Source organism: Lissotriton vulgaris, chromosome 5, assembly GCF_964263255.1.
Source record: "Lissotriton vulgaris chromosome 5, aLisVul1.2, whole genome shotgun sequence".
NCBI classification, from domain to species: Eukaryota; Metazoa; Chordata; class Amphibia; order Caudata; family Salamandridae; genus Lissotriton; species Lissotriton vulgaris.
The window spans coordinates 284,701,477-285,854,909 of NC_141693.1; the positions used below are offsets into that span (position 1 = coordinate 284,701,477).

At 45.7% G+C, this 1,153,433-nt stretch overlaps 2 protein-coding genes and 1 long non-coding RNA gene across 5 annotated transcripts; 2 read left to right on the forward strand and 1 right to left on the reverse strand.

Moving 5' to 3' along the window:
- Positions 1-1,086: 1,086 nt before the first annotated feature.
- On the forward strand, positions 1,087-127,153 carry LOC147710710 (taste receptor type 1 member 3-like). Its single transcript, XM_086919382.1, has 7 exons — positions 1,087-1,228; positions 42,735-42,939; positions 44,132-44,438; positions 50,931-51,707; positions 90,302-90,520; positions 121,976-122,099; positions 126,216-127,153. The coding sequence occupies exons 1-7, from the start codon at positions 1,087-1,089 to the stop codon at positions 127,151-127,153; spliced, it is 2,712 nt and encodes a 903-aa protein (XP_086775508.1).
- Positions 127,154-214,240: 87,087 nt separating this feature from the next.
- Positions 214,241-217,649, forward strand: LOC147710711 (uncharacterized). Its single transcript, XR_015295874.1, has 3 exons — positions 214,241-214,791; positions 215,043-216,783; positions 216,927-217,649. It is a non-coding gene; the product is annotated as an uncharacterized LOC147710711 (long non-coding RNA).
- Positions 217,650-257,163: 39,514 nt separating this feature from the next.
- On the reverse strand, positions 257,164-925,359 carry DVL1 (dishevelled segment polarity protein 1). 3 transcript variants are annotated; one of them, XM_086921442.1, is made up of 15 exons: positions 924,947-925,359; positions 666,500-666,569; positions 578,420-578,541; positions 516,902-517,014; positions 372,307-372,439; positions 329,113-329,206; positions 327,359-327,428; positions 324,953-325,092; positions 319,844-319,920; positions 310,200-310,267; positions 308,806-308,883; positions 300,314-300,445; positions 270,136-270,303; positions 269,168-269,374; positions 257,164-261,628 (listed from the first exon to the last, which is right to left on the reverse strand). In XM_086921442.1, the coding sequence occupies exons 1-15, from the start codon at positions 925,114-925,116 to the stop codon at positions 261,225-261,227; spliced, it is 2,046 nt and encodes a 681-aa protein (XP_086777568.1). In that variant the 5' UTR covers positions 925,117-925,359; the 3' UTR covers positions 257,164-261,224. The 3 variants fall into 3 exon arrangements, with proteins under 3 accessions (XP_086777568.1, XP_086777566.1, XP_086777569.1); XM_086921440.1 differs by having other exon boundaries at positions 308,734-308,883; XM_086921443.1 differs by lacking the exons at positions 516,902-517,014; positions 578,420-578,541; positions 666,500-666,569; positions 924,947-925,359 and adding an exon at positions 410,314-410,996 and having other exon boundaries at positions 308,734-308,883.
- Between the last annotated feature and the right edge of the window lie 228,074 nt (positions 925,360-1,153,433).

Below are 1,153,433 nucleotides of genomic sequence, written 5' to 3' on the forward strand. Positions count from 1 at the left end.
GTTTCTTCCTGGTTTCTTTCTAGTTACTTATCTCCTGCTATCTTGCCACCTATCTATCTTGTCAATAAAGAGTAACTACACCTGGACTATGGATCATCATTTGTGTACCACACACAGGAGTGGAAGGCCATGCCCTCCTCATCCCTGGCTGGGTGGAAGAAGAAAATAGACCACTGCATGGGCCTGGAAGTAGCAGTTTATAGAGCGAGAGGCTGGCGACAAAAACACTTCAAGATATGTCAGGGATGGGCGTACTATCAGGACATTGAGTTGGAACCTGTTCATTCCATGTATCAATTAGTTCATGATGAAGGTCATACATTCTTGGGCTAAGGGCAGGTTGGGTGGATGTGGGATGAGCGATTTATTATTTGGGTTTATTCAGTGTTTTTTTACTTTATTTTTATGGATTTGGGTGGGTGTGAATGTACAGGTATGTTTTTCTTTTCACCTTTTTAGGGCTCGGCCTACGTCAACCCTGCGTCAGCAGGGGAGGCGGAGCTCCAAGCTCTTATGTTATAAAAAAAAAAAAAAAGTTTCTTTAGGGGTCCGGGCTGCAACATTCTTTAGTGCGCGCACGTTGTTTATGTCATCTGCCTAGTGATTCGTCTTCGCTGTGCTGTCTATTTAGTAGCCTTGACGTGATAGGCTATATTTACTTTTCGTCCGCCATTTTTTTCATTTTCATGGCATTTTCTGTGTGGTTACGCGCACAAGCGACTTATTAATCTTAATTACGAGCTGTCAGAGTGGCCGTGTAATGCAATCCAGATGGTCTGAGCGGTGCAAGTGCTTCCAGACTAGGAGCAGGGTAGATCCACGAAGATGAGAAACACTGAGCGCGAGATGGGCGCGAGAGGTGCACCCCGGGCCGTCTCAGCAGGAGGCTTTCACAGGAGCGTGTTTTTGTGCGACGGGTTCGATTCCCCGCCTGGCACACCACCGCTCCTTGAGCCCCATGCGTGCACGCAACGTTGACCATCCTAATTAGCAGCGCTTGTGAGCAGAGCTCGCTCGCATCCCAAGAAACTCGAAAGTCATCACTTTGGGATTTGGGATTTCCTGGCACGAAGCAAATTGCCACCGATGGAGCGGCTGCTGGAGGTTGCCAGCACCAAGGGGCCCTTTGTGCGCGGTAAGCAGCTCTCTGGTCTACATGAATGGGCTCAGCCGAGCATGGCGCTGGCAGAACACCCCGGTGGTCGTCTCGTGGAGATAGGAGCCGCAGGTGAAGGTGTTTTAGAGATTTACACATTTCACAGAGAAATGATTTACTTGTTGGTATTCTGCCCGTGTAGTTAGGAAATCGGTGCTTTTGCCATTGTGTCTCAGAAAGAGGGCCGCTCTTGAACTTTTGAACTCCTGATTCACAATTTCGTCGGGAACCTGATTGATTCCGAAGTGATTGCACATCTGAAACCTCAATTTCAGCTGTGTGTAAAATAGTTTCCCACCGTTTTCACCCCAACACAGTGGGTCCCTGAAAGCATCCCATTTTAAAAATAGATTTTCTCAGATTGACAGGGAACAAAGAGGTTCCTGGGATTTTGCCTCGCGTGGGTCAAGTCAAGACATTGTGTTGGAAAGCGCTGTTACTCGGTACCACACAACAATGTGAGTGCAGAGTGACTGTGCAGAGTAGTGAGTGCAGAGTGAGTGTGCAGAGTAGTGAGTAGTGAGTGCAGAGTGAGTGTGCAGAGTAGTGAGTATTGAGTGCAGAGTAGTGATTGCAGAGTAGTGAGTAGTGAGTGCAGAGTAGTGAGTAGTGAGTGCAGAGTAGCGAGTAGAGTAGTGAGTAGTGAGTGCAGAGTAGTGAGTAGTGAGTAGAGTAGTGAGTGCAGAGTAGTGAGTGCAGATTAGTGAGTAGTGAGTGCAGAGTAGTGAGTAGTGAGTAGAGTAGTGAGTAGAGTAGTGAGTGCAGATTAGTGACTAGTGAGTGTAGAGTAGTGAGTAATGAGTAGAGTAGTGAGTGCAGAGTAGTGAGTAGTGAGTGCAGAGTAGTGAGTAGAGTAGTGAGTAGTGAGTAGAGTAGTGAGTAGAGTAGTGAGTAGTGAGTAGAAAGTAGTGAGGTGAGTAGAGTAGTGAGTAGAGAGTAGAATAGTGAGTAGTGAGTGCAGAGTAGTGAGTAGTGAGTAGAGTAGTGAGTAGTGAGGTGAGTAGTGAGTAGAGTAGTGAGTAGAGTAGTGAGGTGAGTGCAGAGTAGTGAGTAGTGAGTGGAGTAGTGAGTAGTGAGTAGTGAGTGCAGAGTAGTGAGTAGTGAGTAGAGTAGTGAGTAGTGTAGTGAGGTGAGTAAAGTAGGGAGTAAAGTAGTGAGTGCAGAGTAGTGAGTAGAGTAGTGAGTAGAGTAGTGAGTAGAGTAGTGAGTAGTGAGTAGAGTAGTGAGTGGAGAGTAGTGAGTAGTGCGTAGAGTAGTGAGTAGTGAGCAGGGTAGTGAGTGCAGAGTAGTGAGTAGTGAGTGCAGAGTAGTGAGTAGTGAGTAGAGTAGTGAGTAGAGTAGTGAGTAGAGTAGTGAGTAGAGTAGTGAGTAAAGTAGTGAGTAGTGAGTGCAGAGTAGTGAGTAGTGAGTAGAGTAGTGAGTAGAGTAGTGAGTAGAGTAGTGAGTAGAGTAGTGAGTAGTGAGTGCAGAGTAGTGAGTAGAGTAGTGAGTAGTGAGTAGAGTAGTGAATAGAGTAGTGAGTACAGAGTAGTGAGTAGAGTAGTGAGTAGAGTAGTGAGTAGTGAGTGCAGAGTAGTGAGTAGTGAGTAGAGTAGTGAGTAGAATAGTGAGTAGAGTAGTGAGTAGAGTAGTGAGGTGAGTAGAGTAGAGAGTAAAGTAGTGAGTGCAGAGTAGTGAGTAGAGAAGTGAGTAGTGAGTAGAGTAGTGAGTAGTGAGTAGAGTAGTGAGTAGAGTAGTGAGTAAAAAGAAGTGAGTAGAGTAGTGAGTAGTGAGTAGAGTAGTGAGTAGAGTAGTGAGTAGAAAGAAGTGAGTAGAGTAGTGAGTAGTGAGTGCAGAGTAGTGAGTAAAGTAGTGAGTGCAGAGTAGTGAGTAGTGGGTAGTGAGTAGAGTAGAGAGTAGTGAGTGCAGAGTAGTGAGTAGTGAGTAGAGTAGTGAGTAGAGTAGTGAGTAGTGAGTGCAGAGTAGCGAGTAAAGTAGTGAGTAGTGAGTAGAGTAGTGAGTAGTGAGTAGAGTAGTGAATAGTGAGTAGAGTAATGAGTAGAAAGTAGTGAGGTGAGTAGAGTAGTGAGTAGAGAGTAGAATAGTGAGTAGTGAGTGCAGAGTAGTGAGTAGTGAGTAGTGAGTAGAGTAGTGAGGTGAGTAGTGAGTAGAGTAGTGAGTAGAGTAGTGAGTAGAGTAGTGAGTAGTGAGTGCAGAGTAGCGAGTAAAGTAGTGAGTAGTGAGTAGAGTAGTGAGTAGTGAGTAGAGTAGTGAATAGTGAGTAGAGTAATGAGTAGAAAGTAGTGAGGTGAGTAGAGTAGTGAGTAGAGAGTAGAATAGTGAGTAGTGAGTGCAGAGTAGTGAGTAGTGAGTAGTGAGTAGAGTAGTGAGGTGAGTAGTGAGTAGAGTAGTGAGTAGAGTAGTGAGTAGAGTAGTGAGTAGGGAGTGCAGAGTAGTGAGTAGAGTAGTGAGTAGAGTAGTGAGTAGTGAGTAGAGTAGTGAGTAGAGTAGTGAGTAGTGAGTGCAGAGTAGCGAGTAAAGTAGTGAGTAGTGAGTAGAGTAGTGAGTAGTGAGTAGAGTAGTGAGTAGTGAGTAGAGTAATGAGTAGAAAGTAGTGAGGTGAGTAGAGTAGTGAGTAGAGAGTAGAATAGTGAGTAGTGAGTGCAGAGTAGTGAGTAGTGAGTAGAGTAGTGAGGTGAGTAGTGAGTAGAGTAGTGAGTAGAGTAGTGAGTAGAGTAGTGAGTAGGGAGTGCAGAGTAGTGAGTAGAGTAGTGAGTAGAGTAGTGAGTAGTGAGTAGAGTAGTGAGTAGAGTAGTGAGTAAAGTAGTGAGTAAAGTAGTGAGTGCAGAGTAGTGAGTAGTGAGTAGAGTAGTGAGTAAAAAGTAGTGAGTAGAGTAGTGAGTAGTGAGTAGAGTAGTGAGTGAAGAGTAGTGAGTAGTTAGTAGAGTAGTGAGTAGTGAGTGCAGAGTAGTGAGTGCAGAGTAGTGTGTAGTGAGTGCAGAGTATTGAGTAGTGAGTAGAGAGTAGAGTAGCGAGTAGAGAGTAGAGTAGTGAGTAGTGGGTAGAGTAGTGAGTAGAGTAGTGAGTAGAGTAGTGAGTAGTGAGTAGAGTAGTGAGTAGAGTAGTGAGTAGAAAGTAGTGAGGTGAGTAGAGTAGTTAGTGGAGAGTAGTGCGTAGTGAGTAGAGTAATGAGTAGTGAGCAGAATAGTGAGTAGTGAGTGCAGAGTAGTGAGTAGAGTAGTGAATAGTGAGTAGAGTAGTGAGTAGAGTAGTGAGGTGAGTAGTGAGTGCAGAGTAGTGAGTAGTGAGTTGAGTAGTGAGTAGTGAGTAGAGTAGTGAGTAGAGTAGTGAGGTGAGTAGAGTAGTGAGATGAGTAGTGAGTAAAGTAGTGAGTGCAGAGTAGTGAGTAGTGAGTAGAGTAGTGAGCAGAGTAGTGAGTAGTGAGTAGAGCAGTGAGTGGAGAGTAGTGAGTAGTGAGCAGAGTAGTGAGTAGAGTAGTGAGTAGAGTAGTGAGTAGTGAGTGCAGAGTAGTGAGTAGTGAGTGCAGAGTAGCGAGTAGAGTAGTGAGTAGTGAGTGCAGAGTAGTGAGTAGTGAGTAGAGTAGTGAGTGCAGAGTAGTGAGTGCAGATTAGTGAGTAGTGAGTGCAGAGTAGTGAGTAGTGAGTAGAGTAGTGAGTAGAGTAGTGAGTGCAGATTAGTGACTAGTGAGTGTAGAGTAGTGAGTAATGAGTAGAGTAGTGAGTGCAGAGTAGTGAGTAGTGAGTGCAGAGTAGTGAGTAGAGTAGTGAGTAGTGAGTAGAGTAGTGAGTAGAGTAGTGAGTAGTGAGTAGAAAGTAGTGAGGTGAGTAGAGTAGTGAGTAGAGAGTAGAATAGTGAGTAGTGAGTGCAGAGTAGTGAGTAGTGAGTAGAGTAGTGAGTAGTGAGGTGAGTAGTGAGTAGAGTAGTGAGTAGAGTAGTGAGGTGAGTGCAGAGTAGTGAGTAGTGAGTGGAGTAGTGAGTAGTGAGTAGTGAGTGCAGAGTAGTGAGTAGTGAGTAGAGTAGTGAGTAGTGTAGTGAGGTGAGTAAAGTAGGGAGTAAAGTAGTGAGTGCAGAGTAGTGAGTAGAGTAGTGAGTAGAGTAGTGAGTAGAGTAGTGAGTAGTGAGTAGAGTAGTGAGTGGAGAGTAGTGAGTAGTGCGTAGAGTAGTGAGTAGTGAGCAGGGTAGTGAGTGCAGAGTAGTGAGTAGTGAGTGCAGAGTAGTGAGTAGTGAGTAGAGTAGTGAGTAGAGTAGTGAGTAGAGTAGTGAGTAGAGTAGTGAGTAAAGTAGTGAGTAGTGAGTGCAGAGTAGTGAGTAGTGAGTAGAGTAGTGAGTAGAGTAGTGAGTAGAGTAGTGAGTAGAGTAGTGAGTAGTGAGTGCAGAGTAGTGAGTAGTGAGTAGAGTAGTGAGTAGTGAGTAGAGTAGTGAATAGAGTAGTGAGTACAGAGTAGTGAGTAGAGTAGTGAGTAGAGTAGTGAGTAGTGAGTGCAGAGTAGTGAGTAGTGAGTAGAGTAGTGAGTAGAATAGTGAGTAGAGTAGTGAGTAGAGTAGTGAGGTGAGTAGAGTAGAGAGTAAAGTAGTGAGTGCAGAGTAGTGAGTAGAGAAGTGAGTAGTGAGTAGAGTAGTGAGTAGTGAGTAGAGTAGTGAGTAGAGTAGTGAGTAAAAAGAAGTGAGTAGAGTAGTGAGTAGTGAGTAGAGTAGTGAGTAGAGTAGTGAGTAGAAAGAAGTGAGTAGAGTAGTGAGTAGTGAGTGCAGAGTAGTGAGTAAAGTAGTGAGTGCAGAGTAGTGAGTAGTGGGTAGTGAGTAGAGTAGAGAGTAGTGAGTGCAGAGTAGTGAGTAGTGAGTAGAGTAGTGAGTAGAGTAGTGAGTAGTGAGTGCAGAGTAGCGAGTAAAGTAGTGAGTAGTGAGTAGAGTAGTGAGTAGTGAGTAGAGTAGTGAATAGTGAGTAGAGTAATGAGTAGAAAGTAGTGAGGTGAGTAGAGTAGTGAGTAGAGAGTAGAATAGTGAGTAGTGAGTGCAGAGTAGTGAGTAGTGAGTAGTGAGTAGAGTAGTGAGGTGAGTAGTGAGTAGAGTAGTGAGTAGAGTAGTGAGTAGAGTAGTGAGTAGTGAGTGCAGAGTAGCGAGTAAAGTAGTGAGTAGTGAGTAGAGTAGTGAGTAGTGAGTAGAGTAGTGAATAGTGAGTAGAGTAATGAGTAGAAAGTAGTGAGGTGAGTAGAGTAGTGAGTAGAGAGTAGAATAGTGAGTAGTGAGTGCAGAGTAGTGAGTAGTGAGTAGTGAGTAGAGTAGTGAGGTGAGTAGTGAGTAGAGTAGTGAGTAGAGTAGTGAGTAGAGTAGTGAGTAGGGAGTGCAGAGTAGTGAGTAGAGTAGTGAGTAGAGTAGTGAGTAGTGAGTAGAGTAGTGAGTAGAGTAGTGAGTAGTGAGTGCAGAGTAGCGAGTAAAGTAGTGAGTAGTGAGTAGAGTAGTGAGTAGTGAGTAGAGTAGTGAGTAGTGAGTAGAGTAATGAGTAGAAAGTAGTGAGGTGAGTAGAGTAGTGAGTAGAGAGTAGAATAGTGAGTAGTGAGTGCAGAGTAGTGAGTAGTGAGTAGAGTAGTGAGGTGAGTAGTGAGTAGAGTAGTGAGTAGAGTAGTGAGTAGAGTAGTGAGTAGAGTAGTGAGTAGGGAGTGCAGAGTAGTGAGTAGAGTAGTGAGTAGAGTAGTGAGTAGTGAGTAGAGTAGTGAGTAGAGTAGTGAGTAAAGTAGTGAGTAAAGTAGTGAGTGCAGAGTAGTGAGTAGTGAGTAGAGTAGTGAGTAAAAAGTAGTGAGTAGAGTAGTGAGTAGTGAGTAGAGTAGTGAGTGAAGAGTAGTGAGTAGTTAGTAGAGTAGTGAGTAGTGAGTGCAGAGTAGTGAGTGCAGAGTAGTGTGTAGTGAGTGCAGAGTATTGAGTAGTGAGTAGAGAGTAGAGTAGCGAGTAGAGAGTAGAGTAGTGAGTAGTGGGTAGAGTAGTGAGTAGAGTAGTGAGTAGAGTAGTGAGTAGTGAGTAGAGTAGTGAGTAGAGTAGTGAGTAGAAAGTAGTGAGGTGAGTAGAGTAGTTAGTGGAGAGTAGTGCGTAGTGAGTAGAGTAATGAGTAGTGAGCAGAATAGTGAGTAGTGAGTGCAGAGTAGTGAGTAGAGTAGTGAATAGTGAGTAGAGTAGTGAGTAGAGTAGTGAGGTGAGTAGTGAGTGCAGAGTAGTGAGTAGTGAGTTGAGTAGTGAGTAGTGAGTAGAGTAGTGAGTAGAGTAGTGAGGTGAGTAGAGTAGTGAGATGAGTAGTGAGTAAAGTAGTGAGTGCAGAGTAGTGAGTAGTGAGTAGAGTAGTGAGCAGAGTAGTGAGTAGTGAGTAGAGCAGTGAGTGGAGAGTAGTGAGTAGTGAGCAGAGTAGTGAGTAGAGTAGTGAGTAGAGTAGTGAGTAGTGAGTAGAGTAGTGAGTAGAGTAGTGAGTAAAGTAGTGAGTAAAGTAGTGAGTGCAGAGTAGTGAGTAGTGAGTAGAGTAGTGAGTAAAAAGTAGTGAGTAGAGTAGTGAGTAGTGAGTAGAGTAGTGAGTGAAGAGTAGTGAGTAGTTAGTAGAGTAGTGAGTAGTGAGTGCAGAGTAGTGAGTGCAGAGTAGTGTGTAGTGAGTGCAGAGTATTGAGTAGTGAGTAGAGTAGTGAGTAGAGAGTAGAGTAGCGAGTAGAGAGTAGAGTAGTGAGTAGTGGGTAGAGTAGTGAGTAGAGTAGTGAGTAGAGTAGTGAGTAGTGAGTAGAGTAGTGAGTAGAGTAGTGAGTAGAAAGTAGTGAGGTGAGTAGAGTAGTTAGTGGAGAGTAGTGCGTAGTGAGTAGAGTAATGAGTAGTGAGCAGAATAGTGAGTAGTGAGTGCAGAGTAGTGAGTAGAGTAGTGAATAGTGAGTAGAGTAGTGAGTAGAGTAGTGAGGTGAGTAGTGAGTGCAGAGTAGTGAGTAGTGAGTTGAGTAGTGAGTAGTGAGTAGAGTAGTGAGTAGAGTAGTGAGGTGAGTAGAGTAGTGAGATGAGTAGTGAGTAAAGTAGTGAGTGCAGAGTAGTGAGTAGTGAGTAGAGTAGTGAGCAGAGTAGTGAGTAGTGAGTAGAGCAGTGAGTGGAGAGTAGTGAGTAGTGAGCAGAGTAGTGAGTAGAGTAGTGAGTAGAGTAGTGAGTAGAGAGTGCAGAGTAGTGAGTAGTGAGTAGAGTAGTGAGTAGAGTAGTGAGTAAAGTAGTGAGTAGTGAGTGCAGAGTAGTGAGTAGTGAGTAGAGTAGTGAGTAGTGAGTAGAGTCGTGAGTAGTGAGTAGAGTAGTGAGTGCAGAGTAGTGAGTAGTGAGTGCAGAGTAGTGAGTAGAGTAGTGAGTAGAGTAGTGAGGTGAGTAGTGAGTGCAGAGTAGTGAGTAGTGAGTTGAGTAGTGAGTAGTGAGTAGAGTAGTGAGTAGAGTAGTGAGTAGAGTAGTGATGTGAGTAGAGTAGAGAGTAAAGCAGTGAGTGCAGAGTAGAGTAGAGAAGTGAGTAGTGAGTAGTGAGTAGTGAGTAGTGAGTAGTGAGTAGAGTAGTGAGTAGAGTAGTGCGTAGAGTAGTGAGTAGTGAGCAGAGTAGTGAGTAGTGAGTGCAGAGTAGTGAGTAGTGAGTAGAGTAGTGAGTAGTGAGTAGTGAATAGTGAGTTGAGTAGTGAGGTGAGTAGTGAGTAGTGAGTGCAGAGTAGTGAGTAGTGAGTAGAGTAGTGAGCAGTGAGTAGAGTAGTGAGTAGAGTAGTGAGGTGAGTAGAGTAGAGAGTAGAGTAGTGAGGTGAGTAGAGTAGAGAGTAAAGTAGTGAGTGCAGAGTAGTGAGTAGAGAAGTGAGTAGTGAGTAGTGAGTAGAGTAGTGAGTAGAGTAGTGAGTAGTGAGTGCAGAGTAGTGAGTAGTGAGTAGAGTAGTGAGTAGAGTAGTGAGTAGAGTAGTGAGTAGTGAGTGCAGAGTAGTGAGTAGTGAGTAGAGTAGTGAGTAGTGAGTAGAGTAGTGAGTAGAGTAGTGAGTAGAGTAGTGAGTAGTGAGTGCAGAGTAGTGAGTAGTGAGTAGAGTAGTGAGTAGAGTAGTGAGTAGTGAGTAGAGTAGTGAGTAGAGTAGTGAGTAGTGAGTAGAGTAGTGAGTAGAGTAGTGAGTAGTGAGTGCAGAGTAGTGAGTGGTGAGTAGAGTAGTGAGTAGTGAGTAGAGTAGTGAGTGGAGAGTAGTGAGTAGTGAGTAGAGTAGTGAGTAGTGAGTGCAGAGTAGTGAGTGCAGAGTAGTGAGTGCAGAGTAGTGAGTAGTGAGTAGAGTAGTGAGTAGAGAGTAGAGTAGTGAGTAGAGAGTAGAGTAGTGAGTAGTGAGTAGAGTAGTGAGTAGAGTAGTGAGTAGTGAGTAGTGAGTAGAGTAGTGAGTAGTGAGTAGAGTAGTGAGTAGAAAGTAGTGAGGTGAGTAGAGTAGTGAGTGGAGAGTAGTGAGTAGAGTAGTGAGTAGAGTAGTGAGGTGAGTAGTGTGTAGTGAGTGCAGAGTAGTGAGTAGTGAGTTGAGTAGTGAGTAGTGAGTAGAGTAGTGAGGTGAGTAGTGAGGTGAGTAGAGTAGTGAGGTGAGTAGAGTAGTGAGTAAAGTAGTGAGTGCAGAGTAGTGAGTAGTGAGTAGTGAGTAGAGTAGTGAGTAGAAAGTAGTGAGTAGAGTAAAGAGTAGTGGGTAGAGTAGTGAGTGGAGAGTAGTGAGTAGTGAGCAGAGTAGTGAGTGCAGAGTAGTGAGTAGTGAGTGCAGAGTAGTGAGTAGAGTAGTGAGTAGAGTAGTGAGTAGTGAGTAGATTAGTGAGTAGAGTAGTGAGTAGAGTAGTGAGGTGAGTAGAGTAGAGTAGTGAGTAAAGTAGTGAGTGCAGAGTAGTGAGTTGAGAAGTGAGTAGTGAGTAGAAGTAGTGAGTAGTGAGTAGTGAGTAGAGTACTGAGTAGTGAGTAGAGTAGTGAGTGGAGAGTAGTGAGTAGTGAGTAGAGTAGTGAGTAGTGAGCAGAGTAGTGAGTAGTGAGTGCAGAGTAGTGAGTGCAGAGTGGTGAGTAGTGAGTAGAGTAGTGAGTAGTGAGTAGAGTAGTGAGTAGAGTAGTGAGTAGAGTAGAGTAGAGAGTAAAGTAGTGAGTGCAGAGTAGAGTAGAGAAGTGAGTAGTGAGTAGTGAGTAGTGAGTAGAGTAGTGAGTAGAGTAGTGAGTAGAGTAGTGAATAGTGAGCAGAGTAGTGAGTGCAGAGTAGTGAGTAGTGAGTAGAGTAGTGAGTAGTGAGTAGTGAGTAGTGAGTAGAGTAGTGAGTAGAGTAGTGAGGTGAGTAGTGAGTAGTGAGTGCAGAGTAGTGAGTAGTGAGTAGAGTAGTGAGTAGTGAGTAGAGTAGTGAGTAGAGTAGTGAGGTGAGTAGAGTAGAGAGTAGAGTAGTGAGGTGAGTAGAGAGTAAAGTAGTGAGTGCAGAGTAGTGAGTAGAGAAGTGAGTAGTGAGTAGTGAGTAGAGTAGTGAGTAGAGTAGTGAGTAGAGAGTGCAGAGTAGTGAGTAGTGAGTAGAGGAGTGAGTAGAGTAGTGAGTAAAGTAGTGAGTAGTGAGTGCAGAGTAGTGAGTAGTGAGTAGAGTAGTGAGTAGTGAGTAGTGAGTAGAGTAGTGAGTAGTTAATAGTGAGTAGAGTAGTGAGTGCAGAGTAGTGAGTAGTGAGTGCAGAGTAGTGAGTAGAGTAGTGAGTAGCGTAGTGAGGTGAGTAGTGAGTGCAGAGTAGTGAGTAGTGAGTAGAGTAGTGAGTAGTGAGTAGAGTAGTGAGTAGAGTAGTGAGTAGAGTAGTGAGGTGAGTAGAGAGTAAAGTAGTGAGTGCAGAGTAGAGTAGAGAAGTGAGTAGTGAGTAGTGAGTAGTGAGTAGAGTAGTGAGTAGAGTAGTGCATAGAGTAGTGAGTAGTGAGCAGAGTAGTGAGTAGTGAGTGCAGCGTAGTGAGTAGTGATTAGAGTAGTGAGTAGTGAGTAGTGAGTAGAGTAGTGAGTAGAGTAGTGAGTAGAGTAGTGAGGTGAGTAGTGAGTAGTGAGTGCAGAGTAGTGAATAGTGAGTAGAGTAGTGAGTAGTGAGTAGAGTAATGAGTAGAGTAGTGAGGTGAGTAGAGTAGAGAGTAGAGTAGTGAGGTGAGTAGAGTAGAGAGTAAAGTAGTGAGTGCAGAGTAGTGAGTAGAGAAGGGAGTAGTGAGTAGTGAGTAGAGTAGTGAGTAGAGTAGTGAGTAGTGAGTGCAGAGTAGTGAGTAGTGAGTAGAGTAGTGAGTAGAGTAGTGAGTAGAGTAGTGAGTAGTGAGTGCAGAGTAGTGAGTAGTGAGTTAAGTAGTGAGTGCAGAGTAGTGAGTAGTGAGTAGAGTAGTGAGTAGAGTAGTGAGTAGTGAGTGCAGAGTAGTGAGTAGAGTAGTGAGTAGTGAGTAGAGTAGTGAGTAGTGAGTAGAGTAGTGAGTAGTGAGTAGTGAGTAGAGTAGTGAGTAGTGAGTAGAGTAGTGAGTAGTGAGTAGAGTAGTGAGTAGAGTAGTGAGTGCAGAGTAGTGAGTGGAGTAGTGAGTAGAGTAGTGAGTTGAGTAGTGAGTAGAGTAGTGAGTGGAGAGTAGTGAGTAGTGAGTAGAGTAGTGAGTAGTGAGTGCAGAGTAGTGAGTGCAGAGTAGTGAGTGCAGAGTAGTGAGTGCAGAGTAGTGAGTAGTGAGTAGAGTAGTGAGTAGAGAGTAGAGTAGTGAGTAGAGAGTAGAGTCGTGAGTAGTGAGTAGAGTAGTGAGTAGAGTAGTGAGTAGTGAGTAGAGTAGTGAGTAGTGAGTAGAGTAGTGAGTAGAAAGTAGTGAGGTGAGTAGAGTAGTGAGTGGAGAGTAGTGAGTAGTGAGAGTAGTGAGTAGTGAGTAGAGTAGTGAGGTGAGTAGTGTGTAGTGAGTGCAGAGTAGTGAGTAGTGAGTTGAGTAGTGAGTAGAGTAGTGAGGTGAGTAGAGTAGTGAGGTGAGTAGAGTAGTGAGTAAAGTAGTGAGTGCAGAGTAGTGAGTAGTGAGTAGTGAGTAGAGTAGTGAGTAGAAAGTAGTGAGTAGAGTAGTGAGTAGTGGGTAGAGTAGTGAGTGGAGAGTAGTGAGTAGTGAGCAGAGTAGTGAGTGCAGAGTAGTGAATAGTGAGTGCAGAGTAGTGAGTAGAGTAGTGAGTAGTGAGTAGAGTAGTGAGTAGAGTAGTGAGTAGAGTAGTGAGGTGAGTAGAGTAGAGTAGTGAGTAAAGTAGTGAGTGCAGAGTAGTGAGTTGAGAAGTGAGTAGTGAGTAGAAGTAGTGAGTAGAGTAGTGAGTAGTGAGTAGAGTAGTGAGTAGAAAGTAGTGAGTAGTGAGTAGAGTAGTGAGTGGAGAATAGTGAGTAGTGAGTAGAGTAGTGAGTAGTGAGCAGAGTAGTGAGTAGTGAGTGCAGAGTAGTGAGTGCAGAGTTGTGAGTAGTGAGTAGAGTAGTGAGTAGTGAGTAGAGTAGTGAGTAGAGTAGTGAGTAGAGTAGTGAGTAGAGTAGAGTAGAGAGTAAAGTAGTGAGTGCAGAGTAGAGTAGAGAAGTGAGTAGTGAGTAGTGAGTAGTGAGTAGAGTAGTGTGTAGAGTAGTGAGTAGAGTAGTGAGTAGTGAGCAGAGTAGTGAGTGCAGAGTAGTGAGTAGTGAGTAGAGTAGTGAGTAGTGAGTAGAGTAGTGAGGTGAGTAGTGAGTAGTGAGTGCAGAGTAGTGAGTAGTGAGTAGAGTAGTGAGTAGTGAGTAGAGTAGTGAGTAGAGTAGTGAGGTGAGTAGAGTAGAGAGTAGAGTAGTGAGGTGAGTAGAGAGTAAAGTAGTGAGTGCAGAGTAGTGAGTAGAGAAGTGAGTAGTGAGTAGAGTAGTGAGTAGAGTAGTGAGTAGTGAGTGCAGAGTAGTGAGTAGTGAGTAGAGTAGAGAGTAGAGTAGTGAGTAGTGAGTGCAGAGTAGTGAGTAGAGTAGTGAGTAGTGAGTGCAGAGTAGTGAGTAGTGAGTAGAGTAGTGAGTAGAGTCGTGAGTAGTGAGTGCAGAGTAGTGAGTAGAGTAGTGAGTAGTGAGTAGAGTAGTGAGTAGTGAGTAGTGAGTAGAGTAGTGAGTAGAGTAGTGAGTAGAGTAGTGAGTAGTGAGTAGAGTAGTGAGTAGTGAGTAGAGTGGTGAGTAGAGTAGTGAGTAGGGAGTGCAGAGTAGTGAGTGGAGTAGTGAGTAGAGTAGTGAGTAGTGAGTAGAGTAGTGAGTGGAGAGTAGTGAGTAGTGAGTAGAGTAGTGAGTAGTGAGTGCAGAGTAGTTAGTGCAGAGTAGTGAGTGCAGAGTAGTGAGTAGTGAGTGCAGAGTAGTGAGTAGTGAGTAGTGAGTAGAGTAGTGAGTAGAGAGTAGAGTAGTGAGTAGAGAGTAGAGTAGTGAGTAGTGAGTAGAGTAGTGAGTAGAGTAGTGAGTAGTGAGTAGAGTAGTGAGTAGTGAGTAGAGTAGTGAGTAGAAAGTAGTGAGGTGAGTAGAGTAGTGAGTGGAGAGTAGTGAGTAGTGAGAGTAGTGAGCAGTGAGTAGAGTATTGAGTAGAGTAGTGAGGTGAGTAGTGTGTAGTGAGTGCAGAGTAGTGAGTAGTGAGTTGAGTAGTGAGTAGTGAGTAGAGTAGTGAGGCGAGTAGAGTAGTGAGGTGAGTAGAGTAGTGAGGTGAGTAGAGTAGTGAGTAAAGTAGTGAGTGCAGAGTAGTGAGTAATGAGTAGAGTAGTGAGTAGAAAGTAGTGAGTAGAGTAGTGAGTAGTGGGTAGAGTAGTGAGTGGAGAGTAGTGAGTAGTGAGCAGAGTAGTGAGTGCAGAGTAGTGAGTAGTGAGTGCAGAGTAGTGAGTAGAGTAGTGAGTAGAGTAGTGAGTAGAGTAGTGAGTAGAGTAGTGAGTAGTGAGTAGAGTAGTGAGGTGAGTAGAGTAGAGTAGTGAGTAAAGTAGTGAGTGCAGAGTAGTGAGTTGAGAAGTGAGTAGTGAGTAGAAGTAGTGAGTAGTGAGTAGAGTAGTGAGTAGTGAGTAGAGTAGTGAGTAGAAAGTAGTGAGTAGTGAGTAGAGTAGTGAGTGGAGAGTAGTGAGTAGTGAGTAGAGTAGTGAGTAGTGAGCAGAGTAGTGAGTAGTGAGTGCAGAGTAGTGAGTGCAGAGTAGTAAGTAGTGAGTAGAGTGGTGAGTAGAGTAGTGAGTAGAGTAGTGAGTAGAGTAGTGAGTAGTGAGTAGAGTAGTGAGTAGTGAGTAGAGTAGTGAGTAGAATAGTGAGTAGTGAGTGCAGAGTAGTGAGTAGTGAGTAGCGTAGTGAGTAGAGTAGTGAGTAGTGAGTGCAGAGTAGTGAGTAGAGTAGTGAGTAGAGTAGTGAGTAGAGTAGTGAGTAGTGAGTGCAGAGTAGTGAGTAGAGTAGTGAGTAGAGTAGAGTAGTGAGTAGGACATCACAGGCAGCAGCTGTGCAAGCTTCTTACACTCACAAGGAGACCACAGGCAGCTGAGGTGCAATCTTCTCCCACTCACAAGAACGACATCACAGGAAGCAGCAGTGCAAGCTTCTTACACTCACAAGGAGACCACAGGCAGCAGAGGTGCAAGCTTCTCACACTCACAAGAAGGACATCACAGGCAGTAACGGTGCAATATTCTCACACTCACAAGGAGATCACTGGCAGTACACACCACATGAACACACTCCATAACACATAGTAACAATACCTTGGCATTTACAATGCCATTAGCTCAAACTCAAATAAATCCGAGCCCGATTGCATTTCTAATGCTTGTTTAACTCCTCTTTACCTCCATCCCAGATGAATCTGCATAAATCTTGGAATTTAAAGATCTGAGCTGTTTGTTAAAGGTGTGCTGTTTTGAGAATAGCACACACATTATTAGTTAATAAAAAAGGGCGTTTTTCAATGGAAATAGCTCTTATTTATGTTTATGTTTATGTTTTTGGGATTTTTATTGCGCACAACTACCCCGGGGTGTCTCCGCGCATATCGAACTTCCTGGGACAGAGAGCAGCCAAATGAATCATTGATTGAATAACCAGGTTTTCAGAAGTTTACGGAACATGATGAGAGTGGGACTGATTTTGACGGACAAAGGGAGAGAGTTCCACATCCTGGGGGTTGCTACTAGGAAACGTCTATCTCCCCAGGTAGTGGTTCTAGTACGTGGGACAGGGAGGAGGTAGGTGCAGGATGAGAAAAGTGATTTTTTTAGGGGCATAGATCCGAAAAGCATCCTTAAGGAACCTGGGTCCTGAGGCATGGATAGCCTTGTAGGCGATACAGAGTGCTTTAATCTTAATCTGACTCTTGACTCTTAGCCAATGCAGATGACGTATGGCCGAGGAGGTGGGGCGGTGACTGGGGATGCCGAGCAGGATTCTGGCTGCCGCATTTTGAACTGATTGCAGTTTGGTTAAAACCTGTTCTTGCGTGTTGAGGAAGAGAGCGTTGCCATAGTCCATCTTAGAAAAAACGAGGGTGGTGATCAGTGTTTTTCCTGCAGCTGGAGGGAGATATGGCAACAGCTTCTTAATCTTCCTCAACATATAGAAGGAGGATGCGACCACTGCAGTCACATGGTGCTTGAATAACAGCTTGTCATTGAACATGACACCGAGGTTTCTGACCCTGGCAACCGGAGTGGGAGGTGAGCCCATTTCACTGGGCCACCAGATGGAAGACCATTCCGGCGAAAGGTTGCCAAAGGTCAACACCTCGGTCTTGTCCGAATTTAATTTCAAGCAGTTACTCGACATCCATGAGCTAATGGCCAACATCCCCTCCTGGAATCTTGCAGCAACGGCTGTTCCATCCTTATGCACCGCCAACACCAATTGGGTGTCATCCGCATAGGTGGTTAAGCGCAGCCCGTGTGCTTTTATAACCCTCGCCAAATCCGCCACATATATATTAAATAATGTGGGGCTTAGCGAGGAGCCCTGGGGCACCCCACACGGAAGGGTGAAGGTGGGCAAGTAGCAAGTGCCCAATTTCACCGCCTGCGTACGGTTGGCCAGAAACGAAGCAATGAGGTCCCTGGCAAGATGGGTAACCCTAAGGATGTGACACGGTCGATCAAGATGGAGTGATCGACCGTGTCAAAGGCAGCGGACAGATCTAGGAGTACAAGGACCGCCGCCCCACCCTGGTCCATGATAGTCCTAATCTCGTCAGACTAACTACATAGCTGCTATCTCAGTAATATGTGCATGTAGAATATTATCAATACTCGTAAGGTCACAATCACCATTTCTTTCATCATTGGATACTTTTCCAATTTCCAAGATTGCTTAAAATACTTCAGACTTCTGTTATACTACAAACACCATATGTGTAATGTACAATAGCGCTAAAAAAAGAAAAGCTTTCTACATTCTCAACATGACTGGCACTGGATAGCGCCTCACTCAACAAGACACTCACCGACAATTTATTAGGAGATACCATAAATTTGAGACAACAAATAAGCAAAACATTTTGTGAAATTCCCATTTATATTGCATTTGACTGATTGAGGTTTGTTACATTTAAAGCAAAAATAAACGATACAAAAGTGTCATCAAACACATCAATAGAATGATTGTGGCTAGATATTGCTTAAAATTAATTTGACAGCTTTATATAGAATTTGAACCCACAGAATGATAGTCATCTCACCTACGTAACAAAATGTTTTAGTGCTGTCTTCACTGCTCCCACTAGACATCTGAGTAGTCAATGTAACACTGCAGGCAGAACATGCCACAAATATATAAAACCACATGAATATATCTATGGTTGGATATCCTGAAGCTTCCACCAGCACCCACTAGTAATGAAGAACATACATTCAAAAGTAGCTATTCTATATATCACATTGCACATACATCAAAGACAAAATGTATATGCCATTTTGCTGTGGCTTCTCGTACTCATCACAGCAAGCATCTCTAACTACAGGTTGCTTACATTACACCTAACAGAACACAGGAGGCACACAATTGTGCACAAATCCAACACAATACAGATGTGTGTTAGGCTGTGTGCTATACAAACGCTAATTAACTACACCATCCTCATAAGAGCACTTTCTAATGACACATGTCACAAAGGGCCAGATGTACGATGCATTTTACCGCAGGCCGTTTGGGACCGGTAAAATGCTTTTTGGCATGTACCAACCCGAATTTGCGAGTCAATCACCAATTACTGACTCGCACATTTGGGTTTGCGAGTCACTATTAGGAAGGGGCGTATTAAGGGGTCCCTTCCTAATAGTGAGTCACATTGGCATATAGGAATGTTTTGCAACCGGTAATTCAGTCGCAAAACATTCAAAGTTACCACCAACTTCAAGTTGGTGGTAAGCCATTCCCAAACGTGAAGTGGTCCCCAAGGGACCCCTTCCCCTTAGTGAATATGTGCGCCAACATTTTTTAAGAGCACTGCCTACTCTTTAAAAAATGAAAAAGTAGCTTTTCATTTTTATTTTTGAAATGCGGCCCGTTTTCCTTTAAAGGAAACGGGGTGCATTACAAAAAAAGTGCTTTATTTAAAAAGTAATCACAGACATAGTAGTCTGCTGACCCCAGCAAGCCACTATCCCTGTGATTGTAGCCATTCCCAATGGGTTGCAAATTGCGACCTGCCTCGTGAATATTGATGAGGCAGGTCCATTTTCGACTCACTGCGAATCGTTAACAGTGTCAAACACACTGTTGTACATTGCACTTTGCGATTTCCTTATCGCTATTAGACAATCACAAACGAGCAACTTCGTACAATTGGCCCAAACTATCCGACTACAAAACAGCATAGGGCAGCACACCTAACATACAGCATACATAGTACAAATATGCCATTAGCTGGCTAATATGGCATGAAACAGCACTCGATGACAAGGGGGTTGCCAGACTACGGTAATGGGCATGCCTACCTGATGATACATCTTCAGTTAGGTACAGCCCTCCAGCAGCATCCATCACACATCAAGAGGACTCACACAACCCACTCAAGGTAACATATTTACCTAATAATGAACAAGACAAAGACACACTACTGAACACATCATCACAAGCCAATCAGACCCTGGTGCCTGTAGGAACCGTTGAACCAAGGTTGAAAGGAAAGTGTTTTCCCTTGAGTACTGCAAAGTCATATCTTTATATACACAAGTATCTCTAATTTAATATAAAATAACATATTATTAATTAAATTAGTTAGTGGTGCTTGTCTTTCACATGGACGGTACTAAGGGGCAGATTAGGATGGAGGACGGATCGCCACCGCCATGCAGGCGGTGGCGATCCGTCCACCATCCTTGCCCGTCCGCCACCTATTTCCCCCGGCCATACTACAATGGCGGGGGGGACCGTGGCAGACGGGAAGATCGTCCGTGGCGGAAAAGGTCTAATATGGTGGCGGTGTCTATCAGACACCACCAGCCATATTAGGATGGTCTGAGGGAAATGCCTTTCCGTGGCGCCAATGCACCGCGCAGTGCCTGTCATGTTGTGCTGTGAAACACACAACATGCATTTTTAGCATTGCGGCGGATGATGCTTTCAGCACCGTTGGTTGCAATGTTAAAATTGCGGGATGCACCCGCCACTGTGGCGGGTGCATCATAATTCGGGGCACGGTACCTCCGCCCTTGTGGCGGACGGTCCCTGCCCCAGACAGACTTTGTCCGTCCGCCATCCTAATCGAACCCTAAATATTTATTTTGCTATATATTAAGGTAGCAATCTTACCACTTCAGTCTAAAGTTCCTGGCTGAGCCTAGCCTTAGTGAAGTCATATGGAAGGTATATGGTTCTGGTTAAAAAAGAAGAGTGGTGGGATGGTGAGAGAAGAGCCATGGCCTAACAGGCCTCTCAGTTGACCGTCTTCTTTCTAATCCTTCTCTCGTCCTTTTGGAGGCCAGTGGGAGGAGGCCAGTTGGTGTGGGTTAAAGGGGTGATATATACTTTGATTGGGAGTCTACCAACTCGCCAGGTCAGTAGACTCTCTGACCACTGCTCCCCTTGAGGAGAACCACCACCATCATTGGCAATTCCACTGATAGCAGGGCAATGTGCTCAGCGGGTGTCACTTTTTTTTGGCCCCACTCATAAAAATAATTTTATTTTACCAAAACAAAATTTCAAATGATGCATTTGTTTCAGAAAAATAGGAAAGCAATGGCCCTTACACACAGGGAGATTTATCATGCATTGGAGCATCATTCCTCGCACGGCACACCTATGCAGGAAAACTGAGTGATGGTCGCCCCACCCTACATGCGGTGTGGCAACTGTCACTATGACCCAATGTTCCAGTGGCACATGGACCACTGATGCAATGTTTCTACCAGCAGAGCCGGATCAGGCTCCAGATTCAGAAATCCAGTGGTTTACTTTCGCTCTAAATGTGGCTTAGGAAAAAAAGGATTGGCAGACGCCGGCCAAGATTTACAGAGGTTTTGTGTCAGGTTTGCAGTACTGTTTTAATGCAAAGCAAAATCTTTTGGGGGATTTACAAACCAAAGCCAATCGGTATTTGTGTTGGTTTGTAGGGAACAGTAACGCAAACTAGTGTGAAGCACTGCTTTGCATTAACTTGCATGAAGGGGGTGCTACATGGGTATTACATGGGCATTCCCATGCACTCCCCCATCCTTTCTGACGCAAAACCCCATCTACTAACAATAGTAGACAGGATTTTGTGCCAAAAAATAGCACTGCCGGAATGCAGATATTAAAAATGAGAATCTTTTTATTACACCTTTCTTTTCTGACTTTGCATGTTTGCCACACTGTACAGCACACATCCAAAGTAGCAAAAGTTTTAAAACTTGTCTGGTGATAGTATTTTTTTCTGAAGGGTACTCTTCCAGTACAAAGCCTATGCTAGACTCACGCACACACCCTTGCATTAGGGTGTAAAAGTGTGTGTGGTGCTCCGCAGCAACATTCTGTGCCCTGCTAGAGAGAGGGGAGGAGAGAGAAAGGGTGCTCTCCTGCTCGCTCCCTCTCATGCAATGTAGAGCAACAACTTTGGGTGCTGCCCTGCATTGTGTGACACCTTTGTAAATCTTGGACGGCATCTTCTGTTTTTTGGTTCATGACTGCTAAATTTGGAGTATGGAAAGATGTGTTTTCAATAGGTGTAAAGTGTTCGGAAAATCCCTTTCAGCGGCTTCTGCAAGTCCCTTTAACTAATTTTCTAGAGTGGCTCCATTGAAATGTCCACCCACCATTTTAAACAGTGCGCTCAAGGGATAATGGGCGGGTCAGGGGCGTAACAAAGGCCCCAAGCCTGCAAAACAGCGATGAAGATATTTTAAGCTCCAGTATGGCTGCAGAAACATTACCAGGTCTGGGTGTTTTGTCAAAAAAAATTGAAGCTGTAAACAAAATAGATCAAACTGCTGCAATAAATACATTTACAGCACCTACGACTGGAAGAATTCCATTCATTTAAGTCTTTAACATGTCGGTCTTGAGCTATCAGTAGATCATATGCAGTCTCTGAGTCACTTATATCTTGTAACAATGGTCCTTAGAGAGACGAATGCATAACATGAAATAAAATATAGGCCATAATGGGCACTAAAGTATACAAAGTCCAGCCGGACACAGAATTTTCCGTTAGATAATTTTACAATTTTACTCAATTTGCAAAAGCAACAATAGAGCGGGACGCAATCCTGCATCCAATACACAAAAACAAAGGAATGGCACAAACAAACATTTATGTATTGGATGCAGGATTGCACAGGGCTTATCCATATCTACAAGGCCACGTAAGGCCACCCTGCGTGGCTTTTCATGGCCTTGTAGATAAGGAGTGAGGCAGCGCAAGTTGCCTCACACTGTGTCGGGAAGGCATGTCATGGGTGTTGCAGTCGGTGTCCCCACTCAACACGAATGGAATGTGACACTGCCCCAGATTTACAACATCAGGTAAACCTGGGGCAGCACCAAAACCTTGTGCCTCATTAGAGCAGGCGTAACAAAGAGAAATGCTTATATTTCTCTTCGTTTTTCCCTCTCTGCAAGCGTGCTGCATTCTGCCTTTTCTCTCTTTCATGCATTCTCTGCTTTGTTCCATATTTCAGTCACTTTCTTTCTTGTTTCTTTCATTCTTTTTCTTCTTTTCTGTATTTTCCTCATTTCTTTCTCTCATTCTTTTTTCCAGTGGACTTCACTTCCAAAAGCAATATCTTCATTCAATAACATGAGTTTCATCTTTATCTCATAGAAATACCCACAGGCAGGCTGCAGGCATAGAGTCCAATAGTGCAGAGTAGAATAAAGTGTCACAGAGTGCAGTGACTTGGAGGCCAATGATTTAGAGTGGTGTAGCATGCAGGAATGTAGCACGTAGTGGTGTGGAGTACAGTGGCATAGAGTGTTATGTTGCAGAGTACATTATACTGGCACAGAATGCCTTGGTGCAGAGTAGTTGGCGTAGAGTGCATTGGTTTTGATTGGTTTGAGTAAAGTGATGTTGAGTGCATTGGTTCAGAGTGCAGTGGATTAAAGTAGAGTGGCATAGAGCGCAGTGGCATAGAGTATAGTGGTGAAAAGTAAAGTAGAATGGCAGAGAGTGGCAAAGCTTAGAGTGTGGTGGTGTAGGGTGGAGTGGTGCAGAGAGGAGTAGAGTAGCGTATAGAGTAGTGGCACAGAGTAAAGTGGTGGGCAGTAGATTGTTTCAGAGTAGAACTAAGTGGTGTAGAGCGGAGTGATGCAGGATAAAGTGCAGTGGCATAGAGTAGTGGCGTAGATCGCAGTGGCATAGAGTAGAGTGGTGTAGAGTAGAGTAGCATAGAGTGCAGTGGAGCAGAGTAGATTGTTTCAGAGTAGAGTGACTTGACGTAGAGTGGAGTAGTGCAGAGTAGAATGGAGTGGCGCAGTGTAGAGTGCAGTGGCATAGAGAAGTGGCATCGAGTGTACTGGTGAAGAGTGCAGGCACTGGCGAAGAGTGCAGAAGCATATAGAGTGCAGAGTAGAATGGAATACAGTGGAGTGACGTAGAGTGGTGTGGTGCAAAATAGAGCAAAGGGGCCTAGACTAGAGTAGCGTAGATTGCAGTGGTAAAGATTGCAGTGGTGCATAGTGAAGTGGGGTAGTGTGCATTGGCCTAGAGAAAAATGGTGCAGAGTAGAGAGATGTAGAGTGAAGTGGCATAGAGTGCATTGTCATAGAGTATAGTGAAGTGGCGTAGAGTGCAGTAGAGAGGCATAGAGTAGAGTGCTGTGGCATAGAGTGCAGCAGCGTACAGTAGAGTGGTGGACAGTAGAGTGCAGTGGCATAGAGAAGTGGTATCAAGTGCACTGGCAAAGAGTGCAGGGGCATATAGAGTGCAGTGCTGCAGAGTAGAATTGCATAAAGTGGAGTGGCGTAGAGTGGAGTGGTGCAAAATAGAGTGTAAGGGCCTAGACTAGAGTAGTGTAGATTGCAGTGGTAAAGAGTGCAGTGGTTCATAGTGAAGTGGGGTAGTGTGCATTGGCCTAGAGAAAAATGTGCAGAGTAGAGAGATGTAGAGTGAAGTGGCATAGAGTGCAGTGTCAAAGAGTATAGTGGAGTAGCGTAGAGTGCAGTAGAGAGGCGTAGAGTAGAGTGCTATGGCATAGAGTGCTGTAGCGTAGAGTAGAGTGGTGCAGAGTAGAGTGGCATAGAGTGCAGTGTTGCAGAGTAAAGTGTTGTCGAGTGCAATGGTGTAAAGTCGAGCGGTGCAGAGTAAAGTGATGTAGAGTGCAATGGTGAAGAGTAGAGTCGAGTAGAGTGTAGTGGCTTAGAGTAGAGCGATGTAGAATAGAGTAGCGTAGAATAGCATAGAGTGCGGTGGCGCGTAAGTAGATTGCTTCAGAGTAGAGTGATGTAGCGTAGAGTGGAGTGGGACAGGGTAGATTGGAATGGTGCAGGGTAGAGTGCAGTAGCATAGAGTAGTGGCATAGAGTGCATTGGTGTACAGTAAAGGGGCATAGAGTGTTGTGCTGCAGAGTAGAGTGGCATATAGTGGAGTGGCGTAGAGTGGGGTGGAGTGGTGCAAAATAAAGTGAAGTGGCCTAGACTAGATTGGTGTTGAGTGCAGTGGTGAAGAGTGCAGTGCTGCATAGTAGAGTGGGTTAGTGTGCACTGGCATAGAGTAAAATGGTGCAGAGTAGAATAGAGAGACGTAGAGGGAAATGGTGTAGAGTGCAGTGTTATAGAGTGCAGAGGTTGACAGTAGATTAGAGTGGTGTAGAGTGCATTGGCATAGAGTGCACTGGCATAGAGTGCAGTGTCACAGAGTATAGTGGAGTGGCATAGAGTGCAATAGAGAGGCGTAGAGTAGAGTGCTGTGGCAAAGAGTAGAGTAGAGTAGAGTGGTACAGAGCAGAGTGGCATAGAGTGCAGTGTTGCAGAGTAGAGTGCTATAGAGTGCAGTGATATAAAGTAGAGTGGCATAGAGTTGAGCAGAGTAAAGTGAATTAGAGTGAAGTGGTGCAGAGTGCAGTGGCATAGAGCGGGTGTTGCAGACTAGAGTATAGTTACGTACAGCGCAGTGGTAAAGAGTAGATTGGCATAGACTGCAGTAGTGCAGCATGAATTGGTTTTGAGTAAAGTGATGTAGCGTGCATTGGAGTTGAGTGCAGTGGTGTAGAGTGCAGCACCATAGAATAGAGTGGCAGGGAGAGAAGTGGTGCAGGGTAGATTGCATTGGCGTAGTGTGGAGTGGCATACAGTGGAATGGCGCAAGTGGAAAAGAATGGCAAGTAGTGCAGTGATGTAGAGTGCAGTGGCATAGAGTGCAGTGTCATAGAGTGCAGTGGTGTAGAGTAGATTAGAGTGGATTGATGTAAAGTGCAGTGGCATAGAGTGGAGCGATGCAGATTAGAGTGACGTAGAGTGTTGTGTTCTGTAGTGCATTGGTGTAGAGTGCAGTAGAGGGACATGGAGTAGAGTTGTGCAGAGTAGATGACAGTGACATAGAGTGTAGTGGTGCTGAGAAGAGTGGCATAGATTTCAGTGGTGGAGAGTGCAGCATGGAAGAGTAGAGTGGTATAAAGCAAAGTGGCGAAGAGTAGAGTGCAGCGGTGTAGAGTGGAGTGGTCTAGAGTGAAGTGGTGTAGAGTTTACTAGCATGGAGTAGAGGAGTGCAGAGTGCAGTGGCATAGAGTGTAGTGGTGTAGAGTAGGATACAGTTCAGTAGCAGATAGTGTGTTGTTGCAGAGTAGACTGTCGTGGATGGACAATGGGGTATATTAGAGTGGCATAGAGTTCATTGGCATGCCGTTCAGTAGATTAGAGTGTACAGAGTAGAGTGGCATAGAGAGCAGTGGCATAGAATACAGTGATGCAGAATAGAATGGGGTTGCATAGAGTGCAGTGATGTAGAGTACAATGGGATCGATTGCAGTGGTGTATAGTGCAGTGGCGTAAAGTGTTGAAGAGTAGAGTAGAGTGGAGTAGAGTGCAGTGTTGCAGAGTAGATTGGCATAGAGTGCAGTGGTGCTGAGTGTATTGGTTTTGAGTAAAGATCGCATAGAGTGCTGTGATGGGGAGTAGAGTGCAGAGGTGCAGTGGGACAGAGTAGAGTGAAGTGAGGCAGAGTGAAGTGGCACTGAGTGCAGTGGTGCCGAGTGTAGGGCACTGAGTGCAGTGCCATGGAGAAAATTGTTTCAGAGTAGAGTGGAGTGGTGCACAGTAAAGTAGAGTGGCATAGAGTGCAGCGCAGATTAGAGTGCAATAGAGTGGATTGGCATGGGTGCATTGGCGTGGAGTGGTGCAGAGTAGAGTGATTTGCATAGAGTGCAGTGGCATAGAGTGCAGTGGCGCAGAGTGAAGTGGTGTAGAATGCAGTAGATAAGAGTGCAATGGGTGGTGTGGTGTAGAGTGTATTGACATAGAGCAGAGCAGTGAAAAGTAGAGAGGTGTAGAGTGAAGTGACGTAGAGTGGAGTGGTGCAGAGTAGAGTGCAGTGATGCAGTGTGGAGTGGCATGGAGTGGAGTGGCGTAGTATGGAGTGGTGCAGAGTAGACTGAAGTGGTGTGGAGTGGCACAGACTAGAGTGGAGTGGGGTAAAGGGAAGTAGGCATGGTGTGGTAGTGCACTGCCATTACAGACAACACATCTTCAATTGAAATGACCACTAAATTTGCACAGACATACCGTTTAACTGATAAAAGTATACAGTGCCCAAACGATAATGTGTGGAAATGGCATCACCTTGTGTATTGATTTGTTTCGATCGTATTAAAATAGTTGTTTACACCACACGAGAATTACCCAAAAATGTGCTTCATTTGTGCTTTTCTAATTCTGATATATTCAGAAATATTTGCACAGTTCATTTTGAGAAAATTACATTTTGTTGTGTGCTAGAAGAAAAATAACATTGTATAGAACTTACAGCTTTCCTCAAGCACACCACCAGTAGCCAGCAGGATTGTCACATAAATCCTCTCACTTTAAAGTCAGAGAAAGAAAAGTAATCACCAAGCTCCCTAACATTGACCTCTGACGTTGAATGAACAGCAAATGTGACAATATAAGAACAAGAATTAAAGGCCTATTTACAGAAATCCAGTACTTATGGAAGCATACAGTAAATTGGGTTTGGGTAACGGAAGAGATAAACCCAAGCTGGACAGCCTAAAAAATATATAGCCAGCAAATAGAAAGCAACCAAATGAGAGTTACAAACCACAAAGCCAATTGTAAGCAATGGGTAGGATGCCTTTCCAGGGAAGCTTTCCAGAGGTGCCCAACAGGTTGTTAGCAAGCCAGACAGCTCTGCTGTCTGGTAGACTTCGACCTAAAAAGTAACTTTCTGATTTAGTTGTGTGGCCCAGGGATACTTTGGTATTTTCTTCTCAATATGACACATCAGGAAATCCCTTTGTAAAGAGGGAGTTGCCTGAAAGTTACTGATAGTCAATCTGTTGCCATCTACTACCCCCCCTGTAGGAGAGTAGGGTCTGCAATCCTATGATCACCCAGATTTTTTGCTTTTGTTTCACTGGTTTACAACTTTCTCTGGCTGTGGGCCTGCTAATCAGACCCACAGCCTGGCTGTTCTCTTTCTAAATTACGATATGTACCCTAGGTGCATTTACCAATTGGTACTGGGCCACCTTATCAGACCCCGTAACGCAGGGCATAGGTGTACCCAGGGCCGCCAGGGGCTGAAGCATGTATTATGCCACCCCTGGCTGGCCTCCTAAATTTGACACAACTGGCTGCACGACAGCTGGGGCGAAGACGTGTAACCACCCCTCGCTTTAGGTATAGTAACTCTATATCTAACCATACCATGGACACCCGAGTTCCTATCAGTCACTCCTATGGCAGGCCTTAACAATCCTGAAGGCAGAGTGCGTGGGCTCGTGTGAGCTAGGTTCAGGCCCGAGCCGAGCACGGTTGCAGCTTGCGGAATCAAGACCCAATAGCTGTTCCATGATAACGCGTACCATATCGGTAACTCCGGTGTCGCGTTATCAAGGCATGTCGAGTAAGGTGTCATACGAATCGGGGTGCTGCCCTCTCACCAACTCTGGCGATGAGGTTAGCATCCCACCCTTCTAGAGGGACACGACATGTACGTAACTGTGAACCCCGGTTAAAGTTAACTGAAGCCTCAGCTCCACAAAATGGATGCTGCCACCACAGACACGAGTCTGACCTCCTGCTGCTGGGAGTCCTTCCAGCGAGGAGCACTTGGACAAAGGGTTTCCTGTCGAGGGCGCTGTTCGCACCGTCCCAGACAGGGTTTGTGTATTCTGGGTAGGTAGGGCTTTGGCGAGAAGGTGACTGCGGAGTGGCACCCCGGTGCTCACTACGCATCTGCCGGTTAGAACCAGTTCCAGGGGCGACAGCCCTGGCCTGGGGAAAGTCCGGCAGGGGAGAGGGGCGTAACTACCCCCCTTCCTGGTCCCACCCTTAGGGCAGGACCTAGTCATGTACCCACCCCTTTCTTTAGGATAAAGACCGGAGCGGGGACCCTTCCAAATTAGATCATCTTTGAATCAAGAACTACTTTCTACGAAAGGACACTCAAGACTCTTCTCAAGATTTCTCCCTTGTGACTAAGGAGTAGTCACCCTGCATCAGCGGGCACCATCTAAGAACTCTGCGGTTTGCTGCAAGTCCTTCCTCAAGGATCCGACGGCCCAGCTCGACGAGAACCGGCTTCCCTGGCACCTCTGACCTCTACCCACGTCATCAGCTCAGCTGTGATCTGTGGGTGCGACGAGACCTCGAGGGACCGGCCATCATCAGAACCTGCACGCTCTTAAAAACCAGCACGACCATCGAGGTAACTCTCTGGTGAGTGCTCTGGGGTCCGAGAAGCCCCGACCCTGAGCCGCTCTAGCACCGAAGTGCAGTCTCCCAGCATCTCCACGATCTGCGTGGGGCCCTTCTGCTCGCTGCTCAGCACGTTGTCTGGTCACTCGCCGCTGGCTTGTGCCCTTCTGTGACGACATCCGAGAATCATCACTGCTGGTCTGGTTGCTCCAGACTGGCCCTTGCTTCCATCCTTGCGAGAAGCACCCCGGACCCTCCTGGTCCACTCAAGACGCCATCTTAGGCCCACCACGTGGCCCTGAGATCTGCCAAGGCTTGTTGCCCCATCCTGGGCCCAGCGACGCCGACAGCATCATCCTTCGTGGGACAGCTCGCACCTCCACCGTGGTCGCCGACAACGCCTCCTGGTCCGTGAGACTGCAGAGCCTAGCGTCGCCCACTCACCTAGTCGAGGTGACAGCCAACCGGTGCCTTCCTGGTACCCTCTGACTACTGGCTAGTAGTACGAACTTGGTCCCCTCTGCTTTCAGGTTTCATCAATCTCCGATCCAGGCTTGGATCTCTACGAACTATTCAGCACTGGTCGCCGGCCAGCAACTCCTTTCTTCCGGCTCCTGGCTCGTCAGCGAAGACCCCGACGCCTGTAAGACTTGTGCAGCCGCAGCCCTCGTGGCTAGGTAACTCGGCATTTCGGTGCCTGCATAGCCTCCTTACTCTAGGGTCCCGAGTCCCTCGCTTCCGACTTGCCTTATCGGGTCCGCCCGAGACCTTAACCTTTCCGTGTCCCCGGACACTTGTTTTAATTGTGCACTTGAAGTATTTGCTAAAGAGATTTGGTTTGTGCTTAGTACCCTGTCCTCATAAAGAGTACAGGGCTGTTGTGATTCTTAATAAATATCCTGTTTATTTTCATAACACTTGTGTGGTGTCCTTTCACTGGGTGTTCAAGGGGTACATGTGTGGTAAACAGCTGGCTTAACACGCCCTCTCGAGTCTTTAGCCTTAGACTGCTCGTATCCACGCTACTAGGATAGCTGGTCTATAGGTTGACTTACAACCAAACACCATAAGGGTCGTTGGAACGATACATAGCGGTCGCTAGAATAGCGAACGTTGCATATCGGGCCAACTTCTCACATTGATGAGCAGCGGGTGGGATTTGAGCTTGCTGTTGTTTTACCACACGTATCCTAAGAATATCTTGTTGAAAGATCACACAAGTACTGTTAGTACATATAACTAAAGCTTAGAATACTCTGAGTTCTACTGAACCAGCTGTTGTAGCTCCTCAAGGCTTAGCACACCTTGGCTACAACTCTTAGCAAGGGTACAGTAGGTAAACACGTAGTGTAGGTAGGTGCATCACTTACACCACACTAGAAACAGTATGTCGGACAAAGGAGGAAACTCTGGGTCTCCCCTTGTGTCAGTTGACCCTCCACAGGTCATCCCTTCAGGATATACTGTGCTGAGCTTCAAGGAGTTAAGACGACTGTGTCACTCCAGGAAGATTCAGCAGGGGTCTAACCCCACAACGTCCTTTCTGATTGGTCTCTTGGAGACTTATGATGCCAGAAGAGCTGAGAAACTTCGTAGCTCTTCTAATCCAGAAGGAGACATGCCTCCCCTTGAGGGAACCCGGGACGATCCTGACCTCATCCACCTCGCAACTGACAACGAAGATGTGGAGGAGGATGAGGATGAGGATCTCTCTGGGGATGAGGCAGATAAGGGACAGGTAGAAGTCGTCAGACTAAGCAGGTCCAACTTAAGCAAACATGATAGCGGTACTGGGGGACCCCTGGGGCCACTATCAGGTCAGCTTAACATTGGGAATGGACGAGCCAGATCTCTGTCAAGAGGCTCTGGCAGATCCCTTCAAACCAATGGCTCTCACAACTCGTCTCAGAGAGGGATGACGTCCCCTCAGAGGAGAGTGTACGAAGCTAAGGAAAGGGCAGCCAATCTAAGGATTGAAAGGGAAGAACTTGCCCTGGCCAAAGAGAGGCTTGCCTTTGCTAGAGAGCAACAGTTAAGTGGGGCAGTCCCCACTGGTGGCAGCAATGTACCTAGTAATAGGGAAAAGAGTTTCGATACGAAACACCTTGGTAAGATAGTGCCCCCCTTCAAACAAGGGGACGACATCCACAAATGGATTACTGCTTTGGAGAGGGCCTGCACTGTGCAGGGTGTTCCCCAGAGTCAGTGGGCAGCTATCTTGTGGCTCTCCTTTGAAGGAAAAGGAAGAGACAAGCTCCTCACCACAAGGGTGGAGGATGCTAACAATTACCAAATCTTGAAAAATACACTCGTTGAAGGGTTCGGCCTAACCACTGAGCAGTACAGGGTGCTGTTCAGGGATACCCAGAAAACGCAGTCTCAAGATTGGTCTGATTTTGTCGATTGTGCCACTAAGGCTTTTGAGGGCTGGTTGCTGGGCAGTAAGGTTACTGATTACGAAGGATTGTATAATTTGATGATGAGAGAACAAATTTTAAACAATTGTCAGAGCCAGTTGTTGCATCAGCATCTTGTCGACTCGGATCTGACCTCTCCCCAAGAATTGGGAAAGAAGGCAGACAGATGGGTTCGTACAAGAGTTAAACAGAACCAGGGCCAGAATCAAGGTGGTCAGAAGAAAGCAGACCAGAAGGGTAAAGATTCTAAAGGGGAACAAAGTGACCAGAAGTCTTCGACAGGTCCCCAACAACCCAAAGAGGGTGGGGGTCAGGCTCCCCAAAAGAAGAAAGAAGGCCAATCCAAAAGATGGTGCCAGTACTGCAAAAGTAAATCTCACTGGTTTAGTGAGTGCTCCAAGAAAGGAGGAGGGCAGACTCCTGCCACTGCAGCCCCTAAGGCACCTGTGCCCCCTAGTACAGTCAGCAGTGGTAGTGCGCCTCCCAAGGGTTTAGTAGGGTTAACCCTGGGTTCTGAGGGGCGTGACAACTTAGTTGGCACACTCACTCAGGCTGTCCTTGTCAGTACAGGGGACGCGGACGTATCCCCTGACGTAAGCCCCAATACTTTGGGCAAATACCGACAGACGCCTTTCATAAATGGAAAGATGGCTCAGGCCTATAGGGACACTTGTGCCAGCGTCACCATGGTGACGCCTAACTTTGTGGACCCTGGACAGATCATGCCAGGTACAGAATTCCTGGTGACCAATGCAAGCAATGTCACTACCAATCACAGTATGGCAATTGTAGCTTTCTCCTGGGGAGGGGTAACTGGCCAAAAGAAGGTTGTAGTTAGTCCAGACCTCCCAGTGGATTGTTTGTTGGGCAATGATTTGGAGTCGTCACAATGGTCAGAAGTGGAGCACCGGACTCACATGGAAATGTTAGGTTTGCCAGCACATGTGTTCGCTGTGACTAGGTCACAGGTCAGGAAGTGCCCCACTGAGCAGGTGCTGGATCCTGGAACAACGGACCAGACACCTCCCAAGAAAAAGAGCAGTAGGGTTAAGGCTGCGCCTTCCCCCTTGCCCCAGGTCGAGGATCAAGTCTCAGAGGAGGCTGACCTACAGGAATTGCGGGAAACTGAGCCTAGGGAATTCGAACTTGATCAAGTTGAATTCTTGGGTTCAGGGGGACCCTCAAAGGAAGACCTGGGGAAGGACCAGTTAGACTGCCCTTCTCTTGAACCCCTCAGACAGCAGGCTGCTGCTGAGGCTGCTGGGAACGCCACAGGTACCCACAAGGTATACTGGGAAGATGGACTCCTGTACACTGAGTCAAGAGACCCCAAGCCTGGCATGACCAGGAGGCTGGTCGTACCCTTGTCTCAGCGTGGTTTCCTACTTACCTTGGCCCACGAGATTCCCTTAGCAGGTCACTTGGGCCAGACGAAAACGTGGGACAGGCTTGTCTCACACTTTCACTGGCCTCACATGAACGAAGATACCAAGGAGTTTTGCCGCTCCTGTGTCACTTGCCAAGCCAGTGGTAAGTCAGGTGGCACGACAAAGGCCCCCCTTATACCAATGCCTGTGGTGGGGGTACCCTTTGAACGGGTAGGGATCGACATCGTCGGTCCCATGGAACCACCTACAGCGTCAGGGCACAAGTTTATACTGGTGGTAGTAGATCATGCCACCAGGTATCCTGAAGCTATTCCCCTTAGGACCACTACAGCACCTGTTGTGGCAAGAGCCCTAGTTGGAGTATTCTCCAGAGTGGGCTTCCCTAAGGAGGTCGTCTCCGACAGAGGTGCAAACTTTATGTCGAGCTACTTAACTGCTATGTGGAAGGAATGTGGTGTTAACTACAAGTTCACCACACCCTATCACCCACAATGCAATGGGCTTGTTGAGAGATTCAACAGGACCCTAAAAGGGATGATTCATGGACTACCGGAAAAGCTTCGGCGTAGATGGGACGTCCTGATCCCCTGCCTCTTGTTCGCCTACAGAGAAGTCCCACAGAAGGGGGTTGGCTACAGCCCTTTTGAACTTTTGTACGGGCATCCTGTAAGGGGACCCCTGTGTTTGGTGAAGGAAGGATGGGAGAGACCTCTCAAAAAGCCTGCAGCCAACATAGTGGACTATGTGCTTGGCCTCCGCTCGCGGATGGCTGAATACATGGAAAAGGCATCTGAAAACCTTAAGGCCAGCCAAGAACTCCAAAAAGCTTGGCATGACCAAAAGGCTGTCTTGACTGTTTACCAGCCCGGACAGAAGGTGTGGGTGTTGGAGCCAGTGGCCCCAGCAGCACTCAAGGACAAATGGTCCGGGCCCTACACCATCCTGGAGAAAAAGGGAGAGGTCACCTACTTGGTCGACCTGGGAACTCCCCGGAGCCCCCACAGGGTGCTTCATGTCAACAGGCTAAAAGCATATGTCGACAGGAAGGACATGAGTTTGCTCATGGCCCTAGATGAGGGACAGGAGGAGGAGAGTGACCCTCTCCCCGACCTGCTCACTCAGAATCCTGACGATGGATCGGTAGATGGTGTTGTCTTTTGTGGCAGCCTCTCCGAACATCAACAGAGAGACTGTAAACAGGTTCTTCAGTCTTTCAGACATATGTTTTCTCTAACACCCAGCCAGACCGATTGGTGCACCCATGAGGTTGACACTGGTGACAGCCTGCCCGTGAAGAGTAAAATCTACAGGCAGCCTGATCACGTTAGAGACTGCATCAAGAGTGAAGTGCAGAAAATGTTGGAGCTGGGAGTCATTGAACCCTCGGATAGCCCTTGGGCTAGTCCCGTAGTTCTAGTGCCGAAACCTCACACCCAGGGTGGTAAGAGAGAGATGAGGTTTTGCGTAGACTACAGGGGTCTCAATGCAGTCACTAAGACTGACGCCCACCCAATACCAAGGGCAGACAAACTTATCGATAGATTGGCTTCGGCCAACTACTTAAGTACGTTTGACCTGACAGCTGGGTATTGGCAAATCAGGTTAGCTGAGGACGCCAAGCCTAAAACCGCATTTTCAACCCCTGGTGGGCATTATCAGTTCGTGGTGATGCCCTTCGGTCTGAAAAATGCACCTGCCACCTTCCAACGGTTGGTGAATCAAGTCCATACTGGGCTGGATGACTTCTGTGCGGCGTATCTTGACGATATCGCTGTCTTTAGCTCCACCTGGGAGGATCACCTGGTCCACCTGCGGAAGACGTTAGAGGCACTGCAAGCAGCAGGTCTCACTATCAAGGCCACCAAGTGCCAGATAGGGCAGACACAGGTTGTATACCTGGGCCACCTTGTAGGTGGAGGTCAGGTTCAGCCACTGGAGAGCAAGATACAGTCAATCAGGGACTGGGCTCCTCCAACCACCCAGACTCAGGTTCGAGCTTTCTTGGGCCTGACTGGATACTACCGGAAATTTGTCAGGAACTATGGTTCCATCGTGACACCATTAAACGAACCTACAAGCAAGAAAATGCCAAAAAAGGTTCAGTGGACAGCGAGCTGTCAAAAAGCATTCGATGACCTAAAGCAGGCCATGTGCACGGCGCCTATCCTCAAGAGTCCGGACTACTCCAAACCATTCATTGTCCAAACAGATGCTTCTGAGTTGGGTGTGGGAGCTGTTCTTTCTCAACTGAATTTTGATGGTCAAGACCAGCCCATTGCTTTTATAAGCAGAAGGCTGACCCCTAGAGAGAAGAATTGGTCAGCTATTGAGAGGGAGGCCTTTGCTGTGGTTTGGGCCCTGAAGAAGCTGAGGCCATACTTGTTTGGCACTCACTTCAAGATTCAGACCGACCATAAGCCCCTCTTGTGGCTAAATCAGATGAAGGGTGAAAACCCCAAACTGCTTAGGTGGTCCATTTCCCTACAGGGGATGGACTTTACAGTGGAACATAGACCTGGTACTGATCATGGCAATGCCGATGGGCTCTCCAGATATTTCCACTTAGAACAAGAAGACTCACCTGGTCAAGGTTAGCTTATTGTTCTGACGTTTGGGGGGGGGGTCATGTAGGAGAGTAGGGTCTGCAATCCTATGATCACCCAGATTTTTTGCTTTTGTTTCACTGGTTTACGACTTTCTCTGGCTGTGGGCCTGCTAATCAGACCCACAGCCTGGCTGTTCTCTTTCTAAATTACGATATGTACCCTAGGTGCATTTACCAATTGGTACTGGGCCACCTTATCAGACCCCGTAACGCAGGGCATAGGTGTACCCAGGGCCGCCAGGGGCTGAAGCATGTATTATGCCACCCCTGGCTGGCCTCCTAAATTTGACACAACTGGCTGCACGACAGCTGGGGCGAAGACGTGTAACCACCCCTCGCTTTAGGTATAGTAACTCTATATCTAACCATACCATGGACACCCGAGTTCCTATCAGTCACTCCTATGGCAGGCCTTAACAATCCTGAAGGCAGAGTGCGTGGGCTCGTGTGAGCTAGGTTCAGGCCCGAGCCGAGCCCGGTTGCAGCTTGCGGAATCAAGACCCAATAGCTGTTCCATGATAACGCGTACCATATCGGTAACTCCGGTGTCGCGTTATCAAGGCATGTCGAGTAAGGTGTCATACGAATCGGGGTGCTGCCCTCTCACCAACTCTGGCGATGAGGTTAGCATCCCACCCTTCTAGAGGGACACGACATGTACGTAACTGTGAACCCCGGTTAAAGTTAACTGAAGCCTCAGCTCCACAAAATGGATGCTGCCACCACAGACACGAGTCTGACCTCCTGCTGCTGGGAGTCCTTCCAGCGAGGAGCACTTGGACAAAGGGTTTCCTGTCGAGGGCGCTGTTCGCACCGTCCCAGACAGGGTTTGTGTATTCTGGGTAGGTAGGGCTTTGGCGAGAAGGTGACTGCGGAGTGGCACCCCGGTGCTCACTACGCATCTGCCGGTTAGAACCAGTTCCAGGGGCGACAGCCCTGGCCTGGGGAAAGTCCGGCAGGGGAGAGGGGCGTAACTACCCCCCTTCCTGGTCCCACCCTTAGGGCAGGACCTAGTCATGTACCCACCCCTTTCTTTAGGATAAAGACCGGAGCGGGGACCCTTCCAAATTAGATCATCTTTGAATCAAGAACTACTTTCTACGAAAGGACACTCAAGACTCTTCTCAAGATTTCTCCCTTGTGACTAAGGAGTAGTCACCCTGCATCAGCGGGCACCATCTAAGAACTCTGCGGTTTGCTGCAAGTCCTTCCTCAAGGATCCGACGGCCCAGCTCGACGAGAACCGGCTTCCCTGGCACCTCTGACCTCTACCCACGTCATCAGCTCAGCTGTGATCTGTGGGTGCGACGAGACCTCGAGGGACCGGCCATCATCAGAACCTGCACGCTCTTAAAAACCAGCAAGACCATCGAGGTAACTCTCTGGTGAGTGCTCTGGGGTCCGAGAAGCCCCGACCCTGAGCCGCTCTAGCACCGAAGTGCAGTCTCCCAGCATCTCCACGATCTGCGTGGGGCCCTTCTGCTCGCTGCTCAGCACGTTGTCTGGTCACTCGCCGCTGGCTTGTGCCCTTCTGTGACGACATCCGAGAATCATCACTGCTGGTCTGGTTGCTCCAGACTGGCCCTTGCTTCCATCCTTGCGAGAAGCACCCCGGACCCTCCTGGTCCACTCAAGACGCCATCTTAGGCCCACCACGTGGCCCTGAGATCTGCCAAGGCTTGTTGCCCCATCCTGGGCCCAGCGACGCCGACAGCATCATCCTTCGTGGGACAGCTCGCACCTCCACCGTGGTCGCCGACAACGCCTCCTGGTCCGTGAGACTGCAGAGCCTAGCGTCGCCCACTCACCTAGTCGAGGTGACGGCCAACCGGTGCCTTCCTGGTACCCTCTGACTACTGGCTAGTAGTACGAACTTGGTCCCCTCTGCTTTCAGGTTTCATCAATCTCCGATCCAGGCTTGGATCTCTACGAACTATTCAGCACTGGTCGCCGGCCAGCAACTCCTTTCTTCCGGCTCCTGGCTCGTCAGCGAAGACCCCGACGCCTGTAAGACTTGTGCAGCCGCAGCCCTCGTGGCTAGGTAACTCGGCATTTCGGTGCCTGCATAGCCTCCTTACTCTAGGGTCCCGAGTCCCTCGCTTCCGACTTGCCTTATCGGGTCCGCCCGAGACCTTAACCTTTCCGTGTCCCCGGACACTTGTTTTAATTGTGCACTTGAAGTATTTGCTAAAGAGATTTGGTTTGTGCTTAGTACCCTGTCCTCATAAAGAGTACAGGGCTGTTGTGATTCTTAATAAATATCCTGTTTATTTTCATAACACTTGTGTGGTGTCCTTTCACTGGGTGTTCAAGGGGTACATGTGTGGTAAACAGCTGGCTTAACACGCCCTCTCGAGTCTTTAGCCTTAGACTGCTCGTATCCACGCTACTAGGATAGCTGGTCTATAGGTTGACTTACAACCAAACACCATAAGGGTCGTTGGAACGATACATAGCGGTCGCTAGAATAGCGAACGTTGCATATCGGGCCAACTTCTCACACCCCCTTCTTCCTGTTAGTTATCTCAGGTCATACTTCTGCTTTCACAAAACTTTGCTGCTGGATTTCTTTGACTTTTAGGAAAAGTAAGTGGTAGTGAGAGATATATTTCTTTTTGTGGGACATTATTTACTATTGAGTGGAAAAGACATGTCTGCCATATTGTGAATCCAGAGAAACTTGACCCGAACATCTGCTGGGTACTTCACAGTATTTTTGAGATTCTCACTAAAGATTCCATAGTTAAAGACCAAATTGAATAGAAACAGAATGACAGCCTTGTTTCTTCTCTTGAGGGTTTCCTGCTGTCAGAATTTGATTACCTGAGGCTATCTAATACTTTTTTAAAATCCATTCAGTGTACAAGAGACTCCAATGTTTTCCTGTTACTTCCTCCTTGTGATAACTGTATTATTTTACAGATGTGCTAGGTGTTCCTAGAGAGACCAACAGAGGGATGTATCCAGATCCAGCGGCGGCTGGTAACATTAATTAATGGTGAGGCACTCACCATAAATGCTGCCGGCCGTAGAGCACTCCAAACAAATGCCACTCTCCCCGCGCCAATCTTGGGGGTGACGAGGAGCAGGAAGGAAAGGGAGAGACTTCCCTCCTTGTGACACGCGTGTCCAACCTATTGGTTGGAGCAGGCCAACGCAGCGCTCATTTTGAGGCTGGGGGCCTGTGCCTGCAATACCTCGGCTGTTTTACAGTGTGGGGATTGGTGGCTTTGAAGTGCACATGCTAGATTGGCCGACTGTAGGCAGCCGGCCGATCTGGTATGCATACTTGAACACCCAAAAGGTCATCGTGCAATCTGCAGGAATCTGCCCAGCCTTCACCATCCACTCGCTACGGCCGGCGGCACACAGAATAATAAATTGGCAATGACCATTTTATTATTCTGTGTTTACCGCAGCGCTCGCAGCAAGCGGTGCAACCAGGACCGGACTGGGAACAGAAACCAGCCCTGGCAAACTGCTCAGCTGCCCCCCCTGGGGTGAGGGGGAGTGCAGCTGAGCAGTTTGCGACCGCCGGTTTCGGGCGATTTTGTTACAGGGGCCGATATTGCCGACCCCCGGTAACAAAAACGGCCCCCAGGGGCCCAAAACCGGCCCCCATCCTAGCGGCTTACCGGGGAAACGCCCGGTGTCCACTATGGCCAGTCTGGCCCTGGGTGCAACGCTCTGGAGAGAAACCGCCCCTGCCCAGATCAACAGAATTTCTTTTCTGTTTCCCTGATCCCCCTCTGTTGTGTTGTAAATATCAATAGGTTATATCCAGCATTGGTATTTGCAGTTTAGGGTCTCACGAATCCACATTTCGACATACCGAACAAATGTCACAAAATAATATTTACAGGTGGTCCAGGGTCTGGAATCAAGCAATGGACTTTAAGGAAATTGAATAGATAATGGAAATGTTTTGGGTCTTCGAACCTATAATGAGAGTAGCGTCATTCCCATGTTTTGCACGACAAAGAGACCACAAACCCCAGTGAGATGCTCCCAGCACTGGGGTGATTCATAAACAAGAGTAAAAGGGCAAACTGGTCCTTAGGGCCCCATCAAGTAAACCTTTCGCGATACAGCTTTTGTGCCTTCGCTGCCTAACGGCTACGGCGCTCGACCTCGGACCTGGGGAACTGGGTTCGAGTCTCGGCAATGACGCTAAACATCCTGTGATTCTGGGCAAATCACTTAATCCCCCCGTGCCTAACAAAAATGAATGTGTGTCCTTATGTAACGTAACTGGTGCTATGTAAAGCGCTCTGATAACCTAATCGGTTCAAGCTCGCGCTATATAAAACTCTAAAAAAAAAAAAAAAAAAAAAAAAAACTGCAGTGGGACTCTGGGGGACATATTCACAATGAAGTGATGGAGGGTGGCGTTAGCCTTGTTGGCTTAGCACCGTGCTCTGCCACTTCAGACACACAGGGCTGCACCATGTTTACAAGAATACGGTGCAGCCCTGCATTTCACCCTGTGCTGACGCTAATTGCAGCTGCCGAGCGCCAGCACAGGCACTCTTGAACCATTGTGCACTGGTGCCTGCGTTGCAAGGAAAAATGTTTTATGTGCAGGAAGCTGTCCCTTCCTGCACATAAACATTCACCAGTGGCGTTTTGTAACTTCTATGTGTGCTGTAGAATGCAGCACACATAGAAGTTGCAACGTGTCATTTAAAAAAAAAGATGCAAGAAGGGTAAGACCAGGTTTTATTTTGTCTCAATGTTGACGCTGGCCCATATTTACGCCACCCTTGTAAATATTTGGGCAGCTTCAAAATCAATGGGTGTTGCGGTGGAGCGTACACCACAACACCCATTGCCCTCCCATTTCCCACTAAGTATAGCATGAAAGGGTGCCTTATTTACAAGGCAGTGTTAAGCCACATTAAGAGGCTTAACGCTGCCTTGTAAATGAGCGGAATCCAGTATCACCACCACAACGTCAAAAAAAGTGATGTTATGGTGGCGATAGGGGCTTGTAAATATGGCATGGGTGTTCCAGGGCCAGTGTTTAAGTTGCTTGGACTTTAGGTACCCTCATCTAATCCATATATCAGGGAGTAATGATCAGGAGTATTTCTCACTACTGAAAAGGTTGGACGCCCCTTATAAACCATAATCCTCCACATTTAAATTCAATTGTCTTTTGCTAGATTTTGTGGAGTTTGCTGTGTTCACTTACTACATTTGGACTTGACTTTAAAGCTGGAAAAAATCGTAATTATTTTTATTTGAATATGCCACATGCAGATTTTCACCTAATTTTACAACTAGACGGGGGTATTTTGTGGCGTGTGGAGTGCATGGGCGGCAATTATAGATAGATAGATAGATAGATAGATAGATAGATAGATAGATAGATAGATAGATAGATAGATAGATAGATAGATAGATAGATAGATAGATAGATAGATAGATAGATAGATAAGTGGATAGACAGACAGAACTTACAGTATGTGCTAATGAGATGCAACAATCTGCTGAGTCTCTGGTGGCCATGCTTCCGGAAGGCCTCGCTCTTCAAGGTCTAATTAAGAAGCAGGGATCCCCCTTGGTGAAGCCTGCTCCCTGCAGACAGCCTGCAATATGAGCAGCAAAAACAGACTGTGTCCCACGGGAACTGTGGTGAACTGGTACCAAGTGGCATCGGGGGATTTCTCAATAGGCTGTTGTATCCGAAAGGCCTTTGCAGCTGCCACTGTGCCAGCCGAATGACAGTGTCTGGAGGCCCCTGTGGGCAGTCGCCCCTGCCCAGGCATGCTGCAGGCTGGCAAATATGCCATCCCTGTGCAATTACCTATTAGATGCTGGAGACCTAGCTTGGTGGCGCGAAGAAGCCCGCTGGCCCGGGTAGTGCGAGCAAGAGCCTCCTTCGACAAGCTTGTTGCTCAAAAAGAGGGTGCTGATTGACAGACGGCCCAGTCAGACCTGGATGAGTATTTTTCACTGCTCCCCTGAATTAAGAGAGGCTTCTGGTCCTTTTCTCGCCAAGGCTTGTGCGGCCTGAGTCTCTTCCCCACACAACCTTCTACTTTGTAACGCGGACCCTATGGACAGCGGCTCCTATGCGACAGAGGAACAACCATGGAACTCCATAGGTGCCAGCAATGCGCAGAAGCCAACACTGGTAAGAATACCATTCCAAATGTAACCCACAGCAATGCCTTCTTTTTTCTTTACGTATAATTTACACAACTTGGTAATACAGCTTTTGTTAAAGGGATACAACAACTCCACTGAAGCCAATAGACATCCCAGCGATGGTGGGCAGTCAACAGAACTGGGGACAGACCAATAGGAAGTGGACAGGGCTGTCCAATGAAGCCCTGGAGATCACTCTCTTATGCTGTCTACTTGGTCAATTGACCCAACTAGACATCGCAAGAGTCTTCGAAAGGCAATGTCGGAAATATTTGGGAGGGTTGAGATAGTTCATACTAGCTGGAGGGAATTGATCCCACTCGTTCCATGGAAAAGATAGGGGTGCCTAAAAGGACACGACAGCAGCTTCTGGCTGTGCCATGGAGCGCCCTCTGACTGACCCTTCCGAAGCCCAAGTCACTCTATGGAAACATTAAAAGGAATAAGGGGCACAAAACATGTTATTCCGCCACCCACTCACGCGCAGAACATCCCTGCTGACTTCAAAGGAAGACCCGGAAGTTGGTTGTGCGCCTGCGCCAATTATGTCTCGAGGACGAGTCTGTGCTGCGGTGCGGAGCGTAGGCAATGCCCAACGTCTGTATCACCTACTATGAGTTACACAACACCTTTTGCCGATGCATCTCTCGAAACACTTTGATCCGCAATAAAAATGAAATAGTAACTTTGCAACCGCAGGATTACTCCCGTGCTAGCGATTAAGTTGAAGTAATTTTAAGTATTTTCAGAAATACTCCAGTAAAGATTTTCGAAATTTCCAAGTAAGCACACAGAAAGTTAATTTTGCGTGTACAATTACACATAGTGAGCAATTGTCATGCTGAAATGCCATCTCATTGCTGCAAGTGCACTTGTGTATAAATCCATCACATGGAACCTCTTCCCCTACCTGCGGCCAATTCTGCATGCGCTCTCTGCCCAAAGGTGCCCATTCATATTCAGGAAACGGATTTACTCCTGATGGAAGTATATCACAGGGGGGCTTATTTACAAGCACTTGTGCCTCTTTTGTGTCATTTTTAACATGGGAAGAGGGGCGTACGGGTGGCGCAAGGGGATTGTAAATAAGACTCAGGGTGTGTCTGGGGTGACAATGGGCGTTGTGTAGAAATTTATGAATACCCATGTATTTGTTTTCCAAAATTTTCAGGCATCTCCGCAGGGGCGGCTCTAGGCTCATGGCCGCCCTGGGCAGGGAGCGTAGGTAGGGGGCCCCTGGAAGAGGGGTTACGGGCGGGGCGGTGCCCCCGGGAGCTCAGGAAGGGGTTCAGGGTGTTTGGTAGTGGAACAGAGCCGGAGGCCGCCAAATCCTTGCCACTGGGGCCACCATGCAAATATGTATCCATCCTCAGAGGATAATTATATTAAGGATATATTGGCGTGGCGGCCCCTGGGGTTCGGCAGCCCTGTGCAGGTGCACAGCTTGCACATGCCTAAGGCCGGCCCTGATCACCGCCTGGGAATCCGTATTCCTCACCCTTGGGAGGAGATTGGCTCATGCAAAATATTGCACTTTATGGGGATAATATTATGTATGAGTAAATCCCTTGATGAGCGAAAAGTCACATTTTGGGAACTTCAAAAGCTAATTTATTGACACAAAAAATGCCTTTGCAAAAGGGCCTATTGTGCCCCGGAACACGCTCAGGTCTCCTAACACAAACAGGAGCACAGTACCAATAACACAGTGAAAGTTTCATGAAAATTCTATGAAAAGTTAAAACTTGTGTGTCTTACAGGATTCTGACCCTCCTTTTCTTTCCGGATAACGCGGCGTGACTGTATTATTATGTAATATTATGCAATATGACATATTTTAACATCTATGTGATTGTCAAGTTGTTGGAAAAGCACCGTTCATAACATATGCCACATTCTGCAAATAGAGGACAATGCAGGCATGCTCGAGGGACTCAGGTGTGAATGTTGTCACCGTGGGTGGCCTGCTAAGACATCAGATGCTCTGTTGAGGAGACAAGAGGTACATGTAAAGGAGGGTGGAGCTCTGTGGGTCATGTCATAAAACAGACATGCTTGGGAGACAAGCTAGAACAATTCCACCAGTTGCTCTATGATCATGTCTTCCAGCACACATGTAATAAAGTCATTCTTATTAGTGGGTGTACCCAAGAGAAATGTCCTCTGTGTGCGCTCACACTAAAGGCATACATAGCAAGTCCACATGCAAAGCCCATGGTGAGGGTAAAGCTGGAACATTGGGAGCGGGAAGGCTGGCGATGCAGTAGAGAGAACACCACTTCCTGAGATGATGCAGCTCTATAAATCTCATAAATAAATACATAAATAGCAGACAAGAGGCCAGTGCTCTGCTTCTTAGAACAGATGATTGTGTTTTTTTTGGTATAACCTCAATTGTCAGCCTTTCAGATGTGTGTCAGGTGGTTTTTGTTGTTATGAACAATCTCTTTTCCCTCTCTAGACAGCCTATGCAATTTGTAGAGGATAGTCTTCTATATTTATTGTACCTCCCATAACACTGAAAATGTTTGGGTTTATACAAATGGTCCCATCTTTACATTTGATCAGAGTCAGAGATTTAATGCATGTTTGAAGCATCTTTCCATTCACTGAATGATAGGATGCTTAGCTGGCTTACTGGCGTAATGCGTCTTCCACAGAAATTTGCGAGCGATCTATAGGAAGCAGCTAAGGGTGAGAGGCTGCTAGACTTTCTATTGCAATGACTATTGACTTCCCCCAGAATGGTTTACATGCCAATATTCCAAATGACACCATATTGTTCTCTGCAGGTTCGGTGCTTACCTGGTGGCAGCTGACAGTCTTCGTCCTTCTGCTCTGCGCCGGGGCCTGTCATGGGGCGGAAACCTCTAACATCCGAAAGGCTACACAGTTCAGCTTGTCTGGGGATTATGTGATTGGTGGATTGTTCTCTGTCCACTCCAAAGTCCTGGACCTGCAGGACGAGACGTGGCAGGGTCCTCCCTCCTGTACCAGGTAGGAGCTACTTTCCTGAAACAAATCAGACCTAGATGCTGGCAGTGACAGAGGTTATGTTAAGAGGTCATTGAGGGTCATAAACCCTTTAAATATTAAGGGGCTGATTTAGAGTTTGCCAGAGAGGGTACTCTGTCGCAACATCGATGGAGGGATGTATGTCGTTACAACGCATGCTTTTTCCACGCATGCCTTTACAACGCAGGTTTTACAACGCAAGTCGTTACAACGACTTGCGTTGGGGACGCTGGATAGTGAATAGTTTAATTAACTATTCCAACTCCAGTCCCCGTGGATAGTAGGGAAGGTTTTGGATAGTAAATGAAACTATTCCCTATCCTACAGCGCCCTCCAGCGCAAGTCGTTGTAACGACTTGCGTTGTAAATCCTGTGTTGTAAAGGTACTGCGTGGAAAAAGTTTCGTTGTAAAGGATGTTTCCCTCGATGGAGTATCCGTGCCGCAAAACTGAAGGTCCGCCCAGCTGATTTATAGATGTGCAGCCCTTATTAACGTAGTGTAGGGAAAATTATTTTACTCATGCTAGTTAAAGAAAATCATCTGATGACATTTAACCTTCATTTCTTTTTCTTGATTATCTGTGTCATTATTTTAGAGCTAGTCATTAGCTTTGTACTATATAGGGTACATCTTTTAAGGCGATTTGGACTTAGTTTGGTCTTGCTGTACTTTTATACCATTTTGCTGAGATTAATCTACATTGATTTGTTTCTCAATTTATAATGAAACCTACTAGACTCAGATCAAAAAGTCAAGTGGATTAATGTGTATCCACATTGGTTGCATTGGGTTGGGAGCGAAACATTTGTGATTTGTTTCCTTTCACCGCTCACTCTACTAGATTGACTTGTCCCCTTTGGAAATAGTTGTGTAAATGGGCCTAGACTTTAACAACATGTATAAAAAAAAAGATCTAAAATATACCTAATCACGGGGACTCACTGTGCAAAGATTAAGGATTCACTACTTTATATTGCATAGATTTGAATTTAGTGAATGGGCTGTTTTGCAAGCATGTTCCAGTGACAATTGTCAAAGTAAGTTGTATAAGTCTGGCCCAAAAAATGTGGAATTATTAAGATTACAAGCAGTTGCTCTATAACTATAGCACTGATGTCAGCTTCATAATTTACAAAGTGATCTGTTTACTGGTGTCATTCTTTCTGAATATAGCTTTGATGCTGCCAACTACCGCCTCCTCCTAGCTATGCGATTTGCTATTGAGCAAATCAACAACTCCAGCCACCTCCTGCCGAACATCACCTTGGGCTATGACATCCACGACATCTGCTCAGACAACCTGGTGGCCATGCGGTCTGCCTTGCTGTTTGCAACTGCCCAGCCTAGCGGTGAACTTGGTGTGGAAATACGGTGCAATTACACAGAATACATGCCACGTGTCCTGGCAGTCATTGGGCCTGGGAGCTCGGAGATCTGTATCGTGCTCGCTCGGATCTTCAGTTTCTTTGCCATTCCCCAGGTGAGCATGTGCACACCGAGCATAGATGCTGTCTTTGTTCTGGGTGCATCAACCCCTTACCGATTATGTGCCTCGTTATGTACTCAATACAAGGTTCTCTGTAAATGAGCAGTTTCTTAAGAGCCTATAGACAAAGGTAAATTTACACAAGTAAATTTACATGTGTAAATTTACTCTTACACTTTAGAGTAAATGTACTACTTTTGCTATTCACCAATTCCATTTTACATTTGCTCCAAGGTGTTGACATATATGTCTCCACCTGCTGAAACCAGAGGCTAGAACCAAATTTACCCATGTAAAGTTACTACTTGCATTTTTTCACACTTGGACAGAGATTTCTGTCATCTCATGGAGATCTCCCCCACTTTTGTTGAAATCTCTGCCACCATATTGTAGATCTCCACCAACGCGGTGGAGACCTCCCTATGTGAAAGAATATAGACTATGATTAACGTTTATTCTTTTTTTTAAACATTGTTATTTTTTGTTGCAAAATATAAATATAAAATAAATTGAAATATTGATTTTACCCTTTCACGTTTTCATAAAATAAAATGTTAGCACACATTACCCCTTCAAAATAAATGTTTGCTCTATCATTAATAATTTTAATATATAATTGTTTTTAATAAAATAAAAAATACCCTAACTTTTTATTAAAAGTTTTAAAAAGTTTTTAAAAGTAAAAAAGTAAAAAAAAAATAGCTCTGATGAATTATACACCTAAACAGGAGTGTTTTGCACTCATGATGTCCAGGGACAGCAATAGCCTTTATGCTTTGAATGGTTCATAACGTGTTTTAGCCGCAGGAATCGGCCTTGCTCACATACATGGAGTGATTCAGGAGGTGCAAAGGTGTACAGAATAGAAAAAGCAGATACTAAATAATTAGAGTAACTTCATTTTGCTTACAGGCGTACAACTGAAGTATCATAGCAAGATTCAAAAATATAATGCATGATGGTCATGATGTGTTAGTATAGTGCCCAACTGGGCACGCAAAGTACACACAACTCATGTTGAAAGTTCAAGCCCAATTACCTAATTAGTTCATCATCATCATCGGTTGTCAAAATAGTAAATTACCACAATATGTATCACATATTGTGTATTAAATCCAACCAAAGCCACATTTCTTTTTACCAGGAGGTCAAATATTGAGTTTCCTGAACAGAAATATTCTCATAATGCATAATCAATCAATCCTAGAAATACCAAGCAGAACAACCCACGGAAAATACAATAAAATGAAAGATATGACATTCACTGTGTAGCCCTAAAGGATCCCTCTTTATAAATCAGTCACTTAAACACAATCAAAATCAACAAGGTCTTTCATTTAATGTAGAGTGGATCATTCCAATGCAGATAGTAAAGAAAAGGTTAGAGGGTGTGATCGATCAGCTAAACCACCTATCGCTTTGAGAAAACAAGAGTCCCTTCTTTTTCTTCTTATGTGCAAGAAATAAAAAATAAAAAGCCATAAGAGTTAAATACATAATTAGACTATCCTAAATGACCTAGGGATAGTAAACAATGGGACAGATTTACTGAGATTTTATGCTGTGTATGCGTCACCAAAGTGATGCAAATCGGTGCAAAATCTTTTCTTTCCAGCGCTAAACGTGTTTGGCGATTTTCTTTCCAGTGATTGTTAGGGCTGGAAATAACATGTAAGTATAGCAATGCAATTACTTAGTGCCAAGGGGGCGTACCATGCCACAACCCAAAGTTTATTACGGTAATTCCAATTTACTAAATAAAGTAGACAGGGTTTGGCGTCAGAAAATAGTGCACCCTTCAACCAAGCGCTCCTTTATGTTTTGACTTCACATGAGTGCTGCACTATACAGCACACATGCAAAGTGGGAACATGTTTAAAATTAGTCTAAGCAGTGTACTGGAAGGGTATTCTTACGGTACAAAACCTATGCTAGACTCACAGAGACACCCTTGCACTATGGCGCACTATGGCACACAGCAGCTAATTTCAGTGCCAGGAAGAGGGGAGGAGAGTGCCATATTTCAGTAAATTTAGCGCTCTCCTGCTCTCTCTTTCTCATGCAGCGCAGCATTTTCGGCTACTGCACTGCACTGCGTGAGAAATTGGTAAATCTGGCCCAAACAGTTTAATCCCCTAAATGTATTTTGAGCTCCTCTTTACTACCTGCCCAGAATTGTGTCTCATTTTATGATTGATACCTACTTCAGTTGTAACCCTCAAAGCAGAAGCAGTTATTCCAAATATTTAATTTGCTTGTGTTCCAATGGTTGCTATTGTAAAAATATGTCACATGATGGTGCCAATGCAGACACTGAGTTTTTTTGCCCTTCTTTTATTTCTATACCCTACGGCTGATTCACGTGAACAAGGCCGAAAAAAGTTGTGAGATGATTGTTTGAATAAAGACTATTGACACCCTTAGACACCCTGGGTGCACACCTTTTCATCCTCTTACTGAGCTGCATCTATCTATCTATCTATCTATCTATCTATCTATCTATCTATCTATCTATCTATCTATCTATCTATCTATCTATCTATCTATCTATCTATCTATCTATCTATCTATCTATCTATCTATCTATCTATCTATCTAAATACACACACACACACACATATATATATATATACACACACACACACACACATATATATATACATAGATATACATGCAAAAAAGAAGCAGAGAACTCTGGGTAGTTCCTAAGTTTAGATGGAAAGCAGCTCCTGTATAGATCACCATACCACACTAGCGACACTCTGAATCTGCTCGCCTCAATTGCCTGTTTTTCTAGAAAAGTTTTTAAGCATAGGATTAGCACAATGCCATCCATGCCGAGCTAGAAAGGGACAGCGTCTTTTGCCATTTCGACAGCAAAGTCTTAAGCGTAGTATTAGCACATTGCCATCCATGCCAAGCAGTAACATGACAAAAGCCTTTTACCACTCCAGGAACAGTATTACAGTTTTGGATTGGTTAAATACCTTCCAAGAAAAACTGGAATGAATAAAAGCAACCCCTGACATGTGTTTCACTATCATTACAGCTCTTGAGAGAGGTTTAGCTTTGTCCAGACACATGGAGGCCCCTAGTATAGGTCAAAACAATACCCTTTCAAGCTTAGACTGCTGCATAAATTATGCAAAAAGAAGCAGAGAACTCTGTGTTTTTCCCATGTTTAGGCGGAGAGCAGCTCCTGTATAGAGCACCCTACAATAACAGCGACACTCTGATCACCTCAAATGTCTGTTTTTCCAGCAAAGTACACATATGTTGATTTTGTATATTTTTAAAGTTTAAATAATTTAAATATTTACACATTATTTCCAGTTGGATGTTATATTAACTTATTACCTCAATTATTTTCTTTCAGTGTGTGTCTAGTAACTGTGAGTGGCCTTGTGTGGTACTAGACTTGCTCAAAGGCTGGACTAGAGTACATTTACTACTGTTTTGACATCTGTAGGGCAGCAGTAACTTTAGATGTGTACTTTGTGAATAGCAGTGGTCTTTCTCTTTTGTAGGTGTGTATTTGTATTATCATGTCCCTCCCTAAACTCCTCCTTTATTCTCTCAAACCCCCCTTATCTATCCCTAAACCCCTTCCATTCAGTAGAAGATATTTCCCATTTTCTCACCACTCCCCCATGTCTCTATCACATGTACAACTAAGTTGTAAACTTACATAGAAAATATAAGAGAGTTGGAGGTAGAGATTTCGATTACAGGTTTGTGAATTGCATTTTTATAGTAAGTAGAACTACTGTAGTATTACTTTACATACTACAAAAAGCAGTTTGCGAATCAGGTCCTTGGTGAATTTCCAAGACAACCTTGATGTCCTCAGTAGAAGGAAGTGCCCTATGAGCAAAGTATTAACTATTGTGATTAACTTTATGAGCTCACATTCTTTTTTATAAATTGTAGAGGTGTTATGCAGAATTGGTTTTATGAAATTACTTAATTCTGTTGAACTTTCAAACAAAATCAAGAATATTTTCGATTTATTAAACATTAAAGAACATATTTAATGCTGCCAGATTGAATACTCTGGCAAAACATGATGGATGATCCATCCGCTGTAGCACAAGTGCCATCAACCATAATGCACTTTCAATATGGTGTACAGGACATGCGTTATATTTGTGAAGAGTGTCCTGTCCCCTAAACTTTAAATAAGGCTCTAGGTATTTTTTTGTAAAGCAAAATAATTTATGGTGAGCTTTTATGTGCAAAGTTCAGTAGGAGTGGAGAGTGGGATACAGTAGTAAAAGGAATGTAATTACATCTTATTCCTCTGTTGTCCATCAGGGAATTGAACTATATGTAAGAACTGAGGGGCAGATTTACAAGCCGCTTGCGCCTCTTTTACGCCACCGTTGTGTCACTTTTGTGACGCAGCGGCGGCACAAAGCATGCGCCATGCTGTGGGGTATTTACAACGTGACGCATCTGGGAAATGCGTCACGTTGTAAAGCCCTGCGCCACATGTAGGCTTTCCGGCGCAGGGGGAGGAGTTCCGGCGCAGGAACGCCTCCTAAAAGTGGCTGAGTGAAATCTACAAGATTTCACTCAGTCACTTTTAAGGCCATGCTGCGTCAAAACCCTGCGCCTGCTTGAAGCAGGAGTAAGGATTGACGCAGCATGTTAGGGATAGAGCAGCCCCGATCCTTGCTGGAGCCGTGTCGCGCCTGCTACGCAACTCCAGCAATGCGCCGCCTTTCCGACGGGGGATGCGACACGCATTTGCCCATCTGTGCGCCACGTTGCGCCACATCGTAAATGCGGCGCATCAGTGGTGGCGCACGGGTGGGCAGATGCATCGCAACTCTTCTGGCGCATCCCTGATGATTAGCAGAGATGCACCAGAAGTAGTAAATTTGCCCCTCAGAGAACAGCAATAAAAGAAGCAATTTGCTATAAAAGCTTAGGCTAATGATGTTTAATAACCATTAAGAGAGAACATCGTTATCATTTGAGCATTTCTTCTGAGATGATGAAAAAACTCTTTGAATGATCATTTCGTGCAGAAAACAGATTCTCTTCCTTCACAGGAACAGATAATAAGTAGATGAGACCAAACTGTGAAAAAGTAAGTCTTTTAAAATTCTGTGTAAAAATGACCTCTATTAAGAAGGAAAAATGGCTACCTCAATTACTTTTATTAGCTGTTCATCCTGAAGTAGGCCTATATCTTAACATTTCTGAAAAATGCTGATAACCTTTGTGGCAGTTATTTGCCTAATTACCATAAGTGAAAGAAACAGAGAGACTGCACAGTCAACAAAAGCAAATCCCTAAGCTAATGCTATGTAGTATTGGACTTGTGCACAACAAAAACATTTCAGCAACATAATCAATTTTTTTTTATCACTATAAACTATTATACATTCCGGATAAATACTACAATAAAAATATACCAATAGACAAATCTCATGCAATAGTAAAATATTAAAACCTTTCGTCATAATCTCATTGTGAAAAGATTGGAAACGTGTGCAAAGCAGTGAATGTCAATCAAGGCACAACAGGAGTCATAAAGAAGTACATTTTCACTAGTTTGTGGGTAAATCCTCGGGACTGGACAGTGTATTGTAGGGATAAAGAAATGATGGTGTCAACAGCCTTACCGTTGATAATTAAACACCTAAACTGGTTCACGTTTAAAGGTTGATGATTAAGGGCCTGATTAAGATCTTGGCGGATGGAACACTCCCTCACAAACGTGGCGGATATCCCGTTGGCCGTAGTACAAGTGCCATAGGATATAATGCATTTGTAATACGGCGGACGGGATATCCGTCACATTTGTGATGGAGTATCGTATCCGTCAAGATCTAAATCAGGCCCAAATCTCTTGACATTCGGATTATGCATAGGCTTTTCACCTATTAATCAGAGGAACTTGTTTGAACAGATCTGGTTATACAAACACTAGTACTGAAGTTCAGGTGTACTGCAATGGATTAAAAACAACTTACATTGGGGATTAAGAACAAAGGTGAAAGGTGTTCACTGCCACGTACCTTATAAAAGAAACATTTGTAGTAATCATCTGCACACCACATACCTCATCCACCTCCCTCACCCATCTCAACTGAAATTGTTCAGCATCGGTCACCACTCGGGCTCCTTTATTCTGGGAATTAATGTGTGTGATCACACTGATGGCAAGTCCTAGAGAAAGAAAAATGCATCTGTACATGATTAGCAATCGCCTCCGCTTCTGCTGTGACATTCTACTGAGGTGTTACTTGGATACCCTGAAGATAGATAGTGGACGTTCTTCAACATCCGCACATGCATGGCTTGTCATATTAAATACAGATTGTTGACATGTCATCTTTGTTGCTGGAACTGACAGTATTCCTTGCTTACTCAACTGAAGAATGGGGTTGATTACTTCATATAAAATGGTTTGTAAATCATATAAATATATTTCGAAAGTAACAAAAATGTAAACCTTTTTGTCTTACCTCACAGGTTAGCTATTCAGCATCCAATGAAATCCTGAGCGACAGGACTCGCTTCCCATCCTTCTTCCGCACCATACCCAGTGATAAAAGCCAAGTGTATGCCATTGTGCAACTTGTGAACCACTTTCGATGGAACTGGGTTGCAGCACTGGGCACAGATGATGAGTATGGACGCAAAGGCATAGAGAGCTTAACAGAGATGGTGTTGACCACAGACGTTTGCATAGCTTACCAGGCCTTCCTCCCTGTACGCTTGTCGGAAACTGAGAGCCATCAGAGACTGTCAATGATTGTGGATGGACTGCTGCACTCCCGCATCAATGTCACAGTCCTCTTTGCAAGTGAAACCCATCTGTCTCCATTGATAGAGGCTCTGATTGAGAGAAACGTCACTGAGAAGGTCTGGATCGCCAGCGCTGACTGGTCTACGGCAGCATCTATTGCCAGTATCACCAACATTTCTAGTTTGGGCAATGTGATTGGTTTTGCATTTAAAAGTGGGAAAATCGATGGTTTTGAGGAATATGTGGAACAAACTCTTGCAGACCGAGGTTCAGAAGTATCCGACGCAAGCCTGTCTAGGGCTACTGATGCACAAATGTGCTCCGAATGTGACAGCCTCACTTTAGCCAACATATCTACCTTCTTAGACAGCAATCTTTTTCGAAAGACATTCAGCACCTACACTGCTGTGTATGCCATCGCTCATGCCTTGCACAGGCTCCTTCATTGCAATACCAACAGTCTCCACTGTGACAACGAGGCCCAGATTTCCCCATGGCAAGTAAGTGAAACTGTTTGAAATCTAGTCCTGCCTGCTGCCACTGGTAATTGTCAATTTTTCCCAACTTTGGTACCATGCAAATCTAGGTGGTTCTGAGCTGGGCTGTAGTGCACATAAGGGACTCTGGGTGCCTGTCAACACACCTAGCTCTATAACATACTTGTTCCTGTAGTATGCAAGTCATGTTTCTTTCAGAAAACTGGGTCTAGGCATGTTTATCAGCACTTTCAATGCAAAAAACGCGACTTAAACAACCAGAGTTACTAGAATTACAATGAAATAAAATGTTCAACACAGAATTGAGGTACTATATCAGGTGAGTAAATAGCTGAAAAAAATAAGGAAAATTGGTATAGCACCTCAATATTCATCAGCTTACGGTGGGCAACATGTTGATGAGACTTGTGTAGTGGACGGACAAAAAGCAAGCACAGCTAATGATAAAATTCAAGCATTCTCAAGGGTCTCTGTTAAAATTCTTTTCTTCCAAAATGCCAGAAGACCCAGAAACAAATTTAGTATAGTTGTGTATGGCCTTTCTGTGTGACACTAAAACCCAGGGAATAAAAGTCCCTTACTAACAAAGTAACAATAGAAATTAATACATAGAGATACAATGAGGTCTTTGTTGAGTGTCCAAAATTGGAAAATCAACACGTTTGTTGAACTTTAAACAAGCACATCAATAAAGTGGGAGAACAAACAAAAGAGAGGTTACCCAACTTCTAGGCTCAGGCATTTCTCTGTGTGACTACCATGAAGACACAAATGGTCCTGTCACAAACATAGTGAAGTATCTATGCTCCAATTAAAAATTATGTACATACAATTCAAGTCATGGTACTGTGGTTGATGACGTTTTGATCCCCTTAGAGGATGTAGGGATCATCATCAGGACATAAGAGATTATACCTGAGACAAAGATGCCAGTGGAAACCATCAATGATCGTCTGGAACGAATAAGCATGCATATGGTACGTCAATTAAGGTCTGTTGGGGTAGTAGGTCAATGCATTTAACCCTACCAAGGCCATGATGGAGGGGTAGGAATGGGCTGCATAAACCAGAGAACGCAAAGAGAAGTACACCAACATTCAGGCAAGGGTTGGAGGTTGATGTAAAACAGGCAGTACTAGACATGTGGGATGGGAAATCCGCCACGCTAATAAGAAGAATAGGCAGCCGAGCACCGGCCAGTGTGAAGAGAATCGAGACCGCAGGAACCGGGCATCCTTGCCTGAATATTAGTGTACTTCTCCTTGCGTTCTATGGTTTTTGTAGGCCATTCCTACTCCTCTGTTATAGCCTTGGCGGGGTTCACTGCATTGTCCTGGTACCCCAACAGACCTTAATTGACGTATCATTCTCATGCTTATTGCTTCCAGACCATTGTATTGTATTGTATATTGGATTTATATAGCGCTTATCACCCAGGGGTCTCTAAGCGCTTGCCTTGGGAACCCGTCCTGGCTTTTCCCTGTGAGATAGCCCCTACAGGGCATCCCCAAGGTGAAAGCCAGGCATCCCACCGCGGGGGGCCGTTGTGGAGATTAAGCAAGCTTAATGCCCAGAGTTGCAGAGTGTGAACCCATGATTAGGTCAGGCACCGAAGCGAGAATTATCGAGTCCATGGACATTTTGAGGTCAAGACCCTGCCGCGTCAGGAATTGAACCCTGGTCCCGGGTCTGACCTCTGCTTCAGGGTCTGCCTGCTCTAACCAGTGAGCCACACTTCTCCATAATCATTGATGATTTCCGCAGGCAGCTTTGTCTAAGGCATAATCTCTTATGTCCTGATGATGATCTCTACATCCACTAAGGGGATAGAAACGTCATGGACCATAATACCATGACTCAAATATTTGTATATAAATGTTTGTGAGCATAGGTACGTCACTATATATGTGACATAACAATTTATGTTTCATTGTAGTCACATGGACTGCATGGGCGGTAAGGAGGACGGTGGCAGTGTGTGTCTCTCCCGACCCGCTAAATGCAATAGACAGCCAACTGAGAGCTTTACCCGATGGTGCTTAATTTTAATATTTTACATCACGAACTGCAAAGGTGACAATTTTGTGTTTACACTATTGTTTTTAAATAGACCTCTGTGCCATACGGGGAATTTAAGGGGGGCCTGGCACTTACCACGTAGGGAAGCCTGTGCTCAGTGTTTGCTCCTGCCCACCCCGGTCCGACTCGGTAGCCAGTAACGTTGAGCGGAGGGCGGGACAGGGAGAGCCAGGAACTTCCGCCCTACCACGGGAGCGGTTACCGCTCTAGTTGCTGCAAGGGAAGGGCTATTTAGGCTGAGAGGAATAGCGGGCGCTTTGGCAGTAAGGAGGACGGTGGCAGTGTCTCTCCCGACCCTCTTAATGCAATAGACAGCCAACTGAGAGCTTTACCTGATGGTGCTTAATTTTAATATTTTACATCATGAACTGCAAAGGTGACAAGTTTGTGTTTACACTATTGTTTTTAAAGAGACCTCTGTGCCATACGGGGAATTTAAGGGGGGCCTGGCACTTACCACGTAGAAAAGCCTGTGGTCAGTGTTTGCTCCTGCCCGCCCCGGTCTGACTCGGTATCCAGTACCGTTGATCGGTGGGCGGGACAGGGAGAGCCAGGAACTGGAGCAGTTAGCGCTCTAGTTGCTGCAAGGGAAGGGCTATTTAGCCCTATATCATCACGAGTGCGCAGCGTTCGCGCGCAGGGGGAGCGCCTAAGACGCGCCGAAGACAAGCCAAAGAGAAACCCATCTGCGCCCGTCCGCGAGGGGCCATTAACCCAGATCCTTCAGACTGGGATTCTAACGTATCCAGGCATATTAGCTATTCGGCCCAGTCATGGCCAGATTTACGGGCTACCCCTTTGCAGGGCTGTGCAAGGGAGACCTGGCCATGTCCAGGAGGTGTGTTTTCATGCCGACACTGTCAGTTTCAGGCCTCATATGTCAATCAATCTTTAATGTCCCCCCAGGCTGCCAAACACTCACCAAAGGGGTGGAAGAACCTGCTTTGTAATGTGAGATCCCTGCCAAAACATCATACTGAGGTTTGGGACCTCATTTCCACTGAACAGCCTGAGCTGTGCTTTCTGACGGAGACGTGGCTGAAGCTCCACTCTGTCCCTGCAATCGCCATGGGTATCCCAGAAGGATATAAAATGGCGAGGCTGGACAGACCTATAAAAACCGGCGGCGGTATTGCCATGGTTTACAAAAGTGGGATAACCATCTCCATATTGGATCACAATTGCACCGCCAACATGGAACTGATGATCTTCAGGATCAATACACCCTCAAAGGCTGGTTGGAAAGGGGCCTTGGTTTACCACCCACCGGGCCCATGTACGACGTTTGCCATCTCTCTAGTCGAAGCATTGGCCCCGCATATTAAATCCGGCAATGATTTTCTATTGCTGGGGGACTTTAATGTACATAGTGATTTAGCGGACAACGCTGAGGCCCAGTCCCTTCTAGCCGATCTATCCTTACTAGGACTGATACAGCACAATAATGGCCCTACCCACCTAGCGGGCCATACATTAGATATGGTTCTGTCCAACTCCCTCAAGATTGTGTGTAATCCCCCCACGCAGGTCAATTGGACCGAACATTTTGTTATTGAATTTGCCATGTTTAATACAGCCAAACCCAGCAATCAACCTGCCCCCCCCACCCTTGCTGCGTAGGCAGTGGCGCAAAATATCTCATGAAGTTTTTCAGGAGACACTTATTGAACCCCAAATTACAGCCTCGGACAACATAGAGATGGCAATGTCTAAATACAACCATGCCATTCTCACTGCGGTGGACGCCATAGCTCCCATAAAACTATGTAAGCTGCGTCCCGCACAACCGCAGGAAGTTTGGTTTTCTGACCAGCTACGCTCTCAAAAAAAGGTTTGCAGAAAGTTAGAAAAGACCTGGAGATCATCCCACTCTGAGGATGATAAAAACTGCTATTACACCGCCTTGGCCTTATATCATAAGAATATCAGACTGGCCAGAAAGAACCATATCGCCTCGCAACTTGCTGAGGCGGGCAATGCTCCCAAGGTGTTGTATCGGATTCTTCAATCCTTTACTAAACCCACTGCTTGTGAGAGTCTAGATTCATCATCACAACAATTATGTGATGATATCTCTCTATATTTCACCAACAAAATAGAGATGATTTATGATAAAATCATTAGCACTAGTCTCTCCTCGAGTTGCCCTTTGTCATCACCTCAGAAGAGTGGGGCCTCTAACTCTCTCTCATTTTCTGAGTTCCCAGCTGTCTCCCTGGGTGAGGTAGAAGCTCTCATGGGTCAAATCAAGAGCGGGTCCCCCCTAGATATTATCCCAGCTAGAGTTGTGCCATTATTAGGCAAGTCGCTCGGCCCTATGATCCAGTCTTTATTCAACCTCTCTCTTTCTGAGGGTAGAGTACCTCAAGAGTGGAAGATGGCCCAGGTTAGACCCATCCGTAAAAACTCTGCCATCCCCTGGACGGAACTGTCCAACCTCCGTCCCATTTCTCTCCTCCCGTTTCTGAGCAAAGTAACGGAAAAGCACATCAATATGCATCTGTCGAGCTTTATCGAACAAACTGGAGGCCTGGATTACTCCCAGTCTGGCTTCAGTCCAAATCATAGCACTGAATTAGCTCTCCTCTCAGTGACAGATGACATCCGAATGTCCCAGGATAAGGGGAACTCGATGATTCTGGTGCTATTGGACCTGTCAGCAGCGTTCGATACGATATCCCATGACATCCTGCTCAGTCGCTTGGAAGAGGTGGGGCTTGAAGGTCGGGCACTGACCTGGATGAGGAGCTTTCAATCGGGCTGTACACAATGTGTTAGCATGGGTTCATTTCGATCTGCTTCTGTTGAGCTCACTAAGGGGGTGCCGCAGGGCTCTTGTTTGAGCCCAACCCTTTTTAACATCTACGTGGCCCCCCTAGCTGGCCTTATGAGAACATACGAATTCATCCCAGTGTCATATGCTGATGACACTCAGCTTCTCTTCCCTTTTAAGACACTTAGCACCACGGTCAAACAGTCCTTCTCTGAAGGTATGAAGGCCGTAGCGAGATGGATGGCCTAAAATTTCCTACAGTGTAATGTGGGAAAGACCGAGGTGATGCTCTTTGGGGAAGCCACATTATTGTGGACTCCGGACTGGTGGCCCTCAGACCTATGTTCGGATAGACCAGGGTCTTTCACTAAAGGAACACGGAAATCAAACAGCTGGGTCCTGTTTTCACGTAATAGGGCTTCTTCGTGGAGTGTTTCCTCTTTTACCAGATACTGCTAGAAAGACCCTTGTTCAGGCCCTGGTGCTCAGCCGCCTGGATTATTGCAAAGGACTGCTGCTTTCAGCAAATGATAGCCTACTTAGTAGGCTCCAGGTGGTACAAAATACTGCCGCTAGGTTAGTTCTAAATGCACCGCGTAGATCCACCTCACGCCCGTTACTGGAAAAACTCCATTGGCTGCCGATCCGTCAACGGATCATATTTAAGACCTGCTGTGTTGTCCACAAGGGCCTACACGGTTTGGGCCCTACGTATCTGGCTGGTAGGTTTGTCCCCTACAACCCAGTACTCAACCTTCGTTTCAGCAACCAGTCCCTTCTTCAAATTCCAACCATTAGAAGGGCTAGACAGGGTGGAAAAGCACTCTCCCATCTGAGCCCATGCCTTTGGAATAAACTCCCTGACTCCCTTAGGCTGTGCACCAATCATTTGACATTTAGGAAACTGTTAAAAACATTTTTATTCCAACCTTAGCACCTCCTCTAGCTCTCCAGTTCTTCCATCTCGGAGCTATTTCTTGCCTTGGCGTGGAGATACTCCTTCGGGAGTCGATTCAAGCGCGGTACAAACTCATAAATAAATAAATAAAATAAATGGAGAAATGTTTGAGCCTAGAAGTTTTTTAACCTCTCTTTTGTTTGTCAGTAAATGTATGGATTTTTCCAATTTTGGACACTTAATATAGACCTCATTGTATCTCCATGTATTCATTTCTTTTGTTACTGTGTCAGTAAAGGACCTTTGTTCCTTTAAACATATCTATACACTCAACCCCTTAATATGCTCGGGTTCCCCTTTTCCTTGAAAATATACTAAGACCCAGAGGGTATATTTATAAGAAGCCAGCGCTGCCGCAGTGTTTTTCTTTTTTACACAGCGGCAGCACAATCAGTTCTCCATGCGTATGCATGATAGGCGTTCCCACGTTAAAAGCCTTGAAATTTACAAATTTTCACTGCGACCCTCTACGACTTGACTTTGTCAAAATCCCTATGCCTTCTCAAATCAAGCAGAAGTATTGATGGAGGGCTTTAAAAATGGGACTTGCCTCTGTTTTCTGACGTGTTGCTGGAACTGTGTCAGTCTTATGACCAACTTCCGCAATGCGCCAGAATTGCTGAAGTTGGTCCGTGAATACTTGCTGCATGGAGTAGTGTATTGTAAATACAGAGCATCCTTGGTGTTGTTAGCGCATTTGCAGTAGGTGCAAGAAATCTGACGTATCAATGCCGATGCGCCAGTTCCTGTAACTATGCCTCCAGATTTACAAAGATTTTGTGTTGGGTATGTGTGACTTTTTTTAACCAAGACCAGACACGAAAATCATTTTGATATTTACAAAGCATTTCAAATGTCAATTTGCATTGCTTTAAAAAACAGAAACGGTACCAGCAGGAAGCGCAGTGCCATGCCTTGCGTTACTATGCACCAGATAACCATCCATGGGAGGTCCATGGGCGTTCCTGTGCATACAACCATAGATTTTGATGCAAACCCGTATTTACAAAAAGTTGTAGATATGGGTTTGTGTCAAAATGGTGGACCCGCCTGAGGCTGCCATAACGAAGAGAAATCTCTTTATTTCTCCCCATTATTTCCTCTTTGCATGTGTACTGCATTATGCAGCCCACATTCAAAAATGCCTCAAAGGATAGTTTTTGTTCAGGAAGATAGTACCTCTGGCACAAAATCTATCCGAACCACAACACAGACACTCTTGCACTATGGTGCAAGGGTGTTTGTGTAGGCACCAGGATGCCCAAAGTGTGCCAGAGCATGGAGAGAGCACAATTTAACCATTTTGCTGAATATATGGTTTGGTAATGCTCTCTCCAGTTCTCGCAACGCAGCACAGCAGCACTGCGTGCTACCCTGAATTGTGTGGACTTTTAGTACATCTGTTCATAAGTGGGGTTTTGCAATGCAAAGCAGCACAAATGGCAGCGTCAAACAAAATTTGTGGGCAAAACCTGTTTTGCTGCAAAAATTGGGACAGGTACTGCGGCTGAAACAGTTTGCATTAGGAAAACACTCATCGGATTCCAGGCAAAGGCAGATCTACTGAAGTAGCATGACCTGACTTTGCAGGAACTCACAATCCTTTTGAATCAGGCACAACAAATAGGCAACCAGAATATCATGTGATAGTCCCATGCATTGCATGTGTAATTTCCAGGACTTCATGCATTTTATGTACCTTATTCTTCAGCGATTGTCAGAGCACAATGACTTACGGTATACTGGAGGGTATAGCGTGAGCAAAATTCTCACTTAATGCACAGTTTCCCTGTCTCTGCACCCTGGTGCAAAGCGTAGCTTTATACTGAAAAACAATCTTTGTGTGAGCGCAACTGATTACACCAGTCGTTAATTTGTACAAAAAAAAGTGCTGGGGCCCTCTTCAGGAGGTAGCTTCTACCAGCCAATTTTTCCTGTTAGCGCCACCTAAAACAGAAGCCTTGAAACCCTACAAGTGGAGAGATGATGTGGTGTGATGGCCAGAGTTGCTGACCTCAGAGCTGGGGAACCAGGTTCGAGTCTCGGCATGGGCAACATTCTGTGATTCTCGGCGAATCCCTTAATCTCCTTGTGCCTACCAAAAATAAATGTGTCCTTAACTGGCGCTCAAGTACCGGTGTTAATGATTAAGTGCTGGTACTGAGTACTGGAAACCACTGGCTCAAATTAAGCACTGGATTACACCATCTGCATGCAAGTCTTTGTAAATTTGGTGCTACACTATTTTTTCTCATTCGTGGAATGCAGGGCTGCAGATGTTCACAAAGAGGTGTACTGGACGGCTTTTAGTAAATCTGGGCACCTTGGTCATGGCCTGGGTAAATCCCTTGTGGAAACTTCATAGATTATTCCTCCAAGCTTGTCAAGCACAAGGTTTCAAAAATGTCTGTCTCACTATTCTCCCTTCATCCAGCTTTCTGAATTTCTTAGCAATTAGTCGGAGGTAGAAGAATATTGGCTTGCAGATTGCCACCATGCACTAGAACTTTGTTGTGATCTAGGTTTTCTGTTTCGGGGCTACCCTTCCTTTAGGAGCACCTACATTCCAATTTGAGTAGGGAAATTCTAGGGGTGTAGGTCTTTCCGGATGACTTTAGAAACTGGCCTGTTTATCAATTTAATAAATGCTTCCAAAAAGCATATTGGGAGCATCATGGGCAAGTAATTACACACTAGTGTGATCACAGTGTTGATCACTTCACCTATGCACTAAAAGTATAAACACTTGGTAGACCACATCTCCAAAAACGCTAAGGGCCTGATTACGATGGTGGTCGGAAAAGCAACCGACTGCCATCGCCTCAGGAATGGAACCGCCCAACATGTAGTCGCCAGTGCCACCTGCCAAATTACGGTGAAACCACAGTGTAGGCAGTTGAGAAAATGCCTTTTCCCATTGCAGCTTGTGCTGCAGCCGGAAAAGGACCGCAGCGCAAGCCGCAATATTTGCAAACATTGATGCACAGTGTGCTAGGCACCATGATGTGGTGCATGGTACACGGTGCATGGTTGTCTGGGGCATCACATGGGTACCCCTGGTCCCATAGCTGAAGCCGACGGGGGACCGGGGCCCTGCTAGGGTCCCTTAAAGTCCCTTCAGGCCTGCCTTTACATGGAAGTTGGACTGTCATGTAAAGACAGGGGGAAAGGGACATCAAAATCCCTACGGTGATGCCTCCACAGTCACCGCCCCGCCACAACGTGCTCCTTCAGCCTGTCGGAGACATCGGGTAAATGCGGCAGTTGAACCACTATCCGGGCTGTCGTGCGGACCGCCACCGACGGCAAGTCAGTGGTGGTCTGCTTGATATCCTAATTGGGCCGTATGTTTTAAGTAATTTCTTTCTCATTGTGAGTATCAAGTTGTGCACCATATTGAACCAAATTCCAAGGAATATTAAGTAAGTTAACCTAAGTGCAGTGTTTCCGAGCACATCGTATGTTCATAGGGTTCCATGTTTAAATATCGATAACAAAAATATAGTTAACAAAAATATCGATGTAAAAATCTCGATTACAAAAATCTCGACTCCCTATACTTAAACAGGTAAGCACAATAATACCAACTCAAAAATATCAATGTAAAAAATATAGATGTAATAAATATCGGCTTTAAAAAATAACATAACTTAAATTCAATTAATTAAATAATATTAATATTAACAAAACAAATAAAATGTAATATATTTTAACTAATTATAACAAATAAACTTAATTTCATAAATATAAACACAAACAATGTGTACATATACATATATTTACTTAAATACATTTTATTAACTATTATCTTTATTTAATTTCTGAACTTTATTAATTATATAAAAATACAATAAACACATATATAAATACTTTAAAATAAAATAAAATATTCTATATTTAATTACCACATTAAAATATTAACCCCTTTGCTGCGGCGGCAATTCCGCCGCAGCGCTAGGGGGAAGGGGGGAAGGGGGGGCAGAGCGGCGCTCGCATGCTCGTGACGGAGCCGCTCCGTCACGAGCCGCGGTTGAGCTGTGCTCATGACGGAGCGGTTCCGTCATGGCCCCGCCCGCTCAATGGAACGTCCAGCGCAGGCGCGGAATTCGCGCTGCGCAGGCGCGCCGAGCGGGCCATGACGGAACCGCTCCGTCATGACCACAACTCAACCGAGGCTCATGATGGAGCGGCTCCGTCATGAGCATGGAAAAGGCTAAAAAAAAATACAAACATTTAATAACAAAATAAAAACATTAGTAGTTAAAACATTGGATGGCGAAGGGGTAAAAATTACTATTCCCACTCCAGTGAGTGCAACAATATAGAAAGTGCTGGATAGCGGAGGGGTAACATTTACTATTCCCACTCCAGTAAGTGCAACAGTAGGGAAGTGCTGAAAATAGTAGGGGTAAAATTACTATTCCCACTCCAGTGAGTGCAACAGTAGGGAAAGCGTTGGCTAGCGTAGGGGTAAATATTCCTATTCCCACTCCAATGAGTGCAACAGTAGGGAAACTGTTGGATAGCGTAGGGGTAAAAATGACTATTCCCACTCCAGTGAGTGCAACAGTAGGGAAATAGCTGGATAGCGTAGGGGTAAAAATTACTATTCCCACTCCAGTGAGTGCAACAGTAGGGAAAGCGCTGGATCCCAAAACAATAAAAAACAAAACTATCAACATTTATATTAAATGTAATTTCCAATATTAACATAATTAATATATACATTTAAATATATTATTATTAACAAAGATAATAAAAAATAATTAATTACACAATATTTAGCACTATAATATGCACAACACACACCTAAAGTGAATTCCACAATTACGGACTAGCCATAGCAGGCACCGGGCAATCCCCCGGTGTGCAAAATCGGTCCTGTACCAAAATTGGGCGAAAACCGGCCCCGTCAGAGAGCTCGGCGGCCCCTCCAACCCCCGCCCCCCCGAGTGGGGGGGCGGCCGAGCACTTTGCCGGGCCGGTTTTGTTTCCCAGTCCGGCCCTGCATTTAATATTTACCAATTAATTAATTAAAATTAATGTATTATTATATAATAATTAATCAATAAGAAATTAATTACTTACCAGCTTTCACACCATTTACACATATACACAACACAACACACACCTAACATTAATGACACAATTATATTTAGGGGTCGATTCTGATTCGGGAAACAAATCCGTACGACGATTCGAATTCGTAGCCCTTTCCGTACGAATCGTACAAATCCGTCCGAATCGCGTAGTACGATCCATCGGGAAAAAATACGTCTGAATCTATGCGAACCGTACTAAAAGCAAGGGAAAATCCATACGATACGGACCCTGAAAGTGAACCGTACGAATCGTAAACATGCCGTACGACCCGACAAGTACGATCCAGACCGGGGAATCAGAATGCGATTCGTACGGAAAACATCGCGTATGAGCGAGCCACACAGTCAAATATGAAACAAACCCACAATGAACAAAGCGCACGCGAACCCCGTAAAAACGTCGCGTATGAGCGAACTACAATAGCAAATACGAATTGAACCCACACTAAGCAAAGCGCACGCGAACCCCGTAAAAGCGTTGCGTATGAGCAAGCCACAAAAGTAAATACGAATCGAACCCACACTGAACAAAGCGCACGCGAACCCCTAAAAACAGCACAAGGATGCAGAAAATGACTCACACAACACCACAAAACACGTCTCCAGTGTACAAACCATGGAAATGAATGTCCTGGGCAGATCCAAACAGGCAAACAGAGGGGCTACCTCAGAAGCACTCTTATAACACACCCAGCAAAAATTCAAACTAAGCCCCACCCACAAATGGACCAATAAAAAGGGCCCACACACACAAACCATGATTCTTTGCAACATACCCAATTAGCAAGAGACACTGACAACACACCACCAACTGCACACATCCACCTTCACACATACCCCCCCTTCACATTCAGACCCACACCCCCATTCACATTCAGACCCACACACCCACATCCATACACACCGTCACCCCACACCATGTCCGCCCAGAAGAATCCAAAGTTCACAAAGGAGGAGATGGAGATCCTTGTAGATGAAGGCATCAGAGTCGAGTCACAGCTGTTTGGCACATTGGTCAGACGGACCAGCATAGCTGAGAAAACACACCTGTGGGAGAGGATAGTCAATAGGGTGAATGCTGTTGCACCCATCAGATGCACAAAGAAGGAGTGCCAGGCCAGGTGTTACGATCTGCGGAGGATGATCTAGCCGAAGATGGATGAAGACTACGCACAGAGCCACCACACTGGAGGTGGTGGTCCCCGCAGACCAGTACAGTACCTGCCCTGAAAGGAGAAGGTGATGGCCCTGCTACCACCAGTGGAAGTACATGGAATAGAAGGAGTCGTAGAGCCTGGTGAGTACACAAACAGCGCATGTAACATGGGTTTAATGGCATCCACACCTCAAGTACAAAAAATGCCTGCACCAACACCCAAGCGCCCACCACCCACAACTACATCTAAAAACAATGCTAATGCCAATAACATGTGTATGCCCCATTGAGAAAGCAAGGCCATGCCATGCCCATGCTTCAGGAAGCACAGACCCAAAAATGGACGTCCAGTATGCTGTGAGGGTGGGTGTCACAAAATGCATTGTGGGACTCCAAATCAGGCCCAATTGCATGGGCATCCGCAGGGGGGGTGGCAAGGGGGGCGCTTGTCCTCCCCGGATCGCCAGTGCGTCTGGTGTGGGCCCAGTCAGGGCCGGCCCTAGTCCATCATGCTATTGAAATGGTGCCATTGTTCCAGGTGGCAGCCCCCTCCATCGGGTGGGAATAGTGCAAGGGGGTGGCCAAGAAGGGTGCAAGGCAGAGGGCGAGAAGGGTGCAAGGCAGAGGGCGAGAAGAGTGCAAGGCAGAGGGCGAGAAGGGTGCAAGGCGGAGTGCGAGAAGTGTGCAAGGCAGAGGGCCAGAAGGATGCAAGGCGGAGGGCAAGAACGGTGCAAGGGGCAGGGCAAGAAGGGTGCAAGGGGGTGGCAGAGAAGGGTGAAAGGCAGAGGGCGAGAGGGTGCAAGGCAGAGGGCCAGAAGGATGCAAGGCGGAGGGCGAGAAGGGTGCAAGGGGGAGGGCGAGAAAGGTGCAAGGGGGTGGAGGGCGAGAAGGGTGCAAGGCAGAGGGCGAGAAGGGTGCAAGGGGATGGCCGAGAAATGTGCAAGGCAGAGGGCGAGAAGGGTGCAAGGCAGGGGGTGAGAAACTTGCCCACCCCTAGAAACATTTCTGTGGACGCCCATGCCCAATTGCCCTCATCCCATATGGCCCAGGTACACACGAATGGACCATGCTCAATGCACAGGGAGTGGGAAAGTACTGACAAGATAGCTGATACTGGGCCCTGATGTAGGCAGCACAAGGCCCTCCTGTGACCAGTGCAAACACAAACACCAGGACAACAAGGTCAGATATTTTGGATCCGAACTCACAACCACTGTCATGGCAGCATTCTCCATGGGGGGACAGCCACACCACGAGGGTGGCCCAGTGCCAACTCAGACTCCAACTACCAGCTCTGGCTGTCACACACACCCCTTACACAAACATACCCTTCTGGGACAGGCAATGGAGTTCCCCACTGTCACAATGGGCATGTAACACAACAAAACCAATTCAGATCTGATGAAGCATCCAAGCAGCAAATGCATGGTGCCGATTCACAAGCCCCTTGCGCTCCTTTCACGCCGCCGTTGTGCCACCAACAAAAGTGGCGCCATGGTGCTGGGTAGTTACAAGGTGACGCATCTGGGAGATGTGTCACGTTCTAAAGCCCTGTGCCAGAAGTAGGTGTTCTGGTGCAGGGGGGGAGTGGGTGGGGGTGGCATTACGGCGCAGCCACGCCTCCCAAAAGTGGCTATGTGAAATCTACAAGATTTCACTCAGTCACTTTTAAGCACATGCTGAGTCAAAACCCTGTGCATGTTTGAAGCAGGCGTAAGGATTGACGCAGCATTGTGCAGATAGGGCACCACAGAACATTGCTGGAGCTGCGTTGCGCTGGTCACGCAACTCCAGCAATGCGCCTACTGATACGGCACAGATGCGTGACGCAGCTGTGCCGTTTTTCCACCATGGTGCTCCGCATTATAAATGTGTTGCATCCATGCTGGCATAGCTGTGGTGCACAATTACTGGTGAATACATGCAGATATGCAGGGCTGTGCAAGTCATAGTAAATATGCCCCCACATGTCAATGACTCTGGAGCACATACCAATCTGACCCCACAACATACCCATCCACATGTGAACATTGAGGACAATCCAAAGCATGGACAACTACCAGGTGGAACAGTGACAACTACAATGTGTATGAAAAATGTATGTTGCATTAAATGGCATTAACATTGTCTGTCTCTCACACCCACGGGGCAACGTGCGGAATCTAGCCTCAACAATGGGAGAGATGATTCACAGCCCCAGGCTCCGCAGGACCCTGATCCCACCGACAGCGGTGCCTCTCACCACTCCACGGATGACCCCGACCAACCTGGCACCTCTGGTGCCCAAACCCCTGCAGCACCTGGATCATGGACATCTGCGCCAACCACCACCACCATTCCTGCCACATCCCAGCAGACATCTCGGAGCCCTGCCCACAGTCAACAACTGAGCCAGTCTGACAATGAGGGACAAGGTTCGCCGGGCATCCAGGAAAAGGCAGACAACATCACCACTGCCATCCCTCAGGGGTCCTGTTGACCCGATGTGCCCACAACGGCAGGCCAGGCTCGTGTGGGCCGGGGTGGTGGGAGTGGCACCAGGCAGAGGCGAGAACCTGACCAGCCAGCTGTAGGGCCCAGTATGTCTGAATTCCGCAACATCATGGAGGCATACCAGCGGGACACCAAGGAGATCAGCCAAGTCATGGGGACCCTCACAGAGATGAAAAACCTGCAGACCGAACAACATGCCAGTCAACAACAACACCAAGGACGGATGGAGGCAAGACTGGCTGAGCTCTTGGCGGTGCAAAGGGACATAAACCATTCACTCCGTCGGATTGCTGACAACATGGAGCACCCTCCCTGTGTCACCAGGCAAGACACTTCTAGGCGAAGACCACCACCAGGCACAGGGAGGGAGGAGGAGGAGGAATCGTCCGACTGAGTGTCCCAAGCATCGTCAAGGCCTGCATATGAGGGTCCCCCAAGGAAAGTGGGTCGTCCACGGAAAAGACAGTGAGAGGCAGTGGGCCATGCCCATCTCCCAGGTCACCAGGTCTGGCACCCGGACTTTGTGTGCAACAGCATCACCTCATTGACTGTCCTACTCTGCCACATGGATTTGCTGGTTGCAGTCTGAACAATGATGCCAAGCACTGTGGTCTGGACTCTGGTGACTCCAACTGCAAGGCATCACATCTCCCTCTGTGAACTTTGGATTCCCGCCATTTTTGTACAGCACCTATCACTTACTCATGATTCACGCACCTGACAGATAAATAAACAAAACAATCACAAGGATAATTGATGTTGCATTCATTTTGCATGAGTCAACAACATACATGTGGGGACATGTCAAAATATACCTGAGTGTGGAACAAACTCAAGCCATCCATACACTGGGATCTGAGTCCGGTCGAAGACGCACATAGGTCACATTGTATCATCCAATACATACATGGAGTGCAAAACTCACCCATGATGTTTTCAAGCTGATGAGGGGGGGGCATGTCATACTGCTTGGACAGACAGGTTTTGAAGAGTATCATGAAGGCATAGAGGTCATGGGTCATGTGGAGGTGCCCGGGGAGGGAGTCCCAGGTCTGTTTGGGTAGGTGGGAGCACTATCTCCCGCATGCAGTTGTTCGGTGGATGTGATGAATGGTGGCCAGGGCAACGTTGGCTGGATGGAGTTGGGGCAATAGTGTGTGGGATGAGAGACGTCCATGGTCTTTTTTGGGTCTGGCGGTGTGGAGTGCCTCCTGAGTGTGGCTGAGGAGTCTGAAGGTGATCCTGCAGGTGACAGTGAGCCTATTATAGGTATCTCAGGTGGACGGTCATGTGACTGTGGCAGGGGATGTTGAGGATGAGGTGTGTGGATGCACCCTGGATGTGTATAAGTCCTCCTGGAGTCTGGCTGTTGTTCCAGCGCAGAGGGCGCTGTCGTCGTTGACCCGGCTGGTGTCGTGGACCTGGGTGACTGTCTGTCTTGCCTAGGAGTGGATCTATCTGAGGATCATTTGCAGCATGTGGAGTGTGTTTCAGCATAAGGTAGAGATGGTGTTGAGTTGCATTGTAATTGTGAGCGATGAGTCTACGATGAACACCAGCTTGCGTGCGTGGCCACTGGGTGCTGGTGCGCTGCCCAGGCCGTGGGTCACAAGGAGTTGTCTCAGCCGTAAGGGGACAATCCTCAGATGATGACCTCAGTCTTGTCCAAGTCCAGCCTTAGGTGGCTGATGTTCATCCATTCATCAACGGACCACATGCCTTCATGAAGGTTGGATCTGGGAGTTGTTGGGTCTTTGCTGAGGGTGAGGATCAGCTGGGTGTCAATGGCATAGGACATGATGATGAGGTTGTGTGCGCATGTGATGGTGCAGAGGGGGGTCATGGAGACATTGTAGATTGACACGCTGAGAGATGCGCCCTGGGGCATGGCCACAATGACCCCAGTGTACTACGTGCTGAAGGGGGGAGGCGGACTCCCTGGGCCTTGCTGGTGAGGTACTTGGCGATTTCATCCTGGGCCCTCCTCTGGATCCCAGTGTTGGAGATGTGTGATCTGGCAGTGTGTTACCACATGGTGTAGAATGTCGTTGAGAGGTCAAGGGGGTGAGGGTGGTGGTCTCCCCATTGTAGATCAGGGTCCAAGATGTCGTTGGTGGTGGCAATAAGGGCTGTTGCAGTGGGGTGATTATTGTGGAAGATGGACTGGTGTGGGTTGCCTGGAGGTGTTTGCTTGGAGGGAGTTGGTCAGTTGTTCGTTGACTGTCTTATTCAAGACATTTGCCGGGTAGGGAAGCAGGGTGATGTTCCAGGCGATCCTGCGGTACTGCCATCCATTGTTAAAGAAGGGCCTGGGTCTCTGCATGCCTCCAGCTCCCATTGAGTGTAGCATACTCAAAGGAGATATTCATGACGTGCCAGAGGTGGGCTCCAAGGATGGGGTATGCTGTGATTGAGATGTAGTGTGGGAAGGGTCCTGATGGAGACCCGCAGTGGAATGTGTACATGAGCCGGCTGGTGTCTTTGCTGCTGACGGCAGTCCAGGAATTGAGGGGGTATGTCCTGTGGATAATAGTGTTATCTGCCTCTGTGTGGCAAGGCTGTTGTGTTCGTCCATGAGCTTGCAGTGGTAGAATGTTGCAAGGGATCCCCTTGGCCTTGCAAGGGTGTGTTGTCTTTTCAATGGAGTGCTGGGGTTAGATAGTTCACTCACGATGAGCTCCTTTATGTTGTGTGTGTTGGTGCCTATGCCCTACCTGAAGGATGTCCTCTTGTACGTGCTGATGATATGGTGATGTCTGTGTGTGGCGGGTTCCAGGGTTGAAAGGTAACGGATGGCTGTTTGTTTAGCAAGCTTTGCACGAGAGTCCGGCTAGACCTGAATGACTCCAGTAGGTCTGCCTTGTCCCAGGTGGCTTAACTTTGTTGTGCTTCACAAGAAAGTCCAACAATGTGGCAAGAGTGTTGGATCAGTCCCTGATCCAGTGCGTGAGGTTGCAGGTTGTGCCGGTGGTGTTGGTTGGAGTGTCCTGGGAGAGGGTGCCACACAGCTCGTCTGTGTTGACTTAGGTCAAGCATCTTAGTGGGATCTGTAGCGGAGTGTGGGGCAGTGTGTTGCTTGTCGGAGAACTGGATGCAAATGTTGATGTACCAATGAAGGATGGTGGAGTAGTTGTCCTCCAGCCAGAAGTTGCTGTCCCCCTGCCACATGTAGTCTGAGTAGGTGAGGGCCTGCGTGCTGATGTAGTTGCTGATGGCATAGCGGAACTGTGGGTGTAGGCCTGGAGATGATTGTTAGACTGAGGGTGGTTAGGGGGTTGGTGTGAAACCAGAAGTGCATGTGCCTGACAATGCTGAGTGTGTCCTTATTGTTGTATGTTACTCTGAGAGTGTACTTCTGAATGGATTGCAATTCATCCTCCTGGATTATTGGTGTGGTCCCTGCAGGTGATCTTGTATCCGTCTGCGATGGCAATGTTGAAGTTCTGTGCTGAGGATGCGTTCAACCAGGTTACTGTAATGAAGGCGATGTGTGGGGCTGTTGTGTTGAGGAGGTAACAGAGTCCAATGGCGTGCTGGTGAATGGAGTGGGTGTGCAGTAGGAAGCACATGACCTGGTTGTACGGACATGGTCTGTTAGGCGGGGCAATGCGGTGTAGACAGTAGGAGTTGCACACACAGCATGTGAAGCTGTCGTGTGTGCGCTTAGGGGTTGCCTGACAGCAGGTGGTTGATTGTCTGGTGTTCATTGTTTGGATGGTGGCTGGAGCATGAGTCTGTTGTGTCACGTGGGTTATGCAAGGACCAGAGGGTCTTGCACAGTGCACGTTGCAGGCGCAGACGTGCGCAGACGGACCTGCCTTTGGCACGGAGATAGCGCTACAGTGGCACAGACAAACTGCTGCCTGCATTAAGAATGGGTGGAGGGAGGGAGAAGCTTCTGGGAGGCGTGTGGGTTGCAGAATCAGGGCACTCAGTGGTGCGGTGCCGCAAGGGAGGCAGCAGCAGGAATGAGTGAACACCTGATGGCGGAAGGGGTGAGACACCAGGCAAAAAGTAGCACACAAAGATAAGAAAGTTAGAAAGGCACAGTGTAACAGGTGTATAGAAAGGAAGGAGTGTCTGGTTATTCATGGGTCACTCAAAGAAAATGGATGAACAATCACCAAAAATAACGGGCACAGAATCAGGCACCAAAAGGCCAAGCTGTGCCCGTTGTGGGTAGAAACCTGCACAAATACATACACAACCAAGTACTGCATGCACAATAGGGATCATTAGCCATGAATAACTGCATGCATGTTGGCAAAGTACACATACTCCCATATGCACAATCTTCATCAATTATGCCATAGATGACGCATGCAAAGTGGCAAGAGATCTGCGGTGACAGTGATGAGGCACATTGTACTGTGGTGAACACATTTACTACACAAACGGATCAAGTATGTGTTGAGGCCATGCTGCATGAGCCAATGTCCATGGCCAGTGCCATTGCTCTGAAGAAATGAACAGTCATGTAATGAGTATACCCAGGGCTTTAAGTGGGCCGGGTCTCAAGGGGTCTGAGCACCGGCAGTTTTTTTCAGGGGGCCTCGAAACGGGTCTCTATCGGGCTCTGTTTTGAGCCCTGACACAGGCAGCCTGTTTTTTTTTCCCCGGACTGCAATGACCGCTGTTTGCTGTCACTGCAGTCCGGAAAAAAAAGTGCCATGGCGCAAAACAAAGCCTGATAGAGACCCGTTTCGAGACAGCACCATGCACATGGATGTGCGCTGCTCACACTGCTCACTTCTCAGTAGTAGAGAAGTTACAGCATGACGTCATGCCAGGGGAGCGTTGTGGGGGAAGGGAAATCCTTTAAGAGTCATTTTCTTTCTGGATTTCCTTTCTTTCTGAAACTCAGGAGCAGCAACATTGTGGTAGGGTCATCATGGATTTAATTGGAAGCTTTGTCAATATTATATACAAGTCACAGTTGCAGCTTATTTATCTTCTGCAAGTAATAACCATTGACAAAGTCAATATTCCTTACTTATTGTAGGTATGATGTTACTTGTATCAAATATCTGGATGCAATGACGGAACAGCAAAATACAAGTCGAGCGGCACACTATGCTAAGCACAGATTTTTTACGTAAGTGATTTAAAGCCACGCCCCTAATTACATTGGCCACGCCCCTTTGAGAGACCCCCCAGTTTTTTCATCCCACTTAAAGCCCTGAGTATACCTGTACTGCTGGTGAACCAATGTGCACAGGACTGCCTGTGACTGTCAGGGCCTTGAATCCTCTGAAACGTGTGATGCTCAAAGTGGTCCATCTCCCGATAGCCCCTTGGTCTGAGTAGAAATGACAGACTCAAAAGGGTGATTAGGCGAGGGAAGGAAAGGAAGGGAACAGCAGGGAGGGAGATCTGAAACAAAGGTAAACAAGCATAAGGATTCAACACTTCTTGTCACTGAATCACTGAATACCACAGGACCTATACTGTAACTGTTACACCTGTAAACGAAAACAACAGCCACTGTATCCTAGTTGGGATCACAGTAATGAAAGTGCTACTAGATCTGAGGATTGAACAAGGACATTACTACACACTTACAAAGAAGTCTGTTCCATACGTTTACATGAATTTATCCAGCAGTTTTCAACATACCCAAAAAAGTCTTAACAGCTACGTAACTGGGAAATTTGAGCTTACTTCAGGACGAGCACTACAAGCCCCTGCTGTGAAAACAGAGATGAACAATCCCCATTAATTCATAGCACATGGAATGGTGATGAAACACCATAACACCAAAGATTATGTTGTACTAGTTGCAAAAGAAATGGCCAAAATTATGATCCTGTTTCAAGGATTGTGCAACTAGCACAGGGATCACAGAAGACACATGAAAGGTAGCAGAGTAGTGCAGCGATATGAAGGGGGGATAACGCTCTGCAGGCTGCCTCAAGGCAATTAAATATTTACAACAAGGGGTGGTGAGGGACAGAGTCTCTGAATTAAGCAGAAAACTCTCACCCAGTCAAGAGATCAGGGCTAGATCCAAAACCGTTTTTTAGCTCACTGCACCATCCCAGTTTCAGAACCTGGCTGTATGCAAATTAGTCTGTTCCTGTCCAAGTGCATGATGGGAACAGGGCAAACCAAACTACAAAAGCCAATTCTTACACTGGGAAGGAAACAAGCTCCCGGGGACCGGTTTCTGGCGTTACAGCCGTCTTCGGCCCGGTTTGCTTGAATCCTGATGGTGCAATGAGCAAGGGACTCATGTCTGAGTATACCCTTCCACGCTTAGGGTGGACAAAAATATTTACAACAAGGGGTGGTGAGGGACAGAGTCTCTGAATTAAGCAGAAAAATCTCACCCAGTCAAGAGATCAGGGCTAGATCCAACACAGTTTTTTAGCTCACTGCACCATCCCAGTTTCAGAACCTGGCTGTATGCAAATTAGTCTGTTCCTGTCCCAGTGCATGATGGGAACAGGGCAAACCAAACTACAAAAGCCAATTCTTACACTGGGAAGGAAACAAGCTCCCGGGGACCGGTTTCTGGCGTTACAGCCGTCTTCGGCCCGGTTTGCTTGAATCCTGATGGTGCAATGAGCAAGGGACTCATGTCTGAGTATACCCTTCCACACTTAGGGTGGACAAAAATATTTACAACAAGGGGTGGTGAGGGACAGAGTCTCTGAATTAAGCAGAAAACTCTCACCCAGTCAAGAGATCAGGGCTAGATCCAACACCGTTTTTTAGCTCACTGCACCATCCCAGTTTCAGAACCTGGCTGTATGCAAATTAGTCTGTTCCTGTCCCAGTGCATGATGGGAACAGGGCAAACCAAACTACAAAAGCCAATTCTTACACTGGGAAGGAAACAAGCTCCCGGGGACCGGTTTCTGGCGTTACAGCCGTCTTCGGCCCGGTTTGCTTGAATCCTGATGGTGCAATGAGCAAGGGACTCATGTCTAAGTATACCCTTCCACGCTTAGGGTGGACAAAAATATATTTACAACAAGGGGTGGTGAGGGACAGAGTCTCTGAATTAAGCAGAAAACTCTCACCCAGTCAAGAGATCAGGGCTAGATCCAACACCGTTTTTTAGCTCACTGCACCATCCCAGTTTCAGAACCTGGCTGTATGCAAATTAGTCTGTTCCTGTCCCAGTGCATGATGGGAACAGGGCAAACCAAACTACAAAAGCCAATTCTTACACTGGGAAGGAAACAAGCTCCCGGGGACCGGTTTCTGGCGTTACAGCCGTCTTCGGCCCGGTTTGCTTGAATCCTGATGGTGCAATGAGCAAGGGACTCATGTCTGAGTATACCCTTCCACGCTTAGGGTGGACAAAAATATTTACAACAAGGGGTGGTGAGGGACAGAGTCTCTGAATTAAGCAGAAAACTCTCACCCAGTCAAGAGATCAGGGCTAGATCCAACACCGTTTTTTAGCTCACTGCACCATCCCAGTTTCAGAACCTGGCTGTATGCAAATTAGTCTGTTCCTGTCCCAGTGCATGATGGGAACAGGGCAAACCAAACTACAAAAGCCAATTCTTACACTGGGAAGGAAACAAGCTCCCGGGGACCGGTTTCTGGCGTTACAGCCGTCTTCGGCCCGGTTTGCTTGAATCCTGATGGTGCAATGAGCAAGGGACTCATGTCTGAGTATACCCTTCCACGCTTAGGGTGGACAAAAATATTTACAACAAGGGGTGGTGAGGGACAGAGTCTCTGAATTAAGCAGAAAACTCTCACCCAGTCAAGAGATCAGGGCTAGATCCAACACCGTTTTTTAGCTCACTGCACCATCCCAGTTTCAGAACCTGGCTGTATGCAAATTAGTCTGTTCCTGTCCCAGTGCATGATGGGAACAGGGCAAACCAAACTACAAAAGCCAATTCTTACACTGGGAAGGAAACAAGCTCCCGGGGACCGGTTTCTGGTGTTACAGCCGTCTTCGGCCCGGTTTGCTTGAATCCTGATGGTGCAATGAGCAAGGGACTCATGTCTGAGTATACCCTTCCACGCTTAGGGTGGACAAAAATATTTACAACAAGGGGTGGTGAGGGACAGAGTCTCTGAATTAAGCAGAAAACTCTCACCCAGTCAAGAGATCAGGGCTAGATCCAACACCGTTTTTTAGCTCACTGCACCATCCCAGTTTCAGAACCTGGCTGTATGCAAATTAGTCTGTTCCTGTCCCAGTGCATGATGGGAACAGGGCAAACCAAACTACAAAAGCCAATTCTTACACTGCGAAGGAAACAAGCTCCCGGGGACCGGTTTCTGGCGTTACAGCCGTCTTCGGCCCGGTTTGCTTGAATCCTGATGGTGCAATGAGCAAGGGACTCATGTCTGAGTATACCCTTCCACGCTTAGGGTGGACAAAAATATTTACAACAAGGGGTGGTGAGGGACAGAGTCTCTGAATTAAGCAGAAAACTCTCACCCAGTCAAGAGATCAGGGCTAGATCCAACACCGTTTTTTAGCTCACTGCACCATCCCAAGGCAATTAAAGCCATGTGTTAATCCTGAAAATCACAGTGCAGGAACAAGGTCCAATAAACCGAAATCCAAATGCATTGCAGCACCACTCACACAAAACCAACAATACGTAGTTACCCCAGGGAATCAGTGAGGCTCAAAAAGGGAAATTACACATCCCCGCAAGAGCCTTAAGAAGCTCGTCCAACAAAGGAGGGAATTTGGTAAACACATGGAAGCCCCGCAAGAGCCAGTCATAGGCTCGTCCAACTGGGCTTTGAAATGCCAAACAGAACAAGCTGCTGGGCCTGAACTCAACAGAGAGTAATGATGAGCGATGGCACGAAAGAACCCCTACCGTGACTAGGATATGCAGCACGCCACAAGAGAATCCTGGAATCAACGGCACCGGAGTGGTGCCACGGAAGCGTTTACATTTGCTACAGCGCAACATTGTGACATCATCAGCACAGCGTTCTTGGCTTCATGGGAATAGAAATTTCTCAGCCACTTACCGAGAAGGCTTGCAAAGCAGTGTTCTCCACCGGCCCAGAGTAAGCGACGTTACAGTGACATGACATACTGGCACAAAGGGCAATGCATCCATATGAACAGACTCACAGGACAGTTCACAGAACATGTGGGACATATGCTGGCCCACACCTTCACAACATGGTTGTTGGCAATCAAAATGTACTGGCACACAAGATTAAGTGGATGAGCCAAACACATACTGCTACACACAGCGAGGCTGCAATTCCCCATAGAGCCTGTTGTGTGATGTCCCACACAATGTCAAGCCGTGGTATACGCAATGTGTCAGGGGCAAGGTTTACACACATTGATGCCTTCTCCAGGGTCCACACTCCACTACAGATGACTGTCAAGAAGGGTGACTGGCATGTCATGGGAGTGGTTCAACATGTAAGTTGATCCATGGTGATGTATGCATGGTATTACAGCATGCACAGAAACAGTTCCCACACATTCCCAAACCGTAACAACACCAAACAGCCTGTTTGGATCTCTTACCCGAAATTACATTTACACATGTCCGTGCATGGAACGCTGATTCAACCCACGTAGCAACCATCATGAGGAATAGCAGGAGGACTAAGATGACATGAACAGAACACAGGCACAGCAACCTGGGAATGACAGACACACAAGAGTTCACCGGTAAAAATCTTTGCAAAAGACATGGTCAGTTGCCAAACAGGAACAATGTAGGACACATGCAAATTTGATTTCATGGAAAGTCATTGCGCATTACTGTGTGGCATAACATCAGCACTTGCGTGACACTTCAGAACACACATCAAAGTCACTTTCCATACAGTCAGCTGGACGCACACATTGCAACGCATGCCACTCAATGCTCCAAACTTGCCCACTCATTCCCAGTGACTCACAATTATGAGAAGAAGTTGTGTATGAGCTGACTCTGGATATCATCCTCCTCCTCCTCATCACTTGCATCGTGACCAAGCCCTTGATCCTCAATGGGTGGATGTTCCTGCTCCTCATGATCCAGGTTGAGTGGCACTGCCTTTTCAACTTCCATGTTGTGCAGCATGCAGCACATAATGAATATCTTACAGACCTTGTCCGGTTCATATGGGAGGGATCCGCCGGTCTAATCGAGGCACCGGAATCTGCTCTTCAGGAGGCCAAACGTCCTCTCAATCACTCGCCTGGTCTGCCCGTGTGCATTATTGTACCGCTGATCTGCAGCTGTTCTTGGGTTGCGGAGAGGTGTCATTAGCCATGGCATGTTAGGATATCCCGAGTCCCCTACATAGATAATTCATGTAAATAAGTGGGTCAGGAGATGCCATCAGAGCAAAAGATACTGAAACACACAGGACACACAGAGCTAACCCACCAACAAGACATGCCCGCTCGTTGTGCCGCTGCAGCATCATTTGTGGCACCCTGCTACTCCTCATGATGAATGCATTGTGTGCCGATCCTGGAAAACGTGCACAAACTTGGGAAATCAGCATGTTAGCAAGGCACACCACAAGGGCATTTATTGAATGATAATGTTTACGGTTGCTGTATGCCTGCTCCTGTGCCTGTGGTGACACCAAAGCCACATGTGTCCCATCAATGGACCCAATCACATGTGGCATCCCTCCCAGGGCATAGAAATCACCCTTGACATCTCTCAAATCTTGAGGAGTCGGAAATTTGATGAATTCATCAATGTGCTCCAACATGGCTGCCAAAACATCACGCAGGACACGGCTGAACATCGTCTGTGACATTCCACCTACATCAGCTATGGTTAATTGAAACGTACCGGTAGCAAAAAAATGGAGGGCTGCCATCACCTTTATCTTGGGGGTCAGCGCAGTAGGATACCTGTGTTGTGGTTGGAGATGTGGTGCCAGCTTGTTTGTCAACTCCTGAATCAACTGTTGAGTAAATCTGTAACGTCGGATGCAGGCACGTTCCCTCATGGTAGCCAAGTCTGGGAATGGCCTTGGTAGAGGCGGTGCCTTGCAGGACATAGTTGAGAAAAATGTAGATTAACAGTCAGCCAACATCAATGACAATGTACATAGCACATGCACAACTGAAAAACTGCTACTAGACATCAGGTCACTATGGAGTCTGACGTGTGCAATACATCCAGGACACATATGCCACCTTGCTGGCACTCCTATGAATAGCCAGATACACCTGTTGATTGACAAATCAACATAACATGCCCTGAAATGAGCTGCTGGGCCGGTCTGAGTAAACAGCCCGAGATATCACTGGAGTGATACACGTCATAATACCTGCAGTGGAAGGTTGTCATCCCATCCAGACAGCTGAGTGCAAGGCACACGCACAGCTCACATGGAATGTCAAATGTACATATCAAACACATTGGGATTAAGGTGTACACGTGACAACAAAACAACACAGCCATTGTCACAATGCAGACATGTATGCCTGGGGAAATATGATGTCTGATGCCATCAGACCCAACAGCCGTGGGAAGACACATGTGGCATGGTGTGCGTAGATGTGAAACCATTGCCATCTCAACACAGACCCATGTAATATGCACCAACAGCAGATGTAGTTTATGGAACACAAACAGCAAGCTCAATGTTACACATGACACACACCTTACATAGTCACATAGGGTCATACAGAGCGTGACATGTCAGTTGACAAAGTGCCCCAGTCCCTGGCATCAGGAGACAGGTGCCGGCAGTGATGACTGTGCCATCCCAGTGTTGCTGTGCATGACAAAATCTGACAAATGATACACATGTGACAAGTGTCAAGGTGATGTGTGCCACATACTACCCCATCACACATGACATGTGTCCACAGGTAATCACACATCAATTGTGCAACAAGATTTGATGCCCTGTGCTATGTCACTGGCTGCCACACCTAGGGCCTGCACATGAAAGTATGCAATGCCAAGTACTTGATAGACATCCTCGTGTGAACCGTACCCTTGCATTGGCATCAGCGTGTGAAACGCACCGTACCCCTACATTGGCATCAGCGTGTGAAATGCCCTGTATGAAACACACCGTACCCCTGCATTGGCATCAGCGTGTGAAGCGCACCACGTGAAATGCACCGTACCCCTGCATTGGCATCAGCGTGTGAAACGCACCATGTGAAACGCACCGTACCCCTGCATTGGCATCAGCGTGTGAAACGCATTGTGTGAAACGCACAATACCCCTGCACTGTATCCCTGCACCGTACCCCTACATTCCGGGCGTGTGTGCGCATTGTATCACCATTGTAATCGTGCCATACGTGAGCGCACCGTACCCCTACATTCCAGGCGTGTGTGCGCATCGTATCACTATTGTAATGGTGCCATACGTGAGCGCACCGTACCCCTACACTCTGGGCATGTGTGTGCATCGTATCACTATTGTAATCATGCCATACACGAGCATACCGTACCCCTACATTCCGGGTGTGTGCGCGCATCGTATCACTATTGTAGCCGTGCCATACGCGAGCGCACCGTACCCCTACATTCCGGGCGTGTATGCGCATCATATCGCTATTGTAATCGTGCCATACGGGAGCGCACCGTACCCCTACATTCCGGGCGTGTGTGCGCATCGTTTCACTATTGCAATGGTGCCCATGGGTACACGTGTGTGCATCTCAAAATTACTTAAGGGACACATAGAGAAGGAGTAGAAGGCACTGAATGCATCCTGGGTGTCATGGATACTGAGATTTGAGTGTGTGCTACAGGTGCCCTGCAAAAGTCAGTTGGGCCAAAAAATACAATGTTGCAAAATGATTGTCGAGCTTAAGCTCAAATTTTGAACGATGCGAATGCGTGTCAGAGCCGTATGTTTAAAGGGATTGGAGGAACCGTACAATGCGAACAAATCTGACCTATCACTCTGTACTCCTCGAACTGAAAGCCCCTCAGCAGCACTGATTTAAGGCAGCATGAAGCCCTGAGAGGGCACTTGCCTGCTCAACATTGGAGAGGACCACAGTGCTGCTGTCTCTGCATCCTCTGGCATTTCATGGCTCGTACTATGGAGAGGGCCCCAGCCTTCACTGATGAGGAAAACCAGGCCCCGCTGGACAGCCTCCTACCACAGTACAGCAAGCTGTATGGGAGACCAGGGGAGCAGGTGAGTGCTGACTCAATAACCTTTGACTGTGCACCTGCTGTGTGAGTGTCACAACAGGCATTGTGTATTGGTTGGACAGACATGCAATGTCTTGGAGTGAGTTCCAGGGGATGTACCTGTTGGTGTCTCTCATGCAAAGCATGATGTAGTTCATGTGTGTTCACTCCTCTCTTTCATTGTGCTTACTGTGACATTCACTGCATAGTGAATGACACACTCAGCCATGCCAGACCTTGGTGGCTTTATTTCCAAATGTCCTGAGGTGGAACAGTGGTCCCCCCGGAGTGGCAGGAAACTGTACTCACAGATGTTTATAACTTGAGGGGACCTGTGGTGAGATTGTCCAAAGGATGTGTACAACCTCGTGGACATTTATGTGTGTGAATGTGCCTTGCCATGTGGGTGAGTGTGTATGTGATGTGTTGCACCACTACTGCATGGCATATGCAGCAGCTTTCCCCATCTGATGTGACAAGTAAGCAGTGCGGTGTGCCTAACTTGCAAAGCTAGCACGACACCTGTGCCACCCCAGTGGCAAGTGGCACAAGTGCAAAATGAGGGTTGTATCTGCTGTTGTCAGTGGCAGGCGAGTGCTCTGTGCCAGGGTGTGTCTGTCTGGTCTACTGAGGGTTTTACATTTATGTGAGATACGTGACTGCTTGGCATGTGCTGTCCCACACCCTGTAGTTGCATGTGTTGCCCAGTGTGTGCCATGATCAGTGAGTGTGTTGCACCCGTCACGTCATCTGTTGGCTTTCAGTGCCATGTAGTGCATTGGGGCTTGCACACAGGCCAAATTCACATGGACAATGATGCAAGTCCTGTCAGCATCCTATGCCCTGTTCACATTATCAAAGATGTGCAAGTGTGTGTCTCTGGGACATGGAGCAGGTGTACTGATGTTTTTTCACTGTGTCTTCCTGACAGGTAACTGCCCAGGAGAAGGGGAAATCTGGCGGGACATTGTCAGGGCCGTCAGGTCTGCCGGGGACACTCGCCGGCACCTGCCGAATGTGCAGAAGAGGAGGCAGGACATCCGCTGCTGGACCCGGCGTATCGCCCGGGTCCAGCTGAAGATGTCACCTCCACGCCGGCATGGTAGATGCCGTCCCCTGACCCCCCACATGCTCAGTGTCCTGGCGGTGGTGTTTCCAGACCTCCATGGGCAGTTGGAGGAGAGACAGCAACAAGGAGGGGGTACGTACCTGGCTGTTTGTTGTGTTGTGTGTCACCTGCTTTTTAAAGTGCTTTGAAGCCTGGCTACACTCCCACAGTTGGGGTGTCAGCTCAGACAGGTTATATGGGCAGTGCCTTTTCAGCTCCCCATAGTCACCTGGTGCTCATTTTCATCCCTTCCCCTCCTTAACATGTGTCCCCTGGTCAGTGTGTAATCACATTTGCACATGTTCATCTAGGGTGCAAGAAAATCAGACTGCACATTGATTTCCACATCATGTGGGAGGGTGGTCTGTGACATGTGTTGAGACCTTGCCTCTGCCATGACCTGCGCACTGTGTTGGGGCTATGAAGGTTGCTCATGGTACAGTCAGCTCATTCCAGACCCACGGATCAGTGTGCCCACTACAGTCCCCTGAGACACCCTGGCCTCCTAATCATGTGTGTCATCCAACACTGTGCCCATTCTATGTGGGTTCAGCATGGGTCTGCCTCTGTGGCATTGGTCCCTGGCATAGTTTGTATTTTTCCTGTGTCTGCTACATGTGTCCACTGGGCAGGGATACAACATTTGGCTTGTGCATATTCACACTGGGCAGTGCCTGTGTGCCTATTCACAACAATCTATTGATGGTTGTTTGTCACAAATATGTTTTGCCAGCCCCACGAGTTGATGTTGGGTTCCTTTTGGAATTGTTGCTGCACAGTTTTTGTTACCCCGATTCAGAGGTCTCACTTTTTGAGCTGTATCAATCACATTGACTAAGGTATGGGGGTGTTGTGCGGGAGAGGTCTACATGGGCCCGCCTGATTTAGCCTTGCCAGGTCTGACCTGTGGGTGAGAATTGGCTGAACAGTGATTCACCATGCACTGGCCCTGTGATGGTGGCCAGTGATTTCATTTGGAGCTTTGCAGCCTATGTGGTTTTGTTCGAGACATGATTCAGACTCATACATTTTAGCCACATGTATGTTGTTCAGATGCAACGCTGTTTTGTGTTTGTGTGCATACATCTGTGTCGACATTTTGCCTGGGGCTAAGGGTGTGTCCACAATGCAGCAATGATTTTCTTCATCACAATTGCAGGCCCATTAGCTTAATCATTGTCCTGAGTTGGGGCATGTGCGCCACTCCACATGACAGCCAGTATGTTTTATGTGCAAGCAATTGTGTCATCAGGGAATGGATGCCCATGTGAGGACTGACATCATTCAAGTTGTGTCACATAAATGATTGTACCTTTGCACTCACAACCCTTGTTAAGAGTTGATCAGTTTAGAATGTGTTAATATGACAAATTGTGTAAGTGACACGTATTTGCCTGCATGATAGATGTCTCACAAGGTAGTGGACACAAAATGATATTTCCACTTTAATGTAAGACACTGGCACCTTTTCAAAGAGGCCAGTGTTAGCGATAAATGGTGTGTCATGATCTCCATATACATGTTCCCACAGTGGTCTTGGGTTCTTGAAAGTCCTTTGTAGTCGATTATACAAACTAAGGAGTGTCAAGACATCAAGACCTCTGTTGAACCATGTATATGGACAATCTGCAACACCATTTGTTTCTAACAGAGTTTTATTTAGAAGTGTGCCAGCTTTTTCAATGAATGTGGAAATGTTTTTTATTGTGCATTTCCTTGTGAGACATCTTTCATGCAGGCACATAAGTGTTATTTTCACAAAAAGGCTAATTACCACATTCAATACATGTCGATTGTGTAAAGTTTTGTAAGTCCCAAGGTACCAACATGTATTTGAATAACATTTTTGACCAATGTACTTACAGGGCTCTGAGTGTGGTGACACCTTGGTGAGTGAGGTGGGTTAGTTTGCCCTGAGGGGCACCACTACTTTTTCTTTCTTGGTGAAAAAGAGGTGGCATCACTTCATTGTATTGATCTGCTCTCCTGTAAACAAACACTAGCTTCTCTAGGTATTTCTCATTCAAGTTGTGGCCTGGTGTGTTCTTTGTATCCTTGTGTCCAAGTAGCATTGTGTCTATACCAACTGGGCAATACAAGGCTCAAAGTTGTGCAGAGTTATCTGGCTGTTACTCATGATGCATGGCATGACTTGCACTGTGACCTATTGATTTTGTGCCCATGTGTCAGATGTATACAGGTGATTGATGCATTTCTGTTTCTTCTCCTTGCCCACAGCATCATCACCCGAAACAGGAGGAGACAGCTGCACGACCTGGAGGAGGGACCCAGCCACAGTGCCACCAGCGCTGAGGAGTTGGAGGGAGCCAGTGGCATGGAGGGTGAGGGAAGTCAGTCTGCGGACCTGTTGGAAGGCAACACATCCTACCACGCCGATGGATCTGATTCTCACTCCCAGGAGGAGGGGGAATACGCCGCAATACCTGGCAGCATCACTGTGTCTGTCCCCGCCTCCTCCAGAACCATCTCCACCCTCCCAGTTGCTCCGGTCCCTTCTGTCAGTGCAGCCCCCCCATGTCTCCTTCGGCCCTGGCACCGCAGCCCCTGCCCCTGTCTCCCCTGCTGCCCTCAGTGCAGAGTCTGTGGACTTAATCCGCCAGATTCAGGTTGGTCAGACATCGGTGCTGAATGTCCTCCATGGCCACACTCGAATCCTGGCATAGTTGTTGTGGTTCATGGAGGGCATGTCAGCTACGATGTCTGACCAACGTTGGATTATGCAGTCCATGGACTCATCACTGACGGCAGCAGTCTCCCCCCCCCCTCCTTCGGACCCATCCACACTCCCCTCTCCCATACCTGCCCAAGGCACACGCAGGAAGGCACGATCACGCACACCAACGGATACAGGCAGCACACCGCCACAAAAGTCAAAGCACACACCTTTGGCGCTGCACAAGCCACTGAGGAGGATACGTCCACTAATGCACCCACCACACCTACCCTTCCCACTCCTCTCCCTGCGGTGTCTGGTCCTGCCCCCGATGATGCCCCCCAAAGGTCTATATCCACTTAAAAAGTCCATGTGCAGGCAAGTTGGGGTAGACGGCCTACCCATCGATCCCCTACAAGGACATTTATCAGGACTGGCCATTGGCCGTATTTGAGCAGAGACTCATTTTTGCACTTATTATTTGTTGCAGCTGAATAAACCCTTTTATTTTACGTTCAACACTATTGCATTTCAGGTACTTGATGTTGGTGATGAGGGACCTGGAGTTGGTGTCATGGTAATGTTTTGGGGTTCTGAAAGATGTTTTTTGTTGATGGTCATGAGGTGGACCATGGTATCTGTGTGCCATCGTAATGTCTCTGCAATTAATCATTGGTTGTGTCTGTTCAGTTTGTCTAGAGACATTGTCCCAAGGAGTATTCCTTCCTCTGTGGCACCTGACATCTTCACTGCAGACAGTGCACAATTGTTGTGCTGACATGTGTGCACATTTCCTTTTTTGGTGACGGTTCCCTTCAACAATGGCCATGTCTGCTAACAGATGTCTACTGCTCATTCGTCTGTGCCATGCTTGCAACTCACTGTATTTGTGTTTTGAGTATGTACAAATGCCTTCATGGACACATTCACCCTTTTCACCACTATGCATGTGTGTAATCACAGCCTACCCCTATGTTGGGAATTGTTATGCAGGTTATTTGGGCATATGACTCACAAGTTTGTTTCTTGTATATGATGGGTTTCAATCCAATTCCTTCCATGAGAGACTACATCTTGGTGGTTTGACTACCACCTGGACATTCATATCAGTCCTGGGATGTGCGTGACAGTGTGTGTTCCCTTTCGCTCTCTTTGTTTGGTAGGCTGTTACATGACTATACACTATTGTGTCATGATGGTAGGGTGTGTATTTTGCCTGCAGCCTCCATGGGTGGGTATGCATGTGTAATTTGACATCATCACCCAAGTGTGGTGTGTCACGCAGTGTGTGAAAGTAATCCATCCTCCAGGGAGTGGGACACTGCTGTTAGTGATGTGTTGCTATGGCACTATCATTATGGTCACAAGTTAGGGATGTGCACATACCCCCATGTAGTTGTGGTATGCTGATGATGATGTACCCCCCATACTGTTGTGCACTGCTGGGAGTCATATCCACCCACCCCTCATATGTCTGGGCAGGATGTACGTCATTACGACGCACACTTTTACAACGCGTTCCATTACAACGCGGTTGTAACAACGCAAGTCGTTACAACAACTTGCGTTGGGGGGGCGCAAATTAAAAAAATTTAATTTACTATTCCAACACCAGTCCCTGTGGATAGTAGAGAAGGTGTTGGGATAGTAAATTAAATGATTTACTATCCTTGAGCGCCCCCCAGCGCAATTCGTTGTAACAACTTTCGTTGTTATGACCGCGTCGTAATGGAACGGCGTTGTAACGGTTGCGTTGTAAAAGTTGCATACCGTCTGGGCACTGCTGGGAGTCATATCCACCCACCCCCATATGTCTGGGCACTGCTGGGAGTCATATCCACCCACCCCTCATATGTCTGGGCACTGCTGGGAGTCTGCAGCACCCACCCCCATACTGTTGGGCACTGCTGGTAGTCCTCTGCACCCACCCCCATACTGTTGGGCACTGCTGGGAGTCCTCTGCACCCACCCCCATACTGTTGGGCACTGCTGAGAGTCCTCTGCACCCACCACTCATATGTATGGGCACTGCTGGGAGTCCTCTGCACCCACCCCCATACTTTTGGGCACTGCTGGGAGTCCTCTGCACCCACGCCCATACTGTTGAGCACTGCTGGGAGTCCTCTGCACCCACCCCCATACTGTTGGGCACTGCTGGGAGTCATATCCACCCACCACTCATATGTCTGGGCACTGCTGGAAGTCCTCTGCACCCACCCCCATACTGTTGGGCACTGCTGGGAGTCCTCTGCAACCACCACTCATATGTCTGGGCACTGCTGGGAGTCCTCTGCACCCACCCCCATACTGTTGGGCACTGCTGGGAGTCATATCCACCCACCACTCATATGTCTGGGCACTGCTGGGAGTCATATCCACCCACCACTCATATGTCTGGGCACTGCTGGGAGTCATATCCACTCACCCCCATACTGTTGGGCACTGCTGGGAGTCCACTGCACCCACCCCTCATATGTCTGGGCACTGCTGGGAGTCATATCCACCCACCACTCATAATTCTGGGCACTGCTGGGAGTCATATCCACCCACCCCTCATATGTCTGGGCACTGCTGGGAGTCCTCTACACCCACCCCTCATATGTCTGGCCACTGCTGGGAGTCCTCTGCACCCACCCCCATTCTGTTGGGCACAGCTGGGAGTCCTCTGCACCCACCCCTCATATGTCTGGGCACTGCTGGGAGTCCTCTGCACCCAACCCTCATATGTCTGGGCACTCCTGTGAGTCCTCTGCACCCACCACTCATATGTCTGGGCACTGCTGGGAGTCCTCTGCACCCACCCCCATACTGTAGGTCACATGGGGTTGATGGCGGATGTGTGCCTCGTATCACTATTGTGATGGTGCCGTACGCGAGCGCGAGACGCACCGTACCCCAACAATCCTGGCGTGTGTGCTCATCGTATCACTATTGTCATGGTGCCATGCGCAAAGCGCGTGAAACTCACGGTACCCCAAAATTCATGGCGTGTGTGCACAGCGTATCACTATTGTCATGGTGCCATACGCGAGCGTGTGAAATGCACCATAGCCCAATATTCATGGTGTGTGTGTGCATCGTATCACTATTGTCATGGTGCCATACGCGAGCCCGTGAAACGCACCGTACCCCAACATTCATGGCGTGTGTGCGCATCGTATCACTTTTGCTATGGTGCCATGCGTGTAAGACGCACCGTACAAGTACACTTCGTTGTTGTGGTACGTTGTTCTCACCGTATGCGCCGTCGTCGGTTTCTGTGCACCAGGTCGTAGGCGTACAGGACTGGGATGACACGGACGATGGGGTTCATGGCGTGTATGTTGCGTACCAGGGATGGGGCTTGGGTCGGACTCTGCTTTTACGGACGTTTTGAGCTCTCGTAGTAAAAGGGTCGTACGGAGTGTCGCAGAGACGGATAGTACTTGCTCGGCCGGAAACTGCTGCTTCTTTACGTACGGACGTCGCGCAATGCCTCTTCCGGATACAGATCGTACGTATATTTCAGTCATATGGTTTTTAGTACGAATCGTACGGAGATCTACGTTGGATCCAAATCGTACATTCTAAAACATATAATAAAATAACAAACAATTCTCATTAAAAACACTAAAATACATAACATTATTAATAAATCGATATTTTTGTCAACTATATTTTTGTAAACGATATTTATTACAACTATATTTTTGTTATCGATGTTACTTACCTGTCAGTCGATATTCTGGTCAACTATATTTTTGCTGTCGATATTTCTTCCAAACGATATTTCTGTGGCGATATTAATGTCCCACGTTATTTCTCCGTCGATATTCCTGCTCTGCACCGTTCATAGGGTGTTTAGAATGCGGACCCAAGTCTTAAACTCTTTTTTGATAATCAAGTTTATTGGTTTTAAAGAACAATCACAAAATACATTGGCGACAAAATCAAGCACATTATTTGGATAAAATACATTTGAACGAGAGACGACAGAGACTTGTAAATCCTTCTCTAGGATGAATAAAGACACTTGCGTTTGGTAATGTTTGTACAAGAAACACGCACGACCCTTAGGGCAGTAGATTGAACCACTTGCCCCATATCTTGCCAAAAAGCTTGGGGCAGCCCCGGGCCTCAAAGAGGGGTTCCTCATGAGTTCCGCACCAATCCACCCCGTCTCCATTTCCATATAGTAGGGGGCTTAGACTGAGACCAGAGTGCCGCTATATCTTGCTTCGCTACTGCCACCGCTGTTCCTAGGAAGCGCTCATCGGCCCGAGATCCATCGAGGCCATCAAACACACCCAGGATCAGACGTAGTGGGTCGTGAGGAACCGTCCACCCCAGGGTCTGTCTAAGTTCCAATTCCACTCCCGCCCAAATGGTGCAAAGACAGGGCATTGCCATATCATGTGGTAGAAGTCACCAGGGGAGTGATTGCATCGCGTGCAGGTCGGAGAGGGCTGTATACAGGCGCTTTAGAGGCGTGCAGGAGTGAGGTCGACCATATGGAGGTAATAGAGTTGGACTAGACGCAACTTGGAGGAGGTCGTCAAGGCCTTGGGGGCCATGAGGGCATCTCTCCAGTCCACATCTTCTAGGGGGCCCAGCCAACCCTCACAGCGGGCACTTAACAGGTCCAGAGATGCTGGGCCATTGTTCACAAGGGAGCGGTAAATCCGCAACAACCCCCCCCCCTCTACCCAGGTTCCCCCATCATCACTTGGGCCTCAAGGGGACTGAATTCAGGGAGGGAGGTGCGAGACGGAATATTGTCTCGAAGGGCATGCCTTAGCTGTAGGTATTGATAAAATTGGGAGGAATGGAGGAAATAGCTCTGCTGTAATTCTGCAAAGGTTTGATGTGGTCCCCAACCCAGGCGTCCCCATCAAGTCTTAATCTTAATAAAGGTATATACCAAGTCTTCTGAGTAGTCATTGACTATTTATTATGATATGAAGATAGAATGTGCTATGTCAGTTGTGAATAATGGTATATCAACCACATAGGTCTCCATGTTCTATGATTTGTCTCTAATTTTAATGTATCTAAATGCATTTGATACTGTGATAGAAGTGCTTCTACAGCAGCCTATAATAAAATTGGTCAGAGTGGATAGCCTTTCTCTTACTTTCCCTAGGCCAAAGGATTCTAAGAGAATGCAGTTCACTCTTACCACGTCTCTAGGGTTGCCATACAAGACTATTATATTATTGGTAAAGGTATGGTGGAAGAGGTGTGGCGCACTGGCCAGAGCAGCTGACTCCGGAGCATAGGGCTTACGGTTCGATCGCCGGCAGCAGCTCAGCTCAGCATCATGTGACTCCTAATCTCCCCGTCGGCCCCCAGCGCCTTGAGACCCTTAGGGGCGATTAGTTCACAATTTACAAATACCGGATTTATTTATCACCAACAGCAGATGTTGCCATTACTTTGTGTTCATTCTATCATTCATTAACGCATAACAAGCATTGAGTTGAGTCCATGTTTGAATATTTGATACATATAATGCAGACAGCAATGCGCAGCTGGTGCATTGACCCACAGAGTTAGCGGACTCATAGAAGATATTCCATTTATGGAATCTAGAAAAAATTATGAGGTTAAGTGAGGGTTCAGAGTTTTTGAAGCACGTAAGGATTTGTTCATACCAAAGGTCAAAACTAAAAACATTTCCTAAATGAGGACCCTCAATGGGTGATTTTGTACAATAATTGGGCGTGGTGATCTCTGTCAGCGACGGGAGATGATTGCTAATACCTAAATGACATTTTTCAACGTATCAGGTGAGCAAGCTTGTTCTTTGTTTTTGAGGGCAAATGGCTTTTTATGAATATGTAGAAGTAGGGTTTGAAAAGGACAGCATACACTTCGGATGGAAAGGCTGTGTGCCCTTCAGAAGGCGTTCGAAGTAGATTACTGCACTGCAGCCGAAACATGTTACTACTCCACCTCTTCAGCTTCAAACAGAAGAATTCACAGGATTTTTATTAATTTGTTGTGGTAACAATTTATCGACACATTTTGTACTATTGTGACTCATTTTGAGTATAACACGTGTTGCTTGAACCCAAGCTTCACATTCACATAGCACTCAAAGATCTTCTTCATACAATGTAAAATAATTTTCTTCACATATTATTCATGTTATTGTCTTCTTTATTTTTCATTCTTTAGTTAATTATTTCATCATTAACCTCTTTTTTTCATTCGTATGTTGGTCTCATATTTTTACATGTACATATGCCCAATGCATTTCAAGCAAAAATGCCCTTCCTCAGGGGACTTTGTTCTTCTCTTTAGGTTTCTCAGTGCCGTTCACACACGAACCCGGAAGGGAGAGGGAACCGCGATAGGTGTCTGTGTACAAGTTACCCGATGTGAACGGCACTGAGAAACCTAAAGAGAAGAACAAAATTATAAAGAATCAAGGAGTGCAGAGCCACACCCACAGTGGTCCTTTCATTTTGAGGATAGACATAAAAATAAGATACAGAGCAGAGGTACAGGGATTACACATCATGTGAGAAGTGAAGAAGATAACAAACTTTCAGAATACCCATCTTCGTCTAGTTGGTGATTTTAATAGTGGAAACCCACCTACCACTTTGTTAGACTGATCTAGACTCCTGCCAGGCAAGTGGGCAAGGTAGAGGCTATGGGATCAGCTTTTTTCTACTGGTTTGATAATTTGGGAACATTTGTAAAGGTTCACTTTGCAGGGTGCCTATCTGCTGACCAGAGTCCTTGGTAACAACTCACAACTCAGAAATTGGGTTGCAGCTTCACTTCAATATTTAAGGCACTTTGTCTGTCCACAGCATACACAGCTGCCTGCTCCTCATCTTTTTCACAACATGAGGAGATGGCCCAAATATAACCTCTCATGCAGCTGTGAACAGGGCCAGTGTGAACCTAAAGCAGCCCTTCAATTTTGAACGACCAGCCGCTGAGAAGAGGGAGTGGGGGGAGGTGCAAGTGTGAAGCCCTACTGCTTTTGTTACTGGGGGCCGATATTGTATATTGTTTTGCAACTAGCCCCCACCGCTGCAACACCGACCCCTACCCTTCCAGCCTCCCTGGAAAATGCCTGATGCTCGCTATGGCCAGTCTGGCCCTGGCTGTGTACAGTGGCACTGCTTGAAAACACAGTATAAGCACTTGTTTGATTATTCCAATATTCCTCTTTTTTGCAGCTTCTAGTGGAGTTGGCAAAGGTAAACATAACAATTGGCTCGCAACCCGTCTACTTCAGCAAGGATGGAGACTTGCCAGTGGGCTATGACCTCATCATGTGGGATTGGAGGGGGAGGAGTCACGTGCCTTCCTTTCGCGTGGTCGGACAATACGACACAACGCAGAACTCACTGCAGGTCAACGGAGATGGGATTCGTTGGTTCACAGGAAGTGATGAGGTGAGGAGAAACAGACTAGAATGAGAGGTCATCAATAACTTCTGATGACTGTGATGGGCTAATGTAATGCAAATTGATGTTGCTAGAATAACCAGTACTTGCTTAGTAGGTGCATATTATCTACATAAGTTAAGTAGTGTAGACAGCATTTTCTGACAGCATATCCACCTGAGACTGCTCTGTTCAGTCCAGACAGTTCTTTTTCACTTTGTCACTCTGCATGTACTACACTAAGACAGAGTGCTTGTTAGTTAACTTGAATACACTGCATCAAGGTGAGCTCTCTCTCTCTCTCTCTCTGTTATGGCATGTTATGTTAGGCTCTTTTGTATAGCACTCGAATCACCGTGGGGCATCTCGGCGCTTACTCAGAAAACCCCCAACAAAAGGAAAACTAGTAGGAGGAGGAGCTTAAAACAAAAATGCCTTTAGGTGTTTCCAAAAACTGCAATATGAGGAGGTTTCTCACAAAGATATTGGAAGGCTATTCCAGTATTTGGGAGCAAGATAGGAAAAGGCCATGTCCCCGGATCTATGAAGTCTGATATGGGTACCTGAAGTAGCTGCTGCGAGCTAGACCTCAAAGGACGGCTTGGGACATGTTTTTTTAGTTTATTTTGTAAATACAGAGGATCCTGACCTTGAAGAGCACTGAAGGTCAGACAACAGATTTTGAAAAAGGCTCTTTGTTTTATCGTCAGCCAGTGTAGATTTCTCAGCAATGGTCTCGAGGGGGAGCCCGCCGGCATGTTCAGGACCAACCTGGCCGCCGTATTTTGGATTACCTGCAGTTTATTTAAGGATGTTATTCCAACTTCTGCTAATAGGGCGTTCCCATAATCCAGGTGGCTAATCACCATAGCTGGGGTCAGCGTTCTGCGGTGTTCCATTGGGATGAAAGGGAACATTTTTCGCAGTAGTCTGAGCCTGTAGTAGCAGGCCCCCAAGACCTCAGTTACATGATCCTGCATTGAGAGAGAGTGATTTAGTTTAATGCCAAGATTGTTAACACACTGCTTTGGCATTGGGGGGGGGGGCAGCTGTGAAGGCCACCAGTCCTTGGACCAGGCTGCTGCGGCTTTCCCTAGAAGCATGACTTCCATCTTGCCCGGATTTAACTGAAGACAGTTGTTAGTCATCCAGTTTGAAATTTCATAGATTCCTGTAGCAAAACGGAGTCTATCTGCTTCGAGGTTTGGGCCGATGTTAAACAGCAGCTGGGTATCGTCGGTGTACAAAATAGTTTCGAACCCCAGGGCTTCCACCACCTTCGCCAAAGGGGCCATATAGATGTTAAAAAGGGTGGGGTGAAGGCAGGAGCCCTGGGGAACGCCCTTGTCTAGTAGTATTTTCTCAGACTGGTGGGGGCCCATGATGACCGTTTGAGACCGGTCAGCCAGGAAATTCAGTAACCATTTAAGGGCCAGACCGTGTACGCCGATAGAGCATAACCTCTCCGCGAGCCTAACGTGAGAGATGGTATCAAAGGCCGCGGAGAGGTCAAGAAGGATCAGAATTGCTGAGCCACTGGCATCCACAGTTGTTCTCAGGGAGTCGGTCACCGCTAACAGGGCCGTTTCCGTACTAAAGCCCCTACGGAATCCGGACTGTGAAGGGTCCAAAATGCCGTTTGATTCCAGATAGCTGTTTAGTTGCTTGTTAATAATACTTTCAAGTATTCTGCCCAGGAGAGGAATGCAAAGAGATAGGGCGATAATTGCCCAGATCTAGGGGGTTTGCCAGAGGCTTTTTAAGAATGGGACGAACAAATGCTTCTTTCCAGGGGGCTGGAATTACCCCTTCCCAATTGAGAGGTTGAAAATCTTTTGGATAGTGGGAGCCAGTATATGGAATAGGAGCAACATGGTCTTAGGGGGGCAGGGGTCGGCTGGGGAGCCAGATTTGGCACCCTCTAAAGCAGAGGTCTTCAAACTTTTGTAGGTTGAGCCCCCCAGCTGATTTTTTTTATATGTCGGGCCCCCCCCCCGACCTGACAGAAAGTTCCGGAATCTGGTACACTAAATATTCCACACAATAAGAGTGTTTGGTAAACTGCAGGTTTGTGAGTGGGTGTTGTTAAATGACAGGCTTATTACACAGTTTAAAACACAATTTTCTGTCCCTGAGAGACGTCCAGTGATTTTTTATTAGTTCAGCAACACTTGGACGTTCGTATTCAGTCTCCTCAAGAGCATCTACTAAACATGGAAACTGCTTAAACAGGCCTTTTTCAACTAGTCTTCTCCATAATTCGAGCTTATTCTAGAATAAAGTTATTCTTTTATTCATGGTAAAAGAAGTGATCTCAGCTCTTTCTAGGAACAAATTTGAGGAATTTAATTTTTCAACTTGTCAGCAGGGTATGCTAAAAGCACAAGCCAGCAATGATTGCATAGTTCTTTTTTGTGACGTTGTGGTGGTGATAGGGGCTTGTATATATGCCCCTCACTTCTTTGATCTCCATGGTACATGTTCTTTGTAGAAGGTACATTAACTGTCTGCGCTGTGTGGGTGGCAGGACCGCCCACCTGAGTGCATGTGAGTGATGCGACAGTGTGAGAGTAGGGTAAGAGGAGTGACTGCAGGGTGAGTGAGGTGTCCATATGAATTGGAGTGCTAATGTAAGTGCAGAGTGGGACGAATTAATGTATGGTTAGTAGTGGGGTTATTTGAGTGAGATTGCAGATTGAGCAGTGAGGGGGGACAGGTGAGTGAAGTGTCACATAAGCGCAGGCTGAGTAGTGTTCCTGTGAGACTGCAGGCTGAGGTACAGAGTGAACAGTGCAAGTGCATTGTAAGTGCAGAGTGATCACTGTGAGTACAGAGTGAACAGGTGAATGGTGGGAGTGCATGGGGATCAGTGTGAGGGCATTGGGATCGCAGTAAATGCAGAGTGAGCATGAAAGTGAAGGGCGAGATTGAGGAGCGAGTTGTCTGAATGCAAGGTGCATTCCCAGATACTTGAAGTAACTCAGCAGGTTATTGACAGTGGCATAGAGTTTCAGATACAAGCTAAACTACTGCTATTATGGCATTAACCAGGGATTGAGGGTGGAGTAAATAAATAATGTGCTGATCTTGCAACAAACTTCTAGTTTTATGATTAGGGTTGCCAGTTCTCTCTTTTGATGTTCGAGGTGGTACAAAAGTGGTACAAAAATAAGCAGTCACTAAAGCTGTATTTTCAGCACTTATCTGTGCATACTTCGATCAACAAAAATACATAGAAAGCTCTTTAATTGTGTTATAGGGCTGCCTGAATGATCCATGAGTGATAATTAAAGGGAACAAAGACAGAAAAGTCACATTACAAATAAATACATACTTCTTTATGTATAACCCGCATTTAGTGTCAAGACCAGGTCTTTGCAGGCAGTTTAAACAACACATGGCTGGCATTTTTTTGGGCAATTTGAAGCCCTTTTAGCCCTTCTGTGTGCCTGCCTGTGTAATTTTAACAGAAACTGTCTCCTTTCTGGGAAGAGCTAACCCCCTCCCAGGATGGGGTTAAATTTCTAGAGCTGAAATGCTTAAGCTGAGGTGGGAGGCAAACACCTCTGCTGAAACTGAAAGCAATGAACAAAGTAATTGCAGCTGCAGTGGGAGGCAAGGGAGTCTCCCCTGCTCTGAAACTGTGCCATGTCTGCCCTGGTGCATATCTTATTTAACCTATCCAACTCAACACAAGCTGAACAAGCATTAGAAATGCAATCGGGCTCGGATTTATTTGAGTTTGAGCTAATGGCATTGTAAATGCCAATGTATTGTTGCTATGTGTTATGGAGTGTGTTCATGTGGTGTGTACTGCCAGTGATCTCCTTGTGAGTGTGAGAATATTGCACTGTTACTGCCTGTGATGTCATTCTTGTGAGTGTGAGAAGCTTGCACCTCTGCTGCCAGTGGTCTCCTTGTGAGTGTAAGAAGCTTGCACAGCTGCTGCCTGTGATGTCCTACTCACTACTCTACTCACTACTCTACTCACTACTCTACTCACTACTCTACACTCACTACTCACTACTCTACTCACTACTCTGCACTCACTACTCACTACTCTACTCACTACTCTGCACTCACTACTCTACTCACTACTCTACTCACTACTCTACTCACTACTCTACTCACTACTCTGCACTCACTACTCACTACTCACTACTCACTACTCTACTACTCTACTCACTCCTCACTACTCGACTCACTACTCTACTCACTACTCTACTCACTACTTTCTACTCATTACTCACTACTCACTACTCTACTCACTACTCACTTCTCTACTCACTACTCTGCACTCACTACTCTACTCACTACTCACTACTTTACTCACTACTCTGCACTCACTACTCTGCACTCACTACTCTACTCACTACTCACTACTCACTACTCTACTCTCTACTCACTACTCACTACTCACTACTCTGCACTCACTACTCTACTCACTACTCTACTCACTACTCTACTCACTACTCACTACTCTACTCACTACTCTACTCTCTACTCACTACTCTACTCTCTACTCTGCACTCACTACTCTACTCACTACTCTACTCACTACTCTACTCACTACTCACTACTCACTACTCACTACTCTACTCACTACTCTACTCACTACTCCACTACTCTACTCACTACTCACTACTCACTACTCTCTACTCACTACTCACTACTCACTACTCTCTACTCACTACTCTCTACTCACTACTCACTACTCTACTCACTACTCACTACTCTACTCACTACTCACTACTCTACTCACTATTCACTACTCTACTCACTACTCTGCACTCACTACTCACTACTCTGCTCACTACTCACTACTCTACTCACTACTCACTACTCACTACTCACTACTCACTACTCTGCACTCACTACTCTACTCACTACTCTGCACTCACTACTCACTACTCTACTCACTACTCACTACTCTACTCACTACTCACTACTCTGCACTCACTACTCTACTCACTACTCACTACTCACTACTCTACTACTCTACTCTACTCACTGCTCACTACTCACTGCTCTACTCACTACTCACTACTCTACTCACTATTCACTACTATACTCACTACTCTGCACTCACTACTCACTACTCTGCTCACTACTCACTACTCTACTCACTGCTCACTACTCTACTCACTACTCACTACTCTGCACTCACTACTCTACTCACTACTCTACTCACTACTCACTACTCTACTCACTACTCTACTCACTACTCTACTCACTACTCACTACTCTACTCACTACTCACTACTCACTACTCTACTCACTACTCACTACTCACTACTCTGCACTCACTAATCTGCACTCACTACTCTACTCACTACTCACTACTCACTACTCCACTACTCTACTCACTACTCACTACTCACTACTCACTACTCTACTCACTACTCTGCACTCACTACTCACTACTCACTACTCACTACTCTGCTCACTACTCTACTCACTACTCTACTCACTACTCTACTCACTACTCACTACTCTACTCACTACTCACTACTCACTACTCTGCACTCACTACTCTGCACTCACTACTATGCACTCACTACTCTACTCACTACTCACTACTCACTACTCTACTCACTACTCTACTCACTACTCACTACTCTAATCATCTACTCTACTCACTGCTCACTACTCACTACTCTACTCTACTCACTACTCACTACTCACTACTCTACTCACTACTCACTACTCTACTCACTACTCACTACTCACTACTCACTACTCTACTCACTACTCTACTCACTACTCTACTCACTACTCTGCACTCACTACTCTACTCACTACTCACTACTCACTACTCTGCACTCACTACTCACTACTCACTACTCTACTCACTACTCACTACTCTACTCACTACTCTGCACTCACTACTCACTACTCTACTACTCTACTCTACTCACTACTCACTACTCTACTCACTACTCTACTCACTACTCACTACTCACTACTCTACTCACTACTCACTACTCACTACTCACTACTCTACTCACTACTCACTACTCTGCACTCACTACTCTACTCTACTCACTACTCATTACTCACTACTCTGCACTCACTACTCTACTCACTACTCACTACTCTGCACTCACTACTCTACTCACTACTCACTACTCTACTCACTACTCACTACTCTACTCACTATTCACTACTATACTCACTACTCTGCACTCACTACTCACTACTCTGCTCACTACTCACTACTCTACTCACTACTCACTACTCTACCCACTACTCACTACTCTGCACTCACTACTCTACTCACTACTCTACTCACTACTCACTACTCTACTCACTACTCTACTCACTACTCTACTCACTACTCACTACTCTACTCACTACTCACTACTCACTACTCTACTCACTACTCACTACTCACTACTCTGCACTCACTAATCTGCACTCACTACTCTACTCACTACTCACTACTCACTACTCCACTACTCTACTCACTACTCACTACTCACTACTCACTACTCACTACTCTACTCACTACTCTGCACTCACTACTCACTACTCACTACTCACTACTCTGCTCACTACTCTACTCACTACTCTACTCACTACTCACTACTCTACTCACTACTCACTACTCACTACTCTGCACTCACTACTCTGCACTCACTACTCTGCACTCACTACTCTACTCACTACTCACTACTCACTACTCTACTCACTACTCTACTCACTACTCACTACTCTACTCACTACTCTACTCACTACTCACTACTCACTACTCACTACTCTACTCTACTCACTACTCACTACTCACTACTCTACTCACTACTCACTACTCTACTCACTACTCACTACTCACTACTCACTACTCTACTCACTACTCTACTCACTACTCTACTCACTACTCTGCACTCACTACTCTACTCACTACTCACTACTCACTACTCTGCACTCACTACTCACTACTCACTACTCTACTCACTACTCACTACTCTACTCACTACTCTGCACTCACTACTCACTACTCTACTACTCTACTCTACTCACTACTCACTACTCTACTCACTACTCTACTCACTACTCACTACTCACTACTCTACTCACTACTCACTACTCACTACTCACTACTCTACTCACTACTCACTACTCTGCACTCACTACTCTACTCTACTCACTACTCATTACTCACTACTCTGCACTCACTACTCTACTCACTACTCACTACTCTGCACTCACTACTCTACTCACTACTCACTACTCTACTCACTACTCACTACTCTACTCACTACTCACTACTCACTACTCTACTCACTACTCACTACTCACTACTCACTACTCTGCACTCACTACTCACTACTCTACTCACTACTCACTACTCTACTCACTACTCTACTCACTACTCTGCACTCACTACTCACTACTCTACTACTCTACTCTACTCACTACTCACTACTCTACTCACTACTCACTACTCTACTCACTACTCAACTCACTACTCACTACTCACTACTCACTAGTCTACTCACTACTCACTACTCTACTCACTACTCTGAACTCACTACTCACTACTCTACTCTACTCACTACTCACTACTCTACTCACTACTCACTACTCTACTCACTACTCTACTCACTACTCACTACTCTACTCACTACTCACTACTCTACTCACTACTCACTACTCTACTCACTACTCTACTCACTACTCTGCACCCACTACTCACTACACTGCACTCACTACTCTACTCACTACTCTGCACTCACTACTCTACTCACCACTCACTACTCTACTACTCTTCACTACTCACTACTCACTACTCTACTCACTGCTCACTACTCACTACTCACTACTCACTACTCTACTCACTACTCACTACTCTACTCACTACTCTGCACTCACTACTCACTACTCTACTCTACTCACTACTCACTACTCTACTCACTACTCACTACTCTACTCACTACTCTACTCACTACTCACTACTCTACTCACTACTCACTACTCTACTCACTACTCTACTCACTACTCTACTCACTAGTCTACTCACTACTCTGCACTCACTACTCACTACTCTGCACTCACTACTCTACTCACTACTCTGCACTCACTACTCTACTCACCACTCACTACTCTACTACTCTTCACTACTCACTACTCTACTCACTACTCACTACTCTACTCACTACTCACTACTCACTACTCACTACTCTACTACTCTACTCTACTCTACTCACTACTCACTACTCTACTCACTACTCACTACTCTACTCACTACTCACTACTCTACTCACTACTCTGCACTCACTACTCTGCACTCACTACTCTACTCACTACTCTGCACTCACTACTCTACTCACTACTCACTACTCACTACTCTACTCACTACTCTGCTCACTACTCTACTACTCTACTCTACTCACTACTCACTACTCTACTCACTACTCTACTCACTACTCACTACTCTACTCACTACTCACTACTCACTACTCACTACTCTGCACTCACTACTCTGCACTCACTACCCTACTCACTACTCTACTCACTACTCACTACTCACTACTCTACTCACTACTCTACTACTCTACTCACTACTCACTACTCTACTCACTACTCACTACTCTACTCACTCACAAACCAAGGACAGAACAACCCACTGACAGCGCTTGAACACCACCAATAGCATTATCACACTCTCTCATGCCATGGGCTAGTAGTCACACTCTACCAAAACACTCTCAGACCCCTCAAAAAATAGTTTTAAAAAGCTGGCAGGTATGGTGGTAACTAAAACTCCCTCTTCGCTAATTGGTTAGATTGTGTGTGCATTATTGTGGGTGAAGGCAAGAATGAAGCAAAAGAGGATGAATAGATGAGTGATTTGAGTAACTGAATGCAGGGATTGTGAGTGTGTGGCATGCTGGGGAGTGAATCAGACCTGTTTAGTTTTCTATAGTTTGTTAGATTATATGCACCGAGCTTTTTTGCTGCACTGTCAAGATCAAAATGGAAATATGCAAACAGCTAATTTGTGGGCAGATTTAGAAATCCGAGATGGCTCAGTCGGGCACCGTATGTTCTACCGTAAGAGGTGAAATACATTAAGCCACCAGACGTATAAGCTGTTCGTAAACACATCATTTGCCACGGAGAAAAGAGGAGCAGTTAATGGTCCATGACCGTTTTCTCATTTCCTCTGTAAAAATGGCATTACTTGAGAAAAAAGCAGACTTTTTCTTCGTGGATCTGCTATTTTCACCGTGCCTAGTTTGCCAGTGGAACCGCTCCTCTCCGCCCGCGTCTAAATTGGTTTGAACAGTGAGAGAGCGGCCTGATACTGCTGAGCAAGGCCTCAGGGCCTTTGAAACGGCGTTTCTAGCTCTGCTTTTCACGAGCTCTAAACTGCGACACCATGGCATTTCAATTTTAGGCTCTGGTAAACCAATAATCTATAGTTCACTGAATGTTTCGATTGAACTCGGTGCCTGGCCCAGCCCTGGGAAGTTATTTTCCAATTAGAGCTACTTTCATGCAAAAAGGGAGTTAGATAAAAAGTCTTGATGCAATGCAATGGTGAACGCGCACGCACCATCTGCATTGCATTACACGGGCACTCTGACAACTCCTAATTAAGATTAATCACTCTGCGTGCTCGTTCGCGCACAGAATATGCCATGAAACTAACATCAATGACGGACGAAAAGTAAATATAGCCTATCACGTCAAGCCTACTAAATAGACAGCACAGCGAAGACGAATCACTAGGCAGATGCCATAAAACACTAAGGAATGTAAGGAATGTGTCTGGCCAGAGCCCTAGAGATACCTTTTTTTTTCTTTAACATTAGGATCTCGGAGCTCCGCCTCCCCTGCTGACGCAGGGTTGACGAAGGCCGAGCCCTAAAAACTGAAGCAGGTGTGTTTGACCTGCTCTTCGAGCAGCGCCAGTACTGGAGATGCCGTTCGGCCCCTGGTGAGGTAATGGATTGTTCCACACACTGCCCCCAGGCTGCATGACCTGGACAGGCGCATAGCTGCCAAAGTTTCAGATTGCCATGTGTGACATTTTCATAATTTCAATGTAATTATGAATGACATTTCAACGATTATGAGTGACATTTTGTCACGAGTAATATAAACATTAGAAATGACAACAGAGAGTGAGGCTGAGACACACATAGGTCACAGCCAGGCTGTATGTTATTATTTCAAGACTACTATGGCAGCCTCAACCCTAATAAAAACAGTTAACCCTAACTGAGCAGTCCTCCCCATTTGGCGAGTGGTGCCTATGTGCCCAGCCCTGCAGCAAGCATCAGATCACTCCAGCGCAGGCAGCCTGTCACAGAGCTAAATGATCTATTGACAGTGACACTGCTGATCAGTGCTGAAAGTAAAGTAGTTGCTGTTGGATCCAGTTTGACCGGCACATTAATGAAGGGAAAAAGGAGAGGGAGAAGGTTCCAGCCACTTCTGACAGCTCTCTGTATCCATAAGCAATGCTTCTGTGACTGCAGGTTGACAGATCCATGCTCGTACCTGTGCAGTGTGGATGCCTCAATGGTGAGGAGTGCTGCCGACTTTCTTCTGGAAGTCATAAGAGTTTGAGGTAGAACTCCATCTGGTATATAGGGAAGAGATACTATAATGTAGTTAGAGATGAGAAAACGGGGATCCCATGACAGACATCAGTACGGTGACAAGATAACCCCATGTTATCAAGGATTGCCTTGCTCCTGTTCTAGATTTTCATTCAACAACTAATCTACTGCATTCTGGTAATTGCAGTCGTGGCCCGCATTGTTTGAACTAACAGAAAATCTCAGGACTACAGCATTGTCCCTACTTACATGGAGTAATCTAATTACCTTAGACATCAGAATCAGCAGGAAAGAGTTTGGCTACCCAGTGGAGGCCTTAAAACACACCAAGACCCACCAGAGGCAGCAGACCTGATGTGTGGGAGAGTGGAGTGGAAAAAAAGTGGTATATCATCACACAATGTTCTTTTAGGGAGAAAAGCTAATATCACGACCCTAGCAAAAGGAGGATCAAGTGCAAGCAAACCCTTCCCACAGAAACACAGCTGCAGTGGTGTTTGCACTGCAGGTCTCTTGTTATGTGCAATTTTAATTGAATCGCTTGGCCCTGTTTAGGAACGCAGTATTTACAAGCGACTCAAGAATCACTAAAAGCAGCATTAGTATGAGCAAAGTACAAAGACTGATGTAGCTCACTCAGTCCTTGATATATTTATCTTATTTTTGATCTCAGTACAGCTTTTTACGTATGCTGTATACATTTCAGATAAGAGCATGTTTTAACATATTTCTGTGTTAAAAAAGTGCTCTTCTCTGAAATGTATACAGCATACGTAAAATTTAATTTAAGAGAATTAATCAAGTGTGCACAGCAATGCTGAATACCTCCGAGGGGTGCTTGCTTGTGATATGCAATGAAACTGTCTGCATGTCACAGAAAAAGAGAATAACGTAACAAAGTTTATGTACACCTCCTGGTAGAAATGAACAGTCTGGGAATGCCGAGCAAAGGCTTAGTGGCAGACCCTGTTCTCGATTTTTTAGTATTAGAAGAGACGGTCTGCACAGACTCCAGCCATTGCAATACCCAACTAACAGGTGACCCCTTGACCCACGGGCACGAGGCAGTACATGTCAAGTACAACACAGCCACCCTCAGCACTTAAACAGTTTGTAAAGATCCAGATGACCTCTGGAGTTCTGTGCACTCCACTGTAAACGCTCTCAATTGCGTGACCTGTCCTTTCAGTTTTATTAAACAAATTATAATGCGACTCGTAGATTTCAATGCAATTATGATTACCGCTGTGATCCCCTGGCCCCTCCAGCTGAGCCCGTCGCTGCACTGTCCCAAGCGCAGTCTCGCCTAAACTGTCAGCAGTGACATGATGACGCACAGGGGCCACTTGCAGGCCTCCCCGCCGGGTTATTTAGCAGCAGGGCTGGAGCAGCGCACTGCCAGGTTGCCTGTGCCATAGGAGGGAAAAGTAACAGCATTTCAGCTGTAGCAATGAACCTAATAATAGCTCTTCCAAATGAAGAAAAAAAAACATGGCACATCGTGCCCCATCGATTCCCCTCCCTTCCCCCTCCAATCCTCTGTTACCACTGAACGCCGCCCCCACCTCCCCACTCCCTCCTCACCCCCCCCCTCACCTCCCCACTCCCTCCTCACACCCCCCACCCCCCCTCCCCCCGCACGTCGTGCCCCGGACTTCGAAAACTGGGCAGCACTGAATGGCCCTTCTATCTGTTGATGTTGATTTACACACACTACTTCACAGTGAGGCGACAGTAAACAAGTAAAGGCAGTGCGGACGAGACTTCAGCATCTGTATTGCACGCAAATTTTGCGGCACTTCCTGACCTCTCTGCTTCTTTCCCCCCTAATTGGTGGAAAGTCAGTGGTGACGTTCCTACGTGCCCCAGAGTTCTCCAATCATACATCCCCGTTTAAAATGGTTGAAGACACGGGACAGTGAAAGACAAAGGTATGTAACATTTTATGGTGGAGTGCGCGCCCCCCCTGAGATGGTGCCGCGCCCCCAACAGGGGAGCGCGCCCCACAGTTTGAAGAACACTGCTTTAAAGCCTTTTGAGTTTCTACTAAAGTGACCGGCCTAAAGCATTTGAGAGAACAGTCGGTCCATATTGTGACAGCACTGGAGTTTGCGGCGATAGGTAGAGCTTCCAGGTCAGATGGTGAAAAGTTAGCGTCCATTTTTCCAATTTTCTCCTGAAAGAATCTAGCCAGTGAGTCACATAGGTCTTGGGACTCGATAGAAGATTGCTTGCATACCACGGAGTCCACAAAGTCTTTAACAATGTCGAATAAAGCTTTGGATGAGTTGTTATAGTTCTCGATTTGGTTTGCAATGTACAGACATCCTGCTGCTTTTTAGGTTTCGCTGGGGGGCGGAGCCGTAGGCTCCTCCTCCAGAGAAATCTGTAGTTTCTAGTATGGGTGACTTGAACACGCCTCTCTGCTTCATTGGCTAGCTCCATAAATGGAGGCTAGCCATTGGAACAGAGAGGCGTCCGTCAATGCCGGACCAGACACGGGGGCGTTCCCGAGATTCTTTGGCTTTTGCCGACGTCACGCGACGCCAGGAACGCCCCCGAGTCTGTTCCGGCATTGCCGGCACCTCCCTTGCTGCTCGGGTCTCCTTATTTGTTCCTAGCTGCCCCTCTCCCGCCTCCCTCGTCCTCTCCCGCCCCCCTCCCGACGTCCGTGACCTTTCCCGCCCCCCTCGTCCTCTCCCGCCCGCCCCCCTCGTCCTCTCCGAGGTTTCTTTAGCCAGCCGGCCGGCCGGCCAATCCTAGCGCGGCCGGCCGGCCGGAAGTGCCCGCCCCCCCGCCGCCCAGGGGAAGAAGGAAGACGGCGGCCCACAAGAAGTATGGCGGCCCACGCGGGGCTCCCGTGGCCTGCCTGGAGGGAGCCCCGGAAGAAGCGGAGGACGTTGCCGGGCAGGTGTTGCCGAGTAGGACAGCTGCAGCCCCGCGCCTCCGCCCACGGTGAGTGCTGTGTTGCTCGGGTGTTGCGTGGCTCCGCACGCAGGGTGCACACGGCTGCTGCAGCGGCACGGATCCCCTGAACGGTGTGAGGCTCTCTCTACCGCAGGAACTGCTCTCTGCATTGTCCACCCGGCGCTCTAAGTGGGTCTCTCTGTCTATTTTAAGCCTGAGTCCCCCAGGTGTAGGTAACATAACATTGTTTGGTATTGACGGTGCATGCAAAATACCCATGTGAAGTTCGACGCAGTGTTTACGAGAGCATTTATACCGAAGTGAAATAGGTGTAGCGGTGTAGCACAGTGTGTAGACGAAAAGAGTACGGTGCCCCATAAAGTCTTCATGTTTCCTGCCTTCGCTTTATAAGTATACCATAAGTAGTTTACGACTTTATTCTTCCTTTCCTTATGTTCCTCCATCATCCTTCCTAGACCCTGTGACCATATCTTTATTGTCTGAATCGTGTTCGTGTCATAACTATGCAGACCTCGTGTTCTCCCCCGCCCCCCTCACGCCCCCTGTGTCCTCTCCCGCCCCCTCCCGCCGTCCGTTCCTCTCCCGCCCCCCCCCGTGTCCTCGTAGGTGCTGACCCGGGAGCCGCACTGCCATAGGCTGACTCCCGGGTGCTTTGGAGGCTCGCCCGTCAGCATAGTGACTAAATAAATCGTAATTTCGATGGCCAAACCCTTCGTTCTGAAGTGCTGTTTGAATTGAAAAAGTATCATATCCCGACCATAAAACCAACCCATGATATTTCAGTAACTCCTCCTCCTACACGCCCTCACTTGTTCCACACCTCCTATTCCCCTCCGGCCCCACATTACCCTGCGCGCCTAGCCCACCCTCCTGTCACCCACCCCTCTTGCCCCACCCTCTAGTAAGCCATGCCGGGAGGGCGGTGGGTGCCGGAAGTGTTTGCAGTCTGAAGTAACAGCGACCGAGAAGGAGGTGAGGGGGAGAGGAGGGAGTGGAGCCCCGTGGGTGCAGTCCAGGTGGAGGAGGGATACGTGGCACGGGGGGGATTGTGGCCAGCACTGGCTGGAGGGGCAGCAGGGTGGGTGAACAACACTGGGGTCATAACTCTGTGCTGCACTTGGTTAGAGGGCTGCGGTGGAGGCATTTATGATCAGGATGAGGCGAAGGTGCAGGAGATGGCAGCGTCCAGGAAATGGGCATGTAAAGCGTTAGCACCGAGTTGATGACATAATGGGTGGGGGGACTCGTGAAGGCATTAGAATGAGGAGTGGAGAGGAAAGGCAAGAATGGAGCTGTAGTAGGAGAGGGCATGAGAAGTGAGCGGTATCTCGAGCAGTGTGGGTGGACTAGAAGGTAATGGGCGTTGTCACTGGAGCGGCAAGGTAGTGTTTAAAGAGAGGGGAAGTGAAATAGGTGTAGCGGTGTAGCACAGTGTGTAGACGAAAAGAGTACGGTGCCCCATAAAGTCTTCATGTTTCCTGCCTTCGCTTTATAAGTATACCATAAGTAGTTTACGACTTTATTCTTCCTTTCCTTGTTATGTTCCTCCATCATCCTTCCTAGACCCTGTGACCATATCTTTATTGTCTGAATCGTGTTCGTGTCATAACTATGCAGACCTTTAGTGCTGTTACATCTGAACTTTGACTCTCATAGTGTCCTGTGTTATTCTCTGACGCCTTTGCCTGCCAGTTTTGTACCTTCCTGTCTTCTATATTTCCTTTTGGCGTATGAATGTCCCTTTTATGGCCTTATGGTTGTCTTGTTTTTGTTGTCTGTCTCCAGTCTCTCTTTATCGTCCTGGAGATGTATTTCACAGGACTGGTCATGATGCTCCATGTGTGCCATCTAGAACCGCACACAATTCTCCAGATGAGTACTATAAAATATGCTGTGACTCATGCCCAGATCTGGACCTGATGCTCAGGCTTGGTCTCTGTACTTGGATTGTGTAAGCCTGGAGCACTGCTTATATTGGTTTATAGAGGACTTGGGGCAGTGATCCATTTTGGTGAGGAAACATGTCTCCAGAGAAGCATATACTAGTGTGACTCACTGCATAGCACCAGTACAGTTGGGCGTGACTGTATAATGAGTTCTTGTGTATTTTGATTATAGGTATATCCCCAGAACGCCATGCTGCTTGCGCATATTCCACCTGTGCATGAAGGGGCAAGCCTGGGGAGTGCCAGTGCCACATTAATCTGATAGCCACACTACATCACATGAAACGCTTTAAAGGGACATATGGAGCAGTTCCAAGGTACCAGCATGGTAAAAAACAAATAACTGCACGTCTGCCTCTTACGCTTCATCATCCAACACACTGCTACGCCTTGTGTCCCATACCATGATAACCGCACCTCAGTGGTCGTTACGCACAACATGGAAGCACTTCCCACATGGAATCAAAACCGAAAGAACAACCTTCTATCCACACTACCGACATGGTGTAGTATAGTGCTTATGAAGGCAAGCACTTCAGCGCCCCACATAAGGTGAAGTGTTTCAATTGGCAAAAGATTAGTTGGGGGATCAAGAGGCTTGGCATGAACTAAATCCACTGTTTCATTGTGCGAAAATCGAGTAATCCTAATTTCTGTTTGGCTTGGTATCTAACCCACAACGTGATGTAGGAAATATGAGCAATGGGGATAGGTTGTTGCCATTTAGACTGCGATGGGATAGGATAGTACTCGATATGGCAATACCAATAAGATTTCAAATCTGTAACTCTATTTAAATGTTTGATTTTTCGACACACTGCAAAAGCATGTGTTTGATACTGTTCTTGTAGTAGCTGTCAGCTGAGCAGAACACATTTTTGGTTTGTATTTTTATTTTTGTAGTTCATAGTATTTCTATTGGATTTTTTTTAGCATGGAGATAGTTTGTCGAGGTCTTGATGCTGTAACAGGAGCATGTATTATTTTACCATCATTTCTATTTATGTTGGGTGACGTGCGTTGTTAAAAGAGTGACAAGAGGGCTAAAGACGTGTTTGCCCGTGTTTGGTGAAAAAGGCTAGATGGATATCTCGACGGGATGCACCCATAATTCAAGGTATTCACGTATATTCTAGCCTGGCATTGTAAGTGTTTTTGGTGACTTAAGAAGACTACAGCGCTGCTTCGCAGTCTGAGGCGCTAACTCGACCTCACGGACTCCGCGGCCCCACCGCCCGCCCCTCCTTCGGGGAAGGCGCGAGTGGTTTTGCTGTGAGTCCCTAGAGCAGGAAGTCAGATTGTGGTTTTCTTGCAAGCTTGCAACACTTCCCTTTTTAGGTTTCGCTGGGGAACGGAGCCGTTAGGCTCCGCCTCCAGAGAAATCTTATGTTTCTTAGTGTGTACTCTTAGTCCCTCCCTCTGTTTCATTGGCTAGCTCCATAAATGGAGGCTAGCCATTGGAACAGAGAGGCGTCCGTCGTGGCCGGAGGAGACACGGGGGCGTTCCCGAGATTCTTTGGCTTTTGCCGACGTCACGCGACGCCGGGAACGCCCCCGAATCCATCGACACGTGTTTGGTGCAGACTGAAGGTTTGTGAGCCTTCCCCGAGCAGAGCGCACTAAAATAACCTGTGTGCAGCTTCACCACCGCGAGCCGGGATCAGTAAACCCCCGACGAAGGGCCCCGTACCTTGCTGGTACCAACGCGACCGAAAACGAGCCCGCTGCTCTCCGATTGGACGGGAGAGCCGAGCCCCCTCACCAAACGCCGCCACATCTTTCCCTCTCAGCTTTCTTTCTTCCCTCTTACAGTTTCGGTTTCTCTCGTTCTCTCACTCTCTCTCCCCTCCTGCCGTCTCTTTTCCTCTCACCCCTCCTCTTTCCTCGCTCAATCTGTGCCCCTCGTGTCTGCTCTCTCTGGTCACCAGAAGAGACAGCGCCTCCCACCGCCGCAAAAACGCCCGCCATAGAAAGAGCGCAAGGGACAGGAAACGAATAAACAAGGGAAGGAAAGACACACAACCAAGAGTGGAACACTTAAAGCTGCTCCAGAGAGGGGGAGCCGAGCAGGTCCGCCTGGAAATGTACATGTGTAGAGACACTTCCTCGGGAAGGTCCCCCCTCCCCCCGATCAGACCCTTTCAATTATTCAATAGCTAGAGCAGACCAAGTGACTGCCAGGTGCAATACATCAGGCTTAGGAAGGGCTTTCATTAGATTCGGAGAGATTCACGCTGCTCTCTCCCTCCATCCCTCCGCCCTCACTCCTGTGTGGGTGGCTCTGTGTGTGTGTGGGTGGCTCTGTGTGTGTGTGCGTGTGGGTGCAAATGCAATAGGTCTCACATTTGCGAAAGATTAAGCTATTGGCATTGTAAATGACAATGCCATTTATTTATCTGTTTTCAAAACCAACACATAAATAAAAAAAATTGTCATTTACAATGACAATAGCTCTAACTTTTGCAAAGGCGAAACCGTTGCATTGTAAATGCTTGTTGATTACGGTGGTAGGCTGTCAAAGCCGATTTAAAGAGCAGTTTCGACTGGGGGGTTTTACTTCGTCGCCAAAGTCTCTCCAGTCTTTTACAGGAAGACATTTCCTGGCTAAGCTCAGTGGTAAACCATTGAGCTGAGCGTCGATTTAAGGTGTGTCTGGATTTTTTTTTCATTGGAATAATTACATCCAGTGCCTTTATCAGCCCTTCGTGAAATCCTGTCAGTATATTAGCCTTACCCTGAGCCTCTAACGGTGGAAGCGTCTGAAATACTACCTCAAAGGCCTGCGGGGTGAGCTTGTTCCAGGGCCGCTGCACGGTTAAGCATCTACTGGCAGGCTGACCATTTGGTACCCGTAGGGGAGGGGGTGACATAAACTTAATCATCGAGTGGCCGGTCCAGACAAGAGGCCAAGGAGGGTCATACTTAAGCGAGTCAATATTGGTGAATATTAAGTCAAGTGTATGACCCCCATTATGAGTGGGTCCTTGTATTCTTTGGAGGAGTCCCAACTGCTCCATATCAATAAGGAGCTTATTTACCTCTGGGAGTGAATGCAGTTCCCCGTGAAAATAAAATCACCTAGCACCAGGAACTTGCTAGCTGCAAGGGCGTGTGTGGCTATCAAATCTACCAATCTGTCAGTAAAACCTGTTTTCGGGTCAGGCGGCCGATACACTAAGGCTCCCGTCCAGCTCTCAGAAGCTGAGAAGGTTACTTTGAAAATGCCAAGTTCCAAATCATCGTCTAGTAGGGATTTTATCCAAGAGATGTTAATATGCTTTTTAAATGCAATGGCAATTCCTCCACCCGTTTTTCCCACCCTGTCCAGGTGCATGAATTTATAATTGTCTGGGATAGCTATATTAATAATCGGGTGGTTGGTGGGGGTCAGCCAAGTTTCAGTAAAAAAGCAGATTTCAGGAGAATGTGAATTTATCATGTCCCAAATTTCGAAAGGGTGTCTGGCTAAGGATCGAACATTACAAAGAATATAAGTTAAACCCTCTGAAAGAGCGGTCCTAAATGGGTGCGTTAGTGGAACGTGGCTAATGAGTAGATCACCCTGAAAGGTGCAGCCTCTACATGCTACCGGCCCTTCTAACTGCTCAGGTAGCTTTTTTGGGCAGTTTAGCGTATCCCCGTGAGTGTCAGAGGCTTTCCTCCGGATAGCCTGGAGTTCAGCTGAGGAGTAGACTGGCCCTCTTGGGGGGGTCGAATCTGCCAAAGGACAGATAGGGGTTGTAGCCCCTAGCCCCGGCATGCCGCGGACGGGCGCAGACGGGCTTACTTTTGGCGCACCTTCGGTGCGCCAAAGGCACACCCACTGCCCGCATCCGCTGCGCGGAGGCATAGCCGTCTTTCTTCTATAGTGACGCAGAGCGCGTCAGCTGACTAGACCCGCCCCCCCCAATGCCCCGCCTGCGAGGTGGGCATGGAGAGTGTCAGCAGCCTCAGCAGCGATGTAGCGATGTAGTCTCCGCGCCTAGTCGGCGGAGCCAAAGGATTCCTGCTTTCAAGTTTAGGTAGGTTTATTTAAAAAGTGAATAAAATGCCAACAATCAGAGATTTCAATTTTAAAATTATCAATGAGCAAAAGTCCTAACTCCCGGCTTTCCGCCTCAGGAGTCTACTGAGTCTCTCTCTCTCTCACACACAGTCTCTCTCTCTTTTTCTCAGCAAATTAGCCCTCAGGCTCACATTTGACCTGAGGCACACTCACTCTTCCCTAGGCAGTTTTCTGCAAAGCTCTGAAGAGCTACTCTGCACTTGCTGATACCAGAGACAAACTTTTAAAGATGATTGCACAGCTGCTGAGGCCATCACAACTGCAAACTGATGCCCATAAATTACCTGGACCCAAACTCTTGCTCAGAAGCCAGCGTCCAGAGCTACGAATACCGAGTACCACTGCTGCACAGTCTTGTTTTCACCTCATGCCTCTTTTATCCACCACCAGACCCTATGCGCCCCTTTACCTTACTCTTGCAGGTTATTTTTCAATCCTGCTTTCTCTGTTTGTGACTGTTTTTCTTCTGTCTATTCCTTTTTCTTTCGCCCTTTGGTGTTTTTTTCTCTCGTGCTGTGAGTAAAAGACTGAAGAGGGAAAATAAGTGCCAGTCCCCAAAAAAGAGTGCCGGTAAGCCCCAACTGCAACCACCGGCTCAAATGAAGCACTGTTATCCGATGATCTCATTTAGAGACTGCTCTAAACATACAGGCAGTCACAAACTGTAGCCAGTATGTGTTCCTGGTGCTGCCTGCAGCTCTCTCATCTTCCCACTGAGGTTTCAGGTCTCCCTTTGAGAGCACTCGCTCATTTAGTAACTGGCGGTGATGGGGTGGAGGATCCAACTACTTGCCCGAACTGAGGAACAGCAGGCACATGTGTTGTCATGTTCCAAGGCCATATCACCTGCATGCACAATGACTATTTTTTAGGAAGATGGTGCTCCAGGTAAGAAGATCTCATGAGGCCTGTTGACATAAGCTTTCTCACCCCCCACATTGTACCTTTGTTCTCAAGTAGAATCTGTTGCAGCAACATTGGATAACTTTCTAAGGGGCATGAAAATGTTAAAGACACCATGAAGAGATCCAAAAATTAAAACTTTGCAATGGCTGTAACAATGCTCAACGTTCGTTTTAATCCACATACAAAAACAGAATATGACTCTTTTCTACTAAGACAAGCCTGAGAGGATGGAAACATTGATGATAAATTTACACTTGTAAATTTACTCACACTCACTCTTACACTTTGTAGTAATGTTACTATGTTTAGCTATTCACCTCTTCCCTTTGAAACCAGGGGGTGAAGCCAAATTTACAAGTGTAAAGTTATATTAGTATCTTTTCACCTGTAGGCGGAGGTCTCCCTATGGTAAATTATAGGGAAAAGTACAAACGTTTTTTTTAACTTAGGACGAATAAAAAAAAACATTACAGCACTATTAACTTAAAAGTATATTAAACAATAATTAGTTTGAATATTTAATTAATGCATAAGTATATTTTTTTAAATCTTACCTATGGTAAACATTGATTTTCATGTAATACATATTAAAAATTACTAAAAGTTATGCTTTCACCTTTCCTATCCTTCTTGTTCTTAGCAAACGACGTCACGTGGTGTTGGCTAAATATATGTGTCAAAACACCTCAAAATGTGACTATAAAAAACGCGATTGGCTAACCCTGTAACAGAAATGAAATGTCTTTGCTTATAAAATTCATAAAATACTTTGAAATAAAAAAATCTTTAAATTGATCACAAACATTTAAAGTAATTAGGCTAAATGTAGTTTTACATTTTATAAAGGTTTACAAACTATGATAAAAAATCTTGCATTTTTAAATTACATATAGTTTTGTTTAACATTAACTAAAATGTATAAATAGTTTAAAAGTTGAAATATTCTATTTAACATTATTTCTCTTGTCGTTTTAAAGGCCCGTCTTTAATGTTTCCTCTGGGAGTGTGTTGCAGGAATTAAGAGTAGCCATGTGTCAGCTTCAGACTCACTCCAGGTCTGAGCTGGAACACATTTATAACCGTATAGCTGTTGTGCTTTCTTTGTGGCTGTAGTTCCTTTAGAAGTGCATGTTGCAACTAGTAATGGGCTTATCATTTTGTGGGTGGGTGTATGGCTTACCCTAAACCCCTCCTTAGCCTTCTCTAAACCCTTTCTTATCCTCCCCTTAATCCCTAAAATTTTGTTTAGGTATGCCGCCATTCTCTTCCTAACACTCCTGTTTAACAATAAAAGAGAGGCGTACATGTGTGGTGATCTAAGTAATCAGGCAGAGATGTCCATATAGAAAAGACAGGGCACCTCCTCAAGTAGTTTGTAAACAGCATTTTATATTACATGAGTAGTAATTGTTCATGCCTGCATATTATCCAAATATCCTCTTGAGGTATAAAACCATTCTTATTAAGAGCATGACAAAGTCTGAACCACCCATATTGTAGATTCATTCATAGCAATAAAAGTGAGAGAAGAACCCACAGACTTGGTGAGCTGAATACCGGTAATTAACAGCATATCATGTGGTAGTTTTAAGATTGAGAAGGAGCTATCCGCGATGCCCACTCTTTCCCTCATTATCTGCTTCCTTCATTAAGCCCTTAGGCGTGAAAATCTGCACAGATCCTATAATACACTGTAACCCGGCTTTAATAGGGGTTTGAAAGTTTATTTGCAAACAATGTTGCTCTTTAGGTCGAGCCTAGCGCAGCGCATGCGCTACACTAGGAAAACGACCTCGTGCAATCGCTTCAGCATTCCTAAAAGCTTGTGCATGTGGGGTTCACACGCCATTGGCCTTTGCGTCTGGCTTTAGTACGCAATTGGTCAAAGGCATGTGGAGGTCCCAGCTTCTTGTGAAATGTTTACTCCCAGAGCGTTTTGCTCTCAGGAGCCAGCAGCGCGCGCAGGGGGCATCTGGTTTTACTTAGCGCGCCTGCGCTTGTCTCCCGAGAGCAAAACGCTCTGGGAGTAAACTTTTCACAAGAAGCTGGGAGGTGATATTTCACTGCCTCTGCTGCGGGTATACTGTGAGACAGCACATGAACCTACACTGACACATTTACATATATTTTTTGAACGTGCCTGTGATATTTCACTGTCCTTTAGTCCTGTTGCCTACATTTACAAATACAACCATGTGACATGTACTAGGACACCCTTCACCTGAGGCAGCCTGCCAAGGACAAGTACCACTGTAGGTCCAGCTTTGCCTTTTGCCACTGCCAGCCATCCTCTACTGGGGCACTCCTCCCCACAGACGCCTCATGCCTGCTCTGTGCCACTGTCCGTCACACGCTCTGTGCCGGGGCATGCGGTCCAAGGATGTACCTCGCGTCAGAGCTCGCGCTCTCCTCTGCTAAATGTTCAGCAGTGGGTGGGGCACCCCGACTGCATGGCTCACGCTTATTCTGCCATGTACAGTGCCTGCTCGGTGCCACTGTCAGATGCTCTGTGCCAGGGATCAGAACATGTGTCACTGCAAGGCCTGTACTGGCCTTTATCACTGCCAGGCGTCCTGAAGTGGGACATCCATACAAGGGCACGTATCACTGCAGGGCCTGCTCTGACCTTTATCACTGCTGTGCACCCTTTACTGGGATATCCCTCTACGGGCACGTGCCACTGCAGGGCCTGCTCTTTACCTTTGCCAGGTATCCTATACTGGGACACACCTCTAAGTACCCGTCTCACTTCGGGGCCGGCTGCGCCTCTTAGCACAGCCATGCGGTTTGTGCTGGACATCCCTGGCTGTACGGGCCTGCTCTGCCTTTCATCACTGCCAGGCGTCCTGGGCTGCAGCATCTCCCCCAAGGACACGCCTCACTGCTGAGCCTGCTCTGCTTCATGCTACAGCCGCGCACCTATGCTGAGGTACCCGTCGGATGCCCACACATGCTCTGTTGTGTGTTATTGGCACACGCTTAGAGTGGGCTCACTCTTCTGAGAGCACGTTTCGCTGCAGGGCCTGCACCCTCAGATGCCTACGAATGCCCCGTTCTGTGTTATTGGCACAGGCGTTAAGCCGGTACACTCCACCATGTAGGGCTCACCCCGCACCCCCTCGGATGCCCAATAATGCCCCGTTCTGCGTTATTGGCACGAGCTTTGAGCTGGTACACTCCTCTGCGTAGGGCCCGCCACACCCCCTCGGATGCCCAGGAATGCTCTGTTATTGGCACGCGCTCGGATAGGGGTCGCTTCTCCAAGGACACACCTGCCACTGCCTCTTAGCTGTGCACGAGTACTGCACCTCTCACTGCCGAGCACTGCTTGCTCATGGGTGCTCCACCAGCAGCACGCGTATCTTATGCGAATCCTTCCGCTATCCAGGGTCCCAACTCAATGCACCCCTCCTCTATCTTCCGATACTGCCCTGACCTTCATTTATACGGCACATAGCTCCCTGAACAGCCTGCTCAACAACCTAGCAGTGCCAGGAGCTGAGGAGAACTACATGCACTGCACAAGGACGTATCTTACTGCACAACCTGTTCGGTGCCTGGCACATTAATCCTATTTTTCTTCCTGAGAAATGACCTATGTCCCTTAGAGCCACAGACTCGGGGATGGCCTTATCGTCGTAAGCACCGGAATTTACATTTTCTTACACATTGTTTACACATATATCTCCATAAACCTCTATTGCCCTAAATGTATTTCTCGAGTTGGAGCGCATGCGAGTCGATTGTGACTAGTCTGATTATCTGATTTTGGCAGCTGTGTTTAGGATAAGTGTTTTTGGGATGAGAAAATTGCACATTTATAGCGACTGCCAGTAGCACAGTGGAAACAAGGACAAGCATTGTATGAATTTGGGGACTTGGCACATTCTACATAACATGTATTATTCACTCTGTCTGACATTTAGTTGGGGCCTGAAATTGAACAATCTATAGGGTGCAAGGAATATTGGTTGGGACATATATAAGGCATAGACCCTATCCTCGTTCCTTTTTCATCTGGTAGTGGGGCATCCCCCTGACCGAAATTAAAAGCTATGGTAACTACCGCCTTCCCAGTGCTTCATTCTGAGACATTTTACCAGCTAAAATCTGGTGATACTTTTGAGCTAGAACGGGCGTAAAAATCAGGGAGTTAAAGTGGAGGTAAGGTGCAGTAATGTGCGATTTCCGCTGCAGTTTCTATTTCCAAGGACACACTCAAAGTCGGAAGAGGATGTGGCTTAATAGATAGAGTGGTCCACTTTGAAGCTGGGGAACCAGGTTCCATTCTGGGCAAATCACTTAATCTCCCCGTGCCTAAAATGAATGTGTCCGTCTGTAATACAAGTGGTGCTCATGTAAAGCGTTCTGATACCCTCGGGTCAATTCGTGCTATACAAAACTGCAAAAAAAATTTAATGATAAAGGACCAGATGTAGGTGGCCAAATAAAGATCGCTGAAATTCACATTTGCGATCGCTATTTGGCTGCGAGCAATGTAGGTGAGTTTAAACCTACTAGCAAAATAAGGAATCGCATTTAAGGAATCTCTAATTGTGATCCCCTAAATGCAATGTAAGTAGCACAAAAGAAAGTGCACTTTAGCCTTAAGGAATCACTAGTTACCACCAACTTCAAGTTGGTGGTAATTAGCAATTTCCTTTAAAAAAACACTTTTTGCTTTTTCAAAGTGCCATGTGGCACATATTCATGCCATTAGGGCATGTATGTGCACGACATGTGCCCACATGCACATTTCAGGGGTGTAACAGGGTGTCCTTTTGACACTCTGGCACCCTTGGAATAGCTCCCGTTATTTGCGATTCTTTAATAGCGAATCGCAAATAGTGAATATCTTCCCATTAATTCCTATGGCCCTCCTAGCCCATAGGAATGAATGGGTAGGTATTCCTAATTAGTGAATCTCAATTTGCGATTCGTTATAAAGGAATATTAAGGAATCGCTAATATTTTAGCGATTCCTCCCTACATTCAATTTTGCAAGTCCTTAATAGCGAATCAGTAAAATTTGCTATTAAGGATTCGCAAATTTTATTTTACCCTACATCTGGACCATAAACACTTGCCAAAATTACGGATACCCGTAGGAGGAATATTTTACTCGGTATTCCTAAAATTCTTGGAAGCAAAAAAGGTCTGCTGTGGAGACAGCTCAGTGGTTTAAGCTAGGATCGCAGCATCTGTGTCAAGTGCCCGAGTTTGCACCATGAATTATTATTTTAGTTATTTGAAGCGTTGTGGGCATCTGTTTGGAATTCGGAACACATTGCTTCCTATTAAAGATGGCAGGGAATGCACTGATTTTTAACTATCTGTGAATAGGACACCGAAGGCTGCAAAAACCTGCACTTATTGCTGAGTGCTACGTTCGCGTGCGTTTCCTGGGTTTTCATATTTTAGAAGTGGTTTATGTTCACTGAAATCGTATCTGGTCCAGGAGGGATTACTAATTTGCGAGTTTACAGGACACCTTCCTGTCTCTGGGAGAGCTGATGTCAGAACGCACAACCATCCAAACACCGCACATCTTTATCCCTGCCGACTCTTCTCTGTAAAACAAGAAACTGAAAACAAAGTGTTTCCTGCCTGACACGATCTTGTCCCAGCGGGAGTGTTTTGCTTCTCTTCCTAAGACCCAGTCCCCTTTTTTAGGTCGAGCCTAATCAGCGCAGCTAAAATTTGCAGCATTGAAAGGACCAAAAAAAAGACATTATTTATTGTTAATGCTTTTTTTAATATGGTCGGTAAGTTGTATATAATGCTTTCTTGGTCATATATAAGGTAACAAACATGCTTCTGACACTTCTTTATTATAACTTTTCAGCATCTGTACAGCACAGCTTAAAGACATAGGCAAAGTCAATATCTCTGGCTAAACACTTATAAGGACCCAAAGGCGAGACCTATTGGCTATGCCAATGCTTGTTTTTATACTTGGACGGAGTCAATCTCTCCACAATATTTACAACAACAAAAGAATATTCTTCGGTACAGTACAAATATAGCAAAAATCAAGCGTAACCATCTGCATGTATGCAATGTTATCTGCTACGTGCTCTCCAACAAAGGGATTATTCCAAATCCATTAAATGTCTGGGAATCGCAGTTAACAAAATTGTTCAAAAGTTGAATATATGAATTACTAAGTTTTGTTAAGTACAATTTCTAAATGAAAAGATTTATATTTTAGTAGACAAATTGTTTAATTTGATTTAAAATATTATTGAGCAAAATGCACATTTTTCCATGTCCTCCCGGTGCATCTAAAATCCTTAATACTTCATAACCTAAATTGTTGGCCCAGGAACAATTTTTTAGGTAAGCAAGAGCTGGTGCATCAGTCTACAAAAGCTTAAAAGGGTATTCAATCTAGTAGGATGGACACACCAGCTATGAGGAATTACGATATAATGTCTTCAGTGAAATATTTAACTTAGGCTACTATTTAGTGTCGTTGCTGGTCTTTTAATAGTGTTATTATAAAAATGATTGGCAGCAGATGATGTAGCATTGTGAATTTGGCTAGATTTAGGAGCTCCGATTTCTTGAAAAATGGGCAAGTTCTGGTGCTTCAATATTTTTACACATTTACAGATGACATTAGCTGGGAACGTTTGAAGGTATGGACTTCCTTTGGAAGAAACATAATCTCCCTCCGAGATGGCTGTTGAGAATTGGGAAAATAGGGAAATTGTTGAACTCTCCTAGGCACAGGACAGGGTTTTTTTTACTTTTTCTGCACTTCAGGAGCATTTCAGTGTGTTTTTTTTTCTTTTAATAATGGACTGGAATACAAATAACAGAAGAGGAATGAAGCTTCCTGGATACGCACATGATACCAAGTGCCAACAAGTTAAGGAGAATTCAGAACAAAACCATGTGTCAATTATACCTTACCCCGGAAAGAGTGCACATGAATGGTGGCAAGTTCCCTCAATATGCACTTGATTCAGGCAGGCTTCTGAGTCTTGGAATCACATGATTTTTTTTGGTCCATGATTGGAGAAATTTGGGGACAAAGTTTTCTTCCAAGTTAGCAATAGCATCTGGATTACAATCCCACCAGAGAAAAGATGTACTTACATTTGGGATGCTGCAGCTATTCTAGCAATTCAAAGAAAATCAGACTATTTGGCTTTTAAGGGATCCCTAGTAGCAAGTTCTGTAATCACTTAGGACCTGATTATGCGTTTGGCGGTCCTGGAGTGGGCCTCCACGCCAGCGCCCTACTCCAAGACTGCCGAACCCATATGCAGACCGCCCACAGTATTCCGAGTAGAATCCTGGTGGGCGGTCCTGTAGCGGTGGTCCCATGGAGGTTCCTTTTAAAAGGCTTGTATGTAAGCCTTAGAAAGGCACCGCCATGGAACCGCCACAGCGTGTTCCAGCACGGTATGGCCTGTGCAGTCCCTGCCCTGCTGGAACTGGGGGTGAAAACAGACAGGGGGCACAACATGTACCCCCATGCATGCACCCCAGTGCAAAGAGGTCCCAGTGGTGCCTGTAGGGGCCCCTTAGTTTCCTCACTCCCACACTTTTCATGGCAAACTCACCGAAATGAAAACTGTGGCGTGAGTAAACTCATAATGTACTTGCCGGTGCTGTAGAGGCACCGCCAAGCATATTATGGGTCTCAGACAGCTGCAAGAATGCCAGAAGCGGCCCTATAGCAGTCCAACCACATAACTCGTAATGTGGTCACCGGTCCGCCAGTGCGGCAATAGCCGAACTGCCACCATTGGTTTGGCACGGTCTCGCGGTCTCTCTCTCTCTCTCTCTCTCTCTCTCTCTCTCTTTCTCTCTCTCTTTCTCTCTCTCTCTCGTCAAAAATGTGGAGGAAGCCAGAGAAAGGATTGAGAAGTACCACATGGATGAGTTATAAACTTTAGCCATACCAATAACGCTACTTCTGCACACTATAGACCTTGACCCTGATTTGAACTCCACCTTTACCCTAATCTCCAGACCCTTACCACTGACCCTAAATGTATCCCCTAAACCTTAACTCTACTCCCTCTTCTATTCTTTACAACTTATATGGCTTGCTTTCTGTGAAGTTCAGTGGAATACTGCTGGCCTTATTTATGAGACATTGCAACACTTTTGCGCAGCTTGTGCGTCACTTTTTGCGATGCACAGGTGGCAATAAAGAATGTGCTATGTTGCGCCCTATTTACAAAGTGACGCATCTAGGCTGATGCCTCACTTTGTAAACCCCTGTGCTACATTATACCTGCGTCAGGTATAATGTATGCAGGGTGGGCCTTCCCCCGCATCCAAGCCTCATAGAAGTGGTCCATTGAAATCTATAAGATTTCACTGTGCCACTTCTAGGATGCCATTGCGTCAAATCTTTACGCCTGCCTCACAGCAGGGGTAAGGTTGACTCAGTGCTATATTCATAGCCCTTTCCCTGCATTGCTGGAGTTGGTCATGCTTCCGACACAACTCCAGCAATGCGTCAGTTTTGCACCGACAGATACGTCAGTAATACTAATAATCTAGTAATTCGAATGAGTAATTCTAATAATCTGTCATTCCTTGCGACATGATGCGTCATACAGTAAATATGACGCATCAGTCATGTCGCAAGGAGGGCGCATTGAGAAGGGACATATTGCTGTTTTCATGCAGGTATGCGTCACTTCTCACAAATAAGGCCCTGAATCTTTTCATTAAATTTGGTGCTTTGAATGAAAGCCATCTCTAGGGTGACCACCCGTACAGATGCTCCAGACCCAAAGGCATCATGATTATCTTTCGATGGTACAATGCCAACAAAACAGATGCTGAAGATAATGTCATCTATCTTAGTTCAAGTTTGGGGATTTCCTTCATTCATTGGCCGGCACATAAATAGATGTAAGTAATAATCTGGTAATTGAATAGTACAACTCAAATGATTGTAAAACTTCACCATCTTCATCCTTTGTAAATCTCTGCTTGAGTGTGGTGAACTCAGTTTACGAAATCCGCTGTTACACATTCCGTTCTAATCTACAGTCCATTGACTTCGGCATCGTGCACAAAATGATTGAGCCACACCCCTTGAACAGCTGGACTGTCCTATTCTGGTTTTCATGCCCTTCCCTGGTGCCCTTTTGTGCTGCCATACTCAGGCCGCGTAAAAGGCTCCACTTCGAAAAACTGCATTTGCAGCCAAGCTTGGTCCCATAGCACACACCTCCAAGGGTTTGTTTAGGATGTGTGAGTTCTGATGGAATGATTGGGATCACTTATTTCTAAAAACTGAAGTAAGACACCAGACCCTCCCAGTCTCTACATGAACAGGAATTCCTGGCTCCCCCCCATACCCCTTTTGGGACTTCCAGGTCTTTTCCCATCTAAAGCACATGGGGGACATCCCACCCCAGAAGGATAGTCACCATCTAGGCCATGTGTTTTACTGTGAATTCTCAACATATGATCAAAACTGTGTTGGAATAAGATTTTTCGCGTTGGTGGTTTATTACATCTGTATGCTTTCTCTGAAACATCAGTTGACCATGCATCAGTGCTTAATTTGAGCCACAGGTTTGCGGTACTCAGCACCATCGCTTAATAATGAACACCGGCACTTATAGAGCGAACTCTAGCCAGAGGTATTGGAGCATGGACACATTCATTTTTTGTAAGCACAGGAGTTCTGTTTTAGGCCGCGCTAACAGGAGAAATGGGCTGGTGCAAGCTGCCTCCTAACGAGAGACCCTGCACTTTTTATTTTTACAAATTAACCACTGCCATATATACAGCAGAATACAATAGTATATGGTATTCTTTTATGAGAAAATGCTGGGCGAACTGTTTGCTACTGGGCATAGCCACTTCGGTCTGGGAAAATTTTGAAACACACTCCCTGGACTGGTACTTCCTACTCGTGGGGGTGTGGTTTGTATGGGGCTAAAAGTCAAGGATGGACAAAGTCAGTTCAATAAACAAGCAAAGGCAAAGCCAATTGGTCTCACCTATGAGAGCTATTGGATTTGGCAATGTTGTGTAGCCATGGAGTACAGCAACGTAACTGCTTTGCAGTGTAGCCAAAACAAATTTTAAAAAGCACTATTATGTAGTCAAGGCTAGTGCACTTTTTTTAAAGCGCATTAGCGCTGGATGCATCATAGTCTCTTTTTTAATTACTATTTTTAGCCGTGCTGCTCATCGGCCACATTGCTATACAGCATGGCTACAAGGCATTGCCAAAGTCAGCAATGCCCATGCTGTACAACAGGAACAAAAAGGCAATAGCAGAGCAAGTAGTCTCAATGGCAAGATCGATTTGCTTTGCCATTTCTTGTTAGGTCTCGGCACAACACCTCGGTAATTACGAGAAAACCAGTTAATCTCCCCTTGCATGACAAAGATGAATTACCATGTCATTTAGCAAAAAATCCTGTAACAGAAAAATCCTATGACATAAAGAAAGCAATTGTGCCCATGTTCATGTCTTAGTGAATGTACATTTGGAAGCAGATAACATCTGTTGTCACAATAAAAACAGATAACATCTTCTGGAACAATAAACATCCATTTGAAAGGAGAAAACGGCTTCTTTGAAGTGTGTGTGTGGCATCGTAAAACATACCCACAAATGGCAAGAGGTTCAACAAGGACAACAGGAAAATAAAAAATAAAAATGATACCACAATCACAAATAACGCGCTCAGAAGAAAGAAAGCAATCAAGCTGAAGCGATCAGTACTTGGTCCAACGAAAAGGAGAGGAAGTAAAGCCAGCACGCACTGGCCAATTAGAATGTAGCAAGTAAGAGTGACAGTGAAGCCAATGAATGTTAAGCAGTAGGCGGGCTGCAAGCCCCTTGTTGTATACAATATCTCCTGCAAGTGGGAGGGCATGCAGTGGAAGCGTTGTCGCTGGCGAGACCTCAGAAAATGTTTAAATAAACATGTGAAATTACTAAAAGAATGGTTTGTACAAAGTATGTTTTTCCATATACTGAGTGTAACCTAAAGTGCTTTCTTTATTGATAATACCATAAATATTCATTTTTTTCCTTTTCTTTTCTGAGGCCCCTCCATCCAACTGTTCTCAAAAGTGTCAGCCAGGCCAGATGAAGAGGGTGAAGGAATACAACTCTTGTTGTTACGAATGTGAGAGTTGTCCGGCTGGATTCTTCCAGAACATCAGTGATGGTAAGCACCAGTAAGAAGTAGCTTCAGGTCCTCAACTACCTTTTAGGGTTAGTGGTCATGGTGTGAAAGTCATAAATTGAATTGTGAGCAACACAAAATTAATATAAGCGTAGGGCAGGACTGTTAAGGGCCCGATTCACAGAATGAATTTAGGACTCAATCCTAAACTTACTACTATTTTGGTATTCACAGAATGGACTTACTCATTTCGGTATTCACAGAATGCACTTACTCATTTCGGTATTCACAGAAGGCACTTACTCATTTCGGTATTCACAGAAGTAAGTAGTCCTAACTTTAGGACTCCTAAATGCCTTCTGTGAATACCGAAAGTCTTAATATTAGGATTTTTCTCAGTTTAGTAGTAGTAAAGTTAGGACTCCTAACTTTAGGACTCCTAAATGCCTTCTGTGAATACCGAAAGTCTTAAAATTAGGATTGTTCTCAGTTTAGGAGTCATAAAGTTAGGAGTCCTAACTTTACTACTACTAAATTGAGAAAAATCCTAATTTTAAGTCTTTCGGTATTCACAGAAGGCATTTAGGAGTCCTAAAGTTAGGACTACTAACTTCTGTGAATACCGAAATGAGTAAGTGCCTTCTGTGAATACCGAAACGAGTAAGTGCATTCTGTGAATACCAAAATAGTAGTAAGTTTAGGATTGAGTCTTAAGTTCATTCTGTGAATCGGGCCCTTAGACTTTAGATCTAAACATAGACTCCAGGTCTAAACCTGGACTTCAAGTCTAAACTTAGACTTCAGCTCTAAGTTTACCTTTGTGAATCGGACCCTACTCTATTTTGAATAAACATCAGTCTTGTCTCATGCAAAGCTCTATGATACAAGCAAAGAGTCTTCAACCTAATAATTATTTGGACAGGGAGCCAATGTAAGGTCTTTAAATGATCTGATATGCTGCACTCCGGAGATCAATTTAGCAGCACTCTAACTGCAACATTTTGTATCTGTTGTAGGCTTTGAAGCACGTTATTTGGAAGCCCTAAACACAAAGAGTTGCAGCAGTATTAGAAAACAGCACAACTCACCGATCTTCTACTCCCTTCTGGTAGCAAAGGGATCACTTTTTGTAGCATTTGTAGGTGATGAAATCAGGAACCCCAGTTGATAAAAGACAAGACTGAGGTCTTCCCATCACATTTCTTGCAAGTTACTCTCTCAAAACAGACTTGGCAGAATCTTTTGACAGGGTACTGTATGTGATCCATCAATATAATACATCTCATATACATTTTGGGGCATTCAATATTATATTGGACAATAACAGGGACCAATCCACAGCACATATGGCACAACCCACCAGGGTGCATGGCGTCCTCCTTCAGTTGATAGTGATGTTTAATCTAGAAAAAATGTGGAACCCACATAATGGGGAGGAACATGTGTGGTCTTCTAGTCATTGATCCAAGATTAATTTTCAAGGGTATAAATGTGGCAATTGGCAGAACACTTATCCCCATGGATGAATGGCGTGTCTTATCTGCCACATACTCTCTCGGATCACTCTCCTGTCTTACTGTACCAGGGAATGACTTTGGGGATCCTACCTACCTTTAGGTTTCCATCAGAATCAGAGAGTCTGCTGGATGCAGCAGGGTAGGGTGCATATTCTCAGAATATGTTTGCCAAAGCGGACCAGAGTGCTTAAACCCATTAGGGATCAGCTAAATTGTCAAGACAAGCCTGTATCTGATCTTCAGAAGTGTATAAAAACATGGTAGCTCCACAGTTGCTGAAATTAGTCAGACAAATCTGTCATTTGGATGGACAGCTGACGGTGAGGTAAGATTCTTGAGTAAAGACACAGAGGCACATAGATTCGTTGAAGGCTAAAGACCCAGTAGGACCTCTGACGTGGGTTTGTAGAAAAAATTACAGAGAGTGAGCCATAACTTTAACTCATAGACATGGACACCTAGCAATGTGCACATAGAGTTTAGGAAGTGGTTTTATCAGACAGTTATGTGCCTGCACTGGAACACTTCACATCCCAAGTAGAGCGATTGATCACTCTCCCGCTTTCCCTAGCAAGGTGAATTACTATCTTACGATGGTGAGAGTACCAACCCTGCTGTATAGTGCTTTTTCAAACCACTATGCTCTTCATTAAGGTTGAAAATGAGCAGATAAACAACCATGCCTTAAATGGGCCAGCTTATCACTTCCATTCAAAAGGGAGGGTTTTTTGGTGCCAGACCTAGAATATTATTATCTTGGGGCATAAGCCCATCTTGCAAAATACTTTTATAGTCCATATAGATGCAATCCACACCTGTCTGTTGAAGACCACGTAGACACAGGCACATTTCAATCCATAGTGGCTGTCAAGCTCCCTAAACCAGCCTGGCTAATGCATTTGTTGAGACGTACTGCATGGACCTGGAGATCAGCTGGCAGCAAAACAGGCTACACCTCTACATATTCTCCAGCTGGCCTGCAGATGGGTAATTCCATGTTCCCCTGGCTATTGTGGAAAGAGTGTTGGGTGCACTGAAAAAAGAGAATGATATAGATTAGGTAATTTGTCCGGGGAGTTCTTTTTTTGTCACTTCATCGTTGAAGGGGTGATTTGGATGTGTCCCATTCGAGATGATGATCTAATTTCTGGGAAAATAGAAAGTGAGGAACATATGCTGCAATGTTCCTGCTGAACCTGCTAAATACACTCCATTTACATGAATAATGCTTGGCCGAAACAGGCAAAACCAAAACCAAAGGGGATGATGGACGGAGTGTTGAACTTTGCAAGCACTCACCCCCAGTCAACTGATCTGGGTTTAATCCATCATCATTAGCTCACTCAGCCACCCTAGTTCAGCCATGGCCATATGCAAATCAGTCTGACCCTGTGCCTCATGGGAACAGTTCAGCCCGAACTGCCAAGCCATATCTTCCCTGGACCGGAAACAAGCATCCTGGGACCGGTTTCTGGCTAATCAGCCGTCATCAGCCAGGCTAGCTTGAATCCAGAGGCAAAGTGATCAAGTGACCCACGTCTGGGCATATCCTGCCAACTTAGGGCGAACAAAGCAAAACCAAAGGAGATGATGGACGGAGTGTTGAACATTGCAAGCACTCACCCCCAGTCAACTGATCTGGGTTTAATCCATCATCATTCTTTAGCACTGTGTTCCTTAGCTGTAGAGTTTGTTAGTGAACGTTTGTCTGTACATTACACACCCTGCACGGAGACTATGGGCTAAACATTTGAGAAGTCCCAGGCTGAATGCATCTCTTTAAATTACAGCCTTAAATTATTGCATTACTAAGTTCTGACACACGTGTTCTATGACTGATGCGAATGACAATAACAATCCCGCGACGAGTCCTCTTGTTTCAGATGGGTGCTTCAGCAGCCTGATTTTCTACATCGGTAGTTCGGTTGTCCTGGTGTTCAAGACTATTGTATTAATATTTTTGACGCTATGTCCAAACATTTTCAAGTCACCATCACTCCTCTGGTTGCATTACTGGGCTTTCTAGCTGAGGTTCCAAGGCTAAAGAGAAAGCTGATTGCTCTGGTGCTACTTCTGGCCAATTTTATTATAGAAATGTCATGGTCTCCCCAATACTACAAGACTGAACTTGAGATGCAGCTTTCTGCAACAATTTTCCTCAATCCATCTTGTTAATATTCATCCTTGTGATATATATATATATAACTCATCTTTCCGCATCAGATCCCTATCAGTAACTGTATGGTGTATACTGCATACATACTTGAGGACCCATCCGAACTAGGTAGAGAAATCTGACTACTATAAGGTCCTTGTGGGACACTTAATACATTACACTGATATCTACAGATGCCATGATGTAGAGAGAGAGACTGATTGCTGCCATTTGCAAGATGTATGTAATGTGAACCTTTTATATGCAACATTCATCAATGACCTGCAAACTTTTCTCTGTATATGAGATTGCCATATATCTGGCATTTCATTTGAAGTTGTCATTGGTTCTATGAAAATTATATATAAAATAATATTTTAAAAAGCAGCTTGATTGGTTTGCATTTTCCAGGTAGTGTTGCCATAACTTGACTGTGCATGAGATGCTCTACATTATTTAAATTCCTTCCGTTTGTGTCCTTCCTAGATCCTCATAGGTGTACTCCCTGCCCCTCCCACCAGTGGTCTGATGAGAAGAGCACTGAATGCCGGGATCGGACCCTTGAGTATCCAAGCTGGGAGGATGCGGCCAGCATCCTGGTGGCCATCCTGACAGCCCTTGGTCTTATGCTCGCTGCAGCCATTGCCGTCATCTTCATCTGGAAGCGCCACACACCAGCTGTCCACAGCGCAGGATTCCTCCCATCACTCCTGATGCTCTTCTCTTTAACATGTGTCTGCTGCAGCTTCTACTTCTTCATTGGTGAACCAAGTCTTCTCCAGTGTCGAATCCGGCAGCCATTGTTTTCCGGAAGCTTTGCCGTCTGTCTCTCAGTGCTTCTCTCAAAATCATTGAAGGTGTCCAACATGAGTTTACCTAGAACCTGTGTTTGTGGCCCTTATTACATGTATGTCTCTGTTCTTATGAACCTGTGCATCCAGGTGGGACTTTGCTTCTCCTGGTACTTCTGGAATCCACCCGTTGTGGTTCAAAACCCCAACATTTCAGCATCCACTCTTCTAGTTGAGTGCCAAGAGGGTTCCTTAACCGGGTTTGGTCTTCTGATTGCTCACAATGGTGTTCTGGCCATCACCTGCTTCATGCTGAACTTCATGGGACACAGCCCAGGTAAAACCTACCCCACGACCAGGAATATCACCTTCTCCATGCTCATATACTTCATAGCTTGGGCATTTTTCATCCCTGTCCATGTGACATCCAAGGGGAAGAATGTCCCATTCTTCCAAGTCGGCTCGGGGTTAATAAGTGTCTTTGGTGTCCTTGTGGCCTACTTCACGCCGCGGTGTTACATCATGATGTGCAGACCAGAACTAAATGTGCACCTCTACTTTCAGAGCTTCAGACAGGAGACCTTGTCTACCCTAGGAGATACAACTTCTTCAGACCCGGGTCCAAGAGAATGACAGAAAAAAATATAAAAACTGTTCTTGCCAGGGTTAGTAGTGCCACAAGATCAAAACCACCCATGTCCCGTGATTTATTAAATAATGTCAGAGTATGAATAGGAAAAAATTGTGTTGTATAATATTTGCATCCTCTGAAATAATTTTGAGAATACCAGTGTTTACCCTGGAGTTAGCTGCTTCAGTTACTTATGTACAATTGAATAAAATATATTTACTTCGTTATATCTTTTTAAGCAGCAAAAGGGGACACAATTGATGTTTTCATTGATTTCCAGGGATTTGTTTTCTAAAACATTGATCAGTTTCTTGATTGAGTTCAGGTGGGCCCTAATGTATGTTTACTCTTTCCCTAAAGCAATATACTGTAGTGGGATATGAAGGTTTTGCCTCTAATTCAATGGAACACTACAATTGAGCTCCATCGGTCTCCTCCTCTGTCTCTCATCGCTCTGTAGTAAATGCAAGGCTACATATCCAGTCCTTTACTAAACTCCTAAATAAATAATAAAAAGTAAGTATTCATTTGCATCCTACCTCTCAACTTCCCACCATCTTAATCCACTCATTTTGATGAGATCACCCCCTTAAACAACTCGACAATTTTCAGTTTGCAGGAGGCAGAATGATTCACTTGGCATTTGAAAACGTAGTGTATCAGACGTATCATTTGGCATAAAAACATTAAAGTATCCAAAACGTTTTAGTTTCTGGTACAGTAAAATAGAAGACATTTTGGTCTATTTAAAAAAAAAAGGTAAAATAGCATGAACCATTTTATTTTTTTTGTCAAATCTGTTTTTATTGATTTAAGTTTACACTTAACACACAAGATGATGGACGGAATGTTGCACAATGGCAAAACATTCACCCCAGTCACAGATCTGGGTTTAATCCATCGTTATTTTGCTCACCAAGCCACCCCAATTCAGACATGGCCATATGCAAATCCGTCTTGACCCTGTGCCTCATGGGAACAGTCCAGCCCGAACTGCCATGCCATGTCTTCCCTGGACCGGAACCAAGCATCCTAGGACCGGTTTCTGGCTATCAGACGTCTTAAGCCCGGATAGCTTGACTCCAGTGGCTTAGTGAGCAGGGGACCCACGTCTGGGCATACCCTTCCCACATAGGGTGAACAGCAAAACACACAAGATGATGGACGGAATGTTGCACAATGGCAAAACATTCACCCCCAGTCACAGATCTGAGTTTAATCCATTGTTATTTTGCTCACCAAGCCACCCCAATTCAGACATGGCTATATGCAAATCAGTCTTGACCCTGTGCCTCATGGGAACAGTCCAGCCCGAACTGCCAAGCCATGTCTTCCCTGGACCGGAATCAAGCATCCTAGGACCGGTTTCTGGCTATCAGTCGTCTTCAGCCAGGATAGCTTGACTCCAGTGGCTTAGTGAGCACGGGACCCACGTCTGGGCATACCCTTCCCACATAGGGTGAACAGCAAAACGCACAAGATGATGGACGGAATGTTGCACAATGGCAAAACATTCACCCCCAGTCACAGATTTGGGTTTAATCCATCGTTATTTTGCTCACCAAGCCACCCCAATTCAGACATGGCCATATGCAAATCAGTTTTGACCCTGTGCCTCATGGGAACAGTCCAGCCCCAACTGCCAAGCCATGTCTACCCTTGACCGGAATCAAGCATCCTAGGACCGGTTTCTGGCTATCAGCCATCTTCAGCCAGGATAGCTTGACTCCAGTGGCTTAGTGAGCACAGGACCCACGTCTGGGCATACCCTTCCCACATAGGGTGAACAGCAAAACACACAAGATGATGGACGGAATGTTGCACAATGGCAAAACATTCACCCCCAGTCACAGATCTGGGTTTAATCGATCGTTATTTGGCTCACCAAGCCACCGCAATTCAGACATAGCCATATGCAAATCAGTCTTGACCCTGTGCCTCATGGGAACAGTCCAGCCTGAACTGCAAAGCCATGTCTTCCCTGGACCGGAATCAAGCATCCTAGGACTTGTTTCTGGCTATCAGCCGTCTTCAGCCAGGATAGCTGGACTCAAGTGGCGTAGTGAGCACGGGACCCACGTCTGGGCATACTCTACCCAAATAGGGTGAACAGCAAAACTCACAAGATGATGGACGGGATGTTGCACAATGGCAAAACATTCACCCCCAGTCACAGAACTGGGTTTAATCCATCGTTATATTGCTCACCAAGCCACCCCAATTCAGACATGGCCATATGCAAATAAGTCTTGAACCTGTGCCTCATGGGAACAGTCCAGCCCGAACTGCCAAGCCATGTCTTCCCTGGACCGGAATCAAGCTTCCTAGGACCGGTTTCTGGCTATCAGCCGTCTTCAGCCAGGATAGCTTGACTCCAGTGGCTTAGTGAGCACGGGAACCACGTCTGAGCATACCCTTCCCACATAGGGTGAACAGCAAAACACACAAGATGATGGACCTAATGTTGCACAATGGCAAAACATTCACCCCCAGTCACAGATCTGGATTTAATCCATTGTTATATTGCTCACAAAGCCACCCCAATTCAGACATGGCCATATGCAAATAAGTCTTGACCCTGTGCCTCATGGGAACAGTCCAGCCCGAACTGCCAAGCCATGTCTTCCCTGGACCGGAATCAAGCATCCTAGGACCGGTTTCTGGCTATCAGCCGTCTTCAGCCAGGATAGCTGGACTCCAGTGGCTTAATGAGCACGGGACCCACATCGGGCATACCCTTCCCACATAGGGTAAACAGCAAAACACACAAGATGACGGACGGAATGTTGCACAATGGCAAAACATTCACCCCCAGTCACAGATCTGGGTTTAATCCATCAATATTTTGCTCACCAAGCCACCCCAATCCAGACAAGGCCATATGCAAATCAGTCTTGTCCCTGTGCCTCATGGGAACAGTCCAGCCTGAACTGCCAAGCCATGTCTTCCCTGGACCGGAATCAAGCATCCTAGGACTAAGCATGGGCGAATTTTGCGAATTCGCGATCCGCGAATTTGCAGATTTGCGAATTCGCGATCCGCAAAATTCACGAATTTTTGCGAATTTGCGGATTTATGTTTTTTTTGCGTGTTCGCTGGGTTTTTTGCGTGTTCGCTGGGTTTTTTGCGTGTTCGCGGGAATTTTTGCGTCTTCGCGAGCCGCTTGCATAGCGAAGTTACCCATGCAGTCGTTTATGGGAGAGGGAGAGAGAGATAGATAGATAGATAGATAGATAGATAGATAGATAGATAGATAGATAGATAGATAAAGAGAGGGAGGGAAAGAGAGAGGGAAAGAGAGAACGAGAGAAAGAAAGAGAGGCCGGATCTCTGAAGGGCCAGATTCCTGAGTTGCCCCTACAGAATATACAGCTTTTTATTTTTAGCAAAATGCATATGAAAATTGTGCTGTAAAGGTCTCTTTTAGTTTAACCCCTCCTGACAACTCAAAATGGGTGTATTTGCCATCCTTTCCCTTCTTCCTGTTTTTTATATCTGTAAGTGCTTCCTGATGAGGTTTAATTCCTTGGACAGGTGCCTCGTTGCCTACTTGTAACTATTCTCTGACCCTGCTTCAAGGGTCAGAGCAGGGTCAGAGAATAGTTGCAAGTAGGCAACGAGGCGCCAGGAAGCAATTAGCAGCAGGTGTCCAAGTTGAAGTTAATTTGTTTGTAACCCTTTTGTAAAAGGTTACAAAGAAATTAGGTTCAACTTTTGCACCTGCTGCTGTAACCCTTGCTTGGCTAAAAATTCGTCCCCGCTGATTCACGGATTTTACCGCGATTTCGCGAGATTCGCGGATCGCGAAATCGCGGAAAATCCGCAAATTCGCCTGTGAAACGGATTTTACGCCCACCCTTACCTAGGACCGGTTTCTGGCTATCAGCCGTCTTCAGCCAGGATAGCTTGATTCCAGTGGCTTAGTGAGCACGGGACCCATGTCTGGGCATAACCTTCCCACATAGGGTGAACAGCAAAACACACAAGATGATGGCCGGAATGTTGCACAATGGCAAAACATTCACCCCCAGTCACAGATTTGGGTTTAATCCATCGTTATTTTGCTCACCAAGCCACCCCAATTCAGACATGGCCATATGCAAATCAGTCTTGACCCTGTGCCTCATGGGAACAGTCTAGCCCGAACTGCCAAGCCATGTCTTCCCTGGACCGGAATCAAGCATCCTAAGACCGGTTTCTGGCTATCAGCCGTCTTCAGCCAGGATAGCTTGACTCCAGTGGCTTAGTGAGCACAGGATCCATGTCTGGGCATACCTTTCCCACTTAGGGTGAACAGCAAAACACACAAGATGATGGACGGAATGTTGCACAATGGCAAAACATTCACCCCCAGTCACAGATCTGGGTTTAATCGATCGTTATTTGGCTCATCAAGCCACCCCAATTCAGACATGGCCATATGCAAATAGGTCTTGACCCTGTGCCTCATGGGAACAGTCCAGCCCGAACTGCCAAGCCATGTCTTCCCTGGACCGGAATCAAGCATCCTAGGACCGGTTTCTGGCTATCAGCCGTCTTCAGCCAGGATAGCTTGACTCCAGTGGCTTAGTGAGCAGGGGATCCACATCTGGGCATACCCTTCCCACATAGGGTGAACAGCAAAACACACAAGATGATGGACGGAATGTTGCACAATGGCAAAATATTCACCCCCAGTCACAGATCTGGGTTTAATACATCGTTATTTTGCTCACTAACCCATCCCAGTTCAGACATGGCCATATGCAAATCAGTCTTGACCCTGTTGCTCATGGGAACGCAACCCTGTAGCGGCCCACTAATTGTGTGCCAGTATATACCCAACCTAGGGCAATTACATAGCATATGTAAAAATCCCACCCCAGCTCGCTACACCTAGGGCACAGTGCATTGTTACAATGAAAATACCTATTAGTCAGCTCAGGTGTGAGGTAAGCCCTGTGGACGATGAATAGCTGGATTTGGCGGAACTGCATGTTTCTGGGGATACGCACTGCACTTTTAAGTATCCTTTCCCACTCCTTATCCACCAGTGGCCGCCCCAGGTCCAGTTCCCATTTGCGGTGGAGTGGGTCTAAACTGAAAGCCGCATGCGCCCGCAACGATGCTGTAAACCAGCGGACCAGGTGTCTGCCTCTCCCCATGATGTGCAGATATTGCATGGTTAGATGCTGACTGGGCTCCGTGGTCATGTCCCCCCATTTGGCAGTCAACCTCGCTTTCAGAGAACGATGCGCTAAAAAAAACCCAGGTGGGAGCCCCTCCTCTGCCACCAGGGTCTCGTATGTTATGAACTCACCGTCCCGGTATAAATCCCCAAGTGTGCAAATATCAGCCTCCCACCATTCCGCAAGCATAGGAGCCGTAAGCACCCCTCCACCACTGGGTGAACCCTCCAGAGGTATTGCCAGTGCGGAAAGGACGTTATTTTGGGTGAGATATAGAGCCCTCCGATTGCATTTGTATGCCACAGCTAAGAGGAGCGGCGTCGGCCGCGCAATGGTGGCGGCAGGGGGAAAGAGTCTGGTTATTCGTTCTAGCGAGTACGGCGGCAGTATTGTGGCCATATCATCCCTACCCTATCTGCCAGCCAGCGAGCAACCCATTGCAGCTGAGCAGCAAGGTAGTAGTGTTTGAAACAAGGAGCAGCTAGGCCTCCCTGATCCGTCTGTAGATATTACTTTGCTATTGCCACCTATGCCGAGCAGCATCCCAGATAAAGTCCCGTAACATCCTATTGAGCATGTTAAAAAAGGCCGCCGGAATAAATAGAGGCAAATTAACAAAGTACTACAGGAGGCGAGGGAGCATGACCATTTTAGCGAGCGCCACCCTGCCTGCTCCAGAGGCACACCTGCGATTTAAGCGCCGTGAAGGCCCTCCCCAGGTTCCCATCAAACAAATCAGTTGGTTGGCGGTAGATCAGTATCCCATCCCCAGGTATCAGAAGGTACCCTCCCTCCATTGGACCTGTGTACCACCAGGAAAATATCCAGGGTCAGTGTTCCCCTCTTCAAAAGCGTAAAGACAGGATTTACCCGCATTCACTAGGAGCCCCAAGATGGTGGCGAAGGTCTGCAGCCGTTGGGCCATCTGTCCAGGTATGTGCCCCATGTCCCTCACATACACCAACAGGTCATCAGCGTAGAGTGACAACTGATGGACCACGTCCCCCAACGGTACACCATCCCCCAGAGTCGCATGTATAGCAACGGCTAGGGGCTCAATTGCCAGTGCGAACAGTAACAGGGACAGGGGGCACCCCTGCCTGGTGCCTCGGCCCACTGGTATAGCATCAGAGACGTAAGGGCCCAGTCGCACTCGGACTGTGGGGTTTTTGTATAGTAGGTCGACCATTTGGAGGAACCCCATGTCTAACCCATAATGCAGCAGCAACACCGGTAGGTAGCCCCATTCTAAGCAATCAAATGCCTTCTCCAGGTCAAGGATAAGACATCCCACCCTGGGCCACTCTTGTGTGGGTTCGGCTGCCACCCTAAGGTACCTCCGTAGGTTCAACAACATGCACCTCGCGGGGACAAACCCATTCTGATCAGCATGGACTAAGTGGGGAACCACCGGCACCAAACGTTCCAGCAGTACTTTTGCGAGGATTTTGTAATCTACATTAAGCATCGCCAGGGGCCTATATGATCCTAGAGATGTGGGGTCTCTGTCTGATTTAGGCAGGGAGACCAGGTATGCCTCCAGCATCGAAGGGGGTAACGACCCCTCCTCTACCACCGTGTTATATAACGCATGGAGTAATGGCGCCAGGGACTCACGGTATGCTTTGTAGTATTCAGCAGGTAAGCCATCCGGTCCTGGCGTCTTCCCAGACGCCATCGCCGTGATCGCCTCCCCAATTTCCTCTAAGGGGAGAGGCTCATTAAGTGCCTCCTTATGTTCCTCTGAGGCTGTGGGTAGTTGGATAGAGTCCAAGAACCTCTCCAGAAGATGCCTGGGGCCAATTCCTCTGGCTCTGTACAAGTTCTTGTGGATCTCGCGCTGCGTATACACCAGCGTCCCTTCCGCCGTGCAAGGTGCCACTATCGGGGCACGATTTCCCTCCTGTCGTAGCAACCAGGCCAGTAGGTGGCCCGCTCTATCGGCCCTGGCGTGTGTTCGGGCAGTGTGCGCCGCATAATTATGGCATCGCAGATGTTCCAGAAGTTCCCCGTGCTGGGTGCGGAGGTCTTCCAGCCGATGTGAATGTCTGCCCCCCCTTCTCCTTCACGCTCATATTGTAATAGCTTGGTTTCTAAGCGCGCAAGGGATGCTGATAGCGTCCTATGTATATTCCACATGGCTCCCAGGCAGTGTCCCCTGACAACCACTTTGTGGGCGTCCCATTCAACAAATGCGTTTCTCGCTGTCCCTTCATTAATAACGAAATATGTTAGAATAGCCGTTCCTATGGAAGAGCAAAACTCTAAGTCCTCCAGTGCGCACAGGTGGAATTGCCATGTGGGCACAGGTGGACGGTCTGTCTCCCAGCTGATCTGGAACCCATGGGGTTACGATCGGAGTGCATCCGCCCCAGGTATTATGATCGCGCAATAAGTGGGAGCAAAGACTGGGAACCCACCATCCTGTCTAACCGAACATGCAAATTGTGGACTGCTGAATAATAGGAGTAGATTCTTTCAGTCGGGTGGAGAATGCGCCACATGTCTTGTAGCGCCCAGTTAGAGAGCCAGTCCCTAAGCGCCTGCGCGTTGGACACGGCCGTTGTTGCGCGGAGAGGGGGGTACGATCTGTCCTAATGAATGTCCAGCACCATATTAAAATCCTCGCCTAGCAACCATGGGAGCCCAGCATAGGGGTTCAAGACCTGCGTCAGCTGTGTTAGAAAGGACGGCTGGTCTACATTAGGGGCATACACCGATCCCAGCAACATCTCTTGACCATTCAATTTCCCCCGCACAAGGATGTACCTGCCCTCCCGATCCACCACCACCTCTTCGCAGATGAAGGGAGTGCCTGCTCCTACCAAGATCAGTGTACCCTGCGCTTGCGCTGAAAAGGTAGTGCCGTATATTTGCCCTCTCTAACGTCCGCGAAGCCGGTCAAGCTCCGTATGGGTCATGTGTGTTTCCTGCAAAAGGGCGATACCCACTGAGTGCCGCTGGAGGTAGGAAAAGATAGAGTAACGCTTCGAGGGCCTGTGCATGCCACGTATATTCCAGGTCGCGATATTAGTGCATGTCATTGTTAATCCGGGTAATCAGTCGTGACTTGGGGCGCAGGGGCCGCACCAGGGGGTCGGTGCCATGGTCAGAGGAGAGCATATCAGTGTGCTGCAATGTAAACAACATAACAACTGCAAACAGTATAACAAATGGGGCGTATCCCCGGAGGGGCATCCGTCCAAACCTCAGAAACAACAGTTAATTGTGAGCTATCCCAGTGTAGTGCCTGGGGGGGGTGCGTGCGGTGACGGTGACTAATCTGCACTATTCCCCCTCCCATGCATCCTGTGTATACGGGAGGTGCATCAATGTGTCGTGATCTAGACTAGCACGCAGGTCCGGTGCGAGCCACAGTAGAGTGCCCGTGATTGTAGGTGAACTCAGCATCAAGCGCCGCAGATTCCGCCCACGCGGGGCTAGATGTCCCCTGGTGTTGCACAGGCACCCCATTAGACCCTAATGGCACCCCTAGTGTGCAGCGCAGCTTAACGACATGTGTGCAGAGATAGAAAATAAAACAATACAAGTCGCTACTTGCGTAAGTTGACCATGTCTGAACACAGCACAGCGTCATAATATCACATAATCTGGTCAGCAGTCTGTGGAGTCACCACTGGCAGGTGTAAGTCCGCCGAAATTACGGTGGACGGAAATTAGGAGGCACTGGTTCCTGGAGCACTCCGTATGTAGGCCTCCATGCGGTCGCTGCTATGCACAGTTCCAAGGGTTGCCACCGCCTCTAGAACTTCCCGACGTGCCATCCTGATTTTCTCCAGACTGGGCGCCACTGGGCCCGGCATTGCAGATTGGTGTGTCCCTCGCCGCCTACGTCGTCGGGGTCTTCTCTCCGTCAGACCACCAGTATCCGAACCCGAACGTCGTGGTCCTGTCCACAGCCCTGACTCCTCCAGCCAGTCCCACACTTCCGCCGGGGAGTCAAAAAAAACGGGTGCCCTCTTTCGTGACCACTCTCAGCTGGGCCAGAAACACTATGGAGTAAGGCTACTCCAGTTCCCTCAGTTGACGCTTCACCGCCATGTAGTTGCCTCTGCGCCATTGCACAGTTGCGGTATAGTCCGGGAAGAACATGATTCGACTGCTTCCCACATTCAGATTACCTGACTTCCGTGCTTCGCACAGCACCACGTCCCTATAACTGTAATTAAGGAGTCTGAAGAGGAACGGGTGGGGCCTGGCTCCCGGCCTGGGCTTCTGTGCTGGCACTCTGTGCGCTCTCTCCACGACAAACTGCTGCAACAGCTCCCCCTGGGGCAGAAGATCGCACAGCCAGCGCTCAACGTACTGCTCCGGGTTTCTGCCTTCCTCTCTCTCCGGAAGGCCCACCACGTGAATATTATTGCGGTGAGAGCACCCTTCCGCGTCTTCTATTCGGTCTTCAATCGCATGGACCCGGTCAATCATTTCTTGTAGTGCTGCAGTGTGACTCTGGGTAACGGGCTGAAGCTCCTGGATTGCTTGGCCATGTACCTCATCCTTCTCGGCCAGCTTACGGTGATCTGCATGGAGGAGGGTAAAATCTGATGTGACATTGTCAATCCGTGTTTCCAGGGACTCCTTGGTCTGTTCCAAGGTAGTGCCAATCCTTTCTACTGCTGCAAGCACAGAGTCCATCTTGGCCGCGAGGGCCGCCGCCTGTGTTTCCATGTCTCCACCATGGCGCGTTTGTGGGGGGTCCAGGCTCCCCACACGTGTCTGTCCTTGCTGCGACTTGTCCCGCAGCCGGCCCATCACAAGCTGTTGTGCCGTTGGAATTCGCAGTCGTGAATTCTGCGACCAGTTCCTCAGTGACCAGACTACCTGTCCCCGTGATTGGGAGGAAAACCGCCCACGTCGCGCCAGCCACAGGTACCGGGGGCTTCACCTGCGGGCTGCAACGTGCAATCTGCTCCCCCTCCGCGGTGCAGGGATCCCGTTGCTCCTCCTCACTGGCCCAGGGGTGCCGCACTGTTGCCCCAGCGGCTCTAGCGTACTCCCTGGCGGGACCTCTCGTGTTGTTCGCTATTAGTGTCCGATATGATGAGCCTAGGCACAGCTCGGCCCCACCAATAACACCGGGTAGATGCCCAACTGTCTCACTGAAGGCTACTGGGTCACTGGGCACTGCCTCCCTGTAGTACCTCTGCCGCGCGTTGCACAGCCTCTTTGAAGCTGCACCTTGTAAAGCTCTGGCCTTCCCTTCCGTGGTGATGCCACTGGTCTGTGTTCCACTGGGGCCACGCTCCTTGCCTCACAAGCAGGCGCCACTCTCCCAGTAGCACACCGGCTTGCTGATAATCAACTGTCCCTGGGCTCCCCTGCTGCTCCGCGGGGGCCCAGCACCTCTCAGGCCCCGCTTCTCAGTGTCCCACCACCTATCTCCAGGGGTGCCCCCTGCACCCGGGCCCGTCTCTTGTACTAGGGGTGCACCACACAGGTCTCTGTTCCGCTCGAAATAGCGTAGCCCTTATGATGGCGCCCACTCACTGCCTTACCAGTCTTCAGTGTCCCATGTCACTGCAGCAAACATTCCCCGTCTGCTCCCAGCCAGCCTCCACTTTCTCAGGGCACACCAAGCGCACCGTCTCCCAGTCTCCTTCACGCTGGGTAACTGCTCATAGGTTTGTCCACATTCTCACAGGCCGTTGCACTTCGCCCAAATTATTTGCCAGCGGGGGACCACTGTCCGCTCTGCCCCGTATCCCGCTCTTGACGTGCGCGGGCCCTCGATCTGCGGTAATGTTCCGCAGACGCCCGTCTCTTCTGTCAGCCTCAGTAGCAAGTCTCCCCGGGTGCCAACCAGGCCGCCTCCGCTGGCGCCCCACTTCTGCTGCAGGCCCGTGCCTCGCCCGGGCCTCACTCCTCACCGCAGTGCCCACAGACGGCGCCAATCGGCCCGGGTCTCCAGTTCATAGTGGGCTTCGGCAGCCCCCCACCTACACATCTACTCCGGGACTCTGTGGCTTGGCAGGGTCGAGACAGGGCCAGACCCCCAGCGCGCCTCCAGCAGTCCCGCGTTGTATGCCGCACTGAGGATCCAGCCTCAGGCTCCGGCGGCAGCTATTACCGCGCGGGGCACTTTGCACGCCTTCCCCTCCTAGGCCCGCTGCTCTCCCAGACCACGGTCCCTCTTCAGCGCTCAACAAGCTGCAAACCACCAGGCTGCACAGGCACCTCTCCGCTTCGCCGCACCAGTCCTGCACAGTGTGGGCACGGATGGCACCTCAGTAGGAGAAATCCCAGGATAAACAGGGGGTATCGGCCGGAATTCTAGCAACTCGCATCCGTCATGTTGTCTGACTAGCCCCGCCCCTATAGCATGAACCATTTTAGTTCATTGGATAGATGTTTGCCACAAGGGTGTGGTAAATAAATATTTACCGTCGGAATTTCTATGCAGTAAAGTTCAATAAAATAACTCAATCGTAAATAAGAGGCAAAATCCGTGATATCTGAGTTTTAAAAGGGGTTTTATTCCATAAAATGGAATGGTTCGAACCAGGGTATCATGTTCCTTTCACCATCAAGGATCAGGAAGGGATAGCACATATTTTATTGACAGAGTACATCATTTATAGTAAATGCATATGATGGTGATGGATACAGAAGGCGTAACAGCTGAGAGAAACGAGATAAGAACACATGTGCGTAACAGAAAGGCGTGTACGAGGGCGTACACAGAGGTGTGTGCTAGAAACGTCACATGAAAGTGTCACAAGTGGGTGGAAACATAACGGAATCTTGCAGTGTCAGCAGAAATCTGTAGCAAGGATGCGCGCGCAGCAGCATGACGTGTGACTGACGTGAGGCTGGAGGGTGCAGGGGACTTGACATTTAACACTAGAGGCAGGAGACAGAAGTCTGGCATGTCAGATCGACACGTTCCTAAATCGTATCTGATATCTTGTGTTTGGGGAACTATCTAGAAAGAAAGGTCTCTTGGGCAGAGGCTACTCTATACTGACTGTTAATGCGTGCATATGTGACTACGTGTCTATGTGTAATGATAGGGGCCATGGGCCTACCATGGTAACAGGAGCAATGAATTACTTGCATGGAGACAGAGAGGCCGGGCCCTTTGCTCTGCAGCCGGGGAATGTTTATCTATTCTGCTAGACTGGAATGTGTTTTCGAAGAGCTGAACTCGGCTATACTGATAACTCGAAAGCAAAATACTGTCTTTGGCAGGCAAGCAGGCCGAGCCGGGCACCGCTCGCCGCGCAGGGAGTAGAACAGAGGTCAGGGATGCATCCCACGTTGCAGCTTTCAGGTAGAGAACAGAAAGGGCTCGATGGCAGAAATCAGGGCCTAGCTCTGCAGGGCTAGGAAAACGTGGAAGTGCACCATGAAAAGACGTTGGCAAGGCATACTTAGGAACGGAATTATCGATCCATTCATGGTGGATCTGAAAGAGGACATGTTAACGTTTGACGCAAATGTATTTGCGTTTTCATAGCAGGTCGAGGAGGGAAGTTACATGCACTTTAAGCTCGTACATGGAGACGGTGGGGTTCACGTTAGGGGACACAATTGACCATAAAAATTCATATTACCTCATTCCCTCCTTGTCCCCTACGGACCCTTCATGATATATCAATCTTCATTAATCCATCTATTTGTTCATATAACATCATTTGCTCTTCTTTTTTCAGGCGGGTTTTAGAACGTGGACTTGGATGAGGAATACATGATGTGGCGCACAAGCCGCAAATCGCTGGCCCACATTGCATACATAGGCAACAACTGAATACTATGAGAAGGGCTATTCCGAGGAAGGATAGGACTTTCCAACCCCAGGCTGATAGCACGCTCCAGAACCAACCGGACCAAGTCCAGGTTCCTGGATTCTGGTGTATCTGACTTGCAATCTTATGGAGACGCGTTATGGCTTTATATACTGACGGTGCGTTTTCTGGAATGAAAACACAGCAACTCGATCCGATGACTCTACAGGCTCCGCCCCTATCGGCCAGGATGACGTCAAGAACAAGACGATTTTGAAGGACAACAAGTCTCATAGCAGACTGTTCCTCTGTTAAGTTGCCTAGGGCGGAAGTAGTTTCATTTACCACTGCTTCAAGGGTTCTGGTCAAGTGACGTATTGATTTACTATTGAAGACAGCTCCTAAATAGGGGAAGAAACCTTTATTGAAATCTGTATATCGTTCCCATGCCGTTTCAGTATAGTCGACAATCGGGAGTTCTCTCTTGGGTCTATTAAGTACTAGCCGGGAGTTCTTGTGATAGTCAGATGGAGCTAGAAAAACAGGTGGCAGAAGGAATGCAATGTAACATGTCCCATCCCAATCTAGTGGCAAACGTATATAGGCTGTATGACCACAAATGAAATAGGAATGGCGGGTAGCTTTGAATGTAGACTTGCCGTTATCATTGAAATCGATCACAGTAGTACATTTACTATGACCTAGGGGTACTGAACCATTCTTTCTGACACATAATTCGCCTTTGACTGGTAACACGGACATAGAGGGTAAGTCTGGACCTGTATCGGATTGCACATTCAGAATCATGAGGTTAAGTGTATAATTACCTAATCCATATACTTCATTTTCTAGATCGGTCCCTGTCCTTTGTGGAAGACCCTCCTTGTCAGGATAACATACTTTAAGCAGAACTGTATTCAGATTTCCCCATACCCAATTACCTTTGTAAACTATTGAATTAGAGTCTAAGGAATTTATTAAACTAAACCAGGCACCACAGGAACCATTATGTGTGAACGGATACGGGAAGAGGGGCAGGACTCCCTGGTATTTCTGATAGGGAGGAAGCCGGCCACATATCCAACAATTTGTAGCATTGCTGGACTGATGGGAATGATGTAACATACTGATAAAAGTATTGTTGCGCAGCGCAAGTCGGTAGGATAACTCGTGCGGGGGTAGTTCACTGAAAGTATGCTCGACAGTGCTATTTGGAAAGAGATGTGCATGTATGGAAATAGGGAAATACATGTGTAGCAGTAAACTTGCAGCAATAATCGTAAGACTCAGAAAAAACATAATCAATAATGTCACGATACAGTGACTACGAAGAGATTTACAATATTCATGTTTCTTGAGCTGGTTCTGTCTATCTCTCTCTCTATTGGGGTCTAGCTTGTACATGTCAGGAACCTGTCTAACCGCTTCACCTAGGGGAGGACTTAAACAATTAAACTGTCTGACTTGCTAGACCTCAACTTTAACCGATACTCCTGCTGAGGAGTTTTCTCTACCAGGGGGAGTTTCGTATCAAGTTCTGGAATGGGGCCGGGCTGGGAGTCTGTCTCTGGCTGAAGTCCATGATACTTTTTGATATGACTTGAGTGGAGCCAGCCCTTGCGGCCCTCCACTTTAACTGCTGTCCTTGTAGTTAATAAAACAAGCTTCGGCTCCTGCCAGCGGGGCTCCAGCGGACTCCTCCTGTCGAAGTTCCTGATAAAGACGTGGTCCCCTGGTGCAATCTCGTGTGGCTTCACCTCGGTGTTGTCGGGAAAGGCTGCAGCCACCTGTGAACGACAAGATTGTAGTGCAGACATCAAGGAGGCAAGGTAATCTGTCAGCATATTACAGTCAACATCTGTTATTTTACGAGGCAGAGGCGTCCCCCACATATTCGGTGGCCTACCAAAGACCACCTCGTACGGGGATAGCCCTGTTCTAGAGTGTGCAACCATTCTCATGTAAAACAATGCAACTGGCAGGGCGACTATCCAGTCTACCCCTTTCTCGGCACAAATCTTAGCAAGACGTGTTTTCAGTGTCTGATTGTGGCGTTCCACGAGACCTGCTGCCTCGGGATGTCGGACGCAGTGGAACTTCCACTGATATCCTAGCAGGAGTGATACCTGCTTCATTAATTCGGAAGAGAATGGCTGGCCGTTATCTGAATACACGACACGAGGCAAACCGTACCGTGGGAAGAATTCACGAACCAACTGTTTGGCAGTGGTCGGAGCAGTGTAATCTGGGACTGGATATGCTTCTGTCCAACGGGAAAGTGCACATACAACTACGAGGACGTATTTGAATCCTCGACATCGTTCCATCTGGATATAATCCATCTGGAGGACTTCAAAAGGGTGATCGGGAGGATTGAATCCACCTTGCTCTACAGGAATGCTTTTACCTGGGTTGAACTGACAACAGATCATGCAAGTACGCACTTTCTGTTTTGCTGCTGCTCGTAAATGTTTATTGTACCAGAGATTCTGTAAACTGTCTAACATGGCTTTTTCTCCTAAGTGTGCTGGACTGTGTGCAGTGTTGATCATAACTTGAACCATAGAGTCGGGGAGAAACCATGTGGCTTTTCCCTTCGTCATCCATCCCTGATCTGTCTGGATCCCTCCTAGTTCAGTCCATTTCTTTATTTCGTCTGGAGTAGCATGTGTCTGTATGTCAATTACATCTAGTGCGGGATCCTTAACTGTCATGCAATGTGTCGGTGTCGGAACTATTGTCTTTGTCATATCAGCTGCATGTGTATGAGTCAGAGCTGTGTGTTTCGCGGTTTGATCAGCCAGGTCGTTACCCTGGGAAATAGTATGTGTAACTTTAGTATGTGCCTTGCACTTCATGATAGCTATGGCTGATGGCAAATGTATTGCTTCCAATAATTCTTGAATGAGGGGACCATGCTGGATCTTGGTTCCGTGAGAGGTCAAGAAACCTCTTTCCTGCCAGAGTACACCGAAGTCGTGTACGACTCCAAATGCATAACGTGAATCTGTGTATATGTTAACATTCCTGTTCTTGGCTACTATACAAGCTCGGGTCAGAGCAATGAGCTCTGCAGCTTGAGCAGACAGTGTATCAACACGGTGTGTTTCTTTGACTTCAGTTTCAGTGGTCACTGCATATGCGGCCACTAATTCTCCTGTGCTTGTTCTCATACATGAACCATCTACGTAAAGTGTCAGGTCTGGGTTAGTCAGTGCAACATCTGTCAAGTCTCGTCGGGGCTTTGTTACTGCATTAATGATCTCTATACAGTCATGTGGAGCTGAATCTGTAATGTTCGAAGGTAACAATGTGGCAGGATTGAGTATATTACAACGTCTGATTTCTATGTGTGGCTGGAACAATGTCAATTCATAACCTGTCAGTCGTGCTATAGTCAAGTGTTGTGTCTGCGTTCTGTTTAAAAGAACTTCCACAGAGTGTGGAACTTGTACTGTCAGGGGATGTCCTAACACTATAGAATCACTTTGTCGGATTGCTAAGGCTGTTGCTGCAACTGATTGTAAGCACGCAGGCAGGGCCTGGGCTACTGGGTCTAATGTACTCGAAAAATAAGCACACGGCTTATGTGAACCTGCTTGGTCTTGTGTGAGGACAGATAATGCTGTGCCATCACGTTCTGTAACAAAAAGAGTAAAAGGTTTGCTGTAGCATGGCGTTGCTAAAACTGGTGCTTGACATAATGCTTTCTTTAATTCATCAAAAGCCTGTGTGTGTTCCTGAGTCCAAGGGAGGACAGTCGAAGTCGCTGCCTCCTGTGTTGTCAACTGTGTCAGTGGCTTGGCTAGAAATGCGTACTGGGGAATCCATTGTCTGCAGTAAGAGGTGAGGCCAATAAAAGCCCGCACTTCCTTTTGTGTCTTGGGTTGCGGTAAGTGTGCAATTAACTCAATTCGGTCAGGTGTTAGCTGTCTCCCCCTCTTGGACAGCAAGTGCCCAAGGTACACCACTTGCTGAACACAGAATTGTAACTTTGAAGGGGACACCTTGTGTCCCTTGTCAGCCAAGAAATGTAAAACCGTCAGTGATGCATGTTCACATTCAGGTTCGCTACGGGCGGTGATCAACAGATCATTGACATACTGAAGTAGGGCAGTGTTAACTGGCATGTGAATACTGTCAAGTTGTCTTTTCAATGCTTGGCTGTAGATGCTGGGGCTTTCTGTGAATCCTTGAGGTGCGCGTGCAAATTTGAAGCTACGGCCATTTAAACAGAATCCGAAGAGATATTGGCTTTCCGGATCAATGGGGACACTGAAGAAGGCGTTCTTGAGGTCAATTACAGTAAAGAACGTCGCCTCTGGATCAATAGCAGTCAATAATGATGAGATGTCGGGGACCACAGGATACTGCGGTACAATACATTTATTCAATTCTCGCAAATCGATCACCAACCGATAAACAGGTGGTGCATTCGGGTCAGTACGTTTAAGAATCGGAATGATAGGGGAATTACATAAATTGGAGTCGGTTTCTACAACCACTCATTGTGCAATAAGCTCTTCAATGATTTCCAGTAACGCCACTACAGCATCGGGTGGTAACTTGTATTGTCGGATTCGGGGCAGTACAATTCCTGGCTTGAGTGTGACTCGGTATGGTGTAATGTGCATACAACCTACATCAGTTGGGCCCTTTGCCCACAAATGTTCTGGTACATTTTTCAATCTGACATCAAAATCTCGCAATACATAGTGACCTTTAAAGTCACGTAAAAACAATCTAACTCCTTCCGGAGAACAACATATTACAGCTCCTAGAGCTTTCAGTGTCTTGATACCTAATAAGTTTTCTGGACATGACTTCGTGAGCAATAAGTCTGTAGTACGTGACAATGGACCAACTGCTAGGGGAACAGGTTTCGATACTTCATTAACAATAGGCTGTCCTGAAAATCCAAGGGAAACATTCTGTGAGCCTGAGAGGGGTGCCCCTGGAACCTCGTCGTGACTTATTGTTGTTCGACTTGCCCCTGTGTCAATTAAAAACTTTCTATCTTTTCCTAATACTTGACTATGTACATAAGGACCCTCTTGATCTACAGGAACCTCAATGAGAGGCAAGCCAACCTCCCTCTCTAGGCTGTTTCATGAGTATCGCTGATAATCGGGGTAATCGGATTGTGCATACTGGTACATCTGCTGTGAAACTTGCTGTGTCGCGGCAATGGGCTGTGGATGTGGTACCGCTACTGTCTGTCCTGTCTGTTGTGGAACAGGCTGTGACTGTACGTTCTGTGGAATATGTTGCTGAACTTGGTGTTGGACCTGGTCCTGTCTAGGCTGACGTGGTCTTTCTTTAGTTTTTCCTGTTGCTATATTGTATTTCAGAACCGTACATTCATTCACATAGTGACCTGGCTGTTTACAATAATTGCATGTCCCTTTAACGGGAGCCGCCGTATTAATTGACTGTGTCATACCCTTTTTCTGACCGTCAGCTGGAACTGACTGAGCAACTAACATTTTCATTTTCGTGTCTTTCATACGTCTCTGTTCGTGGTCTTGTTCTTCCCTAATTCTATTCTGGTGGTACTGTAACATTTGTAACATTTGGGACGGCGTATTTGCTTGCCATGTACTTTCTACTTTCAAAACACGGTTCTTAACTTGAGGCAGGGAATTCTCGACTAATTTTGATACAAAAAGGTGTGGGTATGACTCGCTACTTGTCTTCAGGCCACTGTTAATAATAAAACATTTCTCGAATCTAGAATAAAAATCACTAGTGTCTTCATCGTGTTTCTGTTTACAGGCTGAGATTGCGTCCCAGTCTTCCTTTTTGGTCGCTAACAGTCTAGGCAAAACCTGTACTAGTAAACCTGGTAATGCTTTAGCTTTATCCCCAAGGCCTAAACCTGCGGTACGTCCATTTTCTTCAACTTCTAATGCAGCCCAATCAATCTTTGTGTCTCCCACCTCCCATTCTTTCTCCTTTAGTTTCTCGTAAATTCCAGCAGGCAACAATACTTTTAACATTTTCATAATATCTGTATACGTGTAATCACCCATGAGTAACATATCTTTAATCTCTCGGTGAAAACCTGCAGGGTCTTTATCATGACAGGGCACTATTTTCTTCATTTCCAATAATTCCATTTTAGTGATGGGTGTATATACAAATACACGTTCTAGTGAGTTATCGTCTTTTCTTACCGGATGTACTTCTCGTAAGGGATTCTGTCTGTCAAAGTAAAACATTTTTCTTACTGGGGGTGGTGGAGCAGACATAAACTGTGGTTTCAGGAAGTCACTATACTTGTGTCTATGTTCTAGAATCTCTTTAATCAAATCAGTACCTAGGCCTCTCCATCTATTAGAGAGCAATTCTACTAATATATCGGTAAGGGACCTGGATCAGAATGTTGGCCTTTAAACAACGTAATGAGATGCTGAATCATGTATATACCAGCTAATTTTTGTTCATCAGGGGAAAGGTTCAAAAACGTCTGTGCTACTACATCGTCATTATAAGTACTGGAATTGTCAGCCCATTGTACTGCGGACCGGGCTAGTTCTTGTTCATCCATGGAATTGAGTACATGGTACCCCATTCGATTTTGCAGTATTTTATCGGTAGCCTGAAACATATGTTCAGGAGTACTCGGATTTGATATAGCAGAGAGAAAAAGTCTTTTGCTTTCTGGACGTATTGTTTTCTTAAGGTATTTTCCCTTACCTACATATGCTATCAGGTCTTTGTCTAACTCTTGTGAAGTTTCTGCTAGATCCTCTGGTTCCTCCTCCTCTTGCGAGGTAGGTGGGTCTTCTAAATCAAGTTCTTCGTCAGGTGCTCGTTGGGCATGTATTTCTATTACCTCTTTACGGATCTTTTTAACCATAATATGTATACTGTTCTCCTTATCATGTTTACCCTGCGCCATATTCTGGCTCCATCTAATCAGTCTTTTCATCTCACTTGGCTCAAAGCCTACCTGATCTTGTTCTCTTATTAAACAATTAACCATAAATCGCATTAGTAAACCTTTGGTCTCAACTTTCTGGCGTGACATGGCTTCAGCAACACACTCTGGTTTTTCTCCTGTTCTAATAAAGAAATACAATCTGTCTAGATGTTCTGGCATTTCTGGTAGTAGCATTAAATAATCTGTAACGCGTCTCAAACGTATGGACGCTAACAACATGGGTCCTGACGTACCAGGCACTGTGTCATATCTGCAGTCTGTAAGTTCTCTTCTAAGTTGTTCGGTAGAAACGCTTTTCGGTGTCCGAGCCTTTGCTAGATCTCTCATTGTAATTCGGTGTATCTGTGGGGGGGTCTGATAACCTCCTGTAGCACCTCCTGTACCGGAGGCTTGAGCATAACCTGGCTGTAGGGTCGGTACTTGCTGTGGCTGAGTTGGGACCTGGACCATGCCAGTCCCAAAAGGATTTAATGGATGCGGTTGTTGGATACCAGGGGGGACAATGGGAACGGGTGCGGGTAGCGGACCTGGAAGGATCTGCTGTTGCGGACCTGGGGGCGGATGAGCATGGGGTGGAAGACCGTCAGCAGGTGCAGGTGGTACGGGTACATGGGCAGGTGCAGTAGTATATGTAGGAGCTACATCGTCTAAATAGGAAGAAAGAAAAATGTCTGCTGCGGTCTTGTGACGTAATTTAGTCGGAACCAATGGAGCGGGCAGATCTTTTGGCATTTCCGGGGTGGCCTTAGGTAAACCCTCGGCCAAAAGAGGATACATACCATTCATAAGGGTATTTCGTTGTCTGTCTACTTGTTCTGCTTTAACTCGTATTCCTTCTTCAACTAGTACGTTTTCTCGGGCTTTATCTGAATCTTCTCTATGTTTCTCTGCTTTTCTGAGTTCTTTCTCTGTACGTCTATGCGATTCTTTACGCCACAATTCTATGGCGTCTTTCTGAGATTGTCTGGCTTTCTTTTTCCATAGCGCTTCTTCTACTCTCATGATGCAATCTGCATACCATGTCCCTGTAACGGGCCATCTATATCTCTCGTCTAGGTTCTTGGTATAATCGGCCCATAAATCTAGATATAATATGGCATCTAAGCCATGTTTATGGTACATAAAATTTCCGGGAGTGTCCCTAGGTGGGACAGGAATCGATTCCTCTAGTATCCCTTTCCTAGTTCCTATCTGTCTTAGTTTAGAAAACAATGGCATCCTGATACTTGGTACTTGATACTTACTTGAACCTGAACACACTTTGACACAGAAAACATGGTAATGAATATCAAACAGTCACTCACACCACGACATTCATCAAACAGAAACAATTTGAACACATATTAACCATACTTGAATTCTAAAACGAAAACATGAAAATTGGACTCTTGAAGACACTGATTACTTGATATACTGCTAAACAGTACAGATACACTGCTAAAACAGTGCAGACCGGGTCTGCGTACCCAAACCCGTCTTGACCGGATACATAGTAATGCACCCGTCTAGATGCGTCCCCAGCAACGGTACTCACCGGGAAGCACGGAACGGAAGGCCTCGGAAACTCGTCTGGACTGGACCGGACTGGACTCGACTCGACTCGGGACTCGTGACGTCACTGGCACGCCGATACTGGTGGGCCTCGAAACACCTCGGGCTTTATCTGAATCTTCTCTATGTTTCTCTGCTTTTCTGAGTTCTTTCTCTGTACGTCTATGCGATTCTTTACGCCACAATTCTATGGCGTCTTTCTGAGATTGTCTGGCTTTCTTTTTCCATAGCGCTTCTTCTACTCTCATGATGCAATCTGCATACCATGTCCCTGTAACGGGCCATCTATATCTCTCGTCTAGGTTCTTGGTATAATCGGCCCATAAATCTAGATATAATATGGCATCTAAGCCATGTTTATGGTACATAAAATTTCCGGGAGTGTCCCTAGGTGGGACAGGAATCGATTCCTCTAGTATCCCTTTCCTAGTTCCTATCTGTCTTAGTTTAGAAAACAATGGCATCCTGATACTTGGTACTTGATACTTACTTGAACCTGAACACACTTTGACACAGAAAACACGGTAATGAATATCAAACAGTCACTCACACCACGACATTCATCAAACAGAAACAATTTGAACACATATTAACCATACTTGAATTCTAAAACGAAAACATGAAAATTGGACTCTTGAAGACACTGATTACTTGATATACTGCTAAACAGTACAGATACACTGCTAAAACAGTGCAGACCGGGTCTGCGTACCCAAACCCGTCTTGACCGGATACATAGTAATGCACCCGTCTAGATGCGTCCCCAGCAACGGTACTCACCGGGAAGCACGTAACGGAAGGCCTCGGAAACTCGTCTGGACTGGACCGGACTGGACTCGACTCGACTCGGGACTCGTGACGTCACTGGCACGCCGATACTGGTGGGCCTCGAAACACCTCGGATCTTGCGCTCTTGGCTGGGCTCTGGTCGGGATCCTCCGCACTCCTTACCGCCTCGTCTGGGTGTCGATCGCAGTCTCAGTCACCTCCGTTGGCCAGAGGGAGATACAGGAAATCCTGCGGGTACGCGTAATTGTCCGTCTTGACTGTGGCAGGGGGCTAGGCTTGCAACGCACCACCGGCGCGTAAGGTGGGGGAGGGGTCCCTGTTCGGGCGCCAAATTAATGTGGTAAATAAATATTTACAGTCGGAATTTCTATGCAGTAAAGTTCAATAAAATAACTCAATCGTAAATAAGAGGCAAAATCCGTGATATCTGAGTTTTAAAAGGGGTTTTATTCCATAAAATGGAATGGTTCGAACCAGGGTATCATGTTCCTTTCACCATCAAGGATCAGGAAGGGATAGCACATATTTTATTGACAGAGTACATCATTTATAGTGAATGCATATGATGGTGATGGATACAGAAGGCGTAACAGCTGAGAGAAACGAGATAAGAACACATGTGCGTAACAGAAAGGCGTGCACGAGGGCGTACACAGAGGTGTGTGCTAGAAACGTCACATGAAAGTGTCACAAGTGGGTGGAAACATAACGGAATCTTGCAGTGTCAGCAGAAATCTGTAGCAAGGATGCGCGCGCAGCAGCATGACGTGTGACTGACGTGAGGCTGGAGGGTGCAGGGGACTTGACATTTAACACTAGAGGCAGGAGACAGAAGTCTGGCATGTCAGATCGACTCGTTCCTAAATCGTATCTGATATCTTGTGTTTGGGGAACTATACTATCTAGAAAGAAAGGTCTCTTGGGCAGAGGCTACTCTATACTGACTGTTAATGCGTGCATATGTGACTACGTGTCTATGTGTAATGATAGGGGCCATGGGCCTACCATGGTAACAGGAGCAATGAATTACTTGCATGGAGACAGAGAGGCCGGGCCCTTTGCTCTGCAGCCGGGGAATGTTTATCTATTCTGCTAGACTGGAATGTGTTTTCGAAGAGCTGAACTCGGCTATACTGATAACTCGAAAGCAAAATACTGTCTTTGGCAGGCAAGCAGGCCGAGCCGGGCACCGCTCGCCGCGCAGGGAGTAGAACAGAGGTCAGGGATGCATCCCACGTTGCTGTCAGGATCTACCAAGGCGCCTACCGAAAGTATAGGAACTACAACTCCCATAATGCCTATACAGGGGGCGGGGTCCTATAAAAGTCAGGTGGACCCATTGCTTCCTGTTAGTAATTTTGTAACCTACAGTGCGTTGTGTGGCTATCCAGACTTGGTTTCCTGGCTTCTCTTGGGACTGTGATTAGAGAAGCTTTGTTAGTTAATGTTGCTGGCTCCAGCGCGAGTGATTTTCGGAACGCGCTAATTTGCAGAGGGTTTCGTTCTTCTGCCAGTGAAAGCGGGGAAGGAGTTTCCCGTATCTTTGATTATTCACCGGCCAGTTGTTCTAGCCACTCTTCATCGGAGCGGAAGACTGGGAGCTGAACCTTAGAGGAAGCGCGATCGGAAAGAAGAAGCGCCTTTGGTACTGTAAGTGAACACGCAGCGCGTGATGTTTAACGCGCTGCAGTGAAGTTAAACAGTAAAGCTGAAAAAGGAAAACTGTTTGTTAAAACGGACATTGGATTTCATTCTGTGAGTGTTCTCGCCGGAGAGCGGAGTGTAGTGGGGCTAGCATCTGCGCACTGCCGCTACGAAGTACGGCACTAGTGTCTTTGAGTTCATTATCCAAGCGGAAGATAGTGGGAAGGCCTACATCTTGCCGTGTTGGGAGAACGGGGATATTTGAAGACAATTGTAGATATTTGTAAGGAAGCGGAAGACAGTAGTGGGAGGCTACGTCTTGCCGTATTCCTTAAGGAGAACATTGCATGTATGAGCAACACGTATATACTCTCTGGAAGAGCATAACTTTGGTTGGTTTTTGACTACACGTATTTGGTGGAGGATACACGTTTATTTAAAGACACATTCTAATCAAGGAGGGGTAGGTGATGTTTCGATACCAACAGTGTACACAGTCCAATTGAGGAGGGGTGATTTAGAACTAATTGTTGTTTACCATCCCTAGGAAATCTGTGCAGACAAACACACCTTTACACAGGGAGGAGGTTATCCACAACCAGGATATACAGGGAGGAGGAAAAGAGCATTGATTCTAGAAAGGTGAACCCTTTTCAATAAGTACTAAAAGAGACAGAGAGACAGGGGTTATAAGTAACAGTTCTAACCTGTGCACTGTTTTTTCTTCTTGTCTTTCAGCTATCCCTTCCCAGCAGCCCCCTTCCTTTCCCTTCCTTGGTCTCCTGTTTTTTCCCTCGCCCTATCGCTCGAACCCACTGTGTTTTTTGGCCAGTGGGTTGGTGAGATCGGGAGGTGGAGTTTTATGTGCATCAGCCGGATCCTGCAGTGTGGAGTCTGACAGAATTACTAACCCACGAATTGCATACTGCCTGGTCCGGCTGGGGTACATATGGCCACCTTGGACGATGTGTTGAGGGCTTTGGTTTTAGTTCAGCAAGAACTAGCGGCGTCCAAGGCGGAAGCCGTGGCTCTGAAGGATAGGGTTGAGCAATTGTCCAAGAACCCTTTTTCTTCGGGGGCACAACAAATTCAAGTTACTGTTCCTCCCCCTATTCCTTTAGCTACTCCTGAACGATATGGAGGGGATCCACGCAAAACACAGGCCTTTATGACACAGATTATGCTACACTTCTCATGCAAGCCGGCGTCTTTTCCTACTAATCATTCTAGGGTGGCGTTTGCCCTGTCATATTTGGTGGGGGATGCTGCCAATTGGGCGGTGCCCTTAGTCAAAAACGACGATGCCATGCTGTCCAACTGGAATATGTTCAGGGAGGAATTTGAGAAGGTTTTTGACAGAAGGGCCACCAATTTCAGTGCGGATAAAGAGCTGTTGTCATTACGTCAGGGGAGAAGTGATTTAATAACGTATTTGACTACTTTCAATCGCTTAGTAGCTGAAACCGAATGGCCTGAGGGTAAAAGAATGTCCCTGTTCTATCAGGGTTTAAGAGATGAACTGAAGGATGCCGTGGCGCACATAGACCCACAGCCAACCACTTGTATTGATATGGTGAATCTGGTGTTGCGGTTGGATGGTCGTTTGACTGAGAGGAGTGGGGATAGAAGGAAGTGGGACAGGGGCTATGCCCGTAATGTAGGGTTCCCCTCTAGAGCTACGGGTTCTGCAGAGGCAGGGGTGGAGCCAATGGAAATCGGAGCGATTAGGCCCCCTTTATCGAAAACCGAGAGAGAAAGTAGAAGAGTACAGGGGCTCTGTATGTATTGTGGAAAAAAGGGACACTATGTAAGAGAATGCCCTTCAAAACCCAAGACCTCTAATACTTGGAATAAGAATCAAAGGGTAGCAGCGTCTAGCACGGCAAGGGAGAAGGAAGAAGTACAATCATCATTGCCTAAGGCGGAAGAGGTTCCCGATTGGAAACTTACCTCCTTGGCTTCCTCTGGTATAGGGGAAACTGAGTCCCATTTGGTGTTGGAGATGTCCTTGGAGTGCGAACAAAAATCCCATTCTGTGATGGTGATGTTGGACTCCGGGGCGACAGGGAATTTCATTGACAATGGATTGGTGAACCGACTGTTGTTGCCTAGGGTACCCCGAGGTAATCCTGAGGAAGTATTAGCGGTCGATGGGCAGCCCATTAAATCGGGTCTCATAACCGAGAAGACAGCGGAGGTGGAGTTGTCTATAGAGGTATCAGAAGGGAGACACGTGGAGAAAGTGGAATTGAACATCATAGATGCTCCACAATATGAAATAATACTGGGAATGCCATGGTTCACATACCATAACCCTTCCATTGACTGGAAATCCCGTACAGTGCTGTTCTCTTCTGGAATGTGCAAGGAACATTTGGTGCCTTATGTATCTTCTCCAGGGGCAGTGTTAGCCTTGCAATTCAGGGTGGCTACAGCGGCTGAGAAGGAGGTAGTGCTTCCGAAACAATATGAAAGCTATCAGGAGGTCTTTAGTGAAAGCAGAGCCGAGAAGCTACCGCCTCATAGGGCCTATGACTGTAGGATTGATTTGATTGACGGGGCAGTGATTCCTACATGTCGTGTATATGCGTTGTCCGTACCTGAAACAGCTCATTTACGGGAGTACATTACACACTATGAGAGTATAGGCTTTATAAGACCTTCTCGTTCCCCCGCAGCCTCTCCCCTTTTCTTTATAGCAAAAGCTAATGGGGATCTGAGGGCATGTGTGGACTACCGCGTCTTGAATAAAAATACCCTCCGAAACCGTTATCCTCTCCCCCTAATCACCGTGTTGATCGATCAGGTGAGAGAAGCTGTGATCTATACTCGCTTGGACTTGCGGGGGGCTTATCACCTGGTCAGGGTTAGAGAGGGGGACGAGTGGAAGACGGCTTTCAAGACGCGGTATGGACTATACGAATATCTAGTCATGCCGTTTGGGCTTTGTAATACCCCCGCGGCTTTTCAGTTCCTGATTAATGACGTGCTAAAGGAGTTCATTGACTTGTTTGTAGTCGTGTACATAGACGACATTCTGGTGTACTCGATGGAGGATAAAAGTCATGTGGAACATGTTTGCAAAGTGCTGGCCAAGCTGCAAGAACATAGCCTTTTTGTGAAGCTCAGCAAATGTGAGTTTGGTGTATATAGTGTGGAGTTTTTGGGAGTAATGATCAGTCCATCGGGGTTGCAAATGTCGGAACGGAAGGTGGAAGCAGTGCGAGACTGGCCGGTTCCGAGAAATGTGAGAGAGGTCCAGAGTTTTCTGGGCTTCGCGAATTACTATCGCCGATTTATTATGCATTTCTCGTTGACGGCGGTGCCGATTACCAAACTTTTGAGGAAGGGTAAGCCTTTTGAGTGGACGGTGGAAGCCGGGGAGGCTTTTGAAACACTAAAAAACTCATTCACTACAGCCCCTGTGCTGTCACATCCCAATTTAGAACATCCCTTTGTTGTTGAGGCCGACGCTTCGGATGAAGCAATCGGGGCGGTATTGTCACAGAGAGATGGGAGTACAGGGCAGTTGCACCCGGTGGCCTTTCTGTCAAAAAAGTTGAGTTCGGCTGAACTCAACTACACAATAGCGGAGAAGGAACTGCTGTCGATAAAAAGGGCTTTTCAGGAGTGGAGGCAATATCTATGGGGGGCCCTTCATACCATCACTGTGTATACCGACCACAGGAATTTGCAATTCATGTCATCTGCTAGACACTTAACCCAAAGGCAAATGAGATGGATGCTTTTTTTTGCCGAATATAATTTTGTGGTTACCTTTCGTCCGGGGTCTGAAAATAGAAAAGCAGATGCCCTATCACGACAGACAATGCCCTCTGATAGTGTGGAAGAAACACAGGCCATCATTCCGGAAGGGAAAGTTCTGTGTATAGTCAGAGCAGAAACATTTTTGGATGAGGTACGAACCTATCAGTATCCGGGAGGATGGATGTCATGGGCTCATGGCATAGCAGAGAGGAAGGTGAGAGATGGTTTGCCTTTTTATCAGAACAAATTATTTCTGCCCTCATTACCGTTGCAGAAAAAGGCGTTTGTTTGGGGGCATGAGGGAGAGCTGGCGGGACATCCTGGTGTTCGTAAAACCCTCGAAATAGTTCAAAGACACTTTTGGTGGCCTAGTCTGGGTAAGAACGTCAAGGCATGGGTAGCTAGGTGTGATATCTGTGCCAGGGCAAAGGGACTAAACTCTAAAACAGCGGGGAAGCTTATAACCATGCCTACTCCCAATCAACCCTGGCAACACATTAGTTTGGATTTTGTGTCTGGCCTTCCGTTGGACAAGGGATTTTCCGCTGTGTTAGTGGTAGTAGACAGTCTCACTAAAATGGGACACTTCATCCCTTGTAAAAATCTTCCGAATGCCAGTCAGACGGCGCAACTTCTAGCTAGTAACGTTGTCCGATTGCATGGTATTCCCAGGGTGATAGTGTCCGACAGGGGACCCCAGTTCATTGCCAGGTTCTGGCGTATGTGGTGTCGCGCCCTGAATATTGAGTCCAATCTGTCTACCAGCTTCCACCCACAAACAGACGGGCAAACAGAGCGACTGAATCAGACCTTAAAGAAATATTTGAGATGTTTCTCTAAAGAAGCTCATGAATCCTGGGTAGATCTGTTGTGGATGGCGGAGCTGGCTTACAATAACACCTGGCACAGTTCAACAGGGATGTCGCCTTTTAAGGCTACATTCGGATTTGATGCAAAAACATTGCCGATTGACATACCACTCGATCTCCAAGACCAACCTTCAGTCAGGGAAAGGGTACTGATGTTGAGGAAGGTACATAAGGGAGTTCAGATACATTTGAACAAGGCTAAGGAAGTGTATAAGAGGTGGGAGGATCGTCGCAGGATAGAGTCGTCAGTATGTGGTGGGAGATAAGGTCTGGCTGTCTACCAGGAACATTAGGTTCAAGTTGCGGAGCGTGTTCCACCCCAGGTTTATCGGCCCCTATGCCATTGTGAAGCAAGTGAACCCTGTCACTTACAAGTTGAAACTGCCTGGTTCCTTACGCATACACCCGGTGTTCCACGTACAGTTGTTGAAACCTGCTCTTTCTTCACGCAGGGCGGCCCCTCCACCAGTGTTGTGTGATGGGGGTATGGAATACGAGGTGAGGAGCATTAAGGACTCAAAGTGGAGCAGGGGTGTTCTTAAATACCTGGTTTCATGGAAAGGGTATACCGCAGAGGATGATTCCTGGGAGCCATGTTCGGATGTACATGCTCCGGCGGCGGTGCGCTCTTTCCATCGGAGATTTCCTGCTAAGCCTGGCCCTAGGAGGCGCTAGGGGCGGGGACATACTGTCAGGATCTACCAAGGCGCCTACCGAAAGTATAGGAACTACAACTCCCATAATGCCTATACAGGGGGCGGGGTCCTATAAAAGTCAGGTGGACCCATTGCTTCCTGTTAGTAATTTTGTAACCTACAGTGCGTTGTGTGGCTATCCAGACTTGGTTTCCTGGCTTCTCTTGGGACTGTGATTAGAGAAGCTTTGTTAGTTAATGTTGCTGGCTCCAGCGCGAGTGATTTTCGGAACGCGCTAATTTGCAGAGGGTTTCGTTCTTCTGCCAGTGAAAGCGGGGAAGGAGTTTCCCGTATCTTTGATTATTCACCGGCCGGTTGTTCTAGCCACTCTTCATCGGAGCGGAAGACTGGGAGCTGAACCTTAGAGGAAGCGCGATCGGAAAGAAGAAGCGCCTTTGGTACTGTAAGTGAACACGCAGCGCGTGATGTTTAACGCGCTGCAGTGAAGTTAAACAGTAAAGCTGAAAAAGGAAAACTGTTTGTTAAAACGGACATTGGATTTCATTCTGTGAGTGTTCTCGCCGGAGAGCGGAGTGTAGTGGGGCTAGCATCTGCGCACTGCCGCTACGAAGTACGGCACTAGTGTCTTTGAGTTCATTATCCAAGCGGAAGATAGTGGGAAGGCATACATCTTGCCGTGTTGGGAGAACGGGGATATTTGAAGACAATTGTAGATATTTGTAAGGAAGCGGAAGACAGTAGTGGGAGGCTACGTCTTGCCGTATTCCTTAAGGAGAACATTGCATGTATGAGCAACACGTATATACTCTCTGGAAGAGCATAACTTTGGTTGGTTTTTGACTACACGTATTTGGTGGAGGATACACGTTTATTTAAAGACACATTCTAATCAAGGAGGGGTAGGTGATGTTTCGATACCAACAGTGTACACAGTCCAATTGAGGAGGGGTGATTTAGAACTAATTGTTGTTTACCATCCCTAGGAAATCTGTGCAGACAAACACACCTTTACACAGGGAGGAGGTTATCCACAACCAGGATATACAGGGAGGAGGAAAAGAGCATTGATTCTAGAAAGGTGAACCCTTTTCAATAAGTACTAAAAGAGACAGAGAGACAGGGGTTATAAGTAACAGTTCTAACCTGTGCACTGTTTTTTCTTCTTGTCTTTCAGCTATCCCTTCCCAGCAGCCCCATTCCTTTCCCTTCCTTGGTCTCCTGTTTTTTCCCTCGCCCTATCGCTCGAACCCACTGTGTTTTTTGGCCAGTGGGTTGGTGAGATCGGGAGGTGGAGTTTTATGTGCATCAGCCGGATCCTGCAGTGTGGAGTCTGACAGTTGCAGCTTTCAGGTAGAGAACAGAAAGGGCTCGATGGCAGAAATCAGGGCCTAGCTCTGCAGGGCTAGGAAAACGTGGAAGTGCACCATGAAAAGACGTTGGCAAGGCATACTTAGGAACGGAATTATCGATCCATTCATGGTGGATCTGAAAGAGGACATGTTAACGTTTGACGAAAATGTATTTGCGTTTTCATAGCAGGTCGAGGAGGGAAGTTACATGCACTTTAAGCTCGTACATGGAGACGGTGGGGTTCACGTTAGGGGACACAATTGACCATAAAAATTCATATTACCTCAAGGGAAACACCAAGTGCATGGAATACAGGAACATTCACAGAGGCATGTTAGAGGTTTTTCTGGGACCCAAGCCAACAAATTACAGGGCATCCTCTCATACAACAAGCACCTGTTTCTAAGATTAAACAAGCATTTACAATGCAATGGTCTCGTCTTTGTTAAAGTTAGAGCTATTGGCATTGCAAATGGCATTTTTTTAAACATAAATAAATGGTATTGTCATTTACAATGGCAATAGGTGAGCATTAGAGAGTAGTTGAGAGTATTAGCAGACACAGAGCCCCACACACACAGAGCCCCCCCCCACACACAGAGCCCAACACACACACACAGAGCCCCACACACACACACACAGAGCCACACACACACACAGAGCCACACACACACACACACAGAGCCACACACACACACAAAGCCACACACAAACACACCCACACAGAGCCACACACACACACACAGAGCCAGACACACACACAAAGAGCCACACACACACACACACACAGAGTCACCCACACAGAGAGAGTCACCCACACACAGAGAGCCACACACACACACACACACACACACATACAGAGCCACACACACACACACACAGAGAGCCACACACACACACAGAGCCACACACACACAGAGCCACACACACACACAGAGCCACACACACACACACACACACAGAGCCACACACACACACACACAGAGAGCCACACACACACACAGAGCCACACACACACACAGAGCCACACACACACACAGAGCCACACACACACACGGAGCCACACACACACATAGAGCCACACATACACAGAGAGCCACACACACAGAGAGAGCCACACACACACAGAGCCACGCACACACACAGAGCCACACACACGCAGAGAGCCACACACACACACAGAGAGCCACACACACAGAGAGACACACACACAGAGCCACACACACACACACAGAGCCACACACACACACAGAGCCACACACACAGAGAGCCAAACACACACACACACACAGAGCCACACACACACACAGAGACACACACACACACAGAGCCACACACACACACACAGAGCCACAAACACACACACACAGAGCCACACACACATACACACAGAGAGCCACACACACACACAGAGCCACACACACACACACACACAGAGCCACACACACACAGAGAGCCACACATACACACACACAGATCCACACACACACACACACAGAGTCACACACACACAGAGCCACACACACAGAGCCACACGCACAGTCACACACAAAGCCACACACACACAGAGAGCCACACACACACAGAGCCACACACACGCACACACACAGAGCCACGCACACCTACACACATAGAGCCACACACACACACACACAGAGAGCCACACACACACACACACACACAGAGCCACACACAGAGCCACACACACACACAGAGCCACACAGACACACAGAGCCATACACACACACACACACACACACAGAGAGCCACACACACACACCGAGAGCCACACACACACAGAGCCACACACACACAGAGCCATGCCACAGACACAGAGAGCCATGCCACACACACACACAGCCACACACACACACACACAGCCACACACACACTCACAGAGCCACACACACACAGAGCCACACACACACACACACTCACAGAGCCACACACACACAGAGCCACACACACAGAGCCACACACACACACAGAGCCACATACACACACAGAGCCACAGAGACACAGGTCAGCCGGTGCACTGGCGTCCATGCCCTGGGCACCCACTGCCCCTCACCACACACCCACCTCTGCCCAGTAACGCCCCAGGGAACAGAGGCAATAAAAACGATCACAAGCAGGGAACAGAGGCAAGAGAAGCGAGCACAAGCAGGGAACAAAGGCAAGAAAATCGAGCACAACCAGGGAACAGAGGCAAGAGGGAACAGAGGCAAGAAAATCAAGCACAACCAGGGAACAGAGGCACTAAAAACGATCACAAGCAGGGAACAGAGGCACTAAAAATGATCACAAGCAGGGAACAGAGGCACGGGAACAGAGGCACTAAAAACGATCACATGCAGGGAACCGAGGCACTGGAACAGAGGGACTAAAAACGATCACAAGCAGGGAACAGAGTCACTAAAAATGATCACAAGCAGGGAACAGAGGCACTAAAAACGATCACAACTAGGGAACAGAGGCACTAAAAGCGATCACAAGCAGGGAACAGAGGCACTAAAAACGATCACAAGCAGGGAACAGAAGCACGGGAACAGAGGCACTAAAATTGATCACAAGCAGGGAACAGAGGCACTAAAAACGATCACAAGCAGAGAACAGAGGCACACGAACAGAGGCACGGGAACAGAGGCACTAAAAACGATCACAAGCAGGGAACAGAGGCAAGAAAACGATCACAAGCAGGGAACAGAGGCACTAAAAACGATCACAAGCAGGGAACAGAGGCACAAAAATGATCACAAGCAGGGAACAGAGGCATTAAAAATGCTCACAATCAGGGAACAGAGACACTAAAAACGATCACAAGCAGGGAACAGAGGTAAGAAAAACAGAGGCCAGAAAAACGATCACAAACATGGAACAGAGGCCAGAAAAACTATCACAACCAGGCACAACCAGGGAACAGAGGCAAGAAAAACGAGCACAACCAGGGAACAGAGGCAAGAAAAACGAGCACAATTAGGGAACAGAGGCAAGAAAAACTAGCACAACCAGGGAACAGAGGCAACAGAGGCCAGAAAAATGATCACAACCAGGGAACAGAGGCAAGACAAGCCCCAAGAAGTCACTCTCCACAGACCTTCTATATTACCCAGTTTCCCGCAAACACCCTTATCCTTTTACGCTTTTTATCCAGGGGGTCCTCACCTTGTGTCCTCAGCCTGAGTTAAAATGGCGACTACCTGGAGCTGGAGACACAAGCGGGGATAGAAGGTGGTGCTCCCGGGGCCTGTTGCCGCCTGACGGCTTCCGACGGTGGTGAAGCCCATCCCTTGCTGAGGCCCATAGAGGTGATGGTCTCATCTGCTGCCTGAGGACTCCTGTGATGCCTGTAGCTGGCGGAGCGGCATCGGCGGACCCAGAAGGCGAGCGGAGGCACGAGATCTGTGGTGGGGCCACCGCACCGCCCTGACAACTGGGTGCATGTAATTATCGCCGAGGCTGGGCCCGCGATAGGCGGAACACGCATCATAGTAAAGAGGCTGCGGAGATGCGGCCTGGGACCGAGGCGTTTGGCGTGCAGCCCCTGGCAGCAGAAGCTCATCCATGCAGCGAGTGGGCGCCTCGGCGGGGATCCTGAGGCATTGCGCCGTGCGAGAAAGGGGACGGGGACTCAACCCCTTGAAATACTGTGGCTCCATACCCTCCCCCTGCTATAAATCGAGGCCTGGCGCGCTGATGATCCCTGGCTAAGGGGCTGCCATCTGATGCGACGCGAAGCCCCTGTCCCATAAGTAAAAATAGGAGACATTGGTATCATCTGCTGCTCGGAGGATGATACCAATCTACCAAGGGCAGATACTTACCCTCGGTAAATGGCAGCAAAGCGAGCTCCGGCTTGAAAGCGGACCACGCCATGCACACCACCATGTTTCTCGGAGGTGAAGCAGAAATGCCCCGAAGAAACGCCCCATCATTTTCCGACTGGGGGGCGTGTTTTTCTTTCTCTCCTCTTCCCATTGGCTGGAATGTAAAATTCCAGCCAATGGGAAGAGGAGAGAAACAACCTAAAAAAACAAGTCCCTCAATCCGAAAAAGAGGGGGCTTAAACGGCCCTCTTCTCCAATGGCTCTCCTCCGTTTAGGAAGCCAGCCAATGGAGGAGAGGGGCGGGTTCAAGCCCCCCCTCTGGAAAACATAAAATCTCGGCAGCGAGACTGCGCAAGCACAGCCTACACAGGCCGAGACCTAAAAACAGGCCCTGTGTGGAAATGTAAGACACACAGACACAACATCTGGTGCTATCTTGTATCTTTAACTTCAATTTCCTTGTTAAACAGGGTGGTTTAATCTAAACTCTCTAAATAAATGTTCAGGCTTGGGGACTACTGCCCTTCATGAATCTTCCTCTGGCCCTGTATTCACCGTCCAATTAGAAGGGCCAAACAAAACTCAAACTCAAATTCAGAGGTCACTTACTAGATGGAGAGAGACAAAGAGGGTGAAGGGGGGAGGGAGATCGAGAGAATGAATGAGGGAGGATAAGAAAGAAAGCAAGGGAAGAGAGAAATTGGCAATGGCAGCAAAGAATGTGTCAATATAATGGACTATAAGAAAAGTCGAGCTGAGAAGAGGTTAAAGAAAAAGGATGACCATGCAGAATAAGAGAGATCTAAGAGCAAAGCTCTGCACCTGTTTAGCAACAGGAAGGACACTCCTTTGTGTGATGGTTTGTCCTGCTATTTTACTGTCCCCGCACACGGTCTAGTTATCCTCCTGATGCTAATCGCACAGATCAGTTTCCTTCTGAAATCATTCGCCCAGCTCTGAGCACAACTCTGGTCAGAAAACGTGCATGCTTCTAATACCACCCCTATTCACAGAAGGACTGCTGCTGTGGTCAGACCAAGCTGAGGCCTGCATTAAACACTGATATCCTTTGTCAGAAGCCTCAGGCTGCATATGAACGTCCACTGGACCCTGGTATGATGCACATACCTCATCCTTTACACTCTGACGTAGGCCCATATTACTGCTCCACCCAATTATAACTGGGTCCAGTGTTCCCACACTCAGATTTCTCATACTAGGGGACACCGTGCCCAAAGCTCAAGCTGCAATATAAGTTTAGCTCAGCCCCTTCAGACCCCACCTACGGCATGGGAAAGCACAGGATGCATCTCACTAACTGTCTGAGTGTTTCTTACCCCTGCCCGCTCACCATTCTGGCACTTGCCCTCTGCCCCATACATGTTGGTCTGCTTCCATTTCCTACTTGCTCATAGCAGGCAGTAAATAGTAGCAAATATATTCGAAGTTTGGAAAATGCATTATTTGGGACTCAGAAATTCTGGGTCTGAATGTTGTTCCTTATTCCGGGGACAAAAGTCAGAATATCCTCATTTAATCCCAAGAACATGGTATCCCTGCATTAAAATCTGCCTGTCTCAGAAATGAGGCCAAAGCGGGATGGGTTTTCATCTCACTTTTCCCTCATCCACGCTTCTTTTTCCAAGAGTTACTCTTTCACCATTCCATCTCACCTCCTGACTTTGAATGCCGGAAGACTTTGGCCGTGATTTACAGTTCGGCAGATGGGTTGCTCTTCCCACATTTGACGGATATCCGCCCACCATATGACAATTGCGTTATGTTGACTCCACTTGTCATATGGCGGACCAGATATCCGTCACATTTGAGATGGAGTAACCCGTCTGACGGACTCTAAATCAGGTCCACTACCTCTACCCTGAGACTTCACACCAACACTTACAAGCTTGAAGATTCTATAATAAGATCACGGTGTGCATTTCTGGAATATTCTTGATAGTGTGATTTTAACTAGGGGTGGGCAGAATTCACGAAGCTTCTCTCTGCGGAATTCCACTGTGTTACATAAAAACTTCACGAGATTCTGCAGAGTTCCGCCAATGGGTAGAAAATATGCACGTTGTGCTTCAATTTAGCATCAGTAGCATGAGCAGTGTTGAAAAATCTGCGCAAACTACACCCTGCGCTGTGCAAGAGTGCACGGCCATTCAAGTTGATTTTGCTGCCGCTTAAGTAGGAAATCTACTTGAGAAACTGCAAATCTACTCGAGAAGCAGCCTTCTGACTGCCACCACTCACAACCACCTGCGTTAGAAAATCGGGGTGGGTGATGCCAAATCTTGCTCGCATTTTTCGGGGCTTGCAGGAAAAAATTCCGCCATGCAGTGATTGGTGGAATTTGACTGGAACTCGTTTTTTTTTTTTAATGTTTTTATTGGTATTTACAGGTTACATGTAACATGGTAACATGTACAAGTGTAACATGGAGTCACCAAATTCCGTGAGTGCAATGAAAAATTCCGCCCACTCCTAATTTAGACTACTTTTCAAGAGGCATGCATTGTAAAGCGTTACTATTGGGACAGAGGGTGTATCTAATTGATGTATGTATGTATGATGATTCAAATATTCAACCATCTTAAATACATTTATTTAAAACATTAATTTAATAAAGCTGTCGAACTGAAAAACAGGCTTTCTGCTACGGCCTTCATTACCAGGGACAAATAACTCCCGATGGAAAACTGGTAACAGGAGTTAATGCCTGCATTAGGAGTGACAAGTGTAAAATACCACTACTCACAAGTTTTTCATCCAGACAATTCAACTGATGAAAGAAGGCAAAGTGCGAGGCAAAAAACAACCCGCAAATGAAGAATAACATTCAGGAGTTGATGGGGAAGTTCAGAATCCTGCATGCAATTCTTCAATTTGTCAGTCCAAATGGTGGTGCAAAGGCGGATGCAAAATCATATCACCACCTGTGTTATTTATGTAATCTGAATCTCTAGGTGCAAAACTACACACGGATACAATATATATGTAATTCAACTCAAGTGTTGATTTTCAAACAGTGCAGTGAGTCGACCTTGAAAAAGGAAACTTTCAGATGCGCACTAACCCTTGAAGATGCAAACCTGCTCCCTCGAAATGCAAATCCTGTCACGTTGAGAGGATGTTATTTTACCGGCTCCATTGCGTCTGCTGTCCTCCCGGAGCTCTCACGTTGGCACTCCACCACCATGCCGCGTCCTCAAGTCCTCGCTGTGGCGCTCTGCGCGATGGTGGGCACCGCGGTGGCGCGAGCCGACCTCCAACCTCCCGCCGCACTCGACCACTTCAATTTAGCCGGAGATTACCTGATCGGAGGTTTCTTCGGAATTCACCTCGCGAGCCTCGAGGCGGGGAGCAAAACTCGCCCAGAATCAGTGCCGTGCACCAGGTGAGGATTGAACCCTGCCCATCTCGGCTCTCACACGGTTCTCTCGCCCTCATTGCTTACTTGTTGCTTCTAGTGCTCTCTGACAGGCTTGCAGCTTCGTAGCACTGTATATGGAAAGCGTACTGTGACCAATAGGCAGCAAATACATTAACCCACCGAGGCATCGTGCCAGCTAAACTAAATGCTTCTTGCTGTCGTCTGGGGTACAATCATGAGTTTTCAATGAACAAATGCAATGAATAATTTACCAACCAAAACACTTTTCCTTAAATAGTTGAAATGCAGCTAATGAAAATAATAATGTAGCAATGTTACATTAAATGTATTTTATCAGATTAGTCACTCAGCATTTACTGAACTGGGCTCGCTGCTGATCCAAGACTTTTCAAGGGATTTTAGCCAAGGAATTATCGGTTGTACAATAAGAGGTATCCGATATCTAATTTTCAATTGGATGAAATCTTTAATTCGAGGGAATGTGAGGCAGTGGATTTATTAATGTAGAGCAGTTCGATGGCATTTATATGTTATAAGCTAAAGGTAACCGTGGCTGCCATATGACTTAGGGCCTGATTTAGATTTTAATGGCTGGTTCGCTCCACCATAATGTGATAGATATTCCGTCCGCCTTACAACAAGTGCGTTATTTATCCTATGACACAGGGACGGCAGACTGACGGACAGACAGGGTATCCCTCTCGTAATGTGGAGCGCGTCCTTCAAACTTTGAATCAGGCCATTAGTTTTGTTTAGTATGATAGGAAAAACGTATTTTTTTTTGCCAAAAAGTATTTCCTATATAATTGTCTGCAGCCACAGGCAGTGGTAGAAAATAAGAGAGAATTATTAATTTATGTTAATTTTCATTTGATTTCATGGGATTTCATTGAACATGGGTTTTCAAATTTAGTTTTAAAGTACATATTGTCTGTGAAAACTGTGGGGTTATTTGCTGGCATTCTGTGCTGGTGATTGTGTGGACCAGAATGCAGAAATTCTTGCATTTCTTTACTTTCAATTAAAACAGGCAACAAGGCATGTGTGCCACACAACCCTTAGGAAACCTAGGCCCCAATGTTTTGAAAAATGGACTCTGGCAATCATCATTTACTATTGGCTTCCAGGTACATGAGATGTTTGTGTTCTGTTTACACTTCATGAGTACTGTGCTTACTGAACAAAGATGATGGGTTATATTGGATATTGTGTTTGTTTTAATCAAGGGAAAGCCTTGCTTAAATAACCAGAACTAATTCACTAGTGAGTGAGAACTAAGAACCGAGGAACTATTGTTCGAGGCATCCTATTGGTTCAATTTAAAATACATGGACTCGATGGTGTTTGGTGTTCACTTCTATTCCTATATGTATGTCTCCTTGTATATATGTGGTTGTTCTTGGTCGCCTGATTCTAGAGAAGAGTCTGAGTGTGAATGGAATGGAAAGGTATTTGTAAAGCGCATGGCTACCATAAGGCCTCCCAGCGCTGAGCAACCGGACTGTAGGTACACACTTTAGCTGAATGGGAATAGCAGTGTTTATAGCCGCTTACGAAAGACCTGGTGGTTTTCTTCCAGACGAATCTGATTCGGAAGAGTGTTCCACCTTCTGGAAGTGACATATGCGAATCGCTGTCCTCCACTTCTGGACTTGCGGATTTTCGGAATGGTCGCCAGTCGTTTGTTTCCAGATCATAGTGCTCTCTTAGGATGATAAGGGACCACGATTGACTGAAGTATTTCCGGACATTTAGAGGTCATGATCTTGTTGATAACACAGAGGGTCTTGAATTGTATCCTCTCTGCTATGGGCAACCAATGAAGTAAGGCTATAGCTCCTCGGGCTGATTCTCTGCGGGGGATACCCAGGAGCAATCTAGCTGCACAGTTCTGCACTGCCTGAAGTTTCAGTATTGTGGATTTTGGTGCTCCAATATAGAGAGCATTAGCGTAGTCCAAGCGGGAGAGAATCAACGCTTGGACCACTGATTTTTTTGTCTCCCAAGGTAGGATTGGAAAGACTTTCCTCATCATCTTTAACAGTCCAAAGCAGCAACCTGCCACTTTCTGAGCTTGGGCTTTCATATTCAGTTTGTTGTCCAGCCAGACTCCCAAACTTTTAATTTGCTCTTTGGGGGCAGGAGCATTTCCTAGACAGTTTTGCCACAGGGGAGTAGATCCCTCTGGAAATGGTTTACCCAGAAACATTAGTTCAGTTTTTGCTCCATTAAGTTGGAAGAAGGACCCCTCCATCCAGGTTGAGACGGTTTTCAGACAGTTGGATAGATTGTCAGGGTTTTGTCCTTGTTGGTTGAGGGATACTATCAATTGGGTGTCGTCCGCGTAGGTAACAATTTGGATTCCAAATGATGCAACCATTTTGGCCAGAGGGCTCATATAAACGTTAAAAAGGGTGGGGCTCAGGGATGACCCCTGTGGCACCCCACAATTCAAAGGCATGCTCTTGGAGGTACAATTTTCCTCGAATACATGAAATGACCGGCCTTCCAAGAAGGACTCCAGCCATCCCAGTACAACCCCCGATATCCCTGCCTCTCTAATCCTGGAGATAAGCAGATGATGGTTCACGGTATCGAAGGCTGCGCTCAGATCCAGGAGGAGAATGGCGGCCGATCCTCAAGAATCCATGATTTTTCTGGCTTCCTCGGTGACAGCAATCAAGGCTGTCTCTAAGCCTTGCTGGGGTCTAAAGCCTGTCTGTGTAGGGTCCAGGCAGCCATTATCCTAAAGATATGAAGAGAGTATGGCGTTCACATGTTTCTCTGTGATTTTGGCAATTCCAGGTAACAGCGAGATGGGGCGGTAGTTCGAGAGGACGTCTGTGTCAGCTCCTACTTTTTTGAGTAGTGCTCTAACCCTTGCTTGCTTCCAAGCAGACGGGACCCTGCCTGAGCTTAAGGATAAGTTTATAAGTTAAAGCATGGTAGGAGAGACTGTATGCAAGACTTGTTTAAGGACGGTGGGAGGGGCCATGTCTTCTGGGGAGCCTGATTTTAATTTACTGAGATGGGCTATTAGGTAAAGTTCTCATGTCCTGCCTGTTCGTACAGTAGATGAGTTTAGGTCCATTAATTTAGGTCGCAAGGTTGAGACTTTTTAGTATGAATAATTCCCTGGCACCATTTTTTGCAGAAAACTCACACTGCCTAAAAAGGATATTTCTTAGAAGATTACAAACTTATGTTTTAAGACTGTGGAAATGGCAGAGGTTAATTTCCCTGTGTAGGAATCCCACGGAGCAAGGCATTGTGGATGGGTAGGATCTTTTGTTTGCCTATGAAATGAAGGCACAGCCAATAGTAAAGTATACCACCGGGAATGTAGGGGCCACATGTACAAACCTGTTTTAAAAAAGTTTCAAACATTCTAAATCAGAGTTTGCGACAAAGAAAATGTTTTTTCATTGTTGCAAATGGGTTCTGCCCATTGAGAACGGCAGGATTCTTCGGTTTGGATCACCGGTTTTTGGACCTTTATTGTGGATGAGTCTCTCAACCTGAGTCTCTCGCCCGTAATTTCATCGTAAATTGGACTGTGCGTGTTTACTACCAGTGCCAGCCTTTTAGGGTAAGGCTGTTGTGACGAAGCTAGTGTAAGAAGCACCGAACTGGTAACGTGAACATGAGTGCACACGCAGGTGCACACATGTGCAGGTTGCACATCATAGACTACAGTCGTGTGCAGCCTGGTAGCTGCACACAGGTAACCTGCATCTGGTACTTTTAAACTGATAATTTAACCGGCTAAAGATACCCCTTTTTGACATGTCTAAACCTTCCTTTTAAATATGAATAAGTCACCCTCATGTAGGCTTTATTGCCCATAAATGCAGGGTGCAGATATTTAAAAAGTAGAACATGCAGAAATTAATGTTCAACATGTCCTTGCAGTGAAATATCCCCAAGAACGAATTATACTGTAGCAAGGCTGGCTGCTGCAATAGGGAATCAATGGGCTACATTGTTACCTTTAGTAAAGGCTAAATTCGGATTGGTAGCATCTAAAAAAAAACGTTCTTCTACATATTTGAATTGTAATTCAAAACTCTCTTTAAAAGTAAGGTCACATTTTAAATTATTATTTTAGAAATGCCCTTGTAGGAAGGTGGTATATGGCCGGGATGCCCGTCACCCCCTCCCAACATAATCCCCAAGGATAGGAAGTCGGACACAGTTCTGAACTTTTGGAAGGCGGGAGGGAGTCACCCTCCCGGCCGTATTTATTAAAATATGAAACAAAATTTAAAACGTTAAAATAAAAGTTTCATAATCATGTACAATTTTACATTTATTACATTTCGATGAAGACATGTTCTTTGGCTAACCTTAACAAATCTCTAATACAAAGGTTTCCTAGCCGAGTCTAACATCCTGCAAATGCATACATTCTAAATTAAAATTGTACATCCTAGCATTAAGGGCCAACGGCAAGGTCTTAACCGGTGTCAGATCCCTACTACCAAAACTCTCGCCCTCACGGTGTGAGTGGCGGCTGCGCAGAGGACTGTACCCTTATTGCCAACTGCAATTTCCCTTGTCTTGTTGGGGCCCCCCTTTCCGCTCGACGCCATCTTAAAGGTCGTCCGAGCTCCCGTGTGAGGTATCTGTAGGAAGGACAGCGTGGACTCCCCCCCCCATCCCCACACTCTCTATCCGCTGTCGCGGATATCAGGGCCCCGGGAAATTCATAGGAGGGGCATATAGCCGCCTCCTCCCCTGGAAGGGGCCTATGGCCGTCTCCCCTTAGGCGACCCATCCTTAGTGGGTTCCGCCTCTCAGTGGGAGGGGCCAATGGCCGCCTCCCCCCGGGCGCTCCCATCCATAGTGGGTGGCGCCCCCCTCTAGGGACCTTGAAATTACTGCTCACCGATCATGCCCTTACCGCCCGACCAAAAAATAAATACAACTGTTGTTCACCTACTAAGGAAGCAAATATCAGCAAGTCTAATTGCATCAAACCTGTTTCACTCCTACAAGGAAAAACAGAATCCTACAGACAGAAGGCATATCCTCAACCTAAACATTCATTTACTTTTATACGGAGGAAAAAATGGGGCCTATCACAGCAACAACTTTATTGCAAAACAAACATTGCCATAAGGGGCTGGTGGGTGGGTCAAAATTGCTCCTTGTTCCGTCGAGGGCTCACGAGCAACGAGTGGGTGTAGCCTTCAGAGCACAGGAACAAGAGGACGCTTCTTCGGATTCCCGCTCTCTTTATTCTTCTTCGGGAGGGCGTGTACCCTCCTCCGGTACGCCTACTGGGCGTGGCCATCGGCGTAGGTGTCTAGGACAACCCCTCTTGGGCGGGAAAAGGCGCGCCCCAGCTACACCGCTTCGGGCATACCAGCCGAGACACGCCCCCCGCCCAAAATGGTTTCCCGGGAGGATCGAGGCACCCAACCATACGTTCGGGGGGACCGAGTGGTCGCCCCTTTCCATATGGCCGGGATGCCCGTCACCACCTCCCAACACAATCCCCAAGGATGGGAAGTCGGACACAGTTCTGAACTTTTGGAAGGCGGGAGGGAGTCACCCTCCCGGCCGTATTTATTAAAATATGAAACAAAATTTAAAACGTTAAAATAAAAGTTTCATAATCATGTACAATTTTACATTTATTACATTTCGATGAAGACATGTTCTTTGGCTAACCTTAACAAATCTCTAATACAAAGGTTTCCTAGCCGAGTCTAACATCCTGCAAATGCATACATTCTAAATTAAAATTGTACATCCTAGCATTAAGGGCCAACGGCAAGGTCTTAACCGGTGTCAGATCCCTACTACCAAAAAACTCTCGCCCTCACGGTGTGAGTGGCGGCTGCGCAGAGGACTGTACCCTCATTGCCAACTGCAATTTCCCTTGTCTTGTTGAGGGCCCCCCTTTCCGCTCGACGCCATCTTAAAGGTCGTCCGAGCTCCCGTGTGAGGTATCTGTAGGAAGGACAGCGTGGACTCCCCCCCCATCCCCACACTCTCTATCCGCCGTCGCGGATATCCGGGCCCCGGGAAATTCATAGGAGGGGCATATAGCCGCCTCCTCCCCTGGAAGGGGCCTATGGCCGTCTCCCCTTAGGCGACCTATCCTTAGTGGGCTCCGCCTCTCAGTGGGAGGGGCCAATGGCCGCCTCCCCCCGGGCGCTCCCATCCATAGTGGGTGGCGCCCCCCTCTAGGGACCTTGAAATTACTGCTCACCGATCATGACCTTACCGCCACAGGCCGGATAGTTGACCGGCTATCCGGCCCCCCAGACTCCTCCTAAAGGTCATGCTTCCTCAAACCCCTTAGCCATGCTATGAAGTCTCCTATGAGTAAAACATTCCCCTCCCGGGACAGGTGAACCCCATCATTCAGATACATGTGATCACCCCGAATACACCCATGAGGAATACTATGCAACTGCGAAGAGCGAAACAATCTACCAATTTCATTGTTAACCTTCTTCACCGAATGGTTCAGTGCTGACACTGAAAGGCCCCCCCGCCATACTTTCCTGGGAATCATGTGGGACCAGGCAATCGTGCACCCCGGGATTCTTTTTGCCAACCAGCTAACAGCAGACAAAACTTGCTCGAGCAATACTCGTCTACCCAGAGTCACCAAGTCATTGCCCCCCATATGCACTATGACTACAGATGGCGGTGACCTCTGCCGCCCTAAAAGACCCTCAACAAAAGATTCGAATTAATCAATACAGAGCCCGCCCCTTCCGTGGAAGGCTACTCTGTACCCGTATTCCCCAGCTGCGCGAGTCGCGTCACCTGCTTTGAATACGTCCCCGGCCCGCCTCACGTATGAGTGGCCCACGACCCACACCACTCTCTCCTCAGACCGTGATCCATGACCGCTGGTCTCCTGGTACTGGGCCGACTGCAAATTCCGCCCCGCATGATATGCTCGCGAAACTGTAATTCAAACAAAAGACAAGACGCGTGAGTGCATGTCAATTGACTTACAACTTGTGCAATCGCACATACCTTTTGAAGCAATTCGAGGACCATCGTCCCAACTGTTTCACTTCATCCGCGCTCTGACCCCTGGCTGTAGCCTCAGTAGCAGCCCCTATCCTAAAGGAGTAGGTAGCGATTGTCAGCGCCAGTACCCTCTGAAACTGAAACCTCGTCAGTGGGGTGCCATCCCTGTGCCTCAGCAAACTTCCCCCCCACGTAGCAGCCCTCAGTGCCAAGTATTCCTCTATACACAGTATTGGGCACGTGGGGGACCCTCGCATGCGCTGCATGATAACACTGTTTCCCGTAGCCCCCTGGTCGGTCTTGGACCTGGCTATCGTCACTACCATCGAATCACCCCTAATTAGGACGTGATTCCTGCACAGGCCTCCCTCAACGTCTTTTTTATTCCTAGCGACCAGTTCGCTCACCCGCATCGCCCCATGGAACGCTAATGCGAAAGCTGCCCGGAACAAAACCGCCTCGAATTGGGAGGAGCATGTCTCGACTAGTTTCGCCATAAGTAGGGACAACCTTTCTAAGCCAATCGGGCGCCTCTCATCCTGCTTGCGACCCTCAAGGCGCTGCCAGCCGCGAAGGGCTTTTCTTGCCAAAAAGGAACTTGTTGGGTCTTTTACGCCATACACCTGCGCCATAAAGGAAATGGCCGCCCTGTGCCTACTGGCCGTTGCCGCTGATCGGCCTTCTCGGTGTAGCGCTACCAAGGACCCCAGGAAGGACTCCTCCTGCCCCCAGTTCTGACTCCCTGATGGACCCAAAAATGCGCAATAGGAACGAAACGCTCCTTCGTATGCTTTCCTTGTCCTGGGGGCTAAACTTGCTGCCACAAGGTCTTGTAATCCGGGGCACCGATTAGCCAAAGCGCCTCGGGGAATGCTGCCGCCACTAGGTCCGCTGTAGGTAGATAACCCCTGAACGCCTGCATATGTGAACGAGAGAGTGCATCGGCTGCATGATTCAGTACGCCCGGCACATGTTTCGCCCTGAACTGTACATTCAATCTCATGCAAAGCAGCACAACTTCCTTCAACAATCTCAAGATCCATTTGCAGCGTGCTGCCTGATTGTTAATGCATTCGACAACAGTCATATTATCAGACCAAAATACAACAGAGCGGTCTCTGAACTCGTCCGGCCATGCCATCAGAGCAACAAAAATAGGGAATAGCTCCAGGAACCCAATGTTACTTGTGAGACCGCAGGAATGCCACCACGCCGGCCATGTTGCGCCGACCATCGGTTACCAAAGATGGCGCCGAATCCCACGCTCCCCGCTGAGTCAGTCCACAAACCCAGCTCGTCCGAAGACGCTGGCGGCTTGTTCCACACTACTCGACCGTTGAAGTCCACCAGAAATTCCAACCAAATGCGCATATCCTGGCGAACCTCTGCAGACAGTCTCGTGCGGTGGTGTCCTTCTTTGAGACCAACCATAGCTTGTGCAATAGAGCGTGAAAAGGGGCGGGCCATTGGTATCACCCTTAAGGCAAAATTAAGCTGACCCACTGTTTGCTGTAACTGGTGCAGGGTCACTTTCTCCTTACTAAGGCAAAGTTCCAGGGAAGCCCTAAATTTAGCTACCTTTCCCACTGGCAAACGGAAACATCCCTCCACAGAATCGAGCTCAATTCCCAGAAACTCCAGTGAAGTAGATGGTCCAACCGTCTTACCTGTTGCCAATGGCACTCCAAAATCCCTCATGAGGATGCAAAAGTCCTGTAGCGCCTGCGCACATTTTGTGTCGCCGGCCGCTCCCAAGAACAGAAAGTCATCTAGATAATGCATAACATGCCTATGCCCTGTGGCCTCGGTAAATGCCCACTCTAAAAAACAGCTGAATTTTTCAAAATAAGCACAAGAAATGGAGCAACCCATTGGCATGCATTTATCCATGTAATAACTCCCTTGGAATGCAAAACCTAGCAAACGCTGATCCTTTGGATGTACCGGGAGCAACCGGAACGCTGATTCGATATCTGATTTTGCCATCAGCGCCCCGGGGCCCAGGCGATTTAACATGGTGACGGCATCATCGAATGATGCGTACCGCACCGAACAAACTTCTGGGTCGATAGCATCGTTCACCGAGAGACCCCTTGGAGCAGACAGATTATGGATCGGCCTAAACTCCCCCGGGTCCTTCTTGGGGACTACCCCAAATGGGGAACAGATGAAATCCGCCACTGGCGGGAGCTGAAAAGGCCCAGCCACTCGGCCTAGGCTCACTTCTTTGGCAAGTTTTCTCTCCACCACACCTGGATTATGCTGTGCTGAAAGCTGGTTTTTACAAAAAGGTTCCCCACGAAAATCCCCCGCCGGGATGTGGAAGCCATATAAGAATCCCTTCCTCAACACCCCAGCAGAGACATGATCAGGGTATTTGTTTAACCAAGGAGTCATAGCCATGAGATCAACGGGAGTAGGCAATTGTTCACAACGATCCACCTTAGTCTTGCTTGGACCCTTCTTTACCTCCCGACCCGCTATTTTTCGATCTGCATGAACTCTCCGGGTGTGAGGAATTCCCACAGCCCGCACACACATGCTTGAACCTACATGTACCTTGCGGTCTGTTACAGTTGCCTCGATTGAAGCCCCAACAGACCCCCCGCTTTCCACCATTCCCGCCGGTTTTCGGCTGGTGATCACCACCGGCGCCTGCTCGAAAGGGCACCGCAGGCTTTTGGCGGGAAACCCCCGACCCACTCCCACCTGGCGAGGACGTCCCTGCCGTCCCAGGCAGGAGCTGCTTATGACAAGAAATTGAGTCGAGGCAGTCCCATGTCAGAGATGAATCATACTCTTTTGCTTTACGGAATTTCATGTCGTAACCTTTCCATTCGTCCCCCTCATACATTTCATAAAAATCCATTATACGGGCTTGATAACAAGACAGTTCAGTCAATACCTCGGGCTTACGTTCCCCAATAATCGCAGTAAACATTGCAAAGGCCTTTGCCCAATTCGATTTTGTCTCCTCCACCCTGAACTCCGCCATCTTGGCGCACCAGACGCTCGGGTGCCACAAATCTTTCTGTGTTTTAGCATATTCCATCTCGCGATGGTCAGTTAATAACGAAAACATATTGACATACTTGTCTGCCCATATCAATTCTTTCGTGGCAATAGGGATATGTTGTACCACCCTCTCCCGCCTTGAGGGTAAGGAGCCCTCCCCCGCCAATGGCAAAGCGAGCTTACCGGGTTCGGTCGTTGTTCCCGCCGTTTTCCCGAGACCAGCCGCCGGTCCTTCCGGTATCACCTGTGGGGGAACAAGAGGAAGATTTGCCTTTGCGGCATCTTGTGACTGCCGCAACTGCTAGATTAGTAATTTGGCCTCTTCGGCCGTGTCTCCGGGCGCCATAGCACCCCCTGCCTTCTTATTGAGCCATGTGGCCAACTGGGTGGCCAATTCAGGAGGCATATCCTCATCGTAAGCGGGCGTAATCACAACCGGAATCGGTTGACCCGCGTCTGGGGTTGGTACCGGGTCATTAGCTGGTATGGCAGGGGTGACCGGGGGTACCTCAGGGACCGGAACCTCCCCTGCAACCGCCCTCCTCTTGACCCGCTTCCCTCTACCCTCGGGGACGATTCCCGGCAAGGCCGGGCCTATTACCTTCTTCGGGTTACCAGGCTTGTTCATTGCGGCCAGTTGCTTCTTGACGACCGCCAAATCTCGACCAAGCGCTGGGACTTGTCCAACCTTTCGTTCCATGCCCGCTATTCTGTTCACCAACATGCGCAGCACCTTGTCTGACTCGGAACCCTTTCCTGCCTTCTTGCCAGACATGGTTTCGATTATCCGCTCCGAGTTGATCAACACGGTCCTGGATCCTTCGCTTTAAGTCACTGAAAGAGAAACACAAGAATTACAAGTTCTCAAAATTGCTCCTTGTTCCGTCGAGGGCTCACGAGCAATGAGTGGGTGCAGCCTTCAGAGCACAGGAACAAGAGGACGCTTCTTCGGATTCCCGCTCTCTTTATTCTTCTTCGGGAGGGTGTGTACCCTCCTCCGGTACGCCTACTGGGCGTGGCCATCGGCGTAGGTGTCTAGGACAACCCCTCTTGGGCGGGAAAAGGCGCGCCCCAGCTACGCCGCTTCGGGCATACCAGCCGAGACACGCCCCCCGCCCAAAATGGTTTCCCGGGAGGATCGAGGCACCCAACCATACGTTCGGGGGGACCGAGTGGTCGCCCCTTTCCATTTTCCTGCCTAAAGTTTCTGGGTCCTTTCTGGGAGTTTCAGCTGCCTGGAAGGGTGATGGCTCACTGGCAAATGTAGATTGGAGCCAGAAAGTGAACAAAAGGGACCTGGGTGCATATAGAGTGGGTCTTCCTGACAGGATGGCTGGGGAGGAGTTGTGACCTGCCCTGAGTACATTTCAAAGGGACATGCCACATCACACACCAAGGATCCGAACACCAGTCTTTTATTTCATTAGGCAGTCTGGAGCCAAGGGGCGAGTTCCAGATGCTAGGCAAGTACTGAGAATCTGGAGCCACCCAATTTTTTCTTTTTGAAAGTGGGGATTGTAAGAAGATTGATACGGATGGATCTTAAAATACGATTGGGAGTAAAGTTTTTGATTTGTGCTACGCAAACTAATGATGGACGGAATGCTGAATAAATCATACATTTACCCCAAGTCAAGAGATCTGGGTTAAATCCATTGTTCTTTTGCTCACCAGGCCACCCCAGTTTCCACCCAGCCATATGCAAATCAGTCTTGACCCTGTGCCCCATGGGAACAGTCCAGACCAAACTGCCAAGCCAGGTACTCCCTGGACCGGGAAAAAGCCTCCTGGGACCAGTTTCTGGGTATTACCCTTCATCAGCCAGGCTAGCTTAAATCCAGTGGCACAGTGAGCAAGGGACCCATGTCTGGGCATACCCATTCCACTTGGGGTGAAAAGTGCTATGTAAACAAATGATGGACAGAAAGCTGAATAAATCATACATTCACCCCCAGTCAAGAGATCTGGGTTAAATCCATTGTTATTTTGCTCACCATGCCACCCCAGTTTAGATAATGGATTTAGGCCATATCTTTGTTCTACATTCTGACCATCAATTGTTCTTTTTATATTTGTCACCCCGAGTGGGACGGGTATGCCCAGACGTGGATCTCATGCTCTCCATTCCAATGGAGTCAAGCTATCTTGGCTGAAAGCCCGAAACCGGTCCTAGGATGCTTGTTTCCAGTCCAGGGAGGACCTGTCCTGGCAGTTCGGGCTGGACTGTTCCCATTGGGAGCAGGGTCAAAACTGATTTGCATATGGCTGGGTCCAAACTGGAATGGGATGGTGAGCAAAAAAACGATGGATTTAGGCCCAAATCTATGTACTGGGATGAATGTATGACATTGTTCTACATTCTGTCCATCAATTCTTCTTTTTGCATTTGTCAACTAACATAGTCTTCTTTATCCGAGTTGTCTCCTCTCTCCCTGGACATTCAAGGATAGTGGGTGGCCGGACTATGTCATTCTCGCCCTTTCTTTTATTGCTCTCTGCACTGCATATTTATGTCCCATCCTTTTTTTCTTCTTCTGAAGTTTGCTTCCTTACTGCCGGCCTACTATGTAATGTAATGTCCTTCTGCTGTTTACTGTATTTATGTAAAGCACTCTGATACTTACAGGTCAAGCTAGCGCTATATAAAACTTTTAAAATAAAATAAAATAAATAAAAATCCTGGCTGATGAGGGCTGAAAGCCTGAAACCACTCCTAGGATGCTTGTTTCCAGCCCAGGACGGACCTGTCCTGGCAGTTCAGTCTGGACTGTTCCCATTGGGAGCAGGGTCAAGACTGATTTGCATATGGCTGGGTCCATACTGAAATGGCGTGGTGAGCAAAAAAACGATGGATTTAGGCCCAGATCTCTGTACTGGGATGAATGTATGACATTGTTCTACATTCCGTCCATTAATTGTTCTTTTTGCATTTGTCACCCTGAGTGGGATGGGTATGCCCAGACATGAGTACCGTGCTCTCCATGCCACTGGAGTCAAGCTATCCTGGTGAATGAGGGCTGAAAGCCCAACCCGGTCCTAGGATGCTTGTTTCCAGTCCAGGGAGGACCTGTCCTGGCAGTTCGGGCTGGACTGTTCCCATTGGGAGCAGGGTTAAGACTGATTTGCATATGGATGGGTCCAAGCTGGAATGGCACGGTGAGCAAAAAAAAAAAAAAATGGGTTTAGGCCCAGATCTCTGTACTCGGATGAATGTATGACATTGGTCCACATTCTGTCCATCAATTGTTCATTTTGCATTTGTCACCCCAAGTGGGACGGGTATGCCAAGACGTGGTGCACCAAGAGCTCTTGGTTGACCATGTCGAAGGCCACTGATAGGTTAAGGAGGTCCAGTGCCTGAGTGATGCCCCTGTAGGCTTCTTTTTGCATGTCATCCACGAATGATAGGATGACTGCTCCTGTGAGTGGGCTGGCTGATAGCCTGCCTGAAGGGGCTCCAGGAAGTTAGGTTACTCTGGGAAGGAACAGAGGTGACTAGTGGCATGTGCCATTAATACCTTCACTAAGTAAGGTAGCAAGGAAATAGGGTGGTAATTGTTCAGAGCAAGTTGGTCTTCACCAGCTTTCTTTTGGAGCAGGTCCACTATGGCCTCATCAAAGAGGCTAGGGACAATGCCTTGACTGGGTGACTGGTTATGGATGGAGATTGCTGGAGCAGACAGCAATCTCATGCCCAGTGAGTACTGTGAAGTGGGTACAAAGTATATCAACACAATAAAAACTTTGTGAAATAGACATTGTGGATATCTCCAAAAATCACTAACAAATGTGTAATATAAAAAATCAATGACATCCCTACTTAAAGTGCAGCCACAATGGTTCATAACTACTTTCAGCGATTAGAGGTACGTGCTTCAAGAACCAAGTCTCCTCTCCCTTCATTCATTGACTCTGCCTTTGTCTTTGATACTATACAGTGGTCTGCTGCCTTCTGGCTGAATTTAAGATAAGAATACCACACACAAACAGACATACATATGTGTAAATAATGTAAAGAGCAGAATGGCTATATCAATTACACTCTCCAGTAATGCATATCCTTATAGGTACTGCAGTTGTAAAAGTTCAGTAATGTACAGATTTCCTCACAAAGGGTACATGTAGAATCTTAAAGCTCTAGTTACACTGTTGGCAAACCAATGCGGAAATAGAGCAGTCTTATATTATATTTAGGAAAACAGATCTTAATAAATATTAGTGTGTCGTAGAATACCATAACTTGTGCGTGTTTTTACTGATTTTGGGGTTCAAAGCACAGTTCCTTATTTCACCTGTAGAAGAGAGATTCTCTCACAGGTTTGTCTCGCTCTTAACACGCTACTTCACACAAGCATAACTCAGCGGGAAGGGTAAGCGATACTTGCCAGTTTTCCTTTTTTACCAAAAGGTCACAGGTTCTTTTGGGGCTTTGGAAATCCACTGGTTGTGACCCAAATGATTTAAGAGAACACCACTCATGGGAATGCAATTCATAGTTTATTGTACACCATTTCCAACTGGATACCATTATGCTTGTGTGCCAATGACCACATATGATGTGTTGTGTATAGGCACCCTGTTTGCTCATGTATTGCGAGTGGTATGTGCATGCCTGTCTGTGTGTTACGATGCATTTGGACTATTTTATGTTTCTATAATGTTCTTTGTGTACTGACTTTATCTTCTGCCTGTTTGCCAGACAGTTGTATACAAAAGTAAACATGCTTAAGATCATCTGTGCAATTGCTGAATGCTCTAAGAAGCCTTGCAGGGTCAAACCAACATTGTCTCCATTTTGAAGTGCGGAACATTGTGGTGCAGGTCACCCCAGAGCTTGGGCCACCGTATTTTATCATTCCCTCTTGCTCTTCACATAGGCCCATCTAATTAGAGTGACAACATCACGTCTGTTGCTTCTCTTTGTTGTCCCCCGCACGTCAAAGATGTACTAACGCCCTCTCTTCACTCCCTCCTTCAATATCTGTTATAAAAATTAATCAATAGTTTCACCTCTAACGCTGTATTTTAGGTTTTGCTATCATGGTATCTGCACTGTGATACACTTTTCACAATGTATAGATATGGATTGATAGGAATATTGGGCAAATGAAATGACAGGAAATAAATGATGCATTCACTCCTGGTTGGCCATGGTTTCTCAGAAGGGTTGTGATGGGCAGGTAAGGAGCTACCGACTGGGAGAACAGAGATATTGCTGCAGTCCTGTACGCCTGTAACGCCAATTGGGCAGCAGTAAATCTAGTCACATGTCGAGCCTCGGACGCTTGGCAGGCCTTGTTATGACATGCGACTGGCACCGTCCCAGGCCCACTGGTCTTTCATGGACACCGGCATGTTGAGGAGCCTGAAGCGGTTGTTATGTTACAGTCCACCATCGATGGAGAGTTTCCATGGCATCCCCAGACCTATGTGTTTAAATTCAATCTCATCTCCCATATCCATGCGGAGCACTTATCGGGGTGTAGTTATTATTGGTGCAGTGGGTGCACCGGCCACAACGGCCCAATGACGTGAGTCAGGGCCGGCTTTACCACTGGTGGTGCCCGGTGCAACAATCACTTTTGGTGCCCCCCACGTCCCATGACCACTTCATCGGATTCTCTCACTACCACCTGCAAAAGTGCCCCTCATCTCTCCTATCATAAGATATTGCTAAACACAGCACCCCTCCTGAGGTCACAGCGTCCCCTCCACAGGTCAGTGCCTAGTGCGGCCGCACTAGTCGCACTGACCTAAAGCCGTCCCTGACGTGAGGCGTCCTACTGTGGCCCATTATGGCTGTCTTCTACCACCCAACAGGTGAGAAGAGGATCTATTTTACTTCCATGAGTTAGGGCCTAGGGCACCCTTACGTCACAACTGGCATTTATGTACAAAAGGAATTGTACCGTGGTCATTAACCCGTTAACCGCGGCAGTAATTCCGCCGCGGTGCGGACGTTTTCGTGCGCGGGTGGGGCCGCGTCTGCCATTGGCCGACGGCAGCACTGGGGAGGTAGTGCTGCTGTCGGCCAATTGCCGACGGCAGCAAGGAAAGGGTTAAACAAGAGGTGTTACTATTACTTAACTCAATGGTAGCCATTTTATCGACTGCATGAGAGTGTGTTGTTTTTCAAGTAGCTTAACCATCATTGTATATTTCTCTTTGTCTTTTAGCTTTAATATACCTGGATTTCGCCGTTTTCAAGCCATGAGGTTTGCTGTGGACGAAATCAACAACTCGAGCACCCTTCTTCCCGGCGTCATTCTGGGGTACCGGATCTTCGACGTCTGCTCTGAGTCAGCCGCAGTGATGGCGATTCTGGAGTCAAGCTGTGGCGGTCCAGTGTGCACTGTGCCGGTGCTGCGCAACTATACTGAATACAGCCCCCAGTTCATCGGTGTGGTTGGTCCCCCCTCGTCTGATGCCGCCATGACCATCGCCAGAGCCCTTGCGTTCTACAGCATCCCTGTGGTAATATGCTAATAGGCCTCACCAGCGCACCCACAAAAGGCAGACCAGGAAGTGCATGGGGAGGGAAGGCTGCCCACAGTCCCTCTGGGGAATTTCGGTGAGAAGGAAGGTGGTGACGGCATTCAGGCCTCATCTACGAGAAAATGACGCATGGTGGCGCAGCAAGCCAGCTGCGCCACGCAGCGTCATTTTTAAAGCACACAGATGCGTCGTAATAACAACAAAACAAGACATCCCTGTGCTTTCCCCTGTGCTGATTGATTCTAACCTTTTTCCTGCAAGTCTTTGGTTTAGTCCCTACCAGCAAAATGAAGGGCCATATTATCAAGAACGGCGATAACATTATTGCTGCTTTAGCGGCAGGAAACTGCTGCGAAAGCTGCGATACGGGGCTTGATAATATGCCCTTGTGAATTCCCATAGAAGCCCAGCTTTGATGTCCTTCACACCAGATCCTGGGCATCTATGTGAATTCTCAAGGGCATATTATCAAGTCCCTTATCGCCGCTTTCCTGCCGCTAAAGCGGCGATAATGTTATTGCCGTTCTTGATAATATGCCCCGAAATGAGCTAGCTGAGATCCAGTGATTGAGAAGAAAAAGTAACTTACTTGCGGATCAATGATTGATTTACATAAAGCTGGCCTCTGTCTAGAGCAGAGATACTCAAAGTACGGCCCGGGGCCGGATGCGGCCCTCCTGACGTTTACACGCGGCCCTCTGGGCACCAGCAGCCCTGGGCTGCCGTTTACACGACTCAGCACTAGCATGAAAAAACAAGTTAAATGTACAGCAAGCACTTATTTAAAGGTTAATTACAGTTAGGGAAAGGAAGTAACTAGGCCTGTAACATTAGGAAATCCTTAATTTTTAAAGACAGCCACTAGATATACATGCTTTGCTTCCCCTACACCCACTTTACACCCCCTGCTGGCATAAGTGCAGCCCTCGGTCACACCATAGACCAAACTTTGCGGCCCCTGGAAATTGTTTGTGGGTACCCATGGTCTAGAGCAGAGGTCTTCAATCTGTGGGGCGCGACCCCCAGGGGGGTCGTGGAGTCCTTGGAGGGGGGTCGCAGATTCTGTCAGGGGCATGCAATTCCTGGCGTTGGGCTGATTGAGGGTGCTCATGGAGGAGGCCTAATTCACACCGAGGTGTGAAAAACATCAAAGGCTCATTAACAAGTAGAAGGTCTTTTAAAGACATGTTAAGTACTCGGGTGTGGCTGTGTGTGTGTGTCCCTGAAACGGTTTCAGCCAGGCTCACACACACGAGCTGGGGGACGGGGGAAAGTCGGTGGGGGTGGGGTCTGGGGGAGCAGACTGTAGTGTAGCCCTTTGAGTTGCGCGCCTGGAGCTGTGGGTCCCGTGACACGTCCCCCCCTCCCGCCCCTCAGCAGGGAGACACAGAGATGCCCTTCCAGGGAAAGAAGGAAGACAAAGCTGAGATACTGACCCCCCCCCCCCCCCATGAGAGAGGCACAGAAAAGGTGGGTGGATGGATGGATGTAAGGATGAAGGATGGATGGATGGATATGTGAAACGGTGGATGAATGATGGATGGATGGATGGATGGATGGATGGATGAATGAAAGGGTGGATGGATGGATGAAAGGGTGGATGGATGGATGGAAGGGTAGATGAATGAAGGATGTATGGATGGATAAAAGGCTGCATGGATGAATGATGGATGGATGGATGTGTAAAAAGATGGGTGGATGAATGATGGGTGAATGGATGGATGAAAGGGTGGATGGATGAAGGATGGATGGAAGGATGGAAGGATGAAAGGGTGAATGGGTGAAGGATAGAGGGATGAAGGATAGATGTATGGATGTAAGGATGAAAGGGTAGATGGATGAAGGTTGGATGGATGGATGATGGATGAATGGATGAAAGGATGGATGGAAGGATGAAAGGGTGGATGGATGAAGGTTGGATGGATGGATGAAGGTTGGATGGATGGATGAAAGGGTGGATGGATGGATGAAGGGGTGGATGGATGTATGGATGGATAAAAGGTTGTATGGATGAATAATGCATGGATGGATGTGTGAAAGGTGGGGGATGAATGATGGGTGGATGGATGAAAGGATGAAAGGGTGGACGGCTAAAGGATGGATGGATGGAAGGATGAAAGGGTGGATGAAGGATGGATGGATGGATAAAAGGTTGCATGGATGGATGAATGATGCATGGATGGATGTGTGAAAAGGTGGAAGATGAATGATGGATGGATGAAAGGGTGGGTGGATGGATGGATGAAAGGGTGGATGGATGAAAGGGTGGATGGATGAAGGATGGATGAAGGATGGATGAAGGATGGATGAAGGATGGATGAAGGATGGATGGATGGATGGATGGATGAAAGGGTGGATGAATGATGAAAAGGTGGATGTATGGAAGGATGAAAAGGTGGACGGATGAAGGATGGATGGATGGATGGCAGAAAGAGTGGATGGATGTATGGATGGATAAAAGGTTGCATGGATGAATGATGCATGGATGGATGTGTGAAAAGGTGGGGGGTGAATGATGGGTGGATGGCTGGATGAAAGGGTGGATGGATGGATGGATGAAAGGGTGGATGGAGGAAGGATGGATGTATGGATGGAAAGATGAAAGTGTGGATGTATGTATGTTTGGATAACAGGTTGCATGGATGAATGATGGATGGATGTGTGAAAAGGTGGGTGGAGAATGATGGGTGGATGGATGGAAGGGTGGATGGGTAAAGGATAGATGTATGGATGGAAGTATGAAAAGGTGGATGGATGAAGGATAGATGTATGGATGTAAGGATGGATGAATGGATGAAAGGGCGAATGGATGGAAGGATGAAAGGGTGGGCGGATGAAGGATGGATGGATGGATGAAAGGGTGGATGGATGGATGGATGTATGGATGGATAAAAGGTTGCATGGATGAATGATGATGGATGTGTGAAAAGGTGGGTGGTTGAATGATGGGTGGAGGGATGGAAGGGTGGATGGGTAAAGGATGGATGTATGGATGGATGGATGGAAGGATGAAAGGGTGGATGGTTGAAGGATGGATGTAGGGATTGAAGGAAGGATGGATGGAAGGATGAAAGGAAGGATGAAAGGATGGATGGATGTGTGAAAGTGTGGGTGGATGAATGATGGATGGATGTGATGAGGTCTAACAGGCGCATTTATGGTTGTCAAAAGTTGATGATGAGGAGTACCAGTTTCTAGAAACTTTTGTCGGAAGGGGGTCCTTACGCCTAAAAAGGTTTTACAAGGGGGTCTCGGCATCAAAAAGTTTGAAGACCTCTGGTCTAGAGTGTCATGGTGGGCAAAACCCATTGTACTGGAATGTGCCTTTTGCTAAGTTCAGTGGCAGAGATTAATTCAAGCCTTCGATCCATCACCTTGCTGTTTGTTTTAGTTCTCAACCCTCACATGAGCAGCTCGACTGCAGTTTCTAGCAGCTGCCCTTCCTGGCTGATGCCTGTTCCCGTGCACAAGCTCCCATGTTGGTCCAACATCTATGTATATGTACATTTGTTGCAAGCATATGCGCCAAGTTTACCTTGATATACAGAGTGCATGTGAATTGCAGTGGTTTTTTTTTTTTTGAAAAAAAAAAAAAAAAAAACCAAAGTGGTTTGTTTATTGTACAGTTAATAAAAACTCACAATTATAAAACGTACAAATTTTGAAAAACGGTATCTTCATTAAAACAAATAAAGTGCAGTAGTTCAAATATATATAATTGCAGTGAGCTTGGCTCATAGTAGCTGATTCTCGGACCGCTTATGTGCTGAAGAATACATACTTGTGCTGCGCTGAAGAGTGCCTTACTAGCAGAATAGGTAAGCTGCACAGTGCAGCACAGACCCCATCCACCACTAGTGCGGTCTTAATGCATGGGCACGCTGGGCAGTTGCCTGGGGGCCCCATGAGCAAAGGCCCCATGCTAACCTATGCACAGACCAGAATTTAACCAAGGGCGGCTCCTTCTCAATTTATTCCTGTGAGTGGTTGTATAGGCAGGGTCCAGTGCACTGCTTTGTCATGGAGCCTATTATGCTGTTAAGAAGGCCCTGTCCACCAGTGTCATTACCCACTGAGATGGAAGGTCAACAGCTCTGAAGGAAATTCCTGCTATGGCCAAACACTACATAAAGCAATTGCTGCTGCTGGAGAGGCAGGGAGCACACCACAACCACTCAACAGTTTCTTTCTTTGCTACAACAACCATTAGCCTCCTCCATATGCAGCTGCATCACTATTTTAGAACGCAGCATCCATTCTAGCAGTAAGAAATCCAGTGCATGGTGTGCCGCTGCAGGCACATGTGGCAAAACGTGATGTTACAGCTTTTTCAGCCCTGACATCAGGGATAGAAGTGTCATCAACCCTAGTAGCATAGGAAAAGTCTGAACGGAGATCTGGCTCACCCTCAAATTAGAGAGCTTATTTAGAAATATCCCTACAGAAGAACATGGAAAGTGTAGAATCATTGTCAACAAATCAGATTACAGACTTTAGAGTCATAATTTAGCCCTACCATCTAATCACTTGTGCCTACATGAATATTGGTTCAGCCCCTCTGACCTGATGTCATTGGGAGGTGTCAGAACAAATTAGTTACATAAACAACAGTGAACCATTGTGAATGGATATAAAACTGCTTACAAGCGGAGGATCCTTGGAGAAATGTTACTATAATGAGCCCATGCTACAGAGCTTTCTTTGAGGGCAGTGTCAATAGGAAATAAACAAAACCATATCTTGTTGACAATGTGTAACAAAATATGAATATGAGACGTACCATTTAGAAAAAGAGGGTGCTGAGGCCCAACTGAGCCCTATTTGGTATAAGCCAAGAAAACACACTTTTAAGGGCCATAGCAAGATCGTTTCAACAGCAGTAGTATAATTTCATCATACACACGTGAAATCTAGTGTAAATTAATATTCTGCTCACTGTTAATCATGTACATTTTTGATTGATGCACAAAAACTCAATCAAAGCCAATGACCCCCATGGTGGAACATCTAATTAACAGACTTGGCCACTGCCTCAACCCTCCCAAGGGTCAACTCTGTGTCCTCCTCCACAGTCCTGCTCAGCTTCCAGAAAAACGAACTCCTTGTTTTAAGAGTCACGCAGACTCCTTGTAGCCGAATTAGCGGATTTACAGATCCAATAAACTGGTGAACTGAATGTCCAAAATGGCTGCCCCTTTCTCGTACGTCAGTGGTATCAAAAACAATCAGGCCTATCTCTAGGTGTCAGTGAAATCCCATCTTCTAACACTCTCACCCTCTTTATTGTCACACATGCATGCAGTCTATTTTAATACAGTCATTTCCTTAACCCTTTGTCTGCTGATGACGGAACCGCTCCGTCATCAGCTGCGGTGGCGCTGTGCTGATGACGGAGCGGTTCCGTCATGGCCCGCTCGCTGCTCATGCGCGGCGCGAATTCCGCGCCTGCGCTGAGCATTCTATTGAGCGGGGCGGGCCGTGACGGAACCGCTCCGTCAAAAGCACAGCGCCACCGACGCTGGTGACGGAGCGGTTCCGTCACCAGCATGCGGCCGCCGCGCGGCCGCCCCGCCCCCTTAGCACTACGGCGGAATAGCCGCCGCAGTGAAGGGGTTAAACCCAATTGGGCACAAGAAAAAATTGTTGTGAATAAATGGCTAAACTTTTGACTGAAACATATAGCTAAATTTATATTCCCAGGAAATGAACACAGAAGAACAGTACATTGATTTCCTAGGTATACAGATTGAGCATGCTCCCCTCTACATGTCCTTGCTCTGTTTAACTCTTTATTTTAGTTGTAGAATATATTATTGAACAAACTTGTCGTAAACATTTTACAGTGTGCTTTATACCATAAACAAAATTGCAAATGCCAACAATACTTTTCTACTAAAAAGACAATATTTTTTTTATTTTGAATTAAATACTCTCAGATTAATTTAAAGTTTGCTCTGCAGGTTCTTCATCAGCCATATTGGCAGACTTACAACCTCCGTTTAGGAAGTGGTTGATTTTTTATAGCGTCAATGAAATGTGCATCACATCAACATAACCTATTGCGAGGAGGAGCCAAGATGGCGGCGGAGACGGACGTGTAGTCGCCCGGCTCCCCGAGCCTTTGTTTCCAGCATGATTATCCTGACTAATATCCTGCCGTCTCGTACCAACGGGATGCTGGGGAAAGTGTGCTGATGCTGTGGGTGTTCCTCCGGTGTCACTACCTGCCTGATACCCTGAGCATTAATCGAACTGACCCGCCGGCGTCTGCCCTGGCCCTGGAACCGAGACCTGCGCTACCACGCACCGCCTGTGATTACTGAAGCTGCGGGGGTCGCCTGTGCTGAGCGGAACGGAGCGGACGACCCGCAATGGGCTGTGTGGCCGTTTGCATCGGACACCTGCGTGGAGGGTGAATATTGGCCGGCTGTGATTCTGATTTACTGCTTTCCGTCGAAGGGACGCTGAAGGTGAGCCGCGCTTTGTTTCCTCCAGCTCGGAGGTGCACCGGCTGCCGGAGCCCCTCTGCTAGCTCATCTCTGCTCTGGCCGAACGTAAGGGGGTCTCTCGCTGTGGACGTTTGCTGTCACGGTTCCGTACTGTCCCTGGGTACTTGACCCCTGCTATATAGCACTACCCTCGCCTGGCAACCCCTGCTACCCCCTGACGACATGACTATGGAGGCCGGCTCCTCAGTGGTGATGGCGGATGGCGCCTCGACTCTTGGCCGGTGTGCCCAGCGCGAACCCGAGTGTGATGCTGGCCAGTCTGCCGCGCCTCGCACAGCGGAAGTGGTGGAAGAGCAATCGCCATTAACCTGCGCCTCAGTCCTTATTGCTCTTGCTCAACTGAGGACAGAGTGGTGTGAGGGTTCAAAATTGCTGGGGGAGAAACTGGACGGACTTGCAGCCGGATCGGGCTATTTGCCAGTCCACCTTTTTCGCCGTGTTGATCAGCCTCTGCAGATCCCTGGTTGTGAAACTTTGTTGCCGCGACAAGGTGTGATGCAACAGCTTCCTGGCGGTGATACTATGTGTGGACTGCGATTCGACCTCACCAGTGCTGTTACAATGTCTCTCTCCCTGGTGCAGACTACGACCTCGCCCACGGCATCCATGGAGCTGCTGATACAAGACCGGATTAGTTTGGCTGACTGCCCTTATCTCGTATTGACACTGTCAAACTGTGTTTTTCATCGTAATGCCGCTTTGACATTGCAGCTCCTGTTGGTTGTCGGCTTTGTTTGGGACTGGCGACGTCCATCTTGTCTTTGGACACTTCTTCTTCACCGTGTGCGGCCATTTTGTCTTTGTGTCCTAGTGAGGGTGGATCTTCCGAGGTACCCGTGTGCTGGGACATCTCTGCGAACTGGCCAGGGCTAAGACAATTCTTCGCTACTGGAAATCGCTGGTTTGGCGGGTGGAGTCCTGAGACGGAGCTCTTCTTTATTATGTTCTATCGCTCTATGGGATTATTCTCCCCAATCTTTCCTGTGACTGTTGATTACTGTGGGGGTTTCTCTACCACATGGGGTGTGGGTGTGCTTAATGGCTGGGTGCCCGGTAGACTCGGACTTTGTCCGCGGCCATCTTACTTCTTTGTTCTGTCTGGGGCGGGTCCCTTTCCGGGACCGGGTTCGGGGGACGCTTGAAATCTGGCCAGGGCTAGGAAAGTCCTTATTCCAACGGAACGTGAATGTTGGGCGGGCAGGGACCCGGGGGGAGGCGCTTCCTTAACATGTACTGCAATGATCTATGATGTCTCTCCCTATTCCACATCGTGCATGAAAGTCCTGATTCTGGTGTTATGTTGGGGATGGGGGGTACTCCATGGCCGAGAAGTTCGGGAGACTTACAAATGTGTCCTCATCGGGTATCGGTGACTTTCTGACACGGGCAGACCCGCATTTTTGCTATGCTGATTGTTTACTATACTGCTTCTCCCCACTTAAAATTGCACTTGCTATGCTCTGGTTTTTATTCCACCTGATGGGGATGCGTGTTCGGTGCTGTCCCGGGTACCTGGGTGTGACTGATTTCGTTCCTATCCTTGGTTCTGTGTCTTCCGACTTTGCTATTGGACATGGTGTGGAAGTTGTGGATGGCCGGGGACTCCGGGTGACTTGATACCGAGTGGGCTCCTCCCCACCTTCTTCTTTTTTGGGAGTTTAGATTAGTTTATTCTTTTCTCACTCCCTATATTACAAGTGTTAAGGTTTTTCTTTCTTCCTCTTCTCATTCTTCTCTTTCTTCCTCTTTCTTGTCTATATTTCGGGTTCTTTAAAGGGCGACAGGCACTCTGCTGGGGGGGGGTAGGCCGTAGCCTCCGCATTGGTGTAGGGTGGGGGGGTAATTTAGTTTTCTTATTAGTTTCTATGGGCCTTATTTTTCTGTTTTCTGCGCTTTCTTAATCTGGTTCGATTCTGGGTCCGGGATTTGGGTTGGTAGGGAGGGGGCGGCGCTGAATGGGGTGCGTAAATGCTGGATGATGATTTTGCTGTTTGTTTGCACCGCCATATTGCCCGTGGTGTTAACTTCCACTGTTGTTTTCAGCTATGACGCCGCTTGCCCATGTCGTGAAGCTATTGTGCGGACTCGAATCTCCTTAGTTCTTATTCTTCACTGATTTATCTTATGATGAAAACACATAAAAAACTTTAAAAATTAACCTTAAATTCTCCTCCTCCCCGGCGACATGAGTCTTCCCAGTGTAACGCTCATTGATTGTTGATATTTCACCTGTTGCTGCTAGGGAACTGTAATGCTTGCACCTGTGCTGACAAAGTATCGTGGCCGGCCTGACGGTTGTAGGCCCGTAGTTGTTCTTTTATTCATGCACAATAAAGGTTTTCAAAAATTAAAAAAAAAAAACATAACCTATTGCACTAAAGTGTTTGATGAAGAATTCTCTCGTCCGGAAAATCCACATACTGTGGCATAGCAAGGAGGGATGGCACAGGTTTTGGGGGGCAGCAGCCTTCCTCCCTTACCTGAGGCCATTGCGGGCGGAATCGCCAGCATACCCCCCCCTTGCCTGCGCCCGTTGCGGACTCCCAGTGTTGGCTTGCATAAGTGGACAGTGTCCACGGATGCATGTCAACACAGAGAGAAGTACCACCAGTGCTTAATTTGAGCCAATGGTTTCCAGTGCTCAGCACCAACACTTAATCATCAACACTGGTACTCTTCATGAGCATCAGTTAAGTAACATTCATTTATGGTAGGCACAGGGAGATTAAATGATTTGCTCAGAATCAAAGCAAGTTGAGCCGAAGCCGAGACTCAAACCTAGTTCCCCAGCGCTAAAGTTGGCAGCTCCTGCCAGTACACCACATCCTCTCTACACTTTGATTTTGTTTTAGGTGGCGCTAACAGAAGAAATGGGCTGATGGAAGCTGCCGCTTGACGAGAGCCTCAGCACTTTTTTTTTTACAAATTAACCACTTAGTGGACACAGGATACCAAAGTGAGAGTGCACAATGAGTGCCTAAATCATTATAAAGGATTAAAGCCCTCTGCTGAGGGCTAAACGGTTCTGAAAGGCCATGTTCTCAGAGCTTTAAGTCGGATAAACCGGTTGTGGGGGTCTATAAAAGGGGTGTCGTCGTGAAATAAACTAATTAGATATCTTGTCCAAGAGGCGTGGCCTATGTAATTAATGGTATGGCTTAAAACATGAAAGTCACATCTTGTGCTTCACCAAGCGCGACATCTGAGCAGCATTTGAGTGCCTCTGTGATATTTCTATTGCATCCAGACATATAATATAACAACAGACATACTCCTAAAACAAGCCAGACCTTTTGGATTTGGCAATGCTTCTTAGCAGTATCAAATACATAAATAACAATGATTTTGTTGTGAATTAATGGAATTGAAGCTATTTCAAGTTCTGAAAATATGGGACTGTGAATGAAACATTACTGAGGTATGTAGAAGGGGTACTTTTCTTTGATGTGTCTCAATCACCCCTGGTCTCTGGGTTACACCATTTTCCCTGCAGTCTTTCACGGTGTTAGACACTTATGCACCCTTTTCCCCACTTTTTTATGAAACCTTCCATCTGTGTATATACCAATCATTTCTTTCCTCCTGAGCACCCTCTTCTCACTCTTTACTTCATCACACACTCCTGTTCATCTCCTCCAGCTCATCATCACTCCCACTCACCTGTAAGCAGTGCATTTTGGTGCTCTCAATATTTCAACAGCTGTGTACCCCCTTGACTCACTTTTCCATAGATTCACAATTACAATCAACACATATGTGACCACTGCTCTGTGTGTTCTACAGAGAGGCCAAGGATTGGATGTGCATGACGTTGAAACACCTTTTCTACCCCCGACAGACACCGTGAGAAACTTGCACTGCTTTAAGCTCCAACTTCAGAGCTCTCATTTGTGTACCGTCATAAACACTAAACCACAGCCTGAATTTACCCAGACATCTGGAGGTGACACAGCATGTACTATACAACAGACATGTGTTGAATAAAACACTATAAAAACACATTTGCAAAAACAAATACACCGAGGGAGATGAAGTAAAACGTGAAATGTAAACAGGCACTGCTGGCTGATGTGGATTATCTTAAGGGTTTTTGCAGTCGTTGAGAATTTGAACAGTGTTTTTGCACAAAAGAGTCGATTTCTAATGACTACTGGGTCTGAGACCCAGCACACCTAAATACCTGCCTGCCCTCAAGTTATATATATGCCCAAGACATAGATGAAGGAAAAGGCCTTTCACAAAAATCCGGATCGTAAAAAGCCAGCTTTTGGATGGACAGCAATAGGTTCGAGTAAACTCGACCTAAAAAGGAGAGATCAAGGCACAAAGGATATAACACTATTAGAACTTTGCACACCCAGGAGAAAGAATTTTCGAAAGGTACTAGGAAGCACCAGAAATATAACAATTAGAATGTGGGATCAAAATAACGATTCCACCCTTATTGGTACTTTCTTTCTTTAGATAATCTTTATTCGGCTTCAAGCATTAAAACCATGAAAGCAAGTGTTAAAATATAATGACAAATATGATGGAATAACGTCCCTCGTTATTGGTACTTACTTCATTGCATTCAATAAAACTCTCAACAGTCCAATGTTCTAATAGTTATAATGCTAATTGTTTTTTATGTAGTGATGTATAAAGCACTTCAGCAGGTTTTAAGAGCTGTAAATATAATGTGTTTAAAAAATGCAGTTCAATAAAACTCAATTCATCGACCTTGAAAGGATGAACCAGCCTTGCCATTACTCTAACTCATCGGCTCTTTGACATGCTGCAAGGTAGAGCCCAGCATCTGAGGGGCGGGGGGGTGACACTTTCCTTATCCAGAAAGTCGGCCATCATTTCTATGAAGGAGTTAACACCACCAAACATGGTAGGAAACAAATCAACCTCAGCTGACATGTCATTTCTATGCCTTTGCAGAAGTGGTGGCAAACAAGGGGTGTTTCTGTAGGTGGAGGTCCACACAGGGTGCATTGACATGGCTGGTTCTACTGCTGGAGTTGTGGACGGTGGACCTGCCTTTCTGTGGCAGATTCTCCACTACCATCTTCCTCTGTGGCTTTGCATGTGTATGGATCTGCTTTGTGGCTGCTGGTTCATACAAAGTTCCCATGAAGAGTCAATGTCACCGATGAATGGCCATATATACGTTTATGTGTGCTCTGTACCTGATTCTGCATTGTTCTGTACCTGGTGGCTGTTGGGACAGAAAGGGCCCCTTGCATTAATCTGGAGAGCATGTGCCCACCCGAAAACCCCATAATGAGTTATGTAACTCATTGGCTTTTTTGTGTTTCACCAGATACACCACTCATGCAGGTGTGCTGAGGGTTCCCTGTAACACAGATTGCATCACAGAACAGGGCTTAGTTATCTGGAGGAATGCATCACGTCCATCAGTCTTTTACTAAGAATGTCTGCTTTCAACCCACAGAGGCTCATAATTAATGTGAAAGGGTGGAAGCTGAGTAAGTGAAACGAAGGATGGATGATGGAGGGATGGTGGGTGAGTGAAGGGGTGGATGGATAGATGCATTGATGAAAGAGTGAAAGGAGGGATGTAAGGAAAGATGAGTGAAAGGGAGAAAGGTTGGATGGATGGATAAAAGGGTGGATGGATGATGAGAGAAAGGATGGCTGGATGAGTCAGTGAAAGGATAAATAATGAGTTAAAGAATACATGGATTATGGATGGACGGACGGATGGATGGAGTGAAAGGCTAGATAGAGTGACAGGATGGATATAAGGATGGGCGAGTGAACAAATGGATGAATGAGGGAAAGGAAGGATAGATGGATGGATGGTGGGTGAGTGAGTGAAGGGTTGCATGGACAGATGCATGGATGAAAGAGTGAAAGGATGGAAGTAAGGATGGATGAATGAAATGGAGGAAGAAGGAAGGATGGATGAATGGATGGATGGAGGATGGGTGACAGAGTGGATGGATGATGAGAGAAAGGCTGGATGAATGAGTAAATGAAAGGAAGAATAATGAGTGAAAGGAAAAAATGGATGATAGATGGATGGGGTGAAAGGGTGGATGGATGGGTGAGGGAAAAGCTGAATGATTGAAAGAATGGATGAATGAGGGAAAGGGAGAGTAGATGGATTGGATGAAAGGGTGGACAGATGGATGAATAAAAGGGTGAATGCATGGATGAAGGAGTGAGCGAAAGGATGAATAGATGAGTGAAGGAGTAAATGGATGGATGGATATGTGAGCAAAATGGTGAATGGATGAATGAGTGAAAGGATGGGTGTAAGGATGAGTGACTGAAAATGGGGAAAGATGGATGGATGAATGAGTGAAAGGGTAGATGGTGGATAGGTGGATGAGTGAAAGGAGGGATGTAAGGATGGAGGAGTGAAAGGGACAGTAGAAGTTTGCATGCATAAAAGGGAAGATGGATCAATGAGTGAAAGGGTGAATGGATGGACAAATGGGTGAAAGTATGGATGGATGAGTGAGTGAGTGAGTGAAAGGATGGACGGAGGAGTGAAAGGGTAAATTGATGCATGGATGGAGGAGTGGATGGATGGGTCAAAGGGTGGATGGCTCAGTGAAAGGGTGGATGGATGAGTGAAAGGGAGGATGGACGGTAGTATGGAATGAAAGAACTGATGATGAGTGAAAGGGTGGATGGATGGGTGAAATGATTGATGACTGGAGGATTGAAAGGATGAATGGATGAAGGGAGGATGAATAAGGGAACTGATAGATGACTGACTGAAAGGATGGATATATTTGAAGATAGATGGATAGGTTTGGATATGGATGGGTGGATGGATAGACGGAATGGTGACATACTGAATGTTGGATAAAAAACTAAATGAATGACAGAATGTAAAGGTGAAATGAACAGCGAGTGGATGGAGGGATGAAAAGATGAAAGGTCGATACTTGGATGGAAGAGACAAGCAAGCTCTTTTGTGAAGGGTTGCAACAACTTGCTTCTCTTGCTTGGTGCCATGACAGTTTTGTTTCAAAGTGGGGGTATTTTAATTTCTGGCTATGCACTTGCTTACGACATAGCAGCTACGGATTATAGTGGCAGGACATACATTTTTACCTTTCATCTGCCACATAGTGTTGACTACCTGCTTCTCCTGTGTTTTATTGGTCTACCACTCTCCTGCAAATGGATCTTTCACTTCATCCATGTGGAATATAAATGATGAGTGTGTCTGAATTTGTGTGTACTGCAGGCTATGTGTGCGGTGCGTATGTGGCACATGACTGAGGCCAAACAGGGATCCATTTTGATTTCCTTTACTTGAGTAGAACCTAAAATGGAATATTAGGAGAGATCCCCAGACCACTATGTGAATTGCAGGGCTTCACCTCAACACTACTAAAACCCTATGAAATGGTCCAGACTTGAGGGTGTGCAGGATAGGCGGCTGGGTGTCTCTTTTTATAGTGTAGGGAAACCATTGTCTCCTTCTTGCTTTATTCTTTCCAAGGAGTGTTACCCACACCATGGTAATGGGTGGTTAAGTAGGGAAGTATCTCCCTCTTTTATGCCTTTGCCTTGGGTCTTCCCGATCAGGAGACTGCCAGCTTCACCCTTGAACTTCCTGCTGATACCGCAGTACAAATAACATGGCTGGACCAGTCTGGGAGGAATACGCAAAAGTCAGGAACCGCCTGAAACTGTTCCTAGAAGTGAACTTGTCCAATATACAAACTGCAAATTTAGTTTACGTATGGAACAGAAACCACCAGTCGATATGCCAAGATTTCTAAACCAGATTTGGGTGTCCCACAGCACTGATGAAAGTCATTTGTGCTTCTGGATTGGTGAATTGAGTGCCAACTTCCCTTCACAAGGGTTGGAACCAAAACTGTTGGAAATAGATTTTTGCCTTGACAATTTTTATTGGCCTTAGAACTCTGTGCACATTACTATGCTAACCAATGGTAAAGTGCTGTGCTCCCACTGTTAAACATGATGAAATTGCTACACCACTAATTGCCTCTTTAACTTAACTTACCTATAGGTCCCTAGGTTATGGTACAGAGTGTACACAAGGTTTGTAAGTTATTTGTCATTAGTGGGCTGCAGCACCCATTGTGCCACCCACTGCAGTGGCAATGAAGCATGACTGCAGGCCTGCCACCATTAGCCTGGCTGTGCAGTCTTTAACTGCTAAGTTAACCTGTCAAAACACCTCCTTTTGACAAACCCAAACCTTCCTTTTAAATATTTATGTAACCCATAAGTAGGTCTTATTGTTCAAAGGCTGGTTGCATGGTATTTAAAGGTAGGACATGCAAAAGTTTAATGTCAAACATGTCCTTACAGGGAAAACACCCTAAAAGCCGTTTCCCCTGTAACAGGGTTTACTGTTCCTTAGGAAAGCACTGGGGTGCAATATTAAAAACCAACAATCCTGATTTAGATCTTGGCAGATGTGTTACTCCATCACAACGGTGACGGATATGCTGTCTGCAGAAATATAAATCCTAATATATCCTATAGGATTTATTTTTAGACGGATGGGATATCCGTCGACATTGTGATGGAGTAATCTGTCCACCATGATGTAAATCAGACACTAATACTGTATCTTGGGAATGGGACTAGCTAGTAAAATAATTAATCAGCTATTTTGAATAGTGATTACAAATCCATCCAATGGTGAAGTCAGATTTTTTCTAAATATTATGGAAAAGTAACTTTTCGAAAGTTACCTTTACCTTCCCTGGAAGTTAAATGTGCATGTTTCCTCTCCCACTTTTGCCAAACTGTAATAAGCATTTTAATAGGTGTGAATGAGGTGTGAACATGCTCCTAGGAGCTCAAATTGGCTGAGCTGAATGGGCAGGGATGATCCATCTGACATTGACAGAATATAAAGGGGAGGCCTGGAGAGTCCTATTTGCCATTAAAGTATCATGTCCTGCTTCAATGTCACATCCTCCTTGACAGGTCTGCTGGGGTTTTTCATATGATACTTGGTATACACTTCAAAGGCCTCCCCTGCACAAGCAAATGTTAGCTGACACTTGGGCATGGGTCCTTCTTTTGTCGTTCCCAGCCAGTCAGGACCCTATCATAGTCGGCTTCTTTTCGGCATTTCAAATTCAGAGCCTGTTTGACAGGTCTACTGGGTTTATGTCTAACATTTGGAGTGCACTTCAAAGAAGGAAAACAGAATGTCAAAACAATTTGTGTATTTCCACTGTCTGGTTGCTGAAAAATTAGAGATGTCCTACCAGACATTAGTTTCTGAGTTTGGTGGGGGTACAGTGACAGCCTAAATCTAGATCTTAGTGGGAGTACGCTAGTGCTACCATACTTCTCTCCACACACATGCCCAGCCCTCAGAGCCCAAGACTTGGCCATCATGAACATACACAAAGTAGATAGGGTTAGCACCTGGAACCTTTACCACACTAGCTCATGCCAGTCACAAATGTGACATCTCCAGGCACCCACGTCAGGACACTCCTGGACCTGTGGAAGATTAGAAAAGGATGGCACCTGCTGCCTGGGACCTGAGAAGAGACTAGAAAGCTGCCTTGCTCTTCCTCTTGTACAGAGGCCAAATAAGTAGAATCCAAGGTTCAGGTCTGGTGGCTCAGTGGACTAATGCATCCACTGAAGGAGCCTGTGTTCGACCTCATGGTCACAAGTTCAAATCCCGGCGGGTCCACTCAGCCTTTCACCCATCTGAGGTCGATAAAATGAGTACCATTGTATTGGGTAACAATAAAAATTTGTTATTGAGCACCAAGATGCCTCTGGGTGAACGTGCGCTTTGCAAATACACATGTTATGTTATAAGACTGCTATCCTGTTAAAGCTACAGAGACACAACAATCTACAAGAGACTTTATCTGCAACTGTCCAGGTGACCAGTGGCAACTGGACCTGGCCTGGACCCCCCTGTTGGTCACTGCCTGCCACTCTGTGAGCCTCCAAGTACCTCATCTGATGTTCTGGGGGATTCAGAAGTGTACTCCTGGGGTGGATTTGGGACTTAAGGGCCTAAAGTCAGAAGGTAAAATCTTTTGCTAGGATGATGCTGGTTAGTGTATCCGACCTACCCTCCACGCAGTCAGCGTCAAATTGCCTATAGGTCACCTTATACTGTGACCATTGAGAATCATTTTCACTTTGTGCTTCTTGCAACTAGTTCTACTTAAAACGTTAAGAAAAACTCTAGTTGCCCTTGTTGGATTTTTGTCATTTCATTTTTAGGTCTCGCGACATATCAATGCGCGCAAGCGCATTGAGCGGAGCGAGAATTCATGTCGGCAAAATCCTCTTCAAACCAAGGGCTTTCAGCCCCGCGGTTTTCTCGCAGTTCACGTGAATCACGTGATTAAACATGCACGCGCATCGGCAGCATTTCTCCTGCATGCTCGCAAAAGGCTCTCCTCCCTCCCCACATCAAAGTCATCAATCACCCTCCCACAGGCTTCCCCAGCGCTGCCCCGCCCCCTGCTTCACGGCCAGGCCATCTGTTCCCTGCCAAACCTCTCACACCTCCGTCACAGCATGCCTGTGTACTTCAAAGGCTTATCACTTCACACGGCCGCAGTCCGTGCAACCAGAGCACTTCAGTTGGTGTGCAGCCCCCCTCTCAGCACTGCCTTGTTACTCTCGGCAGCCGTGACTCCATAAACACTTTTTATATTTAATTAGCAGCAGCAGCATTTCTCCTGCGCCAGGCCACATCAAAGGCTCTGTGCCACTTTCACCCACACAGCACCACTTTCAGACACGCAACGCGCATGCCTGTGTACTTCAAAGGCTTATCACTTCACACGGCCGCAGGCCGTGCAACCAGAGCACTTCAGTTGGTGCGCAGCCCCCCTCCCAGCACTGCCTTGTTACTCTCGGCAGCCGTGACTCCCTAAACACTTTTTATATTTAATTAGCAGCAGCAGCATTTCTCCTGCGCCAGGCCACATCAAAGGCTCTGTGCCACTTTCACCCACACAGCACCACTTTCAGACACGCAACGCCACTCACACCCACGCAAGCCCACTATCACCCACGCAACACCACACTCACCCACGCAACGCCACTCACCCAAGCAACACCACTCACACACGCAACGCAACTCATCCACGCAACCCCACTCATCCACGCAACCCCACTCATCCACGCAACCCCACTCATCCACCAACCCCACTCATCCACGCAACGCCACTCATCCACGCAACGCCACTCACACATGCAACGCCACTCACCCACGCAACGCCACTCACAAATGCAATGCCACTCACCCACGCAACGCCACTCACTCACTCACGCAAAGCCACTCACACCCACGCAGTGCCACTTTCACCCACACAGCACCACTTTCAGACACGCAACGCCACTCACACCCACGCAAGCCCACTATCACCCACGCAATGCCACACTCACCCAAGCAACGCCACTCACCCAAGCAACACCACTCACACACGCAACACAACTCACCCACGCAACGCCACTCATCCACGCAACGCCACTCATCCACGCAACGCCACTCATCCACGCAACGCCACTCATCCATGCAACGCCACTCATCCATGCAACGCCACTCATCCACGCAACGCCACTCATCCACGCAACGCCACTCATCCACGCAACGCCACTCATCCACGTAACGCCACTCACACATGCAACGCCACTCACACATGCAACGCCACTCACACAGCACCACTTTCAGACACACAACGCCACTCACACCCACGCAATGCCACTCAGACGCGCAACGCCACTCACACACGCAACGCAACTCACCCACGCAACGCCACTCACACACGCAACGCCACTCACACATGCAACGCAACTCACCCACGCAACGCCACTCACCCACGCAACGCCACTCACCCACGCAACGCCACTCACACATGCAACGCCACTCACCCACGCAACGCCACTCACTCAAAGCCACTCACACCCACGCAGTGCCACTTTCACCCACACTGTGCAGTGCACAATAGGTCTCGCAGTAGGAAAGTTGGAGCTATTGGTTTTGTAAATGACAAAGCCCTTTATGTTTTTAAAATGAAAACAAAAATAAAAGGCATTGTTATTTGCAATTGTAATAGCTCCAACTTTCCTACTGCGAGACCTATTGGCAACGCCAGTGCTTGTTCTTATTACATTTTACTCTACCTTCCATTTTGGGATATTTGTTGTTTTGCATTTCAACTTTATTACTGTTTTAGTACTGCATACATACTTTGCACAATGACTCTAAGTTAAGCCTGTCTGCTCTTTGCCATAGCTATCAGAGGTTTGAGCTCAGGTTAATCTAGTGACTTTATAGGTTTACCATGACAAGGATTGTGATCATTACTTGAGATGGGTACTTTCCTCCCTCAACTAATAACTCAGTGGCATATTATCAAGAAGGGCGATAACATTATCACCACATTAGCGGCAGGAAACTGCCGCTAAAGCGGCGATAATGCTCTTGATAATATTCCCTTGTGAATTCCCATAGAAGCCAATGTTCCCACCAGAACATGGGTTTCTATGGGAATTCACAAGGGAATATTAACAAGCCCATTATCGCCGCTTTAGCTGCAGTTTCCTGCCGCTAAAGCGGCAATAATGTTAACGTCGTTTCTTGATAATATGCCCCTCAATTTCTTACATTCCTCCTGCCAGGAGGTGCTGCCTTGATAGAAGGAGTAGAGGGACTGCTTAGGAGGGTCCTAAAGGTTCTCTTGCACAATGAAGAAGCTGCCTGGAAGAGGGGGTATGCGAGTAGCTGAGACAAGGCATTTGAAAGCAGACCACTGTGACTCGAGGGAGGTCTTGTAACCAAAGTATTCCTGTAGCAAGCTATGAAGCTAAAGCATTCATGATCGTAGAGAACCCATGGAAACTGCAAGTGTATGTCAAAGAAGACATGGAACCTGTGACTGCTTGGCTCTGAGAAACTGTACTTTATTTGGCGGTCTTATCTGTGGAACGGAAGCATAAGAAGAGGTGTTCCACCATGCGAAGTTCGCTCCCACCACAATTGGTAGGAGCGCCAACCCTTTTCTCTTGATCACCACTGTGAGCCAGGGTGACCTCTCTGCTTTGTGTGGGGAGTGAGCTCACGTATAGGCCTGAGGAAGATCCACATGCAAATATTCAGTGGACTGCTAGCAGCACCCTCTCAGTCATGGGCTCTTGATAACCGGTGTTGGCACATTAACCCCTTCTGCTGCTGTGCTGAACGTTCCACGGGAGCCAATGCACCTGTGACGAGCTCAGCTCGTCATGAGCACAGGAGCGCCGTGCCTCATGACGAGCTGAGCTCGTCATGAGCATGCGGGTTCTGTGCACGCCCCCCTCCCCCCCAGCACAGCGGGGGAATAACCCCTGCAGGGAAGGGGTTAAACAAGGGTGTACTTGTGCGCACCAGACCATGCAATGTCAGTTGGGTTGGGAAAATTCCAATGCAATCCCACTCCATGTGAAGAGACACATCATCCAGAGTAGTGGTGCCCCACCTCTTGCCAGAACACGCATGCTAAGCCTGCAAACAAAACAACAAGGACAGAATGTCATTCAGCAAGGGATGAGACTCCCGGGGAGGGATATCATCACTTTTGTGCCTGGCCAACATGTGAACTTTTGGGACGGGTGAATAGGACCCAAGGGAGCAGCAAGCTAACATCATCCATTATTTCTCCAAGGAGGGCAATTGTCCTGACTGTCGTAGTGGACCAGCCAAGGGTATCTCCCAGTCTGCAGTGATTGTAACCCTAATAAATGTGTATCTATTTACATGATTGTGTGCAAGTTGTGTTGTCAGGAGTAAATACTGTTTCTTTTCTATGTAAAAATACTAGCTGCATCCTTATTTATTGACTGAGTTATGATTTTCTGTCTCACACTACCTGCCTGAATAAACCTTGGACTACTCAATACCACTACCCAGTGGATTAAGATACTAAAGGAGTCTTAGTGGTACTCAGTTTTGGGCTCAGTGGTAAAAGTCTCTGATTGTTACAATATGAGCCTAGTGGCATTGCCACAAAACTTTGAAAACAACACTTCTAAAAATAAAAAATAAACATTTTTAGCTCTAAAAATAAATACTTCAGAAAAGGAACACTTCCTAAAATGTTTGTTCCCAAGTATATTGAACTAAGGATACTATGAATAGATTAAGGGGCTAAGGGATAAGCGTTATGATACATGGAATGGGAGTTAAGGCTATAGAATTTAAATACTACATTTCATGGTTTGGGGTAAAGAGTTAAGGATATAGGGCCAAATGTACGACAGTTTTTTGCAGTCGCAAACGGGAAATCAGCCTCACCAACTGAAGAAGTCAATTTTCATGGCCCAATGTTGCTGTCTCCAAGTTGCGCTTTGGGGCTAATCGTGTTACGCACCCAGACAAGTTGATTACCACTTCTAAGAAGAGAGGTGTACTGGGTGGTAGGAATTTTGTGGATTTATGCAGATTCTAGAACTTCCCCTCAAGGAAATGTTAGTAAAATGTGTGATTTTAGCCACAGTTTAAGGTTTTCTGTGTAAGAAAATGTAATGGGGTCCATACTAGTAACACTACCAGGGACTCTCCTGGGTGTCTAGGTTTTAGAAATGTCTGGGTTTAGAAGATTTTCCACGGTGGTGGCTGATTCCAAGCCGAAATACCACAGCCCCCCACCAAAATGGCTCAATTTTAAAAGGGAACATTCAAAGTCTCCATGTTGTGTTTAGAGGCCTATTTTGTCACAGGTGATAGGTCCAGATGCACAAGTGGGGTTCCATTTTATTGGGAGAAATGTGGGAACACTTGGTGGCAGGAATTTTGTGAATCCTTTACAAATTCCTCAACTTTCCTCTGTATGAAAACTTTGGATAACCCACTAGGGTCACACAACCCTGGACTCCCTGGGTGTCTAGTTTTCAAGAAAATGTCTTCATTTAGTAAATGTTTCTGCATTGAAGCTCAACCTAGGTCATAATACCACAGCTAACAACCTCACCAAAATGGGTCAATTTTCATGGTGAAAATTTGATGTCTCGATGTTTCGTTTCAAAGTCAGTTGTGTTGCGGCCAACAGGCCTGGCTACACAGGTAGGGTTCAGTTTTATCAGGGAAATCGAAGTATACAGAATTATAGGACATTTGTTATTGTTGATTACATTTTGCTCAATTTTTTGGGTCTAATTGTAAGCTAATATGCAAGAAAGAACTTATTTTTCAAAATGTTCTCTGACTCACATGATAATATGGGTAACCCAAATTTCAGGGTTGTACAAATATCTACTATTCCTAAAGTCAGTATTTTGGGCATATTTAAAAAAATGCATAGGTTTCCCACATCCCCTTTGTTCATCCATTAGATTTTACAATGTGAACTGCTGTCAAAGCGGTACACTATAAAAAATTATTAAATGCTGCAGCTCAAGAGTTAGCTTTGGGTATCACATGTTTTTGGAAAATCGACAAACACTGTATATCCCAGTTTATTACTTTTGTCAATTGAATATTGGGGCAATAAATAACATAAAAGAGTTGTCTCCTATTTCTAGTTTTCCTACCTATTTTCATAATGTTTTTGTTTCAACAGTTCGTTTTCTTGGGAATTCCATGAGCGATTTAAACAACTAACCCCTTGGCTGAATTCAGAATTGTATCCACTTGTTAGAGGTGTTTAGCTTTCTGAGTTGACCAATGAGTATCACACCTGTTTCCACCCCAAAATGCAAGTGGGGAGAAACACTTAGAAAAATGCAAAATCTCTTGTAATTTTTTTAACTCTTCTTGTTCCTAAAACATGGTAAAATGGTGAGCTTAACATTGTAAACATTTTGTTGATGCCATGGGTGATATGGTTTCTCGTACAGCACTTTAAAAAAACCCTCAACATTTTGGTACATTCTGGCTATTTTCTTGGTTCCTCCTGTTGAATCCAGAAAACCTGGTCACCTTAAGAAACCTTGAAATGCAGGGAATAAAGGGTGCACATTTGGCTTGGATACCTTTTGCGGAAAAAAGTTATGAAGACTTAAGCCTAAGTGCCCCACACTTCGGACTACAATGCCTCATTCAGGGATCGAACAATCCTCAGCAGCTAAGAGACTAAATGGTTAGGGGCTGGGTAGGAGTGGTCTGCTTAATTCAGACACTCTGCCCATCACCACCCCCTTTTCTGAATCGTTTTGTCCACCATAAGCGTGGAAGGGTATACTCAGATGTGAGTCCCTTGCTCACTGCACCATCAGGATTCAAGCTAGCCGGGCCGAAGACGGCTGTAATGCCAGAAACCGGTCCCCGGAAGCTTGTTTCTTTTCCAGTATAAGAATTGGCTTGGTAGTTTGGTCTGCCCTGTTCCCATGATGCACTGGGCCAGGGACAGACTAATTTGCATGTAGCCAGGTTCTGAGCTGGGATGGTGCAGTGAGCTAAAAAACTGTGATGGATCAAGCCCTGATCTTTGGACTGGGTAGGAGTGGTCTGCTTAATTCAGACACTCTGTCCATCACCACCCCCTTTTCTGAATGCGCCAATGCAGGCACCTTTGCGCAATGGGGTAGGGGTGATTGTTTTTGTGCAGGAAGGGCTGACCTGGCCTGTATGTTTCGCGTGAAATCTGATGCCATTTGTTGTCTGGAGGTGCATGTTTCAGCATCTCTATGTGATTGTCACCATATTTGTGCCTGTGATCATTGCACAAAAACAATCATGAGAGGTGTTTTCCTCTTCGTATGTGTGCTGCAGAATGCAGCACACATGGAAAGAGGGAAAAAACTAGGAGAAGTAAGGACATTTCTAATTGTTGTGCTTCCCTAAAGCCACCCCTAGGGTGGCATTAGAATCTGATGCATTCCTGGATTTACGATTCCTTGTAAACCTGGGAATGCTTCAGGTTCCATGGGTGTTGTGTGGGAACACCCACAGCCACACCCATGGAAGGCCCCTTTCACACAGTGTTTTGCATGAAAGGGGCACATAATTACAAGGCCATGAAAAGCCACTTAAAGTGGCTTTGCGCGGCCTTGTAAATATCCTGCAGCACATTGAGCCTCTGGAGCGCCAAAAAAAGTGCAGCACCGGCAGGGCAAAACTGCTGCTAGAGGCCTTGTAAATGAGGCCCTTTGGGTATAGCTGTTAAGGGATAAGGGTATAAGTTTAAAGTTATAGGGTTGTTATGGGTACAGGATTAGTGATTGGTTGAAGATGACCGATTAAGAGATAAAGGGTTACGAATTTAAGGTATAGCATTACAGGGTTTAGTTTAAGGTTTTATGGTATAGGTACTGTACCTACACCAACTGAACTATTCCTACTCCTGTACTACTGATGCACCTGTGTGACTATGCACCCTGTACTCACCTACCTCAACTATGCCTACCTGTATGCTACCTCCAAAAGCATTTTAAGCACGCTTAAACAAGTATATGCCCCTTCTTTTTGTACCTATATACTAGTGGCGCACCTGTTTGACTATGCACCTTGTACCTACATTACCCCAACTTTGACCTACCTCTTGTTTATTGACCTACCTATGTAACTATGCACCTTGTACCTAACTACCTCAACTAGTACACCCCCTTGTCCTTGTAAAGCGCTCTGATATCTGCAAAGATCTTGTTCGCGCTATATAAAACTTTCAAAATAAAATAAATAAATAAATAAATAAATATGGGAGTTAGGGATTGTGGGGTTAAATGTTAAAATCCAAGTATTATATAGGATTACGTGTGTAGGGTATAGAGGTTAAGGGTTATGTGTTTAGGATACAGGTATTAGTGGTTAAGGGGCTTTGTGTTAAGTAGTTAAGAGTTATGGGGTAGTGGTTAACAGTATAAGTACAGGGGTTGAAGGTATGGGCTTAGAGATTAAGGGTTAGGGTATGGTGTATAGAGTTATGGGTACACGGTTAGGAAATTGGGTATATGATTATTATTTTTAGCTTATCTGTATGAAAAAGTATTAAGTATTGCTTTCAACAGTAACACTGTATTTGAGTCATTTCAAAGGAACTCACTTCAATTTTGAAGTTACGCAATTAGCGTTGGGAGTTACAAATTAGAAGTAAGAAGTTACAAACAGCCATGTCTGCCATGGGACCCTCAAAAGAGTTCCTACAATAGTCCAGTAAACATAAGTACGCTTGTTAGGTTGACCTATGTTATATATAATAACAGTGTAACACTACGGAGTGAGGTCCTGGGACGTGGAGGAAGCTGGACCAAATAATTCAATACACAAAAAAGTTGCTGACCCCACACTTAAGTTCTTATCTCCAAAGCTAAGAGAAACAAACAAATCCTAGTCTTATGTTTGTTGGGTATATTTATTTTTACCCTTTTAAATTCATACTTTCATTTTTTGTTTTCCAATTTTCATGAATGAGAAAGAACACTATACATTTAATACACATTTACACATATATACAAAACGATTTCACACATTACATATATACACATTAAGTACAATCCTCATCTATATTTCACTACTTTTTATCAACAAATAATTACTCTTTGTACGATATTTATCAAGTAGTAGTGACTAAACAAAAACCACACTAATGGACAAAGTCATGCTAAAAGAAAGGTCAAATAAGACTTAAAGCTGTACTTTCAGTCAAATTCACAAGAAAGAGGGGATTTATTATAGTTCTCAGTTTAAAATGTTCTCCTAGCGGTAAATGTCACTCATTTATTCAAATGTACCTGTTATCCTGCATGGACGTACCCACAGGTCCACTTTCTTTTAGGTTAACGTGATCTGTGTTGAGTCATTCGTACATTCACTTGTTGGTTCGTCTTCCCAACATAAATTTTAGGGCAGGGGCACACAATGGCATACACTACACTTCGAGTCTTGCAATTAGAGAAACCTTCATGTTTCCACTTAACGTTCGCATGTTGAAAAACGTTTCCCTCAATTGTGGTTTCACAAGACACACAATTGCCGCATCTATGATGCCCTTCTAAAGGTTTCATGCCCCATTGCGACAGAAGGTCATTTTTGGGTTTAGGCAAAGCGATGTCAAAAAGTATTTTATAGACCTGTCCCAGTGACTCAAGGTATAGAAATATATTCCCTGAAGATGTCAAACAGCATATCTTCAATGTTACCTTAAAATCCTTTTCTGTGTTTTTCCCAGGTCAGCTATGGTGCTTCGAGTGAAATCTTGGCGCAGAAGAACCGCTACCCCTCCTTCTTCCGTACCATCCCCAATGACCGGAACCAAGCCAAAGCCCAAGCCCTTCTGATGAAGCACTTCAAGTGGCACTGGATTGCGGTATTAGGCAGTGACAGTCAGTATGGGAGGCAGGGTGTGGAACGCTTCATCTCTCTGGCACCACAATTTGGTATCTGTGTGGCTTATAAGGCTCATATCCCAAAAGAAGGAATAGGAAACCCCTCCATGGGCAAATCTGTCACAACAAAGGTGAAAGAGATTGTCTCCCAGCTCAGAAGGTCGGCCGTCAACGTCACCCTCCTCTTCTCGGAGCCCGAGCACCTGCAGTTGTTCTTCTCCATTGTGATTGAACAGAACATAACAGGAAAAGTCTGGGTTGCCAGTGAATCCTGGGTCCAGAGCTCACGCATCTCTCTCATTGACAACATACACAGCATTGGCACTGTGCTGGGCATTTCAGTCAAGCAGGTCCTCATGCCCGGCTTCAAGAGCTTCATCTCCAGAGCCCTGGATTCCACAGGTCAGGTTCAAGGAGATGTGCTGCCAATCAGTTACTTTGGCCTAGAAGGACATCAAGTTAGTGGGAGCCTGCTCCGAAGAGGGTGTTATCAAAACTGCAACCAATGTAACACGCTCACCCCAGATGATCTCCCACTGATCTGGAGGCCGCCCGAGAGGAGGAAATCCTTCAATTCCTATGCAGCCGTCTATGCCCTGGCCCAGGGGCTGCACAGCCTACTGGATTGCAGCCTGGAAAAGTGCAACAAAAGCAACAATGTCTTCCCCTGGCAGGTAATGGAAGGCTCAGGAAGAGGCAGACATATCCCATCTACTAGGATAGAGCAGATGCATGAAAGGGTTAATTGTGTACACCAGGCATAGAGGAGACTAGCTGGAAACATGCCAGCCATCAAACCAATGAACAAGCAGCAATATTGAGTTGGAAGAGACTGAGGGACATGTAGCAATATCCAAGAGGCTGGTAAGAGGAAACATGTAAACAGGTGAACAGGTGCTGATGTCATCCAGGGTAGGCGCTTCCCCAACAACAGGTAAAGCAAGGTGTGTGAACAAGCAGTGCTACACACCAAAGTATGTAGCCTTCCCCTCCCCAGTCTAATATCCTTGTCATTGTTAGGCCTGGAGGTTGCTAATGAGAGCCACATAAGTCATTTACTTACATTAAAGAGGCTAGTGCCAAGCATGTTGTAAGATGTACTTTCTTATTGTCTTACATGGCGCACACTTCGACTGAAACATGCTTCAGTGTGCTGTACAGCTACAGGGGGAGAAACAGAAGCCCTGCAGCATGCAGTGTTATAACATTGAAACAGAGTGTCAATGCAACTTGGCATAAATGATCACAATATGTCGAATTGCCAATAAGAGCATATGGTATCACACACTATGCTATCATTAGTACATGGATACATTGACACATCGACATCCTAGAAACTTTGGGGCAGATCTACAAGAAAGTGCTGCAGAGTGGCATTGCAAGACCTTTGGCTGCGCCATGCTGCAACTTTTTCAGAGCACAGGAATGCAACATATTTACAATGATATGTCGCCTTCCTGTGCTCTCCCCTGCACTGGCGCACAAACAGCTGCCATGCGCGGGCGCAGACACCCTTGCACCATGGTGCAAGGATGCCTGCGTCATGGGGAGAGATTGTTTTTGTGCAGGAAGGGGTACCTTCCTGCACAAAAAAACCCACTGCAGGCATTTTCGTCTTTCAATAGGTGCTGTAGAATGCAGGACGTACTTAAAGAGGAAAACAACAAGGAGAAATGAAAACATTTCTCTTTGTTGAGCTAGGGTGGCGTAGCATACTGACGCATCTCCAGGTTTACAATTCCTCGTAAATCTGGAAATGTGTCTCGTTCCATGGGTGTTGTGTGGGAACACCCACAACAACACCCATGGAACACCCATTTCACGCAAAGTGCTGAGTGTAAAGGGGCCATATTTACAAGGAAAGGAAAAGTCACGCAGGGTGGCTTTTCCTGTCCTTGTAAATATGGGGCAGAGAAATGTGCTGCCGTGCATCACAAAAAGTGACGTACTGGCAGCACAAGGGGCTTGTAAATCTGCCCCCTATTTATTCAAAGATGAGCTGAGAGTGCGGCAGGGTCACAGGTCACTAGACAGTTTGGGCAAATAGTGAGCATAATTGCATGAAAGTTGTGTTTCTATTGGAAAGAAGGCAAACCAAACGTGAAAGACAACATATGACAGAAACAAGATCAATACGTGTTACAACGGTATAAATTAGGGCTAAACCAAGTAAAGGAAAGGCTCCGGGGTTGAAGGCAAAATAGATCAGAAGGAGTTACTGAATGAGGAAAGTTTCATAAGGGATAAGAAAGAGTCAGAAGACTGGGCCCATACAAAAGTTGGAGCTCATCTAATTTCTATTCTATCTCTCATCTCTGGTATCTTCCTCCGCTGTAGTCCCTAGACGCCCTTGGGCATTCGAGCGCAATATACATTTAAAATTCATTCAATTCAGACAAGAAATGGATGACTGAAAAGGAAGACAGGAGTCATGCGATGAGGCACTTAGGTACAGATGTGTAGAAGCATGGACTCAAAACAATGGAATTATCATTAAGTAATTTAGGCATCACCTCTTCATCTACATTCTTATTTCAGTCATAACAAAGTAAGGAATGCCCAAGTTAACACAGCTTGGTTGAAAAGAAAGAATCTCCGCATGTTACTTCATAGCAGAGAGACCCGAATGTGAAGACCATGGAACTGGTCTGCAGATCTGGACTAAAGAATCACCTTGGGAATCTGCCGACTTGTAAGATTTCCTTCCTGAACTCCCAAAGGACAAGAAACCTTCCAAATCTGGTAAGCCCAACCAGTAGGAGACTTTATCCATCAACTTAAAGTCTGAGTAAAGGGCTTGCCTCCCTCTTTGGCTCGACCAAAGTTGACAAAGCGGAAACATGACTGTCAAAAAGAAGGCACCGGTTGAATGTATATCCTCCCGATATTCAAATTAAGCGCAACTCAACATCCTCTGGAGAAGAGAGCGGTGAGCAAAACACAGGAAGAGCAATCTCCTGCTCCAAATGAAAAACCGGGTAAACGTTAAAGGAACGGTCCAACCTCAAGACAACTCTGTTTGGGAAGATCTTCAAAAAACGGATGTGTACACAGGAGGTAACCCAGTTCTCCTCGTTTCCTACCTGAAGTAACAGCCTCTAAAATAATGTTTTAAGAATAAGACTTCTGATATATTGAAGGCTTGCAAAACAAAACGTAAATCCCAACCAGGAACTAAAGAACTACAGACAAGCTTAGAATTGGAAAACTCTTTCGGAAGGCAAAGAGTAAAAGGTTAATTTTCACATCCCTCAAACCCATAGTAAAAGCATGAATAGAGGCCATTGAACCAAAGGTACCCACCTAACTAGCGGTGGAAAAAAGAACAGAATATTAACACCTCCACCCTTCAAAGGATGTAGATTGTTGGACTCACAAAGATCTCAAGGATTCCCAGTGATCTACTGCAATGATAACTCTCTGGATGATAACTTTCTGACCAAACTCAAAGAAATGTTGATCTTTCGCAGCAAATTAGAGATATCTTTCAAGACTGAGAAGAATAGAGAAGTAAAGACTAGCATTCCTGAGGTCCAAAGTGAACTACTGGATGTACTATTGGAAATATTTTCTTCTACCAGTACCATACTCATATGTTCTTCGACTGCCCCCATCTGGCAACCTTTTGGGACTCAATCAGCAGTAAACTTTCATCTTCCTTGGGCTCACACGTAGTGATAAATCTCTGTATGGTCATTTTTGGAGTTATGGACCAGACTCGCAGCCCAGCAAAGAATGTATTATTTTATTCTATTCTGGCGGCTCGTAGAGAAATCTGTACACACTGGAAGGACGCCTCCCCGCCTACGTTCCATGATTGGTGTAACTCAATTTTGCAGATCTCGAAACTAGACCTCGCCAGGGCCGGGAAGAAAGATAGAAGAGCCTTTTGGCATCTGTTGGACTGGGCACATTGAACCTGTTTTTTTTTTTTATCCCAGGTCCGATGATTACACAGCCATGGTCTATTCACTTTGCTATGCCCAGCCATCAGTGGGCGTTAGCCATGATAGCAACTGGCTTAATGGTACCATCTGCCAATCGTGCAACACAGTAGGTTTTGTCGGGTATGAGCCAGTTGTCACTGATGGGAACTGTTACCACAATCCGCTTGTCTTCCCTGCAAGTCTCGACTGAGTCAGCACAACTGTTACTCTATGCGCCCCACTACCTTCTTTTGGTGTTTGGCAGCTAGAGACCATGAACGTGGATGAGGATAAAAAAAAAATAATAAAAAAAAATCTCATTGTTAAGGTAAATAAATGTGGAGTATAGATTTATGCGACCTTATGCATATTTTTCTTTAATATATTTAATGTCCATCGATACTATGGAATCGACATATGTCCAGGGTATTTTTCATGGCCTCGATATTGTGATGTTCGACATGGAGAGAGTGAGAAGTAGGCGGAATTTCATCTTAGTTTGGAATCTATTAGTGAAGCTAATAGAAAGACTGTGAAGTTGCTGTCATTAAATCAAGTAGAATGTAACTCTGTATTGTTTCACCACAGAAACAATTTCACACGGGTTAAGTGTGTTTCTTCTGCCTTGCAGCCGCGACCCTCAGGGGTAACCCAAATTGATGGGTCGCTTCTGCAGAATGGTTGAGGAGCTCCTGAGACTCTTATATCCTACAAATAGTCATAGGCATTCGCCTGCTGTTAGCCCTTAAAGAGTTGCAGTCACCTTGGACTCCAGGGTCTGCAGGGGCCTGCGTTACGCCCCTGCCTCTACCCCTAGGTATCCAGAGCCTGTTGTGCTTCAGAGTCCTGGATATAGGACAATACCATCTTTCTCCTTCATACCCTAAGTTCAAAGAGCTCTCAGACCCCAGCCATGTTCGTGTTGCCAATCACGCATCAGAACATAACATTACTGTAGAGCTCTTCTTGTGTGTCCTTTTGTGTATTTATTTGGCACTAAATGGTTAGATGTCTGTGTCTGCAGCTTCTACGCGAGTTGAAGAATGTAAACTTCACACTGAATGGACAGCCCATCTATTTTGATGAAAATGGAGACCCGCCAACTGGGTATGAGATCCTGGCCTGGGACTGGACCAATCAGAGTGTCAGTTTTCAAACAATTGGCCAATACGAGCCACTATTTGGAGATCTGCACATCAATGAATCTCTCATCAAATGGGACAGAAACAAGGCAAGTTCCACCCCTAAATAGTCATAAAGCTGGCACTGTGCACCAGATGTCTAGCACTCCTTTGTTATCTACGTGTCACCCCATCACAATGTATATGATGGTGTTGTGTTGCTTTCTTTTGCTCATGGCTGATATCTATCCTTCTCTTCACAGCTGAATGATATGACACCTTCATTGTGCATCTGATTTTTTTTGTGATGGACATAACTGCTGATACTCCTTTCCCACTTCTGGAAAGCTTGCCTTCTTTATGCACCTAATTGCTTGCACTCTTCCCTTCCATGTGCACCTGACTACTGGCACTCGTCCCTTCCTTATGCACCTGAATGCTGGCACTCTTCCCTTTCTTATGCACCTGATTGCTGGCACTCTTCCCTTTCTTATGTACCTGACTGTAGGCGCTCTTTTTCTATGAATTTGTAAGATTTCTCCTTCCCAATATGCATATGATTGTCTTTGAACTCTGTCATTACTATGCCTGCTCACCTGACAGTTGTTACTTCTTCTCTCTGCACCTGCTTGTGGTCGCTTCTTTACCATGCACCTGAGTGTCAGTACGTCTCTCCGAAGCTCATTCCTCTAAGTTCTTTGCTGTGCATTACTTTCCTATGCACATGGCAGTTCCTCCCTTACCAGATGCACTAAAATGTGAACTGCCTCTCTTCCATTGTTGCAGCTACTAATACCTGCTGATGTAGGCACAGCTGTCAGTTTGTCTCGAATAACCTAACAGCTGTCACTCCTTCGTTATTGCACCTACAACAGTCTCGCTATTTTTATTCCCTTGACAGACAGCTGTGTTTTCTTCAACATGCACATAACAGCTTCCCCTTCTCTCTGTCGTAGAGTAATGTGGAGTGTCATAAAGTAGAGTGGAATGGAGTGTCGTAGAGTGTCATAGAGTAGAGTAAAGTGTCGTAGAGTAGAGTGGAGTGGAGTGACGTAGACTGTCATGGAGAGGAGTGTTATGGAGTCTTGTGGAGTGTCGTAGAGTGGAGTGTTTTGGAGTGTCATGGAAGGGAGTTGAGTGTCGTAGAGTAGAGTGGAGTGGAGTGACGTAGAGTGTCATAGAGAGGAGTGTTATGGAGTCTTGTAGAGTGGAGTGTCGTAGAGTGGAGTGGAGTGTTTTGGAGTGTCATAGAATGGAGTTGAGTGTCGTAGAGTAAAGTGGTGTGTCATTGAGTAGAGTGAAGTGTCATAGAATAAAGTGGAGTGTTGTGGAGCAGGGTGGAATGTCGTAGAGTGGAGTGACATGTTGTAAAGTGCAGTGTCGCAGAGTGGAGTGACACAAAGTGGAGTGGAGTAGAGCGTAGTAAAGTGGCGAAAAGTAATGAGTCGTAGTGTGCAGTGGAGCAGAGTGGCACAGAGTGGAGGGGAGTAGAGTGGAGTTGTAGAGGGGAGTATGCAAAGTGTGGTAGGGAACTAGCATTACAGCGACCACATTTTCCATTAAAATGACCAATACATTTGCTTAGACATACAGGTTTACTTATAAAACTATATAGAGCACAAACAATCATGTATGGAAATGCCATCACCTACTGCATTGAACTGTTTGGATTATATGAAAATATTGGTTTCTAACATACTTCAGAATTACAAAAAAGAATTCTTAATTTCTACTTTCCTAATTCTGATATATTCTGAACTATCTGCACAGTTCATTTACAGACATTAAAATCTTGTTGCGTGCTACGTTCTTAAGCCTTTCCTGTCACAGCCCTAGATTGTCAGCTAAAGCTTCATGACTTTGAAGTCAGAGAAAGAAAAGTAAACACCAAGCTTCCTCAGAAGACAGAGCCTGACATTTGACCTCTGTCTTTAAATGCACAGCAAATGTGACACGATAAGAACAAAATGTAAAGGCCTATTTACAAAAAACGAACAGTTGTGAAAGAGTTCAGTAAACAGGCTATGCTCCATTGAAGGGACAAAGGCATGTGGACAGCCTAAAAAACAAGCATTAGAAATGCAATAGGTCTCGCAGCATTAGAGTTAGTGCATTTAGAATTGTTTATGGGTTTTTTTGTAAATCTTTAGCATGAGGTTGAGGGGTGAGTGAGGGTGAGTGAGGGTGAGGGGTTGAGGGTGAGTGAGGGTGAGGCTGAGGGGTTGAGGGTGAGGGTGAGTGAGGCGTTGAGGGTGAGGGGTTGAGGGTGAGTGAGGGTGAGGGGTTGAGGGTGGGTGAGGGGTTGAGGGTGAGTGAGGGTGAGGGGTTAAGGGTGAGTGAGGGTGAGGGTGAGTGAGGGTGAGGGTGAGTGAGGGTGTGTGAGTGAGGGTGAGTGGGGGTGAGTGAGGGATTGAGGGTGAGGGATTGAGGGTGAGGGATTGAGGGTGAGGGATTGAGGGTGAGGGGTTGAGGGTGAGAGATTGAGGGTGAGGGGTTGAGGGTGAGTGAGGGTGAGTGAGGGTGGGTGAGTGTGAGTGAGGGTGAGTGAGAGTGAGGGTGAGTGAGAGTGAGGGTGAGTGAGAGTGAGGGTGAGTGAGAGTGAGGGTGAGTGAGAGTGAGGGTGAGTGAGAGTGAGGGTGAGTGAGAGTGAGGGTGAGTGAGAGTGAGGGTGAGTGAGGGTGAGTGAGGGTGAGTGAGGGTGAGTGAGGGTGAGTGAGGGTGAGTGAGGGTGAGTGAGGGTGAGTGAGGGTGAGGGTGAGTGAGAGTGAGGGTGAGTGAGAGTGAGGGTGAGTGAGAGTGAGGGTGAGTGAGAGTGAGGGTGAGTGAGAGTGAGGGTGAGTGAGAGTGAGGGTGAGTGAGAGTGAGGGTGAGGGTGAGTGAGAGTGAGGGTGAGTGAGAGTGAGGGTGAGTGAGAGTGAGGGTGAGTGAGAGTGAGGGTGAGTGAGGGTGAGTGAGGGTGAGTGAGGGTGAGTGAGGGTGAGTGAGGGTGAGTGAGGGTGAGTGAGGGTGAGTGAGAGTGAGTGAGGGTGAGGGTGAGGGTGTGGGTGCTCCATTGGGCTCCCTCCCAAGTAAAGTCTGTCTTGAATGCAGGTAGCATGGGCTCATTACCGGCGGGTTCAGACAACTCAACAAAACTGTTCATTAAATAACAGTGTACAAGCTTAGTGGCTACTAAGCTTTATTGCATTCTCACAACCCTTGGCATCGGGCTGGTACAACCGACTGTAATCCAACCGTCATCACAACTGCTCAACATTCCAATAAGAATACAAACACTTTTTACTGCATCTAAACCACCTTCAAACAAGGATTCTGTTATGTGCACCAGGATAACCAATGCACTCTAATAGCAGAGAAGTAAGGCAGGAAACGAAATTTACATCAAGTGAAACACAACCCCAACCTTCTGTCCCATTGTAAAGGTTTTGTTGTCACCAAGTCAGTCGAGGCTATTATTGGTATTTGAAACCAGTGGTTCGTAATGAAGCAACCTTGTGATAAATTTGAGTCAATCGTGCTGTGGTGTTAGAGCAAGATTTAGTGAATGGGTTGACTTCACTGCATTTGAAGCCTTGCAAGTGGAATGCATACTACTGCCACAGACAAACATTTTAAACGACGAGAGTTGATTCATGTTCTTGCTGTTTTGGTGCATGAAATGCTCACGTGTTTAATTCATTGCTGGGGACGTAGTCTCTGAATGTTCATGGAGCACACGTGTATGTAGTGAGAAGGAAACATCGTATGGGTCGGAAAATCCTACTTAACTTTATTTTGTAGTACTAGTAACAGGCGCACCAGTTTTGTTGTAGTGGCAGAACACAAATTTACAGGCCGTGTTTAAATCTGCAGTACATAGCCTGCAAAACGTAATTGCGGATTTGCATAACATTGATTAAGTTGCTAAGTGACTCTGGGTATTGCCTTCGGATGTGGGCACAGTCCGTTTAGTACTAGAACTGTTTGCCTTTATTGGAGCATTTGGTCAGTGATTGAACACATTTTAGATTTTAATCCATCTGCAGCACCTTGCAAGCCCTTGTATCCTGCTCTATTTTTAAAGGGCGCCATTACATAGGATGAGCAATGCAATGCGCTTTTTGTCAAATCTGAATGTTGCAGCACAAAATAATTCCATAGTTGCCACTACTTACATGGCCGAAACGCGCATGGCACTGCAGCATTTGGCTGGTACGGCTTTATTTTAATTGAATGTATGTTCAGACCATACATTTGTTCCTTGCATAGTCTGCATGTCCAAGATGAGGCGTGCGTAGTTTCTACTAGGCCTCGCAGGTTAGAGCTCAATCTTGTTCTAGAATGTCTCAGACTCTTTGGAACGCTGAGGGAGGGGCGGAAGAGCCACGTCACGCGCTTGCCTGCACAAGGACCGCCACGTGCCCACACTCGAGACATTCACTTGCTAACGCGCGCAGCTGTGATCTTGTCCCGTGCCTGTAGACTGCGCACGCGCCGAGACGAAAAGATGAGCGCATGGGCGTCTCAGCGGCGCGAGGCCCGAAGGCCCTCTGCGGGGAACAGTGACGGAGGGTATCAGGAGTGGAAGGGGCTATGTGGCCTGCTGCAGTGCTGGCAGCGGAAGCAGGTAGGGATTGGTTGCGGTAATGTACCGTGACTAGAAATGCGACACGGCCCAATTGACACCAGAGTAACTGGATTTATATTGCTGAATACGGAAGACTCCCAGGGTTCAAAAAAGTGGTTGGCTTTCCGTCAGTTGGGAAGCAGGTAGGGATTGGTTGCGGTAATGTACCGTGACTAGAAATGCGACACGGCCCAATTGACACCAGAGTAACTGGATTTATATTGCTGAATACGGAAGACTCCCAGGGTTCAAAAAAGTGGTTGGCTTTCCGTCAGTTGTTAGACTAAATGTGCAAAACGGATCCTTAATTAGCAAGAACCTTGGTCTCCGACCTGATGGCCAATGCCTTATTGTTAACTGTTTCCGACTGATGTAAATAGACTGACTCGCTACACCCTGCCTTCGACGAACACTGCCTCCAGACTAGGCAAGTTTTTAGGGTCTACGTACTAACGAGACGTTTGCCAAGAAAAAAAATTAAACTCGTGAAAGGTTAAAACAGGAGGGAAGAGAGGGGAGGGGGGAGGAGAGCGAAAGGATCGGAGACACGGCGGGTAAAATAAACAAGACGGACGGACGGAAGACAGGGGAGGGGGGAGGAGAAATGCGACACGGAGGGGAGGGAAGGGGAGGGGGCGGAGCGGGGGCGGAGAGGGGAGAGGTAAACAAACACGGACGTGCACGCGCCCGTGACTTTTAAGGTCAATGCGCATGCGCATAAGCTTAATGCGCATGCGCATTGACCTTAAAAGTCACGGGCACTGCAAGGAATCGCCACGATTCCTTGCAGTTAGATAAAGAGTTGATGAGCCCCTATAGTCTCGCTTGCTCGATGCGCATGCGCATCGACAGGCGAGACCTAAAAAACAAGCCAGAAAATAGAAAGCAAGCGTGAGTTGCAAACCACAAAGCCAATGGTAATCGGTGAGCAAAATGCATTCTGAGGTCAGCTTACAGAATGTTCCCAGGATGTCTTTAGCAAACCAGACAGGAGCACTGTCCAGCGGTGGGTGCCATTAACAAAGGGTGGTGTGGTGGGTGGGTTAGGACAGGGGGAGGGGGAGAGCACCCGTGGGAGGGGAACAGGAGGCATGTTAATAATAATAAATAAAAAAACTTACCGCCTCCCGCATCGCTCCTGCTGGCATCTGGGACAGACTCCTAGATAATCCCTGGGCTACAGAGAAGCACAGGATTGGCCTGAGAAGGCAAGAAAGACGCCCTGCTCAGGTCATGGAGTCTGTGGGGTTTTCCAGCCTAGTTGTTTATGCAGCCGGGCTGGAGAAATCCAATGTTCATGTGTGTTTTGGTCAGCCTGAGACGGCCGGCAAAACACACAAGAGCACTTTAGGGAGTGCACAAGTACTCCTCCTCCACCCTTCCATGCCCCGCCCCTCCCTGCACAAGCTGGCTCAGAGCCAGCAAACAAAAAATAAAATGATGCTAGATCATCGTTTTATTTTTCGTTTGCTGGCTCTGTGCCAGGCAGTGGGGCGGTGCTCCTCCGCCATTGCGTAGGAGCTGCCACTGGCACTATCTAGTATGCTTCAACATCAAAATGAATAACAATTAACAGAAGGCAATATAAATTAATTTACCAGTCTTAAAATGATATAGAAATACTCAATCACATATTCCAATGACAATCTTTCAATTTCACTCATCATCTTGCATGCCTTAAACCTGTCAATTTATTATCAACGTTGCCACCCCTTTAACAGCAGTTGTTCATAAACTGATCTCACATTATAAAGAAGTGAATAATACTTTTTTTTCAAGTCAACCTTTTGTAATTACTTCTTGTTGTAGATTCCCGTGTCTGAGTGCTCACCACTCTGCCATCCGGGCCAGATCAAGCGCCTGAAAGGCTATCACTCATGCTGCTTCGACTGCGAGGACTGTCCGGCAGGGACCTATCAGAACCCAGGTAAGTATCTATTAGGGGATTTCTATAGAGGCTGGTAGAGATTCATAGCGCTTCTGCTGTTGTGGCAACTAATCCCTCCACGAGTAGCTGTCTAATTTTCAGTTTGTTAATATCTGACATTTCAATGTTTTCAGGATACTTATGTGTGACACTTCAGTGAGTTGTGTGTCACACTTTGAGTGGCACTTTATAATGAGTAGGAATATAATTGTTAAGGTAATGTAGTGATGTAAGGTATGCAACCTTTACAACACAACTTTTACCACGCAGTGCTATTACAACGCATGTATTACAACGAAAACCATTACAATGCATTACACTGGGGGGCGCTCTAGTATAAGGAATAGTTTTAATGTACTATCCAACACCTTCCCTAGTGTCCACGGGGACTGGAGTTGAAATAGTAAATTAAACTATTCACTATCCAGCACCCCCAAGTGTAATGCGCTGTAAAGGTTTTCGTTGTAATACTTGCGTTTTAACAGCATGCGTGGTAAAAGCATGCGTTGTAACGTCATACAACCGTGATCTATACTACTATTATAGAGGAAGAAATTTGAGGCTTTGAGGCGGGTAAACTGGGGAACCACAGCTCCATCCACACACCAGATACATCGTTGGAATCCTCAAGGTATGCAGATGGAAATAGGCTATATAAATTTTAAAAATCCGTTATATTTAAAAAAATTACATTTAAAAAAAAGTAGTCCCCTCGAAGTAGCGCCGGCCGCGACCTGCGTGCTGACGTCGTCCAGGAGCGCGAGGACCGTGGTGAGCAGCGGCAGACCGGCAGAGTGGTGAGTAGCATTGAACTGAGGAGCGGCGGCTAAGCGGCGGACATGGCGTGGGGGAGGAGCACTGACGAGCGGCACACAGGCGGTGAGCAGCAGCGGACCGGCGAGGAGCACTGAACTGAGGAGCGGCGGCTGAGGTAAGGCTCCGGGGGACAATGTCGGGGCAGGCGGGGGTCGAGGCACGCAAGGGACGGGGAGTTACAACAAATAAGCTCCGGGGGACAATGTCAGGGCAGGCGGGGGTCGGGACAGGCGGGGGACCCTCTGGCATAATTGTGCTCAAGCTCCCGACTCCCGCCGGCCGCTACATACTCTGTGAACTCCTACTCTTATCCCTGCAACCTCTGCTCATCCTCGCCTCCCTGCAAACAGAGCGCCAGAGCCCCAATTACCCAGAAAGCTCCCCAGTGCCTCAGGCGCTGCTGCTGCCCACCACTGCAACACTGGGCCTCTGGCATAATTGTGTGCGGTAAGCCTCTGGAGGACAATGTCAGGGCAGGCGGGGGTCGGGGCAGCAGGGGGACGGGGCGGACGGGGGCCCGGGCTGATGGCCAATGTTGGGGCAGGCGGGGGTCGGGGAAGCCTGATTGCTCCCGGACAAGGTCGGGACAGGCTGCTAGTGTAGGTATAAAAATTACCCTGTTCATCATTTTTGTAAGGCCTTTTCTAAACCACTGTAATGGTCTTAAAAGTGCAATAGAAGATCTGTAAGGCTTCTTTAAATTGCCTATGCCAGGTCCCAAATGAATCCCTTTTTTGAACTTGCATGAGGCAATTTGCAGATACGGTACCAAAATGTTGTTCCTGCTCTGTACTCATATGCTAGGGAAATATTTTGGATCAGGATGGTGAATGGCAGTCACCTGATTTCCAAAATAAATGCACACATCTGACATATAATGGTCGCTAGCATTTGCAGTTCAGCACCATTCCCCATAACCATTCGGTGGCTCTGTGTTATGAGTACCTTAAGCTCATCCGTCTTTCAAGAGAGAGCCGTGGGAATAAAGTGCCACTGTTTTTGCCCCTAAATGTGTACAGGCCAAAGGCTTGATTTAGAACTGAAGCTTAAAAGTAAAAACATCATCCCTGGAAGTACCAAACCCAGAGGACAGTCCACCATTGGCACCCATCCACACAATACAATCCCTAAGGTGAAAGAAATTCAGCGGATACCCACTCCGTTCCCCCGGATTGAGCAACTCCGCTAGAATCTGCAGGTATCCTACCATCACATAGCTTCAAAGCAGGAGCCAGATTGCTTGGCCACAAGATCACTTAGACAGTGCTCTGAAGTCACCTAGGTGGAACTCAGGGCTAGATAACTGTCTTTAAAAATATATTAACAAAAAATGTGGGTGTGAGGCCCTATCTTTCCCTCCCTTGTTGTTGCAGACCTGGAAACTTCTGACCAGAAAACTTCTGACAAAAGTATTCCAATTTTTCATTCCTCTGTCCCTCAGCCATTCTTCCGCACTGTAGCGCACAACAAATGGGCTTCGGCTTCTGTTGGACACTTCTAATGATTTCATGTTAAACTTGAAATTAAGAGTCAACCACAAAACATCCTTCATTGTGACTTTTGGTCCCAGAAACACGCGCTCACGTAGATTCACGATGTATGGTATGGACATTACAAAAGTGTCAAATTTTAACTATCTAGGAATGTTGCTGGTTGCACATTTTAAATGAGATAAACAGCGAAACAGAGATGACATAAAATGAAGTATGCAGCTGCGGCCATTTTTAAACTTAAGCAACATTCGGTGAAAGATCTTGTCTCCCTTTTCAAAGCAAAATGTATTTCACTAGGTACTTATGGGGCGGGATGTGGGGGTACGCCAACTGTGATCGATTACAAATATCTGGGAATAAATATATTTCCAGATTGTTGGTGGTTCCTAATAGCACCGCCTTTGCCATTACATATACTGAGGTTGGCCTCACGTTTATTGAAGACTAGCAGCCCGTCCCGACCTTGTCCGGGAGCAATCAGGCTTCCCCGACCCCCGCCTGCCCCGACATTGGCCATCAGCCCGGGCCCCCGTCCGCCCCGTCCCCCGGCTGCCCCGACCCCCGCCTGCCCTGACATTGTCCTCCGGAGGCTTACCGCACACAATTATGCCAGAGGCCCAGTGTTGCAGTGGTGGCCAGCAGCAGCGCCTGAGGCACTGGGGAGCTTTCTGGGTAATTGGGGCTCTGGCGCTCTGTTTGCAGGGAGGCGAGGATGAGCAGAGGTTGCCGGGATAAGAGTAGGAGTTCACAGACTAGGGAGCGGCCGGCGGGAGTCGGGAGCTTGAGCACAATTATGCCAGAGGGTCCCCCGCCTGTCCCGACCCCCGCCTGCCCTGACATTGTCCCCCGGAGCCTTACCTCAGCCGCCGTTACTCAGTTCAGTGCTCCTCGCTGCTCCTTCAGTCCGCTGCTGCTCACCGCCTGTGTGCCGCTCGTCAGTGCTCCTCCCCCGCGCCATGTCCGCCGCTCAGCCGCCGCTCCTCAGTTCAGTGCTCCTCGCCACTCTGCCGGTCTGCTGCTGCTCACCGCCTGTGTGCCGCTCGTCAGTGCTCCTCCCCCGCGCCATGTCCGCCGCTCCTCCTCGCGCTCCTGGACGACGTCAGCACGCAGGTCGCGGCCGGCGCTACTTCGAGGGGACTACTTTTTTTTAAATGTAAATTTTTTTAAGTTAACAGATTTTTTAAATTTATATAGCCTATGTCCATCTGCACACCCTGAGGATTCTAGCGATGTATCGGGTGTGTGGATTGGCGCTGTGGTTCCCGAGTTTACCCGCCTCAAAGTTCTTACTTTATAATAGTAGTATAGATAACTGAAAGTAGCGCCATTATTATTATGAGCTAAGATTTGGAGCTCCTCATTTACCAACTTCTCCCGCTGATTATTGGCAGATTGCATCAATCTTGATCATAGCAATAACATGGCATGGCTAACATATGTCAGGGCATCATTTTTGGATCTGGGAGCCCCCCAGCTTTTTTATTCTCCTAACGAGATTAGTGGGAATTCAAAGTCCTGTATCCGCTTTCTTTCCATGTCACACAGCAATCTGAAAATGTACAACAAGTCGTAGGCTATGGATGCAGTTTGTTATCCTATGGAGGAGCATAGCAGATTGAACCCTATTTAGTATGGATTTCCAATCAGGAATATAGATTATATTTGATTCGCCTCAGGCTGTGTTTTGTTTATTTTTGGTCGCTTTTCCACAACATGGTTGTTGGTTTCCACTCTTGCCCCAATGTCCCTATGATAACATGCGTTTGCAATCCACATTGCATTTCATGTTTTTTGCAGGTTTTTTTTACTGTCCCCGGAGTCCAGTTCCTATGTCCTATTTCATGCTCTACTAATTGTAGATCGGCCCGGCAGATCCTTAAACTGCTACAATGTCTGACATCTGAATCCGCTCCTCATGCTATTATTGGCTTTCTTCACCATGTCAGGTTTCCGCAAATTAACAAACCTTGAATGGTCATCTCCTAAATTGTGTTATTTGCCCATATGTTGTCATTATTCTGTGAATTATAGACACACTTTGATATGTTCACCTTTTTTAGAAATTTGTTTTTTTTTATTTAATTCAATATTGTGTGCCAAAATAATGATTGTATTTTGATTTGTTTTTATTGATTGTTTTACTTGTGTTCTTTTGTGCCCATTTTTGTTGGAGTAAGGTTTTACTGACTGTGATGGGGATAACGATAATGATATCCGGCAAGTAACCAGGTCGTTATCCCTACGTCCTAACGTCCTAGTCCCAGTCGTTTACTCTTGAAGTATACCAAAGCTGAACTGGCCAAAGAACCACGGTGCATATCAAGGCGGCGATACAAAACTATCGGTGCTTTTGCAGCTATTTTCTGTCGAAAAGCGGCAATAATTTTATCGCAATATTAGCAAGGTCACGCTACTGCGTGAATCCTTGCTTTAGCACCCTTTCCTGTAACGCCCACCTTTTCCGCCCTAATGAGATGCAAAGTGGGCGTTTCAGCTCAAAATAACTGGAGAAATGTCGCTAACCGACATTTCTCCCATTATCAATGGGCACACTAACAAGCATAGCAATAAGAAAAGTAGCGCTAACCTTGGTTATCGCTACTTTCCTTACACCTGCTTTTCCTTTGACTAAACAATGTTAGTCAATGGGTGGTGGATTATAGGGCTGAAACCACCCAGCCCTATCAACAAGGATATCGCCGTTTTCCATGGAACATCTCTGGAAAACCAGCGATGTTCCATGGAAAACATCGCTATCTCAGGAATATTTATCGCCATTGCACTCTGCGTTGGTAATACAGCGCTAGCATGGCGATAATTATCTGAGATAGCAGGCGATAAAATTCCTCACGCTAAGGGCGGCCAGCGATAAATATCGCTGTTGCTTGTTGATATGCCCCCACAGGAGTCACTATTACTGCAAAACAAATTTACTTTTAATTAGGAAGTAAAAAAAAAAGGAAACCAAAACGTAATAGCACTCTACGACCTAATCACTGATTCCAAAACTGCGATAAAATAATCTCTTTGTAAACCAATTCCCTGAATCTTGGAGCTATACCTCTTGTTGACCTGCCTTGCATATTCACAGGAGGTGGCTGACTGGTAGATTCGTGGGCTAGAAAAATAGTTTCTGTAATCCACCTGCTTATAGAAATGCTAGACACCTTAGACCCCTGGGTAACTTCACAAAAAGCAACAAACAGTTTGTCAGTTTTCCTGAATGCTTTAGTACATTCTAGGTACACCAAAGCTGCTCTATCGTCATCTAATGAATGAAGCAGGATCTCCTCCTGAAAACCGGATTACGGAAAAGGAAAGGTTTACAATGTCTTGCTCTCTGTGAGATAAAGTAAAAACCATAATTCTGGGGGTTTACACAATAGAGTCCCCAGTTCTCTAATCCTTCTAGCTGATGAAATAGCTATTAGCAAAACTTCCTTTGTTTGTAAACCACTTAAGGACCACCACACAAAGAGGTTCAAAGGGACTAGATTGAAGGGTTTTGAGGACCAAAGGGAGGTCCAAAGGAGGAAAGAAAGGACATACCACTGGCCTGGAGAGAGAAAAACCTTTAAACAATCTAGAGACTAGGTCTTCATTACCTGAGAAGCCTCCTCCAGGACCCCAAAAGGCCCTAATTGCTGCCCACTGGGTATTCAATGTAGCAACAGCTAAGCCCTTATTGAAACCATGACTGTACTAATCTCACAGGCAGTGACAGAACTTTGTCTTTCAAGACACTACTTCCAGAAATTCTCCAAGTGTCTGTTGTAAAAAAGACAGAGTGGAAGGACCCCTAGAGTGCTGAATTATTGCAGTTAAATGGTCCAGAACCACTTTCTTACTTAAACCCTCCTTTCAACTTCCAAACCGAAAGTGTCAGATGAGGGAGGGGTAAGGGTCCTTGTTTCGCCAAAGAAGAGGATACATTGGGATCTTCCAATGAGGTAAAATGGACATCAAGAGAAGTAGAGGGAGCTAGGAAACCACTACCACTATCTCCGCTTCTTCCCTCTGAACTCTTAGTAATAGCTTGGGAATGAGTGGAAAGGGTGACAAGGAATACGGGTGTTTCTGGGGCCCAGGGGTTGTTAAGTCATCCACCCCTATGTCCCTGGAGTCAGGTTTTGAGTACCAAACCTCTTTAGCAGAGCACTGGCAGGGGAAGCAAACAGATATACAAATGGATGACCAAATCTGCAACACATTCTCTTGAATGTCTGAGGAGTCAGGTTCATATCCCGTGAGGATACAAACCTTCGACTTAGAACATCTGCTTGAACATTGTCCTCCCTCCTGATATCTTGGGCTGAGAGGGATAGAAGAAATTTCTCAGCCAAAGAGCCTATCTTCATTGCCACCTAATTCAAGATCTTTACCCCCGTCTGTTTATATATAGTTCACGGTAACCTGATTGTCCATTCAAGCCGAAACAGGTTGATGTTTTTAAGACTCTTGGAACGCTTTCACTGCTTCCCATTTGCGGACAGTACTGTCCAATTTTAGGAGGGTTGCTTCTGTTTCCAGGACATCGTCCCTGGGGTTGCTCCCCTGGCTAGCATCTGTAGTGGGGATGAGAAGAGGGTTCCGATGTAATGGGAATCCTTTGCTAAGCAAAAACCACCTGTCACATTTAGAACCAAAGATATTCTTAAATAGGTCCCCGTTCCTTGTTGATGAGATGGAACTTGGATTATAGCAACTTGGGTTTGGCAGAAAGACTTCAAGTAGGAACGAGCCCAGCTTCTCGAAGAACAGACTGAAATTTTATCTCATAACCCCTCTCCAAAATCTGAAGGACCCGGGAGTCTTAAGTGGATTACTTTCAACATTCCAGAAAGTGCGCAATCCTCCTTCCTACAGACCAATATTGGCAATTTACGGCATAGTCAGGATCTCTGTGACTTTCCCCCTGCAGGAGATCAGCCCTTTGGATCTGGTTTCTTGAATTATTTCCCTTTTAGTCATCTTGAACCCTGATTATATTGCCTCCCGGGGGGGTTGCCTGAAAGACTTATTTGATTTGATTCCTGTCGATGAAGGACCTGTAGACAGGGATTGTCAAAAAGATAAGGAATGCTTTTCTCCTTGAAAATGTCATGAAGTTTCTCATCCAATTCAGGACCAAACAGCTTAACTCCCTCAAAAGGCATTCAAAGGGCAGTATTCTTCGGAGGACAATCCGTATGCAAGTCTCTAAGAAAATATTTCTCCTAACCGTAATTATCGCTCATTCAGACAAAGCTGTTGCTCTTACCACATCAAATGAGATACCAGAAATAAATTCAGCTTGTTTTTCCAGATTCTCAAGGATGGCTGAGCATTCTTCACCGTCTTGAATCTCCTTAAATAGCTCCTTAAAGTCTGGTAGCATGGACTGGCTGTCTTAAGTTCCATAAATCCCTGGTCGCATTGCTAAATTGGAACCTTCATATGGAGGATCAGTCTTTCTATCTGTGGAATCTTTGCCCACATTTTCTTCTGTCATGGGCGTGCGGCCCACTAGACTAGCAACCAAGAAATCCACTGATGCTGTATCCAGAATTTTTTTCTCAATATCTTCCAAGGGGTATAGTTTGGACATGAAGCGAGGCATTACAATCTTGTCTGGATTTCTCCATTCCCTCAAAAACACATCAGGCACATGTTGGTGAATAGGTAAGGCTGGCTTATGAGCCTTTACAAGCTACCTTAAAACCAGTTCCGAAGAACAAGAAGGCATGTCCTCAGAAGGGATCCCCATATTCATACCGAACCTAGAGAGAATTTCAGGCAAAATATCTTTATCAATGTATTTGCCTTTGCGGTCAGCTGTTTTCATTCCTGATGAGGTAGGATCAAGAGTCTGTTTATCAGTCTTCTTGGAGGTATCCTTCATCTGTCCCAAAGTGCCCAGGAGAATTTTTTTTAACTCTTTCCTCAAAAGAGTCATCTATTTCAGAACCCCTTGATATCTTAGATCGCTTGCTTATAGGAGATCTGGAAGACAACTCACTCGCAACAGTAGAGTCTAGGTATCTAGACTTCCATTGAGACTTCCCAATGCTGATACAGACAGGATAGAAAACAATATGATGCCAAACAGAGTAGTGCCACAAAGCGTACCCACAACATAGTCAAATTAACACTTTTCTATTCCCAGAGCTTCCTTAAAACCCTGGAAGCAAGAAGCACTGGAAAGTGAAAGCAGAAACAAGAGTACAAAGCTACCTCTCAACTCATGCTCCAGTAGAACACTGCTCGCACACATGCGCCTACCCTCCTCCTGGAGGAAAGCTTCTAAAACATGAACCGGTCGCGCAGCCCTAAACCAGCGACTGTTACTATGCGCAACTATCATGCAATGGCTAAACGCCCTTGACAAAGATAAGTAAGAAAGAGAATGTATGCTGTCTAAGAGTCTATTTCCCCTAATGCCCAGCATCTGGGAAATAGATTTTATATTGCTATCCAACACCCAGAAGGATCCCTGCTTACTTTGCGTATGTCGGTGTTGCGGCCGCAAATGACAGACTGCCGCACCGACATCCAGCAAGGTGCGGTCATGATCGGTCTAAGATGCATGGATCCGCTCCCAACGTCCTGATCTCAGTCATGAGGCAGGAAAAAAAACAGGAAGAGGAAGGGCCTGGCCATGTATTATGCCATCCCTTAAGAGTCAGACCGTTTCATGTCCTCTCCTACTTCCTGGTTTTAGTTCTGCAGAGAGGTGGGATCACCTTATGAGTCAATGACTGGGATGTGAACTTAGGACCTAGGGATAATACACTATCAGTACCCGCGGGAAAGAGCGGCAAAGAAAGTTGAGGTAGGTGGCCGGATGTCAGTATTTTTACAAATATGGGAAGTTTATTGGGGAGAGGATGAAGAGGCGGAGGGCATCAGGATAGAAGGCATTTTTTCTTCTTTAGTAATTTAAAATGAAGGAATGGAGTTGGGAAATGGTGGCAGAATGGCAGTTACCTATTCGGTATGTTTAGTGTAAAGGTGCATAGGAGGGATGGAGACTGGCATGGGTTCGATGGCAAGGTCATCTGAATCCCATTGGTGTTTTGAAGGAGGGCACATTTTGTCCCACTGCTGCTGTTCCCTTCAATGGTTGTTTTTTTAGTGCAGCTTGTTAGAAAGACTACTGCTGGCCCCATATACAACACTAAGGGGGTCATTAGGATCGCGGACGGACTTGCGTCCGTCCGCGACCCCAGAGCAGGAGGGAACCTCCGCATGGCATGCGGAGTTCCCTCCTGTGCAATTAGGATGAGACCGCAAGGGTTGCGGTCACATCCTCTATTTTTAACATTGCTGTGGGTGGAGCTTCAAGCTGCACCCGCAGCAATGTTAAAAACGCACGCATTGCATTTGTATGTAGAAAGTGGCAGGCACCGCGCGGTGCCTGCCGCTTACTGCATACAAATGCAGGGGGGTACCATAGGTACCCCCCATGTTCTGCCCCCACCCCCCCTTCACCTAGGGGGCCCACAACGGGCCCCCGCAGTGAAGTTACACATGCTTTTCCACGGTGGAAAAGCTCCCGCGGAAAAGCATGTTTCCATGCACATCCTAATCTGGCTGACTGTGTCTGAGAGACACCATCACCATATTAGTGCCTTTCCGCCGCGGTTGTAAGCCAACCGCGGAGGAAAAGCTGCGGACGGAAACCAGGACCCACCAGCCATCCTAATGTGGTGGTGGGTCTTGGTGGGTCCGCAGAGGATTTTCCGCATGCTCCAGACCGGCGGTGGCTTCCGCCGGCCCGGAGGATGCGGAAAATCCTCCATCCTAATGACCCCCTAAAGGTGCAAATGAGTAGCTAGCAACAAGAGGGATGTTTGACATCTAGAGGTTCTGAGGGAAGCCCATACAACTGGAGGTTTGCTCTTTTTATCTATTTCACTAAGAACCCTTTAGTGGAAAGCAACCAATATTTTGAAAGTGACTCTCTTTACTTATGTATATCTCCCTTTGTAGGACCAGCAACTAAAGAATGGATTGTAAACGAGTGTGCAAAACATTCAGCCCACAAATTGCATGCTCAACTTGGGTGGTCGCAATAGACTTCTTTTGTAAAGAAGGCTGCCTAGCTTTAATGGTGTGAGGAGACATACAGCAAAAGGTAGCGAGCATCAGCTGTATTAAATACACTGACATTTACTGTATGCAGGAGAAAAGAGAAGGGGGACATGTATCAAAAATCCATTTTGCATTCCCTAAATAGTGAATTTTAGGTAATCGCTATTTAAAGAATGCACAATGGTATGTAAGAAAATAGCAATTGCCTAATAGCGATTCCTACGGAGTCGCAATTGCAATTAGGTAAACACTATAAGATAATACCACTCTATTCATTCCTATGGGCCTAAAGGTCCATTGGTTTGAATGGTTTTGCATTACCTAATTTGAGATTACCTAATTGGTAATCACAAATTATGTATTAGGTAAGCAAAGGTGCCCGGGAGCCTATGGCCCCCCTGAAGCACACCGCCCCCCAAAAAAAAGTGCATATGTAAAGTGCAAATATGCCTTAGCAGCATCTGTGCACTACTTGGTGCTTTGAAAAATGCTTTTTTTTGCGCATTTTCAAAAATTGCACATGGTTACCATCAACTTGGAGTCGATGGTATTAGCATTTCCTAAATGCACAGTTTGCATTTAGAAAATGCTTGGTACTAGTGCTTAGAGAATCACAAATTGAGATTCTCTGTTTGTAGTCGCAATTTTAGGTAATTGCAAAACATTGCTATTACATAAAATGCACTGCCAAAGTCTTTCATATATCTTGAAAGGCTATTTTGCATTCGCAAACAGCCGAATTTAGTGATTCGCACCGTTTGTGAATAGAAAATTATTTCATACATGTGGCCCATGGTCCTTAAGTAGCAAGCAAGCAATGGCACAAAAGGGAAGATGTGGCAAAACCCTACCCACTCAGAACCCCTCCTTTACTCTCCACCTCTACTCTTATAAATCTCTTCTACCTTTGGAATGTGACACAGTATCTTCTGTACTATCTCCCACAAACCACTAACACTGACCTGCTGTTCTGTGCATTTTGAGATATGATGGAACAAAGATAGGGGTTCAAAGATGATTGGCGTTTTATGTGTTTGCTGTTTATTTTCAGATCAGGACAAGTGCTTGGAGTGTCACCAAGATCAGTGGTCTTTGCCGAAAAGCGCAGCCTGCAGTAACCGCTCAGTGGTATATTTGGCCTGGCCAGATCCGGTGGCATGCACACTCTCTGTACTGGGGATCTTGGGTCTCATCATCATCGTGGGCACCGTGTTCATCATCAAAGCCCATCTAGACACCCCAGTGGTAAAAGCTGCTGGTGGCAAACTCTGCTACCTCATGCTGTCTTCACTGACCATCACATGCATTAGCATGGGACTCTTTGCTAACAAGCCCAGCATGATCCTTTGCAAAATCCGCCAGCCTCTATTTGGAATTAGCTTCACTGCCTGTTTGTCCTGCATCCTGGTTAGATCATTCCAGATTGTATGCATATTCAAGATGGCGGCCCGGCTGCCCAAGGCCTATGACTACTGGGTGAAATACAACGGTCAGTACATCTTTATCGCTACAGCCACATGCGTGCAGGTCACCATCTGTGTCCTTTGGATGTTGTTTGATGCACCAGTACTAGAGTCTGACTATGAGTTCTCATACCAAGAGATCTACTTGGGGTGTAACGAAGGTAATTTCATTGGCTTTGGTGTTATGCTCTGCTACAACAGCCTTCTCTGTGTTGTGTGCTTCATGTTTGCATTCATGGGCAAAAACCTACCCAAAAACTACAATGAGGCAAAGTGTATCACCATCAGCATGCTGGCCTACTTCATCTCCTGGATCTTCTTCATCCTCACCTATTCGACAGCACGGGGAAAGTACGTCCCTGCCTTCCAGGTCGTTGCTGTCCTTTCCAGTACCTATGGTATTCTTGGGGCCTACTTCTTTCCCAAATGCTACATCATCCTCTTTCAGCCTAAAAAAAACACCACTGCCTACTTCCAGACCTGCATCCAGATGTACACCACCAAAAAGAGGGAAGAGGTGGACTAGGGCTTAGTGGTTTACAGACACCACAAGGTTCACATCTCACTGTGCTCTGTTGGTGTATTTAAGTGGCAATACTTCAAACTGTCAACATTTTTGTCCCTATCTGGTGGGAGACATCTTTGACATTTCCTGTTATTTAAGTGGCATGATGTTGTCTTCCCTGTAGGGGATGGGTTCTTTGCTCCTTAAGATCCTAGTTCAGGTGAGGGGAATGTGTCCCATAATTTGTAGATCCTAAAATCTTCAAATGTGGTATCATTTATTAGTAGATACATCCATAATTTCTAATTACAGTCAAACCAACTGAGAAAAAAATCATTTGGATCACTATGAAAATGTGGCAAGGATCCGGGTCTCCTTGACCTATGTTAGACTGAAGTCTACCCGTATAAAGAAAGGTATTGCGTTTGTTTTAATATGTTGTCGACCAAATTAGGACCTTAGAACATTTCATTCTTGGTTTGTGATTAATTATTACAAGTTGAATTAAATAAGAGATATGCCAAATACAGTGTCTTGCACATGATATTGAGCACCCTACTCTAAGGTCTGACATGGCGCTAAGTAGTTGTCAGCTACCTCCATGCTCCTGCACTGTGTAGTAGGACTACATCAGCTCAGCGCTGTCCTCTTTTACTACCCCAATAGCTGGGACCACTGCCTCACTCACATTTAGTTTCCTTAGCCTAGCCTTAGTATCGCTTCTGTCAATGCACAAATGTCTGCTCTTCTATGCGTACTGCTGACATTTACCCACAGACATGCATTGTTTTTTATAATTTTTAATAATTCACAAATATATGAGATCTGTATAGAGCCTTTTAAGAGTCCTTCTCCAAGCACTCTGCCCTTAAGTCTAACTTTAACACCTCTGTCTATTACTAATGAATCTAAAATCAGCCTGGTCTCCTTTATCGTTTATTTCTATTTTCTCACACTCGTCTACCCGCTGTCTACATTTGTATCTTGGGTTGTCTTGCCTATTAAACTTCTCTTCATAATCTTCCTGCTGTGATTTAATGAGGGTTCTAAAAACCATTATGCTTGTTCTCACCTCTAGAACCTCTATATTTGTGTTGAATGGTCACTGCAGTTTGTATTTACTTCCCTCAAATACATGTTTGATGCACTAATAAGCTTCCATAATTTCTAGTTTTGAGTTGTTATGTTGATTTATATTATTGGCTCTGATGTATCCAATTAATACTATTTTTATGATTGTGTAATGTTTATGAAATATGGAAACTCCCTTCAAGCCTATAAATAGATCAGTTTTGATATATTATTCCATCATTGCAAAGTCAGTTTTCTTAAGGCCATGGCATCCCTCAATGTATGCACAAGTCAAATTGTGGCCTAGAAAAAACCATGCTTTATCCCTCCCCTGTGACAGTAATCTCACTCAGTATAAGATTAGGGCGGCGGGCACTGTAAAGGCAGTCACTTGCCTGTATAGAACGATTCAGGAGGATACACTGCAACCACTGGGGACCCTGAAGACCCGGTGGGAAGAAGACCTGGGGATTCCCAGACCACAGGTACCAAAAGTTTCTAGAAACGCTCGATTTCAATTGATGCCTACCTTTCCCTACACAGATCAAATATGACCCAAAGCATATCAACACATCATTTCTCGCCTTAGGGGCGGCAGTGGGAGATGTGGGATAGTGGGAGCAGAGTTGAAACATACGTTATGGGATGCAGGGGCGGCTCTAGGTTCATGTTGGCCCTGGGCAGGAAGCGTAGGTAGGGGGCCCCGGAAGAGGGGGTCTGGGCGGGGCGGAGCGCGGAGGCCAGTGAAGAGGGGGGGGGTCAGGAAGTGGAATAGAGCCAGAGGCCACCAAATCCCTGCCAGGGGCCGCCACACAAATATGTATCCATCCTCAGAGGATTATTATATTAAGGATACATATTGATATGGTGGCCCCTGGGTTTTGGTGGCCCTGTGCAGGTGCACAGCTTGCACATGCCTAAGGCCGGCCCTGTGGGATGCCCAACATTGGTGCCTTACTGGGAGGAGGTCACAGCAGTAGTAGTGAATACAATCTCGAAGGAGAGCCCCTGCACAATGGGTCATTGGATACTAAACTGGTTCCCTCATACCGCCAAGACGAAGGTAACAAGCAAATTCCGGAATTTTGCTATTATCCTAGGAAAGCGTGAGATTACGAGGAACTGGAAAGCCCCTAGAGGGCCTAAAATAGTAGGATGGTGCAAGGAACAAAAGAAATGGGCAGGGTATGAAGGGGAAGTGTTACTTAGAGAAGCTAAGAGGGGAATCCGCTCCATGGAAATAGTTAGGGCTTGGGAGACACTACTAAATTCCTTGAAGAACCCAGACCCAGATACTCGAGACCCCACTCCGTAGGGCTCACCAGTGCTAACTCCCACTCCGCCCTGATCATCCATATTTCATTAGTGGCCCCCATTGTATATTCATCCCCCTCAGACTGTGTAGGATGCGCAACTAGCATTGTACTGGGAGACCTATAGTCTGCTTGCCCTCATTACATACGTGTTGTAAGCTGAAACCGACTCATGTGGGAGGGTGTGGGGGGGTGGTAGAGGATTGGACATGTGATTGTTGCTTTTATAATGCTATGCTATGTTACAGATTGTGGAATTGCCTGATTTATAAAAAGGCCTATGAGGCGCTGTCGCCCCAAGTAGATAACTGCTGTAGTGTTGACAAAACCTTCAATAAAATTTGTTTGAAAAAAATAAGTTCTTTTACTCAGTTTGTGAAACCAATGAGTAATCTTTACTCACTCAGTAGGCTGATGTTGAGGTCCGACTGAATGCTAGAACTGACATTCCCAGATCTTTAACGTCAGTCACTTGCCAGGCTGCTAGGACGTGTCCATGATTCTTACCTAGGGGCAGATTTACGACTTCTGGCGCACCTTTGCTAACCAGCAGAGATGCGCCAGAAGAGTTGCGACGCATCTGCCCACCAGTGCGCCACTACTGAGGCAGCGCATTTCCAAAGCGGCGCACCGTGGTGCTCGGATGGACAGATGTGTGACGCATCCCCGGTGGAAATTCGGCGCATTGCTGGAGTTGCGTTGCAAGCTCGACGCAGCTCCAGCAAGGCTCGGGGGTGCCCTATCTGTAACATGCTGCGTCAATCCTTACGCCTGCTTCAAGCAGGCGCAGAATTTTGATGCAGCATGGGCCTAAAAGTGACTGAGTGAAATCTTGTAGATTTCACTCCGCCACTTTTAGGAGGCGTTCCTGCACCGGAACGCCCCCCCCCTGTGCCAGAACGCCTACATGTGGCGCAGGGCTTTACAATGCGACGCATCTCCCAGATGCGTCACATTGTAAATAACCCCGCAGCATGGCGCTGGCTTTGCGCTGCCGCTGCGTCACAGAAGTGGCGCAACGGCAGCGTAAAAGAGGCGCAAGGGGCTTGTAAATCTGCCCCCTAGTCTTTTAGAAGACCTGGCAGGTCTAAACATCTCCCGGCTTCTCGACAAAGGGAATTTGTATTTGGAAAACATCTTGCCAAAGACAAGTAGAAATGCACCAAGCACCCGATTCTAGGGAAGAGCATATGCTATGATAATTAGATGTCATGCTTCGTAACAGGCGGTGCAGATAATGGATGAACAAATGAATATAATACTTATAAAGCGCTTGATCACTCAACAGGAGCATCCTGGCGCTAGCCCAAAAAACACCAATACGGAAAGGAAAGTAATAACCGAACAGTGAACAAATAGAGGAAAATGTACATCCGAACCCCGCTATACAAAGTATCCGGCATCTGATACCCCCTAATTAAGAAAACTGAGGCTTCAGAGAACGATGAGGTCTCTGCACCTGGACAGGAACAGCTGCATCTTTTAGTTCCTGGATCACCAAGGTTTGGCTTAGCTTTAAAAATCAGGGAGGGGGGAGCTGCAGTAACTAAACTTCTGTCTGGGCGACGTGTTGCATCATTAGAAAAAGAAGGAAGGAATACATTAAGACCCGGTCATTATCAGTTCTTGAAAAAGCAGTTCTTAGGGATAACTCGCCTCTTCCCTATGAGGACCAAAAATACCCAACACTAGGTTTTCGCCATACATAGGGATAAATCCTAATTCAGTAAAACAAAAAAAGATCCCTCTTGTGCTACTTTTGTTTCGGACTTTCCCTCTATAGATAGAACACTCTTTCTCTGGGTTCAGATGTAACACCTACACCAATGTAAAACCACACTCTGCCTCGCCATAATGAAAAGCAATGCTATTTATTATTTGTAATAAGAGATATCAGGTCATAATATACATTTAAAAAGCTATTACATTATCATAACTTTTTTTAACATAAATCTCATATTCCTATACACAAATTCTCAAAATTTCCTGGCGACGCAGCGTTTCTGTGGGTTCAAGTATGGTTCACACCACCTTCCTCAGGACATATCATTAAAAACAATTAAAATGATTTTTGTTTTACTATATTACAACCCTGTCCCTTTTGACAGGTGAGGGCGACTCTCCTTTTTTGTTGCTGATAAATCCCAATTCATACATGCATTCACCGTAGCCAGGACACGTAGATTCATTAGATATACCACAAGAAATACTGCTGTTCCCACTGAGGGCCTGGACACAGAGCTTTTATACATGGGCATAAACTTGAATTTAAGCCTGCAATACAGAAAATCAAAGATCAGTAACCTCAATGGTGGTATACGTATGGCAATTTTTGCTAAATATTATACTTCATATTTTTTTAACTATGCAAGTTTAATTTGGTTTCAGATGGTAAAACCTACATCATCCCTGAAGCGGACTTTAATTGTATGTGTTCAGATTAAACCTTCCCCATTGCCAGCTATTCTAACCATACTCGACAAATTAAGTAATACGTCCGCAATAATAAAAGCAACAAAACTAGCCCTGTTAATATTTGATATAATATTCCTATTGAGACTGAAACGTCCCTTGCATTGTGATGGGCGTGCACCCCTGCACTGACTGACCCAACTGTAATGATGTCTGGATCCATGATGCTGATTTTTGTTGTCATGGGTGAACACAGTTCATGCATGTGCTCCATCACATAGGACTGTCTCATGGACTGCAGTCTTTTTGGACCAGGAGGGGCTCCTAAAGTGCTAGCCTCTATGTGATAAAAGGTTACTGCCTTTGCCAGGAATCAATCAGCACAAGTTGGGTGGTTGCAGCATAACGTGTAGTGAAGAGTAGGAGTTAACAGGCATTGTTACCTGTGCCGCAGGAGTGAGGCCTACAGGCTCAATCATTTAACGTTCTGCTGTTGTGTGCTTAACTCACCCTTGGCCTTCATTGGCTTGGTGTGTAGTGCTGCACAGTGTGTGTGTGTTATACATGTCCTGGGTGTAGGTGTGCCTGTGAATGGTACAATACAGGGATGATGCAGTGGTGTGCAGTGTGTGTGTGTGTGTTAGATACATGTACTGGGTGTATGTGACCTCTGTCTTTATAACATGCATTTCGGATCACCTGGCAATCAATAACCCAGGGTTAAGTTGAGAAAGAATGGTGTGGAGAATGGTTTAACACCTTGCCTGCGGTCCAGATTCTCCCCCGGTGCTGAACATTCCATTCGCGGGTGTGGTCATGACGGAACGGTTCCGTCATGAGCACAGCGCGACCGATGCTCATGACGGAACCATTCCGTCATGAGCATCGAAGGGGTTAATCAATAGTAAAGGATAGGGAGCCAAGCAGATATAGATTAACCGGGCTTATTACACCAGGAATTCTCTAGCCATTTTATTTTTGGACATAGGAAATTTGATGGGTGTAAAACTTGTGCAGACACAGGGATATCAAGTATATCTACTGCCACAAAAACGTTTACAAATGCTTTTCTTCGGGTAGGCATCAATAAGCAACTACCAATTGTAAGGTAGAGACCCTCTATATGAGGGGTTTCTGCAGTGGTGTGGCACAAATATTTGTCTCTGGTGCACACAGTCAGCATTTAAATCATATTGCCATTGTTATTGGCCTACCCGCTCCAGCATACAAAGCGCTCATCGCTAAAAAGCTGGATACGGTATGGAGGTGCTTGATGGAAAGCAACCAGTTGGCAGCTGGTGGTATATGGAGTCTCTATCATGTGTGGGCATCATAGGTCCCTAATGTATGACAGGGAGCAAGCTGGGCATTCCATGTGTGTGATGGAGTACTGTCATCGATAAAATGTGCACTGTAGAGTTAATCTATTGATTTTGCAGTTGTAGGAACCCATAGTGCCATATCACCAAAGGTACCAGATTTGCTACAGTAAGCCACACACACAGTGCAGGGATAGAATATTGACAGTGCTTAGTTTGAGCCTGTGGTCGCAAGTGGAGCCCACCGGCAGTCGTTTTTGGGGACCATTACGTATTTTTCCTCATCAGGCTTTTATCCACACCAAGAGAGAGAAAAATACAAAGAGGGCAAAGAAGGCTGAAAAGAAAGACTCAAAAACAGCTCCAAAGAGTGGAAACAAAGATGACGAAGAAACTGCAAGATTAAAATAAAGGGGCAGCGGTGTCTGGTGGTGGATGATAAAGACAAGAGGTGGAATCATTATTGGTGCAAAGTGATTCAAAATCCACAGCAGGACATCCAGAGTTGCAAACGTTGGTGAATAGTTGTGGTTACAGCCCAAATCACTATGAGCCAATTATAAATGTCCATTTAGTCTTTCGCGCCCCATATTGGGCTCTCCTGTGCTCGTGCAATGCATGACTAAGTAGTGATCAGTAATCGGGCACCTGGTGCTTCAACACTCATATCATGTGTACCCTACTCTTCGTAGCAACCTGCCAGGCATTCTTCCACTAGCGCCTACAATATTTTCTAAGCACCAGATTGTTGGGTCAAGACTATCGTGACAGCTCTTGCAGGTGAAAGATACTGTACTAGATTAGTAGTGGTTTACATGGGCCAATGCAAGGCTAGTAATGCTGGATTTCATCACTGTGAGATAATCATCTTTTTATTAAATAAAGACATGTCAGCAATAACTCTGCTGACTATGATTAAAGCTTAAATACAAAAGTATAACAACCCTTATGAAATGTCATCTCTCAGTGGATAACAGAGGACCTAGGTTGATCATTAGCCGCCTACGTCAAGGAGGATGTATGGAAATGGTTGAAGATGCAAAAGGGTTCTTATTAGTCAGTTTACGAGTAGATCTTGCTGTAGGAGTGAGGTACCAGTATAGACCGGACATCACAGAAAATGTTTGGTATGTCTTGAGACCAAAGAGAGGGGACTTAAAGGCAGTGGAAGTGGGTCCACAAGAGGCACAGGCAGTAAATGCCTACATGCTGCTAGCTGGCCATGTTTTCCTCTCCTAGCAGCTCACAAGCCTGGACTCCTACGCAGGACACCAGCGCCAGGTGGTAGGGTTCGACTGGCATTGCAGCTCAGCTAATGAAGTGACAGTGAGCTGGTTAGCAAAAGTATTGAACATTTAACTATTTTAAGAGATATAGTTAATCTATACCCCCACATCTACGGAAATGCAAGTGGGATTCCTCCTGAAGGCCCTTACCAGTTCTCCATCATCTAATCCTTGCCTTTGCTATGGGCGGAGGGAAACATCCTTTACAACAAAACTTTTACAACGCAGTGCTATTATAACGCAGGTTTTACAACGAAAACGATTACAACGCATTGCAATGGGGCGCTCTAGGATAGGGAATAGATTTAATTTACTATCCAACACCTTCCCTAGTGTCCACGGGGACTGGAGTTGGAATAGTAAATTTAACTATTCACTATCCAGCACCCCAAAGCACTAAGCGTTGTAAAGGTTTGCGTTATAAAACTGGCGTTGTAACAGCATGCGTGGTAAAAGCATGCGTTGTAACGTCATACATCCCGATTCCACCATAGGATGTATGACGTTACAACGCATGCTTTTACCACGCATGCTGTTACAACGCAAACCTTTACAACGCATAGTGCTTTGGGTGCTGGATAGTGAATAGTTTAATTTACTATTACAACTCCAGTCCCCGTGGACTCTAGGGAAGGTGTTGGATAGTAAATTAAATCTATTCCCTATCCTAGAGGGCCCCCCAGCGCATTCTGCAGTTTTTCCTGCATTGCGTTTAGCAAACATTTTTCGGCCCTTATTTTTCGACAACAGATCACAGGGCATAGCTGCATCTTCTGGATGAGCTGACATGAATATCAATGGCAGACAACAGGCCAGACCCAGAGGAGGTCCCAGATAGCCGCAAGATTCCAGTATCTAGACGCTCCACATGACACAGACAACGCTTCCACATGCCAAAGCTATTTTGATTCACAGGCTAGCAGCCAATCAGAGTGGTCTAAACCGAAAGACAGGTTTCAGTTGGCGGTAAGGCAGTCTATAAGAAATGCTGAAGTAACCTACTATTAAGTCAGTCTTATTGGCTGCCCTTAAATGACTACTGGCCCATGTGTTTGAACTTTGACTGCTGCAGGGAAGTAATTAAAAAAAGATGTGGTAGTCTGCATCTCTGTGGGCCAAATTGTAGTTCATGAAAGTGCATGAAGCATGTGCCTGAGGGTGTGTGCGAGTTCACGCAATAAATTCATCCTTTCATTTTTAGGTCTCACCTAGGCCGGGCATGCGCTGTCTTTGAGACATGTGGTATTCAGTGCTATGGGATTTGAACACGCCCAGCGCTTTCCATTGGTTCTTTCGTGGCCTTTACAAATTCCATCATTTTCATTGGTTAATAGTATACATTTATCCCGCGATTTGGCTGTTTTGCTCCACCCTGCAGACTGCTCGTCATACCTTTTAGTTTCAGTGCACTACTTTTTCTTTCCACTCTCTCCTCGTTGGTCGCTAGCACACGGCGCTGCTCCGAGGTCACTTATTCTTCCTGAGCCGTTCCCCTAACATCACCCTCCCTTGCAGTGTGTTTTTTTGTAGTTTCTTTGCTAGCAAAAGGTTTAAATGTGTATGAATCTTTTTTATTATTAATCATTGTTTGCTGCTCGTGTCTTTGTTGCGTGTTCAGTCTCGCTACTTGCCATGCTAAACACCCTACCCCCATTGGCACTTTCATGACGACTTGGCAAGAAAGCTGGAAACTTTTTTTATTTACTCCATTTCCATTGTATATGCGCCTTTTTTTATGCACACACCAGCTTGTTACTTTTTGCTTAAGATTAGCGTGATGCTTACCTCAGTCATTGCGAATCATCTTAAATCATGGTGCCATCTTCCGGAGGCTGCACTACTTTTTTTTGTTCTGCCTGGTGCCACACTACCTTCTTCCAGGCTTAGCACGGCTACAGACACCGCAGTCGCTAACAAATACCACAAGATCTAGAGGGCAGCGGAGCACAAATACGAGTCTCAAAGGTGTCGTTAGAAGATTGTCACACAAAGAGCCTGCATCTGAGAGCAGCTTTTTAATGCAAATATGTCAGTTTTATGGTCTTTTGTTTAATTTTTCTCCCTCACTGTTTTTCCATGTGGCTTTTTATTTTCTCTTTATTCTCTTGCACCTTTTGCTAATAAAAAATGCATTTTCCGGCTGCCACTCCTTGAGTTATGCCTGCTTGGGAAAGAAAAAAGAACGAAATAATACATCACAGACTCAAATAACGAAAGCTGTGGACAAGTTTTAAGATTTGATCTATGTTCATTCTTCACCACCCTACTGCCTCAATTAGACCCAGCCTATTTCAGTACCTGGAATATCCGTAGTGCCAAGTTTGAAGAAAATTATAATGAGCTACTCACAAAACACGCCATGTGTAAATTTCCTAAAAATAATGATTCTCGATCTGTATCAACATGATGACATTAGTAATCTAAATGTACGCATACATATTGCTTTCATCTCCTGCTCTGCCCTTCTATGGTGTGGTAACCAAGAGACTGCTGCCCTAAAAACCTGGCTCTCTGGAATTTTGAAGGCCCACGACCAATAACACAAGGGTAAAAGACATTGCCCCATTTTGTGGGTCGATACTTGAGCGTTTACGACTAATAACGGGATGGTCACTTCTTCAGTCTATCAAAGAAATAATTCTGGGTCTCCTGCCCCACCCCAAAGGCAAAAAAAACTCACGCGTAGATTCCTCCAGCTGGGATTAGTGCTCGCCAAACGGCGGATTTCCATCAGCTGGATGGGTTCCAGAACTCCCACATTGGAATGCTGGGCCAGAGATTTAAGGGAATGGGCAACAGTGGAGCTGATACGAATGAAACGAGTCCGCAGAGACGGAAAATTAGAGGAGGATATACAGGCATGTCACTTAATGACTTTGGAGGTCCATGAGAGGGAAACCTCCACCACCCAACGGTCGGAGGAGTCCTCACCTGATAGAGACCGGTCGGAGGAGGGGGGTGAGGTGGGTAACCCTGGCCCTGTTACAGTGTAGATCACCTGGTTACGCAGAACTAGATTACTGACACATGGCGGGAAAAGAACAGACCTTATGTCCGTGGCCTGGGGGGGACGGAGGGGGAGTTAAGTCAGGAATGTATTGCTTAGTTCTTTAGTGCACTATTTACACAAAGTTGATTGCAATACTGGCTGTACTGATGCTGATTTTACATGTTGTTGTGTTCCTCCTTGCCAGGGCTGTCTAGGCCCTCATGATGGTTCTTTTTTCCTTTTTTGGAATTCTTTATAACCGATCAGGTTGGCATTTATGTTGTACTGTAACTTTGGATGATACCATTGTATTGTGCTTCTATTGTACATGCACTGTTTTGAGATCCTGTATAACCAAAACTACAATAAAACCTTTTACACAAAAAAGGGTAAAAGACATTGCCATTTACAGCGCCAATAGCTCTAACTCAAAAAAAATGCGAGTCCTACTGCATTTCTAATGCTTGTTTTATTTCTGATGGGGAGTTTGCAGTGATGCAAAACAAAATTCATTCCACAAAGAGAATACAAAAAGCCAATACCATGACTTTTGGTTTTGGTGGACGCTTTCTGCATTCCCTAGCACTTGCAAGTCTTTCTAAACTCTACACGGAAAGGGGTTCAAAGATGTGAAGAATGAAGAGCAGCTCTAAGCCGGCTTAAAAGCAGTTGCTGTTTTTGATTGAAGCGGTTCTTACCACAGGGCTTCCTTGATACACCACCAGTTGTACAGTGGTTGTGCCATGGAAAGAGGCCAGCACCTCTAGTGAGGATGATTTGTGCATACTGGAACATCCCCAACTTCTAATAGAGCCAGTGAAGAACCCTTACATTGGTGTTAGGGAGAAGTAAAAGGCATCCTTATAGAGTATGGCATCTCAGAGAACAAACATACACAACACCTCACTCTTTTATTTAATTATGTAACCAGTCAACAATAATTTACAAAAATACTGCTTTTAAAAAATAAAACATTTTATTGATTGTCAGCAGAAATTCACTGACAGTGGTTCTCCCGACTGCATTGTTTTTTTTACATTTTTAAATAGATTCATGGGCCACATTAAGACTCTGTGTATGTAGTCAAGTTTGTGCTGATGGTTAACATTATGATTTTTTCACAGATTAAGGCAATTTTCATCTTGTCACTGTAGTAAGCATTCACATTAAAGTGTTTATATATATATTTATATCTATAAAACATTAAATTAAAATGTATTTTTACATAACCACTGTATATACACATTTCAACTATTCTGTACTGAAGCATAAAAAATAAAGGGATGGAAGTTTCAATACTTTAAAAATGACATAGAAAGTGCACAACAAGTCAACATGTTGGAGATGACTAAAAAGGCGAGAATGAGTTTTTATAAAGTTGAGAAGGGACACTTTCAGTTGTACTGTAGTAAGGAACACAGCTGATAATTTCTGCCAATCTGTGCAATTCAAAGAATGCAGGACATCAAAGGTGGAGAATAAAGGGAACTGGCAACATGAAGTAGCCCCAGAGAGGATATCAACAAAATCAAAATGAGCACTCCTCCTGTGACAAAGCGATTATGGTCAGATGCTGCTTGCAAGGGGATCTCACAATACGTTCAACCCACACAAGAGTCTTCATGGTTCAATATTATTATTAGTACATGGGGTTATGTTTCAGTTACCTTCATAGTAGGATCCTCTCAGTTTTTGTTGCTGCTATGAAAAGGTTTTTGTTTTGTTTCTTAATTATTCCTGACAGACTGCACCTATATAATCAGTAAATTAAATTAAGAAAAAATTGTGAATTTTCTCCGAGTCTCGATATTAGTATCTACTAATGAGAGTTTTCTGGACCAATAATATGGAGACAACTAAGAGACAAGCGAGATTACGTCTGCTTGTTATATATCTTCCATCCTCAGCATCTCAATACAGAAAAAAACAAAGATGCCCTCCTCTTCAGTGTTAGGCATGTGGTAAAGCACAGCTTTCCTGTCCATAAATCGATTCCTCACATATTAATTTCCACCAGATTTATAATTGTATAATGAAATCTTTGATAGTTTTATTGCAAACAAAATTTTGAAAAACCTGCTCACTTTGCTGAGCCATGAGCAATCACAACTGAACAGAGAAAGTCATCGAGCAGATTATGCCTGGAAGGATTCAATTTGGTCAGGGGAACATGGCACAGACATGTATAACTTTGGATGGAAACAGCATGTGCATTTTAATTTAGGTTGCCCCTTGTGCAACATCCAATGTGTGTAGCATTTTATCTCTTAATATTTTTATTTAAAGCCCTGGGGTGTGATGCTTATATTAACCTCATCCGTGCGGTGCAGATTTACCGCCGGTGCTGGGCCCTAATGAAAACGGGCGTGGTCATGACGGAACGGTTCCGTCATTAGCACAGCTCGGCCGATGCTCAGGACGGAACCGTTCCGTCATGAGCATCGAAGGGGTTAACAACAAATCTGAAGCTTCCTCTGCCTTGTTATAGACTGTCGGGGTTGGGGTAACTAATGTATATCTGTCCTCATGTTGGTATTCTAGTAGCGATGCGAACAAGCAGGGGTCCACACTACAACATTTCCTCCAAGTGCCTAATGTGTTCCAAAGGCCTGAAGCCCTCATCAAGGCAAGAACACAGGAGCTGTTCAACAGCAGCCATCATGGCAAGCTGGGTGAATTTGAACTCTGGAAGCCTAGCCCAAGTCAGCCTCGGCCACGCAGGCCTTCAGCACCCTAGGGAAGGCTTGCCCTGTACTCAAAGCCCTAGTGCCCAGGAAAATGAGGGAGTAGGCCTACTAGTATCCCCTCTGCTCTTTCCCTCTCACACTTCCTTAGTTGAGGGCAACGAGGTAAATGTATCGATAAAGGACAGGAGGCAGGAAAGTTCTCAGGGAGAGAGGTTGAAATTGACAGCCGCTTGTTTCCTGCTGCCCTTATTGACCTGTATCAGTGTTTCTCTCAGTAACTAACTTGATTTCAAACACTGTCATGTCCTCTCACTGCCCCCAGATTTCCACTTTCGTTGGGGAAGACCATTCCGTTCACAAGACTAATTTTTAATCTTCTCATCGTTCATGTTTCGTGGGCCCTCATTTCCATCTATCGTGTCTCTCAATCAATCAATCAACCAATTTAAAGCGCACTAATCCCTCAAGGCGCTGGGGGGGGCAGGGGGGGAGGTGCAGCTACTGCTTGAAAAGCCAGGTCTTGAGGTGTCTCTCCTTAGCATCTTGGTGTGGCCTTAGGGTGGGTTTAACATCTACACAAGAAACCATTGCAACATACAATTTCAGAATGCAACATATCATCCCAACTCATAACATAACATACCACAACATACTATAGCCTATCACACCATCACGGAACAATAGCAATCTACACCAGACCATGACACTGCTCGCCCACCTATTCTGTACTGAAGCATAAAAAATAAAGGGATGGAAGTTTCAATACTTTAAAAATGACCTAGAAAGTGCACAACAAGTCAACATGTTGAAGATGACTGAAAAGGCGAGTATGAGTTTTTATAAAGTTGAGAAGGGACACTTTCAGTTGTACTGTAGTAAGGAACACAGCTGATAATTTCTGCCAATCTGTGCAATTCAAAGAATGCAGGACATCAAATGTGGAGAATAAAGGGAATTGGCAACATGAAGTAGCCCCAGAGAGGATATCAACAAAATCAAATTGAGCACTCCTCAAGTGATAAATACTGCTGTTCCCACTGAGGGCCTGGACACAGAGCTTTTATACATGGGCAGAAACTTGAATTTAAGCCTGCAATTCAGAAAATGAAAGATCAGTTTTTCTAAACTGAAAGCCAGTAACCTCAACGGTGGTATACGCATGGCAATGTGTGCTAAATATTATACTTCATATTTTTTTAACTATGCAAGTTTAATTTGGTTTCAGACTGTAAAACCTACATCATCCCTGAAGCGGACTTTAATTGTATGCGCTCAGATTAAACCTTCCCCATTGCCAGCTATTCTAACCATACTCGACAAATTAAGTAATACGTCCGCAATAATAAAAGCAACAAAACTAGCCCTGTTAATATTTGATATAATATTCCTGTTGAGACTGAAAAGTCCCTTGCATTGTGATGGGCGTGCGCCCCTGCACTGACTGACCCAACTGTAATGATGTCTGGATCCAAGATGCTGGTTTTTGTTGTCATGGGTGAACACAGTTCATGCATGTGCTCCATCACATAGGACTGTCTCATGGACTGCAGTCTTTTTGGACCAGGAGGGGCTCCTAAAGTGCTAGCCTCTATGAGATAAAAGGTTACTGCCTTTGCCAGGAATCAAGCAGCACAAGTGGGGTGGTTGCAGCATAACGTGTAGTGAAGAGTAGGAGTTGACAGGCATTGTTAACGGTGCCGCAGGAGTGAGGCCTACAGGCTCCCTCATGTAACGTTCTGCTGTTGTGTGCTTAACTCACCCTTGGCCTTCATTGGATTGGTGTGTAGTGCTGCACAGTGTGTGTATGTTATACATGTCCTGTGCAGTGTGTGTGTGTGTGTGTGTGTGTCTTAAATACATGTACTGGGTGTATGTGACCTCTGTCTTTATAACATGCATTTCGGATCACCTGGGAATCAATAACCCAGGGTTAAGTTGAGAAAGAATCGTGTGGAGAATGGTTTAATTAACAGTAAAGGATAGGGAGCCAAGCAGATATACATTACCCGGGCTTATTACACCAGGAATTCTCTAGCCATTTTATTTTTTCACATAGGAAATTTGTTGGGTGTAAAACTGGTGCAGACACAGGAATATCAATTATATCTACTGCACAAAAACGTTTACAAATGCTTTTCTTCGACTTGGCATCAATCAGCAACTACCAATTGTAAGGTAGAGGCCCTCTATATGAGGGGTTTCTGCAGTGGTGTGGCACAAATATTTGTCTCTGGTGCACACAGTCGGCATTTAAATCATATTGCCATAATTATTGGCCTACCCGCTCCAGCATACAAAGCGCTCATCGCTAAAAAGCTGGATACGGTGGTGCTTGATGGAAAGCAACCAGTTGGCAGCTGGTGGTATATGGAGTCTCTATCATGTGTGGGCATCATAGGTCCCTAATGTATGAGAGGGAGCAAGCTGGGCATTCCATGTGTGTGATGGAGTACTGTCATCGATACAACGTGCACTGTAGAGTTAATCTATTGGTTTTGCAGTTGTAGGGACTGTTGTAAATGATAAGAAGACTCCAGGAGCAGGTAAGTGAAGATATAGCTTTATTGCAGCACACAGGAATAGGTAGGTCCACCCCTCGTCCAACCAGAGCTCCAACTGCCAACAGGGCGAAGGAGAACTCCAGAACCAAGAACACACAGAGGGATCTAGGGTGCTGGCCCAAGGAGGAAGCAAAGCACTGTACAACATATCTTCCCCCCTTAGCAAGGAAAGGAAACACAGGAAAGGAAAGAAAAGGAAAAGAGATGTTAGTGCACATAGTCATTCAGGTAAGTGGGTGGGCGACGGGAGCGAGGGCTCCGCAACCTAACATCAGCCAAAGAAGATGAAGAAGAAGCGGGAGCACAAGGGACAGAAACAGGAACAAGAGAGACAGGGACAGAATCAACCAAAGAACTACTATGATGTGTACACAAAGAAGTGGAGGCATCTCCACCACCCACCTCCTCCCGTCCAGTTGGCAAGGGGATGGAAGAGGAAGAACAAGCAGAGGACAGCAAATAACCATTACAACCACCAACCTCAGTGGCAAACGGGTCATCAGAAGAAGAATCTTTCCGCTTTTGGTAAAGAGCTACCCTCCGATAATACCAACTTTCCCCATTGGCTAGAACAATGAAATGTGGAAAAACTTTCTTGACCCTGTAGGGACCCCTAAACTTACTAAGACCTTTAGCGTGCCTACCCGGCTTAACCTTAACAAGGTCACCCACAGAAATGGGCAAGGGGGTACCGTCATGAATTAAAGGCACATCGCTACCAGAGCCCTTCAACCAAGCAGGGGTCAATTTAGTTACTGGTGTGCGTCCACGCATTAGTTCAAAAGGAGACTTTTCACCACTCTTATGTGGTGTGGAGCGGTAAGCCCAGACCAGTTCCTGGACACGTTCATCTGAAAAGCAACCAGTCTCTACAAACATCTGAATCACACCCTTAACAAGGCGATTCACTCTTTCACAAAGGCCATTACCCTGTGGGTTGTAAAGACTAGTCTTCTGATGCCTGATGCCACAATCGTTAACAAAAGAAGTCATTTTCGAGGACGTGAGTTGAGTCCCATTGTCTGAAATGAGGACAGAAGGATATCCCTCGTTAATAAAAATACCCTTCAAAAACTTAATGGTGGTATCAGTATTGATCTCTTTTACAAATTGTACGCACAGCCATTTTGAAAAACAGTCGATTAGAACAATTGCGAAACGGTGATCAGTAGGTAGTTCACTCATTGGGCCTATGAAGTCTATGCAGACACTATGCCAGGGAGCATTCTCAAAGACAATTTTGTGTGTAGACTGAAGGCCCAAAACTTTGAGACGCTTCTCGCCTTCTTTGCAGAAACTACACCTCAGAACGCAATCGACTGCATCGTTATCAATAGAGGGCCACCAAAAGTTCTGTTTGACACGACGTTGAGTGAGACTTTGACCCAAGTGTCCCTCATGGGCTAAGTCTAGAATCCTCCTTCTTAATTGGTTAGGAGGGACGAAGCGATCACCTCGCATCAAAACATCTTTCCCCTCTAAAGAAAGCTCGTCCAAAATTTTCAGGAAGGGTCTGACTGAAGGACTAACAGTACTTTCCCTCCTTGTTCCTTTAGAAACAAGACTGATAACAGCCTTCAAAGTCAGATCTTCCTCCATGCCTTTGGACCACTCATCATGAGAAAATGAACCACCTCCCACCAACAAAACATCCTCCATCACAGCAACAGCAAGGTCATCAGGCGTGATCTCAGAACCACAACAAGTGGAAGGAATAGGAAGCCTAGACAGACAATCCGCCTGGATATTCTTCCACCCATGAACAAATTCGATCTCGCACTGATAGTCCTGTAAGCGAGAGGCCAGTCTCGCCAACCTTGGAGAACCCTTACCAGCCCCACCAGGAGCTAGGACATTTAAAAGGGGTTTGTGGTCTGTACGCAGAACGAACTTGTAACCCCACAAGTAGGTTCGAAAGTAACTTGTGCCCCAGACCGCGGCAAGAGCCTCACGCTCTATTACGGAGTAGTTAGACTCTGAGGTAGATAGAGGCCTAGACGCGAATGCTATGGTTTTCTCAACACTCCCATGTTTTTGTAAGAGAACTGCACCAAGGCCAACAGCACTGGCATCAACCATTAAAATGGAGGATCGAGCAGTGTCAAAAGGGGTGAGAACATTAGCAGATTTAAGTTCCCCCTTGATCAACTTAAAACAGGATTCATGTTCAGTAGTCCAACAAAACTTAACACCTTTTTTTAGTAAGGATCTCAGGGAAGCAGTCTTAGATGAAAAATCCCTTACAAATTTCGAGTAAAACTCGATCAAGCCCATAAAGGACCGAAGTTGATCCTTATCAACAGGGGAAGGTGCTAGCTCAATGGCCTCAAGTAAGTTTTTCTTTGGTTTAATGCCTTCTTCAGACAAACAAAAACCTAAATACTCTATTTCCTTCAATAGAAAGGCACATTTCTCTTTTCTCAACGTCAACCCAGCCTCATCCACTCTAAGTAACACATCTTGTAAAATTTTATTGTGCTCTTGTAATGAATCACCATATATCAAGATATCGTCTTGAAAATACAGCACCTTATCAAGACCCTTAAAAACCTCAGAGACGAGTCTCTGGAAAACGCTAGCGGCTGAGACTAGCCCAAAGGGTAGTCTAGTGAATTGAAATGTTCCCTCGCTGGTGATAAAAGCAGTTAAGTGCTTGGAGCTGTCATCTAGGCAAATTTGATGGTACGCATGTTTAAGGTCCAACTTACTGAAGAACCTAGCTCCTTTAAGAGTCGATACCAATTCACCAATGTTTGGCAGAGGGAACACATCAGCGACAACGCACTTATTTAAGGAACGAAGATCTACACAGAATCTAATCTTGTTATCGGGTTTCTGCGAGATCACAACAGGCGAAACCCAAGGAGATGCTTCAATGGGTTCAATAATTCCCCCTTGGAGCATTTCCTCAAGGGTAGCCTTAACTTCATTCCGTAAAGCAAAAGGCACCCTCCTCACTTTGTGTTGAACAGGTGAACTGCCCTCCTTGAGAATAATGCGATGTGAGTAGCCTATGAGTTCACCCAACTGGTCCCTGAAAACATTCTTGTATTTGGCTAAAATGTCCTCCAAGGATGAGGTCTCAACTATAGAAATAGGATTATCAGATCTAGGATCAACCACAATGTGCAGATCATATTGATGGTGACGACCTAAGATTGCTGGACCGTCAGTTGAAATATATATTTTACCATAAGCTGATCTGCCTTTGAAGTCAATTCTAGCTTCAAAGAAACCTAGCATGTCAATTTTCTCGACTTGGTAGCCAGACGGAAAGATGTCACATGTTTTAAGTGCCCTTTCACCCCACACATTCTTCATTAAAGAAGTGGGTATTATGGTCCACTTGGAACCCGTGTCAACCATGAGAGAAATAATTTTCCCATCAATAACAAAGTCATCCTTATAAGGATTGCCTCTCTGGTCCTTACACGAGCATACAGTATCACTTAGAACCAAAATTTTGTTAATGTCACGTCTCAAAGCATCACATTCATTAATAACTGTTACTCTTGAATTATTCTTATTTCTACACATTTTTGCGAAGTGTCCCACCTTACCACAACGTAGACGCTCTTTGTTGTTTGCGAAACAAAATTTCCCATCAGAAGAATGAGAAAAACTGCCACACCTAGAACAAATCTTTTGGCTATTCTTACTAAAAGATGATTGCTGCACATTCTTTTTTTGAAGAACATAACCTTTTTTCCTAACAATTGCAATGGCTGTGGCTTCATCGTCACTGTTATCGCTTAGAGTACTCTTATCGGAAACTTCTGCCACCTTAGTCTCTAAGCCACTTTTCTGCAACTCCCTCATACACTTTTCACTTTCCTCCACAACTTTGGCTAGTTCTATGGCATCCTTCAAGGTTGGATTCTTCGCCGCCCACAAACGTTCTTGGACTTTTCTGTTATTGGCTTGAACGACAAGCTGGTCTCTAATTAGTTCGTCCGCCATCTGGCCAAAGTTACATTTAATCGATAATTCACGCAGTCTTGCTACAAACTCGTCAATGCTTTCATCTGCTAATTGTTTGTTTTTATAAAATTTATATCTTTGAAGGATAAGATTCTCTTCTTTGCCAAATCGGGTTTCTAATCTTGTTACAGCTTCTTTAAATTCATCTAAGTCAACTTGTGACCCTGCAGGTAGTACTTGTGGTAAATATCTGAAAAGTCGCTGTCCCTCTTTACCCAAAGTGGTCATTAATAGAGCTTTTTTTCGCTTGGGTGAATAGTCCTCTCCATCAAGAGCTTCAATATAATTATTGAACATGACTATCCAGTCTTCCCACGCTATTGGTGGATTGCCAGGCTCTGACAAGAATTGAGGAGGAAGGGCAACGTTAATTGAATGAGCCATAGATAGAGAATTACCTTTTATGGACCAAAATAGGGTAAAAAGTATAAAAAAGTACACCAAGCAGTAAATGAATAAAAAGTTATAAAGTATGCGCTTACTCCAATAAGTAGTGAAGATCCGATGGCAGGTAACTATGCTTTACGCTTTGCATCAAGCGTAGCCTTGGAAACTGTCAACAACAAAGAGAAATACTTTTAAAGTGGCCGATAACGTCGTGCGTGTAATTGACTACACGATAGACGTTGTGGACAGCGAGAGTCTACGCGCATGGAGAATGCGCTTCTGAGGCGCTGCACAGGCTGTTGCGCGCTTCTGTGACGTTGGTGACGCTGGTGACGCGGATGATGCTACTGCTCGCGTTGATGGTGACGCTGCTGTCTGAAGTACGCTGCAGACGTTGTTGCGCGCTTTTGTGACGTGATCAAGATACGCGGTGACGCTGCTGCTTGCGCTGTCGCCTGAGAGCCGCTTGCTGCCGCCTGAGTTGTTTATGCGGCTATGTGCTCGCGTTGCTAGGCAACTCACCAGGATTCTTTGGCGTTGAAGTGGATGACGTCAATCAGCATTTCGGAAACTCCAGGAAAGTCTGTTTTTTGCCAAATTGATCACCGCCAACGCTGAAAATCACCGCTAACACTGAAGACGATGTCTGCGTCCTCGCTGTGTACCACACGGGGTTCTTGAGGGGATGAGACTCTACCTCCCTGTGTAACTTTCTTGGGCTGCAGCAACAAACGGAGAACAGTGGTCAGACGCTTCACCAGTCCAAGTCGCCAATGTTGTAAATGATAAGAAGACTCCAGGAGCAGGTAAGTGAAGATATAGCTTTATTGCAGCACACAGGAATAGGTAGGTCCACCCCTCGTCCAACCAGAGCTCCAACTGCCAACAGGGCGAAGGAGAACTCCAGAACCAAGAACACACAGAGGGATCTAGAGTGCTGGCCCAAGGAGGAAGCAAAGCACTGTACAACAGGGACCCATAGCGCCACATCACCAAAGGTACCAGATTTGCTACAGTAAGCAACACACACTGTGCAGGGATAGAATATTGACAGTGCTTAGTTTGAGCCCGTGGTCGCGAGTGGAGCCCACCGGCAGTCGTTTTTGGGGACCAATACGTATTTTTCCTCATCAGGCTTTTATCCACACCAAGAGAGAGAAAAATACAGAGAGGGCAAAGAAGGCTGAAAAGAAAGACCCAAAAACAGCAACAAAGAGTGGAAATAAAGATGACGAAGAAACTGCAAGATTAAAATAAAGGGGCAGCTTGTGTCTGGTGGTGGATGATAAAGACATGAGGTGGAATCATTATTGGTGCAAAGTGATTCGAAATCCACAGCAGGACATCCAGAGTTGCAAACGTTGGTGAATAGTTGTGGTTACAGACTAAATCACTATGAGCTAATTATAAATGTTCGTTTAGTCTTTTGCGCCCCATATTGTGCTCTCCTGTGCTCGTGCAATGCATGACTAAGTAGTTATCAGTAATCGGGCACCGGGTGCTTCAACACTCATATCATGTGTACCCTACTCTTCGTAGCAACCTGCCAGGCATTCTTACACTAACGCCAACAATATTTTCTAATCACCAGATAGTTGGGTCAAGACTGTGGAGACAGCTCTTGCAGGTGAAAGATACTGTACTAGATTAGTAGTGGTTTACATGGGCCAATGCAAGGCTAGTAATGCTGGATTGCATCACTTTGAGATAATCATCTTTTTATTAAATAAAGAAATGTCAGCAATAACTCTGCTGACTATGAGTAAAGCTTAGATACAAAAGGATAATAGCCCTTATGAAATGTCAGCTCTCAGTGCATAACAGAGAGGACCTAGGTTGATCATCAGCCGCCTACGTCAAGGAGGATGTATGGAAATGGCTGAAGATGCAAAAGGGTTCTTATTAGTCCATTTACGAGTAGATCTTGCTGTAGGAGTGAGGTACCAGTATAGACCGGACATCACAGAAAATGTTTGGGTATGTCTTGAGACCAATGAGAGGGGACTCAAAGGCAGCGGAAGTGGGTCCACAAGAGGCACAGGCAGTAAATGCCTACATGCTGCTAGCTGGCCATGTTTTCCTCTCCTAGCAGCTCACAAGCCTGGACTCCTACGCAGGTCACCAGCGCCAGGTGGTAGGGTTCGACTGGCATTGCAGCTCAGCTAATGAAGTGACAGTGAGCTGGTTAGCAAAAGTATTGAACATTTAACTATTTTAAGAGATATAGTTAATCTATATCCCCCACATCTACGGAAATGCAAGTGGGATTCCTCCTGAAGGCCTAGACCAGTTCTCTATCATCTAATCCTTGCCTTTGGTATGGGTGGAGGGAAACATCCTTTACAACAAAACTTTTACAACGCAGTGCTATTACAACGCAGGTTTTACAACGAAAACCATTACAACGCATTGCGCTGTGGGGCGCTCTAGGATAGGGAATAGATTTCATTTACTATCCAACACCTTCCCTAGTGTCCACGGGGACTGAAGTTGGAATAGTAAATTAAACTATTCACTATCCAGGACCCCAAAGCACTAAGCGTTGTAAAGGTTTGTGTTGTAAAACTGGCGTTGTAACAGCATGCGTGGTAAAAGCATGCGTTGCAACGTCATACATCCCGATTCCACCATAGGATGTATGACGTTACAACGCATGCTTTTACCACGCATGCTGTTACAACGCCAGTTTTACAACGCAAACCTTTACAACGCATAGTGCTTTGGGTGCTGGATAGTGAATAGTTTAATTTACTATTCCAACTCCAGTCCCCGTGGACACTAGGGAAGGTGTTGGATAGTAAATTAAATCTATTCCCTATCCTAGAGCGCCCCCCAGCGCATTCTGCAGTTTTCCTGCATCATGTTTAGCAAACATTTTTCGGCCCTTATTTTTTGACAACAGATCACAGGGCATAGCTGCATCTTCTGGATGAGCTGACATGAATATCAATGGCAGATAACAGGCCAGACCCAGAGGAGGTCCCAGATAGCCACAGGATTCCAGTATCTAGACGCTCCACATGACACAGACAACGCTTCCACATGCCAAAGCTATTTTGATTCACAGGCTAGCAACCAATCAGAATAGTCTAAACCGAAAGACAGGTTTCAGCTGGCGGTAAGGCAGTCTATAAGAATTGCTGAAGTAACCTACTATTTAGTCAGTCTTATTGGCTGCCCTTAAATGACTATTGGCCCATGTGTTTGAACTTTGACTGCTGCAGGGAAGTAATTAAAAAAAGATGGGGTAGTCTGCATCTCTGCGGGCCAAATTGTAGTTAATGAAAGTGCATGAAGCATGTCCCTGAGGGTGTGTGCTAGTTCATGCAATGAATTCATCCTTTCATTTTTAGGTCTCACCTAGGCCGGGCATGCGCTGTCTTGGAGACATGTGTTATGGGATTTGAACACGCCCAGCGCTTTCCATTGGTTCTGTCGTGGCCTTTACAAATTCCATCATTTTCATTGGTTAATAGTATACATTTATCCCGCGATTTGGCTGATTTGCTCCACCCTGCAGACTGCTCGTCATACGTTTTAGTTTCAGTGCACTACTTTTTCTTTCCACTCTCTCCTCGTTGGTCGCTGGCACACAGCGCTGCTCCCAGGTCACTTATTCTTCCTGAGCCGTTCCCCCAACATCACCCCCCCCCCTCCTCGCAGTGTGTTTTTTTTTTAGTTTCTTTGCTAGCAAAAGGTTTAAATGTGTATGAATCTTTTTTATTATTAATCATTGTTTGCTGCTCGTGTCTTTATTGCGTGTTCAGTCTCGCTACTTGCCATGCTAAACAGCCTACCCCCATTGGCACTTTCGACTTGGCAAGAACGCTGGAAACTTTTTTTATTTACTCAATTTCCATTGGATATGTGCCTTTTTTTAATGCACACACCAGCTTGTTACTTTTTGCTTAAGATTAGCGTGATGCTTACCTCACAGTCATCGCGAATCATCTTAAATCATGGTGCCATCTTCCGGAGGCTGCGCTACTTTCTTTTGTTCTGCCTGCTACCACACTACCTTCTTCCAGGCTTAGCACGGCCACAGACACCGCAGTCGCTAACAAATACCACAAGATATAGAGGGCAGCGGAGCACAAATACGAGTCTCAAAGGTGTTGTTAGGAGATTGTCACACAAAGAGCCTGCATCTGAGAGCAGCTTTTTAATGCAAATATGTCAGTTTTATGTTCTTTTGTTTAATTTTTCTCCCTCACTGTTTTTCCATGTGGCTTTTTATTTTCTCTTTATTCTCTTGCACCTTTTGCTAATAAAAAATGCATTTTCTGGCTGCCACTCCTTGAGTTATGCCTGATTGGGTAAGAAAAAAGAACGAAATAATAAATCACAGACTCAAATAACGAAAGCTGTGGACAAGTTTTAAGATTTGATCTATGTTCATTCTTCACCACCCTACTGCCTCAATTAGACCCAGCCTATTTCAGTACCTGGAATATCCGTAGTGCCATGTTTGAAGAAAATTATAATGAGCTACTCACAAAACACGCCATGTGTAAATTTCCTAAAAATAATGATTCTCGATCTGTATCAACATGATGACATTAGTAATCTAAATGTACGCATACATATTGCTTTCATCTCCGGCTCTGCCCTACTATGGTGCTGTAAACAAGAGACTGCTGCCCTAAAAACCTGGCTCTCTGGAATTTTGAAGGCCCATGACCTATAACACAAGGGTAAAAGACATTGCCCCATTTTGTGGGTCGATACTTGAGCGTTTACGACTAATAGCGGGATGGTCACTTCTTCAGTCTATCAAAAAAATAATTCTGGGTCTCCTGCCCCACCCCAAAGGCAAAAAACCTCACGCGTAGATTCCTCCAGCTGGGATTAGTGCTCGCCAAACGGTGGATTGCCATCAGCTGGATGGGGTCCAGAACTCCCACATTGGAATGCTGGGCCAGAGATTTAAGGGAATGGGCAACAGTGGAGCTGATACGAATGAAACGAGTCCGCAGAGACGGAAAATTAGAGGAGGATATACGGGTATGGCACTTAATGACTTTGAAGGTCCCTGAGAGGGAAACCTCCACCAGCCAACGGTCGGAGGAGTTCTCACCTGATAGAGACGGGTCGGAGGAGGGGGGTGAGGTGGGCAGCCCTGGCCCTGTTACAGTGTACATCACTTGGTTACGCAGTACTAGATTACTGACACATGGCGGGAAAAGAACAGACCTTATGTCCGTGGCCTGGGGGGACGGAGGGGGAGTTAAGTTAGGAATTTATTGCTTAGTTCAGTTTCTCTAGTGCACTATTTACACAAAGTTGATTGCAATACTGGCTGTACTAATGCTGATTTTACATGTTATTGTGTTCCTCCTTGCCAGGGCTGTCTAGGCCGTCATGATGGTTCTTTATTCCTTCTTTGGAATTCTTTATAACCGATCAGGTTGGCATTTATGTTGTACTGTAACTTTGGAAGATATCATTGTATTGTGCTTCTGTTGTACGTGCACTGTTTTGAGATCCTGTATAACCAAAACTACAGTAAAACCTTTTACACAAAAAAAGGGTAAAAGACATTACCATTTAAAGCTCCAATAGGTCTAACTCAAAAAAATGCGAGTCCTACTGCATTTCTAATGCTTGTTTTATTTCTGATGGGGAGTTTGCAGTGAAGCAAAACAAAATTAATTCCACAAAGAGAATAAAAAAAGCAAATACCACGACTTTTGGTTTTGGTGGACGTTTTCCGCATTCCCTAGCACTTGGAAGTCTTTCTAAACTCTACATGGAAAGGGGTTCAAAGATGTGAAGAATGAAGAGCAGCTCTAAGCCGGCTTAAAAGCAGTTGCTGTTTTTGATTGAAGCAGTTCTTATCACAGGGCTTCCTTGATACACCACCAGTTGTACAGTGGTTGTGCCATGGAAAGATGCCAGCACCTCTAGTGAGGATGATTCGTGCATACTGGAACATCCCCAACTTCTAATAGAGCCAGTGAAGAACCCTTACATTGGTGTTAGGGAGAATTTAAAGGCATCCTTATAGAGTATGGCATCTCAGAGAACAAACATACACAACACCTCACTCTTTTATTTAATTATGTAACCAGTCAACAATAATTTACAAAAATACTGCTTTTAAAAAATAAAACATTTTATTGATTGTCAGCAGAAATTCACTGACAGTGGTTCTCCCGACTGCATTTCTTTTTTTTTTTACATTTTTAAATAGATTCATGGGCCACATTAAGACTCTGTGTATGTAGTCAAGTTTGTGCTGATGGTTAACATTATGATTTTTTCACAGATTAAGGCAATTTTCATCTTGTCACTGTAGTAAGCATTCACATTAAAGTGTTTATATATATATTTATATCTATAAAACATTAAATTAAAATGTATTTTTACATAACCACTGTATATACACATTTCAACTATTCTGTACTGTAAGCATAAAAAATAAAGGGATGGAAGTTTCAATACTTTAAAAATGACGTAGAAAGTGCACAACAAGTCAACATGTTGGAGATGACTGAAAAGGCGAGTATGAGTTTTTATAAAGTTGAGTTGTACTGTAGTAAGGAACACAGCTGATAATTTCTGCCAATCTGTGCAATTCAAAGAATGCAGGACATCAAAGGTGGAGAATAAAGGGAATTGTTAACATGAAGTAGCCCCAGAGAGGATATCAACAAAATAAAAATGAGCACTCCTCAAGTGACAAAGCGATTATGGTCAGATGCTGCTTGCAAGGGGATCTCACAACACGTTCAACCCACACAATAGTCTTCATGGTTCAATATTATTATTAGTACATGGGGTTATGTGTCAGTTACCTTCATAGTAGGATTCTCCTAATTTTGTTGCTGCTATGAGAAGGTTTTTGTAAGTTTCTAAATTATTCCTGACAGACTGCACCTACATAATCAGTAAATTAAATTAAGAAAAAATTGTGAATTTTCTCTGAGTCTCGATATTAGTATCTACTAATGAGAGTTTTGTGGACCAATAAAATGGAGACAACTAAGAGACAAGCGAGATTAAGTCTGCTTGTTATATATCTTCCATCCTCAGCATCTCAATACAGAAAAAAACAAAGATGCCCTCCTCTTCAGTGTTAGGCATGTGGTAAAGCACAGCTTTCCTGTCCATAAATCGGATTACTCACATATTAATTTCTACCAGATTTATAATTGTATAATGAAATCTTTAATAGTTTTCTTGCAAACAAAATTTTGAAAAACGTGCTCACTTTGCTGAGCCATGAGCAATCACAACTGAACAGCGAAAGTCATCGAGCAGATTATACCTTTAAGGATTCAATTTGGTCAGGGGAACATGGCACAGACATGTATAACTTTGGATGGAAACAGCATGTGCATTTTAATTTAGGTTGCCCCTTGTGCAACATCCAATGTGTGTAAATTCATTAGGAACAGCATTTTATCACTTAGTATTTTTATGTAAAGCCCTGGGGTGTGATGCTTATATTAACAACAAATCTGTAGCTTCCTCTACTTTGTTATAGACGGTCGGGGTTGGGATAACTAATGTATGTCTGTCCTCATGTTGGTATTCTAGTAGCGATGTGAACAAGCAGTGGTCCACACTACAACATTTACTCCAAGTGCCTAATGTGTTCCAAAGGCCTGAAGCCCTCATCAAGGCAAGAACACAGGAGCTGTTCAACAGCAGCCATCATGGCAAGCTGGGTGATTTTGAACTCTGGAAGCCTAGCCCAGTCTGCCTCGGCCACGCTGGCCTTCAGCACTCTAGGGAAGGCTTGCCCTGTACTCAAAGCCCTAGGACCCAGGAAAATGAGGGAGTAGGCCTCTGCTCTTTCCCTCTCACATTCCCTTAGTTGAGGGCACCGAGGTAAATGTATCGATAAAGGACAGGAGGCAGGAAAGTTCTCAGGGAGGGAGGTTGAAATTGACAGCCGCTTGTTTCCTGCTGCCCTTATTGACCTGTATCAGTGTTTCTCTCAGTAACTAACTTGATTTCAAACACTGTCATGTCCTCTCACTGCCCCCAGATTTCCACTTCGTTGGGGAAGACCATACAGTTCACAAGACAAATTTTTAATCTTCTCATCGTTCATGTTTCGTGGGCCCTCATTTCCATCTATCGTGTCTCTCAATCAATCAATCAACCAATTTAAAGCGCACTAATCACCCGTAAGGGTCTCAAGGCGCAGGGGGGGAGGAGGGGAGGTGCAGCTACTGCTTGAAAAGCCAGGTCTTGAGGTGTCTCTCCTTAGCATCTTGGTGTGGCCTTAGGGTGGGTTTAACATCTACACAAGAAACCAACGCAACATACAATTTCAGAATGCAACATATCATCCCAACTCATACCATAACATATCATACCACAACATACTATAGCCTATCACACCATCACGGAACAATAGCAATCTACACCAGACCATGACACTGCTCACCCAACCATACCATAGTGTACTATGCTATAATAAAGCATGCCATACAATAAATAACACAGCATAACAGCTGTACTACATTGTAGTGTATCATAGCATGGCATATTACAAAACAGCATAACAAGTCAAACTTTAAATTAATATGGCATAGTACATCATAGTACACCACATCCTTTCAGAACACTGCATTCTACACCAGAACATAAAGGAGCATATCACACCATACCATCGCATACCATACACTGACACAATATATCATAGCATACTACACTATGCCATAACTTACCATATCATGGTACACTATGCCATAACATAATATAGTATTCCAGACCACAACATAGTATACCATTGCATACCACACTTTATCGTACCATACCATTGGATACCATATTATAGCGTAACATGGCATATGACACAATACAACAAGACCACACCATAAGACGCAAAAACATATTGTTACAAACCCCAAGCTAACATGGCATACCGCACTGAACAACACCATGCCATACAATGAAATATCACCACCCACCCCTACATACCACTGCCGGAGATGTGCATGTTGATCACCTCACCATACTTGTAATCTTCATATACCTGCGCTACGATAGCAAATCAAAGCAAGGATCTCCTTTCAAAGCCTGCTCAGTATCTTGTTCACGGTGACAATAAACAACTTCTTTTTGGGGGAATCCATCAGCCCATGCCGGCTCACCTTCCCGATCTGCACCCCAGTGTTCCTTAAATGCTAGCCCCCTCCCATGCCAGAGCAAGGTGGGCCCACTCATACATCCCCAGCTGTCCAATGATCCAGACACATGCCAACAAGGCAGGTGATGCCCTGGCACCATTTGAGATGGGGTCCTAGTGCAAGAAGAGACGTGGACAGTGTCTCTTTATGTGTTTCGGGGGGAAAGGTAAGTTTGAAATATGCTGTGCATTGGAGACGTATGTCCCAAAAAGCGCGTCTCTACTCAAATTACGCCATTAGCCTAAATATAATGAAAGAATGGAGCACAGGAGTTGGGACACCAGCCCTCTCGTACAGTGTGACGGTGACACGAGTGGCGGTTTAGTAAAAATCCTGCACCTGATGGTAGTGAGCTTTCAATCAGTATTCTTCGGCACGGAGCATTAATGGTGACTGCAGACCGTGCACCACTATTTGTGTTCACTGCTGGAATATGGGTCTTCATGTCAGTCACCATCAGTCCCATGGAAGGGACTTCTTCCTACAGGTTTCTAAGAGGGAACCTCAGTACTCAAGCAGTGCAGTCAGGACGAGTATGGCATAATGCAGTGCTACCTAACATGTTTCCAAATATCCATTCACATCACAAAACATTAGATTGTGGCAGTTCAGTACTGTTACTTGGTGACCGACTAGGAAATTGTTTTCATCGTGTCTCCCAAAATCTTCCAAACTCTAGGCTGTCTCTCTTCCCTCTGAACTCTTTGTACTCATGGTTGTAGGTCATGCACCAATCTCCTGCATTACTTTTCTTCTTTTTTTCTGGTTTTAATTGTTTTAATTGGGTGGCTCATCAATTCCTCTTTTTCTTCCAAATAGCACTGTTGTTTCAACAATGCTGTGATACTTTCTTTTATCACAACACTACAGCAGGATGACAAGTGGGGTGTGAGCGTAAGGGAGCATGCGAGGGTCTCATTTACCTAAGTGTTCAACACCAACTAAAATGAAACGAACTGAACCAGAACAGTACTCGCACAACAAAATAGCAAGAGTCTGAAGGCACTTTCCGTCACATGATGTCAACAAAGAATTCACAGGGGTTGCCCATGGCCTTCTGGAAGGACTGACGACTTGCTGTGAGCTCAGGGGGGACGAGGCTGAGCTCTCGGACTGGAGGCCCACCCGGGGGTCCGCTCGTCCGATACACTTTCGTACCAGTCCTTGGCAGGCTGTAGAGAGGCGGGACGCCGGGCGGTCCATAGGAGGAGTGGTGACTCCGCTCACTGCGGGTGACAGAGGCGTGGCTTCGGTGGCTCAGCTTGCTGCTTGGCCGTTCACATCTCAACCCGCTGTTTCTGCTGCCGCTACGGTTGGCATGGTCGGACTCGCTGCCGCTTGATTTCCGATCTTTTTCCCTGCCCGGCGTCCTTTTCTTTTCGCCGTGGCTCCGGCTGGAGCCGCTGCTTTTACTTCCTGTTTACAAAAAGCAGAAGGAAAAAAACATAAGTTTAGACATCTTAAGTCACCCTTCATCCAAGCGTTTTTATTTAAGTTTAATAGAATGCACATTTTTCAAGTTCCATGTGTCATGATGGCAATGAGATGTTACATGCAGGAGCAGGCAGGGTTGAATAAAGGTAATTCTAGCCATGCAGACAAAACGAAAAAAGACTTACGCACAAGCCTCAAAATGACAATAGTGACGAACTTAATACATTAATGCATGCGGTCTAATAATACTGCTGAGCCAAACACATATTTAACCAAGATTCACATGTCTTGGGTACCTTCTAGAAGACCTACTAACAAATTAAAAGTTTACTCACCTAAAGTAGTTTCAGTATTTTCCGTAAATAAATTTGTCTCGTTCCCTACTATTATTTGGAGCGCTCTGCCTCCTGGTGGGAGACTAGGTATGCCAGCAGTTTTAAGAAAATAAAAGCCAGTGACACAAGAAGACAACTTCAGTGGGGCACTGGTCTTATCCTCAACTCCATCTACAATGCAGCTAGGTACATAGGTAACCCGTATTGGGGTTTGATTGTTGCAACCCATTTTTAAGAGACACAATTCATGCCATTTAAACCAGATATTATCTCAGGTACTAGCAACCAAAGCTTAGTCATTACAGAATATCACTGCTCTGCCTCATGGGGATACCTAAGAGATCGTTGTACAAATCACTATTAGGGCAATATTCCATCAGTTGGGGTAAACTTGGCATAGGACAGCTGTTAACAGCTTGAAGGATACCGTGCCTAGCATTGGTGAATCTCAGGCAAGAGATTCTAATAGTCAGGGTAACCAATAGGAATTAGGGTGCTAGTTTGAATACTCGTGTTGATCATACATACATACATGTGACATGGATGACCAGAATTGAGGGACAGTAGAGGATATAATTCTTGTCTCCCAGAGGGGCTTACGGATTATATAAGGGAACAAATGTCAGGATGGCTGAGAATGCTAGCTGTCAGGCCAAAGATCATTGGCCTGTGCTCCTAAGTGTGGGCTTTGATTTGGCTTGACCATACCACAAGTACTTAGAGAAGAATAACCTGAAAAGATGCCAATCCTGAAGGAGCAGACATGAATCAGAAGACTCGGTCATCAGGGATATAATGTAACTGTTTCAAAAACAAAGAGATCACCCCTATAGATAGGTTACAAGTCCTAACTTTACTACTCCTAAACTGAGAAAAATCCTAACTTTAAGACTTTCGGTATTAACAGAAGGCATTTAGGGGTCCTAAAGTTAGGAGTCTTAACCTCTGTGAATATCGAAATGAGTAAGTGCCTTCTGTGAATACCAAAATGAGTAAGTGCCTTCTGTGAAAACCAAAATGGTAGTAAGTTTAGGATTTTGTCTTAAGTTAGTTCTGTGAATTGGGCCCATAGGTTTTAGATTGATGGCCATGTTTTACATCCAGTCGGGATGTCGGAAGGGAATGTGTTTCATCCATACTCCTTAATCCAGATCTAGAATAGCAGCCCCTTCATTCTGAAGGATATCTTATGATTTGGCCATCAAAGTAGAAGGCGTTGCTACCCTGGCAGTAAGGAGCAATGTTTAGTATGGATGTTCTGCAGCCTTTCAGATTCTTTTTGACTTCAAACAGCTCTGTATTTTAGAAAGAGGAACTTAAACCGTCAACAAAACCTGGAAACCAGAGTTAATAAAAGAGACACAAGTGTTGCTGGCACCCCCAACAGTAAAGCCATTCTATGACTAACTGAGATCAAAAAGAGAGTCCCCTCTCTGTTGCCAGGTATATTTCCAGCACTACGGTGTACTACGGTAGCTGGAAAAATGTAAAACAAAGTCCTGAGGTAGGTGTAAGGACAGGGAAAACTCTGCAGCATCAAAAGGAAAAATCAATACTACCAAGTAAGCATCACCTACTAACTTATGCTGAGACTGGGCAGGTTATTCACTTCTTCAACTATTGGTCCAAATGAATTTGGTGGGTGGGTACAAAGAAAATAAAAAAAAACCTTGCCAACGGTAAAGATGTGCTTGGAAAGGACATATAAGGAATATCCAGTTGCTAAACTACAGTTTTCTTATGGTTTTGAGTTCCGAGATCAGAAGTAGAACCTGAATTGGTCCTCAATGTGGGAGAAAAACAGTTGTAGGCACTGTGTACCCGAAAAGAAGAATCTGTAACGTACATTAACATGGACAATAATATCCTAGCTAGCGTTCTAAAAACCTTGTACGCTCTGTGAAGATTTATACGAAATCATGCAGCAGTGATGTTTGCCTGTACTCTCAGGACTTTTTTCCATAAACAGGGTTGGTTCTCCACTCGTGTGAACTTCGTTAAGTTTCCAATGTTAATACCTTCACATGTTAGCAGTTATGTGATTGCACACATTGTCGATTCACTCTCACAATTGTATTCATTACAGTTATTTGGTAAGAAGTTTAGAAATTTACCAGAACATTTTGTACAAAACACTTTGTGGATCCTATTGTATTTCTTACATCTGTTTTAAGATTTAGTACTCATATTTTGCTTCAAGCATCACTTATGCCTTTTTCTTTAAACTTCTACAATCTGGCCCTGGTCTTTCTCTCGCTATGGAGGGCCAATGCGAGGATTACGGTGCCCTGGTCAAAGAGACATTTCACTGCCCCTCTGCCCTAGCAATAGTGCCCTATTTGTTGATAACATGGCCACATTTTGCTGTCTGCTGGGGCCTCCTAAGTGTTTGCTTAGTATTACCTTGACCTAGAGTTGGCCCAGAGTGTATGGGCACGGCTTTACTTTCAGACACTAACCATTTAAGTCCTATTACTAGGTATCACTGGCTATGCTTCAACCCAATTTTCTTCTGAACAGTGTAGCTCAAATTTCTCATGTCCGATAAACAAGAGTACATACTGGTGGAGTCCCACTAACTAATAACCCTTGAGCAGAAGGAGTTCACATTGTACAGTTAGGTACATTCCAGAGCTGGTACGCGCCTACAGCCATGTTAAAATAAATCATATGCTATATTGTCCATCAAGAGCTTATCTCTTCTTCCTTTCTCTATCTAGACTATCCGACAACTTGCACCAAGGCATTATTTTGCTCTAACCAAATGTATCTCTTTTACAGTAACATGTTTCGCTATTGGAGCCCAAAAATATGATCATATTACCCCAATTCTCTTTCACTTGTCTCTGCTCTCATCCAGATGCTGTTATTGCATTCAGAGTTGCGGGCACCACTTTTATAGTGCTTCAGTTTGAACAACCTTCTTAGCACGTTACTCTTTACTGGTGGTTCTCGTTCATAGGAAACAAATCAAGGTTGGCCCAAGGACATTCCATTAGGTAAAAAGGAGATACCTCTGTATCAAGAGTTTTCCAGTTTCTTCTCTACAGTATCCAGCCCTCTCCTGGAAAACGCTAGTAAAGCTTCATGCTTGCTTACTTTCTTCAAAGCACTGCAGATCTGCCTGTGAGATTCATAGTTTCAGCACTAACCATTCCAGTTTTGTCTATCTGTCTCACCCCCTTCGGCTCAGGTAAAGAACGTTATATTTTGACATTTTACTTCCGAGCTCAATATTTATTGCCCATTCTGTCCGTTTTTTAAAAGCCACTCTGCTATCCCAGCAATGAGGTCCACACAAGCAGATATATATGAATACAAATCCTTCTTGTTAACACAATATTCTCCTCTGATCATTCCTCGTTCCATCAAACATATAAATCACCTTCTCATTGTTTTCCGAATCTCTGCACAACTTAATATCTAACCTTCCTATTGGACTACTTAATAAAACAGATTTTGTTCTCCACTCTGGAACCTCCCTTCCTCTCGCGAGTTCTGCTATTGTCTCATCTTTGTATTAGCAAGCAATCTTAAAATATTTTTGACTTCTCTCTCCTACCCTGCTCACATTTTATGTATTGCTTGCACTACCTGATTTAAGCAATGCAACATCTAAAAGTGAACATTATCTGCATAAAACTAACACCTTTCAAACTACACTACCACAATTTCACGTGGATTACTTTTCTGTCCTCTTGAAGAGCTTATTTTAGCTCTCTACTCAGATGTCTTAGCAACCCTTCAAATTGGCTTCTTTTGCAATTGCTCTTCCCCTTTCCTTTCCTGGCTTCCATTTCGCTTTCAACAGAAATTATGTTCTTATTGTTTGTAAATGAATATGTGGTCTTAATGCCAGTTATTAAGCATCTCTGGTATCCCTTCAAAAGATTTGTCATACGAGCCATTCCTCATCCTTGATATTTCCCCTTGCTCCATCATATAATAAGTTAGGTGAACAACACTTACAACGCAACTTTTACATCGCAGAGCCTTTACAACACAACCATTACAACGCAAACTATTACAACGCATTGCTCTGGGGGGCGCTCTAGGATAGGGAATAGGTTAATTTACTATCCAATAACCTTCCCTAGTGTCTACGAGGACTGGAGTTGGAATAGTAAATTAAACTATTCACTATCCAGCGCCCCAAAGCACTATGCGTTGTAGTGGACTGCGTTGTAATAATTGCGTTGTAAAGGCATGCGATGTAAATGCATGCGTTGTAACGTCATACATCCAATAAGTTATCATCTGCACTATTACTCCCTCAATGGATAAAAGGTATGAAACTCTCTCAATATTCTTCATATGTTCAATCCTTTTTTATCTCCTCCATGTGAGAACTCACCTTCTTTCATACTGTGTACCTACTGTCATCATCTGCAAACATATAACTGTATTATACTAATTTGTGTTCCACTCTTGGATAAAAGCACTTTATAACATAAATAAAGTGAAACACAGACATGCATATCCATAAACAAAGAGACGGGACCAGTCGTAAACCAGTCTTGCTACACAGGTTCAATAAAACAGAATTCAAACATATGGAGAATAAGTCACTTTCCATCTTGAATTCCAAATTTTTTGTGGAGACCAGATAGATGTGTCATTGAACAACATGAACATTTGCAGACTGTGTTGGACTGATGGCCATGCTCTTGCATCAACTACTTCCTAGAGAGGAAACCATAGGTGAATGAGTATAATTTCTGAAACTATGGGCCACTACAATGGATGATAAATGCATGGCACACAGTTGAGGAGAGCTGGAAACATTTCAAGGCGACACAAATCGGAATAGATGTTCATGCTTGGAATAATTATTATTGAGGAGGTTCTTACCAATGCCCTAGAGTCCTCCTCAATCCTCCTTCAGTCTAAGGCTGGCCCAGCACAAAACAAGGGATAACAGAGTTACAAACAAGCAACATACAGTGAGGCTGCATCCAACAGGCGAGACGGAGAATGAGAAAACACCATAAGGCCCGCAGTAGTGGTACAAACCTTCACCACGCAAGTACTGAATATTTTCAACATCACAAATGTAAACGCTCTTGCAGCCAACGTTGTATGCGCTTCGCCTACTGTAAGGACTAGTGGTGGAGCTGATTACTTTTCGCACACGTGAGAGTATGCCTGCTCATTCCTACCCAGCGGTAGTACTCTCTTACCTTCTTGGAATTCAAGAATTCCTTGTTTATGCAGTTTGAAATAATAAAACTCCAAGTGGAGTACACCAAAGACGGCTAAGGAAACATTTGAGTTCCAGTATTTGGGGACACATCTCTTTCTGTAAATAAAGGCTTCTATGACGGGGCTTGATTTCTTGCTGCCTGCAAGTCAGTTAAATTAATAATAAACGTGTGTGTGTGCATTTAGATTTGTTTTAATTCAAAACTACTCTTAATCTAAGGATAGTTCGGAAAAATAATCAAATTTGAACAATAACCCACACGTATGACGTCATCACGCACCACGATTAAAGCTGAGGGCGTGTTGCACACTGACATTCAAATGAAGGGGATTTGATGCTTTTTCACATTTTAACCTGAATGCTAGCCCTGTACTATTGTTTTGCAGCGCCACTTACGGGTTTTGGATATTTGACAAGAAAACAAAGGTCGAATGGTAAATATGAAATTCACAGGAACCCCATGAAAGACATTCATCACGTACCCGGCATATATTTTTATATTACGTGATAAATTAAAGAGGTGCGTTAAATTGTATTGTCAGTTGAAAAAAATATAATATAGCGATATATTTTCGTTCAGAAAAATGAGCGGATTCTGTGCATTGCTTCTAATGACTTTTTTATTGGATTATAATCCCTTAATTTTATAGAGATCAAACGACACGTTTGTTAGCTGTGAGAGTTTGAGAGCTTTTGCACTTGAATGCCATGTGTGGGTACAACCAGACATGGGCCACATTCACTGTGCCACTGAAACCAAGCTTTACCTGACTAAGAACCCCACTCAGTGTGCAACCAACCTTGGGTTGCTTGTGTTCCAGTTCAGGGATGACCTGCCTTGGCATTTCAGGCTGGACTATTCTTATTGGAGCAGGGTCAAGGCTGATTTGCATATAGCGGAGTCCAAACTGAGGTGGCATTGTGAGCAAAAGATCGATGGATTGGAATGCTACCCCAAGCGATTGCCAGTGGTTAGACTTATTGCAAGTGGCCTCCCATCACCTTTTGTGTGTTTGGGGTACAATTATACATAGGCTTTCTTCATAAATTGCCCTGAGAATTTCCTAAAGTAGAGGCCACTTTTTACTGCTTTAATTTTGACTGCATAATTTGTGACCTATAAGCACCAGCACAGTCATTTCCAGACAGTGTTTCATTGCATCACTGATTTTGTAAGAACTCTTTCTTTTTAAAAAGAGATGAAGCTGTACATTCTAGCAACCAAGGTAAAACAAACATAATCAGATGTATAAAAGTATTATTAGAATAAATTGCTGATTACGTTATCCCGCATCCTACACTTGGTTGGTATTTGTGTAGACGTAAGCACCTTTAGGCAATCAACAAATGAATCACTGCGGTAGACACATTTGGAACAACAAATATGGACCATAAAATATTTGTGGTGCAATGCATGTTATGATAAAACAATGTTATACATGTTTAATTAATCGAAAATTAATATGTACATTTTGAATAAGTTCTACAATCTTCTGATAAAAGGGCTTTCTGCCAGCACATGAGTGCCTATTTTGATCACATGTTGGGAAATGCACTCGTTTTTGGAGAATATGAATTATTTTTCATCATCAGACTTTAGCAAGAGTGAGGGAAAGAGGTAAAGAAGGAGAAAGAGAAAACTAGGAAAACAGCGGTAAACTGAGAAAGCAGGGTGTAAAAAACCTGCAAGAGTAGGACAGTCATGAAGTGTAAAATGGTGAACGCAAGAGGGTGATGCCAATCAAAAGTAGTAATTCATCAACCTCAGCATTTTGCAGCATTGGAGGCGGTACCCTAAGGAAAACTTTGGACCCCTGCAATCATTTTTGTACAAATTAAGCACTGCAGCACACAAACAAAGCATGGGCTCAATAAGCACAAAACACAAGGATTTGTGTAGGGGGAGTAGGGGCAACTCCAGCCAATGGTCAAACAGCATGTGGGGGATCAGAGTAGGGGGTCTCAGAGGGTCAAATGCCTTACCTTCACTCTGCTGACTGCCAGCACTACCGCTTCCATAGCTGAAGCCAGGCTCCTGGCACACTGATGGGAAACAGGGTGGGGGCACTCCATACTGGTAGGGGTACCCCTGGCCCAGTGGCCAGGGGGCTGCTGGGTGGGGTAAAGGTGCAAGAGTGTCCTGATCTGATGTTCCAGTGGAGCCATCCTTGAGGTTCAAAGCAGCCATATCTGTAGAAGAAACCAAACCACAGGAGCCTGTCAATACCTGGTGCGCAATCTGCTCAAATGCTCCAATATCAACAACCATATGCGCATGTGCCTAGCTATGGTCAGCATGCTCCTCTTCTGGTGACCTCCCTTCTCTCACCACTAACATATTTCACTGAATGCCAAAGGTATAAGTAACAATCAGTGGTCGCAATGGTCAATATTTTTTTTGCCATATATCATATGTATTAGACAACTCACTAAATCAGGTCCTATTATTACTTATCTCCCATTACATGAAAGTCACCATCTATAACTGTTCCTGCTTTCCCATCTTGCATGCACCGATTGGGGTCAGCCGCATCTGGTGGCTTAGTGGACAAATGAGTCTACTGTAGGGGCCTGTGTTCAACCTCATGGTCACAGGTTTAAATCCTGGTGGGTCCACTTAGCCTCTCATCCTTCTGAGGTCGATAAAAATGACTACCATTGAGTTGGGTAACAATAAACATCTGTTATTCTGCATCAAGATACCCTTCTGGGTGAACATGTGCTTTACAAATACACATGTCATATTGCTCCTCTGGTAAGTCTAGGAATTGGCCAGTGGCCAGATGTTTCTCATAATTCCATACACATATGTTATGCCACATGTTTTGTGCCAAGCTCAATTGTCTTTTTCATGCTTCATCCTGTTTATTCCCACTCTTCAAAGCTGGTTAAAAATGGAATCACAATATAAAACCACCACCGCGGCCTGGATGGGAGCAGGTAGTACTTACTGCTACACAAGTCCCCAAACACATAGTAGCACTGCTCGGAGAAGGTGATCTTGTTGACGGTGTGCCGCAGGTAGCCATGCTTCAGCATGTTGCTGGCATACTTCCTCGCTTCTCGCCGGTCCTTGAACCCCTCGACCCGAGTATACAGCCAGTCAACAACGTCCGCTCCTACAACGTATTCACACAAAAAAAACACACTGGTAAGTTATGAAATGGATCCAACACGCCACAAAATAAACATAGCGCCAGTGGATGGTCAATAACATGCATAATTAGAAAAAGTTAATTACTGGCGTGCTATAAATACAAACTTTGACGTAATTATTAAAAAAGCCCAGCGAATGAGTAGGATATTTACTCCTTCTGGCTTATGCTTACATTTGGAGTAAATTTTTAATTATAATGAAATTCCTAAATAATTCCAGGGACCGTATTACAGAGAGTGCCCCGGGGGTGCAACGGGCGTCTGCTTTGGTATTACAGAAGGGGCCGCAGACCCTTGTGCGGCCTTTTCTGTAATACCGATAGCGCTGGCGCACATAAAGTGTCAGCGCTATCTGCAGAGAGCATTCCCATGTTTGCATGGGGGCGTGCCCCAAGCAAATGAGGGAATCTCTTTGCCTCTGCGCCCGCGCTGTATCGCAGATGCAGGCGCATAGGCAAAGCAGCTCTCAGGAGGTGCACTGACAGTGTGCCACTTAAAAGGTGGTGCACTGTCAGTGCACCCCCTGAGAGCTGCCCTTTGAGGGGGTAAAGGGGTCCCATGGACACCCCAGACATCCCCTTGCAGGCGGGGACCTCTAATTCCCCTTAGTCACTGACTGCTGCACCCACCTGCAAAGGGATCTCTAATTCCCCTTCAAAGTGCAGGCGGCGTGCCGTCTGCACAGTGAAACACTGAGTGTCTGCTTTAAAGCTGCTCCGTATTTAACCTGAATGCACTGCCTCCAGGGCAGCAAGAGTTAGTGGCTGCCCTGGGGCAGCCCATTCTATGTAACAGGGTGCACTCTCTGTGTTTGTGCCCGGTACACCTGTTTTCATGTGTCTTCCCTACACAGCTGAATGTGTTTTTATGCATCATGTGTCTTACCTACACCGCTGAATGGGTTTTCATGCCTCAGGTGTAAAGCTTCTGGCCTATACCTCTGAATATGTTTTCATGCGTAGGTGGTACTTACCTTTTACCTGTGGTTGCTGGTTGTGTGCTACATTTGTTATTGGGTGCTACAGTTATTATATGTGCTATGTTCTAAGTATTATTCCTACAAAGTGCTAATTCTACTAAGTGCTAGTTCTAAAAGTGCTTATTCCAGACAGTGGTCCATGTGGCCCTGTCCCATGTACATAATCCCCTGTAAATTCTGCCCGTGCCTCTGGCACATTGTAAAGTGTGTGTTTACTATCTAATGTGTTTTATAATACAAAGGCTATTTTTGATATATCCTTGTGTGGAGCTCCTTTTGTGGGGGGCCTGGGATGTTGTTACTGGTGGGTGCGTATGCAAATGCTTTACACATCGCCTCTGAGATAAGCCTGACTGCTCGTGCCAAGCTACCAAGAGGGTGAGCAGGGTTATCTTGGCGGGTGACTTCCTCGCCCTGACTTAGAGTGGTGGTTTCTGCCTGGCTTAGGCGCAAGCCTCGGCCAACCAGAAATACCCATTTCTAACACCAGTAGACACTTAATAGTAGCCCCAGCACTGCCTGACGGGGTACCAACTCAGGTCTGTCGCATTGGAGGGGTGAGACTGTTAAACCCTACAAGGAGCCTCAGGAAAGACTGATGGAGAGCGTAACCTCAGTACCTTTCTTACGTCACACCAAGTGCGAATGGTGCGCCACAAGCCCCTCGCGGTGAACGCCCATGCCCTAGCAAAGAAGAGCGCGCAGTCCGAGGGACCGTTCTAAAGGAAAGAAACACTGCTGGAATCAGCAGGGAGATCCCATACATCTCCACAGCAGCAAGGGAGCCCAGAAGGGGCCAAACGCAGCAGTGTCCTCCCTCACACTGCCGCAAGCAGGAGTCGTCAGTGACACAAGGCTGACGAGAGGAGAGTCGTACACCACAAGTGGCCAACCGCCACCACAGCTCACCACCGCCCGTAGGTACTGGTTGTGGATCCATCGTCATGTACCAAGACCGAGAGTCATAGCTGGCTAAAATCGTTTAGAGTTACGAACACGGGAATATAACATGCCCCAAGAACCCTGACTCTCGGCGGACCGTCTATTGAACACTTAGGAATACATCTGAGTATTTATCACCGAGCCCTTTTGAACAGTGCCGTAAACTCGATTTGATAGACATTAGTGACAACACGGGATAAGCATCAGGCACCGCTCACAGTTTACGCAATAGATCCTTTTACGAATTGGCATATCAGTTACAGAGTATATTATCACGCCTAAAGGAAATCCAACCTTTAAGATACAACTTTTTACAAATCTCTAAAGGACGTGTCGCCCTCTTCCAGTTTAAACTAGTGCAATACTTGGCCACCTGAGGAAGGCTAACCAGCCGAAACGCGCGTTGTGAATTACCCTGCCGTATTGCATAAATCACTTGTTTTGGTCCCATGTTTAATGTCTGTTTGTAAATGGTTTTTAATGTATATTCTTATGAACTATAAAACAATCTCACTATGAATCTATTTATAAAATGAAAAAAGATATATTTGTACACAAAGAATATTTTCAAAAAAACGAAAAAAAGAGTTCTCTATGACTAAATAAAAGTATATAAACTAATGCTAGTGTACTAGTGGGTGGTGAGTTCTTTTATTAGTAATTTTTGGTGTTTATAATTATCTGTGGTTCATAATCTTTGTACTCTCACTTGACTATAGACCTTTACCAAACTGATTAGTTTCCCTATGTATAGCAAGTGTATCACTATTTGTATATAGGGGTCCCCTTCTTTCCAAATATGCAAATGCTTTACACATCGCCTCTGACATAAGCCTGACTGCTCGTGCCAAGCTACCAAGAGGGTGAGCAGGGGTTATCTTGGCGGGTGACTTCCTTGCCCTGACTTAGAGTGGTGGTTTCTGCCTGGCTTTGGCGCAAGCCTCGGCCAACCAGAAATACCCATTTCTAACACCAGTAGACACTTAATAGTAGCCCCAGCACTGCCTGACGGGGTACCAACTCAGGTCTGTCGCATTGGAGGGGTGAGACTGTTAAACCCTACAAGGAGCCTCAGGAAAGACTGATGGAGAGCGTAACCTCAGTACCTTTCTTATGTCACACCAAGTGCGAATGGTGCGCCACAAGCCCCTCGCGGTGAACGCCCATGCCCTAGCAAAGAAGAGCACCCAGTCCGAGGGACCGTTCCAAAGGAAAGAAACACTGCTGGAATCAGCAGGGAGATCCCATACATCTCCACAGCAGCAAGGGAGCCCAGAAGGGGCCAAACGCAGCAGTATCCTCCCTCACACTGCCGCAAGCAGGAGTCGTCAGTGACACAAGGCTGACGAGAGGAGAGTCGTACACCACAAGTGGCCAACCGCCACCACAGCTCACCACTGCCCGTGGAAGCCATTCCCTGGAGAGGGAACGCCCGGAGTAGGAGCGTCAAGGAGCCATAGACTACCACTGCCAGTGGAAGCCATTCCCTGGACAGGGAACACCCGGAGTAGGAGTGTTGAGAAATTGCTTGAAGAAGGAGCACCCAAGATGAGTGGCTGCTCGACTGAAGTTTCCCCTGTATGGTCCGGAGACCATTGAAGTTAATAGGCCCGTTGGCCTTGTTAGAACATGGTGAATGTCACTGCACCCGGAGGAGAAGCAGTAGAAGAGTGGAGATGGTGCCACCCAGAAGAGCTGGACAAACGCAGGTGCGTCAAAGACAACAAGAGGAGAAGCACGCAGACTTGTAGCACCACAAGCCAAGAACACCTCCAAAGACACCAGACAGCCACCAAGGCGAACCAACGGCCCTGGTGACAGCACCAAGGGAGAACCACACATAAGCCGCAGCAAGCGCAAACCGCGTTGCTCCCATCGCTTCACAGTGAGACCGTCCAGCCCCGAGTGTCGGCAGTCGGAGTAGAGTGGCATCCCTGCTCCTGACCGCAAATGCCAAAGGTGCAAGACAAGATTCAGAAGAGTCAGTCATGTGGCTACGACGTCCATCCAGAAATTCCTCTCCTAGTTGATCATTGCCACCTGTCGTCCAGGCCCAATGGCAGCTACGTCATCAGTGCCATGTGCATGACACCGCACTCATCCAGATATGTGGAAGTGTGACCGGAGGGTCTGCACCAAGAATCAGACAACCAGCTGAGGTCGAAAGGGGAAGTCGTGAGTGGCAGGGCCGGACGATGAAGAAAACCCAAGCTACAACAGGAAAAGGAAAAGGGGGAGAATGCTGTCCTGACACAGCGACAGCAACGGAAGAGGGGGATAACCCGAGAGGGAACTGGAAACCGCACAGCGGGAGTCCGAGAGTAAGCCGCAAAGCTTGCGCCAACCGAGTCTCAAGTCTTACGCTTCTCAGCATGTTCATCACTCCTCCGCCATCAAAGTCCCAACAGCCCAAGAGGTACAAGTACATGAATGCAAGTGCCTCCCCAGAGAACGTGGAGGTACCTGGCCACTCCCTTTCTCAGGTGATCGACTCCAGACTAGACGCCTGCATCCATCAAGGCAAGTTGTCACCCGCCGTTGTCCAGATTCCCCAGACGGCTGGCAATGCCACCATGCCAGACCTCATAATGTGCGTCAACCGACACTATCTCGAACACACATGGAGTGGAGTCCTATGCTGATGCCAAACGAGCCAACAGGAAACTCAGAGGCTACCTGCTAACCTGGTCTGCACCTGAACTGCGGCAGAGAGAGCATGTCCTGACCAAGACCCATACACCCTTGAGGTTTGTGTGAGAGACTGGCTACTGGCTCACTGGTGGTTTGCATCTGCCCCCAGCTGGCACACAGGCAGACCCATCGCAGCCTACCAGCAGTCCTGTGGCAAGCCCGACGAAGGGCCTCCCCAGACGGGAGAGCGGAAGGAGACATTGCCCCACTGACAGGTCACCGGACACAGCAAGACAGCCTCCTAGAGACTTCAGGTGGTCTGGAAATAATCCAGTGAACTGTCACCATGGACTCCCACCATGACCCTGATGCACCCAGTCAATAAACTGTTGTTATCCACCACCTACCATCCTCAATGTCAGTGAAAGGAAGCTACCTGAGACTAAAGGACATGCTTACTCCGGCACATTCCCAGTGCACAGTTGACGTCCCCACGCAATCGTTTGAGTCCTTAACCACTCGGGTTAAATGATGAGTGCCCGCCAAGATTGTCCTGCTACAGTCGGAGTCACCAGTCCTTGTCTGCTGTCTTCCGGATGCCTGTTGTTTTATCCTTACAAGTTAAACTAATGAGCTTTGGTTATTCATTAAAATTTTGGAGGAATGTTGTGTCCTGTGAGACATGTTCTAGTCTCTCGCCAGGCATTGATTTAGTAGCCACCCCCCTATGGGAGTGGGCACACACAGACACCCCACACCCATCCATCACCGTTGTCACGAGTGACATGACTCGGCTGATAAAAGGGTCCGAGTGCATGTGCTCATGGCCAGTTGAGTATCTACAACCTCTGTGTCTGTGTCTGTCTGTCATCAGCATGTGGGCCTAAGGCCCACACCCCAACAGGGGGAGGCATGGAGGGAATATGACCTCACAGCTAGCAGTGCCAAATATGGAACCGATGAACTAGGTTTGAATCACAGCATGGGCTCAAACATGGGCAAATCACTTAAACAATCCATGCCTAAAATATATGGTGCTCGCCTAGTGCCCTCGAGCAGATGCTCCGTCCATCACCACCCCCTTTTGTACCGCTTTTGGCTGCCATAAGTGTGGCAGGGTATGCTCAGATGTGAGTCCCTTGCTCACTTTGCCACTGGAATCAAGCAAGCCGGGCTGAAGACGTCTGGAATGCCAGAAACCGGTCCTCGGAAGCTTGTTTCCGGTCCAGGGAAGACATGGCTTGGCAGTTTGGGCTGGACTGCTCCCATGAGGCACAGGGTCAGACTGATTTGCATATAGCCATGTCTGAACTGGGGTGGCAGAGTGGGCTAAAGAACGGTGATGGAGTAAACCCAGATCTTTTGACTGGGTGTGAGTGTTTGATTGATTCAGATGCTCCGTCCATCACCACCCCCTTATGTACCGCTTTTGGCCGCCATAAGTGTGGCAGGGTATGCTCAGACGTGAGTCCCTTGCTCACTTTGCCACTAGATTCAAGCAAGCTGGGCTGAAGATGGCTGGAATGCCAGAAACCGGTCCTCGGAAGCTTGTTTCCGGTCCAGGGAAGACATGGCTTGGCAGTTCGGGCTGGACTGTTCCCATGAGGATCAGGGTCAGACTGATTTGTATATAGCCATGTCTGAACTGGGGTGGCAGAGTGGGCTAAAGAACGGTGATGGATTAAACCCAGATCTTTTGACTGGGTGTGAGTGTTTGATTGATTCAGATGCTCCGTCCATCACCACCCCCTTTTGTACCGCTTTTGGCCGCCATAAGTGCGGCAGGGTATGCTCAGACGTTAGTCCCTTGCTCACTTTGCCACTGGATTCAAGCAAGCCGGGCTGAAGACGGCTGGAATGCCAGAAACCGGTCCTCGGAAGCTTGTTTCCGGTCCAGGGAAGACATGGCTTGGCAGTTCAGGCTGGACTGTTCCCATGAGGCACAGGGTCAGACTGATTTGCATATAGCCATGTCTGAACTGGGGTGGCAGAGTGGGCTAAAGAACGGTGATGGATTAAACCCAGATCTTTTGACTGGGTGTGAGTGTTTGATTGATTCAGATGCTCCGTCCATCACCACCCCCTTTTGTACCGCTCTAGCTAATTCTGAACTTAGCAACCACAAGGTGCTGACGCTTACAGTTATTCTCAGACCTTCTCAGGCAGATTCCTGGCACATTGACACTGATTTGGTGAATTTTGGCGCCAGTTCGGGGAAATGTTACTGGAATCACTGTGCTTTTGAGTGTTTGCTGAGTCTCTTAACTTTTACCATTGAGAATTTGTTTCAATGGGAGGGGATGGAACTATTAGGCTTTGCAGATTTTTTAGAATTAGTAACCTCAATAGCTAAGAAAGTCCCCTATATTAAAAAATCTTTAGTATTCCCCGAATCGCTTCGGCAATTAAATATTGACATAAATAAACTGATAAGGGGTCAATACTTATCATTTAATCAGGAAGGGCATCATAAATTAGCATTACTAAAAAGAAGGAGATCAAGGTTGAAGGCCAGATTAAAAAGAGATAATGAGGATTCCTTATGGATTAAACTCCGGGAATCCTCATATAAGGGTCAAGCCAGGACATTTTGGTCATTAATTGGCAAAGGTTGCGGCACTAGATCCTGTCCTATGCCAATTGCCATTGATGAGCAGATCTGGGTTCATTACATTGAGAATTTGTACAGCAGCAATGGTCCGCAACGGGATAACGATGCTCCTTATGAGGACTCTGGCTTATATGATCCCCCGTCCGAAAAGGATATCGAACTAGCCATTAGGGGCATGCGCTCTTCTGGTGCGATGGGTCCTGACGAGGTCCCCATTTCCGTTCTAAAACAACAGAGCGAATTATGGAGCAAAATTCTTCATCCAGTGTTCAAATCTTGCTTTATTAGCGGCACCGTCCCCCCATCCTAGAAAGGGAGCATTCTAGTCCCTTTATTTAAAAAAGGGGCCAGAGACCTACCCCAAAACTATCGTCAAATCACTTTGCTAGAAGCCATTGGCAAGGTCTTTGCAAAATGTCTTCTTACTTTAATTAACGATTGGGTATCTAAGGCCGAAATGTTGCCCTTTGAACAAACTGGCTTTAGGCAAAAGCACAGTACTTTAGATAACTTGACTGCACTCCAGGTTATAACGGAGAAATATGTTAAAGTTCGTGGAGGACGAGTTTATGGCGCCTTCATCGATTTCTCCACAGCTTTCGATAAAGTGGACAGAACATTGCTGTGGGGAAAGTTACTCGATTTAGGGATGCCATCCTTTCTTATTAAATTAGTCCGTGCCCTGTATTCGGACACCTGGTGCAGAGTGTTGCTAGGCGGGGAAAGACTACTATCTAGAACCATTCCCACGTCCAACAGGTTAAAGCAGGGTTGCCTGCTGGCTCCTCTGCTGTTTTCCCTTTATATAGTTGTTTTACCTCAGGTCCTCTCTGCATGTTCAGGTATTGCTCCGATCCTGGGGGGTTCCCCAATTGTATGCCTTATGTATGCGGATGATATTTTGATTCTTGACCTAACGCCTAAGGGACTGAATAATCGCCTGCATGCCTTATATAGGTATGCAGGAAAACATTTTCTGCTGATAAATATTGCAAAAAGCAAAGTGATGTGCATGTCGGGTAGGAAGAAAACTAAATATGCTAACTTTCTTTGGACTGTGGGGGGCCAAAAATTGGAAACAGTGAAATCTTATACCTTCCTTGGTAAAATTGTTATGAGTAATTTAAGCGAAAAAGCTCATATAGCTAATAATTCCCGGAAAGCTATTGTCCAGGGAAAGAGTTTGTTATCCTTATATAAGGCTACAGGCAGAAGGCATTTTTCGATACTACTAGATGTATTTCGAGCAAAAATCCCTGCCTCCTTACTCTATGGAATAGAGCTAATTGATATAAAAAACTGGAGCTTTTTAAATTCCTCGGAAGGAAAAATTTTACGTAGCCTTGTATCCGTCAATACAGCTAGTTCAACAGCTGCTCTTAGACAGGAATTCGGCTTACGTAGTAGCTGGGTGCAAAGTTTGGCGGGGATCGTGCGCTGGGTTTTTAGCCTAGCAAGGGTTGAGCCAGGCACGCTAAGACATCTTATAAAAACTGAGTTGCTGGGAAATTTTAACGATTATTCACTAATTATAAAAAAATTTAGATATGCTGTGAGTCATTTACAACTGGATAAAGCTGTTTTATTTTCTTTGTCACCATATCAGTTAAAAACCCTTTTGAAGTCTTCCTCGTGGGAACTAGGGTTTAGACTGGATAGAGAGCTCCGCACTTTGAAAAAGGGTGTAACTCCAGTTAGCGACTCCTGTCTGGTGAGGAAAGCACAACCATTTGTTCATTGGAACATTCCTCATGGTGTCAGACGCCTACTGTTTCTAGTAAGACAGGATTTATTCCCTTTGAAATTGCGCTTGTCCAGATGGTATGGTACATCAGCTGTCTGTGATTTTTGTCATATGAATGATCAGGACTTGCGCCATGTTATTTTTGTCTAAACAGCAGCGAACAAACGGTGGATTTGCTTTGTTTGACCAGCACATCTACAAACAAATATTCCCCTTGTTAATAGTTCAAATGGTGTAAACTGAATATACTCTGTGGGAGTGCTATCCTGGTATCGTGCTTATCCACCTGAAAGCAACAGTCCACGATATCCTACTCACTCAGGGTGAGACGGAATATCATACACAAATTATATAAGTACCAATGCACATCCCTTCTCGTCCAAATGGCATCTAGCCACGACAATCCAAAAAACACTTTTGTTTCTTTCCTCTCCTTATGATCCTCAGAAAGACATGTACAATGTTCGTTATTATTCAATGTCCATTTATTAATAATTTCTTTCCTTTGCCACACCGTCACAGCCGACGCGCGTTTCGCCCTCCGCAGGCTTTTTCAAGGCAAGAATGTAGTTTGGTGAGCGAAATATATTAGCTGAGTTCAAAATATTCTATTGCCTGTTGAGCATTGATCCTTTAGGCCTTTTATTTTAAGCACCATGAGTTGAGCGTAATGAACCGGTTATTGCAAAGTATATGGAGCCATAATACGTTCCATTGCAGCGAAGGTGAATATTGAAAAAAGGACTCTGCATGAACGCCGTAGCAATACGCCATGGCGATGGAACATATTATGGCTCCATATACTGTGCAATAACCGGTTCATTACGCTCAACTCATGGTGCTTAAAATAAAAGGCCTAAAGGATCAATGCCCAACAGGCAATAGAATATTTTGAACTCAGCTAATATATTTCGCTCACCAAACTACATTCTTGCCTTGAAAAAGCCCGCGGAGGGCGAAACGCGCGTCGGCTGTGACGGTGTGGCAAAAGAAAGAAATTATTAATAAATGGACATTGAATAATAACGAACATTGTACATGTCTTTCTGAGGATCATAAGGAGAGGAAAGAAACAAAAGTGTTTTTTGGATTGTCGTGGCTAGATGCCATTTGGATTATAGCAACGAGAAGGGATGTGCATTGGTACTTATATAATTTATGTTATTTTTGTCTGCCCAGCTCTGATGTCTTATAGGCGAAAATGGCTAAGACCCATTTGCCTTCAATTGAATATTCTGTCTGCCTCCGCTTTTAGTTCGGCCAGGATTAATCCCCCCAATGAAATGTTTTGCTTTAAACTGTACAAATTTTTCAAATGTTTACTGGATTTGTATTAAGTGGTAATTTAGATGCCTTGATTCCTCTGTATTCTCATTTTATTGTACTTGTTTGTACTTTTATCTATGATTTTATTGAATGTATTACTATGTCTTTTATGTGGATCTCGTGAGAGTTCCGTTATCATAAATAAACAAACTTGAGCTCTAGGTTTGAATCACAACATCGGCTCAAACATGGGCAAATCACTTAAACAATCCATGCCTAAAATATATGGTGCTCGCCTAGTGCCCTCGAGCATGTTAGTTCTATATAAAATTACACAACACAAACCTATTTGTGGTGCAAACATCCTAACTTGCTTCTGCAAATCAAGAACACAATTTTGCACTCACTGAAACCACTGTATGTGCACAACGTCTTAAATGGGTGTGCAAACTGCTTTTAGAATGGTTCCTAGTGACCATGTCTCCCACCTTTCTAATTAAATTAACTGAGAAAAACACATCCATAAAGATGTGAAAAAATTGTTGTTTGCAGTCAGCTCTTCTTTTAAGTGGAAAAAGAAGTCAGCAGACTGGCCGTCTGCCCGTCTGCCCTCACTCAGAGTCGATAAGGACTGCTAACCTTCACAAAAACTAACTGCATGGAGGCAGGATCTGTCTGATGAGAGCGTGCATACACGAAATATAACTCTGATAAAGGCATGATTCCTGGCTCAACAAATGTTTGGTTGGCACCCGGGGCATTACTGGTGTTCATTCCTTCTCTAATCTTGGCACCTTCGGGTTTTAGTGCGCTCTATCAAATTTACCCTATCCTAATCCACACAGAGTGGTAGCATGAAGATTATTTACAGATTGTGAAATCAGAGACACAGTTACTAGATGTGGGTTTGCCTTTTTTGAGGTTTCTTGATCAAATCCAAGAATAGGTGAAAAAAAAAAGTTATGACTATTTTACAGAACGTAAAGATAACTATAATATAAAAATGTAAAACCCTGACGTGGATGTTTACAAATAAACTGTAAAAGAAAGACTGTCAGGATGTACATCATTATTGCAAAAACAGAGCACATTTTCGAATTTTAATTTCTACTACTCTTTCCGCTCCTTCACGTGCTTAAACCTACAATGTGGGCATAAGTCCTGTGATGGACTAATCTGGAGGGGAACCCAAAAATCTCTGGACATGTTGATGTCTTCGACAGGAGGGCAGGGCTGAGGTTGAGTATTTCAGTTGACTAAGATTGATATGGCACGTGGATGATTAATATTATAAATACAGCTTCTGCTTTCCATTTTGTTTCTCCTTACACAAATATGGTACCGTGGCTGCAGAAGCTCTGAAAAATCTTCCCAGTGCACGTGTCATCCATTTAGCTAAAGGGTGTCAAAAATATCAATACTCTGATACTTGGCGCTCTTGGTGCAAGGGAGAGACACCTAGTGGGCAGCCATGGTATGGCACTCACTGGTCTGAGACAAAAGACAAGTGGTCACCTGTTCACCCACATAAGATGGACATATAAGGGCTCTCTCTTTTAATGAAGAGTAAATACAAAAAATGTTTTATAGCTACAACGAGGAACCCAAGTGGGTATTTACACTTAATTCAGTGCGCCATCCAGGGGAAGTCCCTAATTGTCCACATAGAGCTCCGTAGCCTTATGAAATGTTTTCCCCTACCTTGAAAGTGCACGCAAAAAAATTGGTTTTACAAAATTTGACTAGGGTACATCCTTTTTTGCAGTAGGCTTTCCCAGCTGAAATCTGCGTAGCCTCATTTTCTGGTTACATCTCCGATCAAAAACCCAAAATTAGAGATACCACTGGGTGGTTGTGACTTTTAATGGCCAATATTTCTTAACCAATGCAGGAAACAAGGATATGGCGCTGGATCCATAAGGGTACCTACATATATATATATTGCTTAAAATGCAATGGATTCAATATCCACAGAACGCCTTATGGTTTTCCTTTGCAGCGATACTATTATTATTATTATTATTATTATTATTGGGACATTTGTAGAGCGCTGCGTTACGCACACCGGCGTGTCCACGCGCTAAAAGAGGAAGAGGCAGCGAGCAGGGATCACAAAAACAGAGCCGACATTTATTTTGTGTAGAGGAATGTTTTCAATCTCGCTCGGAACCTGGCTTCCTCCGGCTCCAAGCGCAGGTCCACTGGGAGTTTGTTCCAGTTTTTGGCCGCCAAGCATCTGAAAGACCTGCCTCCCATACGGGCTTTCTTGACTCTCGGGGTCTTGAGGAGACCGCCCCCTGCAGATCGAAGCGCACGTGTTGGTTGATACACTTCGATAAATTTTTTCAGAGGGTCGGGTGCCCTGCCATTCAAAATTCGATGACAGGTGCAGAGGGCTTTATACTCCACTCTTCTCCTTACGGGGAGCCAGTGTAGCTTCTGAAGCGCCGCCTTAGAAGGCGCCCTTTTTGGCAGCCTAAGAATCAAACGAGCTGCCGCATTTTGCAGCACTTGCAGGCGTGCCATGCTTTTCTCCGAAGCCCCCAGGTACAGCAGGTTCCCATAATCCAACCTAGCTGTCACCAGGGCATGGACCAGGGTTTGACGGGCACTAATCGGGAGCAGGTCAAGGACTTTCCTCAACTTCTTCAAAATCCCGAAGCAGACTCCTACCACCCGATTAATCTGGGGGCCAAAAGTAAGATCCGCATCAAACCACACCCCGAGATTGCGTGCCTCTTGACAGGGGGTCGGGGTAGGTCCAAGACAAGGTGGCCACCATGCCGACGACCAAGCAGACTGGGCTCTCCCCACCACCAGCACCTCTGTCTTGCTGCCATTAAGCTTCAAACAGTTGATAGCCATCCACTCGGCAAGATCTTTCATGCACGAGCGGAAGCCATCGGCAGCAAGACAGGGCGCGTGCGATAGGGAGATCACCAGCTGCGTGTCATCGGCATACGAGACCAATTGGAGACCATGACTCTCCACAATCGAGGCAACCGGCGCGACATACATATTAAAAAGGGTCGGACTCAATGACGAACCCTGCGGTACGCCTTGGCCCAAGGGAACCCCCTTTGAATAGCAGTCTCCCTGCCTAACTCGAAAGCTTCTCCCCTCGAGGAAGTCCTGGATCCATCTCAGCGCGGTGCCAGAGATGCCACCTCTGTTCAGACACTGTAGCAAGATGTTATGAGCTACAGTGTCGAACGCCGCGCTGAGGTCCAACAGGATCAGAGCCATAGTTTGGCCTGCATCCACCCCCTCCCTCAGATGTTCCGTTGCCATAAGGAGGGCAGACTCGGTGGAGTGGCGTGGCCTAAAGCCAAACTGTGTCGCGTGGAGCAATCCCCTCTCTTCCACGTGCTTCATGATTTGAGTATTAACCACCTTTTCTGCCACTTTGGACAGAAACGGCAGGAGGGAGATGGGCCTCAGATTCTCTAATACCTCGAAGCCTAGGTGGGGTTTCTTCCGGAGCGGGAGCACCACCGCCTGTTTCCATCCCTCAGGCAGCTTCCCCGCACTGAAGGAGATATCCAGGACGTGCCTAATATAAGGTTCCAAAACTTCAAGGCTTTCCGCCAGGCGATTAGGAGACACTGGGTCCCACGGGGACCCTGATTTAACAGAGCGACACACCACTACTAACTCCTCAGATGGAGGGGTGTAGAAGTTAGTAAGGTGCCCTGCCGATACTATACTAGTGACATGATGACAACCTAATGATACAATGTTACCAGTCTGATCACTTTGTAATGTCAGTTGTACTTAATTGCAAATCTTTTCCCATCACCACTAAAATATAATAAAAATTTTTTTATTAGAGGTGATGTAGTGTTAGAGTAAGGGCCTAATTAGGACGTTGGCGGTCCTCCTGCAGTACTGCCACCGCTCTGTCCGCAGGACTGCCATGGCCGTGGTGCGCCGGACCGCCAGATTCAGAGTTGAATCCAGGTTGGGCGGGCGGTACTGCGGCGATCTCACGGGGGTAGTCTGTTAGCCTCATAGGAGAGCCTAACATGCAGACGGGCGCCATGACAGCACCTGCAGCAGGTTCCTGCACAGTGTGCCATGCACCATGTTATGCATATCACACTGTGCAAGAACGGGGTGCAATTCCAGGGAGGCACAACATATATCCACCCGCAGGCATCCCCAGTCCCAGGAGTGGCAGAGGTCCCAGTTAAGGCCCCCTTAGTTGCCTCCCCATCACCCTTTTCATGACAGTCTCACCGCCATGAAATGGGTGATGGACAGGCAACTCATAATATGCTCAGTGATGCAGCAGCTGCACCACCAGCCAATCCTTTGGCGGTCCCACATCGGCACTCTGAGTACTGCAGGCGGCCCGCAGTGGTCAGGCTGCCACTGCGAGAACACTGGTCCAAGGTCCTCTGTACTCATTAGGCCCTTAGACTTTGGTCACTTTGTAGTGATTTCCCTATAAATTCTGTTTGCAGTGGGTCGAATCGAATTTGGCATTATGTTTTTGATCTGTTAGTTTCTGAAAATAGTTTTTGTTGTAGTCAACTAGATTGCAGTGGCTTGGTGTATGCTAGACTATGTACTTTCCATATTCTGCTTCACACATATGCTCTGTCTATCAGTACATTACCTCACGCGGAAAGCTCATTGTGGAAATGGAAATGTCATAACAGTTGGATACCACCAAAAGTGGTTAAAATGGGAAAGGGGCCACCTGTCTTTCTATAATACTGACATCTGGTTGTGTTTTCTATTTGCATTTCCATGAACCCTTCACAGAGATTATATAAAGATTGTACACCAAGCTTCTCTAAGCCTCCCCAGTTTTCTAGCAATATCCCCTATCTTAATACCGACCAAGAATCACTAAATTTGACTCAAAATATTTTGGAATGCCCTGGTTCTCAATTAAATAAATATGTTAAGAAAGAGAATTCTATTTTGCATTGAAGAAATAAGCAAGATGATCAGTCATATTTCCAGATGACCAAGACTTAGTCATCTTAGAGTCATCACAGTAATTCGTAATCAACTGTTGTAGTAAATAGGAGAGTCTCGTGATTTACGGAAAAAAACGTCCAGAGCAAGGTATTAGCAGACTATTTCAAAAGAACTCAAGATGACACCCATGCTTCTGAAATCTAAGCAATCAGTCCAATAAAGGCCAATCAACAAAGCAGGCAGAGGGTTTATTCAGCTAGATGAGAAGAGAGGCAATGAGGATAAGAAAACAGCTTGTTGTATCAGGTAAAGTTCACGTCACCCAATAGCCTAAATTTCTTATGTTGCTGGGGCAACAATTGTGGGTGATTCAAATTTGCTTTATTGAATGATGTGGGTTCTCTTCTCCTGATTGGCAGATAAAGCAAATCCTCTTTGAATTCAAGTGGCATCAGAAAGGGCTGTCTGGCTGGCAGTCAGCTTTCTGAAGATAGATTTCAATCCTCTGGTTCTAGAGGTGGCAAGGTTAGACTTTGCGTGGACACAGGTCTTGGAACTATTTCTACACTACAGTTTTCATTATCATCCATTCCAATGTTCAAAACCCAGAGTGTTGCACACCAGGCAGTTCTTCGTTTGAGTTAGTGGTTGCAGGTGGGGCCCATCAGCAGTCATATTTGGAGACCAGCACTTATTTTTCCTTGTCAGACTTTAACCGAGAGGCAGAGAGTTAAAAACATTGGTGGAAAATAAGGGGGAACAGAAAGATGGAAACAGCATTACAAAGGGAGAAAGCATGAGCCTGAAAGAGTGAGATAAACAGGCAGGGAGTTTCTGGTGGTGGATTAAAGAGGTATGAGGGGGAATATCCAGTGATCAGAGCACTCCCCTTCACGCCACTCGAAGTGGGTGCCCCCCAAGGTGGCGTTCCAGGCCATCAACTAGTCTCCCTCTGCCTCACCATGCTCGTTAATATGATCTCCACCTCTGGATCCTCTACTCACCTCTGTGCTGACAACATACAGTTCTGACCTTTAGGCCTCTTGGGTGGTTGGCTTTCTTTGAAGAAGCTGTGTCCGATGGTATTATTTATTGTTTTTATTTTCTTTGGTGCACCCTCTTGCTCTTGTATTTAACATCTGGGTGCCATCATTGAGTTGAATCTCCACTGGTCTTAGTCACTTTCTGAATTTATTTCCCCCCAGTTTTTAGTTTGCTTTTATTTCCACAGTGAGCCTGACTAGTCAAGGATCAAGAGGTCGGGGTCCTGTTTATACTGTTAATTACTCCCACCTCTTTTTAACCCCTTCTGTGCTCGCGTCATCCAACGGCCAATGCGAGCACTACCTGCTGGGTGCTGCGCACAACCGTTGGCCGACGAAGCCCCGCCCACTCCGTCGAACGTCCGCACAGCGGCGGAATGTTCGTCGTGGTAAAGGTGTGAACTCGGAGATACTATTGTGTCACCTTTAAGCCATGCCTCTTTGTTATGGTGGACTATAATCTTGGACTACCAGAGGCAAGCCCTTCTGTGCCCTGACCGAGCCTAGCCAAGGAAACTCAGGCCCTCAGACCGTTCCACAAAAGACAAGCAGCTGATTTAAGTGAGGGAGCAGCTACTTCACCTGCAACCTAAAAGTTAGCCTTAATCTGATTGCTGCCTATCCTATCCCAGTCACACCATCTACCTTAGCTGTTTTGCTTGTGGACTATGTTTTGTATCTGAAGATGTACTGTCATCATAGGTAGACCAGGAGCCAGAGATGTAGTCAAGTAGATTTAATGGTTCAGGTAAGTTGGTACAGGGTGCCCCACCGGGAGCAGCATCCTGCTGCTCAGCCCCACTCAATCCAACTGGTCACTCATTCAAAGCATGCACACACACCCAACATTTTATGACATCACACTCATGCAGGCTGAGCAGCCAGGACTAGGAATTATAGGATATAACATAATGCACCCGTGGTACTCTGCACACAAACATTCAATAGAGTCGGCAGCAGGCTTTTCAGCAAAACTTTGGTCCTAGTACTCTTTTAAAAATTCAGCACTGGCCCTAGGTAACAACTGCCCTGGACAGTACTGTTTCTTACCCATTGCACAGTTATGATCCAGGATTGAAAGGGAGCAATTTTAAGACCATAATAAGAAATTTGTTCACAATTAAATTGAAGACCCTTTTAAAACTTATGCCATGAACATTTCATAGCGCTTTCTTATTATTTTTATGTTTTTGAACATCACTTTAGCCTTGAAGTTTTTGATGCTAAGAAGAGTGAGGCTGTAACTCGTATGCCACATACACATAGAAGCGAGAACTACTGAGTGAGATACTGGATAAACGAGGGGTTTGTGATGAGATCCCTGGGAAGCATATAAGAATTTGACAAATAGAGAAACTGCTTTTTAAACCATGTCAGCAAGAGAAATGGAATTTTTAGGAAATGAGTGACAAACAGACAGTGGCGGTTCCTCCGCTAAGGCGGTGGAGCGATTCCCCACTCTATTTTTACAGTGAAAGACAGAGAAAATAAAATGATAACAACTCATGTTATTATCGTTTTATTTTCTCCTACTTCTACCCACAGCTTTGCGTGAGGGGGCAGGGGCAGGTGAGGAGTGGTTGCACCCTCCTAAAGTGCGCAATGACTGCTTGGACGGCCCTATCGGACCGCCCAAAACAGTCATGCGAACTTTGCATGGTCTCCATGCAGGCTGGAGAACTTGCCCAGGCCTCCAGTCAGCGTCTGAGCACCGAAAAAAGGCCCTCAGACAAATCACAACACTGCTGAGGCAGCATTGTGATTGGCTGATGGCAGACTGGGTGTGCTTCCTGTGGCCGACTCCGAGCGAGGGAGGACTACAGAAGAGAGACAGGCAAGGAAGCGGCGAAAAGGTACGTTTTTTATTTAATTTTTTCTTAGCCGCTTCCCCCGCGTCCTCCCCCTCCCACATCCTCTCCCCTCCCTCATGCGTCCTTCCCTCTTTCCTCCCCCCTACCTCCGATCGGTGCCGGCCGCACCTGCAACCAGATAAAAATAAGGCTGGAATTTTGTGATCTTAATACCTGCTTACAAATATAACTTAGTCCTGGATTGCTGGAGCATTTTATGAAATTATTCTTTAAGACGCTTCAGCATTATGAGTGCTGCTTTGTAGCTTTTCCTTTGTTTTCTTTTCACTTTTAAAACTCTTTCTGAGTCTTTAAAAATGTTCCTTTTTTTAATTTGTAGTGTAGATATTAATACACTCAGACATTTCTCTTGTGGTGCCAGCTGCACAGCTTTTAATGCCATTGTAACTGGTTACCATTTGCACTTTTAACTCATAATTAGGGCTCAGGTTTTATGGCATATATTTTCAAGAGATTTCCAGCTATATTTATGAATGTTGTTTTTTAAATTTACCCCTTTTTGCCTTTATTTAGTTTGTGATCTGTAGAAAAATGAAGCAGCAACTAGTATATTTCCAAAGATATGAAACTGATAAATGTACACTCAGACTTGTCTGCCTGATGCAACCCTAGACACTACAAGATCCTCGGCTGGAAAGAATAGCATTTTATTACAAACACTTGCACATCTGGGACATTGAAGTTTCATTGTGAAACCTTATTCCTATTTTAATTCCATTAGGAAAGAATAATATATTTCCATTTTTCCTCACATTTAAAAATAAATACAGGCAGGGAAATAAATTACTTATGCCCACATGCATCAAGGGTTTTTGCATTTGCAAACGGTGCGAATCGCAAAAATAGGCTGTTTGCGAATGCAAATCCCATTTTTGAGATGCATTAAGTTTTTGACTTTTTTCGCAATTTAAGAAATCGCAATTTATTTGCGATTTCTTAAATTGCGATAGCATTTAAGAAATCGCAATTTTGCGATTTCTTAAATGCAATGCATGATTATTTTGAAATTGCGAATTCGCAATTTGGAAGGGGTAAATTAGCATGAAGTTGAATTTCATGCTAATTTACCGAAAACTTTCAAACATGCACTAGTTGCATATTTGAAAGTTTTAATTTACACAAACACATGTCCTTGGTTCATGTGTGTGTGTGTAAATTGCACTTAAAGATAAATTTCAGGGGTGCAGGGAGGGGTTCTTTGGACCCCCCCGCACCCTTGAAATTGAATTCACATTTTGCGATTCGCAAAATGAAATTCGCAAAATGTGAATGCCTTCCCATTCATTCCTATGGGCCTTTTGACCCATAGGAATCAAAGGGAAGGGTTTCCTTATTTGCGATTCGCAAAATTGGGAATAGCAAATAAGGAAAAATAAGGAATCGCAAATCAAAATGCGAATTTTTAATACATAGGTATTTGCGATTTCTAAATTGCGATTCCATAATTTTCGAATCGCAAATGCCAACCATGATGCATGTGGCCGTTAGTTCTGTATTCACGTGGAGGAATCCGTAACACAGAAAACTGAGAGTCTCGCTCACAATAAACCATTTGTTTAACGTCTTCATTTCGATATTTCACTTCATCATTAATTATTTTGCTTTTGAGTCCTCCATGTCCAAGTCTGTACTGAACTTCTAATCTGGTGTGGTATTTAACGCTTCAGGAGCAGCATGACCAAATAGATTTTCTCATGTTATTTCCAGTTCCACAGACAGACCTAAACCTTGACAATCATTAAATTGCTCTCTGTCTTCATGAAGCATTAGCAGCGTCACTGGCTCGCGTGACATTCCATTTCCTGTGCCAGGAATTCACAGCACACCTGCCAGATGGCATGCAAAGTACAAAAACCTTTTATATGCCAAAAGAGGAGACATGAAGGGAGCACAACCACAGTTTACAAAATGAACCCTGCTGCCCCAGAAACGAACAGGAGATTGAGAAATAAGCTAAATATATGAGACTACAGGGAGAAGTGGAAATTGATAGCAGTGATTTCAAAGTAGTATATGTGACCCGTCACTCTAACATTAACAATCAGCTACGCCAAATTATTTGCTCGCAATGGCATATTCTCAACTCTGGTACCCAGACTTTGCCAATGCCTAAACCTATGTTTGTTTTCCGCCCAAACAAAAATCTTCGCAATCATCTGGTCCACTCCAAATTTGATACCACTCGAACAATACTTCAGAAGTCCATCTCAGGCAGTCAGCCTATCTGTGGTACCCACAGATGTGGCAACTGCCATGCATGCAGCTCTGCGATTGTATCAGCTGAGCTAATATGGGGCAGAAGAAAGTTTGTCATCAGTGAAATGACTAACTGTAGATCGGCTAATGTCATTTACCTAATCTTATGCCCATGCACCAAGGGGTATGTGGGCGAGACAAGCAGAGAATTCAGAGTAAGACTCAGTGAGCATAAATCTGCCATCAGGAATAACAAGAGAGGGGCTCCTCTAGTGGCACATTGGGTAGAAGAACAACATTTGGTAACAGATATCAAATGGACTATTTTAGAAAAAGTCCATAACCCCAAGGATAAAAACATCAATGGCCTGAGGGGGAAAAAGAGAGGTATATTGGATTTACACCCTACAGACTGCCATCACGGGGCTAAATGAATGGCACAATGGCACAATGCACGAATATGATCTCCTGACTTCCTACCTTGGTTCCATCTGAAATAGTGGCCGTAGTGTTATATCTGTTAGTCTATGCGATTTCTAGTTTCTCTCATTGTACATCATCATTTTCAACTTTTGCTTGATTCTTTGGATACCAGCCATTTTAGCCACTTTGGCTTTGTCCGATCTTTTTTAGGTATCTATGTCCTTGATCACCTCCTACAGGGAGGAGAGTGATTGCAGCTCAATTTTTTTACAGACGTCCGTGTTTAGTTGAATATGCTACTTACCAGTATGCATCTGTTCTTGGCATGTAGGGCTGCTAACATTCATATCTTTGCATTAGATCGCCACCTAGTGTTGGGTCCGGATGATCGCACATTGTTGTCCTGGAAGAGTCTTCGAAGTATCCTGAGATGGGTGGCTCCTCCCCTGGACTACAGTGCGCATGGGCATCGGCTCCATCCCCAGATTGTTTTTCGCCATTGTGGCAGAGGATGGAGTGGCAAGTATAAAGGATGTCCATGCTAATGATTGAATACAATAGTATATCTGCAGCTGCGACAGGCACCGGGGAGGAGGGCGGGCGATATGAATGTTAGCAGCCCTACATGCCAAGAACAGATGCATACTGGTAAGTAGCATATTCAGTTCGAGGCATGTGGGCTGCTAAATTCATATCTTTGCATAGAATACATAGCAGTCCCTCCATCAGCGGCGGTTGCCCGTGCCAGCTGCAGAAACCTGAAAAAGTGTCTTGAGAACAGCCTGCCCTACAGCCGCTTGCTGTTTGGAATGTACATCAACACAGTAGTGTTTTGTAAAGGTATGTGGTGTAACCCACGTGGCTGCTCTGCAAATATCCTCTAGAGGAATGTTACCAAGGAAAGCCATGGATGCCCCCAACTTGCGTGTGGAGTGTGCCTTTGGGGGTATTGTTAAAGTGCGCTTGGCTTTATGATAACAGATTTGGATGCACTTAACAATCCATCTGGCTATTCCTGCTTTGGAAATTGGGTTGCCTTTGTGTTGTGGTGAGAAGGCAACAAAGAGTTGTTTCGTCTTCCTAAAGTGTTGTGTCCTGTCTATGTAGTACATCAATGCCCTCCGTACGTCCAAGGTATGGAGCATCCTTTCCGCCACTGTTTGTGGGTTCTGGAAGAATGCAGGCAAATCGATAGTTTGGTTGAGATGAAAATGTGACACCACCTTTGGAAGGAATTTGGGGTTAGTACGTAGTACCACCCTATTTGGATGAATTTGGATGAAAGGCTCTTGTATCGTGAGTGCTTGCAACTCACTTACGCGTCTTAGTGACGTAATGGCAATTAGGAAAGCAACTTTCCACGTTAGGAATTGCAGTTCGCACGAGTGCATTGGCTCAAACGGTGGTCCCATCAGCCTGGTGAGGACCACATTGAGGTTCCACACGGGAGCTGGCGGTGTTCTTGGTGGAATGACTCGTTTCAGTCCTTCAAGAAACGCTTTAATTGCAGGCACCCTGAAGACTGAGAGATGCTGCCTATTTTGAAGGTAAGCTGCGATGGCGGATAGATGTATCCGAATAGAAGTGTACGCTAGTTTGCACTTGTAAAGGTGTAACAGATAGCAAATGATGTTAGGGATAGATGCATCTAGCGGGTTTATGTCATTGTTTGCACAGTAAATGACAAAACGCTTCCATTTTGCGGCATAGCATGCTCTGGTTGACGGCTTCCTCGCCTCCTTGATGATGTTCATGCATTCAGGAGGGAGGTTCAGGTATCCAAACTCTAAGACTTCAGGAGCCAGATCGCTAGGTTGAGCTGTTGCGGATCTGGATGCTGAATTTCTCCATGGTTCTGCGTCAGAAGTCTGGGCGTGAGGCGCAGTCTTTGATGCGGGACCACTGAGAGCTCGAGGAACGTGGTGTACCATGCTTGGCGCGCCCACGTTGGAGCAACTAGGATGAGTGTCATGGAGTGTTGCCGTAGTTTCCTCGCCACCAGTGGTATCAGGGGTGTCGGGGGAAAAGCGTAAGCAAATTTGCCTGACCAGTTCATCCATATCGCATTGCCCTGCGATTGGGGGTGTGGGAACCTGGCGGCGAAGCTTTGGCATTTTGCGTTTTCCCTTGTGGCGAACAGGTCTATGTCTGGACGCCCCCACCTTTGGAAGTACGGCTGGAGTACCGATGGATGTATCTCCCACTCGTGCATTTGATGACTGTATCTGCTGAGCAGATCCGCCATCTGATTGTCCTTCCCCGGGAGGTGTTCTGCCATGAGGAAGATGTTCCTCTGAATGGCCCACTTCCACATGCTCTGAGCCAGGTGAGACAGCTGTGGTGAGTGGGTGCCCCCCTGCTTTTGGATGTAGTACATCGCGGTCATGTTGTCCGTCCGGACTAACACCACTTTGTTGCACAGATGTACAATGAAGGACTTGAGCGCCATGAAGATCGCCATCAGTTCCAGATAGTTGATGTGCATCTTCTGTTGCTGCGTCGTCCATAGTCCCTGCACTGTGTAAGTGAGCAGGTGTGCTCCCCATCCCTGGAGAGATGCGTCCGTTGTCAGGATAACCTGTGGCACTGGCTCCTGGAACAGTCGGCCCTTGCAAAGGTTGTGTGGAGTCCACCAATGCAGAGAGTTGTATGCCCGACTGGTAACCAACACTAGGTCTGTTAATTGCCCCTGAGCCTGTGTCCACTGATTTGCTAAGCACTCCTGGAGCGGGCGCATATGCAACCGTGCGTGAGGGACTATGAAGATGCAGGAGGCCATCATGCCTATCAACTGCATGAACACTCTTGCTGGAAGCGAGTGTCCCGGTCTGAACTTCTGGATTAAGGACTGCATGCCGTCTATCCTGACCTGGTTTGGTCGTGCCGAGGCCGTCAGGGTATTGATCGTCGCACCCAGAAACTGCCGGACGTGTGCCGGCTGAAGGTGTGACTTCGGGTAATTCAACGAGAAACCCAGGTCGTGAAGGAGGTGAATGGTAGTCGACATGTCCGCGGCGCACTGCTGTTCCGATCTGGCTTGAACGAGCCAGTCGTCGAGGTAGGGGTAGACATGGATGTTCTGCCTCCTGAGGTGCGCTGCTACAGTCGCCAGACACTTGGTAAAGACCCTTGGGGCGGTCGTGACTCCGAAGGGTAGGACTTTGAACTGATAATGCGCGCCCTGGATAGTGAACCTGAGGTACTTTCTGTGGGACGGATGTAATGGAATGTGGAAATAAGCATCCTTGAGATCTAAGGTTGCTAAGAAGTCTCCTTTGTTTAACATAGGAAGAATCTGCTGCAGTGTAAGCATGTGGAAATGCTCTGACAGTATGTACAGATTGAGGGGACGGAGATCCAGAATTGGTCTGAGAGATCCGTCCTTCTTTGGAATGAGGAAGTACAGAGAATAAACCCCTGTGCCTTCCTCCCCCACTGGCACGAGCTCGATTGCCCCTTTTTGCAGCATCACCAACACTTCCTGCTGCAATAAGTGCAAGTGCTCTGCGGACATAGGTCTTTGCCTTGGCGGAATGTTGGGTGGAGTGGACTGTAACTCTAGACAATAACCGTACTGTATAAGTTGTCGCACCCACCTGTCTGTGGTGATGTTGGTCCAGACGGGCAGGAACTGCTGTATTCTCCCCCCGACAGGTGTTAAATGGTCGGGGGGCAGTGACAGAGAGTCACTGGTTGCTTGGGGCAGAGGAGCGTGAATTGTTGCCTCCTTTGCCACGTCCTTTGTTGCTGTTTCCCCTGTAGCCCCTCTTGTTTTGTTTGGGGTACGAGGACTGTGCTCCACCTCTAGGGAACTGTGACTGTTGACCCATCTGTCCTCTGGTGACTCCACGGGCACCTGAGCGACGAAAATTATTGCCCCGAAACTGCTGAGATTGTAGGGCCCCCATCGATTTAGCAGTTTCGGTGTCCTTTTTAATCTTTTCCAGGGTGGTGTCAACATCTGGACCAAACAGTCTATCTGGATTGACTGGTTGATTAAGTATGGTTGTTTGAATGTCAGGTTTGAACCCCGATATGCGGAGCCAAGCCTGTCTTCTGAGCATGACACTGGTGTTAACGGCCCTAGCGGCCGTGTCCGCGACATCAAGTGCGCACTTTATGGCCGCGTTGGAGATCAGTTGTCCCTCCTGTATAAGCATTTTGGTGCCCTCTTGAAACTGCGGAGGCAGGTGTTCTACAATTTGCTCTAGTGTGTCGTAATGTGATCGATCATAACGTGCCAGTAGTGCCTGTGTATTTGCAATACGCCAGAAATTGGCAGCCTGTGCAGCCACTCTTTTGCCTCCTGCCTCTAGCACTTTGGACTCCTTATCCGGGGGAGGAGCTTCACCCGTTGTTTGGGAGTTGGCCCTCTTGCGTGCGTTTGCTACCACCAAGGAGTCAAGCGGCAACTGTCCTCGAATGTATGCAGGGTCTGCAGGCGCTGGTCTGTACTTTTTTTCAATACGTGGGTTGACCACCCTTGCCCTGGTAGGCTCTTTAAAGATGTCCGCAGCGTGCTTGAGGACCCCTTTGAGCATAGGCAGTGTCTTTACATTTCTTTCTGAAACTGAAAAAGTGTCGAATAGAAAGTCTTCCTCAACTGGGTCAGCATGCATGTCCACGTCGTGATTAGCAGCTGCCCTCTCAATCAGTGCATGAAAACCTGCTGAATCCTCCGTAGGGGATGCACGTGTACTGAAGGACTGTGGGACTTGCCCCACATCTTGGTTGCCTTGGTCCCCAATGCCATAATAAGAATCTGGCTGTGCATCAGGTTCATTTACTGGGAACGTGTATTGTTCATCTTCACCATAGTCCCCACTGTCAGAGTGGTCTGGAGACGGTGTTGGGCTCCTTCCCACAGGAGGTAGAATAGGTTCCATGAGGCCTGATGCGTCCTGTGGAACCTTCTTCTTCTTTAGGGGAATGATGTAGGATTCCACCGGCTGCGAAGTGATCTTCCTCTTATAAAGAGTTAACTTCCCCGTGTCCGCGTCTATAAAACACTCCGAATCCTCTTCAGGGTCGAGCACTTGACCCGAAGATGTCCCCGCCGTAGAGGAATCCGACTTCTTTGGCGTCGATTTCGAGGAAAAGGCCTTTGGCACCACTTTTGGCGGTAGAAGGAAAAGGAGCTTACTTGCCGGCTTGACCGGGACGTCTGCCGCCTTCTGCGTCGACGGCGTTGGCGTCGACGAGGAAAGAACCTTGTCCTTAATTCTTTGTAGTGAAGCAGCCACGAGAGATGCGTCGGTGACCGATGTCTTTGGCACCGATGAGGTGGCCTTGCCTTCGGATGCGACGTTCCGTTGGTCCTTTGGAGGGATGGACGGCGCCGGACCCGAGTCCCTGGATCGATGCGCAGATGTCCCCGATGGAGCCGGGGCAGTGTCGGTCGCCTTAGCTGGCTTCGCCGGCGCCGGCGCGCTTGTCTTGTGCGTGCCCCCCTTTTTAGAGGATCTCTCCTCCGGCGCCGATTTCGACCCCGTGGAATCGCCGTGCTTCTTCGACTTCTGCGGACCGGAGGTCGACGGAGTCGATAAGGCCGCCGGTTTATTTGTTTTCGCCGTTACGACCGCCATCTTAGGGACGTTCGAGTCCTTAACTTTCGGTTTCGGTTTCGGGTCGGCCATCTTAGGTGTAGTCGAGACCGTTGCTTTCAGTTTCGGTTTCGAAACCCTAGGCGCAGCAAGTATGTCCGTGGCCGGGCCGACAGGCGGGGCCGTGGCTTGCGCTACAGGGTCTTGGGTAAGGCCGACAGGCGATCCCGCGACCCCCTCCTGATGTTCTTCAACTTCGGGGCATAGCTCGTCCCCTGAGCTATCTTCCTCGGCCCCATAAACCATCACGTCGTCCCCTACCTCGTCGACGTATTCAAGGCCCTGACCCACGACTCCGTCGTCGTCATATTCCGGATCGGCCTCGACCTCCGTCTCAGGCGGGGAGATTTGAAGATGATGGCTCTGGTCTTCTTCTTCTTGGTCGCCGAAGATGTTATCCGGATCCGGGGCCGTCTGTTTGGCCACAAGGCGCACCGCGCGCCGAATCGTTAGAGTTTTCTTCGACCTGAACTTCGCACAGGCCCGGCAACTTCCTTCATCATGGTCTGGAGAAAGGCACTTATTGCAGACCGGGTGTACATCTACATGTGGGTATTTGGACCCACAGAGCGGACAGAGTTTAAACGGACTCCGCTCCATGTTGGGAACTTAGCGTCGAGTCGCGATGAGAAGGCCTCGATGTCCGAAGAGTAGTTAGAAACTCCGGTGATTCCGGCTCCGAGAGACGGAAGAAACTCGAGACCGAACGCAAACAATACCGACGTAAAGAAACCCAAAGCCTTTTGGCCGTAAAAAATGATGTTTATTCGGTTCCGACGGAGAGACGTCGAGACCGCATCCGAACCCAATGGCGGAAAAAAACAATCTGGGGATGGAGCCGATGCCCATGCGCACTGTAGTCCAGGGGAGGAGCCACCCATCTCAGGATACTTCGAAGACTCTTCCAGGACAACAATGTGCGATCATCCGGACCCAACACTAGGTGGCGATCTAATGCAAAGATATGAATTTAGCAGCCCACATGCCTCGAACACATATATACATTTTTTGCCTACCTGGACCCTTGCTTTCCTTAGTGTCCGTTCCCTGTGGTGGACTGCTTCCGATTGGATGGCGGCGCAGAACTATATTTGGACTTTGCGCCAGGCTTTGGGTCTCCGACTGAATGCCGGACTGTGGGGCACCCTGGGCCGATCGTGGCCCATACGCACAATATGGCGTCCACAATTCTCACAGGTTGACTGAGCCTATTTTGTGGCATTCCTGATTAGTCACAATTTGTGAACGACTGACTCTTTCATTCTCATTTAGGTTGCAGCTTATATCATAGCTATTATTTTCTGCTATGTCTTGGCATGAGTAACATAATTAAGTAATCGTGAAATCGATTTCTACCCCCAATATGGCGCTTGTCTTTTTGACAGCACGTCGGTGCAGTTCTACAGTCCATGCTTTTTGGTTTTCACCATAGTTCAGGTGAAACCAGTTAAGATCCACATGCCTATATACAATCCCAGGCGTATTTGTCAGACGCCAGTGAATCGCGTTACCGGTGGACGCTTCATGAGGATCGAGGACGTGTCCCACCCGTTTTGCCAGGTAAGAGTACGTAGGATTAGGTAGAATAGGTGCTTCAACTTGGCTGCAATCCCGGGTGCTGACCAGTCACCCTAGTAACTTAAGTATTGTCCATCCTATCTTTGCAGTTACTATGAAGGTTCACGGACCTCCCCCGACTTGACCGTTTGAAGTTAAATTTAAAGCTCTGCATTTCTGCACCATCGCTGCTCACCTCTGTAATTCTGCACTATCGATGCCCGTCTCTGTAAGCATATAGTAACTCAGACTCCGCCATTGAGATTTAGTCTGATATACTAGTATGGATGTCTTACACCCTGTCACTCTCGTTGTATGCAGTAATCCAGGACTGTGCTGCACTTTGCACAGCTGACTGACCTTAATGTCGCCATCAGTTTTAAACGGCTCATTGCATCTTCACATCTTCGCTGTTTCTCCTCCAAGTAAGTACTGGGGAGATCCGCACTTCGCCTCTGATACTTAGTCAGACGCATCAGCAGGGATGTCCCATACTTTGTCCATCCTCCTTTTTTAACGTATGGCTGCATTGCCCTAATATTTCTACATATGTCGGGATTGTTGCTCATATATCCATTCTATCCTGTGTCCTATGACTAGTTGACAATGGGTACCTCCAATCTAGCTAGCAACCTATGTAGAATCTTGATGGATTCCTTCATATACTGGCTCATCCCTTTTTTTAATAAAGTTTTCCTTTTGTTTACAGGTTGGGCAATCTATGGATGCTAGTGACCTCTTGCATAGTACATGGTCTCCAAGACACCTCATCTATTTAAAACTATTGGCCCTATATTTCTGAAACCTCTGTATCTTTGAAACTCCTGTGGAGTACTTGGTATGTTTTAACTATAACTTTTTCTCTATATCTATTGTATTGTGACACAGGGTTTTCACTTGAGCCTTGTTTTGCACGGTATCTTTGGTCGTTCCTGATTTTCATCACAAATCTTCCTGATGCTTTTCTCTTCATTATAACCTTCGCACCTGATTTCCCTAGCACCCACTATTCGGGAATTATTTTGTGCTCTGGTGTTGGGCTTGTCCACAGCCAACTATTAAAGTTTAGAATATTATATTAAGAGTATACAGCATCAAATTGATCTCATTGTCCCCCACAGATGACTTACTCTCTTTCATTGAACTATGAGATTGAGCCCCTTTGTTTTACTGCACCAACTTGAATGACTCAAATTATTAAGGAAAGTTCCGCCTTTACAGAACTGTACCCGTTGCGCCCTGACGAAGGAACTGTGGACAAGGGGCCCAGTCCGAAACGCGAGTCGGCGCCTCTTTTTTGATGTTATGTTGCTAGTGTAATTTTGTGTAGTATTACTACTGTTTGTCTTATCAGCTTTATTGTGGTTTTGCTGTGTATGGTATGCTTGATGCTTGTGAGGATGTGTGGTGCTATTGGATGTTTGAATGAAATTCATACATAATTATTGTTTTGGGGCTCCTTTGTATATATGAAACATGTTAACACATGAATTGAACTTCAAGAATAAGAATTGGTTGATACCTGTGCATAATTAACATATTTTCTTTTCTATTTCATAATAAAAGATCATTTTGTTTATCAAATATTTTAGACTGGGACAATGTTGATACATATGAAATGAGGGATATGTTTACCTATGTATGATTGTGTTACCTAGGAGAGGTTCTGTTCTTGCTCTAGTTTATTCCCTGCTCTCCGCTCCTGGTATTCTCTAACTCAGGGACCCTCTTCTGTTTATTGAGAAGTGGAAAAAGAACCTTTGGCTAGCAGGCCTACGTCTTTGTCAGTACTTATTTTTGCATGGTTTTTGCAAAACTGTACTGTTGAGAAAGCTGCTGGGCCCCCATCAATCTAAAAACAAATTAGCTAATAGCAAATAAAGAAATACATCTCCATAGTCCAGTTTACGCTCTCCGGGAGCCAGGTCTACTTTCTTTTCTCGAATGACATCCGCAGGTACCGCTACCGCAGATACTTGACGACTCTGGAACAGACCTTTTGATAGAGCTCCACAAGCCGACTATACATGGGTAACCAGGTGTAAAAATCACTTAATTCGTTACTTTCAGAATGTAGAATTCCAATTTCAAGAAGTAATTACTGGATTATGAGTAGTTTAGCCTCAGAAGGAGCCCAGGTTCTGGGTGGTCCAGGCCTCGCCTGGCGATGCTCACCTATCACTGCATTGGAGATGGTGATTTTTAACCACATGCGATCCCGGATTTCTAGGCCAGAGTCCGGCAGCTGCATCACCTTCACGATAGTGGACATGTCGCTCTTCACCGACAGCGGGCTCTCCTCCATCTCTGAAAGAGAGAAAAGTGTAGACACCGATTACTGATGGGTGGACAAAGATGCCAAACCTTCCCATTCCCTCCTATTCTCGCCTCCATTTTATGCATCCCACCCTTCAATTTCTCACCACCTTCACCAATTACTGCAGTACAAACAATTGCAGGTACTTCATTAAGAATTAGTGTCAATATGTGGAGTAAGATAAGGGCTGAAATTAGTAATTTGAAATATACATTCCACTAGCCATACACATATACACAGACACAGACACACCTCGGGATAATTCAATTTTTTTCACCAATCACTTAAGTCCACTCTAAAAAACAAGACGGAACTCGCACACAATGCGGGAAGATGTTCACTGCTTTACGCAATATTGCTAGATTGCCCATCAGGTCACTGGCTAAGAAAGGCGGCTATGGATAAATTAGAGTCAGCTGCATGGATGACACCGTCTTTCTTTTTCTTACAACTCTTTTGATTTTGTTTACAGATGTAAAAAAACAATAGGACAACGATTAGCAAAGCAGTAATCACCGCACTGTCAGGGGCATAGCTTAGTCAGTCGGATTCAGGGGTGTGAATCTCAAATTTCCAAACTAAAAACCGCAGTGGGCTGCAGGCTGAATGGGTGAGATGGTCAAAGTTCAAGATGGACTGTTCCCATGATGAGCAGGGTCAATACTGATTTGCATTAGGTAGGCCTCTACCTTCTTGTGAAGAAGTGTGGCTTATTGGTTAGAGCGGCAGACCCTGATGTAGAGGTCTGGCCCGGGATCAGGGTTCAATTCCCACCTTGGCGGGTCTTGGGCTCAATTTCCTCGGACCTGATAATTCTCGCCTTGGTGCCTATTCTAATCATGGGTCCCACTCTGCAACTCTGGGCAATAGCTTGCTTAATCTCCACAACGGCCCCAACAGCGCTGGGATGCCTGGCTTCACCTTGGGGGTGCCCAGGAGTGGTCATTTCACAAGGAAAAGCCAGGAAGGGTTCCACAGCTGTATGCGTACAGCGCCAGGAAACCCCGATTGGGGTATAAGTGCGCTTTACAAGTACAAATTCATTTAATTTAATTTCTAGGGCTGATTGAAAGTTAGCAGCCAGGCCCTCCATTGTAATGGCAATGAAGTATCCTATCTGCCAAACACAAGGTCCAACTGCTCGAATTTTAGTCGGGCAGACTGCAAGTTTTAAATTGAAAGAGTAGAAGTTACTACATCAGTGTAAAACGTACTCTAAATGGCCCAATAGAGCAGGCATCATCGGAGGTAAGACATTCCACCATCCACCGTACTTAGAGTAGACGCTTGGATGGCTTTCTATTTAATGTCCCTCACTGCCAAGCATATTCTGGTGGTGAAGAACAGTAAAGAAATAAAAATTACCCTCACACTTTGGGAAAAAGCTCCTTGTGAGTTGGGTAATTAGTTGTTTTTTTATTTTTCAAAAACAGTCTCCAGCTATGGTAGTTTTTTTTGTAAAATTGAAAACTTCGGAAAAGTCAGATGGCCAGCCATGATATTTCACAGAACTGTCCATCAAAGTTTCCCGGGTCCTGCCAATGTACAGAGATGTTTGCAGGGCTGGTGGATATCTTCAATCCATCTGCCATATCCTAAATCAGGCCCTCTGACTAAAGTGGTCCAGTGAGCATAAATAATGGTTTGGAATGGTACCCTGAGGTATTACCTGTGGCTAGACTATTTGCAAGTATTCATCCCATTACCTTTGGGGTGTCGGATTGGCAGTAGTATTCCTGGAGACCTGAGACTGGCGCAGCTTCCCAGGCCTACCTCTGTCAATGTTTGTGTATGTATTCTAAAGAGTAGGACATTTACACCCATTCTATGAGCACTTCTTGGGGTGCATATTTGCTACTTTTTTGGTAAACCAGTCGTTATGTACATTCAAGTTACTAATCCAAGATAATGAACAAGTTTAAAACTGATGGCGAAATCAGGATGATGATAAAAACCAACACAGACATAGCAGACTCGACTCAGGACCCCCGGACCCAATTAACAAGCTAAGAATGCATTTATTGGGGGGTGGAAGAGGGGGGGGGGGTTGTCACACCCCAGACACTATCCTGAAGCTACGCCCCTGAACATTGTACATGAATCATTTTTCACATGCATTGATGGAAAAGTGCCAATTTACACACGAACGGTCAGTGTCATAAAAAAGCAGAATCAAATGCTACAGCCAAAGTATTCAGTCCATGGGTCCCAGGAATTAGAGTGTGTAGGCAAATCTTGCTACATACACTGAATTTTCTAATATAGTACATCTATTCATGCCATCTGTCACTCTGGCATGTTGGCACTGGGATATTTGGCTACATCTCTCTTGGCAATTAAGCAACAAGCCCAATCAATGTTCCTATATATCTAAGCTATCCCTCCTCCTCCTCCATCTTTCTCAATAGAATTAGTTTTGGTGACAGGGCTGGTGGTAGGTGTGTTACTTCTGTCAAGATCCAGTCGCCCAATATTTGGTATTAACAAACACAACCAAATCATTTGAAATAATGTCCGAATTTTCTGTTTGGCAACTGGATGAGTTTGAGTTTGTAAGAGATTGCTATGGTTCAAGATGCCATTTTAGCTTCCTGACTGTCATCCTCAGCCAGTGTTCCAACAACTGCCTCTCGGGCTGGTTTGAGTGCTGTAAAATTATTCTTCGGTTGCTTGTGTTCCGGTTCAGGGTGGACCTGACTTGGCAGTTCGCACTGGACTGTTCCTATTGGAGCAGGGTCAATACTGATTTGCATATAGCTGGGTCCAAACTGAGGTGGCATGGTGTTCAAACTAAAGATGGATTGGGATGCAGCCCGAGTGATTCTCAGAGTCTGAGATTAGTTCAAGCCTTTTATCCATCACTGTTTTCTATAATTTTTGTGTCGCCTTACGTGGGATGGGTATGCCCCGACTTGGGTCCAGTGCCCACTTTGTCACTGGAACCAAACTGTACCCGGCTGATGAGTTGATAGATAGGGCAAAACTGGTCCTGGCTTGCTTGTGTTCTGGTTCAGGGAGGACCTGTCTTGGCTGTTCGGGCTGGATTGTTCCTATTGGAGCAGGGTCAAAACTGATTAGGGCCTAATTTGAGGTGGCATGGTGTGCAAAATTAAATTTTATACTTCACTGTTTTTCATGTTTATTATGTCGCCCTAAGTGGGATGGGTATGCCCAGAAGTGGCTCCCTTGCGCACTGTGTCACTGGAAACAAGCTGCATCCGGCTGACGAGACTATAACTAGGGCAAAACCGGTCCTGGGTTGCTTGAGTTCGGGTTCAGGTAGGACCTGGCCTGGCAGACTGGATTTGACTGTACCTATTGGAGCTGGGTCAAAACTGATTTGCATATAGCTGGGTCCAAACTGAGGTGGCATGGTGTTCAAAATGATGATGGATTGGGATGCGACCCGCGTGATTACCATTGGCTGAGATTAATTCAAGCATTCCATCCATCACTGTTTTGTATACTTATTGTAACACTTTTCAGGCAACTGTTGATTTAGAGGTGAGGTATCGTAGACATGTGTTTCATGCCTTCAATGGGGATTAGCATGAACTCTGTCTCCAATAAGCTACAAAAAGGGTGGGGTCTCCCCTTCACCTTTGTCTGGGTGTTTAAGGCATGCCTCAACTGCAGGTATTTTTGTAAAACTGTGATGGATGAAGTTCAAATTCCTCAACTAATTCAAAGAAGTATTTCAGGCGAACTGTATTCCAAATGTCCCCCACCTTGGAGATGCCAATGGTGTCCCATCTCATGAGTCTATTGCGGTTACTGACCTGGATATATCCAGTTCTTGTGCCAGAGTGGTTTGTATGTCATTCCCCTTTCAGGTCCAGCCTATTTCAGTACCTTAGCTGTTGGAAAACCACCCTGATGGCTGGATGCAGATGGCTGCACACCTCTCCTTCATATAATGCACACAATATGACTGGATCCGTCAGCACCATCATTTCCGCCAATGTGGCTGCGTTGTCTCTCCTTCCGATATGCTGGTCATTCAAAGGCAAAGACTTTCTGGCAGACAGCAGATGCTACCTACGTTTCAGAAGCAATGGCCTATCTTGAAACCTCAGATCCACTTGTAGGCCAGTAGTGATGAGACTTTTTCAGAGGACACCCCCTTCGATATGCATAGAGCAATTATATGTTGTTGTTTATACCATCTTGGTGAGCCAATTACTTACAAGGTGCAAATAATGTGTAATATAAGGCGTAAATGCATGGTCCAGTGCCATTGTGCTATGTAAAAATACCAAGTATCTGGTCCTCCTGGCTCAACTCTGCCACAAAATGTCCTCTGTGTTCCAAGCACTACAGAAGCAATGTAGTTTGTACAGACTGTGTAATGTGTTTATTCCTATATGCAGATAAGTGAACTAATAATCGTGATATCCAACCCATTGTGTGATCCCACTGAACTTAAATGAAGGCATTTTTTGTTTAGAGCGTGAAGAGGAGTTAAAAGAGGGTGACATCCTCCAAACGAAGTAGAGTTGAGAGGTATGTGGTAGTGAAAAATGGTCGAAGAGAAGGATGTGGTCTCTTCTTAAAAAAGTATTATGATGCTCCAAAGCAATTAAAAAATAAAATGAATAAAACTCTGTATTATGTAGCTAGAACTAAAATAGACAAAAGATCTGTCTCAGGTCGAGTGCTGTCAATGCATGTTACCTGTGGTGGAGGTTCATTTCTGAAGAAGTGAAATGCGTCACTGTGATGCCGTACAGAACGTAAAGACAATCTATTGCAAGTATTGTATTGAATTGTATTGTAATTGCATTTATATAGCGCTTACTACCGCTGATGAGGCGTCAACGAACTTTTTCAGCGAGTAGCCAGAAACCATAAAGGATTAGTGTTGAATTAGTATAGTGAAAAATGAAAGTAATTTGAGTGGTGGATAGGTTAGTCAGTTATTTGGATTCAGAAGGATAGCGGAGGGATAGAAGAGGGAAAAAGGTTTGCATTTATATAGCGCTTGTTACCTCTGATAGAGTGTGGAAGGCTTTTTTGGCGAGCAGCATGCTACTCCGGAACCCATAAAGGATTAATAGAGCGACAAATATTAGAAGAAGTCTAATATATGTAAGAAAACATCTGACATTCCCTAAGCAATACGTAAATGCAAATTAGAAGTGCCCACTATCAAACGAACATATGATGCCAACATCATTAGAAAGGGTATCCAAGGTGCTGAATAGGGCTCATGTCAGGAAGTTAGGTTTACATATTGGGTTTAGCAGTAAAGAGGCTTGACAGACTTGTGGCATAACATCTAGTGCTGTGATGTAGACTTTCAAACAAGAAAGACCCATCTCTGCCTCCTCGATACAGGGCCACTCTTCCACCACATTCTGTGTTCCACTGAAAGATTGCTACACATCTCACCTCAAGAGAGGCTAAGGACTCAAGAAGCTCGGAGTCTGAACTATCCAAAGTCGGCACTGGTGAGCAGTGGGAGGAACTGACACTAGCAGGCAGTGCAACAAGTGGACACTGGCTAGCGGCATGATACAATAGCACTGTGTGGATGGCTACTGTTAGCCAATGAAAAACACACAAGGGATGCCAAGGGTCTGAATAGAACTCTAAATGTCTATACACTCAGCTAGTAGTGTGTAGAGAGGAAATCAGTGTGTTGTAAGAGAGACATGGTTGAAATGAAGAGAAAAGAAAAGTCTAGTATACCCATCAGCCTACCCATTGGCGGAATCTCGTCATCTGGGTTTTTTATATAGACTGGTACCATTTAGAGTTCTATTCAGACCCTTGGCATCCCTTGTGTGCATTTTACCAGTTAGATTGAGGGATAGGATGCTAACAGGTCTTTAAAAGGTTCCCCTTAGACCCCCCTCCATAGTTAGTTTTTCGTACTGTTAGCCAATGCCAGCTGCTGCGACTGGTGGACACTATGTAGAAACTCAAACACTGTGTACTGTGAAAGGCTGGTTCTGGTGGGCAGTGTCAGATGTGGGTAGTGATAGGTAGTATGAGAAAGATGCGCTAGCATGTAGTGTGAAGTTCACGCGGGTGGGCAGTGTGACTAGATGGCTCCAGCCATATGAGAAAGCCAGGGCGAAATTGTAATTATGTCGGAGTAACTGGTGCAATTTCGGAGTAACTGGTGCAATTTCGGTGATTTCTTGTTACTCTTCTGATACAAAATTACTGAAAAGTGTGCAATTACAGCTGCTCGTGTAATTATAGCACAAAGTCCGGCAGCAGGAGCACAGAAACAACAAACATAGTGAACGTGAGTGACTGCTGGCTGCTGCTGTTCGTGTTCTGTTGCGTTTATCACTAATTTCTTAGTTCAAAATGCATTCTCAGGTCCATTTTGCACTAAAAAAATAACCCTAAATGCTCGGTTACACACCTCCTGTAATGCTGCGTAGTCTTGCGTCATTTTGCTATTATTACACAACAGTACGTTGCTTGAGTTATAACCCACCTCCTAGTGAGAAACTGGCCCTGGTGGGCAGTATGCGACACTCACGAGGCTGTAGAGGGCATCGACAACCAGCGATGCCTTTAAGGGTCCTAGCTGGGTACAATCTTCATACACTTACTTAGTCCATGCGCCTCGAAAGTATTCAATTCACAGTGAGCACCAAAATCACTTTCAGGGTATACACATGATTTGCCCCTCCCCCACCGAGGTGTAGGTGTCATTACAGCTCTGGTCACACGGGATCCAGGCACACTTTCTCCCTACTGTCAGACACACCTTGTGCCTGTTAGCAGCCGTCACATGGACCAGGCCACGTCCAGCCTGTTCATTACCCGGGCCTGATAACAGGCAGAGAGAGCAGCAGATAAGGGGGCGGCTGCCTGCTGATGGAGAGCGCCTCCTGGTACCAGCTTCACCCCCATCATGAACACAGTTCGTGAACTGCCCATGAACCTGACAGTGCGACTACGTGAAAGCCTCTCTCCTGCGATAAGAAACAGGGAGTCTAATTAGAAAGGCGCAGGAATCCGAGGCTATCTCTGCGAGCGAGCTAATGGGGCCAGGCTCAGAGCTTTAATTGGGGTTTGAGGTAGTCTCTTAAACCGACTGTAAGTGTTTCATTAGGTAGTGCTGAACCTGAGGACTAGGGTGCTGCTGTAGCAGCCCCAAAATGTGCTTTTCACCTATGAATTAAAAAAGTGCATTACCCAAATATTTCTTTTACAACCAAAGTAGATATCACTGCATTGTTATTGCAGCAGGAAATTGGCCTGGTTTTATATGACTTCTTTTATAAAATGTCACTACTTCTCACGGCCATCAGCAACCTAAATGTGTGTGTGAAAAGGTCTGAGGGAAAACCCATCAGGCAAGCCAGTGAGTGGCCTCCTATCATGTGCCAGCCCTTGCATGCTGAACATCTAAGCTCAGACTTTTCATATATAGAGTGGTTTTTCTCCTCATTTTCTTAGGTTATGAAGTTCTACGCTGTTTGGGATTTTATGTGAAAAGTGGGACTTCCACAACCCTTCAAATCTCATACTCCTGATTTTGAAAATGTTGTACGCGAGAGTAATTTGATGAATTTTTCCCTTGCGAGTGTGGAGTCACTCAGGAGAACAAGCTAAGAAAGGTATCCACTAGCACACTAAACACTTGTGAGTTACCAGCACAGCACTGTTTACTAGAAATCACATGAAAAAGCAATCTGATTACAGCACTAACACTTGCAGGAAAAAAAACTACGCTGAAGCTTAGGTAAAGCGGAGTGAGAAACTGTGAAGTATGTGATTGCCAATAATTTATAGGTAGGTGAATCTTCACTTGTGTGATAAAAACTTCATCCACCTCTATCATACTTATAAAGGAAACCAAAACTACACCATCAAAATTTGCTTTGCTGTTGCCTTGAAAGCTCAGTGTATCATAAATTACATGGGCCTACTGGCACTTATGCCACTCAAGACATGCAATGCAAACCAGACACTGAAATTTGCCTACGAAATGTGATCACTGGAACAGAAGTGGCATGCATTCTCTTATTTTCATTGTTAAAATTCATTTTAATTACCCTGAATCAACCATAATGCCGGAGGAGTGTTAGACAAGTAAGGCACAACATACAACACGACATACAACATGACAAGTTTAAATTGGAAAATCAGGAATTGAAAGCGAGGGTGCCCTGGGAGAGGTACCGCCCACCCGGTCCTGGTCCGAACCACGGGCCGGCGCCCTCTCATAGCCTTAGCCTTTGGGCAGTGGGACACCGCTGGCCCTGAGCAGGGAGGTCCTGCCTGGAGACCGGGCCGCAGTGTGACTTACTTTCTGAATCGGGAATAGAGCTTGTTAGTGAGGAGCTGGTAGATGTCATGGTGCTCATGGAGGGGCTCATACCGTAACGGGGGAACGCGCCCGTCATGGCGGTGGTATGAGAGATCCAGGCTGCGGGGTCGATGGGCCGGACCGGCTCAGCTGGAACAGTCAAGAAACAGAAATAAAACAAAACCTGTTAGCATCATATGTCAGGTCAAAGGAAAATCAACAGTGAGGTCCTTGCCAATAGAGTGAGAAGACCTGAGCCACACATCTGGGTAAGCCTAATACATATGTGCACTGCTGAAACTGATCACATGACTAAACTATCTCTCTTGGTTGAAAATGTGAGTTATGACTACCTTAGCAGTGGAAAACAACCTTTACAACGCAGTCTTTACATCGCACTACCCTTACAACGCAGTCATTACATTGCAACATCCTTTACAATGCATGTCACTACAACGCAGGTATTACAACGCATACCATTACAATGCATGACACTACATTGCATGTCACTACAACGCAGGCATTACAACGCATAGTACCCCTACACTATCCAACATTTACCCTACTGTTGCACCCTCTGGAGTTAGAATAGTAATTGTAACCCCTACACTATCCAACACTTACCTTACTGTTGCACCCCCTGGAGTTAGAATAGCATTTTTTACCCCTATACTATCCAATACTTACTTTAAATGCAATGTAATGGTTTGCGTTGTAAAGGTAGTATGAGATGTGTTGGAATGTGTTGTAGTGGATGTTGCGATGTAAAACTGTGTTGTAAGTGCATGCGTTGTAAATGTATGCGTTGTAACGTCATACATTCCTTAGCAGCACAGTAAAAGTGTTAAATGCGCTAAAACTCATCTGTCAATGGCTCGCTGAATGTAGCACGCCCAGGAGAACTTCTTGTGAGATGACCTGGCCATAAAATAATTCACAGAACATGGTCCAGTGGGAATGTTGTCTAAATGATAATGCTATGGTGGCCAACTTGTGAGGGCAATCTAGCAGAAACATCTGGTAACCTGAGAGCTACTGACTGTCAACCTAAACTGCTCTCCCAAGGACACTCATTTAGAGCCTTTTAAGATGTGTAAAATAAAAACACACAATGTGTGGAAAGTTGTTTTCTGTGCATTGATCATGATTTTTATAATTGGAGAAAGTGATATTACCACCTCAAAACATGCAGTAATATGACATTTCTCAAACTCAAACCCATGCCCATTAGCAACAGTAAAAGCTGGTGATAATTTCACACCTTTAAATGTAGAGAAATATGTGGAAGCACAGCTTGTAAATGTGATCACCATTAACACAAACATTTGCTGGAATGCCACAATTACTGGTTTCAGTGTCGCAATTATTGGAATGGTGATATTACCACTAAATGACAACCTGTGTGTGCATTGAGTTCTTTGAAACCCTTTTGATTGGTCTGCTACTTTCCAGTCTTCCCTACTTACCCCGGGGTATCGTGAAATAGCTCCTCGGCGTGGGATCCCAGCACTTTGCAACCGTCAGGCTGATAGGCCTACAGATAAAAATAATTGAACCAGACAATGACTATTAAGGAATCAAATGCACTGAAGCTGCACTTGGCAATGCACTAAACAATGTGGCGGATGATAAGAATTCTCATTGCGGAGATTCCACCTGCGTGGTGACTCCTTCACGACTACGGGACATTCGCCACGAGTGCGGAGGCCCTTTGTGAATCAGGCCCACAGGGTCCACCAGTATCCCATTCCAAGTCATTCACTCTGAGTTTATTTGCAAAGAGGGGTTAGCTCAAACTCCCAATAATCTCCGGTTTTAATACCCTTTACTTGACTAATAATGAATTGTCTGCTAAGGTGGTAGAGTGCAGATTATTTAGAAACACAAAGACTTCTTCGCCGGCTGCCATTAGGCAAACTGCTTAGCGTGTCTGAGGGAAACATCACTTACAACGCATTTATTACAACGCACTACCATTACAACGCAACCATTACAACGCAAACCATTACAACGCATTGCGCTGGGGGGCGCTCTAGGATAGGGAATATATTTAATTTACTATCCAACACCTTCCCTACTATCCACGGGGACTGGAGTTGGAATAGTAAATTAAATAAATCACTATCCAGCGCTTAAAAGCACTATGCGTTGTAGTGGTATGCGATGTAAAAACCGCGTTGTAACAGCAGACGTTGTAATAGCCTGCGTTGTAATGACACCAATCCGTGTCTGAAGCTGCCATGAAGACACATTTTTCAGAAACACAGTAAATGGTCCTGTTTGGGTGAACACAAATGAAAACATGGAGAAACGCACATAGCTGTGCCATGCACCTCCTAAGGGAGGTCACTCTTTTCTTAACTATAAGACATGTTTACAGCAATTTAGCTAGCAAAGTGGGGTTGGAAGAAAAGGAAATATACAGGATGCATGACGCTTCCTCAAACCAAAGTGGTAGTGAACATCATGTACTATAATAAAATTAACCTATTGTCAAAATGACTGCTTGAGTTATAATTTCATGCGTTTGCCCCTCAGGTCAATGCAATGGTACATAGAGTGCCCTATAGCAAATGGTTTTTCAATGTATATTGTTGTTTGTAATATATTTGTAAAGCTAACAGTTTGAGCTTGGGCAAATCACAGTACCCTCCGTTTAGCCAAGTGTGCTCGGAAATTATTTTTGAACTCCTCATGCCTGGAATGTGCTCTCACATACAGCTTGAAGCCTAATTCTTGCATTGGCCATGAACAACCACCATAGACAAAGCTGACTAATCATGTTTTGTATCACAAGCTTCACTAACACACATATAACAGGTTTGGCATAGAAAACAGCAGTGCAAGCCCACAGTAAGGGCTGGGCAACCTGGATCAGCAATGCATGCCATTTTAACTTCAGCATGGGAAGATCGTGTAACTTCAGCCTACCTGCCCTACATGTCCTACTAGTGATATATTTTTCTGTGGCTGTATGTTGGAACCACACAGGCGTTAATCACATCTGCCTTAATAACACGGTCCGAACAACGAATGCTTCTTTACAACGTATTCCATTTGCACCCAACTCGTTACAATAACTTGCCTTAGGGGAAGCGCTGGAGTTGGAATGGCATCATTTACTATTCCAACTCCAGGCTCTGCAACAGTAGGGAAAGTGTTAGACTTAAAGTCCGAAATAAATCGAACAATGCGTTATCTTTAAGGCAAGTTCTTGTGACGACTTGCGTTGTAAGGGAATGTGTGGGAAACAGAGTTTACAATGCCGACAGAACTACGCAGTGCAGGCACTACAATGATGCTTCATTACCACATGTTCCATTACAACGCAAGTCGTTACTACAACTTGCTTTAGGGAACGCACTGTTGGATTTTAAATTCAACACCTTCCCTACTGTTGCACAGACTGGAGTTGGAATAGTAATATATACTATTTCAAAGTCCAGCTCTTCCCTAAGGCAAGTCATTGAAAAGACTTGCGTTGTAATGTAATGCGTGATAATGACGTGTTTGTTGTAATGCCCGCATTGTAAAGGAATGCGTTGTAATAGCATGCTTGAATATGTCATACATCCATATGTGTTGTAAAGACACATCGGTGGTTCGGACTGTGCTGTTAAGGCACAGCTTGTATTGAGCCGCTATGTAAAGGCTATTTCCTTCTGCACAGTTTGTCTACTTGTCGTTGTTAAACAGGCAGATTGATATACATTGAGGGACAGAGTTCTCTGGAAAATGTGAGACTTGTAATTTCTACTTTGATCTTGAATTCCTGAAAAAAAGCAAGATGTGGTAAACGTTTCTAATAAACCATAAACATTTCATTGTCTGTGAAGTCCCCTGAGAGGAATGATGGACACTGCTTCGGAAATAGTTCCCTGTCCACACACTAAGGACCCAAGGTGGTGCAACCTGTGAAGACAAAGTGACATGGGAGTGAGTAACAAGTCTTGAATTTAAGTGATGGTATTGTGCAGTGACCCCCAACCGTACCTAGCGCCTCACCTGGAATCTGCCTGTCCATTAAGCACCGCACAAGGTGCAAACCTTGCCTGTAACAAGCTCAGGCGACCCCTGCTCGTACTACTAGAATGACAGAGCTGTGCATGTTCTGGTATTCATTGTCCAATTGGAATGCGGTTTCTTCAGTGTATGGAATATTAGAACATTGGAATGTTGGGAGCTCCATTGCAGACAATGGAGTGCTCCCTGCTTCTACGGGTCAGTAAAGGCCTGCAGAGCAACATTCCAATGTTCTACAAAGGTTTCTTGAAGTTCGAGGGGATTTATATCCCCTCGAGCTCCGAGAACCCTTTGTTTAATTTGTTAGAACATTCTGCCCTCTAGTGGCTGAATGTTCTAATAGCCTTATAGCCCTCCGTAGCAGGGCTATACCGGCTATTAGAGTCCCGCTGTTTCGTTAAAGTCCCTCGCCTTCGGCTCGGGCCTTTAACGATTCAGCGGGCCTTTAATAGCCGGTATAGCCCGCTACAGCGGGCTATAAGGCTATAAGGTAGCCCTGGGTCTAGTTTGTTTGCATTTGATTTCTGACTAAACACAATGTGCTGAGGCAGTTTTCCAGTGTCGGTCGGAGTCAAGTACGAGATGTGGGTTGGCTACATCTCCGGTTCCCACCCCCACTCTGCATACATGACATGTAGGGTTTGCAGGTTGTCCCTCTTTACTATTGAACGGCGCAGCACTTACGCAGTGTGTACATGTGCGCAGAGTACTGGGGAGTTCTTAGTATAGGATTTTGATTGCACCATTAAGGGACGTAATTTGTGACACAGTCAAACACTACAAAATGGGGAATTACATTGATTATCCCCCCAAACGTTTCCACTGCATATTTATATGCAGAATTGCTGGAAACCTGCCTAAGATGCTTTTGTCCTTTTGTGTATGCTGGCAGAACAACATGCATGTCCCCATACAAGGGTTCCTCTAGTGGCATTTCCTTTTAAAAGGACAATGAACTCAAGGGAGGAGCTGGAGAGGAAGTTGGCAATCTTAATAGGAAGTCCAATTTTAAAGCATCATTGTACACAGACGAGTGTGTCCATAAGAGCTAGTCATGATTTTTAAGCAGAACTCTGTAATACAATGTTCAGCCTCGTTGCAGGGGGAAGGAGAAGGCTGCTGGAAACAGTGTTGCTATACCTGGGACCAATTTAGGAGTAAACCAGTATCCGTCAGCCTTCTAATGGCACAATTTTGGTGCTGAGTAAAGGCTTCAATTCAAAAATATTGTGGGTTGTTTCAAATGTCAAATTACAGCAGAAGCTACATTTACCCCTTCCCCCAAATTGCGAACATTAAGGCGTCTCTGCATCTGTTGTATTACTGTAGCTCTCTTTTTAAATTAGTAAAGTGGCGTAGCGTTTTAATTAATGACACTTTCGTTATACATTTATTTGAGGTTTAATTTTCGAAAATGATGCGGGGCTCTTTCACACCTTAAAATAGGGGAAACTCATCTAAGCCACATAATATATTTCACTTCTGCGCCTATCAGGAGGGCCTTCGATGCTTCAGGGCACTACCAATAGGTGACACCAATTCACCAAATAACAAGCACATGACAGAAAACCTCCTTTGTCGTAGAAGATTGGGAGGCCTCCAGCAAAAAAAAGCAATTTTGCCTGGAAAGCCTAACATCCTTTTAGCATTTTTGTCTGTAAACCCTATAAACATCTTATTGTGTCCTGCAGCAATAACATTCTCTCCCTTTGTCGTTATAAGACATGTGACAGGAAAGCATAGTTCTCAAAGGAGCTCCCACTCACCCAGTACCTGTTTGATATGTCTTAAAAATTATAAAGGGGGGCACCCTAATACCCATCAATGCGACAAGTAATTCCCCACCCTTCTTCAAGCGCCTTGAGACCCTCTGGGTATGTAGCGCGCTATATAAATCATTTGACTTTGACATGTGTGCTTCCTTTTACCGTATGTACGCTCTTCGGGAAATGTTCTTTCTTTCCGGGTATAATGTGGTTTCACTGTGTCTCTCATCCTGTACCCCAAAATATATGTTTGCCCTACCCGCAGTCTTGTCATAGGGCTTGCGCGTGGGACGTTGTGGGCCAACAGACAAGCGCACGAGAGAGAATGTGGCTCAGACAAGCCCACCAGGTCATCACTCGCATAATGAAGTTCTTTATACCGTTCTGAAACAATTTTTGTGCAGACCACTAGGTGGCAGAATTGTGCACAGCAAGTAAATCCTTAACAGATCTGAAGCGACAAAAAATTAATGTTACAGATAAGTAACGTACATTTTGGCATAGACTAACTTTACCGTCTTTACATATTCCTTTACCACGAAAGTCGTTTTAACGGCTTGCCTTAAGGAAAGGATGTTTTAATTGGTGTTGGACTTTACGTCCAGCCGACGGGTAAGTGATTAGGTCTCGCCTGTCGATGCGCATGCGCATCGAGCAAGCGAGACTATGGGGGCTTATCCACTCTTTATCCACTGCAAGGAATCGTGGCGATTCCTTGCAGTGCCCGTGACTTTTAAGCTCAATGCGCATGCGCATTGAGCTTAAAAGCGCGTGCACATCCGTCTTGTTTTACCCGCTCCGCCCCCTCCCCTTCCCGCCGTGTCGCATTTCTCCTCCCCCCTCCCCTCTCTTCCCTCCGTCTTCTTTGTTTATTTTACCCGCTCCGCCCCCTCCCCTTCCCGCCGTGTCGCATTTCTCCTCCCCCCTCCCCTCTCTTCCCTCCGTTCATCACACGCGCAGCAGGAAACAACAGTTTAACAACGACAGACCCAACCGTGGCGCGAGCACACACATACAGAACACTTTCAAGATGATTTAGTCTCCCGGATGAGTACCTAGCTGGCACGGTGCCTCCGCCTCCTAAGTGTAAGACAGTAATGCAAAAGGGAGGCTTGTCAAAACGCCACTGCCTAAAAAGACAACCTTAGAGACAAAAGCACTAAACGAATGCCGATCGCCCCGCGAGCCCGGCACACATCCATTGCTCTCCGTCTGCTGCCGGATCAATACTGCGACCTCATTTAAAAATAAACAGGGACGCTGCAAGTAGGTCGAGTTTACTTTTGATATAGGATTCACTGCGGGGAACAGGGAGCTCTGCTTGACCTCCTGCCTCGCGCATGCCACCCGGCAATATTTCTTCGCTATTCTCAGAAGGAAGCTTCATCTAAAGTGTGCTACCGGGCTGACTCTATTTATTGGTGTACAGGGGAAGCCTCGCTTTAATTACGATATATGCATGCCGGTGCATACTCGAGCTCTCGCAGCTGAGCATGATTAATGCTCCGACGCCTTGCGTCTTTTGTTCTTTCTCTCTTCCTTCATCCGCGCGCTCTTGCAGGTTGCACAGCTCTGTCCTCGTGAAGTTCCCAAACTCGCTAACCTCTGCGTACAGCATCCGCTACTTACAAGTATGTAGTGATGATGACAAGAGCAACTAATATACAAAGATGTTTATTTGCTATCTAAGCTGTGAAATTGTTTTTATTCAAACATACGTGATGACAAACTCAACAGGTGTTTCAAGTTCAAAGCAATCACGAGTCCCCGAACGTTCTGATTTTCGTTGGCTCAAAGTGCCATGTGCTTCAATTTAAGAGAGAAACTGAACCTCCTGTGAGCCATTGTTACAAAATGGCGCATTATTTAATACTCATAGGATGGGGTAGAACAGCTGCACGGAAGAACAGAGAAAGATGGATTCCCATTGCGCTTATTAATGTGAAAAGCCTCTAATTCATTGACAATGCAAACATTTATGTGTGCCATTGAGTTAAGCTATGTTATATTACTGTGTCCTAGGAATCAACTTCCTCTTAAGATAACCTAACACCACTATTTAGGTGTACGATACTCACCGACAAGAAAGAATGCATAAGACATCAGTGGGTTTTTCAGATCATTCAATAAACACATAGGGCATATGAATGGCTTCCGGAAATACACAAGGTACTAAACAATATGATATGGGTCCGTCCCTCACCTTCAACACCTCACCCTCACCCACACTCACCCTCACTCACCCTCAACGCCTCACCCTCACTCACCCTCAACACCTCACACTCACTCACCCTCACCCTCACTCACCCTCTACCCTCACTCACCCTCAATACCTCACCCTCACTCACCCTCACCCTCACTCACCCTCACCCTCACTCACCCTCACCCTCACTCACCCTCACTCTCACTCACCCTCAACCCCTCACCCTCACTCACCCTCAACCCCTCACTCACCCTCACCCACCCTCACCCTCACTCACCCTCACTCACCCTCAACCCCTCACCCTCACACAGTGCAATAGGTCTCGGAGCATTTGAGTTAGAGCTTTTAGAAATGTTTATGGCTTTTTTTTTTTAATTCTTTAGCATTGGCTACAGGAAACAAAAATGCTAAAGATTTACAAAAAAACCCATAAACAATTCTAAAAGCACTAACTCTAATGCTGCGAGACCTATTGCATTTCCAATGCTTGTTTTTTTCTTCCCTCCCATGCCCTCACCGCCCCCCGCCCCACTACTGATTCGCGGGACCAGCCGTGACTGTTGGGGGTTACTGCACAATACCCAGGGCTTAAAGTGGTATGAAAAACTAGGGGGCCTCTCAAAGGGGGCGTGGCCAATGTAATCAAGGGCGTGGCTTAACACACAAGCTAAAAATCTGTTCTTAGCATAGTTTGCTGCCCGACCTGTATTTTGCTGGTTCTGTCATTGCATCCAGATATAACATCATACCTACAACAAGTCAAGTCAGGATTATTGCCTTTGTCACTGGTTTTTAGTTGCAAAGAGAAATAAGCAGCAACTATGGCTTGTATTTTATAATATTGAAAAAGCTTCCACTTAAATCCCTGCTGACACCACGACAAAGTTGCTGCTCCCGAGTTTCAAAAAGAGAAGGGAATTCCAGAGAGAACATGACTCTCTTTAAAGGATTTCCCTTCCCCTACAACGCTTACCTGGCATGATGTCATGCCGTAACTTCTCCATTAGTGATAAGTGTGAGCAGTGTTGGCACGCGCACATCGATGTGCCTGCTGTCACTGCAGTCCGGAAAAAAACGGACCAGCTGTGCCAGGGCACAAAACAGAGCCCGATAGAGACCCGTTTCGAGGCCCAGCTCACCACCGGTGACACCCGGCCCACTGAAAGACCTGACAATGCCATCACCTAAACTCAAGACTTGTTACCCCCATGACTTTGTCTCCACAGGTTGCACCACCTTGGGTCCTTACTCTGTGGGCAGGGAACTATTTCCGAAGCAGTGTCCTTCATTCCTCTCTGGGGACTTCACAGATAATGAAATGTTTATGGGTTATTATAAACGTTTAATACGCCTTACTCCACCCCCCCCCCCCCCCCAAGAATTCAAGATCAAAATAGAAATGAAGTTACACATTTTCCAGAGAACTCTCTCCCTCAATGTTTATCAATCCGCCTCTTCAACCACATCGAGTATACAAGCTGATTGCAGGGTGTTCTGACACAATCCACGATTTTATCAGCAAGTGCTACACGCAGTTCAAATGAGTGACGTGTCACATTTAGCTTTAGGGGAATGTGTTCCGCTGGGAGGTGACATGGAATGGCTTAGTGAGAGCGCGTGGTATTTTTCAAGCACTCGGTGCAAACCGCATTGCTTCTTAACTTGGATAGAGACCGGGAAAAAAGAAAATTCATGAAGAGAACAAGTGAATATCAATTATAGGCTTCAAATACTTTCAACCATCTACTTAAGCCTATCTCTTCCTAAGTTAATGTACACAAAACCGAAGCACTTTCACGAATAAAGCCACAGGATACAATGCCATATTACTTTCTAGCATCCTTAGTAACACTCGCAAGCACAGGGATTAGACTATTCCTCCTCCCCTGTTGAACTGTTTATGAATTTTTCCTCATTCCCCACCGTCCAGTGGTTCAACTCACACTGCATTACTGAACTAGGTATCATTATCCAGCAGCCACGTAAAGCGCTTACCTTTGAAATGCTGTGACCCAGATAAATGATTGAGCTATGCTCTTTAATAATTAAGTTTATTGATTTTAATGCAAACAGCCACACAACAGCATGATGAAGTACATTTCGACCCAATGCACGGATTGTGTTATTCGAATCACATCACCTACAACACTGAGAAGTGTGTATGCATTTTCACCAGACCGCGCTATTAGTAGGATTTCACCCAATTTTTTCCACCTAGCGTAGCCAGTTGCCCAACTTCTTTTCGTATTTCCCCGGGCAGCCCTGTGCTACATAAACCTGCTTCACCTGTATCGCACACCAATCCAAGCCTCTGCGCCATTGTGACACTGTGGGGGGTGTGGGGTGATTCCATTTGGTGGCATGTGCCCAGGAACGTCTTGTCTGCCCAAGATCCTCCCAAGCCCGCCAAAACCCCCAGGAGAAATGCCAAGGGTGTGCGTGGGACCTCCCAGCCCAGTACCCTGGTGAGCTCTGCGGCTATCGTGGTCCAGTACCTACTTATTGCGGGTCATGCCCACACCATGTGATAAAAGTCTGCAGGGGTCATCGCACAGTGAGGGCAGTCAGGGATGGACGAAAGGCCAGCCCGGTGTAGTGAGTTATGCACTCTAAAGTGCAGGGCTGAGATGGTCACAGTGACTCTGGCACTGCATGCAAGACACTGTGCTTAAATTGTGTCGGTGTCTGCAGGTGGTGGGCCCCAGCACTCATTTTGGGGAACAAGACTTATTTTTTATCATCAGACTTTGCCGCAAGGCAGAGAAAGGCAGAACTGTAGAAAGAAGAAGGAAGAGAAAGATAGGAAAATAATTACAATGGTTGAAAGTAGAGATGAAGAAGAACCTGTAAGATTGAAATAAAGAGGCAGGAAGTGACGACGATGGAAGAGGCGTGAGGCGGAATCAGACCAGACAGACTTCATTTTTGGCAAACCCAACAATTGGCAGGGTCGTCGGCAGGGTCCTGAGAAAAGCTGGGGGCCTCTGCTTGTAAGTTTTTACAAATTAAGCATTGAAAGTGTGATGCTGTTTTTCACTTTTTCCTCTATCCTTGCCACAGCTTTTAGTGCTTTTGATGTGTTCAGACTGAAGGTGTCAGAAACTGACAACAAACTCACCCCGGCTTGGAGACGATTTCCCGTAAAACTCTGACCGCGTCGTCATTCGTCATGTTTTCAAAATTGACTTCATTCACCTGAAACAAAGGAATAAAAGTCAGGAGAGGAGGCGTGAATTTTCAAACCTGGATCATCTGAAGTGGATCCCTCGCTATAAAGCATGTGTCTATTTTTGGGGTTAGCCACAAAACAATTCATCAAACGAGATGACCATTAAGTGAGTTTTATCAAGGGAGTTACATTTTTATAGTTCATTTCCCTACTTCAAACTTTTCTCCAAGTTCTGCGCACTTCCACAAGCATCACTCGTAGTTGCTTTATATCACCTATACTGTTGTTTATGGCTTCCAGAGGAAGCCATTAGCGTGTAGCCAGCGGCGTAGTATGGATTGCCAGCACCCAGGGCAAAGAAAGTATCCTTCCACTTTCTTTTAAACATTTGCACCCTATTAAAGTTTTGAGCCCCATAAAATGCACCTAGGTATTTTGTGCCCGGGAAACCGCCCCTGTGCCCCCGCTACGCTTCTGCGTGTAGGAATCAGTAAATCTCTTCTGTGATGTCCCAACACTGGTTACCCAATGTTGTGACATCACTAGGGAAGCACTCGCTTCCCCTTTGTTCCCCCTGCCCCGCTCGGGTCTACAGAGACCTGAGCTTAGCAGTGGAATGGTAGCTGGTGGTTTCATTCACCTTCTGCCCCTTCCAGGTGCCTAGCAGACTGACAGCAACTCATCAGACATCGAGATTTCCAACCAATAAGACACTAGGTCTCTTTGCTTGGACTTTTGTATGGAATATGAAATGTTGTGCTACAAAGATTGAGATTTGTGAAACATGCCTACCCTCGTGGGCAGGCATGTTTTACAGGTGTGGGAGGCTTAAGAAAGTAACCACTTCTCAGCAAGGCTCATTCACTGACTCCCCTCACATCCTGTTGCGCTGAAATACTGCACAGTAGTGGGGCGGCTGGGACACAACTGAAGTTGTTTACTGCTTGTCATGCCCTTTCCAAATTTCCCACCTTTCATTCTACTTTGCATGATTTCATACAGCCTCAAGAGTTAAAGCTTGCTTCAATTAGACCATAAAATCACACACACAAGCACAGGCACACATTAATTATTACTATTGTTCAGCGTGGACACAATGACTCACGAGTGGAGAAGGGTCTTGGTGCCCCTCTATTCCCTGAACAGCACTTCGGGACAGTTTACTAGTGTGGAGTCCCGGACCGCCAGACTTGCGGAGGCGTGGCAGTCCAGCCACCACCGCTCCGACTGCCCTATTTCAACTAGGGCTGTCGGACCGCCATTGCTGCGTGGTTGCTGCCAGGGAAGCACCGTTCCCTGGAGGTGGGGCTGCAGTGTAGAGGCAGCAATATGCTTTACGGGACCACCGCCAAGCATATTACGAGTTTCCTCTTTGCCACTTTTTTTATGGCGGTTCCTCTGCCATAAAAACCGTGGTGGAGAAGAAACACCACCACGTGGCTCAGGGCCCCAGGGTGCATAACAATATGTGCCCCCCCCCCCTATGTACATGCACTACAGTTCCTGCATACCATGGACTTTACAGTCCATGTCGTGCAGAAACGTCTTCTGGCCTTCCCATTGCGGTGCCCATTTTCAGAGGCACCGCCATGGGACCGCCAAAAAAGCCAGCCAGACACGAGAAACACTTGTAATATGGTGGGTTGCCCGACCATGGGTTTGGCGGTGCAGGAGCAGGCCGGCGGATTGGCGGTCCGCTCCTGCACTGCCAAACTTATATTCAGACCCTAAGTAGCATATTGAGCTATGTTCATAAGGATTATGTTATGCTGTTCTGTTAGGTGTCTTTATTTTTTGAAACGGTGCCTATCAAACCAGGATGTAAGGGTTTATTACACTCATGGAGCAAGGTTCACTTTGAAGAGGTCCCCAGACTCTCAGCCGAGTCACGTGGTTTCCCAGTGTGAAGTAACTATGATATGCAATCTGTGAAATTATTTTTTTTTAAATTCTCATCTCAATTTTACTGTATTTTGGTATTAACATAGAATCTGACCTTTGCAAGGGTGTAATAAATGTATTCTCACAAGTGTTTCTAAATACAGTGTCGTGGTCCCAGAGGTACGCAGGTACCGCAGCATCCGCCAGATGTTTCTTTTGTAATTCTGCTGCTAAACCTGCCCTTTATAGATGCGTAGCGAGCATCCCAACAAAGAGGTGTGAAGGTGGGCCGCCCGACACTTAAACAAACACTGTGCTCCCTGATTTCCAGCCTGTTGCTTTGTGCTAAAGAAACACAGCTCCTTGAAAGCGCCGGATGAGAGGACGGGCCTTTTTATCTCGCCCTGGGGATGCGGATATGAAAGAAGCGCGCGCTGTTTGTTTAGCGCCCCCAGGTTCCAAAGATGAATGTGTTATGAGCGCCCCTGCCCACCTCCCCGCTTTCCATCAGTGACAGGTGATGTCCTCCAGACAATGAGCCGGAGCATCTCTCAGCACCTCTCCCGGTGGGTCGGCGGGGAAGCAGCACTTACAGCGGATATATCGCATCGCGCTGACAGTGCATCGGTGCTGTTACACCGTGCACGACAATACATCGCATGGCATCAGGACGCATGCAAGTGCATCGCATTTCCTCGTAGATCGTTAACCATTACATCGGAACTCGAAACATATGAGTACATCGTTAGAGTTTCTTTGGACTCGAAACATATGAAAATGCCGTAAGACATTTTGTTTATTTAAGGAGAGACTTTTGACACAGACACAGAATCGCATTTTGTTTGGGGCATTTCTTTACCGGGCGTTTGTTTATTTAAGAGACATGTGGTCTGACGGATATGTTGCTAGACTTTGGTGCTGTCAGTCAAGGTTCGAGCCTCCACTCATAGCAAGATGATATAGGAGCAGAATTGTGTTCCTAAAATTATGTACGAGCCGAATTGTGTTCATAAAATGGAAATTAAGTTTTTTTCTGTACATTGAACGGAATTGTGCGCATATGCGGAATTGTGTTCATAAAATGGAAATTGTCTTTATTAAAGTTCATTGAAGGTCAATAACATGGCAAGCAGATATGATACATTGGTTTCTTTGGGAAACAAAGAAATGCAACGCAATTGAGGTCATTTAATCTCTAAAGGAAGCCCTGCATAACACCTAGGAAATGAAGATGGCTAGTAGTTTTTCCTAACATACTTTAACTTCTGTGTTTCATGAAGCACGCAATCTAGTCCATGTACATTTTATGGATTATGAACGGCTATGAGGAGAAGCAAGTTTAGCGTAGCGATCAGTCTATACTCACTGTGATTTGATGGACTAAGCAGGGGAGTGGCTTCAGGATGGGTGTTTGGGGTGTTACACCCTCATAATAAATGTACTTTCAGGTAAATTGTTGGGTAAAGGGGCTGTCAGGTATGGTGAGGTGTCTTTGGGATTTCATAGGGAATTTTTTTACAAAAACGCAGACAAAAAAGCACACACACCCTCTTTGCTTTGAAAGTCTTTAAAAATGGTGGTTAGTTTGCTAAATATTGTGTTTTTTCTCACTTGCTAACTATCAATATGCATTCGTCTCCCTTTCAACTGCCCCTTTATCCCCTCGCATGTGTCCTGCTTGTCCTATTATGTATTTTGACATTATATGCCGGCGTGATAGCAGGAAAATCTGAAGCTTCCACCCCCTACACCCTTTGAATAAGGGCTGAGACATAAAGCATTGCGTAAGAGAAAAGCATTTGGTGTACTGTAGGGACAAGAGAACAATCAGAATTCTGATGAGCAATTGTGCATTCAACACTTTGAGGGACGGGGCGTATTAAAATATGTATGTACGCCAGTTGTGTGTTCTGACTGTAAGGCGCCGATGTATATTCAGAGCTGCGTGTATGAGTGTGTGGCGCGTACACTAAATGTTGTGCACAAGGGGGAGGTGGCTGACTGGTGCACATGGGAACGTGTTGATTCATATCGGTGTGTAATTCAGGTGTGCATTTAGAATTGTGTCTAGGGCGTGATGAGTGCATTCATAGATATGAGAGTCACGCAGGCAAAGCTGTGAGGGGCAAGTTAGCATCCAGAGCTCCGTGGGGTTGCATGTACTCAGGGTTGTGTGCAACAAATCTATGAGCGGAAGTATACAGAGCTGTGTAGCAACATATATGTGCGAGGCGTGTGAGAAACACACTTACAAGGTTGTGACAGGCATGTGTTTATTTGGAAGTCTAGAGGGATCACATGTCTACACAGACCTACAAGGGACGGGTCGATGTGTATTTTGATGACACAAAGGGGCACATTCAGAAAAGTGTGCATGTGGTACAGGCGTGCATTCACAGCTTTGAACATTGGCTTCATTACTAGTAGTGGGAAAAACAGTCATTCATCCTGACTTGTGTGGAGGAAATATGTATTCAGGCTGCTTTAAAAGCAGATGGGAATACCAAAAGCTATGCAAGGTAAGTGTGCATTCGACAGCTCTGTGAGATATGTATACATAAAAAAAAATGTGCAGGCTAAGTGTGGCAGTGCATTCAGCGAGGGTCAAGATTACAATCTAAATCCTGAGGAACTGGGTGCACTCAGAGCAGCGCGGGAAATTGCCGAGCAGCTGTGCCCCGGATAATGCACTTACAGAAAGGACACTTCTTTGGCAGTCATTTCAAGGGGCCACTTAAGCAGGCGGCAGGGATGACAGGTAAATAAATATTAGCAAAGGCTGTTCCTGCTGCGTGCACCATGCGGTCCTCCACTTGTCGAATGCGGGAGTTTCACAGTTGCATACAGGGTCTCACACGCTAACCTGGTGCTGCGGGCTAAACCATCGCGTTGTCATGTCGCGCGATGTAAAGTCGCGCGATGTGACATGCGATCCTATTGCATGGCCGCATTTGCGTTGCTACATCGTGCGATGCTAAAACGGCCGATGTGACTGCATTTGCGATGTATTGACGGCGATGTTAATTACTGCGATGTGATTCAGTACGATGGATTGTCATACAACCGGGTCGGCGGGGCCCCGGCCCTCCCTCCCTCGCCCAAATGACTGATATTTTTCGGATGAGTTCAGACAGTGATTTCAGAGTCAATCCCTCCATCCCTGCGGGGAGAACGGACCTGCAGCAGCATGTCCCCCGGTTCGATCCGGCCGTCCGCCGCCACCGCTCCGCCTTTCATGATGGAGCCGATGTAGATGCCTCCGTCCCCCCGGTCGTTGCTCTGCCCCACGATGCTGATGCCCAGGAAGTTGTACTTTTCTGCAGAAGACATAAAGAGGAGACAAACCATCGGACAGTAAGGCATATTGGATCACCAGCATCACACAAAGAGAATCTTTGGTTTCATTCTACCACAGATGCCTTCAGACCTCAAGGGTCTAGCTAACATGTTCTGACCCTCAATGCTTGTAGTATGCAAGGAAAAGCAACAATGTATGCACAAAGTATGTAACAGGGTGGGTCTGGCTCCAAGAACAACTGTTCAATCATTAAACAGATATTAAGAGCCTGGTTTAGTTTGGTGGACGAGTACTGCGACACAAAGTTGACGGATAGACAATCTTCCTTATTACGCACTAGTAATAAGGTAGACGGGATTTCCCATACTTTTGAGATGTAAATCTCATCCGCCTTATTACCAATGCATTAACATATAATGCACTTGTAGTGAAGAGGACAAGGTATCTGACACGTTTAAATGGATATTCCGTCCGTCTTATTACAAGTACATTAGGATATACTGCTCTCGTTATAAGGCGGACAGGATAGCCGTCACCTTTGTGATGGAGTTCCTTCCCACCAAACTCTAAATCAGGATTTAAACCATCTGAGGCGATGGAATTCTATGTTGGGTCGCGAGGGTCAGATATATGCCAGATGACAAGTCTATTGACACGTTTCAAACTTTATAGAATGGATTTAAGTGGAGATAATTTACATAATCAGTGGTTATCCTGGACAGCTATCCTCTTCCAGTGCGAGGACCACCACTGGCCACCTGAACCGAGGCCCTGAGAAGCATCTTTGCACATAGTACAGTATATAATATGGAAATGGAGGTTAAGGGAGATGAGTGACTATCGACTATAGTCAAGCATCTGTCTTGCTGGGATGTTTAACTCCCTCAAGCACTGAGGCATAACCCTTCTCATTTAGTGCAGTCAACTATCTTTCTATGCAGATGAACGACTAATGCTCCTCATACAGTACAGAAGCCAAACCAACCCTTTGCCAAGTATTGTGAAAAATCCTACTTATAAACTGTGATTACCCACTAACTCATGTTGAGTAAAATCCAGTGCGTATACAATACTAGCAGAATTCTGCCCAAGTCATACTGCTTCCTTATGTACTGGAGTTACTCTCAACCTATTCCGCACAGTCACACTTCTTCACTATCTATCACCGCCAATGCTACTAGGGGCCAGATGTGCTAAAATTAGGAATATTGATTTCCTAATGGTGATTTTCTGTGAATCACAATTAGGAAATTGTAATTCCTAACGTATGAAACGTATTGAGTTTCAATTAGCAATTCCTAGTGGATGACAAATTGGCCTACCTCATGAATATAAATGAGGTAAGTCGTAATTTGCTACCCATTAGGAATGACAACCAGAACAGGGAACAGGGATGGCGGCCTGCTAGGGACAGTAGACCATCATGTAAATGATTGCTTTTATATAAAGAAAACTTTATTTTATTTTAAATACAGCCAATTTTCCTTAAAGAAAAAGGGGACGCGTTTCAAAAGATAAAATGAAATGTTTATGTTTCATTTTTTAAAAATAGGCAGAGGTTCGTGGGCCAATACCCACTCCGAAAAATGTTTGTTTCAAAATTTACAAAGAGGAAGGGATCCCTTTAGGGTATTTTCCTGTTTGTGAATGGCTATCACCTCCTTTGAGGTTTCTGTTAAATATTAATGTTTTACAACTATAATTCGGTCCATTGTGATTCTGTATTTGGAAGGGACACCCTAACATGCCCTTTTCAAACACTGAAATGCTACGCACAAATTGGAATTGTAAATGATGCAAATTTGTGCTTTGTACATTTGAAAAAGCATTTTTTGTGGTCGGAAACGGTCTGATTCACAGAAATGATTTGAAAATATGGCCTCTCGTTCCCAGGCAGTGAAGCCAGAATTCTTCTGTAGGCAATGGATTTGCTTCTTTCCTATTCACGGATGTCACTCACTCCCCATTCAGTGAAACTAAACTCTACCATAGACATTATTGTCCTTTTATCTATGAAGCATGGTTATTGATATAATTCTCCATCATATTCACCAAGAATTCAGTATAAGGGACACATCGAAAAATATGGCTGTCGCTGCCCTTCTCCTCAATAAAGGCTCCCTATAGCTAATGAACAAGGTTTTGTATTTATCAACATGTATCTGTCTTAGAGAAATCTTTACTACAAGGGTTTCTTTTAATGTATAAATTATGTTTAAGCAGATCCTGATGATTCTCTTCTAAACTTTTAACGCAGATGGTACTAGTGGCCTGCTGCTTCTCACCCATATTCAGCGTGACAGTGATGATATTCAGGGACATGGTGGAGTCGGTAATACTGCTGAATGACGAGGACTGCAAGGAAGAGAAAAAAAATCAGTAATTTTAGAGTGCCATTACTTCTTTATCTAGGAAGGGAGACTAATTTAGTAAACACTATGCCTTCCTTTAAGAGTATCCTCACTTAAACCAACACTCATCATCCACCCGACTCTCCTGCAAAACAAAGAAAGTTCTGAGCACAAAAATACAAGTGCAGTTTCCTATAACAACAAGTACATGATCACACCAGATAAAGAGTAAAACAGTCAACCGAAGGAGATGCACATGTCCATATGAGGCATAGCTTAGTAGCCATTTTCTGACCTGCATATCTTTCAAGAGCAGTCTTCTCTCTGGCCACAAGATGGCAACAGGACCATTGAAAAGAAGGAGACAAATTGGAAGAATGGCAAATCCTAAATCCCTCGCCGCCTTTTGCGATGTTTAGCTTTCAGCTGTCTGGTTTTGAAAGACGTATTGTGTTGTGTACAATACCAGTACTTACAGTGGGCTTTGTTTCAGCACATTGTATACCACTGGTTGACTTTATTGTCAATCTCATTTGCGTACTTCTTATTCAATTTCTTTCCTTCCGTTGCTTATCCTTGCCCCTCCTTTAGAGCATAGTTAATTTACCATCATTTTGATTAGATGGTCATATTCTTCCTCTGCTCACATTCTGGGAACTACGTTTTCCATTCAGTATAAGCATTTCATGGGAGCACATGAGTATTCTTGCTACCACCTCCTTTATGCTGCTTCCCCATTTATACTCCATACCACTACGTACTATCTGTGATGCTTTTCCACCCACCCTCCCTATCCTTTGTGCCTTTTTTCCAAGCTGCCCCCCATTTCTCCACTGCCACTCCTTGCGTACTGCTGCCACTCGTCAGCAGGTTTACGCTTCTGCCCAGTCCCTACTCCCAAATTGCTGCCTAGACCCCCTGCAGGTTTTTATATTGCCCCTCCCCCCAAGATCCCCCATTGCACCCCGTCTCCATTATGTTCACTCCCTACCTTGCCATCCATTGCACCCCGTCTCCATTATGTTCACTCCCTACCTTGCCATCTCACTTTCCCTTCATGCTGGATGCACAATTGTATGCTTTTGTAATGCACTGGCATTGGCAAAATCAATATCGGAGATGGGCCTTGCAAAAATGCGACGTCAGGTCCATCTTGAGAATACAGAAAGAACAGAAAGCAATGCTTTATATACTTTCCTGACAACCACCACATTGTGTGGTCATGTTGCAGCATACAAAGTGGCAGCCATTTTGAAAATATACAAAAAAAATGTTCAAATTGCTTTTATACTATTCGCATGGCAATCGGCAAGGCTGGCGTTGCCAATGATGGCACATTCTAAAAGCATCGGGCATTTGCATACCCAATAGTGGATGCCAGAAACCAAAGAATTGGCAAAATGAGACCTATTGGTTTGCCAATGCTTGTTTCATCACAGTGACTAGGGCTTGCCAAGCAGAGGTGGACTAGCATGTCCTAGAGATTAGGAGGGTACATTGGAGGCTGCCATGTTGTCATTAGAACTGGGGAAGGTTCAATCCATTCACATATGAAATTTATCCTCACAATGCAACTCCAGCTAGCTATTGTAAACCCTCTCTTATGGACTAGTCCGCCTCTGAAGGGGGTGGGGCCTGGGGCTATCTTGCTTTTTGGAAGACAACTGTGTGAGGAGCTGCCTCCTTACCCGATCAATCTGGCGCATCCGCTGCTTCCGCCGCCTCTTCTTCTGTTTCCTGATCAGCCGGGAGGAGGTGCTCTGCTCCGTGGAGCCACTGAGTCTGTCGAGGAACAAAAAACACCAAGCATAAGAGGGGTGAGAATGTGTAAGGGAGGCTTCAAGCAGCAGAAATGGCGTTTTTGATACGAAATAGAGAACACAGGCGCGTAAACAAAATGACACGACTGCTACCATGTTAATACAACCTCTGCTTGCACTACTACCTTGAGGAAAAGTTAAAAACGAGTTAAAAAGGAAAACATTCTGAAAAGTTTTAACCGGTCTCATTGGAGGCAGCCGGTGAACACTTTACAGGGCGCCTGCGTAACATGGATACAGAGATATTGACAAAAGCAGAGACACAACAGGCACAGTAAGCTGATGTATCTGTCCCCGAAACACCAAACTACAGACATTGGACCTCAATATGAGTAGCACAGGAAATGGGCCGGTATTTTGTCGCCCCCTAGATTTACTGAAACTGGGAGTACCTGTAACTCTGGGAGCAGATACAAATAGTCTCTATTACAAGTTGAAACCATGAAACCAGAGGGCCTTGTAACTGTACCGCCTCGACTCACTCCTGTGCATTATGGCTGCATTTCCCAGCTGAAATATGTGGGTTAAATTCCACAGTGTTTCAGTGGCTCTCCTGAGTCCTCCTTCAGTTACTGGCCCCAACACAATTAATTAGCCCCTCCTATTGAGGGTCTTGGTCGCCATGTCACTCTTTACTTTTGCTAGAAGCACGTTTCAAGCATTTACCATTCTTTTTCGAAAACATCTCACTTAATTGTGTAACTCGTGAGACTGCTCTGTGTGCCTTTGATGCAAGGTCACCACTGACAAGTTTTTTTTTTTTTTTAGTTCAGTAATTTTTTTATTGTAAAAAAAAAGATATTTACATGGAGCATAACATTTACATGTTATGCTCCATAACCTGAAGTCTATGATCACTGCTCAGAAGTAATCTCTCTCCCACATTCTCCCTCTCTTATCTCTTTCTCTCTCTCAGCATCTCAGAGTCCTAATCTCATTCTCTGAAAACTTCAAAGATGCTATATCTCCCCCTCAGCACACCAGAGAGGCGATCTCACCCTCTGAGCACTTCAGAGATGTAATCTCCCTCTCAGCCCCCCAGAGAAGTGATCTCTCGCTCCTTAGCTTAGACATTTATTTATTTATGCGTTTTTATATAGCGCGGACTTTACCCGAAGGTGTCAGAGCGCTTCACAATAGGAACAGTACTGGTACATGAGGAGAAGATTACAAGTGAACAAATTACAAAAGCAAACGTTAAGTTACATGAGGCAAAAGTGACAATTGTGAGCAAACAAAATACAAGAGGTAGCAAAAGGTACATTACTAGGTCCCTGTGAACCCGGTATGCTATCTAAAAGCCAAAACTATTAGTTACGTTTTGTGCCATTAAAGTAAAAGAGTCTTAATTGGAGTTAGTGAGCAATAAAGAAAGTGCATATATTTTCATAATTTACATCTGGGGCCAACTTCTTCAATTGCACCAATGTCCTGCAATTTCGCAGTGGCGTTTTCGCCGATGATGAGTGAAAAATTGACTTGTGCACTGACTTAAAAATGCAAAGTTTTTAGGGCTTCTGTTACTATTCCTAATCCCGACATGGAAAGTGGCACTGGCGGTACCGATTTTTAAAGAAGGCAAAAAAAAATTGCCTAGTTCCTATTGACCAATTTCTCTCTTGGCTAGCTCATGTAAGATCCTAAGTAGGGTTATTGCATCTAAAATGGAGGTCTGGATAGAAGAGAAGCAACTATTTTTTCTAGGGCTCAATATGGGATTTGAAAAGGTGACAGAACTATTGATCAACGCCTAAACCTGCATCTCATTCTGGGGGGATGTCAGTGCGAAGCGGGGGAGGGGGGACGGGGGGGTCTGTTCACATATCATTTATGGACCTCTGGAGTGCATTTGATATGGTAAACCGTTCTATCCTGTGTTATGGTATGGACAAACTAGGGTTTGAAGAGCCACTGACAAATTTGTTGTATATGATGTACTCTGACACTTTTGTGAAAATTCGGTATGGGATAAATGAAGCGCTCTCTATATAAACTAGGTCCAGGATGGGTGTGCGGCAACGCTGCGTGTTGGCTCCTTTGTTGTTTTTTATTGTATATAAGTGGTTTGGAAGAAACGTTGCACTGTGTAGGGAAATACACACCCAAAATGAAAGAAACATTAATTCCAGTGCTGCTATATGCGGATGATGCTGTGCTCATTGCGCGAATGGCTATGGGGCTGCAAACCCCTCTTAGACGGGTTTAAACATTTCATGGATACCTTAGGACTGAAAACAAATCTAGGTAAATCTTTTGTCATGCTAGATGGCCCTATAAGAACAAAAACTATGAATTTCCAACTGGGTGAGATAGCTAAAGTTGAAAATGTTTCCTATTTAGGAATTGAGTTTGATTCCAAGATGAGTTGGGACTTTCTATACAGATCACGTTCCCTTAACTTCCAAAGATCAATTGGTCTTTGCAAGAAAGTTTAGGCAAAAACCGGTGAAGGAACTCTCTGCAATTGATAATGCCAAGTGTGTTGCTGTAGCTACGTATGAAACAGGAGTGTGGGGTTATAAAAAAGGAGATTCCCATCAAGATAATAGAAAATACGTTTCAATGTAGTTTGTGGGCATTCTAATCATTCAATCAATCAATCAATGTTTTGTAAAGCACAACTACTCACCCGTAAGGGTCTTAAGGCACTGGCCTTGAGAACTTCTCTACAGACCCTCTCTACGCCATTTAGAACTCAGAGCAAACTATATAGAGGGCAGAATTAAAATTACTACTTTGGCTGAGAGTTTGGTTGATCCTGGAAGCTCCCCTTACAAGGGAGATTATACAAGACTGTATCTGTTTGGATAATACCGGGTCCATCCCGTGGCGGAATTATGTCAAACCTGTTTTTATGAATTTGGGAACTGAAGGGTATTTTGTAAACCAGAAACTAATACAAGGGGTGGTAAACCATTAGTTAAAGAGTTGTTGCATAAGTGGAGAATAGAAGGTTGCCAGAGGGAGTTTTTATCAATCCCAGATAGTGCTAACCAATGTGTCTATTAACCCTTCACGAAGCCTGGAGTTTTACCTCACTCTAGTTTCACAATGAGAGGCCTAGATTTTATCTCATCAGGTTTCGATTTAATTTAATTAATTTTCTTGTAGCCTATCCTTCCCAGGGTACCTAGTTTGTTAGCCTCCCTAACTGTCCCTGTGATTCTGTCTCAAAGCCAAGCGCACTGCACGTTATGTTGTGTTGTAGCACGTATTCTTCGCACAGGAGGAGTTTCTTGGTTCCTGTTCTTTGTGCAACAAATTGTAGTCAGCACACGACAGCTTGAATAGATTACAAACGTTGGATACCCCAAGAATTGCCGTGCCGTGTTTAATTTTTATTAAAAGTGCACTTGCCATAAGGAAAAGGCTTGGCCATATAATGAGCATTAAATGCTGGGGTGGGTTCAACTGAGATATTTTGTGATTTGATATTAGTACACTTTTTATGAGCTTTTAAAAATGTTGTGTTGTATTTTTTAACTGTGCTTTTATAGCAGAATAAAGTGTTCCTGATCATGAAATGCAAACCTGGCGCAACTTCAAAACTGGTGCAGAATCGCTCAACATCAGAGTAAAAATGTCCAGCAACAGTGCAAACCAGCCTGCTGTTGGCACATCTGTTTACTGATGTGGCTCTTGTTATTGTGAAGTGTTCACAACCCCGCTTTGCAGTGATTCACAGCACTTTTTAAACATGATTGACCACACATGAGAAGGTATTATCTGCATTTATTTTGCTAGGAAGGCAGACCTTGAAACAGGAAACTTAATCTCAGTGCACTGCTACTTAAGCAAGGAGCATGAAAATGCCAAAATGATATTGTTACTGTCAGACTGGGGACTTGAAACCGAGCTCTCCTGAATGTAAACACCAGAGACTTTGAAACTAGCCCTCTAGCTTCACTCCCTATCTGGGGGTCGAGAGCATATCAGTGGGGGTGAACCAACTGGTGAGATCTTGGTACCTACCACCTGAAAATAACGTGTCCCATGCTTGGGAAGGCTGAATTAGCCTTTTACAGTTCATCAAAAGGATTCCTGCGTGTGATATGGGTTCCGGAGTAGCGCGCTACTCGCCGAAAAAGCGCTTCGACACCTCGTCAGGGGTAGTAAGCGTTATATAAATGCAATTACAGTACAATACAATATGAACATTATCAATAACGCCACCCAGGCTGCGTGGGAAGCAAGTGGAGGACTATACTAGAAGATGTACATCCTACCCGGAGGTATGAGTCTCCCCGCCCCTATAAGTGAGGCGATGGAGGTAGCTGGTAATTATCAGGCCATGCGCCAGTCCAGAGGTGGTGGCAACACCCTCCTGTTCATTAATCAATTCTGCTAATGGACCAGCCTTGTACCCAGTGGCACTAAGTGGGCTACTAGACAGCCCATAACAGTGGCCCTGCCCTCGGGCCTGGCAGCATGTGCCCCCCCCCCCCCCCTACTTAAAAGGAACAAAAGCTGAGCTCAGGACAGAGCTAAACAAACACCATCCTTCATACTTCAGAAACTAAAGATAGGGGAGTGCTGTGCCCCAGATCCGGGGGGGGGGGGGGGGGGGGGGGCGTTCAGCAGCCCCAGGCGCTAATCTCTGTTTTGGGAAGCCTGGCTGGTAATGCATCTTAACACCGGCCTTGGGGTGCGGGGGTGACACCTCCAGCCTGGGGCAGAAGAGGGTGTCTGGGCAGGGCTTCCAGGCCTTCAGCTGCAGAGCTACCATAAACAGAGGCAGTGAGTATTTTAAGCCGTAAAGCCACCCTCTTCTCTTCTCTGTCACTACACCTTCATTCAGGAGGATAAGGGGGTTAGATGGTTAAATGCCACTTGGTGAAAAAAATCAATCCCGAAAAACACATGCTGAATGTTCCATAAAAAATAAAAATACAACTTGTTTCTTGAGCTAACTCTGTCAAAGAGGATGCATTTTATGAATGATTTACGAGCTAGGCAAAGTTGTGTTCCTGTGGCATTCCTGTTCGACAAGCGCAGACGTTTGCTATTTTTTTTTACTTTGTTGTAAAACCAAATTCACTCCCGCCCCACCCCGTCCGTGCTTGAGACACCGAAGCGGCACTCTGTCGTGCACGACGAGCCTGGTGTCACGTCATAGTAGTTAATAACCAATCCAAAGTGTCTGTAGCTCGGACAAGCCCATCAAAGCGCTTTATGTACTAATGCACACGTCCCCCAACTGGGCATATGATTGCGGTCGGAGCTCCATCCCCCACTGCACTGAATTGCTAAGGGGAGCTTAGTCAGAAAGCAAGAGAAGGGAGTGTAAATGAAAAAATATCACACCTATTATTCAAAAATACATTCTAACGTTCCATGTTAAAAAGAAGCATTGCAGGGTTGCAAACAGGTTAACATCTCAATTCACCGGCCAGCCCAACCCTGCTGCACAGCTAAACAATGAGATGATATATTCGTAGATGACCGTCAGACAATCAATCACGGGGTCATGGACACAGATTTAGACTTGAAGCTCCACGTGAGCCTTGGTCCTGATGCTAGGATGCAGACACAGAGACACAAAGATAACTGCCTATATTGTTTGGTCTCATAGCACGGAAAGTGATTAACACGCACCGCACCACAGGGAAAAATGGAAACCTAAATGTCTGTTTTTTGCATTTCTCTCAAAGAAAGATAAAAAGATATTTACTTTTTTCCCAAAAGAATAGCAAACTGTCAGACCAGTGTGGGAGTTTGGAATCGTGACCTGACTTTTAAGGTAGGATATTTATTCGAAAGATTATTTAAGGTTTAGTGTTATATACCTTGGAAGCAGACATTCACATTTCCAGTGACCCCCCCTTAAAAATGTAATAAAATGGGTGTGGCCCCTCGGCTGGTGAATTGGGGACCTTTCTTTCATTTCACAGAACAGAAGTGCCACATCCGCTGATAGATCATAGCACTTGAGGAATCAGAAATTGGCAGCTGTGTTTGAAAGTCTATTCAAGCTCTTTGAAAGGCATCTCAATCAAGCAGGCTGTCTGTTTTATAGAGGGGCGTGGAAAGAAATGTGAGACACCTTTTGATTCAGGAAAGTGTAAAAACTTAAGCTAGGTAGATCCAGTCGGTTCTTTCTTGAAGTCAGGAATATTATGAATGGGATTGGAGGATCCCACTAGCTGCACCTGCTGGAGAATCTGTTTCATGACCTCGGATGTCGACAAGAGTTTCGTTTTACTGTCTTCATTCGGCAACCCAGGAATGACAATAATGAAGGTTTGTCTACTGCAAATTCCCCATTAGCTGAGTTACATATGTGAATCTTGGTGCTTTTATACTTTCTATGTTGAGAAAACAATGGCATAAATCTTGAGCTTATAAGATGCTTGTTGACTATTGACCAGAACCAGATATTATAAAATGGAAAGAACAAAAGTTGGCAAAAAGTGAGGTCGGTGACCTTTGGTGAGGCCTAGGTAGAGAACCACAAGCCAGGAAATGTGACAACGCACTCTGAAGCCGGACTAAAGAAATTTGCGACCTTCTACAACCAAGGGTCACCACACTACACAAGGCACTCTGGAAGCACCAGGTGCCAGTGGTAAGACCACGGAAGGATGCACTCACCCCTGCTCCATGGGGAGGAGAGGCAATGGACCCATTGGAGGCCTCCCACTTGGATGCTCCTGTTTGTCTGCCAGTATGATGAACAAGTGACCATGGTGAGCTGGCACTTCTGTGCAGTCAATGGCTATCGATAGCCGAGGTGAAGACTGCCACTAGGTACACACATCATAATGCAAATGGCTGGAAAATTCAGCCCTGCTTGACGTCATTTCCCATTCAGTGCTCTGTAGTCCCTATTGCCCTACAAGGATTTCAGTGAATAAATAGGTAACTTGGCCCTTGCCCATTAGACTAAAAGACTGCTGTGCATTTTTCTTTATTTAGGTAGATGCCTTGAGCATGGTGGTAAAACCTTACACATTGTAAGCAATTTTCAGGTATTCTACCTCAGAATTCCGCAGACTTTAGGACACAAAGCTCTGAAGAGGGTTTTGCTACCTTTATAGCTTCTTGTGTTAAGGAGAGTCTTTGACGATTGAGAATAGGGATGGCTCTGGAGTGGCACCTATCTAGAGACCGGTTCTGTCAGATGATAGAGAGAGGCAGTAGCGCTAGGGCATCACTGTGAAAGTCAGCTGGTAAGATAGCTCAGTGAGATACTGCACCTTGTGCAGAGAGCTGCATGCTGCCACAAGTTTTAATGTGGCAAGAAGGAGAATCTGTGCGCTACTAAGGATGATAAAACGAGCATGAGTAAGTTGTGAAATGACACATTCTATCCGTGTCTTAAGATTCTGCTAAGATAACATTATATAAAGGAGATCTCTTGGACACAATTTAGCATAAAAAAACATTGCATTATACAAATATTGCAGCAAAAATGTTGTGGTACTAAATATAGAGTTTACAGACATATGTAAACTACAAAAATACATACACTATATAAATAATGTAAATAAGCAATCTACACAGAAATTAAATAACGTTTATTAAAATAAATTAAATGAAGGAACAGTTAAATAATTTACACAATTATTAATTTAACTAGCCAATTAAATTTTACAAATTGCAAAACATGTTTAACCCCTTGTGTGCTCGTGACGGAACCGTTCCGTCACGAGCCTCAGGTGGGCTGTGCTGGTGACGGAACGGTTCCGTCACGGCCCGCTCGCCGCACCTGCGTGGCGCGAATTCCGCGCCTGCGCTGGACGCTCTATTAGGCGGGCGGGCCGTGACGGAACCGTTCCGTCACAAGCACAGCCCACCCGAGGCTCGTGACGGAGCGGTTCCGTCACGAGCACGGGAGCGCAGTGCCACCCCCCCTCCCCCTTAGCACTACGGCGGAATAGCCGCCGCAGTGAAGGGGTTAAAAAAAATAAAATATATATTTAAATATCATGCCAGACTACCACCCTACTAAACAATCAACCCCCGCCAATAATGTAAAAAACAAAAAATAAGCTCAAAATCAACATTTCTAAAATATTTGCAAAAAGATAAAGCCCCTGAAACATAACAAACAAATAAAATTAACATAATTAATTACAAAATCATAAACCATCACAAAATCAATATTAAATACTATTTTACAAAAATATTACTTAAAAAAAGATATTCTTATCTGTGATATTCTGTACCATGATATTCTTATAACCACAATACTTTATTCACAAAATTTGTTTTTCGCAATATTTTTGAGATGATCGTAATATTGTGCACCTAAAGGGGCCATCCGGGCCATCAGTATTTCAATTTTAACCATAAATATCAAAACAACAGCACAGCCCCTGCACTTATACAGTATTAGTCCATTCTTGGTAATGTTGGTTTCTTTAGAAATGGTTGGTAACATGCATCAGCACTTTCAGAATAACATTTCGAGAATAACAGGCCTTCCAAATGACGTGACAAAGTTCAAAAGGACGTTCTGGTGTGGAGTATCAATTTATTGTTCCTTAAATTGGGCCAACACGTGTTTCATCGCAGGGAACACACTGCGAATCTTCAGGGCTGGATAGAAAACATAAGAAGTGCATTGTTGTGCGCCTAATTACTCTGGTTACCTAAAAAACCTCCTAGCTGTATACTGTTTAACCATAAATATGTTAAGATGCAAATTGGGATCTGAAAATCTAGGGTAACAACCCAAAGTAACAAAACACTGAAGACCACGGAAATTACTCAAATATGTGGTAATCCGACAAAGGTCTAACATGCTCTAGTTATTTGAAATACTGCTTCATTAAACATTACATTACACATTACTTACAGGCACATGGATATGCGGTTTTTAGGTTTCGCTGGGGAACGGAGCCGTTAGGCTCCGCCTCCAGAGAAATCTTATGTTTCTTAGTGTGTACTCTTAGTCCCTCCCTCTGTTTCATTGGCTAGCTCCATAAATGGAGGCTAGCCATTGGAACAGAGAGGCGTCCGTCATGGCCGGAGGAGACACGGGGGCGTTCCCGAGATTCTTTGGCTTTTGCCGACGTCACGCGACGCCGGGAACGCCCCCGAATCCATCGACACGTTTTTGGTGCAGACTGAAGGTTTGCGAGCCTTCCCCGAGCAGAGCGCACTAAAATAACCTGTGTGCAGCTTCACCACCGCAACCCGGGATCAGTAAACCCCCGACGAAGGGCCCCGTACCTTGCTGGTACCAACGCGACCGAAAACGAGCCCGCTGCTCTCCGATTGGACGGGAGAGCCGAGCCCCCTCACCAAACGCCGCGACGGGATTGGCCCGTGCGGCGCAGCGTCACCACTGTTGCCGTGTGGTGATTGGATTCCGGGGTTTGCAGTAATTACCGAACCCGTTGGTCGTTCACAACAAGATTTTCACGAGGTATAAACCTGTTGGAATTAGTGCAGGAAGAAAAATCTAATATTCCGAATTTCCGACTCAGAACCGGGTAAAAAGCATTGCCACTGTATAGTCCATTCCGATATGCAATGCAGTAACTCCGCACTTTGTAAAATAACAATCCCCAGCACGGTATGAGTAATTCCGGGTGCCTTACATAGTATGACATCACTATCCCACGGGTAGAAGATAGCTAGTGGCCTGTCCAACGCGACCGAAAACGAGCCTGCTGCTCTCCGATTGGACGGGAGAGCCGAGCCCCCTCACCAAACGCCGCGACGGGATTGGCCCGTGCGGCGCAGCGTCACCACTGTTGCCGTGTGGTGATTGGCTAGGGCGAGGAGCGTCATCGCAGGCTTGTTGAAGTTTACTTGTAGAAGGATTCAGTTTGAGGTTTGCGTCGCCGAGACAAACGCAATGCTTTTTTTTCTCACTAGAACTTGTTGAACAGCGCGCATTCACGCGGTCGCCAGAGCCTAAACCAGAGAGCTTTGCCGTCGCTCACATCAAGGACAAAACACTCGCTCGCCATCTCCCTCCTGCACAGAGACGCCGAGTCAGGATTCCGGGGTTTGCAGTAATTACCGAACCCGTTGGTCGTTCACAACAAGATTTTCACGAGGTATAAACCTGTTGGAATTAGTGCAGGAAAAAAAATCTAATATTCCGAATTTCCGACTCAGAACCGGGTAAAAAGCATTGCCACTGTATAGTCCATTCCGATATGCAATGCAGTAACTCCGCACTTTGTAAAATAACAATCCCCACCACGGTATGAGTAATTCCGGGTGCCTTACATAGTATGACATCACTATCCCACGGGTAGAAGATAGCTAGTGGCCTGTCCTCCACCGTCGTACTAGCTGTAGAAATGCGAACCACGGTGCTTTGGGCAGTATCCCACTAAGCATTTGCAAACATATAAACTTCCGGTCTTTGGTATGATAATGGTGCTGCGCTCAGCAGTTTTCGCCCTGATGGATACATGTTGTGTTGTTTAGTTGCCCACTCACTCCTCCAGACGTTGATTGTGAGCTACAGAAAATGTAACCAGAAAAGAAATGAAGGCTCTGCTGTGTATTAGTCTCCGAGGCGGGATGGAAATGTTCCTGATGAGGCCCATTAAGCGGAAACCGCGGCGCGCAGCCAGTAATGAGGTGAGAATTTTCACAGCGTCTAAATCCGCAGTAAAAGAATTCACACAGCAGTTGGAGAGCACCCCAAACATATCAAACAACTCCTTTCTCATTCTGCCTGCTTTCTAATTACTAAAGCGTTTGAAAGTTCCATTGAAATGATCTTATTACAAGCTTGCTAGCATCTGAATAGATGAACGTGGTATTGTCCCAAGTCCCTATTTTAAATGGATGAACTGGATTAAATGACCTGTAGAGACCGTGGCCGGTGTGTGTGACTGCTCGAGACTGCGAGGGGCTCCTTGAATCACCTGCGGGTGAGGCTGGCCACAGAACTGCAAGACTCAGACCCTCCGAGCAAGAAATTACCCCCCCCCCCCCAACCAAAACAGTTGCATCTTCCAGGAGCCCATGAGCACAAACAAGGCCGCGGTCCTGGAACCTGGTGCTGACGCCTGCCACAAGCGCCCTGTCACCGGCCTGAGGGGCGGCCTATCCTGTCTGCAGACACTGGCTCTAGAGAGGCGGCCAGCTGAAGCTGCAAGGACTCAGAATACCTAAAAACGTGCACGGTTTAAAGGCCAGTCTCCCGTTTACATCAATGCCACGGAAAGATCGGAGACTCGGGTAGCTATCAACGTATTGGTCACACCCCAAGGTCTTGATGAAAAAAACTAGCTGTAAAGTGTTGTCCCCTTTTTGATGATTGATTTATGAATAATGACAAAGTTTAATTTTTAGGCAATTCATCCGTTGTGTTGAGAACAATGGCGAGTTTTTAAATATTTAAGTTGTCACGATTCGGTTTTACTGTTAAGTGACGAAATGTTTAAGCAGTAAAAAGAACAATTGATTACTACCTTTTATTGCCTTTCCACATCAAGGCCTTTTGTTTGTGTTTTTTTATATATATAATTTATTTTGGATAAGTTATCTGGCCTTTGTGACCTTATTGAAATGTTCACTGAAACATGTTTTGTCAAAGTATTGTGGTTTCTATGGTGATATTTGGTCTGTTTTGCGTTATTCAATTTGTGTCGCAATGTATGGTGGTGCAGTGTATGACTGGGCGTTCTAGACCAAGTGAGTTGGGAAGGGAGCATGAATTGTATTGCACAGTCTTGAATACACTACCTCCTACAGGGACACCTGCTGACTCTCCTCTTGATACTCTTCTGCAGGAGTAAATGCACAAGCCAGTTTTCATCGTAGTGCAAAATGATAACTGAAATAGTTGCAATCCAAATCGCATTTGCGAGAGATTAAGCTATTGCCATTGTAAATGACAATGCCATTTATTTATCTGTTTTCAAAACCAACACATAAATAAAAAGTTTGTCATTCACAATGCCAATAGCTCAAACTTTTCCAAAGGCGAAACCGTTGCATTGTAAATGCTTGTTGCTTTTTTTTCACTGCTTAAAAAAGTGCAGGGCTCTCCTCAGCTTGCACTTCTCATTGCCCCGGCCAGTGCTGCCAATGACAGAACCAACACAACTACTAACCATAACACTCAAAGTTGTCTACAAGTGTGACATTTCAGACTATTCCAGGCCCCCAAATCTATAAGAATGGCATGGGTGGCAGGTATTAGTCATTTTGATGTATATTGAATAAATAAATATCTATTGTTGCATTCATCTCTAATTTAGACAAACAGCACCACCATTTGTAGAGTGTCATAAGTGCCATTGTTGACAATTAACCACTGGCTCAAATTAAGAGCTGCTTTTTTAGGTCTCGGTAATATCCGGTCTGCTGAAGGCAGACCGGAAGTCCGAGATTTATTGTCAGTAAGAGGGCTGCTTTATCCCTCCCTCTTTTTGGCTCTCCCTCCATTGGAGGAGAGAGCCGTGACGTCGTCCGTCACTCAGGACAGCAAAACCACGCCTCCATTCTGAAAAATTCGAAAGCTTCCGGCCGCCATTTTACGGCTCCTTAAGATGAGGTAGGCTTGCTGTCCTCGTTTCCCGCTGTCTTTTTCCCGCCCCCCTCCCGCTGTCCGTCTCTGTTTCCGCCCTCCTCCTGCTGATTAGGTCGGCCGTTGTATTCTTTCCCTGCCGTGGTCTTTGTCCCGCCCCCCTCCCGCTGTCCGTGTTTGTTCCCGCCCTCCTCTCGCTGATTAGGTCGGCCGCTGTGCTGTTGTATTCTTTTTCCCACCCCCCTCCCGCTGTCCGTCTTTCTTCCCGCCCCCCTCCCGCTAAATAAATCATTCAGTGTCTCTGTTTGTGTCTGGGCAATAACAGTGGGTGTTGCAATGCCTCACAGTGCTTTTTTGTATATTTTTCAGAGGAACATGAAGCGTGCTGGCAGCAGGACCTGTCTGAACAAAAGAACTTGCTTTGGTTCCCGCGAGATAGACTGGCTACGGGAGGACGTCAGGAGAGGTTGTGTGTACATTTATGGCGTGGATCCGGTGCCATCAACCTCCTCAGACTTGCGTCTGGTTCTTTGCACTGTGGATACCTCTGCTTCGGAGATCTGTGCGGGTGAGGGCAAGGAAAGCATCTACATGCAGCAACATGGAGGCCTGGTCAGGTAAGCCCTTGGTCACTCTTTGGAGCAGTGCTTTGGGTGACCTGCAAGGAATCCTATCCAAGAGGCATGGCCTATGTAATTAAGGGTGGCTTAAAACATGTAAACTAATATTCTAGGCCTCACCCATCATGTGACATGACCTGACCAGTATTTAGGTACCTGTGTGCATTTTCTGTTTTTCCTTCCAGACATAGAACACAATAATAGGAGTCTGCCTAAAGCCGAATCTCTATGCTTTGACAATGTTTGTTAACAGTGTCAAAGAAATGAATAATTAGAACTGAAACCGTTTCAATTCTGAAAATATGAGACAGCGAAATAAACATTATGAAAGTCTGAGGAAGCGGGAGTGTCTCAAACATGCCAGCTGTCCCCACCAAACTATGGATGTCAATTCACAAAAATGTCATCATGTGACCTTTGACCACTGTGACATCACACAAAGTGACATCATCACACCTCTAAGACTGAATTTCACACGCATCTGAGAGAGCACCACTCTGGTCACACCCACAGAACCCAAACACACTTCCCACGTAAGGCACATGGCAATTGACAACTGTTTTAATCAAGTACTCCCACACTGTGAAGCATACAATGCATCCATTAATGTGCTTTGGGTCCTCATCACGTTAACGAAGCGCTATCTAATTGCAATTACAATAAAATATTGCTTCATCCATTTTAAAATGACGAGATGGCGTAATAACCCTACCACAGAATGTGTGTTCATTATGATGTGTAATTTGCCTGTTCTTGCCACATAATTTAGTCAACCTCATTGCATAATGATGCAATCCTAAACTTTTGGCAGCATAGCTCACAGGCACACAATAGTAGCTAGGTTTCAGCAGAACTGGAAAACCAGGAAAGCCAACTGAAGATACACGTCTTCTAATTCCTACCTTTTCTACTAAACAGGAGTGTAGAAAAACATCAAAATCCCTACCTAGTCTGCGGGATAAGATACACAGTGTGTAGGGAAGCTTGGGGCTTGCAAGGACTTGAAGGTCATATTGCTGGCTGACAAATTGAAAGAGTAACACGTTTCAATTGCTTCCTGCCCTACAGCCAGCAGTCGCCTGGATCACATGCCTATGTTTTTTACACACACCAGAAAGAAATTAAGCCAGTTTATATTTTGCTATTTGTTGGCTGCTCTCAGAGTCCAGCTCATTTGTGACAGGTGCTGCCTTTGCGACCTCTGAGGCCAGTGGGTCGCAAGAGCAGTGCCAGGGGCAGCAAGGGACGACCGCTGATGACCCTCAATTTACACCCATGCTTCAAACCACTTTAGTATGCAGTCTCTCACTCTGGTAAATATTGAACCTTTTTCCTCCCCACACCTTCCGGACTATCCTTTATCTGCAGGCCTTGACAAATCTACTTGCTCTCACTACCTCTCTCTCACTACCTCACTACTCCACTCTATCAATCTCACTATCTCACAACTTCTCTCTCTCAAAACGTAACTACCTCACTCTCTCACTACCCCACTCTATATCTCACTACCTCACAACTTCACTCTCTCTCTCTCTAACTCACTACCACACTCACTCTCTATCTCACTACCTCACTCTCTCTTTCTCTCACTAACTCACTTTCACTCTCTCACTACCTCACTCTCTCTCTATCTCACTACCTAACAACATCACTCTCTGTTTCTATCCCACTACCTCAAAACATCCCTCTCCCTCACTAACTCACTTTCACTACCTCACTCTCTCTCACTACCTCAATCACTATCTACCTCACCCTCTCTCTCACTACCTCACTCTATCTCTATTTCACTACCTCACTCTCTCTCTGCTAATGCAATAGGTCTCGCATATGCAAGCAAATAAGCTATTGCCAATACAAATGACAATGCCATTTATTTACGGATACAGAAAAAAAAATGAGCAATGCCAATAGCTCTACCTATCATGTTGCCGAGACCATTGCATTGTAAATGCTTGTTTTTATAATACTCCGAGTTTATCACATCTGTTCAGGAGGAAGAAGTGAGTTTCGGCTCCAGTCCCTCCACTGTGACTCATTCATTCATTAAATTCTTTATTTCGGCTAATATGCCATAAAAGACAGTGCATACATTACATTGCATTTCATTAATAGTTAAAAACATATTATCACTTGAATACATAAAACACAAAATATAAAATACAATACAAGTTGGGAGTAATTTGAGCAGATACATGCATTCGTAAGGAGATAAAGAGGACCATCATGTCAATCCCAGCATCGATACAGTTACAGTTGATGCCCTATTTTTTTCCTTTGATAAAAGATAGAGAGCAAAAATCTACTGACACTGAATGTTATTTGTTGTGATGTATTTGTTAGTAAGATTCTAAGAGCCTGGGAGCATGACCTCAAGCCCAAAAGTAAGCATATTGGTTTAATCCACCTCCTTCTAGCTTGAGCATATAAGGGGCAGAAAAAAAGAATATGCTGTTCATTTTCGGTCTGTTTTTGGTCGCACATTGGGCAGAGTTCGTCCATTTCTGGGGCTGCTGTGTCACGATTTCTAGCCCACCGTGCCAAAGTAGTTTTGATCAGTAGATTACCATAACGAAACTTTAAAAATAAAGTTTTTGCGAGTGGCGGCTCGATCTCATCCATAAACGTCTCGTAGAGCGGTTCATCCTTAAAGTTTAGGAACTTTGCGACTAAGGTACCACTGGTTGCAATATTTACAGTCCTACTTAGCATGAAACTCCAAAAGGCTCTTTTTAGGATTAATTTGGGATTAGCAGGTAGTTGCTCAGGATTCTCCCAAAAATGTTTCAAACCTATATTGTTCAACCATGTCTTGATGTGCCTTAGCCATGGAGTGGTACTCTGGCTGTCAAGAATCATGATTTCTTTTAACCCATCTCGGTAATCTTGAAGTTCGGGCACTTGCCATAGTCTCACCCACAGCATTAAAGGTCGAATCAAAACTTGGTGATCAGTCCTTTTGAGGTTTAAATCAAGCTCCAGGGGAATTAAAGGGGTGCCTCTGGGGACCCTAACCAAGCTACGCATAAAATTGTTATCTAAAACACTAAAAGATTCCCTAGACCCGGGACCCCATATTTCAGCACCGTAAAGTACAGATGCTTGGACCTTAAATTTAAATAATTCCATCACTGGGGATACCGCTTTACTAGTACTCATACTTTGCTCCTTAAGTATTGGTTTGACGTTTTGCATATATGTTAATTTACTTTTGTCAATTTGGGCTTTCCAAGTAAAGTTTGAGTCCAAGGTCACCCCTAAATAAGAGAAATGTGGCACTGATTCAAGCGTGACTCCTTTAAGTGTTAGACAGCCCTTATCTGGTTTGATAGGATTTAGGGCCATGCATTTGGTCTTCTTGCCATTGATCTCCAATCCCTTTTGGCTGCAATATTCATTAAAGGTGTTTAATAATGTCTGCAGCCCATTTTTAGTTTGGGAGATCAGAATGGTATCGTCGGCAAATAGCAAGGATGTCACCTTTTCACCATTCAATTTTGGAGCATCATTTTTGCATCTCTCTAAAAAAGAGGGGATGTCGTTTACAAAAATGGAAAATAGCGTCGGGGCCAGAACACAACCCTGGCGTACTCCTCGTTCAATGGGTATTTTTTGAGTTAATTCGCCGTTTGGACCCCATCTAACTCTCGCGAAGTTCCCATTATGTAACTCTTTTATCGGGGCGACAAGATTTTTTGGCAAGCCTGCTGCACTCAAGGTAGCCCATAGGAGACTGCGGGGCACCAAATCAAATGCAGCCCTTAAATCTACAAAGGCTACATATAAATGGCACCTCTTAATCACTACGTACTTCCAGTAGAGGCAGCAAAATCTAAAAATTTGGTCTATTGTGCTGACCTTGGATCTGAAACCGGCTTGGAATTTGGTTAAAAAGGAGTTTTCATCTAGCCAATTACTCACTCGTATTAGAATGTGTCCTGAGTATATTTTCTGTAAAATGTCCATTAGACTTATTGGCCGATAATTACAAGGGTCCATCCTATCTCCTTTTTTAAAAATTAAAACAATTTCTGCTCCCTTCCAACTTTCTGGAAATTCTAAAGTGCAAGAAAATGTATTACACAAGTAGTTAATATAAGGTGCCCACACTTCAAGGTTGTGCTTATACAAGTCCCCTGGGATTTTATCCAAACCTGGAGCTTTACCGGATTTGATTTGAGATATTGCCAGCTCTGATTCCCCTATAGTAAAAACCAGATGTTCAGTTGGAGATTCAAGATTTTCCACACTCATATTCCTGTATGGGTCATCATATTTTTTATATAAATTCGTGAAATGAGTGACCCATGTTAACTCATCCAAGAAAACATCTTTAGATACCCTACCTACATGGTTCCCATTAGCGACCAGCCTCCAAAAGGCCACATTATCACGTGACTTGGCGGCTAGCAGCAATTCAGCCCATTTATCTTCCTCCCAAGCTATCTTTGCAGCCCTTTGAACAGATTTGTAGTCACTCCTTGCTTTTTTTACGTCTATTGGAGGTTTGGTCTTAATTGCCAATAGTAGTTCCCTCTTTGACTCTCTGCAGGATCTGTCATACCAGGGCTTACTATGGGACAAATTCTGTGTCTTCTGCTTGATTTTTTTAGGCATCTTAGTGACTAATAACTTCAGATCGACAAAAAAATTTTGGTGGATTTGGAGAAATGAAGTAAAACCATCATTATCGCCTATTCTTTCTAAGTAAGGACCAAAGGTGTCTGCCAAAAGCGTGTATATTTCACTTAAAATATCACTATGATCCAATATAAATGGCCATTTTAGGGACCTTCTATTATTACTGATAAGGATCTCCGGATTAGCGACTTCATCTTCCTCAGATGTTGAATATTGGACCATGTCATTCAACAAATAGGCATCCAGAGTCAGGTTTAAGGGAAAATGATCACTTTCATACCGTTCCATTACTTTGAGGTCTATAAGATGAGGCCAAAGGGGAATAGAGGCAATCACAAAATCTAAATTGCTTTTATAGTTGTTCCTGGTGAATGTTGGTTTTTTTAAGCTGTCGGAGGGTAACCGTCCGTTACATGCCCTAAGGGAGTGTTCCGTACATAAATTCATAAGTTGTAAGCTCAGAGTTGTACATTTAACCTGTTTTACGTTCTCCAGGATAGGGATTTTGTTTGCCTGGTCTTCATCATCAAAGATTTCACTAAGGCCTAAGACTGGCTCAAAATTACAATTTAAATCACCAGCCAAGATGACAAAGTCCTCCCTGGGGTCCAATCTATTCAAAAAGCAATCTAAATTGGCAATGGTCGGTGATTCTTTTGAGGAAGGTGAAGGCCTATTATAAACATTTATTAGAAATAGGTTCCTCCCATTGCAAGCTGTAATCTTTAAGGCCAGTATGTCTACGGAGTTAGTGGATATCTCCTCAATGTTTACCCTTATATTTATTTTCACCCATATCAAAAGTCCCCCTGACGGCCTACCACTTCTAGAGGGTATCGCACCAATCCCATAAGTCTTGTAACCTACCCTGTGAGGTGTCTCCACAGCCCAAGTTTCCTGCAGAAGGCAGAAATCAAAGGACTCTATGTAGGTGGCCCACTCTGGATCCCTTAAATTTTTATCAACTCCGGCTATATTCCAGCAGATCATGTTTATCGGAATATCGGGGGTGACTAATCTCTCAGGGAAAGTCCTAGGCGTCACTGCCTGGGGATTTGGAATGACATCGTGGGGTACAGTAACATTATCATTGTCAATTCCACCCATACAACAAGGAGATGAATTAACCAATACATCATTCACTTCATTAATAAACACATTATTAGCCAATACATTCTGAGTGATATCACTCACGTCATCACCATTCAGTATATCTAACCCCGCACCCCCCAGCATCTCATGGCATCAATCACAGTTGTCTAGACCGCTAAAGATGTCATATCTATTGGAGGTTTCTAGCGGTGTAAATGGTTTCAGATTATCCATTCTGCCCCTCTGGGTGTTTTTGGCCGATACATAGTTCCATCCCAATGGATCTGGTGCTATCGTGGGGCATGGTATGTAGTGCATATTATTTACATTCTGCAGAGGCGGGGCATATGACGGATAACAATTACTCCCAGCATTTTGTACAATGGAATGGTTATTTGGTTGGATTGTGGGTAGGTGGTGTGGTTGCTGATTCTGCGGCAAGAAAAACTGTGATGGAAAAACCACTGACCTTGGATAAAAATAAGTTAATGGTTTTGGGATTATTATGTTATTAGAATTTCCAGCTTGCCAGTTCAATATGAACTGGACAGCGTTTGGATCCCTAAAGTTCACCACCACTACATCACCATCAATATCTTTGGGTCTACCCCCCAGCCATTGCAGGCGACGTACATGAACAATTTCTCCATTTACATGCTTTGCAATGGGCCTATACAAGCTAAGCCAATGCATGATCTTATTTTTTAATTGGGCAAAACCTTCCCTCTTGTTTGGTCCAAGCACGGGCACCCCTGTTAAAACTACCACGTAGGGTACTGCCTCTGGTGGAAGTTCGGGCAGAGGTGTCCTTCTAGCTTTCCCCCAAGCATGGCTCGTATCACCCGCCTCCCTTGTTGGTTTCACCAAAGGTGGATTGGATATGTTGCCAGTGTTTTTATTTGTAACATTTAAAGATGGTATAGCAACAAGGTTTTTTGGGTGAGGAGGATTAAGGGGTGGGAGAGTTTGTACAGTCGTCATCTGCATATTACCCGTGGTTTTAGAAGTAGATGCATTAGGGGGTGAGATATTAGTAAGAGTACTAGTAGCTTTGGGTGCTTGAGCTTTGGCTGATATATTTTGAGGGACATTTGCTACAGTTGTTTTAGTCGCATTACCCAAACCGATGTTAATTACATCATCCTTTTTACCCAAGACACGCTCAATGTTACACAATCTACATTCCACCTCCATCAACCTCTCCAGTATGCTTGCTGAGTAAGACTTAATCAAACTCTCTATGTCAAGTAGGGACACAGGGTCCCTGCTCGCAATAGGTGCATTAGTAGCCGAGGATATGTCCATTGAATCTTCATTAGTTAGTGGAGTAGTTGGCATGGCAGGAGAAATTATTGAAGCAGTACCTCCCTCACAATCTGTATGTGGCGTATTAAGTTCTTTAACAGCATTACTTATTTTCTTGCCAAAGTCGCGGCAGCTTAGCTTTGGTTGGAGCGGATCTCCCCTTTTCCGCGGTTTTTTATTCGGTGGAGGACCATAGGTTTTTTGAGCAGGAATCAGTTTTTTAACCTTAGAGCGAGTTATTTTTACAACAGGCGAAGCTTCTCCTTTTGATGAACTTTGGTTATTAGAAAGTAAAGATGACATACTCGCATCTGGGGCGGATAAAGAGCTTTGTGTAAGCACAATGACATTAGCTTCCAAAGGCTGGCTATCCAATAAAGAGGCTGAGTCATTTACTGTTAGATCAATGTCAGTGTCATTAGAACCATTAGCTGGAAGCAAGGGCAAAGGAACTAGGCCATTTTTTATATTTTCCACAGAGCGGCGTCGGTCGGCCCTCTTCTCAGCCAGGACCGACTCCCTAGCAATGTCGGGGGATGATTTGGAGAAATAATTATCTAGAGTGCCATTTAGCAACACTCCCTGTTTGTCAGGTACAGCCAGATCTAAAATTACCGAAGCCATTTGCATAGGCTACGGTAAGGGGCCAAGGCAATCAAAGATATAAAACGTGATGGCAACAAAAAGTACCTTATAGGCCAAGGTTTGTGGCCAGTCCAGTCTCCTCGATTCTCGGAGGGTCTCAGAGGGTCCGCCCTTAGTCCGGGCTTTGTCCCGGGTAATGTCCCGCACACGCGTCCCGCTAACGCGTGGCTAAGCCTGATCTTATGCAGGATGAAGAAGGGAGGGGGCGGAGACACGGGAAGAGGCAGCAGGTGTGCTTGGTGTGACGCGCACAACCTGGTGGGCCTCGCAGTCCCGTCCTCCTGCAACAAGCACTCCCCTGCAGCGTTTCCGATGTCCTACGGGGCTCCAAACGGCCAGCAGCAGCACAGGTCAGTGACTCCTTGACGAGCGGCACCCGCGGAGCGGGGGCCGCGAGGAGTTATCAGCGTCAGCACAAGCAGGGGGCGGAGACACGGGAAGAGGCAGCAGGTGTGCTTGGTGTGACGCGCACAACCTGGTGGGCCTCGCAGTCCCGTCCTCCTGCAACAAGCACTCCCCTGCAGCGTTTCCGATGTCCTACGGGGCTCCAAACGGCCAGCAGCAGCACAGGTCAGTGACTCCTTGACGAGCGGCCACTGTGACTCATAAGAGGGGAGTTAACACTGAAGGTCTTTTGAAAAGAGAAGATGTGAGCTACCCGCTAGAGATGCTGACTTTGGAACTTGGTCTATGGTTGAAATCGCTGCTTTGGCTCACCATCCTGTGATTCTGGGCAAGTCACTTTATCTTCTGACCCCAACACCGAAAGAAATGTGGAACATTTTTGAAAGAGCCAGATAGATAATCTGCTATATATATATTTGGATATCAATGGGTCTGTTTGACAAATGTGCTCTCAAAATCTACACTTAAAAATGGCGACTTTTTGCCTCACCAGTCACAAAACAATCTGGAAGGGTCCAGTTGTGAACATTAATGGCTTGAGTACCAGAAAGAAGGCTTTCTCAATGCCAAGTTGTATTCTTAGCTCTCCATCATATAAAAAAGTTGTGTGGGTGAGTCAGTTTCACCACCCACAGTTGGTGTGGTTTTCATTCTCGCATAAACAGTGGTTAGGACAGCGATTTGAAATTGAAATTGAGCTCATATCTCCCTATACTAATTCCACACTAATCTTCTTAGGGTTTCGGAGTAGCATGCTACTTATCGAAATAGCGCTTCGACGCCTCATCAGGGGTAGTAGCGCTATATAAATGCTATTACAATAAATCTGCATCCATGTTTTTGTACCCTTTCCGACCCATAGGGTATCTGCGCAAACGCAGAACAATGTGCAATGATTATCTTCATAAATGGAAAACCAACCAGTCGCACAATTTCTTACGACGACCGTGGCACCGATTTCGAAGCTCAGTTGAAAAAAAACCTTAAACTTATATTTTTGTAAATCGGCGTCTCTTTTGACAACTTTCCCTGTGATTGGAAATACCACTAGAGAACCACATACAATACTATTAATTATAGGGACTCAAGAAGGTCCAAACGTAAAAACTGAAGGCCAGACCAAATGGCCACTTGTGAAACGTCAAGCATGACGTAAAAGCAGGGGCCTGGCCCGTGCCAGCTCTCCCCTTCCGTCCACGCTTCGCATGGGCGGCCTGCCGCAGACGGCGCGTCTGCAAACACAAAGAACGATTGTGCTCTGCGGGCCCAGGGCTTTCATGTGATGTCAGAGAGTAAACGGCACCATGAATATTGACTTACCGGCAATGAACCTGGCTTTGAAATGCATCCAGGGCCCTCATTTTCTCTATATTTAAATCAGATATTTTATAAGGCCGCAGGGTGAGCCAGAGGAAGGCGAGTTTGCGCCTGAGCAGATCGCTTAAATTGACAATTTTCTTCAGAAGATGGATGGCGACACAAGTGTCTCTCAACGACCGACCAGTGCTTAATTTGTTAAAAAAACAAGCATTTACAATGCAATGGTCTCGGCATTATTAAAGGTAGAGCTATTGGCATTGCTCATTACATTTTTTTTATAAATCATAAATAAATGGCATTGTCCTTTACATTGCCAATAGCTTAATCGTTAAATAAATGGCATTGTCATTTACAATGCCAATAGCTTAATCGCTCGCAAATGCATGACCTATTGCATTTACACCCACACAGAGCCACACACACAAAGCTACCCACACACACACACAGAGCCACACACAGAGCCACACACACAGAGCCACACACACACACAGAGCCACACACACAGAGAGCCACACACACACACACAGAGCCACACACACACACAGAGCCACACACACAGAGAGCCACACACACACACACAGAGCCACACACACACACACAATGCCACACACACAATGCCACACACACACACAGAGCCACACACTTTTGCCATCCAAATTTCCATGTTATTTTAAAGTTTCGATTAACTGTAACAGCCAATTCATTTTCACGTCTGAACCTTTAATGCCAGATAGCTCGAAACTGGAATTTGTGAAAGTAAGATGGTGTTCGTCAGTCACAGAAACTAATAGCATTAAGAGCTACAGTGGTCCCTGCATGATGACGTAAGCATCACCACACATCATGACAATGCTTGTGCTTTTTTTGTACTCAACCCATCCCAAGATGGTTAAACAAAAGTATGTGAAAGCAGATTATCAAGCTGACCAGTAGCAAATTGCAGCGGGATGGGGGGACAGAGAGAGACCGAGAGAGACAGAGAGAGACAGACCGAGACAGAGAGAGAGAGAGAGAGACCGACAGAGAGAGAGACAGAGAGAGAGACAGAGACACAGTTTGTCTAGGTTTGTACAGAGAAGCTGGCAATTTATAGACACAAAAACATTCGGAAACTTCATCAAATATATATATACTAGCAGCCCGTCCCGACGTTGTCCGGGTATGAATTGCTGCAGGCCAGTAGTTTATTGTTTTGTGGGATTTTGTTTTGATAGCATTTCTTATCTGTGACAGGCCTGTGAAACGCTCCAATTCACAGTGCACTGCTGATGCACTTAAGAGTGCGCGTTCAGTAGTGTGTGAACTCGAGTTTCCCTACTTTATTTTTCCTTGCAATATTATATAGCGCGAACTCGACAACATGGCATGAGCACAATTTACATTACAGAAGAACACATTCATTTATGGTAGGCACGGGGAGACAAAGCGATTTGCCTGGAATCACAGGATGTTGAGCTGATGCCGAGATTCTAACTTAGCTCCCCAGCTCTAAAGTTCGCAATTCTAGAACTTGTGGCGGGAGGTGTGCCTAAAAGTGTATGTCGGTGCTGGCCATCAATGAGAGAGACCTGTGCATTTTTCAAATGGGTGGTGAAAAAATATGAGTATGTTGCTGGAGATGTGGGCTGCGTGCCACCAATGTACTTACCCGGGGAGGGTAAACACCCATTATTCCGCAACTTTCTTTCCGCATACCATCACTCCGCATACTTTCATTACGAAAGTACCATGACTCCGCAATGTCATTAAAACGTATGGCATTACATTTTATATGCTTTTACCACGCATACATTTACAACGAAATTCGTTGTAAATGCATGAATGGTAAAAGCATGTTTTTTTTAATGTTTGGATAAGGTAAGTATGGGTATAGGGGTATATGTTTTGGGGTACTGAGGTATATGTTTTGGGGTGTTTGGGTATTTTAAGGGTTCAGATATAGTTTTGGGTTATGGGGTACAGGGGTAGTTTTAGGGTTTAGGGATAGGTATGGGTTTTGGGGTACCGGGGTATTTTTAGGGTTCAGGGCTAGGTTTGGGTTTTGGGGTATTTTTAGGGTACAGGGGTAGGTTTGGTTTTGGGGTACAGGGGTATTTTAAGGGTTCAGGGCTAGGTTTGGGTTTTGGGGTACATGGGTATTTTTAGGGTTCAGGGCTAGGTTTGGGTTTTGGGGTACAGGGGTATTTTAGGGTTCAGGGGTAGGTTTCATGGCTAGGTTTGGGGTTGGGGTACAGGGTTATTTTTAGAGTTCAGGGCTATGTTTGGGTTTTGGGGCACAGGGGTATTTTAGGGTTCAGGGGTAGGTTTGGGTTTAGGGGTACAGTGGTGTTTTTAGGGTTCAGGGCTAGGTTTGGCTTTTGGGGTACAGGGTATTTTTAGGGTTCAGGGGTAGGTTTGGGTTTTGAGGTACAGGGGTATTTATAGGGTTCAGGGCTAGGTTTGGGTTTTGGGGTACAGGGTATATTTATAGGGTTAAGATGGGTTAGTGGATAAGGGTGTTGGGGTATTTTAAGGAGTAAGGGTGGGTTATGATTATGGGGTGCAGGGGTATTTAAAGGGAGCAGGGTGGGATTAGCACACAATATGAGACATCGCATGAAGGGCGGACCGTACCACACGCCCCCAGCGTTTGTCACACCCCCAGCACACGCCCACAGCACAACGCAGACACGCCCATAAGGGACTACTTTGCTGGCACGGTTCTTTTACCTTTTAAATGTATATGGTGGGTGTCTGCATAGCCTATGTCCTTCTGCTGCAACTGCCCTTTCCAACGCTGTATTGGGTGTTGTGATTGGTGCTGTTGTTCAAAGGTTTGGGCTCTCTCTTTATTATATTAGTATAGATTTTAAGTCAAATTGTGCCTAATAAACACCAAGCTGCCATCCTGAACTTAGACCCGAATAATCAGATTCATAACCTTAAATCTATTCAGTTTCAGAGCAATATCCTCTCACAAGCTAGACTAGTAAAAAGGATTCCAGCTGTATCAACGTGTTTCTACCCAGCTAGCAGGTAGGACAGACAGCTGAAGGTGGCTAGAACAGAATACTCATAAAGAGCCCGATTTAAATAGGTAATTTACATGCGGAGAATAACCACCCATGAGGCTCTCCACCTACACCCAGGCAGAGATCTCTCGGATAGAATACACCATTTCCTAGTTAAAATCTGCCTAGATTTAGACCTATGAGGGGTAGAACCTTCTCCAATAAAATATAAGTGGGTACAGTTATCAACTTCCTAGCTCTTTGTAGAGTCCTTTGGCACCAGAACAGATATCTTTGTACAGAAAGTGATATGGAAAATGAATTTAATACATTTGAAAATATATAAAAATATTTTTTTTAACTCCCCTTCCCCTAGGACCAACACACTAACAGGACAACAAACACACCAGCTCCAAAAAGAAATAAAAATGAACACCCTATTAATATTTCAAAGTTTGAAATATATATTGTGTTCTCAATTCATAAATAGAATATGAATGCCCCTCTCATGCTATCGGTTGTATAGGATGTATTACATGCTTGGTTACATGTTACGTTTTAGGTAAATATTACACAATTGTATTTACGCTACCAATGAAATTAAACTACATGAATAGTTGAACACATTTTAAATCCTAAAAAATGCATCAGCAAGTAGTAAATTTGAAAAGTATTCGTTGAATATAAATGTTGGCTATTGTACTACGTTTTGTCAGTAGTGCTTACCCTAAAAATGCAGATGTTTATTTTGTGAACTGAAATAGTCTCACTAGTGTGCGTTTTTTTATTTGCATGCTTCTCCCGGAACAGGGCCGGCTCTAGGCTCATGGTGGCCCTGGGCAAGGAGCATAGGAAGGGGGCCCGGAAGAGGGGGTCCGGGCGGGGCGGAGCGTGCAGGCCAGTAAAGAGGGGAGGGGGTCAGGGTGTTTAAAAGTGGAACAGAGCCGGAGGCCGCCAAATCCCTGCCAGGGGCCGCCACGCAAATATGTATCCATCCTCAGAGGATTAATATATTAAGAATATATATTGGCATGGTGGCCCCTGGGGTTTGGTGGCCCTGTGCAGGTGCACAGCTTGCACATGCCTAGAGCCGGCCCTGGGAGGAGGCTCTGATGTGTTGAGGGAGGTCTCAAGGAGTGAGGAGGAGACGCTGATTTGTTGAGGGAGGTCTAAAGAAGTGAGAGGAGGCTCTGATGTGTTGAGGGAGGTCTCAAGGAGTGAGGAGGAGACTCTGATGTGTTGAGGGAGGTCTCAAGAAGCGAGGAGGAGGCTCTGGTGTGTCGAGGGAGGTCTCAAGGAGTGTGGAGGAGGCTCTGATGTGTCGAGGGAGGTCTGAAGAAGGGAGGAGGAGGCTCTGATGTATTGAGGGAGGTCTCAAGGAGTGTGGAGGAGGCTCTGATGTGTCGAGGGAGGTCTCAAGGAGTGAGGAGGAGGCTCTGATGGATCAAGGGAGGTCTCAAGGAGTGTGGAGGAGGCTCTGATGTGTCGAGGGAGGTCTCAAGGAGTGAGAAGGAGGCTCTGGTGTGTCGAGGGAGGTCTCAAGAAGTGAGGAGGAGGCTCTTGTGTGTCGAGGGAGGTCTCAAGAAGCGAGGAGGAGGCTCAGATGTGTTGAAGGAGGTCTCAAGAAGAGAGGAGGAGGCTCTGATTTGTTGAGGGAGGTCTAAAGAAGTGAGAGGAGGCTCTGATGTGTTGAGGGAGATCTAAAGAAGTGAGGAGGAGGCTCTAATGTGTTAAGGGAGGTCTCAAGAAGTGAGGAGGAGGCTCTGATTTGTTGAGGGAGGTCTCAGGAGGAACAGGAGGCTCTGATGTGATGAAGGAGGTCTCATGGAGTGAGGAGGAGACTCTGATGTGTCGAGGGAGGTCTCAAGGAGTGAGGAGGAGGCTCTGATGTGTTGAGGGAGGTCTCAAGAAGCGAGGGGGAGGCGTTGGTGTATAGAGGGAGGTCTCAAGAAGTTAGGAGGAGGCTCTGGTGTGTTGAGGGAGGTCTCAAGAAGCGAGGAGGAGGCTCTGATGTGTCGAGGGAGGTCTCAAGGAGTGAGGAGGAGGCTCTGGTGTGTTGAGGGAGGTCTCAAGGAGTGAGGAGGAGGCTCTGATGTGTTGAGGGAGGTCTCAAGGAGTGTGGAAGAGACTCTGATGTGTCGAGGGAGGTCTCAAGGAGTGAGGAGGAGGCTCTGATGGATCGAGGGAGGTCTCAAGGAGTGAGGAGGAGGCTCTGATGTGTTGAGGGGGGTCTCAAGAAGCGAGGAGACTCTGGTGTGTTGAGGGAGGTCTCAAGGAGTGAGGAGGAGGCTCTGATGTGTTGAGGGAGGTCTCAAGGAGTGTGGAGGAGACTCTGATGTGTCACGGGAGGTCTCAAGGAGTGTGGAGGAGACTCTGATGTGTTCAGGGAGGTCTCAAGGAGTGTGGAGGAGGCTCTGATGTGTCGAGGGAGGTCTCAAGAAGCGAGGAGGAGGCTCCGATGTGTCGAATGAGGTCTCAAGGAGTGAGGAGGAGGCTCTGATGTGTCGAGGGAGGTCTCAAGGAGTGAGGAGGAGGCTCTGGTGTGTCGAGGGAGGTCTCAAGGAGCGAGGAGGAGGCTCTGATGGATCGAGGGAGGTCTCAAGGAGTGTGGAGGAGGCTCTGATGTGTCGAGGGAGGTCTCAACAAGCGAGGAGGAGGCTCTGGTGTGTTGAGGGAGGTCTCAAGGAGTGAGGAGGAGGCTCTGATGTGTTGAGGGAGGTCTCAAGGAGTGAGGAGCAGGGCCGGCTCTAGGCTCATGGTGGCCCTGGGCAAGGAGCATAGGAAGGGGGCCCGGAAGAGGGGGTCCGGGCGGGGCGGAGCGCGCAGGCCAGTAAAGAGGGGAGGGGGTCAGGGTGTTTAGAAGTGGAACAGAGCCGGAGGCCGCCAAATCCCTGCCAGGGGCCGCCACGCAAATATGTATCCATCCTCAGAGGATTAATATATTAAGGATATATATTGGCATGGTGGCCCCTGGGGTTTGGTGGCCCTGTGCAGGTGCACAGCTTGCACATGCCTAGAGCCGGCCCTGCCCGGAACTCCACCCATTTATTTGTAATCAATTCTGATGTTATCAATTCCTCGTCTCTCCCACATGTCCAACTAAAACCCATAACCCGTGAGCAGAGACCGCTCAAGAAAAAGATGAGAGGCAGAGATCTTTAACCCCACAGCAAGTGCAAGCCTACTTGGAGGTACGGCTGGCGAGCGCATAGTAGCGATGGAACGGCTACACCACTGCTCCCAAAAGAACACCGGGTTCAGACCATGAAAATCATGCAGCCAAACTAAACTGCCGGAATCTCAGCGAGAACAGTCATATGACTGGCATTTTATTTACACCAAAAAAACAAGCAGTGGCACTATTGTATGCGAGGGTGAACACCTGTACAGAGCAACACAGCAAAGTGAGTGGCTTCTAGGCGCTTATGAGCGGGGCAAATACAGTCCGGTCTATTTTTATGATTACAACACTTTCAGTCTGTGCTGTGCGATCAGCTGTTTGCAGATCCTAGTGATCTGCTCAGGATCACACTATTCTGTCAATAAGATAGGGCAGCTAGGATCATAACTCTGCTCTGATCAGTTTTAAAGGGACAAACTTAGCCACTAACCTGTCCAGTACCGCTTCTCCGTTGATGCGATGGGGTAGTTGTTGGCAAGCAGCATCTATTTGAGCCAGGTCATCCTGGTGAGATGCTACCTGTAATTACACGGTCTCTTAGCAACCGGATGAGATCTTTACAGAGGCACCCATGGGGCTAGGCGGTCCTCTCTCATGCCCTGACACGTAGCCCCGGGGTAGGCGGCGCTCTGCACATGGAGGATGAGAGGCAGAGCCTGTCAGGGTTCTGATTTCACCCGCCCCTGGCTCACTCCCAAGACCTCTGAACCCCCTGGATCTTCCCACCACGGGGGTGGCGGCTGGAGGGTCTCTGGTTACCGTCTGCTGAGATGGCAGGGAGTGATGTGGAAGAGAGACTATGTGCAGGGCAGAGCCTTCTGTTTTAAGCCTGGCAGGGCCAACTCAGCCTGCATTGGAGAAAGTCTGCACCGAGTCACAACTATTTCTTTGTGGGATTTGGGTACGTGGGAGCAAGCTTCTCTTTAATGATCAAGAAGACTTCACTTTCCGTCTGTCTAAACCACGCCTACTCTCGTACACTTGTGTCAATATGGAGGTTGATTGTGTAGAGTTTAAGTACCTAAATTGATATCTTTTTTTGCCATATTTTGTTCTAGTACGAGGGAAAACATGTGTGACCGGGGCTCGGTCTGTGTAGGGGACACCTTTCCGCGGTCGAGCAATAATGGGGACTAGGGACCACTGCATGCGGCGGGGCCACCAGCTGGGCTGCAGCATCGGAGGAGCAGAGAGGGTGGGGGCTCCAGTGCCAGAAGACACGCAGGGGCATGTAAAGGTATCAGAGCCAAAGGAAAAGCATTACTTTAGGGCAACACGGGAGCAAGAAAATAACAAACAAATAAAACACGGCAGGGAAGGAATGCGTGCCAATAAATATTCACCAATATAGCAGAACATTCGTCAGGCGCTAAATTCTAGGAAGATCTGATTGCGCTATTTGTAAATAAATAACATGAAGGGGACCTAATCCACATTCGGGAAACCATTCCCGCTCGCCCTGTGACTAAGGAGTTTTCCGGCAGCCTCCATGAGTTTGGTTAGAAGACTTAGAGGGCATACAGAAGCATCATGACGTGCGAGGCCGCACGAAGGAGCATACATTTTGACAGGGCTCGGTGAAAAGCAGGCAGACTTAAGGGAGAGGCGCACTGCTTATTTTCATACATAGTTACCTCACGCTGCTCTCCTGGTTTTACCGAGGAGTAAAATGGCGGCCGCAACTCCGAAAATTTCGGATTCGGGGCCGTGTTTTGCCGTTCTGAGTGACGGGTGACGTCACAGTCGAAAGAACGCAAAAAAACACACCCCGAATCCGAAAGAGACAGGGCTTTATTGGAGTGACGCCTGTCTCCTCCAATGGCTGGCTTCCGTTTAGGAAGCCAGCCAATGGAGGAGAGAGGAGGAGAGAGGCGGGTTCAAGCTCCCATGCTCCAAATCATTAAATCTCCCCCGAAGACTGCGCAAGCGCAGCCTTACGGTCCTCGACCTAAAAAGTGCTGGGCTCTCATCAGCAGGCCACTGCTGCTTGCACCAATCATTGCCCCTGCCATGCTGCCAATGATAGCAACAACATAAACTACAACACAACTATTAACCATCACACTCCTAGAGGGATGACAATTCAAACCATTACAGGCCCCCAAAACTTTACGAATGGCTTGGGCGGCAGGTGATTGTAATTTTTTATGTATATTGAGATAATAATTGACTGTTGCTGTGGTCCTGTCTAAATTAGCCTGGCACTGCCACCTTGTGGCAAACTGTCACAAGCGCTGGTATTGACAATTAGGTGCCGGTGCTGAGAACCGGAAATCACCAGCTCAAATTAAGACCGACTAGGTAATTCACAGGAGACAATACAGACAACAAGTTACACGTAGTGTCATCTGGACCCACTGTCTGTAATATCCATTTTTAACCCCTTCGATGCTGGTGACGGAACCATTCTGTCATCAGCCACGGTTGAGCTGTGCTGATGACGGAATGGTTCAGTCACGACCACACCCTGTTCAGAAAAGGGCAGCACAGCAGGAAAATTCCTGTAGCAGCGAAGGTGTTAAATTCACTGAATTAACATGCACAGATTTACAATTGATTCCGGTGCAACTTGGACCTGGCTGTTAGCTGATAAAGTCAACAAATGCCTTTAATGCTATGTTTATGTTGAATATAATATATATATATATATTTTAACTAAATCAGTAGATGCTCCCTGTTTTAATATTTTGACATACTTGGCACAATGGCTCCAAATATGTGTCATACATACTTTGATGCACATGAAATCAATTCCACTGGTCAACTAGAATGTGAGGCTGTCATCACAACCTCGATTCAGAGAGAAGCCGGTCTTTGAAATCTAAAAGTGGAGGTTTTCTATAACAATGTGAAGGGTTAGTGTTTTAATTTAAAGGGAGGCTATGTAAACTCAGAAGACCTCAAAGTGGGAGACATAAAATTAATACTAAAGAAAACAATTACTATCAGTATTTAGGATGATAACATGACGTTTGTGCCTGTGTGTGGGATGCTGCGTCAAGTCCTCAAGTGCAGTGGCACGATGCTGGGCAGAGTGGGACAGGTAGGAACACATACAAGGTACATCTTTGTGCTGTGTGGGAGCACCAAAGATGCATATGGAATTATTGTATGTGGTCAGGAAGCTGGAGACCAATACACAGATGTTGCATCATCTGTACCACGTCTGAAAACTCTTACACTCCTTACCAGGACGGAAGCATCTCCCATGCCGAAGAACTCTCTTGCTTGACTTACTTTCATAAAATTATGGCACACTTGCAGTTTTCATGGGCAGTTAATAAGTTAATTTTGTGGTATGTTCCACGTTGTTTTATTTACCCTGACCTATGGAAGTACCAGTACATAAATATGGACGTAGACACACACATTCACACGTGTCTTAATCAGAGTTTGAGATTTCCTGGGGTTGATCACTTGGCTATTCACTGTCAGTCAACTTTGTAATTCAGTCCTACATTTCTGAATGTTCCACCCAATTTGAATGGATCCTCCTTCAGAAGCTTCTCCTTTGTCTTCCTTCCAGGGTGCAAATTCAAATTACTAAGCGTAGCAAAACTCATGCTACCTACAGGTAGTCCCAATGAGAAAGGGAGAAAGGTTTTTCTGGAGCACACTGTCACCCCATGAGCCACATTCCTTCATTTTGAGAGTGACAGGAAGATGAAGAAAGGACGTTGGCAGGAAACATTAGGAACATGGGGGACAGTCAACAAAATGAAGACTACAGCTTTTTGGGGTCTCCCCCCCCCGCCCCCCCCAACACGTAGGGAATCATGAGGTCAAGTTTACAGGCAACAAGATTGCTTTAAAAGGAATATAATTCAGGCTCCAATAGCCACGCGAAATTCCATTTGTGCGTAGCGAGAAAATGGAAAGAGGCAACAAACTGATGGATGGAATGTTTTGAATTAATATCAGCCACTGGCAGTTGCCCCAAGGCGCGTGCATTCCAGACCGTGGTTCTTCACACACTAAACCACTCTGGACAGAGACCAGAAAAGCAATCTTGGTCATGCTCCAGTAGGAACAGACTTGCCCAAACTGTCAGGCCTGGTCCCCTCCAGTTCACAAGTCCAACATAGGTCAAACAAATTGGCTGTTAACCAGCCCATGATATTGCTGCCCAATTAAATAATATAAAGTAACAACATGGTTAAATGCCAGTAGTTTTGTAACCTGATGTATTTTCTAAACTCACAGGCTGCACATTGTTCTGCCATCTAGTGGTTGGGCTGTCTTTCTTCTTTTTTTTTTGATGTAGGTGTTGTTGCGCACCATTTGGTGGTATGTAAGTTTGTGTGACCGCTTGTGACGTCAGACAAACGTCCCAGAAGCCCCTATGTGTGGACACCATCTTCAGATTCTTTTTTCCCCTTTGCAAATGTGTCCATCTTTAGATCTTTCTGTATGCTAAGTAAAATTAACACCTCCTTTATATAGAGGATGCCTCATTTCTGGTGGGAAGGGGTGCATAGGAGTGGGAGTGTTGCATGCAAATCCAGATAATTGGTCAAGCTGCAAAACCACTACTACATCTAAGTAACCATTTTGATTTTCTGGATTCATGTGCTGAGCATTGATTTTGTAGCAGTATCCTTTTCTCTTGAGAGGTTGGGTTGAAATGAGTTTGGGCTTGCAAATAGGTGCTTTAGCTTTAATTCTTTCTGTCCCACCTGCACTTCTCTGTTCAATTGAACGTCCACTCAATAGTGTTTTGTAAAGGTGGGTATGGATGGCCAACTGAATGTAATACAGATGCCATATATGGAAAAGGTTGCAAAGAGGTGAGGGTGTCATGGGTGACTGCTTGCATTTGTTTATCACCAGTGGTATAAGTGGTATTGGGGGAAAAGCATATGCAAATGTTCCCACCTAGGCTATCGAGAGGGCATTCCCGTAGGACTGGTAGTGTGCATACCTCAAAGCAAAATGTTGTCGTTTTGCCTTTTGTTGTGGCTATGCAAGCATGTTAACTCTGGTGTGCACCGTTCCCCAAAAACTCTTTTCTGTATTTGTTGCTTAGGTTCCCATTTCTGCTTGGCACTTGCCTGTCGCTTAGTCTGTCCATATTTATGTTTTGTATACCTGTCAGGTGTAATTGTATTATGGTTATGTGTCTCTGAAAGACCTATTTTCAAACATCTTGGGACAAAATTAAGAGAGCACATATGACTCTGTGCCCCTGCTTGTTGAGGTAGAACATCATCGTCACTTTGTCTGCCTGGATTTGCACTGTTTTCCATTTTACCCATGCATGAAATGGATTTAGGGCAAGGAAAACAGTTTTCAGTTCCAACACATTTGTGTGTTTCACTACCTCCATTAGGTTCCATAGACCCCCTGATGTTCAGATTCCCCGTGAGTGCACTCCACCCCTTTGTGGGATACATTTGTGACTATGGTCACTGAGTGAGTTGGATAAATGATAGGCCTGCCTACTGCTATGCTTTCCAGGTTCCACCATGCTAGTTTCTTCTGTACCTTTTGTCACAACCAGTAGATCTTCCCATCTTCCCACTGCCTGTTAGCATTTGTTTGTGGCCCCTCCTGCATTGGTCTCATGAAGAGTCTGGCATGATGAATAAGCATATAGCATGATACTATACCGCCCATTAAATTCCTAACTGTCCTTTTTGGTATAGGTGTGTTTTTCTCGATGAATACCGAATCCCAGGGCCGGACTGGCCGTAGCAGGCACCGGGCAATCCCTCGGTGCGCTGCACGGGTGGGGGCCGGTTTTGGGCCCCTGGGGGCCGTTTTTGTTACAGGGCCGTTTTTGCGGCATAGCTGCAAAATCGTCCCTGTAACAAAATTGGGCAGACCGGCCCTGGCGAAGAGCCCGGCCTCACCCCAACCCCCCGCAGGTGTAGGGGGTGGGGGAGGGAGTACTTTGCCCCAGGGCCGGTTTTGGTTCCCAGTCCGGCCCTGCCGAATCCTTTTGGTTGTGGTGAATGCTTTGGCTTCCCTGCCATTGAGTCTTGTATTTATGCTGTTTTGGCATTGTCTGAAATAAGTTTGCACTTACCAGCTAATCGTGTCGGTATGGATACATATTCATCCCCTCCCTTCTCAGATGTGTTGCTACAATGGCTAAACATTTGGCAAACACACTGGGTGATGACTTCATCCCAAAGCGCAGTAACTTGAACAAATAGTGTATCTGGTTCAAGAAGAATCTGAGGAATTTCTTGTGATTGCTACTCATCAGCAGATGTAGATTGGCATCCTTGATGACTCTGGTTGCCATGTAGTTTTCCTTCAGCAGCCACGGAATGATCTCCTGAAGTGTCATCATCTTGACCTACTGAGTTTTTATGAATTTGGTCAAGAACTGGAGATCCAGAATAAGGGGTCATTCGGAAGGGCTCCAAATCGGAATCGTGTTTGCCGAATCCGATCCGGAACCCTTGTTTCCAACCGAATCGGACACACATCCCAATGACTGATTCCAATGCCTGGAAACCGTTAGGGCTGTCCAAAGCGGTTCCAAAAGACATTCAGAGAGGTGGCGTATTTTGGAGTTGAATCGTACATCTCTATGGAGTTCGCTTCCGAGTGAGCAAGTACAGTGACCGATTCGGACAGCCGTTCTGATTAGGTTTCTCCGGAACAAATCAGCTGCCAGAATTGGTCTTTGGGGGCCCAAAACAGGCCACCTTCACCTGGGGTCCTCCGAATCGGGCCCACCGGTCCCCTCTCCCCCACCATGCACAGTGGGGCAGGCACCATGGGGGGCTCGCCACAGGATGCACGCTTTTTCCCAGCCACCCCTTTCTTCAATGGGAGCCTGTGTTCTCGTTCGAGAATACAGGCTCCCATTGATGTCAATGGGAGTCCGAATAACTCGTATCCGGAAGCACCAGGATGCATCCAAATCGCTCAGTCGGACTCCCCGATCCAAGTCGTTTGGAAAGCATTCCGGAACCGATTTGTCGGAATGCTTTCCAAACGAGATCGGTATCGAACCCTAAGTCTTAGTAATTTGATCCTGCTTTGGTACTAGAACAGATACCATGGTTGGTCTTTGTACTTTATCTATTGTTAGTTTTTGCAGGAGTCCTTCCAAATCTTGCTGCAACTGATTTGATTCTTATTTGGTAAGAGTTATTTTTTTTGGGCTTCACTGTTTTGTTTTATTAAAGCGTCCAATACAATAGTCATGTAGTACAATGTTCAGTATCCACTTGCGGAAGAGACTGGCCTCCAGATGGAGGAACCCTCTTATTCTGCCCACTATGATGTTTATGATGTTACATGATGAGCACTTCCCTCCTTGGAGTCACTTGCAGGGTAATCCCAACCCTTTTGGGGTCTGGCCTCTTCCCTTGGCCATGCCTCAAAAGGGCTGACATTGTGCTGATGGGAATTGTCACTGTGGGGGTTGCTGTTTGTTGTGCTCCTGTCTGTGTAGGGAATGATGTCTGTGGAATACTGTGTTGAAAAACCTCCTCTTCCTGAAGGTCCACTAGTTGGTGCCGATCCCCTTTTCAAAGGGCAGAGAAACTGCAGGGCTTCTTTTGCCATTGCAATGTTGTTGTCTTTTTTAACCTGTTGGTGGGCATCACCCACTACTGGGCCAAACAGATGTTCTTCCTGAAAGAGGCGCTCTTATCATGGACAACTGGTCCTCCTCTTAAACCCTGATACTTGTATCCAAGCATGTCTCCTGCGGGTAGTTCCCATAAACAGTTGTCGGATTGCAGTGTCCATGGCATTCAAGGCTGACTTTAGACAGGTGTTGGAAATCATCTTGCCCTACTGGATGATGGTGTTTGTCCTACTAAGTATCAGCTCCTTGATATCCTCCCGTAGTTGACAGTCATAACAGATGAAAAGTGCATTGGCTATTCTCCATTATGCCGCACCCACTTTCCATTTTGCGTCCCATTATCTCCATTCTCCTGCTTTCCTTCTCTGGTGGAGGCCCATTGACAAAGGGCATTGGCTCTTTCCCTGACTGTTATTAGGTCTGCCACTGCATTGCCCTTTATATATGTTCAGTCTTTTGTCAAGTGTTTGATTTTTATTCCGCCCTTGAAGTTAGTGTCTTTCATGAGGCTGGTTCCGTAAAGACCTCCTTTACTTGGTCCAGGATAGTTGGGAGCATTGGAATTACTGGCTCATGTTTTGTGATGGTAAGAGTATCTTCAACAGGAAGCAAGTTTGTGACTGTTACACACCTAGCTACACTTCATAGGTGTTAGCAGCTTTTCGTCCAAGAACACTCTACATTTTGATGTCACAAGGGGAGAAGGCTTCAAGGGGTAGGAGTCAACAGCCTCCTCTGATGCATTGGTATTAACTATTAAGATCTTGCCAAGCAAGCTCCAGGAAAGGACCCTATTACACATCTCCTCCTCATTGTTGAAGACTTCTTCTTCTTCGTCATGGGGTTTGGGTGTCGCCAGTGGCTGCAAATCAACTTGCTTCTCTTCTTGCTTCTTTCTGCCGGAGGTCTCAAAAGACTTCAGAACCTCTTCAGGGATTCATTGGAATCCATCTTCTTTTGGAGAATTACAGCCATTTCAGCTTCATGTTGGTGGTTTTAAGTTTCGACCTTGAGCGCCCTTTGTTTTGCATTAAGGGTGAGTTCTGTGTTTCTTTTCAGAGTTGGGGTGTGTTACCTTGGCTCCTTTTCCCTTGCCTGTTATTCCAGCACAAAACTGCTACCTGGAGTCATCCACCAGTGGTATCCTTGTGCTGGGACCCAAGGAGTTATTTTTGTTTTGACCTCCCTTCTCGCAGCAAGGGTTTCAGTGCTGAGGGGCTCACTTGGTTCCTTGAGTACAAAGCTTTGTCTCTGGTCTCTCATTCCGGTGTTAGTGGCATACACCTCTTGTCTTATTGTTACTTCGGCACCTTCTTCGTGGACTCTTTATTTTCAGGGACAACACACTCTCCTTGATGTCACAACACTCCTCTTGAACCAACTAGGTTTCTTTAGTGTTTTTATCCTGGTCACAGGACAGACAAAGGTCCCTGATGCAGATTGGCTGTTTCTGCTGCGTCTGGTTAGTGGCATAGTGTGCCCACCTGTGCTCTTCACTGGTTCAGAGTGTCTTTGGCTGTAACCTGGCACACACATCACTGTCTTCAATAATGTAGTCTCTGTACACCAAAAGTTTGCTGACTTTGTGGCTGTACTTTTTTTGTTTGTTTATGTTTTTATTAAAGACAATCAACAAATAGGCAATATTGACAGTTATCAGACAATCATCTTGCTTGGCTAATTTACATAATTCCAAATATAGATTCCTCACAAAAGCAGTATTACACTTTACACCTTTTAGCAGTTCCTTCGATACCTCGTTCCCTTTCCTGTTTCCACCCCCTCCCTTTCAATCTTCCTCCGAGCTGTCTGTGTCAGACTCCGGCAGCGGATCACAAATGTCCCCTCGAAAAGCGTTCCAGGCCGCCCAGATTTTAGTCCATTTTCGGGGGAACCCTCTAGTTGTGTACACTGTGCGTTCTGTGATCATAGCAAGATCCATCTTTCTGCACCAGGCTGCTAATGAGGCCAACTCTGCTGCCCCCCTTTTCTGTGCACTATCCCTTTTAGCAATCATGAGGCCTAATGTGACCCATGTCTGTCCGTGGCGTGTGAGATCTTTGGGCTCCCGTATTTGTGGCTGTCCTTTTGTGTGAACTTATGGTGGCACTTGGTGCAGAACCTAAAGGGGATGTTCTCAATTTCCCTCAACAGCTCCATGCACCCCGAAACACATGCTTCAACCCAGCAGCCAGCTTCTCCAACTGGCTCGCTTACTCACCTACATCCAGTGGTTATTTCTTGTGCTTGATCGTTCTTCCTTTGTTTCTGTTTTTACTGATTTTCCAGCTGTTCTGACTGCTGCTTCTTCGAAAATTCTTCTGATTCAATTTTGACAATCCTGGAGCTCCTGGTTTCTGACTCAATGGTGGAAAAAAAGAATGAAGATGGTGACGATCCACAGGAGCTTCCAGGACGCATGTCTGAGGTCACGTCACGAGGCGATAGACATGCACGAAATAGTGTCCGATGATGCCCATAGCAAAAAAAATGTATAAACTATAAAATACAATTACTAACCCAACTAGTAGATGGCGGAAAAATGCACAGCATGAGAATCCAGAAAACATTCACACTAGAAAACTCCACATCATTTGGTGGGGCTGGGGGGTGGGACTGGGGAGGGGTGTGCGTGTGTATATATTTATACGAAGGTTAAAGTTATAGTTAGATATTGTAATAATATCTTCTTGTGCATTAAAAACTTTGAAATTCACTGAAAAAACTAACAGGTAGAGGGACGTTATAGTTAGATGAAAGTGTCAGTTAAAAGATACAGTTTAACTAACACAACCACTGAAATTCACCAGGTATAGTTGTCTCAAGTAACTGTAACTTGAGCCCCAAAAGAAGCTACTCTTCCAGGACACTGGCACACATATGGTGTTATGCCCTGTTTCTGCACTTTAATTATTTTTATTGTTCTTGGACAGCATTCTCCACATGAGCTGGTGAGAATGATGCTCTCTTCATTGGCAGCCTTTAATCTAGTCTGCCGTTATGGGCAGCCTTTAATCTATCATCCCTTTATTTGCACCCCCCATCCCATGCCCCCTTGATTGGAGACCTGGGTCAGCTTCCTGACAAAACATCCTGTCTAGCCCACTTGGGCAGTATGCTCCGCATTATGCCATGCATCCTTCCACCTATGCCCGCAGGGGCTGTATTTCGATCTCAGGCTAAGTAACCTAAGAGCCCAAGACCCGCCGAGGCGGGGAATTGAACCCTGGTCCCTTGCCAGACCTCTGCATCAGGGTCTGCCGCTCTAACCATTGAGCCACACTTCTCCACATGTACATGGGAAGCCCTCCTTAGACAAGGAAACCAAGTGTCACTCTTGAAAGAGGAGATGAACCTCACACGGCAGAGATACCTCACAAGTCCTAGCCAATCACTTTTCTCATCTTACTGATGGGACATAAAGCCGTCTTCACCAGCCGCCGCACAAAGGCTGCTGCTTCCGATAAAAGGCTCTTTAGACTGCAAGCTTGCCAGCCCCTGCACCGTCTTTATCAAGACAAACCCCAGAAACCCTTCGTAGAAGGTGTCTTACTGTACCTGTCCGGTGCTCCTGCTTGTTCCTCAGAATGCGCGTTGCTGGCAAGACATTCTGGCAAGGCTGAGTTCAGACACCCCGATTGAACGCCCTCCATTCCCTGAAGAGTGCCTCTTTCTCCTCGCTTCTCTGGCAAGCGTTCTGCGCTGCAAGAAATAAGCTTTGTGCGCCGGCTGTTTGCCCTGGCCTGGGTCTTGCGCCATGGTGCTTTTTTCATTAAAATATAGTGAGGAGCTCAGCAGGAATAACTTGAGACCTGCTGTGCTCTCATGAACGAGTTATGATTACTTTTTGTTATTGTGAGGGATCAGTTCGCGTGAAAACCAGGAACCGCTGGCAGGGAAGGAATTTAATTTTTCAACACAGGACATATTTTAAAAGGTTTCATTAGGCCCGAGGCGACTTTAGGCGCTCTGCAGAAGGAGAACTGGAGCTCCGGCAGCCACTGAAAGCAGAAGGATTTACCTAATTAGCTTGTGTTTGTTTTAACACCACATCCTATGCACTAAGATACTTCTATACATTACTATAACTCGGAAAGAGTTCCTCGTGTAATGTTAGTTATTACAGACAAGAGGACTCTTCTTACCCAGACTTGTTTCTTTGGCATTGTGCGCACGATATTCCATTCATCTTTCTAATTATGTAATTACCACATACTTACTTTATTGATGCATTCTGAACATTGCTACATGCAGTGAAAACTGAGTCCTAAGGCGTGTGGGCGTAAAGGTACAGGTACAGAACACAGATTGGCAAGTCTGGGCGCAGTAGATGCCATAGGATCCAACGTCCTCCTGGAATGCCATTTGCACCTGGGCAGGATATGGAATTTCTGCTTTTGTCAATCGGTCCCTGCTGCAGTGCACGGAGGTTGGGATGCAGGGAGATTTGACTTGGCGTGAAGCTGAACTGCCCAGCATGCTCGGAATGGCAGTCAATGAAACCTACCACTCACAACACACAATGGTCTTCGATTGGATCATAAATCCAGAATTGACTGGTGTTTTGCCATATAGTAGAAAAGCAAAGTTGGTAGATCAGTCTTGCATTCCAAGATATCGGGTGCAAGGGGGCTCTGCTTCCCCACAATCCTCTCTGCACTGGCTTGTGGCGGGCCAATGAAGGTACCACTCAATAGGGCCCTCTCTACGCAAGATTTCAGGTGGTTTTCCTCCAGGTGGTTCAAGGGGATGCACAGTTCACTGCGGGATCCCCCTGGCTTGTATGGGTTTCTACTGAATTTCAGCTGTTTGCAGTTAGGGTTTTAAGCTGTGCTACTCTGTTATAGTGTATTAACTGAGAACTTATTTTTAGTGAGTGTTGAGATCTGATTTCCCTCCCTTTTCTATGAGATATTGGCACAGAGCTTCCAGTGCTATGTTGGCAATGTATGCGTTCTTTAAGTTATATATAAATTAGCTAAGTGGTTTCAAAGGGATTACTATTCTTAAAATCTTTTTTTATGCTCGGTTGTGATGTTGCAGTAGGCAAGTAGGGTTTGGATAATCATCAAAAAGTAGTCTAATCTTTTGTGAGTAGAGTAGAAAAAGGCTGGTTCTGTGTGATAAAAAAAGTATTAATAATCAATGGCGAGTCCCTAATCTGGTCATTCATGGGGTCAGAGAGCCTAAAACCCATGCAGAATCAGACAGTGCCCCTGATTTCTGACTCCTGATTTCTCAGTGAATAGGGGTTCGGCGCTGGAGGGCTAGAGAGAGAACTTATAACATGGGGATGGATGGCTCATGAATAGGATCTCAGACTAGTCCACATTTACTTAGAGGCCTCACATCTAAGTAAAGTGCAATGCATGGGATTTGCTTCTAGACGAGAATGAGGCTAACATTTGTGTCAGAAACATAGAGGTAAAGAATATGGGTGAGAGCACCTTGTATGAGAGTACCTTGTCCCTAGCAGGTTACTGGAGTAGATTTCTACTACCTCTCAAGCTACGTAGAGAACTGGTGCAGCATTTCCAGGAAAGATTTATACCGTCATCAAAATACTTTATTCTGGTCAATTTGACCATTAAAGTATAATTTAAAAAATATACAATATCCGTTTCACTTTATACTATAGCATGATCACACAAATAAATAATTAAAATGCCATTTATAAAATATATGGGATGTGGGTTTATAGTGGAATAGGGAGAGAAGTTAATTAACTACCTCAAATTGTAAAGCGCTCTGATATCCTTCGGGATCAAGTTTGCACTATATAAAACTTTATAAATAAAAAAATAATAAAATTGTAAAGCGCTCTGATATCCTTCGGGATCAAGTTTGCGCTATATAAAACTTTATAAATAAATAAATATACAATCATGTCATACATATAAATCTAAAACACTATAAAATGGACTTAAACAGAGACCGAACCCCACCAATAGACAAATGTGATAAACAATTCCCTCAAGCATTATAGAATATGTCACAGTATGATGCCACACAATCGATGCCACACAATCGCAGAAGGAACTTGGTTTATTTTTGCAAGATCTGGCTGGGTGGTCATAGAGAATAAGAGGTTGAGGTAGAAAATCTAGACCTAAAGAAAATAATACGGTACTGAAAGAGGTGAGGAGGGGGAACGAAGGTAGCTGGAAAGAGAGGGGCTCACAAATATTTCCTCTCAGAGGTATATTTAAAAAAAAAATAGTAGCCATCTCTCCCTGATCACATCTGTAACTTGATTGGCTGTGAAATAATTTATTAAGCTATGTGTATTTTTCAGAAATTATTCTACTAAATTTAATGCATGATTTGCTGCTCTAAATTCCACCCACTATGTGTTGTCATTGTCCAGTCCTTTAATCTCTAAATAAAGTGTTGAGATTTCCCAACTCTGGGTACTCCCATCAAATTCTGAAGAGAGAAAAGGCCTTGCCCCTTATTTAACACTGTGACGGACAGGGTGCAGAGATCACATCATACCTTCATACTTGCTTGTTTTAGGTAAGGTTAAGAGTGAGACTAATCAAATACTCAGGATTTTTGGTTTTTGAAGAACAGTTGTAGGTATACAGCGCTAACTAGATCATATTCTTTGGAAATTCCTTGTTCTATATTGTCTATAGAAATAAAGGATGCAGAGACAAGCATAGGCATACCATAGAGATGAGACCAAGAAGTCCTGCGGTCCTTCCCGTTGTCTTTCTGAAAAATGCTATAGGCTACTACAGTCGACTCAAGCAATGCATCGTTATATTGTAGTGCATCTGACAAACGTCCACCAGACGGCATCCAGCGTATTAGTAAGAACTGGGATCTCCCGTTGCACAGGAGGACAGCACAGAGTCGCTCACCTGCTGGTGTTGTCATCTTCAGAATCGATGAAGCTGCTGGAGTCCAGCTCGCTGCTCATCACCGTGGAGGCACTGTCGTATGCCGCCGGGTCCCAGTGCCGGTCCAGTTTAGGGTGTCCATTGATCCGAGGGACTGTGAAAGTTTACAAAACAAAGCAAGGATTAGATTATCAGAAACGGGAACAAGAGACAGATTTTGCAGAAGGGAAAGACAAAAAATTGTTTCATCATTTTTTAAGCACACACACTCCTACACACAAAATGCAGTGATAAAAAAATACAGATATCACAGGCACTGAGAAATAAGGACAATATTCCATGGGTCACCAAGAAATATGGAAAGTATAGCATGTGTCCCTGTAAAATATGGTTTTCATGACCACACTGGCAGCTCCATACCATTCTGCATATCTTAACCTTTGTCCACTGTTAATCCCAATTCCTCTGCTCCAAGTGCCCATTTAAGCATAAAGTCACTCTTATTCTCCATCAATGGATCTCAAATGTGCACTGAAGATACACTATGGCAGCTGCACTGTAGGTTACATGATACACTAAGGCTGTACTAAAGATTAAAACCTTCAAGGCTGTAGGTTTTTAAATTGAAAATCTCAAAAAGATTAACCGATTTTCCCCAAACCACATAACGGATCCATTCTACACAAACTCTGCCTTCATGCCACATTTCTGTAAAAAAAAAGTCCAGTCGTTTTTGATAGGTAGAGAACAACAAAATGTAATATCTAAAGATGTGGCACCCTTTGCAACTTTTAACCACATTGACCACGCTGCACTATGTTAGGAAAAAAAACCTGTGGTAATGGTTCAGGTATGTGCCAAATCTGAACAGATTTATCACACAGGTTAAAAGTTAGCACCAAACCAAAAATTATTTTAGTTTCAGGTCTGATAAGGCCCATGTCTTGAAATTCCATTTAATGTCCCCAAAATTTGCACTCACGTTCTCAAAAGATTTGCATTTTCTGGGTGTTTTCATTACATACATTCATTACATACATTCTCTTTATTTTAAATCCATTTTCTTATTGCTTTGTAAAAAAAAAATACTGCTCATGCGTTCCGCTCTCACACTCACTCATAGCTCTTCTAATGTGTTTATAATTATTCAAAACCACTTTCTAAACTGAGAGGTGATGACTCAATTAATCTTAATGTTGTATTTTAATTAAAAATAATGCAATCCCGATTATATTCTTAATCAATTATTTGATAGATGTCTAATATAACAACGTTTTTTCACATTATTAATGTTTAATATTTGTGAAGATCATATACTATTTAATCTGAATAGACTCTGTCAAGTAGATGTGGGTGGTTCAACTTTGACTACACTGTGCTCTTCCGCCACCACCATTATTTCAATCAGGTGTCCATGTAGTTTGAAATATTCGAGAATTCAAACGATATGTTGGCATCACATCCGAGACTAAGGAATCCTATACTATCACCAAGACAAATTAAAAAGTTAAATTTACTTTTCTACAATTTCAGATTTCTGATAGTTTATCTGTATCCATATTCAGTATGCAGTTATACTCAAGAAGTCTATTTTTCACCACCTCACCACCAGGTTGATTACCAGTTAGTTAGTCAATCATTTGCAAACAAAAGGTCACAAAACTCTTGTGTACCATCGTTCTCCATTGGGTAATTCTTTCTGTCTTTCTTTCCAACCCAAATATCAAGTTGATGGGCTGTTTTACAAGGAGATCTGCCCTTGTGATATTAGGACAACACTACATATAGAAAATAACTGTGAGTTTCGAAGTGACATGCTTGTTTATTGTTGGTAATCATGCAGCAGTCCATTAAGATGTGAATGTGTCTGCAACTGTTTCCAATGCCTTTATTTTAGAATGTGTTTGACATGCATTGCTTCGTAGTTCTATCACAGTATTAGCCGAATCGCTTTGCTTTCCTCAATCTGCTACACTCCTCGTTTGCTCTATCTGTTCTGTCAGCAAGGCAGCTGTGTTTTGTTCTTCTGTTGTTTTTAAGACTTCTCCAAACTTTTAGATCAGATTGCCTTGATTGGGAAATTGGTATACCAAGTTTTCAGCCTCTGTGTTTAATTGCAAATCTGAGGAACAATTTGCTCTCAGAGTTCTATCTGGTGGATTCTTCAGTCCACTTTATCTGAATGAGGTGGGAACCTCAGGTCTGCTAGGTTATGATGCAATTTAGGGGCAGAATTCTGGTTCGGGTTTGGAAACACATCTACCACCAGCAGTAAGAGCTAAAACAGCACAAACTAACTCACAATCTCTGGCTTACCTAGCCAGGGGGAAACTATTGCGATGAGAGACAAAGGCATATATGAAGATTGAAAGAGATATGGCAGATAAGAGGGAACCGAATTGTTTGATTACTGATGGAACAGCTACACCAAATCCTGGACACTGAATCTTGGAAACAATACTTTAGGTTTAAGGAAAGAATCGAGCCTTTCAACGAAGGAGAGCGATCAGCGGGCAAATTGCGAAAACTGGGGGGCACCAGTCCTATCCGGAAGTCGGAGTCATGCATGATGATATCAGATAACAGGCACAAGATAAGGTATCTCCTACGACAATCTTGACACAATCTGCCCGATTCTCTTCCGTGCATCCCACCTTCATAGCTGAATCACTCTGTCAAAAATAATTTACTACAATGCCCTCTTTATTTTTATATCTTATGAAGGAGATATTTGTGTCTTTAAATGTCACTCCTTGGAAAAGCTGTCCCTTCGTCGTCCCTCTAGAGCTCGCGACATTTCGCCTCTGGCCCTCAGGTGATCCATTCCACTCGGTAAGCGTCCAGGAGACACCGCCGGAAAGGGCAGGCGGCAGGCCCTGATAAGGCGCCTGAGAGGGCGCACCTCGCGCTCGTCCCATGCAGGCTTCAAAGACCCGGAGGCGCCGCGCGCCACACGCCGCAGGTGAAGCCGGGCCTCTCATTACCGGACGCTGCTGACGCTTGTCAGATCGAGATCTCAGCAGAGAGTGCACAAGAGACCTCGAGCGTGGGAGGAAGGGAGGGGGAGTTGTTAGAGACAGAAGCTGTCATTATGTGAAAGGGTCCTCACTTTGCGTGGGCGGACGCATCAAGGAGTGTGTACCGCACACATATGACATGTGCGGCGCTCTCGAGCGCTGGAACACTGGAGCAGCACAGCGGGCAGCACTGCCAGGGACTCACTGAAGCGGCTGTGACAGGGGGTAGTTAAGGAATGTTTTTCAACTACCCCTCGCGCTTTACAACTACCCCTCGCGCTTTACAACTACCCCTCGCGCTTTTCAACTACCCTTTGTGCTTTACAACTACCCCTCGCGCTTTTCAACTAGCCTTTGTGCTTTACAACTACCCCTCGCGCTTCTCAGCTACCCTTCGCACTTTAAAATAACCCCTGCGCTTTTCAACTGCACCTCGCGCTTCTCAACTACCCCTCGCGCTTCTCAGCTACCCCTCGCGCTTCTCAGCTACCCCTCGCGCTTTAAAATAACCCCTTGTGCTTTGCAACAGCCCCTCATGCTTCTTAAATACCCCTCGTGCTTTACAACTACCCCTCTCTTCAACTACCCCTTGTACTTCACAACTACCCCGCGCTTTAAAATAACCCCTTGCGCTTTGCAACTTACCCTTGCGCTTCTTAAATACCCCTCGCGCTTTACAACTACCCCTCACGCTTTACAACTACCCCTCGTGCTTTGCAACTACCCCTCACACTTCTCAACTACCCCTCGCGCTTTACAACTACCCCTCGTGCTTTGCAACTACCCCTCGTGCTTCTCAGCTACCCCTCACGCTTTTCAACTACCCATCGCGTTTTTCAACTACCCATCGCGCTTTTCAACTACCCTTCTCGCTTTTCAACTACCCCTCGTGCTTTACAACTACCCCTCGCGCTGTAAAATAACCCCTCGTGCTTTGCAACTGTCCCTCGTGCTTTTTAAATACCACTTGCGCTTTACAACTACCCCTCCCGCTTTACAACTATCCCTTGCGCTTTGCAACTACCCCTCACGCTTCTCAGCTACCCCTCATACTTTTCAACTACCCATCACGCTTTTCAACTACCCCTCTTGCTTTTCAACTACCCCTCTCGCTTTTCAACTACCCCTCGTGCTTTACAACTACCCCTCGTGCTTCTCAGCTACCCCTCGTGCTTTTCAACTACCCCTTGTGCTTTCCAAATACCCTTCGCGCTTCTCAGCTAACCCTGGCGCTTTACAATTACCCTTCGCGCTTTTCAACTACCCCTCGTGTTTTTCAACTACCCCTCACGCTTCTCAACTACCCCTCGCACTTTACAATTACCACTCGCGCTTTTCAACTACCCCTCCTATTTTTCAACTACCCCTCGTGCTTTACAACTACCCCTCGTGCTTTACAACTACCCCTCGCGCTTCTCAGCTACCCCTCGCTCTATACAATTACCCCTCGTGCTTTTCAACTACCCCTCACGGTTCTTTACTCTTCAACCACGCCGAGCACCCCGCGTTCTCGAACACCAAACAAATCAAACCTGTCTGCGATTGTTGAAACACCTCTGAGAGTTGGACGCCAAAACCACTTTTAAAGTGATGATGCTTATGCGTAAAGGCATTATTCCTACGAGCTTTAGGGAGCGTTTAAGTAAGTTTACGAAACTGTACACTATCACAGCGTCTATATGTGCGTTTAATCTGTGATGAACCTTAAAAGTACCCCCCGTTTGGGTGACCATTTGAGGGTTATTCATTTAGTTGCTATATTGTATTCAGTTTCGATACAAACCACCACACATTGCAAGTAGGAATCTTTCTAGAACTTCCAGGGGCGCAATGTTTGTGTGACACCCTTAGTCGTTTCAAGTCTAGAGACCACCAAAAGTCCAAAATGTGCGTTTTGCATGCTATGAAATGCTGATTGCAAGCAGAGCTCAATTTAAAAAAAATAGGTAAATAAACAAATAAGTAAGTGGTCCTACGTTTTTACTATGAGTCCACCGCTGGCACGGAATGTAGGACTTCTGATTCCGCCTCGAGCATCTTTCCTCCATCACCCTGCACCGAGTCCAGCCTCTTTACCCTACTCTTGAAACGCTTTATCATCAATGCGTTCTCCCTATGTTGTTTTTCTATCTTTCACTCCCTCCTTCTTTCTCACTTTTCTGTCTTCCCTTCTCTTGATCTGAGTCAAAGTCTGATGATGACAAACAAGTCTCTGCCCCTAAAAATGAGCGCTGGTGCTCACTATCTGCTACAGACTCAACCTCAAATTAAGAGCTTTGTACATGGGACTCAGTATAAAGAAAGTAAGACAAGAGAGAGGCTGCAACCTGACCAGAGGGACAGTAATGTATTAGGATATTATTTGTTTTGCCCCAAAACAAAGAGGAGTGTGGGAATGTTGAATTCTTCCGCTAGATGAATTGACCGACAAATATTTAGGTTGCAAAGCACGCCTTGCAGGGCTGAGATAGACATCTGCTGATGGCATGGCGGCCAGGAAGTAAGGTCTTAGGCTGTGTTGGTTTTTTGCAGAGGGTAAAGGGGGCTGACCTCTGACCTTTGTGGGCTAAAGTCAGGCAATCCATCCTGCAAGATCCTTCTTAAATGTTCAACCTGACCCTCTCACCTGGGCCTGAAAACACTGTCTTTCTCCCAGAGGTCCTTTCATCCGTGACAAAGTCACTCAAAGGCGTGGGGGCGGGGGGACACGGTGGGACTACAAAGCTGAGAAAGCACACAGCTCTGTTAATCAAATTAATAGGTTTTTTGTGCCTCACATGGCTGTGTGTTCAAATCAAGGGCCGCTGTCATCCTATGCTAACAATGTCTGCCCCACCTGTAATCAATCCCCACACGCCCCCGGATTGCCATCCATCTGTTTAACAGCTTTCATGAACGACCCTTTACACTGTTTGGTCTGGGCCTTCTTTCCCACTGCAGGAAATGTAAATAGAACCACCAAGCTAGAAATGCAGTTCCTTCGTCTTGAGTCGCCCTGATCCCGGAATCTAATGGGATCTTAGTGGGGAAGAGGCGGATGGGCATAGCAACCAAACATTGCAAAAGCTAATAGGTCTCGCCTATGTGACCTATTGGCTTTGGCAACATTTTCAGCCATCTGTACAACATGGCTGAAAGCACTATGATGCTGCTGCCGTGTCATTTTGTAGACGCGTGCCAACATGGATGCACGCGCCTACAAAATAAGGGAGCAAATGTTCCCTTTTATTTACCAAACCGAGAAGGATTAATAAAAAGAAAACTTGCTTGAAATGTAGTTTTTTGATATAATGCAAATGTGCTTTTTTGATATTGTGACAACACATAGACAACAGAAGGCGGGTATGGGGGGCGCACGGACAACAGAGGGTGGGCAGGTGGTGATGGAGATGCAAAAGGACAACGGAGGGTGAGAAGGATGGGGAAGCAGTAAAGCACATGGCCAATGGAGGGCGGGTGGGGGTGGGGAAACAAGTGGTACAATGCACGGTGCGCAAATAAGTAAGCAAACAAACTCTGGAGGGTGTAAAGGTGGGGATGGAGAAGCAAACAGACAATGGAGGAAGATGAAGCAGTACACGGACAAAGGGGGTGGGAGCAAGAATGGCAACTGAAGGTGGGCAGGCAGGGAGGAAGCAAGACCGACAAGTGAGGTAGGGAAGGCGAGGGCAGAAACACACGGGCAAGAAAGAGGAACATACATAGCTGCAAAGTTTTGTGTGACATTTCCCAGTCTCTGGTGTTTCTATGTGGAATTTTAAAAGCCTCAGGTGGAAATAAAAACCCATTTTTGGACATTCAATGAGATCACTTTCAGGTGTACCTATTTTGGCTGATTTCCTGGTCTAGAATAAGGCTTAAAAGTCTAAGTAAGCATAAGTTCTTACGCAATGTCAACGCTTGAAGCACTATTGACGGAATAGATGAGGGTGAGGTCCAGGAAGCTTCTGACCGCTCTCCACAGCAGTATGCACTGCTCTTTGACTGCAGGTTTACATATCCATGCTCCTACCCGTGCAGCACTCCTCCTGCCTATGTAGTTGCTTCAGTGATGAGAACTGTTGCCTTCTTGCTGCCGGAAGTCCTCTGAGACAGAGGGACAACCCCTCCTGTATACAAAGGTGAGATCCCGTAATCCAGTTAGAGACAAGGGAAAGTTAGGAGCCAGAGGGCATGAGTACGGTTACCAGGTAACTCTGCCAGATAACAGAGGTTTTGGTATAACAACACATCTACTGCAGTCTGGGCCTGGCAGTTCCAGCTCACTTCCTTTTACCTAACATACTAATGGTTTGTGACAGAAAAGCCATGGACTGAATATTGCGTCCTTGTTTACATGGAGCACTTTGATACCTTTAGGCATCAGAAACGACAGGGAAGTCCCGTCACCCACTAGGCACCTTACGAGACGCCAAATCTCAGTGGAGGATTATTGCCTGGGTCCTGGCAGAGTGGCACATATGGTATATCATCACACAATGTTATGTAATTGGTCCATTTGAAAGAGATGCGGCAACTGCAGGCAAAGCCCCTCCCACACAAAAACAGTGGTTTTGCATTACATGTGCCTTATTACGGGCAATTTGTATTGCGCCTCTGGGCGCTGTTTACGAACCCAGTAGTTACATGTGAATCAAGAATCACTTGAAGCAGCATTACCATAAGCAAACAAAAATGGCTGATGCAGATCAATCTGGCCAAAGGAATTTTAGAAATTGCAACTGTTTTTTTTTGTTTTGTTTCTGCTAAAAGTGTTACGTCACCTGCAAGCATCATGGGTAACCAATACCGAGCATCTAGGAGATGAAGCCACACTCCTTAGGTAGGGTCTATCTGTGCAACCTCTGAACTTATAAACCATTGTCTCATACAGACGGTCTCCAATGCAAGCTGCCGGTGACTGGAGCGAAGAAATGATTCTGGCCCCCAGAGTCCCCACTGTGGCCACTCTGACAGCTTTGAGCTGATTGGCTAGCTTCTGCCATTGTAAAGCAGCAGGACAACCTGCAATGGACAAAGACACTTCAAGGCCCACACATTTGCTAAGTCTCACTCATTTGCACATAGTTCTAATCATGGCTTTCAGCAAAAAATCCACAGACACTAATAAAGACCCATAATGTTTGTATTAAAATGTCATGGTTTGGCCGAAATCTCGATAAACTTCTGCCAGTAGGATAATCCACTTGTTTCTCAAAGACAAAAATGATGACTCAAGATATAGGCTGAAGCTGCAGTGACAAGGCGGCTGTTTGGTCTCAGGGAAGCTATAGCAGCAGACGGATATTTCTCCAAGCTACGCGAGATACCCAGTCCAGAGGTGTCCACCCAGCGTTGGCCGAGAACAGATGGGTAACCAATGGGATCACAGAGCCAGAGAGAGAGGGGCAGTTTCAATGAGCCCTTTGTGCTCTCTTACTTGTTTACTCAGAGGTGGGTGTTGAGTTACTAGCAGTGAGCACTACTGACACTCAGCTTCTTGGAGGTCAACGTTACTCTGTTGGAAGCCCAGATCGGGGGAACACTCAGCTGCAACCCATAAGTCTCTCCAATGTCAACCAGTATTTTACAACAAGCATTTGCAATGAAACAGGTCTTGCATTTGTGAGAGTATAAGCTACTGCCATTGTAAATGAAAATGCCTTTTATTTATGTGTTTTGCAAACCAACACGTATATAAAAAGACATCGGCAGTTTTAATGCCAATAACTCAAACTCTCGCAAATGCGAGACCACTTCAATGGTGGCTACGCCCTTTGCTGTAGACGCTGCTCGCCGTATTCAGGTTACAGCGATCCGTGTCTAAAGAAAGGGGCGTGGCCACTATTAAAGTGAAAGCATGGTATGGGGCACTTTCACTGCAAAAAAAAAAGGTTTGGAAGTGCGGCTGGTAAAGTTAAAGCGGACCGTGCTTAGAAATACAATAAATAAAGAAGTGCAGCCACTATAGTTACAGCGGACCACACTGCCAAAGTAAATAAATAAAGAAGCAAAAAGCAGGCGGCTTGCTGCGTTGTAGGAAAGCACGTCGTGGGTGGAATAGGGGAAAACCATTAAAGAAAATAGTGCTCACAGACTAGATAAAGCAGACCATGTAACAAAACAAGTAAAAAGACCAGTCCTCAGGGGAGGTTATAAATGCAGACAAGGTGGTACCAAGGAGGGACTACTATGCATATTCATGAATCAAATGCAACGATTTAGAAAGGACACTAACAGGAGCCAATTAAAAAGATGGGCGGGAAAATGGGCGGAGCTTCAAGTGCCTACCTGTATACAGCATGCCTCGCAGAGCAGCGTATGCGATGCCTAGGCTCGACCTAAACATTATTATCTCATCGCAAGTGTTAAACCTCAGCACCTTTTGTAACAGCATCACACTTGTTCAGAGTCAAGCAGCCTCCAATGGCATTTCAGGCCCCAGATTTGACCTTAGTTAAGGAGGTCCCTGAGTGGCTGGCCAGGTGAATATGCTGATGCTTTCATAGGCAGTCTTGGGGGTTCCTATATTATTGATTAAATGTGCCCAAAGCCTTCCACCCCAAAATGAGCCTGGATGCGGAATAATCAATCCTTGGACTGCGGGAATATATCTCCTGTGGACATCTTGAAAGAGAAAATGCCATTTTCAGATCTCTGTGATCAGTTACACACAGCACAGCCCCTTATGACGCTTCACTTTTGGATATCACTCGAGAATAAAGGTTAAGGCAATGGTTGTATATGCACAGCCTCAACAAGGAATATGCACTTTTAAGTAACAGAGGTCCAGAGCAGCATCTCTGTATGTTGTCATACTCTAAATAAAATGTCACGTTGAACATGATACTATCAAATAAAGGTAGCGATTTCTCAAAAACTTTCCTCAATCATGGACATATTGTGCCCTGTTTGAGGGTCAGCAACATTATTGACAGTCAGTGTAATTAATGAAGCTTTACTTGGCACCAATGCCGAAAACCTCACTGATGCTGTTGGTAAAAAACAGACAACACTGAAAGCAGGCAGGACCTCAAAAGTGGCGCGTAATCTCAACAGGTTGACATATATTCAGCAAAAATTGTGCAATATTTCAATCATGGTGCTCTAGGGAACAACACGCACGGAGAGCAGCTCCACTACGGCTTCTAGACTAAAAAATAAGTCACAAATGCACCACTACCAGCAAAGGTGAAGCTGGCAGTCTAAGCCCTCACTTGACAGTCGTACACAATCCTGATAGAATGAAAGCCAAAGGGTGTGATAAGGATGACTGAAACTTTGTTCTACTGGGTATAAAGTCTTGCACTTTTTTCGTCTCTTTTACGCCTTAGTGGGCCAATCATATCCTAATAATGTGAGGCTGTTGTCACGACTTTTCCATACAAGCCAAATGGAGACTCAGATGCATTCTGCCTGTTTGGGCTTCATCGGGAAGGTGTAGCTTAGCTTTCGGGCCTCACTGAGTCCCCGTCTGAACATTCCCTCATTAGATTCAGGGTTACAAGTAAATTTACAAATAGTTGTAGAAACAGCTACAACTTTACCCTTCAAGCATTTATACTTTCCCCGCTGCAGTTCCTCTTCTTAATGCCCTTCGCTGAAGACTTAAAAGGACCAACCATATGAAAACCACTTTAACCCCACTCCAAAAGGCGGACTCTGATAGGCTGCATCTGCCGTCAAAAGATAAACAAGATGCCAGAGCATTCAAGTCAAGAATGCTAGAATGCCACTGACAGCCATTGGCTTTTGTTGATGGCCTCAAGTGTGGCAGTGGAGAATGTTTACTCAATCCCCTCACTATACTGTTAAGATCATTATATGTGAAGCGTGGGGCAATTTGTTTGCCTAATTTCCTCACTAGTGGATACCAATGGCAAGAAGGAAGAAAAAGGCAAAATAAACAGAAACAAGCACTTGCAAAGCCAATAGGGCTCACCTATGCAAGAGCTATTGGCTGTGCCAATGAGTTTTAGCCATATTGTACACAAGAGTGGTTGCTGTTCAGCATGGCTAAAAGTTAGTGGCACGGAGAAGGGTGGGGTGGAGTGTCGTAGTGTGGAATGGCGAAGAGTGAGGTAGAGTGTCATAGAGTGGAGTGGGGTAGGGTGATGTCCAGTGTAGTGGCATAGAGTGGACTGGTGTAGAGTGCATTGTCACAGAGTGTGGCAGAGTAAAGTGGAGTAGAGTGAAGTGGCATAGAGTGTCGAGGTATTGGAGTGGCACAGAATGGAGTCATGTAGCATGGCGTCCAGTGGAGTGGGGTAGAGTATATTTGACTGCTGTACAGTGCTTTGGCATAGAGTGTTGCAGAGTAAAGTGGAGGAGAGTGCAGTGGCATAGAATTCAGCAGTGTACAATGCAGCACCATAGAATGCAGTAGCGTAAATTAGAGTGATGCAATGTAGAGTGTAGTGGTGTAGAATGCAGTGGTGCAGAGTAGAGTGGCGTAGAGTACAGTGGCGTAGAGTGCAGTGGTGCAGAGTAGTGACAAGAGTGCAGTGATTTGGTGCAAAGTAGAGTGGTATAGAGTAGTGCAGAGTAGAGTGGCATAGAGTGGTGCAGAGTAGAGTATAGTGTCATACAGTGCAGTGTTGTAGAGTGGAGTATTGCAGAGTGATGTGGCGTAGAGTGGAGTGATGCAGGTTAGAGTGGTATTGAGTGCAGTGCTGTAGAGTGCATTGGCAAAGAATGCAGTAGTGCAGAGTAGAGTGGCATAGAGTTCAGTGGTGTAGAGTGCAGTGTTGCAGAGTAGAGTGTTGTAGAGTGCAGTGGCATAGAGAAGGGTGGTGTATAGTAGAGTGCAGTGGCATAGAGTAGAGTGGTGCAGAGTAGAATAGAGTGCAATGGTGAAGAGTGGGTTATAGTGGAGAGGAATAGAGTAGAGTGGTAGAATGGGCTGGTGTAGAGTGCATTGGCTTAGATTGTTGCAGAGTATTGTGGCATAAAGTTCAGCAGTATAGAATTCAGCAGCGTACAATGCAGTGACAGAATGCAGTGGTGTATATTAGAGTGGTGCATAGTAGAGAGCACTGGCATACAGTGCAGTGGTGCAGAGTGGAGTAGCGTAGAGTAGTGTCATAGAGTGCCTTGGCGTAGAATGGCACAGAGTATAGTAGAGTGATGTAGAGTGGAGTGACAGAGTTCAGTGGCGTAGAGTGGAGTGCTGCAGAGTGAAGTGGGGTAGAGTGCAGTAGTACAGATTAGAGTGGTGTGAAGTTCAGTGGCAGACATCTTGGTGTTGTAGAGTAGTTTCTTAGAATGCAGTGGATCAGAGTGTAGTGGAGCGTAGAGAGGTTAAAGAGCAGTGGCATAGACTACAGTGGTGCATAGTAGAATGTAGTGATGTAGAGTGCAGTGCTGTAGAGTAGATTGTTTCAGTGTAAAGTGGCGTAGAGTGGAGTGATGCAGGGTAGAGTGCTGAAGTGTAGAGTAGAGTGGTGTAGAGTAATGGGACAAAGTGGTGCAGAGTACAGTGGCATAGAGTGAAGTTGTACATAGTAGATTAGAGTGGCATACAGTGAACTGGCATAGATTGCAGGGGCTTAGAGTAGAGTAGTAAAGATTGCATTGGCGTAGAGTGAATTTGCATAGAGGGCGGTGGCATAGAGTGATGTGTTGCAGAGTGGCGTGGAGTGACGTAGAGTGGAGTTGTACAGAGTTGAGTGGCCTAGCCTGGAGTGATTTAGAGTGCAATGGCGAAGCTTGCAGTGGTGTAGAGTGGCAGAGAGGCGTAGAGTGCAGTGGCATAGAATCGAGTAGTGAAGAATGGAGTAGAGTGCAGAGGCGCAGAGTGCAGTTGCATGGTGCAAAGTGGAGTGTTGCAGAGTAGAGTGTAGTGAAATGAAGTGGGGCAGAGTGTAGTAGCGTAGAGTGGAATATGCATGGTGTGGTAGTACACTTCCATTACAGACAACACATCTTCAATTGAAATCACTATTACATTTGCACAAGCATATAGTTTCACTGATAAAAGTATACAGCGCACACAAATGTGTGGAAATGCCATCATCTACGCTAATGATTTGTTTTGATCGTTTTAAAATATTTGTTTCACCACACTTCAGAATTACCAAAAAAGTGCTTAATTTGGGCTTTTCTCATTCTGAAATATCTGCACAGTTCATTTAGAGACATTTACATTTTGTTGTGTGCTAGAAAAAAATACCATCATGCAGCCTTCCTCAAGCACTCCCAGAGCCAGCGTGATTGTCACATAAATCTTCTCACTTTGAAGTCAGTTAAAGAAAAGTAAACACCAAGTTCCCTGGAAGAGAGCGCCTGACATTTGACCTCTGTCTGTGAATGCACAGCAAATGTCACATGATAGGAACAAGAGTTTAAGGCCTTTTTACAGAAATTGAGCATTGGTAGACAAATACAGTAAATATGGTTTGGGTAGGGGAAGGGAAGAACTCGAGCTGGACAGCCAAAAACAAATAGACCAGCACATAGAAAGCAAGCAAATGTGAGTGACAAACCACAAAGCCAATGGTAAACAACTGGCGGAATGCATTCACAGGGAAGCTTTCCGAATGTCCTCAAGATGTCCTTAGCAAACCAGACACCTGAGTTGTCTGGTAGGCCTGACCTAAAAAATGAAGAAACAGTAGGCAAAAATATTAAAACATAAACAAAGTGACAAACGCAGAGAAATATGCTTTGAAGGTTCTGCCATCAGGGTCAAGGAGGGGACAGCAGGAGACAGGTGCCCGGGTTGTTGGCAGTTTCCAGTAGTCAGGGCCCGCATGAAAAACAGCAACTAGTGCACCTTCATGCAAAACGCAAACGACTGCAGCCTGACACCCTCAGCCTGCAGGAAGCCTGCTCCGGCAAATTACAAGGTACTAATCCAGGCCTTTCATAAGGAGCAACGCTTCTCCAAGAAACAAAGCTATCAACCCTGAGATCGCACCTGCTCCTCTTAGTCAAAGTCTAAACAAGGCAGCAGGACACACTACTGTTATCGTGCTACAAAACACTATTTAACTGTTTCCTGAGGCGCAGAAGCCATGAGTAAATATTGGAAATGCCCGAACAAGTGACTCCCCAGTGCCAGCAGGAGCGGGGAGAAGTCACTCGCATGTCAATGTAAACATGTCCGGGCCAGCGTTGTTCATCCAATGAAGAAGAAATCCCAGATTTGCAGCATAACCACAGGCTATGTAATGGATCCTATTTAAATTCAATGTGTATAAGTGTCCCTCATGTTGGTACACTGAAAATCTAGTATGGACCTGACCCTGGCGGAGTAAAGTTCAAACCCACAGCATTAAAGCCCTGGATATTCACAAATGCACATACTGAGTAGGCCTTTCCACCTTTGCCCACCAAATTCCCTAAGCCTACAGTGTTTATTTATATTGCTGTGGTCAATTTACCCAAAAATGGCTGTCAGTAGCTAAAATGTAACCCATTCATGACGATATAAGTCCTTGATGATGCTGTATGACCTTACCAGATATACTTCCAAAGAACTTGAGAAGGTGATGCCACTTTGCAGCTTTGATGTTGACTCATTTTCAAACTCTGGAGTCTCAGTGCACCCGTTGAGGTTCTCCATATGAAATATGTACTCTTGGCATGTTTAAAACTATGTCAGACAACCCTATTGTTTCTAAAAACCACTGCTGGAGATATTGAGCACCTCATTAAGGCTCAGCTTACCCACCACCCCTAGCCCCCCCCGTTCATTCAAATAGGAGAGGTTGTTCCTGGCCTCAAAAATCCTTATATGTATCCTTTGACTCAATGTAAACATAAGGCCATCTTTATATTCCATTAGCCAGCATATAAAGATAGACTGAGATGGGGTCCTGAGTAATTACCAGCGGCCGAGATTAATTTGAGCATTCCATCCATCACATTTTGAGTACTTTGACATGTTGCCCTAAGTGGGACGGATATGCCCAGAAGTGGGTCCCTTGCACACTGGGACCAAGCTATACCCAGCTGATGAGCCCATAGCAAGGGTGGAACTGGTCCTGGGCTGTTTGTGTTCTTGATCAGGAAGGACCTGGCTTGGCAGTTCAGGCTGGACGGTTCTCGTTGGAGCATGGTCAAGACTGATTTGCGTAAAGCGGGGTCCAAACTGAGCTGGCATGGGGTGCTAAGTGACAACGGACTGGGATACGGCCTGAGTAATTACCAGTGGCAAAGATTAATTCAAGCATTCCAGCCATCACTTTTTAATGTACTTTAATATAAGGCAGTTGTTATGGATCTAAAAAAAGACTAGTGTGCAAGATAGCATCTCCCAGAACCAACTCCAATATGCATCCATCTACAAAAGGGGGGAAAGGATGCACCTAAAAGCCTCATTCTGTTTTCAGGGGACACTAAAAATGATCGCATACTGTTTTGCACAAGTTTCACTTTGCATCCACAATAGCTTAACATGAATAACACTCACTCGCAATTTTCCACAGGCAATTTTCTCCAGGTCCCACTTGGAGAAAATATTGAAGGCGAAACATTGTGGTAGTGCTAAAACCACGAGCAAAATTAAATAGATGTAAGAGACGTTATTCCTAATGGATTACCGCAAAGGTAATAACTGGGCCCACAAATCAAACCCATACTACATTCAAGTGGTACTTGGACTGTGAGGTGTAGGAGTTTGCATCTTATATTACAATAGTACTCAGAATGAGACTGTAAGTGCCCTTCAAATATGGGCAGAGGATTGTAGCATCAAGGAACTAGTACTACAGGCTCTCTCACTGACCTTTGACACCAACACTCATTATATGCTCAAAACCCATCTCCCCTAAAGCACATACATGCAATACAGGATTTGTGAAGGTTTTTGCCTAGTTATTATTCCCTGTGCTAATCCTCAGTGCAAAGAGTTTGTGATACCGGACATAACTACGAAGGGCCTGATCAACGAATTGATTTTTTAGCTGCAAAGTCTGTGACTCGCAAAATCAGAGGTTTTTCAACTGCAAATCGTAAGGAAACAAGGGCATACTGCAATTTCAATGTCGAATCCTAATGTGTACTGTGAAACCAATTGAGAATCATTTGGAAAAAGGGTTGTGAAATGGGTGTTCCCCCTTCCGGACAATGTACAATGGAAGGTGACAATGGCTTGCAACTACAAATCCACATTGCAAATTTGGGGAGCACACAGCATTCCAGCAGGCAACTGCATGCTTCACCCAATGCTGGTTGCATTATGCCAGTTTTTCTTCCAATTACAACCCGATCCATTTAAGCGAAAGAGGCTACTATTAAAAAAAAAACATCTCGCGCTCTGGAATGCAGGGGTGGAGATCTGCCCACCCTCACATGCTACCATTCTTACATTCTCAGCCCTGCTGGCAGCCTGTGAAAACAGAATCCTTCTTCAAATATTTTATAAGCACATGATCCTGTGGATCCTACCAAAAGCTAATTTTGCTCTGTAATAAATCAGGATTTCTGCTAAAGGGTGAAATAAACCCAGGTCGCAAACCAGTCGCTGTGAAACATAAAGACTGCTTTGCGACCCGGGGCTCTGCACAACAGGCACTTGGTGTTTGTAGATGACTCTCTCATTCGCATTACTCCATTCTGCAGCTATGTCTTCAATAACTACATCCAGCCTTGGGCTTCAAAACCTGCAGATCCTTCTCGTACCTCGCTGCGAGGACCTGGAACTCTCTACCTCTACATCTCAAGCAATCACCGCCATTGCCTCGATTCCGGAAGGACCTCGTGATCTGGCTGTTCGACTGGAGCTGCAGTGCCGCCCCAGTGCCTTGAGACCCTAATGGGTGCGTAGCCGTGCTATATAAGAACCCCGATTGACTGATTGATTGTACATTGGCCACAGCCCTGAGGACATTATTCCAAATTATTATTTAACGATTGCGGCCAAAGCCATAGAAAGGGTGCGACTGATCCTCAAGTAAGCAGGGTAAAAGGGCCCCTAGCCTCTCTGTAGTTAGTAAAAGGTAATCCATCACAAAAAATTGGGGACCTAGAGTGCATAAAGGTCCAGCATACATGCCCACTGTTAATTCTCAAAAGAAAAAGGTATGCTGTTCCTAGAGGGGACAAAGGGGAGTAGGTCAGAGAAAAGAAGCCACTACACGGGGAGTAGTTCCTTTTTGGAAATAGGGCCCTCACGCACCCTTGTGGGTGTCATGCTTCATCATCGGGCTTGTTCCCCGTTGGGCTGGTGCTGTAATGCCTGACGTGCACCCTCAAGGGGCTCTATTCATTCGAGATTTTTTTTTCCAAAGCCGTAATGTGAAGTGCAAGTTAAGGGCCTTTTGTGTAGATTGAGGAAATGTAGGTGTCGATGTAATGATTAGTGACTCAAAAAGCTAGGCAAGTCTCAAATCAAATCTTAATCCATCGGTATGCCTGACTTATTCAAAACGTGATGTCACCAGTGGGGACAATGAACCCTGGTGACTTGTAAGGTCAGATTAGAAAAAGGTAGCCTCAGCAGGGGGTTAAGCGGGCCCCTCACAACCATGGGACCCAGTGCCACTGAACCTGTTGCACTAATGATAGCTCCTGATTGCGACCAGCATCTCCAGGTTTCTTAATTTCACTTCCTGCTGATCCGATGATCTTGAATCCTCCAATGGTACTGCATTTTCGCCCATGGTGGGAGTCGTGGCAATCACTGTGCAAGGCATCTTGTTGAAAACAGGGTTTTGATGAAGACTATAATGAGGGTGGGAGGAAGAGCTAAGTTTATATTTGTAAAGTCAATCCATCTCTGTTTTTAAAAAGACATCCAACACGACTACACCAGATAGTAATGGTGTAGGGGGCACATGCCCCTGGATGACTAAACTCGAACCTGCAACCCTTCCGAACCATATATATAAAATATAAGGACCCCGATGGCTTTGTGAGCGGAAACCCGTGCAAACCCTCTTTGCATTTGGTCCTCTGACAAATAAAAGCTGTATTTGGCCAACACAGGCCTCTTCTCAATGGGGCGATTATGATATTTATGAGAAGAAATCTTGCCAATTTCCCAGTCTGAGTATCAACACCTGTTTGACTCCAACAGTTTGGCAGTGGAAGTTAAAAAAACAAGTGAAGGAAAGAGAGCGTGTTTAAGCAGGATCCACACGGGGCTAGTTCATTAGGGAGACTATGAAGCAGTGTTCTGGCATTTCACAAGGGGAAGTCACGTGCAAGGAATGAGCTGCAGTTGTTAAAGATGGCGGATGCTCTTGACGTCAGTTCCGGCTGAGAGGCCAGTGTCCTCACAGTGAGAGGCGGCAGGGTTAGTAGCTTTACGGGTGACAAGACGAGCATTTTATTTTAGAGTCTAGAATGGTGTAACAGCCATTATCCTAAACCAAGAGCAGTGTCACCTAGTTATCTCCTGAATAACAGCAACATTTCTACTTGTAGCCCTCATCTTTCTCAGCTAATACTGGAAACATTCTAAAAGACACAGACTAACCATTAAATAAATGTTAAGGTTTCTCCATAGGCTAGCGCCACTGAGAGAAGGGTACGTATGGGCAGAGCCAGCTTTAGTGTTGGTGACGCCTAGTACCAAAGACTTTTTTGGCACCGCCTCCCAATGAATTTTTTTCACGGATTCCCTCACAACCATCCTCCAATAATGCCCGTCATTTCTCTTTATCCCCCTACTCACATGCTTTTATTTTTATTGCGCTACTTAACCCCTTGTAGACTTTCGGATCGCTTTATTTATTTTATTTATTTAGAGTTTTATAGCGTGCAAACCTTTGCATCAAAAACATATTAAACAGAGACATTGAGTTATACAAGTGTGCAAATAAGTGTCTCGGGAAAGTTATGAGAATGAGGAATACAAGGTGTAGGAGTTACATGTCATCCAAACTGGAAGGATTGACATGTTGAGAGTGCTTGGTCTAAAGAAAAGAAGAGGCTGATTAACTAAGTTTTTACAATGAGCAATAACCAAAGTTGTTATGCTTTGTTGTGTGAAAGGGAGAGAGAACAGCACACCATATCTACATAGATATGTAGTGCTCCTGTAGTGCTAGAATACCTTAGGTTGCCTTGCGCCAAAGCACACACGCTTTCACCATAGTGCAAAGGTTACTGCATGAGGTCAAGCATAGGTTTTGTACAAGAAGGGTCTCTTTCCAGTACAAACTTATAGGCTTTGCCAAAGTTTAACTCTTAACTATTGTGTAGGTGTGTTGTATGGTGCAGCACACATAAAAAGTAGGAAAGGATTGGAGAAAATAAATCTTTTCTCCAACTTTCTGCCTGCCTCGAAGAGGCATCATATTTTACACTAATCCCTATCTACCAAACTTAGTAGATAGGGTTTGGCGTCAAAATCGATAAGTGAGTATATAGGGCCATCCATTTACCACTCGTGTTATGCCTCCTTGACGTAGAGTAGCATATAGTGCTACCTTATTTTACTTTAGGACTACTGTTCAACACAATTCAGAATTTGCACTGGAAAGTAACCCACAAAACGACACTTTGCACCAGGTTTGCATCTCTTTTGTGATACACATCAGGAGCAAAGTGTTTGGAAATCTGCCCCTTAACCCCTTCTTCGTTGCTGCCGTCAGCCAACAGCCGTCGCAAGCACTACCTCGGTAGTGCTGCGCACATCCGTTGGCCGACGAGGCCCCGCCCACGCAATAGAACACCCGCAGCGGGGCGGATTTTGCGCCGCGCTAAAGGGGTTAAACATAAAACAATGACTGCTGTATCATAGTAATAAAACTGTACTGTTTACCAAAGAAACCTTTTTTAGAAACCTTGAAATAACGAAAAGTTTGGGGGGTTCTAAACCTCTGCCTTTTAATTTGCATGCAGTGCTTTGGTGCTAGTTTATAGCTCACTGTGCTATATTAGAAGGATGGTTACTTATGAACTCCAACTAATAAAGGAACTGTGACAAAAGCAACTACCCACTGAGCTATCTACATAAAATTCTAATCTGTGCTCTGCATGTCACAGGTTGTGCTTTGCAGCACAAAAATTAACCCTGTGTGCTACTATATCATGGGTAACAACTGTGACCAGACACATGGTAGATATCTTCCGTAAGTGCATTAATCACAAGAATTGTCATGCCCTTGTAATTATCCCCTGAAAATTGCTGAGCCTCACAGTTCGGCCTGTCATACAGAGGGTGCCCCAGCCCCATTGAGCCTGGCACCTGGTGCGATGGCACCAATCGCACAGCCCTACAGCTGGCACTGGGTATGGGGAAAAGGCAGCCTCTTATTGGGCAGAGACACGTGATTGACTTGCCATAGGACTAACAGCCTTCCATCTTCTGGCACCAATGTAGGTCAGGCTGGCTTAGTTCCAGAAGAGAACTGACTGGACAATGGCCATGTATTTCCAAGTAGAGAAGAAAGCGCCCAGAAGCTGCTCCTGTCAATGACTGTCAATCTTGTTTGAAGACTGAGCAGAGAAGCCAGTGATTGAATGGGCATGTATATCACAAAGTGCTCACATGAATTGTCTTTGGATGGAGTTAAGGGTGGAGATTTGTTGTTATTAGAGTCTAAAAAAAAAACATGAGAAACAGAATCTTCAGTGCAGAACTGGGGAGCCATAGGGGGCAGATGCCTTCAACAGTGTTATTTCCGTGTCTTAAAGGGAGAAACGCCTTCAGATACTGCACTCAAAAAGCACAGCAACCACTGAAGATAAATGATGTAACAAGCATTGTCACTGCCTATAGGTCTAGCTTTAAAGGAATATTTTATGGTCATGTGAAGCATTGCAGGTAAATAGCATGGAAACAGATATGTATTTGTGCAGAAGCAAACAACTGTAGAATAATATTGGCGTCAGTTAAAGATCGAGGGACAGTTGCACTATCAAACCAGACCTAAAAATCCATGTAGGTTGTTGACTGCCCTCCTCCCTGTACTGCTGTCAGAGAAAAATAACATACATGATCTAGTTATCTAAGTCACTTTAATAGCATTCCAATGCTCTTGAAAGTTCAAGCTAAGCAGCTGGATAAATAAAGAAAATTATCACAGATGCATGGAGGGCAAGCACTTTTTTGTGGAAGCACACAACTTCTGCCCATTCAAAACATTTACTCCTGGCTTCTAGCATGGGGGCGGAGTCAAAGCCCCTTTCTAGTGATGCTCACATAATTGTATGGCGACAGCTGCGTTGTCAAGTCAGACCATAAAAAGCAACAAGACAGGGATGTGAAATGCACTCTTACTGAACATTTCAAGTAACTCAGAGATGATGCTGACTTACTTGCAAATCGACCACGATAACTACAGGCCTGAAAGGAAGTGATAAGAAAATAGAAAACAATTTCTGGGTTCATAAGAAAGGAGACAATTCACTTATGGTGCCATCTTGACCCCTTGGAAATTGATATGGAGCTTACTGGAACAGGTAATTAATGTTTTTTTAATAAAATAAAAACATCTGCAAAATTAAAGACTCTGATGGGACTAGGAGCAGGACTTGAAGCCAGCAGCAGTGATGGAGTGTGCTTTATGGATGATCTGCGACTGGCGGCGGAATGTGCAAAATACACACATTGTGTAGGGGATACTACCCAAGTCACACAAAGGTTGCTAAATGAGCAAGGTGTTACCTGTCACTACTAGAAAAGCCCATAGTAGCTGGCAGCACATAAATACTGATCACAAACAAGTACCTCTTGGTCCATCTGTTGTACCAAAGTCCTTTCCTTTAAGTCTCCTATATGTAAGAAAGAAGATCAAATCCCTCCATTTTAATGCAGGAGATTCCAATGTTCCCGTTTTTTCTCGTCCCTTACTAGACCTCAGAAGTAGCTAAGCTTAGATGCATGAAGAAACTCAGGATTATTGCTACACTGCCATCTCATGCTGGAAAATTGTGAATCATGTGATTTTTATTTATTCACAAGAAGCCCTACACAGGATCATGATGATGTCCCCGGTTTTGAGTCTGAGCTGGAAGGATACACTGAACACAACGGCTCAGTGGTTTACACCCAAGGTGAAAGGTGAAAGGCTCCCTGGATTGGCCAGGACATTTTGGTTTTTCACCATCTGTCCCCACAAATTTTATTAAACTTAGCACATGTCCTGATTCTCAAAGAGAGACATCCTAACATAGAAGGTGGTAATTTTTCATGTGTTCCAGTGAAGAATTAGTTAGCAGTCTATAGCAAAAAGCAAATCACTTAACACGGATGAGATAGTGTGTAAAAGTTGCATTTAATACCCCCTTAAGGCTTATTATCTGCATTTTCTTTGTTGGTAAACACTGCCAGTTGAGTCATTCTGTGCTCCTCGGTCCATGCAAAAGGGTAGTCCTACTTTTATGTTTGAGCAAGGTCCCAGTTTTTGACTTTCAGTATCAGGTCACCCTATCATGGATGAGCAACCTGAGAATCTGTGGTATGGTGACTTTTCTGTTTGTCAGAGACACAGTGAGTTATTATTATTACTAGAAGTCTCTCCACATATCTTCATGATGGTAATTAAGGTTTCATGAGAGGGACAGTTGTGAGAGTGTCTTAAGCTTAGCTGTACAGAGCTTAAAGATCAGAGGAGGAGGTAATAATTAATGTATGTACTAAGAGGAAGAGTCCTTGACAAACAGCAAATAGTAAAAGGACACAGGGGGTGAGCTATATAAATTAGACAACAGACTGTTCCTGACTGTACATGCTAAAGGCCTCTTCTGCTCTTCAGAAACAGGAACAAAGTAGTGCACCAGAAGCTATCCGGATCCTATCAGGGTCAGTCTCTTTGTCTTTCAAGTGACATGATAGCTGAAGCAGGGCTATGCAGAGACTGCAGCATTGCGAGACTGCAGCACACAGTGGTGGAAAGCACAAGGAAACAGCATTTTTATTGTCAGTGAGCCCAAAGCTTGTCAATCAACTCAAATCTGGACTCTCTGCTAACACTTAAATCCATTACTTGGCTTCGCAGACATCCTGTAACGGCTGCCTCTCTTTCCGCTTCACATGCTCCTACTTCCCTGTCCCGCTCTTTACCTTTTATAGCCTGACCGTCCTCGATTGAGGGTGATTTACTCACTAGTTTTTAATCATGTGCATATCCATTTTTATGCAAAAGCTAGTGACTGTATTACAAAATGAAATGCTCTAAGTTCTAGAGTGGCCTTGGATGGGTATACAGCCAGCCTGCAGATTGCTGCTTTACCAACTAAGCCAAGAGACATAAAGAGAGATATTTATACTGAAACCCTCCGAGAATATTCGGCCCCACAGAGATAGTAAAAAATAAAAATAAATAAGCATTAGCAAAGCCAATATGTCTCACCTTTGAAATGCGTCTGCAGACCTCTTGATTTTTACCAATGCTTTTTGCTGATGCTGAACAGCCAAGGAAGTAGAAAAAGCCCTGACCCCTGCATGATGATGCGTGCTGGAAAATATGTTATGATGAAGTGGCCATTTTGACATTTGGCCCTCCTGTGGTGACATATGCGCATGCATGCGTCAGCATGTGGCAAACACATATGTCAAGTGGTGGGGGAGCAACTGAGAAGCCTAGACCGAGGGTGTAGAAGTAAAAGCTAAGGGGAACAATAAGGATGAGGACAGTAATGGAAGAGTGCAGGGGCCAGGATGGGAAAGCTGAAGCGGCAGACGGGGAGAGTGAACATTAAAAAACACAAACACTAGCAGAGAGAGATGAAAGCAAGCAAAAGCAGTCTCTCAATGTCAGCAGTGGAAAGATACAAGAGATCCAGTCAAAATGATGGTAAAAAAGCTATGCTCCAGGGGAATACAAACACAAAACAAGCATTGGCGTAGCCAATACGTCTCGCTTTTGGGACCTTATAATCGGGATACCTTGAGATTGTGGAAGAAAGGGTCTTAAGGTGGAATCAAGACTAGGCAGCCGTGGTATTCTGCAGCACCTCTATCAGGCAGTGTCAGCGTAGGTCTACAAATCAAGCTTTGGGTCCTACATTTGTGTTTTTTTCCGACAAATTAAGCACCAAAGCCCAGGTAGCATTAAGCCAGTCTTGGGCATCTGACCGACATACGCACATCTACTGGAGTACGTGTGAGGCGATAATGTCCATAGCAGATCCAACAGTGTTGGGTCCACGCCAGATTTTCAGCAGAACCCCATGCTATGTAATGAGTTTCATTTAGATTCATGTTGTGTATATTTTCTATACGTTCATCTCCTCAAAATCTAGCATGTACCAGGCCAGCCTTTGTTGTAATGTCTGGGCTAATATACCTGGCTGACATATGTCTCTGATGCCAATAGCGGAGACATTGGCCCCATTATGGCCTCTGCACCTCATGTAAGGGGACCTGGGACTTCAATTTCCGGAGTTGCCCGTCTGGTACCTTTCAACCGCATTAAATCCCATATGGAAAAATATATCAAAGTTTCCGCCTCAGAAATTCCCCCTTGCGATTTATGCTCGGCACGCATCGAGGCATCGCCCTGCCCGGTGTTCGATGCCATATCACTCTTTCTGTCGTTCAAGGTGATGAAAACACAAGGTTCCTGAAATCCATCTTTTGCATGGTTATTATTACTCAGAATTATTAGGCAACGGCAGTAAATCTATCTGCAGCGGCGCGGATTGCACTTAGCGGAGCTACGGCAGCGCTGCCTGTAACGTGCCAGCCTGCTTAGCTACTGGAAGGGCAACGACAGAGCGTGATATCTCTCACCGATGCCGCGGCTAAGTGCAGGCCCAAAGCCGGCTACTGGTCGCTTAGAGATTCACCGCTGCCATCTTGCCTCTGAAATGCCCCAGACCGGCCTCTCATCCTGGCACCTCAGGGGTTGTCGCAGCTAAATACAGTGCCAATGTCAGCTGAAGTGCCTCACGGGGACAAACCTTGATGAAGTCACACTACTGAGGTAACCAACATCTCTCACCTGGTGAGCCCGCTAGTGCCCAATCCCAGAGGGGTGCCATGGTGGGCTGCTGCACCACAGAGGGGGTTCACTACGCCTGGTCTTACCACTAAAAAGCTGAACTCTTTCCTATTTGTGGCTGCTCCTCAGTGCCAGGCTCAGCTGCTGTGCTGTCTAAAGACGTACCACTCCCGGTTTATACCTCTATCAGAAGAAGTGTGGCTCAAATGGTTAGAGCGGCAGACCCTGATGCAGATGTCTGGTCCGGGACCAGGGTTCAATACCCGCCTCAGCGGGTCTTGGGCTCAATTTCCTCGGACCTGATAATTCTCGCCTCGGTGCCTATTTTAATCATGGGTTCCACTCTGCAACTCTGGGCAATAGCTTACCTAATCTCCACAACGGCCCCAACAGCGCTGGGATGCCTGGCTTCACCTTGGGGGTGCCCAGGAGTGGACATTCCACAGGGAAAAACCAGGAAGGGTTCCTAAGCGGTATACGGACAGCGCCGGGACATCTCCGTTGGAGGTAGATGTGCGCTTTACAAATGGCATTTACATTTACATTATTCCTCTCACATGCAGTAGTAGTCCTGTAGTCTGAAAGGGTTTTATTGACAAAATAAAACAAGAGCTGAAAGACAAGCTCGGCCCTGCGGCTGCGAAAGTTAAAGCGACGTGCACTCTGCGGCCAGAAACTCCATGGTAGGGAAAGGGGGCGCGGCTTCCAGGCTCAGTCCATCTACATCGTTTACCTTCCTGGAGCAGCGACGGGCACAATAATTGCAAACAAATGGCACGCCGCACGCTCCCGCAAGGTAAACGCCGTGCATGCACGAGTGCCCATTGGAAAAAGTGCAGAACAGGCTCGAGTTTCCCCAAACGCCCAGAGTGATTCCAAGAGGACACTCCAAAGCAGAGCGTTTGCGCTGCGTGGGTGAGACCTAAAAAGAGAGGTAAAGCCACTAAATATGAAGCAAGCAAATATGATTGACAAGAAAGCCAAGCAATACTAAACACTGGGCTGACCCAAGGCCCACTGTAAGTATTGGTTTTGCACATGATTGCTCTTTTGGCAACAAACATCTAATGCTGTCTTCGGGAAGACCTAATCAGGACAGTTACAAAAGGAAATGCCTAAAATGTTATAATACTGGCAATAGTTAATAAGTTGATGGGAGAATAACTAAACAGCAATCACGTGTATTCAACGCAACACAGTCTCCGTAAATGCATAATTTTGGCCTTTACTCTTTCCAAAATCATGCCCCACTGCCCCTCAAACCATAATTGATTACCCGAGACATGGGCTGATGATGTAGGAACCCAGCAGGAACTTTATTTTTAGAAAGTAAACACAACAACAGTAGATGTGAAACATTTGAGAAAATGAGCACCCTGTGGTTCATAAAAGAATTGTTATGTATGGCTCTCTCAAAGAGCCTCTATCATTTGTTTCAGTTTTAAAATGCCATAACTCGCTGCTGTGATGTAGCAACAGTTGATAACAAAACTGATTACCCACTGTTGCTACGTCTGAGTTCCAGGGCAGGCTGACAGGACTCTAGAGAGCCTGTCAGCGCAGCTCTGCTGTCTGCGTTCATTGAAAGCACAAAGTAGCGCTGCAGCGGGAAGGAAGACATGGTGGTGGGGGTTGGTCAAGAATGGCAGGTGAGCTATTTCTTTCCTTTGGTTACAGGGATACATAGCAGAGACCATGTTATGTATGGCTCCCCATTACTCCTCTGCCACTGCGTAGCAGTTAAAAGCAGGACCACAAGAATTTGCGAGTCGTACATGACATAAAATTATAGATGGGTAAAAAGTGAATAACAGCGATGTTTTTCACCTCGGGGTTCTAAGTGACATTCTATACAAGTCGAGCCTCGCTCTGTTTGTCTATTTGGTGTGACTCAGAACCCCACGATAAAAAACATCCCGTAATTCACTGTTACCCATCTATAATTCTATATATTATGAGATGTTGGGGGTTATGTAATTGGTACTTATACAGCAGTCAGTTGCCCTTATGTGGCATTACTAACAGATGAAAGACGTTTGGCTTTGGTTAAGGTATGTGTTGATTATGAGCCAATTCTATGGAGACTATGAATATCTTCTGTTTTCTGTTGAATACTAGAATTAATTAAGGGAGGCTACTCGCTAACAAATACAATTTTTTGTGGATCTGGTGTGAGTGCATTTCCATGATAGAATTCAATAAGGGGGAATCCGCCTGATCTTGAAATCCAAATTTTTGTGAATCTGTCACGAAGCAAAATTTTTGGTATTCTCAACTGACAACCATTGTGAAACCCCAATGAACCCTCATTTTGGTGTCCACTTAAAACAAATCATCACACCCCTCCAGCTTGTAACCTCAACCTTCATCCTCTTTCCCACTTCCATCCAGTCCACACAGCACTGCGGAAGTGTTGACTCAAGTGGATTCTGCAGCTCAGCACCATCAGAAGAAGTCCCATCTGAAGAGCATGTTTAGGATAACTTCTAAGTTAGGTGAGGGCTAAGCTAAGGGGAATTTAGAGAAATCAACAACAAAAAATCTCATTTTTAAATAAAACTATATATTTCCTTACAGAAAATCTGTTTTTACATCAGGCTTGCAAATCAAGAGCTTAAGATGCTTGCGCCTCAGTCCTGACTGGCAAACTGTGGCCAAAGCTTGACTATGAGTGTGCGTAATGGTGAGTCTCCTGAACTTGAGTAGCATCTACGGCCAGGAACACCTGCAGTGTGAATGGGAGATGTCGGTCGCCAGCACTGTCACTTCTGTTGCCTTTCCAAACACTACACTCCCTCTTCTGCAAAGGAACCCAAAATTGTGACCTTATGAAAAAGGAATGTGGTTCCTCGGCATCTGGTGCTAAAGAAAAGTGTCAGACAAAGAGCACAGAGACACTTTGCCGATCAATGGAATGGCTAATATATTGGTTCACACCTGCAGCTCCACCGTGGGAACATGCATTCAGAAGAAAAACAAAAGCAGAGAAGAGAGAAAGGGGAGACTAATACATTAGAGGGTTCTTAAACTACTGAGCATGAACACTAAAGGAAAGGGGATTAAATTAAAGAAACAGCTGTGCCAGAAAGCATCAACTAAGTTCGCAAGAAATCATGTTCTTTCTTAATTTCACAGAAAAGTACACAATATGTCCATCTATTTCCACGCAGTAGCTATTTGGCAGGCAAATGTCAGTTTTGTTAGTGAGATTGCCAGACACAAATTGCCCCTCCTCCCCCCAAGTTCTTTCTCTGCCTTCCTCTGCAGCGAAACACTTCGCTTAGAGAGTTCTGCGCTGTACACGATATTGTGCCCTCTGGGCCTCATTTGCCACCTCCTATAGGGCTCAAGGCTTTTTCACTCCTGACGCCTGAACAACATACCCTCATGTCACACCTCCTGACTCAGGGGTTTCTTACTCCTGGCACCTAACCAATACAACCCCAAGCTGTGTCACCCCCTAACTCGGCTGTTTTGGTCATACCATCAGAGCACTGTAATCTTCTCTGGAACCCACCAACTCAAGTTTTTTTTGCATTCTATCCCCCTTCGAACTGTATTTTTGAGACAATGCTAAATTTGCCGTAAAGAGCCTTCTCAGTACAATCTCTGGATGTGATCCGCCTCAGTGAGGGCCTGGTCACCATCAAGATGTGCAGCGGCGCCGGGTCTCATGTTTAAGAGGAGATTATGTGATAATGCGGGAACAACCGATGGGCCTGATTCACAAAGGGCCTCCGCACGTTGCGGAGGTCCTGCCACGAGTGCGAGCCCCCCTTCCACGAGTGCTTAGGCCCTTTGTGAATCAGGTCTTCTGTGTGAAGGTTATTGAAAATTGGCTGAAGACCAATGAGAACCTGCGACTCATTCAAACCTACCCAATGAGAAGCCACAAAACTGATGTCAGAAACGCAGGTCAGCGTGTGGAGGCTGAGCAATGTGATCTATTAAAAGTATCAAGTCGTAAATATTGTCCTTCCGCCCTCGTGGCCCATGTGCGCAAGCGTAATGAATGCAAATGTAGTCACGGGGAAGTCAAATCCGAATAAATGGACTTTGCACCAGGATCAATGAATAAACAGTGTGTGTGACCACTTAAAATCCATTTCTAGAGAGATAGGCACAGCAGCCATTGTAGCGAGCTATTCGCACAAAAGGCGCTTTGACGCCTCGTCAGGGGTAGTAAGAGCTATTGAAATGCAATTACAATACAATTGGTGCAGCAGACGCAGTGGCACCGGGGCCCAGAGTCCTCTGGGACATCTTGAACCTGACTTTTAACACCTGAACAGCAGCCAAAGGGCGCATTCTCATTGCTTGCTCCAGGGCCAATGGCATCCTTGCTACCCCACTATTTCTAGACTTTCTGCTTTGTGTGAAAAGGACGCTCATACGGGAGGTAGCGCATCCTTTCTCCTGTACCTCTCCTTCGGGAAGCACTTATATTAGCCGTGACGGTGAGAAACGGAGCTCTAAATCCCCCCGAGTCTTTCGACGTCTCCCCCGCGCGGGGATCGGCGCACATTTATTTCCGCGCGCTCGAGACCCGACATTGTGCCGCGGCACCTGCTCCCGGGTTTATTTTTCTGTTCGTCCTTTTCCAGCGCGCGAGCGGCGCTGACCTTAGCGCAGCAGCAGGTGTGCGAGGCACTGTTCCCATGGCAACATGCGAACACACACATGGTTTTTCATCACTCCTGAAGGAAGGAGAGCAAATACCGAGCTGGTCTGGGGAGAGGCGTGCGGGCGCAGGCTAGAGTTAGACAGGAGGGTGCGAAGCCGCCCCTGTAGCTTTACTCCTTGGCTTTAGACCTCTCCCTTGTCCTACTATCCTTGGACGCCTAAGGAGTAAGGCGCTAGGGTGTCTGTGTCAGCCATAAGCTGCCCTATTCGTCAGGTACCGTTGTTGTAGGTTCGGTTTGTAGGCCGCACTGTTCTGGGGTTCCTGAGCTGTGGTCTATCGTCTGCAGGTTATGTCCGGTGACGGTGCAGGGGCGGAGGATATTTTTTTCCATCTTCTACTCAGATGAGCAGGGCCATCTAACGTTGTAGTCTTTTCTCAGCGGATGTTCTTTGGAAGGGTTGGCTAGTAACATAACACATTTGCAATAAAATGAGTTCAGGGGCTCGGCGTTTTTTCTTAGGGCCTTGCAGCTAGCGCTGCAGAATGCCAGGGTTACTGAATGCTAAGGCGCCTTAGTTTTGATTTCAACTCGTGCATCTTGCTTCCATCAACAGACACCTAATTAGTACCTAAATATTGCAGCAAAGTTCACCCTTTGTCACTGCTTTATCTTCTCTTCTTCCTTCTTTCTCTATTTTCTTTCTCTCTCACGCTTCCTTAGAGTCTAAGTCAGAGGTTGAAAAATAAATCCTGATCCACAAAAAGGAGCGATACTGTCCACAACCTGTAAGCAACAGTAGAAATTAAGTATGTGAGGGGGGCAGGTGTTCCGCCACCTAACCCTTGTAGCCAGAGTTTGTCTTCCTGGGTTGCTCTTCTCTGCCAAGGACACCCTCCAGTATGGGAGACTAGAGGATTTGGTTTTGCTCCAGCAACATTCCATCCAACCCATGCATGTGAGTGATTAGTGTTGTGAGCTCTTTGTGAATTTTCCTACGGCGGTGTTTTGTGCTGCACCCTCCACCTCACACACATGAGCGTAACTAGGGTGAATCTGAGGTGTACGTCTTCCCTGCTAAGGTCCCTGTTCTTGTGGTCTACACCAAACCCATGTGAGAGAGATTACATCCAACTGTTCGGTGTGTAGAGTTCATTTGTCCCTGGATCTGGGTCTTCCCTAGCCTATGTTCCTGTGTCTCTTAACCCACCTGTTTCCCATCTAGGGTGGATTCTTTTGGCAGTCGTGACCTTGATTGGATGAAGCCCCTCAGTGTTTTAGCAGGTGGGTTTTTTGTGAGCCTTCCTTTGGCCTGGCGTCTTTAAATGTTGCTTATGCGCTCCATGAGAATTTGTAAAACTTAGCGGATGGAGATAGAGGAGTTGTTGGTATCAACAAAAGAAAGTAGGTGTCACTTGAGCACTAGCATCTGCTTGGAGGTGTAGAGTGCTTAGAAGTCATGATAGAGCTTCTATGGGGAGTCAGGGACCATGGCTCACATGTGAAGGACCAGAGGAGGCTGAACCCGCTAAGGCTGTCTTGCAAGACACTCCCCATTGCATAATGAAATTCTGGCACTCATGACTGCGAAAGCACAATTAAGAGAGATATTGAAACAACAGGCAACACCAAGTAGCGGAAGAAACAAGTGCAAGACAGGAACAAAGAGATTAAAAAACTCGTGGAAAAAAAGCAAGAGTTTAGAACTCATTCTCAGAGACAATTTTGAAATCAACCCTGGCATCCAAATGGAGCATAGAGCCAATGTAAGCTGCAAATCGTAACTCGGTTCTTTCCAGCTGTAGAAGTGAATGATTCTACCCTGTGTTCTAAGGTGTTTTGTAGGGCTTTACAATGCTCTGTCAACGTAAGCTGTCAAAGGCAGAATCGGGGACAAAAAAATAAGTGATGTTGATTCCAGTCCATCAGCCTATGAATGCAATCCAAGCGCCTGTCTCCTGTGGGGCTTACTGGATGGTGCACCATGGTGGTACAGTGAGATAGACGGTAGCCTCACTCAAGCAGCCGGACACGTGAGGGGGCCAGGTCTGTGCTTCAGCATCATTGGAAGGACCCAGAAGACATCACATCAAAACCCCAATCCATAAGGAAATGAAGATCGCGCCAGAAGGCACTTTCATCCACTGCCATTCAAAGAAGAATGCATTGCGCAAGCATCGCGTTGAAGAACGCGTAGAAGTAGTTTGGTGTGAGTTCTTTTTTGAAGGTTGGGGAGCCAGACACACAGTGGCTCTGTGTCCCTAAACATACTTGACTATCCTACATTTTTTGGGGCATCTCATTTTTCTACAACCAGCATCTTTGCTGCTTTGTATATTTTTCACTCATTTAATTTTTCCTTAAGTATCCCCTGTTTTTGATTTTTTTGCCATCTCTGGCTCTTCATTAAGTCTTCATCCTCAGCCTTTGAAGTCCCTTTCTTCCATTTTTAAATTAAATATATAAATTACAAGATAAAAAACTTATATATGAAGATGGATTTTGATGGCATCCCAAATTATGGATGTTTTTAATGATTTTGTACTGATTTTAGGGAAAATCTTCGGTATAAAAGTATTGCAATTGTTTGAACCACTATAATGTGTTTCTATCTTATTCCCATTCTCTGTGCCTTAACCCCTCTTTTTGTCTTTCTTGTTTCATCTTCACATTCATGTAATTGTTTTCCTTCACCATTCTATTCCTCCTGAGCATTCCGAGGCAAATTAGGGTTTCATTGGGGCTATACAAGCAGCGAGAATTAGATAAGATGACTGCTGTCTCCTCAGCTGCATATTTTCCAATTAAAGATGTATCGGTGATCAAAACTCCCCAGTCTGAACCCCAAACCCAAACCACAGACCTGGCCCTCCAAGCCCCCTCCCCCTCCAAATGATGGGCTTTTTCTTGCAAACACCAAGCTTGTGAACAATGCACAAGAACAACTATGTGCTGAACAGACAAGTCACTCCCTGAGTGGTTTGAAGAAACAAGTATGTTACAGACCATCTCTCAACAGCTGTGGAATTAATCCCGAGCTGTGATTTCTACAGCATTCCAGAAGAGATTACAATATTTCATATTTTTGTCGTCATTTTCATACTCCCACCAGCCTCAGGCTCTCTGCCTCTGTGTTTCCCTCAGTAGATTTGCTCATTTCTTTCGGGCCTCTGGCATCCTAACGATTTGAAGATTGTGCAAAAGAGAGAAGTGGCCATCAACTAACTAACCCCACGACAGTTTTTCAACGTAATCCTGACAAAGGCAAGTAACCCTCTTACTATATAAAGTCGATGTCCACAATTCAGATTTCAACAAGTTTTTTTTAGAACAAGAGCAAACAACAGAAATCAAAATTAAGATATTTTATGCCACTCTTTTTTTCAGTGGAACTGCTGTGTGGTAATCACTAATTTGAAGGACAAATGTACAGTATTGCATAGATTGATAATCAAAAAGATGAAGCCACACTCTGACAAATCAGCACTTCGAAACTGTTTAACTGTGGCCCACCAGTGTGGCTGCATTTAAGTAACCATTCACCTTTTTTTGTGTGACCCAGAGCATTATGGTCCCTGTAGTTTCTCCGTATTTCATTGAAAAGAAAGTTATTTTCATTGTAGTACTAATATATCACGGTTGTTTTTTTTATAAACATCATTTAACACTTTTCAATGTTGCGTAGCTTCTGTGGTGTGTTCTACTCGACGCAGTATATTGTTTAGGTCAGGGGTGTTCAACGTAGGTCCAAGAGGGCCAGTCCCGTGCTAAATGTCCATTAGAGTCACTGACTATATAAAGGAGTTGTGCTTAGTTTCTCTGTTTCTTAAATAGCTATTGTGAAATGTAAAGCGTCGACTCTAGTACCCCTACCTGGGAGCCCCCTGGTTTAGCTGGTGTGTGAAGGTGAGTGTACATTCAATGGCACCAGGGCACATGACAAGATGGTTGTAAATCGGTCCAGTCCAGTCCCCCAAACCTCAAGGTTTCCAATACCAAGCAGAGGGGCTAGAACTAGGGGTGCGGGATGCGCTGCAGCACCCCGAGAACTCTTGGAAGAATTTAGAAGAACAATCAATAATAAAAGGGCCTTCAAAGGTTTTTTTTTAAGCACATTTGCTGTGTTTTCAAAGAAGTGCTGTCAAATATCACCCATCCCTCTAGTGAGGAGGCTTTATTGATTGGTCAGCACTCCAACTCCAAAAACTATCCCGGCATCGCTGATGCCCTGAGAGCTCAGTGGAGGGGGCTTGGGGCGACCACAGGATCAAAGGTAAATCCCTGAGGGTCCCCTTTGAAATGAGAAACTAATGGGGGGATAGGCAATTCTGCACGTCATGTGCTAGCAATTCCTCATTCCCCACAGACCTTCACCCAGACAGATCGTCTGCTTGCACCAGTGGTGAGGGCGACAGCAGAGTGATACTGTGTGGAGCTGGGGAAAGTGCCTCTTGTTGCGTGAGGTAGCCTGACAGAGGGTTTCTTTTCCAGGTTATGGTGGTCGTATTCCATTGGATGTCCAGACTCAGCATTCTCACAAGTCAAAAACGTATTAAGTGGGTGGGAGATGCAAAGTGAAGCCTTATTCAAGGCATTTGGGATGAAAATGGGAAAGCCAACCATTCAATCTGTCCAATTAGGGTCACTCTTTCCCCTAACGGTCAATATTTGGATTAAACTGAGGTAGGAGCCAAGATGTAACAAACATTGGCAAAACCAATGGTTTGGGCTTTTTCAATGCCTGTTGTCTTTTGTCAATTATGGAAAACCGTTATTGTTGGGGAAGCTGCAGGACCTCGTCAATATAAAACATTTCTAAAATCAAAAATGTTTTTGTCTCAAAAAACATATCTTGCCTTGGACGTCCCTGGCACTGAATTAACCACTTTGTGAGCGGATGTGCTCTTGAGAATTATCAAAATTGTGTTATTTTTAGTGGGAAGAGCCACGCAGCCCCCCTCCCTTGGCTGATTTCGGTCCTATGGGCACCCTACCCCAGCACAATTTTCATGAGGAGGGGCAAACTGCCCCCTCCAAAGGCCGACTTCGCACTGGGGGACACTATCCCTCTGTGCCAGGTATCATACTCCGAGTGATGGGGTGGCATGATGCCCCCTCCTCTGGCCAATTTCGGCCCCCGGGCCCCATTTGCAGGGGCCCTACACAATAAAAGGTGGGTGTCCACCCAGGGCAACCACCATAGTCTCATTGGGGGCTGCGGGGGACGGGGGGCACAACCGGTTCGCCGCATACAGCAGGAACCAGCAGCCTTGCTCCCACCCGCAAGGAGAAGCTGCTAAACGCTGCTCCCTGCGGGCAGGAGCAATATTTTGATCTGTTTTCCTGCCCACATCGCCGCCTTTTGGAAGCGGACTTGGTGTTTGCTCCTGCTTGAAAATGCTCCCACCAAGCGAGAGTGAACACAGGTTTCCCTGCCCGTGTTGCTGCGGATAGGGAAACCGCTATGGCCCCAGGTGGGGACCCTGGGACATGGCATCTGAGCCTGCCCTGGGGGAGGGGGTCCTGGGTGACATTAATGGCTCAGGGAGGGGACACTTTCCATTTTGAACATGTTTGGCCAAGAGCCCCCTCCACATTTTCCGAAATGTTAGCCCCGGGATGGGCTTCCCGGGCATCTTAAGGCTGGGGGTGGGGGGGTGCACCTTCCCTTTCCATACACAATATGTATGGCATCAGGGGATGGGTTCCACAGGGACTCTGATGGCTTGAGGAGGGGGCTGCAGGCCCCTCCTCCCTGTACACAATATGTTTGGCCCCAGGGGTGGGCTTCCAGGTGCCTCTGATGGCTCTGGGAGAGGGGCCTGGTGTCCCCTCCCCATAAACAATGTTTTCCAGGCCGTAGTGGGTCCGCGGGGCCTCTGGAGGCACCGGGAGGGGGGCCTTACAGCCCCTCTTCCCTTTATGAATACAGCCCCGGCAGAGGGCTCCCTGGGGATATAGTTAATAAATGTGCACTGCTGCCATTTTTTTTATCATGCGAAAGTCCAGCCGGATCACTGAATTTGGGACTCTGGGCCCCCCGCCTCCATGGGGTCTAGGGGATCCTGGTATAAGATTAACTTATTGCACCAAATTCACAGCCAACCTCTTATGCTGATTATACAGCAGCAACAGGTTCAATTGCAGTTGCAAAATAAATTAGACACTCAGACCAACATTTCTGAATACCATGACCACATCCAGTACTGGATGGAGGAAAGTTACCTCTACCTGAACAACACCAATACAAAAATTAACCCCTTCAGTGCTGCGAACGTCCAACGGTCGTCACGTGCACTACCTCCCCAGTGCTGCGCACGACCATTGGACGTCCATTCAGCACTAGTTCCAATGGACAGCGCAGCACTGGGGAGGGATATTTGCGCCGCATCAGAGGGTTAATTATTTGTTTCTTATTTGCCTTTATTTACAAATAAAACATTTTGACAACACACACTTTACCGGACACCAAAGGGGTACGGTATATAATTCGAGGGATTACATAGAACCGTGGTGAAAGTGACTGGGGAACAATGGGACAGTGCAATGACCTACATAGAGTACACATATAAATAACATATCTCATTACTAGGATATCAGAGCGCTTTACAATTTGAGGCAAAGTTAACAAATCAGAACATTAGTCTAACATGGGGAATCTAATGGGCATTGAGATGTTTACTCCTCTCAAAATCGGAATGGTTGTATTAAAAGTTCAGCGCTATATAAAACTTTATAAATAAATAAATAAAATAGAAACTATATAGTGCGAAATTTCCAACGTTGTTTTTTTTTAAATGAGGGCAGCTTCAGTGGCTTTTTGAGGGAAGGAAAGGGCATTCACAAGCAGTAGAATCACACATAGATCACAAGTGGGGCACATAGTGAAATAGAGAATCAAAAGAACCCTGCCAAGACCATTTGGGAGAGGCCAGGGTCAAGGATTCCTTTATAAACTTCACTCATCTATCTCCATGTCTTTCAAGAACCTCGGATACACCTGGGCAGTGAGAACCTGCCAGGTAATGTTCAAGTGCAGCATGCATGGAGGCCGGTCCTCCAGGGAAGGGGCTCCTGATATGAATTGCCCTAGACAACAATCTCAGAGCAGCAACTAGCTCCCTGCTCCCGAGGAACACCTCAAGTCCTCCTTGTTGAAACAAGCCCTCGACAGCTAACGCCGAGACCACTGGCAGTACTCCAGTACACATCTAGATCACACCCTTGATGTGCACAGCACACTATTCACCCTGCGACAGTCCATGTTTTATAAACCTGTTCATCTTGTTTTCCTTTTTCTGTATGTTTACAATGTTATGTTAATTTTACTTATTAAGTGCAACATACACAGATGCTTCTTAGCGCTACAAGACCTGTGTCTTGGGTTTCGCTAAAGTGGCTGAAAGGCAAATCATGTGTGTGTGGGATGCAAAGCAAACAATGTAAATCAAATAGCATCACCATATTTACTTACCTGGATTGTGATGCCTATTTGGAAATCACTCTCAACTAGTTGATCAATGGACACGCAAGCGCCCAACGCAAAACAAAAACAGGAAAAATCATTTGATGCACCCATCCATAGATACACAAAAGATACTGCAGAGACCTTTTCTCGATAAAATCTATTTTACTTTCACAATCTGCTTTTTAAACCACTCATCCAACAAACTATCTTCTAAAACTATAGGATCAAATGGTAATAACCAGCATGTGAAATTGAAGGATTGCATTTCAAGTCCTGCATAAAAAAATACAGATTGAGAAAGCACTCTGCTGCCATTCTAATGGTACTAAGAACATTGCAAAACCATAATAAAACATACTGTAGAAGAAACTCCACATCGTGGCCCTTCACGTGTTCAGATGTTTGCAGATTGTACTATCTAGTTTTGCAAATTACAATCTTACAAACGTCACGTGAACCCCCAATCTCATATCGCTCAACCTCAGAGACAAAAATGTTCAGGACTATGGAGGACAAGGTACCAGATGAGGTCTCGAGCCCGGTCCTGCCACTAACATCATACCTCATACAGGAAATCCTGCCTGAAGAAAAATGGAGCCAAGTACTCCCTTTCACATTGTTTATACTATAAATATTTCTTGCTCTGCACAAGACAGTTTATGTGGTACCCAAAAACTATATTTATACAACAGAAGAAAGTTTTAACTGCAGCCTCGTGTGCCTGACATGAATAAATTGACCAAAATAATCCATCATGACAGAGGCCCAAAGCGGGAGCACTGAAATGACACTTACCCTTGGAAGCAAAAACAGGTACTCCCTGAGGAAGCCCAGCCATGGAGTGCCATCACTTGAAGACCTCCCTTGGGTTGTGCAGGAAGATTCTGCTATTGGCCAGTGTGAGATTGTTATGTTGAGTGATGGTGCGGGTAGCATACAAATGATAACACTCTGTGGCTGGGGACTGTTGGGAGGCATTATTTTGCAGCTTCATAAAAGACACAGCAATTTCTCTACTGAGGATAATTTTGGTTTCCTTCATTAACTAGGTCCGTAACCGATACACAAGAATAATACGGATTGGTTCTTACGATACCTACAATAGTACACACGAGGCTGAGCTTCTGGGTAGCATCGAATGGGCTCCAGGGGTCGGAGGAGGTTGCGGCACCAACTTCGACAAGGACGTCTGGGCTGAACGGGCCTATGGAGAAAGCCTGGAGGTTGGGGAGCCGCAGCCACTGTCTGTGGCTGGGAGTGGCTCCTACCGAAGCAGTCTGAAAACATTGAGGTGACCATGGTGTTTCTCTGGGCCTCCCTTCGTAAACGGAGCCCGGTCCAGATGGGGAAGCAAGCGTCGTCCGGAAAGGTAACCAAGGTGAGCGCTGTTTAGAAAGGCATCAAAGTGAGCACCATCGAGAAGAGGAACCAAGGAAAGTCCTATCCACAAGGTCAACCTCAAAACATCGGAGACGAAACTCTTAGAAATCCAGTTACTGATGCACTCTCCGTATGAGAAAAATCAAGAGATCATCTTCCCAGAAAATGGAACAAAGGTAGGAGCAGGATAAACAGACTTTGCAATGCAAGCGGTGGATTGTTGAGGGTTATGTTTGCTGTTGTACAACAAAAAGAAGCAGTTGACAATCCAGTAGGGATCCCACATCAGTCCACTGGTGGGTACTGAGGGACGGTGTCTGCTGGCTGTTCATCCGGGGCATGGCCCTGAGCCCAAGGTGCTCACAGGCATCTGGTCTGCTGCGTGGCGCTCTCTGTGCAAGGACTGTGAAAGTACAAAATGGATGACATTAACTAATACTTCACACACACACCTTTCATGACTTTTCCTCCACCATCTCAAAATAGGCAAGGGGGTTTCCAGCCATCTGTTATTTAATATAAGATTCCCCTTAGCCCCCACCCCCATGCCCCCCAGTTTCTCACTTCTATTTTGAACTATGGCCATTTACGTGGGGCGAGGGGGGGGATGAAATGGAATTGACAGCTTATAGAGCTTAAACTAGTGTGCAGCTTGTTTCTAAATCCTTCCCATGTTGTCAAGCTAAGATGGACTTAGGCATAGGACAAATTAAATGAGTTGACCGGAATCACACAAATTGATTATGTGGGGGAAAGCTGGATTAGGAAAACCCAGGTGTCCTAGTTCCACAGCCATTAATCTACCATCTGTACATCTACTCCCATGAAATATAATACTTAATTCAAATTAAATTACTTCGATCCATCTTAAGGCTAGCTCTTCAATTGTTTACAGGATAGTGGCAAAAACTATTGTTAAGTATGCAAGGTGTATGTGACATAGAAGGGGTGTGGAAGACAACTTTAAAAAAAGCATGAATACTGCTAGGTAAACACTGCTCTCAAAGTGAAAAAGCCTCTCAGGCCCCCCAAAATGTTGTAGGGAAGAAACTAGAGGGGTGGAGAGTGCATGCTGTTATTAGAAGACAAGTGCAAAAGTTTTGGAGGGGAAATTCAAAGATAATGGTCAGTGTGGATTCTTGTTCACAAACATTTTTTGACAAAATAGCCTTGAAGCACTCCAGTGACAAGTGTGTGTAACCCAAAAATGATGGAAATTTGAGAACTTCCTCTCGATTACTGGGGCAGGGTGACAGCGCAAGAAACCTACATCAGCCAAAGCCTTTCTGTAAATGTGCCTTACTGTCTATTAACCCCTTCACTGCGGTGGCTATTCCGCCGCAGTGCTAAGGGGGCGGGGCGGGCGCATGCTGGTGACGGAACCGCTCCGTCACCAGCCGCGGTTGTGCTGTGCTCATGACGGAGCGGTTCCGTCACAGCCCCGCCCGCTCAATAGAACGTTCAGCGCAGGTGCGGAATCCGCGCCGCGCAGGCGTTCCGAGCGGGCCGTGACGGTACCGCTCCGTCATCAGCACAGCGCGACCGCGGCTGATGACGGAGTGGTTCCGTCACCAGCAGGGGAGGGGTTAAGAAAGGTCACTCAATCATTCCAGGTTACCACAAAGGGCCTGATTTACATCTCGGTGGAGGGGTTACTCTGTCACTACGGTGACGGAAATCACGTCTGCCGAAACATAGATCCCATTAGATCCAAATCAGGCTACAAGTTATCTTTCTGGTGCTCTTCTGGTAGTTTACATCTGAATATTGTTTTAATTTTGTTTTGTAAGTTAAAAAACATTCTAAATAATCGCAATCAGTCATCGCCTGGCATGTTTTAATTCACAGTGCCTTAGTCCCCTTTTTCACCTCCACTTTAATGCTGTTTGTGCCTGGTCTTTTTTAAAGTCTCCATTTAAAAAGTTTTGGGAACCCATTAAGTTTTGTTTCCAGCATTAATGCAGTGTTTGTGCCTTGAACATTCAAGGAGAGAGGGCTAGGTATTCAAGAGGGAGGTGGCATGAGACTGAGGACAGGTCCCATAGGAATGAGAGCTGGATTCACATAATTCTGTGGTGATCGTGAACTGCACTAAAGCAACCTCTGTAATTTACCGGCCAAAACTACAGCAACAGCTGAATACACAACTAAATAAAGGGTCAAGGAAGAGCGAAACAGGGTCCTGTGCCTACTGTGCAACTGTAAGCCCAGTGCAGGCCCCAAAACAAGCATTCTTTGAGCGTTTTGCAGTTGTTGACCGGCACATTGTCCGCGATGACCCACAGCAGCGGGACTGGACAAACACTATAACATTTCTAGACTCAATCCTGAAGTAATACCATGCATTTTTGTGCAGAATGCGGGTCTGACATGGCCTTTAACGGAGGTCTGGTATTTTTCTGAGCAGGAGACGGTGATGTGAAATTACTACCAACTCCCTTGAAAGAGCTCAGCTCCTTATCACAATTTGTATTTAGTGGAATGGATTTGCATAACTAAAGGTGTAAAAATGTACTACAACAGTAAAAATCAGTTTGTTATAATTAAGATGTAAATAAGAGGGCTGCATCCTATCTCCATAAACCAGCAAATCGCTGCTTCGAATCTCAGCTGAGCATTTTATCTGGTAGAGCTTCATATGTTGAGTAACATGAAGATGGGTAATATATTTCTCAAGTGTCTCATTAAAACATTGGATGTCCCAGTAAGGCACATGCATCAACGAATTTTGTTCCACCTAGGGAATGCATCATTAAATAAATAAATAAACTTTCCCAACTATGACTGACGTCACATTTATTTGGCCTGCCGTAAATTATTGGATTGATAGCTGTGGAACCGTGGGACCGGATTTCCGTCCCCTGCGTCCTATCTCGGACAGGCACCACGCATGCCAAAGTTGGAAGCACATATTCTCAAAACGAGAGTATAGCGCTATACAGAACCCTGCTTTTAAACACTGCATGAAAATAAATGTTACTTTTCACAAGCTCGTGCTAAGTGACGTTTTCAAGGCTGTTTAAACTCATCTCCCAATCTGCACTTTTTTTCATGCGGTTCATCAATGCAAACCTTTTTACTCACATCTCTTGGCTTGCACTGATTGGCTGTTCCTTGCCAAACTCACAACATGAAATACATCCTGTCTCCGGCAGGTGCTGGCTTTTAAGGTATATTATCCTTGCCCAGTTTATTAGATAATTTCCCTGCCTAACATTTTCCTGGCAGAGCTCTCTGTAACAGCCAGGAACATATTATCCCAAATGATTTCCTCTGTTTACTTTGCTTAAGTAAACTATAATTTCGTCCTTTCAGACACAAAAACCAGCTCAAACATACGCGGCCTCCCACGTGTCTTTTTTTCCAGGCGAAAATTAAAATTGGCATTTCACATTTACGCATTTGCGCCATAAATGTCATGTTTAGTTGATTTTTCCAAGCCCGCATTCACCCAGTTTCAGACATGAGTGTGTTTCTGAGCAAGGGAGCTAACCTCGGCCTGCTTTTATCACGAGAAGGAGCCCTCGGGCACTCTGCGCCTCGAAGCACGAAGGACTGAGCGCTTTACAAATACCCACTTCGGGCACTCCCGGACGGTTTTACAATAGTTGAGCACCGCATGCGATGGGAAATATCCCTCTCCTCCGGTGATAAGAAGTGGTTGGTGGGAGGGAGTTAGGGAGAAGAGGAAGATAAGAGATTGTAGGGAAAGGAGGGGAACGGAAGAGACAAAGAGCGTGGACAATGCAGAGGCAATGGAGAGATGGAGGGGAAAGGTGCCAGATGATAGAGTGTCAGCTAAATATGGGGAGAAGTGACAGGGGCAGAGGAGGGACCAATGCACAGGAGACAGTAGATGGACAAGAGGCGTCAGGTCAGAGTGGGAGAAACAAAGAAAACGATACAGAGGGTGCAGGGGAGAGAGAGCGGAAGGAGCAGGAAGCAACAAGTGGGATAGACAGAGGGGGCAATGCGGAGGGATGGGGAGAAGAGGCAGACAGAGCTGAATACAAAGAGAGAGAGGCCTGGAGAGTGGGTGGGAAGAATAGAGTGACCGCAGCACAGTGGTGGAAGGGAGCGTTAGAGAGAGCAAAGAAGGGGCGGGGCTGGAGATTCTGGTGGAAGATAAGTGCCAGGGGAGACGGAGAGAGAGGGAGAAGGTGACAATATCAGAGGAGAGAGAGGGAAACACGGAAATACAGAAGTAGCAGGAGGGGGCGAGAGAAAGGAAGACCCTGCGTAGAAAGGTGGACTGAGTGAGAGAGGGCAATAGGACAGGGGGGGGGGGGGGGGGGGGGGGTAGCCACGGAGTTATGAAGGCAGAGCACGATATGGGGAGAGTGGGCCGGGAGACATTGACAGAGGCAGAAGAAAGAGGGAGCAACGCAGGTGAAATATGCGAGACACACGGATGAGAAGCACGGGAGCAGGCACAATAAAAGAAGCAGAAGAGACAAAGACGGCGAGAGATGGGTGGAGATCAGTACGAGAAGAGAGGGATGAATATACAGAACTAGAAGGAAGGAAAGGCAGAAAAGAGGACGGGAAGTAGGGAAAAAAGATAGAGATCACGGGCAGAGAAGCAGCACAGAGATAAAGAGACGCCGAGAGCAAGGAAGGAGGTGTCTAAGGAAGAGATGAAAGAGAGGGGAGACTTGGCGAGCTGGACAAACGCAGAAGAACCAGATACAAGTGGAAGACAAAATAATGCCAGAGAGCATGAGTGAGATGCACTGCAAATGGACTAGAGTGAAAGAGGAGAAACTAGGGAAGAGAGAGCAATGCCAAGAGGTCTGGGGGGCAGCAAAAGGAAGTGTCAAAGGTGAGGAAGTAAGAGCCAAAGGAAAATACGAAAGCGGCAGAAGGCGGAAAGGAAGAGCAATCACAGAGGAGCGAGCCGGAGAGGACGAGAGACAGTGAGAACATAGAGGGAATGGGTGAGAAAGACGGGAAGCAGGGGAACAAAAGAGACAGGGCGAAAAAGAGGCAGAGAAAGGGAGACAACAAAAATGGGGGGAAAGTGGAAGAAGAAAGAGACAGAAAATCAGTGTCGCGGGAGCAGGGCGTCAAAGGGGGGTGATTTATATAGTGGCGTTTTAAGAGAGGAACGAGGAAACAAAATTATGCGCGGAGGCAAAGGGAAGGATTAGCGGTAGGCGAGAGGGTGAAAAGCCAGTAAGTAATCTGTCACCAGGAGAAGGCTCTCCGCTCTGGGGAGGGAAACTGTAGCGGAGAAAGTGCGGAGGTGTGAGGACAGCGAGTGGGAAAGGTGGGCGTGAGGAAAGGAAGAGAGTGAGCGATAAAGACCGTCACAGGGAGTGCAGACTGGACAGCAGGGTGCGGAAAGTACGGATTGCCCCACCTGCCTGTAGTCCGTGTTTACATTCTTCATATGGGGAGGTATATCCGACCCAGCAAGGACTTCCAAGAACAGAAACTTCCTCTCTGCACCTCCATCAGGTAATCAATTTGAATTGTTTTTTAAAAACTCCTTATAAGATTCCCGCGACTGCTACATCAATGGTTCTATTTTTATGCAATATATATATATATATATATATATATATATATATATATATACACATTTAATGATTTTAATTAATCCGAATGAATACATTTATTCAAAGCGGAACCTCCGCGGGGGGCTGTGGAAGTACACCCCGCAGGAAGAGAACCCTATCCGCTACCGACCAGCAGGCCAGACAGGTCGTGTCCACCGTCATCACAGATCTAACCCCTGCACTGTTAGTGGCCTCTGGCAGTGAGCCTGCTAAACATGACACAAACACCTCTCTATCCAGGCAGAGCCTGGGGGTGCGCTGCAAAGCAGAGGCCAGTCCCTCGCAGATCACGGATATGCCCGCTGGGGATGGACGCGCGCCCTCCCCAAAACAGACCCCACCACTCCCGCCTGCCGATCAACAAAGTAGTGAGACTGTGGGCTGGCTCCCTAAACACATATACACCTCCCCTTATATGCCACAAATCAGAGGTCTCCCTTCTAAACATTACATATGAATCTCACATATCAGGGAACTTATCAAACAGAAACTGTCACCATATGTTGACCTTGCAAATCATTCAAGTGGGGAGAGTCAGTGGGGAGTGACCCCCCCTCCATCATAAAATAAACTAGTGGGGGTAAGCGGCTGTTGATGGCATCTCCTCTCCAGCTGCCCTCTCACACCCCGTGGACCCCATGCCACCATGAGCGAGCTTCAGGGCGCTGCCGAATAGGACGCACTTCTGCAGTAGGTCCCAGTACTCAGGGGCTCCAGACCTAGCCCTGTGAACACACACCCGGTCTGCCCGCCCTTGGTTCTGATGCCTAGCTCGTTCTCCCGCGAGAGACCGCCCCGAGAGCCGATACTTACCGGTGTGTGCACTCCGGGGAGGCGGGTGTCACTCCCCCGCTGTCCTGCGCTGAGCGGCTGAGGTCCCGTGCAGCCTGCAGAGCGCCGGGGACTGCAGCACCTGAGCGCGCGCTCCCTCTGCCTGCCTCTCCGCCGCGGCGCATCACTCCCAGCAGCCAATGAGGAAGCGGCTCCGAGGCCGCGCGCCCCCCTCTAACACAGCAACAGCACGCGCGGGGGCCTGGGAGGGCGCGCGGTCACTCAAAGTGCTTCGAGGGAGGTAGGGACAATCACAGCCTCCCGCACTCTCTGCAGACCAAACACCGGAGGTTACAGGAGGGAAGGGGCTTTCTGCTGATTTCTGTTACAGCAGCGCGGTCACTGCCTCTGGCCAGTCACTGTCCAATACACCCCCAGCATCCACAGGAGCGATGGTCAGGTCGGAGCTGCATTGCTGATGGAAGGCACATGCACGGACCACCAGGGGTTGTAACCAGGTGCTTCTGCGGTTGTTCTTTTATCCTACGCTCTATCAGCCATGAAGGCACGGACTGCCTGCTCTAGAGTTGCGCTTAAGTCACTGTCAGTCACTTTTGTTGTCCCAAACGCTTGTCCTGGTGTTTCTTCTTTTCTTCTGTTTTGAAGCTGAACATAATTGTGAGTGAGTGAGGACATTTGAAATGGCCCGAACCACCCGTCCGCCTAACTCTTGGCTGCACAGAGCGGATTCACAAAACAGGAACTTTCTGAAGGATTTCCTGAATATCTGATGGTAGTTCCTCTGCGCAGAACGGCTGGATGTAAATTCCACAACTCACCAACACAGAGGCAGCATAGTTTGTCTCATAATGTTTTTTTACGGTTCACTTTTAGAATACACGCCACGTTTCCTGTGCTACAGGGTAGAGCCTTGCCAGGTAGATGGAAACAGTTGATCATCTAAGTGAGGCAAGTAACACGATTATCCAGAGGTCTTCACAAAGCAGACATAACGTTTGGACGTAATCCTAGCAATGCCTAGCCTCCAGTGCGGTGATCTTGCCACGGATCATGGCTGGACCGTATTGCTGCGTTCTCTATGATCTGGAGTTTCTGGATGAGATATTGAGGGAGCAGCACTTACAATAAATTTGCATAATCAAACTTGGAGTTCACCAGTGGTCCACTCACAAGGTGATGTGGCAAAGAGTTGGTTTAAACAAGAACAGCTGAAAAGAAGATTCAATAAGTGCTTTGATCTGAGGGTGCAATTTCAGAGCTGGATCAAGAGGATGTCTAGATTGTGTATCAGGTTGTGGACCAGGATATCCGAAATGGAGAAGGCCGTGAGGTGAAGCCCCAAGCGTGTCTCTGTTGGTCCCCTGCAGCAGCTGTTCAGTTTAGCTGGGGTTCAATTGAAGGCAGATTCTCTCTTCCCATGTTTTAACATCTCGGAATCATTGATCGAGGCCCATGATTTATTTACCAATTCCAAAAATTCTTTATTTCGGCCACATAGGCCATAAAAGATGAAATAAAATACAATACATATATTACACAATAAAATGCAGTATAAATGATACACAGTATTTATATATAAAGAGTCTGGAGGGACTGCATGGGGTAAGGAGTGCACAGTTGTACCAGTTCAGGGGGACATTTTCTTCCTTATTATCCAAGCTGCCATCAGGAATTTTGAAACAGCAAAGACAATATGTCCCAGGGTATTAGTTTTCATGACCCTGTAGGCTTGTTGATACTCCCGAAAACCCAGGTTTCGGCACATCGGTGCTATCCAGCGCTTCCTGGGACTCTGGTACGCGTGGCAAACAAACATTATGTGCAAATCATCTTCATCCTTGGTTTTACAGCAAGGACAGAGTTTGTCACCCCCTATGGTCCATTTATGGGTGAATACTTTAGTGGGGAGTGTGCCAAACCTCCATTGCAGAAACAGTTTCCTCGCCAAAAGAGGAAAGATAAAATCCATAAAAGGTTCAAAAAGGTAAGAATTTTTGGATTCGATAAAACGTCCCGTCAAGGTGCCGCTGAAATGGGCATTATCCATGTCAGCCAGATTTTTGTTTCTGTAGAGCTGGGCAAGAGATTTACGCGTGATCCTTTGGCAACCCTGAGCTGGATCATCCCAAAGGTCTGGCAAGTTCAAACTGAACAATTCTGATTTAATATAGGCCAGCCAAGGGATATTGTTGCTACCATTCAGCCTCAGTACATGGGTAAGGTCCTGCCTGTAATGATACAGTTCCTCGGTAGACCATATCCGGTGCCAAAACTTCACGGGTTTCGATAGGAGATCTTCAGCAATGGAATGTATCCCCAAATCCAATCTTAGGGGGAGGAGTGGCGTACCTTGCGGGAGAGCAAGTAGGCGTCTCAGAAAACTATTTTCCACCGCTGCCAGTGCCTTCCCTGCTTTGTGACCCCACAACTCGCTGCCATACATGGCTGCTGCCTTCGCTTGGGATCTGTATGTTTCAAGGGCCGGGCTTACAGGCTTAAAGGTGGACTTATTTACCACCTTCAGGAGTGCGCCTGCTAGCTGGGATAGTTTCAGCCTTGATCTCGCTATCTGGCAGTCCCAAGCTAAGTTTTCTTGTAGCGTTACCCCCAGATATATAAAGGTCGAGACCCTCTCAAGACTAACTTCCCCCAGTTTTGGGTTGGGTCTGGTTCTGGCAGGGGGATTGAAGATCATAAACTTGGTTTTATCTGTGTTGACCTCCAACCCATGTTGGCGACAGAAAAGGCCAAAACCATTCACAACCCTCTGGATCCCCATGGGGGATTTGGAAAGCAGGAGGGTATCGTCAGCAAACATGATTGCCGGAACCCTCCTGCCTGCCAAAACCGGGGCATCATTGTCCTCAACAGTGTCAAGATGTTGAATGACACTGTTGATGAAAAGGCAGAACAGGGTCGGCGCCAAGACACAGCCCTGTCTGACTCCTCGGCGGACCGGAAATTTGCCCGAGAGCTTACCATCCCTCCCACACCTCACTTGTGCATAGTTGTTCTCGTGCAGCCTGATGATAATGCTAAGGAGGTGGGGGGGCACTCCTAGCTTCTGCAGAACCTCCCAAAGTTTCCCTCTGGGAACTAGGTCAAAGGCTGACCTCAGATCCACGAAGACCATGTACAGTCTTCCTCCCTCTATAGTTACAGTCTTCCAATATAGGAGAAGAAGGCGGAAGATCTGGTCCATGGTCGACGTGTTCTTTCTGAAGCCAGCCTGAAGGGGGCTCATGATGTCATTGTCCTCCACCCAGTCCAGGAGGTGATTAAGGATGAGGCGCGCAAAGAGCTTTTGGGGTACATCTATTAGGCTAATAGGCCTGTAGTTGGCGGGGAGCAGAGTAGATCCCTTCTTGTGGATCGGAACAATCTCTGCCCCCAGCCACGACCCAGGGATTGACATACCTCCTAGGATGGCATTGAAAAGAATAAGAAGGTATGGGCCCCAGATGTCCATGTGATGCCTAAACAGATCCCCAGGTAGCCTATCCAGACCTGGCGCCTTCCCCGATGATAAGTGCTTCAGGGCTGCCTCCACTTCCCCCAGGGATAGTTCCATTTCACAATCCTGTGCGCCACAGGGCGCAAGCAGGGCTGTGTCAGGGCAGGGGTTGGTGTCTTGATAGAGCTCCCCAAAATGGGCCTCCCAAACCTCGGGGGCAATATTGGGTTCCACTGCTTTTTTGAGTTCCCCTATGCCATTATTAACAAGGGCCCAGAATTTGCGGGAATCCCTGACTTTTAGGGCATCATGAAGATCATGCCAGTGATTCCAGTCCCACTCGGTCCTGGCAGTCGCTAACACAACTTTATAGTATTTCCTAAGGTCACGTACCTTGGCCTTATTTGTCCCCTCTTTTATTGCAGCAATGAGCTCAGTCTTTGCTGCCCTACAAGAGGAGGTATACCAGGTGGGAACATGGGTCTTTTTCTTTCTATTGGGCACCACCGGGTAGAATACCTCAGCCAAGTCTCTTACAAGATCCTGATGGATATCACCCAGTTTCTCATTGTATTCCGGGGTTCTTGGTGCGTTTAGAAGTGCATCCACCTCCATAAACCTTGGGAGTGCCAACTCGTATAGCTTGCTGATGGTCTCTTCTGAGCTCACAAGCTTTCCCCACTTGACCCTGCGCCTGTTGGTTGTAAGGACCAATTCCCCCGTGTCTCCCCCTGAGTTTTCTACCACTTTGCCCGCTAAATGGATGGGCCACTGGATATTTAAACAAAGGGCATTATGGTCACTATCTGACCTGTTTATTACCCTAAAGTCGAGGACTTTGGGCCAGAGTGTAATGTCTAACATGATGTAATCTAGCCTCGACTCATGACCCCTCCTATTGAAGGTGCACACTGAGGGAGTGTCGGAAGGGGTGCGACCATTACAAGCCCTCAGTGCGTAGTTCAGGGTAAGGGACATAAGTTGTATTGCAAGGGGGGACCAGGCTTTGGGATGGGGGGAAGACGAGGGTGGGACCCCCCAGTAATCATCCTCGGCCGTGAGGGCACCCTCCGACATGCCCTCCAAAGGTTCAAAGTGGCAGTTGAAGTCTCCTCCAAGCACCACCCTGAGATCTCCCGGGAGTTGCCCCAGGAAGGAGGACAGGTCGTTTAGGGTTGGAGATTCGTTTGGTGCGGCAACCGGTCGCGAGTAGACGTTCACAATAGCCCATGCTGGTTTACCAGGCCATGTGAGCCGAACACACTGGATGTCCTGCGAGAACGTGTGCACCTGTTCCGCCTGGCACCCAGCGTGGCTCGCGATCCAGATTGCCAGACCACCTGACGGCCTCCCCCTCCCACCCCATTTGGCAGGGATTTCAAATACTTCAAACCCGCTCCTAGTTGCGGTGTCCCTCGCCCACGTTTCCTGGAGAAGGAGGATGTCGCTACTGCCCACTAAATGATCCCACTCCGGTGTGCCTTCCTTATTTGCAATGCCCGCTACATTCCATGAAACAATTCTCAAGCCCTGATCTATTGGTAAAGGGCCTTGACCTACAGTTGGGGGTTGTCCAGGGGCTGTGGGTGGATGAATTCCTGGCAAAGCAGTAGTGCACTCCGTGATGGCGGATGGACCAGCCAACTCCGCCCCCCCGAGTTGCAGGATATGGTCAGTCCCGATGTTGTCATAAGAACCCTGTAAGCCCAGACTGTCACCACTGCTAAGTGATCGATCTTTGGCGTTATCCTGCGGGCCGTGTTCAGTCGCAGGGGCTGCAGCCATTCCCACCCGATTTTGCACCTCAACTTTAGCATTATCCTGCAGGCCAGGTTCAGTTACAGGGGCTATACTCTCTCCCACCCGACTTTGAGCGTCATCCACCATCTTCCCAGGGCTGGAAGAGGTCTCCCTGGTTTGTGGTCAGTCGACCTGGTCTAGGCAGGAAAATCTATTATGATGTATAAAGTTTGCCTGGGCATGTGGTGGGTGGTGCCTTGGTCTATAGCGTGAGCCATCTACAGCAAAACCTACTCTAGTCCACCCCTTCTACCCCCCTGCCTCACTGCTGCTTACATTTGGGTAAAAGTATGAGAGGGGGACAAGTTCAATATTGGACTTGTCAGGCCTTACAAGCCAGTTGGAGATGTAGTTAGCTACATGGGGGCTTTTAAAGCTTATGATAATGCAATCCCCTGCCCTATTCTTTGGGGTATGACCAATCCAAGGGATCCTCCTGACCATCAGGACCTCACCTTTCAGGTTAGGAGGCAGCGGCCTGTTGATACTAAGCCAGCTTATCACCTTATTACGTAACGAGTCTTGGGGCTCCCTCATGTCACCAGTTAACTCAGGTACTCCCACCATGATTACCGTGTATGGGACTGCTTCTGGGGGCAGATTCACCACCCTGCGCCTGTCAAAATGGGGAGCGGGACCATCAGTGGGGCCATTAGTAGGGTTCGCTACTCCCCCTATCTGTGGCGCAGGAATTTGCTTTGATCTCCTTGGGGCCGGGACAGGGGGCCTAGGTGCCGAAGGTAACAGAGGGTGCGTCTGGGGAACAAGCGCACCGTCTGTACCTGGCAGCACCCTATTGGCGCCCTGAGACGGTTCAGCGGGCAGCAGACTATTCCCCGAGGAAGCCCGGGGGACTGGAGGGGCATTTGTCACATTTGTGGCTGACCCAGGGCTTTTCCTTAGGTGACTACTTTCCAGAGCCTTCAGTCTGGACTCTATAGCGTCCAGTTTAGCTGCAATGGGGTTTAGCAAGTTCTTCATGATGTCTGTAAGTGATTTAACTAATGAGTCGGTGCTAGTGGAAGTTGCCCCACCGAAAACAAAAGGGCCCGGGTGCAGGGATAGGGAGGCGGGAGCTGGAGAGCCCATGTGATTCGACCTGGACCTTGATAAATTGAGATCAGGAGAGGCAGAAATGTCTATACTGTCAGTCTGGTTCGGCTCTATTGTATCGACTTTGGCCCTCTTTGCCTTCTTTGCTTTCCTGGACCTTTTCCTTTTAGGAGGCTGTTCCACTCTGCTGCCTACAGAATCTGTAAGCAGGTCGACCTGGCCTGCATCTTGCAAGACTGATCCCCTACTTTCCGGAATGGCAGGATGGTCAGAGATCCCAGATAGCCGGGAGGAGTTCCTGTCCCTCTGCGTCAAGGGAGTTCTTAACTGCTGGAGGACCGACTCGATCGTCTGATCAATACTGTCCATTAGTGACATATGGGTAACATCCAGTGGGATCGGTGTACTAACGTCTGTGGAAAAAGTATCCCCCTGATCCAAAAACACACTTTCCGGACCCATCTCAAGGTGCGCCTCTGGGATTGACGAGCATTTACTAGCTAAGTTACTCGCCTTAGGGAAAAAGTTTTCCAGAGTGCTTGTACCTTGTTGGGCGGACTTGCTTCGTGAAGTTCTGGTCGCCATTATGGAGTATGTGGGGGAAGCTACAGGGCCGGGAGCGTCAGAGGGGTGGCCCGGTCCGGTCTCTGCCGGCCTCTAACGGCCTAGAACGGCCCGCTCTTTGCCCGGTCTTCGCCCCGGTGGCCGCCCCGCGCGCGTCCCGCGATGCGCGTGAGCAGGTTCTCCTAAGTATGACAAGGGGGCGTGGCACTGGGAGGGGGCGCGGCGCGGCGGGAAGAGGAACCAGCTGGCGATGTCCACTGGAATGCTGGTCCTCGCAGTCCCGCTCGCCTGCGCCTCTCACCTCCGCTGCGGCCGGACTACCAAAAGATGTTTCCCCAGGTGAACGTGAGCGTTGGCTCCCAGCCAGTAGAAATGGCGAGCAAGACAGCAGGACAGAGTTCTCCACTCGAGCGGCGCCCGCGGAGCGGGGGCCGCGAGGAGTTAAGAGCAATTCCAGGCGGGGGGGCGCGGCACTGGGAGGGGGCGCGGCGCGGCGGGAAGAGGAACCAGCTGGCGATGTCCACTGGAATGCTGGTCCTCGCAGTCCCGCTCGCCTGCGCCTCTCACCTCCGCTGCGGCCGGACTACCAAAAGATGTTTCCCCAGGTGAACGTGAGCGTTGGCTCCCAGCCAGTAGAAATGGCGAGCAAGACAGCAGGACAGAGTTCTCCACTCGAGCGGCACCCGCGGAGCGGGGGCCGCGAGGAGTTAAGAGCAATTCCAGGCGGGGGGGCGCGGCACTGGGAGGGGGCGCGGCGCGGCGGGAAGAGGAACCAGCTGGCGATGTCCACTGGAATGCTGGTCCTCGCAGTCCCGCTCGCCTGCGCCTCTCACCTCCGCTGCGGCCGGACTACCAAAAGATGTTTCCCCAGGTGAACGTGAGCGTTGGCTCCCAGCCAGTAGAAATGGCGAGCAAGACAGCAGGACAGAGTTCTCCACTCGAGCGGCACCCTTCCTCAGCAAACAAACTTAAAGTTGTGTGTTGTTGGCATTAGAATGAAGTTGTGCCTGAAGTTTGGAGATAGACAAGGAAAGTGTCTGAATATAAATGTTAAAAATAAGTGGGGGCCACTGTCGGTCACCCAAGCATTAAGGGGGTGGCACAGACTTTTAGGAACAATATTGTACGCACTGGGTTATCTACTTGAGGGAGTCCAGAAACTAGAGAGGTCTGACTCTGACACAGTGCCCATTTTAACATGGCATAGAAATCCACCATGTTAATGCATTGGACACACCAAGCAGACATAGCTGGGTCAAGGCTTCAAGTCAGCCGCTTCTAAAGCATTTATCTAAACCTTAAGGAGGGCAATTTTACTCCGAAGTTTAGGTCTAACATGCCATTCGTAAGTATTGAATAAATGATATTGGTCCTCCTGGGAAAGAAGCTAGTAGACAACTACCTTTTTGATGAGCTTATCAAGAAGTGGGAGTTTGGCAATGAGGTGGTAATACCCAGGATTCTGTGGATCAGCGGAGGGCTTTTTTGAAAGCTGAAGAAAGATTGCCTGTTCCGGGGTTAAAGACAACATTTATTGATGATTCTGGTGACTAGTGGTGTGAGAAGACAAACAGTTTGGAATGGAGTTTGAAGGTGACATTTCTTAGTCCCCATAGTTGAAAGATAACGCAAGCTGCATGTAAAGCAAGTTTTTTCCCCCGGATTTCCGTTATTTCTGCCATTATCATAGATTCCTAATATAATATTTATAGGAAATATAGTTCAGCCATCGCTGCAATATCACTAAAACACAGCTAACAAAAATCAACAAATATGAAGTGACTGATAAAATAATTTCTTAAGGAAGCTTATCAGAAAAAAAGCACAATAGTACACATTGTAAACTTCAGTTCTAACAACAGTGACAAAACTCTTCCTTTGTAACTTTACTGAATAGGTACATGTTTTCAGTAATATTTTAAATAATGACAATAGGCAGCAGCATGAATATTAACTGAGCAAATACATCCTGGGTTGGGCGGGACTCATTACGAATCCCTCAATAATCTAAAAAGAAGATCTTCTCAGTGCCACATGAAGGTGAAATCGGTTTGCTGGCCCGTTTTGTGCATGCTTTTCAGCATGATTTTCATAGAAAGTGTATTTAATCCCAAAATGGCCATATCAGCTAAAAACAAAAGTCCCAGTTGGCTTTTCATACTATCCCTAAAACTAATCTCATTGTGTAACTTGAACCCTTAAACCACTTCCATAACATCTGCTTGTCTAGTTCTTTTCCCCAAGTGACTTTTGTGAGGAACCAATGATACATTTTCTTGTAATTCTCACACGTTAAACCAAAATCTAGTAAGGGTTCACTAGAGTTCTGTGCTTTCAGAAGTCTGTCAATTATAGTTCACAGTCACTAACAAATCAGGCATGCGACCTCCACTATCCAGCAAAACCTAAGGGGATGATGGACGGAGTGTTCAACATTGCAAGCACTGAGACCCAGTTAACTGATCTGGGTTTAATCCATCATCATTCTTTAGCTCACTCCGCCACCCCAGTTCAGACATGGTCTCTGCCGTCATCAGCCAGGCTAGCTTGAATCCAGTGGCAAAGTGAGCAAGGGACCCACGTCTGGGCATACCCTGCCAACTTAGGGCGAACAAAGCAAAACCATAGGGGATGTTGGACGAAGTGTTGAACATTGCAAGCACTCACCCCCAGCCAACTGATCTGTGTTTAATCCATCATCATTCTTTAGCTCATTCTGCCACCCCAGTTCAGACATATCCAAGCACAAACTGCCTTTTCCAAGGCACACAGTCCTGGAAATTGAGAGAATTCTGAAGAGGCCAGCTTGCCTACTTCTTTGGTTTGCATGACATGAGGGCTCTGAGTTCCAACCTCGGGTGGGCAGTTTTCCACACTGTATGACCCAGAACTGAAAATGATTTAAAGAAGAAAAAAAAGAACTGACATTAAATTCTGTTAGTGACAATAAAATGAACGGGGGGTGGGGGGTAGCCAAATTATATAAAGATTCAATAACTATCAAATATTAACCATTTAACAATCTATTCATCTGCAAATGTAAGTTTAGAAAGTAACTAATTCATCTCTTTTTCCTCTCAAGCATCAGCAGACTTCCGATGCCCGATTAACTTTGTTTTGAAAACAACAATCACATCTTAGACTTTGGTGACTTTAGTCTTAGGCTGAAATCATCGCAGGCAACAACTATCAACTTCTTGAAAGGTCTTGAAGTTTTTTTTCTCTCTCCATGTTAAATTCCGAGCCCATGCAACAAGGAAGCCATCTCCTTGATGCTAGTCTTAACTTATAATGATATTTTTTGCAACTCAGGCTACGTATTAACCCAGGGCGGGTGACTCCGCTCCGCCAGCGGAGTTTACAGAGTTTTGCCTACTCCGCGCTCCTTTGCGAACACGGAGTTTAGGCAAAACTCCAACTATGTGGTGGAGCGGAGTGAGCCGGCCCCTCCACCCTCCTTAATTAATTATAATGAATAAAAAAGGCACTTACCTGCTGTGGCTGCTTCCTCCTCGGCATGGCTGCTCTCCTTCCTTGTCCTTCCCGTCCATTGCTATTGTAAACCCCTACGTTGTACGTCTTGCACTTGCGCATGCGTACGTGCAAGACGTACAATGAAGGGGTTTACAATAGAAAAGGACGGCAAGGACAAGGAAGGCGAGCAGCCATGGCGAGGAGGAGGCAGCCACATCAGGTAAGTGCCTTTTAAAAAAATATATAATTAATTAGGGAGGTGGGAGGGAGTGGAGCGGAGTTCCACTGATTTTTTTTCCAACTCTGTGGAACGCCGCATAGAGGCACTACGCCAGCTCCGCCCAGGCTTACTATGTATACCTTTGTCGTTGTCAGATCACAAAGCTGTCCCTTTTACATTCTTAGTTTCCAAGCATGCTAAGAGTACACTCCCAAAAAATAAAATGACAGAAGGACGCTGGGGGGCCTTTTCTTTAACTGAGGCCACCTATGCTATTCTACCGATCTGCCATGGCGGTCAGCATGATATCAACGGATGTTTTGTTCTATTTAATTCAAAATTCTCTTAACTTCTTGATTTTGTACAACCAGCACAAGCCAGAAATTGATCTATGAAGTACGGCCCAAAATCCCATCCCTGGTTTACTCCAGGGTTAGCTTCTTCAAACTAGAGAATGACAGAACGGAAAAGGCAATATAGAATGCTGCCAAGAAGCTTAACTACTTTATTCTGCTACCCTGTATATAAACAACACAGTCGATCAACCAAGCAGAAATATTACTCCTGGGTGATCAGTCAAGCCCTGACTTTGGCCAGGAAATTGTTTAGAGTCATTAACGACTTTTTCATTCCTCTGCCTGGTCAGGCCCAGACAAAATGTACACTGGACCCCTGCAAAGAGCCCTTCATCTTCTTCTTGGACAGAATTAACAATATTAGGACACCAATCATAAAAGGCTCGCATTTTCAAAGCAAGTTCCCTTGTTGGAAAGCTTTTCCGTCCCCTAACTCAGAAAAATGTTTTCTCCTTCTTTCGGCATCCTATCCCAACAGAGGATCCCTTGCAACATGGTACACAGGTGCCTGTGTGGTCAGCAGGATTGTTTTGTGCATGAAGTGACGCCTACCTGCACAAAACCAGTTCTGAGAGGTGTTTTCCTCTTTCTATGTGTGCTGCAATGTTACAGGACAAATAGCGGAAAAACCAGGGAGAAATAAGGTTATTTCTCCTTGTTACGCCTCACCCTGAGCGGTGTAAGTTTTGACACATCCCCAGGTTTACATGGTCTTGTTACATGGGAACACCCACTGCAATGCTCATGAAACGCCTCCTGAGTGTAGAGTAAGATTCGCTGCAATTTGCGCTACCATGCCTTTCTCCATATCTATGAGGCCCTTTAAAGCTACGCAAAGTGGCTTTGCGTGGCCTCATAGATATGATTTCAAGGTTTGCCCCGCTGGGACATCACAAAAAGCGATGCTACAGCGGCTCAAGTGTGTCATAAATAACCCCCCATATCTCTACTACTATTCATAGAGAATATTTTGGATACGCTGGAATTTAAATAGATACAACCATTTATGGAAACTAAAAATGTAGTTAATACTATTCAGCAGGCTTCAGATCTGGGAGAAGCACCGAGCTGGTTATTACATCAGTTCTAGACGACTTAGGCGCTGGTTTAGTAGCCCTGTTGGAGATGTCGGCAGCTTTTCATATCATCGACCATTCCATACTTCTTACAAAGATTAGCAACCTAGGCTGCGACCATCTGTCCACTTAACTGGCACCAAATGTACAGGTTGTGGAAGGCCCAAAGATCCCATTCTTTCAACTTCATTGATTAATATCGATGTGACTCATCCAACACACCCCGTCATTTGATAGCAAATCCTACCATATATTGACATGAGCCCGTCACATCCCAGAAGAGATGGATTTGTCATAGTCCTCTTTAAATTATGGCAACTCTTACCCAGACTTCCTGAAAAGCATACAAAGCGACTCCAGTGGTGCTGAATACAGAGGCACGACTTATCATTGGTACCCCGGCGAGAACCCATCCCTGGCGGCCTTCATTGGCTGCCTATTAGTAAAAAGTTCTTTTTGAACCTTTGGCTGTTGATCATCGTGACATCTCTGGCACTGCTCGCGACTTCGTAACCTCTAAATTTTGTTTGCATAACTCACCATTCATTGGACATTTGCAAAACTAGACCATTCAGGTTCAAGTACAGCGCCTTTTCAGTGACAGCAGCAACGGAATCAGTGGTGGCTGCTGACATTTGAAAGTGGTGTGGCGTAGCATGCGTACCCGAACAAACCCCCCCCCCTCTTGCCCCCCCTCCCAAAAAATTTGTCTTTATGTATGAACTGGCTTGGCCGTCCATGCTGGACTGTTCCGTTTGGAGCAGGGTGAAGACTGGTTTGCGTATAGCTGGGTCCAAATTAAGGTGACATGGTGTGCACAAAAACAACAAAATTGGAATGCAGCCTGTGTAATCACCTGATGAATTCAAGAATTCCATCCATCACTTTTTTGTATTCTTTAGGATGTTTATTGAGGTCATCTTACTTGAATCTCCTAGTTACTCGTAATAGAAAATCGCATGAAATACATACAAAAATTTAAAAAAAACAGCACGATTTTTAAAGCAAAACTACTAATCCCAGAATGCAACATCCTGTTATCTAAATCGCCGAACCAACTTGATGGTGTCACACATTAGATGGTTTTACTTAGCCACAAAGAAAAGGTTAAAGTGTGAAATAAAGCATATGCGTGACGGTCTGTGCACTTCCAAAAGTGTGCACACGCAACATCTTGTTATTTTGATAACAGGAGTCTGCACATAGGCGGGTGATGGGTGAGTCTGGTTTGTGACAAAGGGTGTTGGAATTCTTACTTACACGGTATTGGTGGTTTGCTCGAGAGTGACATCAGGCCCTAACAATGCCATAACAAACGGAACATCAGTCATGGATAATGGGCCTTTCGGCCACTGCCCACATTCACTCAGAAAGGAAGGCACATGACATTACAGAAACATAAGTGAAATCGGAAGTCAAACACCAGCGAACCAGAACAAACGACCCGATTGGGGTCGGAAAGCATGTACTATAAAACACCATAGGCGCCCAAGAAGCCACACCATGAAAATGCTGATATCTGGAACCGTGGGAAGAGCGCTTAGATCCCCAAGGCAGGACCTGAGCACCAGTCCTGAAGGTGACGCTGAACCACAGACAAGCGCCCGCACCAATGAGCGAAAGATCCTGGCTGCTTGCAACCACTGCACAAATACAAATGGACATCACTTCTGCAGGTGCCACACCGCCCACGGGGTCCCCCACTTCTTGCCACTGCACTTGCCAAGCAGAGAACGCAAGAAGCTCGGCCACGCAGGGTAGACCAGACATCAATACATTTTCTGGGCACCACATCCACAGGTGCACCGTCGCCCAGGGGACGCCACGATCTTGCTCTGCAACCTGCCGTACCGCACACAGTACCAAGGGCGAGGCTAGATGAGCCCGCCTTTAGGGGCCGGCCCCCCGGCCCACGCCCCCCCCCTCATTAGTGGAGAGTAGCCGGTCGTCCACCCTATGGGAGGCGACCGGGCGAGCAAAGGAAGTCCTTCCGGGGTGGGCGGTGACGCATTTCCGGCGCAGGCGGGGTCAGAGGCCGTGACCTATATAGGTCACACTTGCAATTCGGTCGGCCTCTTTCCTCGCCTGCGCACGGACCTGCACACATCTTCTGCCCCCCACCCCCTTAGCATCTCGTGCACTCTCAGGCTCGGTAGCCTGTTTTAGTTAATCTTCGTACTACCTGGTCCCTGTGCGTGTAGATTCCCTTGCCCCATAGTCGCCCCTCACTTCCTCGTGGTGCCGAGAAGTTACAGCGGCCGGTCGGAAGGCGTGGCGGAGTAGGAGCCGGACTGTGCGGGATCGCGGTGAAACAGAGTCGGGCAGCAGCGACTAGTGTGGCAGGTGAGGGGGTTGTGGCTCACGAGGCTGCCGGCTTGGGTGGGCTCCGGGGTTTGCCCTGTTGCGTTGTTGTTCGGTGGGTGCCCCTGGGGTCTGCACAGGCTGTGGTGTGTTTTTTGTGTTGTTTCAGGTACTCGCTGAGCCCCGACTCCTCTTGCCTGCCGCCTGGGCGCGAGCTGCATAGCGGGAGGGGGTTGGCTGGAGCAGTGCGACGGGGGTTTTTTCGAGAGCGGGAGGCGCAATTTTAAATTTTCCCGCGCGCATACTCTGAGGCCGATATGCCTCCTAAAGGCGTGAACCAAAAACGAAAGGGTAAAGACCCAGAAGTAGCGCAGCTGCTTAAAGCGCTGCTGGCCAAATTCGAGGGAGGCGGGGGCAGTAGTGAGGAGGAGGGGGACGGGGAGCTTTCCGAGCCCGAGATTGAGCCCGAGGCGATCGAGGAGCGCCCGCGTAGGCCCGGTGTCCCACCCAGGGCCGCGTTCCCCCCCCTGAATAAGAAGCCTAGGGTCAACAAGCAGGACGGGCGGGGCAAGAGCAAGAAAGCGGGAGGTCAGGATAAGTCACGGCCTAAAGTGATCCCGCTCGAACCAGAGGTTTTGATTGTCCCACCCCCTAAGCAACCGGAATTACCGCCTGCAGCACCGGGCAACCCTCAGAGTAATACGGGGACGCCCGCCCCTATCGCCCCGGCGGAGGACAGGACAGGGGCGATCTTAGAAGAGATTCGTGGGGCATTAGCGGCCCTTGCGCCGGTCCCGGTCACTGGGGGGGGTGTGCATCCACCTGGAACAGGAGCACCAGTAGCGCCCACTCCTGTAGCCCCATCCGCCCCCCAACCGGCAGCACCGGTGACCCCTCTACCGGGGGGTGCAGCTGCGGGCCCACTTATTGAAATATTGGGGGCACTTAAAGCATTGGCAACAGGTCCTAAGGAGCAGGGAAGTGGGGGGGGTGGGGACGGCGCCGGTGGCGGCGGCCCCCCCCTCCACGGCGGGGACTGTGGTGGCCACCGCAGCGGTCGCGCCATGGGCTCCTAGTGCATCTGAGGATTCCACCCTTGGCGAGATTAGGGCCCAGATAGCGTTACTGGTCAAGGAGCGGGGTGCCAGTGGGCAGTCAGGTCAACAGCCCACCGCATCAGGGACGGTCGGTCCCGCGTCTTCAGGAGGTAAGCCTGAGGGCCCGAGTGTTTTGTCTGCCAGTGGGCAGAAAGCCGGATGTGGGCAAGGTTATGTGTTATCTAAACCTGGCCGCTTGGCCACTCATGTGCCCCCTGAGACTAAAGAGAAGATTTGGAAAGGGGAATATGTAGATTTGTTTTCTCTCATCCGACCCAAAAGGTGGGAGGTGGAGTACAAAGATAAAGATGGTAAGGACGGCGCTGGGAAGGATAGGAGGCCGAGAGTAGAGGAGTCCATCACCAACTGGCTTTTTGGTTTTCAGATTTTCATGACGGTTTTGATGGAAAAGAAGCCAGAGCTGGGCGCGTCCTTAGTTTATTATCAGCATAAGATTTTGAAGGCGCACGTAACTCATGGTGGTTCTGCTTGGTTGGACTATGATAGGGACTTTAGATGGGAAAAGGTTCAGGACCCTGACATAGGGTGGGACCAGGTGGAGGTCAATGTTTGGCTTGAAAGCGTGAATGGGGGCAAGTCTGGGGGGTTTCAACCAGCTAGACAGCCCTTTCGGACCTCGCAAGGGGGGGCCGGTGAGAAAAGAGGATCTTGTTGGGCCTTTAACAGGAAGACATGCACCTGGCCCGCAGATAAGTGCAAGTTCAAGCATGTGTGCTCCTATTGCGGGCATCCTTCCCACCCAGAGTTCAAGTGTATTAGAAAATCCAAGGAGAAGGGAGGAGGGAGTAAGGACATCAAGCCCCCGCAGCCTTAAATTGCCCACCCCCGTGGACATTGGGAGACTGATTTATTGGCTGAATCAGTATCCTGACAGGTCAACAGCCGAGTTACTGTACCTAGGTTTTTCTGAGGGTTTTCGCATCCCAGCGCAAGACGTTCCCCCTGTTGACTATTGCAATAATTTGCTGTCAGCACGGGCCCAGCCAGCAGTGGTCAAGTCCAAGATTGACAAGGAACTGGGGTTGGGGCGGGTAGCGGGCCCCTTTGTGACTCCTCCCTTGCCTGGTTATGTGTGTTCTCCTTTAGGGGTGGTCCCCAAGAAGGACCCTGGTCAGTTTAGGATGATCCATAATCTGTCGGCGCCCAGAGGGGCCTCAGTGAACGATGCAATTGACCCTGCTTTGTGTTCAGTGAATTATGCCTCATTTGACGCCGCTCTGCAGAAATTGAGGGACCTGGGCCCAGGCGCAATCATGGCAAAAACAGACATAGAATCTGCCTTTCGCCTTTTGCCAGTACACCCGGAGGACTATCACCTGTTAGGTTTCCAATTAAATGGCGAGTTCTATTATGACCGGTGTATGCCTATGGGGTGTGCAGTATCTTGCCGATATTTTGAGACTTTTAGTTCAATGCTTCACTGGCTATTTTCACATAGGTTTGGCTACAAAGGAGTCGTGCATTATCTGGACGACTTTATGGTGATGGGGCCAGCGGCTTCCATAGATTGCGGTCGTGCCTTGGAGCAGTTGGTAGCCATGTTTCATGAATTCAAGATACCCCTAGCCCCTGGTAAGACGGTTGGCCCGGCGACATGTATGTCATTCTTGGGCATAGAGATTGACTCGGTGGCAGGCGAGTGTAGGTTGCCTCTTGATAAGGTCCAGGCCTTTACTAGGGCCATCGAGGCGGCATTGTCGTCTACTAAGGTGACTTTACATCAGTTACAGGTACTGGTTGGCCAGCTGAATTTCGCCCTGAGAATCATTCCTATGGGGCGCCCTTTCTCGAGGTCAATCGCAAGAGCTATGGTAGGCCTGTCCCAGAAGCATCACAGGGTGCGCCTCAAGGCGGAGGTGAAGAATGACCTGAGAGTGTGGTTGAGTTTCCTGGCGGATTTTAATGGTTCTGTGGTTTGGCCGGCACCGGCGGTGTCTAGCAAGGAGCTGGGATTGTTCACGGATGCGGCTGGGAGCATTGGTTTTGGGGCAATCTTAGGCTCGCGTTGGTGTGGGGCTGAATGGCCACGTGAGTGGCATGAGAATGGTCTGACTAGGAACATTGCATTTCTAGAATTGTTCCCGATCTGGGTAGCAGTGAGCATCTGGGCAGAGCACTTTAGGGACAGATGGGTGATCTTTTGGTCTGACAACATGGCTGTGGTGGAAGCTATTAACAGGCAAGGGGCTACGTGTACACACGTGTTGAGATTGTTGAAGCGGCTGGTGTTGGAGTGTCTGAAATTGAATTTGACGTTCAGGGCTGCGCACATTCCGGGCGTTGATAACCACGCTGCTGATGCTTTGTCTCGTTCCAAGTTGCAGGAGTTCAGGAAGTTCCACCCGGGAGCGGAGGACGAGATGACAGTGTTTCCCCCATCACTGTGGAGGATTGGAGCCCCGCTCTAGCGGGGCTGGTAGGTGCCTCACTGAGTGACCGCACTCGGGCTGGGTATCAACAGTGTTTTTTGACTTACAGGTGCCTGGTTCAAGAGGCGGGCAATACGAATTGGTTCTCTGATCAGGCCATGTATTCTTTCTTGCAGCGAATCAGGGATCAGGGCAGGTCTCTCTCTTATGCTAGGGCGCATATTACAGCAGTGGGGTTCTTTGCTAGATTGGCGGGTGCACACGATCCTGGGTCATCCTTTGTAGTTAAGAAGGCTTTATCGGGTTGGGCTAGGCTGGAGGGGCCCAAGCGGGATTCTAGACGCCCTTTAGATGTAAGGACTTTGGGGGATATCCTGGGGTATTGCCTTTGCTCTGCACCTCAGCAAATGAGGGCAGGCTCTTTGCAGCGGTTTTTTCCCTGGCATTTTATGGTGCCTTCCGCCTGGGAGAGATTGTGGGGTCTTCTCGTTCCAATCATGATGGTGGTATTCAGTTTAGGGACACAAGAATTGGGCATGGTGACCTGGTGGTGATCCTTACGAAATCCAAAACTGACCAGGCGGGTAAGGGGGCGGTGATTCACTTGCACCCCGCTCGGGGAGCCCCGGTATGCCCGGTGGCCTGCATGCAGGAGTACCTGGCCTTGCGCCCTAGTGGGGGGGGGACAGCCTTGTTCATCCATGAGAATGGGGAGTGCGTATCACAGTTTCAATTCAAGGCAGTGCTGCAAAGGGCCTTAACACATCTGGGTTTGGGCGGCGCGGGTTACTCTTCCCACTCCTTCAGAATAGGGGCAGCAACTTTGGCTGCAGGGGCAGGATTGTCATCTGTGGCTGTGAAGAAGGTGGGCCGCTGGTCGTCTGATTGTTTCAAGCGTTACATTCGCCCTGAATTACTTTGACAAACAGTTTTTCGCCACGATGTTGCTAACTTTTCTATTTCCTCTCTGATTAGTATGCCGGGATTGGTGGTGTGGGTGTTGGGTCACTCATTTGTGCGACGGGCGGCTGAGCATCTGCGACGGTGCCGTCTGAGGAAGCCATCGAGTTTGGTCGGGGCTGAATTTCTATGGCATGGTGTGGGAGGAATGCGCATTCGGCATCTGCGGCAACTGGTGGAGGAGATTAAAGAACGCGAGGGACAGAAGTCCCCGGACCTAATCATAATCCATCTGGGCGGCAACGACATGGTGGACCGCGGACGCTTGGCAGTCAAGGAGGCGCTCCTCGCTGAATTTTCCTGGCTGGGTCACACCTTTCCACAGGCCAGGATTGCATGGTCATGTATGATTCCGAGAAAATGGTGGGGCAAGGACATCAGGGCCAGAGTTTTGAACATATCAGTAAGACGCCTCAATGGTGAGTTGGCAAAGCTGTGCTCAGCGAAGGGCCGCCTGCTGCACTTACCACATAAGATGATTTCTGGCCCGGCGATGTTTCACCAGGATGGTGTGCACTTGTCTGACATTGGCATGGACGCCTGGATTAATGGAATCTGGTCTTTTGTTTTGCAATTACTGGAAGGGGGGGAAGGGCGCCGGACCTATGGCCCCTAGTCGCCCTTGTGGCGGAAAAAGAGACATTTGAACACTAATCTTGATAGATGGCATAGACGGGAGTCCACCTTTGAGCACTCCCTTAGGCCAGCACTGAGGGGAGAGAGGGTAAGCTCTTCACAGGGGGATGGAGACCACCGGTTGGGGAGGCTAGGGCGACAGATACGAGCCTCCTGGGTCCCTGGTCAACCTGGTGGAGGAGTGGTGGTGCCCTGGAAATGGCGGACAAGGTTACGAGGGCTGGGGCCCATCACTCTATGACGCAGGTGGGTTGCGCCTCGCGTGGGCATCGCTTCCTGGGGAGAGCCTAGCCAGAGGGCCCCTTAGTGCTGGGGGGATAATGTCATTCTGTGTGTGTGATTATTAAAATGATAATGTACAGTTTTAATTTGGTGTTCTGATTTACAAGTTTTAATAATTTAATGATAATCTTCGTCATGTTTATGTTGTTTGAATATTAAACATGGCCGTTTTTTGACACCCACCTAAATCTCAAGTTTAATTATTGGGTGGGTGATGGGAGGGCGTGGGGCATGCTGGGGGATCCGGTCCCTAAAACAGAAAGGCACTGCAGTTCAACACCTCCAGGCCCCTCGGCGAGGAGCTGACAGGCAGTGCTCAGTCCGGAAGCATCCCCCTGGTGCAAACCTACGTGATAAGGGGTAGTGTTGCATGCGCAATGAAGAGAGGGAAAACCAGCATCAGCAGCGCAAAAGCACACCACTGGGGCAAAGACTCTCCAAACTTGTGTAACCTGCAACAATCATACACCTAGGGCCCACCACTCATGGGCCACAATAACAAAGCACCAAGCAAGAGTCGTACAGAAACGAAGAAATGTGATACCAAAGAACACTGCTGCAAAACACAATACAAAGCAGCAGACACAAAAGACCACCTTTCATTCTAAATCGGTGTCCTCTGCAATACCCTTGGGAACCGCAAAAAAGCGGTCTCCGTTGCTTATCAGTGCCAGGATTGGCTGTGGAGCAGCGTAACTCCCTGCCCCATTCGGAGACCGGAGGCTGCGGCATGAGGCAACCCTCGGTCTCCCAAGGGGGAGGCTACTGCGCATGTTCGGGCTGGTCAGAAAAATGACCAGCCCAAAGCAAACATGCGCGCCAGCGCCAGTAGCACTGCTGAGCAGCGTGAGCACGCACGCTCACAACAACCCGATCAAGTACAGCCCCATCCCCTTTCTCCCCTATAAGCTACATCTGGTGCGGCCGGTGAAATTTCAGATGGCGGTGCGCATTGGTTGGTGGGGCAACGCCCGAACGCCCCAATGGACGCACCGCCGCTGAATGGAATGGAATAAACTTCCAGTCCAACCTCGTTCCATTTTCTCTGAGCTTTCATACATTAAAAAAACATTTCTTTATAAATTTTATTGAATACCTGACATTTTAGAAGCCCGTTGTCAGATATGTAATAGATTGCACCAAGAAAACCTGGCGATTGTGCACTTTACAAATGATAGAATAACATTTAACATAACATATGAGTGATCCTTGCTACACAAACAAAGGCCTGCAGGTAGAACAGTTCACAAGTAGAGATATGGGCTTATATACCAGCCCCTACCTCCAGATTCAATGTTGGGCACATCCAAGCACAATCAGGAGTTGTGTTTCAGAAATCTGGGAGGGGGTAAGAATAGATAAATATTCCTATTGAACCAACACCCTCTTAGTTAGCCAAGGAAGAACCTGTCAAAAATTTTACTTCCCTTACTGACCTTGGTTTTTGGCTGAAGTAGTGTCCAGTAGCCCAGAACAGTAGATACGTTGTTGTATCTTCAGACAGGGCTTTTAACGCCTTAGCTGCGGCCGTTATTTCGGTGCAGTGCTGGGCGTTCCAAAGAGTGGGCGGGGCCGCGTCGGCCGTTGAACGTTTGCAGCACCATCCAGGTAGTGCTCCAAACGTTCGGAGGCCGACGGCAGCAACTATGAGGTTAATTCACTTGAAGACCAAACTAATAACAGAGCTTTCCAGAATATAGACTTTCAGGGAGCCCATTTAACTTTCGAGCTGGAAACTCGTTAAAAAAGGTATTCTCCTGGACACTAACATGAATTTCTGCCTAAACTGAGGGCCAACCTGTGAAGCAACCCGAAGAAGAGACCAGATTCAGGCCACGTCCAAACTACGGTAGAAGCTGTACGATAAACAAGTCCACCCGAGCAGTGATGGTGAGTGACTAGCTGGACCCTCACTCCATCAAGTGAAGGTGAGCCTCTGAGTGGTGACAATCCGCGGGGCACAATTTCCCTGCAGCTTTGGTCCCTGTATCTCTCTGCTCTTGGTAACACCGAAGAAAGCTTTTGCTAAAAGAGCATATTCCTGGGCCCCTTTCCTTTCTTCAGAAACAATGCTGCATCTGCCCTGGTGTTGAGCCACACCTAAGGTGCTGTAAGTGTGATCTGGACACACCATATTCATGCCATATTCAACTATCACTGAGGCTGTGAACAATGACCCAAAATGGCGAACTATCGAAGTGAACCACTCCACTGAACCCCTGACCACCAAGATGAACGAGGCAGGAAATTTCTTATGGCAGAAGCAAAAGCTGTCTGGAAACATCTAAATTAAAACGAAAGTTTCCCAGGGGGTCCTTGCTGCAGGTTAGCCAATGCTCGAGGCAAGCCTGGAGAACCGAGGAGAAATGCCTACCGCCATCAATACCAACCGCGAAATCGAGATCCAAGAAATCTCGACCACAACCAACACAAAGAGAGATACTGGATGTGTTCTCTTCTACTGCCTCCAAACCCAAAGGCTCCAAACCGTCAGGAATCCCATAGGCCCTGAAAAATTCACACCATGATCTTGCCCATAACAGTGACCACGATGGTCACGACTTCAAAGGGAATCCAAAAGCAGAGGAAAATCCTGATTTGAACAATCATGACTGTTCCCCTTGCTTAGAAGCTGAACAACCCTAGGTACCAGAACAACACGGCCATAGAAATTAATATCATAATCTATTTTATTTCCATAGATTGTCTGTTATTAGATGAACTGGAAGGTTACAGTTCTGTGATAATCCAGGTACACAAAAAGCTTGTCTGTGAGGGCTGTGGTGTCACTACTCATCAGGTGGTATATTTGCATTGCCCCATGTGCCTCATAATAGGGTTTCATTATGCAAATATCAGTACCAGGAAAATACCCAGCGCCTATTTAAGCTAGCGAGACTGCTGCTAAAGGCTTTGTAGAGGTTAGCTTCAGAGTTCCAGAGAATTATTTAAGAAGTAAGGACCTCATTAATTCGCCAATGCAATGAATAACAAGAAGAGCACTGTGTCTCATGTATAGTTATTTTATTTTAGCACTTCATGTCCTGGGCCTCTGACTCAACACCCTAGTAGCAACTGTCAGCTGTTGGATGTAGCATTTGAAGCCTTAGTGGCCTGCAATAAAATACCCTTGCAACATTCCAGTATCAGCTCATTGGCCATTACAAATATATTCCTTCCATAATACATAAGTAAAATATAAGTAAAATTAAACATCAGGAACAATAACTATGTTTAAAAGCAGAAAAACAAAACTATGTGCAAGATAGCAAAAGCTAGAAGAAATCTGAAAATAATTAATTTCACAAGAAATCTGAACTTCGGTCATTTGGTCATAAAAGGGCCTCTCTGCAAAGGTAAATTTAAGCGAGTAAATGTATTCACAAATCTACCAATCTACTCCTGCACCTCAGGGGATGAAGACATCTGACACTGCATTTACTAGGATAAACTTACTACTAGTAACTTTTCACAAGTGGGTGGAAGTCTCTACTACTTTGGTGCAGGTCTTCCTATGGGAAACGTTAGCGATAATTCAAAAACTTAATGTGTGTTGAATATTTCCTTAATGGAAATATAATTTATTTAATTTATAAATAATATTTCTCAAAGAAAATATCATCCACATTTTATTTTTATTAAATCTGTATTTCATTTTGTTAAACTTTATGAGTCAGAAATTTTAACATAAGTTTCATTTAATTTTTAAATTAATGGTATTATTACATTTTACGATGATAAATAGTTACTTATAAATTATATATAGTTTTATAGCATTAGACAGAATATATATGGACAAAGATATGTGTATATAAACACACACACACACACACATATATATATATATATATATATATATATATATATATATATATATATATATATATATGTAATATATATCTAGATATATATGTAATATATATATATGTGTGTATATATATATATATATATATATATATATATATATATATATATATATATATATATCTTTATATATATATATATATATATATTCGAATACACTTTATTTATTTAAAACTGTTTTCTTATGGGGTGTTATGTTAAGTCTCTGCATTATTTATTTTCTATGGGAATGTGTTGTGAGGCCATGTGTGGTGCTTGACTTACTCCAAGGCTGAGCTGGAGAGCATTTACTATTGTTTTGTCACCTTTAGGGCTGTAGTTGCCTTAGGGCTGTAGTTTGAGACTAGCAATGGGCTTACAAATTATTGGTGGGTGTTTGTAGTAGCTTGTCCCTCCATAAGCCCTTCCTTACATTTCCCTAAACCCCAGCCATTAGGTAGCAGATATACCCTATTTTCCCACCACCCCTGGTCCTTTCTACATTTACAACTAGTGAGTAAAATTACATGTGTGGAGATCTCCCCATAGAAAATATAGGAGAGGTGGAGGTATAGGTTTTCAATCGGAGGTTTGTGAACTGTTTTTCGTAGCAAGTAGTGTTACTTTAGTGCTACTTTACGTACTACAAAATACAGTTTGTGAATTAGGCCCATAGTCTTTTAGATTTGCGGATTTAGCCTTACTCCTAGCCCAAAGAATAGCATAGATAACTGCAGTTTTCTGGTGGCACTATGGACAAATTGACCCTGATCCACACTCTCTTACAATGATATCCCCTTCACCAGGGCCGCTTGTTTGGGAGAAGAGAAATGTGATCTTCCTTTTCTAACAATGCTGTTTTTTTATCCTCACAAAATCTCCAATCCCTATTTTCCTTTCTTGCCCACCTCTTCTGGTGTTCTCTACATTTTTCATCTTCATCTACAGGGCTTTTTTTCTGGTTCATCACCCCACCCCTAACCTGTTGATCATGACCAGGTGCAATTGATTTTTAATCACCAGATTGATTATTTCAATTAACCCATTACTTCTCAGGTGAAACAAAGATAACCTAATGGGCTTTATCCTGGTAGATTCTAAGTACTGCTTTACCTCCCTCAATGCTAGCTATCAGTTGTCAGTGACCAATTCATTAGGACATGCTTCCGTTCAATATCATTCAAGCAATCAAGGATTTGTAGAGCGTACTACTCACTCGTGAGGGTCTCAAGGCACTGGGGGTGTGTGTGGGCAGCTCCATTAGGGTCATTTGAAGAGCCAGGTGGCTAGGGAGAGGTCTGCTGAGCTGAGGTTTCTCTTGGGGCATGGAAGGAGATTCGGTCGTTCAGGTATTGGGGTCTGGTGTTGTGGACTGTCTTGTAGGCATTCATGAGCAGCTTGAAGTTACTCTTCTTTTAATGGGGAGCCAGTGGAGGGCCCGGAGGTGTTGGGTGATGTGGTTGTGCTGTGGAATATCGAGGATTAGTCTGTCTGCAGCATTCTGGGTGGTCTGGAGTTGGCAGAGGAGTTTTTTTGTTGAGTCCGGAAAAGAGGGCGTTACCGTAGTCTAGTCCGCTGGTGATGAGGTCGTGAGTGATGGTTTTCCTTGAGTCGGGGGGATCCACTTGAACTGTCTTGCGTAGTATGCGTAGGGTGTTGAAGCATGCGGAGTAGGCGGCGTTGATCCGGCGATTCATGATGAGTGATGAGTCCAGTAGGATGTCGAGGTTGCATGCATGGTCCGTTGGTGTGGGTGGGTTTCCGAGGGCGGGGGGCTACCAGGGGGTGAAGCCGAGGATGACGACTTCTGTTTTCTTTGGGTTGAGTTTCAGGCAGTTTCAGAGAGTTTCATCCAGGACACAACAGCTTTCATCACTTATTGGAAAATTGTGCCTGGTGATATCGGGTTCCTTGGTGAGGGAGAGGATGAGCTGGGTGTCATCGGTGTAGGAGACGATGTTGAGCTCGTGGTTTCTGATGATGGTTGCGAGGGGGGCCATGTAGACATTGAAGAGTGTGGGGTTGAGGGAGGAACTTTGGGGTACTCCGCATCTGATCTCTGTCGGTTCTGAGAGGAAGAGCGGGCGTCTTATTCTCTGTGTTGTGCCTGAGAGGAATGATCATAGCCAGTCTAAGGCCTTTCCTTGAATGCCAGTGTCGTGGAGCATTGTGGCTAGTGTTTGGTGGGAGACGGAGCCGAAGGCTGCTGATATTCAAAATATATCCAGCATACAAATCCAAGGTGCTCTTCATTGAAATATAGATCACAAAACTTACCTCAGGCCACTTTGACACATAATCTATCATTGCTATGGCATACCTTGGGGTTTACCTCAAAACTCCAAAGGGACAAGAAATGTCCACTGCCACTTAACTTCATGGTACCAACTTCACGGCACATAGCTTGCAGGAGATAGTAAGGCAACCTGAGTAAATATCATACAATTATCACTCACCACACACTTTTTGGTAACCTTCTATTGATTTTTAAACTCTGGACCACTAAAAATCAACTCAAACCCCGTACTAACTCAAGAACTCTGCATCTCACCTTCAGGTACAACTAACAAACCCAATCTTATTCCCTCGTCATATGTCAATTATTCTGCCAACTGTTCATAAAATTTCAATTCCATTTCCAAATTCGATATGGTCAGACACCCTCTTGTGACATACCCTTTCATATGTCTTGTGACCTCATCATCCTAAACGTTCTTCTCCCACTCCTCTTCCTGCCATTCACAATTAAGCATGGTCTACACTGGAATAACTATGTGTACAATTGATTCATCCCTACCTATTTCATCATGCAACCCTGTGCATTCCACAGGCAGCCTGGATAACAAATCTGTTGCAAAGGTTTTGAACCAGTATGTATTCTAACAGGCATTGGAACTCTTGCAAACTATATTGTCATTTGATGTGTGCATCGAAGGAAAGTTGACAACCAATCAAATGTTTTAGAATACTGAATGACTCAACACATCACCAGCACCTCCTTCTCTTTTGTTGAGTAAATGGGCCCCTCAACTTGTTCAGGATACCAACTGCCCCTATTTCTACCAATACTCCTCCTTTGTGACAACTAAGCTTGAGTACTACGGTTGCTTGCATCAGTAGTTATGATGTTTATATCAATGAAAGTTTTAATGGTTTCCCTCAAATATGTCACTTCTGATTTGCTCAAAGGCCTCTTTACATTGTTCATCTCATGTGTATTTTTAGATACCAGTTTCCTCTTTGGGGCTCTCACATCTGGTAAATGGGGAACAAACTTTGCATAGTATCCTTCTAATCCTAAGAATTACCTCAATTGGTCCTTGTCGCCTGGTGAGGGAGCTTTATAAATGCCTTGAACTAGTTCTAAACTAGGACGAAGTTCCTTTCTTGGGCATGTGGTGAGCAGAAGGAAAACATGTAATTTATTTTAAGGTTAGTCCACTGCTCCTAAATACCTCCCTACTCTCAGAAGTTTCTCTTCGTGCTCCTTCACATCCCTCGCATAAAAAAGGATGCCCTCCAGAAAACATTCAAATCTGTCCACATCCCTGAACATTATTCCCATCTCTCTCTGAAATATTGAGGATGCTGAGGCCAGACCACAAAGCACACCTCTACACCTACAGTCACTCTTCAGTGTCCTGAAAGATGTGAGGTGTTGTGACTCTTCGAATGACTCTTTTTGATGGTATGCCACGACATGTTCAGGGATGTACACAGGACTGACTTTTTCAAAGTACACAACATTTCCGAAATGTTAGCAAGAGTTCGGCAAAATACCCAGATATTATTGTTCAGGTCATGCAGGTTCACACAGTGCCTCAGCGATTTGTCTTGTCTGCATGCCAGAACTTAGGGGGACCCATTTAGAGCTATACATTTTTTCTATTAATCACAGGCCACATATTTTGTCAAGCACTTTTCTTTATTTCTCCCTTGAAATAAAAGTACCTACCCGGGCCTGTTTAAAGATAGAATAGCATTTATCTTCAATATAATTTTATGTCAATACCCCTTGCTCTTTCCCAAATTGTCATTAAACAAATCGACAAAACATATTTCTCCATTAGTTTGATTTAGTGGAATCATCTTAGATCTTGACACAACCATTATTTGATTATTCGGGTCCATTACAACCCAACAAATTGGAAGCATTCTTTCCAATAATAAACCACCTCTGTGCCCTATCATCATACTTGAATTTCACAACAAATACACACACGTCTATTTTAGACCTGTGGACAAGAATATTGCTTCTGTATCGTTTTACTAATATGTCAGAAACCCTTTCCATATCTTCTTCCCCATTTAGGGTGTATGGTGACCCTAAATCCTCCATGACCATTATTTTTTATTCCATTTATCAAAATTGTAGGAAGGTGGAGTATTATGTGGTGATGCTGGTTAGGCTTCACCATGCAGTACCTTGACAAAACTCAAAAGAAATCAGACACCATTTTTTAAAATTTAGATTTCTATCTTCATTTAGACCCAGAAACAAACGAGTTCAGATACATATAACCTAAGTTATGGATTTTAGAAGAAAACATCAATTACAGTAATTCACTACTCCAGAACGTTTGCATTGCGGCAACGGGAGATAGTGATAATGACAATCAGTCACTTGCAGGTCAAGTTACGTGCAACCCAAGGAGGAAAAAGGTGATACAGGTCCCAGGACCAAGCCATGACAGTCAGTTCAATTCAATTCAAATCGATCTTTATTCGGTTATGAACACATAAATGAAATTGCATTACAGTTCATCATAATTTTTTTAAAACAAATAAAACAAGAATAAAAACGTCCTCAAGACAAATGATCATTGTTACAGTAACCAGGCAACCCAGTTCATCACTTAAGATCATAAAGTGACTTGTACAGATGTACGCACAACAATAAGAGAAAAACTCAAAAATCTCCATAAATAGATTGCTGGTAAAAGCCTACTTCCAAACCAAATTCCTAACTTTTACAGCTGCAAAAATTAACCTATAAACAAGAATTGGTAATGCATCGGTTTCGCCTATGTAATGAATAAAGAGCTGTTTTTATAAATTATTATCCGAGAGAAGGTAAGAGCTCCTGAACAGATAACAATGGAGTGGAGAGGATGTGGCTCAGTGGCTAGAGTTTGACTCGAGGATCCCGGTTCGAGTCTAAGCTGCCCCGCACAACATCCTGGGATTCTATGCAAATGATTTAATCTCTCCGGGTGATGAAATAGTAAAATGCAAAACTTTATGAATATACTTTTCCATCAAAGTGCATGTTAACTGTGGCAGGAAATTGAGATGAGAAGCAGACGAGGAAGAAGTATTGGTAAATGCAGGAAAATATGCAACAGTCAATAGAAATAGAGGAAAGGTAAGTGGCACGCACAGGAACCAATGAGAAGCCAGGAAAGAGAGGAGGCAGGATGTAAGTCCCTTTTAAGTTTAAATTAAAAACAATAGATTTCTCAAGCTCAGTGCAGGCGAAACCTAAGCATCATACAAATATATTCTGATTGAAGCAACTGTAGGTAATATAGGGCAGGTCTGCAACTTCTTACATTCACTTGTCTCAGCAGTGGAATAAAAAAGATTCTACAACATACAATTTATAGAAGAAGAAAAAGTGGAACACAGATTGAGGTGAGTACGACTCACAGATACAACATTCAAGATCAGTGCCATGATATACATTACTGGGTTAAGAAACCAGGGAATAATAGGTATAGTAAATCTGAACCCAAGCCAATAAAATCCCCACTGATGTTGTAACGGAAAATAAAGATAGGGTTCCAACTTCCATGCCACTTGTAGTTACTAACGGAAGGCATGCAGTCACCCTTTTCTTTTCTAAAACCACTTTCTCTACACCGTCTACGCATAGTTAGAAAATCTAACTTTACAGTTGTAATCTACTGTGGGCTGCAGAAACAATCCAGCCTTTCTAACAGTATAATTTGTTCTCTAACATATATCAGCCATGGGATATTCCAAACATGATCGAGGTGTAAGCAGTCATTAATTATCTCCTGATTTAGAAGAGTTTCATGTTTAGACCATATGGTATACCACAATATGAGCTGTGCTAACTTAATGCAATGCTCAAGATTCAGTAGGCTCCACAAGGCAGAGATTAGCAGGGACCTTGTTGACTGTTCTACGGTCTGAGCTCTTTCCCAAATGACCGCCTGTACAAATCCAGCTTCGACCTGTGACTGGTGATTGGCGAGCATTTCCCAAATGCCGTGCTACACGGGTAGTGCTCGTGGGAAGGGAATCATTAGTCAAGGGACTGGGGTTTAAAGATTTAGCAGTCACCTTATTTCCCGGGTGGCTGGTCTACCGGTCATCATTATTCCCAATGTAGGAGGACTCAAAATGATGGGAGATACTTGTTTATGAGAGACCTGCAGACCCCCCCCCCCTTAATTGCAACCTGATCTAACAGCAGTTTCAGTGAGGAGTCTGTGCACTTGGGTGTGTTCAATACTGGGTTGAAGAGTTTGGCCATGGCGATCTCAAAGGCGTTCATACACATAGTATGTGTCAAGTTCTCCCCATAAGGTTCATTCCCACAGCTATTTATGGAGGTTATATTAGGCTGTAGGGCGGGTGTAACTTTGGCAGCGTTTGGGGGCTTTTTGCACTCGTGTTGGTTGACCGGCCATTACCATTGGCTTTCTAAAGGGGGAGACTCATTTCCTATTGCCATAAGACTGGGGATTGCTAGTATCAATCACTAGTACCCCCAGTCTCCCTTCCACACACTTTATCTCATTGTTAAAGGCACCCACAGCATTCGTAAGAAAACTCATGATAGTTACAGTAAATGGGCGCTCCTTAGAGGACAGTACTGCGGATTTCCTCTTACCCATTATGCTTGGCCTTCAAGGACTGAATATACTCCACAGAGTTGCAAAATGGAGAATATAGTTGACCAGAAAAACCAAGGGGAGTCACCCAGCCTAGTCTAATCCAGCTGCTGATGGGATCACGCGCCACTGGAATCCTCTAGCGCTTTCAAGAGTGTCAAGCAATCTGTGCCCCTCCTCCTGCTGACTGATGTATGCTGAGCGATGAAGTCCCACTCCAGCTTGGCGAGGGTAATGGGGGAAAATGCAGGTATGTTGGAAATCGGCCACCAAAGAGGACGCCTGATTTGTCCAAAAAGCTTGCAGCAGTGGCACAGTTTTTGACTAGACTTCTGCAGAAGAGATGTGTCAGGGAGGTATTCGGTTGTAGTGTGGGGCAATGGAGCCTCTCAACAGGACATATCTGGTCGGACGCATGCTTTGGGGGTAAGCATTTTGGAGAAGGCTAATAGATTCACTGGACTCTAGCCTGGCTGTCAGTTTGCAACTTGTACTCCCAGCATGCCTTTACAAAATGAGAATCGGAGGAGAGTTGACAGTCAGGTCGATTTTACCTGGCTTGAGAATCCCAGGTGCAGAGTTGTCCTGGCTGTCCTTGGCGCTGACGTAGGAGTCGCAGGAGAGCATTTTTTTACCGCGTACACAATGCTGGTGGAAACATGGTGCAAAATGTCAACAACTAAGCCACTGCTGAAGTCCGATTAAGGTTTTGCGGAGTTCCCTTGAGAACCAGCATTGAGTAAAGGTGGTGGTTGCTGGACCGCCAACCACTAAGCCTTGGCAGTGGTAAGTACAGCAGAAAATTTGACGTACGGAGGTCCGGGGGAACACATGAGCCACTTGAAACTTTGTGGAGGTCAGAACTACTTTTTTTTTTTTTGGCGGGTTTCTTTTTTTTATGGTTTATTTATATTTACATAAATATTTTGTTGCCGTGAAAGAATACCAATATCAAATATGACATGGGAGGGCAACAAGCATCCAGCACGACTACTCCAATGATTTTTTGCGGGTTTCTAACGCGCTAGAATCGACTCCCGAAGGAGTATCTCTGTGCAATAGACCGCTGGGGAACCCGTCCTGGCTTTCCCTGTGAGATGGTCCCTACTGGATATCTCCAAGGTGAAACCAGGCATCCCCGGCGTATGTGGGGGGCCGTTGTGGAGATGAGGCAAGCTAATGCCCAGAGTTGCCGAGTGTGATCTCTGGTTAGAGTAGGCACCGAGGTGAGAATTATCGAGTCCGCTGACCCTGGTCCACCACCCTGCCGCGTCGGGAATTGAACCCTGGTCCCGGGCCGTCCTCTGCTCCCGGGTCTGCCGCCTCTAACCAGTGAGCCACACCACTCCTTCCCACAATGCAATGGGCCATCTACTTCTGGGTGATCCCACGGAGGGCCCTATGGCCAGTGATTTTTTGGCTCTGGTATGCTGTTTTTACCTGCGGTTGCAGAGGACTAGTGGCACTAGTCAAAGGGAGTCTGGTGATGCCTTTGGCACTCAAAGGGGTCGCTCTGTCTGGGGAACCATGCTTTTTTTCAGGACGAGCCGCATCCGTGCAGTTACAGGAAGGTTGCCACAGGTGCACAGTATCACGCTTTAGTTTGTGCAGCTCCTGTTGTTGATGACACGGGTCTCTTCTTTTGTTCTTGTTGCAAGTCAGATCAGAACTGAGGTTCTGGTATCAGGGGTAGCCCTTAAATCCTAAAATTAGGGATGTTAAGGGTGTGGGTGCAAGTAGCCAATAGACTACTTGCCCCAGTGGCTCATCTGCCCTGAGGTAATCACATAGGGGGGTGTAGGTCACTTTTTCTACCCAGAACCCTCCATTCTGCCAGCTGTACACAACAGGGAGCCCACCCTAGAAGTGTGTGGATAGCCTTCTGGAGGTATACACCTCCTGATGAGCTAACTTTCCCGCCTGCCTGGGTGCAAATGTGCCTGGGGTAGGGCTGTTTCTTCCTTTAGGAGGAAGCCTGGTTGCATATCACAGGCGGTTCAGCCTTTGAAAAACACTGCCTTGATGTGCCACTTCACTAGCCAGCCTGTCAGGGAGAGGGGTGTGACCTCCTTCCTGTCCATGCCTTTTTTCTGACTCCTGAGAGAGTTCACACCTCCTGGCAGATCCCTGTCTTGGCGGCAGCAAGCGTGGGCTGGAAGCCAGAGCACAGGAAAGGCTAGGGCAACCAGGTGGGAAATCTCCAAAGTAGCCCGCTAGGTGCATGCTACATTGTCCTTGCAGAGGTGAGGAGACGTGTTGTTTGATACCAAACATCACATATTTAGGCAGTACCATAAAGGAGCTGCCACCCTCTGGCATGCCCATGTGCCTGCCCATGTTATTCTGTGGACCGTCTATCACTTATAGTGCCCTTCATTGGTAAAGGCCACATTAGGGACATACAAGCTTGCACCGACATGTCCACACATTTAATATAATACACCCTGCCTCCTGGGCTTCAGAGGTCTTCCTTAGGGGTGACTGGCATATTTTTAAAATAGTGCATTGACTTTGCAATCCATGATGAGGGAAAGTCGAGTTCGAGCAGTTTGCACTGCTCCTGCAGTCAGCCACGGCAGGCCTGTCAGTATTTTACTTGGGTTACTCAGTGCTTCAGGCCCTGGTGACCCCTTTAAAATCCATACCCTATTTACTACTGGTACCATACACTAAGGTCTTATAGGGGGTTTAAAGTCCTTGCTAAATAGGGTTACCAATTCACACATAACAGTTTTAAGGAGAGAGCACTGGCGCTGGGGTCTGGGCAGCAGGCTTCAGTGCACTTTCAGAGTCATAACCATCTGCATTGGAACAAAACGTCTAGGGGAGGGGCTGTACAAAAGGGGTTTCCTACATAAATGTACATAACAACACTTCCCGGTTCTTCCCTGTAAATGCTACAACACTGTCCATTTGCTCTTCAGTTACTTACAATAGGCATCCATAATTTTCCTCTTCACTATGTTCAATTCGTTCAGTCATTTTGCATACACTGTTTCTACCACTGTTGGGAGACTTACATACTCCAGAAAAATGCTTTATTTGTAACACTTGAAACGTGTTTCTGAACATGCTGAACGCGGTTTCAGGTTACTAGTATGCACTCTGCTGATGCATCTAAAACATGTTAAATAATCAGAAGCTTTTGTACACCAATATGTGTAGGACAACACACACAAGGATGAGTTGTCTCTGGGAAGGGGAGAAGGGGTAATCAATTACCACTTCAACTTGGAAGGAAAAATAGGAGACTCTGTGTATTGAACAGTACTCGTGGTGTGGGGAAAGTTAACAATGTTCTAATAGATAAAACTGTTCTAACAGTCAAGTGCTATAAGGGCAGGTACTAACAGCATCCGTACTCACGGCAAGTGAAGGCCATTTCACAGTTGTTATGTATATACACCTACCTCCGTAGTCAACCTAAACATTAGCAACACACTACCATAGAAAATAACGGAAGTAGGGACTTAAAATGAAACCCCAGAGGAAATAATGTTACATTAAATTAAATTAAATCATTTAAACAATACATACATTTATATATTTAAATATATGAATATATAGATTATATATTCATTCATTTAATTAATGCATTATTTAAAAAACAAAATATTTATTTCAGTTTAAAATATTTAGAGTAAGAGGGCGTGGCCAGCAGCCGAAGGTAATGGCTGCGGCCTGAGCGAGCTCTCCCGTGATCACGGCGAAAATGTGATGCCACAGCCCTTCTACATCAGCTAAATGCGGGCGAAAACGTGCTGGTGACTGCCCAGATGGTCCCCACCTGACTGTGATCTGGCGGAGTGCGCCTCTGCCCTGGCGACGGCGAAACCTGGTGGAGTGAGTCCAGAGGACGGGTGCAGAGAAAATGGCGGCGGCGGTCCGAGGCGCGAGCTGCGGTGCGGAGAAGTCCCGCTACTGCGCCTGAATCGTGACGGCCCTCCCCTCTGGAGTGGCTTGGGCGGCGGCGGCTGGAAAGTGGCATAGACGAGCAAGGAGCCCGGCTTGTTGAGAGAGACTCTCTCGCCCCGGACGGCGGCGCTGCAGGAGGTGAGGGCCCCGGGCTGGGACGCGCTGGAAATCTGGGTCCCGGCTTTTGGGCCTCTGAACTGTGGGCGGCCCTCCCCCGCGGGAGAACACTGAGTGGTGAGGTCCCCCCCCCTCTACTGCCACCGGAGGAGGTGGGGAGTTGGTGTGTGGACCTGGCCGGCGGGGGAGGCCCTTTGTTTCTTCCGGTTGCGGTGTGACCGGGGGACGAGTGTTCTGGTTTGGGCGCCTTCAGAATCCGGGCCCCGGCTTCCGGACCTATTGTCTATATGTGGGCCCCCCCTTTGCCGCTGAGGTGTTGTGCCCCCCGTTGCTGCTGCGGGGGGCGATGAAGAGTGCCCCCCCCTCAAGGGGTGAAGGATCTCAATTAAACAGGGACAAAGCGGCTGAAAGGAAGGAAGCGAAGGCCTGAAGGAGAGGCAGCAGGCAATCAGACGGAGACAACATTGATATTGGCAAGGTGTCCCGATCTGCCCCCCGGGCATGTCTCTGTGATGCTTGGGGTGAGCCTGGAGGCCTGGTATTTCTGGTGACTCTGGGGCTTTCTGCGTGGAGTGCTGCGGGTCGGGACCTGCCATTTGCTATCTTTGCGACGCTGGGGTGGAGCTGGCCCACATCGGCGCCTTGGTGAACTGTGGACCTTGGTGTGGGGCCTCGTGGGCCTCTGGGAGTGCCATCCCGATTACATTGTACCCATTCACGAGTGGCAGGACGTCGCGGGGTGTGCTGCACTGGCCCCCGCATGAAAGGGTGAATTGGGCCTTGTAGATGATACCTTGGTCTGCTGCCTGAACTGGTTCACTGGGGAGACCCCTCCCCCCTCTCGGGGTGCTCTCTGCCATCCTGTACGGCTTGGGCGGTGCCCCCACCTTCACACAAGTCCTTCAGGGTGCTGTTGGGTGTTACGAAGCTGTGACTGTTCGCTGTTTCTGTCCCTTCAAGGTGGAGAGGTGACTACGGACAGCCCTCATAATGGCGACAGGGTGCAGGGGCTCCAGAAGCAATGCCCAGGGGAGGCTGGCCAAGTTTGCGTGGTCCAAAGGGGGAGAAGAAAGCGACTCACCAGGGTCGGATAAGGGTGCACCGGAGTGGGCCCAACCAGCCGAGCAGGAACCGACGCTCCGTGACGTTTTGGCTGCCATCTGTGGGATGCGTACCTCCATGGACTCAGTTACAGTGGAGGTCTCCCTGCTTAGGGCAGAGTTTAAACAGATGAACGAGAGAGTGCAGGAACTTAAGATAACGACGATGGCCCTACGAGATGACACCTCGGAGCTGCAGCGTCAAATGGAAGAAATGGAAAAACGAGAGGTCAGGATGGCGCAGCAGCTGGACGATTATGAAGGGAGGGCCCGCCGGAACAACATCAGGATCTTGGACGTTCCGGAAAAAACGGAGGAGCCCGCAGCTGATCTCTATGTGGAAGAACTAATCACTAAACACCTAAAGCCCAAGGCGCTGTCCAGTTACTTCTCAATAGAGCGGGCACACAGGGTGCCAGGCGGCCGGCCTAAGCCTGGGGCCCCGCCATGGCCAATCATCGCCAGGGTTTTAAACTTCAGAGACAGGGACAGCATATTGAAGTGTTCCAGTCCGGCCCTCCACTTAAAATTGACCACTATGAGGTATCCTTTTTTCCTGACTTTACGGCCAGAGTCCAAGCGCAGAGGAGAAGCTTTCAGGCGGTCAAGAGGGAGCTGCGTAGCAAGGATTTGAAGTATGCGATGCTCTTCCCAGCCAAGTTAAGAGTGGAATGGGATGGCAAGCCCTGGTTTTTCGATTCACCGGACGCGGCCTGGGAGTGGCTGGAGGGTTGGACCACCGTTGGAGACCGGAGGGGTAATCGTCGTGACAGACCGAGTCGGCGGAACGGTGATGACCTGGGCGAGGCGGAGGAAGGAGCTGCTACGGAACCTGCGACGGAGACGAGTGGTCTGGAAGAACAGGAATGATGCAGCTTCCTGATTGACTGTGGGGACATAATAATCTAATAGACCGCAAGTAGAAAATGGAAGGGGGGTGGGGTCGGTGCCAGGACTTGTTAGTGTGGAATACCCTGGGTGGAGGATAGCTTAGCAAGATGAAAGAAGTGTAATATGTTTGATTTAATGATTGCCGAGATATGCTATGAGGATCATTGAGGGCATCTCCTTGTTCATCGGGCTGTGTTGAATAGTTGCCAATATTCATCGCTAGTGGACGGGGGGCTAGATTCCCCTCATTTGCGCTTCAGCATGGTTGGGAGGGGTAGAGGCACTCTGCCAATTTGGGGGGGTGGGTCATTCTAAATCCACAGGCAGGGGAGCAGGGTGGGGGGTGAGTGGTAGAGGGTGGGACGTTCTTTGGGAGTTGTGGGACGGGTATTCGGTTAGGATTGTGGGGTGGGTTGGTGTTTTTTTGGGGGGTTTTGTTTCAAGTTTTGATTTTGGGCTGCAACCACTTGATATGATGAGCGGATGTGTGAAGAAGACAAGGATGGTTTGGAGGATTGTGTTGATGGTAATGGAAGATCGGGAACTGATGTACACTGATGACTCTGCTGGTGTCCTCTCTTTGACTCCTGTGCCCCCGTTGACAGTTGTTACTTGGAATGTACATGGGCTGGGAGATAAGGTTAAACGGAGACTGGTATTGCAGTATTTGTGACGTACAGCACCGGCTATAGCATTGCTTAAGGAAACACACTTGATGGGATCGACCTGCAAGGCCTTGGACCGCTGGGGGTATAAAATGGTAGCGCACTCAGAATTCTCCAAGGGCTCCCGAGGGGTTGGTATCTTAGTGCGGAAGAGCTTTCCTTTAATTGCACATCAGGTGCGTGAGGAATCCCTTGGGAGGTTTGCTGCTATAACGTGTCAGTGGGAGGGGAAACGATTTAATGTTGTGACAGTGTATGCTCCCCCTGCTCTCCATTCTGTGACCCTTCCAGCTCTTAGAGCATTTTTATTGAATCTTCCTGAAGGTGAACTCATTGTGGGGGGGGTTTTAATGCAGTCATGGACGGAGCACTGGACCGTCATCCAAGCAGGACGGCAGGGGCGAGTGACTCACATATGAGTGGGTTCTTGGATGCATTGGGGCTAATAGATGGATGGAGATATAGACACCAGGGACCAGGGTTACACTTTTCAATCGGGGGCGCATAATAATCACTCCCGTATTGACTACTTCTTTGTGTCGGCGGACAGTCTCCCTAATTTGACCTCTATAGAAATACGGCCGAGGGGGATCTCGGATCATTCACCGGTCTTCTGACCTACACCCCTCACACGAAGGTGCGTAAATGTATCTTTCCCATATCCCCAGGCTACTTACAGATCCCCGCGATTAGGAAGGATATTGTTGTGGGCAGGAGGCAATATTTTCAAGATAACCTGGGCTCAGTACAATCTCCTGGTGTCCTGTGGGAGGCCTACAAGACGGTGCTACAGGGCAGGCAATCTCTTCCATCACGGGGCACAGACGGGCGATGGAGAATGACCTAGAGGCGCTGGAAGCGGAACTTATAGCGCTCCAGACCCTGCACGAGGCCAGCCCTACAGCGGAGACAGCCCATACTCTGCACCTCAAACAATGTGAGGCTACTGAATTTCAAAAGGCACAGGTCAAGCTGCGTCCCCAAACCACCAGGCACACTATTTATGAGCAGGGTGATAAGACGGGCAAACTCTTGGCATGGCTAGATAAGAAAGAAAGGGCACAGAGGACAATCGCACAACTTCGTACACCGTCAAATCGGACATTACAAATACCTTAGCTGACTATTATGAACAGGTTTATACATCTACTTCACGTATAACAACGGAAGAGGCCCAGACTTACATTAAAGACATACGAATGCCCTCTTTGTCAGAGGAGGAGGCTCTGCTCCTGGGCTCTGACTTTACAAAAAAAATATATATATATTTTAGTCTTATGTTTTAAATGTAAAAATGAATGTAACAATAATTTTCTTAAAATACAATTTCCTGACTTTTAATTAATTCTATGCATCACTGTTATTAATTTGTAATGCATAGTACAAATTATGTTTTTTTTACTTTTGGTGGGAGTTTTTTAAATTTAAACTTCAGAACAATAATTTAAATGTATTTTACTATATTCATAATATTTTTGAATAATAATGAAGTTATTAGTGTTGTTGCATATTTTTTGTTTTATTCTACATTTATAATATATAAAGTTAATTTTCATTCATGTTTAACATAAAAATACGTGTACTCATTTTTTCAAGTTTAATAAACTTGTTTTATCTTTCCCTAAATTTTACCATAGGGAGATCTTAACCGTTGGTTGGCCCATGAACATTCTACAAGAGGGTACTCACAAACCTATGTGTGGAGGATTCATTTCCGCCTCGCCTATATTTTCTGTGCTTTGGATCTCATTTTAGTAGTACATGTGGGAGGGATGGGAGGAGTGGCAGGAGAATGAGGAATACTAACAACTAAAGGGGAGGGGTCAAGGGCGGATTACGGAGAATTTTAGGAAGGGTCAGAGAAGGGTTTAAGGAGGGACATGTACACAACCACAAAAGAGTAAGCCATTGCTATATACAAACTGACAATCTAAGGTTACTGTGGTCAAAAGAGAGCCCAAAATCGTAGTAAATTTCCCCAGCTCAAAGCTGAAGTAAGACCAGCACCACACCTGGGCAACCACTGGCATAGCAACACACTCCCAAAGAAAATAATTAAGTTAGGGACTTGAAATAAAAGCCTCTAGTAAGTAGTGTTAAGTTATACTGAATTATATAAAATAGTTAAAAATATAAACAGATAAAATGTAATGTTAAGATAAATATAAAAAACATACCTATTGTTTTCTTTTAAATATTTCAACATTTTTTTTCATTTTAAAAATAATGTTAGATTACATTATAAGAAAAATATAATTACATTACAGTTATTTAATTATATACATCCTTTTAATAATTATTAATGCATAATATATATTTTTTACTCTGGTTAGGAATTTATTTCTTAATTTAAACTCCAGCAAAATGGTTACATTTTCAATTATAATTAAGTTGTAAAAAGTTAGTGGAAATATGTTTATGTAGAATATTAATGTTAACTAATTATATATCTTTATTTTAATTGTAGAACAAAAGAAAAAATGCCATGGCATTAATAACAAATTTGAATTAAATCTTTAATTAGTTTAAGAATATTACATTTAAATTAAACTTATGTTGCTTGAATACAATTTAAAAAAGTAATTCCCACCTAAAGTAAAATATATTTGTATTATGCACCAGTAATTATTAAAAGTAATGTGTAGAATTAACTAAAAGTAATTTTATCACATTTTAGCCAAAATTATTGTTACTTTAAGTTTTACATCAACTAAAGTTCAAGTAAATATGTTATAATGAATAACAGAAATTCACTATTCGTTATGTTTTTAACACTGAATTATAATTATTTATATTTTTACATTAATTAGTTGAACATTATTTCTTATGGGATTTGCATTTAAGTGCTTGCTCCCATTATTTTCTACTGCTGGTGGTGCAGTACCGCTGGTTGGCCATGTGTGGTGCTGGACTTACAATTGTTTGTTTTTCAGTGGCAACTTACACTGGTAAGTTTGTCTTTACCTCTTTTTTCAGCGGGTGGAGCAGGGCCGGACTGGTCATAGCGGACACCGGGCGTTTCCCTGGATCCCTGGGAGGCCATTTTTAGGTTGAGCCTAGCGCAGCACGCATGCGCTGCTCTAGGAGGTGACCTTTTGAAATCTGTCTGCACTTTTCAAACATTGTGCTTGTGGCGGCATCCACCTAGCGAGAGCGAGCAGGGGCCATCTGTTTCCAATTAGCGTGGCCGCACACGCTTGTTGACATTTCTCTACTCTCTCTTCCCTGCCTGTCTCACCATCGCCCTCCATTGTCAAAATCTCCTTCTAAACAAGTTTGTGGCTTGTTGATCTCCGTATCCTCCTGAGTATGTATTTATGAAGCAGTTTAAGCATAAAGCATATATGCTATTTTATATGTTATAGATAGTTTTATAGCGCGCTCAAAAACTCAGGAGTGTCCTGGCGTGATGCAGAGTGGCAGTAAGCAGAAAAAAAGGGAGAGTTATTCAGTCATTTTGAAAAGGTGAGTTTTGAGTCATTATTTGAAAAGCCAAACGTTTGTGCATTGCTTTAATTTGTACACCTACTTTTAGTCCCCCCCCCCCCCGCACCGCTCTCCGAGAAGTGGGACACCTCTTTTGTTCTCCCTTGTTTTCAGTTTGATGTAGCACAAACTCGACCAGAAAGTATTCGAGCGCTTTACAGGAGCACCACTTGCATTACAGATGAACATGGGAATGTGTGAAAATGCAGCAGAGCTGTGCCTTTCGGTTAACTCCATACTCAAATTATGTGTGAAAGGAGTCCGGGACGAAGGCAGGGAGGTCCCACCGCTACCTGGGTGTGCCCCATATGTCTCAGCTCTCGGGCCTGGACGAGGGACAGCTGCAGGCTTTTATTCCTTCCTTACTCCTTTCTTGCGCCCAGGCCGCAGAGCAGAAGCAGAGAGAAAGCATGGCAGCAGGGCAGGTGAAACTAGGTCCGAAACCACGGCACCTCTCTGAGGGGGTCAGAGAGCGTTTCTGCTCACTGGCGTGCCAGCAGGACGTTGGCGACGAGGGGCGCAACATGCCCGGGCACAGTCCGTTCTGCATCACCCTGCCTCCAGCAGAATGGAGCAATTGGCTTTTGTGGGACACACTAGGCAGTCTTTGGAGGGAAGGGCTGCTGTGTCTATTGTGTGAGGGGGTGCAGAAGTGCCTGGCAAGGGGACTTGCACCTATTCCGTGAGACGTAGTTGTTGTTTGTAGATGTGGGTTTTCGCCTTCAACAGGTAGATGCCATCCATGCGACTTCCTGTCCATTCTGCTTCTCTTCCTTCCTGGCCCACGCACCCCGTTTCACAGTATTCTATTCCACCCATGTGCAGAGGTACCCTCCATTTTGCACAGCCCTGAAAGAAGTAGAGTTTTCTTTTGGAGAAAGCAAATGGTGCCTCTGAAAGACCGGAAGGGCCGGGGAAGAGGAGTCACTCACATGCTGTGCAACTCCAGCATGCAATTAGCTTTACCCATGCCTGTCAAAAGATCTAGAATGGGTCTATAGTACACTGACAGAAGATGTGCACATTTGAAATCCGGTACCCCCCATGAAGTGGCTCAATGAGGTAGTCCACAGGTCCCCCTCTCTGTGAATGCAATGGCCCTAGCTCCCCTCTCAGGTTTGTCGGGTCTCACTAATCCATAGCTGCCAAGGTTTCAGATTGCTATGTGTGAATTTTTTTTCATTTCTGTGCAATTATGAGTGATATTTCAATGATTATGAGTGACAATTTCTCGCAAGCAAAACCAAGCAATTAAGTCCATAGGAATGGATAAATATTACAAACTATACTCTTTTGAGCTGTGAGAAGCTCTAAAAAGATCTCGAACCTGCTGAAGAGCACCTGAAATTCAAGTTTCCTATTGATCACAAAATGTCTGCTTTTTAGGTTTCGCCTCGCCGAAGGCTGCGCTCTGCGCAGCTTTTCGGCGCAGGCGAAATCTAATGTTAGAAAAGAGTGTGTTGGAATCCGCCCCTCTGTTCCATTGGCTAGCTCCATAAATGGAGGCTAGCCATTGGAACAGAGATCTGTCCGTTATGGCCAGACCAGATTCGTGGGCGTTCCCGCGATTTCTTCCCTCTCCGCCCCTTTCCGATCGTCATTGCGGCGGTGGGCGTGTGCAATGTTTTTTTTTCGTCTCGCCATGTTTTCCTCATTTCCACCGTGTCTTTTGCAGGGGTGGGCTGTGCACTGAGGCCGCTGATCAGGTAAGCAGCATTTTTTATTTAATAATTTTGTTTTTATCCCGTTCCCGACCCCCCCCTCCCGCTCTCCGTGTGCCCGTTCCCGCCCCTGCCCCCCCGCCCTCCCCCTGCTCTCCGCGTGCCCGTTCCCGCACCACTTGTTATTATTCAAAGGAAGCACTGGATGCTTATAACATGAACATTAGGAAGAGTTTGCCGGCTTCTTTCTGCATCCTGTGATTCAAGGCACAATCTCTTCGTACCTACAAAAATTAATGTCCCTTGTGTAATGTAACTGGTGCTCATGCAAAGCGCTCAAATCACCTCGGGTTGACTTCGAGCAATATAAAACCGCAAAAAAGGATGTTCTCGGTCATTGTGTGTTAATTCAATCAAAGAGCAAAAAAAGTATTTGCATGGCCAAGGAAATGAGCGCAGTACATTCACAAACAGGTCCGGGAGCAGGTAATAGCTCACAGGGCCAAACGTGGAGGACGGGAGCGCTAATGGCTTTTAAAAGACCTTCTCCGTGAGACACGTGGTCATCCTCCGCGTGCAACCAATTCCATTTAGATTCTCCTACAGCTTGCTCGGGCTGTTTCACCTCGTGCTTTCTGCACACCAGGGGCTCGGATTTTACGCACACATTGCTGTTGAATGGCAATAAATAAAATAAAGGAGGAACCAAAAGCACTTGGCTTGGGTGAACTGCTCCTTACTTGGTTTCCAAAGGGGCGTTATCACTTCATGTTAAGCCCCGGGCGTAGGAGGAGGGAAATCGGCACCCTGGCTCATGGTAGTGAATTAAGGGGGACGGGGGTAGTGCCTTTTGAGTTCACTGATCTGCACCTGGCTGAGCCCCTGGACTTGGCTCTGAACACAAGCATCACGACCTCCCACAGCTCACCGCTCACCTACATCACCGATAGCTAAGCTGCCTCCGGCTGAAGGTGGTTTGTTGATGTGTGCCAGCAGGGGTCAAGGGTGATGGGAGGACAAGGAAGGGGGCTGAATGGGTGTTAAATCGTCGGCTTTATGATTATGTGGGATTAAAACCACTTTAAACAAGCATTTGCACTGCAATAGGCCGGGCAGTAGCTTACTTGGGAAGCTCCACAGCTCGGACCCTTTTCTCTTGTTTGGCTTCGGCAGCCCCCGAGGATGTCTCCATGATGCCGGAGGTGTGGTCTCCCCCTCTGTGCCTGAACGCCATGAGCCTCGGTGTCCTCCAGCACCTCCCGTGTTCCGCTCCCCTCTCCAGCGCCCCCGTCCATGGTATTTTCATTTTATTTGTTTTCTTCTCTCGCCTTTCTTCAATGTATTGCTTTCTGTTTGTCTTTATTAGTTTCCCTTGCCCCCCCTCCCACTGTCCGTGTGCCCGTTAACCCGCCCCCCTCCCGCTGTCCGTGTACCCGTTCCCGCCCCCCCTCCCGCTGTCCGTGTGCCCGTTCGACTCATGTTGCTGTGTGTGTCCGATACAGAGAGAGCCCGTTAAGTCCCTTGTTTATGCGTGCCGAATAGTGCACTGTGCCCCTGTGTGCTTGCATGTGCCGTTGTATGCGGGAATGTTGTTGCTTGTGTCCAGAGCAGAGAGCGCCTAGTCTCCGGTTTATGCTTGTTGAAGAGTACATTGTGCCCCTGTGTGCTTGTATGTGCTGGTGTGCGAGCATGTTACTTTGTGTGTCCTGGGAGAGAGACCCCGTCCCTGCTTCATGCGTGCCGAAGAGTGCATTGTGCCCCTGTGCGCTTGCCTGTGCTGTTGAGTGCGAGCATGTTGCTGTGTGTGTCCGGGCAGAGAGACCCCGTCCCTGGTTTATGCGTGCCAAATAGTCACTGTGCCCCTGTGTGCTTGCCTGTGCTGGTGTGCGAGCATGTTGCTGTGTGTGTCCGGGGAGAGAGACCCCGTCTCTGGTTCATGCGTGCCGAAGAGTGCATTGTGCCCCTGTGAGTTTGCCTGTGCTGTTGAGTGCGAGCATGTTGCTGTGTGTGTCCGGGCAGAGAGACCCCGTCCCTGGTTTATGCGTGCCAAATAGTCACTGTGCCCCTGTGTGCTTGTATGTGCTGGTGTGCGAGCATGTTGCTGTGTGTGTCCGGGGAGAGAGACCCCGTCCCTGGTTTATGCGTGCGGAATAGTCACTGTGCCCCTGTGTGCTTGCCTGTGCTGTTGAGTGCGAGCATGTTGCTGTGTGTGTCCGGGCAGAGAGAGCCCCATCCCTGGTTTATGCGTTCCAAATAGTCACTGTGCCCCTGTGTGCTTGCCTGTGCTGTTGAGTGCGAGCTTGTTGCTGTGTGTGTCCGGGCAGAGAGAGCCCCATCCCTGGTTTGCCCGAGCCCATGTTAGTGGACGTCAAGGCTGCAGGCGCAAGGCCCTGTTTCGCCTCGCATTAAGGAGCCGGTTGCCAGTCCTCAGCAAAGTGGGCTGGGGGGGGTTGCAGGTGGTTTTGTTTTGTAAGCAGGAGTGTTTTCTTCCAAAGAGGAACCTGCTGATTATTTTCTGGGCTGCGTCCGAGGGCCCTGGTAATGAGTGTGCGCCTCAGCAAAGTTTCCCCTGCAGCTGCTGCTTTAGAAAAGTGCTAATGTTGCGATCCTTTGAAGGTGTGTTGCCTGTGGGTGTATTTGGACAAATCTCCCAGTCCAGCTAAGTGTCCCTCTGCATGTTGCGCCTTCTTGCCCATTCATCTCCTTCCTCGCGCCGCATCCCACCTGCTGACAGGGCGCTGATGGCCTACCTAATGCTTGAGTGACCTAGTTTCTAGTTTAGCATTGTCAAAAAATTATGGATTGCTTAAACAGTTCGCGCACAGGAAGAAAAAGACTGCAAATCCCAGAATGCTTTGAGATGTAAACGTGTGCCCATGTTTCTCGTTTAAATCTTTCTCTTGGCAGTGGTTTACCTGAAAGCTCTGATGACATGCACTTGAATTCAATAAAGTGAGGGTGTATGTGGGGGCTTTTTAATTCAGGAAGGCCATGGCAGACAGGAGTTACTGGGCCAAGATTGTGACACTCAGAGCTTTTACCACCAATTGAGCCCAAATGTGAGCACTGTAGTGTCTTAGTGTTATGAGCATTAGGGCCCTCGTGGTTGAGAGAGGACTTGAAACAGGAATTAATAAGCTGCTGGAGCGCACAATGACTCATCGTGCAGGCTGACTTGTCTCCAAATGCTTAAATAGATTAATGCCACCCACCTTCTGTTTGGCACCCATTTTGTCAATATCATAAAGATGACAGTAAAGCTTTTGGGGTATAGACCCTGTTGGTGGGACCTGTCCTGGTAGAGACGTGAAACATGGGAACGGCATTGGCACATTAAAGTCATTTATAGGAAGCATTATAGTAGCAGGACGACGATAAAAGGATGTGTGCCTGTCTCTAATGATACGGCAGCCGGGTTTGCTGCATTGGTATCACATATATCAACAGTTGTTTATCTGTGCAGCGCCAGAGATGCAGGGCGGTGGCTGGGCTGTGGCACTCTTCTGTGGGCATTGATGCAGCACATGTTAGCGTGTGTAGAGTAGGGCGGTGTGCGGGGCATCGGCCCCGACACACAACGGATTGTGTACTTTTAAGATGTATGTATGGTGCGGTCTGGGTGTGTGTGTGGCTCTAGGTGTGTGTGTGTGGCTCTGGGTGGGTGTGTGTGGCTCTGTGTGTGTGTGTGTGTGTGTGGCTCTGGGTGTGTGTGTGTGGCTCTGGGTGTGTGTGTGTGGCTCTGGATGTTTGTGTGTGTGGCTCTGGGTGTGTGTGTGTGTGGCTCTGTGTGTGTGTGTGTGTGTGTGTGTGTGTGGCTCTGTGTGTGTGTGTGTGGCTCTGTGTGTGTGTGGCTCTGTGTGTGTGTGTGTGTGTGTGGCTCTGGGTGTGTGTGTGTGTGTGTGTGTGGCTCTGGGTGTGTGTGGCTGGCTCTGGGTGGGTGTGTGTGTGGCTCTGGGTGTGTGTGTGTGGTAGTAATTGCTGTCTGATGAGCTCGTCCGTAGGGTACAACAGGTCTCACATTTGCGAGAGATTAAGCTAATGGCAATGTAAATGACAATGCCATTTATTTATCTGTTTTCAAAACCAGCACATAAATACAACATTTGTCATTTACAATGCCAATAGCTCTAACTTTTCCAAAGGTGAAACCATTGCATTGTAAATGCTTGTTATACCAAGGTGTTCTTTGTATTCTGGGATTTTTATGCCCATACATTATTATAGGAAAGGAGAAAACTATTAATCTCAGATTTCAAAGTATTTAGGATTAACAAATCAGGATTCACGCTCTTACAATTCGCATGAAGCACACAACTGGAAGCAACTACGGATAGGTCACATTATAGTACTTTGTGTCATGTGACACAGAGAGCCACCCTCTGACACAAATGACAACTGATAAGTAATGTAAACCCTTCTCACCACCATAATAACAAAAAGATACAACCAGGCCTGGACTGGCCCAAAAGCAGCAGCAAATGCTGCTCAGTGTGAACATTCACCCTCCTGCCAATTACAAGGATTGCTGCCTTCACGATTGAAAAACATAGCCTATAGGTCTCGCTTTTGGGACCTTTTAAGTGTTTAATTATGCAGCACAATATCCTTGGTGCAACAACATCAACAGTTGCATGGCTAAACACTTATAAGGTCCCAAGGGCGAGACCTATTGGCTTTGCCAAATTCTTGTTGTTACTGGGGGCCGATTTCAGTTCCAAGGTCTCTGTAGGGCGGTGACATGTACATCTACACTTTTGAGTAACTTTACTCAAGTGTGACAATACATTCTAAGTGCAGCCCCATTTCTGTGCAAACTAATGTAGCTGTGAAAACGATCCTGTGCAGAAGCGAGGCTCCCTTATCGCAGCAGGCTGACTGCGCGCCTCCCCATCAAACCTCGCGTGTCTGCGCATCTTGAGAGGTGAGTGGAAGGCGCTCAGCCACCCACACTCACCCGCACGGCTCCACCAAGGCAGGACAAAGGGTCAGATTGCAAACCACGCAGCGAAGGGTTCACATGAAAGAGCGTTACGGAGAGGCAGCTTCTGCCGCAGTCGCTTTCACACCTCCCGGTGCCTTTAATTATTAACTCCGCTTGGTTTCCCGCCCACCGGGACTTGCAGCTCGTAACCGTGGGAGGTGTAAAAGGCTGGCAAATGAAAGCTTCAGCCCACGCTGCATGCAAATGAGCGCAGAGCCCTCAGCGATGAAAGTTCAACCCACCAAGAGAGTCTGGTGCGTGTGGGACACGAAAAGCTGCTGTCTCAATGATATTAAACAATCATATTATTTGTGATCACTTTCCCATCCAAGGCTTGTGTACGTCCGTCCAACCTGAGGCAGTGCTTGAAATGGAGAAAAAAGAAGTACAGGTACTACATACCAGGGTACCCGCTTGCTTCTGAGAAGTGCCAATACTCTCCAATTACAGACAGTACCGCCTCATTTAAAGCACTGACCTGAGGGGTATTAACCTCTCTGCTTTCAGCGGGACTGCCCCCACTGTATGAAGTTTCTCACTAATATCTACAAAGCAGGGAGAAAGCTCAAAAGTGTGGGGTTTTGTAATATCTCCATAACCTACCTTCTACTCCGCAGTCTCAGAGGAGCAGTACTTTAACAATCGTATGTCCAAAGGGACATCTTTGCGGTCTAACCAGTGGGCTATCTCTATTGTCTAAAGCAGTCTCCGGTGGGATTGCTCTCCCCGAGGCAGATCTCTGCACACTATATATTTTTCATTGCAATAACTGCTGACTGAGGGGTCTTTGCAATTGGGATTCCTCAGGGGATCGGTGCTCGGCATTAGAGATCTCAATTTTCACACCACCTTCAGTCAAGGAACAAGCATTGTCAAAGCCAATACGTCTAGTTTTGCCTGACTGCCTTTTGGCTTTGTCAGTGCATGATTCTCCACATAGTTTTTTTTATTTTATTTTTATCGTGGAACTTGCCAGGCCTTGTCGATTAAAAAATAAAATGGCAAAATAGAAAACAATGTTTGGGTCTTAAAAAGCATATATTGTCACACAACACCCACCCAGTGGGTGAAGAGGACTGGTTGAATGGGGGGGGGGGGGGGGTGGAGAGGGAGAGGGAGAGAGAGATAGGGTGGAGAGAGAGAGAGATAGGGGGGGGGGGAGAGAGAGACTCCGTGCGTGCGTATATGCGTATAATTTTATTAAAACCAGAGGTTGATGCCAGACCTAATAATAACGGCTCAGCTGTCTCAGAGTTTATAGAATAAGAACTGCATGTGTAAAAGACCATTTGCTACGTCACACAGAAGGCTATAGTAATGGGAGTGTGACTCTGTAGGCACATGTGGGAGCCAGTGCCATTGGTATAACCACTTGGATTGAAGCCCTGGCTCAGGGCTGGCCTTAGGCATGTGCAAGCTGTGCACCTGCACAGGGCCACCAAACCCCAGGGGCCACCACTCCAATATATATCCTTAATATAATAATCCTCTGAGGATGGATACATATTTATGTGGCGGCCGCTGGCAGGGATTTGGTGGCCTCTGGCTCTATTCCACTTCCAAACAACCTGACCCCCCCTCTTCAATGGCCTCCGCGCCGCCCAGACCCCCTCTTCCGGGGCCCCCTCCCTACGCTTCCTGCCCAGGGCCACCATGAACCTAGAGCCGCCCCTGCCTGGCTAAAGTGAGCGTCTGAGATGCACATTTGAACTGCAACACCATCTATTTTCTTCAATCGCCTTTCTAATCTCCTGCTTTACTGTCGCTTTCTCACTACATTTTCTTTATTAATACCAGTCGGAGGTCGTTTTACGTCTGGTAATGAAGTTCCCATTTTTCTCTTTTGTTTATTACTTACATGTTATGTATTAACCTTAGAAAGGATTGTATTGCTTGTCAAGCTGATAAAGTCTGTTTGAGTTTCAAATGAATTGAGATGCACAAGCAGTGAGACATAGTCAACATTTTGTGCAATGCCTTTCCAGGCTCTTGTACGCCCCTGCTCCTTCTACATACAAAATATGGAGGGTGATTGACAGACTTCTGTTATTAAACAAGTCCTAACTCTCTAATATCTGTGGAAAGTTCTGTGGTTGTAAACTTGAGTCTGCAAAACATTGGACGCCTGGGTGATAGCATTTCTGATGCTCGAACCCGTAAGATATGTGAAGCCCAGTGCCGTCTTTAGGCGGTGCGACTGGCGCCGCTGCACTGGGCGCCAAGCTAAGGGTGCACTGTATTTTGAAATAGCCTATAGAGTTAAAAGCACCCACTGCAGAGTTCCTTGTATACCCTGCAATTTTCAGGCTATAATAAAAATGTCAAGATAACTCTTATGATTAATGTACCTGCTGGGAAGATTTACATTTTTTTCTACTTGCAGCTTTGACTCACCATTAGGGAGGGGTAATGGGCCTGCTGGATAGCATGTGTAACATGCAGATCACAGAATTGTATTTTACGGAGATAGCTTAGTGAGTTACTGCTTTTGTCCCTAAGAGCCTTTTGATACTTGCAATTCATAAGATACAATCCTAATGTAGCACAGTAAGATACAAACTGGCATCAAAAAATTGCATGCAAACTGGAAGGCATATGTTTTGAACCTTATTGCTGTTTGCTCTCATCCTTTTGATCTTCTAAGTTCGCTAAAATGGGTTCATTAAGGTAGTAAAGCATTGTTATTAGTGTACACCCCAACCACAGGGTTAGAATTTACACACAGAGTTTGTGCTGAGCCAGAGCAAGCACTCTTGAAATATATTGCATACCAGTATGGATTACATGTTGCTACTACAACTTGTAGTCCTCCTTGTGATGTGGTTTGATAGCACAGCGGCCACCAAACAATTACGCGAGAATCACAAGGAGAGGGGCTTTAGCTCCCCCACATGTTGGTAGCCATGTTTACAGTATTTTTGTTTTAAATAACATTTCCTATACATTGGTTTACACATGTATGATTCATTGTCTATGTATAATGTGTGTGATGCAATGTGCTCTGAAATTCTACATTGGTAAGAGCAGTAACATGAAAGAAATTAAATACATGTGAGAGAGGGGCTATAAAGAGATGAGGGGCACCGTTGGAGGGTGGTGGAGGAATCCACTGAGAAGGAGGTCGTTAGGGGTCACCAACAAATATTGTTGCACCGGGTGCCACAAGCACTAAAGCCCATCTTGGTGAAGCCTGAAGGATAATTCTCCACCTATTGCCTGAACCTATAAGATAAGTAGAGTCTGAGTGAATGCTGTCCTATTACCTGAACATGCAAGATCTGTGAAGCCTGTGTGATTCTCTTGTGATGCCTGGACCTGTAAGATGTGTGAATCCCAAAACATAGTTGTCCTAATACCTGAACCTGTAAGATCAATCGCTACTGAGTGATAGCTCACCCATTACCTGAACCTGTAAGATGTGAAGTCTGAATGATAGACAGCTCTTCTAATATCTGAATCCATAAGGTTTATGAAACCTGAGTGATAGCTCTTCTAATACCTGAACCTGTAAACTCTGTGGCGCCTGAGTGACAGCTGTTCTAAGACTTCAACCTATAAAACGTTGAAGCCCAAGAAATAGCTCTTCTAATACCTAAACCTGTATGTGGGTGAAGCCTGAGGGATAGCTCTTCTAAAACGTGAACCTATAAAATATTGAGGCCCAAAAATTAGCACTTTTAATGCCTGAACCTGTAAGTAGGTGAAGCCTGAGGGATAGCTCTTCTAAGACTTGAACCTATATAATGTTGAAGCCCCAGGTGATAGCTTTTCTTATACCTAAACCTGTAAGTCGGAGAAGCCTGAGGGATAGCTCTTCTAAGACAGGAACCTATAAAATTTTGAGGCCGAAGTAATAGTACTTCTAATGTCTGAACCTGTAAGATGAAGCCTGACTGATAGCTCTTCTAATGCTTGAACCTGTGGGATCTGTGAAGTCTACATAATAGCCGTCCTAATGCCTGAAGGTATCCTATCTGTGAAGGGTGAGTAATAGCTCTGCTCATTCCTGGGCTGGGCCCATTCCTGGGCATCTTGAAGGATGGCTCTGCTGATGGCCCAGAATCCTGGGGAACAGCTCTGCTAATGTCTGCTCCCCTGGGAGCTGTGTAACCTGAGGGCTATCTCTGGTAATACCTGAGCCTGTAAAGTCACTGTAGCCTGAGAGATAGTCATGCTGGCTGAGGCATGATGATGTAGGATCTCTGAACTCCAAGAGATAGCTCTCGCCTGTAAAATATATGTAATTTGAAGGGGCGGCTCCTCCACTAGGGCAGAGGAGCGTCGCCCCACTGCTTTTTCGCAGTGCCAGAAGCAGAAACATAAAATGGTATTTTAAATACCATTTAATGTTTCTGCTTCTCGAGCTGCGAGAAAGCAGAAGGCAGGCTATGCCTGGTTGGGGGCGGGCGGGAGGGTATGCCTGGTTGGGGGCGGGCGGGAGGGTATGCTTGGTTATGGGCGGGCGGGAGGGTATGCTTGGTTATGGGCGGGCGGGAGGGTATGGCTAGCTGGGGGTGTGCGGGAGGGTATGGCTGGCTGTGGGCGGGGAGGAATGGTTAGAACCACTCTTAGGGAGTCATTAGGATGGCGGACGGACAACCGCCCGCCATAAGGGCGGGGGTCCCGTGGGGGCAATTAGGATGCTCGGGACTTATATGTCATGGTAAGCGCACAAAGGTTCACATTTGCAATTAATGTTTTGGTTCAAAACCTGCCGCATTGAGTAGAATAAACAGAGGTGAATGGATTGAGAAACCTTTGAGTGAAGCACTAATGATGAAACGAAACCGAGCATAAACATTTTCATGAATGTGAAATAGCTGTAAATTGGTTTTGCAAAATGTTGTTGCTACATTGGTAAGCAAGTATACTGTTTCCAATATGGTTTTATAATGATGCATTTTTGTATTTATAGATGCCCCTGATGAAGGGAAGTGATTTCCCGAAAAGCATTGGGTTGTTTTATTAAAATCATGGCAAGTGGAACCCTATACGGAATTCTGTGCTTTATTGAAATAACTACGCTTACAAAATTGAGTAAAATGAATTGATAACGAATGAAGAGTAAATGGATTAAAAAGAATGGTGAAATAAGGATTAAATCAAGAGAACATTTTAAGAAATTGCTACATTGGACTCAAACCATGAGTGCAGCCTGGTGGAATCAGAAAAGGGGTTCCTTGTGGTAAAATTGTCTACGTCACAACGCCTGAGACGAAGCGTGAAGCAGGTTTTTGCACGCCGATTAATCACTACGGTTAAAGAATATTGACTAAACACGGATAACAAGGTGTGCATCTCTTTTCTCATGAACCGCGCGGTGCCTGCCATGTTGTGCATGGAACTGCTGGGGGGTACCATAGGTACCCCACATGTGCACCCCTCAACCCCCATGGTCCCTGGGGGCCAGCAACAGGCCCCCAATGTCAAACACCGCATGCCTTTCCGTGGTGGCAACGTAGTAATATGGATGGCGGTGTTAATAGATACCGCCACTATATTAAACTCTTTTCCGCCCGGTGATCTCGTTGACCGGGCGGAAAAGCGGAGGACGGTCTTTCCGTCCGCCGCGGTCCCCCCGCCATAGTAATATGGCGGGGGGAATTGGGTGGTGGGTGGGGTCGGATCACGGGCAGATTGCCACCGCCATGCGGGCGGTGGTGATCCGCCCGTGATCCTAATGGTCCCCTAAGTACCCTGACTGTTTGGTTGGCCCTCTGGGGCCGATCAAATCAGTCATGCACACATTTTCTATATGTAGGCTGCATGCAGCCTACATAGAGAAAATGGCCTCCCTACAGGCGCCTGGCTGAGGGGAGGGAGGCTGCCTCCTTCCTGTTTCCAGCAGCGGAACCCAGCCAGGAGCGGAGGCGGCACAGGACCCGGTAAGGTAGGTTTTATTTGATTAAATTTGTCTCTCCGTGCGAACACCTGGGCGACTCCCCTGCATGAGCCCCCATGCGACCACCGCGAGTCATGCGAGCCGCGACTGGTAATATGACAGAAAATCCGAATCTCTGCGGCCTGCATTTGTAAGCAATGTCTACTCTAAATAGTGGCTGGTCATTGATCTCTGAGCCTATAAGACGTGAAAGTGCATTCCCGTTTAAATTAAAGAAGTGCAGTTACTCAGCACCGGACAGTACCTGCCCATTTAAAGTACTGGTCATTACCGCAAGCCCCATTTTTCCCCAAGTTCATTTTAGCAGGGCAAAACGGGGGAAAAGATGTCCGTCAAGTTCCGATGCATGCAGAAGCTAACGTGGAAGGCATCAACTCTTCAAGGAATTCCCCTTTTTTGGGGGGATACTGGGAATCTGAATTATTTGGCGGACCGACTACGTTTCTAAACCAGTGCTATCGGTATTTTCCGGGACTGGTGAATACTTTTCCCACTCGTCGTCGGGGCCTCGGGCAGGTTACACTCACAGCGCGAGCTCCACGTGCCTGTGCGTCTTGAAGCGTGCTCTGGCAGCGCCGTGCGCGAGACTGACATCTGGGCAAACCTTCCATGCCACAGATACACATCTGACAAGGTCAAGGCGGCTTTTACTGCTGCTCAGAAAGATAAAACAGGCAACATCTGCCGTCCAAGAATAGCAAGGTACGGAGAGCGTTCAAAGCCTTTCATTTTGGGGCATGCTAAATATACAAAGCATTGCTGGAAACACACATTTTTTTTTAAGGAAGGTAACCGTGAAACTTTGCCATGAACTACATGTCAGAATGTGACTTCCACTGGATTCGCTTTGTCGGAAGAATGGGGCGCACGGGTTGACAGTGTAAGGAGGGGGCGCATGGGTTGACAGTGTAAGGAGGGGGCGCATGGGTTGACAGTGTAAGGAGCTTGGGGTGCACGGGTAAGGAGCTTGGGACGCACAGGCTGACAGTGTAAGGAGCTTGGGGCGCACAGGCTGACAGTGTAAGGAGCTTGGGGCGCACAGGCTGACAGTGTAAGGAGCTTGGGTCGCACAGGCTGACAGTGTAAGGAGCTTGGGACGCACAGGCTCAGTGGCGTCACTAGGGTTGGTGTCACCCAGTGCGGGTAACTCATGGTGTCACCCCCTCACGACTTCCCTACGAATCCATGATGCCCCCCAGATACTCTTACATGGCCCCCACATCTGCCTCGTCAGAGCTGAATGCTCAAGTTTACCAGTTCAATGTGTGAAGGTCATTCAGTCCAGGTGCATTCTGGTACTTGTAATCACGTGTTTAAAACAGAATGAAGAAGACTGCAAGAACAAGAATGCAAAATAAAAGCTCAGATTTTGGGGAATTCTCAGGTTTGCATCAGATCGTACACAACCTAAGTAACCTGGGGAGAAGTGAATTTGCAGTTACAGAGACTAATGGCAGGGCCACTGGAATTATCTGATTTCGGTGTAAATGTGGGTTTACCGCACTTGCCACATAATTCACTGCCGAAAGCATTAAATGCATATTTCACCAAGAAATGTGCTTCTAGTTCACATGGATCAAACTTCACTACAGGAGAGTAACACACATGCTGCTACACAGTGGGGGCAGCATACTTGCACTGGTCTCCTATTAGTTGCAAATTGCTCTGTTCATGTGCTAAACTGGTAATTTTGAGGTGAGACGCCTACGTGGCCGTACAGTGTGTGTCGCTCTTGGCCACTATTAGGCCAAATGTCCCTTTTCTTGCCGCATAATTCAGTTGGCGTTCCTATGGGGACAGAGGAGATTTCACGACAGGATGCCGGGGCAGTGCCAGCCATGTCAGGCGAGACATGCGACCTCTTCTGCCCAGTCTCTGGTGTGCTGATGGGGGAACCAGTCTGCTGGGAAGCCGCGCCGTTCCCCTGGGGTCACCAGGCCAGCCCCTGGTTCCATCTTTCCAAGGCCCTGGCGCGTCTCCCTGCGTCTGAGAGGGGGAATTAGAAGGAGGCACTGGTCGCTCCAGGGTCCTTCGATGGGTCCAGGGAGCCCCTCTAGCGCCCACTCGCAGGGGCTATCTTGCCAAAGCTCTAGCACCAAACACTCTTCCCTTCCTCTCCCGTCTCCTACTTTCATTTACCAGTTGCTTCCCTCTACTCTTTTTCTTTTTACTCAACTAAATCTTTCTTCCTTCGCTCTCCGTACCTCTCCATTTCATTATTTTGCCTTTTCACTCCAGGTCTCTTTTACTTGCTTTGCCATCTACCCTCTCCTATGTTCAATTTAGTTCCTTTCGAACCCTTCTCTTCCGGTCTTCCTCATCGCTGGGTCTTACTTTCCTTTTCTTTCCTTGTTCCTATCTCCTTTCCCTTCCTTCTCTCCCTCATCAATCTTTTCCCCTTCCCCTCAGCTTTCTAGACTACTGTTGGCATCAACTCTTTTTGAATGCATTTTTGATCCCCACCCCCCTTGCCTGTGCGCGCGGATGAAGGCTCTGCGCCAAAAAGGGACTTCTCATTGCAAATGCATAATTCAATTTAACTCTTCACCGTCTCCTCCTGTGAGCTGGTATTTCTAGGTCTCTTGTCTTGCCATCTCTCTGTGAGTCTGTCTCCCCCCCCCCACTTGGCTCTACTCTTCTCCCCCCTCCGGTCCCACGTTCTATCCTTCAACACTCTCGCACCGCTGCCATGCGCCTCAGATGTCCCAACCCATACAAGTTACACACGCATTTTTGTACACGTAACGTTTGTTTCGAACTCTGAATGTCAATAACAGGGTGCATGGTTCAACATCACAAGGGTGAAACGCCAAGTCAGTCCCGCTGGATTTTAAACATGCTACTTAGACACTCTGGACATTGGTGCCACAATTGCATTAACCCACTGCGCCACCTTACCACGAGGGTTGCAGCATTGGGCTGAGGTGCTTATGCAACACAATGATATTGGGTATGCAATAGTGGAACTATTGTGGATAATTTCAGTACAGGTAATGAGCCTGTCTATGGGAGCAAGAGGCGAGAAAGAGAGACAACCCTCTTCTATAATAAAGAAAACAAGAGAAGCCTCAGGCTCTCTGTGGCCATAACAAACGCCCAGCATTAACCCACTCCTACCCAGCAAGAAGGGGAGGATGGGCAAAGATGAGGCGAAAACACGGAAGAAAAAAAGTAACTTACAGGCTGGGGCATTCTTTCCTGGACTCACGATGTGACGGAAAGTCGCGCAGCAGCAGTCAGCTCTGGAAGGAATTATTCCTGGGAGCCCATCGCCTCTATCTCCACTCTGCCACTTGCTTTCACTTTTTCCACGGGGACTCCAGGGTGTAGGGCCAGTGCCTTCACAACACGCTCTCCTTCCCCAGGGAGGGGGCCGGGGCAGAGATAGCAGGAGGGTCAGGCCTTGGCGCATGGTTGAAACACCACCAGCACCCCAGTGGTCTCGTGCAGGCATGCAAGGTGGAGGCTCTCTCATGCTGTAATGCAAGGGGGGCTGTCTCGTACAGGCACTCGAGGGGGGGGGGGCTGTCTCATGCAGGCACTGAAGTGGGAGGCTGTGCAGTGCCAGGTGCACGCTTGTCTTCCTCTGCAAAACCCCAGGAGCAGTGCTGAAAACGGCGGGCTCGGGAGCAACGTCACGTGAGTGACGTTTCGAACGTCGCTGAGGTCGTAGCCTAATTGGACAATAATGTTGGCCGGCGGCCGGGTAAGGTTCGAGAGACTAATATTATTTTGCATTTTGGTGTCATGGACTCCGTGACACGAAAATGCAAAATAACATTACTCTCTGTCGAACCTTACCCAGCCGCCAGCCAAGATTATTGTCCACACAGACCACGGTGTCACCCCTTGTCATGGTGTCACCCGGTGCGGGCCGCACCCCCCGCACCCCCCTAGTGACGCCACTGCACAGGCTGACAGTGTAAGGAGCTTGGGTCGCACAGGCTGACAGTGACAGTGTAAGGAGCTTGGGTCGCACGGGTTGACAGTGTAAGGAGCTTGGGGCGCACAGGCTGACAGTGTAAGGAGCTTGGGTCGCACAGGCTGACAGTGTAAGGAGCTTGGGACGCACAGGCTGACAGTGTAAGGAGCTTGGGTCGCACAGGCTGACAGTGTAAGGAGCTTGGGTCGCACAGGCTGACAGTGTAAGGAGCTTAGGACGCACAGGCTGACAGTGTAAGGAGCTTGGGTCGCACAGGCTGACAGTGTAAGGAGCTTGGGACGCAGAGGCTGACAGTGTAAGGAGCTTGAGGCGCACAGGCTGACAGTATAGGGAGCATGGGGCGCACACGTTGACAGTGTAATGAGCTAGGGGTGCACAGGCTGACCGTGTAAGGAGCTAGTGGTGCACAGGCTGGCCGTGTAAGGAGCTAGTGGTGCACAGGCTGACAGTGTAAGGAGCTTGGGGCGCACAGGCTGACAGTGTAAGGAGCTTGGGGCGCACAGGCTGACAGTGTAAGGAGCTTGGGTCGCACAGGCTGACAGTGTAAGGAGCTAGGGATGCACAGGTTGACAGTGTAAGGAGCTTGGGGCGCACAGGTTGACAGTGTAAGGAGCTTGGGGCGCACAGGTTGACAGTGTAAGGAGCTTGGGACGCACAGGCTGACAGAGTAAGGGGCTTACTGCACATAGGATGACAGTCTGAGGCGTTGGAAGGACGTGGGCTGACAGTGAAGGAGCTTGCTTCACTTGGGCAGACAGTATGAGGAGATTGAGGGACGTGGGCTGACAGTGTAAGGAGCTTGCTGCAATTGGGCAGACAGTATGAGGAGATTGAGGGACGTGGGCTGACAGTGTAAGGAGGTTGCTAAAGTTGGGTAAACACTGTGAGGAGTTTGAGGGACATAGCTTGACAGTTTAAGGAGCTTACTGTACGTCGGCAGACAGAGTGAGGAGCTTGAGGGACATGGGCGGGCAGTCTGAGGATTTTGAGGGACATGGGCTGACAGTGTGAGGCATTTAAGGGACATGACAGGGTAAGGAGCTTGTTGCAAATGGGCTGACAGTATGAGGAGTCTGAGGGACAAGGGCTGGCAGTCTGAGGAGTTTGAGGGACATAGGCTGAGAGTGTGGGGAGTTTGAGGTACATGGGCTGAGAGTGGGAGGAGTACGAGGAACGTGGGCTGACAGTGGGAGGAGTTTGAGGGACATGGGCTGACAGTCTGAGGAATTTAAGGGACGTAGCCTGACAGAGTAAGGTGCTTTCTGCACATGGGCTGACAGTTTGAGGGACATGGGCTGACAGTGTGAGGAGTTTGAGGGACCGGGGCGGACAGAGTAAGGAGCTTGTTGCAAATGGGCTTACAGTGTGAGGCTAACCACAGCAGAGGTTAGACTGGCCTGGGGTAAATAGAGAGGGCGGAAAGCTTGTGGCCCAAGAAGACTGAGGGCCTCATTTATGAAGGCCTTGCGTCACTGGTACGTCACTTTTTCCCCATTTTAAAAGTGACGCACCGGCGGCGCAAGACCTTCATAAATAAGGCCCTGAGTGTGGAAGGATGGGGTGAATGATCTTACTGTGAGGACCATGGGCTGTGATGGAGTACTCAGCCCTATACTTGTCCTTTTAATGGTTGAAAAGCCCATACGCCTTGATTTGACGCAACTGTGTGCGCTACATATGCGCTATGCGCTTCTTGTAATTCAGAAGGCCTCCCCCTCCTGTGCTACTGGTTCACACTTGCCCATCTGAAGTCGAAACACTATTCCTGCACTATCTAATTGTCAACATTGATTTATGGTGCTCCTCACTGTTAAAAAGCATGGATTTTGATTGCCGGCGGCGCTTCCACAGCCCCGCCCCTCTTCACACCATAAAAAAATCTTAAAATGCGTTTAAATACAAATAATCTGGGAAGTTTGTGTTATTGCCAGTGGAAGCTGACACAAAGCAGATGCCCAGTTAAAGACAGCCATTACATGACTCCCATCAGAACCCTGCAGGTCGCCTGTCAATTACAGGACATGCTGAACAGTGAGCCTCGTGCCCCCTGACCTCTGGGGTCACCTCTGGCATGTGCCAACAGTAATGTAACATATGGAGTGCGCCTGCATGACTGTTTGATAAGTCACTGATAGGCTGGGGGTTCTACACTCTTCGAGGCAGTCAAAACAGGGACGCCTGCCTTGGGTACGTATCTGAGGCACTGAGGGTTGTGCGCCTCCTGCAGCGATCTGGTGTGACTTGCAGGCCACCGACTCGAATCCAAGAGGAAATGGTTCTGCTTTGTTCTTCAGAGGTCAATGCAACGAGAACCGTAATGATGCAAGTCAACCTGTAGGTGTCAAATTAGTTGCAAATAAATAATAGCTCTAAAAGATTGATATGTGTGTAGCATGTACAAGCCACTGGCTGGAATCGCTGATGGGCCATCTCAACCTGTCCTCCACCCAGTGCCTAATTTGAGCCGATGTTTTCCAGTGCTGACACCGGCAGTTAATTGTCAGCATCTGCTTTAGTGACGGACCCACCACATGGTGTCGCTGTCTGAGATGTGCACAACAACCGTGCTTATTAAGTCAAATGCATTGAATATGAATAATACCAGCCTCTCATGCCATTATTATAGCTTTGTGGGCCTGAAATAGTCCGAATTGTCACGCTTGTAGGAGTGCGCTTGTTTGGTGTTATGTTGGTACTGTCATTGGCAGCGCTGGCAGGGGCAATGCGTGGTGCAGGCTGCAGTGGACTTCCAAGAAGGGTCCTGGCCATTAATTCTTTACAAATGAAGCAAATCCTCCACCCAAGGTCAGCACAATGTGAACCATCATGTTCAGAGCCAATAAGTGTCAATGTTTGTTGGACTGTTTTCCTTGTATATGATTAATGGTGATATGTGGGTTGATAAAACGCAATGCCAACTGTATAAATCATGTATTTCGTGACAAAAGCAGTTATTGGTGAGTATCAGAGAAAGTGGAATGAGAAACACTTTGAAATCAAAGTGCTTGTGGAGCTGACGGCAGAACGTAGACAGATAAAATAAGTCAGGTATCAAAAATTCGGAACGATTGAGTGTTCAGACAGAATACCGGCTATGTCGATGCTTCAGGGAGCTTTCTGAGCAGGGCCCTCTCATTAAGCACACAATACTGGACTACCAATGAAAATATCTCCAGAGGGATGGGTCATCTACAAATATCTGGAAACAATAAAGCTTAGGGGTAGAGCTTGTATTTAAGGGTACTGGTACCGAGGTGCATTCTGGTAGAAACATGGTATGATTTCAAGTATTTAAAAGGATAATGCTGCAACTCATATTACACACAGAAAACTGAAAAAAAGCTTCTACCCAGTAAACTATCCCACCATCCTACTCAATCTTGTTAAAACAACATTTTATACGCTGCCTTTGAATTCTGTGAAACTTGGACATTCGCCTCAGGAGCGGACTGGGAACTCAAAGCAGCCCTGGCAATTTTTTCAGACCACCCCCCGGGAGTGGGTGGGGGTGGGGTGCATGTATGAAGCACTGCTTCTTTTGTTACTGGTTGGCGATATTGCAGCACCGGTGCAAAACTGGATTTCCGGTGTTCCGATATTCACTGTATCCCCGTGTGTGGCTGCACTCCCTACGTCACGGGGTGGAGAATTAATTGCCCTGGTTCCTTGTGAGTAGGGTCTCCCTTGTCCTTTGTGAAAGACGGGGTGGAGAAGGGCAGAGAGCGCCCGCAGGGTCCTTGTGCCAACATTGTTCACAGCCTTGAGCCGCCAGCAGCCCGAGTCGGTGTACGAGGCTGGAACAGTTCTAAATTCATGTTAATGAATGTCATGTTAATCACCATCTATGATGGAGATTTTATTACAGCAGGAAAGGGAGAGGGGTCTGGGAAGAGGCACGCTGCTGTTGTTGTAATGCAGGCAGCTTAGCATCGCAACATGCACTGTGATCATTCGTATAATAATTTGTTTAACACGCTTCCCGGGTTCACGGTTTACATTTTAAATAAATATGTAGCAGCTTTAATGCGGGGCAATACCGGCCTGCAGGTGGGGGGTCCTGCTTGTACGGAGACGGGCTGTGTACAGAGGTCGGCACAAGGACCCCGCGGGCGCTGTCTGCCCGAGACGCGAGCCATGTTCGAATAGAGCATGCGCAATGATGATGACACGGAATGATGGTGGGCGTGGTACCACGTCATCGGCCGTAATGTGCGCATGCGTACGCATGCGCAAAACAGGGGGGGGGGGCACTGCCACACGGGGGGCAGCGGATTATGGAACACCGGACTCCCGGGAAAACACCCGATGCCTGGCAGGGCCAGTCCGGATCTGATTCCCCTGGTCACAAATGCCAGATACGCGAAGGCGCAGAGCAAGAATGCTGACTCCTGAATATCGATAGTGCTTATTATCGAGGTCGAAAAATATGGTGGCCTGGTGTTTATCTTTGGCTGGCTTTATTGTCATTCTCATTTACTTGCTTCTAAATTATTGTCTTGTGTTCCTCTTCTTGTGTCTTTCTCCCTGAGCATAGTCTCTTTGCAAGCCTTTTGATTTGGTCTCTCTCTCTTATGTGCTTCTCGTCAACCCTGTGCTCCCCGTTGCCCTCTCTCGTGTGTGCTTCTTCCCCCGCCCGCGTTCCTCGCTCCCTCATGTACTTCCCCCAAGCCCTAATGTTGCTCTCTCCCTGGTGCTCTGCTTTTCACCTCTTTGCCCCTTACACCTTTATTTTCATGGTACTGCCCCGCACCAACTACTCGTCTGCTCCTAGGTTGTCCCACTGGCCCTTATGGGTATTTCTTCTAATTACATTTTTTGGAGGGTCAGGCAACAAATTGCTGCAACCTCCCCCCTTTAAAGAAATTGGTTTCATGCTGCAATTTAATTTTTTTTAAATTAACTAATAAATATTAGATCTGTAAATTAAACAAAATGGTACCCGCCTCATTGGCAGATGCTCTTGTGAGTGGTGATGTATGGGCACGCTTGTGGGATGTTAAAAGCACGCTCATAGGTCATCAAGCATGCACCCACCTATGAGGTGACATAGCCGCCAGTAGTGGCTGTGTCATTGTGACCTTTTAATTATTCCTTTTTCCGATGCTGCTGAGCACCTGTAAAAATTATTTTTGGCCGAAAGCTAGACCTATTGGTTTTGCCAGTGTTTGCTTTTCTTTTCCTAAACAAAATCGCAGAGAGGGATTTTATTTTTGAATTTAGAAAAACAAATGTGCCTCACACCAAGGTGAGGGGGTGATTGAAATATTTTTACTGTCCCTTACAGCTACATTTTCACGGCACTAAAGGAGAGTAAAAACAGGTGCTTCAACAGCCCACTCTGAATTGGGCAGGGAGTGGAATGGCCAAACCTCCGATGGCCCTTACTCCGTCGGGTGAGAATGTCAGTGACCGAGGTAGAGTAGTCTCCTTCCCTGACATTCTTAAGGTCTGCCTGACAGTAAATAGGGCGGTGAGATTTTCAGTTTGATGGCGAGGGTACTCCGTTACTGGATATAACAAACAGATTGAAAATATTTTGCAAGATGGCAATGGACAAAAAAATATTGAAGCAAGTTCAATAATAAAACCTTTGTTCAGCAGCCATGCACATCCAATCACTAAACTTACTTTCGGTTGCATGCCTTCTTCAAGATCGATTGCTATTGCAGCATTGTCTTGAGCATCTACTGAATTTACTTTTATCAGTGATTTCTTATTGAGATGCAGTATACATGAACCAAAGATGAAGGAAGACCCACTTGGTCCACGGCTGGTGCAATAATCTTTAACACCACTCCCATTTTATCTTCTGGTGACCATTGTATTTATTTTATGTGGCCGTGGTTTGCCCTTATTATTGCTATGAATAAGCATTTTTCAATGTATTGTACAATTCTGTAATCAGCATTGACCTACAAAGCTCCAATTGGCAGTGTGAAAGCAATGTCGAACATTGGCATATCCAAGGTGACGGAGACCGCTGCAAAGTGTCGCGAGGTGTCCCCGAGACTCAGCAACTTAGGGATTTTACAAGGGCCTTAGGCTTATGCAGGTGTCCGCCGAGGAATGGAGACTCCCCTGCACCACGGGCATGGCATGGGTCTATCTATGTTACACCTATGCTGTGTATGTTAAACGTCGGCAGTCATAATGAATCATATGATGTATTCTGAGATTATCTTTTTTGGTACTCTGGCCCCGGATGGATTGAGATAAGGTGGCCTGAGGACATATCTGTGCTTCCCGCGGCACAATCCACGGTAAAAATTCTGGGCATCTATATTGATAATGCGCTTTCAATGAGATCCCAGGCACAGTCTATGGTAGCCACCTATTTTGGCCTGTTGCGAAGGTTGAGGAAAGTCCTTCCACTACTTTCAGTATACACCAGGAAAACCATGGTCCTGGCGCTAGTTACTTCCAGACTGGACTATGCCAGTGTCCTGTACCTGGGCCTCCTAGAGTGTCTACTACAGTGCCTACAGGTGGTTCAAAGCGCTGCGGCCAGACAGGTTCTTAGGCTCAAACCTAGAACGCACATGTCCCCACACCTGAAGACACTGCACTGGCTTTCTATGAGAACAAGGATCAATATTCAAGACACTGGTCCTGTTTTTTAAATCCTTGCATGGTACAGGCACAGGCTATCTCAAGAAAGGAGTTAGCCACTGCATGCCGGACAGAACTCTGAGGCCATCCTCTAGGAGCTTGGTAAGCGTTCCTAAAAAGCGTTCCTAAAATACACTGAGCTCGCTCTGGAGATAGTTCCTTCAGGCTCTTCAGAGCCCAAGCCTGGAACTAACTCCCAGCAACCCTCAGATCTATTTCTGACCTGGCTGTTTTCAAGGAACAGCTTAAACGTGGTTATTTAGTGGCTAGGGGTGTTCCTGGTGGTTTGTGAGACAGAGACTGCTAGCACCAGGACACTCGTCTCGAGTAGCTGTGCGCTGTACAAACAGAATCATTCCTTCAACATCAATGGAGATCAGCAGCAACAATTCGAATGACCTTCAGCTTTCTAGCTACAAACCTTGAGGAGACATTACAGCAAAACTAATGGAGTGTGAGAGCAAGAAAGTCTATCTATATCTTTTAATGAAGCCATGAACAAACTCGTATGTACCCTGGAGGTGAGAGCGGTAGGGAACCCGAGCCCCTTTGCCTCACTCTCTTGTTACCACAGAACCTGTTGTATCCACGGCTGAGGCCCCCTCTTACCAAGGCTGCGGAGCTCACAACCTAACACCCTCCCTTTACTAGACCCATCAGCACACAGCAACGTTGATTGCGAATCAGGGAGACTCCTACAAAAGCATGGTGAACTGAAGTATCCTGTGGCTCAAAGGACTTACTCTTCACCAACCATGGTAGTCTTTTAGAAATGTAAGGGTTTCGATTAATATACTTAATTTACAGTAATGACTTTACTTATTGAAAGTAGCTCCATATTGCTTATCTCTAATAAGAACAAACATATTGCGCGGCAAGGCCCCATACAGCAGCAGGTGTAACGACTTGGGCACATAGTCGCTGATGGAACGCCAACAAGTTACCCAGAACCTTGCCCAGTTGCATGTTGGCATTTTCTGCACAGTGCCACCAATCTGCAGCCCGCCATGTTTGTCCAAAACATCTCTACACCCCACACACTGCCAAAGAACTTCTTGCGGGTGGATACTTTGCAGCAGAGACACCAGCAAGGCTACACATGAAAGGTATTCTCTTCAGAGGACAAATGATTCTCCCAGGATACCATTTCCAGCCATTCAGTACTTTGAAGGGGATGTGATGTTCCTATCAGTGTCTTTGTCTGCCTAGTCAGCACCTGACACCTGGATGCCGCACTGAAGGAGACCACTTCAGCTACACACTGACCTCTGTGTTGATACAATTGTAAGCAACAAGAAATTGGAGCCCCACTGGGCAAGGCAGCCGACCTGGCTCAGATACAACCTTTTTGACTCTTTTCCACCACAGTCACTGGAGCATGCACAGACGTATCTTTCCTCAAAGATGTACTCACAAGGCGCCGCTTCACAGTGTTTGCGGGGTATGGGGTCTGCATCCCAGCCCCTGCACGCTTGCTCTCTTCCAGAAGCTCGTGTTTCTCAACTCAGGTCACCCAGGCAGTAATTGTTCTTTTTGTCTTCGTAGGAACCTGAAACCTCCACTTGAAAGTCCACCTTCGGTCTGCTTTGTTCTCGCACTACGGGGCACTTGTACTGTGCACCATGCAGCTTGTAGCCTGTGACATCCACACACAAGGTATCTATGTCGGCGCGATGCTGTCAGCGCAGCCCACCAACACACTGCTCTGGGAGCATGATCCCGTCTCATGGTGGCCTGAATTGAACCTTGGAGCATACATGTTAAGGTTTATTTGGGTCTCTAACCAGTAGCTCGCGAACTACTGTAGCTCTCCAGCTACCTCTGAGTAGCTCCTATGTATGCAGCCCAGCTTATTAAACTAGAAAGCTTTTCTTGGTTGAATGATCGTACATATAACATTTCTTTTATTATAGAACAATAATAATATTAGCAGCTCTCAATGTGTTTCATTGAACATAAGTAGCTCTCAGTACAGAAAAGGTGGGAGACCCTGACTCGGGCCAAACCCAGCCAGCCAGTATTTTCAATAAGGAAAAATATGTTACAAGCATATTGAGCTGTTTGGAATTTTTGAGTGTGAAAATTGATTGTCCAATTGAAAAATGTGTATACCAATTTCTTCAGCTTGCATCTTCTCCTTATAAAAAACCTGAGTCTCAGGAGTTTCATGCGGTTGTGTGATACCCATGGATGGGAGTTAGGCGGTAGCCTTGCTAGCTTCTAGGTCGCTGTTTGGTTCCCCCACGCTGCCCTTGCTACCCCTGGCCTCATGAACTCAAGGACAGGATCAGAATGTAAACAGCGCTTGAAGAGTCCTGTTACCTTGTTGTACTTTACACTCTTTCCCTGTTCCCTTGCAGCGCGACAAGAAATCAGAGGCTGTGGATTGGCTAAGGATGGAACAAGGGCCCATCATTGGGGGAACAAATGATGTGTGATATCACTTCCATGAACTCACCCAACTACTAATCTCAGCACTCCCGCCTGTATCAGCGATTTGGTCAGAAGGAACGAAAACAAAACACTTCTTGTGTGGACCACATGGAGAGGTCCTGTTACGCACTATCCAGAGAACCTGTTTTCTCCTGAAAAGTGCTGACGCTCTCCCGTTAAATGCACCTTAGCAGTGCAGACAAGCGAAGGTAGCCCCTGTTTCCGGTTAAAGACGTGCAGGTGTACATTACCGGACAGTATCGGTTCATTTACAGCCCTGCCCTGCTGAATCCTGTAAACAAAAAATACAATTAAAACAATTCCCACAAGTGGACAGGGAATGTTTGTAGTGTGTTGTAATCAATCAATCAATCAATAATTTGTAAAGCACACTACTTACCTGCAAGGGTTTCAAGGCGCTGAGGGTGGGGAGTGGGGGGGTGCTGTTGCTACTGGTCGAACAGCCAGGTCTTGAATCGTCTCCTGAAGGTTAGAAGGTCTTCGGTTTGTCGTAGGTTGAGGGGGAGGGTGTTCCAGGTCTTGGCGGCGCGGTGGGAGAAGGATCTGCCTCCGGCTGTGGTTCTATGGATGCTTGGGACGGTGGCAAGTGAGAGGTCTGCGGAGCGGAGTTTCCTGTTGGGTACGTAGAAGGAGAGTCGACTGTTGAGATAGACTGGGCCGGTCTTGTGGAGTGCCTTGTGTGCGTGGATCAGGAGCTTGAAGGAGATTCTTTGTCGACGGGGAGCCAGTGCAGGTTTCTCAGGTGGGTGGTGATGTGGTCGCGGCGCGGGACGTCGCGGACCAGGCGTACAGAGGCATTCTGGATTCTTTGCAGTCTGTTAATGAGCTTGGTCGGGATGAGGGCCGCCGTCTCGCCGTTGTCCAGTAGGATCCTGATGTCGTCTGTGGCGGCGATGAGGGCGGTCTCGGTGCTGTGGTTGCTGCGGAATCCTGACTGGGAGGGGTCCAGGATGCTGTTGTCTTCGAGGTAGCGGGTGAGCTGGATGTTGACTATCTTCTCGATTACCTTAGCTGGGAGCGGGAGCAGGGATACAATTCGCTAGGTCTTCATTCACGCGTAGATGTACTATACTAATTGAATGTATATAGCATTTCATGTGCACAGGAAAGGTGTAAAGTTATTGTCCGCACACCCATTTTAGATATACAGGAAGAAATGTTCAGGAAACAGTAAGTGCTTAGATTCAGTCTAAAACTTCTATGCATCTTCCCTGCAAATGGAAGGACGTCTTCATTCTCATCATATTTACCCGAGGAAGGGCCTTCTGTGGTCCTGAAACCCAACAACACAAAAGCATAAGGTAGCCTTAAAAAGTGGCATGCTCTAAAATTCTGAAGTTTATTTTGCGTTTTAAAGTAAGAGAGTGGTTTAAAACCTATGCAAAAGGGAAAGCTTTTCCTCGTTTAAAGGAACAACAGTGCCCTAAATGATGGCCACGGGCACCTGAAAAGAGATCATTTAACAACAATCACCTTGAACACGATCCTCCTAATCAACACACCCATCTATGACCACCGGCCACCACTAAAACTATTGGGAGCATAGCTGAGAACCAACTGTAATGATACAATCATTTGGCTGATAAGACCGCTATATTAGAGAATGCTGCAGAGATAGACCCCGGGCAATCTGAGCTATCAAAAAAGGCCAAAGATGGATACGGTCAGGATTCTGGCCGCCGCTGAGGTACAACGTTGGCCTTTCCTTCCCAGCTCAAGCACTCCTCTTTAACTTCCCGCCTCACTTACCCAATCACCTGACGAAAGTACCTCTCGTTGTTGGCTAACACCAAGAGTAGAATTTTGCTTAGCTGCTCCCTTTTGCATCAGCAGTGATTTCTGAGGTGTAATGAACTGACTCCTGCCTCCTCCCCGTTATTAAAGAAATCCCTCCAAATATAGTCTACAACAGAAGTTGATCCTCTTTGCACCATCAGGAATACATCAAATTCTAATAAAAAAAATGTTTTTTTTAAAACTACACAGTAAGCATCAATTTAGTACAAAGGGGTAACTGGAGAGTGATAGACCCCTCAGAAAAAAAGAGCAACTAATGGATCACGTAGGATTGGAATTCAAACTTGGACAATATCTATTAAATGTTCAGGAGGCAGACTTGTGATTTGAAGATGGCTTTCGTGTGTTTCTTCTCCATGAACTTGCGGCAGTGTAGAACAAGTATGTCATTATGACTTTTGGATTTAGCACTTGGTTTAAAGTGAGAGCTTAAATGTGAACTTAGTATCTACAAACCATATTCATTGTACTTCAACCCCTTTCAGCACATGCAAATTACATGCTCATGATCAATATTTAGGCTCTACAGAAAGTCTGAGAAAATGCACAAAACTCTAGTTTTCATAGATCGTATGTAAAAAGAAACAACTGGTGAGTGGAAAATGTTTTTAAATGTGCATAACTTATTTCAGATCGGAGAGGTTTGGGTGTTACCAGTTGTAAGTGTCTGAAACTCTTTTATAATAATGTAAACTATCATTAGCAATTCCAATTGCTTCAGATTTTGTACAGTGAAAGGTCATCTCAAGCCTTCTGAAGCCAAAGACAACTGGTCCTACATGAGCATCAGAGTTGGAAGTTTCTCTCCCGCACACAGAACAGGTATCACAGGTTATCCGCATTGCAAGCTTCCTTTACACACGCAGAACTGGAACAGCAGAGGCATCAGTCGTGCAAGCTTCCCTCACACACACATAACTGGGACAGCAGAGGCATCAGTGGTGCAAGCTTCCCTCTCACACACAGAACTTTGACAGCAGAGGCATCAGTGGTGCAAGCTTCCCTCACACACACAGAACTGGCACAGCAGAGGCATCAGTGGTACAAGCTTCCCTCACACACACAGAACTGGCACAGCAGAGGCATCAGTGGTGCAAGCTTCCCTCACACACACCGAACTGGAACAGCAGAGGCATCAGTGGTGCAAGCTTCCCTCACACATGCAGAACTGGACCAGCAGAGGCATCAGTGGTGCAAGCTTCCCTCACACACACAAAACTGGCACAGCAGAGGCATCAGTGGTGCAAGTTTCCCTCACACACACAGAACTGGCACAGCAGAGGCATCAGTGGTGCAAGCTTCCCTCACACACACAGAACTGGAACAGCAGAGGCATAAGTGGTGCAAGATTCCTTCACACACACAGAACTGGTACAGCAGAGGCATCAGTGGTGCAAGCTTCCTTCACACACACAGAACTGGCACAGCAGAGGCATCAGTGGTGCAAGCGTCCCTCACACACACAGAACTGGAACAGCAGAGGCATCAGTGGTGCAAGCTTCTTCACACACGCAGAACTTGCACAGCAGAGGCATCAGGGGTGCAAGTTTCCCTCACACACACAGAACTGGCACAGCAGAGGCATCAGTGGTGCAAGCTTCCCTCACACACACAGAACTGGAACAGCAGAGGCATAAGTGGTGCAAGATTCCTTCACACACACAGAACTGGTACAGCAGAGGCATCAGTGGTGCAAGCTTCCTTCACACACACAGAACTGGCACAGCAGAGGCATCAGTGGTGCAAGCGTCCCTCACACACACAGAACTGGAACAGCAGAGGCATCAGTGGTGCAAGCTTCTTCACACACGCAGAACTTGCACAGCAGAGGCATCAGTGGTGCAAGCTTCCCTCACACACACAGAACTGGCACAGCAGAGGCATCAGTGGTGCAAGCTTCCCTCACACACACAGAACTGGCACAGCAGAGGCATCAGTGGTGCAAGCGTCCCTCACACACACAGAACTGGAACAGCAGAGGCATCAGTGGTGCAAGCTTCCTTCACACACACAGAACTGGCACAGCAGAGGCATCAGTGGTGCAAGCTTCCCTCACACACACAGAACTGGAACAGCAGAGGCATCAGTGGTGCAAGCTTCCCTCACACACACAGAACTGGCACAACAGAGGCATCAGTGGTGCAAGCTTTCTTCACACACACAGAACTGATGAAGCAGAGGCGTCAGTGGTGCAAGCTTCCCTCACGCACGCAGATCAAACACAGCAGAGGTAGCAGCAGTGTAAGATTCCCTCATGAGGACCAGATACGGAGCAGGCAGCTGGAGTGCATACCTCCATCACATGGAACAGCTGCAGCTTCTGCTTTAGCCATACAAGCTCCACGGACACCCTCTTAGCAGACGCAACACTGGCACGATCCGAACAATAGTGAATGCTGTGATAGTCCTTTGCCTACAGGTGAATTAAAGTTTGCTGCCGCCATTCTGACAGCCACCCGGAGTGCACATCATGCCTAAGGTGGGTGGATGCATAAGCAGTGCATAATTTGTAAAATAATAAGTGATGGGGCTCTTGCTGGGAAGCCACTGCAGCTTGCACCACACATTGTCCCTGCCAGCTGCCAATGACAGTACAAACACAGCTACTAACCATCACACTCTCACAAGTGTGACAATTCATACTATTCCTGGTCCCCAAAGCTATAAGAATGGCATGGGGAGGCAGGTATTAGTCATTGTAAAGGTAAATTAATCTGATACATGGCTGTTGTTGTGCTCATCTCTAAATTAAGCAGGCCGCGCAACTGACGCAGACTGTCAAACTCCAGTGCTGGAGATAGGTGCTGGTGGCGAGCACCTGAAACCACCCGTTCAAATTAAGCACTGTTGTATAAGCAAGGGAGAAACCAGCCACACAGGAGCCATGGATGTCAGCTTGAGTCCAGGTGCACTTAAAGGGTTGTCTGTGGTGACAGCACAAGGTGGGACGTAGGCCTGGGAATTGAAAAAAGGAGTTTGAAAGTAGCAGTGTGCGATATGTAATTACACAAACTTTTGGGAAAATTGTGCATAAGAATGTGCAATTCAAATCTGGCATTTAGCACTATATTTTAGTTGGAAATTCATCCTTGTCTCTATTCTGGAAGCAAGGATGCATGTTGCACTAAAATAATAACACCAAAAACACAATTAGAGCAATCAATAGCTGCTTGCATTCTTGTCACTTTCATTCTTCCGCCTCCCGCACTATAATTTTGATGTAAATTCTACAATGTAGAATAATGGCATAGTTTCAAGAATTTTTCATGACATGAAATTACTGCAATTATGCGAGTTATGCCAGTGTGATTGAAACATCACCCGGTCCTATTTGAGAGCAGTGAGATAGACTGGTGGGTGAGGAGAGCAGGGGCCGCAAATGTTTGACGTGGGAAGAAACTCGGTGATCCTTGGCCCAGAGTTGCTACATTTTCACTCAGAATAGTACAGAAGCCAAAAATACTGCTCAGCATTGTGTAAGGAGAGAGCACGATATCTACAGAGCTATTGCACACTCCTCCCATTTATTTACATTCCCTTCTACCTGGCGCAGACATTTGCTGCCGTGCGCCACACACACATCTTTGGACCATAGTGCAAGGGTGTCTGCTTGAGTCTAGCATAGATTTTGTACTGGAAGGATAACCTTCCAGTAAAAAAATACTATGGTTAGACTAACCTTAAAACTTTTCCCACTTTGTATGTGTGCTGTACAGTGCAGCACAAATGCAAAGTCGGGTAATAAAATAGAAATAAAAGTATTTCTCTGTGATAGAGTCTATTTGAAATGGGTGTAGTTTTTGACACAAACCCCTGTCTACTTTTTTTTAGTAAATAGGTTTTTACATCAAAAACTTCGGGTGGTTGCATGGGAACGCCCATGCACCACCTATGGGACGTCCCCTTGGCTCTAAGTAAAGCAAAGCAGCACTAAGCGCTGCTTTGAGTTATTTACAAGTGATTTTCCAGCACAATTTTTGCGCTGGAAAGTAAATTGGAAAAAAAAAAGATTTTGTGTTGATTTGCGTCACTTTTATGACGCAAAAGTGTCCCAAAATCTTAGTAAATACACCCCTTGGTTTCAGATCATACTAGAGAATTTGACAGAATATAACAAAACCAGCCTCCATCAGAGCAACCAGACGACAGAAGTCAAAAGATGTCAAAATAGCTGTCTTTGGTTAGCTGTTAGGCCACAAGACCAGAATCGCAACTGACTATCAACCAGCAGAGACAATTCACAACACACTGCATGCAAATGGAGAAGACTGGAAATTCACAAGACCACAATCACCAGTCACCAGCATTAGCATGGTGACAGCACACACCTTTAAAACTACAAAACGCACTCCTGCTTGGGTTGGGGAATGCTGTTATGGTCACTCCATTCTTGAAAAATCTTAGTTGGGAATACCCACCACAGCAGACCAAATTCTGCTTCTAGCGCCTAGAAGCGAATGGCTTCCAACAGCACAGTGAATGATTTTCTGTTGAAAACTCCGTAACATAAAACGTTGCAAAAGGTAAAACGGAGATTCAAAGAGCCTGAAGGAAATTCTCGAGGAGATATTTAAAAAGACTTGGTTTGGGGAACAGGACCTCAAATTTTCACAGAGTCGAACAGGTCTTTTTCTAGGCTTCTGCAGTGCAAGGTTCAGAACTGCCCCGGCCACTCTACCTGCTGGCCAGCACCAGGGCGCGTGGCAGCGGGTTCCCACGCCTTCGCCCGGCGGTGGTAATCTCTTACAAAACATGTACAGCCGGCGCCTCGTGCACTCTCTGTGGCTGTCAGACGCCATTCTCTGCTCCTGGACTGCCCCCAACTGCTGTGATGGAAGCCAGAGTCTGGACTCTGGAACAGCGTCAGCCGCCCTCGACCCGTCAAAAGCTCCGGCAACAACAAAACACACCCCACGCCAAAGAAATCCGGGCCCCTCGCGAGGCCTCTAATTGGCAAGTTCTCGCCTGAAAAATGTGTACTTCGGGGGCTCTCACTGCATGGCCGGCGGCGAGCGCAGGGATGGGGAGGGGGCAGGGCTTTAAGTGGGATGAAAAAACTGGGGGGGTCTCTCAAAGGGGTGTGGCTACTAATTAGGGGCGTGGCTTTTAAACACTTGCGCTAAAAATCTTTGTTTAGTATAGTGTGCCGCCCAACTTGTATTTTGCTGTTTCTGTTATTGCATCCAGATATGTGATACAATAAGTAACATCATACCTACAACAAGTAAGGACTATTGGCTTTGTCAATGGTTATTAGTTGCATAAGATAAATAAGCTGCAACTATATCTTGTTACATATAATATTGAAAAAGCTTCCAATTAAAGCCCTGGTGACACCACCACAATGTTGCTGCTCTTGCGTTTCAGAAAGAGAAGGGAAATCCAGAGAGAAAATGACTCTCTCTAAAGGATTTCCCTTCCCCCACAAAGCTCACCTGGCATGACATCATGCTGTAACTTGTCCATTAGTGAGAAGTGAGCAGTGTGGGCAGTGCACATCCATGTGCTTGTCTCGAAACGGGTGTTTATCTACCTGTTTTGTGCCCTGGCACTTTTTTCTGGACTGCAGTGACAGTAAACTGCTGTCTCTGCAGTCTGGAAAAAAACGGACCGCCTGTGCCAGGGCTCAAAACAGAGCCCGATAGAGACCCGTTTCGAGGCCTCTTTTAAAAAACTCCCGGTGCTCAGACCCCTTGAGACCCGGCCCACTTAAAGCCCTGGGAGGGGGTCAGCGGGATAACGTGATTGTGAGGCGAGAGCTCCGGTGAGACCTCCCACGTAGGGAGTTTCACAGCTTTAATGTAATTTTACTTTAATCTAAGCTTCGAGGAGGGTAATCTAGGCAGGAGGAGAGCATGGTTTGCATTCCTCCAGAGCCCAGCTTCCAGCTCAATGCGCAGATGGAAAAGGTGCCATGTTGTGTTGTACTGAGGGTGGCAGTGGTCGAAGTGGGGGAAAAAAAGTAGGGGAACTGTGGGCGGAGAATCAGAGGGCGGGAATAAACTGAAGATTGGATCAGTGGGCGGAGTCTGAGGTGTGGCTAGAAATAGCAAAACATATCAAGTTTTAGTATGTTTGGCATTTCACTGACCAGTTACAGCTTATAATGTTATTTAATTCAAACAATGGATAAACATGTTTATTTGAGGTTTAATATATGTTATTTACATTTAATACATTTACAATCTGGGACATGTTTCCAATCACAGAATGTTCCAAATACGCCTATAAGTGGAATCATAAGCCATTTGTCTCCGAGCCATGCAGTTTCTTTCATCGGCACTTCTCCTCCCTTTTTCTAACCATTTCTGAACATAAAATTCAGGTTTAAATTTTATGACAGGATGCCCCACAATTTTTCTAGCGAGTTTGCAAAAACAACAGGTGATGGACCGAATGAGGATCAATGTCACACATTCAACCCAGTCAAAAGATCTGGGTCCTAATCCATCGTTTTTTTGCACTCCACACCACCCTGGGTTAGACAATGGCGATATGCAAATCAGCTCTGACCCTGTGCCCCATGGGAACAGTCCAGTCCGAACTACAAAAGCCATGTCCTTCCCAGAACGGAATCAAGCATCCGAGGACCGGACCGGTTTCGAGGTAACACCTCTCATCAGCCCGGCTAGCTTGACTCCAGTGGTGTGGAGTGCCTGGGACCCACGACTGGGCATCCCCAGTACACTTATAGCGAGTTTGCAAAAACAACAGGTGATGGACCGAATGAGGATCAATGTCACACATTCAACCCAGTCAAAAGATCTGGGTCCTAATCCATCGTTTTTTTGCACTCCACACCACCCTGGGTTAGACAATGGCGATATGCAAATCAGCTCTGACCCTGTGCCCCATGGGAACAGTCCAGTCCGAACTACAAAAGCCATGTCCTTCCCAGAACGGAATCAAGCATCCGAGGACCGGACCGGTTTCGAGGTAACACCTCTCATCAGCCCGGCTAGCTTGACTCCAGTGGTGTGGAGTGCCTGGGACCCACGTCTGGGCATCCCCAGTACACTTATAGCGAGTTTGCAAAAACAACAGGTGATGGACCGAATGAGGATCAATGTCACACATTCAACCCAGTCAAAAGATCTGGGTCCTAATCCATCGTTTTTTTGCACTCCACACCACCCTGGGTTAGACAATGGCGATATGCAAATCAGCTCTGACCCTGTGCCCCATGGGAACAGTCCAGTCCGAACTACAAAAGCCATGTCCTTCCCAGAACGGAATCAAGCATCCGAGGACCGGACCGGTTTCGAGGTAACACCTCTCATCAGCCCGGCTAGCTTGACTCCAGTGGTGTGGAGTGCCTGGGACCCACGTCTGGGCATCCCCAGTACACTTATAGCGAGTTTGCAAAAACAACAGGTGATGGACCGAATGAGGATCAATGTCACACATTCAACCCAGTCAAAAGATCTGGGTCCTAATCCATCGTTTTTTTGCACTCCACACCACCCTGGGTTAGACAATGGCGATATGCAAATCAGCTCTGACCCTGTGCCCCATGGGAACAGTCCAGTCCGAACTACAAAAGCCATGTCCTTCCCAGAACGGAATCAAGCATCCGAGGACCGGACCGGTTTCGAGGTAACACCTCTCATCAGCCCGGCTAGCTTGACTCCAGTGGTGTGGAGTGCCTGGGACCCACGTCTGGGCATCCCCAGTACACTTATAGCGAGTTTGCAAAAACAACAGGTGATGGACCGAATGAGGATCAATGTCACACATTCAACCCAGTCAAAAGATCTGGGTCCTAATCCAGATGCATGGGGCAACAGGGTCAGAGCTGATTTGCATATCGCCATTGTCTAACGCAGGGTGGTGTGGAGTGCAAAAAAATGATGCGTTCCCATGGGGCAACAGGGTCAGAGCTGATTTGCATATCGCCATTGTCTAACGCAGGGTGGTGTGGAGTGCAAAAAAATGATGGATTTGGGCCCAGATCTTATGACTCGGGGAATGTGTGACATTGATCCACATTCGGTCCATCACTTGTTGTTTTTGCAATTGCCGCCCTAAGTGCGCTGGGGATGCCCAGACGTGGGTCCCAGGCACTCCACACCACTTGGAGTCAAGCTAGCCGGGCTGATGAGAGGTGTTACCTCGAAACCGGTCCGGTCCTCGGATGCTTGATTCCGTTCTGGGAAGGACATGGCTTTTGTAGTTCGGTCTGGACTGTTCCCATGGGGCAACAGGGTCAGAGCTGATTTGCATATCGCCATTGTCTAACGCAGGGTGGTGTGGAGTGCAAAAAAATGATGGATTTGGGCCCAGATCTTATGACTCGGGGAATGTGTGACATTGATCCACATTCGGTCCATCACTTGTTGTTTTTACAATTTTTCTGAACATTATAGAAGACAAACAATTTATTGATATTCCGTTCTGCAGTGGTATTAGCACCCCATTCATTACACTAAAGCCCCGTTCACATTCAGCAGTGGAGGTACTAAAGGTGTCTATAATGTGCACTAATGGTTTCAGGCTTCCAGGGATGCATTTTTTTTTTTGTACTCTCTGAAACCAAGGATGTACTGCCTAGTATCAAATACATGCAACCTGCTACAAAGGTTTTGTAATTCTCCCTCACCATATAAGATGTTCACTGGATCTGGCTAATAAACTGGTTGTAGGAGTTTCATTCTATGTACCAACCCTTTGTTTTCCATTTTGTCAATGTTTGCGGTTGTGCATGTAGAAACATTTGATGCACTAGTCATTGTCATCCTTTTTCGCAGGTTATTTGCTAAGCTCCTGAAGAACTGTGCCCTATTGATGCTAACACAGCCTTTGTTCTGTTGCAGTCCTACCCCAGTAAACTACATCCGTTCAGCAGCATTTAATGCAGTTGTAGCAAAGGGCCCAGGTGAATCAGCCATTGATTCAAGCACTCAAACCTGCATCTGTATTGAACGATCCACCTCCTATATGGTCATATCCTGCCGCAGCAGCATTCTAGATAGGTCACCCAGGTGGAACTTTGCGTTGTGCATGTACCACATTGCAAGGTGCAAGCATGATGCAAGGTCCTTGTAAACATTCCCCTTACTCTGGTGGGCATGCAAATCCTGCATTGCCAATCCCTGGTGAGTTGCATTAGTGCTGCTGGAACAAGGCAAATGGAGGCACCAATGGGTGAGGCGGCCTGGCCTCAAGGGTCCTGTGACCTCAGTGGCAAAGTCACTGCTGCTCTAGGGTGTGCTGCTTTGTAGGCCTGCCCCAAGACTGGAGGTGACCTTTAGTATGGATTGTGGTGGACAAGGCTTCAAGGTTAACAGAGCAAAATGCTGGCACCCATACAGTCATTGGCCTCTCCTTGGTACATCCTTTCACATCTAGTAGTCAAAGGTTATAAAGTGGAGGACATTGTTTTTAAAACTGGGGAAAAAAACTGTCACCATCCACAGAATGGGACAAGGGAGACTTGGAGTAATGCAGATGTTCATTCCTGCATTGGGGCGCTGGTACATTTATTACTTAACTGAGGTCATTTGCTGAGGAACTCGCATTCAAAGTGGAGAATGAGTAGAATATCAATGCCCATTCCATCCTCGGCCTCTTATAGTAGAAATCCCTTGCAAAGCGTGATAGAAGGCTTTGCTGCAAGCAGAATTTCAGGGACCCGCTGGGTGAGGGCGAGATGGGTTCCATCAAAACCAGTTATACTTTTGATGCTTCCCAACACAACAGACACGTGCAAACACTTCATAGAGACAATGGATTTCAGTAGCAAAATTAAAAGGTAAAATACATGTGTTGCCGCCTCTTTGAACACAGAAAGGTGTGGAACAAAACAGTTAAATATTAAAAAAAACACGAAGCAGGTTGTCGTTTTACAGTGCGTGCATTCCCACAGTGATGCATGATGCCGAGGTTGCTTTAGATGACTCGTATGTTGTAGTTTAGGAGTCCCCTCGCGTTTAGCAACACCCCCCTTATGACCTACGCAGACTAACACGAAACCCTGATGTATTTCTGCACAGAAACTTACATGCACATTGCGTGCAGAACACCAGCATATGTCACCCATGTACACAGCTGAACGGAGGCGCAGGCACGTACAGTCCAACCCGGAGTGTCTCATATGAAGAGAATTCAAGTGTATGTCCAGTACCAGATAAAGCTCAAGGGGTATTCGAGAGATAATTTTAAGATGGGCAGAAGGCTGTATGGATGAATAGATGTAGGTTTCATGTACACTTTATGCACATGAAATAGAATTCGAAGTAGAGAACAGAGCAAAATGCTGGCACCCATACAGTCATTGGCCTCTCCTTGGTACATCCTTTCACAACTAGTAGTCAAAGGCCATAAAGTGGAGGGAAATGTTTTTAGAACTGGGGGGAAAAAACAGTCACCATCCAAAGATTGGGACAAGGGATACTTGGAATAATGCAGATTTTCATTCCTGCATTTGGACGCTGGTACATTTAATACTCAACTAAGCCCATTTGCTGAGGAACTTGCATTCAAAGCGGAGAATGAGTAGAATATCAATGCCCATTCTGTTTTTTGCTTCTTATAGTAGAAATCCCTTGCACGTCGTGATAAAAGGCTTTGCTGCAAGCTGAAATTTCAGGGTCCCGCTGGGTAAGGGGGAGATATGTTCCATCGAAACCGGTTATAGTTTTGATACTTCCCAGCACAACAGAGACACAACAGAGACACATGCAAACACTTCATAGATACAATGGATTACAGTAGCGAAATTAAAAGGTAAAATACATGTGTTGCTGCCTCTTTGAACACAGAAAGGTGTGGAACAAAACTGTTGAATATTAGAGAAAACACGAAGCAGGTTGTCGATTTACAGCACGTTCCTTCCCACAGTGATGCATGACGCCAACGTTGCTTTAGATGACTCTACTCTACTCGTATGTTGTAGTTTAGGTGTCCCCTCACGTTTAGCAACAGCCCCTTATGACTGACACAGAGTAACACGAAACCCTAATGTATTTCTGCACAGAAACCTACATGCACCACTGCGTGCAGAACGCCAGCATTTGTCACCCATGTACACAGCTGAACGGAGGCGTAGGCACGTACAGTCCAACCCGGAGTGTCTCATATGAAGAGAATTCATGTATACGTACAGTACCAGATAAAGCTTAAGGGGTATTCGAGAGATGATTTTAAGACGGACAGAAGGCTGTATGGGTGAATAGATGTAGGTTTCATGTACACTTTATGCACCGGAAATAGAATTCTAAGTAGAGAACAGAGCAGAATGCTGGCGCCCATACAGTCATTGGCCTCTCCTTTGGTATGTCCTTTCACATCTAATAGTCAAAGGCCATATAGTGAAGGAATTTTTTTTTTAAACTAGGGGAAAAAACTGTCACCATGAACAGCAGGTGCTAGCCTTGGGCTATCTTGTAATTTGTGTTTCTATCACCTGGTCCTGTTTGATTCTTACTCGATACTCTCTGATTTTTTAAGGGCTTCCCACATGCTTACTGGCAAATCTGAACTTCCGTTCAAGATTACTTTGTTAGGTGTGGCGAATCGGAGTGTCCAAAGGATTACTGAGTGATGTGAACTTTAGAAAAATAAAATAACTCAGTTGTTTTTCAAAATGTTGCCCTTGTCATCCTGTTTCAGTAAGGACTCACTACCAAGCAATATGTAATCTGGGAAAGTCTGAAACTGGTCCTTGAGCAAGAGGGATGGAATCCAAAGATTGGGACAAAGAAGACTTGGGGTAATGCAGATTTTCATTCCTGCACTGGGGCGCTGGTACATTTAATACTCAACTGAGCCCATTGGCCAAGAATGAGTAAAATATCATTGCCCATTCTGTCTTTGGCCTCTTATAGTAGACATCCCTAGCACAGCGTGATAGAAATCTTTGCTGTAAGCTGAAATTTCAGGGACCCCAATAGATTTCCCTTGGCTCCAGGCTGCAAAAAAATAGACTGGTGCCTCATAACTGCTCCATCAAATCTTACATAAAGTGCACATCATTTGCATTGGGCAGTCCTGTCAGAGAATGGAATGGTTGTTGGCCTACCCTCCTGGTTAAACCCACAACTGAAAAAGTATGGCTTGGAATACTAATGGTTTCACCACCATATAAACATATGTACCAACATAGAAAACTTACAAGTAAATTACTCACACCAAGCTTAAACAAGAATTTGCAATGCAATAGGTCTCGCATTTACGCGAGTTGAAGCTATTGGCATTGTAAATGGCAATGCTTTTTATTTACGTTTCAAAAACATAAAATAAAAGGCATTGTCATTTACAATGCCAACAGCTAAAACTCGCCTAAATGTGAGCCCTGTTGCATTGCAAATGCTTGTTTTTTCCTGGTGGCGACCTTCAGTCTGCGTTGGCCCGAAAAAAAGGGCAGAGGAAGTCAAGGGCGGGGGCATCAAAGTATCCTGATGTGACCATTGTATTGGTTACAGTGGGTGCAGGCAAGTAGCGGCCCCACTAAATGAGGTGTGAATCACGGCAGCAGCTGGGCCATCAGAGGTAGCCGTTTTCGTGCTTACCTAAGACTGATGGCCCTTTCGGTGTTGTTTTGTAGGCCCCTAAACACAGAGGGGAAGGGGGAGGAGGGCGGGTGCACTGCAGAGGCATTCCTAGATGTACACCACACAGGCTGAAAGATGAAGTTGCACTTTTAAAAGTAGGGCTAGGCTATTCCTAAAGTCCCGGGACGCTTTTTTAAAACAAAGAAGTAGGGGAACGGACTGACATCATTTTTAGAAGTAAGGGCACGCCGTGCCCTTCCGATCCCGCCCACTTCTAACACTGAAGGGTGGGGAGAAAAGAGAAGTCAGGAAGATGCAGTGGACCACTGTACCACGTGCCCCCCAAGCCGAACATAGTAAACATTTACACTGGGGCAAAAAAAGGACAGACTGGCACTGGATCATCCAATAATTACTCATGTGAGGGTTCCTGGAAGGGCAGTGTAGACACAGACATACTAATATAGTTGTGCTATTAGACAGTTGGTAGAGTTCCATCATTATATTAAAACAGACCTATGTACCCTGCTTTAATTGGAGCGGCTGTTGGAGTAAATAGCTATTTACCATTTCATGAATTCGTTGCAGTCATTAGGCCTTTAAATGTGCAAACAATGTATCTAGGGTGGCTACTGCCCTGGGTGAACTAGTGGTAGTAAGAGTACAGCAACCACCAGGCAGATACTAAGCAACAAAAGCCATCCCCGAGGACACCCAAGGCAGTTTGGGAGGCACCAGCAAACCAAAGGACAGACACATTGCCACCTCGAATGCTCCGTCGTCTGCTGCCTTACACCCCTAGGGAAGCACATCCTGCCATGGCGTGCATACCAACGTCAATATAGGATAGTCTCCCCTGAGGCTGTGGCAATGGTGGTGCAAGTAGCTGTACCACTAGCCCTGAGCCAGCCCCGACTACCACACCCTTCTCCCTGCCCTGCACCAGTGGTAGGGAGGGTGGGAGGACGCTTATCTCGCTAAAGACTATTGTTTTGTCTCAGCATTGATCACTACCTCTGCAAGAATCCATCGCATACTTACACTGCTAGTATAATTTGGCACTTTACAAGGCCCCAAATCAGCTATTAGTTTGGCATCAAATAACTTTAAAAGTTACATAATATAGCTAAAATATTGGAATAGAGGCATCATAACCAGTTATATCGTTTGTAGAGGTACATATTTATGTAATTCGTATATAGTATAGTTGAAAGAAAACACAGATAACATTTGGCTACAATTCATTGGAATTTTGTTTCAGAGAATGAAAAAAACATACACTCAATTTCTCCAGTTTTATGACTGGAAGATTCCAGTATAAGTTTAAAAAAATATTTTCAGCAAGTGCTTGCAAGACATTCAGATAACATTAAAACATGCTCTACTTTCACTTTGGAGCCCCTTTTGATGAGAAGGTGGCCACCCATGCCATCAAAAGAGAGTTATTCTCGTGGGTCAAAACCTCGTTCTAAGTCAGACCCTGTTCTGAAGTGTGAGGGAATCCTGAAGGTGTTTTGAGGTTCAGTCCAATCCCCTACAAGAGTATCAGTGTTCCTCCAAATCTCTGTTCCTCAAGGTAGGATTAATTAGGCTCATACTACACCTCATTCTAGGGATCACACTGCTATGCTGACCTTAAAATAGCGCCATGTTTAGCTCCCTATCTCAGTGCTAGTCCTCGACCCGACACAACAGAATGCCGTGCCCAAAATAACCCTGCCCGATCTCCACTAAAAGTGTTCAACTGGTCCTGAGGTCACTCATACCTTGTTAAACCCTCAAGTAATGCAGCTATTTCCCCTCACATTAACACTAAAAGAGGAGAGGTAAGTGCCAGCTTGAGACTTTCTGGAACTTCTGAACTTCTTAACCAATATGGCGCCCTCCTTAGGGTAGCAGATACTGTTGTAGTTTCTCTGTCCTCCTTCATATAGATTACTATGTGAGCTCTGCTCCTCAGGAAGCAGGATCTTTCATACTCACAACCATGTGAAGCAATATTTGGTTGAGCGGGAGCTTCCTGACGAGCAGTAGAATCCAATTTTTACTATTTGTCCTCCTCGCTCTCCAGGTTGGAACAAGTGACCTCTTTAGGGTTAACATATTATTCTATATTTCCAAAGAACTCAACTTTTCCAGTGTTGGAGTTTCCTTTCAAAACACGTTGTTCTAAGGTATAATAGTTAATTTGATAAATTGAACCGAAGCAAGACTAGCTGGATAAACTCCATTCAACAACTGACTTTCATGGTTTGCCAGTGCTTGGACGAACTGTCTCTCAATGCTATAATCCTGAAGTTCAAACGTTCCTTGTGGGGTGGAATAAGTTTTGTTCTCTGATCAGCTAGAGCATGGATCTCCTTACCTTTGCATGTCAAATCAATGACCAGCCTACTATCCTTTAGGAAAACAGTAAAACCTGGCTATTTGGGAACCTTTAAAGTTTCTCTTACTCTATATAAGGAGAGCTAGCACCAAGACACCTCTGGGTATTTGCATGCTTTAGAAGTTTATTTAACATAACATAACAAAGCCAGAGCATTTCGTGGATGGGTAAGTTGTCCCATTTGTGTTCCAATTAGGCTGCTGTGATGGGGCATCAAGTAGTTCTTTTGCTACACTGCAGCTGTGACATTAGGTGAAGCTTTGTAAATGAGACCCAGTGCATGTTGGTTGGTGCATTTACTAAGTTTACACCACAACTTTTTAATTGCCTTTTTATGTTTTTTTTTGTTTAGGATGTGCGTGCTGTTTGGATGCCTTAGCTTGTTATATAAACACAGTACTATTCACAAATCAATTACGTGTGTTTATGTCTCACCTTGCGGTCATGATAACACGCTGTTGTAATTATGTCGTTTTTGGTTCAATAAGTAAAGATGTGCCTGCACATAGGTTTTCTTACAGAAGCATTTTGAATATATGCTCTTTGTCAAAAGTATCTTCTATGAAATATTATAAAGTACATGCATTTTCAGTTCACTACTTACAATTCAAACTTCATCTTCTGAAAAGCAACTTAATTCTGCTAATATAGTGTGTTCAATCAAGGGATTCTAATTACAGCTTCCATATTGTTGTAGCACAAGACGTTGTTTCTTTAAAAGGATTTCCCCCCCCTCTAAGGCAACTGTCACATACAATCAATCAATACAGTCACTCAACTATTACCTAACACTTCCCCTAATAAAAAGTCAAACCTATTGGGTTTGATAATGCTTGTTCCATCTGGGACAGCACTGCCACACGAGTCTCTAGCTTTACCACTGCAGAGCTGACCACAGCTTGCTAGAAAGAGGTCTCTAGAAACAAAATGGAGACATCCTTAGAAGTCAAGAAAATGTAAAATTGGCCAAATACGAAAATATGTATCTTAATGTGTGGAAAGCAAAAAGTACTGTAAATATAAAACTAATACCTAAGGAGAGAATAGGCCTCGGGAATTTCTACCAGTCATTTGCAGCAGCAACATTTTTACTATGTGTTAAGCATGCAAGTGAACAAGTAGCAACAGCTGGGGAATCGATGGTCACTTGGTTTTCTGGAATATCTAGTTGTTTGTTTGTACACCTCTAGGCAGCTTCAGAGCGCTGTCCGAACAGAAGAGGAAAGGAGACGGCATGGGAGAAAAGGAGTGAAGAGAATAAGGGGGAAATGGGGTAACATGACGCTATGTATTCCGACTGCTTATATAGGGTAGTGTTAGTGCCACCTTTGCTAGCTTCAAAGCACTGAGTGGGGAGAGAATAATAAAGGAGGGTATAGGTTGGGAATTGTGCAATAAGGCAGAGGGAAAGGAATGAACATCCTTTTATTTTAATGCAGGTTGCTATATGGCACTTATTCAGCTCCATCAACACTTCAAAGCCTTGATATTGTGAGTAACAAGCCTTGGCATGCTTGCACTTCTCGGATGCTCGCATGTCTGCACTTGCTGAGGTTCAAGGTGCTGATTACTAAAGTGTTTAAAGACTCTCCATCATCTCAAGTCTCGGATAATTCCCTACCAGCCTTTTAAAATGCTGGCTCCATAAAATCTGTGTTATTCACAAAGTTAAGAGGGACTTTTTGCTTTGGAGGCCGCCGAAGCATGAAATTCACTAACAAAGCTTTTCTGAACAGAACACGAATGTTGCCTTTCAGGCAGGGATTAAACCCCAGCTTTTCCCATCTATCCGTGATGATGTCTTGCCGCTGCTAAGATGTCCTCTTGGGGTGAAAGCGCCATAGATCTGAAGCTGAGAATGATGATACTGCTGGAAAAGGACCCCTGATCTGCAGGGTGGTCGCTTCCCCAGAGCGCAGGGTGGGGTTCAGTTCCAATGTATCATGGTTGTTTCCTTTCCTAACAATGAACGCCATTGCACAGTAAGAATTTCATAGACCACGCCAGGTAGCCGTATAGGGCAAGAGGAGGAAGGAAGAACTCTTGAAAGCAGAGCGTCATGTATGGCATGAAGCAGTCCTTAATTTGTAAAAAGAAAAAATAAGTGCCAGGGCTCTTGTCAGGAGGCCACTGCGGCTTGCACAACATATCGACATTGCAATGCTGCAAATGATAGAAACAACACAACTACTGACCATCACACTCCTACAAGTGTGACATTTTGGATTATTCCAGGCCCCCAAAGCTACAAGAATGGCGTGGGTGGCAGGTAATAGTAATTTCTAATGTATATTGAATTAATAATTGCCTGTTGTTGTGGCTCATTTCTAAATTAGCCACACAGCGCCACCTTGTGGCAGACTGCACCAGCACTGGTGTTGACAAATAAGTAACGGTGCTGAGCACCGGAAACCTCCGGCTCAAATTAAGGGAATGATAGTAAACATCATGCTTTGTCATAATGTTATCCAGCTGCAGGGTGAGTATGAAGCGGTTTAACGTTTGCGCAGAAAGGGCCTTCTGGACATCAGGTTTAGAAACACAGCTCATTGTAATTCATTTCCAAGTGTATACAGCACAAAGGACCAAATATGGATTCCAAATAATTTCTTAATTTAACAATGATAAGAGGGCGCACTGCAGCTGGGCTGAGCCTTCAAACTTAGATTCATAGCCTCAACCACATAAACTTTCCCAGAATATTGAAGTGATTGGCTGATTGCTCTCACACGCTGGCTTGAGCAAACGAATGCGAATAAACGTAAAAAAATGACGTGGATTGAACTAATAGACTATGACAGACACCTAGCACAACCCATCATTTTTCTCTGATACCTTCTCAAGGTTGTCTTCCAAATTTGGATTTCAATCAGCATAATAACAAACCCCGTATTCCAATGTCTGTATGAAAGCAAGAACACAATGTACAAACTATGTTTGCTGTGCAAAGCTAGCAGTTTTCAAAATGTCAGGTTTTGCAACATTCAAACTTCAGGTTGAAATGTGCAAAAATGCACATTCCAAATTCGGACTCACTCAGTACAATTCACAACACATAACGAATCACAAAGGAAAAGGGGAGTGTAATTGCAGTCTGTGTTGTGTCTTGCCTTGCCTGTGTTCCATGTGTATCTGGTCCTTTGTGAGTATCATGTTGCATGGAATGTTGTGGTGTCACTTGGAGTGTAGGGCTGACGGTTACAAAAGTTGAGACTACAGGATGAACAGGCGATAGCCATGTTTGTTCCTGGTGGGCTGTCCCATAGATATGTGCGTGCGTGTAACCTGCAATTGAACCGGATGTCTCCGGAACCAATCCGGATGTGTGAATAAAGCTACTTTTCTTTTGTGCCCTGGAGTCCAGACTGGTAACTGGGCACATGAAACGTAACAAGAGCCCGCCTCATGCGTTCGGTCTTGCTAAGCAATGTATCAACTGTTTCTGACCACAACTGCAATCACAAGCCAAATCAGGTGCGGCTCCTCCATTAGGGCGAAGGAGCGTCGCCCCGCTGCTTTCTCGCAGTGTGAGAAGCAGAAACATAAAATGTATTTAAAATACTATTTTATGTTTCTGCTTTTCGCGCTGCGAGAAAGAAGAAGGCAGGGTATGCCTGGTTGGGGCGAGTCGGGGAGGAGTGGCTTGCCCACTACTGTGGGCCCTGACTGTTTGGTCCGCCCTCTGCGGCCGACCAAACCAGTCATGCGCACTCTACATTTTCTCTATGTAGGTTGCATGCAGCCTACATAGAGAAAATGGCCTCCCTACAGGCGCCCGGCTGGGCGCTGTCCTCACCAATCACAATGCTGCCATTGCAGTGTTGTGATTGGCTGAGGGGAGGGAAGGGGAGGGCATATACATGCTTCCTGTTACTGCTGCTGAATGCGGGACCCGGCCAGGAGCGGAGGTGGCGCGGGACCCGCTAAGTTTTTAAATGTTATTTTTTTACCAAACCCCGTGCGAACCCCAACCCCCCCCCCCCCCCCCACCCCCACCTACGTGTCATGCGAGCGCCAACTGCAAACCATGGATCTGTTACTGACTCCTGAAAGGAGGTATTGGGGCATTTGACGGCGGTCAGCGTCCACCTTATGAACGCTGACAACTGGCAGTGTTGGGGCATGTATGACCCGCCCAATGCCATTAATTAAATGCCACCTTTAATTTTTACTACCAGGCCCTCTTCATTTAAGGGACATGGGCTACTTTAAAAAAAAGAGACATTCAATGAAAGCTCATGCAGAGATGGAAGCCTTCATTGACTCACTGACCTTTATCCCAGCAATGGAAGCTGTTCACAGGGAGTTGCAAAAGGGTCCCTGACTACAAAATAAAGAGGCAGGAGGTTTTGCAACTCCCTCCGAATGGACATTGTGTTCTTCAACCTCAGTTGAAGCGTATAAGGTGGATGCGTTGACCAGTCGGTTTGCAAAAAATACTGACCGATTTGTGATATTGACTTAGTACATCAGGCGCTAGATCTTTTTATTACTAAATTATTCTTGAAAAGACACTGCAACGTTTCATTCAAGTCCTCAGGCTTCTTCCCAGTACATCACACAGGGTACTGCCATCTAGTGGACATTTAATATACAACAATTAAATAAAGAATGGAATAGTGCTCATTGTAATATGATGAGATTTTTTAAGTCACCACGGGGCATATTATCAAGGGCCTTATCTCTGCTTTTTTGGCTTTAAAAGCCAAATAAACTGAGAAAATGTTTTCACCCTATTTACAAGGCAGTGCTAACATGCATTAGCGCATGTTTGCAGCCTTTTTACCGACGCCTCGCTTTGCATCACTAATGAGATGCAAAGTGGGAGTTTCCACACATAACAACATGTAAAATATCGCTGACTTCACATTGCGATATTTAAGCCTTACCCTGAAACACATAGCGATAATAAAATCCGCGCTAACCCTAGTTATCACCGTAAGCTAACGTCTGATAATTTTCAGACTTAGCTTTCTTTATTAAGGGGGGTGGATTGTCGTACTACGACCACCAGGGGATATTTAAAAGGTTTTCCCTATCGCTGCAGGAATATCGCTGGATTTCCAGCGATATTCCTACATTTCTCCGCTATTGCTGGAATTTATATCGCCTTCGGGAAACACGTTGTTAATAACGTGCTATCCAGGTGATACATTCCAGGGATAGCCGGCGATAACTGAAATAGCGCTAAGTGCGTTTATCGATAATTTTCTCAGTTTGTTGGTAATATGCCCCTTATTTACTAACAGAATGTGTCCATATTCACCCCAATGAAATAACAGAGAGGCAGGCAAATCCAATAAATACGCGCACATATGAGGAAGATAACAGATTCATAACAAATCTCAGATTAGTGTGCTATACATCTTTTATATTACATATTTAATTCAACTTATTAAATCTTCAACCTTGATACATTTTCCATAAATCCTAATTGACTAAACTAATTATTTAACATCCAGTATATATAATGTGTACAGTTATCCCACAAACCAAAGTCCAAAACTAGGCCACAAACAACTTAGGTTGACTTGCGGCCAAACTCACCAAACTTAAAACACATGTATTAGTAACAAAACATCATATGTCTTCACATTGCCACTCACAATCCCACACTCCAGGGTGTGATGCACTCATCGAAACGAGGAACACAGATGACGAAGCAAGGTTATCCCAATGGCAAAATGCGCGCCACATAAATACATATAATGTAAAAGAGAAATGCAGAAAACAGCATAGCATAAAATGCGTTGCTAATGGTGATCTAGAGAAGACACTTTTAAACTAAGGGAATACCATTCTATTACTAAATAGGAGTTTTCCTTAGTTACATTACTGCATGCTGTACTCGGTTTCACAGGAACCAGAGATTAGAAGTCGGTATTTCGACTATAGTAAGGGGGTGGGGTACAGTGGCTGAGCAAATATGGTTGACTAGTATTTAGCTGCCCCTTCACTCAGAGGTAAGTACCACTGATGCACAGGATGAAAGACGTTCTTCCTTCCTGTCTTAAACATCCAGCGATGCGTTAACAATAAACATGAAAGAACTTAAAGGAGCGAAGGCTTTGTTCCCCCCTCCCCCCAACCCTTAATGGACTAAACCTGTTATTGTGGACGGGTCACCGTTCAGCTGGCCGGTCTGTCCGGCTCAGCTCGGAGCATCAAAGTGCAATCATGGGCCTTGGACCCGAGGAGCTTCTCGAACGTTCTGGAAATTAAACAGCTTGTTGAACTTTGAAACGCTTTTTTTTTTAAATCTCGCACGTAAAATATTCTTCTGTTATCCTATTTGGGTCCTTTGGGGTTTGAAGGCACTCTAGAAGAACCCTGCTGGAGCTTTTCAACGGTTCAAAGCCAAAATATACCATTCCTTCGTAAAGAGGGCTGTGCATGTTATTTCAAAACAAAAGGAGAGAACTGAAAGATCCAAATGTTTTATTTAAAATAGAATTGGAAACTGAGGGGATTTGAAGAGAAAATACAATCTCAGAGGTTTTTAAGTTTATGCTTGGAGGGGCAAAAGACTAAATTATCAAAAGTTCCATTCGCTTTGGAACGCAACTTCAAAACAGCTCTCAAGTAAATGGAATTATTGATTCTAGTTTTTTTGTCACCAGAAAAGTAAGAATATATGAAACATTCATATTGCAAAAGATTCAGGAAGCAGTGTCGCACGAAATAAACGTACAAATGAAAGTACAAACGTACCTATAAATGCGCTCAGGAACAACTGAAAGACACATTTTAATAAAGAAAGTAGGTATTATTGATAATAATGTATGAAACTAGTGCCAGTGCAGGTGCTGAAGTGTCTATTCTACCTACAAGACGAGCCGTGCATCTACAGAAGAGCCCAGATGCCAGGGGTCATATCGTAATCCAGTAGCGGCCCGTCCCCAGTAAAAGTGGCGGGTGAGCTGGGCTGGAGGAGGGAGGTGGGGGTGGGGTCGACAGCTTTGGGGAACAATAAAAACCCAAACTTACCTGAACAACACCGCTGCCTGCTACATCGCGTTCTTCCTCTGGATACAGGCTCCCAGACTGCACTGCGGCCAATCCTGGCGCTTCATGAAAGCAGCGTTGAGATTGGCCTATGCGCCGGCAACTTGCGCTCCCAGGCAGACTGGGAGTCTGTGCCTGCTCTCTCCAGCCCCAGCAATGCAGCTGGGACTGGGGAGAGCTTCATTGTTCATGAGGGTTTGGCCGGCCTGAGACGGCCGGCCAAACCCTCATGCCCAGTGAAGGGAGTGCCCACCACCCCCCATCAGCAGTGTCATACCCTGGACCCGCCTTCAAGACTCATCAGGGTCCTGGGGGCGGGTTCAGAGGATTAAAATAAAATGATAATATAACGGGTTTAAACCTGTTTTATTATCGTTTTATTTGCTGTTGGTGGTAGGGGAGCAGCGTTCCTCCGCTCTAATGGAATGGCCGCCACTGTCGTAATCCTGCTCTATTCCGACCAGACGGGCTCGCTGCGTTTCTTAAGCCTGTCTTCAGCGCACAAATTACCTCTAAAAATCTCTGAGGTATTGCAGAACTCCCCAGGTGTTATAAGCAAGTCCCTTCATCCAGTACACTCTATACTGAGAGAGTTCACCTATATAGGGAGCATGCTTAATGATGCCAAGTCCATGGCACTCTTAATAAAGGTTTATGAAGGTAAAATACATTAAAAGGCTGAGAGGCAAGAGGTGCAGTGAAAATATTTGACCAGATATTTTTGCCATTTCATCTTCTAAATGCTATGTTGGCAGTGACATTGCTTTTACATGACCTAATCCAGTTTTCGAAGCTCACTTGCACCCCATAGTTGTGTCGAGATAAACTGGCGCTTCATGAAAGCAGCGTTGGGATTGGCCTATGCGCCGGCAACTTGCGCTCCCAGGCAGACTGGGAGTCTGGGCCTGCTCTCTCCAGCCCCAGCAATGCAGCTGGAACTGGGGACATGTGGCTCTGCTATTTTGAAAAAAAGATTTTAAATGTTTACTTTTTACTCCAGTACCAGAATACACCCTGTGGATGCCCCTAGGCAGTCGAAATTTCGGGGCCCCTTCCCAAATTATCTCCTAATACGTTTTTAATTTTACCAACTATTTGTAGAGTCTTTAAAGTAAGGTTTTCGTTTCTTTGAGTCAATTCATTTGTTTCCATCTTTTGGAAATAATTGAAGAAAAGCTTGATTGTAATATTCTTTCAAGATCAAATCAATATCATTTTGATCCATTGTTGCAGGGCCTCTAAAAAGGAGTGGGGCCCACAGGCTGGTGCCTACTTTGCCTATTTTGTAATCCGGAACTGTTTAACTCAAACAAATATCTGGACACAGTGAAAAAAAAACATGAGTGATGACTAAAATGATCTGTGCCCTTTCTTTGCCCACTGATGACATGAAATGCCAAAGAACAGATCATAAATTGAACTGAGGGAACTTGTGGCCTTAAATTAAATTCTAGCTTCCATCGGGAACCAATACAGAGCCCTCAAGCGACACCAGGTGCTGGCCTGTTGTTTACGCCAGTTACCAATCAGGGTTCTGCAGTGTGCATCACCAGCAACTGGTTCAGAAAATATTTTGGCAGAGCAAACAATAGGTGTTGCCACAATCACCTACAATGGTAGTTAAAACTAAGTATGGGTGAATTTTGCGGATCTGCGGTCCGCAAATTCGCGCGAAATCGCAAAAAAATCTGCGAATTTGCAGATTTTCCCACGAATTCGCGGATTTTTTTTGCGATTTGCACTCTACTCAACTGGAGTACTTTCTACTGGCTAATCAGTAAGTGCTACCTCGTTGGGTAAATGTATAGTGCTTTTCCTACACTGCAGCTGCGTAAAGGGCCAGAAGATTTGTCTCCACTGACCATGTGTGCCTGTAACTTTGCCACCATGCCAAAAGGCGCCGAGGTTCCTTGAGTGAGCTGTCCATCATAGTTGGGTAAGGGCGGGAAGACGTTTGATACCACTAGTGTGTGGTGCCTCTTGTGTATAAAGGGTCAGATTTTTGGGCAATTCCGCGTGATTCCCGGATCGCGAAATTGCTGAAAATCCACAAATTCCGCGAGCGGAAGGGATTTTTGGCCCACAGTTAGTTAAAACTGAACTGAGCAGGAACATTTTCTCTAAAACCTTGACTGGGTGTGAGTGTTTGATTGATTCAGATGCTCCGTCCATCACCACCCCCTTTTGTACCGCTTTTGGTCGCCATAAGTGTGGCAGGGTATGCTCAGACGTGAGTCCCATGCTCACCTTGCCACTGGATTCAAGCAAGCCGGGCTGAAGACGGCTGGAATGCCAGAAACCGGTCCTCGGAAGCTTGTTTCCGGTCCAGGGAAGACATTGCTTGGCAGTTCGGGCTGGACTGTTCCCATCAGGCACAGCGTCAGACTGATTTGCATATAGCCATGTCTGAACTGGGGTGGCAGAGTGGGCTAAAGAACGATGATGGAATAAACCCAGATCTTTTGACTGGGTGTGAGTGTTTGATTGATTCAGATGCTCCGTCCATCACCACCCCCTTTTGTTCTGCGGTGTGCATCACCAGCAACTGGTTCAGAAAATATTTTGGCAGAGCAAACAATAGGTGTTGCCACAATCACCTACAATGGTAGTTAAAACTAAGTATGGGTGAATTTTGGGGATCTGCGGTCCGCAAATTCATGCGATATCGCAAAAAAATCTGCAAATTTGAAGATTTTCCCGCAAACTTGCGGATTTTTTTGCGATTTGCACTCTACTCAACTGGAGTACTTTCTACTGGCTAATCAGTAAGTGCTACCTCGTTGGGTAAATATATAGTGCTTTTCCTACACTGCAGCTGCGTAAAGGGCCAGAAGATTTGCCTCCACTGACCATGTGTGACTGTAACTTTGCCACCACGCCAAAAGGCGTCGAGGTCCCTTGAGTGAGCTGTCCATCATAGTTGGGTAAGGGCGGGAAGACGTTTGATAGCACTAGTGTGTGGTGTCTCTTGTGTATAAAGGGTCAGATTTCTGGGCAATTCCGCGTGATTCACGGATCGCGAAATTGCCGAAAATCCGCAAATTCCGCGAGTGGAATGGATTTTTGGCCCACAGTTCGTTAAAACTCAACTTAGAAGGAACATTTTCTCTAAAACCTAGTGGCAGTAACATTAAGATTCACCTGGATCTATTTGAGTGGTTAGAGACATGTCATAATCTAGACTGAACCCCAAAATCTTGACTGCGAGAATTGCAGTAGGATAAGCACCTCTAAACCGAAGCCAAAGATTGAGCACCAATCTCCAGGCGGTCTTTTGCATCGGGGGCCCATTGCAGCCCCCAGGGGAAAAGACCGCCTGCCTTTCCATGGCGGCATCACCGCCATGGAAAGGCCTCTTTCCGCATCTATCATAATAGGGCACCGCCACTATATTATCTGTCTTTTCCGTCCCGCCGGCAATACGACCGGCGGAAAAGCGGCAGACAGTCTTTTCGTCCGCCGAGGTGCCCCTTGCTATTCTAATATTGCGGGAGGTGTCACAGGGACATGTGGCGATCCGCCTATTATCATAATAGGCCCCTAAGTCTTTGTTGGCATTACGCTGAAATTGTTGCACATGGGAGTCAAATGCTTAACAATATTTGCAATAATAATGCAATACCAGTTAATGCATGAACTTCCAGAGCAAGAGTACATTTACCAATTTCGCATTTTTAAGCCCAGAACATGGTCAGCGCATAGTAATGAGTATGTTAACTGATATTACCACACAAATCGCAATTATGCAACCCCTGTATTTTTCCCCAAGTAAATTTCGGCAGGTTAAACCTGCAAAATATTTTTAGCGAAAAACATCCTAGTACATACTGGGACTTGCGCTGCACCATAACCCACTTATTATGGCATATTATGGTTTTAAGGCAATTAAAATAATTTTCCCTATTTATGACACTGAATATCGTACTCTTTTCTGGAGCGACCATAATCGGAGCCTTAACTAGGAAAATCATTATTTAGTGGGAGCACAGGAATGCTGCTGCAGGAAGGCTGATTTATGCTGAAGAATGTGTAGTCTACCTGCAAAAAGGCACCAAGGACAGTCCGACCTCTGAAGGTCACCGTAGCAATGTATTACAGTGAGTAACAGGGCCCATCAAAGGCTCCCAGCGCGGAGGTGGACAGGGAAGAGGCTGCCACCTGCACCTTCACACTTCCTGTCTGTAACCTCTCACTAATCACTAAATGAGTCCCTCGGGGGATGCTCTCTGCTCTGCTGGGTGCAAATCACAGACTAAAGCTGAGCCTGGAGCCGGTGACACGCTGCACACTGGCCTCCATTCTGGAGGTATGAGGGGGCGGGGCCCTCGTACAGCTGTGCCCCTCCCCTCCCGTGCCCTGAGGGGCTTACAGCGCTGCTCCTCGCTAATCCGCGACAGCACATTAAAATGATGGGCCGTAAATCTCAAATTAAGACCGGCGGCTGGCATCATTCCAGACAGCCCTGAAGACAGACAATGTCCTGGGAGATGGGGGCGGGGAGGGCCCGGCCAGGGTATTAGGAATGTGGGAAAAGAAGCTGAGGATAAATGCACATACATACAAACAGAAAGCAGCTTGGCTTCATGTCAGCCCGTATTTGAAATTAAATTGCTCCTCCCCGCCGATTGCAAGCACCCTGGTTAGTACCAGTATATCTGGTAACTTCCGTTACCACACACACACCAGAATTCCGAGCTTTTTCAAGCCAAACACCCCTGCAGGATTCCCCAGCTCAAACCTGTCGAAATTTACAAGGGGAAAAAATCCAAACAAATACCAGGACAGGTGGCTTTGGCCCGGTAAGCATCACATCTGTGTTATGGCTCAGTCGGCAAAACTTGTAATAGGGGTTATTTTTAGTACCTAATATATTCTGATCCTTGAGGTGTTAGTATCAGGGCTTTAAGTGGGATGAACAAACGATGTGAGGGTAAACAGCCTTTACAACAAAACTTTTACAACGCACTACCATTACAACACGGTCATTACAACGCAAACCATTACAACGCATTGCGCTGGGGGGCGCTCTAGGATAGGGAATAAGTTTAATTTTCTATCCAACACCTTCCCTAGTGTCCACGGGGACTGGAGTTGGAATAGAAAATTAAACTTTTCACTATCCAGCACCTCTAAGCGCTATGCGTTGTAAAGGTATGCGATGTAAAAACCGCGTTGTAAAGGCAGGCGTTGTAATAGCCTGTGTTGTAACGTCATACATCCGGTGTGGAGTGCTGTCTCTCAAAGGGGCGTGGCCAATGTAATTAAGGGCGTGGCTTAAAACAGGTGATTTAAAATATGTGGTTAGCATAGTGTGCTGCCCAACTGGTATTTTGCTGCTTCTGTCACTGCATCCAGATATATAATACAACTAGTAGCATTACACATACAACAAGCAAGGGCTATTGGCTTTGTCAATGGTTGTTATTTGCATAAGGTAAATAAGCAACAACTATGGCTTCATTGAATGGAATTTTGCAAATTCCTCACTTCTGAAATGTGGAGTTTGAAAGAACTATAACGAGACTCTTTGAGGTTACATGAAAGGCAGTGAAGGGTGGCACGGCTGCAGAGTTAAGATTTATTTTTTTCGCTCTGGGGGTGAGGGAAAAAATGGAGAGCCCGATGGGGACCCGTCTCAGCACTTGCTTTTTAGACCAGCCGGTGCTCAGAACCGGCAGGACCCAGCCCACTTGAAGCCCTCGTCAGAATATATCCGGTGGGATTAAAATCGCACCATCCACTAAGGAACTTGTAATCGGGCCCCTAGTCTGACAGGAAACATATTATTTGAATACTTAATTTCTATTTGGAGGAGAAGTACCAGTAGAGTAGGGTTGCGGCTGAGGCAAGATTGCAGCCACATAACAATTGTCTGATATAGGTGTGAGCACTTGCACAAGAATTGTTTGATATAGAATTATCTATGACCTGTCCATATACATAGGTCTGTGCAAGTCGGGCCAGGCGGCACCGTTGGTTAAGGCAAACACTTCAAACTTCTATATTTGACTCCATGTCTGTGGTTTGTAAGTATAGGATGGTTCTGTAGGACTGTGCCTGTGTTGCGTCAGCCTTAATGGAGCAGGTGGGCCATCCCAGGGCCCAAGGAGAGCAGTATATCCAAATATACAGAAAACTCAGGTCTGTATATCAAAGGTTCAATAGTTCTGCCTATACTGGCATAATTTTTCAGTGGCCTAAGGGCATACAAGCCACCATCACGGCACGGTATTAATGCGCTTTTGGGATATATAGGAGGGGAAACCCACATTCAGCACTTGACACAGTGGCATCACTATCCGAGATGCCCATGTGGAGCAGACACGACATCAGACATTCTCCAAGAACATACATTTATTGTCAACAAGCTGGCTTCTGTATGATTGGTAGGTATAGGGAGGGAACATCCAACCTGATTGCTATGTTCTGTTAGTAAAGTCTCCTTGTAAATTGAGCTCTGTCCACGACTGGCCTCTTGCCGTGTGTCCGTAGGTACTCCAATACTGAACATAATGCTAACTCTGCAGAATGTACGCTTTTCAACTATTGCTAAAGAGGCGAAGAAGGGGGGTGAAGCCCTTTAGAGAGCAGTTTTCAAGATCCTCTTCAGTGTAACTCTGTATCAGTTGGTACTGTACATGCTCTGGAGAGCGGGTTGCAAGAGATGCCACGCAAAGGGTTTCTGATGTGAAGAGCACCTCCCTATTCGTACTCACAGAAGGTCCAGAAGACACAGCTGGACTCTCTTGGCCAGGAGGTTCGATTTCAGGCCATGTACCGCAAGGCATGACCAGCAGACTACTTACCAGTAGCCTCAAATAGGGGAACAAGCAACTGTACTTCAAAAATACACCTGGCCTGAGCGAACCAGTGCCAGATAACACGGTCAGCGTGGAAGTGCAGTGCCGGCGATGAAAGGTAGCCTGCAATGCACATAACCAAAAGCACAGTGAATGCAGAAAGCTAGAGAATCTGCAGCATTGCTACTGGATTGTATTCCACAATATCTACTGCAAAATAAATTGTGGTGCAAACATAAAATATCCATACACAAAAAATAGACAGTACATACCTACAATGACAAAATTATTCGCTTCAAAAATACTTATTGGAAAAAAGTAGGAGTTTAAGGATATCCATTGCCAAAATATTCACCACAAAAATATAGTATTTTCAAAAAAACAGCAGATTTGATCAAAATATCTATTACAAAATGTAAAAACATATCAAATACTTATAATTAACCCTTATAAGCGTGTCATGATTTTATACTTAAATGCAATATTTTCAACGTATTTATACAAACATTAAAATAAATGCTATTTGTAATTTAAAAAAGCATATTTCAGATTTTAAAACAGTCTTGACAAATACATTCTTTTAATTCAAAACTCTATACATTTAAAAAAAAAGTTTAGTTTCTCATAGTGTAAACCGCAAAGTAGTTTTTCATAAATGGGCACAATAATATATTGATAAAAAATAGATTAAACAATGTTATTTTATTTAAAATAAAATCGTAATTATGCAGCACAAATTAAATGAAACCTTTTTTAAAAACAAGCTTTCTAACCTATTTAAAATGTAATCTACAAAAATCTAAAAAGGTAATAACATTTATAATAAAATAATAATTTAATTAAAATGAACACACAAAAAAATTACATACACCCTCGAAATAACAGATAACCCGAAAACAACTGAAATGCACAAATAAAAAAACTAAATACCATACACACAACAATTATGTAAGTAAAAATATATTTCTGAATAGTAATATTATAACATTAAAAAAATGCCTATATTAAATACAACAATAATTTTGGAAACTAAATTTAAAACTTCAATACCCCCCCAAAAAATATACACTTACTCTCAATATTATGTGCAGGCATGTTTTTGTAGTTACAATATTTTAACCACAATATAATGGCAACATTATATTTTCAGGCACAACGCCTTGCTGCAGGCTTACCACAGCTTGCGCAGATGCCATATTATCTTATATGTCCCTAGTACTGGAAACCTTCATTCTGCCCTAGTGCATGCTTCCTTCAGTCTGCCCAGGTGCTTGCGAGTGTATCACTCAACCACAGAACAAGCTTTTCGCACCGTGCCCTAATAAGTTTCCCTCGTTTTGGCATGGCACATGGCTCTGTCACTCGGCCCTGTTTCAAGAGTCCTTCGCAGTTGTACATTGGAAGATTCATGTACCAGTCAGAAGCTTAACTAATTCTGTCTCATTTTAGGATTAACTACTTTGCCCAGGAATATTCTGTCCTCAATCTCCCCCACTGCCAGATATGTTAATTATGTCACACTGTAAAGAATGTCTCGATCTGTACTGGAACAAGCTGCATTCACTTTACCCCGACGCCATTTTAATTCACTCACTTTGCCAAGTGCAAGCTTCCCCTCCCTCTGCTCGGTTCAAGGATCCATCCTTATGCTCAGGTGCAAGCTTACATTATTATGTTTAGGGACACCATTGTCTCATTCGGTCCTGGTGAAAGTTTAACTCGTCTATCAAAGGGCAAACTTCCTTCACTATAACCCTTGCAAGCTTCCCACATAGATCACCTTAAAAAAATTAACTCACTGCCTTGGTGCAATTTTCTCTTACTTTGTCCTCCTCAAATCTCAAGTGTCGATGAGATTGTGTAAGATTCGTCCCTTCTATCCTAGTGCAATTTTTCTGACTCTTCTCACGTGCACCTCATTCAGTAAAAGTGCAAGATTCTTTCCCTATGGCCTGGCGCAACATACCCTCACTTTGGTCATGTGCACTCGTCCCTAACTCTGCCATGGTGCATGTGTAAGCTTCCCTTACTATAACCTGGTGTAAACTTTCCTCAATTTACTTGAGTACATGAGTCCCTCAATATGCCCAGGCACCTGCTTTTTCACTCTGCCCCATTGCAAGCTTCGCTAGTTCTACCCCTGAACAAGCTTAGTTACTCTGTCCTAGTGCAAGCTTAACCCACCTGCCCAAGTGTGAGTTTCCGCAGAATAACTCACTGCAAGCTTCCCTGACTTTGCTTAAAACATGCTTCTCTCACTCAGCCCAGGTGCAAGCTTCTTTCAACTGTGCCTTAGGGCAGACTTCCGTCACTCCGCCCATAAGCAAGCTTCTAAGCCTTTTCCGCACCAATCGGAAATATAGCAAGTTCAGGGCCCATTTACTGAAGACACCTCGATAGAACCCAACTTTCATGACAAGCCATTGACTGTGAAAGCTATAAAGGGCTCTAAAAAGTTTGCCCATGTGACATACAGACAGTCTTTCCTCCATATTCACATAAAGGTCAAAGATTAGTAAAATTCCACAAGTCAATGGAAAGACCTCCCACGATTCAGAACGAGCCCTCACTTGAAAGGAGTAGGGAAAATGCTTTCAGGTGTGAGGTGGGTGCACAAGGCGCTGAGTGAAAGGGGTGGGAATGCTTATCACTAAACTGAACTCGCCTGAGCACCACTTGTTGAATGATGAAAGTAGATTTGGAAACTGAGCCCAGGAACAATTTTGCATTTTGAAGGACAGGTCGGTGAAAAGTATACTGCTGGTGATCTGTGTTTATACTTCTCTCCCTGCCTTCCTTGTTTCCAACAAACTCACCAAAGCTTTACAACAAGTCTTAAAATGGAACCAACAAGTTGAATTCAATGTTTTCTTTGACTTCATGATTTAGTAGCAGCTAATGCATCTGTAAAATGTGAAAGCTGAGAGCATATCTTGCACGGTGCAGGGAAGGTCTCAGATCATGTGTGACTGTTTCACATCTTTTTTCAACATATTGTACACATGGATCAGTAAGGGGTCAATCATCTCAATGTTGTGGTAAGTAAATAAAATACTTTAGAACCTGGAGATAGGACCAGTAACAAGGCGGAATGGTTCATGGGGCTTACACATATCCTACAAAAATGTGCACAACCACAACTTCTGGTTGCGTATTCATACTTGTAGGAGTCTTTCGACAGGGGCTTTGGTGGGCTGGTGTGACTTTTTTGTGGTGTTTAGCATATCATGTGAAAAACCTCTTCTGTATTTAGGATTTACAAATAACATGGATGCAATATAGATCCAGACTGGCACAATTGAAACACCCACTCACCCACCACTCAACAATGGAAAGAAACTGGTGTAAACAATTGTGTGCTGAGTAGAAGGGCTGCAAGTTACCGTCATCCTGCCCGTCCCGGTTCCGCCGCCGGTGTCGCTCCCGTCGATGGCTGATGACGGAGTCCGTCCCCGTTTCATTGTCCAGTCCGTCTCGGCTGCTGGCCGCATTGGGGCTGTGAGTAGAAATGAGAGAGTGAGACAGAAAGCTCTACAAGGGCACAGCCCATCAAGAGGAAAGCAACATTATTATCAAGCCACATACAATGACATTATGCTTAATCGTTGCTTTGAATGAATTCTGGAAACTTAAAAGTAGAGATGCATCAGTGGAAATTCTCATCCCCACATGGGCATTTATCATGAGGTAAAAACCCTTAATAAAGGTCTGCACTGGGCAGTGTGGTCTGAATATTTCTTTCCTCTGATTCTCATCTGCTGTGTGTAAACATATTTATTTAACACGGTCCAGCGCTCTTATCCTGTGTGTGGTTTGTACTGTAACAAAAACCCTGGTGTAAGCAAACAAGCTCCTTCGCCTGTGCGCCATTTAGAATTTCTGCCGAATTGAGGAATCAGATACAATTAGACAACGCCCACAACCCAGAAATCAGTATGCACAGACAATAGCTGGTATTTCACAAGCACTATTTATTGTACAATATTTGTCTATAAATCAAGTGCATAAGAATGACTGTATATATTGTAAACAGCTTAGCAGTGATTATGCATATTAGGGCAAAGGTCATATAAACCCACAATAATATTTCATCACACATCCCTACTCTACTAGTTTTACCTAAATTGGTTTTGAACAACTTTACTCACAGGTTGGGTAAGTTACATCCTTTGTACCGGCACATGTTGCAACTGCAACACTGAGTTTGTGTATTTCTCCGCATGACACAGCTCACCCTGCCATATCTGCATATTTAAGCATGCTGCTTTCGGTTGGGTTGTGTCCAATTATGTACCACAGTGGCCGTACATCTTGTAAGCAATCATCAGCGGGGCCGTGGTTATGGGAGAGAATCTGCTGGTAGTAGCAGGCCTCGCCATCGCTGACAGGCTCCATTTCTGTCTGTGTAAGCACCTGCCAGAACATCCTAACCTCTTTGTCCCGCAGTGATGAATTTCTTGGGCAAATGTCATCATCCACAGGTCATCAACACTATCAGGACAGTGATGTTCTGGATGTTGCTACATCGCCCATTACTTCAGAAGTTGTGGTGGATGTGGTGGTGAGAGTGCCAATTGCCTTGAGGGATTAAGAGTTGCCTGTGGTTGACCATGCTCTGTAGCACGATGAAGAATTGGTCACTGGCCTTCAGCTGCACTTGGTGTTTGATCCTGACACCCTTGAGAAGAGCACATTAACTTTTTTTAGCATGCCAATGACTAAAGTATATCAAGTCCAGATGTGTACTCAGTACGTCACCTTTGTTCCATGGAAGCAGAGTTGTGTCAGGGGAACCCTTAACAAGTTTTAACAAGGTATCATGTTGACTGTATGGGCCACCTATCATTTTTAAAGTTCACACCGCCTTTCCCATCTACTGACCCAAGAATCTGTTCATGAGGACGTCATGGACTTTGTACTTTCTTTGAATATCCAGCGGACGCGGACTGGTCAACACTCAAAGGATAACACATGGGACCTGATCTGACAGCTCGTACCAGCCATACACAAGCATTTGCATAACCGGCAATTCTCGATTTAATGTGACAACACATGCAAACATTTGTGTATGCCTTTGGTTGCATGTATCAGCACATTAAATTCATGCCTACAGGCTTTGCCAGTGCTTGATTGCAACTGTAACAGAGTCCTTGGTAGGTCTCATGGAGGCTGATGGCAACTCTAGTGGGCCTTGGCTATCCAGACAAAACTTATCTCCAGGGTAATATATGGAGACTAACGAATGGTAACGCATTACAATTGTATTAATAGGGTTATTTAACTAGCAAAGTAAATTAACTAATAAAGAAAACGTTTGTATAATGCTACAAAACAAGCAATAACAATGTACCTGTTGAATGGATCAGTATACTCTCATTAAAATGTTGGCATCTGCCATTGATACTGAAAGCACGATATTTGAATATTTGAATATGACTGTCTCTTTTTCTCCATTGATGGACAGGGTTCTCAAGTATCTGCACCATTTCTGTAGGTGCAGCAGAAGACACTTGAGAACCCTGTCCAGCAATGGAGAAAAAGAGACAGACGTGATCTTGTGTTCATAGTGTGTGCATCGTGCATCAACAACCAACCAACGCACACCATGACCGAACAACCACCCCCCACCACCACCCTCCACGCCTGGACCCCGATCAGCACCGAAGACACCATCCGCACGATGAACTCCATCCACTCCGGATCACCGACCGACCCCTGCCCTCACCACGTCTTCAACAAAGCCGACGCTGTCATCGCACCCCACCTGCGAGACATCATCAACACATCCCTCAACACCACCATCTTCCCCGAGAGCTGGAAACACGCCGAACTCAGCGCCCTACTCAAGAAACCAACAGCGGACCCCACCGACCTCAAGAATTACCGCCCCATCTCGCTCCTCCCGTTTCCAGCCAAAGTCATCGAGAAGACCGTCAACAAGCAGATGGCCGCTTTCCTCGAGACGAACGGATCCCTCGACCCCTCACAGTCCGGCTTCCGAGCCAACCACAGCACCGAGACCGCCCTCATTGCCGCCACCGACGACATCCGAGCCCTGATGGACAATGGAGAAACAGCGGCCCTCATCCTCCTAGACCTCTCCGCGGCATTCGACACGGTCTGCCACCGCACCCTAGTACGGCGCCTCAGCAACGTCGGAATCCAGGACAAGGCGCTGGAGTGGATCACCTCCTTCCTCGACGGGAGAACACAGAGAGTCCGCCTACCACCGTACAAGTCAGAGGCCACCGAAGTCATCTGCGGCGTCCCCCAAGGATCATCTCTGAGCCCCACCCTCTTCAACGTCTACATGAGCCCCCTCGCGGCCATCGTACGCAAACACAACCTCAGCATAATCTCCTACGCCGACGACACCCAGCTGATCCTCTCCCTGACCAACGACCCCGCCGCCGCCAGAGCCAACCTGCACGAAGGGATGAAAGAGGTAGCCGAGTGGATGACGACCAGCCGCCTGAAACTGAACTCGGACAAGACGGAGGTCCTCATCCTGGGCTCCTCTCCCTCCGCCTGGGACGACTCCTGGTGGCCTCCCGCCCTGGGCACCGCACCCAAACCGACAGACCATGCACGCAACCTGGGCTTCATCCTGGACTCCTCCCTCTCCATGACCAGGCAAGTCAACAACGTCTCCTCGGCATGCTTCAACATCCTACGCATGCTACGGAAGATCTTCTGGTGGATCCCCACCGAGACCAGGAAGACCGTCACCCAGGCCCTCGTCACCAGCCGACTGGACTACGGCAACGCCCTCTACGCCGGGACCACCGCCAAGCTCCAGAAGAGACTCCAGCGGATCCAGAACGCCTCAGCCAGACTCATCCTCGACATCCCACGAACCAGCCACATCTCCAGACATCTGCGAGACCTTCACTGGCTCCCCGTCAACAAAAGAATCACCTTCCGCCTCCTCACCCACGCACACAAAGCCCTACACGACCAAGGCCCGAGCTACCTCAACAGCCGAGTCAACTTCTACGCTCCCAAACGCCACCTCCGATCAGCCAACCACGCCCTCGCCGCCGTCCCCCGCATCCGAAGAGCGACTACAGGAGGAAGGTCCTTCTCCCACCTGGCCGCCAAGACCTGGAACTCCCTCCCGACCGACCTGCGCCTGACCCAAGACCACCTCTCCTTCAGGAAGAAGCTGAAGACCTGGCTGTTCGAGCAGTAGCGGCTCCCCCCCCCCCAGCGCCTTGAGACCCCACGGGTATGTAGCGCGCTTTATAAGTGTCACTGATTGATTGAATGTATAAGAAATAAGGTGTAACTCTACAGATGAAGCACATCTCGTGAGTAATGAAGTTTCACAACTAGAAATCAGATGCTCTGTTAGACATAAACTTTGGTCCACATTCCTTAAATTGTATTCCTGTGGACACCTAGAACTTGGACTTTGTGCATCTACATCAAACATCACAGCGAACTGCAGTCATCTCTTCCGGCTCCTTCCTCCTCTGATCTGTCTCTTCCACTTTTAGGCTTCAACAATGGACCAAAGAGTGACTATTGATCATCACTGATAAACTGGAGCTGGTCAATAACACCATCCTTTCCTAGACAATGGTGAAAGATTGGAAGAGCAAACAGCTTCCTCAACTGATAGCAGACTAAAGTAAATTCATTCTTGGTGTGGCAACAGGAGGGTCATTGGGGTCCAAGGTAGCGATGGCTGGCCGGTGTACAAAGGCACCCTTTAGCCAGCACAGATGATGTGAAGATTAGGGGTCTTATTTAGTTGTTGTCGGATAGAATACTCTGTCACAAATCTGGCTGATATCCCATCCTCCATATTACTGGTGCCATGGAATAGCCTTGCACTTGTAATATGGCGAACAGGAAATCTGCCGCATAAGTGACAAAGTATCCCATTCGCCAAACTCTAAATAAGGCCCTAAGATTGGGAAATTGTTTATTTTTTTTGCACAGTGCCAAATAGGGTTTATGTTCACTGTGTTATGCAGAAACATATTTCTTGCATTTAGAACAGGTGCCGTTCACAAAATATTGTGAGTGACTCATTGGATCAGGGGTTTCAACCTTCACACAAACCAAACTCCAAAACGTCAGGGTTCTTATGGTGTTTCACCTGTCGCTGCTGGCATGGCTCGCGGGTGGGGAGGCGGTGGGTCGCACTGGAAGGGGGGGTTGGGCAGGACCCCTTCCTGTGCAACCCCTTCCTGTGCGACCCCCCCTTCCCATGCGGGGAGGGTACTTTAATTTAAAAAATAATAATTAAACTTACCTGTCCACCAGCCGGGTCCCGCATCTTCTCTGCTCCTGCTCACAGGAAGCAGAAGCAGAAGCAGAAGCAGGCAGCCAGCCTCCCTCCCCTAAGCCAATCGCAACCCTGCAAGCAGTGATGTGATTGGTTGGGACGCCGCCCAGTCAGCGGCTTGTGGGAAGGCCATCTTCTCCATGCAGGCTGCAATGCAGCCTGCATGGAGAAGGGCAGAGTGCGCATGACTGGTTTGGGTGGCCCAGGGGACCGACCAATCTTTGTGCACTTGGGAGTGGGCAGGCACACCACTCCTTCCCTGGCTGCTCGTAGAGCAGCCCCCCCGCCCACCTGCCCGCCATCAAACATAAAATGGTAAAAACTAAAAGTTATTACCATTTTATGTTTCTGCTTCTCACACTGCGAGAAAGCAGTGGGGTGACGCTCCTCCGCCCTAGTGGAGGAGCGGCCCCTGTTTTCGCTGACAGGTCTCCAAAAATCCATAGGAACTGCAAAATTGCTACCAGTGATGTCTCTGTCTCTCCCTGTGGAAACCGGCAAATACACACTTCTACCAAAATTTATCTAATAGTAACTTTCAAATGTTTCGCCTTAACGAAGATTTCACACCTAAATATTTGAAAATTCATGGAATTGGAAGCCTAGTGCTCTGTGATGGGAGCTGGGTTATGAGCACATGAAAGGGGCAGCATGGACAGAGAGCTGTCTGCACACTGTTGCTTGCTTTGGAGGAGAGCTGTCTACTTCCTTTATTCGTAGGCTATCACCTCCCTCCCCTCCTTGCCTTTCCCCTCCCATCCCACCCCATTACCCCCCCCCGTCCACCCACCACAGTGCTTAATTTGTGCCAGTGGTTTCCAGCACTTAATTGTCAGCAGCGGCTCTAGTGAGAGCCCACCACATGGTGCCGCTCTCTTTTTAATTTTGCGATGAGCACAGCTGTGTTTTTTAAGTCAATATACATTGAAAATGAATAATACCAGCCTCTCATGCCATTATTATGGGTTTGTGCTGCCTGAAATAGTCTCAATTGTCACACTTGTAGGAGTGTGATGGTTAGGTGCTATGTTGGTTCTGCCATTGGCATCACTGCCAGGGTATGGGGTGGTGCAGGTTGAAGTGGCCTTCTGAGAAGAGCCCTGGCACTTATTTTTTTACAAATTAAGCACCGCTCTCTCCCTTCTCTCCCCTTCTCTCCCCTGTCCTTCCTAAAGATACCCACATTCTAAGCTTTCCAAGACTTTGCTTTTACGTTGACGCTTTCACCCAACAACGGTAAAGCTGCAGAAAGCCCAAGAGCCGTTCCACCCTCTAACTCGACGCAGAGCCGCGCCTGTCTTTCTCAAAGGCGCTGGGCAGGATGTGTGGATCATTCAATAACAAACACATCTCAAGTTAAGAAGAAAAGACCTGCACCTGCAAACATGTAAATCAGATCTGAAACCTAATACACGTGAGACAAGCAGAAGACACGGCTCGGCGCCCTACGAAACCACATCAACCGTGGACCACAGGCCATCCCTGCACTCCAACCACCGGAAGAGCCGGCACTTCTACAACAGGGATCGCCCTGATGCCCTCCAGCAACAAACCACCCTCGTTAATCAAACGCATTAAAGCACAGCCATGGCAGCATGGCTGCCTAGATGTCTAAAAGCAGACAGCAACGCGCAAACCCTTCCTATGCTGTGTGTTTAACGCTTGAAATGTACAAATAGAGGTGCAGGTACCCTGTACCAGAGTACCTGCTTGTTTCTGAGAAGTGCAGGTACTCTCCTATTAAGAGAATTACGTCACTCTTGAGAAGTGCAGGTACTCTCCCTCTCAAAATGAAAAGTGCCGGTACTTCGTACCGGACAGTACCGTCCCATTTAAAGCACTGGGTGATGTCCAAAACCGACCATACCAGTCAGTGCCCGGTGACTGGGGGAACTGCGTAAAACCTGGAGGCGGCAGAGTGGAGGTCTGACTTGATTCCGGGGTGAAGTCCCCCAAACAAAGGCTTTTGGGTGTGTTAATGGTCTCAGATAAATGTAACTGTTTCCCTCTGTAGGTGGGGGTCTTTACTGGCCAAATCCTTTGGAATATTAGGCCTCAGCCACCCTTGGAACTTCCTTTCGATCAAAATGCGTCAAGAGCCTCATACATATGAGCCCACACCCGGACGAAGTGTTTAATTGGTGAATATTTTTAGAGACATTTGTCCTCGCCTATAGTAGTAACACTTAATCTAGATTATGAATTAACTCCGCGTGCAAGATGAAAAGTGAAAATGTGCAGGCCTTTGAGCCCTTGTCGGTGTTGTTATTCTGGCATAGGCACCGACTAAAAGGCCAACGATCAAGGAGAAGGCGCTTGTTTTTCTGACACAATTAGAGGATGGAGCAGGGCAGAGCTGAGCGGCGCCCTTTTCTTAATGGGGTTCCACAGGGCAGGAAAATAGGCCAAACCCTCTAATCAGAACCCCAGCACAGTGCACCATTCACTGAAAGCCTCTTGGGGCACATGGACTATTGTTTGTACTAGGAATAGTTTAAATAAAGGGAAATGCCAAATAGGACGTAGTTCGGATTGGGAGAGTGCATCAATATTCTGATAAGTGTTTTCAAGTTGGCTGCAAATGTTCTTATGTTTAGGGGTTTTATGACATGCTGCATGCGATGGGACTGTGAGGGGTTGCAGTGGCGGCTGCCACAGAATAGTGCGGGTGAAGTGGGGCGGGAACAGGTAGAAAAAAAATGCCACTTATCTGGCTGCCGGCCGCCGCCTCTCCTCCGTACTCTTCTGTTCGTCCTGGAAGCAGGAAGCACACAGGCTTCCCTAAGCCAATCACGACGCTGCTGTCACCAGCATGACAGCAGCGTCGTGATTGGTCTGAGCACCTTCGTTCGGAGCTCAGACAGGCAGTGGGAGCCTGTGCATGTTCTCCACCCAGGCTGTGCCATACAGCCAGGTGGAGAATATACAAAGTGTGCATGCCTGTTTGACCGGCCCAGGACAGCCGACCAAACCGTCATGTGCACATTATTGTCCCAACCACTCCTCAACCGCCCTGTAAAAAATGCTGCAGTACAGAAAAATAAAATGATAACATTGTGTTATTATCATCTTATTTTCCCTTTTTTCCCCCTATTTAGCAGTGGGACAGCGCTCCTCTGCCTTAGAGGAAGAGGTGCTGCTGAGGGGCTGTAGGGAAGGATACAGGGTTAGGTGTGCAAATTCAGAGGCGGCTTTGGCAGTCAGAGTCAATACCTGACATTTAAGTCCAGCAGGACCGATAAGACTGTGGTGGATGTGGCTCTTCGGAGGGATACGCTTCCTTTGCCAGGCAGGAGAGGTGAGTTTGACACCTATTCGGAACTTTAGGAAGCCCTTTTTAAGTTTCAGGAAGATGGAAGAGTGTTCCAGAAGGTGGATCCATGAACTAAATATTGGGATACTGTGTGCCTGGGATGTCCAGAGAGGCTGCAGTCAGTGATTATTTGTATACCATGGCTGGAAGACTTTAGTTCAACACCAGGCAGCACAGCCATGGAGGGGCTTTTGGACTACACGAAGAGTCTTTAATGGTGATCCGTTTGCTTGTGAGGGATGTTGTGAAGCGGTCATTGCATCTTGAGGGGATTTAGTCCACGCGGCACGGTTTTGATCATGTAGAATTCGTCAACATTTTTTATGGAGAGGACTTTGAGAACACATATCAGTTCAGGCAATATTATGCCATGTAAAACTAAGGGATGATTGAGTGAGGTATAATGAATAGGAGGATTCCCCAATTTAGCGATGTCTTTGGACAATATTTAGCATTGAAAACTGCTGAACAATAGCTAATTTCTCACTTTAGTATCTTAGGCAGCAACCAGCAATTCCTTTTGCCATTTTTCTCTAGCTGAGGGTGCTGTGTTTAACCACGCTAGCATTAACCCCTTCCTTGCGCCCGTCGGACAACAGCCGTCGAGAGCACTACCTCCGTAGTGCTGCGCACGTCTGTTGGCTGGCGCGGCCCCACCCACTTAATGGAACGCCCCACACCGCGGTGGAATTGCCGCCGCGGGTAAGGCGTTAAATGGACTTCACACCAGCCTGGACCAGGATGCAAAACTCTTGAGGATTCACGGCAAGTGTCAATCTTCTCCTTCAAAGTACTAAAGTACATTCTGACATGCAATCTTCACACAGTAGAACTGCCTGTGGCACTATTCAGTGTTGACAAGCATGGAACGATCTGACACTCCCACTGATCTCTGACACCTGGCTCAATTACCCTATTTGTCAATCCTAATGAACGTAATCCCAGTTTTAGTGTGTTCCTCTTGTCTTTGTGCTCCGAACATCTGGTATTTTAGCCTCTGCTGTGGCTGCTGTCTACTGACTGGGCCAGGCCATGTGCTCTGTTTAAAGGTGTACACCAGTGGTTCTCAAACTTTTGACATCTGGGGAACCTCAATTAACTATTACTAGACCCGAGGACCCCCCCGAATTATTATTGGAAGCAGGAGGCCCCCAATGAGTCATGACTGCTAGCCGAGGGCCCCAGCCTAAGCATTGTCAATGCTTTGAACCGCAAAACAATTCACAATAAATACAGAAAAAACATTCAAACAAATACACAAATAATGACTAACCCTGGGCGGAGTTTGCAGAGTGGCATTACGCAAAGTGCAAAAAAAAAACTTTGCTGCACTACGCGGAGCTCTGCAAGCGGCGGGGTACGGTAGAAAAATGCAGTTTGCAGCGACTGCACAGTGCCGAATGCTTGTCCGCACTGTGCAATCTTTGCGAACAGCACCATGCACAGCGCAAGTTTACCTTTTCTGTCCCTCGAGTAGATTTTTACTCGAGCGGCAGCTTTCTCAACGCGAACGGGCAGTTTCTCAACGCGAGCAGTCGTGAGCATACGCGACCACAAGCAATGAGAAACCTGACCACCCCATGTTGAGAATTCTCGCCAAGAGGTTTATTTTCCACGCTCGCCAACTTGATGTTGGCTAAGACGAACTAGGAAAGAAACTCCGCTCTGCAAAGCGGAGTTTTCCAGAACTCCGCAAGCTCCACGTAATGCGGAGTGTGGGAAACTCTGCAAACTACGCGAGCAGCGCGAAGTTCACCACCCAAAGTTAATAATGACATACTTTATTTAATTCACACAAACATACAAGTAAAAAAAACATAATTTTACTTTTCATATGAAGGTTGGAGCTTTTCTAAGTTAAACTGAGGCCACTCATGATCCATACTATATGGTGTTTGATGCACTTGCACTGCTCCCACAAATCAATCTGAGAATGCGAACTTAATCCTTAGTCTCCAATTTCAAGTTCCCTCTCATTTACAGTACATTTAAAAATGTTCAATCATACATTTAGCTCCTTTATTTATACACACTTTATTAATCTGCAAATATTATTTAATTTCTACATAGTCGTGGACCCCCTGGGGTCCCCAGACCACAGATTAGGAACTACTTGCGTACACGTTTTATTTTCTAAATTCATTCAGTTTCCTCTATAGGTTTTCCTGCGTAGCTTCTCACAGTACAGATAGGGGAAGCCATAGCAAAGTACAGATTAAGATAAATGTTTTTAAAACTATATTGTGTAGTTTACAGTGCTCAATCTGCTAGCAGAGTATTTCAACTGCTCTGTAAAATGTGTTGCATATAATTTGTAATATTTGATTTGAATTTGAAAATATAATCAAAAGCAAATTCTCATCCTATCTGTAACTTGGGATGAAAAGCTGTTGATGAAGTTTGATTCCAGTTACCCTGTGTGTTTACAGCGGGTATAAAGCACAGGAAATGTTCTGCCTGTATCATCTATAGTGCTTCCCAAAGAAATGCCCATTTCTGTCTGAAACCACCTATAATTGGCACTTTACAGCTGCTCTGCTCTTCAGCAGCTACTTCTCATAGGATCAAATGCAATCCAAAGGATGGGAGGTCAGTGCTTACGGGAGTCTATGAGGAGACTTTGTTCCTGAATGAAATGAGTTGTGCTCTGCTCCCTTCAGAGAGCCATTCAAGTAGACCTTCTGTTGCTCTTGCCCTTCCAGAGGCCCTGACCAGCAGGGGTGGTTTTCAATTTGGTCTAAGGGCAAACCTGGGATGGGGAGGGGTGGAGCTGGAAGGCAGAAGAGAGCCCTCCGGTACTCATTAGACAAGGACCCACTGTGCAGTTTTTTAGGTGCTCGGACCCTTAGGACAATGTTCAATGTATTTTTATAAAGTTTATGGACAATTGTCTAAATAAACTTGTTTTCTACCTACCTTAGGACACATTTCACTGCACCAATCACAATTCAAAAACTTGAAGTGCATCACAGTGTCATTAAAGTAGAATTGGTAAGCATGGGTGTATTTAAAGATTTGTCTAGGAATCACTACCAGTAGTAAACTACTTTAATGTGTTAAAAACCCATGTGTATTCCAAAGTAAGGAGGGAGCCTTATTGGGGAAAGAAGAAAAGAGGACTTTCCAGCATACTTCAGAGAAGGATTCCTGACTGCTTTCTAGACCTTGGGGAGAACTGTCCCCAATTCTGTCCTGAGCTTGTGCCTCATTGCCTGCAGCACTCGTCACCAGAAGTGGCGGCACGCGTTTCCTGCCTTTGCGTCCAAAGGTATTTTTTGACCTCTACTGAGAAAACCCTTCCTGCTACCAGAACTTGCTTCTAGAAGCCTGAGTGTCATGCAGCAGAAAAGAGCCTGCTTGCTCTAAGTTTCTTTCCAGCAGATGAGGAATTCGCCATATAAAACGTTAGCTTGTATCCATACTCCGGTGCTCTGAGAGCGCCTGTTAACAGGAGTTTTACTTGGTGCGCTTAGCTCCTAAGAAAGCTACAACTTGTACGGTGGACTTTGCAAATGATGTTTTAACTTTGAATCTTTGGCATTGAAGCCATCACTTGAACCATGTACACCAAAAGAAAATAGGTCCGGGTACCAAAATCAAAATGGCCCCCATTTGTGAATTTGAGAGCTAAAAAAGTGGCCCATGTTTGCAAACTTGGGCAGTTTTGAACTTGTAAAGACACACTGTATAAGTGTTTTGCAAGGTAGGGAAGACTGCTTGGATTTGAGGCTGCTGCAGGCAATGTTTATTTTAAATCAGGGAAACTAACAGTAAAAACAGGCCCAGAAGGCCATAAAACAGGCCCATAAACAGCCCACAAACTGCCCAACACACTGACCTGTCAGAGCAGCCCACCAAGCACTGCCTGATTGCCTGACAGGTCAGTCCGACTCTGTTCCCCAAACTCGCACCAGTTGCAGCCACAAAATGTACTAGAATATCAGAGACTCCAGCAAAGCATGGTCTGGAATCCCTGCCTTTAAATCGTCTGCATCCTGGATTATTTGAAGCTAGGATAGCTGTCCCTCCAAAGCAGCTTGACGCTACCTCACAGGAGCTTCACAGGATTCAAGGCAGAGACTTGGCAGTCCTGACACAGCATTCGCCCTCTAGTTTCATGCCATGCGATTTCACACTTTTAAACCACCCATTCACCTGCAAAACCAAAAGCACGTGTTTTTTAGCTTTCAAACCAACTTACCATGTAATTGACACCACTTTCCCTGTTGAGATAGAATGGTTCAACCCATTGACTTAAATTAAGCATTTACTTCGAACTTGCCTTAAACTCTTGTTTAACTTGGACTATTTTGGCCCCTATTTATTCTTTTATCATTTTTGGTACTTTTACAATATCCCTTTACCTAAAGTTTACTCACTTTATGGTAGAATGTGACTCAACTTGTAGTATCAAATGTTTAACTTTTTAATAAACTTTGTTACCATAATTACATATTTTAATCACATCTGTGACTAAATGTTATGCACACACGTCTGTACATTTTTTCGAAGTGTCTTGTTGGCTGCCCCAAGCAACCACTAGCAAGCCAATGATTCCTCACAATAACCAGCAGACAAACTCTGTTGGTCAGATTGTTGTGACTTGTGGGAGCTCGTCATTGTTTTTTTTATTGGCATTTCGTAAAGATAACAACAAGAAGGTGAAAGCCTCTGGAAGGGTAAGGAAGGGAGGGAATCGGGGTAAAAATAAGACACAGCAATGAATTAATTTTTAGTGCATGAACAAGCATTCAAACGTCACTCCATTAGAGAGATGTTCTAGATAGTTAGGCACGCTCTTCTTCTCCGCTCTAGGACTCATGTGTCGGGCAGGCGAGTGCTCGAGGACCGCATGGTCACGTGCAGTGGTAGCGTGGGTAGGTGAAGAGACTGCCCCAGGATCCAGCATATCCACCTTCGTGCTTGGCTGAGGGGTAGGTTCTTTTTGTCTTAAGTAGGCCAACAGTGGTTCCCAAATGTCCTTCGGGCAGGATCTCGGTGGCATGAGCTCCCAGTAGTTGGAAAGCTGCTCCTAGCAATAAACCACATCATTCAGCCAGGTCGCAGACTTTGGTGCAAGCCCCCAGTGTATGGTGACTCACCGTTTGTCTAGGAGCAACAGCATTGCGGCAGCGGCGGCTCTAGGCTCATGGTGGCCCTGGGCAGGGAGCGTAGGTAGGGGGCCCCGGAAGAGGGGTCCGGGCTGGGCTGAGCGTGGAGACCAGTGAAAAAAGGGGGGGGGGGGGGGGTCAGGGTGTTTGGAAGTGGAACAGAGCCGGAGGCTGCCAAATCCCTTCCAGGGGCCGCCACGCAAATATGTATCCACCCTCAGAGGATTATTATATTAAGGATATATATTGGCCTGGTGGCCCCTGGGGTTTGGCGGCCCTGTGCAGGTGCACAGCTTGCACATGCCTAAGGCCGCCCCTGATTGCGGTGAGACGACGAACTCCAGAAGGGACATCTTTAATGTATCTTAGGAGTCCGACTAATAGGGTCTAAGGTGGCGAATGGCCAGTTATCTGGGTCAGGTCCCCTTGTACTGCAGTCCAGTAGATAGTTGCGCATGCGCGCCACCAGGCGAGATGAAACAATATGTGGCCTGTGTAGTGATGCCCCTCCTGAGGGCCGTTGCTCTGGCGCCTTCGTCTTGCAACGGCGGAAGCATGGGATTGCGCGCCAGTGGGGCTGAAGGAGCATAAATGCAGGGGAGCTGGGCACGACGTTGCATGTCATCCCACGCCCAGCGAACGCTCTCCACCATATTAATCTCCGCTCGCGGTGGCCTGTAATGCTGGTAGAGTGCCATTGCCAACGGCCATGGGGCGGCCGGTCTGCTTCTACCACCGTGTGAGGCTGAAAGCGTGTGGGATATAGACAGTAATGCATGTATTGGGCTTGTATGCAGGGTGTGTATAGGGTCATGTCAGGTGCATTCATGTGTCCCTGCTGGAATGGCAGGGTAAGCCTCTTCCATGTGATTCGCTGCTGCCTGCCGACCCAGACTAGGGTTATCAGATTGGAGCGTAGTTGCTGCAAAAAGTGTGTAGTAAGTGGGAGCAGGAGGTTGATTTGGAGATAAAGGAATTTGGGTAAAACGGCCATTTTCACAATAGCGATGCTCCCTGTCATGGAGAGAAGCAGCCGGGTTCATGTCAGAATCTGCTCCTCCAACCACGTTATGGCCCTGCCATATTAGCCCTTCAGAGTTCGTCCATGTCTCGACTAAGCCATATGCCCTGGTAGCCCACCGGGTCAGTGGCCCACTGTAAGGGATATTCAGACTCGAAAGGCTGCGTACCGGAGGTAAGGTGGAAGAGAGTAGATTTAGCCCAATTGATGTGAATGCAGAATACTCACCAAATCTGATTACTTCCTGGATTATGGAGCTCAGCCATAGTTCACAACAATCCTGTGGTCTCTGCCACCAAGAGTCTAAACTTTTGATTCCCTAAAATAATGTTTCTACGCTGCCACTCGCAAGACACAACAAGCATTGACAAAGCCAATAGGTCTTGCCTACATTATTTTTATTACGAGAATTAGTGTTATAGCAAAGTATTGAAGAACAGCTTTATTTAGTGGTTGATTTGATGCGTATAATACAAGGCATGACACCTTTCGGGCTCTGCGGACTGATTTGTTCTATATACAGTGAGAAAGCTGACAAAGTAGGACTTCACACAATTAAAGTTTGCCACGTTTGGAATTTTATGCATTGACAAACTTTTTTTTTAAAGGTTTAAAATCCTGAAAAAATATTTTTGTGGGAGAAAAATGGGATGTCAAAAATTATTTTGATGGAAAGGTTCTGTGAAGGTGACAGTACTGCAACTTCAAAGTTAGTGCAGCTTTTCCAAGAACAATTTCTTTTCAAGAAGACTTTCCAATAAGACTTGTTTAGGTGTTCGCATATTTTGACAGATAGTTATAATGCCTCACTCCACACCTCTTTTTCCATATCACCCTTAGAGGTCTTGTGTTGTGCTGTGATACTTTTGAACTGTAGCCAGGTTTCACCAAGTGACTTTATTGAGAATTAGAAGTGATACACTAGAGCCACCTAGTGGCGAGGAGCCCAACATGCTGATGTTAGTTCATGTGTCAACAGTTTATTTAGGAGTTTAGAGGGAAACTGGCACGTTACCATCAACATATTTACTTTAGTTTTCATCTTGTTTGGAAATAAGATGTTCTATTTCATCTGAAAAAATGGCCTCAGCGGTGGTTCTGGCGCTCTTGGACCACGTTTTCCCACCTTTCAAAATAGAAAAAAACATAATCTAAGCACAGGCTGACTGGCCGGGTTGGAAATTGTTCTTTAGAAAAACATAATATCTGTGATTTTGAAATTTAAAAACGAGCTCCATGACCTTGGTGTTTAATTTGTAAAAATAATACAAGTAAAGGGCTCCAAAGTTTTCCTTCGCAACACGCAACCGACGCTGAAGAATGCAGAGTTTGCAGAATATCAGCGCTACCAAGTCTTGTTTGCCTCTCGTGCATCTTTTTTCCTCCATCCTGCACTTCCATTCTCCAAATCTCACGCTTGCTCCTTTTTCTCCCCCTTCTTTCATTTTCTGCTTGTCTCTATCTTGCTTTGAGTGAAAGTTTGTTGATGAAAATAAGTCTTGGCCCCCAAAAATGAACGTTAATTCCCACCACCTGGAAACCAGTGCCATCAAGGTGCCAACCAGGGCCGGACTGGGAACCAAAACCGGCCCTGGCAAAGTGCTCGGTCGGGCCCCCGGGGGTTGGAGGGTGCGGCCGAGCTGTTTGCCAGGGCCGGTTTCGCCCTATTTTGTTACAAGGGCCGATTTTGCAGCTATGCTGCAAAAACGGCCCTGTAAAAAAGATGGCCCCCCAGGGGCCCAAAACCGGCCCCACCCTTGCGGCCCACCAGGGGAATGCCCGGTGCCCGCTACAGCCAGCTTTAGAGTGAAAGAAGCAAACGCTATGGACATTTGCTGGCTGGGGGGCATCAAAAGAACTTCTCTGTTCACCTAGTTCATACCAGTGGTGCCTGCCTAGTTCGGAGAAAAGTTTACTTGTCAAGGGGAAAAAGTAATTTTACTGTGCATTTAGAGGGCGAGGTCTATTGCTTCCCCGCTAAAATCAATGTTGTCTTTTAGACCCAGTGGTTTCTGACTGGCTGGGACGCACTGAAGCCAGACAGAATCCACCGTCCTGGATAGGATGAGTATGATGTACTCGTCATGTAACCCATGCCCACCCTCTGATATCTTGGCACAGAGCAGTCAGGCTTATCCTCAGGGTGAACGTGTCAAGTATATGGCATACCACCATCCTCACAAGATGCCAGGTCTAACACTTGTCCACCCCAACATAAAGTGATGAGAACTACCCCACCTCAGGGGAGTCCTCATCACTAAGGAGGAAGAATCTGGAAAGACCATTAGCATTGGCGTGTTCTGTTCCAGGGCGGTGCTCTACCGTGAAATCCATTTCTTGTAGGCAGATGGACCACCTCAACAGTTTAGGATTCTCACCCCTCATCTGCATAAACCATCTGAGGGGCATGTGGTCTGTCTGAACCCAGAAAAGAGTCCCAAATAAGAAGGGCCTCAGATCTTCAGTGCCAAGACCACAGCAAAGGCTTTTTGTTCCCTGGGAAGTAGTCTCATGCTAAAAAAGGCTACAGGTTGGTCCACGCCCTTCTCATTTAGCTGAAAAAGCACGGCCCACACACCATACTTGAGGCATCAGTCTGCACTACAAACTCCTGGGAGAAGTCAGGAGTCTTGAGCATGGGTGCAATGCACATGGCCTCCTACAGGGTGTTGAACGGCGTCTGGCATGCCTCAATCCAGATCACCAACGCGGCTGCTTCTTCGAAGTTATCTCTGTCAAGGGGGCTACAATGGTGCCATACCCCTTGACAAATAGTCGGTAGTATCTGGTGAGGCCTAAAAAGACTATCACCTCTGTCTGGGTCTTGGGCAGTGGCTACTCATCCGCTAAGGTGGAGGAGAGTCGCCCCACGGCTCTTTGAGCAGTGCCAAAACATACAAATAAAATGATAATAACAAGACGGTATTATCACTTTATTTTTCTGTGTGGGACTCGGAGCCAGGTCAGGCGGTACTGGCTGAGCTTGCCAGAGCAGAGTGAGGATTGGTTTGCACTCCTTAAGTGCACATGATGGTTTGGCTGGCCCTCTTGGACCTGCCAACCCGGCATACACACTTAGCATGTTCTCCACCTGTCTGTGTTGCACAGTCCAGTTAAGAACATGCCCAGGCTCCCAGCCATTGCCCGAGTGGCCAAACAGGCCACTCAGACCAATCACCACGCTGCTAATGCAGCGTGGTGATTGACTGTGAGAATCTGGGAGCCTGGGTATTTCCAGTGCTGCCAGTGCAGAGTGAGGACGGAGGAGACTCGTGAATTGGCGAAGGTAAGTTATTTTTATTTTATTTTTTCATCCCCCCGCCCACCACCCCTTTCTGGGGCAGCTGCCACTGGTCTTGGGAGGTGACCAAGCCAGAAAAGCATCAATTTGTGGTTGTTGTGGCGCCCCCTGCTTGGTATCCCAAGTAAACCACAGAGCCCTGCCCTTTCTGGCACTTACTGGCCTTGATAGTGAGTCTGGCACACTGCAGTGACCTCAATTTTACCCAGAAATGGTACAAATAGTGCTCCCAACTGAAGCTGAAAACCTCAATGACATCAAGGTATGCAGTTCTTAAGCACCACGAGGACTAGGTTAGCCAGCCTCTGAAAGGTAGCAGGAGCGTTCCTCCACCCAAAGGGCATAACCCGGAACTAGAATTGCCATTCTGGCATCGAGAAGGCTGACCTCTCTTGCACTCCCGTCGGTCAAGGCAATCTGCCAGTACCCAGACATAAGATCAAATGTACCAAGGAATGTGGCTGCCCCTAGCCGATCAATAAGTTCATCCGCTCAGGGGTGGGGTACACGTCAGACCAGGTGATTGCATTGAGCCCACGGTAGTCAACACAGAACCGAAGTTTAGATGCAATGCCAGGGGGAGCAACCTTGGGCAACAATACTACAGTACCAGACCAAGGGCTGTTGAAAGGCTCAATCACCCCAAGGAATAGCATCTTGGAACCCTCTTCCCAGATGCTAATTCTTACCTTGTCTAACAACCTATACGTTTTATGCTTAACAGGTAGGCTATACCCCATATCAATATCATGAGTGCAGCAGTGGTTGACCCCGGGGGTGAGCGAGAAGAGGGGAGCAAACTACCCCATCAATGGATGTCAGTTTTTTGTTGCTCCCGGGTCAAAGTAGGGGAGAGACTCACCCCCTCTACTGACCCATCCTACTCCATGAAGGAAGAGGTTCGGTCTCCGCTTCCACTCCATCATCCATGACCATGAGGATGGTCAATTCAGTCCTCTCAAAATGTGGCCTGAGCCGGTTCACATGCAGGACCCTCAGTCCACCAATTCGATGACTTCACTCTTGCACTCCTTCACATCAAATGGCCCTGACCACTTGTCCTGTAGAACTTTACTGGGGCCATGACCCACTTTCTGGCCAGACTGAAACTCAACCAGAGTGGCGTTCTGGTCGTACCATCATTTCATATCCTCCTGTTTAGCTTCAAGGTTCCCCTGAGCAAGCTTCCTGAAGCGTGCTATTTGGTTGCGGAAGGCCAGGATATAACTGAATACATCCTGGGGTAGCTTCCTGGGAGCTTGCTCCCAGCCCTCCCTCACCAAACTGAGAGGACCCTCACAGGGTGCCCATACAGAGGCGCAAATAAGCTGAAGCCAAACCCCTTTAGTGGGATATTCCTGTAGGCAAACAGAAGGCATGGCAGGAGGGCATCACACTTATGCCTCATGGTGTCTGACAGACCCATAATCATGCCCTTAAGGGTACGGTTGAATCTCTCAACCAACCCATTGTTTTGAGGGTGGTAGGAGGGCGTTAACCCATACTCCTTCAATGTTGCCTTCATGTACGAGGACATGAAGTTGGCAGCCCGGTGGGAGATCACCTCCTTGGGGAAACCCACGTGGGTAAATATCTTCAACAGTGCCCGGACCACAGCTGGTGCCATTACATTCCTCAGGGGGATCGCTTCTGGGTACCGGAGGGCAAGGTCTATCAAGACCAAGATAAACCTGTTCCACATGGTAGTCTTGGGATCCAGAAGCCCCACAATGTCAGTGCCCACCCGCCTAAAAGTGGGACCCATGACAGGGAATGGTTGCAGGAAGGGTCGTGCAACTGTCCCAAGTCTTGTTGCTTGCCTGGCAGGTAGGACAGGACCAATAGAATGTATCTGAGGCCTTCCTCATTTAAAGCGAATAGAAATGGGTGGCAAGCCCTGACCCAAATGACCTGCCAGCGGCACATCATAATCAAGACCCAATAGGAAGGCTCTGAAACACTGGGGTACCACCAGAACACAGGATGACCCAGGTTCAGCAGCCTTAGGCTCACTATACAGGAGACCATTCCTCCAATAAATCAAGTGAGTTCCAGAAGGGTCACCAGCTGCCTGGGCATCAGCCTGTCCCCGAAGACCCATGAGAGTAGGGCACACTCTCTGCGCGACGCAGAACTCCTCCCTATAGGGACCTCCGTCCTGCTGTGAATTGGTCAGCTCAGTCAGGTCCCCTATTACAGTCACATCTTCCCTTGTAGGTTCCGGGGCATCCCCCTCAGGGTCAGCCTCCTTCAGGACAGTGGGAATGTCGGATCAGGTTTCCCATGTCCCTTGCCCCTTCTCTTCCTGGCAGGGACCTGGACCACTGCTTCATGCTCTGGGTCCTCCTGACCACCCTCTTGTGCTGCCCTTTACCATGTGGTCAGGCACAAACACTCAGGCAGCCAAACACCTCCAAGTGTGACCGGAGCTCCACCTACGTCCAGCAAGTAAATTCCGGGTTGTTGCCGAGCAGACAGTCCACATGCATAGATGGACTTACGGCTACCCTCAAGGAACAGGACCCCCCCCTCCCCCATTCAAATGGAAACTATGCCACTAAACAGTGGCTCTCACTGTTGTCTGCTGCAACCACTTGGTGAACCATGTTATGAACGACCTGTTGTCCAGGCACCAGATGACACCAGACGGTCGTCATACTAGCCTGTGTCTCACAGAGCCTGCACACTATGCCCTTTAATGGTCACCCACTGCGTGTACTTCCTAGTATTATCAGGCATCAGGGTTCTCTAGACCACTTCACTGTCAGCCAGAGACACTAGGGTTATTCCAGATGGCTCCCCACTATCAACTGGGATCGATTTCTCCCCAACCGCAATCTCCTCCTCCCCCAGTGTCTGCCCATCGGTGGGGGATGGTGTCTGCCTAGGACATATGGAATCCACCAATAGTGTCCTTCTTGCAGACAAGCATAACACCTGGCGTGTCACTTCCCTGCAGGCTTACATGTAGGGAACCATCTCTTTTTGTCACCAGGGTGTTGGGAATCCTTTCCTAGGGACATTGTTTGGGGCCCCTGAGAGACCTCCTTACTTTTATTTTTCCCCTACCTCCTTCTTCTGTGGGGAACCCGCCTCAAACTTGGCTTGCTCTCCCCCAGAAACCTTCTTGTGGACCCGGATGGGAGCCCTGCGGTTCTCCTCCTCAGCAAGCTCTCTGGGAAAGCTTCTTATCAATCAAGTGCTGGAGCAGCTCTCTAGAACAAAGGCGAAGCATGTGCTCTTGGGCAATCAAATTGTACAGCCCATTATAGTCCACCAGCTTATTGCCCTTCACCCAACCATCCAATGCCTTGCAAAAATAATCCACACAATCTACCTAGGTCTGAGTGGTCAGTTTCACACTGTCCCTAAACTTCTGTCTGTACTACTCAGGGGTCAACACATATTTCCTGACCAGGACCTCCTTCGGGGTAGGATACTTCAGCAGGTCATGCTCCTCAAGGGCCAGCAAGGTGTCCCTCCCCTCAGGTAGAAAGTACTTCCGCACACTCGCCCCGATTCCCCCTCATCGATCCTGTGCATTTGTAAGGCTATTTCATAGGCCTCAAGCCACCGGTCTAAGTCATCCCTCACTCCATAATCAGGAACCAGACCCTTAGGTGTGTGGACTCTTTTGTCTGAAGACATGATTGAAATGCTGCCACCATCTGTGCTCGCCTCAGTCGTCTTGACTTTTAAGTCCAGCTCTCTCATGCTAAACTCTTGAGACAACATCATTTTCTTTTCTTCCATCGCCACCTTGCCTTCTCATTTTCCCCCTTCAGTCTGGCCAGCTCCAACTTGAGCTTTCTTTCCTCTCAGCTGTCCTCTAGCTCTTCTGGGGACAACCCCCTAGAGGAACCATTGCTGCCAGACCTGAAGGCTTCTATGCTCCCCTTCGGTAGCTCCTGCTCCTCACATCCACTACACCACCATCCCTGAAATCCATAGTTGCACCTCTAGCCGCCAGTCAGGCCCTCAATGCCCTTTGCAGCGCCTCTTTTCTACTTTGGCCTTTCAAAGAGCATATCAAGTCTCTGCAGAAACCTTTGAAATGGGCTTTAGTATAGGTTTCCAACTTACCCTGCTCATACTCCACTACTGCAGTTACCTCTGCTGGTTCTCCAGACTTAGACATGACTGTTGTGAACACAGAAAGGTTTCCAAATTAGAATGTCAAAACACAGAAAAGGGAACTCCAAGGCAAGACAACAATATTGCACACTGGAGTCGTAGTGAAACACTGTGTTGCCAGGGCTTGTGCCAACACACGTCCCATCCTCACTGCTCATCATCAAATGTTAGACCCAGCGGTTTCGGACTCGCCAAGACGCACACAAGCCAGACAGAATCCAACGTCCTAGATCGGATGAGTACAATGCACTTGTCAGATAACCTGTGCTCAACCTTTTGTAGCTTGGCACAGGCTTATCCTCTGGGTCAAAGTGTCAAGCATTAGCACAATACCAGCCTCACAACACACTGAAAAATTACTCCACACCATATGCATAAGACACTGGTCTTTGTATTACACACACATTGAAATAAAAGCGACATACACATTGGATATGTGCTTCATATGTAATTGTCGAACTTTCCCATTTGCAGCAGAACGGTATAAACATATATGCGCCAGTCATAGGCCTTCACTAGCCCTGTTATCCCCTCAGCCTTGTAAACGATATAAACCCATGTCCGTACTTCCCTGAGGTATTCACAATCCAATCGATCCCTCCCATATCAACAGCAGAAACATTATTTGCATGCTGTCAGAAGTATTCCACTTTTCTGCTATCACATTAGCAGAAAACACGAAATTCCCAAATATCGCATACCCCATACAATTGTAATGGTCAATAAATTACTGGTTTTGACAATGCCTCATGAATCATCCCCCTTAGCCAACGATACACATTGCACCTGCTGGCAACACTTTGATTAGTCTGTTGGGATCCCATAAAGTGAAAGAGGTGTGAGCCGCAGTTGCTCCAGGCAGCCAGCTATGGGTGTCCACAAGGAACAATGAAACCCCTCGCTCCAGTCAGGATGCTTACTAACAACAGACTACCTCGTGGCGTGAGTCCGGTGGGAGGGAGCAGGTAACCTCAGACTGAGGCAGCGATGTCAGGCACTGTCGTCCTCCTGATCTGGAGGTCAGAGACAGTCCAGGCTTCCGGCTCAGGGTACACAGACACTGCAAATGTCCCCCAACACTTCAGACACCACATGCTACAAAGTGTAAGCTAGCACAAGTATCCAGTTGCAAGCTCACGTCTCTCTGACTCTGCAAACTTCCCAGCACTCCATGAATTTCTCACGTTACGCCACCTCAGGTGGGTCACTGATCTTTATGAGCACACTCCTCTGCACTTTGTGATTACTACATACGTCAGGACGGTTCTTGTCCCAACCGATAATAACTTCCACCCATTTCTGCTGCACCCTGAGCGTTCCTCATGATCTTGTGGAAATAGAGAGATCCTTTCTGTCCCTGGGATCTCGAGGACAGGAGACCAGCCAACCGGCCCTTAGAGAGTGCCCAGGGACCTGGGCCTCGACAGTTGGCAATTAGCTGCAGGCTAGCAACGTCCAGGTAAAATGTTATGTTACGAGGTTTTATATAGCGCATAGCTGCCCCAGCAAAGCGGCGTCCCAGCGCTGACCGGCAGAGAGATTGGGAGGCTGCAGAAAGAGGACAGATCCTAAGTCAGCGGAAAAAGGTGAGTATTAATGGCCTTGAGTTAAGCCTAGTAGTTGTCCATACTGCAGATGTGGACAGGGAGAGAGTTCCAAAGTTTAGCCACCAAAGTGCGGAAGAGACGTCCTCCTGCGTGCACCTTCCTCACCCGAGGGACAACCGCCAGATGCTGGCCCATAGATTGAAGTTGGCGAGTAGGTGTATAGGGTAAGAGCAGATTTGCCAGAAGGCTAGGGGTGGAGAGATTCATCATTTTGAATTCAGAGGGACTGAAACTTGACGTGCCTAGCCACCGGCAACCAATAGAGTCGGCAGATGGTGTTAGTCGTGGAACAAGTCCTAGGAAGGCCAAGGTAAGTTCTAGTAGCCACATTTTTAACCCTCTGCAGTCGTAGAATTTCAGCCTTGTTAACTCCCAGGTAAAGAGAGCTGGCATAGTCTAACCTAGACATGATGGTGGCCTGGATGATGACTTGGTGAGTGGAAGGATCAAAGAAACTTAGCAATAGTTTGAGCCCATGCAGGAGTCCAAAGCAGGTACCTGATGTAAATACAAATAAGATGCCATGAACAGGTACTCCAGGAAACAGCTTTATTGCAGCACAGAACAGGTAGGACCATCCCTCCTCTGACCAGAGCTCCAACTGCCAACAGGGCGAAGGAGAACTCCAAAACTAGGAACATCCACAGTGATCTAGAGTGCTAGCCCAAGGGAAGAGCTAAGCACTGTACAACATATCTTCTCCCCTTAATAAGAAAGGAAAACAAAGAAACAAAAATGCAAAAGAAAGTACAGGACAAATCAATGTACATAGTCATTCAGATAGGTGGGTGGACGACGAGAACGAGGGGTCCTCAATCTGACTTCCAACGAGGAAGAAGAGGAAATGGTGGGAACAGAATTAGTAGGGACAGAAACACACAAAGAAGTTGAAGCATCACCACTACCCACCTCCCCCCGTGCAGTTGGCAGAGAGGTGGAAGAAGAACCACCACCGGAAGTCAACAAGTATCCATTGCAACCTCCTGACTCACTAGCCATTACATCATCAGAAGAAAAAACTTTTTTTTTCTGGTATAGTGCTACCCTCCTATAATTCCAACTTTCTCCATTGGCCAGAACAACAAAATGTGGAAAAACTTTCTTAACTCTGTAGGGACCTCTAAACTTGCTAAGGCCCTTAGTACACCTACCCGGCTTTACCTTAACAAGATCACCCACAGAGATAGGCAAGGGAACATTGCTATGGGACAGGGGTACTTCATCATCTAAGCATCTTAACCAAGCAGGGGTCAATCTTGTCACTGGAGCACGCCCACGCATTAGCTCAAAAGGAGATTTTTCACCATGTTTATGAGGTGTTGACCGGTATGCCCAGACAAGTTCCTGCACACGCTCGTGTGAAAAACAACCACCCTCCACAAACATTTGAATCACCCCCTTCACAAGACGATTTACCCTTTCGCAAAGACCATTTCCCTGCGGATTGTAAAGGCTTGTCTTTTGATGCTTGATACCACACTCACGTATAAACGAAGCCATTTTCGAAGATGTCAATTGAGTGCCATTATCCGAGATAAGAACAGAAGGATATCCCTCATTCAAGAAAACTCCCTTCAGAAAGTTAATGGTGGTATCAGTGTTTATCTCCCTCACAAATTGTACACAAAGCCACTTCGAGTAACAATCAATCATAACAATGGCATAGCGTTGGTTTAAAGGTAACTCGCTCATAGGGCCTATAAAGTCCAAACAGACACTGTGCCAAGGCACATTTTCAAAACCAATTTTCTGGGGTGACTGTGAACCCAACATTTTCAGGCGCTTCTCCCCTTCTTTGCAAAAACTACACCTCAGCACACAGTCCACAGCATCACTATCGACAGAGGGCCACCAAAAGTTCTCCTTAACACGACGTTGTGTGAGGCTTTGGCCCAAATGGCCCTCATGAGCTAAGTCAAGAATCCTACTCCTTAATGAACCAGGAGGAACAAAGCGATCACCCCGCATCAGAACATCTTTCCCCTCCAAGGAAAGTTCATCCAAGACCTTCAAGAATGGTCTAACCTGAGGATCGACAGTGCTCTCCCTCCTTGCTCCCTTCGAGACAAGATTAATTACAGCCTTTAAAACTTGATCCTCTTCCATACTTTTTGCCCACTCGTCATGGGAAAAGGAACCCCCTCCCACAAACAAGACATCCTCAGCTATAGCAACTGCTAGATCATCCAAATCATCCTTAACAGAACCATCACAGCTAGTAGATCGCGCAGGAAGTCGCGACAAGCAATCTGCTTGGATGTTTTTCCAACCATGAACAAACTCAATCTCACATTGGTAGTCCTGTAGTCGAGAGGCCAATCTCGCCAATCTTGGAGACCCTTTTCCAGCACCACCTGGAGCTAAGACATTTAAAAGGGGTTTATGGTCCGTACGGAGAATAAACTTGTACCCCCACAAATAGGTTCTAAAGTAGCTCGTGCCCCAAGCAGCAGCAAGAGCTTCACGCTCTATGACTGAGTAATTGGATTCTGAGATAGACAAAGGCCTAGACGCAAATGCTATGGTCTTCTCTACACCTCCATGTTTTTGCAAAAGGACTGCACCAAGACCTACAGCACTGGCGTCAACCATTAAAATAGAGGACCGAGCAGTATCAAAAGGGGTAAGGACATTAGCAGACTTAAGCTCACCTTTGATCATATTGAAGCAAGACTCGTGCTCGACAGTCCAATTAAATTTCACACCTTTTTTTAACAAGTATCTCAGAGGAGCAGTCTTTGAAGAGAAATCCCTAACGAATTTCGAGTAAAACTCGATCAAACCCATGAAGGACCGAAGTTGATCCTTGTCAACGGGGAAGGGAGCCAGTTCAATGGCCTCTAATAAGTTCTTCTTAGGTTTAATGCCATCTTCAGATAGGCAAAAACCTAAGTACTCTATCTCCTTCAAAAGAAACGCACACTTCTCCCTCCTCAATGTTAGGCCAGCATCATCCACTCTCTGTAACACACTTTGCAAGATCCTATTGTGCTCCTCTAACGAATCTCCATAGATCAGGATGTCATCTTGAAAGTATAATACTTTATCTAGACCCTTAAAAACTTCGGAAACAAGTCTTTGGAATACACTAGCGGCAGAGACAAGTCCGAAGGGTAACCTCGTGAATTGAAAGGTCCCTTCGCTGGTAATGAAAGCAGTCAAATGTTTTGACTTGTCATCTAAGCAGATTTGGTGGTATGCATGCTTTAGATCTAACTTGCTGAAAAACCTGGCCCCTTTGAGTGTCGAGACTAGTTCACTAATGTTTGGTAGAGGGAACACATCAGCAACCACACATTTATTCAATGAGCGCAGGTCTACACAGAACCTAATTTTATTGTCTGGTTTCTGTGAAATCACCACTGGCGAAATCCACGGGGACGCTTTAATAGGTTCAATAATGCCACCCTGAAGCATATCCTCCAAAGTAGCCTTAACCTCTTTTCGCAATGCGAAAGGGACTCTCCTCACCTTATGTTGGACAGGACAACTACCCTCCTTGAGAATTATGTGATGGGAATAGCCTATGAGTTCCCCTAACTGATCTCTAAAGACATTTCCAAATTTGTCCAGTATCTCATCAACTGATGGGTTATCAACAATAGACACTGGATCATCAGACCTGGGATCAACTACAATGTGTAAATCATACTGGTGGTGACGACCTAATATGGCCGGTCCCTCAGTTGAAATGTATATTTTTCCAGATGCTGATCTATTTTTAAACTCAATCTTAGCTTCGAAGTAGCCCAACAAGTCAATTTTTTCGCCTTGATATCCAGACGGAAAAATGTCACACTCTTTCAGGACTCTTTCACCCCAGACACTCTTCATCAAAGATAGTGGAATGATGGTCCACTTTGAACCTGTGTCAACCATGAGAATTACAACCTTCTCGTCAATCTTAAAGTTAGCTTTAAAAGCATTTCCCCTTCGATCCCTGCAAGAGCATACTGTGTCACGTAGAAGTAATATCTTGTTCATATCACGTTTCAAATCGCCACACTCATTGACTACAGTCACTCTTGAGCTATTTCTATTATTGCACATCTTTGCAAAGTGCCCCATCTTTCCACAACGCAGACACTCTTTGTTATTCGCAAAACAGAATTTGGCATCTGAGGCATGCGAAAAACTCCCACACTTTGAACACATTTTTTGAGTATTCTTATTACTTGATGATTGTTGCATATTCTTTTTTTGAAGAATATAACCCTTTTTCCTGACAATAGCAATAGCCATTGCTTCATCATCACTAATGTCACTAACAACACTCTTATTGGAAACTTCCGCAACTTTTGTTTCCACACCACTCTTCTGCAACTCTCTCATACATTTCTCGCTTTCTTCCACAACTTTAGCCAATTCTATCGCAACTTTCAACGTTGGATTCTTCGCTGCCCATAATCGTTCTTGGACTTTCCTGTTGTTGGCTTGAACAATTAATTGGTCTCTAATTAGTTCGTCCGCCATTTGACCAAAGTTGCATTTTACAGATAGTTCACGTAGTCGTGCAACGAATTCGTCAATGCTCTCATCTGCCAACTGTTTGTTTTTATAGAACTTATATCTTTGTAGTACAAGGTTTTCCTCTTTACCAAATCTGATCTCTAGTCTTGCCACCGCTTCTTTAAATTCGTCAAAATCAGCTTGTGACCCAGAAGGTAATGCTTGCGGTAAATATTTAAAAAAGACGCTGTCCTTCTTTGCCCAAAGTGGTCATTAAAAGAGCTTTCTTTCGTTTAGGTGAAAAGTCATCTCCATCTAGGGCCTGGATGTAATTATTAAACATAACTATCCAGTCTTCCCACGTTAAAGACGGATTCCCTGGCTCACTCAGGAATTGCGGTGGAAGAGCAACATTGACTGCTTGAGCCATGAGGTCAGTCTTATATGGACACGAGGGAAAATGAAGAATGTAATGCACAGAGCAGTTGTAACACGAAAAAATAAGGGCACAGTATAAAGCTGAAGTAAAAGGAAAACAGTCCGCTTATTCTATTACTTTTTAGACATGTAAAATAAGCGCTTACATCAAACAGGATATCCAAGGTTCGCTTGTACTCGACGCTGTTTCTGACTCCAAACAGCAAACAGTGAAGTTCCCGGTGGATCGCGTTACCTAGGCGACCACCGACACACAGTAGAAGAAATTGATCAAAATGGCCGGCTGCGTCGTACGTGAGCTTGGTCACGCTTCTGACGTCAGCACCACCGCGTAGATGCGCACGAAGAGGAATGCGCTTCAATGATGCGTACGGAGTCCGGCGTGGTTGCTATGCGACTCACCAAGTCACGCCAAGATCGCGCTCAGCTCCATTGAGGAGACGTTGAAAGGGGCTGACGTCACTCACCCCGACATCGGGAAATATTCCTGAAATCATCCGACGATAACGATCACCTCTGCAAAGAAGAGCCGCACCACGAGAGTCGCACCACGCTGTGTACCACACGGGGTTCGTGAGGGAATTGGAGGCTACTGTTCCGTAAATCCTTCTTGGGCTGCAGACATGAATAAGGAAGCTGTGGCCAGACGTATCGCCAGTCCAAGTCGCCAAATGATGTAAATACAAATAAGATGCCACGAACAGGTACTCCAGGAAACAGCTTTATTGCAGCACAGAACAGGTAGGACCATCCCTCCTCTGACCAGAGCTCCAACTGCCAACAGGGCGAAGGAGAACTCCAGAACTAGGAACATCTACAGTGATCTAGAGTGCTAGCCCAAGGGAAGAGCTAAGCACTGTACAACAGTACCCCTAACGTTTTTGGTTTGGACCTGGAAACTGAGGGCCAAGTCTACCCATACACCCAGATTTTTGACCACCTGTTTATGGGCGGGTGCACATCCCAGGGACGCCGGCCACCGGCGCTCGGTTCACAGCTAAGAATCTTTCCCTACCCGCAAAACCTCAGATTTACTGGCGTTAAGCTGGAGACAGTTAGCAGACATTCACTCCGAGATAGCTGCAAGATCGCTCCGGAACTTGAGGGCATCCTGCATGGAGTCGTCGTAGAGTGCTACTACCAACTGAGTATCATCAGCATATGATACCGCCGTTAGTCCTCTGCTCCTGGCCACAGCTGCCAACGGTTGGACATACAGATTGAATAGCGTGGGGCTCAACGCTGAGCCCATTAGAACCCCTTGCTTCACAGTATGTATCTGGGAGGCGAAAGGGGGGCCACCACCTGGAAGGTTCTCTCAGCAAGAAAAGAGGTGAACCATCCCAGGGCAGAGCCCTCAATTCCAGTCTCCTCCAACCATTGTAGCAAGATCTGGCGTGATACCGTGTCGAACGTGGCGAGAAGATCTAATAAAATCAGCGCGAAGTGCGTCTGGCATCCAAGGCTGCCCTCAGATGTTCGGTCACAGCTAGAAGAGCAGACTCCGTGCTGTGACCCGGGCGAAAACCATTCTGAGATGCATCAAGGTTGCTGTTGTTTACAAGGATTCCTGTCAGAATGGAATTGATGTAAGGCTCAGAGATCTTGGACACCCACGGCAGGAGAGAAATGGGGCAAAAAATTTCTGGTTTGGCGGTATCCAAAGTAGGTTTTTTTTAACAGAGGGACCACCCTGGCTTGTTTCCAAGCCCAAGGAACGAACACCATGGCCAGGGACATGTCGATCAGCTGACACAGAGGTGTAAGGTGCAAAGACAGGGATTTTAAAAATTGCTCAGGCTTAAGGGATCAGTTGGTGAACCAGATTTGACTCTACTACATAGCATACGCAACTCCTCCTGGAAGATCGAGGGAAGACAGCGAGAGTGCGGGTGGAGAGGAGTCTCTGAACAGGACCTGAACTAATTGAGGTGAGAGGGAAGGTCCTGTAGATGTTCTCTACCTTCAAAATAAAGAAGGTGGCAAGATCCTCATATTGCTTGTCAGATGAGATCAAAGGCGCTTTGATCTCCACCAAGTGATAGTCCCCTTCCTGGAGCATCACAAGTCTGTGGATAATCCAGTTGCAGTGTCCCTCCTGCCCATGTGGTTCCACTTGTCGATGTCTGAGCGTCGAACCAGCGTTGTATGGTTCCAATCCCAAAAGCATCTCTAAACTCCTGAGGATGGAGCCCCAGTACTTATTCCCACAATAGCCTCTGAAGATGAGATCAGTTCAAAATGCCACCTTTGAAATGCACAGGCCCCCTCTAAATTTCCTCCTGTCTGCCATCCTACCCTGCGAGGCTTGATTAATATTTTTAGTGGGGCCTGGACCCTTGGAATGCAGGTGCCCATTTCATCTCCTTTATAGGTCCCAGGAAGACCCCCTCAGAGTCAGAGGTCTGCAATTTCCCTTGAGTGCCCCTAGTTTATGGCTGTCTATCAGGATTGCACAAATGTATCTTTCCCCCCAGCATCTAGATGCAGATTGACGACAGATTGAAAGGCACACAGAAAGCCATGAGCCCTGAAATGCACACTTTCACAAAAAGGCATTTATATCATTAGTAATGTCAAATCCACTCTCACAAAAGGAGAGGATTTGCCATTACTAATCCATTGATACCAAACAGTATACTGCTAGTCTTCTGCACGTAGGAAATACAACTCAATAGACTTTCCATAGATCCCCCATGTTAATCAATTTGGGAAGTAAGCCTCACAGTTCTGAACACATCATCTGGTGCTATTCACTATTAGGTCATGTAGTGCCCACATGCACATGCCCTCACTCTTCCCTAGACTGCCCTCTGTCCCCAGTGAGTACTCAGATATAGCGAGTGACACAATGAACTTTGGCAAGTAGCTTTTAAATTCAAAGCTGAGTAACAGTAACCTGCACACACAGGCCTCCATGGCAAACATGAAGAACTACCTCCGTGGGTGGCACAACCAGTACTGCAGGTCTACAAAGTAGCATGTGAGTTAAATGCCCTAGGTATGCTTTACCTCTGGACAAAGGACTTACAGCTAACTCAAATCAGCCAATCATGTATACACCAATCACCAGTATGTATATGACAAGCACAGCGCTTTCCCACTGAATGGCAGTGTCTAAGCACACAAAGTCCTAAGCCAACAAAAAAAGTTCTAAACAGGAGGTCGGAAGCCACAAAGTCAGGGGAGACCAGGGCAAAAGATGCCTGGTCTAATACTGTCTATCAACATATGGCACTTTCTTTAACAGGAGTGTGTAGAAAGAGAATGATACTGAATGGTTGGCACTCCTGTTTAAGGGATGCCTGAGTTGTGTTATACTGTGCGTGGCATGTTTGCAGAGAGTCCTGGTACTGTAATTAACACAGCCTCTAAACCAATGTAAATAAGCAAATCAGTAAATTATTTCTGTAAATTCTCATGAAGAGCTTCTGATTAAAAAGAGAAGCTTTGAAACGTGTCCTTAATATACATGCATTTGATTCAATACACAAACTAAAGGAATAGTCCATCATGTGATTGCAGCTTTGCAAAATTACCTGTCTTCATAAGTCACGCTTTGTGTACCACAAGAAGAAATTGACTGGAATGGAATGGCTGATTCAGGGTTTAGAGCATGAACACAAGTGGGAAGTCGTGTGGACTTGACACCAATTCTTATAGAACACTGCCAATATCCTGTACAGCCACATATGGAATTGTTAATAGGGTCAAGACTGATTTGCATATGGCTGGGTCCAAACTGGGGTGGTGTGGTAAGCAAAAGATCCTTGCAGATCCTTGTCACTGGGGGTGAATGTCTGCATTGTCCAGCATTCCGTTCATCAATTGTTTCTTTTGTTTCCAAAATATCTGGATTAGGACATAAATGCACATCATGCCTACTCAAGCCAATTACCAAAGTAAAGGGAAATTTAGAACGTTTTGTGGACTTCTGGAAATCTGCGTCCGAGTGGAAAGAAGCTGGTGCTGGTGTAAACTGAAGGCTCTCAGGACTTCTTCCTGGATCTTGGTTAGGGCATAAGTACTAATAAAAATAGGAGCGGGACTAATTAGCATATTTAATTCATAATGATATCACAGAGGGACTCCACAATAAGTAATGTCACACCCTTATAATATTCCTCCTGCAATTGAGTGGGCCTGTTTTATAAACACAAAAATGTTACTTACTCACACAGTAACGTAATATGAACACTTTTTGGTGTTTTTTTATTTTTATAAATCTAATGTTGGTTATCCACATATCAATGTGCACAGGGCCGGCTCTAGGCTCATGGTGGCCCTGTGCAGGGAGCGTAGGTGGGGGCCCCGGAAGAGGGGGTCCGGACCCTCATGGACATCGATTCGCCTAAATGTTATGGGTGACAAAAGCGACATGTCACTCCCTTTCACACCCAGTGACATCACAGGTGTGTCTAACCTTGGACTTTCGACGGCCTCTTATTTACTGCTTGAGGTGTTATAACAGAAAAGTAAACAAAGCTATATGGGCCCTCTTTAGTTTCTGTTCTCTCTGTCAGTCAGTCTCTCTCTCTGTCAGTCAATCTCTCGCTCAGTCAGTCTCTCTCTCTGTCAGTCTCTCTCTCTGTCAGTCTATCTCTCTCTGACAGTCTCTCTCTCAGCCAGTAAGTCTCCAAGTCTCTCTCTCTCTCTCTTAGTCTCTCTCTCTGTCAGCCAGTCTCGCTCTCTCCCAGTCAGTATCTCTCTCTCCCAGTCAGTCAGTCTCTCTCAGTCAGTCATTCTCTCTCTACCTCAGTCAGTCTCTCTCTCTCTCTCCCTGTCAGTCCCCCTCTCAGTCAGTCTCTCTCTCTCTCTCTGTCAGTCTCTCTCAGTCAGTCAGTCTCTCTCAGTCAGTCAGTCTCTCTCGCAGTCAATCAGTCTATCTCTCTCAGTCAGTCAGTCTCTGCCTCTCTCTCTGTCTCTCTCTCTGTCAGTCAGTATCTCTCTACCTCAGTCAGTCAGTATCTCTCTACCTCAGTCAGTCTCTCTCTCTGCCAGTCAGTCTCACTCTCAATCAGTCTCTCTCTCTCTGTTAGTCAGTCAGTCACTCTCTTAGTCAGCCAATCTTGCTCTCTCTCTGTCAGTTTCCTAGCCAGTCAGTCTCTCAGTCAGTCAGTATTCAGTCTCCGAGTCAGTCAGTCAGTCAGTCTCTCTCTCTCTCAACTCTCTCTCTCTCTCCATTCTCTCTCTCAACTCTGTCCACTCCATCTCCACTGTCTCTCCACTCTCTCTCCACTGTCTCTCTCTCCACTTTCTCTCTCTCTACTCTCTCCCCACTCTCTCTCCACTATCTCCCTCCACTGTCTCCCTCCACTCTCTCTACTCTCTCTCCACTCTCCCCCCACTCTCTCCCCACTCTCTCTCTCCACTCTCTCCACCCTCTCTCCCTTCACACTCTCTCTCTACTTTCTCTCCACTCTCTCTTTCTCTCCGCTCTCTCTCTCCCTCTCTCTCTCCACTCTCTCACTCCACTCTCTCACTCCACTCTCTCACTCCACTCTCTCTCTCACTCTCTGTCTCACTCTCTTTCCACCCTCTATCTACTCTCTCCACCCTCTTTCTACTCTCTCTCCACTCCCTCTCCACTCTCTCTCCACTCTCTCTCCACTCTCTCCACACTCTCTCTCTGCACTGTCTCCTCCACTGTCTCCCTCCACTCTCTCCCTCCACTCTCCCTCCACTCTCTCTCCTCTCTCTCTTCTCTCTCTCTCCACTCTCTCTCTCTCCACTCTCTCTCTCTTCTATCTCTCTCTCCACTGTCTCCTCCACTGTCTCCCTCCACTCTCTCTCCACTCTCTCTCCACTCTCTCTCCACTCTCTCTCCACTCTCTCTCTACTCTCTCTCTCCTCTCTCTCTCTCCACTCTCTCTCTCCACTCTCTCTCTCTCCACTCTCTCTCTCTCCACTCTCTCTCTCCACTCTCTCTCTCCACTCTCTCTCTCCACTCTCTCTCCACTCTCCACTTTCTCTCTCCACTGTCTCTCTCTCCACTTTCTCTCTCTCTCTCCACTGTCTAGCTCCACTCCCTCCACTCTCTCTCTCTCTCTCTCTCTCTCTCTCTCTCTCTCTCTCTCTCCACTCTCTCTCTCTTCACTGTCTCTCTCACCACTTTCTCTCTCTCTCTCTCTCTCCACTCTCTATCCACAGTCTAGCTCCACTTTCTCTCCGCTCTCTCTCTCTACTCTTTCTCCACTCTCTCTCTCTACTCTCTCTCCACTCTCTCTCCACTCTCTCTCCACTCTCTCTCCCTCCACTCTCTCTCCCTCCACTCTCTCTCCCTCCACTCTCTCTCCCTCCACTCTCTCTCTCTCTACTCTCTCTCCACTCTCTCTCTACTCTCTCTCCACTGTCTTTCTCTCCACTCTCTCTCCACTCTCTCTCCACTGTCTCTCTCCACTCTCTCTCTCTCCACTCTCTTGCTCACTCTCTCCACTGTCTCCATGCTCTCTCCACTCTCTCTCTCTCCACTGTCTAGCTCCACTCTCTCTCCACTCTCTCTCTCTCTACTCTCTCTCCACTCTCTCTCTCTCTACTCTCTCTCCACGCTCTCTCTCTCCACTCTCTCTCCACCCTCTCTCCCTCCACACTCTCTCTCTCTACTCTCTCTCCACTGTCTTTCTCTCCACTCTCTCTCCACTCTCTCTCCACTGTCTCTCTCCACTCTCTCTCTCTCCACTCTCTTGCTCACTCTCTCCACTGTCTCCATGCTCTCTCCACTCTCTCTCTCCACTGTCTAGCTCCACTCTCTCTCCACTCTCTCTCTCTACTCTCTCTCCACTCTCTCTCTCTCTACTCTCTCTCCACGCTCTCTCTCTCCACCCTCTCTCCCTCCACACTCTCTCTCTCTACTCTCTCTCCACTCTCTCTCTCTCTCCACTCTCTCTCTCCACTCTCTCTCTACTCTCTCTCCACTCTCTCTCCACTGACTCTCTCTCTCTACTCTCTCGCTACTCTCTCTCTCCACTCTCTCTATACTCTCTCTATACTCTCTCTCCACTGCCTCACTCCACTCTTTCTCCACTCTCTCTCCACTCTCTCTCTCCACCCTCTCTCTCCACCCTCACTCTCTCTCTCTACTCTCGCTCTCTACTCTCTCTCTCCACACTCTCTCTCCACCCTCTCTCTCCACCCTCTCTCTCCACCCTCACTCTCTCTCCACCCTCTCTCTCCACCCTCACTCTCTCTCCACCCTCACTCTCTCTCCACTCTCTCTCTCTACTCTTGCTCTCTACTCTCGCTCTCTACTCTCTCTCTCTACTCTCTCTCTCTACTCTCTCTCTCCACACTCTCTCTCCACTCACTCTCTCCACTCTCTCTCTCTCCACTCTCTCCCACTCTCTCTCACAAAGTAGTGTGCGTTCCATGGGCATCCGCAGAAATGTTTCCGGGGGGGGGGGGGCACATTTTTAACTTCATCTCCATCCCCCTTGCACCCTTCTCCCCTCTGCCTTGCAGCACCCTTCTCCCCCTCCCCCTTGCACCCTTCTCCCCCTCCCCCTTGCACCCTTCTCCCCCTCCCCCTTGCACCCTTTTCTACCTTGCACCATTCTCCCCTCTGCCTAGCACCCTTCTCCCCTCTGCCTTGCACCCTTCTCCTCTCTGCCTTGCACCCTTCTCCCCTCTGCCTTGCACCCTTCTCCCCTCTGCCTTGCAGCACCCTTCTCGCCCTCCCCCTTGCACCCTTCTCCCCCTCCCCCTTGCACCCTTCTCCACCTCCGCCTTGCACCCTTTTCTACCTTGCACCATTCTCCCCTCTGCCTTGCACCCTTCTCCCCTCTGCCTTGCACCCTTCTCCTCTCTGCCTTGCACCCTTCTCCCCTCTGCCCCTTGCACCCTTCTCCCATCTGCCTTGCACCCTTCTCCCCTCTGCCTTGCACCCTTCTCCCCTCTGCCTTGCACCCTTCTCCTCTCTGCCTTGCACCCTTCTCCCCTCTGCCTTGCACCCTTCTCCCCTCTGCCTTGCACCCTTCTCCTCTCTGCCTTGCAGCCTTCTCTACCGTGCACCCTTCTCCTCTCTGCCTTGCACCCTTCTCCTCTCTGCCTTGCACCCTTCTCCTCTCTGCCTTGCACCCTTCTCCCCTCCCCGTGGCACCCTTCTCCTCTCCACCTTGCACCCTTCTCCCCTCCGCCTTGCACCCTTCTCCCCCTCCCCGTTGCACCATTCTCCCCTCTTCCTTGCACCCTTCTCCTCTCCACCTTGCACCCTTCTCCCCTCTGCCTTGCACCCTTCTCCCCTCCGCCTTGCACCCTTCTCCTCTCTGCCTTGCACCCTTCTCCTCTCTGCCTTGCGCCCTTCTCCCCTCTGCCTTGCACCCTTCTCCTCTCTGCCTTGCACCCTTCTCCCCTCTGCCTTGCACACTTCTCCTCTCTGCCTTGCACCCTTCTCCCCTCTGCCTTGCACCCTTCTCCCCTCCACCTTGTACCCTTCTCCCCTCCGCCTTGCACCTTTCTCCCCCTCCCCGTTGCACCATTCTCCCCTCTTCCTTGCACCCTTCTCCCCTCTGCCTTGCACCCTTCTCCTCTCTGCCTTGCACCCTTCTCCCCTCTGCCTTGCACCTTCTCCCCTCTGCCTTGCACCCTTCTCCTCTCTGCCTTGCACCCTTCTCCCCTCTGCCTTGCACCCTTCTCCCCTCCGCCTTGCACCCTTCTCCTCTCCGCCTTGCATCCTACTCCCCTCTGCCTTGCACCCTTCTCCTCTCTGCCTTGCACCCTTCTCCTCTCTGCCTTGCAACCTTCTACCCTCTGCCTTGCAACCTTCTCCCCTCTGCCTTGCACCCTTCTCTACCGTGCACCCTTTCTACTCTCTGCCTTGCACCCTTCTCCCCTCTGCCTTGCACCCTTCTCCCCTCTGCCTTGCACCCTTCTCCTCTCTGCCTTGCACCCTTCTCCTCTCTGCCTTGCAACCTTCTACCCTCTGCCTTGCAACCTTCTCCCCTCTGCCTTGCACCCTTCTCTACCGTGCACCCTTTCTACTCTCTGCCTTGCACCCTTCTCCCCTCTGCCTTGCACCCTTCTCCCCTCCGCCTTGCTCCCTTCTCTACTTTGCACCCTTCTCTACCTTGCACCCTTCTCCTCTCTGCCTTCCACCTTTCTCCCCTCTGCCTTGCACCCTTCTCCCCTCTGCCTTGCACCCTTCTCCCCCTCCGCCTGGACTCCAAAACGTAAGCTGATCACTTTCTTCAAACAAAATAATTTTGACCTAATAGACAAGCTTTTTATTTTTAGTAAATGCATGGCAGGTGCTCTACTATCAGTTTGCAGTTTCATCCAGTATCCATATGTACTCTGGCTATACAAGGAAAGTGCCACCATCCCAAGCCAAGGATACACACTAAATACTAAGAACTACCAACAATATATCGGCCAAACAAGGGTGGGCAGAGAGCACATCACCCTCACATGCATTCATGTTTTAATGAGGATGCTTTTCTCTCACAATAAAATTAATGTTTGTACAAATGCCATTTTGACACCTCTATGTGCTGTACATAACGATTGTCACTGTAACTCAGCTTACCGAACTCAGAGGGACGGTTGACTTGGTACACCGAGAGAATAACAAATGACTCGGAGGACTTAAACAGATGTCAGGGTGAGCGTGAAACGGACTACGATAAAGCAAGCAATTAAAATTGTATTTTGTTTAAAAGAACCATGACTTGTCGGAAAACACAGTTTCTATTATGTATAAAAGTTCCTAAAAATGTCACAGTGATTACAAACTATATTACACAGGCACGTATGTTGGAGAAAGGACCTACAGGCTGTCTCAACAGAGATCAGATAATCTTCCCTTACTTGCAGGCCCGTTATCCCATTCCACCGAGACCTCTGTTTCACCTTTCAACAATAAAAATAAACTTACTCACTGTCTCTTCCTTGTCCCAAACTTGGTGGCTGAGGAAGTGCTTCTGCATCTGGAGCGTTCTTTCTAATAATTCTAATTCACCATAGGCCAATCTGTGCACAATCACACAGCAGAACACTGCGTCTTCGCCACATGCCAGCATGCCAGCTCTCCACATTTACCGAGGCCCACTCAAGAGGGCTGTGCAAATCGCTTTCACTTTCGCAAGTTTGACATGCGTAGTCGAGCCGGCTAAAATCATCCAGAAAATGTAAGCATGCTTTTAAAATGCTGATGTGGAAACAGAGCCAGCTTCAACATTGTAATTGTGTCTTTAGATAACTTGTAGGGGGAGGCAGGGAAGCAGTTTTTTAAGGGTGCCACAATCACATTAAGAGGTCCCCAGCCCATGTAGGTCCCCAAACCCTGACAACCCCTCACCCCTCACAGACAGCCCTGGCCTCCTCCCTTCTCCAAGGAATAGTGCCCTGAGGAGAATGCACTATCTCAGGGCCCCCACCCCCTCCTCTTTCCGGGCCTGGCTCGTGGCTTTGACTGAAGAGAAACAATGGAAGTTGATACTTTGTTTCTCTTCAGTCAAAGGTCAGCAGCGCGAGGAGCGAGGAGCTCCTAGGAGCAGGCTGCAGGCAGCAGCAGCTGCTTTAGAGAGAGAGAGACACAGCTCTCTACCGGAGGGCTCAGCTGAGGGGCCCCCTTCAGCTACTGGAGACTGCTGAGACAACACGCGCTGAGAGATGGAGAGAGAGACAGGGGAAGCGCGAGATATCCTAAAAAATAATAGTAGCCGGGAGGCTGCCAAATCCTGCCAGGGGGCCGCCAGTGATCCTTCTGATCTGACCCTCGTCGTGGCGGCCCCTGGGGTTTGGCGGCCCTGTGCAGGTGCACAGTTTGCACATGCCTAGGGCCGGCCCTGATTGTGCAAGTGAGCTAAGAAATGACTGAAAGGGACGATATGTTTAAACAGACAAGTGGATTTTATTATAACACCTCAAAACTGTGATTAAAGAAAAAAAATGGTGTTGGGTGTACATTGTTATATTTTTTAAAGGTAAAACTTGGTGTTCAAACATGCCTGTATTTTGCTGGTATTCTGTGTCAGCCCCAAAGCCCATGTGCGCTGCACATTTGCAGTTCATCAGTCGATGAGATGTTTAGTGGTGGAAGTTCTCTGTAACTTCTCAGATAAGACATTGAAAGATAACCCCCTACTGGACCTCTTCCACAGTGGATGTTACCAATTGGAAGGAGGGTTTACAACACCCTGAGGCCAGGTAACACACACAGTGTTTGTAAATGCAGGAGGCTGAAGTGCTGGGGCACAAGGTGGCACAGCATAACTCAGCCTTTTTTGGATTCAGGTAAGGAGAGCAGAGTCATCTATCTGAAAATAGAGGAGGAATGCCGTACACCCGCATCCATGCTGATTGTGCAATGATTTTGTTTTTAATAACACAGTTTCATGATTTGTCCTGGATATGTTGAGTCCAGCTGAGCTCTTGGAGAGATTTCTCAGCAAGGAACCCTAGGCTCAAAAAAAGATGGATGGGGGCCTCTTTCCTTTTCCCATTGTTGTCATACAATCTTCTTTGTCCTCCAATCAATAAACGTAGTTGCCCTCTCATAGCAGAATGGATTTCTGTAACAGAGTTGTAACAGGCTGACAATCAGGTTGTTCTTGATGGGACCAACATAGGTTTGCTACATTTATCGGATTTGTTATCTCAGTATCAATAAGCTGAAATCAGAAAACAGAAAACCCAAATCCTTACTTTTCTGAAATCAAGAATGTAGTTGCTTTATAGTTAGGGAAAAACTCTAAACGCTTCTGAAATATACATCCCTGGGCAGTACATTTTCGAGGACTGCAAAGTTAAGTTTTAAACAGAAGATCAATCTTAAGTTAAACATTAACGACTCTTGTTTTGATAAGATTTAACGCATTGTTAATTTGGTAAAAAGAGCTTTTAGTCTTCCCTCCTATACAATAGTTCAAGCACTGAGAGTACAATTGGGGCTACAATCACCTAATGTGACAGCTGAGACTCACTCTATTTTATTATTTAATAATCTTATCAGAAATGCTGTAACTACAGTACGTGGGCACGTCTTAGAGAACTTTGTAGTGATAGTTGTAAGTGAACAGGTCAATATCTTGAAGAAAATACTGCAGCTAACAACACCGTTGAACCCGAAGGCTAATTTTGATTCTACTTAAGTTGCTTTCTGTGTAAATTGGTTTGAATGATAAGAAAATTATTTTTATATCTAGTGAGATAGATCTGAATTATGTAACAACTAAAAGATTGCTGCAATTTTGCCTAGATTGTAAAAGTGCTTTAGGTTCAACACAATATTTGTTAATGGTCCCTGATCCTAGGTTTAGACAGATTGTACTTAGGATGTAAATGCCAGTTTCTCCTGTCAGCACCTGCAACAGAGATAATACTGAAAGGTGCAGCGAAAGTGAGTATTTTATTAAGGGTCAGAATTGGTTGACTCACATTTTACACTATGTTCTAATAGTTCACTGCTGCAACAAGCTTATTTACATTCCCTGGATAAGGGCCAAGTCTATTATGAAGGTAATGACTGGGAAGGATTCTGTATTCGCTCTGAAACATTCACAGATGGCATCAGCATTGTCTGTGCGTTTGAAGAAGATTGTAAAATGTTCTAAATAGAGGATTTGGATTAACCGTGTAATTATATGTGTGATCTGGGTGTTTTTGAACGCATGTGCATACGTTTTGATTTACATTGATTGTAGTGAGCTAATACATTTGGTTTTAATTAAATAATGAGTTTATTTGAACAAGATTGAAGTTTTGTCCTAAGACATCATGACAGCAGCAAAATCCTTTGAGCGCTCAGATCAATGTATACAGCTATAGTTTCCATAACTCCTGGAGAGACTGTGAGTTGGTAAAAACAACCCATCTCAAAGACCCGAAGGCAAATGGCTTTGCAGAGATTGTGAAATGAGCACTTTCCAAGAAATCCCAGGGCCTGCCTATATGGAACCACAGGTCCAATGAAACTACGGGAGGCAGCCACGTTTTTGTTTGATTTTACGATATGTAAAATCTATCTACCAACATACCTTTGGAACCATAGGTGCTGTCTACTTTTGTTTTTCAGCTCATTCCTCATTTTACCTATTCTGTCTTTGTATCCATATATGAAAGTTATATTCTTTTTCAATGGCTTATCCTTTTCTGAAAACTGGCTTTTATTGCGAGTAAAAAACATATTTGATAGACTGCATCAAAACCAACCTTCTCACCACAACTTCTAAGTACCAATTTCTTGCTTGACCATAGTTATCACTGGAGAGTCCAGGAAAGCAAGGAAGTCTTGCAACGGCTAGCATCCGAAGTCCCGGGTCAGTGTGTAGTACATGCCATGTCACCTTGATTAAAATATTATTAGGTCCTGCTACAACCAACAGGCCAAGGAGCAAAGCCTGAAAAGCTGCCTTTGTGTTACTGGTGGTGTGGTGGGAGGCATGCTGCTTCAGCTGAACCAAACCATTATTTTTTTTTCTGAACTTGGACTGAAGGGGCTGAACACACTACAAAAAGGAAATTAGTGATACCAAATAATTTCTGCGTATCCCAAATTGTAGCTGTTTTACCTTTTTTTCGGAGTTTTATATAGCGTCAACTTGACCCGACGGTATCAGGTATCAGAGCGCTTTACATGACCACCAGTTGCTTTAGATAAGGACACAATCATTTTTGTTAGCCACGGGGAGATTACGTGATTTGCCCAGAATCACAGGATGTTGAGTGCCCTTGCCAAGACTCAAACCGGCTTCCCCTGATTTGAGGTCAACCGCCCCAGCCGTTAGGCCTCATCCTCTCCATACTGTGGTGGTCATTTATACAATGTACACATACGTGATACACTTTTGGCATGGACATTACCTTGACAACCGGCAAGTTAAGCTGTCTGTACACAAAAGAGAAAAATATCACTGCATGAAAAGTGAGTTGTAAGTAAACGACTAGGAAAAATTGCAGGACATGAGGTGCCAAAGGTCATGTGAAGGGCGTAGCTTGGTTCAGTAGGGTTGAGTCCCTTGTGAAGTCTTGCATCCACAGCATGCTTTTTTAAGGAGCTGTTATCCGTCCATCCTGCCTGCAGCAGGCTTCCTGCCAGTTGGAAAGCAGGTAGGGAAGGATTCCAAGAGTGAGTCTTACAATTTAATGCGGATAATGCCCCCTCCTGTACCTCCTGTGACTGCTTGTAGACTGCCTTGATTATACAGGACTCTGTTGTGGCTTAATATCTACGTTCACGTTGAGGAAGTTCCATGCATACACGCTTGGAGGTGAGGCGCGAATGGTACATACAAAGGCAGCTTCACTGACAGTAATAAACAGAACTTAACAAGGACTGAGAATTAAAACAGTCAGAATTTAACGACATTATCATCAATGTTTCAAAAGGCAAACAAGTTGGAAGAAAAGTAGGATCTGATTCAAGTAAGGGTTGTTACTGAAAAAAGCAACAGTTGACAATTATTGATTCTTTAACGAAATCTGCAAAATGTTAGTATGCAGTTCTGCCCATTTTATGTCTTGCCAAAAAGATAGACCACGTGAGGGAGAATTGTGTGGTAAGAAACACTGTAACTATTTGTAGAATAGAACACACATTTAGTCTACACTCACAGATGATTCCCCCAAGACTGATCATCCCAGTTTATGGGAAACCATGGGTCCTCATGCAAGCACACCCACATCTAAATACTAACATACTGTTAAGTATATAAGTCTACGTTTACTAACAGGAGAGAAGGATTGCACGTGGAAAGTCACATGAAGATTATTTGATGCTGGGAGAGTGAGTAGTGGGAAGGAAAGAAATGCAACAGGCCCTGGACCACACTTTCAAGGCTGTTAGGTCATAAATGGGCTTGTAAACGGAAGCATAACCGTATAGACTGCGGGGCCAAAACAGAATGCGAGTTTGGATTAGACGGTACGTACGTCGAATATGGTGCATGTAGTGAAACTGGGAGAGGAATGAATGGTAGGAGTGTTTTGTTTAAGAAGCGGGACACCTAGATAATTGACCGTAGGGGCTATTGAAAAGATCTCAGTAGGTTATACATTAAACGCCAACATTCCACGAAGGATAATACGAGCATCACTGAGGAGGGTAAGACTAATACCCTCCTCAGGGATGCCCTCCTCAGTGATCCACAACCTGAATTATCTCTTCAGAGATAATTCAGGTTGTGGTATGTGTTACATGGTCATTTAAACACAATCAAGGTTTAATGTTGATGAGGTACCTTGCCCTACACTCCCCAGTGCACGAATCAGGGAATGGGGGAGACATTGTTTACATCGAATGCGCTACAACGTATTCCATTACAACATGGTTGTTACCACGACCGTGTTGTTACAATGGAACCATTACATCGCAAGTTGTTTCAACAACTTGCCATAGGGGGCGCGCTGGTGGTGGATTTACAATCCAACACCTTCTCTGCTGCAATGTAATGGTTCACGTTGTAACAACACAGTTGTTTTAGCGACTGTGTTGTAATGGAATGCGTTATAGGGCATTCGTTGTAAAGAGATATATTCTGGAATGGTCTCACAAACAAATGGTCACAAGTCAGTGGGCAATATTGGGCCCGATTCACAAAGAGTCTCTGCAGTCTTGGCAGAGTTTCCGGACTCGGGTCGGAATCTCCGCACTGCAGTTCTCATTGCAGAGATTCCGACCCGACAGTGGAGTCTCCGCCATGACCGGGAAGGCTCTTGGTGAATTGGGCCCCTAGCCTACAAACGGTGACGGTGAGAACATACACAGGTTACTGCTACTGTAGAAATCGATCAATCAATCAATCAATGAACTTGTAAAGCGCACTACTTACCCGTGAGGGTACCAAGGCGCTAGAAAGGTAATTAGTTGTCATTAAAGCCCTGGAATAATCCCCCAAGTATAAAGTGAAGAATGAAATTGGAAAAAGAAACTTCAAAAGGTCAATCTAAGTTTTCAGCATAAGATTGAAGGTCACATGGTCCCGCTTCCATCCCTCACCAAAGGATCCTCTCCGTTGGGACTACCCACCAATTACAGATGACAGAATTCACACAGAATATCCAAGCAGAGCCAAGAAAACAGAAAATTGGCACAAACCTTAACGGAAAGACAATAATCTAGGATTTCATCAACTCCGGTTTGTAGAAAAGTTCAGGACTGGCCCACTCCCCCAAGGAGAACCAAAAATGTGCCATACAAGGGCTCTATTCTGTCGACTGAATATGAGGAATAAGCTTTTATTTCTCAAGTCTGGGCTCAAACAGATCATGAATATGGGGCAAACGCATTGGTTCCCCTTTTTCTTCCGCCAACATTGATTTCATTGTTTACTCTGAAGAGACTTGCTTCGAAGCAGAGCTGTATCAAGAGCACTGTAAAAGTTCATAAGTGCCACATCTTTTTCACATGCTGCGAGTCTATGTAAGTACCTCACACAATGTTTGTTTGCCACTTACCTTTTTTCTCGTGACTGTGGAGGCCTTACACCCTAAGGGGCAAACTCTGCAGTTTTTGGGAGAATTACAGGGATGACGTCAAGAAAAAACTTACAAGTTTGCACCCCCACTCTCTCTACTGAAGACACTGAATAACACATTGAAGTCTAACTGAAGACCAACTGAGCACAATAGCACAGTCCATGCAATAGGTAGCAAGACCAGACCCTCTCCACAGGGACGCCATCTTTGGGACAACTCACAAGCCGTGAAGGGTCTTGACCACACCGGTCACGGAGCCTTCTCCAGTCAGAAAATATGCAAACTGCAGAGGCAGGCTATTCCCAGAGAGTCACTACAGCGCCTAGAGGCAAGGCAATTGGGATTGGCTGATTTATACGAAAACTGTACAATACAGCATGAAATGTGAGTTTATTTTGGTGTCACTCGCTCAATTCTGGACTGAACTCAGCTCCTCTGGGAAGCTGTAAAATCACCAAGGCAGCCTTCATGTGCTGCAACACTTTACCTCTAGTTGTAAGTGCTGGTGTCTTTTTCTGTGTCCGTGGGTGCTATTTCACTCATGCAGTGGTTAAAGATATGGCCAAAATACGGCCACTTGAGCCACGTAAAAGAGAGTGTCACTTGAGGGGCGACATGTTTTACTGGAGTGTGATGCACCTAAAATGGCGCCCCTATCCAATTTTTCTGAAAATAAAACTGATTATCTGAGATCAGCAATTAAGAGAGATCCCAGAGAGATCCAGGCCTTTGAGAGGCAGTGGGGGGCAGGGGGGGGGGGGACTGAACATGCAAACACGAAGACGTGTGGCCCTCTCATCTGAGGCCATTGATCTATAAATACTGCAGCGGGAATTACATTTCGCATGTTAATCTGTCACTGGACGATTGACAGACTTCATTTGGCATGAAGTGAAGTCACACTAGATTCAGTGAATCCCAATATTACAGCTGCCGCTTGATCAGCTGTGTGTGCTATGGCAGGGGGAATTATTCTAAGTTTGCTGGTTTCGAAAAGAGGCCTCTGATTCTAGGCAAACTCTTCCACTGAAAAATTAATTTTCGTTAACAGCACAGCTTCTATTTAGCAATGTAAGACCCTCTACCACATCCTCTTTCTCCCCAGGGCCGGCTTTAGGGTGGTGCAACCAGTGCAGCAAATCCTGAGGCTGAGCTAGGGGGCGCCCTACTTGGAAAAAACGTATGAGTTTAAAAGCACTTGCTGCAGTTCCTTGTGTGTCCAGCAGTTTTCAGGCAACAATAAACATGTCAAGGTAACTCTAGTGATTAAAGTTGCTTTTGGACAGAGATTGGAGTTTTGTCTAGGGACAGTTTTGACTCATCACAAAGTAGCGCAAAGGACGTGTACCTTGCAGATCACCTTTATTGCTTTTGTCACAGAGATACTTTTGTTACTGAAAGTTAATAAGTTAAAATCCTAATCTAGCACAGTGACCTATGAACTGTCATCAAAGAACTGCATCAAAATTCAATAGTATAGGTTAGAACATTATGTTTTATCCACAATCTTTCATTATCTAAATGTTGCTAAAAATGGTCATTTTGGGTTGACAAACGTTCTAATTTGTCAAACCAACCTCAAACACTGTGGTACATTTTAAATCCTGCGCTTGTGCTTTTTGACATCAACCACTCTTAAAATATACTGCCTACTACCATGGATGACGTTACTCCAAGACCTTGTAATCCTCGTTGTCTTATGCAACATTTTCTATAAACTGATGTCTACATGTATGATTCATTGTGTTTGTATAATGTGTGGGTCATGTAAAGGGCTGTGACACCTGTCACTTTATTTATTTTATTTTTTTTATTTTAAAAGTTTTATATAGCGCTGGCTAGACTCAGAGGTATCAGAGCGCTTTACATGATTAGGATAGTATAAGACAAACATGGTATAAAAGCATAAAAGCAAAGGTAAGGAAAAAGCAGTGTGAAATATCCAAAGTAAAAAAACAACATTATACAAATCAAGATAGAATAAAACAGGAGCAGGAGCAATACATTTCGAGTAATTTTGGTAAAGTGGAGTACAGGACAAGGGACATATATTACTGAAACAAATATGGCATGGTGAAAAGAGATCAGGAGTCTGGCACAGCTTAGGATCCCCAATAGTAGTTAAGGAGGTGGGTTTTGATGTCTTTTTTGAAGCTGGCGTAGGAGGGGTTACAGCGCAGGTTTTTTGGGAGGGCATTCCAGATGGTAGGGCATTGCCAGAGAATGAGCGAGATTGTGTGGCTTTCTTTTTATGCAGAGGTTGGATTAGGAGGAGGGCGTTGGTGCTTCTCAAAGGATGAGTGGTACCAGCGATGAGGAGTTTCTTGGAGAGGTACTGCGGAGTGTTTTGGTGGAGGGCTTTATGAGTAATGCAGGCGTTTTGTAAGCTGATCTCCCTTCGATAGGGAGCCATTTAAGAGAGTTGAGAGCTGGGGAGATATGATCGAAGCGTTTGCAGTCTGTGATGAGCCTGGCTGCAAGGTTGAGCACAGCTTTGATTGGAGCAAGGTGGACCTTGGGGATTCTGTTTAGAATGGTGTTGCCATAGTCAATACATGAAAGAACAAGTGGCTGAACTGCAAGTTTAAAATCATCGATGGGTATGAATGGTTTGATTTTCTTGATGTGACAGAGAGGGAAGAGGGCTCCTTTGGCAGAGTTTCTGATGTGAACGTTAAGGGTAAGGGTGTTGTCAATAGAAATGCCAAGAGATTTGACGGAGTTTGACAGTGTGAGTGAGCAGTTGAGTGCATTAAGGTCTGAAATCCATGATTGAATGGGGAGAGGTTTCTTTTTAGGGGAGAAGAGAATGATTTCAGTTTTATTAGGGTTACGTTTGAGATGATTCGAATGGAACCAGGTTTGGATCTTGTAAAGGGTGTTGTTCAGGTGTAAGATGTCAGCATGAGTTTTAATCTTGTAATAGATTTGGGTGTCATTGGCGTGTAGGTGGTAGTTGATGCCTGCTTGTTTAAGAATGAGAGTGAGGGGTTCCATAAAGAGGTTAAAGAGGGAAGGAGAGAGAATAGATCCTTGGGGGACTGAAGTGGGGTTAGAGAGACAATTTTGAATTTTGATTTGCTGAGTTCGGTGTTGAAGGTAAGAGATGAACCATTTGTAGGCAGTGCCATTGAGTCCAAAACGGGTCCTAAGAACATTAAGCAGGGCTGAATGGTTGACTGTATCGAACGCTGCAGAGAGATCAAGGAGGATAAGAAGGCAGGTCTCACCATTATCAAGTGATTGATGGATGTCATCTATGACATTGAGCATTGCCGTTTCGGTGCTGCAGCCTTTCCTGAAGCCAGACTGAAGGGGGTCGAGTAAGTTGAAGTTTTCTATGTATTTGTCAAGTTGTAGTAGGACACATTTTTCAAGGACCTTTGAGAGAAGGGGGAGGTTAGTGATAGGGAGGAGATTGTTTAGGTCATTTGGGTCAGCATTAGATTTTTTAATTATGGGCGAGATTTGTCCAAGTTGAAGGGAGGTGGGGACACAGCCCGTGGAGAGAGAGGTGAGATGATTTTGGTCCAGAATGGGGCGATGATGTGCTTAAGGGTAGCGACAAGGTTGGAGGGTACGGGGTCTTTTGTGTGGTAGGACGGTTTAAGATTGCCAATTATTTTGAGGACTTCTAGCTCAGTGACGGGGAGGAAGTTGAGCAAGGAGGCATTGTTCTTTAGTTGTGAGTTAGGGGAGTTGGTAACTGGTGATGTGGTAGGAAATAAGCCAGTGGAGTGGATGGGGGGGTAGAGAAGTGGGTGGGTGAGAAGGGTCGTTAGGGAGCGAGTTGGAGGGTGGTTGTGTGGGAAGGAAGGATTGATCAATTTTGGCAATTTTTTCCGAGACGAAATGGGCAATTTCGTTGCATCTGGCTGAGGAGGCTGTCATATTAGGAGGTGCTGGGGAAGTTTGGTTTCAAATGATATTGACGAGTTCCCTGGGTCTGTTTTTGGCACGATAAAGTTGAGTGCGGAAGAAGGATACCTTTTCCTTGAGGATGTGTTTTTTGTACGTGGATCTAGCACGTCTGAGAAGTGCAAGATGGGAGGGTGAGGGATGGTGTCTCCAGGTTCTTTCCGATAGTCTGAGTGCCCGTCTTTCATTAATTATCTCGGTATTAAACCAAGAGTTTGAGGGGGTGTTTCTTTGGTTTTTGAGTTTAGGCGGGCCAGTTCATCAAGAATACCAGTGACAGTATTATTGAAAAGTTCACTGAGCTCATTCAACTTTTGTGAGTGGGGAATGAGAAGAAGTTGAGCTTGGAGTTTAGATTGGAGAGCTTCTGGGGGAATACATTTTAGGTTTCTGGTCCATTTCTTAGGTCTGTTGACTTTAGAGGCGGGAAGGCTTGCTGAGGTATCCATGGTGAACAGTATAAGGTGATGTTCAGACCAGTCAATGGGGATGATATTGGTCACGGAGGTCAGATCTTCGTTAGACAGAATGACGTCAAGTATGGCACCTTTAGAGTGTGTTGGGGATAAGCAAAGTTTTTGGAGTTAACTGATCTCAAGGAGAGTAGTGAGGAGGGAGATAGTGGGGTCATTGGTATCATTCCAATGGAGGTTAAGATCCCCAAGAAAGAGATTTTTTGAGTTGGATAATGAGGATTTCGTCAGGAGCTCAGATAAGTCCTCAATGAAGGGCTGTGGTGGTCCCGGGGCGTGATAGATGTTGTGTAGGCGAATTGGGAGGGAGTTTTGAGTTGACTGTTCAGCTTCTGGGTATTCGCAGGAGGAGTAGCCTGGGTTAGTGACATCTATTTTTTCTAAGAATAGAGTATCCAGGAGGGGAGAGTATGTCAAGTATGCTCGTTGAGTGGTCATTGAGCCAGGTTCCTGTGAGGAATGCACGGTCAATGGATTCACTCAGGATTGTTTCCAAAATTTCCGTGACGTGTAAAACAGCGGATCAGCAGTTGACGAGCATGCACTTCAGTTGGGTGGGGTTTATATGGAGGGTGGGCTTTGGCGCTGAGGAGGACGAAATCTTTCCTGAGTCGGGCAAGTTCAGTAGTTAAATTAGAAAGGTCACGTTCAATGTTGTGTAGGATCTGGGCAATTAAGGTGAGGGGAGGCGTCGAGAGGGCGCGGTCTGTGTAATTTGTGGAGGGTGGACTAGTGTGTGAGGGGGGAGATGGGGTAGGAGTTGTGGGGTGGGGGGTGATGGGGCTGGGAGTTGTGAGGGGTTCGGTATTCAAATTAAATAGGCTAAGTTTGATGTTGTGTAGGTTCGGAGCCATCCGGTTATAGGGAGGGATAGAAGGGGCATAGGAGAAAGGAGGAATATGATCTGAGGAAAGGGAGTGGTCTTGATTAGTTGCAGAAGGTGGCCGGCTGTGTGAATGGGGAGATAGGGTGTTAGGTGTGGAGTGAGGGGTGACGGAGCTGTTAAGTGTCAGTGGTAGGGTTAGCTTGTTCAGGGGGCACATACTTTCCGGTGAAGTGGGCAGATAGGATCCAAGGGCATAAAGTGAGTGAGCAACGGATATATTGTTGTGAGTGGGATGCGTGTTTATCAGGGGTTGGGGTGAGGGGTTGGGAGGTTGAATAGGAATGGTCTGTTGGAGAAGTATAGAAGGGATGCAATAAAACAAATGAAAAGTATGAGAGAGCGAGAGAGAGAAAGGCTATGGAGACGTGACAGGCACTATTGGAGGATGGTAGTAAGGAAATCCTTCGAGAAGGAGGTCAGTGGATGGGCACCAAAGAAGATTGCCGCACAGGTGCTACCAGCGCTAAAACCAGCCCTGTTCCTCCCATTTCATTGTTGTATACCACCAGAAAAGCTCACACTTCATAAAACCTTCAATAAAATTGCTGACAGTGAACAGTAAACTTTAACACCCAACAAACTTTCAAATAGCTGAAACGTGGAGTGATATCCCTGAAAGACCAGGGGCGGCTCCTCTGTTTGAGAGGAGGAACGTCACCCCACTAAGAAAAGCCACAGGCCAGAGTTGAAAAATAAAATGGTAATAAAGTTTATGTATTTCCATTTAATTTTTCAACAACCCGTCCCAAACTAAGTGCGGGGATGAGCCGGGGCCAGTGCTAACAAGTGGCAATAGAGGGAGATGTGCGCTTTAAAATGAGCAGGTCCCTTTGGACAGCCGTCTTGCGACGGCCAGAAAGACATGCGCAGTTTAAAGTTCTCTAACTCACTGTGAGAGACCAGGGTTCCTGGCTGTGTAGTGCATCGAATCGAGCCTGGGGGCACTGTCAAATGACGTGCATTTCAGAAAACGGTCAGAAACTGAATTGTTCTGGACTTCCTTTATTTGAAATCCAGGAAAATGGGGAAAACATCTGTAGACCACTGGATGAAGCCACCCTTGTGTCAAAAGAACTTCAGCTTCAGAGTGATCAAAACATCCAGACTCCTGCTCACCTGCGGTTCTTTGAAGAATCCATAAATTAATGTGTAGCGCTATATAAAACGCCGTATGATTTATTCATTGATTAGTTGTATGGATTGTTATATTAGTAATCCAGATGTGAGTTACTTGAACAGAACTTACCTAAACCAAACTGATCAATCATTGTTGAAATATTTCTGAATCAATCCCTTGTAGGCGTACTTACCTGCTTGTTCTTCAGAACTGGCCACAATAAATCATATGCGGATACCAAAATCACGTAATATACGGGGCGTGGCTAGCAGAATTGTAAGGAGTACTGTAAATAAAGTCTCCAGTACCAGTCAAATGTTCTAGCATATAATATGTATGCATACTATTTGTAAATTTGTTTTGCATGAACCACACCCCTAGAGGATACCGGCTAAGGATGCCAGAAACATAAATATGTCTTGGGGTGATTAAAGGTGTGCAATAGGCCCTTAACGTAAAGAAATCCATCAGTACAACCACTTGAAATGAATGTGGCGGTTCGTCCATTGGGGGCGTTGGGGCGTTGCCCCACTAGCCATGGACGACCGTCACTGCATACATACAATTACCGAGTTGTCCTAATGCATTTATTTCCTTGAGGTCGGTCGTTGTCACTAACTATAGTGACGTGACCTCGCTCATCGCGGAGGTGTGGGGGGCGGGCCTGCACCGGCAGTGAGTGGCAGGCGCTGGGCTGGCAGATAGCAGCGTGGCAGGGAGGCCAGGGGGCAGCAGCAGTGTGTGCGCATTTAGGACAAGTCATTTTTATTACTTGCCCACGCATGCGCACACACGCAGTAGCCCCTTCCCTCCTCCTCCTCTCCTTGCAATCAAACAGGTAGAGACCCGGGGGAGCCGGGTCTCAATATGGGCAGTATTAGCCCTGCTCTATGTAGTCAGTGATTGGCCGGCGCTGTGGGGACGTCACCACGCCCTGGCGTGGACAGAAGGACTGCTTCAAGAAGAACACAGTCACGAGGAGAGTGATGGCACACGCTCCCCCTTCCTCTAGAAACAGAACTGTTGATGATTTTACTGATGGCGCTCGCACTGAACAGAGCACTTTGCTGCCCGGGCCTTTCAAGCTCTCTGTCTGCCAGCCTAGAACTGTAGTGCCGGCCTGAGCTGCTCTGCCACCACGGGAGCTACAACAGATCAGAGATTAACGGTCCGGGCCTTCCGAATTCTACAAGAGGAGCCAGTGCAGCTAAAACGCGCCTCTAGCAGACCCCTCCAAATCATCTTGCAAATGAAAGGTTAAGGTGGGTTGTATTACAGTTTCGTTTAGTCAATTTATAGGACTACGTGTTTTTTTTAAATAAAGGCGTGCGCTTTAAATGAAAGTTAATATGTTCATCTTCGCGCGAGTGTGAAAACTGAAGAGCTTCAATGTGAATGTGGAGTTCTAAAACATGTAACCAATTAAAAGCGAAATTGCGATTTAAGGGGCAGGGGTAGTGACGCCAGCAATGGTTGGTTTAACCATAGTGAATTTACCACCAGGTGCAGTTTTGGCAATTAATTATTTTCCCTTTGCCAGGCTTCGTTGTCATGTAATCCAATTAATACATCTCTGCAAAGGCCAGCAATGTAACATGACTAATCACCGTATGGCTTTATCATAGCCATACTGTGATTGGCCATTTCTGCTCTTGCCTCTCTTCTCACTTCACTTCGTGCACATTGCCGGTTTTGCACATCACCTCGTGAGTCCCCTCGCCTCTGGACATGTCCCGGGCTGGCCGAAATTACAAACACATTCCAAGTCACAGAAGCGGCGGGCCACAGAGTAAAACAAAAGGTAAACTCTGTTTTGTTGATTTTCTAAGTTTAAGTGTTTCTATGGTATGCCAATGCCGCCGTCGCCAGTGTTCAAATATGCAGCTGTAGGCTAGTGCAGTTTATTTTTAAGGGTGCTGCTAGTAATATATTGTGTTTGTAACTATTTATAAATTACAAGCAGGTGAACCAGGCTTGTGTCTCGGCGTCCGCTCAACCTCCTGTGATCCTGAGCAAATCAAAATCTAAATCTACTCGTGCCTAAATGAATGTGTCTTTGTGTAAAGTAACTGGTGCTCATGTAAAGCACTCTACTACCATCTTAAACCCTGCTATGAAAAGTGACTTTTGTTTTTCTTGCTACTAGGCAGTAGGGCACGAATTGCTGGCCATGACTCAGACACACTGCATAAACTATTTAGATTACAATGAATGTCTGGCCTGTCCTATGGATGAAGTGTGACTGAATTTATTTTAATTTTTTCAACGGAGCGAACAGTAAAAAAGTGTGCTTTGTTCGCCCTTGTGAAGAGCAGGGAATCTTGCCTCGCTATAAATCAAAGGGTACTGTAAACTCCAGTGTTTTCAAGCTTCTGTGGTTATGAGGCCTGATCAACTTTCTTTTGTCTTTATTGTCGCTTTACATATGCTCTATAATTGGGGTAAGTGCAGGTCCTTATGGTAGCGTGCTGATGTGTCAAAAGTCTCAGACTTCCACGGATTTTGACTTTATTTATGGTAACGGCAAGGGAGTCTCATCTTTAGACACTGCAGATGCAGACTTGCCTGCATGTGGCTCTTTTTTGCTAGGCCTATGAAGGAGCCAGCGTTGATCTCCCCCATTCACAAAATATATTTTGTAAACAGTGCACTTTGCTGTTAAAATGAAAATAACTTTGCCTGGCCCCCACATGTTTAACTCCGTTCTGTAAATCAGCCTGAGAACTAATATAACCCCACAAAAAAATGCACAGTAAATCGCCACGGACTTCCATAAAAATGTTGTGCCACCCCTCTCAGCTCACTATTGTCAGACTTCACCAACCACCACTGACACATAGTAAGTCTTGCTCCTGTAACGAGGTACTGTTGCCATCGCAGCATCAGATGTAAGATGCTTCACTAGCATATTCAGAGGTGTTATCGCAAGGTCTGTTATGAAGTTCTGTAGATATACTGGATAAGCAGCTACTATGTCATTATCATATGAAATCTTTTTATTGATTTATTTACCAACTTACTTTCTCAAATTTGCTTGAAAATGCACCGTTTGGCCACTCTTTTTTTCAAAATGTTCTTAGGGGGATATTCCCTGAACCACTCTTTTGGCGGCAGTCTCTCTTGCCGCCGGTAACTCACGCACAACCTTTACGCCTCACCTTTTTCAAAAGTCACCAGCCGCCACTGCTGAGGACTGTGTGCTGCCTGTGCTGCTCCTCTGTGTTCACGGTAAAGTGGGGTGATTTAATTCTATAACTGTGTAACATTGGAGATTATTACGATTTCCAACTATGGCCACCAGAGAGCAGTGTAACACCATTAACGTCAATCAGGAAGCCTAAATAGGGTACGAGGTCTCCACAGCTCAGGAAGGAAGGTTTGCTCACGAGTTTACTTTTCGAAATGTATCAGGGGCTCGTGTGAAAAGAGCACATAAATAATAAGCAAGACGAGACAATGTGGGGTCGGGCGGACGGGGGGAGGGATATTAAGCCAAAAGCTCTAGGGTGTGTTGCTGGTTGTATCGCTCAGACAGCTGATGGCCCCGTTCTGGATGCCTTTGTGCCACATCAAGTTTTCCCTTTCTAGTATCAGTGTGGCCGACCTGCTTCTCAGCTCTACGATGGGTTTTACAATGGTGTGGTGAGCAAAAGAATGCTGGATTCAACCCAGATCCTTGTGGCCGGGGGTGAATGTTTGCATTGTCCAGCATTCCGTCCATCAATTGTTTCTTTAGCATATGTCGCCCTAAGTTGGAAGGGTATGCCCAGACGTGGGTCCCGTGCTCACTACACCACTGGATTCAAACTAGCCTGGCTGATGAAGGGTGAGGCCCTGAAACTGGCCCCAGGACACCTGTTTCTGGTCCAAGGAGGACCTTACTTAGTAGTTTGGGCTGGACTGTTCCCACAAGGACCAGGGTCAAGACTGATTTGCATATGGCTGGGTCCAAATTGGGGTGGTGTGGGGAGGAAAAGAATGGTGGATTTAACCCAGATCCTTGTGACTGGGGGTGAATGTTTTCATTGTCCAGCAATCTGTCCATCAATTGTTTCTTTTGCAATAAAAATAATGCCATCTGTTACCTACAGCACTATAAAACTGAAAGTGGGAACCTACAAGATATATATATCCTATTGGCAGTGGCGGCTGGCAGGGAATAAGGGTTGGGGAGCGGGGGGAAACAAAATCTAAAAAAAATCACTTTCCCAATCATGGCGGCCGTCTCACCTTCGTCATTGCCTCAAATCATACAGGCTCCCATAAGCCAATCACAACACTGCAATGCAGCGCTGTGATAGGTCTGAGTGCTGAGGTTCGGTGCTCAGATGGAGACTGGGAGCCTGTGCATGTTCTCCACCCAGGCTGTGTATTACAGCCCAGTGGACAGCATGCTAAGTACGCATGACTGTTTGGCCGGTCCAAGACGGCTGGCTAAACAGTCATGCACACTTACTGTGCACAAACCACTCCTCCACCCTGTGACACCCGCCCTAACCCTGCCCCATAGCCCGTACCAAAAAATAAAATGATAATAATGTTGGTATTATCATGTTATTTTGCCTTTTTCCTGCACTGAGAGCTGTAGGGCGACACTCGTCCGCCTTAGCCGAGGAACCACCTCTGCCTCCTGACAATAGCCAGTAGGTGCTTATAGTCAGGACCAAAGTTTCAATAGGATTTTTTTTTGTTTTGCCCATAACTTTGGCGCCGCTTGACAAATCTTCACAATATTTTCCAAACATATCCCTATTTTGGTTCAGCTGCTGTGTTGAAAGTTTCGGGGTAAGCCGTCAAGCGGGGCCCAGAAAAAAGAGAGGTCCCAAAACGTGTTTTTCCCCTTGTTATGGCTATTGGGATTTTTTCATTTTTTGACCACACCTACAGCCTGAACCACTGAACGGAATTACATCAAATTTGACAGAAAGACTGATGTTGCTCCAGAAAGTGTGCTTTTTGGGGATTTGGTGTAAATCCGTTTGGTAGTGTCAGAGATATTTAAGTAAAAAAAAATTAGATATATGGGGGTGCGAGTCCTTGCAGTGGACTCGCGGATCGTACTTACATTTTATTGACTGCCAACACTTCAACCAGGAAGTGTTGGCAGCCATCTTGGGACTCTGCTTGAAGCTGAGTCTCCCTAAAAAGTTTTTTTTAAAGAAAAGGGTGCAGGGTATGAATACTCAGACCTCAGATATGATAAGGGACTCTGCTGGGTTGGTAAAACATTTTTTTTTTTAATTTGCTGTGGATTCACAAGTGGACCTGTAGAATCGCAGCAACATAAAAAAAAAACAGATGCACATGCTCCTGTGTGTCTTTTATAAGAAGCTCCTGGGTGGGCCAAATCTCGGGGGGCATGTTTTGAAAAATATGCTGTGGGTGCCCATGAGGCACCACCCGCACCCCAGGGACCGACACCTAAGCCTCAGTGTTCTGTGGATGATGTCAGTACAACATAGATATTTCAAAGCATAAATGCACAAAACATCAATCAATCCGGACTCTTCAGTGATTTCAAAAAGATGATCCTTTAATAGCTTCTTGGACCACTGGTAGCGTATAGTGATGGATTAATACAGCCAACGCGTTTCGCCCCGAATGGGGCTTCCTCAGGGCAGAATTCACAATGCACGAATCTTTATACCGATCACCGCAGTTCCAGGATCATAATACCTCAACACTTTAAAAGACTGTAAGGCATCAATTCATTTAGTACGGATATCCACAAGGAAACGCTTTCAAATGGTCTCCCACTTTTGCGAAAACATTCACTGTCTCTTAAAACACGTCACAAATGGTTCAATATGTAAGGTACATTCCAAAATTCTAAAATTTTCTTCTGGTCACTATGATGGTGACTATCAGAAAAGCGTGCTCCACCGGTGTTACTGCATGTCAGCGTTACTGCGTGTCAGTCTCCAATAAACCGGCATATTATTTCGCCCACCAAAGCCGAGTCTCCCCAAAAAGTTAAAAAAAAAAAAGGGCGCAAGGTATGAATACTCCGACCCCAGAGATATGATGAGGGACTCTGCTGGGGTGGTAAAACATTTGTAAAAAAATTTGCTATGGATTCACAGGAAGACCTGCAGATTCGCAGAAACATTTAAAAAAACAGATGCGCATGCTCCTGTGTGTCTTTTATAAGCAGCTCCTGGGTGGGCTAAATCCCGGGGGGCATGTTTTGAAAAACATGCTGTGGGTGCCCATGGAAAAAACACACAAGTTGATGGACGGAATATTGCACAATGGCAAAACATTCACCCCCAGTCACAGATCTGGGTTTAATCCATTGTTATTTTGCTCACCAAGCCACCCCAGTTCAGACATGGCCATATGCAAATCAGTCTTGACCCTGTGCCTCATGGGAACAGTCCAGCCCGAACTGCTAAGCCCTGTCTTCCCTGGACCGGAATCAAGCATCCTAAGACCGGTTTCTGGCTATCAGCCGTCTTCAGCCATTTTCATATATATATAAATATACACACACTTTCACACACACATACATATATGTAAATAAGTTCTTAACTTCTTTGTGAAAATTATTAAGGTCTGAAAAATTCCTGATTGAGATATGAGATATGAAAATGCTTTGATTGATGTGGGGGAAGTCCTAAATAGGCCAATGGAATATTCTCGTACAATAGGAACATCGCAGTATAATTAGGGCACCTGCAAGTCCCCAAAAATGTTCCGCCGGAAGTGAATCCTTAATATGAAAATGTGGGATTTCTCCCGTACACATGGCAATAGAAAGCTATCTCCCCCTCCCCAAACTCCCCCGCCCAGCAGAAATGTTATCAGGAATGTTATCAGGGGCATCGCTATCCACAGTGTAGCACATGTAGTGGTGCAGGGCTTCAGGGTCCTTGGGGGCAAAATAAGCCCAGTTATGGTAGTAACAATGCTATGCCACTGAGATCCAGGTAATAACAGACTGTTAGGTTGCAATCCCTGCACACACTCACACACCTGTTTCAGCAGGGATCGGAATGACAAACGATGCGCTGTTTATGGTCTTCTGTAATTGTCAGGTGCAATAAAGATCATAAGCTTCGTAAATTTCAGCAGGTCAAACCTGTCAGAATTTAATAAGGGTGACACAGTGGCACAGTGTTGACTGGAACATGCAGTTTATGGTGTGGTAAGCACCCAAGCCGTTTGTTATTTCCCAAATTGTCAGAACTGGCAATAAATATTGCATTTAATAACTTCCGAAAGCAGGGGCGGCTCTAGGCTCATGGCGGCCCTGGGCAGGGAGAGTAGGTAGGGGGCCCTGGAAGAGGGGGTCCGGGCGGGGCAGAGAGCGGAGGCCAGTGAAGAGGGAGGGGGTCAGGGTGTTTGGAAGTGGAACAGAGCCGGAGGCCGCCAAATTCCTGCCAGGGGCCGCCACGCAAATATGTATCCATCCTCAGAGGATTATTATATTAAGGATATATATTGGTGTGGCGGCCCCTGGGGTTTGGTGGCCCTGTGCAGGTGCACAGCTTGCACATGCCTAAGGCCGCCCCTGCCGAAAGCCTCGGTGTCGGATCTTGTCGGATGCGATAATCACCGTTTCCGAGACGGTCCACTAGGACTCGGGCACTCCATTGTGTGCTTTCCTTTACCTCCATTTCAGCCACATCTGAGGCTTTGGACCCCTGCATCTTCTGCCCACCACACATGCCTCGTTATTAAGCACAGCTCTTATTGCAAAGAAATGTTCTTGAGTTTAAAAACAAAGTGCAGCGTTCAGTAGTAAAGTATAAAAAATCGGGCCAGGCACACCCAAAAAAAGTGGCCCTCATTTGAGTAATGCCTTTCGGAAAACACTGCATCAGCTTAGTTTTGTGACAAGAAAGGGGGTGGGGGCGCATCTTTTATTAACTTCCCTAAGATATAAAAAATGCACAGATTAGTTCACACAGCTGAGACACACATGAATGCAAGTGAGACCCTGCCCCCGCTCGATCAGCATACATTAATGGGCCGGCTCATAGAGAGAAAGGTGTGATACCTCTGCCCATCTGCCTCTATAAAGGCCACTCAGGCACCAACTGGACCACAGGCAGCATCCTAACAGCACAGACAGCCCCCAGGCTGCCCAAAACAGCAGCCCAAAGCTAGAACTCGGCTACCGGCCCTTCGGCTATTTCCTGAATGGCCGCGTTACCAATCCGACCCTGGTTACAGAGTAACTTTTACTCCCATGCCAAGGTACACGAACAATTCTTTAACTGCTACAAAGTGTCTAAAGATGCTTTGCAAACACCTCCACAGGTCTAGGATTATACATTTGCAAATAAACATTTTGTGACATCCAAATATATCCGTTCTAAATTTAGAACTTCGATATAATTTTGCTAAACATTGCAATTCCATGTGGGATAGTCTAAACGCTCCTGAACGCATGTTGACAAAGCTAAGAAGTTGCAATTGCCAGCCTTCCAGCAACATTCGTGCCTTGGCTCGTGCTGACAAGTATTATTAGAAGTGGGCTGCGTCCTTGAAATTCTGCAAGCGCCCAGACTTTCATTATCATAGAGGTGGGGAGTCCTCACTCCTGCCTGGAGGAGGGGTTTGGGTACATCCCCTTGGGCAGGACACCTCTTCAGACTCTACATTCAATTAGGTCCAGAGCCAAAACAGCTGGGGGGTTTCCTTGCCAACTCTCTGGCACCTCAGTGTTACATTTTCTAAGTAGCTGGCAAAAGGAAAAATATAGCAAAGCTCTCACGTGTGCTAGGCTTAGGTATGAGCAGCTCATCCAGACCAGGTTTTTTGTATCTGTACACTGGGACTAGTCATCCTGGTTTTATAATGGGTTCACATGGGCTGCGTATCCCAAAATGTAAATTAAAAAACATGGACTAGCTTCTCGCACTTGGAAGTGGGAAAGTTAAGAGCTGGGAAGTGCCCTAGAGCATTTTTATCAAAAGTTCTCCCACCAGTCACCCTTGTTTGGTAGGTAAATAAGGCCTTAGATTTGCAGAGCATGGGGCAATGTGGTGATAGTTTCATATGCCCACTTTCAATAAATACGGTTGGCACAGATAAAGGGGTTTCCCACTGCTTAGTCAAGTGTTTATGAACCTGCCGGAGAAGGTTAAGGATCTTCTTCTGTACTGCTCACCTGTCATCGACAACTTCATTGAATCATCTCCCCTTTGACAACATCCTTGTGGCAAGGGCAGGCATACCAAGAGACCTCTTAATACCTGGAAAGAATCCAGATTGGGACTGGTCTAAATTCAAAACTTAGACTCTGGAACATACCCAGGATGACTGGAATTATGTGGTCCAGCAGCCATGGCATTTTTGCATAATTATGGATTTGCCGCGTTTACCACATATTTCATCGCCTGCTGCATAATCTCCGGATTTTAAAACAACAAAATTTCATTCCAGCTCAAACAGATCAACAGTTACTAAAAACATGCCAATGTGATTGCACGCAGAGTAAGGCCCTTCGCAAAGGTTGACTGGCTTACTCTCTAATTTAAAAACAGAGGCCCTGCAACAACAGGGGAGAATCTCAGATACAAACATTCAAGAATTGTCTATCAGCCAGTTGGGTGGTTTAAATACTCACTGATGGAAGTTTCAATGTCGAAGAATTTGTTAGAAGGCGAGACGAAAGGTCGAAACATTAACAAAATGACACGGTTTGCAACCACAAATAATGTGTCACAATGTGCAAAGTGTACTTTTTGGTTAGCAAAAAACCCTTAACAACATAAAGCAACATTTTAAAGAGATGCGGAATGTGTTGAGCTTCTCTTCTCCTCTGCGAGTAATTATGCAATGAATCACTGAATGACCACCACTACAGGCGCCCTGCCCAGTGTCGTTCCCCGTTTGCCAACTTTTGTTTTGAAAAGCAGCCCCTTTGGCTGTAGCTGCCCTAAAAAAAAAAAATATCAACATGCAGGGAATGCAAATGCAGGTTTGAGGACTATTGTACCTCCCAGGCTTCCGTCTCAGCATTTACAGGCATTGTTAGGGACTCACAACAGGGATCCTACCTCAAGCATATTAATTAGTTTTTTTTAAAATCCTTGCGAATGGGCATCCTTCACTGAGCAAAATTAAATTGAGGCCACAAACCAGTCGGTGTGTGAAAGCACCAACTGGTTTGCGACCTCACCCATATTTCTTCACATATTTGTATCTTATCCAGCGGATGTGCACAATTGGAGGATTTGACTTTTGCTGCTTTTGTGAAATTGTGTGGACAGTTTCCCAAAATATTTCTTAGATTATACAATAACACTTTATCAAAACAAAGTTTTCAAGAGGGAAAAACACAAACAATTGTCTTATTGCACAGATTTGTATTCCACAAAATCATTTGGTGAAAATTTTTCAGTTTCATTGATTGACGGCTGCAAATTTATGTACACACAGAAACAAAAATCAAATTGAAAAAATGTGCTGCTTACTGGAAGGAGGGGGGCCGAGAATCCCCGATCCCTCCGGTTCTCTCGATGGGTGGCGGGAGGTCTGTGTGGCTCTCAGTGCACTGGGACCCTGCGTCAGAGTGGGAGCTTTCAGCCAGGACCAGCTGCAGAAGAAGAATAAAACAGACCAGTCAAGTCTTTCATACTTGTCAACGAGGCTTCACATCACAACTTGCTCTATTATTAATTTCCATTATTCCTTAAGACAAGTCTGCAAAGCAGCATTGAAGAGCTTTTCCACTTCAGAAAAGTGATGCAACCAGGATTTGTGTGCAGGGATGGAGAATGCAGGCAGCAGTAGTGATACAAGGAGCGAGAAGCAGAAAAGAGGGAAATAGAGAAGGGGTAGGAGAAGCAGGAAGTAGTGGAGAAGAGCTAGAGGAAGGCAGAGGTGCTTGGAGGCGCACTTCTAGCTGCTTTTCTTTTCTTCTGGATGACCACCTTGGGCTAAGAACTCACTCAATGAAACCCCTGCAGTCAAGGACCTAGGGTTCAGCTTCTTCTATGTCATCTCATTTAATCAGCAAATTTCAGAAGGTGGTCAAAACTTGTAATGATTATTAGGCCTGGGCAGAGTTTGCTGAGTTCCGCTACGAGGAATTCCACGCAGTGAGCAAAAAGCTCTGCCTTGCTATGTTGAGTTCCACAAGCGGTGTAGTGCGTTAGGTCACGCTGATTTTTAGCAGCGGGTGTTTGTTCCACACTGGGAAAACAGCGTGAATGGCACCATGCACAGCGCACGAGGGCACTGCTTCTTTCTGCTGCTCGAGTAGATGTTCTATGCTCTACTCGAGAGGCAGTTACCTCAACGCGAACAGAAAGTACCTCAACACGAATGGTAGTGGCCATCCGCGACCACCCGCAATGAGAAACCTCCCCGGGAGGTGGTCTGGATTAAGATTTTCCTTGGTCGCGCTCACCAACTTAACGTTGGCAAGTGGGGAAAATGCCAGAGTTTTTTAGAACTCTGTGCACTATACGAAGCACAGAGAGTTGGAAAAACTCTGCAAACGGAGCAGAATTTCATTCCCCGGCCTAATGATTATCAAAGCCTATCAATAATGTTTCTGTCAAACACACCCTGGCCCACCATGAAAACAGCAATCATCCTGTAACAGGGTGATATGGTAATTATCTGTGATCCGTATCGCTTAGAAAAGGTGTGCAAAGTCTGTGGTACCCAGAGGTAGTACTAGCGGGCTGCCTGAAGCATCCATAAGTAACAGTGCTGCAAAAGTGATATTATGATGGACTGCCTAGGGCTGGCATGAACTGAACATTTCAAAATGACATTGAGTTGGGTTGGAAAAGTGGGTGGACTGTCTATTGTTTGCACAGTTGCTTGCTGTATGACTGCATAAGCTGGGCTCTCTATGTCTGGCAGACATGGTTTTAAGCCATGTCTGGGAGACATGGTTATGAGGTATTGGCGAAGGCACACCAAAAGTAAGCCTGCATGTGCCTGTCAATTCCTGGACCAAGCCCAGAGCCAGGAAACCTGGCACTCCCCTCTCCCACCATTATTTTGCTGTGATCCTCCGTGCCCTCATCTCTAGCTGCTCCTCCACACGCTGCTGCCTAACCACACTACACCACAAAGAGAGAGCATCTGCTTGCACTTCCTGTAAGTTTTCATGCACTTACCAACTTACCAACATCAAACACCCATTGGATCGACAGCACCCAAGACCCGACTTTCTGACACTCATGCACTCATGCAGTCCTGCACCCACCCACACCACACTCCACACTTGTATGCATGCTCCTCAACACCCACTTACTCACCAAACATGCCACTGAGATCTGGGACCCGCTGCACGACAATTTCTCACACGGAAACCTGGCTGAACCCTCCATCAGCCCCTGTAATCTCGCATGGCTACAAAATTCCCAAGCAAGACAGATATCACAAACCCAGAGGCGGAATAACCATCATCCACAGTAACACCATCAGCTGCAGTACATCCACAGACACGCCATCCTCCAACATGGAACATCTGTCATTCAAGATCCATGTCACATCTAACTTCACCCTAAGCGGCACTCTCACATGCAGACCACCGGGACCGGACAACAACTTCACTGACACCATCAGAGACTTTGCTGCACAACTCGCCCTCAATGCTAACAATTATATCCTTCCATCAGACCTGAACTTCTGACTGGAAGACCACGTCAAACCCAACTCAAGAGCACTCACTCTTGAAGACCTCGAAAGCCTGTGTATAACCCAACGAGTAAAGCAACCTACCCATGTTGTCGGACACCTCCTGGACTCTATTTTCTCCAACTTCAGCAACATTCAAGTTGACTAGCCCACACCAGTTACTTGGATTGACCACTCTCTTGCCAAAATCAGCATCCCCACCCCTATCCAACGCACATGCACCACCATCTAACCTGCCTTCCAAAACTGGAACAGCATCACTCACAAGAACTGAAACACAGCTCATAACACCCACAGACCCAAACACAGCAACAGCCTTCCCAAAGCCATCAAGAATGTCATCAACTGGATCACCTCCTGCACTAAATCCCTTGCCCCCCTCAAACACAACAAGATCCAGACCACAGGCCACTTGGTACCCGGAGAAACTCAGACTGATGAAACACAGCTGCAAACAACAGGATTTCAAATGGAGAATGATCCAGGACAATGGAGATAAGAGCAAGTTCAAACCTGCTCTGAGACACTACCACTAAATAATCTGGACTACCAAATGCGCCGCTCTGGCAGACCACATTGATGCCAGCACCAACAGAAGAGCATACATCTTCACTATTGTGAAAGATTATATTTCACCATCTGCCGCCTTTAAGTCAATCACTGGCTCGCAGTATCTCTGCAATAATTACTCTCAATTTTTCAGCAGCAAACTCATCTGCCATTTACTGCATCTTCAGCCCACAACCAGACCCAACAGAGCTTTCCAAATGCCTCTCGATCTTATCCAAAGAAAAAATGCTAACCACTGGCCTATCATCACCCCAGAAGAAACTACAGCCACCATGAGGACCATCCACTCAGGGGCCCATTGGACCCCTGCCCCCATCATGCCTATTCCAGAGGACTGCTGTAACTCATCAGCACCATGAAAATACCCATTCTGAATGCCTCCACCTCTTACAAAATCATTCCAGAGGCTTTGAAACACCAAACTGTCCTCTCCTTGCTGAAGAAACTCTCTGTGGACCCTTCAACACTAGCTAACTACAGCCTGACCTCCCTGCTGCTATTCTCAGCCAAGGTATTAGAGAAAATCATCAACAAATACCGTACCGAGTACCACCACATCTTCAACACCACTCAGTCTGGTTTCAGACCCAACCACAGCAGGAAAACTGCACTCACTGCTGCCACAGTGTTGTATTGCGTTCTAAGATCCGAGCGAATTTTCCCGATTCATGCCCTTATATAGGTACAATTCACATTGCCCTAATATAGGCATAGAAATCATTCCCTTATTTAGACATAGCCCATGTAGTCCAAATACAGGCATGGCTACTTCCACCCGTACCAAAACGTCACAACAATTTCTTGGAAAATCGGCTTAAGCAGTCAAGGACCTCCCCTTGCTTGAATATTGATTTGTCCAAGAACTCATGGAGTTTACAAAGAACTACTATTCCCTTGGGGTTCTTTACTGACGTTTTTATGCCCGACTTTACGTCAAACTAGGCATCTTCAAGGTATATATATGCCTTCACTTTCTCTAGCAAGACACGGTAGTTCGGAGCAGTTCGACTATCTACTTGCCCGACGCAGTTCGCTACAGCAAGTGCCGAAGGAAGCTGACCCTCCAGCTGACGCACTGATCAAGAAGCTGTCCTTTCTCTCACTGATAATCCAGCTCCAGTGTTTCCAAACTTTCCTTGCGGGTTGTTGGGAAATCAAGTCCCGAGACAGAGATACAAGACCTCCTTCATTCTAAACTAAGGTATGGAGCTGATTAGAACCTAAGAGAAATCTTGGATAGATTCTTGGCAAAGAAAACTAAACCTATGCTACACACCTACTTACTCCCTCCCGCGTACTAGACTTAGGTTAGGTACATTGGGGTAGGCGTATTTTAGAAAGCACCAGTTGAGTATTTTAGCCTATGTATTTATGTATGTATTTTTATATGGATTAGAAACCATACAATGCTTTTACAGTATTATTTTGTAATACTATTCTTGCTGTATGCATTATACTTTGCAGCCTGCATTACAACTGTAGCAGTTCACTTTACTTGCATGAGAAAGAAGACTGTTCAATAAATCCTTTTATTGAAAACGCCCGTCTCTCTATTTCTCTGCACCTCTGTTGAAACGAAGCATGCACGATTGAGTGAAATACTTATCTATTGTTTCCGCGACTCTAGAGATACAATTCTTATTCTTGGGAAACAAAGTTGTCATGTTTATGCGGTTGTCAGAAACTAATCCCCTCTTGTGAATTCGAGAAAGTTTCTAGTGACCTCTGAGCTAGCTGGCACTCACAATTAAGTTTAGTATATTCAATAGAGACCTATTCGACATAAGTCCTACGTCAAATCTATAGGATATATTATTCCAATGCCCAGAGTCTATTGGGAATATAGGAACTACACTACAACAGATGACATCTGCATGACTCTGGACAGAGGAAACATGGCGGCCCTCATCCTCCAGGACCTTTTCCACGGCATTTGACAGTCTCTCACTACATCTTCATCCAATATCTACACAACACTGGAATCCAAGGACATGCACTCCTATGGATCTGCTCCTTCTTGACTGGAAGGACCCAGTCACTCAGCCAGGCACTGTACCCATTGGACGCCTGCAACCTCATATGTGAAGTACCGCAAGGATCCTCCCTGAGCCTGATCTGGTTCAACGCATACATGATGCCTCTAGCCAGCATCATTAGCTTTCATGATATCAAAGTCCTCTCATACGCCAATGATGCACAACTCATTCTCTCCCTCACGGAAAAATACACGTATCAAGTTCAATGGCTGCATGACTGAAATCGCCCAATGGATGAATACTCTCCAAAGCTGAACACCAAGAAAACCTAAATCATGATCTCTAGGAAGAGCACATCACAGTGGGGCTCCACCTTGTGGTCACCGGAGCTAGGACCGACACCCACCCCTACCACCCATGCCAAGAACCTCGGATCATCATGGACAACAAACTCCCCATGAGCGCCCAAGTCAATGTCATCACTGCCTTACTCTTCCATAACCTGAAGATGCTGAGTGAAAATTTCAAATGGCTCCCCAATCAAATCATCACACATGCCCTTGTCACAAGCAAGGTAGACTACGAGAACACCCTCTATGCCGGGATCAACAAAAAATTCACCAGAAGGCTGCAGACCATTTAGAAGTTGGCTGCCAGAATCACTCTCCTCCTCCCACTATGCACTCACATCCCACCACACCTGAAGGAACTGCACTGGTTCCCAATTCACAAACGAGCACAATTCAAGCTCCTCATACACACTTTCAAGGCACTGAATAACACTGCTGCAGCATACCTCAACAATCGCATCTGTTTTCACAAACCTTCCAGACACCTTCACTTATCCGGACTACCACTTGCACAACTCCCATGCATACGGAACACCAGATATGGCGGGCAAGCCTTCTACATCACTCCAAAAGTGTGGAACTCCTGCAGCTACACATAAGAGCCTCATCTTCACCTCTTGAATTCTGTAAAATGCTGAGTACCTAGCTTTTCAAGTAAGCCTACGACGCCCTAGGTGTGTCTAGGCTCACACCTGCCCCACCATGATACCGTCCGCTTTAAAATCTGCATACCATAACGACACATGGGAGGACAGTGAAGGGAAGTGACCACTCCCTGTCAAGCAGGATGTGTCCAACCTAGCCGTAGAGGAAGTGCTATTCCTAGGGACCATTCTGTAGTTAATGTTGTTACCTTATGAAAGTATCTAACAGAACACTCACTCACATATTTTTGCAGGGGATCAAGTGCAATTTCAGGTATGATGGGTATCCAATGTGGATGAGTAAAACCCATTCAACATTCTTAGATGGGCTACAGGTTCCAAAAGGACAGTGTTTTCTAGGGGGAGAAACCAGCAGGATCAGATGAGCACCTGAAAGTCCCAGTGGCTTTCTGCAGGGTGTTGGTTAAATAGCTTCCTATTTGGTGTCTAAGCAGAGTCTATAGCACTACTGTTGGCTGATGAACATAGCCAGACCGCAAGCACTGAAAGATACAGGGGACTGCTTAAGAATTACTAATAGGGGCTATATTCCACAATCCCACAAACAGCTGTGCATTCTAAAAAAGCGTTCAAGGAAAACTTGTCATCAGCAAGTGCTACTCCTTTCCTACTTGGCTACACTCCTGATGAAATTAATTAAGCTGCACATTAACATTGCTCTCTGTCAGGCATATTCACGTTACACTTTTCTTAAATCTTAGGAATCAAAGAAAACTTGCTTTCAGCTTATTTTAACACAGAGTGAATGTTGTGCCTTTAACTCTACTATTAATCAGGTGCCATTAGCAATATTATACAAGCATTGGCAAAGCCAATAGGTTTTGCCTATAAAAATATATTGAGTTTGTCAATTGTTGTTTCCACGTTGCACGGCATGTTGAGCAGGGAGAATGGAGAAGGGACACATCCGAGAATGGAGAAGGGCGAGGTGGGTGAAATTCAATCGACTCGAGCCGGTGTACTGTCTCTTAGAGCAACATCTGCATCTGGAAATCACAGATGCATGAGGCGGCAGAGGACTTGGGATTGAAGAGGCGATGTTCGAAGCACCATCGGGAGAAGGTAGGATTTAATCGCGAGAGGCAGCTCCGAAGAATCTCCAACAAGATTGAAAAATAGCGAATTTCAGGAACAGATGCCCCGAAGCCTGCAAACTTCATGACCGTTTAACATGGACCTAAATAAAAAGATGTGGTATGCCTTTCAGTGAAAAACACATTTGAATAAAAGTGCATTTATTTGTGATTAAGATATACATGCATTTCATTCTATCGTTGTTTGCTGAATATACAAACGCATCAACTTTATTTTCGGGAAGCATTTTCCAATATAGATTACTAGCAAACGCAAAATTCCCACAAAAGTTCGCAAAATATTGGATGTTACAAACGGAATGCAAATTATTAGTAGGGGCACACATTCTGGCAACTAAGCATTCCCATGTAGCAAACTGAAGAGGTCGGTTTGATAACACGTGAAAACAGAAGATACCACCTCTCTAGTCGCAAATTTGATTTTAAACGTTAATTAAAGAATAGTGGGGTTTTGAACACAATACTCTGGGCATGGAGAGCTGATGCAATTAGAGCACACGAATATCAAAATGTTTCGGGCTGTTGTATGATATTACTTTCTGCTCTTCCATTTCGGGCTTGTGACAGCAAAACTCCAACCCCCGATTCATCATTGTCATGTTTTGCAAGTCCTTAATAGCGATTATTAAGGAATCGCTATTAAAGACTCGCAAAACGGGATTCATGTAGAAATCGCAATATTAATTGCGATTTCTACAGCTTCCTTATTTGCGATTCGCTAATTGCTAATCGCAAATAAGGAATGACTCCCGAATGGGGATTCATTCCTTATTTGCGATTAGCAAATAGCGATTCGCAAATAAGGATGCGATTTCAAGGGTGCCAGGGTGTCCCAAGGACACCCTGTAGCACCCCTGAAATGGTAATGTACACAGGTGTTGCGCACACACATGTCCAAAGGACATGTGTGTGTGTAACATACAACTTAGAAAAATGCACTAAAGTGCAATTTTCTAACTTTTCGCTATTTACCACGTAGTTACACTTCGTGGTAAATAGTGGCTCCAGATTGCGAATTCGCAATTTTAAAATGGTTCATGAATTGCATTTAAGGAATCTCAAATTGAGATTCCTTAAATGCAATTATTCGCAATTTAGCGATTTTTAGAATTGCGATTTTTGCATTTGGGATGATGAATCCCAAATGCAAAAATAGCGCTCGCAAAGGGCCAGATTCTCAGAATCTGGCCCTTTGCGAGCCGATTTCGGCTTCATTAATCTGGCTGTAAGTTTGCTTAAATAGAGAGAGCCTCTTCAGTATCCGAACAATGAACTGAACAATAAAACGTCTTGGTGTAGGAAGGCTTATGCAGACATGAGAGTATAGCTGTTATAGCTTGTCCTTAAAAAGCAAAGTGGTGCAAACGACTTAATTGACATGAGCAATTACTTGCCCTCGTTTTCTGGCATTACCCATCTCTGAGATCTGTAGTGGCTTTGGGTGGGGAGCATGGAGGGGGGGGGGGGTGAAGGACGGAAGTGGAGTAAGAGATTACATCTGAAGTTACAGGCACATTTAATTTTGGAGAGTCCATCTCCCAGGTTAATAAGACACAGTTGGGGGGTACAAAATTGAATTCTTTTGTATGCTAAGTAAACACACCGCATTTTCATCTGCTTGATGGTTACATTCCACCAGTAGTATACAGTTGCAGAAAGCCACCTTCCTTTCTAATGCTGGATTCATGTTACTTTTATTTTTATGTGCAGTAATATTTTTTTCGAGGCAAACTGCTATTTAGCATTTTTTTAATTTGAACTGAGGTTTTCCAAGACGTATCATATTAACAAAGAATTAAGAACATACACATTTTAAGAGCACAAGACCCAAGGTTACATCATGTTCATATCGTATTTACTTTGCGTGTTTTATACTTGTGTTTGAGCACTATGGCCCAGATGTAGGTAATAGCAAATTACCGAATGGTAAATACCGAATTTTACCGATTCGGTATTTACTATTCGGTAATTGCTATGTAGGTAAAAAATTCGGTAAAGATACTGAATCGGTAAGATTCGGTAATTACCGATTCGGTAATTACCGATTCGGTATTTGCTATGGAATGCTATGGGCCTTGAAGCCCATAGGATTCCATAGCAAATACCGAATCGGTAATTACTGAATCGGTAAATTTACCGATTTTACAAGGGGGACAGGGTGTCACTTTGACACCCTGTTGCACCCCTGTTTCAGGCTTGTGTGCCATGTGACACACATACATGCCCTTAGGGCATGTCTGTGTGCCACATGGCACAGGTGTACATGCACAGATGTGCATGTACACAGGAATTCGTTATTTACCATGTAATAGTATTACATGGTAAATACCGAATCCTGAATGGCCTGTAGCACTGTTAACAGTGCTACCTACATAGCAAATTACAGATTCGGTAAATTTACAGATTCTATAATTTTACCGATTCGGTAAAATTACAGATTCTGTAAAATTACCGAATCTGTAGGTTTTTCAAACCCCTACATACCAATGTCCAAATACCGGTCGGAAACGGCCGAAAATCAGTATTTTTCGGCCGTTTCCGACCGGTATTTTGACACCTACATCTGGCCCTGAATTCTCTATTCTTAGGCTAGACTGAATTAGGGTCCGCTCTCGAGATGCAGAGAAAGTAAATTACCATCAATCAACAGGTTGCAATCACTTACAGGACAAATATACGAATAACAGGAGCATATACGAATTCTCCACTGGATATAAGTGAAATGTTCACTAAGAAGTTGTGCTGAGTCAGTCATACATTTATTCCACTGAACTCACTCCCTGGAATTACTGATTTTATATTCATTAACCAATCACAACCGGCTTATCTTTTTAGGAGCATTTATATGCAATTAAAAATATAGCAGCTTTTAAATAATTTACGGAAAAAAAATATTTGCTATGCCAAAATGAAGGCCCTGCATTCCGTTAAAGGCACATTACCATCAGCCCATGTTGTGTATAATGAGTTTCTGATTTAGAAATGAGAACATTAAATTTGTAGTGTGTGGAAAATTGCCTAAATGTATAAGTGATTATATAAATATACAATGTGACCAAGACTCCTTGGAGTCTAATCATGTTATCCTCGTTTGCAAATAAACAAACTTTAAACTGCAGTTACTGAAGTGGCTGGCTTTTTCTTTCCAGCAAATCAAACAGCAATGTCTACCTCATCTGTATTGTATTATATGCGATTCCCGATTGTATGTATAACTTGTGATAATCATGTACTGTAAAGCGCTCTGATACCCCCGTGGGCCATGTCCGCGCTTTGCCTTTTCTTTTAATCAAACAGCAATGTCTACCTCATCTGTATTGTATTATATGTGATTCCCGATTGTATGTATAACTTGTGACAATCATGTACTGTAAAGCGCTCTGATACCCCGTGGGTCATGTCCGCGCTATTTATAAAACTTTATATAAATAAATAAATACACACACACACACACACATACATATTTACTGAAAAAACAAAGGTTACATGGATGTTATAGTTAGGTACACATTTTACCCACACAAAACCATAGCAAATCAGCAGTTATAGTAATACTCATAGTCATACTTATGTTAAAAAAATAAAACTTTCGGCCTAAAGTTATTTAACGGTACAAGTTCTAGTTTCTTCAGATAGGTATATATAACTGCTGAATTTCTATGGTTTAGTGTGAGCAAAATGTGAACCTAACTATAATGTCCCAGTAAACTTTCTGTTTTTCAGCCAATTTGTATACCCTTTCAAACATAAAGTAATATATAATTGAATCCACTGGTACTCACGGGTACCCACGGATCCGTGTAACTATATATACAAAGTTTTGTTTCTTTAATAATTCCAAAACTACTGAACAGATTTACATCGAATTTCAAAAAGAGCTCTTTCTGGACCAAGAGCTAGCTTTATGTCAAATGTGGTGTAAATCTGTTCAGAGGTTCGGCCTGTAGCCATGTCTAAAAACTTCAAAATCCTCATAAACATTGCATGGAAAAAAATCCTTTTGGGCCCCCTCTTTTTCTCTGCTTGAGGAATCATCTCGAAACATTCCATGCAGAACCAGGCGAAGTAGGACAGTTTGGGAGGAAATTTCATAAAGGTTTGTCAAATGGCGCAAAAGTTATTAGCCAAGCAATAAGCGCTTCGTCTATGGAAAAAGTTGGCCCTATCTATAACTACCTACAGGCTATCGTCAGTAGGTTATTTTCACTGAATAAAACAAAGACTACAGGATTGTTGTAGCTACGCTCTGATTTCGCTCATTCAAAAACATAGAAATTCAGCAGTTATAGTTACGTGAGCTAACTATACCTTAGGCCCCCGCAATGCACTGCTTATGGCTTCACCTATTACATCACTCATGACATGGTCAGTGGCATCACTCATGAAATCTCAAATGACATAACTGATAACATCATCCAGTGATTGTGAATGTTTTCTAAAAGTTTCTGAGTGTTAAACATATATACTAAGGTATCACGAAAGTTACATTAGTTTACTTTGTGTACCTTTAATGAGTGATTCCATTTTAAAACATAGCTTACGTGAGTCCCTGTGTAACAGGGGATCTCCGTGTGTAAGTGGGGGTGTGTGTGAGGCTGTATGGGTGAATAAGTGGGTATGTGAGTAGCTTATTTGGTAAGTGTCTGTGTGAGTGTCTGTATGGGTGAGTGAGTGAATAGGTGTGTAAGTGGTGCATTGATGAGTCAGTGAGTATGTGAGAGACTGGATATTTATTTATTTTGACAGTTTTATATAGCGCGAACATGACCCTTGCAGGTATCAGAGCGTTTTACTGTCAAAAGCTTTCATGGGAGTCTGGGTGCAATACTTTTTTAGCACCAAGAGGCCAAGGCACTGCCAATGTTGCACTACACTAAAAGTATAAAATGGCATGACAGTGTGCAGGTTGCAAGAAACAATTCCAGGCATTACAATGCAAGGCAGAATTAAAGATAAAACAATAGGCTCCTAAAACATCCAGAATACCCATTCTCCTGAGCTCTCCCAGGTGCTTAGTGGGTGGTTTCCTTCAGGTGTACCCTGTGTTTTTTCTCTAAATATTTAGAAGGTTACACTTTCTGAAAAAACATAGTGTCGACCAAAGCAAGTCAATTGAGATTGCAGACTTTTATGATGTTTCTGTGAGATCTGCCTTTTGGGATTTCTCAGATATTAGCAAGGATATTGTCTCAGTAACGACTAGTTGAACTGCAGCTCTTTGTAGAATTATTTTGATATTGGACACTATAATATTCACTGCCCACTGCTAATCTCGTCCCATAATGCTTTGCAGGGCCTTTGTTGGGATTGGATCTTTGCCCATAACTGTGCTTGGGGTGTTCCTAGGAGGAAGGGACCACCACTGAATCGTTCACCAGCATGATATGCTCTTTGTGTTCAAGGCATCTGCTTGGTCCATCCCCTAGGTTAGGGGGGACACCAAAATCATCACCTCTCTCATTGGCTAATAACTTAATTCGCAGTTCATTTTTGTTAATTGGTTATATGCTTTTTAGCATGTAAAATTGCTTTATGAAAGCATGAGTGAGTATTGTTGATATTGCTGCTACGCTACGTGTTAAAGCACAGTTTTGGCACTGTGCTAAGTGCATTTTGCATAGAGCGTAGTACTGCAAACTAGCGAAGCGTAGTGCTATGCCCAGGGTTAGATGTACTATGTGACCTTATAAGTTATAAGCAGTGCAATGTGGGCGTTATAGTTAGCTCAGGTAACTATACCTGCTGAATTACTATGGTTTTGTATGAGTGAAATCTGTGCCTAACTGTAACATCCCTGTAACCTTTGCTTTTTTCAGGGAACTTTTGAGGTTTTGTAAATCATATTTCCCAACTATAACGTCCCTGTAACCTTCGTTTGTTTCATAGAATTTCTAAGGCATTTTTATTTAATTTTCTAACTGTAATGTCCCTGTAACATTTGTTTTTTTATGGGAATTTCTACATTTTTAGAGCGTTATTTCCTAACTGCAACCTGTAATCTTTCAGAGTGAAGGTTTGAGTGAGTGTATGAGTGTCTCAGTGGGTGTGTGAGTGAGTGTGTGAGTGTCTCACTGGGCATGTGAGTGGGTGCATGAGTGCCTGAGCGGGTTCTGCTTGTTTTCTGCCTTTTAATTGCTTTTTTATGACCTTTATTTTGCCTCTTTCTGCTGGTTGCTGACCCTTATTTTTCCTCTTTCTGCTTGTTTCTGACCTTTATTTTGCCTCTCAGCTCGTCTCTGTTCTCTATGTTGCCTCTTTCTGCTCTTATCTAACATTTATGTTGCCTCTTTCTGCTCATTTATGATCCCTATTTTGCCTCTTTCTCCGTGTTTTTGACCATTATTTTGCCTCTTTCTGATCGTTTCCAATCTCTCTTTTACCTCTTTCTGCTCATTTCTGACTTTTATTCTGCCTCTTTCTGCTTGTTTTTGATTTCTGTTTTGCCTCTTTCTGCTTGTTGCTGACCTTTAGTTTGCCCCTTTCTGCTTGGTTCTCACCTTAATTCTGCCTCTTCCTGCTCGTTGCTGACCTTTATTCTGCCTCTTTCTGCTAGTTTCTGACCTTTATGATGCCTCTTTCTGCTCTTTTCTGATCTCTATTTCGCCTTTGTGACCTTTATTTTGCCTCTTTTTGCCCATTTCTGATATCTATTTTGCCTCTTTCTACTCCTTGTTGACATCTAGTTTGTCTCTTTCTGTTCATTTCTCACCATTAATTTGTCTATTATTGCTCATTGCTAACCTCTAGTTTGTTTCTTTCGGCTCGTTTCTGACCTCTATTTTGCCTCTTTCTGCTAATTTCTAATCGCTATGTTGCCTCTTTCTAATTATTGCTGACCTCCAGTTTCTCTCTTTCTGCTCCTTTCTGACCTTTATTTTGCCTCTTTCTGCTCGTTTCTGATCTCTATTTTGCCTCGTTCTGTGCATTTCTGACCTTTTTTTGCCACTTTCTGATTGTTTCTCCCCTTTATCTAATCTTTCTGCTTGTTTATTACCTTTATCTTGCCTCTTTCTGCTCGTTTCTGACCTTATTCTGCCTCTTTCTTACCTTTATTCTGCCTCTTGCTGCTTACTCCTCACCTTTATTTTGCCTCTTTCTGCTCATTGCTAACCTCTAGTTTGTCTCTTTCTGCTCTTTTCTGACCTTTATTTTGCCTCTCTATGCTAGTCTCTGATCTTTATTTTGGCCTGTTTCTGTGCGGTTCTAACTTTTTTGCCTCTTTCTGCTCATTTCTCACCTTTATCTTGTCTCTTACTGCTTGTTTCTCACCTTTATTTTGCCTCTTTCTGCTAGTTTCTGATCTCTATTTTGCCTGTTTCTGTGCGGTTCTGACCTTTTTTCCTCTCCTGCTAACTTCTGACCATATTATGCCTCTTTCTGACTTTTATTCTGCCTCTTTCCGCTGGTTTCTCACCTTCATCTTGCCTCTTTCTGCTCGCTTCTCACCTTTTTTTGACTCTTTCTGCTCGTTTCTGACCTTTATTTTGTCTCTTCTCTTTTGCCATGGGGGGAGCCTCGGGATCAAGCCGGCTCCCACCTCCGACGGGAGACAGCATTGCTGCTGCACAGAGGGAACTGCTGGAAAGGCAGCTCCCTCCGTGCAGAAGCAATCATTTCAACTCTTTCCCTGCCTGTATGTCTGCGGGCAGAGAAAGAGATTAAATCTCCGCTTTCAGAGAGTTGGAGCACTTTGATAGCTCCCGCCCGCTGGAACCGGAGTGTTTGCTTTAGCATAGCAGGATCTGTCTCAGCTCCCGCCACGCTAAAGCAAACAGCTATGTCCCAGGGGTGGGTACTCTGGGACATAGTAGGACTCAGACCTGGGAGGAGGTGGCCCCAGGGCCATATGGCTCCAAGGGAGAAGTTGTTGCCCCCCTGGGCCATATATAGCCTGGGGACCAACAACTCGCAGCCCCCCTTTCAGGTGTAAATGTTGAATTTGGCCCTAGGGAAGTGGTGGTCACCGGTGCTTCTAAAGCTCTAGGAGGGGGATCTGTGTGGACCCCCCCCTTTTTAAAAAAATCCCCGGGGAGTTGGTGGTCCCTGGGGTCTGGAGGGGGGCACACCGCCTCCTCCTACATGTTTATGTAGTCCCGGGGAGGGGGTGGTCCCGAGGCATACAAATGCCCTTGGCAGGGGGGCCCTCCTTTTACATTTACTATACATGGCATGACTCCGGGACCTAGACCACCCAGGAACGTTTTTAAAATAAAGGGCGTGAGACAGTGCTTTAAAAATATATATTTTTGCAGTGGATTTGCAACTCAGTAACATTTCCACAGCAAAAAAATAGTTTAAACTGAGCTTTTTTTTGCTGTGGCAGGGTCTCTCTGGGACCCCAGGACCAGGGCTTGGGGTTAAGGGCACTCCTACTCTGCCCCCTTTTCTTTTTTAAAACCTTTTTGGGGGGATTCGACCGAAGCCCACTCCCAAGATGAATGCCAACACTTCCTGGTTGAAGTGTTGGCAGCCAATAAAATTTCAGCACAGGAACCTCTGAGGATCCACGTCCCTATATATCTAAATTTGGATTTCTTTTAATATCTCAAAAACTACTGAACAGACTTTAATCAATTCACATTCGATTTCTGAATCAACAGCGACCTTTCTGCCAAATTTAGTGTAATTCCGTTTGCAGTTCGGGCTGTAGTCATGTCTAAAATTCCTTTGGGAATTTGCATGGGGAAAATGCGTTTTGCCCCCCCCCCCCTTTCTCTCGTGCCCCGCTTTATGAACCACCCCAAAATTTTCAAGACAGCAGATAAAGCAAGACTTGTACTAATTTAAAAAATTTCCCATTTCACTGTGCAGGCCATACAGCGATTATCAGCTGTGGCCTCTACTGCACCCCCTGCCCTGCAAAGCAATCATGCTGCGGGTGGCTGGGGAGGGGGTGATTGTTCACAAGAATCGGCTTCCCTGGGGGCCAGGTGTTTCTCAGGCCTTTTGAGCCATTTTCACCATGGCCCCCCTGGGGCCCACGCCGCCGGGGAAACAGTGATAGTCTTAACACCTCGCCCGCAGCCCCTCACATTCAGGGCACAGTGGGCGAGGAAGAATGGGTCTGGCTGTGGGGGCCAGGTGATGTTTTGAATGCGCACAATCTTCACCTTAGCCCCCCCCCCCCTGCAAGAAGTTTAAAAAAAAGGGTTATAGTTCTTTCTCAGTGTCATCATTTTAGAACTGATGCATTTTCAATATTACATTCAAGGAAGTCATGGTTGCAGCTTTTCTATTTTATGCAACTAACAACCATTGACAAAACCTATAGTTCTGGCTTGTTGTAGGTGTAACATTACTTGCTGTATTATATATCTGAACGCAATGACAGAAGCAGCAAAATACCAGTCAGCCGGCACACTATGCTAAGCACAGATTTGTAGCTTAGGTGTTTTAAGCTACGCCCATAATTACATTGAACACCCCCTTTGGAGAGACCCCTCAGTTTTGTCATCCCACTTAAAGCCCTGGAAACAACACCATGTCACAGACACCTCAGGGCCTGGCACTGTGCATCATGCATGACTCATGACTTCCAAGGTTTCAGATTGACTATGTGCAGGGGCATCTTGAACGCCTCCCTTTGCTTTAGGAACTACAGCGAGGGGTGAGTTCCTAATGAGTCTCTTCTGTCTGCAACTCTGCGTACAAAGGCTCAGCTCACAATTATTGTGAAAAGGTGGGTGAGAGAGTAAGCGAAGGGATGGCTGGATGGATCAGTGAAAGGGTGAATGGATGAATGAAAGGGTGAATGGATATATGATGAGAGAGAACGGGTGGATGGATGAGTGAAATGATGGATGGATTGATTAATTGATAAGTGAAAGTGTGAATGGATGAACAGATGTGTGAAAGGGTGGCCGTAAGGATGGATGAGTGAGTGAAAGGGAGGGTACATGGGCAAAAGATTGGATAGATGAGTGAAGGAGTGAAAGGATGGATGAGAGAAAAGATGGATGAATGATTGAAAGGATGGATGAGTGATAGGGTCAATGGATGGATGCATGAGTGGATGAGTAGATGGATAGTTGGGTGGATGGAAGGAAGGATGGATGGCTAAGTGAAAGGGTCGATGGAGAGAGAAAGGGAGAATGGATGGCTGAAAGGGTGAATAGGTGGAAGGATGAGTGACTGGGTGGATGGATAAGAAAGTGAAAGGATGGCTGGATGGGTGAGAGGGCAAATGGCTAGATGGATGAGTGAAGAGATGGATTGGGTGAAAGGGTGGATGGAGAGAAAAAGTGAGGATGGATGTGTGGATGACTGAAAGGGTGAATGTGTCTAAGGGTGAGTGACTGGGTGGATGGATGAGTAAGTGAAAGGGTGGCTGGATGGGTGAAAGGGTAAATGGAAGGATGAGTGAATGGATGGATGGGGGAGAGTGGATGAATGGGTGGATAATGGGTGGATGAGTAAAAGGGTAGATGGAGGGATGGATGAGTGAAATGATGGATGGAAGAATACATGATGGATGGGTTTGCAAATGGTTGAATATGTTTGGATCTGGAATAGCGGCATCTTATGTTTGCCACTTTACATCTCACAATGACTATCCAAGCAGATCTTCCCGACCATTTCTCTCACCAAACATGCCTGCTCAGAACCATGAATTGTAAACAAAATATCAGACTGGACAACCCAGTGCTGTAACCATATATATAGATTATTATCATATGAAATATCACAAAAAGACCTGCACAGTTGATCAAAGCTGCGTGCATACTGAAAAAACGCGAAGTACACGATTGGTTCAACCTGATATAAACTTATTTTGACTAGTGCTTAAATGGTTGTCTATTTACTTACTTACATAATAATGCGCAACCTCCTCTGATGGGTCTGTAAAACGTACCTTTTGTCCAGAAGGTTTGTTCTGAATTTTAACCCTTTGTCCTGAATTTTTACACTCCCAATCCTAAATTTGCACCCATGCCAGTTGGTCACCCTAGTCCTGACACTCCCATACAGAACTACAGAGTGTTCACCCTGCCTTTTCTATTTGGTTACTCTTGTAACCAGATGCACCACACTGCCAAGCTCTAACTCAAGAGGGGCCATCTAATCCCCTTGGCATCCCACTCTCCACAGGGCTGACCAAAGTAGGCTGAGTAAAGCAGTACTCAAAGCTACATCGAGTGTGCCTCAATTGTCATCCCACCGAATCCAGAAAATACTGCACTAGACTCAGTGGTTTACTTGACTTGCCACATCCAGCCCCCAGAAATGCAATGTGTTGCTAGCCGATCCCTTCCTCTGAAGCAAGAAGGAACCGGTAGGAACCATTTTGTTTACCATTTCTTTGCACAATTTACTGATTCATTTGTGTGCCAGTTAATAATGTAACTTTATTTTAAAGGCCTCATCCAAAATGCAGACAAGGGGCATATTTCTCTATATGCCAAAAATATTAATTAGTAAGTTTTGGTTAGTTTTTGTTTGTAGTGTGTAGGTCTGACTGCACTCTATTTTAGGTCATAGGCCAGAATGTGGCAACATGTTTGTGTGTTGATTTCAGGACATGTCTAAGACTTTGTGTAATGTGATTTCTCAAAAGAGAGCTGTTTAGCCTCATTCTATGCTAGGCCTTGTTCGAGGCCTAAGCAAAATTTGCAAACCTGGCACTTCTTTCTCTGTGCAGAAGAATTAACTTTTCTAGCACGTTCAGGTTAGAATTCCTTTTTGCAGATTTTATATCATTTTCATGGTTAATTGAGTAATCCTCAGTCTCCTCATGGCCCAGACTTGAAGGCAGCAACAGATGTGAATAAAACTGTGTTTTTTGTATATAGACATCACTTGCTGGCTGTGAAATAAATTTATGACTAGATTGTACAGATACATTTTTTCAGCATTCTTTACACCCCAGAGTGCCTTTTCCTCATTTGTGAATTCTTACTTTTGTTATTACATGTTCTGTTCCCAGAGATTCCAGTCTTACCCTTTCTCCTTGACTTTGTACTAGATTTCTGATTTATGTGATGATTAGCTGGTTGGGAAAGAGTATCTAACGACCTTGTGCAGGGCGTTAAGACTGCATGTAAATATTCAGTTATCAGACCTGCAGTGCTCCTAGTCTTTACCAATGTTACTTGCTCTGTAAGCTTCAAAAGGCTTTATTTACTAAATATTTTTCTACGAATTAGACCTCAAAGAGTAACCAAATAGTGTTTCATGAAAGGGCACGCCCCTTAAATGTGGGCCACGCCCCTTAACTGTAGGCCACGCCCCTTAAATGTATGCCATGCCCCTTGAACGTGGGCCACTATTTTCGTCAGTGCCCGGGCCAAATTGTGATCCCAATCCGACCCTGCATGGAGGCACGAGATGCAGACGGCACCATTTATAAATAAAGAGGGCTAAAATAAAATCCGTCATTTCCGCACAGCACAGTGATGGCTCTATCCTTCTCAAGCGCGGAAGCAATTACTCCATCAGTTCAAGCCGATGGGGCGCGAGAGCAAGGTTCCGACGGAGAACAATTAATTTACTGTACGGCGGTACATCCCTTCTGCCCGGGCTAATTAGGAGCGAGAGATGCAGATAAGCATGGCAGCTGTATGGGAGTTAGTGCAGGAAAAGCAATTTGCGATTTGAAATTCAGGTCAGAATTTCAGTGCTGAAGGCTGACGGCTTCAAAGCGATAAGTCGCGTGTCCCTTATCAACACGTATTAATGAAACAGCCGGGAAATAAACACACCACTGAAGGCGTCGGCGGGGAGGGGGCAGCTGAGAGTGTATCCCAGCCACGAGAGGAGCTGGGCGAGGTACAGGGGGCAGTGAAGGCCCAAGGACGGGACCCCTGCAGAATGTTAAGAGGGAGCCCTTATTCCTCTATATCTCACAGGGGTTCATTGGCGTTGGGCCAAATGGAACCCCGTTAAGGGTTGAGGGCCCACTTGCACCCCCAGGACTGCAGGGGGCCTGTGCCCTGCCACTGATGGGGCAATGGTATATCACCTAGGATGAGACATCTCTGGCTACAGGGTAGTCTGAGTCACACCGTGTAGTAGGTGCTTAATATGTTAAAAAAAAATGTGCCAGGGCCCTAGTCAGGTGGCTACTGCATCTTGCACCACCCATGCCCCTTCCAGCGCTGCCAATGACAGTACCTGTATGTAAGTGTGACAATTCAGACTATTTGAGGCACCCCAAACTGTAAGAATGGCTTGGGCAGCACATATTAGTTGTTTTTATTGTATATTGAATTAATAAATAACTGTTTTTCTGCTCTTTTCTAAATGTCACAAACAGCGCCACCATGTGGCAGCTGTCATAAGTGCTGGTGTTGACTATAAAAGTGCCGGAGCTGAGCACCGGAAACCACTGGCTCAAATTAAGCACTGATTGAAGGCTAATGTTACATCAGGGAGGATGAAGGTTTCCTTACTACAGAGCAGTCCGAGGTACACAGCATAGAGGTATGAAGGCTAGTGTTACATCAAGAAGGACGAAGCATTAATTACTGCAGTGCAGTTTGAGGTACACAGAGTAGTGATTTCAAGGCTAACAATGGTTCATCAGCAAGGACGAAGCCCTCTTTACTACTGCGCTTTCTGAGCTACACAGTGTAGTAGCATAATAGCTAATGGTGATTCAGCCAGGGCAACCACAGTGCAGTCTGAGGTACACAGTGCAGTAGTTTGAAGGCTGATAGAGCATGTCTGATGTGTACAATGCAGTGCTATGCAGGTGAATGGTGCATTAGTAAGGAGGAGACGTAACTGACCACAGTGCAATCTGGTGTACACGGTGCATTAGTTCAAGGCCATAGGCACAGTGGTAAGGAGAAAGCAGGTCTCACATCACTGTGATGTCTGATGTACACAGTGCAGTAGTATGAAGATCAATGGTGAAACAACCAGGGGGAGACATTGCTGACCCCAGTACACTCTGATATACACAGTCTGCCGTACGCCGGACGTTGCCGCATCAAGAGGAAGCAAGCAGATTCCAGATTACTTTCATGTATGATGCTCTCCATCCAGTAGTATGCCGGACAGTCACATATAAGCAAGGTTGAAGCATCTTTGACCACAGTGCGATGATGGTCAAGGAAAATGCATGTGTGTCTACAGTGCAGTCTGGCATGGCACATATACAAGGGCACGGAGGCCACTGGCACACCATGAAGGATAAGGCACCCCTGGCTACAGCGTGGTCTTACTTACTTACTTAACATTTCTAAAGCGCATGGTTACGCCATCTGGCGTGTCCCCACGCTAGCAGATTCACAACTAGGACCTACATTAAGCACTTCCGCTATAAGTTGCCAACGAATGCAGTCTTATAATTCTTCTATAATTTAGTATGGAGAGGAAAATAGCCAGGTTTTTAGCTTCTTCCTAAATTGCCCTTCGCATGGTTCCATTCTTATGGTTTCTGGGAGTCCATTCCAATATTTTGCTGCAAGATAGCTGAAGGACCAGGCCCCCATTCTTGCACTCCGAATTCTCTGAACTTTCACTAGTGACCTACCTCCTGATCGTAAGTTACGCCCTGAGACATATTGAAAAATTAGCGGGTGTAGGTAACGGGGACCCTTTTTTGCAAGTATTTTATGGCAGTAGCACATGGACTTAAAAAGGACCCTCTGACGTACACAGTACAGTAGCACAAGGGCATTATCTCTTTAGTAGGACTTTACCCATGCCACTCGGTTACACACACATTGTAATAGCATGACGACCACAGGCACTTCAACAGGGAGAGTAAGATCTTCAGGCATACACATGGCATTCCGACATACTCAGTTTAGATGTACACTGTAATACAAGGCATTAGTCACATATGTAAGGAAATGACGTCACCAAGCACCTGGCATACATAGGACAGTGACACAGAGACCACAGATAAATTAGCGTGGAGGCTAGCGGTCTTTCAAGGGCCTCTCTTGCGTACACACCAGAGGACCATAAAAAGTAGGTATGCACTGCTTCAGGGTGTGTGTTCTTGTTGCTCCTTTGCTTCTGGCTCACATCTTCTGCCCACCATGTAGCATAAATACCGCCCAAGAAGGTGAGATGGTTCTGGGGTGACTGCTGACATGAAGAAAGAAGTGGACTCACCCAATCCAGGAGCAAATAGTGGAATCAATCCTATTCTTCCCAATCGAAGAGACAGTAGAGAATGACAGCCCTCGCACGCACCCCTCCAACTCATAAGGAGGGGACAAGTCCAGAGGCTCTGCTATTCCCCAACCATTAGATGTTAGTAGATGTCACTCTATTCACCTCACCCAAGAGAAAGCAATGCAGCCAATCCCATTCACCCATCGTATAGTGGAGCCCACCCATCGCTGCCATACCCAGCCATGTGCAGTGGAAACCACCCTGCTCCGGCCCAACCGAGGGGGGTGCGGACCCCTTAACTTTTACTTACGCATCCGCAGGGCATGGAGGCTGTTGAGAGACAAGAAGTGGGACAAATTATCAAAACACTTATCTCACCAGGGGCACATTCGTACATGATGTCACTTCCATTTTTGTGCTTCGTCGTCATGAGAATCCACTGCGCTGCTTTCCGTCAATAACAGAGTAGTGTCAGCCCCCTGACTCTTCTATGCACTTCCATGCACAGGGGAGTGCTGCAGAGGGCATTATACTCTCTCTCCAGCTCCAAACCCTACAAATGTCCAGGATTTACAGACTTCATGGATTGGCAGCACTGAGGCACGCTCAAATGAGGTTTAGCATCAATCTGTGGGTCACACTTATCCCAGCTGTCAGACACCTCTGAGCCCGCCTCGAAGCCTTATGCAGTGCCGCAGACAACGAGAGCTCCTCTGACACTCTCCTGGGTAGTCCACAGGACCAGTATTCTTCTAAGTTAGGTACTCAGCCCAGAGACGTTTTGCAAAGCACACCCCAGGGCCCCAGCCCTTCAGGGGTCCCCTAATCAGTGCTTTAAATGGTCCGGTACTCACCGGTACTGAGTACCGGCACTTCTGAATTTTCTGGCCCTCAGTACCGGCACTTTTTATTAGGCAGGGAAGAGTACCGGTACCCTAATAGATGGCACCTCAGGCGCCGGTTATGTCTCTCCTATAGCACAGCGTAGATGCCGCTCTGCTTTTCAGGAGCGTGTAAGCCGCCAAGCCTCTGTGCAGAGTCGCTGCTGGAGATTCCAGCAGTGCTCATGTGAATGGCCTGAGACTGCAGGGGTCTAAGAGGGCTTGCTGTGCGTCACGCTGTGATTAACAGTGCAGGGTCTAGACAGACCCTTCACGGTCGATCAGGTGCCAGAGGACTATTCGTCTGAAAGTGCTTTAGTCTCACCCCCGCCCCTCTCCATCAGGTATGTAAATTGGTTGGGATGGGCAGTCAGTCAGTAATCCAGTTTTATTTAGGATATTGAGTGACAGCCCAACAAAATCATCTGCCTTCGCGAAAGCCGTTTTTTCCCCTCATCTTTTTATTCAGGACAGGAGCGGCTTCTCTTTGTGGAAGGAAAGAGTAGGGATGGTGCGGAGTCAAGACATGAAAAAAAGACTTAACCATCGCTCCTGAGACCCCTTCAAGGCAATGGCGAATGAGGGCCAAACGCTGGAGTAATGTGGCAATTAACTTTGTGGTTCAGCGGTAGCCGAGCCTTCTATCCACCCCAATTCCTCAGCCATGGGGTTTTAACAGTGCATCCCCAACACTCCACTAAAGGTTGGGTGCAATCTTCCATCACATAAATAGGCCTGAAATGTTGATGGTAAACACCACATCACATGCTTGAACCTGCGATGAGGCGGGACTACATCCATGCAGGTTACATTAATCGATTCAAGACAAACGCTGAAAATCTTAGGCTCTCCTCCCTAGGCGTATAATGCACAGTTTGATAGTCAAGGCTACACACGAGCAGGCCACAATTAATCTTTTGTGGCCAGAATCTGAGAATATTAGGCTTACCATCACATGATATGACCAGAAGTGCAAACTAAGGATTTCTTGAGGAACAGCTAGCCAAAATTACTTACATGCAGGGTACACTAATAATTTCCAGACAAATCCTGCAAATGTTAGATTCTCGCCTGGTGAAAGAGTAAACAGTTGGCAAAAAAAACATGCACAGAGGTTGCATTTATCTTTTTCTAGAAAAAAAAAAACCTTTCATGCCCCTAGGTTCAAACTCAAGAAGTGAAGAAGAGCTACCCAAAACGACATACTTACAGTTACACTAATGTTTTATAGTCTAATCATGACAATTTTGGAGTAAAATCCTATCCCGAGCCCAGGCATCAATGATGCACAGCTAAAAAAAAGTTGAGGGTTGTATGCTGTGCATGCAACAAATCTGTTCATGTAGCTTCAGAACATTGTTACTTAATAATAACGTGTGTGTGTGCGCCTGTTTTTCTGTGAGAGAAAAGGGAATCAGAACACAGTAGATTTTAGAGGGAATGTGTAGTGTGTATGTATGTGCGTGCGTGTGTGTGTGTGTGTACGCTTGAGAGTATATAGTAGTGTGCCAAACAAATAACAGTATGGCATTAAGAAGCAGCAAATATTACAAAATGAGCAACTGTTCACATGACATCCTTTTTTTTTTCATTTTGTGTAATGAGTTAACCTGTTTCGTTTATGTGGTTTTCATAGTTGCTGCAATTGAAATAGAAGTCATTATGTATCATCATATGTTGTCCTAAGCCCCGCCCCTAGACCCGCCCACTCGCCACACCTTTAGCTGATATTAATGAGTACCTGCACTTATTTTTTCCCATTTAAAGCACTGCCCCTAATACAGTCTGCTCTATTCTGCAGAGTCTTGCCCCGATAACCTCGAATAATTCTTAAACAGATTGTTTTAAATATTGATATGCTTTCATTTATTTTTTAACCCGTTAAGTGCTGCGAACGTTCGGCGGACGTCGCGTGCACTACCTCACTAGTGCTGCGCACGTCCGCTGAACGTTCCGATTCCGCCCGCGCAATGGAACGTCCGCACTGGGGCGGAATTTGCGGCGCGCTTAACGGGTTAATGTGGGTGATCTGTGAGAGCCTATTGCATACATTTTGCAGAGAAATGTTGTGTTTATGTTTTCATGCAATAGCCATAAAAAACATTTGTTTTAGATTAAAATAGGACCTCACATTTCAGAATTGAGATGGTGTCACTGACACCATTTGCAGTAATGTTAATGAGCTGCTGCTGTGATACAATATTGGAAACACACATCACTATCCCTGAATATTAGATGTAAACTCATTTAAAATTTGGAAGAGTGTGTCTATGCACTGTCAGTGACTTGGCCAAACAAGGCAAGAAGGAGCAGAAATTGGATCATAAATCAAAAACTGTTGGGAACAGGGGCCCCTAAAATATGTTTGGCCCAGGGCCCCCAAAATCCTTAAGCTGTCCCTGCCTCAGCCAGCGTGTCAGGGTATGGCATCCTTGAGAGATGTATCGATGTAAGGCTTGCCAGTCCTGCTGTGGGACTCACTGCTCTCCCATGAATCGGAGTGAGAGAGGGGTTAAAGGTCGCCGCTTGCTTCCTTAACCTTCTAAATCAGCCTCAGCATGGAGCCGCCACCAGCTGCCTGTCGGTTTGCAGTCAGTCTGGCAGTGTAGAAGCAGGCGCTAAGCTCTTTCAATAACAGCTAGTCCTCTAAGCCAAGCAGTGTATGAATGTATTTATTTCATATATCACTTTATGGCTGAAGCGCCTTTTGTGGAACACAAACAAATCAGACAAATTAGCGAAAATTGAAAGAGAAGCAGAATGCCTGAACAGTGAAATAAAATGTTTCCATGAAGCAGGAGAACATATATGGCTTTGCTTTTTTTTTTAGTTTAAAAATGTAACAATTTCTTTATTCGACCTTTACTACCTTATCCCCCGAAGTCATTCGTCTGCTCTATCTGCGTTCTCTCCTCTTATGATAAAAAAAATGATGACCAATTAATGTATAGTGTTCCCCATAAAAAGGAAAAGCGATGTAATGCATATATAAATACGTTTATTTCGATTTTGGCACACAGGGTACTCCACCACAAACTGGAGTACCTTGTCCAGTAAACTTCAGGTTCATCAGCTCTATTTAGAGTCGGGTGAACCGTCATGTTTCCAGTGGCGGAGCCTTCACCGGCTCCATTGATGGAAACCTAGGATGTCCCATGGTCATAGAGCTGCTGGCCTAAATGCCTCAGACCATCTACCCCAGACAGAGTAGACAGTCCAGGGTTCTTTTTGACCACCAAAATCCTGGCAGTCTCGAGTGTAAAGCAACTAAGCATTGGCAAAGTCGCTAGGTTTTGCGTCTGCGAAATCTATTGGTTTAGTTAATGTTTTTTCGACGTTACACATGAGCGCTAGCTGCTGTGCAGCATGTTTTAAAGTTAAAAACTTTGTGACGTGGCCAATGCTGTCCTTATGATAGCGCTTAAAAAAATAAAAACTTTAAGCCATGTTGTATAGCAAGCAGAGTCGCTGTGCAACATGTCTTAAAAAGATTGTCAAAACCAATTGATTTTGCACAGGAGAAACCTATTTGCTTTGCCAATGCTTGTTGTGTTTAGGCACTAGGAAATTAAGTGCTTTGCCCATAGTCACAAGATGTTGAACTGAGGCCGAGGCTAGGGAAAGGATGTGGGCTCCTCTAGGGAAAGGATGTGGTGTATGGGTCAGAGCTGCCGACTATGGAGCTGGGAACCCGGGTTTGAGTCTCGGCATCTGCTCAACATCCTGGGACTCTGGGCAAATTGCTTAATCTCTGTGTGCCTACGTAAATTAATGTGCCCTTGTGTAAAGTAGCTGGTGCTCATGTAAAGCGCTCTAATACCTTTAAATGGTATTGGCGCTATATAAACCTGCTTTAAAAAAATAAAAAAAGAAATGGGAAAATCAGGGTCAGGCGGAGGGGTCTGCGGACAGCAACGGGAGTTCAGTGTGGGCAAGCAGGAACGCACGGAAGGTGGTGGTGGAGGGACGGGCACCCAATAACAAATTTGGGTTGGAAAGGAAGATTAAGTGATTTGCCCGTAATGTCAAGATGTTGAGTTTACAGCTGGAACATTGAATTAAATAAGATGCAATTTCATTTTTTTTTAAGTATCTGTGCAGGCACATGTCACACGAGGCAGGAGGGCGACAACAAGCTGGGAGGAGAGAAGGCATCCTGCAGATGCACTTGTATGGAGTGCTCAAAAAGAAATTAATTTTAGAAGTACCTTCTGTGTGCATAGCCAGTGGAAGGACACTGGCCAGTAGCCAGTTGCCAGTGACCAGAAGCTGTACTTGGGCTAAGCTCCATGCCACGGCATGGACAGGCAAGCAGAGCAGAAAGTGAGAAGTGATGATATGCTGACCAATCAGAAGCATGGAAAACGTTGGAATGAATAATTGGTAAGTTTAGGTAAGTATTGGGCGGGTTCCAACCCCCTTGTAAGGTTATTTTTTTTACACAAAAGGATTTCGCAAGCACAGCACAAGCAATGTGCAGGGGAAACCTAAAAGTTACTCCCAAAAGCTGGGATAAATCCCCAGCAAAGTGGGGTAAAGTACAATTATGGCCCCCCTGGAGAATGTCATGAGGGGCTCCTGAGTCTCCATATCTCTCAGATAACATTGGCATTGGGCTGAATGGAGGCGCCCTATGGGTGGCATGGCCTTCTGTCTCACAGGGGCTGCAGGGGCATGTGTTATCCCCTGCCCTGCACGGACAGTTATTTTTTATTTTCAAAATAAACTCTCACTTTGGAAGTTTGCTTTTGAAAAACAATAAAATGTTGTTGTGTAGCCGCATTTAACAGGCAGTCGCTCAGCAAAGCTAGAGTTTTTTTCAGAGGAACCACTGTGGCAGCAGCTCTTCAGAAAGCACAGAGATCTCTGCCTACCTGACAAAGGTGTAGCAGGGGGTGTTCTGCAAGAGAAGCAGAGTAAATCCATCTGCTCCTCTTGCAGACCGATGAACCAGCCGCCAAACTCTCAAAACTCCACATGGTTTCCACCAATCAAATTTAGGAGAATGGGATAACCACATCTGCAGATGGTGGGCATTTGGGTGTGGTAGCATGTCTAGATGGAGCTTGGGAAAACGTAGGTGTGGTTTGCTTTGGCCCATTTCATATTTTGCCAGGAACTCTGAGATACCCGATTGTTTTAATTGACTGATTGTCTATATGTGTCCAGATCACATTATGCCCTGATTCCAAAACCAACTGCATCATTTAGGGATGGGCGGAGTGGGGGCCCTGCCTTCAATTGGCGGTTCCTCTGACTGATTGAGAGGTGAATGAATGGGCAGGTTTCTGACGGCAAAGCCTCAGCAGGCTCAGACATTGGAAACCTCTAACCAGCAGCCCATCTGCTACAAACACGCCTGGACACAGTGCCTCACTCCATTGAAAGTAAGGTGTACACTACTGATTTTTGTATGCCCCCTATAGGACTCACTGGCAGGAGGAATTAAAAAAATATCCCAGACTTGCAGTCAGAAGGCTCCTAGAGAGTCAAGGACTTTTTATTTTGGGGGGGTTTCTTTAGTCAAGCACTTTTTATTTTTTGGGGGTTTCTTTCTGTAGAAATAAACTGAAGGCCCAGTAGGCTGCAATAACCTGGCAGCCGGCCTGACACTCCGTTTTTTCGAAAGTGCATCCGGCTAAGCAGCTTATGCTCTTTCTGCAGGTGATGCTCCCCAGGCAGGCATGGATATTTAAATACGGTGGGAAGTCCTATGCAGGGAAGATGGGGGCGAGGTCTTCTGTCAAACCCTCAGCCAAGGGGGGTACTTAACATGGGCTAAATGTGGCTCCAATGTAAATATCATTTTTTTCAACAATGTTTTTACCAAGGAGGGCTTAACAGTAGACCGATGAGAGTTAGTTGTGGCCTTTTGTTTAGAGGGCAGGGTTAACAAGGCAAGAAAGGGCATTGGCATGGGTGAGAGCACCAACACAAACATTGTCTGCCACAAGAGAGAACCTACCTCAACCAATGAACGCTGGCAAAGTTACCGTCATCATACATTTAGGCGGGATCAATTGGTAATGGGAGGAGTCAATGGAATCATAAGCGATCTCAAGAGGCGTAAGTGAAGGGGGAAGAAGCCAGAGATGGTAAGGAGAGGGCGTGCAGACGCGCAAGGCTAAGTGGCCGTGCGAAACACAAACAGAGAAGCTATATTGTTTGGGTATGGAGTGACTGCTATGCTAATAGGAGCAACCAGACATCCAAAGGTTCATAGATGAGTGAAACAACACAAATGCACCTTGGCCTTGTAGTACAAGCAGTGGTGGCAAGGGGTATATATAACCTATAGAGCATCATGGGAAGACAAGGACTAGGTAAGAAGGGAGAGTGGTTGCTACAAAATAAGTAACGTAAGCTTGACAAAGTTAGCCATGGACAATCAGTGATGTCATAGCATGTGAGAAGGACATGAACAAGGAAGAAAAGTTAAAGACATGTAGTGTCAAACAGAGCTATGCACAAAATGTTACATGTTACAAATGTGAGAAGGTGGCCTGATATGCAGTGCTCACTATTCTAGTGAACACTATGTATCAGTCCAGCAACCCTTATTGATGATTGGTTGTAAGTCAACCTTATAGACCAGCTATCCTAGTAGCGTGGATACGAGCAGTCTAAGGCTAAAGACTCGAGAGGGCGCGTTAAGCCAGCTGTTTACCACACATATACCCCTTGAATACCAAGTGAAAGGACACCACACAAGTGTTATGAAAATAAACAGTTATTTATTTAAAGATCACAACAGCCCTGTACTCTTTATGAGGACAGGGTACTAAGCACAAACCAAAACTCTTACAAAAATACTTAAGTTAGCACAGTATATACAAATGCCCGAGGGGCACGGAAAACCATATACTCTGAAAGTGGAATGCGAAATTCCTAGCAGGTAAGTACAGTACTAATAGCTTTTGGAATCGCTAGGACTTGACTAGGGAATCGTTAGATTACGTCTAGGAGGCCTAGGGGACTCGGGTGCAGTGTGTGCACTCTCACGCGAGATGCGGGACAAAAGTCTATGGTAGCTAGGAAATAGAAAGTTAGTGTTCTCGGGTGAACCCGACCTGGTAGGGAGAAAACGAAAGTAGATTCTGACCCTTGGATAGTGAGGCTATGCTGGGGCACCGAAATGCCGAAGTTACCTAGCCCAGGGGCTGCAGCTGCATAGGTCTGAAAAGACGTCGGGAATCCTCGTAGACGGACCAGGAGCCGGAAGAAAAGATGCTGGCCGGTGACCAGTGAAGAAAGTTCAGTCGGATCCAAGCCTGGATCTTGAAGATAGATGACACCTGAAAGCAGAGGGGACCAAGTTCGAGACTACTAGCCAGTAGTCAGTGGGCACCAGGAGGGCACCGGATGGTAGCCACCTCGACTAGGTGAGTGGGTGACGCTTGACTCGAAGATCTCACGGACCAGGAGGCGTTGTCGGCGACCAGGATGGAGGATCGAGCTGTCCCACGAAGATAGAAGCTGTCGGCGTCGCTGGGCCCAGGATTGGGCAACAAAGCCTTGGCAAATTCAAGCCCACGCGGTGGACCTAAAATGGCGTCTGGAGTGGACCAGGAGGGTCCGGGGTGCCTCTCTTGAAGAAGGAAGCAAAGGCCAGCCTGGAGCAACCAGACCAGCAGTCGTGAAGTCGTTGGGCGTCGTTCAGAGGGCCACAAGCCAGCCGGCTAGTAGCCAAACAACGCGGTGCACAGCAAACAGCAGAAGGGCCCCACGCCGATCGTGGAGATGCAGGGAGGCTGATCTTGGGTGCTGGAGCTGCGCAGGGTTGGGGCTTCTCGGACCCCAAAGCACTCACCAGTGGAGGACACGGTGGGCTTGCAGTAAAGATGTCGTGCAGTCTTGGCGATCGTCGGTCCCTTGAGGTCTCGTCGCACTCACGGTTCTCAGCTGGGCTGTAGAGGTGAGTAGAGGTCAGAGGTGCCAGGGAAGCCGGGTCTCGTCGAGCTGGGTCGTCGGATTCGTGATGAAGGACTTGCAGCAGACCGCAGTGTTCTTTAGGATGGTGCCCGCGGATGCAGGGTGACTACTCCTTAGCCACAAGGGAGAATCTTGAAGAAGAAATCGTGAAGTCCTTTCGAAGAAAGTGGTATCTTGATTCCAAAGATGATCTAATTTTAACAGGGGGCCCGCTCCCATCTTTATACTAAAAAAGGGGGCTGACCCGGTGACTAGGTCCTGCCTATGGGTGGGACTAGGTGGGGGGTGGTTACACCCCTCAGCCATGCCGGACTTCCCCAGGCCAGGGGCTGGTGTGCCCCTGGAACTGGTTCAGACCGGCCTATGCGTAGTGAGCACCGGGGTGCCACTCAGCAGTCACCTTCCTGTAAAGCCCTGCCTACCCAGGATACACAAAACCATGTCTGGGACGGTGCTAGCACCGCCCCTGACAGGAAACCCTTTGTCCAGGCTCCCCTCGCTGGAAGGACTCCCAGCTGCAGGGGGTCAGACTCGTGTCTGTGGTGGCAGCATCCATTTTGTGGAGCTGAGGCTTCAGTTAACTTTAACCGGGGTTCACAGTTACATACATGTCGTGTCCCTCTAGAAGGGTGGAATGCTAACCCCGTCGCCAGAATTGGCGAGGGGTTAGTATTCCAATTCGTATGACACCTTACTCGACATGTTTTGATAAAGCAATACCAAAGATAGCATTTAACCGCGAGGATTATAATGCACTTAAGAGTATATGGTATGCGATATCATGGAACAGCTATTAGGACTTGATTCCGCAAGCTGCAGACAGGCTCAGCTCATGCCAGAGCACTATCTCACATGATTCCAAGCACTCTGCCTTCAGGATTGTCAAGGCCTGCCATAGGAGTGACTGATAGGAATCTGTGTGTCCATTTTAGGGTTAGGTATAGGGATACTACACCTACAGCAAAGGGTGATTACACGACTTTGCCCCAGCTGTCATGCAGCCAGTTGTGTCAAATTTAGGAGACCAGCCAGGGGTGGCATAATACATGCTGCAGCCCCTGGTAGCCCTGGGTACACCTATGCCCTGAGTTACAGGGTCTGATAAGGTGGCCCAGTACCAATTGGTAGATGCACCTAGGGTACATGAAGTAATTTAGAAAGAGAACAGCCAGGCTGTGGGTCTGATTGGCAGGCCCACAGCCAGAGAAAGTCGTAAACCAGTGAAACAAAAGCAAAAAATCTGGGTGATCATAGGATGGCAGACCCTACTCTCCTACATGACCCCCCCCCAAACTTTGGGACAATAAGCTAACCTTGACCAGGTGAGTCTTCTTGTTCTAAGTGGAAATATCTGGAGAGCCCATCGGCATTGCCATGATCAGTACCAGGTCTATGTTCCACTGTAAAGTCCATCCCCTGTAGGGAAATGGACCACCTAAGCAGTTTGGGGTTTTCACCCTTCATCTGATTTAGCCACAAGAGGGGCTTATGGTCGGTCTGAATCTTGAAGTGAGTGCCAAACAAGTATGGCCTCAGCTTCTTCAGGGCCCAAACCACAGCAAAGGCCTCCCTCTCAATAGCTGACCAATTCTTCTCTCTGGGGGTCAGCCTTCTGCTTATAAAAGCAATGGGCTGATCCTGACCATCAAAATTCAGTTGAGAAAGAACAGCTCCCACACCCAACTCAGAAGCATCTGTTTGGACAATGAATGGTTTGGAGTAGTCTGGACTCTTAAGGATAGGTGCTGTGCACATGGCCTGCTTTAGGTCATCGAATGCTTTTTGACAGCCTGCTGTCCACTGAACCTTTTTTGGCATTTTCTTACTTGTCAGTTCATTTAATGGTGTCACAATGGAACCATAGTTCCTGACAAACTTTCTGTAGTATCCAGTCAGGCCCAAGAAAGCTCGAACCTGAGTCTGGGTGGTTGGAGGAGCCCAGTCCCTGATTGACTGTATTTTGCTCTCCAGTGGCTGAACCTGGCCTCCACCTACAAGGTGGCCCAGGTATACAACCTGTGTCTGCCCTATCTGGCACTTGGTGGCCTTGATAGTGAGGCCTGCTGCTTGCAGAGCCTCTAACACTTTCCTCAGGTGGACCAGGTGATCCTCCCAGGTGGAGCTAAAGACAGCAATATCATCTAGATATGCTGCACAGAAGTCATCCAGCCCAGTAAGGACTTGATTCACCAACCTTTGGAAGGTGGCAGGTGCATTTTTCAGACCAAAGGGCATTACCACAAATTGATAATGCCCACCAGGGGTTGAAAATGCTGTTTTGGGCTTGGCATCCTCAGCTAACCTGATTTGCCAATACCCAGCTGTTAAGTCAAATGTACTTAAGTAGTTGGCAGAAGCCAATCTATCTATAAGTTCATCTGCCCTTGGTATTGGATGGGCATCAGTCTTAGTGACTGCATTGAGACCCCTGTAGTCTACGCAAAACCTCGTCTCTCTCTTACCATCTTGGGTGTGAGGCTTTGGCACTAGAACTACTGGACTAGCCCAAGGGCTATCTGAGGGTTCAATGACTCCCAATTCCAACATTTTCTGCACTTCAGTTTTTATGCAGTCTCTAACATGATCAGGCTGCCTGTAGATTTTACTCTTGACTGGCAGGCTGTCACCAGTGTCAACCTCATGGGTGCACCAATTGGTCTGACTGGGTGTCAGAGAGAACATACGTCTGAAAGACTGAAGAACCTGTTTACAGTCTTTCTGCTGATGTTCAGAGAGGCTGCCACAAAAGACAACACCATCTACTGACCCATCATCAGGATTCTGAGTGAGCAGGTCTGGGAGAGGGTCACTCTCTTCCTCCTGTCCCTCATCTATGGCCATGAGCAAGCTCATGTCCTTCCTGTCGACATATGCTTTGAGCCTGTTGACATGGAGTACCCTATGGGGACTCCTGGGAGTTCCAAGGTCCACCAGGTAGGTGACCTCTCCCTTTTGCTCAAGGATTGTGTGGGGCCCAGACCATTTGTCTTTGAGTGCTGCTGGGGCCACTGGCTCCAGCACCCACACCTTCTGTCCAGGCTGATAAACAGTCAGGACAGCCTTTTGGTCATGCCAAGCTTTTTGAAGTTCTTGACTGGCCTTAAGGTTTTCTGATGCCTTCTCCATATACTCAGCCATCCTGGAGCGGAGACCAAGTACATAGTCCATTATGTTGGTTGCAGGCTTTTTGAGAGGTCTCTCCCATCCTTCCTTCACCAAACACAAGGGGCCTCTCACAGGATGCCCATACAAAAGTTCAAAAGGGCTGTAGCCAACCCCCTTTTGTGGGACCTCTCTGTAAGCAAACAGAAGGCAGGGCATCAGGACATCCCATCTACGCCTGAGTGTTTCAGGTAGTCCATGAATCATCCCTTTTAGGGTCCTGTTGAACCTTTCAACAAGCCCATTGCATTGTGGGTGATAGGGTGTAGTGAATTTGTAATTGACACCACACTCCTTCCACATAGCAGTTAAATAGCTTGACATGAAGTTTGCACCTCTGTCAGAGACAACCTCCTTAGGGAAGCCCACTCTGGAGAACACTCCAACTAGGGCCCTTGCCACCACAGGGGCTGTGGTGGTCCTAAGTGGAATAGCTTCAGGATACCTGGTGGCATGATCCACTACCACCAGTATAAACTTGTGCCCTGATGCTGTCTGGGGTTCCATTGGGCCAACAATGTCAATCCCCACTCTTTCAAAGGGCACCCCCACCACAGGCATTGGTATAAGGGGGGCCTTTGTTGTGCCACCTGACTTACCACTGGCTTGGCAAGTGACACAGGAGCGACAAAACTCCTTGGTATCCTCATTCATGTGAGGCCAGTGAAAGTGTGAGACAAGCCTGTCCCAAGTCTTTGTCTGGCCTAAGTGTCCTGCTAAGGGAATCTCATGGGCCAAGGTAAGTAGGAAACCTCTCTGAGACAAGGGTACAACCAGCCTCCTGGTCATGCCAGGCTTGGGGTCTCTTGACTCAGTGTACAGGAGTCCATCTTCCCAGTATACCTTGTGGGTACCTGTGGCGTTCCCAGCAGCCTCAGCAGCAGCCTGCTGTCTGAGGGGTTCAAGAGAAGGGCAGCCTAACTGGTCCTTCCCCAGGTCTTCCCTTGAGGGTCCCCCTGAACCCAAGAATTCAACTTGATCAAGTTCAAACTCTCTAGGCTCAGTTTCCCTCAATTCCTGCAGGTCAGCCTCCTCTGAGACTTGATCCACAACCTGGGGCAAGGGGGAAGGCACAGCCTTAACCCTACTGCTCTTTTTCTTGGAAGGTGTCTGGTCCATTGTTCCAGGATCCAGCACCTGTTCAGTGGGGCATCTTCTGGCCTGTGACCTAGTCACAGCAAACACATGTGCTGGCAAACCTAACATTTCCAGATGAGTCCTCTGCTCCACTTCTGACCATTGTGATGACTCCAAATCATTGCCCAACAAACAATCCACTGGGAGGTCTGAACTAACTACAACCTTCTTGTGGCCAGTTACCCCTCCCCAGGAGAAAGCTACAATTGCCATACTATGATTGGTAGTGACATTGCTTGCATTGGTCACCAGGAATTCTGTACCTGGCATGATCTGTCCAGGGTCCACAAAGCTAGGTGTCACCATTGTGACACTGGCACAAGTGTCCCTATAGGCCTGAGCCATTTTTCCATTAATAAAAGGTGTCTGTCTGTATTTGCCCAAAGTATTGGGACTTATGTCAGGGGACATATCCATATCCCCTGTACTGACAAGGACAGCCTGAGTGAGGGTGCCAACTAAGTTGTCACTCCCCTCAGAACCCAGGGTTAACCCTACTAAACCCTTGGGAGGTGCACTACCACTGCTGGCTGTACTAGGGGGCACAGGTGCCTTAGGGGCTGCAGTGGCAGGAGTCTGCCCTCCTCCTTTCTTGGTGCACTCACTAAACCAGTGAGTTTTACTTTTGCAGTATTGGCACCACCTTTTAGATTGGCCTTCTTTCTTCTTTTGGGGAGCCTGACCCCCACCCTCTTTGGGTTGTTGGGGACCTGTCGAAGACTTCTGGTCATTTTGTTCCCCTTTCGAATCCTTACCCTTCTGGTCTGCTTTCTTCTGACCACCTTGATTCTGGCCCTGGTTCTGTTTAACTCTTGTTCTAACCCATCTGTCTGCCTTCTTTCCCAATTCTTGGGGAGAGGTCAGATCTGAGTCAACAAGATGCTGATGCAACAACTGGTTCTGACAATTGTTTAAAATTTGCTCTCTCATCATCAAATTGTACAATCCTTTATAATCGGTAACCTTACTGCCCAGCAACCAGCCCTCAAAAGCCTTAGTGGCACAATCTACAAAGTCAGCCCAATCTTGAGACTGAGTTTTCTGGGTATCCCTGAACAGCACCCTGTACTGCTCAGTGGTTAGGCCAAACCCATCAACCAGTGCATTTTTCAAGACTTGGTAATCATTAGCATCCTCCACCCTTGTGGTGAGGAGCTTGTCTCTTCCTTTACCCTCAAAGGAGAGCCACAAGATAGCTGCCCACTGACTTGGGGGAACACCTTGCACAGTGCAGGCCCTCTCCAAAGCAGTAATCCATTTGTGGATGTCATCCCCTTGTTTAAAGGGGGGCACTATCTTACCCAGGTGTTTTGTATCAAAACTCCTTTCCCTATTGCTAGGTACAATGCTGCCACCAGTGGGGACTGTCCCACTCAATTGTTGCTCTCTAGCAAAGGCAAGCCTCTCTTTGGCCAGGGCAAGTTCTTCCCTTTCAATCCTCAGATTGGCTGCCTTTTCCTTAGCTTCATACATTCTCCTCTGGGGAGATGTCATTCCCCTTTGAGAGGAACGTTGAGAGCCATTGGTATGAAGGGATCTGATAGAGCCTCTTGATAGAGATCTATCTCGTCCATTCCCAATGTTAAGCTGACCTGAGAGTGGCCCCAGGGGTCCCCTAGTGCCCATCTCATGTCTGCTTAAGTTGGACCTGGTTAGTCTGCTGACTTCTACCTGTTCCTTTTCTGCCTCATCCCCTGATACCAAATCATCATCCTCATCATCAGCATCATCTGCTTCCTGAAGAGGATGGTCCTGGGCATCAAAGGGACCCTGTAAGGAGGGCATGTTGCCATCTGAATTAGAAGGGTCTGGGTTACCAGCCCTCCTTGCATCATGAGTCTCTAAGAGACCAATCAGAAAGGCAGTTGTGGGGTTAGACCCCTGCTTAATCTTCCTAGAGGTACACACTTGTCGTAACTCATGGAAGCTAAGCGCAGTATATCTTGAAGAGATGACCTGTGGAGGGTCAACTGACACAAGGGGAACCTCAGTGTTTCCTCCTTTGTCCGACATACTGTTTCTAGTGTGGTGTAAGTGATGCACCTACCTACACTATGTGTTTACCTACTGATCCCTTGCTAAGAGTTGCAGCCAAGGTGTGCTAAGCCTTGAGGAGCTACAACAGCTGGTTCAGTAGAACTCAGAGTATTCTAAGCTTTAGTTATGTGTACCTAACAGTACTTATGTGATCTTTCAACAAGATATTCTTAGGATACGTGTGGTAAAACAACAGCAAGCTCAAATCCCAACCGCTGCTCACCAATGTGAGAAGGTGGCCTGATATGCAGTGCTCACTATTCTAGTGAACACTATGTATCAGTCCAGCAACCCTTATTGATGATTGGTTGTAAGTCAACCTTATAGACCAGCTATCCTAGTAGCGTGGATACGAGCAGTCTAAGGCTAAAGACTCGAGAGGGCGCGTTAAGCCAGCTGTTTACCACACATATACCCCTTGAATACCAAGTGAAAGGACACCACACAAGTGTTATGAAAATAAACAGTTATTTATTTAAAGATCACAACAGCCCTGTACTCTTTATGAGGACAGGGTACTAAGCACAAACCAAAACTCTTACAAAAATACTTAAGTTAGCACAGTATATACAAATGCCCGAGGGGCACGGAAAACCATATACTCTGAAAGTGGAATGCGAAATTCCTAGCAGGTAAGTACAGTACTAATAGCTTTTGGAATCGCTAGGACTTGACTAGGGAATCGTTAGATTACGTCTAGGAGGCCTAGGGGACTCGGGTGCAGTGTGTGCACTCTCACGCGAGATGCGGGACAAAAGTCTATGGTAGCTAGGAAATAGAAAGTTAGTGTTCTCGGGTGAACCCGACCTGGTAGGGAGAAAACGAAAGTAGATTCTGACCCTTGGATAGTGAGGCTATGCTGGGGCACCGAAATGCCGAAGTTACCTAGCCCAGGGGCTGCAGCTGCATAGGTCTGAAAAGACGTCGGGAATCCTCGTAGACGGACCAGGAGCCGGAAGAAAAGATGCTGGCCGGTGACCAGTGAAGAAAGTTCAGTCGGATCCAAGCCTGGATCTTGAAGATAGATGACACCTGAAAGCAGAGGGGACCAAGTTCGAGACTACTAGCCAGTAGTCAGTGGGCACCAGGAGGGCACCGGATGGTAGCCACCTCGACTAGGTGAGTGGGTGACGCTTGACTCGAAGATCTCACGGACCAGGAGGCGTTGTCGGCGACCAGGATGGAGGATCGAGCTGTCCCACGAAGATAGAAGCTGTCGGCGTCGCTGGGCCCAGGATTGGGCAACAAAGCCTTGGCAAATTCAAGCCCACGCGGTGGACCTAAAATGGCGTCTGGAGTGGACCAGGAGGGTCCGGGGTGCCTCTCTTGAAGAAGGAAGCAAAGGCCAGCCTGGAGCAACCAGACCAGCAGTCGTGAAGTCGTTGGGCGTCGTTCAGAGGGCCACAAGCCAGCCGGCTAGTAGCCAAACAACGCGGTGCACAGCAAACAGCAGAAGGGCCCCACGCCGATCGTGGAGATGCAGGGAGGCTGATCTTGGGTGCTGGAGCTGCGCAGGGTTGGGGCTTCTCGGACCCCAAAGCACTCACCAGTGGAGGACACGGTGGGCTTGCAGTAAAGATGTCGTGCAGTCTTGGCGATCGTCGGTCCCTTGAGGTCTCGTCGCACTCACGGTTCTCAGCTGGGCTGTAGAGGTGAGTAGAGGTCAGAGGTGCCAGGGAAGCCGGGTCTCGTCGAGCTGGGTCGTCGGATTCGTGATGAAGGACTTGCAGCAGACCGCAGTGTTCTTTAGGATGGTGCCCGCGGATGCAGGGTGACTACTCCTTAGCCACAAGGGAGAATCTTGAAGAAGAAATCGTGAAGTCCTTTCGAAGAAAGTGGTATCTTGATTCCAAAGATGATCTAATTTTAACAGGGGGCCCGCTCCCATCTTTATACTAAAAAAGGGGGCTGACCCGGTGACTAGGTCCTGCCTATGGGTGGGACTAGGTGGGGGGTGGTTACACCCCTCAGCCATGCCGGACTTCCCCAGGCCAGGGGCTGGTGTGCCCCTGGAACTGGTTCAGACCGGCCTATGCGTAGTGAGCACCGGGGTGCCACTCAGCAGTCACCTTCCTGTAAAGCCCTGCCTACCCAGGATACACAAAACCATGTCTGGGACGGTGCTAGCACCGCCCCTGACAGGAAACCCTTTGTCCAGGCTCCCCTCGCTGGAAGGACTCCCAGCTGCAGGGGGTCAGACTCGTGTCTGTGGTGGCAGCATCCATTTTGTGGAGCTGAGGCTTCAGTTAACTTTAACCGGGGTTCACAGTTACATACATGTCGTGTCCCTCTAGAAGGGTGGAATGCTAACCCCGTCGCCAGAATTGGCGAGGGGTTAGTATTCCAATTCGTATGACACCTTACTCGACATGTTTTGATAAAGCAATACCAAAGATAGCATTTAACCGCGAGGATTATAATGCACTTAAGAGTATATGGTATGCGATATCATGGAACAGCTATTAGGACTTGATTCCGCAAGCTGCAGACAGGCTCAGCTCATGCCAGAGCACTATCTCACATGATTCCAAGCACTCTGCCTTCAGGATTGTCAAGGCCTGCCATAGGAGTGACTGATAGGAATCTGTGTGTCCATTTTAGGGTTAGGTATAGGGATACTACACCTACAGCAAAGGGTGATTACACGACTTTGCCCCAGCTGTCATGCAGCCAGTTGTGTCAAATTTAGGAGACCAGCCAGGGGTGGCATAATACATGCTGCAGCCCCTGGTAGCCCTGGGTACACCTATGCCCTGAGTTACAGGGTCTGATAAGGTGGCCCAGTACCAATTGGTAGATGCACCTAGGGTACATGAAGTAATTTAGAAAGAGAACAGCCAGGCTGTGGGTCTGATTGGCAGGCCCACAGCCAGAGAAAGTCGTAAACCAGTGAAACAAAAGCAAAAAATCTGGGTGATCATAGGATGGCAGACCCTACTCTCCTACAACAAACTTCTCCTTGAGACTGTTTGGGTCACTTATTCGCCTCAATTTGGGGTAGGTCTGTCTGAGCACATTTTCCAGGGCTGCTTTCAGGTCAGGAGCAAAGGCCACGTGCAGAGGGAGCCGCAATACTTACAGCATCCTACAGAGGGCATCAGCGTTAACCGCACGGACCCAGCAATCGGAGGGAGGCACACAGACATGGACTTCTACCCTGCGTAAAAGCGCACGTGCGGAGAGGCGCCACTGGGGACACCGGCTTTCAGCTCTGCGGCTGCAGAGAGTGCAGCGAGTAAACATTACAGACGCTTTTACTCCTGCGGGACCAGCAGGGCCAATCCCCGAGGTGCATTACCGAGATTAAAGGCACTACACAGAACGAGCTCTTACAGAAATGGCCTCCGCATTCCTCTGTTCCTTCGACAGAAGCGCTACGCTTGGCAACGCTTCCAAGCGGCTCTGTCCCTGAAGTTCGGTCTAATTGCTTTTGATAGCGATCTGTTGCATCGCCTGCGACAGACATTATGAATAGAACCCTGCAATTGCAATTCCGAACGTCAGCCCGGTGCTCTTTTGTTATATAGATCAATGAATGGCCAGTTTGCTCCCAACTGGCTTCTCCAAAGGCTATGGAAATAAAGCAGCAAACATGTATCTTACTAAAGCAATAACACAGGGCACGTGCCCTAGCGCATCTAGGGTTGGGGAGGGGACAGGTGCAAACAAAACCATGGGAAATGGCGCCCGTTTGACAAAAAGTAAATAGCCAGATCCGGATTACCACAAAGGCAAAGTAGGCATCGGCCTATGGGCCCCACTTCTTTTAGGGGCTCCGCCACAACTGATCAAAATACAGCTTAAAATACATAAAACAGAGACATCGGAGTCACATAACAGGTTGTCTCTTAAAAGCTCATATTCTGGCAGCTGTCAGTTTGTAAAAAAATCAGGTGCATTGAGTATTAGGAGATAATTTGCGAGGAGGGGCCCGAAATTTCGACTGCCTATGGGCCTTCAACAGGGCCGGACTGGGATTGCAAACCAGCCCTGCCCTGGCATAGACACGCGACTGCGGTGATTCACCACCCGTCGAGACCTAATCTTGAGCCCCCGGGAAATAGTCAGGCTTGGATTCATTTCATAGACCTGAGCCACGGAGACGATTCAATATCGGCTGGGAACATTTAACATAAACAGAAATTTGTCAATACACACTTGGAAAGTTCATTGTAAGGCAGTGCAACGTGCTCATCAAAACCAAATTTTGAGAGACATTTACATATTTCTTCCTTTACTACACAACAAGAAATCATTGGTCCTGAGGAGAATCCCCATAATATGGGGGATTTGAAACACATAGACCATGGCTTTGTTTGGGCCAGTCAAAATTGATTCATGCTGTTGTCAAATTTGAATTGTGTTGAATTTAGCTGATGGCCTTGTATTCTAAGTCTTGTTTTTGTATTTGTGAAATATTACATTGAGTGTGCCTCACCAGAAAAAGGGTTTTGTTAAGGTACCCCAGGGTGGGCATTTGTTTGTATGGTATGAGAATGGATGTATGGATGTGATGACTAGTCTAACAGGTGTATGATTCTGACACACTGTGTATATTGTGTATAGAGTATGTATTTTAGAGAGTGAATGTTAATTTGAATTCCAAAGGGGCTCCTAAAAGAGAATTTAGAGTGATCCGAAATGTTTTGTTCCCAATTTAGGTGTCGATTATGATGGCGGTGAATCCGCATCCTCCAGGCCGGTGGAAGCCACCGCCGGCCCGGAGGATGCGGATTCACCGCCGCGGACATTGGAAACACCCACCGCCACATTATGATGGCGGTGGGATCCGCCGCTGATCCGCAGTGTATGCACGCAAATATGGTGGCGGTGTCTGCAAGACACGGCCAGCCATATTAGGATGCAGGCGGAAACATGCTTTTCCACGGCGGCTTTTCCGTGGTCTTTTGTGTTTGGGGGCCCGTTGCGGGCCCACGGGGGGTTGGGGGGTGGGGGGTGCACATGGGGGGTACCTATGGTACCCCCCCTGCTTTGGCATGCACAACGTGGTAGGCACCACGCGGTGCCTGCCAAGTTGTGCATGCCAAAGGTAAACATGCATATTTTACATTGTGGCGGGTGCTGCTCAAAGCAGCACCCGCCGCAATGTAAAATATACGGGATGTGACCGCCAGGGTGGCGGTCACATCCTAATTGGTATGGAGGGAACGCCGCAGCCCCTGCGGACGGTCCCTCCACCTCGGGGGTGGCGGACGGACGCAGGTCCGTCCGCCAACATAATCGACCCCTTAGAGTAGTTTTATTTTGAACATTTTTTAAAATATTGAAAAAATTGATATAAATTGATATGAATAAAGTTTTTGGATTAATTCAAACGGAAAAAGTGGTTTTGTGCGGTTTGATTCATTGCCCATCAAACTATTGGTTAAACAAAGGTGCAGTACTGACAATTTGTTATGTTTACTGATATTGAGGCGTGGCCTTGCTGCGCTTAAGCCAAACCCTGTGTTGTTTATTCCATTCAGGCATAGACAGGACTGGAACACTGCTGCTATGCCTTTATTACAAATGGCCGATTTTGCAGTGCAGCTGCAAAACCGGCACCGAGCAACAAAAATGGCCCCGCAGTACAAAAACAGCCCCTACCCTTCCCGCCCTCTGGGGAAATGCCCAATGCTCACTATGGCCACTCCAGCCCTGGCCTCTACAGGGTGTAACCCAGCACAACAATTTGGTACAATGAATATCAGGCTGTATTGTTATATGCAAAAAACTAGAGTGAATACTATTATCTATAAAAACGGGGTACTCCTACATAGTTACTTATTAAGGAGGTTTGTAGAGCACTGTGGGCAGGGTTGCCACCTTTGCAAGAGAAGCATACCGGCCATTTGTTGTTGTTTTAAAAGTCTGCAAAGGCCTGAATATGATACTAGATAGGGCTGCAAACAAAATCGTCTTTATTCATTTGTAACATTACTTTTCTGTTGTTTACCTTAATTATTAGTCTTGGATCGTTAATACAGCTTTAGAACACATTTAAAAGTGTTTTCTATTTATATTCGCTGTTTGAAGTATAAACAGATAAAGGATAATAAAAATACTGGCTTTGGGTGATTTTGCTTATTTTTGTACTGGCTGGGACATCAAAATACTGGTGATGCCTGCAGGAAACTGGTCAGGTGGCAAATCTAACTGTGAGAAGCCTTATGGTTGCTTCCGAGGACTATAAAATGTCAGAAAAGGTCCAGTCGCATACAAGGAACCTAGTCAGTGTATGGGAGCCATTAATATGACACTCTTCGTTGCAACCGCATGAAAGTTAAGTTCAGTTATAGATGATCCGAAGCACTTTTATTTTAAGATTCATCTTGAAGTGCTTGTAGTTTGGTTCAGTCATCAGACGGCCTCATGGATTTCCACATCCTTGGTTCTGACACTCAGGGTCTTATTCCTTCCATTTTTCAGCCATTGTACATTCTTTGCAAGATCAGGCGCACAACTCATCATCACAGGCATCTGTAAGAGCCATAGAGGGAGGCAAGTTTCTGAAGACATTTTGAACTATTGCCCCAGTAAGAAGTGTGCACAGTTTAGAGGCAGTGCTTAGTTTGTAAAAGAATGAGTGCCAGTGCCCAAAGCTATACTCAGAAAGTGACGTCCAGTGCTATTAAATGTAGGCATGCTGAAAACCAAGGCTGCATAGTCTTGAATCCACCTCGTGCCTCTTTAATCCACTACAAGACACTCCCTGCCTCTTTATCTCACTCTTGCAGATTCCTGACAGTTTTTCCAACTTTCTCTTCCTATGTCTTTCCCCTTTGTGAGTTTCTCCTTTCTCACTCTTGGGAAATGTCTGACGAGGAAACAACGTGGTGTTCCCCAGAGATGATTGCTGGTGGCCCCCAGTAACAACCACAAGCTCAAATGAAGCACTATGCAGAGGACCTCGAATCTTATTCTCATTTCCACTGGGAACCAATTAAGTTTGATGTGGATTTTCCTCTGTAACTACGGCCAGCTTAATCTTGAAACCTTTGCAGCATGGTCAGGAGTTTCTACAGGAGTTCAGCATAGATGATAGTAGAATAATCAAGGTGCACTATCACTAGGACATTTGTCAGCTCAGTGGCCTTCATGGGCCAAGGGTGAAAGTTTCAAAAGAAGGGAAAGATGTTGACTCATACTCCTGGTCACTGCATTCACTTGGGGGATAAAGGGTAGCCCATAGCCAAGCAGAAACGTTTGCTTTTACAGTGGTGGAAGGAGTTGGACTGAAGTTCAGGGGCAAAAGGAATGATAACTGTTTTGGGGTCGCTTTGTTCCCAATTGGATGGGGCCATGCCTGACATTTCCTACTGGACTATACCTAATGAAGTAGGAACAAGGCTGATTTTCACATGGCTGGTCTTTGTCTAGAGCGGCATTGTGGGCAAAATAACAATAGAACGGAAAAGCTGCCTAATAACTAGCATCTGAGATTAATTAAAGAGGCTCACCCATTATCTTTTTCTTTCCTGATAACTGGTCTGAGGCAACACCTCCAAAATGACATCCCCGTAATCTTGGCTATGGTCAGACATCAGCTGCTTTCCTTCATACAAGGGCACACACAGATCAGGCACATGGAAGCAGTCCTCGTTTACAGACCTATTTTGCAACTGAAAGTGCACTTGGGTGTCATAATCATACCTCTCAAGATTTATTTTTGTATCGGTCTAGGAGCTAAGCAAAAGGACGCATGTAAATATAGCATAGGGAATAGGAAAAGGGATACTAAAATGCATGGGACTGCATGGGAGGATGACAAAAGCTATGACTCGCTGGCTGTGATTCGATAAGAAGCATCTGATTCAGTTAAAGGCACTTCCAGAGTCTAACCCATTCCTCGAGTCTAGCCAGAAGAACATTGTGTTTCACAGTATCAAATGCTGCAGATAGACCGAGTAGCATGAGAGCGGAGTTCTTGCACTCCTCCAAGCAGGACAGGAGTTCTAATCTGATGGACGCTAGGCCCAAATCAGTACCTTCACAGGCCTGAAACCAGAGTGATGATCGTGAGGGATGTAATTCTGTTTTTTTTTGTATTTTTATAGCACGGCAACAGCTCTTTCAGAATCCCTCTATGCTTAATCTTTGGATCATGTCCAGCAAAAATGTAAATGAGTATTTAAATAATAAATATCATTATTGCTCCACAACTTATTAGTACTCATTTTATTGACTCAAAATGGTGAAAGACTGCTTAGGACTTGCTGGCATCCCAAATAGTGACATGTAACCTGTTTAGTTCCGCAAGTAAATTTACATAAAAAATATTTTTGGGGAAATAATTTGAAACGTCATTGCAGTGCTCTTGCTCACAGTACTACAATTGTGGGTGCTCAAAGTTAAAGCAACTTCCTGTGGCAGCTTTGTGTAAAGCTGAAAGGGCATTAGGCTCCACCCCAAGTTTCTGCATTAAGCCATTGCTTCCCTCCAGCAAGGAGGCTAGAGAAACACCTGACTTCAAGACCTGCGGCCAGCTTCCTTCATCTGCCCTCTCTCTCAGCGACGGGCTAACATTATGAGACAGCATCTTGAATTAAGATCTGCTGTATAGCAAGAGATACTGTCTACAATAAAATTACATTAATGTAGCAGTTTTCCCAATATCTCACAATTAAGCAGGTATAAGTGGTTGGATATCAAAAATTGTCCCAATAATTTAGTGGCGGATTGATTGATTTCTTTAGTCTCCATTTCATTGCCCCATCTACCAAGTAACTAAATAAAAGGACATTTCAAGGCAGGTTTCTAGAAAGAAAGTTTAACCTACGCACTCTTCACCAATCAAATCAAGTCCTCATCTAGAGATTGTAAATGTAAATTTCTGAGCTCAGTTTAAACCATACTAAGGCTCACCTCACAGGCACCATTGCTGAAGTGGAGTACATTTTTACATGCCTTTTAAATCCACTTGAGTTCTCTCAAAAGGTGCTTTTAGCCTGTAAACTTGCTACCCTATTCTTAAAATCGAAGCAACTTCCAATATTCCCGATGGTCTTCCCTCAAAATCTGTTTCATAATGAATAACTTAATTTGTCAAAATCCCTCTGGGCAGACATAAAAAAACAAGCATTTGCAATGCAATGGTCTCGGCATCATTAAAGGTAGAGCTATTGGCATTGCTCATGAAATTTTTTTTTTCTTTAAATCAAAAATAAATGGCATTGTCATTAACATTGCCAATACACAGCACTCTGCACTCAACAGCACACAATGCTCTGCACACTCACTCTGCACTCACTGCTCTGCACACTCACTCTGCACTCACTACTCACTACTCTGCACTCACTACTCTGCACTCACTACTCTGCACTCACTACTCAGCACTCACTACTCACTACTCTGCACTCACTACTCTGCACTCACTACTCTGCACTCACTACTCTGCACTCACTACTCTGCACTCACTACTCTGCACTCAGCACTCACTACTCTGCATTACTACTCTGCACTCACTACTCTGCACTCACTACTCTGCACTCACTACTCTGCACTCACTACTCTGCACTCTGCACTCACTACTCTGCACTCACTACTCTGCACTCACTACTCTGCACTCACTACTCTGCACTCACTACTCAGCACTCACTACTCTGCACTCACTACTCTTCACTCACTACTCACTACTCTGCATTACTACTCTGCACTCACTATGCACTCACTACTCTGCACTCACTACTCTGCACTCACTACTCTGCACTCTGCACTCAGTACTCTGCACTCAGTACTCTGCACTCAGCACTCACTACTCACTACTCTGCATTACTACTCTGCACTCAGCACTCACTACTCTGCATTACTACTCTGCACTCACTACTCTGCACTCACTACTCTGCACTCAGCACTCTGCACTCACTACTCACTACTCTGCATTACTACTCTGCACTCACTACTCTGCACTCACTACTCTGCACTCTGCACTCAGCACTCTGCACTCACTACTCTGCACTCACTACTCTGCACTCACTACTCTGCACTCACTACTCTGCATTACTACTCTGCACTCACTACTCTGCACTCACTACTCTGCACTCACTACTCTGCACTCACTACTCTGCACTCACTACTCTGCATTACTACTCTGCATTACTACTCTGCACTCACTTTACAATGATTCTTTAGTATCGCGCCTTCCGCCATATTTTATGGTTATTACTAAGTATGATTCATGCTGCTATAAATTTGCAGACTTTTAACATATCAGCAGTGCCCTCTCTAAAGATGTGTAAAGCGTTAGGTGTGTGTAATACTTGTCATGCGGCTCTGGGCTGGCCCTTGTGTTCTGATGATTTTTCCCCATGTTTGAGCTGGCTGATGTTTCATCCTGTGCCTCTTCCTGAGTATGTTTCTCTTCCTTTCTCTAAGATTGAGGAAACACCTGTCGCTCTCCGTGAGTTCCATTGTATAACATTTTATATAGCTCAGAACTGTGTCCAATCTAGCGGACTATAACCACCCTGAACATCGCAATTTAATTGTGCGGTTTATTTGAAGAGCATTAGTTTTAATAATGTTTGAAACCAATCTTCTAGCACCTGCTATGAAATGGATCTAATATAATGACTTACAGGTGATGAAGTGTAGTTAGGTTCTGTCGCAGTCACTTCCACACTGCTGTACATGAGAAAGAATCAACTATCTGAGGGTGTTATGACCTTTGCCTTGTTGTTTTATTTTCCCAAATATTAAACTGCTCATTCACAAGTTGCAAATACCTTCCTGCAACTGATTAAACCTTACGAAACTTGTTTAAATCGTTTCTAAGTCTTTGTTGAAAAATATTTTTAATGGGCTAATAAATTGCAACAATACCCTGAATCAGCACACATACCAGAGTCTGAATTTTGTGGGGTTTTTTCTTAGCTGAATCATCAGTAATTTGTGTGTTCCATATGCTGTTTCAGTGTGCGTGATTTGGTTATGTACATGCTGAGGAGCATCCTAAATGCCCCGGAATCCCGCCGCGGCCGCCCCGGAAGTCAGGCACGGTCGCCTGTGACGGGGGCGGGGCCACGTCCAGACCGGAAGAGGAGGCAGGCGGAGTCAAATGCATCTCGCGCCCGGGGCTCCTGTGAGCGGTGTGGAGCCCCGGGGCCGCGCCAGCAGGAGGTTGGGCGCCGCGTGCTGAGAGCAGAGTCCCCGACATTGGCCAGGTAAGTTCCAAAAGGCTGGGGGGGGCTTGGTGCACTTGTGTGTGTGTGTGTGTGCGTGTATGCTCGTGTGTGTATGTATGTGTGCGACGGTGACGGCGGGGGAGGGAGGGAGGGAGGGAGGGAGGGAGGTGAGGCCTCGGTGCACTTGTGTGTGTGCGCGTGTGTGTGTATGTGTCAGGGGGGTGTCTCTGTATGTATGTGTGTGCGTGCGTGCATGGGCGCTTGTGTGTGTGTATGCGCATGCGTGTGTGGTGCTTGAGCTTCCCAGGAGACAGCGCCTGGCCACAGCGCGCGTTCCCGTTTCAAATCGGCTCCAAGGATGCGCGCGGCCGGAACTGTCTCCTGGGAAGCACACTCGCTAACAATAGTTCTCGGCGAGACGCGCTTCCGCGTGTTTAGCCGAGACCTAAAAATCCAGGCATACTGGGGGCCAGATGTACTAAGATCACATTCCCAAAAAGCAGTCGCAAACTGATCACTGACTTTTTGCAAATGAAATCTGATGTTGCAAACTGATATAGGTCTGCTAACAAACCATCAAATCATAGGGGGTCACAGAACAACCTGCCTAAACAGGCAGGTTGCTATTTTCGACCCTCTGTGAACCTCCAGAATAACAGGGGAGGTGGCTTGCAAGGGACAGCTGCCCACCATCCCTGAGTGATTGATTTTTAAAGCGGAAAACATTTTTTTCTTAAATACTCCATGCTCTTTAAAAACACAAGGGCTGCTCTATAAAAGTATTTAAATTTTGGAAAAATGATTTTCAAAGAGGTAGAGGTCGAAGGAGAGCCCTTCCCCTTTGCGATACACCCCAACTCAGGAGTCTGTAACTTATCAATGGTTTTCTATCAGAATTCTAGCAGCAAACTATTGAAACGTAGGAAACCGAATCGAAATATGGAAGAGCTTTGGTGATTTACTGAATGAGAGGGTTTGTGAACACTAAACCCTTTGTATATCTGGCACACAGTTATTCTTTATGTAAATTTGATTCACACCAGAGTAGCCCTCACACTTAATTTCTATGAAATGAATAGTCCTCTATATCCTTTCATTCATATCAGGGCTGATCTCACAAATATTTTCTTTGGGAAGTGACTAACTCTGTTCTTTCTTTTAAACAGCATCAGGCTACCCATAACAAATATTTTCCTGACCACTGAGTAACTCTCATCTTATTATAATTCAGATCACTGTTGAACTTACATATATTTTTAATGGGAACTGAGTAATTGTTTATTTGGTTTATTTACATCTAGGTGGAGATCACAAATATATTCTTGAGATCTGAATAAATCTCTCCTTTCCATGAATTCACATTTAGTTGAACTTCACAAATAATTTCCTAAGAACTAATGTTTCTCTTCATCCATGTTCCTTTTATTTTCAACTGGGTAGCCTCAAAAATAATCTTCTCGGAAAGTATATTTTTAATCTAAGTGGCTTAAATAAGCATCTAGGGTGATATTTTTAGATCTTCCTGGAAGTAAACGTGCATCCATCCACTACCACCTGATGAGCTCTTAACACATAGTATGAGTCCATCTAGCTGGGTTTTCAAATAACAGCTGATCTCTGAGTTCTTCACAAATAATAACTGGGTTCCCATCACAGCTAATTGCCAACTCGCAACCTGGCAACCAAGTAATCAATTACCACTTTACATTCACGTTATACATCCACTGATGTGTGTTCTGGGATGCATGCCTTTCTCTATGTTCAGTTTTACAGCATGTGGGAAGAGACACTCTGTAAAGCTTCTGTTCAGTAACAACACAGTCAGACTGCCAGTGGCAGAGCTAGAAGGTGGGCTGTGGTGGCAGATTCCAGCCCTGGCTTTCTTTTCCTTTCTGGTGTGTTCCTGCACCTTCGAGAAGACCATGCTGGGCTGCTGCTGCCAGTGAAGGTTGCTGATTTTTAGGTCGAGCCTGGGCAGTGCATGCACTGCTCTGTGAGGCATGCTGTATTCAGGTATGGACTTGAAGCTCCACTCACTCTCTGCCCATATTTTTCATTGGCTTGTGTCATTGTTCACTGTAAACTGTGGCTTTTCATTGGTCAATAGGCTTCGTAAACCCTTAAAGTACTGTCTTGTCTCAGTTTGTAACCTCCCATGAGGACACCCCTCGGTAGGCTTCAATTAGAGCCCCTGAACACTATTTTCTCAAATAGCTTTGTCCTGCCTGCTGTTGCAGGAAGGACACGTTCTCTCTTCTAACGCTTTAAAAAACAATTCTTTATAGCACGGGTGCCGAACCCATTTGCAATGCAATAGGTCTTGCATTTGCGAGAGTTTAAGCTATTGCCATTGTAAATGACAATGCCTTTTATTTATCTGTTTTAAAAACAACACATACATAAGAAGCATTGTCATTTACAATGGCAATAGCTCACACGCTCATAAATGCGAGACCGATTGCAATTGCAAATGGTTGTTTTAAATTGAAGTACCAATTCGAATTAGTTTTCCCCTACTCCTGCTCGAATACCCGCGCTTACAGGTTGTTTTAGTTTGTTTGAAGTGCACCTCCACAGTGTCAATGAGCTGGTTAGAGATCAAACAATCATTGTGATTGACAGCTCAGGGCCGGTTAGGATGCAGTCCACACCTTCTCAATCTCAGTGATTGTCTGAATACTGTCTGATTGTGCAGCTCTGAATGGAGAGCAGTTTCCTCCTGGTCATCAATTACAAACACAGCTTTCATTCCTGGACTTCGTCTGTTAGCCTAATTAATTTTGGGTGTTTTATTAGTATTTTGCTTCATTAAACTAATTAGACTAACACACCAGAAATCAATGATTTGTAGGTGAGAATTTCAGGACTGACGATAGTGTCCGTAACAACCTGGACACACCATGTTCGGCAGAATTTGGAGACAGCTAAGAGACAATAATTGTAAGCAAAGAATCTGAAATCCCAGAGGGGAGGAGGGATCTGAAAGGATGTGGGGGAAGAGGGGGGGGGGGGGGTATGCTTTCGCAAAGCGATCAAAACAGTTCTATTCTCCCCATCTTAATCTCATCCAGTCCTTCCTTTCCTTCCCCTCCCTCAGGTTATTGTTATGGTTCAGCGCCGGGACGCCTCGTTGCTGGGGCAGCTGTTCGCGCTCCATAAAACTTAATAACATAACATAACATAACATGTGCAGCATGTGCGAGTGCATACATGTCTCTGTGTGCCAATGATTGCCTCTTTGTATGCACATGCATGAGTGTGGGTGGGTGCGCGTGTGTGTGTGGATTTGTGCTTGTGAGAGCGGCCTGTGCCCTCCGCCTTGTAGAATCTCTAGTGGCCTCATCTCATCCCCTCTAGTTATCCTTCCACTTGACTACTACACCCCCAGACCTCTTGCCCTTATGTTTGCCTCCATCATCACAGTTCTTTTCTGCTCTTCCTTTCTTCACTGGCACTGCTATCAGTCTGCTCAACGATTCTCTAAGTTTCTTTATTTAGTTCGGCCGCGAAGTAGCCGCGAAGGGGAGTCATGAGAAGGTGCTGGAGCGATGGGGAACCAGTGAACTGGGTGAGGGTGACAGTGGTACCCAGGGCAACAACTGCTGCCATGGTGATGTAGCGATCAGTGGTGCACAGCCGCGGCCGGTAGTGGGAGTACCTGCCGGGCGGTGACGTGGGGAGGGGCAGGGTCGGGGGTAGTAATGTATGGTTTACGGAGTTTAACAGGTAAGTAAACATATAAATAAATAAAACGAATTTCGTTGCGTGCTCTGCATCACCAAATGCAATACGGTGTGCGCAACGAAATTTGTTTCATTTAATTATATGTGTACTTACCTGTTAAACTCCGTAATCCATACATTACTACCCCCCACCCTGCCCCTCCCCCTCCCCACGTCACCCCCCGGCCGGTACTCCCACTACCGGCCGCGGCTGGTGGTGCAGCAAGTGAAGAGGCACCCTGCACAGCATTTATGGATGTTTTTGGTCACCCAGTAGCTGTGCAGGAGCATATTACATGTATGCATTGGGGCCACGGCACCCATGCGAAGCAACTGAGGCTTTGTACCCAGAGAGGACATCATCCCCACTGTGTGAGCAGACAACACAACACCACTAGCATGCACCACTGCATGAACTTTCCCCAACCATGCACCCAACGTGGGTCTCCCCCTTATGCAGCAAAATATACCCCTGAGGGTGTCACTGCTGATGTATCCATAGAGGGTATGGCCCTCACTGCAGCCACAGAGAAAACACAGAGGACATCACCCTCTCCCATGGACCCACATTAAGCATAATCCCCACCTGTGGAGCCTCTGAGAGCATCATGGACCATTACTTCTCCCCATGCACCTGTATCGGCATCACTCCCAGGGCGATACCACAGATATCTGCGCTAACCACAGGTCAGAATCCTGTGTAACACAGACATGCTGTTCTGGTAGGTCAGCCTCTGATATTCCAGTCTTACTGATCAAACACTGTTGTTTAGCGACAGCTGCATCTCAGCCAGGTCAGACTCCCCTCTACAGACACATACATCAGGCAGGTCAGGCTCTGCACTATACCTAATGCATACTGCTTACACGGATCATACTCTGCTCTACAGAGTGATATGCATCTCCCACATGACGGACTTGTATACAGACAACTTCATTTCACACAGGAAAGACTGCAGTATACAATGGGTACCAGACATATGAATCTCGTGAAGGCATTTCCCACAAGTGAGGCTCCTATGCACCAGACTCTAAGAGGGCAGACATTCCTATATTTTAAACACATGCAACTCACACCGATTACACTATGCTCAATGCCAGCTGCATGCACACACCAGACTTTGCTCTGTACCAGCTACATGCAGTCACACAGGTCAGGCTTTGCTCTGTACTATCCGCGTGCAGTTCACACAGATCCAACATCGCTCTACACCAGATCCAAGTGGCTTCTTTGTACCAGACACCAGCATCTCCCATAGGTCAAATTCTAACATACACCAGACACATGCTGCTCCCATGGGTCATATTCTTCTTTTTGGTGACACATGTAGCTTGTACATGTTAGGCTCTAATGCACGATATAGAATTGCTGCTAACACAAGTCAGGCTACTGTCTACCAAAAATGCATCCAAAGATCATATTGAATAGTTGAGGGTCCAACCAGTGCCCATAAATAGCGTAACATTCATAGGACTCACCACTGAAAATAAAAAGGGCAATAGAAAACTACTAATGTCTGCTCCATGAACTGGTGATTCACTAAAATCAACAAATAAGATATGGAATGGACTGATCATCCGGAACTGAAGTGAAAGCAACTGATCATCACTGACTAAAGTTTTAAAAACATCTAACACTCCCACTGCTGACCCTTAGAGTACAAACCTGGAATGAAACGTTGACTTGCTCCAAGTGGCTCAACAAGATACCAGGGATCAAAACCAGCGTAAATTCTCTGAAAAGTACAGGTCAACAGCGCACTTTTTTAGTCCCTTCAGCCTAAAACCTTGGAACACACCAAGACTCTGCAGAATTTGTTATACCGTATACGGCATTTGGACTGGAGAGCCAAGGACATGGAGGGTAGGGCACATCACAATAAATTGTGCATTGTGGGGCACCAGCAGGGCCTGGAGGGGCAAGACCCTACAGTGTACATAGAATTGTGGCTCCTGAAGGAGGTCTCCCCATAGGGCCATTCCCCCTTTTTCATAGTGGAACTTGCTCAAAGGGTCCCCACTAGATGACCCCCTCCCGGCTAAGTGCCTTGGCCCATAGTGGCATGTATCCTGAATTACAGATTTACTATTTAAGGCTGTGCGAAACACCAGCCGATTCAGGATCAAAAATGTAAACGTTGTGATAGTTCTTCATTATACCTTAGCTGTACAACATAAAAAATCCTCCTTCTCCCAAGCGAAGAAAACCATGAGCGACTTAGGCCTCAAATATGTTCTTTTATTCTCTGGTAAATTAAGGGTTATATCTAAACAGCGGTCTCATTTCTTTCTGAAACTGGAGCAAGACTGGCACAGGATCAAACAATACCAATCCTAATGACAAATGGACACTGGGGGGCATTGACTGTGCAACTCTGAGGCCCAGACACAATGACATAGTGGAAAATTAATGTTATGTTGGCTCCTGGGTGGCGACACCCATCAGAACCTTGAAGCACATAGAGAGGCCCTTGAGGTTACTGTATCTATCACAGGGGACAGCACTACCCCTTTTACTCAGCTGAGATCTCCTTGGCGTCCTCTGAGGGGGACCCGCCTGGTGACCATGCCAATGTTTATGGCTTTGCGTCCCTCCCTATTGTTACTCCGAATACCACCCTGCTGGTGACAATATTTGTGACTTTGAATGTTGTTCTTTATTCTGTGCATTAGTGTGGCTGTCGTAGCTAGAGGTCCTGCACATTTGAGCCCACTAACCCTTTTATTGTAGATCTGGTAGGGCAGAAGTTGGGAATAGAATTAAAAATGGTGAGTTAGAAGGTATTGAACTATGATTCTCTGGTTGATCTTTTACTCTTGTTTACATGGTCAAATATGCAAGGATGTGTCAGGTCTCCTTGTGGATAATGCTCAGACGTAGTTATTCCATCTTGCTTCCCTTCTTGTATTTCTACTGGATCCCTTCTGGGCTTGGGGTGTAATGCTTCCTCTCGCAATCACTGAGTTTCATGAACGGGCAGTTGGTAAGGGGACTATTCTAAGGGAGGAGGGTTTTGGTTACCTATTAGTTACCTTGGTTTTGCTATGACTGCCCCTCATGAGACACTGCTATGAGCGATAACAGGGGGAAAAGAGGTTGATGGCAGGGGTGCGGGATGCCCTGGCCCACGGCTCTTTTTTTGGGACCACCATTCAGTAAAGCATGGTGAGCTATTTGATAGTCTCCTTGAATATTAAAAGTCCTAATGCACCTGTTAAGTGCTATGATGTTCGCTCATCGCTGTTGTGCTGGAAAGCGCAAATAGCGTTATGCAAGAGACAAACCTCACACACGCTGAAGGGTTCAAACTGTAGTGTCACTGGAGGGGCCAAGTGTACAATACTCTAAACTCTGCATATGTTGGTGGAGCCCTGTCTGGGTACGGGCAGCAGATCCGGTAGTGGCGGACAAAACGTGCACAGATTCTGAAGGCAGTTATGCCTTGCTTTGCGGTAGGCTAGCTGGCATGAGATTAGTGATCTGCAGTTTTTATGCCATGAACACTGACTGGAGCAAATATTGGACCTCCTTAACTAGAAAGCTGTCAGGCTGGCTGGTGATCCATGGATCCTGGGAGGGGACTTTATTAGCATCCTGGGTACAACATTAGACAGATCATCCCGCCGCTTCTGCAGGCAGCATCAGCACTGCATGTTAGGGCTGGAACAGCTGGTTGTAGGGCTGGTCGTTGCTAGAACTGTGGCCACAGTGGAATCTGAATAAGCGAGAATCATCCTTTTTCTCATTGACACATAACATTTTCACAGGACTAGATCTAACAGTCTGTACAGTAAGGATACTAGCCCTGTTCTATTCGGCAGAGCATAAACCAAAAGTCATATCTAGCACTTGAACGGAGAAGGATCATCTCACTTATCCCAATATGGTGCATGGCAATCTCAATGTTAGCCGACTCCCCTTAAGAATAGTGTGGAGACACTTGTTGAGCAGTTTTTCAGTGATAATGAAAGTATAGCCATGTTGCTGCTGATTGAATGGGAAGCCTTCAAAGTCTCTATCAGAGGGCTATCAGACCACAGTTACGGCTTGTATACCTCTGCTAGACACTTTTCATTAGATCACACTGAAGATGCACACTGGGAGACACATACCAACGCTTCTGGGCAGCCCCCAGACCTACTCTCCAAGATACAGAAACAACATACCACTTATATGGGAAAATGTAAATGTCTTGACTATGCGGCTTACCTTGCAAAGGCACATAAGGAAGGTGACAAAGCACGCAGGTTACTGACACATGATCAAACCCCTCCCATTCGGAGATCACCATGGCCACCTATGTTATGCACAAATAGACATTAATGCAGCATTCTTCAAATATTGTCATGATTGATATCAAAATCTCTCTACTTCTTTGCCAGATATAACTGAAGATTTTCTACAGCCGATCCCCCTGACATTGGTCCAGCAAGCAGAAATGAATGCGCCTATTACCGAGCAGGAAGTTAGAGGCATACTCCTCGAACTGGCTACTGGAAAACCCTTTGTACTAATACAATTCCCTCACAGTTTTACACTACATTTTCTCCCAAACTGGTGCCTAAATTGGTGGTGCTATTTACCAGTATGTATGATGAGGGCCGTCTGCCTCCCAAGACAGGTAAGGCCTTATCTTTTCCTTCCTGACGCACAGCTGCGATGCCTCACACATATATTCATATCTGCAACTTTCTATTTTCCGTTCCAAGTACAAAGTCCTCAGGATGTTGCTGGCAACTAGAATTATACCTGAACTTCTGAATTGGGTCCACACAGATCAATGTGGGTTTGTGCCAGGACGTAGCACTTCCCTAAATATCAGGCGATTGTTCTCCATTCTTGACAGTTTTAAGTAAATATGGTTTTGGTCACCTCATCCCTACCTAAATTTAAATATTATACTCCAACGCTACAGCTATTGTTACATTGGGTCAATATATCTTGGACTTTTTTTTACTGTGCACAGGGGCACGAGGCAGGGGTACCCCCACTCCCCTTTGCTCTTTGCATAAGCTATTTAACTGCTAGCAGAGTTACTCCAATTGGCGGAGGCAGGCCTGGTCTTCCCAGTGGCTAGGACCATGCATGCGGTCTAGCTATACAGGGATTACTTACCTATCTACATTACAGATAGAAAAGACCCTGCAAAATTTCCACCTGGTCTCTGGGCTCAACATCAACTGAAATAAGTCCTATGTCTTCCCTTTATGCAGCGGCTCCATCCATAGGCCACTGTTTGCGGGATCAGTGCTTTGCGCTGGGACCAGGATCGCTTCAAGTACCTTGGAGTGAAGATGTATCACTCTGATGCAGATAATATCGAAGGTAATTTGGGAGCAGCGGTGCGTTCACTGAAAGTGAAGATTAAGTTCTGGAATGGATTGCCCCTCTCACTGGCAGGCCGAGTGGAAATTATCAAAATCGTCTTGCTGCTCACACTGCTTACCGAGATCCTCTTTTTTAGAGGGCTGGATCAGCTTCTGGGGGGTTGCTGTGCTGCAAGGGGTGGAGAAGAGAGGCACTGTCCAGGCTTCAGCTAGCCGCGGAGAGAGGGGGGTTGGGAGTCCCAACCTTAAAGAAATGTTATGTGGTTGCACAGTTGCAATGATCATGAGATGGTTAGCTAACCACTTCCTGGCTGAAACTGAACTGTCCCAATCCAAACTTGCAGCACGGACGCTGTTTGCGTCCTTATTCCCTACTTCCAATAGTACTATTGAGTGCTCGGAGCTGTTATTGGTTGCTGATGCAGTGCCGATGCGTGGACTCCTACTAATCCGGTCTCATCCCCCATATGCCCCAGCTTAACCTATGCGAGGTCTTACTTTGAGCATTTGATGTCTCTTCCCCAGAGCTGCTTTAACCCACTGGTGCAACAAAAACATTAGTCAGGTGAGGGAGCTCTTTGGTGATGGCACCCTGAAGGGCTTTCGCAAACTCCGTGATCGACGCTACATATATTAAGGGCAATTCATAACATACAAATGCATCAAGGCGGCGAAGCACACTCATTGGCAGACTGTAGGACAAGAACCATCCACGAATGAGCTCCAAAAAACCATACACACGTTTTGAATAGGTTGTAAGCTAGTCTGGTGGCTACATCGGACTCAAATGCGGCCAGTCACCACTAAATTTTCGTCGCGTAGAGATAAATGGGAGATTGAAATTGGCAAAGCATTTAATGATAAAGAATAGAGGAACATGTTACATTAGGCTCATAAGGTGGCACGCAACACAAGGTTTCAGTTGACACAGTTCTATTTCTTACATAGAGCATAATTTACTTTGGCCAAGATAGGCACAATTTTCTCTAGCATACATGCACATTATTGCCCCAGATGCTTTGCCCAGGAAGCTAGTTTTTTTGCATGCTTTGGTCCTGCCCAAGTCTCACTCCCTACTGGAATCATGTCACGGAAACCCTTGCAACTGGCACTGGGATGTTTAGCTTGCGTTCCCTATGACCTGTCTGCTGGGACTATTCAAAAGGCCTAAAATGAATAGGGCACTGGGGAGCTTAGTTTATCTGGCTCTTTTGTTGGCCTGACGCAAAATCACTCTGGCATGGAAGAGTGCGGCATCTCCTCCCCTTGCCTATTGGCAGGGTGCGATAATGCACTCGTTGACAGCTGAACATCATTCCCTTCATGCAGAAGAACTGAGGAGGTTGAGCAAATACCACATAGCACAACGCTGGGGGGAACATATAGCGCAGTTACAGACCCACATTAAACAAGCATTTTGTTATGCATTGGTTTCACCTATGTAGTGACTAAAGAGCTGTTGTCATCAATCATCATCCGGGAGAAAGAAAGAGCTCCATGGCAGACAACATGGGAGTGGATAGGATGTGGCGCAGCGGCCAGAGCTGCTGACTCGAGAGCTGGGGATCCCAGTTCCAGTCCCCGGGCGCCACAAAACATCCTGTGACTCTATGCAAATCACTTTGTGGCAGATGTATCAACATCCTGATTTGCGAATCTAAAATAGCGATTTTTTAGAAATCGCTATTTGAGATTTGCAAATAGGGATGTATGTTGAAAATCGCAATTTTTTTGCGATTTCTTAAAATTCATTAATTGCGATTTGCAAATTGCGAATCGCAATTAAGGAATCATTTCCCATTCATTTCTATGGGCCAGGAGGCCCATAGGAATGAACGGGAAGTTATTCTCAATTTGCGATTCGCAATTTGAGAATCGCAAATTGAGAATAATTTCAAGGGTGTCATAAGGACACCCTGATGCACCCCTGAAATGAACATGTGTGCACATATGGCGCACATACATGCCCTGAGGGCATGTATGTGCACCATATGGCACCTTCACAAATGCCAAAAAGTGCATTTGTGAAAGAAATTGCAAATTACCACCAACTTGAAGTTGGTGGTAATTTGCGATTTCTTAAGGAGAAATTGCTAAATTTGAATGCTTAATGTATAGCATTTAAGAAATCGCAATTTGCGATTCCTTAAATGCTTACGCAAAATTAAGGAATCGCAAATTTAGCGAATCCTTAATTTTGCTATGCGATTTCCATCATACATACAGTTTTGTGAATTTTTTGTCACAAACGCTGCTTTTTTGCGAATCGCAGCGTTTGTGACTAAAAATTGCTTTGATATATCTGCCCCATAATCTGTCAGGGTGATAGATTGTTATATAAATATGCTGTAAGAATAATAGACAAAACTTTATGGAAAAGCGGATGTTAACAGTATTTCGGCAGTGGTAAACTGATAAGAGAAGCAAACGAGGAACAAGAATTGGTAAATGCAAGACAATATGATACCGCCAATAGAAATGGAGAAAAGGTAGGTGGCACCCACAGGAACCAATGAGAGCCAGGAAAGAGAGGAGGCGGGATGTAAGTCCCTTTTCAGTTTATATTAAAAACACGATATTTCTCAAGTACAATGCAAGTGCTGTGTAGGCGAATCCTAAAAAGATAACAGGCCCAGAGTACAAACAACTTGACAATATCTAGAGGCCCCGGTTGCACATTAAACATGCAACTGAGAAAGCATCAGCAACCATGCTAATGTACTCATATGCTACGACCCCTGTGCTGAGGTCATATCCCTGTCGTTTCTGTCGCCTACCACATATGCAGTAGGAATGGGGCTCCACCTCCAGGTGCTGTTTTCCTTTATCCTTACAGACACATTCTTTCTCTGTCGCCCTCCTGCCTCCCAGGACGAACTTGATCACCCCCACCTCGCACTACTACGTCTGGCTTACATATAAGAGGATAGGTGCAAGTTTTAACGAGTGATAGTAACCTAGTATGTAGGGGAATTTGTTTTCCTTTCATGTTTAAGTTAAGTTTCAATGACAACAGCGTAAATGATTTTTGGATGGGTGAATGGTAGTTCTTCGGTGTCAACAAATGAAACGGCATTATAATGCCTGGGAAACCATATCTCTGTAAATGTATACTTGCATTAGCCACAGGAATGTGTTACTGCTTTGCCTGATACCATGTATAAGCTGTTGCCAATAAAAACTTGTTAAAAAAACAAGATACTTGGGATCTATACACAGAACTTTTAGTGCCCAAACAAGATTGGACTGAGCCCTGAGAAATACATCTTACCACTTACTATTTACACTGCGGGCCATTGTGCCTTTACAAATCTGTCCTTCCATTCTTCATGGAGGTGGAGCAGTGCACCGCCCACACATGCGACCACTTTATACCGGTACACGAAAAATCGGTATGAGATCAATGCACTGATTTCATTGCATGTTTTCGTTTGCTTCTGCTATATATCAGCTCCACTGATAGAGCTCTCTCAACATTTCATTGTTGTGTACAAGTATGTTAAAAGAATTGATACTTTGAGTCATACACCACAGAGAGGAACATGTGTCTCTTCTTCTGCTATCAAAATACACAGGTTACTCAAGGAGATGGGTGACTCTGTTATGACTTGCATGTTGTTTGGATGCCAGAAGGTGCTTTCTGCTATGGATTTTATTTCATGGAGTCATTTCATTATCTACAATGATTACGTTTTTTATGACATGAAGACTACTTCTGCCTGAGGCCACCGCTTGTAATATTTAAAGAGGTGGTTCTGCTGTATGTGCCTTTAAGATCAGTCTACCCGTATGTCTAGACTAGGTCTAGGCGGAATTTCTGTAATGCTGGAGTATTCGGAGTAACTCAGTAATTCTGCATTACTCTTTGATGAGAAATTACCGACAATAATTCAATTGTGCCTGCTTGTGTAATTAAGAGTGATTTGGAGGGGGGGGGAGGAATCCTACTACAAGAACACTGTAGCAGGCATGAGCGGATGCTCATGCTCACTACTGATGTTCTGTTGCATTTAGTGCTATGTCTTAGCACAAAGTGCATCCTCGTGCTCATTTTGGACGTGAGGGTACATTTTGGTGCAAAAAAATAACACTAAATGCCAGGAGAAAGTTGGGGGAAATCCTACTCTGAGTGCCCTTTTAGCGAGCACGAGTGGCTGCTTGCGCTCGCCATTCATGTTCTGTTGCATTTAGCACTATTTCTTGGTACAAAATGCATCCTTTGGTCAATTTTGCACTAAGAAAATAGTGCTAAATGTAGAATTGCTCTTCTTGCGTAATTCCGCGTATACTTGCAGAATTTTGCAGTAATTACATGTAATTACACTACACTGAATTATGTGTGTTGCTCCCATCCCTACTCTACACACTAAGATGGAGAGTTCTGTGTAACTTTTAATTTTACAACATGTCCATTTCAAATAGACTGCCACCCATAAAGCTGACTGGCAATACTGTGCGGTGAAAGAAGATGTATGATTCAGTCTAAAAATGAACGGGTCATGACAGCTTTCGGATTTTTAACTACTTACAGTACCTGTGACTAATTAGCAAATTGCAGTTAAATTGTAGGGAAAATGCAGAGTTGTGATACTGTTTTTAAAGTTTTTTGAAAGAGAAAGAACCACAAACACTGCTGGTGACGGTCGGACTTGCTTAGACACAATTAAATGTTTAGAATATTTCTTAACCACCCTATCAAAACCCAGGACTTTTTAACCAAGTTTGGTACAAGTTATGCTGTAAGAAGCACTATCTCGCCGCACTACTATGGGTTTTTCTAGGGGGAAGAGGCCTCTTGAGCAATTGTGCCCAGGACTGGCTTAACAGCATTATAGGCCCCCAGGCAAAGCAGTAAACTGGGCCCTGCCTACACAACCACTCACAAAAATAAAAATGTTTAACGGAAAATTAGTGTTACATTCTGGTCTGCATGGGGCCTCCCATGCTGTTTGGGCCCCCGGGCAAACTGCCCAGCATGCCCATGCGTTAAGACGGCAATGAGTGTGCCTTCCGGGCTTTGCAAGAAGAGTGCAGTTTTCACTAGGTACTTAAATAGCCATTCACTACTCACCAAATCTTGTCACCATCCCATTTTGAAAGCTTAACAGCCAAGAAACCCCTTGAGGATCCTCAACGTCATACCCAATGTAGGTAAAATACACTATTTTCCCCCATTTAAACAAAAATAACTATTTTTGGATCTAAAACAACTTTTAGCATTTATGCCCCACCACAGTTCGACTTCACTGGCCGCCATTATTAACACTGCCTTTACGTCACCTCCCACTTTACCCGCAATACGGCCTTTCAAATTCAACAGCCACAACTGAACATAGTGCTCCTGAATGTACCTTTGTGAAAATACACATTTGAGCTTATTTCACCCATTCATCCTAGCTACTAAAACGCACACAACAATTAGTCACTATCTGTAGATTGTAAAGAGTCTGGGACAGACCGACTGACAAAAACACTCATGCACTGACTGTCCATTCATACTGGGACATTTTTTGTTTTCTTGTCGAACAGCAACATATTATGTTAGCAGTTTGGGCTGATGTGATAACCAGGTGTTGTTCATTACATCTAATAGGTTGTGGCATGTTGTACTGAGAAACAATAATCAAATTAACCACTTAACACATCAAAACAGTGAACCGTGCTTTTCTTGTTATTGCCTGCTTTGTTCCCATGGGGAAATGCCTCCTTCAGCACAGCACAGTAGGCAGAATTTATTGCTTTTACGCAACACAGTTCTGATATGTTATATTCAAGGCAGTCGTAGTAAACAGCAAATGCCACCAAGATGTGCCACACTACAGCATCCAAAATGGCACGAGAAAATACACTACAGAGATCTAATTACATTCCAACAACTCAGCTCATCCATGTAGCATAGTTGGAGAGTGTAAGGCAGTGGTTAATTTGCAAAAAAATAAGTGCTGGGGCTCTTGTGGGCAGGCAGCTTGCCTCCTGACAAGATCCCCGGCTCTCCTGTTAGCGCCACCTGAAGCAGAACCAACTACCAACCATGAAATAGGAGTGAGGATGTGGCTTAATGGCCAGAGGCGCCACCTTCGGAGCTGGGAAACCAGGTTAGAGTTTCGAGTCGCTCAATATCCTGTGATCTCCCCGTGCTTCATAAATGATTGTGAATGTGTCCTGTACTGGTGCTAGTGCAAAGCACCGGTGTTGATGATTAAGTGCCAGTGCTGAGCACAGGAAACCACTGAGTCAAATGAAGCACTGGTGTGAGGCTCCAAAATCATTTGCTGCTTACCAGCGAACAGAGCATGTTTGTACAACTCACTTGAATAGAACTTTAAACTCCAAGTTCATGGAGTAGACCAACCTCCACGACAGCAGATCACTTTCTGTGTGTGCATCTCACTAAACCAACACAAATCACAACTAAGCAATACAACAACCTGTTTTTCACTTCCCTGATCAAGCACCATGACACCAGGGTATCAAGCCTCAACCAGAAATCACACTAACACACAGCGAAAGCAAACACCAGGGGCGGCTCCTCCGCTATGGCAGAGGAGCGTCACCCCACTGCTTTTAAGCAGTGGGAAGCAGAAACCTAAAATGATAACTTTGCGTTGCTATCATTTTAGGCTGCTTCCTGCTGCTTTGTGGGAGACTGGGCGGGGCTGCTCTGTTCATGGAGCAGAGCATGGGAGGAGTGGTTTGCCCACTCCTAAGTGGGCAATGACTGTTTGGTCGACCCTCTCGGGCCGCCCAAACCAGGCACTTGCACTTTGCCCGTTCTTCAAGAGGCTGCATTACAGCCTGCATGGAGAACAAGCCCAAGCCCCCATTTCCTGGTTGAGCGTCAAACACGGATTCTCAAAACCAATCACAACGCTCCATTGCAGCAATGGGATTGGTCAGGGTAGCCTAGATGCACACCAATCACAACGCTGCATTGCAGCGCTGAGATTGGTTAGTGGGGCCTGCTTCCTGTTCCTCGATGTGCTCCAGGAGAGCAGGGACGCGGAACCCGGCCAACAGCAAGGCAAATGTATTTAATTTTTTTAATTTTTTTAAATAATGTATCCATGCGCGACTCCCCCACGTGACCTCCAGCGATCCTCCCGCAATCCCCCCGCTCACCCGCCACCCACAAGCTATGCCAGCCGCCCCTGCCAAACACATGGCAGAAATATGGTATTCAAATACTGCAACATACCAAACAAATTTCGATTCTTTCTGAGATTGTATTTGCAGCTGGCCTGTACAATTTCATACTGGATAGTCTGGTCAGGTTGGGTAGAGGTGTACATTTAGGACAAGCAGAGTTTACAATGGGTTTCTTTGTGCGGGTAACTTTTCTGTGTGCTTGTCTGCATGGAGGCATCTAGAAATGTCGCTGCCTGCGTCGCACTCAGGGCAACAATTTGGCAGGCCTTAGCACATCCTTCCCCTGCCGGCATGTACACCCCTCCTATCTGTTTTAGCCCCATTGGGGCTTGGTGGTCTGTGGAGTGATTCCACATGGAGAGGTGGGCCCAACTCCTCAGTGAAGTCTCATCCGGGGCTGGCTCCACCTTTTTAAGACCCTCTGCTCCAAGTGCCCCACTTTTTGGCATGACAGCACATCAAAACCTACCCTACCTCTTACCATTACTGACTGGTTGGTGTATACGGATATAATACAAGTGTTGCTTTATCTTTCTTGTTTTGCTTTGCAGGTGGAGTTACAGGGCGATCCAAAGGACTTTGGTGCAAAAAGCAACCACAAGAAAGATCCCAGAGTGCCTTCAAGCTAATTCCCCAGGAGTCCTTACGGCAGGGCCCCAGGATGAAAGCGATGGCGCCCCGTTATTACCGCAGGAAGTTCTAAGTCTGAGCAACTAGGAGCTTGCCTGGTAATGCTCTGCGTCTGGGCAGGAGTTTTTTTCCTGCACTATGTGGGGTGGACTCCAAAAGGGTCAGCACCTGATGTTGTGTATTCCTGGTCCGCATTGGCTAATCAATCAGGCGGCAGCCAGCTTAGGTCATATAATCACCAGCACCGCTTCGATCGCCCGTAAGTTAACACAAAACTGCACCAAATAAACCTACAAACCTACAAATTGGTGTGGTCGCAGTCATTTACTTGTGGACTTCTCCTTTGAATGCTCAGTGTAAGCTAGTGTGTAGGTCTAGCTATGGGATATCTGTGCTACTAATATTATGCTGCAACTTCAGCCGGAGGACTCACATGTGTTGTATGACTGCAGTTGCTGCTGCTCCAGTCTCACATGCTGAACAGGCGACTTGCAATGTTGCAAGAGATAGAGGGACAGCAAGAGGTGAGAGACAGAGTGTAAGAGAGGTGAGAAGGCGATAGAAACAGATAAAGAGATGGAGAGAGAGAGAGAGAGAGAGAGAGGAGAAAGGGGGTAGGCAGAAAAAGAGGGAGTGAGGGTGGGATACAGAAGAAGGGAGAGAGCTTGTGAGAGGGGAGAATGAGGAAACGAAAGAGTAAGACAAAGTGGTGTGAACTGAAGGAAGGCTGAGAGAATGAAGAACAACCGGGCAGTGGGGAGGGTGCTAGGTGAAGTTTATCTTTGTAAGATTTCATGGTGGTCCTCTACTTAGAGAGGAGGCCCCCTTCTGCTTTTTACTAAATAGCCTTGTTAAATAAACTCTTCCCCATGTAATGCACGAAACTGTGGGAGAGGCAAATGCTTGCAGCATTAGAGTGTAGAAAGGACCAGGATGCCACTGGGGCATGAGTGTGGCAGAAATGAGACTTTTAAAGCACCAGATGACAATTCTGATGAGAGCAATGAAGGGGCGTCTGGCCGATCCTAACTCCCTCTGGCTGCTTCAGGACCACAATCCTACAAGGAAGGTCTCCCATGGTTTAGTTAGCATGTGCCCTCCACTCCAGTAGCTTGAGAAAAACCACTCTGCATAGAGCGACTGGTAAACAGCTTTGTTTGCATTATGAAACTCGCTAAGCCACAAACGCTGGGGTGTGAATACAGGAAAGAACATGTCCTTGAGACAAACAAAAGAAAACAATAGTGAAAGTGCTGATGTAACCTTCTGGAAGAAATTACAGATGGTATCGTCCATTATTTCAGTGGTATTTATCAGACCGCTAACCACATTCAGGATATAAAACGTGATAGCTTTATATTGATAATGGGATGACGCCAGCTTCATGAAAAAGAGTCTATGGTAACTGGAAACGCAGAAATGAATGTTGAACAATGGCAATCAAACAAACATTTATGAAATATTTAGACTCGCGAGTATTTCTGACCGTGGTTTCTCGTAATTAATCACTGACCAGGAGTGTGCATTACAGCTATGTCTAACCAGTGAAAGAGGGAATTGAAGTATACAAAATACTCTCCAAGTTAAGGTACTAGAGTATTGACAGTTAAACCTCGACAACCAAAATATCTACAACCGAAATATCATGAAGGCGGGTTTTTGCAGGTAAGCATCGGCTTACTATACATAACTCAACATATGTGCACCTTGAAGATATTTATACCTTCAAGATACATACCATGAAGTTAAGATTAGTTAATCTATAGTTACCTATAACTGCACACCATAATAACATTCTGGTTGTAGATATTTTGGCCACTACATTGTTACATGTTGATATTTTTGTCCTTGAGATTGTGACATAAAAGACCATCCATAACAGGCGCGCGATATACAGAGTCTGAGCGGCTGACTCAATCTGAAACTTCACCGGACTTTAATATGATGATCTATAGATACTGTACAAACTCTAGAGACAATTGCAGCTCTCAAAACCTGCCTGCAGATTCATTTAGGTACACAACTGTATTTGGGAATGTTGTTGTCTTATATCCTTAACCAAAAAATAATCCAAATTTGATCATTTATTTGCATATGTATTTGAGTACTTATGAAATGTCTATACCCGATTACAGGTGCCGGGTCAGTTAGTTATGCAATCTGGAGTGAATGCTGATGACCACACACCCAGGGAAATCCGTGTGGTAAAATGGTGGGACTAAAATAATGATTTGGGAGGTATCGCAATAGCATGATCTCGTATTTTGGAAAGGATATTTGTGAACTACCAATGTTCTCAAGCAGCTTACCCTCATTAAGAATGAGCAAGACAGATCGGGAAACAGCCAGGCCCGGACTAGCCATTGCGGGCACCGGGCAATCCCCCGGTGTGCCGCAAGGGTATGGGCCGTTTTTGTTACAGGGCCGTTTAATCGGCCGAAAACCGGCCCTGGCATAAAGCACGGTCGCACCCCCAACCCCCCCCCCACCCCCCCCCCCCAAAATACATTGCCAATACCATACATTTAAGGTAAGTTGGGGGGGGTCTCCCCCCCCTAAATACATTGTTTTTAAATCTAAAAACAATGCGTGGTATTGGCATGCGATGTAAATGCATAATCGTGGTCATGTGTGCTAAAAAATGTGAGGCACAGACATGCAACGTATTTTCCAGCGTTGTACCTTTGTACAATCGTCACATCTGAGACCCTCTCCGGCTTACCTGGCAGCATCATACATGTGATAATTAGGGGCTATGTCTAGAATCTAATGTCATGAAGACCTGCTGCTGTAGGGTATCTACATTAGGCTAAAGTTGCAGGCAGGTCTTAAGCTTGGCTGAAGATATTTGGATGGTTTTAACCCTGACATATGGTGCAATGCTTTCTCTCACTCTTAGCCCTCCATCACGTCCCATGCCACTTTCTCTCCCCATCACTTCTGCAACCCATCACAACACACCCTGCTCTTTCATTTCGCCTATTGATGGGCAGAGGCCTAAATACATATCAAAGTGTGGAAGGGAGAAGGGTGGTTATGAAGCCAGAATATTGAGTCTTAAGAATTGTGGTACCAACATATTGCAAATTATATATATCATAAGATAATATGCAAGGCCACTGGTCCCAAAAATAATTTTGTAAATGTGGAATCCTGTGAATACACGTGCCCTTTAATTAAACTAAAATAAAGTTATTGAGCAACGACAGTATAAACACCGTGGCATTTACTGACATTCCACTTCAAGGCCTGGGAACACACTTATTTATTTGCTTTTTTTATTTGACCTAAAGCCACTCTAGGCTACATTTATTGCGTGTAAAGGGCAATTTTACACAATACCGTCCTAATCGAACATTACTATCCAGCAACAATTTTCCGATTAATATTCACACGTTTGTTGTGCGTTCAAAGATGGCCACTACTTTTCATACCCAGCTGCTGGACACTGAACTCTCTGCCCATCAGAACTGCGGAGGACCGCCTGCCCTTAAAAAGATCAAATTCGACCCAAGTTTTCCAATTCCTAATTGCAAACGACATATCTTCTGAATAACAGCTCTGGTGCCTCGATGCCTGGCCTATAGTCAGGCAGTTTACTAATGTTTTATCATACCCTGTCGCTCAAGGAAAAAGAGCCGCGAGGCGTTAAGAGGAGGAGTACACCTAAGTGCCACCGTTTTCACCTCCAACACCAGACTAGCAGCAGAGGTGGATGGTGAAAGATTTTCTGACAGGGCTGGTCTTCTGAAAGGCTATTTGGGTTGGGTCAGAGTCGTTCCCAGTCTGTCAGTCATGGTCTCGATTTTATAGTTTCGCTTGTATCTCGATTGACAGCTAAACCGGTTCATATTGTGGCAAAAATGTGGATACAAAAGTGAAGTCTCGTGTGGCGCTGTATTAGATGAAGGGGACGCTGCCCTTCTCGCGCTCTGCGCTGTCAGCAGGGCTTCGCGTGGCTCGCGCCCATGTCCACTGGCATTGGCTTGCTTTGCTCTATAGAACGTGGCTTTGGTTGCGTAGCAACGGCAAAAGAAGCCATCACACTGAGGGAAATCATCAAACAGAGCCGTCAAATCGAAGCGATTCCCTCCACGCTCCCTCCGCACAAGCAATCTCGAGGGATGAGGGGGGCTTTTCCTGTCCTCGGCTCGAGCGCCAGTCCGGGGCGCCGGCTCTGTGGAGGCATTTGCTGATTTAGTCTTATTCTATACTACCTCTGTTTAAGATGACCAGGCGTCCCGGATTTGCCAGGACGGTCCCCGTTTTCATCAGGTGTCCCCACAGATTTCAGGAAATTTTGCTCAAGTCCCGCATTTGTAATAGAGGGTAGACTGAAAACGGCAGGTGTTTTTTTATGTTTTACAAAAGCAGGGATAGTTAGTGTTGTGTTCTTATGTCATCACGTGCACAGACTCGCGCTCTGCTCGTGAGTGTGTTTACCTTCAAATGCTTGGCATTCACGTGCACGGACTCGCACTCAGCTCGTGAGTGTATTTACCTTCAAATGCTTCCCGTGGTATGTATCCCTCCTACTGTGTATTCCTCGTGACATGTAGCTGCATTTGTTTCAAGAAAGCAATTGAATTACCAGGCAAGCTACTGGGTTTAAAAATTAAGTTGTATGTATGTTCTAACTGCCTGTTCTGTAATTCTCTACTGGGGAGTGCTGTCATTCTGTGCGCTCTTATGAACTAAAATTGTAGTCCTTTTTCTATTTTTGTGAAATGTCCCGGTTTTAGGACTTAAAATTCTGGTCACCCTACCTCTGTCCTCATCCTCCCCTTGAACTTTCACTCATAAAGTCATTTTGTTTACCACACGCCACTACCGACTTCACATTCATGTCTGCATTGTTATAGCAATGGATCTCTTTACCTACTGTGAGGAATGGAGCCAATGAAGTCTATGCAAATAGGGTAGCCCACCTTGTCCAATCAATGTAGCCAGGGCACAAGTCCTAAAAAAAAGAAGTGGGGGGACGCCGTCGCCGGGAGTGATGTTACAACAGGAAGTGACGTCACAAAAGGTGGCTTGCACCATCAGGCTCATTGCCTCCCCTCGCTCACCCCTTAGATGCGATTGCATCTGAGAAGTCAGCGCGTGAGCAGCGTGCTGTGAGCTCCGATCTCGTCCCAGAGAGGCCAAAAAGTGAAGTCCAGCTGTTTGGCAGGGGGGACGGTGTCCACCCGGTAAAATAAGTGGGGGGACGCCGTCCACCAACGTGGTACCCCGACTCGAGCCCTTAATGTTGCTCGATCTCGAATCACTAAATATGTAAGTGTGACGCCACATGTTTGTAGAATTTTGTTCAGCGCCACATTGCCACAAAGCCACTTCAGGGCGAGTTCTTAGTAGCCTCCCTTTCATCAGAGCATTGTGCCTCAGTGATGTGGATCCTGCACCATAGTCGGAACCCCAAATAGAGCAAAGGGCAAAGGTAGAGTGAACCTGCTTGGTTAGGACCTAAGCAGCAAAGGGTGTTCCAATTTACCTGCTTAACTCAGTCATGATGTATATTCATTCCATCACTGTGCACTCCTTCGTGTAAGGCATCTTGTATTGTATCCTGTAGGCATGTAATCTACACAGCATAATATATTTAAACAGCATGGGTGTGGACATGTTATTTTATTGCATGCACCCTTCGTTGTCTTATCCTTGTTCATTTTCCCTTTCCTCCCTTCTCTCAGCTCCGCCTACTCCAGAGGCTGAGTGCACCTAATAGGCTTTAAAGTGGCCAGGTTACCATTTTCCTTATAATACTTTTTTCTTTTTATATAGCGCAAACTAGACATGAAGTTATCAGAGCACTTTGCATGAGCACCCGTTGTGTTACAGAGGGACACATTCATTTTGTTTTTTTTGTTAGGCACGGGAAGATTAAGTGATTTGCCCAGAATCACAGGATGTTGAGGGTACCTTCCGAGACTCGAACCCTGCTCCCCAGCTTCGAGGTCTAGCCGTTTGGTCACATCCTCATCTCCCGGGGTTTCCCGTCTGTTGTCCGGGTATAGAATGAAGAGGTTAAGGGTATCTAGCAGTACAGTCTTACCTGTTTGAGACAGTCAGGTCCTGGAAAGGACCTAAGAGCAGGAACCCTACAAATTCTAATGACATGTGTCTATAATACTCAATGTTCCAGGTCCAAGGTTCATTATTAAGAACTCTGGCCATGACCTCTGGGAATAAGAAGGTTATCTTCTGCTTTCGCCGCACTAGAATGGGCGGCTGAGCTTTTGCCAGTGTTCTCTGCCAAAACTTGGAACAGTTTGCCTCTGCCACTGTGACTGACCAATTCTGAATCTATCTTCCGTCGTGACCTTAAGACTTGGCTCTTCTCGAGTGCCTAGACCACTAAGTGTACCCCCATCCTTAGCCTGTCCAAGCGCCGGGGCACCCCGTCTGGGTAGCTCTGCGATCTATAAGCTCCTAAAATAAATAAAATAAATCTGCAGGATAGGAATCTCTTCACACCTGTTTGGCCTTCACTGACACACCACTATAGGGTCAGTCCTCCCAAGGGTATCTCAAGGACATATGTATTTCCACATTTGGGTGAGCTTCACAAACCTGCTGTAGTAGGGACAGTGCTTCAGAAGATACGGCTAAGGTAATTTCATTTTCACACCACATGGGCCTCACAAACCAGCTACAGTAGGGTCTGTGCTTCAGAAGATACTGTTAAGGTAATTTTATTTTCACACCAGGTGGACCTCATATTACTGTAGAGTTCTGCTTCCAAGGATACGGCTAAGGTACTTCATCTTCACAGCTGGATGGAACTCAGATAGGTTCTGTGCAACTTAGAGCATCTCTAGGATATCTATATGTATACCAGGGGGACTTCATTGTTCTTCTATTGCAGGTGTGGTGCTTCCAAGGATTTCTCTTGTATATCTGCAACTACACATTTGGGCATGTATCATAGACCTACTACTGTAAGTAAGGTCAGTACTTCCAAGGCTTGGATGACATTGCTTACACACTAGGTGAACAGTACAGGTCAACGACTGTAAGTCTTCTGCCTCCAATTCTGAAAGGATGCTTAGCACTATACAGACTCTGGGACAATCTCAGGAATGCAATAGATTGCAGCTTAGCAACTACCCTCTTCTCCTCTTTGACCTCTCAGCCACCTTTGATACAATATTGTACACATTTCTACTTACAAGAATAAACTATTCAAGAACATTCATGAGTGCACCCCTAAAACTGATTCAGTCCTACCTGACAAGTAAAACACAAATTGTGTCTCTATCTCTATATCTATCAGTACCAATCTCATAAAAAAGTAGTTGTTTCACAAGGCTCAATGATTACCCCTCTCTATTTCAAAATGCACTGTACCCCACTTCCAAAGCTTAGAAACTCTTTTAAACCCATTTGCATAAACTCCTGAGCACCAAAGTAAAACAAAATCTTCTTCAGTCTTGATTAGTCCAAAGTACATTCAGTCTTGATAAGTCCAAAGTACACAATGTTCTTTTATTTTATTTGTTGTGGTTTCAGTCACCACTGACTGGAACCATGCCACAGGCATGCCACCAATTATATGGTGATGGATGTCTGCATTACTATATGTTTTGGGTACACAAGTTATATTTTATTTATGGCCCTGAGGAAGCCAGTGGTGACTGAAACAACAACAACGAAACACGTGTTGGCTACTGGAATTTTTGGGGGTCTGTTTGGATGGATTTGGATGAATAATGAACGGAATAAAAGAAAATTGTGTACTTTGGTCTTATCAATACAGAAGAAGATTTTGTTAACTTTAGTGCTGAGAAGTTTATGCAATTGTTATAGAGAGCAGTGCTCCCCAAAGGAAGGTGTTGCTGGCTACTTTCTCTCCTTGGAGCACCAGTGAGATTTGTGCTTTATAGGACATCATGGTACACACCATTCTGTGAAGGCACATAACCGTGCCACTTTGCAATATGTTCTTTTAAACCCACTTACAACTTCGCCCATGACAATCAGACTATCTTTAAACTGGAAAGCCCATCGGATCTCGAGACATCTGGGCTTACAAGGTGCCTAAGTAAATCACTCTAAAACTGAGATCTCAACATATGGCAAAACTATGACCCTACCACAGGCTGGCCAATGGAAATATGATCTACTCTTTCCATATAGACAGACATGAACAACTTGGGGGTGATCATGGACTCCAAACTCTCACTCAATAGACAGATTAACAGTATAACACAACCTGTCTTCAACATCATGTGCAACTTACATTGGATTTACCTCTATCTAGGTAGCTCCAATAGTGACCAAGCCTCAACCGTCTCCGTACTGTCATGTCTAGGGTATGCCAACAGACTCTCCATTGAACTCACAAACTGTCTAATCAACAAACTTCAATGAATACAGACCGCCACAAGATAGGCTCTTAGCCTGAACAGCCACACCACACTGGTCTTCAAGGTCAACACTACCTACTACAAAAGGACAATCCTTAAGTGCTCTTTTTTATCTCCCACAGAGCAAGCTACAGTACTGGGCCAATTTTTATCCAATTAAAATTCAACCAAAATTAGGAACCTTAAATGGAGGCTGGCGTTGCTAATAATCCTCCCCTCTTGCAGAAGAACCAAGTGGAAGATGCTTCTCGGTACAAACCTGAAAGTCATGGACACTTTCTACAAGAAAATAAAGGTGATTAGTATCCACCTAAAAAGCAGGAAAGCAATAAAAACGTGCCTTTCCACAAACATGATGCAAGCTCCGGCATAAGAGTGTCAAATGTCCCTTTGAGTTATGCATTCAGCAACGCTGGATAGATGGACCAGAAAATTATTGTAGGGCTCCTACTCCTGTCCATAACTGTGTGAAAACCAATATGAAGCGGCAGTCAGGCACTATTCAAGGCAATCTCATATAACACGTAAACATACATTTTGGTGAGTCCTTGCATGTCTGGCTAAGTCTGTCTCCCACACTCTCTCCAACACCCACACTTATGCATTGAAGCTCCATGCAACACCTCTAGCCTGCTTACAAACCTCATGCAAAGCGCCCAATCTTTCACTGAAAAAGGAAACCCCGCAACTAAAGTCCTTTCAACCACCTTCTGGAAACACTGTCCGTTTTCCCCCCTTAACAACTAGCAGTACAGGCCACCTTATTACTGTAGTCATTTCGGTCTGCACTGGGGCATGTACCCGGCTCACACAGAAATGTCTACTCAAACCACAGGCGCAATCTTTCCTGTAATGCATTTTGTGACAGTCAGCTCTGTTGAGGAGAACAATGCAGAGAGCAGAAGCAGGCATCCTGCCAGTTACACTGCCTCCCCTGACAGTTTTGTGCTAGTGAGTATGTTGAGCGAGCTGGGTTGGAGTCACTGTTTTGGACATGCCAGGATTTTGCAAGCAAATTTGCTAACTCCACCCGAGGAAGAAGGGTGATTGCCTTGTGACCTCAGTGAAGGAAGCAGTGAACTTGATCACAACAACATTGTGTTTAGGAGACTGGGGAGAAGAGTGAGTTAAAAGGATGGCACAGTGCTGAAGGAAGAAGCTTTCTATCTATGCAATGCTTGAGGGAGGTGAGCAATTCTAGTACTTAATTTGTGCTCTGTGGAGCCAAGAGACTCAGATGAAGACTTCCACTTGAACTTTTTTGTGATCCTGGACGAAACGATTTGTCTCAATATGCAAGCTCTTTCCGCGCCCATTGGGGCATCAGGAAGCAGATTAAGTACCAGTTTTAAGCTGTCTAAATAAAAGTGGAAAGGTACATATATTGGCCATTGCTGAGGACTGTGTTTCTCCTTAAATATTATCACAAATGAAGACTCAACTAGGACAGACGAGAGCATGTGATAGGCCAGCTCTGATGGCCCGAAATCAGTTGCATGTCTTGCAAATCCACACATGCCACTAAATCTGCTAGCCCAACAGGTCTTTTGAAGACCCCCCCCCCCGTTTCTTTATATTTCCTAAGAGGCTACTCCATTTCTGAGTGTGTCTGACACATCAGCTCTTTTTAGCTGACCTGCCCTAAACACACCGCAGAGAACGGAATATCCTTAAAGTCCCTGCACAAAACACTGTCGTTACTTGTACTTTGAGTCTGCCAATGTGCTATACAACCGGAACTGGGAACTTCTAATAAGGGAGACAGGACATCATTTCCATTTGTGATGGAGTAACCCATCCCCCAAACTCTAAATCAGGCACTAAGTTGTGATTTTCTCACCTTCTGGGGGTCTGGAAGGTGCATAGATGTTGGAAGTGGTAGTATGACACGTCAGCAGTGTCTAAACCTAACCCTACTACTGAATTAACAAAAGAAGCAGCCTATAGGAGATCTTGCCAGGTTTTTGTTTTGGTAGACTACAAGTTCCAGATCAAGTCCATTTCATGATTAGCAACATGTGTCATCTTTCGTTTTTCATGTCGATATGGAGTAACATGTTTTTGAAATTCACACATTCACTCCCAAGAAACCTCTTGGCGCAATATAAAGATGTCTATTATTACAAAAACAAAGGGCGGCTCCTCCTTAATGGCAAAGGAGCTTTTCCCCAGTTCTCAGACTCAGTCACCAAAAAATAAAATGATAATAAATCAATATTATCAATTTATTTTCCACTGACTGACTGAACCTGGAATCTAGGGTTGGGCAGGGCCAAGCAGGGTAGAGGAGTGATGGCCACTGTATGTGCGCATGTCGGTGTGGCCGGCAGTCTTAGGGTGGCCAGACTGACATGCGGACTTACATTTCTCTAGCCCAGCTGTGTTGCACAGCCGGATGGAAAAAAAGCACAGGCTCCTTGTTCCTGAGCGAGCGTCAGACCAATGCTGGAGCTTCCCTCATGCTTGGTATAGCATGAGAGCAGACTCTGGATTGGGTAGGTAGCCTGTGCACCATTGACTGCTGCAAGGAAAGAAGCACCGAAGCGGCCGGCAGCATCAGTTCAGTTTTTAAAAATGATTCCCCAAACACCCCCACCCACCACTTTAGATTTGTGCTAGCGCCCCCGGCAACATGTCATTCTCTCGCTCTCTCTCTCTCATTTTTAACCAATGCTCCATTTTTTAACTCAAGCGGCAAGGCAAGCTCACAGCCAAGAGAAACACATGATTCTCCCACTGAATATCTACATGCTTTCCAGGCAGCCTTGATTCATCTGGGAGGTTTCATTTTTTGAGGGCATGGCAAAGCCAATTTCAAAAGCTAGTTGCATATAAATGACTATATAGCGTTAAAGTTAGGTATCTTTACAAATAACCATGTTTTAATGACACAAGAGATGGCATTATTTGAACGAGTAGCCAGCCATCTACCATATTGTTCTAGGGAAGAACTTGCATAGCGTGAGTTTTGTTTCTGTCCTCACTGCCCAGACAATCGCCGCAACCGTGAACGGCATGCGATTAAAAAGTTTGAATTACGTGAAGAAAATGTCAAGTGGATTCAACGGGGACTTGGTGTGTCTTTTTTTAAAAAAAATACATGTACCATCAAATTTTTATTTTTTGTTCAAGTGTATGCTGGCAGATTCAGAGGTGTAGTGTTGTTTCTCAAGCACGCCGCCAGGGGGCCTCCTTTCTCTATACGGGCCACCTGATCTCAAACATGACTCAACAGCAGCCAGGAAGTGAGCTCTTTTGTAGCAGGTTATAAATTACCAATGAGCTCAAGCGGCAGATAGAGTCAGCACGAGGAATACTAAACAACAATTATGGTGAAGAAATGACTGTCATCTCTGCAAGCTGTAATAGGAAATAAACATTGCTTTCCTTGGATTGTATTTGTGACGTATTCGCAAGTGGCTCAATTTAAGTGGCCCTGGATTGCAATTCCAGAAGTATTAGCTTTTTAAATAAATTCTCAGTACTAGAATGTCGTTTCCCTGACGAAATGACGTCACTTGGTAAAAAAAGAAATTCCAATTATCACCCACACACCAACAACCCTTTCAGTTCCTCAGCAAGGGATCTTAATACCAAAAAAAACATACAACCTGGGGCCTTAATTCAGAATATTTGTACGAGGAACAGCTACTATGGAAGAAATCAGACTTGAGATGCGTGCTTTCTTATGCTCAAGGGGGCCAGGCAGCAAATTACTTACCATCACTGAACCAGTGCAGTAATTAAAACAAGCATTTGCAATGCAATAGGTCTTCCATTGCTGAAAGTTTGAGCTACTGGTATTGCTTAAAATAAGGCAATGCCAATAGCTTAAACTTTCAGTAATGCAAGAGCTATTGCATTGCAAATCAATCATGGCACTCACTCGTTATATGTTTTTCTCTGTTTTCCTTCCAATTGCAGGTTTGAGCATACTAGCCCAACGCTAGTTTAAATTTAAACCAGTACTGATGGACTCATTGGCCTTCTGATCCTTCGCTTTTATTGTACCTACGAATGTGTTGGCTGTATCAGTAATGTGTGAATATCTGTTTGACAATCCTTTAATAAAAATGATTTAATACTAAAAATCTTAAAAGTAAAGAAATAGACAAAAATGTGTTTTTCAATTTCTTTACTTTTGAAGTAATCGCGGCCCCCAGTCTTTAGCTTACAATGTCTGAAGCGAAATTGTGGGTGCCGCGATTGTAACAAAAGTAAACAAATAGAAAAAAAAATTCAGTACACACTTTTTTTCTATTAATTTACTTTTGTTACAATGGCAGCAAATGCACTTTAGCTTTAAACATCTTAAGCTAAAGCGCGAGTGCTGAGATTGCTTCAAAAGTAAAGAAATGGAAAAAAAGGCGTGGGGATAAAAACAACGATCTATTTATTTACTTTTGAAACAATTGCGGCATCCGTGCTTTAGCTTAAGATGTTTAAAGCTAAAGCGGGGCATGACTCCATTGTAAGAAAAGTAAACAAACAGAAAAAAAAGGCATGCGGCTGTTCGGCGATAGCAACTAACAAAAGAAAGGCGTGGCTGCCATTATACCAGCTGAAGCATGCTGCGCTGATTAAATAAAAACATAAAAGCCTTGCGGGAGAGCGTGTCCGGCCTGCAACTGCATTCAGGAAAAAGCTGTTCAACCATTTCCATGCATCGGACGGCCGGGTCACAGTGGGAGTGGCTGGGGGCTGTCTGAACCCCGCCCACTCATTATTTTGCCCGCACCGCAGCGGAATTCGCGCCGCAGTCAATGGGTTAAGAAAATAGTGCTCCTAGGCAGTAATTAAAATATACAAATTTAAAACAAGTAGCAGGGCTTGTCCTCATGGGAGGTTACAAGAAGAGAAAGGGCAGTACTCAGGAGAGACTACTAAGCCTATTGACCACTGAAAAGACACCATTTGCAAAGGACAATGGCAGGAGCCAAATAAAAAGATGGGCGGAAAGTGGGCAGAGCTTCATGCCCATATCCTGAATACAAAAGACACACAATTGATGGATGGATATGAATACAGCAGGTCTCGAAGAGTCAGCGCAAGCCGGAACCCATCAATTGGGGTTCTAGTTGTGTTGCAGTGGAAAGCGGGTGGAGTCACGAGGGGCGTAGTTTGAAAAGCAGAGTCTGACAGTCAAATAATGTATTTATTAAAAAATCTCCTTCAAGAAATAGACAACTAGTACTAATGTGACAGTTAATCTGTTCTAGTGTACTTAATTTCTCACAAAGAGGTTGAATTTTTAAATTATCTGATAGGGTTAAGACACCTGTTGCAAGGATCTTTGTGTGGTAACCAATTTTGAGTGGGATTGTGCTATCAGTAAGATACCTCTGGTGGTTAATGCAGTTTTGGGAGAGTTCTGTGTGTTGCTCAGTCATAGGTATGACTCTTAATAGAACAAATGGCTATTATGCCAGCTGCAAACCACATTTTGCAACATGCAGATCACAGACTTGTATTTTATATAGATGGGTATGTGGGTTGCTGCTTTTGACATTGAGATAATTTTGTTACTTCCGGTTCACAAGTTGCAGTCCCTCTAACATTGCACAATGATCTAGTTACTGGCATCAAGGATTCCTTTGGGCAGTAATAAAATCTTGTTAGTACAGACAACCCCAATCACTGCAAAACGTTTTACATCCAGACTTTGCATACCTCCAGACCATTCACTCTTAACGTATAATTCAGGCTCCCGGTTTTATGGAATTTATTTTTTGAACATTTCTGTCTGTATTTTATCCATATTTATTTTTTGGCCATCTTATCAGTATTTATCCATGTTTACTTTGTGTTCTGTCAATAAATGAAGTTGTACAATGGTATATTTCCTCATTTATTTCACTAATAAATGTGCACTCATACTTTGACACATGTTGCGTATTAGCAAATAAAACAGCCAAATATTACATGACAATACACCCACAGTTAACTATAAGCATTACACTAAAAATGGATGCTGACATATGTTGGTATTTAAGGAAATCTCATACTGCTTTTTAACTCCCCATGCCATCTATCTGCTCAGCTGTTGCCATGGACTTGGTGAAAGACAGTATGGATGTCACTCAAACAAAGGCCATTTTTCTATATTTTTCCATTAAAAAAACAAATACAGACAGAAAACATGCTTTTTCTGTCTGTATTTGTATGTAAAAATCAGTAAAAAAACAGAAAACTGGGAGCCTTACTTATAACGTCTACAAGTACGGATGATATCCGATTCCTACACCTTATAGCCCTCATGGTCTTATGTAACAGTTCCTTTACATTGAGTTACACATTGGTTTATTTTGGCTGTTTATGATGTAAAGTGTTCTGACACCCTCCACTCTTGATGAATAGCGCTATGAAAGAAATGAATAAAAAGAAAAAGCAGATGTCATTTAAATCATTATTTGTGTAATTACTCATACACACAGATACATCTGGAATTCTTACAGCACATGCACATCGCATGCATAGTAACTATGACCCGAAAATTCGTTCCGCTCGCGGAATTTGCGGATTTTCCTCAATTTCGCGATCCGTGAATCTCACGAAATTGCTGAAAAATCAGCGAATCCGCGAGCGGGACAAATTTTTTCCAGGAAGCACTTACAGGGTTACAGCAGGTGCCCAAGTTGAAGCTAATTTCTTTGTAACCATTTACAAAATGGTTACAAAGAAATTAACTTCAACTTAGGCACCTGCTGTAACGCTGTAAGTGCTTCCTGAGCGGCGCCTCGTTTCCTACTTGCAACTATTCTCTGACCCTGCTCAGACCCTCGAAGCAGGGTCAGAGAATAGTTACAAGTATGGCACGAGGGTCCTGTCACAAAAATTAAACCTCAACAGGAAGCACTTACAGATAAATAAAGCAGGTGCCTGAGTTGAAGCTCGAATTCAGTAACGTTTTAATCAGCCCAAAACATTAGTGAGCACGGTCGAGGCTGGGCAAGTGTGCTTTAACCCCATCCCTGCCGTCGGAAATTAGCTGTAATACTCGAGGGAGGTCTTTGCATCCATGAGTTTCTCGAGCGCGATCCCCTTGCAGTTCCTGTGGCCAGGAGGATGCTTTCTCCTCACCTGCTGCCCTGCTCGGTCTCTGACCCTTTACACATGAGGCATGTGCACATGCATAGAAGCCCCGCACCACACACTAGCAGTATCAAACGTTTTTCCCACCCTTTCCCAACTATGATGGACAGCTCACTCAAGGGACCTCAGTGCCTTTTGGCGCGGTGGCAAAGTTACAGGCACACATGGTCAGTGGAGACAAATCTTCTGGCCCTTTACGCAGCTGCAGTGTAGGAAAAGCACTATACATTTACACAACGAGGTAGCACTTACTGATTAGCCAGTACTCCAGTTGAGTAGAGGCATTGCACAAAACGTTGGCATCTTCGTGGATAACTATGCAGGGTAGGATTAATTCTGGCACGAGGCTCCTGTCACAAAAATTAAACTTCAACAGGAAGCACTTACAGATATAGCTGGTGCCCGAGTTGAAGTTCAAATTCAGTAAAGTTTTTAATCAGCCCAAAACATTAGTGAGCACGGTCGAGGCTGGGCAAGTGTGCTTTAACCCCATATCTGCCGTCGAAAATTAGCTGTAATACTCGAGGGAGGTCTTTGCATCCATGAGTTTCTCGAGCGTGATCCCCTTGTAGTTCCTATGGCAAGGAGGCTGCTTTCTTCTCACCTGCTGCCCTGCTTGCTCTCTGACCCTTTACACAAGAGGCATGTGCACATGCATAGAAGCCCCGCACCACACATTAGCAGTATCAAACGTTTTTCCCGCCCTTTCCCAACTATGATGGATAGCTCACTCAAGGGACGTTGGCGCCTTTTGGCGCGGTGGCAAAGTTACAGGCACACAGGGTCACTGGGGACAAATCATCTGGCCCTTTACGCAGCTGCAGTGTAGGAAAAGCACAATACATTTACCCAACGAGGTAGCTCTTACTAATTAGTCAGTAGAAAGTACTCCAGTTAAGTGTGGTGCAAATCGCAAAAAAATCTACGATTTTGTGGGAAAATACGTGAATTGTGGATTTTTATGCGATTTTGCGGACCGCAGATCCGCAAAATTCAACCATACTTAATGCATAGGAGGGTTCAACAAACTAAAAAACCTGCATCTAACACATAGTTTATTCAAAGTTCTTGCAAGGGGAGAGGATGTGGCGTTATTGCCAGAGCTGCCAACTTTGGAACTGGGGAACTAGATTGAGTCTTGGCATTGGGTCAGCATCCTGTGATTGTGGGCAAATCAGTTAATCATCTCATGCCTAAAAACTGAATGTGACCTTGAATAATGTAAATGGTGCTCACACAAAGTGCACCAATATCTTTGGGTCAAGTCTGCAATATAAAAAGAACTGCAACAAAAAAGAAAGAGATAAGCTGTGTGCCTTTGTTTCTTCACGTTGCATTAGTATCTGGGCGTTAGGCTCGTGATGGCTCCCAAAGGGTTGATGATTTTTTAAATCAGCTTAAGCACAATTGTTCACAAGGAACTCATTTCAAACAAAGAGTTCTCACTTTTGCAAATGTATGACTTTTTGTAATGACTTAGTTGCTAGCCTGATTAAAAAGAATAATACAATCAATATGTGTAAATTAATTTGCACATTGTAGTGTTTCCCCGGTCCTTTAACTTAGAGAAAAGGAGCACAAAGAATAAATAGTTAGCACTCACTTCAGCCGAAGTGGGTGATGTCTATTTGTAAATATAAAATTCTTAATAAAAGCACACACTCACATAACAAGACATATATTGATACTGTTTACGCACTTATGAAAGAAATAGAGGAAACTGACTTATGAGACCCCAGTAAAGGGACCATAGCTAACAAGTGATTAAACACAAAGTAACTATATTAAAACACAGGTTACTGGAATTTAAAGGATGTCCTTTGGGGATTCTCATTCAATACTTTGGGTCCAGAACTAGAATGTGTTCTAGTGTTCTCAGGACTATCCTTCATTGGTTGCCAACAATGTTTGACCCCGCTATGGATATTGGAGTCTCTTCAGGACAAGGAATTCTGGGAACTGTAAGCATGATGTGGTGTTATTGAGGTTTACAATAAATATGTAAGGGCTACAAGAATTTATATGATGAGAAACAGGGCTTACCTAGGGGCACTTAGGCTCTTGTCAAAAGCGCCAATTAACTGGTCTTTTAAATCACCAATGGTCCTTACCCTTAATTCATTGGGTTTGGTGAGGATCATACCTATAATGGAGAAGGCGTGGTGGTTATAGGGCATGCTAAAGTGCAATTCAGTTGGTAGCCTGGTGAAAAGGGAGGAACAGAAACTCACACTACAGGAGTATTAAATGTCTTCAAGATAGATAGTTGGATTTTCTAAAGATAGGAGGGGTATTAGTCAAAAGAGTTGCCCACATGGGACAAAATAATAGTATGGATGGCAATGGGCGTTCTGGACTTACCCGGCATTAAATGCAAAATCAATCGTAATGATCGCTTCTGTTACGAGCTGACCCGGTCCTGTATACACATGGATGTAAATTTATTGAGTGCAGGACCCAAAGTGCCAATAATTGTAAGGCTCGCCACAAATCCGGCAGCCTGCCTGCCAATTCTGGATCTGTGGAGCAGAAGTCACTATTAGCGAGTGTCCGGATGGACGGAAAAGTTATTGCAGGTTGAGGGGGGAAAACAGGAAAAAGATGCTGACCAGATTCACAGAACCATCGTGGATCAACGAACGGCCGGGCCTCTCAAGACTCAACGCTCTGACCCGTACTGAGTGCTCTAATCCATTGGATTGGAAATAGAGAGAGAGACCCAACATGCCGTATGGTTGTGCGTGGGAGTCTTTGTTATGTGCAACTGGTGGCCATCTTAACTCAGTAATAACTAAGCCGGCATCTCTTTTATACAGATGGGTAAGCAGCATGTAAAAATCTCTATTATGCAGCTTATTGCTCAGCCTGATATATTTGATTGAAGTGCAATATGGCAAGGAATAGTCAATACAGAGAGGGGGAGGGAAGAGGCACACTTTACTAAATTCACCAAGCCGGCGTGGATCACTGATCTTATGGATCTGTGTAGAGTGGAAGCTCTCAACCGTACTCAAAAAGCTCTATTCTATGTGAGATGGGGCGCAGAAGTGTACATTTCGTTTATTAGCAGCCATCTTAACAGAGTAATAGAACGAGAGGAAATCTCTCTTATGGAGCATTTGCATGGATTTAAATCAATACACAAGACTATTGCTCAACATGATATGTGCAATAGTCAAGTACAGATACACATATAAAACACCTTTGCTTGGTGAATCATACACTGTGAACTTTAGTCGTCCAACAACGGTGTACTGTCTTGTGCTGTACAGCGTATATATGAATACACGTAGTGAAAAATCACAGATACTTGTATATAACACTCTCATTATATATTAATTTACCATTATTGTACACAACACTTGTTGGACACACGTGGAATAACAGTAACTCGTTTGAAAATAAATGTAATTTAATTTACATGAAATTTCAATACAGCAATAGCACAGCATGATGGCATATGTTGGGACAATGTTTTACTGATTTTATGGTGCAGAACAAGGGGGATATGAATAACTTGTGTGCTGTTGCTATATCTGCAGATTTAACAATGCGGTAGAGAAGCCCTTTTACACTTTTATTCACATTATGCACATTGAGCCATATTGGGGCGAAGTGCCACAAAGATGCGTAGAACCTGGGTCGAATTTGTTCTATAGCACACTCCTATATGGAACAATGTAATACAGGTTGGGGCCATGTATCAAAGCAACAGTTGCTGTATCTCTTAAGTGCTACTCTGTGATCTGTGATCAGTTCAGACTAATAAACTTCCGCCATTCTTCCAGACTATTCAGGTCTTTTAAATCAGGCCTTTGTTTTGGGCCCACCTGTAAGTGGAAACAAGAACGCACCCACCTACACGTTGCTGCTTCAATGGAAGGGAAAGCATGCTGGTGCTGCTGAACTGTCTTTTTTCGAGAGAAAAAACTGCTTTGCGTCACTTCACAGAGTTTTTCGGAACTCTGCGCCCCGCACGGAGTGGCCAAAACTCAAGCGAACCCTGCAGAATTCTTCCCACCCCTTATAATTTGCTTCGGCACCTGACCTAATGTGTTTTTTTGAGCAAGTGTTGAGGGCTGGGCTATGGGGAGTAAATCAACAGTAGGGAAGGAGGTAGATGAGGCAGACCCCGAGAGAGGGAAGGGAGAATGTAAAATGTCACTTCCTTTAGGGTGTACATTTTTTTACTGGTTTGTGACAGGCTAAGAGCAAGGCCAAAGGTCATACCAGCCACATGCCTGGGGACTGTGTGTAGTGGGCGCACGAGGGTTCGGTGGTACTGGTGTGCTTCAGCTCCCAGCGCAGAACATTATCGGGGTCTGGCCTGACTCAGGAATGGGGTTTACTGCAGTCATCACACGCACTTGCAGTAAATCGTTTCCAACCTAGAAACCCTAACCCTTCCAGCGTATGCACACCAGTGCAGTGGAAGGTCACTCAGACATTCCAACTCAGAAACCGTCTCCCCCAAAGTGAGAGGGCTGGATCTTGGAGATGGGGTGTTGGTTTCCGCTCTTCACTGCCTAAAAATCCCTGAAGTGCCAATGGAGGGTGACAGTAATGACTGTTTACTGGAAGATTGTGTGAAGAGAGATGATATTGTCTGACATATGATGGCAGGTCTGATCATTGCGTATACGGGTAGAGTGAGATATATGGTGCCCCCATAGAATTCAAGTTAGTGGAAGCCCCAGAGAGGGACCAGGACGTCATTTCCGCTGACTCTGTTATCAGCATCGCTTCTGATACACTTTTGACATGTATAAAAAAAATATTGCTGTCTCCAACAGAAGGGCTTAGGGAGTCTCTGATTGACGAGGAGGAGACAGTGTCTCACTCTTAAGCCCAAGGCTGGCCAGGCCAGACAGAAAAGAGAGATGCGAGGTGGAGTAGTAATAGCCGGTCTAAAACAGAGCACAGTGACTTGTCCACAGCATCAAGGTGCTTCACAAGGTTTGAGGCAGAGCTGCTACTGAAGTTGTTAAGGACAGGAGAGGTATGAGCAAGGGAAATACCCATGTATCACAGAACCAGAGGATATCAAAACGCGTGTATCTTCATCAGAGTTCGTAAGAGCGCCTTCCCACTGCCCAAACCCAGATGCCGGGGCAGAGAGGTACCAGACACGATGACACAGAACATTTAAGCCGCAAGCTAACATGCCAAAAAAAAAGAGGAATCAAAGACCATAGTCCTACCAGACTTTTATGTAAGAAGGTTCTTCACCATTCTGTGAATTGACTTGTAGGTGTTTTATAGAGGTCCCACACAATATGGTGGTCTGTCAGAGAATCAAGGACAAAAGTTTTGACCTTCCAGAATATTGTGGCATTAAGATGATCTAACACAATAATAGACTATTGTGAATGTAAGTATATAGAAGTAGGTATATATTTACTATTAACTCCACATCAATGTGTGCATATATAGATAGATATACATATACTATTCTTAACTACACATCGACGTACATTGAAGATATACATATTGTCAAAGTACATATTTTTGAAGTTAAGTATATTAAATCTATATAGATTTACTTTCCCACTATTGTAGTAGCCATTATTAGTGACACAATATTTTGGCACATTGAAATTTTAATTGTGGATATTCTTGTAGTGAATCACACCATTTATCAGTAGCGGCAAAGAAGAGGAACCTCATCCAATCTATCAATATCTGTACATAAGTAGGGAATTAACTAGTCCCTGATTCTACTAATGGAATTCTTACTGCAACACCTTGTTTATGCGATACACAATTGTACCACTATCAGTGACCCTACAGAAATTTCAGAAAGGTTTTTCTTCGAAAAGAGAACATACTATGTGATGTTAGCCCTTGAGCACAGGCTTCTTAATCACTGGTGCTATTACTTTCGTCGCTCATAGCAGCATTCATCAATTTCTGACTAACCATTACAGTAAGGATCCGACTTATAAAAACAGTCTATGGGCATGATTTAGATTTCGGGGGACAGATTACTCCCTCACAAAGGTGACGCATGTCCAGTCTGCCGAAATCTAAATTCCATAGAAAATAATAGCAATTTGATTTCAGCGGACGGGATATCCGTCACCGGTGTGATCAGGCCCTTAGCCTGCTACAAATCAGCAGTATGGATGCATCTGGTAGACTGGGTTCCACTTGCATGCGATCACACATCCGCAGATGAGATAGAGGTTCATAAGGGAGGTGGATCTTAGATCTGTACCAGACACTATGAGCATTGGCTTCAAGCTGTGAATACCTTCATTCACATGGACACAATGTGCTGGGTCAGTCTGGCCTAACTAGCTCTGCCTACAATTCTCAACCCTATATTTCTTTCTCTGCCTAGTCCTTTTGTCTGAATCACAGACCTCCCAGAGCCAGAAAGTGCATGGAGATGGTGATACACTATGAGGGACGAAATCTAAGAATTCAGACAAATATAGAATTTTTAGAAGATGCTCAAACACCTCTAGAATCCACATGAACACTACAGCAACAATACATTATACATTCATTTATCAGGAACATGGTAAGACCTTCACTGCATTGCTTTCACTGCAGCATCTGGAAAGCATCCTGAACAATGAAAAGGAGGTCTCAAAAGCATGTGGCCTCAATAAAGATGAACCGACTCAATGCAAGACAACTAACTGAAAAATAAAGATAAGAGAGAGAGGGTCAGTTAATAAGAGAGACTAGAACCCACAGCCCCTTTACACTACGTTGTTGGTGTCCCTGAACGTTGCATAATGTTTCTAAAGCTCATCGACAGCATTGCTGCCTTTAAACAAGATGCATAGCTACAGCTCAAGTCACACACTCCCCTTCTTGTCCATTTGGCATCATATTATTCATATGATGGCATCTCTGCCTTGAGCATTACTGGGCCTTCTCTGATTACTTCCCTTCCCACCCCTCTCACCCTTCATTTGGGATAGCCATACACAGACTTCTGCTGCCCCTGTGACTAAGAAGGGATTGTGCTGCTGTTTGTGTGTTGTAGTCCCCCTTCACCCGCAGCTCTAAAGTGCACAGCCCATTGGGGAGAGGAGTTGGCCTAACAGCTAGGGTGGTCGTCCTCGAATCTGGCGAACTGGGTTCGAGTCTCGGCAACGACGCTGAACATCCTGTGATTCTGGGCAAATCACGTAATCTCCCCGTGCCTAACTAAAAAAACACACAAAAATGAATGTGTCCTCATGTAACGCAACTGGTGCTATGTAAAGGGCTCTGATACCTGATTCGGGTCAAGTTTACGCTATATAAAACTCAGTTAAATAAAAATAAACAACACAGATCATCCACTTTGATATCAGCCTTTTTCCTCTGCCTCTAGCACAACAGTAACCATGAAACCCACACACAGGACCTGCAACCATCACCTACATCCAATTGTTTTTCCCCCACCAGTCTCTCAGACCTCCACCCGCATTGTAATGGCAGGGACTGAGCCCAAAGACAAGGTAAGAGTACTTCTCTGGTCATTACGCCTGACACCAAAGCACCCATGTCCAGCGCAGTGCTGCAGCTTACAGATATTATTTGAAACCTAAAGAATTTCAGTAGGAGTTGACTCTTAGCCCATTGCAACAACAAGAAAGTAAGAAAGGCATACCCAGGCGACCACTCTGCCATTGAAGCACGGAAGCTTTGCATTGTCATCCGAGATCTCTTCTTTCACAACCCTGGAAAACACAAAGCATTGATGTTTAGAAGAAATTCCAGTAATTAAAAAATAAATAACATTTAAGGTAGCAAAAATGAGCCACCATATGAATAGCGAGGCGCTCGGAGACCACTCACAAAAGCGTTTAGGAGTATGTGAAGCGGTACTACAGGAGTAAAATATCATGTACTCTTAAATGCGTTGGTGAATAGGCCCCAAAAATGTTCAAATGCCTATTAGTAAACATGACAAAAAGGCATACTCCTTTCTATTTGTACTAATTGTATATGAATAGCACCTAAACAGTCCCATTTTTGGAGTACTATTTCACATACTCGCAAATCCCCTTGTGAAAAGCACCGCGAGGTCCCCCACGCATCAGAACAAGGAAGAAAGAGGGCACAGTACTTTCTATTTGCACTCATTGTTTATGGATGGCCCCTACATATTCCCCTTTTATTCCCATTTTAGGGGTACTACTTCACAAACTCATAAATGCCTTTGTGAATCGGCCTTCTAACCTAGGGGATGCTCCATGAACAGTTTGGCACTCTGAACGATGCAATATTTATTTGCTACAATATTTTTGGAGTTTTGTATGGTGGTAAACAGATTCCTTTACAGTACAGCCACTTCCGAGCATTACCTTTATAGTGAAAACTAACAACAAATACATTTGATCAGATCTGACCAACCATTAGCAGGAAGCGTATTCAGGATCATTAGGGATGTGGGAAAAGGACTTTCCCTAAGAGGAGACAACAACTTGAGCTCTCTAAAGACAAATAGAAAGTAAAATGTTTGTGCTTAGGAAACTGTATTTTTAATGTAACACATATATGGCCTATATCATTATAAATATAGAAACAAGTAATCAATATTTAATATTTCAATATGTAATAAAGTGCATTTTATAAAGTGCTAATCCTATCACATCATACACTTTCTTTTAACTATGTAGTAATGGCATTGTGCCATATAAACCCTGCATCAAAGAGCTCCTCTGGCTTCCTGTGAAGCCAGGGCCGGACTGGCTGTAGCAGGCACCAGGCGTTTCCCCAGTGGGCCGCCAAGGTGGGAGCCAGTTTTGGGCCCCTAAGGGGCCGTTTTTGTTACCAGGGCTGGTTTTGTAACATTGGGGATCATTAGGATGGCGGATGGACCTGCGTCCGTCCGCCACCCCCGAGGAAGAGGGCCGTCCGCATGGGCAGCGGCGGTCCCTCCATGCAAATTAGGATGTGACCGCCACCCTGGCAGTCACATCCTGTTCCTTTAACCTTGCGGCGGGTGCTGCTTGAAGCAGCACCCGCCGCAAGGTTAAAAATGCATGTTTAACATTTACATGCACAAAGCGACAGGCACTGTGCGGTGCCTGCCGCTTTGTGCATGTAAATGCTGGGGGGTACCATAGGTACCCCCCATGTGCACCCCCCACCCCTGACACCATTGGGGCCCGCAACGGGCCCCCAAACACCAAAGACCACATTCCTTTCCACAGCGGAAAACCCGCTGTGGAAAAGCATGTTCCCGCATGAATCCTAATATGGCTGGCGGTGTCTGATAGACACTGCCACCATATTAGAGCTTTTCCGCCGCGGGACAGTGGCGGAAAAGCGGCGGACAGTCTTCAAGTCCGCAGATGACCCCCCTGCCATCCTAATCTGGCGGGGGGTCTTTGCAATCACCGCAGCGGTGAATCTGCATCCTCCGGGCCGGCGGTGGCTTCCTCCGGGCCGGCGGTGGCTTCCGCCGGCCCGGAGGAGGCTTCCGCCGGCCCGGAGGATGCGGATTCACCGCAATCCTAATCGGCCCTTAAATCGGCTGAAACAGGCCCTGGCAAACAGCTCGGCCGCACCCCATTGCCAGGGCCTGTTTCGGTTCTCAGTTCGGCCATGAGTGAAGCAATGATTTAAATTCAGTATGAGCAGTTTCAAAGTTTTGGAGAGACTGTGCAGGAAACCTTCTGAAGCTGGCACACCTTGACAACCCACCAATGTAATCAAAGCTTATCCTCGAACCTTGAATTAGGTATGAATGAGGTAGGATCATCCATGCTTCGAACACACAACTTTGGAATTTTTTAATCAGTACCCAGAGAACTAACTCAATTTAGCACCTTCCACAAGGATCCTGGGTTAGAGACATGTCATGCAAGCTTTCAGCTCACACCAAGACATTGCTCCAATTTAGTTGCTCATAGGTCCCACCGTAACCATCATACAAAGATCCAGTGTGAGAGACCTTGTAGCTCACTGCCTGTGCTTTTCACCTGATTCAACTGGAGGCCTATGGAAGGGCCCAGCTTTCAATAATTCGTAAGCCCTGTGAGGTGACCACAATGTGACACGTTTTGTGTTTTACATAATAATAAATACAAACACATCAACATTATTGGTGTTTATGACAAATTATCTCAAGTCGGTTGTAAGAAATTAAGTGATTAGTTGAGAAGGATGGAAGTCCCACCCAAATAATAAACACAATCCTTGTCAGGGCGAACCACAAAAGCCTCTAAATTAACCCTTGCTTAACCCAATGGCAGCTTGGCCCAAATCAGTCATACTTAACTTAGAGGCAATGTGTAAAGTATTTATGCAGCACGCAAGCAGCAATAAAATGACAACTTCACAAAACAAAAGTCCCAAACCAATATAGAATACATTTAAAAAAAAATGGAAAAAAAATCCAATGAGTGGGACTAGACTTATGAATTTTTTACGTTTTTTGTGGAATCTAGTGCCTAAAAGATCAAAGTGTCAACTGTGGGTATCTGGTCACGCGAGACCGAGGCAAAGTCAAAATTTAAGGCTCAACACAATTGAGTGTGGATCGGATTTAAGAGAAGGATTAGGGCCTATCTCGGCTTACCTTCAAACAGACGAAATTTCAAGAAAATGTTCTGGAGAGGGCAGAGTCTCAGTGGGGCAAGGAAACAGGTTGCCGCTGAGAAGTCGTCAAACACAGGGAGCCTCTGGACGAAGTCTTGGTGAAACCATCAATAATGGCAGTAAAATCTCTGGGTGGGAAAAGCAGTATTTTCAGGCCGAGGTGGTCTTTGTCATCCATGGGGTGCTGGTCAACGCCGAGCCCAGTGAAGATTTCTACCTTTGAGGTTTAGAAGTTTTTCTGGAACTTGGATTCCCCCATATAGATGAGGTTCTAAGCTGTAGCCGAAGAGGACTTCATGAGGCTGGGTACCACTGCCAGGAGTTACTGCTGAAGAGGATTAGCTGCTGCAGATAAGAACGTAGGAGGAGCTACAGCAAAGTCAACCCCACTGGAGCTGCACCTTCGGCGGATCAGCTTGAGGTAGGTCCCAGTCTCCTCCCAGTTTCAAATCGTTTTTATGAAAATGTTCCACGTCTCAGATTTTGGAATCTGGAAGAAAGATGCCACTACATCACAACAACACGGTTCAAAGACCTGGGGGCACCACTCGGGGTTTGGACTAATTTTAGCAGTTCAAGTACTGAGGAGCTCATTGTGTCCCAGTAGATTACATATGTGGCCAGGTAATTAGCCCTTGGAGTCACTCTGGCAGTCCTGGGTTCAAGGAGCAGGCCCAGTACTCCTACTTCAGACTGTTGCCAGCAGGGCAGTCTTTTCCTCAGCAGGTATTCTGGGCAATCCTTTTGGCAGCAGGGTCGTCCTTCTAATGTATCTTCCACAGGTCCAGGAGTATACTGAAGAGTGGTTATGGAGGTCTAATATGTATACCTGGTGCCAGCCTTTGGGTGTCAAGGGACATCCTTTACTACCACCACATCTGGTTCTGGATAATTCTTCCCTTTCCCTGCCAAGGCTCCAAACTATCTGGGGGTGACAAAAGGCTGGCGTCAGGTGTATTTGTATGTACTGGAGGCAAGCCCCTTTGAAGCATAAATAGGGCAGGGTACAGCTCCATCCCCAGCCATCCTGGCAGGAGGGCTCACCCTGCCTGTAACTAGTCCCCTTTGTGTCATTGTCTGGGAGAAATATACAAACCTGAACAGCAGAGCCATTCACAGTCATGTTACCATGGACACTGACAAAAAGGCACACCTGGTTTAGGCGGAAAAATGTCAACCTTCTAAAAGTGGAATTTTCAGAACTGTGATTTAAAATCCGACTTTAGCATTAAAGAAAATTTTAAATTACAATTCATATAAGTCCAAACAGTATACCTCTATGCTCCCAATCCAAAGTTAGCATTTATAAAATGTAATAAGGTAACCCAGTGTTCGTCAATGCGAGAGATAGACCTCACCAAAGTGAAAATGACTTTAGGAGTTTCACTGCCAGAACTGTAAAACTTAAGTACACATGTCCTACTTTTTAAATACCAGGCACCCTGCCCTAGGAGCTGTTAGGGCCTACCTTTGGGTTGACATATGAGTTAAAAAGGAAGAATAAGACCTGGTAAATGTTTATTTTGTCCATTTGAAAAGGCAGTTTAAAACTGCACTAAATGCTACAGTGGCAGACCAAGGACACTTTTGAAGTGCTACTTTAGTGGGTGGTAAAATAAGTGCGGCAGACCCTCTGCATGCATTTTACAGGTCCTGGGTACATATAGTACCATTTACTAGGTACTTTAAAGTAAATAAATGTGTCAATTAAGTACAGGCCAATTTTACCATGTTTTAGGGAGAGAACACAAGTACTTCAGCACTGGTTAACAGTGGTAAAATGCACATAGTCTCAGTAAGTGCTTAAGTTCATCTGGTGGTTTCCCATGCTAAGCACCGACACTTAATTGTCAACACTGCTGCTTGTTTTAGTCTACCACAAGGTGGCACTGTCTGGCTAATTTAGAGATGACCACAACAGCTAATTATTAATTCAATATACAGTAAAAATTACTTTACCTGATCAATGTACAACTCTGCAGAGAAGACAACTCAAGCACAAGTTGTCACACCACTGAAATATCTACTCCAGCTTCGATTGAAGGGTATTTTAGATTGCTCCCAATAAACAATACTGTTGCTCTCCCCTGCTCAATATACAACCATGCAGAGAACAAAACGTAAGCACCAGAAGTTGCACCACGTAGGTATCTCTCAAGCCCTCATTGTAAGAGATCCCATATAGAATGTATTCAACACATCAATTTCCACAAAGAAGACCGTACATCAAGCCTGGGCCATGAAAAATATCAAATCCACCCCTCACCTGTTCTCATAAAAAGGAAACAACTGCAACAAGATTTGTCTGTGTGCACACATCACATCCCTGAGGAGACTGCAACCACTCATTTTAAGGAGGATAGTGTGTTTTAAAGTGAAATAGAGCATGCAAGTTTACAGGCTTTTCAGAAGAAAGATGCTGTGGTCAGTACTACCTAAGCCAACTGTTTTCTCAGGGCCCAGTACTGTGCTGTAACATTTACTTATACATTTTAAAGCAAAACTGTTTATTTACGATTGGGGCAACTTAGACTATGAAAAACTACTATATGGCTCCACGCGCTGGATCTGCCCCGTTTCCTCTTTTCCTACAAGACATGTTTTTAAACTTTGATATAGGTCTTTGTCCATCGAAGGGGACTGCTTCAGTTTGTTGACGCAAGACCTTCAGACATGCTGCACGTTTGGCAACAGCTTATCACGCGAGGACGGTTACCCACCCTTGTGTTACCAAAAGGCATAAGGATAACATATCCCTTTGCTGATCTGGCTGTCTTCGGCGTTATAAGGCCTTATAGGTTTTCAAAGCTTCGACTGTCCTACATGCAGAATATGAGGTCATCCTCAAATGTGATTCAGGTTTCTCTCTGCTACATTTGAAGCATTCTTGTTTGCTGAGTTTTTTCATCCTATTTGTCCATGTACAATTTTCAAAACCCTAACCTTAGGACGCTGGTTCAGAGAGTCACTGAAAGAGAAGAGCTACTAGTTCTGAGATTTAATTGCCAAAGTGTGTGTGCGCTGGCTGGAAAATATTGGTGAAAAAAGTATAATGCACACATTTTTTATTCATTTTACAGACACATGGGTGATAGAGGGACCCCTGCAGTCATTTGCAGCCTCGGCACAAGAGTTTGCTGCCTTGCTAGGGAGCATCCTACAAGTGTAAGAACCTTGCTTTGAATTCTTATAAGACACAGAACAACAGTACTGCTCTTTAGAGACATCGGTACAGCGTGTGTGTGTGTGTGTGTGTGTGTGTGTGTGTGTGTGTGTGTGTGTTGTCTAAAATAATCAATTCCCATTTGTGTGTGTGTGTGTGTGTGCTGTCTAAAATACTCAATTCCCACCACTTGCTTTCCATGAGAGATAAAATAAAAATTGGAAATGATGCAAATTCATGCTTTTGTTCAGTATAATCATTTGCAGAGTTATTGAGTTATGATATAGTGATATTTAGTATAATCTAAATTTTATATAGTGCTTCCTACCACTTTAAGCACTGTGAATAACAGATGTTTATACTAATCAATTTATGGTAGTCAATCTACCAACTAGAACGATGGAAGGCTGAGTCTGTTTTGCTGGAATTTTAACTCCTAATCAGAAGATCATTGTCTGTTTCAACAAGAAACGTTCAACTCACTGAGCCATCCTGGGAAAAGCCAATTGTTCTGGCTTTGTAGGAGTATTTTTTTCTTTACAAACACATGCAACAACAACCAAAAAGTCGCAGCAGCCCAGACACATAAGCCTTGCCACTGAAGTGCAGTCCTTTTCGGACGGTTATGCATATTTTATCAGGAAAAATGCCACCACTCAAAGTGCAAACCACCCAGAGCTAAAACCCTCTTATTTATAAACTATGATTAAAAAAACAGCAGAAAAAGCATTAGGGTAGAAGAGACATCCAAAACTGTCCCTAAACCAGATCTAAAAAGTGGCGAAGAAAAGGTGTTGCGTTGTGGAGGAACCGTAGAATCTCCCAAGCTCGCGGTGGTAACTAGCCCTATTTCCGCCTGCCGGCATCTTCCTCGTGAGAGTGCCGCCCTGGCAGGCCTGAGAATACACGCTGGGTACCCGAGGGCAGCCGAAAACAAAACCTTGACAAATTGGGCTTTTTCTGAAGAGGTGAGCAGGGCTTGTCATATCCCGTTACAGCGGAGAACGCGCCTCACCTGAAGGGGTTATTTCGGACCGGTAAGACGAGAGCTCGCGCTGACACACCAGCCCAAGGTGCAGGCAAGGGCCAGGGTTGGAGTGACAGGGCCGCTCGCGACCTGTCACTCACGGCTCGCGGTCTGTCTGGGAGGGAACGTTATCACCGGTCTGGGGAGGGAGAGGCGGGAGAGCCGTGAGACGTCATGGCGCTGTCACCTGCGCAAAGCCTTAAGGCGCCTACGCAAGGAACGCAACAATATTCTGTCCATTGGCACAGCAAGGGTTAAATGATCAAGTACAGAACCTGGATACTAGTGCGTCTAGTGCTACAGCAAGGGTACCATGTGCCACTAATGCAGACAAAGACACAGAGCCGCATTGCGCCTTAGCTAAGTAGCAAAGAACAGCCATCACTGGAGTCTTCTGGGTCCCTCATACCCCTGGCGCCCCTCTGGCGTCCATATAGGTCTTCAGCTGCAGTGTGACGGAGAAGCAAACACTGCTTCATTTTCATTCACGGCAAAAGCCTCATGTCTGGGTCTGGTGGCTCAGTGGACTAATGCATCCACTGCAAGGGCCTGTGTTCGACCTCATGGTCACAGGTTCAAATCCCGGCGGGTCCGCTCAGCCTTTCATCCATTTGAGGTCGACAAAATGAGTACCATTGAGTTGTGGAACAATATACATCTGTTATTTCTGTGCCAAGATTTGCTGGGGTGAACGAGCATTTTACAAATGCATCTGTTATGTTATATGCCGCAAGAATAGCAAACGGACATTTACCACAAAACTAGGGCCGCGGTGAGCTGCAGCCAGGGTCAGTAGGAGGCTTTTGATGGGCCATGCGTCAAAAACTAGAGGCGAAACTCCGCATCACCGTACGGGCCGGGCTGCTGGTTGTTCTGCCCTCACCCCGTTAAGTCCGTTAATGTGTACACATAATTAATCATTCGGAGGCCGAACAGCCTAGAGTAATATTCAGTGAGCATGCTGCACGTTGGTTTGGATTGAAATGGGCTTCAACTGGTCTACATGATTACTAGCAGGCAGAGAAGAAAAGTCACTCCCTATTACAGGTAATATATCTGATCTGGTGACAAACCTCACACCAGGCCTAGACTCTGAAACTCTGATCGCACGTACTAATTGGTGATAGACCCTGAACTACACTGCTTTCCCATATCCTTATATGCCAGTCTCCATCACACAAGTACACCCTAAAAGGAGCTGGGTGGAATGCTTAAACAGCCGCGGCAGCTGCCGGTAATAGCGGTGGGGGGCCAGGTGAGGGGGGATTTCGAGAGACGACCACAATGGAAAATTAATCAAATTTCCCCTGTGGCCCTCTCTCAAAATCCCCCCTCACCTGGCCCCACCAAACTTACCTGCAGCGGCCGCGGCAGTGCTTGAATTACTCTTAGCTTTAGGGGCCATTTCATTCAATCTATTTTTACCTCACCTGTCCCATTACAGACAGGGACGGAGCAGCTGCTCGCTGAGAAGGGCTTCAACACCTAATCAGGGGTGGCAAGTGCTATATATATGTAAACCCTTCCCTCTTCTATCCCTCCACTATCCTTATCAATACAAATAACAGACTCACATGTCCACCGCTCAAAATAATTCCATATTTTCCTATACTAATCCACCACTAATCCGTTTTCGGATCGGGAGTAGAGCGCAACTCACAATAAAAGTACTTCAACGCCTTGTCTGGGGTAGTAAGCGCTATATAAATGCAATTACAATTACAATATGTAGAACAATCTTGACTCCACCCCAAGAGTGTGAGACCAGTCAGATCCAGGCGCGGCCGGCACAGGAAACAGCGGCGGGGAGGGGGGGGAGTAGACAGATGACAGGTTAGGGAAAGTAAAATAAAATAAAAACACTTACCTTGCGCTTGCCACGATGAAGCGAGCGCAAGTTAAGTGGTTTTAATATTTTTTTTATTTTACTTTCCCTATCCCCTTCTATGGCGTCTTCCCCCCACACCCAGCCCCACCTCCGCCCGCCCAACTGCCCCACCGTTGTTACCTGTGCTGGCCATGCCTGGTCAGATCTGGTAGTCTATAGAAAATAAGAGTAGGTACTTCCATGTCATGCAACTTCGTCCTGGTCATCTACTGCAGAGCATTCGGCTTCTACTTGGCATGCTACTTCCTTCACAATGGTTTCCCAAGTCAGCCATTCTTGTCTCTAACGCTAGCTTCTGCTTCCTATGGTTTTGCTACAATTCTGTGATGCAGTGAGACTGCAGAGCCATAGCAGCTCTTACATGTGATTTCAGAAGCCATAAAAGATTGCATGGGTAGTAACTCTGACTCCCTTCACCTACTGCGATGAGGAACAAGGCCAAGACTGGATACTGACTGAAGCTTCTCATGAGAACATAAAGTGATCCGAGCCGAAAACGTCCAGACACATAGGGTATGTGTGGCCGACCTAGCCTAAATGTTTCAAAATGCCTGTTAGAGAACACTTGTAAATATAGGTTTGGTGGACTCAAGGTTCCGAAGCCCATGCATGACTAGCTCACCCATTTCAGGCTTTTCGCTTTTGCGTTTAGGACTTTTAAGCCAAGTAGAACATCATATCAAGTCCCAGAATGAAAGAGATACTGATGAAAGGTGAAGAGAAACTTGAGGGTCCCCTTCAACCTACAGCCAAATTATCACTTGTGTTTGGGAATGAAGGTAAAAGGTAAGTGAGTGAATGAGCGAGTTAATTTGCTTGCATAGAGCACACTGACTGCTGAAGAAGCTCTAGGCACTTGTAAAAATTAAGGATGCTCAGGAAAGGTGTCAGGATGAGATGTACGTCAGTACAACGCGATCAAAATGATCGCGGTACTTTACGACGCAGCCATTACAACGCAAGTCGTTACGACGACTTGCGTTGGAGGGCGCTGGATTGGGGATTAGTTTAATTTTCTATTCCATCTCCAGCCCACGTAACAGTAGGGAAGGTGTTGGAATAGAAAATCAAACTATTCCTTTACCAATAGCGCCCTCCAGCGCAAGTCGTAGTAACGACATGCGTTGTAATGGCCGCGTAGTAAAGGACGCGCAGTGTAAACACCCCGTCGTAAAGGATGTTTACCGTCAGGATGGGAACACTAGAGCCTGAAGTCCACAATAGTAGGAATCCTGTATATTGCCCAAAACTGGGCATATCAGGTGGTGGATGTGAGGATGGGTTAGGGCACCAATCCAATTTAGTACTTACCCTGCCGTCACAATACAGCAAAATGCACTGCCAATTTTGTGTCAACTGTGATTGAATCACAGGATAAACTGTGCACCAGACAATATGTAATGTTATGGGTGTAGCCGTGCAACCCTATGAACATCTCGATGGTAAACTGCCAGGTGGTGCATATATAGCTTTAAAATATTCACTATGTATGCACTGAGGTGCATGTTTTTTTTATTTTAACCAGAGGTCAAAGTGGGCAGGATATGTGGGGCACAACGTGCCCATGTTTTATTTTATTTTAAAGACAACAGTTCCCATGCTTTTTATTAGAAGATAAATGTCACAGAATGGTTAATGCTGACAGTTGAGATGCTGCAGCTTAAATGAAAGGGAGGAGTCAACTGTGCTGTGAAGCAGAGTAAGAGACAGACATGTAAACAAGAAACACGCCATGGTGCCTTCTGTCTGAAAGAAATGTAAATGTGTGCAATTGGTTAATCTGCAAATGTAAAGACTGTTTGAAAGCCGTGGTGGCTTTAATTGATGGTGTCACATGATGCTTCTTGATGACAAAGAATTATTATATTTGAGAGGTTTTGCAAGGGTGTTACCAGCTGAGTTCTGGAGTGAGTGCTTTTAATGGACATTGCTAAAACATTTTTGCATTGGGTACAGTCTGCACATTGCTAAAATCTATATATCTTTATCTTAAATCAAAATTTTTTTAACATTATGTAGCAGCCTATCTGAAGTTCAACAAAAATGAATTACTTACATATTCACTGAGCTTTCTGTCATTGGTTGGGAAATTATAGCACAAAAAATACATGTCACTATTCTGCACATCATCAACCAGGATTCAGGTCTGTGGCTCTCAAGTTACACAGACATCTGCAGCAGTGCTTAATTTGTAAGAACAATAAGTGCCAAGGGGGCCCTCGTCAGGAGGCCACCGCAGATTGCAAACTGCAATGGCCCCAACAACCCAACTATGAACCATCACTCTCCTACAGGTTTAACAATTCAGAATATTCCAGGCCCCCAAAGCTATAAGAATGGCTTGGTTGGCATGTAATAGTAGTTTTTAATGTACAATGAACTAATAAACAACTGTTGTTGTGCTCATCTCCAAATTACAGAAATATCACCACCATGTGGCAGGCTGCATACGTGCAGATGTTGACAATTAAGTGCGGGTGCTCAGTACTGGAAACCACCTGCTCAAATTAAGCACTGATATGCAGTGATCACATTCACCAATAGAGGTTTCAGAGCGTAAAATAGTGCATTTCTCACTGATTAGTTTAACATACATTTTTTTTTCATTAGGTGTGCATAGAAAATAGCATTAAATCAGCATAATCTTGCATAATTGTGCTGTAATTTTGCAGTATTATGCTACAAAATTACACAAGCTACACTCACTCCTATTGGAGACACATAAATTGAGTAGAATAGAGATGTCACTTATCGAAAGAGATAGTGAACGAAGAGACTACTTATGAGGGATAGTAAAAGCCAATCCTAAAATTGGGACTCGCTTACAAGAATGAAAACATTGAGGAAAATGGCAATGCCCTGCAAACACAGCTATCAACAGCAATGGCAGCATAAAGAGAATCTTGCATGGTACCGAGTGGTCTTGCTTACGACAAGGTATCTTTAATCACGGTATATCAATAAAACTACAGGCCTGATAGCAAATGCCCAAGGGCGTGGTGTGATAACTAGGGTGAACAACCATTACAACAAAACTTTTACAACGCAAACCATTACAACGCATTGCGCTGGGGGGCGCTCTAGGATAGGGAATACGTTTAATTTTCTATCCAACACCTTCCCTAGTGTCCACGGGGACTGGAGTTGGAATAGAAAATTAAACTTTTCACTATCCAGCACCTCTAAGCGCTATGCGTTGTAAAGGTATGCGATGTAAAAACCGCGTTGTAAAGGCAGGCGTTGTAATAGCCTGCGTTGTAACGTAGCACCTATAATGTGGAATAATAGGACACAACAAAATCAAATCTACATTTCCTAGTGTTTACCAGATCTTTTTCATCTGTTAAATTCCAGAAGCTTTGACCAGCTGACATTATACAGTGCAAAACTCCAGGGGTGAAAACATCTTCTCAGCCTGTAATTACCCCGGGTAGTGAACCCCTTTACCTCTTGTTACATGCAATTCATGTGAGAAATAATGAGGCATATAATGAACTCGTAATCAAGACATTAAAGGGGTCATCCAGGGAATTAAGTGACAATACATCTCAAAGCCCAAGATGACATCACGAAACAAACCAACATTATTGAATGCCTATTGTTGGATTTTATTACTGAATAGCATCATCAATAATGTTGAGGTACAACAATAACAAAGACAGAATATTGAGGAACAACAAATTGAAAGGTAAGTACTTTTGGGGAAGTATAGATTCAGAAGTGTGGCTCAATGGTTAGAGCGGCAGACCCTGATGCAGAGGTCTAGCCCGGGACCAGGGTTCAATTCTCCGCCTCGGCGGGTCTTGGGCTCAAAATTCCACGGACCTGATAATTCTCGACCCGGTGCCTATTCCGATCATAGAGTCCCACTCTGCAACTCTGGGCAATAGCTTGCTTAATCTCCACAACGGCCCCCACAACGCTAAGGATGCCTGGCCTCCACCTTGGGGATGCCCAGGAGTGGAAGCCTCACAGGGAAAGCCAGGATGAGTTCCACAGAGGTATTCGTACAAGCGCCTTGAGACTCTTGCGGGTGAGTAATGCGCTATAAAAGTAACAATTTACATTTACTATTCCTAGCTCCGCATTTATGTAACTTGATTATACATTGGTTAATTTGTAAAAAAAAAAAAAAAAATAGGAGGCAGGTTGCACCAGCTCATTTCTCCTGTCAGCGCCACCTAAAACAGGACCAACTACTAACCATGAAAGTGGGGTGAGGATGTGGCATAATGGCCAGAACTGCCAACTTTGGAGCTGAGGAAACACGTTCGAGTCTCTGCATCGGCTCAACATCCTGTGATTCTGGGCACATCACTTAATCTCCATGTAAATGAATGTGTCCTTAACTGGTGATCATAAAAAGCACCAGTGTTGATGATTAACTGCTGTGCTGAGCATCAGAAACTACCACCTCAAATTAAGCATACATGTACTGCCTAGGTATGTATATGTGGAGTTATGTAGAGAAAATCTAGTCTTAAGTACCTGTGGACATTTTATTTTTGGTATCGTGGTTTCGGTATTCAGGGGGCACACCAACTGTTGGTGATTGTTATCGACTGGGTTAAAAGCACAGTTATTTCGCTGCACCGATTTGCCCCTTGTAGCATTTCACGGATTCTACGACAAAGAGTTTTGAGGATGGATTGCTAAAAAGCCTTTGCAAACAAAAGCTTTCTGCATTGGCCCTACATTTTTAAAGTTCAATAATTATAATCCACTGTATCCCGGGCTGCATACCACTGCTTCCAGTGTAACTTTCTTCTCTCTGTTTCATCCACCACATACACCCTCCCGGGGTGAAAAAAGGGTGGATTTGTGATTTTATCCTAAAATGGTGGTGTTCCAGAAACACTGCGCCCCAGCCCCAACCCAGTCATAACCTCATAACTGCTGACCAAGCCACAGGGTGGAGTCACGATGCCCTGCACTTGGATTTTCTCCCTAAAAACGAGGCTTCCAGAAAATCACATCAAGTATTTAACTAGGAAACAATAGATTACTAAACTAATAGCTTCACAGGAGAATAAATAACGTGATTTCCAGGACGGAATGTGAAAAGGCTTAGAAAGAAATGGCGGTGCGGAAACAGCCTCGGTGTAAAGTCCAAAGCGAGCAAAGGCGCTGAAGTAAGTGTTTGCTTTGTTAGAGGAAGTGACTTTTAAAAATAAAGGCAGCAGCAGAACGTATGTTAAAATCACTGCCCCTGTTGCACTCGAGCACCCCTTGTGGGGAGCGGTATAATCAGGCTGGGGACTGACATGCCAAATTGCCCTGCTGGAGGCACTGGACTTCAGGTATTGTCAGTGGGTTCACCCGTCTTGGTCCCAGTCGATCAGTGAAAAACTGCTTCCAGTGGTATGGGTCTGTGGACTGAAAGTCACCTACATTTCTGCAGGTCACTGGGTTTGGAGTTAGAGCAGGCAGTGTTTAAGAGTGTGGGTGATTGTTTGTGATGGGTACCAGAACTCAGGGCCGGTTCTAGGGATTTCGGGGCCCTGGGCAAAAGGGAATGTGCGAGGCCCCTGAAATGTACGTAAGTGACACCTTCTGAACTCGGGGAAGCTGCTTTGTGCAGACTCCAACTGGGCTGCAGCTCCTTTTGTCAGCACCCAAGCACCTCTTGTACAGCCCATTTCTGACTGAAGGTGTGAGAATTGCTTGGGGGCGGAGTTAAACCTGTGTGGGCTAAAGTGCTGACAATGGGCGCCTTGCGGAGTCTCTGAATGGGCAGCCCGAGAGGTGTCCCCCTCCCCTAGGCCTTCCCACACCATCCTTTAGAGGCCCCAGGAGGGGGCCCCCTCCCATGAGCCCAATTGTAAAGAGACCCATTTCCTTCACTTTGATTGGCAGGGGTACACGAGGACTGGTGGGGTGTTGCCTTTGTGCGGTCACCATCCTGGTAGGCAGAGTGCGAGGCCCTGGGCAGCTGCCCACACTGCCCATGCCTAGTGCCGGCCCAGCTGGAACTCATTTTTGAGAACCAGGACCTGTTGTTCTTCAGACTCTGACCCAGAGCAAGAGAGCGAAAGGCAGAAAACAGAGAACAAAGGAGGGAGAGAAAATTAGAAAAAAAACTGACAGAGGGAGTAAGCAAGGATGAAAGAGAACCCATAAGAGTGAGATAAAGAGACAGGAAGTGTAAGGTGGTGGAAGAAAGAGACATGAGGTAGAATAAAAAAAACACAGCCTTGATGTTCAATACCGGCAGTTGGCAGAGCCGACCATGGGCTCTGAAGAGAAACTTTGGGCCCTGCAATTGTTTAAAAACATATTTAGCCCTGAGTTTGGGTTATAAGCAGGGCCAGACTGAGAACTGAAACCAGCCCTGGCAAAGAGCTCGGTCGGCCCTAGAGGGAGTGGGAGGGGGGTGCTAGTGGAAAGTTTTTTTACCGATTTTCACTTTTGTTGCAGGGGCCGATATTGCTGTCCCCGGTAACAAAAAAGGCACCCCCAGGGGAAAAAAACCAGCCCCCATCGTGGCGGCCCACCGGGGAAATGCACAGTGCCCACTACGGCCAGTCCGGTCCTGGTTATATGCCCCCATGCAGAGCCCTAGTCACTCGCTTGTTACCCTCCTCTACGACTATAAAAAAAAACACAGTACGTGAGAGCAGCTCACAATAACTTTTGTTTCCCACACCCAGATCCTCTTGTTTAGTTGAAAGTGTATTTAGGTTCGATAAACATAGACTAGTGTAATCCTTTACCTCCCCTTGGCTCGTATTAGGGGGTGGATTGTTAAAGTGTAGTAGGAACACTGTCATTCCCTGTTTGTTGGCAACATTGAGATTTATGGTTATTGAAGACACCCCTAGTTTTTAGTGGAGTGAGGATCTCAGCATTAATTGACGGCTCTCCATGATTTCCTCGCTACTCGTACGGTCAATCGAGCACACATTGTTCAGATCTAATTATCTTCGTCAATAGTACCTGGCTGGTGTATCAGGCATTTGTAATTGTTGCACTGCCTGTGTTGAAATGTCAAAGCTATCCTTGGGGCTGGTTCACAAAAGCACAGTATGGGAAGTGATATCACAGTGTACTCAGCCTCTGTAACCTTGGCCATGCCCTGTTAGCAAGCTTGCGCACCTAGGCACCCCAGGGTAGTAGTGCGCGTTTATTATAAATTTTTATTTAATTTCATTACTCTTCTGCTTACTCTTACATACCTTGGTGACTTGGCCCAAAACACATAGCTCTCTTGCAGTAAAAGTGTAAAGTGGGCACAGCCCTTCCTGTTTATACTAACTGTGCAAAAATCTCCAATTATTCCCATTGTATTACAATTTTTAGATGTTTTAGGGACAATTAGCCAAGGTATGTGAGAGTATGTTAAAGAGCACTACAAGGGTTTTACAGAAGAAAATTGTACTTATGACTCGATCTAATAAATTAAAATGTTACTATTTCTGTAAATCATTTTACAATGTTATACATGAGAATATTCCGATTTTTTTTCAGGACCGGTGGGAGTCAGGAGTCTCATCAGTTCTCCAGCCTATAACAGATACCTTTTTATCTGCAGACATCCAGTTCTCTGTGTTGCTGTTAAAGGTCACTTTCGTTCATAGGATGTTATAGGTTTAGCTTTTATGTTTACGCTTGTGCCTAAGACATTGGGCCTAATATAGTAGGTATTATTACCCATCACAACAATACTGTCCTTATTGCAGTGGTCGAAGTGGGAAAAAAAAGTAGGGGAACTGTGGGTGGAGATTCAGGGGGCGTGAATAACCGAAGATTGAATCAGTGGGAGGAGTCATGGGTGTGGCTAGAAATAGCAAAACATACCAATTTTTAGTACGTTTAGCATTTCACTGACCAGTTACAGCTTATAACGTTATTTAATTAAAACACTGGATAAACATGTTTATTTGAGGTTTAATTCAGGAAAAAGCAAAAACTGATAGGGAATACAGGTTTATGTAAAGCGTGTGAAATATAAGCAGGAACAACATGTTACTTTAATGCTTTTACTCTCATTGTTCAGAAATCCATGATTATTTTTTGTCTCATTGAGGACATGAATACAGGGCTCCTCCTGTACACATGTGTTAAGCAGGGCTCAGAAGAGAGAGGGACTCTTCAGGAGAATCACGGAAACCCACAAAGGCTCCTTCATATTTATGTCAGCCAGCTAGCTGCTCAATCATAATATAGCAAAAAGAACAACTGGTGGACAGAATGCAGAACAATGTCATACATTCACCCCAGTACAGAGAAGTAGGCCTAAATCCATTGTTTCTTTGCTCACCATGCCATTCCAGTTTGGAGCCAGCCATATGCAAATCAGTCTTGATCCTGCACCCAATGTGAACAGTTCAGCCCGAACTGCCAGGCCATATGTATTCAAGTGTCCTTTCATTCGGGAAGTGAACACAAAGCAGTACCCACTGAACTATGCACATAACATATTGCTCTTTGATATGCATGTTACATGTTCTTTGCAGCAGGCATATCACCCCTCTGCGCTACCTTAGATGAGTAAAACAGCCACTAGACAAAACATGCTCCCATCTCTCTCCAGCAGGTACATTGATCACCAACGTTATCTTGGCACTTGTATTGTTGACCGAAACCTGTTGAATATACAAAGAACTTTGCAGTGTTTTTAAAACTCCAGCACTTGTACAAAACTGGCCCCCTACACTTCCAGTCGCCCTGGGAAACGCCTGCTCCTGCCCTTTCACTGCTCCTGTCCAGTCAGTACTCCTGCTCCTGCTCGATTAACACTCCTGCTTCGTCAATTCCCCTGTCCCCTCCCTTCTTCTGGCCCGTCACTTCTCCTGGCCCGTCACTTCTCCTGCCCGTCACTTCTCCTGCCCTGTTCACTGCTTCTGCCCCGTTCACTGCTCCTGCCCCATTTACTGCTCCTGCCCCATTCACTGCTCCTGCCCCGTTCACTGCTCCTGTCCGTTCACCACTCCTGCCCGGTTACCACTCCTGCTCATGCCTAATCACCGCTCCTGCCCCATTACTTCTACTGCTTCGTCAATTCTCCTGCCCCGTCCCCTCTATTGCCCAGCACATTACCTGCCTGTCATGTCACCTGCCCGTCACTTCTTGTGCCCGGTCACCTCTCCTGCCCTGTTGCCTCTCCTTCCACGTCACCTCTCCTGCCCTGTCGCCTCTCCTGCCCCGTCACTTCTCCTGCCCCATCACCGCTCCTGCCACATCACTGCTCCTGCCCCTTTCACTGCTCCTGCCCCTTTCACTGCTCCTGTCCCGTTCACCGCTCCTGTCCTTTCACCGCTTCTGCCCGGTTACTGCTCTAGCTCATGCCCCGTCACCTCTCCTGCCTGTCACCTCTCCTGCCCGTCACCTCCCCTGCCCTGTCATCTCTCCTGCCCCGTCACTTCTCCTGCCCCGTCACTTCTCCTGCCTGTCACTTCTCCTGCCCGTCACTTCTACTGCCCGGTCACCTCTCCTGCCCAGTTACCTCTCCTGCCCAGTCACCTCTCCTTTCATGTTGCCTCTCCTGCCCCGTCACTGCTCCTGGCCCGTCACGTTTCCTGCCTCGTCACATTTCCTACCCCATCACTTTTCCTGCCTGTCACTGCTCCTGCCCGTTCACTGCTCCTGTCCGGTCAGCACTCCTGCCCGATCACCGCTCCAGCCCCATGACTTCTCCTGTCCCATCACTTCTCCTGCCCTGTTCACTGCTCTTATACCTTCACTGTCCCTATCTGTTCACTGCTCCTGCCGGTTACCGTTCCTGCCTAATCATCGCTCCTGCCCCTTCACTTCTCATGGCCCATCACTTCTCCTGTCCCGTCACCTCTCCTTTCCTGTCACCTCTCCTGTCCTGTCACTGCTCCTGACACGTCAACTCTCCTGCCCCGTCACTTCTCCTGCCCCGTCACTTCTCCTATGCTGTCACTTCTCCTGCCACGTCACTTCTCCTGCCCCGTCACTTCTCCTATGCTGTCACTTCTCCTACGCTTACGAAAATGAAGGAGGACCCCACACAGGTTAATAGGGGACTGGGGGGAATTGAATGCAACAACGAACTCTGGCGTCCCCTTAACAAAGAAACACACAGGTTGAGTATTTTACCCAAGAACTAGCATGCCGGTATTTCGGCGGGAAAGGTAAAGTTACAAGATTTTGAAAATAATCTCTAAAAACATACTTGAATGGGGAGGCAAGATCCCTGGAGTAGCTTATCTATATCCCTGCAGTTACCATGTACTGTGATCATATATAGTATTGATTCACTAAATATTTGCACCACTAAAAGAAAAGTAACCCTGTTTTTTTAAAAATCTTTTTTAACCTGTCTAGAATCAGTCCTGAAGAAGGTAGTCATACAGAATACCGAAACGCCGCGTCGACTTGTGATTCTTTGTTTTAAAAAAAAAAATTTTTTATGAAATGTATAATCATGTCTTTTAAGAATTTGTGTATTGTATTATGATCAACTGTATTTCCAAATGTAATAAATGTACAACAGAGGTTTACTAAATTCATGGTGTGGAAAATATCTTTTTAAGACTATTCTAAATTGTTTTATTTGTGTTCATCCTTTCTTGTGGAATACGATACTTATGTTTGGATTAAATATATACTTTTAGATATGCCAATTACTTAAGACTTGGTAACTGCAGGGATATAGATAAGCTACTCCAGGGATCTTGCCTCCCCATTCAAGTATGTTTTTAGAGATTATTTTCAAAATCTTGTAACTTTACCTTTCCCGCCGAAATACCGGCATGCTAGTTCTTGGGTAAAATACTCAACCTGTGTGTTTCTTTGTTAAGGGGACGCCAGAGTTCGTTGTTGCACTTCTCCTACGCTGTCACTTCTCCTACGCTGTCACTTCTCCTGCCCTGTCACTTCTCCTGCCCATTACTTCTTCTGCCCGGTCACCTCTCCTGCCCATTACCTCTCCTTTCCTGTTGTCTCTCCTGTCCAGTCACTGCTCCTGCCCAGTTCACTATTCGAAAGGGTATAATCTGCCTCAATCGGAATGATAATGGGCCTGCCCTAAGTCTGTGCGAGCTCAGGGAGGGGCTGCTGCAGCCTCTGGAGTTCAACAGAGAAGTGCGAGCAGCCCCTGGAAGCTGAATGAAAAAGTTATCGTTTGCCGTCCCGGGACGATATTTTGAAAGAAAGAAGTAGGGGAACGGACTGAAATAATTTTTAGAAGTAGGGGCACGCCGTGCCCTTCCGTCCCCGCCCACTTCTACCACTGACTTATTGACCACAAATGGACAGTGTGACATCAATCTGCCTAAATTCGAACATATGAGTGTCTTGCCAATCAGAACCAGGTCAGACTCGGACTTTAGCAGCACAAACTTAACCCACTGAACTATCTTGCTAACAACTTAAGTGCCATAGCCTTTCTATTGGGAGCATTACACAAACTCGAAATACATCAGATGAGTTGGGAAGTCTGTTCACTCTATTGCTAGATTTCTAGGTCCTAACAAACAGTCAATCCTCCTTCACCTCTTCCATCCACTTCTCCTTAGAAAAAGTCTAGCAGGGTCTCACTTTTGCATGTTCATATATATCTTTTTTCCAATGCCTGCAAACAAATGAATTCTCAGTACTAAGGAATGAGCTGATGTTGTCACAACATTTAAGAAGAATATTCTTAAGGTCATCCGTGGCAGACTGGAGAACTTAAACCTGCATGATCCTTCTGCGCCTGGACCAATAGAAAGCCACCTTCCTGAGCCGATGAACCTCTAATGTGGGCCAGTAACATGGCAGTGCAAGGGACGGGAGACATCGTCCAATCAAAGCAGAGCCTCTGGCTGGCATACTGCTGACTCTACCAGGCCCTCCAGCCCTTTTGGAAGCACACATCTATTAGTTCACCACTGCTATATATTTACCTAAGCTCATTGCATAATTTGAGCCCTTGGTTGGAAGTGGTGGACATCAGCACTCATTTTTGGGGGCGGCGGTCAATATTTCTTCATTGTCAGACCTTGACCCCCCAGAGCAAGAAAAACAAAGGCAGAAAACAGAGAAAGAAAGTGTACGAGAAAGACAAGAAAACATTAACAAAGAGAGAGAGAAGGGTGAAAAAGAACCCAAAATAGTGAGCTGAAGACACAGGAGCTGTAGGGTGCTGGAAGAAGAAGGCATGAGTTGAAATCAAAAAGATGGCCGACAGTTTCCAAGAAAAGGATTGTACGCTCCACTTATTACATTTACAAATCAAACACTGCTTAGTAAGTGCTGGAATTGGGAAAAATGGACTCCAGGTTACCATAAATTGGTGGTCAAGATGTGGCATTGGAAAGGGGGTGAAGTCACGAGAAGCAGAGTCATGAAAAGTGGAGTCTGATGGTAAACTTATAAATTCATTTAAAAAAAAGCTGTTGCAAAGAAGGACAAACGTGACAGCAAATTTGTTCTAGCTTACTTAATTGATTTCAAAGAGGCTGCATTTAGAATACCCTTCAGGGTTAAGACATCCACTGCACAGTGCTTGAAATGAAAATGCATAAGAGGGAGTACTTCTTGCCCCAGGTGACTTGTTCGCTTTTGAATAGTGCTGATACTCGCCCATTGAAAGTACTGGAGTAGTGCCGAGAAGTACTGGTACTATCCTTCCCAAATTAAAGAAGTGCAGGTACTGAGTACGACCTGCCCATTTAAAGTACTGATGCTGCATCAATTTTCAGGAAAATATATTAACAGTAAGATAACTCTGGTGGTTAATACTGTTCCACAAGAGTTCTATGTTTTGTGCAGTCACAGTTTCGGCTCGTAAAGGTAGTTAAAAAGTGTGTTAATGTGCCTGCTGCAAAGCAAATCCTGTAATATGCAGTTTAGTGATTTGTATTTTACGTAGACAGGTAAGTGGGTTACTGATTTTGACTCAGAAATCCTTTTACTACGTCCAGCTCATAAATTGCATTCCTAATCCTAATACCTAAAACAGTGGCGGTCCCGCCAAGTGTACTGCCGCTTCTGACTGCTGCTCCTACACCAGGAAACGGCGGTACCCTGGTGGCGCTGGCGGTGCCAGGGAGGTCCAACAGCCAGAGTCGTAATTGGGTGGTCGGACCGCCGGTGCGGCGGTGGCTGGATCTGTCACTCCACCGCAAGTCTAGCGCTCCTCGCATCGGCAGTCTCATAATATGGCCCCTAGTGTCCACCAGCTTGGACAATATGTTACTCCTACCCCTTATAAACCTCACTGTCTTTTATAACATTTTCTGCACATTAATTTACCTAATAGTATGATTTATTGTCTCTTTGTGTGTTATTTAGAGGGCTCCAAAACCCTACTCGGAGATCAGTAGCACTATAAAAGAACTGCATAAAAAAATTAATTAATAAGTGCCAATTACATTGTTAGTTGTGTAATTAAACATGCACACAGATACAACTGGCATTAAGACAGTGCAAGCACCTCTCTTACAAAGGTGGGCTAAACAAAGTGAAAAACCTACATCTGGGTCATAGTTTTTTCCAAAGTACTTGTGAAGACATAAGCTGTGCGCCTTTGTTTCATTCCCTTGCATTGGGGTCCAGTTGTAGGCTCCAGATGGCTTCCATCCAGGATGATACTTCAAAGGAAGTGCTGAAGGCACTTTAAATCAGGCAGGAAGGGAAAATAAGAAAGCCCCCACCTGCAGTTGCTGCTTCAAACAGAAAGCAGGAAAAAGCGTGGGCGCTGCTGAATTGTGTCCCAGTGTCAGAAAAATACATCAGGACAAATTCACCATATTTCACTGGGTCGGCAGATCCCAGATCCGGCTCTGTAGTAGCTGCCGTCCTCTCCTGGGCTGTGCTTAAAGTGGCGCTGTCCCCAGGGCAGAGAATGCAGCCACTATTTTGAATCTATAAATACATTGTCAAGAAAATAATTTTGAAGCAAAGGCCACGTTTATTACGAACCTCAATCAGGCCCGGACTGGCCGTTGCGGGCACCGGGCAATCCCCCGGTCGGCCGCATGGGTGGGGGCCGGTTCTGGGCCCCAGGGGGCCGTTTTTGTTACAGGGCCGTTTTTTGCAGCATAGCTGCAAAAACGGCCCTGTAACAAAATCGGCAAAAACCGGCCCTGGCAAAGAGCACGGTCGCACCCTAATCCACCCCCTGGGGGAGGCCGGCCGAGCACTTTGCCAGGGCCGGTTTCGGTTCCCAGTCCGGCCCTGACCTCAATGGCCATGTGACTCGTTTCCCCTCAAATGTATAAGTCAGATGCTTATTTAGCACATCTGTGACCCTTTATTTGGCATGTTCGCTCAATAATGAGATATTTCAAATATTAAAGATCAACAACAAAGTTGTGATTTAATATTTTCAGGACAGCTTGAAAGTATTAAAACAACAAAAATAGAGGGAAATAAAGCAACCTGCCCAAAATCACACAGCGTGTCGGTAGATAATACAACTTGAACCAGTGGGTGCTGCCTGTGTCTTGCAACTTTTCATTCTTTGACCACAGACCGCGCAAACACAATCGTGGTGGTCGGCAGCAGGGCTCGAGTCTGGGGTACACGCAGGTACAAGGCGTCCACCCACTATTTTTACAGGGTGGACGCTGTCCTCCCTACCAAGCAGTTAGGGCCCGCAGAAATCTGTTGTACTGGTCCCAGTATAAGACAACGGGACACATCCAGCAGCACCTGTACGCTTTCCATTCCCAGCAGCAACGTGCAGGCAGCGAGGGAGCCTTTTTTCACCTCCAGCTTGGCCGAAGTTAAGGGGCCATCCAGCCTCCTTTTGTTTGTATATGCTGACTGGGGGTTGCCTGAAACCTTACATTTAAATGTAAATGCCACAGAGGGAAACAAAGGCACACAGCTTAAGAGTACTTAAGGTACTTAAGAGAGGCACGCTTTTGACTTTGTTCTGTCCCTGTATATGAATGTAGACACTGTAAAGCTGTCAGATGGGTTAGTCTGTCCCATTATTTACAGGAATAATTTAAATAGCACTATTTTATTTCTGTTATAGCGCTACGTCGTGAGGTCATTGCATACTGTCTTACTTGGTCAGTCCCCCCACTTCTTTTTATAGGACTTGTGCCCTGGTCGGCAGAACCATCTGGGCTCCATTAAGTAAGTGGCACTAATTTTCGAAAAGAACACTGAATAATTTTGGTTTCCATGGAATTTGGGGATCCGCTGCCAAGGGTGGCAGCGGCGACGTTAGGCCCTACAGAAAATGGCACACTTACAATAAGGCTTTGTCTCGTGGTCTCACAAGATCCCATTGTTTTTAATTCCTGCTCCACAAATAAACGTGGGCCCCACAAATCCTAAAGGCATTTATTGGAAGAAGATTCCAAACCACGGAGGAACTATCTACCGACCCCAGGGTGAATATTTTGTCTTTTGTGTGAAGCCAGAAAGAAGTCTGTGCAAAGTGTGTTGCTTGGTAGCAAATGTATGTAAAAGATTGAGGCTGGGATGTATTGTACTTTAATAATTCATTTTTCACTTTTATCACTGTCTGTGCCTCAGAAGGATTATACATTTAGATGGCCCGGGCTATTATTGTATTCGGGCCAAGTCAGTACACAGGATACACAAACATCATAACAGAGATCATAACAGTGGCAACTTACCTCCCCTGACTATCATAATGGCATACAATGCATAAGTTACAATATTAAAAGGCGTCTGAATGCCCATGGCTACATAAATATTTGAAAAATAGATTGCCTTTTGCTAATAAGGGCGATGCAAGAAAATACAAAAACACCAAATGTTTCCTCATTTACTTATTGTGAAATCCACGAAAATATGCCAAAACCAGCCTCATTATTGGGTCTTGCTTGACAGCGCAGCGGTCGCCAGACCTTAGGTGATCAACTTAAAAAGGAGCTTTCAGGAGTACCAAAGAGTGAGCCTTTGGATCTGCCCTCATGTTGCTGAACACAAGTACATGTTTTGATTGAGCATAATTTGTGTGCCTCCAAGATAAAAGTAATTCCACTCCACGCAGCTGTACTTGTTTTTCTGTTTATTCCACTGCCTGAGCCAGCAGCAGTATGGCTTCATTGATCTTTCTAGGGGAACACACATGGCCCTGTAATGCTGTTAAAGTGTCATAGGAAAGAATAAAATGTCCGTTTTTTTCTGTCGGTAGCTCAAAATGGGAGGAGGGCTGTCATGCGGATTGTATTGCTGTTTTCTAGTGCAGTGGTGGCTGGCATGAATCGAGGGTGGCGGGGCGGAGGATGCGTGGTAGCTCAATGAAAAAAAAAAAGGACAACACTTACCTTGCAGCCAGTCCCGCTGCATCGCTGCTCCTTGCTCCTGCTCTCGTTGTGGGACAGGAAGCCAGGCTCCCCTGACCAATCACAAGGCTGCGATGCAGCGTTTTGACTGGTTTTGAGCGTCCTGGTGGGATTCCTCAATCAGGGAATGGGAGCCTGGGCTTGTTCTCCATGCAGGTTGTAATGCAGCCTCCATGGAGAACAGGGAAAGTACACATAAATGGTTTGGTCGGCCCAATAGGGCCGGCCAAACAGTCATTGCCCACTTAGAAGTGGGCAAACCACTCCTCTCCTGCTCAGCGTGAACAGAGCAGCCCCACTCACCCACCCGCCCATAAAGGAAGGAAATATAAACTGATAAGTCAAAGTTATTATCATTTTATATTTCCTTTGCTTTACACTTCTCAAAGTAGTGGGGCGAAGCTCCTTCCCCATAGCAGGGGAGCCGCCACTGTACTAGTGGTAGTTGGTTACCCCGTCGGACAAACCACTGGCACAGAAGATTTGCACTGTGAGAATCCTTGCTAGGCCTTTCTAGGAGAGATGGCACTTTGCTTTACCAACTGTAATTTTGTAAACCTTTGAAATGTTATGACTGTATGCCTGATAGTTGGCTTGTGGAAAAGCTTAAGCTCAATACAAGAGACCCGAGCAGGTTATGGTGACAAGCAAACGATAAGAGCTAGACTACTGACTGGTTCACTAGGAAAAGATATTTCGTATGCCAGGCGTCTGATGTGTTTATTATACAAGTTGTGGTAAAAGAGCTATGTCTGATACATTGACTGTGAAATTCATATGTTAAACACAATAGGCATCTAAGGGTGTATTGTTTTTTCTATGTATTACATCTGCAGATAGGTATTTTGCTACATGAAATGTAGAGAAGGTTTTTGGTGTTGGTAACCACCCCTGACAAATTGTACGGGTAGAACAACTGCACTGTACTAATTCTAGGTGAACTCTCTTCGAAAGCTCTGACAGGCTTAGCTGTCTGCAAAGATCTTGCCATAAAAAAACATTAAATAATACACCTGAATATATGGTATGCACCTGTTACAACGCATTTTTTACAACGCACTACCGTTACAACGCATCTATTACAACGCAGGTACTGTTACAACTCATGTTTTTACAACGCATTTTTTTACAACGCAGGTACCTTTACAACGCATACCATTACAACGTAAGTATTGGTAAGTATATAATTATTTTTTAAATGTTATATGTTAAACGCCTCAGCCAGACTCATATTAGACATCCCACGCAACGAACACATCTCTGGCCACCTTAAAGACCTCCACTGGCTTCCCGTCAATAAGAGAATCACTTTCAGACTGCTTACCCACGCACACAAATCACTCTACGACATCGGTCCAGAATGCCTCAACTCACGACTGTCCTTCTACACCCCCTCCCGCCAACTACGTTCTTCCAGCCAAGCCCTCGCCACTGTACCTCGCATCAACAAGACCACCATGGGAGGCAGATCCTTTTCATACCTGGCTGCTAGAACATGGAACTCACTCCCCGCTTACCTTCGCCTTACCCAGAACCACCTAGCATTCAGAAAGCAACTTAAAACTTGGATATTTGACAAGTAATCCCCCCCCTTCCTAAGCGCCTTGAAACCCTCTGGGTATGTAGTGCGCTTTACAAATTCTTTGACTTGACTTGACTTGACATGTTTGGGGTAAAGGGGTATTTTTAGGGGTTAGGGTCAGTTTTGGGTTTTAGGGTAAAGGGGTATTTTTAGGGTTTAGGGTCAGTTTTGGGTTTTAGGGTAAAGGGGTATTTTTAGGGTTTAGGGTCAGTTTTGGGTTTTAGGGTAAAGGGGCATTTTTAGGGTTTAGGGTCAGTTTTCAGTTTTTGGGTAAAGGGGTATTTTTAGGGTTCAGGGTCAGTTTTCAGTTTTTGGGTAAAGGGGTATTTTTAGTGTTCAGGGTCAGTTTTCAGTTTTTGGGTAAAGGGGTACTTTTAGGGTTCAGGGTCAGTTTTCAGTTTTTGGGTAAAGGGGTATTTTTAGGGTTCAGGGTCAGTTTTCAGTTTTTGGGAAAAGGGGTATTTTTAGGGTTCAGGGTCAGTTTTTAGTTATTGGGTTAAGGGGTATTTTTAGGGTTCAGGGTCAGTTTTTAGTTTTTGGGTAAAGGGGTATTTTTAGGGTTCAGGGTCAGTTTTTAGTTTTTGGGTAAAGGGGTATTTTTAGGGTTCAGGGTCAGTTTTTAGTTATTGGGTTAAGGGGTATTTTTAGGGTTCAGGGTCAGTTTTCAGTTTTTGGGTAAAGGGGTATTTTTAGGGTTCAGGGTCAGTTTTTAGTTTTTGGGGTACAGGGGTACAGGGTAAAAATAAATTAAAATTAATTTTATATTAAATTAATTAATTGAAAAAAAATTAAATTAAGGGTTTAGGGTCAGTTTTGGGTTTTAGGGTAAAGGGGTATTTTTAGGGTTTAGGGTCAGTTTTGGGTTTTAGGGTAAAGGGGTATTTTTAGGGTTTAGGGTCAGTTTTCAGTTTTTGGGTAAAGGGGTATTTTTAGGGTTCAGGGTCAGTTTTCAGTTTTTGGGTAAAGGGGTATTTTTAGGGTTCAGGGTCAGTTTTCGGGAAAAGGGGTATTTTTAGGGTTCAGGGTCAGTTTTCAGTTTTTGAGTAAAGGGGTATTTTTAGGGTTCAGGGTCAGTTTTTAGTTTTTGGGTAAAGGGGTATTTTTAGGGTTCAGGGTCAGTTTTTAGTTATTGGGTTAAGGGGTATTTTTAGGGTTCAGGGTCAGTTTTCAGTTTTTGGGTAAAGGGGTATTTTTAGGGTTCAGGGTCAGTTTTTAGTTTTTGGGTAAAGGGGTATTTTTAGGGTTCAGGGTCAGTTTTTAGTTATTGGGTTAAGGGGTATTTTTAGGGTTCAGGGTCAGTTTTCAGTTTTTGGGTAAAGGGGTATTTTTAGGGTTCAGGGTCAGTTTTTAGTTTTTGGGGTACAGGGGTACAGGGTAAAATAAATTAAAATTAATTTTATATTAAATTAATTAATTGAAAAAAAATTAAATTAAATTACATTAAATTATTTTTGGGGTTGAGGGTCAGTTTTGAGTTTTTGGGGTACAGGGGTACAGGGTAAAAATAAATTAAAATTAAGTTTAAATTAAATTAATTAATTGAAAATAAATTAAATTAAATTACATTAAATTATTTTTGGGGTTGAGGGTCAGTTTTGAGTTTTTGGGGTACAGGGGTTCAGGGTAAAAATAAAGTAAAATTTATTTTTAATTAAATTAATTTATTAAAATTAAATTAAATTAAATTGCATTAAATTATATATTTTAAAATTAATTTACTATTATAATATTAATATTAATATATACTTACCAATACTTACGTTGTAATGGTATGCGTTGTAAAGGTACCTGCGTTGTAAAAAAATGCGTTGTAAAAACATGAGTTGTAACAGTACCTGCGTTGTAATAGATGCGTTGTAACGGTATGCGTTGTAAAAGTCCGCGTTGTAACATCATATATCCTGAATATATATAAATATTTATCCATGTAGATTTATAGATGTATTTAAATAGATTCATGGAGGATCTTTGTGTGAGCTCTCTTCTGCTATTACTCTGTCTGAATTACTTATACCTGGCGTCCATCCATGACAGCGTATTGTATGGGGTAATGGTTCAGTCTACATCAGTCATGGGCTCTCTTCCCTTGTGAATGACATCTTCAGATCACGCCACATCCACCTGAAAATGAGTGTGCTTCAGTGCCAGTCCTTTAGTTTTCAGTTTTCTCTTTTACATTACCCCTTTAATGTTTTTGCTTCCCTTCTTTTTCTTTTAATTGTTCTTAAGAGGGTATTGCAACTCTCCTGCCAGTGCTAATAGGATGCCTGCTTGCCACTCATTTCATCTGCCGTACTGAGCATCCATTGTGGCCACTTCCTCTAAACCAGAATACCATTATCGAAAGCTGTTGTCCAAAGTGTAGCATTCCAAGATGGCCATCATGTTGGTTTCAAATGTGGTGGCTAGAATAGACTATGTACAATACCTCTGCACGATGGACACATGCTGCCACGTTTAGTTTTGTTATTGTAAGCATATGCCCGCTGTGTTTAGACTGCAGCATGATTCCCTTTTTCTACTTGGATTCTTTTACTTTATCTTGCATACAAAGTTAAGTATTTGTGTGTTTTATTGTGGATTGTTAATGGGTGTTACAAGACTGATTCAGTGGGTGGATGAATGAGTGACAAAGATGAGCGACAGTGTCAAAGACTAATGCAAGAAAGAATCGGAGGATTGCTGCATGAGTGCAAAAATGAGTGACATAGTGGATGTATGATGACTTATTGAATGTCCAAACCCATCAATTACACAAATGACACTTTCAATCATAAGTCAGACCTGTTGACATTGCCAGTGCTTTTTAAGACATGCAATAGGTGCACTCACTTTGTAAGAACAAAGAAAAACTGCTATTTTTAACTGTGTGGGGGTTGGGGGTTGTGACCTTGTCTTGGCAGCTCTAGAACCTTTGGTGTTTAGTCCAAACTACAGCTCTCCACTTTGATCAAAGTGCCTCATTGTTGGATGATGCCTGGTTGAGTTTTAAATTAGAGAATAATCCTTTGCTTCATGGCACCAGATTTATATAGAGGGGTGTAGCTTCGAGGGGGGTGTTACACCCTCCTAAACAACGTATTCTGTAGTAAATATTTGGGTACAAGTGCTTTCATGTAGGTAGGGTGAGTTGTCTGTCGGATTTCAGCGGGGGTTTTCACGTACACGCAACATAAACAAACACACACTCGCTCTCTTATCTCTGTTTTGAAGTACCAACAAAATGTTGGTTAGTTTAAAAAATATCATTTTTTAGGTACTCCTAGCGCACTGCCCTTTAAGCCCCCCTCATGCCCTGCTTATCATTGAATGTATTTTCACAAGATACGCCAGCGTGGTTGTTGGGAAATATGAAGTTCAGCCCCCGATCACCCCCACCATCTTACTGACCAAGCTACACCCCCTGTTTATATAGATTTTAGAGAAACTCTTTGTTTGAGGATCCTTGGCTTAGCAGAATGTCTCTAAGATTTATGAATGAAATATGGTTGGGTTTGATATTACAGAATGTTCCTTAATTTGAAGATATTTGTCTGAGTTTTAGATTATATGATCTTACCTTGTTTGAGGATAACATGTTTCTTTTTGGATCCTAGAATTTCATTTTATTTGACTATTCCTTGTTGAGTTTTAGATTCCAAAATGCCATTGATTGGCCGGGTTTCTGATTCCAGCTTTTCCTTTTTTTTTATGATGTGTGTGTTGGGGTGCTAGATTACAGAATGTCTCGTGCCTGGTTATCTCTTTCATTCCTGAATGCCCTGTTAACTGAGGATTCAGGTTGGGTTTCAGATTTGAGAATGTCCATTTCTTTGATGATGTCTCTTGGGTTTTGAGACCTGGTGCATCATGATACACTGACCCCTTTGTACACACTTTGCTTTAAAAAACAAACAAAAAAACTTGACTATAGGTGTATGTGCCACAGCCACCACAGCCAATGAGATGTGTTTGATTCACCTCTTTACAAGAGGACAGGAAATGAAAGGGTGAGCCCTGAGGATTCATGACGATGAACAAACTCCTTTCAAGGCGCTTCAGAGACTGAGGCAGGTGCACGAACAGTTAACAGCGCCTCGGACGGAGGCATCCTTGTCTCCTCCCAAGGAGGCAGGCAAAATGAGGACAAACTGAACTCAAGATGCTCATGGTTTAATGGGAAAATGAGGGTGCTGGCAAAGTATTGCATTCTGATCATGTTCCCCGCTTTGATGTCTTCATAAGTATCTAATATTATGCACCTCATTATCGCATGCAGCGTTTTGCTTCTTTGTACTCTGCAGGCGGGCGCCGCCTTCTCTGCACACACCTCTTATCAGGGCGCTGCATCTCCAGGGCGAGGCCTGGAGGTTCCAAGGAGAATTATATCCAGGGGTTTGAGCGTCGCTGAGAATAACTTTCAGGCGTCCCTGTCCGGAGAGCAGAGCTCTGGCAGGCTCTGATGAGGGGGGAGACATCCTTCAGTGAATGTTTTATCCAGTTTCTCATTCTTTGAAGAGGAAAAGGGAGAGAGAGGAAGAAGGAAAGGAAATGGAGAGTGGTGGGCGGTAAGTCCAAATAAGAGGATAGGGTGGGAGAAAGACGAGGGAGGGACGGAGTGGGCCGAAACAAGTGCGGGTAGGGAGGTAAGGGGGAGGTAGTCTCAGCAGTTCAAAATAAGAAGGGAGGTTTGGAAAACGAGAGAGGAAATGGGTAGTTATGTGGAGAGGAGAGGAGAGGAAATAAGAGGAGAGGGGAGGGGAGAAGGGAAGGAGAGGAAAGGAAATGGGTAGTACGTGGAGACGAGAGGAGAGGAGAACAGAGGAGGGGAGAAGGGAGGAGAGGAGTGGAGGAGAGAAGAGGGAAGGGGAGGAGCAGGTGGTCACAGAAGGAAAAGTAGAGGAGAATAGAGGGGAAAGGGGAAGAGAAGATAAATGGGGAGTGGGGAGGGGGATTGGCAGGTGAGGAGAGTAAGAGAGGGAAGAGGGTAGGGGGGAGGGGGCATGGTGAACAAGGAGTAGCACAGGGTCATGAATAATCTAGCAAAGCAGATACAACGAGATGAGATGAATGAAAGAATGATGCAGAGGTTGGCAGAAAAAAACTGTTTGATGTACAGAGATTTGGCCCATAAATGAAACAGATATTACTGGACAGAATGGTAACTCCGGAGCATCGGAAAAAACACATAATTGTAAATTAGACCCTAAGGATCTGCTAAGAAAATGGGAATTATCAGGGAATCAAACTTAACGCATCAGGTTCTCCAGTAATTCCTCATACTTGGCTGCTTTTTTGCTTGCAGATGTTGGCTTCTTTGGGCAGCAAAAGACTTTGGGGAAACTGTCTTAGTCCACGAGTTTACCACATGCTCGTAATCCTGATGGACCCAGTAATTTAAGATATTTGGAGATTATGAGCAACTCGTAGGCGGAGAGAAACAAAGATTTGGGAGACACAGAAAGAAAGAGAAAAAGAAGAGAGGAGGAGAAAGATAAAAGAAAGAGGGAGAGATAGACAACAGCAACAAAAGGGCATGGGGAAAGGAGTGAAGAAGAACCAAGAATTATGAAAAAAAGTCACTAGGCAAAAAAAAAAAGCACAAAATGAACAGCACCGTGCAAAGCAAAAGTGTGAAAGTGCCAGGGGAAGACAGCCAGCCAGGAGATGTCAGGCGGAGCCAGGGAGTGTATGGAGCAGGCCTGGCTCCAACAAAACGAAGTGGAAATGCTTCACATTCCTGAGTGAAAAGGGATCATCAATTTGAGCCCAGGACATGTGGGCACTGAGGGAAAACAAGGGTTGGGTCTCGGAAGAGGAGGCAAGGCTTGCAGTACAACCACACCTCATCCCAGGAGATTCCTTGCATCAAATTCAGATCAGAGAAGGTGATAAGGTAACAGATGAATTCATGTCACAAGAGCGGCCGCTCCTTTCCTTGGCTTTCGTTTTACAGATCATTATGTTCACGTATGTTAGTTACATCGAAGCTAAGCAGAACTTCAACTCCCATAATGCATTATGTTGTCATATGAAAACGCGTTCATGATTAAACAGAATCATCTGCTGCAAGAAACCACAAAGAGTGCACATACTAAACTTTCTTTCTTATATTCTCCTTTTGGCCAAATCGCTTGTGTTACTTTTTCAAAACAAGAGCTTACGTTCTCAGACACCTAGTTCATGATTTCTAGGCAAATGGTGTAGGGGAAAGACACCCAAATCTTCTAAATTATTTTCCTGAGGACATCAACTGCGGGTTTAGGCGTACCGGGTGTAGCAATGAGATTATGTGGTGCCCTGGAGATCCCTGTTTTCATTAATGGAAGTAAAGAAAGCTGTGAACCTTTCTTCCTCTTTGTGAAGATTTTTTCAGAATGATGCAAGCTTTTGGAAACTTTCAAAAGGCTGCAAAATTCAAATTAGGAACACTAAATCCTGCAAATTTTATTTACACAGAAAAGTGTCTCACCAAAACCACTTTTAATTCATTAACTATTTTTTCGGAGAAAATCTTCCTCTTAACCTTTCTCAAGGATATTTCACCTGCAATCGAATGTTTGCAACGTTTATAACAAGCGAAGTGAAACATTCTGTAAACTTCACTAACATTTGCAAATATGACTAAACTGTTTCCCACGCTGTTATCTGCCTAAGCACTTTAGTCTGTTTCTAACCCCTCTTTGAATGCTGGTTGAAATGTATCTCTTAATTCTTTGTTCGCCTTCTCCTGAGGAAAGTTATTCAAATGTGTTACCTTTTATGTAATTATATCAAAATCTCTAACCTGACTAGTGTAAAGCTATGCTTTATAAAACTGTGATACAAATAAATGAATGTCAGCTAGCCATTAAAAAATTTTTTCCTTGAAGGGGATTCTGCAATAGGGTTGGGAGCCACTCTCCGGGAAAAATGTCCTCAGATAGGGCGGACAGATTTATATCTGGTGGCCTGTCACAGTTGGGATGGTGGAGGAACTACCTCCACCTCCCAAGCCAAGTGATTTCCGGCTGACCAACCCTAAAATAAGTTTGTCAACGTTTAGCAGCGATTTCTGAAAAGAGACTATTGAATCTTCATTTTTTAAGCAATTTGTTGAAGCCTGTTGTTTTCTAAGGCAACACGCTTTAGAATTGCCTTAGAAATTGCCCTTTACTCCCATAGAGAAGTATGGGATAGGACTAGGATCCTTATGAAACTCTCCTATAGAATACTATAATACCTTATAGGGTGAAAGGCGACAAAGTATTCCATTGACTTTAGAAGATCACAAGTATCGCCCTATGCTCAGCCTCAAGCAGATGATCACATTACTACGACTAGAGAACAACTAGGGTGGTTTCAATTTGATGATCGTATCATGTCTTGCCTATAAATGTATCCACATCGAGGTGCCTACACGCACCTTCATCGAGGCTGTAGTATCACTCTAAGGGCGAACTGAAAAGTTCAACGTGTAACACAGGTAGATGAAAGGTTTGTAAATATGGGCCCAGATTATAGCCTATGATCTTCGTCTCATTGCAGTCATTTTGTCCATTGGCCTAATTTATGTTATGTTATAACAATTTATAGTACGCACTAATACCTGCAGGTGTCTAGGCACTCAATCAATAAATCAATCGCGGTCTACGGTCTACCATACTGTGTCAGGCAATGCTAATTTCTAAAAAGCCATGTCTTGAGCAGTTTCTTGAACTCAAGTAGAGCGGTAGTCTTCCTAAGGATGAGCGGGAGGGACTTCCATTCCTTTATTGTATTGCAGCTGCAACCCCTTCCCCCTCAATTAGTCCTTTTAACTCTGGGGGTGGATATCAGGTAGGCATTGGCTGAAAAAAGCAATCTATTAGGAGAGTACCAGCTAAAAAGGTCACAAAGAAATTGTGGTCCTTCTCTGTGCAAAGTCTTATGTGCAATACAAAGAGCCTTGAATTTGACTGGCTGACCAACTGGTAGCCAATGCAATTTCTGAATCCCTGCTCTGATAGACTGGTATTTGGGAGCATCCAAGACCAGTCTAGCCGTGGCATTTTGTACTGCCTGCAACCTTCTAAGTAAATTGGATTGCAAGTTAAGCTACAACCCATTACAATAGTCCAGTTTGGATAAAACTAGGGCGGTCAGTACTGTTTTTCTGGTAGTTAAGGGGATAAAAAGGCAGTATCTTGCATAATTCTAGGTAGTATTGAAACAAAACGTGTTTGTCCGGTGCTGAGCCAGATCAGAAAACGGGTTTCAAAGAAACACCATAAGGTGATTCCCTTTGCAAAGGAAAAACAGATACATGCAAACTGATTTATTTTCACTTGCATTTCACATGTAAAAAAGTAATGATTTTGCCAGTGTTCACTTTGTGTTATGTCCCTTCCTTACATATTACTTATCCGAATAGATAGCTTTTTGGCATTACTGTTCTCTATGACACTATAGACCTCTTTGTTGACATTGTTGTTTTTGCCTTTGCAAACATTTAGAGTCCCACCGGCACAACTAGAAACAGATTCAAAGGCAGCTGGCCCGTGAGAAACCTAGAGGATTTAGTAATAGGTTGGGGCCTGTAGGAAGCAGCGAGGGAGGACTAAAAGTCAATCAAATTACAAATGTGCCTCTTAGAAACTGGTAGAATTTGGTGGAAGTTTTGTAAAGGTCACTTCACCACAAGTTGCAGGATTAGTAGATGTACATATTGCGGCACCATGTCTTGTCCTGGCGCGTTCACTCCCCGTTGCCATGCAAATGTATCCCTTGACTCACCATGCTACTCTTCCACAACCTGCCTATCGATATTACACTCTGCCTCGTCTTGTCACGCTGCCATTATCCCTCCAGCACCTTGCACACCCTACTACACCTTGCTTCAAAGCAGGAGTGGCCCATGCAGGTAAGAGTGGTGGGACGGTGTGGGGGGATTCGTCAGAAGACGACAAGGGAAAAGGTATTATTTATTTAATTTCCCCTCATTGTCGTGTGTCGAATCACCCCCCAACCCACCCCACCGCCCGCAGTTTTTACCAGCACGGGCCGCTGCTGCCTCATAGACAAACAGACACAAACACACACTTGCCAATTCACACCGTTTCTCAGCCTTGCCCATTTGCATACATCTGCATAGCCACGGAGGACAGATCTGCACGGCCTCTCGAAGACGTAAACACCTTCGTTGCAAGAAGCAATCTGCCACAACTCACCTCTGCCCACTTTTCACTTCAATAGAAAACTGCTTGAAAATGTGAAGACACAACATAATGTGATTATTTTGTATTAGGGATTTGCTTTTCATCTTGTATAAACCCTGGCTCAGATGAAAAACATTTTATGAGTATCTAATTATTTTACTATATTATAAAACGTTATACTTCTATTATATTACCCTCTAATATATTCTTTATGAAGAATTGTTAAAAAAAAAAACTAAAGATACTTGTGATCTCCAAGATGGAAGCCTGTCCCATACTTGATTGCTATGCAAGTGACTCCATTGTCATGGGTATTTCTGGGAAGGAGCACCGTGAGCTCTGAAATGCCTGAATGACCCCTGAAGCGTAAATGAGAGAGAAGCGAATAATTGTGGAGGGGAGTTGGAGTTTACCCAAACAATACCCTTCTTTGAGACGAAAAAAGCTTGTACAGAATTCTTGCAACCTGCCTACATACCAGCACACAATGTATAACTGTTGAACTATGTGAAGAACCCACACTTGGCACAGCGATAAGTACAGCACTGATCCACACGCAGGATAGTGAAACACAACATTGTGTATTCTGTGGCTGAAATATGAGTTTCAATCCCATAGTGGCTTCTAGGGAAAACAATTCCTATTTGGTTATGGGGTCCTCTACAAGGAAAGCAAAGAGACCAATAACCTGGTGACTTGCCACCAGAGAACTGCTAAGCACCAGGACAGTATGGCTTCCAGGAGGTCGTTGAGGCGCCACCCAAAGCATGCAAGTTCTGTATGACGATTAGGATCTTGTCCAAAATCAAGAACTTGTCATCAACTCCTGCAAAGCAGGATCCTGCTGTACCAGCCAGACTCAATATTATTCTTGACTTGGCCAGAGAATTAAAAATGGAGCCGCCCATTCAAGACTTGGATGTTGTCTCCAATCAGCGGAAATCTTTTCCCACTCAGCAGCAAGCAGCATTCCGGGTCAGCTGCTCAGTGTGCTCATAGGGGAACATTAGGCTTGAACATAGAACTTCCAATTGAAGCCGAAGTAAAGTAAATCGCAAAATCCTGTTTAAAAAACAATATTTACTGAAGTGACAGAATAAATCTTACAGAGTGAGACACTCGATATGAACCCCTTGGTGATGCTGAGCTCAGGAGACATCTCAAGTTGTTATTGGTTTGTTCTCCAAAGTAATAAAGAGTTTTGCCAGGTATTAAAAAGTAGAATTGTGCATCAGGTAAGTTACATATCTACATTGTCCCCTTAGATGGCAGAGGTTTTGATTACGCAGGAAAGGGTCATTTACTATTCTCAGGTTCAGGATTATTTGCGGATAGTACAACTTTCCCCAATTTAGTGGATTATTTGCCAAACTAACTTCCGTCCTGAGGTATGTTGGGAAAATAAAAAATTCCAAAAATGTTTTTTAAAAATGAACAAATGTAATTTAGCAACCCTGGAGGATACTGCCAGGAGATTCCAACTGAAGACAAGAAACGAGGAAAGGTTATTTTCAGCAGGAGTCCCACTGATCTAAGAACAAGCTGAAAATGAAAAAAACATTCTATCGTTTGTTGCAAGCGTAAACCAGTTGCACGTTACAGAGTATGTCCGATACGTCCCGTGGAGACCTTTTCTCAGCGCGTACAATGTAAACGTAATGTTGATTTCTAAGGAATTTTTTTTTACAACTTCAAGACTACTTTTAGGAAATGAGATTCAATGTGATCCTTATTTTGTGCCTTTCAGCTTCCACGTTCTGATTGACAAAACACGGTTGATTGCTAATTCTAGGGGCACTACAGGCCTTGTAGAGGCAACTCGTCCTCAAAGGCACCACACGGCCTAAGGAAGAGACCATATTAGAGCCAGCACAGCACAAGGCGGAGGTTCTCATTCACAAGCAGGTCAAAATGCAAAATTACCAAAGCTTCAAGGGAAAGTTAATCCATATGTTCGACTGGGGTTTCCTCATTATCCTGTTTTTTCTTTTCTTTTTTTGCCCTGCAGAGGAGACGCATGCAGTGTTAAAAAGAAAGAAAACTCAGTGACCAAAGACAACTCTGAAACAAGGAGTATTTGAAGCACTAAGCAAGATGACATTTTGACACCGACACGCCCCCCTTCCTAAGCAAATATTTACATATAATTGAGGCCCATGAAGTATATTCACACATACACACACACACACACACACACACACACACATATATATATATATATATATTTGCACCAAACGATTCCCACCACTTCCGGCTCGCGGCGAGGAAGGTACTCAGACCAACACAACGATTCAGGCAAGATGTGCGTTTATTTGCGTTTCACCCGCAGCCTGCAACAACGCGTTTCAGGCTTCAAGAGCCCTTGATCACATTCAGCAAACATTACGTCACTTATGCTTTTTATACATTTTTTTACACCAATGTGCACACCCCCTCCGCTGTGTGGACTACAAGTCACATGATAAATGAACATGAAGAAAAGACTGCCGAGTGAATGCTAGTCTTTCGGGGTGATGTTAAAAAATGATAACTGCTTAAATGCATAGTTAATTTCTTATAAAACATTGATCTCTGATTAAAACCCAAGGCGAGTTTATATACATTACTAAAGTACAACATTGTATAAAAGGATAAATCCTCATTTCATGTATTTACAATATTGCCCCCAAAGTTATTGTGCTTTGGGTCAAACTACAAAATCCTTAGGCAAGCTCTACTTTGATCGAATGATGTATATTATAAGTATACTGACCCCTTCATTCATACATTCAATTAGAATTGGATTGAGTCCTACTTGGCCATGAACAGTGCAAAATGTATCCAAAAGTGCTAAGTCTTGTGCAAAAGTGCAAAAAAGTAATAAATATATAGTGTCCAATGTGCGGATTATATCGACATAGTCAACAATATTAAAAGTTCATAGCTGTAGAGTACTATATACACACAAATGTATGTTATCATACAATCCAATATTGAAATCAATATTACCAATGTCCATAGGACGTATGGAAGAAGCCATGAAACATATACCTTGTTATAATAGTCAATTGAAGCTGATTTAAAAAAACGGAAGAGAGTCATGAGAGTAAGCGTTGCAGAAGAACTGTATATATACACATGGACTGAGGAAAAAGTGCAAGTGCGAGACTATAATGAACTGTATCAATACATACATATAAAAATACTATTTACAAGTATGTGTACATGTCCTCCGAGTTATTAAGACCCCTAGGCCATTTGCTGTCTAATTCTAGTATTAACTTGGTTTCCAGCTGTCTTAATTTCTTTTCTCTATTGCCGCCCCTTTTGCATTTTGGAACAGCGGCAATGACAAAATAAGAGAGGCAATTGATGTCTTTGTTATGGCACTTCGCAAAATGCCTATATATATATAATTGTATATTCAACAAGAAAGCCGCTTAGGACCCCTGCCGCTCGCAGCGGCGGGCCCGGACGGGATAGCGAGTCCCTACAAATCCACCACTCTGCTTTCCAAGTAAAGAAAGGACTGTCCAGCCCAGTCGTTGTTCCAAAGAGCGTGTTTATTTAGAACAGCTTCGCTCGACGTGTTTCGAAGAACAATTCTTCTTTATAATCTAATCTAGTCTAGTCTAATTGTATATATATATATATGTGCATAAGACCTGCCTAGTATCACCTCAGAAAGGCCAGCCAAACTGCGACGTAGCTCTCTCATGCACGAGGCACCAGAAATGCGCTGAAAAATAACACACCAACCTAGAAAAGGGCCTGCAACTTCCTGATGGAAAGACTGAGGTATCGGAGTGCAAAGGCTGTCAAAGTAACTATACTAGGTCGCTAGGAGGCTGAAACGCATACCTTTACTGAAGATGGAACTTTACGCATGAGGTTTTGGAGACAGGGCACTGTCAAAAATGACCAGCACAGCAGCTAATTTGTGCTGGCGGCTGTAAGCGTTGGCTACCAACACTTGGTTTGGATGCAGGGACTTTTTTTCCATCATCAGACTTTCCCAGAGCAAGAGAGAGAGAGAAAGGCAGAATAGGGAGAATGTAGGATGATAAGAACAATAGGAAATCAGTAATAAAAGGAGAAAGCACAGTTGAAAAACAACAGCAATAACAAGATAAATTGTCAAGAAGGGAAGGGTAGAGGAAGAAAGAGGCATGAGGGAGCATAAAGAGTAGTGTTTAGTGTTTATCAACACTGGCATTCGACAACACAGAACATATGTGGGCCCCTACACTTATGCTTTTTTCTAAAGACTAAACGCTGTACCAGCAAACCAGGAGCCCGTCACATTCCTGAGAAATTTACGAAATGTATGTGATTTGTATGACCAATCATTCCACTACACTCCTTCTCAAACTCACAGGGAAAGATAACCATAGAAGCACCAGGTCTCGATTTATGAAACAACATTCAATTCTTGTGCAATTATGCTTCAGTCAAAGGATTTTGCTTACTAGAAAGTAACAAATTGATGGCACTATCCCGAATAGACCAATTCAACAGGCACCAACTAAACCGCATCTTTAAAACTATCATGTGTCATATATCAAAGGATGATCCCAGCTCTCCTAAAAGCTATGATTGTGAGGGCGGTGGTGAACTCCAAGATGCTAATACCTTATAGCTCTGGATGGCCAATAAACACATGAAAACACTACACCTGGCCCGCAAAATGACAGGTGGCCTTGAAAGGAGAAAACGATACCATTGGCAATGAAAGGACACACTGTCATAACTGTATAACGTTTGAGTGCCTGTGCATGATCCTAAAAGGATGTATGACATTACAACGCATGCTTTTACCTCGCATGCCTTTACAACGCGGTTTTTACATCGCAATCCATTACAACGCATAGCGCTTTGGGGTGCTGGATAGTGAATAGTTTAATTTACTATTCCAACACCAGTCCCCGTGGACACTAGGGAAGGTGTTGGATAGTAAATTAAACTTATTCCCTATCCTAGAGCGCCCCCCAGTGCAATGCGTTGTAATGGTTTGCGTTGTAAATACCGCGTTGTAAAGGCACTGCGTGGTAAAAGTTGCGTTGTAAAGGTAGTTTACCTCCTAAAATGTCACCAATATCTTGTTCTCCAATATCTCTAAAATAGGATCTGTCATTATTGTGCACACAGCCAGCCAGACTATCTCACAAACAGTGGTGCCCCCTGACTCTTTTCCAGCTCACACACCAGAGGGAGACAGTAAGGTAATGTGATTCCCCTCCAGGAGCTCCATTCCAATGGAAGTAAAAGACTTCTCCCTTTCGAATTCTAAGTCCAAACTAAAAAATCATCAATTTCAGCCCCCCCCCTCCCCGGCACACTCACATAACACAAGACACACACACACAACACATGCACAAACAGGTAAAAACTAAGTTCTGCCTCAAATATGCAAAAACAATGGAATTCACCGATCCTGGTTAGCAGCACTCACAACCCACTGTCCACCATATTCTTCTCTAGATTGCTTTATTTTTTGATTTTGTACAATTGACAAATTAGTATTTTGTAGATTGCGCGAGTTGTGGTGTGTGTTGTGTACTTTGATAAACCTAACTGACACATTTGAGTGGTTTTGCACATTCGTGCCAGAAGCAAAAATCAGTTTTTAACAGGGCTTTTAATGTTTTTTTACTGACATTTCATTTCCAACCACTGCTGTGCAGGGCTGTGCCCAATCCACTGTGGGAAGCTAGCCTCAACTGTACACAACAAACAGACTTGTGGAGCCGGTGGTTGGCTACAAAATGAGGTCAATACCCACTTCTTCATTTCCACCCCAACTGCACACAGTCTATGGCCATGCACAGCAGAGTTAGCCGCAGGGCCTGCCCAAAGGCCTGGAACTGTGTATAACATTTGCCTGTGACTAACACCAAATGGTTGCCAACATGGCCAGGCATTCTTTGCTAGGCACCGCTTTCCCCATTTTCCCTTTTCCATTTTTTGTGAAAATTAGCAATTTTAGTGAAAATCACGATTTCAGAGCAAAATGGTGACTTTTTAGCTACTTGCAAATTGGCAGCTGCAATATCGCAATTTTCATTAAAATCGTGATTGTAACCGTGCCAACCTGTTTTCTTTTTTGGGTAATTTTGTCGCACCTGTATGTGCCACTAACACTGGTAGTTTAGGGCACCTCTCATGCTGTCCGTTGTGGATTTTGTTTGCCACACTGGAAAATCATGAAATTGCTATTTTCAAGATGTTAAAAAAATATGACTACTGAGCCTTTCTCCAGCCAATCACATTTCTCAAAAAAAAAAATCATAAGGGATTGACAGCATTTGCCATTTTCTGAATCACAGTTTTAAATGGCACACGTACACAAAAGAATATGCCCCCAGATTCATCATGCTCCTCTTTTGCGAGTCCTTAATAGCGATTATTATGGAATCGCTATTAAAGACTCCCAAAACGGGATGCATGTAGAAATCGCAAAATTTATAGCGATTTCTACATCTTCCTTATTTGCGATTCGCTAATTGCTAATCGCAAATAAGGAATAACTCCCCATTCATTCCTATGGGCCTAAAGGAAGGAATGAATGTGAAGACATATCAATGTGCAAATCGCTATTAGCGATTCGCATGTTGAGTTTGCGATTTCAAGGGTGCAGGGGTGTCCAAAGGAGACCCTGTTGCACCCCTGAAATGATATTGGATGCTGGTGTTACGCACACACATGTCCCAAGGGCGATTTTTGCATTTGGGATGATGAATACCAAATGTAAAAATTGCGCTCGCAAAGGGACAGATTCTCAGAATCTGGCCCTTTGCGAGCCGATTTTCCGTTGATAAATCTACCTGAGAGCCTTTAAAGCTAACTCTGCCATTGTTGTTAACAATTAAGTCTCCAAAGCTACTGAAAGTATTTACACCATGCCAAAGAAAGCAAGCTTTATGAGTAGTGTTCTGTTTTCATGCCAAGGATGGCATAAATTCGTTAATCTGTTTTGGAGGTAGTCACAAGGATAATTTCACATGGGAGATACAATTGGAGTTTTTGCTACCCTCCTTTAACTTTTTGATTGCCTGGACATATCTTCATGAAAAATTGTTATGCTGGAGTTTTGCTGACTATGCTAAGCAAATGCCAATTTTGGTGCAAACTCATCCATGGGTTCAAAACTGATAGGCAGAGAAAAAAATGCCTTTTCAATGGAAAGTGAGGCTGAAATGGGACTATATATTGGCGTCCGCCAATGTGTAGTATATATTATTTGCTTCAGCCTCCTTAACCTTAATATTTGTACGGGTTTCTTCAAACAGGTATTGTGTTGCTTATTGAAATACTCTTTCTATGCAAATAATTGTAAATAACGATTTTAACCGGATAAACTTGCCTGTGTTCTGGTTTGTTACCCAGGCATGGTGATTAACCGTGAACTGGGACAGCTCTGTTAATGCAGATTTAAGGGCCTGGTTAGGAGTCTGGCAGTCTACGGATCGCCAGACTTGCAGGGGCGCCGTGGTGGCGGCCGTTTGACTGCCCTATTATAACTAGGGCGGATGGACCGCCATTGCTCAGCCGCAACCGCCAGAGATCCATGGCGATGGTGCGGCAGTCTTTAGGCCACAATATGCTTGGCAGGATCTCCTCCATGATAACTATGGCGGAGAGGAAATAAAGGGGGCCCTACATGCTCCTTTTTGCCTCTGGGTCATGGGGTGCATGCAGGGGGCACATGTTGTGTCCCTCTGTGTGCATGAACGCCAGTGCCTGCATGGCATAGACTGCACCAGTCCATGCATTTGACGTTTCCATTGCGGTGACCGCCGTGGGAATGCCCAAAAACTGCTCAGAAGTGGCTGAAAAAGTAATAATCTGGCGGGCGGTGAGCACACAGGTTTGGCGGTGCAGGAAGGTTTGGCGATGCAGCGGTGGGGCGGTCCCACTCCCGCACCGCCAAACTGATAATCAGGTCCTTAGTCTTATATTTCACGAGACCCCCATCTCCATCTAATACTACACATCAGGGTCTGGTTCTTGCTCCCAAGATCCTCCGCTCACAGATGCTGGCATTAAGCATTCCATACTATCAAGTACTGTTACAGTATTTGATGTTATTCTCGCCTTGCATAGCGCTCATCTGCTGCTTGTATAGCTTCATGGAACTGTAGATGGTCCAGAGGCTGGGTTTCCATCAATTTGAGGTTTCTTGAAGGGCGGTCTGAACCCCGGCTGTGAGTTTTGAAAAGCGAATGAATTGGGCAATTTGGAGAAGGTTGTACAATGTCACCAAACCTGTTATCATGGGCAGATTACAGAACAGAGCATCCTCGGCTGCTGCGATTATTTTAAGGGGCTTTGCTTGCATTGTTCTGGAGCCTCTGTGGAAAATGTGTCCTTGCAGTGTCTGCTGGCGTGCAGTGAGCAGCAGATTTTGCAAGGTGAAGGAGGCGATTATTGGTCTTCACATCGTATTTACCAATGCAATATCGATGAGTTCCTGTGAAGAGACCTCATTGGCAGAAGCCGTGGCGGTGTTAAAACTCTTCGGGACATAGGACTGTGGAACAAACAAATATTTATAAGCAAACACTATTCAATAAATTTGCATTTCTAATATTTATGTCCAGGATTCAAGGCGGATTCCTCGCGGCAGTGAATACTAAATAAATACCCTTGGAGGTGTACTACTAATAGAATCTCAGATAAACACCCATGACATTTTGCACATTTTTCAAGCGCTTGGACTTCTATTTCACCGGGCATTTCCCATGTGGACTGGAGCCTTTGGAAACTGGTTTTGTAAGCCCAAGATCACCCCTGGTGCATCTGTCACTTCCCAAAGCTCCCCAAAATTCATTGCAATAGACACTGGAGGCTTCAGGAGAGAAAGAGAGGGAGGGGAGGTAGAGAGAAAGCGACCAGAGAGGAGAAGAGAGAGAGAATAGATAGAATGAAAGAGAGACTGTGTGAGGAAACAAAAGAAACAGGAGTGATTTGAGTATTTATTCCCAGGGCTGTTGTGGTTCTCTAGTCCGGCCCTGCTTGGCCAGCTCTCTTTCCAAATAACCAGGATCCAAGCGCTCTACTGCTGGAAGGAACCCCATGGATCAAAGGCCAAACCCTTGCGTGCAAGGACCATTCTTGTTTCATTGTTCAAGAACCACTGGGTGATCCAGTCCAGCTGCTGCTGGGACACAATAACTATCAGTTTATTGATCTATGAGGACCCAGTGAACCATGAAATGACCCATCATGTCTCATGTCATGCTCTAGTGCAGACTAGGCGTGGGCGGAAAATCCGTTCCGCTCGCGGATTTTGCGGATTTTCGGGAAATCCGCAATCCGCGAGATTTGCGAATTTCCCGCAAAATCCGCAAATCCGCGAGCAGCGGATTTTGCTCGCACTGCTCGCACTGTTAGCGTGAGTTCGCGCCCCGCGAATAAGTGCGAAATTGCAGAAATACGATCTTGGCAAAACTGAAAGTAACTACTTACCAGGTTCAAAAGTTCAGGCACATCATTAGTAGCCATTTCCTGTAGGGCTTCCTGAGGGGCCCCTCCAGAGTTCAGTTGCCAGTTGAAACTATTATGTGACCCTGCTCTGAACCTCAGAATAGTTACACATATGCCACAAAGGTCCTGAATTACAGCTAAGGGAGACAAGCAGGAGCCAGGCTGGAAGTTAAAATCCATTAATCAGCCCCTAATTCATTATTGTCAGTTGGGGCAGGGCAGGTGTTGTAACTAATTTTGCAACAATGAAAGCACTTAGCAAGTGCAAAAGATCACTAATCAGGGCGCACTAAGGAAGCAGGTGCCAGCTAAAAAAATATTCTGTGACACATTAATCAGCCCCAAATTAATTCAGGTCACTTGAGGCAGGGGAGGTGTGCTTTGCTTTGCCGAAAATAATGTACACTGGACAACCAGAGGGTGTAGTGATGAAACAGAGGGTGGCATGGGTGGGCCAGAGGGTGGCATGAGTAGTCAGAGAGTGGCAGTGGTGACAGAGAGTGGCAGTGATGAAGAAGAGTGTCCCAAACAGGCTGGACACGTAGAAACAACAAGTTCGCAAAACTTGCGACCCGACAGGTAAGTTCGCAAATTGCGAAATTGTAAAAACCCTCGCGAACTGGCAGAAACACGGGCGAACACAAAAAAAAAAAAAATCCGCAAATTCGCGGGAATTCGCGGATTTTGCGGATTGCGAATCCGCAAATCCGCAAAATTCGCGGATTGCCAATCCGCAAAATCCGCTCATGCTTAGTGCAGACCCCATTGCTGCCCTAGTGTTTGAGAGCCTATCTGCCTCAGTGCAGCCACCTCTTGATGCTATGCTACCAGGACCTACGGTAGGGTGACCATGCGTCCCGGGTTTGCCAGGACAGTCCCGGGTTTTCACCAGCTGTCCCGGCAGATTTCGTCAATTTTGGCTCATGTCCCGGTTAGTAGAGGGGGGTCAACTGAAAACAGTGCGAGGCACCTTTTGGTTTTCTAAAGCTGTGCTAGTTAGCAGGTGTTGTAGGCAAGCAATTTAATTAACAGGTAAGATGCTGGTTTGAGAAATTACATTTTTTTTTTTTCTTAGTGCCTCTTCTGTGTTCCAATGCTGATGAGAGCTGTCATTCTGCATCGGTTCATTGATATAACATGGTAGTCCTTCTTCTATTTTTGCAAAATGTCCCGTTTTTTTAGCTCTCAAGATCTGGTAACCCTAACCTACGCTCACTGTGTCAAACCCCTGGCTTCTTGGAGAGCATTGCTAGACTCTTGCCCTAGAATGCACAAGAACATTGCTACATTCCCCTGCGTGAATTAACCATCTAGATAACAAACTACCAGGCAGGATCCCCGGATCAATGTGTCTAATCTCCAGCCATGGGGCAGAACTATCACTTTTCTAGTGTACTATCCTGTGTATCATCGTGCCTGCCTACCCACTGTGGTGAGGAACCTTCACTGTTCTAGCAAAGCAGGAGCTTCAAATGAAACAGCCTCCCGAGGAGACGAACCATCCAGGGCTTAATCTGAGCAGGTGGTTTCCAGTGTTCGGCACCGGAACTTAATTGTCAGCACCGGCTCTAGTGATAGTCCACCACATGGTGGCACTGTCTATTTCATTTTGAGATGAGCACAAAAACTGCGTTTATTGAGTAAAATCACATTGAAAATTAATACTATTATTATAGGTTTGTGTGGCCTGAAATAGTCTGACTTGTCACACTTGTAAGAATGCGATGCTTAGATGTTATGTTGGTACTGTGATTGGCAGCGCTCCCCAGCTGCCGTGACATGATAAAATAACAATTGTGCACTTTTTTTATTCAGGGAGTCAAGGAGCTGTGACCTTGCAAATTAATGCAAAAACATTGTGTTTTTCCAGATCACATTATCCCATTCACATACCCCTAGAAACACTCAAATGTGTTTGTGTTGAAAGACAACACTTACCATGAAGGAAGGATATCGACCGTTACTAATGAAGGGACTCTAAAATCGCGAACTCATAGAACCAGGATCGATATGTGGATTTTTATTTCTTTATCCACAGTTCTATATAGCACAAACAATAACCCATTGGGAGACTGTGTGTGTTACATAAGAACAGTTACAATACATAGGCACTTAGCATGTGTTGCACTACACGGCACTGCTAGCTATTGTAATCAAGGCAATAAAGACAGTTTGTATAATAAGTCTTCTACCAAAATGCAGGCCAAAAACAGTTCGGTAAGGATAGGGTAAGTCTTTTAGTCTGCTCATTCTCTAGGTAGAACTCAATCGCATTGAGTCAATGCCACACCTGGTCAATTCACCTTCCTCTATTAAGGATGTCATGAATGAGATAATACCTTGGTGGGTCTAGGAGAGTCACGCCCCTCATCTCTGGAGTTACAGGATGGCTCATCAACAAATTATAATTGTGGCATTTAGAGTCCCTACTTCCTTGTTGATCCGAGCTAGTTATTGAGAAGACTTTGGGTGGGTCGATGGCCATTTTTAAATTCTAACATGGCCACAGCCCTTGGTACCAATTTGAAGATGGCAGGGTAGCAATCTAGTTGATTGGCCACATCCTGTATTATGCCACTGTTACATCTGCACAATGAACACAGGGAGAGTGGTCTTGCTTCCACCGAATCCATAGGGTGGGCATCTGGTTGTGCATCAGCAGGCCAGAAAGCTGCAAGTTTGGTGTGCAGAAAGGAATTCCTTCTGCTTCATGTCTGGGATTTGTGTTGGCATGGTTACAGCAGTATTAGCCCTGTAGGGGTTCTGCTTGCAGCAAGCTACTCTGCGCATTGTCCAGGAGGTCAGACTGAGAGCTTGAAAATAGGATTTCGATGGTAAGGAGCATGAGAGATGCCACTAGGATCATGGGCAGGATATCGGGCACTTAGTCTCTCATTCTGAACCTGCCATACAAGACAATGCCAATTTCCTGTGACAGGAGGTGTGGGTAGGGTTATGTGTATTCCTAATTAAGAGAGTCATCTTTCCAGTTTGAGCTGCAAAAGGCATCTCAGCCCATGATAGTGTTCGACCACCTTCCGGTGAAGTCATTTCTGTTCTACCTATATGTATGGTAACTTGGATTAGGGAAGGAAGCACAAAATGTTCGATTTCCCTTATTGTTCTTCATGTTCGTTACCTGCATTTTTGTCCACTGTTTTTAGTCATGTTTTCTGCAGCGGTTTTTCCTGTTGGATTCTTGAGCCCGGACGATTATGCTAGATTTGTTCTCTACTTTGTTTCGGGGTGTGATGGGTGTCTTGCTTCCCAACATTTTCATCTTCAATCTAATCAAGAACTATCCACATTGCAAAGGAGGGTTTTACCGGCCCTTTGGGAATTTTTCCTCCTTACTGGAACATTATTAAGTTGGCATTTGACAACTGTCACTTGTATGTGAATTAAATGGTAGCATGTAGCTAATAAAAGGAGTTGCCATTTCTTTAGGCAATTACACCAGGGAAACAGGACAAAGCTACACTGCATATAGACCATAACCAACATAAACGTATCACACAGAATGCATAAATACTAATCTACAAAGGAAATGTGAATAAAATGTATGGATTGACATGCGATATAAAAACCATGAACATTTAATGTACATTGGTATTGATATGCACTTTCAGGTGAATGCAGTTACTCAGCTCACATTGAGGTGGGAGGGATAACCAAGTTGCACCCATAAAAGGAGTGAACAGTAATGACTGGGTACATCGAGAAGTATGCTCCATAAAAACATAAATTGCATCATCTATCTCCCTCTGTCTCATATTTAAAATATCATAATGTAACCATGCAGGAATAACATGCGCTTTGTAGTAATGTCCTTATACATTGCTACCCAGCCATTCTAATTTGTTTAATCTGGTCTTTACTGGACCATATACATCATACTTTATACAGCATCAAGAGCGGGTTGCTCAAACCACCATTCAGATGCTCAGAGGGGAGTAGATCTGGACCATACTGAATATATGGTGAACAACCCTGATTACTAGGCCTATTTGGTAGACGTTAACTGCTCTCATATCACACTTTTGTGTGTCATCTGACAATGCGCTATATACCCGCAGGCTGCAGATGGTACAGAATTCTGCAGCCAGGTTGCTGTGCAGGGTCCCAAGAGCCACAGCCATTTCCCCACATCCACAAAACTTGCACTGGCTCAGAGTAGAAAGCCGAGTCAAATTCAAAGCCCTAAGTTTCATGCATAAGGTCAAAGCAGGTAACGCCCGCAATACCTTCAGTCCTTGGCCTGTCCCTATTTCCCCTCTCGTAACTTCCGTTCCTCCACGCAAGGGAAATTAATCGTTCCCAAAATCAAACTTTCCTGGATGGGCGGAAGGTGGTTCTCCTATCTGGGCCCCTCACTGTGGAATGCACTGTCTACAGCACTACGAAATGAGACTGACTACATTCAATTTTGCAAATCCCTGAGGACATGGCTCTTTAAAAACTAACGGTCTACTATGATTCCATCCACACCTCGGATCCGCAGTTGCGCTGGGAAACCCTTTTTGGGTAGCTGCAGCGCATTATGAATTTAAATAATAATAATAATAATAATATAATGTCAAAATCAGATTACACTGGGTTAGTTCCGTTCAATTGTAATGAATAGACATGAGAAGGGCCAGTGGAAATTTGTAACTCATATTTATTTGTAGAAAATGCAGATCATTTAATTCTTAAATTTTATCAATCGTTTAAACAAGTTCAAGCACATTTTTGAAATTCTCACAGATCTGCAGGAAATGATTAGAGATTTTGCACACAATTTTTAAATCTGCCTCAATTTCCATTCAGTACAGAAGCCTGGAACAACATCACTCAGGAAGAAGGAGTGGCTGGGGCTGAGGAGCCAGGAATCTAGCGCCAGCTATCAACATAGACTAGGACACAACATATCACTGGCTGAAGGACTAGTTCATTGAAATGCCAATTATAGTGGAAGGCTGGAATGGGCAAGTGGCTACTTCGTGATAAGAAGCTTTGGAACATTTCTGCCGGTTTTAATAGGATTCCTAAAGATTGCCACCAGCTCTACTCTTGAGGCTGGTCAGGGTTGAGACCCCCTTTTGTCGACCGAGATTGCACATTGCCACTCAGGACACGACATTTACTCAGCACATGTCTATAAGTCGTGTCCTTGATTTAACCTCATCAACAGCGAATCTGATGTCTTTCTAAAACCCCTCAAGAAGTAGCATTGCTGCTTAGATTGAGATGTTATTAATACCTAGCCTTGGAGCTACACCCAGCACTGTTATACTCTCTGTATGGCAGACTCACTGGGATAATGACTTTTGTCAGGCCAGACCACATTTGTAACTATGATCTGATGCTCATGTAAAGCGCTCTGATACCTCCGGGTCTAGCCAGCGCTATATAAAACTTTTGAAATACATAAATCAGTACATAATATTTCCCAAAGCAAATGTGAAAAGGGGGATATGCTGGAGAGGATGAATAAAGTAGAGCACCAAAACTAATGTGCTCTGCCCATTAAACAATGCCAGAAGCAATGCCCTGGTTTGCATAAGACGAATCCAGCACCGGGTCCATATCAGAGGAACCGGGAATGGAATAAGCAGTTTTGTGTCACTTCCCATAAGAACCGCTGCTGCAAAAGCGCAGCTGACAGCTACTCTGGAGCACGAAGGCCCAGGTCCAATAAGCGAGGCGTTCTCTCCACATCTATTATCTGCTTTTTCATTCTACTTCTTTCACCCCAAGGGGGCAATTATCCTGCCCTGCAAACTCTGAAAGCGCCATGCACAGATGCTATCCATCAGATGCAGGCACCATTCCATAAAAGCAATTGTGGGCTTCCAGTCCAAATTAGAGGCAAGCACAGACAATTAAGAGAAGTTACAGATGCCAGACCATGCAATTACTGATTTAGCACAGAATGCTGCACATATTATTTATCACAGATTATTGCTCTTAGCTGTGTCTTCACTTTGTTGCAATTTTGGCTTTTTCCGGGCCAGAGGGCAATGGGGCTCCTGATCTTTGTTATATTAAAATGTGTTATTACCTTGCTCCCCTTGGAAGCTTGCTCACCGTTTATCATTTGCAACATCTTGCGGTGTGCACCCATGTTCTAACACTGTTCACCTCCCAACACTACTTAGGGAGGAGCTGAGTATTCAGAGCTGCTGATTGGCTGCTGGTTGTCACATGGCCTGTGAGGTTGAGGGCAGTCTTATTAACAGGGCAGCTGGGCAGCCGCGCTACAGACAGAGAAGCTGGTGATGCTAGAGGATGGAATTGATGTGTTTTACCACTAAGTGCTGCACAGATTATTTTGCACAGGTTATTGCTCTTATGTGTTTTCACATTGCTGCAGTATTAGCTTTTTCGCACACATTATGCCCCGGTTTATCCTAATTTTTTACTATTTTGGAATTTGTAGTTGCCTGCATTGTTTACCCAGGCATCATGCCCACTGCTTGATATATATTAAACTTATTTGGCTATGCTTTGAGGTCTGTCCCTGCCCGCACCCCAATTCGTACCACTGTGGGAGGGTCTGAGTATTTGTAACAGTTGAGTGGCTTATGCCAGCCTTATGGATGGTGATGTAATTGTAATTGCATTTATATAGCGTTTACTACCCCTGATGAGCCGTCAAAGTGCCTTTTGGCGAGTAGCGCGCTACTCCGGAACGAAAAGGATTAGTGGTGAATTAGTATAGGGAAATATGAAATTTATTTGAGCAGTGGACATGTGAGTCTGGTTTGTGGGTTGAAAAGAATAGTGGGGCGATAGAAGAGGAAGGGAGTTGCATTTATATAGCGCATGGTACCCCAGATGAAGCATGATGCAGGGTTAAAGGAGGACACGTATGTGGCGTCATTTGGATACTGATGATGTGGGTCTGGACTCGTCTTTGTGTATCATTAACCTCATAGGAGCGTCGAACGTTCAGCGCCCAGTGCTGAACGTTCGAAGAACGAATGCTGGCCCGTCGGCCAACGGTCGTGCGCAGCACTGGCAAGGTAGGGCTCGTGACGACCATTGGCCGACGGCAGCACTTAAGGGGTTAAATATTGGTTTGGACTTGAGTTATTTTGTAAACACTCGCCTTCAGAATTTAATGTCATGATCATTCACGCAAAAGAGGTATCAGGATGTTTTTCCTCAAAACACTGGATAAGAGATCTCTGCATTTCCTCCAGTTTTAATGCACAGATATATAAGCTGCTTTTCACTAAATAGTCCCCAAATATAATTTTGACATTGCTTTGCATTACAGACCACTTCGTAATCACCTCTGTATTTCTGTATTTCGTCAGCCTTCGTGAACCATTTTAGGTCTGGATATAACCAGACCAACTGCTTACTATATACATAAAATGCATAAAGTGTCCTGAAGACCGCCCCGCCACTTTCAACCCCTGTTCTTTTTGTGCCGGCCTCTTTCAGCCATTGGCCTAAGTGTTTTTCAAGTAATCCTTGAGAGGAGTAGTTCAGTTTCACATAATGTTATTTCAGGGGCGGCTCCTCCGCTATGACGAAGGAGCGTCGCCCCACTGCTTTCTCGCAGTGCAAGAAGCCAAAACATAAAATGGTAATAACTTTTAGAAATTACCATCTTATGTTTGCTATGCGGGTGGGCGGGCTGCTCTGCTGTCTGAGCAGGGCAGAGGAGGAGTTAACAATGACAAAGATCCAACGGCGGACCCCAGTAGAAGCGCCTCTCTGCTAAGTTCCCTTTTATAACTTTTAAGGAGTGTGATGAAGGATGGTGTGCACAAACAGCTCCTGCACCTGCCATTGCGAGATGCAAACTGCCGAGGAGATTTAGGACCCTCTGTGGAACTGGGGCGGTGCACTCCCAGACGTATCTTTTTCAATGACAGAAACTGGTCAATTCCTTTATGTAATGTAATTCTTTATTTCAAATGCCATCAGAACATATGAGCTCCAGCCAACGCGTTTCATTCAAAACAATGAACTTCCTCAGGGCAAGAATAATGGGAGATCCACAGTCAATAGTTTCCCAACTTCAAAGATGACAATAATCCACGAGATACATCAATACGAGGTTATATCCGGGATGTCAGGAGTGAATGAGTGACTCAATGTCCTGCGTGGGCCTCCTTGATAAGGGCCCAGTTCGTGAACCTAACGCAGACTCTAAAGGGTGCTCCTACCTCGCTTCGAATAATCGCGATTATTCACCCATTCACTCGCTGCGTCTAAACTCAAATGCAATGGTATGGTGTGCAAAAAAATGATGGATTTAACCCAGATCTGTCACTGGAGTTCAGTGTAACAATAATAATCGCAGAGTGTTCAGAATATGGCATCTAGACTCCTCTTAAAAATGCAAATCTGGCCACATGATGCAGGCAAGCGGCCAAGAGCGCTGGAAGATGGTTAACAAGGGAGTACTGTTTAAGGCTGTCAATGTAAAGCACTGTGCATACAATGGCCCAGGTGTATCTTTCCTACCGCAGATACTGCCTGAGTCATGCTCTCCGCTCCTCCACTAATGTTATATTATGTCCTGCAGATGGTGAGTTGCTTACAATCAGAGCCAAGGCTCGCAGAGTTCAGGCAACAAAAATACGGAACAAGACATTGTTTCTTGCTTTGAAGCACCAGGAGACGCACCTACAGTTATGTAAAGCCCCATGGAGTAGTTATTGCTTTAGTAAACACTTAGCCCTCTCTGTCTCACCTCTGGTTTCTGCATGGTCTCTCTCTACAGCACCATTACCCCTTCCAGGTAAAGATGCGCTCCATAAAAACTGGCCTATTTAGCATCAACCATTGTGAGCACAAGGTGCGGAGACAGTGGCAATGGTGCCTAAGCCTTCAATTTCAACGAATAAAGGGAAAAATCCCCCGAACCATCTGCAAACTAATGTTAGCAGTATTTGAAAGTGCTGGAGGACGACATGTCTGCGTTTTTTTAACCTCCTGGCAGCATCACGCCAAGACCCATTGGGACCCGCCATGTGTTACAGAGGCTCCTCCTGCCGCCGCCTCGTTAATCATAAGCCTACATCGGGCTAATCTCATTCTGTGGATAAACAGTTCATTTAAATGGAGACAAATCTGTTTATGGGATTTTATGCACCCAGGAGCAGCCCCATAGCATCCTGTACAGAACAAGGCTTAAGGCAGCGGATTACTAAACCCGACAGCGAAGTCGCAATACAGTGCCGCTTCAACCCTAGCCGCTGATAGTCTGCCGCTAGGAATAAGGGTGAAGCTCAGGGCCACACTGGGAACCCAAAGCAGCCCTGGCTATTTTGTAGGATGGGTGGGTGGTAGGGTGCATGTGTGGAGCACTGCTGCTTTCATTACTGGGGCCTCATCACCGCTGCAAAACCGCCCCCCAGGAACAAATAAAAAACACCTCCCACTGCTGCAAAACCGGCCCCCTGAAATTTCTCAACTTTTGAGCATATTCCTTTTGTTGCTTCTGCTCCTTGCAAGAGCCCCACCCTTCCAGCCTCCTTGGAATATGCCTGGTGCCCGCTATGGCCAGTCCGGCCCTGGGGGACCTGCACCTCCGGTTATGTGCAGTAATGGTTGTCGAGCTGGTTCTGTGCCTTCCTTTTCCCTTTCTTCTCGCCCTCGACTGTAAGCAGGGCGAGTGCTTCCTTTGTACCAGTGGTCCGTACATTCTAGGTGGTAGGAAACAGCACTCATTTTTAGGGAGCCAGAACATTTTTATCATCAGACTTTGGTCAAGAGAAGAGTGAAAAAGAAAGGGGAAGACAAAGATAGGAACCCAGTGCCACACGGAGAAAGCAAGGTTGAGAAAGAACCTACAACAAAGAGATAAATGCACAGGCAGTGTAGGGTGGTGGAAGAAAGAAGCATGAGGTGGACTCAAGACTAGGCAGCCTTGACACTTGGTGATTCTGTTTTCTGAGCTTTGGTGGCGAGCTCCTAAAACAAAAACTTTGAGCCCCTGCACTTGTGGTTTTTGCAAATTAACCCTTGAGCAGGATAGGCCCAAAAGCCTCAAAGTGAAGGCCCTGACAGTAAATGTGGACAACAAATCCCGGTGAGGGTGGACTCAGAATGGAGCGAGTCTCCATTTACTTTGCTTGAAAAGTTTTGCATCTAATTAGACGTTGTAACAATAAGCATTAACTCGGAAAACCTTTCAAATCCTAGTTTATTCCATTAGGGTAAGATGTCCACTGCCTTGTTAATAGTGTCTCCAAGTACCTGCCATTTGTGTAATTACCAGAGTTACACTACATACACTTAAAAAAATAATAACCAAGAGGGATCAGATGCATAAGGATAAGTTAATTTTTACAAAAAGGGGTGGTGAGGGACAGAGTCTCTGAATTAAGCAGAAAGCTCTCACCCAGTCAAAAGATCAGGGCTAGATCCAACACCGTTTTTTAGCTCACTGCACCATCCCAGTTTCAGAACCTGACTGTATGCAAATTAGTCTGTTCCTGTCCCAGTGCATGATGGGAACAGGACAAACCAAACTACAGAAGCCAATTCTTACACTGGGAAGGAAACAAGCTCCCGGGGACCGGTTTCTGGCATTACAGCCGTCTTCGGCCCGGTTTGCTTGAATCCTGATGGTGCAATGAGCAAGGGTCTCACATCTGAGAATACCCTTCCACGCTTAGGGTGGACAAAACGGTGATGGATCAAGCCCTGATCTTTGGACTGGGTAAGAGTGGTCTGCTCAATTCAGACACTCTGTTCATCACCACCCCCTTTTGCATAAGGATAAGTTAAGGCAGGTTTAAAACTATCGACCTAGTCTAGATGTGCCAAGCGCCTTCAAAGAATACACCTCCCACTACTTACTGGCCGATCGGTGGCAACCTCATCCCTACTTCCACTTCTTTTTTGGGAGCCCCTTTGGCACTAGTGAAGAGTCTGGTATGGGGCTCACCTTTGGGCTTCTCAAGAGGTCTCACCCCTCATCTCAGCCGCCTCACAATAAAGCTTTATTGGCACTGTTTATGAGTTTGAAAGTGTTGACGTTGCTGTTCCAGTCTCTGATGGTGTCACGGGTTGCCAGGTAATATGCTGCCTTTTCAGGCATCTCCATGGAGGTTGCAGATCTTATCTTTGTGGGACCGTTTTATGAAGTCATTGATCCTGCTGGAGAATTCCCCGTATTAAGATGATGGTAAGCTAGGAGCGCCATCGAAGATAAAGGGTTGTCAGCGGGCCAATAATGGCAGGTGTAGGCTTTCTGCTCCAACCTTGCTAAGGCTTGACCTTCTGTTCTCACTGTTTCATTTAGAGCATCAAATCCTCAGTGGAGATTTACTAATAGTATTATGCCCGTCTGACTGGGGCTATACAAGTAACTAAAGGCCTTCTTCCCAATTACAGCTCATCCCTCAAGGGTGAGGTCTGTAATTTGGAAGAAGGCTTTTAACACCCAGAAGAACCCTTGGCAGGGGGCTATAATGTAGTAATAGAAGCCTGTATAGAATGCTGGGAGCCGACCAGCCAATCAGAATGCTCCCTTTGTGGGCTACAGCTACTCTTAAAGGCCTACAGAGGGAGCCTGCAAGGCTGCCAGCTCCCTGCGCTTCTGACATACTCTGCTTCCTAACCCCCTAAGCTGCTCGCCCAAAGGTGAATTCTGCTCACTGTGCGCCAGGGGATAATGACTCGGTTACTAACTGGTAATCTTCATTACTCCGAGGCATAGTCTTCCTGGTCACAAACCTATATCCCTCCCTTTCCCCCTGGGAGTCGGAGGACAAATAAATGGTAAAACAGTGTGAATCCCTGTGGGCCAGTTTTTGGGTCTCATTTAGATTTCTCAAGTGATTTAGTCTTTTTGTGTTTATGATTTTTTGGGGAATTACAGGATGTGGTTTGGGTCGGCCCCACCCTTATAGGTCAGGTGACAGGAACTTCCTGCCAGACAACAACTGTGGGTGAGGATTGTGTTCTATGGGTGAATGCTGTTGTCGTGACCTGATAGGGTGGGCGACCGACAGTAGGACACTAGGACCCTGTGGGTCATGAGGTAGGTGACCAGGTCACCGGACACCACATCCGGTCAGGAGACAGGAAGAGGACAGATCTGGACAGAGCGACCACGAGGACGGACGTGTATGTAGCCAGCTGCATAAGAAACAGAATAAAGATTTGTAAGTGAACCAACCTGTGTCCTGTTGGTCATTGTGCTGCATGGTGCCCACTGCGTGGACACAACAACTGGCGACAAAGGGTGAGAGACGAGCAGACGTGCATCTCGACGCCATCGACACATCTGAAGAACCAGGTGCCCACCCTGGATGTCCAAGTAAAGAAGAGAGAAAAGAAGCGTCATCGGAGCCCACCCGACCGCCTCTGAAGACTTCACTGGCAAACTGTGGTAAGCGCGCGATCTCAAAATAGAGGCGTGCGGCCATTTTGGGGTCAGGCGGCTGGGCCAATCAGAGGCGAGATCGGGGAAGCGGCCATCTTTGGGCCAGGCGAGCGAGATTTCGATCGCGAAATCTCGCGGGAAGAGCGGCGGCCATCTTAAGAAAAGGACAATAGAAAAAAAGCCATAGGAATAAAGAGAGCGGCCATTACAGAGTCAGGCGAAGAAGAGAAAAGACTGAAAAACATAAGAAAAAAACAAGGAAAGCCTAGAAAAGGATAAAACAAAAGCAAAGCAATAGAAGAATAAGAGGAAAAAGGGCAATAAAAGAAGAAAGAAAAAGGGAAATAATAAAAGAGACAAAAAGAAAAAGGAAAAAGAAAACAAGAAAAGGTTAAAACAAAACAAAGAAGAAGAAGAAGAAAAGGGGCAATAAAAGAGACAAAAGAGAAAAGAAAAGAAAGTAAAAGAACAGAAGAAGAAGAAGAAAAAGGCAAAGAAAAGAAGAAAAAGCAGATAAAAGGAAGAAGGAAAGAATGGCCGATCCAAAGCCCAGCGCACAATACAGGAGACCACTACCGTTCAACTTATTGGAGCCACAAACAGGAATAAGGTGGGAGAAGTGGATCAGACGGTTTGAAAGATATGTAGAAGATACAGATGTAGCAGATGGAAAGAAACTAGGATTACTGTTGAACTTAGCAGGGGATGACGTTGAAGAACTCCTGGTGACACTGCCTACCGAAGAAACAAAAACATATGAACAACTAAAGAAATGTCTAACAGCCAAATTCGACCCACAACGAAACATTGACTTCGAACGATATACTTTTATCATTGCATGTCAACAAGTCGACGAAACACTAGACGACTTCGCGACAAGGCTGAGAAAATTGGTGACACATTGTGAATTTGACAAATTTGATAACGAGCAAGCAATAAGACTACGGATCATAGAAGGCTGTCGCGACACAGGATTCAGAGCAAGAATACTCAAGGAACTGACCTCATTGGAGAACATCCTGTCACTAGCGAGAGCAGAGGCGAGAGCAACGGAACATGCCAAGGAAATGGAAAGAGGGAAGAGCGTTGAAATCGAAAACGCACATTTTACGACAAACAGATATCGCTCAGACCGATGGAAGAATGACTGGAGGGAACAAAAAGAGAGGAGACGACCTGAAGGAACATGCTACAAATGCGGAATGGAATTTCCACACAGAGGTCCATGCCCAGCATTTAGCCAGACGTGCAGAAGATGTGGTGGAAGAAATCACTACGCCAGTATGTGCCAAGGTGCACAATTCAGAGATGACAAGGGGAGAACAGGAAGACGACAGGAATCGACAACAAGACATGTCAGATATGTCGACAACGAAAGGAGAAGTTCATCACGAGGGTCAGGCGAAGAAGAGGAAGAACAGAAAGTGGAGAGACTGTACCACATGTCGGAGGGGCACACCGAGCGGAGCGAGGGAGAAGCAGGAGAAACAACACAGCCAGCAGACAGAAGCACCAGAGGAAAGACGGACTATGCAAAGATAAGAGTAGGAGCGCATGAAACAGACTTTGTACTGGACAGTGGTGCAACATGCAACTTCATGTGTGTATCGGAGAATGAGAGAATGGAAGTAAAGCCGATACTGAGAGCGTCCCAGGTAAAGGTTTTCACCTGGGGGGCAAGGAAACAAGTAACCAACCTGGGAAAGTTCACAGAGGAACTGAAGTACAAGGACAAAATAAACAAGGAGGACATTCATGTTTTACAAGGCGATGTCCCAGGGCCATGCCTGATGAGCAACAGCACAGCCCAAACGATGGGCCTCATAATGATGACATATAAAAAAGACAACAGACATGCTGAGAGCAAGCGAAGAGAAGACTCAGGGAACAAAGAAAGAGGAAGAGAACAAAAAAGAATCATCAAGGGAACAAATACAACAAAGGGCGGCTGTAGAAAGAAAGGAGCAAGAAGCAAAACGGAGGGCAGAGAGCAACGACCAAGACGACGAGAGGCGGGCAAAAAGGGTGCAGAAGGAGGATAACGGAAGAACAGAAACAAGGCCAAGAAGAGAGGACAACTACAAAGAGAAAGAGCGGCTGACCAACTGAGAGCAGATGGAGGACAACTGAAAAGCAGAAACAAAGAGAATGGCAGAAAACAACGACCAAAGAAAGGGTGCAAGGGGACAAAGAAACTACGTAAAAAAACGTAGGAAACAGAGACTGGGGAGAAGGGTCGACGAGACTGACAGACTCTCTCTCTCTCTCTCTCTCTCTCTCTCTCTCTCTCTCTCTCTCTCTCTCTCTCTCTCTCTCTCTCTCTCTCTCTCTCTCTCTCTCTCTCTCTCAATGTAACTGTGAATGAGGACTGTCAATGGTGGGCGACAGTGGTTATGATAAATGTGTCATGAACATTTGTTTGCAACAAGGGGGGAGATGTCGTGACCTGATAGGGTGGGCGACCGACAGTAGAACACTAGGACCCTGTGGGTCATGAGGGAGGTGACCAGGTCACCGGACACCACATCCGGTCAGGGGACAGGAAGAGGACAGATCTGGACAGGGCGACCACGAGGACGGACGTGTATGTAGCCAGCTGCATAAGAAACAGAATAAAGATTTGTAAGTGAACCAACCTGTGTCCTGTTGGTCATTGTGCTGCATGGTGCCCACTGCGTGGACACGACAACTGTGTTCTGAACACACAGTGCTCCAAGGTCAGGACTATGACGAGTAAGAAGGTAATAGGCTCCAATCTAAGGTTGCAGCAGTGCAGTTCTGGCTCGCAGCAGTGCAGTTCTGGCTCGCGGCAGTGCAGTTCTGGCTCGCGGCAATGCGGCACCGGCTCGCTTTTATCAGAAGCTACATTCTCTGTTGCGCAGTGCCGGCTTACTCTTTTCCTTTGCTTAGAGGAAATGTAAGCCCTAACAATCACGGAAAATGTATCACTCGCCATTACCAGCAGGCTATTATGCTAAAATAGCAGTTGCTAGATTCCTCGCATTTAGAGCAGTACATAAGGAAGTGTGTCTCGGTTTCAATGAGGCTCAGTTGGCATTGGTGGCAGATTCAACTTGCTCTCTTTTTCAGGTCTATCTGCTTTGAGATTTTCCAATCTTTAGTGTGTGTTCGATGACCCTACATATTTCCATTTTTTGTATGTGTTTTGGATTCCTCACAGTAAGGACATAATTTTGTGAGAATAGACTTCATGTTTAGTTGCTTGTAGGAATTACATTTGTTCTGTTGTGTTCGGGTTTCCCACTGACTATGAATTTTGAGTTTGTTTTCTTTTGATAGTAGATTGAGGTAATGTATTTCTTGGGTTTTCCTGTTTGTTTTGGAGATGTACATCTCCTCCTCTTATATTGGTCTGTCTTTTTTCCCGTCTAAAGGGTGTGTGGTCTAATTTTATGAAACATACAGGGATTTATGGTTTGTGTGTTTGTGTATTTGTTTTCACTTCTATCAAGCTATATCAAGTATTATGAAGTCACTATTTTTCGAAAAATAATACCTGCCAACCTAATTGTACTCAAGAAGCATCATTGGGATCATGCTCCAGTACTTGTTTACAGAGGAATTTGAGCGTGTGTGCGTGTTTTTATCCAAAGCTTCTGTATAGCAAAGAACGCTCCATGGCCATATCCTGGAGGCTTTTCATTGCACGGGTAAAGTTTGCAGATCTGCTTAGATGTGTGTTTGTTGTCTTCACCATGTTTACTATGGTATCAGGTGTCCTGTGGTATGATGTAAATACCTTCTCAATGAAAACCGGCCCCACGTCAGGGCCCCGGGTGTGTTAGCCCGTCACAAATACCGTAGCGGCACAGCGATGCGCCCAGTCTCTGGCCAGCTAGAAACCCTACGTTAATACCATTTGCATTCCCCAGGATTAATATTGTCCATGTGTGATGCTGATTAATTGTGATTATTGTTTCAAGTCTACCTTCTACCTGTTGCATATTCTTGCCTAAACACTGTCAAAGGCGGACTTTTAGGAAGAAAATCTTAATTGCAGGGCATGGCCAAAGGCTAGGTCTGCACCTACAGCACAACAGCTGCAGGTAATAAGGCCTGGGTGTTGAGCACAGTCCATCGCAAATGCCTGTGATCAGAGCCCTTTCAGCACTGCTGAAGTGGGATTTGCCTTCAGCATCCTACGTAAGGTTTGTCCCTTTGAGCCTTCAGGGTTTGGCCATTGGTAAAGACCAGTGGATGTGAGTGTTGAGGCATTAAGCATGTAATGTGATCCCACCGATGACACCAGTGCTGAAGTGATAAATGATGCCACCAGTGCGGTCATATATTATAACGTTATTGCGTGATTTGTTAAAACCCTTGCAACGATGTACATTGTAGAGAATCATTACCGTATATAAAATAGGTAATATGATAAAAAACTTTGCATACAATTAAAAGACAGCCGTCATCATGACATGTGAAACTCTGTTACAAATGCACTGTCCTTGGCTTTTGATAGATTGTGTTCAGACAAGGAGATGGTCATAGATAACATTGTTTTTAAGCTCATCTGTAAAATCATAGGTGATATCCTGAGGAGTACATTATAAGGAATTTATAAAAATGAAACAGCACCGCATAATTGGTGAATTTCGCTAGGGCACCCTCCATGCAGAGTGTTGTTATCAATAATATCATTTCAGATGTTGCGTAGATGCTATCAATATTGTCATATATGATGTCATAAGTGATGTAATAGTGAGGTAATTAGCAGTGCATGGCAAGGGCACATTATAGGTACTTTAGGGCACAAGTTACAGTAATTTGAGATAACTATAAACAGCGATTTTCAGTGTTTTTTTTAATTTCAAATGTTATGTCTTAACTGATGATTTACTCTAACTATAACGCCTCTTTAACTTTCGTTTTTTTCAATGAATGTCCAGGGTTTTTTAATGTAAAGTCAGATATTATTTCAATTGCTAACTATAACGTCACTTTAACCATATATTTTCATTGAATTTCCACTGCCCAGGTCCTGCAGCCGTCCCTCCACCGAGCATGGCCGAAAGCCGTACGAGGCCTGTGGGTGGGTGTTTGTGGGCGACCCACTTCCACCGGGGAACCTACAGTTATAGTTATACTTATCAACATCACAAAATAAAATGATGGACCAAGTGTTTAAACTTTTCAAATACTCACCCCCAGACACAAATCTGGGTTTAAGCCATTGTTTTTTTAAAATATATAAAATAAAAAAGGCAAGCCTATTGGCTTTATCAAGAGGTGAGCGCATCAATATATATGTATGTGTATATCTCGAAATATTAAATAACTATAAACATGTCTTTGAGTTTTTTTTACATTTTTATATTTTTCAGGCCACAAAATGCAGCTGAAGAGCATACAGCTTTAGCTCGGGCACCCAGCAAGAAGCAGTCAGGCCCTGGGGGATGGGGTCCCCGATGCTGAAATCGGCACTGGGAGGCCACGCGGTCCCTCTCCCTCTTCCAAAATGTAGTCTGGTTCTGGGAGATGGGGTCCCCAGGGCCAAAATAGGCCCAGGGAGTGGGGCCCTGTATCCCCCTCCCCTTTCACTAATTGGCCCAGGGACAGGGCCTGTGTGGCCCCACTCCCCTTTCAGCAATTAGGTGGCCCTGGGGCCCTAATTGGCCTGGAGAGGGGGCTGCATGCCCTCCTCCCGGGTTCCTACATATGACGGGTGGGCCACAGGGCCTGGCCACTGCCCAGGCACTGCAGCGTCCCTCCGCAGAGCATGGCCGAAAGCCGTACGAGGCCTGTGGGTGGGTGTCTGTGGCCGACCCACTTCCTCCGGGGAGCCTACAGTTATAGTTATACTTATCAACATCACAAAATAAAATGATGGACCAAGTGTTTAAACTTTTCATAAACTCACCCCCAGACATAGATCTGGGGTTTAGCCATTGTTACTTGCTCGCCACGTCACCCCAGTTTGGACCCAGACATATGCAAATCACTCTTGACCCTGCTCCCCAGGGGAACAGCCCGACCCGAACTGCCAATCCAGGTACTTGCGTGGTGAGTTAAAAAAACTGATGGATTAAACCCAGACCTTGATGACTAGGGATGAACGTTTGAATTGTTCAGCATCCATCCATCATTTGTTCTTTTTGCTTTTGTCTCCTTAAGAGGGAAGGGTATGCCCAGAAGTGGGTCCCGTGCTTACTGCGCCACTGGATTCAAGCTAGCCTGGCTGTTGAGGGGTGATACCCTGAAACTGGCCCCAGGAGGCTGTTTCCGGTCCAGGGAGGACCTGGTGTGGCAGTTCAAGCTGGATTGTTCCCATGAGGAGGAGGGTCAAAACTGATTTGCATATGACTGGGTCCAAACTGGGGTGGCGCGGCGAGCAAAAAAACTGAACGATTAAACCCAGATCTTTGTGACTGGGGGTGAATGTTTGCATTGTTCAGCATTCCATCCATCATTTGTTCTATTTGCTATAGTTATACTTATCTCAAGAAACTATAACTTGTGCCCTAAGGTAAATATGACTCGCGCCCTCGCTATGCAGTGCTACTTACCCCACATATTACATCAGTAATGACACCTTGCAAGACATCATTCATTATATAACTGCAACATTTACAATACAATTAGTGATGAGAAAACTGTGTGTAGCGAGGGCGCGAGTTATAGTTACCTTAGGGCACGAGTTATAGTTTATTGAGATAAGTATAAGTGTTGAAATTTTATGGTTTTTGTGCGTGTAAAATGTGAACTTAACAATAACGTCCCTCTAACTTCAGTTTTTTTCAGTGAATTTCAAAGGTTTTTTAAATTTTTATTTCCTAACTATAAGGTTCTTGTAACCTTTGTTTTTGTCATAAATATATTTACATCTTTTACATACTGTTGTTCTCATCTGTGGCTCAGCTGCCCTTCCCAGTGGAAAGCCTTTTATGAGATTCGGCAGTAATTTGTAATCTTAGGACAGATTTGCATGAAACTTGGAAATCTATTAACTCGGTCAGCTAGGTTTCAGTATGGTAAGTTTCATTAAGACCCATTGAAGGAAAAGTAAAGTGCAGGAGAAAAAGTGTATCATTTACCATTTTAGCTCTCATATGATATTTTGCTGAAAGATAGAGCACAAACCGCTGAAAGGATTTACATCAAACCTGGCAGGAACATTTTACTTTACTAAGCAAGTGTTTTATTTTTTATTGGTGTAAATCCAATCGCTAGATATTTGAGTTTAAAAAATGTGGCAAACAGGATTTCATTGATTAACACTTTTGAATATATTTCATAAGAATTGCTGTCAATCAATTTATCTTTACATTTTTACACAATGTAATTGACTGGAAGCACACAAGGCCACAATCAGGGATTTAAAAGATGGCTCCAGTAAAAGCAAAAGCACTGATAGCAGCAAAAGCAGAGTAGGCAGAAGGTGCCTTCCACAGATCCAGGTTTACACATAGACCCCGTTCACCCATAGCAGCATTCAGGGGCACGTACAGGGATTTGGGGGTGTGCTCCCACAGCAGCAAACGTAGAGTGAGTAGGAGGGTGTCAAACGCTAGTGCAAGTGTATGCACACACTCCCCTTACTGATACTGACACTTTGGGCAAGAATCAAGGATTTAGGGGAGTGCCTCAAAACCGCAGCAAAAGTAGAGAGAGAGGCGGGGTGCCCAACCCAGGTCCAGTTTTATGCACACCCCACTCAGCCATACAAGTACTTTGGGCTACAATGAGGGAATTGGGGGAGTGCTCCAACACAAGCAAAATTATGCAAGTTTGCGTGTTTTTGAACTAATAACAGAGGGCAAGAAACGGTGAAAACAGCATGTGTCCAACATATGTCCTATAACACAAACACTTATGCTCAATCAGATACACACAGGGGCTACTATCTATAAAATGATCACTCTGAAGGAAGGATTTGCACTGTCAGCCATTGGTGGTTCAAGAACCAAGAACACAAGCAGCACCACTCACTCCAATACAAACTCTGAAGACCCTGATGGTAAGTACATATCTGGGGCCCGATCACAAATACGAGCACTCACTGAGATACTCAATCAAAGCAAAATAATAAAATTGAGTTAACGTGTTATTTATTTTTCCAGCTAGTAGGTACAGTTAAATTATGATTGAAGTTTATTAAAAGAATAAAGGTAAATATATTAACAATCAGGTAAGAAATTGCTGGTTTTCTAAACTATGTCATCAAAGGTGAAACAATTACAGGTCAATCTTTATTTTGAAGTCAGGTCTCTTTACAAAATGATTGAAATGCAATGAAAAACCACAGTTCGAAACTGTATTACGGTTCTAGCTCAAATTAGTTAAACCACTAAAATGTGGCAGTTATATTTTGAGGCTCAAATCTTAACTATAACCTCCCCCCTTGTGTTGGAAATGTCATCTCACAAAAAATCATTGTAGCATCCCTGATGACATCACTCATGAATTCAAGATAAACAATTTCATGTTGTTGGCAAACTTCAACCCTTTTACGTTCCTTCCTCTGCACTTCTCTCCCTTCTGGTTAAGAGGCTGATATAATAGTAGCATATTTACAACAACATTGCTCCAGAATCGCTGCCTATTGATAGGACATGCTTAACAGTCTCCATCTTCTATACTATGTCACAAAGTCAGGGACCTGTGGGAAAGGATGGAAGAGAATGAGTCATTCCGTAGGGCTGGGGTGTCACATGTGGGTTGATCACGCACAAAGGGTTGTGGGGGAAAAGTTGACAACCTGAGAGCTTGTGGACCAGATTTGGTTTCCATTAGAGATGGAATATGCCAATGCTGCTCTGTTCAGGCTTGCTCTGGTGAGTCGCTGTGGCCTGCACTGGATGAACTGGGAGTGGAAATGAATGCAGGGTGATAGCCTTGACTCTGAGGATGACAACAGGTCTAGTGTTTCTCAGTAGACTCAATCCATTTCAGAGAGACTAAGATGGGTCTGGTAGTACAGCATAACTCCTGTGGGCCTCAAAGTACTCAAAACACAAATTAGAAATTGGGAAGAATGATGAGGTCATCTCCCCTGAATCTAAGAGACCTAAAGTCACACAGGAGCGGGTGGAGAAAAAAACAAAGGGCTGCTCTGGTGGGTTGTGATGGTTGTGGACCACATCTGAGAGACTGGTACAGGGTCAAGAGGGATGATGTCTTATCTGCAAGACCTGGGGTTGGCCTAATTCTCAGCAAAGCACAACCTCAGAAGCTGCGACCCTCTTCATCTACACCAAGTTTAGGGATCCTGCTCTTGCATTTCTTGCATGCCTCTGGTTCAGTCAATGCCAGAAGGAGATGGATTCTACCAATAACATCAAGGAGGGGCTAGCTCTGGGACAGGAGATGCTTCAGAAGATTGGTACCCAAGGCTGAGAAAAATGGTGCTCAGAGAAGTATAAAACTTTGAACCATCTTTTCTTCTTCCCAGTAGGATTGTAGACATAGATAGTGGGATGTATATCCACACAGTGGGAACACCAACATTACTGAGGAATCAACCAGACACTTATGCACTGCACAACCCGCATCCCTTCAACAGCCACTCTCCTTTATCTCACACTACACCCGATCAGAGTTTGAATTACCTCAGCACTCGGAGGTCAACCTTACTGTTCAAAACACCTGCTATAAAGACCCAGTTTCAGGTATGATTGTCCAAGTGGGTCAATGAAAACAGACTAAGAATACAACTTCCTTGATCCATGAATGTGTTAAATGAAAGCCTATGTTATAATCTGTTCACAAATGTTGCATTATATGTTATCACACTGTGATATTATATAAAATGATATGCTAATATTTGTTATGTTGCAATACGTTGTGTTAAATTCTGGTATTGAACTGTTGTTTTCACTTATGCTTACTGATATTTCGTTATCTTGTGCTCACATGTTTGTATATACTTGTGTTCACATATGATAACTTGCCTTAGACTCATTTGTGTTGAGCTAATTTGTAATTGTAATATTTTTGTTACTATAACTAATTTTCGGTTATAACTTGTTTTTGTATTCTTAGGCTTAACTTGACAATGCAATGGCTGTTGTTACCCAATTATTTACAATATAGCTAGAGGGGGCCAAGAGCATTAATACGCTCTCACCTCATGCTATTGGCTGCTTGGTGTATCATTCCGCTTCCATCAGATTGCAAGACGGACTTTTTCACATCTGAAAAGTATAGTCAATCCCCTCACTGCTAGTCACGTTAACTTTTTATTTCATATTTGAACTATATACAGAAATCAATGCTTTTCAGCCACCTTTTCCCAACATTGGTTAGGGCTGGCTTTAAAATGATAAAGAGCAACTATGTATGCAACAAATATAAAACAGCACTTATAAATGCCAATGTTGACAGGAGTTGTCATTAAAACCATAGCGATTTGCTATGCCAGTGCTTGTTTTGTTTATACAGCGTCATTACCTACAACTAAGTGTCTCACCGTCCTTCTTAGAAGTATGTGCCTCAAAACTTAATCAAAGCGGTACAAAACTGGGGTGGTGTGGAGTGCAAAAAAACGATGGATTTAGGCCCAGATCTCTGTACTGCGGTGAATGTATGACATTGTTCTGCATTCTGTCCATCAACTGTTATTTTTGCATTTGTCACTCCGAGTGGGATGGGTAAGCTCAGACGTGAGTCCCATGCTCTCCACAGCACTGGAGTCAAGATATCCTGGCTGAAGACGGCTGATAGCCAGAAACCGGTCCTAGGATGCTTGATTCTGGTCCAGGAAAGACATGGCTTGGCAGTTCAGGCTGGACTGTTCCCATGAGGCACAGGGTCAATGCTGATTTGCATATGGCCATGTCTGAACTGGGGTGGTGTGGAGTGCCAAAAAACAATGGATTTAGGCCCAGATCTCTGTACTGGGGTGAATGTATGACATTGTTCTGCATTCTGTCCATCAACTGTTATTTTTGCACTCAAAACGTAATCAAGCACAAAGTCACAGGCACAAAAATAATCATACGTCAATTTCACGAGAACCCTATTTATTGTAATAGTTGTAAGTTGTCATTGGTGGACAGGGGCACCATGGGGCCTATGTAGGGTGACCAGACGTCCAGGATTTCCCAGGACAGCCCTGGATTTCAGAGGACTATTCCGGAGTCCTGACGTTTTTTCTCATTTTAAGTACATACATGTCCCGTTTTTTAGGACAAAGGTCTTATCCTGCATATCAGAATTTAAAGGTATATTCTGCTCTCCTTTGCGAGGCCCTTCCGAAGTGTGAAAAAAAGTAAGTAATTTTTTGTTTCTGTCAGGCAGCACAGAAGCAGTTCCGCTGGCCGCTCCCAGCAGAAAGTAAGAGTGGGGAGGAGGGGGGATATATATATATTTATACCCGTATTTTACAAAGCCAAGCATAAACCAGGACTGGCCAGATATAGTCGTGAGACTAAAGGCTTTAGTCCTACTTTCATGTCTGGCCTGTCTCGGTTTTGTTTCTCAAAATATGGTCACCCTAGGTAGGGTGACCAGAATTTTAAAGCCAAAAACCGGGACATTTCCCAAAAATAGAAGAAGGACTACAATTTTACTTCAACCGAGAGCACAGAATGACTGCGCCTTAGCAGAGAATTACAGAAGAGGCAGTAAGAAGATCATACATAAAATGCCATTTTAGAGCTAGTAGCATGCCTGTTAATTAAATTGCTTTCTTATAACAGCGGCTAACTATCCCTGCTTTGCAAAACCTCCCACCGCTTTTAGCCAACCCTTTCTAAAAACCTGGACATGGGCTTAAATTCCTGAAATCAGCTGGGACAGCTGGCGAAAAACCGGGACTGTCCGGGCAAACCCGGGACACCTGGTCACCCTAGCCCTAGGCCTATGTCCAGTGCTGACCTCTTCGAAAGAGCCCTGATCATGGATGACGCACACATCTGATCACTTCAATAAACAGACGTATACGTTTACCAATTGTGCATTATCAGGCAGGCACTAGCCAGCCACCGCTATCAGATGCAGAACAATGAGGCATGACTCACTGTATGTACAAAACCATCCGAGCGGGAACGGAAAGACGGAGGAATGCGAGAGCAGGAAGGGAGAGATGGGCGTGGGTCATACCAAGCACGAGGGTGCACCAGAGTGCAAGAAAAGTGTGTGGGCGTGTGCGTGGACTGCCGCAGCGGACAGCAAAGTTCACATTCATTTCGCACAAAAAAATATTCTAAGGGGGAAATACACAAGACACTCCCTGCCCTTCCACCACATACAAATGGGCACGAAAATAGCAATGCCCAACCATCAGCTGTTCGGGGCAAATACAACTAGGTACGAATTACAGTGGGTGGGTAATCTAATGTTCATTCCACCCTGCCTTTTTTTCAAGATGGTGGGGGTATGTGATGTCACCTAGGCCCTTATTATTAGCAGCCCGTTTTAAAAGGATACGTGCAGTGATTCCTGCTGCTGCACATATTGTAAATACGGGTTGTGCCGCAGCAGTGCTTAATTTGTAAAAGAATGAGTGACTTTGTCCAAAGCTCTGCTCTGGTTGGGCTATTAAAAATCGGTGCACTGAATACCAAGGCTGCGTATTTTATAATCCACCTCAGACCAGGGCCGGAGTGAGAACCAAAACCGGCCCTGGCAAAGTGCTCGGCCACCTCCACCCCCACCCACGGGGGGTTGGAGGTACTGCCGAGCTCTTTGCCACGGCCAGTTTTCGGCCGATTTTGTAACAGGGCTGAAAACGGCCCTGTAACAAAACCGGCCCCCAGGGGCCCAAAACCGGCCCCACCCGTGCGGCGCACCGGGGGATTGCCCGGTGCCCGCTACGGCCAGTTAATGTAAACCAGAAATAAAAAAGGAGGCAGGACACACCCCTGGCGTACTCCACGTCCAACACCAAATTTTCTGGTGCATAACGAACCGATGCCGTGGCTCCCGCATATAATTCTCTTAAAAAGCAAATGATTGGAAGTTCCACGCCCAACCCTTTAAAAATTTCCCACAATTTCACGTGTGACACACAGTCGGACGCCGACGTAAGGTCTACAAAGGTAAGGTACAGGCGTTCTCCTTTTACCCTGGTATATTTTTGTTGGACAATCATTAAATTTAAACATTGTTCGATTGTTCCTATACCCTTCTGAAATCCAAACTGTAGATCACTCGTAATCTCATTCTCCTCGGCCCAACTTTGGAGTCTTGCCAAGATAACTCTGCCAAGGCTTTTTATAGAAGAGTCCAAGAGGGAGATTGGTCTATAGCATGCGCAATTTTGCCTGTCTCCCTTCTTGTATATCGGTACAATGACAGAGGTAAACCAAGACGGGTTCAATCCCCTTGCAAATGCTGCATTAAGGAGTTGTAATAGCATGGGGCCCCAGATCTCGCTATTGGCTTTATACAGATCTGCTGGGATCCCATCAGGACCTGCGGCCTTGCCTCTTTTTGTTGCTTTCAAACCCGACATGACTTCCTCCAGAGTTATCACCAGTTTCTCATCCCCAGCCCCTATATTACCCATTGTAATAGGACCTATTGTAGGACTTTCATCTTGGCACCTATAGAGGTTAGAAAAATGTTCCACCCAATCCTCCTCAGCGATAGCAATCTCCATTCGTGCCTTGCAGTTGTCATAGAGAAGGGGGGCATTTACGGCCCTCCAAAAAGCACATGCATCCTTGGACTGTGACGCTGCACATAAAGCTTCTAGGGCCTCCTTTTTTATTACATATTTCCTATATTTTTCTGAAGGCTCTTATTTGTAAGGGATCTCGGGGTGTCCTATGAATAGCCTGTTTCAAATCAATTAGTGCCCTTGTACATGCTTTATCAAACCAACTTTTATTACCCTTCGCCCGGTTTTTTGCCTCCACCCACGAGCTGTTTCTGATTGTGGAAGCTATAATGTTGAAATGCTCTATAATCTGTTCGCTATTAGACTGCTCGTTCAGGCAGATCGCAAAACTATCCGAACAGACATTCAACATTTTTCCTAGGAACATTTCTGGGACCACCTTACCCCATTTTAGAGAATACCCATCTGTCTCCCAAGAACCACATCAGAAACTGTACATAAGGGGAGCATATCATCATGCTGCTCAAGAAATGGGTTTTCAACCTCCATTATTTGAGGCAGATGGTCACTTAATGGTACCTCCATAGTCTTTAGCCTCTTAATCTTGTGGCTATAGCTATTTGAGGAAATAATAAAATCAATTGTGGTAAATGCCCCTCTACCAATAAATGTGGGGGCAAAAGGGGTAGGTTTTTGGGCAATTTCGTTGGCATATCCCAAATTATACATAAACAATATTTCATTTAATGTATCCCAATCAAAGAATGATAGAAATGTGTTAAATTGAAGTCCTGCTCTAACATTAGGCCACAGATGCCTTGTTTGCCCTTTTTACAGAGTGGACAATTAAAATCCCCCCCGTAAAATTATTACTTCCCTGTCATTTTTATCAATTTCATGTTGTATATCCTCCCTCAGCATTTTTAAGGTGCTAAGGATTTCATTTTTCGGGATATTATTATAAAAATTTATAAGAACAAAATTAATTCCCTTCTTGTTTAACCTAATTACTTGATAATAACTAGATTTTGACATAAAATGTACCTGCTCATACTTGAGCCGATTTGAGAGGAACGTAATTAGACCTCCCTTTGCTCTCCCATATTGACCCCCACAGCCGGAGTGAAGAAACTTCTGTACCCACTTAAATACACTAGATCAGTGGACCAGGTTTCTTGCAAAGCCAGAATGTCTGATCCATTTATAACACTTTCCCAGGATGGATTACTGATTTTCTGCCTCAGTCCTGCCACGTTCCAGAATAAAAGTGTACAGGATTTTCTATTTTCATTTACTAAATGATCATCCAAAGAATCATTACCCAAATCCTTTCCGCCTGTCAAGGGACATGCTGTTCTACATTTTCCCCCTTCTTTTAAATCAAGGTTACTAGATATCTTACAACCTTCCTCTTCATTATGACCATGAGTCACAGTGGGCACAGTTACAGGTTGAATAATGTTCTCATCACCCTCCCATGACCACTGATCTCTTCTATTCTCCTTGATTTCATCACTGTTCTCCCCTAGTCCTGATGTTTTGGTAAAAGAAGTATCCTGTTTTTGTCAATTCACAAAATCAAGGCCCGAGAATGCATCAAACCGATTGTGGACGGGTATATTATAAGCACGTGGAGCTATACCTCTGTTATTCCACAAATAATTATTTCTAAATTTAAGGCCTGGGGTTGGAGGATAATTCTGCCTAGGATAGAAATTGGGTAATCACTGTGGTTGGGAGAAAAGAGTCTGAGTATGTCCAAATTGATCAGAGCCGAACCTATTTGTAAACTGTCTTTCTACTTCACGGTTTTTAGGATATTGGACTGAAGCATATGGGTAGAAGTAGCTGAGATAATGTGTAGAGATAGAGTCACTACTTCTTGGATCATACCAATCCCCGATGTGCCTGACAGCTCTATGATCTTTAAAGTTTATGATGATTACATCCCCTTTCCTATCTTTAGGTCGTGAGCCCACCCATGTTGAACGCCTAACATTTAAAATTTCCCCATTAATGTGGGCAGGCAAGGGTCTATTGTTACGTAACCAATAGGTGACTTTATTTCTTAAGGCTCTATGGTCTTCCTTAGTGACTAAAGGGAGCTCAGGGACACCCACCATGACAATCGCATAAGGGGCAGCTTCAGGCGGTAAATCTACTATTCTGCGTGATTGCCAATCTGTATTATGCGAATTCCTATCACCATTATCCTTAATAACCTTACTTTGCGGGAGTTCTACCTTTTCCTTTGAAATCAAATTATTCCCCCTTTGATCACCCACTTTAGTTGGAAGTTGAGCTATAATTACAGGCTTCTTCTTTGGCAAAAGGGGTGTCTGCACCTTTTTGGGGGGGGGGGGGGGTCACGGGATGGTTTTTTCCCGCCAAGGCATGTTTTTGTAGGAAGGGTAGAATGTAATGGGACTTGTTTTGTTTCTGGCATAGTTTTTCCGGGTTTTACTATAGGGTTTGTATTAAACAGCCCCTTCGTCAAGTCTGATAATAGAAGTGTATTTCTTTCTACTTTTTGTCAATCAAGTCTAGGTGCGTATTAATCGACCTAGTCCTTTCTAGAAGAGGATGCATAAATGATTTTATCAGAATTTAATTTTTTTTCCAGCAAGCCATCCTCACCTGTATGGTGATTAGTTGTCATTAAGGGGATCGTAGTTGGAGTCAACGAATCGACCACATTCGACGATGTTGAAGTTGAGCCCTTCTTTTGTATTTTGGCTTCCCGAGTCTTTAAAGGACCACCCCCTCTTTTTTTAGTTTTAACCTTGAGTGGTGAGATGTGGCTGATATTGGAAGGGGATGGGGATGGAGTAGAGAATCTAGGGGAGTTTGATAGTCCTTCGTCATCAGTACTATTATATAAACCAAGCATGGACAAGTCGAGAATGGTAGGCGAGCTTAACAGAAGAACATCAGTGTTAAGATTAGCAAGCATTTATCCTTTATCCTCCGTATCTCCAGTATTCACTAACCCAGTATGTTCTACTACATGGTTTGTGGAGTTTGGCGATAGCACAATCCCTATTTGCCCCAAGGATGATCGTTTTCCAGTCAGTAAATTCAGAGCAGGTCCCCTGTTTAATTCAACTATATCTACTCTTTTCTTGCAATGCTTCCACCCACGTCTCACATGTGCTTTTCTGTATTTTCTCACCGGTTTTGGGGCTAACGGTGTATGCTCTAATTCTTCGATAACAGTATCTGGCCGATCTTCATGCCTCTCAGCATGCACCTGTGCTACAATCGTCATAACTTTCCTTACACCAATATCGGGATTATTAGGCGCACTCTGTATCCGCCACTAAGAGGGACGTCTCTTCCTGTAACATGTTGGGACTCCCCCGGCCTAGCGATGCCCTTCTATCATGATTGATCTGATTTACCTTTTTAATTAGGTAATTATCCATAGTACCTAGACCAGAAACAGTTTTATCATTTTTAACCCGAGACATTTAAATACCTATTGACTACAATCAATCTATCTACTAGTATAGCAATACAGTCCCAAAACATGCAAATACACTTTGCACGTACACCAAATGAAGACAGGAGTCTCACTTCAATACATATGGTCCTTCCCGGCAGAATCAAAGTCTGTGGCCCAGTCCAGTCTCTTCAGGCCTCTTCAGGCCTCTTCAGGCCTCAGAGGGCCCGGGCTTCGCCCGGCGCAACCCGCGCGCTATCCTGCGACGCGGGGGCTTCGCGATGTTTAAAGCGCCTCCGGGCGCAGGTATGACGGCGTAAGAGAGCGCCGCCACCAAGGATCCTGGGAATTTGCGTCCCCCGCTCGGCGGCCGCAGGTGTAGGCAAAGCGGCAGCGGGGGGACTCACAGGGCAGGGGGAGAGCGTCCAGCACCAGGAGGAAAAAACAAATCAGCAGATGGATCAGCTATGCCCCACAGTAAATAAAAGTAGCGCCCGCTCCACCGGGGCTATGCGATGTTTAAAGCGCCTTCGGGCGCAGGTATGATGGCGTCAGAGAGCGCCGCCGCCAAAGATCCTGGGAAGTTGAGTCCCCGGCTTGGCGGCCGTAGGTGTAGGCAAAGCGGCAGCGGGGGAACTCACAGGGCAGGGTGAGAGCTTCCAGCGCCAGGAGGAAAAACAAATCAGCTGATGGATCAGCTATGCCTCAAAGTGAATAAAAGCAGCGCCCGCTCCACCGGGGCTACGCAATGTTTAAAGCGCCTCCGGGCGCAGGTATGACGGCGTCAGAGAGCGCCGCCGCCAAAGTTCCTGGGAAGTTGAGTCCCCCGCACGGCGGCCGCAGGTGTAGGCAAAGCGGCAGCGAGGGACTCACAGAGCAGGGGGGGAGCGTCCAGCGCCAGGAGGAAAAACAAATCAGCAGATGGATCAGCTATGCCCCAAAGTGAATAAAAGCAGCGCCCGCTCCACCGGGGCTACGCGATGTTTAAAGCGCCTCCGGGCGCAGGTATGACGGCGTCAGAGAGCGCCGCCGCCAAGGATCCTGGGAAGTTGAGTCCCCTGCTCGGCAGCCGCAGGTGTAGGCAAAGCGACAGCGGGGGGACTCACAGGGCAGGGGGAGAGCGTCCGGCGCCAGGAGGAAAAACAAAGCAGCAGATGGATCAGCTATGCCCCAAAGTGAATAAAAGCAGCTTTCAACAGTCAAAATAGTTTACATCCTCATTTTAATCAGGCCTTAAATTTCATATAGGTATTCTTGCATGAGCGACTGGCATGTATTACTAATTCATGGATGCAGAAATATCATTGGGAATTACAGAGGGACCTGGAGCGTCCCATTAGAGAAGGCGAATTACTGTCAAAACCAATGTAAGTACATCTGAATCCCACTGTTATTCACCATTTTTGGCAAGCTTACTGCACAAAAATTTCACCAGCCTCTGGGTGGGAAACATCAAGAGTGCGGTATTCTCCATTGTGCCAGTTACCTCCTATTACTGGCAGAATAATTGCGTCTGCCTCAGAATGAAGGCCTAAGGAGAGTCTACAAAGATGCTGTAATTACTAGGCAGATGGGAACTGTGGGTGGCCTTTTTCTACTCCCACTTTCATATGAATCTAGCTGATCTGTCTATGGCCTTGCACAAGTGCATGCCCTATGGAGGTTACCTTTTTTGTGATGTTTTATGGCTGAAATATTTGATTATGATACCTGATGGTCTGCCTTCTTCACTGCCTGAGACAGAAGCCTGAAAACCACAGCGCCACAAATGCCTCCTAAAATATTATACTGCCCTTTGCAGCACCACACATACAGTCAACTGGCATAAGCCAGCCATACGCATGCAACAGTGAATGCTTCAAACCAACTGTTACTTGAAGTCATTATACTCCATGTTAATGCTAAATCCACTCTTTTCCTTCCTAGATCTACATGATGACCTCCTGCTGGCAAATATGTTTTTTGGGTGGTTGAGTTAATGTCTACCATGCACCACCCTCCCCGAAATGTGCATCCACAAGTGGTGTAGCTCTGGTGCCCTGTGTATGTTCTAAAAATCGTTAAAATTAATATGTAAATATTTTCTGGCTCTAATAAATGAAACAATGCTAGAAAATAACGGTACCTGATTTCCTCAACAGTTCTTACAAGCAATTAGAAAACACAGTACAACACTGTCATAAGAAGCTAAAGAAGTTTTGGCTTGCAACAAAACAATTCCTGGAAACAAAGGGCCCGATGTAGGTAAGTCTAATTTACCACTTCTAAAATAACGAATCATACCGATTGGGTATTTAAGAAGTGGTAAATTAGAGGGGGGAAATGTAGGTAATTCTGATTCGGTAAATACCGAATCTGTAAGATTCGGTATTTACCGATTCTGTAAATACCGAATCGGTATCCCCCATTGATTCCTATGGGCCTTGAAGCCCATAGGAATCAATGTGGAATACCGAATCGGTATTTACCGATTCGGTATTTACCTATTCTTGCAAGGGTGCAGGGGATGTCACTTTGACACCGTATGGCACCCCAATTACAGGCTTGTGTGCCATGTGGCACACATACAAGCCCTATGGGCATGTCTGTGTGTCACATGCGACAGGTGTGCATGCACATCTGTGCATGCACACCTGGAATCAGTATTTTACCACCCAATTGGATTGGGTGGTAAAATATCGATTCTTAAAGCCCTGTGGCACTCTGACATGTGCCAGCTACATCTGCATTTACAGAATCGGTATTTTACCGAGTCTGTATTTACCGATTCCGTAATTTTTCCGAATCGGTAAATACAGAATCGGTAAAATACCGATTCTGTAAATGCATGCCCTACATCTGAAAACCCTAATACCGGTCGGAAACTGTCAAAATCGGCCGTTTCCGACCGGTATTAGGGCTCCTACATCTGGCCCAAAGTAATTTTTACGTTAGGTTCAGAGATTCTTAAATGGTCACTCCGTGAAAAGTCCTTCATTTTGATAAAAGACTGTCGCACCCAGAAAACGCCATCGTAAGTTAAAGTGTTGAGGTCTTGCCAGCTTCAGCTCTACCTTTCAACTGGCACACACCACTAACTGTGAGGCCCATTTTAGTGCTCCATGCATCTAGGTTTCCACTGCTGCAGACACAAGCCTTCAACAGCTGCAGGCCAAGAGTATTCTAAAGGTCATTAACGCCATGTTGGTGATGTTGTGACATTGGAATTCATTTTTTTCATCTTAATCTGCTATGAAGCTATCTTTTCTTTTTTACTTACAATTGTACCAGAATGCTGTTGTCAGAAGATCATCTGAAATACATATTATGTCTTAAATGTCATATATAAAGTATCTCACATTACCCTTTTTTACCTCTCTACCCCTTCGCTATCCTTCTCAACTATGCGTTTATCTAATGCACCACAATCTAAAATGTCCCTTGGCCCTTTAGTAACCAAAGGTATTACTACAAACTTGAAAGGAACTCATTTTAATAAATTCAAAAGAATGAAACAAACCACTGTGGTTCACACCCCGGGCCTAGAGTTTACATAATCTGCAGGGCTCAACCAGCTGATCTGTCCTTCCACTTTACCCGTAGTCCCTTCTGGCGATGATGGAGTGGACCTCCAGTCCCCAAAAGATGTTCGCAGATACACATATGGGCCAGATGTATGTACATTTGATTTGCTAAAGTGGGAGTAATTTGCGCACCGACTTTTAGCCAATCCAACGGTATTTTGGGGGCTGACCTGTCTACTAATAGGCACTTCACAAAATACCAAATTGCAGTGGGTTGCTATTCAACCTAGCTCATGAATAAGAACGAGATAGGTCACAACCCACTTTGATTCTCTGCCAATAAAGGGATGGTGGCCTGCTGGGGTCAGCAGAGCAACATGTCTGTGACTGCTTTTAAATAAAGCAATCTTTTTCTTTTTAAATGCAGCCATGCAGCCCGTGTTCCTTAAAGGAAAACAAGATGCGTTTACAAAATAAAGAAAAGTTTGTAAAACTATATTTTAAGAGTAGGCAGTGGTCACATACCATTGGACTACTGTGATGGCTCTAAAATATGTAGAATCCTTTACACACAAGAAGAAATTCATGTAATACTGTGTTAGTGCCCTGAGTACTAAATGGAAACTGTGCTTAGCAAAATGAACTAGCTGAATTATAAAGCAGCCAAAATGTTATGTTTTTGTATTGCTTGTGTCCCGCTCATAGGCCTTTGCTTGTCACTTATTTCTGCTGTGGCTGCCTGCGGCCTTTAACTACGGCGCTCGCTGGGTAAATCTCCCTTAAAAGAGGTACTGTTCTCACTGCTGGCATTGGCCATGCGTTCTTTGCTGCACAAATCAGACTCCTACTGTGGAGTGGCAGTGCAGGTTGGCACAAATCAGGCCACATTAGAACTAATGGGGGATTCCGGGCACACCTGAGATGACATACCTGAACAGGAACACCTGAAAACTAAAAGCCTCGCCTTCCACCCTGGCAGCTTTAAAACACGAGCTTCTCTTAAACGAACACCTTATTCATAAAAAAGAGGGGTTTCCCGCTGTGCAAAATGCCAGTAAGAACGTATTTGTCTGCTGCAACCAGTTTTCTCTGTTTTGGCTTGTGAAACTGTGTTATTTTTTATTGTGCTTATTCCAGTATGTGTCGGGAACTCACTCCTCTGGTTTCTCTAATAAAGCATGACAATAAAGTCATTCATTTCACATCCTGCCCAGTTGACAAATTTTTTGTTTAAAAAAAGGTGGGAGACCTAGCTTTATCCTCCGAGCAAGATGGCACACAGCTCAGGGAGCCTGTGCCAGAAATAACTTCAGCACATTGACAAACTGTGCTCCAACAAACATTAACTAACAGGAGCCTTATCTGCGAATGCCTTCAGGAGAAATGTTTGACACGCTTGGAAGGGCAAGCGATGAGGGCGGCGCAAGACGGATCTTGCACTGGAACCTCGGCTGCAACCGCAGGCAAGTTTCCAGTCTGCCCTATTCATTGGTTTAGTCAGAGTTGGGCATCCACTCAGGTGGCTGAAACATGTATGAGAGCAGCCTTCAACAGGGCCACTAGCATTAGAAACATCTATTTGTGTATACCACTCTGTAATCATCACTGCTCCACCAACCAGATATCTGGGAATTCACTCAAAAATAAAGCCCAGGGCGGTCTCGCAGGGACCTAGGGCCAAATGTACGAGAAGGATTTAGCATTTCCTAACGGACCAAATTGCAATTTCTATTTGCGATTTCCCAAGCACATGTACCAAGCATTAGCCTAAATGGGAAATGGGCATTTAGAAAATATTATTACGATCGGATCCAATCCAATGATAACCATATGCAATTTAAAAAAGCACCCCAAAATGCTTTTTGTAAAGTGCCAAAAAGCGCACACATGCACCTAGGGCATTGATGCGCTTTACATGTGCACCACTTTTTTGGGGGGCGCATGAATAGGGAGGGGGCCTTAGGCCCATAGGCACTCTTGGTTTTGCATTTCCAAATTTGCAATTTCCTATTAGGATATTGTAAATTTGGAAATGCAAAACTATTTGCTCCTATAGGAATTCAGGCCTATAGGAACAAATTTCGATTTCTACTCTGTAGGAATGGCTATTAGAAAATCTCAATTTTTGTACATTCAATTTTGTATTTCCTAAATGCAGTTCAGAACGCAGCTGCCTGTCTGGCTCTTCAATTACCAGGGCGAGCTTTGGTCTCGTCTCACCTGAATAACCTACACTGGCTTCCTATTAAAAAAATTATCCAGTTACAGATCCTGATTATTATGCACAGTGCTGTGCACCACTATGGTCCGACATGTCTGTCCTCTAGGATTCAATTCTACTCGTTTCTAAGAACACTGAGCTCTTCCCTCAGCCATTTTGCCAAAGTTCCAAGGGTTAAACAAGCAAAAATGCGGAGGCAGATCCATCTCTCTCCTGGACCCGCAAACTTGGAACAGCAAGCCTGCTAAGTTACGCCGAATGCATAATGAACAGTCTTTCAGAAAGCACCGGAAAACCTGGCTTTTCACTCTCTATTCTGTCCCCTCACATTCTCTTACTTTCTAAAATTAGCACCAGGACACTCCATAGTTGCGCACTTTATAAATCCCGACTTTCATTTATTCATTCATTCTAAGTAGCGATTTCTTGGGATTCGCTATTTAGAAAATACAAAATGGAAATTTCGTACATCTGGCACATAGACTCTGCCAAGGCCAGCAACACTAGAAACATCTTATCTGCGATTTGCTTCATCTGGGATTGAAGATGTAGTCAAAAATATGCATTGTTCTTGATAATCCAATGGCCGCTAATTACCTGCATGAAACAAATCCATGCGATTGGGTACGGGTCCAGCCTTCTCAAAAGTTACAGGACTCATAAGGGAGATATGTATGAAAGGATTTAGCATTTCTTAATGGATCGAATCGGAATTATTTTGCATTCCCCAAATTGCGATTTCCTAATAGCGATTGCGACTCCATAGGAATTGCTATCCGGAAATCACAATTTTTGTATGTTCCATTTTGCATTTCCTAAATAGCGATTTCTTAGCATTCACTGTTTAGGAAATGCTAAATGGAAATTTTGTATAGATGGCTCTTAGAAACGCCCAAAAAGTAAAATGTTCATGATAACATACACTTCCTCTAGCAGACATTTATGTAAGGTTTTTATCCCAACATAAAAGGCAAGTTTTGCTATACAGTAGGTTTTAGAACTATATCCTTTTTTAGCTTTGAAGTTTAGAAGCAAAAGCTTAAAAGACTACCATAATCTTAAGGAAGGGTCACTAGAATGCATCTTACCGAGACATGCCCACATGCTGAGCCAAGTCTACAGTGACAAGATCGAACAGCCTCTGGCCCATACGTATGACAATGCTTCCCACATAGGCCACACTTAACATATACTTTACTAACAATACGTACAAGCCAGATCTAGCGTATAATGCCCGAATTTTGAGTCCTAAATATTGTGCTACATAAAAATCACAGCAGGACTATCGACAACAAAAATATTGTGATGCTAAGTGTCTAAAGGTAAGTATTGATTTACTATATTTAACTCTCCACATATATGTATGTTGACAATATCATCGATATATTTTCAAGGTATATAAATGCTATATATACAATACAATATTATCCATCAATGTCAGCATCTCTCAGAGAGGTTCAAATCACACGTGTTGCTTCGTACAGAAGCTCTTATTTATTGTGACTCACGTAGCATGGTTTGAGGGTTGTGTCTAAGCTGGCTAAAAGCATTAGATAAAATTAGGGGTGGACGGAATTTGCGGAATCGCGTTACGCAAATCTCTGCGAAACGGTATAAAATCTCCGCGAACATGCAGAAATTCCACAAACACGCAGCATTGCTTGTTCGCGATACTTTTTTACTGTTCCCAATCGCTCTTTGCGTGCTTGGGGGTAATATCTTGCAAACACGCATTTGAGAACGCAAACATGCAAAAAAATTTGCGCCGTCGCTGAACGCAGAATTTTGGGCAATTTCGCATTCTTCGCGGAACGCAAAATTCCGCAAGCGGAACGGAATTTACCGCCCAGGCCAAGATAAAAACGATTGCTGCTCAGACCCAAATATCATCTTTCAATTCAAACCCATTCCCAATCAATAAGACAAGAGCCAAAAACCCACCCCTGATGACCTGCTAATGTGAGGTGATTAACTAGCCCATTACAGCAAAAAGGGAGATGAGAAACCAGTACAGTAAGTAACCAGAGGAATTCTTCTAATTTTTAAAAGACCAAAAACCAGTGTTAGATCAAACCTCCAACAAGATCCCTACAAAATCACTGAAGCACTTCTGTAGGGTTAACAATGCTCTGGCAGTCAGTCATATGTGACTGCATCACTGCTACGTCGTCTGCTGTCACTTACATGACAAGGATTGTCATCATCATACATGCAACACCTGTGGACACCTGTCTCTAATATCTGTTTAATGTTCTTTAAATGTGTCTTTCATTCTGAATGTAGTGTTTTGTTTATATGCGCTTTGAAGCTGGGTCTGGTGGCTTAGTGGACTAAGGCGTCCACTGTAGGGGCCTGTGTTTGACCTCATGGACACACGTTCAAATCCCAGGTGGGTCCACTCAGCCGTTCATCCTTCTGAGGTCGATAAAATGAGTACCATTGAGTTGGGTAACAACAAACATCTGTTATTCAGTGCCAAGATGCCGCTGGGTGAACGAGCACTTTACAAATAGACGTTATGTTAAGCTTAATTTATTTTTGGCGTTGTTGAATATTATAAATAAAATTAATTCAAATATAATACAAGATAATGCCTGTCGCGCTTAGAAATGCTAATACTTTTGTGTGACTCACCCAGAATAAAAACTCAAGTGACTGTGAGAACTTTACACATAGCACAGCCTGCTAAAAATGGACGACCAACTGATGTTTGATTTGTATTAACATTCTTCAACAACACATTTAACATAGTGTCAATGGGCTAGCAGGTTGAATGCAGTTTTAATGATGGGGTTCAAGCATGGAAACCAATGACACCCCATGGCAATGGGACACCGTGGATTTAGGCCCTCGTGCTTTTCTTTAACCGGACAATGTATTCTGGGAGTTATACCTGTGAGTCACAATTGAAAAAATACCAAAGTATACCATGTTTTTTTCTTGCAAATTATGGTGGAAAAATAAAAAATATGTTGCTTTGGAGCAAACACATGAAACAACATTGCAGACTGTTTTGCTGCTTTTGCAATAAAGAACAGAATGATTTTTGCACTAGGGTAAAAACAAAGAAAATGGATCAAGGGTTCTCTGCTTACCATATCAAAAGAGTTGTATTGCTTATAAGTCAATTTATATTTGTAACAGCAATTTTAGCAAAGAAACACTAGTCTGTTATCATTTTTAAAAGACAGAGGAGACTAAATCTGGACAGTTTTTGCTATGTGAGAAACAATGTAACAAATGTGTTTCCCCTAACATAATTCCAATCTTTCAAATTTCAAAAGTAGATAAATATTATTTTCTTTACCTCTAATTACATAAATATGGCATATTATATAAATATCAAACGAGTTGGTGACACAATTATCCGCGTGGAAATGCATTTTTCTCATTTTCCTATTACTCAAGCAAAATGTCTGTAATACGTTCACAAGCCTTTAACAATGTATCTAAAAAATGGTGACTGTGTGCTGAGACTAATACTTGCTTCTAAAATACTAATCAACTTTTCCAAATCTTGCTGCATAAGTCTTCAGTTCTGATTTACAAGGCTATTCCGTGGCCTTCATGAAGAATATATGTGATCGCCAATGCTCACACACCTCCAGCCTCCTCATGGACTCACAGGACACTTGTAGCCAAATATCTATCCATCCACTCTGCCATGTGCAACAAACAGACACCATAAGTTCCTCCGGTCTATAGGCAACAACCATGCCAATCGCTGCCATAGTTTCATGCTGCAAAAAGAACAATTGATAGACAGAATGCAGAACAATATCATACATTCACCCCAGTACAGATATCTGGGCCTGAATCCATCGTTTTTTCGATCACCATGCCATTCCAGTTTTAGACCCAGTCATATGCAAATCAGTCTTGACCCGGTGCCCAATGGTAACAGTCCAGCCTGAACTGCCAGGCCAGGTCCATCCTAGAACCGGTTTTGGGATTTCAGCCCTCATCAGCCAGGATAGCTTGACTCCAGTGGCATGGAGAGCACGGGACCCACGCCTGGGCATACCCGTCCCTCTTGGGGTGACAATTGATGGACAGAATGCATCACAATGTCATACATTCATGCTGCAGCAGCGGTCGGCACAGGTAAACGTGGTGAGGCGGTGGGGAGGGGTGGGAGTGGTGGGAAGCTGACAGACGACAGAATAGGTATAATTAATTAAATAAATAATACCTATTCCATCGCCTGTCGACTTCCACAGCCGCCGTGCTGTGCCGTGCCCTGCCCCGACTCCCTGCGCTTACCAGTGCCGGCCGCCACTGTCATGTTGCTTCTTCAAGTCCTCCAGCTCAAATGTCCCAACTTCAGTCTCAAAGTTTGTCTGCATGAGCTTCTCTTTCCAGCAGCCCTTCTGGTTTCTAGCCATGGCACTCCGCATGTTGAGATCTTTAAATCAATCGCTTATAATGAGAAACCAAAAGGACAAATCCCAGATTGTAAATGTGATAGAATTCACTTTTCGATGCCTTAATTACCCTATGATGATGTGCGAGTTAGCATCATGTGACTAACTAATGTAATTCATATATGCACCTATGCTGAATTATTATTCTTGCTTTTACTTATATTCAAATGTACGTGTGATCATATTAGCTTCTTAGCTTAGCCTGTGCGCCACCATTTTGTGTAACTCTCTGTGCCTGCGGGCCCTGCTCGCTCATATGCCCCTCCCGCAGGAATACAGAAATGTACTAAGACAGCAGTTTTCGTTTCTCAGCTTACTGTGGCCGAAACTAACAAGTCTCTTTATCAGTAATGTTCTCATACCCAGAGACGCTGAAGCCTAGCTCCATGGCCTTGAGTAGAGATAATAATGTATCCCTCGCAGGTGCAGATGCCTGCTCTATGAGAGCATTGTTCACTGGTCTAAGGCTCGGTAACTTTCCACAAGGGGCGTACCCCTCGCTACTGTATTGCATTATAATGTATTGCTGTGATGCAGACAGTTAGTCCTCTCGTTCGCACTCCTAGGAGTGAGGTCGGACAGGGCCCTCTCATATGAGTGTGTTTGGCCTAATAAAGACTTTTGTTTATTCTTCTCCACTGTCCGGCTGACTTCCTATATAGTGACTATAGGTGAGTGCGGTAAGTCACTCGGGTGGATTTGAGCCACGCTTATCAGATGGCGCCCGAATAGGGACCCCGCGATAAGGATCTTTCTCACCCGTAAGTGGGTAGCAGAAGACCGGGGACCCGCTGGTCGGCACGGTGGGTCCGGGTACCCATCTGATGCCGAGCTTGGTTCTCGCAGCGCTGCCCCACCCTGCTGATCGGGAGAGGTCCCGGTTCGGATCTTACGCCGGGGTCCAGAAGGCGGAACTTGAAGCTGACCGTGTTGGTCTTGGCAGCCGGAGGTGGAGAACGGTAGAGGTCGGTGCCGCCTACGGAAGGTGAGTGGTCCACCTGTGATTGTTTAAGGAACGAGAGTGTTCCGGGAGACTAGGGTGTCTCCAGCGGTTTGAGGAGCCGGTGTGCTCCTGGGGCTAGTGTGCTCCGGGGAACTCAGAGTACGAGTTGGTGCTCTGACAGACTTGACGAGGTTGGGGACGTATTAGATGTAATTGTCGGTAGCGATCCGACCGGGTGGTACTGTGGTGAAGGCGTGGCTCATTGTGGGCAGACTCTGGTGCGCTTACCCTGAACTCCTAGTGTGGTGGTTCGGTGGAGGTGAGATCTGGGTTTCCCGCGGTAAAGTGCGCAGTGATCCATAGTGCCGCACGGGTGGCGGATCTGTTCCCCGTCCTCAGAACAGTTAGTGTACTGTTCGGTCTGCGGTAGAGTCCAGGTTCCCCAGGACTTGGTCGACGGGCCTTGTCCCATTTTGGTAACACGTGTTTGGAGATATTGTGTATGCGTGTATGTGGTTTTCTAATGTATGTTTATATGTGTGTATGAACGAGCTCGAGCTGGTCTGTGGTGAAGTGTTCTTTTCACACCGAAGTAAAGATGCCGTGTTTTAGTAAGTTACGATGTTTTGGATGCTGTTGTCGACCCTCAGATACTAGACTGGCCGAGAGCCAACCTGCACCCCCTGAAGGGACTCCGAGTTTTGATATGTATGTCAAACATGGACTGGTCCCGCTTTTGTTTGGTACTTTGTGGCACCGGTACACTGCTGATAATGTGGATTTACAATGGCCTTTGACGGGTTCTTTTGATGAAGCTAAGTTGGACTACTTGCAAGACAAATTGTTTGCTAAGCGTAGTCGTCAGAGTATGTTCGACTCTTTGCGAGTGTGGCAGAAAGAGGCCAGGAAACGCAAGATACGAGAGGAGAAAGAGGAGTATAAGAAGTCTACCCAGACTATGGCGCAGAAGGCGAAAGAGCAGGTCGGAAATGAGAATGCACTACGAATGGAGCGCTCAGATAGACTTTGTAGGTTGAAAGAAAATAAAAGTTATGTAGTGCGAGAGGACGATCCGGATGAGATGGAAGACATTTTGAATACCCGACCACCTCCCCCTTAGGCCCCACAGTCCTTGTACCCCTCCTTGCCAATTTCAGCCCCCGTTAGTGGAGCTCTGGGTCCTTCAGCGAGTGCCCCCCAACAATCTTTGCCCTCGACGCCTATTGTCTCATCACCCCAGACCACCTTGCCCGCCCCCTCCCAATTTTCTTTAGCACTTCCTACTGTTTCAGCTAGTACTACCCCCGGTCAGGAAATGCTAACTCCGAGTCGAGGCGCAGGTAGTGGACTACTCTCACAGGTACGGAAGTTGCTTACGCGTTCTACGGTTGGTTTAGATGAAAAGAGCATGGTGGCTAATCAGGCATGTCAGTGGGCCAGGAATAATATTTATTCGTTTGAAGATATTTGGTCCACCATGAAAGATTTTGAGCCTTTGATGCAGCAGCACGCTTTGTGGCATATGTCCAATGTATTAATACCACTTTGGGAGCAGGGGTATGGAGGTGTGGCTCCGGCGACTTTACGAGATATACAGACTGGAGCCTATAGAACGAATACTGGGGTGAGGGAAGTGATGAGTACTTCACGTGCACTATTACAATACAGGAATGAATTACCCTCTGCTGGCACACCCCATTTCCCAGGTCTCCACCCAATGCGCGAGGTGCACCCTATTTTTCATCCCGAGGTCCCCGAGTTGTTAGATCCAGTAACGAAGGCTGTTACTAGGAACAGGATTGATGCACATTTCCAGGAGCAATGGGTGTATACGCCATGGAAGAGAAGTGAGGTATTATCATTGAAGGCCCAGCTACCGGATTCTCGAAAGAACCCGACTGCCTATTACAAAGAGCTTACAGAAGCGGCGTCTTCCACTGTGATGACGTTGGCAGATGTTGAATTGTTTTTCGGGCTTTTGGTCCCGGTTGATGTGTGGCGGCAAGTGAAAGGTACTGACCATGTGGAAGAGTTAGGAGGTACATGGCAGGAGTTGCAGGATTGGGACAAGGAGCGTAAGCCAGGGGAGAAGCCGAAGGCTGAGATACTAGCATTGCCAGGACGTATTATAAAGTATATGCATTCTCTCATTCCCCCGAAAAAGGTAGATTGGGACAAGTTAACGGCTTGTAAGCAGAAAAAGGATGAGGCGGTCTCTGATTTCTTTACGAGGTTTGAGGAAACGTTTATGGATTTTAGTGGGCAGGATGTGTCACAGGATGGAGGGTTACGGCTTTTTGTCAACAGGTTTGTCACGAACTTATTGCCTGAAATATCAGCTAGACTGCAAGCGTCGGAGAGCACGTGGACAACGTCCTCTCCTTCGGGAATACTCAGTATGGCGCAATATTACGAGCACAGGGAAAATGAGAGCAAGGACAAGCAGGAAAAGAAGGCTAAGGATTTAAAGACAAGGGTTTTGTTGCAGCAGGTGGCGAGAGGCAGAGGCAGGGGTGCGGCGCCAAGTCGCGGAGGCGGATTTGGGAGAGGTGAGAGCAGGGAAAGGCTGGGACCGAATCAGTGCGCGAAGTGCAAGCAGGAGGGGCACTGGTGGAGGGATTGCCCGCTGCTTCAGTCAAGTACTGGTGTGGGGCGCGGGCGAGGAAGAGGTGGTGGTGATGTTGGGAGACAGGTGGCACGGTCGGAAGGAGGTGGGAGACCGGGTGGAAATTATTTTGACAGTAATACAAACAGGCAACAGTTGCAGAGAGGTGGTGGTCAGTACTATAACGATGATTACTCAGTCGACGATTTGACAGGGTTCTCCCACAACTAGGACAGCGTAGGACAGAGCCTGGGACCAGTACTTATGGAAGTTGATCAGAGGGGACCTTACGTCGAAGCCGACTTAATGGGGTCTCAACAAAAATTTCTAGTGGATACGGGTGCAATGAAAAGTTCAGTGGCTCGTTCTCGGGTCCCAGGGGCGGCTCTGTCTGGCAAGAATAACATATCCGTGGGTTTCGCAGGAACTCCGGTGATTAGCCCCATTTTGTCAGCTATAAAATTTCCAGATCAGGCTGAAGGTCTCAAACACACTATGGAACTCCATTGGATCCATATGGTTAAAGTTTTGTAAAATAAAGAGTCTAGTTTTCACTAGACCAATCTGAAAAATGTAAGCATTAAAAACGATTTCAGGTTATGGTGATCTGCATTTTTTCTTGTCCTTCAGGTTCAGGTATTTTCCACAGTGTTAACAGCTAAATATCCACACATTTTAAATGCAATATGGCATGGTAATGGGGATATAACCTGCTTACAGAGAAGTTGAATGAGATGCGTGTAGCAAACCTGATATCCATAAAAACCCAATAAAAATCTTTTTTAAACTATATATAAAGTTGGATTCAAACATTTTAAGCAAACAACACTGCTTTGAAGTGAATGGTATTTGGACACAGTAATATGCGTTGGCAAGGAGCAGTGCCTGTTTGTTTTTCTGCCTCGTCTCCCAGCACATTCAACAGCTGTGGTGTGGCATTAAATGGGGCCAGGACAAATAGAGTTGTATCGCCTTCCCCATCTATCTCCGCTCTAGAGACGCCAGTGACAACAGCAGAACAGACAGTGTATACCTGAAAAGACACCTCTGTGATTTCATGTGCCACAGCGGTTTTGATGTGCACCCTGCCTTAAACATGTCCACCACGGCATGTCGATGATGCCAGTGGCGGGAAGTTTTTTCAAATGGAATTGCAGCGGTCTTTGCTGAAAAATTCTAGATGATCTACTGGCCCCTCATGTAATAAATAGGGTGGCCCAGAGGACTCTTCAGAAGGGGCCTTGTCCACCCTGAAGGAAGAGGCACAGAGTCCTAGAAGCAATTCAGTTATGCGGTGCGTGCGATATGAACAAAATGTGAATAAACATAACTTCAGTATGAAAGCAGTGCTCTCTGCTCGACCCTAGGGAGTGTGTCACAGGTCACTCTACACAAAAATCCTCCCAACCAATTATAGCATAAATTCCAGTTAGGGGAGACCTTGGCCTTTAGCAAGACTTTAGGCATTTTAGACCCACACAAGGCTCAAGTAAAATCAACTCATTCTGGTGTGTACTTGATAAGCACTACAGAACACTTTGTGTAGAGAAATTGTATACCTCCCTGGGTTGCTGCAGATTGTCTAACATGTGCTGTGTTATTTTGTTTTTCCAGTGTAGAACCGCCAGAGCCTTCTCTTGGGTCGGGCAATGGTAGGCAATCGTATAGCTCGCCATCTTTAGGCGGAGCAGGAATGGGCCTTCATGCTTCACATTTAAACATATTAACAAGGGAGGTGGAGGGGCAAACTGTTCCGTCATCTCTGTTGGTAAAAATCCATGCACTTCCCTGACAATCTTTACTGCTCGCCTTTATACATTGTTGTGTTGAGAAGATCTCCAAACCCAACGCCTTATGGTTACATTTCACTACATAAAAAGCAGTAAATAAATTACAAAAAATCATTATGAGGAAAAGTGACGTGTGGCAATTGACATATCACCAAATTATATTTGCTCCCGTGTCCAATCACGGCTCAGGCTGCCAATGACCATCTTCATGGCGTGAAAAATCCCTTTGGCGGTGACTGCCAGGGTCAGAAAGTATCCTCTCACCAGCTAAAGTCAATGCATGATGGGTGTTTATGGTCTGCACCACAGTACTGGTGGGGGGGGGGCCCTTAGGCCAACGCCTGACTGCTGGTTCCCTTGCTACACTATCGATCCGTAACGCTCCCATTGCAAGCTCTTAATCCTGTCTTTCCATGAACCCGGCAGGCTCCTGACGATGAAAGTGCAATAATTAGTCCGTCAGGAACATCTGTTTAACAATGGCAGCTCTCCGGGGGGGCTTTCCTGCACAGGAGTGACGCTTCTGTTGACGTCGTCACGTGCCTGTCCAATGCCTCTCCGCACTTTCTACACAGGCGTTCTAAATGCAACAACCCTGCGCCCGGTTAGGGCCGACACCCTCCCTACGACAAGTCGACGAAGTGGTGTGTTGTACCTTGACCCCCCTCAGCACTCAGCAGGTGCTTATCAGCAGCTGACCTTGCGCGCCCAGCAATGCCAAACGAGCAGTGAGTAATGACCCACCTGCTGCTCGCGCACACTTTCGCGCCACTCAAGCACGCGCCTCCTGCCTGGCCACGCACTGGTATGTTCCTGGAGTAATGCGGCACGCATCCGCAGGCATGGCCTCCAACCACTTGGGCCTGGGGTGGGGTTTTGTGACTGGGTTATTTTGGGTCTGGCCAGTTCAACTACAAGTTCTACAAGGTGTTAGAGACAGTACTCCGCTTCAACTACAGGCCCTGAAGGGGCGGTGTTGTATGTGTGTGCACTGCGTGCGTGTGTTGGGGGGAGGGGGGTGGGGGAGAGTTCTTTGGCCTACTATTTGTGTCGGTTTATTTTAGTGGGCGTTTTGGGTGCAAGCTATCTTTGTAAAGGTGGCCTGTTCTTATATTTTCGTCTAGTTGGAAAACCTGAGTCATGAACAGAGCCTGAGTGGTTGTAAATTTACGGCTCGAAGGCATTCACAAATCTTTCTGGAAGTGCCTCCCAGAGAGCGGCAGTAATCATAGGTATCTTCGTCAAGAAAACTTTTGAGAATTTCTACTTTGCACTGGTGAACAGATAAGTGTGGTATATTTTCATATTGAAAAAAGAACAAGTTCAAACGCCTTTTGTTTTTAATTTTCTTTTCTCTACTGAGAAAATATTGTCCCTTTCTAGAAGTCCCTTTCCTACACCCTCATGGCTTTACAGATGTACTCTTGTGTTTTACGAGAGCAAATCTCCAAATATTTAATTGGTGGGAAAGGGTTAGAAAATGGTTTAAAAATACCCACAAACGTGTTAAGGTTCGTGGGTATTGGGCGCAGAATCTGTCAGCTGTCATGACCCCTGTAGGCGTGGTGTGCATTGTCTTTTTATTTTTTAACTTCAATCAAATGGATTTTGCAGCTTGCAACATACACCAGCTGTTGACGGACTAGGTGAAGGTTGTTCGTGCTCACCAGTAGTCAGAGCAACATTTGTATTACATTCTCAAAAATCACAAATTCGGTGAATTTTACAGCTGTGATTTTTCACAGAATTTAGTTCAGTGGGAAACTGTTTTGAGCTGAAGCTATATTGAGAGAGACATTTTCTCCTTCACCCTTCCCTATATTCAGGGCGCAAGTCGTAAAAAAAGAAGTGGGGGGACGCTGACATCACAACAGGAAGTGACGTCACAAAAGGTGGCTTGCACCATCAGACTCATTGCCTCCCCTCACTCACCCCCTAGATGCGATTGCATCAGAGAAGCCAGTGCGTGAGCAGCGTTCTGAATGGGCTCCGATCTCGCCCCAGAGAGGCCAAAGAGTGAACGTGTGGCTCCATTTGCTCCAGTAATTGAGCTCCTGGTAAAATAAGTGGGGGGGGGGGCATCCACCCGCGTGGTACCCCGACTCGAGCCCTGCCTATATTTCATGTGACATCTGAATGCGTGGTAAGCCCTCTCTTTCAATTGTCATGCGTGATACCACCATTTTTGAAATTTCACTAAAACAAATTCGCAATTTTGCAGCACGTGCCAGGGAGAGTCTGAGGCTTGAACCTTAGCTGTTAGCTCTAGCAAAGCCGAACTCTGTGGCTTAAACAATGCAGAGCATAGTGCTCTCAACTACTGGGCATAAGCCAGACCTCCTTGGTAAGCTCTTTCCCTTAAACCAGAAATACCTCTGCAGCTGGAAATCTCTACCTGTTTTTTAATTTGGTGTGTGCTGCCAGGTACCTGTCACATATCATGACTTGCATGGTAGATCCATGTTCTGCACAATGCATACTGCATCATCAACCCAGACTGAAAGCAAGGGAGCTGGCCACAGAGGGTTATACGTCAGCATATCATTGGCAAAAATACTGAATGATAAAAAGATTGTGCTGCAAATATCATTTACAAAAATAAGGTCCCTTTGGGTATAGATTTTTTTATCAGTAAGTACAATCAGGGTATATTTCTGTAAACAATGTAAAGCATAGGTTCTTAAGCCGGGGACGCCCGCCTAGGAAAGATTTACATTATGAAACTCAAAGCAATACATAAAAATACAGAAACAAGTAAACATCAAACAAATGCACAAAATATGACTTCTTTTATTTAATTCACAAACCAAAAATATGCAAAATTTGTAATTTTAGAAGGAAGGTTCGAGCTTTTCAAAATGTGGTTTATTTCTATAAGATGAAGCGATACTCTAGTTCTAGCATATCACTTCGTTTTTTGGCTCCTAATGCATGCTGTCTTTTTGTCAGCGCACACTGGTGCTCTAATTAAGACCACCATTCATCCATATTAGATTCTGGTTGCACTGCTCCCACAAATCACGCTAAGCATACCAACTTAATTACTAGCCACCTATTTAAAATGTCTTCATATTTACAGTGCTCTTTAAAATTGTAAATGTGTATTTTTTTTTATATATGTACTTCATTATTCTGCTAATGTTATGCAAAATTATGCAATATTATGCAATATTTGTATCAGACAATATTTGGTCCACAGTATTCTGGTATCATACTGCACAGAGGTCAAGCAAGTTCGTTCTGGGAAAGGGCAAGTGATAAAGATCAAAGGGGCAAGTTCAGGAAGGGAGAGAGTATTAGTGTATTGAGAAAGAGAAAACGGACTTTCTTGCCACTGCTCTCTTTTTGTAGGAGACTCTCCCGCTTCTTTAACAAAAATGTTAATGAAAAACCTTTTCACTTTCGTTATGTATCCTTAAAAATCCCTTACTTCTGACTCTTCTATCGATGTGTTATAACTTTCTCTTCAAGCCTCATTATGGGCACATAGGGTATCATCTGAAGAGTGGGACACGGAGCCATTCAGTTTGAAGGCAAGGCCAGATTGGGAACCCAAAGCAGCCCTGGAAATTTTGTCAGACCATCCCCCGGGTGAGAGAGCGTGGAAGTGTGAATCACTGCTGCTTTTGTTACTGGGGGCCGATATTGCAATACCGCTGCAAAACCGCCCCCCACCCTTCTTGCCTCCTGGGGAAACGCCCAATGCCGGCTACAGCTAGTCTGGTCCTGTTTGTAGTGTGTGCCTCACAACTTACCAATACAACTCAAATGTGTTGGTCTGGTCTAGTGGTAGGCTGTGCAGAAGGTAGAATCACACTAGACCATATTTTTCTACCTTGGAAATTACTGTGGCCCAGCTCACAACTTTGAACTGAGGAGCACAAAATACATCTGTTGTCGTAAATGGTGGGTCTTTATTGACAGGTACATGATCTGGGGACACTTACACCCAGAGGTGTAAAAGAGAACATTGGAAAATCTACCACTCAGGTTTCCTTTTTGAAATGTTTATGGGCAGGGACAAGACAGTGAATGCCTGTTGGGAGTGGCAGGAAGGCTACTGTGAAGGTCGTAAACAAAGACAAAGGGCGACATGCATCAAAGTTTGCATTTGCGATTCCTAAATTGTGACTTTTAAGAAATCGCAATTTAGGAATTGCAAATGCTTATGCATGTAGGAAACACAGGAAAAATTGCGATTCCTACACATTCCCTTTCATTCGTATGGGCCTAGAGGCCTATGTGAATCAACAGGACTTGCATGCGCATTTTGCGAGTATTAAATAGGTACTCTCAAATTGCGCATTCAATTTCAAGGGTGCAAGGGTGCCAAAAGGACACCCTGATGCACCCCTGAAATTGCATTGTTATCGCAAGTTGCACACACACATGCCCCACGGGCATTGTGAAGTGAGCTAAAGAACAATGATGGATTCAACCCAGATCTGTGACTGGGGGTGAGTGTCGGAAAAGTTTCAGTGCTCTGTCCATCATCTCTTTGTCTTTGCTTTGTTCACCCTAAGTTGACAGGGTATGCCCAGACATGGGTCCCTTGCTCAATTTGCCACTAGATTCAAGCAAGCCTGGCTGATGAGGGTTATTACCCTGAAACCGATCCTAGAATGCTTGTTTCCGGTCGAGGGAAGACCTGGCTTGGCAGTTCAGGCTGGACTGTTCCCATGAGGAACAGGGTCAAAACTGATTTGCATATGCCTGGGTCCGAACTGGGGTGGCGAAGTGAGCTAAAGAACGATGATTGATTCAACCCAGATCTGTGACTGGGAGTGATTGTCTGAAAAGTTTCAGCGTTGCATCCATAATCTCTTTGTGTTTACATTTAGAAAGTTGTTTTTTTTCTGCCTCAACCAAGTCTACCTTTCTACCTGTGTCTAGAGTCATATGATTTTGAATGGCTGTCCTGCAGTGTGATGTGTATTACTTCCACGCATGGAGACAAAAGGGCCTTGGGTGTGGGGCAGGGTGTTCCTCTCCCGAGCTGGATGGCCCAGGGGGTTGTACTCACCCCCTTCCTTAACCTTAAAGGATAGCCAGAGGGCTCTGCTCTCCCCTTCCTTCCCTGTCTTCTCAAGCTTCCTGCTCTGTCGCTGGCAAAATCAAATCACACCTGGGGCTGCCTACTCTTTGACCCCAAAGACAGATTGGAGCCAAAGAGAAGGAAAGGGAAGGTAGCAAAAAGGGGGCACACTGCAACATAGGATGGCACTGGCTATAAAATTGGCACCCTCAGAAACTCTCACCAGAACACTCATGGACCAGTGGAAAATTCAGAAGAAAGACTGCCTAGTTTCCTGAAGACAGACCACTGGACCTACTTGTCTTGAACCCAGTATGTGAAGTAGTGTGGCTCACTGGTTAGAGGCGGCAGACCCGAGAGCAGAGGACGGCCCGGGACCAGGGTTCGATTCCCGACGCGGCAGGTTTCTGGACCAGGGTCAGCGGACTCGATAATTCTCTCGCCTCGGTGCCCACTCTGGTCAGCGATCACACTCGGCAACTCTGGGCATTAGCTTGCCTCATCTTCACTAACGGCCCCACCAGACCGCCGGGGATGCCTGGTCTCACCCTGGAGATACCCACTAAGGGACCATCTTGCAGGGAAGCCAGGAAGGGTTTCGCAGCGGTCGAAGCGCGGAGATACTCCTCCGGGAGTCGATCCTAGCGCTATATAAACCTGCAATTAATTAATTAATTATCCCCAGAAGTGACTCCAGGGATCAGTTGGCAGATCTTCTTTTTGTGCTACAGAGACACAACAAGCTTCCAGAGGCCTTTCCGGCAAATGCTCAGCTGACCATTACCAAGTGGACGTGTCTGAGCCCTGTTGCTGCTGCTGCTTTCTGCTGGAGTGAGTCCTGATCCCAAGAGATGCCCCACCAGGTACTGGACCATTGGCTGGCATCAGAGTGTACTTCTCCTACTTCAAGACTGCCAAGACTGAACTACAGGTGAAAATCCAAAGGTTTTAAGTACTTCGCAACTTCAAGCGGACTCCTCGTGTCAGCGACAATTGCGGCATCTCCCGATAACGTGAAGCTAATCTTCACAGCAACCACCCGCATCTATGCCAATGCGAAGCTCCAGAGGCGACCTGCTCATTGTACTGACAATGCCCTCCTTGCTGCCCCTGCCAACACAAAGCTTCAGCTGAGGCTCATCTTGCGGACTTGAACTGAGAAAAGGTCAACTCTTCACTGGAATGAACCTGGCCCCTGTATCCGACTCACACTCCATCACGGTCGGCCTGAACTTGTGACTTTGACCCAGTCAAGAGCGACCCAGATTTTAAAAATTCGAAACAACAGTTCTATACATTAGATGTTTGTCACCTTGGTGTCATTTTCTTTATTACATTTTACTCTATTTTTATAAATTGGCTTAGGATTTAACTTGTGTTGTATTTTCACTTTAATACTGATTGAGGGCTGCATAAATACTTTACTCATTGCCTCTAAGTTAAGCCTGCCTGTTTTTGTGCCAAGCTGCAAAAGGAGTAGGCAAGGGTTTATTCAGTGTCTTTTGTGGTTTACACTGACAAGGACTGTAATTATTATTTGAGTTGGGCTCTCACCCCTCTCAAATAGCAATGCTATTTCTTGCAGTACTCAAATACTAGACGAATATGTACGAGGAGTATATTTCTGACATTTTAAAACACATCCTTGCATGCTTCCAACCAGAATGAACAACACTAAGGGCTCGATTACGATGTTGGTCAGAGTTGCCTCCGACAGACCTCAGGTCGGCTGTGTCGAAACCGCAATTGCAAGTCACATACTCCCATTTCTCTTCAGGACTTGTGCTGCGGCCATAAACCGGCTGTAGCACAAGCTCCTCTGAGCAGGGATTAACAGGAGGCCGCAAGCAGATGGGGCCCTGCTATGGACCCCCCAAACTCACTTTCCGACAGGTGTATCCATGTCGGAAAGCCCTGCATGAAAAGCGAGCATCGTAATTCCTAGGGCGGAAAAGCCGTTCATTTGGATTATGGGTCTGTCACAAACTGGCTGATGGGCTCCTTGAGCCCGTTGGAATCCATCCAGAATGACCGGCCACTTTTAATTCTGACTTCCTAGACTGTAATTAGGTGTTCGAAATTGAAACCACAATGAGGCTCGGAAAGCCTCCGATCAGTGACTGGAGACTTTCCAGGCCTCATCGTAATAAGTCCCTATATTGTTAGGGTATATAAATCTGGAAGTGTACCTTGAATTAGAAGTCAAGCAGGTAACATGCTAAAACTTTCCAACTGTGATGAATCAGAGTCTTTTATTCAGAATTTCAGAAAATCATGTCCATTAAGCGACAGGTAGTTTGAAAACAGATACCTCACCAAGGGCCCGATGTAGGTAATCCCAGATTACAGATTCTTAAATACTGAATCATACCGATTCGGTATTTAAGAACTGGCAATCGGGATGTAGGTAATTTTACCAAATTAATTACCGAATCGGTATGATTCGGTAATTAATGAATCGGTATTTACCGATTCTGTAATTGCCATTGATTCCAATTGGCCTTGAGGCAACTAGGAATCAATGTCAATTACCGAATCGGTAAATACCGATTCGGTAAAATTACCGAATTTGCAAGGGGGACAGGGTGTCACTTTGACACCCTGTTGCACCCCCTGATTCTGGTTTGTGTGCCATGTGGCACACATACATGCCCTTAGGGCATGTATGTGTGCCACATGGCACAGGTGTACATGCACAGGTGTGCATGTACACAGGAATTTGTTATTTACCATGACATAGTATGTCATGGTAAATAACGAATTCTTAAGGGCCGGTGGCACTGTTTTCATGCCACCTACATCACAAATTTGAGATTCGGTAAATTTACCGATTCGGTAATTTACAGAATCGGTAAATTTACCGATTTTGTTAATATACAGAATCAGTAAATTTAAGGCCCCCTACATCTCAATCACCAAATACCAGTCGGTAACGGCCGAAATCGACCGTTACCGACCGGTATTTGGTGACCTACATCTGGCCCCTAGACAGTGATCTGGAAAATGGAATTCACTTTAGTCAAACTTCTTTTACTGCACCGAGTTGCCACCTTTCTCAAAGAAAAATATCCCCCATTTGTTCCATTTTTGAAATTCTGGAAGTGCACTTGAATAACATAACAATATATGATGAATTCATCAATTTTATTTTTAATAGAGAAATTATGCCGAAGTTACTACTAATCAGAAATTGTTCAGAAATCTTAAAATACCTTTAATGATTTCTTCTAAAATTTGCTGGGCAACGTTTCTATATGAAGGTTTGAAAACACCGACTTCTGCTGATTTTCACAAACAGTAAAACAAATCTGGTCAATTGCTGCCCAGGTGGCTACCCTAACCCCACGTGTAACTCCACTGCAGAAAATAGAATCTTGGGAGGCACAAGGACGATGCATGTGCTGTCTATAAATCAAAAATCCTAAACGGTGTATTCTGCCTCTACTTTTCTAATCAGCCACAAATCAATCTTTCCCGCTGTTCAGGACAGATGTTTCTAGTATGAACACGGTAGCATCAAATCCACAGTTTCCCTTAGGACTCAATTGTACCATAAATAAAACACTTCAATATAGGCTACTGAAGGAACACCATAGTAAGAGATCAAGTTGCAGTTTTGTGTGTAGCCCAGTAGCAGTGAGTAGCGAGACAAAGTTGAGAAATGCTGAGTTTCATCGCTGAAATGCCGAGGCCCAAATATAAAGGTTTAGTGTATTTTTCAGTATGGCAATACGTGAAATTAGGATTTTGTTAGACACTGTGGAAGTATATAAAGTTTTGCTTTCAGAAAATTTTAAAGTTTGTATACTTTGCAACAATTTGCCTTGCGCAAAATTTTCCTCCTACGAACCATTTTTGATTGAGAATGTACCACCTAAGCTTTTTTTGCTGGCGCATTTTCTCAAAATGATATTTTTTACAGGAGATTTTTCCTGCTAAAGTTTCCTCTTTGCAGGAAAATTCACTTCAAACCTTGACGTTTTTTTCTCCTAAGTAGAACTACTGTTCGCAGAGTTATTCTGTATTATACATTGTAATTGTAAATTGTATTTAGATAACGCTTTCTACAGCAGCTGAGGCATTGAAGAACGTTGCTGTGAGTAGCACGCTACTCCGGATACCTAGATTAGAGTTTAGTAGTAGATTACTATTAAGTGTTTTTCTTTCCTTGTGCTTTAGTTGTATTAGTTTTGTGTGCTTGATTTCTTGTGTGAATAGTATAGCCTTAGAGCCCGCCATAACGGGCTCTACAGGCCATTAAAGGCATGCTCGAGGCAAATTTTTCAGAATTATCTCCATGTCAATCATCACTCCGTGTCTCAATTTTTCCAAAGCTTTATAGCTACATATCCCTTAAGTATCAAAATCAGGACAATATGTACCTGTGATTGTTGACTGTCTGTGGGAAGTGCTTGCTTTGGCTGACAGATCACCCTTTTAGGTAATTCTGCCTTTTTTACTCTATTATCCTGATTTGTTTCTCAGGCTCATCAGAACAAAAACAGCTTGTGCAACACAGCCATGGCGTTTGCTACTTAATTGAGTCTAGTGTGATAACTTTGAATAAAGGACTGCAAGGAGATCGGGACGGAGTGACAGGGATTCTAAATGTTCAAGGGGCAATTTTTTGTTGACCGACTCATTACTGTTTATTCCTGTTTCTATTACTTGCCATGTCATTAACCATATCCAGTAACCTAGAGAGAGCAACATGGTAAGATGATGACACACCAACTATGGTAGGCTGTGGTATCATCAATAGATTTTAGGACAATATAGACCCAAAGGAAAATAAATGGCATAAAATTGAGCTAAGAGGCAAGTATAGACTGGTAGCCATAAAGATGTTAAGTGTAGGTAACTGGGCAGGCCACAATAGTTGCTGCAGATTACCAAGAATTGGTAACGTCAAGGTCCAACTTGCTTAGCTCGAGACCAACATTGTTCTTGCCAACTCTACACAATGCTATGTTGGTGCCCAGTGGGGAATGCCATAATAATTTTGGTGTTTTTTTGCTTCCCACTGATTCATATATCGTAAAAGCACCCTTCATTGGCTCATTATTCCTCTGTTCTAAAACATTGTATTGTATCTGTATTTCTATAGCGCTTACTAATCCTGATGAAGCCTTGACCCGCTTTAGGGCAGACACCACTCCATCTGGAACACAAGGTTACTGTTTAGTCCAGAGATTATTGTTGGTGATTGGTTAGTATTGGTTGCTAAGAGTAGTCTTTCACTATCAAGGAACTCTTTCCATGCATTAACCCCAGGTTTATTGTGATAAAATACATTTATAATGATGGTGTACTGGGGTGCCTCAACTGTGACCTTCATTTAATATACGAAATTCCGTTAGCTCCACAGGCTTGCTTGCACTGTAATGTTTTAAAATGTATTATTCTATGTTCATGTGCTGCTGAGGACAGAATAAATTCAACTGTATACAATTTGAGGCCATTTCCTTTGGTCGAACAGAGATGCTGTTTATATTTTAAATGTGTTTTTGTTTTCTCTCATGGAAGGTAATGCATGATTATTCAATAGATGCAGAGCAAAAGTAATTCCACAATGTAATGTGTTATCCATTTTATGAAATAACTTAATGTATCTTTTACATCATGCCATAGTGACTGTACGGTTTATCTGTCTAAAAACATATAAAACTCTCCAATTAGGAGATGAATCCAAGATGTTCCCTTGCTCTCCTTATGGGTGGACCTATGTTAGTCTGTTTTTCTTTTTTATGTTATTTTTTAGTATCATTTTTGTGTTGCCTTTTTTATTGAAACAACATTTTAAAACATGAGAACAATGTAGCAAAGTCGTAAGCAACAAGAAGCGTTACAGTAATAGAGAGAGGGGGGAGGAAGGGTGGGGTGGGGGATAAGGGGGAGGGGTGGCAGGGGTAACATTGGCAGGGTGCAGCTCGTCAGCAGGGTCTGGGTTTCCATCCATTCGCCCTGACGCTGGGTGCCAGGCACTGAGTAGTGAACCAGAAGCAAACCACCTGTTAGCAGCAGTGGGAGGACCCGTGGGCCGTGACTCCTCTGAAAGGTGGGGGCGTCAAGAGTATAGGTAGACCGCCAGGCAAGGGGGCTGAAGAAAAGGGGAGTAGGCCCAGGCCGTGGGTTGGGGTAGACCGCGAGACCTGTACTGTGATGATAATGATATAATGGAGAAGCGAGTAGCGGTGGTGGTGTGGGGTGCAAGATTGTCGGGGTGGGGGGTTCATAAATTGCTGGATTGGCGGGATGTATGGTGTAGGATGTCCCGGTGGGGGGTTGTGCAATGGGTCCATGTTAGTCTGTTTATTCATTTATAATTACAATTTTTCTCAAGTTTCTTCTCTCCTGGTAATATGAGAAGTCCCTATGACAGAATGATCATTGAATCTTTATTTGCTTTGTGTCAGACCGTATTCCGCTCTAGCTTTTGACTAGAATAAGGCTCAGCTGCCACTGCCGATGCAGATTCACATTTAATTGCAATTTTGAGTATTTGATTACCTAACCATATATTTTTTGCCTTTTGTAATGGTTCCTAAATTGTAAATAAATATTCATGGTTTGTACTTTGAACCTTGTCTTGTGTGGATTTTCCGTATGGATTTTCCTTTGTGAATTCTCTGGGATTCTATGAATTTGTATTTTGTGCTCTTGTCCTTAAAGATTCACACATAGGCCGATCAATCGTTGACCCTTTTAATGCTAAAAGTGTCATCACTCTGGAACTCTCGCATGGTCTGTCCAAGGTGCACTGATAATCATTATACCTCCATAGAAGGTGAAATCTGTTAATTGTTCGTCATAGGGTCCAAAGTCTACCACCCTGCTTGCAAGCACCAAGAGTCCCCCTGACATAGAAAACCGCCTTTTGTAAATTCTCCAATATGATCATAACATACGCTAACAAACGTCTACTTTCATAGGTATATAACATTTAAAAAGTTTGAAAGAGAACTGGTGGCCTCCCACTCATGACATTAATAAAAAACACAACAAAATTCAGGACCAGTTCCAAGACGTGACACTGTGCTTATTGAAATGTTGCAAAGTCATACTAATGAAATGAAAGATGAAAACAAACACTCTGGGCAGGGGACCTCAGGTGACAAACAAGCTAAATAACAAGCATGGGAACCTAAGATACTACAAAGTTAAAGAAAACAACACACACCGAATAAGGACCTCCTGAGGGGCAAAATAAGCACCACAGACATTTCATTGGACTATGAAACCACAGCTCAAAAGCATGTGAAGGGCCAACTAAAGCCCCACTCACTGGACAAGAACGCCCCAGGTGAACTAAGAAAGTACCATTAATTGACCAAGCACACCTCAGGCCCAAAGAAAGCACCACACACAGAACAAAGACCTTGCAGGGTAACATGAAAGCACACCACACCGAAAAAAAAGTATATGTGGGGCAAAGAACGCATTACATACTGGGCAAAGGCGGGATAAGTAGGGATGACGTATTGAACAAAGGCACTCTGGGGGCTGAGAAAAAACAACTTATTAAACTAAGGCTAGAAAGCACCACTAACTGAACAAGGTTTCCCTCGGGCAGAAAAGGGGGAGCAGCCCATAAACGGGGATGGCCCGAGAAGCCTTTACATGAAATATGGCCCATGCAATTAATACAAGTGAAATAAGACTCCTTGTTTGACAACTTCATAAATGGAGTCTCTGTGAACACAGTATAATATAAATCAGCACGATATTGTATTGAACATTTTATAAAAGACCTTAATCCAGGTAAAAAGCAATAAAAAAAACTTGAATTTGTAAGTTTAAAAGTAAGTAAATAACAATAGATTAGTTATTTAGTAGAAATGTAATAATGCTTTAGGCCCTTGAAACAACAGTAGCCACCTGACACTTAGGGGCACATTACGGTGGCGGGCGGACATCAGTTCGCCCTCCATTGTTGCAGTGCTGGGACCGCCCACCAGATGTGAAGCGGGCCCACCACATATATTAGGATGAGCCCGCCATTCGGGCGTGCGCATTCTGGGCTTTTAACATTGTGGACGGTGCTGTTGGCTGCAGCACCGTACGCAATATTAAAAGAGCATGCACTGCATTTCCCTGCATCACGTGGCAGGCTCCACGGGGTACCTGCCACTTGGTGCATGGAAAAGCAGGGGGGTACCATGGGTACCCCACAGTGCAGCGACACCCCCCAAACAAGGGGGGCCTGTAACTGCTAGGCACCGCCACCATTTTAGGGGCCCAGAACCATCCGCCAGGCAATCGGTGGAATTGCCTGAGGCGGTTAAGTGAAGGACGGACTTTGCGTCCGCCGCGGTACCCACCGCCATCCTAATTTGGTGGTGGGTAAATCACTATGTGATTGCGGAAGGACCGCCGATGCCGGCCCGGCGGTGGCGGTCCTTCCACAATCATAATGACCCTCTAATTCCCTGTGTCACAAAAGGGACATCTTATGACAGGGTGCAGCAATAGCATGTGACAGGAAGGAGGGTAAGGTATTCTTTCCTTCAGCTGGTGAATAGCGAAAAAAGGAACCCACTAAAGCCCTGGTTGAATGTCCATCTTTTTTGTTCGCATGGGGCAGCCCCGGAAAGCCCTGGCCCACTTAGCGTATTGCTGAGGGGCTCAAAGCACCAAACTCATATTGGTGCTGCTAAAAAATACAGAACACTTAAAACCGTTCATGCCAACATTTTAGAAGAGAAAAACGGGGGTTAAAAAAAATAATCAGGAGAATGTATTTCTCCGATTAACTTCTATTAAGAGCGAGGACTTATTCTGGTCTATTGTCGTGTATGGGACTTGGAAGTATCCTGCTGCAAGGTCAAATATTAGAAAAACAAAAATATTTTTTTTTCTTACCTGTCAGGGGCATCAAGCATTATAGCAGGCAAAGCGATTATGACAGAAATGTTATGCACTGGCCTGCAGGAGCAGGTTGCTGGCAGTGCATACTCCAAATCACACAAGACCAGTTCCTGTCGGCAGAAGCCCATCGAAGAATCAGATTTTTGCATGAAGGAATCGGGAGGGGGAAGACTGGCCTTGAAATAGTCAAGACTCCTGTCTGAATAGGGAGGGTTGGCATGCATGTAAAACATATCAAGAGACTAGAAAGAGCAACACACTAGATAAGGTCATCCTGGAGGGCTAAGTAATGCTCAATATACAAGTATTATTAAAGCACCAATTCCAAAAACAAGAGGACAAACAGCCATAGATAGAGGGAGGCCAGATGCGATCTGTGCCCCAGATCTTTTTGCTGTGGGCTATCTTGGGCCTCATCACCACATCTGTTGAATGTGCCTGGAGGTGGCAGAGGAGAACAAACGGACTCTGCACCTTGCCACACATAAATAATTTGTCCAAATACCTTACAGTGGAATGTAGAGTGGCTTGCTCATATTTGAAGATGTGTGTCCATATTTATATATACTCTATAAATATATATATATATATATTCATATATTCATGCATAGTCAGATTTAAAGAACTAAGCAACTACATATATGGAGACAGATAGATAGATAGATAGATAGATAGATAGATAGATAGATAGATAGATAGATAGATAGATAGATAGATAGATGGTTGAAGTGGAGTTATACGTAGGTCTTCGAATAAAAAAAACACTGATATTCACCAATTATATATAGCTGTCCTATGTATCACTTACATCGCCATAGGATTTCATTGTCATCAGTGACGTAATATGTGTGATCATAAGCAATGCATCACAGTGGCCAGACCTTATTCAGCCAAACCACCCACCTACCAGGGCGGAAAAGTGGCGGGCGGTGTTTGACTCCGCTGCGGTCCCCCCGCCATTGTAATGTGGCGGGGGGGGGGAGGGTGGAGGACGGGCATTTATGTCGGGCGGATCGCACCACCACCATGGCGGTGGCGATCCGCCCGACATCGTAATGGGCCCCTAAATCTGTAACTGCTTCGTACGAAAGTTGGCAATCACATTTTATTTACTGTGATGCAGTCAAAACTGTTAAAATGCATATATTGCTTGCAAAACTATGGATGCATTGTTGATTAATGTTTTAACCAAAACTTTAGTACTTTTTATTCAGTTTTGTGCATGTTTACGTTTTAAAACACTTGCATTTTTGGTGATTCCTAGAAAGTTTGTGATTTTTTAAAATTACCTTTGATCATTTTGTATAGTAACATCTGAAATTATCCAAATGTTTATATCTGGAAATCAGGTTAAGTGCTACGACAGACAATGTTGGTAAAAAACAAACAAAAACACGCTCTTGACACTTCTCAGTAAATTACACATGCAGTTATGGTCCGTGCCCAGTCTGTCAATACAGAGGTGCTTCCAGTGATGTGGACGGTCTATGTGGTTTTACAAGGCCTGCCGGGTACTGCCAGCTAATTATCAGCAATCGGAGTAAGATTTCACTCAATGACATACAAGTGAAATGTTCACTATATCCGCCGAACCGCCGCGAACCAGCCCTGTTCTCCTACTTATAAAGTTTTACAGTTCTGTTGCATTTCAACATCCGCGCTTGGCAGGCGGCGCGAGACGTAAATCAGACGTATTATTATGGGATATTGTTGTTCCCAGTGGGGAGAGGTGTAAATCCTGTCATTGTCACCGCCCGAGCACTTACCTTGATTGCAGACATTGATCCACGTGAAATAAAGCTGATTGACTTGTGGCAATCAACATCAAATGTATGCAAAAGGAACCGCCGGGAGCCAAGGTGGCAGACTCAGATGATGGTTTGGCTCAATTAAGCCAATCACAAGTGAGTTCTCTTGAGGTCTGAATCAGCTACAGATGCTGAGCTGTGGTCTGTCCTTATTCTCCTAGCAGGAGGGACCTGCTTGGGGTACTTGGTTTCCCATCAGAAGATGATCAGGCATCAAGCCTTTAATATGCACGCTTCGCGAACATGGCTGATGTATGCGTGGCAGTAGTGTTCACAATTTCCACCCTACTGCACAACAAAATATTCACTATGTGAGCAGCATTCATTCTGAGACCAACACCTGTAAACCTGCCATCATCCCACTTAAAACAACCCATCCTGGATATTTTACTGAGACCATGAGGGACTATCTACAGGCAGAATCTATGTTATGCTAATCGATGCCCTTGTATGCAAAGCTAACGGGAGCAGTGGTGTAGCAAAGGCATCATTGGACCTAATACGAGTAAGGAATTTGAGCCCACATACCCTGGTTTTGTCTTTAAAAAACAGCTACTGATTGGGTGAAGCGGGCTCCTGGGACCCCTGGTGCTGCTGTAACTGCTGCACCATTGATAGATATATCTCTGAATAGGAGTTCGGTGTCCTTCAAACATAGCAGTGAGGGTACCATTGCTGACCAGAGTCTAATACTATTAATGATGTGATTGCGTTTGTTCCTCTGGTCGGTGAACATGTCTCCATCATTGAGTTGATAGTGCATGTTGTTATCTGAAGGGTGAAAACACGCGGCTATCCCGAATTGCTTATGCATCATCTGGATAAGTGGGTATGCCCACAGTCCAGCATTGTTCAAAATTAGCATAAATACAAGGTAGAAAGATTTCAAACCAGATTTTTTTGTACCAACTAAGCTAGCCTCCAAACTGTCTTCCCCTGAGAATTGCCCATGCTCGTGCAAAACCAGCAGGGGTTCATAGTTAGACAGATCCCTAAGCAAACATTCTAATTACTTGGACAGGCCACTATGTGTGAAATGACCCAAGGGTTAGGACTGGTACAGGGCCAGTTACATGGCAAGTTATCGTGATCGGCCCTTTCTGCACCTGGTAGATGTCAGTAACAGACTGTCAGGGAAATCTGCAGAGTTCCTAATAGGCCAAATCCTGACACTGGATCCTGCTTAAGCTGAGAGCGCCCGACTGACCAGGCCACTTTGTCTAATGCAGGATGGCGCTTTCATATCTTTTAACACCTTGACCCCGGCGCGAATTCTGCCGCAGTGCTGGTGATTTATTCAGTGGGTGGGGTTCGGACGGCCCCTGGCCATCCTCCGCACACGCCCACTGTGACGTCAGACGGGCTATCAGACACATGAAAGGGGTTAAAGATGGCTAGATCCCCAATGATTAAAACCCTACTTCAAATCAATAGCACTTCAGGCCTGTAGCTAATCTTAGAGAGTGCTGTCAAATGGTGCATTTGCAATCTGGCTTTTTATCATGAAGTCCAGTCAAAGAGTCCCCTCGTGTCCTGACGCAGCAACTTACCATTACAAAAAAGTTAATTTACGGCAGAGCTTTTGGAGGACAATAAGGTTTTATTTTTCATCACAATTCCTTATTCCTCAGTAGAACATTGGAATGTTGAGCACTCCATTGAAGACAATGGAGTGCTCCGGACTTCTAATGGCCGATAGAAGCCCAGAGCATCAACATTCCAATGTTTTTTTCATTTCACAGCTGTTGCTGGGAGCAAAGGCCTCTCGAAGGGCTTGAGAGGCCTTTGTTTTTACTAATTTTAACATTCTGCCCTCTAGGGACGGAATGTTCTAATAGCCTTAGAGCCCCCCATAGCGGACTCTACTGTCCATTAAAGGCCTGCTCCCTTGTTAAAGGCCCTCGCCTTCGGCTCAGGCCTTCAACGCTGGAGGAGGCCTTTAATGGCCGGTAGAGCCCGCTACGTCGGGCTCTAAGGCTATATTGTGTTCTGAAGACTATTCAATTCATTCTCTTGAATACAACTTCAAAATCCGTGCTATGTCATAAATATCATGCCTGGCCAAGACCTGTAGCACCAATGTAGAGCACAGTCATAGGACGGGGACCTCACTGTGCTGTATATCTCTTGAAGCCAGGGCAGAGAGAGAGAGAGAGAGAGAGAGAAAGAGAGACTTCATCATGTGGTCATCAATGAGGGTCAGCTTCTTTTGATGCTTTCTGTGCACAGTAGCAACATTTTGGCAAATGTGACGAATTCATAGCATACAGGGTAGGGTGTGCTGGCGAGTTTACCAGGCAAGAGAAGAGAAGTAAAGCCTTGGTCTTTAATGTCGTTTTCTATTGTTTCTTCTGAAAGAGATAAAGGCCTCTAGACGAGCCTGGACGGCCACAGACGGCCCGCCCTCTGCCCGGGCTCCGCCCGGCGCCGTCCGCGATGCGGAGAGAGTCTCCTCCTTTTACAGTGCCTCCAGGCGCGTGGTGACGGGAAGCGGCTGGGCGTCGGCTCGCAATGCCTGCTGGGAGCTGCAGTTCCTCCCCACAGCGGCCGTGCAGGTGATGAGCACCGGCGGCGAGAGGAGCTGTCAGCGTCAGGGACCCAGCGGCACCAGTAGCGGAGCAGCGATATCCCCTCGGCGTCAAGGAAGGTCTGCCAAAAGATGTCCCCCGCTCTCCAGTGAGAGCCTCCTCCTTTTACAGCGCCTCCAGGCGCGTGGTGACGGGAAGCGGCTGGGCGTCGGCTCGCAATGCCTGCTGGGAGCTGCAGTTCCTCCCCACAGCGGCCGTGCAGGTGATGAGCACTGGCGGCGGGAGGAGCTATCAGCGTCAGGGACCCAGCGGCACCAGTAGCGGGAGCAGCGATATCCCCTCGGCGTCAAGGAAGGTCTGCCAAAAGATGGCTTCTCTCAGTGCTCTTTGTTGCCACTGACCATCAATCCCTCAACAATATCCTCAATGCAGATAAGGGACTAGCTGGTCCAATTAGAGCAATGGTCCTCTGATCAGTCAGAAACCATCCGATAGGTGTCTTCAGGTCCTATGGGATACTACTATCCTGCAGAGTTTCACAAACTTTCATTCAGTGTCCAAAATTCTTTAACATGCTGCAATACATGGATATCTACCTGAAGGGGTACGGGACAATTTAAATTCATTTACATTGCCAATAGTACCAAACAATCACAAATTTGTGACTGGTTCTCCAACATGAAACTAGACATGTTAACACAACTAATCAGTAAAAACGCAAACTCGATCCGCTTCACCATTGTTTCAATCTCTTCTTCAAAACACAAAGGGCCGTGAAAACGCAGACGGTCTGATATCAACTCACTAACCTGCACACAGCCAGGCCATGCTTTTTTAAAGCAGATTTTGGGGCCACTGTCCAATTCTTGGTGGTCTCATACCTTGATGGTGCCAATGCTGAGGTTGCCAGGATCCATGGCTCCATCGTGACCCTACCAAAGTACAGCCCCTCCACATTTTAAACAGCTGAAGAAATTCAACATCTTTTCGAGCCTGAAGGATATACAATGGCTACCACGCCAAGCCTGCATCATCTTCAAGACATGCTCCCCCACGTGAAAAGCAGTGATGAACTATGCCCTTCCTACCTGTCCGAAAAACGAAACATAGAACCTCTGCATCACTATACTGGAACCGAAGAAAGATACAACACATACTCCCAGGGCCAAATCATGTCTAACTTTTCCAAGTATCTCTAACAACATTCCTACTTATACCCGGGTTGCTCCTTTCCTTCTGCCCTTTGGAAAAGAGGTTAAGACACATGTCAAGAGGACTAGTGTGCAATGGGGAATTGAATCACCTACCACACACCAGAGCCCATTACAGAACAGATCCACGTTTCCCTCCCTGATTATTAAGAATGATCATGACTCTGCTTTTCCACCGCCTCAACATACAGTGCGCTGGGGCTCGCAGCCTGTTGTGTTCCATGTGAAGGCTAGTGCAGTACAATTCATTGAACCAGCAACACTTTCATGTGCATACTACTGGACAGAGATAAAGCTGTGTGTTTATGAGACACCTTTGACTGCTCATTTACTGCCTCATATGCGTCTAGGAAAGGAAGTAGGTCGTGGGCATTCTGTGGTGTTTAGGGGGAGCGAGGATGATGATTTGATCTCTCACAAAGGCCTCATTAATCACTGCACAGGTAAGCTTCAAAGATAGCTGGCAGGAAAGAGAAAGGGGTTGTCTATGCCATGAGTACTCACAAACATTTTCCCATGGGCCACAAATTTGGTCTGTGATGTGACTGAGGGTCGTGTTGATGGCCAGGGTTTGGGAAGGGGTTTGTAGTAAGGTGAGTGTAAGAAAAGCTAGGCGTATGCATCTAGTGTCTAAATTGTACAATGTGAAACCAACAACTTGGGATTCATTCCGGCTTCCCCGCTTAACAAAACTCGGTGATCATAGCTAATTATTTAATTTCAAGTGCACTCCTTTTTCTTCATTAGCACATGAGGACCTTGAAATACATGACTTCAGGATGTTTGCTGTACAAAGCCTTTTCCAGTGTGTGATTTAATAAACTAAATGTTGTTTGTGTATTTTTAGAATCCTCGGCCCCCAAAAAACTTCACATGACAACTGACTTGCCTCTTCGTACACTATTGGCATTATTATCAGGTTGTAGGCAGTGTCTAGGGAAGAATGAATGTTTCTCAATTGATGTTTGAAAACTGTAATAAAAAAAAAATCTCAATGTCTGATAATCTGATGTACTAAGGTGAAACTGTTCTGCAAGTTAATGAATTATTAACCAACTTTATCATACTTTTACTGAAAGATGTTTTTATAAACGATGGTGTTCCTAATGTTAAGTGGTTTAGGACACCCTAGTTACTTCCGTGTTTTAATTTCAATTAACCTTTAAATAAATGCTTGCCGGTTTATTTAACATATATTTTATGTTAGTGCTGAGTCACGTAAACATTAGCCAAGTGCTGCTCTTGACCAAGGGGCCGCACGTAAAGGTCAGGAGGGCTGCATGCAGCCCCGGGCTGTACTTTGAGAATCACTGGTCTATACTGTTTAGAGGTAAAAGAGATAACTTAAAAAAAGATAATAAAGTAATAAGCCAAGAAGAAGGGCTTTGGTCCATCACAGAATTTAAGGAGAGCCACAAAGGGGAACATCACTTACAACGCATTTTTACAACTACCTACCATTACATCGCAACCATTACAACGCATACCATTACAACGCATTGCGCTGGGGGGCGCTCTAGGATAGGGAATATATTTAATTTACTATCCAACACCTTCCCTGCTATCCACGGGGACTGGAGTTGGAATAGTAAATTAAATAATTCACTATCCAGCGCCTAAAAGCATTATGCGTTGTAATGGACTGCGTGGTAAAAACCGCGTTGTAAAGGCATGCGATGTAAAAGCATGCGTTGTAGTGACACCAATCCGCCACAAATGACAATGAGTTGGAATGAATCTTATTGATATAGTAAGTGTTATATAGTAAAAGATGAGGCTAAATATATAATAGATCCTGCCCTCTTGGACCTCACGCACCTGGGTTGGACAACCTTGTTGTTTTTTACTGTGATGTTATGTACAGAAGACAGTGAAAAGTACCCTCATTATCATTATCACATTGCAAGACTTGAATATACAACTTTACCTTGGTTTTCACCCAAAATCAACCTACAAGTAGCAGCGCTGCGTATTCAACCTATCATGAAGATACCACAGAGGTGGCAATAGCGCCTCTGGATACGATTACATCAGAGTTTCCACTGAAAAGGCATTTTTTGTTTTCTTAATAACTTTGGCGCCATTCAATGAATGTGCAGTAATTTTTCCAGAAGAGAAGTGCATCCACTTTAGACTCTTCATGCCAAGTTCATGCAGTACAGAAAGGTTGGGGCCTTACAATGGGAGGGAGGGGGTGATCATATTCCATTTAATTTCACATAGAATACATTGCTTCTCAATTGAAAAAAAGCAGCTGAACAAAACTACACCAATCTGGGTATGCAAAGAGAACCTTACTGAAGGAAGTGCCTTTGCTTGGATTGGTGTAAATTCATTCACTCTATCACAAGAAATCAGTGTTAAAATTGTGTTACTGTCTGGACACGAAGTTATTAAAGTTTAGGTATATCTGAACCGTTCTTCTGTATATCTTCTGTGGATTTGCGAAACCATACTGGATTCACAAATCCAGTTATAAAATGCAAGACCTTCAAGCTTCGCCAGGGGAATTGTCTACTCTGGCACTTTCTGGGGACACAGTGTTTTCAAATTGATTGATACAGGCAACTTTTCGAGCTAGGGCTGGACATATTTAAAGAAGCCTTTGTTTTTTAAACTTGTCTATTTTTCCACTGTAAATACGTGCACTTGGACTAGATAAATATGAACATTGCATTCCACAGAGTGTATTCACACTACAAGTACATTATGTGAACTGATGTTTGGACTATAGGTCACGTGCTAAAGTGGATTTAAAGCCTCCAGCACTACGCAGTAGAATTTGTCTCACCTGTGTTCAAGATTGCTGGGACAGCCGAAACGCATAAGGAAGAGAAATCAATGCTGCCTGTTTAAACTGTAATAAACGCTGGTGCTCTTCAGATTGAGGCCTCAACATTTCTTTTACTTTGGGATGTATATATATATATATATATATATATATATCTATATATATATCTATATATATATATATATATATATATATATATATATATATATATATATATATATATATCTATATATATATATATATATATATATATAGATATATATATATATATATATATATATATATATATATATATATATATATATATATATATATATATATACTAGCAGCCCGTCCCGACGTTGTACAGGTTTGAATTGCTGCCGGCCAGTAGTATATTGTTTTGTAGGATTTCGTTTTGTTAGCATTTCTTATCTGTGACAGGCCTGTGAAACACTCCGATTCACAGTGCACTGCTGATGCACTTAAGAGTGCGCGTTCAGTAGTATGTGAACTCGAGTTTCCCTATTTTATTTTTCCTTGCAATATTATATAGCGCAAACTCGATAACATGGCATGAGCACAATTTACATTACAGAAGAACACATTCATTTGTGGTAGGCACGGGGAGACAAAGCGATTTGCCTGGAATCACAGGATGTTGAGCTGTTGCCGAGATTCGAACGTAGCTCCCCAGCTCTTAAGTTCGTAATTCTAGAACTTGTGGCGGAAGTTGTGACTAAAAGTGTATGTCGGTGCTGGCCATCAATGAGAGAGTCAAGACACCAAATTGTACCTGGTGGTCAGAAGAATATGTTATTCACCAGGAATCACAGCGCAAATACGATGCAACAAACACCAGTGGGAACACACCATGCAAGCTAATATGTGCTATTTGGCCCAGTAGAGGCTCAAGGACGAGTGGAAAAAATTCCCATCAGAAGCCACACTGTACTGCCCTCATTTACATCATTTGGGTTCTCCTCGCCCAGGAGACAAAACAATACGGCCGGTCGAATGTTACCGTGACCGAAATAAATGAGAGAGGGGAGTATTGGTGTTGAGGTGGCGACTGAAAAAAGCAGTGTAAAGTGATAAAAGTGATGATAGTGAGTGATTATAAAATTAGGTAAACCGGGTAGAAAGCAATAGTTTATTAGTGTCTCCCAGTTCCTAATGTTAAAATAAGTGCAAGAGCGGATTCGAAATAATATCCGCAATCAGTAGTGGTCAACATGTTTCTGCATTTGAAGAAAAGAGTTTCCATGCATTCTTCAGGACCAGTTCTTTAAAAACTACTGCTTTTGTGAAAGAATAATAAATAAAACAGATATCACCTGAAAGAGTCCAGGTTGTGTGCTCAACCATGTACCATAAACGATGGTTGAGAAGCTTCACCCCACCTGGCTGCTGCTCAGGTATGAGGAGCACCGCTCTCTCAGTCAGTGTCTCCCGACAGGCGTCCGAGCTAGACAGCACAACGCAGACACGCCCACAAGGGTTTTGGGGTACAGGGGTATTTTTAGGGTTAAGGGCTAGGTTTTGATTTTGGGGTACAGGGGTATTTTAGGGTTCAGGGGTAGGTTTGGGTTTTGGGGTACAGGGTTATTTTTAGGGTTCAGGGCTAGTTTTGGGTTTTTGGGTACAGGGGTATTTTTAGGGTTCAGGGGTAGGTTTGGGTTTTGAGCTACCGGAGTATTTTAAAGGTTCAGGGCTAGGTTTGGGTTTTAGGGTACAGGGGTATTTTAGGGTTCAGGGGTAGGTTTGGGTTTTGGGGTACAGTGGTATTTTTAGGGTTCAGGGCTAGGTTTGGAGGTACAGGGGTATTTTTAGGGTTCAGTGGTAGGTTTGGGTTGTGAGGTACAGGGGTATTTATAGGGTTCAGGGCTAGGTTTGGGTTTTGGGGTACAGGGGTATTTTTAGGGTTTAGGGATAGGTTTGGGGTTTGGGGTACAGGATATATTTATAGGGTTAAGATGGGTTAGTGTTTAAGGGTGTTGGGGTATTTTAAGGAGTAAGGGTGGGTTATGATTATGGGGTGCAGGGGTATTTAAAGGGAGCAGGGTGGGATTAGCACATGATATGAGACATGGCATGAAGGGCGGAACGTACCACACGCCCCCAGCGTTTGTCACGCCTCCAGCACACGCCCACAGCACAAAGCAGACACGCCCATAAGGGACTACTTTGCTGGCACGGTTCTTTTACCTTTTAAATGTATATGGTAGGCGTCTGCATAGCCTATGTCCTTCTGCTGCAACTGCCCTTTCCAACGCTGTATTGGGTGTTGTGATTGGTGCTGTGGTTCCTGAGATTACCCGCCTCAAAGGTTTGGGCTCTCTCTTTATTATATTAGTATGGATCTATATATATATATATATATATCAACGCCCCGAGTGTGTCCCAAACTTGAAAACGCACACCAACTCCCACTAATCACGGTGGTCCAGCCAAGCACTGAAACGCGTCAGGCGTTAAGAACTGAGCAGACAGAAAGACTCTAATGCAGCTGCAACTTGCAGCATGCTGCCTCTGTTTTATCCGTGATTAGTGGGAGTTGGTGTGCGTTTTCAAGTTTGGGACAAACTCGGAGCGTTGATATATATATATATAGATATATATATATAGATATATACACACATATGGAGGGCGGGGCAAAAAAGCCTGTGTGACACAAAAAGAAAGTACATTTAACATAGAATTTGAGCTTTTACAATAATGATGCAGCTTGTTCTCGTGTGTGAGGGAAGCTGTGCTGCTGCCCATGACCCGCCTACTTGAATTGTATGAAGAAGGTGGGGCTGATGATGCTAAAGCTGTTCCTGTACTGTGTGTGAGGTAAGCAAAGCTGGTAGGTTACTGACTGTGACCCGCTAGTCCTCTGAGAGATTGAGGCAGTGTGGCAAGCCACCAGAAGTGTGGTACATGCAGGAGCGGCTCCTCCGCAATGACGGAGGAGCAACGCCCCACTGTCTCGAGCCAGCAGTCGAAAAATAAAACAATATTCTATTGTTCTTATTTTCACCTGATGGCATAGCTGGCATGTGTAGGGAGGGGCGGGGCATGGGAGAGGGGAAGCGGACTGGTTTATGCACTTCTAGGTGCCCATGTGTGCTTAGCCAGCCGTCTCAGACCGGCCAAACACACATGCGCACTTAGCTTTTTCCTACCCTGCTGTTTTGAACAACCAGGTTGAAGAAACAGCACAGACTCCCTGTCCCTGAGTGGAGCGGCAAACCAGCCTGCTCAGGCCAATCCCTGCACTGCTTTCATGAATGAGAGCAGTGCCGGGATTACACAGAAAGTCTGTGTTTGCTGGGACCAGGAAGAAGAACACCGAGGCGCATCGGGGAAGGCGGCCGGCAGCTTCAGGTAAGTCATCCTTTTTCTTTTTTATTTATTATCAAACTCCTCCCCTGCGCTTTCCCTCCCACGCTCCCCCTGTGTCCCATTCACCTGCCCCAACAATTTTTGTTTGTGGCAGCAGCGACTGAGTACATGTTCTGTGTGTGAGTGTACCTTACACTGTTGATGCTGGTACTTTCCCTCTTTTGTGAGGTCTGTTGTGGGTGATGCTTATGACTCACTAGCCCTGTGAGAGACTGAGGGAGGCTGGCCAGCTGCTAGATGTGCAATACATGTTCTGTAATTGAGAGAAGCTTCCCCTTTCACTGTCTGCATATATTGGAATGTTAACTTGCACTAGATTCTGCAACACACTTAAGCACACTGCACTGCAGACGATTTAAGCAAAAAGAGAAAGAAAACAAAAATTTGGCCTAGGCAAAAAAAATTAACGTTGCAGATTAACCTGGTCTTTTTAAAAACACGAGAAAAATCTTTGTAAAAGCTGGCTGAAACACAGGGAGCTAGAACAATTTTGTCGAAATGACTCAGGCACACAAATGTGGTGAAAGTTTATATGGCAAACCGATTGAAAAGGGGGGGCTCTTGGCCCCCCCGCCCGCATGGCGGCGCGGCGACCGTCCCCCTCCTCAGAACTCCTCGGTGGAGGGGCGTGCCCTTCCGGGCGCGCCTCGCCACCGATTGGTTTGCGCCCCCCTTTGACCCGGATGTCATTTTAGGGCTTCCGGGTCGGGAGGGGGGCGGGCTGCAGGAGGGGCTGGGTGGGGGCGTGCCGCCCTCACCTGGCCCCTTGGGGATAAAGAAGCGGGGAGCGCCCAGGAGACCCTCTTGTTCTCTGGACGCTCCCCCACAGTGTGTCGTGCCCCGCGCTCGGGGCTTCTCGTTGGGGGGGGGGAGGCCAGATCGTCGGTTAACAATGCTGGCCTGTGGCGGTAAGGTCATGACCGGTGAGCAGCTATTTTAAGGTCTGAGGGGGCGGGCATCATCCCATGGAGGTTCCCGCCCAAGGGGAGGTGCCCTTGGCACCTCATAAGAACTTCAGGGGCAAGGTAATTGCTGTTCAAAGGGGCGCGGGTTGGAGTAGTCACGCTTTCCTTAGGCTGGTAGCCACCCCGCGCGCGCATACTCATGACGTCACCGGATGGCGCAGAGTAAGGGCCCTCCTTTAGTGGGTAAATGGAGTTCACGGCGTGGACCGGGTAATTACCGGGCCCGGCTACGCATGCGCACATCTCTTGGTGAGGCGCAGCTGGTAATTGGATTCACGGCGTGGACCGGGTAATTACTAGGCCCGGCTGCGCATGCGCACATCCCTAGGTGAGGCGCAGCTAATAAGACCTGACACCGGTTAGCGACCTTGCCATATGGCCAGAAATGTAGTATACAAAAATCTAGCTGAGGATGTTAGTTTCGGTTAGGAACAACTTGTATTAGAGTCTCTGTTAAGGTTAGCCTCTCAAGTTTGTTGACAATATTGTATCTAATGTCCTGCTGATTTTTGTATAATGTATTTATCATGCTATTAAAATTCTTTAATTTTATATCTTAATAAATACGGCCGGGGGTCCCGCGACCCCCGCCTTCCAAAGATAACCATGTTTCATGTGTCCGGGAGTTGGTGTGGTAAGTTGGGAGGGGGGCGGCAGCCAGTCGCTGACCATGTGAAAAGGGGGGGCTCTTGGCCCCCCCGCCCGCATGGCGGCGCGGCGACCGTCCCCCTCCTCAGAACTCCTCGGTGGAGGGGCGTGCCCTTCCGGGCGCGCCTCGCCACCGATTGGTTTGCGCCCCCCTTTGACCCGGATGTCATTTTAGGGCTTCCGGGTCGGGAGGGGGGCGGGCTGCAGGAGGGGCTGGGTGGGGGCGTGCCGCCCTCACCTGGCCCCTTGGGGATAAAGAAGCGGGGAGCGCCCAGGAGACCCTCTTGTTCTCTGGACGCTCCCCCACAGTGTGTCGTGCCCCGCGCTCGGGGCTTCTCGTTTTCCCACCCACCATCCCTGGAACTACTCGGTCGAAGCTGTTTTAGTTCAATGTACATATACTTTGCTGGGTTATTACTAGCACAAGGCCTGGTTTAACGTGCGTTATGTGACTAAAGTATTTTGTTGTAAGTGTATTTTAGGCCTTTTTCCCAGTTTAGTGAATTATGCTATAATATGCTGTGTGGTGGTGTTTGTGTTAGGACCTTCTCTCCTTTGTAGCGATATGTCGATTTTGATGTGATATTTAGTTAGAGTAGTTGTCCTTTAGCTCTTTTCTTCCATAGGTCGTCGTATTTATTAGGTTTGGGGCATGCGGTAAGGTCATGACCGGTGAGCAGCTATTTTAAGGTCTGAGGGGGCGGGCATCATCCCATGGAGGTTCCCGCCCAAGGGGAGGTGCCCTTGGCACCTCATAAGAACTTCAGGGGCAAGGTAATTGCTGTTCAAAGGGGCGCGGGTTGGAGTAGTCACGCTTTCCTTAGGCTGGTAGCCACCCCGCGCGCGCATACTCATGACGTCACCGGATGGCGCAGAGTAAGGGCCCTCCTTTAGTGGGTAAATGGAGTTCACGGCGTGGACCGGGTAATTACCGGGCCCGGCTACGCATGCGCACATCTCTTGGTGAGGCGCAGCTGGTAATTGGATTCACGGCGTGGACCGGGTAATTACTAGGCCCGGCTGCGCATGCGCACATCCCTAGGTGAGGCGCAGCTAATAAGACCTGACACCGGTTAGCGACCTTGCCATATGGCCAGAAATGTAGTATACAAAAATCTAGCTGAGGATGTTAGTTTCGGTTAGGAACAACTTGTATTAGAGTCTCTGTTAAGGTTAGCCTCTCAAGTTTGTTGACAATATTGTATCTAATGTCCTGCTGATTTTTGTATAATGTATTTATCATGCTATTAAAATTCTTTAATTTTATATCTTAATAAATACGGCCGGGGGTCCCGCGACCCCCGCCTTCCAAAGATAACCATGTTTCATGTGTCCGGGAGTTGGTGTGGTAAGTTGGGAGGGGGGCGGCAGCCAGTCGCTGACCATGATGTCTGCCTGCAGTCGGTTCCCACTAGTCCACCAGATATCTGAGGCGAAGGCTGCGCTCTCAGACACGATACTTAAAACTATTGTGTTAAAGAGAGAAACTGCCACGGGAAACTTGTTAACACGAAACAGATCATTTATTTTTCTGTCAGGGGGAAGGCTTTGGTTTCACTAAAGATATCGAAGCACGGCCGGCATGCATTACAAGCAGCCAGCGTCCCAGAGGACGCACATTTTCTATTCCACAAAAGGAGAAAAAAAAATGACTTATTTATTAGACGAGGCAGGAGGGGTGAGAGACTGGGGCTGAAAACGCATAGAAATACTTTAAAAAATAAATTGGAAGGATAAAGATTAAAGGGCGAGTGGATAATGGTGTTGATTTTTCGTGCAAGATTAACAAAATAAAAGCAGATTTCCTTTGCTTGGGCAAGCGCGTGGTACAGTAAGAAGGGAGCTTCATTTGCATAAGAGGAAAAAATGACAAAAAACCAGAGCTTGGGGACAAATCCTTCGGAAGCGATTTGCATGAAATAGCAGCCATTATTGTTCGTGCTGACAAGGAGAGGCTGATGGCATACAGGGAAAATCCGGAAATTGAGCGAATTCTCTATAGGCCCTAGGACCTGGAAGGGGGAAAGGGCGGGAGAAATGTCCGTCACTTGTCAGGATTTGGGTTCATCTTGGATATGACTGACTCTACCCCCAGCCGGTTTTTCACAGGCGCCTGCCTTCTAGAAGAACTTCTGTCTACAAGCTTGTAGGTGTCTTTAAGCGAGGTTTGGCCTAAAATGTCAGCTGCAACGTGGGAACCCACAGGCTCCGGGTCTCGGCATCTTTCATTGACATACTGTGACGTGACCACAGTCTTATTTTCTTCTCTGGTTTTCGTTTCTGGAATCCGTGAACATGAAAGAACCAGACTGTGAAAGAGAACTACATTTTCCCCAAAGAAGACAAAAGCTAGCGGAATGGATGGTCGTGGGTGCACTATTCAGTAAAACATGTTTGTCAGATACAAATTTTGGTGGAAATAAATCTCGTGCCAGAAAAAATGCGCGTATAAAAATAGGTTACAGATTGGTTAATGATGCGGTACAGATTCCGCGGTATTTTGTTTTCACAACACTGGTGAAAACCTGGTGCACAGTAGGAGCTGGGGTTTTTTTGTAAGCTATGTTATGTTGTTTCGTCCATTGTGAAGTGTTTTTTTTCTTCCTGGAGGCTGGTAGGTGGATTATCTCAGAGTGAAAGTCTTCGGAAGCTAATTAGAGTATAGGTTTTCACACAATGTAGGGATCTTTTAAGCCTTTAAAGATCTGGCAGGACTGGGGCAGCGACAGTCACAAGGTAAGCCAATGAAATCATAAAAATGTGAAGGAAATACAGGAGCGAATACTCCCTAAGTTAGGTAATAACTGAGGCAGCAATTCCATCACACCTGAGTTCATCTGTGTCCTTTCAGAAGAGGGCCAGCAAGATGTAAATTCGGCTAACCTCACCTGCCATTACAAAAGGGAACCAATTGTATGCAAATCAGTCTAAACCCTGCTTTTTTAATACAAATGGAGACAGATTTATACAAATCACTAACTCCACCTGCTAACAGAGAAAAAACATAAACGTAACATCAATGAGACATCTTTTCCGTTCCGAAAGGACACACGATTATACAAATCAGTTCAGCCACAATCTGCCATTACTGAACAAAAAACACGTTTTTTAAACCACGCCAAGTCCCTCTGGTATTGAAAAAGGAAATCGATGTTATCCGAAGCAGACCAACAAGTCTGCCATGACAAAAGGAGCAAATCTTATACACTTCCTTCCAACTCCACCAGGCCACCCAACCATGCTAGAAAAAATATCCATCATGCAAAGCAATAGCCTATCAAAACGGAAGACCGATCTTATGCAAAGTATGCCAACACTGTCTGCCATTACATAAGTAGATTTTTTTTAGTGCAAATCAAGGTCACCATGCTGGGAGACCAAAAATATGCAAATCAGGCCTCCTGCGCCTAGGGCGGCGCCTACGCTAAGGCAGAGGAGCGTTGCCCCATTAAATAAAATAAAATGATAATAATGGAGCGTTATTATCATTTTAGTGTCAGTATGGCAGCTGCACTTCAGCAAGGTTGTTAGGGCGGGGCCGGGTTCCTCTGATATCGAGGGAGGAGGAGTGGTGACTGCACCTTAAGTGCCATGACTGTTTGGTCGGCCGTCTTGTGCTGATCAAACCGATATGCGCACTTTGCATGTTCTCCACAGGCAGTATCGTACAGCCTGGGTGGAGAACAGGCACAGTCCCTTTCTGAGCGCCGTACCACAGTGCTCAGACCAATCACAACACTGCTGTAAGGCAGCGTTGTGATTGGTCAGGGGATTCTGGGAGGCTGTGTGCTTCCTGGTTCCTGCTGGAGGTGAGGCGGCTCTTGGTGACAGCGACTACCAAGTAAGTTTTCTTTCTCGTTTTTTTTCTCCAATCTTCCCCCAACCTCCTCTGATCCCTACCATCATTCCCTACCAGTCGCCACTGCCTACGTCTACCATTAAAGAGGGAGACCAACCATATTCAAATCAGACCACAATGACTTTCACAACAGAAGACCAACTTTAGACAAATCTGTTCAACTCCACCTGCAATTAGGAAAATAACAATTAAATGCTTATAAGGCCAACCATCTTAGCCACTGCAGAAGCAAATCAACATTATGCACAGAGACTAACCTTATGGAAAGCAGACCAATGTTGCCTGCCATAGAAGAAGTAAATGATCCTAATGCAAATTAGGCTAAAAGTGCTGATCAGGACCAATTTGTCCTAAATCAAGACAACTGCGCCTGCCATGAGAGAAGGACATCACCAAGCTGAAAATAAGGCACCACATCTGTCACGAGAGAACAACCTCATGTGAATCCAGCCATTCACACTTGCCATGAGAAAAGACCAATCTCTTGCAATTCAGGTGAACCCCATATTCTGTCTCATTAGACCAGGCTTATACAAATCAGCCCAAGTTCACCAGAAAATGAGCACTCGTCTTAATCCACTTGCTTGTTTATACGCATTCTCTACAGCCAGCAAGCAACCCCAACATGTTGCAGCCAATTATAGAGTACTTTATTTGCACCATGAGGTATACCCAGGAAGCAGTTCATGTTTTGGAATTGTCAGTATTACATTAAACTCTACTGAATCTGTCCCACCCCTACTAATCATAAACAGATACTGGTGTGCGCCAAGATCCTCAGATTTGCTTTTGGGTAGAGTGTACTTTTGATTGCATACAAGTTGACTTATACTTTGGAACGCGTGAAGTGGCAGGAATGTGTAGCATTTCTGTGGTAGGGTGCAGTATGTTAGTGTTCTGCACTTGGTGTGGCAAGTCATCATTCCATTGGCCAAATCGATTGGGCAAAGGTCTGCTTCACTAAAAGATGTTTTAAAAAACTATGAGTTCATAGTCAGTGTCTAGGTAAAGTAACAAGCAACCTTTGGTGTTTTATCTGCCCTGGTGCGTCTCATTCAAAGCTGCATCACGCAGAACATTACATCGAAGAGCAATGTGACTGATCGGTGCCCATCAGTCCCCTTTTAACTGAATGAAAGTATATGAGCATCAAGTAAATAAAAAATATCCACCATCTTAGATCAGTCAATGAAAAAAAAAAGATAATAGCACCTGCATCCTTCTGTAGGCAGTCCCATTCTTGGTGATGCGTGGGCATGCTTACATAATGACTTAACCGCCAGCAGGGGCCATGCAATTGCACATTTTATTTTTTGCTGATACAAAACACTGTTGCAAAAAGCTTTGCTTCCCTGTACTTAAAGGTTCTGTTTGTAATTTATTGATCTAAGTGGTGCCCACGATCTTACATCAATTAATATAGAAAAAAACAAAATTACACCCACTCTATTCTGTAGGTAGGGACATTCGTGGTGATGCATGAGCATGCCCAAATAATGAGGAACCTGCCACTGCACTTTTTATTTGTTGTTGCCACAAAATATCATCCCAAAAAGCATTGCTTTTTACTGTTGCTGTTCAAAATCTCAAAAAAAGGTTTTTGCTATGCCAATGCTAAATTCCTTCTCCCTTTACTGTATTTCTTTTTTTGTGGCGTATGCTGCACCTCCGCGCATAATGCTTCTGGGCCACTCACTTGGCACTTTAGCTACCATTCATCTCATCCGGCGTTGCCACTGCTTCTAAATTGGGCAGACACCTTGGAAAGTATCGTCCAAATAGTGATTGTTTTAACCTTAAAAGTTGCCACCTATGATTAGAAGCATTATGCCAGCCATCTTTGGTCTCTACAACATTGGCATACTAAGCACAGTACTTTTCCAAGGTGGCCACCCTGGGTAATATTAACTGAGTACTGATCTTTAACTGATATTGTGTATAGTGTATCATTGCATTACTGAACCCAGGTAGCAAATACATTGCTTCCAAACTTGGCAACTATATTGAAACTTTCATACACCAATACACTATGCACATTACCAGTGCAAGATGTCCGCCCACTTCTATATTTTATTGTTTATTGCAAGCATATTCTTCCATGTTTAGGCTGCAGCATATTTTATTTTTTTATAATTGTATTTTTTTTTATTTATCTTGCATATGCTTTTAGAGTTATTAGTATTTTAGTGTGGATAGGTAAGTGGGTGAATTCAAGTAAGAATCGGTGTGTGAATGATTGCATGAGGGCAAGAACAATTAACAAGGTGAATGTATGATGATGACGACTTACTGAGTGCCAAAATCACAACTCCCAGTAAAGGCAACTTCAGTTTTAAGACAAACCAATTGGCATTGCCAATGCTTGTTAATCTAATGAGTTTTCTATTTTTTCATTTCTCCAAGTACGGGATATGGGAGGGTCCTAAGAAATTACCTAAAACCATTAAAATAAATAAAATTGCAGCAACTATAGTTCACCCTTCAGTGTGGTAATATAGAGGCCCTCGTTTGTTGTTCTGGCCTACCCAACGAGACTGGTACATTTAATTAGAGCATTTACATTCCAAATATAATCTCAAATTATTCAGCTCTCGTCCTCACTAAAGGATCAGAGGAAAGCATACAGTTAGATGACTGCATACTTCCAAATAAAGGCCTTCTAGTTGTTCCTCAAAGGCCGAAAATCCCCAAACCCTTTGATCATCAATACAAAATATTTAAACTGAACACTTCTCTGGTCTGACTCACTAGAATCAGCCTAGGCCCTCCTTGACAACACAATAAAGAACCTCGGCGTCCCAGCTGACCACCAACCCCCACATCTCCAGCATGACTGTAATCTTCAGGGATGAGTCCCAGCCATAACAAAACTACGACCAGAGACGCTATTTGTAGACACATACCACTGCTCCTCTAAAGAACAAATTAAGATGGATCTCATCTTCCACAGAGATAGACCTGAAAGCTGGAACACCGCATTGAGAATGCAACTTCACATATCTAAAATGACGACCGCCTCACACAGCTGTAAACTGACGACCTCCCTCCCCAACCAAGCAACTAGAAAAGGGAACACATCAGTGACCATTTACTCAAATGGCACAGTTTTGATACAGGCCAATAACGAGAACCTAGAGGCCGTCGACTCCCTCTTCCCTACTCTTTGCTCGGCACAACTTTAGTTGCTGCGTCCCGCTCCAACCCATCCCCCTTCCCCGATCAACCTGCCCCAGCAGGAGATGCAAATATCTACTTCCTCTCCCCTGATGAGATCCCCCAGCCTCCCTCTCAAAAACTCCCACCATTCCTCTGTCCCCACGAACGGTGGCCTTCAGTCCTCTAAAGACGATCAGTCCCCTCAGCCCCCTCTATCCTATCCTCTTCAACATCACTCCAGCATCCCATGGGCTCAGCCCACTGACCCCCATCAATCTGTCAGAGAGGATCAAGCCCCATCGCCCCATCAATCTTACCCGCTTCAACAACCTAACACCTTCCCTAGGGCCCGGTCTATTGACCCCCTCATCACTCCAGCAGAATCACGAAGGAAGAGCCCCCGACTAAACCCCCTACCGAGGGCTGCTAACAGTGACACCCAGGCTGACCTTCCCAGCACTAAACCTCAAAATGTGACCCTGCCCCCATCTCACGAGATGGCCCTACCCAAAACTGCACGTCACCAGCCCTGGAAAATATGGTGCACCGGCTGGCCTTCCTAGAAAGTCAGTTAGAAATTATATTCAGTGGCCTGGATGAAATCCTTTCCAACCTAGACAAGGCTCGTAAGCCCAATATGTCCAATTCAGGGCTTCTGGTTCCACTGACTCTTTCCCTCTTAAAACCCCGATTCGGGAACTCATCCGCCCTCGAGAACCACTCGCCAAGGCCCCCTAGAACCAACTTCAATCTCCCACAAGAATCAGAGCCCCCGCATCTGAAGCAGAGACACACACCAGTAAAGACATGGAGATCCACTCAAATAGACCTCTCAGATCTACAGCAGCAATGTTTGATGAAGAAGCTATGGACCTAGCCTCCACCTATGTCTCCCCTCTTCCAACTGCCACCAACTCCAAGATTCAAGTGATCACGGGCTTCGGAAGAGACTTCCAGCCCGTGAAGAACACAAGACCCCCGCCCTGCCTCACCTCCATACTGAGGGCCCCTTTAGGAAAGCAGACAAACAAAACTAATATATCTACCAACTGCATGCTCATTAACTGTAGATCTGCCCCCTAGCATGCAACGGAAGTTGATTAAGCCATCCTCTCTCAGGACTTAGACATTGCATTCATCACAGAGACATGGCTAAAGGAGATCTCCCCACCCTGCTTAGACATGTTGGTGCCCCCAGATTTAAACATCATCAATAAAGATAGAATAGATCAACGCGGAGGAGGTGTAGCCATAATCCATAAAGATGACATTGACATCACTGTAATGGACCCATGCGGATATAGCTCCTTTGAGTGCTTATCTGTCACCATTAAGTTTAAGGACAACAGCCCGTTAGTTGGTCACCTTCTTTACCACCCACCCGGCAACACCTCTACTTTTGGTTAACATATATCTGACCTGATTGCCCACTGCGCACTCAAAGACACTAACTACATAATTCTGGGTGATCTCAACCTACGTTGGAACAAGGCCAACAACACACTAATTCAATCGCTCAATACTCTCCTATGTGACAATAACCTTTCCCAACATTGCTCTGAAAAAACTCACAACAAAGGAGCGACCTTGGATGCCATCATTGCCCATCAAGACACAATTACAATCGACAACATCCTCCAGTAGACTGGTCGGATCATCACATGATCTTATTTCACATCAACCAAAGAGTCTTATCCCTGCTTCCTGTGCAACACCCCCCCAAATGGTCCAGAAATCTCTCCCAGATTCCCCTGGACATCATGGAAGATAGGTTAAAGCTTCTCCTACCCAGCGACAAAACTCTATCCACAACCGACCTCACCTCACTCTATAACACGAATACGGTAAACCTTCTTGACCAACTAGCACAGTTGAAACAAAGAAAAAACCGAGCCATTCCGTCGAGATCTTAGTTTGACTCTAACACTAATGAAGAAAGGAGGCAACTAAAAGCTGCAGAAAGACGATGGAGAAGCGTGTCCACTATCTTCCATCGAGACAAACTCAGAACTATCCGGAAGAAGTACAACAATCATATCAAGAACAAAAAATCCATGTATTTCCGCTCTGCTCTGGACAGCGCAAAAAACAGACCCAAGGAGCTCTTCAGTATTATTAGGCAGCAAACTTCCAAACCATATTCCTCCATGGGGCAGACCTCCAAAGAACGTTGCGACAACTTCGCCAACTTCTTCAATGATAAGATCTCCAAGATCGAGCGCTCTCTGGTTATCAACTGCTCTCCCCTTCCCTATAGCAACATTGGGGGGTGCTTGTTAGAGCTCCCCCACCAATTTCTAAACCCTGGTCATTCTTCCAGCCCATTCTAGAAGAGGAAATAGTCAAACTTATCTCCCCCTCTAAACCTTCATCTCACACCCTAGATCCCCTTCCTACTCTACCTACCAAAAAACTGAAACTCTCTCTAGCCCCACTGTGGTGCAGGATTATTAACAGCTCCCTAAATAGCGGAACCGTCCCAGATTGCCTGAAAATGGGACAAGTCACCCATTGCTAAAAACACCAGGCCTGGACATAAATGAGTTAAACAACTTCAGACCCGTCTCTAACCTTCCTCTCCTTTCCAAAAACCTAGAAAGATGTGTACTCCAACAACTAACACAGCACTTGAACACTACCAACCTCCTCGACTCACATCAGTCAGGATTCAGGAAAGGGTGCAGCACGGAAACCGCAATCCTCAACATAATTGATGACATACACAAATCATTGGACTCAGACCAATGCTGCCTCCTCATTCTCCTCGACCTATCGGCGGCATTTGACACACTTGACCATACTCTTCTCCTCAAAGCCCTAGAAGAAAGGGCTGGTCTAGATGATGTGGTCCTCAACTGGTTCTCCTCATTCCTGCACAACCGCACCCAAAGCATCAAAATCAGAAGCTTTGAGACCGACCCTTATTCAGTCAAGAGGGGAGTTCCCCAAGGATCAGTGCTCTCCCCTCAACTCTTCAACATCTACATGGAACCCCTCTCCACCCTACTCAGGAAAGCTAACATTCCCTTCCACCTCCACCCGGATGATACCCAAATCTATCTGGAAATTTCCTCCTCTAAAGACATTCACAGACTCAATGACACACTAAAGGAAGTGAAACGCTGGCTGTCAAGCAACCACCTAAAGTTGAATCCGGACAAAACTGAACTACTCCTCATCTCGAACAAAGAAGAGAACCCACAAGTGATTGAGTGGCTAAAAGATATTGACGCGTTCAATGGGAACCTCACCCTAGCTGACTCCGTCAAATCATTAGGAATCACGCTTGACTCCAAACTAGACTTGACCAAACACATCAACCTGAAGCTACTAAGCAAAATAAAACATTTTATTCCATCCAATGATCTCAAACAAGCCACCCAAGCATTGGGGCTTTCAAGACTTGACTATTGAAATGCAATCCTGTCTGGAATACCCAAACTCATCTTGCTCCTCTGAAAACAACCCTCAACGTGGCTGCCAGAATGGTCACTGGAATAAAGAAATTTGACCATATCTCTCCGGCACTAAAAGAACTCAAATTGTTACCAATAGAAATGCGGGCGACCTTTAGAACAGCCTGCCTCACCCACAAAGCCCTTCACACAGGCAAACCCGAACATCTGGCGTCCAAACTTAAAAAAGCAGGTCAGAACTGGAACCTCAGAAGCTCTAACACCTTACTTCTGATTCCACTAAAACCTCGAAAACAAAAAAACGCGGACAGGTCCTTTGCCGGAAATGCGCCCAAAATATGGAACTCTATCCCCTTCCACATCAGAACTATTCCTTCATTCCCTAAATTCAAAAATCAGCTCAAAATCCTGTTCCTCGACTGCTCCTTAGCTAACAGATCGGAGCAGCTTGGAGTGTCTAAAGAGACTCTGCTCCCCTCCCGGACGTGGAATACTAAAACCCTGCAATGGATCTCTTCTTCTTGCTCCTTACTATGATTCGTATCCTGAGTGTCTCGCTGTAATGGTATTGTGTTTTGCTTTCTTTTGCACTGCTCTGTAATTATGTGAAGCGCTCCGATACCTTCCGGTCAGGCTAGCGCTGTATAAAACTTCCTAAATAAAAAAATAAAATAAAACTCGCAGAGTCTTAAATGCACTTGCCTTAGAATGCCTGGTTTCTGTTGCTGCAAGGGTCTCTATATCCAGGCAAATTCTTAAATACCTAGAAGCATCTGAAGTCAAGTCACGTGAATCTTACTTGGAGTATTGGAGTATGTCATAGGCCCAGATCTGCAGAGCCCCAGTAACCATGGCAATCTCTCACGCAGAGCTTCCAGTTTAAGGTTTTCTGCCATGTCAATAAAGACATTCATGGCCAAGCTCTTAAGTACCTTACCAAGACTGTATACTACACTAGGAAGTCAACCAAACTTATCATTCTGATGTCATAAAAAATGCTTCATAAGCAGCACAGCAGTAACCCAAACGAAGAACTAGCTAGCGTTTACCCTGTAGGACATAGGTTATTTACCAGGCTACCTAAATTCTGGTTCTGGAAAAAAAAAGGAATTGTTTTCTTTAGAGTTTTATATAGTGCAAACTAGACTCGATAATATCAGGTATCAGAGCACTTTACATGAGCACCGGTTTCGTTACAGATGGACACGTTCACGGGGAGATTAAGTGATTTGCCCAGAATCACAGGATGCTTAGCGTCGTTGTACATGAGCATTATAACCTGACAAGAACTCTCACAAACACCCACCTGCCTGGCCACATTTCCTGAGCACCACCACAGGCTGCCAGCACAGGGAGCCCACCCTCTGTCTCTTACTGTGTCAGCTGTGTGTCTGTTAATTAAAGGCAACAATACCCAGTGCTCTCAAGATGACCCTATGGAGCATGTCTGGTGCTTGACTAGCATCTCAAAAGAATGATAACGGTGGACAGGTCATTATGATACCCCCAGAATTGGCATATTATTTTAGGTTTATTAGCTTGAATTGGCTTTTTTTAAAATTACTTTCCATACAATAACGAAAAATGAAAAAGTTTGAATGTTTGAAGTCACAACATTATGGAGGAAACCTGATTGAAAAGGAAGAAAGTGGGGAAAATGTCCATGATAGACCAAGAGTGGCACTGAGGTCACAGAGCCTGGACTATCTTGGTAAAACGCAGACGGAAAAAAATATGTTCCAGTTGGCAGAGCAAATCACAGGAAGAAGATTTGGAATTTTATTTTTTCGTTTCCAATAATCTAAGGGAAATACTGGCATGTACCCGCCTCTTTAAAATTATGCAAGATTTATTTTAATCTACGAAATGAAGGTAAAACTATGGAGCATGACTAAGCTATGCAGAAAGCTCGAAATCTATATTATCTTGATGGTAAACAAAGATTAATTAGGGACCATTTTCCAATGTTCTTTCTAACATTCGGCAAAATTCATTTATTTTATTAATAGATATGCTGGTTTCTAAGGGCATCTTCTAGCACCGAGGCAGCCAGGTCACCAGTTTAAAGGTTCCTGCAACTACAGCAAGGACTTATTGTTAAAAGTATGAAGCCAGCTGGCGTGCCATATCACGGTGGGCCCATCAATTTAGTTTTTTGATTTTTCATTAAAAATCAAAGTTTCTTTCTGAAAAACAAAAAACGTATGTCCGTGATGAGCTGTGTCAAGTCAAGTCAAGTCAATTTTTTATTGGATAAAATTATTAAAAATCGTTACAAAATGCATCTAGATCAACTTGAGACATAAAAACACATTTTAAAAATTTGGCAGTTAAAACTGTTTGCAAGTGACAAGAAAGAGTCAGTTATTTCAGGTTGGTGGTATAATTCCAAGGTCAGCTTGCTGTAGGAGAGATTGGGCTTTCATCATATATTTGACCCCTCTGCAGGCCAGCATAGGACATGATCCATCTAGCCATTGGATTACGGCTTGCCTACAAGTCCGAATATTCAATTTGTTAAAAATGTTCTTTAAAAGCCGTCTCCTCAAGTCCTTAAGTGCCGGGCACACACATAGTAAGTGCGGTAGTGTTTCATTTCGATATCCACATAGGCGACAATGGGGGTCGGTGTGGCAGTTTTTCCAGGCTGGTAGCAGGTCCTTTGTGAACTGTAGACCTAATCGATGTTTTATATATCTTTGTTTTAACGAATTGTTAAAGTGACTTTCTAGGTAGGACTGTGGTTTTATCCCGGTATATGTATTTATCACGGTCCACCCGTGTCGTCTTTTTGCAGTGATTATCTTGTCTTCCAGATAGGATTCCCATTTGACCGCATTATTTACAATTTTATCAAAGGTGGATCTGTCTGGATTCATGTCCCAGGATTCTTCAATTCCTATGCAGATTAGGGATTGAGACAGGTAGCCTCCCCAACTGTTTGGAACTTGCTGTTTCTGTTGAGTTTCAATTTCTTTCCAGCAAAGATTATCCAATGTATTGGCTTCCGACGTGCGTATTTTATTGCAGAGTTTCACAAAGGTTCCCATACTGCGAAATTTTTGATTTAGAAGGCCAAATTCTAGGCGAACCTGCGCCGGAGCTGATGATTTTGGAAGGTTTAGTACTGCCTTATGTACTTTTGTTTGTAGGCTGTTTAACAGCCCTGCTTCTTTGCCACACCAGGTGGCCAGTGCGTATGATAAGGATGGTAGGGTTTGAGCTTTGATCACTTTCAGCAGGTGTGAATAGTTTGAACAACTCAGTTTATTTTGTAATTGCCGGTATGCGTAGATCAGAGACTGTGTCTTTGCTTTTAGCTCGGTTTTATGTTCTTTGTTCGTCGGCCCTCGCCCCAATTTCAAACCTAAGTATTTGTATGAAGTTTCCTCCTTTATTGGGGTGCTATTTGCATACCATTTGAATATTTGCTTTGTAGGATCCACAATGCGGACAACCTTAGTTTTTTCTTTATTCAGATCCAAGCATTCGTGCTCCAAATAGGTTGTCAAATTATTGATCGATCTTTGCAACCCTATTGGGGTTTGGCTCAGTACAACAATATCGTCTGCATACTGCAGGAAGGGAATTGGGATTTTTGACATGTGGGGTGGATGGCATTCCCCAATCTCCATGTGATTGACAATATCTGCCATGTACAGGTTGAATAAACTTGGGGCCAGTACACAGCCTTGTTTTAGGCCCTGTTGTGTTCTTATTTCGGCCGTTACGCTGCTACCGTCTCCCAGTTTTACTCGAGCCCAGGTGTTGCTATGCAGAACTATAATTGCCTCCAGTAACTTCTTCGGGATACCCCATGATCTTAGTTTTTCCCATAGCCGGGATCTATTCACTTTATCAAAAGCTGCTCGAAGGTCTATAAAGCAAGCATACAGTTTCGTCCCCCTTTTTGCAGCTTTTTCCTTCAGGAGCGCCAGGGTTGTCAGGTTTGTCAATGTACCCGTCCTTGGCCGGAAGCCAGTTTGGAACATTGGTATTATGTTCGTATCTTCCATCCAGTCTTGAAGGAGTGATAATAGGCATGATCCATATAGTTTTGCCTCAACATCCGTTAGCGATATCAGCCTGTAGTTCCCCGGCTCGTTGTGGTCACCGTGTTTAAAAATGGGGTGAATTATGCTCCCATTCCAGGATCTTGGAGGCTTGTTCTGGTTATAAATTGCATTGAAGAGTGGAGTTAAATATTCTGCCCAAAATTCAGGCGAGTATTTAAAAATAGCATTTGGGAGCCCGTTTGGACCCGCTGCACCCTCTTTTTTCAGGCGTTTTATTTTGTCTTTAAGCTGATCTGTTGTTACTAGGGTGTCGGTCACGGCATTCACAATTTTTTCTGATTTACTAAACTGTGAATTTTTGGGGTTGATCTCGTTTCCACTGCCCAACGATTGCTTCAGCTTCTCTCCTGGAGCATTAACTCCTTTTCCCAGCAAATTTTCTGCATGCTCGCAGTTTCTAATGCATACTTTGCACTCCGAATTACAGTGCCTTTTTTCACCTCCCATCCTGTCGCTGAACATGTTCGTAACGTGCTGGGTCCATATACTTTCTCCTATACCTGCCTCCTGTTTTAGGGTATTCCCCCTTGTCAATTTATTGATAATACCCCAAAATGTACTGGCATTTTTATGTTTACTAGCTATTAGTAAGTTAGTCCACATTTCCTCTTGGTACAGTGTTTTTGCGCTCCTTAGCATGATCTTATATTTTTTTCGCATAACTTTCAATTCCGATTTATTTGATTTTTTTCCATTTTTTATCAATGATGCCTGCTTGCGGACTTCGCGTGCAATTTTTCTTTTTTCTTCCCTCAGGGTAGTAGTGTACCAAGGTTTTTTGCCAGTGTTGTATCTTATTGGGTTTTGATTGGTACGTGGGGGAATACTTGTTACTGCTTCGCATAGGTGTTCCCATGTTTTTACCAGATTTCCTTTTTCTTCCGGTGTTAAACTAAGCAGTTCATTTTTGATTTTATCCATTGTTAGTTTTATATCCTTTCCTCTCCATTTTAGTTTACGTAGATTAAATTTTTCAGTATACTGGATGATGGTATTTTGTTTTTCCGTCTTGGTAATCAACATTATCATTTTGGTAATTAGAGGGAAATGGTCACTTTCCACACGTTGCTCCACTGAAAAAGCACTCACCGTTGGTAACAGGCTATTGCTCAATATTGTGAAGTCTATTGTTGACTTTCGGTTACCGCTTAGAAAGGTTATTGGTATACCACTATTCCCACTGACTTCCTTATTTAGACTAAGAAGGCCCAGTTCTTCAAGAGCTTGCGTTATCTTGTCATCTTTTTTTAGGTTGCTATTAAAATCACCTGATATAATCATGGAATACTTCTCATGAGTGAGTTGTAAGGCCCTGATCAAGGTGAGTAGAGTAATCAGTTTTTCATTTTTTTCCTTCTTTTCCGGATGAACATAAACGTTGAGCAATAGTAGATTACAAGAGCCTGTGCCAGCAACCAATTTCTCCGTGAGTTTTATTACTTGTATCCATTTAACCATAGTGTCTACTTCTTCAGTATGCCATCTGTGTTGTTGGGCGATATACGTTGATAAACCTCCTCTAGGGTGACCAAAGTTAGAGGGTTTTTCGGCGAGGACGTGAAATTCGATGTATCCCGGGATGGAGATTTGGTGCAGGTTCCAGGTTTCTTGTAGCAATATTAAGTCGTGTTGTTCCAAGAAATTTGCAGTTTCGTGGTCATGGCACAAGCTGCTGAAACCATGTACGTTCCAGGAACAGAGGCTGATCGTGTGCGGATTTGCAGAAATGGATTCCTCTTGATTGTCAGCTGTTGACCAGTGATGAGCTGTGTGTTTTCTTCCTGTGAATGAGGGACAGTGTCACTTTTTCCTTATCCACAAAACCATGCCTTTCTGTGCAGACACAAAGTGAAAAACAGCATTGGGATGCCAATCCTACATACAGCAGACTTTACATGCAGCGGCCATGGCAGTCCTGTGGCGACTGACAGTAAAGCCAGCTGAAACTCCGCCTTTTGAAACAAGGTAGTTTCCCAATATTTAATTGAGGCTGGGGATCCAAGTGAGGGGTGGATGGGGGCATCTGCTCATTTTTGAAATATGGTCTTTTACTGCTAATGACTAAATGACCCCTTAAATGTGTCCAAAGTGGATTCTCAGGTGTCTAATATAGGATGGTTTTCAGGCCCAATTATTTTTGTAAGTGGCACGATCTCAGTTGTACCCTTTGAAAACTTGCATCTGGAAACCAGCGAGGATAGAGACTCAGAATAAATGATGGATATTTAATTAGCCGAAGAGGAAAGCTGTAAATGAGTTTCATGAACTAGAAAATGCTTACACTAAAGTTGTCGGTTTTTCTCTTAAACGCAGATTTAAAAGTTAGCAAAACAGAGAGATGGGAGAAGCGGTACCTGTGGGTTTTTCAATTAGTACGTGAAAGAGATTAGAAGGGCCAAGAAAATATCTAAGTTACAAAATTCTACAGGGAAACCAATCCAATGTATTGCAAGCAACATAAGAAGTCATTCGAGTCAAAAGTATTCTTGGCAGCTAAAGCCCTGGAACACCAGTTCTACAGATTTTATTGCCTCATTATTTTAAGCAGGGACCCCTGGCGCCTATTCAAGTTCTATGATTTAAACCATAAAACAATACACAAAAATATAAAAACTAGTTCTGAAATATTTTTTAAACAATTTAATTTTCAATCAAATTTAGAAAAAGTTTTCAAATTGTCAGTGTTGCTTATTTGCATATACCCAATACATTTAAATGTATTGGTTTTATTATCATTTATTTTTGTAAACATAGTTGTGGACCCCTTAAGTAGGCCTCGTGGAACCCCAGCGGTCTTCTGACCACAAGTTAAGAAACACTGCCTTCATGTCTTTTTAGTGCAACATGCAATAGAAAAACATCAGCCACATATATTGGTGTCGTAGTCCCAGCCCTATGTTGATAGGCCGACATCTGGATGCAAATTTCAATTTCGGTTTGGTAAATTATCAAACTGCCCAAAATGTTTGAGGTGTGCTTGCAAGGTCCCCAAACACAAATCTTTGTTTCTATGTTCATTTCACGTTACACGTGGCTCACACTGACAGAAATGTTCTGCCACTCTAGGATGGTAAGAAGTTGACATGATACATTCAAGGGTGATACCATTGATATAACTGATTAATGAGTGGAGTTTTAAGGTATTCCTTGTGACCAGAGAGGGACGGGAGGGGCACACTGACTTGAGAGCGGGGTTTAGAGTAACCCTGGGCATAGTTTGCAGAGTTTTGGTACACGGAACTCCGCGAATTTACAAAAAACTCTGAGAAGTTCCACGAGTGGGGGAGTGCAGTGCGAACTGCAGTTTGTGCTGGTATTTCTGCCGCTCGGGTAGAAATTCTAGTCGAGCGGCCGATTGCGTTCACAAACTTACTAATCGCAATCACGAACTTACCATTCACGATCGTGAGAGAGGAAAAAACTTACCCGCACTTCACGAAGCGCAGTTTTCTGCACTCTTTAAGTTCCACAAGTGGGGGAGTGCAGTGCGGACTGCAGTTTGTGCTGGTATTTCTGCCGCTCGGGTAGAAATTCTACCCGAGCTGCAGCTCGCGTTCGCGAACTTACTGTTCGCAATTGCAAACTTACCATTCACGATCATGAGAGGTGAAAAAACTCAGCCGCACTTTCCAAAGTGCAGTTTTCTTCACTCTGCGAGCTCCGCGAGTGCAGAAAACTCCACAATCTCTGCGAATGGAGAGAAGTTTTCCACCCAGGCCTAGTTTAGAGGTAGGAGATTCGGGTTTAACGTTGCTTGAAGAAAATGGGTTTGGAGGTTAGTTAAGAAAGAGGCATGAGAGAGAGGCTAAGCCAAGGTATTCCAGGTGCAGTTTATGCATAAGTAAAGACCTGCCAGGATCAAACGTCGCTGCACCACTGTGACTGGCCTCAGGCCAGAACAACCATCCCTTTAACAGAACCATTTGGGTTTTTTTTAAGCAACGCCTCGCTCGAAATAGAAATACAGCCATCACTAGCTGAAAGATGACCATATAACGTTTTCAGGGCTTTAAGTGGGCCGGGTCTCAAGGGGTCTGAGCACCGGCAGTTTTTTAAAGGGGGCTTCGAAACGGGTCCCTATTGGGCTCTGTTTTGAGCCCTGGCACAGGTGGTCTGTTTTTTTTCCGGACTGCAGTGACAGCAGTTTGCTGTCACTGCAGGCCAGAAAAATTTGCCAGGGCGCAAAACAGCCCGATAGAGACCAGTTTCGAAACAACAAGCACATTGATGTGCGCTGCTCAACTGCTCACTGCTCACTTCTCAATAGTGGAGAAGTTATGGCATGACGTCATGCCAGGTGAGCGTTGTAGGGGAAGGGAAATCCTTTAAAGAGTCATTTTCTTTCTTGATTTCCCTTCTCTTTCTGAAACGTAAGAGCAGCAACATTGTGGGATGGTCACCAGGGCTTTGTTTGGAAGCGTTTACAATATTATATGTAACAAGCCATAGTTGCTGCTTTTTTATCTTGTGTAACTAACAACCATTGACAAAGCCAATAGTCCTGACTTGTTGTAGGTGTGATGTTACTTGTTGTCTCACATATTTGGATGCAATGACAGAAACAGCAAAATACAAGTCGGGCAGCATACTACGCTAAACACAGATTTTTAGTGTAAGTGTTTTAAAGCCACGCCCCTAATTACTCTGGCCACGCCCCTTTGAGAGACCCCCCAGTTTTTTTATCCCACTTAAAACACCTGAACGTTTGTAAAGTGTCAAGCTCAGCAACGCAGCCCGAGTCCAGAGGTTTTAATAACCTTTGATCCGCATGAGCTGCAGGAAACATTTCTTTCATTCAAATCTGTTGATTCATATTAATGTAGAAGGAGCTGGCTGTGGTTGTGTCTAATGCCTCTCTAAGACGCCATCGAACCTGAACTCAAAGGTGTTGACAGTGAGCTGCAGCACTGAGACAGACAGCCTGTTCCATTAAGACACCTGATGCACTGCACAACATTTCCAGTGGCAGTGGCTGAACCTCGTTCGTTCGAGTTGGGGGATGGGCACGCGCTCTCGCTGCCTGCACACGTTTTCTGCTAAGTATTCACAGGACTCTCTCTTATGCTCTTTTTGATTGCCTGTCTTCAGTTGTTGTTGTCAAAATGTCGCATGAGCAGTGTTTGGTAAAATGGCATTACTTGAAGACAACTACCGCATGTCCCACCGCACAAAAGTAGGAGAAATCATGGCGGTTCCAGGAAATATTGACTCCATGTCTTGCCTGTAGCAGATGCTTGTATTGCTGGAAGAATAAAACACTTTGGACCATGCCTCTGGAAGAGCTCTGAAGTATGCCTTTCTAGAACGTGCCTACAGGAGCAAAATGAATACAAACTACAAGTGGGCCTAAGAAATCCCCATGATTTCTCTGCCCCAGATGTACCATTATTGGGGTCCCGGTAACCTCAGGGATTACCAGTTTTTGGGAAATAACATGTGGGAATTGGTGGTTTTGCACCAATTTTTGCATGTATTCCCCCATTGCTCCACAAAGAGAATTCCTCTGCTTTCAGCAGGCAAAATATCTGTGTGAGACACAGTAACTTATAATTCAGGTGGGCTTGGGGGTTCCCTTTATCGGAGCCTTTGGAAGTAATGGGTTTCACGGAAGTAAAGGGCCTCAGTGGTGACAAAGGCACTAGTCTTTCACTACTAAGGTCCTCATTAATAGTACACCTGCTATCTATCGCACCTGATTAATAATGATACTGTGGAAAGTGAGCCCATAATTCTATCGATGCCCAGGCTGCTGGCGCAAACCGCCTCTTAGTTCCCATTCTGAATAGTTACCAAATAAAGAGACGGGCGCTGGAAGCAGGAATCAAGAACAGAGTTTATTTCTCATGAGGAGAGCCAGTCATTTCGGACACGAAACACAGTGTCTTTCGGGAGGTGCTCTGGCAAGTGAGCTTGAGACTCTTGCTTATATACTTTGCAAAACATTTGATGGTACAATCAGGTCAGTATGTCGCAAAAGGAGGACATCCCTATAATCCTCGTGATGATCCTATTCCACATACATTCACAATGGGGACCCTTGACCTGCTGATAAGAGGGGAGGGCAATCATGCAGCTGAGTGTGTCGTAGGATGTGTGCGCCTGATCATGGCCCAGGGGGTGGGGTGGCTAGGCATACAATAAGGGCAGTAAATGGTATCTCCTGGTTTAGGCGATGGCCTCGGACATGTGTGGTCAGCCGAATTCGGGGGAAGGGGTCATCAAAGGAGTGGTATTCATGCCTGCGTGGACAATCGAGCGTGGAGGGAGGGGTTGTCAATAGAGGGGCATTCAGGGAAGGGAAGGAGGTGCTGGTCAGGCGCGGCCGTGACTCTCAAGGACAGGGCTTTGCGGAAGAAGAGGGTTTATGACTTGCTCATATGAGGAGAAGGAGGGGGTCAGGGTGCGTGCAGGGCCAGAGTCGCGCAGAGAGAGAGAGAGAGAGAGAAATCTTATGACCTGTACATGAGAGAACAGGGGCAGTCAGATACAACTGGGGGGGGGGGGGCTATGTCAGCTGAGGCGAAGGATGCTTCTTCGAGAGGGAAATGGGGAAGGCCTGGGTCAAGCAGGAGGGTTACCTTTTCACATCAGGATCGCGCAAAGGGAAAGGGTTTCGTGGTCTATACATGGGAGAGGGGGTGCAAGATACGCGCAGGAGGGAAGCTGGGGATTCCAATGGGTAAAAAGGCCATAGTGCCTGGAATGGCTGCACATATGCATAGGGGTACGGGTTCTTACTGGCAGGGTGATACGGTCAATAATTTACAGTATCCATGGTGCCCACAGGGAGAGGAGTGGGAAAGGAAGGGAAATGAGTGCTGTCTATGTACATTAGTTTCGTCAGATTTTACAGTCGCCCCTTTTTACATAGCAGCAATCATTTTTGCAGCTGATGGCATTACAGGTAGACAAGCATCGGTGACGAATTAGCATTTTGTCGATACTAACATGTGGCGTACAATCATAGACAGTCAAGGTGATGGGAAAAACGCAGTACATAGGAAATTACTTTTTCGTTGTGTTCCGGGCAATTAAACGCACTACATAGCATACATCTTTCTGACTTAAAAAAAAATGTGACCAATGAACAGTTTTGACCAGATAGTTAAGAGCGGAATTCAGTTCAATACACAGGATCTCTTCGTCACAGTGTCTTTTATCAGGGAGCCATCACTGGTAGGCTCTAATCCGGGTACTTTCGTTGGCACTGTTGAGCACCGGCGGTGGAGCTATAGGTCCAGCTCGGTTCGATCCTTACGCGTTGCAGGGTGCGGTCAGTCCTCTGCTGTTAGACCACAGTCCTGTTCCCTAAACAGTCCGTTTGGCGGCGCCTTATGCTCGGCACCTATAGTTCTGTGGCAACACCCTCTTCCCATATAATAGCAGCTCTTTCTTTTGGCAGAAAGTCACGTGGGAAGGTGGGTGGATTTTGGTTCAAAGAGTCGATAGGAGAAAGAGTGAGCGGAGTTGGGTCAGGGTTCCTGGGACACACAAAAAGGGACCAAGGGAGCAAAGGATAACAAGCAGGCAGGCCCATCAATCGGGCCCTAAGAAGGCAGACGGAGACTCCAGGCACACGTGGGTTAGCAGTCGGAGGGCTTCGAGGCGGCCCGTCATTTTTTTTCATTTTCCACGTTGAAATTGCGGTCTCGTCCCGTGCCTTGTTGCTCTGCCGCTCCACCTCTGGTCGATGTCATACGTGTCCCAAGGTCCGCAGTCAGGCTGAACGTCACATCTGACCCATCTCCTTCGGCGATCGTGAATCTTTGAATAGGTACAAGACAACGTTTTAGAGAGATGGCAGAAGAAGACATCTACGCATATGAATTCCTCCCTCAATTCTTCGCATTTGAGATTTTATGCTCATCGGTCACAGTCAGAGGTCTATTACCAAGCAGTGCATGTGTCAGCCTTCCTACTGAGTCTATGGCATGTTTATTCATTGTCCTATTTATAACTCTCATGAGGATAAATGACATTTCCATCAACTGTGCGTCACATCATATTCAATATTACAGAGCATTTCCCTTCAGGAGCAATCATATTTTCAGACAGGGTGGGGGTGCTATCGTCGAGAGTCGGGCAAAACAGGATTTCCTCAAGGGTCAACAGCTACCCATGGTCATTACGTTTATACCCGGGACAGCAGAAGTGGTTCTATCAAAAATGGGGCGGGGATGCTTCGGGCGCTTGCGCTTGGGTGCAAAGGGGGTGGGACAATCTGGGTATTGGGTGTCAATCTAGACGTTGGCGTTCGTCTCTGAAGAACAGACATAAGGTGCCATTGACATACAGTTCCCCTATAAATGGCCTGATTTGGGGGACTTTAGTCGTCTTACCTGTCCTTTCCTTCTCAGCCAATTCAAGTTCATTCATTTTGCAGAAAGGAGAGGCAGTAACATGGCGAGATACAATCATTTTAGTTTCGGTCAATTTCGCTGAACACCTTCGCGTTCAAATATGTATCAAATCAGGCTGGTGCCGGTGGGGCACAATTTTACCAAAGAGGGGGAGGGAAAATAGGGAGACTCTCATAGAGAGTGAGAGTCGTCCGCAATCTAAACGAGCCATTCGGTATACGTATGACATGTAAGGAGAGGGAGAGAGAGAGAGAGAGAGAGAGAGAGAGAGAAAGAAAGAGAGATAAAAAAGGAGTGAAGAGAGAGAGAGACGTGTACGAAAATAGGTCATTTAGTGCGCTCACAACACAGAACGGCGAAGGTCAGGCGACCCGCAGATACAGACAGAGGGGAGACATAAATTCGTACGTTACACACACACAAACTCAGACAGGGAAGACGGCACATATATTACGCATGTACAAGACATTCATGACAAGACAGGAAACAATTGTTAGTCCACAAGATCTGTTTTTATATTTTCTACATATCGTTACTATCCTATTTATCTACGTGCTTAGCTCTTTCTGCCCTTCCCCCCTTTCCCTTCTCGCTTGTCATGCCTGCGAGCGTTCCCAATCACCAATACTCACACCTCGGTTGGTCGATCAGAAATTAACCTGGTTGCGCTAGTTACCCATGGTTGGATCTTAAACCATTTTTCTGTTCCCTCCTGTGGTGGGAAGTTCTCCAGGCTGAAGCAACGGCAAATATTGATCGGGAAAACAGTCGGACAGCCTGGCTAAATCTGTAAGAGTATGAGAAAAGGGGGCAGTGCATTTTGAACATCGGCAACATTTCTAACTCTCTAGGCGGGTGGTGCCGTGGCAACCCTTACCCGTACAATTTTCTTTGTCCTTTCCCTACCTAGTCAAAACGTCCAGTTATATTATTTAACGCGTCGTCTCTAGTCAATTTTTTTTTTTTTTTTTTTTTATTCCGTCACTCAGTACCTGTCCAGTCTCTATGTCAGTCCATCCTCCCAGTTGCTATGTTCTAAGGAGGAACAGTCATGTTTAAGTCTACGTCTTTAAAAAACTTTTATTTGTCATAAGGACCATGCTCATATTCCTTTCTTCCCCCTCTCATCGGCGGTTCGGTCGTCGTCCATTTATACATCAGCCAGTGTCCCGACGTGACCTGCAGAAGGGAGGAGAAAGAAGGGGTGGGGGGGGCAATATTCAAACCTCATCAGCATGCAGTAATCCGAAAATGCTTTTACCTACCACATACTCGACCTATTTCCACGTAGTGCATTTCCCTACCATCACGGCGTTTAAGCCCTAATGGACCAGGAAGGTCAGACAGATAATCATTGATGATCTGTGTATCTACATGAGTTACTTGGTCGTAACCCCTTTCGATCGGGTACAAGGGTGGCGATCAGGTGGCATTTCTGTGGTGTCGTTTTTAGGGCTTTCTAAAGCACTTTTCCGGCTGCCTGTGACACATAGTGTGGCTGCTGAATATCGGGTCCCTTTTTAAGCTTTAACCTTTATCATACTTTCTCGTTGTTCACAGTAGTAATACATTCAAGACTCATTAATTGCAACCGCTACAACTATGCTTTCGTTTTCAAAATACTTTTAATAAAAAGCGTTTGACACATAAATACAGGCCTACAACCCGGTGGACTAGCCACGGAGCAGATTGGATCTGTACATAAGGAGAACAAAGCTGGTGGCAGTTCATTGCATAAAGTGCGGCAGTGCAATAAAATCGTATTAAACTCCCCTACAGAGCAAGCATGATGCATGTCAGTAATTCATCTTTAACAAATTCACAAATACATTATCCAATGTTCATCTATTACCTTAAATTACACCAATTCATTTTCCAACTCATAATCGGTACCCACCCTTAAGTCAATTCATTGTCCAAGCACATACTCAATATCCTTCATATCTACTTTCATTATCCAAACATTATATATATCTCGGGGTAAAAAGCTTGCGCAATCAGGGTGCAACAAAGTTCATTAAAAACGTCTCATTTTGCGTCGGCGCCATTTTGGGTGGGGTCAGGCAAGTTCCAGCACAGTCAGAGTATCTCTAGTCTCGCATGGTTGGCCCAGAACTTTCCATTGGTAGTTCAGAAAGTCTTGTGCAATGTGGTTAACAGTCTAACAAATATGGACCACGAGTCAAAGAATGGGAAGGGCGGCAACAATTTTCCTACCGGGTCATTCTGGTGTTCCTCCGGAACTGAACAAGCCTGTGCCGTGGCGGCATTTTAGCCATTTCCGATCCGAGTCTGGTGCCGGCAGGAGTAGCACCGATGTCGTGGTTCCCAGCGAAGGGGGCGGGGGCACCCATGCAGAGGGTCGGGGGCCACCCGGCTCTTATAGAATCTTCAAGGTCGAGGAGAGGCGATATGGAGCGAGTGCCCGTCCTGGGCAGAAGACCGCTTTTTGATGTTGACCCTCTTTAAGCAAAGAGTGTTGGGGTGTCGCTGGAAGCCTCCACCTGGAGGGAGGTGGGGGAGGGTCGTTCGCGCCACCTCCCCCTTCCAGCGACCCCGCGCCGTTCTCCGGCTCCATCATTTTCGACATTGGCCGTGCCAGCCATTGATGATGGGGGGGGTGGTCGGCGGCTGAGGCAAGACAGCCCCCCCCCCCTCCCTTGGCGACATGTGGCGGGACTACCTTCAACTCTCCAGGGAGCGTGGAATGCGGCGGGACTGCCTGTACCTACGCAGGCGGCGGCAGGCGGCGAATTTGGCATGTGGCGGGACTACTTGATTTGCCGCCGTCCTCGCCTTGGCTTCGGCCTTTGACAAGAAGCCGGATCGGGTGAGAGAGAGGGGTGGTCGGTGGCCGAGGCAAGACAGCCCCCTCTCTCCCCGCGGCCTGCAGGGCGGCAGAAGAGAGAAGATGGAGAGGTCCTTGTCATCCTTTGGACCGCCTGCCCAACATCATCTCCTCCTGACCGTGGCCAGGCGAGTCCCTCGTGCCTCCAGGCCTCGCCTTCCGGATGGGCGTAACCGCGGACCTGTTGCACTTCGGGAGCTTCCGGAATGGGGGTAGGTATCTATTGAGTTGTTTCTATTTCATGTGACCGTTATTTGGGCGGGGCGGGCAATGAGGCAGACATGTTGGGCAGGAACAGGCAGTGAAGCCTAGCTACCACGTGGCTATGTTCTGCTATCAAATCTTTTCGCCATCTTACATTTCTTATTACGAATTATTTCTAATGTTTCTTATTTTTGGTGAAGTCAAAAGCTCATCAGGGGGTTACTGACTTAGCCTGATTTCTTTTTATTTTTCTTTCTCTTCCTTAGCGTGTTTCGAGCTAAAGCTTTCTGTTAGTAGGGAACGGTGATCACTTCATATTTTTATGTGTCCTTTTCACTAGGGGGGGTACATCTGGACGGACCAGACGAGTCCCCTCCAATAAATGGTCCGGGGTGGAACGAGATTTATCGATCAAAAAGGGGAACATATATTCCTTCATTAGGGTATCATCCTGGACAGACCGAGCGATGTACTTCCACTTACTAGGGTAGCCTCCTGGACGGACCAGTCGGTCTATTTTCTACTAAATGGCCCATGAGTAGAGAGCATATGTCCTCCATAAGGGTAGTCTCCTGGGCGGACCATGTGAGCTACCCCACAATAACCAACCAGTGGGGAGTGGGTAGGACTGACGAATTCACAAAGGGGCATAACCTACCCTTTTCTACTTGCAAAGACTAGACAGAGTGTTTCTATTTCACGTTGTTTGCAAATAGAAAATACCTCAAACGAAACCATTCCTGAGACAACAATGTCCAGGCAACCAACCAACCAATGGGGAGAAAAACAGGCATGACGGATTACAACGGGGACAAATGTCTGCATTACCTGCCCTTCGCTATCCATAAAGGGAACAGAATATTCCTATTCGTCTCTGTTTGTGGACAGGGAAGATCTCAAAGAGCAACAATCGATTATTAATCGACTTCAAACAATTCAGTGGGGAGAAAAGTAGGCATGACGGATTACAACGGGGACAAAAGTCTGCATTACCTACCCTTCTCTATCTGCAAAGAGGGACGACGTTCCTATTCGCCGCTGTTTGCAAACAGAGAATGTCTCGTTCTCAAAAGAGAACCAATATGTCAAGTAGCCTTCAAAGCTAAATGAACCAATACCAACCAATACAATATCAGTATACAAATACCGATTTCAATACAATCAATTCAATCAATCAGGTGGATAGAACCACCCTACCAATCAGGCGTAAAAACACCCTACTTAATCTTACCCGGACCGGACCATGCGGACAGTTCTTCGACTCCCTCCTCCAGCGCCCGATCGTTCTCTTACTCCATGTAGCATTCCTGTGGGATTCCAGTCAGGACAATAGGTCACTCAAGAGAGGTCCGTTCAGAATTGGTGAAGTTCTGTCGATCGGCAGCCGGGCTAGGGCCCTCTCAAGGCAGGTATACTCCGATCATTTTAGACGTTCACTTCTTCGTCTGGATCTCTCTTACCGAACCCTATGTCACTGATGGACCCCGCGTTGGGACGCCAATTGTGGAAAGTGAGCCCATAATTCTATCGATGCCCAGGCTGCTGGCGCAAACCGCCTCTTAGTTCCCATTCTGAATAGTTACCAAATAAAGAGACGGGCGCTGGAAGCAGGAATCAAGAACAGAGTTTATTTCTCATGAGGAGAGCCAGTCATTTCGGACACGAAACACAGTGTCTTTCGGGAGGTGCTCTGGCAAGTGAGCTTGAGACTCTTGCTTATATACTTTGCAAAACATTTGATGGTACAATCAGGTCAGTATGTCGCAAAAGGAGGACATCCCTAAAATCCTCGTGATGATCCTATTCCACATACATTCACAATGGGGACCCTTGACCTGCTGATAAGAGGGGAGGGCAATCATGCAGCTGAGTGTGTCGTAGGATGTGTGCGCCTGATCATGGCCCAGGGGGTGGGGTGGCTAGGCATACAATAAGGGCAGTAAATGGTATCTCCTGGTTTAGGCGATGGCCTCGGACATGTGTGGTCAGCCGAATTCGGGGGAAGGGGTCATCAAAGGAGTGGTATTCATGCCTGCGTGGACAATCGAGCGTGGAGGGAGGGTTTGTCAATAGAGGGGCATTCAGGGAAGGGAAGGAGGTGCTGGTCAGGCGCGGCCGTGACTCTCAAGGACAGGGCTTTGCGGAAGAAGAGGGTTTATGACTTGCTCATATGAGGAGAAGGAGGGGGTCAGGGTGCGTGCAGGGCCAGAGTCGCGCAGAGAGAGAGAGAGAGAGAGAAATCTTATGACCTGTACATGAGAGAACAGGGGCAGTCAGATACAACTGGGGGGGGGGGGGCTATGTCAGCTGAGGCGAAGGATGCTTCTTCGAGAGGGAAATGGGGAAGGCCTGGGTCAAGTAGGAGGGTTACCTTTTCACATCAGGATCGCGCAAAGGGAAAGGGTTTCGTGGTCTATACATGGGAGAGGGGGTGCAAGATACGCGCAGAAGGGAAGCTGGGGATTCCAATGGGTAAAAAGGCCATAGTGCCTGGAATGGCTGCACATATGCATAGGGGTACGGGTTCTTACTGGCAGGGTGATACGGTCAATAATTTACAGTATCCATGGTGCCCACAGGGAGAGGAGTGGGAAAGGAAGGGAAATGAGTGCTGTCTATGTACATTAGTTTCGTCAGATTTTACAATACCACAGGGTACGTTTTTATTAGGTGCAATAAATAGCATCTATTACGAGTTTATGGGTAATATCATTTTGGTATTTCGATATTTAATGCACCAAAAGCTGCATGGTACAATAAATACCCTACACATTTCGACTGTTAAATTTAGGCAAGGGTTACCTGCCGAAATTTACTAAAGTTTGAGGTTTTTAATGCATCCTATATCGGATGCAACAAATAGCTCCCAACTTGCAATTCTGACCCGTGTGTTAAGAAGGGTTTACTCACTGGTCAGGATTCACCAACCCACTCGTAATTAGGCCCTTAAAGCCTTCTGTTCTTGACCATTAGAGGCCACCACAGCACATCTTAGAGAACAGCTGACTCTAGAACATTCCTGGGAGAAGGCTTTGCAATCTAGATTTTCACAGGAAAAGAAGTATATATTGCTCAAGGGCAAAATCAACAATGGAGATGCACAGGAAAAACACAGCTGAGTGACATCTGACAGCAGGAAGCTCAATGCACCCGGTGCTAGGTGAACGGCATCCCGAAAACTACTTGTAACTCTGGATACAAGAAAGGATATCCTATAACTCAAATATAAAAGGGTTGAGATAGTCACCCCTGGCACAACTGAATCTTTTGACCTGCATTAGACTCCCTCAATAACACTGTAAAGACTTACAGATGCTTTTGGGGAGCTCCGATGTGGAACATGGAATGCTTTGGATCATTTCCACGTAGCTCCTCCTCCTAATTTACTCTGTGTGGACTTATGGATCCCATGAAAGGACAAGGTGTATTGAGTTCAATGGGGCTTCCAAAGGGACCCATCCTGCATCTGATGATGCATTGACTTCCTCCTTGTTTGGTCTTTTTATTACTCTCTTCTTTAATAAAAGGTAACGAGGCAATACTGAGCATGGGCTGTTACATTAGTTCAGATAGGATGGGCTCATCTGTAAAACGTATGCTTAAGTATGAAGATCTAGGTTGTGCACAACAATAAATCACCTGGCAGCAATCTTGGTTTTGTCTCCTATGAGCAGGTGATTTGTGCGCTTCCAACAGGAGTTAGGAAGGTAATTTGTTCCTACAACGGTAATCCCTGCACATCTAGTGCTGCAAAAAATGCATAAGGTCCCATTCCAAGCAGCGGTATACTTAGTGGCCTGCATCTGTAGTGATTACAACTGCAGATGGGCCTTGCATTTTGATTGTTGCAGGAGGATGTGTAGCCTCTGGGTCACTTCCTTATCTGCATTCCATCGCATGTGTGAAAACTAAGCCTCTTTTCCTACCATCATTTATGGGTGTGCGGTCTCCAAACCCTTTATTTTTTTTATTACCTTTGCTCAAATTTGTGACCTCTGTTCTTTATTGTCACAAACGCTGTCACAGGTTGACCTATACTCAACAAAAGCATCCAGGGGTCAACGGACTTGATAATTCTCGCCTCAGTGCCTACTCTAACCAGGGAACTCACTCTGTAACTTTGGGCATTAAGCTTGCCTCATCTCTACAATGGCCCCCCACAGACGCTGGGGATGCCTGGTTTCACTCTGGAGATACCCAGAAAGGGACCATCTCACAGGGAAAACCAGGACGGGTTCCCCAGTGGTCTGCAGCGCCAGGACACTCGGTTAGAGTAACAGTGCGCTTTACAAATACCCCACATTTACATTTACATTTACATTTACAGTAGAGTTAACACATACAGGCCTGAGGTACAAAATGGCAACACTCCAACCCAATGCAGACAGGTAAAGTCATTGACCAACTAGAGAGCCAGCTTGAAACTTAGGGGGCAAAAGGCAACTTTGGAAATGGGAGGAATTAGTACAGAAGTGATGAAACCAGGTAAACCTCTTCCTGAAGAGAACCATGCAACTTAAAGTAAATAATGTTCAATGGAAACATTCAGTGTTCTGATGCACGTCACAGCCACAAGGGGGAGATTTACTAAGATTTTACGCGCTGTGACGCAAATCGTCGCAAATGATTTTTTTCTGAATTACTTTCCAGCCCTAAACTTGTTTAGGACTGGAACTAACGTGCATGTAACGCAAACCAGCACAAAGCGCTGCTTTGCATTACTTAGCAACAGGAAGGCATACCATGGGTGGTGCCTGGGCGTTTCCATGCAACTACCCAAGGTTTCTGACACTAAATCCTATTTACTAAATAAAGTGGGCATGGTTTAGCGTCAGAAAACTGCACCTCTTATGAAGTGGGCGCAACAAAGGAGAATTGCTTTCATTTCTCCTTCCTTTTCCGACTTTGTACATGTGCTGCCCTTTACTGCACACATACAGAGAGGGAAAAGGGTTAAAGTAAGTCTATGTATAGTATTTTTTACGTGAAAGATATCCTTCCAGTACAAAACCTATGCTAAACTCATGGTGACACCCTTACACTATGGTGCAAAGGTGTCTCTGTGGCGCACAGCAGCATAAATCTGCACCAGCGCTAGGGAAAGGGGAGGAAACTGCCATATTTCTATATATTTGGCGCTTTCCTCCTCTCTCCTTTTCACGCAGCGCAGTATTTACGGCTGCTGCACTATGCTGCGTGAGTAAGTAGTAAATCTGGCCCCAAGAATGGCCTGAAGCCTGTGGTGTGGCCCAGACGGAATGTCTTGAGAGCCCACGCGGGATGGTCCATGTGCAGCCCAGCTGGGTAGAGGTGGCTGTGAGAGGACAGTGTTTATTTACACGGTGACTTCGAAAAAGAAGATACACAGGTAACCCGCTCAAAAATGCTCTAGAGGAAGGTTAACGCCTGCGGTGACGCGACCCGGGGTAGCTTTTTTGTTAATCTGTCCGGATTTCCTCTGCTCACAGTTTATTGTTACTTCAACTTGTCAAAGAGTTGTGTGTTGTCATTTTTGGTTAATCAAGCATGCAATGTCACTAACATGCCTGCCACAGAGAGGACACCAAGAACAACCCTTGTCTGTAAGCTGACATAGCAGAAACAAATAGAGGCACTCAAAATCTACAGCCACATTTTTGCAGGAAAAGAAGACAAGACACAGAAGACACAGAAGCATATAATGGCGATGAAGCATATTACTCTTTCTACGACCAAATCCAAAAAGAAAAGTATAGCAAACAGAAACTTTGCATCGACATTTTTGTAACATTCATGAATATTTAACTAATCAAAATATTTTGGATGTCTGACCATCTCATCTACATCTCTTTTCAGCTCCAATTTGTGAGTCTTACATCCAAGGTCTCAGCCACTCTCACACATTTCACAGCAGCCTGTCTGATGCCATGCTATCTGCACCCTCACAAATCTTTCCTTAGCTCCCTACCGACAATGCACAAATCCTGCCTACACATTCATTCATTTATAGCCCCTTGCAAAGAATCACAGTGCAGGTCCCCACAGCTCAATCCTGCTTCCAATCCTACTGAGCGCTGTTACAATTCTTGAGTAGCTCACTCAGTGCCTGCAGTATAGCCTGTCGATGTTAACAGCTGCACTGCGGTCCCACCTCCTTGGGCACAGCAATACTTCCTTCCTTTCTGTTGTGTCTACTCTCTCCCTGCCTGGAAATTTAAGCAGAGATGAAAACATGTCTAAAGTGTATGTAAAACTGGATATGTTGATAAAATCTGCAGATTACTAAACAAGCACTGGCAAAGCCATTAGTCATCACATGGCAACCAGTGAAGACCGAATGGCTGTGACAATGCCTGTTAGCATCTGCAAGAAGTTAAATATGATGTACATATGCACGTGTCATCATACATCCATGATATGACATGACGTTGCTGCCATTGAGTGTTTTATTTATGCTCCAAGATGGCGGACTCTTATCTTGGTATGTGCGGCTCCTCCATTGTAGTGGAGGAGCGCCGCCCTACTTAAATTAGCCCTAGAAATGAAAAATAAAACGGTAATTCAGTACCATTTTATTTTCCATCCCTCGTCCCGAACAAAGCCTCAGGATGGGGTGGGGCCTAATGAGTGACAGCAGCAGGGAAGGGGGTGGGATGTATGTGCACTGTTTAAAGTGTGTATGTCTTTTTGGTCAGTCATCTTGTGACAGCCAGCCACACATGCACACTTTAAACATCTCTAACCCAGCAGGCCTCCAGAGCACTGTGGAGCAGCGAGTAAAGCCACTCCCTCCAATCAGGGCACTGTTCCCATGCTGCATGAGAGCAGCGCCAGGATTGGTCAAGGGAGTTTACTGGTGGCCGGGCTGCAGTTCAAAAAAGAAGAGGTCAGATGTTATGTTATGTTATGTTACGAACTTTTGTATTGCGCACAGCTGCCCCAGCTAAGGGGCGTCCTGGCGCATGGCAAGTAGAAAGCAACACCTACAGGGAACATAACAGAAAAGTATGCGGAGAACTTGGTAAGTATTAAATATAATTTTATTATTATGTTATGTGCGCTCCGGTGAACACCTCCCTTGTAGATGCGAGCCGCCACTGAATCTTTGAGCTGTAAATAAAAAAAAATATATATATAAAATGTAAAACTTACAGAGTCTTCCGCAGCGGACCTCTTATTTCTTGAACTACAGCCCGGTCACCAGGAAATTCCCTTGACCAATCCTGGCGCTCATCCTGATTGGAGACAGGGGCCTAACTGGACGTTCCACAGTGCTCTGGACGCCTGCACTTGCTCTAACCCAGCTGTTTTAAGACAGCTGAGTTTGATATGTTTAAAGTGCGCATGTGTGGCTGGCGGTCACAAGACGGCGGCCAAAAAGACATGCGCACTTCAAACAATGCACATACAGCCCACCCGCCTCCCTGCTGCTGTCACTCAGCAGGCCCCGTCTTGATGCTCTGTTCAGGATGGGAGATGAAAAATAAAATAGTAATGAATTATCATTTTTTTTTATCTCTGGGGCTTTGGGAGTTGTTAAGTGGGGCGACGATCCTCCGTTCCAACGGAGGATCCTCCCCTGGAAAAACCTGTATAGAAAATTGGGACTATCCACGCTAAATAATAGCAACTATAGCGAAACAGAGAGTCAAAACGTGCGTAAAAGTTGTATAACAAAACATTGAGCATGAAGTTCAATAAACAACATTGACAATTTCTACCCCTAAATACCACAAAGTGTGCTCTAGAGCGGTCGTGACTCAATGAATCTGACTGTTTGCGTCACAACAACCAGCCAGCCTTAATTTATTATGCCAGAGCTCGTGTGTAAAAGCATTATCCAGGGTAAGATTGTAAAGTCTTACTTTTGTTTTCTCTTGTCATTACTTGGCACCTTCCATCTCACCCCAAAGTGCAAAAACCCTTCATACAGTACTGAGGCAAAGTTGCTTTTGTGCAGGAACCACAACTAACCCAAAAAATAAATGACGCCTCTGGCTCGAATTCTCCAGCGTGCAGTGCACTTGCCATGTTCCAACAAGAAGTGTCAGTGTGAAGAGAATAGCAGCCTGAGCAAAGGTCGGCCGGGTTAGAACTGCGCATGCGCACTACACTGTCTCACTGTAACATGCCGCTGGCAAGCACCGCTTTCTTGTTGGCTAACAATGCCCCCGTGGCATTACAGCAATGAACACGGGGCACAACAATAGCTTAGTCACTCGCCTTAAAACCCCGCGGGGAAACGGGTCTTATTGCATACAAATTACAGTCTTGTTCTTATTAGGTTTCTTTCGGCACTTTTTTTCCAACAAATACCAAGTAATTTGAGCGTGAAGTGCTCAAAGGGGACAACCCATAATCTCATTAACATCACAGAGTCCATTATAGGCCAAGCCCAGGACTGAAACGTCGGCTCAAGTTACAGAAGGATGTGTCTACCTTTATGGCCTTCTCGCAGACAAAACCCCTCTGAACTACACATTTATCATGCGCTGTAATTTAAGAAAGGAATATTGCACCTTGCCATTACATTCCATTTACAATACTCATTCATCATGGGCAGACTTTACACAGCTGCGCATCACAGCGCGTGAAGGGGTGGCTTCGGCTGAAGGCAATGGACGTCATTTACGGGTGGCAGCTTACCCCTGCAACCACTGGCACTGCCTTTGCGACACCCTGGCGCCAGATGTGGCTAAACCAGTGCCAGAAACACAGAGGCAGCTCGTCCTCATAGACGTCGCTTGGGGCACTACTCTCTTTGTTCTCTGTTATTTTTTTTTAGATTAAACTAATAGTGAATAGTGTTTTATTATTCACTATTAGTATAATAAAATGGAGTACAAATAGGTGGAATATGACCTTACCTGGCAGCAGAGATAAGTAAAAACAAATGATTTTAAATATATGTTGTGTGTGTGTACTTGCAGATGAGTGTGTTTATTTGAGAGAGTGTTAACATGCATGCGTGTGTAAGCGTGTGCATGAGTTAGCCACATCGCTGCGGCCGCTATTCCGCCGCAGCGCTAAATGGGCGGGGCGGCCGCGTGGCGGCCGCATGCTGGTGACAGAACCGCTCCGTCACCAGCCGCGGTTGGGCTGTGCTTGTGACGGAGCGGTTCTGTCATGGCCCCGCCCGCTCAATAGAACGCGCCGCGCAGGCGCGGCGGCAGGGCCATGACGGAACCGCTCCGTCATCAGCACAGCCCAACCGCAGCTGATGACGGAGCGGTTCCGTCATCAGCAGCGAACGGGTTAAAAGTGAAGGTCCAAGGGTAATGTCACTTCCCTTACCCCTGGGATTTTGACGAAATGACGTCCATGCAGTGGCGAAGCAAAGGGGATGGTGGTGGTCCGCCCCGGGAGGCATGAGTTGTGGGGGCGGCAGCCCCCCGCTCTTCCCTTTGCCCGTCATGGACGGCATAAGGCCTAGCTACGCCTCTGCGTCCATGCTGAATGGCAGCTATATTTTGAACTACAGGAGAAGAGTGAGTAACAAGGAATTTCTGAGCTCACATTATCTCATATTTCTATGATACGTGCACAGAAAGGGTGGTGTGGCAGAACTCAATCAAATCAGTTTTCTTCTCTTTTTAAAGCATGTGCCCTCAATTTCATACATTGCATTACAGAACTTCAATTTTCTCAACTTCAATTTCCTCTCTTCCATCATTATAATTCTTGGCACGTTTCACTTTTAAGTTTTTTGGGAATATAGCAGTTAAATATGCTGACTTTATAGCCCCCAACAGTATACTAACCTAATAAACAGAAGTCACAACATCAATAGGAATACACTACACTGGTACTGCGCATACATCCAACACGACTCAGAGTTACTCAGTAATTGGATTTCACAAGTTGAAACAAGCTCCTCACAACAACATACAACTGCACAACAACACATAACACACTAACCCTCGAGTCAACGAGGTAAAACGGGTGATGTTCTCCCTAACAAAAACACCTCACACTATTTTGATGTGAATGCTGGGACGGGGGCTGCTGACTAAGCACTTACCAGCAAGAAAAGAAAAACAAGATAATTTGTTATGAACTTGTTTTTAATATTTTATCTGAGTTGAGCAATGGTCTTAAAATACATGAGTGGGTAGAATGATGTCTACGGCATCAGTTATTCATGTGGTAAGGATGATTGTAAAGAAAAGAGTCAGAACTCAACTGTAATAAGTTATTGCACCCGACTTTTAATGTCACAACGTCTCTGCCAGAGCCAGCAGCAGAGGTAAAAGACATATCAGGTCACGGGGAAGGAGCAACAACAGCAAAATGTTGCTTTTCTTTCTTTTGCTCTATTTTTCTAGTGTACAATGACAAGCAGAAAGAACATGTTTATTTTTTGCACTCCTTGAATAATTATAGGAAAGTTAGAATCTTTCTGCACGTTCTAAAACAGGGCGTTTCTAACCTTTCCAATAGTGAGAGCTACTTCTGATCAAATAAAATCATGCGGCTACCATACTCTCCATAGATACGGTATTGAAAACCTGCATTTAACTCAACTATGTGCTCCTTATGGTATAATAAGAATCTTCTCACTCCTAAGTCTTATGAGATCGGACATGTGTGGGCTGCCAAAGGAATAGCAAAGACTTCTGACCTATACGACAACTCTGGGCCGTTACCATTCTTGTCCTCACAACATAAACATAACCTGTCTAACCTAGACTTTTATGATTTTCTCAAAATTAAGGCAAAGATCTCTAAATTGGGTCCTTTCTTCAACTCTCAACTCATACGAAAATTCCAACTGCTTCTCTTACAATGTCACACTTCCTCAAAATTCTAAAATTCTATGAACTGCTCACTGCCTCAAAATTTCCACATCATCTACCTCTAGAACAGAAATGGTCCTCTGTTTTCCCCTCCAATAACCTTGTCCTGCCAGACGTGGACACCTGGTCCAAGGTAGGCTCTCAACTACTCCAACACAAACTGATTCTGTCGCTAACCCAGACCAGACTTTTTGCATCTCACCATATGTATTGTACACCGGCAAACCTGTTCCGGATCAAGTTTAAGGATGCTAATACATGCTGGGCCTGCGACTCGTCCCCTGGCGACGAGGAACACATGTTCTTTTCCTGCACTGATTTACAACTCTACTAGTGAGAGGTGTCCTTGCAGCTTCAGAAAATCTATGGAACGTCTATCCCATTATCCCTCCCACTCATCCTTCTAGGACCCCATATGGCAGACCCTCCAATTGACCACTCTGCCATGGACCTTTCACTCCTTGACCTTTTGCTCACCATCGCTATTAAGGTTATACCACTAGACTGGAAATCCACCAGTAATGTATCCTATCATACCTGGTGGGCCTGGGTAACCTATCTACGAAGCACGCACATAAACCAATCTCATGCATGAGGTTGCCCAGCTTAATCCCAGGGTATTTGCGTACGCGTGACCATTTCTATACGCAACACACCGCCCCGAAAGTGAAATTCCTCAACCACCTAATGACCATTATTCTTATTCTAACTACAATTGTTAAATCCCTGATTCCTCCCGTACACAGTATCGCATGACTCCCCCTCCCTTTCCTGCCCTCTTACTTACCCCCCTTCTTTGTTATCATCACACCAGGACACTTGTAGAAGGTATCAGGCCCGGACTGGCCGTTGCGGGCACCGGGCAATCTCCCGGTGGGCCGCAAGGGTGGGGGCCGGTTTTGGGCCCCTGGGGGCCGTTTTTGTTACAGGGCCGTTTTTGCAGCCGAAAAGTGTCCCTGAAAAAGAGCTCGGTCACCTCCCCCCCTCCCCTGGGGGGGCGGGGCGGCAGAGCACTTTGCCAGGGCCGATTTTCGTTCCCAGTCCGGCCCTGAAAGGTACACACATGCCAGTTCCATTTTCTTCATTTCATCCAGTCCTATTTTCTGCTCATGGCCTGGCGCTAAATGCTTCTGTTACATCCTTAGTACTGGACGTATGCCTGTTGTTATTTCATGTACATAACGCCAACAATTGTATGTATCCCTTTGATGTACACATCATGCAACTGTTGGGTGTCAGGTGTTGAATCTTTTCTTCTCCGTCCTCATTTCCTCTATATCGCTTTTCATTATTAAAAAACGAATAACGTTTCTTGAACAACAACAAGAAACCCATGCAGAGCTACTGCCTAGTTATTATCTAAGGGTACGTAAAGGCCAAGCACCTTAAACCCTGCCCTTTGAACATCCAGTCCTTTTGCAGGGAGCACAATTATTAATAGCTTAAAAGGTGTACTCGGTAGGGTCTCCAAGGAACTTTTTGCTTAGATCTGTGAGAGGAGAATGTCACCTTTTGTCATGAAATAGAGGGGAGGAAACTATGTTTGTTAGGTGAGATAGAGCCTGAAAGAATTCCATTATCTTGCGTATAACCCTAAAGTCTATTGGTTCCAGTCAAGAGATCCAGATAATGCATTTAAGTCTGAAGATTAAGAGTAATGTTTATTTTTGATTGAAATAATTAAAATAATTATTGGCAAGACCGGCCCTTGACATTTCCCTGCTTTGGGACAAACTGCCCAAGCACTCCAAGGAACATACAGACACACTCAAACGAAATAAATAACATTTCAACCTTAACTGTGACCATTAATAAATAAGTTCACAGAGGCTTTTTTAGGGCTCTACCAGTAAACTTATTTCTTCAGTCATACCCATGTCATTTAGGATCACTCTTGAAGGAAGGAAGGCGAGAAAGAAGAAACATAGCCAAAGCAATAACAAATACAGAGAAAAGTGATAGAAAGTCAGAAATGAAAGAGAAAAAATGAGAATGTGAGAAAGGAAAAGGTAAAGAAAGGAAAAAAGGGGAGAAGAGACAAATGAGAGGAAAGAAGCAAGGTAGTGGGCATTGAGGGAACTGATCAAGGCAGAGTGTTTCCACCCAAATCAGACTACAGTAGGATCAAACAAATACACAACTTGGAGTACTCCAGGAATACAGTTTTGCCACTCACCACCTTTCAATACATCAATAACCATCATTAAAAAAAGAATTACAGCTGAAATTAGTACGAACAAGCATTGGCAAAGCTAAAATGTCTATGCTTTTGCCAATGCTGTGCAGCCCCCAAGAAAAATGTGGCCATCATTTTATTGTTATTTACAGATCCATGATGGCGATGCTAGTCTGGAAGTGGTATATTAAAGAAAACAGCTTACATCTGTGCGAAAGCTCCTTTTGGATGATGGCGCAGCCTGGCTTGGTAGCAGATTGAAGCTGCCAGGCTCTCCCGAAAAAGAGAATAAACGTTTTAAAAATGTCTGATACGGAAGGCTGGGAAGTCAGTTAAAATGAGAATTTTGCTGAGCCGCATTAACTGCAGAGATATGGGCGACACAGGGAGAAGAGGCAAGGTAGCACAGAGGAGCATCATGGAAGAAAGGAGCACAATGGGAACTTTGGGAGTGGGGGTATTTAAAAACTAAAAATCAGACGGGAAGGAGAGTGGAATGTAAAGAGGGAATTAGCAGGGACAGTACAAGAAAACACATGCATTTCCATGGAGTGATGGAAATAAATTAAAAATGTTGCTTTTTTAAACTAAGCAGTGGAATGATAATAGTCATCCATTCAAAAGAACGGTAAAAAAACTATGCTCTAAGGAAGATACAATCACCAGAAGAGGAACAAAACACATCTAATAAGAAGAAAACAAATGAAAGTGACAAGAAAGTCAGCCAATTGTAAACAGTGGCCCAAGCCCACTTAAGGTTTTTGGAATGGTCCACAAGACCTAGGGCCTGATTATTAGTTCATCCATGAGACCGCCTAGCCCGTGGTGGAGGTGCGCTGGTGGTTGTGGACCGCGTACCAGTGGTCCGAACAGCCCATTAGGAGTGCAGCGGTCATACCATGAGGGGACGGCTGCAACCTCCGGGGATCTATGATGCACGGTGGTGTCACAGCGTACTGAGGTCGCATTATGCTTAATGGTGCCGCTGCGGTACCGCTAAACATAATACAAGTTTCCTCCCTGCCTCACTTTGCAATGAGGTCAGAAATGGTGGTGGTGAAAGGGGGCCTGTAGACGAGGGTGCCGCGTAGCATGGTTCTGGTCCAGATCTGGAAGTGGAGGTGTTCGGTGTTGGAGGGGGAGTCGCTCGTGCTGGAGGTAGAGAGTCGGAGGGAGCTCTTGTGTTTGATGGCGAGTCCACCTCCTGGGCGGTCCTTTTTCTGGATCTTGTAGCCGTCGGGGATGGCAGTGGAGATGTCGGGTCGGAGGTGGCGTTTGTCCAGGTATCGGTGAAGAAGGCGACGTCTGGGTGTCGAGGAGGTTCCAGATCTCTATGGCATGTATGTGCAGGGAGCGTACATTGAGGAGGATGCACTTCAGGGCTTTGCCGAATGGTTGTTCGGCGTGGGAGCGGAGGCCGTGGGGGTGCTGTGGATGGTGAACGAATGTCGGCTGTGTCGGCATGAGAAGTGGCAGTGGGTGGTGGACAGCTGGCAGCTGTTGTTCCTTCCGGGATTGAGTGTGAGGAGGGTGGCTGGGTCGTAGCGGTGGAAGATCGGAGATCCAGGGTCCCTGGTGCTGGTCGCGGTCGGGGATGGGTGCCGACTGGATTGCCTTTGGCGCACCAGTAGCATGCCTGCTGCATGCATCCGCTGCATGGCCGCCATTAAATGGGGAAGGGAGGCGGGAGATGCAGCTGGGAGGCGGGAGCGGGAAAACTGGCAGGGGAGGGGCCACCGGGGCAGCAGGGGCGAGGAAACGGGCAGGTACAGGAACGGAGGTTGGGGAGATCAGGGCCACAAGTTTAGAGGCAGCAAAAGACTATAAGCCAGAATAGGGAAATAAAATGAAGCAGAAATAAGCAAAAAAGGAAGTAGGGAAATAAGGTACTGTAACTAAGGAATAAAGACAAAGAAATATGACAAGGCTGCAGTCAAAGGGACACAGCAGACTCAAACCTCTGCCAGGCGCAGAGGAGGAAGGGACAGCAGCAGGGAGGCTCAGTCGGCGGAGCTGCACGGGCAGAGAGCTGGGTCTATAAACAGGAGGTCAAAGGTCCCCCTTGTGCCTCTGGGTCTGGGGCTACATGCAGGGGGGCACATGGTGTGCCCCGCTGTGTGCATGCACCCTCTGTTCCTGCACGGCATGGACTTGGATACATATAGGGGGCACATGGTGTGCCCCGCTGTGTGCATGCAACTCCTGTTCCTGCACGGCATGGATTTAACAGTCCATGCCATGCAGAAACGGCCTTTGATGTTCCCATTGCAGTGCCTTTTTGAATGGGACCTCCGTGGGAACGTCAAAGGACCGCCCCAGACTACAAAAATGCTTGTAATCTGGCGGGCGGCTGGCGGTGAGCTTTGGCAGTGCGGTAGAGGGGCAGCAGCATGGCGGTCCGCTCCTGCACCGCCAAAGTTGTAATCAGACCCTGAAAAACCTGGTAGTTCATTGAATGGAAACTTTACAATTGTTTACAACTAATGTCAGAGCCAGGCTGACATTGCGCTTTGACCCCACTAGTTGCATTGCGTAAAAGGAGTCAGTCAGTTTTCCCTTCAAAAGGTAGCAAACAGCAATGCATTGATAGGCACGACAAACAGTGCGTGTGAGGTTCAGAAACTCATATCTAATCCCGCCATTTTGGAGCGTGTGCAGTCAAAGGGCGGACTGGAAAACGAAGCCAGTCTCTTACGACGACCTGTCCCTACCTTCTCACTCAGTACATGAAGGTAATGAAGTAAAGTACAGTCGGTTGAAGTGACCACATGCTTCAATGTGGAACAAAAATTTTCAATGTAAATGAGTGATCTAGTCTAACCCTATTAAATGCCAGGGTTAGTGGAAGTGACATCACACAGCCTTTTACCTTACCAGCTTTATGTTCTGTTCTTTTTGTTGCCGCCTCTGTTACTCCTGATACCACAGTTAGAGTGTGACAGTGCCTGGAGTCCTGCCCACTACCTCAAGTGTCAGGAGCCAATGCAGTCTGGGGTACCACATGGCAATGAAGGGGCAGCAGCTGCTGCTCCCCCTGAATACCTGCAATTACAGTCCATGGCTTTTCTAGGGAATTAAATATGAGTCGAGGCTCCAACGTAGCATTGCAAGGGTGTCCTGTGTGATGGAGAAAAATAGGCCCCACATTCGCTGTTTCTATATTCGCTCGTGCAGCTCAAGCTTGTCTTGCATATTTGTGTTTATTAATATGACGTTTACAAGGAACTGCCCCAGGCAGCACTTTAAAAAAGAACCTCAGTCTGCAGCAAAGCTCCAGACGTTGGCTGTGGACACCCGCATGTATGCACAGCTCGAAAACAACGTGACAGGAGTGCCTGCTACATGCAGATCACAGGAGTGAATAAGGCGGTACAACTTCGACTATCAACCTCATTTTCCTTTATTCAGTGTTTTGGGAATATTTTTGGAGTTGTCACAAAAAATAAAAAATAAAAAATAAAAGAAAATAGTAAATGATTGAATACCCCCCGTATGAGGAGAGTTTGTGCTGTGCCGCTGCATTTTGGGAGTTCTGGGAATGAGCGCCACGAAGGAATATATATATATATATATGTCCAACCATTGCTCCCCTCGCGGCCCCGAGGAGCACTTAAGCGGCACACCCAAAACTGAAGGAATCTCCTTTAATTCGATTTGCAGCCAGGGTTTCACAAATAGCGCCCAACGCGTTTCAACATTACGTCTTGATCATGGGCATTCCACCATCACGACTGCTGAGAATCCCACAGGTGAGTTCAACTAAATATTGTCTCAAATGAATCATGTGATTAGCACAAGGCATCCTGGTCTCAGTAGTCACCTTCATTGGTTATTTCTTTGCGTGAATCCTGTTGGGATGCAAAAACAAAAACAATCATGGAGTTCAGTTTTGTCCCGCACGAGCATGAATTTGGAAGCTCAGGCAGGCCCTCTAATGTCTGTGTAGAGGTGATGCCTGCTTCTGCCGGCACTGGGCTGTGCCGTGAAGTATGTCCAACCATTGCTCCCCTCGCGGCCCCGAGGAGCACTTAAGCGGCACACCCAAAACTGAAGGAATCTCCTTTAAATCGATTTGCAGCCAGGGTTTCACAAATAGCGCCCAACGCGTTTCAACATTACGTCTTGATCACGGGCATTCCACCATCACGACTGCTGAGAATCCCATAAGTGAGTTCAACTAAATATAGTCTCAAATGAATCATGTGATTAGCACAATGCATCCTGGTCTCAGTAGTCACCTTCATTGGTTATTTCTTTGCGTGAATCCTGTTGGGATGCAAAAACAAAAACAATCATGGAGTTCAGTTTTGTCCCGCCCCAAGCATGAATTTGGAAGCTCAGGCGGGCCCTCTAATGTCTGTGTAGAGGTGATGCCTGCTTCTGCCGGCACTGGGCTGTGCCGTGAAGTATGTCCAACCATTGCTCCCCTCGCGGCCCAGAGGAGCACTTAAGCGGCACACCCAAAACTGAAGGAATCTCCTTTAATTCGATTTGCAGCCATAAAGATTATGCACTAAATGATCGTTTGAAGCTTGTTTGTGGTCTGCACCTGTTGCTGGTATCTGAGGATCCTGAGGTCAGGACTGTTTTGGAGATATATATATATATTATCCAAAGTTCCGGTAAGAATGTCAGTCCCCCTCGCGGGCGGGTCGAGGTAGGGCTCCCGGTCACCCAAAATATCAAAAACAACTTTCCATTCCTGCCAAATAAATTTCGTGCAGCAGCAACTCTACGTGTGTCGAGTACGTCTATTCGGATGAATGGAAAGTTGTTTTTGATATATATATATATATATATATATATATATATATATATATATATATATATATATATATATATATATATATATATATATATATATTTATTTATATATATTTTTTTCAGCAAATGTAAACTCCCGCAACCTCCAGGCGGCGAAGAAGGAGAAACGCACCACTTCGAGTTTCAGGCAAGATGTTTATTTGACCATATCTTTCAGCAGATCACGCGTTTCAGGCTTGGAAGCCCTTGTTCACATGCGGATCATAGATAAACTGACTTTTTTTAAATGCTGCAAAGTGCACACCCACTTCCATGTATTTCGAATCACATGATCATAGATCATGAAAACAGACTACATTGCTATCAACGGCCCCGGCATCGAGTTTAAATTTTATAAAAACGCAGACTGTATCTTTTGGTGATTCAAGAAACATAAAAAATATTACATTTACTTTTCAGCATTCAAATGGTTCTGCATATATTTCTTTCTGTATAAATACATATTTCGAGAGCATATTCTAAACATGCAGCTTCTTACTAACAACACGTTTTCTAAATATACCAGAGTCGCACATTTAAATAAAATTGCCCTCTACAGCTGAGCATATTAAACTAATGCTCTTTTGTATAGTACTGCTGCAAAAAATTATTACCGGATAAATCCGTAATGTAGAACCACTATTAATAGGTAATGTTCCATTTTGTAAAAACTTTTCTTATTTTATACAACAGCTACGTATTTATCCCGAGGAGGGCCCACTGAAGTGCAAAGAGTGCATAGCAGCAAATTATTTAACTGTGCAAAACCGTGCTAATATGTTTGTCTAATAAGAAAAAAGTGCATCCGTATGATTTGAAGAAATGTATAATATTAATAACAATACAAATCCAAAATTGGTTAAATATTGCTAAAATCATATAAATATCATCCATAAAATTCATCATACTGGATAAAAGTGTAAATGTGCTATAAAAACAAGTTTTCAGATTTAAGGTAATATGGGGTATTTGAGTCAAGTCAATTAAGTATAATATTTTCAAGATATCTAATGAAATGCAAAAAAGAAGGAAAGAACTGTCTACATAAAAGTATAATATAATTTTTACGCCTAAAATCAACGGTGTATTCCATCATGTTGTGCAGTCTAATCCAACTACAGAGGGGAAGGGCAAACTAGAGAAAATTGTACATGTCTTCCGTATTGTTCAACCCGTTCGGCCATTTACTGTCGAATTCGAGTATCATTTTGGTCTCTAGTTGCCTTAATTGAAGTTCTCTGTTGCCTCCTCGTCATGGTTTGGGAATGGATGCTACCACAAAGTATTTGAGGCAAGTTACATAATTAATATGTACCTAATAAAGTGACGCGCTGAATAAGTGGGGTCACTATGTAAAATGGCCCGTAGATGCTGCGAAATCCTCATGTGCACCTGCAGCATTGTACTACCAATGTAGTTAAGACCACAGGTGCACGTCAGGACGTATACAGCAAATTCAGTCCTTTCAATTGAAGCTTCCTAAAATAGCGGTTTCTCTAGTGCTGAAGGGAGTGCGATAGTGAGACATGTTTATGCCAAACTTGCATGCTCTGCAAGTGGAACTTCTCTTAAGTCTTAAAATCTCACCATAGGGGATACTGGCTATGAGATGTTTGGGATGTGCGCTTGTAGCATGGAGTGTCACATTGCCTGCGGTGGGTTTACTAAACAGTGTTGTTTCAAATTTCTCATTCTTAATACACAATTTTACATCTAAAAATTCAATACTGAACTTGTTAATGTGGGATGTGAAGTGGAGGTTCATGGTGTTATTATTGATAGCCTTTATAAAATCTAAGCTTCCCATTCCTCACCTTTCCACAAAATAAAGTTGTAATCTATATACCTAAGATAACAAGATATATTTTTATTGAAACATGCACGGTGCTCTTTTTTAAGGACCTGTTCCTTCAACCAGCCCACGTGCAAGCACGCGTAGCTGGGGGAGAAACAGGCTCCCATCGCCACTCCTCTGAGTTGTCTAAATAGTTCCTTCCCAAAAAGAAAGAAATTATTATTCAAGCACCATTCAATGAGATTTAAAATCAATTTGATGTGTTGATGAAATTCGCATGACATCTTCTCTAAAAAAATATTTGACTGCAGAAAACCCCGTGTTATGGTCTATGCTTGTGTAAAGAGATTCAATGTCAAGAGCAATCAGCAACATATCATTTTCCATGTGAGGTCACTAGTATATATATGATGGTCAATGAAGTTCGACGAGGAGACCCATACAGTGGTGGGCCTCTCAAACACCAAGTGGCCTCCCAAACTTGTTGGCTCACCGGGCTTCGCAGACCTACAGCACTCAGGTCCCAGTGGGAATGAATGTTGATTGCTGGGACCCACTGGGACCGGAGTGCTGTAGGTCTGCGAAGCCCGGTGAGCCAACAAGTTTGGGAGGCCACTTGGTGTTTGAGAGGCCCTCCACTGTATGGGTCTCCTCGTCGAACTTCATTGACCATCATGCACTTGGAGCACGAGGTGAATGCAAGCAGCAAGCAGAGGCGGAGTTGGACTATCAGTGAGTGGGAGTTACCACGAGAACGTCATAGAACTCTTAACCTCTTCGCCGCTAATGACAAGGGTAACTCGTCATGGACTTTCCATTGATTTCAATGGAAAGTGAATGGCAGCAATAATATTGCCTTAGCAGTAAAGGGGTTAATGACCCCCACGTAAGAGGCCCTGTTTGGAAACCGGCACTGAAGAAAGCATAACTGCTGAAACGCGTCTACCTGGCGTTTCCTGTATTTCTGCATGACTCGTGATGCTAATGACTGGAATAAATCCTTCTGTCAAACCCCATCATATGTAAGACACCAACTGGTATAAGTCTCAGGAAAGATGTACTCTGCTTCTCCGGCCGGGAGGTGGAACCAGGAAAGAAGGAAAAGAATCCAACAAGAAGGTAAAAGAGGCAGAGGAAGGGGTGCATGGGAACACAGGGCAGAAGCTCCAAACCAGCATCATGATGGACACCGAAATGGTGAACAAAACCATTATTAACCTTTCTGAAAGACTCTTGAGTGAGGTTGAAAAAAGAACACTATGCTTAGGCCTCTGATTTTATCCCACCCTTCCCTTCAGCTATGCAGAAACCCGCATTGACTTCTTTAAATGTATACGTGAGCGTTTCTAGGTCTGGCCTAGACATAGTTTTAAGAGACGCACAAGTCTCATGCAATCTAAAAAATCCCAACATAAACATATGTAAATGAACACATACAGAAAGGGGCTGTGAGTCAGCCTTTTCATCCATTGGTCTGTTCAACTGTCATTCGCATTTTGCTTTCATCCACCAAAGCAAACAGCCGGGGGCAACGAGTCAGCCTCCTTCTACCACTGTCTCTCCTTCACTGTGAGTGACGGAATTCTGCCCAATCACATGTTTACATATGTTAGAAAAGAAGTTCACTTCTGTCCTGGTCTACTAAGCTAATAACTTTGTCAATGCCTTTTTGCATTCATTATCCTTATTTATGTTTTTAGTGCTATTATTTATTTAAAGTACACAAACCTTTAAATCACTAAGTAACCAAATGTTTACGCACACAGTTCACAGAAGCCGCTCCATGTGTTATACAAATATTTCTGAATAGATTTAAAAAACGTAGTCTTTAAGGAGAAACCCTCTTCGCTGCCCCTTACACCGGCGTCGTTATAGACTCGTAGCAAGGAAGCACGAGTAACCCCTACGTTAGTACGGTCTCATGGAGTAGTAAACTCCTAACAAAACAGTCAGCTAAATAGCGGTTGTTCAGTAGGTACATTACTATACCTGCACTTATAAATTCCACTTTTTTAGAATATAACAAATCTAAAAAATAGAAAAACGTGAGTAAGGTGGGGATTTGTGTACCCCAGTCCTGAAGAAGGTGTTTTTACACCGAAACATGTTGACACACACACACATAGGAGGTGGCGCACATAGGTTACGCCAATACCTCCTCTCTCACCTTTTACTAGTACCAGCCCGGGGCCAATTAAAGTTTTTTTGCTACCCCACGAGCCAGGCACTTTTTAAACTCCACTCACTATCAAACCCCACCACAGCACTCACTTACAATTCCCTCACTTACACCACACATAGCCAATATAAGTGCTCCCGCGTAACCGTCGGTCGCAGCACGTCGCATCCCGTAGAGGGGTGCGAGGACCCCAATGATGAAGCATGAGACCAAGGGGCATGTTGGTGTGTGAGGGGTACCCAAAAACACCTAGTGTGTTCACACCCACCGTAGGGACACCTCCTTCCCACTTCCTAATGGATTCCTTTTGTTTATAAAACTAACATCATGAAAAGTAGCCACATCAAAGCAATTTGATCTCAGGAAATGCTGCATCTTTTCACATTATGTCACCAAAATGTACTTATAGCTAGTGGGGTGAATAACAAAAGCATTTAGGAATATGGGACATAGTACCGCAGTAGTACTTCTTTGCTTACTGTCTCATGCCTCTGTGAGTCGTCCCTGAAACTTCTAACTCCCTATTAGTAAAAGTCCTTTCTATTCGTGTGTATTGTGTATGAACATGTTCACTGCTATATATATATATATATATATATATATATATATATATATATATATATATATATATTTTGTAACTCACATCCACCTCCTGCCGCTCCACTTTGCCCCGGGTGCCTCCTTAACGCACGGTGGAGTGCGTAACATATTCCCAACACACAGTTCCATCCGTGAACTGCTCCGCAAATAAGGACACTCCAGCCCAGTTTCTCGGTCTCCGCTCTTTTAGTTTATTTTCTGCGCGCACACACAGTCAACAAGCAAACGCGTTTCGGCGTTGCCGCCTTCGTCAGTGCTAGCCAACAGAGACATTTTTTGCGTTTAAATAAAGTTAACATTTCAAAACATCGTGATTTAAATTGTGGGGTACGCGCACGGTAAACGCACCCGTACGCGCACGGTGCGCGTACGTCGGCAAAAAAAGACAGTTAAATAACAAGTTTGAGTGTTTAGATGTTGGTTGGCTGTGTGTTTGGGGTGGTGGCAGCTCCCTGTTACTCCCGCTTTGCTTGTGGCCATACTAGTTAGAACAGCGGTGATTTTAAGACTGTTTGTTCGTTTTTATCATAAAACAATCGTATCTCTTTTATTTACATTTTATTCTGCCTAACCATCTTTCGTTGTACAGGTGCATCGCGGGCGAGCTCTGACTCATCCGTTTATCTTGGCAAGCCTCTCCTGGCCCCTTCTCACCGCGGCTGTTGTTACGGTGGTGGTGAGGGCGGGCGGCCATCTTGAGAGTAGTCCCTCTCCCCAGCAGAACTGGTGGCAGCGTTCTAACTGGGGGAGAGAGGACACGGCATAAAATTAGCATGCCTGCAACAGCGCGCAGCGGTCGCGCATGGCGGGCGCGCCTTAGCCGCGCCGAAGGTAAGCCAAAGGTCAGCCCGTCTGCGCCCGTCCGCGCCTCGGACGTGGCGGACGCTGGGCGGGCTGTCATGCAGGCGCAGACCTCGATTATAACTAATATTAGATATACGCGGTCGATGTTGATGTCCTTACGCCCATCATTAGATAAAGGATTAACATGTGTTGCTATTGACCCTGTAAGGCTCAGTTCTTGCTCGGCCTGCGGTTTTGCATGCTGTACCAACAACGTCACTTCATCTAATTCCATCTGTGATGTAGCTTCTATTTCAGCAGCTCTAATAAATGCGCGCTCAATGTGCAAACATGCTTCAGAAATGTTTTCTTTGTTAGAAGACGGTACCTTGGACCTGTTATTTATCACGGAAACTCGGTTGGACGGTTCAAGTGCTCCTGACATCGAATTAGCCATTCCCAGAGGGTTTAAAATCCGAAGGATGGATAGGTTTAGTGGTAGAGATGGAGGGTTAGCAATTATTTTTAGAGAATCTTGGGTGCTTAATGTGGAAGATTCAGATAATCTCGCGGAAGGCGAGATTGTGAATTTTTCGATAATTTTGTCCCCACATTTTACATTGGGTGGCTCCCTTATTTACCGACCTCCGGGCCCCTCGGGACGGTTTCTTAAAGCTCTCTTGGAGACTCTCGTTCCCAGAGCAGTGAGGTTTTCTCGTTTTTTACTGCTCTGTGACTTAAATATTCATGTAGATTGTCAGGAACGTCAGGAAAGTAAGCTTCTATCTGACTCTTTTGACCTGGCCTCCCTAACCCAATGGGTTTCCTCCCCTACACATACAGGCGGGCATATCTTAGATGTTATTTGTTCTAATTTCCCGCTGAAGGTTGAAGCCCCCCAAATATTAACTTGGACTGATCATCAGCTTATCAGATTTTCATGGTCGGCCATGAAAGATTCTCCTAAAGCCTCCATGAATATGCGCCCCCCAAAGATCAATGTAGGTAATTTTTCTGCCTGGCTGGATCAGAATAGACCCTTTTTGGGAGGAGAATTAGATTCCGCTGTGCAGATCTTTGACAGGTGGATACGAGCGGCCTTGTCTGTCTCATCAAAGGTGACCGATCCTGGTAGAAGTAGGATGACTCCTTCCCAACCATGGTATTCGCCCCAACTACGCACTAGTAAACTAGTCTGCAAAAAATTGGAGCGAGTATGGAGGGCGGCTTATTGCCCACAAGCAAAGGCAGCTTATCGCTCTGCTCAGCGAGAATATTATGCTAACATCAAACCGGCAAAAACTGAATATTTTGCTAGAAGAATTGAGAGGGCGAATAACAACAGCCGCGAAATTTTTTCTATAGTTAAAAGTTTCCTTTCTCCATGTGCCGAACAAATTTCGATGTAACCCTCTACTGAATGGTGCGAAAGTCTCTCCTCCTTTTTCTTGACAAAAATCGCTAAAATTCAGCAAAGTCTAAGAGCAATTGGCGGTGGGAGTTGGACTGCTGACAATGTTGGATCTAATGTTTCACCCACTCACACCATGGAGAGCTTTGCTCCACCTTCTGTGGATGATACCTTAGTGGCAATTAAATCGTTAAAATCTGGTGCCCCTGGTGATACCTGCCCGGCCAGGGTGTTGGCCGAAGTGGCAGAAGTAGTGGCACCTGAGGTTTTTCAAATAATGGGCCTATCCTTTACAACAGCTAGGGTCCCTTATGAATGGAAACAGGCTAGGCTGCTTCCCTTGTTAAAGAAGACAGGTGCAGATCCAACTGTGCCTAGTAACTACAGACCCATATCTCTACTCCCAGCTATGGCAAAAATTGGGGAGAAACTTGCATTTGCTCAGCTGAATGCCTTTGTAGAATCCTCGGAGGTTTTACATCCTCCTCAGTCTGGCTTCCGTGCAGCTTATAGCACGGAGTCGGCTTTGGTGGAGATTACTGAGGCAATCAGGGAGGGCTTGGACAGTGGCGGCAGAGCGGCTCTGATTTTATTGGACCTCTCTGCCGCGTTTGATACTGTCCCACACTCACTCCTCCTGACTCGCTTGGCTGAGATTGGTGTATTGGGTTCAGCATTGGAATGGGTGAAGCCTTTTTTATCGGACAGGTCTCAGCAGGTTTGGATCCCACCTTTTTCATCCTCAATTAGGCCCCTCACTACCGGGGTTCCTCAGGGATCTTCATTGAGCCCCCTGCTTTTTAATATATACCTTACCCCTCTTATTGTGCTGGCCGAACAAATGGGAGCAAAAATCATAGCGTATGCAGACGATACGCAGCTTTTATTTACTTGGCAGGATGCAGTAACTAACACAGAGGTTGTCCGTTCGTGCCTTTCCTCTGTGTTTAACTGGTTAGCAGTGGCACAGCTGAAGTGCAACGAAGACAAGACTGAAATCTTGCTATATGGCCAATTCCCCCCCAATTTTAGAGAACTCTTGTGGCCGTCTGATTTTCCCCAGCCAGGCTCAGTTACTATCTCTGCAAAGAATTTGGGAGGCTGGTTCGGAGAGGATCTGAGATTCGAGGCACACATAAAAAAACTCACTGGGGTGTGCTTCGGATCCCTTAAAGCCATGAGAAAGTTCTTTCCTTATTTGCCATCTTCAGCAAGAGAGTCAGTTGCGAGGGCTTTAATTTTATCTCGGCTCGACTACGCCAACTCTCTTTTTAGCGGTACTCCGGCCTTCTTAGTTGCCCGACGGCAGATTATTCAAAATGCGACGGCACGTTTGTTGTGCAAAATTCCAAGTAGAGAAAGCGTGCGAGCACATTTGAAGGAACTTCATTGGCTGCCAATTGCGCAAAGGATAACTTTTAAAATCCTTACCTTAGCATTCAAGGCAGTCAATGACCTGGGGCCTTCTTATCTGAGAAAAAGATTTAGCCGCTATGTTCCCACTAGGCCTCTACGCTCATCTGACTGTAATTTCCTGAGGGTGCCCCGCTTTCAGCGAGTACGCCTGGGAGGCCACTCGCTAGCTGTTGTCGCAGCTCGAACTTGGAACACTCTACCCCTTCCCTTGAGATTGATTGAAAATTTTGTTTCTTTTAAGAAGGCACTAAAAACTTATCTTTTTAGAATTGCCTATTAGCGTTATCATTCTTTTCAGACGGCCACTTGCTTGTTTTCTTTTCCGCGCCAGGATACTCTGGTAGTAATAGAGCGAGCTATAAAACAGCTAAATAAATAAATAAATAAATAAAAAGAGCCGTTGTGTTCATTGAGTGTTTTTTGTACCTACAAGTAAGTACCGATGCAGAGTCTAAAGTTTTTTGCGCGCACCTTTAAAAAACAAATCAAAAATGAGTAAATATTAATACATAAATCAAATTTAAAATGTAAATATTGTTAAAAATATAGAACATTTGTATAACAAATAAATATAATAATTGATACATTTTAAAATTAGCATTTAAAAAAACTTTGAAATTCACTTAAAAAACCAGAGGTTTCATACACATTATAGTTAGGAATTAGCATTTTAAAAACCTTTGAAATTCACTGAAAATACCATAGGTTTCACACCAGTTATAGTTAACTAGACATTTTACTCATACAAAACCATTGAAATTCCGCCGTTATAGTTAGTTGTACTCAGTATAACTTGTGCACCCGCAATCCACTGCTGATGATGTTACATATTACATCATTCATGACATGGTCAGTGACATCACTGATGACATCTCAAATGACATCACTGATGACATCATCCAGTGAATGTGGTTTGCTTTGATATTTAAATATGTATTATAAATACACTACTGTGCATTGAAGAATGAGTGGATATATAAATATAAATGTGTGAATGGTGGATTTAGTAACAGTGTCGTTGATTGTTTCCTTGACTAATTTGTAGGGTCTCACTATATATAATGTGTAGTTACTAAACTGGGTGAAAGTCTTTATTGCTTTGTCTTAATTGCTATGTTAAAGACTATATTTGTTATTGGTTTCTTAACTGAGTATTTGTATGGGTAAATTAATGTCTATGTGGTTTGGTGGGGGTGTGTGATTGCCCAGAAATGTGTGAATAGTTCATTCAGTAGGTATATGAGGTTAAGACTACATGTTATAACAGTTTTTTCAGTGAGTGTATATGTTTATGGGTGTGGTGGTGATGAAATATTTCTCTCAATGGTACATCTCCATTAAACTTGCAAAAAAAAGGCAGTGTATGTGACAGTTATATCTAATTAAGTGTGCTTAAGACTTAGTGATTGTATGAGTCATTATATGGATAACTGTATACTTGTAATAGTGATTTTATAACACACTAACGTTCAGATTCATGAACGGAAAATCGGCTCGCAAAGGGCCAGAATCTGAGAATCTGGCCCTTTGCGAGCGCAATTTTTGCATTTGGGATTCATAATCCCAAATGCAAAAATCGCTATTATAGAATTCGCAAATTTGCGAGGAATTGCATTTAAGGAATCTCTATTTGAGATTCCTTAAATGCAATTCATGAAACATTTAAAAATTGCTATTGAGAGAGAATATCCACTGCTTTGTGAGTATTCCCAACACTCAGTGTGCATATTCCCTTTCAGTGAGTGTCAGCATTCCTGTGAAGAGTGAATTTGGAGCCATTGAGTGTATTGGCAGAAATTGCGTTTAAATAGTTTGTTTATATGAGACACTCTTGAATATGAGAAGTGTGCTCAAACGAAGCGATTCCAGGAATACAGAACATCAACCAAACTATAATTTCACACAAGAGATGTCAACCAAGACTAAGAGGCAGGAACGCTAATAATACAAAGCAATAGGGAGGAATAAGGAAAGAGTCAGTGTCATACATACATGAAAGTAGAGATAAAAAGATAAAAAATACTCAGAATGGAAAGAGAAGGACAGTCAGACTAAAATGATGGTCAGGGAAGCAACAGGAGCAAGAAATAGAGCAGAAACATTAAACAACAGACAAAAATATACAGCATGAAAAGAAAAGGCAAAGATGGTCAAGAAAGAAAAAGTAATAAAAGTGAAAAGACCATTTAAAAAAAAGTGATAGATAAAAACAGATATGGAAAGATTGACAGTAACAGACTGTGAAAATCAATTTAAGAAAACAACAAAGAAATCTAAATAGAAAGAACAATAAAACATCACGAAAATGATGCGGAAAAAGGATACGGGTAAATTAACGGAACTTAAACTAAAAGACAAAGTGAGCTTTGTATGTGAGTCATCTCGGCTCCCGTCCACGCGCTTTCTCTGGGCAATTTTCCGTGCCCCCCCCCCCGAGGCAGAATCGTCGGTAAAAGAACCTACCAGCGTCGGATGTTGTGAGGCTCCAGTGGAATGTATTTTGCTCTCTCGGGAGCGTCTGCACAGGCCTTACTCTGTTGCGACTTCTCCAGGAAGAAAATCCAGCGAGGGCTAAGATGGCGGCCGGAGTCCACCTTCGACGAGAGACCGCTCGACCCCTCTGAACAACGTGGCCTCTACAGATGCTATGAACACACCGGCACCTTGAGGAACGCAGCGGTGAGCCCCGCAAAGAGTGCTCGGGGTTTCTGGAGGCAGTGGAGTCTGCTGCGCTGTACATCCTCAATGCCTGACCTCAACAATCCAGAGAGGGACAAAAAGGCGGCCGGAGCCCGCCCGTGATGAGACAGCCCGACCCCTCTGAGAAACAGTGCGGCTACTGACACACCAGAACCTTGAGGATCACAGAGGTGAGACCCGCGAAGTGCGCTCAGGGTTCCTGGAGGCGGTGGAGTCTGCGGCGCTTTACAGCCTTAAATGCCTGACTTTAACATGGAGGCCGAAATCGCCCTCAAATGCGCTTGGAGCTGAAGCTCCGTGTCGACCCTGCTCTCCAGGCTACAGAAGGGATTTTTGCAGCACCACACTCCGGAATAGAGAGTGTGTTCCAGCGCCGGAATTTGGTTGGAGGTGCATGGGCATAATATCAATGCCCTAACTTGTGTAGCTGGCCCCGAAATTTGAGTTTTTGGTTGCAAACACCGGTGAGCAAGATAGCGACTGCCCCCAAACTGTCTGGTTGCAGACCACCTTAAATTTCAATTTGTGACTTTTCCAGCGGCTGGATGCTGAACCTTTACAAGCACCCTTACAAGCAGGCAAGACTAGTCCATGGAGTCCAGTCCTGCTTTTTGCACGATCCTGACGAACCTCAGCGGCAGCAGAAGCAGAGCAGGAGCGGGAGCGGGGGACGCTGAAGAAATCGCTCTGCTCCGCTACGAACTGCCCAAACTGCCCCAGCCCCAGCCGCTTACACATTCCTCCGCTGCTGGTTCCCCAATACCCGTGAGTTGTGCCCCGAAGCGGTAAGGGGCACATCAACGTGAGCTGCGGGAATCACTCCACGGCACGCCGGCAAAGGCAAAGGCACCAGCGGGTAGCGTAACCCCTCCCTCCCCCCCCCCGCCCTGCATCGGACTGCTTTGCACCCGAGGGTGGCCGGCGGAGTGCGAGAGTGCGTGAGAGCGGGAGAGAGACCGGCAGCATCAGAGCCACGACAAGGAGGTGGTGCAGTGTGAGGCACGACCTGAGACAGTGAAATGAGGGAGACGCTGCAAGTGAAGTAAGAGGAGCCCGGCATTTTCCAGGTACCGCATCAACGGCATTGGGTACTGGGCTAGACTTAACTCCCAGCAGCCCCCCCCCCCAGCGGAAGGAAGCAGCGAAAAAGCAGAAGCGCAAAGCGCAAAGCCTAGACAAAGCCTAGTTAAAGCCAACAGCAGCAGGCACTATCCTCTCCGCCTCGTACCAGGGAGAGTTTTCGGGGGAGTTCCTGGGGTGCAAAGAGTCGTATTGGCAAGCGTGAGCGCGGCTGCCGGTAGAGGCGGCCACTAAGTAAGAGCCCAGGGGGTCTGACAGGCAGTCTGACTAGGTCTGACTGACCTACGGCCCCTTTGCGCGCTCCGCTCTGCTTAACCCGAAACGCAGCCAGCTCACATCCAGCCCACCCACGGACAGAAAACTAGCGAGTCAACCATCATCGCAACTAACGACATGAGATCAGGCAAGGCCAGGGGGTCCCTGGTAGTTAAACCAAAGCCTACAGCAAAAACGAACGAAAAACAGGGAAATGGGAAGGGGCATAAGAAAAAGAAAAGGAAAATGAGCGCAAACTCGACTACCAGCACGGTGCTGAATCTCTCCGCATCAGATCAAGCAATGGAACTGAGCTATAATACAACAGAGCAAGGATCCGCAACGGTCTTGATACCAGAGACCGCAGTAAGCACATCACAAAGAGCCAAAAAACTCTATCAACCCAAAATATTCACAAAGTTTGAATTCCTAAAGGATGCGGGTGCAGCAATATTCTCGAGTAACAGGCACCTGTCCGGTCTGCAAACACCACTGCTTCCGGCTTTCTTGGGATCAGCATGCCCTTCGCCACCACTGCTTGCACCCGAAGGCCCATTGACACAAGGTGGCCCTTCGTCGGATCCTGCGCAGGGCAGCACCGCGGGGCACGGGAGTGCTAGCACTGCTCTGGAGACCTCAAGCGAAAGAAGGAAGTCTTCTAACTCCGCTGCCAACAACCAGAAGACTCCGTACGCATACCCAGCTGGCTTGGTCCTTTGCAGTCAGGAAAATATCTTATCACCCCCACTAGATGACCTCAAAGTCAACCTGAATGAGAAACTCATTTTAGTCCAAATACCAGCTGACAATCTAGACAGCTGTCCCACTGAAAGGGCTCCTGGGGCAGGCCTACAGACATCAGCATCGGTTCCAGCAAAAGAAACCGCACCATGTTCGGAGTTGGATTTGCAATTGAAGAGCCTTACTCATAGTACACCCATCAAGTCTTATCTAACGGCTGAACGCGCTCTATCAACCACAGATCAGGAAACCCAAAACTCAGCAAGAAGAGCCTCTGGTGGGGAGGCAGTAAGTTCTCACGACTCCATTAGCAAAGCCGAAGCTAGAGCACTAGCGTCCCATCTCAACACACAAGAATGGGAAGATAGGCTAGCCACTTATACACCTGATCCCAAAGGGACTCATGCCCCTGACTCACCTTTGGCAGCCAAAAACCCAAACATGCCTGGCAATGACTCTAAAGAGAATGAGCGGAGAAAGGAACAAAACATCGGAACGTGGAATTCACTGCTAAATACAATCCAACTAGCAGTAGATACCCTGCAATACCAATCAGAGAAAATGGAGCTTCAACTCAATCTTCTGAATACACTGGCAGTCTTTACAGCTGGCATCGACGATAAGCTAGGCAACCTAAACAACCTGATTCTGAGAGCACAATCAAACACCTACCTGAGCTGCAATTGCAGCCAGGCATTAGACAAAGTAGCCTCACTGCCCTCAATGCTAACTGACCTAATAGGAGATATAAAGTCTCTACACAGAGGAAACTCAATTAAAGAAATGGGCACCACTAACCCTGAAGCAGGAGACATCAGGAGTGAAGCATCCAGAACCGCAGCATAGCCAACCACCCACTCCGTACCCGCAAACGAAGAGACAACCCTAACGGGACAGGAGCCCTCGCAAAAACTCAACGCCAAACAGCGCCGTCAACAAAAAATAAAAGGGCGTAAGCAAAAAACTGAAACATCCACGTCTAAATATTTCCCCATCTTCTATGACACAAAGGAGAGATCTTGAGATAACGCAAACAATGCCAACCCAACAGATAGCGAATACCACTCGCCCCTAGGCACAAATCAGCAGCAGCACAAAACAAACAGTAGCCAGCTGAAACAAGAAGGGCAAGGGTCCCAAGGACCACGGGTAAGAGACCAGTCGGAACAAATAGTCGGAGCAAGAGAGGCGGCAGTAAAGATCAATCACCTCATACCACCAAACTGTGCCAAGAACAAGACAGCAAGGGCCTCTGAGGAGCAAGCGGGAGTCTCAACACTGCAAAGCAAGGAGTCTCCTCACCAAATGGAAAGGGGAACATCAAAATTAACTACCAATCAAGACTCGCCAACAATAAATGTTAACAACCACCCTCACAGGCTAAATGTTGAGGTGGGGGATAGGAACGGAAAACTTGGACCATCGCTAAGCCAAATTCACGGAGCCCATGTAACAGACACATTGGACTTCACCAATCACTCCGCTTCTAATCAAACTGAGCGTTCCCAAGCAAAACGGCCATCTGAAACACGAATAATATCAAAGCAAACGACTTCATTTAAAGCATCAACCATCACTGCCAACATGCCAGGTGAAGGTTCAACCTCGGTACCTCGCGAAACTCACACAGGCCATGCATCATCAGCTCAAGTACATCACTCACAACACAAGGAGGGAGGAAGCACCAAACAAACAACAGAGATGTTGGTCTTCTTTCCGGAATATAAGTCACAAGGGCAGCATGACACGCTCAACCGTGGCAACATTCTGAAACTAATGGGACATATTCCCAGCCTGGAGGGGATAAGTACCAAGGACTTAATCTCGATTTAATTCTTGCCCGCCGCCAATCCAAATAGCCCGGAGGGGACCAAGACCACCTGGTCTTCCAACAATGTTGCGGAGTCCATTGCAGCGGAAGCAGAGCAATTTAAGACCTGGGGCATCAAGCTAGACCCCATTCTAAAACCAGCCTACCCGTCACCCTTTCAGAAGAGGACAAGCTCATAATTGGAGGCAAGACAGGCAAATACCCTTAGCGTCCTTAAAGGCGCCTTGGGAAGCTCGCCCAAGAAAAGAGAGAACATACACTGGCAGCGTCCGGAAGACAGGCCGAGGGCGTTAGTGGGCTCTGAGCTAGCACTCACACCAAGCGGGAGAAGTCCAGTGCAAAAGCACCATCAGATCCGCACTCCTATCATGACTAAGCCCCTGAGAGGAAGTCCGCCAATTAAAAACACACGCAACCCTCGGGATGGACAGAAAAGAGCACAGGGGGGCGCTACATCAAAATCGAGCACTAACAAGAGAAACTCTCTCTCGAACGATCTTCATACATCCTGAAGAGGCCTGATGCCACCAACAAATGAGAGATGGAATAAAGGGCAGTGCACCATCCATAGGCATCTGCTCCTGGAATATAAACGGCCTAATTTCAAAAATGGATGACCCAGACTTCCAAAAGTACATCTCTCTATTTGATATAGTAATGCTGCAGGAAACCTGGCTCACATCTACACAACACATCACAGGCTTCACTGGCTTTTCAACAGCAGCAGTTAGAACCAATAGATTTGGCCACCAGTCAGGAGGCCTGGCTACATACATATCCAACACAACAATATCGTCGGCAGTTCTCATGAACTCGTCCACATCCTCAACCTTAACAGTAAAAATAAAACAGAAGAAGAGATATGCCTTGTCAATGCATACGTTCACCCTAAACACAGAGGTAAAGACTCCAACACAATTTCCAATCAACTCACGGAGTATTTCTCCCAGATAGAAAAGCCACTCTTTCTCCTGTCAGGGGACTTTAACCAAAATCTCCTTGGCTCATCAGCAGAGGAAGAGGTCCTGGCTCTGAATAATATTTACACCATACCACAACAAAGCTCCCCGCAAAACAGGAGAAAGCACCAACACAATCCCTTTCTCAAAGACTTAGAATATTTAAATCTCCGGGCATTAAATGGTAGATTCATGACAGATCGTCCTCCAGTAGAAACATTCTACTCACATACAGCCAGCTCCATCTTGGACTATACATTTGCCAGTCTAGCACTCTTCCCCTACATCTTGGAATTTAGAATGGGGGACAAGGGAGAAAGTGACCACCGTCCCCAGGAATGCCACCTGACAATAAAGTTGCCTATTACAATTAGGCCAGACAAAATGCTAGGGGCGAACTACACCATCAATCGAAAAAGGATCAAATGCACATCATCTAACCTAACAACTCTAGCCGATACCGCCCTTCAACGATATAACATACACAAACCAAATTCGGCTGGGCATATCCCATACTGGGAGCAATACACAGGATCTTTGCTAAAAGAACTGGCAACCAAGACCCCGGCAAAAACTAACTTGCACAATGTGAGCAGTAAAACCAACTAAAAAAAAAGACCAAGAGTAGAATTAAGGCAGCACAAAAGATTAGTAAATTCGACCTTACGAATGGTAAGATCAGCCCCCGACAACACTCAGCTTCGGACAGTGTTGAAGAAACAAAGAACTGAGCTCAAAAGCATAAAATGGAACATAAAGAAAGATGCTGAAAATGAGAAATGGGCAAAATTACTACACAACAGCAAAAGCAGCAACAGCACACGCTTCTAGCAATCAGCAAACAGGATCCTACGACCACAGCATAAAGAACTAGGCTCGCATATTCTGGAAGAGTCATGGATCACTTACCTCTCTAGCCACTTTAATGTCCAGCCGGAACACGCAGGAGCACAAATAACGAACACCACAGAGCCTAACTCCACAATGTTCGCGCTGAAGGCCCTGATCAAGAGAGAGCAAAGCCTACCCAAAAACATCTTGGATACAACAGCCGACCAGCAAACAGCAATCATAAAAAAACAGATTCGCAAGGGCAGGAAGGAAGGTGCTCCGGGTCCAAACGGCATTCCGCCAGCCCTATTTAAGGAAAAAATCACAGAATGGGCTACCAATATGCAACCGCTATTTGCGGAAGTAAGACTCTTAAACAAAATCCCAGAATCTTGGAGAGGGTCGACGATTGTCCCCATATTAAAAAAAGGCGACAAAACGGACCCTAATAACTATCGACTAGTAGCCCTCCTCGATAATGAGGCAAAATACTTTGCGGGAACTCTCTTAGAGGAAATTGCGCAATGGGCGGACACAAATCAGATAATACCATTGAACCAGACCGGTTTCCGGAAAAATACTGGAACAGCTACCAATATTCTGGCCATCTCTCTAATGATCGACGCAGCAAAAACAAAAAAACTGCCGCTGCACATGTGCTACATCGATTTCAGTGCAGCGTTTGATAACATCGAAAGAGGCAGACTTTGGGGGAAACTGACACAATGGGGATTACTGCAGCCGATCCTAAGCATGCTGAAGCTTCTACACTCTGATACCTGGGTGCAGGTGAAGCGAGGAGGCGGCACACACCTGTCATCTAAAGTTCGTACCACCAAAGGCCTGAAGCAAGGGTGCGTGCTTGCCCCAATATTATTCAATCTGTTTATGGCAGACTTATCAGACACACTCAACATATGCAACTCTGACTCCCCGAGGCTGGGAGGGAAAACTTTGAGCAACCTGCTGTATGCGGACGACGTTGTGCTACTTAGCCATACCTACATCGGCCTTGAGCAGCTTCTGATCCAAATGCACAGCTATGCCACGGAAAACAAACTTAAAATAAATCTGAGCAAGACACGCACCATGTCGATCAACACCAAGAAGAAGTCTCAGAAGTCATGGGCATTAGGCGGTCAAAAAATAGAGTCGGCACTTGTTTATAAATACCTGGGAGTTCTCTTTGACAGAGATGGCACCTTTGCACAACAAAAGCAGGAAGCAAAAAGGAGAGGGGCGTGCATCGCCGTTACACTAAAAAACATAGCCAATCACCTGATGGGGCCAATTCTAACCCCCTATCTGAGAGTTATCCAGGCTAAGCTACTCCCCTCTATCTGCTATGGCAGCGAGGCGCTGCGTGGGAGAGACTCCAAGAACCTGGATACAATCCAGACAAAATCCTATAGAACAATGTTTTCCCTACCGTCCTACACATCGCCGGCCCAACTTAGGCTGGAATTTGGATTGCAAAAGCAAGCTCTTGCCAGACAGGGAGCGTACATCAACTGCTGCCACAAACTCCGCTCGGCCCCCACCAACACTCTAAACTCGCTGCTATGGCAAGACATCCAAAATAGGGATACATCTCAGGCAAGATCCTACCTGAAGACTGCTCTGGTGGCTACTAATCTAACTGTGATTTGGGACATGCAACTCGGGCACAACCCATTTAAAAAACTAGTCTGGAAAACTGTTAAAACACTATCCTTACTAGAGGACAAGGCCACATTCGCCAAAAGAAACCATGCCTGGATGTCATTAAACTCTTATAAAACGCTGACACCACAACCTTACTTCAGCCAGGGTTATCCTAAGACAACAAAACTGAAGCTCTTGAAATATAGACTAGGGGTTTTGCCCAGCGGAGAGTATCTTCCACCATGGCTCAGGAGAAATGGGCACGAGGTTTGTCCGTTTTGCAACACAGACAATGGCGATATACTTCATCTGACCTGCCTTTGCGAAGAGCTACGGCCAGCCCGTCAACAGCTCTTAAAGGCCCAGCTTAAGCAGCTAGGAACTCGCACAAGAAGGCAAGCGGTTCTCGCCTGCCTGAACCCTTCGAACACGAAACTGAATTGCAGATACGTTAAGTTCCTTGCAATGATCGAGCAAAAACTGTCAAAACAAAAAACTTCTGAACATTGACACAGACAACATGCAGGCGGCCTACAGGACTCACAGGAATATGCTGCCCCGCCTTAAAGACAATTGCTCCTTGCAAATCAGACTGGGTTTTTCTGTGTATGCTTTTTAATGACGATAACAATGTACAAATCTTAATGATTTTTTAATGTCTTTTTTTTATGTTTACTGCTTGTACTACGCTCTGCACTGGTTTTAATTAACTATGCATAATAAACTTACTTACTTACTTACTTACTTACAAGCAGGCATCAGGCCGGACAGGGCACTCCTATAAGACTTGGAGAATCATTTGACCAATGTGATCAATTGGAGAATTGTATGACCACTACTACAGCTCCTGGTACGGGAAACTCCTGAGGCATTACAATTGTGGACCACAGTGTCTCATGGACTTCTTTACTTTTCACTTTGTCCTGCCCGCCATTTTGCAGCCTTTCTCTGCAGTTTTTTCCCTGTTCCCCGACCCGTCATCTTGTCCATTCCCTCGTCTTTTTACCCTTTTCCCTCCTTTTCCCCTTGAGGATCCTCAAATGTTTCTTCCCCTCTCTGTTTTGCCTTTTCTCCATACCCTCGAATCCCTCCCACCCTCCCTTGGTGTTGTGACTACGTCCCTCCTCCGACCCCACTTAATGGAACTCTGCCTGAGGAAATCTACCATGTTTGTATATTTATGTATATAGGGATAACTCTAATCACTAGTATAGGCAGTAGACCTTTGTACCATCTACCATTCCTATGTGACTCTTAGAGTATATCCATTCATATCCCTTCTCTATGTATATAGAGATAACTCTAATCACTAGTATATGCAGTAGACCTTTGTACCCTACTATTCCAATGTGACTCTTAGAGTATATCCATTCATATCCCTTCCCTATGTATATAGAGATAACTCTAATCACTAGTATATGCAGTAAACCGCTGTGCTCTCTACCATTCCTATGTGACCCTTAGAGTATATCCAGTCATATCCCTTCCCTATGTATATAGAGATAACGCTAATCACTAGTATATGCGGTAGACCTTTGTACTATATACCATTCGTATGTGACTCTTAGAGTATATCCATTTGTATCTCCTCCTTGTGTGACTTTACACCTTGTACATTTGCAATTTTTTCTGTTTGTATCCTTTATGTAACGCATGAAATCCTGAGTACTTATGTTTCTCAACTGGTTTTTATGTAAAGCGCTCTGACACCTTCGGGTAAAGTTCGCGCTATATAAAATCGCATAAATAAATAAAAATAAACTAGTCGCAGAACAAGGAAGCGCTACACAGGAGTGAGAGATAAACTAAAGTGATTAACATATAGAGGCAAGGCAATGAAAACGAAAGACAAAATGAGTAAATCGATGTACAAAGAAGGAAAAGTGGCAGAGAGACAACGTAATATAAAGGGAAAAAACAAACACTGAGGGAGGAAAGCAGATAAGGTAGACAGGAAAAACAAAGGAAAGCTGCTAATTGGAGCAGCTGATCATCCTCGTGGCACAGATGGTGAGAGCGAAGCAGGCGGATAAAAGCACAGGCCTGTTCTTTCCATATGTCAAGGGTACCTGCAGCAGCTCTTCAGTCGTTCTTACAACATGTCTATGTCTGAAAGCAGTCCAGGGGGGTTCGAAATTACTCGAGGGAAGATTTAAGATTCAATGTGTCCTGCGCTCAATGTTTGCTTCATTTTGATTCAAATTTCACTCCGTTAAGCTCTCATCTAAGTCCTACTCGACCCAGACGATCCCACCTCAAACTGTAGGGCTGGTACGAGGAGGAGTACAAATCGGGGTAATGCAGGCATAAAACAGGACAGTAGCCCACGCAGCTTAAACTACCCAGTGACCATTCCTAAGAGGCACGTACTGCCTTGAGTGTACATTACATGGCAGTCTTTCATCTGGTTCGTTACGTAGTGGCACGTACTCCACTCAGAGGAATCTGCCGTAGGGCTACTTTACCCTTCACAGGCTCCACCTCGTCACAAGTTCTGCAAAAACACAATCCAGCCTAGCAAGGACTCTACCCGCATGTCTTTTTTTTGCTGGCTTTTTCCAAAACAGCATCATTTAATTGTCTCTGCATGACCGACTGTTCTCATAGCATACATGTATATTAGCTACTCATTCCCCCAATTCTTTACAATAATTAGGCTTGACACCTCCTGACAGGCTTACTTCAAGTTCAAGCAAAGCAACTCTGTTTGATGCCGCATCCTGTTAGGCCCTTCCCAATTTGATCGAGGACAACAAAGAGAGTCCTCATCCTAACGAAAGAGATAATGACCTCACTAGACAGGGGGATCTGCTGTCCCCATTCTCCTTGACCTATTGGCTGCGTTTGATACAGTGGATCATAAGACTGGTCCACTGTTTAGCAACAATAGGGGTCAAGGCCCTTTCCTTGCTCACCTCTTTTCTTTCTGATAGGACACAAACTGGCTTTAGGCAAACTCCATTCAACACCTTTTACTTTGACATACGGGGTCCCACAGAGATCCTCGCTGAGCCCAACTCTTTCTTTAATGTTCATGTGTCTAAACTGGCCCTTCTTAGTAAAAGTTTTAATTTGGATCTTACTTCCTATGCTGACGACACCCAATTGGAAGTCGCAGCCTTCAACAGCGACCTGTCCGGACCTTTACAATTTAAATAATGTATTAGAGCAGTTAGCCTCTGGATAAGCAAGCACTGCTTAAAGCTCAACTCGGGAAAACAGAGGCGAAATAGTTTGGGAACCTCTCTCCTCCCTGGTCCCCAACCTGGTGGCCAGAAGTACTTGCCCCCTTCATACCGGTTTCCAAAGCCAAAAATCTGGGAGTTATTATTGACGACAAACTCCGTCTCGGAGCTCAAGTTTTGTCAGTGGTATCTTCATCCTATCATACTCTCAGGATGATCAGAAAGATTTTACCCTATATTTCAGATAGATCCATGAAAAACCTGATCACTGCTTTAGTCCTCTCAAAGCTAGACTACTGCAATGGCCTCTATATGAATCTGCAAGAAAAGCACGCCAGTAGACTTCAGCCTGTCCAGAACGCCGCAGTAAAAATGATCCTAGATCTCCCGAAATTTTACACAATCTCCCCCGGTCTCCGAAAGCTGCATTGACTCCTCGTTCGCAGCCGGGTAACATTCAAAGCCCTTTGCATGGCACACAAAGGTCTTTACCAAAAGGGACCAGAATTCTTAAGGCATGCCTTCCAGTGGTATACTCCGAACAAACCAATACTTTCTGCAGGATCCAATACCCTAGTGATCCCCAAAGTTAGGAAAGTCAACTGGGGAGGTAGGAGCTTTGTTGTCAGCACAACTAAACTATGAAAGAGCCTTCAGGCCCACATTAGAGCCATCCCTTCCTTCCTCGCATTTAGGAAGGAGATTAAGACTTGGCTTTTTAACAACTAAATGCGCTAAACTTAGCGTGTTCATGTTCAGTCAGTGCCAAGACACCCTACGGTATTCGCCCGCTTAATAAATCTTTTCACCGTAACATAACAGAACAGAACTTGCTTGTCTGCACATTCTGGCAGAGCCAGGATCTCTACTTTATCCCAAGACCATTCTAAAGACTCTTCAGCGAACTTTGGCTAACCATAGTATCATAGCTCTTAATTCAGGCGTTATCATAGTTAATAACAACATCGGATGTTGGGGAGAAACTCTGGGATTCTGCTCCACTTAGTAGTATTGATTGACTCCAGAATAGTATAATTCTTCTACTTAGAGGGAACTGGCAGCTGTGCTCCAGGCCTTGAAAGTATTTGCCTTAAAGTTTTGGAAGCGGTTGTTGATAAGGACAGAAACCATGGTGCCCAAACCTTATGTGACCAGGTACTGTTTCTGGACCACTCTATTTGAGCCAGGTTGCAAGACTAAGGGCCAGATGTAGGTAGCCAAATACCGGTCGGTAACGGCCGATTTCGGCCGTTACCGACCGGTATTTGCCTTTTGAGATGTAGGTGGGTCAGAATTTACAGAATCGGTATATTTACCGATTCGGTAAATTTACCACTTCGGTATTTTACCGAATCGGTAAATATACAGATTCTGTAAATCCATATGTAGGTGGCACAGTTTGCAGTGCCACAGGCCCTTAGGATTTCTTATTTTACCATCCAATCCTATTGGGTGGTAAAATACCGAATTCCAGTGTACATGCACATCTGTGCATGTACACCTATGCCATGTGACACACAGATATGCCCTTAGGGCATGTATGTGTGCCATATGGCACACAGGCCTGCATTTGGGGTGCTACAGGGTGTCAAAGTGACACCCCGTTCCCCCTGCCAGGATTCGGTATTTACTGATTCTGTAAATACCGAATCTGTATTTCACATTGATTCCTATGGGCTTCAAGGCCATCTTGACATCAACGCGGAAGCAGAGCGGGGGGACTACAATACCCAGGAGCCTGAGCGGGGGCGCGCATCAGTGACGCGCTAGAAGGCGCCCGGAGGTGCTTAAACAGCGGCGCCGCCGGAGCACCTCGGGAACCCCATTCCAGAGGATTAACGCACCTGAGTGTTGAAGCGCCGCCGTGTGAGAGGCAGAGAGCGAGTCTGCCAGTGGGATTGCCTGAGGGACCGCGACGCCAGTGGAACTAGGAGCAGAGTCCCCCACGCCGCCGCATCTTGACATCAACGCAGAAGCAGAGCGGGGGGACTACAATACCCAGGAGCCTGAGCGGGGGCGCGCATCAGTGACGCGCTAGAAGGCGCCCGGAGGCGCTTAAAACAGCGGCGCCGCCGGAGCACCTCGGGAACCCCATTCCAGAGGATTAACGCACCTGAGTGTTGAAGCGCCGCCGTGTGAGAGGCAGAGAGCGAGTCTGCCAGTGGGATTGCCTGAGGGACCGCGACGCCAGTGGAACTAGGAGCAGAGTCCCCCCCGCCGCCGCATCTTGACATCAACGCGGAAGCAGAGCGGGGGGACTACAATACCCAGGAGCCTGAGCGGGGGCGCGCATCAGTGACGCGCTAGAAGGCGCCCGGAGGCGCTTAAAACAGCGGCGCCGCCGGAGCACCTCGGGAACCCCATTCCAGAGGATTAACGCACCAGAGTGTTGAAGCGCCGCCGTGTGAGAGGCAGAGAGCGAGTCTGCCAGTGGGATTGCCTGAGGGACCGCGACGCCAGTGAAACTAGGAGCAGAGTCCCCCCCGCCGCCGCATCTTGACATCAACGCGGAAGCAGAGCGGGGGGACTACAATACCCAGGAGCCTGAGCGGGGGCGCGCATCAGTGACGCGCTAGATGGCGCCCGGAGGCGCTTAAAACAGCAACGCCACCTCCGCGTAGCGGGACGCGTGCGGGACCTAGCGCGGGGCTAAGCCCGGGCAAAGGGCGGGCCCTCTGTGGCCCTCAGAGGCCTGAGGAGCCTGGCCTGGGCCAGAAACCCTGCCTGACCGTTATTAGCTCATGGACAGTGGGACATCAGAACTGTAAGTTGGTTAACCATTCATGTTACTTACTACCGTGAGCCATTAGGTTACTGACATTCCGAGACTAGCAGTCTAATTTTCCAACACTTCTTTCTGCTCTATTGTTGTTGGGTATTTATAGGGTCTGTCATGAACTGTCCAGAGACCAGAAGCATGGCAGCTGCAGGCGTAAAGAAGCTGACTGGTACCCTCGATGAGTTTATCGTTCGCACCCATGCTCTAATTGATGAAGGGATCATACTCATGGACAGAAGGGTGTCTCAAGATTTAGCCATGGCTAGGCATTCCTCTTTAGGTCCTATTGCTCAAGCTTGTACCCCTAATACTGTATCTGCCCCGAACACTCTTGCAATGGTACACAAGGACGGGGGCCATAACGCTCTAGGTTCTCAGGAAGACCTGGAGGCAACCCCCAATCTCTCCCTGCTAGTGGATAGCGGCCCAGTTGAAAATGAGACTGGAAACCTATCTATAGCTAGCGCTTTAAATCAAAGGGGAATGAAAGAGGGGGCAATTCCTAAACAAAAGACTAATAAACAAAAGATCACTAAATCCATCATTCGCAAAGGGAAAAAAGCTCATATTAGCAAAAATCCAGACCCAACCAATTTAGATCCGGCGCCCTTGAATGTGAGCAGCAATCCAGTTGCTCATAATAATGACATTAGGGGAGGGCACCAGGCCAATGTCGGCCTACCCTTAAGTCTCCCAGATGAAACTGTTTTAGATAGCAGCTTGGAGGAAATCCTGGAACTAAGTGGCGAAGTAAACAACCAAGTTAGAGGTAGTGAGGACAGTAGTAGCCTGAGCATGGTTAATAATAACATCTTTGAAATGCTAAAAATTCTTCTCGAACCCATTGAGGTTAGGTTACGCTGTTTAGAAACAATACTGAAAAATGTTCATAAAGATATAAGTGCCCCTAGCTTCAACTTGAATAATAAAGTTCCACATATAAAAACTATAACGAATAAGCCACCCGTAGCTGTTAAAAGTGTCCCTACCACTAACCAACTGCCAAAAACTATACCAACACTTAAAACTCCCACCCCAACTGATAAAGTAGTGTTAGTCCCACAAACTCCTAAACTACCACAGGACAAAGATAACCCAGATAAAAGGGAGGTGCGTAGAAGTATACACTTACCCCCAAAAGCCGCACCGTATGTTGTGGTTCTCACTGGAGTCCCTCAACTAGATGCAAAATCAAATGAAAATAATGGGGGACTTGTAAATAAAATTATCTACTGGCTGAATGATAACTACCCTCTCCCGCCAGCTATCAGAAGTAATATTCTGATGGTTGAAAGGGCTCCATGGATTGGGTATAATAAAAAAAGGGTACAGGGCGACTGTGTGGTGATAACGTTTGAGAACCCACACACTGCCGAATATATCACAACGAGGCCCCCAAGAAACCATGGTCTGTCCATTGTGGCCAGGGCATTATCCTATTTTTACCCTGAGGTGGAACACCCGGATAATAGGTGGAGTTGGACTAGGGACAATCGACCTCAAGGAGGTAATAATGGCCAGGTCTTTGATAGCAACCATTATAACACACAATGGGGAGGGAGGAATGAAGATGGTTGGAACGTAGTGAAATATAGAGGGAGGCCTCCTTACTTTCATCCACAAAGTTATGATCCAGGATGGCTTGGCAATCTGCAATTTCCTCCGATCTTTCCGTGTTATAACCGGTTTGATTGTTTGGAAGCGGTGGATTGACTCCCCAAGACAAAAGAAGAGGTTTCTAAGACAACTAAACCTGTAGACTTGGGGTTGATAAACCTTTTGGGGTGTGAGGAGACACATGAAATTCGAGTGGTGGACGAGATTACACAAGGGAGTCAGGATAGACATTAGCGCACCACATGCAGCGCTCCCACTCTATGCGAACTTGCTAGCTGCTCTCTTGAGCTTTTAAAATCACCCGTTTTTGTATTTTTGTATACTTGAGTTTAAATTGTTTACCCTGTTTTTAATTTAGTTGGCACACGCCTACTTGTAACTGCATCTTCTTACACGCACTGTAATCGGTGGAACCACCGCTCTTTGCGGGTCCCTCGCCCTCGTTTGTTTGTTGGCGGACATCTTTGGTTGGGGAAGAGGGTGCACGCGCTAGTCCTCTCTCTAGGAGGCGACTAGGGCTTAAAAGCAGGCAAATCAGGTCAGCTCGTTCTTGACCATTAGCGCACCACATGCAGCGCTTCCACTCTATGCGAACTTGCTAGCTGCTCTCTTGAGCTTTTAAAATCACCCGTTTTTGTATTTTTGTATACTTGAGTTTAAATTGTTTACCCTGTTTTTAATTTAGTTGGCACACGCCTACTTGTAACTGCATCTTCTTACACGCACTGTAATCGGTGGAACCACCGCTCTTTGCGGGTCCCTCGCCCTCGTTTGCTTGTTGGCGGACATCTTTGGTTGGGGAAGAGGGTGCACGCTCTAGTCCTCTCTCTAGGAGGCGACTAGGGCATAAAAGCAGGCAAATCAGGTCAGCTCGTTCTTGACCATTAGCGCACCACATGCAGCGCTTCCACTCTATGCGAACTTGCTAGCTGCTCTCTTGAGCTTTTAAAATCACCCGTTTTTGTATTTTTGTATACTTGAGTTTAAATTGTTTACCCTGTTTTTAATTTAGTTGGCACACGCCTACTTGTAACTGCATCTTCTTACACGCACTGTAATCGGTGGAACCACCGCTCTTTGCGGGTCCCTCCCCCTCGTTTGTTTGTTGGCAGACATCTTTGGTTGGGGAAGAGGGTGCACGCGCTAGTCCTCTCTCTAGGAGGCGACTAGGGCTTAAAAGCAGGCAAATCAGGTCAGCTCGTTCTTGGCCATTAGCGCACCACATGCAGCGCTTCCACTCTATGCGAACTTGCTAGCTGCTCTCTTGAGCTTTTAAAATCACCCGTTTTTGTATTTTTGTATACTTGAGTTTAAATTGTTTACCCTGTTTTTAATTTAGTTGGCACACGCCTACTTGTAACTGCATCTTCTTACACGCACTGTAATCGGTGGAACCACCGCTCTTTGCGGGTCCCTCGCCCTCGTTTGTTTGTTGGCGGACATCTTTGGTTGGGGAAGAGGGTGCACGCGCTAGTCCTCTCTCTAGGAGGCGACTAGGGCTTAAAAGCTGCCATGTCCACGCGCAGCGGAGACGCGCAGCGGGGATGCCGGAAAATCGCCGGAGTTTCGCCAGAGTCAAGCCCGTCTGTGCCCGTCCGGGCCCAGACGGGCTCAGGGCATACCACTCTGCTCAATCCACCCAGACTTCTGGCCCCCCCCACAGGTATTCACGGGACTCACTGCTCTCGCTTCGCGCGCCTAAACTGCCTAGTTGCCGTTACTACTGGGTTGAGGGTACTGCCTTTAAACACTGTCTTGGGTGTCGTTTGTCTAATAGCTGTGTGACTTTAAATTCACTCACTATGGCTCTGCTTAATTGCAGATCACTGCCTTGTCACGCGATGGAAATACACTCCCTCCTTTTGGACCACTGTCTGGATGTGTTATTCCTGACGGAAACGTGGTTGACCGCGTGTTCTGGTCCCGATATTGTCAATGCTCTCCCGCCGGGATACCTCATTTTCCATCTTGATAGGCCGGATGGGAGAGGGGGTGGAGTGGCCATCGTGTATAGAGATACATTTGTGTGCAAAGCTGTAGACTGCGGTATTACCAACACTGAAAGCTGTCATTTCTCCCTTGGCATATCTTCTTCCGTTTCCATCTCCGGCCTCCTTTTGTATCGGCCTCCTGCTACGCTGGGGAATTTTGTGGACTCTCTCATTGAGGCCATCATTCCATTAGCCGCTGCCTCATGCAACTTTGTACTTCTTGGGGATTTTAATCTTCACTTTGATGACCCCAATGATGTAGTAGCAAGAGATTTATTGAGCTCATTTGGTGCTCTCGATCTTCACCTCGCTCATCTGGGAGCTACTCACAACAGAGGTCATCAGCTTGATGCTGTTTTTGCTAATACTGCCAACCTGCAAGCCCTCCAGATGTTGGCCCTTCCCTGGACGGATCACCACCTTATTCCTTTCAGCTGGTTGTTGAAGAACCGGGGAGATCCCGTGCCTAGACAATATACTGTGGAACGACTCTGGTCGAAGCTGCCGGTTGACAGTTGGGTTGAAGAGCTAGCTATAACTCGCCCTGACCCTGTAGATGACCCCAATATTGCTGATCAACACTTGGCTAATTGGCTCACTAACTCTCTTGATCTATTGATTCCTAAAAAAAGGAGGCTTATCAGGGAGAGAAGAATCGCCTCTGCCCCCTGGTACACTCCGGAACTTAGGAGTTGCAGAACTTCTTGCAAAAGGCTTGAACGTGCCTGGAGGAGAGAGCAGACGGAAGAAAGCCGGGCTAATTATAAAAGAGAGATGAGGAAATACAAAAGTGCACTGAAGGATGTCAAAAAGAATTTCTTTAGTGATAGGATTGAGAGGGCAAGTAATTCTCCAAGAGAATCGTTTAAAATTTTTAAAGAACTTTTGAAAGCCCCGGTCCCGCCAGTCGTGCATGTTAATCCTAAAGATAAATGTGAAGAACTGGCTAGTTTCTTCCATTCAAAAATAGATACAATCCTATCCTCTCTGCCCGCTATGCCTCAAATCTCTGAGCCGGCTGCTGGTCCAATAAGCTGTCTGACCGAACTTGTCTCCTTTGGCCCCTTCTCGGAAGAGGAGGTTACAAAGGTCTTGTTGGAGATGAAGAGTGGATCTCCGAGTGATCCAGTGCCTATGAAACATCTTAAACTTGTGGCTAACACTCTGTCAGCTCCGCTGACCGACCTTATCAACCTTTCTCTCTCTCATGGCATAGTCCCTCAGAGATGGAAAAGGGCAGTAGTAAAAGCCTTACTGAAAAAACCAGGCTTGGATCCCGCCAATTTGACCAACTTCAGGCCAATCTCGCTTCTGCCGGGGTTTTCTAAAATCGCCGAGAAGCTGGTTAACCGTCAGCTTTCTTACTATCTTGAGTCCAACCACCTGTTGGGAGACTCCCAGACTGGTTTCCGTCCCGGCCAGGGAACGGACACAGCCCTGCTGGCGGTAGTGGAGGAAGCAAGGAGCACTCTTGATACTGGAGGATCAGTGGCAGTGATCCTCCTGGACTTGAGTGCTGCCTTTGACACCGTGAGTCATCAGGTGCTCCTCCAACGCCTGTCAGAGGTAGGTGTCTCCGGGACGGCCCTGAAATGGTTGGGATCCTTCCTCTCCAACCGTTTCTACCAAGTCTGGGAAGGGGCAGAGCAGTCTTCCCTATTCCCTCTTCAATGTGGAGTCCCGCAGGGCTCATCGTTGAGCCCTACTTTGTTCAATGCATATATGACTCCACTTGAAAGAGTGGTAGCCCCTTCGGGGTTGAAGATCATCAGCTATGCTGATGATACTCAGCTGGTGGTGGGCCTCACTCAGCTGGCGGAACAACCCAACGTGTTACATGACTGCCTGGCCAATGTCTACCAATGGATGTCCAACTCGGCTCTAAAGCTCAATGGAGGAAAAACTGAGCTGATGCTCTTGGGCAACTCCAGTCCCTCCATTATTGCCAACTGTTGGCCCCGGTCTCTTGGCGATCCACCATCTCCCAAGAAGGAGATCAAGTCCTTGGGAGTATGGTTGGAGGAAGATCTGTCCTTTAGGACCCACGCCAGGAAGACCGCGGGGGTTTGCTTCGGTCTACTGAAGTCAGCCCGAAAGGTGCTACCACTGCTTCCGGATCCAGCTAAGAAGCTTTTGATGCGTGGTTTAATCCTTTCGAGGCTCGACTTTGGTAATGCCCTGTTTCTTGGTGCCCCTGAAGCGACCTTTAAAACCCTCCAACAGGTGCAAAACGCAGCTGCCAGAGTTTTGATGGAGATCCCTAGAAGGCAGTCCGCTGCCCCGGCCCTCAAAGCGCTTCACTGGCTCCCTGTTAAGGAGCGGGTGAAATTCAAGGCGCTGTGTACGGCCCATAAAATTCTACATGGCAAAGGCCCCCCCATCCTTTTTAATATGGCCCGTCCTTATAAACCTCCACGCCTTCTGCGCTCGGACCAGCAACATCTTTTGCAATCTGCGAGAGTTAGGAGAGCTCGGACTGGGGGTAGGCGTTTCTCGGTACAGGTGGCATCTCTGTGGAACTCTCTGCCCCTTAAGATTCGCTCAAAGCCCAAGATCCTATTATTCAGGAAACTCCTTAAAACCTACTTGTTTCCACAGTAGTGAGTAATCGAGTTTCTCTTTCTTTGGTCTGTCGCGCCGGGATGCCCCCGGGTAAGCTGAGCGCGTTACAAGTTTCATATAATAATAATAATAATAATAATAACAAGCTGGGGTCATTGCAGAAGCTCTACCCATAGAAGAATATTGCAAGGTGGTCTTTTGGAATGTGGCAGGTTTAAAACAAAAAATTTCCAATCCATCTTGGGATGATGTTATTACTGACGTGGGCATACTAGCTTTACAAGAAACTTGGGCCACCGCACCGATACATCTAAATGGCTATAAAACCTACTTTACCCCTGCGGTGGGGGGTGCACACGGAAGACCCAAGGGAGGTTTGTCTGTGTATATATCTAACCTGCTAGTTTACGATAAGATCTCCTTTTCCCCTGGATCCAGTTATTACCAGAAAATAGCGATAGACACAAGGAAGGGTCCAAAGATTGTTCTTTTTAATTTTTACAATAACTGTTTAAGTAGCATGATTAAGGATGTACTTGTCACTATAACTGCAGACATACAGCACAAATTTGATATAAAAAAAAGGGGTGAAGTTATGGTATTATGGGGGGGGGTGATTTTAATTGTACTCTGTGTAAAAAGGGTCAGAAGGGTATTTGCGGCCTGATGTTGGAACAGGATATTAACTTGACGCATTTTGAACATACCCTACTAGGTGACTCATTAAATGAGATGATTTTTAATTTTGATTTTGGGTTTACAAATGAGTTAGCCCACCACACAATGCCATTTGTTCCAACTTTTGTGGGGCGGGGGGCCTCGTCTATTATTGATTTCAGTTTGTGTACACATAGCTCTGCGGGTAGATTGATTAGCTCTAGTATAATGGACCTACCATTGAGTGACCACTACCCACAGGTAGTTAAAATGGAGAACCTATTCGCTGCACCCGATCATATAGTAGGTTCCAAGCATATGGTGCAGGATGTGAAGCTAGGTACCCAAAACGGTTATACTCTTAAATGGAGTAGAGTGGTCCCGGAGGATTTTTTGTCCACACTACTGAATAAGTGCATGAGTAGCTTTCTGATCTGTTTGAATGAACATGCCACGAGTAATGAAATCTTAACTCATTTTAATATCATTTCCACCACAATTAAGGAGGCGTTGTGGGTTGCAAGGAAAAACTCCCTAAAGTCTAATAGGAAATGGTTCGATAAGAAGTGCACTAAAGCCTTAATAAAGCTTAGACATGCGATTCACAAAAGACCACGGAATGTAACCCTAATTAGAGAATTGAGGAGGGACTATAACATAGTACTGAAGGACAGGAAGGTCTCAATAAAAAGGGAGGCTTGGGACGAATTATGTGCGGCGTCACAATCAAAGGATCCGGCTGCTTTTTGGAGGGTTATAAACACCCCCCTCCTATATGAAAAAAAGGCACGCATGGAAATTGCCGTCTCAGAAGATGAGTGGGTGGCTCACTTTTCCTCCCTTTATAGGGCTGTGGAACCAGTCCTTGATACAGGCCAGGACCCAATGATGTTAAATTTAGACACATCTAAAGTTTTAGTTGTAACTCTTCCTGAAGTTCTTGCGAGCTTGAAGGCAACTAAGGGGGGTAAGGCGGCTGGACCAGATGGTATACCAGCCGACCTTTATAAGGCCAACACTGAATTATGGGGGCCATTGCTAGTCCAGCTTTTTAATGTTGCTTTGGCTAAAGGTCTAATCCCTACCTGGTTTACATCGATTATAGTCCCAATCTTCAAGAAAGGTGACAGGCAGAATTGCACGTGCTACAGGCCAATTTCTTTATTGGACTCTTCCATGAAATTTTTGGGGAGAGTGGTTTTAGTCAAGCTGCAAAGCTGGGCAGAAGAAAATGGGGTGTTAAGTGATTTTCAATTTGGGTTCCAAAGGGGTTTAGGGACTATAGAGCAAGGATTGAATTTGTTTATCTTGCAACAGAAGTATATAAGGGTTAAAAAACAACGTCTATACCTCACTTTTGTTGACTTATCGTCGGCTTTTGACTGCGTATCACACAATAAACTGTGGGCAATTATGGCCGAACTGGGGGTAGACAATGCTATTATATGCTTCTTGAGAGATCTATATTCCGGGGCCACTGCAACTGTCCGGTATGGGAAAGACGGAGAATGCAGTAGACAATTTGGGATTGGTCGGGGTGTACGCCAAGGGTGCGTTTTAGCCCCCTTTTTATTTTTGTTATACATAAATGGTTTGGAGAATCGCCTCGTGCAGGAGGGTAGGGACATGCCTATGGTGGGTGGGAGGCCTGTCCCTGCACTGATGTACGCCGACGACGCTGTGTTGATGGCACGCACCCCAATGGCACTACAAACCTTGGTCACATCTTTTAATAGTTTCATGCTTGGCTTAGACTTGAAAATTAACTGCTCCAAAACCTTGTCTATGTATTGTGGGCCAAGAACAAGCAGGCACTTGAAGCCAATTTTTATAAACTCCAATCCCTTAGAAAAGACCTCCACCTTCCCATATCTGGGAATTTTGTTTCATGAAAGTGGCTCATGGACTACTGCAATTAATGCTAGATCTCTGTTATTTTCCAAAACTATCATGGCCTTACAATGTTTTATGAAAAAATTAGGAAAAAAACCCATAAAGGAAATTTTTACTATTTATAATGCGACTTGTTTAGCTGTAGCTACTTATGGATCAGGTTTGTGGGGTTACTCAAATATTAACTCAATTCAAACTATGGAAAATAGGTTTCTACGCCACATCTTGTCCGTGCCTGAAAGTACTGCAACCATGATATGCCACGCTGAATTGGGAATGGTTTATGTTACTGACACGATTAAGATTCAGCCAATCCTTCTTTGGCACAGGGTTTGGACAAACGATTAATGTACGGTTAACCGGGCCATTCTAAAGGACATTTTAGCATTGGACAACATTAATGATTTTAAATGGATACGCTATGTCAGAAACTTTCTCGAAGAATTAAGTTGTGCCCAATATTTTGAGGACCCGTTATCAATGGCATACATATCAAGAAGAGATCTGAAAAATGTGTGTATTGCCTATCTCAGGGACAAAAGATATTTAGAGGAGGCGAGGAAAAAGACTGTTTCTGCCCATCAAGATATTTTATGTGGAGAGAAACTACAGCCATATTTATCATTGTATATGTCCAATCATGAACGTTTCCTTTTAACCCGGTTTAGACTTAACATTGTTTTTAGGTTATTATCTTTTCCTGTGATGAATTGTTGGTCGAAAGACTTATGTCTTTGTCCATGTGATGATGTGTCCCCACAATCTGATATACATATTTTATACCTTTTGCAAATTTTATACTTTTTTCCGAAAGAAACTTATCATCCCTATTCTTAAAGATTTAAATGTATATAGATGTCGCTCAGCGTTTTTAGAGTGTCAGAAAATGGAAACTGTTTTTATGGTAGCCTCACTTGCTGAATTTTTTTAATCTGTTTTTAGGTGTCGTAAATCGATTCAAATGAATTAATTCTTTATGTTGTACATATGTATTTAATTTTGGTGTTTTCTCTTTTATGTGATTTTAAATAATGACTACTTGACCCCTTTGTAAATTGTACCTTTTCATGCTACTTTTATGGTTATTCTTTGCTTTTTAACCGAATAAAGTATTTGAATCTGAATCTGAATCTGTTATGGTTCTGATGGTTGTCTGTTTCTCATGCATATCAAAAACAAATAAAACATTTTTTTTAAAAACACAACTGAAAGTTCCTGAAATCATTCCACTTCTATGTCCAATAATCTGGTCATCACAAACCTTAGTGCCACTAAGGGAATACAATGTATTTCCACCTTCCTCTCTTTCCCTCTTCTAACTTACTTCTCCTTGCAGATATATATATATATATATATTTCCCTCCACAATCTCTGGTAGCTTTCTGCGAGCTGTCGCGGGCGGTCCAAGCCGGGACACCGGAAGTCCCACATCCCCTTTCCACCAGTCGTGTTTGCAGTACACAAACAACTCGAACGCCTTCGTGTGCAGAAAAAATAATATATTTAATGGCAAGTGCCAATAAAGATATTATTTTTTCCGCACACGAAGGCATTTGAGTTGTTAGTGTACTACGAACACGACTGGTGGAAAGGGTATATATATATATATATATATATATATATATATATAGATATATATATATATATATTATATATATATATCTATATATATATATATATATATATATATATAATTTGCCATGGACCCATGTTGAAGCGACATGAGCATGTTACAGTCACACAAATAATTAAAAAATAATAACAATAATCATAATGTGAGAGTTTTTTAAAGTTCATATTTTTGTATGACAAATAATATTGAATAATAATGATTTTTATGCTAGATCCAACATGCAAATCATGAATTGGTATGGAAGCAGTTAAAACAATTTCATTCTGAGGTTTAGAAGTGTGTTTATTAACATGATTTACTTTGGTGAAAACACCATGTTGGATCAAATGGATGCTGTTTCTGTCCCTGTTTTCTACTCCTGCCTTAGCAAGTTATTGGTACATGGGGTTCACCCTGCAACAAATATAATAATTAATAAGTAGAAGAATAAGAAGAAATAGAAGAAGACGAAGAAGGAGAAGAAAAAGAAGAAGAAAATAATAATCATGTCAAGTGAGTGAGGTGGTAGACAGAACTTTCAAAACTTCCAACCTGGAAGAATTCATCTTTTTACTTCACGTTATGAATTTTTTCATCATGTTTTAAGTTTCAGTGATTATTCAATGACCCACAATGGTTTCCACTTTAATCCTATGTTGAGATCCTGAATCACACCCACCTAAAAACATTCTCTCATACAATTATGATAAATCTGAAGCACAGCATGGTGGGTACTAATTATGGACATTCATTTTGTGATGCAAACTGTGATGAATAGCTCATGAAATGAAGGAATAGCAAGCATCGAAAAAGCCAAATGGGTCTGGAATTGGCTGCCAACCTTTTGGCTTTGTAGATTCATGTTTTATTTTGTGATGTTTTGAGAAAAAAAACGTTCTTGTTGAGGGAGCTGCAATTAAAAAAAAATAGGAAATCGTTTAAAAGCAAAGAAAGTTTTTGGTGTAGTGGATTGCATAAAATGATACTACAACAGATCAATAGAGGAAGAGGGCTGACAGGCTCTTATCAGACATAGTGAGCGAGAGAGAGAGAGATTTTATTATAATCAAAAGGTCTCGTTTAACACCAGACCTAAAGCTATAAAGTGCTTGTAGTTACATAGCATCAAGCAGGATTCAATCCGGCACCCACCACAGGTTTGTAGCAGGTACATTGATGAATCTACTCAGCTGTCACTGTGCATCACAGTCAAAGCCACTAAAAGCTGTCTTCAGGGATGGGCATAAGTATTCCAACTCTAAACGACAGCCTGCGCTTTTAATTCACTCAGCGCATCCCCAACCTGTGACCCTCGGGTTATGCACCGCAGAGATAAACAGGCGCAGCAGAGAAAGGGAGGCAGCAGCCTGTTTGCATTCTTGCACTAATGTTATTACTAGAGAAGTATTCAGGCATCACTCGCCAAGGCTCTGCTGATGGAATCATAATACCCCTGTTTATGATCCGCGACACGCGCAGCTGCCATTCTGGGCCTGGTTTCGCCTGCATCTCAGCACAGTGATCAAACATGGAATGGGCTGAAAATCACAACCAGCGCTTAGAGGGCCACTGCAGCCTGCAATGTATCAGCTGCCAAGGGTATCAGGAGGAAAGTGGAGGGTTCTTACTTTTCTCTAAATAATTTAGATAATGAGAAGTTAGAACTGCTGTGGGAGTGGTCATAAGATCTGCACAGCGCACTAGAACAATAAAAACTAATCCCCACAGGTCTGTTTTTTTTCTTTGCAAATTCAGACAAACCGATGTAACCACCGATATGCCACAGCGCACTGTCACTCTATCCAGGTGGATGTTACCTCCCTCCACCAGGCTCCTCCTTTCCTCATTCCCTATATCTTGTCCTCTCCCCTGGTCCCTATTTTCCATACCCTTCTTTGTCCCATCTTTGTACCAACCGAATTTAGACTCAATGCATCAAAGTTCAACATGTGCATTTTAAAGAAAACTAAACTTAACAGTGTAAGTGTGCAAAAAGTGAAAAAGCAGATCTGCGTGCGATGGTGCATTATAGAAGCTAAAAACACAAGTCAACCCAAATGATCATTTTTAAGATTTGTAAACTCTGAACCAAAGCTCGCAAGCTTTGTAATTAGATTTTAATAAAGTCTCTCTGTTGTTTCTCTTAAAGCACGTCAACTCAACTACATCACACTGACAAACCAAAGAAACGATAATTCTGTGATAAGTTTATGATTACCGAATGCTTTTCCTGAAAAAGTTACTTTCCTTGGAATCACCGACAGGTGCAGTAAAACAGAGGTATTCATCAGTGGAAATTTGCATCTTTACAACTTATGCTTTTACCTTGATTTTGGGCGAGTCACGGTATATAATATGTATTACACACCTACCATTTTCAGGTCTCTGACGCTGATAACATTTGTTAATCATTACCCAATGACCATCGTTTGTATCGAAACAGGAAGAGCAAAAGGCTAGGATTTAAACCTGCAATCGACAGACAGGTCACACAGTGATCTGATCCGACAATAGGTGCATCAGTCCCTAAGCTATCCTACATGGATCAGACCAGTAGAGGGTAAACTGTCATGCGGCCTACATATTTTTACTGATATAACTCTGAGGAACAAATACATACAACTTCTAAAAACACTGCCCTGTTTGGCACAGCTGGGTCTTGAATTTTGTTAAAAACAATGTTAATTTAATGCGTTCAGTGGGTGGAACAAAGCGCCCAGATGATGTGTGTTCTTCTACTGTTTTGGGGATGCTAAGAATGGATGAGTTTGTGTTGTGCATGGATAATCCTAAAAAAACACATACACAAATGTCTGCTGGCCAGAGGCAAGTAATAGTGGCTCATTCATGTTGCTGTCTTTTCGGCGGGTTCCCACGAACACCTGGACTGCTGCCTTCTGTAGACGACCTAGCACGTAAAACCTGTTTGAAGGTGGGTCTTCACCCAAAGAATTCGAGATATCTAAAGTGGACAGCAGAAATGTATGTGATGCAAGGAAACGACACGCTACCAAATTGCGGTTCCAGCGCTGTCATGACAATCAGTCACCCAAACATGTTCTCTTCCGCTACTTGATACACGCCACAAATAGGAGACGTCATCTAGCTATACACAGAAGGGGGGTAAGAGAAAGAGGTCTGCCTGGCTGCTCCCTGAAGCCCTTCTCATGCCCGCCGAGGACACACCACTGGCCTTTCACCTTGCCAAATGAAACGATAAGGTTTAAACTTCACACACTGTAAAAACGAAACACCTTTAACAATACGGGCAGAAACTGGGAATACATATACGCTATTTAGATTTCAACCCTGGGGACACCGACCGAGCCTCAATAATAGTGGTAGGGGGGCAGGCGGCCCCCCTCCCAGGCCAATTTTTGGTCTTAAGACCACCACCACTTGAGGCCTGGCAGTAAAAAGTGTGGGGAGTGGGTTGTGGCCCCCCTCCCCAGGTAATTTTCAGCCCCACGGACCCAACCCCCAGGACCCTGCCTTGCAGAGAAATGGGAGAGGGCCACATGGTCCCCTTCAGGAGCCATTAATGGCACAAGGGAGACCCCTGACCCCCATGGCCGTCTCCAGCTATGTCCTGGGGTGCCGACCCCCAGGACATAGCAGTTTCCCTGCCTGCACTGGCACGGGCAGGCTAACCTATGTTTGCTCTCGCTTGGGAGGGGGCAATTTAAAGCTCCCACCAAGCAAGAGCAAACACGAAGTCCGCTCCTAACGAGCTGGAGCATCAAAAATTCTTCTGTTTGCTAGGAGTAGACTTTTCAGGGTTTTTCCTGTCCGCACTGAAACGGACAGTGAACCAGATGAAAAAATTGCTCCTGCCAAGCAATGCCGACTGGGGCTACAGTGGCATTGGGGTTCCCCACGCGGCCTCCAATAAACGTGTAGTGAGTGCCCTGGGTGAGCTCCAGGGCACCCACCTTTCATTGGCTGTCCCCTGGTGGATAGGGTTCCCAGGGTCAACCATGGCCCGAAGAGCAAGTAGTCAGCCCACTCCCTCTTTATTATATGGCCTGGCCCTGGAGATTGGGTCACAGGACCAGAAATGGCCCTCTTGCCCATTATTAATTGGACAGGCCCCAGGGGATAGGGTCCCCGGGGCAAATGTTAGCCTGTGGAGGGGGGATGCATACATCTCTTCCCCTTTATAATGGGGCTGAACCCCAGGAGATGAGGTTCCCCAGGCCACATCCCCCTGTATAATATGGCTAGGTCCAGGAAGATGAGGTCCCTGGGGCCAGAAATCAGCCCGAGGAGGGGAGCTGTGTGCCACCTCCCCAATTCCAATATGGTCAGGCCCCAGGAGATGGGGTCTCCGAGGACAGAAATCGACCTGGCCTTTCAATATGGTCTGTCCCCGGGAGAAGGCCGTGTGCGGTGGCAGTTTGATTAACGTATGGTAATTAAATATTACTTTACATTAAAAAAATAGAAATTCACTGAAAAAACAAAGGTTACAGGGACTTAATAGTTAGGAAATAGAATTTAAAGAAAATAGTTTGAGTTCTCTCAAGTAACTAAAGCTCATTCCCTAAGGTAACTATACCTCGTACCTTCGCCATTCACTGCTAATTACCCAACATATTACATCACTCATAACATCTTCTTTGACATTATTAATAATATCAGTGCAACATTTACTGTAAAAGTATTGATAAGAAAACTGTGCATGGCAGGAGTGCATTATAATTAAGTCTGGGCAGTGAACTCCGCTCCGCTTATGGAGTTTGCGGAGATTTCCGCACTCCGCGTTACGTAGAGTTCCTGAAAAACCGGAGCAGAGTTTTTGCCTTGCTCGCGTTCGTCAATGTCAAGTTGGCGAGTGCAAGCGAGGAAAATTCTCCTCCTGGCGAGATTTTTCATCGTTTGCGATCGTCAACATCAAGTTGGTGTGTTCAAGCGTGGAAAATCAACTTCACAGCGAGATTTCTCAACGCAGGCGGTCAGATTTCTCAAACTATAAACTAAATGCTCAGGAAACTATATGCTCGTGGTGAGAAAGCTGCTGCTCGAGTAAAAATCTACTCGAGCGGCAGAAAGCAAGCAGCGCCCGCTTGACCTGTGCATGGTGCCATTTGCGATGATTGCACAGTGCAGACAAGCACCTGGCAATAAAAATCACTACAAACAGCATTTATCCAACACACTCCCCCGCTTGTGTAGCTCCGCATAGTGCATCAGAGTTATTTTTGCACTTCACTGAGTTCCGCACAGCAGAAATTCGTGAACTCCGCCCAGGCTTAATTGTAGTTACCTTAGGGCACGAGTCTTCATATATAAGTATCTTGGAAAAAACCTATATATATATCCTTCAAGGTACTTATATGTAGAGTTAACAGCAAATCTACACTTATCTATATATACCCGTAACCACCTGCTATATAATGGTAGTGGATAATTTGCAAACAATATTTTGGCACATCGTTATCTTGCTCCTTCATATTCTGACATAGAACTGCATATACATCCATAAGAATAATTATAAAAACTTTGAGCACTCTGGATAGTCAGGAGCTATCCATAGTGCTGAATTCTCACGGTATAGCAGTAACAGATTACATCCTAAAAGAGCTGTTCCACCAAAACAAGTCGCGGAACAGGGCCCTACCATAAAAGCTACTTTCTTGTGTGGTTAAGGATAGAGTTGTATTCAATGTTGATCGTCATTTTTACTATTCTATAATTCTAAGGTGTTATTAAAGTGTAATTTGTTTTTGAAGAAATAACCCTGACTGTCATTAAAATCATAGCATGTTAGATATTAATTGTGTAATACTGTATATGGGCCAACCTTCACACTACTTACGATGGGCTACTGTACGCCTTGACTAGGAGTCCTTGCTTCCCAATAGAGTCAGGTAGAATTAAAAATTTGCAAACATTCGTGACAAGAATTTTCAATTCTATTAAGGACTAGGAGGCGAGGATTATGCTTAGTCTCATTTCTTTACTGACACATAGCAGCCAATCACATTACAGTAAAGAAAAAACAGAAACAGGGCAACCATAGAGTACACCCATAGTATATAAACAGTCTCAGAGGTAACCACTTCCTCTTTCTTTGTCCAAAATCCAGAAGGAAGAACTAATTAAACATCAGAAAAACAAGGAGAAAGTCATTCGAAAGGACCAAAATCCGAACGTGGAGGCGGAGGAACTTCCAAAAGCCACAGGAACAGAAGCAGGCCAACGAGGAGAAGAAACTCGCAGCAGAACGTCCACAAGGGCGGAGCCGGAGGAACCTCACTTGGGATCAGAGCCTGAAAAGAGACACAAAGCCGTAATACACATCCTGTGTAATCATGAGCAAGTAAAGGGTGGGTAGAGAAAAAATCAAAGTATTCATCACATTTCATTAGGAAAGATCCATGAAGCATTGCATAGTAACAATATAATAGATACATGCATATACAACGGGTGGGATAATCCTCGCCTCCTAGTCCTTAATAGAATTGAAAATTCTTGTCACGAATGTTTGCAAATTTTTAGTTCTATGTCAGGACAGGAGGCTCCGATTATGCTTGTTTAAAGCTGATCCACCACCACAGAAGCAACACTATCGATAGGCTTAAAGTAAAAAGTCTTAAACACAGAAGCAGATGACCAATCTGCAGCCTTCATGATATCAAACAGAGTAACACCCATGGAATAAGCTTTGGACGCCATCGCTCCACGTGCAGAGTGTGCGCCAAACACAGAAACATCAATTCCAGCTTCAGACATAAGTCCCCGCACCCAGCGCGCTAAGGTAGCTGGAGAGACAGGGCGAAAAGGCTTTTGTAATGCAATCAGCAGTTGACCCTGCATGTCTGAGCGCAAAGAAGCGGTACTCACCTCATAGTCCTTCAGGCATTGAACCACACAAAGGTTGGGGTGAGAAGGGAAAGCAGGATAAGAAATTGAAGGTGTATTAGATTTGGTGCGTCTGGAGAGACGAAAGGAAACTCCTTCAGGAGTGAAAGTGCGACCCGCCAGATCCAAAGCGTGTACGTCCGACACGCGCTTACATGAAACCAAACATAGCAACATAGTCAATTTAGCAGATAGTTGCTTGCGAGATAAGGAAGTATTGGAAGGCCATGCCTCCAAAAATCTGAGGACAACTGAAACATCCCACAAGGTAACATACTTAGGAGTGGGAGGTTTCGCAAAACGAACTCCTTTAAGTAACCTGGAAACAAAAGGATGTTCACCCGCGGGTTTCCCATCTATGTGGGTATGACCCGCCGAGATAGCCGACCGGAAACCGTTGATAGTTGAGTAGGCCAGACCAGAGGTGGCCAAGGAGGCCAAGAAATTAACAATCATGCTGATATCTGCTGAAACGGGATCAACTTGTTGTTGTGAACACCAATCACACCAACGCTTCCAAGACCCCTTATACCGTTTGTGAGTATTGGGAGCCCATGCTTCACCAAGGAGCTTGGAAGCGTCGCTTGAAAGGCCTGGGAGCGACCAGCGATCCCCGAGATCCTCCACGCGAGAAGGGGGAGGGAGCCTGAGAGGATCAGGGGATGAGGACTTCCGAGAGGGTCCAACAGGAGATTCCACAATGGGGGAAGGAGAAACGGTGGAGCCGAACACATTTCTAGAAGGACCGGAAACCACGCTTGAGCCCTCCAGAGAGGGGCAATCAGAATCAGATCCGTCTGAAATCGTTTGGAGTAGGCCAATACCCTGGGAATCATTAGAAACGGAGGGAATGCATAGCAGAGGGTCGATGGCCACTGCTGGAGAAAGGCATCCGTGGCCAGAGCCTGAGGGTCCGGTCTCCAACTGTAAAAATGCGGAAGTTGCGCATTGAGGCGTGAGGCAAAGAGATCTAGTTGGCAAGGACCCCAACGCCGATGGAGAGCACGGAAGACCCGAGGATGCAGCCTCCAATCGCTGTAATCCCGGAGATGTCTGGAGTGCCAGTCCGCTATCTGATTGTGGCATCCCGGAAGGTACTCCGCAATAACAGTGATCTTCTTCTGCAGACAGAAGTGCCAAAAATCTTTGGCGATCTCCGCTAGGATTCTGGACCTGGTCCCGCCTAGTTTGTTCACATAGCGGACTGCCGATATATTGTCCATCCGGAGAAGGACACAACAACTGGTCTGCAGGGGGGAAAAACATTTGATCGCAAAGGAACCCGCTAGGAGTTCCAGACAGTTGATATGAAGCTTCAATTCCTGAGGGGACCAACGACCCCCGGTCGAGACCGAGCCGCAACGGGCTCCCCAGCCCCACCGACTGGCATCGGATTCTATCACCAGATCCGGAGACACACCGAAGAGGGCTCGGCCGTTCCAGGCCTCCATGTGGTCCAACCACCACTGCATCTCCCACCTGACCTCCTCCGTAAGAGGAATCTGATCGGAATATCCGAGGCCTTTCCGGAGATGAAGAATTTTCAGGCGCTGCATTGCCCTGTAATGCAGGGGACCCGGAAAAATCGCTTGAATGGATGACGCCAGCAGACCGACTACACGTGCCAACGACCTCAATGACACAGTCGGTCTGGAAATAACAGACGTCAACTCTCTCTTGATATAACGCATCTTTTGGTTGGGCAAGAGAAGTTGACAAGTTACCGAGTCGATCTGGAAGCCCAGGAAATCGATACGCTGGGCTGGAACCAATACCGATTTCTGGACATTGATTAGAAAACCCAGAGACTGTAAAAGAGTGATGGACAATTCCAGATGTTGAAGAAGTTTGAGTGGACAATCCGCCATAAGAAGAATATCGTCCAGATAAATAATCAACCTGACACCCAGCGACCGAAGATGTTCCACAACTGGTCTCAACAGCTTCGTGAAGCACCATGGTGCCGACGAAAGACCGAACGGGAGAACCTGATACTCGTACCAGACTCCCTGCCAGAGGAACTGGAGAAAACGGCGATGTGGTTTGTAAATCGGAACCGCGAGATAAGCATCTTTGAGGTCCAGTCTGACCATCCAATCCCCTTCTCGAAGGAGATCCCTCAACAGATGGATGCCCTCCATCTTGAAATGTCGATAGACGACTCCGCCGTTGAAGTCTTTCAGGTTGAGAACAAGACGAGCACCGCCCCCTTTTTTCTCGACCAGAAAGACAGAACTGGCAAACCCCTTCGGATGACGGGTGGTTGGAATCACCGCTCCTTTTTTGAGAAGAGAGTCTATCTCCTCGGAGAGACAAACCTGATCCTGAAGAGAAAAACGCAGACAAGGAGGGGGAGAAGTCTGATGCATCGGGCGATAGAATTCTATTCTGAACCCCTGAACAGTTTGTAGCACCCAAGCATCGCCGGAGAGCATGCGCCAATTCTGCAGGAAAAACTGAATGCGACCCCCCAACATCACATCGCATGCATGAATCAGGCTCACCTGTAGAGTGGGAATCTTGGTATTGTCCCTGATGACCACCGGAACGTCCTTTGCCATACTGGCCTTTTCCTTTTCTGGAAGGATAGAAGTTGGCTCTCGATGAGTAACCTGCGTCGTAGGAGCCTCTGTGTTGAGAGGAATTGCCTCTCTGGGACTGATTGGCAGAGCCACGGCCGAACGAGCGTCCCCTACCTCGTCCGGCCTTTCCAAAAACCGGACGCATGGCTCGCCGCAAGGAGGCCTGCGCCTTGTCGATGCCACTGAAGGTGGAAACAAAGCGCGTAAGTTCTTTAAGGAATGGCTGACCAAACAGGAGGCCGTCCGCCTCAGGGCCCGACTCAGAAGTGGCCAATTCAGAGAGTCTAGGGTCTAGCTTTAACAAAATGGACCTGCGACGTTCCGCAGACATTGCACAATTTGCATTACCCAATTGGCAAATCGCCCGTTGCGCCCATTCGATCATCTCCTTAGGGTTCACCAGGGCAGAAGCTTCTTGTGCTCTGAAACCAAGGTCCAAAATCTTAGTGAGAGGCCCAAGCAGGTCTAACATTTTATCTTGACAAGACCGCCAAGATCTATCAAGGCCCTTCTTCGGGTCCTTGGCATATTTTTTCAAATACGTGACCATCATGGGGTCAACGTCTGGTGTCTCGGCCAAGTGAGCAGACAAATCAGGCCTCGGGCACTCTGAGCGCAACCGGGCACGAACGGAAGCCTCAAAAGGCTGGCGGATATGCGCCTCAATGTAGGCCGCTACAGCCGGAGAGGGCACCCATGAGGAAGAGTTTGGATGGAATATGTCTGCAGGCTCGAAGTTGAGCACCGAAGGACACTCGGGAGCGTCAACAAAATGTTCTTTACAGACCCGTTTTTTAGGTGGAGGAGAAACATGGTCTGAAGATGCTGAAGATAGCACATTGTCTGAATCCGCCTCATGAAGACCAGCAGTTGAGGATGGCGCAGCTGCTAAACTTTTTGCCAGACGCTGAAAGTCAGTCTTGTGAGGGTTAACAGGCGACTTCGCCGTCTTCTTGGAAGCAGGCAACCAGCCCTGCTGTTGAGCATAGAGACTGAGATGACGTTTCAAAGGGTTAATAGCACGTACTAGTGCTTTGTTAACGGACTGTTGAACACCCTTATCTAATTGTTCAACTAAGTCCTGTTCCAAGGAGCCTTCCTCCTCATCAGCATAGTAGTAGTCGTCTTCCACGTCATCAAAATATTCAGCCATTCTACACCAAGGTAGAGGTAAAAGCCCACAAGACGACAAGAAATATGGAGTGTTGGAAACACCAGTCAAGGGGGAGTGTATAACCCCAAAGCAGGCTTAAAAGCAGGAAAAACCTGCCTTGGTAGCAATTAAAACGTGGAGGGAGCCAAAGCCTGCACCAAACAACACTCTAGGCAGAGCCTATGCCAAGAAAAACACTACCAAAGTCCTAAAAGACCTCAGCGTCGGACGGGGTTAACTGCACTGACAGGCCGTGGGCAAAACGTCAACAAACGCCGTCATTAAACCAGCTGAAGAGAAAACAGCCGGAAATGGGACAGCGCGCATGCGCGACTGTCGCCTGCCAGTGAGAACCGTCGAAGAGCGCTCGCGCTCTCAAAACAAACGGAACCCCTGCTCCCGCTCCACAAGCAGCGCGCGAGCAGCTAGGAAGCGCTCGGCGACTCAACGGAGGTGAGACACACGCTCCGGTAAACAAATCGACTGCACGCTTGAAGCGGCGAAAAGACGCGAATAAACAACAACGGAGCCCAAGCCCCAGACGCGCGACACACAGCGCAATGCCAAAGCACAAAGCGGCAATAATCAACAAGGCACAATAATAGTATAACGCCAAGCAATGAAATATAAAGTAAGTAAGATAATGCACTTAACTGGCTGCGGAGCAGCAAAGAAAGAGGAAGTGGTTACCTCTGAGACTGTTTATATACTATGGGTGTACTCTATGGTTGCCCTGTTTCTGTTTTTTCTTTACTGTAATGTGATTGGCTGCTATGTGTCAGTAAAGAAATGAGACTAAGCATAATCGGAGCCTCCTGTCCTGACATAGAATTTGGAGGAACAACATTTCATCTCAGATCAAGTGCAGTCTTAACATTGGTAACACTACCTGGTACTTACAACTTTTCGATATATGATGATGTGCGACATTGCCTACTCCATCAAATTGTCATCTTGCAGTAAGAGCCTGTGCATTTCTTTTAAACTTTATTCAATCAACCTTTCACAACATCAGCAAAATTGTCACAGCCCAAAAGCTGACCTCCTTTCTCACCACAAGCGAAAAACATGCTTCAAAAGAAACTTCATCCGCTGCTCTAATACATTCCACTTGAGGCAATGCCCACAGACAAGGAATTTAATGATGTGTCTGTTTCAAGCAACTTATATAACATATTCGGTTTTTGGTCGGAATATCATTAGCAAAAACATTGTTTGACAGAAATATAGTGTCTTGAATATCTCTTGCAAAAATATTTTCCCTTTGGGTGTTAATTTCTTATCAAGCTTCTCCCTTGGCTTCCAGAGTCATCTGTTAGAGGCCACAGCCCACGGTTGTGTGCGAGTGTGTGAGCGTGCTTGTTGCCCACAACCAGTAAGACATAATTCTAGAACCACCTTTTTTTTTATGGTTTTTCAGAAAATGCAATCCCTGCTTCCATATTGTTGCATACAATAGTGGTACTTAAACATTTCAGAAAGAGAGCTTCAAGTATCACCAGGGAGTTTTTCTGTCTTCGCGTCCCTGTGTTCAGTTTGGGACGTGTCTAGTTGTGGCTCTTCCCTAAAAACTACACATTACCAATAAATACAAGTACCACGCAATTCACTTCATTTGTCATTGAGATGCGCATGCTCACGCGCTCAGCAGTCCGTTGAACGGCTCCTTTAACTAACTGCGTCAACGCTCCTCGAGCGCGTGCTGATTTCTTTCTGTGGTTGGTTGTTCCTCAGAGCAGAAGCGAAATTGGCCTCATCTTTTAGATACAACGCGAGACACACTCGCCATTGCAGGAAATGGATCCAATATACAATCCCCTGAGTGTTTATTGCCATAAATGAGCAGGCCTGCCACCTGCCATCTTCAGGAAAGCAATAAAAGCGAAATATTTGCCGCCACACAAGTCCACGCAGCCGAATCTGCTCCAGCCGGCTAGCATTCGATAAGGAAGTGCGCTCGCTTTCTTTATGAAGAGGACTGTGATAAAAAAAAGCAGGGTTCATTGGAGCTGAGGTGAGGAAAAGGAATAACGCAGATAGCTGATATGAGCAACTGAACTCTATAGAGACCAACGGACGGGTGCAGCCTGGCCGGCGCCGTGCGATAGGGGCAGGGCTACTGGTCTTACAACAAGCACTAACAAAGCCAATAGATCTCACCTTTGAGACCTATTGGCTTTTTCAATGGTTCTTACCCGCGCTGTATAGCATCCCTGATACTATAAGCATACCTTAACTTTTAAAAACAAAGAAAAAAAGCCATGGTTGGCTCCCTGCGCCATTTTGTAAGGATGCGCACCATGCATGTGCACGCCCACAAAAGGACATAGGTGCTTTTGTTCTTTTTAGTTACTGATCCATTTTGGATTGGTAACTAAAAAGAAAATATATGGCACAAAAAAGTGTTTTTTGTTTTCTAAAATAATTCAGGGGGAGCGGAAGCAATTAGGGGAGGAAGCAACAGGAGAGACATAAACAACACTGGGTGCCGTAGCAACAGGGGAAGCAGAAGCAAAACGGGATGGGTAGGGATCTTAAGAAACATGGAGTTGTGGGACAGCAACATGAGGAGTCAGGTGGTAGGGTGACCAACTGGCATTGGTGCAAATTCAGGACGGTGAGTGTAAAAATTCAGGACAAAGGGTCAAAATTCAGGACACAAATTCAGGACAGGAGGTCAAAATTCTGGACAAAACTTCAGGACAATAGGTAAGCTTTACAGGCACATCCGAGGTTGCGCAATAGTATATAAGTAAGCCCAGCCATTTCCAAACATATTCAACCATTTGCAAACCTATCCATCATGTATCCTTCCATTTATCATTTCACTCATCCATCCCTTCTTTCATCCTTTCACTCATCCATCCATTATCCATCCATCCTTTCACCCTATCCATCTGTACACTTATCCATCCACTATTCATCCCATCCATCCATTCACTCATCCATCCAGCCACTTACCCTTTCACCAATCCATCCATCCTTTCACTTACTAATCCTTCCACCCATCCACTCTTTTAGTCCTCCATCCATCCTCCCTTTCTCTCTCCATCGACCCTTTCACTTAGCCATCCTTCCTTCCATTCATTCATTCACCCACCCACCCATCCATCTACTCATCCACTCATGAATCCATCCATTGACCTTATCACTCATCCATCTATCATTTCACTCCTTCACACATCTATTCATCCTTTTGTCGATCTACCCTCCATTTCACTCTTCTCATCCATCCTTTCATCCACCCTTTCACTCATACGTCCATTCATTCACCCTTGCACTTATCAATCCATCCATCATTTCACTCATCCACCCACCCACCCATCATCCACCCAACCATCCACTCATCCCATCCTCTCATCCATCCAGCCACTTACCCTTTCACCAATCCATCCATCCTTTCACTTACTAATCCTTCCACCCATCCACTCTTTTAGTCCTCCATCCATCCTCCCTTTCTCTCTCCATCGACCCTTTCACTTAGCCATCCTTCCTTCCATTCATTCATTCACCCACCCACCCATCCATCTACTCATCCACTCATGAATCCATCCATTGACCTTATCACTCATCCATCTATCATTTCACTCCTTCACACATCTATTCATCCTTTTGTCGATCTACCCTCCATTTCACTCTTCTCATCCATCCTTACATCCACCCTTTCACTCATACGTCCATTCATTCACCCTTGCACTTATCAATCCATCCATCATTTCACTCATCCACCCACCCACCCATCATCCACCCAACCATCCACTCATCCCATCCTCTCATCCATCCTTTCACCCACCATCCACTCATCCATCCTTTCACCCACCTACCATCCACCTACCCACTCATCCATCCATCCACTTTTCACCCACCCACTCATCATCCATCCATCCTTTCACCCACCCACTCATCATCCATCCTTTCACCCACCCACTCTCCATCCATCCTTTCACCCACCCACTCTTCATCCATCCATCCTTCCCCTCATCATCCATCCATCCTTCCCCTCATCATCCATCCATCCACCCACTCATCATCCATCCTTCCCTTCATCATCCATCCTTCCCCTCATCATCCATCTTTTCACCCACCCCCTCATCATCCATCCATCCTTCCCCTCATCATCCATCCATCCTTCCCCTCATCATCCATCCATCCGTACCCCCACTCCCTCATCATCCATCCTTCCCCTCATCATCCATCCTTTCACCCACCCCCTCATCACCCATCCATCCATCCCCTCATCATCCATCCATCCATCCCCTCATCATCCATCCATCCATCCTTCCCCTCATCATCCATCCATCCCCCTCATCATCCTTTCACTCACTCACCCACCCATCCATCCTTCCTTCCCCTCATCCATCCTTCCTTCCCCTCATCCATCCATCCTTCCCCTCATCCATCCATCCTTCCCCTCACCCATCCTTCATTTCATCCATCATCCATCCTTCATTTCATCCATCATCCATCATTTCCATCCGTCCATTTATCCTTTCCATCCATTTATCCTTTCCATCCATTTATCCTTTCCATCCATTTATCCTTTCCACCCATTTATCCTTCCCCTCATCCTTCCTTCCCCTCATCCATCCTTCCTTCCCCTTATCCATCCTTCATTTCATCCATCATCCACCCATCCTTTCCATCCATCCATCCTTTCCATCCATGTATCCTTCCCCTCACCCATCCATCCTTCTCCTCATCCACCATCCTTCCCCTCATCCATCTTTCTCCTCATCAATCATCCAGCTACCCTTCCACTCATACATCCAGCTATTTACATGTTCTCTCCATCCTTCCCCTCACTCATCAATCCATCCATCCTCTCTCATTATCCATTTATTCAATCTTCCATTCATCCATCCATCCTTTCACTAATTTATCCAGCCATCCACCCCTCCCTTCACTTACTCGCCCACCTTTCCATATTAATTTTGAGCTGAGCCCTTTTGAGAAGAGGCCCATCAAGAACTTCACCCTCGCTGCAGGAGCCTTTCCAGGAGTGAGACAGAAGCCACCCAGGGAGGAGACAGGATCCACCACAGGGGTGGACAAGAGCCATCACAGGCGGGGGTGGGTGGGGGGGACAGGAGTCACAACGGGGGGGGGGAACAGGAGCCATCACCGGCGGGGGAGGGGGGACAGGAGCCATCACGAGGGGGAACAGGATCCACCAGGGTGGGCACAGGGGTGGGCATGCAGTATTCTAGTATCATCTTGGGCTCCTCGCCCCCTCCTGCACAAGACAACGAGAAGACAGGCTCTCTGCCCAAAATGACGTCCCCCACTGTGATGTACAGTACTTACAGGAGACACTCTAAGAGAACTGATTGTCCGCCATACTTTGTTAATCAGTGTGGGTGCGATTGTGTCATTTCTTTATTTTATTACATTATAGACTGCATTTTTGAAGAACCGAGGTTTGCTTACAATTTAATGACAACACGTGCTGCCTCGGTGTAATCTGGCCGAGTCTAGGATGTTTGGGGCCCTGAGTAGAAATGGAATGTGTGAGGCCCCTAAATTGCAGAGAGATGACGCATTCAGGGCTGTTTGCATTTGAATAGATGTCGCTGCTCCTGAACCTGCAGCCCCTCCTCTCAGACACCTTCGAGCACCTCTTAACAGCTCATCAAGAGCTGAAGGTGTGAAGGGTACCACCCCGCTGTGTCTCTCCAATACTGCGGGGTATCTGAGCTTTGGAACAGCCTCGGAGTCAAGAAGGGGGGTGAGGGCAAGCTGTGCCGGCTTTAGGGTGGGTCGACCGGTGCCCGGTTAAAATGACGGACAAATGGCGTCCGTTAAAGAATCCTTCACGGATAACGGACAGACGGCCGAAATTACGGACTGTCCGTGAAATTTACGGACGGTTGGTCACCCTATCAGGTGGGTGGAAGCAACAATGGGGAAAGAGAAGGGGGCGCAGGTGGAAGAAGCAACAACGGGGGAGAGAAAAGAAGGGTGCAGGGGTAAGCAGCACAGAGGGCACGGGGAAGCCATGGGGAGAAGCACACATGCAAGCTCAACAGGAAGAGGCATGGGGAGAAGCATACAGGTGGCAGAGACCAACGTGGAGTGCAAGGGGACAGAAGTGCTTGTGGGGGACAGTTCAAAAACACATGCACTCTTGTGTGAGTTCTTAACACAAAAAAGTAGTGCTTGCAAAGAAAGCAGTGGAAGCAGAAATAGTAAAGAGACTATGCTCCATAAGGGAGGGACAAACACAATATTGACAAGCTGTGGCACAAATAAGAAGCAGGCAGATGAAAGGGACAGGAAAGCCAACCAATGGCAAGCAATGGCGGGCTCCAAGCCCCGGGAATGTTCTGGATAGGCCACAATATGTCTTACAACAGACAGCGTATGTGCTGTCTAGTAGGCCAAACAAAACATGGCAACAGAGATCCAAACTATGTGTAGTTTAATAAATTAGCAGCATAAAATCTGGCAGTAATGTTGCACATTCTATATTGTTATTTTAATACACATTAGTACTATGTGAACAAATGTTCCCCTCATTGCTACTAGTTTAACACCCAAGTAAAGTAATCAGCAACTAAAGATTAGTCACTTACCCTTTACAAATAGTGTTCCACTGTGTAGCGCCAAGTGTGCTGCTTTTCAAATAACTTTTGACCCTTTTGAAACGAATAATTTTGTTTAATGCTGTCTTCAATTTATGGTGCAGTCAGTGGATTCCATGTCAAGTGATTACATTCATTATTATGAGTAAAATAACACAGCAGCAGAATCAAGTAAGTGCGGTGGTCATGGGTATAGATCAAAGTGGAGGACATATTGCTTACCGGTATGCCAGATTCAAAGGAGAAATATATAGTATGATAGGAATGAGCTAGATACCCGATACATTTGATGGTGTTTAAGCAGACAGAACAAATGGGGCATGGTTGTACTCCATGCAGTCCATATGTCTGTTTAAGTGATTTTACAAGGGAACTTAATGAATATGAGTAATGTAGAATGTTATTGTCAGGCAAACAGTTGAGATTAACAAGACACGTCTAGGAAGTGAGTGAGAACTCCAAAGACCAGCAAGCCTGTAATGTTGAAACCAGGGATGTCGCCATTCTATTTGATCCTGTTAGATCTTTCCAAGGACTGTAAACCTGGATCAACTTATTAACGCCTTATCCGCGGCGGCAATTCCGCTGCGGTGCGGGCGTTCTAAAAGGTGGGCGGGACGGGAGACTGGAACGGGTTAGGGATAAGCAACTACAGTCTGAATCCAGTGGGAAGGTGAAAATGATACTAAAGCATAGGACCAGCGCATGTGAAGCTTTTATGAAAAAGTTGCGATGAAGGAGGAAGAGGGAGCCCTGGGACGCCGCAGCTAAGGTAAGCCATTTTTTCCTTACTTTTAAATTGTTTTTAACGCTTGTAATTTAAATGCTAAAAGGGAGGGAGGGAGGTGGGTGGTGCGTAGTGGGGCTACGCGGAGTGTGAAGAGTTTGTTTTCCACTCTGTGGCACTCCACGTAGCCCCACTACGCCCACCCTTAGTTAAATGTGCCTGGGGAAATCTGAGATTTGCAGGCTTTTCCGCAAAACTGCAATCTATGTCTGGCCACACAAAATCCAGTTAGTGCCAAGGGATTCTCCCAAATCTTGTAATGAAGGCCTAGATAGCGGTCCAGATGATGGAGCCAGATGGATTAAACCCAGATCTGTGACTGGGGGTGAATGTCTGACAATGTTCAGCATTCCATCCATCATCTTTTGTGTTGCATTTTCACCATAAGTGGAAAGGGTATGCCCAAACATTGGTAATGTGCGCACTACGCCACAGGTTTCAAACTAGCCTGGCTGAGGAGGGGTGATAATCCGAAACTGGTCACAGGATGCTTGCTTTACGTTCTAGGGAAGACTCTGCCTTGCAAGTCGGGCTGGACTGTTTCCAGGGAGAGCAGGGTCCAGACTGATTTACATATAGCTGGGTCTAAACTGGAATGGTGTGAGAAGCAAAATAACGATGGATTAAACCCAGATTTGTGACTGGGGGTGAATGTTTGACAATGTTTAGCATTCCGTCCATCATCTTTTTGTGTAGCATTTGTGCCCTAAGTAGGAAGGGTATGCCCAGACATGGTCCTGTGCTCGCTACGCCACTGGTTTCAAGCTAGCTTGCCAGATGAGGGGTGATACCCCGAAACGGATCCCAGGATGCTTGCTTTCCAGTCCAGGAAGAACCTGGCCTGGCAGTTTGGGCTGGACTGTCCCAGCGTGAGCAGCGTCAAGACTGATTTGCACATGGCTAGGTCTAACTGGAATATTGTGCTGAGCAAAATAACAAAGTGTTAAACCCGGATATTTGACTGGGCTTGAATGTTTGACAATGTTCAGCATTCCATCCATCATCGTTTTGTGCTGCCAATAGGAAAGGGCCGTGATATACTAGACAGACAGCATAAGGTGCGTTAACTCTATCTGTCAGCCAATTACTGACCACCATATTAATTTAGTCCAAGCTATGCTACAATCCTACACGATCAAAAACTAGAATTGCTCCAACACGACCTATATTTCTACTCATTAAGCCTGCTAAGGGTCATTGGGCTAACCAATACTGACAAAGTTAAACTGTAAACGTGCATATTGTTACTTATCGTTTATTGAATTATAAAGACATGATGATATACTTTTTCAAAGATAACTTCTTTTTCCATATAGCAGTGCAAAATTGAATAATTAAAAGCATGTTGCCACATCACATATGCACCAAGATTGCTATACAATATTTATTCATAGTGACACATTAAATGATAGATAAAACAAACGAACAAAAACATTTAACAAGAACAACAATGAAGACACATATATCTATTTTTGCAAAAGTGACCACAATAACCCTTGTACTCAACTACACCTAACCATTTTCCCCTCATGCACATCAAGCCACTATCATACTCGCAACTCATCCATGACCTCCCCGATCAACCATATATACTGCTAGTTTGAACGGTGACAGCACATAAAAAATAATATTTGCTGTTGAAATGTTGTGGGTTGAGAGAGGTACAACCAGGTCAATGCATGTTTCGGTGGGAATAATGATTTATATGCTCCTTCTTCAGAACTACCCCTTTATATGATTTAAGGTGAGTAGGGGGGTTATCTGTAGCTCGCTAAGAACCGGACTTGTAGAGCTGGTATAAGTCCTCCAAAGAATCAGAGATTCAATGTCAGTAATTCTATATGAATACGTCTTTTAAAACACTTATATCCAAACTTGTCAAACTGGAAGGATTCTCCAATATGTATGCCTTCAAAACAGCATGTTCCCAGGTCCCCCAATGATACAACTTCAAAGCACTTGCTAGTGGGTACTATATTGCCACAGAAACCTGATCTCTACCAGTGTTGTGTCTGGAACATTTCCCATCCGCTGCTGTGCGTGTATGGCGAAGAATATCAAAAACAATCCTACGCGATCACCACCTGCATTTGTGTAAACCATTAAAAATAATAACCTGTGGGCTTTCTCGCCCACTGTCCAGCATTCTGCTGCTTCTGAGGTAGGTTTGCTCTATATGAGTGCCACTACTAACATACAAGCTTTCCAGCTTACACATGCCAGACCTAAGCAGGCTTAGGTGTTCAATTTTGAAACATGTTCCATTGCGTTTCTGTCGTTACTACAGGTAGAAAGCAATAGCACAACTCTCAACTCACCCCCATTTGAGGGTGTCACTCTTTTTGGACTGATCATAAGAATGTCTACCGTAAACTTCAATGTGACTCGGGCTGGCCTTGGGCATGGGCGAGTTAGGCCCAGTCTCGGAGTGCCACTTTTATAAGGGGCGCGGCAGGGAGCTGCCTGGCATAATGTTATGCTAACAGCAGCTCGTCCATCCCACTTAGTCTCATCGGTCCTGTTCAAGACTTTGTTATCAGCCCTTATTGTACCTCAGCGTAATTGTTAGCACCTTATCAACCCCCGCCTTCCTCCCATCTTCCTCATTCCTCCTGCCGTCACACCGCAATGACCCCACACCCCCAGAACAGACACCACATTTTCTTTACGCACAGGGCACTGTCCGGGCCAGTTCGATTTTGGGCCAGCTTGTATGCGACCAACCATCCAGAAAACTTTCCCCATCTACCAAAAAATGCTTCACATTCATTGATTTCAATAGCAGCGCCTTCCACAAGCATTCGATCTGACCTACCTTGGAGACTCAAAGGGTCGAGGGGTGTACAATGGGAGAGCTTCAAGCATAGCAAGTCAACAGACAATACCGCCTAGCCACATCTGCTGCACCCACACCTTATTTATTCCTCATATATAACGATACATGAGGCTCCGAGCTCTGGAGCGTGAGGGAGCGGTGAAGGCGGATACGAGCCACATTAGTATGCGACGACTGTTGCAGAAATGCTCATTTTACAGGAAAAGCGCAATTGCTTTATGAAAAATCATTTAGGAAACGTGGTCTCTAGGGGTGGTAATTCATCACGCGCCTGGTCTCTGCTGGCATGTGCCAATTACCAGGAAAGCAGCTCAACCAATGTATTTCACAGGCTCTAAAAAATTAATCTCAGGAAACACGTATTTTCTGGCTTGTACAGCCCCCGCTGTCTTCCTCTGATTGCTGCTAATGTGAGTTCATAGCAGCCGCTGGAAGGCACGCCCTCCCATTACTGCATTTTAATGCTAAATATACATTATGGTTTTTAACCGTGCTTTCTTCGCTTGTAAAGGCTTCAAATTCGGCTTTTTGGTGTCATGGCGGCACCGGGTCACACATGCCCGAAGCAGTTCGACATGTACATGTGTATTTCGTTGTCTACTTTAATTACGTGCGCTTTTGATTTATTATCATTACGCCTTTATCCAGAAGCAGGCTGGGCTAGAAAAGCAAGGAGTGGATGACTGATTCAGAGGCGGTTCCGGTCAGCGCGCTTGCTAAGAACCCAGTCAGGCTACCAGAAACTATCTTTTGCGAGGCCCAACCGCTCCATCCAATGACGAGGTGGAGAAAGGGTTCGACTTTTGGCGGGAGGGTGGTAGCGCGTGCCTCTATAATGCAATCAGTGGCGTGATCAACCGTGAGCTTCTTTTGTTTTGCATACCGGCTCCATTCTGCAAAGTGCTGGTACCGTCTGAAGTAACTGCGCCCCGAAGCTGTTGTATATTAATTAAAATATTAAAGGCACAGCAGCCCTGAGAGCAGCTGGCACTGTCCTCCTTAAAGATGGCAGCCCTAATTAGAAGGCGGCCCCATTCTGTCTCACAATAGTTGCTCTCGGTGTGAAGTCCTGGATCTGTCTCAAATAGGAAGAAATAGGTTAAGACATGAAACCCTGGTACTACTAAAATATCAAAATTATAGCAGGCCGAAGAAGTACAGTTACTGTAATAAATACATGTGTGAACGTGCGGTGGTTAGTACTATTTATCTAACTTAACATGGTTTTTTTTGGGCGAGAGAGTGTGAGAGAGAGTCTGTGTGCGTGTTTTTTTTATTGTCCCCTGCTGCATGCAATTATAGATCGAACATGGTATGATGATATTTGAGTAGAATATCCGTCCGCGACACCCTTACTCATTGGATGAGACATTCTCCCCCACCCCCCCCCCCAATATATTGCATGACATTTTTCTGCCAGGGATGCGCTTGCAGATAAAAGTTTCTCGAGATACAGATAAAATGCATGTCACGTTATATGCGTAATTTCATTAAAACGATGTGTACATAGCGTACATAGCAACACGGAATTCACATTTCATACAACCCTGCTTCCCATTTCTGACACTGAAGATGTGTGTTTTGGGGAATAATGAACAGTAGCTTCCTCTTAGTTCTTTGAGTAAAGAGCTCATCACTAAGAGGAAAAACAATCTTCTTGTCCATAATGCTGCATTTACTGACGTTATAACCCACGTGATAAGTAATGTCAACAGCCAAGCAACGTATGATTTGTCATTTCAGGTAATTTCTGGTATCTTGAATAATGTATTTTATGGGAATTATCGTTAGATGGCTTCCTAAACTGACAGATATGTGTCTTTTGTGAACTTCTTTTGAACCGTGAAGCCGATTTAAATAACGTTTTTATAAAGAGATTAGATTACTTTGCATTCATTTAATCTTTGACCCTAATTTAACTGATGTCAGGAAGGGCTGGCGATGCGCTCGTGATGCAATGCAACTGCATTATATTGTATCACACAGAATTTTTCAAGGATTTCCATGCACCCGGCAAACCAACTGCACAAAAATGTGGAAATGGGGCATGCCAGAGATTATTTGTTCTTGCGGAGACCTGTTTTTCGGAGACTTCTAAAATTTCTGAGCAAGGCAGCAAGGAAAGTTATGCCACTGAGCAAGAAGACCTCCAGACTTCCATAGCATAGGGGGCGTGGGAAGTACTGCACAGAAAGGAGAATTTAGTGCCTAGTCTACTGCAAATTGTTGCTGTCCCAAAGCCTTTCAATCAGCAAAATCATGCTTTGCCTCACAAAATGCAAAGTCAGAATGTACTAAACTTCTTTTTAACTGGCAATAAGCACATTTCGACTCTTTACAAATCATTCATAAAAGGGTAGGGGGTGGGGTGAAATGGGTATACCCACCTCCTATGTATTCGTAATAAGATGTATCAATGGTTTGCAGTTATATATATATATATATATATATATATATATATATATGTTGATTCCTGCTTCCCAGGCTGTAACCGCAGAGAAATACGGACCACCACACAGCTTTCAGAGTGTTCACATCCAGGTTATCCATTGGCAGTTAAGGTAGGCATGACGCGTTTCGGGCAGGAACTGCCCTTGATCACATGGCGGACATGCAGTAATGTTCACTTTAAGTAGGGCACACACTCATTTTTTTCACAATGACACCACGTGTTCTAGTGATAAACACTGAAGATAGACTCCAAGTGTGGAGTATTTACAAGTGCATAGGATTGGTTACAATTGCAAAATGACGTTATATATATCCAACAGCATATTGTCAAGCACTCATAATATCGACATTGGTCAGTGTAACAATGTAACATTTATAACCGCATAAATGCGTTAGGTTGTGCAAAATAAGCTAGCAGCATAACATAGTATGAAAAGTACATTCAATAGATAATATTTACATCTTGATTTATGTGCACAAAATAAATAACATAAATATGTTAAAATTGGTTATTAAAAAGACCCTGTTAAAAGCCATTTAATAATGATTGTGTTACATATATACAATCATGTTGTGCTAAAAGTAGATGTGCAAATAACCTTATATGTTGTTGCAATGAAAATCAACATTGCCAAGATGTAATGGTAGTAAGTACATACTCAAGCTGCCTTGCTGAAATATTGTGCTTCAATCTAACGTTACATGCTGTAAAAGCAGTTACCAATTAAAGTGCTAATGCTGGAAATGGTTATATATATATATATATCCATTCAGGGTAGATAGAAGAGCCGCAACAATAATGACATTATTGCTGCACATCACTAGTACTTTAAAACCAGTTTTATTTAGATATGATAATCAGCAATTGTAGTGAATTATGGTATTGCACAAGGACTTTATTTAAATTATGGCAAAAACAAACAGAAGAGCATAAGTTGAAAAAAAGACTATGCTGTAGTTTTTGCAAAAGTGTTTCTACTATGTTTACTATGTGCAAACATCATGTATTCCATTATTTATATGGTAGGAGCAATGGCACCCATTGTGTGTGATCAAGGCAGCAGGAACTGTCGAAACACATTACAGCTAAATTAAAGATGTGCAGGTAACTTTCCTTGTAGTGTCGGTGTATGGTTATTCCAGAGAAGACAGGAGCTGGTTGATATATGTATATATATATATATATATATGTTCACTAAAAAAACAAAAGTTAAAAGAATGTTATACGAAAATCTCAGTTAAAACATACTGTTTTAAACTAACGGAATCACTGAAGTTCACCTGCAATAGTTATCTCAATAACTATAACTCATGTTCTAAAGTAACTATAACTCACACCCTCTCCAGGCCCATATTTGTCATCAAAGATGTCCTTTCAGATGTTGTAGTGATGTTATCAATGATGTCCTAGAACACGTAATGAGTGATGAAATATGGGAGGTAATTACCAGTGCATACATAATAGGTAACATGTGTTAAGTGGTACATTATTGTGATCTCTCTGGTAACATTTACATACCAATTTCATCAACATGATGATAACCCTCAAACATGATGACAACCCTAAAACCATCCCGCAGAGCTTTAACATTGTCAGAGCTACTAGTATTATGCATCATTCAGAGTCAAATTGTCTGGCAAGGCTATCTAAATCATGCAGCAAGAAAGGCAAATTATTCAGCACATTCCCTAGCAGTGTTGATTTCATACATTTGTGCTAGAAAAATATTCTTGGAGAAATCTACAAATGATGTGGTAAATTGTGTGGCAAATGTGATAACTCCATAAATCATAGAGTAAACACTGCAGCCAGGAACCGCCCTCATCATTATCTTGTTAAAAATGTATTATTGAAAGGTAACAAAACTTAAATATTATAATTACAATCATGCCGATTTTTACCTGCACTATAAAGAAACCAGCATTTCAAACAAACTAGTACAAAATAAACATATAAAATAAAAATACATAATGAGTAACATGTAATATGGTCTAATATAGACAACTCTGTTCAGGTGACTTGCAAACAAGCAAATCACTCCACCTTCGACCCCGTAGTTTATAATGTCAATAGAACCTTAGATTACATTATTAGGCTACTTTACACAGTTAACAACAACAGTTATTATTATTATTATTCATATTTTTATTATTAATACGATCCTGCAATCCCTGCATAAAAGCCCATCTCCAATTTCCTTATCACAGGCAACCAACCCGAGACGCATCCAGTCATCTGTAAAAAAGAAACGATGTAGCTCTCAATTGAAATAACTTATTACCGTTGAGTTCTGACAACATACTGCTTGCAGCCAGCATCCAAGGGAAAAGCCATGCCAGAGAACATAATTAAAGCTGCATTTTCAAAACCGAAAACAGAAATGTGGCTTGTCTTTCTTCCGCTCTGTTTTCCACAAGACTCAGTGACAAGCAGAAGGGAGATATTTATTGCAACATGTTTATTTTTTGCACACTTTAGTAAATTATAGGAAAGATAGAATCTCTATATGTGTTTCCACAAATTCTGACATAGAGAGTTTCCTAAAACCGGACTTTGGTTAGTTAAGCTGATTCCGATATCTTTTTGTAACACATATCTAAATGGTTTTCGGTGTGTTTAATTGTGCACTAGAGATTTTACCTAAAATTCTTCATATCTGCTAACATAAAATCTCTTTCATGGGAAAGAGCACAACACTAAGGATTTGAGGGCGCTAAAGGTGATAGTGTCACCATGTTATATACAGAATAATGGCCCTAATTTAGAATTTAGCGGAGAGGGAACTCCGTCGCAATGGCGAGTGAGTACCTTCACAAGCCAAATTTAGAGTTCCATGCACCTCATATAGAGCATAGCAGAACTAACGTATGACAGTGGTGAGGCTACTCCATCTCTGCCACACAACTCCGACGGCTCAATAGAGTAAGGGCAGTCTGAGGTTTGGCCATTTGACCGCCCACCCAATTTAAAGTGGGCAGTCAAATGGTTGATTTTCACTGTGTCACTGCCAGAAAAATGCGGGTGGAAAGGGTCAGTGAAAACTGCAAAATTATGCCCACACCAGTAGGCGAAAGGGTCATTAGTTTTTTTTATTTTACAAAACAAATTTCTGGTTTGGGATTTTGTATTTGAAAATAAAAACACAGGTTAAAAGTTTGACAGGCGTACTGTCTTTTTCACTGAGCCATCCATCAAATTTTTTATACATTGACAGAAAGTGGAGTGACAGTGGTTCTTGCCAATATCATAGATGTCTGCTGGGCCTATTGACGGGTCTAAAATCGGAGGACCAGTACTCCATCAGAGCGACGAAGCTCTTTACTCTGTCATTCCAATGGAGTAAAGCCTGTCCTCTGCAGTCTAAATCAGGCCCAAAGTACCCCTGCAATATTTTATAAGGATATTGCAAGTCATCTCAGGGTTCCATGACCTTATAAAGCAACACTGCCTTCCGCCTCGTGCATAGAACTCCTCAGTGACTCGCAATAGCCTTACAATGTACGGCAGGCGGTACTTTATCTCAATTATTATAATAACAATAATAATAATAACAAGTAAACCACATATTACATCATAAAGGAAACTGAAATCTTGGTTCTAAATATCATATCAGTTTAGCTGTATTGCGGCTAAGGAGATGTTCCGATACTGCGCTTTATCAATTTGCCCAATCAAGCAATGGATGGAAAGATGATTCTGCTTCGGGTTAGGATGCTATTATTTTGCTGCTGCGGAGCGCCCAAGACTCCTCGCTTCATACACGTCTCATAAAGACAATTCTCCATGTGCCGAACACAGATATTAAAGTACTGGGTAAAATCATAGCAACTGGAGTTCGGAGTGCATTCACACAGACCATACACCATGCTCAATCAGGCGTTATTTCCAAATAGGAGAAACCATTTATCTGAGAAGGCTTTTTTAATATTGTCAAGAGCACCCAGGGGAAATTGCGGAAAACGCAGCAACTCGCATGCTGAAAAGGCATCTCAATCCAGTTTTTCATGAGCCTAGATATAACATTTTGACTTCCACCAACCAAGGGAAGGGATAGAAGTGCTACTTTATGATCAGGATAAGATCAAATGACGTCAGTGGCTTCCTCCAAAACAAGTCACTGGCCTTATGGGAAACAGTCAATTTCAAGTCTACCTTGAAACATGTTTAGGGTAAAGGAATCACCCAGCATGGGAAGGAACAAACCTGGATGTTCTTAGTCGAAGGGGGAGGACACAGACACTCCTGTGGCATTCCATCATCAGATGTGCAAGGTGTCCCTATGAGCCATTACGAATTGGGCTCCAAAGTCCTCACTGCAGGTGTTGCAGGAAAAGGTGAGTAAGAGCAACAACCAAGACTCACACATTTTTTCTTGATCCTTCTGTAACCGAAGCTCCTCATGCATATGTAAAAAATGTCACGATTCTACCAATGCTTCTTGTTATGTTCAGTGGGCGGAGAGGGGTGGGGCTCTTTCATCAACCTGCAAACAGCCAGCAATACCCTAAACGTGCATTGCTACCATGGATGGCCCTGTCCTAGGCAATGGAATTATCAACTTTTAGCAAAGTCCCATCCCAATATGGGACTCTTCATTCTCTAGACATAGTGAAGACACTCATTACGCAATGCTACATATGCATCCACACAACCATAACAGTGGTGGAAGAACTCTGTAGAAATAAAAGTAATGTGGTATAACATAAAGAGCACTCACTGACCACCAGCATCCTCCTCCTTAGGCAAGATACTTATAACATCAGAGCAGCATTACTATCTATGTAAGCGCATGGATATCTCAACTGTGACACTGTTCTTTTATGTCTTCAGCTGAAGTACTCTGCTGCATGGGGTGCAAATCCCTGCTAGTACCAATACACAAATATCTATATACATAGGATTGAGCCATGATTTTTAATATTTTTTGATCCATCACTGGAATTTTGCACCACCTCAGTTACAAAATGCCAAAACTCAAAGTTTATTCACTGGGAAGTGTCACTGTACAAACGACCCTTGGTTATAAATAACACTTTCTAAAACTATTTGGCTTGCCATGTTGACATTTGGCCTTTGATTGTCATGGACCCAACAACATTTTTTTCTTATACATCAACAGTTCAAGCATTACAATGGTCATGGCCATAGCAGAGGGGTTGTCATTTACCTCGACACGCCATTTCAGAGGGTGGGACACTTACTATTCTAACACCGTGAAAATGATGTGTGTACTAGTGTAGTGTTAAGCTGAGACAGATTTAATGTCTGTGGTCAAAGTTACAAGGGTGCGCAGAAGGATCAGTGGAGTGCGCAACCACAACCAAGAAAAATACAGAAGGTTTACATCCTCATTTTAACCAGCCCTTGAATTTCATTCTTGCACGAGCGACTGCCAGGTATTACTAATTCATGGATGCAGAAATATCATTGGGTTTTCCAGAGGGACCTGGAGCGTCCCATTAGAGAAGGCGAATTACTGCCAAAACCGATGTTACTGCTTCTGAATCCCACTGTTATTCAACATTTTTGGCCAGCTTACTGCACAAAAATTCACCAGTCTTAGGGCCCCATTAGGATGGCAGGTGGATCACCTCCACCCGGCCGGCGGTAGCGACCGCTGGCCTGGCGGGGCGATCCGCCCGCCATCCATACCTAAAAGACCCCTGCCATATTAGGATGGTTGCTGTCCGCCGCTTTTCCGCCGGTCGACACATCAACCGGGCAGAAAGCATGTTTAATATGGTGGCGGTGTCTGCAAGACACCGCCATCCATATTAGGATGATGGCAGAGATCAGCCTTCCATGGTGGCATGAGGTCTTTGCTTTTGGAGGCCCGTTGCGTGGGGGTGGTTGTGCACTTGGGGGGTACCTGTGGTACCCTCCTATGTGGTACCCCCCTACATTGGCATGGACATGGTGACAGGCACCGTGTAGTGCTTGTCACCTTGTGCATGCCAATGCACAACGTGCATTCCCAGCATTGTGTCGGGTGGTGCTGTGAGCACCGCCTGCCACAATTCTGGGGATAAGGGATGCCACTGTGGCGGTGGCATCATAATTGCAGGTGCGGGACCGCTGCACCCTGGCGGACGGTCCCGCATACCGTTACGGTGGTGGGCGGACTTCGTCCGCCAGCCATCGTAATGATGCCCTTAGGATGGGAAACATCAAGAGTGCGCTAGTCCGCATTCAGCCAGTTACCTCCTATTACTTGCAGAATCACAATTGCGTCTGCCTCAGAATGAAGGCCTAAGGAGCGTCTACAACGCTGTTGTAATTACTAGGCAGATGGGAATTGTGGGTGGTCTTTTTCTACTCCCATTTTCATATGAATCTAGCTGATATGTCTATGACATTGCACAAGTACATGACCTATGGAAGTTACCTTTTTGTGATGTTTTATGGCTGAAATATTTGCTTATGATACCTGATGGTATGCCTTCATTTTGATAAAAGACTGTCTCACCCAGAAAACGCAGTCGTGTGTGAAAGTGTTGAGGTCTTGCCAGCTTCAGCTCTACCTTTCAACTGGCACACTCACGTTGAGGCCCATTTTAGTGCTCCATGCATCCAGGTTACCACTGCTGCAGACACAAGCCTTCAACAGCTGCAAGCCAAGAGTATTCTAAAGGAAATTAATGCCATGTTGGTGATGGTGTGACACTGGACTCGTTTGCGAGGATTTTCAATTTTTTCATCTTAATCTGCTATGAAGCTTTCTTTTCATTTCTTTTTTAATTTACAATATAAAATTGAGGCAGTACTTGCTATGTCTCAAGGGCGTTGTACCAGAATGCTGTTGTCAGAATATCATCTGAAATACATATTATGTCTCAAATATCATATATAAAGTATCACACATTACCATTTTTTACCTCTTCTACCCCTTCGCTATTGTTCTCAATCCAAATAACTGGCTAACCTATCCACCACTCAAATTACTTTCATATTTTCGCTATACTAATTCACCTCTAATCCTTTATGGGTTCCGGAGTAGCGTGCTACTCGCCAAAGAAGCGCTTCAACACCCCATCAAGGGTAGCAAGTGCTATATAAATGCAAGTCTTTATTCCTCATCTATCCCTCCACTATCCTTCTCAATCCAAATAACTAACATAGCCACCACTCAAATTACTTTCATATTTCCACTATACTAATTCACCACTAATCCTTTATGGGTTCCGGAGTAGCGTGCTACTCGCCAAAAAAGCGCTTTGACGCCTCGTAAGGAGTACTAAGCTCTAGATAAATGCAATTAAAATACAATACACATTGGCGTTAATAAAAGATTGGAATTTAGGACACAATAGTAATGTCAAAGTTATTTCTGTATACATACTACACTCACAACTAAGCGTGAGCAAAGGAATATAGATGCCTAGCAGCTCCCTTTTCATTTTTTTCCCCTATAGGTGCATACCTCAGCGCAGCCAATAAGCCACCATGCTATATGTACAAATAATATATGTTCTCATGTTTAGCAGCATGCAAATTGTTTTGAATCAAACAACTACGCTGTATATACAAATGATATATTCTTATGTTTAGCAGCTTGCAAATAGTTTTTTAATACGAGTATTATCTACAAGAACCTTTCTTATTATAATAGCGAAAAAAATGTCAGCTCACAACATGCTGAGAAATACCAATCTTTATCCAAATCTGCTAGTGGTACTAAAACTATGGTTGAACTATGGTTGCCAAGAGAAGCATATTGTGGAGCACTCAAGAATGGAAGAGTTTCATATTATGAAACACCAGATGAGGCTGCAAATGGGGGCATGGGTTGAGCTACATATATATATTGCTGTTTGCACAAGGATGTTAGAGGCTCTCAGAATCTGGCCAAATATATCACACCCAGGCTTTAAAAATGGCAAAGCACGGCTCTTTCGAACACACAACCAATCACCCGAAGAGACTGTAATAAATGTCACAGCAACTGACTGGAAGAGTGCATACTTTCGATGATAAAGGCCACAAAGAACCAAGAAGCAGTACCAGAAAACATTTTGACCACCACAAACGAGCTCACATCCGGAAGGCAACGAATACCACCTATATCAGAATTAAACAGAAGAGAACCAACATCTAGTGTTCTTGCATTTGCTTATTAAATTATGTATTTTGTTCAATATTCATCAATGGGCGATGCTTGGCACGGATGTACCATGTTACAACGCATACCATTAAGACTACCTACTGTTACAACGCGACCATTACAACGCATACCATTACAACGCATAGCGCTTTGAGGTGCTGGATAGTGGTAAGTATAATTTACTATTCTAACTCCAGTCCCCGTGGACCCTAGGGAAAGTGTTGGATAGTAATTATACTTATTCCCTATCCTAGAGCGCCCCCCAGCGCAATGCGTTGTAATGGTATGCGTTGTAAAAGTCGCGTTGTAACAGTATTGCGTTGTAACAAATGCGTTGTAACAGGTGTATACCGCTTGGCACAGAAGCCCTCTAGCCGGACTTCAGCAACCAGACAACCAGTTTCTTCTTCTCCGTCTCATCTTTATTTCAAATCTATATTTTAAGAAATGCGTAAGAAGGGTTATTTTCGCTACAACATGTGCTATTTAAAGATTGCTATGAGAAATAGTAACTTGAAAACCTCAAATACAAACAAAAAAAAATGTCCTTGCTGGTATCCTCAAAGAAACTATGAGTTCAGCTCTCAGAACTGGTACTATTTAGGAGCAACAACGGCCTCTGTAAGACTATTCATCAAAGCAGTAGCGGCTGCTACCGACCAGGGGTGCGGAAAATAATTTAAAACAAGCATTGGCATAGCCAATAGGTCTCGCATTTGGGACCTTATAAATGTTTAGCCATGCAACAGTTGGTGTTGTTGCACCAAGGATATTTTGCTGCATAACTAAATACTTATAGGATCCAAAAAGTGAGACCTATTGGCTATGCTAATGCTTGTTTTGTTGCTGTTTTGTTTAAGTTGCCAGATCTACAATAGCTGGACATGGTTTTTGTTAACAGTTCTTTGCATCAAATTAACTTGTTTTCATTGCTCTGAATGTTGTTTCCATTCTGGTTGTAGGAAGCAGTGATTCCTGGGGGTGTGGGGGCTGCCTAGCTGTGTGCATGCGCCAAACTTTGCAAATGAGAAAAAGCCTGGTGCAGGCGCAATATACAAGTGTGGAGTGAGTGAGCCCCAGGCAGCAAGACTCACTCACACAGGAGTTCATGCATTGCACTAGCATACTCAGCATGTTTTAAGGAAACTGACCCACTCCCTCCCAGGCATCGAACACATATTTACCAAGAAACTCTGAGAAGAGCCTCCCTGCTGCACTGACGGCTGGTGGTGTGTGTGCCTGATGAAATCATGCTCTGATGGCTGGTTGTGTGTGTGCCTGGTGATAGTGTGCACTGACGGCTGGTGGTGTGTGTGCCTGGTGGAAGCGTGCACTGACGGCTGGTGGTGTGTGTGCCTGGTGGAAGCGTACACTGACGGCTGGTGGTGTGTGTGCCTGGTGAAAGCGTGCACCGACGGCTGGTGGTGTGTGTGCCCAGTGAAAGCATGCACCAATGGCTGGTGGTGTGTGTGTGCCTGGTGGAAGCGTGCATTGACGGCTGGTGGTGTGTGTGCCTGGTGGAAGCGTGCACTGACGGCTGGTGGTGTGTGTGCCTGGTGGAAGTGTGCACTGACGACTGAAGGTGTGTGTGCCTGGTGGAAGCAGGAGCATTCACAGTGATAGAAGACACACATGAAACTGATGAAAAGGAGGGGGAGGAGGGGGAGAAGGGAGGGGGAGTGCGAGCAGAGGAGCATGATTTACAGCTAGAAGACACAAATGAAGCTGACCAGGAGGGAGGGGGAAAAGGGAGGGGGTAGTGAAAGCAGAGGAGCCTGATTACAGCAATAAAAACACAGTTGACAGCTGTGCACGAGCTAGTAAACGCAAGCTGTAGGCCAGCAAAAGCCTCTGGTGGCACTTTTAAAAGCCACTTGCTAAATGTCTTGAAGAGACGGCGCATGCTCTGTCTCAGGCGAGACCTAAAAAGGACTTACCTTTTTACCACCGACCGCTGTCTCTTCTTTCTCCGTCCTCCTCTCTGCACGAAAGAAAGCACACAGCCTCCCAGAATCCCCTGGCCAATCATAGCGCTTCCTTAGCAGCTTTGTTATTGGTCTGGGGACAGGCAGGCTGATCATGTTCTCCACGCCGGCTGTCAGACAGCCTGAGTGGAGAACATGAAAGTGCCCAGGACGCTTTAGCCAGCCCGAGACGGTCGACCAAAGCGCCATGCGTACTTTAGGTGCTGCTACCACTGCTACCCCTGTGACGCGCGGGTAGCCCACCCGCCTACCTGGCTTCAACAGCAAGCTGAATGCAAAAAACAAAATGATTATAACGAACGTTATTATAATTTTATTTTTTTTAATTCAGCTTGCAGCTGAAGCAGTGGGCGACACTCCTCCGCCTTAGCAGAGGAGCCGCCATTGCATCAAAGTGAAATTTCATCCAAGTACATTTTGGAGCTTCGAGTGGCCTACAATACAAAATCCAAGTATCATCAAGGCGTTTTATGTTTTTTCTACTGCAGCTTTGTAATATTTTTACCACTTAAAACAACTGAAAGTTAATACTTGGCAGCAGACATGTTTCTGCGTCCTTACTGCTGCCCAACACATTACAAATGGAAGAGATACACGTTATCTTGACTCATTTAGCGGAACACTCTTGCCAAGGTATCCACATAAAGTAACCATGTGCCCTTTGTCTACTTAAAATGTGTCAGAGCACAGTATGGAGGGAGAAAAGGAGGCTGCCAAGTGTTGAGTCAGGCTTAGAGCTTTGAACATTATAAAAAGTGAAAGCAATTGTAACAGCTGAAAAAAAAATGGATGCATGACTGTGGTTGCGTTTAGTGGGCCAGTCAATGGCCTGAAAAAACATTTGGGTAGTAGAACTTCCCTTTTAAGGAACTTTCAAATTGTGTCAGCAAAATCTTTCTTCCACTATCACTTTGTGAGCACAGCGATTCTGGTTTTGTTACAGCCAATGCTATTCATGCAGTTTTATCGCGAATGCCTTTCTACTAACGATTTTGAGTAATCCCTCACTGCGTCGCCTAACTCTGATTCTAATATGAAAGTTTGAGAAGGAAATATCGAGGCCACACAATATCGTGACCACGGTATCGAGGACCACATTGGCGAGAAGGTAAGTACATCGAGGGTGAGGCATAGATAGAATACGGAATATTGCGTAGGAAATATCAATGTCACACAATATCGTGACCAGAATATCAAAAACCAAAATATTGAGAAGGTAAATACACAGAAGTAGGTATAGATGTATCATTCTTAAATCCACATCAACGTGCCTAGAAGATTTATATATCATCAAGGTATATATATATATATATATATATATATATATATATATATATATATATATATATCCATACATATATATATATATATATATATATATATATATATATATATATATATATATATATATATATATATATATATATATATATATATCTCCATACTAATATAATAAAGAGAGAGCCCAAACCTTTGAGGCGGGTAATCTCAGGAACCACAGCACCAATCACAACACCCAATACAGCGTTGGAAAGGGCAGTTGCAGCAGAAGGACATAGGCTATGCAGACGCCCACCATATACATTTAAAAGGTAAAAGAACCGTGCCAGCAAAGTAGTCCCTTGTGGGCGTGTCTGCGTTGTGCTGTGGGCGTGTACTGGGGGTGTGACAAACACTGGGGGCGTGTGGGGTACGTTCTGCCCTTCATGCCATGTCTCATATCGTGTGCTAATCCCACCCTGCTCCCTTTAAATACCCCTGACCCCATAATCATAAGCTACTCTTACTCATTAAAATACCCCAACACTAACACAGCACTAACCCATCTTAACCCTATAAATATACCCTGTACCCCAAAACCCAAACCTTTCCCTAAACCCTAAAAATACCCCTGTACCCCAAAACCCAAACCTAGCCCTGAATCCTATAAATACCCCTGTACCTCAAAACCCAAACCTACCCCTGAACCCTAAAAATACCCCTGTACCCCAAAACCCAAACCTACCCCTGAACCCTAAAAATACCCCTGTACCCCAAAACCCAAACCTAGCCCTGAACCCTAAAATACCCCTGTACCCAAAAACCCAAACCTACCCCTGAACCCTAAAATACCCCTGTACCCCAAAACCCAAACCTAGCCCCAAACCCTAAAAATACCCCTGTACCCCCAAACCCAAACCTAGCCCTGAACCCTTAAAATATCCCTGTACCCCAAAACCCAAACCTACCCATGAACCCCAAAAATACCCCTATACCCCAAAACACAAACCTAGCTCTGAACCCTAAAAATACCCCTGTACCCCAAAACCCATACCTATCCCTAAACCCTAAAACTACCCCTGTACCCCATAACCCACAACTATATCCGAACCCTTAAAATGCCCAAACACCCCAAAACATATACCTCAGTACCCCAAAACATATACCCCTATACCCATACTTACCATATCCAAAAATTTAAAAAACATGCTTTTACCATTCATGCATTTACAACGAATTTCGTTGTAAATGTATGCATGGTAAAAGCATATAAAATGTAGTGCCATGCGTTATAATGGCATTGCGGAGTCATGGTACTTTCGTAATGAAAGTGTGCGGAGTGATGATATGCGGAAAGAAAGTTGCGGAATAATGGGTGTTTACCCTCCCCCGGTAAGTACATTGGTGGCAAGGTGGCCCACATCTCCAGCAACATACTCATATTTTTTCGCCACCCATTTGAAAAATGCACAGGTCTCTCTCATTGCTGGCCAGCACCGACATACACTTTTAGACACACCTCCCGCCACAAGTTCTAGAATTGCGAACTTTAGAGCTGGGGAGCTATGTTCGAATCTCGGCATCAGCTCAACATCCTGTGTTTCCAGGCAAATCGCTTTGTCTCCCTGTGCCTACCACAAATTAATGTGTTCTTCTGTAATGTAAATTGTGCTCATGCCATGTTGTCGAGTTCGCGCTATATAATATTGCAAGGAAAAATAAAGTAGGGAAACTCGACTTTACATGCTACTGAACGCGCACTCTTAAGTGCATCAGCAGTGCACTGTGAATCGAACCGTTTCACAGGCCTGTCACAGATAAGAAATGCTATCAAAACGAAATCCTACAAAACACTATACTACTAGCCGACAGCAATTCATACCCGGACAACGTTGGGACGGGCTGCTAGTATATATATATATGTGTGTGTGTGTGTGTGTATATGTGTGTGTGGAGTTCGGCATATAAAATATATGCATACCAGATTATTGAGGACCAGGATATCCTGGTCCTCAATAATCTGTTCACGATACTGTGTGACCTGAATCTTTTCTCCTCAATATTCTGAAACAACACGTGTAATGTTATGGTTGCACTTTGTTTTAGTGTGCAGAAGTTCTCCTTCCTAGAGTCTCCTCTATGTGTATTACCCCTACCACTTGCACAGCGCTCCGAATCCCCGAAAGGTGGAGTCTATGATTCACAATAAATAAATAAATAAATAAATAAATATTGAAACTTTATGCTTGATCAGAAATGAAGCACTGTGGCCTTTCCAAGGATGGTAACCCTGAAATTAATGCGCCCTCGTCTACATTTTCAAAATTGAGTATGCACAGCAGCAAGGCCAGTAACAATGATATTTTGATTAAGCTGCTGGTTGGACTTTAGATTTCTATTAGCATTTTGCTACAGTACACCTACAATTGTACAATTTATGGAAATAGAGATAAAAAACTCTTGTTTTGTCTTTTTTCATACCTTACTGTGCAGTTTAGGAATTTACAGGCTAACTCAGTAGTTTTCTTACAAGTAGTCGGACAAGGCAAGAGCCGTATAAAGTTACTTGGTGTAGCATACACATTGTAAGTTTATCTCTCATCCTCCAGCCATGCCTCAAGACAGTAAAAATTTGATCTCTGTGAATACACAGCATTTTTTCTGTATCAATTCTCAATTCTTTTAACAGAAAAGTGGTCTTGTGACCCTCCAAATGCTAAACAAAGCTTATTTTTCAGGATTAACAACATTGGAATTTACACACTAGGGAAAGCCTGGTAGTGAAATATTTAAATTATGTTAATTGCTAATACTATAATCATAGCCGAATATAATTATTTATTGTTAATCAGATCAGAAGCAATGGTGCTGACAAAGGTCCCCGACTGGGGATGTATTACTAGCACACATGTAATGGGAACCAGCAGTATATTGTATTTTAAACGCTATCTTTTATACTAAGATGATTCGACTGTAGTGACTAAAGTTGGGAAATTAATAAAAACATGTTTAAAAAAAGTACATTGGTATTAACTAAAAGTTAAGTGGTTTATAAAAAAGTATGGGTTAGGAAAGAAAATGGGTGTCCCTATGGTAGTGTAAATGGAGGTGGCATTTGAAGCGTAGCAAGCGCCCACAAACTCATAACTCAAACTTTGTGGACATTTCCGAATACTAGCAACACAAAAACCACTGGGTCCTGTGCTCACTATGCCACTGGATTCAAGCTAGCCTGGCTGATGTGGGGTGATAACTCAAAACTGGTCCCAGGATGCGTGTTTTCCGGTTTAGGAAGGACCTGGCCTAGCAGTTTGGGCTGGACTGTTCTCATGGGGAGCAGGATCAAGACTGATTTGCAGATGGCTGGGTCCAAACTGGGGTGGCATAGTAAGCAAAAAAAGATGGATAATCCCAGATCTGTGGCTGGAGGGGAATGTTTGACAAAGTTTAACATTCCGTCCATCATCTTTTTGTGTTGCTACAAGTCGCCCTAAGTTGTGAGGGTATACCCAGATGTGGGTCCCGTGTTCGCTATGCCACTGGATTGAAGCTAGACTGATGAGGAGCTGATACCCCGAAACCGGTCCCGGGATGCATGTTTTCCGATACAGCAAGGGCCTGGCCTGGCAGTTTGGGATGGACTATTCCTATGAGGAATAGGGTCAAGACTGATTTGCATATGGCTGGGTCCAAACTGTGGTGACATGGTGAGGAAAAAAACAATGGATTTATCGCAGATCTGTGACTACAGGTGAATATTTGACAATGTTCAGCATTCCGTCCATCATCTTTCGGTGTTGCTATAAGATGACCTTAGTGGGAAGGATATGCCCAGACGTGGGTCCCATGCTCGCTATGTCACTGGATTCAAGCTAGCCTGGCTGATGAGGGTGATACCCTGAAACCGGTCCCAGGAAGTCGTTTTCCAGTCCAGGCGTGACGTGATCTGCCAGTTCGGGCTGGACTGTTCGATTGGGGAGCAGGGTCAAGATTGATTTGTAAATGGCTGGCTCCAAACTGGGGTGGCATGGTGAGCAAAAAAACGATTTAACCCAGATCTGTTACTGGGGGTGAATGTTTGACAATTTATCATCTTTTTTTGTTGCCATTTCTGAATACTGCCCATCCCTCTTGTAACACATACAGCCTCATTTTTTATGGGAATTTAGGAGAAGGGATTTTTTCAAATATAAAATATGCAACTTTTATGTAAACTCAATCAATATTGTTTTCCTGCTAATGGAAACCAGAAAAATTGTCAAGTATGAATTACATTTTCGTAAAATACAAAAATGAGCTAATGTATACAACTCTTGGGCATAAGCTTAAACCTGTCTAGACTTACTAATTAATAATGCGAAAGAACAGGTGCCAGTCGGTGTGGCTCCAAGCAAAATTTATTACAAAACAATGGGTTTATTGCCACCTTGCAAACCCAGTGTCAAGCCTCACTGTTTCTTGATTTATGCCCTCCATACCTTTCCCTCATTCTGCTTAAATTCACAATGTAAGCTCTCCATTTTTTGTTTACCTCTTGTCACTGAAGCTCAGTCTTTCATTGCTTTGTTTTCCATCATCCCTTTGGTCCAAAGGATGAGCAAGCTTTTTCTTGTGAGTGAGTGTCCTACTCATTACTTCTGTGTGGCTTACTACTCAACGCCTGAGAAGAAATCACACATAGCAGTAAAAAGCATTGGTAAAACCAACAAATGGTGAGAGGTATTAGATTTGTCATTGTTTAACCATGTTTTACAGTAACAAGGTTTGCGTGCAGCATTGCTTAAAAAAAAGGACTGGCAAAGTCAATAGGTCTTATCTATGAGAGCTATTGGCTTTCTTAATGATGTTAGCCTTATTGTACAGCCGCACTGCTGCAGTGCACCACTGATGAATGGAAAAAAAACGCTATGACACAGCCAGTGGTGTCTGCATTGTAGCACCTTTTTTTATAGAAGGTGGGGGAAACATGGTCAGTGGAAAGAGGGTGCGAGTAGGTGAGCAACAAGATGTACAGCAGTAGGTGGCAAGCAACAACACAGACTGCAGGTGGGGCAAGCAAAAATACAGTCAATAGATGGGGCAAGCAACAACACAGATAGGAGGAAGAGAAAGTAGCACATGAGGGAGACAGTTCCCAAATACATGCACTTGTAATCAGTGCTTAAAAAAAATAGCTCCTATAACGCAAGCTATGGAAGTACACCAGGGAGGGTAAATAGAGAACAGGACGTGAGGGCCATATGTGTTAACAAACGAAAAGCAAGCTAATGAGAGTGACCATGAAATCAACCAACAGGATGACAACTTTAGGCTTAAAAAATGTCTTGCAATCAACAACGCAAGCTAATGAGAGGGACCATGAAGTCAATCAACAGTAAGACCACTATAAGCTAACAAAATGTCTTGCAATCAACAGCGCAAGCTAATGAGAGTGACCATGAAGTCAACCAATGGTAAGACCACTATAAGCCACCAAAATGTCTTCCAATCAACAGCGCAAGCTAATGAGAGTGACCATGAAGTCAACCAAAGGTAAGACCACTTTAGGCTTACAAAATGTCTTGCAATCAACTGCGCAAGCTAATGAGAGTGACCATGAAGTCAACCAACGGTAAGACCACTATAGGCTTACAAAATGTCTTGCAATCAACAGCGCAAGCTAATGAGAGTGACCATGAAGTCAACCAATGGTAAGACCACTATAAGCTGACAAAATGTCTTGCAATCAACAGCGCAAGCTAATGAGAGTAACCATGAAGTCAACCAATGGTAAGACCACTATAGTCTTACAAAATGTCTTGCAATCAACAGCGCAAGCTAATGAGAGTGACCATGAAGTTAACCAATGGTAAGACCACTATAAGCTAACAAAATGTCTTGCAATCAACAGTGCGTGCACTGTCTCAGGCGAGACCAAAAATCACTTCTATGAATCCGCCCCTTGCCTATATAAACTTCTTACTTGTGAGAAACGTAGGATCTCTTACAACTCCTTGTGTACAAAGAAATTACACATAAATACGTAAATAAACACAAACCCATATTAATCTATAATCAAAAAGCCATCTCGTGAAATGCTTTTCGGAAAACAGTGCACAGTGGCGTTATTGTACATTTTTCGTAATTAGAGCCGCATTGATCATCATTGTTAAGCTAAAGGCGTAGGAAAACATTGGTAATTTAGAGCACGTCTGGGCTAATTGGCATTTTTTAGCAACACTCAAGAAGGGAAGCCCATCCTAGGGGTCACCATCTGCCTTTGTTGTGCTCTCTGGAGTGCAGGGACCATGGCGGTGTCATCCCTTCAAATGTAGCCAAACCAGTCAAGTGTCTCTGACTGACTAGTTCCAGGGCCTCACTATTGATTTACGGCTGTTGCTGTTCATCACCCTTGGATCTTTACAAGATGAATTGTGAATGTGTTGGTGTGACATTAAGAGTGGGAGAACGGAGACAGGACTGGCAAGCTCACACATTCATTCTGATGGGAGACCAGTCGGTGCAAACATTATTTTTCGGAGGGTGGGAATTAGTTCACAAAATACTACAGGCGATTTCTTGCATCAGTGCTCCCATCCCATGACCTTTCAAAGCACCAGAGCCGAAGCGCCTAGAGGCTATCCAGCTAATAGTGTGTGCTTTATGGAATGTATGACCTGTTACTTAATAGCCTTTCCGTTGGCCATAACAGCACTCGTTGATTACAGAGCTATGTGCCAAACAAAAAAGAATACGTGTGGGCGTCCGCTTACTGCTTCAACCACCTGCAGGCACATGCGAGCCAAGCGAGAGTCAATAATTTGCAAAATCCAGTTTTAAAATAACATTCTTTTCGACCATACCAGAGTCAGGCGGTGCAGAGCAGATAAGCAAACATACCAGAATGTTGTTGCAATATTTATTCACTCTGCTGTGGTGCACCAGTGCACAGATGGAAGGCAGCAGGAGAGGAGGCCGCCCTCTCCCAGTCCCCACAGCTGTAACAGGATTATTACACGTTTTAGAAACAGGATAGCGGAGGACAATGGCGGGTCTACAGGAGATGCATTACATTCATGCCATTTGTTCATAGACAGTGCTTAATTTGTAAAAGAATAATTGCCAGGTATAAAAGTTGTGTTCAGATGTCTGCATCTGGCACTGTCGAAAGTCGGAGTGCCGAAAAACAAGGCTGAGTAGAGTTGATTGGAGCTCAAACCTCTCTTATCCACCACCAGACCCTCTCCGTCTTTGTTTCACTCTTGCGGGTTCTTTTCCATCCCTATTTTCTCCCTTTGTCCCTTTCTCTTCTTCCTTCTTTCCACCTTTTATGTTTTCTTTGTCTTGCTCTAGATAAAAGTTTGTTGATGAAAAAGTAGGTGGCGGTCCCCTAAAATGAACACCTGTGGAGTGGACCTCACCTGCAAACACCGGCTCCAATTAAGCCCCTCCCCACTCATAGAAACTGACTATAAACAAGCATTGTCTCAAGATTCCTCACATGGCATACCTGGGAACTCTCTGAGTTTGGCTCTGGCCTTTGCAGATTTGGGTTGAATTTCTGGGTCAAATACAGGTCTCAACCACATTTTCGACAATAAGTGCCTATTTTAAAAGGCTTTTGCTTTAGGGGAATCTTTAGAGTTCTGTTGCCTACTTAGGGCTTTCTGAATCATATTTGTGCTTTGGGATAATATTTTGAGGTTGGTGTGTTAATCCTTTTTACAATATGTGTTTTGGAATATTTTTGAAAAGATGTGAACAAAATGGACTTTAGGCAAATCTGTGCAGTATATCCTCAATGGACAGTTTTGTGCATGGGAAGTTCTGTTTGGGTTCCCAGCGTGATTACATCATGGCACGCTATGAAAAGTAAAAACAAATAAACTGAAGAGTAAACATAAATCACAGTTTTCATTTAAAGAAACTGGTATTTTTATTGAAGGCATACCTTGTATGTATCGAAGGTAGAGACTTCCACAAAATGTCCTTTGTGTTCCTGCCCACAAACACTTTTTCAGTACTACCACTTCCTTTACCCTCACTCTAAATAAATAAATAAACCCCAATTTATTGGATGAGACTATAAACCTAACAATATCCCTTCAGTGTCATGTCAAGTCAAGTTCTTTAATCAAGTGTTTAGTCATTTTAAAGCATTACACTAAAATACATTCATTAAATATTTTGGAAAAAACTGTTATTTTACAGCACTTTAAATATAAAAATATAAACCTGGACAGATGCGCCAGATAGGTCTTTAAAAAAAATACTTTGAGTATCAGGCTTACCTCTCCTGAGGCAGATCATTATCAATCAGTATTTTTAATGTATTTTAGTAGAGTTGCATGGCCATCAAGCTTAAGTAAAAGAAAAAAAACATTTAATAAATCATTTATAAAAGTGTGAAAACCTTTGGTCCTTGCAGTGCGCTTTTTTTTAATAAGTGCAATAACTCTGTATTAAATAGAGACCAAATTTGCTACTAAGGGGTAGTGGTCTCCCATCTAGATAAGGCCTCAGTAGCTGTTAATTAATGTAATTATTCTTCGAATTTCTTTAAAACTGCTGTACTATGATGACAGATTTTCCTTTGTAGATGGTGTTATCCCAAGATTTCTTCTTTGTGAAAATGCAGGTGCCTTGAATATGTTGGTATTTTGAGGTAGTCATTGCTGTGATGACTCGCTCATTACTAAGATGTGGGTGATATTGAATGTTCTTTAGTGATCTGATCCCCCTTATAATTTTATATTATTAACCCTTTGTTTGTTCTATTGCTTTTAGGTTCACCTCCCTGCAAATGAAGGGGATAAAAGAGCCACTTAACCAAGTGATTACTGCTTGCCTACAGGATCGGGTTTTCAATTTTATGAAAATTTGCATTCAGAAGTTTTTTCCTTTCTGGCAAGAACTTCGGGCATAAGCAAAAAATGTGAGTTAAAGTTTCTAGCTTGTGTTTACACAGTCAACATTCTTGGTTTTGCGACCGATCCTTCCAAGTGGGGATAAGATCTTTTGTTTCCCACATGCCAAAATGGAATTGCATAAACTGGTGTTTTGTGGACAATGAGAAGTGAGCTGAGAGATATTCCTGGGGAAGCAATTTTTTATATGAATTGATCACTGTCCAGGTGTGTCGTCTTTGTGTAAGGGTATTCGTGTCTGTTAAATGAGACGGATATTTGGTTGTGGCCTTTATTGCTTGATCAAAAGCCAATTTCCCGATGTTCGCAATCCAGGCTTCTTCTGCACCTAGTTCCTCGATGGCCTGGTTTAGGTGTAATACACAGGATCCTTTTTTTATTGATCTGTTTTTACTCCTCAATTTCCTGTCAGCACAAGGTATTGATGGATCCTCTTTGAGATGCGCACATTCTCCAGCATTGTTTGATAGATATGCACTTTTACACTGAAATGCTTGGTTTAATAATCCGAACTCTAGGCGCACTTGGGCTAGGGAGGCTGATTTCGGGATGCTAAATACAGATTTATATGCTCTTGTTTGTATCTTGTTAAGTGTGTCTGCTTTGCGACCTCGCAACGTTTCTGTGCCATAAGTCACAGTTGGCATTAATTGAGCAAGAATTATGGTCAGCAGATGGCCTATTGACGAACAGCTTAGTTTCTTTTTTAGTAATTTAAAGCCGCAGGTTAACAATTGAGCTTTTGCCTGTATCGGTTCTTAAATGCTGTTTACCATTCATTTGATGGTCCACGTTAAATCCCAGGTATTTATATGTATCGGCTACCTAGACTTTTTCCTTTCCAAGAACCAAGAGTGTTTAGAGTGAACCAAACATACCACTTTATTTTTGTCAGGTTTAGTTCTAACCCTTGTTTATCCATCTAACTTTTTAAGGCCTTCATGCTGCATTGTGGTCCTATTGGTGTTTGGCTTAGTAGAGCAATGTTGTCTGCATATTGAAGACATCCTATTTCCTCTTGAGCCAAGGTTGGTGGGTGGCAGTAATTCTTCGGGAGTGCTGCTACAAGGTCTGCCAGATATAAGTTAAATAAGCATGGTGCCAAACACACACCCCTGTTTTAGTCCATTTTTTGTGCCGATTTTGTTTGTAGCACAAGTGCCTTCTCCAATTTTAATCCGGGCCCAAGTCCCTGTATATAGCTTTATGACTGCCTTCAATAAGCTATTTGGGATGCCCCATTTGGACATTTTTTGGCATGAGCGTCCATGAGGCACTCAATCAAATGCAAACTTAGGGTCTACAAAGAAGGCAAAAAGCTCAGTTGTTCTGTTTTTGGCCTTTTCTACTAAAAGTACAAATGCTGTTAGAATCGTTAATGTCCCCATGCCGGCCCTAAACCTGGTTTGCATTTGAGGAGAAAAGCTTGTTGGTTTCTATATATGATTTGATATGCTCAAGTAAACAAGATGCGTAGAGCTTTGCCTCTACGTCTATTAGTACTATGAGCCTATAGATTGTTGGCATTGTCGGATATCCGCTTTTAAAAATTGTTTGAAAAATGCAACCTTTCCATGATTCTGGGATGCGATTCATGTGATATAGCTCATTAAAGAATTGTGTGAAATATGGGCCCTGTAGATTATGTTTAGTTTAAACAGAGTGTTGGGGATTCCATTTGAGCCTGCTGCGCCTTCTGATTTTAATTTATTTATGATTTTTGTCAACTGTTTTATATCCACTACGGGCAACAGATTTTTCTAACAGTGAGTTGTGTTAACGTTATCCCTTTCGTCTTCATCGCGACCTGTCTGTCTTACTAAAGCTAGACCTGTGCTCACTTTGGATTCTCCATCTACCCTGTCCCACTTCTCTTTCGTCTCTGGTTCTGCATACATTTAGCGAACATGTGTTTCCCATGTGGCTGCTTTTTGTTGTCTGGTCTGCCCGAATGACAATCCATTTATTAACTGTCAACATTTTTTGCTGTTCGGTTGTTTGCTTGATATGAGAAGTGTGTCCCACAAGTCCGCTTGGTGTCTTGTTTTTACTTTCATACAGTTTTTCTTACATTGAGTTCTTTGTTTAAGTAGTCTGCTCTTCTATGGTCTTTTCTCTTGGTTTAGCTGCTTTATGATTTTTCTGGATCTCACAATATTTGCTTTTTTTGATTTCGTAACTCACTGCTGTGCCAAGATTGCATTCCAGTTCCCCCATTGTGTTTTCCGCTGTGACTGTGCTTGGGTGCCTGATTTTTTGTTTGGGAATTTTTCCAATAACGCATTGTTTAATGAGTCCAATGCCTTTTGTCGTTCTCCTTCTAAATGCTTGTTTTCCTGATTTATTAGTTCATTTTTTAATAACTCAATGATTTCGGCACATAGATAAACCTTTAGTGATTATTCCAATGAGCACACCAATTGAATAATGTTATCACCTGGGTGGACCAACAAGAAGATATGCATGTGCAAGGGCCGTTTTAAACATTTGGGGGTGAGTGAGATTGAGCTAGCTTACAAACTTATTGGAACATTGTGAAAGGCACAGCCTGGACCAAATTTTGCAAAGAAAGATGGCTGCCCAAGTGGCCAATCAATGAACAAACCATTGTTTTTTAACTCTTCACATGCCATAGGAAGGTGTGAGTACCTCAAGACAAAACCTTGATGGACCCCTTCAATCTTTAGGAATCACTGTAAAACATAGCAGGGAAGTAGCTCCGCTTTAGGCTTTTTATGTATTAAAAAGACTTTGTTGGACTCACTTCCATTTCTGGACATACTAGTACCTGCCGATTACAAACTTTTCGTCTCTGATAGGGAAGAGGGAGTGGGAAGAGAAATGCCTTTATTTGTACACCATTCACTAAAGAAAACCATTTGTCTCACTCAGACAATTGCTGAATGTGACGTAAGAGCCTTCTGCTGTAAAGTCCACAACACCAGACTGTATTTCAGGCCAATCTAGCGGACACAAAGATACACCATATGCACATACATTTGTTGGTTGAAGCCATCAGTCGTTATGCACTGTAAAAACCTAATCTTATGGAGCTTGTGGACCTTAACATCTTCTAATGACTCAGAAGTCCTTAATTCAAGGTTACTTAACAAGAAACCAACCCACGTACAAGGTCCCGTTTTATATACAATATGGTCCTCTCTAGACCAAAATCGAATGCAGGTCCAGGACATGTTTCAAGTACTGACCAGTTTGTCATTCCATCCACGTTCAATTTACATATGACTAAAAATATAACATATATTGTATTGCAATGTAGGACACACAATTAGAAAAATCTAAATGGTTCAGTAACTAGACAAGAAATTAAGAGAAACCTAGATCAGGTGAAACTCTCGATATGGAAACCTGCCCATCTACTCTTTTTAGCATTTAAATGAGAGTATCAAAACATCCTAGATTAACTACTACCCTTGGTGCCTAAAAATCAACATCCCGAGGGCAGGAGTATGCAGGATTTCCTGGTTCTTATCATAACTGAAAATCGTGAAATTAAAAGTCAGACAAGCTGAAAGGAAATGGTGTTTAACCTATTTTCCTAACTCTAAAAACTATTATGTTGCTTTTTTGATGGCAAACTATAGACAATAAATTCAGGAAGCAAAAAAACATACTTCTCACAAAGAATTCAATTGAGGAACCGCTTGTCTAAAGAGCTCTTCTGTATTGTAGAGGGACTTCACTCACCTTGCTCAACCCATTCTCCTATACCGCGTAGTAAGGATCTATGTGAAAGCTTAGCTTTCACTTTTTAACAAAAGTGGTTCCTCCGTTAGAAGGTGTAAAGATAGAAGACTCCATACCTCATGTTCAGATTAATACCTCTGACTTTGAAACCAATATCATCACACAATGGTCTGTCAAACCAGACTTTCCAGTTCTCCAAATGTTGTATGCCCTATAGAGGTTATGGAACAACTTTGCCATTATGCTAAGTAAGACCTCTTGACAATCTTCAACAGTTCCTTTTCCAAGGGCCTAGTTCATTCGGAGTGGAAACAGTTATGAAGCCCAGGCCAAAGAAGCCTTCACTCTGCCTGGAAGACCTCAGCAACTTTTGCCCAATCACGCTGCTCTCACCATTAGGCAAACTGCAAGAAAAACTTGTATTCTGCCAATAACAGAACGTTTCTGTTGCAGGTGAAATTGGGATTTTCCGGCCTAGTCCTGAAAGGAGTACAATCGCTTCTGACGGGCAAGACAAAATTTGTAAGACTTACCCTGTTTTTATCGTAACAAAGATCTTTGATATGTGTGGTGCGCCACAGTGTTTCACTCTTTCGCTGCCGCTATTTAATCGGTAAAGTGTCCCCCTTGCTAACGTGCTCAATTGGAAGGGGGCATGATTTTACACATAACCAGAAGATACACTGAGCGTCTTTAATATCCCATGCTCCCCCAAAAAAAACCTTCCTTTCAGGTTAACCAAACACAACTGAGTACTTGTCTTGGTATTATTCACTAACTTTTAAAAATTGAACCTTTTAAAAATGGATGTACTACTCACACCTGAAAACTCAAATCTCTGGAACAACATGTGCTGGCCGTCCTATATGGCACCCCATCCTGTGCCTTCTAATACTTGAAGGAACCTTAAAATCTTTTTAGATTTCTCTCTCACATTTGATTATCAATCAAGAAGTTGTTTACTCTAAATCTAGAATTTGAAGAACAAAATGTCTTTTTTAGATGCTCGTCTCGTGTTCCTATGACCAATGGCTTAATCTAGTTGAGATTGGATTTCGTCAATGATGTCTGGCCAGTTGCACAATTCAAAGTTATTCAATCTCTCCATTTTGCACAACTTCTATACTACAAATCACTTGATCGAAGGCTGCTCTAGACACCAGCATGTCACTTTAGTTTTAAAATCCCTTCTTAGGTTGCCTGAAGCTCTTTTCAAATCTATGAAAACTGTCCATAAAGTCATCTATCAGAACATTCCAGCTATCTTAACCTCCAAATGCTCATGGTACTGACCTTCGAGAACCTTGCCATCTGCAAGCTGATTCTTACTGTCAATACTTAAAGCTACTCTTTCCACAGTCGGCGACAGAGTATTTTGCAATCGTTGTAACCAGGATTTAAAATTTCCTACCACAAAGGCTCCGCTCAGAATGCTGCCTCTCTCCACTGAGGAAAATGCAGAAATCTTGACTTTTTAATCAACAATTTATGTTTTTGAACCTCAGATCTGTACTGTTGGTCTGGTATTTTAGCTGAAGTTATGACGTCAAGTTTCTAAAGCACCAAAAGGCTCAGTACTATAAGCCATGAGCCAAGGCTTCAAGTCTGTACATCTCATTCTGTCAACTACCTTTCTCACCTATATAATTTTCACCGTCAACTCAGAGTTCATGCATATCCAAAAATGTTCATTCTACAGTGGAAGCAAGTTATTACCACTCCACTCCTAAAATAGCTAATTGGTCTTCTAATTTCCCTACAGTATTATGTAGGTAAGGAACGTAAAATAACTGCAACAACATGTTTAGACTTGCTAACTTCTACATGACTGACAATTGTTGTTTAGGTGATCACAGGTTTCCAGGTGTACTCTTGGAAAACTGGAAAACCTTGGTAAACTATTTTTTTTCTTTTGCAATATCTCATATTTCCACTATGGGGAAACAACTATAGCTCCTGGAGAAATCCCTTGTGCTACAGCTCAGAAATTTTGGTATGGTTACCTTTGTCTTTCAATCTTAAAAAGGGATTTACATCTTGCCTTTGCTAAAGTAAATTTCTGTCCATTTCCAGAAGTAAATCTCTCACCATGTCCAGGATAGGAATAGGTCAGTAAGATGCTTGAGAATACCCCAAAAACTTGAGTTTGGGTATACTAACCTTACCAGAAAACCCTGCTATTGTTCACATACTCCTCACCCTCTTGAGTGGGATTTACTCACCTAAAATATTTACACCACCGTAGAGCATGTGGGTAGAAGGATTTACAAGTGTAAGGTCACCTTTTGTGAAGACCTTGTACCACTAAATTAAGTCATCTGCAATTGTATGTACTGACCTACACACACAAATATGCCTGTGATTCAGGTCCCTGTCATTTATGTTTACACTCCATTTTGTCCAAAATAAGGTCATAAATTCGTGAAGAATAATATCGACTTCCCTTAACAATGGTGAGCCTGTACGCTCCGCTTTGATCCACCATCACGCCCAATAGAATCAAATCACTTTACGTTATAATACTTCAAGCGACAACCAGCTCCATCACAACTGAACACAACTCAACGTGAGGAAGGAATCTAATCCAAAGAACCCCCATCACCCTTTGGGGCTGAATCTAACCAACCTCTCCTTTCAATTACCCTCACCTTGGGGCTGATCACTTTTCAAATGGTGTTTCTAAAATCCCCAATCACGTGTTCCAGTACTCCTTCACAAGACTTTTTACAAGCGTGGTTATAAATCGAACTTTTATTTCCAACCAGCTACCCGCTAAAGAGGGTTTTACAAAGGAATCTGAATTTTATCATTAGTAATAATTACCCTCAGTTCGATGGCGGCACTCAATAACTAAAGCAACCTTAAACAAGTAATAGGCAGCTCCTACTTCAGGGGGTAAAGTACAGGAGCAGCAAGCACACAGGCAATTTTATCCTCTCAGACGTCCTTGTTAAACTTTCTCATCTTCTTTCTTTTCTCATTATCCACCCCTCTTCCTGCCTGCTCACGTACTCTTTACTTTATAATTAGCTCTCAATATATATAAGCCGATTTTTTGACCATCTTATGGAAAGCATTTGCTATGTGCAAGAGTATTCGTAACCACAGGCAAGCATTTTTAGGTCTGGTGTTAGCCAAGTCCTTTTTCGTTTTACTACAATTATATATAAAATATACTTACAAGGACTTTAAGTTAGCCCTCTTCATCGACTGGTCATTCACATGGTATGGCCATTGGCTAACTGGACTGTGAAAGATGCCATACTCTTTCATAAGGAACGCATCCGCACATCAATAAGTTCCCATCAGGGACTACTATAGCACTGTGTGCTTTTTGAGACCCCAAAATGTTTTGGCTTTTAGCTACCGTTTTTTTTAGCTTCAGGAGGGCATGCCAGTTTTTCCAACCATAAAGTTTTGCAAAAAATACATGGCAAGATTAAACAAGCATTACCTACTCCAAAAGGAGTGGAACAATGATTAGGGAAAGGGAACCGGCCTAGGCAATCAAATTCTTATTTTGTGTGTTCATCCTTCCATCCTGAACATATTTCATCAGCTGCCCTTCCGTAACACCTTCGCTGCGGCAGCTATTCCGCCGCAGCGCTAAGGGGGCGGGGGGCCGCGCGGCACGCACATGCTGGTGACGGAACCGCTCCGTCACCAGCCGCGGTTGAGCTGTGCTCATGACGGAGCGGTTCCGTCATGGCCCCGCCGGCTCAATGGAACGCCCAGCGCAGGCGCGGAATCCACGCCGCACAGGCGCGTCGGGCGGGCCATGACGGAAAAGCTCCGTCATCAGCACAGCGCCACCGCGGCTGATGACGGAGCGGTTCCGTCATCAGCACGGAAAGGGTTAAACTGGTCTCACTCATTCTTTGAAAAGAAATTAAAAGGTTCAAGGCCTGATTAAGAGCTTGGCCCAGAGATACAGATATCCCATCCACCTTATTACAAGTGCCTTAGCATATTAAGCAGATGGTATTTCACTCACTCTTGTGACAGGGTAACGCGTCTGTCAAAGTCTAAATCAGGCCCTCAATTTCCTGACTCATTGGCATTATGGGATCCATTCAAACCCTCATAGTGCTGTCACGTATGCTCATTTGCAGTATTCGTTATACTAAGCTCAGCCGGGACTAGAATACACCCATCGCATCATCGCTACCTCGAGCCAGGATAGGTATTTCTTGGGAAGCCCAGCATTTAGGGGATAGCCATCATCAATCTCTGACTTCATAGATTCATCGAAAGATTAATCGAAAGGAAATATTGGAACCTTATGTACCAGATTTAGGGCTTTTGCTGGTCAATACTGAGCTTTTTGAGGGTTCTGGGATCAAAGGCTCACGAATCGAAGAATCATACTGTACGGCTGTATTCAGCTGTAGGTGGCTTCCGTCATCCTGTTCTACGAGATTTCTAAGTATCTAAGCTAAGTATCGCAAGCATATAGACAGAATATTCAGCCACAACTATCTGAACAGTCTAATGAGACACAACGTTAAAAATCATGTTGGGAGACACCAGTGGATCCTGACGTGGAAGCCCCCGGGCATGGTCAGAAGGACACAGACCGTTCAATGCCCCCAATCAGCACTATTCATGATTTTATTCTAGATATTGAGCACCAAGGCCTCAGCCCACTGGGTGGGGAAAACCCCAATTGTTCTTGGGCTAAACACTGAAAGATACCTAGAAATAGCTGTAACATACTTATAGAGACTTCCACATCCATTTAGAAACCACAGAAAGGTTGATAATAGCCAAGAGATACTCAACGTAGATTGAGAATTTTAGAAGAGGGTGCTACTGCCTGCTTATTAGTGACAGGGGAGGCAACAACTTACTTCTTTGCATAAGAGGTTGCCCAGGGGGCCTTATTTCTGCCTATTTGTGGACATACAAGGATGCACAGGTCATTTGCTACAGAAGTGCGGCACAGTAGCAGTACCTTGAACATAATGGCTGTGGTATCCGGCATAAAGTTATGAGGATGAACATGCCCATTATATATAGCTCAGTTAAAGAAAATGACCAGATGGGTGACCAAAAGCTGAAAATCCATTCAAGAGAACACACAATGAAACATAATAAAGCCTGCCATTCTGCATCAGAAGTCTCCTTCTAATTCAATCAATTCTCCAGACATCATTCACTTCAGTCTTGTCTAAATGTAATTTTACCATAGCCTTGTAAGTCCCGACAGGTACAAGTATATAAAATGCGGAACAGAAGCACACAAGAAATGGCTAGAACAATGCACGTATTTTTTCAAGAAACAAAGAAATAAAGTAGAGTTTTTTGTAGGGAATTGTTTACTTTAGGTAGCTCTAGACATAAAGTGGCGGTACCAGGCCACGTGATTCTGCATCCGGCATATGATACTGTATCTGAAATATGATGGCAGTACATGTCATATGAGGCAGTACCTGGCCATGTGAGTTGGTAACAGGCATATGAGGCTGGATGTGGGCATATTAATTAATTGCAAGTTTATATAGCGCTAGGATCGACTCCCGGAGGAGTATCTCCGCGCTTCGACCACTGCGAAACCCTTCCTGGCTTCCCTGAGAGATGGTCCCTTAGTGGGTATCTCCAGGGTGAGACCAGGCATCCCCGGCGGTCTGGTGGGGCCGTTAGTGAAGATGAGGCAAGCTAATGCCCAGAGTTGCCGAGTGTGATCGCTAATCAGAGTGGGCACCGAGGCGAGAGAATTATCGAGGCCGCTGACCCTGGTCCAGAAACCTGCCGCGTCGGGAATCGAACCCTGGTCCCGGGCCGTCCTCTGCTCTCGGGTCTGCCGCCTCTAACCAGTGAGCCACACTACTTCACTTATGAGGCTCGACCTTCCGAAACGAAAGCTACGGATGGGCATATATGTGGCGGCGCAGACATTTTAGGTTCAACTTTGGCATGTGAGACCTCAACTGGCATGCAAGAGCATCGAAGTTTGCGGAACATATGGATTTCTTAGGACACCACATTCCCCAAATCTTACAAATGCACCACCCAGGATCAGCATCCATATAGTGCCAGGCAGGAAGGAGTATGGTGAGGGCAACAAAAAAGCATCCCGAGGCCTGCACCATATTCAGGTGCTACTGAAGTGTGGTCATGCACACCAGCACCCAAACAACAACACAAATTAGACCTATGCAGAGTCCACGATGCGTCCCATTTTGCTTGGTATGTATGTGACTCAGCATGTCAGAAATACTATGACACAGTATAAACAACAATCATATCGTAGGCAAAGTTTTCGTCTTCAGCCAACTATATTTCTGGTACTGTTTTCTCAGCAGATTACCACTATGCAATTACATACCCAACAGCATTCAGAAAACATTCTAAAATAAAGAAACACAACTTGCAGGACGTACAATGCCTTTTTAAAAGGCCCACTTACATTCAGTATTGTGTGGTCCCAAAGAAAACAGAAGTGTGAGTTATTTTCAGCAAAGGAATGGGAAAAGGGAAATGCTATTACAAAGTGGTACAGAAGGGGGCACGTTTTACTTAAGAAGATAACAAAAGACAAGAATCCATTGACCAGTATGTGGTAGTGTTTAGACGATTAGCAGCAACATGCCAATTTAAAGGATTTGAAGATCAAAAATGCTAATAATGAATACAAACAGTATGATGGTGAAAGCCAGATTAGGGATTATCAAGGACATCACTGTAGGTCATCCAGTAGCAATTACACAAAATAGTATAATAATGAACGGCAAATGTAGAGACGTTATCTGATGATAATGTGATCAAAATCGAAGCAGAGTAAAAGGCACACCAGTAGACATCACAGTGAGATGAATGTAAGGATGAATGGGAGGGACTGATAATCGTCATGCATTAGGTAAAGTGTGGGGAGCCAGCACAATATTATAGCTTATCTGGAGTTCAAGAGTGTGAAAAAAAGTAAAGCACGCATTATGAAGGAATGAAGTAGATAATGACAATTGTGATGATGAAGAACAAATGGAACAGGAAAAGCAAGAACAATCTAACAATAAACCGACAAATGATAGAATGATAGTGAGTGTGCAAAAGTGAGTATTGGGTGACTCTAGATCAAAGGATACCTTCACTTTAGAACTATTGTGCAAACAAAGGATTAACACGACAACTGGAAAATTATTAAAGAAAACTGATAACTCTCTGAAGGCATGACAGTATCAGAACACATTTTTTTGAATACTTCAAGGCCTTTTTAAACTTCAAGAAAGAACTGCAGGTTTGAAAGTTTAGATAATGAGAAAGGAGATCTTGTTTTGGGTGTGTTGATAAAAGAGACTTGAAAATGAAGCTAGATTCAGAAAAGCAAGTCCGTAAAATTCGAGAATTATGTGATGATCATATGTAACGAACCACATACATTGCTGATGATTTCCAGTAATAAATTAGGGTTTTGAAAAAGTTTGGCTACACAAAATGTAAAATGAGGAATGGGACAATTCCTTTAAAACATAAAAAAGAGATGAGCAAATCAATATTTAACAAAGGAAAGTTGCGAAAAAACGGGTCTAGAAGTGGTAAAGGGGCCAATAGAAACTTCAGAATAGATTTTCAAAGAAATAATTGCCAACAAGTGAAAAAATCATATTCTCAGGTGATGTGTCCTTTTAAGAGCTATACATGGCAATGAATCGGTTGACAGCTGTCTCTTTACCCAAGCTAAATTAAATGTTGCCCAGATTGAGATGGTCTGGAGTAAAGAAAATAATTGATTGTGGACTGATGTGTAAGTTGGACAAATGTGAATTGCAATGAAGTGTACTTGGGCAATTCTGTAAGCTAAAAAGAATGGTACTCGAGAACACAACCATTAGGAACCACAAATAATTAATCATCTAGAGTAAATAAGGAACACATTTTTAAATTACACGTGTTTAGATGAATATTATGTGCCATTTGTACATAATTTTTCTGCAAAAATATCCTTTTTGCGGGACTGTTAAGAAAAATTATTATATGTCTGGGTTATAGAATAACAATATGCATTTGAAAGTATAACCGAAGAAATTTACAATGTACCAAAAATGGAACCATTTCACATATCAAAAATACTGTGATACAGATGCATTCTTGTTTATGTGGATTGGTTACCATGTTGACGAAAGGCTAGCCTAAAAGCATTGCTAACCTTCCGAAGGCAACTTGTGCCATAACTTAATGGAGGGGCCACTGTCTTTACCAGGGCTGTGCCCCATTTCGAGTCAGATTCGTGTGTAGGGTGGTCACCATTCTTAGCAGAACAAATCGATAACTACTAAGCCCAATCTTGACACATTGCTAAGTTGACATGGTGTCACCGAGATTAGCACGAACTATGGCAAGACTATATGGTTATTCGTACGTTATTGCATGTGTACCAGGCCGCAAAAATTGGTTCCAAGCACGACTTTCTACACGCTATTGGGTGACAAAAGTTTTGTATAAGTTGATGTTGACAAACTCATTGCCGATGTACAAGAAGCATTATATTGAACTGTAAGCAACGGTTACAAAAGCATTTTTACAGATGCCTTGTAGTATTGGCCAAAACAAAAAAGCTGCAAGAACACGATTGTTGCTGGTGGCCACGTCATTTCATAGGTACACATATGTTTGATGACATATGTGCATGCATGCATCACCACACAAGCGTACATGCTTCACCACACATATTCCTACATATTTCCTACAGCGCCATGAAGCCTCCGGGCGTACGAGCGCTTACAAATACATATTAACATTAACATATTCTTTGCCAAAGAAATGACGCAGGCACCATTTCTTTTATTTACCAATCCAAGAAAGATAAGTTAATTTTTTTTAATGAAATCTGACTCCGTAAAAGTGCTTTTTATAATGTTAAGGGACCTACTGCCAGGTCGTCCAAAAATGTAAAAGAAAAAGAAAAGAGAACCGCAAGGGAGATCAGCAATGGTGCAGTATTTGGTGGGAATTTGAGAGAAACAATGGGAAGTAGGCAGGGAGACAAAATAAAAACAATACTGAGTGGGGAGAAAGAGGAAAGTAGCACACAATAAAGCGATCAATAAAAAATGTGGTGCATGGGGAAGAAGCACTAATTAAAGAGACACACAGAGCATTGCACATGACAGAGTAGAACAGGAGATAAAGAGAGAAACACATGCATTCTCGTGGAGTGCTTAACAAATTAAGAAACAAACCGTTCAGTAGGACAGTGGAAGGATAGAAGTCAGCCAATGAAAAGGAAGATAAAAGAAACTAAGCTGCAGGGTAGGGACAAGCAGGAAGAGGAAGTAAATCCATTGAATCAGAAGCAGACAAATGAGAATGACAATAAAGCCAGCACACGAAACCAGTCATTGGGCTCTTAGCCCACTAAAACTTCTTGGTATAGACCATATAGGGTCTTTCACAACCTGGCATCCAAGAGAGCTCTCGCTATCTCCATGGCCAAAAGAAAATATTGGGTCTGGCAAAGTAAAACAGTCAAGAAGAAACTGAGTTGAACATTTGAAGAGAGCTGTTTCTAATGACTCTAAACATATTCAACGAGGGTCTATGTGAGAAAATATTGTAACAGCAGGGCACTATGACAATTTGCGCGCATGTACAATAAAAACAAAAAAGGTCAGATGTGGGTAGACAGACATAGATCGTGCAGAAGAAGCTGTGTAAGGAACTGTGCTTCACAACAGTAGAGGGGCAATATTTTAAAAAGTATTCCGACAAATTATCGTGGAAAAAATATCATGACACAAAAATGTCATGTTAACAATATTGTGATAGCAGACACAACAAGATAATGGATAGAGTGCTCAAACTGTTCAACCACTCACCCCCAGTCAAGAGATCTGGGTAAAATCCATTGTTCTTTTGCTCACTATGACAACCCAGTTTGGACCCAGCCATACGCAAATCAGTTTTAACCCTGCTCTTCATGGGAACAGTACAGTCCAAACTGCCAGGCCAGGTCTTCCTTGGACCGTAGACAAGCATCCTGGGACCAGTTTCAGGGTATCACCCCTCATGAGCCAGGCTAGCTTGAATCCTGTGCCACCGCCAGCAAAGGGCCCACGTCTGGGGATACCCTTGGCAAATATAGCAAACACAATATGATTCTGCACTGAGCGTTGAAACTTTTGAACCACTCGTCCCCAAGTCAAGAGATCTGGGTTAAATCCATCGTCCTTTTGCTCACTATGCAACTCCAGTTAGAATGCTTGTTTCCAGTCCAGGGAGGACCTGGCTTGGCAGTTCAGGCGGGACTGTTTCCTTGGGGAGCAGGGTTGAGACTGATTTGCATATGGCTGGGTCCAAACTGGGGTGAAATGGCAAGCAAAATAACAATGGATTAAACCCAGATCTGTGATTGTGGGTGAGAGTTTGTAAAGTTTCAACACTTCGTCCATCATTTTATTTTATGATGTAACAATATTGTGATGTCAGGAATAATAAGGGAAAGAATATAGAAGACAATAATATATTTGACTGATGGTCTGGCTTGGCAGTGCAGCTGTCAGCTGTTAGCATTACTGTAGTGGGGCTTTTGCTCCACACAAATCTTGGGATCCAGGAGTACATGTTTCGATTGGGCGTGCTTCCACAAAAAAGTGCTTGCCCTCTGCATAGCTGTGATCATTTTGTTTATTTATCCAGCTGCCTTATGTTGAACTTTCAGGTGCTCAGGCATGCCAATATCATGCTATCAAAGTGTCTTAGATAACTCGATAACTTATGGCTGGTTTGTCTGGCAGCAGCACAGATAGGAGGAGGGCAGTTATTAACCTACATGGATTTTTCGGTTTGGCTTGACAGTTCATGTATAATCACAATTACCTTTCATATACAAAAACTAAAAGCTTAATGTGGACCTCACAACAACCGCACCTATTAGATAACTTGGAACCACAAAAAAGCATGCGGGTCTGACTACATCTGCAAGTAAATAAGAGCTGGTCGAACATGTGTCAAATTCAGTTTAAGTAGCAGAACATGGTAACACTTACGTAGCCGTTTATACAAACCACAATATATAATAAAGTGCAATGTGTCATAAGAAGAAATTGAATCATATTGGCAAGGACTAAGAATAGAGACATGCGACCAACCTTTAGGAACACTCTGAAAACAGTGCAAAAAATGTGTTCTAAATCTGTTACCAAAAACAAGATCCACGGGTAACCACAAATGTCAAATCAGTTTCTAAACAGGGTACTCTTTTTGGGTGAACATAAAATCTGACAGAGGATTTATTCAATTTGAATTCTTCCCTGAGGGTAGACCTACAATTTAAAAAGGCTGTTCTAGTCAATTGTAGATCTGCTTTAACATTCGATCTAGATTTAAAAAAACAGGTTTGGGAGGCAAAAATCCAAAAAAGTGGACCTGATGAGCCAAGGAATTTGTACAAGTCAATCCAAGCCTGAGACAATAAATGATAATTAGCTCTGTGTGTGTCAGTATTAGGTTTGACCCAAGCAGAGAGCCAAAGTAAAAGATGGTGTAAATTAATGAGAGAAACGATACATCCCTGGCCCAGATCACCAGGTAAATGATATAAACAGCTAAGAGGTAAAGATAAAAGTAGTCTAAAAACTATTTTCCTCGATTTGAAGATAACGTGTGCTCATATAGCCCCAAATAACAGAGCCCTATACTGAAATATGAACACATTTACTGTGATAGATTTTACTCACAGCTTGGATGGGCCTATTACCCAACCTTGAGGCAGTAAGGAAATGGATCTGCAAAACAGTTGTACTTTGCTAAATTAATTACTGGTCCAATTATCAGATGCATCTAAATACATTCCCAGAGTAGAAAAAGATTTAACCTTACTAATAAGACAAATCATTGAGTTCAAAAACTTTGTACTAAGTAGATTTAGGGTCCAAAATCACGATATGCGAGTTGGAAAATTAGTACTAAGCTCTAACCTGTTCATAAATGATACAAAAGAATCTAACAATTGTTAAGACTGGTAGCCATTCTAGATAGTATGACAGCACTGCCAGCATGCATTGGTGCTGGAACAGGGCGATTGTCTACTAAAGGCATATCCCGCCTTTCAGAAATACAAGCTTTCCCCAGTAGATTAAGGTAGAAGGTAAAAAGAAAGTGTGCCAATATACACACTTGACAACCCCCCACCCCCCTCCTTCCCCCACGAACCTTTTCCCATGAAGATTAAAAGATTCAGTACAGTACCTTCTCCATATCTCACTCTAGCAGTAAAGTTCGAGTGGAGGTCACGCAGGAAGGTAACCTGGACTGAACAGCAGCTTTTGAAGTCATAGTTAGGAGAGTCCCTGAAGAAAAGGTTGTGCTAATATATATCAAGACCAGATGCCTGGCCCTTTGGATTTTTAGGTATCGCCTTTGACACTTCCTCAAAGGTAAAGAAAATCCCAGAGCCCGCCTCCAATAAAGAAAAAAATATCATTGTAAAGACTGGTCGAGGTATCGGCATGAACACCAGAAAAATGCCAAACCCAAACATCCGCTTGGAAATAACAGCCAAGGGAGGGAGAGTCAAATGGGGGAATTTGTAAACAGCCTAAAAAACACTACTATATTTTAGTGGACTAGTTTGATTTAATCAATCCTACCCCCCCCCCCCCCCCCCCCCCCCCACCAATAGCTGGTCTTCTCTCTTTAATTGTTACTTCTTACTACGTCTACTGAAGGACACTTCGGTGCAAAAGTAGATAATTTGTTTAAAGGCAGCAATATGCTTACAATTGGAAAAAGAACAAGCATCATCAAACCACTAAGACGAGTTATTCGAGTTACACTTGCAAGGGATAATTGTAAGTATTTTTATATGTAGGCAGATTACATTATAATAATAAAATGTCACAAAGAGTTGATATCAACACAATTTAAAAAAATCTGTATAAGCAACCTGAAATAAAAAATTTCGAAAAAGCTTCAGGAATTAAATCAGCCCAGTGAAGCCTGCGACCTTGACCATGGACAAGCTCAGACCTAGGGTACATGTTAACTTGTATTTGTTGGCAGGGGCCAGGAGTTAAAGAAAATGATAGGGGATTATGATCACTAAAATGAATGGACCGAACTTTGAAATCACCAAGGTAACAAAGGAGCAGAAATTAAAATATTTTCAAAAGAGTGCTCATCCATGCCAATAAAGGTGGGTAGAGCCCCACGGAGACACATATCCTCCCCCCAGTCTATATTAACTGAATGTCATCATAGGCACTGTTTCCAGTCCTGTGCTTTTTACTTACAATTCATTGCTCTCATGTATATTATTCAAATGAGTTCAATGGAAGCAAACCAAAACTACAACACCCAGAATGCATTTGAATTTTTCATTGGAAAAACAATTATTGGAAATTTTGTGGTTTAGAACCAGCTGTTATTGGTTTGAAATGTCTCTAAAGTTCTGGTTTACATTGGCCAGGCGGTAACCCGGGTTGACCTTGGTTTCCATTCCTGCACTTATGATGGGTTGCACTGAAATGGTCAGCAGGCCTCATCGCAGCGCATGTTGCAGAGCACTTTGCAAATCTTTCAATGGGCTTTACCCTAGATCGTGGCTGATACTTTCAACTAACCCGGTTTATAAAGCCAAAAGCGCGTTACATTTAAGGAATGTATGTTTTCATTTCGGCCCCCAAAAAAACCCCAGACAGCAAAATGCTCTGTTGGAAAATCTGGGGTGGTTGGGGGTGTTTCAAACATTAGTGATCTCGGGCTCCTTCGCAGCAGGTATTTGACCGCGCTCCCATGGTGCAGGTGCCGAGAAAAGCACCACACGCCAGAGGTTTGCCCAGAGCCTGCTGGTCTGACAGCTGCCTCCTCCCAGGTCCCACCCCTGCCCCGAGGAGCACCGCCATGTTTGTTTGTGTCGGCAGTGCCAGCTGATACAGGGCCTGCCGAGGACACCGGCAGCCCCTGCACGGTTCCTGTCGGTCGCCAGGAACATTACAGGGATCACCCCCATACTGTGCGAATGGTACGCTCCCATCGCCCACCGGCAAAGCAGTCCACCTGCCGTAAAGAACGGAGCCAGACCAAAGGGAGCAACACAAATGAGACATCCCAGAGGGAGGGCGGAGCAAAACGCCGGAAAAAAACAAAAATGAAAATCTCTTAGCAAATGGCATATTATATAACATTTTAGGTCGTGGAGGCGGGGCCAGAGGGCGTTGGGGGTGGAGCTGAAGGTATTGTGTCTTTCTGACTTTTCACCGACCTGCAAAATGGTATTTAAGTCGGAAAGGGAAACAAATGCCTTTTAGGTCACATTTTCCTCCGTGGCTCTGTGTGTTTTTTTTCTTAGCCATATATGACAGCAGACGGTGTAAGAGGGCGGAGGAAGCTTGTCAGGAAGAGGAAAGGGAGGCGGGAAGGAAGCGCTGACACCGCCGGAAATCTGGCACTTTCTGTCAGACACAGGCATGCAGACCCCCTCACCAAGCGACCGTCATTTCCATATTTTTTTCCCTATGAAAATAAGCCAGGCTGTAGATTTTTAAACAGTAAGCAAGATGGCAACCATACCATTCTAAAATCTTACTCCAGAATCGTAAACGAAAGGGGAGTGTGATACAAAGTTCACGCGCTGTTGTGATACCCTGAGGGTGACACAAATGTCATTTGCATAGCCAAAAATTGCCTTTTTGTTATTGTGAAGTCTGCATTCATTCCGCTTGCCCGGCCCACATGTCTCTCGCTGCCACATTTAACAGAATACGCCGTCGCTATAACAAAAGACGTTCCCGTTTGACAGCTGTTTCCCTTGAATGGAGTGGGAGGTAGATTGGACTGGGGCCTGGCTTCAGTGTATTATGTTTTTCAGGGACAACTATTGTTTATTTTCTGTCACCATTTCCAAGTTCACAAATGCTCACAATATTGTCAATAAATATCCAAAACGGATTTTGCAAAAAAATAAAAGATTTATTACGGTTGACAGTCTGCCTCGAGTCTGAGAATCATGGGTCCCTTAACGGGATTTGTGTACCACGGTGCATATTACACATGCATACAGGGCTGACATATTTAAATACAGAAAATGTAAATACTGCACATGGCAGACAGGCTGCAATGAGAGTGAACAGACTGTCTAGCTAAAAAGGTGCCACAATATACATTAATAATACATGAAGCATAAACACCCACGTTCATAGATTGAATGGCCATGCACCTGCCGTTGCAAATGTTTAAAAAAAACTGACACACACATGAACACAAAAAATTAAGAGAAACGTCTAGTTTACTTCCATTATAGTCCACAAACCGCGCACCCATGCATACAAAATGCGAATACTGATATTGGCCTTAGTAAAAATAAAATAAGCAAACTAATGACAGCACGAATGATGTGTGCGTTGCTTTCCCTTATAAAAGTGAACACATTAGGGTGAAAACAGGTGTTTAGCCCCAGCACCCCCCACCAAAGCTTTCCAGACTGCAAGCAAGCTGACACACTGCTACCCCTGTCCCCAGTTGTAGACGGTGCATAAGGACACTGGACACTTTACAAAATTCCTGCTCCCTTTTCCTCCCCCTCCTATAAAGCACAAAGACAAACACAGGCAGACTCAAAAACAGTAGCAAGTGCAACGCTCACCCGAAATCCTGGTCCATGGATTTGAAGAAGAATTTGTAGCTGTGCACCGGGCGGTTGGTGAGGACATTTTTAAAATCTGACAAAGTGACTTTTTCAGGGGAGACGGGCAGCTTCACCAGATAAGGCGTCTCTTCTTCGTCTATGTGGTAAATGATTTTTGTCTCCGCCATGGGAGAGGGGAAGGGGGGAGGAGGAGAGGCAGGCGAGAAAAGGGACAAAAATAAAATCTTCTTTTTTTCCTCTCCAGGCTAGGGAAAAGAATCCCCCGAAAACACGGGAACCGGGTCCAAAAGAACGGCAGCCCCCGCGCGCAGCCTTCCAGTGCCAGTCGCTCAATGTGCTTTCACAATATACCATGTACAGTTCCCAGCGCTTCTCAAAACAGGAAGGGAGATTTCAGTGCTCCTGAATGCACTGGTCTGTGGGAATGGCTCGCTCTTTTCTTCTGTCTGTTTTGTTCCCTGCACTGCTCTCTAGCTGTTCTACTGGAGAAATACAGGCAGGTTTGGTAATCCAGCGACAGAGGAGAATGCCCTGCTCAGCATGGGGCACAGGAATTTCCACAACTATAGACTTTTCACCACAAAATACTTCAGTTAAATAGGGTTGGTTTTTTTTGTATGGCTTTCATTTGTTCAAAATGTTCTATTAGGCTTTTAGATATATCATACAATAACCCCAGTTACGTACATTTTACTTTATTTTTTGTTTTGCCAAGTGACTTCAACAAAATATACACCCATAAAACCATTTTATTCAAAACCATAATTAATAAGAAAAAAGGCAAAAAAGTCATTTTCCTACAGAATTATAATATTTATATATTTTAGAAACTTTTATAAAGAGCTAGTCTGACTCGGGGCATCTACACTTTTGCAATACTTGGATACTTACAATTCCAGCAGAATTTGTTTTTTCAGTTTAACCATCGAGGGAGTCTATATACTTATAAAACCATAATACTTAAACTACTTACACGATAATCAGGAGCTTGGAGTTTGAATGTTAAATTCTTGAAATGAGGAAAAAGAGCAAAATCAATTTTAAACGTAAACAAGCATTTGCAATGCAATAGGTCTGGCATGAGGAAAGTTTGAGCTATTGGTATGGTAAATGACACATTTTTATTTATGTGTTGGTTTTGAAATAGCGAAATTAATAGCTTTGTCATTTACAATGCCAATAGTTTTTAACTTTCGCAAATGTGGCACCTATAGCATTTGTAATGCAATATGTGTTGTATTTACGTAACTTAGATGTATTGATATTAAAAATAAACATGGCTTTTAATTTTTTTAAATAATTAATACTTAAATAAAAGTTATTGTAATTTATAATGACAATAGCTTAAACTTTAGTAAATAACTTTTGTGGAGATTATGTTCAGTGTATTTTATTGTGACAAATCCAAGAACAGAAGTGAAATATTAACATCTTTTTGTGACAGTTGTAATAAAGCTTGAAACATTGACAGAACATATTTGAACCAGTTGTTGTTGAATGGTTGCACAGATTGATGCTGTGGTGGCGCTGAGTGATGTTGTGGTGGCGACGAGTGATGTTGTGGCGTTCAGTGATGCTGTGGTAGCGCATAGTGATGTTGTGGTGCCCCTGAGTGATGCTGTGGGGGTGCTGAGTGATGCTGTGGTGATGCGATAGTTAGATAGAGTGAGGGCGATAGATAGATAAAGGGAGGGCGATAGATAGATAGAGGGAGGGCGATAGATAGAGTGAGGGCGATAGATAGATAGATAGATAGATAGATAGATAGATAGATAGATAGATAGATAGATAGATAGAGTGAGGGAGATAGATATATACATAGAGTAAGGGCGATAGATAGAGGGAGGGCGATAGATAGACAGAGGGAGGGCGATAGATAGACAGATGGATAGATAGAGAGAGGGCGATAGACACATAGATAGATCGATAGATAGATAGATAGATAGATAGATAGATAGATAGATAGATAGATAGATAGATAGATAGATAGATAGATAGATAGATAGAGTGATGGCAATAGATAGAGTGAGTGCGATAGATAGATAGACAGATAGAGTGAGGGTGATAGATAGATAGACAGATAGATAGAGGGAGGGGGATAGATAGATAGATAGATAGATAGATAGATAGATAGATAGATAGATAGATAGATAGATAGATAGATAGATAGATAGAGGGCGATAGATAGATAGATAGATAGAGTGAGGGCGATAGATAGAGTGAGGGCGATAGAGTGAGGGCGACAGATAGATAGAGTGAGGGCGATAGATAGATAGAGTGAGGGCAATAGATAGAGTGAGGGCGATAGATAGATAGATAGAGTGAGGGCGATAGACAGATTGATAGAGTGAGGGGCAATAGATAGAGTGAGGGCGATAGATAGAGTGAGGGCGATAGAGTGAGGGCGATAGATAGATTGATAGAGTGAGGGGCGATAGATACACAGATAGATAGATAGAGTGAGGGCGATAGATAGATAGATAGATAGATAGACAGATAGAGTGAGGACGATAGATAGATAGATAGATAGATAGATAGATAGATAGATAGATAGATAGATAGATAGATAGATTATGTGGCGTGTAATTATGTGGCACTGACTGGTATTTGGAGTGTATGTTGCATTGAGCGCAGTGTAAATATGTAGCTTATAATTATGTGACACTGAGTGGTATTTGGAGTGTATGTTGCATTGAGTGCAGTGTAATTATGTGGCGTGTAATTATGTGGCACTGACTGGTATTTGGAGTGTATGTTGCATTGAGCGCAGTGTAAATATGTAGCTTATAATTATGTGACACTGAGTGGTATTTGGAGTGTATGTTGCATTGAGTGCAGTGTAATTATGTGGCGTGTAATTATGTGGCACTGAGTGGTATTTGGAGTGTATGTTGCGTTGAGCGCAGTGTAATTATTTAGCATATAATTATGTGTCACTGAGTGGTATTATGAGGAGTGTATGTTGTATTCAGTAGAGTGTAATTGTGTGGTGTGTAATTATGTGGCACTGAGTGGTATTGTTTGGAGTGTATGTTGCATTGTAATTATGTAGCATATAATTATGTGTCACTGAGTGGTATTGTGTGGAGTGTGTGTTACATTCAGTAGAGTGTAATTATGTGGTGTGTAATTATGTGGCACTGAGTGGTATTTGGAGCGTATGTTGCGTTTAGCGTAGTGTAATTATGTAGCGTCTAATTATTTGACACTGAGTGGTATTGTGTGGAGTGTATGTAGTATTCAGTAGAGTGTAATTGTGTGGTGTTTAGTTATGAGGAACTGAGTGGTATTGTTTGGAGTGTATGTTGCATTGAGTGCAGTGTAATTATGTAGCATATAATTATGTGGCACTGAGTGGTATTTGTGTGGAGTGTGTGTTGCATTCAGTAGAGTGTAATTATGTGGTGTGTAATTATGTGGCACTGAGTGGTATTTGGTGTGCAGTGTAATTATGTTGCATATAACTATGTGGCACTGAGTGGTATTTGGAGTGTATGTTGCATTGAGTGCAGTGTAATTATGTGGCGTGTAATTATGTGGCACTGAGTAGTATTTGGAGTGTATGTTGCGTTGAGTGCAGTGTAATTATGTGGCGTGTAATTATGTGGCACTGAGTGGTATTTGGAGTGTATGTTGCGTTGAGCACAGTGTAATTATGTGGCGTGTAATTGTGTGGCACTCAGTGGCATTTGGAGTGTATGTTGCATTCAGTGCAGTGTAATTATGTGGCACTGAGTGGTATTTGGAGTGTATGTTGCATTGAGTGCAGTGTAATTATGTGGCGTGTAATTATGTGGCACTGAGTGGTATTTGGAGTGAATGTTGCATTGTATTCAGTGTAATTATGTGGCACTGAGTGGTATTTGGAGTGTATGTTGCGTTGAGCGCAGTGTAATTATGTAGCATATAATTATGTGGCACTGAGTTGAATTGTGTGGAGTGTATGTTGTATTCAGTAGAGTGTAATTGTGTGTCCTGTAATTATGTGACACTGATTGGTATTGTTTCGAGTGTATGTTGCATTGAGTGCAGTGTAATTATGTAGCATATAATTATGTGGCACTGAGTGGTATTGTGTGGAGTGTGTGTTGCATTCAGTAGAGTGTAATTATATGGCACTGAGTGGTATTTGGAATGTATGTTGCATTGAGTGCAGTGTAATTATGTGGCGTGTAACTATGTTGCACCGAGTAGTATTTGGAGTGTATGTTGCATTGACTGCAGTGTAATTATGTGGCGTGTAACTATGTGGCACTGAGTGGTATTTGGAGTGTATGTTGCATTGAGTGCAGTGTAATTATGTGGAGTGTAATTATGTGGCACTGAGTGATATTTGGAGCGTATGTTGCGTTTAACGCAGTGTAATTATGTAGCGTCTAATTATGTGGCACTGAGTGGTATTGTGTGGAGTGTATGTTGTATTCAGTAGAGTGTAATTGTGTGGTGTGTAATTATGAGGCACTCAGTGGTATTGTTTGGAGTGTATGTTGCATTGAGTCCAGTGTAATTATGTAGCATATAATTATGTGGCACTGAGTGGTATTGTGGGGAGTGTGAGTTGCATTCAGTAGAGTGTAATCATGTGGCATGTAATTATGTGGCACTCAGTGGTATTTGGAGTGTATGTTGCATTGAGTGCAGTGTAATTATGTGGCGTGTAATTATGTGGCACTGAGTGGTATTTGGAGTGTATGTTGCATTGAGTGCAGTGTAATTATGTGGTGTGTAACTATGTGGCACTGAGTGATATTTGGAGTGTATGTTGCATTGAGTAGAGTGTAATTATGTTGCATGTAATTATGTGACACTGATTGGTATTATGAGGAGTGAATGTTGTATTCAGTAGAATATAATTGTGTGGCACTGAGTGGTATTGTTTGGAGTGTATGTTGCATTGAGTGCAGTGTAATTATGTAGCATATAATTATGTGGCACTGAGTGGTATTGTGTGGAGTGTGTGTTGCATTCAGTAGAGTGTAATTATGTGGTGTGTAATTATGTGGCACTGAGTGGTATTTGGTGTGTATGTTGCATTGAGTGCAGTGTAATTATGTTGCATATAACTATGTGGCACTGAGTGGTATTTGGAGTGTATGTTGCATTGAGTGCAGTGTAATTATGTGGCGTGTAATTATGTGGCACTGATTGGTATTTGGAATGTATGTTGCATTGAGTGCAGTGTAATTATGTGGCGTGTAACTATGTGGCACTGAGTGGTATTTGGAGTGTATGTTGCATTGACTGCAGTGTAATCATGTGGCGTGTAACTATGTGGCACTGAGTGGTATTTGGAGTGTATGCTGCATTGAGTGCAATGTAATTATGTGGCGTGTAATTATGTGGCACTGAATGGTATTTGGAGAGTATGTTGCGTTTAACGCAGTGTAAGTATGTAGCGTCTAATTATGTGGCACTGAGTGGTATTGTGTGGAGTGTATGTTGTATTCAGTAGAGTGTAATTGTGTGGTGTGTAATTATGAGGCACTGAGTGGTATTGTTTGGAGTGTATGTTGCATTGAGTCCAGTGTAATTATGTAGCATATAATTATGTGGCACTGAGTGGTATTGTGGGGAGTGTGTGTTGCATTCAGTAGAGTGTAATCATGTGGCATGTAATTATGTGGCACTCAGTGGTATTTGGAGTGTATGTTGCATTGAGTGCAGTGTAATTATGTGGTGTGTAATTATGTGGCACTGAGTGGTATTTGGAGTGTATGTTGCGTTGAGTGCAGTGTAATTATGTGGTGTGTAACTATGTGGCACTGAGTGATATTTGGAGTGTATGTTGCATTGAGTAGAGTATAATTATGTTGCATGTAATTATGTGACACTGATTGGTATTATGAGGAGTGAATGTTGTAAACAACAACAGAGGAGTGACTAAGTGAAAAGCTAATTAAACAAAATGTGCTCGAAAGAATTTATATTGTGGTGTCTTTTTTTGTATCTCTATACTGTACGTATAAATGTGTGCACAAAACGTCATACACACACCCACATGCACAAGCATGAAGTACGTTATCTCTATCTCCCCTTAAGGAACCAAAACCCCCTTTGAGGAGGACACCTCCCAAGGGAACTAATATCCCAAGTGTTTCGCAGGAGGGAAGGAAAAATCTTTCTTTTTTATGAAGGACCCTCACTCACCACTAGTTGGTGACATGCTTCATCATTGGGTCCCCGCTGGGGTCACCGAATACCCCCCAGCGTGCTACAACGCCTGATTACAGCGGAGCGGGATGTGGTGAGTGCAACAGTGCCCAAATTAGAATGTGATTATAACTATGTGTGCAGAATTAAAAAATGTGAGATTGTAGCCTTTACAAAAGTCTTTAATAATGGCCAACCTGCATTGGATTAAAAACAAAGTGGACGGACTACCAAGGTTCTGTGCTAGGGAACCTGAGTCCTTTAAATATAAAAAATGGTCAACATGTTTCTGCTGGTTATAATGCAATTTGCTCAGCGTTCGTCAGGACCTATCAGAAAAGTCCTCCGGTGGTGTACGCACGCTAAGGCGCACCCTCCCGTGAGGCTCTATGTGTGAAAAGCAGGTATACCGCGGGGAGTCGCGAGTGCTTAAAGAGACACCGCGTGAAGTGAACCTGCGCTGTCCTCACCGAAGGGGCGAGTCTATTTCATCTGCTAAGTTTTTTGTATATTCCTGAAAATTGCAGTGAATAACCACGGATACTGACCGTGAAACCATCAAATAAGATATTTTTTCACACGTAGAGCCTCACGGGAGGGTGCGCCTTAGCGTGCGTACACCACTGGAGGACTTTTCTGATAGGTCCTGACGAATGCTGAGCAAATTCCATTAAAACCAGCAGAAACATGTTGACCATTTTTTATATTTAAAGGACTCAGGTTCCCTAGCACAGAACCTTGGTAGTCCGTCCACTTTGTTTTTAATCCAATGCAGGTTGGCCATTATTAAAGACTTTTGTAAAGGCTACAATCTCGCATTTTTTAATTCTGCACACATAGTTATAATCACATTCTAATTTGGGCACTGTTGCACTCACCACATCCCGCTCCGCTGTAATCAGGCGTTGTAGCACGCTGGGGGGGTATTCGGCCACCCCAGTGGGGACCCAATGATGAAGCATGTCACCAACTAGTGGTGAGTGAGGGTCCTTCATAAAAAAGAAAGATTTTTCCTTCCCTCCTGCGAAATAATTGGGATATTAGTTGCCTTGGGAGGTGTCCTCCTCAAAGGGGGTTTTGGTTCCTTAAGGGGAGATAGAGATAAAGTACTTCATGCTTGTGCATGTGGGTGTGTGTATGACGTTTTGTGCACACCTTTATACGTACAGTATAGAGATACAAAAAAAGACACAACAATATAAATTCTTTCGAGCACATTTTGTTTAATTAGCTTTTCACTTAGTCACTCCTCTGTTGTTGTTTATGAATGACTGGGGTACAGGAGTGCCGACTCTTGCCCTTTCTCTCTTCTTGGTATTAAGAGTGAATGTTGTATTCAGTAGAATATAATTGTGTGGCGTGTAATTATGTGGCACTGAGTGGTATTGTTTGGAGTGTATGTTGCATTGAGTGCAGTGTAATTATGTAGCATATAATTATGTGGCACTGAGTGGTATTGTGTGGAGTGTTTGTTGCATTCAGTAGAGTGTAATTATGTGGTGTGTAATTATGTGGCACTGAGTGGTATTTGGTGTGTATGTTGCATTGAGTGCAGTGTAATTATGTTGCATATAACTATGTGGCTCTGAGTGGTATCAGGAGTGTATGTTGCATTGAGTGCAGTGTAATTATGTGGCGTGTAATTATGTAGCATTGAGTGGTATTTGGAGTGTCTAATAATAATCCACATTTGTAAAGCGCACACTCACCCGTAAGGGTCTCTAGGCGCTGGGGGCCGTCAGGAAGATTAAGCGAGCTATTGCCCAGAGTTGCATGGTGCTGGGCTAACCTGCCGCCGGTGCCAGGGATCGAACCGTGATCCTCAGATTCCGGAGTCAGTCACCCTGGCCGCGCAGTGTAATTATGTGGCGTGTAATTGTGTGGCACTCAGTGGTATTTGGAGTGTATGTTGCATTGAGTGCAGTGTAATTATGTGGTGTGTAATTATGTGGCACTGAGTGGTATTTGGAGTGTATGTTGCATTGAGTGCAGTGTAATTATGTGGCGTGTAATTATGTGGCACTGAGTGGTATTTAGAGTGAATGTTGCATTGAATGCAGTGTAATTATATGGCACTGAGTGGTATTTGGAGTGTATGTTGCGTTGAGCGCAGTGTAATTATGTAGCATATAATTATGTGGCACTGAGTGGTATTGTGTGGAGTGTATGTTGTATTCAGTAGAGTGTAATTATGTGTTGTGTAATTATGTGGCACTGATTGGTATTGTTTCGAGTGTATGTTGCATTGAGTGCAGTGTAATTATGTGGCGTGTAATTGTGTGGCACTCCGTGGTATTTGGAGTGTATGATGCATTGAGTGCAGTGTAATTATGTGGTGTGTAATTATGTGGCACTGAGTGGTATTTGGAGTGTATGTTGCATTGAGTGCAGTGTAATTATGTGGCGTGTAATTATGTGGCACTGAGTGGTATTTGGAGTGAATGTTGCATTGAATTCAGTGTAATTATGTGGCACTGAGCAGTGATTGAGCCTCCACGCTGGTCCGTTCTGTTTTTTGACTCACGCGTCAGATGATACCGGCCCCCAGCGACGACGATCAGCAGAGACAATTGTTTTTTCGCAAGCTTTCGCTTTTAGACCATGGAGCCCCACCGCTTAAACGGCGTTGATTGATCTTATCTAATAGATATTGACCCCGCGCGGGCTGATGATTTGCTTCTTTGGCGATTAAGAAGAGTTCTTTTCCCGTGTTCTTATGAGTACACCACACGGATAGTAGGTTTGCCCACTTTCAACCCCCACCTCTCCTTTTGTCCTGACGAAGACCTGCACCGTAAGGAAACTACCCCTACATAAACTTGGGTCGAAACGTAGACTGGCTACACCTTAGACACCAGCTTCTACCGCTAGCAGGATTTGTACGGCTGTATTGGAAGCCTGGTTTTTTGGAAATGGTTTGATCTTTGAAGGCTAATGTGGCCCCATAATAAGGGAATAGCCAAATAAATTGCATCTACAAACCAAGAGAATTTGATTTATTTGTCACTTGAATGAAATTTGTATCCTTTATTTTCCTCACGAAACTCGTTCACAACACTACCCTTCCCCTCCCTTCCCTCCTTCCACTTGTGGGCACATTTATTCTTAAAAATTTTAGGATGTATAACGTATAACCACTAATAAGGTTTGTAGTACTGTGTGAATAAAAACATTGTACTGTTGATCTGTTTCTGTATCTCATCTTATTTCTATCCTTCCAATTCTTTTTCTTCCAGTCTGGGACCCCCCTTATTTGTAACAATTATCTACCCAGGTCCCTGTGATTTTATTGGGTTAACCCTGTTCTATATAACGCATTTCCTTGGTATGAAGCATGCTGCACGAATGAGCCGGGACGCCACTCTGTTCATGCTCAAAGCGCCACTGCCAGCAAGCTGTGAGCAGCCAGCCCATGTGCGACGCCCCGACGGTGCCCCCCTACCTTTTGAAGGCGACCAGCACAGTCCAGAGGTAGGCGCGCGGCCATAGGCTTTAATTGGCAGCAGGCGCCTTAATCCAGCGCCGAACTCCGCCACTGATCAGCCCCACGCACTGAAGGCTGAGAGGAAGATGCGAGCAACCCAGCAGCCTGCGACAAGCACCCGCCAGGCTCACACCTCCTGCCAGGGCCTGCGATAGTGCACACAGAAGCAATCCTGAGCACTGAACAAAGCAGACGGCAGCACTCCCTACCTGCCGGTGAGCTTCTCTGCTCTGTCCAACCTCCAGACCACATTGAGGGCCTTCCTTTCTGCTGCCTGGACAAGTGGCTGCAGCGTCACCTGGCGGCTAGAGCTCCCTATTCCACCTGAAAGCACACAACTGACACACGCACTGGCCGGTGGTATGAGAAGGGGGACATCCTGTGTTTTAGGTCCCAGTCTGCCCCAGCTGAGAGGTAGAAAGCAGCCAGAGGCCACCGCTGCAGCCAAGGAAGAGGAGAAGCCGGCAGTGTCCAGAAGAAGCTGTCGGACTCTGAGACTGCCACACACTGCACTGCCACTTAGCCACCATGAGTGATACTTCAGCTACACCAACCAGGCACATGAGGAAGAAACAGCCTGCAGGGCAAAACCAATAGCAGGACAACCTCATCATGCCAGGGATATCCACAGGTCCTCTGCGACCAGTAGACCCCAGTAGTGAGTGTGGCTCACTGGTTAGAGGCGGCAGACCCGAGAACAGAGGACGGCCCGGGACCAGGGTGCGATTCCCGGCGCGGCAGGTTTCTGGACCAGGGTCAGCGGACTCGATAATTCTCTCGCCTCGGTGCCCACTCTGATCAGCGATCACACTCGGCAACTCTGGGCATTAGCTTGCCTCATCTTCACTAACGGCCCCACCAGACCGCCGGGGATGCCTGGTCTCACCCTGGAGATACCCATTAAGAGACCATCTCTCAGGGAAGCCAGGAAGGGTTTCGCAGCGGTCGAAGCGCCTTGGGACCCTACGGGTAAGTAGTGCGTTATATAAATGCCAATACATACATACATACCCCCGCACTGTGGCCAAGGACGGTCACTGCACCCGCACTCCCAGCCCCCTCAACCTGCAGCATTCAGGGCAAGCCACTGCAAAGGCCGCAGCGCCACCTGGTGGCTACCCAGATACCACACGCTGAGGGACAGACTGACTGCCTAGCCAGAGCAACTAGCCAGCTGTACCCCGCGACCATCAACCCAAACAGTACTAGAGGCTGAAAGAGAAACCCGGACACTCCACTGCCCTGCCAGAAGTGGCCGTCCAGCACACTAACTGCCCACCGTGACCAACGGATGCAGACCTGCGATCAGCGAAGCATCACTGTACCCCACGGACCAGCTGCACCAGGGCACCACACAGCATCCCGCTAACCAATCAGCAACAGCAGTCAGCAGATCTCAGAGTGCGCACATTCATCACCAGGAAGACTACCTGCTCACGCCCAGTAGCGGAGACGGATTCCACTGGACACAACAAGACGTGCCCTCCAAGAAGAATGCCCATAGAGCGGCCCTCCCGGCACCCTTGCAAGTGTGAACGGCCTGTGAAGATAGCGAAGTCTCCAGGGGAATGCCACACTCGAGCCCCAAGGTGCCCCAAGCTGCACCAGCACAAAACAGCATCATATAGGCAAGAGCACCGCCTGTCACCTCTGCAAAGTACAGGGGAAGACTGACAAACCCCCCGCAAGGAACTGCAAGAAACTCAAGCAGCAACACCCAAGACAACCCCACTTACAAGAGTGGACGACCAGTGAGAACTGCAACGTCTCAAGGGAGCTGCCCTCACTGACAGTGCAAGAAAGACTGGTGCAGAGCACGCGCCACACGTGGCTGCCCAACGCCGCCGCCAGTGAAGAGATTGCATCACCCACCCCTATTGGTGAACAGGCACAACCACCAACCACACTACAGGCACCCCAAGTGCCAGAAGACAGCGTCAAAGAATGAGACAGAGCACGCAAAGCCAGAAGCATTCAGAAAACCGCACCAGTGAACTGGATTGCACAGACAGCACCCAGGAGACATCTCCGCAAAGAAGCACGGGTGAACGCAGGTAGGAGAGCACCCACGTCTCCACCACCACAGCAAAGCCCCGCAGTGGCCCAAAGACCACGCACAGTGTCCTCCCTCACACTGTCTCAAGACAGAGTCGGCCGCGACCCAAAACAGGCAAGAGAAGAGTCTCACACCCCACGTGGCAGGCCGCCACATCTACATGCGTTCCAACAAACAAAAACACGAGACCGGACGTCACGTCGCCCAGCAAGCAAGGAGCACGTCACAAAGTGACCAGTCCAGACAAGCATGCCGGAGCGAAGGCAGAAGCCAGCGTAATGACAGCGCCGCCTCGAGGTCCAAGCGCACCGCCCTCGTAGAAAAGAAGAAAAATGACAGCCCTGTCACCCCAGAAACCGGATGAACACAGGTGGGCTGGACAAACAAACAAAAGGAGAAGACCGAGGACTCACAGCAAGCCAAGAGCACACCCTGACACACCGACAGCCACCAAGACGGACTGACGTCCTTGGATACAGCCTCATGGGTGAACCGAACGTAAGCCGCAGCAAGCGACAACCGCGTCTCATCCTAACGCTTCCCCAAGCGACCGTCCGTTCCGAGCGTCGGCAGTCTAAGTCAAGTGGCATCCCTGCTCCTGTCCATAGATGCCACGGGTGAAGATCAGCACAGAGTGTCCGTCCTCACACCGCCTCAAGATGGAGTCGGCAGTGGCCCCAAGCCTGGCAAGAGAGGATCCCCACACTCTACGTGTCAAGCCGCCACAGACACTCCAGCTCAGCAAGGCGGAGGCACATGGCTGCCAAGTCCCTCCGGACATCCAACACTCCCAACAAGTCACCACCACCTGTCATCCCGAGTCACCACATAGCTGGCAACCACCATCACGCCAGCCATCAGCACCTGCTTCAAACAACACCACTCCCAGAAGATCGGCAGACTGGAGTCCTGCACCGTCGCCACACCAGCCGACAAAAGAAACCAGAGGCCACCTGTGAACCTGGCCTACACCGGAACCGCTGTAGCGAGTGCCAGTCTTGGCCAAGACTCATCCACCCGTGAAGGTTGTGCGTGCGACTAAGTAACGGCTTCTCAGCGGTCCTGCTGCTGCCCCCAGATGGCACACAAGCGGTCCCCAGCGCAGCCCTCCTACAGTCCCGCAGCAACCCCGACAATAGGCCTCCCCAGGCGGGAGAGAGAGAAGAGACATTGCCCCACCGACAGGTTACAGGTCACAGCCAAGCAGTTCAACAGGGACAGTCGGCCCAGTTACACCTCTGTGAATTCTCATTTGGGACTGCATCCGTGTTCACGACTCAACCCACTGAAAGGAACTGTTTAGAATTCACCACAGACCATCACCAACATCAGCAAAGTGGAAGCCATACAAGACATGTCATTGTCACCGAACCGACGGTATGCAGCGGACATCTCCGAGCCAGCAGTTCGTGTCCTGAATCCCTCAGGTTAAACTACGGGTGCCCGCCGAGGAGGTTCTGCTGCAAGCACAGTCACCAGCCCATGTCGGATGTTGTCCTGCCACCTGACTCGAGAGACTGATGGACCCTGTGGTATCCAGTTAACTGTTTGTTTTGTCCCCACAGGTTGGACTAACACTTTGTTTGTTCCTCAATAAAGTTGGGGCGGAATGTAATGTCCTGCGGGACAAGTTCTAGTGTTCTTGCAATAACAACCGCAATGGATCGCACACCGCTAGCCCCTCCTACGTATCGCCCCTAAGGATTCTGGTACATATAGTTCATAAGTGGTTCACCTCAGTAGGTGAAAGTAAGTACTTGTTGTTCTCAAGAACTCTAGACCCGAGACATGGCCCGGGTTTCGTGATATCTTCCCTCATCAGTAGAGAACGTAGTTGGGGTGGAAAAGAAGGCCGCCAAGTAACCGTCACAGGCCTCGATGCCTAACCGGCACGCAGGTGCGTCATCCAGAAGCTCGTCAGCTTAAAGGCTCAAGGAAGCCCATTTGTAGGATCAACCGCAATGGATCGCACACCGCTAGCCCCTCCTCCGGATCGCCCCTAAGAATTCTGGTACATATAGTTCGTAAGTGGTTCACCTCAGTAGGTGCAAGTAAGTACTTGTTGTTCTCAAGATCTCTAGACCCGAGACATGGCCCGGGTTTCGGGATATCTTCCCTCATCAGTAGAGAACGTAGTTGGGGTGGAAAAGAAGGCCGCCAAGTAACCGTCACAGGCCTCGATGCCTAACCGGCTTGCAGGCGCGTCAACCAGAAGCTCGTCAGCTTAAAGGCTCAAGGGAGCCCATTTGTAGAATCAACCGCAATGGATCGCACACCGCTAGCCCTCCTCCGGATCACATCTAAGGATTCTGGTACATATAGTTCGTAAGTGTTTCACCTCAGTAGGTGCAAGTAAGTACTTGTTGCTCTCAAGATCTCTAGAACCGAGACATCGCCCGGGTTTCAGGATATCTTCCCTCATCAGTAGAGAACGTAGTTGGGGTGGAAAAGAAGGCCGCCAAGTAACCGTCACAGGCCTCGATGCCTAACCGGCACGCAGGTGCGTCATCCAGAAGTTCATCAGCTTAAAGGCTCAGGGGAGCTCATTAGTAGAATCAACCGCAATGGATCGCACACCGCTAGCCCCTCCTCCGGATCGCCCCTAAGGATTCTGTTACATATAGTTCGTAAGTGGTTCACCTCAGTAGGTGCAAGTAAGTACTTGTTGTTCTCAAGATCTCTAGACCCGAGACATGGCCCGGGTTTCGGGATATCTTCCCTCATCAGTAGAGAACGTAGTTGGGGTGGAAAAGAAGGCCGCCTAGTAACCGTCACAGGCCTCGATGCCCAACCGGCACGCAGGTGCGTCATCCAGAAGTTCGTCAGCTTAAAGGCTCAAGGGAGCCCATTTGTAGAATCAACCGCAATGGATCGCACACCGCTAGCCCCGCTGAGAGGTCAGGAGTGTGCTCCCTCCCTGTTTCCTGTTCTTGCAGGAAGGTGGACTTCCAGCCACTCCTTTGAGGGCTGGACACACTACACCCAGACACCCATCTATCACGAGTGTCACGAGTGACGTGACCCCGCTAATAAAAGGGACCGGGTGCACGTGCTTGTCGCCAGTTACTGAAGCATACCATGGGTGTCCGTGTCCGTTATTCCTCAGCATGTGGGCCTGAGGCCCAATATTACACCACCAATAATAACCAATTCAGCCTCCTCCCGCCCCATTTGAGTGTATACAGTATGTAAGAAGTCTGGGGAGTCGACGTTTGGGGCATATATGTTGACTAATAAGGTAGGTTTACTTGTGAGGGAACCAGTGAGTACAATATAGAGTTCACCTGGATCTTCCCTACAACCAGAGAAGACGAAAGGAACAGACTTATGAGAATACACACCCCTGTGAGTAAGATCTGTAGCTAGAGAAATACTGGTGGTGACCCCACGCTTTTGCAAACGGCTGACAGTTGCCGGGAGGCTGTTGAGTTTCCTGGAGAAATGCAATCTTGGCACCATGGCGTGCTCAGTTTGTACGAATGTGTTTACCTTTGCAGGGGTTGTTGAGGCAATGTATGTTCCAGGATATAAATGGGATATCTCCCCCCCACCACCACCACCCCCGGGACGCTTAACTTTTGAATTGTGCTTGTTGTTTTTATTGAATGAATGCTGCCTTTACCACACCTTGTTTAGATTCTGTTTTGTGCTTCTTTTCTTCAGTCTAATGATTTAGCAACTATTTTCGGGGTGTATTCTTAAATTTGGGGGTTTCCAGGGGTGGCACGTAAATGCTGGAGCAACTGTTGTAATCCAAGCACAGTTTTTGCCTTGGAAACGTTTCCATGAGGGAAAATCTCACTCATAGTTGTAATCGAACGGTGCGGTTTAGCAGTAAAATAACATGCTAAAAATACAGCACCAGCACTTCTCGGATTAAGTGCTTGAAGACTGAACAATTGGACTCTGGGATAAAGTTTTATCTGCAACTTAATGTTATTCATGTATATTATTCTTTTCTTGTCAGATTATTGATAGCCACACAAAGGCTATGTTTGCAATAGATTAATCAAAGAAATTGTATACATTTAAAAATAGATGAATTGCAATGTAAGATGTTATTGTTATCTAATCAAGATTGGAATGGAATTTCAACGTAAGAAAAATAACCAAGAAGTTTTTGATATTGCTAAAAGTATATGAACATTTTAGGATATCATGAGGAAATTAGATGATCAGATAGAGCTATTTACCAATAACCAATAACAGTAACTAGAAATATGATTTTGTAAAGATTTGAGAGAAAAACTACCAAGTAAAAGTAAAATGGCAATCAGTAATCACTTATTCGCGGATGACCGGAACCTTGGTGCAATTTCAGGCTGACCGTGATAGAACATGGGTCGGCTACGCCAAGCTTGCCAGTTAAAATTTTTACCTTAGGACTTAGTCACTGAAATGAAGTTCAAAATTCTTCAGCGGTGCAGGCTGCAGACTGTATCTGTGGAAGCCCACTTGAATCCGAATAACCGAATTGTCATTGGACGAGGACCCACAAAAGCCATTGGTTTTGATTGGAAAAGCTCACTGTGGGAAATGTTCACATTTTTCACCTAGAGAGGTCCACTTGTCAGCTGGATACTTTTTGCCCCTTCACCAGTCAAGATTTCTTTCTTCAGACAGTCTCTTTTTTGGATCTCAGAGTGTTCCAGTATGGCAAGGCTGCATACTGTATCTGGGAAGGTCACACAGAGGTTGGTTAGGAATGCCACCAGTTTCTGCTGAATAGGTTTTAATTTTTGGAGCTCCAAAAAAGCCCTAAGTGGAACACAGGGATTTTCTTGCTCAGCAAGGTTTTGCCTAGAGTGGATTGGGGGTGGGTCCCTGTTCTCCGGACGGCTAAAAGTCAGTGGCGTAACAAAACTTGAGTGGTCTCCTCTGCAAAGTACATGGAGGGGGCCATGTACTTTGTCCAGGACCTAAAGGACAAAACTTATGGGTCAGACTTCATCCCATTCATCCCATTGAGGCCACCAGGAGGCCCACACAAGGGCAAGTTGCAACTGTTCAGGTTGTGTTTTCAGGAAAAAGGCCTCTTGCAGCTTGTTGTGTCTCTGTAGCTACACATGAGGTCAGCCAACTGACCTATAGGTCTACTTCTTTGTCTTGGATACAAGTGGTAGTGGATCCATCCCATAGGTCTCATCAGAGGTCCCAACCAGCAGGTGGAGTAATTCTTCTGTTCTTCGACAGGTCCAGAAAGTATTCTCAGGAACTGCAGGTGAGATGCCAGCTTTATAAGTTTCCCTAGCCAGTGGGTGTCAATGACTCTTGGATACTCCCTAACCAATGGGGAAATAGTTTCCAGGGGCAAGCCAGACCACTTTTTCAGCACATCCTGTTTGTCTTACTGAAAACTATCCCACAGTGTACTATTCGAAGTGAAATCTAAGATTGCACACGCTTTCTGCCCTCAAAGAGAGCTTGTGTTCTGGTCTTGGTCTGTTTAGGGAAATTATCTATCCCCTCCTCCTAAATGTCCCAAAACTGATTCTTGGACCAGCTCCTGCTCCCACTGGGCTGGTACACATATTGCTACCTTCAGCAGAAAGAACAAAGGCTTCTTTAGGTCCTCCCTTACACTAAGCTATGAATGGGCATGTTTCACCTCTTTCCCTTTCAAGTTAATTAAGTTACTGTTACTTCCCCAGCTGATCAACCTGGGCTGAATGTATCACAAGCTGTACACCCTGTCTATTCTGTCACCATGTCTAAGCCATTGTCTCTGCAATGGGAGCAGTTTTCACACCTCATTAAGGTCAAGCACTGGCAGAGCAGCTGCTATCAGACTAATGCAAATTAGCCTTCAGGTGCTTTTGAAAGGAAACGGGTAACCTTCTAAAAGTTACTTTTATTTATAAAAAATCCAACTTTTACACTTACATTTGAGTTAATGAAAAAAGTGGGTGAATCATTCTCTATCTGGTCCCAAATTTGAGATAAGAGAATTGATATTTTAATCTGTACTCTAGTTTTCTTACAGGACAGCGAGAGCATTCCACAGTGAAAATAGCTTTTAAGAGTTTGTTACTGCAGGGACAGGGAAACTTTACACTTTTAAATACCATGCACCCTATCTAGTGGGCTACAAGGACTACATGGAGTGACATATTGACATTTAAAAGGATGCTTTTTCTCCAGTCTAAGGAGTGTTTTTGATATGTTGGATTGCAGGTTAAATTTGCAATAACCAGGCTACAATTGTAGGCCTAAAGGAACGTTTTCCTTTGTCTCACTAGTGGATGGCAAAATAATGCTACAGTCCACAGGTGATATGTAACTGTCCATGCTGCTGATATTTTCTCCACCGTATACTGTGGATTTACAGGAAAGTTAAAGATTCCAGTTAGGAGTTAGTCAGAGCACAGTCACTGGGTCTCATTAGCAGTGTCACCATGCATGGAGTAAAATAAAAAGAGCAGCAACAGTCCAAAAAAATGGCTGGTCATGTGCAGCAGGGTTTAACTATTTTATAATATATTAGCGAGATTCTGATCTTAATAAGATTAAAGGTATACTCATGGTCATACTAGTTAGAACTCATAGAAGACTATTTTCAACATTTTATGTATTCTCAAAAGTCACAGATCACCATGTTTCTTTATCAAAATTAGCTGCAGGAGTTGCGTTTAATGTGTTTACTTCTAGGGCACAATTAATGGAACTTTGGCTAAACTTGTGAAACTTAATAACTGTAGAACATTTGTGAATTATTCTCAAAGTGCTTTGAATAAGGGGTTAAGATCATCTGAGGGAAGATCAGAATCTCTAGATTTAACAGAATCCCCTTAATCAAAAAATTTGTTTTGTGGTATGTGTTTTTTACCCACAACTGTAATGTACATGTTTTAAATATTCACGGCTATATTATTTCCCTGCAATAGATCAAAATGGAATATTTAATAAATTCTCTGTCGTGATGAATAACACAGTGTTATCATTTATGAAGATGAGTCATGTCAAGCGAAGGGACAAGAGCACCAGACCTTTATTATAAAAAAAAGTATCTCGACCATTTCCTTTGCCTTGAGTACATCACTATTAATGGTTATCTGTTTTCTTGAGGCAGATTCTGCACTGGAAACTAGGGGCCTCATTAGGATAGCGGGTGGAAAATCACCCCGACCGCCATGGAGGCGTAAAACAGCCACCCGCCAGGACTGCGGATAAACTGGCGGCCAAATTAGGATGTACCGCCACAAAAGACTGACCGCGATGGTAGCAGCCCTACCAAAACCGCCCGACGCGGGCGATGAGGTCCAAAATACCGACCGCGGCGGTCGGAAAAGCAGTGGAAAAGCAACAACCCGCCGCAAGGAAAGCGGAGACACCGCACGGGAAATTAGGATATCCCCGAGGGTTCCGCGGTCGGAACCGCTGTTCCCGACCACCGCGGTCGCACACAGGAGTGAATGGGAGAGATAGCGGAAAAACTGCAGCATAGCCACCGCAGCGGACTAAACATGAAAAACATGGCGGACAATTCCAAAGCACCGCAGTGATGCCAAACATTGCACAAATCAAAGTAGCCCCCCAAAAAATACAAATAAAAATAAATAATGCAAATTTAAATAGAAAAGCACAGGACTAGTCCCACATTACACCTGACAGCCAAATTCTACTTGGACACACCCACACAGTTGAGTATAAAACCACCACCTTCACTGACCACAATCCTTTGCAACACTCCAGAAGAGAAGGCCATACACCACATCTGACAGGAGAGGCAAAAGAGCACAGCACACACACACATCCACCACCACTATCACTACCACCATCACACCAGCACCAACAATCCCCCCGCACACAACACACCTCACACACCAACACCACAACCCCCACCCACACACTTGCACCCACAAACACTTCAACCACCACACACCATGACATCACAGAAAATGCCCAAATTCACAGAGAGTGAGTTGACAGTCATGGTCAATAAGATAGTGAGAGTAGTGCCACATCTGTTTGGTAGCGGATCCCAAGGGGTCTCCGACTGTCAATTAAGCCAATGCTGTTCCGTTTTAACCTCAACTCCAAATTTATGGACAAATGGTACAGTATATTGAATAAGTGTTCTTTGGACCTAATTCTATTAATAATTGAAGAACTAGCAAAAACCATACACGAATTGGAAGAAGAGATTTTCAACTTAAAGACAGAGCTTGAAACAAGAATGGAAACTGACACCTGGAAAATCAGTCTAGAAGGCATCAATTTAAAACTCGAAAAATATGAGAAAGAGTTACAAGAGGGCAAACTCCGCAAATACAAACGAAATACAATCGACTATAAACTGAATAAAGTTTATACGTGGGCTGACATCTATGCCCGGCGTCAATTTGTCCCTAAAAAAACAACACCAACAGCCCACTCGTCCGAAGAAAGTTTGGTGACAGACAAAGATACATCTATTCGACGAGGACCGGTTCGATTAACTCAGGAGGGAACAGTGGTGTCTTCAGAAGGAAGTGACCAAGCAACAACAAGTGGAAATGTGGCTTTTTTGTCCCAGGACCAAAACCAAGGGCGTCCACCGACGCAACAAGTGGAAACACCATCAATAGGCGCAAAACAAAGTGAGGAAGTGGCAGGAAAAGCACTACGGAGTGGACGGACAGTAGTTTATTAATTAACATCTCATCTATGGTACTCACTAAACAACAAGTAAGAACATTAAACAAGGGACTTTCATTTGTACCTACTACCATAACAAATGAAATGGAAACAGAGGGAGCTTTTTTCAAGTTTATGCGAACCTTGAGGTTACGGCATTATGTCACAAATGTGGCTGAACCAATGGAGAAGAGTGAAGAAAGCTTAGAGCAAAAATTTAAACCAAAAAGTGTTTATCAAGCCCCTGTGTCACATAAAATGTTAGACACATTTGAAGTTATGGTAAAGAAAGATCTTCAAACATTGGATTACAAAATAACTCGGAACAATAACCTGACCAGAATGGAACAGAATATCATTAAAAATTTGGCTAACAACAGAGATTTGAAAATACAACCGGCAGACAAGGGTGGAGCTTTGGTAGTGATGGACTCATATTTTTATGAACACAAAGTCAATGAGAACGTGGCAGATATCAACACTTACTTATTGTTACCATCAGATCCTATCGTGAAGCTTCAAAAAATGCTTGACAGCATACTGCAGAAAGCAAAAGAGAATGAATGGATAGATGATCAAACACAAGCATATCTGAGAACAAAACACCCAAGATGCCCGAAACTCTACATGATCCCTAAGGTTCATAAACACCCAACCAATCCTCCATTTAGACCTATCGTCTCGGGGTGTGGGTCAATTTTTGACCCCCTCGGACGATATATAGACCATTTTCTGCAGAAATTCGTACAACAATGGGGTTCCTACATCAGGGACACGACAGATTTTCTGAACAAACTTGCATGGATTGAACAAGGATTTCAATGTCATTGGATTATGTGCACCATAGATGTGGTGGCTCTTTATACATCTATACCACATGAAGCAGGTCTTGAATCAGCAGAATGGGCGCTACTAAAATTGGGAGATTTATCAACGGATAAAGTTTTCTTGCTACAACTTCTCAAATTCTGTCTCTACAACAGTTACTTCCTATGGCATGATCAACATTACGCACAACTCACTGGAACTTCGATGGGCTTTGCAGGGGCCCCTGCGTATGCAAATACATTCATGGCCCAATTTGAGGCACAGAATTTGATGAATTCAGAACAGTGGCAACACATAAAGATGTATTGTCGATTTATAGATGACATTTTTCTCATCTGGGATGACACACCTGATACATTGGAACAACTGATTAGGCTAATTAATCAAATAGATCCAAGAATAAAATTCACCCACAAAATTGACAAACATAAGATTGACTTTTTGGATGTGAGGATCATAAAAACAGAAAGTGGATTTACCACAGAACTATATTCTAAGCTAACAGATCGTAACAACGCTCTCAATTACACCAGTTTTCACCCCAAGAGCTTGATTCAAAATCTTCCCGCCTCTCAATTTATAAGGATAAAACGCATTTGTTCTGACCCACAAACATGTCTAAACACAATCCAGAAACAGGCACAAAAATACGAGGAAAGAGGATATCCAACAGTGGTATTGCAAGAGCATATAGAGAAGGTCATGAAAATGGATAGATTTGAATTACTCAAACCAAGAACCAAAACATCCAAAGAAAGAATGGTGTTTGTAACTAAATATACCACTCAATCAAAAAAGATCAAGAGTATCATCAACAAAAGATGGGAGCTGTTATCATCGGAACCAGACTTCAAAGACCTATTCAAAGAACTACCCTTACATGCCTATACAAGAGGATCAAATCTGAGGGAGAGATTAAAACAGACACAATTGGCATCACCAATAAAGGAACACAAAGGAACAATCAAATGTCATAATTGTATAAACTGCAACAACGTCATAGTAGGAAACACATGTTTTCACCCAACTACTGGAAAACAAATACATTTGAAACATACTAGTGACTGCAACACACAGAATGTTGTATATGGTATTAAATGTCCATGTGGCAGAATGTACGTTGGCAAGACGGAACGGAAGGTAAAGACAAGAATAACGGAGCATAAGAGCAGGATTCGCATTGAGAATTTAACATCACCATTGGCCTACCATTGGAGAGAAGCAAAACATACTATTTCCCAACTGCGGTTCTTTATCATAGAACAAGTACCAATCAAGCCAGGCATTGACAATCACCAGAAACTGCTGCAACGAGAAATATATTGGATCAAGTACCTTAACACGATGTCCCCCATCGGACTTAATGATAAATATGATTTATCATGTTTTTTGTAGAAGATCAATAGGAATTACGAGAGATTATAGTAACAGCAAGTTTAACAAACTACATGGTTAGGTATAGGGACCATCCAAAATTAAATATAAGGATAGTACATTAACAGCCGCAATAAACAAGGGTAATATTTAAGTCACACCTCCATAAATAATGAAAATAAGGATAGCATCAATAATTGTATATATAGTAGGTTATGACCGGGTGCTTCTCAAACAAGCAATTTATAAATGAGAAGGGATTTACAACACTTCATCATAGCACAACACTTTACATACAGCATGAACAATACAGCATAGCCAGCATGTCACGAACCGATTCTATGTGGATTGATTAGAATAGTTAGTAAACACGAGAAACAGTTGTTTCAAGTAAGGTGTAACTGGGAGTATAAGATTAAGAGGATCAACCATGTAGGAAACCGGCGAAGTGAGGCAGTTTAATATTTCCATAAATTTAATAAAGGAAAGCATGAATTTACTATATATAACTTTGAGTTATCACAGCAAGTGAACAAAGTAGAGATACGGTGTTGTGTACAAGTTTCACCATGCAAAGATGGCATCTATAGTAAGGGAGATCGACGGCAGTAGTCTCTTTGTTTTTAGTCCTTTCTTTATTTTGAAAACACCATGACGGGTGTTAAAACACACGAACGGATGGCAGCCGATGGTAGTGACCGGGAGCGTTTACGTCGGGACAGCGGTTTCCTTTCAACGAGATACGTACGTGAATAAGAGGTACGATATGTAGCGAGTGGTAATTCGGAGATGATTTATCATATCGGGTGTCTAATATAATGACACAAATTTTCTCGGTGTCGTTTCAGATTAGAGAGACAACAAGAAAATAAGGTAGGCAAATGACTAAATGAGGCGCCAAGATCGACAGATTAACACAGTATTGTTCTCTAAGATCGTTTATCTTGTTTTTACAGTGGTCTGACTTTGGAAATTGGAGAAAGGTAGGCTTCGACAAGGTGTTTTCTTTCGAGAGAGTAGTTATAATGATTGGTTATTACTCGTTATGATAAGTGACAGTTACAAAAGTGTTCCTTTTATTTTGTCAACAGATAAATAGCGGTCATTGTGGTATGTATGAGATCAAATCATTTCACAAAGGTCAATTCAATCAGGTATGGAACAATCACAAAACACAAACACACAAGCTCCCATGGACAGTAAAGACACAAACATTTACATTTTTTGAAATGTTATTTTTTTCAGATTCGCCCCTGATGAAGGCACTAATCCGGTGCCGAAATGCATTGGGCTCAACATAAACTTTGTGATCATGTAATAATGTAAAATGTTGAATTGAGATATTAATGAAAATAATGTTTTTTTTTTCAAATGTAACTGTTGACAATGATAATCGTTTGAATTTTGTATATATTGAGAAAGAAAAATAAGGTTAACAAAAAAGGTTAACATTGAATGTGCAATTAAAATAAACAGAAATATCAGTAAAACAAGATTTAGAATGAATAAGTGAATGAACAAACCTAAGGTGCGGAGCACCGAGTGAACAGTGCGTGATTAGATGGGTTAGTATACCCATCATAACTAAGCACACAACTAAGGAGTGACTATCCTTATTAATCACAAGCACCAGTTGATTAATAACACTATTTGAGTACAACGGAGTGCTCCTCACAAACCCAATAACTCTAACTGGTAGCCTGGTCCAACAGACACCATTAGCCACGAGGACACAAATGTGGGAAAGGATAGTCCAAAGGGTCAATGCTGTAGGGACCACTCCAAGATCCAAGAAGGATATCATAAGGCGGTGGCATGATCTCAAGAGGGTGGTCAAGAACTGGCATCTGGCGAACGTGACTGGCAGTGGTCCTCCCATCCCACAGAAAACATTCACACCATGGGAGGAGAAGGTGCTTGCCATACTGCATCCTGAGAGTCTCACAGGAGTAGCCGAGGGGAACAGAGGCTGGTAAGTACAAACAAATGGCAACCAACACACTGAGAACTACTCCCTTGTGCAACCCAAACCCCATTACACTGTCCACCCACACCCAACAGGTAGTTAGCCATCTTGCATAGTAGGCCTGTATGGGGGAGGGAGGTCTGTACAACAACTCACACCATACCCCCTCTACCACAGCCTACCAAGATGTATAACCCCCCCCAACACCACCCAGAAGCATGTGTCAGCCATTGCACTGTTCAACAAACAGACTTACAGGTAGGTAGCCATCTTGTATTGGAGCACTGTTTGGGGGTGGGAGCCCTGTATCACTATTCCCAGCATGCCCCCTGTCCCACACTCCAGCAGCATGGAGGCCTTCCCCACCCAGGAGCATGTGTCAGCCATTGCACTGTTCAACAAACAGACTTACAGGTAGGTATCCATCTTGTATTGGAGCACTGTTTAGGGGTGGGAGGCCTGTATCACTATTCCCAGCATGCCCCCTGTCCCACACTCCAGCAGCATGGAGGCCTCACCCACCCAGGAGCATGTGTCAGCCATCACACTGTTCTCCCTCAGCTAACAGGTAGGTATCCATATTAACTCTTCCTGATGTGTGTGTGTGAGACCTGCATCACTACACAAAGCAACAATTTCATGCAATGCATCGACACCTGACATGTATGAGTAAATGATGTTCCTCTGCACTATGAAATTACACACAGTGTTGCCATCAATAATACTAGTGGAGACTTCATAATTGTGTAGTGTACAGACAGTCAATGAAACGCAAATGATACAATACTTGCACAGTGCACAATACTGACCATTCCCCATCTAATCCACAGGTGATGAATAACTCACTGCTGAGGACCAGAACATCGACCAGCAGAGCCAGTCTCCACCCCGGTACATGGACTCTCAGATGTTGACTCCCAGGACAGTTTGGATGATGAGCTCTAGCCCGGCCCATCTGGTGTGCCACAGACCCAGAGGTCCCAAGACCCCATCCTTCCCACCACCACGTCTGCTGCAACAACAACAACACAGCAGACCCCTGCAGTCACGGCCTCTGCCTCCACCACCTCCACCACTACCACCACCACCACCAGTACCACCTGCAGCACCCTCCCTGTCCCACCAACAACTGTGGAGGGCAGGGAGAGTGTGCGTGGACCCACAGTGGCGAGGCAACAGGTCCGTGGCAGCAGGGCAGGTGGGAGGGCCAGGGTCACCACCAGACCGCGGGTGGAGTGGACACCATCCCTGGATCACTTCACCAGAGTTGTGGAGGCATACCAAGAGGTCCAGGGACAAAGTGGCCGGTCTGATGAACTATTAAGGGAGCTCCTCCTGCTGATGAGGTCCATCGACAACCGCCTTGGACAGATGGTGGACCTCATGGGCCAGCAAGTGGCGTTGCAGAGGGACAGGCCTGTGTCCCAAAAAACACCACAGCCCCCTCCTGTTGTGTCGCAGGATGACAGTGCACCATCCTCCCCTGCGCCAACAGAGAGGGACGAGTCCCCTGATGCCGCTGGCCAGTCAGCAGACCCCCAACCACCAAAAAGATCAAGGGGGCGTCCAAAGAAGAGCCTGGGAGTCTCCGGAGGCAAAGCACCTGCCACACGCCAGTCATGGAGCCAGCCCTGATGGCAACCCTCTTCCCCACTGCATTGACTGTTTGGACTGTCTTTCCCCATATTTCCTTGGCAATGGCACTTGTCTGTTGGACTGGGTCACCACATCCATGTGGTGTCTACTCTTGCATCTCATCGACCATGACTGTCAACTCACTGCTCATTCCCCACCTTCATGTAAATATTCACGCACAAATCACATGTCCACTTTACTAATAAAATACCTGATGCACCAGATTTTGTGCAGTATCTTTTTTAGTACAACATTTTCAGTGCTGACAATGTCCATGATGTGCCCAAATGATGTACTGTATGTAGGGCAGGATTATTCTGATGCACCTAGGGAGACACAACAGAACCACAGTCACTGGTGTCATTGTGGCATCACAGACAGAACACTACACAAAACATACACAAGACACTACTGGCATACAAGACAATGGGCTGCAGGTGTGAACAAATAGAGGCCAGCATACGTCCCCATATGTAAGACTGATTAGAGCTCTTGAGGCGGAAGCCGAGAGCGTTTCACTTGTATTTTAAAACTGTCACGAAATTCGACTGTCTTATTTTAACTTGCTGCACGCTCACTTACTTGATCAGGTGGTTACTCTGTGCAGTGGATTTAACGCTGCCGAGGCCCCAGAGCTAATCAATCTCTCTCTCGCCATCGCGGCGAGCCCGCTGGCCATGCCCCCTTCAGAGGCCACGCCCCCTCCGCCGCCCTACTTAAGACGCTGATCACTAGCGCCGATCACTAAGACTGATTAGAGCTCTTGAGGCGGAAGCCGAGAGCGTTTCACTTGTATTTTAAAACTGTCACGAAATTCGACTGTATTATTTTAACTTGCTGCACGCTCACTTACTTGCTCAGATGGTTACTCTGTGCAGTGGATTTAACGCTGCAGAGGTCCCAGAGCTAATCAATCTCTCTCTCGCCATCTCGGCGAGCCCGCTGGCCACGCCCCCGCCGCCGCCCTACTTAAGACGCTGATCACTAGCGCCGATCACTAAGACGGATTAGAGCTCTTGAGGCGGAAGCCGAGAGCGTTTCACTTGTATTTTAAAACTGTCACGAAATTCGGCTGTCTTATTTTAACTTGCTGCACGCTCACTTACTTGCTCAGGTGGTTACTCTGTGCAGTGGATTTAACGCTGCCGAGGCCCCAGAGCTAATCAATCTCTCTCTCGCCATCTCGGCGAGCCCGCTGGCCACGCCCCCTTCAGAGGCCACGTCCCCGCCGCCGCCCTACTTAAGATGCTGATCACTAGCGCCGATCACTAAGACTGATTAGAGCTCTTGAGGCGGAAGCAGAGAGCGTTTCACTTGTATTTTAAAAACTGTCACGAAATTCGACTGTCTTATTTTAACTTGCTGCACCCTCACTTCCTTGCTCAGGTGGTTACTCTGTGCAGTGGATTTAACGCTGCCGAGGCCCCAGAGCTAATCAATCTCTCTCTCGTCATCTCGGCGAGCCCGCTGGCCACGCCCCCTTCAGAGGCCAAGCCCCCGCCGCCGCCCTTCAGACCTATAAATTATGTGCACCTTTCGGACGCGCAGCGGACGAGCGCAGTGGGCGCGCCATTTGCGCGCCGAAGGCGCGCCAAAGGAAAGCCCGTCTGCGCCCGTCCGCGCCAGGCCGGGCCTTAGGGCAAACCATGCTGACCGATCCATCTCATACTCAGCACAAGCTCTCAAAAACTTACAGCACCTCGCCCCCCCCGGTATCACCTTCTTCTCATAGCCGCAAACACACAGCTGGCCTTCTTTCTACTGCTGTACCCTCCCCATGCGTATGTACCTCTATAGCTAAACCGACCAGTAACACCATTTCCATCAGGTTGTCATACTTGAACACCCGCTCTTTAGTAAAACACCGCGAGGACATTTACATCCTGTTGACTAATAACAACCCTGATATACTCCTGTTAACGGAAACTTGGCTGACATCAGAATCCCTCCCTGATATTTTGGTTGCCCTCCCCCCTGACTATTACATCCTTCACGCTGATCGCCCTGGTGACCGGTCCGGGGGGTGGAGTGGCAGCCATCATATCTAAGCGCCTGAACGCTACTCTCTCCTACTCCCTCCCCCTCCCTGAGGTGGACAATCTGCTCATTAGCTTGGACACTGACTCCGGTGCCTTCACCTTCCTTCTTCTATACCGGCCACCACATTCTATGCCATCCTTCTCTACTATCATGAGCGAACACCTGTCTAATCTACTCATACAACACTCCAGTTTCACCCTCTTCGGCGACCTGAACTACTGGTTCAATGATACCAACGCCGGCCCCCACGCTACTGAGCTTTTTGAATCTCTTAACAGCTTAAACCTCACTCAACAGGTCACCAGACCCACTCACATTAAAGGTCATATACTGGACCAGATCTGGACCTGCAACCTAGCTCTGTCCCTGCCAGCAATATCCTCGTGCGTCTGGTCAGATCATCACTTAGTTGAAACTTCCATCACTGTCGCTGGCCGGATTCCTGCTCCTCTGATGGCTGGTGGCTCCTCTCGGAAATGGAGCACATATGATTCCCAGGGCTTCCTTACCACCCTGGCCGACACCCGCCCAGTCTTCAACCCCACTGACAACCTCGACGTTACAGGAAAACAGGAAATGACATTAGTTCCTGGTTGAGGTCAGCCAGAGACCAGTTTGCCCCTCTGACCAAATTCCCCGGCACTAGGTATCACAACTCCCATAGGTGGTTCTCTGACGACCTCAAGCAGCACAAATTGAAAACGCGCCAGCTAGAACGAATCTGGAGACGCGACTATTCTAACTCAGCCAGGTTGTCTTATATGGCAGCTACAAAACCGCCATTACCCTAGCAAAATCGGAACACTTCTCCAACAGGATCTCGTCTGCGGCTAATAAATCAAAGGAGGTGTTCAAAGTAATGAATGAACTCACCACAGACGACAGAACCCTCCCAGCCCAGACCCCAACTCAAGAAACCTGCGATACTCTCAACCTCTTCTTTGTGGAAAAAATCATAAAAATCAAAAATTCTATCCCCCCTTCACCCCAGCCACATTCTCTGGACACCTCTTCTAACAATCCCCTGATTCTTACCACTTTCCCGGTTCTGAACCCTACCTCACTTGAGGAACTCACTACCCGTGTCAAATCCGGCTCTCCTAATGACTGCTGTCCGCCTTCCGTCCTACAGAATGTTTGCCTCAATCTACCTGATTGTATCCTTTCCCTGCTGAATAGCTCACTCAGCAGTGGCATCGTCCCCAGCTCTCTCAAGGAGGCCATCCTAGTGCCTCTCCTCAAAAAAACGGGCGCCGACCACGCAGAACCATCCAATTATCGTCCCATTTCCCTTCTTCCCTTCTTTTCTAAAATAATGGAGGCCCATGTCACCCGCTGCCTGTCTAATTTTATTGAATCTTCTTGCTATCTCGAACCCAACCAAGCTGGCTTCAAACCTGCCCACTCTACTGAGGCCGTCATTTTGGCAGCCCTGGACACGCTCAGAAGTAATGCGGACGCAGGGATTCCCCAAGCCCTTGTACTCCTGGATCTGCCGGCCGCGTTCGACACGGTGGACCACAACATCCTTCTCCACCGTGTCGGACAGGCAGGCATCCAGGGCACTGCCCTTAAGTGGGTAGAGTCCTTCCTGACCGGAAGAACACAGGCCGTCCGCCTAGGCCCCTACACTGAAACTAAAACCCCTACGACCTGTGGAGTCCCTCAAGGCTCCTCCCTCTCACCACTTCTGTTTAACCTATACCTCCAGCCAGGCCCGGACTGGCCGTTGAGGGCACCGGGCAATTCCCCGGTGGGCCGCATGGTTGGGGGCCGGTTTTGGGCCCCTGGGGCCGTTTTTGTTACAGGGCCGTTATGCTGCAAAAACGGCCCTGTAACAAAAACGGCCGAAAACCGGCCCTGTCTCAGAGCGCGGTCGCACCTCTCCCCCCTCCCCTCTCCTCCCGGAGGGGGGAGGGGGCCGGCCGAGCACTTTGCCAGGGCCGGTTCTGGTTCCCAGTCCGGCCCTGCCTCCAGCCCTTGATCCACTCACTCCAGAAATGGGACATCACCGTCTACAATTATGCCGACGATTTACAGATCATTCTACCTCTCAACTCACCTCATGCCATTAACACGTTCCACTCTGTCATGATTCATATCCAACACTGGATGAATTCGAATCAACTAAAACTAAACCCTGGGAAAACCGAGCTCCTCCTCCCCGGACTCAGCCACGCTCACTGGGGTCCGCAGTTCTGGCCCTCTGAGCTAGGCCCCCCCCAGTCCCGGTCAAATCAGTGAAGAGCCTGGGTGTGATTATCGACACCGAACTGTCTCTCAAAGCCCAAGTGGGTGCGGTCATCTCATCCTGTATGTATCAGCTCCGGAAGATCCGCAAAGTTCGCCACTTACTTCTGCCCACCGCTCTCACTCAGGCCATCATCTCGCTAGTACTCTCCCGTCTGGACTTCTCCAACTCCCTTTATCACGGCCTCCCACAATCTTTGCTGCACCGCCTTCAGGTTGTCCAGAACCAAGCGGCCCGCCTCATTCATAATACTCCTAGATGGCAATCGGCAAAACCCCTACTTCACAGCCTGCATTGGCTGCCAATCGGCCAAAGGGCGGCCTTCAAGGTGGCCTGCCTTCCATTCAAGGCCCTCCACTGCACCAGCCCGGCTTTTCTCAAATCCCTCATCACTCCTCATCGACCAACGCGTAACCTCCGTTCAGCCCATCTTCACCTGCTAGTCACCCCTAAAGCTAAAACCAAGAAATTCGGTGGTCGTCGCTTTTCCCACCTAGCTCCCGCATTCTGGAATCTTCTCCCTCTGCCCATCAAAACCAGCGCTTCCCTCCTGAGCTTCAGAAAAACACTCAAAACCTATCTTTTCCCACCCCTTGGTTAGTACACCGTTACCTTCGTTTCCCCCTCAATCTCTCACTCTGTCTTACAGCGCCATGAAGCCTAGGTGTCAGTGCGCTCTATAAATTGCACTTAAGATAAGATGTAACGTCAATGTCACATTAACCACACACAGGTGACTGTACGTGTGCCTGTCTGTTACATCTGCGCATAGCCATTCACAACAACAGCAACCACACCAGACAATGTACACATGGTACGTCGTCACCCACCTTCAAGTAAAGTAGCGGTCGATGAGCTGTTGACGCAGGTCAACTCCTTCCTCCTCTCCACTGTCCTCATCACTGGACTCAGGTCCTTGGGCAGGTGGTGGCCTTGGTTCCTCACCATCGTCCAGGAGCAAGGGGATCCCCTTGTAGATGGCCAGTTTGTGCAGCATACAGCATGCCACACGATCTTGCATACCTTCCCAGGCGAGTATGCCAGTGCACCTCCTGTCCTGTCAAGGCAGCGGAATCGTGACTTCAGCACTCCAAAAGTCTGCTCAATTACACGTCGGGTCCTGCCATGGGCCTCATTGTACCGGATGCCAGCCAGGGTCCTGGGATTCCTCAGCGGGCTCAACAGCCATGGCCTACTGGGATATGCTGAGTCACCTGTGAATGACAAACACCCATTGCAATATTGCCCAGCCAGAGTGCAGCAGGTAACACACAGTACGCAACATCAGTAGACATACTGACCCACAATCCAAGCACGTTCGGGATGCAGATTTTCCATCATCCGAGGCACCATGCTGTTCCTCATGACGTACGAATCATGCGCAGAGCCAGGAAATCTTGCACACACATGGGAAATGGTCATGTCCGCAAGGCACACCACCTGCACATTGATCGAATGATAATGTTTGCGGTTCCTATAAATGTGCTCTGACGCCTGTGGTGGCACCAGACCTACATGGGTGCAATCGATGGCACCAACAACATGTGGGATGCGCCCAAGGGGATAGAAGTCACCCTTCACACCGGCCAATTCAGCTCCCCTAGGAAAATGAATGTAGTGATTCCTATAGAGCATCATGGCTGCAAGAGCATCCCTCAGCACCTGGCTGAACATGGGCTGCGACATTCCTCCAGCGCTAGCCACGGACTCCTGGAAAGAACCAGTTGCGAAAAAGTACAGGGCTGCCATCACCTTGTATGTGGGTGTGAATGCAGTTGGATAGTGACGGCGAGGCTTCATGTGGGGCTCCAAAAGATCACACAGGATCTTCAGTGTTGGTCTGTCCAGGCGGAATTTCCGAATTATTGCAACATCCTCCATGTCCTCCAGCACTGTCAGGTGACGTAGGAGATTTGGCCTCCTCCTAGTTGAGATGTAAATTAGAAAAGGTCAGTGACAACCATCATGAGATGGCCACAGCACATACCATCAACGATGTCATGGAAATACAAAGACTGCCTGAGAGATGCATAGCACACCAGGTTACATGGGTGGCCTTTTGATACACACAGATGGCACACCTCTCCATTAACAATACACGAGTGCCACAAACACATTGGTGAATGTGAATGCACACATACTGAACCACACATGTCACTTGTGCACGCCAGGTGCTGTGACATCCGTTAATGTGTCTGAAACTACCATGGCTGTATCATACCCATATGCTGTACCTGTCACACCTCAATACCTCATGTAAAGTCTGCACACATCCATCCACACATTCATCGCAGTAGCAGGAAAACTCACAGTTGTGTGCATGAGCTGATGTGAAAGCACCAGTCTGGTACGAAACCATACAGTGACACAAGCCTTGTCAAGGTCAGCACTGACCCACAACACATTGATTTCTTCAACATCATTGACACCAGCTCAAGAGTGTCAAGCATCATCAACCATCGAATGCATAACTAACATGACAGGGAACACAGACCAAAGTGTGTCACACAGAACATGCGTCCACCTGTGGATGACATGGAAGAATGGCATTGTGTGTACAAGGATGTGACCTTCACCATGTTTCTGCTGGGTACTGATACAGTGTTCACGATGGACATAGTCATTTAAAGTAACGAAAATGGCGGTAGCTACCGCCTGGCCCCGGCGGTGTGACACCAGCACCACCCCCTTCACAAGTGCGGTAGCCATTGGCATGGAGACATGTGTAGATGGTGATGCATGCTCCGTCACCGCGGATGCGGTCATTGGATACATTTGAATGATTCACCATCGCGGTAGCGCATCTCCGCCGTGGAGCATTGCCTACAGCCAATGGCAGCGATGATCGCGGTGGCATGATGCAGATTTGAAAATCGCGGAAGGTGTGCACTGCCACCGCGGAGGTGGTCATTGGATGCTTTTGAAAGAGGCAGACCTGGACAACCAATTGTAGCTGCTTTTCAGCCTCCAAATGACCCCAGGCGGCTATAAATCTGTGGGAGTGAGCCTCACATTTTCACTGCTCACAGAGCCTGCTGCCTGGGACCCTCTCCTGCTGCTGCCTGAGGAGCCTGCTGCCTGGGACCCTCTCCTGCTGCTGCCTGAAGAGCCTGCTGCCTGGGACCCTCTCCTGCTGCTGCCCGAAGAGCCTGCTGCCTGGGACCCTCTCCTGCTGCTGCCTGAAGAGCCTGCTGCCTGGGACCCCTCACCACTCACTTCCACCACAGGTGTTCCATGTCCACAGGATGGCAAGGACAGAGAAGATCTGTGCCAGTCCATTTACAAGTGAGGAGCTGGAGGTCCTTATGGACAAGGTGCTGGCACAGTACCCAAGGCTGTTTGGTGGTCCCAATGTAGTGGTAAGTCTCCATGAAGGTAGCTGTAGGGCAGGGGGGTGTCAGACGTGTAGTTGTGCAGCTGCAGTATATGCCTGGGGGTGTGGGGTTGTGTACGACACCGACAGACAAGCTGTCTCCAGGGCGAGGGAGTGTGTGTGTGTGTCCCAATGTCACTCTTTTCGATGCCTGTACTTGTATGTGTGAGTGGGGTGTGGTACATTGTCAGCCATACAGAGCCAACGGATGTTAGCCATGACAGTAATTGCTTGTGTGAATGTTTCAGAGTGCTCCTGTAGTCTGAGTCAGTGTGACTCACAGAGTAGGTTCAGTGGCTGCCCACCCAAACGATAAAACATCACCAGACTCACATGCTCCTGTTCCTTCACACTGAATAGTAGATATGCCCCATCTGTGCCCTGTATAATTCCAGACTTAAACACTTCTGTCGATGCTTATTGTATTGAGGCATCCTGCATTTGTGAGATTATCATGGAGCCTATATGCCGAAATGTGTGCCTGCAATCACAAATGTTTTGGCCATGCAGAGTGCATTGTGAGGGGTCACCCAGTTTTGGAGGGAGGGAGGTTGCAATGAGTCCTGAGTCTGGGTCTTGCCACTGTACTGATAGATGTTGTTATCTGACATTGTGTGACTGTTCATTTACCCTTCTTTTCTCTCATACCTGCAGCTCAAAGTACACCAGTGTAAGGCCCTGTGGAGGGCCATTGCAGTAAAGGTGCGAGCCCTGGGGGTTTCCAACAGACGACGCACCCACTGTCACAAGAGGTGGGACGACATCAGCCGGCTGGCAAAGCAAGTGGCAGAGATGACCTTGGGGATGCTACCACGCACAGGGCGATTGGCACGGCGCAGCATGACTTCACTGATGGGCCGCATACTGGCGTGACTCATCCAGACCTGGATACACGTCTGAAGGAGCATCAGCAGCAAGGCAGGGGTGGTGAATATCTGGGGAGGGTGACTTTAGCTGGGAGTGGATGCATTTTTACAGGGCCTGTGGCAGCGGTGACCCATGTGATGTGCGTGTGTTGCTATGCTGTGCTGTGTGATGCGAGTGGCTACTGTGATGTGGTTTGCATGAGGCATTGGCCCACCCTGGCCATACTGAGCTGATCCTCCCTGCTGTTCTTTCGCATTGCCAGATGTGTTAGGCTCCACATGGTCATTCATCATTGGGATAGTGTGGGGAATCTATATTGTGGTGAACTGCAGTGTCAACTTAATGAGTGTGACTTCAGGTATGCCTACTCTGCATGCACCATGATGGTTGAGGCCAACACATCTAACAACAATGTGACCGAGATTACCTCATGGTGCTTGCTATGGCCTACTTGGCATTGTGGCATGTAATGCAGTTGTATTTCTATCTAGGACCCTAATTCGATATTCCAGATTCATGCCCTTATGTGGTTATAATTAATAATATCCTTATAAAGGCATAAGAATCATATCCATATTCAGTAATAGCCCAAGCAGTCCAAAGCACAGCACGGCTACTCCCATCGACTCCTAGAAAGCACAACGCGTTCTTTAAACAAACCAAGCCTCCAGCAGCCCGGGAAATCCCCCCCTGCTTTTGTTTTGATTTGAACAAGAACTCCTGGAGTCCAGAAAGAACTGTTAGTTCTTAGTGACGTCTTATGTCCAACCTTACGTCAAACTCGGCACCTTTCAGGTATAAATATACCAACAGTTGCCTTAAGCAAACACACGGTGGTTTGGAGCAGAGCGGCTACCTACTTGCCTGAGAGCCCAGCTGATGCGAGAGCCCACGGAAGCCGCCCCTCCCGTTTTGACGCACTTCTCCAGCCGAGAAAATCCAGCTCCGGTGTTTCCAGCCACCCTTGCGGGTTGCTGGGAGATCGAGTCCTGAAGAAAGAGATACCAGACCTCCCACATTCTATTACCAAGGTACGGAGCTGACTAAACCCTTAAGAGAATTCTTGATTCAGATTCTTGGCAAAACAATCTTAACCAACTTAACTTAAACTGCTACTTACTTACTCCTTCCCAAGTATCAGGCTTAGGTCAGGTACACCGGGGTAGGCGTAGTTAGAAGCACCAGTTGAGTACGTTAGTCAATGTTTTATGTATGTATATATTTTATCCATTTTAAAGTATCATATGGCTAAGAAACCATATCAATGCTTTTACAGTATTATTTCATAATACTACTTTTACTGTACGCACTTTACTTTATGATAAGTATTGCAATTGTGGCAATTAATTTCTCTTGCATGAGAAAGAAGACAGCTCAATAAATACCACCTTTTATTGAAAACGCCCGTCTCTCTATTTCTCTGCACTCTGGTGAAACTAAGTATGCACGGTTGACTGAGTGAAATAGCTGCCTATTGTTTTCACACGACTGTCGAGATACACTCTTTTCTGAGGGAGCAAAGTTGTCATGTTTGTATGGTTGTCAGAAGCTAATCCCTTCTTGTCTAAATCCGGAGAGTTAACTCTTTCCTGAACATTCGAGAAAATTTCTAGTGACCTCTGAGCTAGCTGGCAAAACTAATGAAGTCTAATATAGTCAGTAGAGACCTAGTTGACCTCAGTCCTACGTCTACACTGCTGTTTATATTATTCCAATGCGCAGAGCCTATTGGGAATATAGGAACTATACTACATGGCGCCCAACGTTTGGTAAGGCGATAATCTAACGCAAGACACTAGAGTAACTCAGTCGATGCTTTTTCACATAGAACCTTTTTCCCGTAAAAACTCCAAAAGACGTCTGGAGTGGGTGAAAGGTTAATATCCGCCGGAACTTAGTAGGAAGAGATTTCTATGTATTAGTTTTTGGTTTAGTCAACGTTGAAGGATACAGTGTTCCAAATTATTGTGCACCTAATCTTTGTTTCCTTGAAACTCGCTCTGCAACAAAAAACTTTCAGTCAATAAAAATATCAGAAAGTGACGACGAAAGGGAACGAGCTAGAAAAGCAGCTCAACTGATAGAGGATGACACAACCATCCAAGAAAATGACCCGAATGCTATACTCATTCTAGTCAACGTAAGGAGAACTATAACTCTTAAACTTATAGAAAATGGACTGACATCACGAGGTGATGCAGTCATATTCGTGGTAGAGGCCCATGAATATTGGCAGACAGAGGTATTTTATTCATGGATACACTTTCCAGCAGCAAACGCTGTAACAAAAGAATTCCACTATTATAAAATAGAGGAGCCTCCGGATATATACATTCCTTTCGAGGACGTTGAAATCCCATTAAATTACCAAGAGCACCTGCTGTGGTTTAATGGCACCCTAAAACATCAAAATCACATCACCAGGCACGGTCCACTAGGTAGACCAGGAGCCACGGGGCCGGTTCTAGCCAGCTACGCAACACACCCAGACATTGAAACAATGTCAAGCGAAGAACTCCTAGTTAAACTAAAAGAATTAACAAAGGCATATAGAGAATTAGTTCAATTGGCAAGGGATGATATAAAGTACCTCCAGAAATTGAAGGAAACAGATATAGCAGACCAACCATTTGAACTTGCCAGAATCATAGAAAAATCCTAATAAGAACCAGGAAGAGATAGTTTGGGTGGGAAACCGGTAAAACCCCAACTAACTGAAAAACAGAGAAGAGCACGTCAAGTCCAAAGACAAGGAACCTGCTCATCAAAGTAAAAAATTACAATATCCAAGAAAGAAGGTAGCTAGTATTAAAATTAAAAATGCAGAGGATACTGAGGACACAACTGAAAAACGGAGAGTGGGCCCAGACGATGCTAGAGAGCGCAGCAGAAGTGACCATAGCTCGCAAGATCCTGATGAATCTTCTGGAGACAGTGGACACCAATGAATACATTCAAGTGGAAACTGCAGACTTGCGAGTTAGCGTGCCCCATAAACTATATGAAATAACATTATGTATAGAGGGAGACAAAAATAGGAAAATAAAAGGCCTCTTTTGGGAGAATCTATCTAAAGGCTATGACATCTTGTTAGCTGAAAAAGACTGGCCACCAGAGTTTGTCAGGGAGTGCCCTCATGGCGAAGAAATGATTATGCCTGCCTTCTGAAATCATATTCCGATTCGTAAAAAATACACATTGGCAAGAAAATGGGCAGTGGCTCAAGATCCTGCTTTCTACGAAAATCATGTAGGATGGGATGAGGATTCGCCTCACCACAAAATCCAGTTAAGAAATCAGCCCACTGCACAAAGGCAGTACCCAGTTAAACAAGAAGCTAAGAAGCAAGTCAGGGAGATCTTAGATCAACTTGAATATCAAGGGGTGATTGAAACATGCACCTCACAAATGAACAATACTTTGTTTCCTGTCTCCAAGCCAGACGATTCATATCGTCTAGTTTTGTACTACAGACATTTAAACTCCTGTTGCAAAACCTTTGCAGTACAAAATTCACACAGTGCAGCACTAATGAACAACATTGTGCGCAAGAAATATAAAACGACATTAGATATCTCTAATGGATTCTTCTGTCAAAACATTGCACCTGAAAGTAGGTATTTGACCGCTTTCTCAATAATGGGGTCACAAAAACACTTCTGTCAACTCCCACAGGGATTCAAGAATAGCCCAGGATTATTCTCAGCAAGGGTAACAGAGTTACTACAAATATATGATGATAAGGCATTATCCTATGTCGAAGACATCTATCTCAAAGATGATGACCTGGAGACTCACTTAAAAAGAGTGAACACCATAATACTTGGGTTCGCATCAGAGGGTTACAAATTCAACTTTAAAAAGTCATGAATTGCCCATCTAACTGTCCTGTTTTTAGGATATGAATTATCAAGTGAAGGCAAGAGCCTAGCTGACAATTTCTTAGAGAAATGTGCTGTACTCCAAGCACCAAAAATGCTGAAGAATTTACAATCAATACTAGGTTTCCTGAATTTCGGAAGAACATACATTCTAAATTATGCAGAAAGGGTTAAACCTCTCTATGAATTGATAAAACCAGATTTCAAACCAATCAATTGGACTCAAAAACACACAGAGATTTTGAGATCAATGCAAACAGACATGTTAGCTAAAACAAAATTACAAACTAGCGAAAACTTACGCAATCTTGGAATCCGAGTCATCCCAGGAAGATGCGGATTCACATACCTGACCTCTAATGAGGGAGAAACGGTACCTATAGCTTACAAATCACATTTGTACACTCAAGCTGAAATGAAATTCAGTTCTACTGAAAAAATTCTGACCGCGGTTCAAACTGCTGTGGCAAAAGAAAGAGCCCTAGCACAAGGTAAACGAATAATAATCGTTATACTGGTACCTGCCTTAGAAGCAGTAACAAAAGCAAGCATTCCAAATGCTAAAGCATTACACCTGAGATGGATACAATGGGTTAATTCTCTTGCTGCAACAGACGTAGTATACGAATTTGATCCTAATTTAAAAACACAAAAATTTCTCCAATATGAATATTAATGTCCTCTGCCGACCGAAATCCTGCCTCTGGAAAATTACGGTTGTATAATATATACAGACGGATCAGCACAACCAGCAGTTGGGGGTAAACAAGCATATAGTGCTGCATGCGCGAACGTTAAAGGTCGTTGGCACGAAGGGAAATTTAGACCAATGGTCACTAAAACTCAATCTCTAGGAGATTGTACAGCTCAGCGAGCTGAACTACTAGCATTTAAGATGGCTCTTGAAAATACCGATCGCCAATTCCCCACACTAATAGTGTGCGATTCATATTACTGCGTTCAGTCTTATAATGAATACTTGCAGAACTGGGTTCAAAATGGCTTCAAAGATGTAAAAGGTGGCACAATCAAGCATAAAACGCTTTGGGAACAAGTAGTTCTTTGACAGAAAGACCTACAAAAGACTCATGTGATACATACACTGAGTCATCAGCGTGACGGCGTTCACGTTGCGGGGAATTCATTGGCTGATGAAGCCACAAAGGCAGCTGTGCAAACGGCTTCCGTAGCTGCTATCACCCGGTCAAAAACAAAAATAGACAGCGATATAATGCAAGCTGTCAGTACTTCAGTAAAAGATGATAGAAAAACACTCCCGAAAGGCTTTCCAGTAAACTACTCATACATAACTGATGCGAATAATGTTACTTTTGCTCGAATCCCTGGAGTGGGGGATAGGGCATTTCCAAACATGAAACATAGGTTAGGACTAATTCTAGCGGCACACAAAGGACTCGCTTCTGCACATGCTGGGGTTTCCGCCACAATATCGTTATCAAAACAAAGATATTGGTGGCCACGCATGAGAAAACAAACTAGGAACTATGTTCTAGAATGTGAAATTTGTCAAAGAATGAAAGTATCAACAGTGAGACGACCAGCACAGACGCCCCTTCTAATCTCAGATAAACCATTAGCATGTGTTTACCTGGACCACTGTGGTCCCTTACAAAGGGATGGGAACTATAAATATATCATGGTCGCAGTGGATTCCTGCACGAGATTCATTTGGATGTGGCCCCAGCGCTCGGCTGACGCCAAAACTGTTATAAAAGATTTGCAAGTCTTTATCGGCACATACGCAATTGGCGTGCTACATTCTGATCAGGGTCCTGCGTTTAGCTCTCGAGCTTACAAAGAGGCCATGAACAGCATGGGCATTGCATTGCGGTACTCTTCTCCCTTCCATCCTGAGGGAAATGCGGTAGTGGAAAGAAAAAACCGGGACATAAAGCAATCTATAACGGCAAGGGTATTAGGTTCGGGTGATGGGTGGGTCAAACATTTAAGAAGTGTCCAACGTAGTCTTAATAATCTGCCAAGAAATTCTCTAAAAGGTCTCACTCCATACGAACTATTGTTCGGTACTAGAATGCACATTCAGGATCTTGATTGTCACACTTCAGTGGTAGAAGAAAAATCCTTTGATATCAAAGACCGTGTGGCTGTTTTACAGGATTTAAATGAAACAAGAAAAAGCCTGAGTAACATAAAGTTGAAACAACAGCCGACAGCCACTGAAGAAAAACCACCTGTCCCAGCAAGACCTGTCTGGATTCCAAAGATTGGGGGTCTGATCAGAGAGAAGATCGCGGTGAAGAAGGAATTTGGGCCTTCTTACAGAAAAGCAGTACCCGTCCTAGCTGTCAGTGGAATAAGATCAGTTGTACTACCGCCCCTTGCTGGTAAAAAGGAGAACAGAGTTGTATCCATCCCCCTGGTAAAACCACAATCATGTGGCCAATAATAAGTAGTAGGCCCAGTGGACTCCCAAGGAATAGCAGAATACCGAAATTTGCTACAATCCAAGAGGCTCAAACTGAGAGACTAATCACATTTGATAAACCTGCAGTGAATAACAAAGGACTATGCAATAATGCCATGGAACTTGTGCCTCTTGAAACCCAAATTGCAACAGTTCATCAAGAAACACCAGTCTACAATGATGTAGCCTCTGACTATGCTAATGAAACAAAGAAAAATGCAAAAGCAAATGATAATCCGGAAATAATTCCAACAATTGACAGAACTGCATCTGGCTTCTTCATCAACTTCGACAACTTTTCTGAAGATCCAAGCGAGCATGAAGAAACACCTGTAACAAAAACTTTCAAAGACAAAGTAATTGAACTTCTTCACCAACTAAAAGAAACAAATCTGATTTCACCATGGATTGAATTTTGATTGTGTTAGGTATACTTACTCTCCTGCTTCGGCTCATCTTGGTTCTATGTTTGGGAAAATTCATAGATGGAAAATATAGTACAATGGACACAGCAAGTCAGAACATCAACTTGGTCCTAAAGCCTCACACATCCTCCCACATCGAGAAAAGAGAACTGTCATCAGTAAATATCTCAGCTAATCCAATACCCGGTGGGGTAGCATGGGACAGAACTAATTATGACATTTTTGGCCCGGTTGAGCTCTTGAAATATCCACACCAGTTCAAGGTTTCATTAAGTGACTTTGTGACACAAAGTACATTCTCTGATGATTGGGACTTTGAAAACATTAATAATATGATGTCAGATTTAGTAATGTCAGCCAAATTTACAGAACATGATTACTTACAGGGTTCATCGAATTATGAAGAGTTATACTGTTATAATCATTTTGGTGATCACTATTTGCATAAAACTGCTCAGCCTAGAAGTGTTTTATCTTATAACCAATGGGAACACTGTCCAACTCCGCCAAAAGGCAGCTCGAAAACATTTTGTGAGAAATTTCAGTACTTCTCAGGGTTTGACAACAGTGATCCAGAAACGTTTTATTTTAAAATGTTATTTAGGACAGGAATGAAAACAATGTTGACAAATACTAAATTGATTTATTCTGAAAAATTTTATAACAAAATGTCTACATTTGGTTTCGAATTTTGGCAAAACAACATTGAAACAAAAACGATCTGGGGTACCAAAGATTGGCAAGTACAAGGCCTAGAAGCATTATTTAGGGCCTGCATGATCCCAGAACAAATGATATTCTTGAATGGCACAATTCAACAAACTAAAAGACTTAAATACACCGTCTATTCCGAAACCCATAACTGATAGTGATAGCACTACAGATGTGGAGATAGACGTATCCCATAGTTTACACCAAAACAGAATACATCCTGAATGGAAAAAATGGTTGATCTGGCCAACAGACACAAATAACTGTCAAGATAGATTCCTGAACAAAACACAGGGGTTCAAAATGACCAGGCCAGACCCAAGATACTCCCAGAGACAACATCCAGGGATAGTTACAACATACAGTGTAGAGAAACTATGCCTTTAGTGGGTACAGAAATCTACACTGGCTGAAATTAAGCAACACTTGACTTTACTTAAAGACGGTGCCGACTTGTGTGATTTCATACTCGGACCACGCAAACAGTGTCAAAAACGTTTCATAGCGGCCGGTATATAGGCTGCGTACAACAAAGCTTGGAAAGTAATGCAAATTGAAACAGCAGAAAAAATACGAGAAATTGATCGTATAAATTTGGAAAAATCACTTTCTGTAGTGGACAATGGGTTAACGACTCTGTCCTCCAGAATATATTCACTGGACAGCATTGTATCATCTGCTATTGATATAATAGAGCAGGACTTACTAATGTTACAACATGGTCAGTCTCAATTACGTTCTATTGTACAGCTTGGCTGGACGTTGCAAAATCTGCGTTCAGGCTACGTACCATGGCGTTTAATCAACACAACGTCATTATTCGGTATCTTTAACCTTACTGATAAACAAATCAGTTTGGCACAAAAAGAAGCAGACTATACAATTCTGAGCATTGAAAAACTTGAGAGATTACCATTGACAATGTCAGAGAGACCTGTCATTGAATGGATAATGCACGGAACAATTACAATTCCGATAACAACTTTCCAGTTTAAATACTGCCAAGAGTATATACCTGCAGGCCAGTATAAAAGGTTGGGTAAAGAATACATCAAATCAACCTGGGGTTTACCTTATACACACAGATGTTATAGTGAAGGGAAAAAGGAGGTATTCCTTAGTGGTAACAATTGTAAAAAATCACTAAGCGGTACACTTCTGTGTCAAGGTATTAACTTGCATGGAGCCTGCGAAGGGTCTTCAAATAACCTTTCATGTCACCTGCATGGCACGCCTGCAAAACAGATAGAGCCATTTTTTAGACAACTTTCTAACGGCAGTTACGTTTTAATAAGTGACCACAGCTGTTGTGGCATGGTGCCAGGAAAAGTCTATCTCATGAGCGTTACTTCCATGGTCACTTGCTGTATGCAAGTATTGTATTCACACAGCAATCCAGATATGCGGGCTGCGTTATGGCCTTCCTTGAATATCTCTTCTATTCGAATTGATACTTTAAGCAGAATGAAGTCTATTCTTTTACAGACAACTGTGCCTTTAACGTCATCCAAAGAAACGTATGATCTGCAAGTGGCAAGGACTTCGGCAGAGATACATTCCCTTTTATCGACAAATTGCCCAGTGCATTTAACAGAAATGTTAAGCCAAATTTTAAACATGTCTGATACCAGTGGCATCGCACATGTATTTAAGACAATTTTTTTGGGAGTGTTAGCACTCTTTGAAACAGTTCTGGACATCTTCCCGAATTTTGTCTATTCTGTCTTTGGCAGCCTACCTTTAATTTTGGGACTCGTAGCAGGAATTTTATTTTTGTTCCTTCTGCTCCGATATGGCAAGCCAATCCACAGACAAGACTCTAGCAACGATGGAAGAAACGATCCTAGCAATACGATACAGAGACCATATCACTAAGGTCCTCGGATTGGCCCGGCTAAGGGATCTGAGAATAACCTGGTTTCTTTCATTCAAACCAATCTGGCAGGATTGCATCTTACCTGTGCTTCGATGTCTGCTATGCGGAGAAGAATGCGTGTTGGACGTCAGTCTTACACTACCATCAGCAGTACCAATGGATATCGATACTTTGCTAGGTCCTGTAACGACTCATGCATCGTGTTGTCCCCAGCGGCTACCTATTCTGATGACGGCATTCGTTGAGAATTCACCACTATGAGTAGGTGGTGGTGAGGTACGAGAGGAAAGCAGCACCAAACAGGTACAACCTTCTGTGAGCATTGCTGATCCAAACATCGATGATAGCAATCACGCTCCAAACTGCACAATTACAGCTTTTTCGAACTTGGTCGAACTTTCACCTGATGTTGTAGACCAATTTTTTGCGAGTCTGTCTGATATGATGTTCTCTCCAGTCAACGAGAATAACTCTTAAAAAACAATGAGCACACAGCGTTCCCTGAACTCTGAAATCGGCCTTCAGTTTCGATAAACAAAGCTACCGAAAATATTTGGAACTATTTTTTCCCATGAAAGCGAAATAATTTTTTTCCATTTTCCAAAATATTTACTTTTTTTGGCACATTGTACTCTGCTTAAAGTAGAACTATTTTTAGAGAACAGAGCTTCTATTTTTAGGATACTAGAGACAATATTTTACCTCAGCCTCTAGCACATATACAGAATTTTGTATAAATATGTGATGGAATGGTCTCGACCATCTTTTCTGTATTCGGAGCCATTTCATGTGTAATTTTCGCAATTCATTCAGCTGATATATATATGCATTTAACTGAATGATGACACTGCTTGAAAAGCGTACAATACCAACACTCATTTTCGTGTATTTACCATATACCATTTCAAAGTCAAGTCAAGTCAAAAGTTTTTATTTTTGTTACGGTACTCTTTCGAGGACCACAAAATAAAATAAAATATACATTATACATTCCATTTAATACATTTTCAATGAGATTTTCAAAAACTTAAAAATTCTGTAACAGACGAATTCATTAGGAGGGCTTTTGCATAATGATAAAAAGTCTTTTGAGTTAGTGATCCTACAGGACCGATAGATAGGCTTAAGACATGTTAACCTTGCGTTTACAATTTCTGCATTTGGGCATATAAAAAATAAATGTTCCAAATTCTGGTTGCCCCCTTGACAAAGGGTACAAAAGGCAGAACAGTCAGGCCTCCAGGAGGAAGTAAAGGTTTGTACAGGAAGTGTTCCCAGGCGCAACATCATAATTGCTCGCCTTGCACCGTGGTGAAGAGTATACTCTAAATAAGGCTGACATTGTTTGTATTCCTGCGAGGCTGCATAGTGTTTATATGACGATAGTCTATTACAATGTAAGTGGTCGATCTCGTAGCTCAGTTTGGGAGTGAAGTTTTTTAGAAAAAGTTTAAGTTGAGCTGGTGACCACGTAGACAAAATTTCCACATTGACTTTTGCAAGCTGTAGGGCCTCTCGCATATTTTTTACAAAGGTAATATGGGTAGAGCTGGTCTCAAATGTCTCTACTTTTAGTAATCTTCTTAGAGTGCCTTCCTTTGAGTGAAGAAGGTTATAGGCCCACCTTATAATACTAGCTATGGCTGTAGCATATGCACTCGTGATGGTACATTCCAGTCTCAATGCCTGTACTGGGGTAGATGTAGAAATCTTCTGTAGTTTTTTCAATATTCTACCTTCTACTGAGTCCATATAGGTCCATTGTTTAAAAGGAATATATTCCGAGGCATAAGACAGGACCGGTGTGATTTTGGCTCGATAGACTTGAATTAGTGCAGAGAAATGTCTTTGTCCAGTGGCCGAGTATAAGCGGGACAAGGCCCCAGCATGTAGATCACTTTTCCTTTTCAGGTGGTTGATTTGGTTGATGTTACTCATGTTTTGTGAGAAAATTCTGCCCAGATATGTATACTCCTTTACTTGTTCTAATTTCTCACCTCCCAGCTTCCATTCGTACCTTACCCTTTTCTTCTGGTTTGAAAAAGCAACCACTTTGGTTTTGTTCGTATTTGGGATTAAATAATTTTTTATTGAATACTTGTATAAAATATCTAAGAGATTTTGTAGTCCGAAAGGTGTGAGGTCAAACATGACTATATCGTCTGCGTACAGCAGGGAATGAATATATTCAGTGGCTATCTTAGGAGGAGTGCATATCCCTTGCTGCAATTGGGAAGGTAGGTCACTTAAATACAGTGAGAATAAAATTGGAGCCAAGAGGCACCCTTGTTTCAGGCCATTTGATGTTCGTATTATCTTCGATAGGCCCTTATCACTTCCCATTTGGACACGGCACCAGGTGTCACTGTGTAGATTCACTATCAGATGTAATAGCTGCTCCGGGATGCCCATTCTTCTCAACTTTGACCACAGGGTCGGTCTGTCCACTCGATCGAAAGCTGTCGAGTAATCGATGAACGCTGCGTAAATAGTTAGTTTTTTCCCTGATGCGTACTTGTCTAAAATGGTTTGGAAGATTGCTACATTGTCAGTGACAGAGTGGTTTGAGCGAAATCCAGACTGAAACTTAGGAATTAGACCTAATGAGAAGGCCCAATTTTTCAGCCTATCCAGGATTTCTGCTGCAAATATCTTCCCAGCAGCATCCATGAGGGCAATTTGCCTATAGTTTCCCGGTATGTTTCTTTTACCTTTTTTGTAAATCGGGATTATAATACTTCCTTTCCAGGAGTTTGGCATTTGACCACTGTCGAATACATAGTTAAATAGCGGCGAGAGCACCAGTCCCCACTCTTTGTGGTCAGTTTGGTAGACCTTGACGGGTATCTGATCGGGGCCAGATGCACCCGTGCTCCTTGCTTTCCTGATATTCATAGAGACTGACACTGCCGACGTTCTATTGATCTTAATATCTTTAGTTTCCACAATTTGTTCTCCCGCCTCTTCATTTTTAGTATACTTATTCTGTTTGTATAGCTCACGAAGGTAAATATCCCAGTTTTCTTCTGAAACAGGAGTTGCCTCCAGCTTTTTTTTGGATCCCGTCATTATTGCAATCAGTGTCCAATATTTGCGCTGATTGTTTTGTTTAGCTGCTTGTTGGATTTCAGTCCAATTGAAGTCCTGCTTCAGTTTTTTCTGTTTAGTTTTTTCCCGTCGTATTTGATTCTTTAATCTATTGATTTCCTTTTTGTTTGCTGACGAGAATTCCAGATACTGGGCGCGTATCAGTCTATTGAGTTGTTTTACGACTGGTTGATTCCAGTTTTTATTCTTATTTTTCCATTTACTTTTTACTGATCTGTAGTGTTCTAACTTACTTTGCAGAGCTTGTTTGAGATTTTTCGTTAATTGTTCAAAATTCTTTACAGGGTCATCTGAATATATGTTGGTCAATATATTGGTTTCGGAAATTAATAGCTTCAGATAGTCCAGATTTTCTGTCCCCCAATAAATGCGACTCCTTGTTGTGTTTACTTCAGTTTTTGTTGTAAGAAATATTGGCTGGTTATAAAAAGAGGACTGTGCAATCCAATGGGTTGAAAGGTTTAAAAGAGCGTGATCACTTTCTTCACTGAATATTATCGAAAGTTGAATCATTTGTTCTTTTCCTTCGATCCCACATATAAAGTAATCAATGGTGGAGGGAGATCCATTTCCTTGCCGTGTGTATGTTGCTGGTATGTCACCGTTGATGTTACCATTTAATATAGTCCCATTAATGCTGGAGAGAAAAGATAGTAGTGCGCGTCCTCTCTTATCAGATTTAGATCCTTTTGGGAATTCAGGGAGTGATGTTTCCAAAGATTCCTCTTTGAAGAGACGAGCCCATTTCTTTATCTCACAGTTTGAAATTTTAGCGTTCAAATCCCCCATTATGAGGTATGGCAAGTGAGATTGGTCTTCAATAATATGAGTGATAATCTCCATTAGGCGGTCGAATAGCAAATCATTATTATTACTGGGAGGTGCATAGATATTGAAAAGTAATATTTTTTCAAGTTTGGCTGACGCTTGAGTTCTAAGGGATACTTTTAAACATTGTAGATTGTCCATGTTTGTATCGATTATTTCCTGTGACCAAGAGTGATCTTCTTTTAATAATATTGCCAGACCACCCTTGGCGTGTCCCCTTCTAGATCTTTTTGCCAACGTTTCGTATACATAGTATCCTTTTTGAGTAAAGGTATTAATTAACCATGTTTCCTGGAGGGCAATGATATCAGGGGAATTTTTGATTGCATGTTTCATTTTTTTATCAGTTTTCCCTGCCAAGTTCCAGGATAATAACGTCAGACCTTTGCTAAACTTGGTGTTGGTGTAAATTTACCATTTTTTTGCTGTTTAAGGTTTCTGATAACCATGCCCACGATTTTATAGAGTTCTCAGTGTTACTAGAGCTTGAATTCCGGGACCATACTGACCTCTCTCCTTGAATTACTTGTATTTTAAGTGAGTCTTTCCTCATAATATTTGATGCTGAATCTCCCCAATTAGAGCTAGTGCTTTCATTTCTTCTATTAGTTTGTCCTAATGTACCTTTGTTTAGGTTGTTGATTTTAAGATCTTCCACCGAGATTACATCATAGCCATTTTTGTGAAGAATTTCCTTCTCTCTGATTATTATTCCAGGCAGAACTGGTGAATAAAAGGATACCTGTACTAGTTTGTTATTTTCTTTTATTGGAAAGAGTACTAGGTCGATTTCTTTACTTGTCAAAGTTTTCAGGGATGGTATTTCTTGTAGTAGATTGATGATTTTACCACGATTAAACGGCTCCTTATCTGAGGGAAATAACTCTTCGATAGATATGTGTTTGGATGGAATTACTTCCCATGATTGAAAATTATTATCATGTAGTTCTTTTTTATCCATGTTATTTTGCGTTGTTGATCTATTTTCTATCGGAGAACAAAATTCATCTGCTTTTGGGTTTAAGGGTTTTTCTGATGATATTTTTTGAGTTTCTGGAGAGTTCACCAAGTTTACGGGATTAAATTTTTGGAATTTAAGCTTATTCCCTTTTTTTCTCTGTATTCTCCTCAAGGGTTTTCTCTTCTTCTTCCCCCTTACTTTTTCCCTAGTGTTACTTTTTTCAGACTGTCCTCCTTGGCTGAAATCCTGTTCGGTAGTGACTCCCGATAACTCAGCTTTAATTTCCCCGATAGTCTGATCGCGATTGTTATCGGATACTTTATTCGAAAAGATCGGATAGTGTTTAGTTTTGTTTTCGGGGATGGTTTCCCATTCTTCTTTGAACAGTTTTTTAAGTGAATATGTGATAGGAGGTTTTTCCTTGTTTCTTAATCCCTTAGTTTTATTGTTAATTATTAGTATGTCATTCGTTTGCGTGCTTGCTTCCTGTTGTTTTGGGGTCGCACTTCCCTTTTTATGAAAATCATCTATTTGTTGTGATTCGACTACTCCGGGTTGTTTTGATGAGACTTTAGTTAGATCTTTTTTCTTTTTTTCTTCAACCAGGAATTTAAGTATTCCTATTTGTACGTCTAGAGTATCGTCCGAGTTGGCTAAAATTTGGCCAAGGTGCGTTAGTACTGATTCCAGGATTTCTTGCAGTGAAAAAAGTGCTTTTGACAGGGGAGAGGCAATATTTCCAGAGTTTGGATTTATAAAATTTGGGTCTGATAGGTTGGCCAGATTAGAAAAAAGGTTAGGTGATTTTTCTGGTGAACTGGTTAGAGGATGTTTTTGACTTAGCAATATTTCTGTTTTTTCTTCTTCGGTCTTTGTGTTATGATTTACAGATACATCAAAGAATAAGTCGTTATCCTGGTTTTTTATAGGAGTTATAGATGTTATTTGAGACGTAACTGGGTGTGATTTTTGACATTCATCCGAGAGAGAGAAATTTGCCAAATTACTTTCAATTGTTATTTGACCTTGTTTATTGGGTTTCTGATCAGAGAAATGTAACGAGTCAGGTTCAACCTTATTTATTGATAGATCCAGCTTATTTTGATCATCAGTTGAATATGGAGAAAGAAACTTTTTCTTGGAGAGGGTAGAGAAGTATTCACTTATAGCAGGAGTGCTTGATATTTGACCAGGTTTTAGTGACTTGTCAACAGATTTTCTTACAGCTGCGTCTGTCCCCATACGCCTCATGTAGATTGTCCGTGAGCGTAGTTTTTTTAGAGCCCTCATACTTGGAGACAGGAATCTGTTTTATAGATTATAGCAGTCACAGCAGGTTTTGTGTATTTGTGATGACTTTATCTTTATCACAAAATCTCAGTTGATCAGTAAAGAATGGGGGGTTTTATCACATCGGAATCAGAGTTTGGTTGAGTAGTGTCCTCATGTGCTGAACGTTAGTGGGGTGGCCCGTCCCGTCCTCGGTCGTCCCCGGACGGCCACAGACGGCCCGCCCTTTGCCCGGGCTTAGCCCGGCGTCCCGCACGCGTCCCGCTGTGCGTCAGCTGGGTGGATTTATAGGAGGAGCAAGGGGCGGGAAGAGACTCCAGGTGCGCTCTGTTGGTCCTGCGCTGCAGCCTGGGTCTCGCAGTCCCAGCCCTTGCTGTCGAACAGCCTCACACGCGCTTCCACTCTCCACTTGATCCCTTAGGTCGGCAAACAAGCTGGGAAGCAGTAAATTCACCAATGTCACTGAGCCAAAGTACAGCTACGAGCGGCACCCGCAAAGCGGGGGCCGCGAGCAGTTGAGGATTTCGGCAGCCAATCACAGGCCGCTCTGGAGCAAACAGCCAATCAGTGAGGAGCAGGGACGGGAAGAGACTCCAGGTGCGCTCTGTTGGTCCTGCGCTGCAGCCTGGGTCTCGCAGTCCCAGCCCTTGCTGTCGAACAGCCTCACACGCGCTTCCACTCTCCACTTGATCCCTTAGGTCGGCAAACAAGCTGGGAAGCAGTAAATTCACCAATGTCACTGAGGCAAAGTACAGCTACGAGCGGCACCCGCGAAGCGGGGGCCGCGAGCAGTTGAGGATTTCGGCAGCCAATCACAGGCCGCTCTGGAGCAAACAGCCAATCAGTGAGGAGCAGGGGCGGGAAGAGACTCCAGGTGCGCTCTGTTGGTCCTGCGCTGCAGCCTGGGTCTCGCAGTCCCAGCCCTTGCTGTCGAACAGCCTCACACGCGCTTCCACTCTCCACTTGATCCCTTAGGTCGGCAAACAAGCTGGGAAGCAGTAAATTCACCAATGTCACTGAGCCAAAGTACAGCTACGAGCGGCACCCGCGAAGCGGGGGCCGCGAGCAGTTGAGGATTTCGGCAGCCAATCACAGGCCGCTCTGGAGCAAACAGCCAATCAGTGAGGAGCAGGGGCGGGAAGAGACTCCAGGTGCGCTCTGTTGGTCCTGCGCTGCAGCCTGGGTCTCGCAGTCCCAGCCCTTGCTGTCGAACAGCCTCACACGCGCTTCCACTCTCCACTTGATCCCTTAGGTCGGCAAACAAGCTGGGAAGCAGTAAATTCACCAATGTCACTGAGGCAAAGTACAGCTACGAGCGGTCCCCGCGAAGCGGGGGCCGCGAGCAGTTGAGGATTTCGGCAGCCAATCACAGGCCGCTCTGGAGCAAACAGCCAATCAGTGAGGAGCAGGGGCGGGAAGAGACTCCAGGTGCGCTCTGTTGGTCCTGCGCTGCAGCCTGGGTCTCGCAGTCCCAGCCCTTGCTGTCGAACAGCCTCACACGCGCTTCCACTCTCCACTTGATCCCTTAGGTCGGCAAACAAGCTGGGAAGCAGTAAATTCACCAATGTCACTGAGGCAAAGTACAGCTACGAGCGGCACCCGCGAAGCGGGGGCCGCGAGCAGTTGAGGATTTCGGCAGCCAATCACAGGCCGTTCTGGAGCAAACAGCCAATCAGTGAGGAGCAGGGGCGGGAAGAGACTCCAGGTGCGCTCTGTTGGTCCTGCGCTGCAGCCTGGGTCTCGCAGTCCCAGCCCTTGCTGTCGAACAGCCTCACACGCGCTTCCACTCTCCACTTGATCCCTTAGGTCGGCAAACAAGCTGGGAAGCAGTAAATTCACCAATGTCACTGAGGCAAAGTACAGCTACGAGCTGTGAAATATGTATTTTGGGGTGGGTTGGAAAACACACATGCATCGTTATATGTTTACTATTGCTTAGCTTTTTAGTAATGATGGACATTAATCCGTGGAGTGGGTGTTGTATTTCTATATAGGACCCTAATTCGATATTCCCGATTCATGCCCTTATGTGGTTATAATTAATAATATCCTTATGAAGGCATAAGAATCATATCCATATTCAGTAATAGCCCAAGCAGTCCAAAGCACAGCACGGCTACTCCCATCGACTCCTAGAAAGCACAACGCGTTCTTTAAACAAACCAAGCCTACAGCAGCCCTGGAAATCCCCCCTGCTTTTGTTTTGATTTGAACAAGAACTCCTGGAGTCCAGAAAGAACTGTTAGTTCTTAGTGACGTCTTATGTTCAACCTTACTTCAAACTCGGCATCTTTCAAGTATAAATATACCAACAGTTGCCTTAAGCAAACACACAGTGGTTTGGAGCAGAGCGGCTATCTACTTGCCCGAGAGCCCAGCTGATGTGAGAGCCCACGGAAGCCGCCCCTCCCGTTTTGACGCACTTCTCCAGCCGAGAAAATCCAGCTCCGGTGTTTCCAGCCACCCTTGCGGGTGGCTGGGAGATCGAATCCTGAAAAAAGAGATACCAGACCTCCCACATTCTATCACCAAGGTACGGAGCTGACTAAACCCTTAAGAGAATTCTTGATTCATATTCTTGGCAAAACAATCTTAACCAACTTAACTTAAACTGCTAATTACTTACTCCTTCCCAAGTATTAGGCTTAGGTCAGGTACACCGGGGTAGGCGTAGTTAGAAGCACCAGTTGAGTACGTTAGTCAATGTTTTTATGTATGTATATATTTTATCCATTTTAAAGTATCATATGGCTAAGAAACCATATCAATGCTTTTACAGTATTATTTCATAATACTACTTTTACTGTACGCACTTTACTTTATGATAAGTATTGCAATTGTGGCAATTCATTTCTCTTGCATGAAAAAGAAGACTGCTCAATAAATACCACCTTTTATTGAAAACGCCCGTCTCTCTATTTCTCTGCACTTTGGTGAAACTAAGTATGCACGGTTGACTAAGTAAAATAGCTGCCTATTGTTTTCACACGACTCTAGAGATACACTCTTTTCTGAGGGAGCAAAGTTGTCATGTTTGTATGGTTGTCAGAAGCTAATCCCTTCTCGTCTAAATCCGGAGAGTTAACTCTTTCCTGAACATTCAAGAAAGTTTCTAGTGACCTCTGAGCTAGCTGGCAAAACTAATTAAGTCTAATATAGTCAGTAGAGACCTAGTTGACCTCAGTCCTACGTCTACACTGCTGTTTATATTATTCCAATGCGCAGAGCCTTTTGGGAATAAAGGAACTACACTACAATGCCATAATAGGTGTGTGTGTTGTCCTCTACTGTTCCCTGAAGGTCTGTCAGTGGTAATAAGTGTTGTACCCAGATCATGTCCCTAGGGCAGGGCAAGTTGGGGGTGGCACTCCATCTACGGGAAGTGTGTAGTGCTGTGTGGCATCAACATGCATCACTCCTGGCAGTTATTCAGCGTTACAGGCACTGTTGTGGTCTATGTTGTGTGTTGATGCACAGTGATTGCAGGGAGTGGTGGTTACCATGTAGATTTGGGCCTCTCCTGTACTGCATTGATTAGAATTTGTATGACCAGATGATGACACTTACACAACCCTGTATCTCTCTCTCATGCAGATTCACAAGAGACCACAGAGGAACATGAGCCAGAAACCAGTGGTGGCGAGAGTAGCACTACAGCTGCAGCAGAGGCAAGTGGCACAGAGCCCACCAGTGCATCTGAGGAGGACAGAAGTATGCAGGAGGAATCCGTGGCTGAGACACAGAGTAGCACATCATCTGATGGCAGCGAGGATGCATCCATGTTGGCAGGCACAGGGGATGGGGAGTCTGCATCATCATCTACCACCCAGCGGCCAGTGCCCAGCCTCCTATCCACTCCCTCTGGGGCTTCCCGTATCTGTGTCACTACGAGGGGAGAACTCACATTCACACCTGGCACCGCTGCCCCTGCACCTGTCCCCCCTGCTGCACTCAGTGCAGAGGGTGTTGAGCTCATGCGCCAGCTTTGTGTGGGCCAGACCGCCCTGCTCAATGCCTTCAGTGACCATGACAAGAAATTAGGCCAGGTGATTGCCTACATGGAGGGCATACACTCTGACGTGGGTGGGCTACACCGTACAGTCCAGGTGTTGTCATCCACAGTCACGTCAGCCCTTCAACGGACACATGCTCCCATTCCAGCTCAGGTGCCTTTGTCCACCTCCCAGTCAGTGGCCACATCAGATGACAGTGACCACGGTTTGCCTGCGTCAACGAAAAGGTACAGCACAAGGAGCACACAACAGACACAAGCCAAACACTCCCGCCCACAGACACCATCCCCACTGAAGAGCATGTCCACCCCAGAATGCACAGACAAGAGCCAGTCAGGGAAGAGCAAGGCCAGAAGAGCAATCAGGCAGACATCAGGCTCACATGCCGCAGAGCCATCACCAGCAATAGACTGTCCTTTCACTAGAACTTCACACAAACCTACCCATGCAGTGTCTGTGCCCACTGTGGAGGTGTTACATATCAGGGGTACACCTAGGAAGAGCATAGGGACACATCCACCCACCACATCTACCCCAATTCCATGACCATTGCTGCAGGCGGAGGAGGGCACTGTGGAGACCACCCCTGGCAAGAAATCAAAAGAGGGCACTGTAGGGGGTACACCTAGCAAGAAGGCAAAGGAGGGCACTGTAAGGGATACACCTAGCAAGAAGGCAAAGGAGGGCACTGTAGGGGGTACACCTAGCAAGAAGGCAAAGGAGGGCACTGTAGGGGATACACCTAGCGATAAGGCAAAGGAGGGCACTGTAGTGACCAGCCCTGGCAAGAAGTCAAAGGTGGGCACTGTAGGGGGTACACCTGGCAAAGAGGTGAAGGTGGTCCAGAGGCGTAGCCAGACCAAGCGTTCCGCGGGATGCAGCACATCTCCAGAGGTGGTGCCAGTATCTGCACCTGATGTGGGACAGTTGGGGTGTGTGCCAGTTGTGTCATCACCACTTCCGATCAATCCCAAGACTGGGAAGCCATTTCATATTCCCAAAAAGTGGAAGGGCACCCCTCCCACCTCTCCCACCCACACTGTGTCAGAGGTCTGCATGACTCCACCTCCACGTGCCACTATGCCTCCTGGTCCACACAGCCCTCCAGCTTTCAAAGCCACTGTTAGCCCCACATCACCTGGGGCTCTGTCAACACAGTCAAGTGGGCCTGCTGTACCAGACACACAGCCAGGTTCAAGTCCGCATGACAACCAGGAGTGAGTTGACATCCCCCTTCATACGCCTGTGCCTCATACAGGTGTGGTAGTCCTGAACATTGTTTTCTATATGGGTGAGTTGCTGGCCCTGTTGCTCTGCTGGGCTGTACTCTCCCCTATGCAGCCTCTCATGTACTTGCTGGCTCACCTGCCATGGACACTGGCCATGTTGCTCTGCTGTGCTGTACTCTCACCTGCCATGGACATTGGACACTGGCCCTGTTGCTCTGCTGTGCTGTACTCTCCCCTATGCAGCCTCTCATGTACTTGCTGGCTCACCTGCCATGGACACTGGCCATGTTGCTCTGCTGTGCTGTACTCTCACCTGCCATGGACATTGGACACTGGCCCTGTTGCTCTGCTGTGCTGTACTCTCCCCTATGCAGCCTCTCATGTACTTGCTGGCTCACCTGCCATGGACACTGGCCCTGTTGCTCTGCTGTGCTGTACTCTCACCTGCCATGGGCACTGGCCCTGTTGCTCTGCTGTGCTGTACTCTCCCCTATGCAGCCTCTCATGTACTTGCTGGCTTACCTGCCATGGACACTGGGCCTGTTGCTCTGCTGTGCTGTACTCTCACCTGCCATGGATACTGGCTCTGTTGCTCTGCTGTGCTGTACTCTCACCTGCCATGGACACTGGCCCTGTTGCTCTGCTGTGCTGTACTCTCACCTGCCATGGACACTGGCCCTGTTGCTCTGCTGTGCTGTACTCTCCCATATGCAGCCTCTCATGTACTTGCTGGCTCACCTGCCATGGACACTGGCCATGTTGCTCTGCTGTGTTGGCCTCTCACCTGTGCTACGGACACTGGCCTTCCTGTTTGTGTTTCACCTGTGCATATTTTCTTGACTGTGTACATAATTTTGTGCCTTGCTGTTGTCTACTATTGTTCTACTGCTACATCTGTGCAATATGTGAATAAATACAGTTACTTCTGTTGTGTGTTTTTTCAGTGTCCTTTCTGATTAAAGTTCTTTTGCGTTTGCATTTGATTGGCTTTGCCCCATGCTCTATGTATCACTTCAACATTGCAAGGCTCTTTCCAGGCATCAGATTATTAGACAGGGGTGACAGGGTCTTCAGTCCATTCTGACCCTGATTATGGTGTAATCTGTGATAGTTATTTTACCTGCCATGCAGTTATCTTCTTAGTGATTTGCTATTGTTGTATACACTGCTCACATGTCAGGATGTGGGACACTGCCAGCACAGGGTGTGATGCTGGGCTAAGGTTTTGGAGCAGGTTGGGATATGTCATGATGTATGTGTGTGGATTCCTTTATGTGTGCCCAGCCGTGTATGTGTATGGTCATCTTGTGTTGGCCATTAGTCCTGGTACCATGGCCTACATGAGATGTGTGGTCTTGGGTGTAGCAGAGGTGTGCAGTGTGAAGGGTGTAAGTTTGTAGTGGATGTATGTGTGCCCCTGTATTGTGAGAGACACACATGTATCACCCAGGAGTTGTATGCCTGTTGTTTGTTTTGTCTTGCCCTTTGTAAAAGATTGTATGCACTTGTGTGAGCTGTTTGTAGTGCACTGTGCTGTATGTTGGTGTGTCCATGCAGTTGTGTGTGACTCCTCCTAGTTGTTTTTGTAAGTTTGAAGTGTGCAAAGTGTGTGAGTTCCACATCAGTGTTGTGTTTGAGTGATTCTCAATGTGTCTTGGGTGTGTTTGTGTAGACTGTGTGGCCCTGCTGCTCCACACTGGCATTGTGTTTGTGTTTGTGATGCATTGCAGGAACATGTTGGTTTTTCTCCTCCTGTATGGCATGGCGTGTGTGGTGTTACACCATCCTCTATGTGTGCCACTTGTGCATTGCCATTGTGTGTCTTCCCTCCCTCTATTTGTGTGTGGGACACTCATTACATGTCTGCTACTGACATGCAGGGTATTTCACTTTGATGTCAGCTGTCCCCTTGGTTTCCATGTGTGTGTGCCTCCCCATAACTTCTTTTGTGAGCTTGTGCTTTGTGGTGCAGTTCTTGGGCCATAAGTGTTGTTCCACTCTGGACATTGCCACAATGGTGTATGTGTGCTGTCCTTGAGCTATTTGTCATTCTGTGGTGCACTTCAGCTGTGTGTGCTGGCCAGTGCTCTGGTGGAGATGGATTGGCTGAGTGGTGCATGTGTAGTTGTTGTGTTGGATGTGTTGGTGTTGGATGTGGTATTGGTTCAGTTCCTGGGTGTGCTGTAGTATTTGTGCAATGCTGAATTGTGGTGTGTGTGATGTGGTTGTGTTGATCATGTGTGTGTGTGGCTGTTGTGCTTGTTCTGCACACACTGCTTGTTGAGCATGCAGTGCTGTGTGTATGTGCCCTGGGCATTGCCTGATGTGCATCCCCTGATGCCTTGTGGTGTTTGTTGATTGGTGTTTGATGTACATCTGTGGTAGGTTCGATGTGGCAGTGTGTGTTTGTCCAGATGCACTTCTTGTGTGATTTGTGTTATGGTGTGTGTGTTTTGTTCCTGAGTGATGATGTTGTGTACTCCTGTTGTGTCTGTGCTCCCATTGCTTTTACCCAGTTGGGAGTACAGGGTATGTCTGTTTCTGTTGGAGTTCAGTATGTGTTCCTGTAGTGTTTGTGTGTTGTTCTTGTGCAGGCATTTGTTGAGGCATCCCTGTGTGTGTTGTGTTTGTAGCTACACCCAGGGTGTGTGTTTGTTTGTGTGTGTATGTGCTGGCAAGAATTGTGCGCCTTCAGTGTGTGTGGCACTGGTGTAGTGTGTTCCTTGTCAGCCACTGCTGCAGTGGCTGTCTCCCTGGTTGTGTGTTGTGTGGTGCAGGGTGTGCATTGTGCTTGCTTGATGCAATGCTTGTTGGTGTGCATGGAAGTGCACGGGATGGGCACCTGGGCTGTGACTTGATGGGGTGTGTTGCAGTGTGGTTTGTGGTGGTGTGGCCCTGTGATGTCTGTGCCCTGCCCATGCCTTGGAGTGACTCTGCCTTATGCATAGTGCGCATGTGTCGACCACGGTGGTGACATGACTGTTTTAAAGGCAACCATTTAAATTTGAAAAAAATTGATTTCTTTATTCAAAAAGCAATCACAGACATGGTTGTCTGCTGACCCCGGCAGGCTACCATCCCCGTTATTTTAGCGAATCCTAATGGGTAGCAAGTTGTGACCTGCCTCATTAATATTCATTAGGTAGGTCAATTTGCGATCCACTAGGTATCACTAGATTAAACTCATGGGGGCATGTGTAGGTAATTTCCATTTTATGATTCCCAAATAGCGAGTTTTAAGGAATTGCAATTTGAGAGTAGCAAAATGGAATGCAGGTAATAATTCGCCAATTTTTTGCGAATCTCTAACATTCCTTATTTGCGATTAGCAAATTGCGAATTGCAATTAAGGAATGAGTGTCCCATTCATTCCTGTGGGCCAAAAGGACCATAGGAATGAATGGGGATACAATCTCAAATTGCGATTTTCTCTGAGAAAATCGCAATTTGAGAATCGCAATTCCATGGGTGCCAGGGTGTCTAAAGAACACCTCTTGCACCCCTGGAATGTGCCTGTAAGTACATGTGGCGCACATACATGCCCTAAGGGCATGTCTGTGCGCCGCATGGCACATGGCATGACATGCCACATGGCACTATGAATTTTGCATTTTTAAAGGAAATCGCAAAATACCATCTACTAGAAGTAGGTGGTGTTTTGCGATTCCTTATGCCAAAATCTCAATTTTTAAGGCACCCCTACATAGCATTTAAGGAATCGCAAAATTGTGATTCCGTAAATGCCATAAGTAAAATAAGGAATCGCAATTTTTGCGATTCCTTATTTTGCTAAGTGCCACCTACATACCAAAGGGGCGTTTGCGATTCGCAAACGCCAAAATTCAGCAGTTTTTGCCGTTTGCGAATCGCAAACGCCTTCCTACATATGCCCCATGGAGTTTCACATATTATAAATAGTGATTGCCTAATCGCAGAGAATGGTAATTAGGCAGTCACTATTTCCCATAATGATACATATGACTCAACGTTCTTTTTTAAGTGATTGCTTTGCATGACAAGCTATGAGAGGTTCTGCTTCTGCAGTCCTTGTTTGATCATTTTCATAAACTAGTTTAGTTTCTTTCCTTCTTTTATTAGGCTAACATGGCTATGCTGACTAATAGCAGCGAGTGCTGATATCAACTTGCTGTACTTACTGTGACACATAGAGCATAAGTTTCTCAGGCTGCGCTGCAACAGTTGTGGGTTGTGTACCACCAATTGTGGATTAGAAAGAAATCAGCAAGGTCTTCTTTTACTGCCTTTTTAGGTCTCGCCTGTGCTGCGCTTGCACTGTCTCTTCGAGACATACTGTATTCATGTATGGACTTGAAGCTCCGCACATTTTCCACCAATCTTTTCAATTGGCTCCTGTACTGTCCTTTGTAACTGGTTGCTTTTGATTCATGAATAGGATTAGTAATTCCTGCTTACTCCCTCCTTTTCTTCTTTTGTAACCTCCCATTAGGTTGGGCCCTCGTAGGTGTGTTGCTCTGTATGTTTTATTTACAGTCTGTGAGCACTATTGTGTTAAATGACTTTCTCCTATTGCATGCACAACATACTTTCGTGCAACCGCTTGTTTTTTAAGCAGTGCAGCTGCCCTTTATCTTATGTTATGTTTTTTGCTTCAAGAATGGTGGGTGCACCATTAACGCTGCTCACGCCATAATATATATTTTTTAAAGCACTGTGGTTGTATGGCGCACTTTATGTTCTCTTTTTCAAACGCAAGGCACAATTCAGGTTCTAGAATGGCGGTCGCAGTCCTTCATCCCCGTCCAGCCCCCGGGCGCTGAGCTTTAGGTTTCAACACAGCTCTGATTTTTATATTAACAACACGGGCAGTACGGTGCCCACTTTTCACTTTCATATCAACAACACGGGCGCCAAGCTTAATATTTTAGCAGGCACCCACTTTTATGATTTTTTAAAAATTGGTATTAGCATTTTTTTACAGTATCCGGCTCTCCACACTTAATTTTTAACAATGGCACCTCGTGGATCACCCAAGTCTATTTCAACATCTTTCTACGCTTTTTTTAAATACCGCGACACGCTGCTCCTAATCAGCAACAATAGTGGCCGCGCCTTTCCGGGATCGCTTCTTTATAACACAATGTAGGTGTTGTCTTCTGGACGTTCCTGGTGCAGATCCTGATCACTGTTGGTGAAGGCAGATCAGTGTCACACAAATTAAACCTTAACAGGAAGCACTTACAGAAATAAAGAATGCAGTTGCCCGAGTTGAAGCTCCACTTCTGTAACATATTATTCAGCCGAACTTCGTGCGCGTGGTCAAGGCTAAGCAAGTGTGTTTTCTCTGTATTACCAAGTGAAACGTTAGCTGTAATCCTTGATGGAGGTGTTAGCATCCTTGCTTTTCTTGAGCGCAAAACCTCATGTTGTGTATGAGCCGAGGAGGTTCTTTCTCGTTATTTGTTACATTGAGCCTGGCGACTGGGAGGAGGAGTGAGTACGGACATGTTCTTTTGTTGTTTGTTTAGTTTTTTTCAACATTAAGCTCACTGCCCGGCCTCACACGCTCTCAGGGACCATGTGATGCCTATTAAGAATTTGATCCAGACGGGAGCTTTCTCAATATGGCTGTTATGGTTATGTCTTTGTGCCACTGGGCACGCTGCAAGGGGAAGAAGAAGAGACCTCACCAAGACGGCTTCTCGGTTCACTCCGGAAAAAGTTATCTTTCACAGCTACTTTACTTTGCATTGATGCTAATCAACCCTTGAATCTGCTGCTGCATCTGCAGCCTTGCTTTGCAATGCATTCGCAATGCAATAGGTCAAGCGTTACTGAAAGTTTGAGCTATTGGCATTGCATTATTATTTGCAACACCAATAGCTCAAACTTTCAGTAACGATCTGTAATCTGTGTCAAGGGCGGCAAGGAGCCTGCTGTGCAGATGCCCAATCATTCCCTCCTGTCTCAGTGTTCTTCCTAAAGAATTATTCATCTTGATGGGGTCAACAGAAGGAGGCATACAGTGTTCGGGAGCTGTAGGTCAAATCCCAGGAGTTTGATGTTTTGTGTTAAGCAAACTTGGTGTCAGGTTATGTAAGCTTGGTGCGCATGCCTCATTGTTATCAAGAGCTGCTCCTTGCTAGAAGTTGGATGCTGCACCTCCTTCTCTGTTATAAATACTCTCTGAAGTGGGGAACAGCGTACTTACACATGACCTTTCTGAGAAGTGTCACCATGTTATTGAATCACTTGGCCATACATGCTGAATTGCTTTAACTCTAAGCTTTAATGCTGTGTGTCATCCTGTGTGGGTTACGGCTTTGCTGATGATTATATTCCTGAGCCTGAGGTCCTCAGACATGGCTTTCCTATATATTTGTTACTATGGAAGGTGTTTTGCTGCTCTGCTGTTGATGATATTCCTGAGGAGCCTGAGGTCCTCAGACATGGCTTTCTTATATATTTGTTACTATAGAAGGTATTTTGCTGCTCTGCTGATGATGATATTCCTGAGGTCCTCAGAGATGGCTTTCTTATAGATTTATTACTATGGAAGGTGGTTTTGCTGCTCTGCTGATGATGATATTCCTGAGGAGCCTGAGGTCCTCAGACATGGCTTTCTTATATATTTGTTACTATAGAAGGTGTTTTGCTGCTCTGCTGATGATGATATTCCTGAGGTCCTCAGAGATGGCTTTCTTATATATTTGTTACTATAGAAGGTGTTTTGCTGCTCTGCTGATGATGATATTCCTGAGGTCCTCAGAGATGGCTTTCTTATATATTTGTTACTATAGAAGGTGTTTTGCTGCTCTGCTGATGATGATATTCCTGAGGTCCTCAGAGATGGCTTTCTTATATATTTGTTACTATGGAAGGTGTTTTGCTGCTCTGCTGATGATGATATTCCTGAAGAGCCTGAGGCCCTCAGACATGGCTTTCTTATATATTTGTTATTATAGAAGATGTTTAGTTGTTCTGTACTCTGTAATAAATGCTTAATAAACATTCAGGTTCAAAGAAATGGGAAAATGGGAAACTGAACAGAGCTAAGTTGTCGAATTGTGGCAGCTAGAATGGCCTGAGTGACTCTAAGGCAAGTCGTTTTGCCACCAAGAGATCCTTATGGCCTGATGCTCCACAGCAGTAGTGGAAGTGCGTTGTCAAAGCCTATAGGATAACAAGGGGAGTCTTATTGATAGACTTTTTCACTGACTGTGTATTTATTTAGTTCAATACTTGTACATATAATGCAGATAAACTGCACAGGATGTCAGAGCCCTTCACAGAAGTTACTGCAAGATACTCACAAAGAGTATTCATTTTTCCACCAATAGGTTTGCTCGTTCTATTTGTCAAAGTGCCGTAATGATCTTCCTTATCACTGTGAAGTTGTGTTTCGATGTCTATCACATGACAGCACCTGTCAGACTGCATGATCCTCTTTATGGGAAGCATTGAATGTGTGCCTGCTTCCGGCTATCGAAGTATACTGCTCTTGGCCAAAGAGGTCATAATTGGAGACAAAGCTTGGTTCCACAAACAATTTGCTTCCTTTCTGGATGTACTGTTTTGGTGTTCTCTTTGCCCGATCTGGCAAATTACTCAGTTGGTTGAGTGCCTGCCTTCTTATTCTGTGTGGAACTTACTTGTCATAGAACCTTGTTCCAGCTAAGTCCTTTTGAACTACCATGCTTACTGTTTGGTTGCACGCTGCCCGTTGATTTGAGTTGAAATAAATGGCAATTCTGATAACAGTGTTTTTTAGGCCGCAAGCAGTAGCAGAAAACGCTTTACAAATAGTACTGTTGAGGGTGTATTCTCCTTCATACCTGTCTCCTATCACTTGTTCGTGTATTATTATGGCACCAGTTGTTCTGGTTGTGATTTATGTAAAGTAATGTCTAGAGGTGTTAATGGACCACATACAAGCACAAGTCTCCAAAGACAAGGGACGTGGTTTGCACCCCACACAAGGATGCCACACTTCAGTACTTGCATATTTTTGGTATTTAGTTCTTTTAATTTTTTTTTTTTCACGTATAGTCATAAATTTTCCAGGCAATTATCTTGGACATTTAATATTCTTGCGGAGTTTTCCGCACTCTGCGTTACGCGGAGCACGGAAATACTCTGCTTCACAGTGCGGAGCAGAGTTTTTTTCCTTGCTCGTGTTCGTCAACGAGGAAAATCCACCTCTCGGCGAGATTTCTCAATGCGGTCGGTCAGATTTCTCCTTGCGTGTGGTCGCTTATGCTAGCTACCGCTTGCATTGAGAAACCGCCCGTTCACATTGAGAAAGGGGCTGCCCTTGATGCCTTCGGGTGATTGCTGCGCTATATAAGTATGAGAACCAAAATCAAATCAAATCAAAGCTCGAGTAAAAATGTAATCGAGCAACAGAAAGGAAGCAGCACCCACTTGCACTGTGCATGGTGCCATTTGCGATGATTGCACAGTGCGGAAAAGCACCTGGCACTGAAAATCAACGGGAACAACATTTATCTAACGCAGACCACTGCTTGTGTAGCTCCACGTAGTGCGGCATAGTTTTTTTGCCCTTCGTAGAGTTTTGCGTAGCAGAACTATGCAAACTATGTCCAGGCTTAGTCAGTACCCTCGTTCTTGCCGTTTTCAACATTTTTCCAACATTTTTCCAACATTAGACTTTAACTCTCTCCCACACCCAACCCTAAGTAATATACATACACGTGTCAGATGCTGTTGTCTCATTTTGTGGACATCTTTCAGTTTCAATATCTTTTCGTAAATGTAGTTACCACCTTCGCTGATAGCTCTATTTTCTTTATATTTCTTCCTTAGTTTCTGTGGGTCCCAAACCGAGTCATGCTTGTGCTATATACAGCTTTTATAATAAATACATAAATAAAATTGAATTGTGTGCATATACAAATGTGGAATATATTTGGAAGTCCTAGTCTTTCCTGTGGCACTTTCTGTTTATGTTAAAATTAGAATTCTGTGTTTTCTACCGATATACCACCTCTATTGCACGTGGATATCCTCATCTCTATATGTTGTTCTTTTTTCACATTTTTAAGTGTTGTGTCACGGAATACTAGGCCCTGGTCCTCTTGGGCAGGTGTATAACGTTTTGGTTTTGGTAACTGACCCAGCTGCTCACTGTCTGTGACTGTCAAAGCCATTGACTCTGCTACATCTTTCTCTCTATTGCTTGTCTGTTCCTCATCCAGCAATCGCTATTGAAAAAGTTGGTGATGTTGTTCTGTCTTATGTAATATGTGTACAGGGCCGTTTTGCAGAATGTCAGAAACTCGGTTTTACTTGCCAGGAGTATGCATAAATCAGATACGGCTTGGATGGTTTTTGATAAAGCACCATACACAAATGACATGATTATATAGAACACTAAAAAACTTTCAATGTACAAAGGGCAGTTTTTATAACCAATCTCTACCACAGGCAGGCTCCACTAATTGAACAGTCCTACCCAGCTCTAAGTGTTCTGTGCCCTAAACTCTAAAAGTTTGTCAACCCACCATACATAGCCTCACATCCTCCTAAACAGAAACAAAAAAGGTGTGAGAAGTCTGAAAGTACCTCACGTAAGCACCACCCAAGTATCTGCTGGTTGGTACTCACCAGTTTGCTCACGTTGTCATCATTGGTAACTTTCATGACCGAAACAAAAGAGGGGAAAAGTGAAACATTATTATGCTCAAGTTTTAAAGTTGTGTGAGAAAAGGTCAAGAAAAATCAAAGTGTGGTGTCTATGCTTATATCATCCGTCAACTAGCTGGACCCCTTACCATGAAAAAAGGAAAAATGATTCTCCACGCTAAAATGAGTTGTGGCTCACTTGCAGTTATACATACTTTATTCTTTGCAGTGACCTCACTCAGATTAAAAATGGCATGTTTGGACCATTTGAATTGGAACGGCCGTCATGTTTCATTGCATAGTAGTTTTTGGCAATTTCATCAGGGCTCGGGGACGTATCACCACCTTTCTGATCCTTGAAGAACAATCTGTGGTGGTTGACAAACAACATAAAAGAAAGATAGTGCCAAACATGTAAACACATATTAAAATAGTGTTTGAAGGCAACCTTGCCAAAACATTTTCATAGCAAAATGTGCACAGGTTATGCCATAATTGCCCGGTGGTTGCCAACTGGACTCCTACCAGCAACACACTTATAAAGGGAAACAGAAACACATTTTAGCCACGCTTCCCCACCAGGTAAATAGCAGCCACCAGTCGTCAGCCTGTGGATATATATTATTCAGCCATAATGAGTTGTGCATAATGCCAATATCTCAGCATTTCTCTTGTGTTCTTCCTAATACCCATTACATGCCTTCTTCACATCTTTAGAAGTATGCAGATGAGAGATCTATGCATTGTATAGCCCGAAAATTATTCACTCGGCTCCCAAGCAAGATAAAGCACACCTGATTGTGCTTTAACTAAGCTTGTATAACACATACGAAAAATAAAAACATTTAAAAAAGAATCGATTGAAAAAATATAGATGTGTATTGTTTCTTGCGCCTGTGTTGCTTCTGTTCTGTTTTAGGACATCATGGCTTGAGGCGCATGGCCTGTGCGTACTAGTAGTATGGCAGTTTACCATTGGCTGGCAGAATAGCTCAGCCAGTTTAACAATTGTTGTTGAGGTATGTGTGTGATTTGCAGTTTTCAGATTTAGATTTCACCGAGGCTTACTGAGCTTTTCAAGGGAAGAAACATGAGTACCAGTTTGGATTGGTTACTTATATTTGGATTTTAAGTGATTTTGGAAAATGTGCTATATAAATGATATATTATTATTAATCTTTTTTGGTCTTCATCCTTAGCGTTCATTTCAGGTTTCTAGGTAGACATATCTCGTGTTTCAGTGGCTGCCCCTTCCTGTACAGGAAGCCAGCTGTCACCTGAACGTTGTTTGGGAGAAAAGTGCACTTACCTTTCATCCAGAGCCACATTCTTTGCATGGGTAAACTCAGGGCTTAATTTGTAAATAAATAAATTCCAGGCCCTCCTCAGGAGGCCACTGCAGCTAGAACCTCCCATTTTCCTACCAGCGTAGCCAATGACAGTGCCAACCATCACACTCCTACATGTGTGACATTTTAGACTTTTCCAAGCCTCCAAAGCTATGAGACCGGCTTGGGCGCCAGGCATTAGTCCTTTTAAAGTATACTGAATTAATAAACAGCTGTTGTTGTGTGCAGATCTCTAAATTAGACAAAAGGTCATAAGTGCTGGTGCTGACAATTAAGTGCCTCGGCTGAGCACCGGAAACCAAAGGCTCAAATTAAGCACTGGGTAATCCTGATTGCAGTAGTTGATAGGCCTGTGATACCCTAATTCTTCAAATAGTAGTCCTAGGAATACCATTGTACTGTAATTGCATTTATTTAGTGCTTAATGCCCTTGACGAGACACTGAAGTGCCTCACAGCGAGTAGCACACTACTCCAATCAATCAATCAATCAATCAGGGATTCTTTTAAGCGCACTACTCACCAGTGAGGGTTTCAAGGCGCTGGGGAGAGGGGGGTCAGTCGAAGAGCCAAGTTTTGAGGGTCTTCCTGAAGAAGTACAGAATGGAGACGTGTCTGATGTCGATCAGGAGCTTGTTCCTGGCCTTGGCCACGATATAGGAGAAGTTTCTGCCACCCGTTCTTGCTCTGCGGCAGGGGTTCAGCGAGGCCGGCCAATCGGAGGTTACTCGGGTACCTGGAAAGAGATTCTGGTATTGAGATATTGGGGTCCGGTGTTGTGGAAGCATTTGTAGGCGTGGGTGAGTATTATGAAAGTTACTTTCTTCTCAAAGGGGAGGCAGTGGAGGTTGCGGAGGTGTTGGGTGATGTGTTCGTTTCGAGGGATGCAGAGTATGAGTCTGGCTGCAGTGTTCTGTATGGTCTGGAGTTTGCGGAGCAGAGACTTGTTGATCCTGGTGTAAAGGGTGTTTCCATAGTCCAGTCTGCTGGTTATGAGTGCATGGGTAACAGTCTTCCTTGGTTCGGGGTGGGATCCATTTGCAGGTCTTCCAGAAGTTGCGGAGGGTGTTGAAGCAGGTGGAGGTGACGTGTTCATCTGTCGGTTCATGGAGAGAGAAGAGTTGAGTACGATGCAAAGGTTTTAGGCGTGGTCTGTGGGGGTGGAGGGGCTGCCGATGGCGGTGGGCCACCAGGTGTTGTCCCATGCAGAGGGGGAGGGTCCAAGGACGAGGACCTCTGTCTTCTCTGAGCTGAGCTCCAGGTAGATGCTGCTAATCCAGGATACTCCAGAACCCAAAGTTAAAGGTTAATCCAGTGGTATTAGTTGTTGGTTATTGGAACTAGTTTTGTATTCTCAAAGAAATTATTCAATTGATTCTCTCCAGGTTCTTTGTGGTTGATTAAATTACTAAGCATTATGTGTGGTCATTATTTGAGGCGGGGGTCTGTGGATTAATGCAAATGGTTGGTGGGATGAATAGAAAGTCTTGGAGGATTAATTATTGTTAGGTAATAGCCCGCCCTCATGATTATTACACCAGGCTCGCTATGCTGTGCCGGCCCCTCGTGAGGACTGCACTATCCGGCTGCTGATACTGCTGGGCCGCTGCGGCCAGCTGTGATCTGACATTGTGCCGTGTTGATTCTGACTCAATGCCAATCCCGGGGCTCCCCGCGGCCTGAGCTGCGGGCAACACTCCCACCGGGTGGAGTCGACTTCCCGGCTCCCCGGCGGCACAGCTCGGTCAAGTGATCTGCCCTTTGGGCCTCCAGCGCCCAGTAAACTGCAGCCTCTACGCCCTGGGTGCGGCACGACTACAGCGGAGGCGGCGACGCAGCGCTAGATGCGCCTTAGACACACAAGTAAGGCAGTGGCACGCAGGGGAAGCTAAATACTATTAAATAGACCCCCCGGGCTTGTATAGGCTATATTCCCAGGTTCTGCTACCTAGGCTGGCGCTGCGACTCTGCTAGACCACGCTGCTGGTCTGCTCCTGTGCCAGCCCGTTGCTTAGGGTCTGACTGCTCTGCGCATACCCCCGCATGCCCACCTGCCCGAGCTGGCGTTTGAGCTCTGTCCCCTACCAGACCTCGTCTTCTTACGGCGGCTGCCTGCTGGGCCTGGCGTACCGGTGTGCTCTTCCGTTTGGCACTCCTTGACGCAGTGCGGCTAGACTGGTGCGGGTCTTCACATATCTGACGACCCATGCTCATAAGTGGTGTGTCTCTGGTGGCAGCGGGGACCAGCCACGCGCCACCAATCGAATACCCCCGCACTTCTGGACAGGCTGGGAGGGTCACGCGCGGCTTCGCCAGGTGCGGTATGCCAAATCCACCTCTGCACCTAAACACTCCATTAACCCTTCCTGGCCTCTTTTCATCCACCTATCCTGCCTCGCCAGTACACATACAATGGGTAAAGCCGATGCCAAGCAACCTAACCTCACCTTTGCGGGTCGGGGGACCGGTAAGGGCGGCAATACGCCCCCTGATGCTGGCGAACAATCCACACAGACAGACCTACCTGAGATGCAAGTCGACAGCCTTCAGCCATATTGCTGGAAGTCAAATCTAGTCTAAAATCAATAGACTCTAAGATTGATCACCTAACTTCGCGCCTTGATCAAATCAAGCAGCAGGTCGAGACCCATGACGCCCGCATCACTCAAATCGAGACCAGGGTCTCGGAGGAGGAAGGCCCTGGAGCTGAGAACCGGCAGCGACTCCTCAAGGTGGACAAGGTCTTTGACATCATCTGCACCAAGAATGAAGACTTCGAGTCGCGCTCCTGCAGAAACAACATATGCATTATTGGCGTTCCGGAGTCCACAGCAATAGGGAAAATGAAGGAATATTTCAAATCCTATTACGTGAACTCTTTGGCTCAGTCCTGTCTGGGCACTTCATCATTGAACTGGTGCATAGATCTCTTGGCCCGCTGCCTCCTCCTTGAACTCCTGCAAGACCCATAATAGCCTGTCTATTAAATTATCGCGACCGAGACAGGATCCTCCATAGGGCCAGAGAAATGGGTGAGGTCAGACACCAGGGAAATGCACTGTTATTTTACCCTGACTTCACTCTATCTGTTCAAGCGACAACAATTGACTTTGTAAGCCCTGATCCCAATTGTCACATGCATTTTGTTCTTAAACCTTGGCCTTGCATGACTACATTTCACGCACTTAACTCAGATATATTGCTGCCTTATGCAACTTATTCATTACTTCCCTCTGTAATTTCCAATGTTCGTCCACCCTGCCTCACAGGAATGGGGGTAACTGACTGAGCCCTCGCACCCGAAGGAATAATTCCCATCCCCTTTCTATACTTTCCAAGTTGGGGGGCCCTGGGCGGGGGGTGGTTTGCAGCTCAACCAAATTGGGGGTTGGAGTGGGTGGGGGGACTTGGGTTTCTCAACAGGATGATTGCACAGGACATCTTGACTCCTGGAGTTTCGTTCAATGGTTATTTTAACTTTTTTGTAAATATGATATTGCTTGCATTCACTGGACAGCGCATCATCTTTCTTGACACTGGGTATCATGGCATGACTATTGACGGCAAACAGCATACTACTGTACCCACACCCTATTGAAACATGACTGAAACTACCTTCCTGACTTGGAACATCGGGGGCATGAACAATCATCGTAAGGCATGCCTCATACACACATACCTTAGCAGGCAGAAGGTGGACATGTGTTTCCTTCAAGAAATGCACCTCATCTCCACTAACGCAACTAAATTGCGTTCTAGATACTGGGGGGAAGCACACTCAACATTCTATTCGAATTGCGCATGTGGCATCACCATACTCTTTAGGAAAGACCTCCCATGGTGCATCACACAAACCTTCATAGACACTGAGGGCAGATATGTGATACTGGCAGGAACCCTATACACACAGCCGGTGATTCTGGCAGCAGTCTACGGCCCAAACACCGATGACCCAGAATTTTATACTCATTGTGGAGAATAATATTCTCCATCGGCCCTGACCCTCTAATTTGGGGAGGCGATTTCAACATTGCTCCCTGGGGACCCTAGATCGTTCGGGTGGTCACACCCAGGCCACAGTTACCCTGCTCGCCATCACAGAAGACAACTCGCTGCTCGATGCTTGTTGATACACCCACCCAGAGACACGCAAGGGCACTTGGGTGTCTAACACACATGGCTCCTGGTCCCAAATCGACCTATGGTTAATTACCTGCGATGTCTCATCCTGGGCCACGTCAGTAGATCACCTGGCCCGCACGCTATCAGATCACGCTCCGGCACGATTGGTTCTGCGATTCCCAAAACCCTTCACCACATGTTTGCATGGTGCTTGCCTCCTCATGCCGGTCGCGATGCTGCATTTTGAGAAGAAATTCCGGGAGCCATTGCCGAATTCTCTGCACACAATACCGGCTCTGTAGAATCTCCTTCGACCCTCTGGGAGTCCTTTAAGGTTGTAATTTGGGGTGAATGTATTGCTAGGCAGTCTGGAGTGTTTAAATCCATCAGAGGAACCCTGGAGCGTCTGGAGGCAGATATTTTTTATTAGACCACCGACAGGCCCATGACACTAACCCCACCACATAAGCAGACATCAGAACTAAATTAACCGAATATCACACAGAAGGTGAAAGGAAGGTTGCATTCCTGGGCAGCAAGTTCCAAGCCCGCAGGTACGTGGAAGGCGACCGCCCCGGTAAAATCCTTTCTAACCTATTGAGAAAACCACATGCCTCCTCACACATTACTGAGCTCCGCGACGAGACGGCGAGAAAGACCTCGTCCCCCAGCGAGAGTATCATCAGAATCTTTCTATTCTGATTATACACTGGTGATGCGGCGACGCCTCGCAAACTCTTAGACCAATACTTCGACTCAATTGAGTTATAGTGGCTCGGCCACGAGCATCGCGAATACTTAGATGAGCCATTCACCACTGCAGAGATAGGAAAAATAATTGCAGGTTTAACGGGCGAAAAAGCACCAGGCTCGGACGGGCTGACTCCCACGTTCTATAAAGAATACGCACTCATTCACATTCCGTCCGTTGCCGAAATGTATAATGAATCTTTCACCCTTCGTATGTCCCCCCCCATGCTCCACAAGGCCCTGATCACCCTCCTCCTTAAACTCAACAGACCACCAGACAGCTGCGACTCATATCGCCCCCTATCTCTGATAAATACAGACAATAAGATATATGCAAAACCACTGGCCAATCGGCTCCTCCCCTTTATGTCCCTGATAGCTAGCCCAGACCAGTCCGGGTTCATTCCAGGCCCCGCCACATCACACAACCTGCGCACCATTTTTTCACTAATGCATCAGATTAACCCCGCCTTGCCTGCTGTGGCATCCCTGCTGGACGCCACCAGGGCATTTAATACATTGGAGTGGCCCTTTCCCTTCTACCTTCTTAACCGCCTGAGCTTCAGCCAGGGCTTCATCCAGAAAATGACCCTACTCTAAACATTACCATCGGCGCGTATTAACATCAACCGGCAGGTCACCGACCCCATCACCATCACCAGGGGCACCAGGCAGGGCTACCCACTATCTCCACTGCTTTTTGCCACTGCCATGGAACCCCTCGCGGTGCAGCTACATTAGCACCATAACCAACGGGGCTTTTCAACCCATGGCCTGGTGACCTGCATGTTCGCAGATGGCGTAATATTATATATTCATGAACCGCAAGAAAATCTAGCTCCAATGACACTGGAGGTGATACGTTATGGCTGCAATCCTGGGGTGCAAATAAATGGGGGTAAATCCGACCTCTTCCCCCTCACCCATGCAACGCTACCCTTTTCTATGGAATACCTGTTCTTATGGGCTACAAGTCCCACTAAATATGTCGGCATATGGCTGAGCAGAGGCCTAGAAGAGCACTGGAAATCGACTGTCGTCAAAGCTATAGAGTGGCTTGAAACAAAAATATTTGCATGGAAAAAACTCCTACTCTCGCTGGCAGGCCAAATTGCGATCGCCAAAATGATCATGTTGGCCAAATTTCTATACCTATTTTTAAATATTCCAATCCCACTCACTTCGCAATTTTTTAAAAGACTATGCTCCAGCGTGGTCACCTTGATCTGGGCTGGCTGTCACTTATGAGACCCTGACGCTTCCCCACTCATTTAGTGGATGGGGGCTCCAAACTTTAAACTCTATGCACTCTATGCTCAGGCCAGCTTCCTTCACTTCAGGCTACACCCTACGCCCTTTCAGCCACACGTGGCGGTTGAGACCGACTTAGCCTCCCCGTGGCCATTACAAACGGCTTTGTACCTGCCATACAAAGCCCCCAGGGCTTGTGTACGCTGGGCATGGGATGGGATCCATAAACACTCCCTTTGTAAGGACCTTTACGTGCCAGCGATGCAACTTGCTAATAACCCCTCCTTCCCACCGCCACAAAAAGCAGGCATGGCACACCGTGTGGCGAACCTGGGCATATGAACTAATGCTGATCTATATCCCAACAGCAGCCTTCTTCCTCTTACTGAGAACGCAACACCGCTTGACAAACTACTTTACTATCAAATTAGAGCGACATGTAAGGACACCAACACCACATTCCCAGATGCTCCCCTGCCAAACACCACCCTGGAATACATACCCTCAGCAGCATCCCTGCGCAAGCTTGTCACAAGGCTACATGCAGACACGTTAGAGGCCTCTCATACTGATACTGAGTGCGCCCACTGCACATGTAAATGTAAATGTAAATTGTGTCTTGTAAAGCGCACTGCTACCCGCACCGCAGGCCTCGTAGCGCTATAGACCGCTGGGGAACCCGTCCTGGCTTTCCCTGTGAGATAGTCCCTCCTGGGGGTCTCCAAGGTGAAACCAGGCATCCCCGGCGTTTGTGTGGGGCCGTTGTGGAGATGAGGCAAGCTAATGCCCAGAGTTGCCGAGTGTGATCTCTGGTCGGAGTAGGCACTGATGCGAGAATTATCAGTCCGCTGATCCTGGTCCAAGACCCTGCCGCGTCGGGAATCGAACCCTGGTCCCGGGCCGTTCTCTGCTCTCGGGTCTGCCACCTCTAACCAGTGAGCCACACCTCTCCACATGGGTGGCCGACTTAATCGTTGGCCCTTCACCAACACAGTGGCAATACTGCTGCAACCAAACAAAATGACTCTCCCCAACTACCAGCTGCGACTCATTCATTTCAAATTCCTGCACCAGCTCTACCGCACCCCAACTGCGCTACACAAAATGGAACTGTTTGAAAACACCAGATGTGTGCGCTGTGCGACACAGGACGCGACCTTTACGCATTTGGCCTGGGCATGTCTCAATGTAGCAGACTATTGGCAGGAGGTCTGCAAAATTATTAGCGACATTACGTCTGAATTATTTACACCTGACCCATTCACCTGCCTACTGGGTCACTTCAAATATGTTTCTGATGCCAACCGCAGACTGACCGCGATGCTATTAGTTCTGGCCAAGCGCCGTGTGGCAATACACTGGGGCCGCAGGCCAGCTTCCAAACCCAAGCACTGGCTAGCGTACGCAGCATATTGCCAAACACATCTCAGCAAATATTGGGACTTGATGCCGGTGACACGCGAGTCAGTAACACTCCATGCCTACAAGTCAATTGTTTGCTGTGTTTCAAGTATTGTCTAAATGCCTTTGAAATGTCATCACCGGCCATGTCAAGATGTCGAGCAACTCAATAGTATGCATAATTGTATCATGCCTAAAGTCTAATAAAGGTTTTAAAAAAAATAAAAATAAAAAAAGAAGATAAAGATTCAATTCAATTAATCTTTATTGTTAGATTATTTAAAATCATACAATATGTCAAAACAAAAAATCCATATTAAGAAATTCACATTTAACATAAAAACATACTCATTAATTGAAAAAATCCACATTTTAAAATGTAGCAAATCTGGATAGTGCAAATCTTATTGTGAAAATTCACTATTAAAAATATCCCATATGTTCTCTTTGATTATGTCAAATCATCAGAGTCCAATTTCTTTTTTATCATTAATATGAATTTTAAAAATGCAGAGTTCAAAGCTATGTCAATTGAATTAAGACAGCTTATAAGTGCTTGTCTAAAAGTCTGTATTCCGAGGGTGTTAAAATGCCACTTAAGTTTCTTCCTACAACTTTGGACATATGCAAAGCAAATTGATAATATTATCTTCTGCTTTATTACATAATTGGCAAGACTTCTGTTCTGTTTTGCGCAGCCATGGCATTGCGTGAGATGATCCTGGGAAAAGGCCAAATCGTGCTTTAAAAAAAGATTTTTTAGATTTATAGACCAAGGCATTTCTAAATAGGATTGTGCTTTTGCAGATTTGTACTCTTTCATGGGTATCCATGCATGCAATCTTTTTGCAAGGGATTGCAAGAAAAGAAAGACAAAATGAGGTGTGGGCATATTGCAGAAATACTATATTATAGATTAAGGCATAGGCATGCAGTTTAGGGGCCGATTCCAATCTTGCTAGGAAGGGTTCGGAACGCGATTGTGCCAGGAAAAGTACGAGCCGTATGTGTGTGTTCCCGACTGACTCGTACAGTTGTACGAGCGAGCAAGTACGATGCGAGAAACACGAAATCGACAACCAAATCTTTTCCGGGTCAAACGGCTCCGTACGTCCCGTAAGCAAACCCTGCCATGAAGGTAATTTACGACCGAGCCAGTCCGATGCACGATTCGGTCAACCGGATCGAGTCAGAGCCTCCGGCACGTAAACGCTCCGGGAAGTGGACTTCAGGGGTCCTCGCCGGACCCCCTTCACCCGTAGCCTTACGAGACGATCACAGGGGCACATGCATGTACGGTGCGGGTGGCACAGACGTGTCCCCACTACAGGGGCGCCCTTGTGTGCAACATACCTTTTTCGTCATTGGGAGCCTATGTATGCGTCGTAAAAACAGGTTCCCTTTGACTTCAATGGGGCTCCGAGCGGCTCGTGTACGTCAGCGCTTTTTCGCATCGTACTCGGGTGCTCGGAGTCCCAGAGCACGAGTCGGTTAGAAAGCCCTCCGGATCTGAGTCAGATGGAGCCTTCTCCCAACGAGATCGTAAACGGCCTCTTAGAGTAGGTTGTACATAGAGAGGACACATGCAGAGGATGGACGGTGGGTAGTTGGTCAGAAAGGAGAGAGAAAAATCTAAAGTTTTAGGTCAAGGTACATTTTTCATGCAGTTTATTGGAGGTCTGCAGAAACACTTGCCAATTGCTGGGGAGGATACCCTATTGGCTCATTAGGTAGCTGATCTCATGAGATATACCCCCATGAAGGAAGCCCATATCAATCAAGTTTGGACTGACTCCTGAGACGTGTTGTCTGAGGTTCAGGGATAGCCAGTGCCAGTCACACAAGTCATGGGTAGATTTTGTGGATTCATCAAATAAGGGACTGGGGGTTAGGTGAATGGTAGCTTGGCAAATAATTATGATAGGCATTATAATTTGATGATGAAGAAGCACATACTGAGTAATATTTTTACAGAGTTGCACCAGCGCATACTTAATTTCAAATTAAATATACCCAGAGAGCTTGGGAATGAAGCAGACCTCTGGACCAGCACCAGATTGTCCATAAAGTGTGGTTCCGGTCCCCTCAGCAGAAAGAGGGGGAAAGGCCAGGATAAACCAGATACTTTTCCCAAAGAGCCCAAAAAGAGTTTGGAGGGAAAGGATTCACCTACCCCTCCTGAGCACAGGAACGGTATAAGCTCAGGGCGCTCTTTTACCCACCCAGGTGTTATCACTGTCACCAGTCAGGGCACAAAAAGACCAGGAAACCATCCACAGTTGAGTACTGCACAGGCATGGCCAATGTGGCCTGTTGGGAGTTTGTGCCCAGGAAGAGAGGTTAGAGCATGCCCTAGTGTCCTTTAGTTGGGAGGTGGACACAGGAGGGAAGATGGTGGTCCATGAGCATGGGAGTTATAACTTTGACCAGGATACCTCTGCCAGTCAGACCATGGTAGGAGCCAGGCTGGTTTCTTCAGAACAGTATCTGCCAGGACAGATATCCGGGTAACTCAGGCCCAGGACCATTTCTGCCCCAGTGACCCAGGTATAGTTAGAGTGGCGGTGGGTACTGGCTCAGTGTGGGAGTTAAGTGTGAATCCCAGATGCCCATTGATTGCATCCTTAGCAATGAACTTCCGCTCGTGAGAGAAAGGTTGGTTGGGGCAGCCATGCTGGGAGCCTAACCTCTCAGAGTACAGAGTACAGAGGCCCAGACGGAGAGTATGAGGTAGGAGGTGGAGTCAATCCACAATGGGAGGACCAGTAAGTCAGGGGTTACCTGCTCCAAGAGAAGAGCAAGACTGACCCTGGTGAGGCCACTACTGGCCTAGAGGTGCTGCCTGTGCAGTCACAAAGGCAAAGGACTGGAGTCCTGTTGGAAGCAGAACCCTGAGAACACAGTACGACTAAAACACAGTGAGTCACCCTTGATGGGGACTGTGGTTCCCGTTTGGAAGTCCTCGACTGTTAGACCCCTGATTAGTCTCAGGGTACATACTATGGGGAAGCCAGTCTCAGGATAACCTTCCAGAGATGACAGGACTGAATGTGGAAGGAAGGTGTCTACCACCTTAGGGTGTAGCTTCCTACTCTGAAGAGACCAAAGAGACCTCAGTAGCAAGGGAGGGACTCCTTGCCATCCACTGGCTAAAAATGAGTCCTGCCCAAGGCCCTAGACTGGAACCTCCACCTTGATAGGTTCAGGTGGTCATAAAACAGACAAGTGCCACTGCAGAAGAAGCAAAATGTCTATGATCTATCACCTCAGCAGGGAAGCCCATCAAGGTATTGATTAGTCTACCCCAGCTTTTAGCTGGGGGTGCTGTCTTGGAAATGAGTTCTTATTGCAGGGCCATTCCGGATGTGTTTTGCCTATTTTCAGAACCTCATCTGTGGCTGGCCATATAAGTGAAGTTTTACAGAGAGAAGGCCCTACATCCATCAATATGAAAAGCAAGCAGAGACACCATCAAATAGCAATCCACTTGCAAAAGTTCACCCTCATTCAAAGAGGTGAACAGCGTGTTCCTTTTTTTGAAAATTCTACCTCGGAAAACAGGTATGACATAAATGAATTTACAGTATCTCTAAAAGCATAATTTCCTATTGGAATGGTCACATTCTTTACCAGTTTCTTTAATTCATTGTTGGTAAGTTCCCTACCCCAACACTACTCAGACCAATTCTAATAAATCTTTAGAGAAACCATTGCTGTAGTCATATCTAGATTTGTGACAAAACCTGTAGTTTGCTTGACAGTATCATTAAGAAATTAGAATTTGTGCGAATGCATGCAAGCAGGAGAGCGAGTGTTAAAATCTAGTATCTGCCTAAAGTGAGTATACAAGTACAAAAAATAAATGGGAGGGTCCCAGAATTTGTAAAAGTGCACAATGTGATCTGAACCTGCACATTTGGGGTAACTCAGATGGGTGAAAAACTGTCTAAGATTATACAATGAAAATGCAAAATATATTTTAGGGTACAGGCAAGTTGAGAATTCTTTTCACTAGAAACTCATGCACAAATAGTTTAGGAGGTGTGTTTGTTTAGGTATGCAATTAATTCATTACTTGTTTGAAATTCATATATTATCCAAATTGCATTGTCCATCAATTGTCAAATATCTGATTCACAAATCACAATATTTCTTTATTTCTTCATCGGGCAATCAACCAATTTCTTAAGTTAGGCACAGCGCTAGAAATGTCTAGAAATAGGAAAACCAAGAGAAAGGAACAATGTATAAAATTTAGGTTGATTACAATATCATTGCATTTCGTGTCTCATTCAGCAGCAATACGTTTTGTACATGTAGGACTAACAATCACACTCTCTACACATTTTAAATTGTGCATTAATCAATGTCACTGTTTGATTGCTTCTGTTTTAGCAATAATATATTCAATTTAAAATGTATAAACTATGGTTTGTGACCATCTCTCATAACTCTGTCAAACTGTATCTAGTGAACTAAAGTTATACTTATAGAAGGAAAGATTCATTTTTCACTAAAGTTATACTAACAGTTCTTCAATGACAGCCTTTGTTGTGGCTTTCAATGTTCTAGTTGTTTAATTTATTCTGAATGTAAAACCTAGTTTTTAGTTTGTGAAAAATGCTAGATCACCTGTATTTTTAGAGTAATGACCCAATAGTTAATTTTGTAAACGACATACTTGAAAGTGTGGTAAATTTTCAGAATAGAAAGAAAGAAATCAAAAAAGGGAAACAACAATTAAATAAACAACATTTAGGGGCCGATTTCGGTCGGAAGGGCTCCGAACGATGTTCTGAGCCCTTCCGAGGGAACCAGAATGTGTGGCCTGGATTTCTTTCTGACGAGCCATTCGGATGAGCTTGTTCAGAAAGGAATCCAACTTGGATTTCTGAATTGTGGACGATAGGCTCGGAGAGCCCGTCCGCCATCCGGAAATCCTCCAGTACTCCCCGGCCGCCTCTTTGCGACCGAGGGAGGACAATGGCAGCTTTTCACTGCCTTTTCGTGCCGGTGTGTCCGGCACGAAAAGGCAGTCAGAAGCTGTCTCTGGGGGCCCCCAGCAGGTCCCCCATGGGTGTGAGGCTGCCGGATGGCAGCCTGGGGCCACCTATGGTGCCCCTCTGTTGATCCCTGCACCCGGTGGCAGGTATCTTGGGGTTTTTCAAAACAATTAATTGCTTCACAATTGATTTGTGGTAGAAACACCGACTTCGGTTTGAAGGGGGTTCCAGCCATCAAATCCAGAGTTAAATCGTTGTTAGCTGCATTCAGAAGGGGATCATCAACCCACCCCTCAACTTCAGCCAGCCAGGAATGGTCAATGAACTTAAAAGACTGACATTTCGTAAAATGCATACTAGAAGTAACTTGAACAAAAACCAGAGAAAAGCACTTAATGAACTAGAATCCAACCGAGACTTTGTTATCAAACAAAGTGACAAAGGGGGCAACGTAGTTATCTGGCCCCTCGAAATGTACAGAGAAGAGGGCAATCTACAGTTTTTTGTTGGGCAGTTCTTTTCTCGCTGTATACCGGCTCCCTCGACGGTCTTATCCTGTCCCCTGACTCACCTCTTAGTTTCGAAGGTCTTTCGTCCCATGGGTACATCTCGTCTCGCTGGTTATGTTTGCCCGTTTGTACTACTCTTCTATTTATATCGTTGTCTTACTATTGTTTACAGCTGTGGAGGAATAGCTTGTTGGTACACCCTCGCGCATGCGTGATGGACGATCCTTTACCCCTTATTTCGTGGCGGCCATCTTAGCACTATACTAATATGTATGTGTGCAAATAGGAAACCATAAAGAAGCGGTACCGGGCATCGATAATACTCCCCGGAAACCGTTCCAACCTTAGCTAATGATTGCTGCCGTATCTCTTGAATATTACATGAAACACTTTTCACGGAAATTCCAATATTCGTTTTAATTGTTCCAGAACAGATCTTTGTGTTATCTTCATCACACTGAAATGTTGCTTAAAATGATTGAGCTATGTTTGTGCAACCATTTATTTTCTTTTTGATAACAACATCTACAGGCAAATCCAGGGAACAGCGATGGGAACATGCTTCGCCCCCAGCTTTGCAGGTCTTTACCTCGGCTGGTGGGAGGAGCAGGTTGTCCATAAAATCGGATTATTCCAAGACCACGCCGTCCTCTGGTTGCTCTATATAGATGATATTTTCTGTGTATGGAGTGGCACTGAAACACAAGCGAACCAATTTGTGGAGGTACTGAATGAAAATCAACTCAATCTCCAATTTACACACCAGATTAGTACTGATTCCATGGAATTTCTTGATCTTAAACTAGAGATAAGAAACAATACCATCGAAAGTTCATTGTATAGAAAAATCACGGCTGGCAACAGCTTACTTCATGCGGGTAGTTGCCATCCACGAAATTTTATACACAGCATACCATTCGGGGAACTATTACGTGCCCGAAGGAACTGCAGCACTACTGATAAATTTGAGAAAGAAAAAGAGATCATGAGCGAAAGATTTCTGACACGAGGCTACAGCCCAAAAATATTAAAAAGGCCATCATAAAAGTGGATGCATTGAATCGCCAAGATCTTATATTCCTTAATGTTGGAGATTCCCAAAGTAAACCCAAAGAAATCATAAGATTCATAACGACTTACAATACACAAGCATGGGAAGTGAAAAAGAGCCTCAGGATATTTTGGGAGGTCTTAAAGACCAGTGATGACCTTAATGATTATATAGGAGATTATCCTTCTCTGACTTTTCGTAAACCCAAATCAATACGGGATCACTTGTGCAGCAACATGATACAAAACCCCAAAAAATGCAATGCAGTGAAAGGCTTCTTTACCTGTAATCAGAGTAAAGCCTGTAAATTCAGTAGCAGTGCCAAATCTCTAAAATGTAACAACAATGAAGCTCCGTGGGTCATTCAAAAACAGCTTAACTGTAACACCGAATACGCCATTTACACCCTGAAATGCCCATGTCTGAAGTATTATATTGGGAGCACCATCCACAAAGATAAAAAACGTGTGTTGGAACATCTTAGGGCCATAAACAAAAATGATAAAACGTATCCGGTCGCTCACCATTTCCAGGAGTACCACAAAAGTAATGCCAATCTTGTCAAATTTGCAGTTATTGACTGCATCTCCCCCAATGTGAGAGGAGGAAATAGACTGTTGGAACTCAGGAAACTGGAGTCCAAGTTCATTATTAGGTTTAACACCATGGTGCCCCATGGGTTAAATATGGACGAAGAATTGTCTGTGCATTTACATGGTGACTAAATATAAGTTAATCAAATGTGTTTCTTGCTGCTCACAATCTCTGATTGCTGTTTTTAGAATTTGTATGTTTTAAACTTCACAACCATTTCATTTAGGTTGTAGAGATTTTAATAGAACCATGTATTTATCGTCTTATATGTTACAGACTTATATACAAGAATGATATACCATGGACTCCATCTATGATCAAGAAAGCATTAGCCCACTTGGGCAAGATTTGATTTGGCCCTACCTCATCATGATGAACTTTATTTTCTCATTTGTGTAGACATGGCCCACTGGGGCAATATTGTTTGCTGATTGCTTTTCAGGACTTTACAAGCAATTCAAAAAAGTTGGGTACTGAACAAGCACAAGTTTCAATTTACATTAATGTGAAGCATGCTGTAATTTAATATGATGACATCAAAGTTTGCCGAATTCGATATCGCTACCCATATAGCGTAAGGCACTAAACAGCTTCTGATAGTGTTCTCTTTTGGGATGGTAGGTTTGTGTCCTGAACCCGTTTATTTTGAAAAATTTCAAATACTGTACCCATAAATGTTCTAAATAATTTAAATTGATTGAATATACTGCAATCGGTATTATCGAAGCACATTCTCGTTTATGTTGACAAGCTAACATGAGAGTATGAATTTCTAACATTGATTATCGTTTATATTTAGGGGCCATAAGCCAAAACATTAATTGTGAATCTGGCACGTCTAAACAAACAGGAGTTCTGACATTAATTGAACTAAAGCATAATGGATGAGATGTATTAAGTCACAGTATTTTGTTTATGTTTATTGTCACGTGACACGTTACTTTACTTTATTATCATTATTGAAACGCACATTCTTGCCCGTGATGAAGGAGTAATTCTACTCCGAAACGCGGAGGACGTTGTGTTCTGAATAAACTGCACCGAGAATAGAGGCCACGGCTCCTGTGTTGTTTCTTTCCGCTACTGGAGGAGGGATCACGCCGGTGAGATTGTGTTGGTGTTAAAGGGGGTGGCTACCCCTGCCGTGTGCCCGCCGAAAACAGAGGCTTGGGGAACATCCAAAACTTTGTGTATATATATATATATATATATATATATATATATATATATATATATCCACAGCTACCGAACACCAGCCAGTTGCACTCATGAGCGGGTGCACACAAAACGGGGTTGCTGTTTAGTTCCCTGAAAATAAACCTGCTGTGGAACTACCCCCTGCGTGTGCTACTTTCCTTTGGATTTATTGTCCGTGGATGTTTGGATATCATCATTTGTTCATGTACACGTTGATCACGTTATGCACTTATTTGGATTGGAATGACTAACGAATATGTAATTTGTCAGTACTTAAAAGGACTGTGGTAGTTAGAAGGTTCATTTTCCATGTTTCCCAAGATAGTCTAATTCCTTGTAATAGGGCCCTAAGTGGTTTCCCAACTCGGATTATATAAAAATATACATACACATATATTTATATATATATATATATATATATATATATATATATATATTACCTACTGGCGGTCGCCAGTAGGTAGTTATAGTTAGGATTTTTTTCAATGTTAAATCTGAAAATTCTATTTGGAATAACTTTGGCGCCGGTTGACGAATCTGCCTGAAAATTTCCTCAAAATGGCCTCGCGGCGTTCCGGTCCTTCCCTGAAAGTTTGGGGGGGATTCGTCAAGCGGGGGCCGAGATAAAAGGGGGGTCCCAAAACGCGTTTTCCCCATGTTAATTTCCATAGGGCGGTCGATTTCACTTTTAGCCCGAACGGCTGAATGGATTTCCACCAAACTTGGCAAAATTGTAGGGACTGGTAGCCCGATGTGCCTTTGCTATGTCTCAAGATATGTGCTCCAGTGGATTTTGAGTAATTAAGGTTCAAAAAAATATATATATCTATAGCAGCTCACCGGTACGCGCACCGGTGCGCTTACCGTGCGCGCCACGCGACTTGCGTGAGGAAAGCTGATTGGCTCTCGGGTGTCTGTAAACATTCTAAACAGTCCGGAGCGGCCGCCATCTTGTGTCTCGGTAAAATCGAGACACAAGAGGTGGCCAAAACAAAGAGGGAAATGACCATAAGGGGGCAGAGTAGACCCCCCCTTGACCCCCTAGGTTTGATGTGGGGGCCATAAAAGGGTCCCGCGGGGCAAAAAAATTTCGCGGGGGGAGCGCCCGGTACGCGCACCGGTGCGCGTACCGGGGAGTGTACCATGGGGAAAAAGAATGACAGTTTTATAAGTAGCTGTTTAAAAAAAAATGTTTTGTTGTTTTTTTATGATGAGTGAGTATATGTATGAGTGACTATATAGAACTGTTGGTGAATGAGTGGATGTGTATATAGATGGTGGAATTACTGAATTGGTTGTTGTTACTGGTTTGGGTACCTCCATTTTTTTGAAAATGTTTGTTTCTATTTATGAATATGTGTTTCAAGCGTTACATTACACTGAAATTAGGTCTGTCACTCTGTCACAAGGATGGTGTCATCAGTGATGTCATGAGTGATGTCACTGACCATGTCATGAGTGATGTAATATGTGATGTCATCAGCAGTGCATTGCAGGCGCGCAAGTTATAGTGAGTCCAACTAACTATAACGTGGGAATTTCAATGGTTTTATGTCAGTAAAATTTCCTGCTAACTATAACTGGTGTGAAACCTATGGTTTTGTCAGTGAATTTAATAGGTTTTTTAAATGCTAATTCCGAACTATAACTGGTGTGAAACCTATGGTTTTTTCAGTGAATTTCAAAGGTTTTTTAAATGCTAATTCCTAACTATAACTGGTGTGAAACCTATGGTTTTTTCAGTGAATATATATATATATATATATATATACATATATATATATATATATAAATATATAATTAATGAATAACGTATGTGTCTATGCGCACCCTTGGCGAACACCCAAGCCTACTGGGATTGATTATGTACGTTTGCCATCTAGACTCCATCTTACTTACTCTAGCATAGTTGTAAGTGTGTAGACGGACAATTCAATTTAAAATGACTTCAGGTATGCTCATATCATGAAGCACCCTCCCTAAATCCTTCCAGAGGATGACATCAAAGGAAGACTTAAGGTCTATAAATCGTTCATACAGGGATTCCTTTTCGCTACTTCTTACTTCCACAGAAGAAGATTTATTCTAAAGATTTGATCAATGGTACCAATGTTTTCACTGGTGTTTGTACAAAATATTGATTACAAAATATTGTGATACAAAATATCATGTAAAGAACATTGTGATGTAAAAAATGTTGTCCACAGGAATATCAAAGTTGAAAATCTTGTTTTACATGTCGTTTTTAATATCTTGTAAAAAACGTATCCATTTAGAAAATATTGTTACATGTAATATTGTTTGTGTTATTTTGTGTGCAATTTATTTTATGTGTTTGATTATAAATATTTTTGTAAAAAATTATTTGTGTTTCAGTAAGATAATTTATTAATTATAAAATTACTGAAATGTCTCTACTTAGTTGTATTAATATCTAAAAATGATGAATTTCTCATTTCTTTTAGCAGCAGGATATGTAATGTAATGTAATGTAATGTGTCTTGTAAAGCGCACTGCTGCCCTGAGGCGTCGTGGCGCTGTAGACCGCTGGGGAACCCGTCCTGGCTATCCCTGTGAGATGGTCCCTACTGGGTATCTCCAAGGTGAAACCAGGCATCCCCGGCGAATGTGGGGGGCCGTTGTGGAGATGAGGCAAGCTAATGCCCAGAGTTGCCGAGTGTGATCCCTGGTTAGAGGAGGCACCGAGGCGAGAATTATCGAGTCCGCTGACCCTGGTCCACGACCCTGCCGCGTCGGGAATTGAACCCTGGTCCCGGGCCGTTCTCTGCTTCCTGGTCTGCTGCCTCTAACCAGTGAGCCACACCACTCTTAGGGGCAAAAGGTGGGGGAATTTATAAAAAGTGGATATTTTAATGTCAATAGTTTTTTAGCTATTTTAATAATATCTGAATTAATATTGTAAAATGTTTACATTTATTTTGTTACATTAATCATTTTTACAAATAATATTTTATAATTAGTAAGAACATATTTTTATTCTATTCAAGTAATTTTAAAAATGTAAATAAAAATGTAATTATACAACATTTTTGAAATAAAATAAAATATGTTTGTATGTGTAAATATATATATATAATATATATATATATACACACACACACACAATTACTTTTTAATTAACATAAAAATCATTTAAAATCAATGTAATATATATAATATATATATATATATATAACATTGTTTGATATGTTTTTTAAATGATATGATAGTAAATATTGGAGTATAATTTTATATTTTATTTTATTGTTTGAAGTTTAGGAATGGCAGTAAATATTTAAAAATATATATTAATAGTGATAAAAAATATTCTTTTATGTGTTAATGTTTAATTATGAATATATAGGTTAGCAGTTTTGGTAAGTGTGTAACTCTTACTTTATTTCATAGATGAAAAAATATCAGAGTATGGAGCATTTATTGTGTATATAAAAATGTTAGTGTGTAGCACTTTGCATAAAATGTTCAAGATTGAAAAGGGAAGAGTAAATGTCACCCCCTTTAGTGTCGAACACCTTCCCCAAATTGGTTTAGATTGGAGTGGGAATAGTAAATGTTAGTCTTTTAGTGTCAAGTCAAGTCAGTCAGTCAAGTCAAATAATTTATATAGCGCGCTACATACCCAGAGGGTCTCAAGGCGCTTGAGGGAGGGTGGGGAATTACTTGTCGAATATCCAAGTTTTAAGTTGCTTTCTGAATGCTAGGTGGTTCTGAGTGAGGCGAAGGTGAGTGGGAAGTGAGTTCCAGGTTTTAGCTGCCAGGTAGGAGAAGGATCTTCCTCCCATGGTGGTTTTGTTGATGCGAGGTACAGCAGCAAGGGCTTGGTTGGAGGAGCGTAGTTGGCGGGAGGGGGTGTAGAAGGAAAGTCGTGTGTTGAGGCATTCGGGTCCAAGTTCGTAGAGTGCTTTGTGTGCGTGGGTTAGGAGGCGGAATGTTATCCTCTTATTGACGGGGAGCCAATGGAGGTTTTTCAGGTGACTAGAAATGTGGTCTTTACGCGGGATGTCTAGTATGAGTCTGGCTGATGCGTTCTGGATGCGTTGGAGTTTTTTCTGAAGTTTTGCGGTGGTACCGGCATATAGGGTGTTACCGTAGTCCAGGCGGCTCGTGACCAATGCGTGGGTGACCGTTTTTCTAGTTTTGGTGGGGATCCAGCGAAATGTTTTTTTGAGCATGCGAAGGATGTTGAAGCAAGATGATGAGACGGCGTTGACTTGTCTGTTCATCGAGAGTGAGGAGTCCAGGATGATGCCCAGGTTCCGTGCGTGGTCCATCGGGATGGGTGCTTTTCCAAGGGCCTCTGGCCACCAAGAGTCATCCCAGGCGGAGGGGGAGGTACCTAAGATAAGGACTTCTGTTTTGTCCGAGTTCAGTTTCAGACGGCTGTGCTTCATCCAATCGGCTACTTCTTTCATTCCTTCATGTAGGTTGGTTTTGGCGGTGTTCGGGTCTTTGGTGAGTGAGAGGATCATTTGAGTGTCATCAGCGTAGGAGATGATGTTGAGGTTGTGTTGGCGTGCGATGGTTGCGAGGGGGCTCATGTATACGTTAAAGAGGGTGGGGCTGAGTGAAGATCCTTGTGGCACGCCGCAAATGACTTCAGTGGCCTCTGATTTGAATGGTGGGAGACGGACTCTCTGAGTTCTTCCGGTAAGGAATGAGGTGATCCATTCCAGTGCTTTTCCTTGGATTCCGATGTTTCTGAGGCGTTGTAGGAGGGTGCTGTGACAGACTGTGTCGAAGGCTGCGGAGAGGTCAAGGAGGATGAGGGCGACTGTGTCTCCATTGTCCAGTAGAGTTCGAATGTCGTCTGTTGCTGCGATGAGTGCGGTCTCAGTGCTGTGTTTTGCTCGGAAGCCGGACTGTGAGGGGTCGAGGGATTTGTTGGTTTCGAGAAAGGCGGCGAGCTGGTTGTTGACAGCTTTCTCGATGACTTTGGCTGGGAATGGTAGGAGTGAGATGGGGCGGTAGTTTTTGAGTTCGGTGGGGTCAGCTGTGGGTTTTTTCAGAAGGGCGCTGAGTTCGGCGTGTTTCCAGCTTTCCGGGAAGGTGGCGGAGTTGAGGGAGCAGTTGATGACGTCTCGGAGATGTGGTGCTACGATGGAGTCTGCTTTGTTGAAGATATGGTGAGGGCATGGGTCTGTGGGGGATCCTGAGTGAATGGAGTTCATCAAGCGGATGGTGTCCTCAGTAGAGATAGGGTTCCAGTCATTAAGGATGTTCAAGGGGGGTGAGGGTACGGCAGAGGGTTGGGAGGGTTGGTCTCCGGGTTGGTTGTCGAAACTGTTGTGGACGTCTGCGATTTTGTTGTGGAAGAACGAGGCTAGGGAGTCGCAAAGGGTTTGAGAGGGAGTGATGTCATTGGAGTTGGCTGGGTACAGATACCAGTCCAACATCGTTTTCATGTGGGCCTCCCTAAGATCAATGGAATGATTAAATCTGTGCAAGTCACGCCAGAGGTGAGTCCACTCCTCGTCGGAGATATCTCGACCCAGGTGCTCTTCCCTCAAACCCATATATCGAGGGCGAGGCGAGATAGCCGTAGCAAGCAGAAGGCCATACAGGAATGAAATCACCCCCCTCATGGATGCAGTGCGGGTTATAAAGGATTCAAAATCTGTAGGAGGCCTGGTCGCTGCGTCCCGCACCTCTGGTGACAACGCCCAGTGTAGCATTTGGGCATGTCGGTAACGTTCGGACGGTGACACCGCATAGTCACGCATGCAATTATGGAAGGTGAGTGGCTCATACCCGTGAAACAGGTGCGTAAGCGCGTGACACCCTCCCGCCCTCCACACATCAAAGGGACCCTCAACAAGCGCCGGCGGAAAGGCCGGGTTAAAGTGTATAGGGGTGAAGGGGGACGGGAAGGAAGTCCACCTCTCATCGCTGGAGACCGAGTCCCATACCTTCAGGGTAGTGCTCGTAGGAGTGCTAATATAGGCATTCCGAGGGCGATCCCCCTTCGCCTTCCAGACCAGGTCCCATATCGACCTCCCCGCCACACTTCTATCCATATGCAACCAGTGCTTCTCCGATTCCAACTGGGTCCACTCCACCAGCACTCGAAGTTGCGCAGCCTTGTAATAGAGGTGCATATCCGGGAGGCCGACCCCACCCTTCCTCAAAGGCCGTCGCAGCGTAAGGAAGGAAAGTCTAGCGCGACCCCCCTGCCAAACGTAGTGTAGGATCATGGTCTTAATACGCCTAAAAAAGCCCCCATCCAATGTAATAGGGAGTGCTTGAAACAGATATAGGAGCTTGGGGAGCATTGTCATTTTAATAGCATGGATTCGGCCCAGCCAAGAAATGAACATGGGCTTCCACCGATTAAGCTCGATCTGTATCTGGGTCAACAGAGGCGGGAAGTTGGCCGCATACAGAGTGGCGACGGACGAGGCCAGCCGGACACCTAGATACTGTATAGAGGAACTGGCCCACGACAAGGGCGTGAGTGGCCGGATGCGGTCCACCTCAGCAGATGATAGCGTGAGGTTAAGGATATAGGATTTGCTGGGATTGACCTAAAAACCCGCCACTGCCTCAAACAGAGAAAGCACCTCCTGTACCCGTGGCAGGGAGCTTCCCGGGTCTGCCAGTGACAGCAGAACATCATCAGTAAAGAGGGAAATTTTATGCTGTTCTCCTGAAAAGGGGAGACCACTGATGCCCGGGTCTTCCCGTATCCTAAGAGCTAGGGGTTCAATGCTGAGCGCAAAGAGAAGGGGAGACAAGGGACAGCCCTGCCGTGTACCCCGGGAGTGCGCGAAGAAAGAGTAAACATGGCCATTGACCATGACCCTCGATCGAGGACCATGGTAGTTGGCCTGCAGCATAGCTATGAATCTGGGGGAGAAACCATAGGCCGCCAGCATTCTAAAGAGAAAGTTCCAGTCTACCCGGTCGAACGCTTTTTCAGCGTCAAGGCCCACCAAGACCGCAGGGATATTTGAAGCGATTGGCCTTCTCGATTAGGTGAATCAGCCTTCTTGTGTTGTCGTGGGTTTGATGACCCTTTATGAATCCTGACTGATCGGGATGTATGAGGGCAGGCATAAGGTCCTGGAGTCGTGCAGCCAAGATGGAGGAATATAATTTAGCATCCACATTCAGTAGAGCTATGGGCCGGTAGGACTCGCACTTCAAGGGGTCTTTCCCGGCTTTGGAGATAATCGAAATCATCGCCTCCGCCATGGAGCCTGTAGTCTGACCCGCCTCCCTCATGCCATTAAAGAGTGTCACCAAAAAGTTGCCCAACTCAGAGGCAAAGGTCTGATAGAAGGGTGCCGTGAAGCCATCCGGGCCAGGCGCCTTAAGTGGCTTAAGGGACTTGATCGCGGCCAACACCTCCTCCCTAGTAAAGGGGGCCTCCAAAAGATCATTCCACTCCTTGGAAACCTGCGGAAGCGGATGAGCCCTCAGGTACTCCTCCTGATCCTCCGGCACCAGGCTATCCGCCGAGTACAGGGCGGCATAAAATTTGCCGAAGAGCTCCGCCTTGGCCGCGTCTTGATGCTCCAAGGCTCCCGAGGGCGCCTGGATGCCCCCTATGTATTCTCGCTCGCGCTTGTCACGAAGCTGTCCTGCCAGGTGTTTCCCCACTTTATTGCCTTGTGCGTAAGAGAGACGCCGTAAGCGCAGGAGGGTATACTCCGCCTGGTTATTATAGTGGGCCCTGAGTTTACCCCGCACTGCCGTAAGCGGACGGAGCGTCCTTCGAGAAGGATTCTGTTTGTGCGCAGTTTCAAGTGTCGTCAGCTCCGCCTCCAGCGCCTCCCTTTCCTCACGCCTAAGTTTTTTCAAGTCGGAGTTTAAGGCAATGCACGTGCCCCGTGTCGTCGCCTTAAAGGCGTCCCATTGGGTGAAAACCGAAGTGTCCCCTTCCTTATTAAACTCAAAGAATTCAGCAATGGCCGCCCTGAGTTTTGTACATGACTCCTGATCTCGCGTAAGAGAGACAGGGAAGTACCATTTGCGGTGGGGGGACGTCCCCGGGGCCCAAGTCAGGCACACTGCTAGGAGGCTATGATCCGATACAGAGAGCGGGAAGATCCTACTGTCCCTCAGGTCCCCTTGTAACGACTGGTGCAGAAAGACGTGATCAAGACGCGAATACGTGTGGTGAACATGGGAGAAGAATGTATAATCTCTAGTGTGGGGGTTAAGGGCGCGCCAGCTATCAATGAGACCCAAGCTTGCCATAGCATCGCGTGACTCGGAGGAAAAGAGGCCTGCCTCCGTCCGCTGCTGGTGCGAGCAATCAAGGTCTTTGTCCCAAACCAGATTGAAATCCCCCATTACCACCAAAGCACCCTCCCCAAAGTCCCCCACCTCCCGCAAGAAAGCTTCAAGGAACCCATTTTGGCCCGTGTTCGGCGCATAGAGAACCACCCACGTGCAGAGCTTGCCAAGGAGCACCCCCTTCACCATCAGCCATCTACCCTCCTTGACGCTGCGCCCCCCGTAGGCTGGAATTGTAGTGTAGAGCGAAACAAGAGTGCCACCCCCCGGTGCTTAGTGGCGGACGAAGACCTGTAAATCAGTGGGTATTGCCGATTCTTAAGCCTAGTTTCGTCCCTACGAGCCAAATGAGTCTCTTGCAGTCCCACCACATCCAGATGATGATCTATAATGTATTTCCACACCTTCTGACGCTTTTGGGGGGAATTAAGGCCTTTAACATTCCATGAACCTATCGTGACTGACATCATTTAAACATTCCCCACCCCCACCCCGCTCCATATAGTGCCCCTTGTAGTGCCATAAACAGCCCGAACACACCCACAGTCACACCAGATCCATCGCTACCACCACTGAGCCCATTCCAAATCAACACCCCCCCCATTCCAAAGGAACCCCAAGACATTATACAAAGAGAACAACCCCAGAACCTTAAAGAGAGAAAATAGACCAAAAGAAGATGCAGCTGGACATGACCATAAGGGTCGGGGGTAGAAGACCCAGGTAATGCCCCCCTCGAGTTCAGGGTCGGGGTAACCCTCCAGTGGAGCAATGTCCCTTAGTGTACCTGAGGTGGTAGAGCCCCTCCGGCCCCACAGGCCAATGTTTGTGGAGCCTAAGCTGCCGAAGAGCTGTCTATCCGGCTCGAGTCAGTCACCAAAGCCACCGAGGCAAGGGCCTCTCCCCTCTCACTTTGGCTTGCCGATGGATTCGGGCCATCCGCCATTCCAGTGCGGCCCACTCTCTGCCATGCCGGGAAGCGGGAGCGGCGTCGTCGTCTTGGGGAAGCGCTGGCGCCAGCCGGCGCGGCCTCCTCCTCCATGCCCAGAAGTTCCCTGGCTGCCGCCAGGGATCGTATTTGCACCAGTCTGTTCTGCCATCTAAAGATGAGCCGAAAGGGGTGGCCCCAGGAGTAGGACACCCCGTGCTCCCGCAGGAAAACCGCGACCGGGCGGAAATCCCGCCGTTTCTGTAGCGTGGAGGCCGCCAAGTCCTGAAAAAGCTGGGGGCTGTGTCCCCGAAATTGTAGGTTGTTGATATCCCTGGCCTTTCGTAGGATCCTCTCTTTCAATTGAAAGTCGTGGACACAAACTAAAATGTCCGGTGGCGGTGCACGCGCGCTACGTGGCAACCCAACTCGATGAACTCTGTCCATGCGGATCTCCGAAAGATCTGCCTCTACTAGAATCTACAGAAAAAGGGCCTCCACGTATTCCCACAAGTTTCCACCTTCTCCTTCCCAGGGTACCGCTCGGATTCGAATGTTATTACGGCGGGATCGATTTTCCAAATCCTCGCAGTGGGCCTGAAGGTCCAAATTTTGCTCCCGCAGTCTGAGCATGTCCTGCTGTAAGTGGTGGACGTCACCCGCTAGGCCTAGATCATGGTCCTCCAGGGTCACCACCCGCTCTCCGATGCCATCCACATCTCGGCGGACCTCGCGCAGATCGGAGGCCAGCTGTGACTTCAGCTCCGTGATGTCGGCCTTGATGGATGCAAAAAGTTCGATCAAGAAGGCCTTTGTGACAGGGCCGTCCCCGTTCTCCTTCGAGGGTGACTTGCTGGAACCCGGGGGCGATGCAAACGGACCCTTCATAGGACCGTCCTTCCCCGGTTTATTCATGCGGTTCCTCGTTGACATGATGGGGAGCCGCGGCGAGCCCCCTCGCGCTCCGCGCTTGCCAGGAGCGACCGGGATATCAGGCCACGCTCTGCCGACACCGGGAGGCCGGAGCTATCAGGGGACAGCGATCGCCGTGCACGTTCAATGTTCGTTGGATCGCCCCCCGGGCTGTATGGGGTAGGGTCGGATCAGCACCGCTTCCCCTCACGTCCCTCTGCGCTGTCCAGCAACCGCCAGACAGGTCGGCGCCTCCCCGCCACCTCGTCCAGATGACGTTGGCCGAAATGATCCACCGGGGAGTAGGTTAGGCTCGGGACGGACCCAGTCAGGGTGTCCTGCACTGCGAGTGTTCTTCTCCGCAGGCCGCGGTGGCCCAGGATCCCCCGAGTAATAGCAGCCGAAGATCACCGGGCGATGCAGTGTAGGCCGCACCAATCTCGTGCGTCGCCACCTCGTCACCTCGGCTAAGTCCGCCGTTCTTGGTCGTAGCTCGGCGGGGAATGGCTCAAAAGCAAGCAGGGCACCTCAGCAACCCCAATAAAGTCGATTCCGGAGCAAAGATCGCCCCAGGACAGCTATACAAGGCGATGAAAGGCTCGAGGCGCCGGAGGAGCTCGCAGGCACGTCTTACTCCTTCGCCATCTTGGCCACGCCCCCCCTTTTTGTTTTTTTTATGGTTCCTCTGTACTTTGCATTGCTTTGTGAGCTCTCTATAGAATTTGTTTTATTTTAGTATTTGATTTAAAAAAATTCCCATTTGTGGTGGATTAGTATTTTTTTATTACGTGGATATAGAGGAAGCTCTGCAGCTGCAGAACAGTAAATCATTTTATTGTATTTCTTTTGGGTGGGAAATACTATATTTTATTTTTTGTATAAATATGATTGCTATTTGGAAATGTGTGGTTTATGTCTTGTAGTTATTTTAAGTGATGGATTGAGTTTGTTCTTTGCACTTTTTGATCAGTGAGTTTTACATTTTTCATGTAAATAATGTATATATTATTTTATTATCTCAATCATATTGAACATTTTTATATTATGTTTATTATTTATATAAAAATGATTTGTGATGCTGGTTTAGATTTTGTGACTTTTTTGTGACTTGTGTAGAGTACTATTTATTTTATAATATGTTTTCCGCTATTATATCTACGTATTCCGCTATTATGTCTACGTAATCTACTTGTTTGGTGTTTATGAAGATACAATGGGAACCCTTTGAAACAGTTTTGTTCTCTAAAGCAGCGTTTATGCAGGCCTGATATGTTGGATTTATAAGATACCCACTTTGTATATATATCACATCTTAATTATTGCACTACTTCACCTATGACCACTGTGTCCTCTGCACCTTTTTCAATACACTGATTGGCACCCTTGATGAAAGTACATAATATAAGTGTTGTTTGCTACACATGATCTATAGTATTGACATGTATATGTACCAGTGGTGTAACAAAACTAGAAGGGACCCCCCCCCTGCAAAGTACATGCAGGGGGCCCCCCACGCTCCGCAGCCGGTTTGGAGTTCTCAGGCCAGGGACCTGCTAGAACTGGAGGGGGTTCCCAGAGTTCCGCGGACCCTGCATGCGGGCGCTTATGTTACACCACTGATATGTACCTAATGGGATGACTGGAGGGAGTCCCATGGTACCATTTGTTTTATGTTTGTTTGTGAGGTCACAACATCTGTATATTTCAACTTGAGCCTGCCCAATTTAGGTTTACTCACACTTCATCTTCGTCCTCCTGAATTTTCATTAACATAGGGTTTGGTTCAAAGGTAATATTAAAATTACCTGCAGCAAGGCCAAGTTGTTGAAGTCTCTTTGTGTTAAAAAGTGATCAGGCCTTACTAAGGAGGGTTACTCCTTGGACTTAAAATCACTGTATTTAGAAACATTGGATAGTCACATTATGTTTCAATTTGGTTATTCGATATTAAGACACTGGAGTTCAATATTATCATTAGGGATTATTTGCAGCACTATTTAAATTAACCTTTATCCACACAGTAATCTGCTTGAAGGGCCAACTTTAGGGCAACCAGCATCATTGCTATATTTTTTTTTATATAGAACAAAAGGGGGTCGCTATTTTTAATGAAGTGTTGATATACAGGTGGATGATCAGTACTAGGGAGGAACTTCCTTATAAGGAAGTGATGCCCTCACACAGCTGTGAAGGTATGATGCTTCATCAAAGGGCATTTGCTCCTCGTGGGGTTGGTGCTGCAATACTCCACAGGCCTCGCGAGAGGGCTCTTTTGGGAAGATCTTTTATGTACAACACTGTGATGGTGAGTACAAGTGTGTGGAGTAGGTGAGACAGTGAGTTATAAATATCACAGAGGTACCCAAAGATCAATTTATTCCAGCGTCCCCCTGGTAAGGTTAAAAAACAATATCTAAATTATTCACCCCCTGTAACGAGGAGACACAATTTAGTGACGAATACAGGAAGTGTAGGTCGACATGTTTCAGGCCTTAATGGTCCAGGAGGGATCCATGGTGTTTCAAATATTTATAATTAATTTAAGAACAATGATAATTTTCTATTAAATATGCTGTTATTTAATGAACGTTTTAAAACACAATATGGGCCTTATTAGGATGTCGGAGGCTTTCCAACTGACAACCCTGGTTTGTCTTCTGACCGCCTAATTACAATGTAGGCGGCTGGAAGTCAACCCTAACAGTCATTCGGGCTGAGGTCCAATGGGCTCAAGGAGCCCATCGGCCAGCCGGAAACCACAACATAGTCCCTACGGATGGCGTTTCCCCTGTTGGGATTATGATGTTGGTTTCCAACAGGCTTTCCATATCGGGCTTTCCAACATGGAAAGCCTGTCAGAAAGTGACTTAGGGGGCCCCTAGCAGAACACCCTTCTTCCTGCGGCCTCCGGTTCGGGGACTAAGGGGCACCTATGGTGTCCTCCTGTAAATCCCTACACCGTGTGGCAGGCACCATGAGTTGCCTGCCACATGGTGCAGGGATTTATACAAACTCCAATTTATCTATGGGAGCTTATGCTGCTGGTGGAAACCGCCAAAGCACAAGCTCCCATAGAGAAATGGGAGCTTGCGATCACACAATGTGCATTTGCATCATAATGCGGTTCTCGAACCGCCGACCTACGGTCGGTCAGTTCCCACACCAAAGTGGTATTGGGCCGACTCAAGTCTGCCCGACATCACAATTAGGGCCTATGTGTGTGATCATTTAAATATTTTTGAGATTTATGTTAAATTAAATATTATGTTTATTACTTTATTTAAAACATATTTAAGATATATGTATGTATAATGTCATTTTAATATTATAATATATTTTTAAATATTGTTTGAAAATTACATTAAAAAAACAAAAAAATGTATAATGACACATTCAATCAATCAGGTGTTTGTTAAGCGCGACTACTCACCAGTAAGGATCTCAAGGAGCTTGGGGTCGGGGGGTTGCAGGTTCCAGTCCATCAAGGAGGGGGTATGTCTAAGAGACAGGTTTTGAGGTTCCTTGCGAAGATGGGGAGCAATGTTATCTGTCTGAAAGGGAAAGCGGAGGGTCATTCTAGGCTCTGGCCGCGTAAGGAGATCTGGACTGATCGTAGGGTCCTTTGGGGTGCGTGGAATTTGAGTCGGCTGTTCAGGTATGCTGGTCTGGTATCTGGAGGGCCTTGTGAGCATGGATTAGCATCTTGAAGGTGACTCTAGCTTCAATGGGGAGCCAGTGGAGTGTGCGCAGGTGCTGGGAGATGTGGCAGAGTCTTGGCAGGTTGCGGATCAGTCTTGCGGCGGCGTTTTGGATGTTCGGTCGCTTGCGGGTGAAGTTTTTGTTTATTCCAGCATAGAGTGCGTTGCCGTAGTCAAGCCTGCTGGTGACCAGGGCGTGAGTGGCGGTCTTTCTGTGTTTGAGGCGAATGCATTTGAAGGTCTCACGTAGGAGGTGGAGGGTGTGGAAGCACGGGGATGAGACGGAGTTGATTTGTTGGTCCATTTTGAGCTCTGAGTCCAGGATGATTCGCAGGTTGCGTGCGTGGTCGGTGGGGGTGGGCGGGCTTCCGAGGGCGGGGGCCACCAGGTGTTGTTCCAGGCATCGGGTTTAGGCCCATGATAAGTACTTCCGTTTTGTTGGTGTTTAGTTGTAGGCAGCTGTTTTTCATCCATTTGACGACCGCTTCCATGCCTTCTTGAAAGTTTTGTCTGGTGGTGTTGGGTTCATTGGAAAGAGAGAGAATGAGTTGGGGCTAGGGCATGCACTTATTAAGGATGCTCAAGATTTTCCCCAAATAGGCAACCGTCCCATACCAGCTCTTTTATATGCAGATGACACTGTCATAATGTCCCGCATGCAGATTGGTCTCCAGAAGGTTTTAAATATTTTTTTTTAACTTTATGAAGGACCTTGGTCCTAGTATTAACACCTCAGAGACTTTTATAATGAGATGTGGACGTGGGAACCAGAAGTGTAGGGATGTGTAGGGATATGTAGGTGGATGGACATCTAATAGCCCCATCTAACAGTTTTTCATATCTAGGGGTTCTGTTTAGCCAGAATGACACTTGGGCCCAAGTGGTCTCAACAAAAAAGCTGGCACTTAGTAGAGCAACAACTGCTCTTGCCAGCTTCTCAAAAAAACTGGGTAGGAAACCCCCAAGAGAACTCTTACAAATATACAAAGCAAAATGTGTTTCAACTGTTATATATGAAGCCGGGGTCTGGGTTTTGCTGACACACACCCAATTCAGATAGTAGAGAACACATTTTTAAGATATATTTTGTCAGCTTCCACCAGTACCTTCACCTGTGTCTGTCACGCTGAGCTGGGCCTCCCATACATATCCGACCTCATAAAATTAGAGTCAATTCTTCTTTGAAATAGGATTTGGTCAAAAGAGGATACCAAACTAAATAGGGAGATTCTACAGGATAGTCAGAGGCTGGAAGGGGCACAAATAATTCCATGGGTCAGGTTTGTGAAAGAGTTTATGAAAGACTTAGGCCATCCGTAATATTTTCAAACCCCAGCTCGCTCACGTTGATTACCAGAAAAAGCCTAAGAAAGGATATCCCTTCAATTCCTTGATATGTTAAGATTACCTGGGGAAATCACGAAGCCAAGTGTCCAGCAACATCAGATGGTCCTTACTACTTTTAGCCTGCAGCCATATTTAATATTTGCACCCGGCGGTTTTGATAGGCTGCTTTTAATCAGATTTAGATTGGGGACCATCCATAGATTTGTCTCTTCCCAAAAATGAATGATTGAGCAAGTGAATTACAATTATGTTCTTGTGATAACCAATCGACTCAATCTTCATCTCACCTAGTCTTATTTTGTAAATTTTATATAGAGTTAAGAAAGGCCTGGATGGTGCCACTTTTAAAAATCTGGGATCTGAGGCAATGTTGTCCGGCTTTTATCAAGCTCCAACTTTTAGAAAATGAACAAGTAGCCTTGAGGATATCCATGTTTTTAAAGAAAGTCCTTTCTCAAAGAAAGAGTATTGTGATTTAGGGGGCGACATTCTTTGGATGTACTGTCATTTTAATGTATACTATTCTTTTTTATAATATGGAATATATATATATCAAGCTCAAAAGTTTTGTAATGGATACTGTTTCTAAATTCTGGTGTAAATTTTTGTGTTATCTTTGTATTTTATCTGTGCGTGTATGATTGTAAAAAATGCAAATAAAGCTTTTCATGACTTGACTTGACTTCAGTTAAGTATCGTCTGCGTATGACACAATGTTCAAGTTCAAGTTCAGAAATTTATATAGCGCACTACTCACCCAGAGGGTCTCAAGGCGCTTGGGGAGGCAGGTGCTTTTACTTATCGAATATCCAACTTTTTAGTTGCTTTCTGAAGGAGAGGTGGTTCTGAGTAAGGCGGAGGTGGGTGGGGAGAGAGTTCCAGGTCTTGGCCGCTAAGTAGGAGAAGGATCTTCCCCCCATGGTGGATCTGTGGATGCGCGGAATAGCGGCGAGGGCTTGATTGGATGATCGTAGATGGCGGGTGGGGGAGCAGAAGGACAGTCGCGTGTTGAGGCATTCGGGTCCTAGGTCATAGAGGGCTTTGTGTGCGTGGGTGAGGAGACGGAACGTTATTCTCTTGTTGACGGGGAGCCAGTGGAGATCTTTCAGGTGACCGGAAACGTGAGCTTGACGAGGGATGTCCAATATGAGTCTGGCTGAGGCGTTTTGGATGCGTTGAAGTTTTTTCTGTAGTTTGGCTGTGGTTCCGGCGGAAAGGGTGTTTCCGTAATCCATTCGACTGGGGACCAGTGCGTGGGTGACCATCTTTCTTGTTTCCGTTGGGATCCAACGGAAGACTTTTTTGAGCATGCGTAGGATGTTGAAGCAGGAAGATGAGACGGCATTGGCTTGTCTGGTCATCGAGAGGGAGGAGTCCAGGATGAAGCCCAGGTTACGTGCGTGATCCGTAGGTATGGGTGCGGTTCCTAGGGCTGGTGGCCACCAAGAGTCATCCCAGGCAGAGGGGGATGAGCCTAAGATGAGGACTTTCGTTTTGTCCGAGTTCAGTTTTAAACGGCTGTTCTTCATCCACTCGGCTACTTCTTTCATTCCTTCGTGTTGGTTGGTTTTGGCGGTGTTTGGGTCTTTGGTGAGAGAGAGGATCAGCTGGGTGTCGTCTGCGTAGGAGATGATGTTGAGGTTGTGTTGGCGCGCGATGGATGCGAGGGGACTCATGTATACGTTGAAGAGGGTGGGACTGAGTGATGATCCTTGTGGTACGCCGCCGATGACTTCAGTGGCCTTTGATCTAAAAGGGGGGAGGCGGACTCTCTGAGTTCTTCCGGCTAGGAACGAGATGATCCAGTCCAATGCTTTTCCTTGTATTCCGACGTTGTTGAGGCGTTGTATGAGGGTGCTATGACAGACTGTGTCGAAGGCTGTGGAGAGGTCAAGTAGGATGAGGGCAACTGTTTCTCCGTTGTCTAGTAGTGTTCGAATGTCGTCTGTTGCTGCGATAAGGGCGGTTTCGGTGCTGTGTTTGGCTCGGAAGCCGGACTGTGAGGGGTCGAGGGATTTGTTGGATTCAAGGAAGGCAGCGAGCTGGCTGTTGACGGCTTTCTCAATGACTTTGGCAGGGAATGGGAGGAGCGAGATGGGGCGGTAGTTCTTAGGTTCAGTGGGATTTGCTGTGGGTTTCTTCAGAAGGGTGCTGAGTTCGGCATGTTTCCAGCTTTCCGGGAAGGTAGCGGAGTTGAGGGAGCAGTTGATGACGTCTCGGAGATGGGGTGCGATGATGGAGTCTGCTTTGTTTAAAATGTGGTGGGGACATGGGTCGGTTGGCGATCCTGAGTGGATGGAGTTCATCAAGCGGATGGTGTCTTCAGGGGTGATTGGGTTCCAGGCGTAAAGGTTGTTAGAGTGCGGTGTTGGTTCGGGGGTGGGTGGGGTGGGCTGGTCTTCGGACTGGTTTTTGAAGCTGTTATGTATGTCGGCGATTTTGTTGTGGAAGAATAAGGATAGAGAGTCGCAGAGGTCTTGGGAGGGAGTGATGTCGTTGGTGCCGGCGGAGGGGTTGGTAAATTCGTTGACGATGTTGGATAGTTCCTTGCTGTTTTGGGCGTTGTTGTCAAGTCGAGCCTTGAATGCTGATTTCTTGGTGGATCAGATCAGTTGGTGGTGTTTGCGGGTGGCGTTCTTGAAGGAGGCCAGGTTGTCAGCGGCTGAGTTTTTCCTCCAGGCTTTCTCGAGGGTACGACAGAGCTTCTTGGATTTCTTAAGTTCGTCGTTGAACCATGGGGCTTTTTTGCTGCCTTGCTTGATTTGATGGTTTTTCAGGGGTGCTAGTTCGTCGGCGCTGTGGGTGATCCATTGTGTGAGGTTGGAGGCTGATTGGTTTGGGTCCGATGATTTGGCAGGAAGGTTTGGGTGGAGCGATGTGAGGAGCTGGTCGGTGGTAATTTTGTTCCAGTTTCTTCGGGGAATAGGTTGTGGGGGGTTGTGGGTTGTGGTCTTTTTGTAGCTGAAGTGGACGCAGCTGTGGTCCGTCCAATGGAGAGCTGTGGTGTGATCGAAGGAGATGTGTTTGCATGGGCATCCGCAGAAATTTTTCCAGGGGGGCAACATTTTTACTTCATCACCATCCTCCGACATGATTGAGCACAAGTATTAAATAAACAAATAAAAAAATCTAATAAGACAAATAGCTTAAATAAACAAAGAAACCCATGGGGTGGGAGGAAAATCATGTGAGGCTTCACAGCAGATTACCTGGCAACCACAATGAAACAGAGGAAAAAACAAACAAGCATTGGCATAGCCAATAGGTCTCGCCTTTGAAACCTTATAAGTGTTTAGCCATGCAACACTTGATGTTGTTGCACCAAGGATATTGTCCTAGACAACTAAACACTTATAAGGTCCCAAAGGGGAGACCTATTGGCTATGTTAATGCTGTTTTGTTTTTTAAATGACAAGCAGTGCTATATGGCTCCAGCTGCCACTTAGTCCACCACATCACACGTAGATGCTGCAGCCATCTTTGAATGGTTTTAAAGCCAATTCAAAAGCTGTCACCAGTGTATGTTAATCCCTATCTCAACTATGAGACTGCTCTCCTGCTTCCCAATTCTATTAAATACAAATTATGTAAAAAGAACATCCCTTTCTGAGCTGCACGGCTCATCCTACCCACGTTTCATGCGCAGATTTGAAATACTGATGGTTTGGGCTTCCCGGATTTCAACTGGTTGAGAGGTGGACAGGTGTAGAGAGGTAGAGAGAGGTAGAGAGAGAGAGGTGTAGAGAGGTAGAGAGACGTAGAGGGAGAGAGGTAGAGAGAGGTAGAGAGGTAGAGGTAGGTAGAAAGAGGTAGAGGTAGGGAGAGAGAGAGGTGTAGAGATAGAGAGAGAGGTAGAGAGAGAGAGGTAGAGAGAGGGAGAGAGAGAGAGAGGTAGAGGGAGAGAGGTAGAGGGAGAGAGGTAGAGAGAGAGGTAGGGAGAGGTAGAGGTAGATAGGTAGAAGTAGAGAGAGAGAGTGGGATTGGTAGAGAGGGAGAGAGAGGTAAAGAGTTAGAGAGAGAGAGGAAGAGAGAGAGGTAGTGAGAGGTAGAGAGGGGGTAGAGTGAGAGGTAGAGAGAGGTAGAGAGAGAGAGGTAGAGGTGTAGAGGTATAGAGATAGAGGGAGAGGTAGAGAGAGAGGTAGAGAGAGGTAGAGGGAGAGAGGTAGAGAGAGAGGTAGAGAGAGGTAGAGGTAGAGAGGTAGAAGTAGAGAGAGAGTGTGAGAGGTAGACAGGGAGAGAGGTAAAGAGGTAGAGAGAGAAGTAGAAAGAGAGAGGTAGAGAGAGAGAGGTAGAGAGAGAGAGAGGAAGAGAGAAAGGTAGAGAGAGGTAGAGAGAGGTAGAGAGGGGTAGAGTGAGAGGTAGAGAGAGGTAGAGAGAGAGGTAGAGAGAGAGAGGTAGAGGTAGAGGTAGGTAGAGAGAGAGGTAGAGCAAGAGAGGTAGAGCGAGAGAGGTAGAGCGAGAGAGGTAGAGAGAGAGAGGAGAGAGAGGTAGAGGTAGAGAGAGAGAGAGAGTGAGAGAGGTAGAGAGAGAGAGGTAGAGAGAGAGAGAACGGTAGAGAGAGAGAGAGGTAGAGAGACGTACAGGTAGAGAGAGAGAGAGAGTGGTAGAGAGAGAGAGGTAGAGAAAGAGAGGTAGAGAGAAAGGTAGAGAGAGGTAGAGGTAGGGAGAGAGAGAGGTAGAGAAAGAGAGGTAGAGGGAGAGAGGTAGAGGTAGAGGTAGAGAGAGTGTGGTAGATGGAGAGGTAGAGAGGGAGAGAGAGAGGTGGAGAGAGAGGTAGAGAGAGAGGTAGAGAAAGAAGTAAAGAAAGAGGTAGAGAGGCAGAGAGAGGTAGAGAGAGAGGTAGAGCGGTAGAGGTAGAGGTAGGGAGAGAGGGGTAGAGGTAGAGAGGTAGAGAGAGAGAGAGGGGGAGAGAGAGAGGTATAGAGAGAGAGGTAGAGGTAGAGAGAGAGAGGTAGAGAGAGAGGTAGAGGTAGAGCGAGAGAGGGGTAGAGAGAGAGAGGTAGAGGGAGTTAGAGAGAGAGATAGAGGTAGAGAGAGAGGTAGAGAGGTAGAGGTCGAGAGAGAGAGAGAGAGAGTGGCAGAGAGAGAGAGGTAGAGAGAGAGAGAGCGAGAAAGGTAGAGAGAGAGAGAGCGAGAGAGGTAGGGAGAGAGAGGTAGAGGTAGGGAGAAAGAGAGGTAGGGAGAGAGAGGTAGCGAGAGAGAGGTAGAGAGAGAGGTAGAGAGAGAGGTAGAGAGAGAGGTAGAGAGAGAGCGATAGAGAGAGAGGTAGATAGAGAGGTAGAGGTAGAGAGAGAGAGAGAGGTAGAGAGAGAGAGAGAGGTAGAGAGAGAGAGAGAGGTAGAGTGAAAGAGGTAGAGAGAGAGGTAGAGAGGGGTAGAGAGAGAGGTAGAGGTAGAGAGGTAGAGGTAGAGAGGTAGAGAGAGAGAGAGGTAGAGAGAGGTAGAGAGTGAGAGAACATAGAGAGGGAGAGGTAGAGAGAGAGAGGTAGAGAGAGATAGAGAGGTAGAGAGAGAGAAAGGTAGAGAAAGGTAGAGAGAGAGAAAGGTAGAGAGAGAGAGAGAGGAAGAGATAGCGAGAGGTAGAGAGGTGTGGAGAGGTAGGTAGAGGTAGAGAGAGACATAGGGAGAGACGTAGAGAGAGAGGTAGAGAGGTAGAGAGAGAGGTAGAGGTAGAGAGAGAGAGGTAGAGAGAAAGGTAGAGAGAGAGAGAGAGGCAGAGATGTAGATTGGAGATCCTAGCATTTCCAGAGCATTAAAGGCACTGCTCATTTGTAACGTCATTCCTTTCACTGCCCATCCAGCTTTATCTAAATAAATAGGGCCCTCGAATACAAAAGGATGTTGTGGTCATAAAGCTTACAATTTGCAGCATCACAGTGGCTGCTACTGCAAAACCCATTTTTAGAGTTGTGTATAACCTTCATGATTGACAAAAGGGGTTCTGCATCTTACTCCATATTGGAATTTGGAGGGGCAGTGGAAAGGGTGCTATCTTCAAATTGCAATTTGCAATGACATATATCAATGGTTTTCAAACGCAATGGCAGTCGCAAACCGTTGATCTGATACCAACACTGAGCTGCAGTTGGTACATGATTCAGAAAAGAAAAGTTGTCTCTGTGGGGCGGCTTTCCCTTCGGGAATCATGTCAGGCCACAGTGAGTACAGACAGTGGTCCAGGGGCTACACTCGATGACCATGAGGGACGGCCCCTTTGGAGCTCAAGGCGTAAACTCTTTAATCCATCTCATCTGCAGACCCTTCTGTAATACTAGTGCTTATGGTGCAAAAAACAGGCATATCGTGTGTAGTGCAGACACTTCTGTTCAGTTTTAACTCTTTTTCAGTTGTCAACAAAATATTTTAATTCATATTTTGGTTTCCATTGTTAACTGTTGTTATACGTTTTTTAATATATCCATTATTTTAGTTTAGAAATAATGGATATATTAAAAAACGTATAACAACAGTTAACAATGGAAACCAAAATATGAATTAAAATATTTTGTTGACAACTGAAACATAGTTAAAACTGATTATTACCATGGAAAAGAAATTGATAAAACTTTAATGTTCGCTGAAAAGTGCACACATCCATCGGAACAGAAGTGTCTGCACCACACACGATATGGTATAGGAAAGGGCACCTAAAGACTAGGTACCAGGATGTAGTAGCACCAACAAAAGAAAGGAATATAGCTTGAGTACGAATAAATCACGAGTGCACAGAAGGACTTTCCAATTGATCTCGCAAAAAACAGGCAGACACACCCATTGCATCTCTGGGCGAATTGTGTAATTCAGTGCTGGCGTTAATGAAGCTTTGCTGGTTTTCACCCCTTCCTAGGGCCCCTGGCTGCAGCTCCACTCTTCCTTTGCTTGAAAAATGTGAACTGCCCCCCCCCCCCCCAGAAATTTGACTCTAGGTGCGCCTCTGCTTCAAGCTGTGGGAGCAGCCAGACCCCGACCTTCTCTCTTGCCCATCAGCAGCAGTTTTCCCGCTCATCAAGCAGGACCGTCATTTAGCGCTTTCTCACGCTTTTAAAATTGACGGCCCTGCAGACAAACACCACTGTGGGGGCTGTCAATAGTGGCGGACAGGTGTTCCAGGGGGGGGGCAAGTGCCCCCTCTTGCCCTCCCCTGCGGACGCCCATGTGTGTTTGCTGGAGGTGAAGATAGGGCCGGGCGTGTGTCCGGCAAGGTGGGTGGGGGTGTCAACAAGTTGTTTGAGTCCGAGATTGGCCAGGTTGTCCAGAAGAGTGGTGGTATTGCTGTCGTTTTTCTTTTCCAGGTGGAAGTTGAGGTCTCCCAGTAGGATGTAGTTCTCGGAAGGGAGGGCATGTGGGCTGATGAAGTCAGTGATGTCTTCGCTGAATTGTGTGCGTGGTCCTGGTGGCCTGTAGATGAGGGCGCCTCTGAGTGTGGTCTTGGGGTCGGTGTGGATCTGGAAGTGAAGGTGTTCGGCGGTAGCAAGGAAGTCGTCGGAATTGGTTGTGATGCGGATGGAATTTTTATGGACGAGGGCGATGCCTCCTCCTGTTTGGTTGATGCGGTCCTTTCTGATGATCTTGTAGCCGTCCGGGATGGCTATGGCTATGTCCGGCGCTGAAGAGGCGTTCATCCATGTTTCTGTAAGGAAGGCAACGTCCGGGGATGTGGTGTCGAGTAGGTTCCAGAGTTCAATTGAGTGTTTGTGGACCGAGTGGGTGTTGAGCAGGATGCAGTTTAGGTGGTTGGTGTTGGAGCTCAGTTTGCAGTTTGTGGATTTGGTGTGGGTTCTGATGCAGTCGAACTTGCAGGAGTGGCAGGTTAAGGGTCCATGGGTGTGTCCTGGGGCAGCTTGGTAGCATGGTGTTGTACGGCCGGGGTTAAGGGCTGAGAGGGTAGCGGCGTCGTATGTTATGCGGGCGGAATGGATTTTGCGAGGACCAGGGGTACTGGCGCTGGGCGCAGTCCAGGCGTGGACGGGCGTAGACGGGCTTACCTTTGGCGCACCTTCGGCGCGCATAGGGCGCGCCCGCTGCGCGTGGACACTGCGCACGTAGGCATCTGTCATATGTGGATAGTGGAAGGGGAGGGGCGAGGGAGGAGCAGCTGGGAGGCGGGAGGGGGGTGGAGATCCGGGCAGGGAGGCACAACAACAACAAAATGGCAGCAAGCCAAAATCGAAACAGGATTGGGGCACAATCAGAATTAGCGCGATGCAAATGTCAGTGGCACCGGCACAATAAGGCAAAAATGAGTCTACAGGCAGCACAGCACAATTGAAATTATCGTAAAAGCGCACCTTGGCAATCTAGCGCTACGATCTAATTGAGATAAGCAATTAATAAACAGTCAGGCAATCTAGCGCTACGATCTAATAGTAATAATTAATCAGGCAAAAGCAGTTGTGGGAGCAAGGCGAGATAAGCAATCAGCAGACTGACGGTATAGCGCTACGATACCAGGCGGCAGGCAGAGCAGGGAGCAGCGTGGGGAGCGACCGCTTCTGATAGGATCAGGACGGTCACAGCGCTACCACGGGAGAGCGGAGCTAACAGTATCAGTGGGAGGGAGGAGCAGCTGGGAGGCGAGAGCGGGGTGGAGATCCGGGCAGGGAGGCACAACAACAGCAACAAAATGGCAGCAAGCCAAAATCGAAACAGGATTGGGGCACAATCGGAATTAGCGCGATGCAAATGTCAGTGGCACCGGCACAATCAGGCACAAATGAGTCTACAGGCAGCACAGCACAATTGAAATTATCGTAAAAGCGCACCTTGGCAATCTAGCGCTACGATCTAATTGAGATAAGCAATTAATAAACAGTCAGGCAATCTAGCGCTACGATCTAATAGTAATAATTAATCAGGCAAAAGCAGTTGTGGGAGAATGGCGAGATAAGCAATCAGCAGTCTGGCGGTATAGCGCTACGATACCAGGCGGCAGGCAGAGCAGGGAGCAGCGTGGGGAGCGACCGCTTCTGATAGGGTCAGGACGGTCACAGCGCTACCACGGGAGAGCGGAGCTAACAGTATCAGTGGGAGGGAGGAGCAGCTGGGAGGCGGGAGCGGGGTGGAGATCCGGGCAGGGAGGCACAACAACAACAACAAAATGGCAGCAAGCCAAAATCGAAACAGGATTGGGGTACAATCGGAATTAGCGCGATGCAAATGTCAGTGGCACCGGCGCAATCAGGCACAAATGAGTCTACAGGCAGCACAGCACAATTGAAATTATCGTAAAAGCGCATCTTGGCAATCTAGCGCTACGATCTAATTGTGATAAGCAATTAATAAACAGTCAGGCAATCTAATAGTAATAATTAATCAGGCAAAAGCAGTTGTGGAAGCAAGGCGAGATAAGCAATCAGCAGTCTGGCGGTATAGCGCTACGACACCAGGCTGCAGGCAGAGCAGGGAGCAGCGTGGGGAGCGACCGCTTCTGAAAGGATCAATCCGTAGGTTCTGACGATGAGAGCGAGCGGAGCCATGTAGACATTGAAGAGATTAGGGCTGAGGGAGGACCCCTGAGGACTCTGCAGGTGGTAGGTGTAGGGTCCGAGAGGAAAGGGGGGAGGCTGACCCGCTGCGTTCTGCCGGAGAGGAAGGAGCGGATCCAGTCGAGGGCCTTGTCTTGGATCCCTGCGTCGTGGAGTCTGCGTTTTAAGTACTTACACCGCAGAAAAAGATGCCCACACTCCCAAAATAATTACCAATGAGTTACAACACTCCCTAGTCTTCTCTGCTACAGCCCCAATATCCCCTTCCATGTTAAAAAAAATTCAATTGTTATAAAAAACGTTTTGTTATTTGAAAAAATAAATACCACAACCCAAAAATAATTACTAATTCATTATCGAATTTCCAATAAGCATGTGACCCTACTCCCACTCACAATTAAAAAATACAATAGTTATTTATATCAATAAAATATATATATTTATTAATATTAAAACACCCATACCATAAAAATAAATATATGGTAAATATACTCACCCCAAAAATGATTACCCATATATTAAAACAAGACATGACCTCATACCCTAAAACTCAACAAATGTAAATGTAAATGTATTGGCATTTATATAGCGCACTACTTACCCTTAGGGTCCCAAGGCGCTTCGACCGCTGCAAAACCCTTCCTGGCTTCCCTGAGAGATGGTCCCTTATTGGGTATCTCCAGGGTGAGACCAGGCATCCCCGGCGGTCTGGTGGGGCCGTTAGTGAAGATGAGGCAAGGTAATGCCCAGAGTTGCCGAGTGTGATCGCTGATCAGAGTGGGCACCGAGGCGAGAGAATTATCGAGTCCGCTGACCCTGGTCCAGAAACCTGCCGCTGCGGGAATCGAACCCTGGTCCCGGGCCGTCCTCTGCTCTCGGGTCTGCCACCTCTAACCAGTGAGCCACACTACTTCACATCCCCCACTAAAGGACAAAAAAAAGTTATGATTTTTTTGATTAAACTCATTTATTATGTAAAATAAACAAAAATGATCACCAACACCCCAAACATAATTACTCATATATTAGAAAACCCACCTTTTATTCCCTATTACCCTAGCATCCCTTTCTTCATAAAAAAATATTCAATTTGATTATTACTATATTTTTAAATAATGCAATTTAGAAAGTGAAATAGATAACAATTACAACAATATAGAAAAATACTCTCACATAAATATTTGTTTTAGATTGTTTTGTGTATTTTCGAAGGTAAGCCCCTAACCTCCCAAATTAACCACTTCCTTAAAACATATTTACCTCTTTCCTACTTTAATTGGGGTAATTCTCCCAACCCCCTTAAAAACCACCCCTTTATAACCCTTGTTCCCAATAAATAAATACTAAGGGATCTATTACGATCTTGGTCGGTTTCAATTCTGACAGGCTGATTACAATACAGCTGATCGGAATTGAGAGCGGCCAGTCATTCCTGCTGGCTGTTGGAGCCCGTTGGCCAGTCGGAGACCGGCCGGTAATCCCTTAGGAAGGCGTTTCCGCCTTCGGGATTATGATGCTCGGTTTCCAACAGGCTTTCCAACATAGAAAGTCTGACGGAAAGCAAGTTTGGGGGCCCCTAGCTGGGCCCCTTCTCTTTGTGGCTTCTGGTTTGGGGTTGTGGTGGCACCATAGGTGATTAGTATAGGTGCCACCCTTTTAATCCCACACAAATAAACAAAAGAGGGAGGTAGAGTAACGAAGTAGGATTCTTACTCCACAGGCTTAGTTACATAAACAAAAGGAATCCTACTGTCAGTGTTAGGAAAGCGTTTCCCACAGTGGTGTGGGAGCACTTAGTGTTTGTTAAAATACCCCTCACACACCAAAAGGCCCCTTGGTGTCATGCTTCATAATTGGGGTCTTCGCACCCCTCTAGCAGGATGCGGCGTGCTACAACCTACGACTACGCGGAGCACATATAGTAGTGACTATGGGGCTCATTAGGATCGCGGACGGACTTGCGTCCGTCCGCGACCCCAGAGTAGGAGGGAAACTCCGCATGGCCTGTGGAGTTCCCTCCTGTGAAATTAGGATTTGACCGCCATCCTGGCGGTCACATCCTCTATTTTTACCATTGCGGCTGGTGCGGCTTCAAGCGGTGCCTGCCGATTTCTGCATACAAATGCAGGGGGGTACCATAGGTACGCCCCATGTGCACCCCCCACCCCCCTTCACCCAGGGGGCCCGCAACGAGCCCCTGCAGTGAAGTTCCACATGCTTTTCCACGGCGGAAAACCCTAAGATGAAGTAAGTAAGGAACGATATTAAAACCTACATTGTTTCTTTACTTAGATTGCACATTAGCAATTACCCCCCAGACGTTCTTGAGTGCTCATGAAGCAAGCAAGCAATATCTATTAAGTATGACCAAAACTTCCTTTACATCCTTTTGAGAGAGTGTGTGATTTATATGTTGTATGTCTTGTCAGTTTTCTTTTACAGGGCCAATTCAACAAATGGTCTGTTACAGGTGATTGCACCTGTAACAGACCATTGTCTACCCATGATCAGGGTGACCATCTCTAGGAATGAATGGGGAGTTATTCCTTATTTGCGATTAGCAATTTGCTAATCGCAAATAAGGAATGTGTAGGAATCACAATTTTTTTTGCGATTCCTACATGAATCCCGTTTTGCGAGTCTGTAATAACGATTCCTTATGAATCGCTACTAAAGACTCGCAAAACGGGTCTTTGATGAATCTACCTGTATGTGTGGTGTGTGTGATGCAAGTGGTAGGGATATTTTATGTGAGTGGTGGGATTTAGTGAAGGATTAAAAAGATACCTGGCTCGTGGGTATAATGGAAAAAAACGTTATTCACAACCCCAGGCTGGTACTGCTAAAAGAAGTGAGGTGCGAGGTTGGACCTGTCGTGTTAATGGACAGTACCTCATGTGTGCAATAGCGATTTCAAGGGTGCCAGGGGTGTCCAAATGACACCCTGTAGCACCCCTGAAATGCAAATGTAAACAGGTGTTGCGCACACACATGTCCAAGAGACATGTGTGTATGTAACATGCAACAGAAAAAATTGCACTAAAGTGCTTTTTACTATTTTTTCGCTATTTACCACGAAGTCAGACTTCGTGGTAAATAGCGACCAAATATTGCGAATTCGCAATTTCCAATTGGTTAATGAATTGCATTTAAGGAATCTCTAATAGAGATTTCTTAAATCCTATTCCTCACAAATATGCCATTTCGCTAATAGCGATTTTTGTATTTGGGATGATGAATCCTAAATGCAAAAATCGCACTCGCAAAGGGCCAGATTCTCAGAATCTGGCCCTTTGCGAGTGCAAATTAGCTTCATGAATCGGGCTGATAGTCACTACTATAAGTGCTCCCGCGTAGTCGTAGGTTGCAGCACGCCGCATCCCGCTAGAGGGGTGCGAAGACCCCTATGATGAAGCATGACACCAAGGGGCCTTTTGGTGTGTGAGGGGTATTTTAACAAACACCCTGTTAATAACTGCACCTTGTGGGAGGCATCTTGAGGTGCTCGCAGCGGGGTGTAGAGATTAACACAATTTCCCATTTCTCTAGGGGTGCTTGTGTTATAGCCGGTTTATGGGCGTAACTCAAGCTTCCATAGAGAAATGGGTGCGGTCTCATCATAATAGCGGTGTTGGGACAGGCGACCGGAGGTCGGTCGTCCTGAGACCACAATGGTGTTGTGCGGACTCAAGGCTGCCCGACATCGTAATCGAGCCAATAAAACTTGATAGAAATCTCAGGCACTTCCATCTCGTGGCGAAAGTCAATGGACTCTGCATTCCCACACTTCTCCTGATAAAAACTATTACCCCCTTGTGTGAATGGGCCTAATGTACTTCATAGGTAGGACAAAAACTGTAACCATGTGAAGACTACATTGGTACTATACTGACTTTACACAGTCCAAGTTTTTTACCAGTCCTGGTCCCAGGCTCTATGCTTGCCCACACACGTAAGGTACCATTTTTATCAGAAATTTGGGAACACTGGGTGGTAAGATGATTTGTATGTATGCATGCGTGCACAAGGTCAAAGACAAGTATAAGGTCAACAAGTGATAGCAGAGATAGCTGGTTCGTGGATAGTTCAGGCATTGTGCTGGAGTTTTCTTTCTCAGCCACTCCATACATCAGAACTCTTCCACACAATCCTGAGAAAATTCTTTGATTTTATGGCAATTCATTGGGGAGAGGAGTGGTGTCCATTGTGGCACGAGAGAGGGTATCCTTCATAGCACACAGGAGACTTAGGGGCTTATTAACATTACGGTATTCCTGAGACTGCTGTACTCATGGTGGTGGTCTGACCACCGTCACTCCTGCAGGTCTGCCCGCCATATTCCAAGGGTGGCGGTCGGACCGCAGCAGGACCACTGCCTCTCGCGGGAGTCAGGATCCTGCGGTGGCGGTGGTGTGGAAAGCGGCAGGAATATGCTGGTGGTGCTGAGCATATTCCGAGTTGCATTTCCACCACCCATTTCATGGCGGTGAGACCACCAAGAAAAGGGTGGCAGACATGCATGTAAGGGGCCCTAACAGTCCATCTTGGCAAATTTGCCTATGGTGGCAATACGCTGGGGCACATGTTGTGCCCCTCTATATTTGCATTGCTGTCCCTGCACCCTGTTGCATGCACAATATGGTGCATGCCACACTGTGCAGGAACGTGCTGTAAATGTAAATGTGTGTGTCTTGTAAAGCGCACTGCTACCCGGAGGCGTCCTGGCGCTATAGACCGCTGGGGAACCCGTCCTGGCTTTCCCTGTAAGATGTTCCCTCCTGGGTATCTCCAAGGTGAAACCAGGCATCACCGGCGTATGTGGTGGGCCGTTGTGGAGATGAGGCAAGCTAATGCCCAGAGTTGCCGAGTGTGATCCCTGGTTAGAGTAGGCACAGAGGCGAGAATTATCGAGTCCGCTGACCCTGGTTCACGACCCTGCCGCATCGGGGATTGAACCCTGGTCCCAGGCCGTCCTCTGCTTCCGGGTCTGCCGCCTCTAACCAGTGAGCCACACCACAGGCACAGTCACGGTGGCAGTCTGCTTAATAGGCTCTACTATGAACCTAACACATTGCTATTGTGACGCTGCCGCCACACCACCCACCTGCCCTAGATTCAACTCAGAATGCGGGGGGGGGCAGGTTCACCATCGGCTTGGTAGTCTTCCTGACAACACAGTGGTGGTAGTCCTACAGGAGGGCTGACAAACTCGTAATCAGAACCTTAGGGTTTACCTGAGAATTTATGGGTGGACATTGCCGACCGAAAGAAGTGAAATAGGGCAGTGTTTCTGATGTGTATGCCCTGGATTTGTCCAAAGGGGATGGATGGAATTTAGATAATGATGAGGAATTCTGTGGGATCCAAACTACAAAGTGTTATCAGTAATACAAAAGGAAGATAGATGTTTTCCCCAGGATGTATTTGTCACCCTGGAAGTGCTGAGTGGTGGCAAATGGAGAACATCAGCAGATTCGAAGAGTTGTGGATCCACTACCCATGATAAAGCAGACCCGAGCGATCCTGGCGGCTGAGTGTTCTAGGCTTGCAGTTGAAGGCAAGGCCTCTTGCGCCCCCGATTTGGACCCGGATCTATTTAACTTCTTATTTCACTTGGGGTGTGACCCCGGAAAGGGGTTGGAAAAAGCATTAAAGTAGGGTGAGAACAAGTTGCTAGATGTCCTAGGTCCTTAGGCTTGGGCCATTGACATGGCTGAAAAGTCTCATTGTAAAGCTGTTGATGTGAATGTTTCACTTCCACAGGGATGGAGCCAGAGAGCCGATTGTTTTTTGAGTGCTGCTAATTCCGCTATAATTGCGGAAAGATGTCCTCATGAGAATCAGTACAAAACTGACTGATGCCCCCAAAATGGAGCCTATTTAGGACCGAATTATATATTGTTTGGAGATGGCCTGCTTAAGAAGATAGACAAAAATGTAAGTACATTTACATCGCTGGATAAGGCTCAGAATGGTCTGAGGAGAGTATTTGGAGTATGTTTTGCCAGGGCTGGGTAGAGGGGATGTTTCCCCGGCCAAGGGTTTCCAAGTTCCTAGTTGCTATATCAGGGAGAGGGTGCCACATGGAGCTTCAGATCAGTCACTGATTTATTTTCAAGAGAGGTAGATCATTCGGAAGAAGACAGACCAAAAGAGGAGGTGAGTAGTCATCTGCTCAGCGTATAGGTAAGAGGTTCTACCTACCCACAGGTGAGCTGGAGGTTTGCTTTATCCCTAACTGAGTGGGTGCTTCTGACAAAAGACATATGGGTATCCAACGTACCAGTTCAGTCACAGCTGCCAATAGTGTTGCATTTATCCAGGCAGAGGCAGTTGTGTTATCAATTGAGGAAAAGGGCACAATTGTGCGGGTCCTGGAGTGCAATTTACACTTCGTGAGTACTTTGTGATGGAGGAGTAGGACAAAGGTTGCAGGTTGATGATAAACTGGAAGGAAGGAAATTAGTGTGTCATTTACAGGCACTTCAAAATAAAGGGAATTCAGCTCCTGAACAATATCTTACAATATGGGGACTGGGGACTGGTTGATAAAATTTAACTTAAAGAATTCTAAATTTACGATTTCCATTGTGAAGGAGAGTCAGTGCTTTCTTCAGGTTCATTGGGCTAGCAGACTTTAACACTTACATAGCCTTCCATTTGGAGTAAGTACAGCTCTTTGGCATTTTACCAAGGTGCTGCATCCTCTTGCAAATTATTTGAGAAAGGGAGTTGTAAGAATGATAATGCATTTGGTCGACTTCCTGCTAATGTGTCAGAATTGGGAGGGGGTCCCAGTTGTGCCTGCCAGTGAGTCTGTTAGAATGTTGGGTTTCATCAATCCCATTTCTCTTGCAAGGAGTTAGTTTTCTTGAAATTTCTGGTGATTACAGTGAAGTCAGTACGTGTGGTACTGAGGAAGTGGTGTGTGTATCTGAGCATGTTGGCACGAGTTATATGACTTCTTTCATCATCCATTCAGGCAATATTCCCAGGGCCACTTCATTACATTATCTGTGGTATGGAGATTTAGTGGTGCTTTCTGCAGATATGGAAGAGGAGTTGAGCTTGTGGTTGCAGAATTTAGAGGCATGAAATGGCTGGGTATTTTCCGGTACAGTCCCGGAGTTCATCTTGGAGTCAGATGCAATCCAGACTGGTTATAGGCTTCAATTAGAGCAGCTGGAGACAGGGAGTCACTAGAAAGAACAGAAGAAAGTGTTCCATGTCAATGGTGTGGAGTTGAAGGTAGTTAGTTGGGTATTGCAGAGTTTCAGGAATTTCCTACAGCATTGGTTCTCAGTCTTGTTGAGAATGGACCATGTATATTCTCTCCAGTACATCAATGACTTTGGGGGCAACAGTTCATGGTGTCTGACAGAATTAGTAAAGGAGCTACCTGAATTTTGTCTGAAGTACAAGGTTGAGATGAATGTGGAATATCTGACAGGGTTACAAACGCAGATGGCAGATAGGAATTCAGGTTATCTAAGGGATTACAGCTACTGGAGGTTGAATGGAAATTTTCCTGAAACTTCAACAGTTGTGTGGTTCTTAGGATGTGGATCCGTTTGCTTCAGCACAGCTGAAGATGTTTTAGAGTCAGAGACCAGATCCAGAGGCCTTTGCAGTGGATGTGTTCCTACACGATTAGGAGTTGTGGAGAGCATATGCGTTTCCCCCATTCACAATGATATTGATATTATTATTAAAGCACACAAATGCCTGAGGGCTTCTTGGCGCTTGCATATGCAAGGTTACCAAAGGAAGACTAAATAGGGGAATGTAAAAACTCAGGACTTGAGTTGTTTTCTAAGACTAATAGGGGAGTGCAAAAAGCCAGGATTTCATTTTTTTGCTGAAACAGACTAGATTGGACTAATTTTTTCACTGAAAAGGCAGTTTATTCAAGAGTTTGTACTTTGAAAAACAAAACTTCTACCACCCCAGGAAACTTTGATACATTTGGGGTTACCACAGTTTTAGATACATCAGATCGAATAGCTCTCATAGGTGTGTACCATAGGTATTTCTTCCTCTGTATTGTGCACAGATTTGTAGCCCTACAGAGTGCCTTAAAAAAACTCACTTTTTAATCGGAAGCCAGTGGGACTCCACTAACATGTCAGAAACCGATTTGAAATTGGATATTCTCTTAAGGAGATGGGCAGCTGCATTCTGTAATAATTTGAGTTTGTTCATGGAACGTTGTTTAATGCCCAAATAAAGGGCATTTACAATAATTTAACCTGGAAAGTACCAACTCTGGGATCACTGTTTTCTGAAGGTCAAAATAAATAAATGGGAGGATTTTTCTCAACATTCTTTTGTTTTTTTTTAATTCTTTTTTTCTTTTTATTAAACTTACTGATGCATTATAGACTTCACCAAGCAGTATCCACATTTAAAGGTTACATAATACAACCATTTTTTTTTCTTCGCTCACTAGATTTTAACACACGCTTTATCTCCTGCTGTATACATCTGAGTAGATATTAAGTCTTGAGCAGGCCTTGGCACTCCTCATTTAGGGATTATTAGGATGGCAGGTGGATCACCACTGCCCTACCGGCGGTGGCGATCCGCCTGCCAAAACACCCGCCGGACGGCCTTTTACCCCCCGCCATATTAGCATGGAGGGGGTACTGTGGCCGATGGAAAGACAGTTCGCCGCTTTTCCAGCAGTAGGCAATCGATTGCCTACCAGGCAGAAAAGGCCAGCAATATGGTGGCGGTGCCTTGTAAGCACTGCCATCCATATTACGATGGTGGCAGTGTAATGCCTTTCCATGGCGGAGACTCCGCCATGACAGGCATTCAGTGTTTCCTTTGGGGGCCCGATGAGGGGCCCCAGTTGAGAGGGTGGCTGCACTTCGGGGGTACTCATGGTACCCCCCAACATTGGCATACACAAGGTGGCAGGTACCGCGTGGTGCCTGTCACGTTGTGCATGCCAATGCACAACATGCATATATTGCATTGTGGCTGGTGCTGCTTACAGCGCCACCCGCCACAAAGCAATATATGCGGGACGCGCAGTCGTATCCTAATTGGCGGTGCGGGACCGCCGCACCACTGGCAGACGGTCCCAGCACCGCTAGGGTGGCGGGCGGACTGGAGTCCACCCGCCATCCTAATAGACCCCTTAGTCTTGCATACCCATCCTTTAAAATTCCTCTATATTCCATCCACTTATTCTATATTTTGCCCATTTCTTAGGGCATCCCTGGCTTTGATAGACTACTTTCTCGGCTGCCCCACACCAGTCGAGATTGTTCTCCCAGTCAGTAACGTTAAGTGGATGTATTGCCCCCCATGTCCTAGCAATGTTCTGTTTGACAATTACAGCTGCTAGTAGCAATCATGTCTCAGGATGGTGTGGTCATTTGGTCTCTCCTGTAATGCATAATATGTGCCATCTAGCTTCTAGTGAGACTGGTTGCCCCATAGCTCTAGATATCGCCTGTATGGTTTTGCTCCAGTATCTTTGCAGTCTCTGACATCCCCACAGCATGTGGTAAATGTAGGAAGGTGGATACCTGACTATGGTTGCCCCCAACTGTTTGCCTGGTGTTTTGCTGGTTTTCCGACTTAGTTGACCTGGGACCCTGCTATTCAGGACCCCAGCCCTACTGCTCTCTCTGTAAAATGGATTCCATGTACCCTAGGTACATATCTAATTGGTACTGGGCCACCTTGTCAGACCCTGTAACTCAGGGCATAGGTGTACCCAGGGCCTACCATGGGCTGCAGCATGTATTATGCCACCCCTGGCTGGCCATCTAAATCTGACACAACTGGCTGCACGACAGCTGGGGCAAGGTGGTGTAATCACCCTTTGCTTTAGATATAGTATACCTATATCTAACCCTAAAATGGACACACAGATTCCTATCAGTCACTCCTATGGCAGGCCTTGACAATCCTGAAGGCAGAGTGCTTGGAATCGTGTGAGATGGTGCTCTGGCATGAGCTGAGACCGTTTGCAGCTTGCGGAACCAAGTCCTAATAGCTGTTCCATGATAACGCATACCATATACTCTTAAGTGCATTATAATCCTCGCGGTTATATGCTATCTTTGGTATCGCTTTATCAAAACATGTTGAGTAAGGTGTCATACGAATTGGAATACTAACCCCTCGCCAATTCTGGTGACGGGGTTAGCATTCCACCCTTCTAGAGGCCCGGCTTCCCTGGCACCTCTGACCTCTACCTACCTCTACAGCTAAGCTGAGAACCGTAGGTGCGACGAGACCTCGAGGGACCGGCCAACATCAGAACTGCACGACTTCTATCCAGCACGACCGCCGGGGGATCCACGTGTGAGTGCTTTGGGGTCCGAGAAGCCCCAACCCTGAGCAGCTCCAGCACCGAAGTTCAGCCCTCCAGCATCCACCAGATCTGCGTGGGGCCCTTCTGCTTTTTGGCTGCTCACTGCGTTGTCTGGCTATTAGCCCGCTGGCTGGTGGCCTTCCCGACGACGACCGACGACAACAACACTGCTGGTCTGGTTGCTCCAGACTGGCCCTTGCTCCCTTCCAAAAGAGGAGCACCCCGGACCCTCCTGGTCTACTCCAGACGCCATTTTGAGTCCACCGCGTGGGCTTGAATTTGCCAAGATTTGTTGCCCCAATCCTGGGTCCAGCGACGTCGACAGCAGCAACCATCGTGGGACAGCTCGCACCTCCATCCTGGTCGCCGACAACGCCTCCTGGTCCGTGAGACTGCAGAGCCCAGCGTCGCCCACACCCCTGGTCGAGGTGACTCCATCCGGCGCCATCCTGGTGCCCATCTAATCACTGGCTAGTGATTCAGAACTTGGTCCCCTCTGCTTACAGGTGTCTTCCATCTTCGATCCAGGCTTGGATCACTTCGAACAATCTTCACTGGTCGCCTGCCAGCAACTTCTTCTTTCAGGCTCCTGGTTCGTCAACGAGGGTTTCCGACGACACTTGAACCCTATGCAGCCGCAGCCCTTGGGCTAGGTAAACCGAGTACCCCGGTGCTCCAGCGTAGAACAACTCTCTAAGTGCCTAGATCCACTTTCGTTTTTGACCTACCTAGTCGGGTTCACCCGAGAACACTAACTTTGCTTTTACTAGCCTCCATAGACTTTGTCCCGCATCCCGCGTGAGAGTGCACACTCTGCACCCGAGTCCCCTAGGCCTCCTGCTAGTAATCTGAAGGTTCAGTAGGCCAGTCCTAGCGATTCCAACCCCTATGAGATTAGTACTTGCCTGCTAGTAATTTTGCATTCCTCTTTTGTAGTATATGGTTTTCCGTGCCCCTCGGGCATTTGTGTAAATTGTGCAACTTAAAGTATTTTCGTAAGAGTTTTGTTGTGTGCTCAGTACCCTGTCCTCATAAAGAGTAGAGGGCTGTTGTGATCTAAATAAATACACTGTTTATTTTCATAACACTTGTGTGGTGTCCTTTCACTTGGTGTTCAAGGGGTATATGTGATGGTATAACAGCTGGCTTAACACGCCCTCTAGAGTTTAGCCCGAAGACTGCTCATATCCATGCTACTAGGATAGCTGGTCTATAAGGTTGACTTACAACCAATCATCAATAAGGGTTGTTTGGACTGATACAAAGTGCTCACTAGAATAGTGAACATTATATATCAGGCCAACTTCTCACATTGATGAACAGCGGTTGGGATTTGAGCTTGCTGTTGTTTTACCACACGTATCCTAAGAATATCATTGTGAAAGATCACATAAGTATTTAAGGTACATATAACTTAGCTTAGAATACTCTGAGTTCTACTGAACCAGCTGTTGTAGTTCAACAAGGCTTAGCACACCTTGACTACAACTCTTAGCAAGGGATCAGTAGGCAAACAAATAGTGTAGGTAGGTGCATCACTTACACCACACTAGAAGCATGTCTAACCACGGAGAGTCTTCAGAGACCCCTCTTGTGGTTGTGGACCCTCCACAGGTCCCTTCCAGATATGCTGCTCTTAGCTTCCAGGAGATGAGACAAATCTGTACATCCAGGAAGCTAAAACAGGGTTCTAACCCTACCATTCCTTTTCTGATTGGTCTCTTAGAGACTTATGATGCAAGGAGGTCTGCCAACACAGATCCTTCTCATCCAGATGGGAATCTGCCCCCCATAGAGGGACCCTTTAGTAACCCTGACCACCACCTCCAGGCAGCAGATGATGCTGAGGAGGAGGAGGAAGAGGAGTTATCAGAGGATGAGGCAGACAAAGGTCAGGTAGAAGTCAGTAGACTCACTAGGACCAACTTAAGTAGGCATGAGAATGGATTTGGGGGACCCCCAGGGCCACTCTCAGGCAGACTTAACATTGGGAATGGACGAGTTAGGTCTCTATCCAGAGGCTCTAACAGATCCATTCGAACCAATGGCTCTCAGACCTCTTCTCATAGAGGGATGTCATCCCCTAAGAGAAGGGAGCATGAAGCTAAGATGAGGGAAGCCAATCTGAGGATTGAAAGGGAAGAACTTGCCCTGGCCAAAGAGAGGCTTGCCTTTGCTAGAGAGCAAAAGTTAAGTGGGTTAGATCTCACTGGTGGCAGCATTCTCCCAAGAGAAAAAGACAGGAGTTTAGACACTAGACACCTGAGTAAGATAGTGCCCCCCTTTAAGCAAGGGGATGACATCCACAAATGGATGACTGCTTTGGAGAGGGCTTGCACTGTACAGTGTGTCCCCCAGAGTCAGTGGGCAGCTATCTTGTGGCTCTCCTTTGAAGGCAAAGGTAGAGATAAGCTCCTCACTACTAGAGTTGAGGATGCTAACAATTACCAAGTCCTGAAGAATACACTGGTTGATGGGTTTGGTTTAACCACTGAACAGTACAGGTTGATGTTCAGAGACACCCAGAAAACTCAGTCTCAGGATTGGGCTGACTTTGTTGATTGTGCCACTAAGGCTTTTGAAGGCTGGCTACTGGGAAGTAAGGTTACTGACTTTAAAGGATTGTACAATCTAATTATGAGAGAGCAAATCTTAAGTAATTGTCAGAACAAGTTATTACACCAGCACCTGGTAGACTCTGATCTGACCTCTCAACAAGAATTGGGTAAGAGGGCAGACAAATGGGTCAGAACCAGGGTCAGGCCTAAGAACTAGGGTGTTGACCAAAAGAAGGAATCAACCAAGCCTCAAAAGAAGGGTGGGAATAAATCTTCTGATCAAACCACAGGGCCCCAAAATTCCTCTGAAAAGGGTGGGTCCCAAACTTCTCCCAAAACCCAAAAGAAACCTTATTGTCATACCTGCAAACAGGTAGGCCATTATAAAAGTGACAGCAGTTGCCCAAAGGCCAACAACAATAAGAAAAACATACCCCCAGGTAATACTCCCAGACCTCCTGTTACCACTAGTGGTAATCCCCCAGGTGGTGGGAGTGCCCCCAAGAATGTGGTGGGCATTACTTTGGGAAACCAGGTGGATTATGGCCTAGCCAGATCCCCTGACACAACTCTTGTCTGTGAGACTGGCATGGGGTTTGCCAACTTCACTACTGGTACCCACATTCTGGGAAAGTATAGACAAGAGCCCTTTATCAATGGTCAGAAAGTTGAGGCATACAGAGACACAGGGGCCAGCATCACCATGGTGATTGACCATCTGGTCCCCTCTGCTCAACTGACCCCTGGTTTCATTTATCAGGTGACAGACGTTCATGGAGGGAAAAGAAGGCATCCCATGGCAGTAGCCGAGCTCAGCTGGGGTAATGTCACAGGGCCCATGAGAGTGGCAGTGACAGACACCCTACCTGTAGATTGCTTACTGGGGAATGACCTGGAACTCTCAGCATGGGCTGAGGTGGAGCCAGAAACCCACTCCAGGATGATAGGTCTACCCAGAAAGGTTAGTGGGACAGTAATAGCTACAGCCCCAGTCCAAGCGCCAGTCCTCCCTGAAAAGGTTGGAAGGGCAGTGGTAGCCACTGCCCAGGCTCAGACAGACTTTCCAGAACAGGATAGGAGGGCTGTGACAGTCACAGCCCACACACAGACTGAGTGCCCTCCTGAAAAGGTTGGCAAGGTTGAAATGGTGTAAACAACAAAGGTACCAGAGGGTCTTAAGAAGTGTGCCCAGAGGAAAAGAAGAGCCAAACCACCCCTGACCTCTACAGAGATGCGTCACAGAGGGCTCTCAACAGGATGAGGAAAATACCCATCAGTCACCAAACGGATCCGCCCTTCATCATTTGGGATTTTATCCGTACCACCCGTCTGAGAAGATCGGTGCCACATTCAGAGGTCAACCCGGTGGTAAGGGGGTTCCTCAACAAATACCTGCAATGTCATTGTGGTATGCCTCTCGATGTTGTGAGTGGCCAAAGATGTGACTGGGGTGTGCAGTGTTGGGAAGTGTGTGGAAGTGAAGAAACCAAAAAAAGGGGTGTATTAAAATTGGTTCAGAAAGAGCACAAAACAAACTTTATTCTCTGTGTGCCTAACTTACCAATATTAAAAAAGGTTACCTAGGGCTGTCTAATTATGTAGACTGCCTAGGGTGGGCGTGGTCGACTAGTTTCTGCAAATCAGGGACTACTGCGTCCTTGCATTCATCAGGACCAAGAATATGAATAAAACTACTGCACCATGTGGAATGAGTGAAGTGAAAACTAACACCTGGAAAACAAATAGCAAGTGCATATGGTCACCTGATTGCTCCGGGTGCCTCTTACAATCTGTGATGATCACTAAGAGAAGAGAAGAAAGTTAGGAATAGCGATCACTCTCCTGTGGGCTATGCAAAACGTCCATTTAATGTAAATTAGACAAAACATCACACTCAGGGTATTGATGTACAGATACTCAAAATGAGTATGGTCCGTTATTACTACATTTGGAAAGAGAATTCATGAGCCAAATGGTTTTTTGTGCTTACCTAGATCTGTAAGGTAGGCTGGCCTCACCCCACCTGGCAGCGGCTCAGGGGAAGATGAAGCACCGCTCTAGAAAACATGTCAATCACATGTTGCACACAGTGAGCACAAACACAACTCTACACACCTCCTAAAACATAACACAAGTCAATGGTCTCAGTTTGTTAAACTAAATCTCTTATGCGGTAGCGGAGCGGCGACCGATCCATCAGAACTAAGGGACTGTCAGTTTAAAGATGCACAGCGTAAGTGTGAAGTCCACAAAAGCATGTTACAAACGGGACATTGCAGGACCTAATGCCGATAATGCATAGTGTCGGTATATTCAAATGAACATACCCCTTGACAGCGCTACCTAAGTCTCCGTGCTGAGCAGAGTATCCTTATGTTAAAAATAGCGCAGCGCCAAGGTCAAGGTCCTTCCTACCTCTCCGTCGGTACTCCTGGGCCGGCGTCCTGGCCGTCTGGGGAGGTACCGGGAGGTAGGAGCGAGGCTGATTATAAGCCTCGCTCTCATTGGACGCGCTACCACGTGGGACGCGTCAGCGCTGTATACCATTGGTTCTGGACCGAACACGCCCACGTTCTGATTGGTAGAGCGACCGACTGCCGAAAATGTTCATTGGTCCATCTGCCAATGCGTCGTCAAGGAGACGACAATCATAACAAAAGAGGGGCTTTACGTGAGAGAGGAGTCATGACCTGTGGACCAGTCTAGGAGGGTATTTACGGGCCACCAGCTACTTACTTAAATCCTCGGAGTGTTTCTTGAAGGCTGTTCTCGTCGAGCAGTTCCTTTGGACCCGCAAGAATTGGCTGAAGGGTAAGCTCTCCTTCAGTGCTCTCTAATGGTTGTTGTCAAATAACAGTAATGAGTTCCTTGCTGTGGGCTTCCTGTATAGCTCGGACTGTAGGCCCTCAGCTCTGTGGCCCTCACGACAAGTCCATCAGACCGTATATGGCTCTGTTGTCCCTACATGATTTAAGTAGCTCTCCTACATTCACTACTTATTATAAGGTACAACCAGGAGGGGATGAAATTAGAATAATGTTAACAGGCTTTTTGCCCACAAGATGATTACCTCTTTATCTTCTTGAATTGAAAACTCTTTGCATAGCGTTTCTTGCTATATATCCTTTCCTAAAGATTGTCCAGCCTCCCGTAGAGTGGTTTGCCCTCATGACTCCTCTCTCACGTAAAGCCCCTCTTTTGTTATGATTGTCGTCTCCTTGACGACGCATTGGCAGATCGACCAATGAACATTTTCGGCAGTCGGTCGCTCTACCAATCAGAACGTGGGCGTGTTCGGTCCAGAACCAATGGTATACAGCGCTGACGCGTCCCACGTGGTAGCGCGTCCAATGAGAGCGAGGCTTATAATCAGCCTCGCTCCTACCTCCCGGTACCTCCCCAGACGGCCAGGACGCCGGCCCAGGAGTACCGACGGAGAGGTAGGAAGGACCTTGACCTTGGCGCTGCGCTATTTTTAACATAAGGATACTCTGCTCAGCACGGAGACTTAGGTAGCGCTGTCAAGGGGTATGTTCATTTGAATATACCAACACTATGCTTTATCGGCATTAGGTTCTGCTATGTCCCGTTTGTAACATGCTTTTGTGGACTTCACACTTACGCTGTGCATCTTTAAACTGACAGTCCCTTAGTTCTGATGGATCGGTCGCCGCTCTGCTACCGCATAAGAGATTTAGTTTAACAAACTGAGACCATTGACTTGTGTTATGTTTTAGGAGGTGTGTAGAGTTGTGTTTGTGCTCATTGTGTGCAACATGTGATTGACATGTTTTCTAGAGCAGTGCTTCATCTTCCTCTGAGCCGCTGCCAGGTGGGGTGAGGCCAGCCTACCTTACAGATCTAGGTAAGCACAAAAAACCATTTGGCTCATGAATTCTCTTTCCAAATGTAGTAATAACGGACCATACTTATTTTGAGTATCTGTACATCAATACCCTGAGTGTGATGTTTTGTCTAATTTACATTAAATGGACGTTTTGAATAGCCCACAGGAGAGTGATCGCTATTCCTAACTTTCTTCTCTTCTCTTAGTGATCATCACAGATTGTAAGAGGCACCCGGAGCAATCAGGTGACCATATGCACTTGCTATTTGTTTTCCAGGTGTTAGTTTTCACTTCACTCATTCCACATGGTGCAGTAGTTTTATTCATATTCTTGGTCCTGATGAATGCAAGGACGCAGTAGTCCCTGATTTGCAGAAACTAGTCGACCACGCCCACCCTAGGCGGTCTACATAATTAGACAGCCCTAGGTAACCTTTTTTAATATTGGTAAGTTAGGCACACAGAGAATAAAGTTTGTTTTGTGCTCTTTCTGAACCAATTTTAATACACCCCTTTTTTTGGTTTCTTCACTTCCACACACTTCCCAACACTGCACACCCCAGTCACATCTTTGGCCACTCACAACATCGAGAGGCATACCACAATGACATTGCCGGTATTTGTTGAGGAACCCCCTTACCACCGGGTTGACCTCTGAATGTGGCACCGATCTTCTCAGACGGGTGGTACGGATAAAATCCCAAATGATGAAGGGCGGATCCGTTTGGTGACTGATGGGTATTTTCCTCATCCTGTTGAGAGCCCTCTGTGACGCATCTCTGTAGAGGTCAGGGATGGTTTGGCTTTTCTTTTCCTCTGGGCACACTTCTTGAGACCCTCTGGTACCTTTGTTGTTTACATGTTTCGTTGGGGAGAGTATCCAGAGCATGGTCTTTAAACTTCCCCTAGGTCCCCCCTACCATAGTTTTTTGTTGTTAAGGTTGAAATGGTCTCAGCCTCTACTCAGACAGATAGTGGGGTTGTGAAGCCTGAAACAATGGATCACTCCACCCAAACTGGGAGCATTAAGGAGGAAGAAAAGTCTTCCCCCTCCCAGACACTAGTTGAGAGCCAGCCTCCTCAGGGAACTGACTCTACCCCTGGTGAAGGAACTGCCCCAGAGGTAGTCAGGCCTAGCCTGGCAGAGCCCCTGATGGCAGGGGACCCTTCCCAGGTGGGACCCAATCTGGAGCAGGTAGCCTGCACCTCTCAACCCTGCCTCAATCAGCCCAGGGCTGTAAAGGTCAGGAAGGCCAGTGGTGGACCCCAAAGGGCCCCCTGTCCAAAAGAACTTCCCAATCAGCAGATTAGGATCACTGAAGCTAGTAGTCCTAGCCAAGTGAAAATAAAACACACTCTTGAGGGATCCCCCTTAAACTTAGTTAGGGAACTCCCACAGCTGGACACTGCTGGGCACAGCCAAACCTGGGGCCTAAAACCCCCAAACCTGACCTGTCCCTCCAGTAAGCCAAACAGAGGCACTCAGCCTCCAGCTTTAGGTAGCCAGAGGTTGACCCTGAGAGCTCATAGCAACTCAGTACTGGAAAGAAACGCACATATGGTGAGTAGTGATTGGAGGAAGTTGAGCCCAAAAGTAGTGGAGCCTCACTTCAGTACTCCATCCCAGCACCAGCCTTTTTCTTTGCCAAAACACCCAACATGTAGTGATTCCCTATGGTGGAGACCCTCAGACACCCTTAGGGTGCGGGATTGCTTAGTGGACCATGATACAGGGGGTAACCATGCCAGTGCATGTACGACCTCATATGGCCACTCAGGCAATATAGGCTTACCTGGTCAAGGATAGCCTTATCTCCTTTCGTTTTGGGGGGGGGGGGGGGGGGTTGTGTAGGAAGGTGGATACCTGACTATGGTTGCCCCCAACTTTTTTGCCTGGTGTTTTGCTGGTTTTCCGACTTAGTTGACCTGGGACCCTGCTATTCAGGACCCCAGGCCTACTGCTCTTTCTCTGTAAAATGGATTCCATGTACCCTAGGTACATATCTAATTGGTACTGGGCCACCTTATCAGACCCTGTAACTCAGGGCATAGGTGTACCCAGGGCCTACCAGGGGCTGCAGCATGTATTATGCCACCCCTGGCTGGCCATCTAAATCTGCCACAACTGGCTGCACGACAGCTGGGGCAAGGTGGTGTAATCACCCTTTGCTTTAGATATAGTATACCTATATCTAACCCTAAAATGGACACACAGATTCCTATCAGTCACTCCTATGGCAGGCCTTGACAATCCTGAAGGCAGAGTGCTTGGAATCGTGTGAGATGGTGCTCTGGCATGAGCTGAGACCATTTGCAGCTTGCGGAACCAAGTCCTAATAGCTGTCCCATGATAACGCATACCATATACTCTTAAGTGCATTATAATCCTCGCTGTTATATGCTATCTTTGGTATCGCTTTATCAAAACATGTCGAGTAAGGTGTAATACGAATTGGAATACTAACCCCTCGCCAATTCTGGCGATGGGGTTAGCATTCCACCCTTCTAGAGGGACACGACATGTATGTAACTGTGAACCCTGGTTAAAGTTAACTCGAGCCTCAGCATCACAAAATGGATGCTGCCACCACAGACACAAGTCTGACCCCCTGCAGCTGGGAGTCCTTCCAGCGAGGGGAGCTTGGACAAAGGGTTTCCTGTCAGGGGCGGTGCTAGCACCATCCCAGACAGGGTTTTGTGTATCCTGGGTAGGCAGGGCTTTAGAGGAAGGTGACTGCAAGTGGCCCCCCGGTGCTCACTATGCATCTGCCGGCTAGAACCAGTTCCAGGGACACACCAGCCCCTGAGCTGGGGAAAGTCCGGCATGGGAGAGGGGTGTAACCACCCCCCTTCCTGGTCCCACCCATGGGCAGGATCTAGTCGCGTGCCAGCCCCTTTTCCTAGTATAAAGATAGGAGCGGGCCCCCTTCCAAATCAGATCATCTTTGAATCCTGAAACTACTTTCTACGAAAGGAACTCTCGACTTCTTCTCAAGATTTCTCCCTTGTGGCTAAGGAGTAGTCACCCTGCACCCGCAGGCACCATCCAAAAACACAGCGGTTTGCTGCACGTCCTTCCTCCGGAATCTGACCGACCAGCACGACGAGACCCAGCTTCCCTGGCACCTCTGACCTCTATCTACCTCTACAGCTAAGCTGAGAACCGTAGGTGGGACGAGACCTCGAGGGACCGGCCATCATCAGAACTGCACGACTTCTATCCAGCACGACCGCCGAGGGATCCTCGTGTGAGTGCTTTGGGGTCCGAGAAGCCCCAACCCTGAGCAGCTCCAGCACCGAAGTTCAGCCCTCCAGCATCCACCAGATCTGCGTGGGGCCCTTCTGCTTTTTGGCTGCTCACTGCGTTGTCTGGCTATTAGCCTGCTGGCTGGTGGCCTTCCTGACGATGACCGACGACAACAACACTGCTGGTCTGGTTGCTCCAGACTGGCCCTTGCTCCCTTCCAAAAGAGGAGCACCCCGGACCCTCCTGGTCCACTCCAGACGCCATTTTGAGTCCACCGCGTGGGCTTGAATTTGCCAAGACTTGTTGCCCCAATCCTGGGTCCAGCGACGTCGACAGCAGCAACCATCGTGGGACAGATCGCACCTCCATCCTGGTCGCCGACAACGCCTCCTGGTCCGTGAGACTGCAGAGCCCAGCGTCGCCCACTCCCCTGGTCGAGGTGACTAAGCATGGGCGGATTTTGCGGATCCACGATCCGCGGATTTTGCGGATTTGCGGATCGTGGATCCGCAAAATGCGCGGATTTTGCGGATTTGCGGATCCGCGGATTTGGGGCGGGGCTTCCATGCGAGTGCACATGCTTCTTGTGTGTATAAAAGGTCAGAGAAAGATCAGTTCAGCAGATGAAGAGAAATAAGCTCCTGGTCACAGAAAGAGCACGGGTATTGCGCTCGAGAAAGTCACGGATGCAAAAGCCTCTATCCAGCATCACAGCTGATTTTCCAGGGTAGAGTTGGGAAGAAGGCACACCTGTCCAGCCTCGACGACGCTCACGATTGTTTTTGGGCTAATGAATGAGTCACTGAATTTGAGCATCAACTAGTTCGAGGGACCATGTGTGTGTTACTATGCAATCGCCCCGAAGGGCGCAGGGGTCCCTTGAGTGAGCTGTCCATCATAGTGGGTGAATGGCGGGAAGACGGTGCAAACCGTGAGTGTGTGGGCGGGGCCAAACGTGCGGGGCTTCCATGCGAGTTCACATGCCTCTTGTGTGCATAAAAGGTCAGAGAAAGATCAGTTCAGCAGATGAAGAGAAAGAAGCCCCTGGTCACAAGAACAGCACAGGTATTGTGCTCGTGAAAGTCAAGGATGCAAAGGCCTCTATACAGCATCACAGCTGATTTTCCACGGTAGAGTTGGGAAGAAGGCACACCTGTCCAGCCTCGACGACGCTCACGATTGTTTTTGGGCTGATGAATGAGTCACAGGAAGGGCATGGTAAATATTTTAGGATGGCGCCGGCAAGCTGCCAGCGCCATCCTAAAATATTACTAAATTAGCTTCAACAGGAAGCTCGAATAGATAAAATCGAGCACCTGCTTTTTTTTATCTATTAGAGCTTCCTGTTGAAGCTAACTTAGTAACTATTTTAGGATGGCGCTGGCAGCTTGCCGGCACCATCGTAAAATAGTTACAACAGGCCAGGCTTCAACTTTTGCCCCCGGAAAAATCCGCCGCTCGCGGATTTGCGAATTCTCTGTAAATTCGCGGAAGTTCGCGGATCGCGAATTTACCGAAAATTCGCAAAATCCGCGAGCGGAACGGATTTTCCGCTCATACTTAGAGGTGACTCCATCCGGTGCCATCCTGGCGCCCATCTAATCACTGGCTAGTGATTCAGAACTTGGTCCCCTCTGCTTACAGGTGTCTTCCATCTTCGATCCAGGCTTGGATCACTTCGAACAATCTTCACTGGTCGCCTGCCAGCAACTTCTTCTTTCAGGCTCCTGGTTCGTCAACGAGGGTTTCCGACGACACTTGAACCCTATGCAGCCGCAGCCCCTGGGCTAGGTAAACCGAGTACCCCGGTGCTCCAGCGTAGAACAACTCTCTAAGTGCCTAGATCCACTTTCGTTTTTGACCTACCTAGTCGGGTTCGCCCGAGAACACTAACTTTGCTTTTACTAGCCTCCATAGACTTTGTCCCGCATCCCGCGTGAGAGTGCACACTCTTCACCCGAGTCCCCTAGGCCTCCTGCTAGTAATATGAAGGTTCAGTAGGCCAGTCCTAGCGATTCCAAACCCTATGATATTAGTACTTACCTGCTAGTAATTTCGCATTCCACTTTTGTAGTATATGGTTTTCCGTGCCCCTCGGGCATTTGTGTAAATTGTGCAACTTAAAGTATTTTCGTAAGAGTTTTGTTGTGTGCTCAGTACCCTGTCCTCATAAAGAGTACAGGGCTGTTGTGATCTAAATAAATACACTGTTTATTTTCATAACACTTGTGTGGTGTCCTTTCACTTGGTGTTCAAGGGGTATATGTGATGGTATAACAGCTGGCTTAACACGCCCTCTAGAGTTTAGCCCGAAGACTGCTCGTATCCATGCTACTAGGATAGCTGGTCTATAAGGTTGACTTACAACCAATCATCAATAAGGGTTGTTTGGACTGATACAAAGTGCTCACTAGAATAGTGAACATTATATATCAGGCCAACTTCTCACATTGATGAGCAGCGGTTGGGATTTGAGCTTGCTGTTGTTTTACCACACGTATCCTAAGAATATCATTGTGAAAGATCACATAAGTATTTAAGGTACATATAACCTAGCTTAGAATACTCTGAGTTCTACTGAACCAGCTGTTGTAGTTCAACTAGGCTTAGCACACCTTGACTACAACTCTTAGCAAGGGATCAGTAGGCAAACAAATAGTGTAGGTAGGTGCATCACTTACACCACACTAGAAGCATGTCTAACCACGGAGAGTCTTCAGAGACCCCTCTTGTGGTTGTGGACCCTCCACAGGTCCCTTCCAGATATGCTGCTCTTAGCTTCCAGGAGATGAGACAAATCTGTACATCCAGGAAGCTAAAACAGGGTTCTAACCCTACCATTCCTTTTCTGATTGGTCTCTTAGAGACTTATGATGCAAGGAGGTCTGCCAACACAGATCCTTCTCATCCAGATGGGAATCTGCCCCCCATAGAGGGACCCTTTAGTAACCCTGACCACCACCTCCAGGCAGCAGATGATGCTGAGGAGGAGGAGGAAGAGGAGTTATCAGAGGATGAGGCAGACAAAGGTCAGGTAGAAGTCAGTAGACTCACTTGGACCAACTTAAGTAGGCATGAGAATGGATTTGGGGGACCCCCAGGGCCACTCTCAGGCAGACTTAACATTGGGAATGGACGAGTTAGGTCTCTATCCAGAGGCTCTAACAGATCCATTCGAACCAATGGCTCTCAGACCTCTTATCATAGAGGGATGTCATCCCCTAAGAGAAGGGAGCATGAAGCTAAGATGAGGGAAGCCAATCTGAGGATTGAAAGGGAAGAACTTGCCCTGGCCAAAGAGAGGCTTGCCTTTGCTAGAGAGCAAAAGTTAAGTGGGTTAGATCTCACTGGTGGCAGCATTCTCCCAAGAGAAAAAGACAGGAGTTTAGACACTAGACACCTGAGTAAGATAGTGCCCCCCTTTAAGCAAGGGGATGACATCCACAAATGGATGACTGCTTTGGAGAGGGCTTGCACTGTACAGTGTGTCCCCCAGAGTCAGTGGGCAGCTATCTTGTGGCTCTCCTTTGAAGGCAAAGGTAGAGATAAGCTCCTCACTACTAGAGTTGAGGATGCTAACAATGACCAAGTCCTGAAGAATACACTGGTTGATGGGTTTGGTTTAACCACTGAACAGTACAGGTTGATGTTCAGAGACACCCAGAAAACTCAGTCTCAGGATTGGGCTGACTTTGTTGATTGTGCCACTAAGGCTTTTGAAGGCTGGCTACTGGGAAGTAAGGTTACTGACTTTAAAGGATTGTACAATCTAATTATGAGAGAGCAAATCTTAAGTAATTGTCAGAACAAGTTATTACACCAGCACCTGGTAGACTCTGATCTGACCTCTCCACAAGAATTGGGTAAGAGGGCAGACAAATGGGTCAGAACCAGGGTCAGGCCTAAGAACTAGGGTGGTGACCAAAAGAAGGAATCAACCAAGCCTCAAGAGAAGGGTGGGAATAAATCTTCTGATCAAACCACAGGGCCCCAAAATTCCTCTGAAAAGGGTGGGTCCCAAAGTTCTCCCAAAACCCAAAAGAAACCTTATTGTCATACCTGCAAACAGGTAGGCCATTATAAAAGTGACAGCAGTTGCCCAAAGGCCAACAACAATAAGAAAAACATACCCCCAGGTAATACTCCCAGACCTCCTGTTACCACTAGTGGTAATCCCCCAGGTGGTGGGAGTGCCCCCAAGAATGTGGTGGGCATTACTTTGGGAAACCAGGTGGATTATGGCCTAGCCAGATCCCCTGACACAACTCTTTTCTGTGAGACTGGCATGGGGTTTGCCAACTTCACTACTGGTACCCACATTCTGGGAAAGTATAGACAAGAGCCCTTTATCAATGGTCAGAAAGTTGAGGCATACAGAGACACAGGGGCCAGCATCACCATGGTGATTGACCATCTGGTCCCCTCTGCTCAACTGACCCCTGGTTTCATTTATCAGGTGACAGACGTTCATGGAGGGAAAAGAAGGCATCCCATGGCAGTAGCCGAGCTCAGCTGGGGTAATGTCACAGGGCCCATGAGAGTGGCAGTGACAGACACCCTACCTGTAGATTGCTTACTGGGGAATGACCTGGAACTCTCAGCATGGGCTGAGGTGGAGCAAGAAACCCACTCCAGGATGATAGGTCTACCCAGAAAGGTTAGTGGGGCAGTAATAGCTACAGCCCCAGTCCAAGCGCCAGTCCTCCCTGAAAAGGTTGGAAGGGCAGTGGTAGCCACTGCCCAGGCTCAGACAGACTTTCCAGAACAGGATAGGAGGGCTGTGACAGTCACAGCCCACACACAGACTGAGTGCCCTCCTGAAAAGGTTGGCAAGGTTGAAATGGTGTAAACAACAAAGGTACCAGAGGGTCTTAAGAAGTGTGCCCAGAGGAAAAGAAAAGCCAAACCATCCCTGACCTCTACAGAGATGCGTCACAGAGGGCTCTCAACAGGATGAGGAAAATACCCATCAGTCACCAAACGGATCCGCCCTTCATCATTTGGGATTTTATCCGTACCACCCGTCTGAGAAGATCGGTGCCACATTCAGAGGTCAACCCGGTGGTAAGGGGGTTCCTCAACAAATACCGGCAATGTCATTGTGGTATGCCTCTCGATGTTGTGAGTGGTCAAAGATGTGACTGGGGTGTGCAGTGTTGGGAAGTGTGTGGAAGTGAAGAAACCAAAAAAAGGGGTGTATTAAAATTGGTTCAGAAAGAGCACAAAACAAACTTTATTCTCTGTGTGCCTAACTTACCAATATTAAAAAAGGTTACCTAGGGCTGTCTAATTATGTAGACCGCCTAGGGTGGGCGTGGTCGACTAGTTTCTGCAAATCAGGGACTACTGCGTCCTTGCATTCATCAGGACCAAGAATATGAATAAAACTACTGCACCATGTGGAATGAGTGAAGTGAAAACTAACACCTGGAAAACAAATAGCAAGTGCATATGGTCACCTGATTGCTCCGGGTGCCTCTTACAATCTGTGATGATCACTAAGAGAAGAGAAGAAAGTTAGGAATAGCGATCACTCTCCTGTGGGCTATGCAAAACGTCCATTTAATGTAAATTAGACAAAACATCACACTCAGGGTATTGATGTACAGATACTCAAAATGAGTATGGTCCGTTATTACTACATTTGGAAAGAGAATTCATGAGCCAAATGGTTTTTTGTGCTTACCTAGATCTGTAAGGTAGGCTGGCCTCACCCCACCTGGCAGCGGCTCAGGGGAAGATGAAGCACCGCTCTAGAAAACATGTCAATCACATGTTGCACACAGTGAGCACAAACACAACTCTACACACCTCCTAAAACATAACACAAGTCAATGGTCTCAGTTTGTTAAACTAAATCTCTTATGCGGTAGCGGAGCGGCGACCGATCCATCAGAACTAAGGGACTGTCAGTTTAAAGATGCACAGCGTAAGTGTGAAATCCACAAAAGCATGTTACAAACGGGACATTGCAGGACCTAATGCCGATAATGCCTAGTGTCGGTATATTCAAATGAACATACCCCTTGACAGCGCTACCTAAGTCTCCGTGCTGAGCAGAGTATCCTTATGTTAAAAATAGCGCAGCGCCAAGGTCAAGGTCCTTCCTACCTCTCCGTCGGTACTCCTGGGCCGGCGTCCTGGCCGCCTGGGGAGGTACCGGGAGGTAGGAGCGAGGCTGATTATAAGCCTCGCTCTCATTGGACGCGCTACCACGTGGGACGCGTCAGCGCTGTATACCATTGGTTCTGGACCGAACACGCCCACATTCTGATTGGTAGAGCGACCGACTGCCGAAAATGTTCATTGGTCGATCTGCCAATGCGTCGTCAAGGAGACGACAATCATAACAAAAGAGGGGCTTTACGTGAGAGAGGAGTCATGAGGGCAAACCACTCTACGGGAGGCTGGACAATCTTTAGGAAAGGATATATAGCAAGAAACGCTATGCAAAGAGTTTTCAATTCAAGAAGATAAAGAGGTAATCATCTTGTGGGCAAAAAGCCTGTTAACATTATTCTAATTTCACCCCCTCCTGGTTGTACCTTATAATAAGTAGTGAATGTAGGAGAGCTACTTAAATCATGTAGGGACAACAGAGCCATATACGGTCTGATGGACTTGTCGTGAGGGCCACAGAGCTGAGTCTTATAACAATATTTACATATAGACACATGCAACCAATATGGGCAACAAGCCCATCTACAGTTATGATGAGTGTAGTAACTCCTGCCGGCATGTAGAGTGTTAATGTAGAGACAGACGTCTATTCTCGAACATGCATGAACAGATGATGTTACCATGGTGGTCTTATGAGTCAAGTGTGCGTAAACGGAGCGTAGCTAATTACTAGCAAGCCCTCTTGGCCAACCTAACAATGTCAACACAGGGATGAGTGTACAACACAAGGCTGGACAAACAGTCAGATAAAAGACCCTGCTGTTCTCTATTGTCGGTTCAAAAAATAGACCAAGGGATCTCGTCATTCAGCCCATCCCTGTGAGTATTCAATTTGAGTACCCATCTTTGCTCTTTCAACAGCAGATATTTGGTCACATCTGCTGTATGTTTTGGGATGAAAGGTTGTTCCAGAACAGTCCATCGGAAATCAGAGGCTAGATGTTTTGCCTCTAGGAAGTGGGCAGTTAGTCTGGTGGCTTGTCTGGCACACCTGATGGTGCTCTTGTGCTCAGATATCCGTATGCGGACCTTACGTGTGGTCATGCCCACATATTTGAGGCTACAGGGGCAGGTGATGAGGTAGATTACATGGTCACTATTACAGTTGGTAAATTTTAATTGCTTCCATGGTCTACCAGTACCAATGTCGATCTCCAAAGACTTTGTTGTTTGTGCACAGACCTGGCAATTGCCACAGGGATGATGTCCCTGGACAGGAGGGAGATTCCACAGTGAACCAACCGCTCTAGGTGGATCTTCACGAGGCCTAGTGTGCACCAGTTTGTCCCTAAGGTTAGGGCCCCTCTTAAATGAAACCAAAGGGCGGGGAAGAGTTAGGTGTCCAGAGTTTAATATAGGCCAGTGTTTCTTGATGCTCTTTTGAATGCTATTTGAAAGATTACCAAAGGTCTGGACAAACGTCAGGCGATCCAAGTCAGGTTTCGGAGATCTGGGTTCCAGCAGGGCTTCGCGATTGTTATTCATTGCCCTTTTCATGGACCTGTGGACCAGTCTAGGAGGGTATTTACGGGCCACCAGCTGCTTACTTAAATCCTCGGAGTGTTTCTTGAAGGCTGTTCTCGTCGAGCAGTTCCTTTGGACCTGCAAGAATTGGCTGAAGGGTAAGCTCTCCTTCAGTGCTCTCGGATGGTTGCTGTCAAATAACAGTAAGGAGTTCCTTGCTGTGGGCTTCCTGTATAGCTCGGACTGTAGGCCCTCTGGACCAGCCGTTATCAAAAGGTCAAGGAAGGCTAACTGTTGTTGACCGATTTCAATGGTGAATTTCAGATGGTTATTTCTGGTGTTTAACCAACCCAGGAATTCTAAGCAACTATCCCTTGACCCTCTCCACACAACAAAAACGTCATCGATATACCTCTTCCATGTTTTGAGGTTATCAATGAATGGATTCACATTGTTTAACACATGACTTTGTTCGAACGAGTGTACATATAGATTCGCCAAGCTGGGGGCGTAAACGCTCCTCATGCTGGTCCCAGATGTTTGGAGATATACCTGTTCTTCGAATTGAAAAAAGTTTTGTTTCATGGCCAGAGTGGCACAGGCCATTATGAATTGGACGGGGGTGATGCTGTTAAGTTCCCTGGACTCCAAAAGTTGTTGCACAACGTCCAATGTCTCATCCTGGGGGATGGAGGTGTAAAGTGCCTCTACATCAAATGAGACTAAGAGGTCACTGTCTGTATCAAATTCGATGCTGGGTAGCAGTCTTAGCAAATCGGTGGTATCCTTGAGATAGGTGGGCATCTCCTGCACCATCGGTCGTAGAAAGTTATCCACCTTTTACCTTCCTTAACCTTTTGATAACGGCTGGTCCAGAGGGCCTACAGTCCGAGCTATACAGGAAGCCCACAGCAAGGAACTCATTACTGTTATTTGACAGCAACCATCCGAGAGCACTGAAGGAGAGCTTACCCTTCAGCCAATTCTTGCGAGTCCAAAGGAACTGCTCGACGAGAACAGCCTTCAAGAAACACTCCGAGGATTTAAGTAAGCAGCTGGTGGCCCGTAAATACCCTCCTAGACTGGTCCACAGGTCCATGAAAAGGGCAATGAATAACAATCGCGAAGCCCTGCTGGAACCCAGATCTCCGAAACCTGACTTGGATCGCCTGACGTTTGTCCAGACCTTTGGTAATCTTTCAAATAGCATTCAAAAGAGCATCAAGAAACACTGGCCTATATTAAATTCTGGACACCTAACTCTTCCCCGCCCTTTGGTTTCATTTAAGAGGGGCCCTAACCTTAGGGACAAACTGGTGCACACTAGGCCTCGTGAAGATCCACCTAGAGCGGTTGGTTCACTGTGGAATCTCCCTCCTGTCCAGGGACATCATCCCTGTGGCAATTGCCAGGTCTGTGCACAAACAACAAAGTCTTTGGAGATCGACATTGGTACTGGTAGACCATGGAAGCAATTAAAATTTACCAACTGTAATAGTGACCATGTAATCTACCTCATCACCTGCCCCTGTAGCCTCAAAAATGTGGGCATGACCACACGTAAGGTCCGCATACGGATATCTGAGCACAAGAGCACCATCAGGTGTGCCAGACAAGCCACCAGACTAACTGCCCACTTCCTAGAGGCAAAACATCTAGCCTCTGATTTCCGATGGACTGTTCTGGAACAACCTTTCATCCCAAAACATACAGCAGATGTGACCAAATATCTGCTGTTGAAAGAGCAAAGATGGGTACTCAAATTGAATACTCACAGGGATGGGCTGAATGACGAGATCCCTTGGTCTATTTTTTGAACCGACAATAGAGAACAGCAGGGTCTTTTATCTGACTGTTTATCCAGCCTTGTGTTGTACACTCATCCCTGTGTTGACATTGTTAGGTTGGCCAAGAGGGCTTGCTAGTAATTAGCTACGCTCCGTTTACGCACACTTGACTCATAAGACCACCATGGTAACATCATCTGTTCATGCATGTTCGAGAATAGACGTCTGTCTCTACATTAACACTCTACATGCCGGCAGGAGTTACTACACTCATCATAACTGTAGATGGGCTTGTTGCCCATATTGGTTGCATGTGTCTATATGTAAATATTGTTATAAGACTCAGCTCTGTGGCCCTCACGACAAGTCCATCAGACCGTATATGGCTCTGTTGTCCCTACATGATTTAACTAGCTCTCCTACATTCACTACTTATTATAAGGTACAACCAGGAGGGGGTGAAATTAGAATAATGTTAACAGGCTTTTTGCCCACAAGATGATTACCTCTTTATCTTCTTGAATTGAAAACTCTTTGCATAGCGTTTCTTGCTATATATCCTTTCCTAAAGATTGTCCAGCCTCCCGTAGAGTGGTTTGCCCTCATGACTCCTCTCTCACGTAAAGCCCCTCTTTTGTTATGATTGTCGTCTCCTTGACGACGCATTGGCAGATCGACCAATGAACATTTTTGGCAGTCGGTCGCTCTACCAATCAGAACGTGGGCGTGTTCGGTCCAGAACCAATGGTATACAGCGCTGACGCGTCCCACGTGGTAGCGCGTCCAATGAGAGCGAGGCTTATAATCAGCCTCGCTCCTACCTCCCGGTACCTCCCCAGACGGCCAGGACGCCGGCCCAGGAGTACCGACGGAGAGGTAGGAAGGACCTTGACCTTGGCGCTGCGCTATTTTTAACATAAGGATACTCTGCTCAGCACGGAGACTTAGGTAGCGCTGTCAAGGGGTATGTTCATTTGAATATACCGACACTATGCATTATCGGCATTAGGTCCTGCAATGTCCCGTTTGTAACATGATTTTGTGGACTTCACACTTACGCTGTGCATTTTTAAACTGACAGTCCCTTAGTTCTGATGGATCGGTCGCCGCTCCGCTACCGCATAAGAGATTTAGTTTAACAAACTGAGACCATTGACTTGTGTTATGTTTTAGGAGGTGTGTAGAGTTGTGTTTGTGCTCACTGTGTGCAACATGTGATTGACATGTTTTCTAGAGCGGTGCTTCATCTTCCCCTGAGCCGCTGCCAGGTGGGGTGAGGCCAGCCTACCTTACAGATCTAGGTAAGCACAAAAAACCATTTGGCTCATGAATTCTCTTTCCAAATGTAGTAATAACGGACCATACTCATTTTGAGTATCTGTACATCAATACCCTGAGTGTGATGTTTTGTCTAATTTACATTAAATGGACGTTTTGCATAGCCCACAGGAGAGTGATCGCTATTCCTAACTTTCTTCTCTTCTCTTAGTGATCATCACAGATTGTAAGAGGCACCCGGAGCAATCAGGTGACCATATGCACTTGCTATTTGTTTTCCAGGTGTTAGTTTTCACTTCACTCATTCCACATGGTGCAGTAGTTTTATTCATATTCTTGGTCCTGATGAATGCAAGGACGCAGTAGTCCCTGATTTGCAGAAACTAGTCGACCACGCCCACCCTAGGCGGTCTACATAATTAGACAGCCCTAGGTAACCTTTTTTAATATTGGTAAGTTAGGCACACAGAGAATAAAGTTTGTTTTGTGCTCTTTCTGAACCAATTTTAATACACCCCTTTTTTTGGTTTCTTCACTTCCACACACTTCCCAACACTGCACACCCCAGTCACATCTTTGGCCACTCACAACATCGAGAGGCATACCACAATGACATTGCCGGTATTTGTTGAGGAACCCCTTACCACCGGGTTGACCTCTGAATGTGGCACCGATCTTCTCAGACGGGTGGTACGGATAAAATCCCAAATGATGAAGGGCGGATCCGTTTGGTGACTGATGGGTATTTTCCTCATCCTGTTGAGAGCCCTCTGTGACGCATCTCTGTAGAGGTCAGGGATGGTTTGGCTTTTCTTTTCCTCTGGGCACACTTCTTGAGACCCTCTGGTACCTTTGTTGTTTACATGTTTCGTTGGGGAGAGTATCCAGAGCATGGTCTTTAAACTTCCCCTAGGTCCCCCCTACCATAGTTTTTTGTTGTTAAGGTTGAAATGGTCTCAGCCTCTACTTAGACAGATAGTGGGGTTGTGAAGCCTGAAACAATGGATCACTCCACCCAAACTGAGAGCTTTAAGGAGGAAGAAAAGTCTTCCCTCTCCCAGACACTAGTTGAGAGCCAGCCTCCTCAGGGAACTGACTCTACCCCTGGTGAAGGAACTGCCCCAGAGGTAGTCAGGCCTAGCTAGGCAGAGCCCCTGATGGCAGTGGACCCTTCCCAGGTGGGACCAAGTCTGGAGCAGGTAGCCTGCACCTCTCAACCCTGCCTCAATCAGCCCAGGGCTGTAAAGGTCAGGAAGGCCAGTGGTGGACCCCAAAGGGCCCCCTGTCCAAATGAACTTCCCAATCAGCAGATTAGGATCACTGAAGCTAGTAGTCCTAGCCAAGTGAAAATAAAACACACTCTTGAGGGATCCCCCTTAAACTTAGTTAGGGAACTCCCACAGCTGGACACTGCTGGGCACAGCCAAACCTGGGGCCTAAAACCCCCAAACCTGACCTGTCCCTCCAGTAAGCCAAACAGAGGCACTCAGCCTCCAGCTTTAGGTAGCCAGAGGTTGACCCTGAGAGCTCATAGCAACTCAGTACTGGAAAGAAAGGCACATATGGTGAGTAGTGATTGGAGGAAGTTGAGCCCAAAAGTAGTGGAGCCTCACTTCAGTACTCCAACCCAGCACCAGCCTTTTTCTTTGCCAAAACACCCAACAGGTAGTGATTCCCTATGGTGGAGACCCTCAGACACCCTTAGGGTGCGGGATTGCTTAGTGGACCATGATACAGGGGGTAACCATGCCAGTGCATGTACGACCTCATTTGGCCACTCAGGCAATATAGGCTTACCTGGTCAAGGATAGCCTTATCTCCTTTCGTTTTGGGGGGGGGGGGGGTTGTGTAGGAAGGTGGATACCTGACTATGGTTGCCCCCAACTTTTTTGCCTGGTGTTTTGCTGGTTTTCCGACTTAGTTGACCTGGGACCCTGCTATTCAGGACCCCAGGCCTACTGCTCTCTCTCTGTAAAATGGATTCCATGTACCCTAGGTACATATCTAATTGGTACTGGGCCACCTTATCAGACCCTGTAACTCAGGGCATAGGTGTACCCAGGGCCTACCAGGGGCTGCAGCATGTATTATGCCACCCCTGGCTGGCCATCTAAATCTGCCACAACTGGCTGCACGACAGCTGGGGCAAGGTGGTGTAATCACCCTTTGCTTTAGATATAGTATACCTATATCTAACCCTAAAATGGACACACAGATTCCTATCAGTCACTCCTATGGCAGGCCTTGACAATCCTGAAGGCAGAGTGCTTGGAATCGTGTGAGATGGTGCTCTGGCATGAGCTGAGACCATTTGCAGCTTGCGGAACCAAGTCCTAATAGCTGTCCCATGATAACGCATACCATATACTCTTAAGTGCATTATAATCCTCGCGGTTATATGCTATCTTTGGTATCGCTTTATCAAAACATGTCGAGTAAGGTGTCATACGAATTGGAATACTAACCCCTCGCCAATTCTGGCGATGGGGTTAGCATTCCACCCTTCTAGAGGGACACGACATGTATGTAACTGTGAACCCCGGTTAAAGTTAACTCGAGCCTCAGCATCACAAAATGGATGCTGCCACCACAGACACAAGTCTGACCCCCTGCAGCTGGGAGTCCTTCCAGCGAGGGGAGCTTGGACAAAGGGTTTCCTGTCAGGGGCGGTGCTAGCACCATCCCAGACAGGGTTTTGTGTATCCTGGGTAGGCAGGGCTTTAGAGGAAGGTGACTGCAAGTGGCACCCCGGTGCTCACTATGCATCTGCCGGCTAGAACCAGTTCCAGGGGCACACCAGCCCCTGAGCTGGGGAAAGTCCAGCATGGGAGAGGGGTGTAACCACCCCTCTTCCTGGTCCCACCCATGGGCAGGACCTAGTCGCGTGCCAGCCCCTTTTCCTAGTATAAAGATAGGAGCGGGCCCCCTTCCAAATCAGATCATCTTTGAATCCTGAAACTACTTTCTACGAAAGGAACTCTCGACTTCTTCTCAAGATTTCTCCCTTGTGGCTAAGGAGTAGTCACCCTGCACCCGCAGGCACCATCCAAGAACACAGCGGTTTGCTGCACGTCCTTCCTCCGGAATCCGACCGACCAGCACGACGAGACCCAGCTTCCCTGGCACCTCTGACCTCTACCTACCTCTACAGCTAAGCTGAGAACCGTAGGTGGGACGAGACCTCGAGGGACCGGCCATCATCAGAACTGCACGACTTCTATCCAGCACGACCGCCGAGGGATCCTCGTGTGAGTGCTTTGGGGTCCGAGAAGCCCCAACCCTGAGCAGCTCCAGCACCGAAGTTCAGCCCTCCAGCATCCACCAGATCTGCGTGGGGCCCTTCTGCTTTTTGGCTGCTCACTGCGTTGTCTGGCTATTAGCCCGCTGGCTGGTGGCCTTCCCGACGATGACCGACGACAACAACACTGCTGGTCTGGTTGCTCCAGACTGGCCCTTGCTCCCTTCCAAAAGAGGAGCACCCCGGACCCTCCTGGTCCACTCCAGACGCCATTTTGAGTCCACCGCGTGGGCTTGAATTTGCCAAGACTTGTTGCCCCAATCCTGGGTCCAGCGACGTCGACAGCAGCAACCATCATGGGACAGCTCGCACCTCCATCCTGGTCGCCGACAACGCCTCCTGGTCCGTGAGACTGCTGAGCCCAGCGTCGCCCACTCCCCTGGTCGAGGTGACTAAGCATGGGCGGATTTTGCAGATCCACGATCCGCGGATTTTGCGGATTTGCGGATCGTGGATCCGCAAAATGCGCGGATTTTGCGGATTTGCGGATCCGCGGATTTGGGGCGGGGCTTCCATGCGAGTGCACATGCTTCTTGTGTGTATAAAAGGTCAGAGAAAGATCAGTTCAGCAGATGAAGAGAAATAAGCTCCTGGTCACAGAAACAGCACGGGTATTGCGCTCGTGAAAGTCACGGATGCAAAAGCCTCTATCCAGCATCACAGCTGATTTTCCACGGTAGAGTTGGGAAGAAGGCACACCTGTCCAGCCTCGACGACGCTCACGATTGTTTTTGAGCTAATGAATGAGTCACTGAATTTGAGCATCAACTAGTTCGAGCGACCATGTGTGTGTTACTATGCAATCGCCCCGAAGGGCGCAGGGGTCCCTTGAGTGAGCTGTCCATCATAGTGGGTGAATGGCGGGAAGACGGTGCAAACCGTGAGTGTGTGGGCGGGGCCAAACGTGCGGGGCTTCCATGCGAGTTCACATGCCTCTTGTGTGCATAAAAGGTCAGAGAAAGATCAGTTCAGCAGATGAAGAGAAAGAAGCCCCTGGTCACAAGAACAGCACGGGTATTGTGCTCGTGAAAGTCAAGGATGCAAAGGCCTCTATACAGCATCACAGCTGATTTTCCACGGTAGAGTTGGGAAGAAGGCACACCTGTCCAGCCTCGACGACGCTCACGATTGTTTTTGGGCTGATGAATGAGTCACAGGAAGGGCATGGTAAATATTTTAGGATGGCGCCGGCAAGCTGCCAGCGCCATCCTAAAATATTACTAAATTAGCTTCAACAGGAAGCTCGAATAGATAAAATCGAGCACCTGCTTTATTTTATCTATTAGAGCTTCCTGTTGAAGCTAACTTAGTAACTATTTTAGGATGGCGCTGGCAGCTTGCCGGCACCATCGTAAAATAGTTACAACAGGCCAGGCTTCAACTTTTGCCCCCGGAAAAATCCGCCGCTTGCGGATTTGCGAATTCTCTGTAAATTCGCGGAAGTTCGCGGATCGCGAATTTACCGAAAATTCGCAAAATCCGCGAGCGGAACGGATTTTCCGCTCATACTTAGAGGTGACTCCATCCGGTGCCATCCTGGCGCCCATCTAATCACTGGCTAGTGATTCAGAACTTGGTCCCCTCTGCTTACAGGTGTCTTCCATCTTCGATCCAGGCTTGGATCACTTCGAACAATCTTCACTGGTCGCCTGCCAGCAACTTCTTCTTTCAGGCTCCTGGTTCGTCAACGAGGGTTTCCGACGACACTTGAACCCTATGCAGCCGCAGCCCCTGGGCTAGGTAAACCGAGTACCCCGGTGCTCCAGCGTAGAACAACTCTCTAAGTGCCTAGATCCACTTTCGTTTTTGACCTACCTAGTCGGGTTCGCCCGAGAACACTAACTTTGCTTTTACTAGCCTCCATAGACTTTGTCCCGCATCCCGTGTGAGAGTGCACACTCTGCACCCGAGTCCCCTAGGCCTCCTGCTAGTAATATGAAGGTTCAGTAGGCCAGTCCTAGCGATTCCAAACCCTATGAGATTAGTACTTACCTGCTAGTAATTTCGCATTCCACTTTTGTAGTATATGGTTTTCCGTGCCCCTCGGGCATTTGTGTAAATTGTGCAACTTAAAGTATTTTCGTAAGAGTTTTGTTGTGTGCTCAGTACCCTGTCCTCATAAAGAGTACAGGGCTGTTGTGATCTAAATAAATACACTGTTTATTTTCATAACACTTGTGTGGTGTCCTTTCACTTGGTGCTCAAGGGGTATATGTGATGGTATAACAGCTGGCTTAACACGCCCTCTAGAGTTTAGCCCGAAGACTGCTCGTATCCATGCTACTAGGATAGCTGGTCTATAAGATTGACTTACAACCAATCATCAATAAGGGTTGTTTGGACTGATACAAAGTGCTCACTAGAATAGTGAACATTATATATCAGGCCAACTTCTCACAGTAAAAAGTACCCTCTACTCTACATCCCCTTATACATATGCTCGAGTAGCTTTTGTCCATCCTGTGTAGGCTGGTTCTCGTTTTTCTCTAAGTTGTATGAGATGAAATCGTGCTGTTACGGCTACTTCTCTAGGGCTCTGTATTGCCTCCTGCCAATCGTTGTCTTCTATTGTACCCGCTTCGTCCTCCCATGCCTCCCTCAGAGTTACTAATGGATCAGGTGTGTTATTCATAAGTTTTTATATATAAGGGAGGTAGCCTTCTCAGTGAGTGGGTCTAGTAGTACTCTATCTTCTAATAATACACTTTCGGGTATTTCTGTTCCAGCTGTCACACATGCTTTTGTAGCATGTTTCAATTGTATATACATCGGAACTGTTTGGTGTCTGGCATTTGATGGTCTATCTGTAGAGTTCAGAACTCTATGATCTTTGGGCCCTTCCAAATTTCTCCTAAGCAGTCTATTACCAGTTGTGAGCATACATGAAAGCTCCGTAAGCCGCGCACCTCCCTTAGAAGTCGCTTCTCCATAGGGGCACTCGTTCCATTAGCTTGCTTTCCCATCCCAGGAATGTCGTCGCCTCTCTCCACTCGCCTCTTGTCAGTATACCTCATATTAGAGGATCTCTACGGACCCGTGCAGCTAGGGGTTCGAGTGCAATTGCTAATGGCATAGATGAGAGTGGGCATCCTTGCTTTGTGCCCTTGCGAAGCGAGAATTGTCTGGAGACCACCCCGTTCACACGTACCCTGGCTAGTGGCCGTGCATAGAGTATTTGTACCGAGGCACAACATTTGGAGCCAAAGCCAAACGTTCCAGTTCCATAAATAGATACTGCCATTCTATACTGTCAAACGCCATGTGGGCACCCAGAGACAGTAGTAGGGCGTCATTATCCGGCTCCCTTTTGGCTGTTTGGAGAACACCATAGACTTGCCGCAAGTTCAGTCTGGTGCTCCGGTCTGGCATGAAGCCTGACTGATCCGGGTGGAGTAAAGCGTTTATTACCTTAGTGAGCCTAGTTGCCAAGACCTTAGCTAATACCTTCACTACCACATTTAATAATGAAATCGGCCTGTATGAGGAGCAGCGCTCTGTTGGTTTACCCTGTTTCAGAACCACTACTATAGTAGCCAACCTTTGGTCTTCCTGTAACCCACCTCGGTCCAGTGACTCTTCAAACATTTCTAGCATGTGGGGAGCTATCAGCAACACTGTTTCCTTATAAAGTTCGATGGGTATTCCGTTTGGACCTACTACCTTGCCTGACTGCAGGGCCCCAAGAGCTCCACATATTTTTTCAACAGTCAGATCCTCATCGAGGCCCTCCTGAGTCAGTACTGGGAGATTCGTATCTCTAAGGAACTCCACACAGTCGTTTCTAGTTCTGGTCCTGGATGATTGATAGAGCTGTTCGTAAAATCCTGCAAAAGCAGCGGCAATTTCATCACTTGTCGCACAAATCGCACCCTTTTTATCTTTGATCTTTAGCACACAATTTCTCTCCTTATCTCTATTTTCCAGCCATGCCATAAGCTTAGTGGCTTTGTCAACTATTTAGTACAGTCTCCTCTGGGTTGCTGTGGCGTGGTCTCTAGCCTTCCCTTCTGCTATGTCATGCATCTCCTGCTACTTAAGTGGTAGCAGGTGGTTGGTTTTGGGGTCTATTTCCCTGGCTTCTCCAGCCGTTGCCTCCAATTTAACTAGTTCAACCTCAAGTTTTTCGAACTGAAGTTCCCTCTCTTTCCTCTGTCCCCCTGCCAATGCTTGAGCATGCCCAATATGACCGTTTTGTAGGCTTCCCATAGTACACCCGGTGAGCCCACCGATCCCAAATTGTCTGGGAAATATTGAACTGTCCATTCTCAGATATTAGTCATCATTGTCTTTTCTGTGAGCAGCCAGGGATCTATGTGTGGTCGCAAGACATTAGCTCTAGTGCATCCCACCATTTGGACCTCAACTGGGGAATGGTCAGATATACCTCTCGCCCGATGTGTTGTGCCCCTGAAACTACCTGCCATGTTAGCGTTAGTCAGTATATAGTTGTCATGAGTACCATCCATGCGGGCCGAAAAGAAATTGTATTGTCTGTCTAGGGTTTGTGCTCCCGCCAGACATCCACCAGTCCCAGGGCTTCTACAAATGTCTTCAGAAAGTCTATTCCCACCTCACTCGCTGTACTGGATAGTCCATCCCTCGAGGGGTCCATTACTGCATTTACGTCTCCTCCAATTACTAACACTCCAAAGGGAAGTTCTATGAGTAATGTGCTGAGGTCTGGCAATGTGGTTGGTTGCATATTGGATGGCACGTATACTGAACGTGTACTGAACATGTCCCAGTTAGAGCCACATATCTGCCTAGACGATCTTGCCACGTTTTCCAATGTGTAAACAGTAATGTTGTTTTGACTAGTATTCCAACCCAGTGAGATCCAGTAGTGAACCCAGCATATGCCATTTGCACCTGAATCTATATAGTGCTTTGTACGTGCTCCCAATCAAGTGTGTTTCTTGTATCAGGACTATGTCAGGGAATGCCGTTGGACATATTGCAGCACCAGTGTCCGCTTTATTTTGTTCCCCAAACCATATACATTCCATATCATGATCACTAAATTGCTATATTTCGGGTTAGGTCTGGGGTATGATCCCATAGGGTATGTGTCAGGGACTTGCGAGGTCATTCAATTCTTGTAATGGAACTTGTATGTGGGCTGTTGCAATAAAGTTGCTTTGTGGGGTAGTATCAAAGTCCCCCCCTTTGCCCATTATCATTTCCCTTACTGTGGTTAGTGTCTACACATCTGAAATGCTGAAAGATAAGCAAAGAAACCTTTAACCCCTTATTATATAACTCCCCCCACCCTGCTACCCTGAGCGGTGGGCATTGAACCTCCCACCTCCCCAACTTGCAGAGCTCCTGTTGCCCCAAAACTATGTTAACTAACATTGGGTGGATGTGGCCCTAAGCCTAGCCGTCTGTGGGCCAGACCCAGTGCCCTTATCAAAATTGTCTGGCTGTTTTGTTTGTGTTGCATAGATGTGTCCCCTGAGTCTTACACAGAACTTACAACTTTCTCAATACCCAGAAGTGCAAATGTTATGCTTATCTTTATCACCAGTGTTCACTTGCAGATTCATTCTCTGCCTGTGAATTGTTCACCAATTCGATGAGGACCTGGATGCTGTGTCCTGCACCCCAGGTATTGGATGTCATTCCCATCTCTGGCTTTAGTCGTCTGGGCCCGTCGGAGAATCACTGTATCTGGGGGACTGCTGCCCTCGGTCGAGCGACCCCTGCGCCTCCCGAGCTGTTTTCCCGTTGTTATTTCTGCGTGTGTGTCATTGCTGCCCTATTGTTCGCCACCCATCAAGCCACTCCCAGGCTTCTTCTAGGGTGTCTCCAGACCTTTACCTTCATCGTTACTCATAGTGTGATGGGTAGATCATTGAGTATTTAATTTCCTTAGTCCTCAAGGCTTTTTTAACATCAAGACAAGTTTGCCTTGCCTGTTGCACTTTCATGGTAAAGTCTGGAAAGAAGCAGATTGTTGCATTATCTATTCTAAGTGATGGTGCACTGCGAGCTGCCTGCAGGATCACATCTGTATTCCAGTAGTTGAAAAACCGGGCTATAATGGGACAAGGCGTGGCCCCTGCCTCGGAGGGGTGCCCGGTACTCTGTGGGCCCTCGCAGCTTAAAAGAAATTGGAGAGACCCTTACTCTTAAGTGATCAAGGTGACCTCTGTAGTTACTGTATCAATTTTCCCCACCAGATCTGACCTCACTCTTTGTATTGCCAACATTATTTTGTGTAATGTAGGTTCTACCGCTTCTAAGGGTTGTGGCCGAGCTGTTCTGTATCTGTCTTTGCTGCCTCGTTCCCCACCAAATCCTTGGGCAATGCGTATTTGTCCTGTTTCATCTTGTGTCCACCTCTGGGCCATTTTCCCCCAGTCATGATGCCGTCTCTGGCCTCTCAGGCAAGGTCTGTACACGGGAATATGGGTGGGGGAGTCCAGCTGACAGTACTCTCAGCCGCCTAGCCAGGGCAATCCAAGTGCCTGGTGACCTGTCGGGTTCCTACCTGCTGTTCCTGTGTAACCGCTCAGCACGATCTTATTGTGTCGTCTTGCGTGTGACCTGGTCACTGACCCCGGGTTTTAGTGGGGTCACCACAGACTGCATATCTGTTACATTCTGCTTTGTACATATTTACATTAGTAATGTTTCTTTAAACACTGTGCATCTTTCAGTAGTGCTTTGGTTCTACTTAGAATCCCCACTGCTGCTAGGTACCAGGTCAGTTGCACTGTTCCTGTCTGCCAGCCAGTTGCTGTTTGTTGCTGTGCCACTAATCTTGGATTAAAGATCTTAAATTAAATATGTTTCAGTGTATGCTGTAACATAATTTGGCAACGAGGGTCAACCAAGGAAATTGAAGACTCCACCAACATCATAGTGGCACAGGCATGGAGTGAATTGCGATATTTAAAGGAAATTTTTGGATTAACCTGGATTTTAATTTGGAGGAATTATCGCTTTTGGAAACCTTTCTTGCTTCGATTTCCTGGAAACCCGAATTTTCTATCTGCTTTGGGTCGGGAGAAGAAGAATTTAAACTTATTTCACAGATTCAAGAAAGTGTTTACTTTTGAAGTACAGCTGGCGCTGCGCGAGCCAGTCTTACTGTACAACTTATTGGCGTGCGCCTGCATTCTTTTCTCGAGACGGGATCTGGAAATTCGGTACCCGCGACTACAAGAGAAGTTCCTCAGCATTGGTCTGTACGTAAATATTGACGTTACGCTACGTACGCTAAGTGACGTGCAACGTCATTGGAAAAACGTGGCAGCCATTTTGTTTACCAGGTTTCTATGACAAATGGTCACCGAGTGAAGGGATTTTTACTTAGTTTTACATACGGTTTATTTACGATATTGCAGCAGCTTCATTTCTTCAGAAAAGGAGTATTTGAACTCGTTTTTTTTTAAAGAAAGAGTTTTCTTTTCATCTTAAATACTGTTGTTGGAGCAAGGTGAGACTTATTGCTTATTGGATTCAACGCTTGGATGACTTGGATAGAAATAACTTTTATTTATTAACATTTCACCAATATTTCATCACCAAATATTTATATATATATATATTTTTTGTTATTACCATTCTGTTATATATATATAATTTCATATTTTTATTTCTTCTGGTTCTTTGTAATATATCTAGTTCATAGAATTTATGGCTATGCAATTTGATCCACCTGATAAATTTTTACAACATAAAGGAGATCCACCGTTGCCATGGACACGATGGAAGGAGGAATTCATCAATTACATGAAGGTTATCAATGGCGAACGTATGGGAGCAGAGAGAAAAAAGTATTCTTTTACATTGTTTAGGCTCTGAAGGTCAAATGGTGTTTAGGGCTCTTCCGCAAATTCCACCTTCTGAAGGGGAGGGTGAGGGCACTAATGTTTATAAGGAAGCCTTATTAAGATTAGAGAAGAGGTTTAAACCTGTGACAAATATTGCTTTAAACAGGTATAAGTTCTATACCAGAGCGCAACTGGATACAGAATCGTTTGATGAGTTTATTACTGCTCTAAGGTCATTATCCATACATTGTAATTTTAGTAGTATGTGTGATGAGATGTTGAGAGACCAAATTATTGTTCATGTAAAAAATAAGAAAACACAGGAACGGTTGTGGGAATTGGGTGATCCAAAGTTATCTGAAGCCATTGCAATTGCCAAATCATTAGAACAGTCTGAAAAGTGGATGAGTACAATTAAGAAACACAGTGAACAGAAGGCTGATTCTGTGGATGAAGTATGTTTAGTAAAACGCACAGAATCAGCTACCAATGGAAATGCACATCCTAATTATAATTTCAATTCTAATAGGATCAATGTTCAGGGAAATGTCAGAAGATTTGACAAGTCGTTCATATGTTTTAGATGTGGCAGTAGAACACATTTGGCTTCATATGGGGGATGCCCCGCTATCAACAGAGAGTGTAGGAAGTGTGGTAGGTTAGGACATTTTTCAAACATGTGTAGAGATGTTAAGAAATGTATCCCAAATTCTCAAGCAAAGGTATTTATTTTTATTTTATTTAAAATATTTATAGAGCGCGACTGTCACCTGGCAGGTATCCTGGCGCTGGTTGCTAATTCCTGGGTTTTAAGACGGGGGGTAGAACTGTGGCTGGCGAGTTTAGAGGGGTGGAGGAAAGAGCCATGTCTTGATTTGTTTCCTAAAAGGTAGGAGATGGGGGATTTGGCGAATGTCGGCTGGCAGACTGTTCCATAGCTTGGCTGCAGCCACTCTGAACGATCTTCCCCCAGTCCTGGCCTTCTTATATCTAGGCACTTTCACAAGGCAGGCGGTTGTAGACCTAAGTGTTCTGGTGGGAAAGTACCACGAGAACAGACGTTGAAGAGGTCTGGGTCCTGTGCCGTGTAGTGCCTTAAAGACCAAGCAAAGGGCTTTGAAGGCAATGCATTGCTTCAAAGGCAACCAGTGCAGCTCGGCCAGGGCAGCAGTGGCCGAGGATCTCCTGGTCCAACCAAGGGCCAGTTTGGCTGCTGCCGACTGAACTCGTTGGAGTCTGTCCAGCAGTGTCGTAGGGGATTCAAACAGAAGGGCATTACAGTAGTCAAGGCGACTAAGAATAGTGCACCTGACTATCATTGCTCGGGCAGGAGGTGGTAGTAGAGGCAGGACTTTACGCAATGAGCGCATGAAGCCTGAGCAGGTGGCAGCTGTTCTTGAGACCTGCATTTCCATGCTCAGTTGGTGGTTTAGCATGACGCCCAAGTTGCGAACACTGGTAACAGGTGGCGGGTTGTTAGAGTTTTCCGGGGGCCAGAACTTGGCAGGCAGAGGGCGGGGTATGCGGTTCGCGGGACAGAACAGAACCTCGGTTTTCGAGGAGTTGAACTGGAGGGAGTTCCGATGCAACCAGCCTGCGGTTTCTCTTAAACAGTTATGGAAGGCATCTAAGGAGATGGAGTCTTCGCCTTCCCAGGAGAAAAGGTAGCATCTGTCATGGAAGAAATTCCCAAAGTGAGTAAGTGCGAATGTAATGGGAATCATTGTGAGGACAAGAAGGGTTTTGTGGTATATTTGATGGAGGGTGTCTCAAATGTAAATGATCCTACTCATGGCTGACTCAGGTTCTCCTTGGACGATTATTACAAAGGAGTATTTTGATTTACGACTTAGTTCTGCGCTTAGTATGAAGAATATTTTTCCATCTGACATTTTAGCTGTAAGCTTTAATGAGGATAAAATTGATATGTTAGTTTTTTTTGTAGTGGATCTTACTTTTTAAACGAAATGTTTGAGTGTCAAATTATAAATAGCCATCAAAGGTGTTAATGTTCTGGGATGGAGAGACCAGTGGAAGTTTGGAATTATTCTCAATGCTCGTGCTAAAGAGGCAGTGATGTTGGATGGTAATGTGGAGGCGGATAATATTGCAGTGGTAAAAGAGGAAGATTCGAATAAGTTAGAAATGTTAGTTAAAGAAGAGTTCAAAGATGTATTCTCGGATACTTTGGGTAAAATCAAGGACTATTCACATAGAATTAAACTTGAAAATGGTGTGATTCCTCTCAAACAAAAACTAAGAGCTGTACCTATAAATGTTAGAGAGGAACTTAAGAAAATGTTAAATGATTTAGTTGCAGAGAGTATTATAGAGCCTATTGAGTCGGCAGAATGGGTTTCTCCCATTGTTTTAGTGAGGAAACCCGATAAAAGTTTAAGAATGTGTGTGGACCTTCGGGCTCTTAATGCGGGTATCATTGTGGATTGTCATCCTCTTCCAAACATAAATGAAGTGGTATCAATGTTGGAGGGGGCAAAGGTGTTTTCAACTTTAGACCTGTGATCAGCCTACCATCAGGTACCTCTTATTGAAGACTCAAAATACCTAACAGCTTTTATCACCCCCCAAGGATTATTTCAGTACACTAGAATGCTGTTTGGGTTAGCACCGGCGGCATCAGTATTTCAAAGAGTCATGTTTAATATCTTTAGAGATTTGGATACGTTTGTTAGATGCTTCCAGGATGACATTTTGATTTTTTCAGCTAATAATGATGATCACTTGTAACATTTAAAGTGTGTGTGTGGAAAGTTGAGAGAAAATGGTCTTACTTTGAAGCTCAGCAAATGTAAAATGTTTCAACACTCTGTAGAGTACTTGGGTCACACATTGTCAGGTGATGGGGTGGTTCCAAAAAAATCGAATGTTGATGGTATCACCAATGCTCCTGCTTCTGAAAATAAGGAACAAATGCTCTCTTTTGCAGGTATGTGCGAACACTATAGCAAATTTGTATACAATTTTGCATCCAAGATGGAGCCTTTAAGGAAGCTTCTCAGACATAATGCTGTGTTTGTTTGGGAACAAGAACAACAAAAAGCTTTTGAACTCATCAAGTCTGATATTCTACAAGTTCCTACCCTTAAACAGTTTTGTTTGAAAAAAATGTGTATAATCACTGTGGATGCTAGTAGGTATGGTTTGGGCTCTGTACTGTCTCAAGTTTCGGGTAAGGAGAAGTGGAATGTTTGTTTTGCTTCACGTACACTTAATGAAACTGAAAGGAGGTATGCGGTTATAGAAAAGGAACTGTTAGCATGTGTCTGGGACATAGAACATTTTCAAAATTACATATGGGGTAGTATGTTTCTTTTGAGAACCGACCATAAACCGTTGGTAAACATTTTGTCTACGGGTGGTGGATGGAGTTCAACTGCTCGTATAGCTAGGTTGACTTCAAGATTGCAGAAATATTGTTTTACAGCAGAGTTTGTGCCAGGTAAAAAGAATGTCATTGCAGATTTTTTGTCTCGCATGCCTTGTAAATCGAGTAGTGATGGAATTTCTGTTGAGAAAGAAGTTGCTACTTGTTTACAAGATGTTATTTCAGGTTCGTTTGATGATATATTTGAACAGTCTTGGAACCTTGCGGATGATCATGACGTCACTCTACAAACCATCAAGAAGTACATTCTGGAGGGTTGGCCTGATAAAAAGAATATATTGGAAAGTGCCTTTCCTATGTTTACTGTCTTGGATGAGGTGGCATTAGAAAATGGTTTGGTTTTCAAGTCTGGGAAGTGTGTGCCGCCTTTTGAAATGCAAAAAGTGATTTTAGATATTGCTCAAAAAATGCATCCTGGAATGTCTGCTATGAAGCGTCTCATAAGGAATTATTTTTGGTGGCCTGGTATTGATAGAATGGCGGATCGCAAGGTAAGAGAATATGAGGTTTGTATGGGAAGTGAGAAGATGTTGAGGGTAAATGTTCCTCCATTAAAAACTTCTGTTTGGCCAAATGAACCTTGGAAGAAAATTGCTTTCGATATTTCTGGTCCTTTTATGTGTCTTCCACTTGATTCCCGTTATGCTCTAGTCTTGCTTGATTACCACTCTAAATGGCCGTAAGTCAAATTTGTTTCTTCAGTTTCCACTAACATGGTGATAGAGTTTTTCAAGGAGGTGTTTTCCAGAGAATAGTGTCCTTCTGTTCTTGTAACAGATAATGGGGTGCAACTTACCTCTTTGGAAATGGAAAACTTTCTCAAATGCCAAAATATTAAACATTGTACTGTTTCTGTTTATTAACCTTGGTTTAGTTGAACGTTTCAACAGAGTATTGAAGGGTTTTGTTTCTGATGTCATCAAGATGGACTCTGGGTGGAGAAATTTATTAGGAGAAAAACTTTGGTTATACAGGATAACCCCACATTCTACAACAGAAGTTAGTCCTTTCCGTTTACTAAAAGGGCGTGACCCAGCCTCTAATGTTATGTTAATGTTAAGCCGTACTTTTTGAGCGCACGGCTACCCCACAAGGGTGTCCCGGCGCTTTAGCAAAGAGGCCCAGAGAAACAAGAAACCAAAGGCATACACACTACAGTCACAGTGGATTACTTGGTGAAGAGCAGAGTCTTCAACTCCTTCCTAAAAGCCAGGAGGTTGTTCGCTTTCCGAAGAGAAAGTGGGAGCTCGTTCCACAAACAAGCTGTCACGTGTTGGAAGGATCGGCCTCCCATCCGGACACGTTTGACCACAGGCACCTCCATTTTGGCCAAGTCCGCTGACCGCAGCGACCTCCGTGGCACATAGAAAGCAATACGCTTCCTAAGATAGTTGGGACCAATCGCATGAAGGGCTTTAAACGCCAGAGTGAGGAGTTTAAATCTGATTCTACCAGAGATTGGTAGCCAGTGCAACCTGGCTAGTAGCGCAGAGGCGCTGGCTCTCCTGGGCAGGCCATAGATGGCTCTGGCCGCCGAATTCTGGACAATTTGTAGTCTGGATAACAGATACTTAGGTAAGCCTGCAAAAAGCGCATTTGCATAGTCCAGGCGGGATCCCACAAGCGCCTGGACTACATTCCTACGATACTGCAATGAAAGCAGAGGGAGGAATTTCCTAAGCATCTTAAGGATGCCGAAGCATTTCCCTGATAATCCCAGAATGTGTGGACGGAAAGAAAGATCATCGTCAAACACCACTCCAGGATTTTTTACCTGAGAAGATGGTTTCTCTGGGGGGAACATGTCCTGGGGCCACCATGTCTTCCAACCCGGATCAGGGGCACAGCCGAAAAAGAGCAGCTCAGACTTGTCTGAGTTGCATTTCAGGCTGTGCCGCTCTACTATTTGTCCATGGTAGTTTGAGGACAAGTGTCCTAATATATCATTTTCTGATGATCTTATTAAAGATGTTGTAGAAAGAGTGGAGTGCAAACAAGCCAAGGTTAGAGAATGGTATGATAACAAGTGGAAGGTGAAGAAGCCAAATTTTTGTATTGGTGATTGGGTCAGGATTAGGATACCTAGTTTTATCACCAAATGTTCAAAAAAGTTTGGTAAACCTTTGAAAGTTGTAAAGGTTTTTAGCAACAGTTTAATTACTCAAGATGGTAAGTTATGGAACATCAAACGTGTTGCTAAATGTCCTTCTTTGCAAAAAATTTCCAACTATCCCTCTTTACAAAATTCTACTGTGCCTGATGTACAGTTTAGTTCTAATGGTGATGTTGCTTCAAGAGTTAAGATGTCTGTTCGTTCCAGATGTCCACCTACTAATTTTGCTGATTATGTAACCTGAATCTGTTGTCATTTTCCCAGATTACTTCTTTTATTTTATTTTTCTTATTGCTTTTGTTTAGTAAAAAGAAGGAGATGTGTTACATTCTGCTTTGTACATATTTACATTAGTAATGTTTCTTTAAACACTGTGCATCTTTCAGTAGTGCTTTGGTTCTACTTAGAATCCCCACTGCTGCTAGGCACCAGGTCAGTCAGTCATCAGGTCATTTGCACTGTTCCTGTCTGCCAGCCAGTTGCTGTTTGTTGCTGTGCCACTAATCTTGGATTAAAGATCTTAAATGAAATGAAAAGGGGGGGCCCTTGGCCCCCCCCGCCAGCATGGCGGTGCGGCGATCCCCTCTCCCCTTGCCTCCCGGTGGTGTGGGGGCGTGATCTCCCGGCGCCCAATGGTTACGCGGGAGGTGTGCGCCACACCACCGGTCGGCCGACGCCCAATTCCTGGTCCGGGAGGCGTGGTGCAGTCTTCCGGGTCAAGGGGGCGGGCGTCGAGAGGTGAGGGGAGGGGGTGGCCCGCCCTCTCCCCGCGTCCCCGGGAATAAAGGAGGGGGGAGCGCTCAGTTGGCCCTTCTTGTCGCCTGACGCTCCCCCACTATGTATCTTAATAAATACAGCCGGGGGGTCTTTCGACCCCCCGCCTTCCAAAGACAATCCTGTTCCGTTTCATTGTGTCCTGGGTTGATGTGGGCTTACAGGGAGAGGGACGGTAGCCGTCACTGACCATGTATGTTTCAGTGTATGCTGCAACAACATCCACAAACCTTTCAGCTGCTCCACCGGCCCCTCAGCTCCTTACCAGCTTACACTCTCTTCTAGCCGTTGTTTCTTTGTAGTTGTGGAGTGGTGATCAGCCGGGTCTGTCTGCTATCCATGGGCTCCAGTACTTGAAGTCTCAGACTCCTACAACCCAGCAGCCTCTGAGCCACAATGATCCGAAATCAACACCTCGGGCAGGATCACTGCTCTCGTGTCATGCCTAGGGCCTTTGGTCAGGCGCCCCGTCCACCAGCATTCAGATCGGGTCGGCTACGGCTACTACCCACTGAGCTACGCTATGCGTTCAAGCTCCAGATGCTCTGACCCCGTCCCTCAGCAGTCATGCTCTGCGCTCGTCACCGGAGTTCTAGGCTTCAGGCCTGACTTCGTAGGCGCCGACACACTCGCAGCACCAGTCAGGCACAGCCACTTTTCGGGACTGCTAGGTGCCGGTAACCTACCATGTCTCGATCTTGCAATTTATGACTTCTGGGCAGATTGTGTCCGGATTTATGGGGGAATTACGGGTCCGGCTTGACGGAGCTTATCCATTGCGGCCATCATGCTTTGTGGCTAGCCACGCCCCCCTTACTCAACATTCTGAAGAGGAGAAAACAACATTCCTGCTATTTCATGGAAGATTTTAGGGGGACACGGGTGAGAGGGAGCCCCTGACTTGGTGTTAAGTATAAGTTTAGACACTCTCTCTTCTGGAAGTGGGGGGAATTTAAGGAGCTTGGTGTTCCTTGTATCTGAAGTTTCAGTACCCGAGCCAGAATTAATATCGCAACTGGAGCCAAATTCACCAGAGACTGCCTCTACTTTATTTTTAAAATTACTGACTAGTCTGCCGTAAAAAGATTCACTAGAAGTCAAGGCATTGATAGAATTAGGGCAAGAAAGGTTTTTAACAGTTTTAAACAGGTATTTTGCGGAGTATCTTTGCAAAAATTATTTTTTTCTGTGAAATAGTTTCCTCGCGTATAATCAGGTCCTTGTACTCTTGAATAAGTTGTTTAAATTTATCTCTTTCGGCTGAGCTACAGTGTCCGCTCCATTTTTTCTGTTGTCTATGACATTTTTGTTTTAGGATCCATGGAGCTCTGGGCTTATTTTTCTGTGATTTTTGTCAAATTTAAGAGAAGACAGTTTAGTGACTGCTGATTTGATCCAATCGGAATAAGTAACTGGCCCCATGCAAATAAGGGAATCTCTTTAACTCTGCGGCCATGCTATTACAGACGCGGGGGCGTGGCTTGGATGCCGAGGAGGTAGGCAGCGTGAGCCCGGAGCTCCGCGCCCGATCCCAGATATTATCCTGATGATCCACGTGAATTCCAACGAAAATTGGAAAATTCACTGGCTGAAGGTGCCACGGAGGCAGCGGCGCTCTGGGTTTGCGGACTACAGTTGCTTATCGTCCAGAAACTCGAACTTAGCAAGTGTCGCAGGAACGATCAACTTCGATCTAAGATGGCGCCCTGAGGCCTGAGCTGGTGATGCAGCGAGCGGAGGTGGCTTGCGGTCCTGCACTTCTGGAGTTCCAGAACCAGTGGTGATTGCTAGATAGGAGGGTTTCTCTCAACTCTGAGAGGCAACACGGGTATCCTCCTTCTCACCTTGGTGAAGCTACGACGGTGGAACGGGAGAGCAGGAGAGCTCGCAGAGGAAGACCCAAAATGGCGGCGGCCCTGTGAGGTGACCCTTCCACTCTCCACGTATGGACCGGGGTTTCGGGGACCCCGTCATCGGCGCCTTGATCCCGCGAAACAGATCGACCTCGTAAGAGGGGCCTGGACAGTGCTCAGTGTCCTACGGGTGTCCCGGATCTCCGGCCCTATTGCTCCAGGGAACTCTCCGGAGGCGAGGTTCTGAACTGCTGACGGACTGCACGGAAATTGGGTGATAGCCGAACATAGCGGCGGATTGGGCTGCCGGGGCCAACGGTTGCTGTCGCCGAGATGGGGAAACCGAAAAGGAAGGGGGATGGAGCGGCTGAACCAGAAGCGATGGACGGTGCGGACCATGGCCACCCCGCTCTCCAACGCATGCAGGACCGCATACTGGAGGCTATTGCAACCACAAAGGATACTCTGCAACAGGACATTGCCCAGGTAGCGACAGGCCTAGGTCTCCTGAAAGCGGAGCACGATAAACTTAAAGACAGGGTCAAGAGCGTGGAGATATCCCTGCAAGAATTGACCCCAGAACATAAAACGCTAGGGGTCCAGATGGCAGATGCTCTGGACAGGCTAAAAGTGTTGGAGAGGAGAGCGGAGGACGCTGAAAATAGAAGCAGACGCAATAACGTTCGCCTGGTAGGTCTTCCGGAAAAAATCGAGGGAGACGACATGGTGGGCTACCTCGACCACTGGCTATGCACCGAAGTGGCGCCAGAGGGGCTCTCTGCCTTCTTCTCGCTGGAACGAGCCCACAGAGTCCCGACCCGACCGCCAGCTCCTGGCCTGCCCCCTCGTCCGGTAGTGATTAAGTTGCTTCATTATAAGGACCGGGACTGGTTACTGCAGAGAGCCAGGGAGGCAGGGCCCTTCCAGGTTGACAACAACAGGGTCACCCTGTTCCCGGATTACACTTTTGAGACTCAGAGGCTCAGGGCCAGTTTCCTGTCGCTTAAGCGCGAACTACGTGTAGAGGGCATCAAATATTCCCTTCTCTTCCCAGCGAAGCTAAGGGTGGTGGTGGACGATAAATCACTCTTCTTTACCACTTCGGCAGACGCTTGGGCATGGTGGGACACTTATAAGGCTGGGACAGACGGAGCCAGAATCAGGGCAGAGGAGGCACAGAGGCAACAACCGATCAGGAAATCACAACGGATTCGGAAGAATCGGCGCAGAACTGGGAAACCATCGGTGTCGCAGACCGAGGAGGAGCGGAAGGCGGCTTTGCAGGCGGTGGTGGATCTCTCAGGAACGGCGCGGAGCCAGTCCAAGAAGGGCACAGACTCAGAGGAGCAGGGTACGGGGTCGGAAACGGACCTTTCAGAATTCGGTGGTGCTAAGGGCCCTATTGTAACACCTCAAACATCGGGAGAGATCGTCGAGGCCTGAGGAACTTGCTTTGGAGAACTGTTTGATGGTCTGACACTGGGACACCGCGCCCGTGGATGCACTTTAACATTGTTGTGGAAGTTCGTGAGGGATCATGTGGGGATCACGGGGTGGGAAATACGGGGCTAATCTGGTTTGACGAACTCCTTCGGTATCGGACCGCGCCCTACTGGCCCTTAAGGTCATCGCAGTGGAGACTGCGAATTGTAGTGTGTTTCTTTGGCAAAAGTATACCTAGTTGCAATAGTTTGGATGGGTTCTCTTCTGATCGAGGTGGGTCCTGTCCTGGGGGTGGGTGGGAACTGAGAGTAGTTGGGGAAGCTCAGGTTGGGGTTGGAAGGGTGTGGGGTTCAGTTGTTTGGAGAGGGTGGGGGGCTCAGTATTGTGTTGGCGTAAGCGCATGGTCGGAAATTGTCATTGTTATGTCTGGGGATGCAGGGGGATATCGCTAATATGGGGGCTTTAAAATGTGTGACCTGGAATGTGCTGGGCCTACATACCATGGTGCGCGGACACAAAGTCCATGCTTATCTGACACGTAGGGGAGTACATATAGCCTTTCTTCAGGAGACGCACCTCACGAAGCAGGAAGGAGTGGCGCTGCAGAGAAGATGGAGGGGGCAGCTGTTTAATACAACATATTCGGCCTTTGCAAGGGGCGCCTTGATTTGGATACGTGCTGGGGTTCCCTTTCAGGTCACCAAACAAGTAGTGGATCCGGAAGGCAGGTTCGTGGCTGTGGAAGGGAGACTTAGGGGGCGAATGGTGTCATTGTGTAGTGTATATGCTCCGAATGTGGATTTGCCCGCCTTCCTGACAACACTCTCGGGCAAATTAGCGAGTTATTTGGCGGGTCCAATGATCATGGGAGGGGATTTTAACTCAGTAGTGGACACCACATTGGATAGGCCTCACCCCCCATTACACTCATCACCAGTACATAGGTTAGCGAAACGGAGATTAGATTGGCAGGAGAGTTGGGATCTGGGAGATGCTTGGAGGACGCTACACCCTATGACGAGGGATTACTCCTTTCATTCTAGTATACACGACCTACATGTCAGGCTGGATGTGTTTTTGTGCTCTTCTCCCGTGCTTGCAGCAGTAGGGAGTGCGGAATACTTGGCCCGCACATTGTCTGATCATAATCCTTTGTTATTATCCCTGAACTGGTTGGTAGATGTCTCTTGTGTCCCAACTTGGCGACTACAACCTGATACCCTGGATGACTTGTTATTTAGGGAAGCCTTGGGGGAGCGAGTGACTCGATACTTCGAGGAGAACAGTGGCACCGCGTCCACCAGGGCTGTGGAGTGGGATGCTTTTAAGGTGGTGGTTCGAGGACACTGTATTGGGGCTGCTGCGGGTGCCCGCAAGACGCTGTTGGATGACCTCGACCGTGCGGAGCGAGGGTTGAGGAAGCTAGAACGGGAGCGCCCGAATCATCCCGAGCGTCAGGAGGAGGTTAGTAAAGCCAGAGAAGCAATGGCGGTGGAGTTGGAGCGATTGCGTAGTTTCGATCACAAGGTCTACCTGACTAGGGCGCATGCGGAGGGCGACAAGGCGGGGACTATGTTGGCCTGGCTTGCCAGCCTGCTTCGGCGGGGTACTCCAATCGTGTCCATCGAGGAGGAGGGAGGCGGGCTTTGCCACACCCAGGCCGGGATCCTGGATAGGTTCAGGATGTATTATGAGGGCCTGTATGAGAGTGGGCCGGTGGGCGGGGAGGAGGAATTTGACACCTTTCTTGGGGGGCTGCAGTTGCCACAACTAGAACAAACGGAGGCGGAGGAGCTGGGCCGTGCTATAACGGTTGGGGAAATAGGATGCGCAGTGAAGCAGATGGCCAGAAATAAAACCCCGGGGCTTGATGGCCTGCCGATTGAGTTCTACAGTAAATATATGGAATACTTAGCCCCGCAATTGCAATCGGTTTACAATGAGGCGCAGTCGAGAGGGAGACTACCGCACTCCATGTGTGAGGCTCTTATGGTTCCTCTGTTGAAGCCTGGTAGAGCGAGTAGCGACCTCTCCTCCTATCGCCCATTGTCCATGCTCACGACGGACTATAAGATTCTGAGCAAAATCTTGGCTAATAGATTGCTAACCCACATGACGGGCCTGATTCATAAAGACCAGTCCGGCTTCATTCCTACGCGGAACACCACCCACAACATCCGCAGGCTGACTAGGCTGCTGGGAGCTCGATTGTCGAGGGGACCACTCCCCTAGTGTTCTCCATAGATATCGAGAAAGTTTTCGACAGCCTAGAGTGGGGTTATTTGTATGGAGTGATGAGGCGTTTTGGTCTAGGGGAGGGCTACATCGGCTGGACCAAAGTGCTGTATACGGAAGCCACGGCGAGGGTTCGAGTGGGTTCGCTGATCTCGAGTCCATATCCGGTGCGACGCGGTACCAGGCAGGGATGCTCACTTTCCCCCCTTTTATTCGCGTTGGCGATGGAAGCTTTTGCAGCGGAAGCCAGATCGGGACGCTACTATAGGGGACTGGTCTATAGGGCCAGGCCGCACGCTATCTCGCTGTACGCGGACGACCTGCTGATGTTTTTGGCTAATGCAGATGAGGAACTGGCGGGTGCAAGGCGACTACTTGATTTGTTCGGGAGATTATCGGGCCTGAAGGTCAATTGGACCAAATCTTGCCTGTTCCCGTTGTGACGGGGAGAGCCGTGCCCTCTCACCACACAGGAACTTAGATGGGAGCCTCATTGCCTGCACTATTTGGGGGTTTATGTATATCATACACCTGCAGATATGCTGGATGGTAATATCACCCATTGCATTAACGCCTTGAAAGGGAATATGGACTTCTGGGCCACCCTACCACTCTCAATGACGGGTCGTGTCTCCTTGCTGAAGATGGTGGCGCTCCCTAGGCTACTATATTACTTTGGAACCCTACCGGTCTGGATACCAGGCTCTGTCTTCCGCCGTTTGAGATCGCTGATAATAGCGTTTATATAGGGTACGGGTAGGCGACGAATAGCGCTGGATACCCTCTTGCGGCCCAAGGATGAGGGTGGTATGGCAGTTCCTGATTTTGAGTGCTATTATCTGGCGGCACAGCTGCAAACCTTTACCCAGGAGGTCGCAAGGGTGTACCGAGGCCCAGAACAAGGCAGAGACGAGGGCACCCCGCGTCATGTGCTGGTGTATATTACCCTTCATCAGAAACTGCTCGTCAGGGATCTGACGGTGGAGGAACAGACGTTTCGGCTTTGCTGGAACCGGGCGCGCAAACGGGAGGGAATCCATCGAATGTATGCACCAGAGATTCCGCTGGGCATGATCACGGCCCTACCTCATGGAGGGGATTGGTCGAGACTGCTGGGTTGGGAGGAGGCTGGTGTCCAGATGTTGGGCGACTTCTATGAGGACGGAGTCTTGCTTCCGTTCCAGGATTTGCAGGAGCGATTTGACTTACCCAGAGGAGATTATCTCTTGCACGCGGCAGTGAATGGCGCCATGCAGGAGCACTGGGGCGAAGGGCTGCAGGAACCTGCTACCTCTATGGCGTGCCAATATACGATGATGGCAGCGGGAACCTTTAAGGCAGTGACCTGTCTGTATTCCCGAATGTTGCGAGAAACCCTGCAGCCGCTCACCACCCTGAAAGCTAAATGGGAACTGGACCTCCAAATGGAGATTCCCGATGCCACCTGGGGTCAACTGCTGCGGAGGGCGCGAAAGAGCACGAGAAACGCCAGATTCCAACTTATACATTTCTATATTCTTCACAGGGCATATCTTACTCCAGGGAAGCTGAAGCAGTACTTTGGGGTGGAACAGGCGGCCTGCCCTAGGTGCAACACACTGGAGGCGGACTTGGGGCATATGCTCTGGGATTGCCCCCAGCTGAGGGAATATTGGCAGGAGATTGGGAAAGCACTGAACAACGCCACAGATAGAGAGATACAATACACCAAAGCAGTGGAAGTGCTACACTGGTTTACTCACACACCTAAAAATAAGACGACCAGCAGGTTTATAGATATGGGATTGATATTGGCGAAGAGGGAAATCACCAGGAATTGGAAATAAAGGCAGGGGCCCACGTACAAGCGTTGGCACAATGAATGCTTGAAGTGGGCGGCGTGCGAAAGTACTTTGCGATTTCAGCTGGCTAGAAGGGCTGCGGATGAGAAAGCTTTGGAGAGGGCATCAGCGTGGGAGATTATAGTGCAGGCACTCCGGTATGGTACTGGGGAGGAGGAGGGGGAGGACACGGACTCTGATATAGCTGACCCCACCAACACGCCAGGAGCACACCATTAGCGAATGTTACATTCCTTCTTGCACAAACCGGACCTTACGTCTTCTAGGATTCCACTACAGCGCAGCCATGGGGGGGGGGGGGGTGTTGGGGAGGTCGGGGGGTTGTTGATAGGGGGAGGGGGGGGCGAAAATTTTAAAGCGGTCCACGTCCTCCTGTGCTTTCAAGAACTGGATATCGGGAGAAGATGCAGGAGATGGACGTACTATCGCCACAGCTCGGCCCTCTGGATGAGGGCACACGGGCAGTATAATAATGGTCGTCGAACAACTGTGCACCATCACACTGTATTGATTTATTATCCATAATTGTACTGTTTATGCAAAATTTTGGTACTGCAATAAAAATGATGTTACAAAAAAAATGCTATTACAGACGCGGGCGCAGAGGTAAAGAAGCTGTCAGGAGGCACACTGAGAGTGTGCCACCTAAAAGGTGGTGCAATGTCAGTACGCCCCTTGATGGCAGCCCTCTGGAGGAGGGACAGGGGTCCCATGGACTCCCCAGACATCCCCTTTTAGTCGGGTACAGTAACTCCCTGCACCCAGCTGCAAGGGGATCTCTAATCTTCCTTAAAAGTGCAGGATTGTTGCTGGCTGCACTGTGAAACACTGAGCAGCTTCAAAGCAGCAGCTCCGATTTTTCACATGAATGCGCTTCCCGGGGGGGTGGGGCAGCGCACGTTCGCTGCTGCGTTGGGGCAGAGCATTCATCCTAATACAGTGCATTTTCCTTGTTTGTGTGGGAGCACCTTTTGAGATATAAACAAGGAAAAGGTGCTGAATGTATGATATGGCCCTGGTGTGCTGGGGAGTTTGAAGGCCTTTCTAAACAGCCTTCATTGTACACTCAGCGAATCTTGGGCACCAGGGACTAGAAAGAGATGCAGGGGTGCCTGAATGTCTTGGGACACTAGTACGTGGAATGGGACTTGGATACCTTTGAGTGTCTGTGGTAATGCTAGCAAATTTTTATAAGATCTCTGTGGTACAGGTTTATATTACAGGATGATCAATTGTTACAGGTGAGGAGTAAATGTAAATGTAGTGTATTTTGTAAAGCGCACAGCTGCCCCAACGGGGCGTCCCGGCGCTGTATAACGCTGTGGAACCCTTCCTGGCTCTCCCTGTGAGATGCCCCTCCTGGGCACCCCCAAGGTGAAGCCAGGCATCCCAGTGCTGTAGGGGCCATTGTGGAGATTAAGCAAGCTATTGCCCAGAGGTGCAGCGTGGGACCCATGATTAGAGTAGGCACCGAGGTGAGAAATATCGAGTCCGCGGACATTGAGCCCAAGACCCTGTCGCGTCGGGACTTGAACCCTGGTCCCGGGCCTGATCTCTGCTTCAGAGTCTGCCGCTCTAACCAGTGAACCACACTTCTCCAGTGGAAGCTGGACACTGTTTGGTGTATGGAACATCGGCCGGAAGAGATGTGTTGGTTTGCAGAGTCATGAAATGGATTAAAATTCACAGGCTATGGTGGCAAAATATGATTTGATTCAGGATATCAAACCTGTTCTTACCTTGTTTCTGAGACGGCTTGTATATAAGAGTTTGATCGAGCATCATTTTAGTGGAAACTTTGCCACTTTGCTGTGTCTGATTTCATTCAGAAGGGTCTCAGATTTTTGCACTGAATGTGGATAGTATGTTTTTTGCACCAGATGCGATGTTTTTTGTCATCTCACAATGCAATAAGACCATGAGTATGTCAATTTACTATCCTAGGTTTGAAGAGAAGCCAAGGCTGTGCCGGATTAGATGTCCAAGTGAATATGATAGAAGGATGTGGGAATGCAGAGTGCATGGAGTGTGACAGTTGCTCCTGTCTTCTGTGAAGCCGTATAGGGTGGCAACTCTGGCCAGTGTGCAAGATAGGCTCACTTGGTGATGGATGAGGATGGAGTTGATTTGCAGAGGTCTGTGGTTCATTTTACTAGAGGTGCCATGACTAGTAAGGCATTTCAGGTTGGAGGTTGACTGGAGGAGATCTTGAGGGCTGTAGATTGGTTCAGTGCTGGAGTCTTGGAAAGGGATGCAAACTTGGTCAGGGTACCTGTTGTAGAAAGTTATGAAGGTTTAATTAAGAGCTGCCCCGAATATACAAAAAACTGCCCTGCACGTGAAGGAAAAGCCTCAGCACTTCCGGGGGTGAGGGATCATGGTCTATTCGGGCTGGGGGAGAAGAAGGCAACACCTTGGATGCAGTCAGTTACGAAGGGAGAGAGCGGAGAGAGCTGCTTTGGTCAGGCAGTGGAGGAGGTACAACTAAAGGCAGGTGGGAAAGGAGATTTCTTGGGCATCAAGGCCAGTAGTCCTAAGGTGTTAGAGTGCGTACACATAGAGGGAAATGGGCTTCAAAGAGTCAAGACAATCCAGGACTGAAGGTCAGGAGGTTGGGGTGGCACAATCAAAAATAGGTAGGGGGATGTGAAATACTTCTCGCACTAAAGTTGGCAGGACTCGTGAAACAATCAGGCAGCATCAGCCTGTGATGGAGAGGCCTAGCTAAGGGCTACTGGGAGACTGAAAGGGCAGGGCCGGACTAGAAAACCCCAATCAGCCTTGGCAAACGTGGTTAAACCAGCCCCACCCAGTTGGATGCCACCACTAGAATAGAGGAATTAGGACCTTGTCAGACATGGCAGCCCATCCTGCTTTGAAAGCAGCTTCCAAGCCAGCAGTCCACCATGATCACGCCACAGAGGCAAAATGGCCTCTCCAGTAATCCACCGGGATCTTGCCACAGTGGCAAGATGGCCTCTCCGGCTCTGGGATGGAGAGACACCAGTGGCATCAATATCAGGCGGGACTGGAGAAGCCACAACTGGAGAGTCAATGCGTCATAGAGTCAGAGGGAAAGAAGGCACACCGCTGATGTGATGATCTAATGAAGGTGAAAAGATCATTGGATACTTTTTTTCTGCACCGCCTGACTGCAGCAAGCATGTAATACATATGAATTGCTGTACGCTGAACTGTAAAATGGGCCAGTAGAACACGGCGGAGGGAGGGGGAGGCGAGGGACGAGCTAAAATACTAAGATAACCTTATCAAGCATCTTTTGGATCCAGTAGTTCGTTGAATAGAAGATGTAAGCACAACCCACGCTGCGCCTATGGTTATCTTTTGACATACATTAAAGCAGCGTGAAATAGAATGTCTCGCGCGTCGTTTTACGCGGGGACGTAGCTGCGGCGTATCAAAGGAGCCGGGCGGTTTGGCGACATTTGTGCGAGTTGCCCTACGCTCTGGCTTCTCAGAAAAAGCTGCGTTTTTGTCAGGTTAATCAGCGCTCTGACGGCCTGGAAGATCCCCCGCTGCGACTGAAATGTGGCCCATAATAGCCGGCTCCTTCAGGGCGCATTCATGTTCATAACAGGCGAGCCAGGCATGACTTCTGAAAATAGATGTGCGCACGGAGGTATAGTCAGGTGGGAGACAACGTAGTCTCGACGACGCACATAATCTACCACTTCTCTTCGCATCTGGGTGTATATGTCAGTATAAACGTCAGACTTACTGGATTTTCCAATGCGTGTTACCTTGATTATCTGGCTAATTTTTCTTCTTTTCTTTGATGATTTTTTTTTTAAGGTGTGCTTGTTATTTTCATTCTGCAAGCTTTACAAGTATTAGATTTTGGATCCTAGCCCTACCAAAAATAAAAATATCTGTAAGGAATGTTTAAGAGATAAAAGGATGTCACCTCCTTAGTGTACATAAGTCCTCTGCGTGGATTCACGAAGCTATACATCTCTGCCAGGACCGCCGAAACAAGGGTTACATCTGGGTCTCTAGGTAGGGCCCTATATTCAGTTGACACAATACGAGCGGGCACATGCATCATTGTCATTTGCATTCGCAAACGGTGCGAATCGCAAATTTCGGCCGTTTGCGAATGCAATTGACAAAATTGGGCTGCATCATGTTTTTCGCAATCATGTTGCGATTTCTAAAATTGCGATTGCATTTAAGAAATCGCAATTTGCGATTTCCTAAATGCAATGCAAGAACATTTTACATTTGCAAATTCGCAAATAGGGAGAGGGAAATTACCATGAAGTTGACCTTCATGGTAATTTGCGAAAACTTTCAAAAATGCACAAAAGTGCATTTTTGAAAGTTTCTTTTCACACACACACATGCCCTTGGGGCATGTGTGTGTGAAAAATGCACTTAAAGTTATCTTTCAGGGGTGCAGGGGGGGTCCTTTAGACCCCCCCCGCACCCTTGAAATTGCATTCTCAATTTGCGATTCGCAAATTGCTAATCGCAAATTGAGAATTACTTCCCATTCTTTCCTATGGGCCTCTAGGCCCATAGGAATCAATGGGAAGGGATTCCTTAATTGCGATTCGCAAATTGTGATTCGCAATTAAGGACTTTTAAGAAATCGCCAAAAAAAATGCGATTTCTTGGTGCATAACCGTTTGCGATTTCTTAATTGCGATTCCTTAATTTTCGCAATTAAGAAATCGCAAACGGCAACAATGATGCATGTGGCAGGTAAAGGTTAATAATTTGTACTAAAATGAAGATTCCATCTATCTATGACCTGATTTCAGCCTTAGAAAGAGACATACTTTGCAGGAGCAAGTCAGGCCCATATTTAGGTCGAGCCTAGGCAGCACACATGCAGTCTGGTGAGACATGCAGTATTCACTTTGTGGTCTTACGCCAGCCTCCAGCTTTTGATTGGCTTTTGTTAGTGTCCTTTAAAAAACGTTGCTTCTAAGTGTATAGTGCTTCCTGCTTATCCCACCTTTTTCTAAATTTTTGACTTCCATGGTGTATCGTCGCCGGATTTATCCTCTTTCACTTCTGCCATTGGATGTCTCGTCTTTTTGGACTTTTTTTTTACATTCAGTCTGAGCACTTTCCACTTAGCGTGGACCCTGATTCACGGCTACTGCGCTTCAATAATCAAGCACTTCCCTCAAGTATTTGTTGTGGCACACCCTTAACGGACTTTGCACTTCGCGCAATGTTCTTTTCATTTATGCACACACTTCTGCTTTTGAGGTATGCTGCGCTTTGTGTGTTGGTCTTTTAATTTATGCCTTTTGGGGCCCGAGCCCTTATTTATTTGTGTGGTACTCCATCATTTTCATTATTTACCTCGAGCATTTCTTAGAAGTGCCTGGGCCTCTAAATCCTGGCTTCAGCATTCCGCCCGCTTTCCACACAGCCCATATAATTTAAAGCCAAGTGATCTGACCTGAGCTGTGCTGAGCAGGGATGTTTCTTTGATGAGTGCCCTCGCTGCTCGTGTTGACTTTGACAGTGCTTGTTGTAGAAGTCAGTAAGTCGGTAGCCTAAAGTTGGGATCGTCTTAGGACTCATTTTATTTGGATAAGTGGAGTTTTTTAGGCTGGTTGTATAGGACTTACTCCTGGAAGTGATAGAGGCCCATTACCTGCAGGCACTGACCCACTTGAAAGCAACAGACACAAACCTTGATGTTAAACTATCTTGTATGGAAGATTAACAGTAAATGGGTTGAAGTGCATATTTTGAAGCTCTGTTCATTCAAAGACTTTCGACTTGGGTGAGCTTTGTGACATTTTGGAAAGCTTAAACTGCCCGCACTGTTCAGGTTCCTAATGTCCTGTTGCACCTGAGTATGTAATGAGATACAGGGCTACCTTAGTTGCAGCCCATGTGACAAGGTTCTCTTCCAACATGGCTGCTTTGTTAGTGCACCAGTAAAGACAAACCTTTTGCATCTGTGTAGTGCCAGACCCGCCTCCTACTGCAGTCGCTGCATGCCCACCGTCAGTTAGTCTCCCTCTCTTGAACCTCCTTATCCTGCCACTTGCCCAGCCTCTGCACCAGCACCCTGATTTCCTGACCAACGCAGACAGCGCTGCCCCCCGACATAGCGAAGATAAAGCAGGTGCTGGAGCCGTAGCAAAATTCAGAGTAGAGAAGGGTGGGCCGTGCAGCCGAATGCCTGAGTCAGGACCAGGGTGGCAGCCATCTTCGTAGAGCCCGCTCCTGCCTCATATACCTCCCGGTGAACCGCCTGTAACTGCCCTGATGTACCACTCGGTAGCGCTCCATCCCCGGAACCCCTGCCACTACATTGCTTGCTTTATCAACATAGTTGTGTCATGGGTATGAGAGAATGCACCAGGATCCTTTAATGTTATGTTACGCCAGAGGACGTTCGATAACACCTACACTGCCTGACCTGGTCGCTGTGCATGTAGGGTTAATTATGTCTATAAGTTAATTAAATGCCTCTGGCAGGGCCCCCAATATAGGTGTCCCAGCACTACTGTTAAAGGTTTGGGACCATGATGAGGGTTTTCCCCCAGAGTGGTCCGTCTCTGTACCACTCTCTTGCTCCACAGCGTACTGTCAGTGATAAATTGCAAAGCTGTTGTTCAACAATACATCTATGGCTATTTTGAAAATATAAGTCTTGTGTGCATCTGCTCACACCATTGTAAGAAATTAAATGTATCCCTGTGAATCACGGCTTGCATCCCTTCCATTCCCCCTCTCAGCTCATTTTAAATCATCTCCTGTTTCCACAAATCTCTGAAATTCCTCACATAGGCTTGTTTGAAACCACATGCACCTCTTATTACACTCTGTGTTGCTGTATCCCCAGAACCATATATGTGCACCCACTGAAGATGTACTGCTACTTGGGGCCCTATTCTGATCTCGCTCAGAAGGGCACCGAATGCGATCCGGCTGGAAAAAGTATGACCCGTATGCGTGTTTTCCGCCCGCCTCGTACAGGTGTACGAGCGAGCAAGTATGATGCACGCTCGTCCGTAAGCAAACCGTGCCATGCAATGGATGCGATTTACGACCGAGCCAGTACGATGCACGCGTCGGACAGCCAGTGCGAGCCGAAATGTCTGACTCGTAACCATCCGGGACGTTGCCTTTGGTGGTCCGCGTAGGACCCCCTGTCACCTGCAGCCTTACGACTCTGCCACAGGGGGAGACCCAAGGGTCTCCCCAACACAGGCATGTACGGTGCGGATGGCACCAACTCATACCCAGTGTAGGGGGGCGTCTTTGTGCGAGACGTACCCATTCAGTCAATGGGAGTCCATGTATGCGTCGTACATTAGGCTCCCATTGACTTCTATGGGAGTCCGACCAAACCAAGTCCGGCAGCATGCAGCCGCATCGTACTCGCACGGTCGGACTGCAGGAGTCCGGCTCGGTCAGAAAACACTCTGGATCCGGCTCCGCCAGAGAGCTTTCCGACCCAGATTGGAATCGGGCCCTTAGTGTAACCAACTGCCATAACATGTTTGTGTTTGATTAATGTGCTAAAAAGCAAAGGTGAGCAAATATGCCAAAATGGAATTACAGCATTCAAACGAAGTTTGTAAGAATGAAATGCATTATGTTGTTGGTTCACCAGTTTTTGTTTTCGATAGAAAGCCTGTAACTGAGCAATGTTTGGACAATATGTGAATGGTGAATCTTTTTGAAGAATTGTAGTGCATGATTTGTGGTGACTTCAAGTAGATTTTTTCCTTAAGAAATGACAACTCATGTGTCTGGCTGTCTGTGACCTGAAGATGTTCAGTGTTTTAGGTCAAACCTAGGCAGCTCATGCACCGTCTCTTTGAGACATGCTGTATTCACTCTGTGGGCTTACATCCCGCCCTGCCAGCTTCCGTGGTCTTGCTGCCTCTTTCCGGCGTCTACCTCATTGCAAGGCTCGGGAGCAGCAGGGAGTGTTTTGCAAAATGTTATAAACTGTGCACTTTGATTGATACACTTTCCATTCTGTGTATCAAGCAAGCATGTATTCCTGAATTAGAAAGTATAGCCCAGTGTGTAGTAATTGTACATATATTAAATCCCTAGTGGCAGAGCACCCAGTATAATGTGCTGCATGGCTAAACACTTATCCTTATCCTTATCCTATGCCAATGCTTATTTTTTGGTGTGGGGAGGGTGGCCGAAGAGGATGGCTCTTCCTTCAAAAACCATTACTACAGGATGTGCACACTGTCCCATGGGTAACATTGCCGTGTATTTTTTCCTTTTCCACTTCAATAAATATCAACAAAGTCAAATGTTTTGCGTAGAAAAAAACGTTTTAGTGTTCAACTGCGAATAGACACAGAGGTAGATGGGCTGATTGGGGAAGAGGTTGTTTTTGGATGATAGAGACAGCGTCACTGCAGCATTCATTGTTTATTTGTAATGCAGGAATGACAGTCGCTTCTGGTCTACTTTGAAGGTGTCCAAATTTAAATAAGAATAAGAAATGTCATGTGGTGTAGGAGCCAACCAATGGTAAGTAAAGGGTGGGCTCTGAGCCCCCTTTAAGATTTTTATTAAGAACAACAGTTTTCGCTGATAGTGCATGTGCGCTGTTGGTGAAACCACGGCTGAACGGATTTGCACTAAATTTGGGAAAAGTTAGAACTTTACTCTAAAAGGTGCTTTATCAGTCGAGCCTATTAGATAACACTTACGCTGTCTTTTGAAAGGCATGTCGTGGCTCACCAGGAGCTTAGGGCCATATAATTGGTTGTCTTTTCTTGTCACTCTCATTTGCCTGCTTCTGATTTGTGTACCAGCCTGCCAATCTACCGTTTGTCCCACACTTGGAGCCTTGCCTCTTTACAATATCTTTGATTGACTGGCATTACTGCTTCCATTGCTTGTATTTCAACTACATTTTTTTTCTTTGGTGTGTAGCATTTCATTAGAGTGCATGTGTTTTCTAGCCATCTCCCTCGTATTTGTCTCTCCCTCTGCACTCTGAGTTGCTCTCTGTTGTCAGATTGCTTCTCCCGATACTCGACCTTCTTGCACTCACCGTGTGCTACACCCCATTGCTTTGTCCCACCCGTATCCGTTGTGTTGCGTTTCTCTAACTCCCTTTGTTGATTTTACTCCAGTGCTCCCTCTGTTGCTTTCACATCCCCTCCCACCCTCTTCCCCATTTCTTTTGCGTCCCCACTCATGTTGCTTCATAGTTCCCCCAACCTCTTCCGCATTTTATCCCCGTTAGCCACCCAACCTTCTCCATGTTGCTTAGCCGTTCCCTGCACCCTCCCCCATGTTGCCAAAGTCCTTCCACATAAGGGTGCATGGTGGGCACTCCTTGATCCCCTGGGCCATGTGGGGAGGTCCTTCTAAAGTCATTGGTACCACTGTACTAGTGCTTTGTTCCATGGTACCATGCACAGTACCTATATTGGTACCGGGGTACCAGAATAGCAGTTCTGCTGTATCGCTGTACAAATATATATATATATATCTTTTTAATGAGTCAACCCCCATTGCGCAGGCCATAGGCTGCACGCAGTGGGCGTGGCAGTTGGTTGAGCCCAGAGCCAACCATCACTGCTCACAGCTGAAGGTTGTGCGCAGAAGAGGGTTTGGGCGGTCTTAAGGGGTTGGATACTTGCTGGGGTTACCCCCAAACCTTGTGGCGCAGTGCCAAAGGCCATGTGCAGCGAGCAGTTTGCCACCTGCTGGGGGTTGGGTGCAGGGCCTGGCCAGAGGACAGGCCATAGGCCAACCCTGCTGCTGCTGTACAGCAGGGGAATGAGTGCCCACATATATTTGAGTGTCCAACCTTGCTTTTCAAATGGCAAACAGCTGTGCACAGTGGGAGAGTTGGGAAAGTTCAGTGATGGTCGCAGGGCTTGGCCAGAGAATCGGCACTGGCGGGGTGATTGGTTGCCCACAAGGGTTTGGCCTCAGGTTGCCTGAGGCTTTGGGCGTATGCTTACTGTTGAATATGATTAAAAAAACAGAAATTCGCTGGAAAAAAAGAAAGATTCAAGCGAAGGTAAAGTTAGGTATTGATAATACGATCTTAGATTATGTTTAAAAAAACAGACATTTACTGCAAAAACAAGGGTTAAAGTGACAATATAGCTTAGTGTTGGAATGAGATGAAAACCAATGCTTTAAAAAACACTAACATTTGACAGGTAAACTTTAGTGAGCTAAGTATAACTTGTGCTGCCATTGCGCACTGGTTATAGTCTCCATATTATATCACTGATGACATGTCAATAGAAATCATTTTGGTTTGTATAGTGTTTCACCTGTTTCTAGGCACACTGTTTATTTGTGTGTGGATTTGGTGTTGTTTATTGTGTCTGCTATAGATACGTCTGTGAAACCTGTAAATCAAATAATTAAATCCTGACGCATCTTTTCAGCTTTTCATCCTTTCAAGGCCAATACAATTCCTGAGTTGGGGCCCTACAACCATGTGTCACACTGGGCCATACCACAGCTTGCACCAGCTCTGTGCTTTGTCCTAGTATGTTCGGGAGAACCACGTGTTTCCCCCAACCGAGTGTGACAATCCTGCCAACTCGCTGGAGGTTCTGCCTTTAAAATTGTGTTTTTGTTACCAGAGGTCAACCAAATTGAACCTTTTTTGCAAAAGTGACTACTGCCCACTCTACTCACACAATACAGGGCTGACAGTGGTGGTAGAGTCATTTCTAGACTGACAGCCGTTCTTGGCAGGACAGGGAAAATCATCTATGACCACATGCTACTAGGGAACCAATCCCGAGCATCACCAAGGTATAAGACCCTATCAGGATATAATGATTAACTATAGTGAACGGAGCCTTTCAGAGGTAGAAAACAGAGTACTAAATAAAGGCCTAGTTTTCCTACCCACTCCAAAAGAAGACATCTTCCGAATGAAACTAGAAATAGAGGAATTTCTATGTAAAGTTAGATTGAAGGTCTTCTTTAGGGATAAACAATTGGTGGAGATATATGATAAAAACACAGGACTGTGACCAAAATCCACCTTCAATCCCGCCTCATTCAAATCGCCACCTGAGGTATTGCCATTTGAGAAGGCAGTCAACTCTGAAGTTGTTTTCCTGGGCAATACCACTACTAAAAAAGAAATGAAAGTACTAGATGATTTGGCAATGGATACATCTACAATTAAAAAAGCCCATGGACAAAGGCAGATCAATCATGTTCTTATCTAAAACAATGGATGGTAATGAGTGTCTGAAACTTCTTAATGATGCTCGCACCTACAAACCCTGAAAGACCCCATCCCTGAAATACAGAAGGAGATCGCAATTTTGGTATCTAGAGAGCTGAACAACGCCTGGATCACCAAACACCGAGTCCGAGATCCTCACCCACACAGAACTCAGGACCCCCTATTTCTATAAACTTCCCAGGGTAGACAAGAACACATTCCCTCCTCCTCCTGGGAAGCTCATTGTATCTGGGATAGGTTCTATCCTTGAACGACTATCGCTGTTTTGTGATGTGTTTGTCAGACTCCAGGCGAAAGAAATGCCCTCCTTCCTTAAGGGCACCAAGGACGTACCAATCTGCTGAAAGATATGAGTTTTGATGCTGAAAAAGAAATCTTAATCAGTCTAGATGGAGAATCCAAGTACAAGAATATATCCCGCAGGAGGCCAATCTCGAAGTGATTGATAAAATCTTGAGGCAATCTGTTTAAGAGACAATCACCCAGCTAGAATATGTTCTTGAACTTGCACATTTGGCTTTGACACGTAATTGTTTTGAATATGAAGGAGAGTTCTTCCTTTAAGTACATGGAACTTCTATGGATTGCACTTTTGCCACACATCTAGCATGCCTGTACATTCATGCTTTTGAATCTGAATATGTTCTCCATCACTGTAATCCATTCAGGAAGGGCCTGAAATTGTGGAAACATTAAGTTGATGATGTTCAATTGATTTGGGAAGGGAGCAAGGAGGAAGCCCTAACTTTCTCACACTGGCTAAATGTGCTTGACCCATTCCTTAGGTTTTCCATCACAATCGATGACACTGACTAACCTTTCTTGACAGTGGGATCACTGCAGCAGTTGGGCAACTCAAAACAGAAGTATTCTAAAAAGTAGCTGACAGAAATAATCTAAATTTCGAAAAGTTCCACCCCCGCTCCCTGAGAGAGAACTTACCCATTGGACAATTTTTGCACTTGAGATGGAATTGATAAAAAACTCAAGACTATAGGACTCATGCAAAAAAAGCTCTCTGAGAAATTATCAGAGAAATATTATTTATACATCACATTTGATAAAAAAAAACACGAGGGCATTAAATAACAATAGAGACTGTAGGAGAGTAGGGTCTGCTATCCTATGGTCACCCCAAATTTTTGCTTTTTGCTTCACTGGTTTCTGACTTAATGTGGCTGTGGGCCTGCTAATCAGACCCACAGCCTGCTGTTCTCTCTCTAAATTACTGCCAATTCACTTTAGGTGCATTACGAATTGGAACTGGTTCACCTTATTGGCCCCTGTAACAGTGTACCCTAGGTACCCAGGGCATAGGTGTTTCCAAGGCCTACCAGGGGCTGCAGCATGTATTGTGCCACCCCTGGCCTGGCCTCCATATTTGACACAACTGGCTGATCACTCAGCTGGGGTAAGTCGGTGTAATCACCCCTTACTTAGGTACAGTATGCCTGTGCCTAACCCTAAAACTGGACACATATGTTCCTATCAGCCACTACTATGGAAGGCCTCATCAATCCTGGAGGCAGAGTGCTTGGAAATATGTGAGATGGTGCTCTAGCATGAGCTGAGCCTGTCTGCAGCTGTCGGGAACCACTCCCTAAGCTGTTCCGGGATATTGCCATACCATATACTCTTAAGTGCATTATAATCCTCGTGGTTAAATGCTATCTTTGGTTTGGCTTTATCAAAACATGTCGAGTAAGGTGTCATACGAATTGGAATATTATCCCCTCGACAGTTCTGTAGACGGGGATAGCATTCCACCCTTCTAGAGGGACACGACATGTGCGTAGCCTTAACCCCGGTTAAAGTTAACCAGAGCCTCAGTATCACAAAATGGATGCTGCCACCACAGACACGAGTCTGGCCTCCTGCTGCTGACCGAAACTCGGCAGATGGTGGCCTGGACAAAGGGTTTCGTGCCTTGGGAGGTGCGAGCACCACCCCAGACAGGGTTTTGTGTATTGGGTAGGACAGGGCTGAATAGAATCAGACATGCCCGGGGCACACAAGGTGTCCCCGTGCATAGGCCAGTCCAAACCGGTCCTGGGACTTTCCAGACCCAGGTTTGGCGCGGAACTGGACAAAGGAAAGGGGGTGTAACCGCCCCCCTTCCTGGTTCCTCCCAGAGGAGGGATCTAGTAGGTGATCCACCCCTCAGATTGGGAATAAGAGTGGGAGCAGTGGCATTGCACAGCAGATCATCCTGAAATCAACTTTAAACAAAGAAGAAGACTGGACTTCGACATTCTGCTGCTCAGAAGACTGAAGAGAATCTCCCTTGTGGCCTAGGAGTGGCCACCCTGTGAACACAGGTACCAACCAGCAACTCAACGTCTGCTTTTCTGCGCCTCCCGCCGGAGCCCGAGCCCAGAGCCCGACAAGAACCAGACTCCCAGACCTCTCCGAGCCCGATCCACAGTCCCTGCAAAGAAGGGACCCGTGGAGGCACCGAGTGACGTGGGACCGGACCTCTTGAAAGACACCCGAAAAGCTGACTGCGCAGCATCTGAGGCATCCTCGACGTTGTGCTTTGGGGATTGAGAACCCCCACCATCGAGCAGCCCTTGCACCGAAGAAGAGCCCTCCAGCATCTCCACGATCTGCGTGGGGCCCTTTTGCATTGTGCCACTCGACGCGCCATCCCGGCCACTAGCCACGTGGTCAGCGGCCATCTTGGCGACGAAACCGACAATTTACACAGCAGGTCTGGTTGCTCTAGACCTACCCCAGCTCCTGTAAAAAGGAGCACTCGCTCTGACCTTGCTGGTCCGGTTGTTAAGCATCTTTCAACTCCTGCGTGGCTTGCATTAGCCAAGGCCTGTTTGCTCCGATCAGGTCTCCGACACCACCAACAGCGAGAAGCCTGCGTGGGACAGCTCGTGACCGACTCCTGGACGTCCTCAACCCCCGGTGTCGACGTGGCTGCAGAAAGAAGCTACCCAACAATGCCTGTTTGCACCCGACATCGCCTGGTTCCAATCTGGTTCCACGGTAGTCACTGGCTAGTGACTTTGAACATTGTCCCCTCTGCTTTCAGGTCTTCACAACTTCAGATCCACCCTTGGATCCACCGGAACTCTTCACATCGAGCCGCCTGCAGCATCTTCAGCTCCAAGCACCATCGACCAGCGTGACGAAACCCGACACTACTTCGACCCTGTGCACCCGCTTCCTGTGGGTGAGGTAACTCAGCTCCGCCGGTGCTCCTGCACTGGTACACATCTCAAGGGCCTGTGTCTTAAGTTTCAGCTCCGTAGGTCACTCGGAAGGTTCCTAACTTTCTAACTTTGTACTTTTTACGCACCATAGACTTTGCATTGGAAAGTGCGTGCACTTTGAACACTGCACCCGAGTCCCGCGGGCCTTTCCCGACTTAGTCACTGCTAGTCTCGAATAGCTCCAGCGATTCCCAAGGCCCTAGGCCTGTTCCCTTTCCTATTGGTATCTCTTATACCACTTTCTTAGTATATGGTTTAGGTGGCCCCTAGGGCTCATCCATATTGTGCAACTTTTGTGTATTTTAAACTGTCTTGTGATTTAACGCTTGTGCTTCTGTGCTCATAAAGAGTCCAGGGGATTTTATAGTTAATAAATCAATATATATTTTCAATATATATCTGTGTGGTGTCCTTTCATTTGGTATTCAAGGGGGTTGTGTATGATAATACAGCTGGCTTCACATGCCTTTCAGAGTTTAGCCTAAGACTGCTTTGTCCACGTTACCACTAGGATAACTGGTCTACAAGGTTGAATTACAACCATCATTATAAGGGTTGCTTGGCATGGTACAAAGTGATCACTAAGAATTAGTGAGCATTATATACCAGGCCAACTTCTCACATTGGTGAGCAGCGGATTGGGATCTGAGCTCACTGTTGTTTTACCATTACAATCTTTGAGATTATCATTTGAAAGATCATACAGGTACCTGCTAGGTACATATAAAACAAGACTAGTATACTTAAGTTCTACTGAACTTAGTTGTTGTAGAGCAAAGGGAGTAGCACACCCTAACTACAACTACTAGATAGGTTTAGTAGGTAAACACCAGTGTAGGTAGATTGCAACACATCCACCCACACTAGAGCAATGTCTGGAGCAGAGGGTTCCACTGGGAATGTCTCTGTTGAGAGTGACCCTCCAAGGGCACCATCCAAATTTGCTATTTTCTCCTTTAAGGAATTAAGACAGCTTTGTGTCTTAAGGGGTCTGAAGACAGGGCCTTCCCCTACTACAGACCACCTAAGAGAGCTCTTAGACCAGTCTGAGACTCTAAAGCCCTCTAAAGCAAACCCCACAGGGAATGCTGAAGGAGGCCATCCTTCAGAGGATGACACTGTAGACACCCCTGTCCCTATCATCCTGGTAGACGAGGAAGCCCCCATCACTGGAGCTCCTCAGGTAGATGAAGAGGAAGAGGAAGAAGAGACAGAAGAGGGGGGAGCAGTGAGTCAGATGATGACAGAAATAGTCAGGTGCTGGTCAGTAGACTGAACCAGGCTAACTTAAGCCTATTTGGGACTGAATCAGGTAACAACCCATTCAGACCCCCAGGTGGACTTAACCAGAAGCCTAGGAGGAGAAGGACTCACTCAGGTGACTCTAACAACTCCCATGCTTCTAGAGGTACTCATGGTCATTCCAGAAAGGAGATGACTAGCCCTCAGAGAAGGGAACATGAGGCCAAGATGAGAGAGGCTGAATTGAGGATCCAGAGACAAGAATTAGAAGTTGCCCTGGCCCAAGAGAAACTTGCTAGAGCAAGACAGCCTAGAGAGAGTGGGGTAATAGAACCCACTGGTGGCAGCAATATCCACAAGGATAAAGACAGGTCTTTTGATAACAGAAACCTGAGTAAGATTGTGCCCCCTACAAAGCTGGGGATGATATCCATAAATGGATTACTGCAATGGAGAGAGCCTGCAGAGTACAGCAGATCCCTCAGGAGCAGTGGGCAGCAATCTTGTGGCTCTCCTTTGAAGGTAGAGGCCGAGACAGACTCCTCACAGCTAGTGATGGGGATTCTAGAAACTACCTGGTCCTGAAGAGTGCTCTGATTGATGGGTTAGGCTTAACCACTGAACAGTACAGGTTAATGTTCAGAGATACCCAGAAGACACAGACTCAGGACTGGTCTGAATTTGTTGAGTGTGCCACTAAGGCTCTGGAGGGATGGTTGCTGGGAAGCAAGGTTACAGACTATGAAGGATTGTATAATTTGCTGATGAGAGAACACATTTTAAATAATTGTCAGAACCAGCAGTTGCATCAACATTTGGTTGACTCAGATTTGACCTCTCCCCAAGAATTGGGAAAGAGGGCAGATAAATGGGTAAGAACCAGAGTTAAGCAAAATAACCAGAACCAGAACCAGGGTGGTGACCAGAAGAAAACAGACCAGAAGGGTGGGGAGCAGAAATCTAAAGACCAGAAGTCTTCAACAGTGCCCCAAACTGAGACAGAGGGTGGGTCCCAAACTTCCAAGAAGAAGAAGAAAGAAGGTCAGAAGAAACCCTGGTGTAAAACTTGTAAAAACACCTCTCACTGGACAAGTGAGTGTAAAAAGGGTGGAGCCCCCAGCACTGCAGCCCCTAAGGCAACGGCACCCACTAGTACAGCTAGCAGTGCTGGTCCTCAAACCAAGGGGGTAGTGGGTATCACTTTGGGAACTGAAGGAGATTCTGACCTAGTCAGAACCCTTACACAGGCTGTTCTGATTTGTGAAGGGGACATAGATTTGACCCCTGACATAAGTCCCAGTAACCTGGGCAAATACAGACAGACGCCTTTGATCAACAATAAAGTGGCTCAAGCTTACAGGGACACATGTGCCAGTTTCACTATGGTGACACCTAACTTTGTGGACCCTGGACAATACACGCCAGGTGATAATTACCTGGTGACCAATGCCAGCAATGTCACTACTACACATAGTGTGGCACTTGTTAACTTTTCCTGGGGAGGGGTAACTGGCCTAAAAAGAGTTGTGGTTAGTGCTGATCTCCCAGTAGAATGTTTGTTGGGCAATGACCTGGAGAACTCTCTATGGTCAGAAGTTGAGTACAGGACTCATGCAGAGATGTTAGGGATATCACCACATGTCCTTGCTGTGACCAGGTCACAGGCCAAAAAGTGCCTCTCTGAACCTCAGGTCTTGGATCCTGGAACAATGGACCAAGCACCTTCCAAGAAGAAGAACAGGAGGGTAAAGGTTGTGCCTTCCCAACTGCCTGCAAGTGAGGATCAGGCTTCACATGAAACTGATCTTGAGACCCCTGAAGGAACTGTCTCTGAAGAACTTGAACCTGATCAGGTTGAGTTTCTGGGGACAGGGGGACCTTCTAGGGCAGACTTGGGGCAGGCTCAATTAACCTGTCCTTCTCTTGAACCCCTCAGACAGCAGGCTGCTGCTGAGGCTGCTGGGAATGCTCAAGGTGCCCATAAAGTTTATTGGGATGAAGGACTCCTTTACACAGAGGGTAGAGACCCCAAGCCTGGTGCAACCAGGAGGTTGGTTATACCTCTGCAATTTAGGGGTTTCCTTCTCACCTTGGCCCATGATATTCCTTTAGCAGGACACTTAGGCCAGAACAAGACCTGGGACAGGCTTGTCCCTCATTTTCACTGGCCTCACATGTCTGAAGACACCAAGGAGTTTTGTCGCTCCAGTGAAACCTGCCAAGCCAGTGGTAAAGCAGGTGGAACAACAAAGGCCCCCCTAATACCACTGCCTGTGATGGGGGTTCCCTTTGAAAGAGTGGGGATTGATATTGTTGGTCCAATGGATCCCCCTACAGCATCTGGGCACAGATTCATACTGGTGGTAGTGGATCATGCCACCAGGTACCCAGAGGCAATTCCACTTAGGACCACAACAGCTCCTGTTGTGGCCAGGGCCTTACTTGGAGTTTTCTCCAGAGTGGGGTTTCCTAAGGAGGTAATATCTGATAGAGGTACCAACTTCATGTCAGGATATTTGACAGCTATGTGGAAGGAATGTGGTGTTAACTACAAGTTCACCACTCCTTATCACCCACAATGCAATGGGCTTGTTGAGAGATTCAACAAGACCCTAAAGGGCATGATTAAAGGATTACCTGAAAAGCTCAGGCGAAGATGGGACATCCTACTGCCCTGCCTTTTGTTTGCTTACAGAGAGGTCCCTCAAAAGGGGGTTGGCTTCAGCCCCTTTGAATTGTTGTTTGGGCACCCTGTAGGAGGACCCCTATGTCTGGTGAAGGAAGGATGGGAGTTACCTCTCAAAAAGCCTAAGCAAGACATAGTGGACTATGTACTTGGTCTCCGCTCCAGGATGGCAGAGTACATGGAAAAGGCATCCAAAAACCTTGAGGCCAGCCAAGAATTACAGAAAGCTTGGCATGACCAAAAGGCTGTCCTTGTTGAATTTCAGCCTGGACAGAAGGTATGGGTGTTGGAGCCAGTGGCCCCAGCAGCACTCCAAGACAAATGGTCTGGACCCCATACAATTCTGGAAAAGAAGGGAGAGGTTACCTACTTGGTGGACCTAGGAACTCCCAGGAGCCCCCACAGGGTGCTCCATGTAAACAGATTGAAGGCATATGTCAGCAGGGAAGACATGGGCTTGCTCATGGCTACAGATGAGGGACAGGGGGAAGAGAGTGACCCTCTCCCAGACCTGCTCACTCAGAACCCTGAGGATGGCTCAGTTGATGGTGTGGCCTTAGGTGGCCGCCTCACTGAACATCAGCAACATGACTGCAGACAAGTTCTACAGGCATACAGGCTTATGTTCTCATTGACACCCAGTCAGACTAACTGGTGTACACATGTGGTGGACACTGGTGACAGTCTTCCTGTAAAGAGCAAGATTTACAGGCAACCTGACCACGTCAGGGACTGTATAAAGACTGAGGTGCAAAAGATGCTGGAATTAGGTGTCATTGAGCCTTCAGAGAGCCCCTGGGCTAGCCCAGTGGTTCTGGTCCCCAAACCTCACACTAAAGATGGCAAGAGAGAGATGAGGTTCTGTGTGGATTACAGAGGACTCAATGCTGTCACCAGGACAGATGCACACCCTATTCCAAGGGCAGATGAGCTCATTGACAAGTTGGCTTCTGCCAAATATTTGAGCACATTTGACTTGACAGCTGGCTACTGGCAAATCAGGTTAGCTGAGGAGTCTAAAGCCAAGACAGCATTTTCTACCCCTAGTGGGCATTATCAGTTTGTGGTGATGCCCTTTGGTTTGAAAAATGCACCTGCCACCTTCCAAAGGTTGGTGAATCAAGTCCTTACTGGGTTGGATGACTTTTGTGCAGCTTATCTAGATGATATTGCTGTCTTTAGCTCCACCTGGGAGGATCACCTGGTCCACCTGAAGGAAGTGCTTAAGGCTCTGCAGAAGGCAGGCCTCACTATCAAGGCAACAAAGTGCCAGATAGGGCAGAGCAAGGTTGTATACCTGGGCCACCTTGTAGGTGGAGGCCAAGTTCAACCACTGGAGAGTAAGATCCAGACCATAAAGGACTGGTCCCCTCCAACCACCCAGACTCAGGTCAGAGCTTTCTTGGGCCTGACTGGGTACTACAGGAAGTTTGTTAAGAACTATGGGTCCATTGTGACCCCTCTTAATGATCTGACATCTAAGAAGATGCCCAAAAAGGTTCAGTGGACAGAAATCTGTCAAAAGGCATTTGATGACCTGAAGAAGGCCATGTGCTCTGCACCTATCCTGAAGAGTCCTGACTACTCAAGAGAGTTCATTGTCCAAACAGATGCTTCTGAGTTGGGAGTGGGAGCAGTGCTTTCACAGCTTAATGTAGATGGCCAGGACCAGCCCATTGCTTTTATTAGCAGAAGGCTGACCCCCAGAGAGAAACGTTGGTCAGCTATAGAGAGGGAGGCCTTTGCTGTGGTGTGGGCCCTGAAGAAGCTGAGACCATACTTATTTGGCACTCACTTCAAGATTCAGACCGACCATAAGCTCCTCCTATGGCTTAATCCGATGAAGGGTGAAAACCCCAAACTACTCAGGTGGTCCATTTCCCTACAGGGGATGGACTTTACAGTGGAGCACCGCCCAGGGACTGACCATGGCAACGCAGATGGTCTCTCCAGGTACTTCCACTTAGAACATGAAGACACAACTGGTCAAGGTTAGTCTAATGTCCCTGCGTTTGGGGGGGGGGTTATGTAGGAGAGTAGGGTCTGCTATCCTATGGTCACCCCAAATTTTTGCTTTTTGCTTCACTGGTTTCTGACTTAATGTGGCTGTGGGCCTGCTAATCAGACCCACAGCCTGCTGTTCTCTCTCTAAATTACTGCCAATGCACTTTAGGTGCATTACGAATTGGAACTGGTTCACCTTATTGGCCCCTGTAACAGTGTACCCTAGGTACCCAGGGCATAGGTGTTTCCAAGGCCTACCAGGGGCTGCAGCATGTATTGTGCCACCCCTGGCCTGGCCTCCATATTTGACACAACTGGCTGATCACTCAGCTGGGGTAAGTCGGTGTAATCACCCCTTACTTAGGTACAGTATGCCTGTGCCTAACCCTAAAACAGGACACATATTTTCCTATCAGCCACTCCTATGGAAGGCCTCATCAATCCTGGAGGCAGAGTGCTTGGAAATATGTGAGATGGTGCTCTAGCATGAGCTGAGCCTGTCTGCAGCTGTCGGGAACCACTCCCTAAGCTGTTCCGGGATATTGCCATACCATATACTCTTAAGTGCATTATAATCCTCGCGGTTAAATGCTATCTTTGGTTTGGCTTTATCAAAACATGTCGAGTAAGGTGTCATACGAATTGGAATACTATCCCCTCGACAGTTCTGTCGACGGGGATAGCATTCCACCCTTCTAGAGGGACACGACATGTGCGTAGCCTTAACCCCGGTTAAAGTTAACCAGAGCCTCAGCATCACAAAATGGATGCTGCCACCACAGACACGAGTCTGGCCTCCTGCTGCTGACCGAAACTCGGCAGATGGTGGCCTGGACAAAGGGTTTCCTGCCTTGGGAGGTGCGAGCACCACCCCAGACAGGGTTTTGTGTATTGGGTAGGACAGGGCTGAATAGAATCAGACATGCCCGGGGCACGCAAGGTGTCCCCCTGCATAGGCCAGTCCAAACCGGTCCTGGGACTTTCCAGACCCAGGTTTGGCGTGGAAATGGACAAAGGAAAGGGGGTGTAACCGCCCCCCTTCCTGGTTCCTCCCAGAGGAGGGACCTAGTAGGTGATCCACCCCTCAGATTGGGAATAAGAGTGGTAGCAGTGCCATTGCACAGCAGATCATCCTGAAATCAACTTTAAACAAAGAAGAAGACTGGACTTCGACATTCTGCTGCTCAGAAGACTGAAGAGAATCTCCCTTGTGGCCTAGGAGTGGCCACCCTGTGAACACAGGTACCGACCAGCAACTCGACGTCTGCTTTGCCGCCGCCTCCCGCCGGAGCCCGAGCCCAGAGCCCGACAAGAACCAGACTCCCAGACCTCTCCGAGCCCGATCCACAGTCCCTGCAAAGAAGCGACCCGTGGAGGCACCGAGTGACGTGGGACCGGACCTCTTGAAAGACACCCGAAAAGCTGACTGCGCAGCATCTGAGGCATCCTCGACGTTGTGCTTTAGGGATTGAGAACCCCCACCATCGAGCAGCCCTTGCACCGAAGAAGAGCCCTCCAGCATCTCCACGATCTGCGTGGGGCCCTTTTGCATTGTGCCACTCGAGGCGCCATCCCGGCCACTAGCCACGTGGTCAACGGCCATCTTGGCAACAAAACCGACGATTTACACAGCAGGTCTGGTTGCTCTAGACCTACCCCAGCTCCTGTAAAAAGGAGCACTCGCTCTGACCTTGCTGCTCCGAGTGTTAAGCATCTTTTAACTCCTGCGTGGCTTGCATTAGCCAAGGCCTGTTCGCTCCGATCAGGTCGCCGACACCGCCAACAGCGAGAAGCCTACGTGGGACAGCTCGTGACCGACTCCTGGACGTCCTCGACCCCCGGTGTCCATGTGGCTGCAGAAAGAAGCTACCCAACAACGCCTGTTTGCACCCGACATCGCCTGGTTCCAATCTGGTTCCACGGTAGTCACTGGCTAGTGACTTTGAACATTGTCCCCTCTGCTTTCAGGTCTTCACAACTTCAGATCCACCCTTGGATCCACCGGAACTCTTCACATCGAGCCGCCTGCAGCATCTTCAGCTCCAAGCACCATCGACCAGCGTGACGAAACCCGACACTACTTTGACCCTGTGCACCCGCTTCCTGTGGTTGAGGTAACTCAGCTCCACCGGTGCTCCTGCACTGGTACACATCTCAAGGGCCTGTGTCTTAAGTTTCAGCTCCGTAGGTCACTCGGAAGGTTCCTAACTTTCTAACTTTGTACTTTTTACGCACCATAGACTTTGCATTGGAAAGTGCGTGCACTTTGAACACTGCACCCGAGTCCCGCGGGCCTTTCCCGACTTAGTCACTGCTAGTCTCGAATAGCTCCAGCGATTCCCAAGGCCCTAGGCCTGTTCCCTTTCCTATTGGTATCTCTTATACCACTTTCTTAGTATATGGTTTAGGTGGCCCCTAGGGCTCATCCATATTGTGCAACTTTTGTGTATTTTAAACTGTCTTGTGATTTAACGCTTGTGCTTCTGTGCTCATAAAGAGTCCAGGGGATTTTATAGTTAATAAATCAATATATATTTTCATTATATATCTGTGTGGTGTCCTTTCATTTGGTATTCAAGGGGGTTGTGTATGGTAATACAGCTGGCTTCACATGCCTTTCAGAGTTTAGCCTAAGACTGCTTTGTCCACGTTACCACTAGGATAACTGGTCTACAAGGTTGAATTACAACCATCATCATAAGGGTTGCTTGGCATGGTACAAAGTGATCACTAAGAATTAGTGAGCATTATATACCAGGCCAACTTCTCACATTGGTGAGCAGCGGATTGGGATCTGAGCTTGCTGTTGTTTTACCATTACAATCTTTGATATTATCATTTGAAAGATCATACAGGTACCTGCTAGGTACATATAAAACAAGACTAGTATACTTAAGTTCTACTGAACTTAGTTGTTGTAGAGCAAAGGGAGTAGCACACCCTAACTACAACTACTAGATAGGTTTAGTAGGTAAACACCAGTGTAGGTAGATTGCAACACATCCACCCACACTAGAGCAATGTCTGGAGCAGAGGGTTCCACTGGGAATGTCTCTGGTGAGAGTGACCCTCCAAGGGCACCATCCAAATTTGCTATTTTCTCCTTTAAGGAATTAAGACAGCTTTGTGTCTTAAGGGGTCTGAAGACAGGGCCTTCCCCTACTACAGACCACCTAAGAGAGCTCTTAGACCAGTCTGAGACTCTAAAGCCCTCTAAAGCAAACCCCACAGGGAATGCTGAAGGAGGCCATCCTTCAGAGGATGACACTGTAGACACCCCTGTCCCTATCATCCTGGTAGACGAGGAAGCCCCCATCACTGGAGCTCCTCAGGTAGATGAAGAGGAAGAGGAAGAAGAGACAGAAGAGGGGGGGAGCAGTGAGTCAGATGATGACAGAAATAGTCAGGTGCTGGTCAGTAGACTGAACCAGGCTAACTTAAGCCTATTTGGGACTGAATCAGGTAACAACCCATTCAGACCCCCAGGTGGACTTAACCAGAAGCCTAGGAGGAGAAGGACTCACTCAGGTGACTCTAACAACTCCCATGCTTCTAGAGGTTCTCATGGTCACTCCAGAAAGGAGATGACTAGCCCTCAGAGAAGGGAACATGAGGCCAAGATGAGAGAGGCTGAATTGAGGATCCAGAGACAAGAATTAGAAGTTGCCCTGGCCCAAGAGAAACTTGCTAGAGCAAGACAACCTAGAGAGAGTGGGGTAATAGAACCCACTGGTGGCAGCAATATCCACAAGGATAAAGACAGGTCTTTTGATAACAGAAACCTGAGTAAGATTGTGCCCCCTACAAAGCTGGGGATGATATCCATAAATGGATTACTGCAATGGAGAGAGCCTGCAGAGTACAGCAGATCCCTCAGGAGCAGTGGGCAGCAATCTTGTGGCTCTCCTTTGAAGGTAGAGGCCGAGACAGACTCCTCACAGCTAGTGATGGGGATTCTAGAAACTACCTGGTCCTGAAGAGTGCTCTGATTGATGGGTTAGGCTTAACCACTGAACAGTACAGGTTAATGTTCAGAGATACCCAGAAGACACAGACTCAGGACTGGTCTGAATTTGTTGAGTGTGCCACTAAGGCTCTGGAGGGATGGTTGCTGGGAAGCAAGGTTACAGACTATGAAGGATTGTATAATTTGCTGATGAGAGAACAAATTTTAAATAATTGTCAGAACCAGCAGTTGCATCAACATTTGGTTGACTCAGATTTGACCTCTCCCCAAGAATTGGGAAAGAGGGCAGATAAATGGGTAAGAACCAGAGTTAAGCAAAATAACCAGAACCAGAACCAGGGTGGTGACCAGAAGAAAACAGACCAGAAGGGTGGGGAGCAGAAATCTAAAGACCAGAAGTCTTCAACAGTGCCCCAAACTGAGACAGAGGGTGGGTCCCAAACTTCCAAGAAGAAGAAGAAAGAAGGTCAGAAGAAACCCTGGTGTAAAACTTGTAAAAACACCTCTCACTGGACAAGTGAGTGTAAAAAGGGTGGAGCCCCCAGCACTGCAGCCCCTAAGGCAACGGCACCCACTAGTACAGCTAGCAGTGCTGGTCCTCAAACCAAGGGGGTAGTGGGTATCACTTTGGGAACTGAAGGAGATTCTGACCTAGTCAGAACCCTTACACAGGCTGTTCTGATTTGTGAAGGGGACATAGATTTGACCCCTGACATAAGTCCCAGTAACCTGGGCAAATACAGACAGACGCCTTTGATCAACAATAAAGTGGCTCAAGCTTACAGGGACACATGTGCCAGTTTCACTATGGTGACACCTAACTTTGTGGACCCTGGACAATACATGCCAGGTGATAATTACCTGGTGACCAATGCCAGCAATATCACTACTACACATAGTGTGGCACTTGTTAACTTTTCCTGGGGAGGGGTAACTGGCCTAAAAAGAGTTGTGGTTAGTGCTGATCTCCCAGTAGAATGTTTGTTGGGCAATGACCTGGAGAACTCTCTATGGTCAGAAGTTGAGTACAGGACTCATGCAGAGATGTTAGGGATATCATCACATGTCCTTGCTGTGACCAGGTCACAGGCCAAAAAGTGCCTCTCTGAACCTCAGGTCTTGGATCCTGGAACAATGGACCAAGCACCTTCCAAGAAGAAGAACAGGAGGGTAAAGGTTGTGCCTTCCCAACTGCCTGCAAGTGAGGATCAGGCTTCACATGAAACTGATCTTGAGACCCCTGAAGGAACTGTCTCTGAAGAACTTGAACCTGATCAGGTTGAGTTTCTGGGGACAGGGGGACCTTCTAGGGCAGACTTGGGGCAGGCTCAATTAACCTGTCCTTCTCTTGAACCCCTCAGACAGCAGGCTGCTGCTGAGGCTGCTGGGAATGCTCAAGGTGCCCATAAAGTTTATTGGGATGAAGGACTCCTTTACACAGAGGGTAGAGACCCCAAGCCTGGTGCAACCAGGAGGTTGGTTATACCTCTGCAATTTAGGGGTTTCCTTCTCACCTTGGCCCATGATATTCCTTTAGCAGGACACTTAGGCCAGAACAAGACCTGGGACAGGCTTGTCCCTCATTTTCACTGGCCTCACATGTCTGAAGACACCAAGGAGTTTTGTCGCTCCAGTGAAACCTGCCAAGCCAGTGGTAAAGCAGGTGGAACAACAAAGGCCCCCCTAATACCACTGCCTGTGATGGGGGTTCCCTTTGAAAGAGTGGGGATTGATATTGTTGGTCCAATGGATCCCCCTACAGCATCTGGGCACAGATTCATACTGGTGGTAGTGGATCATGCCACCAGGTACCCAGAGGCAATTCCACTTAGGACCACAACAGCTCCTGTTGTGGCCAGGGCCTTACTTGGAGTTTTCTCCAGAGTGGGGTTTCCTAAGGAGGTAATATCTGATAGAGATACCAACTTCATGTCAGGATATTTGACAGCTATGTGGAAGGAATGTGGTGTTAACTACAAGTTCACCACTCCTTATCACCCACAATGCAATGGGCTTGTTGAGAGATTCAACAAGACCCTAAAGGGCATGATTAAAGGATTACCTGAAAAGCTCAGGCGAAGATGGGACATCCTACTGCCCTGCCTTTTGTTTGCTTACAGAGAGGTCCCTCAAAAGGGGGTTGGCTTCAGCCCCTTTGAATTGTTGTTTGGGCACCCTGTAAGAGGACCCCTATGTCTGGTGAAGGAAGGATGGGAGTTACCTCTCAAAAAGCCTAAGCAAGACATAGTGGACTATGTACTTGGTCTCCGCTCCAGGATGGCAGAGTACATGGAAAAGGCATCCAAAAACCTTGAGGCCAGCCAAGAATTACAGAAAGCTTGGCATGACCAAAAGGCTGTCCTTGTTGAATTTCAGCCTGGACAGAAGGTATGGGTGTTGGAGCCAGTGGCCCCAGCAGCACTCCAAGACAAATGGTCTGGACCCCATACAATTCTGGAAAAGAAGGGAGAGGTTACCTACTTGGTGGACCTAGGAACTCCTAGGAGCCCCCACAGGGTGCTCCATGTAAACAGATTGAAGGCATATGTCAGCAGGGAAGACATGGGCTTGCTCATGGCTACAGATGAGGGACAGGGGGAAGAGAGTGACCCTCTCCCAGACCTGCTCACTCAGAACCCTGAGGATGGCTCAGTTGATGGTGTGGCCTTAGGTGGCAGCCTCACTGAACATCAGCAACATGACTGCAGACAAGTTCTACAGGCATACAGGCATATGTTCTCATTGACACCCAGTCAGACTAACTGGTGTACACATGTGGTGGACACTGGTGACAGTCTTCCTGTAAAGAGCAAGATTTACAGGCATCCTGACCACGTCAGGGACTGTATAAAGACTGAGGTGCAAAAGATGCTGGAATTAGGTGTCATTGAGCCTTCAGAGAGCCCCTGGGCTAGCCCAGTGGTTCTGGTCCCCAAACCTCACACCAAAGATGGCAAGAGAGAGACGAGGTTCTGTGTGGATTACAGAGGACTCAATGCTGTCACCAGGACAGATGCACACCCTATTCCAAGGGCAGATGAGCTCATTGACAAGTTGGCTTCTGCCAAATATTTGAGCACATTTGACTTGACAGCTGGCTACTGGCAAATCAGGTTAGCTGAGGAGTCTAAAGCCAAGACAGCATTTTCTACCCCTAGTGGGCATTATCAGTTTGTGGTGATGCCCTTTGGTTTGAAAAATGCACTTGCCACCTTCCAAAGGTTGGTGAATCAAGTCCTTACTGGGTTGGATGACTTTTGTACAGCTTATCTAGATGATATTGCTGTCTTTAGCTCCACCTGGGAGGATCACCTGGTCCACCTGAAGGAAGTGCTTAAGGCTCTGCAGAAGGCAGGCCTCACTATCAAGGCAACAAAGTGCCAGATAGGGCAGAGCAAGGTTGTATACCTGGGCCACCTTGTAGGTGGAGGCCAAGTTCAACCACTGGAGAGTAAGATCCAGACCATAAAGGACTGGTCCCCTCCAACCACCCAGACTCAGGTCAGAGCTTTCTTGGGCCTGACTGGGTACTACAGGAAGTTTGTTAAGAACTATGGGTCCATTGTGACCCCTCTTAATGATCTGACATCTAAGAAGATGCCCAAAAAGGTTCAGAGGACAGAAATCTGTCAAAAGGCATTTGATGACCTGAAGAAGGCCATGTGCTCTGCACCTATCCTGAAGAGTCCTGACTACTCAAGAGAGTTCATTGTCCAAACAGATGCTTCTGAGTTGAGAGTGGGAGCAGTGCTTTCACAGCTTAATGTAGATGGCCAGGACCAGCCCATTGCTTTTATTAGCAGAAGGCTGACCCCCAGAGAGAAACGTTGGTCAGCTATAGAGAGGGAGGCCTATGCTGTGGTGTGGGCCCTGAAGAAGCTGAGACCATACTTATTTGGCACTCACTTCAAGATTCAGACCGACCATAAGCCCCTCCTATGGCTTAATCCGATGAAGGGTGAAAACCCCAAACTACTCAGGTGGTCCATTTCCCTACAGGGGATGGACTTTACAGTGGAGCACCGCCCAGGGACTGACCATGGCAACGCAGATGGTCTCTCCAGGTACTTCCACTTAGAACATGAAGACACAACTGGTCAAGGTTAGTCTAATATCCCTGCGTTTGGGGGGGGTTATGTAGGAGAGTAGGGTCTGCTATCCTATGGTCACCCCAAATTTTTGCTTTTTGCTTCACTGGTTTCTGACTTAATGTGGCTGTGGGCCTGCTAATCAGACCCACAGCCTGCTGTTCTCTCTCTAAATTACTGCCAATGCACTTTAGGTGCATTACGAATTGGAACTGGTTCACCTTATTGGCCCCTGTAACAGTGTACCCTAGGTACCCAGGGCATAGGTGTTTCCAAGGCCTACCAGGGGCTGCAGCATGTATTGTGCCACCCCTGGCCTGGCCTCCATATTTGACACAACTGGCTGATCACTCAGCTGGGGTAAGTCGGTGTAATCACCCCTTACTTAGGTACAGTATGCCTGTGCCTAACCCTAAAACAGGACACATATTTTCCTATCAGCCACTCCTATGGAAGGCCTCATCAATCCTGGAGGCAGAGTGCTTGGAAATATGTGAGATGGTGCTCTAGCATGAGATGAGCCTGTCTGCAGCTGTCGGGAACCACTCCCTAAGCTGTTCCGGGATATTGCCATACCATATACTCTTAAGTGCATTATAATCCTCGCGGTTAAATGCTATCTTTGGTTTGGCTTTATCAAAACATGTCGAGTAAGGTGTCATACGAATTGGAATACTATCCCCTCGACAGTTCTGTCGACGGGGATAGCATTCCACTCTTCTAGAGGGACACGACATGTGCGTAGCCTTAACCCCGGTTAAAGTTAACCAGAGCCTCAGCATCACAAAATGGATGCTGCCACCACAGACACGAGTCTGGCCTCCTGCTGCTGACCGAAACTCGGCAGATGGTGGCCTGGACAAAGGGTTTCCTGCCTTGGGAGGTGCGAGCACCACCCCAGACAGGGTTTTGTGTATTGGGTAGGACAGGGCTGAATAGAATCAGACATGCCCGGGGCACACAAGGTGTCCCCCTGCATAGGCCAGTCCAAACCGGTCCTGGGACTTTCCAGACCCAGGTTTGGCGCGGAAATGGACAAAGGAAAGGGGGTGTAACCGCCCCCCTTCCTGGTTCCTCCCAGAGGAGGGACCTAGTAGGTGATCCACCCCTCAGATTGGGAATAAGAGTGGGAGCAGTGCCATTGCACAGCAGATCATCCTGAAATCAACTTTAAACAAAGAAGAAGACTGGACTTCGACATTCTGCTGCTCAGACGACTGAAGAGAATCTCCCTTGTGGCCTAGGAGTGGCCACCCTGTGAACACAGGTACCAACCAGCAGCTCGACGTCTGCTTTGCCGCCGCCTCCCGCCGGAGCCGGAGCCCAGAGCCCAACAAGAACCAGACTCCCAGACCTCTCAGAGCCCGATCCACAGTCCTTGCAAAGAAGGGACCTGTGGAGGCACCGAGTGACGTGGGACCGGACCTCTTGAAAGACACCCGAAAAGCTGACTGCGCAGCATCTGAGGCATCCTCGACGTTGTGCTTTGGGGATTGAGAACCCCCACCATCGAGCAGCCTTGCACCGAAGAAGAGCCCTCCAGCATCTCCACGATCTGCGTGGGGCCCTTTTGCATTGTGTCACTCGACGCGCCATCCCGGCCACTAGCCACGTGGTCAACGGCCATCTTGGCAACGAAACCGACAATTTACACAGCAGGTCTAGTTGCTCCAGACCTACCCCAGCTCCTGTAAAAAGGAGCACTCGCTCTGACCTTGCTGCTCCGAGTGTTAAGCATCTTTCAACTCCTGCGTGGCTTGCATTAGCCAAGGCCTGTTCGCTCCGATCAGGTCGCCGACACCGCCAACAGCGAGAAGCCTGCGTGGGACAGCTCGTGACCGACTCCTGGACGTCCTCAACCCCCGGTGTCCACGTGGCTGCAGAAAGAAGCTACCCAACAACGCCTGTTTGCACCTGACATCGCCTGGTTCCAATCTGGTTCCACGGTAGTCACTGGCTAGTGACTTTGAACATTGTCCCCTCTGCTTTCAGGTCTTCACAACTTCAGATCCACCCTTGGATCCACCGGAACTCTTCACATCGAGCCGCCTGCAGCATCTTCAGCTCCAAGCACCATCGACCAGCGTGACGAAACCCGACACTACTTTGACCCTGTGCACCCGCTTCCTGTGGTTGAGGTAACTCAGCTCCGCCGGTGCTCCTGCACTGGTACACATCTCAAGGGCCTGTGTCTTAAGTTTCAGCTCCGTAGGTCACTCGGAAGGTTCCTAACTTTCTAACTTTGTACTTTTTACCAATCATAGACTTTGCATTGGAAAGTGCGTGCACTTTGAACACTGCACCCGAGTCCCGCGGGCCTTTCCCGACTTAGTCACGGCTAGTCTCGAATAGCTCCAGCGATTCCCAAGGCCCTAGGCCTGTTCCCTTTCCTATTGGTATCTCTTATACCACTTTCTTAGTATATGGTTTAGGTGGCCCCTAGGGCTCATCCATATTGTGCAACTTTTGTGTATTTTAAACTGTCTTGTGATTTAACGCTTGTGCTTCTGTGCTCATAAAGAGTCCAGGGGATTTTATAGTTAATAAATCAATATATATTTTCATTATATATCTGTGTGGTGTCCTTTCATTTGGTATTCAAGGGGGTTGTGTATGGTAATACAGCTGGCTTCACATGCCTTTCAGAGTTTAGCCTAAGACTGCTTTGTCCACGTTACCACTAGGATAACTGGTCTACAAGGTTGAATTACAACCATCATCATAAGGGTTGCTTGGCATGGTACAAAGTGATCACTAAGAATTAGTGAGCATTATATACCAGGCCAACTTCTCACAGAGACCAACTATTATCTACCTTTAATAGAGCTCAACAAGACAGACTCATTTGCATCACCACCTTCATTCCCCTATCAAATAAGAACTGGGGTATCCTACAATCAGGAGGCCTCAAATTCAACAGACTTACAGATTCATTTAAAAGAGGCAGAAACATAAAAGATTTCCTGGTGCACACCCGCCCTAAACAATCAGAAAAAAAGAATGATCAACCCAATCTCTGAGACCTACAATCCCCTGTAGGCCGCTTGCCTTTTGGAAATTGTAGGGTATGTCCTTTCACAAAGCGGGTAACCGAGATCAACCAGGGTCTCAAAACTCCATAGAAACTCAAGGGCATGACAAATTGCAATAAAAACATTTGATCTATGTTATCATATGCACCTGAAACCTTCTGAATGTGGGGATGTCAACAAGAAGTATGCGAACAAGAATAACGGAACAACACAGCACTATTAGGTGTACTATTAGATTGACTAGACACTATATTGAACAAGCATTTGCAATGCAATAGGTCTCGCATTAGGAAATCACCCATGCAGCATCATGTACTTATCCAATCACTCCACCAAAACCCAAGCAGTTATAAAATCACCATGCTCTGCCCTTGCAGCACTCTAATCATCCAGTCACTACCCATGTACTCATGCAATGATCCAGGCAGTAACTCATGGCAAATATAGAGGAGGTCATGTTAATTACAGGGGTACCCCAACGCATAGTGTTCCCTAGTGTATGTAGGTGTTTACACTGTATTCTAAGTGTCTTTTAACATAGCACTGGCTCCGGTCCTAGTTAGTCAGAGTCAGGTACCACCGGTACCCGTCACTAAAAAGTTGGGGGCACAGGAGGACTCTCTGCTCCTCTGTTGGTTCTTTCTGCACATCTCTTGCTTCTTCCTGTACTTTTCTTCGTCTTTCTGGACTTCTGTTGCCTCTTTCTGGATTTGTCTTGCTTCTTTCTGCGCTTTTCTTCCTCTTTCTTCTCATGTCATACCTTTGTAGGCAAAGTCAGAAATTAGCATTTAAAAAACCATTGAAATTCACTGAAAAAATCATAGGTTTCATGCATGTTATAGTTAGAAATTAGCATTTAAAAAACCGTTGAAATTCACTGAAAAACCCATAGGTTTCAGGCACGTTATAGTTAGAAATTAGCATTTAAAAAATCTTAGAAATTCACTGAAAAAAACCATAGGTTTCAGGGATGTTATAGTTAGTTGGACATTTCACTCGTACAAAAACATAGAAATTCCCCCGCTACAGTTAGTTCAGCTAACTATAACTCACGCCCTGTAATGCACTGCTGATGACTTAACATATTACATAATTCATGACATGAACAGTGACATCACTGATGACATCTCAAATGACATCACTGATGACATCATCCACGTCAAAATCTGATGCACCTCCTCACACTCTAAGTTAACCTTTGACTATGGTAGTCTGTAAAATATAGACTAGCATTTTTGAAACCATCTCCACACCAATACCAGTTACTACATAAGCACTCACTGATTCCTAGGTCTACACACACATCCACTCATTCACCCATACAATCACTCATACATACAGTCATTCATCAATAGAACACTATCATATGCACTAATACACCTATACAGACACTCACACTGCCACTCATCCATGGAGTTACTCATACACCTAGTCAGTCATGCAAAGAATCAATCACACACCCATTTCCTTACCCATACAGTTATACACACACCACCTCACTTATGAAAACATATACTAACACATACTTACTCTCTTATACAATCACTGATACAAGTACACACTCATCCATACAGCCACTCTCACAATCACTGACTCTCACGTATTGTCATTTATATACACCAACTCTCACATACACTGCCTTTTACATATGTAGTCACTTGGACATGTACCACTGAAACATCCAATCTCTCACCAACGCACGCATACACACACTCACCCACCCATACAGGTGTTTCCACATGTAATCTTGAACCCATACATCAAGTGAACCAACCACTCACACATCTACGCACAGTCACACACCTCCCACACACATACTCAGTCTCCCATACAAATACTCAGGCAACCAATCAATAACCCATATAGACACTCATGTAGCTACTGACCAACACATGCAGCAGCTTACGCAACAACAGACATACTGATACACACATTCAGACAGTTCAGTCACTAACCCATGCATTCAGTAAGACACATTTAATTATTACTCACTTATACAGTCAGTCACACACCTACTAAATCCTTCTTCCAGACACTTATACACCCACTCATTCTTCAATACACCTTGGGATATATATAAAACATATTTAAACTTTACAGAAACACACAGTCACTGGATGATGTCATCAGTGATGTCACTATAACGGGGGAATTTCTATGGTTTTATACAAGTGAAATGCACAACTAACATCCCTGAAACCTATGTTTTTTTCTGTGAATTTCTAAGGTTTTTTAAATGCTAATTTCTAACTAAAACGTGCCTGAAACCTATGTTTTTTTCCAGTGAAAATATATCTATCTATATATATATGTGTATGAATATTTGTATGTAATCCGAGTTGGGAAACCGCTTAGGGCCCTATTACAAGGAATTAGATATCTTGGGAAACATGGAAAATGAACCTTCTAACTACCACAGTCCTTTTAAATACTGACAAATTACATATGTGTTTGTCATTCCAATCCAAATAAGTGCATAACGTGATCAACGTGTACATGAACAAATGATGATATCCCTGGATCGTAACCCTTAATGGTACAACAAATGAGTATGTTTCCATATTAAGTCAAACTATTTTTACTATATCTCAAACTGTTGTGCCAGCTGACATGCCATATCAATTCACAAATGGATTAGAAGGATAAATGTTTAGGAACTAAGCGGGACAATATTATCCCCCATAAAAAAGAACTAAGAACATACGAAAAAGAAAATATAATTTCTTTGCTATGCCGCCACTTTCTTTCGAAGTGAAATATAGGAGCGTTAGACGTGGCATCCTTGGCGTGGATTCCCCTGACATTTTGCCTCTGTCTCCAGTATTTTTTGTCTGTGTGCTGGACTTCGGTTTTACTGGTTTAGGTACTCTGGGCGCTTTGCCATTGCTGATCAGTGCCGCAGTGTAAGTGATCCCTGTGTAAATTGTGATTCTGATTGGTTGTCCATGATTGGCATATTTGATTTATGGTAAGTCCTTAGTAAAGTGCACTATGTGTGTCCATGACCGGTAAATCAAATGCTTCTAGTGTGCCTGCAGTACTGATTGTGCCACCCATACAATTAGCCTTTCAAATGTGTCTCAGACTTGCCACTGCAGTGTGTGAGTGCACAGTTTTTAACTTCCATGTCGACCTGTCAAGTGCACCCACTTGCCGAACCCTAACCTTCCCTTTCCTTAAATTTAAGGCACCCCTCAGGTAGGCCCAAGGTACCCTCATGGGCAGGATGCAGTGTATGTGAAAGGTAGGACATGCACTGGTGTATGTTACATGTCCTGGTAATGAAATACTGTGCATTTAGTTTTTCACTATTGAAAGGCTGTCTGTCCAATAGGTTGACATGGGAGCTCCCTTGTAACATCTTACTTGTGTAATGTTCCATTGGGACAAGATAGAGAAATGGAGTGTAGGTTCTTAGATCTCAGAAATTAATAACACCTTTTAGTAGAGGTGTTTTTTAAATTGTGTGTTTGAAAATACCACTTTTAGAATGTGGGCATTTTCTTGCTCTAACATTCTGTGTGCCTCTGCCTGTTTGTGTGTTTACTGTCTGGTTTAAGATTGACAGGAGCTGGTGATGTGCATTCACTCTAGACAGTCACACAGGGGTTGAGGTGTGTCCTGACTTTCCTAGGTGACTCAGAGCCAGGCTGAATAGGCCTTTCTGCATTTAGAGTGATGGGAGGAGTTTTCACTAGCACCTGAATAGACTGTGTCTGCTCTGAACAATGCCCTCTCCACCTCCTGGAGTGAAGCTGGACCAGGGAGGAAAGAACTGGTGTTACTGAGCTCAGAGACTCTTGAAACAAAGACTACAAAGGGAAAATGGGGTATAAATATTAGACCTAAAACCCAAGAACATTTGATTACTTCAGGAGCAAGAGGACCTCTGCCAAGGAGAAGAGCTGAAGAGCTGGGAGGAGGAATACTGCCCCTTTGCTATGTGTTGGCCTGCAGTTGCTGCTTCTGCCAAGGAGAGGACAAAGACTGAACTTTACTGTGAATCCTGCTTGAGAAGATCTCCAAAGGTTTGAACTAGAGCTTGACTCCTGTTCTGAAGTCTCTGGGACACAGAGACCTCACTAGCAGCATCCCTGAACTCCACTGCTGGGAGTCCTGATGTTCCTAGTGGTGCCACTCCAAGTTCTGGACCACTGGAGGTGTTTGATGGGCTGCAAAACCCAAAAAGAAGATTTGCAATGCTGTCTCCAATGCCGCTCCCAGAGTTGACACCATGGTCATTGCTCACTGGATGAGCGCAGTACCGACCATGAGGAAACCACAGCCCCAATGCCTACCAACGCCATCCCTGCATTGACTCCAACATCGTCATCGAGGCCTCTGCCTGCACCTAGGCCAAGGGCACCATTCATAAAATGTACGAAGCACCGCCCAAACCCAGCGTCTCCCGCTTACCATCGAGGAGTTGATAACAGACATGGGTGACTGTCCGACGCCGCACCGGGGTAAGGAAATGACACTGCATCACCTCCCCTTCAGAGTAAGGAACCAACACCTCACCTCTCCTGCATAGCAGTAAGGAATCGACGTCTCACCTCTCCTGCGTAGCAGTAAGGAACCAACACCTCACCACCCAGCACAGGCAACACATCACCCCAGTGATGTAATGCAATGCCATTGTTTGGATCATCACAAAAGATACTGTTTCTCTGGTGGTCCTTGTGACTTCATGGCCGGCCCACGCACCTCTCGGTTGGCGCTGTAATTTGGAGTGGTACCTGTCATGACTTCGAGATAGCCCCAGTTCGAGCTATTGTCTGCTAAGAGCTATATTTTTGAAAGAAACCTTTTACAAGTGATAATTTTGAGTTGTGTATGTTGGATTTTTGTAGTTTGTTTGGTTTAGATAAAGATACTTTATTTTTCTAAACTGGTGTGGTGTCCATTTAGGGTGTTTCCACTGTGCTACTGTGGGTTACATACAAATGCTTTACACATTACAACAATAGTTTGGCCTGACTGCTCTGTGCCAAGCTACCAGAGGGTGAGCACAGGCACACTTAGGTGTGTACCTTACTCATCCTGACTAGAAGGAAGGGTCCCTACTTGGACAGGGTGCATTCCAGTGCCAACTAGAGACCCCCATTTCTAACAAGGAACGACTACAACTCCCTTGAAACTGATAGCAATGCTGGCGACACACTCATGTTGCCCACATTGATGACACGCTGACGTCACGTGCCAGGATAGCGTCACATAGTTCATCGGCACAAAGGGAACTCTGTCTCCTCCACAGCTATTCCAGGGGCTGGGTTAGGAGCACGGGTAGGTTTCTTACATGATGTGCCTCTTGACGAAAGAAGTGGGGGCTTCGGGTGGGGAGAAGAGACCCTGTTTTCAGCAGCATGCTATCTCCTGAAGGGAGAACAGCACCCACATCGGATAGCTTGTTACGGCTCCCATTTCCGAGAACAGCACCCACATAGCATACCTTGTTGCGGCTCTTATTTCCACCAACGATAATGACAGAGAATGAAAGAAACCTCCCACTGCTAATAACGATTACAAGGTATAAGTCTAAAACTAAATAGATATAGTGGAAAAAACCTGACCCTGATGGCAGTCCTTGAGGATTTTACAATATTATAGTAGTCACATAGGGATCTCTTTTAATTGGAGCTCATCGAAGTCACTAATCACTAGTTTACAAAGTAGCGACTAGTTTACAAAGTAATGACTCTTAGCAGCATGGCTTTGCAGAACAATTTATTTCCTGAGACAGAAAATCTTTGATCTATGACGGTAACCATACAAATGTAAGATCCATGTATTGCCATCTCTTCCCTAATAGTATATCTGAGTAAGACAATGGATCCAAATGATACAGGCCCCTCTGTGACCATGGACCCGTATACAAACCATTGTATATTCCGGTCCTAAATGAAACCAGTAGGCACAAGTGGTTCCTTCTAATGTCTCATATGTGTATCATAATCAAGATAATCTTCCATTTCCTATTACTAGTGTGTGACTACAGAGGACATTGTCTCCTCACAGACCAGAAAGATGGTATCCCTTAAATTAGGGTAAAAGACAGACCCTCACATGCATGTATTTATGTATTTCACTTGACACGCATGTTTGTTTTTGTGCAGTGCAGTGTCACTTGTTCTTACCTAGTGGTGTTATGTAGCTACGTGAATTTTCTTTTAGCAATAACAATTTTTACTTTTTAACACCTGTTTTACTTTTTTTAGGGAAAATATATTAAATACAAGGTAGGACTCACTAAATTTAAACTTTGATTACTGACAGAATGTATGTCAATCAGTTAGGGATTCCTTAGCCCCCATAAATGCCTAAGACCTGAATTGGCTATGAATAGGGCAGAAACATGTTGGCCTAACATAGGTGAATAGGGCCATTCAGCCTACATTCCATCCCAATATTGTTTTTAGTTGTACAGAGGTTGCCAGTAATAAAGGTGATAGCCTATGTTACCTCTGGGTATTTATTGTTGCCAAGATCACTCACTGTCCGGGAGAACTCCCTCCCCCTTTTCTCCTAGATGGAATCTGCCCTTGTGGTGTCATCCAACCAGGGTGGGGAGAGGTTGCCTATGATGAAGCATGCCACAAAAAGTGGGCGAGGCCTCCTCTTCCAATAAAATTGGTATTGTGCTAGGGAATTTCCTAATGCCCAACTAGGGTTATCACCAGGGCAAAAACCACAATGGCTCAGCCCTTTTCAGCCATCGCACCTATTTGTGTTGATTTAAATTGTAGGGGGGATGTGTGCTGGCCTACCTCCACCCAAATCCCTGTGGGCTTAGAGGAATGAGTGCCCATATGGATTTGAGTGTCCAACCTTGTTTACAAATGGCTGAAGGCTGTGCACAGTGGGGGTTGGGCACCTTAGGTGGTTAGCACAGGACTTGGCTGTGATGGATGTGAGGGGTGTGTGCGTGGGCAAGTAAGGCGGACTGCAGGCTTCTTGTGGGCAGGTGGAAGTTCACACGTTGGTTGATGAAGGATCCTTGGTTGTGTAAGACCTTGCATGCGTGCGTGAGGATCTTCAACTGGCATCTTTTCTGGATGGGTAGCCAGTAGAGGTCTCTGAGGTGAGGAGTGATGTGGGTCCATTTGGGAAGGTCTAGAAAGAGTCTGGCTCAAGTGTGCACCTTCATTTAGGGGCCGATTACAATGTGTTCCATAAAGGCATCATCGTAATGGGCCGCTCGGTTTCCTTTCCGACCGCCTCATTATGGTGGAGGCGGTCAGAAAAGAAACCTGCCCGTCATTAGTTATATCAAGGGCGCCCCTTTCCGCTCTTGAGATTACAATGCACGGTTTCCGTCATGGTTTCCATGCCGGTCTGTCCAACATGGAAACCATGTCTAAAAGTGTATTTGGAGGCACACAACAGGGCCCCCTTCTGTGCACGGCCTCTGATTGGAGGAGGCCGAGGGGCACCTATGGTGCCTCCCCTGTTGATCCCTGCACCTTTTGGCAGGCACTTTGTGGTGCTTATCCCCAGGGTTGGGAGGGATGAACCGCAACTCCCATTTCACTGTGGGAGCATGCATTAATGCTGGTTTATGGCCATAATGCATGCTCTCATAGTGAAATATAGGAAGTTCGCATCCAAATGGGGCGGTTGGGACCACCAACTGGGTGTCGGTCTTTCCCAGGACCAAGTCGGTGTCGGGCAGAAGGAATTCCGCACATCATCAAAATCAGGCCCTAAATGTCAGCAGGTCAAACCTATAAATAACTTATAAATAAATGCATTTGCATTAAATCACTCCAAAACAAACATTATGGCATGTGGTGGCAGGAGTAACAGAGGCTTCAACAGATTTAAATTCAATATGAACAATTAAGCCTTGGAGCAAGTCTTGAGTCTAAAGTACTTGGGCATCTACTTTAACCAGCGAGTCTTGCATGTAACACACCGCGCGTCTCTGAAAGGTATTTCCTTGTCCATGATTAGGAGCTTCAAAAAACAGGCAAAAAGAAGCGATCACAGGCATTTCCAAAGTGATCAAAGCTAAGTTCATGCCAACTCTAACCTATGTTCTATTAATATTCAAAGATCAAATTGACATATGGTTGGACAAAGCGCAAACGAGATGCTTCAGAAACCTGTTTTATCTTCTCGTTGCTAGACCATCGTCCCAAATGGGACTAGAATTTGGATTGAGCAAACAATCAGTTATGTTGAAAGCTCTATTTTTGAGCTATTGACCAAGCTTAAGGCGGCTCCCAAAGGGTCCCTTGAAGACCTGAAATAGCTTGGTATTCGGGAAAAGAAGCTCCAACAGGAAGCCTAGGCAATAATTGCAACTGAATGTTTGGGAGCCCAAATTATCCTTATACAAAATTTGCCACTAACGTTAACGTCAAAAATCATATGCAAAAACCATATTGAGGGAAGAAGACCTGCAAGAGCTGCCACAAATGGCCCATGCAGATCTCTGGACGTAATTTTACCAAGGCCAGGGAAAGTCCTATATCTATCCAGCCCCAGGAACCTGATGCTCAAAAAAAGATCTCTTGAGGATGTGATGCGGGCTAATTCCTTTATAATCATACAAATTTGGGCATTAAAAAAGGCTCTTCCAGCCATAATTGTCGACAATGCAACTTTAACAGGAATCAATGATTAATGTAATCTGCCTTTCCGTTGTTTTGCTCTAAAAAGCATAAGGTGGTATTGGCTAAAACCGATATTTCAACGCTTGGACTTCACTCTATGCAACAACGCAGTTATTGCAAGTTTGAGAGTAGTGGGGATGTACCGCTTTCAGCCAGGTGAATGCAATTTCTTAGGGGAGTGTTTATGCTATTGAGATCTACAGACAGTTGAAAGAGTGGGCTGTTGGCTTGATTCCAAGCCAATACTTTCCATTAAACCCAGTTTAAAACACACCATCAAACAAAATACATAGGGGAATATTCTCAAGGAAGTGGTGATGAGAGGCGTTAGCCTCCTTGGCTTAACGCCTCTCACAGTCACTTCGGAAACGCGAGGCTGCACCCTATTCTGAAGAATGTGGTGCAGCCTGGTGTTTCCCCCTGCGATGGCGCTAAGTTTCACAACATCCTTGCACCAGAGTGCAAGGGTGTCTGTGTGCACGGGAGGGTCGTTCATGTACAGGAAGGTGCCCCTTCATGCACATAAACAATCCTAAAATACCATTTTGTAACTTTCATGTGTGCTGCTTCGTGCAGCACACATCAAAGTTATAAAATGGCATTTTTGAAAAGGTTTGTTCGTGTACAGGAAGGGACTCCTTCCTGTACATGAACAAACCATGGCATTTGCTTTTTCCATGTGTACTGCACAAGGCAGTACATATGGAAAAAGCAAAAATGAGGAGAAATAAAGCATTTCTCCTCTTTTCGGTAACTTAAGACCAGGATTTTTCTGGTTTTAAGTTTGGCGCTGCCACCTATTATCACCGCCCTTGATAATAGGTGCCAGCGTCGATCACAATGGGTGTTGCGGTGGAACACCCACCGCAACACCCACTGCACGCCCAATTCTCGCTAAATGTACCGTGAAAGGGGCCTTATTCTCAAGGCAGCATTAAGCCACTTAACGTGGCTTAAAGCCACGTAAACCACGTTAAGTGGGTTAACGCTGCCTTGAGAATAAGGTGCTGACCCTATCGCCAAGGGAAAGTAAAAAAAAGTGACGTTACCCTGGCGATAGTGGCTTGAGAATATGTCCCTAAGTTGTCCACCTCCAGCCCCCGTCGTTTATGTCCAGTACTTTATGATTTCATTGGGAGTCCTTCGGGCCCTGGAATCTTATTGTATCAGATGCGGGTTCATGTCTCCTAGGGCAAGTTGTGCCCTGTATATGTTACCACTGTCAGGCCATAAGCCACTGTAAATTGCACTTTACGAATTGCTTATAAGCCCATTTAACATGTACAGAGCCTGCCATCTAAGTGACTACTTCTCCCTAACATCTTTACCCCGATCTCACAGTGTTTTGCTCCCTACCCACTGGCCTCAGTCTGGCCTAGACGGGGAAGGCGACATGCATCACACGATTAGCGCAGTTGAGTGGAGTCACTATGCACAAAAGACTTAAGTTAGTTATTCAAAGTTTATGTTTTTCGGACGAAATGATCGAACGACACAACATTCGAATGAATCGACTGTGGTATTATTTGATATTATCTTGTTTTTACTGCTCTTGAAGGGTGCTCATATGAATTCTCGAATTTAGATTTTATTTGGTTTTATCATGTTTCTACTGCTTGGGATGTTTTTATTTTATGTTGTAATGGTTTTAAATAACCTGAAATAATACTAAACACACTTACTTACTTATTTACTTACTGCCAGGGGCTAATAAGGGGGAAAACCCGGTATTTACAGGTACATGCACAAGCATCAAACTTTGAATTTTTTCCTCAAAATACCTGAATAGGTGATAATTATTGTGTCCGATAAATTACGAACACCTCAGTGTCAGATTTCTTTGGATGGGGTAATTATCATATCCGACAATGGCACGCTTGCCACCCGCTGTCCCCAACATAGAATTCAGTAACCACTTGACTCTGGACGTCAGTAAACTGCACATATACCCCTCCTCCGAACATCGGGTTACCACATCCACCAACCCAAGGATTCCCCAGGAAGCACCCGCAGAAAACATGTGTCAAAGGCAGGATGCTGCTGTGTGTAGTTGGTGGGCTTTGGGCCAGCGAGGAACTTTTACACTTTCTTCAAATTGTTTAGTAGAAAGGCTTATCTGCAGCCTTTACCTCAGAGGATCATAAGTGCCAGTTCCAAATCTGATCCTTTTCCCTGGCCCCTCCGCTCCATTCCTTAAAATTACGTGATTTCTTTCAAAGAGTCCATTGATTTTGGCCAAAGGCTCAAAGTTAACCAGATTCCTACTGCTTGTTATGTAGTGGCTCGAAAAATGCATAGGTTTGTTCCCGGGCGGAGAGGGTGCTTGGCACTTCTTTGTATAGCCTAGTGCTAGAGACTTCTAGTGTTCTTTGTACGTCGTGGTTTTTAGATCATGATTTACTTACCTGCTACCAAAGTCATTTGCTTTCTTGTAAAGTACTCACTGGACATTGCATTATTAACTGTTATCAATTATGTTACACTACTGTCTGAGGTTCTAAGCCCCCCTACCTACTTCAGAACGCCATAACTGTTTGGTCCCACTACAGTGAGATTGTGAAGAAGTAAAAATAAAATGGAGTGCAACAATATTGTGGTTGAGGAACAGTGGGAAACGATATTATCCAACAGGAGGAAGGGCCAGCAACCACTGACTGGCCAAAGAGACCAGCAAAGGTCCTCATACATGATACAAGCTTTGAAATCACAGAGAGTTAGGTGATGTCTTCCAAGCAGGAACCTTGTATTGGAATAGGAGCGGGTGAGACATCTGTGCCAGCGTCCTATAAGCATTGGATGGAAGATATGCTCAATGGCCACATCTAAGAAAATAATCTACAAATTAAAAGACGGCAATAATGTTTTGGGGGGTGGGGGTGTAGGGCATACTTTTAAAAAGAAGATAGCTTTTCAATATACTTGACCAGAGAAACAGGCAGGGGCGTCATCCACACATACACACACACACACACACACACACACACACTCACATACGCACACACATATATATTTATATATATTATATAATATATATATATATATATAAATATACATATAATGAACAACATATCTGTTTGAGGTCCAGTATGATAAGCCACTGGCAATGAAGCTACTTGTGATGCACAGACTAGCAGAGGTGTTGCTTTTTATCACTTGTGGTCTAGTTCTGCCCCACTGAGCAAAAAACAAAAAGAGGGTGTGACTGGAACTTAATCGAGAAATACTTGGTCACTTATCCTGGTATGTTACATGGGAGGGATGGAATGTATACCAGCTGATATACTAGCAGAGATGTAAGAGTGTGTGTGGATTTCAGTAAGTGCTGGGGGGAGGGGAAAGAGGACAACAATGTTTGTTTGTTTACACTGTATACATGAAGCATATTGTAGGGGTTTGGGATGTCGTATTGAGTTTCGTTAATGTGAGAGACTTGAAAGGTGTCTTTCGATTTGCTTCGATAGGAGATTTCATTGCTTCTATTCGTTTATCACCAGAATGTACTGTTGTGAAGGATTTTCAGGATATTCTGTTCCAAGTTATGTGAATATTTACAGGATTATAAATACCAATAAAGAGCTGAAATAACAGAGTGAGTAAGTTGTGCACAGGAAGCTAGTCAGGTATTAGGAGAGCTCTGTGGGTAGTGTTTCCATAGGCTAAGTATATCAATAGAGTAGTATGAGTTAGTGATTCTGGACCTCCAAAATGCCATTAAAGAGAACAACTGAGTCACAATTTTTCACTGAGGGCCCATTTGTCAAAGGAGCTCTCCTTTACCTTGTAAGCCGCACATTGTATTGTATTGTATAGTAATTGTATTAATATAGTGCCTACTACCACTGGTGATGTGTTAAAGCACTTTTCGGCAAGTAGCACACTACTCCAGAACCCAAAAGGATTAGTGGTGGATTAGTATACGGAAATAGAAGTTAATTTGAGCAGTAGACACAAGAGTTTGTTCGTTTTGATTGAATAGGATAACGGAGGGATAGAAGAGGGAAGAGTCTGGAAAGTGTTATTTGGGAGCTCATAGTAGTAACATGAGGTTTGGGATGAGTCAAAGGAGGGATACATGAGGGAAGAATTTAGAAAGGGCTGTTTGTGAGATCATAGTAGTAAAATGAGGTTTGGGTGAGCCAGGAAGGATAGAAATTATCAACTCCCAGAGAAGCTCAAACTAATCTAATCTACCATTATTGTGTAAGACCCTAAACAGCCTCTTTTAAAATTGCACCTAGCAATCTAGATGCTTAAATGTCCGGAAATATGGTTCTCTACTTGATCACATTCAATGGTTAATATTAGTGTACTTTTCCCTTTCTTATTTATGAATTGTTCTGCTGCCAGTGTAGCTAGGCACGCACTACACAAAACTTTGTAATAAATAAATAAGTAAGTCATTCAAATGCATTTCATGGGTACCTAGGTGCTTCCTAATCTTCTGTGTATATAATTTATGCATTGTAGAAAATATACTTTGTGTGTCATCCACCCATCGTTGCTCGAGCTGACATGAGAAACTAATCAGCAAGGACTGCACATTGCTCTCAAGAGATCAGCCTCCACTCAGATCCGGACATCATCCTGGCTCTTGGCACGAATCAGAGCTTGATGATAGGGTCCTCCATTGAATCACAACCGATTACCCTGCCTGCCAAACCATAGGTCTTCCCACCTCATTTAGAGACTCGCACATTAGGTTATGTTACATTTCCAATGTTGATCACACCACAAAACAGCCGGGTTTAGTGGTGCATCTTTTGTGCCAGTCATTTTTGTGGAACTTGTGTACGTAACGTATAGAAGCGTAAGTTTTGCCTATGTTCTCTTCATGGGCAGTTCCGGATGACCAAATAGGCACCGGCCTATGGTCCCCACTCCTTTTGGGGGCTCCGCAATAACAGAAAATTACAATCAAGCTTTATTAAATATTGTTTCCAAAAGATAGATAAAAATTAATCAACTCAAAGAAACAAACACTCTACATTAGAGAAAATACTGTATTCATGTAATGTGCCCATTAACCTCGTCGAGGCTCATGACGAGCTGAGCTCGTCAAGAGCCACGGCGCTCCGGTGCTCATGACGAGCTCAGCTCATCATGAGCCATGGAACGCTCGCATGCGGGGACAATTCCCCCGCTGTGCTGAGCATTCCACAGGAACGGGTGTGGTCGTGATGAGCTGAGCTCGTCATGAGCACAGGAGCGCCGTGCCTCATGACGAGCTCAGCTCGTCATGAGCATGGGGGCGCTGTGCGCGCCCCCTCCCCCCCAGCACAGCGGGGGATTAATCCCCGCAGCGAAGGGGTTAAAAATGTAAAGTTCATAAACCAGAGACATATGATTCACAAAACAGTTTGCCTCTTAAAAGCTCATCTGGCTGCTATCAGTTTGTGAAAAAAAAATCTGGTGCATTGAGTCTTAGGAGATCAATTGTGTGGGGGGGGGGGCGGAATTTCGACTGCCCAGGGTTATTAGTATTGCGTAATGTGTATCTACCTGTGCCTCAGAGTGCCTCTGACTGCCTAGTCCAATTTTCTCACCAGCTTCAAGCAGGGCCAAAAAATAAGGTCAATCCCTTATACCCACAGGGACAGTATAAAAGACCATGGCACAAACTGAAGATAGATAGTTTTACCAAACCTTATATAGATCAAGCCATAAAAATGGAACTTGTGGATAAAGATCCCTCAGCCATGCTAGATAGTTTTAATTCAGCCCTAACTAAAACTTTGGACTTAGTGATCCCACAAAAAAAGGCCTCATTACCGCCAAGGGGACCCTCGGCCCCATGGTACACAGATGAACTCAGGTCCCTAAGAACAACATATAGAGTACTCGAAAGAAAGTGGAGGAAGGGAAAATTACCAGGAGACAGGACCATATACAAGTGTGCATTAGCCCATTATCATCTTGAAATAAAAAAGGCTTGATGCTTCCATATCCAAAATCAGATAGAAAACTCTAAGAACTCGTCCAAAGCTCTTTTTAACATTGTTAGAGACTTTTCTTCACCCTTAGTATGTAAACAAGTACCAGTAGAATCACAGGACCTATGTGATTCCATTGCACACTTTTTTCATGAAAAAATTGAAAAAATCTATTCAAATTGTTTGGATCAAGATACAGATGTGATACAGGAAAAAAAGTCATGCATCTCCCTCGCACCCAATGGAGCCTCGCTTAACCATTTTAAGCTTATCTCACTCGTGGAGACGACAAAACTGCTATCAGCAGCTTAATCAGGATCCCCACAGGACATCTGCCCGCCCAGTACAATGGCTCTTGTATCCTCAGTCTGTTCCCCAGCCGTCCAATGAATTTTCAATGTATCAATTGAAACAGGCCTCATTCCTGGGGCCTGGAAAGAGGCATCCGTCCGGCCTATTCTGAAGAAGCCTACTGCAGACCCATTGCAGTTGAGTAACTACCGGCCAATATCCCTGCTACCCCTACTGGGGAAATTTCTGGAATCCAATATAAATACCCAGCTTAGTCAATATCTGGTAGCAAATGATCTGCTGGACCCTTCCCAGTCGGGCTTCCGCCCAGGGTTTAGTACCTAAACTGCAACGTTGGCCGTTACCGACTCCTTAAGATGTACCCTCGATTCCGGGGGCTCAGCAGTCCTGGTTCTCCTAGATCTCTTCGCGTCCTTCGATATGATATCTCATCGAAGGCTAGCGGAGAGACTAGGTGAATGTGACATCGGAAGCACTGCCCTACAGTGGTTGAAAAACTTCCTAAGGGGCAGATGGCAAACCACCACGCTTGGACCATTTACGTCGAAAAACAAATTCTTGCTAGATAAAGGGGTGCCTCAGGGATCGTGCCTCAGTCCCACCTTGTTTAATGTTTATATGTCCCCCTTGGCTCAACTCATCCAATCCTTCGGCTTTGAAACAATTTCCTATGCCGACGACACGCAGCTGCTGTTTCCAATTGGTAACAACTTCCCGGATGAGAAACAGCGTTTCACGGACGGTATGCTAGTGGTCGCGGATTGGATGAGGGAACAGTGCCTACAACTTAACCCGGGAAAAACAGAGCTAATGCTCTTAGGGAAATCTGTACACCTTTGGACTGCCGATTGGTGGCCTTCCAAACTGGGTGAAGCACCAATACCATTCACCTCTGTAAAAATCCTGGGAATTCAATTAGACGCCAAGCTAAACATGAAGGACAACATAAAGAACACTACAGGCTCATGCTATCATAACCTACGGCTACTGCGTAGAATTATTCCCTACTTACCCCTTGAACACCGGAGAACTGTAGTGCAGGCGATGATAGGAAGTAGGTTAGATTATGGCAATGCCCTGCTGGCAGAGGTTGGAAACACAGCCCCTTCCAAATTACAAGTAATACAGAATACGGCCGCCAGAATGGTCTTGGACAGCCCCCCCGGCACTCCATCTCTTCCTCTTCTTAAACAGCTACATTGGCTACCAATCCAAATGCTCTCTGTATTTAAGATCTGCTGTCTGACCTTCAAAGCCCTCAGAGGTGAGGGCCCAGCCTACCTTAGAAATAAACTCACTAAGCACTCAAATGAACGCAACCTTAGATCCAATTCCCTAGCCCTCCTGAATGTCCCCAGGATTCGACTCACCCGCACAGGCGGCAGAACATTTTCGTTCGTCGCTCCAAAATACTGGAACTCGCTTCCATTGACACTACGGGAATCCACAAACTACATGTCCTTTAGGAAATAACTAAAGACTTGGTTGTTCTAACACTCCTTACAACGCCGGTCTTCTCTTCCCCTTTGAGGTTCCTCCTTCAGGTAAAGCGCAGAGATGCCCCTGGGTGATTCACGCGCGATACAAGAATCACTAACATAACATAACATAGCATAACATAACATAACATAACATAACATAACATAGGGGCCTCCACATGGTTTAATCAGGCACTGTTCAAGGACTCTTTTTCACCGTCAAATCAAGGGCCGGAGGCTGTTCCTCAGTGACAGCCCGTTTGCCTCTTAAGTGTGTCTAGTGGGTAAAGATTGCTTTGCAATTGCATGGAGCAGCTCTCTAAACACAACTAGGTGTGTATGTTGCCCTTTGCGAGTGATTGCCTATGGAGTGCCTGCATGGGTGCCGCTGTACGGGTGTAGCTACCTGCGTGTGTGCAGGACCTATGCATTTGGTTGCCTGTGCAAGATTTTGCAAAATACCTTCTTGCATTTTCCACGTGGAGTCTTGTTTGTTATTCTGCATGTGGCAGTGCCACAAATCTCAAGGATTGAGCTTTTTGCACGTTGCAAAGGAGAGTAACGCGTGTTAGAGTCTACTAAAGGGATTAAAATGATGATATAAATAATATCGACTCGTTTATGTATGATGATTCGATAAGGCTCCTAATCTTTCCTGGATAAAAGGCAACATCTTGCTATTACTATCGCCCAACCAATTATTCAAAGGTGATAAAGATATTTATTAGAAAGTAAACGGATCCACATGGAACTATTCAGCAGCTGCCGGGACAGTAACTGTAACACGATCAAGTTTCTCAGTGCAAACTGTCCAAGAGGCCAGCATCCCTGAAAGGCCCGCCTAACAAGTGAATGACCCTACTCCAGCCCCACCAAACTCTCGCATGATCCAGCCTGCTCAAGGCTGCAGTATTCCCCTGTAGGCCTGTGCGCCTCCATGAGGCCTCCCGGATTCTTCCCTGTCCTCCTGTCTTTCTGTTTAGCCACGGAGCCGCACAAGGCTCGCTGACTGGTGTGGACAGACCCACCAGCTCCCAGCTGCCACGCTGTGCCGCTGCGAGATTGAAATGTCGGGATTCTAAAGCTTCATCAAACCAAGCATCTGCCATCTTGGCTGTCAGCCATAACCCATTATACTGAAAGCCTTTCGCGCAGAAAAGTGCTGCAGAGTAACGATAAATCTCTGTAATGTGACCCAAATGTGTCTAAAATGGAGTATGAAAGTGCTTGGCTCTTTGTGTTCCTCGGACATCCATGCCCCTGTTTGACCCCGTCGATGGCAGGTCATTCCTTTATCTGGCACTCTGCTGTCAAGATGGAACTCTTTCAATTTACACCTGCAGAAAACCTAGGTGCCCACCAGAGGGCGATATAAGCTATTAATTTCTGACTAGAAAATGTCAAGCTACTCACACTGCTAATAATGGCAGGCGCTGGTATTGTTTATGATGACACGGTTTTGTTATCCTTGGGATGTAGTTTGTGATTGAGTTTGATTGATTGATTCATTGTGCAAACTAAAGTGCATTTTTAAAGTGTTGAACATAGAAAACATTTATCCCGGAAACCATTACGTTGGGGTTGCAAGAGGCAGAGTGACAAGGAGCCGAGAAAATAACAAGCTGTATATGGTCCGCCACTACATATGCATTAATTAAGCCTTCCCCAAAGAAATTCACAGATAAAAGTGCTGTTTGTCATGAATAGACATTATTTTCAGATAGTATAGTAGGCTAATGCAGCTGCTGTTGACATTTATATTAGTGTGTAATTTTTGGTCACATATCTGAATCATTATTAAAAAAAAGCTAGCGAAATAATGTGCCTTGGAGTTGTATTGGTTTCAATTTGTTATAAAGCACCTCGTTTAGCTTGCAGGTCACAGATTGCAATCCTAGTAAAATTCCTCAGTGACTTATATGCCTACGGCTAAGAGGTTTATGTAGCCTGCAATGTATATATTTGAATCAGAGTAGGTTTTAACTCAATCTTCCTCTGAATGCCAGCATCTGCGATATGTGAGACACATAACGAAACGTAGGACACGTGTTGTTGTTATTAATATGCAGGGGATATTTTGTAATTCTACTAATGATAGTGGTTTGCTTAAACAAGCACATCTTTGTGCTGCAAAGGAGAAACAAATTATGTGGCAGCATTTACTAAGTTATGCGCACAGGGAGTGAAATTATTTGGTATATCCTCTGGCAGTATTCTGCCCTGATTGTGAATTTGTAACAAACACTAACCCGAATAGGAACCCAGTCCTATGTAAAATAGAAACGTTTCTTATCTAAGAAACACATAGAAGGAGATTCTACAAAAATGTTACTTACCAACTAATAAAAAATGCTGATTGTGTTAATGGGAATAACAATAGCATAATTTTATCAACACTGTGCCTTCAAACTTCCAGAGTACAGCAGATTACATTGGGAGAGAGGGGTGGGGGAGAGGGAGCAGACCAAAACAACCAATGGAGTGTGAAAAAGGCCGCTTTATTGGAACAGGTGCACATTTACAAATACCACAACCTCGGCAACCGCCTAACAATCTAAAACCATAACCAAGTTTTGTTCGTTTTATTTCAAATCCCCAAACCCCGCCCCCACCCCTCACCCTCCATCACACCCGCCCCCACCCGTACATACCCAAACACATAATAAACCATACAAAACCCCAATAACATTATAACATCACATTACCAAAATCCTAATTATCAAATCCCAATTATAAACCAACTGATCCATATCCCCCGACCCATATTCTCTGAACCCAACCTCAATCTGTATAAAAATTCCCCCAACAAGATCCGACTTCACAACTAACTGGTCCAAACCTGGCCCAAAACTGACAATTACAGAATAAACCGCCACGCACCTGTCCCAAGCGACAAAGAAACAAAGCTAAAACCCTATGCCCACCTGTCCCAATCAGCCGCCAAATAAATAATTAAATAAAGGGAAAAGAAGAAAAGAGCCCAGAGAAAGGGAGGGAGGGGGGACAAAAAACTAGCTAGGAGCAAACCAGCCACCAGGTCACCTAAGCCCAAAATGGTGCCCGGGGAAAGGAGCCCCGCCCATTTATAGGCTGCGCTCCCAATCCAACCAAAAATAGCCCAAAAGAAGCCCAAATGGAATCTGCTAGAAGGAGAGCCCCACCCAGATCTCCCAAACCGCCCGGGGGAGGAGACCTCCCAGGGGTCGGCTGCCCTCCCCCAAGCCTCCCTTGGGAGAGAGGGGTGGGGGAGAGTGAGCAGACCAAAACAACCAATGGAGTGTGAAAAAGGCCGCTTTATTGGAACAGGTGCACATTTAAAAATACCACAACCTCGGCAACCGCCTAACAATCTAAAACCATAACCAAGTTTTGTTCGTTTTATTTCAAATCCCCAAACCCCGCCCCCACCCCTCACCCTCCATCACACCCGCCCCCACCCGTACATACCCAAACACATAATAAACCATACAAAACCCCAATAACATTATAACATCACATTACCAAAATCCTAATTATCAAATCCCAATTATAAACCAACTGATCCATATCCCCCGACCCATATTCTCTGAACCCAACCTCAATCTGTATAAAACTTCCCCCAACAAGATCCGACTTCAAAACTAACGGGTCCAAACCTGGCCCAAAACTGACAATTACAGAATAAACTGCCACCCAGAAAGCCGTGGGGAGAAAGACCTAATAGGGAAAGAGCCCCACCTTTCTGCCCCCCAAAAACAAACACGAAAAAAGGGGGGGGGACCACATGGGGGGGGGGGACCACATGGGGGGGGGAACAAAAAACAGCGAAACAACGAAGCAACGCACTATTCACCTACAAAATGCTGAACCGTCAAACAGCGAGACAAGACCTCGCGCAGCTCCAGGAGGTACAAATCCATCCCCAACCGAGACAAATGAACACCGTCACCCCTAAAAAATTCAACCGCATCATATTTAATATCGCTGTGGACGATACGTCCAAAACCCAGGTCTCTACAGAACCTAGAAACTTCCAAATTGAGCTTTCTACGGGATTTATCAACCGCCTTCGGCTTCACAGCGTTCCTCCAAACCCTCCTAGGGACCAACTCCGTCCATAAAACATGACACCCCGACCACTGCTTATGTATCAAAGACAGATCTTTCTTCATTGCCCGGAGAAGAACGACACCCTTCACTGAACCCAAATCATTTTCACCCAGGTGGAGAACCAGCACATCAGGACAAACCCCACCTACCAACCAAGAATTGAGAGCAAGGATTAATTCTTTCCACAACATGCCCCCTTTACCTTTCCACACAATGTTAAATAAACGTTCATTAAAACCTAACGATGAACCAAAATAACTTTGTCGAGCTTGAACTTGCGCCCGTTTAACGAACGAATGGCCCACGATCCACACCGTTAGGAAAGCAGCACGAGGACCAGCCACGGAACCTGAAAAAGAAAACAGTATCAGACAGGCAAAACAGAAGAAGACGCATGCGCTCCACTAGATTCGCTCCTGACATAGCGCTGAAAGCAGTTAGAAGTCCAGCGCCCCAGGCCCATGATATCTTCCCTCGACCAACCCCTGTGAAAAGCCTCTGTGGCCGCCCCAATCCTGAATGAGTGTGTTCCATACAGCGTCTCGTCCAATCCAATATGACGCAGCGCTTTTCGCAGTACCATGCGCAATTGATAGGTAGAAACCAAGGAACCATTCATATGACGAAAAACCGGGTGGTCTACAACCCCACCCGACAGCTCCTTCCAGCAGTGAGCCCAACATAAAGGGCACGTCTCCGGAGGGGAACCGCCTCCAAACAAACCCCCTTGCCAGTACTTCTCTGATCTGTTTTCGAATGAGAGAGCCAAACATGGACTCCCCTGACCGACAGCTGAACGTCCCCCCACAGAAGACTTCGAGCAGAATTATTTCCCAGCAACTCAGACACCCGGAACGCGCCAAAAAACATCCACACCATCAAAGTGGCAAACAAACAAGCTTCCACTCTATTAGTACATACAACTGGCAGTACAGAAATCACCTGAAACAGTTTTTGCCACGATAAAGGGGACCGAAGGGTTCGAACAGATCCCCGCTCCCGAGACCACCCTTCTAACATTCTCCTACCCAACTCCCCAGCCGACGGAGCATACCCCCACAACAGCTTCCCCATAAATGAGACACCTGCCAGCTTGCCAGTAATGGTAACTCTGGTTAAATCCCTATCCATAAGACACAAAATAAACTGAACCACATCTTCCGACCGTTGCCAAGCCAGCTCTCTCTTACATGCACCCGACGCCAAAAACTCGTTCCAGGCCAACTCATACGCCAATTTAGTGGAAGGAGCCAGGGAACCTAAAACCAATTGAATAACCGGGTGTTGCCTACCGTCCACAGATGGTCCGGCATGAGAGTCGGCTCCTCGTCTGCCTCCAAAGCAAGCCCACGGAATCTCTCCCACTGTGAACGAGACAAAGCATCCGCAATTTCATTGTCCACACCAGGAACATGCAAGGCCCGAAAGCAAATATCATACTTCAGACATCCCAACACAAACACTCTAAGGAGTTTTAGGATTTGAGGATCCCTGGCCGACTGTTTATTAATCACTTGAACCACAGCCATGTTGTCAATGCGAAAAAGCACTTTTTTGTGGGCCAAATCCTGACCCCACAAAGTAACAGCCACTACGACAGGGAACAATTCCAAAAAGGCAATACTCCTGCCTCCGTTCTTCTAGTGTTCCGGCCACTGCTGGGCACACCATTTTCCCTGCCAGTAGAGTCCAAAACCCTCACTGCCTGCAGCGTCAGAGAATATTTGCACATCCCAACACCAGTCCACCTCCCGACATAAAGGCACACCGTTGAAAGAATGTGAAAAGAAAATCCACATACGTAAGTCCTCCTTAACCCCCGCTGACAGCCTCACTCGATGATGTGGTAGGGAATGACCAGACAGAGCTCTACCCAGCCTCCTACAGAAAGTCCTGCCCGCCCTGACCACCCTGCAGGCAAAGTTAAGGTGCCCCAGTAGAATTTGAATCTCCTTCACCAACACTTTTTCTTTGCCCAACATTGCTCCCACCAAATCCAGCATTTTCTGTTTCTTTTCAATGGGAAGACGAGCTTGCATCAAATGCGAGTCAAGTTCAATTCCCAAAAAAGACATGGTCGCGCAAGGACCCATGGTCTTTTCGGGAGCCAATGGTACACCCAAATGACTCATCAAGGACTGAAACGTTGTGAGAGCATCATGGCAGACCAGTGAATTTGCCACACCCACAAAGAAGAAGTCATCCAAGTAGTGCGTGACCAACTCATGTCCACTTCGTTGAGTAAAAAACCATTGCAGAAACGTACTAAAGGTTTCAAACAACGCGCAGGACATAGAGCAACCCATTGGCAGTGCTTTGTCCACGTACCATTTACCAAGGAAATGGATGCCCAGAAGACACCAGTCTTCAGGATGGACTGGAAGCAGTCGAAATGCAGATTTAATATCGCATTTTGCCATCAAAGCATCAGGGCCTGCCGTTACAACCAGTTGCATAGCCACATCAACAGAAGAGTAAGACACAGAGGCAGCGTCATTGTCAATAAAATCATTCACAGACTCACCCTCCGGCCAAGACAAATGTTGGATGAGCCGAAACTGCCCAGGCTCCTTCTTGGGAACCACTCCAATAGGGGACACAATCAAATTCACCAGAGGCCAATCATCAAAGGGACCTACCATTCTACCCTCAATCACTTCCTTGTCCAACTTTGCCTGCACAATATCAGGATGTTCGCTTGCCGACTTTAAATTCTTCGACCAACGCCTCAAACGAGGTCCCTCGTAACCTAACCGAAAACCAACTTGGAAACCAGATAACAAGAAAGAACGCAGCTCCGCGGGCTCGTAGTCCCGTAAAGCGGCAGCCAAATTAACGACATTAACCGGTGTACGAGCCTTTGGGCCCAGCACCGGCTGATGACTTCCCACCCCTTGGAGCTGGGGGCTGCTGTGGCGTGACAAGATACCCTGTACTCTGCTGTGAAACTTGGGAACCTCTGGAAGGCCTGGGACCCCAACATCTGGACAAGGGATGATTTTTTTCTGCCACACTGGGAACATTCGTGCCGAAACTTACAGAATTCTCTGTTACACACCCCTTTGTTAAAATCCCAACACGTGCCTGTAGTTGACTGCGTGGTAGAACTGGCTCCCACCCCTCCCCGGGTGGGACGAGCCTGAAAGGGGCGATAAACTAAAGGAAAACCATTAGCTGTGAAAATAGTTCTACCACCAGCAGCCGAACCCATAGTATGTTGCCAAAGGTCAGTATCCAACTCACCCCATTTCGCCTCGGGGTCCCAAGCCATGCACGCTCTAAACTCCTCATCATACTGAGCCCATGCGAAATCATTTCGTGTAATTTGAGCCTTTCGAATAACATCCATATACTTGAACAATGATACGCAGCGCTCAGGAAACTTCTCTCAATAGACGCTAGCATATATTAAAAAGGCCGCCGTCCAATTCTCAATATTTAACGGTACTTTAGGGCGCTTAGCCAATTCATACTCTTCCTCCTTAGAGCCTTCCTTGGCTCGAACCTCCCTGTGTAACAATTTTAGCAATTCCACATACTCACCGTTCCAAATACGTTCTTTTGTGCTGAGCATTAAATGGGCCCCCAAGGGCTTAGTAACCCCCATATACGGCAACTTTTTAATTTTTAGCTCTTTACTGTGTAACACATTTTTAGAAGTGCCCAAACCAACAGTGGAAGTGCCACTATCCACTTTAGAGCTTGTACTTATATAATCACCGTTTGTGCCCACACCTTGGTCTCTAACAATACGACCTTTATATAGTTTACCATCACTCTCACTAGAGACCAGGTCCACACCAATACCAATAGAGACCATGTTTGGCCGCACAGAATGTACCACAGTCTCACCTGGGCGTAATAAAGGAGGCTGACTGGACTCCGTCCTCCACTCCGTATGGGAACCGTCGTCCGCCCTCCGGGGAGCCCTCACCGAGGGGCCGAGCACTCGTGGCCTTGACGACTCTGTACGACTCCGCACCACTGGTGCCTGTAACACTCTGTGAGAGACATTAGAATGCCCCCCCCCAGACACCACTTCCCGTACCTCACCCTCCTCAGGGCTGTCCTCATCATAATCCAAAATTAATGATTCTTCCAACTGGGAAGGGGTAGGTACAACCACTGATTTCTGAACTGTCTCCACCGTTTTAGACCGACCATGGGCCTTACCAGCCCTTACACTTGACCTTGGCGGGGAGGACGACTGAACCCGCCTATACACTCCTCCGCTAGTACCACTTACGACCTGTTGATTCCCTGTAAAAATTAATGCAGCATTACGACCACCACGTGGCACAAGAGAGGTCGTGCATGACCCGCTCCCATGAAAAGCGCTGGGTTCCTCCGTTGAGGCTGGTAAGGTCGCGCTTGACCTGCTTACACCGCCTATGTCGAAATCCCTCATTGGGGCCATCGAGGTCGTGCTGAACCTGCGTGGGATGGCCGCGACGGGATCCCTCGTTGGTATGGGACATGCCGCGCCAGGCTCCACCCGCACTTCTCCTCGGCGTGATTGGGCTGCCTGCCGCCCTGCCAAGTCTGCTGCTCCCGGTCAAACTCCAACCTGCAACGAAAAAGGCTGGACTGGTGTGCCGGGTCCCTTACTAAACACAACTCTAGGAACAGAAGACAAACCACCAACACGACCGCCAAAACCCTGACCAGCTTCTGTAAAAACCACAGAACCACCTGCGCCTTTCCTTTTTAAAGCATCACTTAGCCTAGGAGACGGCTGGCACACTTCTGAATCCGAACTAACATCCAGCAATGCTTGTATAATCTGCGACGCAGGGCCCTGAACCGAAGAATCCTGAACCCTCGCTTCCTCCAAGGAACCCCTTGTTGCAACCCCCGTATCAACATTGAGTCCAGGAAACTGAAAATCCCCGGACAGCCCATGAAAAGAACCACCTTCACCAGAACCCTGCTGAAAAGCGGCATCACCACGCCCCTCCCCCCCAGAAGGGAAACCTTCTAAAACCTCCAACGGACGGAAACTCACCGAAGGAATACCCGCGCCAAAAGGATCCCCTCCAAGAAACGACCCATCTACACGCCCAGCTCCCTCCACTATACCCATCTGCGTCCATTCCCCCTCACCCAAAGAACCACTACAAAAAGAAACTGCTTCCCCCTGTTAGAAACTGAAGGGGAAAACAATAAAGGACTACTCTGGTCCCTAACCGACGCACTACTCATAACCAAACCAGAACTCTCCGACATAACAATACCAGGCAACAACGCTAAAGGCTGTGCGATAGAAGCACCCACTGTACTAGCGTCAACCGCCACAGGAGCCGTAACTATGACGAATAACGCTCTGAGGAGCGACAACCTCAGACACAACCTGCACCTGACCGCCCTGTAACGGTCGCAGCACCACAGTTTCGAAATCCAAAAGGGCCTCCGCCCCCCCTCCACCAGTGACGTCAGTAACCGCCACCGCGGAGGCCGAAACAGAGCGACGCGTGCAACCACGCTGTCTAGAAGCACGACGGCCTCGCAAAACAGGAGCAGAGGCCGCCCTGTCGCGAAAACCGACCGTTGAAACCTCCGCCGGCACAGTATGAAATTCACCCTCCAAAACCACACCACCCAACGAGGAGTCCAAATTACTAGATGGATCCGAAGACCCCGAGTCACTCCCACGGCGGGACCTCGCAACCGCCCTCCTAGTCCTAGAACGACCCCTTTCACTTACCCCATCCTGTCTCCGGCGTTTAGGGGAGAAACACGCTGCCACCGCGGCCGACACCCTCGCCGAAGCCTCCCGCTGGGGACGCGGAGGCTCAGCCTGTACCCGGTCACCTATCACCAGGTCCAAACGACCCGCCTCGCTGAGAAGACGGATAGCTTCAAGAACACGATAATCCTCTCCAGCCATGATAATCAAAAGAGAGATCACTACAAGAGGGAAAAGTAAGAAATACCAGAACACTCTGACAAAAAACTAGCTAGGAGCAAACCGGCCACCAGGTCACCTAAGCCCAAAATGGTGCCCGGGGAAAGGAGCCCCGCCCATTTATAGGCTGCGCTCCCAATCCAACCAAAAATAGCCCAAAAGAAGCCCAAATGGAATCTGCTAGAAGGAGAGCCCCACCCAGATCTCCCAAACTGCCCGGGGGAGGAGACCTCCCAGGGGTCGGCTGCCCTCCCCCAAGCCCCCCTTGTACATAAAATATTTCACTGACCAGAAAACACGCCTACGAGTACACACTTCTTGTGATACTAAGTGTACCCCCTTTTTGTGTTTCCTGTTATATATTAGAATATATACTGAGTTTACGGTTTACTTACTGTGTGTACACACCATAGGCCTCTCTAAGAACCTCTTTTCTTTAAGAAACAGCCCGCAAAACAGCGTTGTACGTTCGATGGTAAGGATGTGAGTGTTTCGCATGGAAGCGTTGTAAGATTCAAGGCATCAGATTCGAAAATGCAAGAAATATTTTGAGGATTTCCTGTATTCTGATTGTTCTTGTGAAATATTTACAGCTTTGAGCAGTTTCCTAGTCAAACACAGCAATGTAAAATCACTATTCCTACAATTTTTTGGGGAATATTTCAATATACCATGGAACATTTTGAAAAACCCTCTTTCAAAACATCTAACTCACACAGCTTAAACAGACAGTCTAATATCACACTCATAAGAAAGGCAAAATCATTAATCTGATTATCCCAAAACCGTGCACGATCACCCTAAACAGCTATCTAATCTCTCTAAGGGTAAAGTATAATATATAATTGTTCCACAGCCTATAGAAAAAAAGGAGAATATATAAAATGACTGTAAGAAATAAAAAAATCCTTCCTACAAAGAGAGTTGCTGGGTCAAACTGCGAACTGCGAACTGCGATAGAATCTAAATATTTGAAAGGCTTCTGGAAATTGGTCCAAGAAAGCTCAGGTAAATCTTTAGGCTCCTTGAACTGTGTGGTACCAGAAGATGATTGGGTTACATACCCGGGGGAAATTTATGGAAATTGGAAAGAAAGAGTGAGATCAAACTCAAAATTATGGCCAGGAGTGAGAAAGGAAATCAAGGATCGTTTGGTATCACCTCATGGAGTATATCGCGTGCATGGCCCCAGTAAGATTTTGTTGTATATAGAAAGGGTTCACCCAATATAAGTCACTGGGACCTGGGTATTGATAGCACTGAGAAGAGGTGTCCCAGTAATAATTAACCAAATATATACAATGGGTAGCAAAAATAGTAGAAAATACAATTAATTAACAAACATTGTTGTTTATAAACAATGTTGTCATGTTTTGATTACCACACATGTTTCATAAATATATGTTCAAAAGGGGTTCACAGTGCCCCTGGGAAGAAGGGAAGTGGTATAGTGAAGTGTAGAGAGGGTATAGGATGGTGACATAAAAATGGCCAAGCGGCCTCACTGTACTATGTATTTTAAGTCAGACATAGACATAAAGACCATCAATGTAAAAATTAATTAGGAAAGTATCATGCTCCACGTAGTACAATAATTTGTCACATTCATGGGGTAGAGCTGAAAGGTACACAAAGCTGTTGACGTTTCGACCCCTTGAAAATGGCAGGCACTAATTATCTCCTTGCAGTGGGGTCTTCATCAGGACGGGTAGGGCGGGGCAAAAGACCTATTTAAATAAGTAACGAATGTATATTATAATATATTGCATAAATCAAAGTGATTAAAGTATTAAGCACATGAGTATGTTAGACAAGACATACCAAAGGTTGCTTGTCTCAGGTGAGGATGGAGGAAAGAAACCCTTTACCAAAGGGAAACTTCAATACCAGTAAAGAAGGATGGTGTTTGTAAATACAGAACCAACTGGAGTAACATGGTCACACAAAGGAATTAGTAAGGTAAGTCAATTGGAGAAGGACTCACATGGGTTGATAAAGGTGGATTGACCCTCGGATCTGAAAAGAAGCAAAGCAACACGCCATTTATTTATTTATTTATTGGGCTTCTGAAGCGCGACAGCTACCCAAAAAGGGTTTCCCGGCGCTAATCGATACTTAACCACATGAGCAGATCGAATGACTCAGGGGAGAGGCAGAAGCGAGTTACTGGTTAAAAAGCCAGGTCTTAATGGCTTTGCGGAAGTGGATGTAGCGGGTTTCCAAGCGTAGGTGCTGAGGGAGGGAATTCCAGAGCTTGGGCCCAGTAGGGAGAAAGATCTTCCCCCCATCCTCGCTCGGCGCACTTTGGGCACACTGAAAAGGCCTTGAGATGAGGATCTCAGGCAGCGAGCCGGCGAGTAGGTTTGCACGAGGGCTTGTAGGTATCTGGGGGCATTGCCCCATTTTATTCTGTGCATAAGGCTAAGTGTTTTGAAGTTGACCCTGTTTTCAATTCGTAGCCAGTGGAGTGCCTTGAGGTGACCGGACATGCGTTCCCTTCTGTGGCACTTGCAGAGCAGTCTACACTTGCATCCCCAGGAGGAGGCCCTAGCGGTAGTAACTCGATCTCTGGACAAACGCCCTGCGCCTGTGGCAGTGCCCACTGAATTAATTATGGCCCTGTTAAGGTTAGCAATGATGAAGAATTTCTTCATATTTAAGAACCAGTTTTTTCCCCAAACTAAAGGTGTAGCCATGGGGGCTACATTTGCTCCCGATGTAGCAATTATATACATGTCGGTGTTTGAGGATGACGTCATTTTGGACATATTCAATCCATTCGGAGACCACCTTGGTCTCTGGATGAGGTATATTGATGATATACTACTCATCTGGAATGGCAACCAAACTGAACTTTCAGCTTTCTACATCTGGCTCAATCACCAATCACCTCACCTTAAGTTCACCATTCACTCATACAATAAGAACATTGACTTTCTGGATATTACTATCTTTGAGGATGATGGGACCCTTCAAACTACACTATACCGTAAGCCGGCCGGGAGGAACTCACTCCTACAATATAACAGCCACCATCCTAGAGCTTTGCGTGATAACCTGCCCTTTGGGCAGTTCTTACGTATTCGTAGGAACTGCTCCAACAAGGAAGATTATATGGAAGAGTCTGCTGACCTCTCTAATTGTCTCCGACAACGTGGTTATCCCAAAAGGATTATTAAAAGGGCAAGAAAGCGGGCTTGGTTTAACCCGCGTGAGCATCTGTTGACTCCCAAAGAAAGAGCTGACCAGCAAGAACAGAGACTTGTGTGTGTAACAACATTTTCAACAAAAAGCAACAAAATCAAACGGGTTATCAATAAACACTGGAAATTGATCGCGGATGATGTTGGACAAGAAAATACACCGTTACATGCTTTCAGAAAAGCTAAAAGTGTAAGAGACCATGTCGTGAGATCCTTTCTACAATCTAAGGAGGAACAAACTGTAATGACAATGTGGAATCTGCCACCCATTGTGGGCCATTATAAGTGTGGACAATGCAAGGCCTGTGGCAACACAGTTCAAACCAAAGAATTTCACTACAACCAACACAAAGTCCAGCTTAAATCACACACCAATTGCAATACGACCAATATCATCTATGCCATAGTATGCCCCTGCAACCATATTTACATTGGCCAGACGCAACAAAAGGCGAAAGCCAGAATCTTGCAGCACGTCAGCAGAATACGATGTGAAGTACAAGGCGCACCGCTAGTGGAGCATTTTAAAACTGCCCAACACCCTCCAGACAGTTTCAAATGGGTGATCCTAGAAAAAGCGCTGTTGGGACCCCGTGGCGGCGCATCAGCAATATTCTTAACACCCGAGAATCTAAATGGATGTTTTATTTTGATTCCATCCAAAATGGTCTTAATGAAAATGACAGTTCCTTTACACAACTGGCCATGCTCAACTAAGTGTGAACGCCACTGCTTACATCTTTTACTGTTGATGCTTTTTGGTTCTGATCTGTTTCTTACTGAGTCCCACTAAGTAAATGTGTTTATCTTTGCTGATGTAGCTTTACCGTCATGTGACAGGTAGGCTATGAAATGTTGATTTTATCTGAAGTATGCCATGTTTTTATAAGGGTCTTCGATACTATCTAAGATCTTTTTGACTTTAACAACTGTTAATTATTGATTTTCTTTCATTGCAGTTTTTATTGTCTTATGATATGATTTTTGTAAATTGTGGCACATACGTTACCCTTTCCATTGCCAATACTGGTCTTTGTAAGGACTTTTTTACAGTACTAGTTATCGACATTGGCTTGTTTGATACTTATATGTGTGTTGATAAAACGTATGGTATCTTCCACTCTGCAAATAACTCAGGTTTTTATGCACAACTTGCTGGCCGATTTTTCTTCCTTCCTTGGAACACCTCTGCCCGCCCCATGAGTCTTTCCTCCGTCTCTACCTTCTAACACGTTGACCGCGGTCACGTGTTCCGGTTCCCATGGATACAAACTAACCAGGAAGAAGCGGGTCTCCTTTGCTGACCGCGCTGCGTTCTTAGACAGACTAATTCCTGTTTCTTCTGGTATGTACATGTCCTACAGTGGATTAGTTTTCAACAGTCTTGGCCTTGTTAAAATTCTGACCCCGATCCTTAACTCCACAGACGTTGTACTAATTGACAACGCTGTTCGTTGCAGCGGTTTCACCACGATTTGCCCGACCCACGGGCGAATCTCGAACGCTCCTGCCGTCAATATTAAAGTAAGCCTCCAATTCTCCCCCCTTTTCTCTTGAACGACTGTTGTTAAACGACTCTTGTTAACACCGGAGCATGCACATGAGTAATGGCGTGTTGCTTTGCTTCTTTTTAGATCCGAGGGTCAATCCACCTTTATCAACCCATGTGAGTCCTTCTACAATTGACTTACCCTACTAATTCCTTTGTGTGACCCTGTTACTCCAGTTGGTTCTGTATTTACAAACACCATCCTTCTTTACTGGTATTGAAGTTTCCCTTTGGTAAAGGGTTTCTTTCCTCCATCCTCACCTGAGACAAGCAACCTTTGGTATGTCTTGTCTAACATACTCATGTGCTTAATACTTTAATCACTTTGATTTATGCAATATATTATAATATACATTCGTTACTTATTTAAATAGGTCTTTTGCCCCGCCCTACCCGTCCTGATGAAGACCCCACTGCAAGGAGATAATTAGTGCCTGCCATTTTCAAGGGGTCGAAACGTCGACAGCTTTGTTTACCTTTCAGCTCTACCCCATGAATGTGACAAATTGTTGTACTACGTGGAGCGTGGAGCATGATACTTTCCTAATAAATTTTTACATTGATGGTCTTTATGTCTATGTCTGACTTAAAATACATAGTACAGTGAGGCCGCTTGGCCATTTTTATGTCACCATCCTATACCCTCACTACCCTTCACTATACCACTTCCCTTCTTCCCAGGGGCACTTTGAACACCTTTTGAACATATATTTATGAAACATGTTTGGTAATCAAAACATGAAAACATTGTGAATAAACAACAATGTTTGTGAATTAATTGTATTGTCTACTATTTTTGCTACCCATTGTATATATTTGGTTAATTATTACTGGGACCCCTCTTCTCAGTGCTCCCAGTAAGATTTTGGCAGCGCCAGGGATCAGGTGATGATTATAAAGTCTCGCAATGGTGCAGAAATGAGATATTGATGAGTGATCTAACATGGGCAAAAGGGGTAGGAAAAATTCTGATTAAAGCTTGTACAATGATGGGGCTTAAGATTAGCCCCTTGATTCTACAAATTGAGGTTGAGAGGAGGGAATTTAAGTCCCTGGGAAAAGAAAAATCTCTAGCGCAGGACCATGAGTACCTCATGGGGAAAAAATCTGTACGTTTTATGGCTACTTCGTGGCAAAATGAATTTCATTTCCCCTACATCGATAGATTACCCTGCCGATGGCTGAGAAGAGAAGTTTTAAGGCTGAGAATTGGTCTCAACCCCTGCTATTCTAACAATGGGGTAAAAAGCAATGATTGATAGCAATGGGAAATGCAATTGTACCCTGGGGACAACGTATGACATTTTACATATTTTATTGGATTGTCAAATGGTTTTAGATACGGAAAGAGATTTTGTGTCCAATTAAAAAAAATACAGCATAAATAATAGGGTAAAGGCAGCAGATCTTTTACTAGAAATGAGGAATCTGGATATAGCTTGTGCTCTGGGGAGGTTTATCCAAAAAGCCAAAGGAAATTAGAAATATGATTTGCATACAAAATGTTTGCCTGTTTGCATGATATGAGTATGATATATGATTCAAAGAAAGGTTTAATGATTTTTATCCGGAATTGTATGATGATGTATTTATAGTTTGTGCTCGAGGGAAGTTCATTCAATAAGCTAAAGAAAACCTGAAATGGGTCTAATAATGAAATGCTTGCCTTATCTTATGATATTGGTTATATTCTATGGACTAAAGTAAGGGCCAAGGACCAGATGTAGGTCGGCAAATACCGGTCGGTAATGGCCGAAATTCGGTAATTTTGGCCGTTACCCACCTGTATCCATGAAATGAGATGTAGGAGTCTAATTTTTTCCGATTCGGTAAATATGAGTCGGTATTATTCCGAATCGGAAAACATGAGTCAGTATAATTCCGAATTGGAAAATATGAGTCGGTATTTTACCGATGCAGAATTTTCCGAATTCACATTTACCGAATTCTTAATTACCGAATCGGTAAATAAGAAATGGTAAAATAATGGGCATGGAGATCTAGGAAACCCGAAAAAATTAAAATTAAGGAAATTCGGTATTTAGGAGTCAGCATTTACCATGGATTGAATGCAGGTGGTAACCAGGTGCAGGCTATAAAAAGAGGCCCAAAATGCAACAGGGTAACCAGAATGGCGGCTTTCTACGTCATTGCAAGGCGGCAAAGACTACAGTCAGCAGGAGAGAGGGAATGGCTAAGGGAGGAGCAAGTGTACAGGCAGAGGATAACACTTTTCCAACTGACAGAGCCAGAAATACTCCAAAGTTACAGGCTACATCCCCAAACCATCCTGAACCTGATCAGGGACCTACACCCACTCCTGGAGCACCCAACACCAAGGGCGCACGCCATCCCACCCCATGTGCAGGTGCTGTGCAGCCTACACCTGCTTGCCTCTGGGAGTTACCAAAGTGTGATAGCTGCAGTAGGTGGTGTGTCCCAGAGCTGCCTGTCCCGTTTCTTCCGGAGGTTCCTTGACGCCATGATGCAGAGGATGGAGCATTATATTTCATTCCCTGACACACCTGCGGTACTTGCAAAGACTGAGACTGATTTCTATCAACTGGCACAGTTCCCTCACGTGATAGGCTGCATAGATGGCACACACATACGACTCTGTCCACCTGCAGCCACAGAACACATATACAGGAACCGGAAGTCGACGCACTCCATCAATGTGCAGGTCATAAGCAACGCTGGCAACATCATCACAGACATGGTTGCGAAATTCCCTGAGAGTACCCATGATTCGTACATATTCCAGAATAGTGGGATGTACACATGCCTAGTTGCCAGAGAATTTGGGAACGGATACCTGCTAGGTAAATGACATTGACACACCCTGACAGTCACAGTAGATGAATGTATCATGATAATGCAACTAATGCCAATCTTTCTCCCCCCTAGGCGACAGTGCTTATGATTTGCGGTCCTTTTTGCTCACCCCCTACCACAAACCATCCACCAGGAGTGAAAGGCGTTACAATGTGGCTCACAGATCTACACGCAACGTTGTGGAGTGTTATGTATGTTATGTTATGTTATCGGTATTTGTTATGCGCACAGCTGCTCCAGCGAAGGAGCGTCCTGGCGCAGTGACAAGGTAGAACATAACATAACAGGAACTGAACAGGGAATGCCACTAAGAAGACTGACTAAAACAGGAAAGTTTTGATAGCTTTCCGGAAAAGCATAAGGTCCTCCAACAGGCGGATTTCAACCGGAAGGGAGTTCCAGATGGTTGCAGCTTTAACACTAAAAGAGCGTCCTCCCGCACGGCAGAGCCTGAATCTAGGGACCACAGCGAGAGCCTGGCCTTGAGAACGGAGGGTGCGTGTAGGTACATAAAAGGACAGCAGGTTTCGCTGCCTCCACAAGAGTGGAGGGGCACGCCAGTACACTCCAATCCTGTGCTGCAAAATTATTGCGACCTGTGCCATGTTACACAATCTCGCCACCAAGGAAGGCACAGAGGTGGAGATCACACATCATGAGGACATTGATGATGACACAGAACAGGCAGAGCCCTATAATACAGTAGCAGCACCAGCTACAGATGGGAGACTAAGACGGGCAGAGATCACACAGCAATTTTTCTGAGTGAGTAATGAGACACAGACAGGC

What these genes read in the sequence shown, in the direction of transcription:
- LOC147710710 (XM_086919382.1), top strand. Translation starts at nt 1,087, where the DNA reads ATGGAGCGGCTGCTGGAGGTTGCCAGCACCAAGGGGCCCTTTGTGCGC. An exon ending in GGTCCTCCCTCCTGTACCAG is followed by an intron (nt 42,940 to 44,131) that starts GTAGGAGCTACT and finishes TTCTGAATATAG; the next exon opens with CTTTGATGCTGCCAACTACC. An exon ending in GTTTCTTTGCCATTCCCCAG is followed by an intron (nt 44,439 to 50,930) that starts GTGAGCATGTGC and finishes CTTACCTCACAG; the next exon opens with GTTAGCTATTCAGCATCCAA.
- DVL1 (XM_086921440.1), bottom strand. Translation starts at nt 925,116, where the DNA reads ATGGCGGAGACAAAAATCATTTACCACATAGACGAAGAAGAGACGCCT. An exon ending in CACTGTCACGCTGAATATGG is followed by an intron (nt 325,093 to 327,358) that starts GTGAGAAGCAGC and finishes TGTCTTCTGCAG; the next exon opens with AAAAGTACAACTTCCTGGGC. An exon ending in GAAATCGTCTCCAAGCCGGG is followed by an intron (nt 310,268 to 319,843) that starts GTGAGTTTGTTG and finishes TTTTATCTGTAG; the next exon opens with GCCTATCAGCCTGACGGTTG.